The sequence below is a fragment of the Lycorma delicatula genome, chromosome 2 (assembly GCF_047948215.1).
Source record: "Lycorma delicatula isolate Av1 chromosome 2, ASM4794821v1, whole genome shotgun sequence".
Taxonomy (NCBI): domain Eukaryota; kingdom Metazoa; phylum Arthropoda; class Insecta; order Hemiptera; family Fulgoridae; genus Lycorma; species Lycorma delicatula.
The window spans coordinates 104,728,645-105,882,077 of NC_134456.1; the positions used below are offsets into that span (position 1 = coordinate 104,728,645).

The 1,153,433-nt window shown below is 30.0% G+C and overlaps 6 protein-coding genes and 1 non-coding gene across 10 annotated transcripts in view; 4 read left to right on the forward strand and 3 right to left on the reverse strand.

Moving 5' to 3' along the window:
* Positions 1-12,050: 12,050 nt before the first annotated feature.
* Positions 12,051-12,124, reverse strand: TRNAN-GUU (transfer RNA asparagine (anticodon GUU)). Its single transcript has one exon. It is a non-coding gene; the product is annotated as a tRNA-Asn (tRNA).
* A 344-nt stretch (positions 12,125-12,468) lies between these two features.
* LOC142319066 (transmembrane protein 164) lies at positions 12,469-62,129 on the forward strand. The gene is made up of 6 exons (XM_075355925.1): positions 12,469-12,586; positions 18,871-19,201; positions 29,502-29,618; positions 40,583-40,661; positions 57,984-58,084; positions 61,917-62,129. Exons 2-6 carry the CDS (start codon positions 18,881-18,883, stop codon positions 62,103-62,105), a joined length of 807 nt encoding a protein of 268 aa, XP_075212040.1. The 5' UTR covers positions 12,469-12,586; positions 18,871-18,880; the 3' UTR covers positions 62,106-62,129.
* Positions 62,130-99,246: 37,117 nt separating this feature from the next.
* On the forward strand, positions 99,247-156,305 carry LOC142319067 (saccharopine dehydrogenase-like oxidoreductase). The gene is made up of 10 exons (XM_075355926.1): positions 99,247-99,416; positions 118,897-119,066; positions 120,404-120,591; positions 128,115-128,244; positions 129,907-129,965; positions 133,175-133,305; positions 140,915-141,152; positions 144,260-144,427; positions 150,134-150,228; positions 154,453-156,305. The coding sequence occupies exons 2-10, from the start codon at positions 118,898-118,900 to the stop codon at positions 154,553-154,555; spliced, it is 1,281 nt and encodes a 426-aa protein (XP_075212041.1). The 5' UTR covers positions 99,247-99,416; position 118,897; the 3' UTR covers positions 154,556-156,305.
* Positions 156,306-176,197: 19,892 nt separating this feature from the next.
* LOC142319921 (uncharacterized) lies at positions 176,198-285,699 on the reverse strand. The gene is made up of 7 exons (XM_075357595.1): positions 285,525-285,699; positions 195,971-196,152; positions 192,898-193,119; positions 184,845-185,089; positions 179,914-180,056; positions 178,351-178,506; positions 176,198-176,307 (listed from the first exon to the last, which is right to left on the reverse strand). Exons 1-6 carry the CDS (start codon positions 285,697-285,699, stop codon positions 178,472-178,474), a joined length of 1,002 nt encoding a protein of 333 aa, XP_075213710.1. The 3' UTR covers positions 176,198-176,307; positions 178,351-178,471.
* A 29,216-nt stretch (positions 285,700-314,915) lies between these two features.
* LOC142319069 (luciferin sulfotransferase-like) lies at positions 314,916-673,959 on the forward strand. 4 transcript variants are annotated; one of them, XM_075355928.1, is made up of 9 exons: positions 348,577-348,821; positions 430,308-430,382; positions 482,340-482,566; positions 515,464-515,563; positions 560,144-560,309; positions 585,779-585,899; positions 630,321-630,415; positions 643,318-643,524; positions 672,686-673,958. In XM_075355928.1, the coding sequence occupies exons 3-9, from the start codon at positions 482,341-482,343 to the stop codon at positions 672,806-672,808; spliced, it is 1,038 nt and encodes a 345-aa protein (XP_075212043.1). In that variant the 5' UTR covers positions 348,577-348,821; positions 430,308-430,382; position 482,340; the 3' UTR covers positions 672,809-673,958. The 4 variants fall into 4 exon arrangements, with proteins under 4 accessions (XP_075212044.1, XP_075212043.1, XP_075212042.1 ...); XM_075355929.1 differs by lacking the exons at positions 348,577-348,821; positions 430,308-430,382 and adding an exon at positions 314,916-315,022 and having other exon boundaries at positions 672,686-673,959; XM_075355927.1 differs by lacking the exon at positions 430,308-430,382 and having other exon boundaries at positions 672,686-673,953.
* A 340,553-nt stretch (positions 673,960-1,014,512) lies between these two features.
* LOC142319922 (uncharacterized) lies at positions 1,014,513-1,014,899 on the forward strand. Its single transcript, XM_075357596.1, has one exon. It carries the CDS (start codon positions 1,014,513-1,014,515, stop codon positions 1,014,897-1,014,899), a length of 387 nt encoding a protein of 128 aa, XP_075213711.1.
* Positions 1,014,900-1,127,890: 112,991 nt separating this feature from the next.
* LOC142319923 (cholecystokinin receptor type A-like) overlaps positions 1,127,891-1,153,433 on the reverse strand; it is a 329,812-nt gene continuing 304,269 nt past the window's right edge. The window contains exons 4-5 of the mRNA XM_075357597.1: positions 1,142,364-1,142,416; positions 1,127,891-1,127,965 (exon numbers count right to left, since the gene is read on the reverse strand). Coding sequence (XP_075213712.1) covers positions 1,127,891-1,127,965; positions 1,142,364-1,142,416 — 128 coding nt within the window. The remainder of the gene's footprint in view (positions 1,127,966-1,142,363; positions 1,142,417-1,153,433) is intronic.

Sequence of the window (1,153,433 nt, forward strand, 5' to 3'; positions counted from 1 at the left end):
GTGTTTATTAGTATTGTTATTTTAATAGAAGTAAAAAATTAGAATTTTATATATCATTTCAGTGATGAAAAATTTATTGTAAGATTTAAAATCTAATCTTTTAAATATGTTTCAAAATAATTAAGTATAATTTTCTGCGTGGTAAGGTGCTTATTAACTATTTTTATATTGCTTTTGGTTTTTCTATTTATTTGATGCTAAATATTACAGTGTCAGATAGATGCAGACTCATGCAAAGAAACACAAGATATACACATATTGATTTGTATGTGCTGTATTGTACTGGAATGTATTTTTACAGATCTTATAGAAATTAATTATACTTATAAAGATGTTGACCACAACATGGAATTTATGACAAAGCACCTAAAATATGTGTTCAACATTTCAGCATTATGAAGTTAGTCACCAAATTAGACAAAAACATCAACATACTAGTATATTTTATTCGTTCAATAAACAACACATGTCAAGTATACTACTTGACCACATAGAAACCAATTTACTAAGTCATTTATAAAAGTGCCTTCTGCAACACCACTGATGAAGAATTGGACCACAATCTAAAAACATCTGGAATCATATAATACTTTTAGAAACTGAATCATAATTTAAATTAATTTTTTTTTAATGAAGTTTAAAATACATTTCATCATTTTGATAAACAAACTAATCTTTGATTAAATAAATAAAATAGCTAAAATGAAGTTTATTTTTGAGTTTTCTCTTACAAAGTAAGTTAAATTTACATTTATATTTTTGTTATTTTCAAAGATTAATAAAGTGTATAATAAAAATGTTAAAAGGTTTATTTAATTACAATTTTTTGTTGATTCTGTTTTATGCAAATATATCTTTTTTTTAATTACAATACATGTTTTATCATTGTGATTATATTACTGAATTTCTGATACTAATCATAAATTATGCTCATTCCACACACTGATATTTGGTAGCACTTGTTTGAAATTTTAGTAAGTCAACACTTCGCTTACAGTGACACACTTTTTTACCAAACTAGTCTATCCAATTAAAAAACAAAATCCATCAGGTGACATTCAAGATACTAAGGGAAAGCGATATCAAGATTATTGTAAATGTTACTGAATTTGTGTATATGATGATTATATATTGCAAACCACCTCATAGTAGCATACATTGAGGATGGTTGTAAAGATTATTAAAATTTTGAAGTTGATGGGAGACTATTAATTTAATTAATGAAGTCTTGAATTTAGCCACAGCAACCTATCAATTCGATCATTATTATTATTCTCCAACTTAACTAGTCAGATGAGTCTCTCAACACCGAAGTAGCTATAAAAGATTGTTCTTGTATAGTCAGGTCAAAACATTATTCACACACAGATTCAGATATGGAAAGAAAAAGTAGAGGAGATGCTCAATACACAGGAGCTCAGCTGTTTATCACTGCCAACCATTTTGGTTCGGTATCTGCTCGATAGCGAATTAAAGAGAATTGAGAGGTTACAAGGATTTGTTGAGTGTAGAGGTAAGTATAAAACAGGAGAAGTTGGTGGAGAGGCTATACAATGTAGCACCATCAAAATTAATGAATGGTGCACTAACACTATCTTCAACAAAGTTGATCAGTTCTACAAATTGTAATAAACTGCTATTTATGGTCCTGAGGCACCTCCTACAATAAGAATTGCTATGTTTATAGTCATAAGATGAATGAAGGCACATGAGAGTCAAATGGGAGAAAATGACAATGATTCTTTGAGAAAAAAGTAGAAAAACAGAAGGTTAATTAAAGAACTACATATGAGACAAACAGCAACAATGAAAGTATAATACGACTGTGTGGGTCTAGGTGAGGTATTAAGCAAAGAGTCTGCCTCTTACCGACACTGTTCAATTTTACATTGATAAGATGAAGATTGTTGCATAAGATTATTGTTGTTGAAGGAATAATTATAGGAGGATGAATAATAAAATGCATAAGTTTGCTGACATGGTAATTATAGCTGAAGGCATAAACGTGCTTCAGAGTTTGTTAACAGCCCTAGGAGGAAGAAACAAAAGATTTTGGGATGTAAATAAATATAGCAAAAGTTAAAATAATGAAGTAAACATCAAAGAATGGTATGGATAAGAGAAGGAATAATAGCAAAACTAAAAATTACACATATTTGGATACTATGGTGACAGAAAACTACAGTGAAATAAAAGGCAGTAAGCAATGGCAAAAGAAAAAAGATGAAATAACTTGGTAGTAAAAATTTCAATTTTAGTTAAGTAAGAGATTAGCTGAATGCTGTGTATGGACTGTCTTGTATGGAAGTGAACCATGGATGATTAGGAAGAAGAAGAGGGAAGAAGAAGAAGATAGAGACTTTTAACATGTGGATAAGGAGAAAGTAAAATGGACAGAAAAATTGAAGTATAAGGAAGTAATGAACAGGATTAAAGAAGAAAGAGTACGTATGAAGGAAGTACACAAAAGAAAAGGAAGCTGGTAGTTATAGTTCCCTCTTAAGCGGCCACGTAATGATTTTAGAGGTATTCCAATAAATTGCAGAGATTTTCATTACAAGGCACATGTGTTGTACACAAATGATGTTACGATAAAGAATACATAGTCGTTTCGTATTAGGTAGAAAAAAGTATCCTTGTAACCGAAGAATACCTTACTTACTATGGACAAAGCTAATCAAAAAAGACTACAAACTGCTTGACCAAACAACATAGCTGTAAACAATACTGTGCATGCTATATAAGTAAATGATGTTACAAAAAATATTCACAAGTAGGTACATATGAGCATAACTTGTAATATTTTATTATATCTTTTTTTTCTACATGCCTTGGATAAATGAGTCTGTTACAAATTAATCAACAATGCGTATTAGTGTAATATTATCATTATTCAAAATTTGGTTTTTTATGTCTCACTGCAAAGATCTGGTGGAAAATTACATTTTTATTATTTGTTTTAAAGTTGTAATTATAACATATTAAATTGTATTGTAATAATAATTTTATTGATAATTTGTCCTTAAACATTCAGATAAAAATGTCTAAATGAAGAATCAAAAGTTAAAATGTAAATACTTCCAGTAAAAAATTTTTCATATCATTTTAAAAGGAATGGTTTTCAATATTAGTAGAAACTGATATACATCATCTTGACATAAAAAAAAAACCTTAAAATTAAACAACATTTTTCAATATGATGAAGAAACTAGTTCTATATACTTCTTGTGCGGAAGCAAAATTTCTGGGAGAATTTAGTATGGGAAAAAGATGGGACTGATGGAAATTAGATTATTTGAAACGGAATTTAATATAAAAATCACATACAGAAGCAGTAAATAAATTGAAACATTTAAAAAAAATATAAAATTTTAAAAATTCTAATGGAAACTTCTGAAGAATTTCAATTTAAAAAGGAAAACAAGAACGTACATAATCAGATTACGATTTGGTGAAGATTCTAATTGAAAATGTGTCATTGGTAATAAAAATGAATGCGTCAACTAACTACGTTCTTCACATACAACATAACACATGGAAAAATTTATTAAACAACCTAAAAAAAAATGAATTTGTTAACTGCAAAAGCTCTACACTTATAAAATATGTATTTAATGAAGTGAGAAAATCTAGTTTTCATACTCTTATTATAGATGAAAGCACTGATATTTCTGTACAAAAAAATGCTAATTTTTTATTTTTAATTTTGTGTTGAAGAAACTGTACACAGAATTGTATTTGGAGGTATAATGAAAAATTGTGATAGTGTGTAAATTGTAGAAAAAATCAAACAATTTTATAATGAAAATAATTAGGTTATTCAAAAAACTGTAATGATTATTAGTGATGGAGCCAGTGTTATGCTTGGAAAGAAGAATGAGGTAGCAGCAATTTTCACAAGAGAAATATGACATTTAACTGAACACTGTAAAAAATAGGGAAGGTTTAGGATTAGATGATGCATGGAAAAATGTATCTATTTTGCAGGATATATAAAATTTGATTAGAAATTTGTACACATTTCTAAATCTAAATGTTTCACTCATCTAGCATCAAAAAGAAAAATTTTGAAGAATTAAGTAAGTGTTAGAGCATGACCTACCAAGTTGGTCTAGTGGTGAATGTGTCATAATAAATCAGCTGATTTCAAAGTCGAGAGTTCCAATGTTGAAATCCTAGTAAAGGCAGTCAGATACTTTTACATGGATTTGAATACTAGATCGTCGATACTGGTGTTCTTTGGTGGTTGGGTTTCAATTAACCACACATCTCAGAAATGGTCGACCTGAGACTGTACAAGACTAAACTTCACTTAATTATACAATCATCCTCTGAAGTAATACCTGACGGTGATTCCTGAAGACTAAACAGGAAAATAACAGCGTCAGAGCATGATATTAGATCATTTTAGAACAACACTGTCCAACCTGGGACCTGCAGCCACTATGGCACTCTTTGTTTCATCTTTTGGTGCCCGCACCCATTTGCTAATTTGCCAGTTTTTAATTCTAATTTATATTCCAAAATAGCATTATATTTTACATCTTAAAAAGGATATAAAAAATACATTTTAGCCGTTATATTTTCCAAAAGTTCAACAGAAGTAATTCTGCCGGCCTTTGTAACACATGTTTATTTCTTTGTCATTGTTGTTGACAAATTCAATTCCTTACAACCCATGTTTGTAATGGTATAAGTAGGTATAACACTCTCCTGGCAGGGGGACTTGCTTGACGGAACAAGTTACCTAATTGTCATTAATCTGGTGGTCTGCTCTCCACTCAAGCTCCTAGCATTCTTTGTAATAAATTTTAAAACTGACATTTTTAAAACAGATGTTTTTTTGAGCAACGGTTGCATTATTTACCAAGACACTGATTTTTCATACATTTAGTTAAGCTAATAAAGGTCATTTCTGGTCGGTTTGAGGTTAATAAATTTAAAATTGACAGTTTTAAAAGACAGTGAATTTTCTATTCTTTGGTAAAACTGAGTCCCTTCCATTATTTGTATTTCCTAACATCAATTTTAATAAATTTTAACATGAAGTTTGTAAAAAATGGATGTTTCTCATGAGAGAGAGTTTTTGCATTAATTTGCATATGGGTGTGGCCAGTGAATTTTCTGTTACTTAGAAAAACCAATGAACGTCTATCTTTCAACACAATTAAGTCTTAAGCCAATAAGAAGTTGGAATTTGACACATTTTAAAAATTCTGACTCAAAGTGCCATCCCATTCTTGCCGTATTTTAACTTCAGTATAACTTGGGAGTTGTAAAGTGAAGTAGGCCTGCGTTCTGCTGGTACAATTTATTACGTTATTGTGATGTTATACATTCCACATGTTATCAGTATTTAAAGTTATTTAAATTATTAGATATTACTTTAACATAATACCTAGTATAGTCTTAACATGGCTAAAAGGCAAAGAAAGTTTAACAGTGAATGGGAGAACCAATATTGTTTTATTGAATATAGGGGAAAACCTGTGTGTTTATTGTATAATACTAGCGTGTCTGTTTCTAAAAGAAGTGATGTAGAACGACATTTTTTGTCTAATCACAGTTTAATAATAAATTTTCTGTGAATTCTGAACTGAGACAATGCAAAGTGAAAGACCTTAAATAAAATACCTTATTACAATTGTAACAATCCTTCTTTGCAAAACTTGTTCAGAACACTAGTAACTTGACAGAAGCTTTTTACAAGATCATTTATGTACAAGCGATGGGGAAGTAGTAAAAGAAGCAATGAATGATCAGTGCCACTGAATCTCTCTGCTCGAAGGTCACAAAGATAAATCTACACTTTTGTCTTCCTTTAAAGGACTACAATATCTCACCAAACTATTCCTAGGCAGATTGAACAGATTTGTAATAATTTGGAATCTCAATTACATCAGAATTTGCAATTATGTGAATATTTTTCACTCCAGTTTGATGAAAGTACTGATATGTCTGATATTGCCAAGTTGTGTGTATTTATTAGAATTTTTTTCTTCAATTTTTTTCACAGTAAAAGAAAAGTTTGTCAAACTGTTGCCACTTCATGGACAAATTAGGGGAGTAGACATATTTAATGTGTTCCTTAAATTTGTCGAAGATAGTAACTTTCCACTTTTAAAGTTTGATGCTATAGCCTTCATTTTTCGGCCTTCTGAGCATTCTATGACTGGTAGGAGTAATCGATTTCTATCTCTTTGTGCTAAGGATGAATCATTTCCAAAATCTATTTCTTATCATTGCATTATTCACCAGGAAGCTTTATGCGCAAAGGTTTTAAAGATTGATCATGTCATGAAAGTTTTAACTCATGTGGTGAATTATATCAGATTGTCTTCTACACATCATCAGTTGTTTCAAAATATTTTGAATACATCAGATACTCAGTATGGTGATGTAATTCTTCATGCACATGTAAAGTGGCTTAGTAGGGATAAAACACTAGAACAATTCTGCTGTCTGCTAGATGAAATAGAGATTTTTTGGAATCATTTCCCGGACAATATTATCATGAACTTGATGATATATCATGGCTACTAGATTTATATTTCCTGGCAATATCACCTCAAAATTAAAAGAGTTAAATTTCAAATTGCAAGGGAAATATCGTAATATTTTAAATATGATAAGTGTTATAAATGCGTTTGCAAAGAAAGTGAAGTTATAGATTCACATTTTAACAGAAATTCCCTTTCATACGTTCCAAATTTCAAATCAATTCTAGAAACAACAAATGATGGCAAGTCTGATCTTTCCTCTTATGACAAGCACCTTGAAACTCTTGTGTTTGAATGTGACAATAGATCTACCCAGTTTTCAGTACTTGAACCACTGATCATGTTTGTCAATAATCCATTCGCTTCTGTTGACGTTAGTGAACTTGGAAATAGGGTGTGTGAAATATTAGGAAAGTATAAAATTGAGGAATTAGAAATAGACATTTTAAATTTTCAAGAAGACCTTTCTTTGAGATCCTCATATGCAAAGCGTAGCAATATATGGACTCTGGTGGACAGAGAAAAATACCCCCATTCTCCTTAGAGTTGCACTGAAAATGTATTCATGATTGGTTCAACATATTTTTGTGAAGTTGCATTTTCATCAATAAACATCACCAAAAACAATTACCAATCCTGTCTGACAGACTCCCACATTGATGACACGTTAAGAGCAGCTTGTTCCAGCTACGCATCAGATTTTCCTCAACTTGCAGCAAGCATGCAGTATCAAATTTCATATTAATTATGTGGTGAGTAAATATAATTAATTTTTGTTTCAAATGTTTTTATCATTATTATAATTTATAACTATTATTGATTTTGTTAGTGGCAGCAGTAGTGTGGAAATAGTTGAAACGAATCCTGGCGCCCATGCACCCTAGTAATTAATCAGATACGCCCCTAGTTGTAAAAACATGACAGCACTGTTTTAGAATATTAAATGAAGTTAGATGGTTATCCAGGTATTTCACAGTTGGTGCTTTAGAAAAAAATTATGATAGATTGAGTATTGTAAAAATCAGATAGCAGAATGTAATAACTCCATCTGTAAATATTATGAAAAAATTCTGACTAATTTACAATATTGGATAGCAATATTTGTTCGGAAAGATGTATTAGAAGAGCTTACTTCCTTGTGCAAATAATTACAAAAAAGTGATTTAACAATTATTTATGCTCATCAGTATATTAAAATTAACTAACTAAAACTCAGTATTTGGGACACAAAATCTTTTGGAGTGGCAGTGAAGAAGAGAAATATCAGAATGTCAAAATTATATTGGTACATCAGCTACAAGTATAATTCAATTTATTGAACATGTATGTTTGCACTTAGAGAGCAGATTTCCAGATGAATTAAAAGACTGGCAAGCATTTGATAATGAAATTGTTATAAATTCAGGAAAAAATTTTGATTCAGAAAGCAAAATATACGAGTAATACAAATTTCCAAAAATATTCAGAATTTATGAAAATAAAAACTTTGATATACAAAAATATGAAACGAATAATCAGAATAGAAAATTACAATTCTACAGAAAAATAAAGTAGGATTGTTTAAAACTTAATAATACATTAACCTTTGTTCAAAGTAATGAATTTTCTAACCTTTCTTTTTTATGTAACATTATGGGAACTTTTCAAGCAAAGAGCACAGATCGAAAATGTGGATTTTCCATAAAACAAAATACCAAAACAGACTCAAAAATGAATCAGGTTGACCACTCCTGAGACGTGTGGTTAATTGAAACTTAACCTCCAAAGAACACCAGTATCCACAGTCTAGCATTCAAACCCATATAAAAGCAACTTTCTTTACAAGAACTTAAACCTTAGAACTCTCTGTTTAAAAAATCAGCCAATTTTGCAATTATGGGTTTAACCATTAGATAAACCTGGCGGGTTTATAGTACCTTATTGAAAAATCCCTTTCAGCATCCTAGAAGGTGAAGGAAGATTTCACTGTTGCTAAGTAGGGACAAAAAAGATTTCCACCTTAAAGTTAAAAAAAATTCAAATTTACTCAATACGACAATGGTTGCATGTGAAAAAAGTTTCACATGTTTAGCATATGATAAGTCCATCTTCTTACAATTCCAGAAACATTTTGGTTATCCCTTACCATAAGGGTTGGTCAAATCAAAGATTGTTTCAGACAAAAGTTTTATGTAATGTTTAGAGGACTAACAACCATTATAAACCGATTCAATACTGTGCCTATTAAGGGAGGTATCAATTTTTTTATCTTCGAAACCCAATTTTTTCCCCCACCTTGGCCAATGGTTGGTGATATCAAAAAACTTTACTTATATAAGATTTAGGCCCTTATTCAAAGAATAGTAGGAAGTTTAAACGAATTCGATATTTTACTTAATAGGAAAGTTATAGTTATATTTTGTTTTTCAAAAAAGCCCTCCCATTTCCACCCCATGGTCGAATTTTGCCCATTAACAAATTCAACTGAGATTTTGGGTCTTTATATTTATATAAAGGTCTTTATATTTATATTTATATCAGTTTGAAAGTGATTGGCAGAAAATTATGGTAGTTACCATGTCCACAAGAAAGTGAAATATATATATATAAATCTATACATACAATTTTGAAGTGAAGGTGGTTTTAGAGTCTGGGGAATGTGAAATGCAATGATATGTCAAAATTTTCCAGAAGTCGAATCATACAATAGGTAGTAGTAATAATAATATAATACAATAATAATAATATATATTATTACTATATTACTATATATTACTATATATATATAGTAATAGTAATACAGATGATTCAAAGAAACGGAAAATTTTGAAAGTTGTGTTGGTAGCCGTGGCGATTGGTACCACTTGATAAGTGGCGCCAGCCTCTCTAACCTAACCTGCCATTTAGTTGTCATAGATCCTTGGAGTGGTGCGCAACGTGCATTTGCTATCAAAGCGTTTTACAAAAATAATGACAGTGTGGAGGGAGCGCTTAGAAAATTTCGCCGTCATTTTAATCTGGGACGGCACGACCGTGTTCCATCAGCACATGCAATTAAAACATGGATATCTAATTTTGAGGAAACTGGTTCGGCAATGAACAAGAAATTTCCAGGCCGTGAGCGAACCGTCCGTACACCACAGAATGTTCAAGCTTTACAAGATGCTGTCACATGAAATCCACATCGGTCAATCCGTCGTCTCTCACCATCTTTACAATTGCATAGTTCAAGTGTTCGAAGAATGTTAGTGAAGGACTTGCAATTCCATCCATACAAGTTGCAGATCGTCCAGGAACTGAAACCGAACGATACAGTTGTGCGAGCACAATTCCGTATTGTAATGCTTCAGAAGATAAATGATAATGAAGAGTTTGTTCACGAACTGTGGATGTCAGACGAAGCGCATTTCCACCTCAGGAGATTTGTTAACAGGCAAAATTTAAGATACTGGGCACAAGAAAATCCTACGCAGCTACACCAGCGTCCGTTGCACAGCCAGAAAGTGACCGTGTGGTGTGCTATGTCATCTTTCGGTGTTATAGGCCCTTATTTTTTTGTGGATGACAACGGTCTTGCGATTACATTGACGTCGGCTCGTTACGTAGCCGTGCTTGAAACCTTTGTTGTGGAACAACAAAAGAGATTTCTACCGATTCTTAACACAGCCTGGTTTCAACAAGACGGAGCAACGTCACATACTGCACGAATATAGATGGCAGCTGTACGCCGATTTTTTGGACATCGTGTCATTTCACGAAATGGATGGTCTCCCAGATCGTCTGATCTCTCAGCTTGCGATTACTTTTTGTGGGGTCACCTTAAAAGCAAAGTGTTACACAGTAGACCTGCTACAACGGAAGAACTGAAGGCAAAGATCCGAGAAGCAATTGCGGAAATTCCAGTTGAGATGTTACGTCAAACCATGAACAATTTAACGAAGAGACTTCGTGAGTGTTTACGTAGAAGAGGAGGTCACCTGGAAGATGTCATCTAAAAAAAATTAACTTAAATGTACGTATCCTAAAATGGCAACTTTTGTACAATTACATGAAATAAAATTAATTTTCAAAAAAAAAATGTTCATTAACGTTATTTCATTTTTTAAATTTCCCGTTTCTTTGAATCACCCTATAATAGGTAGTTGTAGGTAATAGATAAGTCGTTACAATAGGTAGCTTTCTTATGAAATCTACCTTTAAGTATAACATCTTACCAAACATAAACAGCTAGTTAAAATTTTATTTTTCATTATAACATTTATATGAATGTAGGCTCTCACTCCAGGATGTAGAAAATTAATGCCACATAGGGTCCCTTGGTCACTAGATCTTCTTGTTATAAATGATCTTCATCAGAATATCAAACCATTCATTATTACCATCTTCACAGATGATTTAACTAAATCTATTCCAAAGATTATTTAAAAGAATTAAACAATTCAACAGTTAAAAAAAAAAAATCATTATTTGATGAATTGCAATATAATCTATTTTTAATTATGGACAAAATTGCTGAACTGTGTATTCTCTGGTAAATATATTGTACCTTGCTGTGTACATATTGCCATCGATGATTTTATAACATTTAAATTGCTCAAAATGTAGCTTCTAAATGTATTTTAGATGATAAGATTCCAAAAGCACAATGAAATTGATTTTATTCTGTAAAAAAAAATCAAACTGATTGTTTTGAATGAGAAATAAATAAGGTATTTTTTTTAAAAATATAACAATATCAAATCAGATTGCAAAACTACCTTTATGTAACAAAGTAAAATATTGATGTATAATATTATGTTTTCATTGCAATTTTTATGTCTAAAAAAATTAGTGTATATATCACTCATTGTGTGAAGGGGTACATTAATTCATTAATAAACTGTTTTATTCTACCATTCCGTCTTACTTACAGTTGTTAAAGCACTTAAGGTTAGAAAATACAGATCAGAAAGCATTGATTTCAAACTTTATTTTGGATTTACATCATTTTTGAGAACTCATTGAAATTTCAATGATGTGAAAGAAGCACACCTTTCGCCAGCCTAAACGTTCATTAAATTAAAATCATTTATTTCCTGCCTTCAAATTATGAAAATAAAAAATATTTCTATGTTTTACCAGTTTTTCAAAACTATAATAGTCTTTGGAGCACATAAAAAGCTCAATCACATATGTGCTTGCCAATTATAGAAATCTAACAGTTCTTACAATGAGACTAAAATTAATAATTACAAATTTAAAAAAAAAATCTGTATAAATACTCTCTCTCTCGTCAATATGATCTTTTCTGGTCTTATTATTTAAAAAGAGCTTAATGCAATGTATAAAACTTCTCCAGCACATTATAAAAGTTGTATTTTGTACTAACATTCTTTTTTCTGGAAATAGTATTTACATTTTGTATAAGTGATAGTGGTTTATGAACATTGCCTTTCTCATTTATGTAATTCATGGAAGATTCATTAATTTTTGTTTACATTCGGTTACCCAAATTTTTCACACTATTATCAGTGAACCTAATAAAATTTATAATCAAAAAATTTCCTTTCGAGAACAAAGAGAAAAAAATAACGCCCCCGGGTGGGCTCGAACCACCAACCTTTCGGTTAACAGCCGAACGCGCTAGCCGATTGCGCCACGGAGGCTCGTGTTCTCGTTTGATGAAATTTTAATGCATAAAGATAAAGGTTGTTTAATCAAAATGAATTTTGCTGACAAAGTTTTGTTGTATTTTAGTTTTTTGTAATTAATTTAAATTTAAAGAAAAATACAAATCATTAATTTATAAATAATTTATTTTTGAATCCATGATATATTTAGTCGATCTATTTTACATACATTGGAATATTAGAAATTAAAATTAATTATTTTTGCTTTTCACTCAATAATTACGTATTTTCAACTTAAAAGTTGTATTGTAGATCATCTTACTTTGTTCTAGGTTTTTTATTTATTCTTTACCTCTAGACGGCAAATGACTATTATATTTGGAAAGCACATCAAGTTCAATGTCGTCTGCATTAGAAGAGAGTGTAGATATTGATGGATATTTGATGGTTGTGAGATTCGTTTTATTGAATGAATTAATTTGTGTTTTGTGACTGCAGGTAAATCATAAAATAGCATCTTAATTAATCTGTTATTATATTTTAGTTGTGTTCAAAGAAGAGTGCCGAAGAGCCGTCACGATTTAGGTTATGCAGTAATAAACATTTCGATTTTATTATACATATTCCTTAATGCAACGTAGTGTTTCTTTCATTGCTCGTGCAACGTCGTGGGAATATGTATTTCATTTAAAATAATCAGTTTGTTATTCCATGTTTATCTGCTATTTTAATAAGAGATGACATATTTTTTTTGTGGAGATTATTTCGTTTTGTTATAAGTTAACCGAGTTATTTGCATAACAATTATATAATTTAAAATGTAATCAATATATATTGATTTATTTGTTGGTTTGTTTAAAATATTCAGTTCAATGTAATCAACTCTTACATGCTTAAAAAGTTGTTTTTAAGTCAGTAGTTTTATAAAAATCGCCGGTGAACATTTATGAACGTCGCTTACCATTTTTCCGCGTTATCTTTTTACTTTATAACATGTGAATTTTATAGATTTTGTTTATGTGTACTATCTGAATTATTAGTTTTTATTTTTTGTTTGATTCTGTTGTATATTGTAGCCATACATTCAAATTTTGTTTAATAATTAGTGGATTTTAACTGTTCTCTTATACAATAAATTATGTTGTTATTAAACTTATCCATTTGTTTATATTTATGAAATTATACTACCTTTACTAATCTGTCAAATCAGACAGTAGAAATGCTTTGTGTCAAATTAAAAAGATTTTCTTTTAGAGAAAAAGTATTACTGTCGATGAGTTTTTAAATAATAAGAAAAACTGTACTTTGCATCTGTTTTACTTAATAATGTGATAATGAGTGTTGAAATAATTTTCATTAACACCTTTTAAATAATTATTATTACTTTTAATTTAGCATATTTTATTTAGTTTGTATTTTCACATATTTACTGTTATTTCATATATTTATTATTAATATGGATTTTATATTTCCATTTTTTTATGTAATAATTTTGTATTTTTTGATGCTCGTATGACATGTAAAGACATTGCTAGGGCAGTTCCATTTTTTATACATGGAACAACAAACCTATATATGTATATAATCTGTATAATGTATTCTATTATGCTCTGATTATAATAAAATATTTATTGGTAGTATTGTAGCTAATATTTATACATCCTTTAATTGTTTCATCTGATGACGTTCATGATTAAACACAGAAATTTATGAAACCTGTTTTCTTTAATTTTTGCTTTTGTAATAACGAATTTTGGTTACCATATGCTCCTACTACCTTTGTTTATATTTGAGATATTAATTTTATAGTGATAGTAAAATAAAACTATAAATAATGCTACAACACACAATTATGTTTTGTGAAACTTTTTCTATTTTATATGAAATTATATATTTGAATTTGGTTTTATAAGGCACTTTGATTTTTCTAATTTCATTGTTATTATCACTCTCCTATTTCAAGTTGCTTTAACTGTTAAACAACAAATTTATTTGTTAAAAATTAACAGTTACTATATGCTAATATTATAATTTGTAATTTTATTGGTACCTATACAAAATTAATAAGTAATCTATTAATAATTAGAAAGTTAATGAAAAATTTAAATTTGGTAAATGTATAGAACAAGTTCATATATTTGTGGGTGAAAGGACTTTATTTAGACCCAATATGCTTTTCCAGAGCTCAGATACTTTCATGGCACCCATTTGAAGAATAAATCTTTCAATAACCTAACTTATAATTTGAGGTTCAATTTTTGGGGTTATCATCTATAGAAAACTTGTAAAGAATTTTTAGCCTTCAGAAGAAAGAAAGATCTTAACTGACTTATAGGTATAAACTAAAATGAGTGTTTAGATGACAGTGTTTAAAGATCTACAGTTAGCAGTACCTGTCTTACCATGATGATAGCTGATGATACATTTGTCAGGTGTGGTTGATTGCACTGATGTAAACAGGGCTAGGAGATATGTAGTCTGATAGAGCCTATAAGATTAGATGTAGGTTCATTTGTATTGGGAGAAAGCTACACAATTTGTAGAATGTTTTGATAAATTGATGAATAGAGACTTAACAGTCATTAAGTAATTAATGACTGTTTCTTTAGTATGGGATCTAATCTATGGACTCAGCCTAACAGTCTACCACTTTAATATTTAATGTTAATTAGACAAGTTAGTGAATGTTAGGTTCTATTTGGTTAGGTTATAATACATAACCCACCGGGTTGGTCTAGTGGTTAACGCGTCTTCCCAAATCAGCTGATTTGGAAGTCGAGAGTTATAGCATTCAAGTCCTAGTAATGCCAGTTATTTTTACACGGATTTGAATACTAGATCGTGGATACCGGTGTTCTTTGGTGGTTGGGTTTCAATTAACCACACATCTCAGGAATGGTCGAACTGAGAATGTACAAGACTACACTTCATCTACACTCATACATATCATCCTCATTCATCCTCTGAAGAATTATCTAAACGGTAGTTACCGAGGCTAAACAGGAAAAAGAAAGAAAGAGGTTATAATACATAATCCACCGGGTTGGTCTAGTGGTGAACGCATCTTCCCAATTCAGCTGATTTGGGAGTCGAGAGTTCCAGCGTTCAAGTCCTAGTAAAGTCAGTTATTTTTACACGGATTTGAATACTAGGTTGTGGATATCAGTATTCTTTGGTGGTTGGATTTCAATTAACTACACATCTCAGGAATAGTCAAACTGAGACTATACAAGACTATACTTCATTTACACTCATACATATCATCCTCTGAACTATTATCTGATAGGTAATTACCAGAGGCTAAACAGGAAAAAAGAAAAGGTTATAATTTATAACCCACCAGGTTGGTCTAGTGGTGAACGCGATTTCCCAGATCAGCTAGTTTGGAAGTTGAGAGTTCCCGAGTTCAAGTTCTAGTAAAGTCAGTTATTTTTATATGGATTTGAATACTAGATTGTGGATACCGGTGTTCTTTGGTTTTAATTGAATTTATCCTTAACTAAAATCATTCTTTCACTGCATTGGTTATAATTAGTAACTCTTTTATTACACCCATTCTGTATTCAATTTTTTGATTTTGTCTTAATCATAGTGTAACTTGCTGACCAAAAGAAAAAAAGTTTTATTCCCTGCTATATTTAGCTATACTCTATTTATTTCTTGTTTTAAATCTTCTAATACACCACCTCTAAGCTTCCTCCATCCCATATTATACAATACAAAATACATATATTATAGTATTAACACTATAAAAAGCTATCAAATGCATGCAAATAGCATTACATTCTTCTTCTTCTAATCAGATCTGCTCTCAGTGGCTTCAGTCATTGTTAGAACCCAATTTATGTAAACTTAATCAGGTTTAAATCCAATTCGTATTAGCTTGATTGATTATGTGTTGTGCATGTGTGTGTGTGTGTGTATGCGCTTATGTAAAGCTAGTGAATCTAGCTTTACATAAGCGCATACGCACACCCTGAATGGGTGATATAATAATACTTTCACTGGAAAATGTGTTTACAACTCTTAAGACATGCTCTTGGGCAGTAATTTATTTGAATGTTTGGATCTTTATCTGGTTTTAGAACAGCAGAAATTTTTGCTTGTTTAAGAGCTCTGCTCTCAGTGGCTTCAGTCATTGTTAGAACCCAATTTATGTAAACTTAATCAGGTTTAAATCCAATTCGTATTAGCTTGATTGATTATGTGTTGTGCATGTGTGTGTGTGTGTGTATGCGCTTATGTAAAGCTAGTGAATCTAGCTTTACATAAGCGCATACGCACACCCTGAATGGGTGATATAATAATACTTTCACTGGAAAATGTGTATACAACTCTTAAGACATGCTCTTGGGCAGTAATTTATTTGAATGTTTGGATCTTTATCTGGTTTTAGAACAGCAGAAATTTTTGCTTGTTTAAAGAACACTATTAGCATCTGTTTAGAAGTAATCAAAAAGAAACTCCCAACTATTGTAGTGTGATTAGGCTAAAGCGAATGATGAATTTAGCAATGATACATCCAGTCCTGAAGTTTAGGAAAATTTAATATACTTTATTGTGGCTTAAATTTCCATTTTAATCCCACTGTTCTATAAATCTAGTGTTAACCAATTTATTATAGCTAATGTTGGTACTTAAATTTGTTTAATGGCATTTGTTTTACTCAGTTTACAGAGTCAAATCCGACTACTCTATTGTCACAATCCACTGTGCCCCTAAGTTACCACCTTAAGCTTCAGCCATGCTGTAAGAGGTAGTATTGCTTTCTATCCTATAGTAATTTGGTGCTCACTTAAAGAAATATATTTCTCTTGGTAGCCCTAAGGATGTTACTCTTGATTTGATCATGCCATTGAATCAAATTATATTTTGAAAGTTGTAAAATACATTTCACAATATAATCAGATACAACCAAAAAGGCTCCCAATCTTTATTTTTCAAATTCTGATCTACGTTCAAGAGTTCATGTATGAAATCACAGTAATAATATATAAACCATGCATTAATGGGGCTGTTAGGAAACTTTAAACATTTTTATTTGATCATGGACATTTAAAGAATAAAAATACAAACTGGAATCGATTTCAGCCTGTCCTTTTAGTTTGAGACATTTTTACTTTCCCATCTACATAGTGCTGTAGCTCTAGAAGGGAAGGTATTGTAATTGGTTTAATTTGGGTATATGCAGTTTTCACTGGATCTTGACGTTTTGACACATAAGGAACCCAAAAAACCGGATGGAAATTTTCTGGATGGTAATGTTTGTATATTTGGTTTTGGGCTCTAAATTACCTTATATCTCCAGAACTACTGGACCAATGTTAACCAAACTTTATCAGATTACTTCTGTATATGGGGCATTGATGCCATTAAATTTTCAACTTAAAAGGTCAAGGGCATGAGGCTGTAGAGTGAGGTCATCCTCAGTATCTTGAAATTTCACCTAATTAAGGTCATATTTTTTTTAGGCAGATTTGTTAACAATTAAAAAGTAACAATTATTGCGAAAGAGGTTTTCTTGCAAAATTGCACCCCCGACCCAAAAAAATGCTGATGTAGTCATCTGATATGTTGTGACATCACAGGTGAGTGGTATCGTCACAGGTAATTAAATAAATCAATAATATTTAAAGTGTAAAAAAGTAACTTGATCTGGCTGGGTTTCAAACTCAATCGCCCAGTTGACTCAGTACCTGGTGCGTTAAGCATAATGACTTCACCAATCTGCCGACTGTACAAGCAAAATTTTTTTCTCTGCAAGTTATGAAATTACATTAGTTTAATTAGTGCCAACCATCGATGCTAGTACCGCTACACCCGCTTGAATTAAATACGATATGGGCACGCACTTTAGTTAGAATCATTGAATTAAATAAACAAATAAATGTTATATTTAAAGAAAATAATAACTATTTTAAATTAAGTTTTGTGTGTAAATCACACTAAACTTTTTGTGTGATTTTTTCATCAGAAACAATCCAGTTGTAGGACTTGCCTGGAACACAACTTTAACCGTATGATGGGAAATTCCTTCACCTGTGTTGTCAGCTTTTTATTAGACTGGTCTAACTGAATAAATCTTACTTATTTTTGATAATAAATAGATGATAAATAATAAAATGTAATAAATAAATTTATTTTTCATTGTGTGAAAACGTTGAACTGGGTATCTAACTCACACCTTCTAGATGAAAGGTACAATAGAATAGAATAGGTAGAGATGATTGATATCACTCTACCATGGAGGGGTCAGCAGAGAGTTTTGGATTGGTATATTGCTTTTTTGCCTTGTTTCTAACAAAAAAATGATTCTGAAACGTGCATTTAAAAGAAAAGGGTTGGCTGAGTTTCTTGATAACTTTTAAGTCTCCACATTATTATATGCTGTGATTTTATGTAGTCAGCACCATTACTAACTGTGTACCTTGTTCATGAAGTGATAATTTACATGTTTTATATACTATACTAGGTTCACCTGATCAGGATATTTATCAAACAACAAAATTATGACTTGGAGCCAGAACTGAAGAACTAATTTAACATATGGTATTAAGATTTAATTGAAATGTTTAGGACTGAAAAATTAAGAGGAGGTTTCACCTCTGCACCACAACACCTCTAACTTCTTAAATACTTAAGTTACTTTTCTCTTCTAGCTGTTGGTTCATTATTTTATTTTGTGATTTTCTGTTTATGAGTAATAGCTTGTACTTTTAATTTATTATTAATTTGTTAAAAATATGTATTTTAAAATTTGAATTTTATTTTCTATTTTACAGGAGAGAAAGAATGATGTTAGAGTGGACGTATGTTGGTGTAAATACAACAGTAGCTGGCAATGGTGGGCCTGAATGTGCTAACTTTTTGACATGGAAAACAAGATCGATAGAAACTGTTGTTATACTTGTTTGCATGTGTTTTTTAATCAAATGGGGTTTAAAAAATCTTTCACCACTTGAAGTTGATTGTTCAAAAACATGTGATCCTACAGGTAAAAGAGTTCTATTGGTGCTAATGTCATTGATCTGGGGAATTGAAATAGGATTTAAATTTTCATCAAAGACTGTGATATTTCTACTTAATCCTTGTCACATTACAACTGCTTTACAGGCAAGTAGTTTCTAATTTTAATTATTATATTTTTATTTTGTTTTATGACTGTAATAATTTTATTTTGTGTTTTAGGTTTTTCTAAGTACCTGAGTCTACTTTAAAAGTAATTTTTAAACCTTTTATTAATTACAGTAGTAGTTAAATCATAGTAAATATTTTATACTTTCTAAGCTGTTTTGTCACAATCTAAATGTTCATATTGTTTGAAAAACAGATACAAATTAAAATTTTTCTTAACCGTTTAAATGTGGTGGGTCTGCTGGCAGTAACAATAAAATTATAGTCTGCTATTTTGAAATTTCATTTTCCGTGTAATCTTCTCTCATAAAAAGCTATTTAAAATATACTGTTTGTTTATATACAGTAATTTATATCTGAAAAATTTTGAAAAACATCTTAATTTTGGGTTTCTTATGTTTACATTTCAGTTATAATATGTCATAATATTATATTCCTGTATTTTAATATATTATAAAAAACAATAAATTTTTAGAAATCATATTTCAAAATTTTGATTTGTTACAGTTTTGAAGATGTCTATTGTAATAAAATTTTACAAAAAATCTAGTGTTGCTTTTTTTGAGAATACGTAGATAGTTTAAGAATATTTTACTAGTTAAAATTTATTATACATTTCTATTCATAATAATGAATAAAAACTGCTTTTTATTATGCAAAACTAAAAATAGGTTATGATGCATTTTAGGTACCTGCGGTGCCATATTACGGTTATAAAATTATGTGATTTTTTGGTATATTGTAATCTATTTTAATATTTATCTTATATTCTCCTTTCTATCCTATTTTAATATCCTTCTTTACTCTCAAACTGAATATTACTATACCAGTAATCTACACCATTAATTACTTTTTTAAACTCGTTTCAGTCAAAATAATAATATGACTGAATCTTAATACCTTTATTTTTGTTACTCTATTCTTAAATTTTTCTTTTACTGCATCTTCTGTATACAAATTAAAAATTAAAGAGATCAAGTTCCATTCTTGTCTCTTTTTTCTGTATTGCAACTTGCCTTAGCTCATTTATGATCTTTATTGTAGCAACAGTACCTGACTTGTATGTATAATAAAGAAGTCCTATTTTTCTTGTAATCTTTATACATTCAATTCATCCTACAGATGAATTATTTAGTCATATCAAATATTATAAATTGCAATCTTCACATTTTAAATTGTATACTACACCTTACCCATTCAAATTATATTTATTTCCAGTTATTAGGGTTTTAGTTGGATATCTATGATTTATATAATTTATGATTTTATTATTAGTGGTATATGCTGTATTTAAATTAAATGATTTATATATTTTATTAAATTTTCTGTAGTTTAAATTATATTCTATTTTTAAATATTTGTTTCCTGAGTTGTGTTTTAGTTTTATTTTTTCCCTTATATATAATTTATGTTTTAATTTTAAATATAATTTGTTTATTAAATTATCATTATATCCATTTAATGTGGCAATGTATTTAATTAATTATCTAATTTTATATTATTATGTTTAAGATGTTTAATTACTTTATAAATTATGGAATTGAAAATAGCTATTTTCTGGTTCTGTTGATGAAAGGAATTACAGTGTATTATGGTATCTTGTAGGGTTGGTTTCCTATATATGTCTATGTCCAGATTATTAGTATTGAAGTTTTTATTAATTATTTCATTCAAATAATCAATTGTTAATTTCTTGGTTCATAGTGAAATTAATGTTTTCATCCAATGAGTTGATTTCATAACTACTATATTTTCTTCATTTTTAGTTTGTTGACTAAAAATAATTAAAATGTCATCTACATATCTTTGTATAGGATTATTTGATGTTTATTAATTATTGTAGGCAGAATTGTGTTTTCAAATTTATTAATAAAAATGTCTGCTATAATTCCCAAAAGTGGTGATCCCATGGCAAGTCCTTTCTCCGATTGGTAAAATTTATCATTGAATTTAAAATAATTTTATTTAAGGCATAATGTTAATAGATTAATTATTTCATATGTCAAATTGGTTTATAATTTCAAGTCAGATAAAGTAGTATTAAGTATATTTATAGTCTCGTCTACATCAATACTTTATACATACCTTTGGAACAGTTATCATTAGTTTAATGTGATTGTTTATATTGTTATTGTCAAGAATATTTATTAATTCATAACTTTTAAATTATATTTTTTTCTACTTTAATATTATCTTTTAATGTATTTGATAAAAATTTACTTAATTGGTATGTGGGAGAATTAATTAAATTTATGAGAGTACTTACAGGCATATCGGTCTTATGAATCTTTGGTAATGGTTTTTATATAGGGGCTTCAGTGTTAGTGAATTTAAACTATTGCTTAGTGTGATTGTGTTTGAAAATATGTTACATTTTTAATAATTGGAGTAGTTTCTTTTTTTGATTTTATTTGTAGGAACTTCTATTTCTCTAAAGTTATTATATTTTATGAATTTATTGGTTTTTTCGATATATGTGTTGTTATTAATACTAACTGGAATATTCTGAATGATAAAGGCATTTTCTATTAGTTTATTTTTTATATTTTTATAAATATTAAAATTTTTGTTGATATATTTACATTTATAATTTAAATATTTATTGTCTTTAATGTTGTCAGTTGCATTAACAAATTGATTTCTATTTATTTTTATTATCTTGAGTATTAAATTTAAAAATATTATTTTCAGTGTCTATAATAGTAGTTTTAATAATTTTATTTTTATTTAGAGTTGATATAGTAAATTTATTAGAATGTTTTATAATATTCCATTGATTTTTATTAAGTTTTGACAGATTTGAACTTTCATTTCTTCCCTGATTGCATTGACAATGTTATTGGACTAAAATGCGAACATAAACCACAAGGAATATTTGCACCATTAATTTCTTGTAATTGTAATGAATAGGGTCTATTATTTTTGGCTCTATAATAAGCAATTCTAAATATTTTAACAGTTGATTCAATTTCTGATTTGTTTAAAGTATCCACAATTCTTTCCAGTCTGATCTTTTATGTTTTGCAAAATTTTTCCTCCATTAGTATGTGAAAGTGTTTTATTTTTATGTACAGAAATTTTTTTATGCAAGGAAAGTAATGGGACAAATTTACTATTCGCGTATGATAATAGCAAAGCTGAACTTCACTCTTGTGAAATACTTGCGCCTTAAGATTTAAAAACTGAAAGACTTTTCACCTCAACTCATATCTGACATCCAATTTTACCAGAGGTGCATGTAAAATCCAAGGATTTTTTCTTCTCTTCCCATATATCTATGTCCAAATACTTGGCTAAGAATATGAACAATTGGCAAGTGATCCGCGTTCTGTATTTCAATCAGGTTGTTCATAATCATGTTTCTCAATATTTTCTTCATTACATTGTTCATCACAATTATTTATCACTATTTGATCTACCCTAACTATTCCAGTTTTCCAGTTACTGTTGGGTCTGGGTGTGTATATGTAGGCAAATGCAATTACCATTACTGGCTTGTCAGGCCTGACATATCTGCAAATGTAGAGCAATTAATTAATTGTAACTGTACCAGTAAACGTGTAGTCTGGAACAGACTCAGGTCGACTACTCCTGAGATATGTGGTTATTGAAACCCAACCACCAAAGAAAATTGGTATCCACTGTCTAGCAATCAATTCCTTATAAAGGTTGTAAAAATTTGTTGTAAAAACTGAACTTATCATCCACTTCTCTTTTCTCTTCTAGTAGATAATCTGATGTTTTTCCCCACTAAATGAGGAATCCTGTGTATACCTGCCATCTGTTACTACTTTTTTTCTTTGCTCCCTTTTACACTGGTCTTCTGTCTCATTCAATGATATTTTTAAACTCTGAATTTATTTCTTAGAAATGCAGTATTATTTTTCTATATACTATCTTTAATATATTTTTTCTGCACCACATTTCCTTCAAGTTTCCCTTTGCTGTGGTATATTTTAAATATATACTCTAAAACAGGCTAGTGGTCAACAACATGTAATGATCATATAAACATATCAGATTTTTTTTTTTTTTGTCTTCAGTCATTTGACTGGTTTGATGCAGCTCTCCAAGATTCCCTATCTAGTGCTAGTCGTTTCATTTCAGTATACCCTCTACATCCTACATCCCTAACAATTTGTTTTACATATTCCAAACGTGGCCTGCCTACACAATTTTTCCCTTCTACCTGTCCTTCCAAAATTAAAGCGACTATTCCAGGATGCCTTAGTATGTGGCCTATAAGTCTGTCTCTTCTTTTAACTATATTTTTCCAAATGCTTCTTTCTTCATCTATTTGCCGCAATACCTCCTCATTTGTCACTTTATCCACCCATCTGATTTTTAACATTCTCCTATAGCACCACATTTCAAAAGCTTCTAACCTTTTCTTCTCAGATACTCCGATTGTCCAAGTTTCACTTCCATATAAAGCGACACTCCAAACATACACTTTCAAAAATCTTTTCCTGACATTTAAATTAATTTTTGATGTAAACAACTTATATTTCTTACTGAAGGCTCGTTTAGCTTGTGCTATTCGGCATTTTATATCGCTCCTGCTTCGTCCATCTTTAGTAATTCTACTTCCCAAATAACAAAATTCTTCTACCTCCATAATCTTTTCTCCTCCTATTTTCACATTCAGTGGTCCATCTTTGTTATTTCTACTACATTTCATTACTTTTGTTTTGTTCTTGTTTATTTTCATGCGATAGTTCTTGCGTAGGACTTCATCTATGCCGTTCATTGTTTCTTCTAAATCCTTTTTATTCTCGGCTAGAATTACTATATCATCAGCAAATCGTAGCATCTTTATCTTTTCACCTTGTACTGTTACTCCGAATCTAAATTGTTCTTTAACATCATTAACTGCTAGTTCCATGTAAAGATTAAAAAGTAACGGAGATAGAGAACATCCTTGTCGGACTCCCTTTCTTATTATGGCTTCTTTCTTATGTTCTTCAATTGCTACTGTTGCTGTTTGGTTCCTGTACATGTTAGCAATTGTTCTTCTATCTCTGTATTTGAACCCTAATTTTTTTAAAATGCTGAACATTTTATTCCAGTCTACGTTATCGAATGCCTTTTCTAGGTCTATAAACGCCAAGTATGTTGGTTTGTTTTTCTTTAATCTTCCTTCTACTATTAATCTGAGGCCTAAAATTGCTTCCCTTGTCCCTATACTTTTCCTGAAACCAAATTGGTCTTCTCCTAACACTTCCTCCACTCTCCTCTCAATTCTTCTGTATAGAATTCTAGTTAAGATTTTTGATGCATGACTAGTTAAACTAATTGTTCTGTATTCTTCACATTTATCTGCCCCTGATTTCTTTGGTATCATTACTATAACACTTTTTTTGAAGTCTGACGGAAATTCCCCTTTTTCATAAATATTACACACCAGTTTGTATAATCTATCAATCGCCTCCTCCCCTGCACTGCGCAGTAATTCTACAGGTATTCCGTCTATTCCAGGAGCCTTTCTGCCATTTAAATCTTTTAATGCTCTCTTAAATTCAGATCTCAGTATTGTTTCTCCCATTTCATCCTCCTCAACTTCCTCTTCTTCCTCTATAAAACCATTTTCTAATTCATTTCCTCCGTATAACTCTTCAATATATTCCACCCATCTATCGACTTTACCTTTCGTATTATATATAGGTGTACCATCTTTGTTTAACACATTATTAGATTTTAATTTATGTACCCCAAAATTTTCCTTAACTTTCCTGTATGCTCCGTCTATTTTACCAATGTTCATTTCTCTTTCCACTTCTGAACACTTTTCTTTAATCCACTCTTCTTTCGCCAGTTTGCACTTCCTGTTTATAGCATTTCTTAATTGCCGATAGTTCCTTTTACTTTCTTCATCACTAGCATTCTTATATTTTCTACGTTCATCCATCAGCTGCAATATATCGTCTGAAACCCAAGGTTTTCTACCAGTTCTCTTTATTCCGCCTAAGTTCGCTTCTGCTGATTTAAGAATTTCCTTTTTAACATTCTCCCATTCTTCTTCTACATTTTCTATCTTATCTTTTTTACTCAGACCTCTAGCGATGTCCTCCTCAAAAATCTTCTTTACCTCCTCTTCCTCAAGCTTCTCTAAATTCCACCGATTCATCTGACACCTTTTCTTCAGGTTTTTAAACCCCAATCTACATTTCATTATCACCAAATTATGGTCGCTATCAATGTCTGCTCCAGGGTAAGTTTTGCAGTCCACGAGTTGATTTCTAAATCTTTGCTTAACCATGATATAATCTATCTGATACCTTGCAGTATCGCCTGGCTTTTTCCAAGTGTATATTCTTCTATTATGATTTTTAAATTGGGTGTTGGCAATTACTAAATTATACTTCGTGCAAAACTCTATAAGTCGGTCCCCTCTTTCATTCCTTTTGCCCAGCCCGTATTCACCCACTATATTTCCTTCCTTGCCTTCTCCAATGCTTGCATTCCAATCTCCAACTATTATTAAATTTTCATCTCCTTTTACGTGTTTAATTGCTTCATCAATCTCTTCGTATACACATTCTACCTCATCATCATCTTGGGCGCTTGTAGGCATATAGACGTTAACAATCGTTGTCGGTTTAGGTTTTGAATTTATCCTTATTACAATGACTCTATCGCTATGCGTCTTGAAATACTCCACTCTCCTCCCTATTTTCTTGTTCATCACGAAACCTACTCCTGCCTGCCCATTATTTGACGCTGAGTTAATTACTCTAAAGTCACCCGACCAAAAGTCGCCTTCCTCTTCCCACCGAACCTCACTAATTCCTACTATATCCACGTTTGCCCTATCCATTTCCCTTTTCATATCAGATTAAAAAAAAATATTTATTTCTCATAACATGTGAAATAAATAAAATATATTAAAAATAAACATAAAAAGTATATGTCAAAAGTGGTTCATAGCATTAGCAGTTGGCTTTTTGTGCAGAAAGTTTTGGCCCAGCCTGGAACAATACTGTTTCATTAAAATAGCTTCTCGATACTGTTTCCAGCCATCAATTTGTTTGTTGTTGGATTTTAACTAACAAAAAATTCTGTTCTGGTGATCAAAAGTTGTAACAAGCTATAAGTTCTCATTAACATGAGAAGCAACTGCCTACAGTCCCTGAATCAACAAGTTTGCTGCTTTATTATGAGGGATATCTCTAAAGTAAAGACCACTGGGAAATTTCTCTCCTTAAGGTTGGCAAACCTGTGTCATTCATGGCCACGCTAGTAATGTATACACTGCATTGTTGTCTGTAAGTTGTAGTACCTTTGATTACGTGTGAGTTACTACATTATAAAATGAATAGGAAAATCGATGTTGCCGCCGGCTATGAAATACGTGGAGTCTTTTAAAGTTAGTTTTTTTTAACTAACGTTAAAAATAGTTTTTTAAACTATCAAACAATAAGCCGGCTGAAATTCATAGGCAATTGGTTGCTGTGTACAGTGACAATGTAATGAATGAAAGAGAAGTCTGAAAATTGTGTGATAGGTTTAGAAATAACAGAATTAATCTGCATGATGAAGAATGTTCAAGGAGGCCCTCAATAATCATTGAGGACTTGTAGAAACGTGTCGATGATGAAATCAGAAAAGATCGTCGCGCAGCATTTCGGATCTGGCCCTTTCTTTTTTCTGATATTTTAAGAGCTGTTATTAGTCACATGGTTTGTGACCATTTAGGCTTCAGAAAGGTTTCTGCACATTGGGTGCTGCATGTCTTAATGAAACGTCACAAAAAATCTGAATAGAATCTGCTTTGGAATTTTTGATGCGCTACACAGAAGAAGGTGATGAGTTCCTTAATTCAATTGTTATTGGCGATGAAACATGGATTTCATATTACATGCCAGAGAGAAAGTGGCCGTCAAGTGAATGGCATCATCCTCAATCACCAACCAGAGAAACAAAGGTCAAGCCACAACCATTTGGATGCAAACTGTTGGCTATAGTCTTTTGGGATCGGTTTGGCATACTGCTGATTGATTTCGTGCCATGTGGAACAACTGCAAATGCAGGAGCCTACTGTGAAACTCCACTTAAGTTATGGCGCACCATTCAAAATTGGCAACGTGGGCAGCTGACTGATGGCATCATCCTGCTGCACGATAATGCACGTCCACATTTTGCCTGTCTGACATGTGATTTACTGAGAACATTTGGATGGGAAATTTATGATCACCCCACCATATAGTTTGAACTTAGTTCCTTCTGATTACCATTTGTTTGGGAAATTGAAACAATTTTTGAGTGGTAAGCAATTTACAGATGACAAACTTAAAAATGCTATTAATCAGTGCCCAAGTGGACTGGTAGCAAAAGAATATGGCAAGGTATATTAAAGCTGGTGTATCGCTATGATGTCTTAATTCATGTGGCAATTATATAGAGAAGTGTATTAAGAAGTGAATTATATAAAGTACCAGGTGTGTAAATATGAAATCGTAATTTTTGTATAGAAAATACATGTTTATTGTATGAAAATGATAAAAAATATTTTATTCAAAATATTGTCCATCGCTAGCTATACATTTTTCCCATCACTCTGACAATTTATAAATGCCACGCAAAAAAAACTGTTGCTGTTTTGAGAAAAACCAGTCATCGAGCCATTTTCATAAGAAGTGAAGCGCTGCTCAGCAAGTGCATGTCCCATCAATGCAAATAAATAGTAGTCAGACGGAGCCAAGTCTGTTGAGTAAGCCTCATGTAAAGTATTTCCCAACTGAACGCCTCAATCATTTCCTTGACCAGTTTTACTGTGTGTGATGGTGCATTATCAAGAAGCAAAATCACTGTGTTGCCTTTTTTGATATTCTGTTCATTTTTCACGCAATGCTTGATTCAAATCGTTCATTTGTTGTCGGTAGCATTCAGTATTAATGGTTTCGCCAGGTTTTAGCAACTTAAAATAGATCACACCCTTCTGATCCCACTGAATAGAGAACATTGCCTTCTTTCCATAGTAATTTGGCCTTGAAATTGATGTCGGTTCCCCTGGAGTTACCCAAGAATTTTTACGCTTAAGATTCTCTAGATATATCCACCTATATATTCATCACCTGTCACAATTCGATGGAGAAATTTCTTTCTTTTGTACCTGGCAAGCAGCATTTCAGAATTGCCATGTTTCATTTTTTTTTTAAACCACCTAAAGCACTGTAATTTACCAAGAGCATGCTCACTGTAAACTTCAACAAGCATTCGATGCGATTCTGCAGCAGTTTTCTTTAATTGTTAACAGAAAATCAGTGCTGTCTGCAAATCATAGTTTGTAGATACAAAACAACATGTTTAACGCTAATTAAAACTATGCTGTTCTATGGAAACTTGTATTGCTGTGAGTTGAAAATCTTTGCCAGCTGTCAAAGAAGTAAAATGGCACCAATGGTGTGGTTTGACGGTAACTACATTGACAGCTAGGGCCATCTATGGGCAAATTCTGGTTTCATATTTACACAGAGAAATAAAACATATTTATAAAGTTTTCAGAATAAATTTTTTTACAATGAAACAGTCTTTACTTTAGAGATAACCTCTCATATATGTTTCAGTTAACATTATAAATGAACATTTACTAAATATTGTAGATGATTGACCAAAATACTTTTCCATTCATTGAAACAAGAAACTATCCCAATTGAATTCAAACAATAATTTAATTGAATTTTCAATGGCTATTATATAGCTGTAACATAACTATAAATATCTATTGCATGATAAGCTAATAAATGAATAGGCTGTTGTGCAAACCCTGCTGTAGTTTAGAAATTGACCAAGGATGTTTATGAGGAAGTTAGGAAGTTGTTATGTATAACCCTGTTATTGAAAATGAATATTAGACTCAGATAAATGATGAGATGAGATGAGGGTCCTGTGATAAGGTGTTACTCTTGAGAGATTGAAGAAGGAACGTAGATATGATGATTGAGATGAAAACAGTAAGTGTGATGGTCAGGCTGAAGAACCAACTCTAATCACGGGAGGAGCCACATGCTCTGGTGATAGAAGAATATTGATATATTTATGTAAGCAAGATTGAAGTCCCCGGTAGGACCTAAGGATACAGATAAAATTGACCATTGTCCATTATGTCTATTTTTTTGATGGGATTAATTAGAAACCAAACTTTCGTTAAGCCTTGTCTGATTGTCGACTCTGTTTAGAAAAAATTTCAATAATATTGAATTTGAAATTATTGAATTATCCTATCTTAACAATTTATTTAATTTAAAATTAATTTATTGAATATTTCTGATCATTTCAGATTTACTTATTAGCCTCAAAACCAAGTAAAACTGTGGCAGTTGTATTTCGATTTCACTTGAACTGCATGAATGGAGCAATCTTAGCCCTTGCTTTTCCAGAATTGGATGCTTTAAATGTAAGTAACCTTTGAATAATTGTATACCTTGTAAGTTGGTTAGAAAAATAAATATATAAGTTTAAGTTAATTTATCCTGTAGACGGTAGGTTATATATTGCATTATATAATTTAAAAAAGCAGGGGTATTATTATAGACTATAACTTGCCTAACTAACTCAATTGGACTTGAGTTAAGATTTTGTTTCAGCCAGCAGATGAAGAAATCATCTACTTTGTAAAAATTCTGGTATGAATTGAATTCAAACTTGTTTAAATTTTGTTTTAAGATTCCAGCTTCTCATTGCTCATCGGTCTTATTGTAAATTATTGATTTAGTTCTCTTTTATTTAATGAAAAACTCATTTTTGTTGTAGAAGTAGTTACAATCAATCCGTAATGTAAAAAATCTAATTTTTGGAAAGTTTATTTTATTAAAGAATAAAAATAATTATTTAGTTTGTATTATTCAAGAATTTACATTATATTTATTGTGTAACTTAATTCTCACTTTATTACATTTTTTATCTTCATATTAGTTTTGAGGATATTGTGAAGTGGTATCTTTACCACATATATATACATAACTTGTGCATATTATCTGTACTTTAATGAATTTTTAAAAAAATAATTTGCATATTTGTGAAGAAATGTTTGTTGTTGTTTCTTATAATACTCAACTGTCTATTAGTTCAGTTATACTTGGGTAGTTTGTGGCACTCGAAAATAGGATCAACCTATCTTGCAGTATTGTCATTTAATTAAATCCCGTTGATCACAGTTCCCTGTGATGTGAGAAGTCCTCAAAAACTAATTAAAAATTTTGTGTAATTTTAAATATTCTGGTTTTGTGCTGTGAAAAAAGTTATAGTGTTTGTTTACCATTATCTCCCTCAAGTAGTTTAAATGGATATGGATACAACAGTCTCATTACTTCTATTGCTGTTCTCTGTAAATATTCTTGCGTAAGTATCAAGCACTACCTATAATATAGCCTCATAGATTCTTAAGTGGTGTCAAAATGACTCCTGTTTCAGAATCTTCTTGTTTAGAAAATTAAAGGTTTACCCAGCTAGATAGAATGGAAGAAACATAACTGTGTTGTTCTTGGAAAAAGACTGTTGTCTGGTAACGGCATCACATACCATTTCATGAATTTACTTTTTTCCAATTATTATTAAGCATTTTCATTATAAAATACTTTGTAAAAATTAATTTTATGTGTAAGATAATTTTTCTATCACCTGTTAATCTCTGGAGAAGTGTGCCCACTTAACTGCAACATGATGCTTACTGCAAGGTTTCTTTTTGAAGTCAGGTCTATTTTGAAATAAAAACAAAACCAAGGTCTATTTTGGCAAAAATATGAGTATGTTACTTACACATAAAAACTTCATTTATTTATTACTTTTCTACAATTCTGCCTTCATCTTAAACACATTTTTCATAGCGTTTTACTAGCTTCTTCTTTCCCTCTTCAAGAAAGTTTGCTGCCTGTGTGTGTGTCAGTTAACATCTTCAGCACCCATCTGGCACAGTTTTTTATTACCCAATTTTTCAGTCAAGGTTGTAGTTATTGATTGAGTATTCAATCAAAGATTAAGAAACATCAGCGATAATTGTAACAGCAGTGAAGTGCCAATTTTCTAGAATATTTTTATCAACTTTTTCAATCAGCTGATCTGTTATCATAGATGGCAAGCTGCTATTTTTTTCATTATGAACATTCGTTTGCCCTTTTTGAAATAAACAGCACCATTGCCATAACTTTACCATCACTCATAATGCGTACATAGCATAATAAATATGCCTGTGAATTTCAGCCACAGAATTGTTTTTCACCATGAAAAAAATCATATTACTCTTCATACTTCACACTTGGGTGATCACAGTTGTTGCACTTGTTATAAATTGATGAATATAAACAACTAACAACAAAATGACTAAACTATTGTTGCTAACAACTGCTATTGATTGAAATAGTTGAACTAAACAAACAGCATTTGTTTACATTGCATATATTGATGAAAAATTTAAAACAGACTTACTTTAAAAAAATACTCTTTATACTTGCCAAATAACTCGTGACATATTAAGTACTATTTTTTGTGGGCTTTCCTGCAGGTATGGTTTTTAGAAGAATGTCAAATTTTTAAGAAATGTAAGTGGCACTTCTTCAGTTGAATGAGGTTTCAGGTTCTTATTTGGTAGAAATGTTAAAGTAAACCATTAATTAATAAGAAATAATTATGGAATTGTAGTTATGGGAAAAGTGAAAACATTCCATAAATTAATTGTAATTCTTAAAATGTTAGGTGGTGTTATTAATTATAATGCCAACTGTTCTAAGTACAAGTTTTGTAACTGTTTTTTTTTTTTTTTTATTACTACAGATTTCATTACAAGGAGTTTTAGATTGTATGGTACTTTTGGTAGACATCCTATTTACACTTGTAATTTCTAACTTGTACTGTTAAAATATATTAACATCCTTCCTACAAACTAATTACATTGAAATTTAAAATTCCATATATATTTAAATGAAGTTTATATTATAATTTTTTAGTAATTTTGGATGCTACAACCAGGTGATAAGAAATTCATTAATAAAAAGGTAACACCTTTTTATTAATTATTAGTTTTGTAGGTGTTTCTGTAACGTTAGTAGGTATTATTTGATTAAACTTTTTAAAAACTCAGTGCTGTGTCCAAGGTAATGTAACAATCAAGGATTGTATGACCAAGTTCCCAGCATTCAGCGATTTTATTAATATTAGATTTCACTTGGCTTAACAAATTCATATTTATTATTGTTTTTCTTCTAATTCATTATCTAGTAGTCTTCATTCATTTATGTTTGTAAATATTAAAACCAAAATGTATGTATGTGAGTGTAATTATGTTAAGATATTATATCTTATTTATTAGTGAATGATTGTGTTGTTTAAAATTTATTTGTCCTTACTTGTGGGTATCTGTGTTAAATAATACTATTATGTGATCTCAAGTGTAATATGATATTGACTTAACATTTTATTTATGTATACTGTGTAAAGATTTTAAGGTACAGAAATTGAAAAATGATCACTTTTTCCTGAATTTCTGGTACTTAAAAGGCTTGTGGTTTGTGAATTATAAAATCTTTTCTATATATCTGTTTTCTTTTTACTCTATATTTGAGTTAGTGTTAATTATATTTTAAAAATTAGTTTTTTTTGGTGATTTTTTTTAGTTTGATACTGTTTTCTTTTGTGAGATATTGGAATATATATTTTTTAAAATTTTATCCTGCTTGATTTAAAAACTTTTGGGTACTATTTAAAAGATTGGGTACTGCTTACACATTTTTTTCTAATATGAAATGCAAGTAATTATTATGTTTACTATTATTTTGTTAATAGAATTAAGTACAATATAGTAAGCAACCTGATGGTTCTACAACATGTGGGATGTATCAACGAGTAGCATCTGGTAGGTAAAAATAAAATTTGAAAATTGAATGCAGGTTTTATAAATCAGTTCCCAATTTAAGATCAGCAGTTTTAAATTATGTTGGCTGCAATCCCCATTTGACCAGACCTTTGCCTTAGTAAAAAAAAGATAACAAGATTGTTGCTGTAGTTACCTGGCATTTGCATAGAGCTTAAAATCAACATTGAATTATTATTTTCCTTACATACAATCTTTTTTATTTTTTTATCTATTGAAAAATAATAAAAAAGTCTAGAATAATTTGTCAAGCTGATAAATATTTACAAAAAAATTATCAAAACTTTAACTTAGTAATAAAGTCTCTCTTTCTTAAGTTATTTGTAAAACTTGCAAATTCTTAATTGTACTTTTAACAAAACATAAGAAAATTCAACATTTTTACCTCTAGCCCACTAATAAAAAGTGACTTTTGGAATCTTATAATTCCTTATTCAGAGGGGAAAAAAGAAAGTTGATTAGTTGAAATAGTAAACATTGAGAAATCTATTGAATTGCTATTTTGAAGTATGAAGATACATTTTTCCGTCTCTATAATAATGATGAAAAGCTGTTGCCCTGATAATGTCTTGTCAAGAGAAAAATAATTTTAGAAAGTGTATAGGTTACAGCAGTGAAAAGTATGTAAAACTTAAGTTGTAATGCTGATTACCTTAAAGTAGGGTTGAATGATGTTCCCACTTTGTAAAACCTTGTTTAGAGAAAAATAATGAAAACATTCCAGACTGATAGTTTTAATTGGCAGAATATACAATTTATGTGAAGGTAAATGAAACTAATATTAAAAAAAGATTTATGAAACTCGGTGTTTAGGGAGTATTTATTTACACTTTCACCTATAGCCCACCGTGGGTTAAAGAGTAACTAACCCGTCCTTGTTTGATTTTCATAAGAATTTAATAGCATCACAACCCTATATTCACAAATCAATGAACTGAGTTTCATGAACTTATTCACTCACTCCAGATGTATTAAGTAAAATAGCACCAAAACAAACAAACACACATTTACACTCTTATCACTTTTTTACTTAGGCAAATTTTATTTTGATTTTTGTGATACCCACTCGTTGGTTATTAGATGAAACTGAATACCAATCAAGCTTAACAAATTTTGTGTATTAGAAGTTATAAAATTGCTGTAGATTTATCAGTGGGTAAATTAAAAATTACTGTCAATCTACAGTAATAAAAAGTAATAATTACAAATGAAGTTTAAAGAATTATTCTGGACATTTCATCTAATTTGTGTTAGAAAATAATGTGTATGGTATAAATCTTATAAATTAATATCTAATTTTTTTTTATCTATTATTTTAATTTATTCAGTACATTGACAGATATTTTATATACAGGTTGTGTAAAGAAGGTCAACCAATATTTCATTAGTATGTTTTGCAACAGTACAAGAAGGAAAGTTCACATAATTGAATAGGTCTGGGAGCAGTTTCTGTCTGTCAAATTTTTTTCTTTTATGGGAACTTTTACCTCAAGGACAAATTGATTTATTTTAATAAAATCTGGCACACATGTTTGAATCTACTTTCTCTACAAAGTTAATAAACCTGTAAGTTATACCTTTTTGAAGTTCAAAATCACAGATACATTAACTTATATTATTAATTTTGTTAAAAGCTATATAATTTTTTTTTTTTAATTTTGTTTTCATTAGTTAAATTCTGAGCTTTTTATTGCCAATAAAATGACAGTTCTCTTTCCAAATACATGATAAAAGTGAAGTGAGAAAATTTAAAACTTCTGTATTTAAATAATCTTTTGTTTTAATATGAATGTTTCTGTAGTTTTCTGTTAAGTAAGACCTGCCATTTTATTTTTTAAAAATAACGCTTGACAGGTGGCATCTATGCCCACCTGTCAAGCATTAATTTATGCACTGTTGTGCATAGATAACAGTACATAATCTATGCAGTGTTGTCTTAATCAAAAATTTTCCTTTACTCCACATAACATGGCCAGTGTAATATAACTTCTTTTTGAGTTTTTAATTTTAGTTCCATTAATTTTTAGTCACTTGACATATACCTTTCTCTTGAGCAAATCCCAAAGACAAAAGTTACATGTGGACAAATCAGGAGATCTAGCCAGCGAAACAATGTCCACATGTTTGGATATGATATGGTTCAGAAAGAGTTCTCTTGAATTTGTGGAAATTGAATTATTTCTCGCCTCAAAAAAATGTTGACCATCCATGTGTAATGCACTACCGTAAGGGAATGTTGTGTTTCCTCGATCATCTTTAAAAAATAATTTTCCAATAAATGCCAGATGACAAAAGTACACATCACACTATGCAACAGTTTCTCATGTGACTGAAGGGGGTTTTTCAGTGCTCCAATATTGAATATTCTGCTTATTTATGTAGTTCCGGTGAAAGTGAACATCATCTGACAAACATATGGTGGATTAAGTTTTCATCACCTTTCAAATGCTTTATTTCTTCATAAAAATCATGTGAGTAACTAAAGCACCTTTTAATTCTGAACGATTATAATTTTATAGGAGTGAAAACTTAAGTACACGATTCAACATATGGTTCACTGATATTCAATGCTAATGCATGTTTAATCACAGAATGTTTTGGGTTGTATGTTATGACAGTTTGAATTTTGTCACTGTTTTCTGGCATTTAAACACTTTGCTGCAACTTTACATTTTAAATTTAATATGAACCCAGTTTCCTCAAACTTTTTAACTTATAAGTTAATTGCTTGAACAAATGGTAACTGCCCATGAAGCATTGAACCACTTGCAAAATAAAATTTGTACATTTGCCACAGAGTCACTATTTTTATAAAACGATTTAACACAATAAGCACAATGTGATGTGCACCTAAACACTGTAACATGTTTACTCATACTAAAAAGCATTAAATGACTGGTTGTATATCATCAACTTCAGCACCCTTACCCAAATGTCAAATGAATAACCAAGCTTTTAAATTTTCTCGCTACACTGACATGCCCTGTTCAATTTCAATATAAGTTGTATAATAATATTAATGGCAAAAATTGTTAAGATGAGTTAACACTCAAATTAAAAAAAAACAGATATTCAATGAATAATTTTATGTCAGATTTTATCCCTTTACTACTAGTATGACGTGCAATTTTTTTTCAACAGTGCAGCTTTATAAATGCATAAGTAAGTTGTATAAGTAAGTAGGGTAGGTAAAGCCTTTGTTGTATTAATAAGTATAAGGACAAAATCAAACGCAGAATTATCTCTTTAAAATAAACTATTCCTGTTATGGGAAATTTGATGATTTGTGTCATAACCGTTTATTCAGATTATGTTTAAAATCTTGTGTGTTCTATTCATAATAAAATGCTTAAGATGTTAACTAATAGAACATAGTCTCACCAAAATTTAGTTTCTGAGAATTAACACGGCCATAATTTTGATATTTGAAGATGTATAATTTACATAATTATCATGAAGGAAATTATATACTGGACTATCCTAAGGATATGTTTTTATGTTCAGTTTTTGTATGTCTAATTTTCCAAAAACTGCAGCATGAAAGTTTTTCTATTCTGATTATTTGTGTTAACTAGAATATTAATACAGAAACAAATGGGAATATCTGTTGCAATGCTGACAGATGGCCTGCCAGTTTTAGGGAACCATTGAAAATATTCAAGATTTTAACAAAACAAAGTTTTATAATTTAGTTAACAGATAAACTTTCTGATAAAATAAAGGTAACATACTGTAGTAGTAGACTTCAGCATAACATATTTCCAAAGTATCTCGGAGTGATCTTTGATTTCATGCTTTTGTAAAAAAATACCAAAAAAAAAAAAAAAACTGGGAAGCTAAGGACCTGAAACTGCATTTTACATAGGCTAATGTGTTACAAGTTGGGAATCACAGCATCCACACACCAGAGGTTTAGCATTGAAGTGTTGTATATTATGTTCTTGTCTGGCTAAACATGTTAGAAACAAAGGTCATTGATAATCAGCAGTACAGTGTAACACTTCATTATTTGTTACATGGCATCATGAGATTTATACCCTTATATTAATATTCATTGCTAACCAGGATTATACTACATCACTTGTTGAGCTACTTGTTTGGTTTGTAAATTTAATTACCAAACCTGAAGTGTGCATTATTTGGAGCTTAAATATAATTATTGGGATAGATTTGAAAACTTTGGCAATATTGAACTGAATACAAACAGGCCATAGAAATAGTATAGAATCAATGGTTAGGTAAAATAAAAAATCTAGTACAGAATGTGATTGTGCTGCTAAGTGCCAAACTACTCCTATCTTGTGTATTTTAAATGAGTCTAATTTAGGATTCTGTTGAGGAAATTGGAATGATCTTTTGTTGTCAACAAATGAAGCAGTACAGCTGCAAGCAGGTATAAAACTGAAAATATACATTTATTTATCTACATTAGAGGTGTTCATTTAATTTTTTCTATGCACATGTAATCTTGTCAAGAATATTATTTCTTTTTTCTTTCTTTCCAGATTTAACCATCATGTAAATCTTTAATAACACTGGTCAACATGATTTTTGTCTCACGAGATCCAATAGATGTACTTAATGCAGTTTTTTATCCTGTTTTCAAATGTGTATTCGGAATTTCTCCATCACCAACAGTTTTTTGTTATTTTAATTTTTTTAAATATTTTAAAATGTTTTTTCGCCCATTTGTCCATTGTCAAGTAAAAGCTCCTAGAGTATTGTAAATATGATGGAACCAAATGAGCTAACTCAAAGGATAGCATTGCTATTGTTGTACAGGTTCAGATGTGTATAGACATGTACAGCATGATCTAGTAAAGCACACATTCATCAGAGGGATGCCAGTTGTCAGGTAGTAGTGAACCAGTAAACACGTCATTGTGAGTGCTTTGTGTGTCTGAATTATATTGTGTATTACATACTTACAACTTTATTTATTTTAATTAGTCGTTAGTTACAAAATACGTAGAGTTTGTTTAAATCATCCTAACAGTTTTTGTTATGTATGTGGTGTATGTGGATGCTCAAGTCCCAAAAGGGAAACCTTACTACATTAGTAAAAAAGTGCTATGAACTCCATTTTGGGTGTAAAGTCACAGACCAAAAAAGGACCTGGGCCCTACATATATGTTATTTATCATGCTCTAGGTTTCTCACTACTTGAAAAAATGGCACACACCACATGCCATTTGCTAATCCAATGATTTGGAGGGAATCTAAAGATCACTCTTCTGACTGTTATTTCTGCTTAACAAACATTAAAGGGATTACATCAAGATCAAAACATTCAATGGTGTACCCTAAATTGCAGTCTGCAATGAGACCAGTTCCACACTGCAAAGAATTGCCCATACCAAAGCCTCCAGACATGTGACATTAGATGAAGAGAGTTCAGAGTCTGATGGAAGTAAGGAAGAAAACGAAACAGATTCTGGTGATACAACTTTTGAACAAAGCAATTTATCTGAGCCTCATTTACTGACTCAAAAAAATCTTAACGGTCTCATACAAAATTTAAAGTTATCCAAAAAACAGTCTGAAATGCTTGCTTCTCGGCTAAAAGGATGGAATCTTCTTCAAAAGAATACAAAGATATGTATTTATCGTAATTGTCATTCTGAATTTAAAGATTATTTGTCTGAAGAAAATGGCTTAGTGTTTTGTAATGACATTTCTTCTTTTATGGAGGCACTTTGTAATAAAGATAACCCAGCAGAATGGCGCTTGTTCATTGATTCGTCTAAAGTTAGTTTAAAAGCAGTGCTTCTGCATAATGGCAATAAATTCCCATCTACCTGTGGCGCTAGTATGAAAGAAACATATGAAAACTTTAAATCTATATTGGAAAAACTTCAGTATGTAGTGTATAAATAGAATATTTATGGTAATTTGAAGGTAATTGCACTTATTCTTGGCCTGCAGCTTGGTTACACAAAGTACTATTGATTTTTATATGAATGGTATAGTAGGGACAGAAAAAATCATTTCATTAGAAAATAATGGCGTAAACGCGAATCACTCATTCCTAGACAGAAAAATGTGAAACATGATGTCCCATTGTGTAATCCTAAAAATGAGTATCTACCTCCATTACATATCCAACTAGGATTAATGAAGAATTTCATCAAGGCAATTTTCGTCAATTTCCTGGTTTCATGTACTTAAAACAGAAGTTTCCTAAAATTAGTGATGCCAAAATTAAAGAAGGAATATTTGTGGGTTCACAAATACGATCACTAATGCATGATGAAAAGTTTGAGGAACTATTGAATCCACTGGAGAAAGCAGCTGAGCAAGCATTCAAATATGTTACTCAGAGTTTTTTTTGGGAAATCAAAAGGCAGAAAATTACAGTGATGTTGTCAATGATCTTATAACATCTTATAAAAATTTGGGTTTGTAATATGCCCTCAAAGTACACTTCCTGTACTCACACCTAGATTTCTTCCTGGAAAATCTTGGCACAGTAAGCGATTAGCTTGTGGAACACTTTCATTAGAAGATTTCAGCTATGGAAAAGAGGTATCAAGGCAAATGGAATTTTAATATGCTGGCTGATTATTGTTGGACCATCAAGAGGGATGCTCCACGAGCAAAATATAGCAGAAGATCGTCATTTCTTACTTTCTAGGTGAGTCAAATGTTTGATATTGTGTGGTTAAGAATGCAGAAAGTATTAAAATGTTTGAAATTGTAAATGCCTGTCTCTCAGAAACCTTGCGTGTTGGGGAAAAACCAATATATTTGAATTCAGGATAAAAAGTACTATCAGAATCACATATTTTTCTTCCCGACACAAAAAAAATTCTTTTTTGTTCCGCAGTGTAATATCATTGTCAATGCTATACAATTAATACAAAATGATAATGATTTAAAAAATGTTGTGTGCTAAAATTAATATTATTCAGTGACTTTTGTATAAACCTTTCTTGTATAACAAGTATAGCAGTTTCCTTGATTTTTTTATTTATTTATTTTTTTTTGCTTTTGTTCTATTGTTTTTTTTGGGGGGTGGTTTCACTAGCGGTTAAAATGGATATTATTGTGAGTCCTAAAACATTTTACTTTTGCTTCTGTTCCTTAACATTTTTCATTTTCTTTTTTGATAATATGTACTTGATGTATTTTATTCTTCTTCCTGCTTATGAAGTCATTAATTATGTTAATTTGGAATATAGTTTTATTATCATATTTATTTGGTCTGTTAGTTGATTATAAATTCTTATAGAAATCAGTTTTTGTTTTAATATTTTATGAATATTTATGCAGATAAATAAATGGTTGTTGAAAAATCTTTGAAAAATTTAAATTTTATATATATATATATATATATATAAAATGTCTAAATGCGTATAAGTTGTTGGTTTATATTAATGTAGTTATACATGATGTGATTATAATTTTTTTAAATATTAGGGCTGGTTATATAATGATGATAATAATTAATCATAATTACCTTATAATTGTAATTATGTTATCTTATCTTATGTTAGCTGCCTTTTGAGACATGGATATACTGGATCCAGCATACCATGATGTTGATCATACCTTTGTATCTGTTACATCAGGGAGGTATGTATCGGTCCCCATTATACATCCGTGCCTCCCCACCCACCCTGTTGTTGCTGTTATTGTTGTTCACTTAAACCATTTTTTCTTTACTATTTCCTTTTAATTTTTCTTTTGTAATTCACTTTTTTATGATTTTATTTACTTTTTTTTTAGTAGAATCTTGATTCCCAAAGTTATTTTTCAGCTGATTTTGTTATTTTTTGCTTGTAGTATTGTTTATATAATAATATTTGTTTTATTTATTAAAGTTTTTATTGCTTCAAATAAGAACTTTTAGCATTGATTTCTTTGCAACATAAATTTAAGAATAACAATCAGTGGTTACTTCTATGTATATTAGATTGTTCATTGAGTATTCAAATCTCAGATTACCCCTGAGTTATGAGTTTTATCATGCAATGGTAAAAATGAATTATACAGATTTTAGTACTATATGTTAATAGCATGTAGTATGCAAAGGAGTTACTTATCTAATGTAAAGCTCAACTACATTTCATCTCTTGAACTGGGAATTGATCCTGATAGATCAGCAGGTTTGTACAGTTTTCAACTGCACCAGTTGTTTTAGAGAGGTTTATACTCTTAGCTGATGTGCACATAGAAATTTTTATGTTTATTTACAGGTAATAGCTCTGTAATCTTTTAAAATGTTACTGGATGTGTACCATAGTTTTGAGAGAAGTAATATATTGGTTTTTTCTCTCTGTAATTAATGCAGAATTGAATACAGTGTTATTGGTACATGATTTGCTCTTCTGTTCTTTGTTTATATCATCTTATTTCTTGCTCCTTGAATGATGTTAATGACATATATTACTTGTAATGAAAGAATTAAATGATGGTTCAAACTTTGATGAAAACATGTTATTTGTGTTTAGATGATATTATAATTGTTAGTGAATATACTATTATTGTAAACAAAGTTAAAATGTTTGATACTGTATGGCACATATGCTATGCTATGCTGGATTTAGATTTTTATTATGTGGCACAGTTTGTAGAAAGTGTAAAACATTTCTCAAGTCAATTATGTTCAGAACTGCACTTTTGCCAATAGCTACAAATGTGTACGTGGTTCATTAGAACATGGCATTAGTGACTCGAAAATGTGAAAATGCATCTGAAATTTTACTTCACCTGTAATTTTTATCATTTTTTTTTTTAATTTTATGGTTTTAGTTGAATCCTTTCAGTTCTGAATGAGTAAATGAGTAATCAGTCCAAGCTTGCTTGAATTTGTGGCTGCTGCGGTTTTTACACATCCAACTTTCAATTTCTCCTCTTTTGCCACTATCTATCACAAAAATCTGAAAAAAGTTTTATAAATTAAATATGTTATCATTAAAAAAAATTTCATAACAATGTGTTAATTTTTAGGTAATTGTGCTAATTTTTGGGCAATGGAAACTAGTTTCAATTTAAGTCACTAACATTTTAATTTTGAATATTATGCTTATTTATATATATAACACATTTGGTGTGAATTTTGTTTTTTATTATAGTTAAACCATTTTTAAAGCTCACAAAAAATAGTTTTGCTGTATTTTGATGAGATACTGTGTAAATGTTTGTAGAGAAAATTGAAAAATAAACATTTTTCAGTTTATATATGTTTGGATAATAGAATTTTGTATCTAGAACTTTGTGCAAAGCTTTCATGTTTCTTTGGCTGTATGTGTATGTCTGTTTTCTAAACATTAGATTTGTGAAGAGTGACTGAAATATAATGCACACTGGAATGTAATGCAAGAAACAAAATGTCGCTCAAAGTGACAAATGCTGCCATCTTGTAATTTCATTTTCTTACTTTTAATATTTAAAAACTTGTTTATCCATGCTCTCTTATTTTCTGTAAGTTGCAATTGTTATAGAGTTAAGTATGTCTGTTATGTCACCGCATCTGAAATGAATCAATTTTTAACAGTGAAAAAAGTGAATGCTACTGAAATTGATTGTCATCTAAGAGCCATTCATGGTGATGAAACTGTTGATTGAGATATTATGAGTAGGTAGGCAATAACATTTCATGTAATAGAAGTTGGTAAAGCAAATATTTAGGATGAACCATGCATCGGTCTACCAATTTGTGTAACTAATGGATAGCACTAAAAGGAAGTAGACAAATCAAGTGATATTCACATCACTTGACAATGCATCAATAACCAGATAGCACATCAAAAGGACAAATAGAACACATAATTTTGTACAAGGCTGCTGTAATGTTTCCTTGTTTTCAGTGCGACACAAACTCATAGAAAAGAACAAACAGCAATGAAAGGAATATTGTGAACAACTTTTGAAACATTATCTTGATGAGGGAAATGACTTCCTTTTCAATATTGTGTTAGAAAATAAAACTTGGGTATATCATTAAATCCAGAAGAAAAATGGCAGACTATAAAATACCTGTACTGTGGTTTTCCACAATTAAAAAAATTCAAAACCTCTGATAAAATATTCTCTTGACAGTGTTCTGGGTTTCCAAACACATGTAAAAGACTGACTATTGGAAGCTGTTTCGACTGTCAGTTTACGCAAAACTTGTGTTGTGTTTGACAACAGCAGATACTTGTGTTGTGTTTGATAATTCATAGACCTGGTAATTCTGCAACATGTTGATACTCGATAACACACATCGCTTGCAACCACCAAGGATCTTGTGAAGTTGAAATTTTAATATATACCTTACACTTTATATTCCCCAGATTTGCCATGCTGAGATTTTTTCTTCTTTCCAAAATTAAAGAGGGATATTAAGGGTGTTCATTTCATGACAGATGATGAATTGAAAGACACAGTGAGCTTGTGGTTCAAGGAAAAACTGTTCACATTCTTCATTGACAGAATGAAAAAATTGGTTCACTGTTGGGAGAAATCTGTAGCTTTAGATTTTGATATGAAGAAAAAATTAAGTATTCCTAGCGATTAAAATGTACTTTTATGCCGTATTTCATTTAAGAGTTATGAACAGTTGTGCATCATATTTCAGTCATCCCTCATTCACTGGAACAAATATATTTTAATTAAAAATAATATCATATTATTTTTCTATATATTATACTACTATATTCATCCCTAAAATACTGCTTTTGAAGTTAAAATAATAGAATTCTATGTATTACATACACATGATTGTGTGTATATATATATATGCATGTTATTTTTTTTATCGTATATGATAATAAATGCTATAAATCATCACTAAAAATTAAATTCAGCATAAGCATTCCGTTTATTATGGCAATTTTTAACATTTTTGCCAGATAACTGATCACTAACCCACAATTTAACAATCAAAAGCACAATTATAAAAAGCTTATAAAACTAAAGTTCAGTTGTTTAAAAATAAATTTTCTAACTTGCCAGCGTCTGCAGCACAAGTGATAGCACCTTTCATCTGAAAGTCCTGGATTCAAATCTCAGTCAGGCATGGCATTTTCACACATGTTACAAAATTGTTCATCTCATCCTCTGAAGGAATACCTAACGATGGTCCCAGAGGTTAAACAGGAAAAAAAATTGGTAACTTAAAGTTCTACTGATTATCTTAAAATTAAAGTGTGGGTAAACAATTTTCAGATATCTTTAAATTATCACACGACATTCATTTGAATAACTATAAGTAACTAATATTAGACAAAAAATAAAGCTACTTTACAGCAATTAAAAGTCAGCTAGCATCATTTACTGTAGCAGCAACACATAGTTACAAACAGCACCAAAGTATAAAAGTTGATACCACTATAATTTTATCATTATGCATCTTGGTTAGAAATTAGTTTAAACTTTCCTTTTTTTTTAAAAAACCTATTAATTAAAATTTAAAAAGAAATATTCAACTGTAAATAGAAAAATATAAATTCATACATACAAAATTTATCGTAGGCCCACAAAATATATTACGTTTATATAATATAGTAGAGTACTTCCCAACGCAGGTTAGAAGTGATATACCATTGTTTCCAATAATATAGTGCCATGTGCACAGACATTAGTTTGCATTTGTAGATGGTTTTTGTGCAAATGTGGATAATATCTTGTATGATGGAAGCCTGAAGGCTAGAGTAAAAGCAGTGATGTTTCAAGGTGATTATTTATTCATTAATAATTATTTCAAGAATATATATAAAATGAGCATTAAAAAATCTATTAAGTTTGAGAAATACAGTTTAAGAAAAGGTGATCTTGCCCATGTGAGTGTGTTACTGGTCTATACATTTTGGGAATGAATCTTCTTCATGTAATATTATTATCTTAATATATTTTTTCAAAACTATAAAATAGTTCATAACAAGGAATATATGTTTTCCATACTATACCTTAAATATGTTGTGTCATTTTAATTGAAGGGGGTTCCATTCAATAAGGTAATTATAGCATCAAAAAGTAAATTTTATCACAGAAGTAAAAAATATTAAAAGGCCAATTGAATTGTATTTGTTTGTGACTTAATTTAAATGAAGCAGAATGTTGGTAAAATTATATTTTGGCATATTTTTTTATTATATTTTTAAATCTAGGATATAATGGTAAAAAAAAATAATTATCAGTAACATGTTTTAAGTACATTAATAGTTTTGAAAAATTATATTTTTTTTAATTAGAAAGGTTTTTTAAATATCATCATTGTATGTTAATTTTATATGTACAATTAATAAAAATAAAAAATCAGTCTCTTTTTTCTTATTTGAAATTTGAACTACTGTGTTCTGATAGTGTCAAGTTTGTAAAAATTTATTTAATAGGTATCAGAAGTTAGATTCCAAAACTAAATTATTTCTTAGTGTAACTCTTATTGTTATCATCATTTTAATACATTTTTCATTATTTTTAGAATTTTAAATTTATTATAAGATTTAAATGTAAAATTTAATTTTAGTTTATAATTAATTAATTAAATTAATTTTGTTAATAAATCTTTATTTTTTACAATATACATAAACATTTCTGTGGTTGTCACCCAGTCAATATATGCAATTTTACTTATAAAATAAGTGTAAATATATCTTACCAACTGAAGATTTTAGCTTCATCTGAAGGTTTAATTGCCAGAACAATCTCTTTTAACCTTAGACTTTTCAAACTTCTTGTTATATCTGAATCACCAAATCAGTGAAAAACAGTGATTGTTAATTGTTTAGGTTACAAATTGAAAGTGGAACATTTTCTTTAGATTTTATGGAAGAAAGGACTTTAGTTAGAAAATAACAGATCAGAATTGACAGGTTCCTGAAACATGGCAGGTATAAAATTAAATTCTTGTGTACAGTTGAATAAATATAGTTATTAAATGTTCATGAGGGTATTGAAATATGACAATATTTACCATATTCATCTTTTAAAGAATCTGTAAGTTGCACTATTATTATTGTTTAACTTCCTTAGTTAAACTTAATAAAGAAAAAGAAATCATTAAAAATTAAAAACAGCTAAAATAACTGTTGTTAAATTACAACTAAAAGATTGACTTACTTCAGAATGTTATCTGACTATTTTTACTCTTCTAATTTCCTGATAAATAAAAACTACAAATAAACCCCTAACATTTGAATGTAAAGCCAAATTACTTAATTTGATTATGCAATCAAATTATAATTTTATCAAAAATAAGTCATTTTGATTTTACAAATTAAACAGATTTAAATATAATCCTATGTAATCTCCTTAAATATAACCTATTTTTTTATTGTTACTAATCACTACTAATGTAGCAAGTCCCATCAAACGTATTTAATATCTACACACACACATACACATATCATAACCACTTCACCACAACAATATAGCATATTCTTATTCACTAATAATACCTTACTTAAGTGCAGTAACTGAATAAAAATAAAATAATTATAATAAATAAATATTAACTTTACCAAAAGAACAAGCAGATCTCCTTTGAGAAAACAATTAATGATGAACATCAAATCAGCTGCCAAAATACAATACTGGTGTATGAGAAAATTAACAAAACCAAAATATTTAAACACCTTGGATACATAATTAAAGTCAACATCTCTGAAAAGGAAACCTTCAGGTCAATAATTAACAAAATGGAATTAACACCAGTAAGAAATCAATCTGTGAACACTAAACTAAGTCACTACATTACACTCATTTGTCTGGAAGCTCCATATGCAACTGAATGTCTGACATTTAACAAGAAACTTCTAATTAATAAACTACAAACAAAAAAGCAAATAATACTCAGACATGCTCAAGACAATATACTAACATAGTCTAACTAATCTGATACCCTGACAAACAAGAAATCATGGAATATACAAATTAAACTGCAGTCGTTGAACTAAATATTACATTGGTGAGATTAACACAAATTCAAGGAAACATACAAAATTATGGAATTAGCTTGCTAATCACTATAAAAACAGGATAAATTTTATACTAGTATATAAAAATCAAGATCTGATCGCAGCACATGTAAACAGTTTGAAAATGACGCACAGAAAATTTCAACAAAAATGATTTACTAATTAAATAAATATAATATTGGTTCAACGTACTAAGGGTTTTCTAACTCTTTTAAGATGAGTACTATAAGCAATAGTACGATTGGATAATCCACTGAGGAATGAGCCAATAATTAATACCCAAAGGCCTTTGGAAGAAAGTGTCCCATTAATTTGAAAATGAGTTATTTAATTTTGATAATTTCCAATTGATTCATTATGCTCCTCTGCATAACAGTTTGGTGAACTAAGTCTTCATCCATTTTGTCACAATTTTCAAGTATTCAAGTATTCTACAACTTAAAAGTGCTGTTTTACTATTGAACTGTCCTGAGTGTCTGGGTAATAGTAATTAATGGTGGTGCTTTTTCATTTTTTAGTTCAAAGGTTAACAGAATATAGCTTAGCATAAGTTATAAATTTGAATTTGTAATTTTCTTGGTATTGTTTCCTGACCATTTGCTATTGGGTTAAAATTAATAGAAAAAATAATTTGTTAATTCTTAAACTAATGCAGTAATATGTGCATAGGTCTATTATAATCGTAGAATATAACTTCTTACAGGTATAAATTAAATAAGCTGCATTAGCTGGTATAATTATTCAGAATTTCCCATACATTATGGACAAGTCTCCCATTCATTGAAGTAGTCTGTAATTTCTCTTAAACATGCTGAACATTATTATGATTAAAATAACTAATTTATTTAGTTGTTTTCTTTAGAAATTTATTCTAAATAAAAGATATAGTATACATCTAGAATGGTACGAGTAATCAATCATAAATTGCTTTGTCAGTATAATGTTAACAATATTCTATTCCACTTCTCATTGTCTTCTATTGAGAATTTTATACGAGGTGCCCAAGTATTTTGTTTAAAGATGAAACTGTATTTAGGACTGGGTGGATTTTAAAACATTTAGTTAAATGTTAAATTAGTGAAATTTTTTAGAAGGAATGTTTAATATTTATTTTTTTGTCAGAAATTAATTTTTTGTAACTACTAGAAAAATTATGAAAGTTAATCTTGTTAGACCTCTTTAATTTAAATTAACAATATTGTTTAAAAATTGTTGTTTTTTTTTAGATATCGGAGAAGAAAATATGGTTTAAACTTTTTTACTAAGAGTAATAATGAAATTTATTTTAAAATTTAGAAATTTTTGTCTTTTAAATCGTTAAATTCTAAGTTAATTTAAAATTTTACATCTTATTGCAGTTTAATGAACCAGTTTGATTTGAACTTAAAAGTTCTAATTATGAATATAATTGTATGATAACCATTTAATGTTGCTTAAAAATAATGTTTGATGTATTGTATTTATGTGTAGTAAATCAGTTTTAAATTGGTATGCAGTTGTTTTTGTGTATATACTGTATTAATGTTGTTAGTTTTGCTGGTGTACAGTATTATCTTTGTTCAAATGGTAATTAATGATATTCATTGTTCTGAAGATTTAGTTTCATATGACAGCTCATTTTCTATTTTTTTTTTTTTTTGCAAACAGAAAGCTAGTTAGTTGACCAGAAAATTATAATTAAAAATGGTTTTAGTAATTTATTTCTGTTATGCTAACTTCATTTTTTATGAGTACAAAAAAAATCAGTTAAAATTCAACATCATTAACAAGTGGCATTGTTAGAGTAGTTATTTAGGTTTATGATTCTTTTTGGGTTAGCTTGCATTTGTTAGTTGGTTAAAAGAAATTGTATAGTCATCCTCTCTAACTTTTTAAGACTTGAAATTTTCTTATTTTACCTTTTTCATGATAATCTCTTTCTTAAAATTGAACATATTTAAGGAACCCATAACTCTCTTTTTCTGTTTAGCCTCCGGAACCACCGTAAGATATTACTTCAGAGGATGATTGAGGATGATATGTATGAATGTAAATGAAGTGTAGTTTTATACAGACTCAGCCCGACCATTTCTGAGATGTGTGGTTAATTGAAATCCAACCACCAAAGAACACCAGTATCCACAATCTAGTATTCAGATTCGTTAAAAAGTAATTACCTTTACTAGGATTTCAACTTTAAAACTCTTGCAACTTCAAAAATCAGCTGATTTGCAATGATGAGTTCACCACTAGACCAACCATTGGGTTTAGGGACCCATGCCTACCTGCTTGTTTGGTTTTTACAATCTCATTGTTTATGCCACATTTTCTTAAACACTTAATTGCTAATGTAAAATGTTGTCTGTAAAACAAAGCATTAATTCTTATTTTTAACTGCTCTATATTCATTTGAAAGTTTTTTTTTTATCATAATTAAACTATTCATATTATAATTCTAGAAAAAATTCATGTGTATTATTCAGATGCTGTAAGTGGAATATTGTATTGAGATTGAAAAACAGCTCTCCTAAAAGTAAAAATTTATTTTTTCCTTTGACATCATAGTCAACTTAATATTTATGTAATTTGTATAGTATAAAAATGTAATTTGCAATTTTAATTAGTTTATAATTTCTTTTTCTCAGAAATAATGTTGTAATGTCAAAAACAATCCTTGAATTAGCTAGGGTTAGAAATGTAAGTTATTTGATTTGATTTAGTTAACTTGGAAATCAACGTGTGAATGTATTTCTAATGCAATATTTATTCATAAATTAAACATGATTAGTATTTTCTTTTGTAAATATTTTGCTTTCATCTCTTTTTGCAGTAGTTCCTCTGTGACTATAGTGTGTTACGGATTTTGTTGTTATTTATTAAGTAGTTAATATGCAATTTAATAGATAGTTTTTATCAAGGTGGAAAACTCCATTCACTTATAATCCAGTAGTTATACAAAACCCAGAAGTTCTTAGGAGGTAGCATCTTAGAAAATAAAAAAGTAAGATTCAAGGAAAAAATACCATAGCCTATGTCATGTTTAAAAAAATTAGTTTTAATATGCCTCTTAAATTAAGCAGTGCTGGATTAATTTTCCCTGTGATTAGATAACATTAAGTTTGTATTATGAAATTTATTTATAAACAACGGATACTAAATTTCATTTTCCATGTATTAGATTTATTACCTATTTTTTTTCATTGCAGCATTTCCATATGCTGATTAATGACAATGTTTGTTGAAGTCTTATCACATTTTATAAACTGTAAAACACAGTGAATGTCTTCTACACTTAACATATAAAAATCGCAAAAGTAATTAAGAACAAAATTTTCAAAACTGTTTAAAGATAACCTGAAATCAATAGACAAAATTCTGAGCAGGTCTTCTGTAAAAACTGCCCCTCAAAACCTCACAAATTCCAAGAATGGAATTACTCTACAAGTCCTCACATTATTAACACTGATCCACTGGTCATTTAGCCAAAATCCATTTATATTTTTCATGTTCTAAATAAATGTATTGTGTGTTATAAAAAAAACCTAATTGGTGGTAGCCATAATTAGGTATCAGCCTGTAGTTGTTGAAGAATATAAATGATATAGCTCATTTGGTAGAAGGAATCAGTTATAAAATAAAAGGTGGCTAGTAAGTAAGACACACAAATTGAGATGCATTTTCGAAAGGAATGTCTCGAAGTCCCTCAATGCAGTGGGTGCACATTTTGCCTATAATAAATTGGGGATCTGGCTATTTTACCCAGATGGTAGTGATATATATAAAATAAACAATTTATGTTGGCCAGCTGTAATATAAACTGAAAAAAATTGTTTTCCTCCAGATAGTAAAGCCTTCTCTTCCAATCAGTAATGTTTACTTTTTTTTACATCACCAAAACCTTTCTATGGACAAAAATTAAAGCTCATACAATTTATTAAAAAAAAAAATTGTATAAATTATTCATAAAATCTTAAATTTTAAGTTTGTTCTCTGCTACTTTTTGAAAACTGGTTTTTGATTTTTTTAATGAATTTTTACTCTGAAAACTTGGTAGGAACAAAATTAAAACATAATGGGTTTTTCATCATGCTTTTGTAACATTTGTTTTATTGTTATGAGTCAGGGTTCCATCATGTTTGTTGAAAGATGTTTTATGTGTACATATAAATAAAGAAATAAATATATATATATACACACCTGCTTGCTTATGTTTTATTCTGCAAGAATCATGAAAATATTAATCATTTGTTTTCAAGTAAGCATTTCTGTAATGACTGATGATTTTTTCTGACATTTTTCTTTTGCCATATTCGAAAAGATTACTCTTTGAATGACATTCATGTGTTCAGATTTGCAGAAATTGTTAACTTTTAAGACTATGTAGTAAAATACTTTGAGTTACTGTATTATTTTATTTTCAGGTGATTTCATAATATTGCCCTAGTGTGATTTTGAATTTTGTTAATTCAATGGATTTGGTTTTTGTTGTCCATGGTTTTAGTTATCTTTGCAAGTATATGTTTTGATTCTTAGTTTTAATTTTTGTCATCTTTTTTTAACTTAACATTCCTCACACTTTTTTTATATACTTTTATATTAAAATTAAATAATGCCTAGTAATTATGTAAGTACAGTATTTAAAAGCAACACTTCCCTCTTTTGAAAAAAAAATGTTTCCTTTCTCTTATTATTTTATTAATTTAATATATCAATGTCAGACATTTTTTTATACTTTAAAGACGTATCATCAAATTGCATACGTTAAAAAAAGTGTTAGTAGATATAAAAAAAAAATCTGTCATTATAAATGAGATTTTATTGTACTCATCCCATAAATTTTGTTTAGAATATAAATTGTGATGATCTGTTAAAGAGTAGGGCAGCATTTCTCCACTTGGGGGTTGTGGTGATATGAAAAGGTGGTTGCAAAATTAGCCTACAACTTTAAAAGTTTCTCCATTTGTGAATTTATGTTAGAAACACACAAAATCAAATTGTTTTCAAGTGATAAAAGACATTTGCTACAAAGTTTTCAGTGCAACCATAGATGAAAAACTATTTTCAAAGAGGTAAGACGTGGTGAAAGGGATTAATATTTTCAATGCTTCTTTAACTAAACTTCCATATTCACTTTGACAAGGAAGTCAAAACATATCTAAATCTTCAGATGTGAACCGTAATTGTAATGTTTTATTGGCAGACATTTCTTTCAATGAGCTGGTCGTGAATCCTAGCTGGTAACTTAGCATCTGCAACAACGTTTTCACTAAATGGATTCAGTACCCATCTCTTCAAGAAATCATTTTTATCTTCTGGGAAACACTCCGCCAGCTGAATTTTTAGGTCACACAAATGCATCTTTATGCTATCCAAACTGTGGTAAATAATAGTTTCTTCTTCATCCAAATTTTTTTCATTATAATCGGAAGTGAGTGGAAACATATGAAAATTTTTACTTTGAAGAATCCAGATATTAAGTTTCTTAATGAAAGCATGAACTCTGTCTGTCATTAATAAAATGTTTTTATCACATCCTTGAAAATTCACATTCAATGTGAAAATACATCAGCTAAGTAAGCCGACAGCTACACATGATCATTATTCTGTAAACACATTGAGAATGGGGTTTGTTTGCCCTAGAAATATATTACTAATCATTCTTGCAAATTTGAATAACTGGTTAACTCTTTCCCACACAATAATCATCTTGACTTCTGTATGGAAAAGAAGAGATTTTTTCTTTTGTCTATTTAAGCAAACAACCTATTTTGTAATGGTCGACTTTTAATAAAATTAACCATTTAATCTTTATTATAAGTTTAATCTTTATCGTTTTATTCTTTACAAAGAATTTGTTTGAGAAATTCTGGCTTAGTTTTTACAGCAAGAACATTTCTCTGAAGGAAGCAGTGCATCCATTCTGCCTTTGTTATAAGATGAAGATCTTTTTAAATTTTTCAGAGATCCACTGTTATTTCCTGTTATTGCTTCTACACCATCACTACATATTGCGATAAATTTTGTCAAATCTATCTTATATTTTTTAGTAGCTTCATAAAAAAAAACATCAAAAGGACATTGTCCTGTTGCATGACCAGATATTGATTTTCAAAACAACATATTTTTACTTCATACATGCATGTTCATACCTGTCGCTGTTAACACACAAAGAAACTGCATCTGACATTGTGCCATTTTGATGACTTAATGGAATCTGGGAACTGGTTTATTAAATGTGGGTTTAATTGTTAGAGATATTTTCATGTATACTTAACATTACTTGGTCTCCAAAATGTTAAAACATGAAACATTTTTGGTTTATCATAACTTGTAAGGAAATACAGTTGACCATGTTGCTTTCTCTAGATCCCAATACATTATTTACTTAGATGTTTATAACATTTTGTTATAAATTGTAGTTACATCATTCACTCTGTAGTTTATTTTGTCATTAACAAAGTTTCATGATTTTTAAATGTGATTTATTGAGACTGATTAAATTTATTTATTTTTTTGGTTTTAATTTAAAATGTTTAGTTCATCTATGTTTTCTGAATGCACTTTAGCAGCTTTGATTGCATAAAGTATAATTTGTTTTTTTTTCTTCTTTTCATGTAATTTTGAGTAACTCATGTTATGAATTTTTCTCAATTATCTTCCAGCAATATTAGTTTAGTACTAGTTTTTTCTTTGTTATTTTTTTATATGTTGCCATTTCTCTTTCTGTTGGTTTTTAATCTTTTGTTTTGTTTTTTTGTATTGTTATTCATTAACAATATATTCTTAGAATGTTACCTCATCTTACAGTCTTTGTAGTTCATACAGATTTTGGCAAAATCCAATAACTTGTAAGGTATACTAGAAAGAACTAGGGTGAAGTAGGTAAAAGAACTAGATTAATATAATGTTTGGGTGTTATGTTAAAGAGACATTTCAAGTAAGACATAAGCTACTAATTAACATATATATATATATATATATATATATATATATATATGACCCTGACCTTCTATAACAGCTTATTCTCTGGAAGTAAGAAAACAACTGAATCCAAGATAAAAAGGAAAAAGGTTATTTGTTTTTCTCCCTGAGCTACTTGAATGTAAAATGAACTGACATTTACATCTTTGCAGGATAGAAGATCATTTTATTATACTTAATATTATGATAACATAATTAACTTATCTATTAATAATATAATTTAACTCTGATAATCTTTGATTACTCTTCTTTTTAATATTAGTTTTGTCTTAAATTTCACTAACATTATTTTGTAAATTTTAATAATGCATGTGTGTGTTAGAATTGGAGTGTTCCTTAGTATTATTTACTGAAAATATTTCAAATTAAAAACTTTTGTTTTATTTTTTATGTATTTTGAGTTTGTGGTGTAAAAAGCAATACATGATCCATTTAGTCATTCATTGAATAATCTAATACATTAATCCATTTATCATACTCTGTTAGAATTTATTGTTACATTTTTTTATTTGTATAGTTCATTGTTGTTTCTTTAATATGTATATTATTTTTAGACATGATTTATTTGTATTTTTCATTAATTTGAAATCTACTAAATTGGAAATCAAGACAACATTCTAAACTTGTTGTACAAAAATTTGCCTTACTTCTGGGTAATTTTGATTATTAAACTATTATAATTAATTTCAATTTGTAGATGCAGCAGAAAAAGAATATGCATAAAAAAAGATTAAGAATATTAATAAATGAAAAGGAAAAAATAATAAAAATGATATAAAATCGAAAAAATGAATTGCTTGTGAAACACTATGAAATGAGTATGTTTAGCAGTTTTTAAAGTAAAAAATTAAAAAATGTAGAAAATTATTTTTATTTTAGCGAATTTCAGTAAATTTAGCTCAAAAATTCCTAAAGCACTTAATATATATTTTTATAAAGAGAATATATAAAATTTATTTTAAAAAAGAGAGAGGTAACTTGAACCTTTAACCAATCAAAGAGATATCCTCCCCTCCATAAGTCAAACAATTTGTGATAGGTTTTTGAAAAATTAATTTATTAGAAGCGAAGTTTAAAAAAAAAATGTAATAAATAGGATTTTAGATAGATAGGAAATTTATTTTATCAATAGTGATTCAGAAACTTCATTGTGGAACAACATAGGAGATAAAAATCCACAACAATATTGGTTGCTTATGATTATAGGATTGCATTTTTAAATTTATTAAAAGTAAGTCCATTTGTTAAAGTTTATTAACATAAGAATATTGATTGTTATCCCTTCATTTGAATTTTTTTCATGTGCAGGAATATCTCTTTGATTGATTTATATCCTTCTTGGCATAGGTTTTTTCTATCCAACATATATAAGAGAAATCCATTAAGTTGTATACAGACTGAATCAGAGATTTAAGTCGATTTGGATTGGATGTTTTTGAGCAAATTTACACTTCCTCTTGAAGTCGCGTAAAATTATAACATGTATTTATTTTATTTTTTATGTTCTATTCATATTCTAAAAACTGTTAAAAATACTCATTTTATAGAGTTTTAAGTACAATTTATTTGGTCAATTAAAATTTTTTATTATTTCTTGTTTTCTTTTTCATTCTTTTATTTTTATTTTTTTTTTTCAGCTATGCCCACTGATTTAATTATTTAATAACTGAATTGCTGATTTATATTTGAACTAAATTTTATATAAACTACTTTTGAAATAATCTTTTTTTTTTTAATTTCAGTTATTGTTCAGCCTTATTTGTATTTGAACTTTGTTGATTATTTTATGTTGTGGAGTGATGTAGATTAACTATGCACTGATGTAACTTTTTTATAGCAAAGGTGTAGAGTAGAACTTACTAAAATGTATTTTAATTATAATATGATTACAGTTTATTTGCAATTTACCTTGCCTATGTATCAGTACTTATTTATTACAAGTAATCAATCAATTAGTCCTGTTCTACCTTCTGGCAGCTCCTCGTACAACATATCTGGTAGTTCCTCAATTTACAGTCTTCTATGCTTCACAATTCTCTGCCAGTCTCGTAGTGTTATTATATCTTTCTCCAATCCTAGTTAACTTTATCATCTAGTATTTTCTTCTCTCCATCCACCACTCTGAATTACAGTTTTCAGTGGAAATTCTCTTTTCTGTCAGTGTCCAGTTCATTTTTCTTATTATATTTTTAAGCATTTTCCTTTCTTCCTCCATTCTCTGCAACATTTCTTACTTTATCCACTCTTCTTGCACATTCCTTTTTTCTCCATATCCACATTTCAAGTACGTCTAAACTTCTTTCATCCTTCTTCCTTAGGGTCCGTGTGTCGGCACTATACAGTGCTCTACACTTCATAATATATAGCATATTGCTGGTCTTATCCTTAATTTTTTTTAATGGTCCATAGTAACATTCTCCCATGTTAAAATCTTCTTCTGCCTTTACTAACCAATTTGTAATTGGTTAATAACATTTGTTGTAGACAGATATCCTCAGTTGCTGTACTTCCTAGGCACTTGAATTGGTCTTGTTCTCTCATATTACTAGTTAAATTGGGCTTTAGAAAACTAAACTGATGTTTGTAACACTAGACTTAATACAAAGCTTGTAGATCATGTTCTTTATTTTTTACACACTTTTATTTTCTGTAAATAATTCTTAAGCGCTCTCTTTGTTGTTTTATTTCAATATCTATTTAGTGTATCTTATTCTCTTCTTTCTTTCTACTAAATTTATTAGTAAATTTAGGAATTTAATTGAATGAAGAAAGAAAAATAAGTTTTGAAATAATATTGGTCTCCTTACCTGACGCTAAAACATGGGACTCCCTCCATTAAAGTACCGATTTTATTTTTACTAGTATTGATCTGTGTGGCCATTAGACCTCATGATGTATGCAATTAAAATTAACCCAACTTTTTTTTTTTTAATTTTGGGAACTTACAGGAACCAATTTATTTATTGTGGCCTTCAACTTTTGACATTTTATCTCAACTTCACATCATTTAACCTTAAAGTACAATTTCCTGAAACATTCGTGGTGTTGCAGAATCATTCCTGGTGTAAGGATTGTAGTTTATCTTATCTTACCTAGGGGACAATGGTCATGAAAATGTTTATAAAAATTGAAGATGATTTTCATTCTTGGAATTTGTTTTTTAGATGATGTACTTCTTATTTAATACTTAAGGGTAGACCATAAGCTAAATTAATTCAATTATTCAAAACTATAAAGTACCAATAATGAAATCCAATGACCCTAGCTTACTTGTGACACTATTATTGGTTCTATTAAAAAGAAAGAAAAAAAGTGCAATTTTGTCTGAATGTTGGTAAAAAAATTACTACAGAATTGTATATAACAGGCTTTTAATAAAAATTTTAACAATTCATCCAACCAGCACAATGGCATTTTCTGGAAACTTCTGTGCTTATTTATATATTTATTTATTCAGTTTTACTAAAGTCTTGTCTGCTGAAGATCTGTTTAGAAATAGTGTATACACATAAACATTTATTTCCATTATTCTTGGTAGTTTTGTGTAGTACTTATAACAGTTTTACCTGGGATAAAGGAGTAAAATTAATTAATAAAAGACAAAAGTAATTTTTATTTATGTAATCAAATTAGTTTATATTTCTGTTTTCATTATATTTTACTAATCCATTCCTTTATTAATAAATTTATAGATCTTAAATTAAGTCTATCGTCATAGCATATTATGTTATTCCCACATTTACTTTTTTTTCATTATTAAAACATAATATTTTGGTTTATAATAAACTAAAAAAAAAAACTTGTATATATTTTGTTCTTTCCTGCGTAGATTTTTTGTTTTTATTTAACCTGAAATTTTATGATGGCACTTCAGTTTAATAGTTTTACTCTGTTTTTAATTCTGAGAGAGCATTTCTTCTTTCATTGCAATTACAAAAAAAAACTGATGCCATCTTTAGGAGCAGCACTTTAAAGAGATTTTTTTCATTATATTAAAGAATTAAATTTCATTATTAATTTTAAATTTTTACAGGTGTATTTGAGACTGAAAAGTTATCCGACCTGAGTTGGTGTGCTGTGTCTTATGGTGTTATAATCATATATCACTTTGTACTGCTGCAGGCATTGTCAATAGTAAGTATTTTTTATTTTTTTAAAGTTAAAATTGTATTTATTTTAATGTAACAATGCTTATATAAAATGACATGCCTTGTTAATAATTTTGTCAACTATAAGTAAAAAATCCATTAAAAAAAGTTTTTTTAACTATATTTCATTTTTTGATGTACATTAAATTATTGTTGAAAACATCAAATTATATTAACAAATAACAGGAATTGTTAAAATTTTAACTTCACATAATTATTATTTTAGCTTGTCTCTATCCTATCACTTTGAACTCATATTTTTTTTAGTTTCTTAAACTCTAACACACGTTTCATCACAACTTTGTTTAAGTTGAGCATCTGAATAATTATAGCAATTTTAAAAATTTAATAACTGAATATTTATTTTAAAAAATCATTCTAAATTATATATGAAAACATACATAATCTATTATTATAATGATTTTTTATTTTATTCTTTCAATTGTCAGAATGATTTTTTTTAAATAAATTTTCAGTTGCTAAATTTTGAAAATTGCTATAATTATTCAGATGCTCACCTTAAACAAAGTTGTGATGAAATGTGTGTTGAATTTTAAGAAACTAAAGAAATAATGACTACAGAGAAATAGGATACAAAGTGACAATCTAATAATAATAATGTGAAGTTAAAATTTTAATAATTCAATTATTTGTTAAAATTTTTGATAGGAAATCACAGGAAACGTAGTTAAAAAATTTGGATAGATTGAGAAAGGCAATAAATAAGCCAGAAGAAGAGGTATTTAGGTAGAAGGGATACAATTGGTAAAGACTATAACTAACAGAAGATGTATTAGAACTGATGGAAAAATACAGAAGTGTAACAATTCTAATGATGATAAAAGCAGAAAATTATATAGGCACTTGAAAAATAAAAAGTAGTAGAAAAAGTAAAACATAAAAGAAAGTTTTTTTTTGATGCAGTGAAGTAGAGTAAAATATGATCAATAGAAAGGTATCTTTGGTTGATTGTTTTGTTCAAGAGAAGCAGGATTAAATAAGACAAACAGCAAGTTAATAGAGGTATGTCAGTAATTTGAGTTTAGGAGACTAAAGAAGTGTCTAGATTATTTTTGAAAATAATTTAATTGTTACCATACCAAAGAAGCCAGTAAATATGAAATATTTACCATAGGAGCAGATATTTATCATACCAGAGGAGCAGATAAATATAAAACTACCGCATGGTAGTTTCATATACAGTCTAACATCCCATGCATAATAAATACTCACTAGGGCATTTTACTGTGGAACGGAATGTTTGTTCTAAGATAAAAAGGTGTGTGAGATGTTGACCAGTTCAGTTTCAAAAAGAGCATAGATATTAAAGAGTCATTCTGGCTCAGATTAATTTTGAAAGCAAGTTTAAGGAGAATAAACCCACCTATAAATTCTTGGATTACACTGTTTGATAAGGAAAAAATAATTAACATTTTGAAAATGAAGAAAGAGTGAGACATAAGATGTAAACTCCATTGTTTTTCAAATTAAGATTCATTGTTGATATTGTTCCTTTGATAGAAACCAAAAAAGGAATTATGAAGCGCATAGATTTATTGCTTGGAGAGAAATTAAGTTTAAAAATAAATTAGAATAAAACATGTTAAGAAAAGGGGTAATAAAGAAAGGAATATTATTAAAATAGAGGATCATAATATACCATATTTTAAAAGATTCTGTTAATTATGTATAAAATTAAAAAGAATAAATTAAAACAAAATTCTACAACCTTTTATTTAGAAAAGAACTCTAGCAGTATTAAATATAATAAGAAAGATATTCTTTAAAATATTTGTGTTGAGTGTAACGCTGAGTGGTAGCAAAATATGGACAGATAGTGGGTGAAGTAGAACTAAAAAGCATAGAGGCCTTTTAAATATCATTTTTCAGGGAAGTTAAAAAAATATGTGGATTGATGAAGTGTAATATGAATAGGTCAGAAGATTAAATAGGAGAGGAGAGAAATCTGTAGAGACAAAGTAGCATAGTTGGGCATGCTATATATTATGACATCCAGGTTTACTCAATTTGGTTATAAAAGGTTGTATAGAACTTACTAATTGTAGATAACAGGAATTGGCATATATATGAAATAGATAGTTAAAGATTTAGGATGAGTAATTATGTTGATGTTTTTAAGTTCAAGCTTGATAGATGCTTAATAACATTTAGAGCTTTGTGCCACTTTGTTAGTAGTTTGTTATTTGCACCCTCCATAAAGGTATCTGTCCAATGTGAGACTAAGAAACAAACTGTTTGTTTATATCCAATAATACTGTTATGTTGTAATAAATGATGTTAACAGTTATCTCTAATTAAATACAATTTTCTGTTATTAAACGATTTTAATATATCCACAGAATAGAAGATACTCTGAATAAATAGATGATTTACTTTATAATTCATATTTCATTATCAACTCTGAACTATATTGTCTGGCAGTTGTTTTTTTATTAGATGACATGAGACACAAGTCACTCCTGAAAATGACACAGCCATTCTCAAGAATAACATCATATGACAGGTTATTAGAAAAAGTGCGGACAAATAAATTGATTTCCTGTTGTCACTTTCATTTAGCTCAACGTATTGTTCCACATCAGTCATATGAAACTCATCAAATTGCAAATGATATTCAACTATATAAGTGACATCTTCCTTCCCTCTGTTCATCAAACCAATCGACTACACACTGAATATTATTGGAGTCAGAGAAAGAAGTCTAACTGGTATCTCTTATACCTTGTACCTTGCATATATCTCAGCCATAAGTATTGTCAGTTAGAAATTGTAATCTGTATTTTCAGTTATAAATTGAAATATCAGTTGCATTTTATATGGTGTCAGTGTGAACTACATTGTATTATTTAGTTTTCTAGGTATTTATGTATGAGTGAATAGCCAAACAGAATATTTGAATGTTGAAAGGTTTACCATTGACTGTTATATGACATTAGTGGGATTTATGAAGCTAGGAGTTCAGGATACATGGCTAGTTTCTTTATGCAGGTTATACAAGTTATGCAGGTTGTACAAAAAAATCTAATAATAGTTACATTACCATGATGTAATCTTAATTCTATATAAAGAGTAAATTATGAAAAAATCAAAGAAGGAATATTTGTTAAATTACATTCTTTTTAATAGTTTGGTTACTAAATGATGTGTATATAAGTACACAAAATATTGCAAAACCGTATAAGATCATGTATGTGCTTGATTTTGTGCAATTTATTTTTTTTGAAACATTATATTGGTAATAATATACTTAATCAGTGGTGGGGTAACTCCACCCTTAAAGATATAAACCCTTTAAATTTTTATCACTTTTTACTGTTTTCTAAATGAGATGTTATCAGGCTGGAAATAATTTTCAAATTTTATTACAAAATTAGATTTTTCTTCAAATTGAATAAAGTATTTTATATATATTTGAGGTATTTTAATTACATTTTATGACATTAAAACAAATTACTTTGGTAAGGATTAAATTAATATTGTTAATATTTACTGTTTTACTTATCATTGTATAATGTTTTTATATTATTTTTCTCTATTAGGCAAATGAATTAATAAGAAAGTAAGAAAGATCATAAGCATAGTAACAAAATTTAACATTATTATTGAAAGTAGATTAAACTTTAAACTCTATATGGATGCTGGGGAAGTTAAGTAGCATTATTGACAGCTATCTTTATCAGATTGTAGAAATATTTTCTTCATAATTCATACTTAAATTTTGTTTACTGTATTGTTATTGTTTTACAGTTTAGCATTTATTTAATTTTTCAATCTTTTGTTTTGTGATTTTTTTTTAGCCAGTACAAGTGAATTTGAATCACATGTTGTGCCCTGCTGTAAGAGATCCATTTAGAGGACCACATTATAGGAAGGCAGCTGTAATACATCAAGCTATATTGTGTCCACTCATGTGCAAGACACTTTGTGCCATTTCTCATGTTTGGTATCGGGAAGATAAAGAAAAATCTGATTATCACAAAGAGTAACGATTAATTATAATACTGTTTTATAGAAAATATAAATTAATGATGATAATAATAATAATAATAATAATAATAACAATACTAATGATAGTGATTGCCTCTTAGTATTTCATTATTATATTGAATTTGTTATTTTTATACTTGCAATGTAATACACTATTAAGATAATTTTTAAAGTTGTGAATATTTATTTATGACAATCATTTTTTTATGGTTATTACTGAAATTTTGTGTAGTTATAATTAATACATATTACATTTAATTTATCTTGTTTAAGTTGCATATTACAGCAGAAAAAGAAAAAATGTATAAACAAGGCATAGCTACTACAAAAAAAAGTTCTTTAATGCTGATCTCTGTGGCGGAGTGGTAGCTTCTCAGCCTTTCATACAGGGATCCTGGGTTTGAATCCTGGTCAGGCACAACATTTTTCATATGCTTTAAAATTCAATTTCTATATTCCCATATACAAGCTTTAAAAGCTTCCATGGTGATTAATTCATCAAGCAAAAAAAATAAATTTTCCCTTTATTACGAATGCTCATTGCAACGAACCTGTTTGTTATTTATTTCTCGTAAGCGTGGAACTGAGTGATAGTAGATATTGTAAAGATTAGTTTATCCAGTGTTAGTAAAGCAAACTTTTCTATTTATTATAATTTGTTTGCATTATATCAACAATCTGGAGTTAATATGTAAATTTATATTAAATCACACCAATAATTATACAAGGGTTCATTTATTCATTTACCAAAATTGTATTATGTTTAATTAGAGGCTGTTACAGTTGATCTGTATCATACACAGTTTAAAGTTATGCATCTTTTAGTTTACTTGTCTCAACAAAAAAAAGTGCTTGGATTGACTTACTACATCATCCTGTCTGGTATTCTTCGGTATTATAGATGTCATTACCCATTGTGTTTTGTACTTTTGGTGATCTCTGTTGTTTTTTAAATACAGTAAATGGTTATGATAGTGATATTTTATAAATACAAAAGCCTATTTTTGTTACATGGTTTTTAAAAAAGAAAACCAACCACTGTCGCAGATGTTAGAGAAACAATGCTCTGCTCTAATATAAGGCAAAAAGTGGCTTAAATCAACTAGAAAAGTATAATATGGTAATAATTTGTTTAAGTATGACTAATGTGTCTGGCATTACTGGAAATTAAAATTTGTGAACAAAAAATAAATAATGCTGTCTCAGAGAGTGCTTCTTAAACTGTTAACCAGCCAAGTGTCTAAAATAGATAGATGTTGAGGTTATAGCTGGAAACTGGAACTGAAAAAAATTGTAATGGTTATGAATCACTTTCAAAAGTGTTAAGTCTTTATTCGCAATTAACTTAACCCACTGTGAAGATTAAAAGATTCTAAAGTGACTAAAAGAAGTGTTTGGAAACAAATTGTTGAAAACATGTTTATCTGAAAAATGTTAACTGAAAAGGGTGCATCCATTGATGTTCTGCAGTGAAAGTATTTGCCAGTTAATTATAAGAATTATTGAAGAGAATATTTATTTGTATAATCAAGTGATTAATGCAGATGAAATCAAATTGTGTTTTTTTTTAGAAAATGAAAATGTCAAACCATATAAGTATATTATTAATATAAAGTGATTGTTATTTATAAATAATGTAAACAGAATGTTTTGAGCATTCTTGGATTTGTGTAGTTTTGGCATACTTGGAATTTGTGGTGCCATAACTACCACGTAAAATGTGGACCAACGGCATTTTCATTCTATTGAATATTTAGAAAAAAAAGTATCTTCCCTATTGCTAGCTTCATAATATTTAACAAGACAATCTTTACTTAACTTTTAAGTTCTGTAAAGTAACATTAGTAATTAGTAACTTTTAATGTTGTTGCTGTTTGATATATACCTTAGTTACTGAGGCCAATCATTGGCGTTGTTAGCTAGAAGCTGATCATGACCAACTGTCAAAATGTGATCAAACTTACACGATTCCTACTACATCTACATTTAATCTATCCATTTCCCTCTTTAAATTTTCTAACCTACCAATTTTTTTTTATACTTCTTACATTCCATGCTCTGACTCGTAGAATGTTATTTTTTAATTTTCTGGTGACCCCTTCCTTAGTAGTCCCTACCTGGAAATCCAAACAGGGGACTAGTTTACCTTTGGAATATTTTATCAAGGAAGGCTCCTCCATCTTTGTTACTATAGAAAGTTGCATTTTCTTGGAGAAAAACAGCTGAAGTTTTCCATTGCTTTCAGCTGCGCAGTACTCAGAAGATTTAGTGATGTTAATATGGCCGTTAAGTCCTCCTGACCTACGCCCTTAACAACTACTGAAAGAGCTGTTGCCCTCTTTCAGGAATCATTCCTTAGTCTCGCTCTCAACAGATACCTCTGCAATATGGTTGCACCTTCAATCCATTTAATCTGTTTTATTGAGCACTCAAGCCCCCTCACCATCAGACAGGTCTCATGATTTATAGAGGAAAGTAGTACTACTTATAAAAATTATAAAAATACATATAAATCTGTTGATAAATACTGTAAAAAAAAAAAATATTGTAGTACTAATTATAAAAATACGTATAAATTATATTGATAAACAATTGTTAAACTATGTAAGGCTATTAACCAGTTTTTCAACATTTTATGTAAGTATTTTTATGTTTGTACAGTTTTTTTAGAAACTCAGTTAATTTTTTGAAAGATTCTTGGAGTAAAGTATGTCTAAAATCTATTTATGTTGAAGAGTTTGATTTAGGTATAGAACAAAATTGCTGCCAGTAAAAATTAAGCACTATTGGTTTATTTCCACCTTTATTTAATAAATTAAATTCTTTGTATACATAGAGATATTGTAGCGGAGAATTAATTAAATTAATTTGTTCTAAAAGAAATTTATTTTATTTAAAAATTTTAGGAATTGATATTGTATTTATTTTTTTTTCAAAGCGTTTATAAAAAGATAATAATATTAATGATATCAGCCTTTATAATTTGATATTTCATACCATGAAAATTTTTTTCTGTAACAGCATGACAAGAGCATTTTTGGGCTCATACTTACCAGTCTAAATAATTATGTACATTAGAACTTCCTTATTTGGTAGTAAGCATCTTTTAACTGAATCAGAACTGATGTTATTTACTGTGAGTGACTTATATTCCTTTAAAAATGTAATGTTGTAAATTTTCAACAATGTAACTTGTAACAGGTTGCAAAAAGGAAAAACTGGTTTAATTTTTATTAAGAAAATATTTCTTGTTATCTTCTAAACACCTGCAACTTTAAGAAAATTCACAATACCATTGTTCCATATGCTGCACACTTATCACTTAAGGCCATAAACTGCATCAAGATAATGATGAATTTCAATTAGTGTTGTCTTTTTAGATTGTCACATTAAAACTAATTATTCTTCTGGTGTACAGACTGACAGAAGAGTAGCCATTGTTGAAATACCATTGACAGAATACAAATGTGCTGAAAGTTGATTAGCCGCTGTTTCTAGGAGACAACTCTAAGTTTTGTTTGAGAACCAATTTTCTACATATTAGATAGATATCTAATATCATAAAGAAATTTATTTTTCTGACTTCCTCTCACATATTCCCTTACAGAAGTTTTAAGCTGTTTGAAGTAAATTAACTATGTTAAAAAAAGTGGAATAAAGACAAAACATAAATAAAAACTTTATATGAAAAAATTTTGATTTACATATTTTATAAAAAATGATTTTTTGAGATCACTGAATCAAAAAATTGTCTTTGAAGATCAGTTTGTTTATTCATTTATGTTGTATGGCTGCTACAAAACATGTATTTGTCTAATCAAAAACTTAGTCCCACTGTACTCTTGTCAGTTTTTATGTTTAATCAAACTTTATTATTTTTATTCATTATGTTCACACATACTTATATTAATATGATTGTAATAATATTATTATTATATTTATATTAATATTATTGCACAATCATTATTTTATCAGTGAAACTAAAATTTTAAAAACAAATCACTTTAACCTGTAAAATTTATTTACAGAATAATTCTCTGCAGATAATATTCCAATTCCATTCTTTATTCATAATTAAATATAATTTATCCTGGAATGAGTAGAGACTGTCAGTAAAGTTTTGTTTCATGCAGAGATGTGTATTATGTGTTACTTTACACCATTTATTCTGATCTTTCTTATACCTGTGATACAAGCAGCAAAATAGTGGATCAAAGTTGCTTTTTCAAAGACTACTACCCTGGAGTAAATTATGAAGGTTTATCACTGTGACTGAATATGTCACACGTAAGCTTCAATTTCACCTGCATTTCTGTTTCCTTGTTGTGTTGATGTATGATAGTATGCTAGGTTCAGCAGAAAAGTCAGTAGGAAACACGTGTAATTCCTTACTTAGTAAGCCTGGTGTGGTATGCTTCATGTTCTTGGCAATAGTCATAATTTGTGAAAGTAACTCATATCATGTTGTCTAGTTATTAATATAACATAATTTACTTACATCCTGTTTAAGTCACTTTGTTGCTGCAATTTTTTTTATACATTTCGACTGAAGATATAAAAATTTCCAATTTACCTGGTATGTTTAGTTTTAATATAAATATAAGACTAATTTTTGCTCATGTAAGAATGAAGAAGTTTTTTTTTAAATTTTATATTAAAAAAAATGATTCTGCTAGTAAAACAACAGCATTTCTATTCAATAAACTTAAAACATACATTTATACTGACATAATTTTTCATAATAAAATTTAGACACAAAGGTATTGTCAGTATTTCAGCTGTTATTCTAATATTAACACCATAATGAGCAGAACCTGAGAAAATTTATTTGGTTTCCAGTTCTCACTTAAAAACACAAAATTTCACAGTTTTAAAAAGTTACTTAAATAAGTATGAGTTTAGCAAAATGTGCTCTGTATATATATATATATATATATATACACAATCATAAAATCAATGAATATTTTTTAAGCCTAAAGTAATTTGTTTAAAAAATGTTTCCTGACCAATTTCTCTACCTTTTTTACACACAGCTTGTTATAAAAGATGTAACTTGTATTTGCGTATAAAAAAATTTATATTTATCTTGTGATTTTTTGTTTTCATTGTATCATATTCTTTTTCTTAGTTGAATGATTTTTAAAATTGTTGTTTTTTGATATTTATTTTTTTATTTATATGTCACCTTAGTAGGCAAATGTGTGTAACATTTTAATTTTCTGCTTTAATATATATTTAATGATGTTACATCTTTTATTCTGAATTTATTTATTATAATAATACAAATGAAAAGTTACTAAAAAAAACATAGGAAGTACAAATAAAATGGTTGTACTATATTGCAAGTATTATAAAATATTATTATTACTATTATTATTATTAGTACTGTAATTAATTGAAGTCCTGTTATTAAAATATTAATTATAAATAATATTATTAAGTCATTAATACAATAATCATTATTAAATATATTTTTAAAGGAGCTATTAGTATTGTTTATTATTAATTGATATTTTTTATCTTAATTAATTATTCAATGGTATTTGTTAGGGTTGTCATTATAAAGCACCAATACAGTAATTTATAAATTAATGAATTAGAATAATAATTGTATATTACAAGGCGTGTTTCAAAGGTAAGGACTGATAGGTCATTAAAAAAAAAAACAAAACAAAGTAAGAGAATAAAAAATGTATTAATTGTTATGTGTTTGTACACTTTTGTTTTATTTTTCTATATAGTCATCATTGTTTTCTGCATTTTTGGTTCTAAGGAGCAATCTTTTTAAGAGTATTCATAGAAATATGCTGCATAGTATTTCAGTCAATTCAACATTGCTACTTTCAGCAATGTTTCTTTCACTTGTTACTTTCAATTGTTTCTTTCCTCAAACCATTGAGAACCAAGCCACATTTTTAGGTGAAGAAAGGTAAAGGTGGTAGTTATAGTATTGTTCAAGTTCTGGTCTGTAAGGTGGTAATCAAAAAATTTCCATCTGTATTGATGGAATTTCTTGGCAGTTTTTGGATAACAGTGAGTGAACAATTCCTGACAGCATCCCATGTCACCATTCTAAATTGTATGCCTGTTTTGAAAGTGGTTCACAGTACTTCTCCATTGTAATTGTTGTTTCTGGCTACATGAAATCCACCAATAGAATACTTTTTCTCTCAGAACAGTTTCTATAATTTTCCTAGCCGACTGTATTTGCTTGATGTTTTTTTGGCTTCAGTTAATTGAATGATGCCACTAAATGGATTGTTGTTTGAATTTGGCACTGACATATGAAATCTTTGTTTCATCACCAGTTAAGAATAGGAAAAAAATGATTTCCTCTTTCTCATAGCACCTTTGATTTCTGTGTGTGTCAGTCTACATTTGTGGGACCCATCTTGCACACAGTTTACTATAACCTAATTTTGCAGCAGTAGTTTTTTACTCTATACTCTGTGAAATATGTGGAAATTCCATTGCAAGAAAATGAATTAAAAAATGTTTGTTTTTTCAAATTTTTGAAGTTACATCTTTTTGAACACAAGGCTCTTCTACTCCTCTTTTCATCATGAATATTCTTGTAGTCTTCATTAAACTCACAACACCTTTGTCTTACTTCTTCACTCATTACTATAGATCTATAAATTTTACACAATTCACAACCAATTTCAGAAGCATTATACCCTTTTAGTTGAGAAATGAGTTGTACTCCAGATTTCAAAAACAGCATAGGATTTTTATTGTCACAGCCATCAATAATAACTGCTAACAGTGAGGCAAACAACTACAGATTGCCTATATTTAGCTGTTGAAGCTAATACTTATGTGGAATTTGATTTATTGCTGCCAAACACTTTTTTAGCGACCAGCCCTTACTTTTGAAACATGCCTGATATGTTTGATATGTTGTAATATTTCAGAAATGAGTCATATTATTTTGTGGAAATACTGTTGTTTAAATTTCATTACATTGCTTGTGTTTTCCAAGAAAAAAAAATATTTTTTATTATTATTGTTGTTAATATTTAAGAAAAAACAAATTTCTCTTATTATAAAAGTATATATTGTTATTTTTCTAAGTCTTATTATAAATACAGTAATTATAATTGTTGTTATTTTTACTAGAGTAATACATTTTTTTAGTTAAGAAAAAGTCTCTTTGCAGTTTCCATGTAGTGTTACATTTACAGATATCAGTAAAAAATAAACAGATGTATTTAAAAAAAAAGTGACCTATGGTATTCGGGTGTACTTGTTTCTGGGTGTATTTAATGTGTTGTCAAGTTGTGTGGTCTTCAATGATATAAAATAATTCTACAAGCCTGATGATGTTTTAGAGTGTGTAACTTCTCAAAACTATTTCTAAATTATTAGTTCTGGAAACAGTGGAAACCTTTGTGAATTTTGTATTGAATTTGACAACTTGATGCTTACAAAAAATAGAATTAATAAGGTAAAAATTAAAATTAAAAACCAAATCACTTGAGGTCATAATCAATAAAGGATGATTTAGCCACTGGTAAAAAATAGCAGTACTACTTTACCTTGTTTCTATGGATGTCATAAATCACTTTTTAATGAATTACTTATCACAATTCAGTTAGAAGAGAAAATAATTAGTAGCATTTCAGAACTTCCATGATAATATCTCATCCAAAATAAATAAATTCATAGAGTTCAGTGAATATGTCAGTGATTGACATATTAATTGGTCCTTTTTATTTTTACAATTCCTACAATTATTGAAGTCATAACGTTGATCTTTCTTAATTTACTCACTGCTGTTTTATTTAATTTGGTGTAATGATTTTATTCCTAATGACTAGTAAATTTGTTTTTATTATTTTTTTTTACTGGAAAGAATTATTGCTTAAATCATTTGAATGAAATATTAAAATGTAACTTGTAATTTCCCTGACAAAAAATATTCCCTTTTTTGAAAAAATAAATGAAATGCTATTCTTAAAAATGTTTTCCACGTTTTATAGCTCCTGCAGAAAGACTTTTTATATTGTTTTATAATTTTTTTTTTTTTTGTAGTTATTTGTGTATTTAAATGTAATGCAATGAATTGACAACCCTACAGAAACTATGAATATATTCATAATGTATGTTGAGTGTGCCTTTTTTCGTTTTTGTGTTCAGCATTAAAGAGAAGAAAAGTCATATCAGTTAAATATAAATATATATTATATTGATAAAGGAATTAATTATCCAAAAATAATTATCAGTTGTTCTTTTATTGATATATTGTACAGGTATCCTGAAAATTAACATTTTTACCTGTTCTTGTATTATGTTTACTTGCTAAAATTTAAATAAAAGGTTACTTCTATTCTATCATGAAACTTTTATTTATTTTTTATTTCTTGTTACTTTTGAATTCTTGAATATAAATATCTGGTAAACTATTGTGGATTTCTTGTTTTGTAATTTCATATTTTATTATTATACGGAAAATATTTCTGTGTATAGCTATGTTTGAGTTAATAACAGACTGTTTTACTTAACCAAAGTTGAGGAACTGATTGATACTATTTTTAGTGAATATGTAACAGTTAAAGAAATTAAATAATTTTATCCATTATTTTAAAGCAATTTATTTAATTGTAAATAACAACATACATATATTATTTTATGATTAAAGAATACAGAAATAAAATGAAACTGTTGCCGTCTAGCTAAGTAATTAATAACTTAGATTAGATAGTTTGTTACATGCTATTAATCCAATTAGAATTATGCAACTGGTCATTTCCATAATAGGAATGAACATTACTCAGTTGTTTCAATAATTTAACTTCAGTAAATAAAGTATAGTAGTAATATAAATGCATTTTAATTCAAATAGAAATAATTGGTATAATATTATAATTATACCTTCTTTGGTTTAAACATGAGTATTATAGTATCACAGAATGTACTGTCGTTACACTTGTCATAGTACTGACATTATAGTTGTCTGGTGACAATGCTGATTGCTGATGAATATCTATAACTGTGGAATATCAAGATTTAGACTTCTCCAAAAAGGAGATTTTCTTGGAGTTATGTAAGAATTCACTTTTGAAATCTGTTTTATCATTGCTATAACTTTCTACCATTCAAATCATTTCCCTTTTTATACATTTTAAATGTTTTTAATTTTGACATAATTGTTCTATAATGCTCAGTCGAAATTGTATTACTTGATACATAATACATAACACGTGATAAGATCATACATACTTTGATGATCATAATACTTAATAAGATAATACACAACAAAGGATTCTTATAAGTACAGTACTTAAATATAATAATCTTATTTTAGATGTTGAGAAATTGAGTATATAGCTGTAGAATATTTTAGATAGGATATATTTGAGTTTGTAGAACGATGGAAGTATGTAGGTGGAAGGTTTATGAAATCAATATTATTAAAACCTTATAAAAAAATAAACATAATTTTTGTAAAAGAACGTTTTTTAATTTAATTTTAAATATATCTGTCTGAAGATCTTTCGGATTAAAGAATTTGTTAAAAATAGAAAATAAATCATAGTAAGGTCCTTTCTCACAACCAATGTATGTAATTTTATTGTACAATTTGATAAAAGTGAATGTTGTTACACTTTTTAAACAAAAAGATTTTTCCATTGCTATGTAAAGGTAATTCTTTTTGAAGTAGACCCATAATTTAATATACTTCATGCAGGATTGTACACAGAGATAATAAATATTTAATAATGATAATCATTTTTACATTTGAGTGGAGCAACATGGTTCATTTTTGTTCCATCGGAAAATAAATTTGATCTTTAATAAAAATTTATCATCCAAAAAGATTCACATAAATTTGACATTTGAGAAACAAACTAGTAAATATGATAGTACATGGAATAATATCCATATGATTAAGAATATTTTATCCATGCGTGAAGAACAAATTATGCAGATATTAGGCATAAATATACACATTAAAAGCTCACAGGCAGTTCATTATAAAGGAGAATTCATTCATCAGATAAATCAATCATTCATCAGATCAATTGAAAAAGGTATGCTTTTTGTGTTAATTGTTACATGTGTTAGTAGACTACTGGAAATTAATTTCCACAACAGTTAAATTGTTTATTTTAATTTGAAAATAAATCTTACATAGAAATTTATTATGAATTGTTTTTATAGTATAATGAATGCTTTTTTCTTCATCAAACCTGATCATTAAAATAAAGAACATATCTCCAACAGTAAAAATTAATTCTTAAGATGGAAATCTAGGAGGACATCTAAAAAATGAACCAGTGTATTTGTCATTACATAAAAAAAATACTACATAATAAAATTAGAAATACATTTAAAGAAAAAAGTAAAGTAAGTTATTAGAATTCTGTATGATTGTATGATCTACTGGTAGAATTGCTATTAAATTCACTTGCTTCTTATGGCTTTGTTCAAAACAAAAAACATTTACTGACTTTCTCCAAAAATATTTTTTTAAAAACTCATTTATTTTTACAGTTTGAAAATTAACCCTTCAAAGTACTCCACATAACATCTATAACACTTGTCCAAAAGATTTTTTCCATTGTTCAAAATAATCTTCAAACACCACTCGTTATGCCTTTCAAGGCATCAGCTATTTTTTGTTTCACCTCTTCTACCATGCCTCATTTTCTCTTGACATCCCTTTTCATTCTTGGAAATAAAAATTGGACAAATCCAGAGGATAGGGCTGGGAGTTCATTCTGTTTTTTATAAAAAAACTGTTGCACAGTGTGGTCAGCTCTTCACTGCAATTCTGGATATTTTTGCTACGTCGAAACATGCAATCTTTTGAGAACTTTCAGGTAAAATTGTTGGTTTAGCAACATCATCATTGATGACGTCATTAATTTTTTCAATGACGTCATTAACTTTTGCGGTTCAAACATTTGTTAGATACCCAGATCGCTGATGATCTTCAATCAACATTTCTTCATGTTTGAAGTATGAAAACCACTTGCAAAGATGGTTTGCTCATTGCAGATTCTATATAGGCTGTCTGAATCATCTTAATTGTTTCCGCTGCATTTTTTGCTAAAAAGAAACAAAATTTTTAAGGCTCTGTGTTGCTCATGATTTTCAGCCATGTTTTCGCCAAAATCAGAAAATAACTCTGCATTAAACATTCATTGTGCTTCCATAGTACCCCTCAATAAAAATGTTTTGATGGGTATGCTACTGTTATAAAAAGTATAATTTAAGTGATAGAATAATTTGGAAATCATCTTTATCCTTAACATTTTAAAACTTTATGTTGGCTATTCAAAATGCCTCTGTATTATTGGTTAAATCATTATTCTAAATCCTATAAGATTATTTCTAAACATTGCATCATGTCACTGAAAATTACACTGGCATTTTGTTAGATCATAAAAAAATTTATTGTATCATATTAGTTTTTAAATTGGATTGATATTTAATAAAATTAAATTATTAATGAACATTAAATAAATTATTTTAAGATTTAATTAGTTTTGGAACAGCGTTTTATAATCTGATTATGTAAGACAAATTCTTACAATTTTAAAGTAGTTCCTTTTTGTATGGGAAATTAAGTAATAAAAATATATTGACTATTTATAATCATATTTATTAAGAAATCAGTAAATTTGAATGACCTTTCCAAAGTCAGTGCTATTGATCACATCCTAACAATCAGACTACATTGATAAAGTAGGCGCTCTAGTTACATTTAATATGAAAGGTTGGCATTAAGATGACTGTTATAATTGACAGCTTAACTGTACCCCAACTGCTACCTTGCATTGTACAGCTGTACCAGTAATATAATGTACATTATTTACCGTATTGGCTATAGTAGTAGCCATATTTCTTCCTTGATATATCTTTTGTTCTTGTAATTTTAAATGACGCGTGCTTTTTACTTAATCTACCTGTTGTGATATAATATTTTTCAGTTATTAAACTTAGCTAGATTGTTTTAAAACTTTTTTTAAAAACACAGAAGTTATGGTATGGTCTAATGAAATAAAACATCTGAGTTTAGCTGTAATAATTTTGTATCAAATAGGTCTCAGTCATGTTCAGTATTAAAATTTGATAAAAGTATGTATAAATTTGTAAGTAAATCTACAACTTAGTTTAAGATTCTTTTTTTAAAAATTATTTTATTAATAACTCATTTAAAAAACAAAAAAGGTATGTTTATATGTTAGAATGATGGTGAAAAATATGAGTCTATGCATATTTTCTTTGTGTGTACAATTATCAAGAGCCCGTAACTTCTATATAACAATTTGAAAAAATATGAGTCAAAATTTAGATTGTTATGTTTATTATCAGATTTTATGTTATTTCTGTCGCAGGCTTTTTTCTAAGATGTATGTCTTCCTCCCTCCCGAGGCATATCATTGAAATGATTTTTTTTTTCAGTACACTGTTTTATAACTGGAATTAAAAAATGTAATCATCCATAAATCTTGAATCATATTTGTTAATAAAATGGTAAATATAATTTTTTAATTTCTTCATTTTTTTAAAGGTGTAAATTTGTATGAGTTTACAAACACCACCATAAGCATAAGCATAGTTATAATCCTTCTACAAAAAAAAAAAGCTTGAGCATATTTAAGAGGCGTTCAGAATATTTTTATTGTTTTTAAACGACTGTACTTTATATGGGAAGGCCTGCCAGTGTTAAATTACTATTAAAAAAATAAATTTTTACTGTTAAAATACAACAGCAATTGGTTGAACATCTTAAATTGATTTCTTTCTATCAGCTCCTCTCTTTTTTCTAAACATTCGTCAACTTTATAAATGGCTGCATTTTATATTGTCTTTGAAAAAAATTATGTCAATATGAAACAGCATTGAAAGTTTTTTTTTATATTAAACAAAAATATCTCTTTTTTCTAAACATTCGTCAACTTTATAAATGGCTGCATTTTATATTTTCTTTGAAAAAAATTATGTCAATATGAAACAGCATTGAAAGTTTTTTTTATATTAAAAAAAAATATAACTCAATTTTTTTAAAATTGTTATTTATTTAGAAGTTTTCTGGTTAAGAATTGAAATATAAAACAGAGCTTAAAAAAATGTTGTTTTTTATAGTTTTATAAAATTGTGAAAAACGTATTTGATGTGATTTTTTTTAATAAAATAGTATGAAAATACCTTTAATTTAGTTTATTGTATCATTTTTTACTACAGCTTGATTGTTTTCAGACAAACTGTAGTTATTTATTGAATGTTTTTAACAATTAGTTTTGTGATCTTAATGAAATTCACTTTAAAAAATGTAGTATATTTAAAATTTACTTAAGAGATGGAAAAACAATGGTTGTACTTATTACCTTAATGAAACAATTAGTTTTATTATTGCTGGTTGATTTGTTCATACAGCATATACACTATTTGTTTGTTTGAAACATATGATGTTTTAATTTTATCACGGTCATCTTGAGCTGCTCATTGTCTGTATATTTTTATTTTTTTTTTTTTGTATATCAATTCTGTAATCAGTTAATTTAATATTTAAATATTTAATTTCTAAATTATTTATTTTATTGCTGGATATTAATTAAACTAAAAATTAAGATTAATTAAAACCACAAGGGAATATTAAAGTAGAAAGCAATTTTGATCTTAGAAGTTTTCAGTTTTACTATTCTTGACAGTATTAGTAAACTTTAAAAAAATAAATTGGTGTAACAACTGTTTTAATACAAAGTAGTAGTAAGACAAATCTGTAAGGTATTGATACTTGGAAAAATAAGATTGAATTATGTTTAAAATTTATGCTTATCTATTACTCCTAGTTGCAGTTTATTTAGACTAAGAATAAGTTTACAGGTCTAATCTAACTGTTTCCCATTTAATATTTTTCGGTAGACTACTACTTAATTCATGAAATGAATTATATTAAAGTGTTATTGGAATAAAATAAAGAATAATTCACTCTAGAACCATTTATGCAAATTACAAAAATATTTTAATAAAATTAAAAACTTCAATAAAAAATTAAACTTCATTACAATTACCTGAACTAAGTAATTGTAATGAAGTTAGTTTAAGATGTCATAAAATAAAAGAACGAAATATAAAAAATATGTACTTATAAAGTCAGAAAAAAGGAAGTTTCTTTTGTATAAAATTTCATATTAAAAATTTACTGCTAAAAATGTCAATAATTGCTTTAAAAAACTATTAAACAATGCATTTTTAGATTGAAATACATAATTAGATTAAAAAATAAAACTGAATTAGTTATATTTGTTGTGTATCTGGTCAGATAATTTTAAATTAAAAAAATAAGTAATTAGTTATAATTAATTTGATGAAGTTTGAAAATTGTTATATATGTTGATTTATAATCATTTTTAGTGAACTAGAAATTTTCTCAGGTAAATTCTGTTTGATACTCATATTACTTGATAAATTGTTTTATTTTTTTATTGGTTTATGCTTTTAGTAAATAATATTAAGATTTTTATAGATGACTATTTAATAATCTTGTATAAATGAGTAAAATTCTTTAGAATATTCTTAATTATTTTATTAAAGTAATTTGCCTAAAAGGTTATTGTTATGTAGGAGGGCTGTTTCTTTTTTCAACATCCAATGTATTACAAAAAAAAGACACATTGACATAACAAAATGATTTTATTACTAAAAGTTGAGTAATATCTAACTTATTTTTCTACATAACCGCCAAAACAATTGAGGTATTTGTCATATCGTGATACCAGCTTTCCAATGCCCTCTTCAAAGAAGTTTATCACCAGTGAGGTAAGGTAGGTCTTACAGCCTCCTGAAGTTTATAGTTGGTGGTGAAGTGTTGTCCGTCCAACCATGTCTTCAATTCTCGAAAGAGCTGAAAATTGCTAGGTGCTAGGTCTGGACTATACGATGGATGGTCAAAAACTTCCCACTTGAATTGTTTGAGAAGGTCACATTGGCACAGTGCGGTCATACATTGTCATGGATCAAAACCGCGCCGGATGAGAACATGCCTCTTTGTTTGTTCTGGATCGCACTGCAGCGGCAATATAAAGATTTACAATAAACTTCCTTTGTTATTGTTGTCCTCTGCTCTCAAAAAACTGTAGCCATTACTTTCTTGTTGCTCAGAGTCTGTTTGAACTTTTTTGGCCTGTTTGGAGAAGTGTGCATCCACTGCTTAGACTGTTCTTTGGTTTCTGGATTGTCATACTGAATATCCAAGTCTTACCATCAGTAATGATAAGACTTGAAAAACTCTTCTCCCTCATTATTGTAATGCGTGAGAAACATTAAGGCTGATGCCATTCGCTGCGTTTTGTAATCATTACTCAACATTTTTGGGATCCAACGTGGATACATTTTCTGGTATCCTAGGTCTTTAGTCATACTTGTGCATAGAGAAGACCTTGAAATTTCTGTAAAAAGTTTTTTTATCGTAAACCCCCGTTTGTCACAAACAAAATCATCAACAAGCTCAACCAGTCATACAGTAGCAACAGACTTGCGTCCTTGCCCACCTTCGTCATGGATGTCGTCATGATTCCTACACGATTCTCATACACTACAATCACTCATAATGTTTTCACCATACGCAAGGCTCATTCTGCAATGGATTTCAGCAGTGCTACAACCTTATGGTTGCAAAAAACATATCACACTTGGTGGGAACATAAATCATAGCAGCCATGTTCAATTGCCCAAAGCTTGGCTGAGCCTGATACAATGGAGCAAGCAATGGCAGAGGCTTTGGTGGGGACCACAATCGCATAACACGCAGACCTAGTTCCCGTTTATCTCTTGGTTACTTAGATGCACGATTAGAGGTTGAAAAAACAGCCCTCATATTTTGAAATTTAAGAACCATCAGGTTATAAGAGATGTAGTTTATCATATTATTCAGGACATACTTAAACTTTTTTCAATTTTTTTTTAATATGTTATTGCAATTTATAAGTCCATTCATTAAAATCAAAATCAAAATTTGATTTGATTCATTAAAATCAAAATCATGTGGTAGTGACTGCTATGAGATTAAATATTTAGATTCCAAAAGGCTCAATGTAATTACATATATTCTGATTTGATATTCACATATGTTTTCTTTCTTATTCAGAGGTGTATAATTGAGTAATATAACAAACCCTTTCATGCCAAATCCAAGGAACCTGCCTTCATTTTGAAAAAAATAATGTAAGGTTTCATTTTGTCTACTAACATGTTTTTGTGTATTTTTTTTTATAAATAATGAAAATCTCATTACTTTTCTTTATACAAAAAAATTATCATATTTTTTCAATAAATTATTATTTATCTCATGTTGTAACTAATCATTAAAATTACCGATGATAGCTTTCTCATAGTACAGAGTAAGAAAACCTTTTAAAGAGAACAAACAATTTGGGAATTTTTGGCTGTAACAGAAGTTTTGTTGAATTTCTATATAATTTTTTCTTTTGTCTGTCAGGTGTTTTCTAAACAAGATATTTTTTTAGAGTATAAAAATTACTATATTTTTTTATAATAAAAATAATGTAACCATCTGAAACATAAATTTACACCAAAATGCCAAATTGCCTTCATGAACACAATTTCAGAGACCACTTGTGTAGGAATCGCATAAGTTACATTACAATAATACACCCACCTATTCATCATGCATTATCCAGAATACCTTTTCAAGCATGGAATTCCTCAGGTTCACCAGGCTTCTACTTATCATTTCTTGTGATTTTTGGTAGTACATTAAGCTGAAGATCCCATTGAAAAGAACTTGATTTAACAGCCAGGATGGTGTATTAATGATCATAACAACACAGATGGAACAGAATGACTGATGATTTAGATATATATATATTCACAAGAGTTCTACTTCAATGATGACTGGGATAAGAAACCACTAGGTAAGCTGTTTTTTTTTTCTCATGGCCTGTCGTCAGGTACTCTTTGAACAGATTTCACATAGAAGTGAATAAATTGATATTTGGCAAATCTATTTATAATACAGTAATGAATAATGGATAGTGTTAATAAATAATCTTCAATATAGGTAATCTTATAATATGTCATCAACCTCTTTGATAGAATGCTAGTGTCTTTTATCCAGAAGTTTCTGGCTTTATTCTTGGTCAGAATTTGTAATTCTCATATGCTATAGAATTCATCTTATTACTTAGAAAATGTAATTGGTTGTCTATCTGTTGTTTCTAGAGGAAAAACCATTTTGAATATTAAATAAGCATGCGATTCCCCACCAACATACTGATCTCTTTACCTCACACCAGTGATTATTCATTGTCATAAAACATAATATTAAATATCTCCATCACTGATACATGCAAAAATATTGTTACAATATCAAAAATACCTATTTTTACAAAAACATATTGTAACAGTATTTAAACCTCTTTTTACTATTCACCCGTGGTTTGTATTAAAAAAAAAAAAAATGGTTGTTTACAAGAGGTAACAATAAAATGACCTTACAATATGTTGCCTGTTAGAATGTATCAAATGAAATATCATTATATTTGTTTTATACACTTTTTTAATGTGATATATTCCGTTACTGTTTATAACGTATAAATTATACTTTTTAAATAGTTCCAATCATTTGTCTGATTTTTTTAAACCACTATTAGGTATTGCTTCAGATGATGAGATGTGACAATGTTTCTAGTGTTTGAAAATGCCATACCTGACCGGGATTTGAACCCAGGACCTTTGGATGAAAGGCTGAGATGCTACCATTCACACCACAGAGGCTGGCCCATTTGTCTGGTTTAATGCTATTCTACATACCGTGTGTCTTTTAATATCAACATAAAAACGTAATAACCTAACATAAATACTTCAACCTGGAATAAGTAATTAGCATTTATTCCATTTCTTATATTTTCTTGTTTGTATTTACCTGTTCTACCAAATTAACTAAATCTAGGTGTCTTAATATGTGGCCAACTACAGTATTGCAAAATATTGACAAGATTTTGCCACAACTGTTCATCTCCTATTTTATCAGCATATTCCTCCATACTATTATTATTTATCAGCATACTCTCCATATAACTAACTATTAATTTGTATCAATTTAACTATCAGATCCACATGTAATTCTAGCCAATTTTTTTCTGTAAGAAAGGTCCTCTTCCTGCTTTTGATGTCTACAGAGTTTTACATCCTTTATAATTTTACTACCAAGGTCAAAAATTTTGCAACTTTCTGCATATTTATGTTCTATTACCGTAATATTTTATTCCTTGTTTTCTGTCACATTTGTTTTACTCTTTTTTGTTTTCAAATTAAATTTCTTTCTTAGCAGTAAATATATGAAATTTACAATTTATTCTGATTTATATTTGGCTTCAGACAAAAAAACAATGTTCTCACCTTATAACCTCACTCTTTTTTTTAATTAAGACTTTCCTTTCTTTACTTTTTACTAAACTCAATGCCATATAATTATTATTGTACATTCTTTATATTGTCTTTTCCCATAATTCAGTCCATCTTTATTTAAAATATAAAACGTTTAACTCCATAGCCATTTTGTGCCATAAAAAATTCAATAAATAACATTTAACATAAAAAAATGTATAACTTTAAACCAAACTTTTGGTAATAGAATTATTTAAAACATATAGGTGCAGATGATATTCCTGAAAACGTGTCTGGTTTACAGAAATTCTTAGAACTGATAAGTGTAACATAAAGTATGATATTATTTATTTACTGTGATTGAAAAAAAAACGTCAATCTGTTGTAAGGATAGGCTTTGAATAACTAACGTATTTGAAAACTAAATACCTTATTATTACCGTATTACTTGACTTAAATAAATTTACATCAGAACTGTTTTTCCTAGCTGTTTACAGTCGTATATACATTTTTTCTACTATCATCAGTTAGTTGTACAAAATATTCAAGTAATATTTTTTATGTATGCAAAGTAATATTTATTCATAATTTATGTAAGGCTGAGTTGTCTGATTATATATGCAAAAATATAGGAACATGTGTGTATGTATGTATTTATATATATTTATATTATAATGAGAGTTTATTTTATGATTTTTAATATTATTATTTGCACATTAATAAATGTTAGAAAAATAACATCTTTTGGAATGATTGAAAACATTCCACTTAATTCTAAGAATAATGGAATTATGTATTTGTTAGAGTACTCATACAATAAATAATTGTACAGTGTTAAAATAAATATTTTGACATACGTATTAATTTTTAGAATTCATTTTTTCACTGAATAATAAAGCAGTATTTCATATTGCAACTGTAGTTATAACATTTTATTACAATTACAAGCAGTGCCATTAACCAGCTTGAATATATTTCTTTTTAAAATTTTTTAGAAAATAATATTATATGTAGCTAATTCACTTAATAGAACCATTTTAAATACAGTAGTGTTAATGTAAATTCATAATATGATTTAATAATATTATCATTTGAATGAATTGATATAGACATTTTTTTTGGCTGTGAAATATTTTAACTGATGTATTAAGTAAGAAAATAAATAATTAATTCTTTCATCATCACAATCTATGCTTTTATCGCTTTAAAATGAACCATGATATTATTACAATTATAGATTTATCTGATTATGCTTAAAAAAATAATTATATGTGTATAATTATAAATTATATAGAAGACAATTTTACAAATTTATGCTTAAAAAAGTAAATTTTTTATTGTAAATTTTCTTAATATCAATATTTATCAATAATTAATATTTGTAATTTTCATCTATCCACTTTTAGAAAGTATACAATAGTATGTAGTAATGAGTACATTTTGTATCATTAAAACATGAATAAAATGTAGAATTATAGAACTTTGCTTTTAATTGGTTAAGTAAATAGGATTATAACTAATATTATGAAATATGCTTACACATGTATACATAATTTATTAAAATATGTTATTATCAAATATTGAGAAAGATTAATTACGCTAAAGATAAATGAATAATAATTGAAATTTATTGAAAGAATTCTCTGGAAATTGATAATTTATCTCTGTATGTAAAAATTCATGTGCTCTTCTTCATAATTGTATGAAGCAGATAAACTCAATTAATTATTATGTATTAATAGTATTTAAAGAATTTGTCTTGGAAAGTTGTAGGATATTTATGGCCATGGTATTTCAATACTCAACAATGTTTGATTATTGAAAGGAATATTGAAGCAAGAATTTGTTAATTGCATTTATCCTTAATATAATGTATTAGTTGTCAGAAGTATGAAAATTCTGAGATAGATAAAAGGTAAAGAATTTTATTTCATTCAAAAAAATTTTCAAAGAAGCATTTTTTTTGCCTATTTTGTATTGTTTGGACTTGGATGACTGTTAAAAGTTTGAACTTTTTATTTATTTTTACAATTTTTGAATTTAGTATATTTAAAGAACATTTCATTTCTTTCAACTTATTTTCAATATCCCTCTTCATATGTTTTTGTCTTCAAAAAAATATTTCATATCAACTTGTTATCCTTGTCAAGACTGACCATGCAGACTGAATTGTGAAGTTTATTGACCTGAAAACATGTCAAATAATAAACTAGAAGTTTAACTTAACTTTTAAGTTAGAAAATTCATGTACCTCAAACAAATCGTAATTGGACAACAGCTTGTTATTTCTGGAGGAGTGAAAACTTTTTAAAAATCAAGGTAATAGCAATATCTGTGCTTTCTAAAGCTTGTTGCTTATAAACAGTAAAAACTTCTTAAGATCTACTTTGTATAAGTTTTATAAGAATACTAAGTGTATTCTCTCAATTTATAAAAGAAAGAAAAAAATATATTTGTTAATATAATGTAGCTATTGTAAACAGTATTTTTCATATCCAAATATTGTTAGTTAATTTAATATATTAATGTAATATTTAATTTCTTTGAATAGCATTTGCATAGGGAGAAATTTCATGCTAAAAACAGATTTATATTATTCTATATAGCACTATTTAAAATTGTGTAGAAATGATCTACACAATAATTTATAGATTTGGATTTAGTAATTTTATTCCAGTTAATGATATTCAGGTTACAGCATATGTCGTGATAGCTTTATTAAAGTTGTATCTAAATTAATTAAAACCTAATTTGTTTAGTATGGATAGAACTTATGACATTAACTAATACTGGAGGAAGAAAATTATCTATAGAAGCATTTCACACATCCCAAGCATCAAAATTTGTTAAAATCAGGTCAAGAAGTCTATTATTGTTATTTCTTATACAAGTATTACTAGACTCTCAATCTATTTAGTGAGATTTTACTAATACTTGAGGGATTAGGTATGATATATATATTTTTTTTTTTTTTTGAGATGTTATAAAGAGTTTTTCGTACTTTTTTTCACCCAATTAGACAGATTATTATCATAGAATAGGCTAAATGTAACATTTTCAATGTTTTCACGTAGTTTATATGTTTTGAGATTAAAGTTTGCAGGTATAAATAGAGATCCGTATAATAAATTTGGAAAAACCATCTCAAAATTACAAAAATCAGCTTGTATAATTGAGAAATTTTATACAGATTTTTTTTTTTTGCAGCATCACTCTTCCACCACTATTGTGACCAGGCAGTTCATTATTCCTATCTTTACAAAATGCTTCATAAGTTCTTGAAATACCCTGTTCAAATACAAGAATATCACTACATAAGCAGGTTTTACTAAATACATAAATATCTGATAATTATTAGAGATTGCTAACATAAAATCATTTAACTCTGTACATATTCCTCTAACTGTCAGATAACTAAGGTGGCTTTACAAATTTTTTTGTGTCAATTGTTATGTGGTTTCACATTTCTATGGTAATTTTAATTTAACTTTACTGTTGTCATATTAAATTAAATTTAACTTAGTGACTGTTTACCAATGCTTGTTTAACAAAAAAAGAAATTACTTTGTAATTAATTCATTACATGAATCTTACATTCCAATACTCTTAATCTCCCTTGTCAATTGTGATGATGTGCTGTGTTATGTGACTGTTTATGACATGATTATATTGCTTAATTTCATTAAACAGGATCTGATTAATTTAGTGATATTGCAATTAGGGATGCGGCAAATAGTAGGTTTCTGATATTTTGGTTTGGATACAAGCCTATAGTAGAAACAAGAAACTGGTACTCAGCTAAATCACCGGGACATTCTGCTTCAAGTATACAAGTTAAGCAGTGTTATACTCAGAGAGCAAAATCAGCGCAGTGAACAAATACGCACTGCAGTTGTAATTGTAATTGCAGTGCAAGTGTGCACTGTAATTGTAATTGGATTTGCTTATGGTTCTAATCATTTAATACAAAACCAAACCAATTTTGTTTCAGTTTGATTAGAAAACCCAAATTATATAAAATTGTCTTCATCTTCCTTCCACCACTTTTAAATCCCATTGTACTCATTGTCTCCTTTTAATCAGTGCACAGAAAACTAGCATTATAAAAACTATTGTCATAGACTAAACATAGTAATCAAAGAGGCGCCGCGTCTTGGCAAGCGCATGTGTAAACTGTATCGTTTGGCACAATGGGTGTGTCAATATGGTTACATAAGCTAAGAGGAGACCATAGAATTTGATATATTAAATCTTAAACCATTCCTAATCAGAACAGATTGATAGAGACAGAACTTTTGTTTCTTGGTTTCTATCAGGACAGACAGAAACAAGACCTGTCTGTATAAGAATTAAAAATATTTTCCGCTTAGTAGGTATTCTGACACCAGATTCTAAAAGTTTCTGATACTGAAACACCATATAAAAGACCACGTGTGTATAAGACTTTACATCCACTTCTATAAATGATTTTAAAAGAACAGATTATTGAAATGTATAATGTGTTACTAAAAACACACCATTAACAATTCAAAAACTAAAGAACAAAGTATGGCAAGAGATAGAATAGAAGCTCCTCCGTTGCTTCTGAGCTTATTTCAGTTTTCAGAGAAAGAAACTAATTTACTTTTTCAAAAATGATGAGGAATTAAATTCAACAGAAATTAGAGTGTGACATTGTGGCATTTCAGCACCAAGCTTGATTCTAATTGTGATTAAATTCCTTAACTAATTCATATGAATGGTTCAATGTTCAGGTGTAGCTAAAGTTCTTCCAGGTTTGATTTTATTCAGAAAATCTTCATATAAACTATCTAGGACCCTCAGTTGATTAGGGTTTTAATTCTGTAATTACTAAAGGAGCATATATAGGTTATTTAAATTTTTTTTAATATATAAATGGCATAATTACTATGATTATTATTCGAAGTTAATGCCAACTGCAATAGGTATAATAAACTGAAGTGTTCTGTGGAAAGTAATTTTTTAAACATGATTTCAGTTATAATTTTTTTTTTACCCAACATTTTAGTCAAAATCTTTACTAAGAAAAAAATAGCGCCAATTAAGTTACTTAAAAGTTTTATTCAAAACACTGCTTCATAATATGTTAATTAGTGTAATACAATAATTAATTTGTGGACTCGAATCAGTTGTGGACAGTTCTTTTTAATGTAAAATTGTCAAATAAATCATCTCAAATGAAAACATAGATAATTAAATGTTTAAAATTGACATGAAATTAGTTACCTTATTTAGTGAAATTATTCTTTCTCAAATATTTAAAAATATACATTTAAAAAAAATGAAACTAAACATAAATTATTATAATAATTAGATAGTGGCCAATTCATCTACATAATATAGATAATATAGTCAAGATAAATGGTTGTGAAATCTCTCTAGAAATGTTTTCTTTTCATCATGATGCAGTTTTTATAAAACTCATTTTAATTTTGTTACATTCTTTATCTGTTATGTAATATTTTATTCTAAAGTATATTTCTGAGAATTTCTTTGTATTTGAGGGATTTGATATTAATAAATTATTTTTTGCTAAATTGTTAAAGTCCAGAATATCTAGTATGAAATGTTTAAATCATTATTCTGTTGTATATGTATTGAAAAAAAGAAAATAATTCTTTCACCTGAAATTGTTTTTAGGCTGATTGAGTAATCTTACATATATTGTGTTGTTCATAAAAATTTAGGGATATTTATTTATCTTTTCTTTTTTTTTACTAAATAATGCAGAATACGGTTATTGTAGTTGTATACTTCCATATTAATTTTATTTAAGTATGCTTTTTTTTCCTAAATTCTGTATTACTCAGATAAGTTATGTAATAATATTGTAGTTAGTATATATAATTACAAACTCTATTATTTTAGAATAATAACGTTACTCTTAAATAGTAAAATGAGCCATATTAGAAATATTTTTCCTCCTACATTTTTAATGCAGTGAATTGATCATAAGTAATAGTTTTGATGTTGTTTCAGTGATTGCAGGATGTGAATAAATTTGATCATACATTTTACAACATTTATTATTAATATTTCCTATTATACTGCCAAATTAATTTTTTTATAATTAATTTCTAATTCATTACAGGAAGCCTGAAGTTAATGCCCAAAATTCTTAAGAAAAGTATTCATTCGTATTTATTCCACAATTATTACAGTCTTTATTCCTACACATTAACATTAATTTATTATTATATTTATATATATTACTTTAATTATTTTTTATGATGTTGCTTGTAAAATGTTAATTTTATTTTATATTTTATTTTCTTATTATTTAGTTTTTGTGATTCCAAGATTATTCAAATGTAAATAAGATTTTAATGAATTTATATATTTCAAGAAACCCAAAATCGAATTAAATATTTTTTAGAGGTTATTGATCTTTAAGGTTTGTTTTTGTATATATGTAAACTTAAGAATTTAAATAATAAATTTATCTCTTTTTTATAATTAAAAAACTACCTGTAGACAGTTTATATAGATATTAAGTTGTGTTTAAAATTAGTAAAGACCAGTAGGTGAAGATAGAATCCACTGACCTTAGGACAGTGTCTTTTTAATTGGTTGGTCTTTGTTTTAAGCAGTGAATTTTCATTAAAAATTTAATGAATCATCAATAACTGACTTTTTTAAATTAAATTTAATGAGTTAATTATTACATATTATTAAAAAATTTGGGTTATATGTTTAATGTATAATTTTTTTCTCTTATAAGTTATTTATAATTAAGCATTTTCTGTATATATTTCAAGAATGTTTATCTATATATATAAAAATCAATGTTTGTTTGTCTCTCTGTTCCAACTTAACTCGATATCTATCGGACAGATTTGTCTAAAATTTTGCACACCTACACTTCGAAGCCCTGCGGTGAACATAGGGTAATTGTTTTGGACCTCCGACATAACAAAATTTTACAACGAAATTTAAAACACTTTATTTCTTCCTTAAACCTTATTTAATTTTCAAAATGACTTTGATTTTCAAGAAAAAATTGTATTTTTTTTAGCTAACTTTTTTTTCAACATTGAATTGAGCCCCCACATCAGTAAATAAAAAAAAATGAATTTTCTGTTATCAGATAACGTATCTAAATTGCATGAAATTTTTTCTAAAAACATTAAGCTCTTAACTTGGAATAAAGTTGATGTAAAAATTTTCCAGTTGAAAAAAGAACTTTGGAAACCTGGAAAACCAAAGCGCCGAGCGAAGTGAGGCCTGGCTGGGAGGTCCGGCGAAGCCGGGCCGAACGGCCAGTTTATGTATAAAAATGTAGGTGTAAGTGTACAAATAGTAATGCTAACACTCACACAAATGTGTAAATGACACCCATGCAATAGCATCCCTTAAATATTTTATATTTGTGATAAATGTTAAAAGTCACAAAGATCACTTAAGAATTTAAAAATAATTATCTTTAAGATAATTTTCAAACATTGTGTAGAATAAAAATCTTCTGTGACTTACATAGATTTATAAAAAAAAAACCAGATTGACCTTGAAATGATAGAAAATATCAACCATATAAATTCACATCTTATCTTTCTTCCTATAAAAAAAACTTTGTTTTTTCTTGATAATATTTGGTTTACTTCGTATGTTTCTATTACATATTTTTCGGTTGGAAGCTTTTGTTTTTTTTATTTTTTTATCATAAGGAAAACTGATGTCTGAATAAAGATTGGGAAAATTCCTATGAACATTTAAAAATTGTACTAAATAGACTATGAAAATTTAACGGTAATATTTCGTTTCAAATGCTCTATTGTGTGTTATATTTAAAACAAAAATTAAGTAGTTAATATATTAATAACTTCATTAACTAAAGTTGGTTATTTTTAAGAATCATGAAATGTTTAGTAATAGTAAATACATTAGCTGGATAAAAATATATTTATAATAGTACACCTCTATCTCATATCAGTCAAACATTTGGGCAGGAGCATGATCCTAGGATACTTTTTTACTTAAAATACCTTAAGAGAACATGAAAATCTGATTATTCAAAGTTAATATTAGTTAGACTAGATTGATGAATGGGACATTCTGCCTACAATATTACATAATACAATTAACCAAGATTTAAGAACTCAAGTGAAAGATGAATAAGCATCTTAGTTTTTTCTGCTTTTATTCCATATTTTAATATTAAAAAATTATCATAAAAGATCTCTTTCTGTATTTTAGTTTTCTAATTTATATATTCATACCAGTTTTACTAGTTCATATTTTACAATTGATTTTACTAATGATGAAAAAGTTAAATAAAAACTTTATATGTAGTACTTGAACTACTGAATTCTTTGTTTATTTATTAATTTTTAAGAAATAAATTCAAAACTTGTTAATTTTACAAATAATGTTTGTAGGTGAAACATGATTTATTAAGGTTTTCCATATTGTACATGCATGTGTTCTTCTGTAGTCTTACACTGTTCTAAATTACCATAGACATTTTAAATCAACACTTTTGTGGTTGATCATGTTTAACATTAAATATAGTACAATAACTAGAAATAAGGCGGGCCTAAGACCTGCCACAAGAATGTTACATGGTCTATGTTTAATTACACATGATTTTGTTAAGTGTTTTTGCCAATTTTTACTAAATAACTTAAATAAATTTAGCGTACTTACAATAGCAAAACATTTTACAGTGAAAAGCTTAAAAATCCTGAAACTTTTTAGCTCCTTCTTGAGTTGTGATTTTTTAACATAGCTCTTATCCCAATGTTTTCCATTTATCCCCAAAACACAAATATAATTTTAGATAAATTGTTCATATCAAGACGTATAAATCATTCGTGCGCTGCATGCAGCCACCCAGTGCACCACTGTGCACCAATAGCAGCTAAAATAAAAATGTGTGCATATACAACAAACCAAGACACCATCCTTTTTTTATTGGAGAGATATTTAAAATTATAAAAAATAAAGTTGTTAAACATAATGTCGGTACGGAAATGAAAGTCACTCAGCGTAATAACACAATTACTCTTGGACATCTATATGTGAAAATTTATAAATTTTATTTACAAATACTGAACCAAGTCATAAAAATAAGTGCTATTCAACTCTAAATTTACAGTAATGAGACAGAACTTGAGGAAACTGGATTGAAGATAAACCTGCACATCTAAAGCTAACCATTTATCATATAGATGCGAGTGATTGAGTGAAAGAAAATTCTTTAACTATTTTAAAATTCTGTAAATATTCTAAAAAAAAAACTAATAAATAAATAATAACATTTGGACTTCCTAAGGTGAAGTGGTAGCATTTCTATCTTTCATCTAAGTTTTGTGTTTGATCACAAACAGCTCAGTATTTTGTACCTGACAAAATTTCATGTTCCATATTATCATGCATAAGCTTTTAGATTTTCCTGAGGTGAATTGTTCAGAAAAAAACATATTTTCTTTTTTTTTTATACAAGGTTGACTGTTATGAATCCAAAGTAAAAATAATAACTTCATGTTTTGTTTAACTTTTGTTACCTGTGAAAACCACTACATTAAATTCAGCTAGTCAAAAGACTAAATTTTAATTATTTTTGAGAGTATAGATATATAAATAAATTTTAAGTAAATTACACTTCGAAAAATAATTAATATCCCTTCAGTTGATCAATATTATTTTATTTTTTAAATTTAATTCTTAGATTACAATTGTATTATAATTATATTGGAATTATAATTATTATTGTTCTAATTACAGTATCTAACACTTAATAATTATAATAACTTAACAAACAGTTGAACAAGTTATTAAAACATGAATTTATTGCAAAAGATAAAGAAATGCTTAAATTTTGGTATATATCATGATTTCCAAAGAAGATATAATTAAAATGAATTTCAGATGGACAGATAAAAACAATTCATAATTTTTTTTTTTGTCTTCAGTCATTTGACTGGTTTGATGCAGCTCTCCAAGATTCCCTATCTAGTGCTAGTCGTTTCATTCCAGTATACCCCGTACATCCTACATCCCTAACAATTTGTTTTGCACATTCCAAACGTTACCTGCCTGCACAATTTTTCCCTTCTTCATGTCCCTCTAATATTAAAGCGACTATTCCAGGATGCCTTAATAATGTGGCCTATAAGTCTGTCTCTTCTTTTAACTATATTTTTCCAAATGGTTCTTTCTTCATCAATTTGCCCAATTTACTCTCAGCTAGAATTACTATATCATCAGCAAATTGTAGCATCTCAATCTTTTCACTCTGTATTGTTACTCTGGATCTAAATTGTTCTTTAGCATTATTAACTGCTAGTTCTATATAAAGATGAAAAAGTAAAGGAAATAGGGAACATCCTTGTCGAATTCCCTTTTTTATTACGGCTTCTTTCTTAAGTTCTTCAATTATTGCTGTTGCTGTTTGGATCCTGTTAACGTCAGCAACTGTTGATGTTATTTTAAAATGCTGAACAATTTTTTTTAAAATGCTGAACATTTTATTCTAGTCTATGTTATTGAATGCCTTTTCTAGCTCTATAAATGCCAAGTATGTTAATTTGTTTTGATCTTCCTTCTATTATTAATCTGAATGCTAAAATTGCTTCCCTTGTCTCTATACTTTTCCTGAAACCAAATTATTCTTCTCCTAACACTTCTTCCACTCTCCTCTCAGTTCTTCTGTATAGAACTCTAGTTAAGATTTTTGATGCATGACTAGTTAAGCTAATTGTTGTGTATTCTTCACATTTATCTGCTCCTGCTTTCTTTGGTATCATGACAATAACACACTGTTTGAAGTCTGATAGAACTTCCCCATTTTTGTAAATATTACACACTAGTTTGTATAATCTGTCTATCGCTTCCGCACTGCACTGAGCAGTAATTCTGCAGGTATTCTGTCTGTCACAGGAGTCTTTCTGCCATTCAGAACTTTTTATGCTCTACTAAATTCAGATCTCACTACTGTATCTCCCTTTTCATCCTCTTTGACATTCTCTTCTTCCTCTATAACACCATTGTCTAATTCATTTCCTCTGTATAACTCTTCAATATATTCCACCCACCTATTGACCTTTCCTTTCATATTATAAATCAGTGTACCATCTTTGTTTAACACATTATTATATTTTAATTTATGTACAACAAAATTTTCCTTAACTTTCCCATATGTTCCATCTCTTTTACCAATATTCATTTCTCTTTCCACTTTGGAACACTTTTCTTTAATCCACTCCTTTCGCTAGTTTGCACTTCCTGTTTATAGTATTTCTTATTGTCGATAGTTCCTTTTACTTTCTTCATCACTAGCATTCTTATATTTTCTATGTTCATCCATCAGCTGTAATATATCCTCTTACATCTAAGGTTTTCTACCAGTTCTCTTTGTTCTGTGTAAGTTTGCTTCTGCTGATTTAAGAATTTCCTTTTAACATTCTCCCATTCTTCTTCTACATTTTCTACCTTATATTTTTACTCAGACCTCTTGCAATGTTCTCCTCAAAAATCTTCTTTACCTCCTCTTCCTCAAGCTTCTCTAAATTCTACCAATTCACCTGACACCTTTTCAGGATTTTAAACCCCAGTCTACATTTCATTATTACTAAATTCACTAAATTTTGGTTAGTATCAATGTCTGCTCCAGGGTAAGCTTTGCAGTCAACAAGTTGATTTCTAAATCTTTGCTTAACCATGATATCTATCTGATACCTTTCAGTATCATCTGGATTTTTCCTTGTGTATATTCTTCTATTATGATTTTTAAATTGGGTTGGCAATTACTAAATTATACTTTGTGCAAAACTCTATAAGTCGGTCCCTTCTTTCATTCCTTTTGCCCAGCCCATATTCACCCACAATATTTCCTTCCTTGCATTCCAATCTCCAACTATTATTAAATTTTCATCCCTTTTTATGTGTTTAATTTCTTTGTATGTACACTCTACTTCATCATCATCATGTACACTTGTAGGCATATAGACATTAACAATCATTGTCGGCTTAGATTTTGGTTTAATCCTTTCTGCAATGATTCTGTCACTATGCATTTTGAAATACTCTACTGTCTTCCTTGTCTTCTTATTCATTACGAAACCTACTCCTGTCTGGCCTTTATTTGAAGCTGTGTTAATTATTTCAAAATCACATGACCAAAAGTCGTTTTCTTCTTCACTTGCTAATTCTTATTACACCTGCATTTAATCTATCCATTTCCCTCTTTAAATTTTCTAACCTACCAACCTTAATTATTTTATATATATATATATATATATGTTTACTCTTCATCTGAATTGATGAAAGTAAAATTGAAATATCTGAAGTATTCAATTTAGTAACGGTAAGACCAGTACTTTTTTAATGTTATTTTATGTTTTAATTTTACTTTTACTACTTCTGATAATGAATAGTGCCCTTTAAAAACATTTAACATGAAGCAGTTCAATTGTTAATTTTTCATTTATAAATTTGATTTAAAACAACCGAATGTAGTTTTTTAAGCTTTTCATTAATTATATTTAAATTATATATTTCACAACATAATGTATTTATGTATAATAATTCAATTTTATTGACTGCTTTATTAGTTTTATGTATTTGGTATGTATGCTGATCAACAAGCATAAATGATTTCCTGTTTTGTTTGTTAATGAACTTATAAAATCTGGATGTACTTACAGAGGCAGATTTCTCATTCCATTACACTAACACAAATTACCCTGTTCCTAGTGTTGTAAACTATAAATGTATTTAAAAAAAAATATTTGTGACTTTATTCGAAAAGAATCGTTAATTGTTTTTAGCAATTAATGTTAGTCTTGTATTTTCATATATCTATTTTAAAAATCATAAAAATATTTTTCTAACACCATCCTTGAGTGACTCAAAATTCTAATATCCAAACTTAACTTACTCATGATTGGGAATGAAAAGGAATTTAATGGAGTAAAAACATTTTTCAATTGAAATCTTTTTTAGCCTTTTATAAATAATATTTTCATTGCACAGGAATCATTGTTATAGTTATTTCAAATGTTATATGGCATTCAAATAATGTTGTATGAAATAGAAATACTTGTTCCAATTCTTTCGATATAGTTATGAGTTTCTAAATTTCTTTTAAAATGTGAATGCTTACAATTAATTATTTTTTCATAGTTAAATAATTAAAAAACTGTTTTTAATTATATATTTTTAAAAGTTTGACAACATGGCATTTGTTTTATTTTTTCTTGATGAATTAATTAACCAAAGAAGCTTTTGAAGCTTGCACATGGGAATATGGAAACTGAATTTTGTAGTTTATGAAAAATACCATGTCTGACTGGAATTTGAACTCCAAATGAAAGGCTTAGACACTGTCATTCTACCATGGAAATGAGCTAAGTTTTCATATATATATAAATGATCTCCAAACAGTAATGTATATAAGGAATTATCAATCTGTGATAAACTTGATCACAAAAGTAAAAATATTAGAGCTTATTTTTTGCAAATGTAATCTAACTTGTTCATTTTAAGAAGAGTTGTGATAATTCATTACACCTAACAACTTCACCTGTTATGACTATTCTGTAAATTTAGGCATGTTGTATCTAATATGTTAGTTATATAATTCTATGATTATTTACTAGCTATATGGATATTAACAGTATAAACATCCATAGCAGCTGAGATTACTGTTAATAATACCTATTACAAGTCTTATTGCTTATTTTTTAGCTCATGCACACACTTCAGGCTTCCTAGTCCAAAGACAGCTACTAAATTTTAGCATTTGGCCTTCTGTCAGCAACAAACCTGACTTATGTAACATCAGCTTTCGTCAAATAACCGCAGATTACCCTTTTGGTTACTCATATGTCTTTATGAACTATAGCACAAAATTAAGTGTGCTGTACATTCATTGGAAATATAATTGCAGATCGAAGGACAGCATCCCCCCCCCCCCCAAGGGATATATTTATCAACCTTTATGCGTTCAGTGGAGCTTAGCCAAAAGCAATAATTTTTTTTTCAAAGCTAGACCTGATCAGGACTCGCCAAAGATATAGATACAGCTAACTTTGTCATGGAGTAATCACCTGGTTCCAGCCTACTTATTGCCCAAGGCTAGGCCAGTCAACTGATAGCACCAACCAGCTGAAAGCCTACAATCACCTGCTACGCAGAACAGGAACCTAGATTACCAGCCTGTTAGTGGCAAAAGATTGAGTCCAAAAAGTTGACAGATGATTTTAAAGTTTAACCTGACTGACCACCTTAATTGTTAAGAGTCATTAATATTCTTGATAATCCAATCCTCAATTGGTTAACACAAAGAGCCTTTGGCATTATCAAAAGTTAAATAATTGCACAGAAACTAATTAATGTTTGTGCATAGATTAATCAAATGATAGCCCAACTTAAGTATTAAGTGAATTTAAGCTCATGAACAGGCCAAAGTCGGGACCTCCTCTGCTGATCAGAATTATTTTATTACACATGAATTTTGTGTGTGAGCAAGCTTGTTTACTTAGCATATAATCGCTTATTATTTACCTCAGACTCATTACAGTATTATTACATTGTATTGTTTACGTTTTTATCTATTTAAAAAAAGATTAAATGATTGTTATAACTTTAAAAAGAATTCGACAATTTACTATGTATCCCAGTATTGATTTTAAGGGAACAGTTGTAACATTTTGACTTTCAAAATAAAATTATTATAGTATTGGTTTAAAAATGGAAGGTTTTTCTATAATTAGCAAACATTATATTTTTATAAATCTACATTTATCTTGTTATTTTTGTGATAAAAACCTTCAAACTGATTTATTTATGTGTCTAGTAAGTAGTATAAGTCTTTTTTTAACTTGTAAGAATTTATCCTTAATTTTTTTGTAAATATTAGGAAGTATTACATAAGTGACAATAACTTGTTCTTTTTAAAATAAAAAAATAAAAATAATACTATACTAAATTTTTAGTAACATTAAATTTTTACTCCCAAATAGAAATAAAATATAGCTTGATTTTCATAATTAAATATTTATTTAGTTTTTTGATTATCATTCAGTATAGGGTTAATAAAATATTGGATGGATTTTTATAAGTTTATAACTAGATCAACTCCATGATTTCTATAAAAAGAAATTAGTAGAAAAATATAAAGTTTTTTGTCCAAAATATTTTCTGTGTGCTCATATTTATAGCCTTCCATTTACCAAAGTTCTCTCCTCCGATTTCACTCAGTCATTTTTGTTAAAGCTGTTGCTGTAACAATCAGCTACCAAAGTTGGTTTAGACCATAGATTTTTTTCATTGTAGACCATATTTTCTTTGATGTTTAGAAGACCTGTAGTGAAAAATACTGTCTAAGGCAGGTAGGCTGAATTGCCTTCAATTAACTAGTCATGTAAAAATAAGATCATTCAGGACATAATGTAGCCGTCCAACTTTTTCTTCATGCTCCTTCAACATCTGTGACAGAGTGATAACATCTCTGTTATTTATATGATGTTTCTGAATTCAAATCCTAGTTAGGTTAGATGTTTTATCATTGCACCAAAATTCATCTCTGATCAATTATTATCACCTGTTATTGTGACTGGAAATAGATAAATTTTCTGTTTTGAAAATGTTACAGATGAACTAGTTTCATTTTGAATTGTAAACAGAGAAGTTTTGCTTAGTGTCATTCTAGCCCTTAAGAGAATGTTACAAAAAAAAATGGCAATTAACCTTTGCATCTTTAATTTTTTTAGTTAAGTCTGAACCTTATTTCATTTATCGTTTTGTTTATTTCTTTGAAAAGGTATTAGGTATTTGAATGATCATTATGTTTATCCATGGAAAAATGGTTCAATGAAAAAACAAAGGTAGAAGCAGAATACAATCAACACAAAGAAAGATTTAGCCTTTCAGGAGATTCTAATAATTTATTAATTAGCCCATTACCAAAAACTTGTATATCTTTTTTCTTGAAACTAGATTAATATTTTCATTCTAAGTATGTAAATATTCTCTGTTATTCCATCTAAAATCATTGGAGAATGTAGGCAGTCTGTATTTTAAGCTACAACTGTGATCAATGTGCAGTAAGAATATATTAGTAGAGAAAATAAGAATCTTGTTTTATGTTTTTGTTGAAAGAAATTACTTTTTAAAAAGTAATAAATTTAAAACAGTTGATTACTTAAATATCCAATGTATATTTTTATTTGACAGATTTTTTCTTCTCTCTGTAATTATATAAAAAAATACAGCAGTAAAATCTTCAATGTGGTGGCCTTTTCGTCTGTTTAGTTTTTTATGCATAAACATAATTTAACTTAGTCACTTGAATTTTAATGATATTAAAGAAATTAGTTAATAGGAAGTAGTCAGTAAATTATCATTCAGACCATGAACAGAATACAAAACAGTTTTTTTTAGGGTTGTGTTTTATTAGTATATTTAAGTATATATGAATTTAGAATTAGTGGAATGAAAGTGAGAAATTTTTAAATATATAATTAGTATCACAGAGAAATATTATTTGTCTTTTTTTGTAGATACTACTCATGCACATGATGCATGAAAATAAATTATCACATTTATATTTACATATAGTTTTAAAATATATTATTTTTATTCTTAATGCCACTCAGTTATTCTATAAAAGCTCTTTATCATTAAAATGTTCATTATGTAGACATCAATAAACTAATATTCTGTAATCACATTATTATTAAAACTGCGATTATCTAATATTTCCTATGTGCATTGTTATTAAAAGAAGCAATATTTCAAATTATTTAATTTTAATTTATATTCTTGTGAATTCTTTAATAATTAAATTAATACTGTTAATAGTTAATAAATTATGTTAATATGTACAGTATCTTCTATTCATTTTTTTCACCTTATTGTTTATGGAAGTTAATGTGTTCATACAGTTTTACGAGTATATACTTATTTACATAACATGCCACAGTAGTTACAAAATAAGTAATATTTTTACAGAACAGCACTGCTTTTCTGCAGAAAAGTTATCAGACTCAAGTCTCAACTCTTCAAATGACACTGAATGTATCCAAAAAATTTAAAATTCTACCATAAATTAGAATATCAAATAAAATATCTTAAGTGAATATATTTATATAATATGATACCATTTTTTGTTACTGCCACATTGTTGAATAAATACTGTTTACTTAAAAGGATAACACCTTTCAAACCATAAGATCATATTTGAATATTGTAATTTTTTTTTTTTTTTAATTGAAAGATTCTAGGCACAATGGGAAAAGAATTTCTGTTCAACCCATGTGTCCTAACCTCTTGAACAGTATTATTTGTTTTAGTTTTTTATGTTGAATGCATTTTAAAGAAGTTTTGTTTATGTAGGTGTGTGTGAGCCTGAGAGAGGACAAGAGAGCTTGAACTGATTCCACACATTATATTTAATTTTTTTTTCTTTTGAATGAGGATGCATTTTGAAAAAGACAGAGTGAAACATAGTAGTATTTCACTGTTTTCCAATGGTTTTATGAGGGGGAAAAGGGTGGATACCGGGTTTTTGAGATTTTTGTAACTTCGATTATAGTAAGCTTTTTGTCCAGATGAATCAATTTCATAGCTTGATCCATGTATGGTTCTCTCACAAAACATTTGTTACTAATAATTATGAACTATGAAATGATACCAAAGTGAGCCAATTAGGAAAGTATTCAGTGGGCTCATACTCGTAATTATTATTTAGATTACGCTCTCAGGAAAGATTAAAGTTTGGAACAGGATACAGATTTTTCTAACAGTTCAATAGTTTTTATTCTTTACTTAGTCTCTATCTTCCATTTTCAGCCTCCGTTTCGGAGGCTAAGCTATTACTTCAGAGGATGATATGTATCAATGTAAATGAAGTGTATTCTTGTACAGTCTCAGGTCGACTGTCCCTCAGATGTGTGGTTAATTGAAACCCAACCACTAAAGAACACCGGTATCCACGATCTAGTATTCAAATCCGTATATAAGTAACTGCCTTTACTAGGATTTAAATCTTAGAACTCTCAACTTCGAAATCAACTTTACGTAGTCGGATATTTAAGTAAGTATTTTAACTACCTAATGCTATAATATAAGATAATAAAATTGTACGGCCCAATATTTGGTACAATTTTGTTTCCTAATTAAACGATAAATTCTAACCGAATCGAGTCAAAGAAGAATGTATTTCCAGTTGTATGTTCTTTGCTGTTATAAGAATGCAAAGTAATTGTAGAAGATAATAATTCTTGAGATTACGGTGGTCAAACAAATTAACAAATCGTAGGTTTTTTTTATAACTGCGTAGAAGTATAAACTTAAACAGGTATAAAATTTAAAAAAAAACCGAAGCAAATTTAATAAAAATAACTTTTCTGTCGCTACAAAAGCGACTTAAGTTATCTTTATTAGATATGGTTTGGTTTATCATTTAAAAGTTTGTAGTTATAAATACCATTAATGAAAGAAAGATCTGCAAATTCTTTTTTTAATGGTAAACTCGGGTAATTAAGTAGCTACAGGTAAATCAATATGTTGATTTTTTAACCAATTTGTTATTATTAACATGTTCGCATTCTTACAAAATATTAAAAAAATTACATTAAACTTTTAAAAGCGATTGCACTTGCAATTGCGATTGCAATTCATACATTATTACACTAAGAAATATTATGAGTACGTTGGATTATATAAATAACAAATGTCTGCTTTGTTTGGAAATTGAAGAAAAAGTTGTCTGCTATCATGATCATTAGAACCGTATGATTCCTCAGTCAGTCAGATGTTAACGGTGGCAGTGGATCAGCCATCAGTATGTTACGAAGTGATGCAACAGATTTTCATTAGTAGTTGGGCAGTGCTTAGTGAAATTTCTTTAAGCGTTTTTATGGTTCTTGTTGCTCATCGTTAAATTGCTGTTTTGAACAATTTGAATATAGCGTTATTTTAAGGTAACTATTTACTTAATACCAAATAAATAAGTTTAATTTCATTAATTTGTTAGTGTACTTGCATGGTTATGATATCGAAGTTAGAATTATGAACAGGTAAAATTTTACTTTTGACTTTTATAGCTGAAAGAATAAATATTTGGATTTACCGTGTACGAATTTGTTTATGTAAGAATTTAAAGTCATGATTGAATAATATTATGCAAGCTTATTTGACCCATTATGCTATTATTTGATGCTATGTTTTACATCGTTAGAGACGAAAAGTTTAAAGGTATTACTAATTTTCCGTAATGTTATTAGTTTTTTAAAAGGGTTAAGTTTTAACGGTTTATCAAAATTTGAAATACACATGTATACACTCTGTTTTGTATAAGTAAACTTTTTCAGGGATGAATTTTTAAATGTTAGTAAATAAGTAAATCTTTTACTGTTATTGATAGTTAATAATAAATGTTATAGATCACATCAGGAAGGTGGGTAGGTATTTTATTCCACAGATAAAACAGGGAACTCCCCATCCTCTAGCATAAATAAATTGTTAACCCATCAATCTATAAATAAATTGTTTGATCCGAAGAGTATTAAAGAATACAAAATTATTATAAAATAAAAACTAGATGTGGTTATAAAGATCATATTAATAACTTAAAATATTAAATAATATTAAGGTAAATACATGAAAATATTAAATAAATAAAATAATTACAATTAAAAGGTGTTAGATGAAGATTATCAGAGCACATATACATGTTAACAGAATGCAGAAAAGTAAGGTTTTTCTAAAAAGAAATTGTAAATTAATGTATTTAAAAATTCATCAACAGTAGTATTGTTTTGGCAAATTAAAAATTTAGTTTTAGATAAATTTGTGGTTAATTAATAATGACCATGGTAGCATACTGATGACCTGACCTGCCTGAAGTTGTGGTGTTATTTTACACAGTAACATTTACATTGCTTAGTTTGATAGAGACCAACCCACCGGGTTGGTCTAGTGGTGAACGCGTCTTCCCAAATCAGCTGATTTGGAAGTCGAGAGTTCCAGTGTTCAAGTCCTAGTAAAGCCAGCTGTTTACACGGACTTGAATAGTAGATCGTGGATACCGGTGTTCTTTGGTCGTTGGGTTTCAATTAACCACACATCTCAGGTATGGTCGAACTGAGAATGTACAAGATTACTCTTCATTCACACTCATACATATCATCCTCATTCATCCTCTGAAGTATTATCTAAACGGTAGTTACCGGAGGCTAAACAGGAAAAAGTAAGAAAGAAAGTGAAAATTCATTGCCAGCCTCTGTGGTGTGAGTGGTAGCGCCTTGGCCTTCACCTGGACGTCCTGGGTTCGAATCTCGGTCAAGCATGGCATTTTTTACACACACTACAAAGCATTCATCGGTACTTATGTATTAACGTCACCGCAGCTACAGCTTTATTTAAAAACAAAGTAGTCAATCCGATTTTGGTGGAAAATGAACAGTGTCTTTATTAATTTTAATAAATGGATATTTATATTTATTTATTTTATAAATATAATTTAACCAAACTTAACCTACTATCGCTTCGCTCATCAACCTTGACTAATTAACACTGTAATTTTTTGAGTATTTATTTAATAAATTCAGTAATTATGGCAATTATTTATTATTTAAATATTAAAACACTCCTGTTAATTAGTCAAGGTTAGTGAGCGAAGAGAACGTAGGTTAAGTTTGGTTAAATTATATTTATAAAATAAATAAATATAAATAACCATTTATTAAAAATTAATAAAGAGACTGTTTTGAATCTATTTTAAACTCTATATCGGCCCTTTTTCCACCGAAATCTGATTGACTACTTTGTTTTTAAATAAAGCTGTAGCTGCGGTGGCGTTAATACGTAAGTACCAAAAACTGAGAATCCATTACTTGGCACAGTCCTGTTTTCATCTTAAACCGTTTCAGAGAGTTCACCTCTAGATTTCACTTTTGACTTGGTGCTTGTGAAGGTCAATTTTATAACGTTTATTAATTTGGGATGCAGTCTGAGGTGTCTTAAAATTTTTAGTAGGTTTTCTCTGCTGATGCAATCATATGCTTTCTTGGAAAGCTACATTTTTTTTGTTTTATAAACATAAATTAAATTAAAGTTACGAAAAATCTTCAAGAGATTAAAGTACCGAGTATTTTTAATTTTGAGAGCTGTTTTGTAGATCTAGTGTATTTTTATTAATTTATTTTCCTTTTAAAATCACACTTTATTTTACAGTTTCTACATCAAATAATTTTATGCATAAAATATTTATGATTTCGTAATTATAAGGTTATTTATTTACATATATAATTTTTATTATATAGTAGAATGGTAGATCGTGGAAACCGGTGTTCTTTGGTCGTTGGGTTTCAATTAACCACACATCTCAGGTATGGTCAAACTGAGAATGTACAAGACTACACTTCATTCACACTCATACATATCATCCTCATTCATCCTCTGAAGTATTATCTAAAACGGTAGTTACCGGAGGCTAAACAGGAAAAAAAAAGTTTGATAGAGATGGATATTTTTAGTTTTTTGGGACTAAGAGACTAGTGTTTTTAGCAAAGATTGTGGCTTTGTAAATAAAAATTCATGAATAAGTTAGATCTTAATTTTATAAATATTGGTGTATATATGATTCAAAAAAATAAGTGCCAAGTAATGACCTGACAGGCCACGTTTGTTTTTTGAATGCTACACCATCTCTTTCTTAGACAAATGGTGTAAAACACAAAAGTGTGATTTTACAGGAGATAAAAACATTGTACTTTAATAAATACTTATTTTTAATTAATAGATTTTACTTGCCTTAAAAATTAAAATTGTTTAACAATTAACTTTACCAAACAGTCATTATTTAATAATAAAAAATAAAAATCTTTATACATTGGGAGAAAAATCCTGCCATATGACAAGATTTTTCATGTGCATATGAGGATGACATCAAACGTTTCTATTATGTTATTACATCATAGTGTAGGTTATGGCAATTGGCCTAGTAGTATGTTTTATTTTCATGCTGTTGAGGTTTTTTTTTTGTTTTTGAACTCTACAAGAAAATGTAAAACCAACAGTTTGTGTTTTTTTAAACTTATTTAACAATGTTTCTGGCTTAAAACATTTTACCATGATGTATATTTAACAAAATATGATCACATAGGTCACAAACCTCATTGTTCGATTTTTTGAGAGTTTACATGTGGCTTGAAAAGGGACAATATTTAACTTGAATAATTATCTACATCTTCAGTAGTAAATGTGTGAATGCACATGTATATGTATTTAAAATACACACACGTACATAACAGACTGGGTGTATATATTTTAAATACATGCATAATTAATATCAATTTTGTATTTATTTTTTATGAAGCTAAATTTTTGTGAAAAATTATATCATTAATTTCTGGAAATATACCACCACTTCTTTTGGATAAAAAAGTGTGAGAGCAAATAAAATTACTAAGACCTTTTTTAATTTTTTTTATTATTGCTTTTATGAAGTACTAGTGGGAGTACATTTGGTTGGTATAATATACTACCATCATCAACTCGTAGATTAGGTATTATTACCATAAAATAAATTGTTTAAATCAATTATTGAAGATACATTTATAATAATTTGAATAAAGGGATATTTGGTCAAAATTAAGTAAAATACTAGTCATTATTACAATGTATATAGCTTTTAATTTTGAATAATTTATTATGAATTCTGAACCATTAATTTACGAAAAAATTGATTTTGTGAACAGGATAGTGGGAGTACCTGGCTTCATTTCATTTCAAAATATATATTTCTCCAAATGCTTTTTCAAACTTTCAACACTTTGATTTTGGCATTCTAATTGTTTTGTTTAAATACATCCTGAATAAAAAATAAATAAGCGACGGGGAGTGCTCTTTGACAAAAGGTTTTGCTAAAAGTATACATGGTATACTTTTATACAATTATGGACCTGACTCTGATGTTGATGAAAGCCCAAAATGCTACCACTCGCGTCATGGAGGCTGACTCTTTAAACCTGATTGAACTCAATTAAATTTCACTTAAACCAAGTTGTTTACACTAAATAATGTATATTGCACTTTTACAAAAAACCTACACCATAAGCTTAACCTTAACTTAATTTAGTCTGACGTGAATTGATCTTATTCTTAATTTCACTGATACCAAATTATCTAGTCTGAAAATAATTCAGTTGTAACCCTAAGTAAGGTATATTCCAAATTTCATAAAAATCGAAGGTGAGGCTGTAATTGTATATAATTACCATAGAATTTACTTCACATAAAATGATTAACAAAGAACCTCTTGTGCAAGTTTCACTAAAATTAACAACTGCTCTTGTGTGATCCACAAAAAATTGACCAATAGTAGCTTACAAGCTTGATTAGAACCTGTTGAATATCAATTAACTTTTCATGTTTGTTGCTGTGGCTTGGTTGTTTTTTGAAAAGATTGGTATGAATAGCACTAGACCTGCTTTTAAATTTTCATGTAAAAGGATAGCTGCAAATGTTTCAGAACCTACTAGATACTTAAGTATCATTCTTGTTTTTGAAATTAAAATGCATTTTGAAAAATAATAGTACTACTGTACTGTACAGTAAATATATATATATATATATTTTTTTTTTTTTGAGTATACTTGGTTGGACAAAGATATTGAGAGATAGTACACAAAAATTTATTACAAAAACAGTTCATTAATCTTAAATAATTATATTGTATAAAATAGTAATTAAAATTAATTAATTTAATAACAATTAAATTATGAATACCACAATGCAATTCTAATTTACTAAAAAAATTATAATATCTAATAAAACTACTATTAAAGTAAGATAAAAATTGAAAAATCAATTCACTTAGTGCAAGAATTATTCACTTTTACTGTTTACAAATGAACTATCCCAATACTTAAAAAATAATTTGAATAATGCCACTTTTACTCCTGTTCACAGATAACGTGCTGAACATCTTCTAATTCTCAACCACTGTCCAAAGTTGAGTACTAGACCTGTTTTTTACTAAACACTTATTCTGAGTGTTCCTGCACACTGTAAATGCTTTTTTTGCACACTGAACTAAACTTATCCTCCACTGGTCCCTGGCAGTATTTATATCTACTGAGCTCCAGTACCAGTACCAGACCCATCATCATTTTAATTGTTCAAGTGTAATAATTTCCAGTATCCATACTTTCTAAGTTTTTCCGTAAGTCCTTATCAAGAAAGAATCCCTTTGTTGTATTTTTCTAGATTCTTCTTTTTGGTAGCTTCTCTGTTCGTTACAATATACAGGGTGATTCAAAGAAACGAGAAATTTTGTGTTGGTAGCCGTGGGCGATAGGTACCACTTGATAAGTGACGCCAGCCTCTCTAAGCTAACCTGCCATTTTGTTGTCATGGATCCTTGGAGTGGTGCGCAACGTGCATTTGCTATCAAAGCGTTTTACAAAAATAATGACAGTGTGAAGGGAGCGCTTAGAAAATTTCGCCGTCATTTTAATCTGGGACGGCACAACCGTGTTCCATCAGCACATGCAATTAAAACATGGATTAATTTTGAGGAAACTGGTTCGCCAATGAACAAGAAATTTCCAGGCCGTGAGCGAACCGTCCGTACACCACAGAATGTTCAAGCTTTACAAGATGCTGTCACATGAAGTCCACATCGGTCAAACCGTCGTCTCTCATCATCTTTACAATTGCATAGTTCAAGTGTTCGAAGAATGTTAGTGAAGGACTTGCAATTCCATCCATACAAGTTGCAGATCGTCCAGGAACTGAAACCGAACGATACAGTTGTGCGAGCACAATTCCGTAATGCAATGCTTCAGAAGATAAATAATAACGAAGAGTTTGTTCACGAACTGTGGATGTCAGACGAAGCGCATTTCCACCTCAGTAGATTGTTAACAGGCAAAATTTAAGATACTGGGCACAAGAAAATCCTACGCAGCTACATCAGCGTTTCGTTGCACAGCCAGAAAGTGACCGTGTGGTATGCTATGTCATCTTACGGTGTTATAGGCCCTTATTTTTTTGTGAATGACAACGGTCTTGCGATTACATTGACGTCGGCTCGTTACGTATCCGTGCTTGAAACCTTTGTTGTGGAACAACAAAAGAGATTTCTACCGATTCTTAACACAGCCTGGTTTCAACAAGACGGAGCAACGTCACATACTGCACGAATATAGATGGCAGCTGTACGCCGATTGTTTGGACAACGTGTCATTTCACGAAATGGTGACATTAGATGGCCTCCCAGATCGCCTGATCTCTCAGCTTGCGATTACTTTTTGTGGGGTCACCTTAAAAGCAAAATGTTCCACAGTAGACCTGCTACAATGGAAGAAATGAAGGCAAAGATCCAAGAAGCAATTGCGGAAATTCCAGTTGAGATGTTACGTCAAACCATGAACAATTTAACGAAGAGACTTCGTGAGTGTTTACGTAGAAGAGGAGGTCACCTGCAAGATATCATCTTTAAAAATAAACTAAAATGTATGTATCCTAAAATGGCAACATTTGTACAATTACATGAAATAAAATTAATTTAAAAAAAAAAATGTTCATTAACATGATTTTCTAATCAGTCATACTATCAAACTCTTTTAATAGTATAAATTTTTAAAATTTATTTTATGGATAAATTTCCCTATTTTATATGCAAGTTTACTTTTTATAACAAACCCATTCTTTCCTAAATTAATATATTACTCCATTGGGAAGTGATGCAGTTGGTTGTTTATGGAAAATCAATAGCAGATGTAAAACTTGTTTAGGACAAGATCGTTTTGGCTTGGGCAAGAGAACAGTAGTGATGGGAAATTGAGCAATAACATCTTGTTTTTTTGTTCACTCACCAATCCAAATTATCACAAATGGACATAATCTCAATTATACAACATACAGGGTTTTAATTCTCAAGTTATATGTAAGTGTGGGTTTATTGTGAGGATTGTAACTTCTTGCATCTATCCTTCCCAAAGAATCTGTCTGTTAAAATTATAGAAGCTTTTTGAACCAGGTATTGTACATTCTCAGTATAATTAAAAAGATAGACCTGATTTGTTCAATTTATAAATTGTTTAGAGATAATTAAAAATTAAATGAAAACACTGAGCTTTCTGCTGAAAGACTTCCTCATTCAAATACAAGTTAAGAAATCTTCACTTTAACTTTGAACACAGCCATCATTAAAATAATCCGTTCCCTTAGATTTGTAGAACATTTTATTTTAGAAATCTAATCTAGTTGCTCCAGTTTTCATAAATCATAGATCATGTTTCCAAATTATAGGACATATAAATTAGATTGATGAAACACATTTTTCTACTTCATCAGCATTTCCTTGGTGTATTGCTGCCGGATAAACTTTATGTGAATCCAGAGTCCAATGATATTATATTATTGACCAGAGTCCAATGATATTATATTATTGACCAGAGTCCAATGGTAGTAGCCTTGAGCCTCTTCTGTATTTTAAAGTACTAATTCTCATTAAAGTCCACTAAAACTAATATATAATTAGTTAGTAAATTTGTAAGAAAATTAAGAATTAATAAGAAATAAAGATTATAATTTTGCTGTATGAGAGTTTTTCTTTGCTCTCTTATCAAGTTCATCAGTTGAACTTTGTTATTGCATATACTATATAACATAAAATCCAATGAGAATACCCAATAGTATCATACTCTTCAAAATTTCATTATAAGACAATCAAATAAATTTTACTTCAATTTGATAAAATGTTACTTTTAAGAAGACATTTAGTACAGTGTTTAAAACTTACACTTCCTTTTTCTTTAAATATAGCAACATTTTAAAGATTCTTATATTTTTTCAATTTCTGTTACATTAGATAGTAATTTATATTTTGATCAATTGTGTTGCACATTTATTTTAATTAATTAAATGAACTTTTTGATGACCCACTGTTATCAAAACATTTAATTATTTATTTAATTAAGCATTTAATAAAAATTATATATGTAAATAAATAACCTTATAATTACGAAATCATAAATATTTTATGCATAAAATTATTTGATGTAGAAACTGTAAAATAAAGTGTGATTTTAAAAGGAAAATAAATTAATAAAAATACACTAGATCTACAAAACAGCTCTCAAAATTAAAAATACTCGGTACTTTAATCTCTTGAAGATTTTCGTAACATTAATTTAATTTAATTTATGTTTATAAAACAAAAAAAAATGTAGCTTTCCAAGAAAGCATATGATTGCATCAGCAGAGAAAACCTACTAAAAATTTTAAGACACCTCAGACTGCATCCCAAATTAATAAACGTTATAAAATTGACCTTCACAAGCACCAAGTCAAAAGTGAAATCTAGAGATGAACTCTCTGAAACGGTTTAAGATGAAAACAGGACTGTGCCAAGTAATGGATTCTCAGTTTTTGGTACTTACGTATTAACGCCACCGCAGCTACAGCTTTATTTAAAAACAAAGTAGTCAATCGGATTTCGGTGGGAAATGAACAGTCTATTAATTTTAATAAATGGTTATTTATATTTATAAATATAATTTAACCAAACTTAACCTACGCTCGCTAACCTTGACTAATTAACACCGTAATTTTTTGAATATTTATTTAATAAATTCAGTTCAGTAATTATTGCAAATTGCCAATTTTTTACACAGTTTTTTTTTTAACCTCCAGATCCGCAGTTAAGCAATTTTTCCCGCAGAGGATGAGATGAATGGGTACTTACGTATTAACGCCACCGCAGCTACAGCTTTATTTAAAAACAAACTATATCAATCAGATTTCGGTGGAAAATGGGCCGATATAGAGTTTAACATAGATTCAAAACAGTCTCTTTATTAATTTTTAATAAATGGTTATTTATATTTATTTATTTTATAAATATAATTTAACCAAACTTAACCTACGTTCTCTTCGCTCACTAACCTTGACTAATTAACAGGAGTGTTTTGATTATTTAAATAATAATTAATTGCCATAATTACTGAATTTATTAAATAAATGCTCAAAAAATTACAGTGTTAATTAGTCAAGGTTGATGAGCGAAGCGATAGTAGGTTAAGTTTGGTTAAATTATATTTATAAAATAAATAAACATAAATATCCATTTATTAAAATTAATAAAGAGACTGTTCATTTTCCACCAAAATCGGATTGACTACTTTGTTTTTAAATAAAGCTGTAGCTGCGGTGGCGTTAATACATAAGTACCGATGAATGCTTTGTAGTGTGTGTAAAAAATGCCATGCGTGACCGAGATTCGAACCCAGGACGTCCAGGTGAAGGCCAAGGCGCTACCACTCACACCACAGAGGCTGGCAATGAATTTTCACTTTCTTTCTTTCTTTTTCCTGTTTAGCCTCCGGTAACTACCGTTTAGATAATACTTCAGAGGATGAATGAGGATGATATGTATGAGTGTGAATGAAGAGTAGTCTTGTACATTCTCAGTTCGACCATACCTGAGATGTGTGGTTAATTGAAACCCAACGACCAAAGAACACCGGTATCCACGATCTAGTATTTAAATCCGTGTAAAAATAGCTGGCTTTATTAGGACTTGAACGCTGGAACTCTCGACTTCCAAATCAGCTGATTTGGGAAGACACGTTCACCACTAGACCAACCCAGTGGTTTAAATGAATTTTCACTTCTACTGTTCAACTGCACTGAAAATGTTAACAAAGGAATGACTCAAAGAATTGCCCCAAAAATAAAAATTGTTAAAAAAATCAAAACAAACTGCCTTTGTTTCGCTGATGACTTGATACTGCTAGCAAACGACATTGAGGAAGGTAAAACCAGATATTAGAATTTCATAACATTACAAATAAAATTGTACTCAAAATATCATTCGAAAGGACAGAAATTATGCCCCAATAACCAAAATAATTAGAAGAAGTAAATGTAAATGGTCAAAATAGTAACCAGATTTATGTACTTCAGAGAAATAATAACAAACAACCGAAACAAAAAAACCTCAATCCAAACAATAACAAACAAACTAGCAAAAGCACAAAAACTAACCTGGTACACATACTGTAAAAATGTCTTACAGTAAAGGCAAAAATAAATCACTTCAACACAGCTATAAGCCATATACACAGCAGAAACACTTCCACCTGAACAAACAATCAAAGACCAACAAACTCCAGAAGATCAAAAATAGAACTGAAAGAACCTGGATCAACAAAAAGTATCAGAAAGACAAGCAGTGGTGGATCATGCCCAACAAAGTTGTGTACATAGATTTAGAGTGTATCAATGATACCATGCATAAGAGGTGACTAGGATTCTCTGGACATCATGAGGATGGAAGATTTGAGACTTCTGAAAATATTGGTACAGTGCAATATTGACTTGAAAAACACCAATGCAGGATGCAGATGGATCAGAGAAATAAGAGAGGACCTGAAGGAAATTAGCCTTACATCAGAAGACACCACGGATAAGATAAATTTAAATGAAAGAATCAAGGACAAAAACGCTCACAAGAAAGAAACTCACAATATGAACATTTTTAACACCAGAAAGGGCACAGAGATCAGAATGTATGAAAAAGTACTGGGCAGACCGCAAGGCTTGAACAGTCTTGAGAAAAAAAAATGTTTGTTGTATGAATAAGAAAGTTTGACTGCTTTCAGTTATGTAAAATACATATGTAGGTCAAAAATATATATATTTCATTGGAAGTAATAATAATAATAGTATCGTGTTTAAAAATGTTCAACACTGTTAAAAGGTTCAGAGGTTTAAATTTGTATTGTATGAAGAAATGAATAGAGAATTTCTTTTGTGAGAATTTGTGGTTGAAGTTAATGTATTATTTAATTATGGTAATAATTATTTTCTATTGTTTTAGGAATTATATCACAAGCTTTTATTTTATTGTGATAGGTAATTATATTAGTATTATACTATGCTGTTAATGTAGTTTTGTTTGAATGCATTTGTATGACGAATACATTGGTTCCCATAAAATGTTCTCAATTGTTACATAGTTAATATATATTAGAAGTACTGGTTAATATGAACCTTTATTTATATCTATTATTACATGTGTACATATAATATAGATTATATTTATATAAACCATTATTTATAGTATTTAATTTTTAAATGTTTGTTAAATATCTTACTTAAAGTGAAATACTTAATTTGAAGATCAATCAACCATAGAGAAGTGAATGATGCTACTTGCTAATCAAACATTTAAATAATAGTAAACTTTTTAATTGCTGTGTCATTCGTGATTTATATCATTATTAATACAGTCATTTTTTATTTACTTGTTGATTCGTTTCCGTTACTTTGATATTTACTCTGTTGTGTAAGTTTGTCAGATATATTTCATTGTATTTTAACAGATCATTATAAATATTAGACATAATATCATTATCATTATAAACCATTATTTATAGTATTTAATTTTTAAATGTTTGTTAAATATCTTACTTAAAGTGAAATACTTAATTTGAAGATCAATCAACCATAGAGAAGTGAATGATGCTACTTGCTAATCAAACATTTAAATAATAGTAAACTTTTTAATTGCTGTGTCATTCGTGATTTATATCATTATTAATACAGTCATTTTTTATTTACTTGTTGATTCGTTTCCGTTACTTTGATATTTACTCTGTTGTGTAAGTTTGTCAGATATATTTCATTGTATTTTAACAGATCATTATAAATATTAGACATAATATCATTATCATTAATTAACTATCATTATAATTTCATTAGATCATTTTATTTTAAACAAATATTAAATTTATTAAACTGAATTTACCCAGAAAACTTATATTTTTTCAAAAAGTTAAAGTAGCTTAATAAAAATGATTTTTAAAAGAATTCCCGAGTAGTATACACCAATTGTACGAGAGAAATTCAGTTTTATGACCTTACAGTTATTTTGATCCTGTACTTTTTTAAATTGTACTTCCTTAATTTATTTAGAAAAATGAGTCGGCATGTTTGATGTATTAACAATTATTCTTTAGTGTGTGTTATGCATTTTTGTTTTTGTAAAGGCCATTACTTGCTTTTCACACTCCAAAAATAAATAAATCTTTTATTTTGATTGATACACAATATATTACATAGATCACATCATGAGGTAATTAATTATTAAATTAACAATGGATGTGATTAAAGTCCTGTGTTAATTATTTAGAATATAAAATCATGGAATAATGCTAGTTAAATTCTTGAACACATTAAGTATAAAAAATAATTACAAAGATTCACAAGTAAGAAGGTGCTATTGAAAATTGCTTTAGCAATATCTTGATTTTAAACAGGCTACAGAAAGTTCAGGTTATTTAAAAAAAAAACACATTTATCAGTATTATTTTAAAATTCAATACGTAGTAAAATTGTTTTTATAAAAGAAAATCTTCTTAAATTTTTTTTTATAAATTGGTATGAAGAGTTTTTAATGGTTTGATAAATTATTAAAAATGGGAACAGGAAAAATAATAAGATCCTTCTGGTGTGTTGTTTGGTAGGAGTGGACGTTGGTTTTTTTTTTAAGAATAAGCAGCTATTCTTTTAAGGAAAGATTGCATATCCATAAATATGGACACATGAATAAGTTAAGTTAATATATTGAATTTTCTAAATATCACATTACATGATTCATACTGACGGGTGCCAAACAGTGATCTGATAGACCATTTTTAGTAACTTAAAAACTTTTTCTGACTTTCTTAGGCAGCCTCAACAGGTGGTACTTTAAATGGAATATATGTAATCATAATAAATATTTTATGATGACAAGCTTTTATTAAGGCGCTTCAGCAAAACAGTATGGTTTGATTTTGTTGCAAACAAATTCTGTTTGGTCACCCCAAAAGAGAATTTGTCATCTAATAAAATGCTCTGAAATTGACTGCCATGATCATTAATGGGAATTCTGTTCACGCCATCAGCTATATTTCAATTACCTGAGAAGCACAATGCAACGGTTTTATCCATATTAAAGTTTGTTGGTTACAATCCATCCAGTAAATAATTCTTTGAACTGCTATTGAGAATTTTTAATTCTTTTGAAATAGTTATCTTCAGTACAAAGACATACACACAAATGATTATAAATTTAACATCCATTATTTGGCAACATTATATGATCATGAAGTTGTACTCTGATACTGATATGTAGGTTTCATACTTTCTCATGGGGTATTCCATTTTAATTCAGAAAATTTTCAAAAATTTTATTGCATCACTTTTTTATTTTGATGATATTTGGTGTACCCACCTTGTAGTGGCCAAAAAATATTTTTTTATAATTAAAAAAAAAATCTTTTCTCGAGTAATAGACTATTTTCTAATTCACCAACAGGTAAAAACAGCCATTTTTATCACTTCTTCTATGTACTACAGCTCATAGAAAAAGTCAGCTGTTCTTATTTTACATCGTACAGAGGGTCAAAGTGGGCGTTTTGGAAAGAGTAAAGATGAACTTCATCTTAGTGTACTCAAAATTCATTTTGTTATATAACCAAATCTTGTAATGTTTACCGAAGTTACGTTTACAAATTGTTGTTTTTTCAAATTTTGGACCCAAAATAAATAATGAAGAGCTTAGTATAATAGGCCTCTTTTCTACCTTTTAACTCTTAGGTACTAGTAGTACTTATAGTAATACAGTAATTTATAGTAATGAAGCCATCAAAACCACTTAAAACGCTGTTCCTTCTAACCATGAACAATGTATACAAAATATTTTGATATGTCTATAGAGATAGCTTACATTCTAGATAGTTTGTTACTTAAAGTATGACTCATACCCAAAAACTCATGTTTTAAAACGAAAGTGAATAGACATGCGTGGACATGAATTTTTGCATAATCCTGAATGTAAACATTGTAGAAGGCTCAGTTACTATTTTGATTTGAATGTGATATGTTGTCCTGTTGCTAGTGTTAATACTGTGGTTAGATAATGTACACTAGTTTGTAAAGTAATTTTATTAGCAGTGAACTTATCTTTTGTGTGATATCTTTTATTTTTAATTTTAGTAATTAGAGAAATTTTTATTTTAGCTGTAGAGAAACTGAGATAAGACAAAGTGAAGTGCAGTTTGTAGTTTTATAATTTATACTAACTGTATTATTATTGTAAGAATGCTTGCATTTTATAAAAACAGATTATGGAGTGTTCAATTGACATTTACACTGAAACAGTATGTCATAAATTGGCTTACAATAGATTTTCAGTATTGGACGTTATATTGGAATTTACTGATCAGCAAATAACATTGATGTCTTTAAGAAGTGGATGTACGAAACAAAAAATATCTGTAGTTTTCATATAACTGAATGTTTAGATAAATATTTTCATATTAATGGGGAAAGTTGCTTTGACCCATTTAATTGTCACATTAAACCTCTTAAGAAATCTCTTCAGGAAATATTTGACACTTTCCTCAAGCAATCTAATTTTAAAATTAATTCCAGGCAGAGCACTGTATACAAAATGGTTAAAGTAATATCGGAATGGTAATTCCCAGAGGCTAAACAGGAAAAAAAAGAAAGGCAAGAAAGATTATATATCTGTAACACAAGCTGACTGGTAGAAAATTAATATTAAAAAAAGGCCTATTTTTTGTAATGTAAAAGAATTGTACACAGCCCTCAAAGAAAAACATAATTTAAAAATTGATTTTTCAAAAAAAAATTTTTTTTTTTCTGTTTTAAGACCTAAATTTTGTGTTCTGGCTGGTGGGTCAGGTACTCATTCTGTTTGTGTGTGTGTGTGTGTGTGTGTGTGTGTGTGTGTGTGTGTGTCACCCACCAAAATATAAAACTCATGTTAACTGCCTTAAAAATGAAATTTGATTATAAAATTCTTTCAACCATGGTATGTGATACAGAAAATGAAACATGCATGCTACCACTGTGTGAAAAATCTCCAGGCGCTAATGAAGTCCTCAGATTACTGTAAGAGAGCCGGAATGATTTTCATTCTGAAATTATCTTCAAACAGTGGGTTTCTGTTGACCGTTGTGAACCAATTACTCAAAATTTTCCATTTCAAGGGTACTTGATAAACTTACTGAAGATTTAAATAATCTAAAAGGCATCATTTTGTTGCAAAGAAACAAACTAATTTCCTCAACATTAAAAATGAAAACTTGAGAGGGTGAATGTATTGTAATGGGAGACTTCTCTCAAAGTTTTCCTTCTGATACAGGATGAAGTCTAGTCATATCATGGTCAAAAACTTATCCCACGGTACATCCATTTTTCAAATATTTTAAAAAAGAAGGAAAATATTAAGCCAAAGCTACTGTGTGATTAGTGAGTACTTGAAGCACAATATTACATCGTTCTTCTGCTTCCAAAAGCAAGTTATAAATAAAATAAAAATACTGTTACCACAAGTTAAACAATTTTTTTATTTTTCTGATGGCTCCTCATTCCAGTATAAAAACAAAAAAAAATGCATAAATTTGTGCTACCATCAAGAAGATTTTGAAATCACAGCTGAATGGTATTTTTTTGCCTTATACCATGGAAAAGGACCATGTGATTGTATTGGTGGAACTGTAAAAAGGACTGTCACTAAAGCAAGCCTTCAAAGGACAGTCAACAATCAAATTGTTATACTTTATTAAATGTACCATTATTGCAGACACAATATTAAAAATATAACATTTATTTTCTGGTTTAATAAAGATATTCAAGAGACTAAAGAATACCTCGGTTCTCGTTATCAGGTAATCACAACAGCCCCAGAAACAAGAATCTTTCACAGTTATGTTCCTGCAAGTCAGAAATGTATTCTGAAAGTCTGGGCATCCTCTGAATCAGAAACATTTACGTTAGTATTGGTACGCAAGGACATTATTGTTTCTTATTGCTTTATAGGTTTACCAAAATCAAAATGTAAAAATTATGTCTGCTGCATATACGATGGCAAATGGTGGTTAGGAGAAGTCGTTGAAGTCAAAATATATGAAAATGAAGAGGAATATTGAATACACTTTTTCCATCTACAGGGTCCTGGTACTTCATTCAAGAAATCATTGAGGGATAATCAAACAAGGGTTCAACTGGAAAATATTTTAAAAATCCTCACACCTTAAGAGATTTTTTTATCAAGTGCTGGAAGAGGACACAACATTTCACCAAAGATGAATGAGAACTTATCATTTCTACTCAATAAAAAAATGACAGGAGCACTAAGTTATGTTAGTTAAATTTGATAAAAAAAAGTGTAAGATTTATTCATAACTTCCATTAACAGGAGTAAAATAAGGTAAAAGTGAATTGAACAACTTGTTAATGTTCTTGAATTATCATTTTGTAATTATTATTTATCATTTTGTAATTGACTATTTATTAATTATCAATTTATTCATTCTAATGAGTTTAGTTGTAATTGTTTTAATCTGAAAAATAAAATATATAACATCAGTATTTTTGGATACTTTGTTGACTATTTATTAATTATCAATTTATTCATTCTAATGAGTTTAGTTGTAATTGTTTTAATCTGAAAAATAAAATATATAACATCAGTATTTTTGGATACTTTGTTTACAGTTAGAAGGAATGGTGTTTTTAGTGGTTTTGTTGGCTTCATTACACAAAGTGGTTTACTAGCTTCATCAACTAACTCCTTTGAGTGACAAAATAAATTTTGTATGGTTTTAATGTACATAAAAATGCTTACTGCTGTAAACATTTCAGATTTTAGCCACGTGTACCACATGTGGTTGTGAGCCCAAAAACGAGACATTTTCAAAATCGTATGATTTGGCGGCCATTTTTTTTAATGAAGGACATTGTTAACAGTCCAATTTTTTTTATAAGTACTACTAGTACCTAAGAGTTAAAAGGTAAAAAACAGGCCTGTTACCTTAAGCCCTTCATTATTTATTTCGGGCCAAAAATTTGAAAAAATCAATTTATAAACGTAACTTCAGTAAACATTACAAGATTTGGTTATGTAACAAAATGAATTTTGAGTACACAAGATGAAGTTCCATCATTACTCTTTCCAAAAAGTCCTTTTTGACCCTCTGTACAATGTAAAATAAGAATGCTACAGCTCATGGAAAAGTGATGAAAATGGCTGTTTTTACCTGTTGGCGAGTTAGAAAATAATCTATTACTTGAGAAAAAATTTTTTTTTAAATATAAAAAAATATTTTTTGGCCATTACAAGGTGGATAGTTAAACGTTTATCAAATATCATCAAAATCAAAAATAGTAATACAATAAAATTTTTGAAAATTTGTTGAATTAAAATGGATACTCCCACAGCAAAGTGAATCCCCTTTTTAGTGTGACCGCATTGGCTTTAAATTGAGGGTGGCCAGTAGCCATTTCTCACCAGCATCCTGGCTCCACAATACTGGTGCATCAGCTGTCCTGGATACAGTATCATGAATTGTATTGCTTGAGTTTGTGACTTCCATTGGTTTGCCTGGTTTTCCTCAGTTCTGGTTGTCTTGGCAGGGTGACCACCTTCCTCCTTTTGCATCTGGGCTTAGAACTATCCTTGGTGGAGTTACAGTTTAATTACCTAACTAGAATTGTAAAGACATTATGTGTAATTGTATGATACGTTATGTGTATTGCAAATCTTCTTACACACCTGGAGAGAAAATTTGATAAATTCTACAGTTCTATTCAAGCGGATTGTGCTAATAAGTGGATACAAGAATAGAAAAACTGTTGTTGAAAATTATTTAAACTTAACAATTTTCCTTTAACATTTCATTTTATTTAGATAGTTTTTAGGGTTTAATTAAAGGCAATCTCAGGATTGGTCAGGCTGAGTTTGTTCAGAACTCTTCTGATGGACATGTTACTTGTCATATCATAGATACCTGCTGGCTAGCAATTTTTCAAAGTCAAAAAAATAATTAATAAAGAAGAATTATCATTGATCACAATAATGCACTAAGGAATTGGCTTTATGGTGATAAAAATTAAATATTTTATTGTTTTTAGAAATTTGCTCAAACATTTTCAAGCTTATGATGTTACTTATTTGCTTAAATAAGCTGTTTTACCTACTTGCAAGCTGCAGTTGAACATCAGATGTGACATCATGACTGTATTGCTGACAGTAAAGTTTTCTGAATGGTTATTGTAAGGAATTTTAAATGAAGTTACTCACAATTTACCAAAATTTATTACACATTTCCAAAAATGCTTAATTATATAAATGTCTAATTAAAATTATGGTTTTAAAACATAGTTTTTATGGAACCAAATAGAAATAAAAGGTACAGTACTACTTTATTTCTGTAAGATATTAAGAATTTTATTGCATTGTATTTTGTATTTCTTGAAAAAATAAAAATAAATTATTTTTCTTTATAAAGATCGTTTTTTTACCTGTATGTAGTTTCAGTTAATTTTGCTTATACAGATGGATGTTCTTATGTATAGAACAAATAGGGCACTATATGGTGACTGTCCACTTTGGTTTATACCATCTACATAATATCTCATACATTTGGAATTGTAATTGTTTGATAATTTTTAATTTTTTTGTCAGTGTATATTTTCAAAATTTTAAACATTTATTGTTCTTAGAAAAGAATGCAAATAACATTTTGTTCATTTTTATCTGAAAAAGTGTGCTCTGTGAGTGTGAAAAAGAGTTTGTGTGATAGTGAAACAAAAAGTCAAAAGTTCATTGTATCAAACATTTTTCTTGTGTTCAAAAAGTTAACAACCACATTTTCTTTCCCAAAAAGTATTGAATGAAAGCTGTGCACCGCTTTCCAAGCAAGCGGCTACCGCTTGGTAGACACAGCACTAGTGTCTTGTGCATCATAATAATGTACCCGTCCATTTGTGACATTTAATACAGGCTTTATTGCTCTAGTGTATGAAATTCCTGAGGTTTCCCTGACTACTCACAAAACATAACTTTTTGGGATATGTGATTGTTTTTGAAGCTGAAATATCTTGAAAGACCACTAAAGATCTTATGTGACAGCTAGGAGAACGTTTATAAATAATTATAGAAATATAATATATATAATACATATTATTATATACATATTTATAAATATGTTCCTGGACAGCTGGCCATTCCTGAAGAGATCTACAGAAAATGTTTATATTCAAAGAGTGACACTGGGGAGTCATACTTAGAAGATACCATTTCAAAGGAGACGAGTTGGAAATAATTAAGTAATGCATTTATTTTTTTCATAACCTGTAATACTTTTTGAATTGAACTTTCATATTAAAAATGCATATTAATTTAGATATTAATTACCAATGTATTAAAACTGTGATCTAATTAATAATTACATTCTGTAAATAGGGATTTTTCATAAGACTGAAAAATTATTTGTTTACTTACATTTATAATTTTTTATTGGGTGGTTTTTCATGTTCATTTTTCCAACTTTCTGGTAGTATTAAAAAATGTTTTTTTTTTTTTTTCAGAATGGATGAAAAGTTAGATATTATAGTATTTGGTGCTACTGGATTCACAGGTCGTCAAGCTGTTGAAACATTAATAAAATTGGGACAGGAATATGGAATAAAATGGGGAGTTTCTGGCCGTAATGAATCTAAGTTAGTTACTATGTTGAAGGAAATATCAGATAAAAGAGGTAATTTTTTAATATTTCTGTAATTTGTGTTGTGTTTCTTTTTGTTTTTTTGTAATATTTTATTTGAAATTATTAATAAAAACTGGTTAAGGTTTACAAATTGTTTTTTGGTTTAAATTAGAGCATATGCAGGAGATCTTGTATTCTTAAATTGACTGAACTGGACACTGGGAGGTGTACGTAAAACTAAAGAACTACTTTTTACCTACAATTCCAATTCAATTTAAAATGATTTTTTATTCACTTGGTTTCAGTAAAACTGAGATGATATACTGTTTATTACTTAAGACATTAAATTAAATCTTTTTAATCATTATAATCCCTTAGACATGATGATTCCAAAACGCTGGACTGTCTCAGTGAGTTATATCTTGCATCTTGGATGTTAAAGCATCTAAAACATATAATTTTAATCCTGGATTTTGTCCTTGAAAGATGAACTATTCTTATCCACCATAGTCCTAGCAATTCCGTTGTGAATTAGTAATCTTTCACATACTGCTCTTTTTGTTCATACCTTCTTGATGCCATACTGGCAACTGTCTACTAGCTGATAAAATAGATATTTTCTTTGTGGGGTTTGGCACATTGACACAGTTGTAACTTATCCTACAGGCTTCTAGAAGGAGATTTTCTAGATTGTTTACCTACAATTTTATGTTTATCTAGTTATAAGTGAAGCATGTTATAAATCAGTTAATATACAGATTAAAATCTGAGATCTGCTTTTGATTTGATCTGCACATTCTACTAAGTTTCCTTCCCACTTGACCAGTAAAAATAATATGAAATTTAATTTATTATGTTTTATTTCCAAATGTTATTGTTATGAAAGATATTTGATATATAATAAAGTCTGTGAAAAAACTGAATAAAGAGTGCTTTTGCTAAATTAAAAGTTTAAAAGATTCTCTATATGGATATACTATTTTTCATTTATAATTTAAATTTTATTTCTTTTGATGTAATCTTAGTAAAATTATCACTTACGATAGTAATAATTTAACTTAGTGAAATTGTATTCAATAAATTTTTAACTTAATCTTCCTCTAAGCCATAGCCTTTTGCTACAGTTTGCAGTTTTTCTAAACCTGTTTTCTTGTAACTTTAAGCTAAAAAACATTAAAGAATTATTAGGTGACTTATCTTTTCGTTCCTAAAGTAAGAACTTTTTACATAACATTTTTTATACCTTCATTTTAACTATTGTTTTATAAGGTTAAGAGATTGCATAGAATAAAAGTTGAACAATCATTCGTTACATTATTTGGTGTTCAGCATTTTGTTTGTTCCTTTGTTATTTATATTTGCTTTTTTTCTTCTTTTTTTTTTACTAGGAACTGATATTACCAAAATACCAAAATTTGTTGCTGATGTTGGTGATGAAAAATCTTTAGAAGAAATGGCTAGTCATGCAGTAGCCCTGGTTAATTGCTGTGGTCCATACAGATTTTATGGTGAACCTGTGGTCAAGGCTTGTATAAAAGTCGGTACACATCAAATTGATGTTTCTGGTGAACCGCAGGTTAGTTTTTATGTCTGTTCTGATTTTTTTACCATCAAACTGCCTAATTTTTATTTTATACTGTTACTGAAAGATTACATTACTTTTAATTAACAATAAAGCTATAAATATTTAGTGATAAGATCTTGTAATATTTCTGAGAGGTTAAGACTGAGAAAACTAATTATCATATAAAATTAATTATTTCTGTAGCTGTTTTTAGTTGTGTAGATTTTGTTTATGAAAAAAGGCCATTATTTATAATATGATGTTAATTATTATTCTTTTTGTAATAAATATTTTTTGTTCATCTGACATAATTATATAGTTTACTTTTTTAATTAGTTTGATAACAGCAGTAACAATGAATTTTCATTGTGATTTTATGGTAATTTTAATTGGAATATTATAAATATGTGTGAATGAACATAGGTTTCATATGAATTTCACAAGGCACAGTGACTTGATTAAATTATCTTATTTCATTAAAATATTCATATTTTTATTGATCTTTAAATTAAACATACTACATTGATTGTGTAGTATATATGTGTGTGCGTGTGTGTATATACACACACATTTACGAGGTTCATTCAGTAATTAAACAGTCAAACATTTTTAGTAAATGCTTAATGCAGGAATTAAAACATTTGTAAGTGTTAGTTGGCAACTTCCAAAGAGTGTTATTAGCTGTTCAGTTAATATTTACATAAACATAACCTCTAAAGTCTTAATTACGATGGCGTATTTGCTCGAAGAAAGTACTTTTGAAGATCTGCATTCTGTGATCCGATTTTTAATTTTGGAAAGTATACAGCCATCAGAAATATTCTCTTGGATAAACAAACAGTATGGCAGTAGTTGCATGAACTATGCGAGTTTTTAAGCGTGAGTGGAAAAGTTTAAAAATGGCCGCAAAAGCATGGCCAACAAGCCTTGCCCTTGGCATCCGGTAACAGTGTTGACCTCAGCATTTGATTCTTGTATTGATTCACTTATCCAAGAAGATTGACGACTTCCAGTTGAGCAAATTGCTGAAAAATGTCAAGTAAGTGTTGGCACATCCATCCATCCAAATGATCAATGGCCAATCTAACATTAATACACAAATATAGGACCTTCTCAAAAACTTTGCCAATCACGCGCAAGAGCGTTAGTGGATGGTAAGAAGAATTAACAGTAGGGTTTTTGATGCCACCTTTGAACAACAACACCAAGTCTCCACGCTGGAAAGTGGTCGGCGAAGAGCAATATATTCTAGTTAAAGGACTAAGGACCACTGGAAGTACTCGGACGAGGAGCTCCACTGTGATACAATCATATCCGGGGGCCTTGTGCCACGCCATTCTACAGATCACCTGGCACACTTCCGCCTCAGTGATCTCAGAAGATTGTATGTTCTCGAAAATCATCACTTCCCACCTGACACACTGGTGGTATGAAACCTTCCTCCTCCTGGATGATAGTGTCATCAGGGAGCAAATCATTCAGCAAAATATTAAGGACTTGATCCTTATTAATTATACCACACCCTTGCGGGTTGACAAAGCTGACAGGAGGACATCTTTCCTGTGCCTATGTCCAAGGGCTCTATACACAATTACCCCAAGGGTCTCTATTCCCTTGCTCCAGAATGAAGGAGCACCAGGAATTACACTTCGAGGACCTAATGTTATGAAAGTACCTAGTCCTCTCTGCACTAATCTGCAGTTAGGGCCGCACGCTTATCAGGATCACCCTCTTGTTGCGCAGGCCTTCTAAGTCGGTTCACAGACTGCTTCATTGCTGTCAGATTCTGAGACCACCAACCAGATATAAGTTCCCAGCCAGTGCCTGTAGCCTGCTGGCTACAGGCACTGGCTGGGTTGCCAGCCCTTGGGTTCCCAAGCCCTCCCTGGCTTCACCTGCTGCCACCACCACAGATGTGAAATTTTCGGCCAGGACAGACTAATTGCAGGCCAGACTGAATTTCGGCCAGTCCGCCTTCCTGTGCAGGAAGTGCTCCCAGTGAACAGGAAAGTGCTCCTCATGGCCATCATGCAGCTCATCCACTATTTTGAATAGTATCAACTGATGATCTCTAGAACAGTCATCGACCACAGACCAGTCAAGGACCCTGCCAGGGATAACCCTACCAATGGTGATCTCAATATTTGTACCTGAAAAGGCCCGTCGTTCGTTAACCGTACCGATTAAAGACCTCAAAATTGTGCTGTGCGATGAAACTGTCAATTAGGCCACCGCCATGGTCAATGATCCCACTGTGCCAGAAAAGTGACTTTGCATTAACATCGGCACCAATAAGGATTGAACCATTGCCCACAATAAAAGGATCCTATCCCATCTTGCTAGACGTTCCTCAGTTGGATCCCTGTATTGGAAATATCAACTAACAACTGTAAGGTTCTGTCTGCAAATGGCAAGTCTGGCCACAACATGATGCGCATCAGAAACCTGCCGTATAAAGACGCTATCAAGTGACTTCCTACACAGAATAGCAGACATAGCCCTACACAGACTGTGAAAAGCCTGGCAGATCACCCCTAATTACATATGGGTGCTGCAGAAGTACAATATTGAGGCTCCGTCTCTCTACAATCTCATCTATCTCAATCTGGACTACATAAGCACCCTGGGCATTTAGTTGACCAAACCTAACCATCTAAGGAATTATAGTACAGCGTAACAGCCATACTGATTACTAACAACCGGGTGCTTATGATTTTTGTGCAGCCTCTTACAGTTAGCACAGGCTGGAGCCTTGGACCTATTCAAACAATCGTCACACTTATAGCCCTCTTCTCCATAATGGGCACACACCAAAGCAAACTTACAAAATTTAGCCCTGTAACCATATCTGCAGCACTTAAAACATCTTTGGACATCCACATACTCTTTTACTTGGCAGGATTCTAAATCAATAAATAGTCTGCCCTCAGACATAAATTTTTGAAAGAGACCAGAACTTACCTTGAAGACTGATATTTCTGGGTATCACACCTACCCGTTTTAAAGACCAATCTGCAGCCCCGCCAGAAGGCGGCTTCATCCAAATCAGTGTTCTGCTCCCTAATGAGGGACAAGACATCAATTTCAAAATAAATTTAACTATCATAAGACTTGTGCGAAGTGGGTTCCCAGAGAGCTTAGAGTTCATCACAAAGCCGATAGATTTTTCATTTGCACTGAACTCAAAAATTGTTTCAAGAATGAAGGTGATGCAATTTTGGACTGGATTTTAACCTGTGATGAAACATGGAGACATCATTTTGAGCCAGAGTTAAAGTGTCAGAGCATGCAGTGGAAACACCCTGAGTTGCCTGTTCGTAAGAAATTCAAAACCTAACCAGCTGGTAAGATCATGTTAACCATCTTTTGGAGTGCTCATGGTCCAATTTTCTGTGATGATCTTTAGAAGCAATATACTATCAACAGCTTCTACTATTCAGCCATGATTGAGAACAAAGTCAAGCCTGCCTTGAAGAGGAAATGTCCAGGATTGAAGAGGAAAGGCTTGCTTCTTCTTCAAGGCAACACTGAACCTCATACAGCACAACTGATACTGGAAACCATTGGCAAAGTGGGATGGATGCTCCTACCTCATCCTCCTTACAGGCCTGACCTTGGTTCTTCAGGTTGTTTTCTGTTTGGTCCAATGAAAGAAGCTTTGCATGGCATCAAGTTCAACCAACGAAGAGGTAAAGAAAAAAGTACAAAACCGGCTTCGAGATCAAAGTAAAGAATTCTTCGCTTAGGGGGTAAGAAGACTTGTAAAAAGATGGGACAAGTACAGAGAAGTTGGTGGGGATTATGTGGAAAAATAGAAAAAAAATTGTATTTATTTAATAAACAATTTTTGCTGTACAGCTCTTTGTTTAATTATTGAATGGCCCTCTATATATATATATATATATATACATATATATATGTATATACTCGAGGTATGTTTTTTAAGTAAACATTATTTTGATATATCTGCTGCAGTATGGCTGATGCCATTTCACGCTTGTGCACTGGTTAATGCTATGTCTGATATAATGGTAAGAAAATGGGTTAGGACATCTAAAGAGGGCCATACAAACATTTACGATGTGGCATCGATTGGGCAGTTGTGTGTCATTATTTATTACCTGGTGCAGAGAGTTAACAGAAAAGTCCATGAGAACACTTTTTTCTTTTTCTGTTTAGTCTTCGGAACCACCGTAAATTATTACTTCAGAGGATGATGTGTATGAATGAAGTGTAGTCTTGTACAGTCTCAAGCTGACCATTCCTGAGATGTGAGGTTAATTGAAACCCAACCACCAGTATCCATTGTAGATGGATGCTGGTCTACACCACCAGTGTAGAAGAATACCGATATCTATGATCTAGTATTCAAATTCGTACAAAGGAACTGCCTTTATTAGGATTTTAACCTTAGAACTCTCAACTTTGAAATCAGCTTATTTGCGATGATGAGCTCACCACTAGACCAACCCGGTAAAATGTGGTGAGAATACTTGGTTTACGATTTCATCACTATGCAATGAATTGCCTTTAAATTTATGAAATATTCTCTATGAAATTGTTTTGGTTTGCTTAAATTATCAGAAGTTGTGCTCAAGCTGAGTACCAGAAATGCTGTCTGAGTTTCACAAAAAACAAATGTTTAGCCACTGCTTGATTTTTCAAATGAGATACAGCAATGAAGGCAATTTGTTTTTAGCCAAATTTTTATTTATGGATAAACGAAGGGTGTCTCATATAACATCAGAATCAAAACCACAATCCATTGAATGGAGACAGTTAGCATCTCCCAAGAAAGTGAAGTTCAGGAAAACAATATCAGGCCAGAAAATCATGTTTTGATATAGACAGGGGGTGGTACTGTGTGTAGATTTTTTGCCTTGGGGGGTGAAACAATAATTGCAGAGACATATTGTGAGACCTTGACTATCATACAATCCAAAACAGAAGGTGTGGCATACTTACTATGGAAATCATGTTCTTTCACAACAATTCTTGGCCACACGTGGCTCATTGCACCTAACTCACATTGTTTCATTTTGCTGGGAACAAATTTATTACTCACCGTATAGTCCTGACTTTGTGCTGCCCAGTGAATACCACTTGACATTGATGACATCAAAACAGTCATTTGGCAGTGGTTATCTTCTCAGGCAGCAGATTTCCATGAAGCTGAAATGCAGAAGCTGATCACATGATACAAGTAATATAGACAGAAATTCTGTAGAATTGAACAATAAGATTCCAGTTTTCAGATAAACAAGCAAATTTAAACAAGATAAACAAGCAGATTAGCAAGCAAATTTTTTTTGAAAAAATTTGCTTGCTATTTTTTACTTAAAAAATATGCTGTGTGTATATACAAGTGATCACTCAATATAGCCAGCATTGGGATCTCAGAAAGTATATATTTTATGAGAAACTGTAATCACCTTCCCTAGATTTTTCCCTACATTAAAAATACAGTATTATTTTGAAATCTTTGTCTTTTTTCAATGTGGTGGCTCTCTTAATTATTTCAAATGGGGACCACCCCAGTTTTTATTGCACTTTGGGAAGAAAATATAATTTTAAGAGATTTTTATTCTTAAGTATTTTTCTCTAAACACAGCCATTATAAAGCTATGGGCTGACAATTGTAAAATCAAATATGGTGGCAAATATTTTGAATGGAAACTAATGTATTAGTACCTAGTTGTCAAATAATATTTTCAAAGTTTGAAAATTAAATAAGTAGAAAAATAAAATAAACGTAAGATTAAAAGATTTTACTTTGAACAGGTTAGTTTTATTTATTAGGAAGGAAGAATTACAACAGAATTGTAGTGTCAGTTACAACTTTGTAAAACTATCATGGTAGTTTATATCATTGTACTTTATATCATTTTTTACAGTCTGTAATAATGTGTTTGCATTTTAACCAATCGATGGTCAGCTACATTAGATATACCTCTTTTTTGTTTTTTTATGCTGTGTAATATTCTTTAAATATTTTTTTAATTAATCGATTAGTTTTACCAATAAAAATTTTATTACGTTTTTGCATTTAATTTTGTATATTCCTCTTAATTCTTCTATATTATTTTTGTTATTGTTATTTTTTAAATATTTTGTAATGTGATTATTTGGTTTATGCACATTTATATATTTATTTTTATCATAAATTTTATTAATTTTTTCTATTATTTTACGAGGGTTATTTTTTTTTCAAGGTCTGATCGGTCACGAAATTAAAACCACAGTGGAATTAAAAATTGTTTATTTGTAACATGTAGTTACATAGTTACACTATTTCTCTACATAGTCACCACTCCGATTTAGACATTTGTTGTAGCGTGGTACCAACTTTCCAATACCCTCGTCATAGAATGGAGCCGCCTGTGTTTTCAGCCATGTTTCTACGCTGGTCTGCAGCTCGATGTCTGTGCCAAAATGTTGTCCCCCTAGCCAGCAATGTTAAGTGGTGGGTGATCAAACACTTCCCGACGAAATCACTGCAGGAGCTTCTTTGTTACAGCTGCAGTCTGCGGCCAAGCATTGTCATGGAGAAAGACAATGCCTGATGACAACATTCCTCTCCACTTATTCTGAATTGCCCTTCATAGACATTGAAGAGTCATTCAGTATGAGGCTGCAGTGATGGTCGTGCCACGTTCCATGAATTCCACCAAGAGAACTCCATTCCGGTCCTTTTTTTTTCTTTTTCCTGTTTAGCCTTCGTTAACTACCGTTTAGATAATTCTTCAGAGGATGAATGAGGATGATATGTATGAGTGTAAATGAAGTGTAGTCTTGTACATTCTCAGTTCGACCATTCCTGAGACCGCACTTTGCTGTCACTCATCATTGTTTCACCGTACACATTACTTATTCGTCTATGAATTTCAGCTGCAGTATACCCCTCAGCCTGAAGAAATCAAATTACCGCACACACTTCACAATTGGCGGGAGATGCTGTTGTTATAGACATGTTTACGTGGTAGCTGCGTGCTCAGAACTAAACTAGGTGATGCAGTGTGATTGAAGGCCATACTAGAGACGCTGCGCAAATGCTCATCCAATTTTTGCGCGGGTTTTTATTTTGGGACCGATTGGACTTTGAAAAAAAATAACCCTCGTATTTGTGTAATCGTATTTTTTTAAGTATAAATTATTATTAATTTTTGTTATTTTTTTGCTGTAGAAGAATATACAAATTTCAGATAAATAACTGTATTAGGATTTTAAAACTATTAGAAAATCTCTATAGGATTAAATTATAATACTTACAGTTGTTATTTCACGATAAATTAAGACACAATACATAACGGCTCTTCAAATATAAAAAAAAAAAAAAACTATCTGCTGCTGGGTTTTGTGCTAATTTTTTTCATTAAAATAATTTTTTTTCACTTTGAATAATAAAATATTATATTGATTTGTGTAAAATTATTATTATCCAAGTCTTAAATTTTGCTACTGACATGTTATATTTTTTGTTTCTTCTTTTATTTGTTAGTCTAATTGTTGAAAATCTACTATTTTACAAATTTCAGTTTATGGAAACAATGCAGTTGAACTATCATAAAGAAGCAGAAGAGAAAGGAGTGTATATAATCAGTGCTTGTGGTTTTGACAGTCTTGTTGCTGAATTGGGAATCATACACATGATGGCAGAATTCAAAGGTAATTATAACAGTATGCTTTTCTTTTCATTTGTTAAAGAAAGAATTTTAAATATTCAGAAATGCTATTTAATTCCTTTTATTTAAGTTAATTCAGTATTGTTTTAATTCCTATTAATTCAATTAATTTAGTTTTGAACAGTTCTGATAACAGTATGAACGATATGTGTTGTTTTATTAGTTGTTAGAGCTTGATGTTTATTTTTATTTTTTTTATATTTTATCTTGAATACCAACCATGTATTTTCATATATTCTGCTTTTCACCTTCCATTATTACATCTTCATCTACAATTTATTTTCTTAAAGAAAATTAATGTTAATTAAATGGGGTTGAAAGGAAGATTTTCAAATGCTCAGTGTCAAGTATTATTTACACTGCTAACTAAAAAAAATTGGGCAAATGTTTGTGATTAGGGGGAGCTTATGTGTTATTGGTTTACCTCACTGTAGGTTACGTCATTGTACCATTATTTATTGCTGAACTTCAATGCTATATTTATCGCAGATTTTAACTTCTATATTATTGTTTGCTTGTATTTCATAAGTGTACTTAAAGTTTTTTAAAAATACTCACTAACATATTTAAAGTTATTCACATTTTTATTACTGTTTGTTTTTGAAAAATTGACTAGTTATTTTATTGATATAGAAGTCATTGTTTTGAGTTTAAAGAAATCAAACTTTGCTGTTGGTGTTTGGTTGTGTATGATTTCTAACATGTGTTAATGTTCCAGTTTTTCTTCTTAGTAACTTCTATGTAATACTTATATTCTTCTTAATTGTGCCTGTTATCTGACAATTTGAACTATCGGTCAGTATTGATAGTATTCTGGGTGATAATGTTATCAAAACAATTGTAGTTTTTAGACTTTAAAAGTTTGTGACTGGAATTTGATTTATTTTTCTTGTGTTGTTTAGATTTCGGTTGGGAACTCCATTTACATTTCCTTCTGTGTAATTTTAAAATAATGTGCATTTAATTTTTACTCACAACTTATTTTTACATTGATATTGGTTTTTGTTATTTTAATGTCTGGAAGTACCTTTATAACTTTTTTCTCGTTTGATTTTGTATGCCACTTACTGTGCATTTTTTGTGTGCTTCATGGCTATTTCTTTTTTGGGAAATGATATGAATTTAATATTATATCCTTTTTAGTAGATCTGTAATGGGACTTTTTTTGCTTTTCGGATGATTATAACCATTCTGGTTGTATCAAAAAATATATCCAAGGATTACAGTTTCATTATATATCAGAAGTTATTCTCTATGATATCACAGTATACGTGTATAATTCATTTTGTGCATTTAGCATAAATCAGGATTTTTAGCTTTGTGGTAATTATAGATGCTGCTTTGGAATAAAAGTTCAGATTTATTCATGTGAACCACAAATTTTTTTGGAAAATGTGTAATAATGTTAAGTTTCACATTTTAGGATTCAAGAGTAAAATTGCAAAGTGAAGGTGTTTGTTATAATTTCTTAGATTTTGTGGCATTTAAAGAAAATAAACTAAAACTTTAGAAAAGTTCATACTTGCAGAGAAATGAAAAATTCTTGATAATTTGAATTTATATTTGCATAGAATAAATTATTTTAATAGATAATATATTTTTATTTTCATTTTCAATAATTAACTTTTGTTTGTACTTTTTTAAGGTCAACTAAACTCAATTGAGACTTACCTGCAGTTAAAAAATGAAGGGAACGAGAGAAAAGTATGTATTTATTTTGTTTAACCTACATTTTATTTGTATGACAAAATTCTTAATGCTTGTTTTATCCTTAACTGAAACAATTTAATGTCCGAATTTACTGTGGACTAGGTGTTTATTAAATTATTTTTTCCATATAGGTTTATTTATTATAGTAAATAAACATTGTTGGATAAAATAGACGTAATGTTGGTTTATTATATACTTAAGTGTATTAAGTGCCATAACTGTACACAAGTAAGTTCTGAAAAAAAAATACTGTACAAGGCTCATCATTGTATACACAGAGGAAGCACTTTCCTGTTACGTGACTGAATGTGTTGTTGTATATCAGCATGACAAGCTCAGTGAAATGCAGTCGACATTCAGCCCTACAAGTGACACCCTTACTCCTTATGCTACAGGGATTTGTTATTTATTAAAGTAAATTTTTCTCAGAGAAAGAGACTCTATTTACCTCTGCTTTCTATTCTGCTCATTTTTTTTACTAGTGTCTGAAAAGACCATAAAACACCTCATTCACCCTTTAACACCCTTTGCATATAAAGCACTTGAAATGCTTTACTTGCAGCTCATTCTTAAGAAATACTGGGACAAATAGTATAAAGCCACAAATTAACAACATATCCCTTCCTTTTGAAAAATAATGCATTATACAAAAAAATAAAAAATAAAAAAATAGGTAAATTTTATATTTTGGTAGTAAGAATAAAAGAAGTTTCTGCAATATTAAATATACACATCACATTTTAGTTTCATGTATCATAGTTAAAACATGTACAACTTTGCTTGTGAATTTTTTGTGTTAAATGTTTTTACTAGCTTTCAGTGTTTTATAATGTTGTATTGACAAAGATGGAAACATTATTATTACTTTTTTGTATCTATATAACATTCTCAATTCATCAACATTTTGCTATTAAAAAAAAGATAAAAAAATTTGTTTATATTTTATTTTTATTTCATCGTTGGTAAAAAATAGTTCTAAATATTTTCTAAAATATTTTCCATTAAAAAATAAGATAAATTATTTAATAATACAAATTAATTTTATTTATTTCAATTTCAAAAATGTATTTATTCTTTTAGGTTTGTATGATCTAATAAATGCAGTTAATAAGACATTTGAATGGCAGTGGCTATTTAACCAGAGGCACAGTTTGTATCTGAGCAACCCTATTTTCATTTAATAGCAAATCCAATTACCTAACCTCAATTTTGAATGAAAGTTAATTGGTATAACAATTAATTTTTGATTTAAAGATCTGTTGAAAAAACCAACTTTCTTTAAAAAATTAATTTTGATAATTGTTGAAATAATCCACCTTCTTTAATACAAAGACCTAACATGGAAATAAAATAGATTTAAAAATATCATATTGAAATAATAATAAATACATATAAAATTAGAGATTGTAGTATTTAGATTATTTGCAATTGGTTGAATAACAGAAATCATTGGAAGCAAATGAGTGAAATTTAGTTTGTTTTATTTTAATATTCTAGCATTTAAAAGGTTAGGAATGTGTAAATAAGAACAAGTTAAATTTTTCTGTTTATAAAATAAAAAATTAACACAGGATTTTTATTCACACATAACATATTTCTACATTCCCATCAAAAACATTTAAAATTAGTTTAACTATATTTCAGCGAGTCTCCTAATAATTTGAAATTATTTTTTTCTTTTTAAGAACTATTACTTATTGGATGTTAAATAAAGTTTGATAGGCTATTTTTTAGCTTCTTCTTTACTTGTAATTACAGCAACAGAATAGATGGAATTGTTTTACAGAATGATATATTAGATATATTTATATTTTTAAGACTATATATTATACTAATTATTACATGGATAAATAGTTGAAATTTTGTTGAATGGTATTTATTCTATTGTTTTTTTGTGTTGATTTGTAGGTTTTGTTTTTTCTAATGGAGGAAAAAATCATATGTTTAATTACATAGATATCTGAAGTGGTATACTATAACTGTTGCGTTCCTAATTCAGTTTGTATTTCCCGCCAATATACATGTGTTTGCCATTACTAGGGGGCCATTTGTTTTGACAACGATAAGCAACATGAAAACCAGTCTGTATTCAAAGTTCATTCATGTCTTTTACATATAATGGATTTTATACACTTATACCTTTTACGTGGAATACAAACAATAAGTTAAGCTTTAATACATAATTTCATACTGTTTTATTCAGTGGTTTTATACATTTATTCATTGAAGACTTGGGACCTATCCCTACAAAAACATTATGATAATGTTATAGACCTGAATTTTATTAAGTGACAACAATATATATAGTAAAATCAAATTACATTCTTATCAATAAATATCCATATTTAAAAGTTTTTATATGTCTCTGTGACTTTGTTCTGATAATTTTTTTGCAGAAAAATATAATGTAAAGAAAAAGTTTGTTATGACTTTTATACAAATTGGGTATAAAAAAAAATTTTATACTCCTTTTTTGTAATGTTTATCTCCTTGTTTTCCTAATTCTGCTTAAAACATCTTAACGATGATGTTGTTTAAGAAAATATTTTAAATTTTGATGTGTTTTTATTAACCTGTTCTTGGAAAAAAAGATGTATTACGTTAAAAATACTTTCGATAAATGTTTGATAATTTAACCATTAGCACTTTTTCAGTTTCGGCTGTTAATTTTAATATTTAATAGAAAACATTTATCTATTCACGATCACTGTTTAAGCAGAGTAAATCACATTTTATAGTAAATGCTCCAATTATTTAGATTAAACCTAGACTGCAGGAAATTCAAACATAATTTTATTGCCTTTACTTTCTGAAAGCCTAACAATATTTTATTTTTACTTCAATCTGTTGATAAATTTTCCTTTTTTCAGTAGAACTTTTGTATGTACTTTGTTTTGGTTCTGTATAATTTTATCAACTTAATTAATCTATGGCAAAGAATTTCTTTTTTGTTATCTATAAAGAAGAAATTGTTAGTTGTTTCGGAAATTGATTTCCAAACATAGGAAAAATTGGAAGATAGCTATTTTTAAAAACAGGAATTAATGACATTTTGATTTCACCTTATTTATTAAATTGAGTTGTTTTTGTATCAGTAATACATTAATTTTTTTTGTAAACTTTCAGGTATTACTAAGTAGTTTTTTTAAATACTAAAAGTTTAATAAGTTTTAAATGTTGCTTTATATTTTTATTATTTACAGGGTGCTGGTTTACATTTTGGAACATGGGAATCTGCTATTTATAGTTTAGTTCATGCTGATGAATTAAGACCTTTGAGAGAGAAATTATTCCCTAAAAGACTTCCAAACTTCACTCCTAAGTTACGTCCAAGGTAACTGAAATTAAATTTTAATTAATTTAAAAGGGGGGTAATGATGTTTTATTTTAATGCAAATATGAGAATTTTTAAAGAATTTTCTAAATGAAGTTAAAATATTGTTTATATTTATATATATACATATATGTGTGGTCTTGGGATAGATGAATTTTTGTATTCCCTTAATAACTGTTGTTTCCTATTACTTGTAAATATCAAGGGATAGTGACTTAAAAGTTTAAGAAAGGATGTGGTATATAAATATGTTTAATCTTCATTGTGCTATTAAAAGAGATCCTGCTAAATGCTTTTTTTCTGTTGCGTGATGTATGTATTGTATTGCCTGTATTATATGCTGCAGCCTATGTACTACTAGAAGAAGGTGCTGACTTAATTTCTAAATTCTAATTAAACATTCTGTTTTATTGCAAAATTTTCTAAGATGTTTCAGTATATATAACATACTGTATGTATGTATAGTTAACTGTATGTAACTGTATACATCCCAACTTGAAAAACACCAAGACAGGATGCAGATGGATCATAGAAAAAAGAAAGGATCTGAAGGAAAATGCTTTACACCTGAAGACACCACAAGTAAAATAAAACTAAACAAGAAAATCAAGAACAAAAACACTCGGTTCACACTCGTAAAAAAAAAAAACTCACAACATGAACATTTTCAACACTAGAAAGGACAAAAAGATTGGAACGTATGAAAAAGTACTCTGAGGATCACAAGGTCCAAACAGTCCCATTGAAGAGACTTGGGTAATGAACTGACTAAAGTGATCATATGTGACTATGTGGCTATGTGGTTATAAAATATAATTGTGTGTGCGTGTGTGTTTTGTCGCTGCCGCCGAACTGCTCTGATAGCATGTGGCACCTTAGAACCTTGTGGTAGCTCAGAAAAAGAGCTACTTTTGGGGTTTTGGTTGTGGTGGTTTTGAGAAGGGTCGATTGTGTGAGGTTTGATGAACTAGCCCTGAGAAGAAATGTTGAGTTCAATCACTGGCCTCTAGAGATGTCAGCTTGGCTAAACAGGAGTTGTGACTTGTCCATTGGAATCGGACCGAGCTCCCCGCAGCAGCAGTTGGATAGCAGAGTCCCACAGTGTTGTTAGTGTCAGTTAAGGTGATTTCCCCTAGCTGGCCAGGCAGATCGTGGAGGGCCTTCAGAAGATCGAAGGTGTCGCAGGCGCGGTGATCCCCGTATGGGCATTGGCGGGGAGCACCACCAACATTGCACGGCGCCTGCAGGAGTACCTGGCCAGGAGAGACGGTTCCCGGAGGGCCATCTTTGCGACCAGGGAAGAGGGTCGCAGAAGGCGACAGGAGGCCAAGCCGACGACGCCGACCAAGACGGTCGTTGTAAGAAAGGAGGGCCTGACTTTCGCCCAGCTGCTCCGCGAGGTAAAGGCGGGGACTGGCGACGAGCTTGCGGGGGCAGTGGTCTCCGCAAGAAAAGGACGCGGGGAGGGCCTGGAAATAAAGATTTCCGATGCGACCGGAGAAGCTAAGGCCCTTTCCGAGGCTATCCAAGGTCGCCTCCAGGGGGTGACGGTTACCCCGGGAGGCAGAGGAGAGTGGCCCGTACCAGTGACGGTCAAAGGCCTTGACTGTGAGGTGACAAAGGAGGAGTTGTTGCAGGCAGTCAAGGACGCGTTGCCCGGAGAAGACCACTGGGCAACAAAGGTGACGTCGTTGAGACCAGCGTACGGGCAGTCTCAGAATGCGGTGGTGGTCCTCGCCAGGCGGGCGGCTGAGGCTCTAGTGGCCAAGGAGAGGGTGCGCATCGGGTGGCAGTCGTGCCGTGTGTTCCGGTGGGAGACTGATCCCAGATGCTATCGCTGCTGGGAGCACGGACACAGGGCGGCTGAATGCAAGGGGCCGGACAGGTCGAAGACCTGTTTTAATTGCGGAGGAGCGGGCCATCTGAGACGGGACTGCAGGGAGAAGCCGAACTGCGTCAAGTGCGGGCAGTCGGGACACGGTTTTGGTGATCGGAGGTGTAGAGGGGCAAACACCACGCGATGAAGCTCCTCTACATCAACGCTAATAGGAGCGGTCTCGTCCACGACCTCCTGTGGGAAGCTGCCTCCAAGGACGGAGCGGACTTCGCCCTTGTGGCGGAGCCGAACGGCCGCGTGATCAGGGACAAAGGCTGGCTGATCGACCGTCGGGAAGATGCGGCATTGAAGGACCTCACGGGGAAGTATGCGGTCTCCCATCAACATCGGGGAGACGGGTTTGTTAGGGCTAGGGTGGGGGAGATCTACGTGTACTGCTGTTATATCTCCCCCAACTCCACGTGGGCGAGCTACGTGGAGTTCCTTAGCAACCTAGGAGACGATCTGAGGAGGGCTGGGGTTCCCGCCCTCGTCGTGGGGGACTTCAATGCGAAGATCGCCGAAGTAGGAGGAGGAGTCACCGACGGGCGAGGAGAGGAGTTAGCGGAGCTAACCGCCTCGCTCGGGCTAGTCAGCCTTAACGATGACACCCCCACCTTCTGGAGGGGTGTCAGAGGATCGGTCCTTGATCACGTGTACGCTACGGACGCTGTGGCCAGAAGGGTCGAGAGGTGTGAGGTTCTGGCAGACGAACTTGGCAGTGACCACAGGGGGATACGAATCCAGCTTGGTGGCCCGCGACCGACGGAGAGGCCGGCGGCATGGTTTTTCGACGAGCGTCACATACCGGGGCTCCGGAGGCGACTTGCGGATCGCTTCCTAGAAGACTATCCGACGGAGCCAGAAGGGCTTGCGGAAGCGGTCCGGCAGGCCTGCACTGACGAACTGGCAGCCAGAAGGAGCCCGCGGAGAAGGGTGTACTGGTGGACCGCGACGATAGGGGAGATACGGGCGAACGTACAGCGTCTTCGGCGTCGCCTTAACAGGAGCAGAGCGAGGGAGAGGGACGACGTCGAGGAGCTGGCGCGCGACCTGAAGGCAGAAAGGAACCGGCTGAAAAGGGAGATCCGGAAGGAGAAGAGCGAGTCGTGGAAGAGGCTCGTTGATCAGCTGCAGGAGGACCCTTGGGGGCAAGCCTACAAACTTGTCACCAAGCGGTTGGGGAGACGACTGCCGATCATCGCCGGGGACATGATCGACGGTATAGTCGACTCGCTCTTCCCCAGTTTACCGGAGGTGGAGTGGAGAGGGGCGCCGATGGACGACGTAAGAAGGATCTCCCTTCCAGAACTCCAGGGAGCCGCTGCGAGGGTAAACATCAAGAAGAGCCCGGGCCCAGACGGGGTGCCGGGGGCAGTGGCTCGGATGGTTGTGGAGGCGTTCCCGTGGTTGGTGCTGGACTGTTTGAACAGTGCCTTCGTGCGGGGCGTTTTCCCGGCGTGCTGGAGGGTCGCGCGTCTGGTTCTGTTGCCGAAGCCGGGCCGAGCCCTGGGCGATCCTGGAGCATTCAGACCGGTGTGCCTGCTTAGCACACTGGGTAAGATTTACGAAAGGATCGTCGAGGGTAGGTTGACGGCGGAAGTAGAGGCGGGGGGGGGGTCTATCCCCTCGCCAATACGGATTCCGGAGAGGAAGATCTACGGTCCACGCAGTACGGGAGGTGATGCGCTTCGTGGATGATGCCGCCGGCGGGACCTGGAGAACCAGGAGAATTCCGGCCCTTGTACTACTCGATGTGCGCAACGCGTTCAATAGCCTGCCCTGGGAGATCATAGGGCAGGCTTTAGCGGAGCGAGGGATCTCCGGTCAGCTCCAACACATAATAAAGGAGTACCTGAGCGACCGGAGAGTTCACGCTGATACTGATGCCGGACAGCGGGTGTTCCACATGCAGGCGGGAGTCCCACAAGGATCAGTTCTGGGGCCGCTGCTGTGGAACATAACGTACGACGGAGTGCTGCGGCAACAGTATCCCGAGGGGGTGGAGGTCATAGGATTCGCGGATGACCTGGCCCTGCTGATAAAAGGAGCGACGGAGCGGGAGATCGAGACAAAGGGGAACGAGGCGCTGAGAAGAGTTCACCTTTGGATGGCTGCGCACGGGCTGTCGATAGCCCCAGAGAAATCAGAGGCGGTCGTGTTCTCAGGAAGGCGGCCTCTGAGAGAGATACATCTGGCTATCGACGGCGAGGAGATACGACAGGTGCGGACAGCGAAGTACCTTGGGGTCTGGATGGACAAGAACCGTTCATTCGGGCCCCACGTCGAGGAGGCAGTGCTGAAGGGTGAACGCCTCTTAGCGGCGATCTCTCGCCTCATGGCTAACACAGCAGGGCCAACAGAGAAGAGGAGGAAGGTCATCGTGACGACGGTGACCTCCGTATTGCTCTACGCGGCCCCTGCATGGAGCAGGGCAGTCGGCGTGGAGAAATATCGTCGGAAGCTGGAGTCGATCCATAGGAGGCTGCTCCTGCGCACATCTTGTGCGTATCGAACAGTCTCCTACGACGCGATCTGTGTCGTCGCGGGGTCCCCACCGATTGACTTATTGGTGGAGGAGAGATGTCTGCGATTCGGTGGGGTCTCCAAAGAAGAGGCGAGGGCGCAGATCCTGGATCGATGGCAGGAGAGATGGTCGGCGAGCCAGGTGGGCCAATGGACCAGACGCCTGATACCGGACGTGAGAGCATGGGTGGGGCGGCGACATGGTGAAGTGAACTACTTCCTCACCCAGCTGCTCACGGGCCACGGCGATTTCGGCAGCTACCTGCACAGGTTCAAACGCAGAAGATCGGCGATGTGCAGGTACTGTGACGGAGTGGACACGGTCGAACACACTTGGTTCGACTGTGTCCGGTGGGACGTCGAGAGGAGGCGTGTGACGGCGTTCTCACCCGACGATGTCATCGGGCGGATGGTCAGATCCAGGGAACATTGGCAGGAGATGGTAGGCCTGGCTCACGCCATCTTGGACTCGAAGGCCAACGAGGAACCCCCTCGGCTGCGAGCGCGTCTCTGATATTGGTCGGCGTCAATTTCTAATTAGTTTATTTGTTTGATTGTTATTTTTGCTGCTTGTTTCTTTGGTGTGATTGGGGTATATGGGTTTTACTCCCCACGCGCGCCCTTGTGGACCACAGGGCGGCGTGAGGAGTATGCTGCGGATGTATGTTATATTGGGGTATGGTGTGTTATTATTGTGTTTTGTTGTGAAATTTTGTATATACTGTGAACAGGACAGTGCTTGGGGAGCACTTGGGCCATGTGTGGTGACATATTGTGTATAATTTTAATTTTGTATTTTTGTATATTTTGATTTTGCTGGTTTGTTGGTATACTGTATGTAATATGGTGCTAGGGGAGCACTAGGTATAAAAAAAAAAAAAAAAAAAAAAAAAAAAAAAAAAAAAAAAAAAAAAAAATAGCCTCAAAAAATTCTGGAGGCTGGGGATGAATCGTGGCGACGATTAGGGACCAGGGAGGTAGCCTTATTGCCTAGGGTGTTCTGGCCCCATATAATGGAGTCGGAGCTCCCCGATGATGGCACTAAGGACCCTCAGGTGTGAGAGGAACGCGTGGGGGTAGCGGTACGCGGAAGGCGTGCCAGCTACAGGTAGGATAGGGACGGGGAGGGTAGCCCCATTGAGGAGGGGGGAGTTAGCTGCCCAAATGAGGTGGTTGGCTCACCCCGAAGAGGCTTTGGGGACCCCGACGGGAGATCCTCCGGCAGGAGGCAGATAGGGGGGGCAGAGACTGCTGCCACGACACTGCAAGGCGACCATGCTATGTCCTAACGGGCGGAGGCTGGTTGCCTTGGGGTGTTTAATAAGATAAACAAAAAAAAAAAAAAAAAAAAAAGGTGATTTCCCCTGAGCAGCTCTTGCCTGATTCCGTCTTCACAGCTGCGCCTCCTGGTACTAGCAGGCTTCATACAAGGTTGGCCAGGTTTGCTGCTCTGGTAGGAATGAGGTCTTCTGCCAGGCAATCCCAGGTTGGGTTGGCTCCTGCTGGGGTAGGCCTGGTGGTTTGCTTGCCAGCCAGGGTGCTTGAAGCCCGGCAAGCCTGGGCAGGAAAGTGGCATTTGTATCCAGCGGCTCCCTTGGCAGGCTGGCCAGGCCTGCTGTTTTAGTATGGTTGTTAGCATTGGCTGGTAGGTTGCTCGTTTGGCAAGCCAGAAGCTGGCCAAATCATCCTTCTTTTTCTGTTGCCTTCTTTTTGGTATTTTCCTGGTGGTAGTCCAAGAGTGAATGCTCTTGCATTATTGTGCTGCTGCTTATAAAGACATTTGCCATTTGCACCTGTTGGGGTGTTGCATGCATAGCTGGCTTGGTGGGGAAGTGTATGTGGAGGATGTATGTGATCTGCAAACCCCCCCCCCCTCCCCCCCCATACAACAACTTACTAGCTAGCTAGCATTGTGCACGCCGTAGGAAACACATTATATGGTAAATTGTTGTATATGGCAAAATATATATATATATATGTGTGTGTATAATTTTGTTTTAAACAGAACTGTTGAACATGCATAACAGTGATATCTTTATATAAAGAAATTTGTGTAACGAAGGATGAAAATCTTAAATTTTTTTTTTATCAAAGCCACTTGTAATTCCAATGTCTTCAGTGTCAGAAGGATTACTTTCCACTTGATCTCATTTAAGTTCTTTTGTCAACCTTTATTCAACACAACTCAAAAAAACAAAATTACTTTTCATATTAGATCCATTGTTATTCTAGATTTCAGCTAGAAAATTTGTCATTACATCATAATGTACATTTGAGTAATTTTATTAAGCTACTCAGTTTTTTAATTGTTTTATTAAAAAAAAAAAATATATATATATATATATATTAGGGTTAAATCTTGGGTTAAGATTGTTTGCTTACTAGTAACTTTTTGCAAATTAGTATTTTACATTAAAAATTAAATTACAGTGTAAAATTTAATTTGTTCAGAAGCTGCTGGAATGTAACCTTTTGGCAGATTGTAAACTGACTGTAATTGTTATTTGTAAAAGGTTTTGTGGTACATTATAAATGCAGGTAAATTTTTTATATTTATAAAATTAAATTTTATTTAGTTTGAACATCTTGGATTCATATATAAAAAATATAAATTTTGTACGCACTGTAATACAAACGAAACATAATAAACTTAGATGCTTATACAAAACTTTTTAGAAAAGGGAATAATTTTTAGATTGATAACAAATTCTAAATAAAATAAATATTTCAGCTACTTCAAATAAGTTAGCCTTATTAATAATTAACGTTAAATAAGTTAACTAAAATTAATATTTTAGCATTTTTCAGCTACTATTGCTATTTTAGGGTTGTTTGTAGCAAGACAAACTGTTTCAATGCATTTTACACTGAGGACCACTACTTTAATGGGATTTTCAAGAGCTGATGGAAATTTTTTAAGTTTCTCATTGTCAAACATTTTGTGATGTGAGATGACATTGAAATCTTGGGCAAATCCACTAATGTTTTTACTCTAAATTCTTATATCCTGTATTGTATAAACATTTAAACCCTTTCAGTCTATTATACATTTTTTTTTTTTTTTTAATAAATCTTAGTTATGCAGTAAGGATGTATTTATTTTGATGTTTAAAAAAGAAGTTTTTGTTGTGATGTAACTATAATGATTTATTATTATAATTTCTTTAAATAATGCTCTGAAACTGATTTTAACTATTGATTTTGTAGATCTTTAATGCACAAGAGCTCCATTGTTAATAAATGGTGCTTACCATTTCCTGGTTCTGATCGTTCAATTGCTTTACGCACTCAACGGTACTTCTATGAACAAGAAAAAAAAAGACCTGTTCAAATACAGACATATATAGCCTTTGGTAGCTTATTTGCTACACTCACTGTTGCTTTAATTGGAATTATTTTTGGTATAATGGTCAAGACATCATTTACAAGACGACTTCTTCTAAATGTAAGCTGTGTGTATATATATATATATTTCCTTACTAATTTTAAATAATGAATTGATGTGTTTATGAGTTTTATTATTATTAGTCAATAGTACCTATTTGTTACATAAGAAAAAACTAAATTTTTAAGCGAAAGAATCTCTGTAAATACATAAGGATTTAAAAACAATTCTTGAATATATTTCATAAAGATGGGTTTTTAATTTTAAACCTCCAAGATATTGGGATGGGTTTTTTGACTTGATGATATTTTTGGTTAGAAGAGAAGAAGTTAATTACCTCCTGCCTACATGTTCTTGCACCATCTGTTGAATCGAGTTGTTTTTGACTGCATATTGCTCACATAATGTCTGCAATGTAATGTAATCAAAGTTATTCTGGTTGTTGTATTTTACAGAAATATAATGAACAATGTTTGCATTTGTTTCAAAAATAATATTTTTATTACAAGTATGATTACTTATATTTTATTCTGTTTATTTACTATTTTGTTCAATGTATTAATTATTTACTATGAGTTAAGTGAAAGTGAGTAGATAGATTTATGACTGTGATAAAAATGAAGATTATTTTACAGTAGATGAAGAATGCTCAGTCCTGATCTTTGAAAAATAGTATCTGAAAAAAGCATTATCCCCTTCTCAGGTAAGAGACGCACTTCTACTTGCAACAAAATTAAAGAAATAGAAAAATTGGTCCCAATTGCAACTGTAGTTGTAAATGCTTTATTAATTAATTTTACAAGTAACACAGAACATGACTTTTATATAAGTACCACAAGAGATGTCTTCTTCTATAGCCTTCAAGCTCAGTGTGTATCTTTGGTGTACATTCTACTAAATCATCTATGCTTGCATTATGAAATAACCAGTAAAAAAGTCACCTAATGAAGTTTTTACCATCTGTTTAGGCAGGTGTTCTTATCTTAAAAATAAATTTTTGTTTCCTGTGTAAAGAGTAATGAGTATAAAACATTATAAAATGAGTTATTACTATAGGCATACAGGGGCTTCATACTGATAAAAGTGGTAAGTTCAATTTCATCTTGATCATAACATTGATAAGTTAGCACAAAGTCACTCTTACTTAGTGACTTAACCCACTAAATCCAACTGGAAAGTTTTTAAATTATTGTTGCTGTTTTAATTTCACAATTTTAACATTTAACTAATATGAAGAATATTGTTTTGTGCAGTGTTTAGTCTCATAATTCAGTAACTTAATTTTATAAACTAACTTTATTTTCAATGGTTGGCACTAACAGCTGATTTCTGGCTAATTTCCAGTACCTCATATCTTTTCCAGGCATTACTATTGGAGGAAAAAGGTATTTTAGTACATTGTTAGAAGAGAGTGTTTGTGAATAAAATAGTGTTATTGAAGTGAGGATTGGAGATAATTTCAATCTTGAGGTTAGCCAATACAATTTTGTTTTGGGGATCCACATACATATGGAATATGGCAACTCACACACCCTCATTGAATGAAAAAAAAGAAACTACAGAATTATTCGAAAAGCTTATAAAAACACTCTTAATGTCAAAAGTGATATGAGATGATTTTTTTTAACTTTGCGTTGTAGCTGAGAATTTTTGATACACTAAATTCTTAGGAAGAGTGGATGTTAAGGTACAAACTGTTTTAATGGATTAAATATAAAAGATGTGTCCTTCCATAGTTCACTGAAGTCTCTGTACAAGGTCTGGAATATGTGTTTGATCTTTTGCATGTAAAATTTATTTTATTATACACATACAAACGTGTGCAATATTCGCAGAATTGCTGTTGTACAAATATTTACAATATATTATTTATATATAATACAATATTGTGATATAATAAGAAATATAGTGCTCACAGTCCAACTACAGAGAAAACAGTAAATAAACAGCTTGCCATTATAGCGGGTCAGCAGATTATGATCAAATACACATGAAAATTCTAATTTTACACTGAATTAAAACTATCAACTAGCGTTATCTATCATTGTAGAATGCTACTAAAAAAAAAAACTACATAAAATGAAGGAATATTATGACAGAGAACAAATTAAAACCGGACAAAAAGTAGATGTCAGAATATTCCAACAAAGGCCCTAATCATACAAATCGGCTATGTTGAAATATTCTGTCAAAGACCGGTAAGGGGTTAAAGCACATTCAATTTTTCAAGTTCCACCCTATCAGTCTATCATAATGCTGATTAATATGATCATTCACCAAGCTTCGCATCCTGAACCACAAAATTGTCAGCTAAAAACCGTAACAGTATTTAAAATTGGAATGTGTAGTTAGGTGTTTGCAAAGAAGTTAAAAGATTGAGAGTAAAATATGAAGAAATGCAAAAATAAAGTATATGCATGTTAACTGAAAAATAAGTTACAAATAGTGTTTGTGAGTTTGATATAAATCATTTGATTGCTACGATTATAGTATGAAACTATATTTAAGTCTGTAAAATAAGTATTTATAAAAAAAGCATTGAGATTTCCAGTCCTCCTTTAAAAAAAAAAATTATAAATGAAGTGAATTTTGACATGGTGAAGTCACTTTTGAAAAATTGTTGAAGTGTTTAATGATAATCTAACTGTCAATTGTTGCTTCTATTGTTAATTTCATTATCTAAATGAAAAACAACCGAATTAAGCTGTTAATTACCAAATTTAGTTTAAATTTCACAAAAAAAAGAATATTAATAAAAAATTAAAGTAAAATATTTTAATAATGTATTAAAAAATTAAAATAGCTAGCTGTATGAACATTTACATACATTCTATCCTAGCTGTGTAAAATAAAATAAATAAATAACTCTAATAAAATAATTTTATATTATTTAAAGTTATTGTCAGTGTACAATTGTAAGTAATTGAGAAATTTTATAAAACTTTCATTTTTTGTTCATTATATATTGACATGTCCAAGAAGTATTGTGAAGTCTGTATATTGTGATTCTTTTGTTTGTTAGAGAATCCCTCCCAAAAATACTTATTGTTACTATTGATCTGTTAGATTTATCATTCTGAATGTAATAGTCCTGAAAATGTTTATCTTTTTTGCAGTTATTAGTTTTATTTAAAAATATAATTTTATATGATTCCTTTTTCTTTTAGTTTCCCTGGTTATTCTCTTTTGGCTTGGTAAGTCATGAAGGTCCTTCTGAAGAAAAAAGAGTAAATACCGTCTTTGATATGACATTTTACGGACAAGGTTGGGCTGAAAAAAAAGAAAATCCTGATGAAAATCCTTCTGACCCTCCTTCACAAGTTATGATTACTAAGGTGAGTTTTTGCTATAAAAGCTTGTTAATTATTAAATAGTAAACAGAAGAAATTTATTTTTCTATGTATCAGTTTTTATTTTGAAGAGACGATACAAGCCCAAAGAGACTTGAGCCATACATGTGCCCTGTGTACTTCTGAACAAACTAACCTGAGATGTCCAGCTCTGTATTGTACTTGCCATCTACACCTTAGCTTCCCAGCACCCAGAGCCATAAAACAGATTAAAACTATTTACTGCATCATATATATGAGACAAGTTGGTCTCATATATATGATGCAGTTTTATCACATGACAAGCTGCCAGAGCAGCTACACATGTGATAAAATAATAAGTTTTAAGAAATCGATTATTCATTTGGACACTGAAGTGCCACTAAAGAACAGACTCAGACCTTGTAATAAGCACTAAGGGAAGCACTTGTTCTCAGAATTGGCTGGAAAAAATATTCAACTGATTTGTAAACTATTCAACTGTGTCTCTACCTGATAGATTTAATAAGGATAACATAGATATCAAATTCCTCAGTTTCCCAGGTGTATGAATAAAAAAATTAGTTTAGGTTTTGTAAGTTCAATATTAATTTTATGATTTCAATCTGTTCCTAATTTCTTTCATTCACATTACTTTTATCCATTATACTTTGTAAAGGATAAAAATGGTAAGAATAGTTACAGGTTGCTTTTTAAAAACATACTTTCAAAGTATGAAATATTGCAGATGTAGATGTTTGTAAATAAAATTTCACTCTAGTTACTTAAAGTTATTTGTTTTATGCCCATTTCAAAGTTCAGAGTTCATCTAGTGTTCTCTATTTTGATAAGGTTTAATTATAACAGTAAATATACACCAAAAAAGTATATCAACATTATATGATAAAATGTATGTTAATTTCATGATTTATTACTAAAGAAAAAATTATTTTGATTATAATGTTAAAAAAATTGCCAATTATGATGCATTAAACTTCACTAACTCAGAATATTATAATTCATACTGCTTTTTCACTATTGGCATTTTTATTGCAATTTTTGATGAGTCAACAGTTGAACGTATACCATTTTTAATACTCCACAGTATTAATTTGCAATTTGGAAATAAATTTTTTACTTTGTATGTGTATAAATATATATATAATGTATGTGTGTTTGTATAAAAGAGTATAGAAAGTAATGTGAGCAGCGTGTTTATTTTAAGTAGTGATAACGAAGACACAATAACTTTATTAATTTATTATATACAGTTTTAAATAATATAAATTCAAAAATAGAAAGTCTTAATGATTGTATAATAAATAAACATAGTATAATATAATGCACTTGTAGCTTATGGTATTGAACAACTGCAGTTAATGTAAATGATTTTAAAATGTGCTTTGGAAATCAGTCATGAACTGTACTAACATGAATGGATTTATGTAATTTAATTTCTATATATGAGGTGTGATCAGAAAATACGGTGAATGAATTTTTATAATGGCAACTGCCAACGCTACATCCATATGCTGTAATTTGTCCAATAGCATGATCAACTGAGACAGGCAGGGACAAGTTGTAACACGTTCGAGCTTGCCAGTCAGTTGCCAGAGCCACTAGAGTGAGGTTGTGTTTATCGTGTCTGTCACGCAACATGGATTTTAAACAACGCATTAACATTAAGTTTTGTTTTAAGTTCCAAAAGAGTCCCAAAGAAGCTTACGAAATGTTAGAATCTGTGTACGGCGATAATGTTGTAACTTTGAAGACTGTGTACAAGTGGTATGACCGATTTAAAAACGGAAATGAGTCTGTTGAAGACGAGCAGCGTGCGGGACGTCCAGTAACCTCAAAAACAGTTGAAAATGTGCAAAAAGTGGAAACAATGGTTCGTTCAAACAGGCGAATGACTATTCGAAAGCTATCGGAAGACCTTAACATCTCGTACAGATCTGTTCAAAGCATTTTAACTAATGAATTGCAAATGAGACGAGTGAGTGCAAAAGCGACTAGAAAAATGGACTGGCTTCCTTCTTCACCACGACAACGTGCCGTTTCACACCTCGGTTCTCATTCGAGAGTTTTTGGCCGAAAAAAAACTCCTGTCTGTCCACATCCGCCATACTCACCGGATTTAGCACCATGCGACTTTTGGCTCTTCCCAAAAATTAAAACTGTGCTTAAAAAAAACGTTTTGACACCATTGCTGACATTGTAGGGCCACGACCGAGCAGCTGAAAGCCCTTCCGAAAGACGCCTTCCAGAAATGCCCTCCAGTCATGGAGTCAACATTGGGATAAGTGCATTGCTAGCCAAGGACAGTACTTTGAAGGATATTAAATCGAATTCTATGTAACCTTATTACTTTTTTTAATAAAAAATTATTCACCGTATTTTTTGATCACACCTCGTATGTTGCTCTTTTGACAAACAAAAATTAGTTTTGTAGCTGTATTCTTGCTATGGAATAAAGTATTTAAAATTTAAAGGGTATCTATAAAGGTTATTTATTTCAGTGTTTTAAGTTTGTAATTAATTCAGCTTCAGTCTGTGAACAGGAACTTTTGGAAAATTACAAATCTGATATTGACTAAGTTGTGTGGACATAATATAAACAACTCTGAGCTGCTGTTATTTTGATTTATTAAGTAGAGTTGTAAGCTGGTCTGAATTTTTGTTAATTTGTCTTTGTAGAATGATTTTTTGGCAAGTACATAATGTACTAGATTTTGAAATTGTTGTGGAAAAGTTTAAACCAAATTACGTTAGAAAAATTCTACTTGTAGACCATGAAAATAAGTGTTCCTAAATTCTGATATTACTGTATAAACTAAAATCCTTTGTAGTTTAAATAATAAAAACTTAAAGCTATTTAAAATTTAAAGAATACTAAATTTCTTGCAATTTACAATGCTCATAGTATTGCATACTTTTAAGTTTTTTAGTTTTTACTAGTAGGCAATTTGGTATCTCTCAGAGCTAGTCTTAAAAAAATAATAATTTAAAAAATTTTATCATACCAATTAAAAAATTTTACTTAATGTTTGTGTATCAAACTTTTCTTTCTTTTCTTACCATTGTAAAGTGTTATTCTAAAAAAAGTTTTACCTCATATACTTTTCCCCCAAAAAAGCATTTGTTTTTAGCCCAATAACATTTCATTGATAATAATTGTGGTGAGTGTATGACTGAAGTAGTAGAAATAAATTTATTTAGGAAATAGTTCAGATGTTGAAATATCAGTGGGAAGTTGACAATATTCTACATAATCTGAAAATGCATTTGTCCACAGACTGTTGTAAAAAAAATTTGCCGAAGTGACTAATTTAACTTTTTTTTTTGTGTAAATAAAATCCATGATAATTAATTTAAAAAATTTTGATTGAAAAATTAGTGTAATCTGATTTCTTATAAAATTTATGTAATACGTTAACATTGGTTGTCTGTTGTTAGGAATTGTACAATGAAGATAATCAAATATCAGTCTTTGAATAGTGTTTGTTACTGTCTTCATTTTAATTTGTTTTTTATAAACTAATTAAGATTATGAGAAGGTGTCATAAAACCTCACCTCCCAACCAAGAAGAGTTTAGATGACAAATTTATGCTTGATTATGTAAAAAAAATCAATTTTTCAAAAAAATAATGAAATAAAAGTGATCAGATGTAGTTTAACACATTGTGATTTATATTTTTTTCTGTGTGATAAAGAAGTTAAAAATATTTGTCAAAGTGAGCAAGGTTGCTTGTTGAATTTGAAAAATAAGAGGGAAAAGAAAAATAAATAGTCATAAAGGAGAAAATGAGAGGATTGGAAAAGATTACACTGGCCGTTTCAGTATAATTTTTTTGTAGGTCTAGCATTTGTGAAACCAACCTGCCCTAAAGTGTTTGTTCCCCATCTATTTCGTTAACAATGTCATATATTAGAATGGGAGATTTGATTTTTATAGTATGTAGCACAAATTATTACAGTTTAAGTGAAATTTTGTTATATTAGTCAATATAAATTAAACTTATTTTCTGATTTTGGAATTTGTGAGTTAAAATAAATAAATAATTTGTTTTCTAAACTGAGAATACACTTTTAAGACAAACAATACAATATCATTTGCAATATACAACAGAGTTACAAATTAGACAGGAATTATATAAATACTTGTGTTGACCTACAACAGGCTGACAAGAGTAACTATAGTTTTCTAATTTAAAACTGTGATGCAATAATTTATGATGAAATAATAATTTTTGTGATTAAATAATAGTTTGGAAAATAGGTACTCCTTGAGAACAAGAGTCCTGTTCTAGGAGTTACCATCAATTTATGATTAAAATATTAAAGATTATTAAAAATATATAAATGAGGACAGAAATGGCCATATAGAAATTAACAATTACTATAAATTATAGAAATATTAGAGAGAGGGAAAATCTTCAGTTTGTCATTTGAGGTCAAAAGGTGATTCATGAAAGTCACCTTTCAGGGAAGCTTTCTGCTTCCCTAGGAAAACTTGTACATTTTAGTCACAGTAAAATCAAAAAAAAGAACTCAATGTTTTCATACTGAATGAGACAGCACTCAAGAGAGAAATTCTGAATGAATTTAAACCTAGACAACCTTTCACACAACCTGGCAAACAATTATAAACCTTTGATTAAGTAAAAAATCTTTGAAAACACTCCTTCTGAGGTCTAGAAAGTACAAAATTACTGCTGCTTCGCATATCTCGGTCTATTAATCTAAAGTATAAATGTTTCAAAGGGAGCAAGTTTAAGATACAAAAAAAATGGAATGAATGTGTCCTAGCAGGTATTCTGCATATTATACATGCAAGATGTTTCTGGCCTATCACTATGGGCCAGATTTTATTAAAATACGCACCACCCCATCACTCAATTCTATATATTAATTGAGATTCAACCAAAATCAAGTAAAGCATTTTTAGAACACCAATCAGGCAGAAATCCCGAAGATAACAAAACATCTTGTACTTTAGAATTTGTTTTCCCCAGTATGTGAAAAGTGTGAAATTGGAGTAAAAAAATAAACAAAGGAATATAAATCAACACAATATCTTATGATTATATTATGAATGAGAATGATATGTATAAGTGTAAATGAAATGTAGACTTGTACAGTGCCAGGTCATTTCTGAGATGTGTGATTAATTGAAACCCAACCACCAGGGAACACTACTATCCACGATTTAGTATTCAAATCTGTATAAAAGTAACTGCCTTCAGTAGAATTGGAATATTGGAACTCTTGACTTCGAAATCAGCTGATTTGTGAATGACGCGTTCACCACTAGACCAACCCAGTGGGTTAAAGATAAGCCATAACTGTCCAGGCACACCGGTACAAGTACCTGTCCAGGCACCGTACAAGTGTACAATCATAAATGATTTACTTATTTGTTTTAAACCTACTTAAAAAAAAAAAAACTATCATAAAATCTGGCCGAAATGTAGCCAGTCAGATAAATAATTGTTTATAGTAGTATAATTAGTTGGTATCTTTTACCAACAGAAATTGTTAATTTGCTTGCTATAATTATCTAAACTTTATTTACTTTCCTGACAGAATTAAAAATTCTATGTAATTAAAAATCTTATTCTTCCATTGTTATGATTAAGATTTCATATTTTCACTAATACTGTATTTTTATAATTATTATTATAAAATATTTATGTATATTATTTTTAAGTGTAAAAAGTATTGGATTTCAGGCTAGTGGATATGACCCTGGGTATGGCTTTACTGTTACTGCTCTGATTCTTTCTGCCTTCACTGTTCTAAAAGAATCTTCTAATATGCCTGGAAAGTATGTATGAAATATAATATTTAAAATAATTTTTTGTTATAATAATTATATATTTAATCTTCTTTTAAAGAATAACTTTTGTGACATTAAATTTGTGTATTGTGTAAAAAAATTACATTCTCTGCAGGATAAAAAAATTGTTTATTGATTTCTGCAGATTGTGTTCCAGTTACATTTTTTGAACAAATTATTATGCAGTGCGATATTTTACAGTACAATATCTTCAGTCTATTCGGACTTGGTTTTAACAGGTTCAATGTTATTTATGTTAGTTGAGTTAATGTTAAAGTTATTAATGTTATTTGAGTTCTTCAGTTTTTTTTTTTTTTTAATATTGAAGTGATAAAAAGTATTAAACCCTACTGGGGATCCAATTCAGGATCAGGTGAAATCTGTACCTTTCAGCATACTCTTCGCTGTTTTTGATGCTAAAACATTTCTTGGGATTAAATTATTTTCATACAACTGTCATTTAAATAAACTTCTACTAGAATAGTTTTATTTTACATTTATCTTAAGTAAAGTAAGAAGTAACATATTTTATCTATTGTGGAATGGATATTGTATGATGTCGTCTGTGTTGTGAGTACTTGGTGGAGAGTTTTCCTTTATTCATGTTTAAGAATTGTTGGTGAGGACGTTGTGTCATGGGAATTCATTGGACTCAAATGTGTGTTGAGAATAAGAAAAATCATTCATGTTTTGTTTTCATTGTGTTAAATATTCAATTTTAGCTCTTTGTGCATTATCAAATCATTATGTATACAGACAGAAAATAAATCTCTTTCTTACGTATCAAATCAATTGAGTTTTAATATCGTATCTTAATTAATTTTTATTAATATTACAAGTAATACATTCGACTCAAACCAACAGCTGACTGTGCAGTAGTATATATATATATATATATATTAACAAATTAATCCAAACAAAGGGGATTTTTGCTCTTTTGTAGGGAATTTTCATTCTACGGCAGACTGCTTGCTGTTTGGTGTTTCAGGTTATGTTGTTAGTTCATATACAAGCAGAATTAGTGGTTTTTGTGCTTTTATAATTCATTGTCAATTAGTTTTTTTGTGACCTTGTTAGTTTCTGTTATGAGTTTTTTTATTCATTTCTAGTTAATACAATGGATATAACCCCACAAAAGACAGATTGCCAGTGAGTGTAGTGTGGAGTTAGGTACTGTAAATGAAATTGTGAAATAGTTTAAGGAAACAGTCTTTCTGAAGAAAAAAGGAAAATATGGACGCAAAAAGAAAACCACACCTACACAGGATCAATTAATAATAAGAAAAAGCAAAATTAATCCACGATTGTCAGCTATTGACCTTAATAGGAACTTCAGAGCCAGTGGAACTATTGTTTCTGATATGACATTTCATAGAAGATTTTTGGCAGTGGGAAGGATTGCTTGGAAACCTAAAAAGAAGCAGTTACTGACACAGGTTATGAAGACAGAAAGACTTCAGTGGTCAAAGGAACATAAAGAATGGACTATTGAGATGTAGAAAAGGTTATTTTTTCAGACAAGACTCATTTCTTTGTCCAAGGGGGGAGAGTAGCCTAAATTCGTAAATCAGTAGATGAGAAGACTACTATGCCAGCACACCTGCAAAAAGCTCCCAAATACAGCCAAAAATATGTTTTGGGGATGTTTACACATGAAGGGCCAGGAACACTTATGCCTGTGGATGGAATTATAAATTCAGACCAATACATTAACACATGCCAAAGAAAAATAGTTCCACTTGTGCAGAAGAACCCAGAATTCATTTTCCAACAAGACCTTGCACCATGTCACACATGGAGAGCAAAAGTTCTTTAAAAAAAATTCAAGTGCTCTCGTGGCCCTTGATCTGAATCCCATTGAAACGTTATGGACCATAGTAAAAAGAAGACTTGGGAAAGTGAATTGTAGCATAAAGACTGACATTAGTTCAGTGATACAGGTTTGGTTTAGAGATGAAGAAATCATAAATTATTGTTCTACCTTAGTGTAATCAATGCCAAAGAGAATTAACGAGATAAAACAAAGGACACATAAACTATTAAATTTGAGTAAGTTTGACTATTAAACTAAATTTTCTTTTTTTAAAAATAAAATTTTCTGTTAAAAATACTGTTTGCTGCTGTATATATATATATATATATATATTTTTTTTTTATTTTTTTTTTTTGTTTTTGTTTTCATTAAGATAATATAAAAAGGTGATGTATTTCAATTGATGTGCTTTTTGTTCCTTGTCATGGCATTGTCTTTATGTGTAAAGTATTTTACCCAGTACAATTTGCTAAACATGTGTAAATTAAACGTTTTGCCATATTAAACCTTTTGTTACAAGCAGTAATACTGCTGTTACATGTTTATATAATACTGCCTTGATGGTAGCTAATGAATGAAAGTTATTTTCTTTCCAGTTCTTGGATTGGTTACTTCTGTTTGGATAATTCAAATAGGAAAAATATTACTCGATTGATAAGTAGCCAAGTTGATGTTATAATATGGTGAACATTGCATTCTTATTTCTTTTCCTGCAGAACCAGCAGCTGTTTAGTATTGTTCACTTGAAATTGATTTCATTCAAATTACCAGCTAATAAATTTCAAATTCTATGTGTTACAAGTCTTATTTTAAAAGTTTAAATTGTTATCAAGGTCATTAATTTTATTTGAAAAAAAGCATTTGATTAAACAACAATAAAAGATTTAGAAGTTCATGTTTTATCAAACATTTCCTGCTAGTGTTGATAATTCTAGTAAATATATGACTGAAGTAGTAAGAAGAAAATTTTTTAGGAAATAGATCAGATGTTGGAATATCAGTAGGAAGTTGTGACAACTTTTTCCTTAAGAATATGCCAACACATTGTAAAAAAGAAGTTTGTTGAATGAATGACTAGTTTAATATTTTGTTGAGTAAAAAAATCCATGATTATTAAATAAAAAAAGTTTTGATTGAAATATTAGTGTAATTTTATTTCTTATAAAATTTATCTAACTCTGTGACATTGATCGTCTCTTAGTGTAGTTTAATTATTCAGGAGAAATAGTAAATGCTTTATCAGTGAAACGCCAAATCACACTAAATCAAATTTTTTGTTCTGTACTTGTATGTAAAACATATTGACCTATGAATGTAATTTTCCTTTTCTATTTATTTAAACCTCTTTTATACGTTGTATGACTACTGTCATACAAGTAGTATGACTACTTGTTATACATGTATTGAAGATTGTTTGAACTGATAAAATTCTGTATTACCTGAATATTTAAATTTAGGATTATTCTTAATATTTCAATAATTAAACAGAGTCGCTATGTTTATTTATCAAACTGGAGTTTGTGAAAAATTGGTTTAGTAAAAATGTTAAAGATTTTTGATTATGTTCAAATAAATGAATTTAGAACATCTTAATTACATCCTTTTTCATTATTAATTTCATTAATATTAGTTATTAATTTTATTTGAAGCTGAATTTCAATTTAAGGTTGCTAAGTTGTATTGTAAAATTTGATAGAATGTTTTGTTTTTCAAGTATCTACACTCTTTATAATCATAATTGTTTAGATTACAAATTCTAGTCTTGCAATAATCACACCATTATGTGTATGTTCCTGCCAATTTTGATGCCCATCAGATGGTTGATTTGCTACATTGTAAATAAACATTATATTGCATATCGAGCACTCCTGTTGAAAATTAATATTGATTTACTGACTAGATTACTCTTTTACTTACCATTTCATTTTAAATAACAATAAACATGAAGTACAAGTAGCTAAAACATTGTAATTATTATCTGTGCAGTAGTGGTTACCTTTGCTTGGCTGAATGTTGTACATCAAACATCGTGCTGACAATTTCTCAAAATTAAATTATTTACCTAAGCAGAAATTTATGGATTTGTTGTTTCATTGTTCACATTTCTTTCTTAGAAATAGAGAATTCTGTCCAAAAAATAATTGTTGCTCTAATTTTCCTCCATTGTGTGAAACATCCCATTACAAGTGAGAAATGATGATAAAGCTGTAAAGCTTTTTGTTGGGTTGGCTAAAACTGTTACAGTCTGGAAGTTGTAAATTCCAGAAAAAATAAAGCCTGATATTTGTTTTCTAAAAACAAGTTATCAGTATATAATTGTTTAAAGAACAGAAGCATTTGGTTTATTATAATTAATTAAAAATGATATTTTTAATTTATTTGTGTTTTTTTTTTTTTAGTGGTGGAGTTTATCCTCCTGGTGCAGCATTTGCTAAAACTTCACTGTTAGAAGAACTTAAAAAAAATGGACTTAAGGTTGAAATAATTTCAAACTCAAATTAATTTTGAATTCAGTTTTAATGTTTTAACATTATTTTAATTTTTAAAGAATAAAATAGTAATATTTGTGTAATGTAATGAAAGTTTATTCTCATTTGTTCACTGTCATCTATATAACGGTTAACTGTCATATTTTTATTCATGACTATTATTTTTTATAGTTTTAAAATATTTTGTGCAATTATTTTAAGTAGCATTCTTCCATTAATATGTGTTAGTAGAATATAAACCCATTAACTGCCAATAAAAAATAAATGAGGCCCATAACACTTAAGCTCCATGAAAAAAGTAGGGAAAACATTATTTCTTATGTAGTGATTGGTATTTTTTATTTTTAAACTACAAAAACAATAACCATAATTTAAAAAAATTTGAATATCTGTATATTTCTGTGGATGCACATATGTATGAGAGCACTTCAGAAATATTAATAATGCAATACAATCTTAATTTTATTGGATGAATGGAAATATTTGCAGGAAGGAAAGTAGAACTTTTTTCTATTAAATATGTTCATTAACCTTTAAAAATCCCTTTTCAACAGTTTCTTTTACAGAGTAATAATGTGTTATCTTATTGAACTTTGTTGTTGTGCAGTAATTTGAAATTATGAACTGTTGTGTATAAGAGGAATGTTAATTAGTTATTTAGGATCAGCATAATTTTTATTTTAATTGACATTAATTTTTTCCAGTTTATTAGATGTTAAAATTGTATTGCGTTAAAAATAGTATATTATGTTTTCTATTTTTATAAGTGTACATCATTTTTAAAATTACAATTGCAAGTAAAGTTCATCAGTTTATTTCTTAACTGTTTTTAAAATGCCGTATAAGATGCTGTTTGGTTCATATATTCAAACAAGAGTAAATAAATGCTTTATTACAAACAGTTCAATTTATATAATATAAAACAGTCTTGAGCAAATGTTATTTAGCTGATAAAAAACAACTAGCAGCGTAAATCGTAAAATATGATGTATTGTGTGTTTTACATTAGGGCAGTTAATGGTTGTAAGAAATTTTAATTATATTTAGGAGTTAATTATTTTTTAAGTTTTATTTAATAAAACGAATAATCTAAAATAATCTAATTCAGTATATTACTATTTTATTTCATGAAAAAAAGAATTAAGTTGTAATAGTTTTATTACTTGATATAAAATTAAGATACTTTTGATATAATAATTACTTGCATTGTTGTAATTTTTTTTTAATAATTTGTGAAATGTGTGAAATATATATATATATATATATTATTATTCCAATTATACATATATAAATATATATTTTTTTTTAATTTTAGGTGTATTGTAAAGTATATTTAATTCCTATATTACATTTCAATAGATATATACAACTATTTATAACATTATGAAGACTGCATTTTAGTTTCTAATAACTTTATATCATTTCCATTTATCTATATTTATAATTTTACTATTATTTGTATTATTAATACCTATTTTATTGAAGTTTGAGGTGATGTTTATTTCTTGATTAATTAATATGTAATGAGTTGAGTTGCACAATTGTTTTTGACTATTTTTGTACTTGTAGTTGAATATTTTGATATAAAGCTCTATTTTAAAACTATGTTAATGAATAATATTTTATTTGTAAAAAAAAAGTGTAAAAGATTTTTTATGTTGTTTTTTAAAATATAATTTGGTGCTTTATAACTTGTGTTGTATAAAGTTTATTATTGTTACTAAATGAATAAAAGATATTTTGGAAATAATATTTATTAAAAATTATGCTTTTTATTGAATTAAAAGAAAATCTTATAATCAGCAAATGAACCCTTTGCTATTCTAATAATTAGTGAAATGTAAGGAAAAGATGACATTATGTTGACAAAAATGCATACAATGTCTGTGCACAATTTTCCTAACTTTGTTTTAGAATATTTTTTTATTTATAATCAATGATCCTCGTCTACTTTGAAGTACTTCCTCTCTTAAGGTGATTCACTGATGTACTAATGTCATTGCTACTCTGGGAAATTTAGTTGGAGAACTTCTATCAGAATTGTAAATAAAAAAAAGATCACTCAAAAAATTTTCACCCTTATTCTTCTCATATCGGGTAAGAAAAAACTGAGTAGAGTATGATCACTTGGTTTTGTAAATCTCTGTCAACGTTTTTGGTGCCAATGAGAATAGAGTTTTTGATACTTAGGTTTTGTGTTATGATTTCATGCAAAAGTGTTCATGAGATTTCGGCTACTTCATACATAAAGAAGATTGTTAATTAACAATTTTATTTTATTTTTCTATTCATTCTCATAACCAAATTCACAATGGAAGGCTGCCTATTACTTTGCTTTTTATGCACATTACTGCATCCCCCATTAAACTGCCATACCACTTTATAATCAATCCATCAGTCATAGCTTCTTTACCATAAACTTCATTAATTTGCCAATGATTATCATTCTTCAGTGGTTTAACATTTCTTGTGTTTAAAAATGAGATAATTGCATTAATTTTACAATCGGGATCCTCTATTGACTCGAACATTTTAAATGGTGTTTAATCAACTAAATAAATATCGCTGTTTTTGTAATGATGTCTATCAAAAGCCAGTGGGTGAGAAAATGTGGCATGCATGCCCAGAACTGGGATTGCAGCACTGTGGTGGTGATAGAAGGGAACTGTATTTATTTCTGGTTATGTCTTGTACAGGTAAGACAGGATGTCTCTTTACGCTAGTTATGAAATTATTAGGATATGTGCAGCTTACCTTTTATGGACCTAAAATGTTTGTGCGGGTTCTGCTATGTTCAGAGCACAGCTGTATACGCCTCCATTTCTGGTTGTTCATCCGCAACAGCATATCAGGGGTGATCATTTCAAATTCTGAATGAACAACGTTTTAGAGCTGCTTGTTTACGTTTCTCTGTTTTTGGATCCCTTCTTTTATAAAACCCAGAATGTATTGTCAGGTATGGTGAGGTCAGAGCTTCCTGCTGGCCAAGACAATGGAGCGGATAACTCTTCTGATCCAGTGATTTGGAAAAATTTCATTGAGGCATTTGTGGACATTCAAAACAAAATGCATCGTCTTGCTGAAACAATGATGTCAGCAATCCCTTTTGCCTTTAATTGTGGAAGCAGTCACTTGTTGATCATTCACAGATAACTATGTTGATTAACTGCGCCATCGAAAAAATAAGGACCAAGGAGATGATCAGCTGTCATCCAAGCCCAAATCATAACATGAGATTGATGGTGTTCAATTTCCTCAAAAAAGCAAGGATTATCTTTCACCCAGAAAAAACATTTCGGTTATGAATGAGAGCTTCAATAAATTGCTCATGATCAATCAGTTACTTATGAGAGCTTCAGTAAATTGAGAACATGAGTTTCTTATCATTTGCTCTCAGAAAATGTTGAAGCAATAAAACTGACATATATAAACATGCCAATCAAGAACATTGTAACTCATTAACTGTGGCTGGACAGAAATATTTAGTTTTCAAGTCTTCCGCATATGGTCTTGCATTGTCTACCTTGAAATGCCTAACTCTGCAGAATGTTTGCATGTTGATTTCATTGGTGATCGTTGAATTGATGCCTCCACAACGGCACCCATCTCAGCTGAGTAATCAGCCTTCCACTGTGTAGTGCATCAAGAACACTTCGCATTGCATAAGCCTTCTCCCATGTCAGTAACATTTGCCATGATGGTGACAATTTTCCAAAAGAGTCAATCCATTTGAAGTATCCCAAAAAACATAAGCTGGTTGCTTGACCAATTCCAAAAAAATTGAAATTTACCCACTTGTTTCCTACCTATTTCAGGACCTTAACACTATTTTATTTTTTATTTAAGCAGTTTACTTGTGGTGGCCATTTTTGTTATGGTGCACACACCTATCTTTGTGATTGTAAAGGTTTACGGAAAACATCATATGTATCACTTTAACAGTTTTTTCATAATTTTTGTGAGGTTATAACTTTTTTATTAGTACAATACACAAGAAACCTTTTTATTTGCCATAAACATCTACAGTACACTGTAAGTTGTGCAAATTTGACATTTTTATCACCAGCCCCGTCAGAGTTATTTGAAGTCAAAATTTGAATTAAAAAAAAAAAATTATTTCAAAAATTCATAAAAGTTTAGGGGTATTAATATTAATTATGGTAAAACTACTAACATATACCTGCATATAAAAAAATAAACTGTGTATACCATCTTGAAAAAAAATTACCAAAAATGAAATTTCACTGTTTTTCATGTTCAAATTTATTGATAATCTTTGAATAGAAAGAGGAGAGATAAGTAAATAAACCACCAGACCAATGTTTTACCTTGAAATATGAATAAATTGGTTTTTGTTTTCATCCTTCCAGGACCAGTAGTTTTTAGGTATGATTTTTTCCGTTAACCCTTACAATCACAAAAATAGGTGTGCGCACCGTAACAAAAATGCCTGCCACAGGTAAACTGGTTAAATAAAAAATAAAAACAAATAGTTTTAAGGCCTTAGAGATGTAGGAAACAGGTGAGTAAGTTAAATTTTTTTTTGAATTGGTCAAGCAACAACCCCTTGGGTCACTTCAAATGGATGGACACAAAACAATCAAAGAAGTCATTCATAGTTTTTTAGCATTTTATCCGTGTGTGAACATTCTTGACCCATACACAAGCTAACAAACACTCTTCGACAGTCAACACACTCATATTTACCATCATTTAAACTCTTATTACAATTTAGGTCATCCCACCATGAATGAACACACCAGACGATTCCCACCACGGCCTATCCTCCTCACCTTTTCTAGTAGCAGTGAATGATATCAGCTGTAAGAATTGGCAGCAGTAGAGCCCGATTAAGCTGGATATTATAGTCCAAAGGGACTTCCCACCCATATAGTACATTATAAATATTTTATTTATATATATTATTTTACTGAAATTCATTTTTTTATGACTCATAAAAATATGAATCGGAGGAGTAATCCTATGAACTGCTGTTAGATTATATTTAAACTTTCATTAAACCAACTGGTACAGAATATTGATTTAAGACATATCTTACCTTAATTTTTATTAAAGTACTTTGTGGGATCCCATATCCTCAGTTATGATTGAATAAGTTTCTTATTACATAATAAGAGTTCAAAATAAAAATACTAAATATGTATTAATTTACATGAGTGCTGCATTATCTATTGCAGTTTTTATAAGGCTGTCTCCCTCAAATACTGTCTGATGGTTTATCAAATTGAAATTTTGTTTGTATTTGTATATATAATACTATTCTGATGTAACCTTTATTAATTTATAACATTTGTGTTAATATCAGAAATAGAATTTTGTTTATTAGATGGTCTGCAATATTAGATAATTCTAATTTATTATTTTTGTAATTTCTGTAATCTTTAGGAAATTTAGCTTTAAGGGATCTATTTGTTTTTTGTACATAAATACCATCACAATCATTACATTTCATTTTACAAATTCCACACAGATTGTTTAATATATTGAGAAACATTATTTATTGTTTGAATGCAAAGATATTATTTCATGGCATAGGAAATGTTGAAGAGAAACTTGGATTAATGCAGGACATGTACGGGAATAGGTATGGGTGGATAAAGAAATAAAGAGCGCTGAAGACGCTTTTATGAAAGGTTTGTCAACTGTAGTGAAAACCCCAGCTGGAAAACATAAATAATAAATAATAATGCACATAGGAAGTGAAATGGGGTTTTGAATGGTGTGAATTTTATGCAGGGGTTTAAAAAAATTGTTGCTGAAGAATCCGTCATACTAATGGATGATGTTCCACATCATTGCCTGAAAACTGAAAAAATTCCAAATGCTCTGATCTAAATATCAGAAATTGTAGAATGGTTAAAATTGAAGAAAATTGCGCACTTCAAAGACTTGTTAAAAGTAGAACTTTTCAAAATAGTAAAGTCAATTAAACAAATATCATTCATTAAGTAAAACATAGACATACTGAAATATCCAGTAATGGCAGTGGAGGTGTGTTGTTACAAATTTTACAATTGTTAAGAGTGTTTATGTTTTCTGAATGTTTATTTCTTTTTTGTTGATATGATTATAGAATTGGGTACAGACTTGATGATGCGGGATCCTGCTAAAGTCAAGTGGTATTAGTTTTATGTAGATTTTTCTGTTTGGTGGTTGTTTTTTGAATACATACAAGGGTTATTTTTTTTCAAGGTCCGATCGGTCGCAAAATAAAAACCCACGCAAAAATCGGATGAACCTTTGCACATATGTACTGCGCAGTGTCTCTAGTATGGCCTTCAATCACGCCGCGTCACTTCATTTAGTTCTGAACACGCAGCTAGCACTTAAACATGTCTACAACAATAGCATCTCCTGCCAAGTGTGAAGTGCGTGCGGTAATTCAATTTCTTCAGGCCGAGGGGTGTAATGCAGCTGAAATTCATAGACGAATAAGTAATGTGTACGGTAAAACTTCAATGATGACAGCAAAGTGCGACAATGGTGCAGGAACTTTAAAGCAGGACGTACAGATGTTCATGATGCAGGCGGTCAGGGAAGGAAGCGAGTGTCAACCGATGATCTCGTTGAGCGAGTGGATGAGGCAATTTGAAAAAATCATCGGTTCACAATTTCTGTATTGAGTGATTTGGTTCCTGAAATTTCAAGGTCAGCTCTCTACACCATTGTGAGTGAGAGACTTCAGTACCGCAAACTGTGTGCGAGATGGGTTCCCAAGATGCTGTGCGACCATCACAAAACAATGAGAATGAACGCCTCCCTAATGTTTCTCCAGCGCTACCACAATGAAGGAGAAGATTTTTTGAACAAAATTGTCACAGGGGGCGAGACATGGGTCCATTTTGAAACTGAAGAAACAAAAGAACAATCTAAACAGTGGATGCATTCTCATTCTCCAAGTTAGCCAAAGAAGTTCAAGCGAACCTCCTCCAACAGAAAGTGTATGCCTACTGTGTTCTGGGACCAGAATAGAGTTCTCTTGGTGGAATTCATGCAACATGGCACGACCATCCCTGCAGCCTCATACTACGTGACTCTTCAACGTCTATAAAGGGCAAATCAGAATAAGCGGAGAGGAATGTTGTCATCAAGCATTGTCTTTCTCCATGATAATGCTCGCCGCACACTGCAGCTGTAACAAAGAAGCTCCTGCAGCATTTTCGTCGGGAAGTGTTTGATCACCCACCATACAGCCCAGACCTGGCTCCATCTGATTTTCACCTCTTTGCTCACATGAAACGCTGGCTAGGAGGACAACATTTTGGCACAGACATCGAGCTGCAGACCAGCGTAGAAACATGGCTGAAATCATAGGCGGCTCCGTTCTATGACGAGGGTATTGGAAAGTTGGTACCACCCTACGACAAATGTCTAAATCGGAGTGGCGACTATGTAGAGAAATAGCGTAACTATGTAAGTACTTGTTACAAATAAAAAATTTTTTATTTTCACTGTGGTTTTAATTTTGTGACCGATCGGATCTTGAAAAAAAATAACCCTTGTATATGTACGTAGAACACAATTACAATTGAATTATAAATACATGAAGTGCTATATGTCCAGAAATATTCCTTGTTTTTTCAGTTTGAATGTTTGTTTTTCATTACTTTTAAGCTGAAACAGAAAATATGTTCTCAGGCATAGATACTGATACATAGAGTGCATTATAAGTGATGGTATTAAAATAATCTTTACCAATAAAATATTTGTTTTTAACATTAAAATGTTAAAAGTCCCATCTATAACTAACTGTTAACCTAAAAACCAACTTTTACTTAATCACCTTTTTCTTGGAGAAATTCTTGAAAGCTTTATTTCGAGCAATGTAACACCTCACTGATTATAATTTCATACCAGCCAGTATGATTTCATACTATCATAGAGAGTTGTTTGGATGCTCTTAACTGCAAAACATTGCTTACAATTTATCGAACCAGTTTTTTTACTTTTCGCCACTATGGACACTAAAATAATGTGCAGTTATAAATAATGTGAATAGTTACTGCTGATATTGAGTTTTATTATTGCTCAAAATTTAAAAATACTTTATACTTATAGCGGTAAAATACATTTTTGATTTGAAATAAAATTATAAAGAATTGTAATATTCAAGCTGCTGTAGGTGTTGGATATAGATATTGATATTAGTAGCAAAGTATTGTAAACTTAATTTGCATGCTGTCACATTGTTAAGTTAGGGACTCCACAGTGGTAAGTTAAAAACTTTACATATCCATGTCTGCAATAATAACCAAGCCAAAGCAAACTGTGTAGCTTCCAATTGTAATTTTTTTTATTTTTCATGACTATCTGAGACTACTAGTGTCAAACTCGGCTACCTCCACCCAAGTGAATTTTTCGGTGAGTATAAAAAATTGTCTAGCTATTAATTAAGCGGGTGATATAAAACAATGAAATTTTAGGCATAGTTTTTACTATGTTCGCTGATATCATATCACCTATATCTGCATAGTTAGTTTGACAGGTTATTGTAGGAGTACACATTAAATTATGGAGATAGTCTTGTTTGATTCTCACTCATGGATATAGCCATGTTTGATCTGAACTTGTCTAATCATATGGCTTCAACAATATTTAGTAAATATGTTTTAAAATACTGCATGTGGTCAAAATAAAGTGTTTTAGTTTAATAGCTACTTTCTTGGATTGTAGAAGAAATTCTCTAGAATAGCCATTAAATAGTTTACTAAGACTACCAAAAGAAAATGTAGTACCAGTACACCTTATCAATGTTTGCTCATCAAATTTATTACTTTAAAAAAATTAATTTGTTTAAAAACAAAAAAGTGTAACTAGTAACACAATTTATACCGCTGAAGAGTTACTTTCTATATTCTGTGAATTATTGTCAAATAAAACCACAAACAACATATTCAAGAGCTTCATTTTATTTGTTTATTCAAAGCAAACCAAAAAAGTAAAAATAGTAAAACTTAATACTGAAGGAGAAATAATTAATTGTAAAGAATCTAAACATAAAGGCAATTTAATTCATCATCTTCATTATATGATTCAAACAATGTTCTGTGGGAGGGTCAACCTGGGAAGGTAGATAATTTTTTTCAACAACATAGTACTGAAGTGTTTTGATTTTTCGCCACTTTTCCCTGTAGTGTGTCTCCAACAGATTCTTCACATCTTTGATCTTTGCAGGTTTTATGTTCTCTAAATTTCCTATAGTTATTTCATTAGACTATTATCAGTTGGCAAGTCTTTCTTGTTCTGAACACTGACTTTTAAATTACAATTCAACAAGGTTTTATTCAAGTTTGAATCCAACTCACTGTATGTTCTTATGGAGATTTTTATAATGAAAATTCTCATATACACAACTTAATTTGGAAAAATATTGGAGATAGCCAACTTTGATACTAGTAGTCTCATCTGCTTTTTAATAATCTTTTATTTCCATTTTTTTCACCAGTGATGCTAGACTTCAGAAAAATCCATGTATTGTTGCCGATTGGCTTCGACAGGTCATTGTAATTGCTAACCTTAGCCCTAAGAAGGGCTGTTGTCGTCGAATGGCTTCGACAATTCGTAATTCATAACCTTTTGGTGGTCCTGAAAAGGGCCGTTTTTTTTGTTAGCTTAAGAGCTAACAAAATTAGCTTCCAGCTCCGGCGAAGTCGGGGAGTTGCAGCTTGTTCATTGAAGTCCGACCAGGCATTCCCTCAGCGGCAGTTGAGTCCCCACTACAGCGTAGCAGTAGTGGCACCCAGAGCCCCACAGTGTCTGGTCGGCCTCGGTCGTCCTTTGCCGGCATGGCTGAGGCGGTTTTCCCCGAGCAATCCCATGCTGAGTCCGCCGACCAGGGCGATTGAAGCCTGGCAAGCTGGAGCTGGAGCGGGAAGGTAGCGTCCACGTCCAGTGGCTCCCTCGGCAGGCCGGACCTGACCGGCTCAACGTGGGACCTCCTGGTGGATGCCAACATCCCCACCGGAGCAGCAGGCCTGGCTGGCCCGGCCAGACCTGAGCATTGACCTCATAATTTGAAACGAGTTAAAAGTCAAAGAAGTGAATGGCTTTATCCAGTAAGCCATTTCTTGAAGTTTGGAAAGGGGAAATAAACACTGGTTGCCAGATCCAGCAAATATGTTGCATATGAAAACACTTTAAAGTGTAGGTCATGGAGGTTTGCAGCAACCCAAGACATGGATACAGGTGCATTGCTTGGAGAAAGAGCATTCTTTTTGGCTAGTATGGATGTTTAGCCTGAATAACATCCTTCAATCAGTCTAGTATGGAAATTAATACTCCTCAGCGATGGTCCTGCCTTTTTCGAGGTTGTCTATGAGCACTAACTACATCACAAGTATTCCAAAAGAAATTGTAGAAATAGTTTTTCCTGCAGATGGAACAATTTTTAATTTCTTTAGCACACTTTCACCTGCTCCTACAGTTTGGTCTCTGGGAGTGAAATGATGAATCCATACTTCATCTGTTGTAAAACATAAAAATCCTCGGTAGAATCACATTTAAGTAAGTGAAAATACCCTTGGGAACTGTTCAGTCAAATGCAATTTTGGTGCACTTTTAACAAACATGGAACTCATTGATAGAAACTTTTTTCATACCCAAAACATTATGTAAAATGTAGTGGACACAATCTATCAAGATATTTGCAATGTCAGCAAGCATGTGTATCTTCAGTCTGCAATCATTTAATAATGGGCATTGTGGATTTTTGTGACAATACAGACAGTATTATTCGTCTAAGAAAAGAAGAAACTACACAGAGGCTAGTAAAATCAGGTTTATATTACCTTTTTAGTTAATATTCTTCATGTCTAAAGTTATAAAATTTAAAATATCTTAGAAACTATATAGTTTCTATATAGTATATATTTAAAAGAATTTTAAATAGGTTAGAAACCTATCTTAAAGAATTTTAAAATCCTATTTGAAAATATGTTACTAGTCAATAAAGAAAGATGTGCAATACTTTTTCTATAAAATTAATTCATTTTAAAGCAAATTAAATTAACTTAAAATAGGAAGAAAGTCATTTTAATGGTTACATTGGCTTTAGTTACTTGCCCTCAATAAATTGCTTTCTTTCCGTTAACAAATAATCACAATTTGTTTAATGTATGTTGAAGTTACAGTTAACAATTGTTTAAAAATAATTAGTTCTAAAATATTAATACAATACAGTTTAATTAATCTTATTATAAGTTGAAGGTAACAATAAAAGTAAAAAATACAGTCTCAAAAATAGAACATCAAATTTTAAAAAGTACACATATTTAATTTATTTTTAATGAAAAAATTAAAAAAATCTTATTTACATAATTGTATAAATTAAAGTGAAGTCTTTTATTGTTTTTTACAATAAAAACAATAAATATTACACATATTAAATAGATAATATATTCTTATTTAAATAATCAATGAATAAATTATTTATTACATTTTCATATCATTACATTACATTCTTATTTGAATGGTTATCTTGTATAAACATAAATATCTATTTTCAAATTGAAAAGATGAAAATTATCTTAATGCAGTTGAACCTAAGAATGAGATTTAAAGAAATGAATAATTATTTTATGTATCATCATAATTCATTATCAGTGAATAAAATTTCAAATAAATATTCTTTATATTTAAGTAAGCCCATACTACCCGATATTTTCTTCATTAGATTTTAATTATTATAATTAAATTTTAACTGTTATAACTAGTCTGATCACAAGAAAAATAAGCATTATGTGTCAGGTTTATTAGTGAAAACTAATCTTCGACGACCCTACTGGTGTGTTTTGTCTGCCCTTGCCCTAAGGGGTGAGGGCCAAATTTGCCTGAATTCATTTAAGTGTTTGCTTATAAAACAGTTACAAACTATTTTAAAAAATGATTTAGGTCCTGAAGTATTTCAGCAATTAAACCTGTTATTGATGACTGATATTAATAAAATCGTAATAATTTTCTGTAGTTTAAATATAAATGTGTAATTTTCATTTTCACATTGGATGACATATTTTTTCTAAGGTACAGCAACTCAAAATTATAAATTTCTAGTACAATCACAATTTTTTTTTATCCTCTAAATCTCATAACTTATGTGTTCAACTATAATTATTATTGTGACATATATATTACGATATTTTCATGTGAAAAGTAGTAGTCTAAACATGAAAATCAATAATATTGAAAGATTAATTATTTATTTATATTATAATTTTTACACACATAATATCAAATTCAAAGTTGAATTATTAAGTGTATTTATAATCACATAATATGAAACACTGAAAGATTTGATTACAATAAATTATGTATCATATATCAAGGCAGTATACATTTAAATACAAATTTACAGAAAATTTAATAAATATATACCAGATTTAGTATTTCATAACAAAATTAATATTCCTGATTTTTGTGAACAATAAGAAAAAGAGGAAAAACTGCATTTAAAATTCAATTTTTAAAATTATTATAACGTCTTATTTTTTGAATCATCTTGTTTTTTTAATTTCTATAAAATCTGTTTTAATATAAATTAGCAAAAGTGACAGTTTTAGATTGCATGTCTATGTACATCAATTATACAACTTCATATTTTAATAGAAAAACAAAGAACATTTTAAAAAGAAAGAAATAAAAAAAACAAAATAAGGTAGTTTTTCTGATGAAAGTTATTAGTAACTGCTTTTCAATTAATGCATTTTCAAATGCCAATTTTGTAATGAATCAGAAGAATTAATGTTTATAGATCAGCTTCGAGGTGCTGGTGGGAGGAAAATGCTTTTTTAAATTATGAAATATATTATATTATAATATATATAATATATGAGGGTTATTTTTTTTCAAGGTCTGATCGTCAAAAAATTAAAACCACAGTGAAAATAAAAAATTTTTTATTTGTAACATGTACTTACATAGTTACATAGGGTGGGTGAATAAGAATAAGCGGAGGAATGTTGTCATCAGGCATTGTCTTTCTCCATGACAATGCTCGGCCGCACACTGCAGCTGTAACAAAGAAGCTCCTGCAGCGTTTTCGTTGGGAAGTGTTTGATTACCAACCAGACAGCCCGAGCTTTGCTCCATCCGATTTTCACTTCTTTGCTCACATGAAATGTTGACTAGGAGGACAACATTTTGGCACAGACATTGAGCTGCAGACCAGCGTAGAAACATGGCTGAAAACACAGGCGGCTCCGTTCTATGACGAGGGTATTGGAAAGTTGGTACCACACTACGACAAATGTCTAAATCGGAGTGGCGACTATGTAGAAAAATAGCGTAACTATGTAAGTACTTGTTACAAATAAAAGATTTTTTATTTTCACTGTGGTTTTAATTTCGTGACCGATCGGACCTTGAAAAAAAAATCACCCTCGTATTATATATTATAAAATTATTGACAGACTGAGATGTAAGATTTAGTGAAAAATGAAAGGATAAATAAAGAATATAAGTATAAAAAAATTATTTATTTTTTGCTGGAGTAAGGAAGTTCAGTTTTCTACCTTTTCTGTTTTCGAATGTACAAATGTACGAGGACTGTCCAGAAAGTAACTTACATTTTGAAATAAGAAACCAACCAAATAAAAAAAAGAAATCTTATTATATACGTTTGAAAGGGACAATCTTAAACTATTTTTCTACATAGTCGCCATTTAAATTGAGGCACTTATCATAACGATGCACAAGCTTTTCAATTAGCCTTAGACTTTTGGCATCCATCTTGCACAAAACTTGTAATAACCAAGCTTCCCTGATACAATTTCATGCGGTAAACTTCGTGAAATTTGGGAGAAATGAAGCGAGAGTTCCGTAACTGTAATGTGGCGATTTTCACAAATTTTATCGTTGATTTTCATCATCAATTCTTCAGTCACAAGGCTTCTGCGGTAGCCTTGTGACCACTGCGGTCCTCATAATGAACATTGGTGCGGCCATTTTTAAACTGAATGCACCACTGCCTCACTCCATCTTCACTCATTATTCCATCTCTGTACACCTCACAAAGTTGCCGATGAATTTCAATTGGTTTGAGGTTTTTTTGCCAGTATAAACCTAATCACTGAATACACCTCACAACTCGTGGGATTTTCTATTGAAGCACACATTTCAATAATTCATAACAAATAAAGTAGAAAAATCACAGTCCACACGCGACAGCTTGATGCATACTGGGTGTAGAAACGTTTTGACGCCAAGATTGCGGCTCTATCCCCACCAATCTCCACGCTAGGCATAAACATAAGTTACTTTCTGGACCGCTCTCATATGAGGTTATTGCTATTAGTTTTTTGTTTTGATATCACAAACTGTCAAGCAAGTATCGTATTTTTACTGTCAATGAAATTTGTTTTTATAGAATTAAATTTAATATGAGTATATTGAATTTTTTTTTTTGTCTTCAGTCATTTGACTAGTTTGATGCAGCTCTCCAAGATTCCCTATCTAGTGCTAGTCGTTTCATTTCAGTATACCCTCTACATCCTACATCCCTAACAATTTGTTTTACATATTCCAAACATGGCCTGCCTACACAATTTTTCCCTTCTACCTGTCCTTCCAATATTAAATATATTGAATTAGATTGATATAATTTCTATCAAGCTATGTGTGGCACAGATGAAGGGGTAGCAATAAATATTTTTTATGAAATAATGAAATATAAAGATATATAAGAATGTAAGTTATCTAAAACAGTAGCACACTATTTACCTCAAAAAGTTTTATTTCAAGTATTGCGGTATATATGTATATTCAAGAAAAATGACATCTGCATTGAATGCATTAAAGACTAAACATTTTATAAACAACTCAATTAACAGATTGTTAAGTTTCCAACATATTAATCATATTAATGGGTTAATATTACTTTGTTAATTTTATCAAACATTTTAAAAATACATCTATATTGATAACATCTCAACTAAATTTATCTCACATCTGTACAGATTTCAGAATTAATTATTAGTGAATAATTATTACAATTCTATTTATTAATAAAGTAAGAATTTTATTTTATAAAAAATAAAATATTAATTTTTGTTTGTTTTAATTATATAAAATGTTACAAATGTTATTAATAATGTATATGTTCTATTAAAGTCAATATCACCAAGGTTATTATTATTGATTAATTGACGGAGAATATTAATGGTGTTACAGTAAACATATCTTAAACATACCATACTATCATAAACATAGAAAGTATTATATTATGTTATAAACATAGAGTGTATTTGCATATTTTACAAATTTGCCAAAATACTGAAAATTTAATATGTAATAAAAAATATGTAAGACCAACAAAAAGTTTTTGTTGACTTTATTAATATAGGGTACATAAACAGAGTGTCTCATAAGTTTCCACACAGAAAAATAAATAATAAGAAAAATAAACATTTTTATGAAATCCATTTTTATTTATATAACTACCATTGTTTAAAAAAAAAAATACATTCTGATATATGTACTTCACTGTTGAAGAACACATAAAAGCACACTAAGAACTGTACTGTGATATGTTCCTTGAAATGATTTATGTTTCGTTTATTATTCTTGTATTTTTTGTATCTTGTTTATTTTCCCTATTTTATGTGTAGTATGCAAATTCTCAGAATCTGATTAATATCATACACATTAAAAAATGAATGACAATAGGAATCTGTTCAAATTTTTTTTTTTTAATTCATAGAAAATACACTTAATTATCATATATATATATATATATATATATACATATACAGAGGTCCCACGAAGAGGCATATGCTTTTGTTTAGTAACACTCAGCCATTCTTCACTGATTCCATTGAAACTTTACAGACCATTTAATGAAAATTCTAAAAATGTTCAGTAAAAATTTCAACCTTCTAGCATTTATAGGAACAGAATGGTGCTTTTAAATAAAAACATCAATTTTAAATAAACCAAATTTTTTATTCATTACAAAATAGCTGATGAAAATGATTAAAAACAGATGATAATTAGAACTTGAATAATTAAAAACAGATAAATAATTAATTATTCATGGTTATAAATAATTACTAACTTGTTTTATTCAATTTGAACAGCTGTTTTCAACTTATTATAGAATAGTGGTTAGCAAAATTTTATATTAAAAATGTTGTTACATAAAATTTTACGTATTTAAATTCAGTAAAAAAAAAAATTACCGAATAGTAATTATAGAACCGAATAGTAAAATTACCGAATACTAAAATTATCAGAACAAAATTTAAATGCATTCTCTTCTTTTATTGTTTCACTGATTATGATGATGTTACACCGCTTTGTCAAATTCACGAATAAAACTTAATTTGTTAAATTGTTTAAATTATTAATTTTGCATATGTACATGAAAACATATGTGATTAATGTGTATTATTGGAAGAATATTTTTAATTTAATAAGATGACTTCCTTGGGTATTGTAAATTTCAATATTCTTGTTTTTTTAATGCGAATACAGACGTATAAGAATTATGATTTAATCTGTGATATGTTGAAAATCTGCCTTATTATTGGTTATATTTCTAATTTTCTACTCAGGCATTTTTTGGAATTTTCTATAAAATCTTTCAACATTTTTATTAAGAAAGCCTTCTAATATCGATGCATCATATTAACATGCATTACCATTCACTGCCTCTAACAATTAACACTCACTGCTTGTTATTAATTTGGTATGGAAGATGTCATCTATGAAAACTAAAAGTATGACTGGTTGTTGTTTAAAAGATGTTGGTACTGAACTTTACATTACATAGAATCTGGTAATTAGGCATTTAGCAACAGCAATATGTCATTGCATGTTCCATCAAGTAGCATCAGGATTCATCTGGTGCAAGTGGACCACTTAAATCTACGTGGATCACTTAGGATAATTGTTGTTATCACTCTTCTATGAAATTTAAGTTGAAGACACTTAAAATGTCAGAAATATTAGATAAATAATCAATTATTTATCTTTTAAAATGTATAAATAAATGAATTGCACTGATGTATTTATATTTCTTTCTTGAGTAAAGTGTAAACTTGCTAATTTATTGCAGCTGTATCATTTTCTGTCATTTGCTACATAAGAGTTCAATCAATTTTAGTCCATTTGAGCATAATAGTCCTGATTACAAACTTCCCACTACAAAGTAAAAATGTAGGCTCTTATTGAGAAAAAACTTACATACTGCTTTAAATATGAATAGTATTTATTTTTTAAATGAAGATAACAGGTATATGCAAGAATTTTCAGTTCTTATAGGATTTTTTACTTTTTTCAGTTCTTATAGTATTTTTACTATTGAAGATACAGCAGGATGCAGGAGTTATCCTTAATTTTTGTTGCTAGTATAGTCTTTTAATTCTGTCAGCAAGAGAAGGATATTTTATTATTTGGAGTAATTATAATGTTTGTTGGCTAATGTATAATATATTATTAATGTACTTTTGTCCATTATTTTTATTATTGGCCTGTTTGAAATAATTGTCTTATTTCTGTTATATTTGTTATATCCAGTTATAACTATAACTAATGCATTACTTAACTGTTACAGGAGATTAGTCATAATATGAAACAACAGAAGCATATGAAAAGAGTTTTGCCATATTGTTATGTTTATTTATTCAAGAGCCATCCCATATTTATTTCCAGTTGGTTGTTAAAAAAAAGTTGTCAAGGCAACATGGGGCACATTATCTGCATCATTCTTTTTATAACTTCTTTTAGAAGCCCATCTGTAATGCTGATAAAGCAGTAGTTGATGAAACTTATTACCTGTAACTGTTGCTCTTGACAAAGAATTGTATTTGAGAATGAGATGTGGGTCAAGTTCATGAATAATGAGAACAATAAATAGTCCAAACAGTGGATGCACATTGTTAAACTACAAGCCAAAAAGCACAAACATTTATGTTAGAAAAAAGACTGCAACGGAATTTTTTGTTCTGGAATTCATGCATCCTGTTTTGTAGTAATGTCACACGTTCATTTTGAAATTTTGGAGAAGCTTTGGAGGTCAGTTCAAAACAAATGGCTTGAAATGTGCTAACTAAGGGAGTATTCTTCTGTGATAATACATGGTCCAAACATTTACTGAAGCTGTTGAAGTGGGTGATTTTGAATTATCCCCCTATAGCCCAGACTTGGTGTAGAGTGCTTACTATTACTTCACCAGGACGAAAGTCTAACTAACTATCAAACACTTTAAAACCAATTAGCAGCTCAATAAGTGTGGTTTAATAATTGGTTGGTTATTTTGGTGGCAGATTTTTTAATGAAGATTGCAAATCTGATGTCAGTATGATTACTGCCTAAATTTGAACCATGGACTATTAAAGAAATAATGGCTACATTATTGTGGTGGTTGAATGCAGTTTTACTTTTAACATGGCTTTCAATAAATTACTTTACTCTGTGTATTTTTTAAAATTTGTTGTTGTGAGTGCTATCTGGGTTAGTTTCATCATTTTACTATCTTGCTATCTAGATTATGTAATAGTATATATATATACATTAATAGAAAATATTTAAAAAATTTCAATTTATGTTTTTATTTTTTACCAGGCAAATCGAAGTCAATTTTGAAATAGCCCATATACTTTCAATCATAAGAATGAAATTTGTGCTATGGTGAAGGGTAGATATTTTACCTCTCTCTTTTTTCCTGTTTAGCCTCCGGTAACTACCATTTAGGTAATTCCTTCAGAGGATGAATGAGGATGATATATGTATGAGTGAGTGTAAATGAAGTGTATGTAGGAGTCTTGTACATTCTCAGTTCGACCATTCCTGAGATGTGTGGTTAATTGAAACCCAACCACCAAAGAACACCGGTATCCACAATCTAGTATTCAAATCCATGTAAAAATACTAGGACTTGAACGCTGGAACTCTCGACTTCCAAATCAGCTGATTTGGGAAAACGCGTTCACCACTAGACCAAGCCGGTGGGTTAGATATTTTACCTGTGCTAATGTAATTTCATCATTCTGTTATCATATGTAGACGCAATCATATGCTTAATACTCATAACAGATTTAGTAAAACAATGTTGTATATGTGTATGCCTGTCTGTTCGTGTGCGCACGTGCATGTATGTTGTGTGAACCTGTATGTATGTGTATGTGAGAGTGAGAGGGGGAGATAGTTGTTATTATTATGCTGAGTTAATTTTTTTTTTTTTTACTATCTAGTCCTTTGTAAATTCAGGGCTATAGAGAGCAGCTGTAGCATGGAAAGATAAATGATACTGCATGATGTATTTAGAAAAAATAAACTAAGAAATATTGATGTAAGATTTTAAATACTGATTTAGAAATTTAAAAAGAAGAGTTGTGTTATACAATATACCAAAAAAAAAAATAATACTGCTTGATTAGTTGGGCAGGTTAAAATACTTCTCAAGCCAGAATAATTTTAGGTCACAGAGACTTCTATTACATATTGGATTAAAAAGATGTTATTTATGATATACTAGTATTAAAAATTAAAAATCGCATTTTATGGTAAATATGACAGGCAATTAGACTATTACTGTACTAATCAGTATTTTATTTTATTTTTTGGGTGATAAACGCTTTGGCATTATTGCCCAGGTAAAAAAAAGTAACAAAACCATTTCTTCTCGACATTAAAATTTTAATAAAATAAGGTTAAAACAAAGATGAACACTAAGATAATAATAGGATTAAAACTAAAATAATAAAAGGTATTAAATATACCTCAAATATCAGCTTATAAATTTAACTTTAGATATATAAAATGTAACCGTTAGACAATATATGTGTAACATGAATAACAAAATAAAATTAAAATTTATAGTTGGTTATCATTAAATCTTATAAAATATATAATTCTTCTTAGAAGTAACAATAGCTGGTGTAGTACATTCTTATCATTTCCTAGGATGCGACAAGTGTCTTTCTGTAATTTGAATTTGCGACGGTAAGACCGTAAAATATATACAGTCCATAAGAATGTGGTGCACAGGTCAAGCTGCAGTCAGATTGTACACATAGTGGTACGTTTTCTGTTGACATCAGATATCTATGAGTAAGCTCTGGTATGTCCTAATCACAGTCGGCACAGAACCACTCCTCTCAGTGAATTTTTCTGCAGGAAGAATCCCATGTTAACACTGTATCTTTGACATGTCAAAGTTTATTATCCACTGTAGTAGTCCAGTCACCTTGCCACCTTCTTCAAAGAGTATATTTAATGGAATTAATAAAATCAGTAGTAGTAACTCATAGCGAATCCAATGGTATCATTCTGTTTTGATCCATCCATATATACTACTGCGTCTGGGTACTTTTGGATAGAAAATGGTAAAATGTTTGCTGAAAGACGAGATGAGTTGTTAAATTTTTATTATATAGGTGAAGTCATAATTCAAATGTATGGGGGCCGAGCCCCACCCCCATAGGATATGAACAGGAATAGGTTGGGAAAGTAGAAGGTGTTTCAAAATGTAAAAGGTACATTAAACTCTGGGTACAGGTACCCATTGATCTCATATTATGTGGATGGTTCTCATATCAGTAATAGTTCTCACTAATCAGTATTGGATTCATCTCATATTCGAGTATGGAATGCATGTTGGTACTTAAGTGAATTATCATTTTGGCTAACACAAGAATACAAACTTTAAATAAATAGAGAAATTTTTAGTTCATAATTGGAAAAAAATGAATAGTGTTATGTTATGGTTTGATGTATAGAATATATTATTTTTTTTTATAATAGACAACATAATGAGTCACAAGATCATTTAAATTGAAATGTTCTTTCAAAACAACTTTCACATCTTTTATTTGGCTTCTATATCAGTAGATTTGTTGGTCCTAAATGCCTAAAATATTGGGCCTTCTTATTTTATGCCTTTATGTTATAGTTATTTATCCAAAGTGAAAGAGTAGATTATTATTTACTTCAAAGAACTCTATAAGTGTACCAAATTTCATGATATGAAAAGATAAAGAATGGTTGCTACAACAAGAATGTATAATAACTGAATTATCAAAGTGCTCTGGTGTTGTGTTATTAAGTGATAATGCATTCTATTAACCTGAGAACTGATGATGTAAACATAGTTAACAGAATTTCATGGCTGCTCTGATAGAACATTCTAGTAGCTAATGCGTTACTGTATACATACAACAGATTCAGAATACTAGAAATTTAATTATCTGTCATACAATTAAACAACTTTAACAAGAATAAGGAGACATTCACTGTTGGCTTAAAAATAAATTAAAGGAAGCACTGACTTACTCTAACACAATGTTTTCAGGAGATGGATTTGGTTTATAAAAAGCTACAGATCACAAAATAAATTTCAATTAGAACATTGAAAGCTTAGAATTGAAAGGAAGAAATCTACAAAAGGTCAAAGCCGAATTGATACAAAGAAAAGAGTGGAACATTTACATAAATCATTAAGAACACTGTAAATAGATTACTAAATTTAACAAAACTAAGCATTTACATTAAGTTCAAACAGCATTTATTTAACAACAAAAGATATTGATTTGTAATTTATTACCACAATTCTAACTTGTAAACAGATAGATCCATTGAGAGACCAATTACATTATTTATGTACATTGCATTAATACACAATATCTTTTAATTTTTGTATTATGGAATCATCATTTAGTATTGAAGAAATTCATAATTATTCTAATCCTGATTGCATGAAGTCTGGAAGTTTTACATCAATACTGTTATTATCTGCCATCACAAAATTGCCATCTATAAAAAAAAAAAATGAAAATGAATAATCTGTATTAAAAAATAGTATGACCTTATATTTTTTTTTTATTTGTACTAAAGAAGTTTTAATATAAATATTTACAAATATACATGCAGTTTAAACAGACCACTTACATATAGTATAAACAGCATATTTAGTATTAAGATATAAAGTCATGAAACTCAGTTTTAACTCAGAATGTACCCTTGTAATATATTTGTTATTGATTTCTAGTAAAGAGAGTATTCTGTAATGACCATTCAAGTAAAGGTTGTATGGTTTGCATGATAAAAAATCACAAATCACCTGATTTATCTAAAATTACTGATCTTATAGTGTGAGAACAAATCATGATGTATTCACAAGTTGTGTGGTTATTTGTTACTGGAACATTATCTGATAACTTAGTCATATTTGAAATGTTAGTTGGTTTTAGGGATAGTATATTTTATTGTGCAGTACAAAAGAAAAGAATTGCTTTTTCTTATTTTATGACAAGAATTCTCAAAGCAGATGCTGTAATTGATCATTAATTCAGTGATTGTTCATCAGTTTTATATGATGACACTTTACAAAACATTTATCAGTTGTTATGTTCTTAACAAAGTCACGATGGGAATTTTCTCTAGATAGGGTTTTCTCTCAGGCTGTCCACAAAGCTATAAAAAATGAAGTTATGCTCGTATAAAATTCAAGTAGTACATAAACTTGGAGAATCTGTTTTTAATAGATGACTTCAATACTTAATATGAAGTCACATATGACAAGAGTCATATATCTTGGCCATTTTTTTTGTACAGCTTAGTTTCATTTTTCCGAATGCATTAATGTTTAAAATAATAAAATATGAAGTTCTGAGAACATTTTTTTGAAAAAATTGTTTGGGTTTTCTTAAAATATTTAATAATTATTTAGACACAATTTCTCGATTGTAAAGCAATTAGACCAATTTTTTAACTGCAACAGTTTTTAATTGTAGTAGGAAATTATTTCATATTTTGTGGTCTTCTAAACATCTGACAAATCAATTGCTGGTTACAAAAAAGAAGGTTTTTCATGACACACTGCCGATTCAACTAAATGTTAGTGAATTTTTTGGTGACAATTTTTCTGAGTATATTCTTATTTATAGGAGCTTTTACTCTCAAATCTTTTTTTTTAAAGGAATGATTGCTGAATTTCAACCACAATTAGATAATTAAAGTGTCTGTTATTATTAACTTTTAATTATTAACTATTAATTATCTATTATTAACCTAGGTTTCATTTTATTCTTTATAAAACATAATAAAAAATACCTTCCTAATTAGCCATAAAGAAAAATACTGCCTAGTGAATTTGTAGGAGTTGACTGCAGATTGAATCTCACTAAATTTAAAATTTATGAATAATTTATTGTGAACATTTTTTATTTAATACTTTTCAGGCCAAACTGAGGATTAGCAATCTGTGGATGAGGAAATTTTTTTGTGTTTATCATTAGCAAATGTTTAGGCACTAAACTATATTTGCTATAGTCCATGTTAATTCAATCATATTGTTTTATTACACATGATAATGGATAACTTTCTATATTTTCTATGTTTGATTTGTAAATAAGTAGTTTTCCTTAAAACAATAAAATATGATTTTTAAGAAACTGGCCTATAGCCAAGACATCTCTGTTCTTTTTAATTGCTTTATAACTGAGCAAAGCAGAGTTAAGAGTAGAGGCAAGCCATGAAGTTCAAATGAGTTACTGAAGTAGATGTAGATTAAAAGTTACATAATATAACAGAACAGGTGTGACTCACATATATTTGAACATTTGGGTCTTATATTTTATTAACTAATTTTTAGAAAAGCAATCACTCTTAGTTATTTATGGAAAGAAGATTAGTTCTTTCAACATTATTCTAATGAGATATTCTATTTATTTGGTGTAACCAAAAGTTAAACTAACAATTATAAAATAAAAATAGTAAAATAGTATTATTATATGTACAATATATGACATACATTTTTTTTACATAGAATTAAATTTGTATTAAACATTCACTTACATGTAGACTAAAATGTAGTAGTCCTTAACAAAATTTTGTGGGCTCGCTTGTTGGAGGGCGATGGTCTCGCCAGACAACTCTGTACAGGAAGGTATCTTCTACTTCCCCCCCCAATCCACCGCTAAACACGCTCCTCAGCATCTAACACCACTACTTCTGTTGAGATACAAGATAAATAAAAAAATATTATTAAATTCCACTTAAATATAAGTTTACTAAGTGAAACCTGAGGGAGAGAGAGAATATCAGAGATTCATAGAAATTTTTAACTCGAATTAGAACTTTAGGTTTGTTGTAAAATGCTTAAAATAACACAAATATGTCTAGAGTTGCACTTTATGACATAGTGATATTTAATTATTTGATCATGTTTTATAATGTATTATCTAATTTTATTACTCCACTGCATATCACAACCACCAAACCTTTTTGTTATCAATACTTTCTCAAGAGTTGAGGGAATCAATATATTAGAGATTCTGTAATAGGTTTCCTGTGGTAACATCTGATAATGGATTCTTTCTTTGGATTTAAATTTGAGTTTAATACCGTGGATATGTACAAGTACATTTAACCATGGAACAAGAACACATACAACCATTCTGTGTTCATTATTGTGTTTGTAAATATAAAATCTACACATTAAATTTGAAACAAAAACAACATAATAAATACAGAGAATACAGATCAGTTATACCATCCAACCATATACAAAGGTTCCAAATCGCTTCAAAACAAGAGGGCATACTTTATGTAGTATGAGTACATGTTTCAAAAGAATAGCTTGTCTTTGGCTAGACATACCTTTTTGAAATACTGGATGGAAGAAAAATGGATTTGGTGTTGTATTAACTTATTTTTTGGGTCATTATTACAAATGAATTGTATTTAAAGAAAACTTGTGGGAATTAATAGAAAATTATGCATAGAAAATGTTTTATTTTTGTTCAGCCTGCTTTTTGCTTCACTTTTAAGCTTGTTCTAATTTGAATAAAATCTTTTCCCGCTAATTTTTAAGAGTGTATCTTTTTTATTTATTAATATGTATGTGTACATGTTTGTTTAACAAATAATGCAACTAAAAGAAAAAGCATTAAACTATTAAAGAAAGACTTAATTCATAATTTGGATTTTTATATTGAAAAGTTTTAAAAATGTTGCACTATAAAACAAACTATATTTAACAAGTAAATGTAACTGAAAATTAGTTGTAAAAATGCTGACTGAAGAAAATTAAGGAAATATTGCAGTATAGTAAGTCTTTTCTCATTTGAATAGTTTAATGAAAAACAATGCATTTTATGGGTTATACCAAAAGTATAAATAAAACTGGAACATTAAAGGGTACTGGGTAATGTGGATCAAATATGACCTAAACTAATCTGAAAAATATGATTTCTGTTCTATAAGAAAAAAGTTTGTAAAACTTTGATTTGATCATTTTTTTACATCTGAAAGCTAATAAAATCTGTTAAAAATGTGATTAATTCCTTAATAAAAATTTTAAGATTATGAAATGAGAATGCATAGATAAGCAGTTGAATATATATAATAAATATTAACCAGATCTACATCCTCTTCCAATGTAAAGTGTAGAATCATTTCCAGAGATTTCTGAATTATTTGGCCCACCTGCAACATCACCCAGACGACTCAAATTACCAAGAGGGCCACCAATTACTTCTGAAGCACAACAGCAACAAAACCTACAAAAAAAATAAATAATATATTATATAAATATATAATAAATAAAGATAACTACGTATAATTAATTTATGAAAAGTATTACTACAATGATAATAAGTATTTCTAATAGATATTCTACAAAAAAAAAAAAAATCTGAAAGAATTCATTGTGTAATAAAAGATTATATTATCTTTTGTATATCTAAGCAAAGAGTGTAGGTAACCTTTTTTTTCTTCTTTTGGTTGATTACTTTATCTTGGGGGCCAAACCTGCTTTGAATTCGAACACCATCCCAAGGGAAAAACAGGTGAATTCACCTCTGTACTTCCTCTGCCATCTTTGTGAGAATAATTCTGACCAATACCTTTGGCACCTCCCACACCTGTCATGCTTGACATGCCATGCCTGTGACATGTGACATGTTTGGAGCATAGTTCCCATGATGTTATCTGGGGTAAGTATGCCAAATCTCTCAGGCATGCTTCCCTGAACTACAAGAACTGGTCATACTCGAACACCGTGCATTCTGTGGCATACTCTGTCCTGCAATATTCACACTGTGTAGAGGATCTCAATGCTTGCGTGTGCAGTTATGCTTTAAAGCAATTATGATCAGTCTGTAGGTCCATCTAACCTTCATCAATTGATCTCAAGTTGTAGTTAGTCTAGTATGAGATATGTCACTGCTGAATTTGGGAGAGCCCTAACAAAAAATAATAAGCATCCCTTGCTAAGCCCAACAAAATATTAATGATAAACCCATTTCACCTGTGTTTTTAATTTAAGAAATAAGTTGTTTCTTAGGCATTATAATGTATATTTCTTTTAAGTTTATCACATGTTTCTATATCTAATACATGAAAAATAAAATTTATTACAAAACTGAGTAAAAAATTAAGCAAAAAAACTACAGAGCAGTTACTGTTGACTTTGAATTGTACTCTATTAATGAATAAAGCTTAAACATTCTTGTCTTTCACTCTAATTTTATTGGTGAGTGAAAAGTCAAGCACAAAAGTATTTATACATACTATGTTTGCCAAATTATTGATTGAAAGTGGCTGAGCTCTAAGATTATATTTGAAGTGAATTTGGATTGCCTATTAGCATAGTTTATCTAATATGATATGCTGTCTTTTCATGTGGACCTGTACAACTTGCCTGAGGAGGATTGCACAGGCAGCACCCAAAACATTTTATACCACTTCATGATATTGTTGTATACAGGAGACTCTTCTGGAATTAAAATCATTACTGTGCTGTCATAACAATCTTGATTTTTGTATAATCTTGCACAGTGAATACTTTCTCATGTTGACTGACTTTACTGCTGCCAAACTGAAAACCATGGGAACTATGTGCTTGTAGTCTCCTTAAGAGAAATTTGACGAGTTTACACCTTCATTTTAATGTAATGCACTTTAATAGCATTACATAATTAGTGAATAATGCAACTATTTAAAACATATCTTCAATGTCTGTGCAACATCTTTGTAACCTATAGTTTCATACTATTCATACCTCTCGTTTTATCTTTGTTGATTTTTTCCTTTCTATAAGAGATGATCTAAACAAGTTAGATTCACCAGATTATTGAATATAAGAGGCTGAGCACTAAGCTTATGTGTGAAGTGAATTTTGATTGGCTATTGCATAAGCTTATCTATTCATTTTACCCTGTAAATCTTGACTGAGGCAGCCAAGAGGTACAACCCACCGGGTTGGTCTAGTGGTGAACGTGTCTTCCCAAATCAGCTGATTTGGAAGTCAAGAGTTCCAGCGTTCAAGCCTAGTAAAGGCAGTTACTTTTATATGGATTTGAATACTAGATCATGGATACCAGTGTTCTTTGGTGGTTGGGTTTCAATTAACCACACTCAGGAATGATCGAACTGAGACTTTACAAGGCTACACTCATTTACATATCATTCTCATTCATCCTCTGAAGTAATATCTGAACAGTAATTCCCCGTAGCTAAATAGGAAAAAGATAGAAAAGCCAAGAGGTATAGCTAAATAGGCAGCATTAACTTTATACCAGAACTTTTCATACCACTTCATGATATATAATCATATGTAATATGGTTATACAATATAATAAATGTGGTTGTAATATTATTTACTATAAATATATATTCTTATTATAATATGATTATAATATTTAATTATATCTATCAACTTTCTTCAGCTCTGCGGATGGAGAACAAAATTCGTGTAGTAATTCATGCTTTATTTATATCTAAAAACAGTGATGTAACTTTTTTCTTGAATTCATTTCATTTATTTAATCACAAAGCTTATATTCAGTGCTAATATTCAGTAATATCATTACTGAATATTAGCACATTTATACACATTATTTATTTGAATGTGTAAATTTTTTCAATTCTAACAGATAAACATTTTTGTTCTTTTAAGTAGTCCGGCAAATGACTTTTCATTTGTTAACCCCTTCTTATTCTTAGAATGTTACCTCTGGAGCATTTATTTTTATCAAGTTCTAATTCTTTTTCATATGTTTTTTCCTTATTATACTTGGAAATATCTTTAAAATATTTCGTAGATTGACTTTTTGAATGAATAATTTGAATAAAACATAAACCCTTTTCATGATCACTGGTGGGTAATGAGGGGAATGAGTAGTTCAAGAAAAACTCTGTTTTAAGTAAAAACTTAGTTTTCAATAATAAATTACTTTTTTTTTTTGAAAATAAATTTATATTTTTCATAGTCTATGAAATTCTGCCAGTGAATGATTTCATCATTAGAAAATATGTGTTATCATAAATTGTAGCATGTCTCAAGGATTTGGAGATCTGATTTTAGTTTTTCTATTTTAGATTCTAATATTTAGACATAATTATGCTACAATAAAATAAAATTTTCCGATATATTTTTAAAATAACAAAAGTTGATATCTTTCTAGTAAAGAAAACTATTTAAGAATTTTATTAAAATGCTATTTTCATGATGTTAAAACTATATTTGTGAAAAGCAATAATTTGATATGCAAGGGTGGTTTGAAAAGTTTGTGTAAAAGTAAAATCCACTTTTTTCAAGATAAACCTTTTTTTTTTCAACATAGTCTTCTTTTAAGCTTATACATTTCATTCACTACTGCTCCAGTTTGTTGATTCCTTCCATATAATAGGATTGTTGCAACTCTGCAAAATAGTCATTTGTTCATGCAATCACCTTCTTCTTTTGAATAACATTTCCTTCCTGCCAGCCATTTTTTTAGAATTGGGGAACAAACAGTAGTCTGAAGGAGCCAAATTTGGAGAATAGGGGGCATGTGGAATGAAAAGGATTGGACAAACAAAAAGGGGGCAAGTGGAAAAGGATTTTTATGGGCCAGTCCTGGATGTTTTTCTTACAGCTCGATTTTCAAACAGTTCAATAATGTTATATAGTATTTGCTTGTAATCGTTGAACTTTTTTCTAAAAAGTTGAAGAGGATTCCTTTCAAATCCCAAAAGACAATCGCTATAATCTTCCTGACTGAAGGAATCACCTTGTTTGGTGCAAATTCCCGCTAACAACCCAGTCTGAATTTTTCCTTGGTCTCAGGCGTGTAATGGTGTATACATGTTTTGTCTAGAGTAATGAAAAGACTCTTAAAATCCTGTGGATTTCACTAAAACAGCTGCAAACTACAAACTACTCATGGAATTCCTCACATGATTTTGTTTTTGGTTAACTGTGAGCAATTGTAGCACCCATCTTGTGAATAGCTTTTACATGTTCAAGTATTGATGCAAAATATTAATATACCAATTCAGTTGAAATGCCTGCAGCACTAGCATTTCACACACTCCACTCCTTTATCTTCCAACACCATATCATGAATTTTATCAATCATTTCTAGAGTAATGACCTCAGCAGTGCATCCAGAATGTTTGGTGTCACGTGCTCATATGGCCACTTCATAAACTTTGAAACCGCTTATAAACTGTACTAATCAAAAGTGAAATTCATCATAATATTCATCAAATTTTTCTTTAGTCCCCTGAGGTGATTTTATCTTCATAAAGTGATGTTTAATCAACACACAAAACTCTCCTTCACCCACTTTTTAGAAATCACGTGACTTTCTCAATTCAAAGGGATGCCAAACCTAGAGAAATTAACTGATCAGGTTAAAACTTGGTGTGCATTCTTCCAAAAAAAAGCTACTAACTGAAAATCCCTGTGATAAGCATTGATAGTGCTAACTCTTGGACTTTGCACAGACTTTCCATCCTCATATGATATTGAAATGTTATTATTTGAATCATGAGATAGTTTAAAAAAACATGGGTATTAATTCTGTACTTTGTTCAGGCATCACTTTACGATATCTGAATAATCAAAAGCACAAATTGACTCAGTTTTAGTCCTTATTCAAACTTAGATCAAATACTATTTCAAAAATATGTCATAGAAACCAAAGGCATCTCAAATACTACATTTTAAACTTCTCAAGTTTTATTTAATTCCATATGTACCAAGTAACATTATTATAACATTAAGATGTTATATGCTTAACAACTAATTTCAGAAAAAAAAAACTTATATAGACATCAGAAACAACTTAAACCCTGGGTATTTTTTTTTTATAAACCATTGTTTTAGGCAAATATATTAGCAATATTTTGCATTAAAATTCAAACAAGCTGTATCTATTTCTGGTACTTCTAACTCTAAGAAAACTTTCCTTTCATTATTTGCCCAGCTTATTTAAAATTCATATTTTATAATAACAATTCATATTTAATAATTACAATTGTTGTAAATGTAATAAAATACATGAAAGGCCCTTTCTCACCTGTGACATTTGTGACACTTGAAGACACTAAGAAAGGCTTGTCGAAACTTTCGATTCATGAAGCAGTAGGTGATAGGATTACAACATGAACTAATGAAGGCCAATATCTGCACCAGGTACATGTATTTACCAAGATGGTACATACGGAAGAATTCTGGACTAAAAAGATATATTGTATTAAGAATATGTAATGGGGCCCAACAGATGAAAAATTCACCTATTACTACAAACAGCATTCGTATCACCTGAAAAATAAATTTAAAAATATTGAATAACTTATAATTTTATACTAAAATAAGAAAAATAACAATAAACAAATTCATATTTTGTGGTTTATAAGGGTAGGAGTGCTTTTAAACAATAAGCACTACAGCCATCAGGCTAGCTAGTTGAAGAAAAAGAGGTTGAGAAAGGATGATCCACTCTTGGAGGACTGCAGAAATGCACAAATATTCCTATCCTAAGGAAAGCATTTGAAAATACACTTCCAAACAGCAGGCAACCCCTACTCTTGGGTGATTAGGTCTTTTTTTGAGATGGAATAAAACATTAATGACCAATGATCTTAGACTGACCAGCTCAAATATTTTGTGTGTGTATATATATATATATATATTGCTTTACTTCAAGAAATAAGAAGCAATGTGAGAGCAAATACAAGATTCTTACAGGAATAACTCTATCCATCCCTGAAAAAGTGTGGCATGAGGAAGAATTTAACTGATTACAAACTATTCAGGCAAGTTCCATTAGTGGTCAGTATAACAAATAGGTATACATTGTGCATTTTTAACAGATACATCTACAAATTACTTTACAGAAGCAGTAGAAACTAAAAAGAGACTGTGCAAGGGGTTTTTGCACACTTACAAGAAAAAAATGTTTTATTTTAAATAAAAAATAAATTTTCTTATGCTATACTATAATCTCTTACAGTATATTTTGTTAATTTATAAAATGGAGAGCACAGAAGAGGCAAGCAACTTCTGTTATATTTTCTTCCTCCAGAATTCAATGAGTAACGAAGGGGCATACTCCTAGACTGGATAACCCATTCCTGTAGAACTTTTAATGTAAGGGTTTGTTTATTCATCTATATTTACTGACTTTCTTACCTTCCACAGGGAAATGGGCTTCAGAGTTTAATTGGATATTATCTGTACAACTCGAATCGATTTGATTAAATATTTAGGAACGTTGAAGTGTGACTAGAATTTTCTTCAAAAAATTATTTTTGGTATTGCAACATAAATTTAAGCTAACTGACTTAAAACTGATAAGTAATGTTGGCTCCCATCAAATGAAAAAAATAATGCCATTTCCCTAGGTCTTGTGAGTAGGATTGGCACTGCTCTTTTGAAATTTCTTCCAGGTGAGGAGATTTTCTCTAGTGCTGTAGTAATTTTATGCTATTACATACATTTTTTCTTACCTTCACTTGCATTTTTTTTGGTAGGTGATTAATTCATCACATAATTTTAAAGTATATGCTTGGGAGTATAGAATGGACATTTTGTAGCATATGAAAAAATGCCATGTTTGACTGGGATTTGAACTTAAAACCTTCCAGATAAAAGGTTTCCATTTCATTCTTCATTCCCCATTTTCTAAGGGTGTAAATTAGAAAATGGGAACTCATGGGGACATGGCTCAATGAACTCATGGACCCTCAAGTCACGCTGAGGGTTGCAGGATCAGAACCTAAAGAACCAGGGTATCTTTCATAAGATTTACTGATGTCCATGGATCAATTTGGAAACTGTTTCAGTCAGATGTTTAAAATAAACCAAATCAGGTGAATTAGACCTCTAATCCCTCCCAAATTACAAGCAAAATACTTAATTTCTTCCCTTACAGAATGATAAACAGTTAAAAATACATAAGAACTAAATATATAATATTTAGTATTCAGAATTAAATTAATATGGAGTGAGAATTTACAGATTCAAAAATTTTAAATTATGATCAGTGATATAGTTAAATTACTGTATATTGTGACAAATAATCTATTGTCAAACTAATTAAATAGAAATATCAATTATTCAACAATCATTAAATATTATCTGTTACATTTAGAATTTATACTGTAAAAAAACCAACTTATATTATTTACTTAAAATACATTTCAAGATTAATTAAAAATAACTATTAAATCTCATCCCATTAAATGAATTACATAAATAAATTAAATGAAATTAAGTGTTATCATGAATATTGTACGACGCTAAACCAGTGAAATTAATCTATTTTAAATCAAACATATGAATAGATTATACATTTAAAGAAATAAAAAATTATTTCTTTAAATGTATCTAATTTGATTTAGATATTACAAACCTTTTGGTTTGTAGTATCTAAATCAAATTAGGAAATAATTTATTTTATATTTCCTTATCTGTCTATTTTAATGTAATAGATTATATATATTGAAGTTGAGTCTACAGCCAATTTAAGTTCAAATACATACTAAAGACAAAATGAAAGATAATTATGTAAATACAAAATGAAAGGTTATGATAAACTACTGTAACTGTATATATCATTAAATATCTGTATTTGATTATAATCTGTATTTATACTAAATAACATCATCATTTAGATTGTCAACATTATTTAAGCATGCATTAATTAATGATTTCTAAAAAAATAAAATTAGTTGTGTTCTAAATCCTGTACATAATGGATACATTGAGATTATTTTCACTAAAATTTTTTGAATGTAATTAAGATTGATCATCTCTTTATGTTATAGCAGAATTATAGCCCATAAAAAATAATCATAAATATGGGAAGGAGTAACATTTTCTAAAAAAAACCTATTTGTCTTAAAAATGGCTTAATTATTTTGAATGAACTCTGTGGAGCAGTTAAAGATACAACTTACCCCTTTCCAGAAATGGCATAACCACTTCCATAAGCTAAAAAAATTTATAGTTTTTTTTGCCTTCTTTACTGAGCCAGACTGTTGGTTATCAACAAATGAAGTCAATCAAAATACAAGCAGAACGCAGCTCTATAAATGACACCTTCATCACTGTGATTGTCTGTTTAATAAAAATCTTTATTATTACAGATTCTGACTGGTTCCTTTAAAAGCATTAAAGTTTTAAAAAAGAGTGGATCAGATAATATAAAACAATAAACTAATATACTCATGAGTATTACATAAGTTGCCTTGATAGAGACTTTTTAAGACTGGCATCAGTCTCAGATTAACTATTTCTGAGATAGTGCAATTAACTAACAAAAAACAAAAATGGATAATATAAAGTTTAAATACAGTTAAATTTAATTTAATTGTTTTTGGTACCACAAAACAGCTCAAATAATAATTCTATTGTTCACCACAAAAATCAATAGCATTTAGCTATTCATCCCTTAAAATATAAAATAAGGGCATGTGTAGAACTATAGGTAGTTGTTTCTGTTAAAGTAAAAATTAGTTTTATTAATTACATAATAAGGATAATCTTTTATGTAAATTTTATATCACTGTGAATTACAAAATCAAAGAAAAAAGTAATTTTTTATTTCACAATTGTTTCTTTAAATTTCTTAGTTCTGGGGAAGTTTGAGTTATAATATTTTTCTCAAATTAATTAAAAATAATAAATAAATTAAAAGTATTTTTCTATTATCTGAATAGAACTAATTAAGTGAATAATTTTTTTTTACAATAAAATAATGAACAAGGAAGAAAATGTTAATATGTTACTAATGTTTTTGTATTTTTATGGTGTTAAGATAAAAAAAATTAACTAATATTTTCTTATTTAACAAAAGGTTTATTAAAAAAATAAATTAATTATGATTTACAATATAAATATATATATATATATATATATATATACATCCTCTCTTAAAGTACTAGAGAAATGGAAATGCTAGGAAATACTAAATACTTGTAAATGGAAAAGTAAATACTAGGAAATACTTTTAGTATTTGAGATTCAGAAAGGGAAAATCCTGATATTCACCAACCAACTGGTAGAGAAGGGACAACACTTGTATTTCACCAACCAACTGGTAGAGAAGGGACAACACTTGTATTTATTAACAACTGTTAGTTTATACAAACAGCTAACAAATGAATGGACCGAGTTACACCTGATATAAAGGTAATAGTTTTCCCCCATTATAAAGAAGTGTTAGAAGTCTAAAAAAGGTTGGTAGGTTTGACAATTTAATAAGGGAAATTGATAAGATAAATGTAGATGTAGTAGGAATTAGCAAGGTTCAGTGAGAAGAGGAAAAAGACTTTTGATCTCATGATTTTAGAATAATTAACTCAACTTCAAATAATGAGCAGGCAGGAGTAGGTTTCATAATGAATAAGAAGATAGGGAAGAGAGTAGAGTATATCAAAATTCATAGCAATAGAATCATTGTAATAAGGATAAAATCGAAACCTAAACTAACGATTGTTAACGTCTAAAAGCGCCCTTGATGATGATGATGAGGTAGGGTGTGTATATGAAGAAATTGACAAAGCAATTAAACACATAAAAGGGGATGAAAATTTTATAATAGTTGGAGATTGGAATGCAAGCATTGGAAAAGGCAAGGAGGGAAATGTAGTGGGTGAAAACAGGCTGGGCAAAAGGAATGAAAGAGGGGACTAACTTATAGAGTTTTGCATGAAGTATAATTTAGTAATTGCCAACACCCATTTTAAAAATCATAATAGAAGAATTTACACATGGAAAAAGCCAGGTGATACTGCAAGGTATCAGATAGATTATATCATGGTTAAGCAAAGATTTAGAAATCAACTCGTCGACTGCAAAATTTACCCTGGAGCAGACATGGATAGCGACCATAATTTAGTGATAATGAAGTAGATTGGGATTTGCAATTCTGAAGAAAAGGTCTCAGATGAATCGGTGGAATTTAGAGAAGCTTGAGGAAGAGGAAGTAAAGAAGATTTTTGAGAAGGACATTGCAAGATAAGGTAGAAAATGTAGAAGAAGAATGGAAGAATGTTAAAAAGGAAATTCTTAAATCAGCAGAAGCAAGCTTAGGCAGAACAAAGAGAATTGGTAGAAAACCTTGGGTTTCAGACAATATATTGCAGCTGATGGATGAACATAGAAAGTATAAGAATGCTAGTGATGAAGAAGTAACTATCGACAATTAAGAAATATTATAAAGAGGAAGTGCAAGCTAGCAAAAGAAGAGTGGATTAAAAAAAAGTGTTCAGAAGTGGAAAGAGAAATGAACATTGGTAAAATAGACAGAGCATACAGGAAAGTTAAGGAAAATTTTGTAGTACATAAATTAAAATCTAATAATGTGTTAAACAAAGATGGTACACCAATCTATAACACGAATGGCAAAGTCGATAGGTGGGTGGAATATATTGAAGAATTATATGTAGGAAATGAATTAGAAAATGGTGTTACAGAGGAAGAAGAGGAAGTAGAAGAGGATAAAAGGGGAGAAACATTACTGAGATCTGAATTTAAGAGAGCATTAAGAGATTTGAATGGCAGAAACACATGTGGAATAGAATTACTGCGCAGTGCAGGTGAGGATGCGATTGATAGATTATACAAACTGGTGTGTAATATTTATGAAAATGGGGAAGTTCCATCAGACTTCAAAAAGAGTGTTATAGTCATGATACCAAAGAAAGCAGGTGCAGATAAATGTGAAGTATATAGAACAATTAGCTTAACTAGCCATGCACCAAAAATCTTAAATAGAATTCTGTACAGAAGAATTGAGAGGAGAGTGGAAGAAGTGTTAGAAAACCAATTTGGTTTCAGGAAAAGTATAGGACAAGGGAAGCATTTTTAGGGCTAAGATTAATAGTAGAAGGAAAATTAAAGAAAAACAGACCAACATACTTGGCATTTATAGACCTAGAAAAGGCATTCGATAACGCAGACTGGAATAAAATGTTCAGCATTTAAAAAAAAATTAGGGTTCAAACACAGAGATAGAAGGATTGCTAACATTTACAGGAACCAAACAGCAATAGTAATAATTGAAGAACATAATAAAGAAGCCATAATAAGAAAGGGAGTCCAACAAGGATGTTCCCTATCCCCGTTACTTTTTTATCTTTACATAGAACTAGCAATTAATGATGTTAAAGAACAATTTAGATCCAGAGTAACAGTGTAAGATGAAAAGATAAAGATGCTACGATTTGCTATGATATAGTAATTCTTGCTGAGAGTAAAAAAGATTTAGAAGAAACAATGAAGGGCATGGATGAAGTCCTATGCAAGAACTATCACATGAAAATAAACAAGAACAAAATGAAAGTAATGATATGTAGTAGAAATAATGTCGATGGACCACTGAATATAAAAATAGGAATAGAAAAGATTACAAAGGTAGAAGAATTTTTTATTTGGGAAGAATTACTAAAGACTGATGAAGCAGTAGTGATATAAAATGCTGAATAGCACAGGCGAAACGAGCCTTTAGTCAGAAAAATAATTTGTTTACATCAAAAATTAATTTAAATGTCAGGAAAAGATTTTTGAAGGTATATGTTTGGAACGTAGTTTTATATGGAAGTGAAACTTGGACGATCAGAGTACCTGAGAAGAAAAGATTAGAAGCTTTTGAAATGTGGTGCTATAGGAGAATGTTAAAAATCAGATGGGTGGATAAAGCGACAAATGAAGAGGTGTTGTGGCAAATCGATGAAGAAAGAAGCATTTGGAAAAATATTGTTAAAAGAAGAGACAGACTTATAGGTCACATATTAAGGCATCCTGGAATAGTCGCTTTAATATTGGAAGGACAGGTAGAAGGAGAAAAATTGTACAGGCAGGCGTTTGGAATTTGTAAAACAGATTGTTAGGGATGTAGGATGTGGGAATACCGAAATGAAATGACTAGCACTAGATAAGGAATCTTGGAGAGCTGCATCAAACCAGTCAAATGACTGAAGACAAAAAAATAACAATAAAAAAAATTTAAAAAACAGAAGTTATTAGTGAAATAAAATTTTATGTACTTTTCATTTTAATTAAAAATTTTTTACAGAGATTAATAATTATTAATCAATATATTTAAATTAAAAAAAAACTCTAAAAAAAAAAATATATATGTAACTGAAGTCGGATTCGAACCGATGTGTCCAAGGTTACACAGATCCAACACGTTCTCACTTAACATCACTTAACTACTTGAGCAACGTGAAACAAAATTAATAATATATAAAATAATATAAAATGCTAATATGGAAACCACAATAAACTTTGATGCAATGTGGTGTCCACCACAATGCAATTGTATCCACTTTATTAAAGAATTGGATGATCGTATCTCACTTTCAAATGAAATAAGTTTAAATGAAGTACAGCAAAAAGTGAATACGTAATTTAATAGGTGTACAAGGAAGTCATGTAGTGTCCACATCGGATTTTTTTCATTAATTTGATAAAATTTATACTTTATTTTTTCAATATTTCTAAACAATTCTATTTTAAAATATTTTTTGTTAGGAATCACTTCTTTATACATAAATTTTTATAAAATCAAAAATTTGGTTACCAAAAATGTTTTCTAATTATGTTAGTACATTATTTTTATTGTTTTATAAAAAGATAAAATTATTCTATTTCAAAAATAAAAGTCAGACTTTAATGTTTGAATTGAAAAAACTTTCTGGTTTCAGTGGAAAGATTTGGCAATGAAAATGCTGTGCAAGTTATTGTATGAGTTGACTGGCGTAACCAGGAATCATGGAATACTTCGCCAGCTTTTTTGTCTGTGGCCATTTACTGAATTGAAATACAATTTATCTTTAAATTCCAAAAAGAAATTCTTTAGGAATTATAAATGGCATGGCAATGGAATGGCAATTTAGAGGTTTCATTATTTAGTCCAAATTGAGGTGACATGTTCTTCCTGAATAATAGTAATTTTATAGAGATTTAAAAATTGCTAGAAAAGTTATGATTTTCAGAAGGGACCTCAAGTGAGTTCATCTATACTAACAAAATCTTATATTCATTAAAATTAGATTCTTATAAGTTATGGTATATTTAAAATAAACTGCAACATTAAAAAAAGTGTATTCAAACCATACCTTCTTTTTTGCTTCAATACTCTTATCCATATAATTAGAACGGATAGCATGTCTAGTAAATGTATATGTTGATTCAGTTTCAGATGCTGAATTATAAGAAACATTCACATTGTTAGCATCTACTGCTGAGTCAGGTTGTAAATTGTCATTACTGCTAGCTACAAGTGGAATTGCCATCTGGGGGGACTGTCTTCCTTGATGAAGTCCACGTGTTAGTTGCACCTGAAAATTGTTATAACATCTCAGTAAAATCATAAGCAAATAACTTATAACAAAGAATGGGAAGGTGCCATACCTTCCCATTCCGAAGGAAGACCAGGAGACCAAAGTCCGAAGGTCTTCTCAGATACTTTTTTATGAGCTTGGAGGGATGGTGACTCTTCCAGTGAACTTGTCCTAAGGGTTCTACTTCCAATAAGAGTACGGTTACATGTTACATGAGCTCATGTTACAGAGCTCAGTTAGTGACTAAAATACATATGCTAAGTGACACATTGAGTTAAAGTGTTGTGGAACTCATATTCTGGGGTGATGCAGTTAAACACTTATGCAGGATCTGAGTTTTCAGATTAATAATGACAAGGTCTTGTTGTAACTGAAGTACTACTTTGCCAGCTGCTCATTATGAATAAAAAAAATCTATTAATCCTTAATTTGACTATTTACCAATGAGATAAATAATCTTAAATAATAATATTATTTATATTAAGATATCATTTTGAAAATATCATTTGAGAAATGATATTCTTGAGATATCATTTTAAAAATAACTTTTTTTTTACTTGAGTGGAGTTACATTTTTTATGGCCCCTACATTAATCTCATTAAGATTTTTGGAAAGTACAAAAATGTGAAACATTTTCAATGAAATTTATATATCTTAGACATGATGTTAAATATACAACAGACTTCACAGGCAATTAAGAAAGGCATAGTAACAGGATCATAAAGTCATATATCTGTATAATACATAAAAATACAAAAATAACTTAATGATAAAATTATTGATATATATATTCTAAATGACTTATATATTTTTTCTGTGTCCTATAACACTACTCTCTAAATTAAAATACTTTTATAAAAAAAATACACACTAGTAATTAAACATATTCAACAGAATACATAACAAATTGTACTCTTAACATCACCCATATAGAACAAAATTATTTTAAAACTCAAAAATAATATTGGTCAAGAATATCAATGAGCTCATCCATTTCTAGCCTCTTAACAAAAATAATTTTATAAAAAGTAGAAATGTAATAAAACATAATAACTGAATAATGAAAAACATACATATAAATTATGTACTGGCTGGCATGGCAATTTTGATGAATATTCCTGTTCAATTATAATACAAGGTCATTATCATTCATTCTTTATATTTGTCAACAAGTTACAACACAACAAACAATGCAATGTACAATAAAAACATAAAAAAATTACTAAATTTCTTAGATTTAATAACACAATAAATTATTACATTTTTAAAATTCTTAGAAATTCCTAAGCTTCTACAACTGAAAAACTTATCCAGAACACTATATAATTACTCTACAGAAAATAAATACAGAGCTCATCAAACATGTTGAATACTGTACTAATAAATGTATGTTGTAATTACCCATTCATGTTATCAGATGGGTTTTATCTTTGTGTGTCAGATATGTGTGAATCTGATTATTACGATTTAATTATTTGGAAGAGCAAAAATTGGATATGTGTTTATACAAGCAGTTTTTTCAGTAAGATATTCACTTGTCTCTTATTAGTCTATTTTTTACCTCGTTCTTATTCTATCAGTCATTTTTATTTTTTCTTCCTAAATATGAATTCTTCAGTGTGTAGTAAATAACATTCTCGTATCTTAATTATTTTCTTTTCTTCACTATTATATTCATCATTTTTTTCTTTCTCTTATCTTTTTTGAAATTGAATTTCTCTCCCGGCAATAAATCTATACAATTGAATACTTCTTAAAACGAAATATTTATTTATATATTTGTTAATTCATGCTGCTGCCAAATTAATTTTAATATGATGCCAAATTTCAGTTAATTTTCATCTGTTTGTTTATTTATTTTTGTTTTATAATAAGAAATTAAGGTTTTAAAATTTGAAAATGTAAAGCGTGGTTGAGATTTAAATCTTAACAAATTCTGTATGAAAACCAGAGATGGAGGTTAGAAGTTTTAAAAACTAATATAAAGTAAGACTCATTACAACGATTGAGAATGGATATTTTTTATCTATATTAATGATGTATTTGGCTGATTAATTGGGCACTTCCAAAAGCGACAAAATTAGAAAGAAGGTTCCTAGTGGAAGCTTGAGTTTGTTTTTAGGTTACTCTTACTTTCAGTAGAAAGTATAAGAAGATTATTGTTGTTGTTCATAGTAAGAGATATGTTTATATTCAAGCTACCAGTAATTAATTTAAAATAATTGATCAGTTTATGTTGCAATTTTGCTTAAAAAATGTCCTTATATCTTAACATACATTCATACTAGTTAAAAGGGCTTCAAAGGTAAAGGATTCCTAGCTTCTAAGCTAGGTAGGGCTATTTGTCTTGTGCTGACTCTGCTCTTTTGGGTACATAATCCTTCTTTCTATCTATCAGTTTCTTTTCACTTGCCAGTTTTGGTTTTGTAAATCTGGACTGAAGCATTACTTCATCTACCCTTAGGTTGAAGTACTTGCTTAATACTATCGCAATTGATACTTATTCTTCTATTCAGCTAAAAGAATAATATCAACAACGTATTTAAAAAAGTAACTTCTGTTAAATTTAAAAAAATTATCTTTTAATAAAATAGTTTTTTAAATTTCTAAAACTGATAAAATTTAATAGAATAAACATGACATAATTATACTTTTAGTTGAAGAATAATGGATTTTTCCTTAATACACAATAAATTAGAATTTATGAAGACAATACTAAGTATTGTTTTAGACTAGAATTAATCTGTTGAGTAATCAATAAAGGAAATAAAATGCCAATATGTATATGTAATCTTTATAAAATTTGTTTCTATAAAATAAAATTACCAAAGTGTACAATACCCTTACTTTGAAGAAGCACAGCTTGACTGTCGTTTTTGATTTCTCTGTCGTTTTTGTTGAACTGGAAGTTTTATTAATTTGAGGATGTGGTGGTTGTAATCTGTGCTGTCTGAGAGTTGTATTAGATACATTATTGTTTGTTGAAACAGTAGATTTGTTTAATACTGTAGATCCAGTTATACCTTCCACTGCAAAAAACAAAAAGGAAATTAAATTATTATAACAACTTTCTAATATAATAAAGATTAATTAAAAAAAAAAAAAAAAAAATGATTACAAAACAATCAAGATAAGTTAGAAAAAATCTCAAGAACACACAACTTTATTAGTAGTGCTTTCGCAGGATCTCTGAATCTTCAGCTACTATATACATAACTTGTATATACAGAAGTTAGATTGTTTCAAGGGTCACTTAAATTCTATTAAATAAACTGCTATTTTTTAAAAATATGTGTAAAAATTATTACAGTTTTTAAAATCTGTTTTATTAGTTCATCTATAAATTTATTTTCAAAATAATAAAACTAAGCCCATCAAATTTACAAAAGATTTTATTTAGAAACCCTTTGCAATCTTTTAAAAGATTAATGAGAATATTTTACCCCTCTTAATGGTGACAATAATTTTTTTTTTATTTTCCTTATCTTAAGAACAATTTTCCTTATGTTTTATTTAAATGAGAGTTAGATGTTAATGTAGTTAATGACAAAAACACAATATAACTAATAAAATGACTTCATTAATTTCCATTACTTGTCTTAAATCCCTTCATAAACCATTTTGTTTCGTAAGTCCCTTTCCACTCCACTTAAACTTGGAATTTTCTAAAGTTTCTACGGCACTTCTAGTTTAGCTGAACACTGACACTAAAATTTTGAATTACAGAGTGAATATTCTTTGTAATTTCTAAAAAAAAATTGTTTCTGTTGCTGCCATTGATGAAGAGAATGACTACTAGGAAATTCAGTGACTATTCAAGCTTAAAAAGTATGTACAATAACGAAAAGAAATGAAAAGTAAACACATGAAATTATGAAGTAATAGAATGACTTAAATTTAAAAAATTATGTTAAAATATTTGTAATAAAAATTGTATATCGTTAAACAATTTCTAAGCTGCTTGACAATTCAAATTACAGAAATCAGTTACAGAAAGCTTCAACAGAACTAAACAAAAGCAATGATATTGACAAGTTCTTTTTATTCCTCAAAGAATTATTCAAATAATGATTTTTGGATAAATAAGGAAATAAAAATAAACATTATAGAATCCATTATACTTCCAAAATGCACATTACTCAACCAGGTTGATAGTCATAGTGTCTGTGAACCTTTTATAAATTATATATTTGGTTTAAGAAAAAAAAAGTTTGAATTGTTATGGAAAAAGCCATTTCACTCTTTTTATGCTTTATATAAATTTATATCAGAGAAGTTATAAATGGTAAATACGTATAGTGTGTGTTCTACATGCAACAGAGAGAATTTACACCATGACATGTTAAATAAAAACATATTTCAAAACAATTAAAATGTATCTCACAAATATTAAAATATTTTCCAGGAACTATTTTTAAACAAGAATTTAAAAAAAGATTTGTTTGGAGAAAAAAAATAAGAGATACAATTTACTATAAATTATAATTTTTTTTTAAGTGTTGGCACAATAAAAGAAGGATTGATAAAGAGATTAAAGGTTTTAGATTTTTTTATGACTGATATTATCAAAATAGCAGTTAATGACTAACTCAGTCATAAACCACTTCCTAATTAGCCAAACATATTTTCTTGGACGATTATGATGGTTCCGAAAAATTACTGTTATTGTCAGGGATTTGTGAGTTTGGTTTGTATTTATGTACGTGTATCTCTGCACGTTTTGCATTATATATAATACATCCACTATAGGCATATTTATTACTATAATGATGTAAATTAAGAAAACGCAATAAAAACAAACTCATATTCCACAACTAACCAAGACAAATTAACGTTTTACATTTAGAGAAAAGATCGGTATTTCAATTCCCATTTAGACCAAAACGAAATATTTAACCTTCCGTTAGGACTACACAGGCCATTTCCGATATCGAAAGGAGAATTACTGTCAGTCCAAAAAAAAAAAACACTATGCAAGTTATCCCAACAATCTGGTGTTAAATACACATCTTCTAGTAAAATTCTTCATAAAATGTAAAATTGAAACCATACCGCGTTACAACTGTGCAACAGCTGAAAGAGATAGACAAACCGAAATGACTTGATTATTGCTACTGACTTCTGGAAAACATTGTTGATGAACAGATAGACCCGATGTCGTATTTCATGTCAGACGAGGCATGGTTTCATTTATCCGGCCATATTAATTCGCAGAACACCTCGTATTGGATGGCGAGGAATCTTCATGAGATATTGGAGCGTCCACTTCACGATGAAAAAATTGGTGTTTGATGTGCCGTTTCCGGTAATCATATATGGAACCAATATTTTTTTATCGGATAATACCCAAATTTATCTCACAATTCTCGAAGAATTCTATGCTTAATTAACTGATAATGAAAAAGAATACAGTTTTCCAACAAGACGGGGGCAACGTGTCACACATCAAAGGTTTCACTGATAAAATAGATTCAGGTTTCACTGATAAAATAGATTCAGCTTTCACAAATATACCAGCTGTCAGCAGAGGACGGTGGCCTCCACGTTCCCCAGAGTTGTTTACTTGCGATTTTTTCCTTTGGAGAGAATTTAAAGGAGAATTTTAGAGACTTAAAGGAGAGAATTTATGCATCTAATCCCCATAATACTGATGAACTGAAGGTGAACATTCAACGAGAAATCAACGCAACTGACTAAAACCGTTTTGCGTCAGACGACTCTCAATATGATCAGTCGAGCACAAAAGTGCATCGATGCCCAGGGTGGTCATTTTGAACATCTTTTCTAACAATAAAGTAAATAAATGCAACAATTAGATTTCGTTTTACGTTTTTTTAAATTTAATTTATCCGTATCATACATAAAATCTTATTCAAACATAACCTACCGATTCTGCAGCGGTTATGTTATGGGTTCGGTTTCATGTTGCTTACTGTATGTAACTGGACACACACTTCCCAACTGACTCACAAATTGACTCCAGTTTTAGGTTGCCAAACCTCTCTTAAATATACAAACAAATATTTATCGATATGAAATTCGTTATGTTTAATACCAGAAAGTAAACGCAAGCACTTTTATTCATTCATTATATACATTTTTTATTACAAGAACCTGCAATCCAGGTCTTCAATTGTTGGTACTCACCGATATCCGAGGGCGTTACTGACCTAAACTACGTGAGCGTAATTCTCCATCCCGTACGCATGCACACACTGATTGGACGGCTTCTTTAGGTGCTTCCGTTCACTAGCTTTCTTAAAATATAGTGATTTTTGTTTTCATTCTATGCTACAGTTGAACACGAAGTTAAATGGGAAAATTTTTTATATCAAGTTATTAGAAATTTTTACTGTTACAAACCAATACAATAATACAAAAAATAAAATCTATTTTACACAAAAGAACATGTCCTGACAGACTGATTACCAACGCCGAGCTAAAACTACTAAAGATAATCTAATGAAAATTTGTGTACAAGTTCTTCTTACGGTGTATGTGCACACTAAGAAAGGATTTTTTGAAATTTCGATTTTAAAGGATTAATATGGTGAAATAATGAAATTTACTATTTTTTTTTATTTCTCGGTAAAAAATGAAGATATAAACTTGATTTTTGGTGTGTGTAATCTTCATGCGAATATCTAAAAGCAATTCCTAGATTTTTTTAAATTCGACCTTGAAAGGGGTAAAAAACATTTGAACGATGATTACAAATTTTCCTAATTTCCGAGTATACTAAACGAGACATTCACACAATTTGGGTTTGCAGATACTCTTCAAATAAATATCTAACACTTTCGGGTTTTTTTAATTTTAATATTTTAAGGGGTAAAAACATAATTGGTTTTTACATTTTTGCCGTTTTATGCTACGCTATTGAATCAATATTTATGAAGTTTGGTAACATTTTGATGGTAATTTATGTCTGCAATGCTGATTATGTATTTCGCAAACGAAGTTGCGACGGGAAATCTAAAACCCAATTAGTGGGTCCTGTAGTGATCAAACTGTGGTTCTGAAGAAATAACAATATACTGTTAGTTTTTATAAATTGAATAGGCTTTAATTGTTATCATTATTATTCTCATAAGCATGAGTTTAATGAACACAGGTGTCTAGGCTAGACGGGAAGGGCGAGCGACTGGCTAAACAATCCCTGAACACGACGGGATACGTAAGTAACCATAAAGCGCGGGCGAAGCCGCATTGAGGATGCTAGTATTTCTATATTATTATTCTTAACCTTATTAGTTGAGAAGTTAATAGATAATTAGTACACTACTCGCTAAAATATAAGAGAACACGTAAAACACGTACAGAAACACAAACAAAAAATATTGTAAATTACGTATTCTATGGTAATAAATTCAAAGGCTATGAAGAGAAATAAATTTAACGACTCCCTCTACAGAAAGAATTTAACTGGAACTGAACTATAATAAAATAAATTTTTTATTCTACGGTTTGTTTATTATAGAAATCAAAATGAGATGGTGATGGATGTTACGTATTAAACGGCTTTGCATTCAATACGTAACTTACGTACGTGCAAGCAGTGATTATTATTAACTTTATTTAATAAAGCAGGAAATAAATCAAGCTAAATCCACGCAATTTGTTCCTTGAGACTTCTTCGAAGAAGCGTCCCCCTCACTTTGCGCAAATCACAGCAACTAATGATTAAGGAAAATAGGAAGAGTAAATCGAGTAATTCTTTTAGAGGTTACGAAATATTCCAATAAATATTCTATATTCAAATATAATTCATGATGATTTCACATTCAAAAGAATTATGTAAAAGAAGTGAAATTCAATTTAAATAATTAGACAATCTCTTTGGTTACGTGTTAAGAATAATCTCATGCAATGATTGAATAATTTCATTACAATGACATAAATAATGTCTAAAAGTTCTACCATACCGATGGTTTTTCTTAAGTAACTATCTTGTGCAAATCATGGTACAATGACTGAAGTAAAAAAAGGTCCTAGTAAAAGTTTGTTGTGATACATCAGTGTGGATACGGTGTCAAACGATCACTGTTTTGTAAATTGTAAACAAAATTGCCGTATAAATAACTAAGTCTTCAAATAGTTAACATATTTATTGCATATCTCTTTGGAGCAAAATAAACGCATTACGGCAAATTTAAAATTGACTCAGTTTTTAAAAACTGCAAAATTTTCCTTTGCTACTCTTAATGTCCAACAAACTTTAAAATGGAAATAATAAATTAAAATTAAAATGTTATATAAAATTAACTTATATAAATAAAAATGTATATGTTCGTTTGTTCAAAATCTTAAATCTCTTAAAGTTCTTCATCGATTACTTTGAAATTTTGATACAACGTTGCATTCGAATACGCGCGTGTTTTTATATACCTTCTACTTATGCACCCAAAATGTCACACCTTTGATAGGTAAAAACATGCTTTTTTTGAAAAACAGCGCTATCTGTTGGATGTAAAAGCAACAGACGCTATACTAAATATTTTACAATTCCATTTCAATGTTTCCGATATATTTGTCCGTCCGCTATAGACCAAAAACCTACTGGACCAATTTACGCGCGGGGAAAAAGAGAGAAAGGGAAAAATCGAAAAAGGTAAAAGGGAAAAAGGGGAAAATGGAAAAATAAAAAGGAGAAAACGGGGAAAAGGAAAAACGATAAAAGGAAATGGAAAGGGGAAAGGAGAAAAATAAAAGGGAAAAGGGAGAAAGAGGAAATGGGAAAGGGAAATAAGGGAAAGGGAACATGGGGGAGGAAAGGGGGAAAATTGGGACAGGGAACATGATAAAAATGAAAATGGGGAAAAAGGGAAAGGTTAAATTTTGTGAAGTTCGTAATTTCATTTTGTCAATGTTTTATCAAATTTTCAATCGTGTTATTTAATCTATATGTATATATACTCAAATCTAGCAATAGCGAAGCATTGCCGGATCTGCTAATTTTAAATAAAATTGTAATTATCATTATTATTATTCAGTCTTTACCGATGCCAAAAACAAACAATATTTATGTCATCAAGTTAATAATTTTATTAAATAAAACAATATAAATAAAATTAAATGAATACTATTGTTAAATATCAGTTATTAATAATTTAACATTATCGTTAATTATATTAAAACTAATTTTTTTATTGGTTCGGCTAACCGGGTGCAGAAAGCAGATTTTACCCAGAACTGCAAAAAATCAAAAATTTTAGTAAAATATTTGGTCTAATTTGACCAGCTTGATAAAAAAGTTTTCATCTTAAAAATTATGCAGTATTAACAAAATATTTAACAAAAACCAAAATCCTTAATAAATAATTTTGGGTACCAATTGATACCCTTGACCAAATGAATTTTTTTTTGTTGAAAGAGCGAACATCTTTGATCATTAGCCCGGTAGAAATTGGTAGAGAATGAAAAAATACCATGCCTGATCGGGATTCGAACCCGGGACCTCCACACGAAGTGCCGAGCGTATGTTTTTCGAAAAAGTTACCAAAAATATGTTTGTTTTTTATTATTTTTTTTTGCAAATGGGTTACATACGACTGCATGCTTAAGTTATCAATAGTTCAAAGTAGTCTAAGTAATGAACAAAGTTTTTAAATTACTTTTCGTAATATACTAAAAAAAATTACTTATCTTTCCAAAACTTTATATTCTATCAATTTGTAAATAAAAACAACCGTATTAATGACGAACTTTCATTGAAAGAGAAAATTATTTCTTGTTTTTTTTTCTAATCAACTTACTCTTCTTTATAAGCAAAACGAATTATCTAGCTTCACGATTCAGAATGTTTATTAGTCGTTAGCTTACCTCAAAGTCACACGTCTGAATGATTTTTTTTTTTTAAATTCTGGATGAAATTTATCACAGCCTATTCTGTGGAATAAACCTTTATTCCACGGATTGTGGCATAAGAGTTTCGAATGATTTAGAATCTTCTAGCATTTTAATTTTAGAAATAAATGCTAACAATTATCAGGTTCGGTTTATGGATTCAATAGTATTCTTTTGATTTCTGTTCCCGCTATTCTATAGTAAGTATATTTTTAATTTAAAACTTATCTATAAAATATACACGGTGTGTCACGTATGGAAAGCACGAAAACAAGAAAGTGAGAGAAAATGAAGAGTATAAAGAAACAAACGGATTTAAAAAGAGAAAAATCTACAAAAAAAAAAAACAATGGAAAAAACTTTTTAGAATTGTGTAGAAGGAAAATTCTAGAAGATAAAATAGCAGTCGGGACATTAATTGTGTTTTGATAACCATTAAGCTTGAATAAACTGGGAGATAGGTTGGCTTCTGTTCCGTCAGAGCAATCTCTAAGTCCGAGTATAAATACTGTCCTGAGTTAGCGAATTGGAATGTCTTCGATAACATTAAAAGTGAGTACGATAACATTCGAAGCGTGCAAGGGAAGAGTACGTCAAGAGTATATATTTTTTTTCAACAGTGTTGTGTCTTACGCTAAGTGAAAGATGCTGTTCGGTGAATTGATCGAGAACAGAGAACAATGTAAGCAATATTTCTTTTTACATTCAGTATAAGCTAGTCCTTATGTAATAATTCTTGTATAAAGTTTATTATTGATTATGTAATTACAATTTCACTGCCATATATCTTAATTTTGAATTAATTTTCGTTAATTATTGTAAATTTTTAACAGAATCAAAATTATTGTTTATGCTCTTCAATTTACTTATTTTATAAATAGTAAGATACCAAAGAGTATATAAATTTTACATTTGTTACAAATTTAGATTGCGGATTCCTTATTATTCTTTATCAAACTGATGTGAATATATATATTTTTACATAATCTTTTTTTCATATATACGTACAATTTTTTTTCTAAAATCGATCCTTTCGAGAATCATATTCAACTGCACTAAACAAATTATATTAATCCGATCAACCCAAGTACAGAATAATAAAATAAAATGAAATAGGATGATACCTACCTTATTCCATAATTCAAGCAAGAGCGCTTTCGCGATTCCTTCGCATCATCAGTTGCTCTATATAATTTTTCAAATCATTCGTACCAAATTACACATTAAAATTGAAATTAAGAATCCTACACTACACATAAGATTTAAAATGTAAAATTGTTAAAAGATCTTTTACCAAATTAAAATCAAAATAAAAATTAAAACTAAACATTTTTAATTCCAAAATTTGTAAAAAATTTAAATTAAAAAAAAAGTTAAAAATTGCAAAAATTCTATCGTTTTCTTAAAAAATATTTTAATTTCTTTTGGGAATGTCCTTAATACATCAAATAATTAATTTTGAGAGATCTTCAATTTCCGATGTTGCATTGAGTACATTTAATATATTTGAATGTTACTATTTTTTGAGTGATAGTGAATATAAAATAAAATAAAATATAATTACAAAAAATAATACTTGTTAATTAAAAGTTATATAATTCAAATTATAAAAGTGAATTAATTAAAAAATGTAATTATCATTATTAGTCATTCATCATCATAAAACTATAACAAAAACCTTTTATCACTGGTTATAAACAATTTTACTCTAGCACAAGTTCTAAATAGCAAGTAACGTAAATCCGGGGGAAGCCAAATTTATATTAAATCAAGTTTAATTAATTTACTATTGATATTAAATATTAATTTCAATATATATATATATACACATAAATATTTTAATAATATAATCGAAATAAGATGTATATGAATAATAACTTATATGTATATGAATAACTCAGTCATTCGAATTTTTACACTTGCTGCCGAAACTTGCTTTGTTCTTCCTTAGAACATCGTCGGTCGGAACACCTATTTTCTTCATGAAGGTTCTGTATATGATAGAACAGATGATTCTGTTGTTATTTCTATTTTCTGTTTTACCTGATCCTTCCTGGATGTGTCCTTCCTGTTTGTGTGTGTGTGTTTGAGTTTTAATATGTGCGTGTATGTATTTTATATAGAGTGATTCAGAGAAACGGGAAATTTTGAAATTTGTGTTGGACGATTGTCAGCACTGAATAACTTATTAAAACCAGCTCACGCCATCTTACCATTTAATTATCGTGGATTTTTTGAGTGGTGTAAAACGTTCTTTTATCATGATAGCTTTTTATAAAAATAATAAGAGCGGAGGGTACGCGAAGAGAATTTTGCCGCCATTTTAATTTATGATTCTACGATCGTGTACTCCTAACACGCAATTAGCAGATGAATAAGTAATTTTGAGGAAACAGATGCAGCAATAAAAAATAAACTTCCAGGCGGTACACAGACCGATCGTTCGCCAGACAATATCGAGACAGGTTTGAACTATTGACATAAGAAGCCCCCACCGTTCAATTTGTTACATGCAGTGTCTATACAGTCGCATAGTTCAAGGATTCGAAGAATACTGTCGCAGGGGTTATTTAACCATCCGTACAAGTTACAGATTCGAGAAACTGAAATCCAGATGTCCAGGGACTAACCCACCGGGTTGGTCTAGTGGTTAACGCGTCTTCCCAAATCAGCTGATTTGGAAGTCGAGAGTTACATCGTTCAAGTCCTAGTAAAGCCAGATATTTTTACATGGATTTGAATACTAGATCGTGGATACCGGTGTTCTTTGGTGGTTGGGTTTCAATTAACCACACATCTCAGGTACGGTCGAACTGAGAATGTACAAGACTACACTTCATTTACACTCATACATATCATTCTCATTCATCCTCTGAAGAATTATCTAAACGGTAGTTACCGGAGGCTAAACAGGAAAAAGAAAGAAAAGAAAGAGGTCCAGGGACTGAAATCAAACGATCACGTAATGTTCAGCAATTCTGTGAACGAACAGTGGTAAAAATAAATGAGGATACCTTTGTTAACAAACTTGGATGTCGGAGAAAGCCCATTTCCACCTTAACGGATTTGTTAATAAACAAAATTTTCATTTTTGGACATAAGCGAATCCTACACAGCTACACCAGCGCCCACCGAGTGGTGTGCTGTGTAATCATATGGCATAATAGGCCCTTATTTTTTTGAAAACGAGAATGCCTCACGACTACACTCACATCAGATCGATACGTCGTCGTGTTGAAAAACTTTGCGCAAAAATTACGAACATTTCCACAAATTTTATTTATAACACTATATGATCTTGGTTTCAACAAGATGAATCAACACTCCACACAATATAAATATCGTTGGTTACTGTGTGACAATTATTTGGCAACCGTATAATTTCAAGAAATGGTGATATTCCATGGCTTCCCAGAGCTCCTGATTTGTCGGTGTTAATTTTCTTTTTGTGGAGTCACCTTAAAAGGAATGTGTATAGTAGTCGACCAGTTATGACAATAAAACTAAACGCCAAGATTCAAACAGCAATTGCTGAAATTCCTGTGTGAAAATTTTATAAAAACATGCAGAGTTTCACTCACGAGGCTACAGGAATCAGGAATCTAGAGACACTCATCTCAAGCTCATCTGCAAGATGTGATCTTCAAAAAATAAATCTTGTGTATGTATTCTTAAAAGGTATATTTTTCTATTTAAATGTTGTAAATAAATTTGTTTAATAGAATTTTTCATAGTAATATTTAATTTTCAAAATTCTCCCTTTGCCTGAATCACTGTGTGTATGTGTGTGTGTGTGTGTGTGTGTTTTATTAATCCGATCAACCCAAGTACAGAATAATAAAATAAAATAGAATGACCTACCTTATTCCATAATTTAAGCAAGAGCGCTTTCGCGAGTCCCTCGCATCATCAGCTGCTCTCTAAAATCTTTCAAATCATTCGTACCAGATTAAACATTAAAGGTGAAATTAAAAATCCTATACTGTAGATAAGATTTAAAATTTCAAACTGTTAAAATATCTTTTACCAAATTAAAATTAAAACTAAAAATTTTTAAATTCTAATTTTTTTTAAAATTTAAATTAAAATTAAATTTAAAATTGCATATATATAAAAAAATATGAAGTCATTTAATCAAATTAAATTAAAAAGTCAAAATTATAATCAATAAAAACAAAATGGAAATCTATGTGGACTAAAGTAGCCAAACTTATGTGACTACAGAGTTTAAGTATTATGAATTCATAATAATACTTCATTTTATAATACTTTTTTTATGAATTCATAATAATACTTCAACTCAGTACAGTCACATAACTTTGGCTAGCTGGTTCACATGGATTTCTATTTTGTTTTTATTATTGATTTTACTTTTGACTTTTTAATTTAATTTTATTAAATGACTTCATATTATTTTATATTTCTGAATTTCTTCACTCAGCACTTTTATTGCACACACTGTCGCAACAAATGTTCTAAGTATATATATGAGTATCTTTTGTGTACATATTTTTTAATCTTTCTTTTTTAAATTTTAAATATTATTATGATTGGAAACTATAGCAATTACCCGAAACTTGTATTATTACAGTTTACATGTATAAGTACAGGCAGTGGTGTATTTTTGGTGATTTCAGCCGCCTGGGGAATAGGCGAAATTCACCGCCCCCTTAATTAGGTATTTAAATCCAAAAGGCTCCAAAATTTATAGAAATTTTTAAGAACGTTTTAGTAAGAATAAGTTTGTTATTGTGTATTGCACAGTGTAAAAATAAAGAAATCATGTATGCATGTTTTATAATATAACTAGCGGACCCGACAGACGTTGTCCTGACCTGGCATTGTTCTGTAATAAATGCACAACACATAAATATAAGTAACTTATTTATGTTAAAATTACCAGGAATGTGGACGAAATTTCATTTATATGACTATTATTAGTTTGTGATTGTTGTATTATTGTAATGGGTTTATTGATTAATTATGTGTAGTATGGTTAATATTTTTTTCACTAAATATTGAGATGTCCGATGAAAATTGAATTAAAAAATGGAAACGTCGTAAAATTAATAATTAGTGTAATTAATAAATTTTCACCCACATTACTGCTAATTTTCACTTAAGATCATTCTAAAAAAGTACCTCCTACATTTTTTTTTAATTTAATAATTTTGAAGTTTCATAACCATGTGATAGCTTAATTAATCAATTAATAAAAAAAATTAAAGCGCTGAAAAAGCAACGTAGTTAACATTTTAGTAGAAATTTTCATCATTTTTCTCATTCTTTATTTTAACATCTATTTTATCAATTTTTTTTATAAAATTAATCAGCTACAAAAATTATAACTTCAATTTTTTAAATATACTTTAAACTATAATTATTATAATTACTATAACTATTATAACTATAATTATTATAATTACTATAACTATTATAACTATAACTATTATAAGTAACTTATATTTTTAATTTTATAAATGTTATAATTTATTTTACAAACTTACATTTTTATTTTCAAAGAGCCGTTCAATACTTCATAAGTTGCATAGAATTAAATGAGAACTTACAATTTAAATTTGTAGGTTAAGTTGATTGTTATTGAATGCATTGTTATTAAAATTGATGTAAAATACTCATTTCAATACTGCACGTTACAAATTTGAACAATATATATTTTTTAATTACACTTAAAAACGTTATTTCAATAAGTAATAATATAATATAATATTCTCAATAAGTGCGCAATTCTAGCAGACTCGGTAATGCTTTGCAATTGCTAGATTTGAGTACACATTCAGTTTTAATGAACACAAGTGAAAGTTTCATAAAACCTTAAAAAACTGAACATTAGGAACTTCACAAAATTTAATCTTTCACTTTATAAAAGTCAGAATGTAAATAAATCCAAATCGCAAAACCACAGCAGTACCTATCTGATTTAATTCACACCACTCTCTAATCACAGTATTAGGCGGAATAGAATTTTTTAACGAAAAGGGTTGGGGCTGCAAAATCATTACAATTAATACTGAACATTAAGAAACTTACAAAACATTACGGAACTTCATAAAATTTAACCTTTCACTTTATAAAAGTCATAATGTAAATAAATCCAATTGTCAGAACAGCACTACCTATCGGAGTTATTTCAAACTACTATCTAAACACAGTAGTCCGTTAAAAATACGAATTTTAATGTAATAACAACACTAAGCTACGACGCAAGTAACTGATATTCGAAAAAGCGACAAAATTAAACAAAATTCCTAGAATAGGATATTTGTTAATTTGGTTGTAAAAGAAAAAAAACAAAGTATTATTTATTTTTAAGATAATATTCACATATCCTTATTTAACTTAAGATATATGGTACCAGCATATAATTAAATGAATAATTGCAAATTCTCTTTAAATAGAACACTGGTATATAAAACAAAGATTAATTATTATAGAGACATTTATTAGGTGAAAACATTATTGGCAATAGATGCTGTTAACTGTACTTCTATATTACAATAGATGAAAGAATTTAAAAAAAACATGAATTTTATCGCAGGCAATGATAATTTATAAAGAAATTTATTAACACTGGTGATAACAATTATGATAATATTTGCCAGAGAATATATATAAGAATTTAAAATCTAACAGAATTGATTATTTGCTATAGTAATAATTTAATTATTGAAAGAAAATTGCAATTTAATTTAACTCTAAGTACATACTTTTCATATATTAATTCAATTTTGATTTTAAAAAAAAAATAAATAAATATAACTTGCTTTAGAAAAATCAAATAAGAAATTAATCCAACAACTCTTAAATAACAGTTAAGTTTACATTCTACCCTGTAGGTCCTACTTCACATAAAAATACATGAAATAAATTTATGAAATTATAATGTAAAAATAAAGAACAGGAAGTAAACTGTAGATAAATTATAAGATTGCATATTACTGATTTTAGAGTTGAATTTAACTTATCTGACTAAGGAATTAATAAACATAGATTTATTAAGTACTTGTAGAGGTTTATAGACACTTTAGATACAACAGCTAGGGATCCCACAATCCTAATTTCTCACATGGTTGGTTCTATTAACAAGAGCAACTTACTATCGGATAAGTATAATCTTTTAAGGAAACTATCAAAAGGTAGTGATTTGCTTTATTCCCAAGAACTTGAATGTATCAAAATATTTGTTACATTTTAGTAAAAATTTTATATTTAATTACACTTTTAACAAAAGCTACTGAAGGATGTTTTTTGCATTTCCACGTAAAGTTTTTTGATTTCTCCAGAATGTTCTTTTTTTTAATTTTTTAATATTTTAAAATTAGCAAGAATGATCTTTCTCATGTAATAAAAACTTTAGACTTGTTTGTAATCTTATAAATATGAATTTTATCCATGAAGTCAAAAGGTATGTGATGGTGATAAAAAAAATTATTTATACAAACTTTTTTGAATACAAAATTTCAAATGCACACAGGCAGCAATTTTTATTTATCTGTATCAGATGTGAGATAACAATCTTGTGTACTCATGGGAGGTTATTGTGATTACTATGTTTATCAGAAATTAAAGGATGTATTTTTTTATACTATTTCAAGTTTGAAATTAAGGAAAGTGTTGCTTAATTTTAATTTTGGCTTATTGTTGTAAGTGTTTTAATATACACCAATAATCTTTTACTGTTCCTTCTAGATAGCAATATAGCAGAGCTGTAGCTCTAGAAGAGGAAGTATTATAATCAGTCCATTTTGGACATATGCAGTTTTCACTGGATATTGACATTTTGACACCTAAGGAACCAAAAAATATAAAAAAAAAACTGGGTGGAAATTTTTGGATGGTAATGTTCATATGTACATATGTTTGGTGTTGGTCTCTAAATCACCTTATACCTCCTGGACTACTGGATTGATTTTGACCTAACTTGGTCAGATTACTTCTGTATAAGGGGCATTGATGTCATTAAATTTCCAACTTAAAAGGTAAGGGAGTGAGGCTGTACAGGAAGGTCACCATCAGTAACTAGAGATTTGGTCTAATTGTCATATTTTTCTTAGGCACATTTATTAAAAATTAAAAAATAACAACAATTTTTGCAAAATCGCACCCTCCCATCCCAAAAATGCTATTATAATCATCTATGTTATGACATCACAGGGGAGTGGCAGAATTAAATAAATGAATAATATTTAAGCTGTAAAAAGGTAACTTGTTCTGGTAGGGTCTCAAACTCAATCACCTGGTTGACTCAGTACCTGGTGCGTTAAGCTTTGTGGCTACATCAGTCTGCCGACTATACAAGCAAAATTTGTTCTACTTAAGTTGTGAAGTTATATTAGTTTAGTTAGTGCTGACCTTCGTCGTTAGTACCGTCACACGTGAATTAAATACAATATGTGCGTGCTCTTTATTTAGAATCATTGAATTAAATAAATGAAAAAATGTTATATTTAATTAAAATGATAAATAATTTAAATGAAGTTGAATGTGTATGTGTGTGTAACCCGTGCGTCAGAAACAACACATGTATCGCATGGCTTTAGCCACATGATGGGAAAGTACTACAACTGTGTTGTCAACTTTTTTGTTAAATAATTTATGTACTATGGACCTACTCCTCGAGCTATGTTGTAAATTGTAACAAAAATAAAGTTCTTATTATATCCTATTTTAAGCAATTGAGTTCTGGCATTTATAAAATATTATGTTAAGCTCTTTTTTACCATATAAGATGATAGTATCCTATTCATCTGAAGAAGATACTGCTTCTTTAACGGCAAGAACAATGTAAACTAATTACATCCTTTTGCACTGTAGAAATTTCAATAATAGATATTAAAATTTATTCACTGTTCTAATATAACACAATATGCTTAAGACCTTTAAACAAAAAAATGAAAAATTATTAAAGGCTCTCAATATATGTTAATTATTTTTTCAGATTTTTAATGGCTAATTATGCAGGTTCTTTGTCAGTGGAGTTTCCAGTAGCACTGCTATTAATAGCAATACTTCTGAAAAAGGTTCAGAAATCCCTTCCGTATGTACTTGAATAATACACTTGATCTATGTTGAGTCTGTTAATTAAATGTTATTTTTATCAAAGTTAATGTATTTCTAAATTTTACAGCACGTTTAAATCTTGAATTGTGTGTACTATGTGCTTTGTATGTTGTAATCAAAATGTATGTCCTATGTAAGTCCTATTTTTGGGATGATTCTTTTTTCTAAGATTGACTCTAATTATAGTGTGCATTGCTTTAACGTTTCCCTTTCAAGTTTGGTTGAAATGCATACAATTTGCTAAATGAAGAATTTATCACAGTGACTGTTTGTTTTGTTTACTTCTAGGTTGTCAGAATATGTTATGACAGTATGGTGTACATTTTGTATACTTTGTAGTTTTAAAAGCAAAACAGTAAACTTCTTTCCTAGGAATCTAAAATGTTGTGTACATTATGGTTGGTATTTTATGAAATAATTTTTTTCTATTTTTTATGTAATATTCTTTCTAAAATTGTGGGTAAGTAACTATGAATGTGTACTACATGTCTTATAGCATAAACTTCTCTCAGGAGATAAATTTCATAAAAAACTGACTGAAATGCAATTAAATGTGATAGCAAACAAAGAATGTAACCAAGATATAATATAGCTAAAATGAAACAAATATTAACTACCTTGTCAGATAGAAATAGACACAAATTACTTTAAAAACTACAATTAAATAAGTGTTTGTGGGTTCAGATTAAACAAAGAGTTTTCCTTATTCCTTATGTAATAGGAACTGTTTTAGCATTTGCTTGGATGAATCAAGGGAAACTGTAATAAAACCTTGCTCAGAGCAGCATCAGAATCAAAATATACAATTAATAATACAACTGTATTAATGAATGAAAAAAAAGTGAAACAATATTAATGTAAATACATGGAGGTATTAAATATAAAAAATAACAACAAAATAAATTACAATCCAGAAGGCGTGAAAATTATTTGAGCACATATTTATATGCATGTTGAATGGAAATGCAGAAAATTCTGTTCTTTCTTTAAATTGTTAATGAGCACTATTTAAAAGTTCATCAATAGAGTTAGTATAAAAAAACCTTTTAACTGTATTTTAAATAAATTGTTGTGAACATTTCTTAAATGGATCAGTAATTTATTAAAACTGAGAATGGAAGAATAATAGGTTCTGAATAAGCCAAATTATTACGCTGAGTTACACAAAAAGTTCTGTTGTCTTGTTTGATGGAGGTGGATATATTTTAAAAAAGGAATAAGAGATTACTTTTTTTAGCAATAATTGTACAGTTTTAAATATAAATGCAAGGAAGTTAACATAAAATTTTTTTTCAATATTGGTCCACATGATTCATACATTGATACATGTGGAAGTCAAACAATGATCTGATAGCCCATTTTTTTATGTAAAATCATTCTGAATTTTTGAGGGAGCTTCAAGAGAAGATAATATATTTCAGATGGGAGTATGTAAGCATAACAAATAATTTATTATGATGACAAGGTTAATATCTTTTAAGGGGTTAAAAGCAAGACAGTATGGTTTGATTTTGTTTCAAATGAATTCAATTAGGTGATCCCAAGGAAATTTATTATGCAATAAAACACCATAAAAATATTGTTTACTACGTAACAGAAATACTATCATTACTGTTATTGCAAATTCTATCCATACGATTAAAAATATTACATTTACCTCAATTTTAACCAATAAATAATAGCTCTTTTATTTATTTGATAAAGATTGGCATCTTTAAAAATCAGTACAATAAATTTATAGCAAAATGAAAAAAATCATTTAAAATTATTTATATTTTAAGTAGGAACTTATTGCAGTACTTCTTACCAGAATTTGATTAAAAAAAAACAAATACTTTTGAATTGATAAAATTGAAAAATTGTTTACACTATAAAGATTTATGCTATATACAATAAAATTGTTAAAAAATACTCCAAATACTTTTATTTGAGAGTGATTAATGATTCAATATTATTGTGAGGGATGAAAGCTACTAAATAAAATTGATAATTGAACTCCAGACTGAATCTACTTGTTTGCTCTTTCAGCATAAGTAGTAAGGAGACATTATAAAAAACTGAGGTATTAAACTAAACTGATTAAAACAAAATATATAATAATAATAATAATAATGAAAGAATATCAAATTCAAAATTAAATTTTGTTATAAAAGGTATGACTTCTATTAAAATATTAATATTGAAAAGTAAATTTTCAGGATATTAAAAAAGTTGAATTTAATTCATTGTATTTGTGTAGGAAGAAAGTAAGCTTAACTGAAATTTCAACAATCTTATCAGTTTCACTTTAATAAATACTGGTAAAAATAGTTATTTTATTAAATAAAGATTATTCAAATATTTTTATAAATTTTCAAACAGAAGCTTATTTTATAATTATTAACAAATTTAATATTATAAAAAATTTGCAATTGTTTCTCATAAAACTGAATAAAAAATTAAACCACAACTATAAACATAAACTACCCAAAAACCAACATTTGCTGGAGTATTGTGTCAAATATGTTGAAATATGTTGTTTGTGCATTAGTAATAATGTAAACAGTGAGATTTATTTGAGATGAGATTATTGATTTTAACAAAAAAATAATATTATGGGGAAAACACCTACAACAAGAATATCATATGAAGAAAAGGTCAATAATAAAAAATTATATTTATAATTTTTTAAACGTAGTAAATTCTGATGCTCACAGGGGAAAAGTATATATGTATATATTTATGTACTAGCATCCCTGTCACGATCAATTTTTTTTATTTTGTTTTTTAGTCAAGGAACTGGAGGCAGGTGGAACTAGAGCCAGTCGCGTCGCATATACAGTAACAGTGGCAATGGTTGTGTTGCTTGAGCCGTCACACCATACACCTTCTCACCCTTTAAAAAATCAAAATTCAAAAAAGCTGAAAATGGTTTTTAGATATTTATCTGAAGAGTATTTGCAAGCCCAAATCAAGTGAATATCTCATTTAGGCTATGGTCACATGAACTTTTTTCAAACCAAAACGCAGTGTGAAAACAAGCTCAAAATATAGACAAGCTGCTGTAGCAAAGGCATGGTCAGATTGTCAGCTTGTTATCCCGTTGGCATGGGGCTCAGCTGTGGCATTCTCAAGGTCACCTGCTGGTGAATACAATCTGACCTATTTTTCAAGTCCAGTGATTGGCCCCATGCATATGAAAACACTTTGCTGTAGATCACTGTTTCTGATATTGCTATATTCGTGTGTTCTTTTCTTCAATTTTTTATACTTAAAATAATTATATCATGGAATACAACTTGGATAGCCTATCATTTTTGAAATTTAAAAATATCCATTTCTTTTTGATACCAGACATAATGATTTTAAAAACCGTGAACTGAAAAGAGATGCTTGGATCGCTGTAACCAAGAATGTTATTAGTGAAAAATGCAACCAGATGGATGAGATGACAGATGGACATAAAATCTAACGTTGATAAGTAGTAATACAAATTAAATTTTATTTTTAAGTTATAAGATATAATCTAAATTTTAAGTAGGTGATAGTTATAGCCTACAAGAGGGCATTATACAAAACTTACTAGTACACAATTTTAAAGAATTCGATACAAAATTATTGCTTTTACTAGTTAGTAGCTTGTACTGTGTACTTGGACCAATAAAGTTCCTATGCTGCAATGTTGCAAGAATGATTTTTCCAGGGCACTTAAACTGCAGAACAGAAGTAACTTTTGAAACTGTCTCTGGTCTCAGCTTCAATGTTGTTTCCTCTTGTTCCAATTGCAGGAATACTTTCTAGTGTGCATGACAGGGTAACTATCTCGCTGTCTTACGAAATTGTGAAGCACACTTCATGCTTGGTTAATGATGTGACCCATATTAGTACTAACATCAATTGGTTGATAAAGAATGTGCCATTTATTTGCTAATATGCCAAATCCACATTCAATGCAACGCCATGCTCTGGATGGCCTAGAGTTATAAGCTCTTTATTGCCAAGTCAATTCCCTTGCAGGATTCAGTCTCATGACATTTTCACACATAGCAAAAGCTTCGTCAGCTACAAAAACATAGGACACGGGTTTTCCAAACGAATTGTTAGGCAAAGGTACAGCTGAGGCAAGTTTAAAGTTTGTTGGTAAACCTTTTTACCTAGCTAAGTTGTTTTCAATATATTTGAGTCTCCTTCATGACCAAAGGTCCTACATCAATTATCAGAAATAATAGTTAGAATTAACTACAGTCATTAACGCAATAGAAAAAATAGTTAAAATATTAAATTTCTGAACCCCACTGTTTTATAATTGTTATATGTTTGCCATCAATTGCTTCCAAGCAATAAGGGAATTTTGCCCTTTTTTCATACTGATCACTAATTCCCTTCCTCTCTTCCACAATTAGCTGTCTTATACACTCTCCTTCCATCACTTCCAAAGCTGATTGTTTTGTCTCGTCATTTTGCACAGAACGAATATAATATTTATTTAGTATTCTAGTAATGAAATGTAGTAGAAATAACAAAGATGGACCACTGAATGTGAAAATAGGAGGAGAAAAGATTATGGATGTAGAAGAATTTTGTTATTTGGGAAGTAGAATTACTAAAGATGGACGAAGCAGGAGCGATATAAAATGCCGAATAGCACAAGCGAAACGAGCCTTCAGTAAGAAATATAATTTGTTTACATCAAAAATTAATTTAAATGTCAGGAAAAGATTTTTGAAAGTATATGTTTGGAGTGTCGCTTTATATGGAAGTGAAACTTGGACGATCGAAGTATCTGAGAAGAAAAGATTAGAAGCTTTTGAAATGTAGTGCTGTAGGAGAATGTTAAAAATCAGATGGGTGGATAAAGTGACAAATGAAGAGGTATTGCGGCAAATAGATGAAGAAAGAAACATTTGGAAAAATATAGTTAAAAGAAGAGACAGACTTATAGGCCACATACTAATGCATCCTGGAATAGTCGCTTTAATATTGGCAGGACAGGTAGAAGGAAAAAATTGTGTAGGCAGGCCACGTTTGGAATATGTAAGACAAATTGTTAGGGATGTAGGATGTAGAGGGTATACTGAAATGAAACGACTAGCACTAGATAGGGAATCTTGGAGAGCTGCATCAAACCAGTCAAATGACTGAAGACAAAAAAAAAATTCTAAAAAACTTCTTTCTTAAGCTTTTGGATGTACTTTAATACTTTGGTGGTTATTTGAATGTGTTTTTTTTAACAGGACTTTGGGAAACATGAATACTGATCATGAAATGATGAATACTGAAGTAAATGAAGCACGAACAATAAGAACCATAGAACCAGCTATTGTTACTAGGTCATGTTCACACATGCCAAACAAGTGAAAGTCAGATCTTTTTGAAAGAGTAATTCTCAATATTCTGAAGACAAATTTAGAACTACAGCCCACAAAAGTAATGTAGGACCCAGATGAAATGTTTCTGATGTTGTAGTTGTCTCATATAAAAAAGATGAAACAAAGTGACAAGCTTCAGTTTCAATTTATGCAGCTTATCCAGATGTACAGCTATCCGAATCATAATTCGTGCAAGAGTACTTGCATTTCAACAATATCCCCTGTTAACAGCACCTTGTCATCAACATTGGTCACGACGAGGGCACCATCAACAGCAGATAGACAGCTGTATGAAGAAGAAGACAGAATTATGAAGAAGTGTTATCCTTTCTTAATATTTAAAATTAACTGATAGTTATAATTTTATGAAAAATAAATTGCATTGTAAAAATAATGTTATAAAACATTAACACTAGCTTTAAAGTTACTGCTAGCTTTTCTTCTGCACTTATTCATTTTCACATTACAGTATCACTTTTTCTAATTTCATCTTCAACCTTAGATAATAGTGTTTAAAATGAAGATATGGACATTCTATAATAGTCAAAAAACTTGTCTACGTATCCTTTCAGCTTACTAAATTAAATTTCCCCTTAAAGTAAATTTTCCCTTTACTGATTGGTCATTTAGAATAGGATGTACCCAGTATGTTCTTTGATGTTGACAACGTCATAAGCAAACAATTAATAAGGGACTTAACCCGTTAACAGCATTTTATTTATTGAAAATGGATTCATGTTGTACTGGAGAGCACAAACAAACGAGCTCATATTAATAAAACACGTACGTGTGGCCAGCTGTGTATGGATCTTCAAGCTGCGTAAAAAGTAGCTACGTTTACAGTATGAAAAGAAAAAACTCGTGTGGCGTAGCCTTAGCATAGTCGGAAATGGGAAAAATTTGCAATCATTGTTCAACATATTTTTACTTTCCTTTACCCCTATCAAGGTTGAATCTCAAAAAATCTCGAAATTGGTTTTTAGATATTCACTTGTAGATTAGACGCATCAAAAATCAAGTTGATAGCTTCATTTTTAGAGAGAAATTAAAAATATAAAAAATTTCATCCATACTCTATATTAACCCTTTAAACTCAGAATTTCAAAAGATCATTTGGTGGACATACACTGTCAATTTGAGTGTCTATACAAATTTTCATCAATTTATCTTCAGTAGTTTTTGGTGGGAGTTGATTATTATGAATCTATAATAACATTTATACAGATTATATGTATAGATATATATTTTTCTTCATAAGCCTCATAGTTAGGTTTTAAAATGTTGAGAGAGGAGTATTTAATGTCTAGCCACTGATAATCACACTGGAAATGCTTGGTGAGATTAAGAGTAGTCTCATATCTTATCACGAGTGGAGAATTGACCAAGTTCACTGGCAGCTTGGCAGTGTAAGCTTCCCTCCTGCCTCTCAATTCCTGGCCAAGAAAAGTAGCAACCGGCTTTTTGATATGGAAGATTTTATAAATAGTTTTACACATACATCATTCTGTTTAATGACAAAGAAACTTATTGGAAAATTTAATAAATATGGACAAATATGTCTGGTTGTAACTGCATCACAAAATACAAACAGAAAAAGTGCCACAAGATCAAGTTAGGACCTCTCTTCTAACAGCCAATAAGAAAAATATTTTTTTAATATAATGGACTATTGAGTTATACATGTTAGGAAAATTAGAGAACAATAAAATTAAAATAAAAACCTTAAAAACAAATATGGCATTACAGGAGAGTCGGGTATACAATAAAGTAAATAAAGAGGTTTTAACCTGAATTAGAGAAGAAAATAGAACAGTGCAGTAAAAGGAATAAGGTTGGTGTATAGTTTAATACAACTCTGTTTATTGAATTTTGTAACAGAAGGAATTACAAAGGGTGAAAACCATAATGGAAGACAGAGCTACTAAAACACAAAATTAAATAATTCAGGATGTAGAATACCAAATATGTTGAGATTAAAAAATTATTGTACTACATGGCACATACAGAATGGTACATACATTAAATCGATCAAATAACTAATGATAAAATGAGATACTAATAATTACCAGCATTTTATAATTTACAGTGTTACTGTTTGTAAATAAATGAAAAAAGTAAATATGAAAAAACAAACATATTTCAGCCAGGTATTAAAAATACACAAATCGGTCAATTTATCTGCATAAATAAACAAGTAGGTTAAAATTTGATTACCATTACTAACCGAATTTTATGACAAAAATGTTGGTTACTCACGATACTCTAAATAAAACATGAGCAACAGCCTTTGATATTTGCTCTTTTACCATAATATTATTTACTTATATTATGTATTTATTATTTACATTCTCCTTTACTGAATATCAAGCTAAAAGTTTTCTTGTATCAACATTATTATTACTAATTCAAACACTGCATCATATTCCCCAAAAGCTCAAAATATACTGTGGCTACTTAAATTATAATTTAAATCAGTGATAAAAGAACAGATACATGTTGGTATTCTTGATTAAGTCAGTCACAAAACATTTTTACTTTCCTGGCATCATAGCTCTAGAGCTATGTTGCAAGAAGGAAAGTATGATAATCAGTCAAAAAATGGGGTATGGTTTTTTTTTCATTTATCGACGTTTCATAACCCTGGAACCCCAAAAAAAATACAAAAAAGGGGTAATTTTCATACGTGTGTTGACGTTTTTTGAAGTCAAACTTTTGACTGAATCAACCGATTTTGATGAAATTTGACTCAGCGACTCAACTATATGGGGCAATTTGTCAGTAAAGGTTTAGGGTAAAGATCTCCAGGGGTGGCAAAGATAATTCCTTTTGGATCAATTTTCTAAAAATTTTGCAAACATAACCACATTTAATATTATGCTCAATAAATTCGTACATGCTTATCTAAGTATTAAAAAAAAAAATTCCTAAATTCTCTCCTTTCCCCAAAACTAAAGAAAGCTATCATTTTATTTATTGCATATTTTTAGCCGATTTTTTTTGTCTTTCTAATCTCACAGTAATAGTGCAAGTATCTAAAAAACTATAAATAAATAATACTTTGGGGCAATATTATGGGTGAGAGAGCCGATCAAAGTTTAAAAATATCGATTTTTAGAAATTAAGAATAGGTTTTTTTTTATTTATTTAAACTTTTATTAATAATATTACAATAAAATATCTTCATCCCCGAAAAAGAAGTCTTAGGAGACTTTTTATCGGTTGTACATTTTTCAGTGCAAGTTTTTGAAATTTTTTCCATTCAATACAGTAAAAGTTAGTCTTTAAATATATAAATAATTATAAAAGTATAAAATAAGTCAGGAGCGATATAAAATTCCGAATAGCACAAGCGAAACGAGCCTTCGTAAGAAATATAATTTGATAACATCAAAAATTAATTTAAATGTCAGGAAAAGATTTTTGAAAGTATATGTTTGGAGTGTCGCTTTATATGGAAGTGAAACTTGGACAATCGGAGTATCTGAGAAGAAAAGATTAGAAGCTTTTGAAATGTGGTGCTATAGGAGAATGTTAAAAATCAGATGGGTGGATAAAGAGACAAATGAAGAGGTATTGCGGCAAATAGATGAAGAAAGAAGCATTTGGAAAAATATAGTTAAAAGAAGAGACAGACTTACAGGCCACATACTAAGGCATCCTGGAATAGTCGCTTTAATATTGGAAGGACAGGTAGAAGGAAAAAAATTGTGTAGGCAGGCCACGTTTGGAATATGTAAAACAAATTGTTAGGGATGTAGGATGTAGAGGGTATACTGAAATGAAACGACTAGCACTAGATAGGGAATCTTGGAGAGCTGCATCAAACCAGTCAAATGACTGAAGACAAAAAAAAAATAATTTGTTTCAAAATTGCTGATTTGTCGATCTTCGTGGTTGAGTAGGTAGGTAGCGTCTCGGCATTTTGTGTGGAGGTCCCGGATTCGAATCCCGGTCAGGCGCGGAATCTTTTCATACGCTACCAATTTCTACCGGGCTAATGACCATAGCTGTTGATGCCCGCCCTTTTATAGTGAAAACCTACTTTAATTAAATTTGACAAATCTAAGACATCAAAATAAAACTTTTGAAAACGTTACCTTCAAAAATTTCAAAATTGCGGCCATCTTAAATCTTTAATCTTCATTATCTTTGTAATTATTAGTTAGATCACATTATCACTCTTACAAAATTTATTAAGCATCTTATTTTGAAGACAACATCTCGTTTATAAAAATTCGTTAACAAGCAATCGAGTTATTACAGACAATTAACCCGGCAGTATGCTTGAGAACCATAATGCAAGGTGATATTTTTATTATTATCAATTTATTTTTATTAATTTACTATTATTATTTATTACAAATAATTTTTATTACATTTAGTGGAGGAAATGAAAACAGGAACAACTAAAATGAATATTGCACTCGGATGGAATCTTCATTATTCCTTTGGAATTGTTATATTCTTTATCGATTTTTTAATGATTCTACTAATATATTATTTTCTACATTCGATAATGGGGTTTAACTATTAAAATTCCTAATATTTTTTGTTTCATTATATTTTGGAATTTTCATAAGTTTTATTCAATATTATTCGTTATTAATTTAAATTGTAACTTCTTTTCGTTTTGTTTTAATTATTAATTAATTAATATATTATCTTTTATTGAAAGACATTAATTATTTTATTAAGATTCAATAAAAAAAATTTCATTTTATTTTGATGCTCTGATCAAGTTTTCTTTCCTATGGTTTTTCTTGAATTTTAGAGATATAAGAGTGAATATTCCTTCGTTAAAAATAGAGATAACATTTATCAAATTTGTAATGGGGTAAAAGATATAATGAAATCATCATAATTAAATATTTATTTATTTGTTTTTTCTTTGGATCGGACACTATGGAAACTTAAATTACGAAAATTTTCATGAAGCATTAATTATACAAATTTCTTAATTATAAATAATTTACAATATTTATTCTACGGTTCATTATATTTAAACATATAATTTATTTGATGCGATGTTTGTAATGGCACACAGTCACAATAATAGCAATAATAGTATTAAATAAACATTTAGAAAAAACCCATCAAAACAATATTTTCCTTAAAAAAATATTAATACTAGATCTTAAATAAAAATAATATATTTTATTTATAAAGAAATGTACAATGTATTTTTATATTTATTATAATTCTCTCATCTTTCAGAACTTTCGGTTTTTATTTATGGAAATGGCACACAAAAATCATGAATTATTACTAAAGAGTTTAAAATTATTATTTATTTTATATCAAAGCTACATAGTTTTTCAAGTTGTTTTTTTTTTTTAAATTTCTGACTAAGTTTTTTTTATTTAACTTTTTTTGGAAGAAAAATATTTTACTCCAGAGGTTTTTGTATTTCTTACGTATAGTTTCCATTAAAATATATGTTTTAAAATATATGTATGCTTTTTATGTACGTCCTTTTTGACATTATTGATTTCTTTGCTGTGGAAATTTTAAAAACAATGACCATTATCATTTTGGCGAGTTTTTAAGAATAATTTTATCGATGTATGATGATTCTTATCTGCTTTATACTATTCATTTTAAATTACGACAATTTGTGTCTTTTACTAAGATTTATTTTTATGACTGAGTTTATACAAAGTGTCATAAATGTTATTGTGGGTCTTTCTTTTTCTGTTTAGCCTCCGGAACCACCGTAAAGTATTACTTCAGAGGATGAACGAGGATGATATATATGAATGTAAATGATGCGTAGTCTTGTACAGTCTCAGGTTGACCGTTCCTGAGATGTGTGGTTGATTGAAACCCAACCACCGAAGAACGGCGGTAGCGATGAGGCACGGGGGCTCTCGCACCCCCGAGTGAAAAAGACCGAGTCCCGGCTCCCTGAGTGGGACCCAGGGACGGCATAGCCGGGCCTGATGGATCCTACTCTGGGAGTTTGAGGCGGGTGTAAAGTAAAGTTAGACCGCCGGGCCGAGACGTGGAGGCCTGTTAGAGTAAAGGACACTCACCTGGGCTGCGTAATACTTAACTGAAAGATCCGGCCCGGGAGAAAAGAAAAAAAAAAAAACCACCGAAGAACACCGGTATCCACGATCTAGAATCCGAATCCATATAAAAGTAACTGCCTTCACTATGATTTGAACATCAGAACTCTCGATTTTGAAATCAGCTGATTTGCGATGATGAGTTCACCACTATACCAAACCGGTGGGGGTGTTTTGTGGGTCTAACTGAAAGCATCTGTATCTTAATCATTAAAAACGATTTTTTTAAATACTGCAAGCAATGAAACTAACAGTTGTTCACAGCTGATTTACACGTTTCATTGTTGAAAATACCACTTATTTCAATAATTACTGAATTTTTTATTGACATTTTTGTTTCAGCTTGTGGTAATGATTTTAAAATTTGAAGTTCGAATTTTATGTTTTTTTGGAGGTTGACAATGTGTTTCTTTGTGGTAGTGAATATACCTAATACATGCAGGAAATGTTTCATGAAAGGTTTTCAGACATTGATATTCCACTTCGCAATGTAGTGCGAAACTTGATCAATAAGTTCTAAGATACTGGATCTGTAAAAGTCGCTCCTTAATTCGGAAGATCATCTATTCTGACAGAGGATGAGTTGAATTATATTTGTGATGGCATAGCTTATATTCCAAAAAAAATCTATCAGAAAATAGGAAAATCGAGCAGAAATCTCAAGGAGTTGTATACATAGAGCCTTGAATAAACATTTAAAGCGTAGAAACTGTACAAAATAACTGTAGTACCAGTTACACGATAGTGATATTTCTAAAACGTGTTTGAATATTACCAGTGGTTTTTGAAATTCATAAATAAAAAGGGAGAAAATATTGTCATTGTAAAGTTTTTTACAGATGTGATTTCATTTATCGGGCTATATCAACAGCCACAACAACCGTATGTAGTAAGTAAATAATTCTCATGAGATCTTGGAGTAACCAGCATAAGAAAAAAAAAATTGGGTTTTGGTGTGCTACATCGTGTAAGCAAATAATCTTTCAGTTTTCCAGAACACAGTAAATTCAGAACGTTATTAGAATGAAATCATTTATTCTTTTATCGGCTAACTAAATGAGGAAGAGATTGCTGGAGCTTATTTCCAGTAAGATGGAACAATGGTACACATCGTCATGCTTTTGCTACAATTTCTGCGTGACGTTTTTGGAGATAGGCTCATTTCAAAGCACATATGACCACCGATATATATATAAATTTAAATTAAACAGATTTTTATTTATGAGGAGGTATAAGATTTTAAAAGATTTGTTTACAAGAACAATCCTCTGAAAAATGAAGTGAAAAATAACATAACTGATTTGTAAATAGAATCATTTCTTAGTGCTTCAGTATATTTTCAACATATTGAAACGTGTTTAGGCATGCCGGGAGACAGATAATAGTTACATTGAGCACCTCCTGTAAGAAAAATTCATTGTAATAAATGGTGGTCTTATTCTTATTTCTATTATTGTTATTTAAATATAAAAAATTAAATGTTTGAAAACATTGATGCACAGTTTCATTTAGTTTAAGGTCATATTGTGTTATTGCACATAACTAAATCTTTAGACATGATTTATCCAAGTAACTGGTGATCGATAAATTCAGAAATTGGAATTTGTCATATTGATACATATATTTTAAATTTTGTTACCCTCTCATAAAAAAAATCTGATGTGAACACCCCATGACTTTCTTGCAAATCTATTAAATTATATATACAGATTTTTTTAAAATGAAAAGTATATAAAGTTTTGTTTCACTAATAGCTTCTGATTTTTTCAGAATTTTTTTATTGTTACTACTGAATTATTTATTGTAAATTTTTTTTCAATAAATATCTAAATTTATTATTAATAATTATCAATAAATCAATATATTTAAATTAAGAAAAAAAGAAATGAAGTCGGATTCGAATCAATGTGCCTTCCCCTAGTAAGATCCAAATATTTAATTAATTAAAATTTTATTTGGCTATAACTTTGGAACCAATGAAAATAATACCACTTAATATATCGTTGAAAATCTGTCAATAAAGGCTTATTAGTGCAATTAAGGAAGTCCAAATTCCATTTTTTTTTGGATTTTGGGCTTTTCTGGACATTTTTGATCAAATCTATTTCAACCAAAAGGGGAGATGCATAACTAAATGTTACAACAGTCCTAAATCCAAAATTTCAACCTTTTACGGCTGATCGTTTTTGAGTTATGCGAGATACATACGTACGTACGTACAGACGTCACGCCGAAACTAGTCAAAATGGATTAAGGGATGGTCAAAATGGATATTTCCGTTGAAATCTGAAAACTGAAATTTTTCGCGATTACAATACTTCCTTTACTTCGTATAAGGAAGTAAAAACTAGAGAAAAAATACATATCCATTTAAAATAACTGAAAATTACTACAGTTTACATTTTTATATAAAAACAAACATGTACAACTTATCGTAAGAAAATTTAACAAATTTTACAGTTACATTAATCACCGTCACCTCATTATTATAGATAAATGTAGCTGACCGATTTAGTAGTTTATATCTTCTATCTTTTATATTTATCCGGAATTTAATATACTTTTTTAATAAATGTTGTCACCCAATACCAACAATTTTTTAATTACGGGTAAGGTGAGATTAAATTAAAAATATTTTACTGATTATTTTCCAAAATGTTAAAAAGTCGTGAAAAAATAACTTTTTCAGATTGCAAAAATCAAATGGAAAAGAAAAAAGAAAATTTCGATAGAATGAATAACAGATGAAAGTGGTTAATCGATATATGTATTTCATTACTCGCTACTAGAGCAGGAAATGTTATTTTATTATATGTTAACTTACAAACTGAAAATATTTCTCTATAGCGTTTATGGTTGACAGGAAAGCATATGTATATATTGGGCCGTAACATGCTATAAATAAGTTACGCATTCAGTGATTACGAGTGCGTGATTGATTTTATAATAAAGCAATTCGTAATTCTATCGGGACAATTAATTGCGTGAGCTAAATTACTTTTGTTGCTTTGATAACGTAATGAATGCAAAAGCCATTACCTATTTCTATGAAAGCAATTCAAAGGGCCTATTCGTATATCACATTTTACCAGTCTTTTTATGAAAAGAGTAAAGTTTTTTCAAACTTTCTTCCATAACATTGACGAATACATATTACCTATGAAATGGTGGAAATTAAAATTAAAAAAAGAAAGATAAGATAAATAAAACAACAAATGATTAAGGAGAGTCAGGAGTTCTAAAATCTTATTTTGTCATTTTTTTTCTTCATTTTATTATGTTTCAAAATCTTGTGATTAATGTGATATATTTGACATTGTTGTACGATGTTCCTTCCTATTTTTAAGAAATTTTTAAAGTTTATACTGCAAATAGATTTTTCTCCAGTGTTCGTGACAGTGATGAACCAGATGGTGACAGGTTGTGTCCTAAAGGAATAATGAGTTGGTGTAAATATAATAAACACTTGGTAGATCCTCAGCAACCACGTTATAAACACAGGAGAAGTATCCGTAGGGCAATTTTAAAAGTAATTCAAAATTATTATTTAGATTAAAATTAAAATTCAATTTTTTATTAAAATTAAATTTATTTAAATTATAATTCAAAATTATTATTTATTATTAATACCTGTTTTTCAAAATTTTATCAAACCGTAATTTATTGAGTAAGTGCATTCATTGAACTACGGAAATAGTAAATGAATCCTTCAATAATATAGTGTGGACAGCGCTTCCAAAAAATGTATTTATAAAAAGAAAAACTCTTGAATTTGGTGTGTATGAGGCTGTGGCTACATTCAACAAAGGAAACAATAGATGTTATTCATAGACTTGGACTTCAACCTGGATATTACATGGTAAAGGCCATGAAAGAACTTGACACACAACGAATCCGACAAGCTGAAAAGTCAATTTCATATACGAGAGATTAGCCACAAGAGAAAAGAAGGTTGCCAAGTGAAAGTTGGAGGAGGAGCGGGAAGAAGAATGTGGAACTGGCCTGTTTTGAGGTTGGATAACGTTGTATTTTACTTAAGTTTTATTTTAGTTTTGCAATTTTGTGAGTTCTATGATTTTAGCACAAAAGGAACATTTTCTCTGAAACTAAATGACCAATCAAACCCAAATTGTCAGGCATGTCTCTACAGATCCACATACACATTTTAACGTGATATATTCGTCGAAAATAGTTTCTGTATGTTTTTATGCTGTTAAATTGACCAAAATTTGATACATTTAGCTCTAGAATACAAAAACATCATTTTTATTTATTTTTTAAATAAAAATTTTAAAAACTCCTCATGTTAAAATGTGTATCAAGGATAGAGTAAACAGCACAAAATAGTTCATAATCAAACTAATACAAGCTGAGAAAATGTTTCTTATGTTAGTATGGGGAAGACAGGTCGGAAACAGAACTACTGACGTCCCTAAGAAAAAAATCCCTGCTAAACAGTAAAAGAAATAATCATTAATCCTCTTTTTTAAACTCGAGTCTTTATTTTTGAATCAGATTAAAAATAATTATGAAAAACTTACTAATCCTCAATTTGCCGTAAAATTTCAGAGAGTCGAAACTTAAAGAATTGTAAAAATATCTTTTAATATTTAGTGTCAATTTTTGGAAGTCAGTTTTATAATTACTCTATAAAGTTATTATTTATTTATTATTATTACAATCTTGTTTGTTAATTAATTCACTATAAGTTCGAAACTTGTACGTGGGAATATGGAATGGAAGTTTTGTAGCATTTGAAAAATTACTTGTCTGACCAAGATTCGAACCGTTCTATCAGCTGAACCGGCTGAAAACTACAAAAAATGAGCAAAGGCTATCAAAATTTTGAGAATATATATTATTTTTGAAATCTTTTTGCTAATTAATTTTTACTGAATTTTCACCTAAAAATACTCTTAATGGTAAAATGAATCAGAGTATCATTACTATAATACAATCTGGTACAAAGAGTCGGTCAAGAGTCGGTCACTGTTGACATACCATACGTACGTACCGTACCCGGAGACTAAACAGGAAAAAAAATATTAGAACAGTAAATAAAGTTTCTGTGGTAGAAAAACAAATTCGTTGAGTCAAGACGCCAATAAAAGTTTAAAATTAATGGTAAAACAATACTCTTTAATTTCTGATCAACAGTGGTAGGCGAATATTATAAAACTTTTACATTGTAAAATGCGTAGTCTGTTTGTTAGATAATAACCATTATAAAGTACTGTCAAAAAATTTACAAAGACAATCAACAATTTATCTGTTAGATGCTTAACGGCAATATTTGTAGGTGACAACATAAGACTATCTTAAAAAATTTAACGATTCTCAGAAATAATAAATCTCATGCCAGAAAAAATTATGAGTGAAGTTTTTTGCCTTTTACATTTTCACAGAACCAAATTTTCTGATATATCGGAATGGTAAACTGATTAAAATGCAATCGATATTCAGTACTACAAATGTTAGAAATTACACTGAATCTTCACAGAGACTAGTAGTGTAATGAAAGTTGTAGTACTATTATACTACTAAATTTTATCTCGGATGTTTAACATGCGTCACAAATTTTAGGAAAGTTGGGACATGTAGCGTAGAGTAACAAATTAATGAGTTTCGTTCTGCGGTAAATTATATGGTGCAGTAAACATTGCCTGTACTCGAACGAAATACCATGAAGTTATTCATGATAACGATGATTAAACACTAAGTAAATCAATTATACAGAATCAGTCGGAATTAAAATTTTATTATTTGAATACTTTTAATGATCTTTATTCAAAACAATAAGAAGAACAAATGCACTTGATATGATATTGATGGAAAAATCACCAATCTTTACATTCTATTTACGTAGTCAGAAAACCCTGATGTATTTCAAAAAGCGAATTATAATTACTTTCCATAAGAAATAATTATATAAATTTTTATGTAAATTTCAATTATTTAAATATTTTAAGTTTTAGTTATGTTAGTTAAAAAATATAAAACATACTATAGTTAGTTCTTTATTCAAAATTAATCTAACATGGTGCTTTTTACTTCCTTGTTCAAGTATTGGAATCGCGAAAAATTTCGGTTTTCAGATTTCAACAGAAATATCCATTTTCACCATCCCTGAATGCATTTTGTGTAATTTCGGCGTGACGTATATATGTATCTCGAATAACTCAAAAACGATTAGCCGTAGGATGTTGAAACTTTGGATCTAGGACTGTTGTAACATCTAGTTATGCACCTTTCCTTTTGATTGCAATCAACTAGACCAGAAATGTCCAAAAAAGCCAAAAATCCAAAAAAATTGCATTTTGAATTTTTTCTTAACTGCAATAATAAGCCCTCATGAAGAACTTTTCAACGATATATCATATAAGTGGTACTTATTTTTATTGGTTCCAGAGTTATAGCCAAATAAAATTTTAATTAATGAAATACTTGGATCTTATAAGAGGATGGCACATCGGTCCGAATCCGACTTCATTTTCTTTTTTTTTTAGTTTTTTTTTTTAATTAAAATATATTGATTTATTAATAATTACTAACCTCTGACTGTAAAAAAATTACAATAAAGAATAATAAAAAAAAATTGTAATCTCATAAAAACATTCATATATAGGATTGTACAAAATAAAAAAAAAAACAAAAAAACATTACCAGTTTTTTTCTGTCTCAACTATATAACTGGTTTCATGTACTGAATTAAACGACTCAATTCGTTTGAATTCTTTACCAATATCTTGGGTTCCATCATACCATCTGCATGCTACATTATCCATAATTAATACAAGTACCGTACACATAAAGGTTTAATGCAACCGGACATGATTATTAAATCACTTCGAAATGATATAGGGAAAGTGAGTAGTTAGCCATTAGTTTTATCACCGAGCCAGATATATAGTTGTACATAAATATGTCAAGCATACTGAAGTGTAGGGATTGGTATTCATCCCTATAAGTGACATATTCATTCTGTTTGCCACAGATATCAAATATATAGACATCATTAATTTCAAGAGAAAGCAACACTTGCATCTAGTTTATATAATGTAATCTTTATTTTCAAAATTTACCGTTCAACATTTTCTTTTAGAATTAAAATCATAAACTCTGGTGCTTTAATATACGGGTCATTAGGTTGTTTCTACCTAAAACGTTTCAAGTCTCTTCTCAATTCGCTTTAAACTTTCTTCAACTCGTACTCGTGCAACTCATGTAACTTTCATCATTCTTCTGTAGTTTAAAGCTTTTTATCTGTCTTTAATCTTCATCTTTCTTACTTCCGTATTGTCCAGTTTTCGTTGCTATAGATTTTCTTAACATCATCCAAATATTATAGAATTTCTTTTGTAATTTCGAAATTTATTTTTAGTATTAGCAAATTTATTTTCTGTTTAAAAGCTCTTCTGACTTTGCACGTCTGCTTTAGACAACTTCCGTACTTTATATTTTACTAATTTAATAACAGAACATCAAAATAATAATAATAATTATTATTATTAATATTTTTTTTTTACAAAAAATTGTAACTTTTTTGCATTTTTTGATTAGTAACTTCTCCTATGCAAATATCTAATTCACGTTTCTGTTGCTCTTTACTTCATTAGTTTTACTATTCTTCACTTTCAAAATGAATTTCTCTCCCAGCAATGAACGAATAAAATTCATTACAAGTCTTTTCTAATAATTTTCTTTCAAAATAACTACCATCAACGAATATTAAAATTTGTATTAATTTTCTTGTCCTGGGGCTGTAACTCCAGTTTGTAAATATCTTCTTTTGTTTTTATTCTTTTTTATTGTCTCTTTCACAAATTTAAAAGTAAGGGAACAGGCAACATCCTTATCTTATATACTTTCTGTATTTTTAGTTTACTTTTCTTTTATGTATTCTTATTGTAGGTTTTTTTTTTTTAGTTTAAAAATTATGAATAAATTTGTCTTTATAAAAAGTGATTCATGAAGAATGTAACAATAAACTTTCAGGTTATGTCCTATTGATGAAAATAAAGAAAAACGTATATATAAAAATAGGTTCGGAAACGCTTTTCTAACGAGTGTTAACTGGCGAAATTTCGCCTTGATTTCTGCGCCTTCGATAAAATTAAGACAGACTGTAATATTTGGGACCCAAATTAAGTGATTTACTGATCTAATATGACCCAAATTTAGTGGTTTAATATGAAATCTGACCTGAAAAAAAATATATATATGCCATATTTTTATGTTTTGTTTTTAATAAACTCCAACATTTTATGCTTGTACAGATTCTATGGACCTTATTTCCTACCTTTTTAATAAATAAAAAATTAAATACACTACAGTTTTTGTTTAAAATTTTTATATCTTTATTACCACTTGACAAAGTAATTTTACTCCAAATAAAATAGTGTGTTTTTGGACCTGAATCTTTTGTTTTTTTATCCTAAATCTCTCAAACCTACTAAAAATACAGTTCTAGGACCTATTCCCCCCCCCCTTTATCAAGTTGAGTTCATATAAAACCACCAAATTTATCCCATTTATTTGGGTCACATGAATTACAGTTAGGTTAAATTTTACCAAAGGCTTAGAAATCAGGGCGATATTTTTTATCAGCCGAAACACACTAACGAAGTATTTTTGAACCTATGTTTATATGAAATTTCTTTTTAATTTTCAACAGTATAACATGTCCTGAAAGTTTGTTACGTTCTTCGTGAATCAATCAGTATCTCGATGATATTCTCTTAAAATGTAGTTGTAAACATTGCTGTTTACGTTAAATTTTTAATATTATTATTTTCGTTTTATTTCGCACTTAGCTTACCGCATAGGCGTTTTACATCCTTTTAATTTTTAAAGTAAATTTACATTGTTCATTTTTAATCATTTACTTTAGAAATGTTGTGTTCTGGCGCTGATAATGACACCTCATTGTACGCCCAGTAAAAATTCTTAAAAAATTAAAATCTTATTATATTTAGATAAATAACCCAAAATTCATATTACAGGTAGGTAAAATATAAATATAGACAACCACGATGAATGGAGGTAAGTAAACGGCATAAACTTATTACGATAAAATTATCCTTAAACTTTTGTATTATTTTAATAAATTACACCGTAGATGTTATTTAATAGTAATATTCATTAATACTTATAAAAAAGAGAAATTAATATATTTTATACGGAATGTACTTGTTCAACCAGTAGTTTTAGGTAATCAGTTAAATCATTAATTACGAAAATGCTAATATAATATAGTACAGCTCGTAGCTTTATACATATATATTAATGAAATTTTACTAAAAAGAGGTTAAAATGAGTGAAAATTTTAAAATTTTGATTAAATCATAAAATTGAAATGTTTGAGGTTCTAAACATGATCAACTAAGGTTTACAGATGTATAAAGAGCTGATATAAAGCATCAGCTGTAATTAAATGTAATAATACACTTTTAATCAATTTCAACGGCGTTTAATTAAAAAAAAGTGGAAAAGACATTCGTTATCATTTTCATGAATAAAATCAAATTAATGTAATAAATCGGCAATTATAAAAAAATATCCATAATTTTAATTAAATTATTTTAGTAAATTTCTTGTTATTTTATATATGTATATTTATAAATACCTGAAAATCTACTATTTATTTGGAAAACAAATTTACGTTCAGAATTTTACAAAAATTATATCTAGAATCTACCTCTAGATTACAAATTCTGATTGTTAAACAATTCTTAGTCACTACGGAAAACATTCCGGTTAGGCATGGTATTTTCACACGCTACAAATTACCATTTCATGTCATTTTCTGAAGCAATACCTAAGGGTGGTCCCGGAGAGAATAAACTATGAAAAAAGGATATCCCGTGTGTTCCACGAAGAGGTGCCACGCTTTTATTTAGTGTCACACACCGATTCTATTGAAACTTTACAGACCTTTTAACGAAGGTTGAAAAAATAATCTGTGAAAATTTAAACCTTCTAGGATTTATAGAAATAATCTGGCGGCTTCTAAATAAAACAATTAATTTCAGATAAAATACATTTTTTATTCATTACAAAATATCTGGTAAAAATCGTTAAAACCAGATGATATATTGTTAAACAGCTATTCAAATTGAATGAAACAAGCTAATAATTAGTCATAATCATGACTAATTATCTACCTGTTATTAACTATTCTAGTTGTAATTATCATCTGTTTATTAAAATTATCAAAATTGTTCTAAAAAAGCTTTAAACTTCCATTCTTCTTTTACAACTTCAGCGTAAAGAGCTCTTCTAAAAAAATAAAAATACATTTTCTCTGACAAAATTTTTTTATCGAAAACACTACTTCTGTGGCGTAAACCACATTACAACAGTCACATCAGGAACAGGTGACGTAGGTTGTTTACGTTTTAAGTAAATTAAATTCCACTGTTTGTTTACGAGATATCCGGTTTAGCATACGATTTATTCACCAACCAAACTAGTATTAAATAGAACCTGTTTGATTATTTGGAATTTAAAAACAATTAAATTTATTTATTGATATCTACTTTTAAACGGGTAATTATATAAGTGTTGTTTGTTACTTTCCCGGGTATAGCAGCTGTAGCTATAACAAGAAAGTACATACTCGTAGATAGATTGGTAAAAAAATCTTAAAAAATTGGCCTTTTTTTGTATTTTTGGCTTAAGGAAACATTTAAAAAAATTACAAAAAAATATTTAAATAATCTGAGAAAAAAATTCTATTCCAGTCCTCTCACGTCCAAAAACATGAATTTTTCAGACGGATGTTTGTGCGTTTGAACATATGCCTGTATTTGGTCAACTCTTCACCCCTTTGACCGATTTTCTTCAAACTTTGTAAAGACAGTACTACTTCAAACTTGATAGACAGGTACTACTACCTTCGGGAGGAATGAATGTGTTAAATCTTTACAAAAATTGGAAAAAAAGGTGTTCAACAGAAGTTGAAATATTTTTATCAAGATAAAAATATACAAATTTTCAAACATTTTTATTTAAATATTCACCCCTTTCCAAAAATATCTTTATATGTCTTTAAATGACTTTGTATGTTTTCAGGTTTTTAGCTATATTTTGTATCAGAAAAGGAGTTAATGAGAGTTTTTCATCTATATTTTCAACTTCAATAGGCCTTCAAACCACTATAAAAATATTTTGTCCATTCCATCCAATGACCTGTGGTTACACAAAATATATTTTTAAAATTAAAAAAAAGATATTCTAAATTTAAATTTATCTCGGAAGTTACGCATTGCATTTAGAATGTAAAAATCTTAATTTTCTGGTAGTCCTTACTTTTTGGTATTTCTTGAAAACAAGTCACAAATTTTCACCCGCTTCTTAGAAAATTACCACATTATAAATTTGGAATTATGAATGTATCTGTATTTTTTAAACAATTAAAAAAATTTTTTTTTTTTAATTTATTTTCAGCATTTAAAAGGATTATCTTAAAAAATAATTTTTAAGAAAATAATTAATTAATAAAGAATTAATGCTTTCCGTTGAATATGAGACCCATTATTAAAATGAAAATAAAATTTTCACAATTTCAGATTTTTAATGCTCAAAACGTATTCTGTTAAACAATAAAGTCATTAAAATAATTTATACTCCTTCCCTGCTAGATAGTTTCCAAATTTTCGTTTTTTGTTGTTAATTTTAATTATAATTTATTTAAAATCAATTTTTTTGAATATTCTAATAATTTAAAAAAGCTCCCTGATGCATGAACCCTCAGATTAAAAAAAAATTTAAGACACATTTATAGAGATTGCGATGCTAATATACTAATATTAAAAAAAATGATTATTTCTTTATTTTGCTGAGCATCTTCGCTTCTCTCAATAATGAATTGCACAACTAACCGGCAGAGTCGGGAAATTTAAGTAATAATTCACTGCCGCATTATTTATAATATTTTATTGAACGTTCTCGCAAATGATCTTTCTTAGTTTACCTAGCTCCATCTATATTTTAAATATATTTAAAATAATCTTACTTGGTCTTTTTTTTATTCAATAATTTAATAAGGATTACTAATATTTATTAGAAATTAAAATATTTCATTGAATGTTTTATTTTTATAATTTAAGTGTAAAAATTGATTAGTGATTTGATTAATTGGGAGTCGATCTCTCATCACTCGTCATATGTTTGTTGTTCGGTTTTACTTCATAACCGTCGTTTCTGATTACAGACAATTAGCTGACCCGGCAATGTTTCGCTATTGCTAGATTTGTGTGTATATATATATATATATAGATTAAATGAACACAACTGAAAGTTTGATAAAACATTAAAAACTGAACATTACGGAACTTCGCAAAGTTTAACCTTTCGAATATAAATAAATCCAATTTCAAAACAACAGCACTACCTATCAGATTTAATTCAAACACTATCTAAAGACAGTAGTCGGGGTAAAATAACTTTTTAACGGAAAGAGGTACGGCTGCAAAATCATCACAATTAACACTGAACATTAAGAAATTTACAAATCATTACGGAACTTAAAAAATTTAACCTTTCATTTTATAAAAGTCAGAATGTAAATAAATCCAACTGTCAAAACAACAGCACTACCTATCGAATTTAATTCAAACTACTCTCTAAACATAATAGTCGGTTCAAAATACTCCTAAATTTCTATTGATCAGATCGAGGGTGTCAATAGCTTAAAATCTTCTCCGGACAACGCGGACCATTTTGCAAATAACCGCGCGAAAATCGGTTCAGTAGTTTTTTAATCTACAGGGGACACACATACGAACATTGCCATTTATGTATTATATAGATTCTTCGTATGTTCTTGTTAAACATATCAGTAGAATTTAATCACATTTTCTAATATTAAGAGAATGTTAATTCTTGCTGTGACGTTTACTTTATTACTCAATAAATTAAGTTATAAATTAGATTATTAAAGTTATTAATTATTGTTTTAAGAAACTGAAAACTAGTTCTATAAAATTGCATAATTAATACATTTTATAATTATCTACGAATTCAATATAAAATAAAAAAATTATTAAAACGTACTAAAATTAGCTGAAGAGGGCTTAAGTTCATGACGTTACAAATTTAATTCAAGGTTGCCAACTTAACCGGGTTTGTGTACATTGGAGGACAAGCAGACTTTTAAAAATTAATATTAATTGTCGTAAGTTGTTTGCTGTCGAGGTCCTGCAGGTCGTCAAGACCGTCAAGCTAATGACTGAGTAATAACCGAAAGTACTTTCACTGTTATTAGTTGAACCAGTGACAAATTACACAAAAATGCAAGTTATTATTATTATGTAGACTGATAGGATAGGGGAGAAAAATAATGTCATTAATTAAATGTTACCACACTTCAATTATTCAATGTCAAAGCATTAAATAATAAGTAAAGTAAACAAATTCGATAACAGATTATCTATTCTCCAATTAAATATTATAATGTTTCTTATTACACTTTAAAATCGTAAACATTTTGTAGATGGATTTCAATTAATGGCATTTTCAAGTTCATTTGATTTTTATTCAATAAATTTTTTTTGAAACCCATCCTAAACCAGTAAACACAAATATATAACTGTTTTTGTCGTAAGAAATAACTTCTTGGTCCTGAGTATGCTGCCAACGAATCGGTCTACACTCTTCTAGCTGCTCAGGTTACGGAGCATCATCGCAAACCACGTTGTGGGGGCTCAGTGCTCCGAAATTCGCCTCTTGTGTCTATATACCGCCCACGAGCAGATTTGAAAAAGGCGTGCTCGGCATCGTCCCGTACACCGGGGCAATAATAGTGGCAGTTGGAGGACGGCGCTTTCCCTATTACATGAAGGTAAGCGCGGAAGTATCCGTGACCCGTTAAAACCTGCGTCATGTAGTACTCCATCTCTCCATGCCGCCGCTCCGTCCACGATCTGACCAGAGGGATAAGCCTTGCAGTCCATTGTTCTCTGGTCTCGTGGTCCCAGGTCTCTTGCCATGCAAGAAACGTGTGAGTGCTTTACTCGTTGGCAATGGTCTCCCGGTCTTCGCTTGCCCGTTGCCTCCTGTAGATCGCCTGGCGCTCCCTTGCCAAAATAGCATAGGGTATGATGTCGGCGACCACCAGTACTGCAGGCTCAAAACCGTCCGATACGCGGAAGCGTCTCGCAAGGCCGCGGTGCTTGCACTTGCGCGAGTCGCTTCCGGTTTCTTTCGACTCTTGATGCCTGGGTCAACATTTCCACCTCGTATAACAGAACGGAATGCAGTAGACATCAGCAATCGCCGTCTGCTGGCTTTCGATCCACCGACATTCGCCATGAGCCGGCGGAGAACAGTTACGGCTCTTGCAGCTTTGTCGGCGGCTCTCCGAAGCTGCTCAGCAAAGCTGAGTTTCCGGTCAATCATCAGACCGAGGTACTTTGCTACCGGCTTGGTCTCGACAACCTTCAACCCGACTCCCAGAGAGAGGAGGATTCACTTCTTCGTTAGAACCACGATCTCCGTTTGCTGAGGGCTAGAGACATCCGTTAAAGCCCAGCAGGGCTTGGAACGGGGGGGGGGGGGGTGACGACCGTAATCATCACAAGGTGGGTTGTCCAGCCAGGGACTGACTCTGTGCATGGCTCGGCTGAGCTTCAGTTGGACGCACTCCACGTTGCGGTCTGCGACAAGTAGCGCAACGTTGTCAACATACCCAACCAAGACAAATTCTTCAGGCATCTCCAGCCTCAGAAAGCCGGCATAGACGGCTTTCCAAAACCGGGGCCGAGAATTGACCACTGCCCCCCCCCCCCTGACGAGATTGTACTCCTACGACAACTTGCCTCGAGGCAAGTTGTTCCGCGGTTCCTCAGACCTCGGTTCCTCAGGTATGCGTCCACCATTCTGAGGAGGTATTGAGGCACATGGAACGAATGCTCCAGGGCCCGAATCATATCGCTCTATTGTTTGGAGTTGGAAGCGTTTTTAACGTCCTACGTAACGAGAAGGACCAAAGGTTGAGAAAAATTATTGTGGTCCTCTGCTCACAATACTGCCTCAACAACCTTTTCTAGGCTCGACCGACCCTGCCGGAAACCATACTGGTTGGGTGACTGGCCAGCTGCCTGATTCATCGCCGCAACGAGTCTCTTCTTTAACAGCCTCTCCAATACCTTCCCAGCTGCGTCAAGAATATACAATACAATAGACAGATACAACGGACAATGGATACAACGGACAATGGATACAACGGACAGTAGGAGGACGGCGACTTTTGGTCTCTTTTGCCCTTGGGAATCAGCTCAAGACGCGCGGTTTTTTTTTTCATCTGACGCTGAAAGCCCCAGCCTCCAGACATGCATTATAAATGTCTAGAAGCAGACGGGCCTTACAGCGCCCCACAAGCTTGAGCCTCGCCCGATATGCTGTCGAGACCAGGGGCTTTTCTGCCTTTCAGCGACCGTAGGACTCCCTCCAGTTCCTCCATCGAGAGGAGCGGGAAGTCGCCGAAGTCCCGCTCGGCATCAACCGAGTGGACCGGGAACAACATCTTAACGACGTGATCCGATTTAGCCTCGTCTAAATCCAGCCCCAAACGGTCTGCATCCACTATCTCCGTCCAGGAGCGTGCCTTGCTCACGTTGATGGCTCGTCGGAGCCGCGTTTTTTGCATCTGTGCGATTCCTTACACGTTGTGCCACTCGCCTTAGTCGAAGACATTCTCGGCGCAACCCTGCAATCTCCGGTGTCCACCAGTACACGAGCCGCTTCCGGTGGCTCGGTCCCGGAGGGTCATGGAGGCCACACGCCTCCATGACCCATGATCGGGTCATGGAGGCCGAAGCAACTGCGGCTTCAGCGCCAGCTTCCCCTCCCGTTGGTGGTTTTATAGAGGCTACCACCTTCGAGGAGATCTTTGCTTTGAATTTCTTCTCGTCAATTTTATTGACTTTGTATCTTTTTACCTTCCGTGGGGGCCCCGGACGCTCCTATGCACCATCTAGGACTCTAAACGAGATATATTGGTGGTCGCTACCGGTATAATTCTTGAGAACTCTCCAGGGCTGGACGAGCGTGACCAACTCTTCGGAGGCGCAGGAAATATTGGGAATGGTTTCCAAATATCCTGGGCGGCAAAACGTCTTCGTGTTCCCTACATTGAGGATCACGAATCCAGTACGTGCCGCCATGTACAAAATGTATTTCCCTCTGGAGTTGGTATGCGCTATATCCCACTCCACCGCTCTGGAGTTGAAGACCCCAGCTACCATCAACCCACCGGCGGCAGCAAGAATAACATCCTCCAGCGCGTCAACCTTCTGGCGAAACTCCGCTATCGAGAGTCAATTGAGGTGAGGTAACAGCTAAAAATCGTCACTTCACCGCAGCAGACCCTTATTTAAATTTGCGACCAGTAAATAAACAAAAAAAAAATTATAAAAACTTTTTTGTTAATACAAAATGTAAATAAAAGTCATATAATTATAAATTAAAAGAATCTGTTAAACATACAAAAAATATTTACTTACACATAAATATGTACCTACAAATATGTACGTATATACATACACACATACGATGTTTTTGGTTTAGATACTAGTTGGGCACTAAAACGTAAAGGTTTGCAAAAAAAATCAGACACCCCAGTTTTGATATGATCACCATACTCTCCTCTTTAATGTAGTTATTCTAGCTTATAATCGCCGGAAAAGTAAAAAATAAAAAAGATTTATCTGCATCTCGTTTAACGTGTCCATAAATGTACTCAAAATATTTTTTAACAGCGGAATCTGAATTGTGAATTATGTTTTTATATTTAATTTATTTTTCTATGCGTCTATATTTAAAAAACTAATAAGGTTATTGAACACTTTTATTTTTAACTTATACTGACGTGATCTATATAATGTATTATTATGTTCCGATCTAATAAAGATTTACCTATTTAAAATTGCTATATTAAACTTAAAAAAAATATTTTTTGAAAGATTTTGGGTGAACATATTAAAAAAATAAATAAATATCTAAAACCAAGGGAGAAGATTGAACTATCGTTAGCAATTTTAATTCAATGTATTTCTTCATAAAAGTTGCTATAAAATTTATTCTCTATTTTATCATATTTTGTATTAGATCAGATATCAATGATAAGTACCGTAGAGAATAAATTTATTTTCTGAAAATAAATTTCTAAGAAAAACGTTTTTTCGATATTGAATAAACAAAAGAAAAACAGCAAAATATAAAACTAGCATGATTACTTAAGTTTTTTTTGTTGTTGTGTAAAATGCGAATAAGTCATGAAATAAACAATTCTATAGAACAGAATTTATATATTTTTACATAGACAAATGTAATTAATGATATAAATAATACGATTTGTTAATAAATAGATAAAAATTGCCACTTATAAATCAAATTTATTACACGCAGCAAAACAATAAAATTTTCCACTTTTTTCTTATATCACCTCCATATATTGTAAATCAAAAGATTAATTTACGCCTTTCTGTGGGGAAAACCTTTTGTTTACTGATTAATTCTATTCAAGTAGAGTAAAATGAAGGTCATCTGAAAAGGATTAATAAATAATTAAAGACAATAAAAAATAAATCGAAATAAAACAAAAGTAATAAAATTTGAGACAAAGAAGGATAATAAAGAATTAAATGTTAAAATACGCAAACGCGAAACCAAGTTCGTAAAGTATAAAATATAAGGTTTCAAGATATGTTGAAAAAATAGTTGTAGGAAGCTCCAGTAAAAAGATGTATTAAAATATTTACTTTTATTTTAATAATAGAGGATTAGCCGATCTCCATGTTGGAGTTACAGCATCTCTGTCTTTCATCTGGAGATTCTGGGTTCGAGTCCCGGTTAGGTATGACATCTCTTTGCACGCTAAAAAAAAATAATTTATCATTATCATCCATCGGCATCTATAACAGGATGACAGCTAAAATAAAGAGATAATTCATTCAAACGTTCAATATAAAGGATTTAATTGACTTTCTCTCCTTCAGGTCATTACAGACATTCAGCATATTTATTCATTGTTCCCTGGTAACAAATTGCATTTATTTAATTGTGTTAAAAAAAAAAAAATAGAAAAATAAAGGTTATATAGAAAAAAAAAAAATTAAACATAAAGATTAAAACGCATGAATGGAATATTTCAGAATTTTGGATGCAGTAAATAACTATTATGACGCTAAAAAATTAGCGCTGTACAGTAAGGAATGATGAATAACGTCAAACCATTCAAACCAGTTAATGATTACTTAAAATTATATTTACATTTATATCTTATATAGGACGTCAATAATGCTCTCCACTTTCTGCATCACCTGAAACAATACTGTCTAATGTATTTTTTCTTTTGAACTGATAAATTAACAAAGAACTTGTGAATGGGAATATGAAGATAGAAATTAGTACTGTATTAAAAATGTCATGCCTGACCGGGATTCAAACCCAGTACCTCCGGATGAAAGGCCGAAATGGACTGCACAACTTTCATGGCTATAACGCGCCGGTCAAATTATGCAATTAATTTTTGAAATTCATTCATTTTAAACTGTATTTATGTCTTTATGATAAAATAAAAATTATTTTTATTTTTAAAAAAAATTTAATTTTGAGGACTCCCATACTAAACAGAGAGCATTTGGGTAAAATTAATTTTTAACAAAGCAATCACCAACGGTGATAATGAATTTAAAATAAGAACTTTTTATAATTGTTTAAAAAATACAAAGACACAGTCATAATTCTAAATAAACAAAAATGTAATTTTCTAGGAAGGGGAAAATGTTTTGAAAAACGTTTTGAAAAAATAAGCTAAAGAGTAACGGAATAATACTGAAGAGTAGGGGCTTTCAAAAAAAAATTAAGAAATTTACATTTTAAATGAAGTGGTTAACTTGCGAGATGGATTTAAGTATAACATTTTTTTTAGAAATTAAAAAATCTTTTTGTTATCACAAATCATTGTAGTGGAATGGACAAAAACCTTTTATAACGGTTTGATAAGCCTTTTATGTAGAACAAATTGACACAAAACATTTCCATTAATTCATTTTCCATTTTGTGAAGCAAGATATATAAAAAATAGAAAAAATATATAGTCATTTTTTGGTGGGTGGGGGGTGTATATCTAAATAAAGTTTTTTCTTAATTTGTTATCTTGATAAAAAAAACTTCAACATTTGTGGCCAGTAAAGATTTGTAATTTTATTTCGGCCAAAACACCCCACACTTTTTTTTCCAATTTTTTCCCTCTCATTCTTTTCCTCTTAAGATAATAGTAGTACATGTCTACCAAGTTTGACGATAATAGGTCAACGGGGTCCAGAGTTATAAGACTAACATACAACACCTACATTCGCACAAACGTCCGTCTGGCAAAAATAGATATTTGAATTTGGCAGCAATGGGATAAAAAATGTTTTTCGCAGGTCATTTACAATCTATTTAAATTTTTCTTCTTAAAAATGTTTTTAAAAAGGTCTCCTAAAGGCTCAATACTAATCTTTGTTACAAATATATATATATATATATATATATATATATATATATATATACTTTCCCTTTATAACTATAGTTACTATAGCAGCATATCTATATAGCCGGGAAAGTAAAAATAAAATAATATCGGACAAAAAGAGAATTGCTACCCTAGTGAATATATAAGGTATACGCATATATATCTCTTTCCTTCTCAAAAAAAAAAAAATATATATATATAAAAAATATAAAATTTCGGAGTATTCCTAAGAAAGGGTTTTTGTTTAGTTTAGAATACTACAAACTTTCCATACAGTACTTATAGTAAAAAATTTTATAAAACAATTTACCCTGGTAAATAAAAAAATTACATAGGTCTTATCTTAAAAAAAGTTAAAAAAATGTCTTGGCTTTTTCCTCTCTTTTTCAAAAAAAATAATAAAATCAAAAACTTTCTTATAATAAAACATTAGTAATTAAGGATTTTAAAATCATAACCCTTTTGTCATATTAAATAACCTTTATCGTGGCTAGATAATTAACGTAGATTAAAAATTTATGTGGCCTTTTTTTAAATTTAAAATAGCATACTTAGTCATGGGAAAGTAATGAGTAAGGCTAGAAGATTAAAGATAGATTTAATGCACGATTTAATAGAGGCAAAATTTCAATCAAGGGAAATTTTGATTAATGTGAAAAAAATAATTCCGGGATTTAATAATTATCAAATTAAATAACCTTATTGTTAAGCTGATAAGTAGCAACTTAGCTAAAAAAATTATGATACAATACCTTTTTAATGCAATAGTCAAGTTTTGTTACACTAGATATAGTGTTTCATGATCGTGAACTGTCACACTAATTTATGTTGATAATGAATACATTATGTTTATAAATATATTATAACATTATACTTTAAAGTTCAATGCTGTGTTCAACTACAATTAAAAAAAAATAAATAAAATGATAAAATAAGTTATTATTGAAAGTATTTTATATGTGTCAGGTGGACAATAAAATTACGTTAGTTTTCAAGTAATAACTACTAATAACTGCATAAAGTGAACGGTTAAAAACAAATAAAAAAATAATAAAATAAAAAAAATACTGATCGTGTTACAATAAAGTAAAATACGATAGTAGATACATAGACTACTTTCTATTGACCTTGATACTTCTTAACATTGTATGAGTGTATGATAATAAAAGGTTATATACTCGTACAGTATATATAAATGTGTAGTTAAGTACCTTACTTGACCTACATGTGTTTTAGTTCCGTATCGTTCAACAATTTTCAAGGTCTTCAATATTCTTAATTCTATCTCCGTTTCCGTTGTGTTACTGAACCAAATATTAATTTTTTTATTTCCCGGTTTCTTTAAAAAAACAACATAATAATAAAAATGATATCACATTAATTGTTTATTTTATATTTAACATATCACCATTTATTTATTTTTATTTTTAAACTAATCATTATACGTAAAGTTTAAAATTATGAGCTACGTCCTAGTTTAACGATTATCCAACGGCTTTACAATAACGCATTCTATTGTAACATTATATCCACACATTTGTATAAATATTAATGTTTTTATAATTCATTTTACTAGGGATTCTGAGGCCCAGTTATATCAGATACGCGCACACTGAGTTCCGTTGCAAATCCATATGGACCCGTCCAATTCCGATCGCACTAAGGATATAGTAAGGATTTTATTTGTTATATCCTTTGCGTTGGACTAGTCTAAGATCTACCATGAAAGAAGAAAAATTCAGTGTCTCTCTGAAGATAAAAGTATTTCACACACGATAAGAGTTGTAAATTACTGATCAACAATTTATGTTGAATAGGTTTAATACATATTTTGCAACAAATATTCTCTTTTAGAAATTAAACAGCTTTTAAAGAACAGGAACAAATTTTCAGTATCTGCTAAAATGGTTCAATAGCTAGAACCTTTCGTCGGGTTGTCAACGTCTTAACGACGTGCTCTGCTTTAGCCTCGTGTAGGGAATCTGGTAACCACGAAACCCCCCAATCACGGGTCACTATCCTGAAACCCAGTCCCCAATTATATAATATTAGATACGTATTATTTATTACATAAAGAACAAAAATTATAATTGTTAGTTAGAATTATTATTATTATTAATAATAATTCAGGGTTAAATTTATAATTCGTTCTTCAATTATGAAGATTATAAACATATATATATATAATAGATTTCTACATATCTATAAATATATATAGTTGTATCAAGTATAAAAACACTACGGTTCTTCTAAGTCACGTACGAATAGCGAAGCACGTTTGCTGAATATCATTTGTATTTTGATGAGTCTGCAGGCTGATGTGTAACAGTATATATTGAACATAAAGACTCTTAATTCTTTATTTTCCTTAATACCGTATCTGATATCAGAATTCTTTCCATTTTTTAATATTTCTGCGCCATTTTTCAGAAGTAAAACGGTCCATTTGTAAGATCGCCTACTACAGAGGCGGTCATATGCCATTTAATTAGTTTTCATATATAATTTAAACAAGTATTTTAGGTTTTAGCAAAATTCAACTAATGAATAAAATTTTAGAATTACACAAGAAAATGTAATGTTAAATAGGATATTCATCCAGTTATTTTTATTATGATATAAAATTTTATAAAATCTACAGTAAAAATAATTCTTCTCTCTATAGAAATGATTGGCCCAAATTTTTTAGTGAAGGTTAGTACTCCATGTTTGTATTTGTAGGGTAATATGATAAAACAAAAAGATATTCATATCATGCGCAGGAGGCAAGTGTTTTTTTCAGATTTCATATTTTTTAGATAAAAGTTAAATTTAAAAAAATACATACACAAACTTATAACAATCTTCTTAGTCGTATGATTTCTTATTTGAGAAATTTTTTATTTACTAACTCGTTACTGGCTGATAGTATTAATATAATTATTATTATAGTTGTACTCTTAAGCTGAAAAAGCAAAATTAAAAATTCAGTTAAAGTTATGGAAACGATAAATTAAAATTTAACTGGATATTTTAACAACGTAATTAGGCTTTATTTGAGGGGGGGGGTGTAGTTAATGACTCTCTATTAGGAATGATGTGTTTGTCTAGACAAGACCAAATGCTGAAATTTCATACTTAAGGAATATTACAAAATAACGTAAAATATAAAAAATAAAATTATGTTATAACCACTAGAGTAGATTCGTAAAACATTTTAATCGTGTAATGGATACACCATGAAAAGAAATAAAAAAATTTCTTTCGTGTGTTTTTTTTGTTTGCGAAATTTTTTTCACAAGGTTTAAGTTTTACATAAAAATTGAAATAAACTGGTCATCTTGTTTCGTATCTGTTTGTCTTCTCATCATCGCCTGCGATATAAAATTATTTTAATGAAATTTATTGGATTATAATTTTCTTATCATCATCTTCATTGTGTTTTATCTTAATGTGTATGAAAACTGGTCTTAACAATCTTACTGTAAAACAGATTTTCGGACTAATGTACAATGAATTTTAACAAGAATATATATATATATATATATATATAAATAGAAAAAAAAAAACGTTAATGTGTATAAACTTCTGTCGAACTTTTTTATTTATTTATTTTAAATTACTAGTGGACTTCGACCTTGTTCAAAAAAAAAAAAAATCTTCAAGATGCATGCTTTCCAAAAGAATTTAAATTTAAAAGTAATGTATGTTTAAAGATAAAATATTGAACTGTTACGGTTCCTCTCCTACAGCGGAATGAAGAATACGATTTAGTGATTTTTGTCTGATTTATGTATTTTATTTTGAATTTATTGTTATCATTTGTCTATGTTTATAATTTATTGTTCCTGTTTCTTTATTGTTTATTTTTATTCTTTATGGTTTTTGTTGTTTTATATAATACTACATGATAGTGTTACTGTAGTCGCTAATGACTAAAATAGTTTATGCGACTATAAATATGAGTATTAAAAAAAATAATAATAAATTGAACTAATTTTTTTGAGATTATTAAAAATTTCAAATTATTAAACCAACTCTCTCGGTAAAACTTTGTTTTTTACTTCCTTGTTAGAGATAAAGGAAGTATTGTGATCGCGAAAAATTTCAGATTTCAACGGAAATATCCATTTTCACCATCGCTGAATCCATTTTGACTAGTTTCGGCGTGACGTCTGTACATACGTATGTATCTCACATGACTCAAAATCAAATTAACAGTAGGATGCTGAAATTTTGGATTTAGGACTGTTGTAACATCTAACTGTGCACCTCCCCTTTTGATTGCAATCGACTAAATCAAAAGTGTCCAAAAAAGCCCAAAAACCAAAAAAAAAATTGATTTAGAACGTTTTCTTAACGACAGTAATAAGCTCTCATTGAAAGCTTTTCAACAATATATCATAAGTGGTACTTATTTTCATCGGTTCCAGAGTTAAGCCAAATGAAAATTTTAATTAATGAGTTATTAAGTTATTAAAGAAGGCACATCGGTTCGAAACCGGCTTCATCTCCTTTTTTACCTTTTTTTTTAAATTTCAATATATTGATTTAATAATAATTAATAACATAATAACATTGATAAGACAAAAAAGAAATTAATTTCTCTAAGTGTAATAACATTTCTTGATTTGCTATTTTGTGTACATTACAGATCTGTAAATACAACTTTTCTATCATTTAGTTTTAAATAAATTACACTTAAAAAAAATTAAGAGTAAATATAGTTAAAATCTTTTAAATTGATAATTTTGCATGTCTATTCCTGTGTTAGAATGATTTCACTGATGCTTTTCTTTTATAAATACCCTATAACGCACATCCCGAATTAATGTCCAACAGTAATCGGCTAGCATGTTAGTATTCTGCTCCCTTTATAGCGGTTTTCATCACGGAAATGTATTGGTGGAGAAGTTCACCGTGTTCGTCACTTACGTCTCCGAGGTTGTCCGGGAAAAAATCCAGATGTGAGTGGAGGAAATGTGTTTTCAAAGACATATTCCATCCCATAGCTCTGTATGAAGTAAGAAGTTGATTAACAATATCGTGGTAATTGTCGGATTTTTGTTTTCCGAGAAAACGTTTGCAAACATCTTTAAATGAAGCTCAAGCTGCACTTTCTATATTATGTAATATCGAGTTAAATACATCATCTTTGACCGACTCTCTTATTTGAGGACCAACAAATATCCCTTCTTTAATTTTTCCTTCACTTACATTCAGATATTTCTGCCTGATGTACAAAAATCCGGGACTTTTTAATTGTAATGTATTTTCTATTTGATTTTACGGTAAACTCACCACAAACACAACAAAAGACATCCACATCATTTACACAATTTCGAGGCATTATGACACTGCACTGTCAATAAACTTAAGACAGCAATAAGACTAAACAAAATTAATTCATTCCTAAATCCAGTGTTTAATACAAACAACACAGCTGTGTTTTCAGCTACATGTTTTAACCTGCACAGACATGATTAATCTTTCCCGTGAAGGCTCACTCTTCAGTATTAGATATGGTGTCATAATATGTGATTATTATATGATTTAATTCTTTGTCTGGTGAACGAACTCGTCTGAAGACATGTTGTGGTAGATTTTACAGCGAGGTTGGACTGTATGTTCATAGGTGATGAATTGAAACAACGCCTTGTTGCTTGTTGAATTGTTATTTAATTTGTCGATAACATATAATTGAAATTAATAAAGCATATAAGACAGAATAACATATGACCTATAAGTAAAAGACTTAATATAAGCGTTCATCCGTACATGTCTATCCGGACTGAATGTGCGACACGACCGCTCTGGGTCAGATTCGAGCGCCGAATGAGATAGAAGTCGCTACATCATAATGACCACTCCTTGCGGTATTATGACGTAGAACATCGTGTGATCAGATTGCCTGACCAAGCTTGTCGGAGCATGCGCTAGGTAGCAGCACCCGAGAGCACAAGTGAAACGGAACATCTAGTATTGTTTATTTTTAGTTTAAAAGTGATGTTAAAAAAAGTTAAACAATAAAAAAATGAGCTAACAAAATATAGGAGCTTAAAATTCTAACTATACGTTGAAAAATGAAAACAAATCCTTTAATTAAAATTTAAACATTTTTCAAAAATGGTGGGTGATAGAAAGATTCTGAGAAAGATTCTCATATTCGTTTTCAGCATCGAAAACAGATTAAAATCATGTATCGCATGTTATGAAACAAAACTATGTTTATCAGTGTAATTAATAATATTAAATAAAAAATATGAAAAAATATCAGAAGTTATTAATGAAATAAGATCTTATGTACTTTTCATTTTAAAAAAATGTGAATATGTAATTTAATAGGCGTACAAGGAAGTCATGTGATGTTCACATCAGATTTGTTTCTCAGGAGTCATTAAAATTAAATTAAAAGTGAATCTTTATTTTTTTTAGAAGTGATTTTTATTTAATATTTATACAGATTAAAGAAAGGTACAATTAATATATTAAAAACACTGTGTTGTTTAGCACGTTATTAAAATTATAAAGTTAAAAAAGTTAATATTAATGAATTTAATTATTAAAACAAAAAATGAAGTTGCATTTACAAAGATATTTAGGATCATAAAATATTTTTAAAAGTAGACTATATATTGAGTAAAAAAAAAAGAAATTAATGCCAAATTTTTAATAACACCCTTTTACTTTAACATCACAGTATTATATTAAAATATATTAAGTGTACATATGAGTAAGCTAATTTTTAATGTTACATGTATTTTCTTGATAAAAAGAAGTTAAATTAATTTTTTTATACATTCACTGATCTTTATAAAATAATATTACATCATTTTAGAATAATTATTGTTTTGAAAAATACAGTATATTTTTTAGAAGATAAAAAATTTATTAAAAAAATACGAGACAAAATTACTTTAATATTTTAACAATAATTGCAATGATGATGGTGTTTGAATTTATAAACTCTTGAGGATTTTTTAGTACGATGTTACTTCTGTGAGATCTAACTGCATTTTTAAAAAGATTTCTCATTCAGTATGTATCCTATTAGTGTCTCAATAAATAATTTGTCATAGAAGTGCATCGTTTCAATGAATTACTTCAAAGAGCAAATTTTTTAACGCGTACTTCACTATAACGGTTTCTCGTTTAATTAATCTGAAAATACCAGTATATCTCCCTCCCTTTGATTCTTATATAACTTAATTTGTTTGTGTAAATAACCTACACACGCGCGCGCTCACACACACATATATATATATATATATATATATATATAAAAATGAATTGGACATTTTTCATCGGAATGCTGTTTTTTTATTTCATTTCAAGCATTAAATAACTTTCAAAGGTATAATTAGTTTTATCTCGAGAAGACACAGGTTTATATATATTTATAATACTAAAGGGAAAATTTAAAAACAAAGTTTTCCATAACATATAACTCTCAATAAAAATTTCAAAATTTATTCCAAATAAAAACCTTTCATTAATTCTGGAGTGTGTTTTTTCCTAATAATATTATACAAAAACAAAGAAAAAAGTTACCAGCTGTATTAAAACAAGAACATATTAAACAAAGAAGGTTCAATCTGCTTACATTTTGTTATGAAAGGAAGAAAAATTCTAAAATAAGATTGATTATTACCATCATGTTACTACGTCTTAATAAAACAAAGCTTGTAATAATTATTATGTATTATGCTTACGCACTTTTCAGGATGCAGACGCAGTATATCATCTGAATAGAAGATCTGATAATTTTCCTCAAAAAGTAAGAACCAGTTTATATGGGCTGTCAGATCATTATTTGGCGTTCATACGTAGACCTATATTTAGAAAATTAAATTTGTTTACTTATCATTGTGTTTATTTTTATGAGTGTGAAATCTAACTCAATAATAGCTCAACACAATAGTTTGGCTTCCAAGAAAGGACCTTACTATGCTTCCATTGTCATTTTAATAAATTTTTCCCACCAATTTATTTAAAACTCAGTTATAAGATTTTGGATGAGTGATTTTCGATATGTCTTCTTCCAGTAGTGTAAAAACTGTTTTTGAAAGTTATTAATAACGGAATAAGTAAATTATTGATGAAATACAACCAAAAGAGCATGCTGGCTTTCGTTGTGGATTCGGTACTACGTGAAGTGATAGGTAGAAGTAAAGAGTACTGTATGTGTTCTTGCCTCACTCACTGTATGTGCCCTTGAATTCGTCAATCAAATTCTGTCAATCGTTCAACAGTTATGAAGGTCGACTACCTAGGGAATAAACACGGACTACGTTGAAATACTGAGTAATATCTACAATAAGTCGTCAGTACACGTTAATGTTGGAGAAAATACTGACAAGTTTAAAATTGAAAGATGGGTGAAACAAGGTGACTCAATGTCCCTATAGATATTCACAGCGACTCTAGAAATGGCATTTAAAAACTCAGCTGGGATGAGAAGCGTGTAGCGATAAAAATTAATGGGGAACTAATGAATCTAAGATTCTCCGATGACAATGTGCTGTTTTTTAAAGATTTAAAAGAACTTCAAATGCTCATAAATGATCTTGTTGCAGTCTATAAAGAGGTTGACCTTCAGATTAACTGTTTAAATCAAAGATATTGTGTGTGTAATCAATGGGTAATACATGAAATAATTACAATGAAGGCCAACGAATTGGAAAGTGTTGAAGAATATATCTACTTGGGACAACTCATCAATATTAATAATCCTCTACTTCCAGAAGTCCTACGAGTTACAAAATTGAGATGAAGAGCATTTTGACGTAACTCAACGGTGTTGAAATCCAGATTACCTGTGACTCTAAGAAATAAGTATTTGATCTACGTGTGTCCTGCCGGTAGTTACATATGGTTGTCAAATATGGACATTAAATAGCGCAGTAAAGAGAAAATTAAGATCAACGAGGAATGGAAAAAGTATACTAGAATTGAATATTAGATCTATTACAAAAATAACAATAATAATAAATGTGCTGGAATATATAAAACATTTAAAGTGGCAGTGAGCAGGGTACGTTGCAAGGTGAAAGGGTGGCCGTTGGACGGCTTTGGTGCCGGACTGGTCTTCGAGATATCTGACTTGGTCAAGAGGAAGAACCGCAGATCGATGGGATAAAGAAATCAAAGGGACTGTCAGAATCAACCGGAAGCGGAGGAGCTTGAGATAGAAAGGAATGGAGGAGACTGGAGGAGGACTTTCTCAGAGAAAATGATTAGCAAGAGTAACCGAATGAAACTACATCCACAACGGATTGATATGGCTGAAAATAATAGTAATAATCACAGATTGAGTAACTGGATTCTGATGAAACGTTTTCAGATTACAGAAATCAGATTGAAGATAATTTATGTAATTTAGAATGTACACTAATACACTAATTAACAATCGTTTTAATTCAAGTGATTCAAGTACAACTAAAAATATGTCTCAAAGTTTATCAAATTCAATTACCGCCCACTAAACTGATATCCTTTGATGAAAATATTCTTCAGTGGCAGCATTATTTTAGTATGTTCAATGATTTGGTGTAACCCAGAGGTGATTTATTTGATATTCAAAAATTACATTTTTTACATTTTACACTCAAGGGAACGCCATTTTCGTATAATTGAAAATTTGTCTATTACCAATGAAAACTGCTTAGTAGTATTAATGTATTAAAAAATAGATTCGACAATAAATTACTCATACCTGTTAATCATATTAATAATATCCTAAAAATTAATTCAGTCAAAAAAAAATCAGTATCCAGCATTTCTCGTTTTATTAACATAATTACTTCAACCATGAATTCACTTAAAAACATGAATTTACCAGTAAATGTCTTTGAACTTATTTTCACATAATCGTTATCTTCAAACTAGATGCGATCACAATTAAAAAATGGAAGGGAAAATTTTCTATCACACATTTTCCTGAAATTAGTTGATTTTCTTGAGAAAAGAAGAGAATGGAAAATTTAGGTAGTAAAACGGAACTTAACGTTATATCTCATTAATTAGCTAGTACTTATATAAGTATGGTACTAAATCATCCAGTAATTACAACTCACAATGATATTCCAGGAAAACTTGTAAAAACAATTCACTCAATTATCATGAAAATCGAAAGGTATATTTTGTCATTAGTGTAAATCAAATCACTACTAGTATGTAAAAAAATTCTTAAACCTAAGTTTTGATAAAAGTAAACAATTTATGACAAAAAATAAATATCGTTTTATTTTTCTTCCTAGTCATTTCGTTAAGGCCATAATACTACGACTATACTACATTATTCACGATATACTCCCACTGCTGAAAACTGTTCTCTGCTGCGCATGACATCACTCACTGACAACTGCTAACCCACACTCTCACTTACTATGTAGTAAATCCGCAATTTATAAGCTAGTTCTTCAGCGTGAATCGCCATCGTGATCCGTGTTCTTCTGGACGTGATTTACTTGTTGTTATTTTATTCTCATTCTAGTGAGTGTATTGTTTGTACGCATGTAAAACCTGTGAAATTGTGTACCTAAAAACTGCGTGTAAACTGTACTCTACGCGAGTTCCTTTTTTGACGTTTAAACGCTGGCGCGGATGGGTAATTTTACAAACTGAAAATGATGTGTGCTGTTTTTGGGTGCAATAACAATAATAGAACTTGGGTGCAAGAACTATCGCATGAAAATAAACAAGAACAAAACAAAAGTAATGAAATGTAGTAGAAATAACAAAGATGGACCACTGAATGTGAAAATAGGAGGAGAAAAGATTATGGAGGTAGAAGAATTTTGTTATTTGGGAAGTAGAATTACTAAAGATGGACGAAGCAGGAGCGATATAAAATGCCGAATAGCACAAGCTAAACGAGCCTTCAGTAAGAAATATAAGTTGTTTACATCAAAAATTAATTTAAATGTCAGGAAAAGATTTTTGAAAGTGTATGTTTGGAGTGTCGCTTTATATGGAAGTGAAATTTGGACAATCGGAGTATCTGAGAAGAAAAGGTTAGAAGCTTTCGAAATGTGGTGCTATAGGAGAATGTTAAAAATCAGATGGGTGGATAAAGTGACAAATGAGGAGGTATTGCGGCAAATAGATGAAGAAAGAAGCATTTGGAAAAATATAGTTAAAAGAAGAGACAGACTTATAGGCCACATACTAAGGCATCCTGGAATAGTCGCTTTAATTTTGGAAGGACAGGTAGAAGGGAAAAATTGTGTAGGCAGGCCACGTTTGGAATATGTAAAACAAATTGTTAGGGATGTAGGATGTAGAGGGTATACTGAAATGAAACGACTAGCACTAGATAGGGAATCTTGGAGAGCTGCATCAAACCAGTCAAATGACTGAAGACAAAAAAAAAAAAAACAATAATAATAAAAAACTCAAAAATAATATTTATAAACTTGATAAGACGGTTATATTTCACTCATTCGCAAAAGATAGTACACAAAGAAAAATTTGGGTAAACAAATGCGGCAGATAAGGCAATTTTAATGTCGTCAACGCGAAAATTTATAACATACATTTTAGAACCGATCACTGTGGGCGAGACTTACAAAATGAACTTTTAAATTATGAACCGCATAGAAAGAAATTAAGAAGAAAAAAATTATTTTCCTACTGAGAAATTACCTAAAACAGGAACTGACAGTAGATTAACTGGTTAAAGGTACGTAAATAGTGAAATTAGAAAAAGGAATAAACAAATAAATGAGGTCCTGTAAAATAAAATAAAAATGTTGTTTTTTCATCAAAAATGACGAAAATTCATCAGTGAACGTTGAAGAGGGAAATCTCACCATGACGGATTCTCAGCTAGCCGAAAGCATTGTACTAAGTACATCTACAGATGGTGAAAAACTCAAGTGCTTAGTGAAGTGAATAATATCATGTTAGAAAACAAAAACATTTCAGGAAAAAATGTCAAAATTACAATCAGAAAATTATTCACTGAAGCAACAAGATAAATAATACCTGAAAAAATATTCACTCCAGGCCAAATTCCAAAAAACGAGAAGAGCATTGAATTCGATCAAACTAAACGTATAAAGTGGTCTTTTAAAGATATTTCTAAGGAATTCTTTAAAGTCAGCTAGGCCACGTGTTTTCATCTCTTGAAACAGAAATACCCACTATCAGTTTCGACTTTAAAAAAGTGGGCAAGCAGAGTTACAATCACTCCGGGTGTGCTAAGTGTCGTTATAAATATTTTGAAGGATATCCATTTATATCCATTTGAAAAGGTTTATGCCCTCATAGCCAATAAAATGAAGGTGAAAGAACAATATGAATACGATGAAAAAACTATACGCTTCTACAACCCGCAAAATATGTTCAAGTGATTGAAATTCGCGGTATATTAAAAAATTGGAAACAGTCTGTTCTTTTATGATTATGACAGCAAACTGCGAAAAACGTAATTTTTTACGTAATAACTCAGACTATTGGATTCAACATCGTGACTTCTAACTTAGAAGGTGGAAACTGAGGTTTGTGTAACGAACTGAGGTTAATACAAGGAATTATTTTTCAAATCCTGTTACTGTCGAGAAAATTGATGTATTTGGTAATGCTCATTAAACTTTTACAAAACTAATTTTTGGATTCTGGGTTGTGAGTCAGTGGAAAAATGTTAACAAAGATTATTCTCATTGAACTGATGGAGAAAACTAGTTCTTCAGCTATAAATATTGCGCATAAAGTCACTGATCATCACTTGGCTGAAAGAGGTACACAAAGGCAAAAAGTGAAGTTAGCTACCCAGCTGTTTCACACCAATTCGTGTGCCGAGTAGGGTCCTTAGGTCTTTCACAAACTGAAAAATGGGAAGAGCTATCATCTTTCATGAAGTTGGTGAACGACTGGTATGACTTTTCAGTTCTAAACTACCAAGAATTGATTCCAGGAAGAGAATGATTGTACGGATTGGAATAAGAAATCCGAAATAAAGTTTTCCTTGATAGGGAGTCAACGATGAAAACGATGGTAGTAGGACAAAAAACGAATCTCTTACCCTTTCAAAAAGGAATACTTATGAGTATCAATTTACTAAGGATGGTATTTGAAGATATGCATGCTAAATAAAAAAATTAGCTACATAATTAAGGACAGGCTAAATCAGGACATCTTGGACGGTTTTTTTTAGGATCATTAGATGCAGCGGAGGACTATGGAGGATCATCCTTCACCGATAAAATTTAAATACAGATTAAGAAATTACATTATTGGAAGAATTTCCGGGGTTATCTCCAGCAGCAAACGTAGATGATAAAACAGACAGTGGTGAAATCACAGTTACGAAAATACTTCCCATTTTATTACATCCCTGCACCATAAGAATGACAACTGAAATGAAGAAACGACGATCACCGCAATTATATTTCGTGATTTAATTGACGACGTCGTGAAGAATAATAAAGAGTACAAGGATATCGCCAAAATCGTTTACGATAAGTTAAAAAGGGTTGTTGGATTCATCGTGAAGAAATTTAAAAATAAATATCCGGAATTGCGTACAGTTACTTCTAATTTGCAGAAAGATACCTACATCGAGCAATTGTCAAAGGGGCGGTTATACAAACCATCTACGGATGTTTTATAAAATCTTTCAAAACTGTGGAATATTTTTCAAAGAACAGATCTGCCGTGTAAATAAAATTTTACGAAATCTTTACTTGAAGAATCAAAGGACGTTAATGCCCCAGAAGGCGTCAAAAAACCTTTCTTTATAACTGTTATGTTTTTTCCATTAAGAAAGTAATAGTAACATAATTGACGGAAAATAACGGAAAAGAAAACTTCAGAAAACCGTTATTTAACTTCAAAAGACTGCTATTTACCTAACAAATATAAAAAATTTCGGCGTTTACTATTAACGGCGTGCACTCTTAACGTAAATTAGTTTTTCATTTATATATTTTTTAACATTTCAATTATGCTATTGAACTCTTGATATTGAACTCTTGGATGAGAGAAACTGTGATTAGTGATATTGAAAACATAATCGCAGCAAATAGAGAAAAAATATTATTTGGAGTATAGCAGTCGAATTATAATAGGCCTACTCGTAACTAGGACATAAGATGTCCACTTTATTTGTTTACCCCATGGATATTTTCTCGAATAATCATTCATCATCATTTTTATAAGTAATCAACTTTATATAATACACATATAATGTGTAATAATAATAATAATAATAATAATAATAATAATAATAATAATAATAATAATAATAATAATAATAATAAAACAAAATAACAACATACATATAGGATAACGATAAAGTGTTTTTTGTCCATTTCTTTTGGGCTTGGGCCCAAAATTTTACTCTTATCTAATTAAAAAGGATCGACGTAGCGAATTATAATCGTGTAAAACCATAACTTCAACAAAAACATTCACAAGCTATAACATATTATAACTCTTTGACAATACAAACAGCGAGTCAATCTTCGCCAGCCGACGAGTTGTCAGAGAATAACGTTAAGTGTGGGAGTGAGATAGAGCTGTACATGCGCAAGAGACTATCTGTGGCCGTAGTGTCATGGACTATATGAATAAATAATAATGTAAAATATTCGTAAAAACATTGTGCGTTAATCCACGCGAAACGATTAACTTTAAATAAGAGTCTAATACATATTGTGCCTTTAAATTTCAGACAAAAAATTCTTTTACCCACGGCGCTTTGTAACACTATGGATAAATATGGGTATAATATTACTAGCAGAATAATCTTAGACTTTGAAAAAAAGAAGCCAATGAAAACACAATTTACCGGCATCCCAGTGAACGTGTACATAAATATGTGCTAAAATAATTTTCAGAGCTACTTTTGAATTGTGTGTTATTTATAGCAATGTTTTATACGGAGTGATTTACGAAAAACATTACAAATTTTTCGGGACATGCTCTGTTGGAGAAAATAAAGAAGAAAGTTTATACAAAAATAGGTTCAGAAACTCTTTGTTAGTTGACGAAAAGATTTTGCCTTGATTTCTGTGCCTTCTATAAATTGGTACGGTGTTCTGAACATAAAATAATGTTTTATTAAGCAGATATTGATGTTTGTTTTTATTCTTAAAATAACTTCTGAGTTTCTTGAACTACTGAAGGTTAAGATAATTATTAATAAACTCTTTAGCTAGTTTCTTTATTTTACATTTTTCTTATACTTGCAATATGATGATTAAGTAAAGTAACGATTATATAATATGAAATAATTATGTAAACTAAGGTCACTAAATATGTAAATCGATAAGAAAGTGCAATTACTTGTTTAGGAATTTTATTTTATTCAGATGAGTATAAAATGTGATTTTTAATCACTTTTTTACAACTCAGCTTTTTACTGATTGTAATCAGTAAACCTAAAAATAACTTCATAATTATTTTCACAGTTATGGTAATGATTTTTTTGAAATAGCTACTACCACTTAGATTGATGTCCAGATTTAATATCACTACAAGGTTACAACTAGAATTTTTTTACTTTCCTATTAGAAGATAGTCGTTTATGATTTGTTACCGACTTTTGTAGTTGGTTTTCATTGTGAGGGCAGTTCAAAGTGATTTTTAAATCCAAGTTACTGGATAGGTAGGTTGATACAAAAGTTTCAAACGACACTTCGAAAGTTTGTTCTCTTAATTGAAATAAAAGTACGTGTTGATATTTTCTTTGTTTATTTATATTTTTAATTTCTTTCGCAAATTTCATGTAATATTGAAAATTGCAACTAGTTTTCATGAATTTTAGTAAAAATTTATTTTATGGGCACTATAAAAAGGTTTTTCAGTTGATGTTACTACAGGCAGCTGCAAAACTAGGACCTTCATGAAACTGGGAATGGCCTCGATGAAAATCTCATTGTTTTGGTTAAGTGGACCGAGCTTCACTATTATTATTATTATATATATGTGCTAAACACCTACTGTTTTACTATTTTCTAAAAACTATATATTTAAAATTATAGTTATAATTTTAAATGAATAAGAATAAAAAAATTGTGCAATTTTAAAAATTTTGAATGATAACGAGCCGTAATCGCATGTTCCTATGCACTATGATGAGTTTTAATTTTCTAATAAAATTTATTGTCTTCCTTTATAAAAAAAAAAAATATTTTAAAAAGAAAGAAAGATCCTCAAAAAAATGTAAGATCCAAGAAAAGCCGATGATAACTTATCGGAACAAAGTTGGTTAAGAGACAGTAAAAAAAAACGCAAAGATTACGGAAAACACTTAGAAAACTCACTCATACAATTCGGAAGCGCAATCTAACTAGATTTTTTAACAGTTCTAAATCCAAAATTTCAACGTTCTACGGCGGCTATTCGTTTTTGAGTTATGCGAGATACATACATACGTACGACGTCACGCCGAAACTAGTCAAAATGGATTCAGGGATGGCCAAAATGGATATTTCCATTGAAATCTGAAAACCGAGATTTTTTGCAATTTAATACTTTCTTGTACTCGTTAAAGGAAGTAAAATATGGTATAATATGCTTGATGTATTAGAAATAATTCAAAAGACTTTCTCAAAAAAAAGTTTTTTCTAAATTTATAAGTTAAACATTTTAACCAAAATTTATGCGCAGTATATTATTCTTTTAGTATCTTCAATTTTAACGAATTAAAAATTTTCTTATTTACAAATAGTAAATGCAAATTTGTAAGTAAATAATGGAAACGAGGCGTCATTTGTTCATAGCTTAAATTTCAAATAAAATAAATATAACTTGTATATAGGATGGAATCATTTCCAATTGTTAAACAAAAATTTTTTTTGGGAATTTCTATATTTTTCTAATTATACCTTTTCATAATGAATCAACTAGCATATGTTTTGAGTATTTTCTAGTTAAAATGTATAGAATTATCGTTACAACTGATATGAATGATAAATATTTATAATTCTCACTTTAATTTTACACTATAAAGCAAGTTAGGAGTAATTGATTGTAATCTTATATATTTAAAATCCGTTTTCATTATTCCAGTTATTTATAGGTTTTTTCTTTGTTTTGTTTTTTGTTTGATTTGCTGTTAATATTTTTAATTACCTGGAACAAATAAATGTTTCGATTTAGGCGCTATCAACATTTAAAATGCATACCAGATGATTTGTAATTTATAATCGGTTACTGCTACTTGACATCTATAAAATTTCACCTTCCATTTCTAACAAACGGGAAAGTGACAAATTATTCCAGAGTTTTTAGACACAATTTCATCCAGTATACTAATATTTCCTCCGTCTTCTGCAATTAGCCAAATGAATTAATTAGAAACGTTTGCGGATGTGAATGTATTTAGTCAACATATCACACCTGTGTTACTAATAACAATAATAATAATAGGAGTTAACGTAATTTAACATTTGTCTTCTTTGCTACTTAAACTGAAATAAAATTAAAAAAACGATAGCTGGGAACAATTTTATACAAATGTTCCGACATTTTTTATTTAAATATACTTAAATACGTGTTTTCTGCTCCAATTTATGCAGTTAATAGCTACAGTTTCATAATACTTAATTATTTTCTTACGTAAAGAAAAATACTAATAAGGTATTCTAGAATAACATTCTAAGCCCATACAAATACAAAATCCGCACAAAAGTTTAAATGCAGTCAGCAAGTAATACGCGTTGTATTATATTTGGCTTATTTAAATTTAAAAAAAATATATTTTTTTTAAATAATAGTTTAACTTTTAAAAGTAGAAATAAAAATAATTAAGTTCCTATTAAATCTAAAAAAAAATATAAAAGTTTTAAAAACTTTAACTTTTCAATTAAAAAAATATACTTAAATTACTAATAACAACAATAATAATAGGAGTTAACGTAATTTAACATTTGTCTTCTTTGCTACTTAAACTGAAATAAAATTAAAAAAACGATAGCTGGGAACAATTTATATATATATATATATATATATATATACATACTCTCTCTCTCTCTCTCTCTCTATATATATATATATATATATATATATATATATATATTCAGAGTGTATCACGAAGTTCTCCCGGGATTTTAATATTGTTAAATATTACATCGGATTGAGGGTTTGTTCATTAATTATTTCCTGTCCTTTAAATGATGTAAACTTTTTCCTTTTTCTGCATAATGTAACATTTTCACGGATTTTATCATTTCATTGAGTATATATCCTTTCCCTATTAAATATTTTGCATAATTAAAATTTTTTTCTCCTATTTATATATCTTATTTGTTAATTAAATATTGTCTTAAATTTTCACCCCGTTTATCCTACTATATACGTCATGTTTAAAACACATTTATTTGGTATATTCCATTTTTGTTATGATTGTCTTTTTCTTCGATAATATTTAAAAATTTTTCCTGATGATATTTCTGTGATAAACGCTATATTAATGTTATATTTTTTAAAAATCCATTAGTTTCGTATATATTCTTTTCCCCGTGAACGTAAATTTTGCCTATTTTCATATTCCACTTTTCGCCTATTATCGTTTCTTTTTTATCTTTCGAAATAGTTTACTTATTATTCCTTATTCATAATCATTTCTCGCTTTCAAATAGCAGAAAATATGGCAGCAATGGATTTATGTTCTATCTTCACAAATGATATATTTATTATCATGTCTGTCACGCAACTCCTACGATTTTGGCAGATAATACAATATAAATAACTATTTTAATATACCAAATAAATCTTTTTTTTCTATAAAAAAGCAGTATATTTAATAAGCTATTCTTCAGTATTTTTTTATTTAATAGGTAAAGTAACATGATAATTCAATGTTATAACACAAAAAGTAAATCCTTAATGTTAATTATATGAAATAATATTAAGATTTTTCGCTTGTATTGAGTATATAAGTTTTAAAATATACATTATGATTTTGATTTTAGTATGATTTTAACCACTCCCTCTCTTATAATTTAAAATTCAAAATGTTAGTGATATGAATAATCAAAAGAAAATTCTGTTTTAAAAATATATTTATATAATTTTATTATAAAATAAAAAATAAGTAAACATTCTTAAAATATGTAGAACAAGACTTTACATTCTATATAAAGCAAAATTGAATTACGTACTTCTGGGTCAAGGAAATCTATGTTGAAACATGGTAAAAAATAATTACTGCACAATCTCTGCACAACTAAATGGCAGTAATTATTTATTTTTCTAAATTTATTATTATTTTTAATTACAAAAAAAATTCTTATAAAATATAATTAAATTTCGTTTTAAACCCGTATTTTATTCGGTAGCGAAAAAATAATTTAATTTAAAAGAAATGTCATAATAGTTGAATTTTGTTTAAAATCTCACTGATAAAATAATCATAAATTTATTTTAGTGATTCAATTACGCAAAAATATGGTCGAGATATAGCAGAATTAAATAGCTAATATTTTTTTTATGAAAGATTGGGCTTCACAGCTATGGTCATTAGTCTGGTGGAAATTGGTAGCGTATGAAAAGATGCCATGCCTGACCGAAATTCGAACTCGGGACCTCAGCACGAAATGCCAAGATGATAGATAGTGTTATAATGGTGAACTTTTGTGTTTAAATCCGGATTAAATTGTTTAAAACTTAACTTGTAATTATACAAAATTTTTATACAATTATATAAAATTGTACTTTTAAATAAATTTGTAAAAAACAATAATAGCAATATGAAAAAACTAAATGGTGAAAAACAATACTTTAGTAAATCTGCTTTTAATTTTGACGTTTTAAAGTCAACATCCAATTAGAATCAGTAAATTATTGGTTCCTATTTATTAAGTTGAAGTAACCCATTGTTTCACAACTGTCGGAGGTCAGATTAATTTATTGCTTTACCCTATCTGCCCAGCATTTCTTTTAAGTGCAGTGCATTTAAAGCACTTAAATTATAAAAAATTCTAGTCGGAGTTATTTCATCTGAAAGTAACGATGTTTAATATACACCCTCCTCGTATGATTAATGTAATGAAGCTGACACTTTTAAGTCTAATATTACCAGTATTTAGATGAGTTTTAAGCCATTTTATAATGATATAAAACAGTTTAACGGGTATTTGTTTTAAAACGCATCCCAAAAAAAAGCAACCAAATTTAAACAAAAATAACGTGCTATATTTAATGCGACTAGTTATAGATATTACAAATGTTTGTGCAAAATAATACTGAGATAAGATTTCTTTATAAGAAATGTTGAAAGTGTTCACGATTTTCATCAATGCAAACACTTTTACTCGCTTTTTCATATTCCATCCAACCTTTCGAAGTGTACCGCTTCCAATTTCTCGTAATTTTTGAATTATGTTAGTTTTTATTTCTTAAACAACGTGTGGATTAGTTTTGAATAAGTAAGCTTTTAGATATCCCCAGAAAAAAAATCTTCCGGAGAAAGATCAGATGGCCTAGTTGGCCATAAGCCAGTCGATATTACTCTTTCACCAAAGAAATTTCACAAAAGGTCCATTGTTGCTTTTGCCGTGTGAAATGTATCCGTATTGTTGAAACAACGAATCTCTTTCATTTAATTCTAAATTTACAATAAATTGTGTTACAATTTCTTGGTAAGGTCTGCATTAAGAGTGTTTTCAAAGAATATGGGGCCAATTATTCTTCACCTGAAAACTGCCTATCCCAAACCAATTTTCTGTAGGTGTGGAACGAAACAGATATTGGTTCAAATTCACATGGTTGTGAGCACCTAGGCCCCCGTTGCCCTTAAAAATGAACTAGAGGCGTACTATCCCCCCAAATCCTATATAAATCTATACAAGGGCCTTCCCATAGTCGTGTCGTGCCATTCTTGCTGTTATGATTCCATCGCGAGGCTCTGCAGCCTCCTCCGCAGGCGAGAAATGGACAACTGTTCGAAATTTAGATCCGGTGCATTATTAAACCGTTCCGCTCCCGTACAGGCCCGCTTCGAAACCTCATCTAAATACCTCGGCCTCCCTGCCTCTTTGCAATCTCCACATGGCCGCCCGAACTATCACCACTAAATCGATTGGGAGAGCCTTTCCTAATACGGTGGTAGCCTCGTAGGAGGTTGTTTTAAAAACACCAGTGCATACAATTAAGGCTCTGCGCTGGTTACTTATTAAATTTTGATTAAGTGCTCTATTTCTGTCCAACTTACGCACCCAAACGGGCGCCGCGTAAAAGGTCATACGTTTGAAGACACGTCGGTACACCATATACAACTGACGGCCCGACAGCCCGTAATCCTTCCCAACAATCCTCCTAAGATAGTGCATCACAGAGACGGCGTCCGCCGCCATTTGCCTAATGTGGTTGCTAAACAGCAACTTCTCATCAAATAAAACACCTAGGTACTTATGAACTCTGACTCGACTGATTACACAACCTTTATATGTAATATGCGGGTTACGACTGTATGGTAATTTTTTTGCACCCTTGAGAAGCATATACTTCGTCTTGGGCACAGAAATCTTTAAATTTTGAATGTCCATCCAGCCCTCTGAGGTTGACAAGGTCGCCTGCGATCGTTTTTCCAGCTGCAGTCGTGAATTATTACGAACTATAAGGAGACATTCATCGACATCAGCCTCGGCCCTGACCTCTTCTGCAAATGTCAATTCCAGAAATCCGTCAAAATCCAGGTTCCACAGCAAGAGACCTAGAACGGAACCCTGCGGGCTTCCCCTGGTCACGGATTTTTCCACAATTAGGCGCGCATCTTTAAACAGAACCGTACAGTTAGACAAATAGTCACGTACCACGATTTGTAGGGCTACGGGAACATTGCGGCGTTCCAACTCATAGAGGACAAAAATCCAACATAGGAAAGGAAATGCTGCCTCTATATCAATAAAAATTGCTAAAACATATTTACAGTCGGCGTTTTCCATCTCGGCAAGAGTATTTAAGATGCAGTCTTCATTGCCAACCCGTTTCATGAAGCCATATTGGCCACAATTTAGAAAACAGTTCAATTGATATTTTCTCAGAGCCATTCCACAACCACCCTTTCCAGCAACTTGCTGATTACCGGTAAGAGGCTGATGGGTCGATAACTACCAACCTCACTCGGATTTTTTCCTGATTTTAAAAGCATCCTCACCAAAGCCACCTTCCAGCATTCCGGAAAGCAGCACCAGCTCAGGCACCCCGAGAACAGTCTGCCAAGCCCTGTCATAAGAGACAAGGAAAAAGATGACAGACAAAAGATGGTAAAAGATATCAGGGTTAAGCTGATCAATACCCGGTGCCTTTTTCAGTGCCATTCGAGAAACCACTCAATTTATATCTACGGGACTTACAGCCCGCACCCCAAGGAATGGTGTCTCACCCGCCCTAATGCCTACTTCTGCATCACCCTCAGAGCATCTGTAGTATCGAGGAACGCCTGGTAAGTCGTTACAGATGTTAAAGTGTGGTCTCGACCACCAAACCCGCATCGAACACTGGGTAGCACGTGCAATTGCTTTGGCCGGCAATATGAATTCGCAAACTACCAGGGGTTGCGCTGAAACTCGTGCATGGAGTTTTGCCAAAACTTGAGTTTGGCTACCTTTATGATATGAACATACTCGCACCGGCAGATCAGCAGACTCTTAGCGCGCACATCGTCAACGATATTCCCCGTTACGGGGTGACGCTGGTATCTTCTCCTAGCGGACCTAACTCTTGCGCGCAGCACGCTCAGGTCAGAGGACCAGCACTTTCTCCCGGGATCCCGCCTGCGTTTATCAGACGGTTCCAAGCACTCGCATATCAGCGGACTGACCACTGGTCAAGGGTCCGTACATTGGTCAGACCGCTGTAGGACCCTGTCACAGCCAGACTTGATGGCCCGGCCGAACTGTTCAGCCATTTGGTTATAGCGTAAGATAAAAAAAAAATATGAAGTGTTAATTAAAAATTTAATTTTAAGTAACTTCGAATTTTGTTTAAGGATTGGCTCAAATAGACTCCGTAAGAGTAAAGGCCGTCGAACTGATCTAAAATAGAAGGGAAGAGATATCACATTCAATAAAGTTTCGCGAATATGTTTTATAAAAATCCTTTCGAAAAGAAGTAAACTGGTTGAAGAAGAAAATTTAACAAGGCCTTCTCTATATAAAAAACGATAATAAGAATGATCAACGTTTAATGTTTGGAGGATCAGAACTAAAGATTTCGAAGAGGACAGAAGAATAATCAATGGAAGAGGAGAAAACTAGGGTTTCTTTCGTTCTCCAACAGCATTCTTTACAATAAACATAAAAGTAATTATCAGAAAATGTGTAAATAAAAGTAGAATGTTGAACAAAGAACAAAACACATGTCGAAGTAGCTCGATAATCCATTGGAAAATGGACACTCGTTTAATCAAACAATAAAAAATTTTAATGAGAAATTTAAAGACAAACGAAGTGTTATTATGTTATTTAGAAATTACTGGCATTTAATAAGACATAAAAATTATTTCAGTTACTTTAAATTGGCTGAATGTAACGGATTAAAAACAATTATAAAAACAAATTTACAGCCTTAGCAAAATCAGCATAAATATTTTATTCTTTTTTAAAAGTTTAAATATGTGTATTCTAATTAAAATTCAAACCACACATAATTTGTCGTTTTTTTTTACTTTTGATCAAGGATGGTTTAGACAGAAACAGCTTCCATACACTCCTCTCATACAAGCGCTGTTGGGAATCTACTTAACATTAATTAAAAATTTATATACTATATCAAAAAGCGATAGCAGATTACAAAATGGTTGATTTTAATTTTATCCCTTGTGGGCTCAAGCTGATATATCAAGGTAGATTAACTACAGTAATATTAAACGTAACTGACATAATCATTAGTCATACCACATCAGACAAGAGTAATTTCTGACAGCTAACGGACCGAACAACTTGTTTGTTACAAAACGTCTACAACCTGCAGGAAAAATGTGAATAAAATATATTGATTCACATCTCTACTGTTAAAAATTTACCGATTAAAAAGGTTTGTAAAGCGCTAAAGCAATAAAAATAATTTATTTTTTCAAAATGTTAAATCTAATGGTTCTTCAGTAAATAATTTATTTAAATTACTAAAATAAAGCTATAGGAGGTTCGCAGGTGAAAAAGAGAACACATAATCGTAATCTCTAAGGAAATTTTTTGCCTGAATAACATACAAAGATTATAAATCACATCGGGGAACAGAATTAATTTTTTATTGTTTTGGAAGAAGAGGGAAAGTATCTATAATTAGATTCCTAATAGAACTACTGAATACTATCAGAAAATATGTGAATAAAAGTAGAATGTAGAACAAAGAAGAATAAAACAAATGAAGAAGTAACGATATATATGCAAGTATTTTTTTCAATCAGCTATGGTTTTTATGAAGTCTAGGTTGAAAATTTAAAAAAAAATATGTACATATATACGTACGTAATGTATATATTTACGTACATATATAGAATTATTCTTATTTTATCTAAAATGAGATGGGTTTTTATTTTATTTATTTTGTTTGGCATCTACAACGTCGCTGTTCAGCATTCAACAATAATCAGCAAGCATTTTTGCCACTCCACTGACCATTGTACTAGTGTTTGTTTTTCGTTAGTTATGTTTTACGTTACTGTTGTGTTACCTTATTTATTTCCTTTGTTATGTTTTGTTAGTGTTTTTGTGTTGCGTTTTATGATTCGTAACGTGTCAAACTCATTTTTACCTTTCGAATAGGTAGGGTTCAGGGTCTTCGTTCTTAGAAAGTCATTCAGTCTTACTTGAGACTAGGCTAGATGTGTTTTGTTTTGAGTTTATGTTAGTTAGTAGGACACCGATGGGAACGTCGCTTGTGGCATCCTGGCTGAGGCTTGACTGAAAGATGTAACTGCCGAGGTACTGAAGATGACCTCGGTAAAGTCCATAACGGAGGGGTACGGAGGGAGTGGCGTGGTGACCGAAACCGTCACATGAGGGAGGGTGTCTTCCCCTATGGGGTATAGATGACCACAGCACTTTGTTTCTATAGCATTGATACTTGAAAACGCTCCCAGTTTTCGTGTAAGAACAGAGTCCAAGAAATTAATCTTTCTGGGAGATATTATAATCCAAAACTTATACGACAATAACACTTCACCCACAATCTTATAGTAGCTTGATGGTTTATAAATATTTGTGCTAACACTTTTGAATGACCCTCGCTGATTTTTTAACGCAGCTTAGTAGATATTTAACTCTATTTTTAATCAAACTTCTTATTTGGGGATCACAAAAATTAATTCCTTGAATTTAGTATCACTAATACCAGGAAATTCATCCATCAAATAATAAAACTTGGCACAATTTTTACCTATTACCTTAAGTTTTTAAGACGTAGTTTTATATAAAGAGTGGAGGTAAAAGAATCATATCATAGTCAACTAGTGAGAAAAATATAAAATTTATCCGGGCGTAAATGATTTAAGTTTTGGGTATACCTTTTTAAGAGATTTTTATCTCTGTTTTTCCATTAGCACAAAAAACAAAAAAAATTAGTGTAAATGAGCTGGAAACCTATTAACAAAGTAGTGAAATTTTAATCGCAACAATACATGCTTCGATTAAATACTAGTGTACAGTCGAACAATACTTGTCATACTGAATTTTTCCGAACTGGATTTTAATATAACTGGATCTTTATATCCTTCATGTCAGTTGTATTGGTTAACGGCAATAAAGAAAATCTGTTTCCATTGTTTAAAAGATAGAACAAAAGTTTCCCAAAGATAAATGAACATTCTTCGATCTATTGTTTTCTGTGTATGAAGAAGTATATCCATGACAGCACAAATATTCAAGAAATTCAAAGAATCATTTCTTTCATAGCTTTCTATGTTTTTACATAATGGTTCTTCTTATGAAAGAAACATACTATACTGTAATACTGAAGAAGACTCCCACTTTTCCACTAAGAATCCTAAAGGTTGGTCTGTTTTTTATAAATAATTTAAAATCATGACCAATGTCGTTTAATTTGCTTTGAGTTATCAGATAAGGTTCGTAGGAAGATGTGCATGATCTAAGTGTAGAATGATCTTGGTCCTCATTTTAAGCCTCATCGTCCGACTCATGTTCTACAATTAGGTGCTTGAAGGATGTGGTATAGGTATAGAAGGATGTGGATGAGGTATAGGTGGTATAGGTACTGACGTGAGGTATTGACCTCATAGCAGGTAGGAAATTCGGGTACTTTACTATTTACTAGATAGATTTCATAAGAAAGCTACCTATTGTAATGGGTACCATGATTCAACTTCCTGAAAATTTCAACATATTTTCGCGTTTCACATCCCCCAGACCCCAAAACCACCGTCAGCTCAAAAGTTTATATATATATATCTTTTCACTTTTTTGTGGACACGATAACTGCCGTAATTTTGCGTCAATCACTTTCAAATTATTCCTTAAAAATAACTCGTCCCAAAATCTCGGTCGATTTCGTTAACGACCAAATTCGGATCAAGGGGGTGGAAATGGGGCTCTTTTTCGAAAAAAAAAAATATCTCTATAATTTTCTTATTAAGTAAAATATGGAATTCGTTTAAAGTTTCTACTACTCTTTGGATAAGGGCCTAAGACTTATGTAAGTAAAGTTTTTTGATATCACCAACCATTAGCCCAGGTGGTGGAAAAAATGGAGTTTTAAAAACAAAAAAACATACCTTCCTTAATAGGCACATTATATCGAATCGGTTTAAAGTGGTCATTTGTCCTTTAAACATTACCTAAAACTTTTGTCTGAAATAATTTTTGTTATGACCAATCCTTACGGCAAGGGATGACCAAAATGTTGCTGGAATTGTAAGAAGATGGTGCTTGTTGTATGCTAAAAAAGTGAAACATTTTTTCACATGCAACCATTGTCGTATTGAGTAAATTTGAAGTTTTTCTTAACTTTAAGGTGGAAAATTTTTTATCCTCCTACTTAGCACCGATGAAATCTACCTCCGCCTTCCGGCGTGCCGAAAGGAATTTTTTAAATTTACTACTCATTAATTTTATCTTTGTATACAAAAGTAACTTTGTATGCCCGATGAATGCTCCTGCGGTTTACGGTACCGTTGATTTGTAAAACACATGTGCAAAGAACTCTTAGCCCAGTCTTTCAGTTATCTTACACAGGTTGAACAGCAGATATGAGAGGCCCAGTTCTTATCATTCCTCTTTTTATATCAGAATATATTTTATAAAAAACTTGAGTAGTCAAACTTATCCGCAGATCCTTTAACGTCAAATTCCCTCACGCATAACACAAAAAAATTTATCCGGCATTTACATACTTCCTTAGCATATTAAATCTCTAACACAACGTATTTCATACAGTAGCTGTAAATCACTGGAAAAAAGTAGAATTAAATTACAGTAGGTGTATACACAGTTCAAAAACTGATGTGTTTTTGAAGTTCGCTGTATGACAAAGCAGACTGCTACCTAGCTGTTTGTTGTTACACGTTAATCAATAAATCATTCTTCACATATATCTGTTGCCTTCGTAATAAAGTTTTATTCCATCTGCCGTCGAAATTATTTAAAATATTTTATACATCTTTTATCACGAAAAAACTAAAATTCTGAAAAAAATAGTAAGTAAAAATTTTACTAAACAAAAGATGCGCGCGACAGAAAAATACTACGTGTTTTGAATTCAGCAAAAATACAATAAACCGTTAAAAATACAATAAATCTTTTGTGTGCCAAACTGTGTTTATCAGTGTTATCAATAAAAATTATTTTATTTATTAAAACAAAATAAATGTCATAATAATATTATTATTTATATATGTAATATTTATTTATGTTATAATTCTCTCTTCAGGCGGAGGCTTTTTATACTAATTTTTGAACTATAAGAATTGGCTAAAATTTAATGGAAATTATAATGTTTTTATTAATGTAATCTAAGATCGAAACATCGAAGATCAGAAATCGACAGCTCATATGACTCTTGAAGCATAAATTTAATTAATGGTATTAGCTCACCTGTCGGTTGTTTTTTTTTTTGTCAAAAGAAATACTATAAGTTTACCGTCATTGTTAAGTATCATGTACTTTATAATTGATTGAAAAGTTCGATGTTATCAATAAAAATTAAACATTAAAAATAAAACAAAAAATTATCAAATAAATATATCAAACTAATATTAGAGATGAAAATTGTTGTTTAAAGGATATCTTTTCTTATAATTTCAGAAATAATGCTGTGATTTTTATAAAATAATTTTTTTACAATTCATGTTAAATACACTACTGAGATATTTGGTACATAACGATTTGAAAAATAAAATAAAATGATGGTTTAAAACAACATCACGTTCTTCCAATAAAAAAATAGGGTTTTTAAAATAAATATCTAATCAAATTATTCAAAAATCTTTATTCTTTAATTTGAAGCACACTACATGATTTTAATGTATACATTTTTGCACTTTTTTATATGTTTCTTCATTATTTAAATTTAATATTTAAACTACGTGTTGTAATTTAAATGCTAATGTAATTTTCATTTTAAATAGTTTTTTTTTTAAATTAAAATTTCATGACTTATTTCTTGTATGTAAAATAGTTTTTTAAAGGGTTTTACAATAAAAAAACGTTATCAGTGGATATTTGGTAAATATATATATTGTTCAAACAAGACTATTTATTAAAACATACCTAACTATTACATCTATATGTAATCAAAATTTATTATTTCATTAATTAAGCATTTTTTTTTTTTTTTGTAATTTAGTATATAGAATTTTTCCATCATCAATCAGTCGTTTTACTCATTGCTGAGTATCGCTTCTTGACTACACGTTCCCATACTGTACGACTTTCAGCCTACCCCAAATCCTGTTGGAGAGATAAATCGGTGATTTTTTTGACTTATTCTAACCATCTGCTTGCTATTCTTCCCCGTCGTTTAGCGCTCTCAACCTTTCCTTCCACAATGTTTTTTTCGAGGTTCTCTCCGTCCTTTCGTATAATATGTCCAAAAACCTGAAGGATTTTCTGATTGATATGGGAAGAATGTCGTTTTGAGATGTTAAGTTCTTCGATAATTGACGCATTAGTTCGTTTTACAATCCATGGAATCTGTAGCATCCTCAAAAGTGTCCTTACGTTGTTAACTCTGGCCTTGAGGGTTCTAGTTTCACATCCATACAAGAAGAGAAAAAACAAAAAAATTTCAACATCACAGACTTTCGTATTACGTGTAACTGCTCTATTCTGCCAGATCCTCATGAGATTCTCATGGCAACTCATTCTAAATTTATTCGCCTTCATATTTCTTCTTTCATACTTCCCATATCACATATGGTTGAGCCACAGATAAAAGAAATCGGGCGCTATCTCCATTTCTATTAATCGACCTTGGATTTGTTTACCTCTATCAATTATCATCGATTGAAATTTCTTGATATTGATATGCAATCCATACGCCAGACTGTGTCCTTGATTCTAGCTAGTAACTCAATAACTTAATCTTAGTTTTGGGAAGAACAGCGGTATCGTCAGTAAACAACAAATTATATATTTATTAATGGTTTTTCCATCAATTGAGATGTCTCTTACTGGAGACTTGGTGGAAAACCTGTAACGGCTTTTCTAATGACATGTTCGGTATATATGTTGTACAGTTGTGAGAAGAGATCGTAGCCCGATCGAACGCATTTAGACACTGAAAACTCTAGCTATGTCTCAGGTAATCTTTACAGCTGCAGTATACTTGCTATATAGACCTTACAATTAAGCAATATGTGGAATTGGACACCAAATTCTGTCAAAATTTGCCGCAACTTTCCCCACACAACACAGTAAAAAGCTTATAAAAAAAAGCTTATATAAAACGTCTAGAGCTGCTTACTTCACATAAAATTATTAAATCAAGGTCAGCTTTAATAATAATTCTAAGTCCAATGTTTTTTAATAAACTTATGTTAAGATAAACAATAGGTAGGAAATTGACATATTTATTATGTGTAACTTTTTCCCAGTGAATTAGATCATTAGATACCTCAAAATTAACTTCATTAAAAAATGAGTCAGCCGTAAACCATTTATCAGGAGACATAAAACTGATAACAGAGACAAATATAGTATTCTAAGATATATAAATATAGTCATAATAACAGAAATATAACATTTATTCTTAAATTTAACAGTTGTTTAGAGATTTCGTCATACTAATAAGATTGTGTATTTCATTGTTTAAAATTTTCAAAGATTTACTTACATCAGTATCGGGTATGCCAGTATCATCATCTACTGATTAAAACTTTTTGCATTTTTTTTTTTGACAGCTTTATAATAAGTTAAACGATAATGAAAATAACTTTTACACCAAGAACACAATCACACCGTTGTTAGAAACATAGAGGTCACATTTAGAACACGAACTCATTTTGAGGTTATATAACCAAGCGGGAAGACACGTCCATTTTGATCAGACGCTAAGAGTATGAATGATAATAATTTTATTATTATTATTATTATTAATTTGTAATTGACCACAATAAAATGTAATGACAGCGTTACAATTTTTAAGATTCGGAGGAAAATAAAAAATTGGCGTTTAATTTATTTAATAATTATTTTAGTACAATAAATATTATATTACAAATAGATTCTCTCCTTCGAGACCAGACATTATAAATTATAATTCTATTTTTGTCTTTCCCAGAAACATGACTGTTTCTGAACGGCCCAGTACAAAACATATATAGAAAAATACGGTCAATAAAAAACTGGTATACAGAGTGTATAAAATCAGGTCAATGCATTTATTTTTACCTTGAAATAAATCCTTAATTTATGCACTGCGCTGCCTCTACTTTCATAAGTCGCGTTATATTTCTGCCGATGAATTTAATGTTAAATAATTTTATGTATAATAATAGTAAAAATTAAAGTACTTGTAATTTTATTTCCCAATAGAATTTTTAGTTAAAAATTTCACTTATGATTGAAATTTGTATTTAAATAACCTAAAGAAATGATAAGAGCCTGATTTTGACAACCTTTTAATATAAAAACGTTTATGCCCTTATGATCCGAATAAAGACAAATTCTAATAACTCCCTTAAACAGTCAACCTACCTTTACCTAAACTGGGAGATTTTGAATCGACGGTTTTCCAATTTCCGTTTTTTTTTCAAGAGGTATCTTAGTCTGGGAATTATTATTTAGTACGTTTAAAATTATTGCTATGTTTTACTGATAAGCTGAATTAGAAAATTTGTACAGTATTAATACATAACGGTATTACATAACATTTGAGAAAATGAAATATAAGTGTTTTATGAGAAGTTTACAATATCAGGTAATCTACATATATTATTAATTCCTTATCATTATTAACATTTTTTCCCTTGTAGAAAATATAGAAGTTGCTTTAATTTTTTTTACTTTCAAATTTACGTCATAATAATACTCGTAATTTATTTTAATTAGTAAATAAGTTTTTTTAAGGTAAAAAAAAACTAATATTATTTGATAATATTGTTTAATTGAAAAAAAAAAAACAAAAAACAAAACCATTTATGGTCAATGTAGTCATTAATAAAAATGGTAGCCGACAATCTCATAACGTAAAGTCTAAGAATTGTGAATTTCTAAAGGATAATGAGAAAACATTATTAATAGATACGATTTTAGAATTACTTTTGCCTATTTTATACGGATTTAACTTGGGGTTAAGTAAAAAAGAAATATTTGAAGATAGTTCTTTTTCAAGAAAAATATTTCAGTAATAAAATAAAATTGCTTCATTGAATAGAAACTTGACTGGCGATTAAAATAAGAGTATCATAATTATATATAATTATTTTAATACCAGTCGTTAAGGTTCGAATTCATAAAAAAAATGATTTATGTGACTAGTACAATAGATAGTACAGTTCCTAATTAAGTTTAATTTTTATCGAAAACTTTTAACTTTTACTGCTCCATCAAAGCTAACCCTGAGAATTTTTTTTATGACTGTAAAAAGATATTTATTGTCACAATTTATTGTTATAGTTAACTATTAAAAACTATACTTAAGTAATTATAACAATTTACAGATATATATATATATATAAATAACAAGTATAATAATTAAACTGTCAACAGATTAAAAAGAAAAAAAACAGTAATTCGATTATTGATACTTTATATACATTATTCGTCTCTAACGTTTTAAGTAATACAGTTTTTTCCTTCAGATTATTTAAAAAAAAATCAATTCCTTTTTACTTTCCGTAGCTCTAGAGTTATGGTGCAAGAAGGAAAGTGTCAAAAAATGTGGTAAGATGGTTTTTTTTGCATTTCTCGACGTTTCATGACCCAGAGACCTCCCAAACAAAATTTTGGTTGGGTGGTAATGTTCGTACATATAGTGCGCACGATGAATATAAAATCTTGTATGCAGATATCACTGTGCAGGACATTATACTACTCTTCTCGTAACATTAGGCTCATTCAGAAACCGAGTATTCTGTAATACCGTGTGTTTAAATATTTAAAAAATTAGCAAAAACCCTTTCTACAATTGAAATTTATTATCATTTTGTTTAATTTCAGAAAATAATTTCTTTAAAGATATTTAGCGTAATTATAAATATTTCTTGCTGTATACAGTACAAAAACTAATAGTTTATACAGAGAGAGAGAGAGAGAGAGAGAGAGAGAGAGAGAGAGAGAGAGAGAGAGAGAGCCAAAAAATACGCAACCCAATAATTAATATTCTTAAAAACGTTTTATTAACATAATATTTTCTCTACTGTATTTTGTAGGTGAACAAGAAGTATTAATACTTATTTATTTTTCTCACAATAGGTGCTGGAAATGCCGTCCAGCACATACTCTGCTGTTGCACGTGCTTCAACTCGTTTCTTCATGTTATTTCGCTACATTTTAGATGGTGGCTGGACTTGTGATAAAAGAGCAGCTATCCTGAAAGAGTTAGGTTTTAAGTGGTGTAAAACTGATAATAATAGGAACCTTTTGATTGAGAAGGAAGATATCCGGTGGAAGAGGAGAGAATATTTTAGGAAAATAACCGATTTCAACAAAGAAAATTCTTCACTTGTTTATTTGGACGAGTAGTATATTTTAACGTTTCATTCGTTGAAAAATCATGATCGGATAACAGTAGTGCAGGAGAAAAAGTGCCGATTAATAAAGGTGATCAGTTAATCATAATACTGTTGGAGGAGAAATGGGGTTCATTACGAAAGCTATATTAATTTGGAAAACGAATTGAAAAAGCGGTGACTATCACGACAGCGTCAACAACAACTTCATGAAGTGGACGTCTGAAAAATTAATTCCTGGTCTTCCCTCTCACAAGTCAGTGGTTTTTATCGATTAGTTATTGTTATCGATATGGGGTATACCACAATTCACTTCTAGAGAAGCCTCCAAATTTAAACGATAGGAAAAGTGGTTTGATTAATTGGTCAGAAAAGAAAAATATTCCGTTTAATAAAGCAATGTGTTAAACCGCAATTGTATGATTTAATTAAATCATACACTTGGATGATTTCACCAGAAATTCAAAAATAAAGTTCCATTTTAATGAACTATTAAAAAAACACCGTCATCTGGTTCTGCGACTTCCATATTACCATTACCGATTTAAATCCGATCGAGATGGTATGGTCGCCTTTGAAAAGATATGTTGGTAGTAATAACAGTTATTAAAAAATTAGCAGAGGAAAACATGAATGAAATGAATAAGGACGATTAGAAACCATATTATGAACTTGTAAAACAAAGCTAAAACAGAGTATAAGAAAATGAAACCGCTAATCGACGAAATGACGGATAAATTTATCATATATTTAGACCAGTGACCCTCATCCGTTTTAGTTCCACAACACCCCCCCCCCCTCCAAAAAAAAAATATATATATATATGTAATGAATATTTCGCGATCCTCCCAACCCCAAAAGCTGTAAAAGTGTCATGTTTGAACATGCATATGATACGTTTGAACATGACGTACTCTCAGCAGTATAAAAGAGACGTCAGGGATTGCAAAACGTCAGTTAACTTTCAAATGCAAAGTGGGCGTCTGGTGCATGTATTTTAGTTTTTTAAAGCGTAGTTTCTTTCAAAATAATAATAGTTGAGTTTTGGTCTTTTTAGTGTGCGGTAACTTTTTTTCAATTAGATTCTTCTGCAAAATGGATGAATTTGTGAAAAAACGAAGTGAGTCATTTAATTTCAGTGAATAGATTGGTAAAAAGACATGATTGTACAATGACATACAATGCTTTAAATTATGGTATTACCTCGTAGAATGAAAAACCGCAGTAAGTTGTTTGCTTTCAAATCCTGTGTAAGCGCTCCTGAATGTAAGCGTTCTGGAGTGATGGTTGCCTGTGCGTTGACATGCTTATTGGTGAAACGAAGCCCTGAGATCACTTCGTGAGATGACTTGGCGGGCGAGTAGAGGCTACCAGCGGAGAACCGAGGTGGCGATGTTGATCACAGGAGGTACGCTCGGCAACGGTACGTGGAGGTACGATCAGCATACGCTAGCGCCATCAAGTGGGGAAAAAAGCAAGGCCTGCAACGATCTCTGTGAAGACATCGGCAGAGACCCCTGGGGTAGGGGCTATCGCTTGGTCCTTGGGAGACTCGGCCGCGAATTACTAATCCTCTCAGAAGATAAGATGAGGGAATGTGTGAGAAGGTTGTTCCCGGTGCATGAAGAGACCCGGAAGTAGGAAGTTGTAACTGAGGAACTAACCCCATTTCTGCAGAAACGATGGGACGCGTCTGATAAGGGACGCTGGTTGCTCCAACTAATCACATTGATCGGACTGTGGGTCGGAAGGGGATTTAGTGAGCTGAACGTTTGGCTCAACCAATTCCTAACCGGCCAAGGAGTGTTTCGCACCGTATCTCATATTATCTGTTTGGAAGGAGGTGAGTGGATGACCTGAGCTACCCTTACTGCGGGGAGACTGATGATCCAGAACATGTCATCTTTCACTGCTACAGGTCAGAAGAGAACAGAATATATTTACGGCTGCTGTAGGACAAATCGATCCCGATAATGTTACACGCTGCATGTTAACTAACACATACAACTTTACTGCAGTCTCGGAATTCGTAACCGCAGTCCTGAGACAAAAAGATCGGGTGACGAGGGGGTGGACGGTCAGCCTCCTGCGGAGTCATCGTTCGTCCGGGTTTGCCTGGACGGTCGACGATGATGAGGCATGGGAAATTTGTCACCTTCTACTCTGCTGTTAAGACCGAGACCCGGTTGGGTCCTTCTCGGGGAGTCTGATTAGAAACGGGCAGTTAAGACCGAGTTCTAGGGTGGAGGGACCAGGAACAGCACAGCTGGGCCAGGCGACCCCGCTCTGGAGGTTAGAGGCAGGGCTCAAAAGCAAGATCCAACTGGCGAGCCGTGGTGTCATGCTCGAAGGCATCTCTCGAGGTTGTATTATGCTTAATTGGCCCCGGGAAGGGAATTGGTGAGGTGGAGGTTTAGTGGTAGGGCGCAGGAACGACATAATCGGGCCCTGTTACCCCTCCCCTGGGGATTAGAGGCAGGAATATAAATGATCCAACCGGGGGGGGGGGGGGCAACCTGCCATGACGGACCTACTGCCGAGAGGTGGGGAGGCTCCTTAGAGTTCAAAAAGGTCACTCCCCTGGGCTGATTTTTACTTCATTGTGTGTCCGGCCCAGGAGAGTAGGCAAAAAAGTATACATACCCACATTAAGAAGATCTTGCGGAACCTGTTAGCGAGTCCAACACTCTGTCCGTAAATGGGATTCCTTCCCTCACCAAGTAAAACTCCTCTCCGATGAAAGCATGAAGCCATCAAAATTAATTTGATATCTGGAAATTAAACATCCGGATCATAAAAGCAAACTGTAGGAATTTTTCGAAAGAAAGTTACATATTTTGAAAAACCAACAAACCTTCTATTTGTAACTCAAGCCATATTGATAAAAGTACATTGAAAATATCTTATTTCGTAGCATTAAGAATAGCTAAAATGTGCGAATCCCATACAATTGCAGAAAACCTCATAATGCCTGCTGCAATTGATATGGTCAGTGTTTTAATAGGCGTGAAAGAAGCAAAAAAATTCTGCTTTCTAACGATACTGTGTTAAGGCAAATCGATAAAATGGATGCCGATGTTTGGGATCAGAAAATTTAGCGAGTCCAAGTGAAGTTTTTACTATCCAATTTGATGAATCAACAGATCTGGCAAACATTTCTCAGTTCTAATATATTGTGAGATATGAATGCGATAGGAGAGATCAATTTAAAAAAATATGTAGTTTTGCAAATCAATACCTGGTCATGCAATAGGACAATGTCTGACGTTTTTTACTAAAACTACAAAAAAGACTGGAAAATATGTATTATTTTATATAGTGATGATGAAAAAGCGATAATAGGAAAAGCAGAGCATTTCGAAAAAAAAATAAAAGATGGTCTTATATTAAGGGCGGAATTGACGCACTGATTTCCTTCACAGAAATGCTCTTGCCACAAAAAGTATGCCGGAAAATCTCAAACAAATTCTTTGTAAAACTGTTAAAAATGGTACATTTTATTAAAAATCGACGATTATAAAATAGGCTGTTTACTAAACTATGTGATGAAACAGGCGAAAAGAATATCATCTCTCTTTTCCATACAGAAGTCAGTTGGTTAACGCGGAGGAAAACACGATTATAGGAATGGCGAGATTAATTAATGACATTTTCAAACGATCAAGAAATGTCATTCTCAATGGTTTTACAGAATAATGAGTATATATTACTGTTGGCTTACTTAGCTAATATATTTTCGCATTTAAACAACTTGGATGTGAACTTACAAGGTCGTGATAAAACCATTTTATTAATGACAGACAATGTTCATGCTTTCATTAAGAAGCCTGATATCTGAATTACTCTCCTTTAAAGCAAAAATTTTGACTCGCTTCCGATTATACCGTTAAAATTTGGATGAAAAAGACAGTATTATTCAACACAGTTTGGATAGCATTAATATGCATTTGCGTAACTACAGATTCAGTTGACGGAGTATTTTTCTTGAAGAGATGGGCACTGAATCAGTTTAGTGAAAACGTTGTTGCAGTAGTTGAACGACCAGCTCATCCAAATGTCTGCCGATAAAATGTTACAACTACAATTCACATTTGTAGAATTGTTTTGGCTTGCTCATCGAAGCGAATATGGAAATATAGTCATTCAAGCATTGAAACTATTAATCCCTTTCGCCAGATTTTACTCTTTAAAAAGGGGTTTTTCGTCTATGGTTGCGCTAAGAACTAAATATAGAAATCTTTTATCACTCAAATACAATTTGCTTTTTTTATTTCCAACATAAATCTACGTATGAAGAAACTTTTAAATGAAAAACAAACGTAACCATCTCATTATTTTCTTTTCATGTATACTTTTAAATGTAAATAAAATGTTTATAATAAATGATTTTTTTTTCTCATAAAATGATTTCGTTATTGCTTACGTGTAAAGTTGTAGGCTAATTTCGCGACCCTTTTCATATCACCGTGATCCCCAGGCTGAGAAACGTTGATCTAGATAGTGTTAGGGAAAGTAATTATTCCGTTAAGACAGAGAATATGGTGTACTTGCACAAGAACTGGATATATATTGCAAATTTCAAGTTAAGTGTAAAAAATATTAATAATAGTAAAATAAAAAATAAAAATAACCGTACAAAAAAAATAATTTGAAAATTCTATATAAAAACAATTATAAATATTGTACAAAAAGGACTGTACAATAATAATTGTACATATAATTTATTGTAATTACGGGTACAATATACATTTAAGCACTAATTAGACATTTCATTTAGTTTAAAAATACACCTAAATTAAAATTATTTTTTTGCAGTCTTACTTATTTATTTATACTAATTACGAAGTAATTAATTATAACTAATAAAACACGAAAGCTGTAATAAATTAAAGGTGTGTAAATAAAGGTACAACGACTGTTAGTTGTGCTATTAGATTGGTCTGCAGCACGAGCTTTTATTTTCTTTGTACGCACTGTACGTGGATATAAGTGTTTGGTGTGTTTTAAATTTAATTAGTTTTGACTGGATAAAACAATTTCAGAGACATTTTGTAAGAGACTCGTGTATATGGGGATTTTTTTTTAATTTTTGGGTCAATGTCTTCAAAGGTTGGAGTAGATAGTTTTTGGGGTCTATTTTCTCAAACTTTTGTAAACATAACTTTATAATAAACTCAGTACATACGTGCAAGCTCATATACCATTTTTAAAAAAAGTTTGTTCCAAAATTCTCACCTTCCCAAATAAAAAAACCGAAGAAAAGTTATGATTTTATTTATTGTATATTTCTAACCGAATATTAGTTATGTCTTTGTAGGCATAACGGTAGTGCAAGTTGCCCAAAAAAGGAGCAATATGTGGGTGTGGGGAGCTAATCAAAGTTTAAAAATTTCGACTTTTTGAATCTTTAAAATTGGTTTGGTTAATTTAAACTTTTAACGTCTATATGCCTACAAGCGTCCATGATGATGATGAGGTAGAGTGTGTATACGAAGAGATTGATGAAGCAATTAAACATGTAAAAGGAGATGAAAATTTAATAATAGTTGGAGATTGGAATGCAAGCATTGGAAAAGGCAAGGAAGGAAATATAGTGGGTGAATACGGACTGGGCAAAAGGAATGAAACAGGGGACCGACTTATACAGTTTTGCACGAAGTATAATTTAATAATTGCCAACACCCAATTTAAAAATCATAATAGAAGAATATACACTTGGAAAAAGCCAGGCGATACTGCAAGGTATCAGATAGATTATATCATGGTTAAGCAAAGATTTAGAAATCAACTCGTTGACTGCAAAACTTACCCTGGAGCAGACATTGATAGCGACCATAATATGGTGTTAATGAAAATTTGGGGTTTAAAAACCTGAAGAAAAGGTGTCAGATGAATCAGTGGAATTTAGAGAAGCTTGAGGAAGAGGAGGTAAAGAAGATTTTTGAGGAGGACATCGCAAGAGTTCTGAGTAAAAAAGATAAGGTAGAAAATGTAGAAGAAGAATGGGAGAATGTTAAAAAGGAAATTCTTAAATTAGCAGAAGCAAACTTAGGCGGAATAAAGAGAACTGGTAGAAATCCTTGGGTTTCAGACGATAAATTGCAGCTGATGGATGAACGTAGAAAATATAAGAATGCTAGTGATGAAGAAAGTAAAAGGAACTATCGGCAATTAAGAAATGCTATAAAGAGGAAGTGCAAACTGGCGAAAGAAGAGTGGATTAAAGAAAAGTGTTCAGAAGTGGAAAGAGAAATGAACATTGGTAAAATAGACGGAGCATACAGGAAAGTTAAGGAAAATTTTGGGGTACATAAATTAAAATCTAATAATGTGTTAAACAAAGATGGTACACCAATATATAATACGATAGGTAAAGTTGATAGATGGGTGGAATATATTGAAGAGTTATACGGAGGAAATGAATTAGAAAATGGTGTTATAGAGGAAGAAGAGGAAGTTGAGGAGGATGAAATGGAAGAAACAATACTGAGATCTGAATTTAAGAGAGCATTAAAAGATTTAAATGGCAGAAAGGCTCCTGAAATAGACGGAATACCTGTAGAATTACTGCACAGTTCAGGTGAGGAAGTGATTGATAGAATATACAAACTGGTGTGTAATATTTATGAAAAAGGGGAATTTCCGTCAGACTTCAAAAAAAGTGTTATAGTAATGATACCAAAGAAAGCAGGGGCAGATAAATGTGAAGAATACAGAAAAATTAGTTTAACTAGTCATGCATCAAAAATCTTAACTAGAATTCTATACAGAAAAATTGAGAGGAGAGTGGAGGAAGTGTTAGGAGAAGACCAATTTGGTTTCAGGAAAAGTATAAGGACAAGGGAAGCAATTCTAGGCCTCAGATTAATAGTAGAAGGAAGATTAAAGAAAAACAATCCAACATACTTGGCGTTTATAGACCTAGAAAAGGCATTCGATAACGTAGACTGGAATAAAATTTTCAGCATTTAAAAAAATTAGGGTTCAAATACAGAGATAGAAGAACAATTGCTAACATGTACAGGAACCAAACAGCAACAGTAACAATTGAAGAACATAAGAAAGAAGCCGTAATAAGAAAGGGAGTCCGATAAGGATGTTCCCTATCTCCGTTACTTTTTAATCTTTACATGGAACTAGCAGTTAATGATGTTAAAGAACAATTTAGATTCAGAATAACAGTACAAGGTGAAAAGATAAAGATGCTACGATTTGCTGATGATATAGTAATTCTAGCCGAGAGTAAAAAGGATTTAGAAGAAACAATGAACGGCATAGATGAAGTCCTACGCAAGATCTATCGCATGAAAATAAACAAGAAAAAAACAAAAGTAATGAAATGTAGTAGAAATAACAAAGATGGACCACTGAATGTGAAAATAGGAGGAGAAAAGATTGTGGAGGTAGAAGAATTTTGTTATTTGGGAAGTAGAATTACTAAAGATGGACGAAGGAGGAGCGATATAAAATGCCGAATAGCACAAGCTAAACGAGCCTTCGGTAAGAAATATAATTTTGTTTACATCAAAAATTAATTTAAATGTCAGGAAAAGATTTTTGAAAGTGTATGTTTGGAGTGTCGCTTTATATGGAAGTGAAACTTGGACAAAAGAGTATCTGAGAAGAAAAGATTAGAAGCTTTTGAAATGTGGTGCTATAGGAGAATGTTAAAAATCAGATGGGTGGATAAAGTGACAAATGAAGAGGTATTGCGGCAAATAGCTGAAGAAAGAAGCATTTGGAAAAATATAGTTCAAAGAAGAGAGACTTATAGGCCACATACTAAGGCATCCTGGAATAGTCGCTTTAATATTGGAAGGACAGGTAGAAGGGAAAAATTGTAGGCAGGCCACGTTTGGAATATGTAAAACAAATTGTTAGGGATGTAGGATGTAGTGGGTATACTGAAATGAAACGACTAGCACTAGATAGGGAATCTTGGAGAGCTGCATCAAACCAGTCAAATGACTGAAGACAAAAAAAAAATTAAACTTTTAATATTAAAAGTTTAAATAATAAACTTTATAATAATATTTTAATTAAATTTCACCATAATTCACTCCACCACAAAAAAATTCAGATAACTTTGTGTTGGTGATATAATTTTCAGTGAATTTTTTTTAGTTTCGTTGATTTAAATTAATAAACCTAGAAAAATCATATTTTCTTGGAAGTGATTTTGGAGGCGTGGAGTAGAAAAAATTTATTTTTTTTTTGTTAGTAAAATTTCATAATAAATTACCCCCACCCTAAAAAATAAATCTTAAGTAACTTTTTTTATGTATCAATACTTTCCACTATATACGATTAAATAACTAATTACAGGAAAATATAGTCCACTTTTTTTATTTTATATATTCACTTTTAGGGTTAAAATATTAAGAATAATAAAAAGTGAAGAATATTTATAATTTTTCGTCGCACGATAATAAATATACTTAACACTTGTCCACCCTGATTGGTTTAAAAAATATTTGAAAAAAATATTCGAATCCTAGTAGCAGACATTACCGTATATTAAAAAAAAATTGCACTTACTAGTTTATTTTATGAGATCTTAATTTGAGTTTTAAAAAAAAAAAAATCGATTTCTTTACAACAGGGATTCTTTTATAACAAATTAATTAAAAGTAAAATAAATTAAAATTTTAAATTTCAATAAAGAACACGATTTAAATCTCTACAAAAAGATTTAGTTATATCTTAAAATGAATTTACTATAAATCTGTTCTGAAGGAGGATGGCCCTGAAAAACGTTCAAGGAAGATTACAAAAAAGAAATATGTTTTAATTAATGTAAAAATATTACAATACGGTTGTATTCTTTCATGTGAGAATTAACAATATAATCAATATTATTTGGAAACTGATTTCGTGGAAATAGCTTGTCAGTTATGTATTGAATATGTGTAATTGGTATAAAGTTCGATTGATTTAAAAAGAAATTTATCTTTTTATGCGTAAACACAGGCATTTATTTGAATATTTTTTATTGTATTAGGAATTTATTGTTTTTCCAGGTAAGTAAAACTTTCAAAAACGTTTTTAATTGTATTGTTTTTTTTCTTGTTTGTTTTTTTTTTTGGAAGGGTTACGGGTATCGACTACTGGATCGTTATCCATTTTTTTGAACAAAAGAAAAATAACAAGAAAGAGGAAATTTTTCCCAGTCTGATAATGAAAACTAAAAACTATTTAAAAGATTTCTGAAAATAAAGTATATTAAAAAACTTAGAAAATCTACATTGAAAACTCATCATATTTGTTTATCGCCTAGGTCACCTTTGTTTATCATCTTAGGTCATTCCTTCTTAATTTTCTCCGTCCTTCTAACGGCCTCTACCTCTGATGACTGGATGTCTGAGACCTTGGAGATAGTATCTTCATTCTTCTTCGAACAAGGGAGGTTCTACGACCGGCGTAAGATGACACCGACCCCTAGACCGGAACGATTGCATTGTTGTTCCAGAGTCCAAACTTGATGCATTCCACAGTGAGATTTTAGGGGTGGCTGAAAGGGTCGTCCTTTCTGTAGGAGCTCTCTGCTTTTTTGGAGGCTCCATAGCTGCATGTTGTATAATCTCTGTATCAATGACCTTCTCTATAGTAACTTGAACCTGCATCACATCAAGCTCAGACTTCTTCTGCGCCATTGCCACAATTTTCTTCACCTTATGAATGATCGAAGGACTACTATTTTTGGCCTTTTAAAATGTCTCTTTAACATTCTTATATACAACGTCCTGCTATGATAGGGGCGCTGCATTTTCGCGCCCCTATCATAGCAGCAAGCCTTGGCACAAGAGCAGAAACAACTGCTCCACGTTAACTTTAGATAAACAGGGGCAGCAGCCGCTTTTGTGTAAGTCGTTGTCGGTCGAGGTGTCTGATTGCTGACAATTTTTCTTGCTTCAGGATAACTTAGTTTTTGCAGAGTTTTTACCTCCTGAATCGCTATTTCCATTTTATAAACCGGACAGTTCCTTGAACGGCAGTTGTAGTGCCCTATGTAGTTGACACAAACTGGTGGAACTTTGCACGGATTGCTTTCATGAGCTTTCGCTCCACACACGTAGAGTTCTTCCCTTTCACATCCAGTATGTCCGAAACGTTGACCTTAAAATATCACAAAGTTGGGGCATAAATGCAAGCAGATCAACACGATATGTGCTGGCTAGTACGTACTTTATCGGGCAGGTTAGGTCTGTTGAACGTTCAAAGCAGGAGGAAGAATCTCACCACACTCCTCATAGTCAACCTTCGGCATTCTTCACAGTTTCACTTGACAAATCCTTCACTATTTCTTCTTCCATTTAATTAAGAAGATCGCGGGAAACGATTCCTTTCATTCAGTTAAGAGTGCTATGAGATTGGACAAATACAAGGAACTCACCAATCTTCTTTAAAGCTTGAATGCTTTGAGTTTGACCATCATTCACGGTTTCGACGTACAGACTGTTAAATGTTTTACGTATTTCCTTGACAGGACCACCAGCGAAGTTTGTTGTCTCTCGAACAATCAAGAATGGGCTGACTTTCTGAAAGCTACCATTCTCTCTCGTAATCAAAAGATACTATAGTCTGGGCACACTTTTGTTAAAAAAAAATCTATTCGACTTCAGAACTTTTTCTAAGTTTATCGTATATCCTTATTCGTTTTCTTTTCGCTTCTGGCGAATCAGCTGTTTCTAGACGAGGATGTTTACATGAACCTTCTGCCACGTTTGGCTGTTCAAGATTTGATCCCCTCTGTAGCAAGGTTAGCATCCGGGATTCACCTCTACTTCAGGGTTACTATCCTTGGAGGTCCGACCAGGTACTCCTGTGGAACTGGTATATGTCCTGGAAGAAATCGGATGCGCAGTCTCTGCACTGACTCCAGAAGGCCCCTACTCACCGAAGCTTTCAGGTCTCTCAAACGCTGACATATATAGTAGCATCTTACAGCATGCTTGCCATAGCGGGGGGACAAGTTAACAACGGAATGGTCTCTGCTACACCTGCAATCACATCGATTCTGGCCGCCCCATTGCCAGCTCTTAAGATCGTGTAAGCCTGTATCCAAAATCAAAATTGTTACTAACAACGATCACAAGTTCGAAAAGTACTCGGAACGCTCTTAGCCAGCTGTATATATTGCACTTGTGTACAGCAGTTACCATCCTAGACGTGGGACGTAGGTAGTTTGTTCTGGACGTAGGACCTCGGGGCAAAAGCAGACATTTATTATTTCACATCAAATCTTTTCTACAGAAGACTAAATAATATCTATATGAAAGAAAGTAACCCCGGCGCGATTGCACAGGCTTAAACAGAATCTATCTTTTTATAATACGACTAGTATTTAGACGATAATTAATCAACTAAACAATAAAATCATAATTAGTAGTTAATAAAAGTATCGCTAATATTTATTTAATTTTTGGAATTAATTAATTTAATTACTGGAATCAAAATACAGACAACTAAGTATGAACTTACTACTACCCTTTCCAGATGAAAAACAGTAATTCATACGAGAAATAAAGTACTCGCATACCATAGTTACTTTTATGCAGTATAATAGATTAGTCAAATTGTGACTATGACTATTTTTAAACGGGATTTTCACAATTATTTTTTTTTTGTTTTAAAATTGTTAAGCAATTAAGCACCATTAATATTCTAAACATAATCGTAACAATTTTATAATATACCAGTAAAATTTTCAGAGGGGAATTATAATAAACATGAAACTAGCAACACAGAAATTTATGGATAAAAAATTCCTTGAACCAAAACTTCGTCAAATGCAGATCAAAAAAAAAAAAAAAATAGAAATGTATTTTACGTGTGTAATATAGATTACACTGATTCTTTTATGCCCTTTTAAAAATTTTGTACAGATGCATCATGTTTTCCAAGATAGCGCAGGAGTTAAACTGATGTTTTTTATCTATTTTTTTTATGTACTCTCTATTCATTCTAAAGAGATATCGCATGAACACACTGCAGACGACAGAGCGCTGTGGAGTGCTTAAAAAATATTACATACTAAACTTACAGTTTTTTTGTAATTTCTCACAAACTTTTATACTCACTTTACACTTTATTTATTTATTTATTTAATTATGTATTTAATTTATCTTTATACTAAATTTATAACTTTTTAATTCCTCACACAACTTTTAACATAATAAAACCTACGAAAACAATTTATTTCATATAAGAATGAACAGCGAGTAGTTGCAATTTTATAGTGATAACCATTGTTATTACTGTTATAAATACCAATAAAGCTGACAACAAATTGTAATACTTTCTTGGCATTAGTTATTTATTCATATACAGTGAAAAAATAATGTGATACATGAAAAGAAACAAAAAAAGTTGAAAAAATAAATAAAAAATCTATGCTTAAAAAAATTTATTTCCTAGGCTCCCCCAACTCGCAATACTGCTTTTATTTATTTATTTATTTATTTTTTATTCACTTGCTTTACTACCGTTGTTAGAAAGACAAAAAAATTAGGATAAATATATTCAATAAATAAAAAGTTTTTATTTTATTTTTGAGGCAGAGAAGTTTTATTTTTAGAAATGATAAGATAAGCATGCACGCAAGTACTAAGCTTAATACAAAGTGGGGTAATGTATGCATAAGTGTAAGAAACTTGCCCCTTATTCACGGGTGTGTTAAATTTCATCAAAATCGGTTTATCCAGTATAAGTTATTAATTTTTAAACACGCCAAAACACGTACCTACGTACGTACGAACATTACTCACCACTTTTTTTATGTTTTTTTGGGGTTCCTGGGTAATGAAATATTGAAAAATACAAAAAACTCATACCCCATTTTTGACTAATTATCATACTTTGTTTCTTGCAGCGTAGTTCTAGAGCTATGATGCCACGAAAATCGGAAAAATGTTGTTTATGAGAATAATTAAAATTTTTACAGGTTTATCGTAGTTTTTCTCAGAACAAAAAATTTTAAATTACGATCTTAACACGTCGATATATTAATTAAGTATATCAAAAGTAAAACCGGGAATTGTCAATTATAATTTGTTTTATCACTTATAAATTGTTATAATATCTTATAATCTTTAGTAGAGTAAAATATTATGATATCTTTCTTACATCTTACAATTTGTTTTTTTATTTATAATTTATCTTATATGGATTTAATATTTATATAAAATGACTGCTATGTCCCTAGGAAGCCATTTACGAATAAAAAAAAGCTAACAACACAGTTGAAGGACTTTCCCGCCTTGCGGCTTTTTTCCGATGCTTGGCTTACACGCACGTACACACAACTTAATTTTAAATATTTATCATTTTATTTAAATACAATTTTTTTTCGTTTATTTAATTCAGTGAATTTTGTAATAAATAAAAAACAGAAATTTGTAAATAGATTTAAAACGGTAGTCAACAGACTTTCGTGACTTGACTGTATTGCTTGCGCCATATTTGCCCGTACAGTAAACTTGCTCATTTAAACCTTTAAATTTCTAAGTTTACAACATCTGTCGGTTGAATGGTGTAGCCGCGAAGTTTAAGGCAACAGTTACCAAATTCAATGGGCGATAGAGTTCGAAACCCGGGAGATGAGTTAATCTTTTACAATTTAAATATATACTCATTTATTTTTTAAATAAAGCGTAAGGCCTTCACATAATTCAATGATTCTAACTAAAGCGCGCGAGCGCTTAGTATGCGCGCGCTGTAGCGGGTGTGGCGGTACTAGCGGCTACTTTAAATATTATTCGTTTATTTAATTATACCGCTCACTTCAGACGTTACAACACAGCAGACGACTGCAGGAGCTATACGTCAGTGCTACACTTCCGCTCCTTCTGGTGAGACGGGGAACTAATGAAGCATTGTACCTCCTTAGCCTCTAGTTTATTTAGAATATTTTTGGGTTGGGGTGCGATTTTGAAAAAATATAATTTTGTAATTGTTAATAAACGTGCCTAAGAAAAATAAGACCTTAATTTAGCCGAAATACTAACGGTGACCTTGCTCTACAGCCTCACTCCCTTGACCTTTTAAGTTGAAAATTTAATGGTACCAATCCCCCATCTATAGAAGTAATCTGACCAAGTTTGTTCAAAATCAGCCAAGTAGTTTTAGAGATATAAGGTGATTTAAGGTCGATACCGATCACCGAACCCAAAAAACTATCCGGTTTATTGGGTTCCTTAGGTGTCAAAACGTCAACATCCGATGAAAACCGCATATGCCCAAATTAGATCGATTACCGTACTTTCCCTTCTACAGCTAGGCGGAAAAGTAATAACGTAAAATACATTCTGACAAAAAGAGATTAATTAATAATAGTAATAAGAAAAAACAATTTGAAAATGTCTTGTTTAGAAATTAAACACAATTTTTCACGTTTAGAAAGTAAATTAAAAGGTAACATAGAACAAAAATTGTAATTAAGTATTATTAAATGCTTTTACATACAAAAATTTACTTATTTATAAAAAAAAACTCTTGTGTAAAAATCATTAGTTCTACAATTAATATGCAAATTTGAAATCCATTCTTTTCTTTCATTTTACATAATATATCTTCTTTAATTTCTTTACTAACAATATTAACTCTTGTGTCAATAGCATTTCTGTAGTATTCCACATCAGGAACTTCCCGCCATTCCATCTCAGAGTTTTTCCCTAAAGAAAAATCAACATTTTTTACTTTGGTTTCTTTCGCAGAGAAACACCTTTCACCAGATTTTTAACGTATACAGTATTGATATGTTTGTTTGTTTTGAAAAACGATTTGATAACATTAATTCTATAAAATAGTTCTCTTATTCTAGTATTCTCCAGCTACAATCACAATTTAAAAAAATTTAGTTTGATTTCTATTTGAAAGTACCAGTTATCAGATGTTTTAACATTTTCAGCACCTACTTCCAGTCAACTACATCATAATTTAAAATTACATTTCCACACTATCCGAAGATACTGAAATAATAATCTGATTAAGAATGGTGGCTTATTTCTAAACAACTTTTTTTACTAGTCTAAAAATTCAATCGAATGGGATAAAACTGTTTTTCTTCTATTAAACTTTTCCCCTTTCTTTTAATTTCTTCAGTTGGTGGATTTTCTTAACTGCAGTAATAAGCCTTCATTGAGAGCTTTTCAACGATATATCATCAGTGGTACTTATTTTCATTGGTTCCAGAGTTACAGCTAAATAAAATTTTAATTAATGAAATATATGTATCTTACAAAAGAAAGTTCGGTTCGAATCTGACTTCATCTCCTTTTTTTTAACTTTTTTTTTAATGAATTGATTTATTAATAATTATTAACCTCTGATTGTAAAAAAAATTGCAATAAATAATAATTCAATAATAACAATAAAAAAAATAATGAAATAACTCAGGGGTTATTAATAAAATAAAATTTTATGTACTTTTCATTTCAAAAACATGTGTATATGTAATTTAGTTGGCGTAGAAGGAAGTTATTTGGTGTCCAGATCAGATTTTTTAAAAATATAATAATGCTAGTTATTATTATAATGAACACTCCACAACGTAAAATACTCAATTACATAACATAAATAATTACTATAAAGGTGCAAAAGACTGAGGCTAGAAACAGATGACATAGTTGAGACAACAAAATAAAAAAAAATAAAAAAAAAAAAAAAAAAAATAGAGTAATTTGATTGACTGATAGGAAATGTCCACATTTGAATCTCATTGTAAGTTTTAATATATTCAAAAGAAATTTTACTTTTAGACGCAGTTATCAATACAGAAAAAGTTTATATAAAATTCTCAATTTTATATAAACACTCACCTACTCAATTATCCGCAAATAAATTTTAAAAAATCAATGATCTGTAGTGTAATATTAGTCTGGAAATATTAGTCAGAAATATTAGTCAAGGAAAACTTCATAAGAAATGTTTTTGTTTAATTCAGAAGTTTCTAAAAGGTAAGGGATTATTAAAAAAACAGAAACATAAATTTTATTGTATCAATAATAATTTTATAAACTCATGATAATTTATCCTTTTATTTGGTTTACATTGTGCATTAAAAGATAATAAATTCGAATAAATATTACCAGTATAAAAAAAAATCGCTGTTTTCTATTTTCCTCTAATTATATAATAATTGGAATTAATTAATTAATTAATTCTAATTCTAAATGGAATTATAATTCTAATGTTCCACGGTCAGGAAATTTTATGAAAAATGTTTTTTTTTTTTAAATATATGTTATTTAGTAATAATTTTCAAACTATTTTTCCTTAGTTATAAAAACAAAAATTATCTAGCCATACGCTTAAAATACCACATAACTAGATTTATTATAATTTATAAATTGTATGAGTTCGTGTAATAATTAACAGGAACACAAAATAGAAAGTAAATGGAAGTGTTTGAGCATTATGTGATATACAAGAGTAACGAAGGTATACGAATATAATTTTACAAATAATTACGTAGTAAGTAAATTAAACTTATTTATAAATACTGCATATCAGGCTAAACAAACTGGCTTAATACGATACAACGACAAACAATTAATTTATTAAATTAACTTCAACTCGGGTAATAATTTTCAAGGAAAATATTTTATAGTGTACGTAATATTTTATAGCAGTACGCAATAAAAATCATAATAAAATTATTTAAAAAATTTATAGGTTTGTATCCAATTCAAAACAATAAATGATGGGAAATAATGAATAACTTGTTAGCCTATCAGTCAGTAATAGATTCTAAGATTCATTGATGTGAGAAAATGTCATACTAGCTGGAGGTAAAGGTGACTTGGTATTCGATATATTATGATTGTATATGAAATGAGACCTGTTATATACAACCAGCAATAAATTAAATTTCACGTAAACATTGCATATACAAAGAGCAAGAGAACATAAGTAATGAGGAAGGCTGAGTGAGCACAATGCATCGACGTTTATATAAAAATGCATCGACTTTTGTTTCTTTCTAAAAATTTTCTTTTCGCTCAGTTGGAGTGCATCGAAGGTACAACTTAGTTTTTGCAGGACTGTACCTCGATGTACGAGTATAATATAGTAGTAAAAGTCACACTCTTTGAAAACCGGTCACGTACAATTATTCAATAATAACTAACAGCATAAATTCTTGTCAAAGTGAAAGTTTTCAATAATTCATTCTTTGCATTATAAATTTATAGTTAGTTGGTCATCAAAGTAATATTTTTAAGTTTTTTAAATAATTTGAAAGTAGGCAGATTCTTTTGAAAAGTATAATTCAGGAACATAAAACTGAATTATATGTAATTTCTTAGAAAAAAAAACGTTAAATAACCTATAAATAAGAGTTATTTTTGTAAGGAATTACAATGCTATATATGGTATCGTAATTGTAGGTTTAATGCGGAAATGAGACAGTTCTATTCATTTTTAAATTTGTAAGCATAGGGGAGACAATAAAATTATTGAAGGAAACATTTGAGATTGAAATAAAAAATAAAAGTAACGATTTTATAATAATTATATTTGATGAAACTAAAGTTAACTAACTAAAAATAATGAAAAACAAGAATTCATTTTTAAGAAATATTTCATTTGAATAAAAGAGTAAAAAAGGAGGTAAAAGGGGTGAGACAAAAGGAATGGAAAAATTGTTGTGGTCAGTTAAAAATTATGACAAAACATTAAATAAGAAAAACATTATGTAAGCTCTCGATGCGTTCGGAAGTGTTTTTTACCGCTCCGTATTTCTGTAATTTTCCTTCTGGTTTTGAATTATAATTTTGTTGTTTTTTTTTCTGTTTTTGGGTTAATTTTGTTGTATTATGTACAGTATATTACTGTTAGTCGTTTTCTTTCATTTTTTTGTTTTAAATTTTATTTTTTGGTGTTTGCCTACGGTAACCAAGGACTGTTTGCTTGGTTACGCAGCTGATAGTATTAATTTATTCAGTTTGTTAACATTCGTTAGTGAGTTGTGCTTCATTTTAGATTTCTTCTCTTTAATCTATTTTTTGTTGTTGGACTATGACCGAAACAGATCGGTCCGGGGTCGCTTCCCCACCGGTTGGAGGGAATTTTGGTACTTCTCGGGTTTTGGTGAGTGAGATCCCCTCGGACAGCAGCGAGACCGATAGTGCGGCAGAAATTGATATTGCGGAATATCGACCTGAAGAGCGACTGATGGAAAGATACAGAGAAACTGAGAAGAAAGGCACGTCGGCTCGGCGGCAGGGACAGGCTGTCTTTCACCGGTTTTAGTCGCTGCGGGTTTCGTAGGTGGTAGCAGCCTTAAGGAGGACTTCTCGTCTCTTCCAATACAGTCTGACAATTATATGGAAGTGAGGCAGGAGATTTCGAAGACATCTGAGAAACGGAGATTGCGCTTTCTCCACCGGTTGCAGAGGAAACAAAGAAGTCCAAGGCTGGTGGTAAAGGTTCCTTGTAGATACAATACAGAGGCCTCTTCAGGAGAGGCCTCTGTATTAGAAAAGCGTGGATCATTCCAGGACGTCTCTGGCATAGAGCATGGTAAGACGATGTGGGGGGGGGGAGAGGTGCAGGTGTTGCAAAGAGCCTTACACTCAGGAAGAGATGTTTTATTAATAACATGACTGTATTGTTTAACCAGGTTAGGGATTTTAGCTCGCTTGTGCGGCAGCATACGGACACAAAAGTAGAAATCAAGGAGTGTTCCGAACGTATGGATGCCTCTGTTCGTATGATGATGTTTCAAGATGTTCTTGATGAAATAATCGTAGAGCCTCAGGAGGGACAATCAACTCGGCCGGCTGCGGTGGAAGAGGACACCCAGACGTATTTCATTGTCACGGACATAGCTTCGCAGACTCCAGCCACGGGTCTTTACCGGACTGCGTCCTAGTCAGGTGCGGAGCTCCGTCGAATGATTGATGATGTTGTTACTGACGAGGACCTTGGAAGACTGGTCCTTCGGAGCTTGCCTGAGGATGTTTTCTAATCTTCAGTCCCGGTGGAGGACACCATTAGAGTAGAAGAAGGTACTGGATTTGCATTGATAACTGATCTGCCGGATGGGGTCGACCACCCAAATTATACTGCGGTATTTCGTAAATCACCATGGATTGGGGACATGGCTCGTTCAGGTTAATTGACGGCGGGCCAAGTCCTTGCTGTACAGTTATCTGCTCGAGACCTGTTTGGGGAAGACGGTGGTTCCAAAATTGACTTTGTCGTACTGAATAAGCTCTAATAATTAACTCGGCGGCTGGGGACTGTGAGGTGGCCTCCATCGTCTGCCGGTCGGTTCCTCAGGTGATGAAGGATGGGCAAAGTCGGGCGGTATGTTTTTCAGGACAGTCTGGGCGAGATGAGCGACTATTGCGCTGCACAATTGAATTTTTCAGTCGACGGATCGGGAAGAAAAACGTTGTGCACCTGTTAGTGTCAAAGCAGAGGGATATCGGAAGGAAACGTCCGGTAGGCCCGCCGACGACGACAATGGTAGACAAAGCGGAGGGGAAAACTTTGACCTCCTTTGACCTCCTCCGCTCGGTGAAAGGAGCTGTATCGGCAGGTAGTCAGGGTCCTCTCTACGTGTAAGGGTCAGAGTGAGAACCTCCACATCCTGGCGCGGGCCGATAGTGTTGTTTGTGAAAATTTAAGCAAGGATATTTCTGCGAAGGTCGATCGCACCATTACGGCTCTGACAAGAAGAGGTGGTGGGAGGGTCCACGTCCTTTTTAAGGTTGTGGATGTACTTACCACTCAGGATGAGATCATTACGGAGTTTCGGAAAATCACGGAGGTCAGTGTCGATCGAAGTTATGTCCATGCGACCGGCCTATGGTGCGACGCAGGTGGTCACTGTGGCTATGCCACCCATCCTTGCGGATAAATTATTGGTTGATGGGCGTATCCGTATCGGATGTGTAGTTTGTAGGGTTATAAGAAGTTCATTTGACATATTTTTGTAGCCTGTTGATTCTAAATAAAATAGATAAATAATTATTTTTAACTTTGAACTTCTGAAACAATTAAATACCTTGTTGAACCATTTTTTGGTTGCAAAAATTTGATTTTAATTTAAGAATGCTTACCTTTATATGTAATTAAATTATCAATTCTAAATTGTATTCTTCAAGAAGAACTGTTTAGCATCCATCTGTTCAATACTGAGGTGTGAAATTTTTTTTTATTGATAAATCTCATTCACCGTTTTCTAGATTTAAAAAAAAAAATGAAAAACACATGGAAAGAATACGGAGGTTTAAGCAGTAACAAAATAAAGTATTTTATTTCAAGTTTTTAATATATTTGGAAATTACTTATACAATTTTATTTCATTTAGCAAAATTTTAATTTCTTTTCTCTGGGGGTGCCTTCACCTCTAATTACTTCGACAGAACACAAGGTCCAGGTAGCCGGGACTCAGTTTTGCAGTACATGCCACGCTTCTAATGAGAAGACCCCAAAGGTGTCCCCTCATCGGGACTCCGGTATTAATGCCCTGCCTCTATTAGGGAACCCCCAAGGGGATCCCCCACCTGGACTGCGGTTTTAAATTCCCTCCTCGAGAGGCGCTGCTAAGGAGTACCCGTCCAATCAGTGATGGTGGGACGCCGGAGCCTCCCATCCCTCCTGGAAGAAGCTGTTTCCCACAGACACCCAGCAGCACTGAGCAGGCGCCGCATCTTGATGTCGCAGGTGAAGTCTTGCATCCCCAACCCATGTGTGCATTACACAATTTAGTTTGTGCGTGTGTATGTGTGTGCGAGCGCGTGTGTGTAAGAAAAAGGTTAAAAATGTTCTAAAATGGAAAATATGGTTCAAACAATTGAAAACACACTTGCTCGCGCACCCCTGTGTAAAATAATGAAACGAAGAGTAACGTATAATTTGAAGTAATTGTAATTTGATAGGCGTCCGATTTCTTTTCCAAACTACTATTCTAATCCATTAAGAACAATTAATTAATTAATTAATTATAATTTTTATGATATTGCGCTGTGTAGATGAGCTAAGAATAACACACACACACACACACACACACACACACACACACACACATATATATATATATATATATATATATATATATATATATATATATATATATATATACACACACACAAACACACACACACATATATATATATATATATATATATATATATGTGTGTGTGTGTACATATATATATAAATGTGTGTATATATGTGTATATATATATAGACCTCTGATTAAATATAATATACGGATCTTTTTTTCACAGACATTATTTCTAAAATCATATAAAAAGTGTAAACACACCTGTTCAACTACGCAGTTGAGTGAACAAAATGCCTCTCACATCCCTACTCCTGCTTTGTGAAAAATTACTTTTATTCCAGTTCTTTAGTTAATTTTTTTTATTCATTGAACTCAGCCCAGTAGGGGACACACACCAGCAAATTATTGATTTCTATTTGATTGTATGTACTTGAGACCAATGTTTTTTATACATAACAATACACAATATTGTACAACTCAAGATTTTTCATTGAATCTGTTCCTATGAGAATACATAATTAATCATAAAATATTAAAAATGTGTATCTTTATAAGTAAATTAATAAATTAAATAACAAGATGTTAAAATAAGCAGTGAAGGTGCATAAAATAAATCTCTTTGTATGTTTATTGGATCACAACCATATACTCGTAAGTTTCCAGCAAACATCACACTTCCACTCTCAAGAGTAAACAGTATCCCATATTAGACTTCTGGGAAAACTAAGGAGTGAAGTGAAAACTAAGAAGTTTTAAATCGATTGAATATTTTAATATATATCAGTAAGCTAAACATACCAAAATACAGGTGATCAATATCACCTGCAGTGATCACTACACTGTGTAGTATATTAGTATATCACTGTGTAGTGATCACTGTAGTGAGTGTATCACTGGGAAGGTGTATTGACACCTACACAGTGCTCATCAGTTGTGATTGGCTATACAATGAGGAAATTATTCTGACAGAATGAAATTTTAAATGTTATTCCTATATATCAGATGTTTTACATGAATCACAGCCATTGTAGAAACAATAAATCACATTTATTCTGACACTCATAATCATCTATTGAATCAGAAGAAGCATACGTTTTATATGTTTCAATGATAATAAAATAAAATTCTGTTTCGTTAATAATAATAATAATACAATACTTAACACGTAGGAATACTTTCTATTTTTTCTGTAAGTAAAGTAAGAATTGTGGTAAAAATTAATTCTAAGAAAACTTAGATCACCTTAAAAAGAAATCATCGTTAAGTACTATATCATTATTTTTATTTAACTCTGTTATGCAGCTCCAGTTATAATAATTAAAAATAATATACTTTAACCATGACGTGCTCCAGATGATAGGTACAAAGTTGAACTTAATATGATCTAATTCTTTCTTTCTGGAAGACGTTCCTAGAATTTCAGCGAAAAATTCTGAATATTAATGACAACGTTCTTAAAATACTATATACATAAAAAAAAACCAATCATAATTCATTAAGGTTTGGTCATTTCCATTTTTATTTGTCATATAACCTTTCAATAAATAAATTTTATTTATTTCTGTTTTTATACAATTATTATTAAACGAGGTTGTTAAGTTTATGTGATTATATGAATAACTATAAAAGTTTTATATATTTTTACAAATTATAGTTAATTTATTTTAGTCTGTTTATGTGAATATTAAATATTATTACTTAGATAATAATACTCTATACATATTATATACACTCCTTTTGTAAGTATGAAAATAGAATTTTGATGGATTATATTACAAATTATATTTAAAATTAATATATAATATATGTTCTGATTAGGAATAAATAATTAAAAAGAAAAAAAAATCAATGCTAATTAGATGATTTTCAATGTCTTTATTTAAAATTCACCTTTCACTTAAATCTATCGTACAACTAGGTAAACAACTTATTTTACCGAACCCTGAAGGATCTATCTTTATTATCTGTTCATAACATCACATGTTTATTATTTATTTATGTACTTATATATTCAGTCATTTTTTCTTCAAATATTCAAGTCTAAGATTTACTATAATTAAATGTATATTTTACTTTTTGAAGAAACATATTTCTTTCAGTGTATGTCTGATATATATATTTTACTTTCAGTGTATATATATATATATATATATATATATATATATATATATATGTGTGTGTGTGTGTGTGAAAATGTGGTTAAGGTAATAATTTTCAAAGATTTATTTTACTATAAATATTCTTCATTTTCTTCTTACCTTGGCGCTACAGCCCAACGTTGGCTTTGGCCTCCTCCAAAATTCGCCTCCAGTCTTCCTTGTCTCTCGCCACCCTCTCCATTTTCTCATTCCCATTGCTGTCAGATCCTTTGTTACATCCTAGAGCCAGCGCATTTTTCCTGCTTTCCACATTGTAGGATGCAATATTTAGAATATGTTTTTGTTTCCAATCTCGTTTGTTTATGACATATCCATTTTTTTTATCCGTAGTTCCAATTCTAATCCGGGGTTTATCGTTTAGTTTCGTAGCAGTTTTCTTTTCTAGAGTGGAGATGCTAACACTACGCCCACCCTCCAATACTGGTTTCCATTTAAGAGTTCCATTCTCCTATACAGACTGCTTCCTCTCCAGCTTATAGCGCTCTATCTACCCTGAATTTTATTCGGGTTATCTTCCTATGCTTATTCCCTTTCGTCGTCAGGAAGTCTTCCTCTTTCGGCTTCAGAACCGTTAGTCAATCTCATTGGGTTTTATCCACCCTGGGTATTTTATTTTCCCAGAACCCTCTAACCAAAGTTGACGAGCATACCCCATCGCCAGGGGCGAGTCCGATATTTTTTTTATCTATTTATTACAAATTTTTATTTTTCCCTGTACTGAAGTCGGGCCTCCGAATTATGGACCTTAAGCATTTATCTTGTTTTCTATTGGTTAATCCATCCCTGACTTTTTCTCTTTTTTTAGCAGCTATAATCTAAATATCGTGTAATTTTGATGATAAGCTTATTTGTTCAAGGGATCAAGGAACCAGAGTTTTTATTAACAATTTTGATTTTTTTCTCATTTATATAATTAGTACCGCATAATTTTTAAGGTAAAAACGTCATTTTCTCAAAGAGGTCAATCAGATTCAAGTTCTTTTATTATACCTTTTGATTTTTTTCGCAATTTTGCTCTACACATTGCATAATTAATTCATTAATATTTAAAAATCGTATGACGTATTTGAAATACAAATCTGTCTGTGTTTGTAACAACAGTCGATAATTAAATAATTCGTTATTAGATTTGGGACTCAGTGTTGCTAAAAAAAATTTTTTTTAAATAACTGTGCCGTTAACACAGTGGAGGGGAAATGACTGTAACCATTACGTAATAACATAGATTACACTGTGTGAAAGGGTTGGAATAAGTTGTTTCGGAGAGTAATTTTTATTTAGACATTAATTTAAATCGCCAGTATTGGCACAAAATATTTATCAGTTTTATTTTCCCGAAATAACATCTTATCTGCAAATTATGGTTGTTTATCTTTTCAACATACGTTTTCCTTTACAATATTTAGCTTATATCTCCGTGGTTATCTCTGAAGTTTTAATTATAAAAATGTAATAAAATTGCTTACTTTTGTTATGTTAATCTTCATTATTCACGTGACGATTGCATCAAATGGAACTTTTTCCAATCAAACAGTATCATATGAACTTGATAAAGTAATTTTATATATGTTGACGGATCATACCGTAATATAATATACTAAAACATTTTTCAACCTCTCCGTAAGCTTTCAGTTGCATATTTTGCACGCTTGTATAAAATTCTACGTAATTGCAACTGTTTTGTAGCGTGTGAATATTCCATGCCTGCCGCAATTCGTACTTGTGGATGAAAGGCTGAGACGCTATCACTTGCCTCACGGAAGCCGGCTATGTAGTTTATTTTGTAATGGTTGTATCCTGTTTGTTCTATTTCTTTTGTTAAATCGGTACTCCGTTAAAGCAGAAAACATTATTGTCCCTCTTGATCAATGTAATCTGCAGTGGATTATTTACGTAGTAAATGACAGATTCGGAATGTAATTTTTTTGTACGCAATCCTAAATCTCCACTGCTGAGGTTACTTTGGTTTTCCATAGAGAAAAACTTTCATTGATATAAACTACTATTATGAGACCCGTCATTTCCTTTCACGTCTACGTACACCTCATTCAAGTAATAGATCGGCCTTATTGAGTGTGTGGCATCACAAGTAAACAAAACGTATACAGTGAACGAACGACTGACATGCATTAGCTTAACAGAGAGCCGACAGAAGAATGTCTTTTTTCCGCTTATGACCAAGATAAACAACACCCCACAGGTCCTTATTTCCCTGCTCTTGAACAAAAGAGCGCCAGGAATCTCGTTTAGAAGACCTAATCTTATGAAAACACTCCGTCCTCTTCCGACGATAATCCGCAATCAAGACGGTACGCCAATCAAGATCATCCGCACGCTGTGCGGCTCTTCTGAGCCGCCCCACAGTCCGCTTCATCGCAGTCAATTCCCGAGTCCACCATCCAGCTACTCTCTCTCAACCCGTACTCTGAGGGATAGAGTGTTCATCGGCTTCGACTATCGCAGAAGAGAAATTCTCTGCCAGGTCATCTAATGGGACCTCGTCCAGGCTGCGAGTTTTTTCTCGCAGCCTGGCAGCAAGAATGTTAGAAAACTTGGGCCAATCCGCCCGCCTGTGCAGGAGCGCCTCTGCTGAGCAGGAACATCCGCCCTAAAGTCATCCGTCTAGTACAGCAGCCATATCCCTCAATTTCCGTCGGCCACCATCGGCAACGCCGCCATCTTATTGGGAGCCAGCCACTGACTCACCTTATAGCTTCGTTGGCCAACTCTTCAACTCGGTCCTCTGTATTTGCAGCCACTAACAAGGGTCAAATCGTCGGCGTATGCGACCATCTCGGAGCCCAACGGTAATTCCAACCGGGGAAGGCCGTCGTACGCCGCATTCCAAAGTATTGGTCCAAGGACCGAATCCTGTGGGACGCCACCGAACATATTAAAGTCTTCCCGTCCTTCCTCTGTATCCACCAGTAGAGTTCGTTCTTGCGTCCACCTAAACTAAATGAAAAATAACTGTTTACGCCAATGCGTAAAGCAGTTTTAAGTTAATTCAACTGGTTTGGTATTTGACATATTTTCATCTAAAATTTAATAGTATTTCAATGTAATGAATATTTTAATTATAAATAAGAAATTTTTCATACACTGAAATTTATGTTTTCCATTCAACGTACATATAAATATATGCTCAGCTGATTTTTATTTATGTTTTTTGTATTGACTATTTATTAAGATTTATCTCTGTATTATTTCATGTTTCTAATGTTTAAAAACATAATAAAAAAAAAAGAACAACAACAAAACGTAAACATGATGATTCACTCGGCTCCTTTCGGATGCACTCGGCTCCTGACAATTTAGCGACTCTTCACAGTTCACACAGCTCCTTTCGGATGCACTCGGCTTCTATCGACATTACTCGGCTCCATCTACACTATATAAGCCGGCTCCCCACTAGAACCAGACCAGAGTGCGTGTGAGTTTTTTCGCTCATAGTCTCTCGTAGTCTAGCAGTGTCTCTCACAGTCTGGCAGTCTCAGTCGCAGTCTCAGTCTTTCTCAGTCTGTCAGTGTCTCTCTCAGTCTCTCTCTGACCATCATTCGAAGAATCATTAGTGCATCTTACAATTCTAATATTGTTTAGTCAAAATTTACACTTCATGCAGTTAACAAGTAAATTACACATATTCTTCAACAATGAATCTTTTTTTGTATGTTAAAAATCCTTTAAACATTATGTTTGTGTTTGTTCTTCTCTATAATTGTTTGATAAAATATTAAACTTAAAGGAATTTATGTAGATATATAGAAAATCCACGATTGTGAGATTACATTTTGTGCAAGTGAATATCAAGATGTCAATGTTTTTCATTCTACCGTAATCGTCCGTTAGACTCTCTGTTATTATAATCCAGATTACATCCTGCGTAAGTGAATATTAATATATTAATGTTTTTCATTCTACAGTAATCATCTGTTGAACTTCCTATTATTATAGTCCAGATTACGTTCTGTGCCAGTGAGTATCAAGATATTGTTTTTCATTAACAAAAAATAGTAATCGTCTACTAAATATTAAGGTAATCCTCTGTTAAACAATAAGATATTATTATTATTATACTCTGTATTGTTATTATACACTGTATTTATGTAAAGAAATATTTAAGGTAATAAGTTTACCTATACTTTACTTAAGAGGATTGTTGTATACAAATATCGCACAAGGAGATTTTGTGCAAAGCATTTGTCTTAACAAAACAATAATATGTAACAAAGTATTTATGCATTTTTTGTTTTGTTTTTATGAACATGGTTGAATAAATTCTGATTTTCATTCTGTTAAAAATAAAGTCCAATTTTCTTTTGGCAAAAACGAGCTATTTGTAATTTTATTTTTGTAATTTTCCCCAACAATAACTGTCGCTTTTGAAGTTATTATTTATTTTACATTATTATTATTTACTTTTCCTACAATAAATTTAAGGATAAATAAGTAGTATTTCATTTTTAAGTATGAAAATATTAACACAGTGAAAAATTATCTACTGAAATTTTTATTTTTCTTTAAAATTTGAGGTCCTCTTAATCTGTCAAAGGAAAAGGTATATAAAAAGTGAAAACATATCCTTGTACTGCATGCAGTTGTTTTTATTCCATTAATAAGAAACCTAATTATAATTCAAATCTAATAAGATTGTAACACCAAGACGTATGATTCTATTTCATTAAAGTTTTTATTAAAACGTGTAAACGTTTTCTTCCTATATTTATTTACTAATCCATTATTTAATACATATTGTAGATCTCAACCATGAAAATTAAATTCAGTTCGATTATATTTTGATAAAAAAAATGATTTTACAGGTTTTGTTAAATGAACGAGTAACACTGGATCACTGAAGGCATGAGAATTTGAGGAAAATGAAACATCTGTTGACAAAATTTTCTTCTACCACACAATAAGAAATAAACAATAAGAAAATTATTGAAAGAAGATCGTATTAAATAACTAACATTTTATTAAAATAACATAATAATTACCGTTGATTGCACAAAAAACACCTTTGCTTGTTTTTGTTGTATAAATTAAAATAAAGCATAATGTTAGCTATATGTGACTCCTCACTTTTTAACGTTCAATGATAAGGAAAATTTGTTTTAGTACTTTGTATTCAAAGTTGATCGCTATTGTGGTAAGGGATGTTCTTCCGCAGAGGTTGATTAAACTTTTAAAAAATCAGACAAGATGGTAGCGTAATATTAAGGGATAGTTATATTTCAAAGTTCCTTAGATTTATTGAATAGTGTATATATATATGTGTGTGTGTGTGTGTGTGTGTGTGTGTGTGTGTGTGTTATAAACTTAGCTAACAGAAAAAAAATTAATTGTAATTTAAATTTAAACTAATTAAAAAATTAGTTTTGTATTTCTACCTTTTAAACTTCATCATCGAAAAAATTTGTTCCATGGATAACAAAAATATTACTGTTATCACTAATAGAACGCAATTCAAATGACTTGCAGTTTTACAACTACTTGTGAACCTCGTTACAATAATTTTATCCGAAATTAAAGTTACATTTAAACACACAAGAATAGTTTCATTAGGAAATTAACAGTAAATATTATTGAATTGAAAAAATTTGCGTTTATGTCTAATTTTTGCATTGTAATATCATAATACTCAATTCGGTCGTCAGAATTATCTTCCAAAGGTTCTAGCACCAGATGTATATGGGTGAAATTTATTTGGTTTAAGAATTTTTGAACTGAAAAATAACGGATATGTTAGACCTTTCCGAATGTTGCAGGTTTCCGAATTAATAAGGGTCTTCAATTAAGGTCTACAATACATCTAATGACTTTGCATCAGTTGTAACAGTTTGCCGTTTAATTTGTTGTTGTGTTGTTAATAGTTTGTTTGTTAGTTATTGTTTATTATTATCATCAATATTATAGCACTTTTTAAAGTTCGTTATTGTATGCATTATAAATGTAAAAATAGTTAAAATAGTGTTATTGTAAATTTGTATGCTTACAACTCGATAACGAAGGCATTGGCAAGAAATGAGTTTCACCATTGCTTTCCTAGTAAAATCTTAAATCGAAACCATGTGTCATGTGATACCTTCCTTTTTAAAGAAATTAACTGATTCAATTGGCGGATCCAAGATGGCGAACGAAAATTAATAACTCAACAGAATGCGGTTTATTTTTAAATTTTGTATAACCCCATTTCATTCTGCCCCCAGATACCTCTGAGATATGCACTATAAAGCTGTTTCCACACTAAAATATCACCCTGTATAAAACAGTAGTCTTTATAATATTATACACAGAAAATTTTATGAATTAATCTAAAAATGAATAATTTATTAGAAGTAACGAAGAAAACTGTTAATAAAACATTTAATAATTTAATATAATATAACAAATAATGTGACGTAAATCTAAATTGAATTCTTAAAAATATTTTTGAAAAACCGTAAGAAAAAAATCATACGTTGTGAAAAATTAAGAAATAAACAAGGTTTGACAATAAAATAAGGTTTGAAATAAACAAGGTATATGTACAGAAAAATTAAAACATTTAGACAAAAATTAATAAAATAATTAATACATTAAAAATTTATTTAAAATATCTTGAGAATGAAAATAGTGTGCATAAAAATTAATAATAAAAAATAATTGTGAAATATTAAAAAAAAACTCCTATTTTAACTGGTTTTATCAGCTAAAAATCATGTTTTAATTAAAAAGAAAAAATCTGATGAGGACACCATCACAAGACTTCCTTCTTCGCTTCTTAATTTACATATACCCATTTTTTGAAAAGAAAAGTACAACATATTTTATTTCATTAAAAACATTTGTTATTTTTTCATATATAAGTTTTTATTGCTGTTATAGAATTACGCGTATTAATACCATAAAAAATTTTTACAGTCAGATGTTAATAATATTAATAAAAATATATTTAAATTAAAAATAAAGCGAGATGAAGTCTGATTCGAACCGATGTATCTTCCCCTTATAAGATTTAAATATTTAATCAATAAAATTTCATTTGGCTATAACTCTGGAACCAATGAAATAATGGTTATATCGTTGAAATATCTCAATGAGGGCTGATTACAGCAGTTAAGAAAAAGTACAAAGTTCATTTTTTTGAGATTTTGGGCTTTTTTGAAAACTTTTGGTCGAGTCGATTGTAATCAAAAGGGGAGGTACACAACTGGAAGTTACAACAGTCTTAAATCCAAAATTTCAACGTTTTACGGCTAATCGTTTTCGAGTTATACGTACGTACATACGTCACGCCGAAACTAGTCTAAATATTTTTAGATTCATGGATGATCAAAATGGATATTTCTGCTGAAATCTGAAAACTTTACTTGGTATAAGGAAGTAAAAATATATATTTGGAGTATTTATTTTACATTACTGCAATTTTGATTTTCGTATCTAAAATATTTTATGCATTAGATTAATGCATTTCTACAGCCATTATTTAATGTGGATAAATAGTATTTTCCTAAAATGCGCTATTCAGTATTTTATTACAGTTCCAATTGGATTTTTAATTTTTTAGACCATAATTTAAAGAAAAACCCGTGGTTTATTGACCGGAAAGATAAATGGATGATCAACAAACATATAAATTCTTGATTTTTATAAGTTTTCCAATAATCTTTATCTTCTTTATAATATTCATATCTTCTTTGGGTAAGTGCTATATTGTTATTTTAATAGACTTTTTCGAGATTAAAAATTTTAATTATTTCATTTAACGGAAAAATTTTATATACACTTGAAAATATATGTACACTAACTAACCAGAAGTTGGGAAGGAACTCGTACGTGCCAGTGTGAACTAGAAAATAAGACGTATTGAAATAACGACTTATAACTGGATAAGAGTCCAGGCGGCTACGGATACTGGCTAGTCGGGAGTATTTGTTATAAATTCTGAACTAGAATAGTTAAATAACTTTTTATTTATTAGTAAAATAAATAGCTTTCTACTTCCGCAGCAGTTTTGAAAAAATCGTAAAATTGATAAACAAAACGAGACGGTTTCATTCTTTGAGATTAGATTCTTTTAAATCACAAATTACATTTAAATTTATCAATATAGTTTGATATTCTAAAAATATTACAATATCAATTTCCTAACGAGTTTTTAAAACTAGATTTAAATTTATTTTTAAGTCTATTACGTTATTTTTCAGTGCAATATTTTATTATTATTATTATTATTATTATAGTTGGAGTTAGAGGTTACAGTTGGAGTTAGAGGTCTGCTGAGTACGGACGTACTTCTGTGCGCTCTGTTCTTATTTTGGTTTTTTATTGGTGTTCGATTTATCTATCTGGTCTGTAGGATTGGCAATTGTTAGTGAAATATAATTGGATTTGTTTTTTATTTTAGACTGATTTTGGAAAACGGACTTACCTTTTAATTAAGTTTTTTAGCTTTACGGCTTTTATTAGCAATAAAGTCTATAGTTGACTCTCAGTGGCGGTTTCAGATACCATCGACTATTATAATTTTGTTTCGTTCGGTGGTAAGAATTGGATAGAGGAATTAATTGATTTTATTTCAAATATTTGTTATCTAATGATAGCATAGACTGGTGAAGCACTATTTATTATTATTATTGTTATTATTATTATTATTTTTATTATTATTGTTATTGTTATTGTTATTATTATTATTGCTATTATTAAGAACATTCTTTACGATATTTTGAGGGTTTTTCTGGTTGCTAAGGACTGTTTATCTGTTTGTTTACATTTATTTATTTATTTATTTTTTTTTGTTATTTCTCTTTATTATTTTGCAAAAGTATGGAAGTGTAAAATTTGGGCCTTTTACCTCTTTTAAGTGATTTTCTTTAATTTTCTGGTTCATGCGTTGTTCACGATGCCGGGCAGCGCGGATCGTTGTCCTCTATGTGATGAGATTTTCTTTGGGAAACAGAAGTATTTTCGTTGTGTGGTGTGCACAGTTCGGTGTCATCAAAAATGTTTGGGACTTTCGGCGGAGGAGGTTAGATTGTATTCTCAGAGCAAGAATTTTAAATGTGGCTCTTGCATAAAGAAACACGTCATTATCGATGATAACACTTCTGTTGGACACAACGTTGAATCTGATAATGGCACTGTTGGTGGTTCTATTCGGGGAGATATGCTGTCTGTTAAGGGTGTTGAATGTATTTTGAATGATACGGGTCTTTCAATGAATCCACCCAAGGTGGTTTGTGATAGCTGTTATAAGCAGAGCGATATCATTGCGGATAAGGATTTGCTTCAATCTCTGCGGTCTGCTGTTGACGAGGGAGTTCTGGAAATAATTCGTGCCCTCCAGTCTGAACTTAATGATATAAGGTTTGAACTTAAACGTCTTCGATATGAGAATTCTGAATTGAAGTCTTCGATTAGCGAAATAAGAGGTGTAGTCGTGTCTGGCATGGTTGTTCAAGGTGGAAATTTACACAGGGATGTTCTTTCCTCTGGTTCTTCTTCTCTTTCGCCTGCTAACCTTATTCCTGATCCAGTTAGACCTCGTTGTGGTGATGATAATATTAACCTCTCCTTGCCATCTCACTGTGCTACTTCTGTATTTAATGCGGCTAAGAGGAATAGCAACATGACACGAGTACGGAGTTTTGAGGCTGGGTGTATTCAGGATGCAGTGAGGTCATCCGGAAACGCTTCGCATGTGGGTTACAAAAATGCTGAGGGACTTACTTCTGCTACAGTTGACGCTGTAAATAAATCCGCTAACCCTGTGAATGATGTTTTGACTGCAGCCTCCCATGATGTGGCTAAGAAATCTGTTTGGACTGTTGTTGGCTCTGAGAAGCGTAAAGGCCCCAAAGTGAAGTCTTTTCTTGAGGGTTCCATTGCTCCGTCTAACCCTAAGAAAGGGGTGAGGTCTCGAAATGCTGTTTTTGGGAAAGGCGACGTATGCTGTGATTTGGTTAAGCCCAGGACTAAAGCTCATTTTGTTTCGAGGTTTAACTCTTCAACCGGGGTTGGTGATATCACCAAGTTGCTTGGGGGACACAACTTTCAACATCTTCAGTGTATTCGTCTGAAGACTAGGTACGAGTCGTACAGCTCGTTTCGAATTGAAGTTTGTGCTTCGGATTTTGACAGCTTAGTTCGTCCTGAGATCTGGCCTGTTAGTACGCTGTTGGCTCCATTTTATGGTCCGTTGAGGCCTGATGCAGTGTTTGTAGAAAAAGGTTCACGGGAGGATGGATTGCAGCTCGCTAGCGATGGGTAAATTGAGGATGATCTACCAGAATGTTCGTGGTTTGAGGACTAAGCAGGATGAAATTTTCGCGTCCTTGATTGGTTTTCACTTCGACGTGGTTGCCTTGACTGAGACTTGGCTTAGTGATGAGCACTGTGATGTCAATCTGTTTCCAGACTGTTACCATGTTTTTCGGGCTGACCGGGATTATGCTGCTTCTTTACTTCAGCGTGGTGGTGGTTCAGCTATTCTTGTAAAATCAAGCATTAGGTGTACGAGGAGGAAGGACCTCGAGGCGTTTCCTGAGGCTGTATGGGTTGAGCTAATTCAACCAGGCATGAAGAATTTGTTGGTTTGTGTTATGTATGTTGCTCCGTTTTTAGCTTCAATTCTCCTCGACCAATATTTTGATTTTCTGTATAGGCACGTAGACATTTTAAGTTTTGACTACGTGGCAACTTGTGTTTTATTTGGAATGTATTAGTAATGTTGTCTTTTTGTTTTTGGATGTTTTCATCTATGTGTTTTTATTATCACTCCGTAGCTACCGTTTTTAAAGTTCTAATTATTTTTTGTATTTGACTGCATAATTTTTATTATTATCATTATTGTGTTTTGAATATTGTTTTTTTAATTTATATGTGGGTGTTCTTTTGTGACTTTATGTGATATTGTGTGGCATACAAAGGTTTTGTAACTGTTCTGTTGCACAATTATAAAATAAATTAATAAAAAAAAAAAAAAAAAAAAATATTATTATTTTATTCTTCTACTAGTTCTTTGTATATTTGTCTAGTTCGTTTCTACTTGCAGTGTCCCTTTAATGTATTTTCATACATTGGGAACAAACTTAAGAGAGTTTCGTACATCCTCAACCAAATATATTATAGTCCGTAAATAAATATAATTGTTTGCATGTTTACCGACTTATATAAATTAGTCTTAGCCAACCTCTCCCTCCACATATTCACGTCTAGTGGCACATCCGATTTTAATTACGTTTCCTGAGTGTGGTTTATGGTGGCTCTGACAAATTAGAACACGCTTTATGAGAAACATCTTTTTTTTTTAGTTGACGTAACACGAGAGATCGGCATGAAGTTTGATGCTAAGAAAATAAAAAAAATTGTTGCGTTTAATTTTTTAATCATAAATGCCAGTACATATACATAATAGTTGCTTAGAAAACTAACAAAAGTACTAGGTACCTAAATACATATTATAAGTAGAAAATTAAAAAAAAATTTTCTTATATTAAAAACACGTTTGATCTAGTAAGCTTATTGTGGATACATAAAGTTAAATGCAGTTTTAGTGAAGATTACGGCAATTAGAAATACTATAAGTGTATTATTAAATACACTTTACATCTAATTACAAAAAAAAAGTTTTTCAAAAACTCTGAATTACAAATTTCAACGAAAATATCCATTTAGATCATTCCTAAATCCATTTTGACTACTTTCGGCGTGGCGTCTGTACTAAAAATTAATCGCATAACTCAAAAACGATTAGTCCTAGGATGTAGAAATTTTGGATTTAGAACTTGTAGTATCTAGTTGTGCACTTCTATTTTTGATTGCAATCAACTCGACCAAAAGTGTCCAAAAAACCCAAAATCCCCAAAAAATGGATTTTGGACTATTTCTTAACTGCAGTAATCAGCCCTCATTGAGAGATTTCAACGATGTATCATAAGTGACACTTAATTTCATTGGTTCCAGTGTTATTGCCAAATCAAATATTAAAATGAAATATTTGGATCTTATAAGAGGAAGGTACATCGGTTCGAATCAGACTTCTTCTCACTTCTTTTTCTTACCTTTTTTTTTAATTTAAATATGCTGATATATAAATTATTTATGATTTATTAATTATTAACTTCTGATTGTAAAAGAAATGTACAATAAATAAGAATTCAATAATAACAACAAATAAAAAATTATCAGAAGTTATTAATAAAATAAAATTTTATGTACTTTTACATTTAAAAAAAATGTGTATATTAATTTAATGTCCAGATTTTTTAAAAAATCACGGCTTCCACATTAATACTAGATACATTTATATTTTCAGTCTTAAAAATAAAGTTTAAAATATACATATTTTAAGTAGGGTTTACCTTCAGAACCGTTTTTTTGCAGGAGGGATGGAAGGAGGGGTTTAGAGTTTATTTACTGGAGTAATTATTTGCTTAACTAAATTAGCCGGATTTAGGGAAATGTTATTTATCAATGTTAAAAAAAATTACAGTTAACAAAAAAAAAAAAAAATTATATATATATATTTTTTAAAGGGAGGAATTAATTTTAAAGAAAATTAAAAAAAAAAATATTCATATATAGGTTTGGCTTAAGAAATTTGCCTAAGAAAAGTTTCTACATCTAACATCACCTTCATAAAACGCTAAATCTTTTCAAAGAATTTTTCTGCATTTCAGGTCCCGGGGTCTGTAACAAGTGTTAATGAGTTAGTGAATCGTAAGTAATAATGAGGAAATGTTTCAGCAAAAGAATACAAACATTTCAATAATATCAGCGATATCTAAGGTTTATTCTGTTAATTTCCATACAAACCTATTCCCTAAATCTCCATTATATTTATAACGTTAGATCTATTGATTAAGTCTTGATAAACCTATATCAATCTGGTTTAAATATACACAGCTAGATAATTTTAATTGATTGAACACCTTATTTTGATATTTCTTCACTTTATTTGTGATTTCTTTTTACAGTTTTGAAACATTAAATTTTGGAACTTTCAAATTTGGAAATAAAATTTTTATTTTTTTAGAAATTTTTATGTATAAATTTGTTACAAGTGTACTGAGGTACATTTATGAGGATATAAACTGTTTTTGAGAAGATATTTTTAGAATTTCAGTTTAAATTCTTTGACATATCCTGAAGCCAATTGTCATTTGTTCAGATATGTTTTAAGTCAGTTTAGCATATAAACAGCCTTTTATCATACAATATTTGAGTTGAATCTGTAGAATAAAAATAATATAATCAAGTACGAAAATAATTTACGTTTATCCAATATATAATAATGATAGAAACTGATATTCAGAAATTGCTAAAAAAAAAAATAAAAAACTTTGAATAAAAGCACTATGAAGAGACTGAGGTTGACATGTCAGAAATTAATATCTGCTTTTTAGCAATATTTTGTGTTTTACAAAATTATTCACTGTAGAGTAAATAATAGGCATCACAAAATGCACAGTTAATTATAAAATAAAAAAAGTAGATATAATTAAAGACCATATTAATTATTTGAAATATAAACTCCAGAAATAATATAAATAAGGAAAATATATATTTAAGGCTATATTTAAGGAAAATATAAAGATAAGAAAATCACTATAAAATTAATAAAAAGTTATTTGAGCAATCATTTATCTCCATCATAAAAGGGAGGAAAAAATACAGGTTTATTAAAATTTTTATAAGTGTTATTTAAAAATTCATCAAGAGAATAATTTGTTACATAAAAGAAAATATTTAAATTACATCTTAAAGTAATGTACGGGAAGATTTTTTTTTTTAAATGTAGTGTTAATTTATTACAAACGGCATTGGAAGCATAATAAGGAACTTTCTCGTAAGCCAAAGTACTGTGTTTAGTTATACAAAAACCGTTCTGTTATCTGGTTTGATAGAGGTAAATATTTTTATTTTTTAAGAACAAGTGGCTATTCTTTTTAGCATAGAATGCAAATTCATAAATATAACAACAAGAATAAGTTAACATATTTAATTTTCTAACTACCTATGTGATTCACACTTATATGCAACAAAAAGTTTGATCTGACCGTCCATTTTTGGAAACTTGAAAACTTTTCCTGACATTTTGAGGGAACCCCCAAGAGAGATGGTATATGTAAGATGGATTTATATTTAAGCATAATAAATATTTAACGATGACCAAGATCAGTGTTTTATTAAAGCGCCTAGTAACCGGAATTACTTCTATATCGGTTTAAATATTATATTTTTCTTCATAAATAAAACTTCCTTTTCCTGCTATTAAATATTGCCCCTATCCAGTATTTAATAATAATAATAACCAAAAAGATCATTGTACCTGGAATGCCCGAGATTTAATAATATTGGTACAACTGCTTATTAAATCCAACTGCCCAATCTTACAATGGGCAATTGCTTAATACACAACGGTACCATGGATGGAGCAAAGTTAATCCTCTACTCCGTCTTACTTATTATTATTATTATAAACTACAGAGAACTACTTATTAATAACTAATGTAACCATTCATGTGTTTCGAAATGTAACCCTTTTTCATCACCAAATTAACACACATATGCGGTCACGAAAATGACCAGCATGCAATTTGTATGACAAATGGGCGTAAACCAGGACCAATTTTCCGGCTCTCAAGGTAGCTGAGTTACAGGACCCGGCCACGAGTCCCAGCCGCTTAGTATATAAAAGTACGGGTATATAAAGTAAATAGGAAAATTTACAGCCTTGACACCGTTCGAGACTTCGTGAATTCGATTTTTTTTTTTTCATTTATTTTAAATATTAATTTTCTTTTTTTTATTAAAACACCATACACTCAATATACATTCGTAAACAAACGTAATTAAATTTTTGCCTGTTAAAATAATAATCGAATTCTAACTACATATTCAGTACAATTTTCAGGAGATGGTGCAAGAATAAAAAAAATATTTATAATACGTAATAATGATAAAAATCAAAAGTAAGCGTTACGAAATAGAAAGCTTAATTAGTCACCGACGGTGATCGTTGGGCAAAAATCGAAAGAACGAAGTAAACACTTTTTTAATCTGGCGTTTTTGTAAACTGCCCTTTTCATATGTTTATAAACCCTCCAATCTAAATAATATAGCTTATTATATTTCCCGAAATAAATCATTCTGGCAATATGGTTATTAAACGTATGAAATCATTATTTATACTGAAAAGAGGAAATCTTGGTTCTTAACATAAATAATTATTATAGATAACAGAATCACATTATACAATATTAAATATCAAATGCCACATCACACAATAAAATATTTGGTTCTTTATTTAAATTACGTTAATTTTCATTTAGAAAATGTAATTAGGAAAAGCTGACAACACAGCAGTTGGATTTTCCCATCACGCGGCTTACATACGCAAACACAAACGACTTAAATTATCAGGTCATTTCTACACTAGCGCTCCTTGTGGATTTTTCAAATGTTTTTTGCAAATGTTATTTTTTAATTGTAAACAAATACGCTTAAGAAAAATAAGACCTTATTAGGTGAAATCTCTAGATACTGAAGGTGAACTTGCTGTAGTGCAAGGTCACTTTCATGGGGACTGATAGTTGTCACTCGATAGACCAAGTCAAGTCGACAGGAGTGCTCTTGAGAGAGTGTCAAAAAAGTGGTATAAAGTTAGTGTAGTGGTTTAAGTACATGAAAAAGTGCTAGAGCTATGTTTTAAGGAGTGAAATGAGACGTAAAACATTAAATTCGGTTGAGAACTCTTAAAGTAAATAATGTTTAAAGATTTCAGTATAAGAACACGTGGTGTTTATAAGCAAGGTAACTTTTGATAGCTTATATTAAATTAAATAGGTCATTTAAAATAGTCTGTTAATCTAAAAACAATAATGTCAAAGGTGTAGATTAAGTTTTTAATATTAGTATAGACTTTTAGTTTAGTTTAAGTAGTTTAATTAGCTTAAATAAGTGTTAGGTTGACATAACCTAAAAACGTCCGCCAACTCTAGGCTACAGACACAGCTAGGTTTAACATCTAGTGTTGAAATTAAGTTGGCAATAGATTTTGTTGAACTAGATTTCAACCTCACTGGAATCTAGCGCGACTTTTGAAGGTCAGAAAAAAAATTTTTTTTTTTTCGGGGAGGCAAAAATCGCCTACCCCAAAAGTTTCAAGAGATTTCTGAAGGCAGACATGAAACCAGAAAAGACAAATAAAATGGTTAAAAACTGTAAGACCTCGTCGGGTGACTCGGATGTGGAACTAAAAAACCTGAGTTCCAGACTATCCACGAGAAGACCGACAAAGTGTAAAAAGAAAACAGAAGCAAACAACACTGAATTAAAGAAAAAATCTGGGAAGGTGACACGCAGAGAAGAGAAATACACGGTGTCGCAAGCATCATCGTCAGAGGAGGATCAACTGGATGTGCCGGACAGATGGGACGTTGACATGGAGTGTACGGCAACTAGCTCCAAAACAAACCTGAAGAGACAGAAGAAACCATCGTCGCCGACAGTACTGTCCCCCGCTGTAAAACGGATACATATCTCCGAACAGACACAGGGAGACAAAACGGGAAAAGAGTGTGAAGAGAAAACGGAAAACAGTCAGGAACTGACATCAGAGGACTTTATGAAGATGCTAAGGGAGCTCTGTTCAGAGGTTGAAAACCTTGACTCCCTTCTACAACCTCATAAAATCATTAATGAGGGTGTAAGGCAGGCATCTGCGGGCTTACTGACTACAGCCAACCGAGTAAAAGACATTATATCGACCGGGAGAGTCGATCAAATCATATCGAAGATGAGAAAGGAGAATAATAAGGACATGGCAACGCAGGCATCAGGCAAAGATAGTGAGAGCTACAGTAATATAATGCAGAGGTCTCTTAATGATGAAGAGTTACTCGAGGCCGTTAGCTCACATTGGCCAAATCATGTTATGGCACAGACAAGAGATGAGGGATAACCTCCACAAAACAGCGTCAATGTGTAATATACACTACTGGTGGTTAGGAAGACCACAAGACGTAAACTAAACGGAGAGCGAAGGGGTGAAGGACAGCCCTCTGCAGAGCCATCACTCATCTGCATCTGTGCGGATGGGTGCTGGTGATGAGGCACGGGGACTCTTGACCCCCTGAGCCCAAAAGACACCCCCGAGGTTGTGCTATGCTTTACTGTTGATCCGGTCTCGGGTGGGGAGATACGGTGAAATAGGAGTTTTAGTCGGTAGGGTACGGGCACACATAGGTTCTGATAACAATATCTGGCCGAACCTGTACGAGTCCGACACTACCTGTCGGACGTACGTAAATGGTATTTCTCCGCAACACTGAAAAAAAAAAAAAAACTTTTTTTCATCCCCTTTCATCCCCTTTATCTTTTAAGTTGAAAATTTAATGACATCAATGCCCTATTTATACATGTAATAAGTTTAGTTAAAATCAGTCCAAACGTTTTGGAGATATAAGATTATTTACAGTCTGACACTGAAAACACACACACGTACATACGAACGTCCGAGAAATTTCCATTCGTGTTTTTAGGTTCTTTAGGCGTTAAATGTCAAGTTCCGTTGAAAACCGCATATTCCCAAATTTGACCGATTGCAATACTTCGCCATCTACAGCTGTAACTTTGCAGCAATAGTAACGCTAATAATATTAAAAGAATAAAAAAAATATGAGAAGTTATTAATGAAATAAAATTTTATATACTTTTCGTTTTTTAATATGTGTACATGTAATTTAATACTCGTACAAGGAAGTCAGGGGGTATCCACATCAGATTTTTTAAAGAATGTATGGAGGGCTAACGAACTTAGTAGTCGATGTTCATACAACATAAAAAATAAATAATATGGATCAAAAACTACTTTCTTCGTTAAATTTTGTATTAAGATTTGGATCTAAACAGTATGGTGATAAATGTATCCACATATTTGTAGACGTTACGTAATAAGATCAAAGAATAAGAACGCTTTAACAGACAGAAGCTTATTGGAGTATTATCCCTTTTTATATCTTATTAGGATATTTGTAAAAAAGAAATCTTAACAATTTCACGTTTTTACTTAAAGTTGAGACTATATAAATTTTCAGTAATTAAATACATTTGTGATCTCCCCAAGAATTCTAAAATGTCATCCCTAATTTAATAACGTTATAATTTATGTAATTTTTATTTAATGTCCAATTTAAATTAATAACTATTATAAATAGTACCTTCTTTTCAGTTTATTACAGATAATTTAAAAATAGTTCTTACACGAACACTTGTATTCGAGGTGTGATCAAGTTTCTTAGAAAAATTCGTAAATTCGTTTTTAGTACCCGTAAAACCCCGTTTTTAGCATCCAATGGGGCGGGGTCCCGGGAAAGGCATAGCCGGGCCTGTTTACCCCCGCCTGTGAAGTTAGAGGCAGGCAAATTAAAATAAGAAGATCCAGAATCGGCGGTCAGACTTGCCATGCCAGACTTACTGCCGACAGGCGGGGCCTACCGTTAGTCACAAGGACACGCCCCTGGACTGAGTCATGCCTGACTGCAAATCCGGTCCAGGGGTGTAGGGAAAAAAGTACCCGTAAACAATTGAAAGTGTCGTGTAATAATTAATATAAGTAACTGCTTTAAAATTAATAAAGGTTATTTTGGTTTTTATAATTTAAAATTTCTTCTGGAACCATCACCAGATAAAGAAATTGACAATCACCAACCTATCTGTCTGGTGACAATGAAGAAGTTTTAAGCTGAGTTATTATTTTATAATTGTAAATTCAGTTACCTGTTGAATCAGACTTATACTGATCGTACTTTTCCAGAGTTATAAATCAAACCCCAGTGACTGAACTATACTGATAACATCGAAAGCAACTCATTTAAATGTAAAAAGTAAAATATACGTTAAATTAAATTAGAACCTGAATTAATGAAATTGAATTGAATACCTGCAATTATAACAGACTAATTATTATTTAAATTTAATTTGAGTAAATACACCACGATTATAATTATTCATCCAAACAGTGCATTATAAGAATTGTTATAAATGAAGATGCATCACTTTTTACAAAATAAAAGTAAAGTTTTATAATCGGTACTGATTACGCTCAGAACTGTAAAGAGAGATGTTAGCTTTCTTGTACTGTATAGGAAAGATGAATTGGACTCAAGGTGAAAACGGCTTAAATTCCCTAATAACAAAAAGTAACGCAGAAAGTCATCTGTCGCTTATATTACTATACAACATAACACAATTTCTATCAACGTGAAAATTCTGTAATCGTATGGAAGAGCGAGTACAAAAAAAATAAAAATAAAAAAATTAAATTTAAAAAAATAAAATTGTTGAAAATAAAATTTCACTGCTATTACCAAAATCCGAAATAGCAAGTTTTTTAAATGTCGTCATCTTAAAACCAGTTATCGGTATTTTTTAAAATACTTGATAGATAGAGCTGTTCTGAAATACACATAAATGTAAATCTAATGTAGTCGTACGGAAGTAGAATTATGTACTAATATACAATTCAAGAAATCAAGAAATTAAAATTTTTTCCCGGTAATTCAGTAGAAAATTAGAAAAAAATTATTCTAGAATTAAAATGTCCTTAATGAAGTACTTATTTATTACATTTATATTACTTTTAAAATTACGTAATATTAAAAAAATTGCAAAAAATTAATTTTGCTTTTAAAAATTCTTTTTTATTTAAAATATTTTCAATTCTTAACAATCAACGTTGTATATACAATTAGTTATAGAACTGAGTGACTGCTTTCAATACTCATGCATAAGAGATCTGAAAACTAATCTTATAAGAAGCTTTAACATTATACTGAAAAATTATGAGGGGAAAAATAATTTTTTACACATTAATATATTGTAAAACAAATTACAAAATTAAGTTTGTTAATTAAAATTAATTCAGGGTAAATATTTTTTATTTTATTGGTTTACCTTCTATTACACAAAAAATTCCTTAAAATATATATTTTTTTAAATATAAATATTATACAAGTATTTCTTGACGTAGAGAAACTTGACAAGAGATCAAAGGCTTTACTCTACGGTCTCTTTTAATTTACTGCCACAAAAATACTTTGAGCATCTATAATCAAGCAGTTTTAGATACTTAATCTTAAGATCAACCATATGCTTATTTTACATTTTCCACTCGTTGAAACTCCTAATGAATGATATCGATACGAGAAATATCATTGATTACAACAGGAGTAATATGAATATGTATAAATATGAAATCACCTTTAAAGGTATCTTTTTTATCCTTCGCTTATCACTGCAAGAAAATTATGAAAAATGATGTAAAGTGGTAAAAAACCCTTATCAGTATTGTTTATTGTATCCTTTTTCTGAAGAGTGGAAACGTACAGTCAGCTTCTTTTCCGTGTTTATTATGCCTTGTAGAAGTAAAAATATTCCAAAATTGGAATATTATCAAGGAATGCATCTAAAATAACATACAATATTAAATTTACTAAAAATGATAATAAACTTAAAATAAGATTGAATTACCAAACAGTTTTTTGTTTTTGTGTTTGTGTGTGCTCGTACAAATGGATTTATTCGGTTGAAATTAAGGAATTAAATAAAATAAAAGTAAAATATAGAACGAAATATAGAAATCTATTCATGGTGTAAATAAGGGAGGAACTTACTGATAAAAATCTTATTTAGATTAATCAAGCAGTTAATTGCAATGACAAGAGGAAGATGTAGGACGTTATAAGTTAATTTATATTATTAATAAATAAGCAACTTTCATTGTTATAACTAACATTGTGTGTAGCACAATAGAAATCTTATGGATAAAAATATAACTTAAATTAAAATGAGGTTAAGACAATTTAGAGAAGATAATTTATTTCTTAATTTAAATTCTTCAAATTTCTTAATTTAATTTAAATATAACAAAGACTTTAATATTGACGAATAAATATTTTTATTTATTTGCTTATTAGTATTATTATTTTTTAAGAAGAATTTAAAGTGCTAATTTCAATTAAAAAAAACTATTGAATTTATAGACCTAGTAACCCAATTATACTTACAAAATTAAATGATCCGATACATCTTAACAGTCTTTCTCTTTTATAAAGAGAAAAAACTAATTATATTCCTGATTTTTAATTATTTATTTTTACATGCTTTAAAGAGTAAAAAAAAATTATTTTGACTATCCTGACTGACAAAGGAGAAATTACCATTTTTCCTAAGAATATTATTTTTTTTGTTTCTTAAGTACAATCTGAAAAAAGTATAACCAGCCTATCATTTTAGAAACACTCTGTGTGTGTGTATATTTATATATATAAAGTTAATAAGATTATATATATATATATATATATATATATATATATACACATACATATATATGTATATATTTATATACATATGCTAATATTAACATGTTATACAAACACATACGTTAACATTATATTCAATTTTTGTGGGCTTTATAAGAAATTCCGTTTTAAAATTTTGTTTTCTTAAGTTACAAAAATAGATGTACTTTAATATGATTAGTACGTGATGTAACATATTTATTTACCTCTTAAAATTTTAATTTATAAAAAGTAGCCCATTCTAAAAAAAAAATTACAAACAAATTGTTTTGGGCGATTGAAAAAAAACTTAAACCGAAATAAAGTTAACTGCTTTAAATTTTGTAAATACAAAATTAAAGGTCATTAATGTAAAGTATATAAAAGAAATTTATGTAACAAATGTTTCTCCAGATACCAATATCTATTACCTTAAAGGGAATTCTCAAATAAATTAAAAAAAAAAAAAATTCGATATTGCAAAAGTTTTACTAAAATACATCCTCAGAGAGTAAATCACGAACAATTATTCCCAAAATAAGAGAGCCGATGGAATTCATGTTTTAATTATCGAAAAAAAAGATTAAATCCCTATATAAGCGGATATATATACTGTACAGAGTGATCGTAAAATACACAGAAACCATTACAATAACTGTTAAACATAAACGAGTGTAATTTAAAATTTAGAAGGCGCATATATTTCGAAAAGATTTATTTTTTCATTATGAAATTATTACACTCTAATCTTCCCCATGAGAAGGTCATCCCAAAATATTTAAGTGGAAATGGTAAAATTACAACAGATCTTATTAAAGAAAAAAACATATATAACAAACTTCGGATTACGGAAATTAAAATTAACAAATTCTCCTAATCAAAAACATCTATTTTTTGGTCTGAGACCACTACGAGGGGTGTACTGTAATGTACTTTTGAAATTGAAAAATATAAGTGAAAAATATTAAAAGACTGCTATTTCAGCTAACCTTTTATTTTTACGTCAAAATGTTTGTTTTATATTATCTTTTAAAATTGTATGTCACAAACCTGGTTTTTCCTTTTAAGGGTTTTTAGTTAGCTTACATGGGAACTTGGTAATTTGGTAGTAAAAATAGATCATTTTGAAGTGGGAGAATTCAATTTTTACTTCCTTGTACGAAGTAAAGGAAGAATTGCGATCGCGAAAAATGTCTGTTTTCAGATTTCAACGGAAATACCCATTGTGAGCATCCCTGAATCCATTATGACTAGTTTCGGCGTGACGTCCGTACGTACGTAAGTATGTACGAACGTACGTATGTATTTTGCATAACTCAAAAACGATTACCCGTAGGATGTAGAAATATTGAATTTAGGAGTGTTGTAATATCTAGTTGTGTACCTCCCCTTTTGATTGCGATCTACTGAACCAAAAGTGCCCAAAAAAGCCCAAAATCCAAAATAATAATTGGATTTTATACTTTTTCTTAACTGCAGTAACAAGCCCTCACTGAGAGCTTTTCAACATATCATAAGTGGTACTTAACTTTCATTGGTTCCAGAGTTACAGCCAAATGAAATTTTAATTAATGAAATATTTGGATCTTACAAGAGGACGGCACATCGGTTCGAATCAGACTTCATCTCCTTTTCTTTAACTTTAATTTTAATTTAAATATATAGATTTATAAATAATTGTTAACCTCTGACTGTAAAAAAAGTTTTACGATAAATTATAATTCAATAATAACAAAATAAAAAAAATATCAGAAGTTATTAATGAAATAAAACTTTAAGCACTTATCATTTAAAAAAAAATGTGTTTACGTAATTTAATAGGGGTACAAGGATTTTATGAGGTGTAAACATCAGATTTTTTCATTACTAATGGTAGAAAAGTTACTATACTTTATGAAAGTTGAACATATATTATAATTTGTTATGTACCCATTTTTATCTAATAATCCGCTTTATGAGTTTCAAAAGATTTAGATTTACCGTTCAACGAATTAGTTTTATTTAATTTGTTTTATTCCTGATGCATTTCGGAATGATTCAGATTGATCGTTGTATATTTCTTATTTTTAAAAAAAAAACAGAATAATTATACTGGGGTTTCAGAGATTCGAACAAAATTACATTAACCTTCTGAAAAAAGGGAAAAGTATATTTGATAGTCGAACGTGAAGCTTTTGTGGTAGGCCAGTGTTCCAACCGTTGACGTGTAGTCTGATGTATACAATTATTGTAACAATGAAGATTTGTCTTTCTGTCCTTCCTCGCATATACTGCTTGGATAACCAGTGTATCGATTTCTACAAAGCTTTCTAAAAGAGGTTTAGATTTCAGTTTACTTTATTAAGAAAAACTTGACGTAGACTTTTGTAAAGGCGGACGACCTTGTTAAATTAAATCAATAAATATGATCAATTAGTTAAAAATGATCTTGAACTATTTGCTGTAAATCATCTAAACGCATAAGATATTCTTTAAACATATTGTTAGTAAAATTAACAACCACTTATAATAACAAACCACTGGGTCAAATCAATCTTTGATTTCCATTGAAACGTAATTATCCAAAAATCCATTAATACTAAAAAATACCTGTATTTGTAATTAAAAAATTAAAAACCTAATATAATTTTCTATTGAAACCTCAAAAAATATGTTTGTTGTGATTTATACACCAAATATTTTGCGTGCGACTGACATACAAATGTAATTATTTATTACAGTTAATTTTATAATAAATTATAAACGTACGTCCGGCAAAATTCCATTATAATAACGTAGTATGTTTGTTTCTTTAAAGTGTTAATAAAAGTGTCTTTAAAGAGCCTCGAATATGACTCAATGATTTGAAATGCAAAGACGCAAATGCGTCTTGATTTGAAATGCTACAAGCAAAATTTAATGTATTATGTTTGTTTTTTAAATTAAATACTTTTAAGGTTTTTAGACCTTCAAAAAAATAAATGAAAGGGATTTTGTTATAAAATTAAATATTTTTCCAGCGAAGATTTTATACAAAATGATTACAAATTGCATTGCAATCTCTCAGAAGATAATGTTTTTCCAAAAATAAAAAAAAATCATATAAACATAGATCGAAAACGGTTCATAATCGAGTTTCCGTTCGCGAAATATTTAGCCCTGCTTTATGCTCCTTCTGTAAAATTAAACAGTATAACATTTTTGGGGTACAAATTTAGGCGTAAATTTGATGCTTATTATAGTTTTTGATCTAAAAAATTTAATAAAAGCGGTGTCCCAGACCTCTCTCTATCTTACTTATGTTTTAAGAAAAACGGGATAAAACACGAAAACGTACGGTCGTTTTGTACGTTTTAACACGAAAACCTAATAAATCTTTTTAGGCTTGGAATAAAATAAATTTGTTAATTTACCAATAAAGAGAAAAAAATTTCTAGTCAATTTTGTAGATAATTTAATTTTGAGAAAATTGATGTAAATAACGTCTTTTAAAATTAAAGACAAATTTGATAAGTTCAACTTTAATTAGAAGCAAAACATCCAAACTGGGTCGGAAAAGTAATACGATTTTAAACAGAACAATCTACATGCAAATACTGAAAATTATAAAAATTAATTTAAAGGACATCCTGAAAAATTTAAAAACATTTTATATTTTGATAGGTTACCTGGTCAACAATTAATTTTAGCGTCTAGCATTTGAATATTCATTTGATTGGTGTTTGTGCTGTTGTTGTTCGGTCAGCCATTCACGATGGTTGAAACCACAAATTTATTTTCATTCGGAGAGCTGATGGAAATGTTATTAATTTATGGTAAAGTAAATAAAAATGTATCGGCTGCTGTGCGTAAATACCAGGAGAGTTAACCTGACCGAAGAGTACCGGATCGTAAAATATTTGAGGCTTCAGAAAAGCGAGTTCAAGAAAGAGGTAAACCACAGCGATTCGTTGCCGGTCGTGAAGTTTTTTTGAGAAATGTCAACTCTGAAGAAGGATTATTGAATGCGATACAAGTATCTTCCACTTCAAGCACCAGAAGACTGTCACATCGCTTTCATGTTTCGCAATCAATTGTGTGGCGCGCGTTACGAGAGCAAAAATTATATCCATTCCATGCAACACGTGTGCAAGAATTATTATCACCTGATTTTGATAATCGGATGAAATTCTATCGATGGTTAATTCAAAAATGTAACATCATACCGATTTCTTACGTAATATTCTATTTACTGATGAATCCTGTTTTACAAAATATGGCATTGTAAGTTACAGGAACACTTACACTTGGGCAGAAGAAAATCTTCATGAGACTGTTACAGATCATTTCCAACGCACTCTTTCGTTTAAGGTTTGACGAGATCTTCTTGGTGATAATATCATAGGCCGTTTTTTCTTACCGCCAAAGCTTACCGCCAATGGAGAGCAGTTCTTGCATTTTTTGCAAACTAATCTGATTGAACTCTTGGAAGATATTCTACTTGCAGGTAGAGTTCAGATATAGTGTTTCAATAATGGCGCACCTGTTCACCACTGTCATGATGTTTTGAATCATTTACGACTACATAACGCATTTAGTAAGCAATGGATTAGTCGAAACGGACCCATAAAATGGCCACCTTGATTTTCCGATCTCAAGTAAAGCGGACGTTTTCCTTTAATATTTGGATGAAATCGTTAGTCTATTCCGATCACATTGGCCCAAAAGAAGAATTGAGACATCGTATAATAGAAGCTAGAGTTACTATTATGAATAATAATCATGCTCTTATTATCTTTGTTTATTGGTAAATTACAAAGTTATTTTATTCCAAACCTAAGGACGTGTATTTTCCGACAAAACGTTTTCGTGTTTTATCACGTTTTTTTCTTTTATAAAACCTAAGTAAAACACAGGCTGGGTCCACTTTTATTTAATTTCTTAGGCCAAAAACAATACGAAAACACCAAATTTACACCTCAAGGATTTTACCCCAAGGATTTTACTAAAGTTTAATATCACAAATGCAGTAGAAATCAGCTCTAAATGATTCGTGAGCAGAAAGTTGCTAACAAACCGTTTTCTGACCTATGCATAAACGTTTTTTCTTATTTTTGGCTATAAAGTCATCTCATCGAGAGATTGTCGTGAAATCTGGATTCACTCCGTGTATGAAATATGTATACTCTTGTAATTATTATAATTATTATTACTTAAAATCTTGAAAACAAAATAAAAACATAATTCTCATCTTAAAAAAAAGTTAAAATAATATTAGGAAATAAATTCTAAAAAAATAAATGTAAGTGGAATATGGGTTGAAGGTCATTGGAAAAATAAGTAATGTTTGGAAAATTATATTCTTAAAAGTATTAAGGTTTTTCACTGAAATAAAATTTTATGTTGTCTACAATAAAAACTCGATTACATAAGCACTCATATATTGAATTTTCGCTGATGTTTTCTTTAGATTTAGTAAAAAAAAAAAATAATTTATTTTTTGATTTTGCCTTTTCACAAGTAAAAAATATTTCATCCGATTCTATCTTAGATGAAAGTAGGATTTTTTTTTATGTCTTCTATAACTATTTTTATTTTTTCAGTTATTTTAGTAGATATAAAAGAAGAAAATTATTGGTAATATAAAATACTATATTGTAGCATAAATTCTTAGTTTTAAACTTCCTGAGACTAAAAATGTAAACTTTTTTTATGTGTATAAGTATTTATCTAATAGTAAACACATGTGCGCGCGCGCACATACACACACACACTTTATATATATATATATATATATATATATACATGACATGTCTACATGTCACTAACTATGTCCACAAACTTATGTGGTAAAAAATTTCAAACATCTTATGATATAAATATATGCCTTTTATATAAACTGTACCGATTAAAATGCTAAATAATAAAGGTATATGGTATTGCTTAAATATGTGCGAATAAATGTTTTTTTTTTTTAAATCGGTTATATATTTTTTCAAGTATAAAAATATCAGACCTTATTTCCTTTAATAATAAAACAGAGGTGTGGTTAAATTAATTTGAATTATTATTATGCAGAACCTGTTCAAATAACATTTGTTGTTTTTATAATATAAAATGCTAATAAACTTATGCTTAAAATGTAATAATATATTATTATAATAGTATTTCAAAACAGATAAAAAATCTTTAATTATATGAGTCCAATTAAATTTATTTAATCGTGAATATATTACAAAAAATTACGTAAAAGCTTTGTAGTTTCACGCATACATAATTACATTTAAATTAAATCAACTCATATTATTGTAAAAATAAAACACATTAAGCACATTGGATCACCTTTTGAAAATAATAAAAATTATTAAAAAATCCAAATATGAAAACACAGCTGACAATATTTATTAAATTTCAAGTCATCTACGAAAAAAGTAAATACATGATTATGAAAAAGATAAAAAAATACCAAGTTATTTCCGTCGGCTAGATAAACCAGATTGAAGATCTAACTTATTGGAGCTTCACGAATATTAAATAATGTTTATGATAATAAAGAAATGTTAATTAATGGATTAATTACAACGTCAATGAATTAAAATGGTTTATATTTCAGCCGTACACCTCTGCATAAGATATACTTCAAAGTATGGGTGAAGTTGTTTCCTAGGAAACCCGCAAGTGTTCCTTAATTTTTTTTCTGGAGTAACATTAATTTTTATTGTAGTATGTATTTAAATTAGTAGTAAAAAAACCCGCAAATAAGTAATATGCGATTCCATATGTTTAAAAATTCCCCGATCTTTCAAGGTATCATTCGAAGAATAGTTCCCCGTTGCCCCGAAGCTGCAGACGGCCTTGAGCTTTCTTCTGAATAGAATAGTTCGTTTAGTTCTGTAATGTTCCGAAGGTAAATTATCCTTTCTCATCATCCACCTCCTCAATTTATCTTTAACCTCTTCCTTCTCATTATTGGTTCTACAGGTGTAGGTCAGTCTTTGATAAGTAAATACTGAGGGACTCGTACGTAGTAGCAGCGCATTCTTATGATGTTGTTTTGGGGAGGGGGGAGATAACTTGTAGATCGATACAGATATCATTTTTTCATGTCAGACGATTTTCAATTCAAGCTAAACAGTATATCTGATAGAAATAAGTTCACTAATCGTTTATATAGTAAAAAATACTCGGTAATTAAATTTGTAACAAATAGTATTTCTATTTTCTTTTTCAAAATAAATTCAACTAGAAATCTTCAAGAAGATCTAAAAGAAAAGAGTAGATGTAAAAAAAATTCCAATTTGATTTATATATTAAATATATAAATAAACACAACTAGAAGTTTAACGATTATAGTACATACGTAGATAAAATTTAATTTAAGGTCTGTTATTTTAGAAGTTGATTGGATGAATTGAATCAGGGTTATTTTTTGTTAGTACTTTCGATTATAGAAAAAGTCACCAAAATAATAAGTTAGCCCTGGAACTTAATATAAACAGGATTATTGTTGAACTATCCTCACCTAAATAAATGAAAAAATAATCAAAAATATATATATTTATATAATATACATTTGCCTTTATTAACATAAATTTAAACAAATTCAAGATCATCTTGTTAAGAAAAAAATTAAATAATACCATTTCACTTTTTTTCATTTGTGTTTGTATGATGTAATAATACGTAATCTGAAGTAATACGAATAAAGTACATAGTAATATTTCCATCCTTTTCTAAAGCGATATTAATACAATATACCGGTATATTATTATACCACTGGATTGAGTAACAAAGATCAAGAGCACAAGAAGGCAAGGTGATTTAATATTAAGCAGACTTGCAGTACTTTCCTTAAAGTTATACTTTAACCTTGACTGCATTTTACGTTTATTTAAGAACATTTTTTATTTGTATAATTGATTTTTTATATTATTTAATTAGAAGTAAAACATAGAAGACAGCAAATAAATATGAAATATGCAGATTTTAATCTAAAAAAAAAAATATGTGTATTTTTACGTATAAAAATATGTAGATTGCTTGCGTTATGTAGGCTTTCAGTTACAATTTAACTTGTTAACATTGTAAATGAAACCCACCTTCAATCAAAGAAATATTGAATTTCTTATTGTAATCTACTTAAAATGACTTTATGACAGACCACCTTTTTTTTCTTTTTTTTTTGAGCAGGGGTAATACCAGTATACCAGTTACGTACGCCCCATAAGGGGCAGTGTTGGACTCGCCACAGGTTCCGCAAGAAAATGGGCGTATGTGTTCCTGCGCCCTACTGACTAAACTTAAACCCCTTCAACTCCCGCGTCCGGGGCCAGGCCAGCATTGAAGCATTACCATGGCCTCGGCGGGAGCTTTGGACTCAAGGAATTCAGAATCACCGTGCACCATCGTCGCCGATCTACACAAGCGCAGACCAACGTACAGCTATGCAGCAAGCTGTCCTTCACCCCTTCGTCTTCCGGTCGTGCACTTCTGCCTCTCTCAGATGACGTTTCCAAGAAACTATCATTCCGCTGGCGGTACTGTAGAAATCCTACCGAGAACCACCTCAGTCAGCCAGTATTCCAGTTCTCTCTTCTATTTTCTTTGTACTGAGAATATTTGCTACCATACTTGATACCAGTTCCCGTTGTCTAGTTTGCTTCAACATAAATTCTATCACATTTTCCGGTGTCAAGCTGCCTAGTTCAGGCGCGACCCTAAAAGCATTCCATCTGTTACAAACAAAGAACACAAGTTCCGTAGTATCTTCCGCACCACAAGATATACAGTCAGGTGAGATCTTCTTTTGAACCTGTTTAGGTATGCCCCAAATCCCCTGTAGCCCGAGAGGAACTGCGTGAGGAAGTATGACAGCTCCCACACCCCCTCTTGACCAAGGGTTCAAGTCGGGGAATCAGACGCCTGGTCCACGCCCCTATAGTTGAGGCTTCGCAGGACGCCTTCCATTCTTCTAGAATTATTTGGTTTGCCTGTTCCTTGGAAACCCCATTGTGAATTCTGTAAATCAAATTAATTTTGAGGCTGATCGGTGGCACACCGGCTATTACTCCGACCGCTGCCCTGGCTACTGTTTGGTATGCCATAGCTGACGCGATCCCAGTCTACGCTCGAATGACTGTAAAAGCCCACAGCTCCTCTTATTTCTCGAACTGACTTCCAGTCTGGGACCGCATATAACAGTACTGACAAAATAAGCTTCCTTACACCAGCTCTGGGTTCAGAATTTGCCGGCATCAGTTTCCTTAGAGCAATCATGGACCTCTGAGCTTTTGCAACAGTTTCCCTGGCATGGGTAGTAAATTTCCTGGATCTCTCCAAGTATACCTCTAAGTATTTAACTATCCTATCTTCCTTTATTATTTGTCCGTCTAGTACAAAATCCCAACCCCCCCAGGGGAAGACATATGCCTAGTGACGTTCCGGTCGCCACACCACCCCACTCGTTCCTTGCCCTGTTGGGCCTTAACGGGAGTCGTCTGTCGCCCTCTGACTTTTTACATCTCATAGTAATATGCCTGGCCTCGTTGGGATGCCACCCATATAAATGCCTCGGTAGACATTTGCATTGGTGATTTAATAACTCAGCTTATTGCCTTCGCTGTAGGCCTCGTCGGATATCTTGAATGTCCTACATCGTATCCCTCTGAACTAGCTAACCGAGCTCACAGAAGCGCGAACCCTGTGCCTAGTTCTACTTATTATGAGCCAATTACGTGAATGTCTCGAAATTCAAGGCAAACACAACATACCACCAAAAACATGTTGATCGCAACAACGAAATTTAGTCCTAGTTCCCTTATGAAACTCAGCTTACGCTTAAATAACCCCTGACTTAGGTTAAATTATGGAGACAGATATACAGTCCATGCTTCACCATGTCATCGACCCTACAGTCCGGACACAAGCCGGAGTCAACCAACCTAAACCTAGCCAAACTATCCCTAAAAGCACCATGTCCCGAAAGAAATTGAGTTGTATGCCTATTGGGGACACCCAGCTAATCGCTCGCAACTCTCTAACATTTCGAAGAATACCATGCGTGTATCGACCAGTAGAGGAATCGTTCCAAAAGCTTGCCAAGAATCAAAACCTTGGTCTTCAATTTCCCGCATACGCTCTGACGTTAGAAGGCCTCCCTTCTTAGAAATATGCCGCTGGCTACGTTCCGTAGCCGAAATGTCCAGGGGTTTTATGTCAGCGATCATAGTAACTGCCTCTCGCGAGACAGTTCTGTAGCCACTTACAACAGCTAGCAATAGAAGACGCTGGGCTCGCAAAAGAATGTCCCTATAACATTGGAATTGTAAACGATGAGCCCAGACGGGCGCAGTGTACAACATAATTGCCTCACAGACACCTTTGTAAAGAATACGCGTGGTACGATACTTCAACCCCCAAACGGTATGAATGACTCTACGGACACCAAAGAAAGCATCGATGGCCTTCTTCGCTACAAACTGGAAGCTCCTTGATGAGAGGATAACACCCAGATACTTCTGAACGGTAACGCGCCTAATCGGAAGGCCGTCCATCACAACCCGCGGATGACAGGTTGCAGCTAGACGACCCTTCAAGAACATAGCGGTTTTCTCCGCACTGAAAACCATCTTATACTGAAGACTCCACAACATTAGTACCTTACATGCCTGCGTCGCTCTAAGCTCTATTTCGGCACGCGAGTTGCCCTCGACCAGCAGCAGGCCATTGTCGGTATAAGGCACGATGCGACAGCCACTGGGCATACGCAATCGCATGAGAGAATCTGTGCCCTTGTCAGGGTGGAAACCATACTGGTCGTCCATCAGCATGTGAAAAGAAGTTAGCCTGCTGTTAATGCGGAGGTACAAGACCTTGAAAACCTTACCTACTACAGGCAAGAGCGTCAGAGAACGGTAAGAGGAACTTACAGTGGGATCCTTGTTGCCACCCTTGGAGAGCAATTTCAACACACCACGTTTCCAACATGCTGGGAAGGCCCAGAGAACAACAGCCTATTGAAAACCCTAGAAAATGGACCAAGAATTACATGCAAGGTGCGAACAAGGAGCTCCACCATGATACCATCATATCCGGGGGCTTTATTCCCGGCCAGGCTACAAATTACTTGACGGACTTCCGCCTCAGTAATTTCTGAAGACACAATCTCAGAGCGAAAACCTACAACTACCCTTCGGACACGTCGATGATACGAGGTCTCACCAACCTCGATATCATCTGGAAGTAGATCGTCCATCAGATGAGTGAGGACAAGCTAAAGATCTAGATAAAGATCTATAAAAACTTCTTGAGTCGAGAGAGCCGACAGCAGAATGTGTTTTTTTCGCTTATGACCGAGAACTCGATAAAAAAACCCCACGGGTCCTTATTTCCCTGCTCTTAAACAAAAGAGCGCCAGGAATCTCGTTTAGAAGACCTAATCTTATGAAAATACTCCGTCCTCTTCCGACGATAATCCGCATCAAGATCATCCGCACGCTATGCGGGTCTTCTATTCAGCCCCACAGTCCGCTTCATCGCAGTCAATTCCCGAGTCCACCATTCAGCTACTCTCTCTCGACCCGTATTCCGAGGGTTGAGTGTTCAGCGGCTTCGACTACCGCAGAAGAGAAACTCTACCAGGTCATCTAATGGGACCTCGTCCAGCTGCGAGTACAAACTCGCAACCTGGCCGCAAGAATGTTAGAAAATTTGGGCCAATCCGCCCGCCTGTGCAGGAAGCGTCCGCCCTAAAGTCATCCGTCTATTACAGCAGCCATATCCCTCAATTTCCGTCGGCTAACATCGGCAACACCGCCATCTTACTGGGAGCCAGCCACTGGCTCACCTTATAGCTTCGTTGGCCAACTCTTCAACTCGGTCCTCTGTATTTGCAGCCAGTAACAGGGTCAATCGTCGGCGTATGCTCCCATCTGGGAGCCCCCCGGTAATTCCATGCGCAGAAGGCCGTCGTACGCTGCATTCCAAAGTATTGGCCCGAGGACCGAATCCTGTGGGACGCCACCGAACATATTAAAGTTTTCCCGTCCTTCCTCTGTTCTAAATCTCAACCATGAAAATTAAATTCAGTTTGATAAAAAAATAATTTTACAGGTTTTGTTTAATGAACGAGTAACACTGGATCACTGAAGGCATGAGAATTTGAAGAAAATGAACATCTGTTGACAAAATTTTCTTCTACCACACAATAAGAAATAAACAATTAGAAAATTATTAAAAGAAGATCGTATTAAATAACTAACATTTTATTAAAATAACATAATAATTACCGTTGATTGCACAAAAACACCTTTGCTTGTTTTTGTTATAGCTATACGTGACTCCTCACTTTTTAACGTTCAATGATAAGGAAAATTTGTTTTAGTACTTTGTATTCAAAGTTGATCGCTATTGGTGGTAAGGGATGTTCTTCCGCAGAGGTTGATTAAACTTTTAAAAAATCAGACAAGATGGTAGCGTAATATTAAGGGATAGTTATAATTCAAAGTTCCTTAGATTTATTGAATAGTGTATATATATATATTTGTGTGTGTGTGTGTGTGTGTGTGTGTGTGTGTGTGTGTGTGTGTGTGTGTTATAAACTTAGCTAACAGAAAAAAAATTAATTGCAATTTAAATTTAAACTAATTAAAAAATTAGTTTTGTATTTCTACCTTTTAAACTTCATCGTCGAAAAAATTTGTTCCATGGATAGCAAAAATATTACTGTTATCACTAATAGAACGCAATTCAAATGACTTGCAGTTTTACAACTACTTGAGAACCTCGTTACAATAATTTTATCCGAAATTAAAGTTACATTTAAACACACAAGAATAGTTTCATTAGGAAATTAATCAGTAAATATTATTGAATTGAAAAAATTTGCGTTTATGTCTAATTTTTGCATTATAATATCACAATACTCAATTCGGTCGTCAGAATTATCTTCCAAAGGTTCTAGCACCAGATGTATAAGGGTGAAATTTATTTGGTTTAAGAATTTTTGAACTGAAAAATAACGGATATGTTGGACCTTTCCGAATGTTGCAGGTTTCCGAATTAATAAGGGTCTTCAATTAAGGTCTACAATACATCTAATGACTTTGCATCAGTTGTAACAGTTTGCCGTTTAATTTGTTGTTGTGTTGTTAATAGTTTGTTTGTTAGTTATTGTTTATTATTATCATCAATATTATAGCACTTTTTAAATTTCGTTATTGTATGCATTATAAATGTACAATGCATTAAAATAGTTTATGTAGTATGTTTTACTTCGTTTTATTGTTAGCACGATCTTTCCCTCATTGCAAATTTGAATGCTTGTAACTCGATAACGAAGGCATTGAAAAGAAATGGGTTTCACCATTGTTTTCCTAGTAAAATTTTAAATCTAAACAATGTGTCATATGATACCTTCCTCTTTAAAGAAATGAACTGATTCAATTGGCGGATCCAAGATGGCGATCGACAATTAATAACCCAACAGAATGCGGTTTTTTTTTAAAATTATATAGAACCCCATTTCTTTCTGCCCCCAGATACCTCTCAGATATGCACTATAAAGCTGTTTCCACACTTAAATATTACTCTGTATAAAACAGTAGTCTTGATGATATTATACACAGAAAATTTTATGAATTAATCTAAAAATGAATAATTTATTAGAAGTAACGAAGAAAACTGTTAATAAAACATTTAATAATTTAATATAATATAACAAATAATGTGACGTAAATCTAAATTGAATTCTTAAAAATATTTTTGAAAAACCGTAAGAAAAAAAATCATACGTTGTGAAAAATTAAGAAATAAACAAGGTTTGACAATAAAATAAGGTTTGAAATAAACAAGGTAATATTATATGTAGAGAAATTAAAACATTTAGACAAAAGTTAATAAAATAATTTATACATTCAAAATCAATTTAAAATATCTTGAGAATGAAAATAGTGTGCATAAAAATTAATAATAAAAAATAATTGTGAAATATTAAAAAAAAACTCCTATTTTAACTGGTTTTATCAGCTAAAAATCATGTTTTAATTAAAAAGAAAAAAATCTGATGAGGACACCATCACAAGACTTCCTTCTTCGCTTCTTAATTTACATATACCCATTTTTTGAAAAGAAAAGTACAACAAATTTTATTTCATTAAAAACATTTGTTATTTTTTCATATATAAGTTTTTATTGCTGTTATAGAATTACGCGTATTATTTACCATAAAAAATTTTTACAGTCAGTTGTTAATAATATTAATAAATCAATATATTTAAATTAAAAATAAAGCGAGATGAAGTCTGATTCGAACCGATGTATCTTCCCCTTATAAAATTTAAATATTTAATCAATAAAATTTCATTTGGCTATAACTCTGGAACCAATGAAATAATGGTTATATCGTTGAAATATCTCAATGAGGGCTGATTACAGCAGTTAAGAAAAAGTACAAAGTTCATTTTTTTGAGATTTTGGGCTTTTTTGAACACAAAATTTCAACATATTACGGCTAATCGTTTTTGAGTTATGCGAGATATGTACGTACAAACGTCATGCCGAAACTCGTCAAAATGGATTCAGGGATGGTCAAATTCAAGGAAGTAAAAATATATATTTGGAGTATTTATTTTACATAACTGCAATTTTGTTTTTCGTGTCTAACCCGTGGTTTATTTACCGGAAAGATAAATATATAAATCAACAAACATATAAATTCTTGATTTTTATAAGTTTTCCAATAATCTTTATCTGCTTTATAATATTTATATGCTCTTTGGGCATGTGCTATATTGTTATTTTAATAGACTTTTTCCTGATTAAAAATGTTAATTATTTTATTTATCGGTAAAATTTTTTATACACTTGAAAATATATGTATACTAACTAAGCAGAAGTTGGGAAGGAGCTCGTACGTGCCAGTGTGAACTACAAAATAAGAGATATTGAAATAACGACTTATAACTGGAGAAGAGTCCAGGCGGCTACGGATACTGGCTAGTCGGGAGTATTTGTTGTAAATTTTGAACTATAATAGCTAAATAAGTTTTTTATTTATTAGTAAAATAAATAGCTTTCTACCTCTGGAGCAGTTTTGAAAAAATCTTAAGTTTTATAAACAATACTAGGTTTCATTCTTTGAAATTAGATTCTTTTAAATCACAAATTACATTTAAATTTATCAGTATAGTATGACATTTTAAAAATATTACAGTATCACTTTCCTAACGAGTTAAAATAAATAAATTTAAATAAATAAATTTTAATTTTAATTTAATTTAAATTTATTTTTAAGTCTATTACGTTATTTTTCAGTGCAATGTTTTATTATTATTATTACTATTTTATTCTTCTACTTATTCTTTGTATATTTGTCTAGTTCTTTTCTACTTGGATTGTCTCTTTAATATATTTTCATATATACGGAAAAAACTTAAGAGAGTTTCGGACATCCTCAACCAAATATATTATAGTCCGTAAATAAATATAATTATTTGCATATTTACCGACTTATATAAATTAGTCTTAGCCACCCTCTCCCTCCACATATTCACGTCTAGTGGCACATCCGATTTTAATTACGTTTCCTGAGTGTGGTTTATTGTGGCTCTGACAAATTAGAACACGCTTTATGAGAAACATCTTTTTTTTTTAGTTGACGTAACACGAGAGATCGGCATGAAGTTTGATGCTAAGAAAATAAAAAAAATTGTTGCGTTTAATTTTTTAATCATAAATGCCAGTACATATACATAATAGTTGCTTAGAAAACTAACAAAAGTACTAGGTATCTAAATACATATTATAAGTAGAAAATTAAAAAAAAATTTTCTTATATGAAAAACACGTTTGTCCTTGTAAACTTATTCTGGATACATAAAATTATATCTATAAATCCGAATTTCCTGAATAATTTACGCTGAAAACAATAAATACTACCAAATATATGGCATTACTTTATTACTCTAAGGTAGATTAATTTGATCTGTACGCGTAAAACCATTATAATTTCATTCAAAATTAGCTCTTCTATTCCACAAAATCACTTTGTTGACCTATACCTGTAACTTAAAAAAAAGTAATTAAATTTAAAAAAATAATTATTTAAATATAAATTCCCCTTATAAACAAATGCAATAATAATAAATTACATTAGTCATTAGCAGATGCAATTTCTGTATTTTGAAGTCTTGACAGTCGAAACTTCCCGTAATCTCAAAATTATCAGTACTATAAGCAAATATTTTTGTGGTTATTTAGACTGAAATTGTTTTAAGTCAAAGCCAAAATGACACTTTCAATAAATTTAAAAAAAATAATAGCAATAAATAGAACAAAATTAAAACGAATTATACCAATTTACTAGTTGAATATTTATTCTTTTCTGTACTTCTTACAATCCTGAATGATATAAAAACCATCAGTTAAGTACTCCTTTAACAACTTATTCCTTAAGGATCTGTTTGATTTATTTAAATCTTACTCTGTTTTTTTTTTTTTTTTTTGTATTTATTCACTAAATTTATTTTTACAACCATAAGGAAACGACTGTCTACTAGACCACTCTACTAGATAACACGTAAGGGATTAATTAGTTTTCATTGCTGGAACGATCAATGTGGGATGAAGGAAGCATATTCAAAATTACAGCCTATGTAAAAAAAAATTAAATAAAAATTAATTTTTCATTTAATTAAATTAAAGATCGTTACTGCACCGATCTCTGCGGTGGAGTGCTAGGGTCTCGGCCTTTAGTCCGGCGGGGGGGCAAAATTTTTTTTTAAATATCTGAAAAAAATGAATACGATCAATGTCCGATACATAGAAATATTTTTAGCCAAATTTGAAGAAAATCTGTTTGGTCAATCCTGAAATAAAAGGCCAAAAGCAGTACGACACACATATACTTAAGCAAATATATGCATATGTATATTTTTTTGGTCTAGATGTACGAGTTGAACCTTAAAAGGTAAAGAATTGCAAAAAACCCGAATCTCTTTTTTCGAATTATTACCAAACTTTCTCCTTCAATATTCTACATCTCTTCTGACTATATTTGCCGGAAAAGTAAAACAAAATCTTAGTTTGGTACTAATGTAATCTATGATTTCATCTAGAAGTTACTTTGTAAAATTAATATTTATAAATTTTGAATTTAACTGACCGTTAAACGTCTATAGTCAAAATGAGACTTTTTGTAAGTTTCTTATTCTAAAGCTCTTTATAGTTCTTGTTCAGTGATAAATAGGAAATATAACTATAACTTACATAATGTAGATAAGTATATACAGGAAACTGAAATAAACATCAAAACCATCTAGTTCTCCAATTTTACTATTTTAATAGTAAAAACTATTTTAATTGCAGTAATAAGCCCTCATTGAGAGCTTTTCAACAATATATCATGGTACTTATTTTCATTGATTCCAGAGTTATAGCCAAATAAAATTTTAATTTATGAAATATTTGGATCTTACAAGGGGATGGCACGTCGGTTCAAATCCGACTTCATTTTTTTAACCTTTTTTTAATTTAAATATATTGATTTATTAATAATTATGAACCTCTGATTGTAAAATAAAATTACAATTAATTATAATTCAATAATAACAATAAAAAAAAGTATGAAAAAATATCAGAAGTTATTAAATAAAATTTTACGTACTTCTCATTATAAACAAATATGTCTATATAATTTAATATGTGTACAAGAAAGACATGTAGTGTCCTTATCAGATTTTTTAATTTAAATATATTGATTTATTAATAATTATTATCCTGTGATTGTAAAAAACGTTTTACAATAAATAATATTCAATAACAAAAAATAATATGAAAAAAATTCTTTATTAAAGAATTGAAAGATTGTGATCTCACTTTCAAATGAAATAAGTTTAATTTAAGTACGGGAAAAAGTGAATATGTAATTTTATAGGCGTACAACGAAGTTACGTGGTGTCATCAGATTTTTTCCCTAAACTTAAGTGGAGTTTGTTTTTTAAATAAAATTTACTTTCCGTACAAAGAAGAAGGGAAAATAAAAATTTCGTTTTTTAGTCATAATTTTTTCTTAACAGAGGATTCTTAAGAGTGTTAATGTGAGACGGATGCTATGCAAATAGTTCTATTTATGCAAGAAAATTAAATTAAATTAATTGGAAAAATAGGTAAAAACATAAAACATAGTCCTAAGACATTTAGTTCATGCTTATCTCTTGATAAGAGATATAAGTGTTTCTCCGAATTCCTTTCAAATTTGTATAAAAACTCCGGATTTTTACACTTCCATTTCTTATGAATAGTTAACTTTCATTCAAATGAGCAAACATTTTTACAATCTTATCCATATTTTAAATAAAAATAAGGCTAAAAATATGGAATAAATTATCGTTACATTTCTTATTTGACTCTGGTATCAAAAAATAAAAACCTAAAAAGAATTGATTAAAGTATTATTTTTTAAAATCAAATTTTATATTACTATCATTAAAGCTATTTTTTTCTCTTAATAATATCATTACAATTATTTTCTAGTGTTTTAATTTATTTTATCATTAAAAGTGGCCTTGAAACATCAGTGTTCAATGTCATAAATGATTGTTTAATGTGCCTTTTGAATATTGTACTTTTGATAAAGAGATCGTTATGTATTATTTTCAACTAAATATCAGCAATTACAGGGAAATTTGTTTACTATTAAATTTATTGAACGACAACCTATTTTTTTAAAATGAAAATAGATTTTCTTAACTATAAAAATAGCTTGCTGGCTGTACATTATTCTACAACATAATAGTAAAAACACTTTTATTAATATTAAAAACTTTTATCAGATCTAGATAGTTCACATTTCCAATTAGGTCTCTATTTTACATTCCTGACATCATAGCTCTAGAGCTATGTTGCAAGAAAAAAAGGATGGTAATCAATCAAAGAATGGGATTTTCTTGATATTTTATGACCCAGAGACCCCAAAAAACAAAAAAAGAGGGTAATGATTGCAAGTATGTACGTGTGTTAGCATGTTTGAAGTTTAATAACTTTTGACTGGTAAACTAATTTTAACTACTTTTAACTAATAAACCGATTTTGATGAATTTTGACACAGTAACTCGTGTGTATGGGGCAATTTGTTGATAAATGTTTGGGGTCAATTTTCTCAAAGTTTGCAAATATAACTCTTTATATGAAGCTCAGTACATGGGTACATGTTCATTTTATCATTAAAAAAATTTTGCCCTCAAACTCTTCCTCTTTTTCAAATATCGATGTATTTAATTCTTTAAACTTTTTTCATGTATATTATTTATCTACTATATGAGAATTAATAAACAATCAATGCCAAGAAAATATAACAACTTTTTTACAGTTTTTTTGCATCTTAAACTGATTCTACTACCGCTATTCTAATCAATTATTTTTCTCTCATGATATGACCCAGTCGGTAAGCTCTCCAATTTTGATTATGCTTCTATTCTCTTAACTATTATTATTTCCTAATTTTTCAGTTTGCCTATTTAATCTTTTCTAATCTCCCATACCCACATTTTTAATACGTCAAGCCTTCATGTCTCTCTTCTTGGAATCCATGTTTCATATCCGTGATGAAGTACACTCCAAACCTTCACAACATCTTTTTAAACTCTAAATCCGTCATAACTGTTTTTTCTATTAAACGCTTTCTTAGTCTTTCGTTATTTTTATCTCTTTTACTTGTTCAATTTTTCCTTCTTTTGTTCAGACATTCGTTACCTTTTTGTTTTCTTTCCTCATTACTTTAGTTTACCTGTCGTTTATTTTTATTCTACGTTCTGTTATAGCGTTTTCTAATTTTGAAATTTTTTGTTGAATATCCTATTCTTTTATATTGAAGCTCAAAAATATATATTATCGTAAAATTTATTCTTTTATCTAGTTGATTTACACGGCACTTCTATAAGTGCAAAAGTTTTCATATCCTTCCTGGATCTCAAAAGCCCTCATCAAATCATGTGGTTCGTAAAGTTCGATTGAAATAATAAAATGAGCATTCACGTAGGTTTTTTAAATTTTATTTTTTATTTGCCTTATTACAAGAAATTATTTTTGGTGAAGGAGGTCTTTGGGAATTCAATACTTCTTATAAAACAATTTAAAAATTCAATTTTTTTATTATCTCTTGGCGTTGTTTTACTTGAATGAATATTAGTGTTATGTGATAGAAAATGCGTAGTACTTTTTTTAAATTAAATTTTAATATTTTTATTTACTTATTTACTTCTATAAAATAGAACATAAGTTAGGAAGTTACAAAAATATAAATTTTTGATGAAAGAACGAGACTCATGTCTGATGTTTTTAATTAAAATTATTAAATTTATATTTCACGCTTCATTATGCAATCTCACCAAGCAAAAAAAAAAAAAAAAAACTTTTGTAATACATACATTCATTATAATACATATTGATTCTGAACGATTATGTTCTAAGTTGGAGCAAGTTTTATCTGCTATATTTTTTACTAGTTATTATTACAACTTTTTGAAATGTCTATAATTTTAATCCAAGCCTATTTCAAAATGTTTATTAAAATAATTCAACCGTTTTTGTGCAATATTTGTCAGCATTGACGAGTGGATAGAAATTAATATGAAAGTAAAATTTGCTTCAGTTTGAAGCAAACGCGTGTATACATCATTTAAAAACGTTACCTAAGCAATATGAAGACAAAACTTACTTATATAAGCATACAATTGTTTAGTCGATACTTACATGGGCGCGGCGCGCCTACACACATATATACACACACACACACACACACACAAACGTATCCATAGATATATACATATATATATACTGAATTAGAGAAAAAATACAACTCTGTTAATATTACTCAAATCTGGCATCAGTTGCGTACTTTTGAAAGGTGACAGGTATAACTGAGTATTTAAAAAAAGTTATGATACATTCGTTTATTTATTAAAAAGCTATTATATCTTGAAATTGAATGAAAATAAAGAAGAAATTTGATATATTTAAAAAAATTAATTAAAAAAAAAGAGAGCTGCAAAAACGCCTTTTTGATTTTTGTCAATATGATGAAGAATCATAATTGCACATGTGGCACAAAGCTGGTTGTGTCACATATTTTCAAGAATTCAATCTGGAAATTTTGATTTTTGATATACTTTGCTCTGGTCAGCCGACTAAAAACGTCGATGGAATCAAGGTTAAAGTTGAGTAAGATCACTGAATTTGCACTCATGATGTCAGTAACGACCATAAAATATCTTTAAACCATTTTAGGAAGACTGGATGATCCTACCTAACACTCGATGCTTGGATGCCACTTGATTTAACATTGATAAATGTAATAGAACGAATTTTTATCTGCTAATCGTTGCTAAATCCGAACAAAACAAAGGAACTTTTTAAACGATTTAGTGCGATGAAAATGATTCGTGTTCGACAATGTACGGGAAAGGTCATGCTCGAAACAAGGTGAAGTTCCAAAAATCAGAATTGAAGCCAAGAAAAGTGTTTTTGCGTGTGTGGTGGGATTGGAAAGGAAAGATTGAATATCAGCTGCTACCGCCTGGTCTAACGATTGATTCTAACCTCTCCTGCTATTAACTGGAAGGAATATACCAAGTAATCGAGATAAAGTAACCAGAATTGATCAATAGGAAAAATGTCACCTTCCATCACGACAACACCATAAACTACATATAATTGATTAGTCGAGAATTAAGAGAGCTTGGGTAGGAATTTTTATGCATCCACCGTATAGTTCTGACCTTGCTTCGCTAAGATACCATCTGACTCAGTCTCTACAGAACTCACTTAGATAAAAATTGAGACGCTTTTATCGACTAGATGTACAAATGTATTACTTATTTAATAACTTCACGATCAATTGTTATATTTATGGAAATTTATTCTATTTTTATCTTAATCTACATCAAATTGATATGAAGTGAATACTTATATACAAGTTTATCAGATGTTCCTGAACATATAATTAATCACATTGGTTTTTAAGCGGAATTATAATTTATATCTTTTTAATGATATAAATTTGACTTTAAAAGAGTCCTGTGGCCTTATCACAATTTTTCGTCCAGAAAACACAGATGCTCTACAGTGTTGGAATAACGATATTACTTAAAAAATGGCAAAAAGTAGTCGATCAAAATGTCCCGTATTCGGTTTGATAAACTTTATGTATATATATATATATATATATATATATATATATATATACGCACACATATTTATATTACAGTATGAAGAAAGCATAAATGATTGTTTCACAATAGAAACGGGTATATTAATCTTTAATTTGTCTTAGTCTTGCTTGCGACTATATCGCATACTAAAGCTAAAAGAAGATAAATATCAAGCATCTTACGTGAAATAAGTGCCAATTAGAGTTACAGTTCTTGAATATAATGACGTTCAATGAAGATATAATGTTCGCAAAGATGAAAATAACCTAAATTTCAGCAGTATTAGTAAGTCTACTTAGTAATGTAGTATATTATATCTGATTTAGTGAAAAACGTAATAGGAAATCACTTCATTTTCCACTTTAAGCCTACGGTGCTTGTTATTCATGAGAACAATTACGCCACTTTTGGGAGTAGATTCTTATGTTAATTGATCGTTACTATTATGATATCTTATGCATAGGCACGTTCGCATATACACACACCTATATATTCCCGATCATAAAAAAAACCAAGTAAATTGGTTGTAAAAAAAACCAAGGGAATCATTAAAACAATAATGGAACATTTTATCTATTAAAATACATCTTACCTATCTATTAAAGAAAATGAAATTTAATAATGTTCCTACTTCAAAACAATTTATGTTTCGGAATAAGACCACCACACTCCAACACTTCTACGATAAAAATCTCGGGTTACAATAATTCAAACCCAAATGGGTAATATTTAGTATTTTTCACAGCTATTTTCGACAGTAATCTATAGTACCTCTTAAATAACTATTCAAAAATGAAATAATTAAATATCTAAATTAACAAATACTCTTATCTCAAAATATATATTTTTCTGTATAATAACACTACTTCGGATGTACTGTAGGACATCTCTGAAACTAACTATGAAAAATATATAAACGTCAACATTTCACTTAAGATTATCATAACTCGAAGGTATTTACGTCATAAGTTTTGTTTTTAAACACCCTTTAAAATGATTTGTTACAATCTTACTATTTTCAATTAAAATGTTTAGTGAAATAATTAGAAACCCTCGAAGTTTGAGGTGTAATGATCTCAAACCGAAAAATAACTCCCATTGATCTATTTTTTGGTAGGAGATAAGAACATTCCTAAATAAAATTTTTCTCGTTTTATTATTGAAAAATTGTATAGGGTTCCCACATTTTATTAACATTATATAGAAATTATTTGCATATAAGTGGATTATAAAACGACATAAAATTAAATATAAATTATAAAAAAACTTTCTATGATGGTTACATCACATACTTAATTATAAATTTGTAAAATTAATCTGATTTAATTAGAGTTCCCGCATTAACGATTTTATCCATCTAATCGTTGCTGTTAAACTGAAAACGGTTTAATTCGTTGTAATATCTATGATGAAATGTAATCTTTAAAAAATTAGATTGGTTTGATAAAGAAGTGTAGATTTCTTGTTTTTATATAATTTATTTTGTGTTATATTTACTAGATTCTATTAATTTCTTGTGGTTTTTTTTTTGTAGAAAGGAATTTGTTGAGTAGTTTGATTTTTATAATGCAATTTTATGCAGAAAAGTTTCAACAAGCTGTTTGGACAAGAAATTGTTATTGTCAATCTCAATCATTTGTTTGTTTTATTTTATAACAAAATTCTATTTTAACTCTGACATCTGTTGTAAAACTGCTAGACGTGTAGAAAGTAGCTCAGTACTTTTTCCCAGTTTCATTTAACGTAATTGAATCGTTCAATCAAAATTTAAAAAAAAAACTCGTTTACATGAGATTTTTTCTTTTCTATTTTTCATATTCTTCTAATATATTTATTTCAGCTTAGGAAGCATAGAAGTACACATATTAAACATGAGCGCGTGCGTATCAGTAGAGATAAATAGATATAAAGATAAAATCAGAGATATAAAAAGAGCTACACTTTCAAGTACCGCTGAAATTATTATATTAAGCAGTTTTAAATTACAATATACTAACTATTAAATTGAATTATAACATGTTTAAATATTTGAAATTGAATTTCCAGTATTTTTCAATTAATTGAATTAACAATTAGATCACTTTATATCTCTCCTAATTGTCTCTGTTACATTACTAGAGCTAAAGCTCTGGTAATGTCTTACCAGACAAAAGCTGTTAATTTTGTCTGGTAACATAATTTTCATTCTCAAGATCAACAATGATTTTTATATTATTTATTAACTGTAAAACTGTACAACTTTCTTAACATAAAATATTAATGACAGGAAAAGTTGTCATTAACAACGTAACAAATTTTGTAATGATTAATAACTTTTGTCCAAAAGTAAAGCTTTCAACATTTTTTAAAAGCCTGCTTTTGACTGTTTGAAGATTATTTTGGCAGTTTTAGCTAGTTTTTTTTTTTGAAAAAAGGCTTTCGCGCTATCATCGCCCGGGTCAAAAAATTAACAAAAAAACCCCTTCTCGGACATTAAAAAAATTAATAAAATAAGGTTAAAATTAAGATAATAATAGGATTAAAACTAAAATAATAAAGAAACGTAACTATTAAGAAAAAATATATAACACAAATAACAAAATAAAATCAAAATTTCTGATTGCTTATCATCAGATCTTATGAAATATATTGATACTTCTTAAAAGTAATAATACCGTCTAGTACATCCTTTTCATTTCCCAAGATGCGGTGAATGTCCCTCGGTAATTTAAATTTGCGATGTAAGGCGCATAACCTATGCAATTCATCAGGATGTGGCGCATTTTACCTGGTGACTGACACCTTGGTATTGTAAGAATGATTAAAGTTAAAACAAATATCTGTCATTAAAAATAAAATGTTTAATGAAGTATATATCTTTTTTTTTATATATTTCAATACCTAACGATGTACCTTACAATATTATATTACTTTTGCAAAAACCCTTTTACGATTTCCAATATGAGAGACATCGTAAGATACTTTTATAACCACTTCTTTAACACCAAAAACACTACTAAAATTTTTATTTTTATTGACAGCTAAAAATAAGTACGAGATTTTTGAATTACTTGAAGTCACCTCATCTACCAGCGTACTAGGGAGAAAATTACTGAGTTCTTTTCAAAACGGTCATTCAACGTTATTTTGGATCCGACAATTAAATCTAAAAACATGGTTTTCTGATTATGCTTGAAATATTAACTTATTCAGACGAAGCTTGAATTAAATTACTTTTTTACTTATAAATTTGATTAAAAAAAAAACCAGTAAGGTTTAAATTTAGGGAGAGATTACCACAAAATTATGGCATCATTATACCGACATAGCAGTGTTCTAAAAAGGTTAAATGGCTGATCCATGTAAACTCAACGTTTAAAGTTCCATTAATTATAGTAGTCTCTAAATTGCATTGCAGAATGCTTTACTCATTGTACTAGTGTTCATCCGTGGTTAATGAACTGACAGAAGACAGCGCTCAGTAAGACATACTTAACTTCCTTCATTACCTCTGAACTTACAAAACGTTATTTTCTTGGTAAAAATTTCAAGTTAATTACGCTAAAAATCCTTTTGAAATTGTTAAAAAAACCTACAGGTCTAATGCTATTATCTAGCGACAAATATATCTAATTATCAGATTTTAAGTCGGTGATACGATGATTTTTCTTTTAATTCGTATTTTTAGTATATAATTTTGTATACTGATAAATGCTGTCTGGCTAAAATGAAAGAACAGTTTTCTAAAAAAAGAATCGATTGTTAATTGGAGCCAGAATAAAATAATCCTTAAACATAAGAATGATGTAGAAAGACTTTTTAATTTGGTTGGGAAAACATTTATTTTTAATGAATTTTTGAAAATTACGGAGACTGCAAAACTAAAGTTGTCACATATTCAATTACGTTCAGTAAATTGTTATAAATCTTTATTTTAATAAGAATTTCTTGAGATTTAAATTAAACTGATTTTATAATATTATTACTTCATATTTACACACTTCAATTTACTTAATTTCAATTTATTTAATGGGCTTCGTATTAATTTTATTATTTTTTATATTAAAATTTTAAAAACTATTTTAATAAATAATAACGGGTTATGTGTTTTTATTTTATGGTTATTCTAAATGTATAACTTTATTACGGAACTATAAGTTGTACATTTACTCCACTCCAGGAGAAAGTGTGTGTAATGAATTGTATTGTAACAAGACCGGTGTAACGGACCTAAGTAACGGATCCCTGCCAATTAAGAAGAAAGTAGTAGAAAATAGTAATGGGAGGAATCCAGAAAGGGACTAAAAGAAACGCTTTTAATAAAGATAACAGGTTCGTTTAACATCGACACACTAAACAGATGTTCTTTCGTAAGAGGAGTGACCGGATCCAGATTACGAATGCGTGGGAACGAAAGGGAACGAAAGATCGTTCTCATGCTCAACTGGGGTCTGGTCCGGCAGGTAAAGAAGATAGACGTATAAATACACCGGGGAAGACAAGTTGAAATCAGTTCCGTGAGGAGAGTCTGCGATGTGAATCTGAGAGATGAAGTCTGCAATGTCAGTTCTGCGAAATCAGTCTAGGCGAGACATTACGATGTCAGTCTGCGAGTTGTGAGCTCGCAAAATGTCAGTCAGCGACAGTATTCTGCTAGGACAACAGTGAAGAAGCGAATTTCTAGTGTGAATTAGGTTCAACGCAATTAAGGTGACACCACGAGTAATTCCAGTAAACAAGAAGTAGTTTGGTGAGTTACTGTTAGGCTATAAGTGAAAGAAATAATGTAGTGAATGTGATTCATAAACTGTTACGGAGTTTTGTTTGTGAACAGCAAACATATTTACAGGGAATGAACTTTATACCTGTCTTATCTATTGTACTATTGTTGTTAATATAAGACTAGTGTTTTATAAGTGTTAAAATTAGCGGTCATGCTAATGTCTTTTGTCAATGGGGCTGAATTCTGGTTTTGATTATTTATTTACCTGTAAATAAATCCTGACAATTACTTTAAACTATGTTTTGTATGTAATCGCTGTTTAGTACTATTATTGACATTTATTATTATTATTGTGGTTGTGATTACTATTTTTATTATTTGCTTTATTATTGTCGTTTACAGTTATTATTACCATTGTCATTATTATTATTATTGATTTGCGTTGTTTTACTCATGTTTTTAAACCAATAAATTGTTATTATATAAAGATTTTCAATTGTCAATCTTTCAATATCCTGATCGAGCTGCTAATACGCAGCAATATTATGTGCATATACACTAACTGTCCAACCCTTTCTTACGGCTAACATATAATTCCCTAAAGTTTATGTGACACTAGGAAAAATTACTTTCTCTGCTAGCTATGAATATTTATTCATTATAATCAAAGGTAAACGACCAATTCTATTATTATCCATAATCCAGTTGATGAGTTTTAGTTTTTTCCTAAATTTTTCGGTTAAGCCGGTTTTATTTTAGACTTCGGCTAGGTTTTAATAAGTAAAGTTGACGATGATTATTCTCCTTTTTATCAATTAATTGATTTAACACAGAAACTATTTCTGGGTTAATATATGAAGCTGAATGTGCAGATATCATTATAGAAGATTTTATAAGACGATCAAACTAAAACTGAGATTTTAAATAAAATATTTATTAGCGGCCATATGAAGCATTATCAAGTTCTTTTAATTATTTCTTAAACAATAAAATAATTACTGGAATAAAAAAATTAGCATTCTGCGCTATATTGAGCACTTCCTTATGGAATATAAAGTTAAATAAAACGCATTCACTCTTAAATCATTTGTCCTCGGCATAGTAATAATAAGAGAAATTAGAATGCAAGTTTCTGTCTTTTAAAATTGACAAAGACGAGTGGCAGTGGTAAGCCAGCAGCCTTGTGTTTACTTGCCAGTGCCATTAGACTCTAGACAAGTGGTTTTATATCATAGCGCGACAGAAAGTTGGCTTAGTGTTAAACGCGTGCGTATACCAATAACTGACTTACTAATCACTACCGCAACTAACTGTTAGATAAAGCGGAATACAAACCAGCTTTTCCTGTACAAGAGTGTACTTTTATGTGTTTCTTAATTTAGACTGGATTTGTACTAGTTAACGAGGTAATGAAATTTTTGATTTTATTTATTTTTAGAATAAATTACAATTTTTGAACTAGAACTGAATTCCGTTATTTTATATTTACATAAATATTATACTTATAATATTTATACAAACATTATACATGTGCACTCATGTACATGTATAATCTGACATAATGCATTTATACATTTGACTGCTATTTTAATAAATAAACTTATTCTTTAAAAATAAAAAGTTAATATTTAAAGGATTATTTAATCACTTTATTTAAAATTGTGATTTTACCAATTTTTTAATAATTATTCTGATAAATAGTATTAAATTCTTTTAATAATTGAAATAATTTTTTACACTGCTGATACTAGTTAAACAAACAAGCCTTTCATACGGAATTTCTCGGTTTCGAATCCCGAACAAGCCATTTTATTTTTCATTCTAAAAAATTCTCAGTTTAATTTTCCACTCGGAAAATTCACGTTATTTTTTGAATTAATATCTCAACCAAAAAAAAGAAAACTGAAATTTTTAGTCGGGATATCTGTTTACTTTTATATATGAAAACAAAATTTAAAAAAAAAAATGCAAATTTTTTTTTAGCAAACAGCTTTTTTTAAAAGAAAGCTTATCAAAATCCCGAAAAAAATATATAATTTTGTTAGATGACATTTTTCACTAAACAGGAAAGTAGGTAAAATATAAAATATTTTAATAATGAACTATGAAGATTATTAGCAAGAAATGTTAGGAGCCAAATTAAATTTATTCAATTTATTGAGAGTGAAAATATTAATATTTTCATTATTTTTGTAAAAGAAAAAGAAAAAAAAAAGAAAACTAACCAAAGGCTGTGGGTAAGAATCATTAATGTTAATAAATTTTTTCAGTGGTATTACTATCATTCTACTTATAGATTTAAAAAGAATAATTGTACATTTACAATATGATTTAATATTAAGATCTTTTTCTAAATACTATTTTTAACAACTTTATTAGGCAGATTTCATAAGAACCTATTGTAATGGGTACCATGTTTCGAACTCCAGAAAATTTCGACATATCTTTGCATTTCATATCCCCCAGACCCCAAAACCACCGCCACTTCAAAAGTTTATATATATCTATATTTATATATTACACTTTCTTGCGGACACCATAACTGCCGTAATTTTCCACCAATCACTTTCAAATTGATACATAAAACATAAAAATCCAAAATCTCGGTCGAGTTCGTTAATGGGCAAAATGGACCATGGGGATGGAAATGGCTTTTTCGAAAAAAAAAATTGTTATAACTTTCTTATTAAGTAAAATATTGAATTCGTTTAAAGTTAGCACTATTCTTTGGATAAGGGCCTAAAACTTATCTAAGTAAAGTTTTTTAATATCACCAACCATTGGCCCAGAGGGTGGAAAAATGTGTTTCAAAGACGTAGGTATGATTGTTTTCATACCTTCCTTAATAGACATAGTATCGAATCGGTTTAAAGTGGTCATTAGTCCTCTAAACATTACCTAAAACTTTTGTCTGAAATAATTTTTTATATCACCAACCCTTATGGTAAGGGATGACCAAAATGTTGCTGGAATTGTAAAAAGATGGGACTCGTATGGGAAACATGTGAAACTTTTATTCACATGCAAGCATTATAGTATGAGTAAATTTGAAGTTTTTCTTAACTTTAAGGTGGAAATCTTTTTTATCCCCTATTTAACACCGGTGAAATCTACCTCCGCCTTCGGGCGTGCCGAAAGGAATTTTTTTTTTAATAGATTTATTTTTTTGAACATAATATTAAGATCTGTTGAAATGATTTTTTTCAGTGTGTTATTTTAGTTCATAGTTCGAATGAGAAAACTGTCTCATTAGTAAACTTTATTAATAATTATTTTATAAAATTATTATCAAGTATTTAAATATTAACTCGCTAAAATTTTATTTACTATTAATTACTTTTGTATACATATAAAATATCAAAAAGTGTTCAGCCAGATTAATTAAAGAAAACTATATAATCATTAATACATTCAACTCACTGAATTCGCTGATGGACTTTTAAATACTAATTAAAATAGCTAAGAAAAAAGAAAATAACTAAAATTTAGTTACTAGAAAAACTGATGTAGATTACGTTGAAAAGTTTGAAATATCCCTATAGAATTCTTTTTATATTCTATTTGCTTTGAAAATCTTTGTTTGAAAATCCCGTTTTTTTGAGAAAAAACTTACTCTCAAGTATTAAATAATAAAGATAATTTTCCCAAATGGAGCTCTAGTTAAAAGTACGACCCTACTTATCTATACTTTTATTCATAATACCGTTAATATAAGTTACTCTACATCAGGTTAAAAGCAGAAAATAAATGATTAATGCTAAAAAACTTAAATATAGTAGAAAAATTAATTTTTTTCTAAAAATTAATAAACCACCAAAGAACATACTCATGACGTTTTGTAAACAAACACTCTCGTTTTCACATTATTTCAGGTTTCAAAACTAAAATCTTAATTTTAAAACATTAAAAAAATACTTATGAAAAAAGAAATTTATGAATTAAAAAATTAATTCCTGAATGATTTGAAGAAAAAAAGATGCACATAGTGCATTGTTTCCCACATAAAGCAGTACTTAATTTGTTACTTTAAAATACCTGCCTTGGGCTTACTTATGATTATAATCCATATATAGTATTTGAATATAGGTGTAATTATAGTTGGTTTCATTGAAAGTAATTTTATGATGATCATTATTTAACTATTTCCTACAGTGAGCAAAGCTCTTGATGTTGAATGTTATCCACATTTCAATGGGTTTAATATATTTAATGTTACGTAAACCATTAAATTCGACTTAATATAAAAATGAATAAAAACTGGTTTTTTAATAAGCTTGGCAAAAAGGAAGCTGTTGTTCTTGCAGATATCTAAGGTCATTTTCAGGAATGACTGGTAGATCGCCTGAAATCATTTTTTTTTTATGACATCTGACATACAACAAGATCTGGGTTAAGTTAACGGAGAATCATGGATTAGAATGGAACGAATGAGCTAGCGTGTATATTAGCAATAACAATATATGCTATTTATTGTTTTAATTGGTTTTATTATGTAGTATGAATGTTTTTATTTGTTTGTTAGATTTATTAAAAAGAAAGTCTTAACGTAAACAGGTAAATTAAGTGATTAGCTTGTGTGAATAACATGTGTATATGTATGTATACACCAAAGTTTGTATAAAATCGAAATAATGGTGTCTTTGAATTAATGATAATTTCATATGGTATTTGCTGAAAGTACGTTTGCTGAAAGTACTGTAGCTATAACTTTAAAAGATAAATTATATTAACAACATTTCTAATATACAGTATTACATATTTTTCCACCTCATCAAATTCTCAGTGTGCCTATTATTAAAAAAAAACTCGTAGACCTAAAAACGGAGACCAGAAAATTTTTTTTTCAGATTCACAACATATCGTAAGAGTACATAAACGTAAACTACTGGTTAAATTAACTTCATAAATACGATTTTTATAAAATTATAAAAAATTATTGGTATTAAAAAATTGTTTATTAGGAATAAAAAAAGTTATCAAAAAAGTTGACTTTTGGCCAGACAGAGAATTTTATTTTACAATGAAAAACATATATACATTTTAATTTCTACATGCACTACGTACCTTTGGATGGTTGTTTATAATTCATAGAAAGTTTTACCGAAATAAACCCATTGGACTAAATTTAATCTAATCCACTCAGACAGTAAAGATGAACGAATTAAATGTTTTTTTTTTTTTTTAATTTCCTCTTTAAATAGTGGCAATAATTAAAATAGTATCGATTACTTCAAATTACTTATTAAATTCATAATATTAATGGATCCTTTTAGTATTATCTTGTTTCTTCTTTGTCGGGTCAATCATTTAATTAATTAATTAATTATATTTTCCCAAAACTTTGCGATACAATTAATTAAACTCTTTTTCTAAATTTAAGGAAAAATATCTTAACACCAGCAAAGGTCTAGAAAATTATTTTTCTTTTAAATCTACCGATTATAATAATATTCGTTAATTTTTTTATATTTCAGAAATGAATTTGTTCCTTCAGAAAAAAGGAAATTATAAGACAAACAAGTAACAGCAACTTACATTGATTTCTGTAAATCTAGATGAGTATAAAGTTTGATCTCGTATGTTTCTTGTTTTCCTCCGCAAGTTACATCTCCAAAAAATCTTTTAAAGTAACCTGAAAACAATATTGAGTTGTATGCTATACTTACCATAACATGTTAATTCCTTGTTAGTACTTTCATGCTTTCTCAGTATTAATACATAGATTAAAATGGTACTTGCCCTTACGCCAGTGATAAAATAAAAATATACTGTTTATTTTTTTCATTTAAAACTATTAACTTTTTTTAAATTTAATTAATTATTTTATAATAATAAAAATGAGTTATAATTTGTTTAACAAGTATTGGAAAATTGTTACAAGTTAGATCATGCGTTGAGATGCTCTCTGTTAAGCTATTATCAAATTGTTATTAGAGTTCCTCAGATAGTAATATTTTCGATAGTTTGAATAAAAATAATTAAAACATTTTTTTATCTGTTACGAAGCTAGAAAAATAATTAACACTTTTTAATCCCTTAATAAGGAAAAATATTTTTCTTTATTTGTACTAGGAAAGAAAAGAAAAGAACTAGAATATACGAGTATGAACTGTTTGAAGATTGAAATAATTTATGGATTAGATGATCATTGCACATGTTTGTATTAGGATCAATAAACAGAACACAGAATACGTAACACCCTATAAAAACAACATTTTGAAAAAGAACTCAACTATAATAAAGAAAATAAAAATAAACTGAGAAATCAATCTGTTAATGTAATCGAAAACATTAAAAACGTCCTGTCATAAATTATATTATTCACCCACATACCAATTAAACAAATGTTTATCAAATACATTAAAAGAATATATTAAAATAGAAAATAAATATTATTTAAAAAACAGTTATGAATTAATAAATATTCTTGTATACTATCAATATAAATAATAATACTAAACTTATGATACTTGACATAAAAGATATGTATGCAAGTACTGATACTGATAAAACCATTAACATAATTAATAATATGTTATCTAAATTAAAATTAAAAAACCAATCTGATATATGAAATAATTAATTTTTAAAAATATTGCTTTAAATATTTTTATTTTAAATTCAATAATACATTTTAATAATAGGAGAAGGTCTTACCATGGGATCACCAATTACGGCAACATGGCAGACATTTTTATGAATAATTTTGAAAACAACACAATTTTACCTGCGTTAATTAAGAAACATCATATCAAACTACACAAAAGATATATGGATGACATTTTAATCATATTTAATCAAAAAACTCATAATGAAGAAATCAACTCATCGGATGAAAACATTAATTTCATTATGAATCAAGAAACTAACAATAGCATTGATTATTTAGATATAACGATTAATAAAAATGTCAATAATAATAACTTGTACATAAATATATATATAGGAAACCAATCCAACAAAACACCATAATTCACTTTAATTCCTTTCGTCCATGGAACCAAAAAATTGTCACTTACAATTCCTTAATATAGAGAGCAATCAAATATCTTAAGCATAATACTATAAAATTAAATAACGATTTAAGTAATATTAATTAAATACATTCCCACATCGAATGGGTGTAATGATAATTTGATAGATTATACTACATATTAAAAAATAAATTATATATATGAGAAAAAATAAAACTAAAACATAATAACTCAGAAAACGAATATGTAAAAATAGAATAAACTATAGAAAATTTAATAAAATATATAAATAATTTAATTTAAAGACAATAAATTAATTTAAAGATGACATATTGATGTGACCAATCGTATCTTTTTAATTAGAACTAAAGAACATATAAATTGTGTAACAAAGAAATACAAATACCGCTCAAATTTTACAAAACACATTTTGGATACTAGACATAATTATAATCCAAATAAATTCGTGGAAGTATTAGATTATTCTAATAATTTTTATAATTCCTTTTATCTCGAAAAATACCACATATATAATAAAAATAACAAATTAATTAATGAACAGATTAAATTCGATATTGACATTTTATATAAGCAAATAACAAACAAAAATTATTAAGTTAGTTAAACCGATTTCACAATCTAAAGATTTCATAACAAATGCGATACTCATAAAACGGCAATAGTTACTTTAACTTATGAGTTTAACATTACAAAATAACGATCAATTGTTATGTATTTAATTTTATTATGTGAATTTTACATTTTTTATATATTTTAATTATAAATTATAAATTCCTCCTGAAGACTGCAAAATAGTCTAAAGCGCTTGAGGAAGTCAAACGGAGTTCTGGTAAGCTGTTTTTAATATTATGGATAATATCATTTATAATAATATTTTTAATTTAATTAAGCTTGGAGAAGACAAAAAAAATCATAGATCTTTTATCAGCTTCGAATTGAATCGTCCTTAAGGGAAGTTTGTTTTGAGAAGGAAGCTTAAAAAATATTTAATCTTTCTATTCATTCTATACATTCAGTTTTTCCGAGATATCAGGTGGTTCTTAAGTGTATATAAAGTTCAAATTTTCATGATCTTTAACTGCTTTAATCTCCTAATTAACCTTTTAGCAGTTTTTTTCTTCTATATTTAGTTTTATTCGTGGAAGAATATTACAGTTTTCAATAACAATTTCATTAAACTTTTTAAAGGCTAAATTTCAAATTTTTATTTTAATTGATATTGTTAATTAGAGAAAGTAAAAAAAGTTGAAAATAATTAAGTTCGTTTGGGCGGTAATGATATTAAACTTATAGATGCGTTTATTTTGATAGAAAAGATTTAAATGTTAAGCTCGGTACATTTTCAAGGCGGTTAACCAACATCGTTGCTAGCTCTTTCTTTTAATTAACTAGCTACAATAGTATTCTTCTGAATTATTGATTAAATTTTGATTTTATAAAAAAAAGTGAAGTCACCATTGCGGTAATATAAATAGAATGTTTTATTAGATACGGTATATTGTGTGCGATGTTATAAAACAATTTATTTTCTTATTGGCAAAGAAAACTGTTTAACCAGCTGTTTGAGAATTAAACTAGTTTATATGAATCTGTCATTACTATAATAAAATCGTTCACTTCGTTTATGAATTTGTTTAAAATGCACCGGGGGTGGTTGGAGATCAAAGTTATCGTTGTTGCAATCAAACTCCTCTGTGGTATGAAAGTCCTTTGATACTATATAGACTCAAACTAATTGTCGACCTCCGTGTCGCGAGTGGTAGCTTCTCGGCCGTTCATCCAGAGGCCCCGGGTTCGAATCCTGATCGATCGTGGCATTTTCACACGCTACAAAATTGTCACGTCATCTCATTTTTTAAACCAATACCTAATGGTGGTTCTGGAGACTATCAAAAAAAGAAAGATTGAAATTAATTAAAAACTGATTATCATAGTCTAGCTTTTAAAGTTTTTTAATAGTGATAGTTTTCTTCGGTGTTCGAGAAAGGCGCAGGAATCGTGCTTCTTCGAACTCGGTTAAGGAGTTGTGAAGGCTACGAAATAGAACAGAAGAGTGAAGATGTCTGAAGAAGGCTGAGCAAAAATCACTGATGGAAATGTCTACCGGGGTATTTGCATCTGTGACATCCTGACAGAGGTCTGTCTAAATGATTATTATTTTGTAACCAGTGTCTGAGGGTAGATAAGAGACCCTCCAGTAATCAGGGCTAGGGTGGTGTGGCGATTGGAATTGTCACAAGGTGGATGGATGTATTCTTCATACGGGTCAGGATGTAATAACGTATTACAGGCAGTGGTGAATCCCTTGGAATGATTGGAAATTTGGAGAAAGAGGTTCCCAATTCGTTTCTGCTTATTAATTATGTAATTTAGATTAACTGGTGAACCTCCGGAGCAGTTGTAGTTCAAAATTGCCGTTGTTGTCATTAACAGTACTTATATGGTATGAGTAAGGTCTTTGGGATTTATTTAAGATTCAATAATCATAAAGTTTGTTATACCAGTCTAGCTTGTGTTAACGTTTTTTGTCCTAATAAGTTTTTTCTTTGGTAATTAGAGTGAGGCACGGGGTTCTCGCTTCTGCGGACACAGTTAAATAGTTGTGAGGGATACGAAACAGGACAGAAGAGTGAAGCCATCGATAAAGACTAGCTGATGACCGCTAATGTAACCAGAGTCTGAGGATCAATAAGGCGACCTCCAGTAATCCCCTAAGGGCTAGAAACCTTGAGGGTGGTGTGACGACCCCAATCGCTACAAGGCGGGTTTGTTCCTCCTAGCGGGTCATTATATAATAACGTATTCATTTGTTACATTAAAAATAATTGAATTTCCTTTCACTTTTATTCAGTTAGTTTTACCTTACATTTATTACGCGATATTTATTTTTACCTTTTATCATTTTTGAATGATGAATAATTCACCACATAAGCTTGAAGTTAGGATATGAAAATGCCTTGGCTGACCGGGATTCGAACAGGGGGACCTCCAAATGAAAGACTCAGAGGCTATCATTTTTATTACTTGACTGAAATCCGATGCACAACAAAATGTATTTCTTATCATCAAAATGTTTGGTATATAATAAATGTTAAGCTGCAGTCTACTCATTTGTATACAAGTACATGTAGAATAAAAACGACTGTACCGCACTTTATAAGACTTTATTTTTCAAGCGAAACATAAGCAGAATCCGTATTACAACGACATCTGGTTAAACAGTTTAGTTATGTACATTAAGTAGTCAGTATTACATTTTGACATTGTAATCAGAAAAGTATTTTAAAACAGAACGATGTGTTCCTTAAATTTGACATTTGAGTATGATTTATTTGTAACTGAGTAGAAATCAAATCAAATCATATTTAGTATAGTTACATATAGATAAATTCAGTATTTCCTTTGAGATGCAATTCTAAATAAAACGAAAAGCCAACCGTATATGTATAACCTAGTTACATAACTTGATATACAATATAATATACTACACTTTATTAGTTCTTTTAGATAAGATAGTTATATAAGAATAAAAGTTAATATAAAGAAGTATAAAGCAAAGCTTATGTAGAGTATTTAAATTACATTTAATACCGTAAATACAAGAAATAAAATATACTGCAGTGATATATCTGCATGATAAAAAACAATGTGCGATGTTAAGAGATACAAAATTAAGTTATAATATTTGCTTCGAGAATTTTACCTTTTTTAATGTAGATTTATTTTATTTAAGAATATTAATGTAATAATCTTAAATAAGCTATAAAAAATTAAAAAAAAACATTTCTAAAAAAATTAAATAAGGTAATAAAGTTTAGTTTTTTATGTTGTATAAAAATAAATAAATGCATATGTTACAACACACACACACACACACACACACACACACACACACACACACACACACACACACACACACACACACACACACACACATATATATATATATATATATACACACACACACAACACACACACACACACCTGTGTATTGATAATAAATACTTTTTGGTTGAAAATTACTAAAGTTTATAGGTTTTGTATCGGCTATTAATTTAACAATGATATACAACCGTTAGGAGACAGTAAAAATTATAAATTAAAAAAAAATTTCATTTTTAGACTCTACAGCCTTATTGGTGGGGGTGGGAGGAAATGATTCCGTGTTATTTTCTTGGCTATAATATGGGGTGTTAAAGTATAGGAAATTGTAAATAACTTTACAACAGTAAAACATAGAAAAATGAAATTTAATGAATAATTGTAATAAACGATCTGTTTTTGATTTGAGACCACCATACCCAAACACCCAGGGTAGCAACTCAAAAAATTTAAATGAAATGGGTGAAATTGTGGGTCATCATTTTAAGGAACGTTAAAAAACAAAAATTTTGGCATTAAAAACTTCAGGCTACTACTTACTCTTAACTGAATTTATTTAGTCATGAGTATATTTATCACAATTAGTTTTAAAATTGGCCTCCAGATCATCACAAGTACTAATGTGTATTAAAATGAAATTTCAGTATCAAAACTAAATTTAATTTAGTTAAAAACTAAAATTAAAATCTACTAAATTTAATTATTTTTTTATTGTTTTATCATTGAGCATTATTTAAGAAGTAAAATTTGAAAATAGCATTGAGAAATATTACATGGCCGCTATTTTGGTTAGGGTTATCGCACCACAAAGCTATTTACTTCAAACTTTTGGTTGTCAATATCCTTTAATAGTTTGCCACAACACTACACTTTATATTTAAAATTTTTGAGTAGCTCACTTATGATGGCTCTGAGTAACTGGGGTGTGGTGGTCCATAACGAATAATAGATTTTTTTCGAGGTAGGAGCATTTGCAAAATTTAATTTTTCTGTATTTAACTGTTGAAAAGTATTTAAAAGTATGTTTATGTTATTAATACCTTATTTATAAAGAATTTTATAATAAGGGAATGTACTTTAATACGTAAAAATTTGGGCCTAATTTTTTTTTCTTAAATTTTAACTTAAGAGGTTAAAAGTGATATAAAAATATTTTTAAATCGAATGTGTGCTTTGATTTATAAAAAAATCATATTTGTTCTTATAATTTTACTATTAGTGAGTTGACAGTGACTAGGTTCATTTGAGTACTGTTTTAATACTGGAATTAATGGGTGTAACATTACGGAAGCGATGACAAAAGAGTTCCGCTCCGGGTACCGAATAGTCTAGCTATACTTCTGTTTATAATTACCAATGTTCAGTCTACAGATTTAGACAATAGTGTTAGACATCTTTTAAAAATAAAAACCTTTGTGGGTTACCTCATTGAGAAACTTCTATTTCAGGCAAAATAATAGTTAATTTTCATAATTTAGAAATTCTGTCTTACTTGGATTGGAATTACAATAAAATATTGTATATATAAATTGTAAAAAACAAAAATTTTTCAAAATAATTCGTATTCTGCCCTTTTCCATTTTACTAAGATCACCTGCATAATGTTAAATATAATATTAAAATCATTTTAAACATATATATATCTAAAAATTATAAATAACGTTTTTTGTTGATTAAAGAAAAGTTTAAATTTTGGGAACATAACATTTTTAAAGCTTCTACGTTTTCCTCCTAAGATGTTATACATTATTCTACCATCAAAAGTTAAAGTAAATGATCAGTACAATTTGAGATCCAAAATACGACTATAAAAAATTAAATTGTATTTAGGAACCTCCCCAGTAAACAAAATTTTTAGGTTTGTTATTAGAAACCCATGACGTCATTACATCATAACGATGTAGGTAGCTAAAATACAATTTTCTGGTCATACCGAGAAGTGATTTTTTTTTATAACAGTCGAATAGAAAATCTAGCGTTTGTACATCTTAGTTTAATACATTTTTAAATGGAAATATATTTTACTGAGGATTTTTATTATTGTTACTATTACTACAATTATTATAATGAGTACTTGGAATATGAAAATACATGAGTATGTTTAACGAGGAAGTCTGAGTAAATGAAATGAAGGAAGAAAAAACCCATACCATCTTCATGACTAATTACAGTATTCCGGGAATATGCAAGGTTAATTCATTCAATGGTAGAGCCCAACCGTAAAAATAATAACAGTATTTTGGAAAATATTAAATAGATAAAACGATAATCATTTTACTACAATTTCAAGACTTGCTTGTAGTTGTTTTATAATGTAGTTAGTTGCATGTTGTTGCATAATTAAATATTCTCTCTTGAAGTATTTAAAGAGAATAGATCTTTTAACGTAATCTGTATATCAGTAAATACGAACAATTTACATCCATTTTCTTCAACTGATATCATATTTTTAATAGGCTATACGCCTATCTGAATTACAATATCTCTTTTCATTAGAAAAGACACCTGATATTCCAAATTAGTACGCTAAAAATTAGCATAATATACCTCTTTCTTTTTCCTGTTTAGCCTCCGGGAATTACCGTTCAGGTAAATCAGAGGATGAGTTGTATGAGTGTAGTCTTGTACAGTCTCAGTTCGACCATTTCTGAGATATGTGGTTAATTGAAACCCAACCACCAAAGAACACATGTATCCCCGATCTATTACTCGAATCAGTATGAAAGCCTTTACTAGAACCTGAACGCTGGAACTCTTGACTTCAAAATCAGCTGATTTGGGATGACGCGTTCACCATTATGCCAACCCGGTGGGTTGGCATAATATATTTCTAGGTATGAGTTATCCACACTGTATCGAATCGTTACATACTGTAGTGTTTGTTTCTCACCAGAAAGGGGTACCTTAATTTGATGCTTTATACTCCTTATTCCAATCTACCTTGAGGCTGTGATAAACGTAAATCATTAGGTACAAGTAACACTAGTAATTTTCAGAAAAAGCTCTGAAAATAATGCTTATTATTATTAACCTGCACTTATAGTGAATAGAGTACTTTTAGGTTAGTATATTACCGAGATTTCTTGTTACGCATGAACGCTGATCTAAAAAAATATATTTGGCTCGGCGAATAAGGATTGAAAACATTTCTCTTTATCTGTAAGCCTAACATGGAATGCTTGTTATTCTTAGGAATGGGTACATCATTTTGGTGACTAACTCTTACCAGGTATCACGTTGCCTAAAATCGTTTAGTTATGTTACCAACTAACATCCGAAAACCATTATAGACCTCCGCCAGTCATTTATTGTATATTTTTCAAAAGGAGAAAATACTGTTAATGTTTCAAAGAATATTTCTATTACAGATTTTCCTTACTTTTAATTTTCACTGTAAAGTTGGTAGAATGTAATATGGTTGCGTAAGATGATTATTAAATATAAAGTATACCAAGAAATATCACTCACTGTTTAAGAGTTATTTATCAACAGAAACATACAAATAATGATTTAATTATAAAATTATCCATTTTCTTTATGGATAACTATTTTATACCGTAAGTAAAATTTAATACTTTCAATTACGTCAAAGAAAATTTAACTTTTTCCCTTTGGATTTATTCTTATCAGTTAAGTGAAAAAATACACCCTTTTAAAAAAAAAGTAGAATTTAAAAAATAAAATAGTGACAAAAAAATAGACCCTTAGTAGATGAAAAGTGATCTTAGTTAATTTAACTGGTTAATTTGATGATTAATCACCAAAATTTAAAGCGTTAATATTTATAAATTATGCCACTGATAAAAAAAAAATATATATATATATATCGCACTTAGATTTACTAGTAAATTGATATTAAAACAATACGAAGTAGATTCTATGCGTAAATTAACACATTTTTAAAAATTGTTATACAAATATTTTTTCAATTGTACAAACATGTTGTAGTATGTTGGTTTCTGGTTTCTTCTGTTTATCTTTAAGGTATATCTAAGGAAAGGCAGAAAAATTTTGTAATTACGAATGTTTAATAATTAAAGTAAAAAAAAAAAAAAAAAAAAAAAAAAAAGAACTAATTTAGGTTTGTATACGAAACCCAAAAATGTTGTTTTTTTAAATCGTGATTTACACTTTAAAGTATCACATAGTTTCAATTAATATTTTTTATAGCCCTGAGGTAGATAATCCCCACGTCCGGAACACAACATCTATGTTCCACGTCCAGGGCGGCAACAGCTGTACCTTTGTACATCACATATGGCTGGCTAACGGGGTTCCGAGTAAATTCCTCGGTTATGCTTTGTTAAGTTTGACCTGGTTCCAACTTCAGGTCACTAAACGGACTGGATTTTTGGCTACCTGCAGGAAATGGAATAACAAACGATTTTGGAAATGGATTCATACCACTCTTAGAGCTGGCGATGTGGCGGCCAGGGTCAATGTTATTGCAGGTGTAACGGAGACCCTTCCGTTGTCCACATGCCCCCTGCGATGGCAAGCATGTAGCAATGGTGCCCATGTATGTCGGTGCATGGGAGCTCTGAAAGCTTCGGTGAGTAGGAGGCTGGAGTCAGTGCAGAGACTGCGCATCCGCTCTCTGCCAGGACATATGCCGGTTCCACCGGAGTACCGGATCGGACCTCCAAGGTTAGTAGCCCTGAAGTGGGGGTGTACCCCGGCGGCTAGCCTTGCTACAGAAGGGATCAATGTTCATGAATTTTCCTGAACAAACTAACGTGGCAGAGGGTGCACGTAAACACCCTCGTTTAGAAACCGCCGACTCGCCACAAGCGAAGAGGAAAAAAGTAAGGAGAGTGATAAGATTAGAAAAGATGCTGATAAAATCAGTAAAGATTTAAGAAAAGCTTTGTTTGGAAATAATGTTCCCAAACCAAGATTTTTGGTCATTACAAAAGAGAATGGTAACTTCCAAAAGGTAAGTCCATTCTTAATTGCTAGAGAGATTACAAATTGTGCTGGTGGTCCTGTCAAGGAAATCCGTAAGACGTTTAACGGATTACATGTCGAAACTATAAACGACATGCAAAGCCAGAAAGTCCAGGCGTTGAAGAAGATCGGTGAATTTGCGGTTACTGTCCAACCGCATAGTACACTTAATTCATCTAGAGGAGTTGTTGTTTGCCGTGATCTTCTTAACTGTACTGAAGAAGAAATAGTGCAGGAAATGTCTAGTCAGGGAGTGACACATTGTCGCAGACTTTCTATGAGACGAAATGGTGAGATTCTTCCTTCGGCCTCTCATGTTTTGACATTCAATAGGGCAAATCTTCCTGAAAAGGTACGAGCTGGCATCCATCGGCTTGATGTACGGGCATTTATTCCGCAGCCGATGAGATGTTTTAGGTGTCAACATTTCGGACACACTGCAGCTAGATGTGAAGCGCAGGAAATTTGTATATGCGGAATGAAGATACATGAGGGTGATCCATGTAAAGACCCTCCAGTCTGCATTAATTGTAAAGGGCACCATAACTGTCGATCCAGGAACTGCCCAGTATACTAATCAGAAACAGCCATTCAGGAGGTTAAAACGCTTCAAAAAGTCAGCTACCCTGAAGCGAAGAAGATTGTAAACCTACGTACACCTAGACCATCGACTACATACGCAGAAGCAGCTGCTGCTCCCCCCACACCTAAAATCAACGTGGAGCAGTTGCTTAATACGATGGCACCAAGTCTCGCAACAATGATAGAAAGAATCATTGATTCCAAGATCGAGTCGACTCATCAGATACAACAAAGTAAACATGAGAAGGCTCATTCCCGGACTGACGTCGCCGACAGAAGACCCGTACCAGTGCAGTTTAAAAAACCGGCAAAATCTTCGATTATAACTCCAGCAATAGACGTAATGAAGAAAAATCTTGATTTATCCGACAAAGATCTAAAGATCACCCCGACGACGAGTCATATAGCTAAGGATACTGTGACAAGAGTACAGGAAAAATCTGAGTCAACCAAAATGGAGGTGCAAGTAACTATCGAAAAAGCACCAGACACAGACGATATTAAAACTGTACCTACAGAGGCCCCAAAAGCTCAGAGAACAACTGTGGCGAGAGCATCTGTATCAGCCGGCCCAAGCACAGCCTTAGACATTGAATCAAGTTCATCAGCCGCCGAAAGTGCATCGGTTGCAAGTTTAGACTCAATTGCAACGATGCTCACAGCACCATTGAAGCTTTCATCACCTGATGTAAGCCGGCGAACGTCATTGGCGTCAGAAAGAGAAGACGATGCCATGTCCGAAGCCTCAGACACTCTGTCGTCGGAAGTTGAGGCCGTTCGCAGAATGGAAAAAACGTAAGAAAGGATGGCCGAAAGGAAAGCCTAGGCGGTAATTTGTTGGATTTTAAATTAGATGATTGAAATTTTGAACACTTTTCACAAATTTTCTTCATGGAAATATGAATTAAAGAACCTTTTTTTAATTTTTTTTTGAAGTGTGATGGGGCTAATGACCAAAGTAGTCGATATAACCTCAAAAAAAAAAAAAAAAAAATTTTTATATGAAAAAATAAACTGTTTTCTGGAACCAGTAAGGTCATCTTAGAAGAACTGAGTCTCAGTTTTTTAACTGTATTACTTTTACCTGCCAACAACAATATTTTGTAGCTGCGGATCTCATTATACAATACAGTAAACTGCATACGTCGAGTATGAATGACGCGCGCCTGTGCGAGCGCGTGTGTGTAAATACATAGGATGAAGTATTTGTAGGTAATTCTACTGTTTCAATCATTTGTTTTTTTGTCTTTCTTTTGTTAAAAATATATTATTTGTATATTTTTCTTTTTCCCCCTCTTGAGTGGTTTATGTTTGTTTTTATATATCACATACCTCAGAAAGTGTTTAATCTACTTTTATGAAATTAATTTTAATGGTTTGTTGGGAGACGGGGCTGATTATACTATTAAAAAAAAAAAAATCGAATAAGGGATGGAAAGATATAGGAGATGCTACATCTTAAACAGGGATTACACAAAAGTTATGTTCGTGCTAGCTTTTTACTTTATTATTAAATAACATTACTTCACTCCAAAAGAAATAATTTAACTGAAATACAATAAAAAAATAAATATAATTTAAAGAAAGATCTTCCGTCTAAAAACTTGATTTTTACAACTTTTGATCGTACATTAAAATGTATAAACGCTTTATTAAAATATCTAAATTAAGTGCAAATTTGTTAGGAGTCACTATATTCATCGCAAAATTACTGTTACATTAAAAGTTCTTTAAAACCTTTTTTCTCTAACACTAAAACAACGTCATTTTTAATTATTTATTTTGTTTTTAATTATATTTAACGATACTTTAGGTCAAAATAGTATAAGGGTACTTCAGAACTGTTTCATCCAATAAAATATTTCAATAAAAAGAAAATCAACTTCGTCATTCTTTCCTTAGTAATTATTTCTTAAATGAAAATTTTTTTTATGAAATTTGAACATTAACAAGACAAATAAAATTTTGAGCTGTATGGGAATATTAAAAAATCATTGCTAAAATTTTTGTTGAATCAATTTTAATAAAACTTTATGATGCTTTTATTTTATAATTTGTACAGCGTTGGTCTACACCATGTTGTAACATTTTAACTGAGAGGTTCAATTCTTTGTTAATGAAAATTTCATTTATATATTTATTATCATTTTCTTTAGTGATTTTTCATGGGCAAAAAAAAATTTTACTGTAATGTAGATTATACTGAAGTGAGAGCATGGTTAAAAATAATTTAATAATTAAATTTTATAAATTTTTCTGTAACTTATGGAATTTATAATGGGAAATGCCGTTGTAGTCAAAGGTTAATTTTTTCAATAAGAACACATTTTTGTTTAGAAAAAAGAATCTGATGTGGACAACACGTGACTTCCTTGTACGCCTATTAAGTTACATATATACTTTTTTTTTACAATCAGAAGTTAATAATTATTAATAAATCAATATATTTAAATTAAAAAAAAGTTAAAAAAAAAAGGAAATTAAGTCTGATCCGAATCGATGAGCATTCCCGTTGTACGATCCAAATATTTCATTAATTAAAATTTGATTTGGCTATAACTCTGGAATCAATGAAAATAAATACGACTTATGATATTTCGTTGAAAAGCTGTCAGTGGCTTATTATTGCAGTTAAGAAAAAGTTCAAAATTCAATTTTTATTTTTGATTTTAGGCAGTTTTGCAATCAAAAGGGAAGGTGCACAACTAGATATTACAACAGTCCTAAATTCAAAATTTCAACATTCTACGGCTAATTTTTTGAGTTATGCGAGATACTTACGTACGTACGTAGGCACGTAGAGGCATCACACAATAACTAGTCAAAATGGATATTTCCGTTGATATCTGAAAACCGACATTTTTCGCGATCACAATATTTTCTTTACTTCGTTCACGGAAGTAAATAGTTTTAATAACAAAGAAGACTTATAAGAGTATAATTAATGTTTAGCAGGTGAATGTCACAAAATATCTAATTATGTCTCATATTGTTATCCAAGATGGCTATGAGAGAGAATATTCTTCTGTCTCGTCTTTAGAATCTACTACTGCTACGAAACATCATACTTTGTCTCAGTGTTACACCACTTTTGCTGCGCCATAACACTGTTATTTTACATTTTTATGTAAAACATGTAATCGTTTCAAACATAAAGTTTTGTAAGTTTTGGGTATGTGCACAAGTATAAATCATTTCTTAAACGTTACTCAAAATAAAGCTTTACTTTGTACTGCCCATGAGTGTATCCAGAGGGGGAGAATATTAATATAAATAAAAATTCTTTAATTGTTAAGTATTCCGCTACACTGGAACCCATAGCTAATGTACTCAACTGAAGTCACTTAACATAGTCAAAGCTAACCGGTACATTCAAACTATTCTTGACATTCTACGAGTTCATCGGAAAGATGCGGAAAAAGTCACGACTGCTGTTTTAAAAGATACAGGCGGCATTGCAATGCATTTGAAAGTTTATATAACCGCCAACTGCACTGCTGGCCGAAAGAAGCAATCATCCAACATAAGATCCATCCGAATTTTGGAGTAGGTCTATAATTATTCCTTTCTTGGATTCCATCATATAATCTTTTAAGGTCAGATTTTCTGCAGACAAATCACCTGAATTTGATTGACAAATTTCTATGCGAGTAATACGAGAGGTGTCTCATTGGAGGAATGGTGTAAAAGTACTTCATCTTTGCAAAATTTTTTAAATTTATAAGGCATTGAAGAAGAAAAAGAATTATGGTACAAAACACGGATTGGGGAACCGGGAAGCGCCAGAAATAATTGAAGTTCATAGAAAGAGCGAATCGTTTTTCCTACTTATTAAAATGGCTCTGCTGATATTGCTTTCACAGCCCTGCACAAGTACTATCGAGCGTTCCTTTAGCTCCCTTCATTGAATTAAAACATAGTTATAAAGCACCATTGAAGAAAACAGGCTAAATGAGTTAGTTATGTTAAGTATTCACCGACAATTGGTTTTCGCTAACAAGGAGCAATTAGTTGAAGATGTAGTTACACAATTTGTATGTAATCCTTGCAAACTATTGTTACAAAACTAGTTTTTTAAAAATATTTTATTGTTTCTTTTGTTATTATGTATTGCTCGATGTTATGTATTATTCCTCGTGGACTACCCTTCCACCATGACAGAAATTAAATTTAGAAAGCTGCTCCCCCTTCCGTTTTGAAAGGAGATTCATACGTTCCTGGTACTTTGCATAAAATATTAACGGAAAAATATTTTTTTAGTTTCCAACGCATATTGTTTTGTTAAAACATTATGAATATTTCACTACATCCAAATGATATCATACCCAGTTAGATAAATTTATTTATTTTAAGAATGGTACTTTTTGTTTTAATGCCTGATTTTATTTGTTTACTTTTAGGTTGAGATGATTTGGGTATTGTTTAGTTATTTATTATCAAAATTTATATTCTTTTATCTTTAATGAAACGAAAGATTTATAAGATTAAGTTGTCTAATCTAATCATACCTTGCAAAAAATATAATTAACGAGTCACGTAATTTGTTAAAACCAATGTAGTCTATAACTTTTAAAATTTAATTTTAAAGAGAGAAACTTTCTCAATAATGCTAGGCAATAAATTTTTCTTTATAAATTATGTAAGCTTAGAAGTCGTGTTTTTTCTTTTTTATATAAGTAATTCTTATTTAAAATATAATCTGTATGATTTCGTCATTATAATTCAATAATATAGTCTTTCATGATAAGAAAGAAATATAATTTTTACATAAAAAAAAAAAATATGACTATACACACTCTCATAATAAGTAGTATGTTAAAAAACTTTTTCAGCTTTACAAAAAACAGCGTATAAAATAATTTTAATAAAAAAATATTCCTAATGAAATTAAATTTGTGAGGTTTTTCGAGCATAGTAATTTATCTACAATAATTTTCATATAATGTCTGTTTTAAAAGAGTTTAAATAAACCAAATCATTTGTACCTGGATATTTGTTTAGAAGTATATTCATCTCAATTTTTACCAATTTTTTTATTTCGGTATACCAGTTGAATTATCGAGTGTTTCTTGGGTTTATTTGTTTTTTTTTTTTTTTTTTACTCGTTCTATTTCACCATATTAATTAATACCAGAAGAGGAATTTCAATCTGAATTCTCTAAAAAATATTTTCCACGAATATCATTCAAAATTTTATTTCCTTTAATAAATTTTTTATAACTTTTTTTCTAAATTAATCTCTCAACGAATCAGTAAAAATAAATCTCTGTTAGAGCTAAATATTTTTAAATAAAATTTGTTTTCAACAAATAAATTATGAAATAATTGTTTCCATCAAAGGTAAACCAGAAACGCCTCAAAATTTGAAATGGTTTCTTTTTATTCTGTTATTATATTTTTAAAGTGTACTTATATCACAAATTTTCCTTCTCCGTGTATTTTTATTTACGAGTAAAAGGAGGAGAACTTATAACTTTCTATTGACTAGACCTAGTAGTTTACACGTAATATTGCTCCATAATAAACAGTGAGTGATAACATAATGGAATGCCATATGTAAATAAGAAAGTAGCGTTAAAACCTTTGCGTGTAATATAAATCAATATAGAAAATTGAATAAATAAATAAATATTTGGTAGAAATAAAAATAAAAAAAAACGAAATTATGAAATATCTTCCTACTTTTTTTCTAAGGTAATCGGTAAAATTACCAGTAGCCTAAGAGACAAAAAAAAAGTTAGTTGCATAAAAGCAAAACAAGATAATTTTTTAAAATTATACATATATATTTTGCTTTAGAATTATTATTAAACATTTGGTGGAACACAATAATATATTATATTATTTTTTTTTAATATATTAATTATGGATCTTTAAACAATGTCAAAACAATTACATACAACTTCAAATGACATACTAATCTAAATCATGAGAAACTAATTTACGGTTTGTGATAATCACTTGCTGTTAGCACTTACCGCATGCTTGTTACGCACGTGGTGAGTAATATTGTACGCCTATTCTGTGTTTACATATTACGCATATAGATATTAGTTCTCAATGAATAACATTAACATATAATCGAACGCTGTCTAAATTAATGTAATACATCTTGAGATCCATCTCTTATTTTAATTCAACCATATATTCATGCCCATTTATTTCATATTGTTACTTGTAACAAATATGTAGAAAGTGATTTTCGTATAATTATAAAATTTAAATACGAGTAGTTGATCAATTGGTATCAAATCATAACATAGAATATCATATCATAAATAGATTAATTAACAAAATTTCGTTAAAAAAAATGGGGTTTCGTTTAAAAAAATTTCGTTTCGTTAAAAAAATGGGGTGCTAGTTTTTTTTTTAAATCTTTACGTTTTAGGGTGCAAATAATACATCTAGACCAAAAATAGATTTGCATGTATGTATGTATGTACGTAAATACTTAGGGTATTGCACTGCTTTTTGGCTTATATCTCAGCATTGACCAAACCGATTTTCTTCAAAATTGGTTAAAATATTTCTACATATGGGACAATGAATATGTTAATTCAGAATTCGTTAAGTATATGTTAATTGTTTCGTTAATTAATATCGTGAAAAAACCAATTTAGATTTTCTTCACAGAAAACTTTATTAAAGCAAATTTTTTATATAAACTGCATATATAAATAACCCAAAAGTTTTTACAACAATCAAATCTCACCTCTTAAAATTTTAATATATCATATCTTTTTTTGTTGTTTTATTCTGCCTATCACCCTTCGGTTTAGATATTTTTCGAAAATTTATATTTCATATATAAAGTTATCAAGAAATGTCCAAAATTTTTTTAAATTATAGACCCCGAACCTAAAATGCACAAAAGTTTTTTGAAAACTTTATTTTTCTATTTTAGCCTTTAATGAAGATGGTATTAGATTTAGAGAAACCTTATTGGTGTAAATTTGTTTACTTTAACCTACATATTTTTAGAAAAATGTTTCTTAAAATATATTCCCCGCGTCTAAAAAATATATATTCAATTTTTTTTTTTTGGTTCGAACTCTTAAATTTTTTTATTAAAATTTTGATTTTTTTTTTCTATTTTTGTTCATCACGTATACAGGACGATGAGGCAACTGATTGTAGTGAGTTGTGGATCCTAGGAGTGAGAAGATATGTATCTCGGATTGAGTTTTCTTAATGTGTTTTATAGTTTATAACCATTCATTTGTGCAGGAGTTGCTGTTTCTTTCTACTCACCCGTTTCCACTAATGGGACTGCAAAAAATTGCAATTTACTATTTACTTTATTTGCTATTACTATATTACTAATTTACTATTTACTATTTGTGTTAATTGTGTTGTTCACTGACTGGACTCTTTTCTCATTAGTATTTCTATTGATAGCTTAATTTATCAATTATTTAGTATTATCTATTGTCATATTTATTTGTTGTTGTAATCTTGAGGGAGGGATTTGAATCATTTTCTTTCAACTATAATATGTCATATAATTTACTTATGGTTCCAATTGAGAAAACCAATAGTAACAAATTAAAATTTAAAAAAAAATTCAAGGGCTATTAAAAGAAACTTTTTTTATTACTTTCATAGTTATACTTTATTTTTTCAATATTATTAAATAGTTTTCTTTTAAATTTGTTTGCTATGAATCACTTCTTTATAAAGTTTTCCTAAATTTTGATCACAGAGTAAGGAAGGTTTTATATCAAAAATTTTTTTTAATTGTAATTTTGAAATTTTGATGCTTATATCTTATTTTGGTAATCGCGACTTCCTGATTGGCGTAGCCGGGAATGTAAATCGGCTTTTGATAATACAATCAATGTTAATTTATACGTGCGTCCATGCATATGTGCTTATATTTTCATTTGTAATAGCATGAGATGTTTTAGTGACATATGTCAATAGATGAAATAATAAATAGAATTTTGAAAAATTAAAAAAAAAAAATCGAAATTTTTTATATATATTTTTTAATTATGAGATTTAAATATTATGACTAACACTGATCAGGTAAAACTACCCACATATATACTAAGGATTCAATAATTTAAAAAAAAATCTTTAATATTATAGTTAAGAGTTTATATAATTATGCAGAAAAACTTAGGTAGAAGGGACATTATTAGTCGTAACGGGTGAGTAGAAAGAAACAGCCACTCGTGTACAAAAGGAGTGTGAAAATAGACAGCTGTAGTCAAACCTCTTTTATAAGTGAATTGCTCTTTCTTTAGCAATCAATTCCTTTCATTTTCCGCTAGAAAAATGTGTACGTTAGAGAGGATATCAATTGGAAAGCAAATAGAACAAGTTGGAAGTTATAAAGGGGAAAAAAGAAAATTCTTTGTAAGACGACCATATTGAATGGCTAAAAATAAAAACTTAATTTTTAGTTTATGAAATGTTATTGACACTATGTTGTGAATAATCGTCATACAAATCAATTTATTGTTAACTGCTGTAATATGTTGTTTATCGGTTCATGAAGATCGGCAGTGATATTTTATTTAAATATATAACATTTTGAGTTGGAAAAAATCTATAATAAAATATTTTTATGATATAAGTTTTAAAAATGATAAAAATTAACCCTGTAATGTAACTGGATCAACAGAATAAAAAAATAAAAAAGTAAATCTATTTTCTATTAGTTATAGTTTACTTAAAAACAAACATTACTTTTGTACGTATATTATTAATATTAAATTAGATTATAATGATAAAACTGGGTCTTCTATTAACTATATTATTTTCCATATCAAGCATCATCGTACAGTTAAATTCATTTCTTATTTATTCATTCTGTAATCAACTGATAAACTTAAATAAACAAGGTGAAATTAATATTTCATTATTATATTAATTTATGCATGATCATTATCATACTTTTAATATTAAACTGTTCAAAATAAAATTTAGAAAGTTTTAAATCTTTTTGAAAGATAGCTTAATAGCTATTTTTATACTTTTAACTATTAAGATAAAAGTAAACAAGTAATATTACAATAGAAAATTAATAAATAAAAACATAAAGCTATTGTAATTATTCATAAAGAAATGAGTAAATAATTTATTATTATTTCTTTTTTACTTTTATAAGATACCTTCATTAGTAATTCACGCAATACTGGTTTAATAAAAAAAAAATAAATAAATAAAAAAAAAATAATAAACAATTCACGTACACTCTTACGAATACAAACATTAAAGTTAAATTTTTGGTTAAAATAAGCGAGCCTTCCCTAGTAACAGACGGTTGAGACAATTTGATATACTATCACCAATCCTGTTCAACTTGATTTTGGATAGAATAATGAAAACCTATTGGCAGATGAATGGTATGGATACAAAGATCGGACCTAAAAACCGAAATGTCAAAATGAGATGCTTAGCCTTTCCTGAAGACCTGTCTGACTCTTTTAACTGAATTGAAGAAAGACAATGTAGCAGAAATAGAAGATTTTTTTTTAACAGGAATGGTGCAAAAAGAACGCCTACAGGTATTCTTTACTACAACAGAAATTATGTTGAACTTAAATCGTTCACACAAAGATAATAAGGAATAAATAGATTAAATACGGATAGATAGATGTCACCGACTACTTTAAGTACCTAGAAGAGATTATAAAAGAACAGAAATAGATAAAACATCAATTGAAAGTAGAATATTAAAACTGGAAAAGCTTAGATTTTATCACTAAATGCATCTACAATAGGAAGAATCTCCCCAAGATTGCGAAATTAAGATATAATACAACTCCAGTAAGACCGGTAATCTTATCTGGTACTGAAACATTACACCTAACCGACCTCGAAAAATTGTTCAAGATTGAGAGAAGCTTGCAAAAGAAAATCCATGGTCCAAAGGTAACAAAGGAAGGATACAGGCTGAAATAAAAAAGAGATCTATCATAATCAAGCACACCTTTTTTAACCTTCAAGACCACCGTTAGGTATTTCTTCAGAGGATGAGATATGAAAATGCCATGCCTGATCGGGATTCGAACCTGGGACCTCCGAATGAAATGTCGAGACGCTACCACTGGCGCCACGGAGGCCGGCCAAGAACACCAAGAAAGAGCGATAAGGAAAGGAAGGTTACATTTCTTGGGCATATGATCAGGACGAATCCGAACAGATTAAATAAACAAATTTTTGACAAGCTGTGGAATATGAAAAGCAGATTGAATTACCCGAAACAGATCGAAGAGGATCTCCAAAGGATAGGTTTGAAAGAAGAGGTCTGTTACGATAGAAAAACTTTCGAAGAATAATTTACAATATAAAAGTTCTTCTGGCAGAAAAAAGGACAGGAAGACACTGGAGAGATGACGTAAAATGAGACCATGCTGTAGAAATGAGAAAACATGAAAGAAAAGAAAAAAGCTAGAAAGAAACGGTATTTGCGTGGTCCTAAGATGGTCTGTCACGTAAAAAAGCGTTTTTTATCCGCCATTCCGCCGATCTTTGTGGCGGAGTAGTTGCCTCTCAGACTTTTATCCGGTGGTCCCGGTTCGAATCCCGGTCGTGAATGACATTTTTCATATGCCTAAATATTTCAATTCTCGTAGGGCAAAATGACCAAAACAGTCAATGCCTGTTTTGTAAAATTGTAAAACTATTTTTTTAAAAATTATCTTATTGAAAGGTAAAAAAAATAATACACATTTGAAATTTTTAAATCTCTGTTTTTTAAAGTTTAAAGATTTTTGGCGATTTTTTTTTTGTAATGAGTAAGATTTTGCTTTTGGAAAATTGTTACTTTTTATTTTATGGCGATGGCTTTAAGACGGTATTATTATTTTATTAAATTTGTATAAAATTTAATTTTAAACAACAATAAAAATACGCATAAAAAACATAAATAAAAAATACAAAAACCTGTTCTAAAAAATGCATAAAATGAGAAATATGCATTTCAAAAAAATAACTAAAGAAATGCTATTAATAAAGTTAATAATGTAATAATAATATTTTTAGTTACTTTGGCTGAGATTGAGATATATATATAACCTTATTAATTTTAGAGACATGATTGAGCTCGAAATATATTTTTTTGCGGACAAAAAGTGAATGTACAACGCATTTTTTGACTAGAGAAAGAGGTACATTACAAATTATTCTTTTAAAACATTTTTCCCAGTTTTTGTTGTGGTTGTGATTCATGAAAAGCACCTTGAGGTACAACAACCTGAGGACAACATTAGGAATTGCTGTCTCTGAAAGTAACGATGTTCTCTCTACAGCCAGTTCCAGTGATGAGTAGAATGGATGTGTCGTTTTTAGAGCTGAATATTGCTTGTATATTTCGGTGGCCTTGAAATCTTATTCCAAGTTTATTTGGCATATAATTGTTATCTGGATCAATGAAGAAGGTAACAGGAAACCACTTCACTTTTCCTTTTTTACTTCCTTGTACGAAGTAAAGGAAGTATTGTGAACGCAAAAAATTTCGGTTTTCAGATTTCAACGGAAATATTCGTTTTGACCATCCGCGAATCAATTTTGACTAGTTTCGTCGTGACATCTATACGTACGGATATATCTCGCATAACTCAGAAACAATTAGCCGTAGGATGTTAAATCTTATATTTAAGACTGTTATAACATCTAGTTGTGCACCTCCTCTTTTGATTGCAATCGACTAAACCAAAATTGACTAAAAAATGCCCAACATCCAAACAAATTAGGATTTTGGACTTTTTCTTAAGTGCAGTAATAAGCCACTGAGAGCTTTTCAACGAAATATCATAAATGGTACTTATTTTTGTTGGTTCCAGAGTTATAGCCAAATAAAATTTTAATTAATGAAATATTTGGATCTTACAAGGGCATATCGGTTCGAATTAGATTTCATCTCTTTTTTTAAAACTTTTTTTTAATTTAGATATATTTATTTATGAATAACTATTATTAACCTCTGATTGTAATGAAATTTAACGATAAATAAATTCAATAATAACAATAAAAAATATAAAACAATGGATAAATATTAGAATTTATTAATGAAATAAAAATCTACGTACTTTTCATTTAAAAAAAAAAAAATGTGCATATGTAATTTAATAAGCGTACAAGGAAGTCATGTGATGTCTACATCAGATTTTTTCTACTAAAACTAAAACTCTACTTGAATGGGATGCTTGTTTATACAGAGTCATTCACGGGAACCGGATGTTTTTGAAGTGGGTTGTACTCGGGCGATCGTGGTGGGAGGGGCACGTGGCTGGTGTCTGACGTTTCCTTTGTTCATAGCATTTACATTTTAGTCGTTGAGATGGAGCCGTGGACGCTAGACCAACGCCTGTACGCGTATGACAGTTTTGTGAGAAATGACGAATCCGCAACTGCTGTTCAGCGAGATTTCCGCCGTCAGTTTAATATCCATGGTAATGCAAGTGTCCCTACTCGTAACACAATATTGCGATGGGTAAACAACCTTCGAACAAGTGGTTCAACATTGAAGAAAAAACCACCGAGTCCCCGACGAACTGCTAGCACTCCGGAGAATATCGAACGAGTAAGGGAAGCCATTGTCAGAAGCCCACGCCGCTCAATTCAGAGGCATTCAGCAGCGCTTCAAATGAGCACAAGTACGGTAAGACGAATTCTGCATACAGACCTGCATTTCCATCCTTACAAGATAGCCGTCGTGCATCAGTTAAACGAGCAAGATTTCACGCAGCGATTACAATTGTGTCGACAAATGCTTACCGTTTTTGAAGAAAATGAAAATTTGTTATTGTTAATGAGTGACGAAGCCCATTTTCATCTGAATGGCTTCGTCAAGAAACAGAATTGCTGGTATTGGGCAGAAAGAAACCCACATCAGCTTCACGAGAGACCACTTCATAGGTGACTGTCTGGTGTGTAATAGGAAAGGTCGGTGTTATTGGACCATATTTTTTTAAGAAAATGACGCTACCGTAACTGTAACAGCTGATCGTTACATTGCGATGTTGAATACGTTTTTCATCCCTGAGTTACGAAACCGGGGAATCGATTTTCAAAATGTGTTATTCCAGCAGGATGGAACTACAGCGCACCCAGCGAGGGCAACGATGGCTGTTCTCCGTAAATTGTTTCCGGGACGGATCGTTTCCAGATTCGGCGACATTCCTTGGCCCTCTCGGTCCCCCGACTTGAGTAGTTGTGATTTTTTTCTGTGGGGGTTTCTGAAATCGCGTGTGTACAGCAATAAACCGCGTACATTGGAGGACCTAAAGATCGCAATTCGTCATCACGTGCATCACGGCATCACATGCTGCAAAGAATTGAGGCCAGTTACCGTGAAAGGCTACAACAATGTATTGCCCAAAATGGACATCACTTGCCGGACATAACTTTTCGTTCATGAGTAAGTAACAAATGCTTTGATTTAACAAGTGTTTTAGTACCAATAAAACTTTTTTAAGTAAATATTCAATTTTTTTATGATTATTTTAAAAACATCGGTTCCCGTAAATGACTCTGTATTTATTGAAGACTATGTAAATTTTTGAAACTGACTTGTTATTAATGTCAAGTTGCCTATAACCGTTAGAATTTTGGCACAATTTATAGTTAAAAATCTAGTAAATTAATGTTCTAGTACTTTATAGTTTATAAAAATAGCCTTTAATTAATTTCGCGTTTATTCTGTCCAGAGGTATATTAAAAGTAAATTGAAAAGTCATGTATTTGTTGTTATTTAAAAAAATATAGTATTAAAAAAGTAAATAGTAAATCCATGTGAGAAAGATTTGAATACTACTTCAACTACGATAATGTCACATTTATTTAAACAAAAAAATAATATAAATGAATAATAAAACTTTTAGACTTTATGGAGACAGTTAAAATTTCAGATAAAACCAAATCTCGTTGAGAAGAGCATCTCTTAATTTTTTCCCAGAACCTTATTTATATTTTTTATTTAATCGAATCGTTTTTCATTTAATCAAATCGAATTGTAATATATAAAATACTACATCAAATATCATTATTACAAGGTTCTTGAGTTATAAGACAACACTTTTTAATATTTGTGTAAAACATATCTACTCTTGTAAAATTTTGTAATTCAGATTTTAGTATTTTTGGATGAAAATACTAAAAGTATTTTTGGATTTTAGTATTTTTGGATTAATACTATTTACATATCTCAACGCAGAGATATGTAAAAATATAGGTTTTTATTAATCTTTGTTTTTTTGAATTCTGTTCATAATCTTAAGTAACATTTATATAATTTAAATCTAAATCATTTGAATTCCTGAACAATAAAAATCATTTGAAGTTTAGTTTACTGAATTTTATCCAGTTATTTTTTAATTCATCGTGATTTATTACAGTTGTGTATTGTCTTATTTTGCTTATTAGAAAACCAAATAATGTATTAGAAATTATCCAATTTATTTTTTATACAGTACAGAAACTCAAAAACCTTTTTTTGTTGCAAACTTTAAATAACATCTTTAAAATTATTCATTTTTAATCTTACCTCAAGAAATTTTATAGCTTTTAAGGTAGTTTTAAGTTAAAGATATTTTAAGATAGCAAAATAAAAGCGAACGAATTTGTAAAGTTTAAAAACAAAAATTTATTTTACTTAACACATTTAAAAAAAGGAAAGAAAAACTTACTTTCTTTAAAACAAAATCTGATACTTTACCAATAAAAATTTCATATAAAAAGAAATGTAAAAGTTTGACGGGTCGTCTCTCTACATTAGTTTTTTTTTTTAACTTAAATAAGTTTGAGTTTATTTTTAGAAATATTGTAAGATTAATTAATGGTGTCAAGTTTGTCAAAACAAAAATGAAGTAAACTGTTACAGACACAGTATCGTGGTGAAAGTGTACGTTTATTAAACACATCATAAATTATGTTCAGAAGGAAGTGAAGATTATAAAAACTCTTAACCTACAAAAAAAAGACATAGAAATATTGGTTAGTAAATTATTTACGAGGAGAAGGTGCAATTTAAAAATGTGAAAATTTTATTTTTATTTACCTCTCCCCTAAATATGTAATTATTCTAAACTACCTCCATCAATCAGAATTTTCTTTTTAATATATATACACACACACACACACACACACGATATGTACTCGTATATCGTAAGTGTTTTTAATTTTGCACACTTTTAAATAATAAATTAATGTTACGTATATATATGATCATACTAACTTCAATTAAATTACTATATAACGCGAGCGCGAGCGCACACGCACACACACACACACACACACACACACACACACACACACACACACACACACACACACACACACACACACACACACACACACACACACACACACACACACACATATATATATATATATATATATATATGTTTGTGTATATTAATTTATATTAAAAAAAGATGGCATTTCTTTCTAAAAACTGTTTAAATAATGCCTCTCCTCTTACAATCTGAATATTTTATAAAGGCAACTTTTTTCTACATTTATCCTCTTTGAGTAACTCAACTTCTTCAGGTTCAGTACGTATGGAAAATTTTAAAATGTAATCATTTTATATAAATCAAATGAAATATAACTCTAAGATAATACATAACAAACCCAAAGTTCACGAATTCATAAGGCTTGGAAATTGAGAAGAAGAAAACACTTCAATACCTCACTTGAAATTAAATTTATTGTGGTACCCAAATAGTTCAACTTTTAAAAAATTATTTAGTTTACATCGCACAGATTTATGAAACATTTTTTCATGCAACGCAATTTTGCTGCTCATTTGAAGTAACACAGTTATTAAAATATTTTCTTGGAAACGTTTTAATTATATTATATTATTATATTAATTATAACGTTTTAATTATATTAACTATATATTATATCAATTAATGCTTAAAATTATAAATTTCTTTTGAAAAAAACTAGTAGGGCAAAATTATTTTTTATATCGTTTTAATTTGAAAAAAGATCCTAACTTGTGTCTTACAGTTTCCGAGAAAATTGTTGTTCAGCTCTGCAAAATATTAAAGTGGAAATTTTTAACTTTGATTTAGTAAATTAAATTTGTTAAATTATTAATAAATAAATAAGACTTTTCATCTACTTTCTTTATGAATTTAAATCTGAGAAAGACTATTTTAAATAAATTTAATAAAAGTATATACAAATTTAATTTTAAAAACAAAAGAGATCAAATCATGGTACAAGATATAATGAAACGAAAAATCGTTATTAACATATTACTGAATAAAAGCTAAAAATTAATTGATTTGTCTTTAAGATATTGTTTAAAATGAATTCTTCATTGTTTATCTAAAAATTATGTTATACAACGTAATTCACATCCATTAGTTTTAACAGACTGCTCGTATAAAGTTAAATTGGGTCGCGTATGATTGATTAATATTTAATATTACTACTAATAATTTATATATAGCAAAGAAAATTTATTTTTCTAAAAAACCTTTTGGTCAAAAAATAACGTTTTTCTGATACCACTGAACTTGAAACTTAAGTATAAACAAACAAATCGTAATCTTTTACGATTTACAACTGATTTAATCTTACCTCTTTAATGTTTTTTTTTTTTTTTTTTTTAAATTACAGACCCCAGACTTTTAACGTAGAAAAGATTCTTGAAAATCTTCTTTTTCTGATTTTAATCTTTATTGAAAAGGTGCTAAATTTAGAAAAAACTTCTAAGAAAATTTATTAACCTTAACCTATATATAAACATTTTTAGAAAAAAATTTCTTAAAATGTATTCCCTCCCTCTCAAAAAAATATATATATTTTTGATTTTTGGCTCCAACTCTAACTTTTATTATTATCATGCAATACTTTGCCAGACTTTTTTTATCAATTTTATAAACTATGTTAGGTATAAAATATTTAGATAGTGGTTGTGTAATACTAACATACAATTAAAATAAAAAAAACCTAAAGTATTCATGAAGTATACTTAGTATATTTCTTAATAAAAAGTTTTTACTATAAAAAGAGGCAGAGAGATTCTCTAAATTGGTAACATTTTTAGGGGGTTCATGAAATTTTAAATATCACTCTAAAAGTGTTCAGAGTTATGAGAGTTTGATATCTAATTCATCAAAGTTCAAAAGGTTTATAGATTTTTTTTATTAGTAGGCAGCAATTTCAAACGATAGATTATTTCTTTTATTGCTTCATAGCAACATGTAAAATCTTTTAATAATCCAGAGTTCAATTACAATTTATTTTAAAATGCGACATCATACCAGTATTATTAAAATTAAAATCTATTAATTTATTTCATGATTTTAAAATTCTATTTCATTAATTTTGTAATAAATGAATCGTAACAAAAAATAAAAAAATAAACAATAGAGGACCGGAATTGAATATTTATAAATATCGAAAAAAGAAATATACTTCACATTTAAAACTCTAAGCAACTGGACATAGAAATTCTCTTTTGTTCATGTAAAAATAAAACCCTTTCGGAACGCCGGAAGATGGAGGTAGATTTCACCGGTGCTAAGTAGAGGGTAAAAAAGATTAATAAAAACCTTAAAAGTTTAGAAAAACTTACACCTTAAAGTTAAGTTAAAAACACCTTAAAGTTAAGAAAAACTTCAAATTTATTCAATACGACAATGGTTGCATGTGAAAAACGTTTCACATGTTTAGCATACAACAATCCCAATCTTTTTACAATTCCAGCAACATTTTTGTCATCCTTGATGTAAGGATTGGTAATATGAAAAATTGCTTCAGACAAAGGTTTTAGGTAATGTTTACAGGACTAACGATTACTTTAAACCGATTCGATACTGTTCCTTTTAAGGGGTATATGATTTTTGTCTTCGAAACCCCATTTTTTTCTACTCCTTGGGCCAGTAGTTGGTGATATCAAAAAACTTTACATAGATAAGTTTTAGGCCCTTATACAAAAAATAGTAGGAATTTTAAACGAATTTGATATTTTACTTATTAAGAATGTTATAGCGATATTTTATTTTTTCGAAAAAGCCCCCTATTTACATCCTCATGGTCCAATTTTCCCCATTAACGAACTCGACCAAGATTTTGGGTTGTTATATTTTATAAATAAATTTGAAAGTGATTGGAGGAAAATTAGATTTATAAATCTAAAATAAAATCTTAATCTAGATTAAATTTTATAGACTGGAAATAGATATGCGAATTGTTATTTTATTTCGATATCAAATATAAAACAAAAAATATATTTTCTTCAACTTTATTAAAAGGTAGAATGTCAATTTCCTGAGTATTTAAAAATCCATCCGATGTCTATTTTTGCTTTGAAAAAATATTAATATTTAATTCACTGTGTAGGCAGAAAAAAAGGATATGGTTTTTTAGCTTAAAGTACTAAAAAGATCAGAATAAAAGTATAACATAAAAAGTAAAATTTCCCTAAACAATTACAGCGGATGTACCAAGCACTAGAAAAGTGACAGAAAGCTTTTTACTTATAAAACACCGATAATGTCACATAAGTAACTTTTATATAAATAACTGTATTATAAAGACAAAATAAAATAAAAACAGAATTTAAAAAAATGGGACAGAATAGTTGTTTATTTTTCAGATCAATAATTGAAAATCCACACCAAAAAAATGACTTTTAAAAAAAATATATATATATTATACGATATAATTTGCGTCAAAATATGCATAGACTGTTTAATTTCTGCGATCTATTTCTGCCATATTTAAGGTGCTTATTAATCGATATGCAACAACTAGTGTCATTTTATTCCCAATAAAAACTTAATTTTGCATCTAATAAAACTAATTTGATAAAACTATTATTTATGTAACTGTTAATGACTAGAAAATTTAAATGGTCATCCTTTTGGAATTTTCAAAGGTAAAATTTTCAAACTTATTTATTTTATAGATGTTATTGGGTGGATATAAACCAAATTTCATTAAAATACCTCGATCAGTTCTTAAGATATAAATTTTTATTTAAAAGACTCAAAATGTTACGTAGGGAGAAAATGAACGGGATAGGGCATTTGTCCATATGAACTTCTTGTTTATTTTGATGTTTTGAATCAGCCCCTTCAGTTTGGCTAACACCTTCCGGGATATTCATTTCAGTATGAAATGAAGAAAAAAAAATAAACTTTTTAAAATAGTTATAATATTTTATTGTAATATTTTATAGAATTTTCTTATTTTTATATATTTTTTTTCCCCTACATCCCTGGGCCGGACATCCAATTAAGTATACTCGGCCCAGAGACGTGTCTTTTGACTCTAAGGCGGTCTTCCCGACCACCGGTTTTACACCCGGCACGGCAGGTCAACCGCCCCGGTACTAGATCTTTTCTTGCCTGCCTCTAATTCCCGCCGACGAGGGCAAAGCCCGGCTATGCCATTCCCCACCCCCGCCGACAGAAACCGGGTCTCGGTCTTTATGCCATTTGCCTCAAACCGGTGCGACCAGGACAAGGAGCGCGCGCACCCCCAAAACCAGCCACACCGGCCGGGTCTAGGTCTTTTAATTTTATTCCCGCGAAATCTCCCCGTCGTTCCCGTCCCCTCACCGAAACCTGCACGCCAGCGCATACAGGCTCTCAGAGACGGGGCTCTCCACCTATCCCTATTTACGATTGAACCCAACGATTCCTTCGTCGCGCCTCCTCTTCCTTAGTGCGAAGAACCGTACCGGCGAAGTTGTTAAAAACATTCCAGTTCTGCTCCCTCCTTAGCGACCACTCTACTATGTTATTCGCGTTCAGGTTATTGACTGCTATGAATTGTCTGTATTGTGTCCATCTCAGGCATTCGAACATCGTATGCTCTGCGTCGTCCACCTCCTGGCAGTAGTCGCAGTTGGGTGTGTCTCTCTTGCCGAATCTTTTTAAATAGTAACCAAAACATCCATGACCCGACATCATCTGTGTTATGTAAAAGTTCACCTCGCCATGTTGCCGATCCAGCCATGCGTCCAAATCACTTATTAACCTTCTGGTCCAGGCCGCAGCGTAGTCTCTGCCCATACTTCCTTCCACCACTGTCGGGTCATCGCCTCGGTCTCAGCTCTACTACACCCTTCCGCTCTCACTTTCCTGCTCTTGATCTGAAGTTAATTACTTTTCTGTGTTTCTGATTGGTCAATGTTATTACAGTTGTTTAATCTTTCTAATGAATCCCTCCTGACATAACTTCTTAGTAATTTTCAATACGTAATCACTTTAAAATAAAAAGAAGGAACTAATTTCAAAACAATTTTTTTTTGCCTTTACCCATATTAAAATATTATTTTATTAAAAAAAATTACGTCTTCAAAATTGCCGATGTAATCGAAAATTAACAGAATTTTTTTTGCAATAATAATTTACAGAACTGAACTTTTGTTTTTTGCAGCGATATTTATTTTTTTCAGTTAAGAAAAAAATTTGGTAAAATTATGTTCTCTAACACAGAATAAGATATTAATTTGTTATAGGTGAAAATACCTAAATATAAAACGTCATTTTTAGAAACTAAGAGAGATAAAATTGTGGGAGTTATTTTTTTCGATTTCCCAGCTCAAAAACCATAAAAAACAATTGAATTTGCCCCTTAATTGATTTTCCCGGAATTTCAGAAAGCCTTAATTTACCCTGAGGAACTGAAACTCGAGCGAAGTCTTTCATCCTGTATAACTCGCTAACGAAGCGTTTTCGGACTTATGTTTAGGTGAACTTTTTTCTTATTTTTAGCCTCAAGAATGAGTTGTCAACGTTTGCCCTATCCTCCTGAATCACCTGTATTTCCTTGATTTTGGGCATAAAAATGATTTTAAAATGAATAAAAACTCTCTCTCTCTCTGTCTCTCTCTGCGTGCGAATGTGTTTGTGTGGGGTGAGCGCGCGCGCGTGTGTGTATGCGTGATAATGTATATGTACAGTAAATTGTCAATTGTCAATGTCTCTCTATCACTCTTTCTCGCTCGATCTCTCTCACTTCGAATGGGAATGTGCGCGCGCGCGCGTGTGTGTGATAATGTATATGTACAGTAAACTGTCAATTGTCAACGTCTCTATATCATACTTTCTCTCTCTCTGCGTGCAAATGTGTGTGTGTGTGTGTGTGTGTGACAATAGATATGTACAGAAATTGTCAATTGTCAATGCCACTATCAAACTTTCTCGCTCACTCTCTCCCTCGCTCTGCATGCAAATGTGTGTGTGTATGTGCGCGCGCGCGGGTTTATGTGTTATTTTCCGATAGAAATAGTGACTCTCTCTAACACATTATCTATCTATTAGTCTTTTCGTCATACTCTACCACTCTCACTTTATCAATGAGTGTGTATGTGTGTCGGTGTGTGCACGCGCGCGTGCACAAACCGACACAAAAACCGATTCAAAAAGGAAAATATTACCTACGTTCAAAATTAAAATTACAAAAAATTGTAAATAACGTAGTCCTTTTTATTTTTTCGGTGTAGCTTTCGGTTCTTATTTAAATAAAAGTCTTATTTAAGTAGAAATGTATATGTATATGTGTGTGTGTATGAGTGCAGGTGTGTGTAAAATTAAATCTCCAATTTAAATTGATGTAAGATTCATTTAAATGAATCTTACAAACTTCTTAATGAATTTTGTAAAATTCATTAGGAAGTTTCCTTTTCTTTGGTAAACCCTGGTTATTTCTTTATAGTACTATGAAGATACAAACATATATTTAAAAGATGTTTAACCCACCAGGGAAATCTCCAGTTTTTTATTTTTTTTTTAATAAGTGAACCGGCGGAATACATCTTATTATTTTGCTTTTTAAGGAACGAACGTTTACTAACCAGATTTCAATAGATGTATAACAATTTAAAGACAAATTTTAATGAGAATATTTTTCTAATTTCTTCTTTTAATTTATTAGTGATAATAAGAGAAACAGTATTGATTGTTAAAAACACAAAATAGGTAGATGAACTAAATATTGTTTATCTCACGTTTGCGCCTGCAACAGCCAGCAAACATTCAAGTAATCACAAGTTATTAATGAGTACGTCATAATCATTTTTGTAGGATACAATGAAAAGCTTTCTTGTTAAAGTGAGTTTTGATGTAGTTTCTCAAATAAATGCCTAGCTCACCAAAACACAGGTAATATTCAGTTCTACAAGAGAGAATTATCTTTTCTAAAAAATTGTTTAAAATATTATTTTTTTAAAAAGTGTAAAATTCTTGAAAATCTTTGTGAAAACTTTAATCAACCGGTATAGTTAAAATGTAATTTTAACTATATCATCATGTGTATAACATATGTTTTGAATATTTCATTGAATATATATCAAGTGTATATATTTTTAATACATCATCAGCCTCATCAACATCAATTCTGAATATATCTTCATGTGTATAACAATACTAATTTCATTAAACCGAAGAATACAAAGTGGAAGCAAGAAAATAAAATTATTAAATCTTTTATTTCTGATTAATAAATATACTCTAGTTCACATAAATGTATGATGTCGCTATGTAAAATAATTAATCTATTTTATAATTTTAATTTAATTTAGTCCAGTTTTTTTATACAAGCCTATTTAATTTTTTGATTGTATTAACTTCATACATGGAGTACCTAACCGCGTACACTAACGGTACATTAAATAATTGATTTGTTTATTTAATGGGGTTTGATTTTTTTATTTAACCGTTAGTGTACTGGAGTATACTGAGAGAAACAGTACTATCCGTATTAAAATTAAAAAAAAAAAAACAAATTAATATGCCAAAGTCATTTAATCGAATTTTGAAGTACTATGAAATATTTTACAATTTTCTCAATTTAATCAACAAATTAGTATTTAAACATTCATAATAGATTATAAAATGAATATTCGTTTTAGCATAAATAACAGTCATCTAACTATCTAAATATAACTTATTAGATTTTGTACTATTTCTTTTTCTTTATTTTAATTTACTTCAAACGATTAAGTTTGTAGTTTACATAATACAATTAATTTTATATACTGTTTTGTTTAACGCATTGATGAGAATTCATTATCTAACACAAAATTAAACTAGTTATCAAGTATTTTTAATTATATATTAAAATTAAATGTAAACGTTTTGTAAAAAATGGATTCTTAACGAACTAAATATTTACAGAATGAAAATCAGAAGGTAACCTATAACCAGGGACATAAATCAAGGTATTTGACAACAGAAAGGGAATTTAGCCACTAATAACGATATTTGTATTTGAAAACTTTATAAAAAGGTTGATTTATTAATTATTGGGGGTCTGAAGCAAATTATATTGATTAATTAAATTTACTTCTAAAAACTAATAATATAAATATTATTTATCACCTTACTCAATGTTATATATCTGTATATAATAATATGTCATGACAGACTGAGAAATGTCAGTAAAGTTCTTATAAGCTATAATTACCATTTTCTTTTTATTCGTTTTCTGACTCTAAACCTCTAATGAAAAAGGACACTTGTTAATCTACTAAAGATATTAAATTTAATAGACAGATTATCCTTGGCTCAGTTATATTTAGCAGTGAAAGACTTTGACATATTTTTATGTAGGTTACTTAATGTCATGAAAACAATTCTGTAAACTGAAATCTATTTATTTTTCAATCAATTAATAAGGGTTTTAGAAAATGGGATAATTTTTTAAATTAAAACAAAAGTAATCTAGATACTTAATAACCAAATGAAAATGTGCTCTTTGTATCAAATATATAAAGTAAATAGTAAGTCTATTACTAATAAATATAATAATAGTAATTATATACCGTATTTTGTGTATATATAAATATATGTGTGTGTATAAAGAACATTTGCGTGTTCCTTAGTCTTTTATACTTTTATACATACAGATCTAGAGTTTTATTCCAATTGTGGTGAAATTTTCCACATTAACAGTTCCAAACAATAGAAAAATTGTTATGCACATTTCATTTTGAGAAAATTATCCCTCCCTTTTTCCATCCCATAAGCAAAATTTTAATGAGCAGCTTTGCGGTGTTTCGCATATATGTCGAAAACTGTGAGAAAATCGACAAAAGTGGAATAATTTTCTGAAATCCCATAAGATTTGCTACAAAATGCAATTTTCCCGGCTCTGAAATTATTCTTTGTTCGGAAGTTATAGTGATTAAATTTAAATAAGATTAAAGTTATGTAATCCCATGGTAAGTGTGTACTTACAATTTAAAAAAAAATTCATAAAAAATTGTCAAAACATTTCTCCGGCATTTCTGAGAAATTAAAAGTACGAGAGTTATCTCTAAAATAAAGACTGCTTCATTATAATAATTTTTATTCTGAAAACTTCATAAATATTTTTTATTTCTCTTAAACTACATACGTTATACTACTTCTCTATAAGTATAATCCACCACATGAATTAAGACATTTATCGTAGCTATACAACAGCTTCAATATATCTCGTCGTATTCTTCTGCCGCCAATCCATTTAGCCACTGATTAACAGCAGTTTTAAGTTCATCGTCACCCGCGGATCGTTTTCCATCCACAAAATTCTTTCAACTTCCCAAGCAAATGACAATCAGAAGGAGCTAAGTTCGGGCTATATGGTTGGTGATTGTAAATTTCCCATCCAAATGTTCTCAATAAATCATATGTTGGACCGGCAACATGTGAACGTGCATTATCGTGCAGCCATCGATCAGCCACCCACGCGCCGATTTTGAATGACGCGCCGTAAATTACATAGAGCTTCGCAGTAGGCTTCTGCATTAATAGTCGTTTCACGTAGCATGAAATCAATCAGCAGTATGCCAAACCGATCCCGGAAGACTGTGGCCATCAATTTGTGTCCACATGGCTGTGACTTGACCTTGGTCGGTCTGGTTGGTGATTGAAGATTATCAGGTGATCTTAACTGATTAACAGGTGATTGAGGATGACGCCATTCAATTGACTACCTTTTTCTCTCTGGCGTGTAATACGAAATCCAATTTTCATCGCCGGTAACAATTGAATTGAGGAACTCATCACCTTTTTCTGTGTAGCACATCAAAAATTCCAAAGCATATCCTATTCGGATTTTTTTGTGACGTTCCGTTAATACTTGCGGCATCCGACTTGCACAAACCTTTCTGAAGCCTAAAGGGTCATGAACAGTGCAAACAATAACAACTCTTGAAAAAACATGAGGAAAAAGAAGGGCCAGGTCGGAAATCGTTGAGCAACGATCTTTTCTTATTTCATCATCGACGCGTGTCAACAAGTTCTCGATGATTATCGAGGGCCTCCTCGAACGTTCTTCATCGTTCACATTAATTCTGTTATTTCAAAACCTTTCACATCATTTTCGGACGTTTCTTTCATTCATTACATTATCACCGTAAACAGAAATCAACTGCTTATGAATTTCAGCTGGTTTAACGTTTTGATGGTTTAAAAAAGTATGACTCCACGTATTTCACAGTCGGCGGCAACATCGATTTTCCAATTCATTTTATAATGTAATAACTCACACGTAATGAACGATACTACAATGCGACAACTTACAGACAATAATGCAGTGTGTACACTACTAGCGCGGCCATGAACGACACAGAATCGCCAAACCTAAGGAGAGAAATTTCCTAGCGGTCTATACTTTAGAGATATCCCTCATACAAAAAACATTAATAATTTTCTAACAGATTACGTAAAAAAAATTCTTTGATTGACATTTGAAGACTTTATAATCAGAAATACAAAAACACTGTGTCTTGATTACAAAATTCTGTATGTATCGTCGTTGCGTACGCATGTTAGTCTCTGAATTCGTAATTCAAAAATTATTTAATTTAAAATCATGAAGTTTGATGTGAAAGTTTGGGTAGCAGATTAATTCTATTCAATTTTCAAAACAGTAAAACAGTCTAGAGGAAGTTAGGGAAATCTTTCTATATCTTGAACGGGATTATATTTGATGAAAATAAAATATTATTTCTATTAAATTTTTACTTTAAAAATTATTATTTGACTCCTCCACGGAAATGACTTTTTTTATATAGATTAAGTATTATCAAGGAGGAAATTTTTCAAATATTAAACACAATATGAGGGAGAAAATAAATCATACATTTCAGGTTCGAAAGCCCTCCATGGTTCGATTTTGGCCGTTAACGAACTCGACCGAGATTTTGGCTTGCTATATTTTACAAATAAATGAAAGTGATTGGCGCAAAATTACGGCAGTTATAGTGTCCACAAAATATATACATATACATATATATATATATGTATATATTATTGTATGTATTATATTATATATTTGTATTGTATTAACATATATGTATGTATAAACTTTTGATCTGAATCTGACGGTGTTTTGAGATCTGAGGGATGTGAAACGCGAAGATAAGTCGAAATTTTCCCGAAGTTGAATTATGGTACCCATTACAATAGGTAGCTTTCTTATGAAATCTACCTAAAATATTATTTTTGAAGATGGATGGAATCATTGTAAATTTTTAGTCATTTTACACATAGCTAACGTATTAATCAGGGTCATCTTGAAAGTATCTGTAAAAACATTTCAATTCTTACGTGTACATGAGATACCAAAGAAACAAAAACCGATTCAAATTATTACAACGTGTTTGTTAGTTTTAATTTTATATAAAATACAAGTATACTATTAAAAATGTATTTAAACCAATTTAATAGTAACTTAAATTCTAGTGTAATTGTACATAACGTTAATTACGTACTTACTTGAAAAAGTATTGTAATTTTTTATATATCCTTTATAAGAATGCAAATTATTTTTTTATATACACATATTTATAATTATAATTATAAGGAGTGGAAGAAAAGGGCTAAAGTATAATATTAATTGTCATGGTCATACACAAGGTCAAGTTTTCTTTCTTTACTGACACTCACAGTTAGTCACGTAAGACTAAAAAAACAATTAAATAAATATTTACATTAATTACAACATTTTATTATAATAACGATTAAACGATTTAACGATTTTTATTTTATTAATTTAACTGCATTAAATTCACATATTGTTTTTTAAATTGGTATTTATTTTCTAAATCAAAAATTTAAATCAGAAACTTATCATAAGTTTTTCTAGGGAATTTGAAATTGTACGGTATTTATACATTTTTACAATTTAAAGAAAGGAGATATAGAAAATTATCTGGCTCAAACCAAGAACACTTCTAAAGTTCCATTGGTTTGTGACTAGCGTCATTGGCTTTTAGAATTATTATAATACTACTTAACCAGATTAGAGAATAGATATAATAATTACTATAGAATAGAATTAATTCCTATTTTATTGAGGAACTTTTGAAAATGGTGTCTAATCAACGGGAATGTATTAGAGTTTCAGTTTACGATTGGATAAAATATACTCTTTATTATTTATTCCAGCTAATGAATAACGACTAATGAAATAAAGTTGAAATTTTAAGACATTTTTCATCGAAAAATCATATCCGTTAATTTCGGTCCAATTCAATTAAAATTATCAGACAGACAATGAGCATTCATTTCAAACATTATAACTCACATTATTCTTCTGTTATATAATGTATTGCTTTTAAATGAAAAAAAAAATAGAGTGCATTTTTTGTTAGTATTCTATAATACATTGTGTATTGAGTGGCATTTTCCACATATTCAGATCACGTTTTTCTGTTGTTTTGATTTCAAAGCCTATTTTCCATCACTCTACATCAAAATATTTAAAAATTAATTAAAAACTTTTATTTACCAAAACATTTTTTATCTCTAATGAAATGTTTAAAAAGTATTTAATTTAAAAATCTGTTCAAAACATTTTTTTTAACGGGTATTTACATAACCATGCAAAACCAAAATAAAAAACTAACACATTTGTCTTGTCAGGCTGAAACAAATATTTAAATAAATATTAAATCTGGTTATTTCGAAAATGATTCATACAGTTTTGATAAAATTTTTGTATATTTTTATGATATGTGTAACTATATCTAACTTTTTAGCATTTGTTTTAATGTACAAGTAATTTTTGTAAATTATTAAACAACAAACATTTCTTAAAAACACTAAATTTCAAAATGAACTTCTCATAAATATTGTCTTCATTAATATTACCTGTCTGATAAATATGACTATTTTTTCGTCATAGATTTCATAAGAAAGCTACCTATTATAATGGGTACCATGATTCGACTTCCGGAAAATTTCGACATATCTTTGCGTTTCACATATCCCAGAACCCAAAACCACCGTCAATTTAAAAGTTTATACATACATATATATATATATATATATATATATATATATATATGTATAGATAATACCGTAATTTTGCGCCAATCACTTTCAAATTGATAATAAAATATAACGACCCAAACTCTCGGTCGAATTCGTTAATGGGCAAAATCGGATCATGAGGATGAAAATAGGGGCTTTTTCAAAAAAGAAAAATATCGCTATAACTTTCTTATTAAGTAGAATATAGAATTCATTTAAAGTTCCTACTATTCTTTGGTTAAGGGCCTAAAACGTATCTAAGTAAAGGTTTTTAGTATCACCAACCATTGGACCAGGGGGGTTGAAAAAATGAGGTTTCGAAGACAAAAAATCATACCTTCCTTAATAGGCACATTATCGAATCGGTTTAAAGTGGTCGTTAGTCCTCTAAACATTACCTAAAATTTTGACCGGAACTATTTTTGATGTGACCAATCGTTACGACAAGAGATGATTAAAATATTTCTGTATATACTACGGCTTGTTGTATGCTAAACATGTGAAACTTTATTTTCAGATGCAACCATTGTCGTATTGAGTAAATTTGAAGTTTTTCTTAACTTTAAGGTGCAAATCTATTTTATTCCCTACTTAACTTAGCATCGGTGAAATCTACCTCCGTCTTACAGCGAGCCGAAAGGTTTTTTTTTGGAGCAAATATTAAGATCTCAAATATTTTAATACATTAAATATTTTAGCTGATCTCCGTGGCGGGATGATAGCGTCTCAGTCATTCATCTGGGGGTCCCGGGTTTGAATTCCGATCATGTATGACTTTTTCCATACGCTACAAAAATTCCATTTTCCATATTCCCACATACAAACTTTGTATGGTGAATTTATTCATTAAGCAAAAGAAAAACAAACAAACAAACATAGAGAGTGACTTGATTGCTGTTTTTATAAAAAATTGAAGGAATCATTTCAGATTAATAAAATTTAAAGTTTTTAATATAATTAAGAAACACTATCAAATTAAGTTACTTTTTACCAACGCGGTATATATATATATATATATATATATATATATATAAATATTTACTAACCGATACTATTCTAGCATGGGGGCTTGGCCCCTCGTCACCGAAGCGTTCATTATCCTCATGGTTGTGAAAATATTTAATAATTTACAGATATTATTAAAGAAAAAGTTTAGTCATATTTCTGTAGTCGTGGTGACAAAAGTATATTGAAGTAAAAAGATTAATATCTGTTTTTTTAATATATAACCTCGAAGAGGGCTAGATCAAGTTCTAGTCCTCATGGCTTTAAACCTTCTCTGGTATAATAAGAAAGTAAAAATCTGAACGCAATAGGTTGGTCGGTTGGTTCTCGCGTGATGATACTGCAAACAGACAGATCCATCAAATTTCGTCTGAAATGATACAAATTTTTATTACAAATGTATAAATCTACCGATATAGTTGGACTCGCAATATCAATTGTTATCGTTAGATATGAGCATGAAAACGCATTATTGGCGGATATTCTGTTCTGTAAATCTCTATTAACACGTACTACTGGAGTGGAAATATCTAGATATCTGTACCGATGGAGCAAAGACCATGAGTGGCATCATTAGTGGGGTTGTACAACTTATTAAAAATATCACCAGAAACTGTTCTAGTAGTCACTGCATGATCCACAGGAGACACTTGTAACAAAAAAATTGTCTTCCAGTTATAAAATTGGTTTTGATGAGGTTGTCAAAATGATTAATTTCATGAAATCTCGGGCACTAAATAATCGGTTATTCAAAATACTATCTGAGGATATGGAAGGTGTATATTATATGTTCTTTTACATACTGAATTCTGATAGTTACCTCGAAGAAAGATTCTAACCCAAATTTTTGAGTTAAAGGACGAATTGCGTGTTTTTGTTTTAGAATACAATTTTGAATTGAAAAATCGATTATTTTAAAGAAACTGGCTGTTTAAAATTGCCTATTTAAGCGATATTCTTACAAAAATCAATGAACTTAATTTAACCCTTCAGAGTAAACAAGTAAATGTATTTACTGCCAACGGAAAGATGCTTCTTTTTAGTAAAAGAAGGAATTTTTGAGATGTATTTATTTAATTTCCATTTTTCCAAACATTATCAGTATTACGATTATAATTTGAAATTATAGTTGTAATGAAATCACATTTTAAAAAGTTGTAAAACACGCCTGAATAAAATTTTCTTAAGTTTAACCTCATACGAAATATATCATCTCCCCTAAAAATGTATCAAAGTAATCCTCTTAGTAACCAATATATTAGAATAAATTTCATGATTGCAAGTTAAAATGTTCCTAAAGTTATGAAAATAGACGCCAACAACCCATTAAAATATGCAAACATACAAAATTTTTTAACACATATTTTATATGTGTTAAAAAATGTTGTTTTTGAGAAATAAATAATAACTAATTAAGTAATTTTGTTTTTGAGAAACATAGAAATCCAATGAAGAGATAGCCTACTTGCAGTCTACCTCTAGTAATACTTTTTCTGTTATATATTATAATTATCAAAAGGTAGAACAAAACGGTTCAAAGTCATAAAACAAACTTAGGAACACTTTAAATCTATTTCTCAGTGCTAACTAGGGAATAATATTAACTAAAATATAATATGATACAAAAAAAAAAATATCAAATTTGATTCGGATAGAATGAAGAGTCCCCTTATAACACATAGAAAACTTTAATACTATTTTTTTCTTGTTTAACTACAACCTCTTAAAACTTGAATATATTATAGAAAAATATATTTTAAGTAAAACTTCCAACAAATATTTCATCAAACGGAGGTGGAACCCCTTGATTATTATTACTAACAAAATTTATTCCAGTTTCATTCGTTTTTTAAAAAAGCAAATTCACTTCTTAAACATTCATTCTGAGAGTAGAAATTAAAAAAAAAAAACATTTCTGAGAAGTTTAGAGCTTCCTTACATAATAAAAATAAACAACTGTAAGAAAGTGGGGGCTTGGCCCCTCGACTTCGAAGCGTTCATTATTCTCTTGGTTGTGAAAATATTTAATAATTTACAGATATTATTAAAGAAAAAGTTTAGTCATTATATTTCTGTTGCCATGGTGACAAAAATATATTGAAGTAAAAGGATTAATATCTGTTTTTTTAATATATAACCTCGAAGAGGGCTAGGACTTGATCTATGGCTTGAAACCTTCTCTGGTATAATAAGAATGTAAAAATCTGAACGCAATAGGTTGGTCGGTTGGTTCTCGCGTGATGATGTTGCAAACAGATAGATCCATCAAATTTCGCAATTATGTATACGAGACACATAAATGCCTAAGAAACAGATATATTTCATTTAGTTATTTTTTTAAACAGTTTTAATTTTAGACCGAACACAAGATCACGAACACATCTACTCTTCGTCTAAAAACTATAATTAATAACATAGATTAATAACCAAATTATGTTAATTTTTACCATCATAAGAAATAATAAAATAGAGTTTAGAGGCAAAAGCATGAACAGAAAATATTTACAACTCACACATTATCGGGAGGGATTAATCTATAAAAATTATAATTTTTAGGTTTAATTCTTCTTATATCCTATTTTCTAGTTTATTTTTTTTATTTATTCTAATCGTTATCTTCCTTTTGTATGTTTCTTTATATACTTATTTCTACACATTAATTCATTAACCTTGGAAGCCATACTACATAAACAAACAAAACGTTTCCTTATTTTAAAAAAAAATTCTGACAAAATTTCTTTCATTTTCAGATCGGTTTAAATTTTCTTTATTTCGTACTCTTATCAACCTATCTAATTCTTATCATTCTTGTTATAATATCACATCTCAAAATCTTCAGATCTTTATTTTTCTCTCCTAAAACCTATACTTCGCTGTCATTCAGTGCTAAATTCCGTAAAAAATATTTTATTTCTAATATTAAAATTGAATTTAGTTACATTTTTTAACCTTATAATTAGTGACAATAATATCTACTTTTAATATAAAAGCTTTTCTAACTTTTCCAAGTATGTTTTCCTTTTACCTTATATAGAAAAATGGTTATTACTCTCGCTAACTGTTACTAGAGGTGTTCAATGTTTCTAAAAAATCTAGATTTAAGCATAAATGTATAGAATTAGATTTATATATCTATGTACCAATGTACTTTGATCATTATAGTTTAATTTATTGTGATGGTTATGAAAATATCTGAATGAAGTCGGATGGTATCATCTTATCAAATTATAATGGAGAACTATAGATCGTTGTAAGAGCAGTAAAATTTCAAATTTTAATTAAGGTAATATTATTTTCTGTAAAACATGATATTTATATTAGTATTAAACATTTTAATTTTTTTTTTATATTTGTATTACAATATTTCATCTATGTTCTGTTGTAAAGATAATATATTAGGAACTATAGTATATTATCAAGTAAAACAAAATTAGCTCAGCGCAGTAAATGAAATGTGACTAGCTTTTGTTTCATTATTATTATTATTATTATTGCTACTACTACTGTTATCATTAAATCTCTTTATTAAGGAATTACTATTTTTATAAACTCAGCTGAGTTATATATCTATTGAAGAAGTCAGTTATTGATATAAATAACACTTAGAAAAGTTAAAACGAAGGATTATCATAAATTGCACAATGTGGCAGAAGTAATATTAAGTTTATTAATCTGATTGGTATAAAATTTAATAACTACTATACTAATCCTTCGACCAATTTATTAATTTCAAAAGAATAACCATAGTTACTTCATATAAAATTAATTATAATAGTTAAAAAAGGATTTTAAATGAATTTTTTAAACAAATACAATTCATCATCATTACCGATAAATCTCATTTCAGTCAAATAAAATGAAGTAGTATGCATTTAATAACATAATAATACCTTAAGTATTAATAAAATCATTACATAGTGACACTAATAATTAATTATACCTTCCAGTGCCGTGTTATTAATAGCACGGTCATTAAAATAAACTGAAAATAAAAATTCTTGAAAACCATTAAAAAAAAAACTTGATTTTATTAACATTTTTTCTTTGTACTCGACCTCTGAATGATATATATTTTCAAGACTGAATTTTAATATTAATTACAATATATATTTGCAGTCAGAAAATCATATCTAGGAAAAAATTAACTTTTCGGGTTTCTATAAAATAAAATTACTGATTATTATTTGAATATGGTAATAGTCAATCGTACAACGAATTAATTGATTTGTTGGACTTAACAGTAATATTAAAACACAGCATAAATGGAAAACACTAATCTTCATGCCAATAAACAAATTACGCAAGATGATAATTTTGTTCTTGTAAGTTTCATTTTTAATTGTATGTATTTCATTGTGGTTTTATTTTGCTTTTCACATACTCATAGGTGTTTTCCATTTATGCTGTGTTTTAATATTACTGATTAGATTTTAATTTATTTTTAGTTGTTAATTTTTAATATTTATTTGTTTACGATATAAATATAGTGTTGGGGAGCTGATGACGACACTTCGTTGTGCACCCAGGAAAAAGAAATTAAAAAATACTGTATTTTGAGTTTTTAAACCTTTTTTTGGATTATTTAAACGTATAATGATAGTTTTGCAATAAACTTTCTAACACCAAAAAAAAAAAATCTGTATTGGAAAAATTTACAATCATTTTTTTTACATTTCTTCATTCCCTTTCAAGGTCGAATTTCAAAAAACTAGAAATTTGTTTATTGGCATGAAGATTACACTCACCATAAATCAGGTTGATTTCTTCATTTGTTACCGAGAAATTAAAAATAACAGGTTTTCAAAAATAAATTTTAACCCTTGAAACTGGGAATGAAACTCAAAAATCTAGAAATTTGGTTTTTAGATGTTCATAATCAACGTAAATAATACAAAAAAAGATTCATATTATTGTTAATGTATTTCAATAATATTTTTGTTTAATAAAATTCATTTAAAATCCTTTTTTAACTATTATAATTAATTTTATATGAAGTAACTATGGTTATTCTTTTGAAATTAATAAATTGGTCGAAGGATTAGTATAGTAGTTATTAAATTTTATACCAATCAGATTAATAAACTTAATATTACTTCTGCCACATTGTGCAATGTATGATAATCCTTCGTTTTAACTTTTCTAAGTGTTATTTATATCAATAACTGACTTCTTCAATAGATATATAACTCAGCTGAGTTTATAGAAATAGTAATTCCTTAATAAAGAGATTTAATGATAATAGTAGTAGTAGCAATAATAATAATAATAATATTAATAATAATAATAATAATAATAATAATAATAATAATAATGAAACAAAAGCTAGTCACATTTCATTTACTGCGCTGAGCTAATTTTGTTTTACTTGATAATATACTATAGTTCCTAATATATTATCTTTACAACAGAACATAGATGAAATATTGTAATACAAATATAAAAAAAAAATTAAAATGTTTAATACTAATATAAATATCATGTTTTACAGAAAATAATATTACCTTAATTAAAATTTGAAATTTTACTGCTCTTACAACGATCTATAGTTCTCCATTATAATTTGATAAGATGATACCATCCGACTTCATTCAGATATTTTCATAACCATCACAATAAATTAAACTATAATGATCAAAGTACATTGGTACATAGATATATAAATCTAATTCTATACATTTATGCTTAAATCTAGATTTTTTAGAAACATTGAACACCTCTAGTAACAGTTAGCGAGAGTAATAACCATTTTTCTATATAAGGTAAAAGGAAAACATACTTGGAAAAGTTAGAAAAGCTTTTATATTAAAAGTAGATATTATTGTCACTAATTATAAGGTTAAAAAATGTAACTAAATTCAATTTTAATATTAGAAATAAAATATTTTTTACGGAATTTAGCACTGAATGACAGCGAAGTATAGGTTTTAGGAGAGAAAAATAAAGATCTGAAGATTTTGAGATGTGATATTATAACAAGAATGATAAGAATTAGATAGGTTGATAAGAGTACGAAATAAAGAAAATTTAAACCGATCTGAAAATGAAAGAAATTTTGTCAGAATTTTTTTTTAAAATAAGGAAACGTTTTGTTTGTTTATGTAGTATGGCTTCCAAGGTTAATGAATTAATGTGTAGAAATAAGTATATAAAGAAACATACAAAAGGAAGATAACGATTAGAATAAATAAAAAAAATAAACTAGAAAATAGGATATAAGAAGAATTAAACCTAAAAATTATAATTTTTATAGATTAATCCCTCCCGATAATGTGTGAGTTGTAAATATTTTCTGTTCATGCTTTTGCCTCTAAACTCTATTTTATTATTTCTTATGATGGTAAAAATTAACATAATTTGGTTATTAATCTATGTTATTAATTATAGTTTTTAGACGAAGAGTAGATGTGTTCGTGATCTTGTGTTCGGTCTAAAATTAAAACTGTTTAAAAAAATAACTAAATGAAATATATCTCTTTCTTACGCATTTATGTGTCTCGTATACATAAATGCGAAATTTGTTGGATCTGCCTGTTTGCAACATCATCACGCGAGAACCAACCGACCAACCTTCAGATTTTTACATTCTTATTATACCAGAGAAGGTTTCAAGCCATAGATCAAGTCCTAGCCCTCTTCGAGGTTATATATTAAAAAAACAGATATTAATCCTTTTACTTTAATATATTTTTGTCACCATGGCAACAGAAATATAATGCCTAAACTTTTTCTTTAATAATATCTGTAAATTATTAAATATTTTCACAACCAAGAGAATAATGAACGCTTCGAAGTCGAGGGGCCAAGCCCCCACTTTCTTACAGTTGTTTATTTTTATTATGTAAGGAAGCTCTAAACTTCTCAGAAATGTTTTTTTTTTTTTAATTTCTACTCTCAGAATGAATGTTTAAGAAGTGAATTTGCTTTTTTAAAAAACGAATGAAACTGGAATAAATTTTGTTAGTAATAATAATCAAGGGGTTCCACCTCCGTTTGATGAAATATTTGTTGGAAGTTTTACTTAAAATATATTTTTCTATAATATATTCAAGTTTTAAGAGGTTGTAGTTAAACAAGAAAAAAATAGTATTAAAGTTTTCTATGTGTTATAAGGGGACTCTTCATTCTATCCGAATCAAATTAGATATTTTTTTTTTTGTATCATATTATATTTTAGTTAATATTATTCCCTAGTTAGCACTGAGAAATAGATTTAAAGTGTTCCTAAGTTTGTTTTATGACTCTGAACCGTTTTGTTCTACCTTTTGATAATTATAATACATAACAGGCAAAGTGTTACTATAGGTAGACTACAAGTAGGCTATCTCTTCATTGGATTTCTATGTTTCTCAAAAACAAAATTACTTAATTAGTTATTATTTATTTCTCAAAAACAACATTTTTTAACACATATAAAATATGTGTTAAAAAATTTTGTATGTTTGCATATTTTAATGGGTTGTTGGCTTCTATTTTCATATCTTTAGGAACATTTTAACTTGCAATCATGAAATTTATTCTAATATATTGGTTACTAAGAGGATTACTTTGATACATTTTTAGGGGAGATGATATATTTCGTATGAGGTTAAACTTAAGAAAATTTTATTCAGGCGTGTTTTACAACTTTTTAAAATGTGATTTCATTACAACTATAATTTCAAATTATAATCGTAATACTGATAATGTTTGGAAAAATGGAAATTAAATAAATACATCTCAAAAATTCCTTCTTTTACTAAAAAGAAGCATCTTTTCGTTGGCAGTAAATACATTTACTTGTTTACTCTGAAGGGTTAAATTAAGTTCATTGATTTTTGTAAGAATATCGCTTAAATAGGCAATTTCAAACAGCCAGTTTCTTTAAAATAATCGATTTTTCAATTCAAAATTGTGTTCTGAAACAAAAACACGCAATTCGTCCTTTAACTCAAAAATTTGGGTTAGTATCTTTCTTCGAGGTAACTATCGGAATTCAGTATGTAAAAGAACATATAATATACACCTTCCATATCCTCAGATAGTATTTTGAATAACCGATTATTTAGTGCCCGAGATTTCATGAAATTAATCATTTTGACAACCTCATCAAAACCAATTTTATAACTGCAAGACAATTTTTTTGTTAAAAGTGTCTCCTGTGGATCATGCAGTGACTACTAGAACAGTTTCTGGTGATATTTTTAATAAGTTGTACAACCCCACTAATGATGCCACTCATGGTCTTTGCTCCATCGTTACAGATATCTAGATATTTCCACTCCAATAGTACGTGTTGATAGAGATTTAAAGAACAGAATATCCTCCAATAATGCGTTTTCATGCTCATATCTAACGATGAAAATTGATATTGCGAGTCCAACTATATCGGTAGACTCATACATTTGTAATAAAAATTTGTATCATTTCAGACGAAATGTTCATTCTTTATATTGGCTGCTAAATCTCTAATGCGATGAGCTACCGTAACATTCGAAAGTGGGATCATAGCAAGAAATTGCTATGATCCCACTTTCTTACTAATGTAGATGCCCCGAGGGACATCTACATCAGTAATTTCGCCCCAGTAAAAATTTTGCCTTCCGAAGAAGACAACTGACACCTAATACTACCACGTAGCCCTCAGGAACTAAGCTATAAGCCTACACGCGGAAGATCGAAGACCCCGCGCCTATCACCACTTTAAAGCCCTAAACTATATCCAGTTCGAATAAATGCCTCAAGTAAGCCACGACAGCATATCAATCAGCAAAATACAGTCATCCCGCAACGAATATCGTTAATTAATTTAAGTGATTGGAGTGCAGCCAGCATAAACTAAGTCCCAGAGGACCTCAGGTCTGGTCCGTCGGGAGCTGAGTATAACCTCTAGTCTCCCACTAAAGCTTCATTTTTGAGGACCGCTTAGAATAGCACTAGGTTGATCGCAACCAACATTTAAACTTATTACCCCCTTAATAAGTGTGCACTCCAATTCGACCAATCGCTAAAGCTCAACTAAGCAGCTAGCATATAGCTGAACTATCTGATAGCTTCTTACTAAGTAAGAAGCTTCAGTTGCTTTTTCATTTATCGTCTTTATGATTTGAGCCATAAAACATTTTAATTTTAATATTTCTTCGCTTTTTCGAATGAAGAAATCAACATCTTTTTTAAACTCGCTATGAACAGCTATTTCAAATGCCGACGCATTTTATCTGGAGCCATAAAGCTATTTCGGAGAACTTTACTGCATATAACACACTGAGCATTGCCATTATTGTTCATGAATCCTAAAGACATATAACTTTCATCATACTTCCTAAGCTTTTTTAGTAACTACTCTGGGTTGATTACTTGTAGAAGCAATAACTGGCGTAACTTATTTTAAGGTCCTTTTATATGTAGCACTCTCATTATAACCATCGTTATCTTTAGCAAAAGAGCTAGTTATTGAGTCCGAAGTAGAACAGTCAAGTTCTGCAGTAGAACGCTTTAAAGTTTACGGCGGAATAAAGTTTATATGGTAACTAATATTGATAATACGATTAACAGCAGAATATAAAACTCAAACACACTTTTAGTACAATTTCTGGATTTTAACTTCAAAGACAGAACCAATACAGTTTATCAGTAAGTAAACGCTTAAAAAAAAAAAATTACACGCATCGACAAATGACTATTTCATTTATTAATTAAATTCTTAATTATCACGGGTGAAAATTATTAACAAAAAATGAAATCATTTTATTTTTAGTTATATTACACAGACTATACTTTGTCAATGAAAAGGTTATCTCAACTCCTGTTGGCGATAGTGTTTTCATTTTGAGATTGTGGTCGAACGCAAAGACGATATTTGTTTTAGTTGTTGATATTATTTTTTCAGTGCTTATGGTTTTATTTATTTATTTTCACAACCATGCTAATGCACACATATTAAAAGCACAAATGCGTAAGTTAATGTATACATACCTGCGTGAACACGTTAATATACTTATAGATACACCTATGGTTTTAAAGATTACTATGTAAATTACCTTACCTAAATAATGACCTGGATAATGTAGGAAGGCAACCACGCACTCCTGCTTTGCAAACAGGATTTTGGCGTGATGTTACAAAAAAAAAATCTCACTGCATAAGCTAGTGGAAGCAATGGTTAGTTGAAATTCTATTTTTCGTAGGGCGTTAATTTTTATTGTTTTGTATTGAATTTTATGAAAAAAAGCACGTAAGATTCGCTGAACCCTTGAGTGATCTCCACGGAACACAGTTTAAAAAACACTGGCCTAGATTATAATTAGCTTTAAAATGCATAAATCCCTTGTATATTTATTTAAAAAATTTAAGGAAAACAAACAAAAATGGAACTAATTTATTTTCTTCCATGTTGTACGAAAAGTAAAAAATAATTATCGATGGAAAAATATAGATTGAGCAATACACATAAAAAATTCAATATTACATTTAAATTTTAATTTCGTCTGCATTACTAATAATAATAATAATAACAATACTATCGTATTAAAAGATATCATGCCAAGGTCTAGGTCTGTAGCTATGTAGGCTCTAACTAAGGTCATTAATTTTATGCGTCGTAATAGATTAATGCAAATATTATTATTATTATTATTAATTAAAGTCAAGTTTACTAATAATTTAAAATAATTTCGAGGTAAACATCTTATTAATGCTAAATATATGTGTTTCATATTATATATAAATCATTATAATACTATATCGTTGTATTATTCTAAAATTAATTCATACTATTCAATATGTTACAGTAAAATGTAATGTAATTTAACATTAATATTACTAATTCAATAAACAAATAATTTATTCAGATCCCAAAATAACAAATAATTTTAGGAATGTTAAACAAAGAGGAACTACTTTAGTATTTACCTGGAAGAATCAAGGAAAACCGAGAAATACTTTAAGTCAGAGGACCATTACATAATATTTAATTATGAATAAATCTAGTAAATATATAAATAAATAAAAATAAAAAAAATTGTGGAATATTAGTAAAATAAATATGTGGAGATAATTAATAAATTAAACCTGCGTAAAAAGTTTAGCTATTAACGGAAAAAATATTTGTATATATATTTAAGTAAATGTTAAAGGAGTATGTAGAAAATTCAAGTTTATCTTACTATCATCATCAATTAAAAACTTAACAAAACAGTAATAGTGTTTCTGTGAAAGAAAATCTTTTAATTTAATTAATACATTTTATAATTTTTGATAATTTGGTAATTTAAGGAAAAGATGCATATATAACATGAAAAATAGTAAGGGTCTTGTTGTAAAATTAGTCCTGCTATGTATTTATGATACACAAATTTTTAAAATTACCGGTGAAGAAAGTCGTGCGTTATAAGGATAAAAGGAACATTAAAAAAAATGAATTTTCTGGGTGAAATTTTTGAGATAGATTTTTTTGGATACATGATTATTAACTGTAGATATTTTAAATTAAGTATTTGAAATTAAACGATAGCCAGTGATTTTTTTTATATATATAAACGCAGTTTTATATATATAAATTTTATATATATATATATATATATATATATAATTTCGTGGGGAATTTTCCGAACCTTTTTACATAAATCCGGACTGAGAAAAGGCGACGGACTTTCGTCTTTATTATTTAATTGTGAACTAGAATTTCTGATGCGCGAATGGTTTAAAATTAATCCAAAAAATATTCACATAGGATACAAAAGAGATAAATTTAAATTGCCTAGGATTTGCCGACGACTTAGCTTTATTAGCTAATAGTATCGCAGAAGCCAGAATACAAATAACAAGTATAGAAGAACTTGCGAGTAAAATTGGACTTAAAATTTCTTACGAAAAGACTAAAATGATGGCTATAGATCATTTAGTTATTAATTCTGTGAATATTAATGGAAACAAAGTAGAACTTGTAGAAAAATTTAAATATCTTGGAGAGATCATTACTTGTAATTGTAACGAAAAACAAAATTGGACTGAAAGACTTAATAAATTATTTAAAGTGCTACAAGTAACCAAAAATACTTACAACAAAAAATCGCTCTCGATTAACACTAAAATTAGACATTACAAAACTGTGGTTAAACCGGTAATTACTTACGCGAGCAAGACTTTATTTAGATTAAATCAGAAAAATAGGACTGAACCTTTGCTTAAAGTTGAACGCAGGATTCTTAGAACCTGCATAAACAAAAAATATAAACACGAAAATCAGTACAGATTATTGCCTAATAAATTTCTGTAGGAAAACTTGGAATCCTTAATTGATACTATGAAAAAGAAGCGAATTTCTTTCTGTGCACACTTGTTAAGATTACCGCAGGATACGATTACTAAGAGAATTATCGATCAATTTTGGTCTTTAAAAAATCCGCCATTATGGATCAAAGAAATTAAAGAAGACATGCAAGAATTAAATATGACTTACGAAGATTTACTTAATAAATCCGAAAAATTAAAATTTGTTATTAAAGATCCGAATACCAACTTTAAAGTAAGAACTTTTAATTACACAAAAAGGGTTTATTCAGAAGAGGATCGTAAAGCAAGATCATTAAGAATGGCTAAATATTGGGAGAAAGTAAAAGCTAAGAACTTAAAGATCGGCAAAAAAGACTTGAATTGTTCTGACTAAAGTGGTCTTTGCGGTCTTAAAAGTAAAAAAAAAACGCAGTTTTTAAAAATATTTCTAACAACTATTATGCTGAACTTTTCAGCGTTAAATAGAGTTGAAATTAAATACTTTGTTTTATAAAATGTTTAATTGTCGTTTTCTTTTTTTTTATTTTTGTATTCAGTATTTTATTGACATTTATTGCAGTTAAAATGTTACGATAAATATGTACAGATAAGATCGTTCACATCTGGTAAATTAAAATTTTTCATCAGATAAAAATTATTATAATGAAAAATTAAATTGTTAATCTACTGATAAAATAAATGAAATTAGTCTTACATGAATAATTTAAGTGTTATTTGGAGGTGTAGAATCCCAACTCCTACTGAATAATTTATGGTCTACAGTTTTTTTAATAGATTGATTTCTTTTGCTCTACAGAACTTAAAGTAATAAATTATATTAACTTCATAAACGAAATTTTTTTTTCCAGAATTAATTATAATATATCTTTTATAGAGAAATTAAAAAAGAATTCAGTAAAAATTAGCAGGTTTACATAATTTGAGCTATAATAATAAATAATACAAATTAAATATACATAAAAATCTAAAATATAATAATTTTCAATTTATTTTTTTTTGCGATTTGAAATTGGCACCAAATTAAAAATTAACTATTGGTAAATAAATACCCATAATTTGATGTATATTTCTGAAAACTACAGAATAAATAAATATCGACATTTTCTTTTTATAAAAAATAAAAATAAATATTTATTTTTAATGATATTTCTTCCATAAAATAAAAACTATTTTGAAAGGTCATACCTCTTGTAAAGGTCATATTCTATCACTGTACCCATACACCATCAACAGAGTTTTTCTTTTGTTCCCACTTAAAGAACGCATTATTATTTGATAAAATTAAATGAATAACCGAAAATAATAATAAGATTTGCACCAGAGTAAAAAAAAATTAATCGCTACAACTTAACTCTGCAGTACGAATTCATTTAGAGAGAATCAAATATCTGTATTGAACTAAGAAGCAAATGAGAAGTTAAAAAAACATAATACAGATTGCATTGTTGTAAAGTAACAGCTAATTTACTACACTAAATTTGTAATACTATTTTTAATTTTAAAATGTATTGTATCAAGTAATTTGAACCAAAAACATTTAACAATTGATGATGATTTATTATTTTTGAAAATTGTGATTCGTTTAAAAATTATTGATTCTCGTATGATGAATATAAATATTATGATTCTGATTATTGAGATAAGGGATCCTATTGATGAAATTATATTTCATGTTACGAATTGTCTGGGTAATCTGAGTATCGTCGTGGTATACCTGCAAAACGCAAGAAGTGTAGCGGGAAGAATGTTAAGTTTACTCCAAGAAATATAGTGGAGAATTGAATTTTTAGTCATTTTTTATTAATTCTTATACCTGTTATTAGTGGGAATAATTGAATAATTCTTGCTATAATGGCAAATACTGCTCCCATTGATAGTACATAATGGAAGTGTGCTACTACATATGTGTCATGTAGAACAACGTCGATTGATGAGTTTGCCAAAATAACTCCTGTTAGTCCTCCAATTGTGAAGAAGAATACAAATCATATTGATCAGATTATTTGGGGTGATTTTTTTTTTTTTTATTCCTTGTATTGTTGCTATTCATCTGAAGATTTTGATTCCTGTTGGTACTGCAATAATTATGGTTACTGATGTAAAATATGCTCGTGTATCAATACAATCCCTACAGTAAATATGTGATGTCCTCATACAATGAATCCTAGGATTCCAATTGCTAGTATAGCATAAATTATTCCTAAGTGTCCAAATGTTATTATTTTTCCTCTTTCATTTGTAATAATATGTGAAATTAATCCAACTCCTGGCAGAATTAAAATGTAGACTTCTGGGTGTCCAAAAAATCAAAATAAGTGTTGATATAGGCTAGGATCTCCACCTCCAGTTGGGTCAAAGAATGAGGTGTTGAAGTTTCGGTCGGTTAGAAGTATTGTAATTGCTCCTGCTAGCACAGATAGGGAAATTAGGATTGCTGTAATTAGAACTGATCAGCAGAATAGTGGTATATTTTCTATAGTTATTCCTTTTGGTCGTATATTTATTGTTGTTGAGATAAAGTTAATCGCTCCTATAATGGATCTTAGTCCTGCAATGTGAAGTGAGAAGATGGTTAGATCTACTGATGGCCCTGAATGTGCAATTTGAGCTGAAAGGGGGGAATAACTGTTCATCCTGTTCCTGATCCTGATCCTACGACTGAACTTGAAATTAATATTGTGATTGACGGGGGTAGTAATCAGAATCTTATATTATTTGTTTGTGGGAATGCTATATCTGGTGCTCCGATTATTATTGGCACCAGTCAGTTTCCAAATCCTCCGATTATAATTGGTATAACTATGAAGAAGATTATAATAAATGCGTGTGATTTTACGATGGTGTTATAGATTTGGTCATTTTTAATTATTGATCCGGGTTGTATTTATTCTATTTGGATAATTATTCTTCTTATTGTACCTAGTATTCTAGCTCAAAGTCCAAAGATGAAGTATAGAGTTCCGATGTCTTTATGGTTTGTTGAAAATATTCATTTATTCATTACGAATGGGATGGCTAAACCAAAATATCATTAATAATTTCATCAATATCAATAAGAGGTATACCACCAACTACAGGTTTTCTAATAAAATGAATAATCATAAAATCAACAATGTGGACAACACCAATTATACCAATAATTATATTAGCATCATCAATAATGGTCACATACATATACCTAAATATAATAATTCCAACAATAACTAAATCAAATAATAAAAAATAATGAAAAAAGAATAAATTACACCAATTATTTTAAACCTAATAGGAATCCCAATAATAATAATTTTTAAATTAAACTAAACCTCAGAAAGTATTTAAGTTAAAAAAACTATTAACCTTCAAAGTTAAAATTATTATTATAAATAAGCGTTATTATTATTATTTTACCATTTATATACCTAAAATGTCACATCTGCGACAGGTAAAAACATGCTTTTCTTGAAAAAAACAGCTTTGTCTTTTGGACGTAAATGCAACATACGCAATACTAAATATTTTACGATTCCATTTCAGTGTTTCCGATATATGTTCCGCTATAGACTAAAAAACTACTGGACCGATTTAAGCGCGGGGAAAAGGGAAAAATCAGAAAACGGAAATAGCAAAATAGGAAAAGGGAAAAATATCGAAAAAGGTAAAAGGGAGGAAGGTAAAAAGGAAAGAAGCGGAAAATGGAAAAAATAAAAAAGAGGAAAATTGAGAAAAGGAAAATCGGGAAAAGGAATTGGAAAGGGGAAAAGATAAAAGAGAAAAAAAAGGAGAAACGGGAGAAAGAGGAAGGAGGAAAGGAAAATAAGGGAAAGAGAAATGGTGAAGGAAAGGGAAAAGGGATGTAAAATAGTGAAAAGGGGAAAATAAAAGGGAGAAAGGGATAAGGAGAAAAGGGAGAAAGGGTAAAAGGGAAAGGTTAAATTTTATGAAGTTCCGTAATGTTCATTTTGTTATTTTTATCAAACTTTCAATTGTGTTAATTTATATATATCTTTATTTTATTTTATATATGTATTGTGTATATTTAATCTGTATCGTAGGTATATATATATATATATATATACTCAAATCTAGCAATAACGAAGCATTGCCGGGTCTGGTACTAATAAGTAAAAAAAAAGGCATAAATAATTAAAATCTTATTTTTCCCAAACCAGCAGATTATCTGGGATTGTTAATCAAAGGAGGAGGTTTTAATAAATTTGCTTACAAGCTTAGTTTTATTGTAAAATAAGTAATAATTGCTAAGCTTAATATTTAATTATAGAAAAATACAAGCGATTAAGTGAAAAAAATTAATTAAAAAAACAACTTCGTTACGTTCAATAAAAGAGATCTTTTTACTGCGTAATAAGCTTACCTATGTTAATTTATTTAATCCTTTACGTTTTAATTATAGGCTTTTTGGTGTATCATATATCCAATAATGGGTTGATAAAATCCATTAGAAGATTAATATTTTGAATGGAACAATATAAATACCATTGCATTAGAAGAAAATCACAAAATACTACATACATTATTTCACATTTCTCACTAGAATTTGATAGACAAGGAAAAGTGAACAATAACCCTTTTATATAAAGGGATTCCAAAGCTCCAGCTTATTGATGTGATATGCTTTTGAAATGTCAATATGTTATGTTTTTCTATTATGATACGCACTGAACTATAGCAAAAGTGATAATCATAATATGTCCTCTTTTTTCCCTTTTTTTGAGTAACCTCCGGAAACGCCGTTAGGTATAGCTTCAGAAGATGAGATGAATGATTTGTAGCATGTGTGAAAATGCTGAACCGGCCTGACCTATGCCTGACCGGGATTCAAACTCGAGACCTCCGGATGAAAGGTCGAGAAGCTACCACTCGCGCCACGGAGGCCGGCATAAAAAAAAATATGCTGTAAACAAGTTATTCCATCGCTATCTATCTACCGCATTCCATCTAAAATGAGTATAGTCTGCGGTTAGCTTTGCAAATCAATAAATATTTAGCATAAAGATATTTCTGTAAATTTGATAAAAAAACTTTTTTTAAGTGGTTTATTTGGTATTTAGTTTTCATTAATTAAATAATTGTTTTAAAGGAATATTTCCAAATTTAAGATCTAAAAAATAATTTAATTCCCTACGAGTATGCGTATAAAACCCTTTAATAATGATAAATAATATTAAAATAATAATTTTATAATATTAAGAATAATTTATTTACCGGAAAAGGACAAAACAGCATGTAAGCTTTGATATACCCTGCAGTTAATAGCGATAAACACAAAAGTAAAAGCGTGTCCCAAAAAGTACAATCCCATTTTGAATTGTTTACATTTTGAAAAATATTGAATATAAAAACTTACGATTAATTTTGTATTAAAGACTTATTCATGAAGTTTTACATATCAAGTCATAGTTGCTCAATATGAGCTTCCCTTGGGATGCATGGCATATGTCGACACGGTAGTGAAATTCGTCACACAACTTAGCAAGCGTTTCTCTATTCATTGCTACCACGGCTGCTGTTATGCGGTTCCGCAATTAACTTAGACCGCTGTAGCTGAAAGGAGAGGCACATAGACGGAATTTTTTTTTACCAAAACTCCACAAGTAAAAGTTGCCCACAGAGAGGTCTGGCGATCTTGGAGGCCAGTGATGTAAAGCTGAATCGTTACTACAGTCGATCCATCGTTGAGGAATCCTATCATTCCAAAATTCTCGAATGTACGGACTGCAGTAGAGTGGTGCCCGTCCTTTTGGAACATGAAATCTTCCGAATCCGCCTCTAACTGAGGTAAACACCAGTTTGCAAGCATATCGATCTATGTTATTACCGTATCGTGTCCTTTAAGGAAAAAAGGGACCATACACCTTTTCCAGAGAAACTTCACAAAAAACATTAACTTTGGAAGAGTCTCTCTCATGATGTACAAATTCATGGGACTTCGCCGTATCCTACATTTTAATATTGTACCGGTTTACCTTCCCACTAAAATGAGAAGTAACCTCGTCACTAAACACTAAGCGTGTTACAAAATTGTCATCTTCTACCACCTTGTTAAGGACGAATTTACAAAACTCCACATGTCGTTGTTCATCATCTTCATAAAGTGCTTGTAGTAACTGAATCCTGTACAGTTTCATAAGCATAACACGCCAGTTAAATTCCCCTTCTGAGATTGTTTAGTTCTCTACCGGCACGGCTAATTGATCTTCGAGGACTACGTGAGAAACTCTGATAGCATTCCACATCTTTGTCTGACACACGAGGTCGACCACTTGACTTCTCCTTACGCAGACAACCCGTGTTTTTAAATTATCTATACCATCGCCCAATCCTCTGAGCGGCAAGCACCGGATTCACTACGGAAACCACGCGGAAGAGAAATTATGGTCTTACACTGCGTGAAGCATAGAATACAAAATTATTTCTGTTGTGGAGTTGCTATTTTCTCTAATACTGAAGTGAACGAGGTTCTGTTGCTACCTAGCGCAACCGTGTGGAATTCGAGAGTTCCCTCTTTCTAACAATACTCTGCTCGACCAAAACAGATTAAAAGCTAAATAGTTATGAGATTTTAAAATCGGATGATTCTTTTTGAGAAACGCACTTTCCTGGCATTGTTCCACTGAAAAAATGTACAACCAATAATGTTTAACCTAAGATTTCTTTTTGGGGATGGTTGTGAATTATGATCAAATTATATTTTAATATTATTTTTAAAGATTTACAAAAACTAAAAAGTTTTAAAAGATTCAAAAAATCGAATTTTAAAATTTTGACTGGCTCCCCCACCCTCTAAAGTATTTTTTTGTACTTCTATTATGATTTTTTTTTAGAGGTGGGAAATCCATTTAACAGACGCCGAAGCAGTGTCGGGGTCGCTAACAGGTCCCGCTAGGTTTTAGGAAGAGTGTACCTACGCACCACCGACTAAACCTCCACCCCTGGCTATCCACCCTCCCTGGCATAGCTAACAACGCATTCCATCAGGTAGGGGGCGATCGCCCACAAACACAGTCATACGTCATATCATACTATAAGTACAGATCTTAAATTGAAAACACAATACAGATTCTTACATGAGATCATTAAATAATCAATACAAAACACAATACAAGCATAAAGTGATAGAAATTTTACTAGAAGATAAAAACAAAAATACAGAGTATGTCACACCAGAAGCGCAACCTACAGAAGCTGTACACAGCTATTACTCATTTCACAGATATAGTACATACCTAAAATACCAAGCCACCCAGGCTGTCATCCAACATCTGTGCAAAGTGCCCGCAGCTTCACCGCGCCGAGGCGACCCCCACGCGCCCGTGGAGACCCCTAGGCGCTCGGCCCAGGGCCTGTCTGCCCAGTTGTCCTCTGACGCCTAGCTCTTATGAGGGTCTCCTCCTAGGCAATTAAGTCCCTTCTATTAGAGCACTTCTATTATGCTTAGGAAGACATAAAAAAATTGGTTAAAAATAAGCAATAAATTAAAAGATAGTTTTTCCCATTTTTGAAGAACGAGAAGAATTTGGGGGCAATCTTTTTTGAACAGTAAGATAAGCATGTACTTAGCTTAATATAAAGTGGGGTTTATGTTTGCAAGATTTTCAGAAATTGACCCCAAAGGAGCAATCTGACCCATCCCCTGAGGATATTGACCTCAAACGTTTACCAACAAATTGCCCCACATACACTAGTCTCTGTGCCAAATTTAATCAAAATTGGTTTATACAATCAAAAGTTGTTAAGCTTCAAATATACATACATTCAAATATTACCCATTCCCATATTTTTTTGGATCATGAAAAGTCGAAAAATGCAAAAAAACTCATTCCCCACTTTTAATTTCTGTCATCAATTGAAATATCATAGCTACCCGTTCTTAGAATTACCCAAAATTAATTAAAAAATTAATAATAAATGTAAACAATAGTAAGAGTAAATAAGAAACAAACTTCCATGTCACAATAATAGCGTACACAATTAATAATTATAATTAGGAATTAGATTATATCTAATCTACGATACTTATTTACAATACTTAATCAAATTTTTATATTAAAAATTTTATTTAAATTCATTTAAACTTACATAGCTTTCTGAAAGTACTAAAAACTATTTTCACTGTGTAGGACAGAACAATGCTAAATACTGAATAACGCCGTTGTCTTCCTTTTTATAGTACAGTGAACAAAGTTTTAAACTCGCAGTTTCAGAAATATAAATATTTGCCAAGATAAAACAAGTAAAACATATTCGCTTTAAAAAACAATTAATTAAAATTCGGTTGCAATTTCTATAAATATAATTTAAATTAATATCTAATCTATGTACAAAAAACTTCCCACATTTGGTATAACATTTTTCTATATGATCTCTATCCAGATTCTAAAAACTACTATTTATCTTTCCGTATCGTTGAATGTACATAAAAAAAGAAAATCCTCTACTTAAGTTGCTCGTACATGATAGTTTTTTCTTCCCTTTTTATTTAACTTAATTCACTTAAGATTTATATTGTAATCGTAATAAAAAAAAATCGATTTTTGTTTCACGGATGCAGGAATAATTGGGAAATTATTAAAAATAATGAGTAGACCCTACATACAAACATCAAGTTTAAAATCTTTCACCATGTGACTCGCTGCATAAGCGCGTATGAAAAATACACCAAAGAAAGTTAACATAACCTCAAATTAAGGTCATATCGTTTGTTGTCGACGTTAAATTGAGCATAACTGAAGAACGATTCAACAATTCAAAATTTTCACATGCACAACTCAGGTACACTACTACAGCATATGTAAATTTCATTGAAATTGATCAATTCGTTTTGGATATTTTCGAGCCAAAAATTTGATACATAGGTCCCTCTCTCTCTATACATAAAAAATTACATTTTAAGTTAATGATATTTTCGTACTCTTCATACCTCAAAAAAAAAATAACAATCTCACCCCTAAATTCCACCGTACAACTAAACGTTATACTGTATTTTTCTTTGAAAAGTAGGAAAAAAAATCATTTGGTGGTTCATCTCTGAACAGTAGTCCATTATACCAATTACGATAGCACTTTATAACATGGTCCTTTCAGCACTTTTTCTACGGAGAAAAAGATGGGTTTTTTTAATGGTAAGAGGGACATTCACATCAATCTGGGACTTTTGTTAGAAAATGGAGATTTTTGCGCATTCTGTTGGTTGTATACATAAGGTACAAGCAGCTGTTAAAAACGTTAGCGCAACGTTAAAAAACCGTCACTCGTAAAGAACATGGCGTCCAATGTAGTGAATGAATATGTGAGACAGCCCGTTGTAATGAAATTTCTGGTGAATGAAGGCGAGATTTATTCCCGACTCCTTGCACAGTACAGTGATGACACTCTTAGTCGCAGTTAAACATTTGAGTAGTGCAAACGTTTTAATGAAGGCCGTACATCAGTGAGTGATGTCCCGGTCGAGGTGGTTCGGAACCACCAAAGTTATGGTCTCAGATAATTTGGGATAAAAATGGCCATTATTCACGTCGATTTTCTACCTCGTGAAGTCAATATTAACAGTGAGTACTGCTGAAAAGTTCTTCAAGATGTGCAAAATGCTCTCAAGAAAAAACGGCCTGGTGCGATCATTAAAGGTCTTCTGTTTTTGTAGGTCACTGCACGATCGCATACAGCCCACCGCACGACATGCACGGTACAAGATCTTGGCTGGGAGTTACTGCCACACCCCCTGTCGTACAGTCTGGACCTCACTCTCAGCGATTTTCACCTGTTCAGGCCCTTGAAATTGTTTCTGGGGGGACCAGAATTTTAACAGCAACGATGAGGCGAAGCAGTCAGTCCTATCTTGGTTTCGACGTAACGATAAATCTTTCAACACTACAGGTAGGTATCAGGCAGTAGTGAAACGCTGGGAAAAATGTAGCAGAGGTTACATACAGAAGTAAAAGTATTTTTTGTTATCATAAGAGTGTTCTACATTTATTAAAAATGAATAGTCGCGGATGGACCTGAACAACCTCTTAATTGTTAATTTTAATTACTAAATTCAATTTTTCATATAATATGAAAAACAAACACGAATTTTTATTTTTTTTTTAAGGGTTACGAACTGAAAAATCCTTATCTTAAAAATCTTTCGCCGTAAAGTCTTAATAAGTCTACATTGGGCGAGGACAAAAAGTAAAGAAATGAGTCAGTTTACTTTAAAATTCAGTTAAAAAAATAGTCAAAGAAGAATAAATCCTTTAATTTTTTTCGGCCTTTTATTTATACACAGTTTTCTACAGTAATGATATTATTGGTAGGTTAACAGAAAAATTATTGAGAAATAAAATAACACAAATCAGAATTTTTAATGATCATAAAGCTTAATAATTTAAGCTATAACACATACTTATGTTATTAACTTATAAAACATACTATCAACGCTACAACTTAAATAGTACAGTACTATTTGTATACTCTTAGTTTAATTACTATAGAAAACAAGTTAAAATCTACGTTAATTTCATTCCGGAGCGGATTAGTTGGTAAAGTGTGTAGTGGTATAAACAGTTCCACTTCCTGGTAATCTTGAGTTCAGTCGGCAGTTATCATTGCCAAACTACACACTGCAAAACATTAATTTAAAATGATTCGATAATATTACAGTTTCTACACAAGAATTTTCAAGGCAAGCAACAATAATTACAGAGTAGAATATGAATAAGTGCATAAATACAACACAGTTAAGTAATGAAAATGGCGAAAAACGAAATAAAATATTTGAAATTCATTAGGCTTACTGTTCTGAAATTAATGAATATTCAAAAAAAAGTTCTATGTATCTCTGTACTGGAGTGAAAGCTTATTTCTACCAATCCTCAATCCCTAAGGTAATATGCCTTCTTTAATAGAATATATATATTTTCTTTTAACTGATCCAAGCATTGAAAGAGTCTAATATTACGTAGGCTATATACCTACTTCCAACCTTATTTTCTTTTTCGTTTTTTTATTACACTTATACGACAGATATTCCTACTAAAGTTTTACGAGTTGTTTTCCGAATTATATGTATTAATACACATCCCGTAGTGGTTTCGTTTCACATGAAAATATCTTATTGAATCTAAAATAAATAGCTAAAGAAATCAAGAAATATATTTTTATTTGTTTTTGTGTTTGATTTTGTCAACATCTTTATCGATATACTCGTATAATATTTATTCAGTTTTTACTCAAGTACAGTTACACTTTTCGATATGTTATTTATATATAATCTTAATCACTCTTTTTTTAATAAAAAAAAATCCTTTTAATTTTATATTTATATATATATATATATTTTATAAAACTTTAAAAATTGAAATCGATTAAAAACTTAATCAATTTACTTCATTATAAAAAAACTATTCTTTTTGGTTATTTCCAATAAATATCATAATTGAGATTTTACTTCATTACTAAATGAAATCTTGAAGATTATTATCATCCACGAAGGCATCAAGCAGGTAAATTAAATGGTAATAAATAATTTATATTTTACATATACTAAATTTAAGTTCGTTCAAGGAAACTGACTGTATGTAATATACTATCGATTATATTACAATCTAGTTGGTTATTAATTAATACGACTAATATCTTGCAACCAATTTGTTTCGGATTCAATTTCTGACAGGATCTAACACTTTTAAACTAGATCTAGCACTTTTAAAACTGTTTATTCCAGTCATCTCATTAGCCTAATTAAAATATGAATGAAAGTTAGTATTTGAGATCATGATTACTAAAAGATAATCGTTTTGTGTAGAGTTATGTTTTAGAAGACTTTGTTTTCTGTCTTTTCCTCCCCTGGGTCGGATCGGTATTCAAGCAATACTCAACCCAAGGGCGGATCTTTTATTCTCCTCATTCGCTTGCCTCAAATCACTGAGGCCGAGTAACCGGTCCCGGCTATGCCGTTCCCGGGTCCCGCCACAGTAACCGGAACTCTGTCTTGCCTCTTGCCTACCTCAAGCCACCAGGGAGAGAAACCAAGTCCGGCTATGCCGTTCCCAGATCCCCCCTATTAGCCCGGTCTCGGTCTTTCTCTTCCTTTTTTTTATACTTGCTGTATCTTGCTCCAGTCACGAAACTCTATTTCTTTCCTCTGAAGGATTTTCGTGGCCAAACCGTCTATAGCATTCCATTCTATCACCTGTTGCATCATATAGCTTACAGTGTTTTCGGGCGTTATCCATCCAAGGCTTGCTCTCTCTTTACATCCGATCCATCTGTCACATTCATTAAATGTTTTAGAAGACCTGGTTTCCCCTATAGTAACAATTAGCTATTTTCACTATTTGTCACTAAGCTGTTTAAACCTTTAGTGAAACCATCAGAAAGAAAATAACAGTCTCTGGTAGGATACAGACAGCTCTCTTACCAAATATAAAGTTGAACTGATTCTACACATCCCAACAGCTTTAGCATGTAGAACCCGATATATTTTTATGGCTAATTTTGTGAACTATACTGTTAAATTTAATTTATATTTACTTAGTTTACAGCTTTTATGAAAAAAAAAAAATGTTTAATTTTGTTAGCAGATCATCTATATAACGGTCTTTGGTAGATTCTAGTTTCTTGATGATAGTACTTTATCTAGTTATTCTCCAAGATGGGTTAAGAAATATTTTTAAACATCCGATTACAAAAAAGGGGAAAATAATGAAACGTATGAAAAAGGAAAATACATATTTAACAACTGTACTCAGAAAATGGTTTAAGACTCTCTCCAGCCATCCTGACCCCTAGTAGGGGAAGATACCCGCCTTGTGACGATCCCCGTTGCCACACCACTCTCTCCATCGACTAGCCCTGATGGGCTATACTGGAGGTCATCTTTTAGGCCTTCTAAACTTGATAACATAACACAGTCATCAGTTTGTTTTAGATGAGAAAGTCCATCGGTGGCCTCTGTCAGGGTGTTACAGATGTAAATGCTTCGGCAAACATTTCGATCCGTGTATTTACACAAACTACTATCGTCTTCGTACGGTCTCTTCCAATCACGACCACCTACCATAATTTTCAACCCTCAGCTATCAAATTAACCGATTCGTGAAAGCACGAAACCCGCGTCTTCCTCTAACACCGAAGGTTTCACGCAAAAACTTTTTTCTATATCAAACTTCAATTAGACTATGTACTCAGATCATTACTTGATTGAGTCTTTAAAAATCAAAAGTACTACCTCCATACGAACAAAACAAATGTTGATCGCAACGAAAATTTTTCCGACAATTCAATTTACTCAAATCCTCTTGATTTACTTAAAAATCAAGAAACATATTCACAAATTTAATAAGCCTCTAATGAAGACATATTCATCTATGAAAACACATATCCATTCTCATCCTAACGGCAAATATCTCAGCTAACCGGGGCTCGATGCCAAAACGCCTCTCAGCACCCAGGTTGGCACCCGGGTTAATATTTTATCTATACATCTATAACAGCATCAGAACCCCCTCAACCATCCTCTACAGGGATATTAATCTGAGAAAACCAGCCACTATGTTTCATTCATTTTCTTTCGATTTTTCCAATTATCTTGCAGATCAAAACCATAATTGATCCTCACAAGTTCTATAGCTACTTTGGTACGTTCAGCTTCGTACCAAAGGCAGAGATATAAGAAGAAATAGCGCACATCATCACTCTTCGGACACAAGCCTGAACTAATCAAACGAAAACTGGCCAACCTTTCTCGAAAAGCACTATGTCCTGAAATAAATAAAAAATAATTACTGCCATCAGTGCTCCATATAAGAATATTTTTGAGTCATTTTCGAAGAATTTATGACCAGCCAGTCCGAAAATATTAATCAAAATACTGACCAACAAACTATATATATATATATATATATCTTCAGAAACTTTTATAAATTTTTTTTGGGTTAAGAAGGATTTAGTCACTATTTTCAAAAACCCCGATTACCAAATTTTTTTTTCGATCGCTATATTTTCCTTTTTAGCTAATTTACTGTAGTAGCAAAAAGCAATAATCAGAAAAATAAAAATTAATGGATTGATCCTTTATTTACTACTTATGCTATATTTAATCTTAATAAACTTAATTTTAATAAAGTTATTTTTTTTTTTAATATATATTTTTTCAAGAAAATTGAAGAAAATTTTTAATTAAAAATATGCTTTGATTCATGTCAAACTTTTTTTTTTTGTTAAATGTTAAGTAAGATTATAAAAGATGAAATATGATTTACAAATAGAATATTTCTTTAATGAAAATTTCACATTAATTTCTGGATAAAAATTTTGAAAATTTGAAGAATATTTTGAAAGTTCATGATATTAGCGGGAGTCACTGAATAAATGATTTTATAAAACTACAACATATGGTATAGAACTCGAGCAAAAAATAATTAATATCATTTGTATATCGAATTTTTTAATCTTTTGCCTCGTTATAGTTTTGCTTAAAAGATGGAATTTTGAGAGACATCTAGATCCAATTCTTGAATAATCATGAATTTTGTGTAATATACATCAACACAATCACATTCACATTTTCTGTATGCACCAAGATATCTCGTATTTAATTAGCTTCATAATATAGCTTTAATACTTTTTTTCTTTTTTTTACGTTGGTATTTATAATGTTATTTATTTCCAACCTTTCTGTTGGACCTTGGAATAACTGACACAAAACCAGTATATAATAACTTACGGTAGAAGGTGAACGTTTATAAAAAGAATTAAAAAAAAAACCTAACAAAACAAACAATATATAAAATTACTTAATATAAAATAGAAAAACAAAATAACGAAAAAAATTTAGTAAATAAATACAAAAGTCAATTGAGTTCAATGACAAGAAACGTAATTTGTTTAAAATTATAATATTGGCATCATAGTTAAAACATATAATAAATAAAGTTTACGAAAAATGTTAAAATTATATGAAATAGCATATAAGGAACAGTATTTGAGTAATTACTTTTACTTCAAGAAGGAATATTCAAAATAAAGTTTAGCTTTATCATTCTGTTATTTATTACGTGACAACTTAATAATATTTACATTAAAAGTAGAGCAGAGTTGTAACATTAGTAGTAAAATACTAGATGGCAAAGCTGTCTGTTTACCTAATCATTCCTGTTTTTCAAAAGGAGTTAACTGATAATAAATAAAATTTATTACACAGACCTAATTTTACTTTTAAACAGCACTTTAAATCAACTTTTGTTTATAATTGTAAAACTTTGATGTAAGAGTTTTTTTTTTAAATATTTATTTAAGAAATCTGTTTAAGAAAATTATTATTTGTTTCTTTACGAGTATTATACGTATTAACAGATGCTGCATTTTTCTAAGCTAAAAGAAGAAGAACAGCAAAGTAAAAATTTTTTTAACAAAATAATAAATACCTATCTATGGTAAAATGTATCATCTAAGCTAAAACATACAATTAAAAAAATTGTTTTAATAAGTAAACAATCTCCGTGGCGGTGTGGTGGTGATAAGTTGCCTTTCATTCACAAGTTCCGGGTTCAAGTCCTGGTCAGATGTGCCATTTTTCACGCACTAAGAAATTCATTATCGTCATAATTTTAAATGGTTTTTGTCTCTCCACTCCATGGAGCCGGAACATTTGATACGAACATTGCGCTTAGGGTGATCAGGAGGAATTCCTCACTCTTGCACGTCTTCCGCCATTTTTTTGTGGATAATCTTATCAACATCATGGACACCAATGTCACGGTCGCTCGGTTTGGAGTACTTTTCCAATGATATTCTTTGGGGTAAAGACGCCGAATTCTTTCCCGTGCTTCCCTATGCAGCAGGAACCGTTAGTAACAGAACAATGTTTGTTCAGCTATATCCTACTTCCCCGCAATAATCGTACTTCGTGGAGGCTTTTAAAACATTCCGCATGCAAAGTTATGCCTTAAAACACCTGTGATTGGTAAGATGCTGGGTCTGCTCGTCGTACACCAGTTTCTCGTGTTTGCAGGCCAGTCATCTCTGCAGGTCCGGGATCTCTGTGGGTCCATCGCCCCTTCGTCCACTGATCCCATTTCTCCTGCCAACTGCGGACAAGCGATGCTACTACATCTGCCTTACCTTCACTACTGTACATCTTCTCCCTCTTCCGAACAAGGAAATCAAGAGGTGCAAGATCCGGCCACTACTCCGATGGCATTATCTGAGATGATTGTCGACCGATGGAGAATAACACTGAGCACCCGACAAACAGTTGTGTCTCCCCCTTTCCAGCGCGACGGACCAGACTAATACTTCCTACGAAACCTCCTTTTTCCTGTTTAGCCTCCGGTAACTACCGTTTAGAAAATACTTCAGAGGATGAATGAGCATGATATGTATAAGTGTAAATGAAGTGTAGTCTTGTACATTCTCAGTTCGACCATTCCTGACATGTGTGGTTAATTGGAACCCAACCACCAAAAAACACCGATATCCACGAACTAGTATTCAAATCCGTGTAAAAATAACTAACTTTACTAGGACTTGAACGCTGGAACTCTCGACTACCAAATCAGCTGATTTGGGAAGATGCGTTCACCACTAGACCAACCCAGAGGGTTTCCCTACGAAACCTGCTAGAACACGACCTGGGACAAGGCCCTTCGCTTCGATGTGCAGGGATCCCTCCCATCAAGGTAAATAATATTATCAGGTATCATCCTTTTGTTCCTTTGTTTATGAATAAATAAATACTGTATTACTAGTACTGTAAAAAGTTAATAATTCCTGTAATCCATATTTTAAATAATAATAAATACTAATCTGCATTTTTTTAATGTCACAACAATTTAAAAATGTAATAAATCTAGACAACTTTCGTTTTTAAAAATTAATATTTAAATTCTATACAAGAATTTCAAACTTTCTGATTTTCTTAAAGTAATCATATACCTTTTTAAACTTAGAATATTTAATAGATCATAAAATTAAATTTACATAGTAAGTCATTTTATTGAAAAATATACTTTCTTAAAAGTTTTTAGAGTAATTAAGACGGAAAATCCTACATTTATCTGAAAATGAAAATATTTTTATGTTTACTGACGACTTTGTTGATTCTACATTATCTGAGAAATTAAATTACACAAACCTGAAATTTATAAAACGAGGATATATAAAAACAAAAGTTTATTCAATATAATGAAAAAGTTCAATATTGGAAAAGAACGTACGTGTCCTACTGATTTGCACTGCACAACTGGTATACATTTTCAATACGTTGCTCTAGCTATCTGATCGCCAGATTTAGACCATTCTTTTACAGAAAATAAATTCCATCCTTTGGCTGTTTCTTATCTACAGAATATATATAGGAATTACTTATGGTCTAAATGCTTATTGAAATTTGAAATTTTTATACGAACCTGAATTTTTATCAGAAAACTGAGAAATAAACAAGAGTAGTACTTTTTACTTTAAAATAAAACTAAGCATATTGTTTCTGTCTGTTATAATCTATTTATTCGTAACTAAAAAAAAAGTTAAATTAAATCTAAACCTTTGTGCAACAATAGGAATGTACCTACAAGTTTCTTTTTTTTTAAAATGAATATTTTAAGTAATCCCGGTAACCACGGAAAATCGTTAATATTCATCTTAAATAAAAATGCCTCTTTTATAAACTTAATGGTAAATTATTAATGTTAAATTTGCATTAAAATTCAGCTATACAAAAGCAATTCTGTAACACTACTTTCTTTATAATTACTGCATTTTAAAGTAACTTAGTTTACATAAAAATTTGATTTTCTATACTACATTTTTTTCTTTGGATAAACGTCACGTGTTAAACAGTAGTTTTAAAACGTTTTTGTTATAAATAACCCAGTAGGCAGTGAATCAGATAACAATGCATTTATGTTTATTAAGGACAAATTATAGTTCTTCCTTATAGGAATTCAAAGAAATATTTTTTAGTCATAAATAATTATTTTAGACCCTGGGATGGTCTAGTGGTTAACTCATCGCAAATCAATTGCTTAACAACTGATTTTCGAAGTCGAAGATTCTGAGGTTCAAATTCTAGTAAAAGTTAGTTGCTATTATACGAATTTAAATACTGGACAGTGGATACCGGTGTACTTTGGTGGTTTTTTTTTTTAATTTCCGAGTCCACCGTTATGAAATGAATGATTTGTAGCGTGTGTAAAAATGTCATGCCTGACCGGGAATCGAAACCCGGACCTCCGGATGACAGGCTGACACGCTTGTCAAAAACTACTTTGATGGTTGGGGTTCAATTAACCACACGCCTAAGGAATGGTCTGCCTGAGTCTACACAAGAGTACACCGCGTTTGTATATCATCTTCTTAAATTTCAAATTTCTTGGGAGGCGTGTGATTGTTTACTAGTTGAACAGAGTACAACGTACATATTAGGAAAACAATAACTATTTTAAATGACCAATCCCATGTTTTGTTACAGTTGTACATGGTGTTGTGGTAAATAAATAATAATAAAAAGTTCGCAGTTGAAGTTTTCTATATTTTCATTACGGTTAAAATTTAATCTTTCCCCCTAGTTTTAAAAATTACTTTTATTATTAGAGCCATAATAATATAAAAAAATTAAAATTAAAAAAATTTAGGCTGGGTTTTTATAACTTGTAAAATTTTTAAAATTCAGTGCTGTTGTGTGTAACATAATTCTCCCTGATAAAAAAAAAAAAAGAATAGACAAATATTTTTAATAGTTATTTTTAAATTAATAAATAATAAACTTAGTCTTATCAACGAAGTCGATATATGTAGAAATATTGTCACCTCCCATTTAAAAAAACAACAAAATATATATTAGATAAATTAATAAAGCAGAATAAAAAAAATTGAAGGTAGATACAATTTTAAGAATTGTATTCTCTTACTGAGCAAAAACAGAGTATTTAACATCTATAAAATACAGGTAACGCTTGTACAACACTAATTTTTACTAGGTGTATAAAACCCGTTCGCAGAAAGAGATAAATACATTTTTGTTTGCACATTCAGTCACAATTTTTATTACGAGACTAACCTATTCAATGCACCTTAGATATTTTAGTGAAATAAATCAAAGTTTCTTTATTTATGAATAACAATGTTCATTATTTAGACAGTATAATAAATAGAATAAAAGTGTTACCTTATATGGCTAAGTATCGCCTCCATATGGAAGAGTTTGGCATGAAACTGCATATCCGCTGAGTTAAGAAAGTACAATAAAAAAGAGATCACATGGGAGGCTTACTTCTCTTGAAAATAACCAATACGAGTTTTGTGGGTAACTTGTTTCTTATAATATGTTAATTACAAATATTAGGTTACGTGATCAGAAATAAAAATATCATTTTTTAATAAAAAAGACCTTTTAATAAAGGTTGTAATTTATTCCGCCTCTGATAACGTCTTTAAAGGAAAACACACAGCATCTAATGCATGTTATTACTTAATATGCATTTGAAAACTATACTAATGTTTTTTTTCTTTTTTTTTAAATTGAGAAAGGAATATAAGACTGAATCTTCGTTGACCATTCTAAACAAAGTATGTTAGAATATCTACTCAGATAATTTGATGGGTTGGAAAATGTTAGTTTTTCATAATATTAAGGAAGAGTAATTTTATACAGTCTTTATTAGCAGCTCTAAAATTCCGAAATTATTTTAATATAATATTTTATAAAGTACAAAATTAAATAAAAAACCAAGCTTTAAAATGAGCCTGTATAAATTTTAATGAGTAACGTTCCGATGAGTTCTTAATTCTGAACCCTGATTTTATCAATCGATGTACACATTACAGTTTATTTTAAGGTTAATTAATGCAATTGTATGATTATGAAACAGCTCGCTGGATTTTTTCACTGGTAAAAGTCAAAACACGGAGCAGCAATATAAACAAAATAAGTCATATATACGTATTTTAATTATAGTAATTAATTCGGATTATTAGCGAACTCTAAACCTAATTATTACGTTGATAATTATTCATTGTTGTTACTGAATTAATCATTAACACGAATAATTGAATCAAAACAAATATTGTTATAAATGTGTTGTGTCCTATATGATAATTACATATCAGAATTACAATTATCGTTACGTATTTTTTTTATATCCCCTAAAATATAAAGTAACTTTAAAATTATTAACTATTTAAAGGCATTTTAAAATCAAAACAGAAAATATTTAACATAGACTTGAAAATCGTAGATGATTATGAAATAAAAATCGGCTGAAATTTTTATACATCTACAGTATTTGAGAAGGAATCGTAATACAGCTTAAAAAGGAAAAAAACTATATGTAAAAATTTTATTCGTTAACCAACATGACTTGCATTTATAAGGAGAAAAAAAACCTTGAAATTAACACATTTTGCTAATTAATAAATAAAACTCACAGAAATAGACCTAAAAGAAAGTCTCCCAAATTATACATTTCAATTCTTTGTTAAATTTTGACATTTAGACGACGATGGAAAATTGAAAATATTTGCAAAGGCGAGTCAAAGATTATCTACATTTTTTTTTCTCAACAAAAACAAAAAAGGTATTGGAGGGGCTTCAACATGTACATATGTTTCTACATAGTTACATACCTTGTCAATTCACTTGGTCCACAAGCTTGCATATTCCTTTCAAGAAGAAGGTTTTCGGTTGGTCGCGAAGGCACTTTTGCCCCGCTTTCTGCACGAATAAGTCTGAGGAAAATCGACGATCTCGCAAAGAATCCTTGAACGAACCAAACAGACGAAAGTTGGAGGGAGCAAGATGTAGGCTGTAGGAGGATGTTTCAGTACCTAAAATTCAACTAGTTAATGGTTTGAACGGTATGGCGAATCATGTAGAGGTAACAGTGTTGTGATGTAACAACACTTTGTTCAATTATAGACTTTACGGAAACCGAGCTCGTCGTAGATGATTTGATGAGCAGAACCATGACTAATGTTCAATGAAGAGATATTACATTGATAGCAACTCGCCTATTCACCAGAAACATCTCTCGAGCTGACTGAATTTTGTGCCCATGGTGGAGGTTGACGAGAGTCCTGCTCCTTCTTCGTGTGTTACAGTCGTCCGGCCACTTTTAAACTTCTCGACCAACTAAAAAAAACTTTTACGTTATAAAACATCGTCCACGTATTGTAATAAAATTCTACTATGAATTTCAGCCCCTTTCCCACTCATATCACTGCTTAATTATACTGGTAATTCTGTAACTAGTCCCTGAGGTGAATTGTGAGATTGCGTTACATGTGAGGCTGAATATCATTCAATTCAACGAGCTTGGCATGTTCATATTCAACTGTGTATTTGATTGAAAAAAAGAAGGAAACGGGAAATCACTTCACTTCTCATTTTCGTGTAAATATGTTTATTACTAGAGATCGGATTATACGCATTTGCAGATTAAGCTCGTTCTCACCGGTTATTGCAGTTTCCTTAAAATCTAGTGATGAAGCATATTTTCGCTATATTTACGTTAATTTTTTGTAGGGTACCTTGTTAATAAATTAAATCTTACGTTGTTGCCGGCCAAACCTATTAACTATACGGCTCTTAGAGCGCACTTAGCAGCCGCGGAACAGTACCTCTAACTGTTTATTTTTACAAAAGTAACAAAATGTTAAATAATTGTTAATTATCAAATTTATCGATATGTTATTCAACTAGTTATTAATTGTATACTGATTTTGAAATAAAAAACAACTAAAAATTACTATTTTTTAAAATTTAAAGTTGTATATTTTGACATTTTTCATGCATATTTCAAGCTTTTTATGTTGCACATAATCCGGTCTATATTTATTACTCGCTTTAACAGTACGGAAATCCTTGAAGGGTTTCAAGGAGTTCCTTTTTTGGTCAAACTGCTAGCGAAGCGGACATGTTTACACTGTAATAGCCGGAAAGCAAATGACGCGATCGGGTTAAAATTTCGCACACATGACCGCAATCATACCAACTCTAAGCACGAATGCGCAGAAGGCAGTACGACAACCTTGAAGAAAACCTTGGCGAAATAGTAGAAAATCTTTTGACTCACCCTCATGTTAACCCTTATTTTGGCACCGAATTAAAAATGTTCAATTTCTTATAATTATTTGTTTGTAAATAAAAATATATATAGGCTTGAAAAAACGCTACATGTATATACAAGATATTCACAAGAATCATTATAGTACGGTTTTTTAAATAAGAAAAAATTTTTTAAGTATAAAGAATAATAAGAAATCAAAAACGGAAAAACAATGTGAAGAGACTATTGCTAAGCAAAGCTCTCTGAAATTGAGGAATTTGTTTTCCCTATATTTTCACTAATTGTTATTTAAGTTTTCCATTAAAATAATGTGAATAAAAATATCAAGTTTAAAATATCATTACAATATAAAAATTAAACCGTTGAGTAAAACAAAATTAAAGAATCCTTAATCACTTTTGTAGAAAATATAATCAATCAATTTAGAACTTTTTCCCTTAAATTACCTACAAAAGCTTAAGTAATAAGCAAGAATCAGAACTAAACTTGAAAATATAAACAGTTCATATAAGCTGATTATAGTTTTCTAATTATTCTAAAATCAGTTAAAACAGTTTTTTCCTAAACTATTTTATTTTATAATTTTATTAAGAAGTACTACTACATAAATTCTTATTTCAATTTTTTTTAGAGTCATAGTAACAATTTTATTAATCTTTCCAGATATAAGAAAACATATCAAAAGAAAAGTATTGTAATCGGTCATAAAATAGTCGGCCTTTCATCCAGAGGTCTTGGATTCGAATACCGATCAGGAATGGCAGTTTACATACGCCACAGATTTCCACTATTATATTCCCACGTACAAGCTCTTGTGAGAAATTAATTCATCAGTAAAAATAATTAAAAAAATTGAATTACAGAATCCTGTACCGGTTATACTAAAACGGTTATACTAAAAAAAAAATGTCATTCCTATCATTAAAAAATAAAAGAAATATATATATATATATATATATATATATATATATATAACACAGGAATGTTTTAATTCTTATAAATTTAGTACGTCGCCCTAAAAAAAAGTTACTTTTTTAGTAATTTTGAAGATTAAACTAACAGACTTGAATTTATTATTTTCTTTATATATATGCGTTGTTATTAGGTTTAAGGATTTAGTATCAAAGTATCAGAATAATAATTAAAAGCATTTTCAACTCTAACAGAAGCTACGGGTACACACATAAAAAATTCAAGTCATACTTCTATAAAACTTTTAACATTTTTGCCGTTACAACCTACCGATTTAAATTTTTTAAAAATTCAAATTGGCGTTATTAAGTCGGGTACATTTTTTTTTAACTTTGTATGTACATTTGTGCCAAAACCGTAGTAATGGCTTTAACTTATTCTAAAACAAAAAAGTCTTATCAATTTTAAAGAATATCATGTTAATTAGGCTGTTTATGTGTATAGTAAATATATGTGTAGGAAAATCAAAAGTGGACTGATTTCCCGTTTCCTTATTTTTCTCAACCATATAATGCATTTGAACATGCTAAGCACGTGGAAATTCAGTGATATTCAGCCACTCAAGTAACACATTCATACAGTTCCCCTCAGGAACTAGTTTTAGAGTTAACAGTCATACTTTCAGAGAAAGCAACATTGACTAGTTCCTCAGATGCTTTAAATCCACATAGCTTTAAGAAATACTGGAGTGCGTCGTATTAAATAATGAATTATTGTATGGTTGTTTTTATGAAACTATAAGTTGTGTTCACTACAGGTTCTACTCAAGATAGGATTTCCTCATCAAAAAGTGAGGAGGAAATTCACGTCACCATTAAAAATAGGAGTTGTATGAACTTTCTGAACATTTTGTCTTTTTTATCAAACTAAAAATTTTACTTTTACTTTTTTCTCTAATGCGGCGTTATTAATTATGAAATAATTTTCACCAGTATCGCAGAAGTAAGAGTATATATTTAATATGTTTGTTTTTTTTTTATTTAATTTTTGTTCAAGCAACCAAAACGACCATCATTTTAAGCATAATTTGTTATAACGATATATGTATATAATTACGTTAAAATAAATACTTATACTTGTAATACTATTGCTTTATTACAGTATACGTATAGCCTACATTAAGATCAGAGTATATTCCTCTAGATTATCACAGGTTATTTTCTTCCTGCTTATTTTAACAGAGGATTAAATTTTTGCTCATTTTTATAGGTTTGGAAAATTTAAAAAAAACACTTGAAATGGTACAAGTAATCTCACAGGGTAAACATGTATTTACGATAACATTTTAAGCTTTATGCAAATACTAAGAACCTTCAACCACTTCATTACCACCTGAATTATGCATATATGTTATTTAATATGAATCTAGAAGATATAAGATCGATAACTGGGCAGAGAATTGCTTTTCTTTGTGTTTCATCACAAGTGATGAAACACAATGAGGAACCGAGTTCCTTCTTGGTTCAAACTGCTAGCGGAGCGGACATGTTTACGACGTAAATAGCCAGAAGGCAAATGATGCGAACGGGATCAAATTTCGCACACATGACCGCAATCCTAGCAACTATAAGCACGCATGCGTAGAAGGCAATATAACAACCTTGAAGGTATGTTATAGCGAAATAGTAGATAATCTTTTGACTCGCCTTCATGTGACAATGTATCTCACTTATTTTATCTTTCTCTCAAACGATGAGAGTTTTCTAAACACTACAGAACGATATGTTAACGAGTATTTATTGAGAAATCATTCAAAAAAGCTTCTTTGGAGATGATATACTGGTGATTTAATGTTGTAGCTATCAATAGTCAATATAAATTGGATTAGCTGATACAGGCTACTTTTCCTCCCCAAAACACAAAATGTTCAATTCTGAATAGTTTGGGTATACAAATTTTATTTTTTAGTCTAATTACTATGTTTTTATTTATTTTTAATTTATTTTATTTTATCTATTTTTCAGGTACGTTGTTTAGCCCAAATTATTATCACAGATCAGTTATTATAGTCTCAAACTTCCTGAAAATTAACGTTTAAGGTAATTAAACTACAAATATCATTTTAATTAATGAGTATACATTTTTTTCTGTTATTATTTTTCAGACTGTTTCGTAACACATAATTTTTATTTTAGCAGTTTGCACCCTGCGGTACCAATGTATTAAGTATACCCTACGGTATTTAAGTATTATATTGTTTACTTTTGACTATTGTACACCTATTCAAATGATTTATTTTTAATTTATTTATTATCGGAATTCAGTAATTGATATCCACCAATCCTTTGACCCGATGTGTATAACACAACTATAAGATTCTAATAACTTAATTTACAATGAAAAACAAACTGGTACCATCTAATTTAGGATTCTGTCACCCCTTTATTCGAATAATAATCAACTGAAAGATAATAAATAACAGAGGCAATGATAAGTAGTTGCCGTGTTGCAATTTATTGAACTGCCAAAAAATATGGAAAAATAGAAAAAAATTATTATGTTAGATATAGTGTTATTTAACTGTGCAACCGGCATGTTCATTAATAGTTAATAAAACAAAAAATGTACCTGCATTCTTAATAGATAAACTAAAATTCTAAAAATAATTTAACACATTAATACTGCCAATTATTTATCAATTCTTCTCTTTCCAAAAAAACTAAAAAAATTTAATATATTTTTTAATACATTACAACGCAGATAATAATATCTATCCGATAATATGATATAATAATTACTTGTGATGGAATTAAAAAATAATAAAAACTGTAAAAAAAATACTAATATTAAAAACCGTACGGGAGTTATCACTTCTTTGCCTTTCATCCGGTTCTTCTCAGTTCGAGTTCTGGGCGTGCACGGCATTATTTCGACACGCTACAAAAATGTAATTTAATTACCATTCATCGGAAGTTGTTACAGGAAGCCAATCAGAATAAATCCGAAACATAGGGAAGGTAGTTGCTGTTGAACCTTTTCTTCTTCAAGTCAATTATAAACATTCAATATATCTATTCATAGGTCGAGGAAATAGGGTATTTATTATTTATTATAGTATTTAGTATATTATTTTGTATACAAAAAAAAAAAAAAATTGATTAATTTTACTAATAAAATTAAAAGAACTAGCAGAACATTATTAAGGGTTCAATTTATATGAATTTAATGTACGATTGGTATTTACGATTGCTATTTGTTTAAACTGTAATTTAACCGTACGGAATTGTATTTATTGAGAGGAATAGAAACCAAAATAAAGTAGTGCAATTTAATTAAATTGTATCAAATCTTATAGTAAATAAAAAAATGAATGTAAGGTGTTAAGTGGCATAGCAAAATTGTTATAGGTGATCTGACATATAAATCATCTGATACTTATAAAAATAAAGCAGCTATTTTCTAGAATAACATAATTTCATGCCAAACATGGTAAGATTAAAATTAAATTTGCTTCTTCTGCCGTCTTCATTTAGTCAGATGTAATGCTGCATTTATGGGTATTATGCACACTGAAGCATACATGAAATTAAAGATGTGCAAGTGACAATACAAATCATTACAAGTGACTAAGTCTATAGTCTGGTCATCAGTAATTTCAAAAAACTATTTTAAACTTTTATATAAGGTGCTTACATGAGACATAACCTTTAGAAAAATCGGAGTGGATAACACACAGTTAATTGTGTATTGCCATCTGTACGAAATTTTTATGAAAGATTATCAAAAAATATTATATAATTTTTTTCATTCAGTAGGGGAAATATAATAAATATAGCTTAAATAAAATTCAAAAAAATAAAAAAAACGTAAAAAATAATTAAATTAACTAATAAGATAAAATAATTTATTAAATTCTCTTTTAATTTTGTTGAAATGAAGGAAGAAAATAATTAACTTATTTCGATTATTATTGAACAATATTAATATAATCTGACAGGAAATAATATTATTTCAGCTTGAATTAATCGATAGAAAAACTTTCCCTGGGTTATGAAATTTTATTGATTGCGCAGATTTCATTATTGTGTAACGTAACAGCCTTCATCAATCCACTTGAAAAATACATTTATGAAATTTGTTCTTCACACTATTCACTCATTTCTTTTTTTTGTTCAATAGAACAACAATTCAACCACATATAACAAAGTCATTTTAACTGACATTGTGTAATTTTTTTCTTTGTTAGAAAAGATAATAAAGTTAGAGTTAGATATCGTATTTGATCTGTTAATTAAGCACTTACAACTGTAAAACAGGTGAGGAAAATTTTGTTGGTATAAAATTTAAATTACGCAAATGACTGCGCAGATATTGATTGGAAAACAAATTGGTAAAATAATTTTTACTAGTTGGGCGATGCAAATTGTTGTTTGTAATTTATCATATTAATTAATAAGAATTGTAAGGCGGATCTCCGTGGTAGCGTTTCGGCCTTTAATCAGGAGGTCCCGGGTTCGCATCGAGGTTAGGCATATCATTTTTCATACGATAAAAATATTAATTTGAACTAATGACCAGTTGAGCTCGTAATCTCAAAATAAAAAACTGAATATCAACGTGGTTAAAAAGATAAATTAATTTTTTGTAAATATTGGTTTTGTTCTTTCCCTCATGTGTTGTTTCAGTGCTTTTGTTGAAATTTCGCCTTTAGCAATGTTTTTTGTGAAATTTTAATTAAATATATAATTTAAAATATAAAAATTTGAGAGAGCTTTATAACGCACCTCACTCACTGATGTAAAAATAATTATTCCGCTGTTATTACAATCTATTGATCTGCAAGTAGATAATAAAAACCATTATTTTTCGTACCATAATTTGAGTAGTATTACGAGTATAATAATATAATTTTGTAATAACTGCATAATATATGAAAATTTAAACTGAATTTATAATTTCCCTAATCCAATCATTATGTTCAAGTTTCATCTTATTAAAGAATAAGTAATATTGTTTTCGATATGCAATATTTGTTAACTATACGTGAAAATGTATATTTACTTTCATTAATAAGATTTTTTTACTTTATTTGTACCATGTAGATGGTTCTGAAGCTTTTTTATCCCTCATTCTAATTTAAATTTAGATATTTTTTCAGTTTTGCTCTTCTAATTGTAGTTTATAAATTCCTGCTTTATTAAAAAAATTATTAGAATTATATTTGTTACTAATTATTTTATTTAATAGCTTAGTTTAAAGACAATTTTTATTATCAGTTAAATGGTTTTTTGCATGTTACCGTTATAATTTAAAAGAATATAAAGATTATTTTTTATCAAATTTAAATTAACAAATTTATTTTATTATTATGTTTAAATTGATCTTTATTATACCTCCTTTTATAAATTATAAACATTTTCAGTAGCTATATAATTTATTAAATTTCAATTCCTAATTTAACTCAGTTATCTATGCATATTTTAGGATTATAATTACGTGTTAGTAGGTTGTTATTTTATGAACGAATGTATTTAATTATAATTAATTATTGCCCCAGGAAATAACGGTTTTCAGTACATCCTTACATAGTCTTAATTTATTGTTTTATGATAATATATAAAATTTGCAATGTTCTACAGTTTTAATTAATAATTATTTTTTATCTTCCAGGAATCTTAGCCTTAGAGCTATGCTGCAAGAAAGAAAGTATGGTAATTAGTAAAAAAATAGGCTATAAGATTTTTGCATTTTTCGATGTTTCATGACCCAGGGACCCCAATAAAACAGAAAAAGAGTGGGAGGGGCGTAATATTCGTACGTGTGTTGGCGTGTTTTGAAGCTTCATAACTTTTGATCAGATAAACCGATTTTGATGAAACTTGGAACAGAAAATCAAATATATGGAGCAATTTGTTAGTAAACGTTTGTAGTCAATAATTATAGAAGGTGGGATAGGTAGTTTATTTGTGGTCAATATTCTCAAAAAATTTGAAGACATAACCACACTTTATATTAAGCTCAATACAATACATGCTTTATCTTACTATTTAAAAAAAAAATTGCCCCTAAATTCTCTTCTTCCTCAAACATCCCCAAAAAATCGAAAAACTATATCTTTATTTATTGCATATTTTTAATACATCTTCCTAAGCATAGTAGTAGTCCAAATCGTCAAAAAAAAAAAAAATTACTTTGCGACAATATTGGATATGGGAGCAGAAAAACGATTGATTTTTGAATTTTTTAAAGATTTTACTTCGTTGTACGAAGTAAAGGAATGTCAATTTTGACCATCCCTGAATCCATCTTGACTAGTTTCAGCGTGACGTCTGTACGTACGTAGTATCTCGCATAACTCAAAAATGATTAGCCGTAGGATGTTGAATTTTGGATTTAGGACTAGTGTAACTTGTAGTTGTGCATCTCTCCTTTTGATTGCAATCGATTAAACCAAAACTGTCCAAAAAAGCGCAAAATCCAAAAAAAAACTTTCGTAACTGCAATAATAAGCCCTCATTGAGACCTTTTCAACGATATATCATATGTGTACTTTTTTCATTGGTTCCAGTTATAACCAAATGAAATTTTAATTAATGAAATATTTCGATCTTAGAAGGGGAAGGCACATCGGTTCGAATCAGACTTCATCTCCTTTTTTTAACTTTTTTTTAAATTTAAATATACTGATTTATTAATAATTATTTACCTTTGATAGTAAAAAAAAAATAACTATAAATAATAATTCAATAATAACAAAAAAAAAAGTAAAATATGAAAAAATATCAGAAGTTATTAATGAAATACAATTTTATATACCTTTTATTTTTAAAAAATGTGTATATGTAATTTAATAGGCGCATGAGATATCCACATCAGATTTTTTCATATATCATTATTTTTCCACTTTATAAAATAACCAGTGCAATGGAAGTAACAACTTTTGTTGTTAGCTATTTTATGAAACTATTTAGTTTTTTAAAAGTTACATACTAACACAAACAAAAGAGTAAAAAACAATATTCAATGAAATGGTATATAAAATTTTAAAGATACAAACTTAAAATTATTATAACAGGATCCTTTGAAATGAAAAAAAATAATAATAACAAAGATAATAAAGAATAGAAGCTAGAAAATTAAATAAGGAAAATAAATTTCATAAGATCCAGACGATGAAACAAAGAGAAGATTATTATAGACATCCATTATAATCCAAAAAGAAAAAACAGATTTATTAATATAAACCCTTTGCAATTTAGAAGGATGAGAAGGATTTACCTAACAAATATCATTGGGTTTATTTTATAATTACTGGACAAGAAAATGTCCCAGTGTTTTATTAATATCTCCCTTTGTAATTTCATTGTCTTTACATGTTTCAACTATCTCTTTATGGACCGCGCTGGGTCCGACGTTAGACCCAGAATCTAAAATGAGGAAGAAGGAATCAAGGGTACGGAAAAGATAACTGGTGATAAAGGACGATTTACTCATAAAAGGACTTCAGCATTAAATAAATTATCAATCAAGACAGCTCGTTGTCCACTGTAGGAAGCAGGTGTTCATCCCACTTGTAATCTCTGTACAGAACAAGAAACAATCATTAATAATGGAACTGAACAACAGTAATCAACGATTTTGTGTCCTTAGCCTAATTACGTATGCAAATAAATAGCTAGTTTTCCTCCAGTTAAACATCTGGCCAGATAAACCAGTTGCCTATTCTCACTAGTTAGGCTTAGGTATTATTCATGTCATTTATTTTTCGTAAGACCCGATTAGTTCATATATGAGAATATAATGAGTTATAACAGAAAGGTTTCCGTTGGGCCGCCCTTGTCAATATTTACAAAATTTACTCTAGAAAAAAAATATTACATCTATCTCTTCACTATAAGAGGCTGTTTCCAATAATTTTCTGAAAATTATTCGTGAAAGCGTTAAATAATTTAATAAAAATATTTTATAATGAAATATATATCTATTATTTCTAATGAACAATAACAGATTTTAAAATAATAGAAATTTTATAATTATCTTTGAAAATTGACAATTTTTTAAGTATCATATTTTTAAAAATTATTTTTTTTATTATCTTTAAAAAAAAAGTAGGTCTTTAATTACCAAAATTATTTGTCAATATTACCTACAATGCTAGAAAAACTGAGAAAATTATCAGATTTATTACTCTAATAATCTATTTATACAAAAAATTAGGAAAATAAAATTTAAAATACCGTGTACAGAATTAGGAAGGATCTAATGGCCCAGACCTTACACAAAGCAACTTAGTTCCAAGGCTTAGCAACGTAGGCTTTACGTACAATACTGTATAGAAAAAGATTTCCACTTCATAGGAAATATCATCCTTTCTCTTAAATAACAAATTTGCAATAACTTTAAAGGTTTCCTTATGTATAATACAGATCCAGTGGACATCGCGCTAAAGCTTAGTTAACAATTTTAAAAAATCTAATGTAGATAACACATGACTTCCTTTTAAGCCTATTAAATTACAATCACACATGTTTTTTTAAATGAAAAGCCCATATTTTTTTTTTTAATTATTGAATTATTATTCATCATAAAGATTTTTTTACAATGAAAGGTTAATAATTATTAATAAATCAACATATTTAAATTAAAAAAAAGTTAAAAGAAAAAGGAGATGAAGTCCGATTCGAACCGATTTGCCTTCCTCTTATAAAATTCAAATATTTCAATAATTAAAATTTTATTTGGCTGTAACTCTGGAACCAATGAAAATAAGCATCACTTATGATAAATCATTGAAAAACTTTCAACGAGGACTTATTACTGCAATTAAGAAAAAATCCAAAATCCAAAGAAATTTGGATTTTGGTTCAGTAGATTGCAATCAAAAGGGGAAGTGCACAACTACGTGTTACAGCAGTTCTTAGTCAAAAATTCCAACATCCTACGGCTAATCGTTTTTGAGTTATGCGAGATATATATGTACGTACAGACGTCATGCCGAAACTAGTCAAAATGGATTCAGTGATGGTCAAAATGGATATTTCCGTTGAAATCGGGAAACCTAAATTTTTCATGATCGCAATACTTCCTTTACTTCGTACAACGAAGTAATAGTAAGAATAAAGAATTAGAACATCAGATGGTTAGGGAAAAGGGAAGATCACCTATAGACGATCCTAAAAGAGAGAGACAAAGAACCATGCAGTTTCTATGTAAAGGGTTCTTCAAAGCCCACTTCAGGTAGTTGGCCTATCACATAAAATATTCTTTTAAAAATTAATCAATCTTTTCTGATGATGATAGAAACACACGATCAATATCTATTGTTGATCAACAGAAATATATATATATATATATATATATATATATAGTAAACAGTATTCCTTTATACAATTAAAACCAACTTAAGTAAATGTTTAGTCTTAAACAAGGAAATATTTGTTGATTCTCGAATTTAATTGGCATGAAGATGAAACTAGATGAGTTAAAAGTTCTTTATCTAGTCTGTTATATTTGGATTTCAAGTTTAATTTTTGTAGATTTTTTAAAATTTAAAGTATGTCCGTGTAGAAAATATGAAATATAAAAGAAAATTATCTCAAATATTTTAAAAACTTTAAAATATTCCTTTGAAGGTGTACTGAAAGAAATGTTTAATTCATTTTAGGTTGATCTAGAATTTGAAACCATTTTATTTTACAATTTTTCGGTTTCAGAAGAATCAGGAAATTTGATGTTTTATTGATAATGTAATGTTGTATTGGTATAATTATAGGTGACTTAAAATAACTTTATATTTTATTTTATATTTTTACAAAACCTTAAAGGTAGTCTCCGCATGAAATGCGGAGGTCCCGGGTTTGACTCCCGGTCAGGCATGACATTTTTTCATAGGCTACCAATTTCCACCGGGTTAATGATCATACTTGTTGTTGATGTCCGCTCTTGCATAACAAAAAAGAAGTTAATAAAAATAATAATTTCTACAATAAATAAGTATTTCATTATAAGTAGGCTATTTAAATAAAGAGTTTATTATACGTTTATATATAAATAACACAAATACTTATAACAACATATTTTCTGATTTAATTTAGTTTTATACTTTTACGAGCTCATTGATTTTTTTTACTTATAAACCCTTTAAACATTAATTGCCTTTATTTAAATAAAAACTAATACTGGGGAAACCCCTTCTTAGAACCAACTTTTATTTTAAGTGGATTCGTTAAAAAATATGTATTTTAAAATGGTTACTTTTAAATGTATTACTCTTTAATTATTAGATTTGCTCATATTAACTCTTGTATATAAAATAAATAGAAATAAATAAAACAACACAAAATGAATTTATTCAACAGTCAGAGGAATTAAAAAATAAAATTTAACACAACGTAGTATTTTACAGAAAGAATTATAGTTAAAATATTAAAAAAAGAGCTGAGATTAAAGCTTTTAATAAGGTTGTAAATAAATAAGTAAATATTTTATGTATTTATTTCTATTATTTTTACTTTCAGCTTTCTGGAAGACTGCCTTTATCCATTTCAGTTACGTATGTAAATTACAGGTCTATGCTAAGGATTTGTGGATTGTATAGATGCATGGATGCACATTTATATTTCCATATGCACAGGAAATGTACTGCTGAAACATTTCATTTTTAAAAAACTTTATCTAAAGCTAAACTTAATGATAAACTGGCTATATATGCGTTTGTGTTTGTTCTTGGGTTTGAGAATATCTTAAAAATATTTAAACTGTAAAAACAGAATATGATGTAATGTAAAAAAACTGTGAATATAATGTAAAAAACTTTGGATTGTACTAAAAGCATCAAAAGAGTGGTTTTCGTAAACCTGATAAAATAGTTCTACGAGACCTAATGGAATGTGCTTCAGTATACAGGTTCAATTCATTCACTGATTCGAATAATATTCCGTAAGTCTAAATATTTAGAGTATCTTTATTGATTAGGTCCATAAGTAGTTGCGTCCGTGATTCCTTGATAAATTTCTTAATTGACAATCCCGGATATGTTGTTAACACCTAACAATGAAAAAAAAAAGCCAAAAGAAAATCGGGAAAAACTATGAACGTTAAAAAATATTGAGGGACTAGTATGACTTATCTATTGAATCTACGGCAAAAAAGTAAGCGCTAATCTTGCATTCTATTCCGACTAAAAATCAAATTAAATACACGACTAATTTTAACTTATTTTAATCTACATTACTGAGTTAATTCAGCTGTTCAGATTTAATTTCTCCGGTCTCAAATGTATCAAACTTCATAAAAAAATAGGACTGGGAAACAGTTAGAATAGAAATTTATGTATAATTCAGTCTTGTAAAAGAACAGCATTAACATATTTTTTACGATAAAAACAAGTTATACATTTTTGTAATTTCGTTCATTTTATTATTAAATACTATAAAAAAGATTCCTTTCGGCATGCTAAGTAGGGGATAAAAAATATTTCCATTTTAAAGTTAAGAAAAACTTCTAATTTACTCAATACGACAATGGTTGTCTGTGAAAAAGTTTCAAATATTTAGTATACGAAAAGCTCCCATCTTCTTAAAATTCCAGCAATATTTTGGTCATCTCTTGCCGTAAGGGTTAGTCATATCAAAAATTGCTGCAGACAAAAGTTTTAGGTAATGTTTACAGGACTAACGACCACTTGAAACCGATTCGATACTGTGCCTATTAAGGGAAACATAATTTTGTTGTATTCGAAACCCCATTTTTCCACCCCCTGGGCCAATGATATTGGTGATATCAAAAAACGTTGCTTCATAAGTTTTAGGCCTTTATTCAAAGAATAGCAGGAATTTTAAACGAATTCGATATTTTACTTAATAAGAAAGTTATAGCAATATTTTTTTTTTTTAAAAGCCTCCCATTTCCACTCCCATGGTCCGATTTTGGCCGTTAACAAACTCGACTGAGATTTTGGGAAAAATTATTTTTAAGGAACAACTTGAAAGTGATAGGCGCAAACTTACAGCAGTTATCGTGTCCACAAGAAAGTGAAATTTGTATATAGATGTATATATATATAAACTTTTGAACTGACGGTGGTTTTGGGGTCTGGGGGATGTGATAGGTCGAAATTTTCCGGAATTCTAATCATAATACCAATTACAATAGGTAGCTTTTTTATGAAATCTACTTAGTAATTTTAACGTAGGATAGCAATTTGATGTGAGATATGCATTACATATGTATATCACCAACCAGTTTTCCAGCTACTGGTTCTGGGTGTGTGTATAGGCAAATGCAATTACTGCTACCGTCTTGTTCAAGCCTGATGTAGGTACAGATGTAAGTGTAAATGCATCCGTAAACATTTAGTTTGGAAGAGACTCCGGTTGACCACTCCTGATATCGATCACCCTTTGATGTAATTTTATTATATTAATGCTATCATTAATATAATATAATAAAATTACACAAAAAATTACAATTTTTAAATAAATTTAAACGAATTTTTATCAAACAATTCAGAATGGAACAGAAAAATTTGCTTAAAATTTGGGCTTCAGAGGGCGAGATAGATAGATAAATAGAAAGACAGTGAGAGAGAGAGAGAGTGAGAGAGAGTGAGAGAGAGTGAGAGAGAGAGAGAGAGAGAGAGAGTGAGTGAAGGATAGAATCTACATCGTTATTAAAACCCTGTCAAATTTTAAATATTAAGTCAAAAAATCTACATGCCAATACTAAAGAAACCATTCTTTTCTTGTGTGCTCCACATGACTTCCTTGCACGCCTATTAAATTACGTACACGCATTTTTTTTGAAATGAAAAGTAGATAAAATTTTATTTCATTAATAACTTCTGATATTTTTTTTTGTTATTGAATTATTTTTCGAAAAATTTTTTTACATTAAAAGGTTAATAATTCATAAATCAATATATTTAAATTAAAAAAGAAAAAAGAAGATGAAGTCCGAAATTAAACCGAAATTTTTCGCGATTACAATACTTTCTTTACTTCATACAAGGAATTTAAAAGGAAAATAGCCGGAAAAATAAAATCGCATTTGGTTGTAAAAAATCTAAAATTCATAAGATTAATAAAGATAAAAAATGTATCATCTGTATCGCAGTAACGTATTAAAAAAAAGACAAAGAGAAAAGCGTGCAATAATGTTGCTGTAAGTATTGTGATCGCGAAAAATTTCGGTTTTCAGATTTCAACGGAAATATCCATTTTGACCATCTGTGAATCCATTTTGACTAGTTTCGGCGTGATGTCTGTACGTACGTACAGACGTAAGTCATATACAGACATCATGTAAGTACTATCTCGCATAACACAAAAACGATCACTGTAGAATGTTGAAATTTTGGATTTACGACTGTTGTATCTAGTTGTGAATCTGCCCTTTTGATTGCAATCGACTGAACCAAAAGTGTCCAAAAAAGCCGAAATCCAAAAAATTAAATTTTGACTTTTTTTTAACTACAATAATAAGAAATCATTGAGAGATTTTCAACGATATGTAATCATAAGTGGTACTTTTTTCATTGGTTCCAGAGTTATAGCCAAATGAAATTTTAATTAATGAGATATTTGGATCTTATAAGGGCACATCGGTTCTAATCAGACTTTGTCTCCTTTTTTTTTACTTTTTTTAAAATTTAAATGTATTGATTTATTAATAATTATTAATCTCCGATTGTAAAAAGAAAAATTTACGAAAAATAACTTAATTAATAATAACAATAAAAAAAAAAATTATAATATATCAGAAGTTATTAATGAAATAAAATTTTATGTACTTTTCATTTTTAAAAAAATGTCTATGTGTAATTTAATAGGCGTATAAGAATGAGTTGTGGTATCCACATCAGATTTTTTTTAATATTTAGAAAAATAATTTTAAACAAAGCTCTGGATTTATTTTTCAACAACAGGAAATTAAAACATAATTAAAAAGAAATTCAATTATGTTCTAAGTATTCTTCTCTTGTAAGTTAGTGTAAAATGTAAATAAAAGCATATATGGCTATACGAACATAAATTAATTGAAGAAATTGTAAAAAATTAGTCTCCCCTCCTGTAATTAATAATGTAAATTTTTCTTATACAAGTATACCTCATTTAGAAAAAAAAATAAAAAAATAAAAACAGGTATATTTTGAAATACTCAAAATTAAAACTTATTATATATCGTTTTTAATTTTTAGAGTAGGGTTGTATTACCCATGTCACGTAGTACTACAAGGAAACTTTCTAACAACTATTATATCTAACAACGTCAAGTTTTGAAAAAAAAATCAAATTCGATTGATTAAAATACTTCAACAGAAAAATATCCAAATTTTTCTAATTTTTAAATACAGGCCAACCAACACACATTCATATGTATATAGCCATAAATGTCCATCTTATAAAAATAAATTTTTTTTAGACTTGGGAACAATGGAGTAAAAGTTTTTTCGGAACTATTTACAATTTATTTTAATTTTTTAATTTTTTTTAATGTCTCCTTAAGGCACAAACCTTAAAAAAGATCAATTTTATTAGATTTTTATATTTTTACCGATCTACATATTTTTCCGTTATATCTGTAGATGGTATAGCAGAAAATATTGCTACAGGTGGAAAAGTAAAAATTCGTATGGACTAATGACCTTCGTTTCATTTTCCACTACCCACCATTGTGTTCTTAAAAAAAAAAATCTCTTAGGAATGGTTTGAGATATTTAAACAAAATTTGATGTAATGTACCCACCCGTCTACAAGTTCTATAAAATGAATAAGTTTGAAAATTTTACTTTGAAAATTCCAAAATATTAGCAATTAACATTTTTTAATCATTAATAGCTCCGTAAATATTAGCCATTTTGAATTATGATTTATGAAATAAAATATTAAGACTTTTATGATGAACAAAATGATATTTTATTTGTTAAAATCAGTTGATAAAACCTAAAATTGTTAATATTTATCGCAAAAATGAAAAAGAGTTTGATAATTATTTTTTACCAGTTTTCAATGTATATTCTGTAATATTTTATTTGATTTACCACTTTAATTATTAAATAATGTACATTATTTCATTAATTTTTTTTTAGTACTAAAAATTTTGTGATGGAGATTAACTTTTTCATACGGGTTTTCTTTATCTGAACAGGCAATTACCCTAAAACTTTCTTTTATAAGTCAAAAAATTAAAACTTGTCCCATTTTGTCGATCTGTAAAAAGTATAAAGTTATGTACTCATTTAAATGAAATATTTTACTTCTTTTTTTATTTATGATAGTAAGCAATGCCCAATGGATAATCTTATTATCGTTGCTAACACTGAATTTGCAGAAAAAAAACAAAAATAAAATTTAAATAAAATATTACTAATTCAGATATATTTCATAATATTTAACCAGTTATAAATAAAACACACGATAAAATATTCCTTATGTTTTCTAATCTATTGCATCCGTAGAATTTTGAATGTGTTGGAAAATTAAGCAATAACGTTTAATAGGTGTAAATAAAGATTTTCTATTGGGAGGTGCTATTAAATGTTATTAATCTAGTGGGAACATAAATATTAAAAACAAGTCGTTCAGAGTTAAGATAGCTCTGCTCACAATATTATTACACTTACAACAAAAAACCTTTAAATTTCCATTAAAAAAATAAAACTTTTCTCATTTCTTAAAATCCTACGCAATTTTTCACAGTTTGTAGTTATTGAAGCGATTTTCGATGCAACAAAGTATCTATTAATTCGATTGCACAGTGTTGTTTTTTTCCTTATTGTTACCAGGAACGATTACACCTATCCCTATACCTTACCTTGACACACCTATGCGTAAATTTCCTGGATTTTACTAGTATAAACCTAAAATAGTTTTAGTATTATTAAGCGTTCTTTGTCACACACACACAGAGAGAGAGAGAGAGAGAGAGAGAGAGTGAGACAACCGAACCTAGCAGCAGTTGAGTGTTAACTTTTGATTGCTCACCTCACTATTGATTGCTTTTGTTACTAAACTTGTCTGTTGTATGAACAGTTGAAACTTTTTATACAATAATAAACCTCAGCAGAATTTCATTTAAAAGTCTAAACACTCTTGAAAGAGTTCAGTCAAATGAGTTTTTGACCGACTGTTAACAGGTGTGGCATCCTTCGAACAGAAAGCTTTTTCATCTCCAAAACATTATGTTAAATATAGTGGACTCGGTTTTTCGAGATGTTCAAAATGCCAGAAAGTTTCAGTCGGCGATCATTCATTTCAGAATTGAACATTTTTTGGACAATTTTAAAGGTCGTAGCGGTTTCTCAACGTTCCAAGTGTTCATCGTCTTTAATCGATGTACGTTTAAATTAAGCAGCTTACTTTTTTATCGTCAAAAACAAAGGTAAAGAATCCTTTAAGGTAGAATCTAACTGTTCTTGTTTGTCCTTTAAAACGAAATACATAATAATAACTTGAACTTCAATTTGATCCATTTTTCATGAAATGTCAAAACTTGTTTACTTTACTCGATTGCTTTAACACTAAACATGAGTCTGAAACTTCGCAGCATGCCTTCAAACGGATCATACTTTCCAAATATCATACTTATTTAGTCACACTTGCACCATTTCTTTGTCAGGTTGAGAACTTTCAAAAAAAAAAACCATAGGAAACAGGACAACTTTTCGAACCAACATTTATTAATCAAGATGTTAGAATATTTTTTTTGGTATCAGTGAAAGTTGAAAATAAAATATAAAGATCTAGAGGGGTGTCATTTTGATTGGTAATCATATTTTCCATCCAAATAAGTGTATTTATAACTACAAATGTTAAAAGACAATTAATAAAATAAAAAATCTGACGTGGACACCTTGTACGGACTTGTACGCCTATTAAATTACATATACACATTTTTTACAGTACTTCATTTAAACTTATTTCATTTGAAAGTGAGATACGATCCTCCAATTATTTAATAAAGTGGACAGTTACACAATTGCATTGTGATAAACACCACATTGCATCACATTTTTTTGTGGTGTCCGTATCAGTATTTTATATTAGTTTATATATATATATTAATTCTGTTTCACGGCACTGAAAGAGTTATGTGATGCAAGTAAGAACGTTTTAGATCCGCAACCATGCACACATTGGTTCGAATCTGACTTCATATACAAATATTTTTTTTTAAATCTAAATTTATCGAATTATTAATAACTATTAATCTCTGTAAAAATGTTTGAATTAAATTAAAAGTACATAAAATTTTATTTCGCTAATAACTTCTGATTCTTTTTTCATAAATTTTTTTTGTATTGTTATTGAATTATTATTTTTTTATTAAAAATATTTTTTTTCCAATCAGAGGTTAATTTAAATTAAAAAAAAAAAAATTAAATCATATCTTTTTCTTTTTTAGTTAATTACGTTTTAATTTATTATTTTAAAATCGTAGGGTAGAATAATCTCGTGAGTTTCGTTTTAGTAATTTCTTTTTAATTATTTTCTTTCGTTTTTATGAGTAACATATGTACCAAAAGAACTGCAGCAACTCACATTAGAATATAATTTATTTCAGTTAGATATTTCACTGTAAAAAGAAATCTACTCGTATATAAAATAAATTTTAATTTTAAATGGATTAACTGTTTTGGATGAAGAAGGTATAATTATACTTCTTCCATTGTATGTATGTCCATGGAAAATGTATAGAATGTTATGTTAAACGTGAAAAATCTTATGACACAGACGAATGATCTTTCTTATTATAGGAGTATTAAACAAATTACAAAATACTAAATGTTTATTTATTTAGTTATATGAATTATTTATATTTGTTGTTATTTATGAATTATTTTATTTTAGTTTTTCGTTTTTGTAAACATTAGTAATAAACGCCCTATCTAGGCATATTATCAAATTTTTCATTTCATCTTTTGAAGCAATACAATACGGTGGTCCCGAAGGTTAAGCAAAAAAAAAGAAAAGGTATATTATCAAGAGAATTCCGATCGAATTAGTTTCTTATACTATATCAATAATGGTAATTTATAATCATTATTTCTTTCATTATCACACCATCACTCCGATGATCTCTATGGTGGTGAGGTAGCGTTTGACTAGGTTCTAATCCCGCTATTAAATATTGAAAATAGAACTGGATGTGTAAGGGTAGTGAGATACTGAGGGGGTGCTAAATTTCGAAGGATGCTTGAATTCATTTGTCCATGTTTTTACCTTATAAAAAAGAGATAAAAGAAAATCAAAAATTCATTGGAGATAAAAACCATACGAATACCACTTACTGGAAAATTCTACTTTTGTATATTTTAATTATTTCATAATAGCGATTTAAATATATGCATATATTTATTTAAACTAGGGATTCTCTAGGTAAATTTTCAACATTTATAGAAATTTCGAGTCAAAATTATCCTGCAATTTTAAAAGTAAGAGCTTCATAAACTTTTATAAATACTTAATCCAATCAATTAACCAGAATATACTTTTATCGTTCTTCTCCAAATAAGGCGTTATTTGGGTAGAAAGATTTTTCTGCTCTTATAAAAATGATTCTGGATAGAATTCAGTCTCAATAACAGAGATACATCGTATAGTTATAAATGGTTTAAAAATAATTAAAATGAATGTTTTAGCAAAGAACCTAGTTTTTACTAATTTAACTAACTAACGACTGATTTAATTATTCTTAATAGATCTTTTTTATGAGAAAATGTAATAATAATCTTCAATCGTTATTGCCAATAGTATTAAATTTGAACTCAGTATAATGGCAAGCAATTTCAGCAAAATTGATGCGTTTTTGTTTGTCAATATTGATTTTATAATGAACCACAGCGGAACCGGTGTTGTATATTCTTATCAGTACTATTCCACACAATATTATACCATTCTATAGATTCAATTCAACCATGTATAATGTATAATATTTTAAGACCATAAGAGATGAGTAAACCAAACAATTACGCAAATATACATGGCAAATAAATATTGTAATCCGATTATATATTTTGACAATAACCATAGTAAATGAAATAAAGTAAGGACTGGTTGTTATAGCAATGTTCATATAGTGTACTATCTAAAATAAATGGAACCACCAGCCGTCACTGTTCTCTAAAGTGTATTTTAATAAATAATAGTACATGGAGAAGTTTAATAATACTTCATGTAAACGGTTAATACATCCTAATTTTTATGTTTCAATCAAAACGATAAAAAGAAAAATGTTGCAGTATGCAAGGAAAGAATTTAAAACTGGGTTCTATTTTTCATACAATTTTAATGAATAATTTACGGTATACTTCATTAATCAATAAAATGGATGTAATCTTACTAAAAATGATTTAACTATTGTAATCTTATTTATCCAAAAAGATTACAATGAAATTGTTAACCGTACGGTAGGATTCTCGCAGATATCATTTCTTCCGCTCAAATAACAAATCTTTCTGTAAAATAAATAAAACTGTTTTTAACGAAATGATACTGATAACAAAAAAAGTAACACAATGCATTTCTATTATCAAAATCTGGTATTAATTTAGAATTTTGCTTAAAAGAAATACATGTTAAATATATGTAATAGACAATAGATATACAACAATAAATAATAAACAATGTTTAAGCGTTCCATGCAATAAGAAAAAACAAAGAAAAATTTGTTACAAACTCTTACCGGCCTGATTTCATTTATACGTAATACATATCAGATTTACAGAAATAATACAATTCTTACGATTATTCGTTGTTTAATAAATGAAATCAGGCCACCAAGAGTTTTGTAACAAATTTTATATGTCTTACCTTTTTTGATATCAGTATCATTTTTGTTACAAACAGTTTTATTTATATTATAACAATTTTTGTTTATTGAGCGGAAGAAATGATATCTGCGAGACTCTTACCGTACGGTTTGCAATTTCATTTGTAATTTTTTTTTTGGCTATCATTGCGTGTTGTTAGATTGTTATTTTATTATTTTTATTAATTACTAATTGTCATCTTATGAACTTTATTAAATTAACTTTTTTTTTATTTCTCCATCAGTTAGTTCAAATAGTTCTAATTGTAGAGTAAAGATTTTACCAATCGAATTTATTTCTGTTTTTAGTAACAAATCTTTGTTGCCACATTTGCAACACTTTCCTACTGTTCGTGTTTTTTGTGCTTTATTAGCGGCTATAAAGTGTTGTAAACTAATATTATTATTTTTCTTAATGAAGTGATAGAAATTTAAAAAAATGTTTGATTTTCAGGACTTTCATTTATATAAGAGCATTTACTATTAAAAAAAGCTGTATTGTAATTTATTTTAAATTTTATTATTTCAAGTATATATTATCAAGTGATTATGAGATCATTCGTAAATTCAAAGGCGTCGTTAAGTACTGCTACCTAGCGGCACGATTCACAAACCCATCTTTATTTGGAAAAGTGACATATTCGAGTCCCGCAGTTCATCAAATGAAAGAAAAAAAGTTGTCCAACAAAATTCTAGGTATTTTTTGAAAGTATTCTTTATTACAAATCTAATTGAACTCAAATATGATGTTTTCATGTTTATTTTTTAATTTCTATTCCCATTTACATTTCATTTTTAGGTTAGGTCATGTTTAGAACTGTAAATATAAGAAAAAAAGTTGTCCAACAAAATTCTAGGTATTTTTTGAAAGTATTCTTTATTACAAATCTAATTGAACTCAAATATGATGTTTTCATGTTTATTTTTTAATTTCTATTCCCATTTACATTTCATTTTTAGGTTAGGTCATGTTTAGAACTGTAAATATAGTTCGACGACTTCCCGTGCCGTCCAGTTCTGCGGACTCTTACCAGCGAAGTTCTAACGAATCTCTTGAAATGATATAACTATAAACGGAAATAGTACAATATCATCTTCAGCGTGAAGTAATGAGTATAAGATAGTTTATACGTCTTTTTAAATTTCGATTCTTGTATTTTTCTTTAATAGTATATGTTGATCATTCAATAATTAAAGAGACAAATGGTAAGAGAGGAAAATCTTTCAATAAAATGAACTGAAATTGTCAGACGTTCAAGTTGTCACCCCTGACATTCTTTCTTTTTTTCCTGTTTAGTTTCCGGGAATTACCGTTCAGGTATTACTTCAGAGGATGAATGAGGATGATATGCATGAGTGTAAATGAAGTGTAGTCCTGTATAGTCTCAGTTCGACCATTACTGACATGTATGGTTAATGAAAACCCAACCACCAAAGAACACCGGTATCCACGATCTAGTATTCAAATTTACTTTCGTACATTTGAGTACTAGATCGACTCTCGACTTCCAAATCAGCTGATTTGGGAAGACGCGTTCACCACTAGACCAACCCGGTGGGTGGCACCACTGACTTAAATTTCTTCTTTTTTTTACCCCTGACATAAAAGATACTAGGTATTCGAGAAGAAATTGGATTATTAAACTTATTTTGTTTATTTCAAAATGTCTTCTTTATTTTAAACATGCAACATGGAAGAGTAGCGTGCTACAATAAGATTTTTTTTTTTTTGTTGAAGTTGTAGTGGTCAAAATTCATTAGTGGTTATTAAAACATTACGGTAAAATGTGAAGTGTAAAAACAGAATTCAAATTATTATAAATGGATGGAATACTTTAAATCGAGCCAAATAAGTCTCAGCAATTTTCATCGTACCGAAAGATTAGTGGAAGTTTTGACTATTCTTTTGAAAAGTCATATTGATGATCTTATATGCAAAAATATACGCAAAAATATTTGGGAAGTTGAAATTAGTAGTTTGAGTATTTTGTCATTATTCATTCCATTATCAACGGACAAGCTGAATAACAGCAAAAACGTGTTCGAGGTGGGTTCCAAGACAGTTGACAAAAAATTGCAGACTAAATTCAAATTTGTACGAAACTAAAACGACGGTTTTTAGCTAAATCTAAATTAAATGTTTTTTTTAGATAATATGAAAATAACTTGCGATATAATTTGAATTCATCATTTTGAGCCAGAATCGAAACGTCAGACTATAAAATGGAGAGATCAGAGTTTAGCTACCAGGTAAAACACAAAAACTACACTTTAACCTGTAAAGTGATAACGGAGTTTTCTGATTATAAAGGCTCAATTTATTGCAATTATTTCGTAGAAAAATATACAATGAACAGTAAATACTATTGTGATATGCTAGAAAATAAAACGAAACTCTTAGTAAGGAGAAAAATCTTGATTCTCTTTAAAATGCTTAATTTATTACCTTGATAATGCCCGCTGTCATACCGCTTAAAAGAAACGGTAAGCTATTAAAAAGCTGCGTTGTGAGGTTTTGCCATACCCATCTTAAAGTACCGATCTCTTGATTCAATCTATTTTTGTTTAGTCCTCTCAAAGAGTTTTTTACTTTGCACTGAGTTTGACGACATTGAACAAATCAAGTAAATGGTAAAAAATGGCTCAGGCACCAAGGTGAACAATTCTTTACTACTGGAATAAGAAAGCTAAAGAAAGATGGGACAAGTAACTAAATGTAGTCAGTTATCTTTGCTGTTAAGTAAAGAGACTTGTTAATCTAATTTTCTGTTAATGATTAAATGAAATAAGTCAATGTAATTTCTTTAAAAGTTCAATATGATTTACTTTATGTAAGACTATATATAAAACTCACATAACCACAATAGGTTAGAATCTTTTATTACGATATATCACTTTTAAAATAACAAAAAAACTTATTGATAAATTGGCTAACTGTTATCAGTTTATTAGTTTTTATGAAACTTTTATTATTATAAACTTACTTGATCTTAGAAATAATTGAAGTTTCAAAAAATTAAAGGTAAACAGTCCACTTGTAACTTATGTTATTGTATTTTTTTAAATTAATATTTCTTATTTTAACCTAAGAATTATTTCTATTAGAAAATAATATTTAAAAAATAAAAGTTATATTTCATTGATAAAACTGTTTTAAAATATAAATGGAAGTTTTTTCTTTTATTAAAAAAAAAAATCCTGTCGTAAAGTTAGGATCATTTTCATGTTATGATAAAGAGATTACTGTGCGGAACATTCTTGAGATTAAATGGAAGCCCTTTAACAATAACCACTAGAATTGCAAAACTTATATACTTTATAGAACTTGCCCTTTTCAAGTAAAACTTTATTTAAGTAGTTTATAGTTCTAATCTACTTATTTAATCTATAAATTTAATGTGATAAGTTATATAGTAAGGCTTATTAATTAACTATCAAAGGACTCTAAATGTTTGTATCGTTAAAATAAAATTTTGTTTTTTGAATAAAAATAGTTTAGTTTTCAAACTTTGACATTAATTCCCCTCGCAACTAACTCATTACATTAATAAATAATAAACCTTTTTGTTTAGTACAATCATTGTCATCATTTCTCCTTTTTTAATTAACGTTAGCTAATTTGCTATTTTAAATTATTCGACGAAGTGTCGATTCCGATCTGAATTAATTGAATTGTAATATACACAATGTGTGTTAACTATATTAAAGACAGCTTCTTTTTGTAGTTATGAGTAAATCAGCTGTTTGATTGGTTTAAAGCTTAAATGGAATATATTTACTTATTCCACTAAAACTTATTTATTTATTAATTAAATCAATATTGTTATTATTATTATTTCAAATAATAATAATCTGAGTCTACCTCATAGTTTGATTTTTATGTATGCTGTTGTTATTATACGTTTAGTTGCACACAAAGACCATGTAGCAAAATCATTGTTGTAGGATTTTGCATGTAGAAAAAATTAATAATTTTATTTTAATATGATCTCATAGTAACCAATTTGTTATAATAAAAAACAAAACTTTTCTTTTACATTTCAAAACTATATGAAATCTGATTCCTTGCTGATAGTAATTGCGCAAAATTCCAATCGTCCCTTATAACGCAGTATTAATAATAATGAGACATGTAACAGACTGATAGTCAACGAGATCAAATACCTGAGTGTGGTAGTTCACAATAAATTGAAACGGGATTGTCAGTTTAAAAACCTCTCATATAAAATTATGATTTGTCTGAATAAATTTTATTATCTGAAGAATGTCCTCATAGTAAAATTCTTTTACTAATGAATAAAGCCCTAATGGAATTTTTAATAAGATCTGGAGTGGAATTATAGTATTTGACAGCTCACTATTTAAAAATTATAATTAAACTTCAATAAAGAGCCCGGTTAAAGTGGTTTCAAGTACTTTATTAAACCAATAAATCTCTATAAGCACAGTAATACGTTGACCTAGAGGGAAGGTTTCCATTATTTCTCAATTTGTAAATTAATTTCCAAAATAATTAATACCTAGTAAAGCGCTATATTAACTAATATTATAATATTTGCGACAGAAGAAAATGTACACATACCAAATTGTTTTCATTTATGTGGTAAGAAGACTTTAAAACTCCAAATTCTAACCATTTTTAATAAATTTCCTTCAAATATTTTAGAAATAGATAAAATGAGCATTTTTGATAAAGAAATTTTTGATTATTTATTAGCGGAAATCTCTTAAACATTATCTTCCTTTTATTATAAAGTGTATAACGTACTTTAATTATTATTTATATTTTGTATTTTATAAAAAGTAATCCATAATAATCTGCAAATACAACCAAATTAAAATGCATGCATTTACCAAAAATTATCTTTATAAACACGTTTTATTAAGTATTCACTCTTGTAGATAAATATTATGTAGGTAAGTCAGTTTTATAAACGAAAGTATCCAGTACCAAGACAAAAAGCTTTCTATCAGGGATAAAAAGGTAGAGTGATTTTCCATTTTTTGCTATTCTGGCTGTTGCACGTAGTTGCACCATGCCTATGAAAGTGTAGATTTTATATAGCTCTAAATATATAATAATGTAGAGACCAAATTAAAAATAAAATACATGGAATCCGATAAGGAATATTAGTTTCTAATCAAATACAGATAAAAAGTCACGCTTAATTATTATTTAAATGGATGATTTAAAACCAATATAATATGAAAAAAATAAAAATAAATTTAAAAAATAACGTTTTGTACATTTTACATAAAATATGCACTAAACCAACAAATAAAATAATTTTATTAATATTTCGATACAATTATTTTATAATTTATTATTGTGCTCAATCTAACCACCTAACTAGGATTTAGACTCATTAACAAATTGCACCGCTTCTCTCAATCTAAAAATCAATATTTCTGTTCTCCCTAAGCTTCGTACATTAGAAGGTGCCGACCGCTGTGGCTGAGTAGATAAAAACTCGGCATTCGTGCGTAGGTCTCGGGATGGAATTCTGATCAGGAATGGCATATTTTTTATTACGCTGCCAATTTACACCGGGGTAATGACCGTAGCTGTTGATGCCCGCTCTTTGATAAAATAATAATAATAAAAAAACATTAGAAGGAATTCAAAAAAACTATTTAAAAATAATTTTTTGAAAAATATTTTTTTAAAATTAAAATTAAAGATGCAGGTAATTCATTCTTCTGCATCCGTTAATCATTATTTAAAATTCAATTAAATCTACTTTTTTATTATGATTTTCATAATTAATTTTAAAATTAATTGAATCTCTTTATAAAATTATAAATTAATTATTTGATAAAATATCTGTTAGCTTGTAAAATATTATTAATGAATTTTGGAGATTGAAATTTTAATTACATTTTTGACAGATACATAAAAAAATGTAATATCTATAATAAAATACAACCTACGAACAAAATACTAATTCCAGTTCATTATGTATAATATCTATAATATTTTCTTTCATCAACCTCTAAATAGAATATGCAATTATGAACAAAAACACACACACTCACACAGACAGACATACACACACATTTTTCACATTTAATTAATAATTTTAAAGAACTATACTGTTTGTTTCTATTCATTTTCGTTATTCCATTTCTCAGCATTTCATGATGATGTTCAGTAATAAGGTTAACTGTTTATGATTAAAAAAAAAATAACGAGTTTTAAAATTATAAAATTTAAATCATTCCAGAATAAACCTTTTAAAAGTGCTGGAGTATCTGGATAGAATATTGTGTTTGTATCACATTACTGATGTTATTACTTGTTTTTAAATTGTCTAATAACCACTTTATTCTGTATGTGTTTATTAAAATTATATTTCCGTCAGAAACCTATTCAAAATCATCTATTTTGGCAACTCTTATTTTAGCCACTTATTAAAGTTAGTGCCACAAACTGCGTTATAAAATAATTTTAAAAGTTCTATACTCTAGTTACTTTATAAAGTAAAAAACTAAAATCAAAATTATTGAAGAATGAATTGTCAAATATCTTACCGAGTCACAACGTTTAATGATAAAAACAAAATATCACGTAGAAAAGTTTTTATTCGGTGATAGCTAAATGTTCAGTATTTTAAGAAAAAGTAATATCGTCTCGTAGAATATTTAAGACAAACGAGCTGTTGAAGAAAGTGAAAAAAAATTAGGTCAAATATTTTAATGAAAATTTAAATCGGCTGAAGGATAATTAGATAATCACAATAAAAAAAAAGTATGTCTGTTGAAAGAAACCACGAAAGATACAATAAATAATATGGATGAAAAAGAATTTTTTTTTTTAAAATGGTGGAAAAATATTATATGCCTATCCTTTATCGTACAACTACAATAAAAGAGGGCATAAAAATAATTTAATTCAATAGTCCCGGTTCGATTCTTGACAAAGTATTTTTAAAGTTCTCGGTAAATATAATACATACTACGTTTACAATAACGACGAAAAAGTACCATAATCGTGTCAAAAAAATACTTTTCATTTTTTATACCTTTTGAATTAATGAAATATCAAGAAATTAAAAAACGAGAGTAAATTCTGTTCGGTTGCAAGTATGCAGGTATGTGATGTGTGTTGTGGCGTCTATTCCAGTTAATAATTCAGGACTGAGAGGACCAAAATCAATTTATTTAACATAATATTTCCAGTAACATATGCTCGTATATGTCACTATATTATATATATATATATATATACATATACACTGAAAAATCTATCTATGCATTTGTATTTAAAACAATTGGTAAAAAATAAAATAATAAATATATCGTAATCTGAAATCTATTAATGATCCTAGCACTAAATCTATCTACGTATTAATGAATGTATTACTGAAATCTATAGCTGTCATCAATAATACGTGTCTGATGATAGTGAATAGATATGCTATCTATTATATCATATTGATATGTCATCAATAGTCGCCCGCCCTCCCCGCAGTGGATATGCATTTTTTTTCAAGCAGCGCTAGTAACAGTTAAAGTATACAAACTTTCAAATACCTGAAAAAGAAACTAAATTACAAAAGACAGAACAGTAGTAACAATACTTACTAAATTACACAAAACTTTGACAAGGATAATTTCACAACTTTACACCCAAGGGGGCTAGGGGCCTCGATCTACGGCTTAAAACCTTTCCTGGGAAAAAAAATGTATCACAAAAATTTGAAAGCAATCGGTCCGTTTCTTCTTGCGCGATGGTATTGCAAACGGACTGACAGAACCCCCCAAAACTTTCACATTTACACATTACTTTCACATTAGAAGATATAAATATCTCGGTTTAAACCAAAGGGAGACAGAGCAAAAGAAAAAACTATGTATTTCAATTTTAAGAGGTGAGGATTCACTTTTAGAATTTTTTTTAGGATTATTATATATGCACTGTAGGCAACAAATTTGCTTTGACAATGTTTTCTCTAAAATACCTCTTAAGAATATCGAAATTATTTTTTCGCGATATGCCCTTAAAGAATTTTGAAAAAAATAATTTGATGAATTAATGTTCCCAATATTTAAGTAAAATTTGAAGAAGATAGGTTTGGTCAATGCTGAGATATAAGGCCAAAAGCAGTGCAATACACAAGTAAATACACGTATTACATATATTTTTTGGTCTAGATGAACTAGCTAAACCCTAAAACGTAAAGATTTGCAAAATCCTGATATCCCATTTTTGATATGACCCAAAAAAGTGAAAGATATGGTGGAATTTTCTTTATGAAAATATTCTTAACGGAATGAAAAGCGCAAAAGATGCAGTAAATAATTTTTATGAAGCACATCTCCTAATTTACGGAACGATAGATAACATTTACGTGAAGACACCCTCTTAAATAAATAAAAAAACAACGAAATATCTAGTAGAAAATCTGAATGAAAATAAGCGGCTGAAAAAGACGGTTTAATTAATTTAGAAAGTACATGTAAATATTGACTTTTAATGTAGAGAAATAAAGATTAGTTACTTTATTTAATTTTTTATATACTATAAAAATAAAAAATAAAGAATCATAAGAAATAAAACGAAAAAAGAATTAAACTGGATTTATAAGCGAATAATACTGCAAAAACATTCTAATATCAGAATTTCGCAGGCTGGGCAAAGTTTTAAAATTACAATTTCACAAAAAACAAACGCCAGCATGAAGAAGCAAAAAATATCATATATTCTTCGCAAAATGATGTAAGGATTTTTCAGTAAATCTGTGGTTAGCAATTATAGTCAATTTTTTCAAGTATCTACAAATTTAATAAATTTTCCAATTAAATATTTAAAGTACAATCATAATAATAATTTTAAAAGTGTTGATTCTGCTGATATTTGCAATTAAATTTAGATCAAGAGAATAATTTGCCGATTAGTAACACAGTTAATATTTCACTTTGTTATTTTAAAGTAGTGAACAATGGTAGTAAAGGATCGCGTATACTAGTACTTTAATTTAGCTGTATAAACAAAAAACCGAAATAAAAATGGTATTTCTAACGTTTGAAATTATACTACAAGTATATGCCACTTACTTGTAATAAGTTTCCTTATGTCAATACAGTGCGTTAAAACACAGGCCAAGAAAATTTCTTCTGAAATATGTTTCATGAGAAAAAAACCTGTTATTGAAGAATAATATCTTACTTCCACTCGTGTGAAAAAGATTAAATTTCACAACACATGTAACACATGCTTGTCCTTACCTGCATTAATGTTGTGGACTGTAATACATCAGAAGAAAGCTTGTAAGGATCCCAATAAACTATGCATCATAAAATATATATATGGTTCATGATTTTAATTAATAAAAGGACAGATAAAACGTTAAGAAAACTTTCATTAAAACGGATACGAAACTAGGCCTTAGTTATAATGTTTTAACTATGATTCAAGAAAAATCAGATATATGGACGAATACTGTCCGCTTTTTGACAAATTGTGAGGCTATATTTGTACTATATTTATACTTCCGTGAAAATATCTTTTCTAACACTTCAGATTTCTATTTGTTTCAATGAAAACTTTCTTATTTTCACAAATATTTTAGTCATTTTTAAACTTAAAATTATGAAAGTGTACGAACTTATGTAATGTAATTAAAATATAATTTTCGTTAAAAACATTTATAGTTTTAATATAGAAGATATTAACAGGTATTTTAAGTGTAAGACTAAATCTCTTAGTAAGTTTTAATTCACCTTTGTATAATACAGCCTTCATATGGATGTTGATGTGAGATACAGTAAATTTATTTTAAAGAACAGAAATGGAATACAAAATGTTACATCCATTCAAGTCAAAAATTAAACTTTCTTTAGAATGAGAAAACATAACAAAAAAGGAAGAAAAAGAAATTCCCATAGGTATCTCTTTATGAAAACGCCTTACAAGATAGTTATTTTGAAGAAAAATTGATTTTTTTTAAAGAAAGATTGTAAAGCTTGGTAGTAGTAGTAAATGTAATACTATGATGCAACAAATTAATGCCCCATTGATGCAAAAGTTTATAGAGCGATATAACAAAAAAAATCTCATAGCAGTATATAGTCTAATTTAAAGTTTTTTCAAAATAAACACAAGAAATGTTTTCAATAAAAATGTATTTTTATTTTAAATATTATTTTTAAATGTATTTTCTGTAAAAAACAAAAATATACTTTTCTCTTTAACAATTTTTTTTGCGTACAGTTCACATATCCAAGATTAAAGATCTTAAAAGATGTAACAAAGTATTTCATTAGTAGAAAAACGTTTTACGCATGTAAAACTTTTTAGAACTCTTTTACAATACAAAAAACATTCTTCTAAACACTGATTACAGATCTTTTCTGACAGAAAAAAAAACGGTAGACAGAAAAGGGAAAACAGATAAATTCGTTCTAGAATAAAAGTTTTTCTTTTTATTTCTTTGCTTACGTTTTTAACCAACTCATTTTCTTAATATTTTTATAGAAAAAGTAATGATTTGAAGGTCATATCAATTTAAAATAAAATGTGAAAAACTTTCCATCAGTGTTATTTGTAAATATTTCATTACAGCATTTAAACCCAATATATTTTATTTAAACACGTAAGTATTTTTTGTAGAATAATTTTTATTCTTAGTTTCTTTTTAGGAAGGAGAATTAAATAGCAACAATTAAAATTATTGTCCAAAATATTTTTTTTAAATGGGATTCTTCTTGCTATTTAAAATAGGTTTGGATATGTTTTTAAAATAAAATGTTAGGTTACTGTTATATGGAGCATTAACCTCGAATTTTTTTCACAATTATAATTTGTATTATTTTCAGGGTGAGTAACAATGTGATATTAGCAGATTTAGTTTTCTCTTGAATTATATAATAGAAATGTTTATAATAAGACTATAACATAATATTTATTAAATAGAGAATTTCTACGACATCACCATTAAGGACTATTGTAGTTTAATAATATGAACAAATAGATATTTCCAAAATCATTATACGATAAACCGCTTTATATAACATTAGGATCCCAGAAGCATAGGCCTTATCAGAACTACAATTAATGTTGTTTAAACACATAAACATTAGAAGATTTAGCAAACTGAAGTCTTTTCTCAATTATTTAACTAAAACAAAATGTTATGTAAATTCCGCGTGTGCAGATAAATGAAATGTATATGTATATATATATATATATATATATATATATATATATATATATGTGTGTGTGTGTGTGTGTGTGTGTGTGTAGAGGTTGATTAAAATAGATTGCAATATTTATTCTGGGGGCGTCCCAGGATAAATATTTTAATTTTCGAAAATTAATTGTATCCAAATTTTGAACTGGTACCTAAATAAAAAAAATTATGATAACATCATAACTCTGCCCTTCATTACCGGTACAAGGAAAGCGCGCAGGGTGTCCGGGCTAAAGGTATATAAAAGTAACAGCTTATATTATGCCAACCATTACCGTTAGTTAAGTGTAATGCGTGTAACTAAATTAAATTAATTGTAACCGGCGACGCTCGTTTGAGTTTCAAGGATATGCCCCTGCGCTGAGCCATGCCTAACTGCTAATCCAATGCAGGGGTGTAGGGAGAAAAAATGTGTGCACCTTTTGTAGCTCAGTGTATGTCTAGACGGTTATCTAACTCTTGCCACTGTTTAGGAGCATCTGCGACGTTATTACCAACAATTTTCGACCAACAGCTTCAACAATTTTCTCTTTTAAATCATTTAGCTTTCGAACTTTTCTTTGGTAAACCCAACATTTAATAAATCCCCAAGCGTGTGTGACGTGTGTCGTGTCACAATGGACGTTGAAAAAAAAAACAAATGGTTGACGCCATTTCTGTGTAGGCCTAATCAGACATTTGACTTTCCGCGTATGCCTTTCATTTTCGATTATTGTATGGAGATTTTCAGTACTGCAAATTCGACAATTGTGACCGTTATCATTTTATCACGTATGAAACATTGCTTCATCACTAACAACGTATCAATATAATTCGAATTGTTTTCGACATGGTGCATTACCTTTACAGCAAACTGATATCGTAGAACGCGATCTATTGGTTTAATGTGATGAAGGAATTGTAACTTGTTCGCTGTAAACGGAGCCGCTCATAAATGTCATGAACAATGAAACGAGATCATAGATTTTTGTATTTAAAAGTTTTTGTTAAAAACATCCCGTAACGCATAGCGTTTAAGAAATGCTAGCCCTTTTTTCTAATTTCATTGAATTTCCGTTAAAAACTGTCTTCATAAGCACATAATTGAACTGGATATTAATACACTACAATAGTTAAAAAATAAATCTACATAACCAAGTGAGTAGATCGGCAAAAAATAAAAACAAAATTCTCTGAATTTTTTGGATGGTAAATGCATAATATAAGAACGGTATGCTCTACCGTTCTTAATAAATAGCCACACAACAAGCAGGACCTGCTCGGTCCTGCTTGTTGTGTGGCTACACCCATTAATGAAAATTAATGGCTTAAAAGCATAATGCAGATACAGGCAGCTTACTGATAAAAACTGGTTTCTACTGTCTTAAGCCTGAGGAACGGTTGATCTCTCTCTCTTTTTCTGTTTAGCATCCGGAACCACCGTAACATATTACTTCAGAGGATGATATGTATGAATGCAAATGAAGTGTAGTCTTGTACAGTCTCAGATCCACCATTCCTGAGATGTGTGGTTAATCGAAACCCAACCACCAAAAATCACCGTCATCCACGATCTAGTATTCAAATTAGAATAAAAGTAAATGCCTTTACTAGGACTTGAACCTCAGAACTCTGGACTTTAAAATCAGCTGACTTGCGATGACCAATTTACCACCAGACAAATCCGATGGGTTAGGAACAGTTGACCTGAGACTGTACAAGACTAAACTTGATTTAAATTCATACACATCGTCCTCCTTGATGCGGTTGCTTTGTTCAACCAACATCAGTAGTTTGCCTAAGGGAAAAGACTCCTACCGTGCTACTGTAGGAAACTAGCCGAGAGATATGGCTGGCTTCCAACCAGATTAAATCTCCAAGTGCTTTAATGTTGGGCAGGTACTTGCTGGCATTCAGCGGCCTAGACGTGGCAGCGAATTGCTGTCTTTGATGAAATAAATTTAATTATTGATTGTCAGTCATATACGTTTTAGTAGTTCACGGGGTGCGCCTACCCATTTTAGTGATATACGACTAGTGGGCGTGGGACACGCAAGCGAGTGGTGGATGAAACCACGCTTATTCCGCTAACGCTTTTAGGTTAGCTCTAGGAGCTACTTAGGATACTGGTCACTAAATTGGTTCGAGGCTCAGAAGCCGTTTGTGGCACAGACATTCGGTCTTATGCTTTACGTCGACCCAATGGGGTGGTGGCGGGAGAAATGCCATACAAATCAAATACATATCATCCTCTGAAGTAATACCTTACGGTGGGTCCGGAGGCTAAACAGAAAAAGAGAACCTAATAGATTTACAATACAATGAGGTTTTCTTTTTGCGCCAATTTTTCACTTTACTGATAAATTAAAAACTTGAAATAATGCAGAATAATTTGTTTATTATTAAAAGTAGATAAATGGGAACAAATTATTTAATTTTTATGCATATTTTATATTAAATGATTTATAATATATAAAAAAGTATTTTCAATTTATTTTTTTAACATTTTTTTTGTGTTTAGCATATGATAAAATTTTATTAAACGAATAATTTTATTTAACATGGTTAATGTTTAGATGTAGATGCTAAATCTTCTTTCCCAATTTTTTTCTTTATATCTGAAAAACCTTAATGAAATTAAGAAACAAGTAAATTTGAATTCCCTTTCAAACTGAACTCTATGTTAATTTAGTCTATAATAAAAGCCTTTCCTTTTAGGAAGGTATCTGAAACAGCTCAACCCCGAGGGTCATGAATAATGAATGTAATTTGTGTTTTGTACGCATACTTCATATGATTGACACCCACAATGGTTATCGAGTGTGATATCATACCAACAGAAAATATTACAATAATCGATTTTTATTACTTTAGAACAATACTTCTTTTTATTTAATTTTTATACGTTACTTTAAAAATATCATGATTATTTGTAATATTTTAATTTACTTAAATAAAAGAAATTGATTTTCTGTGTATTTGTTTAATGTTTATTTAAATATACAAGAAATAAGCTGATGTTTTAATTTCGACTTTATGAAGTCAGCTCTAAATTAGGGTTAGAAAAGCTACAAACGAAATGAAAAACATAATATTTTTTGATTTTACTGAAAATTTTGACGTCTTTATATATTGCAACGGGATTTTGACTTCCGTTGTTATTTTAATAATACAGTTAAATTTTGTAATGCATATAAAATTTTACTTTAAAATAATGTTTTACATGGTCGCAAACTAATGAAAACCTTTTATTTAAGTTAAATTAATTAATGAATCAGTAGTTACTTTACAAAATAAGCACATTGTTTATACAAATGGTTATTGTATTGGTGTTAAAAACGAATTATAGTTAACAAAAGAACATCTACGCAGCCAGATTAATGCAAAATTTATGCTCATTGGAATTTACGCGAAGATCCAATAGTCCATTATTTTAAGATATTTGCTCGTAAGCCTTAAATGTGAATTATCGCAGGCGACTTACTAGAGTCTGTCAACCGTATAAGTAAATTAAGCAATGTAATAGCATTTTGTAAGTAAATCATTTTGAAGAATTGTTAATTAAAATATGTTATGTTTTTAATCAAATTAGTAAAGACAAAGTTTGATAAAAATCTAGTTCCATCAAGTATTAATATAATATATATATATATATATATATAAACAATCATAAAGTACGAGAAATTATCTAAAGAAAAGACCGTTTCATTGTAAAAACTTTATTCTGAAAATTTTAAAAATATTTTTTATTTCTCTTAAATTACATACCTTATACTACTTCTCTATGTAATCGCCACATGAATTAAGACATTTATTGTAGCGAAACACCAGCTTCAATATACCCTCGTCGTATTCTTCTGCCGCCAGTCAATTTAGCCACTGATTAACAGCATTTTTAAGGTCATCGTCACCCGCGAATCACATACCACTCAATAATTATTGAGTGGTATCCCAAACAAACGGTAATCAGAAGGAACTAAGTCCGGGCAATATGGTGGGTGATCGTAAATTTCCCATCCAAATGTTCTCAGTAAATGACATGTCGGACAGGCAAAATGTGGATGCATTATCGTGCAGCAGGATGATGCCATCAGTCAGATGCCCACGTCGCCGATTTTGATTGGCGCGCCGTAACTGATACAGAATTTTGCAGTAGGTTTCTGCATTTATAGTCGTTTCACGTAGCGTGAAATTAATCAGTAGTAAGCCAAACCGATCCCGGAAGACTGTGGCCATCAGTTTGCGTCCAAATGGCTGTGACTTGACCTATGTTGGCCTGGATGGTGATTTAGGATACCGCCGCCATTCACTTGACTGCCGTTTTCGCTAAGGCGTGTAATACGAAATCCATGTTTCATCGCCGGTAACAATTGAATCAAGGAACTCATCACCTTGTTCCGCATAGCGCATCAAAATTTCCAAAGTAGATCCCATTCGGATTTTTTTGTGATGTTCCGTTAAGATGTGCGGCACCCAACGTGCACAAACCTTTCTGAAGCCTAAATGGTCATGAACAATGCAACCGACAAAGCTCTTGAAACATCAGGAAAGAGGAGGGCTAGGTCAGAAATCGTTGAGCGACGATCTTTTCTGATTTCATCATCGACGCGTCAACAAGTCCTCGGTGATTATTGAGGGCCTCCCAGAACGTTCTTTATCATGCACATTAATTCTGTTATTTCTAAACCTTTCATACCATTTTCGGATGTTTCTTTCATTCATTACATTATCACCGTACACAGCAACTGACTGCCTATGAATTTCAACCGGCTTAACGTTTTGATGGTTTATAAACGTATGACTCCACGTATTTCACAGTCGGCGGCAACATCGATTTTCATACTCATTTTATGACTAATAACTCACAAGTAATCAAAGATATTACAACGCGACAACTTACAGACAACAATGCGTGTGTACATTAATAGCGTGACATGAACGACACAGGTTAGCTAACTTTAAGGAGAGAAATTTCCCAGCGGTCTTTAATTTAGAGATATTCCTCGTATATTTATACATTCACTGTAATTTTTAATAATTAATGAAAATACAAATAACAACAATATTCACGTGGTACATATTTGCCCTTGACGGTTAGTGATGAAATTTCTTTTGAATAATAAACTTTCAAAATGATAAATACAAACAGTCATCATCTATAGTGATTTATACTACCGTGATTGACCCTGACGTCAGCTATAGTTATTGGTACTAGGTTATTTTTAGAAAAACAATTAATTTTCTTTGTTTTTTTTTTAAATTAATAAAATTATCACTTATATTAGTAATTTATGATTAATGTCTATGAAGATTGGTTGATAAAATGTTAATTATATATGTTGCAATGAGGGGCTTTCAATTATTTACCGCTCTGTAACTGAATTTTCTTTGATTAAAATAGAAAATTAAACAGTGAGAAAAGTTCAATCTGTATATTGGAATATACAGTTATAATATAATTATTACATATATAACATGAAAATTGTGTTTTCTTTTTTTTTGTGATTGTGTTCCATGTGTAGTGATTGTTTTTTTGTTATTGTTCTGAAGGAAACATTGTATCCAATTATTTTCTTTTTTTAATTTCTGAGGAGTTTTCTGAAATCTTTGTTTATGTTTGTTAATATTGTTTTTCTTTATTTATTCATTTTGTACTTGTCATGAAGTGTGTTGGTTGTATTTTTTTTAAAGGTATTTTATGCAATGTTGAGGCCTTCTAAGTTGTCTCCAACTAAAGTAAGTGTGTGTTGTATCTGTGGATCAATTATTTAAAAGATGATACTTTGCGAGTGGTTGAATGGTTTGACTTTATCAACAAGAGCATCTATCATTAATGGTTTTCTGAGTATTTTAAACTGTGTTTTTTGTGGGTGGTTTCTTTTGATGGTAAGGAGAAAAAAATTTATTTGTTTATTGTGTTCTCATTCGGTTGTGAAGTTTAATAGGTCACGTTATTTTGTTTGCATATACGTATATACGGTTTTTATGTACACAGTGTTATATACGGGTTTTTACATTTAAGGTGTTTGTATATACGGTTTTTAAATTACCTTGTGTTCCCTTGGTACAATATGTTAGTATATCTGTGCCGTTACGTGAGTATATATGTTTGATCTAAGAATTGTAAAAATTTTCAGTTAGTGCTAGATATAAAAAAAAACCATAGCATGGCCATATGGCTTTGTGAATCTATTTCGAATTGACGATAATATTTTATTATTTCTGAACATTTTACGATAATTTGTTGTATTTTAATTTGTTTTATGTTTTGACAGTAAGACAGTTTCTTTTATTGGAATATTAAATAGAAGTTTTATTTCATATAACAGTAATGTTCAGTTAAATCAATCTGGTTCAGTTTTTCGTTTTAAAAGTTTGTCATTCTAAATAATATATAAACGAGATCATTAGAATATAAAATATTTACTTGTGTGACAAAATCCTTCTATCAGAGAGTATAGAGGGATACTGGATTTAGTTAATTACAAATTTTTTATTAAATAAAAAAGAGTTATATTAAAAATTTATAAAAATTGATCTTTTGTATAAAAAAGCAAAAATTGGTTTTATTCATATAAAGCAAATATTATAAAATGGCATACTGCTGTCATGGCCTTTGAATTGTTTTTAGAGAATTAAAATATAACGTAACCTAAAACAAAATGATAAAGTTGTGATCTCTGGTTAAGCACAAATTTGTGATTTTTTGTTTGTTTCTGAAATGAGTAAAACAAGATGAAATTTACAAGCCCTTCTAAAATAATTAAGATATTAAAAGAATTAATAAAACACCTAGTCATGACTGGCTAACACAATGAAAAAAACTTCATACATGAATAATCGAATTATATATGAAATTGAAATAAAATTCATCAAATATTTCATTTAATAATCATAATATATTGAAAAAAGGATAATTTACATTAGCAATAAAATTCCTGGAGCTTGCGTTAATTACACTAATTATAATCAGTAAATGTAGAGCTGTAAAGAGCTGAAAAGGTCGTTCGTGGTTTGTAGAAAGACAGATTACCGAATTGAACCTTGTAATATAAATTCAAAATAAATTTTATTCTTACACACCTGAACAGCTTCATTGATTACACAAATCCTTCATGCAATCATATAAATAACGCGTTATAAGGTTTATGAGGACTATTATTCTATGCAAAAATATATAATTCTCCTGTAACATACGGGATTTGTATAAATTACTGAATTATTCAAATAGAAAGAATAAAATGATTTAAGGGAAACAATAAACTGTACAAAATGAAAAATTGGTTCAACTGTGAAGTTAAATTAATTGTAAAACGAGTAGTGACGTCATAATATGTGTGCTGCTGATAACTGCCCGTAGATCAGCAACACATATCATTTGTATAGTACATGAATAAAAACATCATAGCTGAAATTAATGTTAAAAAATATATATGCATCATAGCTTAAAAATTATATTTAGAATTTTGGACCCATTTGCTTAACTAAACGTAAAACGTATATTAAATATAAAAAAAACACTTCAAATTTGAGTTTTCCATACAATCCTAAATATTTTATTAATAAATAATAATAATAATTATTATTATTTATTTATTTAACCGCAAAAAAACAGAATCCATTATATGCGGATTAATAAACACGAAAGAATAATAAATCCAAACAAAACAACATTTCATAAATATTCACTAAAATAGTAATGATAGTAATTAAGTAGTCATATTTTCTTGTTTAATGATAAAGACGTTGAAAATGAAGAAATTCCATCAATTAAGACAAGAAACTTGTCTGAACGCTTTCCAGATCATTACTGCTTGTACATACCCGATCTCTATTCCAAGTTGGAGTAGCGTATTCCAGATGACATCGAACTAGCAATTTGTATAGAGTGAGACATGAACGGTCATTCGCAAATAGTTTGCAGATGCATTTAATTAGGCCTAGATTCCATTTCTCTTTACCTACGGTCGCCCCCAAATGAGTAGACATCATCAACTCATCACCCAATAAGACACCTAAATATTTTACACATTCTCTCTTTTTATTAGACAATTGCAAATAGTGTCAGGATACCGAAACATGTGTCTTATGGAAGAAACAAACAAATGTGGTTTTCCTTAAAGTAAGGGGCATATAATTATGTTGAAACCACTCCACGAATGCCAAGATGTTATTCTGAAGGAGCAAAGGAGCAGATAATCAGGCTTGTTGACAACTGGATGATAGATCTTGAGTTTGCCCGCAAATAACTCGAAGTTAACAGCGATTTGCAAAGATCATTTATGAACAAATTATTTAATAACGGTCCCAGGACAGTGGCCCTGAGGAACTCCAGAATAGTCAGAAAAGACATCTTCTGACGTTGTTCCAGCAAAATAACTCAAAAGCATCGACCAGTAGACCATTCGGTCGCCAAAGTTATACCTTTTAAGCTTCCGAAGAAGGTGATAATGCGGCATCTTATCAAAGGTTTTCTGGAAACAGACGTATACAGCTTCCATTTGTCCTCTTTTTTATACAGTAGGATCCACCCTTGAAAAAAATATAATAAATTAAATGCAGTAAAGTGGATTTCCATAAAATCTTGTCGGAATTCAGAAATCAGATGTGAGATTTTATGGTAGAGATAAGTCTGAATGATTCGTTCTAGAATTTTAGAAAAGGTATTAATCATAGAAACAGAACGGAAGTTTTTATTAAACAATGACCAGGTTTGGGGATCGGAAAAACTATTGCTGTTTTTCAAGATACAGGAAAATGACCAGATGAAAGGCTCCAGTTGAAAAAAGAAGTAAGAACAGAGAAATGATTGGACAGATAATTTGACGATTAAGGGCGGAACACAAACGGCACCGCTTGCCGATTTAGAATTAAGTTGTTTGATGGAATCAATCACGTCTTCGTTAGAAATATGAGGAAGATCTACATAAGCACAATTCATAGTTCCCAGGTCACAAGGCGCAGTTACATCATCCTCAGGAGTTTATCGAGGATGATGTATCCCGAGGATTAACCAACTGAAAATGGTTTCAAAAAATAGTGCAAAGAAACTTAGGATCTACGACACTTTTTCCATCGACCAATGATGCCATCATAGTCTTATTTTAAGTCCTTACAGAGACATACTTTGGAACGTTTGACGGTCTATTGACTAAATCTTCCTCACACTTCGTAGCGTTGTTCAGTCTGTCTCGACGCGTTATACTTTTAACCTCCTTGCGTGTATTAGAAAAGACCTCATCTTCCGACTGGACTTGAGTTTCTTTGAAATTTCGATGAGCAGAGTTTGATCACTTTTCCAAAATTGATTATTCCAGCATCCAGCGTTTTAACATGGAGAATATTACTCCAGCTGGAATCACAAATATCTTCACAAAGATTTAAAATGTTGGCCTTTTTATAGTTGTAAGACTTTGTCTTATTCCTATATTTTATACATTTAAATCCTTTTAAATAAATATTAAACGGTGGATGATAGTCATCTGATCTTACTAGACTTGACGAAAAACCTGATATCAAGTTAGCGTTCGACAGCAACTGATCCGGATGTGGAAAATAAAGAGAGCTGGTATCAGTGGAATGAATCTCCAAGCCAACATTATCAACAAAATAATAACAATAAATTAATAATATCTCATGGCTGATGCTTACCGGTAAAAGAAAAGAAGGTCCTGACTCACCGTCAGTCTACAGACCATTATGTATGCTGGACACGCCGGGTAAATTATTGAAAAAATTGCTGAGACCCCGATTACAACTTGTCATTTTGGGAATCTTTCAAGCAGACAGCATGGGTTCCGGTGAGGGAACTCTAACATCCAAGCCAACTCTGATGTGATGAAGGCAATGATGGGCAGTAGGCACAGACACCTTATCACGAGGCTAGTCCAGTTGGTTCTGCTAGTGACACTAGATGTCAGGGATGCTTTCATATCTGCCCGATGGTGCGACATTTTGAATGCAGTTGAAGCAGAATTCAAGATTCCTGAGTACCTTCTCACCATGATTAAGGACTGCCTGAGAGATCGACATCTTAGGTACGACACGTGTGAGGGAATGAAAGGAAAGAGGGTCACCTCTGAAGTACCGCAGGGGTCTATTTATTTTTAATAATTAACCCTTACACACTTAATTAATCCCTTACACACTTTTTTAAATCGGTGCCTGCTCCTACAAAATTAATCTCTATATTTCGTCGTCAAAATACAAGATCATACTTAATGTGCTACTTTAATGGACCTGTAGATGGCGTATATAAAAATACGTTATAATTGCAAACGGAAAAGAATCAAAGCACATTCTTATGAATTCCAATGATTTAATATGGATATTGGTTTTTATGTGGTATACCTGTATAGTATTATAGAACAAATTCATATTATAGCCAGAAATTAATTTTATAGAAGCAGGTAGCGATTCAAAAAGGGACTAGGAATTAATTATTTTGACGAAATTATTTCTAATTTTTTTGCGCCTTTTAATGTAGGTTCCATTTTTTAAAAATAATTATCATTATTAATACATAAAAAGAGATCTTTATGCAAAAATTCACCCGTTTTGAGATTTAATGAGGTTAAAATATTTAAAACAAATGACTAAAACAACTTCATAGATTGCGAATTTAATTTATTATAAACAAATTTGTTTATCTATATTAGCCTCCTTTTAGAAGGTTTCCTGTAGAAAATTATTTTTCTATTTCACGTAAAGTTTGATGATAAGCATTCTTTCTTAACATTACATTGCAATAAAAAGAACTGGCATATAAAAATGTAATAAAAGTGTAAACTATCATGTTTTAAAAGATACGTATAGAAAAAAAATATTACTTTTATTGTAAAATATTATTTTATTTTATATAACCTTAAAGTACAGATGGTGGCGATTTTATTAGTCAATAATATAAATCATTGTCACTTTATAGAACTGAATTTTTATCTCAATTCTTATTGTTTTCTTTCAGTGCGTAATTTTTAGATAAGAATAATGATTAAAAACCAGAAATAAAATGCAAGTTTTACTTCCATTTTATCTTTTTTAAATATTTATATTTTTTATATCATATCACGAAGTGAAATAAAAAAGTAACACAAAAAAAGATAAGAAAAACATAATAAAAATCATTGGTTTTCTATTACCGAACCTTTGTGCAATTTTTGTATTAGCTTATCTACTAAAAGTATTGAACCTTAAAAAACTGTTATAAAATCAATGAAAAATCTTTGGAAAATTATAATTACTTCAAACAATATTTATGCCCCAGAAATCAATAAAAACTTCTGCGAATAATGTTTAAATATTGATCATAAAAATAATTCGACACATTGTTTTGGTTTCCATCGATCCTTATCAGAATTTATATGTTTGTATTAAGGGCGGAACACAAACGGCACCGGTTATTAAGGTAGCTTCTGTACCTTAATAATAGCTCTTGTTTTAATAATGGAATAAATTAAGAGTATTTCATTCCTTATCTTATTCCTTTTATCAGAAAAATTTCTTTAGATATTTGTTTCTAGATAAACTATGTCATGGGCAGATCAGATAAATTTATATGTATTATATAATATGCTATATGATAACTATAATATGCTATGAAGCAGTAATATTCTATGAAATATGCGTTATGTTTATCTACACAATTATAAAACCATCCTTGCACTACCCACGCATCAGAAATTTTCATGTCGGAAGTGGTTCTCATTCACTTCGTATAATACCTGTTTCACTTTTTCTTTCTGAACAACGAAATATCAGAGTTGTATTCTCTGAGAGTCACCAAACTCAGAGAAAACAACTCTATAATGTAATATATACAATACTTTTATTGTATACTATTTTACAATAATATAATATACAACAATACTGAACTGCAAATACAAATATTTACAATACTTATAAACCGATGATAATTATTATCTGAAGTTTGATGATGTCTAAACTATGATGAAACAAAATAAATGAAATTATAACTTAAGACAGTTATAAATTTTTTCGATTCTCGGCAGGCTTATTAAATTCAAAAATTTTCAAGGTCAAATTCTAATAAATACTCCTTGCGAAATGGCCAATAATCTTTTTCAAGGGTTAGGTTAACATACATAAACACAATTTATGCTACATCACAGATCATAAAAATCTGTGATGTAGCACAAATGTCGCGAGCTATCTCATCCTATGACATTGAACTGAAAATAAAGATAAAATTATGAAGATTGTGCAATATTTATTGGCGCTCTTTTGAGGAAGTCACGACTTCCCAAGGTGCTGAGGCGCATCACTTAGGGAATCACCGAGATGAATACAGGTTACATTTCGTTAGGCTTAACTTTTGTATAGCTATAGATTCAGATCATTGATTATGGTAATGGTAAATTTTCATTTTCCCAAGTATGTTTATCATGGAGTCCTTGCTTTTATTAAAATATGAAAATTTTTGTAATTAATGTGTTCTTTACCAGATTTTCTTACATTTCGGTTACCGGTAACTAATTGGTAATTGAAATTAATTAACGTACTGACACCATACGATAATTTTTATCCAGTCATCAAAATTTTTTAGGAATCTAGTATTGAGATATCTAAATGATTGAATCTTGTTTTGCAAATAAAATTTCTTACTAACCCTCACTCTAATTTTCATCTCTAGTAACTTCCATTTAAAGATTTATTCTTTAATGTTTCTTTGAAATTTACTGAAGAACTGGATCGTTTACTTTAAAAATGTTTATTATTACAATTTCATTTAAAAAAAAAATATCTACTACTAAGCCTGTTTAGCTATCCTGTCTGTGAGTTTGGGATTTCCCCAATTTTAATCTAAACTGTTGATGGTAAGATATACGTAGGTAACTATGAAACGAGAAATAAATCAAAGTAATTATTATAATCTCTTTTCCACTTGTTCTGCTTTCTAGTTTCAATATTTTTGTTTCAAGCCGATAAATTTCTCTTAGTATTATCATAATTAGCGCTTTGAATAACATTATGTAAAACGGTTTTTAAATGTATTTTAAGAAGCTTTTTACCTTGAAACTTCTTCATTATGAAACGAACAGTAGTTTGTTTTATGTTAGTACACTGGATATGAATTTCAAATATACGCATTACAAAGGTGTAGAGGTTACCGAAAATAGAGTTTTCAAAGTCTATCCTGGTGAAGGATATTTATAAGATAAAGGAAGTGTTCCTCTAAAGTATGAGTCTGTTCAGAAAATAACCGAACATTTTTAATTTCGCGCCAACGGAGATATTTAGTGACGTGCGGTTGGCAGAAATTTTGTTCTTTATAACCTCCTCTGTAACGACATGTTCTTGGATTGTTAATATCTCGTTTATTTCTCTTATTATTGTTATTTACGTGTAATGTGTTTGAGTGTTAGTAGCGATTTTTGTAATGTGCGATTTTCGGAAGAAAAAATACAACTTATAGTTTTTTATGAAACTGCGGGATACTTTCAACTTTTGAAACAAGCTTACTGAGATGATACTCTGGGTCATATGTAATTTTCCGAATGGTTTTCACGATTTAAAAGTGGTCATCAGTCAATTGAAGATGACTCTAGACCAGAAAGGCCTTCGACTTCAACTGATGACATCCGCGTTCAGAAAATCTACGATTTGATGCATGCAAATCACCGATCGACTGTTAGAGAACTTAGAGAAGAGACTAGCGTCTCAACTGAATCATGCCGTGATATTTTAATTGAAAAATTGAACATGCATCGAGTCGCAGCAAAGTTTGTCCCTCGATTGATGACCGAACAGCAGAAAGAACATCGAGTGGAAGCTTGTCGGCAACTTCTTGTACAAGCTGATGATGATGAAACATTGATGTAAAGCATCATAATGGAAGACGAAAGCTGGGTTTTGGTTACGACATAGAGACAAAAGTTCAATCATCACAGTGGCTCGGCAAAGGATCTCCACGCACCAAGAAAGCATTCAGACTCTATCCGAGTGATGCTGTCTTTTTTCGATTTTAATGGAATTGTTCATTTTGAATTCTTGACTCAAGGTGAAACAGTAAACCGTACGTATTATCAAGGCGTTTTACAACGGTTACGTGAAAAAATCCTCAAAAAGAGATCAGAGTTATGACGAGACAACTCATGGTTCTATCACGAAAATGCGGCCGCATAATCAGCTTTTTGTCAATTCGTCAGTTTTGTGCTAAAAGTCAGATGACTGTCCTGTCTCAGCAACCCTATGTGCCAGTCATGGCTCCTTGCGATTTTTTCTTACTTCCAAAATTAAAATCAGCGATGAAAGGACGCTGTTTTGAGACTATTGATTACAATAAAGCTAATTCGTCATGGACCTTATAGGACATTTCAAATGAAACTATCCGGGACTGCTTCACAAAGTGGAAACACCACTGGGAAAAGTATGCGACTAGGGAAAGAGAGTACTTTGAAGGACACAAGGACCAATAATCTGTAAAATTAATACTAGAGATTAGGAAAATAAAGTTCGGTTATTATCTGAACAGACGTCGTATGTGTACAATTCGATGAATTACGAAACCGACACCAATGGAACACCCCCATGATTGTTTATTCCAGTTTATATTAAAGTGGACAAGTAAATAATTAATAAACTGTAGAATAAGAATTGTAGTATCTTGCAATACGCCATACAATTCTTAGTGATCTATAACTGAGGAATGGAACATTTTTCTCTGTAATAAAACATTTTTATTACATTTTTTTTCTCATTTTTTTGCAGAGTTTTAGCGGTTTGATGCGTCTTATTAAGAAATTTCTTAAAAAGGACTCAGATTATAAAATTGTTTATAATTTAGAATTGTCTGTATTAGGGAGATGTCCGTCCATAAATAAAGATATCAATATATTTACTTATTTTCTTTTAATAAGATAACTATAAAAACCGGTTTAAGAGATTTTTTTTTACCAAGAAAAATTAGTTTACATTCACTTCTTTGTTAAATTATATTCTTTTGCAGAAAAATTAACGAAGTTAAAAATTATTTTTTTTAACCAAATTTTGTCGATATAACTATTTTTCATCGAATTAACTTTAAATAATTAAAAAAGTAAATTATTCTAATAATTACCAAAGTTCGAATAATTAACTTTGTTAATTATTTTTAAAAAAATTACATTAATATATCAGTAATTCAGTGAAAAATTAATTAAAGAAAGGTTATTAAGAATACATAAAATTATAGGAAAATAAAGGGTAAAGAAAAACGAATTCCATCCCATAAATAACGAAAAGGAATTATCTATATGCCGTGGTTATTATTGGAATCAAATTTATGTTGTAAGTGGATTTGTTTTTTATATATGAAATAAAGAAAATATTCACTTAGTTAAATTTAAAACATTCTTTTTATATTTATAAATTGCGAAGTGATAACATATTCATTGTATTTTTTTTTTCTTTTAACAACTACATAAAATGTGAACATATAAATTGCCCAAAACAAATCACGTTTTATCTCTCTTAACAACCTATATTTCTCTAATCCATATTAAAGGCGGTATCTTACATTAATCTTTTTTACAGTTTACAAATAGTAGATTGAAAACCATCCTGTGATATTATATAATATATCTAAAATCTATCACAAATACTTACGTTAACAAAACGATTTCGTGAGATATTATGGAATATTATTTATTCAACGCTATAATAATTTATAGTCATGCAAGCTTATAAATGAGACAGGATTATGTTGAATAACTTTTAAAAGAAAAACTTATGCACAGTTTTTTGGAGACAGGTACCAAAAATATCGGAACAGAATTAGCATACAGATATTTCATATATTTTATGAACGATATATATATATTTAGGTAACATCGAAAGTCCTTGGTCTTGTACACTCGCGTACAAAACTAGTTAATATTATGTTATTAACAGTAGTAAGAATAATTCTACAAGAATAAATTCATTACTCTATACGGATTTTACTGCAAAAACAACAACAATAACAGTAATATTAACAGTAACTACATTTCATTAAAGGTAATGGTTGTGCCATATATGAAGTGTATTTTGCTGATTCGCTTGTGTTAAGCTTAAAAAATATTCTCAAACGTGTTTTTGATTATTCAGTAGTGTAGTGCTTAAATTTTGGATTATACGTTTCTAAATATAATATATTTATATTGTAATGTTAACAATAAGATTGTTTATTTCAATAGATACGGTTTTACAATCTATAATAAATTATTTCGAAAAATCATGAGAGTGGTAACAAAAACCAAATGGAATAATTTTTAGCTGAAACGTTATATTGAAACGTTTTTCAACATAATAATAATGTATTACGTAAAAATCAGAAACTTCTCGCTGGATAAAATAAATGAAAATTATTTTAAAAGAATAACAACTGTGTTAATGGAAAGAGTTTAAAATTAATAAGTTTTTCGAATAAAATATTTAAAAAAAAGAGCTTATACAAAAATTAAAAATTGCATGACGTGTAGTGACTAAGTGACTTCAATACAATATGGAAACTCATGTTTCTGGAAATGAATAATTAACAAATATTGATGAGCCGTATACCAACTTGAACTAAAAAAAATAATTGTCATATAAGTAGTAAATATATGTGTGTATACACAAGCACGCAAATATTAATTTAAAAAAAATATTTTTAACACAAAAGGTATTAGTATGATGTTCATTAAATGTGACATCAAGAGTATTAAACTTTACGTTTAATTTTACATTTGAAATTGTGAAGTGTTTCTTTTTGTTATCGAAACTGTCATAAAGTGTGGTACGTTGAAATACGTAATTTAAAATTTATTATGAATAGGTAAAAAAAGCAATCTATAAATTAAATTGGAAAATACTGCATTTAATAAAATATTACGTACAGAAATAAAATAAATAAAGAGTTCAAGAATAAATGAAATTGGAAAATTTATTTCATTTATTCAAAATAAATTTCAATTTCAATTACAGGTAAGTTTGTTTTTACAGTTTTTTTCTTGAATTTAATAAAAAAATTATATAAGGAAATCATATTTTTAAAGAATGTTGACTTTGCAAAAATTGAGTATACCGTGAAATTTGTTACACTGGTCTGATATTTTACTCAAAGGAATCTATATTTATAAAATAATATTTATATTTTATATAAAATGAACTTTTGTAGATTTTTTTTTAATATAACGGGAACTGCTCACTCTCTCTCTCAATCTCTCTCTCTCTCTCTCTCTCTCACTATATATATATATATATATATTGATATATACTGATATACTGATTTATACTGATATATATATCAGTTGCACTCAATAAAGCCTTGAAGGCGAAATACGTTATGTTACTGTTTTTATTTTGTTTTATTAGAAGTAATACCGGAACAAAATTGCCACAGTAATAATCGAAGAACATAAGAATGAAACAGTAATTAAAAAGAGGTCCGACAATGATGTTCCGTATCCCCGTTGCTTTTTAATCTTTACATAAAACTAGCAGTTAATGATGTTAAAGAACAATTTAGATCAGGAGTAACAGTGCAAGGTGAAAAAATAAATATGCTACGATTTGCTGATGATATAGTAATTCTAGCTGAGAGTAAAAAATATTGAGAAGAAACAATGAATGGCATGGATGAAGTCCTACGCAAGAACTATCTCAGGAAAAAAAACAAGAACAAAACGAAAGTAATGAAATGTAGTAGAAATAATATAGATGGACCATTGTATATAAAAATAAGGAGAGAAAAGATTACAGAAGTAAAAGAATTTTGTTATTAGGGAAGTAGGATTACTAAAGTTGGACGAAGCAGAAGGAATATAAAATGCCGCATAGCACAGGCGAAACGAGCTTTCAGTCAAAAATTAATTTAAACATTAGGAAAACATTTTTGAAAGTACATGTTTGGAGTTTAGCTTTATAAGGAAGTGATACTTGGATGATTGGAGTACCTGAGAAGAAAAAATTAGAAGCTTTTGAAATGTAGTGCTATAGGAGAATGTTAAAAATCGGATAGGTGGATAAAGTGACAAAGGAAGAGGTGTTGTGGCAAACTGAAGAAGAGAGAAGGATTTGAAAAAAATACAGTTAAAAGAAGAGACTGACTTATAGGCCACATAAGGCATCCTGGAATAGTCGCTTTAATATTAAAGGGACATGTAGATGGAAAAAAAATTGTGCAGGTAGGCAACGTTTGGAACTTGTAAAACAAATTGTTAGGGATGCAGGATGTAGGGGGTATACCGAAATGAAACGACTGGTACTAGATAGGGTATCTTGGAGAGCTGTATCAAACCAGTCAAGTGACTGAAGACAAAAAATAAATAAATATCATAATATTGTAAAATGGTTATTTTTATCAGAAAAATTATAATATGGATTATTTGTGATCTAAATATTTTGTATGAATATATATCTTCTTGTTCTATATGTTCTTCTTTTATATACATATGTGTGTGTGATCAAGGTTTTCCTTGATCCTTCCAGGCAAGTGATAAAGTATCTTTTCTTCGTTACATTCAAGCGTGCGCGCGTTTCTGTGGGTAGATCGTAACCTTTGTCCTTTTCTTTGCTTTCTTCCTTCCCAATAAGTTTAGTTGATTTTAGCTAGACATATTTTAAATTAGTTTTTAAAATGAAGGGAACTGTAAAGTATTGCGTCTTTGGTAATTAATCAACTTCAATTAATCATCAATTAATCAATAAATATTAAACTACTAGTTCTAAATACAATAGACTTTAAACTGCGTTTAATTTTTGAATTTATTCAATTATTAAAACAATTATCACTCTCCATAAAAAAGGGATGGTGGGTTAGTTTGTTTGCTGTCCGTAACTGACTTTAAATAATCCCAATGTGGAACTGAATTTACTAATCGTGATACTTGCATGTACATCTAAACGCTGATTAATATCTTGGCTATATGTCAACTAAAAATGTTTACAAACAGCTTTTTGATTAATATAGCCTATTGCCTTGGTATGAATATAAAATAAATAACAATAAAATTATTTTTTTAAATATTTAATACTGTCAGATTTACAAAAAGGAACTTTTAGAAATTTATACTATGTGCTTCGATTCCCTTTTGTCACAAATTTTTCTGTTATTTATTCTCTAATGATAGAATGTGGTAAAATTATTAAATGGTAAAAATAAAATAAAAATGTAATTAATTAGATAATTAAAAAAAAAAAAAATTGTTTTGAAAGGATTCAAATGCTCCTCGTAAAATTTCATTTTGTGATTTAACCACTGTAAGAATATTTTAACAAAAAAATTAAACAGATATTAGAGCAAACATTTTTAAATAGTTCAAATATATTATTTTATCGAAATTTAAAACGGGGATTTCGTATTGTTAAAGGGGAAAAATTTAGCGATTCACCCTGTGGGATTTTATTTTAAATTTAAGGGCAGAAACGAGTAAAAAGTAAATGAACAATAAAACTACTTACGTATAAATTATTTTTAGGATTTTGAACAAATATTCCTTTCCTGGAATTATATAATCGTTAATTTGGTGAACTCCAGCTAATTCAGTTAGTACAATTTAAACGCAGTAAGCTAATCCGCTAGTTTAAAAGTCACAAGTCAGAAATTATTTAATAAAAATAATGTTTATGCAATCTATAATGAATAACTTTCTAATGAGAAAAGAAAAAGTAGACCTCATGCAATTACTAGCAAATTTTTATTGGAATAGGTCAATAATGTAAAGGCAGTATTGTTATTGCCATTTAATATTAATGAAGTTGTCAATCAGATAAATGCAGCGTATATGACAGTATGTTAGCGATATATGTCTGTCACGTATCAAATAGCATAACTTTCTCATAAAATTAATCATGTTTACGTTAACTATCATTTCATACTTCATTGTTAACACAAACGAAACCCAAAACCTTGTCATAGATAGTCTGTTAATTCGATATAGATAAACTTTAGATAATGTCGTATGAGATACACTCAATACATTAAAAATAATGTACATGTTTGAAATACGGTTGCGTGCTGATATTTTAAAGTTGTTTTCTTCTCTGAATAAATAAATTTAAATTAAAAATTAACTCCAAAATTTAAATATGAATTAGGATAAAAAAATTAATTTATGATATAAAAGGCTCCAGCACAGTTGAATTAACAGAATATTGACTAAAAAATGGATCGACTATTAAAAATTTCTACACAAAAATGAAAAATAATCCATATTAAATTTTTTAAATTTCAACTTCTTAAAGTTGAAGTCAAAGTAATGCCAACTATTAATAACTTAACACGAAATCGACTTAGAAAAGTTAAAATATAAATAAGAATTGAAAAACTGTTGTTATAAGATTATTAATAAATTTTTAAATTCGATTCAATTACTAATTTTTAAAAACTATGTTACATTTTACATTTTTCGGCAAATTATATGTAAACTTAAAAATATATGTATATAAACTAGTTGGTCGGGACCCGCTACGTTCGCTCCACCGACTAGCCAGGGCGCGGAACCTTCTGGGCTTAGGTCGTCCCAGCGAAACACCGAACCAACCCTGGATTCGCTGAAGACACAGGGCCTACTCTAGGGACGCAAAAATTTTATAGAAACCTAAATAAGAAACTCATTTACAATAGACAGAATAGTAGTAGTACCTTGACACCAAAGTTAAAAAGTTACTTCTGTTGCCATGGCGATAGAAATATAATAATCAAGTAAAAGGATTAGACTTTTTTTTTCTTTAATGAATAATAAATTTTGATTTTAAGCTATAATAAAACAAAATTTTGTTTAAAATTATTCCCCAAAGCTATCAGAATTATCGGTAATCTGAAACAATGACTTTCGAAATAATGTTTTACGTACAGGTTTTACAAATAAATTTTAAGATGTTTTATAATAAGGAATAAAAAGCGAAGATGATTATCCAGTTTTGCCCAAATAAAATAATTTAAAATAATATTATACATAAAACGTTATTATTTAAAAGACCAGTAAAATAAATATGTTAGGAATTTTAGAATACCTCTGTATTCTAAAATCCGATTTGCTAGTGGAAGAATTGATAGGTTATATAAAACTGTAACAATTTGTTACAGGGATAAAAGTAATTAAAATACTTTGATAAAAATGACATTGGGTTTTTGATTGATTAACTCACTCCATAATGTTTGATAAGGAGAAATTTAACCTTCACTTTTATCGTAAAAATTTGTACAGTAGTAGTAGTAGCTCTGTTGTAAATTAAATTTTTTAATGTAAAACCAACATTCTTTGAATGACATCAGAACATACTTTTTCCTTACACTGTATACTCAATTCAGGAATGTGTAACTTTGTTCAGTGTTGCCTTACATTTATAAAAAAACGAATGAGAAAAATTTTATTGCAAAATATCAATTCACTGAACCCTTCTATCCAGTTAGCATGTTTTTGCAACAACAAAAAAGTAAACTTTAAAAACATTTTATTTTTATTATATAATTTTGGATGTGAATAAAGAAATAAAGGCGGTTCTACAGCTTTTTGCATTTTTAAGAAATATTTGGTATACTAAAGAAGTTTTAACTTTTTTCCGGAACGGTCAAAAATGAAATACAATATTTAAATATGTAAATTTCCTCTATGGTATTTTTTTTAAATACGTATTTTAATTTTTTTAAATAAATTATAACCGTTTTATTTAACACAATTAATAATTTCTTTTTTTAAATTTTAACAGTTTAAGCTGTTTTTACAGCTTATATCAATCAATGTTGTTAACGATATTATTTTTTGATCTGAATAAATTATGGATTTAGCACAGAGATATGATATAAAGAAGAATGATGAATGAATCTGGTTAAGAAGTTAATCAAACTGAAACACTTTTCAGACAACAAAGAGACTAATATCTTCAGCAAATTTTCTTTAACATATTTAAATAGTAAACAGGGTACTGAAGGCGGAGATATTTATTATTTCTCAATTAATCAACAAATATTAAAACACTAGTTCTAAATACAATAGACTTTAAACTGCGTTTAATTTTTGAATTTATTCAATTATTAAAACAATAATCACTCTCCATAAAAAAGGGATGGTGGGTTAGTTTGTTTGCTGTATGTACTGACATTTTTATTTTAGCAGCTATTGGCGCAAACCCGGCCGGCGCGTCACTTGGTTCGCTCTGCCCCAATAGCAGCAGCAGCTGGACCGACAACACAAACACAAAAAAACTGAAAGAAGAAGACGGCGTCCCCAAGACAACCCTGTTGACAATAGCCCAATATACTAAACCTTTCGCAGAGCGAGAAATATATTACGTATAAACTATATTTATTTGTTAATCAAGAATATTCTTAGCAGTTTTGATTAATCTTAAAATTTTAATCATGTAATTGGGAGTTTGGCAAAAAAGAAAAAGATTTTAAATCAGATAAACCTTTTTTATGGTCATAAAGTTTGGTAATCTTTAACCTTTTTATGGTCAAAAAAAGCTTTTGGAGATGCCATTGTTTGTATTTCAAAAAATAGGGTGTAAACCGAACCCGTTATTCTAAGAAAAGAATCCCCCTTTTAGTTCTTTCTAGATTCTTCTTTTCAATATTATTTCATCTCTCTTTTCTTTAGTTGGAAATAAACAGTAAACCTGGCTCACTGTACTGATTCTGTTACAGTATTTTGATAGTGTTTGGATCTTTTCTATTTTTTAGTTCACGAAATATTTTTTATTCCAGGCCATGAATTTTTCGTGTTTCTATATAAGAATAAGTGAATAATTTATTTACTTAAAATATTTTATTTATTTTATTGTGTATATGTATGTTACTTTATTGATTATCACTTACTACGTTATACATTTTCATTACGCATTATTTAAAATATTTATTTAAGACCTTTAATACTTAAACACTAACTTCATTTACACGCATTTTCATTTATCAGCAGTTTCATTACATTAATTAATTATTTTCATTACATTTCATTAGCAGTTTCATCGACAGTAATTTTGTATATAGGAATTACAGCGTACTATTATAATATATTTTCTTTTTTTTTAATAATAGCAAACAATTATTGATATTTCATTAATTACTTTTTTATCTGTTTTAATGTTCCTAACGTTTTATTTTATTTTAATTTCCAGAATGCCAGTGGCAAGACGTATGCCGCCAATCAAGGTGGAACCACTCAATGATAACCTTTCAGAAAAATTAAGAAATTCTTGTAAACCTGGATTGATGCCGATGGGAGGTGTCAAGGTATATCCGTCAGAATGCGTTATGCCAACAGAATATGTACCGTATGCAGAAAGATTACGACATTTCACTGTTCGACCTGACGATGTATGGGTCATATCATATCCAAAATGCGGTAATTAATTTCTTTTATTTTTATAAATAATAAATAATAATAAATCTTCTATTATAATATTTGTGAGCGTGCGCGTGTTTATATCCGAAAAATGGTGTACCGTAATTGTGACTTATGAGTAAAGAACATTTAAATAATAGTTAAGCCAGTTTTACATTTACTTGTAGACTTGGTAAACTAAAAAAATTGATTGTATAAAACGTTTCAGTGTGTAAGTTAAAATAAATTACATTTACAAGATTTTGATTTACCCGCTCAGCATTCTGAAAAAAAATTTAATTTTATATTTTGATCTTTTTCCTAGAATCCTTCCAGCTAAATATAATCTAAGGGAGAAATATTGTTTCACTAATATTAGTAATATTTTAGTAAAATAAAATTACAAAAAATGTAAAAATGTTTGTAACAAATATGTTTTAGGTGGAATATTTTCAGAGATAGAAAATTACACATTTAAAAACTGTTTTTCGATGAGAGAGATGAAAGAAAACAAATTTCATAATTTTAAATGTCAGCTACAAAATTGTTAATGTAATTGTTACATTCATATTTGCAATTTGTTTACAAAATAATGAGTTTTGAGTGATTGATTTTTGTGAATTAATCATAAAAAATCCAGAATATTAATAATTTTCGTGGACGTTCAGTGTATGATATAAAAATAAATGGAAAACTAACTAATAAATATCGAGAAAGTTTGGAAAAAAAAAATACAGAGTAATCAAAAAACCTGTTAAGAAAACGTTTTTCATAGAAATACTGGTATGTGTAGAAGTAGAGGCAGAGTAGTAAAAGTAGTTAAAAATAAAGAAGGCAAGAAAAATTGAACAACTTAAGAAAAAAACCAAACACTTAAAAAGAAGGTAACGTTATAGGCGTAATATTACACATCTGCCACTAGTCAGTAAAGTTTTTTCGTTAATTCGCTATAAAAACAATTTCTTCAAAACAAATCTTTTTTAAAAACAACGTAAAAAAATTGATTAAATCTTTTTTAATATGGAAAATAGTTTATTCTTTTTTATTTATTTATTTTTTTTTTTTTAACCTGTGAGTCCACAGTTAAGCATTACTTCAGAGGATGAGATGAACGATTTGTAGCGTGTGTGAAAATGCCATCGCTGACCGGGATGTATAAACTGACCATGTCAGTTTATTCTTAAGAAATAAAGACAAAATTTAATAAATTTAGTCATGTTATATCTTTACAGATGACTTTAAATTCATTATATCGCTTTATAATGATGGTTAAAAGATTGTAACCTTAGTCTTACATTATCTCCTAATTTATTTCTATTATGAACTATTTTACATTACTGAAATACTCAAATTTTTTCTTATAAATATATTTCCTTTGACTGCCGAATACATATTTTCTTACTGCCCACAATTTAGACAAATACTAATCTGGTTATCAGCTGTTCTATAGTAGTAGCTATTATTTAAATGGATGGATGTCACGTGCTTCAAATATGACACACTCATAAGAAAGCTTTGAAAAATAGTGTAAAGCATCAATTTAATGAACCTCATTCTACTGAAAAATAATGCGCAGCCTATTACTTTGGGAGCTGCTTCACTTAGGAATGGTGAATAATTAAAAAAATAATAATTGTGTATGCTTAAGACCTCACGGCAAAAGTGAAAACTTCTTATTAATTAATTTAAAAATAAATAATAATTAATTATATATAGTTTCTATTACTATATGTACCTTAAAAATTTCTGTTGAACACATGCAATGACTGAATTGCTCTTCAATAATATTTTTCAGTACTTGAACGATGATGCATTAAACGTATACATTGAGAGATAGATGTAGTAATTGCACAAATAATTTCACGTACACCAAACAACAATTATTAACGTATTTAATGTAAAACGAAACACCGCAAGGCAGAAAACTCGCACAACTGACTCTTTCCCTCTCGGTCGAAAAACTCGGCTTCCCGAGTTAAACCGAATAAACGTATCACAGTAAAGCCTTACGGATCATACTTACTCACTACCCAGCTAACCTACTTTACCTCATTCGGCTAAAATCGGCTCCTCCGATTTTTCCCGAATAAGCAATTCACCTTAGAGCCTGACAGTTAAGATTTAATTCGTTACCAGTAGACTATATCCCGCGATCGGCTAAACTCGGTTTGCCCGATTTACACGAATGAGCGTTTCATTTCAGGGCCTGACGGGTTAGTCGTTTTCAGTACCAATTCCAAAGTTTACTTTGCTCTTATAGAACTTTTTATTTAAGAAATAACCTGTTATATCTTATATCTATTTTTATTTAAGCTAGGTAAGAAAGTATGTATATTAATAATAAAAAAGTTATCACATCACATTATAAAGTGGCATTTATTATGTAATTAAATGTTTTATATTAGTACGGACAATGTAGATTACTTTTCACAAAAAAAGTCATTAGACGTGCCTTGATTATAAGCAATAGTAAAAATCATAATTTAACTACGTACTCTACGTTATTACGTAGTTCTTACATTACTATCATCGTCTCCATAGAACCTATTTTTGATATTTTTTATTTTATATATAAAGTACTCCTTCATTTTCATAAAAATAATGATTACTTTTAAATATTGTAGAGATTTTTTAAATCACGTTATCAATACGAATATACCGCTTTTTTTCCTGATTGAAAGGCTTACCTCTTGAACCATTAATAATAGAGTAAAATTAAAGGAGTCTTTCTATGATTTTTTTCCAGTAATTTGAACAAACATTTGGAAAATGAAACTGCATTATCTAAACTAAAAAAGTAATGGGGATAAATAAGGGGGCTGGTGATTTATATTTAAAAAATTTACAAAACTAATAATTCGAACAAGTAAATATAAAGGATAGTAACTTCCGCAAGAAATTAAATAGAAATTATTCTGTTTACGAACTCGCATGTCCACACTTGAAAATATACAAGGGGCACACACAAACACCTATTTCTATCTCCTTTTATTTTTTTATAGTCACAGTTTCTTAGCATTTCCAGTTAGTAGATCGGCATGAACAAATTATCCCCTACGACGACGTATAAATTTATAAACTACACGATTCTTTACAACGATTATTATTTTAAATACGACAGATTATCTCTAAAGTATAAACCGTTTCATTGTAAAACAATTTACTGTGAAAACTTTATAAATATTTTTTTATTTCTCTTAAACGACATACCTTACACTACTTCTCTATATAATCACCACATTAATCAAAACATTCATCGTAGCAATACACCAGCATCAATATACACTCGTCGTATTCTTCTCCTGCCAGTCCATTTAGCCACTGATTAACAGAATTTTTAACTTCATCGTCACCCACGAATCGCTTGCCATCTACAAATTCTTTGAACTTCCCATGCAAATGGTAATCAGAAGGAGCTAATTCCGGGCGATATGGAGGGTGATCGTAAATTTCCCATCCAAATGTTCTCACTAAATCACGTCTCGATCCCGCAACATGTGGACGGCACTATCGTGCAGCAGGACGACGCCGTCAGTCAGCCGCCCACGTCGCCGATATTGAATGGAGTACCGTAACTTACATAGAGTTTCGCAGTAGGATTCTGCATTTACAGTCGTTCTACGCGGCGTGAAATCAATCAGCAGTATGAACCCCAAACCGAAAGACTGTGATCCCGAAAGACTGTGGCTATTAGTTTGCATCCAAATGACTGTGGCTTGACCTTTGTCGGTTTGGTTGGCGTGTAATACGAAATCTATGTATCATCGCCGGTAACAGTCGAATTAAGGAACTCATCATCTTTTTCTACGTAGCGAATCAAAATTTCCAAAGCATATTCCATTTGGATTTTTTTATGACGTGCTGCACCCAACGTGCAGAAACCTTTCTGAAGCCTAAATGGTCATGAACAATGAGACCGATAACAGCTCTTGAAAAATCAGGGAATAAGGAGCCGGATCGGAAATCGTTGAGCGATGATCTTTTCTAATTTCATCATCGACGCGTTTCAACAAGTCCTCAGTGATTATCGACGGCTTCCATGAACGTTCTTCATCATGCACATTAATTCTGTTATTTCTAAACCTTTCACACCATTTTCGGACGTTTCTTTCATTCATTACATTAACACCATGCACAGCAACCGACTGCGTATGAATTTCAGCCGGCTTAAAGTTTTAATGCTTTAAAAAACGTATGACTCCACGTATTTCACAGTCGGCGGCAACATCGATTTTCCTATTGATTTTATAATGTAATAACTCACACGCAATCAAAGATACTACAACGCAACAACTTGCAGACAACAATGCAGTGTGTACATTACTAGCGTGTCATGAACGACACAGATTCGCTACCCTTAAGGAGAGAATCTTCCCAGCGGTCTTTACTTTAGAGATATCCCTCGTAGGTAAGAAATTTTAATAACGTTGTCTGTTTTTAGAATATTTACTTGTATTTGTTTATTTATTTTTCTAAATGAAAACGTTCTGTAAATTAGAAATACAATATTTAGTTTATTTTTGAAATGTACTGTTGTGTAGTAAAATACACATAGCTCTGTTGTCCTATCCTTTAAGGTCACTTAAAGGATAGGACAATAAAATGTCTCTGTTAAAATATCTACAGTCCAGGTGTAATCAATTTTGTTCTTGTTGGACGTATATACACACATAATTTAATTCTACTATAATAATAATAGTAACAAAAACTGAAGACTTCCACTGACAAAATTTCGTTACAGTAATAAAGCCTATTTCTTTCAAACAAATAAATATTTTTTTACGAGTCGTAATATTTATATGTCTTTCCTATGTGTTTATATCTTATTACAGAACTCTTTAGACGGAAAAAAACGCAAGTAATGAGAATTTTAAAACAACGTTTTTTTGAAAAATTATAGAGATCCAGTCACGAAGTTTTGTTTTATATATAATTGGAAAGAGGTTTTGAAAAACTATTATTTGTATGAATTTATATAAGGCTATTTCTCATGTTAAAGTACGTCAACCTTTAAATAACCTTTCTACAGTTAAAGATAGAAAAATGAAATTTAGCAAACGGTTTTAGCAAATACGATGAATTTTTCGAATGAAACCATTACTCACACCAGCACATGAAAAAACAACTCAATAATTTAAATGGAAATAAATGGATGTAATAAATTTAAATATTGTGATAATTAAAGTGAATAATATCACTTGACCTAACCATTTCACTGGTAGTGTTGCAAATTATTAGTCATTGTGTATTATTATTATTATTATTATTATTATTATTATTATTATTATTATTGTAAAAACTGTTATTATTAGCAACTGTGCAATTAATTCCAAACATTAACTGCAGCCGATGCTGTATATTATATTTAATGTATATTGGGTCTGAATAGTTTAAGAAGAGATATCTCGATTTTTGATTAACGGTGCTACAAACCTTGTGCGGAAACTCACATTACCTGTCATGCAGAAGGCAATACACATCATCGCACGTGACGCACACATATAGAATATCAGGATTTCTACTATCCCTACTTTTACCATCCATCTTTTGTGTCGAAAAGTTTTTTTATCATGGTATCACCGCGAAAAGCAGCTGCGTCGATTGCAACAAGAATTTTTTCAATCGGATTAATAGGAAAATGAATGCGCGATCAAATATACGGGTGAATACATAACCACCTTTTTTGAAGTCGGTTAAAAATTATCTATCATATGTTCGCCTTTCAATTTTAAAAAAAGGTATGATTCAATATGGCGAATCCAAGACAGCAGACAAAAATTTCACACACAACATACTCGTAAAGTTGTAATTTTGTAACTATGTGGATCCACTTTTGTTTCTACCTCCTTTTACCCCTCAGTTTTGAAATATGAAGCAATTTCATTACTTTAAATCAATATGTACACACACGCACACACACACACACACACACACACACACACACACACACGCACACACACGCACACACACACACACACACACACACACACACAGAGAGAGAGAGAGAGAGAGAGAGAGAGAGAGAGAGAGAGAGAGAGAGAGAGAGAGAGAGAGGGAGAGAGAGAGAGGGAGGGAGGGAGAGAGAGAGGGTGTGAGGGAGGGAGAGAGAGAGAGAGAGAGAGAGAGAGAGAGAGGGAGGGAGAGAGAGAGGGTGTGAGGGAGGGAGAGAGAGAGAGATAAACGAAGTACATTCCATTATATTAACCTAAACATTGTTTAAGCTACCAATAAATATTTCTTACCTAGAATTCAACATTAATATTACCTTGTTTTCGTACGCATATTTATTTAGAATTCGTCTTGAGTAACAAATGAGGAAGTTTGTTTTCTTTAGTAAATAATGATATCAATTATATAAACTCAATATATTCTAAATATTAGTCGAAATAAATTTAGCTCATAATACCAGAAATTGTATTATGAAATTGAAAAAGATTTATACTCTGAACTGAAAGAACAGATGTGTATGAATTGAAGGCATTTTGCGTTAATGTAGTTCATTTTAACATTTTTGCAGGTAAGATAAATTTCACATTCGGTTTATCGAGGTATACAACTTAGGCTAAATGGATATCGTAGTTTTTAACAATAACACTAGTCATTTTGAAAGGATAAATAAGTATAACGTTTCTTTCGATTAAGTTACGATTTGATAGGTAAAATTTAAATTAAGCATTGGACATAATTAAGAACTTGTCAGTAGTTATTTTTTTCGCAAAATAATAAAAAAAATATATAATCTCTTCACCAATGACATTATCAAATTATTCAACTGAACTTGTTAGTAACTTTATGACTGCAGTATGTACTTTTTCTATTAATGAAAATGACCTAAGTTAGAAATTGTGAAATATTTTAGTTGTCAGGTTTTATCTACATTTCCATTATTATTCTATTATTATATGTTTAGCAATTTTATATATTATTTTTCATTTAACCACACCCTACGTCATTAGACATCAGGTTTCATTAGTAATGCTCTATCTTTTCTAGATTAATAGTGTATACTTGAAATAAATATTATTTATTTGTGCCATTTTACATGGCATAATGCAATTTAATGCAATTGCTAACTAAACTGACACTGATTTAGTTGATGACAAACACAGTTATTTTCTGTATGAACTTGAAAAGATTATTTAGAATGACATAATGCTTACATATATATTATTATTTTTTTTTTTTTTTAATAAAAACTTTTAAGTTATAGAGACTGTTAATTAAATTATTCCATTTTTTAAGAACTTAGTAATATTAGTGAACAAATTAAATATTAAACTTTATTACGCTATATACTGTAATATATCAGACTATTAAAACATTAACAATTTCTAAAATTGATAAAAAAAAGTTGATGGGATCATTTTAAAATACAAGTATTAAATTATACGTTATTATTTCTACCATAAACTAGTCGAATGTTATATTAAAAGGCGGTGATATAAATTCTGTTTTGAAAAAAATTTCATTTTACTGTTCATTGAACTGTAATAATGTAGTTCGTATTTATGAAATAGTAACTATATATACACTAAACAATCCAACTTTTACCTCAGCTGTTATTACAAATCATAACCACAAATTATAATTAAATCCAGGTTACCTTTTACCAAATGAAAAACTAATCTTTTTCGTATAATCCATATCATTAATTTCACTCACGTTTTTAGGTTTTTGGGGATTTCTCTTATGTATGATATTCGAAAATTAGTAATTATTTATAACAGTGTTTTTGTTTTTAAAATAGTAAGGGATACTGAGATTAAAAATCGTAAATTTCAATGATCAAATTATAATCGGCCGATCATAGTACATTATACGACAAAGTATTTGCATTTATTGTATTACATAATAAAAATATACTTATAAATTTTAAAAAAATTTAATTTAAGATTTGTCCTTTGATTATTAAAAAAATTAAGAAATTATAACTTTATTAAGAAGAAATTCTATTATTTACGTTTTCATAATTAATCTCTGTAATTAGTTGTTTGCTTGCTCTATAAAAGATTTTTTATTAGAAAAAGAAAGGTTTCTCAATTAATTTTTATTTATTTATGAAGTAAGTAGTCGTTCTCATTTAATTTGTGGCAAAAATTTAGTTTGGTGTTAAAGATAAAATAAAGCTTTTATTTTATTCATGTAACAAATAAAAGAACAATTGAATTTCGTAGCTGTCACATTCTTTGAAATCAATTGGTGTCCTTATTGAAATGAAAACTCTGTATATGAAATAGATATTAGTATTAAGTATTATATTTAACTGATCCAACTAATAAAGGGAGAAATACAGAAAACTGAAATTGAATAAATCCTAAGATGACGAAATAAAATTATAACATTTTTCATACGGAAAATTTTGTTTTTTTAACAGAGCTGTTAAATTGAACTAACAATTAAATTCAAGGTCAAGTAATACTTTATTAAACACTATATTTACAGCAAGAGAGTACAGTTTTACTGCTTAAACTAAAATTCCTACCTTGACTTTAAACAAGATTTCAACCGGTCAATTCAAACTTAATTTTCTTAAATGTTTTTGGTCAGATTGAAAAAAAATATTAGAAAATGAAATGTGCCTCAAATTGTTTTTATTTCAAGAATTTTAAAAACCTGTAATTACATTTAAATTAAAAAAATATATATATAATTCTAAAACGTATAATTGTTTAAAAAATGTTTAAAGCTATACAAATAAAAATGTAAATGTTCGTTTGTTCAAAATCTTAAATCTCCGAAAGATCTTTACCGATTGCTTTGAAATTTTGAAACAACGTTGCATTCGAATACGAGCGTGCTTTTATATACCTACTATTTATATAACAAAGATTTTTTTTTTTTACCTGTCACACCTTTGACAGGTAAAAACATGTTTTTTTTTAAAAACAGCGCTATCTTTTGGACGTAAAAGCAACACACGCTATACTAAATATTTTACGATTCCATTAAAATTTTTCCGATATGTGTGTCCGCTATAAACTAAAAAAAACTACTGGACCAATTTACGCGCGGGGAAAAAAGGGGAATAGGGAAAAATTGAAAAAGGAAAAGAACGGAAAAGGTAAAAGGGAAAAGTGGAAAAAAGAATAAGGGAAAACGGGGAAAAGGAAATGGACAGGGAAAAGAAAAGAAATAAAAAGGGAAAGGAGGAAGGAATAAGGGAAAGAGAAATGGAAAGGGAAGGAAAAGGAGGAGGAAAAAGAGAAAACAGGGGAAAGAGAATATAGTAAACATGAAAATGGAAAAATGAAAATGAGGAATAGGGGAAATAGGAAAGGAGGAAAGGGAAAAGGAAGAACGGATAAAAGAGGAAAAGGGAAAGGTTAAATTTTGTGAAGTTCCGTAATATTCATTTTGTTTATGTTTTATGAAATTTTCAATTGTGTTAATCTATATATACCCGTTATATCAATTTATAATACGTTACAATAATGTTTAATATATCTATAATAGGTTATATTAATCTATAATCTATATAATACCTATATAATACTTAATCCATATAATAATTCAGTATATACGAGTATATACTGAAATCTAGCAACAGTGAATCATTGCTGGGTCTGCTAAGTCATTAAAATAAACATTTCTATCATTGTTTACTTAAAAGTTATTTAACCTACCCTGAATTTTTCAAATACATGTATATGTATTTATTAAAGCTAGTCTTGATATTTATGTTTTCTAAATAATCTTTGAACGTAAAATAATTATTTGAAAGTAATTATCATTGTTATTTATTTTTGGTCCTTAAAATGTAATTCATAACACAAGTACATGTTTTATGTTTAATAATTTAAACATTTTTTAGATGAATCAAATTTTAATACATAATTAGAAAAGAAGACATAAAGAAAATAATCATTAAAATTTGGAAGTTTTTATTTGACAAAATATCTGATGTTAATATAAATATGAAATAAACTCTTTAATTTTTCTAAAATAAATAAACATATATAAAAAATTATATACATAAATAAATATATATATATATATATATATATATATATACACACACACACACACACCACATACATTTTCATCAAACGCTCCGAAAGACGTGTACACGAAATAAATTAATTACCATTTCTTTTAATTAATCCTCTACCAAAAAGATATAAAATAATTTTCTGATTATGATGAAACAGCAGCTCCAGATTTATTTAGAGAGACTCGGGAATTACTTTTTATACATTTAGAATGGGGTAGGGAAGAGCAGTTAACTGGCCCAAGGTCACTGATCCAAACCACTGGCCTACTACATATAGTCATATGAATACTAAAGAATACGTTTGGTTAATTAGTACAAAAGAATTTTTAATGTAGCTGATACACGTACACACACATCCCTCATACAAATACTTCTTACTTTAAGAATTAATCCTTACTAATAGAACCTCTGGTCCTTATTAGGAAAAAAGTGAACCAAGTGCGATTTCGGGTTATATTATTAGTGAAAATTTTACCATTCAAAGAGTTTTTCAAACTTCAAAATAAATGATAATCTGATGGTACAAGATCAGGGCTGTAGGAGGGATGAGAAATCATCTCCCAACCATTTTCCACGAGTTAACAAAGATATGTGAGGCCTTCAATCGTCTTGTTTGAAGACGATTCCTTTGCGGTTTTCTAATTTTGGTCATCTTTCTTTGATTTCTTCCTCCAGTTTCATTAGCTATTGATAGTAAACATCTGAATTAATCGTTTAGTTCTGTAGAAGGAGCTCAAAATCCACAACTGTGTAATCCCACCAAATTGGCAGCATGATCTTTTTTTGATACAATTTAACTTTCGATATGGTTTGTGCCGGTTCATCACGCTAAGCCCATGATCGATTTCAATTTTAGTTATTTTAGACGATCCATTTTCCATCCCAATGATGAATCGTTTCAAAAAAGTCTACTTCATTGAGTTTGAAGTCGCAAATACTGATTCGGTGTCTTAAGTGAATATCTTTCAATTCATGAAGAACCTAAATATACAGCTTCTTAAAGAGTCCAAAGATATTTTATATGATTTTCAATTGTGTGCAATACATATAGCCTCTCTGAAACATCTCGCAGAGTTATATGACGATCGTAGGCTTTGAACATGGCTTTGATTTGGTCTTCATAGAATTCGTTAATAGGTTGACCAGAACGTTAGTCATCTTTAAGTGCAAAATCTTCAGAACGGATATTTTTAAACAAATTCTGACATGTGCGTTCTGTTAGACAATCAGCACTATAAACTTCACATATATCTTTGGGAGCCTCAGCAGATTTCTTGCTTTTACGGAAATAAAAATGTAAAGTATGTTGAAAATGTTTGTTTTTGCACTCATTGATAAAATTGACCATAAACTAATAGGTTCAAACAAAATTACGCACAATTTGAATCTAAAGTATGCTAAAAGTGACAGTTATTAAAAGCCAAAAGAAAAAATGTTCCGTTGACAGAAGTCCTTTAAAACAAATATAAAGCTACTTTTTTTATGAAAACCGTATTTATTTATTTCTTTCCAACCTAAATTAACACAGTGAAGCGTTATTACATATTGGTTATTTTGAATAATTTTCTAAATTACATGTAATTTCACGCTTTTTGTTATTTGCTGTTTTCATTTTATCTGGATAATATTTTAACTTTCCTGCATAAAAATATTATATTTTTAAATTATAATTATTAATTTTCTGTCCGGCTTATATCTTTGTTCGTTTTAAATAAAACTCGAATTTAAATATTTTTTCCTTTCTATTGACGTTTCTTACATCAAACTGACATCTCTTACATCTATTTGACTTAAATTCTGTGTATATCCTTTTACAAAGTTTTTAATCTATTTATTAACAATTTAGAAAAGGGAAGAATTGACAGACCTAAAACAGTGTTTTTTTTTTGGGGGGTTCACAACTTTAAGTAAAGTATTTTTTGGGGGAAAAAGGAAAGTAGTAAAACTGTTTCTCGGGAACTACTGGATAACGACAGAGTGTTTCTTTTAAAATGCATCCCAAAAAATCACGCCAATTTAAAAAAAAAAAAAAAAGTAATGTATTTAATGCGATTAGTTATAAATGAGAATTATTTTATAATTATTTTTGCAAAACAATACTGAGATCAGATATTTTTATAACAAATGTTGAAAGTATCCACCATTTTTATCAATGCAAGCCTTTGCTCTGTTTTTCCTGCAATCTTTCGAAGTGTACTTCTTCAACTTTATCGTAATTCTTGAGTTATATTGGCTTTCAGTATTTCAATGGTGTGGATTATTTTTGAATACACAAACTTTCAGATATCCCCAGCAAAAAAAAAATCTGCAGGAGAAAGATCAGATGACCTAGCTAACCTTAGGCCAATCGATATTACTCTTTCATCAAAAAAATTTCTCAAAAAGTCCATTGTTGCTCTTGCCTTGTGACATGTGGCCCCATCTTGTTGAAAACATGAATCCCCTACATTAATTTTAAATTTGCAATAAATTGCGTAAAACGTTCTTGATAGAGGTCTACATTAAGAGTGTTTTTAAAGAATATGGGGTTAATTATTCTTCGCCTGAAAACTGCACACCACACACCAATTTTCTGTGCCTATAGTGCCTATCGTGAGTGGAAGATGTGAGAATTGTTGGAGTTCCATTAGCCATTTTTCTAACTATTACTGTAACCACTCAAATGAAACAAAGCCTTAAAAAATACATTATCCAACACTTTAATGCTCTCCCGAAAAAAGAAACAGTAGTGGTGCCTAACAGCATAATCAACTGTGTGTAATTCATGTGATGCACGAATTTCGTATGGCTTAAAGTTAACTAGCCTGGTAGCTTTAAAGGCACTACACAGAGATATTTATTTTTGTTGCGCAATTTTTCGTAATTATTTGTTTGATGAGTTGAAAGAACTTGCCCTACATCGTCCAATGTGTCTTCATTAAGTACTGAACGTTTTCGATTATTTCTCTGATTGCAAACAGAACCAGCTCCTTTATATTTCTTTATCAAACCCTGAACTGGAATTTATTTATTTGGACAATCTTACTCGGGAACTGCAATTGAAACGCTTCTTGACACAAAACAAGAAATTTAGTTGTACAACTTAGCACAATTAAAACTTTCCACAATAAAAATCCTTTCTTTCTTTGTTCAAAAACATTCTTTCTTAATAAAGAACAGACAGTAAATTAATAAAGGCAGTAAAACGTATCCTAATGTTATTTCTGCTTCTTGAAGAGGCTATTTCATTTGTTGAAATTGTATTAGCTCAATTTTATTTTTCGGTTTTGCTTAGTTTTTATTTATATTTTGTTTTTTTTCTTTCCGTATGGGGAGGAAATAGCTCTGCCAGCCGCCGTCAGGTGTGCGGGGCTCTCACCCGCTAAAAAACCTCCCCTCCTATCATGCAGGGGCCGGATCTAAGCCATATGGTATGTACAGCCCCATATTTTCTGTTTTGTACCACACGTTCCTTTAAAACGAAAAAAAAATATTTTTCAGTATAAACAAAATAATAATACATAAGGGGAATAATATACGGTTATTCAATCAGAAGTATAAAAATAACTTATTTAGTCTAAATGAGAGTTTGTACCATTACTTCTATGTTATTAAAAAATTTTTTTAAAAATCAGGCTAAATGAATACAAAAATCAACGAATATTAAATCGTTTTTTCTTTAAATTTTCAATTAAGTTTAATGAAAAAGTTTTATGTCCGTGAAGAAATATTTAATGATTTATCCCCTGGGCTTAATTAGGTACTATAATGACTTAATAAAGAATAAATGATAATAAAATTAAAAATTAAGCATGAGACTTAATTATTCTTAGCTTAAGAATGACGTATGAATAATTAACTTTTGTAATATCTATAGTTTTATGAAATAAATACTGTTTGCTGCTAATTTAGTACAATGTTTTTTAATTAGTAAAATTTATTCATCCTATATGGATGCTTATCTTAATTTGCTGGCACAAATTGATTTATATTCGTCGTTACATGCTGAAAATAATCTTTAAATTATATTTATTAATTTTCAACTATGAAGGCTGATATGCACTTATCAGAAGAAGTTAATTTAAACATATGCTCTAATATGCTTCGTTTGGGAGGTACGGTTAGCGTAAGATATGGCTTGGATTTTAGCTACCCCGGTGAAATGAGGTCATATTAAAATTTTTAGGACGTTAAGAGACAGAATTAGTGATTTATTATGGTATTTAACCTGAAAAACTCAATAAAATTGGTCCTAGAACCTTATCTTCAGTAGTTTCTTGATAAATCTAGAGTAAAAACCAATAAATTGGTGTAAAATCCCTGTTTTTTATGTTTGACGTAAAATAACTTTGTTAAGTGGGTGATAAACTCGTAAAAATCTTAAACAAAACTTGTAGAGTTTTTAATTTTGAAAAAAAAATGGTGAAAAGAGGCTGAATAAAACAAAGAAACGTTAGAAAAATTTGAATTTTATTTATTAACATTACATTATTACTAAATTTGTCTGAAAGTACTTTTTTAGTGTAAACAAAAACCAAATTCTTTTTTCTGATGTGAAAAAATTATAAAAACAGAATTTACTGTTAAAAATTTTTTTAAATCTCTGGAAATTACATAACAATTGTAAAATAAATAAATAAATAAAAATTATTTATATAATAATTTATTTATTAATAACAGAAATAAACCATTTTTTTTAAAATTAAATTATCTTCAAGTTTTGTTTTAATGTTTTACATGTTTATTACTCATTAATTAAAGTTATTGTACGTCAAACATAAAAAAACATTTTTATTTGATTTTTCAAGCCAAATACCATAAGTAATCTCCCATTCTATCTCTTAATTAACGTTCTAAATATTTCAGTACGACGTGATTTCACCGGGGTAGCTAAAATCCAAGGGAAATCTTTCACTAGCCGTAACTCGCAAACGAAGCATTTTAGAACATATGTTTATATGAACTGTTTCTATTATTTTCAGTAGAATAGGTTATGGATTTCCTGGGAGAACTTCAGGTAATGCAATTTGTATGCATTTAATCAAAGAATAAAATTATTATATTAACAGTTTCATTTATGTGCTAGTATTAGTAAATGGAAAAATAATATTAATTAGGTTATGTTAGATATAATACAAATAATATAATAAATATAAAATTAAAATGAAAGATTACAAAATAATGATAAAAAATAAAATAAAAATTCTTTTGAGACTGTACTGGATTAAAATTCTGTTACATGCGAACACCTATGATAAAAAAAAAAGAAAAATTGTAGTGAACGTCACTTTGATAGGTTACAAATTACAAATATTTATGTTTACCGACGAATATTTGATTTTTTTTTATAGTGTTGTTTTCATATACTGGTATTGATGACATTATTTTTATATTTATTCTACTCTTTTATACCTGTGATTTATTTCTTGCTATGTTATGTATTGAACTTTACTTGAACCACTTAAACTTTTTTTTTTTTTTACATATGAGGTATTGAACCTTTGTATGGTTTAATGAGGGGTTTTGTCGGGGACCTGTGATTATCCAAGTGATTATTATTGGTGAAATTTGCTTACGATCCCTTATTAGTTACCGACTGTAATTGCTAACAGATAGACAAAAAAAATGTATTAACTAATCCAAGTACATTAATATTGTCAACTTAACGCTACTCGTGATTACAAACAATAAAAGTTTCTATTTCAAATAACTTTTGTGTTATAAATAACTAACGACAAAAAAATTATGGTCATCTATGACAAGAAAAGGATTTGTTTTCTTCGTGTAAAAAAAGTCTTATTGTAAAGATTCTTACTTTTATTTGGTAATTAACGAATACAAAATTAGTGAGATGTTGAAGTAATAAATTTAAAAATATTGGAAAACTTAATTTGATGAGTAAATTAATAAATAAAGTCACTTCAAAATTCTTTACATGCGAGTTTGTTATTGCGACAAATTATGAGTCAAAAATCACTATGACGTCGATAATTTTTTGTCATTCTACTTTTTATGAAAGAATTAAAAAAAAGAAGAATTTTATATTTACTCTACCTTATTGGAGTGCGATAATGAATCACTCAATTACACATTGAAAAATAATAAAAATAAAACATTTTTAGGGAAGAAGGATTAGAAAATTATGATTTTAATGAAATTGAGCATGAGGTGGTTCTACAAGGTAATATAAGTAAGTTTTCTCTCATTTTTCTTTTTTTAAGTAACACAAGTATTTACTTTTGTTGTTTTTTATTTTCTTTTAAATAAATTACCTGTGTAAATTTATTACCATTCTTCTCTAGGTTTGAGGTAAATAAAGATAAAAACAACAATTTGAGAGAAAATAAAAAAAAAACTTAAGAAGTGTAAGTTTAAATTAAAAGAAAATAATTTTGAGGAAATATCCTTAAAAGAATTTAAAAAAATATTTTTCGTCTTATAAAAAAATATACTTTTTAAAAAGTTCAGTATATTTTTAAATTACTAATATTTATTATATTTTTAAGTTACTAATTTTTAAAATTAGTAACATTTAACAAGTAAAACAATTTTTTTGAAAATGATTAAATTAAAATGTCCAGTATTTAAAATAAGGCATAAGACTGATTGATTTTTTTTTTAATTACTGCTATTTTATTGCATTTCATTAAAATTGTTTACATAAATATTTCTTGTAATACCAAAAAATTTAAAATAATTCTACAGATTCTTTCTGAAATTTTGTCATTAGAAGTAGTTTCCCCCCAAAAAATACAGCTACCACGGCTTACTAATCTTTAATTTATCAGTGCATTGAAATTGTTGAAAAAATACTTATTTCAAAGTCAGGAGTTCTCAGGTTCAAAAACTAATAACGGAAGTTGCTTTTATTCGGATTTGAATACTAGATCGTGGATACGAGTGTTCTTTAGTGGTTGGGTTTCAATAAACACACATTTCAGGAACAGTTGGCCTGAGTTTGTTCAAGACTTACCGGTACAGTTACACTACACTGATAAGTCGCTAATGACTTTAATTGTTGATGCTTATATAAATAAACATATTAAAAAGAAACGAATAAATAAATTCTAATAGGAATAAAATAGAATTTTTAAATCTTTTATTAAAGCTAAAAGAATATTTAAAAATCTTTATCTTCACTTAAAGATGATAAGTTCTAACAAAGAATTTAGTGATAATCTCTTCTCAGTAATAATTCTTGAAAATGTGTCTGCCTGATTAAAATATAATAACAATGAGAGTATTCTTTAGAACATAAGCTACTAACAACGGTTTAGTATTGACTGACAAGCATGATACATTCGTTTTTTTTTAAATAAAAATCTCTATTTATCTAAAAGGTTGTCTACAATTTTTTAAAGATATTTTCATTTCTATAAAGTGTAATAAATTTACTTATATACATTTCGGTGAAATACCGAATTTTAAAATGAAATGTTTTATAAACTATTCATGTGTTTTAAATAAAATTTGAATGTGTTTATTGAGGTACAAACAATATATTTTTATCTCTCATACATAATCAAAATGTAACTTTACTCCTGGTGGCAATTTTCACAAAAGAATAGATAGAAATTATTTATTTTATAGCGTTTTTATTTTATGAATTGTCCATTTCACAAATATATTTTGCCGGATTTCATACTGAAATAATTTTTAGTTCTTATTATGAAAATAAATTACATGTATTATGAAATAATTATTCATATAGTACCCTATCAATAACAAGTGAAAAACACCTAGCCAAATTAATTTTAATAATAATAATAATAAAAAATGCATGTAGTAAGGTGGACATTTATGTTGGTGCATGGGAGCTCAGTTCAGCGAGTAGGGCCTGGAATCAGCGCAAAGATTGTGTATATGCTTTCTGCTAGAACATTTGCCGGTTCACTGGAGTATCGGATCCGACCTCTAAGGTTAGTAGCACTGGAGTGAGGGTGTATCCCGGCGGCTAGACTTGCTACAGAAGGGATCAACACTTCAAGCAGAATCTTGAATAACCAAACATGGCGCAGATTGTTCATGTAAACAATCTCGTCTAGAAATAACCGATTCGCCAGAAGCGAACAAAAAACGAAGTAAGGATACAAATAAACTTAGAAAAGTGTTGAGAAGTCGACAAGCTTTTTTTTTCAGTAATAGTGCGCCCATATCAATGCATCTTTTGATTACGAGAGAGAATGGTAGCTTCCAGAAAGTCAGCCCATTCTTAATTACTGGGAAGATGATAAATTATGCTGGTGGTCGTCAAGGAATACGCAGGACGTTTAACAGTCTGTAGATCGAAACAGTAAATGACAGTCAAAGCCAAAAATTTCAAGGTTTAAAGAAGACCAATGAGTTCTCTGTGTTTTTCCAATCTCATAGTACTCGTAACTCATCGAAAAGAATTGTTGTTTGTCGCCATCTTTTTAATTGCACCGAAGAAGAAATAGTGGAGGAATTGTCAAGTAGAGGAGTGATTCAATGCTACAGGTTAAACAGGAGAAGAAATGGTGAGGTTCTTCCTTCTACTTTGCACGTGTTAACGTTTAACAAACCATCAAGGCAATCCATACAAAGATCCGTCAGTTAGTGTCAGCTGCAAAGAGCACAACTGCCGTTCAAGAAACTGTCCGGGGTACAAAAAGAAAACTACGATTCAGGAGGTTAAAACCCTGAAAAAAAAGCGCGGAAAATTGTTAGCAGTCGAACACATGGACCGAAAATTTATGCAGAAGCAGCTACTGCCCCTTCTTCATCCAACGTTAGTGTGGAGTAGTTGCTTTCTGCTCTTGCACCAAGCCTTGCTGCTACGATTGAGAAATTCATAGCTACTAGGATGGAATATACTCAGCGAAAGAAACCAATAAACCTTACGATGATGCAGCCACCGATGAACGTTGTATATAAGGATGTTAAAGAGACTTTTGAAAAGGACAAAAAACCAATCCTTTAATCAGTCATAAGGTGAAGAAAATTGTGGTAAAAGCGGAAAAGGTACAGAAAAACGTTTAACTCCTTACCACATAACTGGATCCTAAAATGAAAATTATAGGAATAGATTATGGGCAATTTTAACATTTGTTGCGGTGTATTCCGAGAAGACATTCAACCAATCCTTTAATCAGTCATAAGGTGAAGAAAATTGTGGTAAAAGCGGAAAAGGTACAGAAAAACGTTTAACTCCTTACCACATAACTGGATCCTAAAATGAAAATTATAGGAATAGATTATGGGCAATTTTAACATTTGTTGCGGTGTATTCCGAGAAGACATTCTCCTAACTCCTTTTTGTAGACGCATTAATACTTCTGTCAACAATTTTGAACAAAATAGGCCAACAATGACAAGCCTCCGATAATCAGCAAAAGTAAAACAACCTTCTTTATATGGAAAATTTAAAATGGTACGCCAAATTTCAAAATGAAATTCAGCCCCTGTTAAATAACAGTATGAATCTATAGCTCTGATATTTTCATGGAATTTGGGCAGAAATTTGAGCGCGGTCATGTCAGTAAATAGAAGAAAAGTGGCTCGCACCAACGGCGCGAGCCACTTTTCTTAATTAATGCCAAATGAAATAAAGAGCCTGGCCTCTGAAGCAAGTTACATATATCTAGGAATTCTTCTGGTGGATAATATCAAGCACAGAGAGGTAAAAACCAGATTAAGCAAGGAGTCCATCAGGAGAATTAGGAAATTATTAGAATCAAAACTCAATGCTGGCAATTCCATTAAAGCTATGATCACCTTGGCTGTGCCTGTTGTTAGGTATATTGCTTGAATAGATAACTGGACATAAGTTGAATTAGAAATCCTAGACCGAAAACCAAAAAATATAATGACAATTAACCATACCTTGAACCCACAAAGGTGACACTGACAGGCTGTACTTGCCTAGGAATGAAGCAAGAAGAGGGAAGATTCAACTACAGTAAGCAGTAGAGGAAGAAAAGATAGCACTGGCGAAATATATTGAAAGAAGTCAAGAACAGAAGCTTGCAAAGAAGGGACTCAAAAAGATGAACAAAGTAAGAAAGAATAGTCACGTGGTCAACGCAGAAGAGAAAAATGACAAAGTAAACTACTGCACGGCCAGTATATTAGCAACCTCCAAGAGGGTAACAAGAGCAGTGAAACGTAGCAGTTTGTTGCACTTTGCTAAAGCGAAACAAAAGGCCTTGTACTAGAAGCACAAGACCAAGCACTACGAACCAATACCATTAAAGCAAAATCGATAAGATCCAGAGAGAGAGAGAAAATCTCGACTGTGCAGGGAGGCTGAAGCGACAACTGAATGCCTAATTTGCGCTACAAGAAGATTGCACAAACAAATTACTTAGAAAGATATAATAAAGTAGCCACCATTGGCACTTATCCGAGAAGTATGGAACAATCAGTAACTGTTGAGAACATCAGTCAGGTAAAATAGTTGAAAATAATCCCGAGAAGATCCTCTGAAACTTCACACTTCAAACTGACCGCCTCTTGTAGCACAGCACATTAGACATCACTGTAGTGGGAGAAAAATGCGTTTGCATAACAGATACTAACTATTCTCGGTGAGGGTCAACTCCAGGAAAATGAACTTGAAAAAATAACACGATCAAGGACTTACAAATTAAATCCAACGACTTTGGAGAAAGACCACTGAAGTACCAATAACAACAGGCGCTCCAGAAGGCATACCAGCAAGCCTCTAAAAGAACTTTGAAGCCTCTAAGAATATAAAGAATATTATAATTAATTGGCCTAAGCCAATTTAATTATAATATTGATTTAATATCACAATTGCAGAAAGCAGCACTTCTCGGAACTGCTCACATAAAACGGCAATACCTATGTGAATCCTTGGTTAGGAATCGTCTCAAAATTGAAAAATATGTATAAATAATCTTACTGTGCTTACATTGTAACCACAGTAATATAATTTTTTTTTTTTTAATAATAATAATAATATTAATATTAATAAAATAATAAATATTATTAAATATTTAATAAATATTAATAAAATTCGGTTTAAAAGAAGTTCTACACTAGCGAATACATACACACAAAAATACAAATGTGAGCTCTATAAAGTAACAACAGAAAATTTTAAATCAGCCAAAACAAAGTTTTTTAATTATTTATTTAAAAAAAGTTATAATTTTTGTGATTCTAAAAATTAAAAAAAAAACACCTCTTATCTAGTGGTTGTGCCTAAACAACAATAATTTATGTTTTAATAAATTAATAATTTAAGTGTGCATAATTTTCTTAATTTGTTTTTTTTATTGAGCATAATAGAAGTTCAAAACAATTTTGTGGATCTCTGAATATTCCATTAATTATTCACTAGATCACATACATATCACAGGATTATATAATGGTTGGGTAGATGGAAGATACAAAAAACAAAAAAAAGATGACAAAGAGTAAGTATAAAATGTGGTATAAATAGTGATTTGAAGCAATCACTGACATTCTATTGGACTAAAAACGTTTCTTTGATAGCTCGGGTTTTATCTTTATCGACTAGTTTGATACTAAATAATTCACTTTTCATAACGGTAAAAATGAAAGGTAGTCTTACTTTACTTTATAATAACCTTTTTATTAAGCAACATAATTTTACTCAATAATCAAACTATTTAGGTGTAACAGTCGATAAATAAAGTAGTTGTAACAATTCATAATTTAGGTGGTTTATAAAGTTTTTATTTACATTACGTCTTACCTTTTTACTGCCGTTAATTTTGGGTCATTAATTTTATTCTCTTTTAGCTTAGATGATACATATCATATTTAACTTTTTTCATCTACGGTTCACCTATTTCAACTGATCAGGCTTCAAAATCAACCATTAATTCATATTTTATGATTACAACTAACAAATTTTAATAACTATAACAATGCTTTAATTATCACTCCGATAAACTGCGCTTAATATCATTATAAAATAACAAGATCTAAGGAGAGTTTCGATTGCTGGAATTGTGTGATACTACAATTAGTTCTACAAAAATTATGATTAGGTGTACCAATACAGAACAGAGTGTTTATCTCTGACCAGCCGAACAATATAATTATATTTTAAATCTCATAATATTTTAAATGTTAAAGACTCTAACATTTTCTCTTTCTCTTTTCATGAACAATTAATTTAATAATAAATAAATAAATTAATTAATTGATAATTTCGTTTTTATATCGTGTTTTACTAAATTATGTAATATATAGAAAAAAGAGGAATATAAAAACCGTCCAGTAAAGGAAGACGCAAGTGATATAATTACATAGAATAAATAAATAAATACGTAGAGAGAGAGTGTGTGTGATTGATAGAGAGAGTGTAACCCTCGTTAGAATGTATAGATATGCTGGAACTAAGAGGATAATTTGTCATATAAAGATCTGTATACTGTCATATAGTAGTAGAAATCTGTCATATACAGATTACTTCTATACATGGGGCATTAATGCCATTAAATTTTCAACTTAAAGGGTCAAAGAAATGAGGCTGTACAGCAAGGTCAATCTCAACATCTCAAGATTTCGCCTAATTAAGGTTTTATTTTTTTTAGGCACATTTTTTAACAATTAAAAAATAATATTTCCAAAAGAATCTTTTTTTGCAAAATCGCACCCGCACCCGAAAATCTGCTCAAATAAATTAGTGACTAAGTGGTATACTGCGTCATTAGTATCCCCTCTCACCACAAGGAGCGCTAGTGTAGCAATGACGTACAGCTGCTGAAGTCGTCTGCAATGTTGTGAAATCACAGGTGAGCAGCAGGATTAATAAATGATGAATATTTAACGTGTAAAAAGTATTTTTTACACGTTAAATATTACACGAAGAGTGAATTATGATTAAATTTTATTGTAATATTATTATTAAAAGTTTAAATAAACCAAACATTTTTAAAAATTGTAAAAAAAATCAATATTTTTAAACTTTGATCGACTCCCCCACCCAATATTGCCCTCAAAATATCTTTTTCTTGTGTCACTTGCAATACAATTATGTGTTGGACACAAAAAAATTCGGTTAAAATATATGCAATAAATAAAAAGAAAGCTTTTCGATTTTTGGGAAAGGGAGAAAGAAGAGTTTGGAAGAAACTACTTTTAAAAATGGTAAAATAAGCACGCATGCATGTACTGAGCGTAAATAAAGAGGGGTTATGTCTACAAAATATTGAGAAACTAGACTCCGAAAAACCTATCCCACTACCTAGAAATATTGTCCCCAAAATGTTATCAACCTTTTTTTTTTGTTTTATGGGTCATAATACGTCGAGAAATGAAAAAAACCCATACTCCATTTTTTGACTTATTAATAAATGATTAATTCTTTAATAAATGATTTATACTTTCCTTCTTGCAGCACTTTAAACTAAAAAAAACTATTTTCAATCAACTTTACGGAAAGGTAATTTACTAAAATATTAATCACAGTTTGCTAACTATAATTAATTCATTGTATCATGACCTAAATAAAACAAAGTAACTTACTGTAACGAAGATACGTTTGATTGAACAATATTAATTTTCTCCTTTCAAGGTACTTAAAATTATGTCATGATTTGTTTAATTGATATCTTTAAAAGAAAATGAAGTGAAAATATTTACAGTTAATATTTCTAATTAATCAAATTTCACTGAAATTTCATGTTAGTGCCCTTATCAAATAACATTTTAAAATGAGTGAATAATTTTATAATTAATTAAAAAATTCAGAAATATTGGATACTCTGTCATTAGTAAAACGTTTATTCTTTCAAATTTCCTTCGTTAAACCTGTTTTTTTTTTTTTTTTGACAGGCGATTTCAATCACTCGTATAATGCATTCATAAAATAAATCAATATACGAGTGTATAAAATACTGAAAAATTCAATTTTGTATGAGTAAAGATTGAAAAGAACTTCCATTAATGTTAAAACTTTATATTTAACTTAATATTCAATATTCCTCTCTCAGATGTAAATTAAAATATTAGTTTTACCCTTGTGAAATCATTTAGCTTAAAAAATAACTTCTCTCATACAACTCTATTAGAAAAAAAAAAAAAATTAATAATTGACTAAGATACAGCAACAATATTTTTCTACTTTTGAAATTGCAGTTATTTCTCCAACTGTTAGCGTAAGTAACAGAAATAAAATGGTTTTTAGTGGTAATAGTTCTAAAATCAAAATGTTCTTATAAAACTCGCGCGCGCGTACACACACACACACACACACACACACACACATATATATATATATATATATATATATATATATATATATATATATATGTAGAGGGTCATTCACGGGAACCGGATGTTTTTAAAATAATCATAAAAAATTGAATATTTACTTTAAAAAAGTTTTATTGGTAATGAAACACTTGTTAAATCAAAGCATTTGTTACTTACTCATGAACGAAAAATTATGTCCGGCAAGTGATGTCCATTTTGGGCAATACATTGTTGTAGCCTTTCACGGTAACTGGCCTCAATTCTTTGCAGTATGTCTACATCAATCTGGGTGACGTGAAGACGAATTGCGATCTTTAGGTCCTCCAATGTACGCGGTTTATTGCCGTACACACGCGATTTCAGAAACCCCCACAGAAAAATATCACAACTACTCAATTCGGGGGACCGAGAGGGCCAAGGAATGTCGCCGAATCTGGAAACGATCCGTCCCGGAAACAATTTACGGAGAACAGCCATCGTTGCCCTCGCTGTGCGCTGTAGTTCCATCCTGCTGGAATAACACATTTTGAAAATGGATTCCCCGGTTTCGTAAATAAGGGATGAAAAACGTATTCAACATCGCAATGTAACGATCAGCTGTTACAGTTACGGCAGCGTCATTTTCTTCAAAAAAATATGGTCCAATAACACCGACCTTTCCTATTGCACACCACACAGTCACCTTTGGGCTATGAAGTGGTCTCTCGTGAAGCTGATGTGGATTTCTTTCTGCCCAATATCGGCAATTCTGTTTGTTGACGAAGCCATTCAGATGAAAATGGGCTTCGTCACTCATTAACAATAACAAGTTTTCATTTTCTTCAAAAATGGTAAGCATTTGTCGACAAAATTGTAATCGCTGCGTGAAATCTTGCTCGTTTAACTGCTGCACGACGGCCATCCTCTTGTAAGGATGGAAATGCAGGTTTGTATGCAGAATTCGTCTTACCGTACTTGTGCTCATTTGAAGCGCTGCTGAATGCTTCTGAATAGAGCGGCGTGGGCTTCTGACAATGGCTTACCTTACTCGTTGTGCTAGCAGTTCGTCGGGGACCCGGTGGTTTTTTCTTCAATATTGAACCACTTGTTCGAAGGTTGTTTACCCATCGCAATATTGTGTTACGAGAAGGGACACTTGCATTACGATGGATGTTAAACTGACGGCGGAAATCTCGCTGATCAGCAGTTACGGATTCGTCATTTAGCACAAAACTGTCATACGCGTACAGGCGTTGGTCTAGCGTCCACGGCTCCATCTCAACGACTAAAATGTAAATGCTATGAACAAAGGAAACGTCAGACACCAGTCACGTGCCCCTCCCACCACGAACGCCCGAGTACAACCCACTTCAAAAACATCCGGTTCCCGTGAATGACCCTGTATATATAGATATATCCAGGAATAACTTTTTTTCAGCAAAATGGAGCGCCACCTCGCTGTCATTTAAGGGCACGGAAAATTTTTAATTAAAAATTTCCAGATCATTAAATTAGGTCGTAGAGGAGCCACATTAGGAAGTCATAGTGTAGGCCTGCCAAGTCTCCAGATCTATCTCCTGTAGATTATTATTTCTGGGATTACTTTAATTTTTAATTTATACAAAACAAAACCTGTAAGCATTATCTACATGAAAACGGATACAGTCAAAGAATATACACAAATACATGATACAACAAATAAAAAACAGATGATATGATATTTAAGGTTAGCTCGCACTGCCTAGCTGACATTTTCAACATTCAAGTAGAAAAGTATGCTTTCAAAATTTATTGTATTTAGGACCAAAAACATTTAAGTTAATTTAAAAATGTTATATTGTGGTAATTAAAATAAATAATATCAGTTAACCTAGCCGTTTAATTTGTAGTAGAGTTGCAAATTATGAGTTATTGCGTATTTATTTTATTAGTTTTTTTATTTTTATGAAAGCTGATATTGTTTAAAGTTTGTTATTGGATGTAATTATAAAGGTAATACGAAATAAATAAAAAATTACGGGGCGTTTTATTTCGTTTTATTATTATTACCGCAATTTTTCCGTTTTTACAAATTTGGTTGCTTAAGATCAGTATAAAGTACAGAGCGTTTTGTGGTCAGCGGAGTATACATCAGTTATAACTGTATAACGGACTTTCCGGCGTGTATATGACAATGATCACCTTCATGCAAACAGCATGAGACGGTGGTACAAGCAGTTTAAGAAATCTGGCAACGTGGAACTGAAAAAGTACCCTGGACGGCACAAAACAAGTGACGAAACAGTTGAGTGTATACGCCAAAGTTGTTTAAGAAGCCCTAAAAAAATCAATTTCTAGGCAAAGTTTACAGTTAAAACACCAAGAGGGATGGTATATGTAAGATGGGTAAATATTTAACGATGACAAGCTTACTTGTTTTATTAAAGCGCCTAGTAATTGGAGTTCCATTATCCGTTTAAATATTTTTTTTCACAAATAATAATAAATAATATAACCCTCAGAGTATTCTCCCTTCCTACCCAGTAATCAATAATATAATAAATAACCAAAAGAGATCATTGTACCTGGAACGCCCGAGATTTAAATGATATTGGTACAATTGCTTATTAAATCCAACTGTCCATCTGTAACAATGGGCAATTCCTTAATACACAACCGCACCAGGGAGCAAAGTTAAATTACCCCCTTTCTCATTTTTATATTATTATTATATTATTATTATTATTATTATTACGATTAACAACTACAGCTATAAGAAAAATACTTACTCTAATATATGTTATACTCATATATAATTCCCTATATAGTGTGAACCTTATTTTCTTCTATATAGCAACTTTCTTCACCAAATTAACACACACGCGGTCACGATAGCGACCGGTATGTAATTTGTATGACGAATGGGCGTAAACCAGGACCAATTCTCCGGCTCTCAAAGTAGCTGAGTTACAGGACCCGGCCACGAGCCCCAGCCGGCGAATGGAGGAAAGTAAGCGTATATAAAGTGGATAGGAGAATTAATAGCATTGATATAGTTCGAGGCTTAGTGGGTTCAAATTTTTTTTTTTTTTTTATTATTATTATTTTAAATATTATTTATAATTTTTTTTATTAACTCAGCACACATTCAATGTACGTTCGTAAACAAACGTAATTAATGTTTTGCCTGTTTAAAAAAAATCGAATTCTGACTTAATATTCAGTACAATCGTCAGGAGATGGTACAAAAATAAATAAAAAACTTTTAATTATAATACGAAATAATAATAAAAATCAAAAGTAATCGTTACGAAATAGAAAGCTTGACTTTCCTTTTGACCTTCTTAATCTGACGCATAATGTTTTTCCGATTGTCGCATTTTAATATGGATGTCAAGTAAAAAAATTAATAAAACTAGGTTACGTTTCCTATAAAAATAATTTTTTTTTTCACGGAGCGGTTTTAAAAATCTACATAACTTCGATTAACAATTGAAAACGGGTTATAAAGGAAAGATTACTAATAAAACAGGCGGGAATTTTCACCATTGCCAGAAAAAGTCTTTCCTCTACGCTTGGAATTCAATACAGGGTTAATAATCCTGTTAATAGCCTAACAGCTAAATGAGATAGCTGTCAATAAGGAGCTGAAATCGGCCATAAAGTTTTTCCAAAAAAATTCGATCTATTTTTTGCAGTTGTACTCTAATTATTTTTATGATAAAAACACCAATTGGTCAAGGTCAACTGCATCCTAAAATTATTTAATTCGAATTTTTTTTTTTTAAATATACACGTATATTTAATACTGGATAATTTTTAAGACAAAAACGTCATATGATGAAGATGTTTAAATTGAACCAAATTCTTTTTTTACTGAACATTTTTAACTTTTCCGCATTTTGTACTCATTAAGTTAAATCATACATTTAAAATTATCATAATATATTTTATCATAATGATAAAAATTAAATCATTAATATTTTGAAATTCTAAAATGTATTTGAAATATAAATCTGTCAGCTGCAAAATTGGGAAAGTTATGCAAACCTTTACCAGCTTTTTTTAAAAATAATATGTCTGCAGTTCTGTTTAATATTTTAAATTATAATTTATTACTACTGCACCTATCTGATGTTAAATAAAAGTGTGCTTACTACGTAAGCGATTAGTAAGGGAAAATAAAACAACCAGATAGGTATATAATGAATATTTAAAAGTATTTATTAATTTATTCGTAGAAAATAGTCTGTCCGGTAAAATAGTACGTACTCATTAACTGGGATATACGTATTTTGCCAAAATACCTATCATAATTTTAAAATATTTTACAAAAATACAAATTGAAGTATTTTTGTAAATTATTTAACAGTACAGAAACTGGTATCCCGAATTTTAATTGTTTAAACTAAAGAAAGAAAGATTTTGTGAATATAGATGTAGGAGAAGGGAATTTTTTAACAATATTATTTATTTTTGTACATAAGCTACTATTATAATGGTCGGGAATCCAAAATAAGAAATAAATAAACGAACGCAATGAGTTTTATCCTATTTAGCTGTACAGACTTTTGCATCCTTTTGTACTGAAATATGATGGGAATATACTGAGACAACAACGCAAAAAGGATTTTACTGTTAATGATTTTTTTAACCACACAAATATTTCACGAGGTTTACATTGTTTTAGTACTACTCTTTCAGTAATACTCAAGTATTTTTTAATGTAAAAATAAATAACTAATAGTAAATTGAAACAAAAGCATAAAAACAAAACTTTCACCTCTAAATGATAATTGTTACGTAAGTTTATTAGTATATTTTTAATTAAAAAAAAAACTATTAAGACCCACTACATGATTTATACTAATAATAAAACAGAGAAACGTTTCATTACTTTCTATGAGAAAATCGTTGCACCCATGAAATATTTTTTTTGCAGAAAATTGTCTAAAGTTCTCTTTCTTCATATATCGTTTTATGTTAAATATTGAGATATTTACAGAGGAATCAATTTTCTGTGCATGTCATTACCCTAATTTTTTGTATGAAGAAACTTCCTAACGATACAATTTTTTTCTTTTATTCATAATGCTATTTTTCATGTAAATTTTTTTGATAAATGAAACGATTTGATCATAAAACAAAAGGGATCCGTAGGTCGCCGGTTCATATCTGATCCGGAGGACCTCAATATTCAATGTGCAAATCTTACTTCTCGATATGTTGAATTCTAATCCATCGCACCAAGCATTAAGCAAAAAAATCTACAATGTATTATTTTAATATTTAGATCATTGTTTTACTATTTTAATATAATTCAAGTCGATAAGATTTAGTTAACCGCATTTTTAAGTGCATGTGTTCTGGAAACAATTTTAAAATTTCTGCAGATAGATTTTCTGTTTCCTTCCCCACACCTTATAAATATATAATGCTGTGAAATTTATTTTTACTAAGCGTTTTATTTTATTTTTATAATTTATTTTACACTCGGTAAAAATTTGGATAGCAGTTTCGTTTTGTTTATTTTCTATTTTTTATATTCTACAATAATTGTTTTTATTCTATTTTCACATTTAAATTTATTTTTATTTATTATTTTGATTTTTTATCTCTTATGATATAACCATTATTTATTTATCTCTCTATTGTGAAAACGTAGGAATAATTTAGTGCTATAAAGCTTATTTCGAGGCGCAGTAGAATTAAGTTTTATTTTATTAAATATTAATTATATAGAATGGGCCATTTTCATGATCATTGAAGATGTGAAATTTTAATTCTAGTGGTATAATAATAATTCTGAACATGCTTCAACAAAATTTACTGAATAATTAAGTTTTTAAAAATGACTTTTTTTTTCGTTGTTTGATTTTATGTTCGAGAAAATAAAACAAACGTCTACAAAATTTTTTTATTTAGTGAAATATACAGATATATAAACAGTTTTTAAAAGATTTACTTTTTACAATCTTTAGATTCGAGGCTTATTAGTAGTTGCGAATGAAATAAAACTTTAAATTTTCTAAAATAGGTAAAAAACTGTGAGCCAGAAACTTTACCAATCTGTGAATTTGTGATTGTGTTTCATGAGTTGAAGGGCTATGAGGTTCAAATAATAGTGAGATTATGATTTTAAATTTGGTATTTACCGGTAGGAGGGTTTCTTAATATCTGCAGTGGTTTTTTGGCCTTATTATGTATTTTTTTTATTTAATGAACATTTTAAAATTTATTTCTAAAAATGGGTTCTTTTTGCAATTAGAGTTTAATCAGTTGCTTGACAAGAAATAACGTTTATTTAGTTTGCATGCAGCTCTTGCATTTACTACCATTTTCTATTTTTTTTTCTTGGAAATCCCATCGTTTGATCGAAAAACAACCCCGTGGCACAATGTATAACTCATAATTGCAATCATTACATTATTTTGACAACTCTCAAATGTAAAACCGTTTACTTTTTTTAACATAAGAGAAAAATTTCTATCCGCTCCCTTTCTAGATATCCAGCAAGCATTAAGTAAACTCTGATTGCCAGGTCTACTATACAAACAATAAACAAATTTACCTCAACTTTTATTTAACAGCGTAGTTACTTGACGGACGTTTCTTCAAGATAGAATACAAAGAGGATATAATTGAATTCTTTGATACTTCCTCGGGTGTTCCTCAGGGCCTAATAAGTAATAAATGTTGGGGGCCTATCCTGTACTCCATTTTCACTGCGAACCTTCCAGTCACAGATAATAACATTACTGCATCGTTTGCTGACGACATGGTAATCGTGACTGTAAATGAAACAACTCAATAATAGAATAAGTTGCAATCCGAGTTAGATCTTTAAGATGAATGGTTGAAAAAATAGAAAATAAAGGTCAATAAAGTGAAATCGACATTGACAAATTCGCATGAGAATAGGTGAATGCCCTTGAATCCATTTAGATGCAGGTTACGTACCGTGAGCTTAAATTTTCCGTTATTTAGGTATGCACAGAGACTGTTGTCTAACATGAAAGGTTCACATTAAAGAAAAAAAGAAACGGCTAGATATCAAATTCTAGGAACTATACTCCTTATAAGAAAGGGAATTACAAAAAGCTACCGTTACCAAAAATGGTTTGGACATACGGAATCCAAACTCTGAGGTACGGGAAGTACCAACAATATAGAGATTGGTTTTTCCAAAATAAATCTGCGAAATACATTACACAGGCGTCATGGTTCGTACGGAACAACGAAATTCACGGGAACTTAGGGTCGAGAGGAAGTCGATCAATATGCAACTACGAGTCATGTTTTTAAAGTAATTTTAAAATTACTTTAAAAAATTCGAAATTCCGTTTCGAAATTCCGTCGCTGCTATACTGCGGTCCACACACGCGCACTGTGTACCCGCATCTGTTGGCAAGCCACAGACGCCATTATAGAAATGTTCAACTGTGTTTACGTATATTTGTGAGAATTTAAACTGACTCCGCTGCTCGAGAATCCCGCCGACTGTGAATTACGTGGTGTGATTCGTTTTCTTAGCGTTAAAGGCGTGAAAGCGGCTGAAATTCATCGTTAGATCAGTAAAGTGTATGAAAAAAAACATTATGAGCGATAGAATGATACGAAAATGAATTAGAGCTTTTAAAAATGGCCGCCAAAATGTTCATGATGAGGAACGGAATGGATGACCTTCTGTCTTTACTGAAGATTTGGTGAAGAAAGTTGACGAAAAAGTGAGAGAGAACACACGCTTTACGATTTCTTCACTATCTGAAGAGTTTCCTCAAGATTCAAGAAGTGTTGTCTATGAAATTGTGACCGAACGCTTAAATTATCAAAAAGTGTGCTCACGCTGGTACCGGTGTCAAAGCGACCGTGTTGCAGTGGTTATTAAGTCAGACGGCAGATTTCTATGACGACGGTGTTCAAAAGCTGGTTGCACCAGACGATAAGTGCCTTAATATTGGTGGCAATTATGTAGAAAAGTAATTCAGTACAGACTTTCACGTAAAAATGAAATTGTTAAGAATAGTGCACCTTTTTAATCTCAAAACGGTACCTACTTTAAAAACATGCCTCGTAAATACAAATTAAGTTTTAACGACCACATAAACTCTCTAGTTGTTAACCTCTTAGACAATGGTGAAGATGTAAGGCGATTAAAGCGGGTATTTGTGTTGGACCTAGGAACATAGTAGTGATACAGAGGAGAAGCTAATACTGAAGAGAGGAGGTTCTCTTTAAGTTATGCGTAATCAAAGTATTTATAACCATTTATATTTCTAATGTTATTTGTTCTTAAGTTAATATTTTTTCTTTTTTCATTGTGATTTTAATGGTAGTACTGGACATTATTATGATTTCTAGTACATTATTGGCTGGACTTTATCAATGCTTATGCTACCTTAGATGTGTTGATGTCTAGAATGTGTATTTAATTAAGGTGTTTTAAGGGAAATTCCTTTATAAATTAATTACTGAGATGATATTTACTTACGATTTCTAATCTACGAAACCGTTTATAACTATAATTAAGATTCAAAAAAATAAAAAAATATGTAATAACAAACAATAGTTTTAAAACAGAATGATCGATCAGTGCTTCATATTCCTTTTACACAATATCTTCAACCTTCCATTTCCTTTCATTTAATATTTGGAATATTATCAGTAAAACTGAAAAATATTGCAACGAAATCATTTTAAAACAAGACAAATTTAAACACCAAACAACAATTTAATAATTTATCTATTGCTAATTAATTATAAATGTTATTTTCAGGAACTACATGGACTCAAGAAATGGTATGGCTCATTGGCAACGATTGTGATTTTGCATTAGCTAAAAATCGGCTGCTACTTCAGAGATTTCCGTTTCTTGAGTAAGTAAGCTTATTATAATTTGCAATAAAATGTTGCAATAGTCTTTTACATAAGTTAGTGTATTTACGTAATCCATATTCTATATAAAAATACGACTAAGAGACTAACTTAAAAACCAAAAAATCACTTTTTTATTCTTTAATTTATACCCCAGAAAGTACACTCGAATCATGGCCATTGATACAAAAAAAAAAAAAAAACATGTTTCAGCCACTTAATAAAAACCACAACATCGATTAATGGATCACAAAAATTTTACGTATTTTTTTTTATAATTAATAATTCGTATTCGTAAAAAATTTCATAATTTTTTTTTAAACCATTCACACAACTACTCTATTTACTCCTGCGTAGTTACCTGGACGGACCTTTTTCCCAGGTTAACTATAATGAGAAATAGTATGCATTCCTTGACAACGAGTGAGGTGTTCCTCAAACTGCAGTTGGGGGGGGGGGGAGTTCTGTTCTCTATTCTATCTTTACTGCGGATCTTCCGGCTCCGGTCCGTACCACTATTGCTTCATTTGCCGATGACCCAACGATCATGGCTGACCCAAAGATGATGATCCACTTGAAGCTTTGGCTGAACTGCAGTCTTGGCTGGACCTAATCAACGCGTGGCTATCTAAATGGAAAATGAAAGTCAATCCAACGAAATTGACTCATATGACGCTTGCAGTGAAAAGAGGTGACTGCACACGGATCCACCTGAATTGAATTTATATTACAGTGGACAGTGTGCAGTACCTAGATCGGTCTATACCTGGAACTTCCTCTAAGAAAGATTCATGTAAGCGAGAAAAGGAAAGATTGAGCATCAAGTTTAAAGAATTGCAGTCTTAATACTAGGCAGGAGAAGCATTTATCACCATCTAATTAGTTATTGTTATGAAAAATAATTCTGAAGTCGATTTTGACCTATGAAATCTATCTCTGTGTTCAAGCGCCAGCAAAATTGAAATTATTCAGAGATTCCAGAGCAAATTAGTGAGGAGGATAACGGAGGAAACGTGGTTTGTAACGAACAGTGAAATTTGTTGCCGTACGTTCGGGAAGAAATCCAACGATTCTATCCGAGTACAAACTAAGCCTTAACGATTACGTAAACTATCTGACTGTAATCCTTCTAGACAATAGCGAAGATGTTAGATGACTGAGCGGCTACCTGAAAGCGGCGGACGTGAAAGACTACTAGCGATATTCGGGGAGGGATTTCATCTCTTAGGATTATCCACCATCTCAGTATTTGTTTGAAAGCTAGTTGATTATGTTTTCCCTGTTTCTTCGTTTCATTTCTACTTTACGTCTTCTACTGTTATTTGTAGTTCTCAGATTGTGTTGTTTTTATTTTTTATTTTTTTACAATATTGTTCCTAGTGTTGTTCTTTGTACTTCATCAATGTAAATGCTTTCATGCATGTACTGTACATATCTTTTGAATGCATACGATTAAAGCGTTTCAATAGAAACTTCTTTCATTTGATTACTATGATGCAATTTACTAATGGTTTCTGCATCAATGAAACAGACTGTAAATAAAATTTGTTAAAAAAAAATTTCTAAATAGTTTTCTGACCGACCAAATATTAAAAATGTCTGAAAAATTTTTATATGCAGTAAATTCCCCTGATGTGATATATTAGGAAAATATTCTTTATAGAACGCAATGGCTGAAACAAATTAATAACAACAAAAACAATAATAATTAACAAAAATTACAACAAAAATTAATAATAAATTATTATTATTATTAAGGTAATTAATAGTATTTATACAGTTTTATAAAAAAAAAATTGTTCATAAATTATTGTCATTATCAAATCCAGTACAGTGTACAGACTAGGATCATAGGTTAAAAATAGCAATCCTTTTACCGTTTCAGAAACATGTATTACCAACTGTGGTGACTCTCTAATACTCAAATTTTTACGAGAACATGATTTTTATATGTTTCTACTACTCGTATTTTCTTATTAACAGTACTAAAAGACATCAACTCTTTTTAAGTAAGTGTAATAAAAATAAGAAACTTCTCTTTATTATTCCTGCTACTACTGTTGAGAACATGATTTTGTTCTGAAATGTTCAACGTTCTTTTTCATCTTTTTAACCAAATGAAGGAATATATGAACAATAATATGATAAAAACTAAATCTTATATATATATATATATATATATATATATATATATATATATATATATATATATATATATATATATATATATATATATAATATATCTATCGAGCCAAAAAATTAAAAATAATAACATAAAATGAAAAATTTAATACAGTTAATAGTTTTAGTCATGTATATTTCCAAGAGACTTTTTCAGAAAAATAAAACAGTGCAAAACCAATTAATATTCATTATTAATAATATAAATTAATAATCTTTATGAAAGCTTAAATAAAATAAGGGTATTATCTGTACATTGATCAAGAATATCTAATTTTCAGGCATAAATGCCTCTAGTTGTTTTTGACAGTGTTCTTTTGTCTGAAGAACATGCAAGGAAAGAATGGGTTTATGCATTCTATTTTTCTCAAATCCCGCAAGTGGATTTCTGGGTGAACAACAATAATGCAGATGAAAAAGCGAATGAAGGTACGCCTTGATCTACGTGTCTCTATCATTTCGTCTAATTCATCTTAATTATAATACTGCAATCACCTGCCTATCTTTGAATATAGTTCTCAAGGAAACAGTGGCAATCCCGGTCTGGTATCAGTCATTACACGAACTACCCACATTTCGCTTAGAGAGGTAAAAGTCAGAATCCACTATTAAGAAAGTATATGAAATTATCTTTACCAAAAGATACGCAAGAACACCAATTCACCTTTTACGTTCCATAGTTGGCAGGAAAAGTGACGCTGTCATTTCTGAGAATCTCAATTTCGGGACTTGTCATTAATCTTATGGTCAAATTTTGCGGTTATGTTACCTTAACATATTATATTTTGTAAAAATTTCGTAATAGATTTCCATTTTTAACCGGTGAAATTTATTTAGAACCTAATCTAAAAAATGACAAAAATTGTTCCGCTAGAACGGGTTAGAGCATCAATTGAAAATTTGAAATATTTTCCAACAATAGTTGTAACAAATTTTTAACATTTTAATTTTATTCATCGTTATGGAAAGTGCATAATTGGTGATAAAATGATGTAATTAAAATAAAAATAATAAATAAAAATAATAGTTTTCTCCTAAGAGAGTACAAGTCCTTCTAATTATATTTTACGTTTATGCATAATTAACACTCAAATCACAACTTTAAGATAGGTTTATCTAAAAAGTTTTATAATTGGTCCATTTTACTGTTTTTGTATAATGCCAAAATAACAAACGCAAATGTTTTTGTACGAGAGATTTTTAGATGAATGATCATGTGTAATACTTAAATTACTTACAGAATGCTTGAGATATCTGATTAAGAAAAAAAAGTGATAAACACAGAAAAAAATATGGCCGTCACGTAACTTATGTTATTGGTTAGAAAGGTAGGAACGGTGACTATATAATGAATCATTGAAGAACCGTGACAGTTGCATTCCTACGTTATTGGTTTCTCCCTGCGTCTACACGAGAGAAAGGATAAAACCAAAGACAATAAATAATGCAATGCCAGCCCTACAGACATCTACATTTTTACTAGATTAAACGCAAATTTGTTTTTTATAATGGAACATTACTAAATTTCCCAATTAACATAATTAATAAAATAAATAAATAAAATATTCTTTTAAGTATCCTTTCGATATTTAAAAGTTGTATATATATATATATATATATATATATAGAGAGAGAGAGAGAGAGATAGTATCATTTTTATAAACAATTCATTAAGAAAAATAGTAATCAAAAATATATTAAGCGTCAATTACGAAGAAATTAATTTGTTTTTCTTAATTTATTGATGTTATTTCAAAACAGATCAGATATAGTTTTAAAATAATAGATATTATCAGGTGGTGATTTTGTGCGTAATTTACCTAAAAATATCTTCATACAACATTCAAATAAAAGCTCCAAAAGCTGCAATTGTTGCAAGCTGCAACAATATCCTTTCAAATTTTGTACTGTTTTACTACTGGTTATCATAATTTAACGACTGTATAAAGTGACTAAGTTATAAATTGCTTACAGCAGAACAGTCCTAAAAGTTTTAAGTATCTCATATCAGACCCACTGCGATTTTTTTCTGAAAAATTATTATGATGGAAAAAACATCAAATTTATCATTTGGAATAAGCCATTGTTCTACGGAACTATTTTGACAATTATATGAAGTTATGATATTCAAATTTGAAGATCAGTAAGTCATATGTAGCAATCGTCCAACGGTGCTAACTATACATCTATATACAATTAGTAACTCATATCTTAACACTTTCTTCTATTTAGATTATTTTTTCAATTTATCGTTCTTTATCGTCATTAATTTCATCATTTATTCTTTAGTTTTTAAAATAATTTTTTTTTTATTGGATGTAATACTCATGGATATTTTCTTCTTTAATCAAATTTCTTTCCACATATTTTCCCATACAACTGATATTTTTGTTTGTGATTCGAATAAAGACTAGTTGTTGGAAAAATTTGTGTATGATAATTATAAAAATTTTACTTTTAAAAGTCCTAGTTTTGATCCTCAATATAAAAGTTACATTTATTTGGGTAAGAGCACTGTATTTACCAATTTTTAGGTACAATATCGAGAAATAACTTTATTTGGTAAATGATTTATCAGTATCATAAGATCAGTTTATATAAACTTTAAGATTATATATTAAAACTATAGATAATTTTAAATATAACAAAAATTTAATTATTTTGAGAAGTTGAAATAAATTCAAACCTTTCATTTCTCTTTAAATTTCTTTAAATGTCTCATTTAATTTACTTTTAAGAAAGGTTATAGTTTAATAGGTTTTCTGTAGCCCATTTTAGGAATTAGGTAATCACTAGATTGGTACATTACATAAATAGTGAAAGAACTTTATTAATATCACAGCTACCCAATCTGGTTCGCTTCGCTCATCAGACCGTCTGAACCCTCGACGAGTTCGCATCCTCATGTTTGTGACAGTGTTAAGTATTTTACGAAAATATTTTGAAAAAAGAAATATTAGTGAGTAGAGAATATTTTTCTGAACATTTTGGTATTTTTATGTTTAAAATAGGCTTAAGGAGTGAGCAGATGTAGAATTTAATAGTTTTTAATAGAAATATAATATTTAACGCTAGCCATATGGATAAGAGGAAGTCCCTAAGGCTTAGGGACTCCGTCCTGTTCGTTTAGTCTTATGTGTGATCGTGTGAGGTTGTGTTAGTTGCCAGTCCAGCTGCTGCTATTGGCGCAGAGTGGACTGCGTGACGCGCCAGATGGCTGCGCACAAACGACTCTCTCCTGCTAAATAGAAAATACTTTTTTTTACTGCTAAATATTAACCAAATCCCTTTCTTTTATTAATGAAATTAAATAAATAAAATTAATAAATTAATAATAATAATAAATAAATAAAAATAATCTATGGTTAGAAATTAAATAAAATATAATCTGTAAATTAATTGAAAACAGACTGCTTTTAGTGGGAAAGAGTCGTGGAGGGAGCCGTTTGCTACGGCTCTGTCACGCTAAATAAAGAATCTTTTTTTACTGCTAAATATTTACTAATAATCGCAATCTTTCATCAATAAAATTAATAAATAATAGTAATAAGTAAATAAAAATACAAATATAAATTTAAATAATTTACGGCTTAGAGATTAAATTAAAGAATTTGTAAATTAATTGAAACGGACTTCTTCTAGCGGGAGAGAGTTGTGTGCAGCCGCCAAAACATTGGTCCGCTCTGCGCCAATAGCAGCTAAAATAAAAATGTGAGCACATATGACAAACGAGCAAGCAAACTCATGCACCATAATTTTTTATAGAGAGTGATATTTGTACCCAAAATTTTTATTAATAATTTTTTCTAAAACGAGGATTTTTTGTAAAGTTATTCGTATATTTAATTTTTTTCTGTCGATATGTATTTTTATATGAAAGTTAGTTAATATATTTTTTTGTGAGTAAAAGTGTAAACATATATTTGTATCTAGACAAATATAAAGTGAGTGTATGAATAAAGATAACACGTCATGATATTAGTAAAACATAATTACGTGTATTTACGCCTGAAATATGTATGTAGACCTGCATTAATACTTATTTGTATGCAATATTGCATAGCTATATGATGAAAGGCGACATACGTACTGATAAGTCAACGGTGGTCTCAATCTAAGCTGAGAAAGCATACTTCGCTAGAAATGTCCGAACTCTCCATGTTGCCAGTCAGTTTATATTAGTTATATAAATAATCGCTTACGCTAGTTAAAAATTAGAAAATTTCATTATCTTCTTTATTTTTATTTATTCTTCTTCGATTTCCCGCCCCTTGGTGCCGGATCCGCGACTAAGCATAAGCTCAGCTCCAAGGGGTGCCATCGCCTCAAACTACCTGGGAAGGGCATAAGGCCCCCCCCCAGGCAGCCGAGACTCGGTATTTCGGTGTTTATTGTTTGTCATACCTCAAATGAGGCGATCACAAAGGGTTCCCCTCACCGGGACGCCAATCTTAATGCCTCGTCACTAATGAGGAATCCCAAAGGGATCCCCCATCGGGACAAAACGGTCTTGCCTCCCCCCAACAGCACTGCTAGGGAGTCTCCACTCGATCATCGAGGATGAGACGCCGGAGCCACCCACCCCTCCCGGTTGAGGTTGTCCTTAAGATATCACGGCGTAGCTGTGCACATATTCAAGGCGCTGGTGCAGGCGAGGCCACCTTACATCCTCGACCCCCGGGTGCATGTCCGTGCGATCTACATGACAGGCAGTGGAGTTCCTGTTTGCAGTCCCTCTTTAGGTGGCTGGCCATACCGCAGATAAAACAATGACCACTACGGTTTGGGCCAAGCACGTCGAGTTACACGGCAGACCACACAACCAGTGCGGATACGCCCGTCAGATAGTTTCACCGCAAGAAGAGGTGGAACTGCCAAAGTGACTACCTGTGTTGATTGGTAGGCCGGCCGCATAGACAGAATTTCCATGAAGACTGATCCCCCAATAATCTTACGGAGCTCATTCATAAACTCATATCTTGTTGTAAGTACGTTTAAGTTCTTGACAACAATTTGAGTCCACCTGTCACCCTTCCCAGTTAATGCCGCAGTGGTAACCTCGACCTTCTTCACAATGTCTCTGCTGAGTTGTTCTGCAACTTGCATCTCCGGGTGCGAGCTGACTGTCAGCACGCACACACGCAGAGTGGTCTCATACCTCCTTCAACACACGTGGAACTGACCTGCATAAGACCGAAGCCACCCCACTTTCACTAACCGCCGTATCAATTACTATAGTGCTATAGTGTAGTCCGTCTAGTCACGATCAATTGTTGTGCGTGCGCGCGCGCGCCTACACACACACACACACACACACGAAGAAATTGTTATTGTTATTTTGAAGAAATTGTTTAATAATATTTTGAAAAAAAAATTATTGGATGCCAGCCAATTTTTCAAAAAACAAGACATATTGAATCAAATTTCTTAAAATTAATAAATGTAAACTTTATTAGGATAAGAAAACTGAGGTTTGGAGGTCTGAGTTATGACATTTCAGAAATAAATTCTCAGACTACACATTCCGTTATAGTAGTTGACAGTCTTAATGATTACTCATGGGAAACATAAGATTTACCTTCACCTCAATAAAAATAAATGTCTCGTCGCATGCAGATTAAATCGTAGATTTCTAGGTTTTAGATTTTATTCAAACAGAACATATTTTTGGGTTGAAATTTTTATTCCTTCCTTTGCAACGATTGTTTAAATTACATTTTTTTATATTATCTTATTTAAATATGTTCTTAAAGTCGAATTAATGAATAATTTGGTAACTTGTTTTTTATTTTTTATTACAGGATAATTAAATATATAATAAGAATTATATTTTAATTATTTTAAAAATGATATAGCGGGATGTGTTATCAGAAATAATTAATATTCCAATATAATCTGTACATTATGACTAACATTTTCAATGTTTTACACTCAATAATTGTACGAACTTATCCAAAAATTTGAACACTATGAAATAAAAATATTCCTTCTCTTTTAAAAATTAGCGAAAAGTATATACTAAAATAATAGAGATAGTGATTTTCTAGTATACATCGTTTAAAGCTGTTTCATAGAGTTATTTTACTTTAATATCCACACAAGCGTTACGATATTGTAAGCGATATGTTAGTACTAAGGGTATATTTAAAGGAGAGATGGATTAGCTACTGTTTCATTAAACACAGTGTAACTTACTGCTAATCTCAAGTCAAGTATTACTTTTACCAGTATTAACATGAAATACAGCTTATAATTTACTTATACAAAAAATGTAAAACTATAAACTATTAAAATAATATGTTTGATAATATTCAACAACACATCCTACGTATCGTTAGGATTGCACAATATTACTTGATAAAAATTCGTTTAATTCATTTAAATAATTTTTCGTTTTTTAGTTGGGCGGAGCAATTTATAACAAATTACTTTTCTATTTTTATTTTACAAAATTGTTAATTATATCGATTTGATACTGGAGGGACAGGTGTATGAGAAAAATTGTGCAGGCAAGCAACGTTTGGAATATGTAAAACAAATTGTTAGGAATATACGATGTAGGAGATGTACCGAAATGAAACGACTGGCACTAGATAGGGAATCTTGGACAGCTGCATCAAACCAGTCAAATGACTGAAGAAAAAAAATTGAATTTCTTGAGTAGTTTTGCAATTTAAGTTTCATAGATATTTTATACATCTCTGTAAATCGTAAAAAAATTATGTGTGTCTGTATATGTGTGTGTGTATATATATATATATATATATATATATATATATATATATATATATATATATATATATATATATATACACTATCTGCAAAGGCGTGCCGTAGGCATGCCCTCCGAACGGGTTGTCCTGGAGGGCGGCATCTCGGAATGGGATTATTAGCTGTCCAAAACTGATTACCTCCTGTGTAAAAACAATTTTTTTTTTTAATGATGAAAGTTGATATAACGAAAGTTAAATTAGAAATTAACTCTAGAAATTGATACTAACGAATCTGGATTTTCCGCTAGTGATCAGTAAATCCCGGTGGCTACTTTTTGGTTATAGTTCATTATTTTATGAAGAAAAACAATCACATAAATAAATAAAAAATCTGACGTGGACACCACACGACTTCCTTGTACGCCTATTAAATTACATGTACACATTTTTAAAAGTCATAAAATGTTATTTCACTAATAACTTCTGATTATTTTCAATCCTTTTTTTTATTATTGAATTATTATTTATCGTACATTTGTTTTTTTTACAATCGGAGGCTAATAATTATTAAATCAATATATTTAAATAAAAAAAAGTTAAAAAAAGGGAAATTACAAAAGGAGGAAAATGTTGCAAACCAAAAAAAAATAAACAGAAAGAAAATGTTGCAAGCAATGAAAAAATTAAGAGAAGATGATAAATATAAAGAGGAAGAAAACGAAGAAAATGTTAAAACCAAAGAAAGAATAAAAAGATTAAGAGAAGATGATGAATATAAAGCGGAAGAAAACGTTAAGACCAAGGAAAGAATAAAAAGATTAAGAGAGGATGATGAACATAAAGAGAGAAAATTTGAAAACTAGAGGACGTGTACATAAATTAAGATCAGAAGAATTATATCACACCAAAGAGCGATTAAATGAATGGCTTCAAAAAACAAATAAACAAAATGATCAACTCCGACTAAGGGAGAATATTGTCCAACAATATGAGAGTAGTAATGAACTAAAAGATAAGAATTTTTTTGCAATTGATCAGAGATTGGGCATGTATGCCTCAGAGTAAATGTTGTTCTTGGAGGGTCAATTTTTCAGTAACTTTGTAGATAACTTTAATGTAGATAAAATTAAACAAAAATTCTAGGATAATTAATTAAAATTAAACCAGAAAATCAAAAAATAATACGATTCTAAATTATAATTTTCCTATAATATTAAATAATCATATGTTTCACCAAATATATTACATATATACATACGTACTAATGCCTGTTAAATTATATATACACATTTTTAAAAGTACATAAAATCTTATTACTAATAACGACTGATTTTTTTATATCTATCGATTTTTTTATTGTTATTAAAGAATGATTATTTATTGTAAAGATTTTTTTACTATCATGGGTTAATAATTATTAATAAATCAATATATATAAATTTAAAAAAAAAGTAAAAAAAAAAAGAAAATCAGAGGAAGTCTGATTCCAACCGATGTGTCTTCCCTTGTAAGATCCAAATATACCATTAATTAAAATTTTATTTACCTATAATTCTGGAAGCAATGAAGACAATTGCCAATTATGATATATAGTTGAAAATCTCTCAATGAGGGCTTATTACTGCAGTTAAGAAAAAGTCGAAAATTCAAATTTTTGGGGATTTTGGTCTGTTTTGGGCACTTTTGGTTCATTCGATTGCAGTCAAAAGGAGCGGTGCATAACGAGATATTACAATAGCCCTTAATCCAAAATTTCAAAATACTACGACTAATCGTTTTTTATTTATACGAGATACATACGTCCATACATACATATATACATATGTACGTACAGATGTCACGCCGAAACTGGTCAAAATGGATTCAGGGATGGTTAGAATGGATATTTCCGTTGAAATCGGAAAACCAAAATTTTTCGCCGTCATACTTCCTTTACTTCGTACAAGGAAATAATATATTATTTATTTCGCATATATATATCGATATATAATAATTAACAAGTACACACCTGACCACCACGAGACTTGTACTAAGGAATCGGGATTTTCCGCTAGTGATCAGTAAATTCCAGTGCTAAGCTAAGGGAGGGGAACACACACACAGACAGACACACATACAAGTGCCCTTTAGTAGGTTAGGATATATATAAATGTGTATGTGTGTGATGAAAACTTAAGTATTATGTTTGAAATTCATTTTTTGGTGGTTTAGCCAACGTAGAATATGTAATTGAGAAAATGAAATTGAAGTACATAATTTATTAATAATTTTGGGGTCAATAATAGAATTTCAGAAAAACCAGGAGTGCAAATAATTATGACGTCACTGCGTCGCAGTAATCAACCAACAATAGCTGAATCTATATTGCATGAACGTTTTAATACTCTTATATCAAGTCATTAAATCTATTAATTAACTAATTATAATACATCTGTTAATTTTCATACGTGAAGTACAATGTTATTATAATTAATTTGCTATAATATGTAGGGGCAAATTGTGAATATAAATAATGAGACAAGTGATATTTAATATTAATATCAAATTGCATTATTGTACAGTACACCTCAAAGCAAATAGGTGGAATTTCTACTTAGAAAGAGTCAATCAGGATTTTACTTCCTTAATCTATAGCCAGAACAATAAACACACAAACAATATGGTATTATTCGGAATAATAAATTAAAACCTCATATTACTCTATTTTCTTATAAAACCTGCTCCTTTTGACGTGTTTAGAACTTATACAAGCAGCTTACGTAAGATTAAGGTTATTTTTATTTCAAAGATAAAATAAAACTGCCTGAAACAGCCGATACAATAAACATGTCGTTTACACATGTTTAATGATTTATTGTTTAAATTATTACATATCTTTAGTAAAGTCGAGTGGTCGCTTGAACTGTAATAAATGCACGAAGAAAGTTTTCATTTTAGTATGAACATACTACGCACTGCGTTCTTTCCCTGCCTAAAAAACAGGCCACTATTAAAAAAAGTTTCACACGTTTTGATTAAAAACAAGCGCTCCTGTCATTCGGAAAATAAAATAAACAAAAAATGAACAGCATATTTCCTGAAAGGCAATTAAGTAATAGTTCAGATTAAAAAGACATTTTTTTTAGCTACACTTTTTTTATTAATAACAAAAAAATTTAATTAAATAATATTAAATTATTTTAGCTAATTTATTGTTTCACACGGTAGGAAGTACTTTCATTAAAACACGTACCTGCTTTAATTAAATGAAATTTTTTCCGCCTTACGGTAAAAATTATATCACACATAATAAAAAGAAAATAAAGCATTAATCTTTTAATGTCTCAACATAATTGTACCCTATAACGCTAGTTTTAAATAAAATAGCAATTCTACGTAAATCTGGTTCACAATCATGAGTAAATCTACTGGTAGATCCCATTATCACGATAAACCGGTGAATAAAAACTGATTATTGAAAACCTACACCGTGGCTGAGTGGTAGGTATCGTTATTGCTTTCATCCGATGGTTCGAGGTTCGAGTTTCAGTTAGGCATGACATTTTTTAAGATGCTACAAAAAACTAATTCCACTATCATTCCTCAGCAGCTGTTAAATAGTACTATCAAGAATAAATGGGATATAGGGGAATTAATTGCGGTAGGCCTTTCTGTTTTCAAGTCAGTTTTAGACATTCAATAATTCAATAAATGTATTCATTGTTTCAAGGGTGTACGAATGAAATAAACCAAAATATTCCTATTTCTAAATAAAAAGTTTAATTAACGGTATAAAAAACATTATGATTTTGAAATCAGTGATACGTATATGTTGGTGATTTTTTTAATATTTGTATATTTGAAAAGTTTTGCTCATAAGAAGTGGTTTTTCATTTTGTAGATATTAAACTGGTAGAATTTCACGAGTGCATTAAACATTTCATAATTTTTTTTATTTGTTAATTATAAATGCGCTAATATTTTCAAAAACTCATTTATCTGTAGTGTTCTTTAGAATACAGAAGTATGGGAAATATTCTACTGTTGGTAGTTTTTTTTTTATCTCCGTTGATATCACACAGGAAAAAAGGTTTTAATCTACACTTTAAAAAGTTTCATTAATTATACACACATATCTTTTAAAAAACCATTTCAAGGTTTTCCTCCGCAAACGGTTAAACATCAAAATGATTTCCTTAGTCATAGCCCTTTCCGTTAGAATTTATATTACTTGTCTACAATGAGCAGCATCAACATTTTTTATTGTAATGGATACAGACAAAGTTCGTTTGGTGTTCTTACGAGAAAAGTTAAATATACGAGCATATAATATTCAAATTATCAGGGTGAAAATACTTTATTTATATATGAGGACAAATCTGATAAAAAATTAAATAAAAATTTAAACCAGGCTGTATTTTTAACCCACCTATTTTCTAGAAAAAGATAGATTTTATTGTTCTAAGATTATTTAATCGAATATATATAGTTGTAGTTAGTAAGTGTTCGGTGATTGTATTTTTATAAGGTTTATTTATCGAATTTCAGTGCACATTGGTTAAACTCTATTTAAAAGCTTTCTTTGTTACAAACAAAATTTAAAAAAGACGCGAGAGGTAAAAGTTGTAATTATCATATATTATTTATTATTAACGCATGGCTTTAATAACGTTTTTAGATAGCATGATTCATTTATTCACCTACTTCAAAACTGGTTTATAGCTGATTAAACATGCTTTCGCTTATCATCCCTTTTACTATTTAAAAAAAAAAAAAAATCAATATACTTTAATATACTTAATAATTAATTAAGTATATTAAATAATATAAAGTACATAATATATTAAGTATATTAAGTAATTATTAATTACTTTAATATACTTTAATTAAAAATTAATTTAATATTTTGAAAAAATTCATAAAATATTTCAGCAACCAAAAATTTCTTCTACGTAGCGGACATTCTCCAGACAGATAAATTAAAACCGTTTATAAGATGTCATAAGAGATACGTGTAAATTGTGTACAATTGCGTTCTCATAAGTTTTGAGAATAATACAGGTGAGAATTTTTGCTCTACCTATCAAATACGTGCAATAAGATCTAAAATAAAAATACTAATAATAATATTATATTACAAAACTATGTAAAACAAAATATAAATTTTTAAAAAAATGTTGCAAAAATATATTGTTTAAATAATCCTGTCTTTAAGCCTTGTAAGAAACTTGGCTAGGCATTTTTAGCCAATTACGCTGTGAGTTACGCAAGAATAAAATTACTTTAGATGCAAAAAGCAACTAAACGAGAAAGAGATTGTGTTAAAACAGAGATTCCACGTAAAGACGCATTGAGCTAAGTAACTCCGCTCCCTTATCTCATTCCTAACATGCACATTCCTTAGTTCAATTTCATTATTGCCAGACTACTTCACAAACTTTGACTGTAGTACAAGCAATAGTTTTTTAATACGGAGATATCATTGTTTTCCGTTTTAAACTTTTATTATTAAAAAAAAATATTGGCATAAATTTAATAAGTCATTTATGAATTCCTCACTTACTTTATAAATTGAAAAAAAAATATAAACAAGTAACTTTGAGACAATCAATGTATTAGGTTTAGATTTATTTATAAATTTCTTACTTTTAAATGTATTTCGAAGGGAATATTTCATTGAAACTTACGTGCAAAGTTACAAAAAACAAAACCCGAAGTAAAATAAATTTTTTAATGAAATGTGCCGTTCAGTAGATAAATTTACAAAACCAATTTGTATACCCAACTCTGCAAATATTATCAGTTAACCTACGTTTACGAACAACTGATAGTAAAACACACGCTTTAAAACACATTTTAACTAAAACAAATAAATTAAAACCCTATTAATTTATAACTGCTCTTTTATTCTTTTTTTTAATTTTTCTTTATTAATTAATTCTTTTACTGTAAGCTAAAATAACTAGATAATATGCCGTTTCCTTTACCTCAGTTATTTAGATCACAAGTATTCGATTAACCAGCTGTCTACTTTCCTAGTTAAAAGAAAAAAAAAAATAAATGTATATATATAAAATAAAATATAAGATATTAAAATGAAGAAAATTAAGATTTTAAATATATTTCAACCAAATAATAATATAACTGAGGATTCCTCGAAAAAAAAAGAATACACAATTTTCTTAATATAATTTTCATAATATATGCTTGTTTTTCTTGTAGTAAAAAAAAAGTTGTTTTGTAAAAACGTATATGTAGTTATTTTAAATTTAATCTAAGAAATATTTGCTGGTGATATTCAACTCAAGGAGCTTGAAGGGAATTTTCATAAGAAGGAAACCTTTTTCTGTGTTGCTGTACTTCTTTTTATGATAAAGAAATGGTTGAATAAATTTTCGAAATACCACACTTTTTTCTACTACAACAAATATCAAAATAAAGATTAGTTTCTTCAAGAAAAAAAAATTATGTAAATATTAAACTAAAACAGAAACAATTTTAAAAACATTTTCTTTTTTTTAATTCTCTAAAACAATTAAAATTACTATGATTTTTTTTTTAATTCATAGTCCAACCAAATTACACTTGAAAAAAAAAATGTTACCTAGACTTTTATAAGTGGAAATGGTAAAGGGTCTTATAATAAACGTAAAAAAATAAATGCGTGAGCGGAGGTTGTGGAGGGTTGATTTTTGGGATTGGAAAGGGGTAGAAAATGGTATTATTGTGATTTTAGGCGAAAATTGACGTTAGAAAAAGTATCCAATACAAAAGTTTTATATCATGCAAAAATCTATAACTTTTGTAGAGGTCACTTCAAAATTTCCGAAAAAAATACATAACTTTAAAATTTCTGAAAAAAATGCAAAAAATCTTTTCTTTTTTTGTTTTTTATTTTTCATTTCCAAAAAAAGTAATTTAATTTTGACGAAACTTAGTGAAAATATACCTTTTGTGTCTTAAATAAGCACAAATTTTTTTAGATAAAAAAATCAAGAAATTTCCGAGATATTAATTTTATCCCAGTCTGAAAAAAACACTTATTTTTTCAAAAAAAATTCTACTTAGAATAATAATAGTACAGAGAGTCTGCCGATGATCATAATTTTCGTTTTGAAACATACCTTTAAGTAAAATAAAAAGGTTGATCTGAAACCTTATTTTTGTACAGTATTGCAATAGTAATAATTTTTGTACGGTATTGCAGTACAGTAATAAACATCTTAGTCGAATAATTTTGTGTACCGAAGGATCTAAACAAGAGAGGCAAGTGAGCGTGCAGCTCTGTTCCTACTATCACTTTTTACAGAAAACGGCTTCAGAAAAAACGTTAAATCGGAACTCTTTCATCAGTTTCATCGGCACTAAAACTTTACCAACTACCGAAAATCTAGTACATGTTATTGATGGTGGATTTCTGTTACACAAAGTTGTTTGGCAAAAACATTATACTATTGAAGTGATCACCAGAAAATATTTTGTACGCAATCATTATGCAGACGACAGCTGTATGGTATTTGATGGTTATCCGGACAACTAGGCTGATAATGAAATCTCAACTCCATCTTCAACAAAAACAGCTGAATGCTTAAGGCGAAAAAATTCTTCGAGAGTTCCTTTTTTTAATATTGAACCGCACAAAAAAATAACATTTTACAAGTGATATTTTGGTCAAATGATAGAAGTAAGAATGAATTAATAAAAGAGTTGTCAAAAGCATTCAGATTTGAAGGATTTAGAATTACAGAAGCAAAGATGTAGATTCATTAATTGTTAATACAGCAACAGAAATCGCCGAAAAAGATAAGGTTATAAAAGTACCAAAAGGAGTCGCCGAATATAAAAAAAAACTGTCGTTCTTTTGGCCATCTCTTGGTTCTATTAAATGAGTTAAATTCGACTAATGCAACAATTTACTTTATCAAGCAAGGTGCAGGCAATGTAAGCGACTTAATATTCGTCAAAGAGTTTTAAGTCTGAAGAAGTCGGAGAGGATCCCGACCTCAACCGGCGAAAATGCCCCCTTGAAGGACCGAAGGAGGTCAGCATAGGTCTTACCTTCTGCCCTAACCACCACCGTTGTTTTCGGCGTACCCACGGGTGGTTTCTTGTTCTTTAACGACGATGCCGATGGTACTCGTGAAAGACACACATAATGCGTCTTCTCCACTCGCCTACACATGTATTCCACAGAACGCCATAGAATCTCTCCAAGCCGACCCGAGGGCCCACAAAAGTAGACTAGCCGATCCTGCCTATCTTGCATCACTTGCGGTACGGACCTGCAAATTACTGAGGGCACCTCGCAGTCCCCAACTGCCGAATCAACCAATAAACCATAGTCAGTACGGCCCACATCAATTTTACATCCACTGTCCCCTCCGGACAGATCACATGCAGTGGACTGCTCCACAAGATCCTGGCACGCCTTCAATTTGCCCGCTCCGGCCAGGTCCCGAATTTATGGAGTTTTACGGAACACCGGTGCGTATTGCGGGTGTTCGACTCCCAACGCCATGTCTATAATTCAAGCAGACCCAACCTCTGGCAACTCAGCGGTGTCTTCCACTAGAGTTGAAGATAGGAAGACCTCCTGAAGCCAGCCTCTAAGAACTAACCGCTCAATATCTGCCTCCGCAACTCCGCAATCAATCGCTTGCCGGAGCTCATCAATCAATGGCCAAGTTGCAGCCCGTTGCAGACTCCCTTCCGGAGTCCGTTCCAAATCAGTGACAATATAAATAAGTTTGGGTAATTTCATCCGCTGTGCTGAGCCGAGTAGATGATCTCTCCTGAGACTCCATAGTTTTTTCATCCAAAACATCTGCGAACTCCTCCAACATAAGAACATGACTGTTCATACGCTCGGAGCACTCTTAGTTCATAAGCTTGGAGACCGATACGGTTGTGTTTTTCTATGCTCCGTATTTCTGCTGTTGCCGTGGTGTTTTGCTACTATTGTTACAGTTGTTTATTTTCTTTTTGAGTTCGTTGTTTTGTTTTCTGTTTGTCTAACTGTTCCGTTGTTTTAATTTCTGTAAAATAAATATTTTATATTTATTTTTCGGTTTTGGCCTGTTTGTCTAGTTAGACAGCTGTTATAGACTATTTACATTCGACTACTTAGGAGTTCCTAAGTTTTAGTTCATATTTGATTTATTTAAATTAATTTTTCTTTAATTTATTTTTCATTCACTTAATTTCTTTTGGATTAATTAAATTTGTTTCAATATTGTTATTACTCTTATGGCTGACTCTCACCAATCAGAGGGAGTGTCTCCATCAGACAAAGAAGGTTTCTCTCCTGTAGTGGGGTGACGATCCACTAGGACGGAGTCGTCTAGGTTTCAAGTGCGAGAAGTCCTATCGGCCAATAGTGGCAGTGGTAGCTTGACGGAAGCAGTGACGAAAGAACTTCGGCGCGCGGGTCGGTTGTTGACGAAGCGTAAAGAGAAGAAGACGGTGAGAAGATGACTCGGAAGCAGTATAAGGCTGTCGGTCTGATTGCGTCGACGATGAGGGATGACGAGGAGGACTTTCCGGCTCTTCCGGTCAACAGGTGAGGGGAAGAAAACGTCAAAAGCAAGTTCCTGGACTTTCTTATAATTGCCGGACAAAATCTCTGATCTAGAGAGGTCTGCATCTCTTATGGAAGTCTCATGTATAGGAGAAGAGATGCCAGAAGGAGGGAAGCGGTACAGGCCGCATGAAAAGAACCTTCAATCCCGGAAGAAATGTTTTGTACATAACATGACTCTTTTACTGCATAAAGTTAGGGAGTTGAGCTCACTGATCCGACTACAGAATCGTTAGTTACCTACACCTAACCTAACCTAACCTAAGTTTAACATTAACCTTACACTTGATCTAAACTTTACTACACTAACCTAACTAACGACAGGAATATTTAATTTTTTGATTTTTCGTTTTAAAATCTTTGCATGTCAGGAAAAATAAAAACATCTATCATTATTATTACAACAAAAGAAGGTACATTTAGCAAAATAGTAATTATTAATTCTTACCTTTTTTGGTTTATTGATGATTAACTCGATGACCACGATAAACAAAAATTCCAAGATTACCGACTATTGAAAGCACGTCATCATTCTAAATGCATTCTCTTGTAAGAGAACTTGGTTATAACGAGCAAAATTCCTGTTCGGCTTGGTTTTCTATCTCATTAATTATAAATTAACTTGCTTTTATCGAGGTATCGACGCATCATAAACTTGGTTATTAAGAGCACATTCATATTTTAAAATACTGTAATTCAAAAATGTTAAATAACAACCAAATAATCTCAACACTAGAAAAATTCCATTTCTTCATTTATAGAATATACATATATAGGTAAAGATTGTGACATTTTATCTTAGGCTTGTTCAGGTCAGGTCTGAAGGGTGAACAAAAGGTGTTTTGCCTAATACCAGAGCAAAACTGCAGCCGAGGGGTCAGGGGGTTATTTGCAGTTTTAAAGTTCATTATAGACGGTTAATTCTTTTAAAAATTATTGAGAACATAGCCAAAAAAAAAAACAAGAATTCAAAATGACGGTTTAGACGCTATCAGATTTATGAAACGAGCTTGGTGTAACGTATCACAAGCTACAATTCGAAACAGTTTTGAAAAATCCGGTCTCACTCCACGCCATATTTCGTCGGAATATTACCATGATGAAGACGATATATCAGAATGGATTCAAACTCTTAACTTGACAAAAAATCAGTCTTTCAAGAATACTCGATAGATGTCTACACAACAGCCGATGACGACGTACATACTACAGAAATTTTGACTGATGAAGACATTATTACTGAGGTAACGAAGCTGAAACTGAAAACGAAGATGGATTTACTACTGTTCCAGTCGTATCAATGATTGACGCCAAAGAATGTTTTAAAAAATTAAAGGAGTTTAATGAAACTAATAATGTAAGTGATAAATTTGTGGAGTACTTGAATAAACTACAAAACTGTTTTGTTGATTACAAGTATAAGATTATTAAGTAAACAAAAATAAACGATTATTTTAGGGGTAATTAGTTTGTATGCGCAATTATGTTTTGACGTATTCTGTTAGAATGAAGAAAAAATAGATGAAATGATTTTCTAGATTTAATAAATACGGTTTGTACGCAAAAACTTGTAACATAGAAATTTTAGAATGTGGTGTTGATTTGTTACTTTCTTCGATGATTTTTGTAAGTTTTACTGCACACTTATTACTATTATTTTGCTAATTCGTTAACAGTATTGATTAAAAGCAAAATGTATTAGCATCTAATGATTGTATTACATCTAAATTTTATTTGTTTGTCTGTATTACAAAACACATCGATATTTTATTTTAAAACAGCTTCTTGTTAGGTATACAGTATATTTTTCTGTTGTAGTAGATAATGACGGCGTAAAAATTTACGGTTACGAGGTGGAAACTCGGAAATAGCGAACAATCTGCTGTAACGAGCATATTTGATCGCCCCCTTGAATCTCGTTATAACCAACTTTTACTGTAATTATCCACTTTTTCAATAAATGTTAATGTGCCTATTTTGCAATAATAATAGTTTTTGTTTATTCTTGATAGGCATTCTTTTCGTTAAAAGACAGTTTTTAGTTCGATTATTAAGCCGTTATTAAACTTTAAAAAATAATAAATAAATATTTGTATCTAAATCTGTCAATTATTAATTACTTTTTGTAATAGAAGAGAAAAAAATAAAAAATTCTATTTAGGAATTAATATTCTCGTTATGATTTTTAACTTTTGTATAAAATATTAAATATCAATTTTAATCCAAATTTTTTTTGCTTGAATTTTTTCAATGCTCATTATTAAAAGAAAAAGATATTGATCGTGTACTAAAGAAAAGATTATTAAATATAAAAGAAGATATGGTTTTTCTCTTTTACAAAATTTGCTACAAAGTAAAGTTAAGTACCCATTACAACTGGAAAGGTTGGAGAACTATACAGTAATTAAAAAAAAAAAAATAGAAAACTTTACAAAAAAATACAAAATTTAGAGATTTGTTCATGTAGAAAATACATTCTACAGTAGTTAACTTGTAGCCTCTTTTCACTTTATGTTGAAACAGTTTGAAATTAACGGTGAAACTTAAACGTTCGCAGTATGTAACACACATTATAAGTTTATCATCTTGTATTTCAATCTAATCATAACTTAAATTAAGGTGCATCAAACTTAGCAGAGTAATTAAATAATTTGAGGTACGTTGAATCTACAAACGAATAAACTGTAAAACTTAATACAATTAATGGGAGTTGTAATGTTATGAAATTGGTTTAGTTTTATTCTAATTAAAAAAGAAGCTAATAAGAGATTTTTAATACTTTCCTGGCATTGGTTATTTATTCTTATATAGTTGAAAAATTATACCTAAAAATAAACCGAAAATAGTTATTAAAAATCAAAATAAAATCGATATTTTTATACTCTTGATCGGTTCCCCCAACCACACTATTGCCCATAAAGTAGTTTTAAGGGTCATTAGCAATACTACTATGCCTTAAAACATATTACAAAAAATGCAATTAATAAAACGATATATTTTATTTATATATTATTCGAATTTTGTTGAAGGGAGGAATTTGGGGCAAATTTTTTTTAAAATGATACGATAAGAATGTACGCATGTATTGAGATTAGTAAAAAAATGGGGTTATTATGAATGAATTTTGAGAAAAATGATCCCCAAAAAACTGAACTAGTGGCCATAGATCCTCTGATAATAGAGCACATTACGGTAAACAATCAGAAAATTAAAATAGTAAAACAATTTAAATATCTAGGGGAATAATAACTTATAATTTAAATGAAAAAGTGACATGGCAAAACAGGACAAATAAAATGATTAAATCCCAAAAATTAATTTGGTCAACATATAACAAAAAATGCCTTTCGACTAAGACAAAACATTATAAAACTATAGTTCAACCAGAAGTCACCTACGGAAGCGAGACCCTTTTCAAAATCACTCAGAAAAACCGAATTGATAAAATTCTGAAAATAGAGAGGAGAATTGTCAGAACGTGTATCGATAAAAAAACACCAAAAAGAAGGCCAATGGTGGATTGTGCCAAATGAGGTGGTGTATCGAGAAATAGAGCCTGTTTCTGATACTATGCGGAAAAAAACAATCTCTTTCTTTGGCCATCTCATAAGGACCCCGGAAACAAGACTGTCGAGAAATATCATTGAAAAGCTCTGGTTCCAAAAACTAGGAGTAGGATGGATCAAAGAAATTAGAGAAGATATGAAAGAATTGGGAATTTCCCTGACTGACTTACAGAATAAAACTGGAAAAATTACAAAGCTAAAAGACAAAAACATTAGATTTAAACAAAAGTCAGACAAACGACAAAATACAACGAGTTTACAGATGAAGAAAAGAAAGCAAGATCTGAACGGATGAAGAAATACTGGCCAGCTCGGAAGACTAAAATAACACGCTTTTCTCAGAAAAGATCTAACTAAAATTGACTTAAGTGGTCCCATGTTGGCCGTAAAAGCATAATAATAATTATATATACATATATATATATATATATATATATATATATATATATATATATATATATATATACACTAGCAAAAACATCCATGTAACTTTTATAATAATTTATTTTTTTATTTTTATTTACAATTTAAAACTTACATGCTCATCCGTCAGACCTAAGTCTGTCGACAGATATACTAAAGAATTATTATTACATTATTAAGTGGTTAATGCAATAACCAATTTTATATAACAACTAAAGATATTATTAGTTTTTCTAATAGTTATAATAGTAGTAAAATTATAAAAATTAATTTAACAAAATTAAACTATATATTTAAAAACTAATGAACAAATTATTTCTTTAATATTTGTTATGTATTAGATTTAGTAACTAAAACTATATTCAAGAAAAAACTATACTTAATTTAACAACTAATTACACAATTAATATCTTGTTGCAACAATTACATAAAGAAAAAAAAACTAAGCTTTAACCAATCAACAATACATTATTTATTGATTTATAATAATTATTAACATTAAAATAATAAGTATAATCATGTTATAATTGTCTGGACTGCCAGTATAAATCCAACATGAATCCTGTTACTACTTATTACGTTACAGTTAATGCCCACTCAATGAGAAGTTTTTTTAAATCATTTTTTTTTCATTTTTACATTATTGAGGTGATTCGGTAAAGAATTAAGTAATGCAGGAACATACTTCTTTAATCGTTTACCATAAGTATTACAATATCTCTAATAAAGCTAATTGCTCTCAAATTGTATCCACTTTCTACATTTACCCTGTATTCACTGTTGTAAAATTTCTTAAAAATAATTAAGAATTTAAATAGACCTCCAGCTGACAGAAACCTTGTAAGATTATTTAAATTGGTGTCATAATTGCTATCAGAATCATAACGAGCAATATCTTTGAGGACCCTATTTTGTATTAAATTGATTTTATTTATGAGATATTCTGCGGCTGATCCCCATGCTGTCAAGCCGTATCGAATAATAGATTCAAACAAGGATGAATAGAGTAAGCGTTTACAGTGAATTGCTAATAGGGGTGAGATGTGGTGGAATTTCATAGCAACCACTCTTAAATTTTTACAGATATGTTTTATGTGGTGATCCCATCTAAAAAAAGAGTCAAAATGTACACCCAAATATTTGTATTTGTCAGCATTCTGGAGATGTTCACAATTACAGTTTATGTGGTAATTTTTTATGCATTCACATGTATGACAAATAATTTTTATTGGTCTTTGGGATCAAAGATAAGGAGATCTTACATGTAAAACAACAGTTTTTTTAATGTTAATAATTAGGCCTTTGTCATGAAGCCGCTTTAATAGATTATTAAAATCTTCTTGCATTAAAAATTCTGCTTCTTCCAATTGATTATGTCCAAGTGCTAAAACACTATCATCAGCGTATTGCAAAAGAAATGAATTAGAGATCGCGCTATACATATCATTAATGTACAAATTAAATAGTGTTGGGCCCAAGATAGAGCCTTGAGGCACGCCACTATCCGTATCGTATCTATCACTATATTTATCTTTAATTTTAACAATAAGTTTTCTGTTACTTAAATAGTTTTGTAGCATATTATTAAAAGGGCCATTAAACCCTAGCTTATTTAGGGGATCTAGAAGTTTATGATGGTCTAACGTATCAAAGGCTTTACGAAAATCTAAAAAAAGTAAGATTACATGGTTACATTTATTTAAGTTAATATTGATAAAATCAAATAAATCATTTATAACATCATTAGTCCCAAACCTCTTTCTGAAACCATATTGAGTTTCACTGATCATCAAGGTACTTAGTAACATGCATAGAGAAATACCGTTCAAAAACTTTTTCGATACATGACAGTATAGAAATTGGACGATAATTATTTAAATCTTTAAAAGAACCAGCTTTATAGATAGGTCTAGCAATAGACATCTTCAGTAGATCAGGAACCCTCCTTGATTTATTTATATTGTTTACTATAATTGAAATTAAAGGGCTGACTTCATTAACAACATATTTCAAATCTTTGATCCGTATGCCATCTACACCTGGCGATTTTTTATCATTCATAGATGAAATTATGTTTTCTATTTGTTTAGGAGAACTTAAAGGTAAATGGAAAGACACAAGCTGCATGCAATTGCCACCCGTGAATTTCAAGAACTTATGTATACAATTATGTTTAATATCATCTACTGAAGTTACAAAGTGTTTACCGATAATGTCTGCAGCGACCTTACCCACGTCATTAGATGTACCGCTTACATGTTTAATGTACGTAACTTAGCATCATCTAAGTTACCCTTAGAGGGTAACCCCATCAAAGAGTTAAGTAGTTTCCAGTTACCCTTAATATCATTCTTTCGAAAATTTTTAAATTTAGTATTAAAATACTTTTAAAGAATATATGAATAATTTAGTCCTGTAGAATTTAAAAAGATTAACGAATAGTAAATAAAAAGAAAAAAAGGTTCAAGTATAGAAATATTAAACGTCAGTATCAAAACGATTTTTACATGTACATGAGTCGGTATAGAAGAAAAAAAAGAAAGAAAATATGTAAAAATATTGCTGCGGGAAGTTGAATTGACAGTGGGACAACGAAAAGATGTTTGATATGCAACCTTTACGCAATCTATTCAGAAACACCATTTGACAGCAACAGAAACCGTTTTATGCTTAGCTTCTGAAGTATATAAACCACAACACATCACTTCAAGATATACCTTGTATGTGAAAAACAAACTTCTTGGGAGTATAAACCCAAATAAAAAAAAAAGATATACATATATCATGGTGAGAGATATATACTCGCGCGCGCATGTGTGTGTATATATACACACACATACTGTACTGTACTGAATGTGATAATACCAACAGCTTTGAATAAAATAACATAATCGATATAGTATTTTATAGTATTTACAAAAGGTATTCTTATATTTTTTTTACTTTTTTTACATGTTATTTTGTATCTTTATATCTTATGATAATATTCTTCATAGCAGTATACTGATATCATTAACAACAGTAACTGTAAGTATAGAATCAAAAAAAATCTACGTTATTTTAATGTAATAATAGCGTGTAATAATAGCCAACATGAAAATTGGTTTCCGTTTTGGCAGTTGATCTATGTGCAGAACTGGCCAGATTATAAAGCCGGCTTTACAGCATGTAGATAAAACTAAAGTCTCCAAATGTCAGCAAATTGTTTTTTTAACCTGTAAAATATTAGTTGAAATTTGTTTTGAAATGCTAATACTTCAAAACGAGCCTTTTTATGATTTTACCGGTTAAAATATAACGAGTTTCAACGTTATCTGCTGATTGAAGGTAAAAACTCAGTCCCGTGCTACTACCATACAGACTTTGGTATCAATAGTACTGGAAGTAGATAGTAGTTTCAGATCCCCAGGGTTAATTTCTTTACATCAATTTCTCTTATCCGAATTTCTTTTCTTGTGAGATGGCTGAAATCAGATGACTGTAGGAACTTATTGTGGGTCCTTGAAACCCACAATGCGTTCCGGCAATGATCTGTTTTTGAGAAAAACTATTACTTTAACTATATTATGATTATTAGACTTTTTAATTAAAATTTAAACATTTTATATTGTTCTACAACTAATGATAAATGTGAATAGCACTGATACCTGTAACCCACCGGGTTAGTCTAGTGGTGAACGCGTCTTCCCAAATCAGCTGATTTGGAAGTCGAGAGTTCCAGCGTTCAAGTAAAATCAGTTGTTTTTACACGGATTTGAATACTAGATCGTGGATACCGGTGTTATTTGGTGGTTGGGTTTCAATTAACTACAGACCTCAGGAATGGTCGAACTGAGTCTGTACAAGACTATACTTCATTTCCATTCATTCATGTCATCCTCATTCATCCTCTGTAGTATTATCTGAACGGAAATTACCAAAGGCTAAACAGGAAAAAGAAAGAAAGAAAGCACTGATACCTGTGATGAACCAAAATGATAGTTAACGTTGTATACATCAAATAAGAGCCTAATCTATCATCAGTATTAACGAGAGCTATTAAACTGAAATGATTGTGTTACTTTCTACTCTTCCTAGCATTCTTACTTTAACATTTGTAGTTGACGCGTTTCAAAGTAGCTCCATTCTCAAATCTACTTTTATCTCTGAGTTTTCCTGTATTGGTATCGTCAAATAAATAGTGATTTTAACTATTTGCCAATCCCAACTCAGGAAGCATCAGTGCTGAAACTAGTTTTAAGATTGGAGGAAACGCGTCAACTATGAATGTTGGAGTAGTAAGGCTAGGAAGAGCAGAAAATAACACTCAAATCAATTACGATAATATTTGCAGAAATATAAAATATTGTGAAAAATGAAATGAGATTTATAAGTGTAGATTGTCGTTATTTCATTTCCCTTGAGTAGTGAACTATAAATATTTTTGTTTTATTTTTTGTAAAGGTTAATAAAACTTGTAAAAATCTATAAAGAGTATGGGAAGGGATTCATCTAGTTTAAGGCATTACTAAGCATGTATTAACGATGTCATAGAAATTCACTTATTACTTATTTATTTTGTATTTTTTTTACTTTTCCGATCATGTTTCCCAACGGATTTTCTTGATTCTAACAGGAAAATATTGAATAAAATAGTTTTGTTTTCTGTGACGTGCCATACTTATTCATTCAAGATGTAATCTATCTGATATAAAACTATTTATTAATATATACTTATTTATCAGCTTACCGATACATTTTATTTCCAATTTTCAAAGAAAATAATAATTTTTCTGTATTCACCTACAAAAAGAATACAATCTTTATGAAGTAAATCAACTACGAATAGTAAACAAACTACGGTATACTTGTATCAGGCAAAGAAAGTAAGAGCGTATACATTTACACACGCACAATACTCATAGCATACCTACTGACAAAAAAGAATTTACTTATTTACATTTATCTGGCAACTGAGCTTTACAAAATTTAAGGAATCCTTTGCATTATTTGAATTTAACTGGTTGTATCTGATGTGTATTTTTTCAAATATACTAAAATTTAACTGAAGTTGTATCTGATATGTATTTTCTCAAATGTAGTAAAACAAAAGTGAAGTAAAGAGAAAATTTGATTTGAAAAGAATTTACTTCTCTGCTCATTACCATTATTTTTAAATGAACTTAACCTTCTTTATTCCTTCCTTCACGTAGTCACAGAGTTCACAATTTATTTTAAAAAAACACAAGGTTTAACATTACTTACGGTTTAACATTTATGCGTAAATAGTTTTAAAAAAATCTTTCATGAATTTTGACTCAACTGTTTATTATGAAAAAATATTAAGGTTACCTATTTTAAACAGATTCAAGAAGATAAAATAATTCTATGAACGAAATAACAATTTAAGACAAGGCCTCCGTACTATTTTTTGTAATTTGTAAAAAGATATAAGAGAATAAATCATAAATATTCTGAAGAAAATTTCATAAAATATTTTACAGTCTTACTTAACATTTTTCTTCAAATATATCACAAAAATAAAAATTTTTCTAATAATTTTTACTTTTTCATCAAAGGTTTTATCGTTTCTCATTTTACTGGTTCGATGAACTTTTTAACTCGCGTTTCTTTTCTAACACGATCTATAAGTTTGGGATATCTATTACAACCTACATCATCAAAATTATGTTTTATAATTGGATTTCTGGTTCACTTTACACTAACTAAAACACTTTATCAAATCTTACTCCTTAACAGATGTCCCACTGATTTATTTCTCATACCTATTTTAACAAGCTTGTATTTTCTTAGAATTCTTATTAAAATCTTTTGACTTCAATTTTTCATATTTTGCTGCCATAAAATTCTGTATAACAGCAGAACCAACTGGAACAATTTTCCTTCATTTATTCCTACCTCAAGCCAAAAATTAGAATCACTTCTAGATTTATAGCCAAAATAGAAAGGAATAGTTAGTTACTTCTACTTATAACGTAAGGTGCTTTTAAAATGATATTAAAAAATAAATCACATTTATCACTTTTCTGTTATAACTCAAATATTGAATATGTACCATCTATTATTTCCATTACATAATAATAATAACAATAATATTTTTTTTTTGCGGATGGAGGTGGGAATGCATACACGCACGAGTGTCGGGCTCCCACTGATGGTATTATCCAATCACTATCAGCAGACTACCGACTAAAACCAGCCCCCTTTCTACCAGGACTTGATTCGGAACCGTTTAACACATTACTTCCGGTCGAGTCCTCCTATACTAACCTGATTAGGTGCTACCTAATTTTCAGGACTATCCAGGTCAACCTTTTTGGCCCTGAGAATGTTGCCAACGAATGGGCAACATTCCCCAGCTTCTCAGGTCACGGAGCATCATCGCAACCACGTTGTGCGGACTCAGTGCTCCGAGATCCGCCTTTACCTATGTGATTCACACTTACAGGCAACAAAAATTTTGATCTGACCGTCCATTTTTGGAAACTTGAAAACTCTTCCTGACATTCTGAGGGAACCCCAAGAGAGATGGTATATGTTTTATAATAACCAAAAGGATCATTGTACCTGGAATGCCCGAGATTTAATGATATTATATTGGTGCAACTGCTTATTAAATCCAACTGTCCATCTTTAACAATGGGCAATTGCTTTATACACAACGTACCAGGGAGCAAAGTTAATCTCTACCCCCTCTTATTTATTATTATATATTATTATATAAACTACAGAACTACTTAATAACTAATGTAAGTTAAATCATGTGTTCCAAATGTAACTCTTTTTCGTCACCAAATTAACACACATATGCGGTCACGAAAATGACCAGCATGCAATTTGTATGACAAATGGGCGTAAACCAGGACCAATTTTCCGGCTCTCAAAGTAGCTGAGTTACAGGACTCGGCCACGAGTCCCAGCCGCTCACTCTTTGAAAGTACGTGTATATAAAGTGGATAGGAAAATTTACAGCCTTGATACGGTTCGAGACTTCGTGAACTCGATTTTTTTATTTTATTTATTTTAAATATTAATTTTATTTTTTTATTAAAAGACCATACATTCAATATACATTCGTAAAGAAACGTAATTAAATTTTTGCCTGTTAAAATAATAATCGAATTCTGACTACATATTCAGTACAATCTTCAGGAGATGGTGCAAGAATAAATTAAAAAAAAAAAATATTTATAATACGTAATAATAATAAAAATCAAAAGTAAGCGTTACGAAATAGAAAGCTTAAGTAGTCGCCGACGGTGATCTTTGAACAAAAATCGAGAGAATGAAGTAAACACTTTTTAATCTGACGTATAGTTTTTTCCGATTGTCGCATTTTAACATGATTGTCAAGTAAAAAAATAATAATAAATAAATAAAAATAGGTTACGTTTCCTATAAAAGACTAGAATTTTTTTTCACGGAGCCGTTTTAAACGTTTATATAATTTTATTGACAATTGAAAAAGGGTTGTAAAGGAGAGATATCCAATAAAATACGCGGGTACTTTCACCATTGCCTAAAAACAGTCGTTCCTGTAAGGATGGGATTCAATTCAGGATTATAACCCTGTTAATAGCCTAATTAGGTATTGGGTTAACCCAAATATTGGGTTAACCCAATACTTGTTAGTATTGCTTTGCGACTGTTAAGATTAATAGCTGTTAGGATTGCTTTGCAACTGTGGTTTCCCCTAAATAAAGTGTTTTTTACTATTAAGATATTAAAATTAAATAACAAGTTATGTATTTTCCCACTCGCTTCTGTTATTAACTGTTTTTTTTTTTTAACAACTGGCCTTTTCAAATGCTTAAACGCCTCCAATTTAAATAATATAACTTGTCATATTTCCCGGAAGTGAAATAAATCATTCTGACAACGTAGTTGTTATGTGTATGAAATCATTATTTATACTAAAAAGAGGATATCTTAATTCTGAACATAAATAATCATTATAGATTACAGAATCACTTTATATAGTATTATTTGCCAAATGCCACATCACAGAACAAAATTTTTAGCTCCTTATTTAATTTATGATATTTTTCATTTAGAAAATTTAATTAAAAACATTTTTTTATGTAGGGGGAGGGAAAGACTCTGCCAACCGCCGTCAAGGCCCGCTCTGACGGCAAGTGCGGGTCTCTCACCCAATAAAATCTTCCCCATCTGTTCTCGGAGGGGCCATACCTAATCCACAAGGTATGTACAACGCCCCTGCACAATCACCCGGGCGCTCTTCTCATCGAATTAAAATAGCCAGAACAACGTCCCCAGGGGATCATCGGCGAACGACGACTCCGACAAGTCCCTGCCGCCTAGGGGAGCCTCCGCCGAGGAGCCCCGTCGCTTAGGGGGATTTCTGCGTGTGTTCACCGCATTCCACCTGTCGTTCCAAGATACTAGACATCACTACCGGACATCGAGGAGGTAACCGACCCACACTGACGCCACATCAAATGACTGCGTACTTGTCCTTCTTCCTCTTATTCCGCAAGAGAAGAATCTCTGACAACTGACTCGTCTCTGCATCCGGAAACGCTGATGTCTCACACACCGTAACGGGAACGTGCTCCCCGGGGTCCACGGACCGCCCGTCCTCTTCTATTAGACCTCCGCCTGCTAGGAGAGGCTAGAAATTCCTCACCCGTAGGCTGGACCGCACCCCGTGACCCGCCAGAATCACACAAAATGGCAAAAACTAACAAAAAATGTTAAGTCTAAAAACAAGAAAAATCTCAAAGTCAAAAACGTAACCAAACAACTGGGCTAACATAAACAAACAACGGTTGACCTGAGGTTGTACAAGACTACACTTCATTTACATTCACAGATATCACCTTCATTAATCCTCTGTTGTATTACCCTACGGTGGTTCCAGAGGCTAAACAGAAAAAAAGACTGTGTCTGGGGGTCTATTAATTTAGCTTTATATATGAAGTATAAACTTTCAAAAAATTTTTTTAAATATCTGAAAAAAATGTTAACGATCAATGTCCGATACATAGAAATATTTTTAGCCAAATTTGAAGAAAATCAGTTTGGTCAATCCTGAGATAAAAGGCCAAAAGCAGTACGACACACATATACTTAAGCAAATATACGCATATGTATATTTTTTTGGTCTAGATGTACGAGTTGGACCTTAAAAAGTAAAGAATTGTAAAAATCCCGAATCTTTTTTTTTGAATGATAACCAAACTTTCTCCTTCAATATTCTATATCTCTTCTGACTATATTTGCCGGGAAAGTAAAACAAAATATTATTTTGGTACTAGTGTAATCTATGATTTCATCTAGAAGTTACACTGTAAAATTAATATTTCTAAATTTTGAATTTAACTGCCCGTTAAACGGCTATAGTCAAAATGAGACTTTTGGTAAGTTTCTTATTCTAAAGCTCTTTATAGTTCATGTTCAGTAATAAATAGGAAATGGAACTATAACTTACATAATGTAGATAAGTATATACAGGAAACTGAAATAAACAAAAAAAACATCTAGTTCTCCAATTTTAATATTTTTACGATCTTCATAATCGCACAAAATTAATTAGTATAGAGTGGAATAGAGAATTATTAAATAAATTATTTATAAACTTTTAGTGTTACAATGATGATTAATCAATGATAAAGATGAAGATCTGTCTCTGTTCTTTATTCTTTGTTCATTTATAATAATGTAATAATAATTGGTATTAAAAGTTATCATAAATCTTAAATAATAATAATAAAACTTTTATGATCTCCACTACTCTCCTTTTAGTTTTTCACAACCGTCTGAAAATTACATTCTGGGAGGCTGGAATAATCCAAACAGAGAAAAGTGCCGCAGACCATTTAACTATTAATATGTTTCATAGAAAAATAGATATGCATAAATTTAAAAAAAATACTTGGAAACTGATTAGATTAATACAAATTAAAAAAAAAAAATAAAAATAATAATAACAATAATAATAATAATATGAATATGTATAAAGGTCTAAAGCTAAAACCTTTGACAGTTATCATAACAAGTTACAAAAATTATTAAAAAATATACTATGAGATACTTATACCGGAAATCGATGATTTTACTTATTAATGTTGAAATGCCATTTCAAAATTCACAGTATCAGGAAGATAAACATTCATTTTCTCCAAGCATCTTACCAAAGGACCAAAGAAGCTGGCTACTACATCCAAAGAAAAAGACGATTCTTTCTGGATCTAATAGAAAGCACGCAAAAACTAATATGGTTATATCACTAAGAAAACTTCCTTTGAGCACCTTCTAGCAAATATAACATTCTGAAACAACCGATCATCAGTTAGAAACTACAGTGAGCTTTACAACGAAAAGGTTCTTCATCAGTATATCAACATATTAAAAATGAAAAAAAGATTTTTTTTGAACAGCTTCAAATAAATTAAAAGTAAAATCGGTTTATAAATTCTCAGTGTATAATACCATATTGGGATATAGTATTCAAGCACTGGCTTAACCATTATGATATTTAACCTGGATCGATCCAGTATTTTCAAACAAGTGACAGATCCATAAAAGCAGTTTTAGCTTTCACCCCGCTTTGAACATGAAAAACGTGTTAGTTAAGCAACAGTTTACACAAAACACCTAAGTCAATAACTGTTTTTATTCAACTCTGATCTAATTTACAGAAGTACTTAACTTTCAATGTTTTATAGAATATATAACGATAAGGTTTTTCTTACATTGAGGTGCATTCTATTAACAGCAGACATATTCTATTAAAGTCACTCAGCAAATTATTTATCATCTTTAAAATTCACTTAAGAACACGTTTTTACAACATCTGCTAACAGAAATAATCTTAGAATAAATAAAGTAAGTGATGTTATTTTTGTAAGGAATGAAAAACAGAGGACTGAAATTAGAACTTTGAATAATAACAGATGGAGAAATTTCCATTTTAGAAATTCTAACCAACCCTTTACTTCAAACGTTTACTCAAAAAATTAGGATACTAATCAACTTAACAAACTACCTTTTACACCAAAAAAAAAAACCAAATACCATAATTGTAATATCAATTACAATTACGACAATATGCAGAATTATCCATTTGAAATACAGAATGAAAATAAGTTTTAAATTACTGCACAGATATTCTTCATCTGTAAATATTCTATTGTCATTTCTATTGCCCAACACCATAGTTTTTGTTAAAAAAGGTTTTCATACGTAAACAGTTTTTGTGGTTTACACTTGAGATCAACCTTTGCAGCTCTAGTACTAAAAATGTTTTCTTCCTTTAAAAGTGTGTCGGATTATTTTCAAAACTCTGAAATCTACGATTGAGTATATCGCGCTAAGTTATTTTGTATTTACTTTGCTCAATGATTTTTTATTCTTAAGCATCATCAGTCCAATGGAAAACCATGCAGGAAACCTCTGAGCTGCGACCTTTTTGAGAAATACGATTTTTCATTCATATTTTGAGAAATTTGCTTATAAAATAATCGAGCAGTAAATTATATTTAATAATAATTGTAGTTAATGTTTTAATGCAAGTGAAAAACGATTGCGATTAAGAAATAATTGCAGTGAAAACGTGCAACCTGAGGTAAACGCTTGGAAATTATTATTTCGTAGCGGGTGGTAAATTACTGGCGACCGCGCGTGCGATGGGGAAAGCGCACGCGAAGCCCTGCAGTCATGTGTGCAACGCGAGAGGCGACTGACTGGCTCGAGAGAGACAGAGTTTTCTCTATAGCGTGGGTTACCTTGTGGTGAACTAGTGAAAATTGTTAAAGCTAATTTTATGATGTGGTTAAAAATTCGGAGCAGTGCGGGCGTTTTCTGAGTGAAACGTTTTCGTCCCGGCTGTGCATTGAGGGCTAACTTAAGCTGCGGCAATTTGGAAGAGTTCGTGCAATGACAGGCGATATTTGGTCCTGTGCCGATTTTTGTAAGTACCTCGGGCAGACACATTAGTAATTGGTAACTAATTAGATAGCTGTAGTACTAGCAGCAGCCCAGATCTGAACTCTTTCTAAATTAAATTATGATGTTAAAATATTAAAGTACAATACATACTGAGAGTTGTTTAATTCGAAACTTGTAAAATTGCATTGCATTCCAAAAACTGTATATCATGTTTATATTTTTTTTAGAGTACATCATTTTGAAAAATAAAATTACAAGTAGAGTCAGTCCATTGCTAATTTGCTAACAGTTTTTTTAATGCAACATATGATGGTGGTTGTATCATATATACAAACAGGAATAAAATAAGTGCTTTAATATGAACAGTTCAAATTATGTAATCTAAAAAAGTCTTGAGCAACTGTAGTAATGTAACTGATAAAGCTTATTGTAGAACAGATGAAGAAGTAACTTGTAACTTAAATCTTAAAATATGATCCTGTAATGTGTATGTTATATCCATATGAAAAGTTATATAATTAATATTTCAGTTACATGTATATGTATTTTTTGTGTTTTAATGATGCAAAGTAAAATATATTTAATTTCTACATTACATTCATCAAATAAATTAATTTATACAAATATTTTTAACATTAAGAAGACTGCTTTTTATTTTCTAAAAACTTTACGTCAATTCAATGCATAGAGTGAATTGTTTTTATTTTTATAAAAAATGTTACAAGTTACATAATATTACATTAGGTTAAGTTAGATTAACGAACATCGCTCTTTAAGCTAGGAAAATGAACTGGTGATTGTTTTCGTTTATCAATTACAATGTTCTATCAATTCAGATTTATTTTTAATTCAATTATCTGAATTTTAATTATCTGTACATTGTGTCGTTTCTTTTTATTGGTTTTTTTATCTTTAAAAAATAAAATGAAAGCTGAGTTTTTGAACAGTAATTAACACAGCTTTTTGATATATGCTACGTGTACTTTCTATTCTTGCAATAAATAACTATTCTTTTTTAGATCCTGTTGATAGCAATTATTTACCACAATCAGTGTTTTTTTGTTGTTAACTGAATTAAAAATTACATTTAATTTTAGAATATTCGAAGTGGTTCCACTTGAAATGTGAAGTCATAATTATGGAAAAAAACATAATGTGTTGAGCGTGTAAAATATTAAATTTCACTGCAATTCTATATTTATATATATTGATGAATAAAGAATTTATTTAGGAATTTTATTTGTACTGATTATTATTTTTGAGGTATTTATAATTTAACTATTTCTAGTGTAGTTAATACCTATTTTAATGGTGATGTTTATTTCTTGATATTAATATATGATGAGTAACACAATTATTTTGTTTCATTTTTTTATTTATTGTAATTGAATATTTTGTCATAAAGCTTTCTATTTAAAACATTTTTGAAAGCTAAAGAAAGGTGGTGGTTCTGCCAAGGCCCAAGTAGTGGGTGTGGTTGGTTTCTAGACCACTCTCCTGAATGGGATTTATTTTGATATGAGGGAAGAATAGATAAATATTTCTCAACCAATTTCGGTTTCCATATATCCCCACCTAGCCGGATTAATTGGCGATTATAGCTAGCTACATCAATGTTGGGAGAAGAAAAGACAGTACTCCAGTCCGGTTTCCTAACAGAAATTTTTATTTATTAGGGGAGGCTGAAATAAATATATGCAACAAATATTATGGATTACTCAATCCGACAGAAAATTTATTTAAAAAACAGAAGGAAAACTACGGGGAAATCGCCATTATTTCATTTTCTATGAAATTTTATTTTTTTTACATACACAGTCCGTCCCACAGGAAAGGTGACTTGATTTTATATTCGCGTAACTACTAATGCCATCTGCATGAATTAACTAGTGTGGTATTCTGACTATCTTCCGTTTTAAATTTAACAGTGCTGGGATCACAGACTAATGGTAATAACTAAAACTTTAACAGTAAGTTTTGAACTTCGGTCGTGAAAGGTGCAGTGGAGCAAAGCGAAAACATTATGTTTTGTTCTAAATTGGGTAAACGTGCCGCAGACACTTTTAGAATGACACAAACTGTTTATGGTAGTGAAACAATGAGTCGTAAAAACGTTTTAAGTGGTATGCAAGGTTTCGCGATGTTAGAGAGATTGTTGAAGATGATCCACGTCCAGGAGCATCATCGATAGTTCGAGTAGAAGAAAATGTTCAAAAAGTGGCTGAAATTTTTCAAAATGATCGTTGTGTATCTACCAGGTTAATTGAGGAGATAACTGGAATTCCTAAAACAACTGTGAATCGCATTCTAACTGAAAATTTAGGCAAAAAGAAGATCTGTTGTCAATCGATCATCTGCAATCAAAAAGATTGCAGAGTGGAAGACTGCAAGAACACGAAAAGATCGGCCACTAGGGACCCAGACTTCATATCATGCATCAAAACAGGTGATGAAACATGGCGTTTTCAGTATTTCGAGTGTTGAAATCAATTAGTACTGATTTTAATCAAAATTTATAACAGTAGTGTTTATTAATACTCTGCCAGATGTATAGGTACACATACTGTATTTTCAATTTATGCTTTAATCCTTTGAGAAATAGGATTATCTACTGAAGAAATCCAAAGGACAACAGCTGTCAAAGTTCCTTTATCTGAGAGTAATGTTATTCGCTGAACAGTCACTCCGTGTTGAATAGCAATCGGTTCATGAAGAGTAGTGAATTGCGTGCTCTGGTATGCTAGTAGAGCTGAATACTAACTGCGTATCACCTGGGTTTGGCATGGTGATGTGCAGACATATTTTTGGCTTGGTGAAGAACAAACAATTTCACTCGTTATCACTTTCCTTAGCGAACCTGTTGTGAGATGTTTATTAGTTTAGAGAATATCTGCGTCACCTTTTTGAGTGTAGTGACTTATGTCATTAGCAATTCACACCCATTACAAATTGTTTAAACAGGTCATTGTGGCACTGAATCCCGCATAAAAAATATTTGTTTTAGGTAAAAAATAAACATTTTTCTTCCCTTCTTACCATGTTATTACTGCATTTTTTTCAAAGATAAGAGAATTAATAATTCAACTACTGACTTACAAAAAAATAAAAATAAATAAATTAAACATCTCTTTCTACGTTACATAATCCAAAAGAATATTATTGTTACTTGGTGAACAAGAGTTGAATTAATTATTATAAAATTATAATTCTCAACTTTTTTGTAGTCGATAAACTTTATGGAATAAGTTAAAAGCATGTTCATAACAATAACATATTTTTAACGACTGAAGTATTCAAAGTCTTATCAAGTATTATTATCTGGAGTACAGTTCTTAAGTATAATTTATGCTTTCCTGAATTAAATTACATCTCATTAATCCCTCATCGTGAAAAGTTCCATGTCAAAATTCATAACATCAGAAAAGTAAATTCATTGTTCTCTCCGCATGATTGTATAAATTTTCTTCATATCTTCACAAATCATCTTGTAAAGAAATATGTAAACTTTTATAATTTATATTAAAAAAAAATCTATAATTCTACAAATTAAATAATACTTTTTGCAAGAATGTTCACTTGTTACTGAATCTTTTCGTTTTAATTTGAAGTGTTATTTACTTTCAAAAAATAAAATAAACATATTAAACCAGAATAAATTTATTCTGAACATTAAACTTTTGAACTTTCTATTAAATGAAGAACATTATTAAATAATTTCGTTGCTAAAGCATATTTATAGCTTATTCTAACGTATTTTCATTCAAAACTTTAAAATTTATTTTTTATTTTAGAATAATTTACTTAGTGATATAGATTAAAACGGATTTTTATATAGATTAAGGTGTAGAGCTTTTTTAAAATAAATAATTATCTAAAACATACATATATTTTCATCACTTAAAATAATTGTTAAGGGTAAACACTTACTTTCCTTTTGTAACCGATTTCAAAAAAAAAGGGGACGGTTGACAATGTTATTTAAAGTTTGAATTATTTAAACCTATAGTCAATGTTTGTTATCAAATAAACCGAACTTTTCGGCAACAGTAGTAATTTATTATTACTTATTTTATCTTATAGTCGAAGTTCTCTTAAGCTGGGGATTTACAAGTACTGTGTGCGAACCGTAGCGCTACCGTGTCGTGACTGTTTGAAATGAAAAATGGTCTAACCCATTTAAAATTCTTCGATTGGCTGTTTTCAACTTACAAATGTAGGACTGTGCGATTATCTTGTTAAGACCGTACGCTCTTCGACTGATTCAAAGAGGATTCATCAAGGTCATGACCGATTATTATTATTATTATTATTTTAGCTTTTATGTTTTAAAGACTCCGTCTGTGATAGTAGTTTTAAGTTTTATTTCACTTTTTAATTTTTATTTTCAACTTAGTTTTAATTTTTTATTATATAATTTATATTAGTATTAAATTTTATTTAATTTTGTTATTTTAGTTTTTAACCTAGTTTTAAGTTTTATGTTAGATCTTTTATGGTTTTTAGTTTTCTTTTTAGTCTCTGTTATCCGAAAATGGGCCCTTTACACACATCTCGGACTTTGTTAAATTCTATTCACTTTTGGATTTATTTTAGATTTTATCTGTGACATTAGTTATAAGTTTTATTCAACTTTTAAATTAGCTTTATTTTCTTTAACTTTTTTTATTAAAAAAAAATTCCGGGTGATGATAACACGCAGGCGTTTTTCGTCCCCCCCCCAAAAAAAAATAGGGGACAGTTCGACAATAATTGATTTTTCATGTCATATTTGTATCATTTCCGTGAACCTTTGCTTTCCTTAGGATATCTTCTTATTGCATCAACTTGCCATGGAACTTTTCATGGTTCTTCAAAATAATCACTGAATTTTTTACAACTTCCATGGCTTATGTGATACCATGACCACCGACATTTGGAATGGAAGTAAGTAATAGAAATAGGTCAGACTCGGAACCGTCAAACGAAAATTGAAAATTGCATTCGTGAAGAAATTTATATAGAACACAAGCAGTGAGTGTAACTTTTAATTTATTATTTTATCAATTATCAGGTAAAAGCAGTAATAATGTTCTCCAACGCTATCATCAGCTTTCATAAAAAAAAACTGTGGTAATGTTACCTAGGAGTAACAATTAAAAACAAACTTGTTTTCACTCTCCCCATCAAAATCGCATTGCAACCGTTGTTTTATTCATTAAAAATTCATAAAATAAATAACTAGAAACGTTTTTTGTTATAAATAATTAAACCTATTTTAATCAGATAGAATCGTTTTAAAGAGAATTAATTATAATCTGTGGTATAAAAGTAAAAAAGATTTTCAGTTTTGCTAGTAATGGAAACAACTAAAGTCGAAATGTCATACCATAGTAAAGAAACTGTTTAAAAAATCATATTAAGAAAATTCCGACTAGCAGCAAGTGTAACAAACCAATAACAAATCAAATTTGTACTGTTAAACAAATACTGAAAAAAAAAAAAAATTGTAAATTAGCAATTTAAACATACACATTTATAATATTGTAATATAATTCGTGCCTTTACACGATTAAAAAAAATCTTGGAAAAGAAAAATTTTCTGAAATTATATTGTTTATTAATAAAAAGTTAACAAACAAGTCTGAATCGATTTTATCTGTACCATGTAGTGGGTCTCAGCTGAAAAAAATATTAAGAATTAATTAATCTTTAGAGTTTATACTTTTTAAGGAGATATAAATAAAAACCAACTTTCAACCAAGTGACTTTCAAGCAGTCGTTAATTTGGCATCGACTTCAATAATTCAGTATTCAAAGAATTGAATAACACTATTTTTTTTAATTTAATGCGATTTTCGAAGTAGTTTTACTATGTTTTTAAAAAAAATATTATTACAACTTTTTTAGTTTTACGTTAATAAAGTTAAATTACAAAATATACGACCAGAATAAAAAAATCTCTTTCGGCACCCTGGAAGGCGGAGGTAGATTTCAGCGATGCTAAGTAGGGAATAAAAAAGAATTCCCCCTTAAAATTAACAAAAATTTCAAATTTACTCAATAAGATAATGGTTGCATGTAAAAAATGTTTAACATGTTTAGCATACGACAAGCCCCATCTTCTTACAATTCTAGCAACATTTTGGTCATCCCTTGCCGTAAGCGTTGGTCATATCAAAAATTATTTCACACAAAAGTTTCACACAATGTTTAGAGGACTAACGACCACTTTAAAATGATTCGATACTGTGCCTATTAAGGGAGGTACGATTCTGTTTTTCTTCGAAACTCCATTTTTTCCAACCCCTGGGTCAATGATTGGTGATATCAAAAACCTTAGATAAGTTTTAGGCCCTTACCCAAACAATAGTAGGAATTTTAAACGATTTCGATATTTTACTAAATAAGAAAGTTATAGTGTTATTTTATTTTTTCGAAAAAAAACCCATTTCCACCCTAATGGTCTGATTTTCCCATTAACGAACGCGACCGAGTTTTTGGGTCATTATATTTTATGTATCAGTGTGAAAGTGATTAGCATAAAATTAAGGCAATTATCGTGTTCACAAGAAAGTGAAACACACACACACACATATACTCGTATGTATATATATATATATATATATATATATATATATATATAAGAAGTCTGTAAATAAAGTAATGAGACTGGATCAGAAAAACCTTTTATATACAATTCAATTTTACATGACTCTATCACCTTCGAAATAGTTCCCTTGGGAAGCTACGCAACTCTTAATAGCAGTGTTGGAATTCAGAAAGCTGAATATCCTTCAGATGGTCGGTTACATTTTTTTAAATTTTGGTACTGCTCCAAAATCCTGTCCTTTGAGATGGTTTTTTTTAAAGTCGGGAACAGGAAAAAGTCACAGGGACTCATGTCAGGGGAATAAGGTCGTTGAGGAACTGCAAGAATATTTTTCTTCGCCAAAAACTCATTAACTAAGAGTGCAGTGTGACAAGGTACATTGTCAAAATGAAGTATCCAGTTATCTTTGATGCTGGTCTTATGCGGTCAGCTCTTTTCCGCAGTCTTTCAAAAATTTCTCGGTTAACATATTGATTTACAGTTTGTCCTGTAGGGAAAAACTACTTATGAACAATGCCATTACTATCGAAGAAACAAATTAGCATGGTTTTGATTGGCTCATTTTTGCTTTTCTGGGACGTGGTGAGTTTGAAGTATGCCACTCCTTGCTCTGGCGTTTCGTTTCTGGGTTGTACTCAAATATCCAAGATTCATCACCAGTAATAACATTTTTTTAGAAAATCAGGATCAGTTTCAATTCGCCCTAGAAGATCGCAGCACACTTCCATCGTGTTGGTTTCTGTTCCACAGTGAAGTTTTTCGGGACCAATTTTGCACAAAACTTTTGTCAAAATTTGATGGATTGTGGTACGGTTCAAATTTAATTGGTCTGCAATCATCCTGACAGTTAATCGCCGGTCGTACCGTATCAAGTTCAACAGTTTGAGATTCGCTCAACATTGTCGTCACTTTTTGACATTAACGGTTTTCCAGAGCGTGGATCGTCCGCAACTGATTCCCGGCCATCTGAAAATGCTTTAAACAACCTAAAAACTTGGGCTTGTGACAGAGCGTCATCTCCATACGCCCTTTTTAATTTTTAAAAAGTTTCAGTATCATTCACGCCGAGTTTAGCACAAAACTTGATTGCACAACTTTGCACATAATTAGTATCACTAATTTTTGTAACGCACAACAAAAACTCGTTTCAAAAGATTGTTTACGTCTCACGTGGCAACAATAGACTACAAATATTATTACCTAATATAAATCAGCTGTTCATATAACCATATATTTACGTAACTTTACAGTGTTGCCACTTTGGCTGCCAAAGAAAAACCCAGTCTAGTTTATTTACAGTACTCGTATATATATCAGCTCTAATCACCGTCAGCTCTAATTTTATATATATATATATATAAAATTTTGAGCTGACGGTGATTTTGGGGTCTGGGGGATGTGAACCGCAAAGATTTGTCGAAATTTTTCGGAATTCGAATTATGGTACCCATTACAAGAGGTAGCTTTCTTATGAAATCTACCTAAAAGGACGTTCGTAAGAAACAAAAAATTAAGAATAAGGGTGTTCATAAAAGTAAGAAAAAGATTGTAGATATAACTGCAAAAGAACTGTTTTCTCTAATCTTTGATAAGATTACAGACAGGTATTTCCTCTTGTACATATAATTGAATTATATTTAAACTATAACTACAAGTCCTATTAATTACAAGTTCTATAATTACTAGAAGTTCTATTCATGATTTCATTATCCAAGTTTGCAAAAAAAGAAGTTGCGTACAGTTTTTATATTTTTAATACAGGGCGTTTCATAATGTTCTTAAATGAAAGTTGTACGAGGTGATGCAGGGACTCAAACAGTTTTTGTTAAAATTTATAAATGTTCAACATGTGCTCCTCTGGTGACACGGCACACGTCAACACGAAAGTCTAACTCTTGCCAAACTCGTTCTAACATGTCATTTTCGATAGAGTTGATTGCATTGATTATGCGATCCTTTAGCTCAGCGATATCGTGCGGCATTGGTGGGATAAACACCTTATCTTTCTTTCACGTATCCCCAGAGAAAGAAATCACATGGCGTGAGGTTTGGTGATCTTGGTGGCCACAGCATAATGTGTTGGTCTTCTTCAGACGCACGTCCTATCCAGCGCCGAGGTAATGCTGTGTTAAGGTACTGTCGAACCTCGTTATGAAAACGGGCAGGACAACCATCTTGCTGGAAAATGAAGTCGTTGAGTAGCTGAGGCATAATCCGTAATTGTAACATATCCAGGTATATCATGCCGGTTACTGTCGTTTCCATAAAAAAGAACGGCCCATACACTGTCTTACGACAGATCGCACAAAAAACGTTTACTTTCGGAGAATCCCGAATGTGTTCCACATAAGCGTTTGGGTTTTCAGTTCCCCAAACTCGCTCGTTATGACGGTTTTCTTTGCCGCTAATATGGAAAGTAGCTTCATCGCCGAAAATTATCTTGTTTCGAAAACCTTCATCTAACATCTTTTCCTGTAACTGTAAAATAATCGAGCCTACGTGTTTTATCCCCATCAGAAAGACGCTGGATTAATTGAAGATGGTACGGTTTGCATAATAAACGTTTACGGAGAACTCTCCACACTGTTGTGTTGGAATTCCTAATTCTCTGCCTGCAGCCGCAGTCGATTTTGAAGGGTTGCGAATGAAACTTGCACGCACACGTTGGACATTGACTTCTGAGGTTGATGGACGACCAGTTGATTTTCGCTTGCACAAGCAACCAGTTTCGCTGAATTGTTTATACCATGCATGAATTGAATTGTCACTTGGTGGCTCCTTATGAAATTTCAACCGAAACCTACGTTGCACAGAAATTACTGACTTTGACAAGTGAAATTCTAACACACAAAACGACTTCTCGCTTCCCGTGGTAGCCTTTCTCTACTGTCGATGCGTAGCGAGCAAATGGTTTACTAACCGCCTAGTATATGTGGAAAAAACTATCTGAAGTACTCTTTTGTACAGTACTTTGTTTTATTCTTATGAGTGAAATTTTTTGTTAATGAATTTTCGAAACTCCGAAGAACATTATGAAAACTGTGTATGATATTTGTGTTTCAGATATATTTATAAAATTCAGAAAAAGCAATGTTTTTAGTTCACAATATATTTGCAATTTAGTTCAAAAATTTATGTGTTGTTGAATTTGTCAATATCTTTTTTTTCCTTCTACACTTTAGTTGAGATCCGTTCAGAGCAATTAAGTACGTTATAAAAGTTTAACTAAAGTTGTTCAGATTTACACTAAGTTTTATCAGCGTAACTTTTTTTATACTTTATTTATTTATGTTTTTAAAAAAATGTCAAATATAATAAATATAACTGACTACGGGACAGATATATTTTCAAGTTAATTATTTTTTTTATAAATGTTATTGAAATTTTTGTTCGTAGACTTTTTTTTATATGCATGTTAATGTCAGTAGAATATAATTTTCGTCAATAATGTTTCTGGGATTCCCTGACAACATTGAAAGGAAAAATATGATTTTAAGTGACAATAGAGGATAAAATAAGCTCATCCTGCGATATATTTTTAACCATAAAACCAATAAATTTAGGATTTAACTCCGTAAAAATTCCTAAAATGATATGAAGAAAAATAAATAGCTTATTTACATATTATTCTCCTTTGTTTCTAGGGCAGTGAGTATAATCTCACAAGAACCTGAAGAGTCTGAAGATGATGATAACGTACTTTGTGCAGATACTATTACTTTCGCAGATGAGCTTCCATCTCCAAGATATATTAAAAGCCATCTTCCAACTCGACTTTTACCACAAGAAATTTGGATTAAAAAACCAAAGGTAAGTTATAATAATAGTATTACTAATTTCTATATTACGTCTAACTCAGTGGTTCCAAAACTCTTCTGAGTCGCGGCGCCCTTTTTCAATTAAAAGTTTTCCATGGCGCTCTACCCTAAGTAAAAGTATATGATACTTATACTTTAAGTATATATGAAACTAATGATATTGATTGAATGATTGATATGAAACGAATGATACTAATAAGTAATATGAAACGGAGATTACGTAATATGTGAAAACAGTTCATGACGGTGACAACCAAACATGATATGAGTTTCCGATATCGGATTCCGGAAATATTCTGATATCAATTTTATATTATTTTTCCATTTTTTTATTCTATAAACTAGCTTAAGTTAAATATATAATTAATTTAATAACATCTAATAACAAAGTACGAGTAATTAAGTTTTATAAATTTTAAGACAAAATGCTTTATTAAACAAAACGTGAAACTCGACTAATCAGTATTTTATCAAAGTTCTTATAAATCCAAGTATAAGGTAATTTTTTAACGAATTATTTCCGAAATTATTGGAAGTATTTAAAAAAAATGAAGGTCAAACAAAATAAATTACTCATTTCTTTTGAGAATTTCTTATCCTCTACCTTTTTGCTAGAATGCAAAATAAATAATCTTTCCGTCATTATTAATAGAAATCTCATTTATCTGAATTCCGATCCATCTGCTTGCAATTGAATAATTAAACAGAAAAAAGCTGTCAAAGTATTGTATGATTTTCCCAGCTATTAATGGTAGAAATTAAAAGAGTTAGAGGCAAAAAAACAATTACACGTTTTTTTTTAAGAGGTGGGGAATGAACTATAAGAAAACGTTTTATAAAAATATATGATGTTTTATAATATATAGGATAAGCTTAAGAAATTTGCTGAAGTAAAGTCTTCTCTGAATTTAAAACCCCCTTCAATAAAAGCTAATAAAAGAAAGGTTTTCAAAAAAAGCTTATCTGCATTTTAGCTCCGGGATCTATCATTTAAAAAAATGTAGAATTTCTTGGTAGCTCTATACATAAAGTATAAATTTAAAAAAAAAAAATTTTATAATTATTCAAACTGAAGGGAGATAGAACAAAAAACATATATTTCAATTTTAAAAGATGGGGAAGAGGCAGAATTTTTAAGAGATAATTTCAACTTTAATTTGAAAAAAGAAATTGGATTATTTACATATGCATTATAGGTAACAAATCTGCGATACATACGTACGTTCATATATAACAATATACAAATATACATATGGTTTTTTTGTCTAAATAAACTAGTTTTACCCAAAAACGTTATGATTTTCAAAAAAACTCTGTGACCATTTTTGACATGATCTCCACACTTTTCCCTTTAATTTAGCTATTCTAATTATATTCATCAGGAAAGTAAAAACTAGATTTACATTTCTACCAAAGTGGATGAAGTCCTAGTTTGATATTTCATAATATATTTCACAAATCTTTAAACTTAGTTTATTTAGTTCAAAAGTTTTTGCTAAAATCTGACGTCCTATGTGTACATATATTAAAAGGCCTTTTGCCCAGAAGACCCAGGATCCAGGAAAGAAGGGATTGCACATAATAGAAAGGATTCAGTAATAACTAAAGGCTATTTTCATACTATAAAGTAAAATAGACATAATCCAAAGTACAGTTTTTAACTGCTTCAATTCACAAATGGCTGCTACTAAACAATCTATCAGATTTGTGGCATTAGTCTCTAATGCCACAAATATAAAATAGACCTAATAGACCTATACATAAAATTGTTAGAGTTATTATTATTATTTTTATAATGGATAATTTTATGAAATAAAAACATAATTATTAATTAATTAATATTGTTATAATTATTTTCCACAAATGATTAATTATTGTTATTTGTTGTTTGGGTGTGACATATTTAAATAAATCTAAGTCGTAGATTATAATCTAATTAATTTTTAACTATTTGCTGGGAGATTGATCTTTTGCAACACTATTAAATTTTATTTATTCAGTAAACTATCTAAACTTTTACGGTGATAAAATTTTAAGAGTTTACCTACCAATAACATGGATTAAGGAACGTGAGAATTAAATAAGTAAACAAGACCTGTACAGTATTTTCAGTGTACAATGACAAGATACTATCTGCTTTTATAGTAATTAAATACTGTTATATTAACATTATACAATGGATTAGTGTATACATACCACCCTCAGTGTAGTGTATAACATAGTAACGCTAAAGAGAAGGTTGTTTCTTTGTTGACTTACTCAAGTACTAAGACGTGTATGTTTAGGACAAACCATCGTAGTTTTCATTTAAAAATTCATGCTGTTGCTATTGTAAATAATAAAAGCCTTCTCTACTTCATTAAAGATGAATATTAAAATTATCCTAAATCAATCTCAATATTAAAAACATAATTTCTTAAAAATAAAATAAATGTCCAAATTTTAGAAGCTTGCACTGAATAAAAAAAAAGGTCAGTTAAATACCCTTTCAAAGAAAATTTTCATCAAAGATCTACTCTTTTCATTTAAAACAAGATCAGTAGAAAGTGAGAAAGACTTCTTATTCCTGATCTATACCTACGAGTTACTAACATTAAAAAAATGTTTAAATTAAAATATATTATTTATTTAGTTATTAAAAAAAATCCATTTCGGCACGCTGGAAGGAGGAAGTAGATTTCACCGATGCTATATAGGAGATAAAGAAGATTTCCGCCATAAAGTTAAGAAAAACTTCAAATGTACTCAATACGACAACGGTTACATATGAAAAAAGTTTCACATGTTTAGCATACGACAAGTCCATTTTCTTACAATTCCAGCAACATTTTGGTCATCCTTGCTGTAAGGGTAGATAATATCAAAAATTGTTTCAGGCGAGAGTTTTAGGTAATGTTTAGAGAACTAACGGCCTCTTTAAACCGATTCGATACTGTGCCTATTAAAGGAAGTATGATTTTTTGTCTTTGAAACCCCATTTATTCCATCATCTGGGCTAATGGTTGGTGGTATCAAAAACTTTACTTAAATAAGTTTTAGGCCCTTATCCAAAGAATTGTAGGAACTTTGAACGAATTCGACATTTTACTTAATAAGAAAGTTATAGCAATATTTTGTTTTTTCGAAAAAGCCCATCTCCCATTACCACACCCATGGTCCGAATTTGCTGATTAACGAATTCGACTGAGATTATGGGTCGATATATTTTGTGTATTAATTTGAATGCGATTGGCGCAAAATTACGGCAGTTATTGTACAGAAAAAGTGAAATATATATAAACTGACAGTGGTTTTGGAGTCTGGGGGTTGGGGTCTCAAAGTCGAATCATGGTACCCATTACAATAGATAGATTTCATAAGAAATCTAAAAGAGAAGGGAAACAACCGGAATATATTTTGTACACCTACAGTCGCAATTACACGTTATGTATCGAAATTTACTATCAACAGAATTAATACAATTTTTTTTTTTTGTGTAAATCCTATTCATGAGAAAACAAGTGGTCAGAAACTGAGTTGAATGACACAAAACATTTTATCTAGGCACGAGGTTCTTTATTTTCTCTTTTATCCTAAGAATTTGAATAGGTATTTTACATCATTTGTTCTAGTGTGAACGGAGTTCGAATACGCTTAGTAGATAAATTGTACTATCTCCGTTCTATCTTTACAAATAAATATGAAAAATAGTACCACATGACATAATTTCACTTAATTATGTTTATCTTCCAAACTAATTTACATTTATCAACAAAAAAAAAAATAGTCATTCCTTTTGAATTTTTAAATGCGCTTAAATACCGAATATTAAACGATTTTTTATTAACTAAATAATAAGTAAATTACTCCATTGTTCATACGAAAATTTGGATTAATTGGACCAATACTTTTTCAGTCATCGTCCAGTTTTTAATCAATAAATATTTCATTTTCCAATTGAAATTTGGTCACTTTTTTAATATTTTAAAAACCTAGATTATTCGTAATGAAATAAATAATTTTTTATTTTTATTATTGTTAATGTGTGTATGTGAGTGTGTGTGCGCTTGCGCGTGTATTTTGTTAAAATCGTCATAATTCTGTATTGAGTACAATTATTTATCTTTCTCAGCTTCGTCATAATTAAATCATATGTTGACGCGTTTCGGATATACTCACTTTTCAAAACACGGTGTACTGACACTTCTTTCACTTTATATAGCGTTAGGTCACATCTGTTACTCCATTTTTATTTTAGAATCTTAATTTAGGTTTTATTTAAGAATCAGTTGTTCAGAACAGAATATAGATAATTATAAAATAAATGGACGAAATTTAACCGGTAAGTAAAGGAACAGGAAGAATTGAATTGATAAAGGAACAGGAATTGAACTCAATACAAAAATTATTAATTTTATATTGATAATAGATTGTATGTGTAATAATACTTATTTTTTAAGTATTATTTCACATTATAATCAGTAAAAAATAAATAAATAAAAATAATAATAAAAACATGTGCATAATAAAAAAAAATGACCAAAAAAATCTGGCATTGGTTATTTATGTACTGAGAAAATGATACATGAAAAAAATGCAAAAGAATGATATTTTTAAATTTTAATCTAATTTCCCATTCCCAAAACTGCCTCTAAAGTATTTTTTCGGGTTCAAATGCACTACTACTATGCTTAGGAAGACAAAATAATAATTTGGTTAAAAATTAAAAGATAGCTTTTTTACGGTATTTTGGGGAAGGAGATCATGAAATGTCGAGAAATGCTAAATCTCCATACCCCATTTTTTGACTGGTTACTATAACTTCCTAAATGCAACACAGTTCTAGAGGTATGATGCCAGGAAAGTAAAATATTTAATTTAAATTTAATTAAATTGGCGAAAAGATCTTGTAAATGAATGGATAATTTATTAAAAATTAGAAACGGAAGCAAAATAACTCCCCTTCTCATAAGTCAAAGTACTGTGTTGAGTTACACGAAAACAGTTTCGTAGTTGAATTTTAGACACTATAAAATTAAACTTGTGAATATTGTTATTATTAAGGTACAAATAATAAACTTAACTATTAATCACATTTAACAATTTTTTTTAATTTTAATTATTGTTTTCTTTCATCCTAATTATAAAAAAAATCAAAAATTTAATTTTTATTACCTATATCTTAGATTAATACCACAACCAAAAGGTTTCTCAGGACCACAGTAAAGCAAAATTCAATAAAAATAGCACAGCCATTATCAAGTCCAGTAAGTAAACAATTACTGGTTTACTAAAGTGACAAGTGAAGTGATTTCTCATTGCCTTTACCACTGAGCAGAATATAGTGTTGAATATCAGAATGTTAAATTCTTCAAAACGACAGTTCATTCAATTCTATCCTTCCTTCTATTCGCTACAGAGACTAGCTGTATAATAAACATCATTAGTATCAAAGAAAACAACTCAGCCTCTTCATAGAAAATTACAACTTTGTTTACTTAGAATTACGGCTACCTTTTTAAAAATAGTTTTATTATGAATATGGAATACACTCATTATGTTTGATAAACAGGTAACGTATATAATATATAATATTGTTGAAATTTTATACTGTTTGAATATTTATTTTGTGTTTGTATATATTAATATGTGTGTAGCTGAACAATATCCTTTCTTGGGAAATGACGTTAAAAATCGTTTTACCTTTATCCTATATATTTTTTTTTGTTTTCATAATTAAAATAAAAGCTCTAAATTAGTTGTTAAATCATTAAAAAGTTCAAACATTTGTACACATTTTAAACGTTTCTAAGGTTCTTTACGTTATCATAAAACTTTGAAGAGAAATAAATAAATAAAATGTTACAAAATATTTTACAGATGATGAAGATGGAAAAAGATACTCGTATTATAATTAATTATCTGTATTCAAGAAGCGACCCTTTTTGAAATAATGATGGAAAAAGAATGTTTTCTTTTTCAAGCTCTCAACTTGAAATTCTAGTTGTGAGCATGAAAACGCAAGTATTCAGAAAAAATTACGTAACTCACATTCATTAAGAGGAGGCGGGTTTACCTGTGATCTACGAAGATATTATAAGTGGCTCTTTTAGAAAGATTTAAAATAGTTGTTCACTTAGAACAGGAATAGTAGGTTAGAACAGGAAAAAGCAGATAATAAACTCCTTCGGTTAACTTTTACGAAGAGGATTTATTAAAAACAAAAAAAAGGATAAATGTTTACGGTGCATGATGTAAATGTATCCGAATACACACGCACACGCGCGCGCATCACACACAGTTGAACTTTTAGTGAAAAGTTTTTTTTTTGAAAATTTTGATGTTAAATTATTTAATGTAATATAAATATTTAAAAGAATTTAAAAATCATGCTTTTGCGTGTGTTTATATAGCTTATATATAAAAATCTTGGTTGGACTTCGAATATCAGATTTACGATTAAAAAAAAAAGATATATACCAGGATCGCTTAATAACAAAAGAGGCAAATAACAACAGCGGGAAAATATTTTATAGAATAAACTGAAATTATGTGTCGTTCAAGTTGGTCCCTGGACATAAAAATATCAACTGTTCGAAAAAAAATTTCTATTATTATAAATTCTTTTGTTTATATCAAAATGTTTGCCCCGTCTGAAACGTGTAAAGTGGAAGAACAATCTGCAGAGATAAGATTTTTATTCTCTGAAAGTGTAAAACCGACTGAAATTCATTAGCGGTATGAAATAATATGGCGATTTTTTATATCGGGTAAAATAAGTATCATCAATTTTAATCGTAGCGGAAGACCGATGGAAATTTCAAGTGACACTTTTCAAATCCGTATCAATGATCTTATTCAAAAGAACAACCCCATAAAGATTTGGGAAATTGCTAAAATTTGTAGTGTGAGTGTCAGAATTTTCCAATGTATTATCGATGATTAGGTGAACTATCGGAAAAATTGGTTAAGGTAGGTTTTGACTATACGGTACTTTTCTACTAGATCGTGTAATAACTTATATTGAAACTTCCATTCATCATTTTGAGCCGGAATCTAAAGTCAGAGTATAAAATGGGAACATACGACTTCATCCGCCAAGAAAAATGTCTAAACCTATACTCAGCCAGTAAAACGATGCTGACGGTGTTTTGAAAATATAAAGCCCAATTTTTTGCGATTATTTTGAAGAACGATGTGTAATCAACAATGAGTGCTACTTTTCCTTTACCTAAAGGAAAAACTTCTACTTCCCTGCTGTGGGAAGCCACCCGAGAATTACGGCTGGGCACCACCCAACTAAAGCTGCAAGCTCTTTATAGTGGTAGACAAGTACTTGCTGGCTTCAGCGACCTGATGTGGCAGCGAATTGCTGCCTTGACGATATAAATTTATTTATTGAAGTCATATATATTTTTAGTAGTTGAAAAGTTGCACCTACCAATTTTAGTTATATATGCCACGTGAGCGGTTGGGACGCGTAAGTCAGTGGTGTATGGCACCACGCTTAATCCGGTCATGCTGTTAGGAAAGCTCTAGAGCTATTCGAACATTGGTCACTAAACTGTTTCGAGACTCAGTAGTAGTTTGTGGCACAGACATTTGGTCTTATGATTTAGGGGGACCGAATGGGGTGGTGACAGGAGAAATGCCAAGCAAATCAATACTAAAAAACACAGTGAAAACCACGGTAAGGAGAAAACATCTTGGTTCTTTTTCAAAGTCGTAATTCTTATATATCATAATGCCCATACCATACCACTCAAAAGACACGGTCTGTTCAAAGGTTGGGTCGAAAGTGCTGCCATATTAAGTCTTACAATTTTTTTTTTTATTGTTTGGTTCTTTCAAAGGGTTTTTGCATGGCAACAATGAGCACTCTCAAGACATTTCGAATAATTTCTTATTCCGGTAATAGGTGCCAAAATTTTGCCGAAGATAATTTAAAAAATTTTCGTTAGTTTCATTGACATTAAAATAAAAATAATTTTTCTAGTCTTTTTTTTTAATTATTGAATGATCCTCGTAAGTACTTCTTTCTTTTATTGTATAAAATTGAAGTTATAAATCTTCATAATAACTTTTAAACCATCTCAGCTTATATATTTAGCCGATTTGGAAGTCGAGAGTTTCAGCGTTCAATTTCTAGTAAAGGCAGTTACTTTTATACGGATTTCAATACTAGATCGTGGATACCGGTGTTCTTTGGTGGTTGGGTTTCATTCAGTTAACCACTCATCTCAGAAATGGTCAACCTGAGACTACAACACTTCACTTACAACACATATCAACCTCATTCATCCTCTGAAGTAATACCTGACCGTAATTCCCGGAGGCTAAAAAGGAAAAAGGAAGCTTATATATTCACGTGTTATAAAACAAACTTTTGATCATGAAAAAAAATACATAAATGTAAATAAAAATACATATAATATAAATGCAATTTTATACTAGTCAAATAAAACTTATAATATATTTTGAATAAAACCACATATAACAATTCTCACTGGACAATTAGTGTTTTTTATATAATGAAATAAATTACACCAACGCTTTTTAAAAAAAAAATATTTTTTTAAAGTAATTTATATTCTCGTTATCAAGTGTTAATCATAGTTTGAATTTTTTTAAAAGATTTTTGCAAAATTTAATAAAGTTGTTAATTTAATATTAAAATTCGCATAAAGAAAACTGTATTTAGACAGTAAATTCATTGAACGTAATGTAAATATTATTTTTTGGAAAAAATAGAGTATGGGAAGATGTAGCTCACATATAAAAAATAGCACTTTAAAAATAAACACTGCCGGGAAACGAGATTGAAAGGCATCAGAAGAGATGAAAAAATATCTCTTAAAGAGATATTAAAGTGTAAAAAATAGAGTTTTGTTGATTTTCTCGTACAGCACATGAAACGTAAATAAAAGTTTACAAAGGAAACTTTCCTTTGTATAAATAAATTATTTAGTAAACGTTATTTAACTAAAAGGATATAAGTTAATAAAAGGTAAGAAAAACATTTTTTTTTTGTTTTTTTATTTAAGCCTGTTTTTAAACTTATAATTTCCTTAAATAAAAAAAATTACAATGTTTTTATTTCAATAAAATTAGTAAAAATAAGGTAAAATATTTACAATTTATACATCAACACCTCTTTATTACCTGAGGTAACGTTGTGGGGACGCAGTTCCTATTAATATTATCACTGAAGACTTAGAAACCGGGTCAAGCTGAACTTTAATATAACTTTAGCAATGACTGAGGATACAGTAATTACATCATTGTTCACGATTACTTTATAATAACAAAGTATAGTTAATTGCTAAACGCTGCGTGAAAAGATGTTTAAATAATATTACGTCACTTTCCAAGTAAATTAACAATTTTCTGAATTAAAACGGAACAGATTTTAGTATTAGTTGTGAAGTTCCTGCATGATGTTAGTCAAATTCCTGCTGTTATAAATGTTATATTACAACAGCAAAACCAATGTAACCAATGAAAATTATTATTATAAACCATTAATACATCGTTGCAATAATAACAAATTTTATTATAAAGAGAAAAACAATACTAAAAAAAAATAAAAATCAATTTAAAAAAAACAGCATTAGAAGTAAAAAAATTAATAAACAAAGGAATGAGTAAATTTTTTAATTCTTGTTTAAATTGTGACTTTTTGAATTCAGCTCCAAAGAAATTAAAACTACCAACCAATTTGTAAACCACAATACGGAAGGAGAGATTTTAAAAAAAATATTAGATTCTTTGTAGTAGATTGAAAGAATAATTTCATTACTATTTTCTTTAAGTTTATCTAATATAAATTTTTTTTACATTAATTAAAAATATGGGTGGTCTAGAAAAAAGAACCGCAAACAAGATCATTTTAATTAAACAAGGAACATAAAGGAACGATATTAATTAACAAATAATAAGTTTAAAATAAAGCTGTCTGGAAATTATCAATACTTATTACTTTTAATAAAGTAATGCGTCCTTTCATAAAAGAAATGATAGCAAAGGTAAAGGGATTGATTTTTTTGTGAATGTGGATAGGGAGAACGATGAAGAAAGTAAGATGGAATGATAAAGTGAGTAACGAGGAAGTAATGAATAGATTTAAAAAAAGAAAGGGTACTTATGCGTGAAGTACACAAAAGAAAAGTACAGGTGAATTGCACCTGCGGCTGCGCAGGTGGTAAATAAAGGTTAACCCAGCTAAGTCCAACCTCGTAAATTTACAATGAGGAGGGGGACTGCCCACGAGTACACCTTGATAATATCGATATTCCACTCTTTAAAGATACCTAAGATTATATCTAGATCATCGCTTGACGTAGAGGGAAACACGTACAAAAGAAAAGGAAATTGTTTAGGATATGACGGTAGAGGAATGGAATCTTGAAAATTGATTTTCAAGGGCAAGCAGAAGAAGAAAGCAAGCAAGGAAGAAGGACGAAGGTAATAGGGAAGATTGGAAACTACAAGCAGTCGAAGGAGAAGGGTTGATACAGAAATGGATAGTAAAGGCGATGGCGTAAGGGACCTGCCGCCAGGCAGAACACCAGATGATGGTAATTACAACTTCCAGTTTTTCAGTTAATTTCAAAAAAAAAATTCATCATAAAAATATTAATACGATATCCGAATGGTTTTTTAGCGCTTTATCTGACCAAGTCATTTTTATCTAAAAAACGAAGAGCTGCTGTTGTCTTGAAGTAACTTACTGAGGGACAAGTAGATCACCTTCCTTTCAAAAAAATTAAAAAATAAATCATTGAAATTGCGAATTTGTTCGTTGTAATGGTTTGTGTATCAATAAAAATTATACATGATTGAATAACAGAATAAAAGTTGTAAACCTTTTCTCCTTACATTGGTCGACGGCAAAAAAATAAAGTTGAGCTTTCTGAATTATGAGCTTCAACACAATTACCAAAAAAGCAAATAAAATATGTTTTATTACAAAAAAAGAGAAAGAATAAAACTGTCTAATATAAGATTGTGAGATTCTCTTGACTAATAATGACTATACTGTAAACGTTTCATTTAAAAAAGCGTAAAAGCGTAACATTTTTTAAAACTTGGATTTTTCTACATTATATCCTTCGTCTCCCGTAAAGGTGCATATAGACTTGCGAACGGAACCTATACACAGCCTACTCTGCCCAGTTTGCAATGCGCTTGTGGATTTCGTTTTAAACAACGAAACTTATACGAAACCGTCGGAGAACAGAAACAACAACGAACGGTAATTATCTTTTAACAGTTTACGTATGATGTAATCTCCCAAGCAAAATTTGACTGTGCTTGCGCAGTCTAAGTAATAAATCGTTTAAAAGAAAAAGCAGATAACCTGGTCGTTGGTGGTGGACTGAATTATTCAAGATAAGGGCTGGCGGAGAACTGATATTAGACACGAAGTATAAGTTACGAATATTTTGATAGAATGTCGAATTCTGATTTTGAGGATCTATTGAGGAAAATAGAGGTAGCAGACTTCCCTCCTACACATCTTCTTTCAAATTTTTTTCATAATGATTGTGACGTTTTGGATCTCATAACACGTTTTCATAAATTTCTACTAGCAGCAGTGATTTCTTTACTGCACACTACGCCATAAAAAAATATTAGTTAACTAAAAAAATGTAAATAGATAACTGCAATTAAACTGTATTGAAGACGTATATACTGCGAATCTGCTGTCCAAACTAAAAATTGAGAATTCCTTTGTGTTCGTCGTAAAAATCGACTTCGGTTTGAGTGGTTCAAGAACGGTTCGCTCTAGGCTTCGGACAATGTCCTAATATGGCGAATTTAGTTCATAAAGAATTCTTTAAAAGTTCGGATCGCAAATGTATTAAGCACTTTAAGAGATATTTTGTTATATTATTCATAAAAATTAATTTTACTTTTAATTTGATAAATTATACAAATTTATTATTCATTTAATTTAATAAATTTTATTAATTTAATTTTTTAAATATTGTAGTTTTTTCTTTCTTTTTTTAGATGTTAATGTCTAACTCTCATATAATTAATTAAGTATATCATATAACGTTTCATATTTTATTATTTATTAAACGATTATCAAATTCATAAAAGGTATGTAAGTATTCTCTCAAGTTAATTGAAATCAGGAATTATCTGGCTCTTTTAACATAAATTCGGGTACTCCATACGGTTCAGTTTTGGGGCCTTATAAGACCTTATTTTGGGGTCTTATAAGACCTTCCCAACTCGGACTACGTTACCTTTGCCACTTTTACGAACGTTACGGCATCAATGGCAGTTAACAATGATCCAACTCTAGCGTAGGACAAACTTCAATCAGCGTTAGACGTCATCGGCATGTGGCTGCGCAGGTGGTAAATAAAGGTTAACCCAGCTAAGTCCAACCTCGTAAATTTACAATGAGGAGGGGGGACTTACCACGGGTACACCTAGATAATGTCGATATTCCACTCTCTAAAGATACCTAAGATTATATCTAGATCATCGCTTGACGTAGAGGGAAACACGTACAAAAGAAACGAAAGCAAGATCAAGATTAAAGCTTTTAGGCAGAAGTTCACAGTTCTTTCTAACCAACAATTTATTACTATATAAGGCTTTCATAAAACCAATGTGGGATTAAAGTTTGGGGTACTACTAGTAACAGCAACGTCGATATGATACAGCGGTTTCAGGGTAAGGTACTATCGACAGTAGCGCAGCTGCCTTGGTTTGTAAGGAGTAGTGAAATTCACAGGTATCTACATATTCCAATTGTCTATGAGGAAATTGGTCATTTGGGCTCGAAATACATTCCCCGACTGAATTTGCTTACTAATCAGCTTTCTTTAAATTTACTGATCAATGGCGGGGATATTAAAAGGCTGAAAAGGCTCTACTTACTGTACCGATGCGACGGATATTGATTGAAATGATATGCTTTCTTGGGCAACTTTGGGTTACTTGCAAGTCTGGTCGAGTACTAGCTTATTACTTATGCCATTCTAACTTGCTGCTATTATTGCTATGTTATTTTTATTGTTAGTGTAACTATTTTAATTTATGTCTTCTGTTTATCTGTGGTTTGCTTCATTTGACTTTTGCGATTATTACCCGTATCCTTCTCACCGGCCCTGACTAATTGGCCCTATAGGTGTTTGCGTAGTTTGATGAGTGGATTTGCTTTTCTTGTGAGGCAACAGATTGTGGTGAGTTGTAGATCCTAGGATTGATGAAGATATATATCTCGTATTGAGTTTTCTTGATTTCGGTTACAGTTTATATTTATTCACTGTTTGCGTTATTTAATATTTGTGTTGTGTTACACACTGACATTATTTTAATATTAGTAGTATCTCTAAGGTAATTTGTTATCAATTATTTATGTGTTATCTATTTCCATTTTTACCCCTGTTGTTTAATCTCGAGGAATGTCTTTCGGTGATCCTCTTTCACATCATAGTGTGTCATATGATTTACTTACGGTTCCAATTGGGGAAACCAATTGTAAATTACGTGATAAAACAAAAAAAAAAACATTATATATATATATTTATTTATTTTCTAACTTTTATTATTATTTATCTTTATAAATGATAAAATGAATTAATGTTACTTAGCTCATATAAAGAAAGTCATACAGATAGTTCTTAACTGTATATTTAGAATCAGGATTATCTTTTTGTGACGTTTAAATAATTTTGATATTTCTTCATGAAGAAAATTCCACATTTATTTTCCTACAATTTGTGTCTTTCATATCAACATTCAATTATTCAAATGACATGCATTATCACATGAATAAATTTACACGAATCGTTTTATATCCATTTCATGAAAATCAATACAATCGTTCTAGAGATAGTTACAACACTCCAAAAAAAAAAATACCATCCAAAATATATCCACTCTTTTGGATATCAAACAGAAATAAAAGTATATATGTTAAAAGTAGAAAAATCAGGTATTTACATTTACGTAACTTTTTTTTTCTCGGCAAATTACTTTTTTCTTTAGTAGATTTAAAAGAACTACTTCAGATTTTTAATAAATTAATTATAAAACTTTCCTAATTTACATTATTTATTATTGTTATTTATAAACTAAATTATTAATATAAAAACAGCAAATTAAAATAATAATAACTTTATTAAAATATATAAATGATATTTTTTTTTTTTTAATTTTATTTAATAAATAAACAGTAATGCGAGAGATGGCTGAAATGTAAACTTAAACTCTCATAGGAAATCACAGTCAAATAAAACAAATGTGGAATTGTTTATTAAATGTAAAACATTTTATTTTTTACAAAAATTTACATTTATTTTCCACGTAGTTCTTTTACTACGCATTTCTCCCAATGGTGAACCAGTTTTCTCATCCCGTCAATAAAGAATGCTGTCGGTCTTTCCTTTATAAACGAACTCGATGTGTCCTTCATTTCATCATCTGTGGTGAATTGAATAACCTTAATATTCCTCTTTAATTGCGAAAAGAAGTGAAAATCCCAGAGTGCCAAATAACCGGTGAGTATTTAGGGTTTGGGATAGGTTTAAATATCAATTTCATAACAGCTCGGAGGTTGCACGTGATTATGTGACCAAACATTATCGTATTGAAGAATTGCAGAATTATCGGCTCCGTTGATTGTTGAATACGACACCGAGTTCTCGAAGGTGTTTTATCGTCTTTACGTAACACATTGAATTTCTCGACTTCGTCCCGATTCCATCTTGCAGGTAGTCGGTCAGGTGCACGTGTTTGTAATCCCAGAACACTATCGAGGGAATTTTATTTTGCAGAAGTTTTTTTTTTTTTTTGTAGCGAACCATAATGCTAGTATGCCATGCTCTGTAATTTTTCTTTTGTATGAATTTATGGACCAAATTTTCGACTCCCATTACAATACTAAACAGGAAGTCATCTTTCTCGTCACGATAACGTTTCAGAAGCTGGTCACAACATTCCTTTTGTTGTTGCTTATTCTTTTCAGTGAGATGGCTCGGCATCCACCAGGAATAAATTTTACAGTAACCCAGTACTGCAATAATATTTCCTACTCGTTCTTTCGATATATCCGGCTTCCTACTCGTTTTTTAAATCCGGCTGGCGAGGCGCCAGTCGGATTGATATATCGAAACTGAACTATTTCAGAACTGTTTTCTTTTAAGTCAACCAGTACTAGACTAACAATAGAGAGATTTATCACTCTTTTGTTAACATTTTTAACAAATTGCCGAACCATTTAAACTATTTTCTAATAAATTTATTTAAAATAAAATTATACGATTTTTTTTACAGTAAAAATATTACTGTCACCTAATTTTGAAATAGTATTAAAAAAAATAACACATGAATTTTCTTCATCTCCGTTTAATTTTTACAGAAATATGTGTTCAAATAATTTTCATTAACGCCTTCTGAATTGCGATTTATTTATACTCTTTTTTCATGCTTACTATCTTCACTTATTTAATATAGTAATATTTTATGAGTTTATTTTTTAAATTATAAACATGGACTTTAACCAAGTCCATTTGTTACTTTATAATTAACTGTTTGTTTGTAATTTAACTCTGGCCAAGGTTCTTACCACAATTTTCCTTATTCCATCCAGGCAAATATTGGGGAAACTCGATTTAAATTTGCATTAGTACACCTACTCCGTTTTTTTAGCCACCGGGACCACTGTTAGGTATTGCTTCAGAAGATGATATGAAATTGAAATTTTGTAGCGTGAGAAAATATCGTGCCTGACCGGTATTCGAACCCAGGACCTGCAGATGAAAGACCGAGACGCTACCACTCGCGCTACGGAGGTCAGCATACTTACTCATTCCTGTCGTGATCTGTACAATATATTATTGTGTGAATATAAAAAAAAAACTATTTATTTGTTTGAATGATTTATATAAATGACAAGCATGATATAATTTAACCAGTTAAAATTTAATTTCAAACAACTAAATCAATAAGTACTTTAATAATAACTAATATAAAAATAAGTTATTAGGTTAATTATATGCCCGATCGTATATTGACAGCTGTCAATTTTACCGATTGAGGTTAAAAAGTATAAAATAAGAATAGTCAATATAAATTTCGAACAATATCTTTTTATTTAATAGATGATAAAAAAAACTGTTAAGAAAATAATAGTTCCAACTTAATATAAGGCATCATTTATTGAAGGTGGTAAGGTGTTAAGAGAAATTTCAATATTATGTTATCTATACCTTTCTCAGCCGAAGGGTTCAAACCATAAAATTAACAATTTTCACCATATGGTCTGATAAAAGTTTTTCCCCTTTCCTTTTTTCACTTTTTCATATTATTTATTTAAATTAAAATTCGTTGCAGTTTTAATTATGTAACTATTTTTACTTTTTATTTTTTAAATTAAAATACTTGGTAAAACATTTAATAACAATGGAGATAAAGTCTATCAACGTCTGAAAATTCTACAGTATATAAATTTCACAAACGCTATTAAAACTTTTCTCATAACAATAATTAGTTGTAATAGTTTCTCCTTATAACTTTTTACAAGAAAATCCAATAACTAGATCAATAGGAAAAAAGAAAACAATATATTTTCTTTGTATAAATATAAATAAATTAAAAAAAACTAAAAAAAATATTGAATTTAAGATAACGAAAGAAAACTCAGATTATGTGTGTAATTAAAAAAAGACAAAATTAATGAGAAACAAATAACAAAAAAAAAATTACAAAAATATATTTGATTACATATAAAAAATTAATTTTTAATTAAGCTTATATTTAACTAATATTAATATTAACATTAATAAAAAAAAGGAAATAAATTAAAAAAACTTTCTAAAAAGTAAAAAATAAGAATTAAATCAAATCAAGAATTTAAAAAAAAAATATATATATATATTAACAAATATAAAAAAAATGCACTGAAAAGTAAAAAATAAATTATATCTAATAAATAACCAATAAATAAATGTAATTATTATTAAATTTTAAAATTAAAAGTAATGAAAATATTTGGTTAAATAAAAGCGTGGCGCAGTTTTTATAACAACCTTTTCGAATAAGTATATATAGACATTTGCTGTATTTAAAAATATATTTTTTGTTTAATGATATTGTTTAGTACATGTATGTACTTTATTTATATGTAATAAAATAACTCAAGTTTTAATTCTTTGGTGGTTCAAATTTGCACCGAGATGACCTTTAAGATTAAAAATGGTCAATAAGATTAAAAATAAAAATTAAATTTAGAAATCTTGCACAAAGTTATTACATTTTGACTGTAATCTAAAAAATTATTAATTATTATCATTATTATAATTGTAATCGTAATTATGAATTCATTAAATAAAAATTCATAATTAATTAAAATGAAACTTTTAGCGGAAAGAGTGCGTTCAATCTGGCTTAGATTACATCTCGATTCCCCCCCGAGGGGAGAAGAACCCACCTCGTAGCGTGTCCGGTCGCTACACCACCCCCTCCGTTCCTAGCCAGCAGTGGCTTTAACGGAGGACTTCTTCTCGCCCTCAAACTGATTGTGCCACACAGCTTTCAGTCTAGGCCCCGCTGAGATGCCACCGATGCAGATGCCCCGAGGGACATCTACATCGGTAAAAGTTCACCCCGAGATAGATTTATGTGTTTATGCCTTCAGAATGAAGACAACGGACACCTGCAGCTACCACGTCGCCCTCAAGAACTAAGCTAGGAAACCTAACCGCGGAAAGAAGACCCCGCGCCTAGATCCTACTATAAAGAGCCACTTTCTGAATGTCTCAGATCCGCACTAACAACCTCATAATAAACTTCCCACTAAAGTTTGTACATCGAAATTTAGACCTAGTTCCCTTAAGAACCCCGCTTAATACTCTAAATGAGTTACTATCTGACTCCGCTCCGGTCTGCCCGGGAGAGGAGACGTAACGCCTACCCCCGCACAGCGCCATCGCGGAGTCCCGCGTGACATTCACCATCTTTCGCAATTGCCGCCGAGACTCCCCTACGTACCGCCTGAGCAGCACCCAGAGAAGCCCCGCCGACAGTGATTTCAGCTCAAAACGCCCTCGTCGGAGCGCAACCGTACCCGCCGGGCAAGAATAGTCCGGCCCACCGACAACGGCCGCAACTCCGCCGACAGCCTGATTCAATGCATACCACAAATACTTCTAACCGAGGCACGCTGCCTAAGCGCCTACCTTCGGCCAGTCAACTGCCCAGGCGGTCCCTAGCCACCCAGGTTCCTAACACCTACTAAATTCTCAGGCTTAGATTACAAGCAGAATTTGAAGATGAACTTCAACTATGTGAGAACACGTACAAAGAAAGCGAGTGGGTTCATTTTCTCAGATTGTTACTTGTAGCTAGTCAGTCTCAACTGGAGAGGTTCCAGCAGACCTTTCCGCCTCCTCGCGTCGTTATTGAAAATGAAAATGAAGATTAATTGTTGTAAAAATAAATGTTGTATTGTCTTAAATAAATTATAAAAACTGCGCCATGCTTTTATTTAACTAAATATTTTCATTACTTTTAATTTTAAAATTTAATAATTATTACATTTATTTATTGGTTATTTATTAGATATTTATATAATTTATTTTTTACTTTTCAGTGCATTATATCTGAATATTATTGTTTGTTTATTAAGAGTAAAAAGTAAAAATATTTATTTTTACACCTGGAAGTTACATACGTGTACCAAATTTCAATCATTTTCATACGATAGTTCATGAGAAATGTAAATTTTCAACTAAATGCATGAATTTAGCGTATGGGTAGTGCGTGATGGCGTGGGGTTGAGTCATATCAAATTCCGACACCGTATTGTCATCGAAGTTACATACGTGAATCAAATTTCATTGATTTTCATACGGCAGTTCATGAGAAATAAAACTTTTCAGCAACATGCAAGAATTTAGCGTAGGGGTAGCGCGTTCGATGGGGAGTGGGGGTAGGCATATCCAAATTCTAACACCGCAGTATTGTACTGTCATCAAAGTTACACACGTGTAAATCAATGAAATCGTATGCAAATCAATGAAATTTGGTATTTCATTGATTTGCATACGATAGATCAAAAGATACAGCAGTTGCAAGATTTGATTATAAATAAAGCAAGTTAAATAAAAGCGTATAAAAACAAAAACAAATTGGTAAAACAAATCGAAAAACCTCAGCAACTAAACATAAAAGAAAATTTTATATATAAATAAGATATATTTAGGAAACTGGATGACGAATCTATGTTTCAAGAAAAATATAAAACCTAAAAGAAATCTCAAGTGGTTCGAAGAAAGAAGAAATAAACATGCAGGGATAGTGATGAAATATTGCAAAAATATAAACCATATTATGTAAACGTGGTTCAAAGATGGCTTGAACAAACAAAACATAAAGAAATTTAAAAAAATTAAAAACATATTTCTCCAGTAATTGTAACAGAAGTTTAATAAAAATACATTTTTAATACTGAAAAAACTACACACAATTCAATTTTTAATTTTGTTTCTAACATTAAAATGAAATATATTTCAACATGCTTGCACGTATACTCGTACATAGTTTATAAGAAAACAGAGAATCTATCATAAGAGAAATTTGGTCTAGAATTTTTAGATCTTAATATAATATAACAATTCGTTATAAAATTAAATATTTCGAATAAACTAAAATGCGCCAAAGAAAAATTTAAACAGAATCAGGAAAAGAAAATAACTTTTTTTTATAAAAATTGTTGCAATTGATGAGAAGAAAATGAATATTATTTAAAAACGATATTTATTTTTTAGCATATATATATATGTATATATTGTTAAAATATTTGTAGGCAGGAACAAAAAAATATATCCAAAAAAAAAGTTATTTTCCTAATTTTAATGATGTGAGAGTTAATAAACTCTCACATCATTAATTTATTTTTCAACAACTCCAAATTTGCTTTTATATTTTTTCTTTAGCATTTTAATTGGTTAATTATTAGAAAATTTTTAAATATTTATTTTTCAAAAATACATTACTTTAATTGAATAAGTTATCAAACTCTTTGTCTGGTTGTCCGATAATGAGTTTAGGCACTTGCCAAATTGAACAAAAAAAAATATATGCTTGAAAAAATGTTTAAATATTATTTATTATTTATAAAACTATTACATACATTTCCGAAACAAATCTTCAGGCACAATAAATCTCATAGTATTTTTCTTCTTTCCTTAATACTGAAATATTTTGTTTATACTTTTCATAGATACGTTGAAGTAATATAACACTGATTGGTTACAAATTAGTAGTTTTTTTAAATTTTAATTGTTTATACATTTCTTTTGAGTTGTCTATTAGTCTATAAGAATTAATGGACTTAAAAATGAGGATAAATAAGTGAAAACAGAATAACACACGAAAAAAGAAAAGAATATGTTAAGCGTATGATTCCAGAATGGATCCTCAAGAACTTTAAGTATAATGAAGAAGATAAAGGAATTTTGGGCAGGCCTTGAAAGAGATGATCAGAGTATATTATATAAGCTTTATGGAAGAGGACTGAAAAAAGCATAGAATTCTATCTGCAGTTGAAGAAGTAAACAAGTTTTACCATCCTATTAATTACAATATTATTTTAACTACAAAACTAGTAGTAGATAATTTAAAAACACATAAATAGTTTACTACATTGGTTACATCAAAATAAAAAAAAAGTAGATGTAAACGTTGTTTTGGTAAAATACTGGGTAATTCAAAAAGGACTTTGCAACCTTAAAAACATCAAAATTTATTGAGATAACTAACAGATTCGGTTGAGGTCTCATTTTATAGAAAAACACATCAAGTTTGTCATCCATCATTCGCTTTGGTTCAATAAGTTCAATATAACTTCAATTTGTAATGCGACATAAAGCTCACCTGAAGTCAATTTCATTCCAGACTGTTGTCAGCAAGTCGGGCGTTAGCTCTGAAGCTACGGCGTCAATTCGAAGTCTTAGTTCAACAAGATCAGCAAGCAAAGTGGTACATAAACCCGATCTTTTACGATATCATTTACGGTTGCCTCCTGGAAGAATAATCGTACAGTCTTTATTTGCTTAGGGTATAAAAAAACATTACGACTATCAGGAATGTTCTGAAAAGTTTCATGAGGGTTTTCGCTACCCTATACTTGGCAGTAATGGGTGTTCACTTTGACACCCATTGAAGTGAAACGTTGATTAATCACTAAAACCAAAACACGTAGCCAGCACGTTCGGCACAAGTAAAGGTGTTCATTTTTAACGAACTGGTCGTCAAATTCTGTACTATTGAACTACGCGAGTCAAAAGTTGATGTGTTTTTCTAAGAAATGAGATATCAATTCAAGCTGTAAGTTATCTAAATAAATTTTTATATGCTTTTAAATTTGTGAAGTGCTTTTTGAATCAACCGGTATAGAATTCCGGAAAAGTTTAATATAAAAAATAATAATTTTGAGGAAGTAAACTCATAACCAGAATTTTTAACCGTAAAAAAAGCTTCTAGAATGAAAAATAAATTCTATTCTGAAGAATTTCTTTCGGATTGGTAAAGCTTATATCTAAGAAAAAAGTCTGGAGTTTTTTTAAGCAGTAACGTAAATGATGAGTAAAGTCGGTTGCATTGTATCTTCGGAGAAAACTGGAAGTATAGTACTATATTCCCCCTAGAATAACATTATAAATATATTCCCTCTGGTAATATAATATTACATTATACGTACATAATTTTCTCTCTTGACACTAAAAAAAATTTCTTATAAACATTTACAAGTTTATGCGTTATTACATATTTGTATGAATTTTAATATTTTCAAGCAAGGAAATCTATTTAAATTTTAAAGTTGATTCATTCAAGGAAAAAACTGGGTGTCAGTAAGTGTCACTAATTTAATAACATCTAGCGATATATTTGTAACTTTTTTTTTTATGATATGTTATATTTAACTTTTAAATTAAACGAAGTATTTTCCCCAACTATGGATAACTAAATTTTTCAATGATTTTTATTTTAATTACTGTTACTATTTACGCTGTTTTTTACTTCCTTGTACGAAGTAAAGGAAGTATTGTGATCGCAAAAATTTTCAGTTTTTAGATTTCAACGAAAATATCCATTTTGACCATCCCCGAATCCATTTTTACTACTTTCGGTGTGACATCTGTACGTACGTATGTGTATGTATGTGCATACATACGTATCTTGCATAACTCAAAAACGATTAGCCGTAGGATGTTGAAAGTTTGGATTTAGGATTGTTGTAACATCTAGTTGTGCACCTCCACTTTTGATTGCAATAGACTGAACAAAGAAAGCCCAAAATCTAAAAATATTTGGATTTATAATTTATATTTATTTAAAAATTTTTCTTAACGGCAGGAAGCTCTCATTGAGAACCTTTCAACGATGTATCATTAAGTGGTTCATATTTTCATTGGGTCCAGAGTTTTAGCCAAACAATATTTTAATTAATGAAATATTTGAACCTTATAAGGGAAAGGCCACGTCGGTTCAAAAAGACTTCATCTCGTTTTTTTTTAACTTTATTTCTTTTTAATTATATTGGTTTATTAATAACTATTAACCTTTCATTTAAAAAAAAAGTTTTACAATAAATAATAAATTCAATAACAATAAATAAAAAAAATATCAGAAGTTATTAAAAAAATAAAATTGTATGCACTTTTCATTTTTAAAAAATGTGTATATGTAATTTAATAGGCGTACAAGTATGTCCTGTGGTGTCCATATCAGATTTGGTGAAACACCCGTTTATTCGTTTTTGATTTCATTTTCTTGATGGTTACATCCTAATAATATTTTTAAAAAAACTTTTTTAAAAATCATAATATTTTTAAAAATATTTTATATATTATACATACATTTATTTAAAGAGTAATAAATGGACGTTTACTCTAACCTAATATTTCAGGTAAGATTGTTGAATTAGTAATTATACAAATATTTGATGTAATAACTAATATTTTAGCAATTGTGTAATATTCCACTTTATTAAAGAACTAGGGAATCGTATTTCACTTTCAAATGAAATAACTTTAAATAAAGTGCAGCAAAAAATGTGTATATGTAATTTAATAGGCGTACAAGAAAGTCATTTGGTGTCCACATAAATTATTTTTTACAGTATAGTAAAATATATATAGTATAGTATCTCAATATTGGTTCCTTTCATATATCACTGCAAGAAAAAAGTACACTACATACACACAAAGGTCCGTATACAGATATTCACGTAGTCTTTTATCTCGTCTATCGTGTTGTTTTAAGAATTTTATGAACTTATTACAATAATTCTAAAAAAAAATTAAAGCTTTCCTATTTCATAAGAAACGATTTGCTACGAAGGTCATCTTTTTCTGATACAAAATTGTTTTATTCTGAATTATTTTTTTACAAATTGGAATTTTAACGTTAAGTAACTTTTAAAATTTCCATGATAAATCATTTTTTGAAATTGAACTAAAACAAGGAAAGAGTCACAGAATTTATATTAAAATCCTCTAAATAATTAAACGTAAAACAACGATTTTCTGAGATTTTAATAGTATAAAGAATTAAAATGGTAGTCATTTCAAAATTTGTAAATATAAAATTTTCATATTTTGGTATGAGGTAAAGCCAAACATCTATATTACATTTTATTAAAATATTTTAGTCAAGAGACATTAATTTTTATGAGAAACAGTGTTAAAATAAAACTGAAAACTTGCTGTTTATGAAAGTATGTTTCTAAAGATTAATTTCAATCACGTTAAAAAGGGCGGATCTTTATAATACACTAAGAACAGTCAATCTATATTATCGATAACGTACAGCTCAAATGGATTCCGTTGAAAAAGTAAAAAACACATAAAATCATAAACAATCTAAAACCCTTTGTTTGTATTAGCATTTAAATAAATATTTACTTAACGGATTTTAGAAAGAACATTATTAGAAGAAAATTTACAGTAACTGAAGAATATGATAATTTTTAAAATTAAATTTGTGCGTCGTAAACTATACAAACATTTTAGTTATTTAATAATTTGACTAAATTTATGGCATAATAACTCTTATCGTATTAAACCCACTGGGTTAGTCTAGTGGTAAACTCATCGTCGTAAATCAGCTGATTTCGGAGTCTAAGTTCTCAGGTTCAAATCCTAATAAAGGGTAGTTACTTTTATACGGATTTGAATACTAGATCCTGAATACCGGGTGTTCTTTGGTGATTGGGTTTCAATTAACCACACATCTGAGGAGTAGTTGACCTAAGTTTGTTCAAGACTACAAATTTTCAGCCGGAATTTGGGGTGACGCAAGTGGTCACCTTGGTAATGCCGCTCATCTCGGCGGACAAGCTTCGATGGACGACTTCGAATTGGGTGGGTGAATTCGAATTCGCCCGGTTCGCCTGCCGGATGATCAGGCCCACCTTTGATGAGTTATGTTTTCGGTGCTGAAAACCTGGTTACAGAACCAAATTGTGTCTTTGACCAGATCACAGCGGCCACTACTTTCCCTGTGGTGAGCCTGGCCACTTGCGAAAGAATTGTATGCAGGAGCCTCGGTGTCTCGCATGCAAATTGCACTGACTTGCGTCTGGAGGCCGTGAATGTAAGGCGACTTCGCCTAAGTCATGAATCCGCTGGAGTTTGCACAACGAAGCTGCGGTGTCTGTAGGGGAGAGCCCCATCCGAGAGCAGTGGAAGGCTCCGGCGTTCCATTACCAATGATCGGGTGGGGACTCCCTTGCAGACGCCATTGGGAGAATGCAAGACCATGGCCCAGGTGTGGGATCCTTCCGGGGGGTCTTCATTAGACGCAGTGCGTCAAGACCGAAGTCCCGGCGGACGAATTCCTTGGGGTTCCTCGCTAGAGGTACGGAATGGCACACAAGACCAAATCCTGACTACCTGGGTGGGGTTTAGCGTCCTACCGAGGTTGTTTAAGGCGAAGACACCCCTCGGAGCTGAGTTTATGCGTAAATGCGGATAAGCATCTCCAGCTCCGGGGAGGCGAGGAGATTACAGACGAAAAGAGAAGACTATAAATTTAGCAGTAGTTGCTAGTGACTTTAAATGCTTATGCGACTTTAAATAAAAGTATTAAAAAAAACTCATCAAAATATTTTATTAAAAAATACGAAAAAAAATTTGTACGCACGTTTTTCGTTTTATACACGTAGCAGGAACCAAATAAATGTTATGTAAAGTCAGTTCACGTTGCAAAACATTAATTTAATGATTTGTTCAAGAAAAAGGTGTAACTCAAAAAATAAAAATGTATAACTTTTAATTTTATTTTCATTTGGGTTTTATATATTTAGTTTAGTTTTTTCATTTAGATTACACTGTGCAGCCATAAGTTGCAGTTAATAAGTGGTTAAATTTGTTATGTCTTATTATTAATGAGTTATTTTAAAAATAAACTCATATATAAGATATGAATAAAATAAAACTTTTATTTTTACAGATAATCTACGTGACAAGAGATCCAAAAGATGCGGCTGTCTCTTATTACCATCATCACAGATTGTGGAACGGATATACTGGCAGCTATGAAACTTTTATGGAAGGTTTCCTAGAAGATAAATGTAAGTTTATTTCTTCTAAACTTTAAAGGACAAATTTAAATGATGATAAATAGTAGGAACGTAACCTAATATAAGAATAGGAAGGAAAAAATACTATGTATAAGTTCTATGCATATAAATTTCAATATTAAAATTACAGTGCATTTGCCAAATTAATTTTGTCATGCATATCATCTTCATCTCACTGAGTCATAAGGGTTGTTTGTTGTTCACTGCAACATATTAGGAATAATAATAAATATATGTATTACCTTTTTTAGTACTTAATATTAAAAAGTATTAAATATTTAATTTTTATTTATCATTGTAGGTTAAGAGAGTTAAAAATATATTTCTATTAACGAGCAACTGCCTTTAATTGTTTATTTTATTTTTTGGTAATAAATAAAAATTTATGAAAAAATAAATATTTTATTTAGATCAATACATATATTCATATACGCAATAAATATATCACGTAAAAAATGGGTAATTGTGTTACTATAAGGCTATAAAAAGGAAATACCTTTTCATTTGTCTCTACGGGAGTAGTTACACTCTTTTTAAAGGTGAATGAAATACAAGATATACAAGCAAAAAGTAAACACACATGATGAACTGATCGCTTGTATTCTTAATGCTGCTGCCCTCATCAAGGAACGCTAAAATATCATTAATTGGTGACAGAAAATGTAAGGAAACGAGTTGAAAAGTGCAAGGAGTGCAAGGGTTGATGATCTATGTGCCAAATTTACCGACCATCTAGGTCCAGTCCATTTATCAGTAAACTTTTCGTGAAATGTGTTACCTGTAAAGAATTGTCTTACTTCATTCGTGAAATGTGTTGGTGCTTCATCAGATTGATAGCAAATCCCAATTAGTTTCGTCAATGAGAAATTTTCAATCACTGTAAAAAAATTCATTGTTAAAAAAATTCAGATAATATCTTCCTGCGACTAGTTGTTCTAATATGAAAGAGCCTATTAATTGCAGGTGTTTTTATTTTTACAAATTAAAAACAGTTTTCTCTAAGTTTTGTTTGCAATACCAAACATCGTTAGTTTAAACTTATTTTTTCGTTATATAAAGTTTAGTAGAAAATAAATTTTAAAAAATCACCTTTCTTTTTAAAAAAAAAAACCGATATTGTTGAAATAGGTTAATAATATATATTTAGATAGAATGTAGTGATACTGTGTGAACAAGAATATGAAATAAACTGATAAAAATAATATTGCACAAGCTATTTTTATGGAAAGATATTATTCTCGCTAAGATATAAAAATCAGGAAAAGATCTTAAATAAAGTAAAGAGAGGATGTTCATAAGTTCACACGTACAATATTCTACTTTACTTTATTTATCAAGTAATTTCTTATAGGAAACGTAATTTATTACAGAAACTTAAGAAATAAAATCTAGTTAACATAGAACAAACACATATTATATATTTTTACCCCACTTGTTTCAAATTTTAAAATAAAATAAAAATGATAAAAAATAATTTAAAAAACTCAACAGCGTTGCTAGATATTTCCGGCTAATAACACGGGGATTGATTCTTCCAACTTTATTATCCAACGCTTCTCAGGCATTGTCTAAACTTTATTGGCATCAACGCACCATATATATTTGTCATTATGCTAAATTTTTATATTTTGATCTAACCATACCAAAGTTATGGGGGTCATTCAATAAGTAGACACAAATAGCTGTGGAGGCAAAACAGTTGGATGGCAAGAGGGTTATAATAATTTCAGAACAGTAAGTTGGTAACCCTGCAATGAGTTTTAATCAGATTACTGAGTAAAATTGTTTTTATTGTAACCTCAAAACTAAGTTTTACATAGCGAGTCCTTTCGAAATTTGCAAATTAGTTGAACACTATGCAGTGATCCGTACTTTGCTTTTCTAAAGTGAGAAGTTTTAATATTTAATTTGTACTAACCCCAAAAATGTTTACGAGTAGAAAAGTTTAAAGATATCGAGTCTTAATTTGAAGATCGGTCGTTCTGGACTTGCGATTAAAGTTTCAACTCCGACGTTTGACACTCGTATAGAAGACCGACGGATTACAATTATTGAGATAATAGCTGAAAAATTACAAGTAGGCCCTGATACAGTTCATAACAATATCACCACCAAGCTCAAATACTGTAAAACAAACGCAAAATGGGTTCCAAGAGAGTTGATAGATCACTATAAGGAGATGAAAGTTCGCATAAGAACAGAGCTACAAAAATATTAGCAGGACAGGAATGCTTTTTTGCACAATAGTCTAACATGATTGTGATGATTCTAACATGCATTTAGCAATATGAACCGTTACAAAAAAAACAGAGCAAAGAGTGGAAAGAATGGAGTTCACCCGTCAAGAAACATTTTAAACCCGACCATAAGAAAAAAAATCATGATGACAATTTTGTGGGATACAAAAGGCCAGGTTTTTGTTGATTTTCTAGATCAGCGAACAATAAACAACGCATAATTTTGTGACATGCTTATTGGCCGTGTTGCAAAAACTTCGTACATTTCAGCGCAAAGACATCATTCAGCTTAATTATTACGCCCGACCTTACACGGCTCAGGTAACTCGAGAAATCAGCGACAGATTGTATCGAGAAGTACTCCGATACAGTTCTGACTTGGTTCCACTGAACTTCCACTTGTTTGGTATACAAGTTACCAAACAACGTTACGTGGTATGAAGTATGGCAAAGACGACGTCAAAGAAAATGTGCTACACAGGTTCCGACATAAAGACAAAGGTATCTTTGTAGCAGGAATAAATAAGTTGATTCAGATGGGAGAATGTATTAACTTTGCTGGAAATTATGTTGAAAAGTAAAAAAAAGTCACATTTGTTAAATAGATCGTTTTAGCTCAGAAAAATTTGAGAAATTATTCAATTACGCTCCTATAAACTTTTATAAGCACGCTCGCGCATGCAAACACACACACACAATTTATTTGCACATATATTTTTTTTTAACTTAATTTAATTTTTTTAATTTTCTCGATGTTTCATGATTCCCTTTTTTAAAACAAAAGAATTAGATTAAAATAAGTTTTTTGCACTACCATACTTTTTCTCTCGTTATAGCACATATGTTACAATATAAATGTCAGGAAAGTAATACAATGTAAAATTAATTAAATTCACAAAAATCCTGGAATGCATCAATTTTTTTATTAGAAATAAAGGGCATTGTATTTTTATATTAAAAACCGAGTGGCAAATTTGAATTAATAAATGTAAAGATGAAATTATTTGAGTGAACTAAAAAAAAAGAATTGAAAATAAATAAAATGACGAATCATGCATATTTAATTTTATCAAGAAAATAAATTTTATTATCATCTATTCTGTTTTTAACTAGAAATATTTGTATTTAGTATTAATTTTAGTGCAAAATCAAGTAATTTTGCGTTATTTGAATAAAATCGGTTAACAAAGGCATAATTGTAAAAACAAAGAATTTGTTTCACTCCTTAGACTGATTTCCTTAAAATAAGTAGCGATCAAATCAGTTCCCTTAAATGATTATATTTACATTTACCAAAACAAAATTAGTAAGGTTGTTTATAACTCGGTTTTTACATGCACAGGATCTTTATAAAATCGATTGTTGCCATTCGTATCTACAACTTTATTTTTTTGCAAATTGTTAGCTTTTTCCCTTCGCATGGGGAGTTTATATTGAAGGACTTAAAATACTAAATAAAAACAAAAAACAACGTATAATCTTGTAGGTAGTAAGGTCCATTGTTAAATGAATATAAGGTAACAAATGAGTCAATCATAGATTGCTCCACTTCTTTAAGATGGATGAAAAAAAATTGAAAACTAATTCGTAGTGTAATTTAAATAATATTATCACACATTCCATTGCAGTACAATAAAAATTTATTTCTCTCTAACAACTTATTCTGTTTACATCAAAAGTATGAATTAATCAGTGAATAACGCACGAATGATGGTTCTTAAGCCGTTCAAATGCAGACAACTAATAATAGAAGTATACATTATCTCAGACACATTTAACAATATCTTTTTGTAACATTTCATATTCAAATGATTATGTATTTTATATTCAGTATTTTAGATATGCATTCAATAAAATCTCCCGTTGACGAAAGGGGATTCGGTAAAATTATATAAATAAAAACAAATAATTTGACCTATATCCTATGATCTATACGACCTATATATTGACCTACATATCATTCTTCTATAGCACTACATTTCAAAAGATTTTAATCTTTTCTTCTCAGGTATTCCGATCGTCCAAGTTTCACTTCCATATAAAGCTCTAAACATATACTTTCAAAAATCTTTTTCTGATGTTTAAATTAATTTTTTATGTAAGCAAATTATATTTCTGACGGAAAGCTGTGCCGGATGGAAGCTGTGAGGGTAGGCTGTGAAAGCCTGTGATATTCGGCATTTTATATCGCTCCTGCTTCGTCCATCTTTGGTAATTCTTATATTAGGTATATTAGGTAATTTTTATATTCAGCGGTCTATCTACTTTATTTTTAGTCGTACTACATTTCATTACTTTCGTTTTCTTCTTGTTTATTTTCTTGTGGTAGTTCTTGGGTAGGACTTCATCCGTGCCATTCATTGTTTCTTCTAAATTTTTTTTTATTCTCAGCTACAATTACTGTCATCAGAAAATCTTAGCATCTTCATCTTTTCACCTTGCACTGTTACCGCGGATCTAAACTTTCTTTAACATCATTAACTGCTATTCTATTTAAAGATTAAAAAGTAACGGGGATAGGGAATATCCTTGTCTGACTCCGTTTTTTATTGCTGCTTCTTTCTTATGCTCTTCGATTATTACTGTTGCAGTTTGGTTCCTGTCAATGTTAGCAATTGTTAGCTGCTATTGGCGCAAAGCGGACCAATGGTGGTGTGCCGGACGGCTGCACGCAATGCACTAACTATTCATTCGTTCGAATGATTTATACTTCTCGAATGATTTATTCGTCCGAAAAATTTATATTTCTCGAGTGATTCAATCATTGGAACGATGTATACCACTTAACACGAACGATTTATCTAAAATTATATTTTTGTTTTGGGGATAAAAAAGGAAAAAATTGGGGTTAGACCTCAGTTAAAATATCACAACTTACTAAACAATTAAAAATTTTCTGGATTTTGAAGCCTTTTGTTGTAAAAGTTTTTATTGTTAGTACGCTAAACTGATGAACGTTATTTAGTTACATTTGGCAAAAGCATTTAACAAAATCATTTGTAATGAAACATAAACCATGTAACATTATTGCAGCGGTCGTAGCCCCGGCTTTTTTTTCTAGTAAATAACCTGAAACATCTTTTATTAAATTTAATGTCTGTATAAATCAGAGAGATATCGATTGTCACTGTGTATATCGATAAATGTTTAAGTTAATATCGACTTTTCAGGCAGTTATAACGCGAGACCAATGTTTCATCATTTTGAACACGTTGTTATTTAAACATGTAAATTGTTGTTATGTAAATATGTAATTATTATAACTTGTAAACACTCCCGGGAAAAAAAATAAAATAAATTGTGAAGTATTCAGTTAGATGTTTTTGAGTTATTAGGTCACACACAAAACGCAGATTGTTTTTTATTTATACAGATTTAATAATTTAATTTTTCATTAAAATAAAAATAGGCGTTTCACCTAGTGTGATTTTGAAACAAACACCTTCAGAATGAAAAATTATAAACCTCTAAGATCTTCACCCTGGCAGTCAGTTTCAATATAACCTTCCTGCACTCGAGTGACATTATTAAAAACTGCATTTAAAAATAGATATACTACTATAATATTAAAGTATTAGAAACAATTGTAAAGGAATATGATATATTAATTAAAATTGTTATCATTGATAAAGTTTACTCTTCGTAACAATAATTATTATTATTTGGATGGCATGTCTGGAACAAGGAAGAAAGGCTTACTTCCTTCCCTTTTGTTTATGACAAAATAAATGGTTTATTTTGTATAAAATTACACATAAAAAAATAATATAAATGTCACAATATTACAAATTTAGAGAGGGAGTGGGAATGAAGAAGAAAGAGTATGTTACCGATTTGGTGTCAGAGGCAGATGTATTAGAAAGGTACAAATTAAACTTCTTCACTCAAGCGTATTTTCAAACTATTAATTTTCAGCAGGAGCTGCAAAAGAAAAGTGATTATAAACCTTACTTGTCGTTGCATCTACCAAAAAACGTAATTTTTGTTACATATTATACGCACTAAGTTAAAAAGATTAAGATAAAAAAGGATTTAAAAGCATATAACAAATTAAAAAACTATAAGTAACACTACTCATATTGGAACACTGTTACAAATGAATAACTTACATGATAAGTTGACTTAAAATAGAAATGAGAATCTGTAACGACTTGTCGAAGAAAAGTACGGTATTACTTTCGCTCGCATTGTAAGAATGGGAAGAAATGAATTTTCTTCTTTTTTTGAGATATAAAATGTACAAAAACACTATTCACTTAAATTGTGGTTTCCTTATATATTTATTTATAGACTTTTGTGTAACATTTTGTAGCTCGAAAATCTCCAAAACTACACGACCAATTTAGATATTCTGCAGTAGTATATCTGAAGTTATACAGGTGAATATTTGATGAAAATTGATTGAATCATTCCTGAGTTACGCTCAATTTAAGATCGAAAAACTGAGCGGAGCAACTTGAGAGCGTGGTTCATTCTGATGATGCAAGTTGGAACTTGGAAACAAAATAAAATAATAAAAAGTGGGTCTTCTTGTGTAGAACTGCGCAAAATATTTTAGGTTTCAACAATCATGTATAGTAAATTTTTCCCGAAAAAAGAAAAACTATATTTGTAATGTCTTTTAACTAGATTTTTATGATTAGGTCTTCCTGAAACAAATTTTTAAGTAGTTTTAGGAACTGCTTAACCAGAATTCATGAAATGCTTGTTATTCTACGTTATGCATTCGTGAAATTTATTCAACAGGATTTAAAAAAAGATTGGATCAAGGGTGCTATATTTCGTAGTTTATATTTAAATATATTATCGAATATTCTATTGCAATTAATAACATAGAAAAATTTATAAAAAGAAACCTGCATAACAAAAACAATTATTAATAATAAGTGTTAGTGTTATTGATAATAATAATAATAATAACACAGAGAATAGATATTCTCTAACTGTGTTCAAATAACATCATTATCATATTTCATTTTTTTAAATAATAATCTTTATTTTAAAAACAGGAAAAGAGAACAAACAGTCCGTGTGAATATTCTATCTAAACATAAAATTGAGTGTTGTAAGAGGAAACAGATTGAAACAATAGTAGTAAACTTAACATAAGATACGACGTTTTTGCTTAAATATTTTAAAAGGAATTATTAAAATCGAATGTTCCAACAATTAAAAAATAGTTCTCTTTTAAATACATTCAAAAATATATTTGTTGACAAACAAAATACCACGTTTCATGTTGTAACTGACCAGAACGATAATTACACGGTTTAAATATCGCTTTAATTTATCATGCAAATAATCAAACTGAACCGCATCTCGTAACTATTATTGTACTTAAGCATAAGCTTTTGCAATGTAATTAAATGCTAGTTGAATATCTGGTTTATCCCTGTTTGTAAAACACTGGAGAATGAATAATTAACAAATTTTGCCTATTCATGAGTTGGATCATTTCAGTTTTGCATTAACAAAAGTGTTATTTATTGCTGTTAGCAAAGTAAATAGATATTTGAATTGTTGGTAAACATATAGAATCTCAAAATGACAGATTTATTTAGTAATTTAATTATAGCCATTACCGGATGTACTGAAATTTATTCAGTGTTAATAATTGAATAAATAATCAATTTAAATCTAATTCATACAATTTTCAGATTTTTATTGGATAAAATAAAAATCTTAATCTAATGAATTCATAAGTATTTTGTTTTTATTATTAAATTAAAAAGAAACGATAGCACAGATCCCATTTTTCTTATTCTTAATTTGACATTTTCGGGGATTTTCCTTCAATTTCCAATAAATTTTCATTGAATTTGGCTTCTTATAAAAAGTTAAAAAACAGATGACAACAAAGTTGTTATACTTTCTTGGCGGTGGTTATTTATTCTTATACAGTGGAAAAATAATGATACATGAAAAAAGTTTAAAACTTCAAAATATAAATTTTTTAAACTTTGACTAGCTCCACCATCATTACTGCCTCTAAAGTATTATTTCCAGCCAACTGCACTACTATTATTCTTAGGAAGGTATATAAGAAATTTCGTTTAAAAATATACAGAAAAAAGTTACTGCTTTTTCGATTTTTGAGAAAGGAGAAAATTTTGGGACAAATTGTTTTCTTTTTAATGGCAAGCTACCATGTACGCAAGTACTGACTGAGCTTTGTGTAAAGTGGGGTTATGTTTCCAAAGTTCTGATAAAATAAACTCCAAAGAAATTATTTATCCCACCCAGTGGAGGTATTGACCCCAAAATTTACTTACAATTTGCCCCATACACGAACAATTTGCCCGTACATAGGTACGTACGAACATGACCTTCCCCGCTACTTTTTTGTTTCTGAAGGTCTTTGGATCATGAAATCGAGAAATGCAAAAAAAACAACAAAAAAAAAACATTTAACCCCTTTTTTGTCTGATTACTATACTTTCCTTCCTTCGGTATAGCTCTAGCTATACCAGGCCTTTCAGTATAGCTATAATACCAGGAAAATAAAAATAATAAGTCAAGCTGAACCATCTTTGTTATGTATAATGTCAAGTAATATTGTAGTTTTTTCATAAATTTATGCACACAATTTCTTTAATTTACCTTCTCGAATTTTATGTTTAAGAAAAAGGGAATATTTATCAAATCTAGCAAAATACGAACTCCGAGATTTTTACTGTATTTCTTGATCTTTTAAGAATAAAAATACTGAAATGACTAATTCCCGAAAAAATAAATGTAGGTAAATATTAGAGAAGGTTTCTTTTGAAGATTGTCCTTTTTAATTAAAATTGTATTCATGCGTGATTTTTATTTACTGATAATGAGTTTTCCGTCGTCTAAGTTACACAATATTACCAGCCTCCAGGCCTCTCTTTTACTCTTTCAGTCAGCCTCTTCACTTCTTTTAACTTGGTGTAATTAATTACTTGGAACGTTTTCGTTTTCACTATATTTTCTACAGTCTTTATACAATTTCTTCTTAGCAAGCCTCTCTTTAATTCTTCTTTATTGCTTTATTTTTCTCTGTTTACTAACATCATTCGTTCAGCTTTATTGGTCCATCTTATTCCCTCCATTCTTTTCCATATTAATATTTCTAGTACTTTAGTATTTAATCATCTCGCTTTTCTTTAAATTTCATGACAAGCTGACGTAGCTTATTCAGTTTTAGAAAGCTTTGTCCACTGACAAGTTTTTTGCATTACATAAGTCAACTTAGTGTACATAAAATCAATTTTAGAATATTTCTTTTATGATAAAAAATAATTAAATAAATACAAATGCAAAATAATTTTGAATTGAATTAAAAAGTAGATAATGGATTTAATTTTATGTTTTATGAAAATTCTAGAAAAGTTCTACAGTATTAGTGCCTTCTCTTTCTGGAACGTAATACTTTATTTGAAGATAAAAATTTTAATTTAAACTTGTATTTACAATTTGAGGTAATTGAAATACAAAAGTCAAATTACTAATTATTCAAAATTTATTTTTCTTAAACCAAATTTATTGTTTAAAAACAGTCCTATTTTTTTCTATTCTTATTTTTCTTTAGAAAGCTAAACAATGGTATGATCATATTTTATGGATTTAAAAAAAATATATTTATAAAAATTTTTCTATTTTTATTCAGTGTTTCAAAACAAAATTTGTAACAGACTTTATATTTATTTCGGTTTGATGTTGTGATTTTATTTTGTTTTCTTCTAGTAAGCTAACTTTAAAAAGGTGAGCCAACATATATACATATGTATGTATATAAATTAAATCAATTGGACCAACCAATAAAAAAATATAAAATTATACATTCATCAAAATAAATTTTATAATAGATTTTTGAATAAAAGAACATAATAAAATAACTGTAATTAAATGATAGGATATTAAAAATATTTAAAAAGAAAATAACAAGAAAGATTTACGATGGTTTTGACAAATAATGAGAATGGAGTATAATACAGAGCACAAATGTAAACAAAATTTTTCAACTGTAAGTTATAAAGCGCTCATGCCAAAAGGATCAGTTTTGACTGGACACGTACAAAGAATGCTGCAAACAATTCAGAAACAGATTCTGGGTTGAAAGGAGTTGTAGTAGGGATAAGAAAGTATACCCTGTGTTCAATGGTTACAGGATGTGAAAGAAGAAACTGGTAAGGAGTGAGAGATAGCCTGTGTAGCATAGCTATTGGAAACAGAGAGGAGAGGTATTGAGCCAGAATATAACAAAAAAGCCAAGGCCAATATAGGTCTGCTGTACATATGAAAAAGGCTAACTGTACTAACTCCAAAAAAGGTTATTGGATTAAATTGAAGAATATCATTCTAAAACACTAGTTTTCTAGCATTATTAACTGCAAGTAATATGAAACACTACACCATTTTTTTAATTTGTAAGAAATAAAAGCAAACGATTCTGAAAAAAACTACTACTCTATTTCTTGTACTTAATTAATAAGATATAAAGAAGAAAATTCGATTAATGAATATTTATTTACTTTATTTATCATCTCTGTGTTTGCTTACTATTTAAATTTTACAGTATAAAACATAAAAACTGTTAGAGTAGATTAGATGCACTTTAACTTATTTTATGAATAATAAAATTCTGAATTACATAAATAAATAAAAACGTTCACCGTAATATACATATAACATCACACAAAAACATATAGTTTTCTTACGCGTTGCATCGCCTATCAATCGGCAATTATTTTGAAAAATTCAGTTCCCTAAAAGATTCAGCATAAATGATGTGCTGCTAACGCATAATTATACACAAATCGTTATTCCAAACAAAGGACAATCGCAAAATATATCCAATGGGAGAAATTATATAGCAATATATACACCAACTGAATAAAAATAACGTCAGAGAAAAGTAATTGTCTCATTTTTGGAAGTGCAAAGACCACAAACTAATGAAACAACACATATTAACAAACAAAAAAATCAAGAGTAAACAAATTAAACTGTAGTAATTAAAAAGTATATCGGACAGACCGGACGAATATTCGCAGTATCAACCAGTGAAAATGATTTTGTAAAAACGCTTACGAATGTAAATGTACAATAATAGTAAGTACATTTTACACATATAAAAATAACGTCAGAGAAAAGTAATTGTCTCATTTTTGGAAGTGCAAAGACCACAAACTAATGAAACAACACATATTAACAAACAAAAAAAATCAAGAGTAAACAAATTAAACTGTAGTAATTAAAAAGTATATCGGACAGACCGGACGAATATTCGCAGTATCAACCAGTGAAAATGATTTTGTAAAAACGCTTACGAATGTAAATGTACAATAATAGTAAGTACATTTTACACATATATCATAAGAAATATGTGTAAAATCTGGTTACGAACTTCAAATTTATTAAATTTACACAGTAAATTTAATGAAAACAATAGGTTAAATTAATAAACATAACATATTAAAACTGATATGAGTTATAAGAATGCTAATTGTAATTTCAAATAGAAATGTGGTTAATTTTATGTGAAAAATATGAAATACTCGTAAAAGACGTTTCATGTATTTTGTAAATAAGTTAGTATTATAATATTCGGCAATTTTTAAAAAGTTGTTATCGCATTGTAGATCAATATACGTTAAAAGCTGGTAACGGGTGATATTAAACTTTCAGGGAATTTCCATTTAGCTTAAAATTCAATATCTCTCCTTCAAGTTAAATTAAATATCATATAAACCCTTTCCGATATATTTAATGAATATGTACAGCTTTAAACAAAGTCAGTAAATTTTCCCTTTAAAATTTGTCAGTAAGGTAATATATCAGGAAATAATGTTCTAAAAATTACTCATTTTTAGTTTTCCACCGTAGAAATAACTTTTTAAGGTTAGGTTAGGTTTGTAAGTTTAGTATTAACATAAAGTTTTACTATTTAAAAAAAAAAAAAAAAAAAAAATAGTAATTTACGTTATGAAGTTTCATCAATATGTTAAAATTTAAACCTTAAAGTTAGAGAACTAAAACTCGTTGTGTAGGCTGTAACAAACTTACGAGAGAAGTAACTGTGGCTCTTTATAATTCTTCTAAAAACAGTAATTTATTACTTTTTTATTCATTTTTTACGTTTAATATCCTATAAAGTAGGATTTAGGACTTTATTTAAATAATACATATTATTCTCGTTAATATTGTGTGCTATACGCTACATAAGTGACTAAATTAAAAATAATTATAATTTTTAATGTAGTTACTAATTTTATTATCTTTTTACGCTTATAATATAAATAGTATAATAATAAATGTACATTTTTATAAATAAATAATTTTGTTATTTAATATAAATTTTATGTTTAAAACTATTAATCAAACTGTAGCTATATGCCAAAAAAAGGATAATAATAATTCATAAACATCAAAAGTATCTATTATAGCTAAATCTATATTAAATGCACCGCATAATCAGTTGTTTAACGCTTATTTTCAGAGACGTAGGTTCTGAGGTTCAAATTCCATTAAAAGTTAATTGTTTTTATGTGGATTTGAATACTAAACAGAGGATACCGGTGTATTTTAGTGGTTGTAGTTAATTTAACCACAAGTCTTAAGGATGTCAGCCTGAGTCTGTACAAAACTACACCTCATATACATGTCATACTTATCGTCGTCTTCTGATTGGGCATTGTGGGTAAGCTTATTGTTCACTAGTTGAACAAGTTGAAACGTATAGTTAATGCTACGTATTAAACGAAGAAAAATGGTCAGTTTTAGGAGAACAAAAGAATTAAATACTTAAAAAATTATAACAAACATAAATAATAAAACTAACAAACAATTAAATAAACAGCTGAAAATACCTTTGCTACAGTGGATACAGACTCTGGCCGTAGAACAATGGTTTTGGTGGCTTTTCATATCTCAGCAGGATTGTTTTGTATTAATTATACAGCACGGAGAATTCTAATAACTAAGTCTTCTCATGTATTACACTTTTGTTTACATTTCAGCAAACGTTTACGTGGAACCTGAGTTTTTTTCTAAAAAAAAAAATTTAATTATTTTCTTTTGTAATACTGAAACATTTTATTTTTTCATTAAATACCTAGTTAAAGTCTGCCACCTTTTGATAAGTTTTGTTTTTAATGAACGTCCAAATTCTTACATTTGTCTCAAGATTCTATGGACGTTTTTGATACTATTTTACCCAGAATTCAATTATCTGCAACTTTTGTTTATGCGTTTATTACCAATTTAACAAAGTTATTTTGCGCCAAAAAAATAGTGTGTTTTTTGACCCCCAATGTTTTGTCTTTTACCGTAAATTTATCAGAAACTACTAAAAATACAATTCTAGGACCTACTTCTTTCATTTTTTATGGTAAGATTTCATACAAAACCAGTAAATTTTAATTCTTAATTTGGGTCCCAAGAGTTAGTTTGGCTTAATCCTGTGCAGAAATCAGAGCGCAATTTTTCGCCAGTTGACATACGCTAACGAAGCGTTTCCGAACCTATTTTTACATGAACATTGTTCTTTATTTTCATCAGTAAAACGTATTCTGAAATTTTGTTATATTTTTCGTTAATCACTCTTTGTAATAACATAATATTAGTAATTCTATTACATCAATTTATTAATATTATTGTAATTGATACTAAATTAAATTTTGGTAATGAGAAATAGTTTTGACTAGCTAGGATAATAAGTTATTATTTTTAGGATAAATCATTGTTGTATTGACATGTTACAAATTTCTGTATGGAAATGTACCAATTTTTTAAGGCAGTGTATTTGTAGTCCTTTATTATAATAATTTATACAAAGCTTAAGCTAAAATAAATAGTATGTATAAGTAAACAGTATAAATTAACAAGAGAAAAATAACATTATGAATAACAACAACAATATTAATAATAATAAATGTATGTTTATCGACATAAATTAGAATTATAACAAAATAAATCAATCTAAAAGTGAAATAAAATAGAAAACAAAATTAATGTACAAAACTTCACAAACAAATAATACGTACTACTAGGTTAAGAGAGAATGTAAACAAAAACACATCATTTTTAATATTTTTCTAGTTTCGCTAAAACATATAAACCACAGACAGGCAAAGTAAAAAATATTGGCTCTCCTTAAAAGTTAATTTCTAAACTCCCTGCCTTCTAAAATCACGTACATAATGAAGCAACTTAGATCAGTTCTCTCCATTCAATATAAAAGTTACGTGAAATTATGAAGTTTCACAGTGATCAGACGTGTCTCTTCGACTCCTACTAGTTGTTTATTTTTTCGTTCTCTATCGTTTTCAATTAATGTTATTGTGTTCTGTTAGTTCGTTGTGTTGTGTTTTGTTTTTTATTCGAGTTTTTTAGTGTTTTTTTTTCTTTTTTACTTGTTTAATCAAACATTAATTTTTAGTCTTCATGGCTAAATTGTTTGCCAAAGCAACCGACGTTACGGTGTATGTTTTTTTTTACATATACTTTACTTTTTTCTACTTGTACATGTATAGTTTGCTGTGTGGTGGATCAATTGGCCACATTGTTTTGTGGTATTTTTGACATATTTTGGCGGTTTATTATTATTAAATAAAACATAGTTAAATCAATTTGTCTGAAACAGCTGATTTTTTGTTTGCATTACGGACATGTTCATGTTTGCAGTCCGAAAGTGCATCCGAAAAGAGGATCGGAAAAGTGGTATGGACTGTGTGCGGTCCTGCCCATAAAAAAGCAGAGGGTTATTTGCGGAGGGCTGGAGCCCCTTCATTTTCCGGTGATTTGAGGTCTTGGTATTTGCTGCTTAGCACTGGTCTACCTTTGAAGCAAGGTCGTTCTTCGAGCTCAACGAAGGTGTCGTCGAAGAATATTTGTCGGAATTTAAGTTTTAAGCGAAAGGAGGATAAGGAGGTTCAGTTGTTTACCCGTTGGGATGGGTTCCTTATATTAGAAGAGATCCTTTCCGGCTTTTCGTCCGGAGAGGATCAGTATGAAGTTGATAAGGGGGAATCTTTGTAAATGGATGCTACGTCAAGTCTGAAGTGTCAAAAATCGCTGCCCCGCCGACTCGGTCTCCCCGCGTCAAGAGAAGGTCAGGTTAGTGCTCCAGTGCCAAAGTGTTTTTGCCTGGAGACTCAGATTGGAGCCCTATTCTGATCTACCTGGAGCCCAGGAAGTGTGTCCGGTGCAGCCGCTTACGGACTTTTTGACTGTCTTGAGTTAACTTGGAGACCGGGTTGAGTTTTAGAACTCTTGGGTGCAGAAATGTCCCAATAACAAAGGCGATATAAAGGCCCCGACAGCGGTCTTGGTCGCTCTGAAGAAGCTTGTGAAGGAGATGACTTCGGCTGATAAACTGGATGGGCTGCTCAGGAAGATGAGTGAAACTGACTCTATGGACGTAGCTACTCAAACACTGACGCAGGAACGTGGTCTTCACAATGGTCTTCAACAAGGCTGATACTTGTTTTGTCGACTTGGCTAGTGATCGACCCTGCATAGGACCGAGTCTGCTGTGTTCTGATGTTGCGCTTGGTGCTGTGGTGGATAGCAGTTTGAAAGTATTGTGGCAAACTTCAGTCTCTCTGATGAAAAAGCGATTCAATTTATATTACGACTCCTCTGCGGGGGAATCGGCAGCGCTGAAGATAATTTTGGCGTATTTGAGTAACGCCATTGCTTTACAGAAAATGTTGGTTGTGTAAAATGAATGTAGAAAATGCATTATAGTAGATTTATAAATTAAACTTTATATTATTTTTTGTATAGGCTATATTTTAGGTTATAGAATAACGTGTTAATTTAATAACTGATCATTTCGGTAAAAATATTCAAAATTTTTTTTTATCTTTGCGGGTACGCAACAGTGAGCAGCACGAGTGATGGTTTACATGGTTTAATCCAGTGACCTATATATAATTTTCATGTTCATAGCATACAAAAATTTTAATTAATATCTTATTCATATTTACTTAAGTTATCCCGAATAATAAATAATATTTCTAATATTATTTCTAAACGAGTAAAAATCAAAAACATGATTGAATAATTCCTTATTTTATGGATTAACAGATTTCACACTTTAATAGTACAAATAGTTACTTTAATAGTATACTTTAGTTTCGAAAGTTCTTAAGGTTCGAGTCCTTGTAAAGGCAGTTGTTTTATATGGAGTGAATATTAGACGTGGATTGCGGTGTTCTTTGGTGGTTCGGTTTCAATTAACTACACGTCTCTCAGCAGTGGTCGGCCTGAGTCTGTTCAAAACTACACATTTACAGTTACACGCCAGATTGCGCACAGATGTCTTGGCATCTCTGCAGAACACTGTTATTCTGTAATCTAGTATACATATATAAATAAGTAGTACCTTACATGATACGGTAATAACATGTTATTGGGTGCAATGAATTTCGATATTGAGTGAGGGGGAAGTGGAAAGGGGGTTAAAACTTTCTGTTGCTAATAAATTTCTACAAACAAGACTAACATAATTATAATCATTTCCTTGTTGAATAAGAACTAAACAACAATAATAATAAACGGATCTATGCAACGTGAAAGACACAGTGGCGATTGGACGCATCAATGTACCAGCGAAATAAATTTGAATTTTAAGTAACTTTTTACACTTTCAACACTTTTTCACTTTCTTTTTCGTCTTAAATCCACTTGATGCACACCCGGGGTTTATTCCCTATCCAGCAATACCACATTTATAGGGGTTTGTGTTTTGTATTTATGAGACCTTATAAATGGTGCACAAACGTCGTCTTTCCTTAGCGTATTACATGTAGAGCGATAATAGTGGTAAATCATAAATACCACACAAATTATACTTGTTTTTAAAAAAAAAACTTTTCATTATTTTCTCGAATGCAGATTACTATCAAACAACAATATAAGGTGCTATTATAGGTACAATTTTCTTCGTTCTTTTTTTTCTGTTATTTAATTGTAATAAAATTTCTTGGTATTGTTAGTCTTAATTAATTGATAACAAACAGATTTTTATATTAATATTAATATATTATTACTATTTTTGTTAGAATATATCACTTAATTTTCACATTGTACAAATAAAATGTTTTTTCTTGAAGAAGTAGAATTCAGTAAATGTTGGTAAAATTTAAACATTAATATTAAAACTTGACTTTAAATTAATTGCTTAGAGTAGAATAGAACAAAGAAAGAAGAAGGATTTAATACCTATTGTTTTACTAACAGTTCTATTTGTAATCCTACTTACGTAAAGTGAAGGTGAACAGAACTTAAATTTACCTCTAAAGTATGCGACAAAAACTTCAAAGCGACAATTTTGTACTTTACAATAAAAAAAAATCTGCTATAATTTTAAATAATCATAAGAAAGAAATAAGTTTGAATAATACACATATATTCTTCATCAAAATTTGCATAAACTATTAATTCTTGAATGAACAAATAAAATTAATTAAGTGACGTTTTGTTTCTTGAACAAACGTATAAATTAATTCCTTTTGGTTATTTCTTACAACATACATTCTTAGAAAACATGTAAAACATCTGAGTTATAAGCGGTACTAATTAACATTCCTTTGTCTTAACGATAATGGTGTTAATTATGGAGTCAGTTCCAGTAGTAAATAGAATGACGGTATAGCTTGTATGTCATAGTGATGAGCAAAATAATATATTCTGGATTCAGTGAAGTAGAAGATGGGAAACCATTTCACTCCTTGGTAAGCCATGCGTAAAGAAGAGCTTGTTAATTATGAGTATTATAGTATCATTGGGAGTAACTTAATTTTCCTATACTGTCTGTCTAAATAGTTGGTACTTTTTCGTACCCCAATGCCCCAATACTTTTAACTGTATTTACGTTTGTAGATCATATTTACTGTACATAATAAATATTTTTAAGCTTTCAAATAGTTGGGAAGTCTACATAATATATCAGTAAAAATATCTGCCATCCATTGAAAATATTTGTAAAAACATAAAATTAGGACCTGTAGTTTTAATCACTGAATAAAGTGGTCATTTAAAGAAAGATTAAGCAGAGTACAGCAGAATATGAATAAGATTTTTTCTTTAAAGAGATCTGGTATTTGTTTACCAATACCGTCCAATTTTTTATAAATCATCGGAAGACCTTTTGCACGATGGCGAAAACTCATGGAGTGATTACGAACGGAAACATTAAATTTAGTGAAGCGTATATTTGAAATCTTAATAGTTTTGAACCGCATTATCAAACATTTCATTACTGTTATAACCAACAATTTTTACGTGAAATATATGTATCTGAGGTTCACAAGAAGTGTTTTACGGATTCTTTTCGTTGAATCTTTCTGAATTGTTTCTCGTGTGGGCAGAATGTATTTTATATCTCACCATAATTAATCAAATAATCTTCCCACACGAAACGTCGCCATCACAAATATTCATTGAAGTTCTAGAGATCTCGTCGTATTCCGCAATTTCGATTGTTTCGGCATTTTCATTTGATTCAACATAAATTTATTAGGGGGGCCATGAACGCCTCTGTTTGCAACAACAGAATATGCAAAAATGGTTCAACGATTTGGTGTACGCATATCTGAATCTGAATGCCATTCAGAGATTGAATGGTATGTATCCATATGAATATCAATCGTATGGCATGAATACCATTCATACTGTCTTCAACAGTCAGAAATTTTTGTAGCTGGTAAAATACAGGCTGTAACTATTTTATACCAAATGGCAGATATTCTATTCGCCATAGCATTACGAAAATTTTTTTATCTTCTTTGGATTTGCCTCCAATTATGCATTCGGAAAAATGCAGAGAAAGTACTTATTACTAATGAAGTACCCGATCAACATTGTATTTTCGACGCGATAAACATCACGATTTTCCCTGGGGCGCCAATTTTTATTAGAGTTTTCAGTAAGTGATGAGCTCAAACTCATCGGAGATAATTCTTCCAGTCCGGAAAAGTATTCCAAATTCAGTCGTAAAAAAATATTTGCGTAGGCCTCGAGTAAAATGAATAAATTGTATCCAATTGTAATTTCGAGCCTGCTAACTAAGCGTAATTCAACGTTTTCGTAACGACTCATCCTATGACATCCTTATTTATGATATTTTTACCTGTCTTTTTTGTCTGTAAAATGTAAATTCAATTCCTGACCTCTCGTTCACAGTTCGTTTGCACTGTAAGAACTCAACGCCACAGATTTATCAGGTATATTGCGAACTAATTCGAAAAGGGATATTATTGATGTATAACGCTTACAAAAAAAAACTTAACACGGCTACATAAAGTTAGGTTACATCATGATGCAAATAATGAACAAATAAAACGATAGTATTCAACAATGAAGATAATATAATGACAGAAATCCATACCGATTAAGAGTTGTCAGACAGTGCCATTATAAAAATATTTAATTTTTTCACCAATTACCCTAAATTAGCGAAAATTTATTCAAAATTTACTATTTTAAAAATTAAATGAATGTATTTTATTGCTGAATTAATATATTAGAATGACTTTAATAAATTTTCTGAAAATGCGGTCCTGCACTATGTAAGGTCCTATGTTAAATGAAAACCGTAATAATGTTAAAATCGATGACTATAATTTAATAATTGAAATCGATAAAAATCTCCTCATTAACATAAAACATTGTTCAATTCGCAGCATTGTTGCGAATTGAACAATCTTTTATGTTAATGTTCCGAAACCGATTTTTTTTTAATACGATAAAGATATTAAACAGAATGTTGAAGAAGAGCTCGATAATGCAATCCGACAAAAGTGTATATACATAACAACAAATCTTGAAAGAGAAGTCTTTGCACACCTAAATGTTTACCATTACGGAAATCTGGTTAACACATAAACAGGTGAACAAGATCAAGGAAGATATCAAGAGATTAAGAGGTGCCCCCATAATGAGAAAAATTTCATAACAGGCCATGTAAAAAACCTAAAATAAAGGCTTGCATCCATTATAAAAATGAATAATTGTGAAATATCATTCTGTAAATAAATATTTTTATAATTCAAAAGCTAATTATTGTATTTCAACAATGGATATAATGTGACCGCTGATGAAAACGAGTAAAAAACAAAACAGATTCTATTATAAATTAATAATATTTCTATTTTATTATATATTGTACTAAGATGCTTCAATTGATGTATATTTATTTATACGCTCGTACGATCTTTTTACTCTAAATAATGATATTGGTTGATGATAAAACTCCTTAAAACACAGTTCGGAGCGAAGGAAACTGATAAATATACAGTGTAATCAAAAAATATATCATTTTACATGTTTCAAAATAAGTATATACATACTACAGGAATTATACAAAAAAAAAAAAAGACAGACGATTCACTTTGTTTACAGCCATCTCCACCCGCATCATTTTGTTCGGAAGGATGGTTGTAAAACAAGCCTGGTCGACGTACATGGAATTTTAACTTTTCACATTGATGGTAATGTAATAATTAAACTTTATATAAGTTTAATTATTACATCATATATATATATACATAGTTCCCGCGCGGGTGTGTATAATTAATCAATCCAGACAAAATTGTAAAAGAAATTACTTTGTTTTGTCTACATCCAGTGAAATAAAGTGATTTATAAGACAAAAACGGATATGAGTAATTACTAGTATTAGAGATTAAACTCTTATCTAAGACATGACGGCAGACTTCTCGGAAGCTGTTGCTTTCTTCTCATGCATAAGCTACTTTATTTCATTCGAAAACATTTTTCACGATCATTTTGTAGTCATTTAATGATATAACCCACCGGGTTGGTGTAGTGGTTAACGCGTCTTCCCAAATCAGCTAATTTGGAAGTCGAGAGTCACAGCGTTCAAGTCCTAGTAAAGCCAGTTATTTTTACACGGATTTGAATACTAGATCGTGGATACCGGTGTTCTTTGGTGGTTGGGTTTTAATTAACCACACATCTCAGGAATGGTCGAACTGAGAATGTACAAGACTGCACTTCATTTACACTCATACATATCATCCTCATTCATCCTCTGAAGAATTATTTAAACGGTAGTTACCGGAGGCTAAACAGGAAAAAGAAAGAAAGAAAGTCATTTAATGATAACTTTTCACTGCATGACAACGACGATTCAGTTACTAAAAGTTTCGTGTACAGTAGAACGTACTAAAAAATCTGTGAAAAAGGAAACTGCTTTAATTAATTGTTGTAAAAAGTTCGTGTTATTGCTTACACAAAAGAACATGTATCCCTGATACAGGGGGAAAATTTTATGTAGCAGTCTTGTATTCGTGAATAACAAAAGAAAGAAAACGAATTTCTGGCAGCCAGTAAAAACAAAAAAGGATTTCGGTGGAAAACGAAAAATATCCGGAAATACGTATAAAGAAAACATGCAGTGTATATATGGAATGTACGTCGACTTGGATGCGCGATTTCTATAGAAATGTATGTGATGAAATCCCTGAAAATTCCCTATGAATTAGATATTGGTACTGATGAATTTAAAACTAGTCTTAACTGGGTTCACCGATCTCTTTGTCAACATAGTCTTTCTATTCCAAGAAAGATGACAAAATTTAAAGATATATCATATACATACGAAAAAAAATTATTCCCTATATCAAACTGGACATGCGGATCAGACTCCGGCGACTTTTGAAATGCCATCGAAACAACAACTGAAATTGTAGGTGCAAAGAGTATTCAGATACAAAGTGCCGGCTGCGAAAAACAACGTTGCTCGGTGATGTTGACAATACATTCGGACGGGATAAAAGTTACTCCAGTTTATAATTTATAGAAGAAAACATCTACTGAGAGGTGAGAAATTTCCACCTGCGTTTGGGAGCGTTGACTGGCCGCTTTATTATGAAAATAACATACTTTTAATGGACACTTTTAGGGGTCATACGACTGATGATGTAAAACGAAGATTGATTGCTGGAATGACACCTATTCTTCTGCATTTAGATATCTGCGTAAAAGGATCATTTAAAATATAAATACTACATAAGCACTCTACAAACGACAGTTGGATATCCAACACGACAAATAAGACTAGAGTATTTGGTGAAATTAATGAACCGTTTTGATTCAGATTTGTGAGTGGATTATTGCGGCTTGTTCTGAAATATTGTATTATTTGAAAAAAAATTGTTCATAAAATTTTGTATTTTGAACGCTTTCGATGGAAGTGGGAACGATTAATTTATTTTAAGTGATTACGAAAATAATTATAATTTTACAAGTGAAGGAACCTCGAACACTGTTGACAGTAATTAAAGTAAATGCCTACTATAATTTCTAATATTTTATTTAAATAATAACAGTATACGTTGATTTACCGAAGTTACAAATAACAAATACTATACGTTCAATCTTAACTGTTAATTAACTGATAAAAAGTAATATTTTCTTTTTTACTTTTCTCAGTTTTCCAAACCTGGATTCGCGTGTTACATGGATTTATACGTTGTATAATCAGAATAATAAAACAAATAGTGATTTTGTATTGAGCATAAAAAGGTTTTTTAAACATAAAAAGGAAAATTAAGATAAAATTTCAAATAGGTTGGGCAAGTCATTTTCATTAATTCTCTAAAACTTAATATAAAGAGTCAGTATAATACAAAATATAAAAAAATCATTATACTCCTCTAAAAACTAATCATAAAAAATCCTTCAGGAAAAAAATATAAATAATATAATTTCTATTATATTCAACAATAAGTTGAATCTTTTATTGTATTCAACAATACGTTTTGACAATGAGTGGTTCCGAAACGGAACAACATATAACAAATAACATACAACAAAACATGTAACAATATAGAAAGAAAGAAAGGAAAACAGTACTTAACAAACAAATTGTAGTGTTTTTAGCAGTAAAGATAATTTTAATTATCTTAATAATAATAATAAATAATATAAACTAATTATACGATATATTATAAATAGAATATTTTAGGTGTAATTTATTTTGTTTTAAAATTATGTTCAAACTATATTTAAAAATATATAAGTTAATAAATATTACGTTACAATAATCAAATGCCGTAAGATGCTTATATTTTACACTACATTTATCTAACTACTAATACAAAAAATATAAATCTAATAAAACAAATAAAGGCATTAAGATCTCTCGTAGCAAACTAACTTATTTTCACAAAGTTACAGTGGCAGAGAATACTAAGTTTCGATTGTGTTCACTAAGTGATAGACGACTATCCAGCCAACCACAAACCAACCAAAAGCAACATCTGAGTCGCGTTTAAAGTATATTAAGCACCAGCAGTTCGTGAGTACGGAAGATTAGCCTATTTACGGTGTTATAGCATTTTTCGGAAACATTTAGTACAATATATTTGGTAATTATAGTTGTTAATTATCTTTTAATCATTTAATCAATTAAGCGAGCGACTATAAACTAATTAATCAATTAATGTAAGAGATTCACGGAGTTAAATAGTATTTGATATTTAAGTAATTATAATTTAATTTAAATCTTATAAAGCCACAAAAATTAATGTTATTAGATTTTGCTTTTCCTTTATAAAAAAAAAAAAAGTCTGTTAATAAAATACCCATTAATTATAACATACAATTTATTTATTACGCTTTTTAGAGTTTATAACTAATTCTAATTGCAATTTTTTTGTGTTACGTTTGCACAATATAAAAAGTTTAGTTTTATAGCGTTTTATTATCTTTTCTTCTTTGAGGGAGAATTAACATTTAGAAAACCTTTCAGTAATATTACACTTAGTCGAATAATTATTACTGATATATTGTGAATCAGTATTTACAAAGCGGTATTAACAAAATATAAATAGAAAAAAATGGATTCAAAACAATTTAACTTAAAGCAATTTTTTTTTTAAATTTGATTAGATATGTTTTTATCATTTTTCATTATATTTAATTAATAAATAACGTTTCAACATTCGTCATTACATATTACGGTATAACAAATTTATTTAATTTCAAACTATCACATTGAATTGTAAAAATTAAATCCAATTTTAATAGGATCTAAATAGTTTTATGATGGGTAGTAACCCCACTATCATTCCAAGCTCGTAAACTGTTGTCGCATATTGCACTATGCGACCAATTTAACTTTACATAAGGAACAAAAAAATAAATATTAAAAAATTAAAAACAGGACTGCTAAAAAAAAGACATTGCTGACAAACATCGCTCTTTCATAAAGGAAAATTACTATTAATATAGGATAATTAAAGATCGTGCGGGTGACAATTTTTTGTATAATATTAGTATATAGTATAATTTTTTAAATTTGTCTATTCATATATATATGAGTAAAACAGCACCTGATGAGAGACATCCCGTTTTTTATCAGTTGATGGTAATGATTGGTCTAGCATCTCAGGAGAGGCTCGCATCACCTCACCACTCCAGCCTGACACGCAGTCCCCACGAGAAGCCCATTATTATTAAACAGAAATTTTATTCTATTATTTTTGTAATATTATTTATTCAATTGATTCGAATCATTCACTTCAAAACCAGCTCACAGTGATACAATGATAGAGGCTCAAATTTCACGGTTCATAAATGTTTGTGCTTCAACCGGCAAATATCCAGTACTCAATACAGTACACACACACAAAATATCAGTACACACACACACACACACACAAATAATCTATGACTCAGAAGTGTCATATCCTTACGTTTCGTGTTTTCCACTTTCCGTATTGTTTTATCATTTCCTTACTTTTCGTGTTGGAATCCTTACGTTACAATCAACTGCGGCGTACATCTAAACCGATTAGATGTATATGGTCATATATCGGAATCGGTTCGGCCGTTGAGCTGTTTCGGTGGAACAAACGTACATACATACACCCTAAATACATTACTAGAGACTGGATTATATGAATTTGCATATTTGCATATTAAGCGCATTCTAACCGGTTATTGCATATTTTCCTTAAAATCTAGTAATGATGCATATTTTCGGTAGAGTACCTACTGAAACAAATGAAGTCTTACGTTGAGCCGGCAAACCTCTCAGCCGCACGGTTCTTATAGCGCCCTTAGCGGCCGCGCGTCTATTGTTTTGGTAGGATAATATTATTATAAGGCCAAGTAAAACACAAACTCACGCGAGACAAGGACGATGATACCGTTCTTCGTCGTGCAATGCCTACTGCAGCACTCCAACTAGGTAATTAAATTACGCATTTTATTGTTGATGCTTTCATTGCACTAGTGTAGTTTTTATTTGTTTGTATAAAGTTTAATGTGTACCTTGCCTCCCGAAAAAAAGTGTCTCTTCGTAGATCCTATCCTGGAATATTCACATACGACGGAAATGTTTTATACTGTCGAGTTTGCGAGAAAAATATTTCGTGCACAAAAAAGTTTCAAATAGACTAACACGTCAAGACAAGTCATCATATCGCAGGATTGTAAAATAAATGTCTACGACAACAACTTTTAACAGCGGGAAGTAGTAGTAATTTCACATCCAAAGGTAAAAAAAAAAAAAAAAAAAAAAAAAAAAAAAAAAAAAAAAAAAACCACTTAGCATAGATTTATGTGAAGCATTGCTTACAAATAATATTCCTCTTCACACACTTACAAATTCTAGCTTCAAAAATTTTTTGTGAAAACATTGCTTGAATAAAAATATACCAGGTGAATCAACATTGCGTAAAAATTACATACCAACAACTTACCTGCATGTTCTGGAAGAAATACGCAATGAACTCAAGGATAGCATTTCAGCTGACAAAACTACTGATACTTTGCCGTTACATTGCGAATTTAATTATCGGTGCATTAAAACTAGAGCCCTCTTCTCTTTGGTGGCTTGCAAACACCATGAAAAGACAAATCATTCTTCTACGATCGCCAAATTCGTGAATGAGGGTATTAAAAAAATTTCCTGAATCTTCTGCAGATGAAAGACTGTTTATATTTCTTTCAGAAGCTGCTCCCTATATGATGAAGGCAGCCAAAGCTCTCCAAGTATGTTATCCGAATTTTATTTATATGACGTGCTTTGCTCACAGAGTACATCGACTCGCTGAAGAAGTACGATCCACGTTTGGGAATGTAAATAAACCAGTTTCATCAACAAAGAAAGTGTTTCTTACGGCAGCTGCTCGCAATGAGGGCTATAAAGAAAAACTGCCAAATGTGCCTTTACCTCCCGAACCAGTGGTAAATGATGGGGAACGTGGATTGAAGCTGTGTCGTTTTACAATGAACATTTCGAGGCCATCAAAGGTGTAGTTAACGACTTTGATAGTGCAGAGGTTATGGTAGTTTGTCAGTCCAAGGAAGCATTTAACGATTCAAGTTTAAAAAAAAACATAGCTGTGATTAGCACTTATTTTTGCAAGCACTTAACTGCAAGTATTAATAAGCTTGAAACTCAAGCTTTGGCGTTGACTGAATCTATTCAGTTAATGAATAAAATCCGCCAAACGAACTCCGCATTGCCAGAAGTATTCCCGTGCAATCTTAAAAAAAAATTGAAAATATTTTGAACAATAACCCAGGCTTTGAACCTTTGTGTCAAATTGATAGTTTTAATAATGGGACGGGTGAAGTTTTGCCTGAAACAATAAATGCTAACATACCTCCCAAATTCAAATACTGCATAATTACTTCAGTGGATGTGGAGCGATCCGTTTCCACTAATAAAAATATTTTGACTGATCGAAAACACAAGCTTACTACCGAACATTTGGAACAGTACCTGATTGTTTATGTTTACAAAAGTAATAAAATGTTAAATAATTGTTAATTATCGAATTTATCGATATGTTATTCATACTTACTAACTGTATGCTGATTTAAAAAAAAAAAAAAATCTAAAATTTACTATTTTTTTTTTTATTATTATTTTAAATTGCATATTTTGACACTTTTTCATATTTGACATGCATATTTTAAGCATTTTTCATGTATATTTCAAGCTTTTTATGTTGCATAAAATCCGTTCTCTATACAATACATTTATTTTTGGGCAGTCGAGTAAAAAAGCGAAACAATTGGCTATTCCTTGCCCTAGCATGCATACCGAGTATGTCTTCCAATATCTACGCAAGCGTTTAGATCCCTTTTAATTATTATTGCATTTAAGATTGGTTGTACATTCTTTTATTTCATTTGGTAGTAAAGTTTTATAAAATTACTTCCAACGTAAATTAATTTTATACTAGTATTGTATATATATGCTTTAAATCACAATGTTTTAATTTATCTTTTGATGCGTTGTATCTTTACCTAAGAGTAAGGATTAGTAACTCGCTTCACATTAAAATTTAAAAATCGTTGATTTTATTTTATTACTTTCCAGTTAACATACAAAATTTCATTTCATTAAAATTTTGACTTCAAAAACTGAAGAAAAATTAAACATTTGTACTTTTGACTAAATTTTAATTAATAAAACTTTATATTCCGTGAATGGTACAAAATATTTGTTAAATGTACGGTTTTCAAATTAGAAGCCATTTTCTAAGTAATGTTTAATTCATTCAATAACAGTTATTTTTAAACAAAATTAAAAAAAAATTAGAATTCATATTTTATGCTGAACAAGGAAATTTAATGTAGTAATTAAAGTAACTATTCTACAGCAAATAAAGTGATATTGAATGAAACTTCTTTTACGATTCAGTTTACTGCCAATAGTTTACAGTGATATTTAATTATATCAATGTAGCAATATATGATATACATCAGTATTTGATTTATTTTATATAATATTTGATATAATTTATATCAATATATAAGTATAGTGCAAATTTTTTTCAAAAAAGGAATACTTTTATGATGATAGTTTGGTCAGCCAGTCCCTTTTTTAATTCTGTTACTACAGTATATATTTGGCTCCATCAATAAGTCATATCTATCAACCTATCTATCCGACCGTATAAATTATGTAATATCACAAGGCAGTACATTCCTAAAAGAATTTTCTTTTATTGTTACACTTAATTAATAATGAATCTTTCTTTTATTAAATTATATTTTGCTTATTACTGTAATGAATTTATGTTCCTACCAGTTAATGCCAGTTCCTATCAGTTAATAAATCTGTTCTAAAGACAACCCAAAAATCAAATAATACTAAACTACCAGTCTTATTATGATTTTAGCTACATTAAAAAAAATATTTTTATTTTTCAAAAAATACGAGAGATTATCTCTAAAGTAAAGACCGTTTCATTGTAAAAAAAATTATTCTGAAAACTTTATAAATAATTATTATTTCTCTTAAATTACATATCTTATACTACTTCTATATATAATAGCCACTTAAATTAAGACATTTATCGTAGCGATACACCAGCATCAATATACCGTCGTCGTCGTATTCTTCTGCCGCCAGTCCATTTAACCTCTAACAGCATTTTTAAGTTCATCGTCCCCCGCGAATTGCTTACCACTCAAAAATTCTTTCAATTTACCAAACAAATAGTAATCAAAAGGAGCTACGTCCGGACTATATGGTGGGTGATCGTAAATTCCCCATCCAAATGTTCTCAGTAAATCACTTGTCGGACCCGTAACATGTGGACGTGCATTATCGTACAGCAGGACGACGCCGTCGGCCAGCCGCCCACGTCGCCGATTTTGAATGTTGCGGCGTAACATACGTAGAGTTTCGCAGTAGATTTCTGCATTTATATTTCCACGTGACATGAAATCAATCAACAGTAAGCCAAACCGATCCCAAATGACTGTGTCAGTTTGCCTCCAGATGGCTGTGGTTTGACATTTGTTGGTCTAATTGGTAATTGAGGATGACGCCGGTCTGAAGTCTCTTGAACAGCTTTTGAAACATCAGGAAAAAGAAGGGCCAGGTCGGAAAACGTGAGCGATGATCTTTTCTGATTTCATCATAGACGCATCAACAAGTCCTCAGTGAATATCGATGGCCTTCCCGAACGTTCTTTATCATGCACATTAATTGTGTTATTTCTAAACCTTTCACACCATTTTCGGACGTTTCTTTCATTCATTCCATTATCATCGTAAACAGCAATCAACTGCCTATGAATTTCAGTGGGCTTAACGTTTTGATGGTGTGAAAAACGTATGACTCCAATTATTTCACAGTCGGCGGCAACATCGATTTTCTGATTCATTTTATAACGTAATTACTCACACGTAATCAAAGATACTACAACGCGACAATTTACAGACAGACAACAATACATTTTGTACATTACTAGAGTGGCCGTGAACGAAACAGGTTCGCCAACCTTAAGGAAAGAGATTTCCCAGCGTTCTTTACTTTAGGGATATCCCTTGTAATTAAAAAAAAATTAGTTATGCAAAAGAAGACCGACTTTTTGTTTCCGACACCCTCACTATACCGCAGTCAGGGTATAACGCACTATATACGTTCGATTATCGTATAGACCCTACACGCAAGCATAAAGTGACAACTCACTATGTGGCTCACTGGATAAACAGGTATCATACATCAGACAGCTAACATAACCTCAAACCGAGATTATGTTATCCGTTATCGACCTTAAATTGAGCGTAATTTAAGAACGATTCAACCAATTCTTACTAAATTTTCACATGCATAACTTTAGATACTGTATATATAAATTTTAATGAATTCATGAAGTACTAGAGATTTTCGAACCACAGGAATGTTTACATGAATGGTATTTTCGTATTCCTCATACCTTCAAATGTAAAGAAAATCCATTTTCCACCTCCAATCTCATCGTGTGACCGAATTAATAGTGAATAAAAAAAGTCGATAAAAATAAACGGTAAAAAAGAAAAAAACTACAATATTATTTAATTAAAGATTCCTGTACTGATGTTTTATTTTGAACCGATTAAACCATACAAAGTGCTTTAGACTGTATTTGTTTATATAAACAACACTCAGATTGTATGTTTATATCTTAATTTGCTGGATGAACTGAATTCTTTTTCTTAAAAAAGTCTAACGAAAAGTGTACCGGTAATTTTATTTTTAAAACCATCAATATTTTCAGTTAAATATTTATAAAATTAAATATTTTAATGTTCTTCGTTTCTTATTTACTGGCATAGAAAAAAAATAAGTCAAAACTAAATTAAATGACAACAAAATTTTAACTGGTTGATAAAAAAATGATTTTTTTAAAAATTGTAATTGTGTTTTTTTTTGTTCTTATTTACGCTGAAATGAAGTATAAAATTTATTAAGCCATTTTATTAAACTGCTGTTGTCTTTACTGTAATAAAAGAAATGAATTTTAATTACTAACCATTATGTTCACTTGAGTTTTGGAATCGTTTCGAAAATTTGAATATACAAGGTTAGCAGCTCGGTTCCGTTCACTGTTGAATGTATAATCTTAATTGCATAACGCACTATGTAAATATTCCTATAATGAAAGATATACATACATTCTAGTCGAAAACGTAACCTTTATTGCGCTAAAAGTGCTAATCCATTTAAGTTTTTTAAACTAAGAATTTTCTCTCCTATTATTAGTTTAACATTTGTTTTATAAAGGAAGAATAAAAACTAGTTGTTCTGTGAACCACAAATTTTATCAACTTGACCCTCTGATACGAGTTTGAATTCATAAAATGAAAATTAAATTTAAAATTAAAGATCAAACTTGACTGTGAATCGCTTATTCATTGTTAAAAATTATCTTTTTCTATTAGTAACATCGTAAGCACTTTTTTCAAGACAACTGGACACTAATAAAGGATTATCGATGGAGTATATCCTATATATGACCATATGTTTATATACTTTTTTTTTTGTATCAATTTATTAATTATAGTTCATACAATAAATAAAACAAAAATATAATAGATTTAGTACTTGCAAAATATTTAAAAAGTACCTATCAAGATGTAACTCTATGAGTAAGGGCTAAAGGTTGACGCTCTTTTCAAATTATAATGGTCAACATTTTGAAACATAAAATTCTACGAAAAATCATTTCCTATACATTTTTTTAGCTAATATCAAGAAACTTTATGCAAAATTTCATAAAATCAGGAAACGCATTTGGTTTTAAACGCTTTACAAAATCACAAACAGATAAAAGGCTAAAATTTCACGTTACAACAGAATCTGGCTTCTCTCATTTAAAGCATTATCTCTTAATCGTCATTAAAAGCATTTATCTCTTTCTATCATGATTTAAAGCATTAACCATGATAGAAAGAGAGAACTTTATATTAAATTGTTGCTTTATTCTATCTGCCCCAGTCTTTATGATTATTACATGAATAAAGTATAATGAATCACCGATCGGAGTAGAAATGATTTCTATTAAGTAATAATACTTAAAAATAATCAATCGTTTGGTTAAGAGAATAAAGGTGTGGATTTTAGAGTTAAATTTCGCCTGTATTTTGATGTGCTTAACAAGCTCATATGCAAAAATATATATTGAACTGTGTGGGTAACCACTCCAGTTTTCACTTTATCAAACGAGGATTGAATGGATGGATATAAGTTAATATCAGAATGGCTGTTTAGTTAAAAAAAAAAAAAAATTGTATAAAAACAAAAATCACAACAAATAAACTCTATAACGTAATAATTTTCATGTCAAAAATGTTGTTTTTAATTATCTCTATTTGATCTATGTTATTTTAAAACAAATTTTTTGTGTTATGACATAATTTCAAAATACCCAAAAAATTTTCATTACAATTATAATTTGGTGGTTATAATTTTATTATTAATAATTAAAATTTGAGATTCTTAAAAACCGTCTTAAAAAGAATATTATTGACTTTTATTGTTTGTTAAGTAAGAAATAACACCGCATTAAAGAGGCTACAAAATATTAAATGGGACTAATCTATATCATCATTATACATAAAATTATGTATCTACTATAGCTCTAATGAACCAAAATAAAACTTCTCTGAGAAGAAAATAAGAGTAAATTTAATAAATAAATAAATAAGAAATAAAACTGTAATGCAAGCAAAATAAAATAAATCTTTACAATGGCTTTTCAAACTAAAACAACGTATTTTACTTAAAATTCTTATACAGAAGTTTTTAATTAAAAAGTCTAATTGCTCTCTTGTCATTTAACATTTGAAGAAGAGCGATTCAAATTTTTTAATCCACCCTAAACATAAATTTAAATCAGTTTAAGTATATTCTGGGCAATAAATTAAAAGTAAGAAATTTACTGTAATTTACTTTTTATACTACACACTAAAACATTTTTTGATTGTATTAAGATTAGAATGCGAGAACCCGAAAAATATGCCACAACAGTATTATATGTTAATTATTTTGGAAAATAAATGTTTTATCATTAAAAGGAAACTTATATGCACTGGTAGTAAAGAATAGACAGATATTAAATTACCTAACCCATTCCTATCGTACTTTGTGTATACTGTAATTTTGTAGCAATCCATTAATTTAACAGTTTGATAAGAAGGTATTTATGGGGTTATCATAAAAGTTATCTCAATCTCAATGTCATCCATGAAAATCGTAATCACAAATTGTGATAATAATTTTACCACAAAAGAAAAGTAATTTACGTACATTTTGTAAAAAAAAAAATTGCCAAAAATATTAATGAAAATTCACGGGATATGCTTAAAGATACTTTTCCAGATTAAGCGAAGTGGTAGCGTCTCGGTCTTTCATCCTGAGATCCCGGGTTCGAATCCCGGTCAGACATGGCATTTTTCATACGCTACAAAATTCTCATTTTATCCCATGCAAAAGCTTCGAGCTTATATGATGAGGTAATCATTAAAAAAAAACAGAAACCTTCGTTACCATGTTTTTACCATGTTTATATATTTATTTATTTATTTTTGTGCATTAATTTGTTGTTTTAGACCATCTGTCCTAGTAATTTTTGTGACTGGTATTTTCTTCTAAAATACTAGAGATATCAGTTAGAGCTATTTTCACTAAGATATATAAGGCACTAAGACTGTATAAGGTTAATTATACAGTCATTCCCTCAGGAAAACAAGAGTAATAGCGTTTGTAGGGTTGAATGTACATTAAGATTGTTTTGGTTAACAGCACACTCTTGACGAAGAAAACTGTAAATAAACCCACTCCTGAAATTCCCTAGTCTCATTCAGGTCGTATACAACCGTTGTTTATGGCATATTACACATAAATATCAACAACTGAATTAAAAATGAAAAAAGTATTAAAACAGTTTGTCAAATAAGAAAAAAACGTTTTTAAAAATCGCTACAGATTCATAGATATACATAGAAACACTTTATTCATTAATAATTAAATTCTGTTATTTTTTAATTTTAGAGTGATTTTTGAAAAACAAATTGCAAAAATTTCATTTTTAAAACCCCACTTTATATAAAGTTACATTTATTATAAAAAATAATTATATAAAGTTTCATATATATAATCTTCAACTTTTTAAAAAATCTCAAAACTTATACCAGTAAAATTTTCATTAAATCCAACCCAGCTAGGATATGATCCCTAATCTTCCCTTTAACTTCTCACTCTTTTGGAGATCCCGGCCCAAAACTTTAATAGCATCAATGCCACCCACATTTATAGAAGTCGTCATGACAAATTAAAAGATTTTTATTTCTGCAAATCCAAATTATTAACCAAATAGTCACACGCGCGCGCACGCACACACACACACATGAAATAAGTCATAAGAATAAATAAGAGTTTATTCTCAATTTTTAAGCTTTTCTCGATTTTTCATTACTATTTTAATATAAACAAAGGGTCAATTTAATCACTTTAACAAAATTTCGTCACTTATACTATATACGATACTATAAGTGCTCGGACAGGAAACTTAAATTACATAAGGATATATAAATCGTTTTACGTTATTTCATTTCATTATTATACCTCGTATTAAACGCTACGTATGTATTTTAACGAGGAAAAAAAATAGATGAAATTAAGTGAAATTCGAATCTAAACTAAGATCAGCTTATGAGAACCCAGAATGCTAATCGCCGCTCTGAAGATTAAATTTCTTCTTTCAAATTTTAAGTAAAGTTTAGATCTGATATTCCTAGAATCATTTTAATCATATTAATGAAAACATATTGATACATACATTTTGATTATAGCCAAATACAGTAAAGATATGTAACTAATAAATTTAAGTAGGAAGAGAAAAATCTTTCATAAGAAACAATACTGCATATGAAACTAAAGGGATGTTATTTGATCATTCAAATAAATAAAATAAAAGATAGATTTTCTAGCCTAAGTTATTTTAAAATGGAAAATTTAAGAAAAATTATACTGTAATCTTAAAAACAAACTTAAAAATGACAAAATAAGAAAAAGCCTGACAATATAGATCATATTGGAAAAAATTTACTTTACAGAAATATCTTAAATTCCTTTAATAAACGTATTATTAATACTTCTTGTTCCACACATTATGTTTTTGGTATTTCCTGCTATTACTTAGGGCGGAAAAACCTTTTAGAGCTAGAAATATGAATCCCTGTTTCCATTCCAACTTTTACGCTCTTATACTTACTTTAGATTGAAAAGTTTCCTTTCTGAAACATGCAAATTACGAATTATTTCAAAGGTAATATCATAATATTATAAAGTTCAGATATAGAAATAAAATAAATTCAACCTATGAAAAACTTTCTCCAAGTGAAGCAGTTTTCATTAAATTTTAAACGCTGTAACGATTTATCTAGAATTAATTTAAAACGTTTTCGTTTAATATTTATTATTAGAAACACATTATATACTAAACTTAAGTTTCTTCTGAACGTTTAGTAAAACAAAATACCCAATTAATCTGATGTTAAGACATGATTATGAAATTAACTGTAATAGTTTATTAGTATATGTTGACTAGGGCATTGAAAACGTTTTATAGAAAATATAAATTTTGTTAGTCAGTGAATTTTGTATTAGCCTTTTTCATACTAAGATAAAATAAATAATAAGATAAGATGCAGTAAATAATAACTCTTATTGAGTGTTTTCACACTTACAAATTATTAGCAAAAGGGGTATTTTGAAATTAATCATTACTATTAATACTAGTTAATAGTTCATTATTTTTTCTTTTAAAAGGATAAATTTCGGATAATGTCCAAAAGAACAACCAGACAGAAGTGGATAAGTCAAAATTATTATACAAAATAATACTTAAAAAAAACCTTCAAAATACACCTTTTTAAAACACCTTCAAAAAAACGTTTTAAAATACAGTTCATTTTTTAGGCTATATAAAGTAATTTAAAAAACTAAAATCCTGGATACCATAGGTTAGATCTATGGCAAGTTTTACTTTTACTACGTTTATATAGCAGCACACTGAATGTATATTTGTCCTACTTTGAAGTGACTAAACTGAGATTTTGTTAGTAAAAATATTGTTAGTAAAATAAATAAATAAAAATATTTGTACTAAGTACTACTAATAAACTAATATTATAATATATACCGAACTATTTTTTTTATATTTATTTATTATACTCGTATGTTGTAACCTAAAGCACAAGGTATGCGAATTTCATTTACCCCCAAAAAGATATATACATATATTTCACATATAAATGAGAAAGTTTTTCAATTATTGAAATTGACTAAAATTTCCCCCTGAACGTATAAGTAATAGTGGAAGAGTACTTTTACAATAATGGACTTTTGGTTGTGCCGCGAATCGAACAAATATTTTATTATAATGCTCGCAAACCGATATTATTTACAAACCAACCACACACACACACACACACACACACACACACACAGACACACACTAGTCGGTCAGGGCTAGCCAGAAGGCTCCGACGCGTTCGTTATCCTCATGGTTGTAAAAAACTTTCTCTTTTATATACTCGTTCAACCTTCAACCACAGACCTTTTTCCACTTCGGTTTCTTGTTCAGGTGAAACCCTGCTACACTTAGCGACACTTTCTCATATTAGATTCTGTCTCTTCATAAAGGGCACAATGATAAAGTTTGAAAAGCACATGGAAGAAAGAACAAAAAATTTAAATGAAAGGGCCGTTATATATATATATATATATATATATATATATATATATATATAAACACAAATAAATTTGTAATTTTTATAATTTACAAAAGACAGAGTAAATATAATAGTGCGAATATTAAATATTTTATAGATACTCATAAAAAAATGAATTTCTTATTTTACTTCATTATATTTCTTCATTATACAAAGTGTTTCACGAAGTTCTCTAGGGAGTTTCATAACCTACTCTACTCATGAAAATAATATAAACAGATGTCCTAAAATGCTTTGTTTGCGAATTGCGACTAGGGAAAAATTTCAGTTACCCCGGTGAAATGAGTCCGTACTGAAATACTTAGGTCGTTAATTAAGGGGAAAAAGTAATGATTTCTTATGATTTTAACCTGAAAATATGAACAAAATAAATCGCAGAACCGGCTCTGCAATAGTTTTTGAGAATTTTGGGTTAAATCCAATAAATTGAAGTAAAAAAATTATTTTGTATGTTTGACGTACAATAACTTTGTAAATTTGTATTAACACGAAAAACGTCTAAACAAAACTAAAGAATTTAATTCTAATTGAAATTCTGTAAGATAGATTGAATAAAATTATTATCGATATTTTTCATTCGATGGTTTGGAGCACACTTAAGCAAAACAAGTTTTATCCTTATCTTGACTATTATTAAACAGCCAGTTTAACATCTATACGCAGGAGACAGAACTCTTCTCCTGGAGTTCTGCAACTGGTGGAATAAAAATCGACAACTCTACAAGTATGCTTTGTTTACCGACGAGGCAAATTTCACTCGATATGGCGTCAACAACTTTCGCAATAAGCATATATGGGCACAAGTAAATCCTCATGAAACGGTGGAAGGCAATTTTCAACACCGATTTAGCATCAATATATGGTAAGGACTTCTTCACATTCAGCTGTTTGGACCCTGCATATTACCTGGCCGCTTAAATGCCTAGTTCTACTCGCACGTTCTTCAAGAAGAATTGTCGCAGCTACTTGAAGATGCTCCTCTAGCGCTGGGATGCAAAGTATATTTCCCGTACGATGGCGCGTCTCCCCACTTCTCTTGTCTTTGCCTTTGCCTTTTCGACCTTTTCTCTTTGTCTTGCCTTTTCGACCCACTTAAATCAACACTTCCCTGAAAAATGGATCTGTCGTGGAGGTCAACATTACTAGCCACCAAGATTGCGATTTTTGGGTCTGGGGATGATGAAAAATATTTTATTTAAAACAAAAATAAATTCTTGTGAGGGATTAATTGTCCATATTATGGATGCGGCTGAGCAACTTAAGGACAGTCCTGAAAAATTAAAAAGAAAAAAAAGAAGTAGAAAAGCGTGCCAAGTTATGTGTTGAAAATAGCGGGCTCATTTTTGAAATTTATAAATTATAAATAAATTTATAAATTATATGCTGGTATGTATAATGCACTTTGGTCTAATGTACTTTTCTAAATAAAATTCAAATTTTTTTTAGCTTTTCCTTGTTTTAATCAACTTCTCTTTCACAGTTTTATTGAAAATTAATTTCACTACAAGTTTTGTTTGAATGTTAAATGTCATTTAACAAAGTTATTGTACGTTAAACATAAAAAAACAGTGATTTTTACCTCAATTTATTGATTTCCACTCCATACTTATCAAAAACTTCTGCAGAGTCGGTTCTGGGACCTTATTTTGGAAAAACGGTTTCCACTATTTTCACGAGTAGAATAAGTTATGAAAATCCCCGGGAAACTTAGTGATACACCATGTGTATAGATTAAAAGGATTAGTTTTTGTTTCTTTATTGGTTATCTTTAATTCACAATTTCACCCCAATGACAATTACTGCCCCAATCAATGACTTTAAACCTTTCCGGGTAACACAAATGTATCGTGAAAATTTCAAAGCAATGCGGTTGGTTCTTGCGTATTGCTTTTGCAAACAAACAAGCAAACAAACTTTCAAATTTATTTATAAGATATATCCTAATGAAGAATAAGTATTTCAAGTTAATTTAGTTTTTATTTTGCCTAAACCCAATGTTGTATATAATATGTGCTTAAATGTTATAAGAATTACACATATTATGATATATTATTTGTCAAATTTGGTTATTTATTTTTTATTTGATATTATTTTTCTTAGATATTTTTCTCTTATTTATTTTAAATCAAATCCATATCATAGAATTTTATTCTACAGAAAGTTATTTAAATTCATTTTCGCCTCGGCTATGAAGAAATAATCAACTGATCTTCTTCAGTTGAATAGAAAATCTTTAGAAACAGAAAATATGGATGTTCTTTATAATTTAATTGAAAGTTATTGTTAAATTATTTAGGGAACCTGCCTTGAAAGTTTTATTATTTTTTTGTTACGACTAAAACATTTGTTAAAGCACTCTTTATAATATTTGTCAACTCTTTATGCTAACGATTCAAGAAGGTATCTATTTATTTTTAAATAATAATGTTGGAATATGAGGCAAAATTTTTATCTTTTTAGAAAATAGTCATTAAAATCCACATTTTCCAAAAGACTTCCTAGAAAATTTATTAATTTTCAAATATAAAAAATTCGTTTAAGTTTTAATCCAAATCTCATCTACTGAAGTTTTTTTACGTGTAGGTAGAGTACCGCATTTTTTGTCATTCTCATTTTATCTTATTTACGATAAAGAGACAAAGAAGAATTTTTATCTTTAAGTAAAAATTAATAAGTCTGAACTCATCGAACAAGCTTGGTTAAAACTGCATTGATTTTTAGGGCTTTATATACATTTCTGTTCATTATTTCTATTATTTATTTTGTGTTGCGTACTCATTATTTCCATAATACATCTACTAATAACGAGTTGAAAAAAAATTCAATTTTTTTTTCACAAGAAAGTAAGATAATTGAGATTATTTATAACAATTTCTTGAAGATTTATACATTTTTAAGAAAATACCAGAGCTTTTTATTTACCTAATTTAACAAAGTTTACTTTCTTGATTCTTATCTCATTTCATAGATTAAATTTTAATTGAAGATTTTGAAGATATAAAATAAAACTTAAAGAAAATAAATTTAGGAAGAAAATCAGGCAAAAGGTAGCCAATATCTCTTTAGATGAATTTATAAAAAAAAGAAACAAAAAAAAACACATAAATGCATATAAAATTAGCAGTAATGGAAGACGGTTGCTTAATATCCTTCCATGGGTTCGGCATGGTATTTTGAGCCTTACTCACGTTTGGGTGATCAATAATACATATATTTGAGATTAACTAATCATTATAAATACTATTCGGAGATTGTTCAATCTCCGATTTATACAATTATAAGGTAAAATAAATGTATTGGAAAAGTAAATCTATCGAGTCTTAGGCATATTTAATCGCAGTTTCAACATTACAATTCTAATTAAAATTTTAAAAAATAATAATTTTATTAATTATTAAAAAAAATAATTAATTTTTGCGAGTAAACAATAATTTAGTTATAGGTGAATTCAATTTAGTACAATGAATAACTAAATAAAATACTAGTATACTTTAATACATATATAGAAAATAAATTCCTAAAAGTAAAAGATAAAACAATAATTAAAATTAAATAAAAATAACCCTTTGCGAACAGTCATTACTATTAATTAATAACATTCAAAAGAATGAATAAAAGTAATCCTTAATGAAAAATGCATTTGACAACATTTAAACATTTTATAAGCAATCCATTTCATTTATGTTTGGAACTGATGGTGAAAAATTGTTCCAGCGTAGAGCTGATTTTAAGTAAAATCGTTCATGTCGTGGCCAACAGACCTTTATATTACCGTCAGTCGTCCGATAAAACCAAACGCCGCAGCGATATGAAAAATAATGATAACAAACTTGCAAGTATAAAATTTACTATTACGTCTGATTTTAATATTAAAAATAATGTTAATATTAGTAGTCTAGTAAATAGCACTTAAGTAGTAGAAAATGATTATTTATTTAAAAAAATACTCATTTTTTTCTTAAAATTTTTTTTTCAATTTTCTTTATATTGAGTTCTTTCGCAAAGATCTCTCCTTTGTCAGAATATAAGAAATGGATTAATACCATAATTAAAAAATGAAAATGTACGACCGATGTTTACCATCTGTCACTGACATACAATATTTGTTATGAGGTAAACGCAACTCTTTGTTTTTTAAATGTTTTAATTATATTTAAATCCAAAACAGATTCATATATCTTGACAAAGAAGAAATCTTTGCAAAAGGGTTCAAGATGGAGAAGAGGTAAAAATAATAATAAGAAGCAAGTAAATGAGAAATCATTTTTATACACAAATATTATTATATGAAATCTAAATCTTTAATTAATTATGAATCTTAAATTAATTATGAATTGATCTTTATTTTTTTTTTTATATATTTTTTTGTTTCCATCTGTTGAATAATTTCACAGAGATCTTACCTTCAGTCGTCCAGCTTTCTTCAGCTTTTGATTTTAATATGAGAAATTAATAAAAATACTACTTACGTATAAGAGGCAGTTTGTCGGTAAGATTTGTAGTGAATATCTCCAAGGGGTGGGATAGATCGCTTATTGGGGTTATTTTCTTAAAATTTTATACAAAAATAAGTAATGAAAGCCAGGAAAGTATAACAACTTTTTTGTGAAGCTTTTTTTTTTAATGGAAATCCTGAGTAATACAGGATCGACTGAGTAATACAAGTCGATCCTCTCAACTGATTTTCTTTATTATACTCGTATATTACAAAAATATCAGCATGTCTAATCCATATTTATATTTTCTTGGCGTTTATAATATCAAAAATACTTGTCTTCTAAAATTTTTAATTTTTTGATAGATATATTGAAATAATTTGTGGTACCAAAATAAGTTTTATCATCTTAAAGTTAATTTATACTATAGAATTTCTATAGAGATTTTAACAGTTTCAACTGACAAACTATCTCAACAGTTTTAATTTGTTTATTAGTTTATCATAAAAAAAAAAAAAAATATTCCGAAGAATATACAAAAGGAAAAACAGTGAAATTTGTAATTAGTTATAGTAAATTAATATATTCTGCTAGTAGGAAAATTAGTATATTTCATTAAATTAATTAAAGATTACATTTGTTTACAAAACGTATTTATTAATATTTAGCAATACTGGAATGTGCTGCTGGAAATTTTCTATTAGCTCAATGTTCACAGCGCAGCAGGAACCTAATACAGGATTTGTTATAATCAAATCAAAATACGAGTGAAAATACGAGTGTTCAAAATATAATTCAAAATACGAGTGTTTGATTTCAATTAACAGTAATTAAAAACTGAATACAGAGTGCTTATAAAAATATGTTTTCCCTCTCAGTCTTATATGTAATAACAAAACGTTTTTTCTCGTGTAAAATTGAACGAGTAAATGGTAAATTTAAAATAATTTCTCATATAATAAAGTATAAATGTAAACGTAGTCAATCAATTGATTACTTTAATAAAATAATGAACACTACATTTAGTTTACAAAAATAACACGTAACCTATATCTAATTTTTTTTTAGCACTAATTAAAGAAATAAAAAAAAGAATCTACGATATTTATTCTGTATCAACATCTATTTAAAAATTTAAAAAAAATGTTCTTTCATTTGATATATTAATACACATATATATTAGAATAAAAATTAGATTTAATTTACTAAGCATTTGGCACTGTTGGTAGTAATACAATTGTATAAATTAAATTTCCACTTACAAACAATTTATTAAATAAAAAATTTTATTTAGTAAATTTGGGCTTTATTTAGTACATTGTTGGCAACATTAATTTATAAAAATTCATTTGAATAATTCATCACAAAATGTTTAAAAATGATTTAATTTTAAAACTGTATCTTACTCAAATCCTGGCAGTTACACAAAAACTAAAAAATATTATTCTTCAAAAAAAAATATAGCTTCTAGAAATAAGAGGTTATTTTAGTAAAACTAATTAATTCAAAAACATAAATAAAAAATAATCATGATAATAATTGATTTACCTACATGTTTCTTATTTATTAAAACCTCATGAATTATAAATGTAGTAATACTATAAATTTTTATTCACTACAACGCAACTTATTTTAATAAAATTTATCTCAATATATAAGTAGTTGTAGAATGTTTATCTAGTAAAAAAAAATACGTTATACGTTATATATATACTTTTATATATATATTTATCCTATATATATATAAAACGTATATCTTTGCTTATTACATGGATTCTTTTTGAGGAGTTTCACTCTAACCTTTTCATTCAAGCCATTTAATTTACGCGTAAAATTTACTTAATTTTTTATAAATGGAACTATAAATAAAACTTTGCAAAAAATGTAAAAAAATATTGATACTTTTTTCTGTATAAAACGCAAAGCTATCAAAATAAGAAATGAGAGATATATTCGTAGAAAAACAGAGACAAAAATTTCATTTTTACATGAAAGTTATGACTGCTAAATTAACTATTATAAAAACAGTAAATATTACCTAAATATATTAAAAACTTTATTTTGAAGTTAATAGGGAGAATGCATTATTTGAAATTATAATAAAAGAGCATTTTAATACAGTAAATACTAAAACACGTTGATAATTAATTTATCTATTAAATGGAAGACCGAACATTTTATTGTAATTAACAAATAGTTGTAATAATAATATTAATAAAAATAATAACAGTATTCATTTAACCTAAAATTTACCAGTAATTTACATAACTTTATATCTAATACGGTTAAATTGCTATAATTACCATTTTAGAAGATAATTTAATTGAACTTTAAATGAAATTTGTTCTTCGATAAAGTTCCAAGAGAACTATTGGTTAATTAATTTTAACATCTCATTGTACAGATATTAATCAATTATTCTTCCCGATGAATATTCAATTATTTTTATTATAAAATCTGCTGTAGATGTTCTTGTAGGTCATTTTATTGTTCATTTACATTAATTTGATTATTACCTTCCAGGCAAATATATTAAAGGAGAAAGTATGGTGGTCAATAGAGACCGGATTATAAGCAACATAAAAAGCTTGAAATATGCAGGCGAATATGCATGAAAAGTGTCAAAATATGCAACTTTAAATAAAAAAAAATTGTAATTTCTATTTTTTTTTTTAAATTTCAATATCGGTAATTAGTAAGTAGTTGAATAACATATCGATAAATTCGATAATTATCAATTATTTAACATTTTGTTACATTTGTAGACATAAACAATCAGAGGTATTCTTCCGCGGCTGCTAAGTGCGTTCTAGGAGCCGTGCAGCTAATAGGTTTGGCCAGCTACAACATAAGATTTAATTTATTAGAAAGGTACCCTACCGAAAAATATTGTAAATATAGCGAAAATATGCATCAACACTAGATTTTAAGGAAAATATGCAATAACCGGTGAGAATGGGCTTAATATGTAAATACATATAATTCGGTCTCTATTGATTAAAAATGGGGTTTCGGTTTTTTAAAAAAAATTTTACTTTTTACAGTCCAATTAGTACATCTACACCAAAAAAATCATATGTATGTATGTATGTGCTTACGTATTTATGTATGTATGTCGCACTGTTTTTGCCCTTATATCTCACCTTAATTTTCAAATTTAGCTCAAATATTTCTACATTGATAATATTAATTTTTTTTTTCTAAATTCTTTACGATGGTGGAGGGATATAGCGAAAAAACCAGTTTCGATTCTTTTTTAAGGCATTGACTTTGTTAAATAAATAAATCTTTATTAAAGTAAATTTGTTGCCTACAATGCACATAAATAATCTATCAACTTTTTTCAAAAATCTACCCCCACGTCTTAAAACTGAAATATATTTGTTTCGTCGTTGTTTGCTTAATCTACCTTCGATTAAATATCTTTCAAAAGATTTTTTGAAAGGTTATACTTCATGTATGGAGTTATCAAGAAATTTTTACAATCTTTTGCAATTATAGCCCCTGGACTTAAAATTCAGCAAAAGATTTTGTAATGAGAATGATGTGCAAGGTATTTTGTGTCGACTGGCGTAGCCGGGAAAGCCATGCAATAATTTGCCAGCTTTTTATGTTATAGTGTTTATGTTATCTTTAATAAAATACTTTAGAATTGGAAAAGTAATCAGTTTTTAATCTATTTTTATGTTGTTTTTTTTTTCTTTTAGTGGTTTACAGTCCATTCTGGGAACATGTTATTGAATACAAGAAACTGGAAAATGAGCCTCACGTACTTATCAATTCATATGAGGAAATGAAACAGGTAATAATTATATGAATAATAGGTTATTTTAAATATTTTTTCTTAATTTTCCTCCGTGGGGGAATGGTAGCATATACGCCTTTCATTAGGGCGTCCCGGTTTCAACATCCCGGTCTCAACATCCCGGTCATGCGTGGCATATTTCATACGCTACAATATCTCACCTACAAGCTTCCAGGTTTGTATAGTATACTGTTTATTATTTGGAATTAATTTTACCTAATTATTTTGAAATTAAGGACTTAAGATTTTTGTTATAATTTTTCTTTCTTTTTTCTCTAGATTTTCTAGTAAACATTTGTTGCACAATCTTAGGGTTTCTGCCACATACAGTTCTTCCGGCTACATCAAAGTTTTATTATATCGAAATTTTAGGTTCCATGACAAAAACTGTTTATTATATGTGTTCTCGTTAGTTGGGAAGATAATTCCATTTTACTAGCTTTAGTTATTAACGATTTTTTATGTAAAGAATTTCAACTGAAACATTTTCTGAGATATTTTTAATTATCCACTTTCAGTGGATAATGCACAGTTTTTAGCTCAAAATGCAATATCATAAGCGAAACCTAAACAGTTAATTTTTAGTCCTTTAGTTTCCAATCTTATTTCACTATTTTTCTCAAAATGTTTGTTACGTTCTCCAACTACCTTTTCAAGAGCACAAAAAAATAATGGAAAAATCTATCTTCTTGTTATACGTCGGTTTTGATGGGGATTCTCCCAGAAATTTTATTTCAGAGTATGTGTTAGTTAATGTTGCTTAAATTAAGTCTGCGATTTTGTTATCTACACCTAATTTTGTTAATGTTGAAAAAGAATTATGTTCTATCACCAAATCGTATGCTTTTAAAAATCAATAAAAGTTATAATGTATGTTCTATTATGAAGTTTACAATATTCCATTATATTTTTGAGATTAAAGATCTCAAATATTAAAGATATTTGCTCTGCGCAAGATTTATTTTTCCTAAATGCATCCTGATATTCACCCAGTTCAGGATTGACACGATTAAGAAGACCTTTAGGTAGAATTTTGTATGTAAATTCCCCTGTAGTTATTTGTGTCTGTTTTGGATCCTTTTTTATGAAGTCGGTGGATGAGTACAGTCTTCCAATCTTCGGGAATTTTCTCTTTATTCCATATTTCGCTAAAGATATTTACTAGGGATTCTTTTGCATTCATGTTGGCCTTCTTCCACATTTCTGCCATAATTATTGAACTTTCCCCAGAAGCTTTATTATTCTTTAATTGAGTTTTGAATTTTATCCACAACCAGAGGTGTGGAGTTTTCTGCGTTTTGATTGTTAATTTTGAAATTAGAAGTTTCTTTTGGTTTGTCACAATTGTTGGGTAAAGTTATGGCGTAAACAACATTTTATAAATTTTGGTACTATTTGGCTAAGATTTTACTGTTATCTTTGTTGTTATGTGTTTTTTTATCATCCTCATCTTCTAGCGGAAGACTTGGTGAATTATATTTATTATATTATAAATTCACAAAATAAAAAAAGAACAGGAATTCAAACACATAATTAACTTATAGCACAAAAAACATAGCACGACCAGTCTTACCGAGCACAACATTTTACTTAAAAAATAATTTAATTTTAGTATTTTTATTATATACGACAAAACAGAATCAGCCGCGAGCAGTAAGTAGAAATTAAATAAATTCTTTAGATAACTATCATATCAACATATCAACATCACTCAGTCCTCTACGTACTGCGCAGCTGAAAGCAATGGAAAACTACAGCTGCTTTTTTTTTCAAGAAAATGTGGCTTTCTGCATTTTCATATAGCAATTATGGAGGCGCCTTCCTTGGTAAAATATTCCGGAGGTAAACTAGTGCTAGGAAATTCTTAAATCAGCAGAAGCGAACTTAGGCAGAATAAAGAGAACTGGTTGAAAACCTTTGGTTTCAGACGATATATTGCAGGTGATGGATGAACGTAGAAAATATAAGAATAATAGTGATGAAGAAAGTAAAAGGAACTATCGACAATTAAGAAATGCTATAAACAGGAAGTGCACACTACCGAAAGAAGAGTGGATTAAAGAAAAGTGTTCAGAAGTGGAAAAAGAAATGAACATTGGTAAAATAGACGGAGCATACAGGAAAGTTAAGGAAAATTTTGGTGTACATAAATTAAAATCTAATAATATGTTAAACAAAGATGGTACACCAATATATTATACAAAAAGTAAATTCGATAGGTGGGTGGAATATATTGAAGAATTATACGGAGAAAATTAATTAGAAAATGGTTTTATAGAGGAAGAAGAGGAAGTTGAGGAGGATGAAATGGGAGAAACAATACTGAGATCTGAATTTAAGAGAGCATTAAATGATTTAAATGGCAGAAAGGCTCCTGGAAGAGACGCAATACCTGTAGAATTACTGCGCAGTGCAGGTGAGGAAGCGATTGACAGGTTATACAAACTGGTGTGTAATATTTATGAAAAAGGGGAAGTTCCGTCAGACTTCAAATAAAGTGTTATAGTCATGATACCAAAGAAAGCAGGGCAGATAAATGTGAAGAATACAGAACAATTAGTTTAACTAGTCATGCATCAAAAATCTTAACTAGAATTCTATACAGAAGAATTGAGAGGAGAGTGGAAGAAGCGTTAGAAGACCAATTTCGTTTCAGGAAAAGTATAAGAACAAGGGAAGCAATTTTAGTCCACAGATTAATAGTAGAAGGAAGATTAAAGAAAAACAAACCAACATACATGGCGTTTATAGACTTAGAAAAGGCATTCGATAACGTAGACTGGAATAAAATGTTCAGCATGTAAAAAAAATTAGGGTTCAAATACAGAGATAGAAGAACGATTGCTAACATTTACAGGAACCAAACAACAACGGTAATAATTGAAGAACATAAGAAAGAAGCCGTAATAAGAAAGGGAGTCCGACAAGGATGTTCCCTATCCCCGTTACTTTTTAATCTTTACATAGAACTAGCAGTTAATGATGTTAAAGAACAATTTAGATTCGGAGTAACAGTACAAGGTGAAAAGATAAAGATGCTACAATTTGCTGATGATATAGTAATTCTAGCCGAGAGTAAAAAGGATTTAGAAGAAACAATGAATGGCATAGATGAAGTCCGACGCAAGAACTATAGCATGAAAATAAACAGGAACAAAACGAAAATAATGAAATATATTAGAAATAACAAAGATGGACCACTGAATGTGAAAATACGAGGAGAAAAGATTATGGAGGTAGAAGAATTTTGTTATTTGGGAAGTACAATTACTAAAGATGGACGAAGCAGGAGCGATATAAAATGCCGAATAGCACAAGCGAAACGAGCCTTCAGTCAGAAATATAATTTGTTTACATCAAAAATTAATTTAAATGTCAGGAAAAGATTTTTGAAAGTGTATGTTTGGAGTGTCGCTTTATATGGAAGTGAAACTTGGACAATCGGATTATCTGAGAAGAAAAGATTAGAAGCTTTTGAAATGTGGTGCTATAGGAGAATGTTAAAAATCAGATGGGTGGATAAAGTGACAAATGAAGAGGTATTGCGGCAAATAGATGAAAGAAGAATTTGGAAAAATATAATTAAAAGAAGAGACAGACTTATAGGCCACATACTAAGGCATCCTGGAATAGTCGCTTTAATATTGGAAGGACAGGTAGAAGGGAAAAATTGTGTACGCAGGCCAAGTTTGGAATATGTAAAACAAATTGTTAGGGATGTAGGATGTAGAGGGTATACTGAAATGCAACGACTAGAACTAGATAGGGAATCTTGGAGAGCTGCATCAAACCAGTCAAATGACTTAAAACAAAAAAAAAAAATAGATAACTTAAATTTTGTAAAGAGCTTGACCCGACGATTTAATAACAAAAAACAAAAATGTACACATCACCGAAGCTAACACACCCAAGGCACGAAGATAAAAGACTGACAACAGCTGACATCGGCATTCGCACACAGGTCAGAATTGTAATAATAAACAATCTTGGGTTATGTTGTTTAACACCATTCACTGATTTGTTGACAACCCTAGCCCGTTAATGCAAAATCGACAAAACTGTGATTTCTCGACCAACGTTTTGTCTGCGACCTTGACCAAATACTGAACAGACTACTTTCTTAAATTTCCTTTCCTTTCCGATCTGTGCATTAAAATATTGAAATATTATTGAGTATAAAAAAAAAGAAAAGGGAATAAGCTGGATGGAAAACTTAAGAAATAAATTACCAAATCGTTTACGAATTTATTGAATACTTATAACTTATACCCAGCTTTACAATAAACTACATAAAGTATATTGAACTAACATATTTTTAAATTGAAATTTCTTACATTACTTTTGTATATTTTACTACAGTTAAATGTCAAATGTTTATACAAATACTGATGGAATTGCACATCAGGAAATATTTTTGTTAAAAAACGATAGGCAAAAACGCATAAATAATGTTACATCACATGTATTATTTATTATGCAACGTTCAACTTGTCATTCTATCTCTCACACCGTGTTTCTACTTTCTTTTCACTCTTTTTTTAAGCTGTCGTTCTTTCAAAGCTAAATTTGCACTAGTTATTTATCAAACTGATGGGCCTTTATTCATAAAGGATTCATTTCAATTTCAATTTATATCGGTGATACGTTTGAAGAACATCTGTTCAGATATGCTCCACAAGTCGTTTTATATGTGTATATATACATAAAGTATAATAAACGGCATCTTCTGTGCAAATTTGCTGGTTATTCAATCTACCAATTTACGAAGTAATTTCAGTTTTATCCTTTTTCAATAATTCAGTAAAAGATTATTAAATTATTTTTTCATAACCATCTTAAAAACATTACAGTACAGTTACAATACCTTAATGCATTTAAGAGACGATAATTTAACATTAGGAAGACTGGAGAATATTTTGAAAAAGGAAAGAAAAATTTTAAGAAAAGTATTAGGATCGAAGTGTGAAAATAATAAAAATATTTTAAGATCAAACGAGGCTATTTATTAAAATTAAAAAAAAGGATAATAATATTTTACGATTATTTAAAGAAAATGAATGAAGAAAATATGTTTGATAATAAACTTCTTTGATAATCTCAAAAGTTAAAGCGATTGACTTAGGAAATGATCTCTAAGAGATTGGAATAAGAGAAGAAGAAATATTAGACAGGGAAATTTTCAAGGAAAAAGTATAGGAGTTTAAAATATTTAAAGTGGGTCAAGTTGAAAGAGGAAATAGCAATAGAAGAATCACAGAAGGACACAGAGAAGTATAAGAAAAATGATAACTAAGAGATGGCAGAAGATTGACGGAAAAATAAAGTTTATTCACGTAGTCCAGAGATGGAAAATTCGAAAAAACCCTATAAAGGATACACTATATAAAGCAATTGACCTAATTACTGCACGATACTGAAATACGACAATATAAATTCTATTGCTTATATATTGTTCATTAAAACGCATTACGAGTATTCAGCATGCCTCAATGGTGAATTCTTAAGTTTTCTTTCTTTTATGCAAAGGTTCTTAAGTCAAATCCGACGAAACTTGGAATTGTCATAATAAAAAAGTTCATTTCATTATTTTCAATTGTTAAGTAGAAATGGGATGACAACAAATTATTATATGATTAAAATAATAAAACTTTATCAACGAAAATAAATTTACGATACGAGATAACCTAAAACAGATACTGATGCAAGTGTAATCATAAAACTAAACTAATCTGTATTAAACATAAAATACAATGACATATTAAAATTTTAGGATGAATAATTCTAAATCCACTGACAGCTATTTTTCATGCACACCGAGGTTTAATTTAGGTTCAACTGAACCGTAGTCATTAAAACTAAATTAGAATTAATAATTTATTCTGTTGACTTCGTAAACATTTATTCAGCCGTTATCCATTAATTGTGTGTATGTGTGTGTGTATGCTTGGGCGCATATGAAAGAAAAAGAAAAAAGATAATCGTAAAAAAAGGCATGCAATATTAAGAAATAGAGTATTGTTCAGTAAAGCCTATACGAAATAAAATTTTCACATAATTTATAACATGTTGTTTATAATATTATATATTTATTATTATATAATAACAATAATAATAATACACACAGATTGTTTATTGTGCTACATTAATTAAAGTCTTAATTGACAAAAAAAAAAAAATTAAGCTTAATTAATCATGCACGAGGGTTTAAGTTAGTGATGATTAAATCCCTCTAATTAGCTTAGTAGAGAGTGGCACGGTCATTGTTCGATCCACCGGGCAGTCGTATTCTGACTTAGTAAGGCAGGTCAAGCAGTCGGTGGCAAATCAGGAGGTAGGAGATATTCTGTCTTTACGTCAAGGCAGCAGGGGTGAGCTGTGCATACGAGTGAGAGGAACCGAGAAGGCGGCGGCCCTGAATCAGTTATCCGTGGCAATACACCAGGATTGCAGGTTGACCTACGGTCATGGGAGAGCCGGCGTACTATAGTGTATATACACGATTTTGAGGACTCTGTGACTAAAGCTGAGGCGGTGGTCACAGTGGGGCGAATGGTCGGACGCTGACTTTCGTATGTCTTCCCTCCGCCCAGCGTTTGGTAGGACGCAGAATGCCACTGTCATTACGACATATGGGGTGACTGAACGACTAACTGCTCAACGGTTGAGAGTGAACTGAGTACATTGCCGGGTCCGCATGCGAGACCCGGAGGAGCGGTGCTTCAGATGCTGGGGGTTGGGACTGATGTCGTAAAGCTGCAAGGGTCCCGACCGCACGAAGATGTATTTCACTTGTGACCAGGAAGGGCACCAATCGGGCCCAATGTACCAACCCACGGAGATGTGACATTTGTGGTTCGGAGGGTCACAAGATTAATAATTGTGCCACCCGAACATGAGGTTCTTGCAATTCAACTGCTCAACGGTTGAGAGTGAACTGGGTACATTGCCGGGTCCGCATGCGAGACCCGATGGAGCGGTGCTTCAAATGCTGGGGGTTGGGACTCATGTCGTCAAGCTGCAAGAGTACCGACCGCACGAAGATGTATTTCACTTGTGACCAGGAAGGGCACCAATCTGGCCCAATGTACCAACCCACGGAGATGTGACATTTGTGGTTCGGAGGGCCACAAGATTGATAATTGTGCCACCCGAACATGAGGTTCTTGCAACTCAACACTGACAGGAGTCAACGTCTCTTGACATGAGCTGGGAAGTGGCAATTCGACGATTTGCAGATGTTGCCATTCTTTCTGAGCGGCCCGCCTTAGTCTCTGCTAGTGTAACGTGGTTACTGGACAAAATGTCATCGGCAGTGATCAAGTTCATACGGCAGGAGTGCCTGTGGTATCAAGTGAAGCGGGTAGGGGGTTCGATTCGGTAAATCTTGGTGTTCTGACTGTATTTTCTTGCTATTGCTCCCCGAATTCCGGTTTTGATGTTTACATTGAATTCCTGGAAAATGTATTTTGGAAATTCGGCGTCATCGGAATGAAAGTCTGGTGGTGGCTGGTGATTTTAATGCAAAATCGGCTGAATTCGCTGGGGATGTTACGGACATCAGGGACCTAAACCTCCGTGATAGGGTAGCACCTAGGGCAACGAGGGGATGAGGGACAGCTCCCTGCTGAGCTGCTATTCGTTTGTGCATTCACAGATGGGTAGCAGTGATGAGACACGACTCTCAGTGATGGACTCTCTCGTCCTCTTGTAGAAAAGACCGTAGTCCCGGGGTGATTGCTCTTTTGGATGTTCTCGTTTGAGGCAAGCAAAGCATAAAGACCGAGTCCTGGCTCCTAGGGTGGGGGAACAGGAAGGACGTAGTCGGGCCTGGTAAACCTACTCTGGGAGGCAGGCATTAATAGTTAAGATCCAGCCGGCTTATTAGAGTAAAAGAACACTCCCCCGGATTGTGTTATGTTTCACTGTGGAATCCGATTCCGTTGAGAGGGGGGAAAAACTAGCTTAGTAAACACTATAAAACTGAAAATTTTCCATTTTGTTATAAAACAAAAATTTTGCTTTTGTGACATGTAGCACCGATGTTTTCAGGATGATTCTTTGGAAGGACAATGAGATTTTTAAAATTTGTGTTAGTCTTTCTTTTTTATCATTATTTTACATCTAACAGTCGTTCAGTTCAGTGGTATAAATTAGGTTTATATCGAAACCTAATTTTGTTTAAATTAGTATCTTTAATTTAATTTTAAAATCGTAGTCTATGAATAGAAGTTCTTTTAATTCACTTGGTTATACAAATTTTGAGTAAAATTATAATACGTGATAGTCTGCATATTTTTAACAGTTTTATTTTTAATTGTTTTTATATAGTATCTGAAATATTATTCTAAAATACCTTCACATTCATAAAGAAATATTTGAAATTTATTTAAAAACAAAATCGAAGTATATAATGAGATAGTTATTAATAAAAAAATAGATTTATCAGTTAAATAATATTCGTTAAATAATACTTTCAGTTTGTTTATTAATATGTTGATTAATAAGATTCTTTTAAATTTACAATTTAATTTTGTTAAATAAAAATTTATCTGAAATAATTTTTTCCAAATGTACGGAAAAAAAAGAGTTAAAGAAAGCTTTCAAGTCGATATAGATTAGATAGGAATTAAAAATAGAATGTTTTATCCTTACATATTAAAAATATACAACTAAGATGTTTCAATATAAATCCTGCGTAAATATTGGAATTTAAAATCATTAGATTTTTTTACTTGGATTAGCGCGAATGCTCTATATTTGTGAAGCTGTTGTAACAGAAATTGTGGTATCACATACATCGGTAGAATTTTATATTTTGAGAAAACTCATTATCCTTGAATAAAATAGATAAAACATTTTATTTTCAACTGATTTTATAAATAAATAAAAACATTATTCAATAAATGGTGATTATATGCAAGTGAGAGAAGGAATGTTTGTAGGAGGGTGTGTGAAAACCGTCATAAAAAAGCGGAATGGAAAAAAGTTGTTTTTTAGACAGTATTAGAGGTACGATAGATATTTTTAAATATTCGGGAATTTTTTTAAAGTAACAGTTAAAATAGATTTATTTCATCCAATATCTGTTGCTTTAATTAGTTTTCATAAAAATCTTTTGATAAATTTATACTAAGAATAAATTTACAGTTGCAACAACCGACTCAACTGATAACTCATTCATATGAGTTATGTAATGTTATAATGTATGAGTTACATAATATGAGTTATCTCATGTAATAATGAAGTTTTAAAATAACATGTCAGTAGTATAAAATTAGATCCTATACTTTTGTTACATAATTAAATAAATAAATCAAGCACTCAAAAATAGTAAACTAGTATGTTCTTAATGATTGTAAAATAAGTTGGTTAAATAAAACCAGTTCAAATTTGTAAACATAACAGACTAGTTTATTTCAAAGAAAACTTGGAGCAAAATTTCATTTTAAACTCAAGCAGTGTTTAACCCTGTTTGTACAGTTATATGTGAGTAGTTATATATATACTCGTAGAAATTTTTCTAAACAAATTTTATGGTGGTGTTTCTTATATTTCATAATATTTTTAAAGAATACATCCAAGAAAAAATGAAATGCAAATTGAGAAAAAATATATATCTTAATTATATGGTTAGACGCGTATGCACATTTGTTCGGTTGTATATATTATATATTACCGTGAAAGACCGATATATGGCAAATGTCGATATTTTCCGGTAAATGTTGACACACCCCAAATATGTCGCCGAAAGACCGAAATATGGGCTTATTCGGACCGTCGATGGTATATTTCGAAAAAAACACAGATAAATTATCTGTCTTCGAAACAATAGTTAAAAATGTAAAAAATCACCCAATACCATCTCTAAGGTAAATTGATTACGAGAAACTGTTTCGTAAGCCAAACATAATCTACGCTCGCTTCGATCGCTCACTTCATCTAATTAACGTTAAATATAAAATTATATAGGTTATTATTCAACGTTTGAGGCGATTAATCAAATTCACCGAATTTATAAAAAAAAATTCTCAAATTTTAAACATTTATAAATTCAACGGGCCAATCAGTTTATACAAAATATGTTAACTGCACAGCTGAACGATAACGATACAAATAAATGATCAGATGGTCTGCCCTTTGTTAAATTTTTTTATAAATATATTTTTATCCAACTTTTACTATCAATGCAGTGAATTTTATTAATCGCCTCCAATTTGGAGAACAGACTATTTTATTTGTATATTTACCGTTAATTATACGAGGTTAGCGAGTAAAGCTAGCTTAGGTAATGTTTGGTTTAATTTAAACTTATTTTTTTTTTACAATTGTTTCTCATAATCTGTTTACCTTAGAGAGGGCAATTTTTTTTAATTTCTAGTTATCGCTTCGACCCCCACCAGAGCTTATCTGTGTTTGTCAACATACACCGGCGAAGGGCCAAATAAGCAGATATTTCGGTCTTTCACCGAAGTATTTGTTATGTGTCCACGTTCAACGGAGAATATTGACATTTTCTAATTTCGGTCTTTCACGGTAACATATATATATATATATATATATCTATATCTGTGTGTAATATCCTACACACATACACACACACACACACACACACACACACACACAAAAAAAAAATTAGACATATGTTTGTTTGTCCATTACAATCTAGGAAGTAAAGTTAATTCATCAATTATTCTGTACCTGCTAAGTTAACTCATAATGCGGATTTAAACTCTTTCTCTAGGCATCGTTTAGGTACTAGGTTCTAGGTACTTTTTGCATTAACTTGTTAAAACTTTGATTAAAATCTTTACTATTTCTTATATTAAAATATTTCTATAGGAAAAAGTATCATTTTTTTTGCCTATGTTTTTCTGTTATCCAAAAAAATATACTTTATAAATATTTTATAAAAAATTTAAAAGAAAATAAAGTAAAATAAAAAATCTTTAACAATAAAATAAGTATTCTGTATTTTAAAGTTTAGAAAGGAGAGCATGGCTTTTCGGTTCCAACAGAGGTGAACAATATTGCAAAAAATAAAATTAAAGTAAAAAATATAAATTATGTAAAAATATTATTTTTTTTTACAAATTGAAAATTATTTTATGATTTGCAAACAGATGATGCACATTTAGAAAAAATAGAATAAACAAAATCTGGAAAACATTTATCAGAAAAAAATTGTAATTTTAAATTTTAACCTCACCCCTGTGACCAAAACCTTTTTTATGTATTTTTTTTAATAGTATATTTGCTGATTATAAATTTTATCTAAATATTTTTTCTGAGAAACAACTTAATAATACCCAAATAATAATAATATAGTATTAAACATTAAAATATATTTTTAAACGTAAAATGGAATTATTTCAAATCACCCTCTCACGGAAATATCTTTTATCTACTACAGTAAGAGATGAGTAATATATATTTGGTATCATGTTTGTAATTCTTGAAACGTTACTCAAATGAATACTGAACTACTCTAAATTATTCAACTGATTCTGGGTAATAACTACAGCAAACAAAATATTTGGCTTTTCTTTCATAAAAACAAAGAAAAATGTATAAAAATAATAATATAATATCAAATAAAAGTGCTAGAATGTAAATTTGAACAGATTATACAGAATGTATAACGAAGCTCCCCGTGGGACTTTCATAACCTATTCTAGTCGTCAAAATGATGGAAAAATACATATAAACGTAAAATGCTTCGTTTGTTAGTTACGGTTAGTTAAATATTTCCCTCGGATTTCAGCTACCTTGGTGAAATGAAGTCGTACTGAATATTTAAGGACGTAATTATCAGAATTAGTGATTTATTATGGGTTTTGACTTGAAAAATCAAATAGAAGAGGTCACAGAACCTTAATTGCAGTATTTTTAGAGAAATCTGAGGTGAAAATTGGGGTAAAAAACACTATTTTTTATGTTTGACGAACAATAAATTTTTTAAACGATTAATAAACACATAAAACTTGCAGAAAATTTAATTCTCTACACCTCATTCTCTTCTACTCATACAACTAGTGTGAGATATCTTGGCTTACACCTTGATAAAGGTATTACGTGGAAAAGTCATGTTGTGAAGAAAAAGATTGATCAGAAATTCAAGCGTATGTTGGCTAATAGGTAGGCGTTCTCAGTACGCCTAACAAGGTTCTTCTACGCAAGAATTTCTTGAAACCGATATTGATGTATGGGATTTAGCTATTGGGGATGACTAGGTATTAAAGTGATCCAAAAAGTTACAGAATATGTTATTGAGGAAAGTGACCCGACTGCATTGGTTCGTAAGGAAATCTCACATACATGAATACCTGGGGATCCTTATGTTCGGGATAAGGTTAACCGCTTCAGTTCTAAATACATGGTTACGCTAAATAGGCATGTAATCCCATTGGCTTTGAACCTGCTAGACAACGGTGATGACATTAGACGATTGAAAAGGATTCACTTTCTGGATCTTAGTGATGGTCGTTGCAGATACTGTATGACTATTTTAATGTTTTTTCTATCTTACGATATTATCTCATGTTAATATTTTTTACTATTTTTCTTTTCTATTATTTTAACGTTAATTTTTTTTCGTACATTACTCATAAATTTATCACAGAGTAATGACTCCGTCGTAACTCAGTTATTTGAAACATCATTAAAGTAGAGAAGAGTAATTTAATTCCCGAAGAAATGCATACAGTTTTAGCTTACAAAATATTTTATATAATTAAACATCTCATTAATTTTTGTTTCTAGAAACAAATTATTGATGTCTGCATCTGCATTTTTAGGTTTTTTAAATAAAAAATTCAGAATATTAATATAATATACTATATAATAAAACATAAAAATCTAATTACATAAAAATTTTTATATACATCAAAATTCTGTTACAGGACTTGCCAGGTGTTATAAGGCGTACTGCTCAATTCATGGGAAAGGATCTATCTGATGAACAAGTATCTGAATTAGCTCATCATCTTAGTTTTAAAGAGATGAAGGTGAACTCTGCTATCAACGGAGAAGAATTTATAAAAGAAGTAAAGGAGAAACATGAAATGCCTATCGAAGATCCTGAATTAACCTTTATTAGAAAAGGAGAGGTAAGCTTAAAAACAATTATTATTATTATTATTATTATCTATAATTCTTCTAATTGCTTGAAGTATTTTTTAAAAATATGTGTTAATAGTTTAACTGGTTACTAAAACAGGATTGTCTATTGTATTCCCGTCAGAGTGCAAATAAAAAATATTTAAACAAATAATATTAATAAAATAACAATAATAATAAAAGAAAGAAGAAATTTACGAATACAGTACTCACATTTCTCGCATAATTTGAATGCAGTAGAACATAATAAATGTTACATTATAACATGATATTCTCGGATTAAAAAAAGAGAAATTGTAAATGAAGATAACAGAATATTAATTTCGAGAATTATAGAAACTGAAGTTTAATTGATATTAACTGAGAAAAATATAAACATTTATTTAGTACAATATCTACAATTTACCTACAAAGAGTACATTATCACTTATGAATAACATTCAGGGGTGGTACCTATATTATCAGTAAACATTTGTTGTATTCCAATTGGTTAGTTCATTCACACATTATGATTGGTTAAAAAACAGGGATTATGAATGAAATTTACCTATTACTGACAGGAAAAACATAAAATATTTCTATTAATAATTGACATATCCATATATCTAAATTTTATCACTAACAAAAACTTGATTTGAACAAATTTTAAATGAATATGCGTAAATAATAATTTTTTTAAATATTAATTTCTCAGCGATTTTGCTTTTATTGGTAAAAAATCGTACGCAACATCGTATGTATCAAAAAACGTAACGTATTATACAAATTCTAATAACAGTTTTGGATTCATCATCCCAAAATTAATAAAAATCACAATACACGAAAAATATTTTTTTTGTTGACAGCTGTTATTTGTATCCTTCTCTTTAAGTGGATACAAAGATCTTGGGTTAAATCTTCAGCTGTGTCTAATCTTCTGTGACTATCTTCAGATGTGACTAATTCCTTTATGAAAATCACCACGAAAACTATTTTGTGGGTTTGGCCATTAAACTACTGGATTCGAATTTCTCGTCCATTTTGGATGCAGTAGATTATAAAAGGTGAATGAATGTTTTATTACAACATGATATTTTCCGATGAACAAAATAGAGAAATTGCAAATGAAAATAAGCAGATTATTAAATACTATAATCATAGAAATTTATATTTAACCGTGAAAAAAATGTAAACAATAAACATTTATTTAGTACAATATCGACAATTTATCTACCAAGAATATATTATCATTTGCTATTACTGAGAGGAAAAACGTAAACTAATTTTATTACCAACTTCATATACTGGGAAAAAATATATTATTGTTGTCATATATTATTTTCATAACGTTATAAAGACAGTTTTTAAACGAGATAATTAATTTGGGTATTATATTTAAATTGTAATCGAGAGATCACCAAGTAAGAATATATAGCTAAATCCTGTTGGTCCTATATTATAAACGTACCGAGAATAGTGGTCACTCAGTCGGGCTATGTTACGACCTGAATGCAAAATTTCCAGTGTTTATTTCTACCCTTTCGCAATTCATAATTAAAACCTAAATACTACGAAGTATCATTGTGTATAATCTGAAACATTTACATTTTTGTGATAAGACCTCGTGTATAGACCAACCTCTTTTCCCATGAACAATACAAATTAACAATATATGTTGTAGTCCAAATGCACTATAACGTTATATGCTGTTAGGAGTTTTCGTGTTGTAAAAAAAAAACATTTAAATTAAATTTGTAAATTTAATTCTAAATTCCTATTCGATAATATATTTACCATTCCCTCGACTTATAATTTCTTGTTCTTTTAAAAGTACATGAAATTAGAACTTTAATAAGTTAATTTATAGCCTACAAATATTTGATTTTTGTTATCTGTAACAAACTACTAGGTCTATAGAAATACATCATTTCACATATTAAATTGAAATCTTTCCATATATGTATACAGTCAGTGTGTATACATTTATGAGTATTAAATCCGAAATGGATTGGGATGGGTTAAATATAAATTTGTTATGGTTATCAGATAAAATAATGGCGATGAAAATACTCTCACCTTTGTATGGTCAAAATTAACTGTTTTCTCGATGGTTCTTAATCTTTGCGCCTGATGAACTCTAACGTTTTTTGATGGTACATGATACAGTTTTAACAACATTCAGGGGTGGTATATATATATTAGCAGTAAACATTTGTTGTATTCCAGTTGGTTAGTTTCATTCACACCTTATGATTGGTTAAAAAACAGGAATATGAATGTTTGAAATTTACTGATTATTTTTACCAATTATTAGTAATTGGTCAATTCCTTTCACAAATAGATTGGTGTGATGTAACGTTTTAATTGTTCAATCGTATTCGTACTTGTGATTGGTTAGAAAAACAGGTATTCTGATTAGTTAGTTACTGAAGTAATCTGCGAGGGTGGTAATACTTAAGTTAATTTGCAATATGCAAGAATGAAAGTGTATTTTTGTTATTGGTTTATATTTCATCGGCTTTGCTTTCGGAGGATTAGAATCGTGTTTGGGTCATACTTCGTTCTTTTTACGCACGTTAGGTGACTCTTATGAAGGAGCAATGTCAAATAAATTTTTACCAATTTGTACTATTGTTAAATAATACTGAATGCCTGTATCTGAATTTACAACACATATTCTTACATTAGCCTCTGCCATTATAAAATTTTATACAAAGATTATTAACTTCGTAAGCAAGTAATTTTACAACTACCCGTTAAAATATACTTGCATTTGAAAAGTAAAGTGATGTATTTTATCGCAAAACGTTTACCTGTTTAGAAATTTTAATATATATATATATTTACTGTGGAATTTTATTAAAATTTACACAAATAATTTCTGATTATGACTTTCAGAAAATACCGTCCAATTTGGTATCACGCTTGTTTTGAATATAAAATTCATTAACATCTGCAATGTAATTTGTTTTATTTAAATAGAAATGTGTGAGTTAGTACTTTTGTATTTACAAAGATGTAAATAATATATTTCAATTAACAAAGTAGTCTGTATTATTGAATAAATAAACAATTATACTGGTCAACACAAAATTTGTATCTAACATATTACTTCTTCACTGCAATTTTGGTGCTGGTTTCAAATATTCTAATTAAATTGTGTTACCGCGTAAAGGTTTTCGTAAATTGTATTTGTAAAATTTTTTATAATAAACTCATTTTGATCAACATTAAGTTACAATTAAGAATAGTTTCTCTATTTTTACGTTTAAACAATACTCATATATGCTTAATAAATAAAAAAGAATATATATAATAGTATATAATGAGTATACTCTCAATCATGAAACGCAGACCCGTACAAAAATGTCTGTACAAACATAGACATCTGTTGTTGCCTATTACAAAACTTCAAATCTTATTCTGTCTAGCTTCACTTGTCTACGCTTATTGTGCCTACAGTTTGCACAATTGTTTTTTTTAAAAACAACAAATATTTTCAAAAATTAATTCGCACCTCTTAAAATTGAAATATATGTTTTTGGTCTTCTGATTTATGTCTCAATTCGTTCACCAAAAATATTTCGTAAAATAGTTATTGATCTGTTAGCTGTGTGCGCTGTCTTCGCTAACAACGATCTTGTTAGAATCAACCGCGCGATTGATTCCGATTTTTGTCAACTACCTGATGAATTTGTTGAAACAGCACAATAACGATCAATTTTAACTGTGATTTCAAAAAAGTTTGGACCCACAATGCGCGTTCTAATCACACCAATCCAAAATAAAACCGTTATAAAAATATAAAAGCAACAAAATAAAATATTCCAAATTTTTTAAAATTTTGGGCACCCGCATCAATAGGCTTTGTTATTGTTTATAATAACCATAATAAAGAGTTAAGCATCAAAATTTCAAATAAAAAGAATTGATTATGGGGGTTAACTTCCTCTGTGGGATGATTTTATAAAAAGTGATCCTTACAAAAAAGCCAAAAAAATCTGATATTCCATTTTTGACGCGATTTATAATATACTCATTTTTGATCCATGGATCATTTTGAACCATTTTTACTTTCCTCTTTAATATAGCTATTCTAGCTGTATTCGTCAAGAAAATAAAATAAATTTAAATAACGAATTGTTTAAAACTACTGTAAAAATAAACTGAAACTTTAATGATAATAATGAAATAAATTGCTTCTTATTTTGGGTGCGGAGTGTAATTTATTGGAGCTAAAACTACTTTAATTTTGTTTTCCTTTTAAGTGACAAAGAAATTTTTTTGTTTGATAATTATTAAAAGAGTTAGAGCCAAGGAAAAAAAGTCGCGATTCTTCTGTTGTAAATAAATACGGCATTATTTCAATAAAAAACCGATCACGTTCAAACTTAATTCACAGAAAACCTTCACTAACGAGAAAATAATACACAGTCCTGACTCACGTACAAGAAGACACCCGCCTTGTTGCGACCGGGACAGCCGGTTTACTAGCCACATCAGGGCATAAAGCCCATCAGGGACTACTAGTCCTGATGAGCTTTACCGGAGGTCGTCTTTTAGATCTTCTAAATTTGATAATACAACACAGTCATCAGTTTGGCCTCTGTGAGGATGCCACCGATGCAAATGCCTCAGATGACATTTCCACCAATGTATGGGCGGGCCTCTTCCAACCACGACCACCTGTTATAACTTACAACCCTCAACTATCATATTAACCGATTGGTGGAAGCGCGATCCCCACGCCTTCCTCTAACACTGAAGATTTACACAACAAGTCTTCATATATCTAACTTTAATTAGACTGTGCATTCAGATAATTACTTGACTGCGTCTTTAAACACCAAAAATACTATCCACATAACAACAAAACAAGTGCTGATTGCAACAACGACAAATTTGTCCTACTGTTTAATTTACTCAGTCTTCTTGATCTACTTAAAAATAAAAAACATATTACCAAAAAATTTAATATGATATAAAGAAAACATATCCTATCTCTTTCTGCTCTGGTCCGCTTTGGGGAGCGAGGTCTATGCCTAAACCCTCCCTCACCACAGTTTCATCACAGAGTTCTCCACTCATCCATTTCATCCTAACAACAAATATGTAAGCTAACCGTGGCGCATGCCAAAACGCCTATCTTTGCGAAATAAGCAACCAGGCGGCGCTTAGCCACTCGGCGTACTATTGTAATTACACATATATAAGAACACCAGACCCCCTCAGCCAATCCTCCGAAACGGCTAAGAATCTAAGCAAGCCAGCAACTATGTTCCAATCCCTTTCGGTTTTCCAATTAACTTGCAGAATAAAACCAGAATTGATCCTCGCAAGTTCTGTAGCTACTTCGTATCTGGTTATACTTAGTTCTGTACTTAGTCTATACTTAGTTCTGTAGCTTCGTATATGGGGTAGACATATAAGACATGGCGGACATAATCAATGGCCCTACACTCTGGACGCAAGCTTGAATTAATTAAATCAAATCTACCCAACCTATCTCGAAAAGCACAATGTCCAGAAAGAAGCCGTGTAATATGCCGATTAGGGATAATCCACCTAACTATTTGCATACTTTTCACATCAGCAAAAATTCCTTGCGTGTAACGGCCATCGGACGATTCAGTCCACCTGACCTGCCATAAATGGAAACCATGGTTGAATATTTCTTTTGTGCGCCCAGAGGTAAGTTGGCCTACCTTCTTAGCATCATAACCTAATTGGCTATCAGTCGCAAGGATATCAGTAGGTTTAATTACAAAAATAACAAAGTACAATTCACAATACAGGATATACTTAATGTACTTTACCGAATGGTTTAAACATTAATACAGTATTTCGAATTTTTGATCAGCTGTTGTTATTTTGTTTTCAGCGTACATACAATTAATTATTTAATTATACAATTAATTGAAAAATTATTATATTTTTGTCATTAATAAAAAAAAATATTTTGTAAGTAATTCTTATTTATGTGTTTTTACTTCAAAATTTTTATGAAATTTAAATTTCTTTTAAATCTTTTAAAAGTATTTTTTTTTTTACAAATTTTTCATATCACCAAAAAGAATTTGTTTTTTGTTTACAATAAATAAATAATTTTCTGACAAATGTAGTAATGTACAGTTTCTGAGTAAAATTCGAACTTTTCTTTAATTTATTCAACTTCGTTTTACTTAACTTAATATTTTGTTCAGAATCAAATTTTCTACAAGTTCTGTTCAAACGTTTTATGTGCCTATTACCCACTTAACAATGTTATTGTAATTAAACTCAGAAAAAATGTTTTTTTACTCCAATTTATAATTTTTCACCCCAAATTTCTCAAAAAATACTGCAGATACGGTTCTGGGGCCCATTTCAATCAATTTTCCAGTTCAAAATCCATAAGAAATCTTTAATTCTGCCTCTTAATTAACGTCTTAAAGATTGTAACGGTGAAATTTCATTTCACTAGGGTAGCTGAAATCAGAGCGAAATCTTTCACTGGCCGTAACTCGCTAACGAAAGGTTTTAGGACATATGTTTATATATACTTTTTCCATTATTTTTACAAGTAGAATAGTTTATGATAGCCCGGAAAGAACTTCGTCATATACTCTGTATATATTATATTTATACAATATAAATATAATAAAATAATTTTTATTATAATCTATACTATCATAAAAAGTAGAAGGGTTTTCTTTGTTCGGGATTAACAAAGAAACTACTCGATCTATCGTTATATATATATATATATATATATATATATATATTAATAAAGTTTTATCGGTTGAAGCAAAAATTTAATGATTTGTGAACTGTGAGTGTCATTGTGTGATAATATAAATCTGTACGTAATATGCAGTATAACGTACACAATCATTTTCTTTTTTTTTTGTCTTCAGTCATTTGACTGGTTTGATGCAGCTCTCCAAGATTCCCTATCTAGTGCTAGTCGTTTCATAAATAGTGCTAGACGTACACAATCATAGTAAATGTATTTTATTACACATACAATAGTAATTTAGAGGATAAACTTAAACAAAGGAAATGTAAAGGGGAACACAATTAACATTTCCAATACATAATGCAGAAAATTAAGGAAAGAAGGTGTAATATACTGTATAGTAAATATTTTAAATTAAAAGACAATATGGAACAAAAAAGAATGCTATTAATATAGTAGATAAATTAATTAGCAAAATACTACTACTACTTTCTAGAATGATATTTGTAAATGTATCTTTTAATTAATGATATGAAAATAAAAAATTATATTCCATTTTATATTTTACTGCTTAAAATTACATCTGAAATATTAAATTTTAATCATTCTACAATTCGTTAATTTGCTTGAAAATAAAATGCAGCCTAGTGTGAGGATAATTTAAATAAAATATTTTGGTGGTTGTCAATAAATAATAAAACTAATTTTATAAGATAGGTTCAATGTTGGGTTGTCAAATCTTAAAGAATGAATAAAATGCTGTCAGTTTACGTAACGACTCTTCTAAATTTCCAAGCAAAAACTCATACTTGTATATCGTATTTTATTTTCAAAAAAGAAAAATACGAGTACTTTCCATGCAATAAAAATATAAAAAAGAAATCTTTCCCCCAGGTGTATATTAACTACGAGATATAAAAATAATAAAATGTATGTACTGTCAATAGAATGACAACATAATAAAACAAAGAATGTACTAAATAAAACTTTATTTTCCGAACAAATCAAAAAAATTTACCCTTGTTGAAAAAAAGGATAAATTTAAAAATGTGTTCGTAGTTTTATTCGTTTTGTCTTTCTAACTTAGTGTTTTATTTTCCTTAAATAAAAACTTTTTTACATAATTTATTTATTTGAATACAGTTGAGTACCATATAAGTAAGTTATAATTTAAAAAAAATATGTGTAAAAATCTTTTTAAACACCTTTCTTAAATTAAACGCGCTAAAAGTAAAAATTAATCTTAAGGACGTTATCTCATAATGGATTTGACAACAAACTTTGATGGTGATATGTAAGATTATGTGAACGTCGGAGCATGAAAATTCAAAATTGATGCTTTTGCAAATCTTTTGCAAAAGAGTAGGATGGAAAGATTTGTATTTTGACATAAGCACCCCTCTTTAGGCATATGGAAAATCACGCATCACGCATATGGAAAAAATTTACAAAATCATAACATTTTTAATTTTAAGCTATGACTTGTACATAATCTTACATATCACCATGAAAACATGTTGTCAAATCCATTCTAAGATACCGTCCTAAAATTATTTTTTACCTTTTAGTGTGCTTAATTTAAAAGTGGTGTTTTAACAATTATTCTAATTTCTTATGAAACTAGATTTCATAAGAAAGCTATCTATTGTAGTACCATGATTCGATTTCCGGAAAATTTCGACATATCTTCGCGTTTTCACATCCCCCAGACCCCAAAACCATCATCAGTTCAAAAAAAAAAAAAATATATATATATATATATTTCACTTTCTTATGGACACGATTACTACCGTAATTTTGAGCCAGTCAATTTCAAATTAATCTCTAAACAGAAGTCGACCCAAAATCTTGGTCGAGTTCATTAACGGCTAAAATCGAACCATAGGGGTGGAAAAATGGGTAGCTTTTAAAAAAAAAATTGATTGCTATAACTTTTTTATTAAGTAAAATATCGAATTCGTTTAAAGTATCTGGAATTCTTTGGATAAGGGCCTAAAACTAACGTAAGTAAAGTGTTTTGATATCACCAACCATTGGTTCAGAGGGTGGAAAAATGGGATTTTGAAGACAAAAGAAACCATACCTACCTTAATAGGCACAGTATAGAATCGGTTTAAAATGGTTGTTAGTCCTCTAAACATTATCTAAAACGTTTATCTGAAACAATTTTTGAACTAACCCTTACGGCAAGGGATGACCAAAATTTTGCAGGAATTGTATGATAGAGCTTGTCGTATGGTAAACATGTGAAACTTTTTTCACATGTAACCATTGTCGTATTGAGTAAATCTGAATTTTTTCTTAACTTTATTTAAGATTATTTAAGATTTGTTTCTTGTTATAAAGATTCTTGGTCATTCCATAGGCTTTTAAGAGTTTAGTTCTGATTTTATTGGCTTCCTTTTATAGTCCATCAGACTGTATTTACAAGGTAATTGAATCTGACAGGTCTTATGATTTTATCGCATCTTCAGCTAAGGTGTTTGTCGCAAGGTGTTCTTGTTAAATGTATCATGGGTGGATTTTTTTTATGTTTGTTATAAGCTCTCTTTTATTGAAAGATATACGTTGTCCCGTTTTTTCAGCCATTTTCTTCTATGTTTTGATCTTTCATTTGGCTGTTTTTAAATCTTGTCCTAGAATTGTAAGAACTTCTGCAAAACCAAGCAATCTACCTAGACGTCGCTTCTTTTGGGTCCGAATCTTATTCTTTTCTTTGGACTGTTTTTGCCATTTCCTAATTACCTTTTATAATACTGCATTAAAAAAATAGGTGATATTCCGTCTTCTTGTATTACTCTTGTTTGCATTTTGAACGCTTCCGACAGTAACCATATGAACTTTATTTTCAATTTAGTTTCGGTAAGTGTTAGTATAATACATTTTTTGTATAAATTATTAATAGGTTTTGTTTATTTATTAGACTTGGGTAAAGTCTGGCGCCGTATTGGGAAATGCTGTAATGGTGGTTGAAATATATCTATAAGTTACAACTGGAGAAAGAAGAACGAAATTATTTTCTAAATAATGAAAAGAAAGGAAACAATAAAATGCATTATATTATTTTTAAGCAAACCTTTTTCGATTTCCATATTAAAAAAAGGAAATGAAACAGCTATAATTGATTTTTTTGGATAAAAGAGAATTACTGTATTTACTGAAATATACGTCTACCCCATCCATTTTTTAATTTAATTTTCAGGAAAAATGTTGGTAGAAATGTTTTCCACCTTACAAAAATTTTCCTACCAATAAGAAATTCATTTTGAAATTTATTTTACATAATATTCTACCATGCATACTTTTCATTATACTATTATATTAGTATTTTATTATGTTACACAGAGTTATTTAACTTTTTTATTTAAATAGGATCATAAGAAAAAATAAATGAACTGTGTACAAGATGTTTCATTTTCCATAATTTTACACATTTCCACTGTTAAAATACCCACAGTTAAATTATATAAATTTTAAATGGAGTTGAAGAGTACGACTAATTTGGTCATTAGAGATCAATTAAACACATTGTTTAAAGAATATTAATAATATATATTTTTTAATTACTTAAAAAATGTTTAGTAGTCACAAAATTTTATACAAAGTAAAATTTCTGACAAAACTGTAAACATTGTTAAAGCGTTTAATCCTTTTTTCAATTTAATTGAAATAGAAATTTGTAAAGGAGGTAGAAGTTAATTTTTTTTTCAAATCGTAACCTAAGTTCTCCTTATGACAGTTTAGATGTTTCTGAAAGGATTTCATTAACTACTCCATCTAATTCTCTTTGAATTACTGAAATTCTCTTTGAATTTTTTATTATTTTAAATGAAGAGCCTCTTTTTAAAAATTGGTATTAATGTGTGCGAGTGTATATATATTACATGTGTGTCAGCGTAACCTTGTAGGAAAACATACTTGAAATATCCAATTCTATTAAAAATAGAGCGCATTCATTTTGTTTAAAAAAAGGAAAATAGTTTTAAAAAAATAAAATAAATATTGTCTATTTCATTTTTTTGGTTGATCAATTTTTATAATTGTTTTGAAATTACGAGCAGTCGTGTTACTATTATCACTTTAACCACAATCAAAATATAAAGCTTAAATTGTTTAAACAAAAACCAAAAAAAAAAAGAGTAAATAATTATAAAGAATTAAAATAAAATTTCATCAAAATAAACGGTTCCCAGAATATAAAATATAATTTTATGATAAAAATGATACATAAAATTTATCGTAAGGATTGGTTGTTAGGTAACAATATGTTTTTCCTCTTTCATCTGTGCTCTTTAGTAATAACACAACACTGGCCTCCTTCCAACACTCCGGGAAAGTCTTGTTTACTAGTCCATGACTGACCACCTCTAGCATCTCCCATGGAGCTTGATTGATAAGTTTCTTTATAATTGCCGCTGGGATATAATCCGGACCAGGACTTTTCTTTACAGCTAACATACGTCCAGCGCATAAGAGCTTACTCATTGCAAAACGTCTCACATTCAGTGTGTCTTCTCTCATCGGGCATGAAATGCGGGAATAAGCTGGGGATTATCCTTTCTGTTTCTTCCTTTGTAATTACAGGGAGACACCGAACCTTTTGGTAATTATTCTGTAAGCCATGCCCCAGGGATCTTTATCGAGTTCTTCACATAGTCTTGCCCAATGGTCTCTCTTTTCTTTTCTTATTATTCTAATTAGTGTTCTTCTTGCCTCTATGTATCTCATGTTGGCCTCTTCATATCTCAGTCCGCCTGCTATTCTGAGCCTCTGCTTAATTCGTCTTTTATTTTGCAGAATCTGCCTAAGATAAGCGATTTCTCCAGTCCACCAATACACCATTCGTTTTCTAACTCCATTGTGCATCTCCCTATCCGTCTCTTGTTTTAGTATATTAACAAGGGTTTCTGGCGTGAGTTGTTCAGTAGCCGCTAATCTGATGGCAACCTTGTCTGTAATAGCCTCTGTCTGTTCTGCAGTGAATCTAGGAACAGTTTCTCGATCATAACTATTAAAACTAATTTCTTTCAGTGTAACCATTGTTACATAATGATCACTGGCTATATTCTGTTGTAGCACTTGCCAGCTCCACTGCTTCTCCATCTATCATCCAGGATATGAGGTCTAAGATTGAGGTATGACCTCTAGCCTCGAATGTTGGAGTGTCATCATTTATACATTGACATCCTACTGTCTCCATTAATTCCATCAACATTTCTCCTCTCCTATTGGTACTGCGGCCCCCGGCTGCCACCAGCCTACTATTGAAATCACCTAGCATTATGATCTTTTTCTCTGTGTTAGTAATCACATTTTGAATGTGTCCTATCAAGTGTAAATATGTCAAGTTCACCGGACGTAGGGTACTAGAAGCCGCTCCCGGAAAAATTAAGACCGTAGTCCCGGTGGGGGATCTCATCAGGGGTTCTCCAATTGAGGCGAGGCAACGTAAAGACCAGAGTCCCGGTGAGAGTACCCCTTCGGGGGTCTCCTTATTTGAGACATAGCAAGAAAAGACCGAGTCCCGGCTGCCTGGGTGTGACCTTGGGAACGGCATAGCCGGGTCCAGGGTTACTTCCCAGGTGGTTTGAGGCAAAGGCACCCCCAGAGCTGAGTTTCTGTTCGAGTATGTGTCCGGCTGTGGGTGGCGGGGCAAATAAGGAAGGAAAAAAAAATTCAGTAATTGAAATATTAACTGAATTTATTATTTAAATAATCAAAATATTACTGTTAATTAGTTAAGTTTAGCGAGCGAAGAGCGTAGATTAAGTTTGGTTAGATTATACATATAAATTTCTTGCAAATACCTTCAAATACCCACTGATTTGGAAGAATTCTGCCTCTATCGTACTTTCTTTTTGACAATGAGGATTCGTCTATTTCTACCGTCATTCCTAGACCACCTAACTTTTTCAGGTTTTTTGATAAATGATCAGCACACACACACACACCTTTTTCAGGAACATTTTCCAATCCGTTACTGCTTCACTTGACACCAACCTCGTTTCGCTCACTAACAACTTGACTAATTATCCTTGAATATATGTTAATGTATTTAACCGGTATAAAACAGCATGTTAGTGTGTTTTCTCTAATGATTTATTCATCAGTTATTATAAAAAATATACTATATTAAATAATTTTTACGTGAAAAACTGTGAAAAAAGTAGGAAGGGCATAAAATGAAAAAGTACCAGAAATCTTTTGCTGAAAGATCTGAATACGAAGGAAAATAGTTCAAATTTAAATAAATGTATTTTTATCCTTAACCGAATTCTGATTAGTTAAATTCCAGTTAAGTAAAATATCTTTGACATTTTAATAAAAATTCTCAGCTGTGATAAAAAATTAAAAGAACAATTTAGCTTACAACAACACATTGCAAATATATATTATTTCAAAAATCATGTTTAATGCTTATAATAGAGTGAATTGATAAATATTTATTAAACGTAAAAACATTCCTTCTCTTCAAAAAAAAATATATACTTTAATGGAGTATGAACATTAAAAAGAGCAAAACAAAAAGCAATTTATGAAACACGAGTTTCCCATATATATCAAAATGTTGAACCATTTTGACCTTATTAAATGACATTTACCAAAAAACATGAATTCTTTTGTAACGTCTACAAAAAAAGAAAAAAGAAAAGAAAAACAAGAAGTGACAAAATATAACAAAAACGAAAATAAATGAAATACTGACAGTTAAGGAAGAGGAATCAAATCTATACTATGACGAAATAATCAGTTATATATATATATAAAACTTTTCTGTGTGTGACACACACACACACACACCACAGAAAAATAATAAAGATAAAAATAAAAGGTTTGTTAAAAATAGAAATTAAAAAAAATCATTGACTATCTATATAAATTAGATAATTTTTAAATAGTTATATATATATATATATATATATATATATATATGAAATAACTGAAGTAAACTTCCTCGTTCGTATTGCAGGTTCTGAATTTTTAATTTTCGGAAGCAAACTTTTAACTTCTAGTTTAATTGTTAATCAAATTAAAATTTTGGTTACCTTTTACCACCAAAAAAAAAAAAAAAAAACATTTGCAAATAACTAGCCAAAAATTTAACTTTTTAGCAACTCAGGAAATGAGACTATTTTTTGGGTACGTTTTTCAGATCTTTCTCATTTTGAAAATACATAAATAGATTTACTACCTCGACAAGAAGTTTCTGCCTGTTTAAATGTCTTTCGTATATTTAGAATATAAACTTAAATTGTAATACTCCTCCTTATATGAAGTTTCATCTTCTTAAAAAGGGTTTTCAAGAGAATTCACAAACACGTTTTCTTTAAATATAATAATTAGTTTTGTTTTAAATTCTGATTTTCTATTCGACATGTTAGAAATATTCGCGGGGATTATAAAAAATTAAGCTTAATTTATTTAACAGTTTTAATCGTTAAAAGGAATTTCAAATTTTTTCACATACTGTTGGTATTACATTCAGTACAGAATTGTTATTTTAACAAATTTAAATAGAAAAAAAATACATGAACATGAAATCTACTCTTTTTCGATTTCACCGTTTTTCGGGGAAGTTTAAAGGAGAAAACAATTTTTTTTTCTGTTTCATCTAACACTAGAATTTCTTAGATTGAATTTTACACCATAACAGGTTCAAAAGACATACGAATATCAGTGAATGCAACTTAAAAATGCTGATTTTCTCCTTTAGTGATGGTTTTAAGAAATATTTCTAAATATTAATTCGAGTATCTAAAAACTTTACTAAAACTACCCTACTGAAAGATGAAATAAGTTGATTTTTAAACAAAAATGTTACATATTCCATTGTAATCTAATTTAAACCATTATTTAATTTAGCCTTTTAGATAACGCTAATAAGAACAATTTTATTTCATTATACACTTACAGAATATCTATAAAAAATTTCAGTATATTAGCTATCCTGGCAATGAAATAATAAGTGGAAAAGCAGTGCGTATTTAATTTTTTCGATATATTCATATCCACAATGCGTTAATAATTTATTGAAATCCTCAAATAACTTTTCAGCTGTTAAATGTAGAAAAATGGGATTAGTAAATGCTTTTATCTCTAAGCGATCTATTTTTCGGTGAGAGCAACATAATCCTCCTGGGGGTCTCCATAGAGTAGGGAACTGTATGATTTTCAGAGGAAAGGGAGAAGTTGTGAAAAATATCAATGTTGAAAACAAAAGATTTTGGTATAAAATATTTCAAGCTATGACCAACCCTAACCAGAATTGAGCCTATTTGATATTTTTCATAAATAATTGACAAAAAGTGGTCTATGATATCGCTTAGACAAGTGTTTCACAGTGTATCATTAAAAAAATACAATTTATGATATGTTCCTACGTCAAAACGACCTATTTTTTTCTATGAAACCACTACTCAGGGTATAACGTAGCACACTTTCGAAAGATAAAAACATTAAATGGCCACCACTTTTATTACAGTTATTGTAGCATGAAGATTTTCACTTAAAATTTGTTTTCAATGCCCTACTATAATCGAACTATTTACACTTACAATATTTTAATCACCCTATTAATCGGGGTCCTCTAGCTGCATACGGTGAGGTGATCTCATTACTATATAGATCTTTTCGAGATAGACGTATTTGCTAGATTTAGCAAATTTAACTTTTTATGTTAAACGTTTGAAAAGTAATTTAAAGATTTTCATACTTTATTAACATCTTGTATGTAAAAAAATGTTTTTAAAAAATTAAAAGAATGTTAGATTTATTATGTGGGAAATTAAAGTTCTAACAGTGACTGGCGAGAATAAAAATCTATGAAAGATCTCTGGCAGTTCGCATGCTAAACAAGCACAGATATTCCGTTAACGTAAGAAAGTAACCAGGAAATAACCTGATGGTATAAATATTAAACTGTATATTTTAACTGATCAACTAAGATTAAAGATACTGAAAACATATTAGAGATAAAAGAATAATGAAAAACAAAGAATAATAATACAACAACCATGCAAGTGTGTCGTTGTTATAACATTTTTTTAAAATCTTAATTCTAGATATAAGGATATATCCAGGTACATAGGGGATACAACCGGCTTTTGACGATCGTAGTCACCACTCTCTCTGTTCCTAGCCCTGATGGGCTTTACTGGAGGTCGTCTTTTACGAGTAGACCCTCTAATCTTGATAACACAACACTGTAATCAATTTGGCATCTGTCAGGATGCCACCTATGCAAATGCCTCGGCAGACATTTCCAACACAATTTACTACCGCCTTCGTATAATTTCTTCCAACCATGACCACCAACCTTCTACGATCAAATTAACCGATTTTCAAAAGCACGATCCCCGCGCCTTCTTCTAACACCGAAACTTTCACACAAAAACTCTTCCCATATCTAACTTAAATTAGACTAAACACTCAGATCATTAACTGATTGAGCTTTTAAACACCAAAATATTATACTCATACCAACAAATCAAGTTTTGATTGCAACATCAACTTTGTCCTACAATTCAACTTACTTATAGTCTTATTGATTTACTTAAAATTCAAGAAACAAATTCACAGATTTAATAAGCTTCTAATGAAAACATAACTCATCTCTCTCTGCTTTGGTCCGCTTTCGTGAACGAAGTCATGGCCTACACCCTCTGGCACCGCAGCTCCATCATAGAGTTAGTTCTCAATACATCTTTCGCATCCTAATAACGAACATCTCAGCTAACCGGGGTTCGATGTCAAAACGCTTATCTTTGCGAAGTAAGCACCCAGCCGGGCCCCTAATCACCTGGGTTATTCTATCTATAAATCCATAAAGGATGAGACCCCTCAGCCATTCTCCGCAGGACTAGGAATCTCAGGAAGCCAGCAACTGTGTTCCATTCCCTTTTGGTTTTCCAATTAACTTGCACATCAAAACTAGAATTGATTCTCGCAAGCTCTCTAACTACCTTGGTACGTTCAGATTGTACGTGGGGCAGACGTATAAGACGGTGTAGATCACCAATGGCCCTACACTCCGGACACAAGCCTGAGTTAATAAAACCAAATCTGGCCAACCTATCTCAAAAAGCGCCATGTTCAGAAAGAAACTGTGTAATATGCCGAATGAGGGAAATCCACCTAACAACCTGCATACTTCTCACATCGGGAAAAATACTATTCCTAGAACGGCCATCGGACGATTCAGTCTGACCTTCCATAAATGGAAACTTTGGTCGTCTCTTTCTTTTATGCGCCCAGAGGTAAGTTAACCTAACTTCTCGGCATCATAACGTAATTAGCGCTCAGTTCCAAGGATATCAATGGTCTTAATACCAAAAATAATAGAACCACTCTTTGAGAGACAGTTCTATAGGCAACAATTATAGAAAGCAGTTGGAGACGGGTTCTCAACACAATATTCGTATAACATTTGTACCTGATTCGATAAGCTCAGACAAGTGCAGCATACAGCATATAGCTTCGCATGTATCCTTACATAGAACACGCATGGTTGTGAAATTAAGCCACTAACCACCGTGAACTGCTCTCCTAACACCAAAGAAAGCTTAAAAACCATTATGATTTATCACTTTTGAGTTAAAATATCCGATGTTTAATTTTTCACCTGAGTAAAATATCAAGGAAAATAATCGTCAAAACATTTTCTACTAGTTATTTTTATAAATTGTAAAGGAATTTTAGTACATCCTTTTCTTTAATATATTTAAAACCAAACATGAACTTAATGGTTTAAGTTTTATTCAGAAGTTTGACTTGATGGAACTTGATTTCTGTTGAGTTATTATCGAAGTACGTTAAGTAAGCTTATGCAGAATATAAGTACCAAAACTTCTAGGAACTGTATACCATTGAGCTGGTATACACACAGGAACATGAAACTCGAAATCATTTAGAATAAACCAATAACGTGAATAAATAGAGAGAAATGATTCAAATTCGACTTACTTAAAATGTATTTTACAAAAATTTATTTTTTAAATATAATACTATTTATTAATGACTGAAAAAAGTAATAATACTCGTACATTATATATTAAAAAAAATTAACAATTTTTTAAATTCGTGTAACTAATCAGTAAGAACTATATTTAAAAAATTATTAATTTATTATTTCCTTAAATTTATTCATATAAAGTTTGCTTTAAAAGAACGTATTGGGAAACTTAATTCTAAAAAAGTTAAAAAAAAACGTTTTTGCAAATTTTAAATAGTCGTTTTTCTTATATCATGTAGCACAAATATATTCATTAAAAAATAGTTTACCTTGTAGCAGACATTTTTATATTGTTTTTATTTTGACAATAGGTTTTTTTACCCTTCCAAGAGTTTCAGAAGTTGGAATAATAAGAAAAAAACTGTACTTGGTTCCGAGGGCATTTTTAAAAGTAGCTTAAACGATGTAATGTTTATATTAATAAGACAGTTTAAAAAGATTTATTATATTTTATAGGGGAGATTTTTTAAACTGCTAGAATTTTTAAATCATTTACACTAGAAGGCAACGCACTAATAAATAAACAAAGATTTTCAGATACGGTTTAACTTTAGTAATGAGTATATTTCAAGAAATGATGAAATATTCCCTGTTAACTGATACAATGATTCCCTGGGCTCATCGAATGAGGTACAAATGTTTTACGAATATTGTGTTGAGAGTATTGTGTTACGAATATTGTGTCCAGGATCTCCTATTGTGTAAAATTGGTGCTAGTAGTATTGCCTCTCGAGGAGTGGTCCTGATTATTTCTGGTATTAAGCTCATTGATATCCTTGCGACTAGGCGCAAATTACGTTATGATGCCGAGAAGGTATGCTAACTTACTTCGGCGCATAACAGATATAGACGACCAAAGATTCGCATTTATGGAAGAATATATTCCAGACTATATCCGAGTATATTCCAAACATATATGTAATGCATTTTCTATCAACAGAAAGAAAAGAGATATATTAATTTTTTGTTTTAAATTACTTTTCTAAATTTTCCTTGTACCAATGACGCATGTAAAACAACTGAGATTCAATAGGCACTAATCAGAATTACTTTCTTTTAAAGTAATTTTATTCATTATCCAGCCAGTCCCTTTATTCACTTCGATCGGAAGAGGGAGGAGATAGAGATGTAAAGAGGCGAAGGAAGTAGATGCTGAGGCATTGCGTGTCAGCAGGTAGATAGATGGATGGAATCAGTCGACGAAAGGCAGATGGACCTATCGACTGATCCCTGACCTTTAGGAATGGTTGTGTCAAAAACACGGGGAACTGGGTTACGAGTTGACCAAGTTCTTTAACGGTAACGGATGATTTAAGATATATCTGTGCGCGCGAACACTAAGACCTCGCGGAATATGATAACTACAGGAAGTAGTATACCGCATGATGTAACACATGGTGTTCATATCCTTGCAGCAGAGTGAAGAATGCCAAAGAGAATTTGGTGCGATTAACCCAGAGAACATCATTTGGACTACACTACAGACTGAACGATCGTGGTACACAATGTCTACTTTTTTGGTAAAGATCATGCGAACAAAGATTGCGGAAAAATGCAAAGTGAATAATTTCTTCTTAGTCTTCCTTGGGGCTATGTGCTCATATAAAGCAAGCCAGTTCCCACGGTCGAGATAAAAATAAAATCTCTGCATTCATTAGCTGAGGATATCTCCACATAAGATTAAACATCACTTGAATTAGTCTTGTCATCGTAATATCTTTCTTTTTTTCTGTTTAGCTTCCAGAACCATCGTTAAAGTATTAATTCAGGGAAAGAATGAGGGTGATATGTATGAATTTGAATGAACTGTAGTCTTGTACAGTCCCAGGTAGACCATTCCTGAAATGTGTGGTTAACGAAACCCAACCACCAAAGAATACTGATATCCAGGATCTAGTATTCAGATCCCTATAAAAGTAACGCCTTTACTAGGATTTGAACCTTAGAACTCTACGATGGGAGTTCAATCCAATAAAAAGTAAAAGTATAGTAAAGAATCCAACAAAAAACTATTTCATTCTTCATATTTCCGTTTAAGTAAATGAGGTATTTATTAACCATAAAAATCTCCATGTAATTTTTGCAACAATTATGATTCATACAAGGTTACCTACACCTATTATGATTCCAACATTAACCGTACAAAGGTATATTGAATGTTCACAGTACAGAAAACATATTACCTGTAATATCAAAATATGTAAAAAAATAAACTTTTTTGCATTACTCATCAGTTTAAGAAAAGCTTTAAACAAATAGATTGGAAGAAACCAATCGTGAATTTTAAGAAACGAAACTTTGAATTCATTTAAAATAAGAAAGGTTTAATTCACAAATAATTTAAATTAACTAATTAAAAATTGAATGAGATTAGTATAGGAAGAAGATTCGTCCATTAAACATCTTTCCACTTGTGTTGTATTATTGGCGGATGATGAAAGAATTATATCTGTATAGGAAGAAAAGTGTATTGAAAATGGTAGAAAAGCGTATGAACTATTCTAGATCCACATTATAATTAAGAGTATGGTTATAGAAAGCAAACCAAAGATAATTAGTATACTGAATGAAAATGAAGAAATTGAGAAATTAAGTAATTTAGAAATATCAGTTTTTTATATATCCAAAATAAATTTTTGTCCGAAAATATATTTTCCTTCATAGAAATAAAAAAAAGTAACGAATTTTATTCAAAATAATATCTTATACAAAAAAAAAAGAGAAAGCGAATGAGTTTATAAAAAAATAAGAAATAGAGATAAAACGATGTAAAATGTTTTGTTGAGAACACAGCACGATATTCACCGAAGATAAGTGATCTGAGAAAATTGATGTAAAAGAACAGAACCTTTTGAAATACCAATATTGGAGAAAAATGGAAAGAATGAGGTGGAAAATTCTCCTAAGAAAAATAATGAATAGAAAAACGAACTACTTGACAAGAAAATGCTTGCTGAAGCAGGTAATTGAGAGAATAGTGAGATGAAGAAGTGACAGGTGAGGTAAAAGATATCAGATGCTGTTAAATTTATAGCTAACAGAAAAACCACTGTAGTATATAAAGATAATAGTAAAATGATGCGTGCAATGGGAAAATAAATCCAGACTAAAATAATTCATGATAATGAAAATGGACATTCAATAAAAGTGTTATGAAAACCAACTTAATTTATTCATTTTACTTAAGATTATTTTGTATTTTAAATCATTTGAGGAGTATAAAATTTATATTTTTTTCTTAAAACAAACCAATCCTAAGAAATAGTTATAAAATAGTTTTAAAAAGGAAAATATTTTTAATTTATGATTAAACTGTGACTAAAATTTAAAACAAATAATATATTCATTCCTACAATGAAATAATTAACCAAACTTGTTGAGTGGAGAGAAGAGAAAATAGTAAATGAGATGTTTTAAAATACGATTGAAAATGGTTTTTTTAAAAAATATAAAGTCTTTTTTAATACCAAAGGAAATATTTTTCACAATAAAAATCTAAAATAATATAGATTTAAAAGTTGAGTATAGATTTTGTAAATTAATTGTAGACATAACCTTACTATACATTTAAATAAGTTTTGAAAACTAAGACAAAGATACGAATTAAAACAATCCGTCTAACATAACAATCAGGCTTGTATTATTTAATTTTTCCCAACGTTGAATCTTAGTTAAATTATCAAAGCACCGTTCAACTAAAAAATAAAAGTAATTTCACGAAAGAGGTTTTTGTTTACAAACTCTCAAGGTTTAACAAAACAAAATTTAGCTGTATAAATTTCTTAAATTTACTAAACTGTTCATAAAGTTTGAACTTAAAGAAAACTTATTAATGATCTAGTTTTTATGCAGATTTTTAACGACTTTCACTGATTTGACCGTTTTATGTCAATAACACAAGAAAGAGATGTCACAGAACATCGTTAATACTTTATTTTAGTTTTACGATAGAAATTCTATTTATATAAAATAGAATTTAGAAATTTCTATTTATTTAAATATATATATATGTCGGAGAATAAAGTACAGTGGAGTATCTTCCGACAAAACGATGAGAATATTCTTTAGAATATCTGTATTTTTAGTAGTTTTAAGAAATGTACTATTACTTGTAATATTTTGTAAAATAAGGTTTAAATTGTTTTATTGCGGTAGGCTTAGGCCTAGGTAGGCACATGGTTGTCAACGTAGTCGGGATCCCAGGACGATAGGGGTATCATAAAATTAATAAGGAAAAGGAAATATGCAGTAGGTATATTATTTGAGAATATTGAGAAAAGGTAGTCTTGCTTTGGAACCCAGATCGAACGGACGTCCTGGTGATCGCGAATTCGTTATTTCCCTGAGCCTCGGTCTATCGCAGGTTGTTTTGGTATTGTTTGAATTCTAAATTGAATTAATCTTATATTGTAATTCGTGTACTACTGAGTTATTGATAAGTGATAGTTATCATTTGTAATTGTTTCATTGTACGAGTTATCTACTCATTTTTATTAATTGAACTTTATTATAATCTTATATATTCTCCACTTGTAATAATAAAAATGAGCGAAACACAAAACGTTGAATCCCTGACAAATCTCCTCGCCTCTCCGACATATAAAATATAAATAAAAAATTAAATTAAATTGCAGTAATAAATCAAACACAAACGAAGGATTTTTTTATGATTAAGATATATATATAAAACCAACAGACTTTTTCAATCAGCAAAATGAGGAGAGTGCTATGTAGCAAACTAGATATGAGACTAAGGCAAAAACTTGCGAAATATTTTCTGTGGAATGTGGCCCTTTATGGAGCATTAGGAAGGAAGAGGAGAGAAGATTGAAGGTCTTTGAAATGTAGGTTTGAAGGAGGATGGAAAAGATCAACTGGACGGAGAGAGTTCGGAATGAGCAGGTGCTTTGTAGAATTGGAGAAGAGAGGGCGATTATTGAAATAATAAAAAGAAGAAAATTCAGTTGGTTGAGACATTGGCTGAGATGTGACTGCCTGTTGGTGACGGCATTGGAGGGATTTGTAACGGGGAGGAAAGCAAGAGGTCTGAGACGAATGAAAATGGTAGACAATATAAAAAGGAAAGGAAGATACTATAAAATGAAACGGATGGCACAGAATCGGGCCGAATGGAGGGCGGCCATGAAAAACCTGTTTTTGGGCAGAATACTTATTATTATTATATATATACGAATATCTGTACTTATAAAGCAACTTGTCCTGACTGACAGATTCATCAACGCCCAGCAGATCTAATGAAGAAAAAAATGATGAAAAATTCTATAAAAGTTCTTCTTAGGGTGTAAGTGCACAATAAGAAAGGATTTTTTGAAATTCCGAGTGTAAAGAGTTAAAATGAAGTAACAATGAAATTTATTATATTTTTTAATTTCTCTGTAACAAATGAAGATATGAACTTGATTTTTGGTGTGTGTAATTTTCATATGAATATCCAAAAACCAATTCCTGTATTTTTTTAAATTCTACCTTGGAAGGGGTGAAGAAAGGTAAAAATATTTTAACAATGTTTGCTAATTTTCCTCATTTCTGACTATACTAAACTGAATTTTTTACTAAATTGGGACTTGCAAATACTCTTCAAATAACTATCTAAAAATTATTTATTTATTTTTATTTTTTTTGATATAGATTTTTTAAGGGTTGCGACGGTGATAACGCAGTGGCTCAACCAACACAGTCACTGTTACTATATGTGCCGACTGGCTGCACCTTTTTCCGGTTACATGACTAAAAATCATTAAAAAAAGTAATTAAAAAATTATAAAAAATAATTAGATACGAAGCCCGGTCTCTTCCTAGTGGTATTTATCGGGTAACGCTAAGAACAACACGAAAAATACATTTTGATCGGTACGAAGTACCAGTAACCAATTAAACTAATATTTTTAACATAGAGGCCAACTGATTTCAAACCCACATTTTTATGTGGGTTTCTTTTGAAATCCACATTCTTAAAGTTTCGGGTCCTTTACTGACCACTCTTGCTCTAAGAAATTACAATACACTGATAATTTTTTAATAAAATTGAACAGGCTTTAATTTTGATTTATCATTATTATTCTCACACAAAAGAATTGAAGGAATACAACGTGTTCCAAGAAGCAGAGCCATGGTTAGGCGGGAAGAGCAAACGAAGTGAGCGATGGCCGGCTAAATATCCGCTGAACACGACGGGTAACGCAAGTAACTTTATTGCGAGGCAGAAGCCACGACGGGGTTGATAGTATATACATATACGCACACGCGACACTTTTTTTTTAATTTGTAAAATTTCTTTACTTCCTTTCGCAATTTGAGATATAGGTCTCGATCACCCATGTATTTTTTTAATAAAGTTTGAATAGCTTATTAATACAATATCTATATACGTATTTAAAGTATTTATTTTTTCAAGAATAATTTTTCTAGGAATGTACTGCTCTGAAGACTAATTCTACTATCATAAAAATATTTTGCAGCCTCTTTAAATAAAAGCTGTTTAATGCTTTCTCAGAATGACGGCTTTTAAAAACTTTTATCGTATTAACTTAAAACTTAAAAAAATTCACGACAACCTACTACTAAATCTTTTTTGAACTACTGATAAAGAATTCAGCTTTTATCTTACTACTCACACTCCTTTTTTGCAGAAGGAAGTTAGTAGTGAGTGACTATAATAACAATAGTAGTAAAAATAATAATAATAATTTATAGCCGGGTAAGAATTTAGTATATATGCAAGCATTATTTTTTCAAACCTTTTTAGCCTAACGGTCCATTTATTTATGTGTGAAATGAGCCCTGTACTTTTGTTAATATCTCTTTATTTTATGAATTAATCCATTTTATAAAAGCGTTTCTTTGTCTTTAAAAAAGGTTTATAAATTTTAATTAAAAAAATTTTGCAAAAATGATAAAAGCTTTAAAATTAAAAACATATCAGTTTATAAAAAAAAATTGGCAAACACTTTCTAACACGACGTTTTTATTAATTATGATCTAGTGATATTACTTGCGAAGAAATTATTTTTACTTCTTTACAGTTTAAGTATTTTATCTCTTTATCACTTTGAAAATAATACTGAAATTTTATCGGGATCAGCAAATATTTTTCAAATCAAAAAAAATAAAGAATTATAATGTGGATGTAAAATTGCCATCATCTTGTGAATGAAGCCACTGGGTGATATACTTTTAATTACATATAACAATTAAAAATAATTGTACTTTTGATGGATTAAAATGATGTAGTGAAATATTTTCCATCACTCTTTAAAGTATTTATATTGTTCAATGGTTTAGAGTTTTTGGTACTGAGGTATTTTATTTTTATATAAAAAATAAAATAAATATTCAAAGTAAAAGCAACATTGGGATTATCCAGCGGTTTCAGAATAGATTAATTAAGCATAACACAGTCACTGTGGTTTGGAAGGAAATTTGTGAACTTACAAGATAATAGTGAGGGTATTAAATGCTTGAAACGTGCCCATATCTGTATCAAGGAGATAATGTGTGACGTCTAATGTAGGAGTTTCTTTCCCCAAGTATTGTCTTTCGTATCGTCACTATATTTTCAGAATAGCTGATTATGTTTCGTTGTGTTCTCTTCATACTATTTTTTCAGTTTTGTCACTCTGTGATATATTTTTCATATGTATAACGTATATTTTAGCTTAGATAGATTCTTTTTAGAAATTTCACTGGAAAGTTTCTCATTCAAGCCATTTAATTTACTCATCTAATTTACCTAAAAATTTTTGTAAAATTGATTTGCACTAAAAAAAGTATTAAAAATTTTGAATTATTAAAATATTTACTTTTAAAACAAGTGTATACATTTTTTCGTTCTATAAAGTTCTACATCTACACTTAATTCATAATAAAATGCTTATTAATTAATCTTTCCTACAATATCATTAATATTAAAATAATAGATTCCAGTAGATTTCTACTTCTCAATATATCAATGCAGATTTAAAATATTTATGATTAAGTATTGTCTCTTTTAGAAAAGTTACCGATCAAGTAAATAAAACAAGCTTCTTGAAAAGCCACTCATTTCGATTTAACCAACTAAACTGAATCATTAATTGCATCAAAAACCTTTGTTCCTATGCTCTCAAAAATCAATGTGTAATCTATTTTCTTGACTTTTTAGAATCATATATATTTCTATAAAAAAACTAAAAATGTAACAGGCCATAGTTATAATTGTAATGTAGGTTTTTAAATTCATTGTATAAAATGCAAAATAATACATTTAGAAGGCACTGATTCAATGAAGAATATAATTTAAAAATTCAACTACATAATCACAATATATTTATAAATGTAACCAGATGGTAATTCCAGGCCAAAAGATTTTTCAGCCTTACTTTTTTTTATTGATTGCTTCGCTAACATTAATCGGACGATCTTGACAACATTATAATATTTCACCCCGTAACCGTTTTTAGCTCATCATTATCTGGTATTTTGCCTGACGGCAGTTCCCTTACGACTCCTCTGTCACCATCTATTTCTATTCCAAGCCTTTTCCTTCGTCTCCTTGTAGTTTATAATCTTCATCTCATTTATTAATATTCTTCCTCGCTTTCTTTTCTCCTGCTGCAGACCCTTCCATTGCAGTTACCAAGATTCCTCCAATTCCTCTAACCAATATACTTTTCTTTAATATACTTCCCGCATAAGTGCTCTTTTCCTTTAATTCTCTTCATTACTTCCTCGTGTTTCAATTTTATATGTTATTTTCTTTATCCTTCTCCATATTTTCATCTGAAAAGAATCTATTCTCTCTCTCCCTCTTCCTCATCATCCATACTTCACTTACATACAAGACATTTCATATATAGCGTTTGGCTAATCTCTTCCTCGATTCAATGTCTAGACTTTTACTATATAGCAATTTCCTTTTCTAACTGAAGGCTTCCTTTATCAGGACTACCTTTTCTTTTACATCCACTGCGTTTTTCCAGTCATCTGTCTAGTTCCCCAAATATCTATAACTTTTTACTTCTATTTTTCCTTTCCATGTTCTTACCACTAAATCCTCTTTAATGTTTATTTCCAATACTTTTTTCCTATATTTATTTTTATTCCATACTCTTTCATTCCTTCTTCAGAGTTGTAAACAATGTTTTAAGCACATGTGGGCCATCAGCTAGAATTACCGTATCACCAACAAACCTTACACATTATTTCTCTTCTCCTATACTTATTCCTTCAACTCTTTCTTCTAATATATTCCTTATAACTTCAACATAAATGCTGAACAGTATGTCGGGTGAGGCAGCATCCTTGCCTAATACCTCAACCTAGATGCAGAATTAAAACATTTTGAATAAACTTTGAATATACCAATATTTCCCCGGAATTTTTCTCTATGAAAACAAATAAAGATAAACAACTAATTGTTGTTTATCCAAACAACAATTATATAATATTATATAAGTAGTTGCCTACTTATATAATACTATGCAAGTTAGGGTTAAATTGTAATGACTACCTCTCTTAAACAGTTTTTCAAATTTGATCTTATGAAATGATATTGTTTTAACAATTGAAAGATATGTTTGGTAATTTTATTAACTGGACTTAACAAAATAACCACTGACAAGTTAAAGAGAGCTGAATCGCGCTATTTTAACCTTCATTACAATTTTCCATGTCTCTTATAATTTTTTTTTATGAAGAAAATACAAAAAAAAATTGTGTTAAAAGCAGAAGATATACTCGATTCAATATTTAAACGTCGATTTCCATTTGTCGATTGAGATAACTACAATTTTGGGAAAGCTCTGAACGGAAGAAAAACAGAAACACTACCTTATTGTAGAAGGTAGAAAGTCATTTAAAACAGCAGAAAGCTATTTTAGAGTTCATTAATCGTAAATCAAAATATTTTTAATAATAACAGTATATTATCCTACTATTTAAATGTGAAAACATTCATTTTTATTAATTTACGGTTAACAGAAAAGATAAAGAAAAAGTAATTACTAGTAGTCAATTAAAACACATCATGCACTGGTTTAAGGTATTTTTTTTTCTATAATTAACCATTCTCTCTTTGTAAATAAAAATATTTGATAATCCTAGTCTATAGTAGAATATTATTCTAATTTTTATTTTAAAAGGACGTAGAATTCCATGTTTTGGCCAACATGTAAAGCCATTGAACAGGGTAAATATTTCGGGATTTGTCCACAGAAAATTCTACTTGCCATTGATGCACCTAAACCATATGAAGGACGTACTGACTCTCCAAATATTTTTCAGAATTTTTAGCGTGAATTTAGGAGGATTAGATTAAGCCAACAGAATTAGAAAGGATTAAAAGAACCAGAAAAAAACATGGATGTATTGAAAAGGATATTTCATCAAAGGACCGCAACCTATTAATTGAAAACACATCCCGAATAAAAGGAATTCTTAAATCCCACTTAAATAAGTTGGCGCCCATCCAGATTAAAATCTGTAAGAAATAAGACTAATTTTACCTAAAATTAGAAACACATTATTAAACAATAACTTGATATCCATCTATTAACTTAAATATACGTTACATTGTTGAACGCCTACTTTCCTCAGCAAAAAAACATTTTATTCGAGAATAAACACAGGATTCTTTCTTTTTCCTGTTTAGTCTCCGGTAATTACCTTTCAGATAATACTTCAGAGGATGAGTGAGGATGATATGTATGAGTGTAAATGAAGTTGTTCAGTCTCAGTTCGACCATTCCTGAGATGTGTGGTTAATTGAAACCTAACCTCCAAAAAATATCGGTATCCACGACCTAGTATTCAAATCCGTGTAAAAATAATTGACTTTACTAGTACTTGAAAGCTGGAACTCTCGACTTCCAAATCAGCTGGTTTGGAAATGCGCGTTCACCACTAGACAAAGCCGGTGGATAAACACAGGATTACAAAGAGGAAACATCACCCATCCTCAAAATATAATTGTTAAATGGAGTATTTTGAAACACTGACTATTTAGCCAGAGATATATACATATTTTAATGTTGTAATAATAAAAATATTATATTAAGAAAAGTATGTAATTCTAAATTAAGTCGTGAGAAAAATAATCGGTTGGAATTCAGATAAATTCAAAAACTAACCACTTATTAGGAAAGTAACATTGAAATTCTAAAAATAAAACCTCAAGTGAAAACTCAAGTACTTTATCTACTTTTATTTGTATCAGATTATCGATATTATACCGGTATAATATGGTTGTTCAAACCCAGCCAATAGGATTATTTTAGAATTAGTCTGCAAAAAATTGTTCTAGCGGATTATTATTTAGAATTATACAAAATATATTAAAGCATAGGTTTAATAACAAAACGAATAAAAAATAAAAATTCTTTCAATATTTATAATTACTTATATATATATATATATAATTTTTTTTATTTATTTTTTTTTTGTTCAGGTTGGTGGTTGGAGAAAAGAAATGTCAGAGAAACTTGTTGAAAAATTTGAGCAATGGACTGAAGAAAAATTGAGTGGAACTGACTTTACGGAAAAGGATATCATTTGGCCGAACAAGATTTAACTTAATAATATTAAAAAGAGCTTGAAAAAAGGGTGATTACTTGATTTAAAAATGTCTTCAATATTTAATGATAATTGCTTATTTTTTGTTCTTTTATTTATTTTTACATTTTTTAAAAAATATTTTTTAGCCTAATAAAAGGAAATATATATTGTTTAAAAAACGATTTAATAATAATTACATATATTTCATAATTAAATTTACTTTTATCTTAATGGTAATTTTAAATAAAATAATTTATTATAATAATCTAACTGAATTTTAAATAATAGTAAGTAAAACAATATCTTACAATAAAAGTAAACTAATTAAAAAAAAAATTAAATTAAGAAAAAACAGTTATACCTATTTTTTTTTTTTTACGCTTCATTAGTTATATTAAAAATTGTGATAAAGGTACGCTGTACAAAAGTTTTTAGGCTACATAAAGGAAGAAACACTTTAATGTATAACAATGTTACATTGTTACAATGCAATAATATATCAAAGTGTAAGTATATATGTGTTACGTAATAAATAAAAAATAAATAAAAATAATGAAAAAAATGTAATAGTTATTATTTATATTTGTAAAATATATGATACAGTAGTAGGATAGTTTACTTAATAGTAAAATCATTTTCTGATATAGAAATTTAAATTTTAATGATTTAACACGATTTGTGAAAGATCAATTTTTAAAAAAAAATGAACAATTTTTGTTGTATAAGCATACGTTGTAATGAGATTAAAATTTCATAGTACGCAATCAAGGTTACAAAACCATAAAATAAAATTTAGTTGTTATTTTTTGGTTTTGTTAAGAGAGTGGAGATATTAGTAATGCACAGGATGATTACTAGTACTCTTGATTAATAATGTAAGCCTCTAATATGAAAATTTATCACACTTATTTTGATTTCAATTATGGTTTTAATTAGTTTTTACATAAAATATTCAATATTGTAATTTTTTAGGATTAAGGTAAACTATTACAAATAATGAAATTTAGTTTGTAATCAATATCTTTTAATTTTTATTATATTTATTATTTGTTTTATGTTTTTATTTATAATGAAGTAATTTAATAATATGTTTTTTATACTAAATAAAATAAAAAAATATTTAAAAAAAAAAATTGTTTTATTGTATAAATTTAGAAAAGTTCAATATAATTATAACATGCAATTTGTTAAATTTTTTAACATTGTACATGGTTTAAATTATGTTAACACTGTTTATGGTTTTAATTAGTTTTTACATAAAATATTCTATGTTGTAATTAATCAGTTATATAATAAGTAGAAAAAATAAAATATTACAGTTAAAAAAAAAAAAAACGTTATTTTTGTTTATGCTATATTTAAAATAAAAAATGTTTTTTAATTACTTAAACAATAAGTTTATTTGGACTCTCTTTTTGTCTAACCAGTAATTTTATCGGTAACAAATGTATATTATTTATAAAAATGTATAACATTTATTTTTATGTATATTACACAATGTATTTTTTACACTTTTCCCTGAGAAATTGGAATCATTTCTCGGGGAAAAGTGTTGTTACCCGAAAGATCGTTTGATGAAGTTAAGGAACTGGTTCAAATTTTAAAACTACAGATCCAATATATGTTATACAGATCATCCTTGAGGTGTCTTACAATTTCAATGTATTTAAAAGAAGCAAATACATACACGCATTGGAATTATATTTATAGCTGTAGTTAATACTGCGTTTAAAATACATTATACAATTATGTATGTTTTTCTTTTACCTATAAAATTAAAACTCTTCCTTTATATTTTCATTATTAATAATTAAAAAATAATATTTTTTCTAATTATGTACTCTATCTGTTTTGGGTATATATTGTGCATCTATGTTTTTATTGTGGTAAATTATTATTATACAACTCTACTTGTAATATATTTAAATATTATAATATTAATTAAAAAATAAATATTAGTTATACATACTTATTTTCATTATTAATATTATAAAATTGTGTATTTAATTTTAATATATTATTTATAATGTTTAAATTGTTAATGTATTACATCGTTGATTAATATTATAATCAGGATAATTATATAAATGTAATTTTTAATATTTTAATAAAATGTTGAAAAAATAAAAAAAAATTTATTTACTTTTTCTGGGATAACTTTATGCTTCTGCAGTAGCGTATCTTAAAATTTTTGGATATAAGAGATTTTGTAAGTACTGGTATTTTAAGAAACCTTTAATCCAAAAAAAAAGTTTAGAAATTTCCACATAATATATGCATATATGTAGACGTTTTGCTCTGTATTTTTATTATTAATGTCTCTGGACTGGTTCAACATAAATTCTTCGAAAATCGCAATAAATTTCTATATATGGGGATTGATTAGTATTTAACTTTGGACAAAATTAAAAGAGATGGAGGAGTAATTTTTGCAATTTTTAATTTTTGACCTTTTGTACACAGAAAATTCTGCTTTAGTGTGACGTAAATAATTCTAAACTTTTAAGTCAATCGGATATAGAGGAATGTTCATGGAATGTTCAATATTATTTCCGAACAGTTTTTGCCATATATCTTGAAAATCCGTTGATCAAAAACGTTGAAATTTAGCAGAAATATTTGATTATATAAAGAGAGTTCCACAAAGAAAAAGAGAAATTTCAGGATATATTATACTGGTGAAAATAAAGAAAAATGTACATCTAAACATAAGTCTGGAAACGCTTTGTTTTCTAGCTGTGGCTAGCGAAAGAATTCGCCTGTATTTTAGTTCTTCAAAGAAGTAGCCCTACTATACTTTTTTCCCCAATTAATGAAAAATGTTGGTGGTTTCTTATGTAATTTAAGCTAGTAAATAGGATAAATCTGGAACTAGAACTATAACTCCAGTACTTTTTCAGATATTTGACGTAAAGCACGAAATTCGGTGTCAAAAAACAAGTTTTTTTTTAGGATTTTAGTACAATAGTTAAATTAAATGACTAATCAATGTGAAAGATTTAGTAAAAAACTTTTTAAAGAATTTAATTCTGAGAAAATTAATGTAAATACAGCCAACAAAAATTAAATAAAGACTTTTAGGTTTGTATTCAAGCAAAACAGATGAAAAATAGACAGAAAATCATATTATTCTTTCTGTACCTAATAAACATACATTTTAATACATTCTTTCTAAATATTCTTTGGTGTATCAGCATTTACGAACGAAAGGGTCATTTCCAACGTGTTCGTTTTCTGTTGAACGCCAAGTAAACCATCGTGTTATGATGAACATCGTGTGATTCCGCATATTCAGCGTATCCCAGCCACTAGTACAAGGCGAATTTCATGTCGCATTGGTTTTCAAAAAAAAGCGTGGCGCATTCTACAGAAAGAATATCTTTATTCTTTCCGCCTGTAGAAGGCTCATAATTTGCAACAGATTAGCCCAAGCGGTTAAACTTCTGTCATTGGCTTCTAGACAACGCTGATAGGTAAATTCAGTTTTATTTACTGATGAAGCCACTTTTACGAAAAAGGAATCTTCATTTCTAAAACTATTTATTTATGGAGCGAAGACAATTCACATGGTACTGTGAAAACCAGTTTCTGAAACAGATTTCACATTAATGTTAGGTCTGGCATTATTTATGACAACGTTGTGGGACCGTTGTTTTCAATGAAAACCTTGGAAGATGCATACGTTTATTACTTGAAAAATAATTTGCTGCCTAATTTTCTGGAAATAAATTTTGGAAGATGTACCTTCACAAACTAGATATGTATATGATTTTCCAGCACGATGGTGCAACGTCACACTTTTCTTTAGTAGTTACAAATCACTTGAATCTAATTTCTTAAACTGGATTGACGTGGTGGATCAATCAACGGCCAATCGGTCACCATGATCACCTGACTTAACGCTACTAGATTACTTTATTTGGGGCTATATGAAAACGATAGAATACCAGCAAAAAGTTAATACTAAAGAAGAATTACTTATTAAAATACGAAACGCTATTGCATCTATTCGAACAGTTAGTGTAACTGAGGTTTGTTATTCTGTTACCATTTATCACTTCACGTATTTAATTTTGTTTTGCTATATTAAGAATGATTATTAGGTACAGAATAATACGATTTTCTGTCTATTTTTCGTCTGTTTTGCTTCAATAAAAAACCGATTTTTAAAAGTTTTTATTGACTATATTTGCATTATTTTTCTCAGAATTAAATTCTCTACAAGTTTTTTTATTAAATTTTTTACATTTGTCATTTAACAAAGCTATTGTATGTGCTACAAAACCTAAAAAAACTTGTTTTTCGAAACCGAATTTTGTATTTTACGTCGGATATTATAAAAGCTACAGTAGTTACAGTTCAAGGACAAGATTTATCTTATTTCCCAGCTCAAATTACATAAAAAACCACCTACTTTATTCATTAATTTGGCTCATAAAAATTACAGCAGAGCTTCTTTTTATTAGAAGTGTTGAAATACGGGTGAAATCTTTCGCTAGCTGTAACTCAAAAACAAAGCGTTTCCAGACCTATGATTATATGTACTTTTTTCATTATTTTTTCCAGTAGAAAGATCCTGAAAGTTTCTCCGTTTCTTCGTGGGACACCACTGTATGTATATATAAATCAGTTCTGTCCTTATTTCAGAACCCATTAAACAAAGGTACTCAAATTTTTTTTGGTAAGTTATAATTTGAGCCTTGTTTCTATGGGCCTTGGCCTATAAGACCTTTTTAAAAAAAATGCACCGATAAATAAACTTTTAAACCCCAAAAACAACAAGCTGAATGACACCCGTTCGTATGATATCAATATTTTTACTCTTTAATATTCAAGATTGAAAATCCAACAGTTTTTAATATTTTTGTAGAAAAATAGGAACTTTTTAAAAATCGATGTTCCATGAGAACTACCTAAAAATGTAACAATTTTTCTAATTTCTTATCTGTTTTTCAACTCATAGAGCTTATTAAAAATATTAAATTATCTAGCTGTCAAGAATAGCTATCCTCCTCCTTGACAGTTGTAACAGCTAATGGAGCCCAAATGTATTTTACTAAAAACTTCGATTTATTTTTTATGTAGTATAGAATATTTTTAGCAATTATAGTCTAAATACAGTATAATTTCGATGATTAAAAAAGTTATTTAGTCATTGAGGGTCAAGTAACGCCTATAATGTTTTACTAAGATTTAAAATTTTTCTCATTATAATATTTTTAATCGTGCAAATTTTTTAAGTAGAAAATTATTTTATGTAAGGGGCCTATATTGGATCCTTATATTTTTACTGAACATTTAAATAATTTTTGCAACCGTTCTCTAAATATTGCTTAATTAAGTCATTAAAATTCAAAAACCCAATGGCATGTTTGAATAGATAATCTGTTAAAGGTAAAACAGAGAAATCCATCCAAACTTTTTAAAACGTTCTAAATATCCTTTTAACAAAATAAACAAAAGAAATAAAATCCTATGTTTAAGATCCTATTACCAAGTTTTTTTAATTCCTTTAATCAAATTTTATCAACATTCTAAAAAAAACTTTTGCAAGATCTTTCTAAAAACAAAGACATTCCTTCAGTTTCCAGACTGTATAAATTATAGGTACTTATAGTATAAATTATGGGCATGTATTATAAAAAGGAAAATATCCCATTTTGGTCAAATTTTTTTGTCGGAGTTTTTGCAAAGCTTGAGTCTCACCATGACTCATCTCACCAAAAAACAAAAATTTATTCCTGAAAAATTAGTCAAGGATTTCGTTGTTTCTTTTTTTTAATACGGTCGTCATGAGTCCAATATTTCAAAATTTATAATTTTAACTAGGAATTTCTTTTACTCTTTCAAAAAACATGTACTCTTTAATTAAATTTAATTTATCTCAATTATTTTACTTTATTCACTTTAATTACTCTAAATTATTAGTATTCTTATAGGAAACGAAGCTATGTTGTCATTACATAAATAAATATCAATTGTATATCAATAAAACTGGTCATGCAAAAATTAAATTAAATTTAGTGAAAACAGTATCGGGGAAAAAGATACTAAATAATAATATATTATTTATTACATAAAATGATTATATTAACTTTTTGTTATTAACTTGGATTTAATTAATCCGAGTTAATAATGGTGGACTTTTGTTTTATTTATACATCAATTTTGACGTTGGATGTAATAAACATCATAACGAGCAAAAGGAGAGAGTGAGAATTGTGATTGATTACCCACCAGAATATATCTCGGCTATTTGATATTTGTCACAGCAAAATTAAAACTTTCGGGCAAGATATAAATTAAAATATTTATATATTTTGTTCAAATAACCCAATTTTAAGGTTTAATAAACACTGGTACAATAGAATTAAAACTAGTTCTGGAAGTCGATTACAGATATTTGAGAGACGTACTCCGTGTAATTTTATAAAAATATGTAGATAATTTTAGTTCTCGGTGTTATAAAAAAATAACGTTAAGAAACGAAAACAAATTACATATATATATATATGTAATATATATAATATATATATATATATGTTTCTTTTACAGTCTCAGGTCGACCATTTCTGAGATGTGTGGTTAATTGAAACCCAACCGCCAAAGAATACCAGTATCCACGATCTAGTAGAACTACCGGGCCTGGGATAATGTAAACTCACACATTGGGATATGATCAACCATCAGTAACATGATCAAACGTATGAATGAGTGCATAAAAGTTGATGTATATTTTCAGTACTTTCTGAAAATTATTATGGAAGTGTTTGCCAATAAATTATTATTTATAGACTACACTAAGTGGTGGCGGTCTCGAGTCTTTTTGTGTGTGCGCTTGTGCGCTTGCGCGTTTTATATATATATAATTATATTTGCTTTTGTTACTAGTTATTAATATATAATAACATAATCTTTAATACTAACCTATTACTTTATACTATTTATTAATGGAGAATTTATTTCGTTTATATTTATCAGTTTTGACGTTGGATAATTAATTTTAATTTCATCAAATTGTATAACAACCATATTTATTCTTTGCAGTTATTCAAATTATAAACTATTAAATAATTACAATTACACTAAGAAATTGTGCATAATAAATAAAAAACAAAATTAATTATTTATTATATGCAGATGTATAATAATAATTATAATTTACGTTTTAATCTTGTGGTTTTTAATTTCTTATAAATTATGTCACATTTTGTTGCCAATTCAAAATGTAAAAAAACCGTTACTGTATTATTGTGTTGAGATATTTTCTAACAAACAAGTATATTGACATTTCTTTATTAGAAAAATAAAAAAATCCAAAAAAATAAATCAAAAAAAGAAAATATAGTGACGTTGCAATAATATATGTGAATTAAACTTATACAAAAACTTAATTTTTTCTGAATGAAAAACATGATAAAATACAATTTTATAGAGCCTTATATACTTTACAAAGCCTTTTTTTTGAACTGTTAATTATGTAACGGTATTTACATGCGATTATACTCCCGTCCCTTGAGGTTTGATAAAATGAAATACATTCTTGTCAGAAGCTACTCAAATGCTTGCAACTTTGAATATATTCAAGAAATTAGTATGGTATATAATTCTGTACGAATGATATTTGAGCCAGGAATGAGAGTACCTATTTGTTCATTGTTAACATTTAGCCTTTAGGAATCGTCATAAATGACTAACCAAACATCATTTTAACATTCTCTTTTCTCTTTTTGTTTACATATCATCATTTTGACGTTATTTTATTTTTAATGGTGTATATATATATAAATTATATTTATAATGTTTGTAAAAGAAGAAACATCAAAAAATAATAAAAAAATATATAAAATATACCCTTTGGCAAACTAGCTAACAATGAATTTGAAAACCAGATTAAAAAACAATATGTCAAAAATAAAAATTAAAACTTGCCAAAACATGCTTCTCTACATTATGTATTGCAGTATATCTTAATACATGTGACGCTTTACCAGATCTGACTAAAAACTCCATTATATAGAATTACTTTCTCTCAGATAAGTTACAGTTATATTTATATTTTTCGGGATTAAAAGAGTGAAGATTTTAACTTTTAAGGCCGAAGGAAACCACTTCGTTTAACATCTTTCCTAGCTAGGCTCTGAATATTTATTGTACATGAGAATGAATAAGTCAGTTTTGTAAATGTTGCTTAAAGCTGTTTAAGCCTTTCGTAAGAGTTTTCTTTATGGTTTATAATATTGACAGAATTTTTTAGCTATATTATTGTATTACACATGTAGATCTTTTTTATAGAATTTTTTGTTTTTGAAACATGGTCTACGTATTACTTTGTTTAATATATCTGGAGAAACATTCAAGAAATATGGTTTGTGAGCAATTCCCTCGTATTTATCTATGAATGTATACTAGATACATTCAAATCCCCATCTTTGACAATGATTCTATTTTAAAAAAGTGTTCAATCATCAATCTATTTTTATGTTCTTTCCAATGAAACCTACATAAACTTTTTTATTTCTTTTTATATCTCTATAAGAATTATAAAAATTAATTGAATATTTGGTATCAATAATAAAATTATAAAAAATAAACGAAGCAAATATTTATTTCAAATGAAAATATAATTAACATACAAATGAATATTTCTTAAATTACAAAATGATATAAAGTTATTTTTAATTAAAAATCATCTCCCCTTAAATTTTAAATAAAATTATAAAATATTCATTGATAAGAAATAAATTATACCTATATAAAATTATAAAATATATAAATAAAACCTGAGCAAAATAAGAATAAAATATAAAACTAAACAAAAATTTAGTATCCGCATGTATACTAAATAACTCTACAAAGTAGAGATATACAAAGTATCTTCTTTGTATAAATATGACCAAGAATTGGTTTAACTCACAAAATAAAATTCAATTTATGGCAGAACGAAATCTTTTTAATTACAGATTATCTTGAAAAATTGTAAACAAACTTAACCAAAAGATTCAGTGAAGAATATAGTCGATAAAATATAATTAATTAAGTTTACGAAAATAATTTTAATAGAAATACAATTCTAAGAAATATAATAGAATAAATAAAAAAGAAAGATATAGCATTTTTATCTTCTTTCATTTTCTTGTTTTCTAGTTTTAGCCTCCGGTAACTACCGTTCAGATAATACTTTAGAGAATGAATAAGGATGGATATGTATGAGTGTAGTCTTGTACATTCTCAATTCGACCATTCCCGAGATGTGTGGTTAATTGAAACCCAACCCATCAAACAACACCGGGATCCACGATCTAGTATTAAAATCCATGTAAAAATAACTGACTTTACTAGGACTTGAACGCTGGAACACTCGACTTCCTAATCAGCTGATTTGAGAATACGCGTTCACCACTGAACCAACCCGGTGGGTTATAGCATATTTATCTAAGCGTTACAATTAATAATAGCAAAAATTACACAGTGTAAAAATATTCGTAAAGGAAAAATTAATTTTATAAGGATAAAAATAGATTTATAAAAGTTAGTAAATATTTAATCTTAGATTTAAATACCTGTTTAATGGGATATTATATATTTAATTGTGGTATACGAATGTTAGCAAGCTGAATTAAAATTTAATAAAATTAACTCTTTTGAAATGTAGAAGTACATCCTAATCCTTACAAGGAAGACACTCACCTCGTGATGATTCCGGTCATCAGACTACTCCTTCCGTTTGTAGCCCTGATAAGCTTTATTGGAGGTTGTCTTATTAACCTTCAGATACTTATCACGGTTATCAGCTAGATCAGAATGCCACCGATGTAAATGCCTCTGCAGACATATCCATCAATGATTTTATCATTTACTGTAGGCCTTTTCCGACATCATTGCTTTTCTGTCCTACTTCGTAGCCCTTACAATATTGTATCCGAGTTCGCGGAAGGTTATATCCCCCTCCACACTCTAAAACCGAAAAAGACTAATCACAAATAAACAAACTAGACTCTAACAATCAATTTGTTACACAAATTGATTGTCAAGTGTCTAGTTTGCAAAAGTAGTATTTATATACTAACAGCTTTTTAAAATATTACTGATGAAGAGAATTACAAATATAAAAGTAATGTGGAAGAAAAAGAAGTAATATGTAATATGTGAGCTGAAGTTGCAGTTGCAGTATTTATGTTAAAAACAGACACAATAATGATAGTAGCTAACGAGATAATGGGTACAAACTGAAATAACAGGCTTTTTCTTTTTTTTTAAATGAAACAAAAAATATAATATGAAAATGATATCATTCTTTAAAATTTATAAGCTAAACTTAAATTATTTAACATAACTATGGTTACAAAATAATTATGTTAATTGCCTACACAAGAAAAGTGTGAAAAAATAAAAATTTTAATAGATCAAGAAATTTGTTTTCAATTTATATAAACGCGATAGTAGAATGAAATTTATTATGTTCATAAATTTTTATTTGCATGAGCCATACTCAGTGTAGTTTACTTTTTCAAAATTTTACTTACTCAAAAAACTAGACTAATAATAGACGTTCAGTCAGTTTTGCTAAAAAACAAAAAACGTAATCACTTATTCTTAACGAAAAAACGAATAATTTCTATTTCTGTCAAACCAGACAGCAGAACTCTTTTCATGTAATTTAATACAGTATTTTTACTTACTAGAATGGTTTAATATTTGAAGATTTTTTTAATTTTTTTATTTTCTTTATCTAGTTCAACGTCTACTTAAAATACGTGCTCAAATAATTTTAATTTACTAAGCATTTGGCACCGGTGATGTTAATATAATTGTATAAAAAGAAGGTTCCTCCTACAAAATAATTTTACTTTCGGAGCCGTTACTCCATCATCAGGGATTTCCCAAAAGATGTTAATTCAATTTAAAATATATAATTGTATTTAAATTAAAATTTTTACGTTCATAAAAGTCGAATAGTCTATTTTAGAATACACCACCTGGAGGTTTCATTTTCATTACTGAACCTGTTTTATAAGAAAAAAAAAAAAACGTATCCATGAGTTTAACTGCATGTGTTGATCGCATACAATCAATCTCCATACGCAGCCTCAAAACTGTCATTATTTTCATAAAAAGCTTTGAAGAAAAGAGCATGTTGCTACCATTCCAAGCATCCATAATAACTAAATGGCAAGATGATATGAGCTGCCTTTTACAAATTATTCAGTATTGACCCTCATCCAGAGCTACCAACACAAACACCGCTTCTCAGTATTACGCTGTATGTTTAGTAGGAAAGAAATGTTGTTTCCATGCAAGAAGAACCTTTATTGCATATAATTCAGTGAATCCATGTCATTCCATCTCACTCCGCTCTTATTATTCTGGGTAACTATGTATATAAAAACTGTTATTATTAGTTGATCTAGAGATTTAAAAAGCTGTATTAATGGATGTATTTTTTACATTCATCAGATAAGTTATCAAACATAATATCTTTATAATTTAAAATACTATAAAATAATTCAATTTATATATTTTGTTTTGTCTTTCAATTTTCTTAAAGCATATATGGACCAGATGTTATTTTTCCTAGTTATTTATCGTACATCATTTATTACTATGTCTTATTTATCCTGTAATAAATATTTGTCCTAAGTAATTTCTTATAATTTACTGTTAAATCATATTTTCATTAAGGTTTTTTTTTTACCTATTTGTGATCTTTAATTTAATATGACCACGATTTGTTGATTGTATTTTTTTTTATGTAATATTAATTCATTTTTATTTTGATACACTTATACTGAATGTAAATCTATCTGAACGAGCAAAGCGTAAATTTTTATTTAAAGAATTACTGACACATCGCCGGCAAACATATACATAACACTACACTTTATTAAAATTTGTCCCACTTCAGTGACGTATATATGAAAAATAAAACGGGACACAAGTGTGAATCTTGTTGAAAAATAATTTCTTGAACTAGTTTTTTTACTTGTTTAATAATTTATAAATACCAAAGGCCAAATAACTGAAAGTAAACTTACAGTAATAGTTAGAACTTTAAATTAAATTACGTTGGGCTCGGGGATGAGGGACAGCCCTCTGCGGAGCTGCCGTTTGCACGTGTTTGCACGAGTGGGTGGTAGCGATAAGGCTCGCACCCCGAGCGAAAAAGACCGAGTCCCGTAGGGAATACCCCATTCGAGGTGTCCCCGTCAGAGGCATTGGTATAAAGACCGAGTCCCGGCTGCCGGAGTGGGGACCCAGGGACGACATAGCCGGGCCTGGTGGATCCTATTCTGGGGACAAAAATTAATTATTAACAAAAATTAATTTATTAATTTTTATTAATGAAACAAAACAAGCATAGGAAAATATTAAAAACTGAAAACCACAAATTCAGGAAGAAATTGATTCAAAAGTTTGACAAAAGAAACCATGTCTGAAAGAATGAAAGCTTACTAACAAAAAGAATATAAGCAGAAAGAAAAAAAAGCAATTGATTTAAAGTTCCTTTAAAGTGGGTGATTCCGGTAAAAAAAGTGAAAGATGAAACAAATTTCGAAGATAAAGTGAAATAAAAACAAAAAACAGAAACAAAGATTATTTTAATGAAAATTTAACATTATTTATTCAGAATGTTTTACAAAGAATGTAACAAAATTTCAGGACATATTCTACTGGTGAAAAAAAAAAAAAAAAACATTTCATACAAACATAGGCTCGGGAAAGATTTGGCCGAGTGTCGGAAAGATTTGGCCTTTATTTCTGCTCCTAAGCAGAAATAAAAAATACTGGTAAAAGTAAGCCATACTGTAATTCTTGGGACCCAAATTAAGCGGTAAATTTAGTGGTTTTGTATGAAATATGAAAATAAATCCCAAAACTGTAATTTAGTATTTTTTGAGAAATCTAGGGTAAAAGAAAAAAAATTGAGGTTGGAAAAAGCATTTTATGCTCGGTGTAATATTTTACGCCAAAGACGTTACACTGCCGGCCTCCGTGGCGCGAATAGTAGCGTCTCGACGTTTCATCCAGAGGTCCCGGGTTCGAATCCCGTTAGGCATGGCATTTTCACACACGCTACAAATCATTGATCTCAATCTCTGATGCAATACCTAACGGTGGTCCCGGAGGTTAAAAAAAACGTCATTACTTTTTTACATCGATAATAAACACAACGATTTTAAACAAAATTTGTAAATCTGAATTTGAATAAAATGGTAAGTTTTATTTTTAAATAAACTTCTAAATTCTTATATATCTGATTACTTTCTCTAAACTTTATTCATAGAATTTTATTCAGAACCAAATTCTCTCTGATATGTTTTTGAGATGACCATTACGGAGCAGATATCTGAGAAATATCTTTCACTGGATATAGCTCAAATAATAAAAACAAAAATAATATTAATATAAATTTCCATTAGTTTTGTTTTCCAGCTATCTTTCTTTCTTTGTCTGTTTACCCTCAGGAAAACCCGTAAGGTGTTACTTCAGAGTATAGTCAAGGATGATGTGTGAATGTAAATGATGTGTAGTCTTGTACAGCTCAGGTCGACCATTCCTGAGATGTGTAGTTTATTAAAACCCAACCACCAAAACTATATAAGACACTACACTTCATTTACGTTCATACATAATGAATGAGGATCATTCATCAGAGGAATACCTTACAGTGGTTTTGGAGGCTAAACAGACAAAGAAAGAAGGATATATCTTAAATTTGAAGAATTATATTTTCATTATTTTAAGAGGAAGATGTCGATAAAGTAACTCAGAAACTTGACGATAAAGTAACTCAGAAACGTGCGTGCGCGCGCGCACGTCAATTATTATCCGCAATGTAGTTATAAATTTTATTGCAATACAAATAGGAAATAGGAAACTGTACATCATTTTTCAACATAGTCCCCATGCATTTCAACGCAGTTGGTCCATCGATGCACAAGCTTTCTGATGCCCTCATAATAAGAGGTTTTCGGTTGAGCTGCGAGCCAGGAATTCACCGCTTCTTTTACTGTTTCTTCCGAGGTAAATCGACGGCCCCTTAATGCCTCTTTGAGTGGACCAAACAAGTAGTAGTCAGAAGAGACAAGATCAGGACTATACGGAGGATGAGCCAGTACTTCAAAGTTGAGTTTCTGAGCGTTTCAGCAGTGTGAGCAGCAGTGTGTGGACGGGAATTGCCGTGCAAAAACACAACACCTTTCGACAGCAGTCCTCGGCGTTTGCTTCGAATTGCAGGCTTCAGATTGGCAGTAAGCACCTCACTGTAACGCGCACTGTTTATTGTCGTGCTCCTTTTCTCATAATGTTCCAGAACTGCGTCTTGTGAGTCCCAAAAAACCGTAAGCATCAGTTTCCTGATGACGGTTGGGTCTTGAACTTTGCAGGGCGAATTTGAATGTTTCCATTCCATACTCTGCCGTTTACTCTCCGGCTCGAAATGATGTTTCGTCATCAGTGATGATTCTGTCTAGGAAGATGTCCTGTTCGTTCCCACGCGCAGGATGTCCAAGCGGGTTTGTTTATGCAACTGTTTGAGTTGTTTTGGGACCCATCTTACACCGACTTTATGAAACCCAAGTCTATTGTGGATAATTTTGTAGGCAAAACCGTGACTAATTTGCAGACGATGTTGCACGTCATCAATAGTTACTCGTCCGTCTCAGAAAACCGTGACACGTGCACGCTCAATGTTTTCCTCATTTGTGGCGGTAAACGGTCGTCCGGATCCTTCGTCGCGCGTAACACTTGTGCGATCATTTTCGAATTTTTCAATCCATTCGTAGACACTCCGTTGCGGCAACACACTGTTCCCGTACTGTACCAAAAGTCTGATGAATTTCAGCCCCTGATACACCTTCCGACCACAAAAACGGATCACTGAACGTTGCTCTTCTTTGGTGCATAAGAAAGTGAAGCAGCCATGGTTAACGACATGAGCAGCGATAATGGAACTAACCTAGCAGCATCAAACCTGCACAGACATAACAATTAAACAACGCATGCGTCATTTACGCAACACGACACTACTACCAACATAAACAAAAATATAACTAAATTGCGGATAATAATTGACTTACCCTCGTATATTTATAAAATAAAATAAATAATTTATACATCATTTATTAACAACTAATTTATGAAGTTTGATTTTGAAATGTTCTTTTCAAACACTCTTTATTTGATTAACCTATTTATGAAGTGTTTGTTTCACGGTTATAGTGCACAAAGCAGAAATACCTCCAAGTTATATCATTTCTCGTCAGTCTTACATAGAGTAGTGTTTGTATTAATTCTGTTGGCAAAAATCAGCGAAATGTAAATTCTATAATTAATATATATTTCTTGCTGCGGTGATAAAACGTATTTTACGTATTTATTTATAAGTGTTCTGACATTAGACTGCAATTCAACAAACAATTTAGATTCTTATCATAGTGGCGCGATTAAAAGAACTTAATAGGATTCGAGAAATGGAATCAATAACGTGACTGATGTCAAAATAAAGCTACTAATAAGATTTAAATAAACAAATATAACTGGGGAAGAAAGAAACCGTTTCAATTAGCACTGGTAGAAATCAGAATGGAACAGAATTTTCCACTTTTTTTATTATAATACTTTTTTTTATGTTTATCAATTTTAAAACTTATTTTCTATTAAATTTCAGCATTTAAAAGAATTATTGTATCATAAATTGCAATGAAAAATAATTTATAAATTATTACACAGTAATTTAGAAGGATTATAATTGTTGCTAGGTAATAAAACTATTCTTTTTAGAAGAAAAATTTAATCATGGATCTGACAAATAAAATTGGTTTTTTAGTAGGGGTGAAATAGAATCTACACCCCGAGTTTTTAATATATTTAAGTAAAACAAATTTATAGTGTTAGTATATCATTTATTTTCGGGTATTACACAACCCAATCCAACTAACAGTAGAAAATATAGAAGATGATGGCATTTTCGCTAAGTAAAGCTAAAGAATTAATTCGATCGATCGCTATATTTAAGGTAAACTGAACTATTTTACTATAAGATTTTATACACTATCAAATAGAATTAAGTAAAAAATTACTTCTGATATAACTTTAAAAAATATTTTTATTAGAATCTTAGGTACAAAACTTATTAATAAGTAATGGAACTGGTGAAAAAGTAATCCATTCATACAAAAACTTGAACAGTCGACAGTTCTATAATTAAAACTTACTCCTATTTTTAATATCCGACAGTACGCAAAGCAATGCTGATCCGGCTTCCAAGAAAATATGTATTTCCTGTGAATGGGAAATTTGCTTATCGGATTTAATTTAGATTTTTTTGGGGTTTTCCAGTCTTTTACTGGGTTTTTTCCACCCTTTCTGTTCTATAATGAATAATCACTTACCGACAACCTATTAAACAGTTAGTCCTGTGAAACATCATTCCTACAGACTATATATCTCTTTAATAGCATTAACTAAACCCCGCCATCTCTAAAACTTATCAGTGTTAATGCTACACTTTTAATTAAGACCTTAAGAGTGTTAATTTGACCTTTAGAGTGCAGATATCTAAGCAAACCTTTTCACTAGTATAACTCGAAAACAAATAGTAATATATCTATATTTGTTATTTTTACTTTTATTAGCTGAAGAGGAAGATGCTTTTAAAGTTCGGCAGAAACTGTCTGAAATATCATATAATATATGCGAAATAACCCTCGTGTATATATATATACGAAGGTAAAAAACAAATACCCTCGTATATATATATATATATATATATATATATATATATATATATATATATATATATATATATATACTATGTATATACTATATATACTACTGTATATATTTTTTTTTCAAGGTCGGATATGTCACGAAATTAAAACCACAGTGAAAATAAAAAAAAATTATATTTTTAACAAGTACTTACATAGTTACGCTATTTTTCTACATAGTCGCCACTCCGATTTAGACATTTGTCGTAGCGTGGTACCAACTTTCCAATACCCTTGTCATAGAATGGAGCCGCCTGTATTTTCAGCCATGTTTCTACGCTGGTTTATAGCTCGATGTCTGTGCCAAAATGTTGTCCTCCTAGCCAGCATTTCATGTGAGCAAAGAGGTGAAAATCGGATGGAGCCAAGTCTGGGCTGTATGGTGGGTGATCAAACACTTCCCAACGAAAACGCTGCAGGAGATTCTTTGTTACAGCTGCAGTGTGCGGCCGAGCATTGTCATGGGGGAAGACAATGCCTGATGAGAACATTTTTCTCCGGTTATTCTGAATTTCCCTTCGTAGACGTTGAAGAGACACGCAGTATGAGGCTGCAGTGATGGTCGTGTCACGTTCCATAAATTCCACCAAGAGAACTCCATTCCGGTCCCAGAACACAACAGCCATACACTTTCTGTTGGAGAAGGATCGCTTGAACTTCTTTGGTTTACTAGGAGAATGAGAATGCATCCACTGTTTGGATTGTTCTTCAATTTCGAAATGGACTCATGTCTCGTCCCCTGTGACAATTTTGTTCAAAAAATCTTCATTCATTGTGGTAGCGCTGGAGAAACGTTAGGGAGGCGTCCATTCTCATTGTTTTGTGATGGTCGGACAGCATCTTGGAAACCCATCTCGCACACAGTTTGCGGTACTAAAGTCTCTCTCACAATGGTGTAGAGAGATGACCTTGAAATTTCAGGAAACGAATCACTCAATACAGAAATTGTGAACCGACGATTTTCTCGAATCGCCTCATCCACTCGCTCAACGAGATCATCGGTTGACACTCGCTTCCTTCCCTGACCGTCTGCATCATGAACATCTGCACGTCCTGCTTTAAAGTTCCTGCGCCATTGTCGCACTTTGCCGACACTCATTGAAATTTCACCGTACACATTACTTATTCGTCGATGAATTTCAGATGCATTACACTTCTCAGCCTGAATAAATCGAATTACCGAACGCACTTCACACTTGGCGGGAGATGCTATTGTTGTAGACATGTTTACTTGCTAGCTGCGTATTCACAACTAAACGAAGTGACGCGGCGTGATTGAAGGCCATACTAGAGACGCTGCGCAACACATATGCGCAAAGATTCATCCGATTTTTGCGTGGGTTTTTATTTTGTGACCGATCGGACTTTGAAAAAAAAGATAACCCTCGTATATTAAAACAAATGATTTATACAACACTTATTAACATATAATTTATGAGATTTAAATTTTGAGTTCTCTTTTCAAAGTTTCGTTTGATTAGTCTATGTATTAAGTTTTATTTACACGTTCGAAAAATAAATTTCTCATTCGCTGTCTAGTTTTCATCTCATGTAATCAATATTAGTCGTAAGATTGAAACAAACCGTTTGATACCTACATCATTAAAATCAGTGCAATCTTGTTTGAGCAAAAAGAAAAAAAAAACGTTGTTTGGATGGTATTAAAATATTTTCCTTCACAATCCGAAGGTAAAATTGCGTAAAAAAGTGTATATTTAAATTAAAATACATTCCTTCATTGATATACTCTTCACCAACAAATCTTTTTTTTTACGTGTATTAAAATTACTATAAAAATTTGTACAGGTCGACACGGAAATTCTATTATAAAATTAAAATGAATTCTACTAACTTTAATCAAGGATTTTATTTAAAAACTTACTTTATAATTATTTTTTTAAATTAAAAACCCATGAGAAATTCCATTTAATTGGAATAGAAAATACAAATATGAATTTGTATTATGATTTCCGTTAAGACAATATTCATAAAGACAACAAACAATATACGGCTGGTTTCTATCAAAAATGTTTGTCTACCGTTAGAAATACAAATCTAGGATCAGCAAATATATAGATGGTATTGGTTTTATTTATATATAGATAGGAGAATATTAGAGAAGGCTAATTAAAATATATTAAACCAATGGTATGAATTATAGCCAGTTTTTTTTTGTAACGAAAATGTGTAAGATTACATTTTATGAAAATGTTTTTTTTCCCTTTTTTTAAAAATTTAGTTAAAAAAAATTAGTTATTTACATATAACTAAAAAATATCTAATAAAAAAAATAACGTGGATTTTTACAAAAACTTTATTTAATTTACTAAATTTTATCAGTAATTAATATTAATAATATCCATCATAATTTCTAATTGGAAAAACAAATTGATAGAACAACATATTTAATTTAAGAATGTTAATTTCAATAGTATAATAATCAAATTTAATTAATTTCAGTCGACCTACTTGGATGAGTAGGTCTGCGTCCCGACATTTCGAGCGAAGGCCCCGGGCTCGAATCCCGGTTAGGCATGGTATCTTGTCATACGCCACCAATTTCCACGGGCTAATGACCATAGCACTTTGCCGGCTCTGTTTTAGCTATTCCGGCTCTTTGATAAAGAAAAAAAATAATTTTTTTCGATAAATATAAAATTTCGGTTTTTTTTTACGAAGAAACAAAAGTTAGGTGTTTTGCAAAATCCTGAGAGCGAAATGGATTTTCCTCTCAAAGAAAAAAAAATGGATTATAGAAGTCTCAATATTTAATATATTATGTTATTAATATATTACACATAATATAAATAAAAAGTTCTTGAATCGTGGTTTCAGATAAGCAGTATCCTGTATTTAATTCGATCAGATTAAAGGAATTTAAAATGCTTTAAAATTAATTTTCCAGTAACTGAAATTCAAATAATGCAATTCAAAATAAAGCAAACGATTTAGTACTCTCCCTGTTATATTTAGGATATTTTTCAATCGGTTAATGAAATAAGCAAAGTACTATTTTAAATGTATCTCATTCAACCGTGAAGTTAACCGTGGGGTTAAGACAATGTACAGTCGAACAGAACGTTACGGTGAGAACGCACGGTCATCGTTTCCATTTTAATGGATTGTACAATATTTTTTTAAGCGTTTGAATTTTTTTGGTCGAATCTTCGAAAACCATTCAATTTTATAATATCCGAAAATGGTGAGAATATTTATCAAATATTTTTAAGGTTGTTTTTTAATTTACTATGTTTACCTTACTTTTATCAAAAAAGTTACTTATTTACAAAAAATTTATTTAAAAAAAATAATTTATCTTTTAATTTTGGCATCTATACCTTAATAAGTAGCTCTTAGAGCTACTTATTAAAAGAAAAACCCTCTTTTCTTTTAAAATATACAATTTTAGATATTTTTTTTTTGTTAACTCGTAATTCCGAGTGTCTAGACAGCAGGAAACTGTCTAGACAGCAGGAAACTGTCTAGACACTCGGAAACATATCACTATACTATATTTGTCCACAAAAGTGACGGAAGGTGTAATGGGAATTGATTACCTAGTGTATTTTCAATGTATTCTTTTTTAAATGCTTTATTTATCCATTTATATCTATCCATCTATTACGTATATATATATCCAAGTCTATCTCGCCAATATATATGAGCGAAACATAAATAAATCTTAAATCTCTAGAGCTAAATAAAAATAAAAAAAATGCTGAAACAAACGGGAAATAGAAAAGAGATAATAAATGACATTTTTAATTTCACGGTAGAAATCATATAATGAATGATTAAATCGTTTACCAATCTGCAAAATATTATTACAAGTAAAATAAGGTCGGTAAAAAAAGTCAATAATATAAGCCAACAGAAGATCATCAACAGAAAACAACTTAAAGCCTCTTAAATAAAATAATTTTTTCGTATAAGAACCGAAAACGTATTAATAACCTACTGAACAAAGTGGGTAACATTATTTTCTGAAATACGAGTATTTATAAGTTACTCAGGTGAAAAGAACACATATAGAAGAATTGTTGAAATATAAAAATCAGTTCTCGGACTTAATATTAGATGGGAATTTGGGACGTGATGCAAGTTAAAGAGAACTATTGTACGATTGGTTAAAATAAGTGGTAGGAGTCGTGGTTCACATTACATTCCAAATTACATTTTACAGATGGTTGATGTAACGAGGAGGAATGGGGACTCCCAACCTACGGGTAAAAAAAGAAAAAAAGACGGAGTTCCGGCGGATAGGGCAGTGTCCCGGGAACGACATAGCCGGTCCCGGTTACTCCCGCCTCTGAAGTTAGAGGGAGGCAAATTAAAATAAGAGGATTCAGAACCGGCGGGCCGACCTGCCATGCCGGAGCTACTGGCCGGCAAGCGGGGAGGCCCGTTAGAGTCGCAAGGACGCCTGGACTGAGTCATGCTTGATTGCAGATCCGGTCCAGGGATGTAGGGAAAAACCAAAAAAAAAAAACAGAAAAAGTAATTAAGTGATGTAATTTATGTTCGTGGCTTAATATATTTGTTAATTGCAATTTAGAAGGCAAAAATTATTTCAAATGAAATGCTAACGTGTACATTAATACGTCTACCTAGCAAACTATAAGTACTGACCACCTAAAATTCATTTAAAAAATAATTCATAACAGTATCACCTCAGAATTGGTGTTATAAGTGAAACCCTGCAGGGTTTCGAAATAGTTTTGAAATTTAAAAAGATTTGCTTGTATTTGGTGTTCTGCTTCGGTGATATTTAAATATCAATCTGGATTTGTATGATTGGTTCAAAGGTAACAAGTCTTTGGATAAAGCTCGGCACAATCTAGGAATAAAAACTTAAAAGATCGCAGATTTTAAAAGTACAGGATGGGGTAGAAAAACATGACGATTTTTAGAAAAATAAAACACAGTAATTACAAAGAGCTCGTTTTTATTATTTGCTAACGTAAAACAACATGTCATTATTGTAGAGAAACCGATTTTTTGTTTTTACCTAACATTAATTGCGTAAAATAACATTTTGCAAATATTTTCCCAAATATCTGTTGTCGGTCGTCATTTCGCAGCATGCATCCCGGAATGATATCCGGCCCTCTCTTGGTAAATAGTGAAGACAATCTCTACCTTTCCTTCAAATAGTGAAGGTGGCTTCGGTGGTCTCTATGGATTTTAAATAACCCTATAAGAAGTAATACATCAAAAGATAGGTTGAACGGGATGGCCAGGTGATATTTCACGTTTGAACGTCCTCCTTAAGATTTCCCGCAAAATCTAGTCATGTGGGCAATTTTACCCCATCTTGTTGGTAGGTCGGTTCGGTTTACTCTACTTTTATGAAGTTAGGAAGTTTTGTATCATCGAAGTGTACCGATTTCCATTCGCTAAGACTATCTGACCGCCTTCCCAAAGAAATACGGTCCAATCCCGTCAAACTTCACCAGCCCACAGTACATTGTGACCTGTTGTGCATGAAGCAGACGCACAGGAAGTTGTCATAGATAAATATCGGATCAACAGTGGAATTTGTCTATTATACAACACGAGAGGTGGAAATGGACTTCATCAGTTGTTAGAATTACTATTTTCTGTAATTATTTGTAGTATTCTCAAGTTTCGCTTGTTCCCAATCACCTGGGGTAGATTCATGAACAACTATTAGTTTGTAGGGATGGAAATTCATTCAGTATTCTTCTCATAGTTCGATTGGAAGTGTTTAGAGAGGACGAAATATTGACATGCATATAAGAAGTAATAATGTATTAAGGTGTAGTAATTGTACATAATAGTTGTAATAGTGTTTTACAGCTATTTATCCAGAGGAAGATTCAGAGAAGAAGAATCCGAGGAGTATTTTGGTTGAGAAAGTTAATAGTATATATTGGATGAATTCTGCATAGTTCTTAAGAGCGGTACTATGGAAATGTACATTGTTGTCTACCAATCTTTGTAACACGAAGGCATTATGCTATTAGTAATACGTATTTATTTTTAATTAATGCTTTGCTATTTATTATTATGATTTTTACTAAAGATTTCCTTTTTATTATTACAATAGATTTTTTACAAATTTTACAGAATATAATTATTTATGTTAGAGAATTGTTCTGATATATTTTATAATGTATAGGTTTTAAAATTTATTGTATGAATATTGTAAAAGTATTCCCTTCGTTTTTACTTAAAAAAATAAGAAAAAAATTGTGAAAAAGTTCCGTGAAAGTCCTACATCTTACTTCGCGGAATCATCGACAATTAAAGTCTCTTTCCTCTGATTCAAGATGCATCATGAAATTTTTTTATAAAAGTTACCTTAAAAATATTCCTTTTATAATAGAATATTTTAATAGAGTGACGTAGTGTTACCGGTGCTTTCTCCGCTCATTCTAACAGTAGTACTGGTTTTTAATTTACTAATTTTTTTTATTTTGTATTTATCTTTAATACAACATTTTTTGTACCATTGCACCTTGTAGTAAAGCTCTATTTGTAGGAATTGTTTTGTACGTGTAATCGCTTCGTTTTCATACGATAAGTGTTAGCAGTAACTTCAATTTTTTGAACTTCTATTTGTATTTTATTGGGGTTATTTTACATCAATTTTCTCAAAATTTCATTTTCTACACGTCCTGATAATAGTTTTTAAGCATTTATTAGTCATTAAAACAAGGTTTTTGTATTAAAAACATAAAAACCCGTGTTTTTGCACAATAAAGTTTTTTTTGTTTTACGTTGAATATGATGAAACCTATTAGAGATTTCTTTCGGGATCCTATTTTCTTCAATTTTTCAGATCAAAGTTCATAAAGAGACCATAAAGTATATCCCGTAATTTGGTTTCCTAAAATCTCAGTATAGTTTTAATTCACTATTTGCCCAGGAATGAGGGGAAAGTCTTTCGCTAGCCATATATTGCTAACGTTTTTATGAATTTTTTCCATTAATTTCAGAAAGCACCGGTAACAGTAGTTGAATCGCTCTGTATATATTTAATTTTTTTTTGCCATAAACAACAAAATAAGAAAAAAAATAAAAACAGTAAGTGGATAGAATCAGAGACAGTTAGCTTACCGTTGAAATAGTACAATAATCCTTAGAAATTTATTAACAAATTCCTGTAGCAACTGATTTTAATTTTTATAAAAAGCAGTAATAAAAGGTATTTACATATGTTCTTTTCATTTGATTGGTTTGAAACAGCTCTCTAAAATTCCCTATCAACAATTTATCTAGTGCTAGTCGTTTCATTTCGGTATACGCCCTACATACAATTTGTTTTACATATTCCAAACGTTGCCTGCCTGCATAATCTTTTCCTTCAACCTGTACCTCCAATATTAAAGCGACTATTCCAGGATGCCTTAATGTGGCCTATAAGTCTATCTCTTCTTTTAACTACAATTTTCCAAATGCTTCTTTCTTCATCGATTTACTGCAACACCTCTTCGTCACTTTATCAACCCATCTGATTTTTTCATCTAATGATCCAATTAGACTATTTAATGACACAACTATTTTTAAAGCAGCTGAAACTTTTCTTTCATGTTCAACGTTAAAAATACTTAAAATTATCTCATACTTTGATCACTATGAAAAGTAATAATACAATTTTACATTATTTCTACTTAAGGATAAATATACAGATTTGTTCCTTCATTTTACGGTAACTGGGGGCTGGGATAAGTTTCTGAGGTGTTACTAGAGTAAAAAACAGACAGATAATCTTATTTACTAAGTTTCAGTGGTTAGAGTTAGATTTTGATTGCAAATTTCTTTGTATGGTGTGACTGTGTGGATGGAGGTTGTTCTCAGTATCGGAACAAACGATCATAAATACATTTTTTGGCGATAAGTTAGTGATAAATTGATAACTCTATAAAAAAATATATAAGGAAAGGTTAAAGGAGAAAAATTCAAGCAAATTATAAAAAAATCTAAGATATACAGGTTGTATCACTAGGTTCTCCCGGAACTTTCATAACCTAGTCTATTCGTGAAAATAATGGAAAAAGTTCATATAAACATATGAACATTTTTCGCTTGGTTTGCGAATTACGGCTTGTGAAAGGGTATTTTAAATAATAATCTTTTGTATTTGTCACTAATAAAACAATTGTCATGTAATTTTTTTTTATTTTAAAATTTTGTGTAATTTCCAGTTTTTTCGACAGCAATTTTTAACAATAAATTTTTCAGATTACAAAAAAATAATTTGATATTTTTTTACGTTAAATGTTTCTAAATGAAATTCCAATTTTTTTTTGTTTTATTCAAGTTTTTTTAAAAATTTGTTATGTGTTTATTACCCATTTAACAAAGTTATTGTACGTCACACATAAAAATTGGGTTTTTACTCCAATTCATTGGTTTTCCTCCCAGATTTTTCAAATACTACTGTAGATAGGATTCTAGGATCGTTTTTGTTCGCTTTTTAAGATCAAACATCATAAGAAATCATAAATATTTCTTCTTACTTAACGTCCTAAATATTTCAATATCCGAGCGAAATTGTTCACTAAACGAACTCGTAAACGAATCATTTTAGGACATACATATTTTTATTTATATGTACTCTTTTCATTATTTTCACGAGTAGAATAGGTTATGAAACATCGGGGAGAACTTCGTGATGCACTCTGTATATTTTAAAAAAAAGTAAAAGATGGTTACAGATTATAAAATAGATTTAATTGAATACCAGTTTTTACATTTAACCCAGATCGATAAAAACAATATCTAGTGAATTTTAACCATCATAAAAATAAAAACTATTGAGTTAGAAATAACAATAAAAATAAAAAGACATAATTTTTAAAGATAATACAGAATTTCTTTACAAAAAACAAATTTGTTATTTTTGTGATTATTTTTATAATTTTAATAATAGTTTAATATGCTTTTATGTGAAGAGAACTTGATTTAAGTTTTTAAGTTAACTTTTTTAAGTTAAAGGTAGCGTCTCGGCCTTTCATTCGGAGGTCCCGGGTTTGAATCCCAGTCAGACATGGCATTTTCATATACGCTAAAAATCATTCATCTCATCCTCTGAAGCAGTACCTAACGGTGGTCCCAGTTGTAAACCAAACAAAGAAAAGTTAAAAAATTTTTGAAATACAAGTATACTTTACTGTTTTTTGGATCTTAATGTAACACTGTGGCTTTTCTTAATATTTCAATATGTCAATAACAATAGATTTTCAACGTAAATTATTCTGGTATGTCTAGAAGAATTCCTAATAATGAATGAAATGACAAAAAATCATATGGTACAGACTTTATTTACGAAGCTATGTAACTTCCCAAACAAATATTTTCTTCATAAAAAAAAAAAATTCCCAAGATAATTAATTATATGATTCGGGATTTCTAATCTAAATATAAATATATATTATAAATGAAGAAAAAAATTGATAAATGGCAAAATTAAATCTGAACTATGAATCGATGAAGGGTGAACATTAATAAGGCAGTCCCAAATATGATTTCTTTTCTTTTTTTATAAACCTCCGGGACCACCGTTAGGAATTGCTTAAGAGAATGAAATGAATGATAATTGTAGCGTGTGAAAATGCCATGCTTGACTGGGATTCGAACCCAGGACCTCCGGATGATTTAAGATATCAGATATGATTTAAGAAACCAGTTTTAACTGTAAAAATATAAAAAAATCTTAAAAAATGAGAATAAATAAAATTCCTTTAACATTTTTCAAATCTTGCTAAAGAAATCATCAGGAAAATAGTTTACAAGTGGTAACCTGTCATATAGTATCTTTGTACACAACCGCGCATGTAAAAGCCTTTTTTAACTCGAAGAACGTGGTTGAAAAAAAATTCTTATCACATTGTAAATGGGAATAGGAAAAGATTCAGCGTAAATATAAAGTATCAGATACGGATGGTACATTCAACAATTCTATCACTACTTTTAGTTCATATAGCAAAGTATACTGGATTTACAATTTTTATATCTTTGTAACCTCATCTTCTAAAACCATTTTTATTTCTCTATCACTTATTAAAAAATTCTGATGTGGACACCTCTTGACTTCCTTGTACGCCTATTAAATTACATACACATTTTTTTTAAACGACAAGTACATAGAGTTTTAATTATTTATATATTATTTTTAATTGTTACTATTATTTACCGTAAAACTTTTTTTACAATCAGAGGTTAATAATATTATTAATAAATCAATATATTTAAATTAAAAAAAAAAGTTAAAGACGAAGTCGGATTCGAACCGATTGAAAATCCTCTTGAAAATCTATGTATTTCATTAATAAAAATTTTATTTGGCTACAAGTCTGGAAACAATGAAAATAAGTACCACTTTAGATATATCGTAGAAAAGCTCTCAATGAGGGCGTATTACTGCAGTTAAGAAAAAGTCATAAAATCAAATTTTTTTGAATTTTGGACACTTTTGATCCAGTCGATTGCAATCAAAAGGGGAGGTACACAACTAGATGTCACAACAGTCCTAAATCCAAAGTTTCAACGTACTACGCCTAATCGTTTTTGAGTTATACGTTATACATACGTACGCACATACGTACAGACATCGCTCCGAAACTAGTCAAAATGGATTCAGAGATGGTCAAAATGGATATTTTCGTTGAAATCTGAAAAACGTAATTTTTAGCGATCACGACACTTACATTACTTCATACAACGAAGTAAAGAAATAAACTAAAAAAGAAAATACTGAAGTGCTACATTAAAACGGTAAATTAAAAAAAAAAATTAGGAAGTTATTTAGAATTTTCGTCTATATCAAATAATCTATTAAAAGTATAACAACCATTATTTTTATCAGGACCTTTTTTTCAAAATATTCTGTTTTATCTACTCGTAGATATCATCTATTAATGATATATTTGAACTTAAAAAAAAACTATTCAAATCTCGATTTTTATTTCAAGTATCACTAAAAAATATACAAACCTTTCTTCAATATTTGCTGGATATCCATACCTCACAATCTTAAATAAATTAAGGGGGAAAATACCTTACAATTACATTAGGGATGCTAATTGATTTCATACAGCTTTGGAGAGAGCACATAATACTGTCCTTATCCTTAGAACCACTATAATATATATATATATAAAATATAAATTACAGATAGTCGTACTATTTTTTTGAATCACTTCTCATAATGAAAAAAGAAATTAAGTGGCCCTATTTTAGAATTCATTGTATGTTACATATGGAAAATACCGTTAGTGATAGTTTATATTATTACTATAAAGCTACTTGAATCATTAAAGTTTAATTAATTAACTTAACTTTTGATAAACGTAAATAACGGTTACTTTAAATATACATTTTTATTTTTTGAAATTACATTATTATATAACTATTCACAAACAACATAAAATTACATTAAGTAAGGTTAACTTAATGTCTACATAAACAAAGATTTTTAGTAGGTATGAATCTGTAAAATAAAAAGTATTCCTTTTTACAAAATAATGAAACAAAAGTAATATTTTATGAACTAAAGATATAAGTAGTTGTTAATATAATCTATGATGGATTTATATTAAATCACACAATGGGGTACAGTAGAAAAATCATTGAATTTACTTAAGAAAAAAAGGAATATATACGTGAAGCAACACTGTATCACTAGTTAGATTATAAAATTAGATTACAGTAATAATTAGTTTTATCATAATCACACCATCCGAAAATTTACAGTATATAAATTATACATAATCTTACAATTAACAATAACCTCTTATTATAAAAAATCAATAAAATAATATAAAATGATGAAATAGAATGTATTACAATTTAATGTAGTTCATAGTATAATGTAATATTACATTACTCGATGTACATTACTCGATGTATATTAAAGTTATGATAAATTTTAAGGTTTATTATACAGAAAGTGAATACATTCCACGAATGAAAAAACATACTTTCTAGACGCTATATGCTGAGCGCATTAAATATTCAATGTAGTCACACCGACCACAAACATCTATTCAATTACTATCTAGAGATTCGTTGCATGCATAATATTACAAGGGTAATCTGGATAAACACTGACAGATTATTTGTAAAAATAAAGTATTATACGAGCATGCAACTTTAGTACGTCTAACCCTTTAAAGATGTCAAATTTTGTTTTATAAGGCTATTTTAAAGAGTATGAATGATAAAATTTTAAGTGCTGTTATATCATAACGAAGGATGTAACAGATGTACACAAAAAGATATCAAGTCGTTTACGATTAGTAACCAAAATCTTCAATAAATAAAGAAATCTGAGTTTATTGGTGGTCTTAGTTAAATGTGTTGACTAATTCATACGACTGTTTAACCAAACGCCTATACATTTACATGAAGAAAATTACTCAGTTTGTAAACATAAACAACTGTTTGTATGGTAATTACTGTTGTACATTTTTAGCAAAAGGTAAACTGCTGCTTATCGAAAATAAAATGACGTAAACTTAATGTTGTAAATCTTTATTGTAAGGTATTTGACTAAATCTTGAAGTTTTTTTTATTCAAATTGTTTATTAAAAAAGTTAATGAAGGTTCTTTACTTCAAGAACTAGTAATTGGATATCGTTAGTGAAAGGTACAGTGATCCATGGTAAATTTTCCTAGATTATTTATATAAGCAAAGAAAGATGACTGGACCCAGCGTACTACCTTGTGTCATTCTACTTCTTTAACTTTCATAAGGGGACATTTATAATAATAATCTCCTTCCACTTGTACCAGTAACCTTGGAACCAACATATGGTATTCCTCTTGATGTCTACGAGTTACATTTTCTTTTTTTTAAAATCAATCTTTGTTTGTCTGTCTGTATTATCAATGAATATAACTTAGAGGTTTCTCTTTATGATGTTCCGTACAAATATATAGATATGGATGGAATAATGCATCATTGACCATTCAGTCTTACCCAACGTCCATATTGATTGAGGGATAATAAGCTATTGATTGTAAAATAATCTAGAAGTTATTATACATTATACATTTTTCTAGAATTTTTTTAAATGTACATTTAGGATGGAGATCAGGGATAATTTTTGCATTTATTTTTGTCAGCTTTTTTCTTATAAAAGGGAAACACTCTAGCCGTCTTAAAAGCCTCGGATTATCTTATTGTTAATACACTTACGTCGAAGTGAGGATCAATTTTGTTTAACAAGTGGTGATGTTACCTATTCCTGGTGTAGAACCACTTCTTAACCTGTTACTACATTCTATTATTCGTTGTTTTGATCAAGGTTTTAAGTGAAACGCAGTATTTGAAATAAACTGTCATCAATTACAATGTTATTTATAGGAGGTATAGCTGAAGTCAAATTACGACTTTCAGAAAACTTTTATTACATTTGTTACAAATCATTACGTATTTTTTTAAATGGTTTTTACTAAGTTTTGAGATTTAACCGTAAATGAGTCGTTATTTTTTTCCACAATAATCAATAATTGTGTTTAATTTTAGCTTAAAGAGTTCATCGTTACCAGCACTTAGTGTTTGCTGTCTTTTTCTTGTAGCAGCAATCTTTAATTTTTCTAATTAGATTACTTTGGCCAAACTTGCGACCCTGGATTTAAAAGAAGGGATCCTCTTTTAAATGCACAGGGGAGCGGATAAGACGAATACAGTCGATTGTCTGCAGGAGAAATAGAATTAGTCGACGAAAGAAAATTAATCTGCAAACTGATCGCTGATCAGAGATTTATGTAACGAAAACAAGGGGAACATTGGTACGATTTGTCCCATTTTCTTACCGGTCACGGCTGTTACAAGACATAGCTGTGACACTTTTCGCGGGATTTGATTACTGCGGGGAGGAAGATATGACAGAAAACATGGTGTTCATATTCGATTGGTTCCTGTAACATAGGAAAACATGTCCGAAAGAATTCGACGGAAGAAATCCGCCGGGTGATTAATTCCCTCTTGTCTTCCTTGAGGCTAGGTCCATCCCGAAGATCAAGGTAGAAAAGTAAAATAAATTATAAAAAGTTAGGTTAGGGACCCTGATGAGTGGAGGCGTGTGGCTAGCAATGGGGGTGTGGAGGATACACAAGACACATGGGGTACAGTGATAACATAAAGTGGTACCAAAAAGTATAATATGTTATATAGGGATTTAGTTTTAGGGGTTTTAGTGGGTAGGCCCGCAAAGGTGAGTCCCATACTATCGTGGGATTAGAAACCATACGGTTTCTATAAAAGATTTCCCCTCCTACAGAAAAAATTACATTATTTACTATATTTTTGTACTTAGTTTTAATAATGTATTTATTTTTGATTTAGTAGGTATTTTTTTAAATTTTGCTAAGCCGATTACTTGAGTAAATAGGATTGATTAATTAATTAGTGATAAATGGCTTTGACATCTATGTACCCTTTTTTTTATATTAGACTTTGACGTATTACAGATTTTGAAATATGAAAATGTCTGTACTGCTTTTTATATTACTCATCAATTCTTTCATTTCAATTCAGATTACTAAAATATTTTAAAAATTTAAACTTATCAATGATTGTAATTTAAGGACCTTTTTTAAACAAGTTTTTACTGGAAATAAATATTTCTGTTAAGTGATAATTTACTTCTTTTTTTTTTCTACCGATGGTCTAACTTTATTACTTCTTTTACGTCTGTAAAAAATATGTACAATACAGGATTCTCAACTGCTGAATCCTTGTTTAACTGAGGAAACTAGCCTTTACAGGAATCCTTGTACATGTCTAAGGAGGTCAGATTTTCTTGGAAGATATTAAAATTTAGTTAATTACGTTAAAGTATGTTGAATATCTAGGCGTTGAATTTTATCGGATTATTAATCTATAAGTATTTTGGTTATTCGGAAAAAAACACAATAAATAAAACCAGATAACAGATATTTTGTTTAGGGAATATTATCCCTGATTTAAAAAAAAAATGTATACAGTAAATATATTATAAGAATACATTTTCAACAATGTATCATCATTTTAAACTACTGTATTTAGTAATTATATGCTTGTAACTACAACTGTTTAAAAAAAGAAACTGTAAAATAACAAATCAATGATGAATTCTGAATTGAAACAATACATTTTATACACTGATTCTACTTTAAAGGGGTAATTAACAATTTACAAGTATAATTGAGCTTTATTAAACAAAGATAAAAAGAATTCTCTAACTTCATGCAGTCACACGTATTCTTTTTTGTAGATATTTGAAGCACATGTTGCAGTCTAATAAGGGAATTACCAGCCGATGGAGAGCGGTAAATTTTTACTTATATTAGATTTAAATGGTACAATAGATTTAATTCATAAACTAACGGAAGTAAAAACTGTTGTATGTTTCAGCAGTATAAACCACAAATTGAAGCAGGAAAATCAGATACGTCACCAGATAAATTATGGGAACAGTTGTACGGTACTGATTCAATAATTTTAGATTGTAATAAAGAATATAATCTTAAATTCCACGAAAAAAAAGGAACGTACGTGAAAGAAAACGATAAATTTGAAGATGATAATAATATCAAATGCAATGATGATAGTAAAAAAGAAGAAATTACAGTACAAATAAAAAGTTCAAAAAAGAAACAATCACCATCTGAAGATAACCAAATAACTATTGATATAGATGCAAAATATGTATCTGTTAATCAAAAAAATTCTGAAAATACGTCTACAGAATTATTAAAATGTAAACATACAGTAAATTATACTGACATAGGAAACAGAAATAGGAGAAACAATGATAAAAATTATAAGAAAGTTAACAAAGATCATAAAAGTAACAATAAGAGTAAAGGTGATAGTAATAAAAATGATAGTAATGTGTATGGAAGTAATACATTAATTGTGCCTGATATTGATATCTCTTGTAATGGAAAGAACCACCTAAAAAATAATGAAGAAGAAGATGGTAAAAATAATGTCATTCGTATAAAAAAGAGTGCATCAACACATAGAGTAACAAAGAGATATCATAATAATAAAGTAAGAAATTTTACTAGGAATTGTGATATAAAAAATAAAAATTTAAATCAAATGAAGTGTATAAAAAAAGAAGATATTTTTAATTCATCTCACGGTCACCCAGAAAGAATGAGTGTATTAAATTTAAATAATAATACACTTGTTAATAATAATAGTAATAGTAATAATAGTGATTACTTTTCAAAAAAATTTGAAAAGGGTTTTAATTCTCTTAAATTGTTTTTATTAGATAAATATCACAAAGATAAAGGTCTAAATTCAATAAATACGATAAAAAATCCATTAATCGATAAAATATCAATAGATATAGAAAAAACAGCAAAAAAAGAATATTTTGATAAAATTGCATCTGATTATAAATCACCTCTAAAACGTAAACATATAAAAAGGGTTGATTACATGAATACAGATAAAAAAACAAACGAAGAAAATTCTACTAAAACTAATAACGAATGTAATGTGTTTCATTCTACAACCGATATTAAAAACCTTGCTAAAGCGTTTAGTAGTAACGAGCTAGTACAAAATCCATGTGACGACGATAAAAGAAATCAAATAAATAATTATGGATCGTTACAAAAAACAAATTATATTCCAAATATACAAAATGAAACAAATAAAGATTTAAAAGTTTTTATGGAATCACGAAAATATTTTAGTACGATAAATTCAGATACCGGTATGCTTTTGTATAAAGGTGTACCTAAAAAAGATTTAAGATTAGCTTTAGCATCGTTACTCGGTATACATAATGATAAATCATTCGATTACAAACGAAATAAAGAAATCAACTTTTTTGGTTTAAGTATTAATGAAAAAAATGAAATTAAAGAAAACAAAACAGAAAATAAATTCGACATAAAACTAACTCAATCCTACGATTTTGAGAACAAATTAAATAATAGTTACAGAAATATAGTTAAAAAAAAATTATTGTCTCTTAATAATACTAAAGTTAAGAAAAATGTCCTTCGGGAAGATGTAAAGGAGAAAAATATTAATGAATTCAAAAGGAATAATTCGAAACAAAATGATAAAATTCATATATCACGCAAAAAAGATGAAAGTGGATTAAAAAATGAAAATTTAGAAAATTATTTAACTAAAAAAAACTGTAACATACATAAATGCGGTTCTAATCCTGAAATAAAAAGCAAACGTAATGCGTATCTTGTTGGAAAAGACAGTTTCGAATACCTACAAAAAAAAGCGAATGAATTTTACGAACAAGGTTTTGAAGTTAAAAAAGAAAACGATGCAAGAAAATCAGATAAATTAGAAAAAAAACGTTCAGAAATATCTAACTACATAGATACATTTAAAAATGTAATATCTGCAACTAAATTATATAATCTTAAACAAGTTTATGAAGAATCGATAAAGAATAATAAATACAGAAAATTACAAAGAAAGAGTGTAAGTGAGGATAACCTTTATGCACAGAATTCAAGAACTACGGCACCGACTGAAAAATCAAATTTCTTTGATGAAAGAGAGAGAATTAGAAATAATAAAGATAATAAAATTTCATTACCTAAAGGAAAAATTGAAAATAAGGACGTTGAGAATACACAGATAATATCGCATAAAATCAATAATATTTTAAAGGAAGATTCAATTAAACAGAAATCAAAATCCAAAATGGATGAAAAAATAATTAGAACAAAATGTCGTCAAAACTTTAATGAAAGAGACATAAAAAATGATAAAAAAATGATAAACTCTAAACTAAAAAATACCACAGCCGAAATGGAACCCACCAGTAAAAAAGAAAGATATTATAAACTAACAGAAAAGCCCGTAGGTACTATTAAAAAGGATGTGGTCGGTGCTAGATTACCTTACTCCGAAGTAAAGAAAGCACTATCTCTTAATGCTGTAAAAAAAATCGATAATAGTAATGTTAATGATTTAGAAACTTTTAGCGATGAAATTATTACATTTGGACAAAATAAATTAAGTGAAGACGGTGATAAATTAATTAAAACATCGTACGATCAAGTTAAAAACGCAAAAAAACACAAGAAAGATAACATTACATTAAAAAAAAGTAATCACAAAAACTGGGATCATATAAAAAATAATAATAATTACTATCATTTCAGAGATAACAAAAGAGAATTACAGAGGTTTAAATCGTCAAGTTTTGCTGCAGATTCATTTTACGTTATCGATATACCTACTTTATTTAACGATACAACTAGATTATTGAAATCTTACGTTAACCGTACTCTCCGAAAAAGTTTAAGTGAAATTACTTTTCAAAATATAAACAGTTACCCTGAAGATAAATTATACGAATGTTTAACTCAGAAAAATATTATGCGAATCGATAAGAATGTGATAATAAATAGTGACTTCGATAAATTTTCGGCAAATATTGATGAAAAAGAAATAAATGAAGATTATTTTCCTTTTGAAACGACCAAAAAAATACAAAATAAAAACAAAATTAACGATAATGATAGTTACATTAATAAAATTGATAGGCCTCAGGAAAAATTTTCTTATTATAATAAATATAATAAAAAAGATAAAATTAAAACGAATTCGCGACAAAAAAATGATATTAAAACAACGGATGATAAAACAGATGATGATGTTAAAGAGAGATTTGTCAGCATAATGAATTACGTACATTTACCGCTGTTGTTAAATAAGAATAACAATACTGTAAAGAATAAAAAATCAAAGATAACTGGTGATAAGATCAAAGCAAATAAAATCCATAACCAACATTCAAAAAAATTAACTAAAAAGCATGCAAACAATAAAAAAAATACTACAAATACTAAAAATAAAATGAATCCTTACAAATCAATGAACGAATTTATATCACTATCAACAATAAAAAATACCGAAAATACAGGTATACAACCGATAAATGATGATGAAGAAAACAATACGTATTTAACAAAATTTGAAAATATAAGCAAATACAAACTTCCTACCAGTAACAACAGAGACAAACGAATTAAAAATGATTACTCAAAATTAGAACCAGATATTTTTTCCTCAAGATCGATTACATCGATCAACGATAATAAAAATGCCACTAATAAAAAAACATACGGAAAAATGAACTCTGTATCTTTAATCGATATAAAAATAAATGAAAAACAAAAACAAGATAATAAAAATGAATTTTTTGATCATTTCATAGCAAGAAATAATAATGAAAATTTGGAAGATATACATTTTATAAGAAGTAAAAAAAGAGTTCATAGGAAAACTAAAAAAGGAAAGATTACAACCGATCAAAAAAAAATAAACAGAAAACGTTCAAAAGAGAAACAACATCCCAAATCAATACATAATTACAATAGTCACCGTAAGAAAACCAATACAGAGACAAGTCACGATAAAATTAAAAAGAACAGGAAACGTAATTCGGGTATCAATGATGACAAAATCCCAAAAAGTAGGTCATGTAATTTAGAAACAAATAAAGATATTACAAAAAACTTTAAAAATTACAGTAATACGTTTCCAGTTAGCACTGCATCTTTATTACCAAAAAATAAAACACCATTTAAAAATGAATTAATTAATCCAGAATACTTTTATTCCACTAAAATGCTTGATATACAAAATATCAGATCTTTTAATTTTAAACATAATTACGAAGATATAAAAAAACACGATGATAAAAAAGAAAAAAATACGAAAAAATATCAAAATATGTTCGAAAATATCCCTATTCATTCATCGTGTAAGCAACATTTACATACATCAACGATTGATCTTAAATCTGTATCTGTGGATGGAATTGTTAATAAAAAATTGATAACAAACAATAACTATAAGACATTATGTGGTTTATTGCTAAGTAGTAAAAAAGTAAACTGCGATGATATAAAAAAACTATTTTAAATAAATAAAATTAACTTTATGTACGTAAAAATGTTTAAAAAAAGAAATGTGTAACGTAGATAATCATTGTCTGTTTTCTTTGTTTGATAAAAATCAATAGATTTGTACTATTTATAATATATTACTACGTAATGCTTCATTTAAAAGTATCATATCTAGCTAAAATATTACTTAAATATTTTTTTACTATTAAAAATTTATATATATTTATTCTGTGTCAAATGTCAAATAAATCAAAATCTATTCTGTCGTTCTAAACGTATTTTCTTCTTTTTAACGGATATCTGCCACAATAATGAGATAGAAATGAAGGAATAATAATAAAAAAAAACCTTAAGGAATCTTAACTCTCAAAACTCTTGTTTAACTCATTTTTGAACATCACTTTGAATGTTAATTAGGAAAGACAACTTATATGTATATAACCTTTTGCCATCTTTCTGGCAACTTCATGACTCCGCGCTTCTTACACTTTTGGCCTTTACTGAACCGACTGCGATATCCGGTGATCATAATTTGTGAAAATTTTATCATTCAAAGAGTTTTTCAAACTTCGAAATAAATTAAAATTAGTTTGATTGTACAAGATCAGAGCTAAACGGTGATGAGACATCATTTCCTGACTAGGTTTCAACAATTTTTCACGAGTTAGCAAAGATGTGTGAGGGCTTGCACTGTCTTGGTAAAACACGATTCCTTAGCGTTTTGCCAATTCTGGTAAAACACCAAAGGAATCGTGTCTTTATTTCTTCGATTGCTTTCCATTAGTTCATTGCTTCAATTTCTTTAGTTGTTGATAATAAAATCTTGGAAGCAGCTCATGCCCAAAATATACATCATCTTTAAAATTCGACCGAAATCACAGTATGTCTTTTTTTATGCAATTCAGCTATTGATGTGGCTTGTACTGATTCACCTCGCTTTGACTATGATAATTTTCGATTGATGTTATTGTGGATGATCAATTTTTACCAGTGATGGTTTATTTAAAAAAGGATCAATTTCATTGCGTTTAAAAAGCATATGGCGCAAATACTGACTCGTCGTGTTAGGTGAATCGCTTTTAATTCATGCAGAAATCAAGTATCGACCAACCTAATGAAACCAAGATATTTGACGTGATTTTAAGTTATGCGTCGCATAATTACTCTCTCTGCAACCTCCTTCTCAGTTATATGACGTTCAACTTTGAGCGAATAATATCCAGAAAAGAGTTTTTTAAACCGATTCTGATCCATCCGTTCTATTAGGCAATCAACACTACAAATTTTACATATCTCTTTGTGAGCCTCAGCGGCTCTCTTACTATCAAATGCCCCCAAAAAATCACTTCTAAATGACGCCTACCGATGGAGGTTAGATACTACTTCAGTTCTAGTAACAAAATTTTAAAATATGCATTAGGAAATTACTAGCCACAAACAATAAGAAGAAAAAGTGTCTTCATTATTATGAATAGCCGAGGTTTCCGATTTCAATCTACCCTAATGTTTAGCAACGTAATACAAAGTAACAAACGAATCCATTTTCGGCGAAGATCAATCAACATTATTTTAGCCACTATTTTTTATAACCATCAGTGCTCTTATTACTTTGTTTCAAATTAATTTGAAAAGATTCGAATGTAGTAATTGGTGGCTAGCAACTCTGTTTTTCTGAGCTTTGTTAAAATCTACAATGATGCCACAGATTTTGTTGTTTTTATCTGAAAAGATCTAAAAACATTTCTGAATTTTTCAAGATGTAATGGTTGAAGTATTTTGTAAGTAAGGATAAAATACCGTAGTACTACGGCTACAAGTTTGATATCGGTTTTTGGTCCAGACAAAACAGATCTCCAAGTAACACGCTGCATAGTTTAAGAACTTCGTCCTTTTGGTATGGAAAGAAAAGAGAACATTCTTTTGTTTCCAGACATATTCTGTAAAATTGTTAAAGTACGTACGTCAGACTTTGTACTTTCTTTTTCGGAGTAAAACTCGAAATGAATTAATGTATCTAACATTTACATTTTGGAATTTTTCAGTAAAGTGTCTTTGCTAAGTTTGGCCCTTCATGTTTCACCATAAATCACTTGACGTGCGTAAAGATAGAACCATACCATAATCTAAATCATACACACGCCTCCTTTATAGAGTCTTTTTAACAATTAGAAACCGCACTGCACTTTCCTTAATTCGTATGTCTTTAACTAACAAACAAAAGTCATTTGCTTTAGTATACAACAGGTCAAAGAAATTATTACTGTAGTATAAAGAATCGGTACATAATTAATTCAACACAGATAAGACTAACAGAATGTTTAAGAAATTATTTTCTTATTCAAAGAGTCGTTAGACAATTAGTTCAACACAGATACGACCAACAGAGTAAAAAAATAGACTAACAGAATGTTTAAGAAATTATTTTCTTATTCAAAGAGTCGTTAGACAATTAGTTCAACACAGATACGACCAACAGAGTAAAAAAATAATTTAATATATATTTGGTTTTGTGAAAAAATTAAATATATAAAAAATTACAAATAAATAAATCTAAATACAAAGTAACAAATATAAAATAAAAAATATTTGCTAAAAGTAGGAAAGAGTTTGAAGAAATAATATTAATGATACTGATAAGCAAATAATTAAACTTTAAAGTACGCAAGAGACAAAAATAAAGAATGAATTACCATACAAAGGTATTGTTATTTAGTTGATATTGATTAATACATATATAAATGAGAAAGATGTAAGTAATGTAGTGGTAGAGAAAAGTGATAAGTAAGACAGAGAAAAGATAAGTAGGAATAAAGAAAATTAGAAAGAGAAAAGATGACAGGAAGACGTTGAAAATTTAAATGATCAAGTAAAACTAGAAAGGTCTTAAGAAATATTGAAATTTACGAGAGAATTTTATAAAAGAATTAGAGGTTATTAAGAGTGTCATAATTAGTAAACTGTGTTATAGAAAGAACTAAAAACAGAAACATTAGAAAGGAAGTTAAATATAATTTATGAAAAAATACAGATGTTGGATATGATAGAAATGTTATGGATAAAAGGCTGATACAAAGTTTTGGATTATGTATCAATTCTAATGAGCCCCTCGAAAAAAAAATTGATTTTTTAATTTCAAAAATCTAAAGAAAATTTGTTCAATTTGTAGTTATTTGTTCAATTTTGCAGTTTTACTTGCATTAATAATATGGAAATAATATTTATATTGAGTAAAACAGAGTTTTATTTTTTAGTCCAACATCATGGGGATATAGATTGCTCTATTTTTTTTCTCTTCAAAATATACACCATTTACATTTTGATTAAAAGAACTCACTTCCTTGAAATTGACATACATTCTGATATGAAATATTTACATTTTAATAAAATACTTTTCGGTTTCTTAAAATTTTTATGCTCAAAATATTTGAATTTTATGTCGAAAAGTTTAATTAAAATAAAATAAAGTAACATGTTTATGTTTTTGTTTTAGTTTAGATGTATTATTTGTTAAATGAATATTATATATATATTATCTATTGGTACTTTTGTAAGATTTTTAAATAAATGTTAAGCAGTATATTCAGCAAGGAAAAATTATTAAAGCAGAATTTGTTTACAGAATCAAGAAAACCCGCAGGGAAAGCATAATAAATATGGGTTACAATTATAAATAAATGCAGCGTGTAAACGATTTTCAGGTAATAATATATTTTTTATTTATTTATTTACTTCTTAAAATTCTGCTAATAAATTAATAAGCATATTGTATAAAAAAAAGAAAAGAATGTAGCCATTAACAGCTTAAAATGTCAAAGACATTAGGCTTGATGAAACATGAGAGAAAATATAATTTATCTTAAATATGCAGCACTGTTTAAACTTCAATAAATAACATAATATTTGGTTTGTAACTATTTTAGATCTACTGATCAAATTTTTTTGTGTCACATTATTTAGAATGCTAGAATTTAAAAAAAAATGAAATTTTTTTAGTACAGTATAAAAAAAAATATTATTTTTGGAGTTGTTCAATTTATGTACAAAAAGTTTTTTATACAATATTTATGGTAATGGATTTAAAAAATGTAAAATTCATTTATTAGTGAAAACTGTAATGCAATATAGCTATAATTTACACTAGTTTTCATCCTTTTTAAAAATATAAATGTTTAAATAGTGTAACCAGTTTTGATAGTTTCCTATGGTTTAACTTCTATCTTTTAAAAAAATATTTTCATGCGGTTAATTTATATATTTCTAAAATGTAAGAAATTACTAAATTTTAAAATAAAGTAGCACCTACAGCTTACATGTTAGAGAATTCAGTACATTTTATTTAGATTTAAATAAATAGTGAGGTCTATACTTATTCATTACATTAACTGATCAATACTTCAAAATCTCATTAGCAGATTTTGTTTATCACCAACAACAGAAAACTTCAAAATAAGAGATACTGTGCACTGCAACGCCAATAATTTAAAAAAAATTATAAGTGATAATCGTTTAGTGTTCAATATTTATAAAGGCAAGAATAATTAGGAGATTTTCTCTAAAACGGGAATTATTTTTTCCAGTTTTTCATTATAAAAACATATAGGTATTTTTTATTATTTTATCTACTAGGAATTTGATTCATACTAATAATTTTTTGTTTTCTCATTTCTTTTTAAAGCTTAAGCTTTAAAATCCTTTAAGCTTATTTTTAAAAAAAATTCACCTTTTAATTATAATCATAATCATAATGAAAAGAAAACGTAATTTCATGCTTGAAGTCGAAATTAGAAAAAAAAAAAATTTTTACAGTATTAAATAAGCTTTTAACCATACATTCATTTGTTTCTGAAGATTTAGCATTCAATTTTCTTGTAATCGTATTCATTTTTCTTTTGTTGTATTAAATAGTTATGAATATTTCATTAGGTGTTTTCTCAAGAAATTTTACAATATCTACACGACACTAAATATTCCACTTTAAATTTGGATGATGAGCTCTTGTTTTCGATGTATGAATAACCTGAACAATAACACGAGTTAAGTAAATAAAGAAATTATATAAATAAATTGCACCACAAATAATGAAAAAATTCATGCTAAATTAATTATCATCTCGTCGCACACTGGATTTCAAAGAAGTTGGAAAAGATTAGCGGTAAAAACTTTTATTGATCAGTCGTTTTACCCCATCCATTCATATCTCAACCATTCATTTTTGGTCGTGCATTCTTTTTAAAGTTAAATTAAAATTTTGAATCCTAATAAAGTTCACATTCTCTGAATATTTAGTCAATTACCTTTTAAAAAATTTTTTTTTCTATATATTAAAAGAATAGTAAAAATTGTGAATGTTTTTTTCCTACATTAAAGACATTTTATTCAAACTCTTGTAAACATTACAAGAATATCTATTTGTAATAGAAGCATATATATGTGTGTTTGTTTGTGTGTGTCTAAGTTGCAACATTGATTAAATAATCAGCATAGAGTTACATTATGACCTAGTTGATTTGTAATGATAGGTTATCTGATCGAACCACAAAAAATTTCACACCATATTTCTTTGATTTTTTACATCCCCAAAACATAATTCTTGAAAATTAAATTCTTGGTAAACGAAAATTTTTGTATCCCCAGTTTGGTCATTCATGGGGGAGAGAGAAAGAGAGAGAGAGTGAGAGAGAAAATTGAATATTATTTCTTGATCGTTTACATAATAATATTAAACATTCTACACATTGGTCGATAAACTAAATTTATTACAGTTTGCGATATAATAAATAAATTAATGTACGTGGAAAATCAATTTATTCTATTCTTATGTTATTATTATTTTATAATACTATTAGCGTATAAAACACTATTGCTTTTCATTAGAACTGTAATACCAAAAACATTTTAATTTTTTTGTACATATAAAATTATAGCTACAATAAAGGACGCCAACCTTTGAGGACATTACCAATTACAACACAGCTACCCTCATCAAATTAGCTTAACGGAGCACTATGGTTCCCTTCTATGGCGTCTTTTTAACCAATTTAAAAAAGTGAGGTTATGTATTCGACCTTCTTTTTTTTTTGTTTAACCTCCGGGTTCACCGTTAGGTATTGCTTCAGAGGATGAGATGAATGACTTGTAGCGTGTGTGAAAATGTCATGCCTGTCCGGAATGGCATGGCATTTTCAAACCGGAATTTTTAACCTTTAATAGCTTGAAATGTTGTCCTTACTGGTGTAATAGATACACACCCGCCTTCATCTTTCATTTGTGTACCTATTGTTTCGTCATGGAATTTTATTAAGAGCTTTTGGTAACTTACCGCTTTCCAGTTGGTTCCTTATTAACCCACCGTGTTGGTCTAGTGGTGAACGCGTCTTACCAAATCAGCTGATTTGGAAGTCGAGAGTTCCAGCGTTCAAGTCCTAGTAAAGCCAGTTATTTTTACACGGATTTGAATACTAGATCGTGGATACCGGTGTTCTTTGGTGGTTGATTAACCACACATCTCAGGAATGGTCGAACTGAGAATGTACAAGACTACACTTCATTTACACTCATACATATCATCCTCATTTATCCTCTGAAGAATTAAACGGTAGTTACCGGAGGCTAAACAGGAAAAAGAAAGAAAGAAAAATTGGTTCCTTATTAGAGCGGGCCATTTGAATTACTTTACAATTCCAACAGCGTCGTTAACTAAACCATCAGGAATTGATATATTACGCATTAACATAAATCTTAAACCCTCTGCCAGTTGTACATTACGCAATAGGCCACCACAGTTATTGACGTCTTTTTTTTTCTTTTTTTTCTGTTTAGCCTCCGGTAAGACAGGTATTGACGTCTACCGGAATAACAATCTCATGAGGGGGGGGGGTCCCATATGTTGAAGCATCTGGTGATTCATCAATAGAATTAATAATGTGAACTCGATTATTTTTGATATCTTATCAGTCCTGCTGCGTAGTTGGAATATTCTTACAAATGAAAATTCTGAAAATTCATCTGTTTTTTCACAAAGCATTTCCAGCTGACCAGTTGTAACTTCACCAAAATGCAAGTTATTTAATAAATAAATGAACTCCATGTCATTTCTTTGTCTCTTGTTTGTTGGTAACTAACAAAGTTAAAACTGTGTAACTGTTAAGTTAAATACATTTATTTCCGCTTTACACAAAAAAGGTTGAAGAAAAGACCAATGGTCTCTGACTGGAGGCAGCTGCACTATCACCAGAAAGGAGCACATTAACTCCACCGAATAATTTATTGTAATTAATCAGAAAAAAATGAAACCGATATCAAAATGCGTTAAAAATAAAGAAAAATTTAGTGAAGATATTTAAGTAATTCCTTAGAAACTTTTCTGAATCGAAGACAAAATACATGATCATACTTAAGTGGTAATTGAATAGACCAATAGATAGATGACTTATATAAAAAGACCTAATAATCACATATGAAAAAACAATCACAAAGTACATAAAAGTGAATTCTACTGATGAAATATCGAAACTTCCCCCCCCCCCATTGATTTCCCTGCCCCTTGGAGCCGGATTCGCGACTAAGCATAAGCTCAGCTCAAAGGGGTGCCAACGCTTCAAACTACCTTGGAAGGGCACAAAGCCTCGCCCAGGCAGTCGGAACTCTGTCTTCGTTGCTTGCCATGCCTCAAATGAGGGGATCTCAAAGGTTTTTATGAAGTATATATTATTATAGAATAAATGTATATTATATCTAGAAATTAATTTTGTAGAACCAGGGGCCGATTCAAAAAAGTGTCTAAGGAATTAACTAAGTATTTGGAGGAAATTATTTCTTACTTTTGTGCCTGTTTTGTTGTCGGTTCCATTTTTTTTTTTTTTAATAATTACTTCCTTGTATTTTCAATACGATACAATATCAATCCATGTTGTTATAGATATCTTCTTCGATCACCGTTCACGCGCTTATCTGAAAATTCAATGCTCAAGTCAAAAAGTACATGAATTGATCAACTACGGTGTCTATCTAATCTACGATTATATGGTTTCTACCTCTAAAAAAACATTGAAACCTTTTATGTGACTGAAGTCAAATTGACGCCTAAAATAAACAAGAAATAAGTTAAAAGAAAATTATAATTACATTCACTCATTCAATTCGTAAAGTTTCTCTACATTCAATTATAGAATTATTCAATTATTAATCCAAATATTGATTTATGAAGCAGTATTAATCTTATATCATTCCTATTATGAAACGCTGTTATTCGCGTACGTTTGTACGGGTATATTCAAATACAGTTTTTCCACAACACTTGAAGGTATTATTCAAAACAACACGACAAGCGTTATTCTCGTAAATGTAACATAAGAGCAATGTCCCATCTTTCATGTCATAATATCATCGTTTCTTACTTTATACTTATAGAAATCATTAATATAGAATCACAATCTCTTTTTTCCGGGTACAGAACCCAAAGACTAAAGGAATCTAATCCAATTCTCTATATTTATAAGTTTAAAATTAAAAATATTAAGTAAAGATTTGATTTTGTTTAACTCAAATTATTTTCGTAGTTTAATTACGTTAAATTACTACTTTCAGTAAATAACTTAGTTTTCACTTTTCAGCAAATAAAACAAAGAATTTTTCTCATTTTGTATCCCGTTTGAAATAATATTAATAAAATATTTCTACACATAATATGAATTGTTAAATAAATAATTCATATCTAAGTTGTTTAGATCTTTTTCTTTATTTATAATATGTAAACACCCCGTAATATATATGTGTTATATGTAGATATATGTATGTAGAGATTTATCTATACATATATTTATTACTTTTTCGAGATGAAGATTGATTAATAAATAATGTTAAATCGATTAATCTCTTTATTATATCAAAGTTAAAAGGCGGCAAGGTTATAATTTTATTTGGTGGATAAATCATTTTAATAAATTTCTTTTAGTAAGAGTAGAATAAACAAAAAATTCATTCACAGTCAAAGAGTGCTATGAAGAAAGATCTTTTTCTTGACAGAAGGGTGGAATGTTATCGGCAAATACCAACTTTTATCCTTTAACAGCATTCAGCAACACTAAGATACAAGACACGTATCGGATTTTGTTGGAAATTTACTATCCTGCTGCAACGAGTTTTTTTATAGTGAAAATATTTTTCCATGCATAAAATTAATTATGGACATCGTATTTGTAGTTTTTAAAATAAAAGTGAATTCTATATTCTTTCGTTATAGATATTTTAATACGTTAAATCTAAACAAGAAAATTACGAAAAAAATATTTTTCATACCATCTGACTACAGCACATGTTCGATATTGAAAAGAATTACAGGAAATGCGGCAAATATTTTTATGTTTATTTTTTAGTGCTTACTTTAAAATTATTGCAGAACAGAACCTCATTCGGGTTCTCCAACGCTAAATGTGGAGAGAAGTTCAAACATTGGAAATATTATTTTACTAATGATATGTGGGCTGTTGCTCTTAGATTTATCAATATTCAGAACTTAACTGGATAAAATAAAATGTTTAGATAAAAATATGTTCTCAAAATCAGATTTTTAATTTTTCCATCAATACATTTTTTGGTATCGCAGTGGTTACATATCTTAATCATATCACCTACTTTAATACCTTTCAAATTTACATAGTCAATTTTAGAGTGATAATCAAAAGCTGATTTGGGACCTAACATATTTCTTGAAGACTGCATTCAATACTAAGCCGTACGAATACGTTGCTCATTTTGTCTGAAAACGTTCTGGTTTAGATTTAGGTTATCTACGATCATAAATTCTAGTACCCCAGTAAGTTCTTCTTCCCATCTGTGACCTCACTGACTGACATTGGCATTATGAAAATTGAATAACAAGTTGAAAGTCAAATCTACGTCGATTATATGGATAGCTTACCCTTATGGAACATCTTAATTCAAAATATAAAAATCTAGTTTTACATTACTCGCGGGAAGATGAGTTCTCGCGGATCACCGCCAAATTAGAACATTTTATTAATTTTCATAATGTGTATGTTGCAATCAATTCAACTATTAAACAATAACCAACCCCTCCACAACGCCCAGTGAAATGAGGATGATAAGTATGACGTATAAATGTGGTGTAGTTTTATATAAATTTAGGCCGACCATTCCTGAGACCTGTGGTTAATTAAACCCCAACCGCCACAGTAAACCGGCATCGACAATCTAGTATTTAAATCCGTATAAAAGCAACTAACGTTAACTAGAATTTGAACTCAAAACCTTCGACTTGGAAAAATCAGCTGTTAAATAACTGATTTGCGACGACAAATTAACCGTATTCTTATATATGTAAATAGTCATTATTCCCTTTAGTTTTATCAAACTAATTTGTTTTTACCGATAATATGAAAATAATACAAATTGATCTTTTCATTAAATAACATAATTTCTGTCTAAAGAAGTCGTTATTAACAAACGATAGTCAACGATCGAATTAAAAAATGACAATCGATGTATAATCATATCGATATTAAACTTTTTTCTTAATGAGTACGTTAAAATCTGTTCAAGTAGTGAACAATAAATATTAAATATCTTAATATTTAATTAAATTAAATATTAAAATATTAAATTTGGTAAATAAGTTTTAAGTTATTTAATTATACATTTATTTTTTATTTATTAGATTATTTATTTCTTACATATTTATTCAGCTGTTACTTATTATAGTAGTGTATAAAAATTGCATCTGATTAAAAGTTATATTCGTTTCTACACGTCTACCCAAATAGGAGTATAATATATTTATGTTCTACCATAGCAGCTGAACGGCTAAACCGATATATATGTATGAGAAAATTAAAAAAAAAATCTATCAGGTGATTGAGTTGTTTTTGAATAACTCGCATCACAACGCTTCATTCTGAACGATACCAAAACCTCGTTTCTCATAAATGAAGCTGTTGTTTTACTAGTGGTTTTACACTACGTGCTAACGATGGTGCCTGCGTGCCAACGGGTGTTCCCTCATCGAACTATTGGTAAAGCAACGGACGGACAGGTACGCCGGGATATCGGCTGCATTGGTACGGGAGTCGACTTTTAGTATCTGGTAAGATCGGTGGTAAGGTCATCGTGTAAGAAACACGAAGACCTTGACTATTACGCCAGGCAAATGTTCACAGGCCATGGCAAATTTGGCAGTTGTATTCATCGTATTGGGAGAAGTGACACCCTCAACAGTGTGCACTGCACGGAATGTGACACCGTCGACCACACCCTGTTTCTGTGCCTTAAATGGAGGAACAAAGGGCTCGTTTGGAGCTTACTGGCCAGTCACCTGCTTCCCTGCTACTTTACATCATCGCTTCTTCAGCTTGCTGGGATGAGTTCCGCCTCTTTTCTCGAACTGTGCTTCAAGCCAAAGATGATGAGGAACGGAGGAGGGGTTTCTAGCGGGAAGCATTGGACAGCCTCAGCTGTGAAGGCTGATTAATTGTCACGGTTAAAGAATTATGTGTGATGTCGAAACGTATAAATATCTAAAAAAAATAAGAGAGTTGGTCCGTGAACACAAACTAATCGAACAAACGTTCACTATAAAGAGCGAGCGTGCCTTTCGGGTGGTTCTAAAGAGCCTTCATTATTCAATTCCGATCGACATACTCAAGAGTATAACTGAGGAACAAGGTCGTAGTGTACAAACTATATTATAAAGGCGCGTCATCGTGTAATAAAAAAACCATTGTCTTAATTCTTCACAAACCTTGAGTTTAATGAGAACAACCATGAGATATTCAAAATAAAAGAAATCGTGAACAATATCGGCAAAAAAAGTTTTTCAGAATCGCAACCCACCCCAAAAAATGCTGTCGTAGTTGTCTGCTATGGTGTGACGTCACAGTTGAGCGGTAAAATTAAATAAATGAATAATATTTAAAGTATACAAAAAATATAACTCAATGTGGCTGGGCTTCTAACTCGATCGCCCGGTAGACTCGGTACCTATTGCGTTAAGCCTCATGGCTAAAGCAGTCTGCCGACCGTAGAAGCGAAATTTGTTGTATGTAAATTGTGATATTGCATTAATTTAGTTAGTGTCGACAGTCGCCACTAGTACACCATCATTGCCACATCCGCGCGAATTAAATACTTCATGCGCGCGCGCTTTAGTTAGAATCATATTGAATTAAATAAAATAAAAAATATTATATTTAGATAAAATGATTAATATTTTAAATTAAGTTGTGTGTAAGCCGTTAATCAGAAACAACCTTCAGTCGTAGGACTATCCCGGAACACGGCTAAACCCGCTTTCCGGGTTAACGATAAAATCCAAAACTTTTCCTTTGTTTCATCTAGTAAAGAAAAGCTCCTCTTTTAATATCATCTGCCAGATAGTGGCAATTTATTTAACTTCAATGTACATATAAAGAAAAAGAACGTACAGATTTTTAATGGATATTACTGTACTTTTTTGCGTTCGATTTAATTCAGTTACCATTGAAATTTAAAATTCATTCGCAATTTAAAATTCATTCATATTTGTATGTTTGGATACATTTAACTATTTTTATAGTTATTTAATTAAAAATGTTTAATACAGTCACGAATACATTTAATGTTGAACTAAAATATGAATTTATCCAAAAGCTAATCTGGAAATAGATAAATCTGTATTTTTCCAGCAGAACGGGGTTTTAATATTTTTATCGTTGTAGCAAGCAAGTTTTAAGCACTCACATTTATGTAAATTAATCATTAAGAAAAAAACCTGATTTTTTTTTTAATGAATAATTTAAAATTAATGTATGTAATTAATATAAAATTATTCCCAAATTCCATACCTAACTCATCTTTTATCAGTTACAACTTAAAACAGTTATTAAAATAATCCAGTCTAACAGGGTCCACGTATCTGATATAATGTTTAATTATTAACCATCCTGATTCATCAAGCACTGTCAGTTAGATATTGTTCAAAATTACAAAAAAAAAAAAAAAATTCTAAAGTATAACATCAGCGTGCTTTTGAATATCATTATTTTATTTTACAGCTTACGCAATATAGTAACGTACTGAATACTCTAATTCCAAATTAGTTATATTAAAATTTTCGCTGCTTTAAAATAATCAAAATTTATTTTATAACTAAAATAATTTTTGTCTCTTCTCCTATAATTATGATTATAATATTATTGATGAAATTAATTCCCGATCACAAACACAAAACTGTCAATTTTTAAATTATTCTTCAAGTTGGAATAAATATTCATTCATTTTAAAGGTTTTTTCTACAGGAATCGTAATTCAGGTTCTTAAATCTTATCCGAGGTAAAAGTATTCTGTAGTAGTCGGCTTTCATAAAAACTGCTCATGAAAAGATTTCGCAACTAATAATCGATTAAAAATATCCGAACTTTAAAATTAATTTTAATATATGGGTTATTTGAAAAATTACCTATTTTAAAACTTTAGAAATACTTCTAAGGGAATAAATAGGTAAGTTAAATCATTTTTCAAAGAAAATCAAAAGATAATCTCATTTCACGTTACAATTAATCATCAAACCAAGATATTTCCAATTGAAGAAGTTTTTTGATATTTAAAGAAAAATTAATTCTATTTATTGAATTTAAAACGAATTTAAAGTTTGTTATTTTGCTTACAGGAAGTACGAATTCGGTTCGCTTGAATCCCATATAGTAATTTTTGAATTACACTCTCATAAATAAAGTTAAGGTTATCAGGACACATAATAATGAAACCTGTGTCTTTCACATATATGGGTTATATATAGGGACATTTAAAATAAATTTAGGATGTCATCTACTTCGTACATTATAAAAATAACAACAGAAATAATATATAGTTTTGTACTACACCGCATTCCATTCCCAACCATTATACCGCACATTATAAAATGTTTAATGAAATCCACAACTTAAAAAAGAGATAAATTAACAGAAAATATTTTTTAAAATTAAAAAAAAATTAAGTCCTTTCAAAAAATTCCATTAAAATACGAGGTCAAATGAGATTCTATATTTTTAATAACTGCTAACGTCGTCTTCGCTAATAATAGATACGGTTGGATTTTCAGTCTTGAAAATTAAAGCTAACGAATACTGATTTTTTACAACGGAGTCCCATTCAGGACCTTGGTTTTGGGGATTAAACGTTTATTAAAAAAAAAGGTACCTTTGTCTAATGTGCTAAAAACTCAGACTAATGCTGGAATATGCATTATTTATGTACATATACATTATTATGTCTTTCTTGAGCTATTTAATCTTATTTTTCTATTTACTAACATTAACAAACTTTTGATAAAAAATTTTATTTTTTAATTCAATAGATAAATGAAGAAATAATTCTACCTTATAAACTGTTTATTTAATTTTAAATATTAAGTCTAGGGAATAAGTCCTTAAGTATTTTTTCATAGGACAACCCGTTAAATTTCATTTCCGTTTAACAAAGGAATTTGTTATAATTACTTTTTTCATTTTTATTTTTATTTTGTAACTAGTTTTTTACTTGCTTTATTAAATTACATTTTAACCATTCTTCAAACTTAATATTCCACAAACATATCTCACGTACATGCATTATAAAACTCAATTACCTTTTGTACGTTTTATTTTTTTTCTTTAAAAAAAAATCTATGCTAATCTATATTCAGACGTTACGTCACACTCTTAAATTATTTTTTTTTCTTTTTTTGTAATAATTAATATTAATTCTGACGATTAATATTAATAAAGGAATTAATTTCTTTCTTTCGATAACATTGTATATGACGTGACGACCCTGAACGGTTACCAGGAACAAGACACTCTCTCACTAGAATCTCTGACTTTCTCGTTCTCTTTCTCCTCTTGACTCAAGTCAGTCTGTCAGACAGCTGTAGTCACCAGGGACAGGAAAGGAACTACCAAGGATATCCGAGGGCATCCAAGGATCGTTCACCTGCAAAACTTTATCAGAGGGATTTCAACCGGTGGCTATTTGAATGAAGACTCCAGTCTGACACGACCTCGGTTGATACACATAATTATATTCTTTTTTATTCTTATCAAAACGTTAATTTCTTGTATATAATTTCGTTGCTAATAATATAGGAATCCAGGGAGTAGGACTATCCTCTCAATCACTAGAGATCAGCCACATCTTATTCTGTCATTTATCAATTTTTTTTTTTTAACTTAAGGATTTTCATAATTTTTCTTTTTTTATAATTACGATTATAATCTAATTTCTTTTGTTTCTATACATAACTTCTTATATATATATATATAATGATTCCAAATTACGCGTCAATTTCTAGGAAGATGTTTCTATAACCAAAAATAAGAAAAAATATAAATATAGGCAAGAAAACGGTTCGGGAGTGAGTTTCTATTCGCAAAACATTTAGCTCTGTTTTCTGCTCCCTTTGTGAAATGAAACCCTACTAAAATTCTGGGGGTACATATCGAGGGGTATTTTTAGTGATTTCTTATGGTGTTTGATCTAAAAAATCGAATAAAAGTGGTCTCAGATCTCTACCTTACTTAGGTTTTAATAAAAACGGGGTAGGTAAAACATGAAAAGGTTTTGTCACTAAATACACTTTTCTTTTCGGTTTGGAATACTACTTTGTTAATTTACCAATAAACAAATAAAAATTTCTAATAAACTTTGTAGAAAATATTTAATTCTGAGAAAATGCTATCAAAGTAATTTTTATTGAAATTAAACACAAATTTGAGAAGTTCATTCAACTTGAATTAGAAACAAAATATACAAACTGGATAGGAAAATTTTCATCAATTTTTGAATAACATAATGGAAATGAAAAAACTAGAAACTTATCAATAACAGAAAAAAAAAAATAAAAAAAAAGATTTCAGGAAATAAAAATTACATACTTTTTGGCTTTCTTCTAGAAATTATTAAATATTTAAATGATTACTTGATAAAGCTGCAAACATTTCTTCAAAGCAGTAGCTCAATGTGGCCGCCATTCTGTCCAATGCATAGTAAAGCTCAGCAAGTCTATGCTAGCCGGGTACGCCTAACAGCATCGTTATTATTCTTAATAGTAGCTCTGGCTTCTATTATATGATGTCTCAATTCTTCTTTTGTGCCAATAGGAGGAGCGGAGTAGACTAACAACTTCACCCAACATTAAAGGAAATAGTACGCTGGCCTGAGATCTCAACTGGTAGCCATTTTACTCTTCCAATTCGATCACCTATTGCTTAATAAATGTGTTATTTAAATGATTCATCACAACATAACAGTAATGAGCAGGTGCCCCATCATTGAAAAACCACATTTACACTCTATCTGCAAGTAGAACATCTTCCAAGATTTCCATCAGATTTGTTTGCAAAAAATGCAAATACTGCTTTGCATTGAGCCTTGGCGGTAAGAAAAAGGACCTGTAATATTATAAACGAAAACAAAAAAATGCCACATATTAAACGAAAAAGTGCACTGAAAATGTCTTGAAAAAGTTTTATCGGGATTTTCTTCTCCCAAAGTATGAGGTGTTTCGATAATTTACAACGCCATTTCTTGTACAACAGGAAGTTGGTCATTTTATGAAAAAGATTGAAATTAATGAAAATTAACGTACTAAACTGAAATTTCACTACATTATTTATTATGTGTTACAATTTTACATAAATTATATTCTTAATTCCCGTCCTTTTTAACATTATTTTATTAATAATTTGTCCTAATGACGAAATACACTTCTTTTATATAATTAAAATTTTCAGAAAACGACAGGAAAAACACGGTTTCTCACCTGGATTTGTTACACGCAACTTTTAAATGAACACATCAATTCTGAGTAAACAACTTCTATAAAAGAATTGTGAAAATATATAGTAAACTTTCTAAATTATTCTTAAATATTAGAAGAAATTTTTGTCTACACTCTCTTTTAATGTAACGCCTATTTTATAACTGTTTCGGTGAGAATGAAAATTTTAACAATTATAGTTTTACAAGATAAATTCAAAAAGTGGTAGTGTATAAATTTAGAGGAGGTATTTTGAAAATGAATGTGAAAAAGATATATTTTTTTAATTTTCATTTTAAAAACCAGCAATCGGTAAACTGGGTTGTTATATGTCAAAAATATATAAATTAACGTACTGTGCAGTCAAAATTAACTGGAGCTTCATATTTTTATTATTTTATTATTATTATCTTTTTTTAAATCAGAAGATAGTTTACTGTAGGAAATTCATTGCAAGATATTTAATACTTAATGAGTTACATAAAACAAATTTTAATCATTATTGTTGTAACGAAGTTTGATTTAATTACAACTAAACAGTAAAGCTAAAAAATCAAAATATTATCATTAGGAAACAGAATCTTTATAACAAAAAACCTATAATTAAATCGGTTAATTTAGTCACGGCTTAGAATTTAATGATGAGTATTTTCACGCTAAGCTTTTTCGATTAAATTATTTTATTAAAATTATAAAACAGAACGACATATTTAATTTAACGATATAAAACAATATATAATTCTACATTTGAAATTTTCCATACAATTTACCTTAACTACAAATTTTCTGAAAAATGTTGTTTACCGCAAAGTTTTCAATGACCCATTTAACAAATTTATAAATTTTATTCAAAACTTTTTCTTCCTTGTACGAAGTAAAGGAAGGTCGGTTTTCAGATTACAACGGAAATATCCATTTTGACCATCCCTAAATCAATTTTGCCGTAACGTCTCTGCGTACGTATTTATCTCGCAAAACTCAAAAACGATTAGCCGTAGGATGTTGAAATTTTGGGTTTAAGATTTGTAACTTCTAGTTGTTTACCTCCCGTTTTGATTGCAATCGACTAAACCAAAAGTGTCCCAAAAAAGCCCAAAATCCCCCAAAAATTGGATTTTGGACTTTTTCTTAACTTCATTAATAAGCCCTCACTGAGAAATTTTCATCAATGTATCATATGTGGTACTTATTTTCGTTGATTCCAGAATTATAGCCAAATAAAACTTTAATTAACGAGACTGGATCTTAAAAGCGGAAGGCACATCGGTTTCAGTCAGACTTCATCTCCTTTTTTTTAACTGTTTTTTTTAATTTACATATATTGATTTGTTAATAAATTAACGGTCGATAAAAAAAAATTTGCGATAAATAATAATTACATGAAAAAAAAATATAAAAAATATCAGAAGTTATTAAGAAAATAAATTGTATGTACTTTTCATTAAAAAAAAAGTCTATGTAATTTAAAAGGTGTACAAGGAAGTCATGTGGTGTCCACATCAGATTTTTTTGTTACTATAATATCCACCAACACGTTGTCGCAAGAAAAGAGGATTAAATGTAAATCTGTATTCATGTTTTCAATATTTTACTGACTTTTCGAATAAAAGTAAAGGTATTACTTTCGGTCACGCGGTAGGATTAGGGGATGAAATTGAATTTTATTTACGTTTTAAGATATATGAGGAGTAGGAAAATTCCATTCACTAAAATGGAGTTTCCTCACATATATATGTATATATATAGAGGCCTAAGTATAAATTTGTGGCTCGGAAATCTCCAAAAATACTTGATCAATTCCACTGAAATTTAGATAGGTATAGCTTCTATCTGAAGTTTTAAGGACAACAGATAACATATACTCAAGGACAACATATACTCAATTTGAATATTAACATAAGTATCAATTTCAGTATTTTTCATACGCTCTTTACAGTAAGTCAGTGATGAGTAAGTTGAAACTTTTACTTGTGTGTAGGTCTAATCGTTAATCGATCATATATATAGTGCGCTGTACTCTGAAATTCAGTGCGTTTCCGACTGCGAAATAATGAGAGTGTCGGAAACAAAAAGTCGGTCTTCTTGAGAGACTTTTTTTTAAATTCTGAAGCATTTCTAAATAAAATTAAAATTTTTTGTATGTATTATTTTTAAATAGTAATAGAAGGTTTGTTTGTTCATCTATACGAGAAAGGTATTAAACAGTTTCTCATAAATTTATCAAGTTAATACGACCACAGTGGTATGGTCAAATTGACTACATCCTTCAGAATGGTCATAATAACCCGATAACTAAATATAATTATTATTTATCTTGAGTTAAAACATTACGTCAATTATAATCATTATAGAATATAAAACAACAGTTATGTAGCTTTATTGTTTAGTTGTAATTAAATCAAACTGAAATGTAAAAATTAGTTACAAAAATAAGTGGTTAAACTTGTTATAAATAAGTGTTCAATTCATTAAGTATTAAATATCTTGCAATAGATTTGAAAAGTAAATTTACCTTATGAATTATTTTAAATAGTTAATAAATAAATTTAAAATAAACTTATTGGAATAGTTATTATTATATTTCATTTCTGTAGTCGTTTATGATATTAAATCTCTTATTTTAATTTTTTTTTTGTCTTCAGTCATTTGACTGCTTTGATGCAGCTCTCCAAGATTCCCTATCTAGTGCTAGTCGTTTCATTTCGATATACCCCCTACATCCAACATCCCTAACAATTTGTTTTACATATTCCAAACGTGGCCTGCCTACACAATTTTTTCCTTCTACCTGTCCTTCCAATATTAAAGCGACTATTCCAGGATGCCTTAGTATGTGGCCTATAAGTCTGTCTCTTCTTTTAACTATACTTTTGCAAATGCTTCTTTCTTCATCTATTTGCCGCAATACCTCTTCATTTGTCACTTTATCCACCCATCTGATTTTTAACATTCTCCTATAGCACCACATTTCAAAAGCTTCTAATCTTTTCTTCTCAGATACTCCGATTGTCCAAGTTTCACTTCCATATAAAGCGACACTCCAAACATACACTTTCAAAAATCTTTTCCTGACATTTAAATTAATTTTTGATGTAAACAAATTATATTTCTTACTGAAGGCTCGTTTCGCTTGTGCTATTCGGCATTTTATATCGCTCCTGCTTTGTCCATCTTTACTAATTCTACCTCCCAAATAACAAAATTCTTCTACCTCCATAATCTTTCCTCCTCCTATTATCACATTCAGTGGTCCATCTTTGTTATTTCTACTACATTTCATTACTTTTTTTTGTTCTTGTTTATTTTCATGCGATAGTTCATGATCATTTTAATTAATTAAATAATTTTTTAGTGCAATGGCTATGCTGAAATCTTCCTATAAATTATTTAATAATTTTTTAATTTACGATTTTAAAATCGATCATTTTGTGAAAAACAAACAGAAGTTTTACCAAGCGAATGAAAATTAACGTTATAATTTTAAATTTCACCAGACAAATAACAAACTTATTATATATTTTCTGGTAAAACTTTGTCAATTATAGTCATTATAGACTAAAGCTTTTTTACATTATTTTATTACAAATTGGGTTTAACGATGAGATACTCGACATTTACAAAATTTAAAAATATGGACATCCACCAGAAAACAACTATCAGTTTTTATATAAATGTAAAACGTATTTATAATGTGTTGTTTGTGAGGGATATCAAGAAACACTAGTGTATTACGTAATAGTAATTTAGCTAATAATTCGATATCTTGTTAACTAATAAATTTGCATCAAAACTTCGCTATAGAAATTAAAGGAGACATTTTATTAATTATTAATATTTTGTTATCTTCAGAAAGTTTTATAATTATATTTTAATTTAGGCGCGTATTATATTTAAATGGTAACAGAAACTGTATTTGTTCAGCTATACGGGAAAGGTTTTGAAACGTTTCTCATACATTTATAACAAAGTAATATGACCACAATGATGTGGTAATATTGACTTCATTCCTCCTAGTGGTCGTAATGGCCCGATAACCAGACGCTTTGTGTCCTTTGTTATCTTTGTAATGGTTTGGAATGGATATCTTCAAAACAAGATTTCTCAATAATTTTCAATTTATCGTGGTTTTTTCACCCTTTTTTACTTCCTTACACGAAATAAAGGAAGTACTATGATCGTGAAAAATCTCTGTTTTCATATTTCAACGGAAATATCCATTTTGACCATCCCTCAATCCATTTTAACTAGTTTCGGCGTTCCGTCTGTACGGGCTGCGCAAGTATGTATCTCGCATAACTCAAAAACGATCAGTCGTAGAATGTTGAAATTTTGGGTTTAGGACTCTTTTAACATGTAGTTGTGCACCTCCCCTTTTGATTGCATTCGACTTGACCAAACGTGACCCAAAAAGCACAAAATCCAAAAACCTTTGATTTTGGACTTTCTCTTAACTGCGGTAATAAGCTCATTGAGAGGTTTTCAACGATATAAAAGTGCTACTTATTTTCATTGGTTCCAGAGTTATAGCCAAATAAAATTTTAATTAATGAAATATTTCGAATTTTCAAGGGGAAGACACATCGGTTCAAATCGGTCTTTTTTTCTTAGTTTAAATATATTGATAATTATTAACCTATGATTGTAAAAAACAAATTTATAATAAATAATAATTTAATAATAACAATAAAAAAATATGATAAAATATCAGAATTTATTAATGAAATACAACTTTATGTACTTTTTTAAAAGTTCTTAAAATAAGCTAACATTAAATAATTTCTTTAATTTTCATCAGATAGAATTCTAAAAGAAAAATGGATTAGTAAAATTCAGAAACAAAACTTTGTACAAAAGATATCAATCATTACGTGTTTGTTAACAATATTTTAGCTAAGACAAGTTGATTAAAGAAAATTCATTCTATGGGCTGTTGACATAAATTTTATTTGTAAAAGAGAAAGACTGAAGGGAAAGGATTATGCTTATCCAACTATATTAAAAACCATCCATCATTTATTTTCTAATTCTGCCAAAAAAGGATAATAACCGCCCATCGAGTGCAATTAAAAAATAAAAAGTAAATAGTGCTTTAAAAAATTTATTTTAACAGATAAAAAGAGAATTTATCTTTTCGCTAACCAATATATGAGTACTCTGTTACTGACAGGCATAAAAATACTTTTAGTCACATTATAATAACTTCAAAAATAGAATCTTTCACATCATTTTTAGTTTTTATTAAGAAATAAATTTTTTAATTACTTAATTTTTGTTTTTTTAATAAATGGTATTTTTAATGTCGACTAAAAGAAATTACCGGAGTAGTACTCAAATACTGGTCAAGAAAGTTTTGTTTAAATGTAACTTATGAGATTAATACTTGAACATGTACAAAAGCCAATAAGTTTATAAATAAATTTACGAATAATAATTTGGTACAATATTAATGAGAAAAGCTGTTACATTTTTTATCATAATTTAACAAAATTATCCATAATAAATAAAATATTCTCTAAAAAATTTCTACCAAAGCCACATCCAAATATATAAGCCATAAATATGTATTTTAAAGCATAAAAATTACAATCTATTTATGGATTATTTAAATTAAGTATATCTTCAGTTAATTAAGTATAACAATTGAAACCTTCATACTGACATGACGGATAACGTTAACTTTGTTTTACCTTAATTTATAAAAATTAATTTAGTATAATTAATGATAGATATGTGAAGTAAATAATTACAATGTATAACACATTATTGTTCCTGAGGATAGATTAATAATCCGAAAGCGCTCGAACATTACTATTGAAGATTGTTGGTAAGTGGAAATTATTATATAAATAATGTATGCATACCTGTACTAAAGCCTTTCCAGATCGCTGGAAAACCCGGAAAGCAAACAAAGTGTGTAATCGTAAATTAGGAAAGTAAATAACGTTATAACAATTTAACTTTATGGTTTACGACGGAATAAATTTATTAAAGTTTAAAAATAACAAATGCAATTAAGTCAAAATTAAAATTTTTTAACATCATGTTAGTTTTTAACTATTATGATTTTTAAGTTATTATTACTAACCTTATAACCAAATGGTTTAGTGATGTATTTATCCCTTCAATGAAGAAAATAAAAGCTGAAAATAAAACTAGTGGTCCTATACTGTTGTTATTAGACAATGTTCCTGCACATTCTTCACGTGATTCATTACCTCAGCATGAGAATAGTGATGTTATGTTCATCCCACCAGTAACATAATCAGCAACCAATAGATCAGAATGTTATAGAAACATTTTTTCTGGTACACATTACTTAGTGAAAATCCAAACGGTTAATAAAAAAAGTTCAACCTCAAGGTAAGTGCGTACATGATCGCCGATGCCTGGGACAGCGTAAAAACTTATTCTAAAATGAGAATGAGGAGAAGTTTTAAATCAAATGTTAAAAAAGGAAACTAAATCTGATATTGAATATCAAGAAACATATTGAAACAGTTCGTTTGAGAGTTATAACAAAAAAGAAATTGATGAATGGTTGAAGGCGGAAGAAGCTGATCCTGGTTTTCATTACTAATCAATGACGAGATAGTTGTCATTAAACGAACGTAAAGAAAACAAAATCAGATTATTCTGATAAAGAAAACGAGAATTCTACAAATATAAAACCACTGACAGCAGAAAAGGATTTAGTCGCTATAGAGACAGTTTCAAAGTGGGCTAAAAAAAAAGATGAAGTAGATTTTATTCAGCTTATGACTTAAAAAGTTAAACAGTTTCAGTATCTAGCTGCGAGAAAACGAGGTATCCGTTTGAAGTAGACAGCGTTAGATAAATTCTTTAAAAAAATGTGAATGCATGATATGTAGATTTACTGAATGTTTAAAATATTATGTAATTTTTTTAATTAACTTCACTGAGCAGTAATAACACTACAGTATAAAGTAACATACTATACGTAATGGCGTTTGTAATTTGTACCGTATGCATTATTTGTTTTAAGTTTTGAATGTTGCTGTATTTATTACAGTGTATTAAAAATCATTTTGTAATAAAAACTTTTAATCTTGAACAATAAAATAATGTCTTTAATTTATTGACCTTTTGTCCGAAACATCTACTATCCGTAAGAGCCCTGGTCCCAAGAAGTTCGGGTAACCCCGATGTTACTGTAGTTTCAATTTTCAAGCATACATATATATTTTTTTTTTTTTTCAATGATGAAGCGATGTGTTCTTTCTAATGACACAAGAACAACTAGATTTGACCATTGGAAAACAAATCTACATAAGCTTCAAGAATGCATTTATGTAAAGAAAATATTGCCTTATATCCCATTTTGCGAAAGATAATTCCTAAACAAATATTGTTTTGATGTAGATCTTTATTAATAAACATTTATTAATAAAGATTAATAAACATTTATTAATAAATGTTTATTAATATGTCTATATAATAGACATTTTAAATAAATTTACTTCTCTTTTAACAGATAAAGGTAGGTATTTGTTATCTGTATCACTATACTAAAGCACACATAACAGCCAAAAGCATGATTTTTTTTCACAAGTATTACTCTACCACAAATGTTCTGGATTACACACATCACTAGATCTTTTCTGAGGCTTTTGAATAATACTGTTTGTAATAATAATTTCCACATCACTAAGGAATTGAAGTCTAGCATAAAAAATAGAACCAAAAAAAATATGGGAACTACATTACAAACGTATTTAAAAGTAAAATTAAAAGAGTAAAAGTTTGTATGCAGGAAGATGTAAAACATTTTAGATAATAATATAAAAAGAATTAAATTAATAAAGAAAATATTTTATAAATGTTATTAATTACTGTTTATTTACTACGATTGGCTTGCTTGGCTTTTTGGGCCAACCAATATAAATTTTATACAAGTAATTTCTTAACGATGTTGAATTTAAAAAAATCAAATTTATCTTATTTTTATTATTATTATATTCTTTTTCATAAATTATAAAACGTGTTAGCGAGTGAGCACTACAAAGAGAATCTTGTTACATATACATTGTAACTTGGTGAGATCTACGAAGAAACTGAATAAAAACTACCATAAAAAACGAAAAGGCTTCAACATAATAATAATTCTTAAAATAAAATATTTCCAGGAATACATTCCAGTATTAACACTTACATCTACTATATACTGTACTCTAATTCATAAATTTCTTATAAATACGATACAAATTATATACAAAACAAAGTACTTTCAAAGAATCTCTACCATTGTTTTCTTATCAAAAATAAATCCGTAATAAAATCTAGCTACACAAAATACCTTTGTCGAAATTTTTAAAATTCAAAATTCTACCACTGAATATACCACAATGAGCCACACAATTTTATATTCTTATTTAAAACAAACAATAAACGGTGGTTTTAAATAATGTTTTAGTGAGAACAGTCACTAAGCAGACATTGCATTATTATGAAACTTCTTGAACACAATCTCAAAGAAATGTGTTAATTTATCACTTTTAAACATATTGTAAATAAATGATTGCAGAACTCTTCACAATTGAACACAATCGTAGATTTATTTTTCTGAAATATATTGATGTAACAAAATGAATAACCGACTCAAGCACATTTGTGCGTAACTTTAAAAACAGTGATTCCCTCATACTATAATATATTTGAAAACATCTTGCGGTGAAGATCACGCGATTCTTTATCTTGCCTTCCATCCTACTAGTAGTATTCTGCAGCAGCGAGGTGCGCATACGGTCAGTACATCACACATCCGTTATTAACTACACTTAATAGATCTTAATAAGCGAACACACAAATATAACATTTTCAATAGATAACAAAATCACAAAAATTGAGATCAAATTTTTCAATAACTCTGCTTAAATTATTTTACGTACAAAATATGATTACCTCATTCTAAATAAATTAAAGTGTCTTCCCATATATTTTGCGATCGAATTACTGCATAGCTTTTTATACTGTTACTGAGAAACAGTCACGTACAAAGGCAAAAATTTTGTTATATAAAAAACTGGCATAATTATCATTTATATTATTCAGTTTAACAGTTATTTTAAGTAGTCATGTTTATTATTTCAAGACGTTATTACTTCATGTTTATCACCGCATACGCATTTTTTGTTTTTTAATACGATTTCGACCAGTTCACATTAAATGTCGGACGTGCAATTTCTTTGACTGATCTTTAATTGTGAAAGTTGATTTATTTAAATTGTGTAAGCCTGTAATTTAAAATGGCAGCAAACAATCCTCATCTTCAGAAACAATATAAAAAAACGGTTTATGGGGAATATAATTATTTAAAAGAACTTGTGGATAGCAAACCTAATGCTACTATTAAGGAGGATTTTAATTCAAAATAGGAAGCGACCACTACTATGTGTGCTACATCAATGCGTATTACACAAACTGTTTTTCGTGAAGATAATGAAAATTCATTAGCGCAAGGCGAATTACGCGAACATTCTTTTGAATCGCCTCCGGAAAAATTCCTCATATAGACTGGATAACTAATCTGGAGGATTTTAATAAAGATATAGTTATTAGTTCCATTCAAAAATTTTCCAATAGAGGAGAGTATCCGATCTGCAGTAAAATTAGAGAAATTTTGAAAACAAATTTATGGGAATGCGTGTTCGACGTAGAAAATTCTAATACAATTAGAGTTCCGCTTTCGTAAATGTAATGATGGCAGAAATATTTTGATGGAGTGGTCTATTCTTTCTCCTTAATTGAAAGAGATCCGTTACCCTGATCCGTTATTCTGGTCCTGTTCTAATATACACTCTCAATAACGAATGTATACCTCCCGATAAAAACAAATCTAAATATAAATCACACAAAAGTGTTTTTAAAAGAGTACAGCGTATTTTTACCAATCCACTGCATAATCAAGACAAAAGGTTTGGAAAAAATACTAGTTTAATTGGAAGAGAATCCCACAATTTAGGAATAATGTTTTTATCCTGTTTAATGGTACCGTGTCTGTATTTCATCTGAACGGTTCCTTGTAAGGTATTATATTTTTCACATACTAAAAAATTTATATTTCATTTTTCACCCCGTAAGCTTTAAGGGCTATGTGATGAATTAATCATCCACGAGAAAAAAAATCAGCTAAACAGGGTAAATTCAATGTGTGTGATTCAGTTGTAGTCGCCTGTCATTAGAATGTAAATAATATATTGAGTAATTAAATAACTGTAATTAATTATATTTAGAAAATAGCTTTTTACTGTCAGAATGGGTCAGATTAATATAATTTAATTTTACTAATGGAAAAATAGTGTTATTTAATCTTTAGTGTTAGTAGATTTTCATAACTGGAACATGATAAACGGACTTCTTTTTTATCTCCATATATATGTTATAGTAACGTGTTACCTCATTCTCGGTAATAAATGTGATTACTCTTTGAAAGTTTCAAATCGTGATAACATGTATTTGATATGTTACTTTTGAATAATGTTATCCTATCTCTACGTAACAGTACAAACAATTATAAGTGTTTATTATTTGATTAGTTTAGTCCCTTTTGTAAATCATTGTCAGTCATTATTTAAAAAGGTATTCATTATAAAACACTCCGATTATCTCTTTTATTTAGTACTTCATCCCTTGTTTTATAGTGAAATTAATTGTGTTAATGGCAAATTATAATAAATCTAGGTGTTGTTATAAATACTAAAAGTGGTATTGATTTAATGTACATATACGCTGAACTTTTGTACATTGAATCACGTAAATGCAAATTTTGTAGTAAAAAAAATAAGTATTTTTAATTAATTTGTTTTTATATGATTTACTGGCAGAAGGAAATAAAACAAAAGAAGACAATAATATCTGAATTCCGGAAAACATTTTTTAAAATTTTTTATCGTTTTTTTTTAACGGATTAAAATACAATTTAATATAATTTTCATTGGTTTAGTCTTCTTCTTTATTGCTATATAAAGGATAGGCTTATTCACCCCGAATCGGCACCCACCTTTTATTCGGATATTTGATGTATTTTGTGATGCGAGTGAAATATTAGTACCCGGAATTTATAGCGAATAGTAATTATAGGTGAATCAGTCTATTAAATACTACATATAAACTAGTATGCTTCAATAATTAATGAACTCTGAAGATGATAACTGATTTTTTAATTTATGAGAAGCTGATGGGTTTCAGAAAGCGTAGATCCTTTATTGATGAAGTTTTTGTCTTAAAACAGATTACTCAGAAATGCAGGGATTATAATCTTAAAACTCATCTTGCTTTTGTTGAATTGGAGAGGGCATTTGATAGCATAGATAGGAAAATGTTACGGAACATATTGGATAACGGAGGATATTCCCTTCATTTAATATTAGTTATTAAAATAGTGATAGAATAGATTAACTTTTTGTTTAACTAAGGGTTTTGTAATGAGAAAAGTAATGCTTTCTATCGCCCATGCTTTTCAACATATACATAGATGATATCTTAAAAAAAAATGGAAAGAAAATATAACAGTTTTATATTTTTTTTTTTTTGTCTTCAGTCATTTGACTGGTTTGATGCAGCTCTCCAATATTCCCTATCTAGTGCTAGTCGTTTCATTTCAGTATACCCTCTACATCCTACATCCCTAACAATTTGTTTTACATATTCCAAACGTGGCCTGCCTACACAATTTTCCCCTTCTACCTGTCCTTCCAAAATTAAAGCGACTATTCCAGGATGCCTTAGTATGGGGCCGATAAGTCTGTCTCTTCTTTTAACTATATTTTTCCAAATGCTTCTTTCTTCATCTATTTGCCTCAATACCTCCTCATTTGTCACTTTATAGTATATAGTTTTATATATATATATATATATATATATATATATATATATATATATATATATATATATATATATAAAACTATATACTATATAACTGTATATATATATATATACAAAATAAAAATGTAAATAATACATTAAAATAATTAAATAATTTTAATAAAAATGTATAAACAAAGTAAAAATGGAAATATAAATTATAAACTGGAATACAGGTAGATAATTATACTTTAAATTACTTAATTTATGTTAATGACAATTTAGTAATAGCAGCCAGTGAAAATGAGTTACAGAAGAGTGTATATAAACTGCAAAAGATATGTAAGGAGTTTCGGATGACCATATCGCCATTTAAATCTAAGATGATGGATTCCTTGGGTAAGCTACCAGTTAACATGGTTAAGGACGAAGGACGTTTTTAAGGATACTATTCTCGAGCAGGTCTTGCACTTATTGTTTAGGATAAGATATTTTATTAGGATGAGGATGTTTACAATATTTTTGTTTTTCTGTGGAATAAAAATGTACAATCTGTTTCTGCTGATGAAACCATAAGTAAATAATACTTTAAAATATCACTTGAGAGAAGGCCATCCAATGATGATCCCTCCCCCCACGAAAAAAAACAGTAAATGATTACAATAATATTAAATTAATAAATCATGTCATAAGCATAGTGCTTATAATAGTTAGCATAGTGCTGATAATAGTTATCATTGGGTTCTATAATCTGTCCAATCTATGGACAACATGAGTCCAACACACATAGTTCGCACGCGATGTTTTTTATTAAATAGTTTATCGTTTTTTCATAAATTGCATAAATATAGAACTGTCTGGGGAACGATATATACCACTCTTAAAAATAAGGCTAGAAGGGAAAGTAAACTAAAATTTTGTAAAAAAATTGGCTGCTCCAATTCTACTTTACGGATATAAAACATGGCTGACATCGAAAAAGGAAGAATTTACATTTCAAACCCCGGAAATGTGATATTTAAGAGCAACGACAGATTACATCAGACTAAACAAGAGGCGTAACAAACATATTTGTCAAGAATATTGTCGTGCTGTGGGGCGCAACAGGAAATCCTAGAGGGGATAAGCGTTGCATCGTCCAAGGTGGCATCAGCATATGCCTCTGTGTCGACAGAGGCGGGGAGTGTTGGGCCACCGGGGAGTTCCCAAGGAGGACATACATGCGGCCCTGTTCCGAGATTGGCAAGCTAGGTGGGATGAGTGCAAGGGCACTCATCCCACCAAGTACCAAGGGCAGTTGGACGCACCGCCTTATCGCGGATATAAAGCCTCAGGTGGTTTGGTGAGCTGAACTAATGGCTGCTCACGCAATTTCTGACCGGCCATGGGGTATTCCGCGCCTAACTTTGTAATAGGAGGAGGGCGGATAACCTCCTACTGCCCTTACTGCGGCGACCCGGATACCATAGAACACGTGGTGTTCCGGTTCCCGCATTGGGATGAATACCGCCTACCTTACTCGGTGTTTACCGGACCGCTCAGCGTGGAGAACATCATCGCCACCATGTTGCAGAGCCCCAAGACTTTTGATATCATTGCAGGGTTCGTGGTGAGGGTTCTTCAGCAGAAGGATCGGGGGGCTCGAAATGAGGGACAGCCCTCTGCGGAGCTGCCGTTCGCACGTGCTTGAACGAGTGGGCGGTAGCGATGAGGTACGGGGATTCTCGCATCCCTGAGAGAAAAAGACTGAGTCCCGCCGGGGATACCCAATCGGGGTGTCCCGTTAGAGGCATTGGCGTAAAGACCGAGTCTCGGCTCCCAGAGTGGGGACCCAGGAACGGCATAGCCGGGCCTGGTGGATCCTACTCTGGGGATTTGAGGCGGACGCATAGTGAGATCCGACCGCGGGCCGAGACGTGGAGGCCCGTTAGAGTAAACGATACTCCCCTGCAGGATACATCTGAAACTTATAGAAAAGCATAGAAGTTGCAGACAGTACAAAATTATGCTTAAACTATCAAAAGGATTGACCAGGAATTGGTACTGCAGGTAAGGAGATAGAAATACTTCTGTAGACCAATGAAGTGACAGGTCACGGCCCTGCAGGCAATGTTTGGAGCGCCATAGTTCATCAGGAACACCGTACTTCGCAGTGATATCAAAACGATCAAGTCAGAGCAGAACAATGGAAGAAGTTCTTCGAGGTTGCGGCTGTCTGAGATCCAACGTATACGATACCTCTGTTATAAATATAGCTCCAGGATGCCAGAAAATGCCTGCGTGCAGTCCTGGACGAGCATCCGTGAGATACCACAACGAATTACGGTCATTCCAACTGAAACGTTTACGTAACCCGTGGCCGGTCATTTGAAGGCTGCTGTTCATTGTTACAAATAAATAATTTTTTTCCAAAATTCAATTTACCTTCCGCTCGGGCGCCCTATAACACCCTGCGCAATAAACACATCTCACCATATTACCTTTCTAGCAAACAGGCTGTTAAGAAAGTCTATTAGTGAGGTGTGTCGCACTTAGATATTTGAATTATTAATTATTTAACATACACATACCGGCATTAGGTCATGTATTGCCAACGACGCCACCAAATTGCTTCTGCTATAATATTTCATGATTCTTCCTTCCTAAAGAAAAAATAAGAAGAAACTGAAGAATGAAGAAGCTTGTTCTCTTCTCGCTCGCTTGATTTTTTTCAGAATTAGGATAACTAGGATAATTAGAATTTTTATATTAAGGTTAACAAAAGAGAAGAACGACAGGAGATACAAGACCGCCCTGCAGAAGAAGTCTGTTCTATCGCCCGCTCAAAAAAATCACTTCCATTATCCCCATCCCCTTCTTCATCCAATATCACTGACCGGGCTAAGCCTGGCATGTACCATCCTTATTTGTTTTATCGTCATGTCTTTATTTGTAACGACCGTATAATGCACTCCAAGCTTTAGAATATTTGTATTCTATTCTACCTATGGTCACCAAAATCTATAATGCAATTGCTGAGTTGAACCATCGCAATACACAAGTGAGTTTCTACTGGATCCCCCTAGCCATATGGGAATTACGGATAATGAACATGCAGATTCCGCTGCTAAAGACGGATGTAGTCAGTCATCCTTTATCACTCGAGTTACTACTTCCGACTTTATTAATTGTTTAAGACAAACTCTTCGAGCAAAGTGACTAGACTGCTACAGTGGATAATAAACTCCGAGACAAAGATTCTATGTTGCCATGAGACTCTTTGTGCAGAAAAATTTGCCGAGTGGAAGTGGTCCTCTGCCGATTGCGGTTAGGGCAGAGATTGCCGATTGCTGACAAATGTCAGCAGAAAACACACTACTATGCGGTTGATGCTACTGCTCACGACTGTGCGTCACATCCTTGAGGATTGCATACGTTATGCGGGCTTACGTCGTAAATTTAAATTTCTTAGAAACATTTGCCGAGTGCTGGGCAATGATAAGGAAATTTTAGATCGGGTGTTGTTATTTCTACGACGTATTATTATTATTCTACATAGAATTTAATCTTGTTTTGTGTTGTGCGAAATAATAATTTTTGATTCTAATTTTGTTTTACTCGAGTATATATTTTGTACTGATCTTTCAGCAGTTTTTTTCTGATAATCATTGTGATGTTTACGTTAGTTTTTTAATTTCTCTGTTATCCGAGAAGGAGCACATTTCAGTCCTCTTGAATCTCGTTACAATTTATTTATGTTCAGTCAAGTTATATAATTTTTATATTTTCATTTATTTTAAATAAGCATATCTTATTTTAAGATTACGACTGTTATATTAGTTTTAAGTGATAGTTTAGCTGTGATATTAGTTGTAAGATTCTGTTTGTTTATTTTATTTTCAATATTTAGTACAGTTTTTGTTGTCTTTTTAGTCCGGGTGATGATACAGCGAAAGCGTTTATGGCCAAAAAAAAACAAATGTACCATTCTAAGAGCCCAACCAGCTTGCACTCTAATGTAATCTAGTTTCAGTAGGAGGCCACATGGGCCAAGCCCTACGATTGCCTCAGGCACTCACTCCTTGCGGGAGGGTGGCTCCTAATTACAAGTTATTCTGCCCAATCTATACGGAAAGGGGTCACACAAGATAAGCTCTACCACTGAAAACTTCTATGGATCGTAACGCAGTCTCAAAATTCAAAAAAATATATCAACAATTTTTCTATTTATTAATCGCCAGTCCAGCAGCAAAGGACGTGAGTCCATACACTGCAATAGGCAGGAAGGTATTTCACTCACGGAAATCCTTATATTCCTATAGCTCGGGGAGAACTGATACGCCGGCGGAAGACGACCGACGCCGACCCGACACTGCGGGGCGCTGGGGGCCATCACTGCCACGCTGTAGTGAGAACACAATAACTTTTACCAGGACTTGAACTACAGAACCTTCGATTTTGAATAACATTTGTTAAGCAACTAATTTGCGACGACGAGTTAACCATTAGTTTCGTTAACATGCTTTATACGTGCAAGAATAAATGCAATAAATCCTGGTGTTCGGCAGAGTGGGAGAAGGATAATGGAGAATAATTGATTTGATGTTTAAAGCCCCAGTAGTAAAATAATACAAGTTATTTAAATGTTTTATACACTATCTGTAATAGAAGTTCTATATAGTGAATACTCGTATTTTCATCTGTATAGTAGCATGTATAATAAGTATTTATTCCTTTACGGTCAGTACAATGAATGAACTTTCTAACAGTAAATGGGTACTGTTTTCAGAAAACTGTAAATTATATCTAGTAAAATGTCATGTTTCCAAATTTATGTGCATTGTTTTTCAGATTTAAATTAAAATCTTCCTTCGCTTGATATTCTTATCTGATTTAGTAGCCAACATTTTTTAATATCGTCCATAAAACAAAAATATGCTTTTGCTCAGCCATTTTTACTGATCGTTGTATAATATGAGTTGTACTGCGAATTTATAATTACTTCTAAATCCGGTAAGTGGTGGTTGTTATAAGCCTCTAAAGCGCTCTCTGTTGGACGGATGATATATATTCGTGGTATCGTTGTTTTTATAATTTTTTTTTAGCTGAGTGTACCAATTATAGCGGAGCGCATTAACATGTTTGTTATCAGGCATGACCGATTTATTTGCAATAATACATTCTAGGTAGTTTACGAATTGACAAATTATTTTTTATAATTCATCAGGATAACATTTTGTTAAATACTAACTACAATGTTTGTACTTACATCTAAATGAATATGCATAAAAAAGATCTACTTTATTAAAGAACTTTAAATAACAACTGAAAAAAACTGGCAATGAATTGCCTAACTTTAACGGCTTTGCAAGACAATTTATGCAATTCAGGTTTCTGGCGTAGCCAAAAATCTTTTTTAGTTCCATTATTTTAAGCTCTATTATAACTTTACAATAATTTATTTTTTATACAAAATTATGAACTCATTTTTATGTAAAAATATTTATTTCTAATTTTAAGATTCACAATTAAATAAGTAAAAAAAATTTCTCTTTCATTTTGGGGGCTCTCATATTCAAGGGGAAACATTTAGGTAAAATTAATCTTTAAGAAAATATTCCCTAAGTGATGAAACTAAATTTAAAAAACGTAACATTAAATTTGTTTAAAAAACAAAGATACAGCCATAATTCTTAATAATCCAATTTGTATTTTTTAGGAAGCGGGTGATAATTTTTCCCTATTTTTTTTTCAAGAAATACTGAAGAGTAAGGGTTATCAAAAAATTAAGATTTTTAAATTTTAAATGCAATGAGTAAATGCATGAGATATGGATTTAAATAAAAAATAATTTTCAAAAATGATTTTTTTAAATTAAAAAAAAATATTTTTTGTTACCACAGACCATTATAGTAGGACGGTCGAAAATATTTCATAACAGTCTGAAGACCTATTGATATAGACAACATAGATGCAAAAACCTCCCGTTATCTCCTTTTCTGAAGCAAGATATAATTAAAAAAAGAATAATGTCAAAATGTAATGTAATTTTTTCTGGAGATGGTGAGTATTAAATAAAAAATTTTGGTAACCTGTGATCTCGATAAAAAAACTTCAGCTTTTGTGCCCAGTAAAGATTTTATTTCTGTCAAAACACCCTCACCCTTTTTAAATTGTTACCAAAATTTAATAAATTCTTTCCTCCGAAGGTCTATCAAGCTGTTTATCAAGTTTGAAAAAATCTATCAACAAGGTCCATAGTTATAACACCAAATATAGGCCAATACACGCACACAGACTTCCGTCAGAAAAAAATCGACATTTTGAAGGTAAAAGGAATAAACAAATTGTTTCGCAGATTATTTACAAATTATTTAAAATCTTTTTTTCGGTTAAAAACATTTTTAAATATCTCTTTAAGGCACGAAATTTCAATAAGACAAATTTTTTAGATTGTTTATTAGATTGATTTATTTACTTTACCGTTATAGCTATAATTTCTATAGCAGCACACATCGCTGTAGCTGGGAATATAAAAATGTATATTTCCAACTGAAAATCAAATATAAGAATACATAATAATGAATTTCAAATTCCGGAAATCAAACAGGTAATACTAGTAGAATATTTTTAAGATAACCAAAATAGAACACTGAGAAAATTATTACGTTTTGAAAATAAATATATTAATAAACTAAAGAGCAAAATCAATAAACACAATATTTAAATTTTGAAGAATATACTATAATATATACGTAACACAATAATGTTATATTAAAACATGCCCGCTAATGTACATCACTCATGCACGCGCGAGTAAACACACAAAACCAAGGCAAAAATAACGGTACAATATAATGTTATATTCACAAACAAAACAATATAAAAGCACTACCCATTCCAAAGAAAATATTTACTTAACGCTTATACCAAGGGAACCAGCGAAATTAAGTGAATTTTAAGTTATACATTACCTTACATGTACAATTAAAACTATTTATAAAAAAATACATTTAATATATTTTTATTTAATATTAATAACATATCTTTCTAACTGTTAGAAATACAAAGTATAAGATTTAAAACAAAATATGTTTACATTAATTAAAGTAATTGTTTAAGTAATTAAACACTGTTAAAGTAATTGTTAAATGTTTACAGTAATTAAAGTTATTACACTATCAGTGTTTTCTATATCCCTATCAAGAGGAAAAACTACATGTATTTAATTTTACGAGTACCTAAATTTTTTGTTTTTGTTTTTGTTTTAACCGTCTAACTAGGTCAGACATAACTAAATGTAGTATATTTGTTAATTAACTTTAATGAACATATAAACATTAATTTTAAAAAATAGTTCACATTCTGTAAATGAACTTAATGTATTTTAAATAAAAACTTGCTTACATGTTCAATTATAATTAATTATATAGAGGAATGAGTTTTTTTTAATAATAATAATTAAATCAAAGTAATTGTTATTTGCATCCTATTTTAAGGTATGTAAATAACATATATTCAAATAATTATTGATTTCCGATTCAAATAACTATTTACTTTACCGTTATAACTATTAATTTAATGTTACAGGATAATTTTTATTCTATACTGATTGAATTTATTATCTTCATACGTTTAATTATTATCTACATACATATCTAATCTAGTGGTTTCTGTGAGTTTGTTACTCTTTCATGTAAAGACTAAACATCCGATTGAGCTAAAATTTTGAATAAAGATAGATTTTACACCTGGAATGAACACACTATTGCCATTACGAAAATATTTCACCGTTTCAAGTGACCGTTATGCTGGATGCCAAAACAGCCGGATTAGGTTCCTTGCCGATATTCATAATTAAACCATTGGTCAAATTGAATTCAGAAACCACAGGCAGGATTTTAAATTAAATTTTCGTTATCGAGAAAATTAAGTTTAAGTGTGCGACGGTGTAGGGTACGTATTCTTCCCCATCACTTTTAAGTGCCTCCAGTTTTTACTTAAAGTTGGTTTTTCGATGATAATAAAGAAGGGCAGACGCTTCAAGTGGCTGGTCTCCAGTTGCAGAATCAAAGCTTCTCATGGACAACAGTGGCATTCTCCAGAGTATCCTGTGAGAACTACTGTATAATGGACACCAGACAGAAAAGGAGTAAATATTCTATACAAGTCCATTCTTTAGATTATGTTATTCCCAAACTGTACCACAACAAACAGTTAAAATCATAAAATAAAAGTAAATAAAAATAAATTAAATTCAGTCACCTCCTCGTGGTGTTTGTCAGGTGACGCTAAGAACGGTGGAAAATACTTTTTTAACCGTCCTTCGTACGGGTAACCAGGTATAAGTACTATTTTTAGATGGTGGGCGAATATTCTAAAAACCGCTTTCTTCAGAAAGTTTCGAGTCCTGCACTGACCAAACGAAATTACACTGATTATTTTTGTAAAGTGAATAGACTTTAATTGTTATTTATCAGTATTATTGTGACTACCGTAAGGATAAGAACACAATGAAATCCAGCGGGCGGGAATATAAATTAAAATTTATATTCAGATGTTTTACACGTTGTAATAAATAAATACAATTCATATTTTGTTACCTAAAGTTTGCATATTAATAAATTTCCATTTTTAACTCCATCTATTCTTAGATCGACTTACTAATCGGATTAAAAAATTTATTTACCAGCTACAGAAAAATATTTCATTCGAATAGCTATTGGTTACATAATAATAGTCTAATACCTGATTATAAAAAATAGTTTTTTAAATTTATTTTAACACAAACCCTATCAAAGTCAAGAGCTATTCGAGTACAATGAGCCTACACAAAATCACTAAATACATAGATATTGATACATAGTGCGCATTAAAAATTAAATTTTAATAAAAAAATTATTTTTTTTCAATAATTATAAGTTTATTACAGCTTTACACTATTGATACTTTCAAATAAATACTTGGCTGTTTTATGCTTTCATATTTAAATATTTCTCAACGGGACACGTCAATTCACAAAAGGTACAACATAACAATACAACAATAATAATAGTAGGAAAAGAATATGCACAAAACGGATGAGACATAGTAACAAATCCAGAAAAAAATTCATAAAGAGAACAGGGCATAGTAACACATAACAAGGAATTAAATAGTTTTTTTAAGTGATAGGCACTATCATAAAAGAAGTCATGGAGGGGAGGGACCAAGTTTCCAAGTTTGTAAAGTCGCGGAAGAGTACTATGAAGCTCGTAACTGGTAGAACACACACGAGTATGGCTCGGAATTTTGAAATCAAACAGCTCAAGTAATTCAGGACAGTCCACTTCGTCGACAAGAATTTTACGGAGAAATATAACATCATACATACAACTTTATCTTTTAAGTTGTATGCAATCTTTTCCTGATGGTCTAGGTAATCTATTTAAATCTTTAATATACGTAATTTTTAATTCTTTGTTCAAAGTAAAGTTAATTCTTTGTTTGTGATAGTGAAAAATTTCGGTTCTCAAATTTCAATGTAAATATCCATTTTGACCATCCCTGAATCTATTTTGACTAGTTTCGGCGTGACGTCTGTACATACGTACGTATGTTAAATACAAAAAAATTTGGATATTTGACTTTTTCTTAACTGCAGTAATAACTCCCCATTGAGAGCTTTTCAACGATATATATGCTACTTAATTTCATTGGTTTCAGAGTTATAGCCAAATAAAATTTTAATTAATAAAATATTTGGATTTCACAAGTGGAAGGACCTCGGTTCACATCCGACATCATCTCCTTTTTTTAACTTTTTTCTAAATATAAATATATTGATTTATTAATATTAATTATTAACCTCTGTAAAAAAAAAATACAATAAATAACAAATAATTCAATAATAATAAAAAATAAAAGAAGAAAAATATCAGAAATTATTAATAAAATAAAACTTTATGTAGTTTTCATTTTAAAAAAAATGTAATTTAATAGGCGTACAAGGAAGTCATGTGGTGCCCAGAACAGATTTTTTAATGATTCATTGATTTATGTATAATATCATTAAAATCGACTCGTATTCTTTTACCACCTTATAGTGTGAATTTATGAAATAATAAATAGATGAATTCATTTATTAGCAATTGATCGAAATAAAAATCGAGATAACATGGATGGATGTTCATAAACATTAAGCTGTACTTAATACCGCCAATAATATGATGAGAGAGCTTTTTTAAACCTTTGTTTTTGATGAAATCGTGAGATTTTAATTAAATCATTTTACTTCACGTTTACTCATTTTGAATTTAATTAAAGGATTCTTTTTTTTATAAATAAAAAAAAAAGGTTATAATTTATAATATTACTTTTCCATCTAGATAGCGTTGTAGGAGAGCTATATCTTGACGTTCTGACACCTAAGGAACCCAAAAAACCGAATGGAAATTTTCCACATGTTAATGCACGTATGTAAGTGTGTTCAGTTTTGGCTTCTAAATCACTATATCAGCAGAATTACTGGACCGATTTTGACCAAACTTCGTTAGATTACTTCTACATATGAGATATTGATGTCATTAAATTTCCAATTCTGAAAGTCAACGGGATGAGGCTGTGAGCAACGTCTACAAACTCGAGATTTCGCCTAATTGTCATATTTTCTTAAGCACATTTGTTAACGAATAAAAAAAATGCATTTTCAAAAAAAGTTTAGAAAAACTGCACCTTCACCCCAAAGAATTTTCTAAATTAGTGGACAAATAGGTATATTTCGTCAATAGTACTTCCTGTCACCATAAAGAATAATAGTGTCGCAGTCCACCATATTCTAATTTTCCTTTTCCCTCGTCCTCTTGGATCGGGAAATTTGAAATTTCTCAGGGTTACCAACCAAATTATTTATTACAGTTTAAATATTATTTTATTTAATTTAGTTAATATTTCAAAGGTTGGTCACAGCGGAGCGGTAAGTAAGTGTAAAAAAGTAAGTCGGTCTGGCTGGGTCTCGAACTCAAGGTACCGGTTAATTTGGTACCTGGTGGATTAAGCCTCACGGCTACACCGGTCTGCCGACCGTACAAGCGAAATATGTTCTATGTAAGTTGGGAAATTACATTAGTTTAGTTAATTAATTACATTAGTAGTGTTGACCATCGCCGCTAAGACCGCTACACCCGCGCGAATTAAATACGGGTATTTAATACACGCGCGAGCTTTAGTTAGGATCATTGAATCACATAAACGAAAAAATATTATATGTATAAAAAAAATTAATTATATTTTTATTATAAAATGATAAATATTTTTAATTAAGTCGCGCGCGCGCACGCGCGTGTGTGTAAGCCGTGTATCCGAAACAACCCACAGTAGTAGCAAAGTCCTACAACTGTGTTGTTGGTTTTTATAATATTCTTTTTATGTTTAATTCTATATTTCTCATTAAAATTTGTAATAATACTCTTCAAAATATTTTTTGTGTTCATCGGCTTTGTCAAAAGTACAAAAAAGCACGGCTTTGTCAACATATTAAAAAATTACAATGAATAAATATGGAAAAAAGGTTACCCGTTTAATCAAAAGTTATTTAAAAAAAAAACATTACACTAATCAAGGCTAACATTTTTCGAGGTTTTTATTATTATTATTTATTTATTATTATTATTATCAGAAATAGTGAAATTTAATTACTTTAAAAAAATATATATAATTAAAAATTTTTAACTATTGTAGTTGATAAATTTTGTATATTCACTTCTCTGTTTCAGTAAGTTATAATGAAGTTTATAATTTATGCTAGTTGAAGTTAGACAACAGGTAACCTACGGTGCAATATAAAATTAATGAGTAAGCTTTTAAAATAACTGGAGTGGCAATTTTAGTTATTATTAAAACTATTATTTTTTGTTATAAGTAATAATAATAATATATTGTCTCAATATATGGTTTTTGCTGTAAAAATATTTATTATCAGAAGATTAATTTTATTAAGAATTAATTATTAATTAAGAATTAAGAAGTGATTGTAAATTATAAAAATAATAATAAATAAGCTTTTATTTCTAAAGGGTGCTTCTTTTTTATCTTTATAGCGAGCAAAAAAATACTGGAAATACGTAAAGTACGTAAAACTCGATACATCAAGAAAAATTCCCAGTTAATAAAAAAGATCACTATACTTAGATGTTTTTACTGGTTGTAAGTACAGTAAGTTACAGCTTAAGAAGACACTGAACAAAATTTTGGTAACTAGAAAATTAGATAACAGACAGTTTAACAAGTCCCAATGAAGTAAATATATCCGTTTCAAAGGACTGCATAAGCAGAACGGATTCCAAACGATAAAATACTTTTACATGGAACAATCTACTATACTTGGCCCGGTCAACATGAGTTTATGACGTCACGAGCAGACTGCGTGTTACTACTCGGCCTGAAAAATTCAATTCCGCGTATCAAATCGAAGTATTACTTGTTATCATATTGTACGCGCAGTAATAACTAACATATTTACGTTTAATAATTATAAACAATACGTAATTAATTCTTTTATAACCTTTATTTGTACTAAATTATAAATTTTAAATAATAAACAAAAGCTTACTTGAATTTTCTTCATGCATCTAATTCAAACTTCTACAAAGTTCACCATCCTCGCTAAACGAATCACTATCTCTATCAGTTTCATTTTCACTTTCACTATCAGAGTCTACACGTATAATATAATGTTCTGTTATTTCATCTATCAGTGGTTCCACTTTTTCGTACTCTTTTTCAATATTTTTCTTTTTACTTTTTCACAATAAGGTTTCCAGTCTTCTTTATTCATGGAATTAATTTTTCAACATTTGTGAAAGAAAATGTTGTTATAATTTGCCTCACATATCTTTTTACAGCTGACCGTACCATCTCGATCGGATTCAAATCAGGATGGTTTTTGAATTGTACGGTATATGGGTTTTGTCCAGCCAATCGGTCATATCTTTTCTTCTGGAGTTAGAATTTGGTGCTTTATCAATACCTGTATTGTGCTAAGGGGCTATCAACAAATACTACTGAAATTGGTGAAAGATTTGCACGCGCCCATTTCATGAACTTGTCTGAATTCATGTTTTCATGGTAGTCACCACTTTTCGAACTGGCTTTCCAAGTTAGTAATGCGTTCGAAATACCGATTTCTCCTTCAGCATGAATTACTATTAAATGGCCACCTTTATTAATCGGCATATGAAGTCCTTCAACAATACCATCAAACCACGACTTTGTCGAACAATGCGAACTAAAACGTACGTTTCATCCAAATAAACAATTGTAGCATTGATTTGTCTGTACTTAGCCATTGCCTGCAATTATTCAATTATCTTCCACCTGATAACGGATTTTCCAATTAAAATTTTCCAGTTACTTTCAATTTTACGCCATTTGAAACCTAACTCTTTCAAAATAGCAGCTGAAGTTGATTCACTGTCTTTAAAATCAATAGATAAGTGAAGTAGCTTAATTAATTTTCTTTGAATGAAATTCATTAACTGTTCTTTTAACTAGACGTAAATCAAAACTGTTCAGTCCACTGACAGATTTCGAACGTCCTTTATACTTTTTCGGCGTGCTGAAAAACCGCGATTGGGATGTTAATTTAAGAATCACGTCTTTTTTTCTCTTGTGAGTTTTTTAACCTGTGTTCTTGATATCCCGCAAGCAGCAGCAATTCTTTCTTTGCTTTTTTGAATACCAATTATATGTTTTTCGTCAGTTAATTTATCTACTTTTAGAACTTTTTTTTTCAACATAATTATTATTGATAATTTCACGTGCTTAATTCCTACTACGTTTTTCCTGTTTAGCCACCAGGGATCACAGTCAGGCATTACTTCAGAAGATGAATGAGGATGATATGTATGAGTGTAGTCTTGTACAGTCTCAGGTTGACCATTTCTGAGATGTATAGTTAATTGAAACTCAACCACCAATGATCACCGGTATCCACGATCTAGTATTCAAAACGTGCTTGACTATTAAGTTTTTTTTTAACTACGGATTTAAATTATGCCATAACAAGCCGCACTAATAACACACGAACAAAAATAAAACAAAAAAATAATATACTACAAAATATTTGAGAAAAACAATGAGTAATTACAAAATAATATGACCGCACAAAAACGCTACCTTCACTGATCACGATATAAACTGGACTAGAGTTTATTTCTTTATACACACATTCTGTACTACGAATGACGGATCTAAATATAATCATGACGAAAAGCATAATTTCTAACTGCATGTATAAATTTCTTATAGGGCTGTACATAATACCAATCAGAGCATTATTCATTGGTTAAGTAATTGTTATTGTTTATACGATTGAGTCATTAAATATTTTTATACGTGTAATTAACTAAAGTGGAAAGAAATGAACAAACAATAACATAAATGTATTGTTTGGGCGCCCGTATTGTTTGTAAGTCAAGAAAAAATGAAATAAAAAGAATAATGTTTTGGAAAACAATAATGTTTTGAGATGTCAGCACGTGACGTCACAAACTGGTAGATTCACTGGGGAAACTATACTATGGTTGGGGTTCAAATCTTTTTAGGTAGATGTTCCTTAGTCATACATCATTTTTTTCCTAATTCTTCATTCCTTCAGACCAGGAGGTATTCACTGAATTTGATTCGACTGTTACCATCATAATGCTTGCGGACCTTCAGAAATGCCACGGCTTTGATTATATTATGTTAAAATATCTTCACTTATAAAGCTATCTGAGGAATAAGTTTACTATCTGGAAAAAAATGCAAATTGGGAAGAAGAATTTTTTGCAGTATAAATCACCTTCATATTAAAACGAAATATCATATTTTTCTACGTAAGATTGTTAATCGTTGTTATTTTTTATATGACAAAACATTTCGGCAAGGTCAACTAAATTAAAACGTCTACACCTTTACAGTTTTTCAATGTCTTTTTCTACTTGACTTGATTCTACTAAAATATGTTTTTTTATTAATTTTTACGTTGTAAAACAATTTTATACTGGTCATTATAGTATTCTTGCTCAAGTTATAATAATTTTTATGTAATTTTTGTTACAGTCCGTAATTTTTATACAGAAAACTCACTATAATTGATATAATACCAAAGTTGGATAAGGATGAAGACAGAAGACAATATTTTAACATTATATTAATTATCATGTTTTTTATTATTTTATGTTATAGAGTTCGGAATAAAAAATTAAAAAAGCTGTCCAGAAAACTTGAATTTTTAAGTTAGTCTAAAATCATGAAAATATACTGACGCACTTCTTGCTTTTAAAGAATAATTGAATAAAATAATAACTGGATTTGATTTTGTATAAGCAGAATATAATTATTTTCAAAAGCTACTTTATCATCTACTTATGTTTAATATTTATTATCTTCTCTTTGCTTTACTTTAAGCGCCTTTCCAGAGACCCCTTCGTCAAAATGTTTGAAACGATGTAAAAAAAAGTACTTAAAAATATTTATTTCATATATATATATATAAAAATATATATATATATTAAAAAATTTTATATATATATATATATATATATATATATATAGAGAGAGAGAGAGAGAGAGAGAGAGAGATGTGATTATCATATGAATCACTAATATAAAATTATTTTGTGAATATTACAACGAGTAATATAACAATAACAATTACTGTATGTTAATATAACTACAATACAATAATACAGACACTGTATTACAGAATATTGTATTAATTATTGTCAATAGCGGCAATCATATTATCATGACAATAATATTATTAATAGGGATCATCCCCTGATCGCGATGGGAAACCTATGTAACCATATACCGAAGGCGAAGCCGCGAGGGGATACTAGTATTTATATATTAGTGTATTTATAACTAATTATAGCTAATTGTAAATTAAAACAGCTGTTTACAATTATACATTTATTAACAGCTAGTATTTATAAATTTGACAATGTGATTGTTTCTTTCAAATTATTTTTTTAGACTATAATTATCGACGCTACATGAAAATAATGTAGGTTATCACTTATTTAATTGAATTCATTTAGCTACTTGAAATTTTTTGTTCCAAAATTGAGGTCAATTTATTATTTTGAAAACATTTAAAAGGGGTTTTGCTTAAAAACAGGGTTTAACCGAATTTGCTAATTGAACTTGAAAATTTTATACCTCGTTAAAATTTGAAATAAAGAAGTGAAATTTTAAAATATTCTTTCCTTAACTTTATAAATCTGTCTTAAAATTAATCTTCCAGTTATTTATAATCCACTTTAACTATGTTATCAGTTCATAGAAATTTGCACAACCAGAGTTTACGAAAACAGAAAGCTATTTTAATATTACTATCTTCTTACACTCGTAACTACTTTTTATTCATTCTCCTTTATGTCTTTTGCATCCTTCTAACTTCTAAGCATGTTATAACTTCTCTCACTTACAATTTGTGCTATGAATCCATTACCCTCTTTTCAAAAACTTTATTTATTACTAATTCTAGCCTTCTATTTTCTCTCAATCCAAAAATAATAACTGTAAAATCCTTGAACAGTTCACTTTCCTTCTCAGAAGCTCCTACCTTAACTGGCAATAATTTATTTGTACTTGATACTATCTTGTTTTCTTCTTGAGTACATTAAAAGAAATAAACTTCCCCCAACGTTGTTTTTGAGAATTTGTTTTTCATAAAATAAATTAAATTTATTTAGAAAAGAAATCTTTTTTTGGGGAGGGTAATATAGAACACATAATATTCTTACACCATACGTAACATAATATACATTTCAACAGGACTTAACAAGTCTCAATGTTTGTCCAACAACAGCTTATTATTCCGCTGGTTAATAAACAATTACAAAATAAATTTGGGAATATTGTCTACAACTCGGAATAAGGTTGTCATCTTTCACATAATTCATTCATACACATACGTACTTAGATGAACATATTTCAAGAGAAATCTATTTTATGTACATAAAGTTCTTCCATTTCCACATTTTGTACACGGGCGTTATTTTTTTTCACATCATACTTAATCTAAAGCGTGCAAACATGGTGAACTACCTCTATTCAGTTCATTTAATATACATTTCTTCACCGTATAAAACTTTGGTTTATACTTATGCGTTGGCCTGCGAAAAGTAAAAAGAGCATTTTAAAAATAACTATTCCCATAGATTCTCTTGTTAGAAATATTCTTTTAAAATAAATCACGCTCTACCATATTTTTCTAAACACTGCAACATACATTAATTATTTATAATATTTAAACAGATTATCAGGTATTTAAACAGGTTTAACATATATCTATTAAAAAAGTATTTTAAATATTTTAACTCTGTTATATCTTTGCCTATAAGTTTGAAGCCTTATAACTAGCTCCATAAAAGACAAGAAAAGAATTTTTTGTGGTCTTATTTTTTACTCATTTTTTCTGTGGCCCGATAAAATTTTATTTAATCTATTTTCAAAAATTTTAAGAGAACAACAAAATATTACAAATTTCAACTAATTTTTAACCTAAGTTGACTTTACACTCGTGTGAAATACTCAATAATTATAAAAGTATGCATAATTAAATATCTAATGACTAATCATTTTTCATATCTTTGCAAAATTTGACCATTTTTACCAACGATTTTTAAATAAATAGTGAAGTAGCAAATAAGTGAAATTTAAGATTTTATTTTAATTGAACATTCTCATTTTGAAAAAAAAAATTATCTTATATCTATTTTTGTGATGAAAATTCAAATTATAAATTTTAAAAATTAAGGAATATAAAATTTATAATGCGTAATTATTTTTCATTATTATAAAACCATTTTTGCTTGATTTATTTTATTTTCATACTAATTTTTGTGTCAAAAAAATTGATAAATAAAATCATGTAACTTATTCTGCCTGTTAGATAATTTTCACAAACGGATATGAAAGTTATACGTTTTATTTTCGCCCAGGTTATATATTTTAATATTTTTCGCCCAGATTATTAAAATTTACCTAACAACTGAATAAATTTTTAATATACATTCTATTGAAGTTAAATATCTATTTATGAAACACCTGAATTATATTTATCTAAGCTTAAATTCTATAAGTAGTACACTAAAACAAAAAAACAGGAATAGATGAAATAAAAATCACTTCATTACTATGTTAAAAAATTCTGTAAATACTGAAAAACTTTCTTTATGTAATGCATATTTCACCAGGTAAAAACTAATAAAGCTTTATAAGAAATATCTAGGAACTAGCTATGTTGGAAACTAAATTTATACACAAAATATACTATTAAAATTTTTCTATTTACCAGAAAAACTTTCCATTTTTATATATGATAAGTATTTTTTTGCATTGTAATAATGTAAAGGAATATCCACATAAAAATAACAATAAGAATAATTATGTCAAATTTAATATATAAAATACGTCTAAAAATTAATCCAAATACAATTTTTAATATTAAAAATTATTTAAACAGACGAACAGCTTATTTGTTCAACTAGAATTTTCTTTTTCAGTAATACAAATACAGTGAATTCCGATTATTCTGGGCAGCCGTTTAACTGGGGAAGTTTTGTCAAAACAGAAACATACTGGTATAATCCATGTAAAAATACTCCGGTTTAACAGCCCAAAATGACGCTTATACAGTCCACTTTCTCGTTTGTTTTTTTATTCTATTCGACAAATACCACATTTATTTTTGTATAATCATATCACCAGATAAGCTTAGCGTATGAAAAATGCCATGCCCGACCGGGTTTCGAGACCAGGACCACCGGATGAAAGGCCGAGACGCACTTGCGCCATGAAGGCCGGCAATTTTTATTAGTAATGTTCGTTTAATCGTTGTTTAAATGGTATAGGAAGAAATATAACGTATCCTTAACCCCTAGGAGAAAAGTTTTATACGTACTAGTCTGCATAGTACGTAATTCTTTTAAGTTGTGTGGGAGTGATGACGAAATAATTAAAGAAAGTACTCAAAAACTAGATGAAGTTGAAGATGATGAAGACGAACCCGAAATCAAACGCTTGTAGATGCGCTATAAGACAAGATGAAAAAAAATTTCACCTTCAGCAATATTTTATGCAAGAAAGTAATGAAGGAAGCCCGCTAGTAGAACTGCGAGTTAATGGCAGATTTGTAGAACTCCACGTAATGAAAGTGTAACAATAGAGCAAAGTATAAGAATTAACCAAGTAAGGAACATTAATGTACTTCTTTTAAATTTTACTGATAATAATAGGCACTCATTATTTTCTTTTGTACCTCTATATTATCAGTTTATTTATTATTTTTTTTTTTTTAGTTTTTTTAAAATTATGATCTCCAAAAAATAATTTAATCATTTTGTAATTTAATAATTTGTTTATGTAACTTAATACTGTAATAAAAATAAAACTGAATAATAAGAGATTAAACCGTATTTAAAAGTTAATATGAACTGTACTGTATGTGTGTATATCTCCTAATTCTTCGTTAATATCGCTTAAGAGGGCCAACCGTTTAATAGGATAATACGGTCCCGGTCCCGAAGTTGTCCAATTAGCTGGAATCCACTGTATTAAAATAAATATGCATGTAAACATTTTACATTTTTTAAGAAGCAAACTTTTTTTTTAATTTGGCGAGAGAAAAGTAATTTATAACTTAAAATAATTACATTTATTAAATTTGTTAAAATCTTAACTCTTTGTAATCATTATATTCCTACTTAAAATTTTTTTCTAAATAATAATTAGAAAAAATGTAATACAAAGAAATATGTATATGGAAATTTTTACATTAACCTTTATTTTCGTTGCATTTTATAAAAATATATTTATAAAAATTAAAATAGATATTTGCTAAAATTTCTCATTTGTAAAAATTATTCAATTATTCAATGAAATTGAATAATTTCAAGTTGATTATTCTTTATTTTGAGCCTGTTATTTTTTTACATTTAAACTGGATTTAAAGTTAGGCCTTGGGCTAGAAGCCGCAATCTGATACTGACATTTTGTAGACGTAATCTGATTATTTCTTTATCAATCAATTTACTGAAGAGGAAAATAAAAATTAAATCTTTTTAGTACAAAAAGTATAAGTAGCCTCCAACTAATAGATTAACAAAATTAAAAAGATAATTAAAATTACTTTAACAATAATATCACTAAACTCAATAAACATCATAATAATTTCAATAGTCGAAATGGGATTGATTCTATAACGAATTCTTGCAAAAAATACTGATATTTAACTTTCGTTTCTTTATTCATGCTGGCTTTTAGAGGAACCGTTAATAATTGAAACCAAAGCGTCAAGATGTAGGAACCTGTCGCAAAGTGTCTGGAGGCAAAAAAAATAGTAGGTAAATAAATATAGATTGAGCTATGTAGTGCCGTTTATCTCTACGCTGCAGTAAGAAACACTTTTCGTTTACTTTTAGTTGTTATTTTACTTATTTTATTTTTAAAAAAACATTGTATAAATTATAGTACAAACGATCTACACAGTCACTTTTACTTTTAGCTGATTTGTACAGCTGACTAGACCAAATTTATCTTCACCCATTTTACACTTCTGTCTATTTTCTATTTCCACTACTTCCATATTTCTTCCCTTCATTATCTCTTCCACTTCATCCTTCCAGCCGAGTTTACGTTGTCCTCTTTTTTTTATCTCATGGATACCCATTCAAAACCTTTCAAAGAAGCTTTGATCTTCCATTCCATTCACATGACCAAACTATCTCAACTCCTCTGCTGAACATCATCTTTAATATCTTCCTCCATCTGCATACTACTTCTTATATCCTTATTTCTAATTTTATCCAATTTTATCTTTCTCATACTTTTCTTCTATTCATCCATCTCCGTTACCAGTAATTTTGATTTGTTAAACAAGAAAATTACCACCAAATCTCTCATAACTAATTCTATTTTTTCCTTAACTATTACCGAGTTGAGATCTTCTTTCTTTTCCTGTTTAGCCTCCGGTAATTATCCTTCAGATAATACTTCAGAGGATGATATGTGTGAGTGTAAATGAAGTGTAATCTTGTACAGTCTCAGTTCAACTATTCGTGAAACGTGTGGTTAATTGAAACCCAACCACCCCAAGGACACTGGTATCCACGATCTAGTATTCAAATCCGTGTAAAAATAACTAACGTTACTAGGACTTTAACGCTGGAACTCTCGACTTCCAAATCAGCTGATTTGGGAAGACGCGTTCACCACTAGACCAATCCAGTTAGATTACCGAGTTGAGATCTGACTGAAAAAAAAAATCACGCAAAATAAGGAATATACGAAATATATGAATATACGAAGGTGAAATTACGTTTAAAAACTGTATTATTTGGATTACAATCCGAAATAACAGTAAAAAAGAAGTTTAATTTATAAATGCCGATTGATATTTTTTTACAAGGTGAAAGAAAATAAAAATTTTGTGAACTTATTAACTACAAAATTGAAAATTTAATTGAAATTAAAATTGCCTTTAAAAGGATGAGAGAGAAAAATCGGTTTTGTATCAATTCCGAAAATTTTATCATTGGAAATATTGAAGAAATCTACTATGTAATGAAGCGATCTCTAACATCAGTTCGTTCATACACACTAATCACAAATCGAATTTTAAGTAGTTCATTTGATCTTACAATATTGATTTGTAGGTACAGAATATTTTTTTGAACTTGAAAGAGCAAAGAAACACGTAAAAGGGAAGTGAAAAATTCAGTATTCGTTCATTTGAATAGACGACTTCTGCTAGTAAAATACTACTGGCGTTCCAGATAATTTTAATGTTAAATTAACTTAAGCCATTTTAAAGTATTAATATTTGTTTATTTGGAAAAAGAATAGCAAAGAAATACAAGATCCGTAAAATTCAACGATAAGAAAACATAAATTACAAAAAAGGAAATTGATTATGTGCGGATGTATAAATTGAATGCATGTCAGAATGCATAGAGTAGGGTGAAAAAATAATTGCACGTTAGAGTGGTTAAATCCTTTGTAAAGTGTAGAATATATTAAATGAATAAAACCCGTTAAAGCTCTTGAAGAATATACGTGAAGCGTATCTGTATGGTTTCATTTAGAATAAATCCTTTTTCACATTATATAAATTTAACATTGGTATGCAGAGTTTAGAATTAATATCATATCTGGTTTTAACACAACCATTACTTTAAACGTAAGCAAGAAACACCATTATACTCGAATTTCCTACCTTTTCGTAAAAATTTTGTTATAAAAGAGTTTTAAATCAGTTTTAATATATCTTTCACTTGAAATTATGTAAAATTAAGTGAAATTATTTTCAAATTTTCACTGTTAAAAGATTACAATTATATACTGTAATATATTTGCTCGTGTCATATTACTCTCTTGTCTCATTTAAAATAGAGAAATTAGTTCGTAAAATAAATTATTCTAAGATGGAATAATATATACGAGATCAAATCCTTTTAATTATATGAAATTTAATTTTTTCTTTCAAAAAAAAAAGATTTTTAAAAAGAGACCAATTTAATATAACTTTATTCAGATCCGTACAATAACTTACCATGAAGCGTTTTAATAAGTTTAAATTAACCACTCATTTATATAAGTGATTTTAAACAGTTCGTTTACCAATCTTGATTAAAAATATTTGAGTTTTCTTCTTTTTTTTTCACTGGTTTTAGTTTAAGAGTAATAATTTCAGATTATATAAAATTTCTTTAGATAATATAAATTATTATAATATATTTTATTTAATTATTTTTACTTCCTTGTACGAAGTAAAGGAAGTATTGTGATCGCGAATAATTTCGGTTTTCAGATTTCAACGGAAATATCCATTTCGACAATACCTGAATCTATTTTGACTAGTTTTGGGGTGACGTCTGTACGTACGTATATAACTCAAAAACGATTAGATTTGTACGATGTTGAAATTTTGGATTTAGGACTGTTGTTACATCTAGTTGTGCACCTAGCCTTTTGATTCCAATCGACTGAACCAAAAGTGTCCAAAAAAGTTCAAGATTTAGACTTTAGACTTCTTCTTAACTGCATTAATAAGCCCTCATTGAGAGCTTTTCAACGATTTAACATAAATGGCACTTATTTTTGTTTCTTCCAGAGTTATAGCCAAATAAAATTATAATTAATGAAATATTTGGATCTTACAAGAGGAAGGCACATCGGTTCTAATATGACTTCATCTCCTTTCTTTTAACTTTAATTTTTATTTAAATATATTGATTTATTAATAATTTGTTAACCTATGATTGTAAAAAAAAAAATATTACGATAAATAATAATTCAATAATGATAATAAAAAATATAAGAAGTTATTAATGAAATAAAATTTTATGTACTTTTCATTTTTTAAAAACATGTACTTTTCATTATTGTACGCCAATTAAATTATTGGCGTACAAGGAAGTCATATGGTGTCCACATCAGATTTTTTAATTTAACATAATATGATTCTAAAAACTATGACCAATACAATTTTTATATGGTCCTTTATCTTTAAGATCAAATTTTGGAATAATGATAATGATAATGAACATTAGTTTGTTTATTAATAAAAAATACTCAATAACAAAGTATAAAACCAGATTTTTAAAAAATAATGATTTTTATATCAATAACCAATCGATCAACTGATTTGTTTGGGATTCCAAAATTCGGCAGTTGTCTAGAACAGTCTATAAGACAGGGGGCCCATTGATAGCTGATCTCATATACGTGTAATAAGTGTTCATGTTGTTTATAATACGCATGGAAAGCCAGGCAAGCATGTGTTTTTAATTACGTAAATTCCAAAAACAGAATGATTCCCGGGAAAAATATAGAGAAGCCGTTTATGTAAAAATATAACTTGGTATAGTAGGGAAGCGAAAGTCTCAATTATAATTTGATTTGTATACTTCCTTAAAAGATAGTAAGAATATAAGAAAACTATATTTGAAACTACTGGTAAAATAATAAAAAGATTATGCTTAATCTTTAAAATAAAAAGATTTAATGGATTTTCAAATTGTAATAGAATCAATTACAATTTTCACTTAAAGCATTAGTTCTTCTAAGTGGAAACAATCGTAGAAATTTATTTAAACATAGAAAAATAAAAAGTATGGAATATGTTTTTCTCCGACGTTATAATGGCATACAATTTAAAAGATCTCTGAATAGGTAACAATAAAACTACTTTTACTACTATTAGGTATTACTACTAATAGTATTACTTTTAAAACTATTATATTATTATTGCATTAATATTATTGATTGAAAAATATTCCCATTACATCTACAAGGTTGGTAATTTTTACTCTGGCGGCTTACAAAAAAAAAATAATAATAATAAAAAGAAACTCAACATATTTACAATACAAATCTAACGAAATTTTTATTTATTTGTAAACTAACACCTTAAATAATTCTTTTATATGATGTAAAAGCATTCACCCTTAAAACTCGATTCTGTAAGTTAAAAAATTTAACGTGGACAACACATGACTTCCTCGTATGCCTATTAAATTACATTTACACATTATTATTTTTTTTTTAATGAAACGTACATAAAATTTTGTTTCATTAAAAATTTCTGTTATTTTTTCATATATATATAAAAAATAAATATATATATGTATTTTCTTTTTGTTATCGTATTATTATTCATCGTAAAATTTTTTACAATAAGAGGTTAATAATCGTTAATAAATCAACATATTTAAATTAAAAAAAAGTTAAAAAAAAAAGAGATGAAGTCTCATTCGAACCGATGTGACTTCCAAATATTACACTAATTAAAATTTAATTTGGCTATAACTCTGGAACCAATGAAAAAAGTACCACTTATGGTACACCGTAAAAAAGCTCTCAATGAGGGTTTATTACTGCAGTTAAGAAAAAGTCCAAAATCCAGTTTTTTTTTGGATTTTGGGCTTTTTTGATACTTTTGGTTCAGTCGATTGCAATCAAAAGGGAAGGTGCACAAGTAAATGTTGCAACAGTTCTAAATTCAACATTCTACGACTAATCGTTTTTGAGTTATGCGAGATACATACATACGTACAGACGTCACGCCGAAACTAGTCAAAATGGATTCAGTGATGGTTAAAAAGGATATTTCCGTTGAAATCTGAAAACCGACATTTTTCGCTATCACAATACTTTCTTTACTTCGTACAAGGAAGTAGAAAGTATAGCTTCATCGCTACATGTAATATATTTTAATGCATGTAATATATTTTAATGAAAAGTTGAAACAATATATCTGCAAACAATCTTCAAGTACAGTATTCCCAAATAAAATTTAATTCTTTTTAACATACATTTAAAACATAAGAATTTACCAAAATTTGTGATGAAAGGTAAGAATGCACGGGTAGACCAATAAAAATGTATATTTTCAAGTAGGAAAAACAGTGGCGATTTCCTAATAATAATAATAATACTAACTATTATTACAATATTATAACTCTTATAATAATATTACATACTATAATAGTTAGGTGTTACTATTACAATGAAATGAAGAGGCTGGCAAGGAACAGAAATGGCGATAAATGATATCAGCCATTACCAAACCGATTTGGGATTTACAAGCAAAAGGTGGATAAGAACTCGTAAGTTATTAAATGTATGTAATAAGTATTTTTGGAAACTTTGAAATCTCTATTTTAATTATGTTCTTAACTAGAATATTTCTAAAATATTGGTAATTGTATTGTGATTTATCCTCAAAAATAGCCTGTGAGTTTTAGTCCTGAAGCGTAGAACCAAAGACTTTAAGTTTTCACAAATTTTTATCTTCACTGGTGGAAGTACATGACAGTAGAACTGAAAGTTTTAGTTACAGTAGTTTATTTTATAGACGAAAATAAATGCAGATAAACGACCCGAAAATATTTCTATTAATAATGTTTTCAAGCATTTCCTTCTTGGCAATTTACGTAAAATTTAAAACACTATATGAAATATTCACTATATAACTTTTCCTTTGTGAAGTAATATTTGATTTACTGCAGGAATACATTTTAAGAATAACAAAAACAATTGCAGTCAAAATGTTAAATGCAATGATTTACTGAGTAAGCAGGAAATATCTCGGCACAAGTTACTCTTTACCTAATGAAACAGAGAAGAGAAAAGACAGATTGTTGGTGATAAGTGCTTATAATTTTTTTTTTCTAGCGTCCGGGACCACCCTTAGGTATTGCTTCAGAAGATGAGATGAAATGGAAATTTTATAACGTATTGAAATGTCATGACATTCAAGATAATTAAAACAAATTCTTCATGTAGTAAAAAAATATAGCAACGATATTGCTGAACTCTGCTGACATTTGCTAAAATAAGATACAACACAAATAAAAAAAAAATATTTATTATTACTCTTAAAGTTAAATTATTTTCTTACGCTGGGAAAAGACATTTAGATTGGATTTTAAAGCAGTAAAAAATATATTAACCAACTGGGTTGGTCTATTGGTAAACTCGTCGTCGTAAATCAGCTGATTTCGCATATTATTATTTCGAATATTGCACACCGTAATGCAAGCTGATAATTTTTTACCTGTTTTTATTTCCTTTCATTAAATCAAATAAAAATTATTAATTAAATAATTATTATTAAATAAAATTATATAATTTTTAAATAATAATAGTAAATTAATAAAAGCGTACTGCCGAATTAATTATCTGCAATAACTCGATTTTTTGTCAACGAAGTTTTACAAATGAGGTGTTATTTTATTCAAAATGCCTAATAAATTTTGTAAAAGTAAAAATTTAATTAAACGACTGACTTCAAAGATATTGAAGGTTAAAACATTAAGATGACCGCAATTTTGGAATTTTGAAGGTGATGTTTTCAAAATGTTTTATTTTGTTGTCTTAGATTTGTTAAATTTATTTAAAGTAGGTTGTTCGTGCGTGAGAAATAATTTTTTTGTTGAAAATCACAAAATCACGTCCAGAAGGCAAACAAAGCAAAATAGGACTTATGAACGTTTTTGCTCATTTTTGTGCCCTCCTGAATCAGTTCCTGAAGTTCGGCGAATACGTTCCGGAACACTTAGTATAAAGTAAGGTTTCTTATTATTTATTTATTTTTTTTAATTTCTGACTCATAGAGTTACACCGAACTTTTACAGTACAGAAATTTGATTAACGTAGGGAAATATAGACATTTTCTGTATCAATATTTACTGACCTTCACATTACACTATACGTAAAACGTTATTTTTGAATAAAGACAACACAACTGAACATAATACTAGTAATGCAGAAAGCTTTCTCCAAATACAGATGTTACTGTTTTCAGAACTTTGGGCTGTCATTACATTGTTTTAACTATTCTGGGCGTGATGCAATAACTTTAGTCTTTCTGTAAAAGAGAAAATACGTTTATTTCGTGTTCTAAATAGTTAACATTTTGAATTCTAGATGACATTTTAGTTTTCATACTCGATATATAAAAAAAAATTATAAATATGTTACCATTTTTTAATGATAAACGATTATTGTACTTCATTAGTACTGTAAACATTAATAGTGACACAAATATTGTAACTTACTGAATAATAATAAAAACGTGTGTGGATATACGACGGAAGCGAAGCTTCTTATGCAGTATTATATGAATTATTAATGGTGCAAAATAAGGTATTCGCAGTATACACAAATGATAAAATGTTTTATTAATAAGAAATATAAACAAACAATCATTAAATAACTTGGAGCACATAATTATTATTATTATTAGTTAGAGCACTTGTTTTCTGTACTACGTATATGGTCAGTTGTACTGCATCACACTGTAATATAGCCTGCAAGTGAGAGAGACAGAGAGAACGCACCTATATGCATAAGCTGAGTATAATTGTTGTAGTATCTACACATAGCATGCGAAAGGCGTAGTGGGTGTATCAGATAGCGCGTGACGCTTTTTCGTGACGGTCGTTTTTTCTCAGTTGAATCTCCAAATGGCAAAACGAAAAAGAAGCTTCACTTCAAAAAACAGAAAGTAAATTAAATCAGAATAATAATTATACACAGAATTTCATTACTTTTCCTAAGAGTGTTTTATTTTAAGAAAACCGTGTTAATCATTCAGTGGCTAAAAATTATGTTAATATAAGATAAGAACTTTTATACTACCGTCTATAGCTTCATATTACAGTATTGCTAGACATAATTCAAATTACTGATTTATAAATTCGTAAAAATAAATACTCATTTTAATTTACACAATGAGAAAAAATTTTTAATTAAAAAAACAACAGTTATTTAATGGTGTATTACTTTTTAGAAGCGTATCTTTTACTTGCATTAAAAAAAATTTAAATAAAATAAAAAATTATTTCTCCAAGAAAATTATTAAAGTTTAATAAATATTTCACCATCTTTCTGATTAGTTATTTATTTTAAAACTATGAATAAAGAAATCAGTAATAAATAAAAAGTTACAAACATAATGTACCAGCTGCGTTAATTAAATAATCATTCTAATGGTTAATTTCAATGAAGAATAAAGAATATTTTTTTATTTGATATTAATTCTAGCCAGGGAAATTAATTTTACTTTAGAAGAATATTTAAATTACCTATAAAAACATTTAACTTGAATTAAAAATTACTTAATATTTTCAAATGAAATAATATCATTTATACCGAATTCATAACAATAGTTATTTTATGGTGATAGATTAATCACTTAGAACTAAGTTATAAATTATTCCATGCATTTTAATCGCTATGAATTAATTTTATCCTCAGAAGTTAAAGGAGTAAATCACTGAAACTCTAAAGTGAGAAATTAACATTAAAACATTATTCAGATCTATACGAAATAAAGGTAAGGTTATTTTCCCACGTAACAAAAATGATCTGTTTATTTAGATTTAAAAAAAAAAAAAGGCTAAAGAATTTTATTTTCAAAAAAAAAGAAGATTTTTTTCCGTATATCATTTTATTTATAAATATGATATACTAAAATAAAACGTTTCAAAACATTACATCTTTTGTATAAAAATTATAATTATAATTATCAATTAGATCATAATTTCGTATGAAGATTATATTTTACATAAAAAAACTCAGTATGGTTTATTCTGTATTAATTTACAATAATTTTTTGAAAATTCCACCACAGATATCGATGCAATATCTTCAACTCGTTACCGCAGATTTTTTGTCGCCAACCAAATGATAACTTGCCTTCCTTGATGAGGAAAGCAGCATTGAGGATGCGAGCGATCAGTTCATTACGCGTGTCTACTTTTTGCTTGTATACCTTGCATTTCATCCATCCTTATAAACAGTAATCTACGGAAGTAAGGTCCAGTGATCTAGATGGCCAATTTACCGGCCCTCTACCACCAATCCATTTACCAATAAATTTTTTATCTAAGAATTGTGTTACTTCATTCTCGAAAAGTGTTAGTGTTCCCATCTGCTTTATAGTACATTTCAATTTGTTTCGACAATGAGAAATTTTCAAGCGCTGTAGGAAATTCATTGTTTAGATTCCAGGATAGTTCACCCTGTGACACGTTGTTAGTATGAAACCACCGATTAATTGGTTTACAATCATGCCTCACCAAACGTTGACTAAAAAGAGTTGCTGGAAATTTGATTCGATTACCGTGGGGTTGGTTTTCTTCATATCACCGATGTGAATTTTGTGTATTGTTAAAGTCATTACGGGTAAAAGCAGCTTCGTCCGAAAATAATATGAACAGAATTAAGTGGTAATTATTGTTAACCCATTGACAAAACTGCAGTCGTCTGTATTTCTGGTCACTAAGCTGGAGTGTTGAACTTTCAGACATGATAAGGATGCAGTTAGTGAGCATGTAATGTTCTCCATACCGCACGTTTTATGGAATGCTGAAAAGGTTTTCCTTTCATTACCATGTACCAAGTGATGTTCTGGTGAAAGAAAAGTGACTGGGAGTGTACCATTCTCACAAAAATAATTTAAAATTCTACAAAATATTTTATGGTTAGGAACTACTCGTTTAGGATATCTACGTCGGTATTCTTTATGCTCCTCTGTAGCAGGAGCATTTCTATCGCAAAAACCGTATACAAAAATGACATCAGAATATTCTGAATGAAAAGTATCTTTTCACTCATCTTTTCATAATGAGTGAAAAGATGCGGCATTTTTCAAAACAAAGAATTAAAATTGGAATTTCACTTTTTATATTCAGATTCAATTGGGAAAATGTAGGTTCAGTTTAGAGTACAATAAAGACAAATACACTACATAATTTGACTACACACTACATAATTTTCCACTAAAAATACAGTCACAAAGCAATCCTGACCGCTACTAACCCAAGTACTGGGTTAATGGATAAACACAACTAATAGCTGAGCTTTAGGCTAATAAGGCTTTTCTTTTTCCTGTTTAGCCTTTGGTAACGACTGTTTAGATAAATCTTCAGAGGATGAATGAGAATGATATGTACGAGTGTAAATGAAGTGTAGTGTTGTACATTCTCAGTTCGACCATTCCTGAGATGTGTGGTTAATTGAAACCCAACCACCAAAGAACACCGGTATCCACGATCTAGCATTCAAATCCGTGTAAAAATAACTGGCTTTACTAGGACTTGAACGCTGTAACTCTCGACTTCCAAATCAGCTGATTTAGTAGAAGACGCGTTAACAACTAGACCAACCCGGTGGGTTTGGGCTAATAAGGCTATTAACATGTTTATTAACCCTGTATTGAATCCCATGCTTACAATCACAACTTTTTTTTTCTGGCAATAGTGAAAGTTTCCATATGTTTTATTGGAAATCTTTCCTTTACACCCCTTTTTTAATTGTTAATCGAAATTATGCAGCTTTTTAAAAAGGCTTCGTGAAAAAAAAAATCAAGTCTTATAGAAAACGTAACCTCGTCTTATTTGTTTATTTTTTTTTCTTGACATCCATATTAAAATGCGACAATCGGAAAAAACTATACGACAGATTAAAAAAGTGTTTACTTCGTTCTCTCAATTTTTGTCACAAGATCACCGGCAACTACTCTAAAGTCAAGCTTTCTATTTCGTAACGCTTACTTTTGAGTTTTGTTAATACGTATTATAATTATTACTTTTTTATTTAATTTTATACCATCTGACGATTGTACTGAATATGTAATCAGAATTCGATTTTTTTTTTAACCGGCAAAAAATGAATTACGTTTGTTTACGAACGTATATTGAATGTATGCTATGTTTAAAATAAATAAAAATAAATAAAATAACGCTTACTTACATAAGGTCAGCGGCTGGGGCTCGTGGCCGGGTCCTGTAACTCAGCTACTTTGAGAGCCGGAAAATTGGTCCTGGTTTACGCCCATTCGTCATACAAATTGCATACCGGTCGGTTTCGTGTCCGCGTGTGTGTTAGTTTGGTGATGAAAATACAAATATTAATAATTGAAAAATGTTTGATGTATTTCAAGAATGATACAAAATAAAGCTATATAGAAAATAAATAATAAGAACTGTGAATAAAGAGCATATTAATTAAAAAAGAGTTAAGTTAATTAAGTTATTCTCTAGCAGCTGTTGTTAAAAAAAAAAAGTAATATAATATCATAGTAAAAATGTGGGGGGTTAGATTAACTTTGCTTCCTGGTACCTTGTGTATTAAGGAATTGCCCATTGTAAAGATGGACAGTTGGATTTAATAAGCATTTGTACCAATATCATTAAATCTCGGGTGTTCCAGGTACATGATCCCTTTTTGTTATTTATTATTATTATTATTAATTCATGGATATTGGTAATATTTAGTAGCAGGAAAATACTGAGAGAAAGAAGAAATTTTATTTGTGGAGAAAAATATTTAAACCGATAGAGCAGTAACTCCAATTAGTAGGCGCTTTAATTAAACAGTAAGCTTGTCAACGTTAAATATTTATTATGCTTAAATATTTACCCATCTTACATACACCACCTTTTTTGAGGTTCCATAAAATGTCAGGATAAGTTTTCAAGTTTCCAAAAATGGACGGTCAGATAAACATTTTTGTTGCCCGTAAGTTTGAATCACATAGGTAGTTAGAAAATTAAACGTGTTAACAACTTATTCTTGTACTTATATTCATGAATGTGCAATCTATGCCAAAAAGAATAGTCACGTAGTCTTAAAAAATAAAAATATTTCACCTCTATCAAACCAGATAACAGAACTGTTTTCGTGTAACTAAACACAATACTTTGGCTTACGAGAAAGAACCTTATTATGCTTCCATTGCCATTTGCAATAAATTATCATTACAATTACAAAAAAAAAATCTTCCCGTACATTATTTTAAGATGCAATTTAAAAATTTTCTTTTATAAAGCAAATTACTCTGTGGATGAATTTTTAAATGACACTAATTAAAACTAAAAAAAAAACCCTGTATATTTTGGCCTCCCTTGGATAGATGTGCTCAAATAACATTTTATTAATTTTTTAGTACTTTTCTTCACTTTGTATTTATTTAATATTATTTCAGGTGTTTATATTTCAACTAATTAATATAGTCTTTAATCAAATCTACATTTTTATTTTGGAGTTAATTGTGCATTTTGTCATGCCGCACTGCTCAGTATTTTACTAACTTGTTATAGACTCCAGGTCCTGAAATGAAGAAAATTTCTTTGAAAAGAAATTTGTTAAGCTTAACCTACATATGAATATTTAAAAAAGTCTTTCTTTAAATTTATTCCTCCCTCTAAAAATATATATAATCTGTGTTTCTTTTTTGTTAACTGTAATTTTTATTTAATACTAATGAATAACGTTTCTCCAAATCGGGATAATTTATTAAAGTAAATAATTACTCCAATAAATAAACTTTAAACCCCTCCCTTCTCGCCACCATCAAAAAAAAAAAAAAAAACCGTACTGAATGTAACCCGTACTTATAATAATATGAACTTTTTAACTTTAATTTTATGATTGAAAACACAAATGTAACTAGTATTAATGTAGAAGCCATGACGACTTTTTAAAAACTCTGATGTAAACACCACATGACTTCCTTGTACGCCGACTAAATTACATATACACATTTCTTTAAAATGAAAAGTACATAAAATTTTATTTCCTTAATAACATCTGACATTTTTTCATATTTTTTTTTTTGTTATAATAATAATATATTTTTCTAAATAATAATTATATTATTTACCGTAAATTTTTTTACAGTGAGAGGTTAATAACTATTAATAAATCAATATATTTAAATTATAAAAAAAAGGAGATGAAGTCTGATTCAAACCGATGTGCCTTCCTCTAAGATCCAAATATTTCATTAATTAAATTTTTATTTGGTTATAATTCTGGAACAAATGAAAATAAGTACCGCTTATGATACATCGTTGAAAAGCTCTCAATGAGGGCTTATTATTGCAGTTAAGAAATAGTCCAATATCCAAAAAAAAAATTGGATTTTGGGCTTTTTTGTTCACTTTTGGTTCAGTCGATTGCAATCAAAAGAGGAGGTTCACAACTAGATATTGCAAAAGTCCTAAGTAAAAAATTCATTTATTTTTGTTGATTTTTGGGTGAGGTTATCAGCCTGAGCGTTTAAGCACGGGATTTTTTTTTAATTTTTTATACTCTCTTTGGTTCTTTTCCCTTTTTATTTAGAATTTTTTATTTAAATAGTTTTTATGGTTATTTTAATTATTTATTTTTTGATTTTTTACTGAATAATTATTTAATGTTTATTATTTTATTTTCTTTTTTGATTAAGTTTCCTTTATTTGGGTTTCATTTATGGTTGCCTAGGGCTCATGTTGAGGCGCCTACTTCGGGTTCTATGATTTTAGCTGGTGTAATATTAAAGTTGGGTGGTTATGGATTTAATCGTTGAGTTATTCGAGATACGTACGGACGGACGTCACGCCGAATCTAGTCAAAATGGATACAGGGATGGACAAAATAAATTCAGGGATGATCAAAATGAATATTTCCGTTGAAATCAGAAAACGAAATTTTTCGCGATTATACTTCCTCTTCTAGTTTTACTTCGCGTAAGATGTATTTTATTAAAAAAAAAAACAAAAAACAAAAAAAAAACACCAAAACAAAAAGAAAAGCCACCAAGAAGGATGACTTACAGTAAATAAATTAAAACACCCAACTTTCTTATAGCCCAGATAGACTTAAAACTATGCAAACAAAGTCGAAATAAACAAATACACAGAAAATAATATCTCTACATAATGGCAAAAAATCCTTTGTTAGGTTATTATTTTACATATATATGACCAAACAATTGTTTTTTGGTCATTTAGCGTTCTTTGCTATGTAAAAGCAAAGAACAAAATTCACAAATAGTAACACTGAAACCACACAACTAAGTATTCGTTTTTTTTTTTGTTTTTTCTAACCTCCGAAACCACCGTTATACATTGCTTCAGATGATGATATGAATGATTTATAGCGTATGAAAACGCCATGCCTGACCGGGATTCCAACTCGGAACCACCGGATTAAAGTCCGACACGTTACCACTCGCCCCACGGAGACCGGCAAACATATTCGTTAGGAGCCGAATAAAAACGCGACTTACCAATATGGCGTTGTGTGTCAAACCAATTTTATACGGACTATAATTACTTTTAATACGCGAAACCCTTTTCAATGATTGAAAATTAACTTAAAACTCTTCAAAAATTATTCCTTTTGAACTAAACCACATTTTGATATCATTGTTTTTCTATAACACGGCTGGAATTCTTTTCGTTTAATGATAAGAAGCGTTGTCGAAGACAATAACCGAATTATCTTCCAAAGGACATAATACACCGCTAAACTATTTCTAAATAATTCAAATATGTGTAATTTTTTTACGAATCGCGTTTTTATCAAAATTTCACCTTTTTCTCCATTGACCTGCGGGGTTTTGTTTTCTTTGGAGACCGTAATTCATTAGTAGATTCATACTCGAGAATCACGTTGTACACTGAAGCAGCACAACTTCTACTTACGTTAGCAGTTTATTAACATCTGAAATAAACGCCGTTTGAATATTTTGTAATTTGTAAGCATTACTCTGCTTTTGTAAGTATTTAAAATGATGTGTTTTTTCGCACGACTTAAGGGCTTTTTTTCGCAGCCCACAAATCTTTATATATAAAAATGTTAAGTTCATTTGTGTACGCTTCAAAAACTCACATGTACTGCACCGATTGAGCTCAAATTTTAGCACGATATATAACCCGCATCAAAGATTGTTTTTATCTATTTTTCGCATCAGTCACATACCCGCGACCGCGAGAAAACAGTTTTTTTAACGGTCAGCTGTGTACCAGTGACCGCGCCATCTGCCGGAAGCAAGGGGAACACTCGCCATACTAGCTAACGACAACCGCAGTCACGTGTGAAACAATACCCGCTCCCAATTACATTGTTTATTAACAAAAAAAAAAAAAAAAAACGTATCCATTTGCATCTGATTCAGATTATTATACAATCTGAATTAAATATTCACTTTAATCCATGTACTTTTGTGTGATCGTCTCGTGATTGAGCTGCGCCTTTCACCAAGCTCTGAATTTATTGCTTCCCTTCATCTCCCACAGAGTTATGGGAATGATATCGATCGCATATGGCTGAGGATATTTTGCATAGAGTACGCCTACAGAATACCAATATAACCATGGAATTTACAGAAGGCATTTACAATGAAGCATTGATAAATATTGAAGACAAGTGCTTAGCTATTGCAAATAAAGTTCTTAGTCAATTGGGAATGTCAGCACCCACCCGAGCTGCGATTGCTTCATTTGATGTGAATTTACACCGTGAACAGAGTTACAGCGTTGGTGATCTTCAGTCATTCCCAAATTAACGCGTGAACAGAAAGGCATTTATGATCGCATAATGCAAATGATAAATGACGGAGTTGGGGGGACCTTCTTCTTGGATGCCCCAGGAGGAACTGAGAAAACATTCCTCATTAGATTGATTCTAGCAACGGTTCGAACAAAAAATGACAATTATCCTGTTGCGGAATATTAATCAGCCAAAACTCTGCAACGGCACGCGACTTGCAGTTAAGAAATTGATGAATAACGTAGTGGAAGCAACGATTTTAACGGGGCCTTTCAAAGGTGAAGATGTCCTCATTCCTCGAATACCCATAATCCCGACCGATACACCATTTTAATTTAAAAGATTGCAATTCCCAGTTCGATTACCATTTGCAATCACAATCGATAAAGCTCAAGGTCAATCTTTAGAATTGTGTGGTTTAGATTGATATGCGGATTGCTTCTCACATGGACAACTGTATGTTGCGTGTTCCCGAGTCGGCAAACCAGATAGCCTTTATATTTACGCAGACAGTGGAAAAACAAAAAATATTGTATATCCACAAGTATTGCAAAATTAAACTTCTATGAAACGTATGCTTTGTTTTGTTTCTCATTTCTCATCCATGCAACCACAATGTGCCACAGCGAAGCGTGGAGGATAGAGCTAGTATTCTGGTATATTATATCAGAGCTAAATAATTTTATAATTTATCTATTTTATTTTTCCAATTTGAAAATAAAATAAATTTTGTTCTAAAATAATTACATAAAACATTATCAAAGACTTCTGGATTTTATTTAATATAATGTTTTATTCTATTTAATAGTCAACTAAATTAATAGTCCTTCTTCCGATGAAATATCGATTGTTTCGATTGCATTCGAATTATTAAATTTTTTTTAAATTAAACATTGTATATTTGAAGTCCGTAACATAGAAAGGACATTTATCTAGTGTTTAAGTAACTGGTAAGTTTTAATACATTAGTTGTGTTTATACTGTTTAAAAATCATTAAAAATATTTGAAAATTAAATGTTCATACAAGCATCATTTTTTAATTTATATTAAAATGTGTAAATTACCTCTTGGATAAAGGAAGAATTCGTATTATATTAGTTATGGAGTGACTAATTTTTTTAATAATTACGTTTAAAAATTTACACGATTTAAATCATTGCCAGGACTTCCTTAAGTTAAATATTTACACTGGCCGGTTTTTCAGGATGAAAAATAATTTTGGTATTTACTCACGTAGGGTGTATTTTTTTGATTTTTAAGTAAATGGGTAAACAATCAAACCTTGTTATCTTTAAACAAATACTTGGTTTTTAAATTACTCGTACTCTTCCATTAAATAATTATGCAACTTTTACGTAACGTTTTTTAAATTTCATATCTAGGGTTCATCTGCGAGAACAGCTTCTTGAAATTTATTCCCTGTAGAAGAATTTTAGTAAAATATTTTATTCAATAACTATGAACTGACTTCTTTTGAAATTTGGTTGTCGTAATTTTGATTAAAGATTTTGCTCTGAAAACCATTAACTAAATAACTTTTTCTATACAGAGTGATTCAAGAAGAATGTAACAAATCTTCAGCATCTACTTTTTTTATGAAAATAGAGAAAAAAATTCGTATAATTATAGGTTCGGAAACACTTTTTAGTCAATGTTGGCTAGCGAAAGATTTCGCCTTGATTTCTGCGCCTTCAGTAAGATTAAGCCAACTAAAATTCTTGGAACTAAAATTAAAGGATAAATTTAGTGGTTTAATGTGACATCTGATCTGAAAATTTAAAAAAAATATCTCCCAGAAGTGTATTGGTAATAATTTTGTTTTAGAAACTAGGGTTAAAGCTAAAGGATTGGGATCAAAAACATCTTATTTTATGTTTGGGGTAAAGTAATTCTGTTTTTTTTATTAGAATTCTCAGTTCAGTATAAATAATACAAAAAAAACCTTTTGAAATTCGGAAAGCCACCAAAACATTGTTCATAAGGCAGAGTGCTATCTCCACTGTGACGGAGAACACCTTCAGCAGGTTATTTAACTATTTATATGTCTTTTTTGTTGTTTGTAATTGTTATTTTTCTAAAACGTTTAATTCTTCTGTTTAAACCTAGTAAAAATATGCCTTGTTTTGATATGTTTTATTTCTAATAAACTTCAAAATTCTTACCTTTGTATTATTTAGTTTCTACGTACTTTATTCATACCATTTTATTCAGAATAAAATTCTCTAAAAATTTTGTTTAAAACTTTTTATCTGTTTACTTGAGCATATAACAAAAAAGTTATTTTACATCAAACATAAAATGTGTTTTTCGACCCCAATATTTTGTTACTTACTACAAAAATTTCTCGATAATCTTAATATATAGTTATGTAACCTATTATTTTTAATTTTTTTTAATTGGCAAAAGAAATTCCTTAAATTTGCTGTAGGTGATGAAATCAGGGCGAAATCTTTCGAACTCGAATCGTTTCCGAACCTATCTTTTAAAAACGTTCTTCTTTATTTTCACCAGAAGAACATGTCCTGAAAGTTTGTTACATTCTTCGTTAATCACTTAGTATAAATTTGAATATATAACTTCTAAACTAATCTACTTATGACGATTGTTTAGTAATCGAAGTGGCTATTTGATGTTAATTTAAGTAATATTATTTTCTAAAAGATTTATATGCATTCTTTTGTTTTCCAGTTTATGTTATAACAGAAATATTTTGTTTTTTTCTCCCAGATATCTCAAAAAAAGTTCTTAACAGTACAGATTTGGGAGCTCTTTTTTCCTTTTTCCCCTTTTTTGAGCTCCTTTATTTTCACCAGTAGGACGTGTCCTGAAAATTGTTACATTCTTCATGAATCATTCCTTATATAAATATTTTTTTATTTGAATAATTTTGTGAATAAGATACTAGTATTTTTATAATTTTATAATCTTGTTTGCAATCCATGGGATTATGATAGTTTAATTTCTTTTACGTTTTCATTCACGCTTTAAATTGAAATTAAATTATTATTTTTATTTCTTGCAATATGTACCAGAGTGATATATTCAATTAATTAAAATAAGGGTAATACATCTATTATAACGCATACAAAATATTTTATTATTCTTTGAATAGTTTTAATTTTGTAAAATTACGATGAGTAATAATATTCAAGTAAAGATAATCATGGAATTGCTATTTATTGATAGTAAATCACTATTAATTAATTCAAATAATTATGTTATTAAAGAGTACTGTTTCTCAAAAACTGGTATTACTGCTTTATAAGTTTTGTTTTATTTGCTATTTATCTTTAAAAAAAAAATTAATAGAATGAAATAATTAATTTTACTTCTGGAAGATGATATGGAACAAAACACTTACCAAAGAGATTTATATCGGAAAAGATTTATCCAAGACAAATTTTTCTAATTCTCAAAACCACTATCTAGGTATTAATTTTAAAATTACGTATCTAGGTATTAATTTGGAGGGTAAGAGATGTTAAAACGATGCAAATTTGGCAGAAACTAATTACATTTTTTTCTTACAAGAGCATTTCATCTTATAAAAAAAAATTAACATCGAAACATTAAAAAAAATCTTATTCAAGACATTCAGAAAATTTGATGTAAAATTCTTTTTAACAATTTTTTTTAAAAATCTACTGTCTTGCACGGTTCTATAATTTTTTCTCTAATGAGACATTTTCAGAGTGAAAACACCTTTCATTTCACCCAAGAGGCAGAATTTAGTATGTTCCTAAATTAAATATTTATTTAAATATCTTAGAAATGTCTTCAACTGAGATGGTTTTTACTTTGTTTTATAAAACTTTAGACAGGATTACCTTGGTACAAAATTAAAATTTTGTAAATACGGTGTGATAAATTATTGAAGAATATTTACTTTTTCTCCAAAAACTAACTAGGAAAAAGTAAGGTAGTAAGGTTAATAATAAATTTTATGTTAATCAGTAGAGTTTATCTTTAAAGATAAGTTTATCTTCTAAGAGTTTATCTTTTAATTATTCTCTTAATCAATTCACCAACATTATAGTTAGCTTTGTTTTTAAAAGAATATATTTTAAACTTTTAATTTTTTTATATTTTAAACTTCTATTTTAATTACTTCAAATTATTTTTATTATAAATACAATTAACATTTAATTAAATATATTTATCTGAAAGAATGTAAGTGTTTACAATTTTTAAAAACAAAATTATACATTTCTTTCTTCAGAATTATTGACACCTCGAATTAATAAGAAGTATAACAATTACATACATTCCTTTCACAATTACTGTTAAGTAATCTACATGATACACATTATATTCGGCAATCAGTTTAGATTAGCTACAGAATAAAATAAAATAGAAAAATATTACAAAAATGTTTTTTAATAAATTTTAAAATAAAATAATAACAATTTTTAAAATTTATATGTTTCTTGAAAGTCATCCACGGCTACACCCCCCCCCCCCACCAAGGGCTAAGTATACAGCATTTCGGCATTTATGCGGAGGTTCCAGGTTCAAACCCCGAAAAAAACGTGGTATTTTTTCATATGCAACCAATTTCAATTGAGAAATGACCATTGTTGTTAATACCCACTTTTTAATAACGTGAAAAAAATTCCTTTTAATAAAATAAATAACCTATTTTAATAAATGTATAGGAATCTTAATTAGTGTTAATTTATAAAAATTAACTTTTCGAAAAGGTAATTAAAAATAAAATTAATACTTTTTTAAACACATATTTTTTTAAAGATATCTTCCAACTCCGGATGATGTCACCGTCGCCTCGTTACTAACTATACAGCGATCCTGGCCGTTGACGAGGACACGTACTTTGCCTCAACGAAGCTAGAATCGGTGTTAGACGAGATCGGCGAGTGGCTGAAAAATTGAGGGTAAAAGTAAATCCGAATAAGTAAAGTTATGTTACGTTTGCATTGAGGAAGGGTAAATGTCCCAAATCCACCTGGATGGGGTCGTCAACCCGCACTCTGACCAGGTTCGATACCTTGGGCTCCATCTTGAACATCGTTTAACGTGGAAGTACCACGTAACAGAAAAACCGAAGCAAATTAACAACACCAAGTAAAACATTCTTTACGGATAATTGGGTAGGAACTTGCATCTGTCGTTGTCCAATGTTTATTGGACAACGACAGATGAATCTTGTTTGATATACAAGATGATTTTAAAACTAGTTTAGATATACGGCATACAACTATGGGGCACGACATGCAAACGTAACGTTGAGATAATACTACATTTTCAGTAAAGGTTGGCGAGGTCCATTACATAAGCTCCTTGGTTCGCTCGGAATGAAGAAATTCACGACTAATTTGGATTGCCTTATGTTAGTGACGAGTTCAAAACGTTCGGTTTGATTTATAGACAGCGATTAGAAAGTCATGTGAACTTTCTGGCAGTTAATCTTCTAGACAACGTGATTGTTGAGCTACTTCGCGAGGTGTCGTGTTTTGTGATGCTCTGTACTTGCTGTTCAATTCTACGTATTCCGTTGTTATTGTTATTGTTTTGTTGTACGTTTCATTGTATTTTTTTATATTGTTTTGTTCATTTTTTTGGAGTTTCCTAGTTACTTTAGTCGTTTTACTTTTTACGTTATTATAACCTAATTGGGCAGCTATACTGTTTGTTTACCTTGACGCAGCTTTGTTTGTTACGATTTTAACTGAAACTTTTCTTGTTTTTGGACCTACAATTTTTTGTAAGTCTTTGCTGTTATGTGTGATTCTGGCGGGCCTCGAGGTATTGTCCAGGCTAAGGGTAAGGAGCCTTTCCTGGCATGCGGAAGTCTAGTAAAAGAGGACGGGCGGTTCGTGGACCACGGGGAGCACGATCCGCAGACGGTGTGAGTAGGCCATCAGTGTTTTCGGATGCAGAGTCGAGTCAGCTCTCAGAGACTTAGCGTTTGGAATAAGAGGAGGGAGGACAATTACTCAGTGCATTTGATGCGGCGTCAATTTAGGCCGGCTACCTCCTCGATATCCGATAGTGATGAATGTGGTGATCTCACTGATGTTGCGAGTGATTTTTCTGAAAAGGTGGGACCTGGTTTGGTTCCGGTGTTCCCCCCTCGACAAGTCAAGACGTTCAGGGTGGGGGTGACCGTCGGCCAGGTTGATGACCAAGCGGAGGCTGCGGTCTTCCCCCTCGTCTGAGAGGGGTGAAAAGAAGAGTAGGGCGGACAGCCAGAACTTGCTAACCCCTATGGAGGTGTCGCCTTCAGATGGAACAGGGTATGAGATGCTGACTGAGGTGGAACCCGTTGAGTATGTAGCTGAAGGCGAGAAGAGGAAGGGGAATCCGAGTTATGAAGAGTAGGCAGAGGAATGGATTGGTGACTCTTTTAGAAGCACTGGAAAGCATGAGTGATAGGTTTCTATCTACAACGCAGTAGATAAAGACACCAAGCGGAAGTTACAACAGCTTCAACAGGATATGGCCAAACTGGTGATCGGATGGCCAACTATAAAGTAGACCCGTTGAGCATGGTGCCTAGGCGGTTTGCAGTGTATGTGGTGCTGGACCTACGACAGGTGTTGATGTGGCTACGCAAACTCCTAGGCGGTTAGGGGCAGAGGACCTGAAAAAGAAGTTGGATGAGGCCTTCACTGATGAGGAGAGCCCTAGACTGATCACTATTCATTGGGCTGAGGATGCTTTTAAGATGGTGCGTGTGGTGGGCGGCCCCTTTCCTGGAAAAGGTGGTGTCGAAATGTGGTTTGGCTTCTTGACATGCGTGTTGCTGTCAAGGGACCCAAAGGCAGGGCTTACAGCTTGGACCCGATTGTCAGGAGCCTAGCCGACAAGAACAAACTTAGTAGTGGTCAACATTTGATCTACAGTCATGGAGCTAGCAGTGTATACTATGATAAGGAGATCGATGTAGGGGGCACGACCTGCACGATAATTTTGGACTCCGGAGATGTTGATGACATGATAGCTAAGTAGTGCTTTAGGTGCATAAGGAAACTAGCCAACATGGGAGTGGAAGCACATTAGTAGGGTAATGGGAAGACAGAAGATTAATTTAAAAATTGTTTTTGAATCAGTAAACGGCTGGTTTTTGTTTTTATTTGAAGATATCGTCACGTAATTTATACATTTTATAGCGTATGAAAAATGCCATGTCTGACCGGGATTCAAAGCCGAGACATCTGAATAAAAAACCGAGACGCTACTACATCGCCACGGATATAGGCTCATAAATTGAAGGATACTTATACTAATTCCTCAGTCTGAAAAGATTCTGCTTATTATTAAACTTGTTTAATTTGTATCTTGAAGATGTCGTCAGCAATATGAAAAATTTAGAAGATAAGGACGAAGGATAGATTGATTATATAATGTTAGATGATATCATATTTTATTTTTTAATTGAAGAATAGCTTTTTCAATGATGATTTAAAAATCACAAAACATTATGAATAAAGAAAGACTGTAAATGAATGTTAGGAAACTGAAGTAATAAATATGAGTAGCCTACTATAAACCAATTTTTACAAAAACGAAAGAACTGAACAAAAAGAACAACACAGATACTTAGTTGCTATAACAACAGAAGTTTGCAAAATGTAAGTGAAATGATAACAGAACACCGATGTCTAAGAAAGTATTGCACGTAAAGACACGAAGTTCAGACACATCGAAACTATTATTCGCTACTATTATTTTGGTAATTTAGTGTGTTTTTTTTTTACTTTTGTGTGATATGTACATGTATTTATTTTATGAGGGTGAATGTTTGAACTACACCTAGTAGCGTGCGTATGGTTGTGTGATAGTGTAGAGATTATGTGAGTTATTTTAACTTTTTTAGCGTGTTTCTTGGCGAGGATTTTAGGCTTATTAGTTTTGAGGCTAATCTGGTCTGCCAGATCTGGCGGGATTGTTACTGAGCTGTTACTTTGACGTTAGTTTAGGCGGGAAATTTGGTTTCCTGCGTTAGGAGATATTTAATCCCAACACACTCGTGTTATCACAACACGTTTGAGGATAAACACCTAGAAGGTGGAAGAAAACTCCTTCAGACCCTATAAGAGCCTCTCTAGGTCGCCAGAGAGTAAATGTAGGCTCTCAACTGCTAACGATCATGAAGAGGGAGTCGAAGGTAGAAGAAACAGTTATTCTTTACAAAATAAAAGTGGAAGGCTTCAATGAAGCATCTAGGAAGATGGATGGTGTGGTCTAAAAACTTAGGCGGTCATATAAACCAACCCTAACACAAAAAGGATATTAAGAGTGCGCCTCAAAGTTGGAGCAGTTCGTAAGCGGTCTTACCGTGTAGGGGAGCCATAGGTGGCGTGCCCTGTACAGGAAGACTAGTGCTGAGGTTACCACGCCATCTAGGCAGAGGTCCAATGAGGTACTCCAGGCCCTCAAGGAGGGAGTCAAATAAATGGGACCTTTCGACTTGGCTGACCTTGAGGATGTGGCCTCAAAAATGCTTTAAGCACACAAAATATTTCAAGGATTCCATCATTTCTGACGAGAGTTCAAATGCAGCAACCGTGTAATCCGGTGGAATGAAATTGAGGCCACTGCACCATGGGTTATGCATCTTGCCCGAAAAGCAAACTACATCCACGGGAAAATGTTAATTCAGTGTCCAAACCCAAGTCCGGAACGGGGACACATTGGATGAGAGAAGATACGTTGTACTTCTTGTTGGCCAACTCCACTGAAGAAGAGGGTCAGGCCATGGCTGCCTAAACAAACATGTGGGCAGAGTGGTCCAGAAGAATGTAAATGTGAGATTCGGCGCAGGCGCTAGTAAACTTGGGTGCAGTCTTCGAAGGCTAGTTGAGTACCACGAATGGAGATCTCAAGAAATTTCGAGGTCTATCTTGAAGTGGACGGACAGGGCACTATCAAGAGGACTAACTCAAAAAAGAAGAAGCTGCCGGGTGAGCGATCAGCCACCGTGGTTGTTCGAGTAGAAGAAAGGTTTTATGCCAACCTCCTCCGGCAACTCAAGACCGTGTTTGAAAGGCGTTGCTGAGGTCCTCTCGGCGCAGAAAGCCCATAAGAATTATGGCCGGAGATAATGCGGTGGAGAACCTAACAAGCACCACTCAGCAGAAGTTACAAGCCGTAAATTTAACGGTGGGAAGAAGGCCTGAGAGAGTTCGCAACCTAGTGATAAAGGATCTGGGTGAGTTAACCTCTCGACAAAACACACTGAGGAAGCCCTGAGAGAGAAAACCAGAAATGAAACTGTTAAAATGACCACAATGAGGCCGGCGTTTGGTACAGTGTGGTCAGGGTGGCCACGGTGAGGGCAACTGTGACGAATGCAGATCTCTTACTTAAAAAAGGACGAAAGTGAATAGGTAGGATCACCCGCCGGGTGACCACGAGATCGGACGAAGAGCTCTAATTCAGATGATGGACGGCGGGGCACCCAATACCGAATTTTAAGAGCCCCGATAAGTCGAAATTACGTTTCAACTGTAGTGAGGAAGGTCAAGGAGATGCCGACGAGCCAGAAGGGCGTGGTAAAGGAGACGGGGATGTGCCTTTGATAAAGCTACTAGAAGTCACGACATTAACCAGAAGAGGCTCCTTAAAAAAAGTATCATTGTCTTCTCTTTTTTTTAATTAATTTTAAAGTAACTTAGCATTTTACTTTCAAAGGTTATTTTTCACAGTTTGCTATAAAGCCCAAGTTTAACAATTTAAAATTAGTAATATATTACAAATTAAAGAATCTTGAAGAGATGTTAAGTAAATTTAAACCTTCTTTTCAAATAACTACCTGGGACCAGTAAAATAATTATGAATATTAAACAATTACTCATTAATAAAAAACGTTATTTTTAACCACTGCTGTTGCACAAGATTTGCGTAAAAGATTTAAAAACCCGCTCTCTATTAGATATTTTTATCTCGAATACATGAATATAAATAATTTTCTATTATATAAACGTTTTAAACCAATGTTAATAGCTGCTTAAAACAGGAAACGTAACAGTATACTACATAAGATTTTGAAGAGAGATTATGTAGAAGGAATAATTAAGATTGTGATGAAATGAATTAGATTGCTCAAATACAGACTATGACTAAAAGAGAGATATGCGGGTTATAATAGGATAAGAATCTATTTGAATCGACTGAAATTGAAGGGCACTCCTTTTGTCTTTAGTATTTAAATATGCCATTGACGTTATGGGAAACAATTTGTTATACAGAAATTAAAACTAAAATTTTCATTAAATATAACTCTTAAAAGTGCTCTATTATAAATAAATAAGTTTATGGTTTAAAAAAGACTGCTGAATTTTTAAAATAAATTTCATCCTTGCTTACTTGTATTTAATTGTTTTCCTCTTTACGAGATTTTGTTTAACATTTTCTATTTTCTTGTCCGACTCACGCTATTAATTAAATTTTAGATGTAAATAGCCAGCTTCGTTATAGAAGCAAATTCGTGTGTGCAACTAGCATACTTACATATGAATTACCTGATATTAAGGAAAAGCTTCCTATAAATTAATTTCTTCTTTTTGTATTTTCAATGAAATTTTTTTACTTATTTAGAAAAAAAAATATGTCATGATGTATTTTTAAACATGTTACACAATAAAATGTTAATTACTTAAAATAATAGTTCCTAACAATTTCTAGTTACCAATTTTCTTTATGAATAATCCTCACGCTGGTTTCGGGTTATTTTTATATATAATAATAAAAATAACTAAACAAAAAACTTGTGAACATACAATATTAAGTTAAAATTTATAATTTCTTCTAATCTTTCATTAAAATTATCAATTTTCGTGCTATGTTATATTAAATAATTTTACGCTTTAATGTAACGCTTTTAATAATGTAACGCTTTTAGATGATCTTGAAATTCCCAAAAATAAGAAAGCTTCTACCATCCTTACGAAAAACAAGGGTTCATGCCAGGCGTACTAAGTAATTTCAGAAGTATATTTAATTCAGCCAATACAATAAACGCCAAAAATAGATCGATCCACTTTAATATTTATGCTGTAGATATCGAATATAAACAGTGAGTTCGAGTTGAATGTCACAGCCCATTTGATATATTAGAATAAAATCATTTTGTACCCTGGTGTAGAATAATAAAATACTGTTTAATTTCCTAAAAAATTTAATCACAGAAAGGCCGGAATGACATTATTTTTCTTATTTCATAGCACTTTCTTTTTAACCGAGAAGTTGTCTCATGTCTATACATCTGTACATAAAACAACCCGTCCCGTACTTATATATATATTATAATGAGAGTTTGATTCCGTAGACAGCCCCAAAGAATTTTTTTATTATTCTTTTTGTTAACTTCTTTTATTTTAATTGTAATATTATTACATAATCTAATTAATATTACTTTATTATACTAGCATCCAAATGAAACATGAAATAATAATTTTATTATTTAATTTTCAATAGATTAAATAATGAAGGGTTACTAAACAAAAAAGCAGAGCCGATACGTAAGTGGGCATGATCTTTCACACACTTGACAATTATATATTTTTTTTTTAAAGGAGAAATGAATGTTAAAAAAGGATTTATGAACCTTTATCATTTAAAAAAAAAATCAGCTGCAACGACGAACATAAATCTATTTATACCAGCACATTAAGCTACGTATTCTTGTAGACTAACAATTAATAAATTTACTAAAAAAAAAAAAAAATCTTAATTAAGTACTAAGTACTACTAAACAGCAGCTAGCACTTATTTTATAATTTGAGGTATTACACAAATTAATTATTGATACTTCCCGTTTAAGTTTAGCATAAAATTCATGTTTAATTTTTCATTTTAGTTTATTACTTATTTAATTAAGTCATCATGGTACTTAATTTTTAAGCCCAGTGTATAAGTAAATTTTTTTTCCTTACAATTGGTTTATTTAAAATCGGTCCCGAGTTAGGAAACACACAAACTATGAGCGTTTTACCTTGTTTTATTACTACCGCAATTTTTCCGTTTTTTCAAATTTATTTGGTCTAACTCGAAAAAGATATTTATTGAGAAATGGTTTTTTCATTGGGGTTTTTTTTGTAAAATTTTACATTAAAATCATGAACTTTCTATTTCAAAAAGTTTCATTCAGTATGGCGTATCAAAGATGGTGGTGACTATAATTTCAGACATACCATAAAGTAGTAATCTTGTAATTTTGTATATCCGTACTTGTTTCTACCTCCTAATATTCCTGAATTTTAAAATATGAAGCAGTTTCATTACTTTAATATCACCTTCTTTATGATAACGTAGTTAAATTTGTGGTAAAGATTTTCTTTTCTCTTTATCCTCAACAAAATTTTTTCTTCCCTTAAAAAAATATAAAATGATTTGATGCCAGATTTAAAAAAACAACTTAAATACAGGTTATGAATCGTGAAAAAAAGAAATTTTATTGATTAAAAGATGAATTTTTAAGAATAATTATATGTAGTAGCCAATGAGTGATTAGCATTACAATAGAAAGATCGTGTCTAGTATATTTTGTTACTAATAACATTAATACGCTGGGTTTAAAAAAAAAACAACCTCTAAATCCAATCAATCATTATATAAGAGTTTTTGAAATAACTATTATAGTAGTTGATTATTATGAATAATTTATAAGAACATATTTAGAAGAGCAAGAAAGGAGTCACTTCTTTTATGTAAAAATACAACCGGGCGAATATGTAAATATATTATAAATCACGGTATCGGTTTTATCGCCTTGTTCCTATCAATAATAAATAACTGCATAAGTTTTCTACACGACAATAAAACAACGAAATTCACCTAATCATGCTGTATTATAAAATATTTTTGAGCCCTCTTCAATGTGTATTAAAATCAGACACTCATTTTACGGTATAAATACGCTAAAATACAAAAGTTAAACATATTATAAATTCTTTGTGATTAAATAATTAATTAAAATTTTTTATCCAATATAATTCTTATAAATATTACACATAAAACATACTTATAGAAAATAATAAGAAAATAACATTAAAAAACAGAATAATAAAAATAATGTAATATATAACTTACGTCGTCTTCTACAAGAGGAGTTTTGCTGGATTTCCCGTTGTAATCCTTTCCATAATTTGGATACGATTAGAGAATACGCAAGACTCATTATTATTAATGGAATTAATAATAGTATAGCATCCAAAAATAAGCTGAATATTTTTTCACTGAATTTGGTTGGCCATGTTTCTCTGCATTTGTGTCTTCCTGAAATATATAAAGTATAAATAAATATAAATAATTATATACAATAATAACTAAACTGACATTAAATAATGAATAAACTTCTATTTGTATTTTAAAATCTAGGAATGAATCCCAATCTCTGTACCGGGTTCAAATCCCGATTAGGCATGGACATTTTCATACGCTACAGAATTCTTGATGCTTATGTAATTGCGGTTGAAAAATAAGAAGCTATTAAAGACAGTTGTTTAAAGAGACAACATAGTTTTAACAGAATTAGACTAAAACTATCCAGATTTTATATCAATATTCATTTGATCAAGTAACTCAAAATATTATTATAAATAATACGTAAAGTTTTGAAGCTATTTTAATAAAATACCTACGGTGTATCAATCACTATTCGAATGAAATCCATCTGGTGGAAGTAAAAATTATAAAATAAATGTATCGGAAAACATTTGAGTTTCTAATAACAGGAAACTCAAATTCATAGAAAAAACAATTTCGATATGGATGTTGCTAGAGCACCGCTTTAACCATACCGTGAATAAATTATTTGTTATAAAATAGTTATTATAAAGAGAATTTATTCATCGATGGGGTATGAACCCATAAGCTTAATTTAGCGTATCTTTTTGTAAAAGGATGAGTGATGCATTAAGAATTTTGATTTCTTTAGTTTCAGTTTAATTCTGGATTTTACAATTTATCATGAGTGAGTTTTCACTTAATTTACTTCATCAAAGTAATCCTTTAATCAGGCATCTTGCTTAAGTATAAAAATCCATTATTTTTTTCCTTTTTTTTATATATCATTTTTTTTTACGGTACATTATTTCATTAATTCAATTTTTGCAATTTTTTGCAACAAATCATACTTATGATTTGTTATTAAAATATAAAATTCATCCTAATCTACACTATTAGAAATTATATTTAGTTACAACAAATACATGAAAATAACGCAAAAATGATGGTAATTTGAATCTGTAAATTAAAACTCGGCATTTGCGGTAAAATATAAAATTAAAAAAAAATCTATTGTAGCTATTATGTGAAGATATTGTATTACGCCATTTATTTGCCTAGTCAGAGAGTGTTCTGCAAAATTTCATTCATATGTGTGAAAATGTTTATATCAGCCCCTCATCTTCAGAAATTAGTTATAATCTTTCAAGACAAAAAAGAGAAACAGCTGTGGTTGATGCATTTATTCTGGTTTACTAAGCTACGTAAGGATTTTGAAGGTAAATGTAAGAAAAGTCTTATGTATCTTGTAATTATTTAACGGCTAAAGAAATTACATATAAATATCCTTTCAATGCAGAATTAGACCCCGATCAGAATTGTTTTCTGACGAGATGCAGTAATAGCTAAGGCAGTAGAAGTTGCTGCATAGAAGCTTTGGTAAGAAATGAGATATTAATTTAAGTGGAATATCCAGATAGTTATTTTGTTGTCCATACATTTTTAGAGACTGCGGAAGCTTTTTGTGGGGAGGTTACAGGATCAGGCCTCTATGTTTGATAAATAACATGGGGAAAGCAGTGGAAATGATGCTAGAGACTCGCACCGTGGAGAAGTTGAACGTGGGTGCAGGCACCCATGACAACTAATTTGGCTTTTGGAAGGGTCAGTCCACTGTCCAGGCCATACAAAAGGTAGTGAGTTGGGCGGCGACCGTACGGAGTGGAACGTAGAGAACTTGTCGGATACCTGTACTCATCTTACTAGATGTTATGAACGGATATGGAACTCTGCTTTGGGACAGGATAGTGACTGCGTTGAGAAACAAGGGGATTAGTGACTATTTCCAATATCAGGTTAGGGATTACCAAAGAGACAGATGAATTTCCACTGATACCAAGTTGAGTAACACGTTAAAATTTCAAACATTTGGAGGTATGCACAACCCTTGGCCCTCTGTTGTGGCTTATTGTGTTTGACGACACACACTTAGGCTGCAGCTACGGGAAGGCTCGGAATCTGGCATTTGCGGATAATCTTGCGGTTATGGTTGGCGGCAAGAACGAGGGTGACCTTGAAAACCGTGGTAATGCGGCCCTGGTAGCCATTAACACTTGCACAACAGGGCACGGACTCGAGCTGGCACCGGCTAAGTGTGCATATGTTACACTGGCTGGTAGAAGAACAGTTAGCTTTCATAGATCTTAGACTGGGTACGGTGCCCATACAGAGACAGGACAGAGAGTAAGGTACCTGGGTATAATGATCGATAAATCGTGTAGAATTAGTAACCATAATCAGTGAATGATGTGAAAGAGCTGAAAAGACAGTCAAGTCTCTCAATACAGTTACGACATCACATGTGGCGCCAAGAGCTTCAAAGAAGAAACTAGTTATGACAGAGGCTAGGCAGTATGCTCCCACTATTTAGTGTGCTCCGACCACTACTAAGAGAAATATAGAAAGGCACATAGAAATACAGAAAATCCACAGAAGACCTTTACTGAGTGTCACGTCTGCATTTCGTACGGTATCGTACGATGCAATGTGTGTATTGGGGGCCACCCCTCCCATCGCTCTATTAGAGAACGTGCAATGAATTACGAAGGTCTGAATAGCTCTGCGGCACAAAAAGTCACTCACGATATTTGAAGAAATAGATGGAGAGCAGGCTCTACTGCCGCGTGGACCAGAAGATTGGTCACTGATTCAGAGAAATTGGTTCAGAAGAAGGCATGATGAGATCAAGTTCTGCTTAACCCAAATGATGACCGGATACGGCAACTTCGAGTTTTACTTACGTTTCAGCAGGCGTGATTCTCCCACCTGTATGTTTTGTCACGTGGTGGATAGTCTCAAATGTAACCTTTTCTTTAGTCCTGAGTGGAGAAACGCGTACAAGAGCTGGGCTTGCAAATATGAGACCTGAAGACCTGGTTCCTTACTTGCTAGCCTCATAGTTTCAGTAAACAACTGGAGACTGGTGGACTTGTTCGCATCTATGTTCTGAGTAGTAAGGATTCTGCGGGTAAGAGACTGGGCTATTAAGAGAGGGCAGGGTGAACAGCCCCAATCGCGAGAGTCGGCATGCTCAGGTGTGTCGGTCTTAATGAACGGCCGGGGACTCCAGGGGCGATTAGGATTGGGCAATTAAAATACCGAGACCCGGCCACCGGATGGAGGTTCTTGGGGAGACAAAGTCGAGTGTCTGGTTCCCCTCCCTGACGGTTAGAAGCAGGTACCGAGATCACGCAGAGACCGAGTCTTGGTCTCTGCGTGGGGGTCCGGGGACGACATAGTCGGGCCCGGTCACCCTTGCCTGGAGATTTGAGACATGCACAAAAAAAGATCTAACCATGGGGGGGCTAACCTGCCATGCCGGTCATACTGCCGGCATGGATGCTCCCATGCCTCCATGCCGGAGGCTCCCTTAGAATTAAAGGACACTCTCCTGAACTGAACTATACCTCATTGTATGTCCGGCTCAGGGAAGTGGTAACAGAAAAAAAAATAGAAAAATAAAATAAAAGATGACAAGAGTAGCTGTGCGTCAGTGCTATACTAGCGCTCCTGTGTTGATGACTAATGATGCATTATACCCAGTTGGCCACTAGTTTATTTAGAAAATTTTTGGAGGGTGCGATTTTGCAAATTTTTTTGGAAACATTATTTTTTAATTGTTAACAAATATGGCTAAGAAAAATAAGACCCTAATCAGGCGAAATCTCGAGATACTGAGGGTCACCTTGCTGTAGATCCTTACCCTCTTGACTTTATAATTCACCCCCGTTGAAAATTTAACGCCCAATAATTAGAAGTAATCTGACCAAGTATGGTCAAAATCGATCGAGTAGTTCTTGAGATGTAACGTGATTTGTGGTGCAACTCCCAACACACAAACGTACATATGAATATACAGCAATCCATCCGGTTTTTAGTTTTTTGTGTTCCTTAGGTGTAAAATAGTACAGACCTGGAAAAACCCTCAAATTGCCGATTATGCCCAAATTAGACCAATTACAATAATTTCCAGTTTAAAGCTAAAAGCTTTGTTCTAGCTCTAAACGGGAAAGTAAAATTTACGTATGTACTCGTACATGTGTTGGGATATTTGAAGTTTAATAACTTTTGACTGCATAAGTCGATTCTGATAAAATCAAAATATTGCTCAATATTATATGAAGCTCAATATATGCGTGGATGCTTATCTTGATATTTAAGAAAAATGATTTTCCCCAAAATTTCGCCTTCCTCAAAAATCTAAAAAAGCTATCCATTTTTTATTGCATATTTTTTAACCGAATCATTTTTATATCTTCCTAAGAATAGTAGCAGTGGAAGTGAACAAAAATAAATACTCTGGGGGCAATATTGGGGTTCGGAGTGCCGATCAAAGTATAAAAGTTTCCATATTTTAATTAACTTTTTTTTTGGTTTAATTATTCATTTGGCTTTTTAAATAATAATTTTTGAGTAATAATATTACAATAAAATTTCATCATAATTCAAACCCCACTCCCAAAACAAGAAATCTAAGATAACTTTTTATTGGTTATGTATTTGTCAGATTTTTTTTAGTTTCTTCCATTTAACATAGTAAATGTAAAAAAAAATCAAAAATTTCTTGGAAGGTGATTTTTAGAGGTGGTGGAGCAGCAGATACAAATAACGATTTTTTGCTTCTTTTTTTTTTTAACTTCTGTTGGTTTATCTAGATTTATAAAGATAATTTTACAATAAAAATTCATTACAAATTATTCCCACTCCCATACAGAAATCTTAAATAACTTTTTTCATGTGTCTTTATTTATTCACTACATAATAATAAATAACAAATGCCGGGAAAGTATTACAACTGTGTTGTCAGCTGTTTTCATATGTTTGCATTTCACTCATACATACCTGTAAAATAAATTATCCTGCCATCTTGATTTAAGTCTATAGGTTCATGTTTTTGTTCAACCATTATTCAAAAGCTACCCAACCGGTTTTACTTAATTTAAAATTTTAAAGTCCGTTAATTCTAAATGAACTTTCACCTAAACTCATAATCGAGTATTAATCTGGTAAAAAATTTTATTTTAAAATAAATAAAATAATAAAATGTATGATATACACGTATATCTTCTTTTTTTTGTTGGTTTATTTTTTAATGTACTCGTATTTTAAAGGATATTCCCACCTTATCATAAAAATACGTTGAACAGATTTAAACAGCTTAAACTAGATTAGTAGTCAGTATACTCGTTGGCGAGAGATTTTAGAAAATGATTACTCGACAAGAATGACAGCAAATAAGATTCTCATGACATTCAAAAGAACGATTCCACTCAAATTTTACCTAGGAATTCTTCTAGGTGATAGTTTAGAAGTTGTTCTAGAAGAACAGTAGATAATTCAGGTATTAATTAATAATTTTAAAAGACAAAAATCTATTATAATATTATTCATTAAGCCGGTACACTTTCATAAAGTAAAGTTTATTATTTTACGGAAGATGAAGAAGAATGTCTGCAATCCAATAAATATAAAATGTTAGATAAACGCTGCATTAAACTGTGTCAGTTGCTACATAGTGTAACTTAACAATTTAGCTATTTTACGGTTCATTATTTTATCCACGTTTATCAGATTTAGTTCTGTAATTATTGGATTTACAACTAAAATATATTTTGACTATAATTTTATAAAATTAAACAATTTCTCCTCCAGAATAATTCTTTACTACTTCGTCGTTCAAAAATAATTTAGCTTATCTGTTTCATACTTATATGTAGGTGATGTTAAAGTGTTAAAACGATTTCAAAACTGAGGGACACTAGGAGGTAGATGCAAGTGCGGATCTACATAGTTACAAAATTACTACTTTATGGTATATTTAACATTTTTCCCCACCATGTTTGATCCATCACACTGAATCAAACTTTTTTTAAAAAAGAAATATGAACATATGATACACGATGTTAAATAAAAAGTTACAAGGAAAACGATGGCAAAAACCGTCTTTCGAAAAATACCTTTCTTTTTGAATTATAATTAAAGATCCAAAAACGCAAAAATCCTGTAGTAATGGTTATCGAGCCATAGACCGTTCAATAAGTTCTTGTACGCCAGGAAGAGATGCACGACCCCGTGGCGTCGACATTGTGGTCTCCCGGTGACGCCGAACACACTTTCTTGAAGTGCCCGAGGTGAGCGGCAATGCGGCCAGTTTATGGACAAATCTCCTCAGAAGAAGTAATGAAAAGGATGTTTAATTCTGATGACGAATGAGACAGGTGTTGTAGATTGTTCCGGGAAGTTCTTTCTACCAAGATGAATGAGAAAGAGCATTAGAGGGTAATGCTGGTGAGTGATGGTGGTGGGCCAGATCTCGAGAGTGGGCAGCGGGAGACGCCTGAAGCTGTGACTTGAAGGCTACACAGCTGTGCCCGTTGATACGCGTGATGGCAATGAAAACTTTACTAGGTAGTTCCGTCACCACGTCGTTGGGAGGAAATGGGTTTTTAGTGCGTACCACCGTGCATGCGGTGAACCCCACACACCACACAGTATGGGCTACTGGGCGTTTGGTTGTGGCAAATTATCCTACTTCCAACGTAAAACAAAAAAAAAAATAAATAAAAAAATAAAACGAGCTAAACTCATCAAAGTAACTTTTTATTTGGTTATACCTTTAGAATTACATCCAATAACAAACTTCAAAGAGTTGATGTTACAATTAATGGCTAATGAATACTAATAATAATAGTCCTATAATTTGCAACACTACTACAAATTAAATGACAATAATATCAGTACTACAATAATATACATGCATACATAATACACGTACATACATGTACATAATATACATACTACAATAATATCAGTCAACTGATATTATTTATTTTTATTAAAACAATATTTAATTTTAAAATTTACATATATTTTAGGTGCTAAATTATTTAACACAATAAATCTTGAAAGCATACCCATTCTACAAAAAAAGTTCAAAATGCTTCTCATCTACTGCTTGGCACCACGCTAACTTTATCTAATATCCGTTAATAACTTGTATCATGTTTGAAGGTGTACATACAGATTCGACAGTTATACACCTTTTCAAGCAGTCAATATTTACAGGTTTTTTTAATACATTTGTTTTAAGTAAACCCAGAAATAATCTAGAGGAGACAGATCTGAAGACCTGGAAGTTCATCCTCTTGTTTCTCTACGACTTATCCAATCATCTAGAATGTTTAATTTAAAATATTCCATACCTTAGATAATAAGGTTTTTAAGGTAAGGTTTTAAGATAATAAGGTTTTTACCACGATGGGGTGACGCCCCATCGTGGTAAAAACCATAAGTTACCTAATTGCTACCCAACGTTTTCCTGGATATTTCCTAAAATCCTATCTACTAACAAGTTGCAATAAACATCTCCTGTAAAATTTCTATCTAAAATAAAAGGCCCTACAATACGATTACCAACGATTGCTGCCCAACTGATTACATTCTCAGGGTATTGTGTATGAGCATCTAAAATCTATGTGGGGTTATCATTGTTCCAATATCGAGAGTTATGCCTATTTACACGGCCGTTTAACATGAACGTAGATTCATCGGTAAACTTCACCGATTTAGATAAATTTGCGTCCGAGTGTACTTTTCGCATTATAATATCATAAATTCGACGCAATGATCAAGGATTTCAACTCGACGTTCTTGCGTAAGGTGTGACTTATAACAATGAAAATGATAGTTTAACGAATTATTTCAACTGAAAAATAACTACTCAACAAACGTCTTTAAAACAACTGATGATTTTGCAAAAATAATGGCAGTTTTTGGCCCCCCGGTGCAAGGAAATTTCTTAAGTACCGGTTTCTTCAAATCGTTCATTTTTCTTGATCACAGTCGATTTATTTATTAGTTGAAATCTTAATTACTTAATTTATTATTAAGTAATAAGATTTACTTATTATTTACTATATTATTAAGATTTGAACTACTGATAATTCTCCATACCTAATTAATTTAGAGACAACTAAATATGTACTTGTATGTTGAAATAAGAAGCCAAACTGAGAAGTTAATAACTTGCATTGTTGTGCTCTAAATTTGTAAAACATTTTTCGAATATCATAATGTTTTTAAGTTAACTAAATTTTAGAAATAAATATTGTGATAATTATATTAAATGAACTTAGTTGACCTAGCAATTTAATTTGTAGTGGTGTTGGAAATTATTAGTGTTATTTGTTATTGTGAAGGCTCTTATTTTTATTATTCAGGGGTTATTAACTCCAACATTAACTGTTTAAATTTGTTATTGGATGTAATTCTGCAGGTAATACGAAATAAAAAGATATTATGGGGCGTTTTAGTTCGTTATATTACTATCGCGATTTTTCTGTTTTTGCATCTTTGATTGACTATAACTCAAAACGAAGGTATTTATCGATAAATGGTGTTCACTATGGTGTTATCTGCATTATTTTACATTAAACAAACACATGTTCATCTTTCTATTAAAAAAAAGAAGTTGATTCAATGTGATGAAACACAGATGTTAAATAAAAATTTCAAACAAACCATAAAGTTTAAATTTTTAACTATGTATCTGCACTTGTTTCTTCATCTTAGTATTCCTCAATTTTATGAAGCAGTTCCCATACTTTAATACCACTCTGCATATAACAATAAATAATTCCTGTGAATTTATATATCTACACACACCCATATATACGAGTATATGTACATATTTATAAAAAGTACATAAGGGCAAGTAGATTGACTCCCAATCACACTTTAAATTTATTACACATGATTTTTCTAAAGTTTTACGTAAACATATCTAGTATTTCCCTTGAAATTGATGCTATAAGAATGAAGCTGAATAAATCAATAATTCATAGTTCTTAAAATAGTTCTTGTTGATAATAAAAAATCTGAAGATTATTTTTTACTCAATCACTTCTAAAATATATAAGAATTTAAATAAAATTTCAGTACAAATATTTGACATCCTGGATAACAATTATATATTAACGCGCGTGCACACACACACACACACACACATACACTCACACACACACACACATTCAGAACACTAAGTTAGAAATATTTCTTTTTGTGATTTATTTAGGAGAAATACATGTTACAAATTAAAAAAAAAAAAAATAAATACTGGATGGGCCAAACATCATTTCCTATCAAAAAATTTATAACTTTTTTCTTTTTTTGTTTGTTTAATTACTATAATTTATTTTCATTCAGATTAAATTTAAGAACAAGATTCATTTTGGAAAAATACACCCATCAAGAATGAATAAAAGTAGTTAAATTTTACTTGGAAAGTTAGAGGAATGTCTCTGAAGCAATTAAAATTTGAAAAGTTTTACAAAATTTAAAAATCACCTTCTGCCACAGCCATTCATGTAACGGTTTTGAAATTTGAACAGGCTGAATCAGTGGGAGTTGCCAGAAGATCAGGAAGACTAAGATCTTCCAGACATAATGAAAATATTGATCCGTAAGGAACAATGTATCACAGAGGATGCCACAATACCAGCACGAAAAAGTTCCACTCAGTCGGGTATTAATTGAATATTATTGTACACATTGCACACAGATATAAAATTGCTTCCTTACAAAATCAAATTAGCCAATAAAATGGGCTGGAACTATTACGCATTACGCCTAGAATATTTCCGGCAATTTATCAACACTTACGATTTCTTTTTGCTTAATTTGGGGATGAATAACGAAGCTCATTTCCACCTTAGTGGCTATATCAATAAACAAAGTGCTCGTTTTTAGGGTACTGCCAATCCACAAGTTTTATATAAACGTCCTTTACAGCCACAGGATGTTACGGTATGGTGGGTTCTTTATTAACAATGAATCATTATATATTACATATTTTTTTTTTTTTTTTTTTTTTTGGTTAGGTGTATTTTCTTAAGAAAATGGTGTTTCGGTAACTGTGAATAGCGATAGATATCAGCAAATTTTTGAGGAAATTTTCATTCCAGATCTTGGAGATATCGTAGAAGAAGCCTGGTTCCAGCAAGATGGAGCTCACACCAACAGAACCGCAATGGACTTCCTTAGGTTAAAATTTGGAAAATCAAATAATTTTGAGAAATTTAGATTGTTTTGGCCTCCAAGGTCACCGGATTTGAGTGCTCCTAATTTTTTTCTTTGAAGCTATTTGAAAAAATAGGTTTATCACAAAGCTATTATCAAAAAACAGGTCACAAAAATATTTACAAAATTTAGAAGAGCTAAAAAACAAATAACATTTAATGATGTTAAAGAACAATTTGGATTCGGAGTAACAGTACAAGGTGAAAAGATAAAGATGCTACGATTTGCTGATGATATAGTAATTCTAGCCGAGAGTAAAAAGGATTTAGAAGAAACAATGAACGGCATAGATGAAGTCCTACGCAAGAACTATAGCATGAAAATAAACAAGAACAAAACAAAAGTAATGAAATGTAGTAGAAATAACAAAGATGGACCACTGAATGTGAAAATAGGAGGAGAAAAGATTATGGAGGTAGAAGAATTTTGTTATTTGGAAAGTAGAATTACTAAAGATGGACAAAGCAGGAGCGATATAAAATGCCGAATAGCACAAACTAAACGAGCCTTCAGTAAGAAATATAATTTTTTTTCATCAAAAATGAATTTGAATGTCAGGAAAAGATTTTTGAAAGTGTATGTTTGGAGTGTCGCTTTATATGGAAATGAAACTTGGACAATCGGAGTATCTGAGAAGAAAAGATTAGAAGCTTTTGAAATGTGGTGCTATAGGAGAATGTTAAAAATCAGATGGGTGGATAAAGTGACAAATGAAGAGGTATTGCGGCAAATAGATGAAAGAAGAATTTGGAAAAATATAGTTAAAAGAAGAGACAGACTTATAGGCCACATACTAAGGCATCCTGGAATAGTCGCTTTAATATTGGAAGGACAGGTAGAAGGGAAAAATTGTGTACGCAGGCCACGTTTGGAATATGTGTTAGGGATGTAGGATGTAAAGGGTATACTGAAATGAAACGACTAGATAGGGAATCTTGGAGAGCTGCATCAAACCAGTCAAATGACTGAAGACAAAAAAAAAACAAAATACTCCAGCCGAAATAGTGCCAATACCAGAATAAACATTGGTTTTAACTATGCAAAATATCTTAAAAAGAGCTTAGATGTAAGCATTTAAGAGATATTATTTTCAAAACCTAATTGAATAAATCATGTTTTACAGAAATTTAATTTAAATATAAAAAGTTACTTTTGAATTAATTTGCAATGTTTTATTAAAACAAAATTTAATTAATTAATGATAAAAAAAAAGGTTGAGAAGTTTCTTTTGTCCTACTCTGTATGTTTACGTAACTTGACTGATTACTTCATCAACATTTTTATTAAAATTTATTTTAATAAAAAGTTTAACAATCAAACTGCATACCCTGATTATTATGTTTATTTTATAATACAATCGATTTATAAATGTTTCTCAATAATTTTATGTTAAGTCTTTTTTATTGCTACGTACTTTTATTAATTAAATATTTAGCTACGTTGGATAAATTTTAACAGCAAGCGTTATATAAAATTTAGAAATAGACAGCACAGTCACTGCTCACGTTTATGTAAATATCTATAAAGTGACTATTATTAGGCATGAATGTATTATAAATATTCTAGTAACTAAATAAATAATTATTATCTGATTATATATACTCATTTTCCAGGAGAAACTGTTAAACACAATTATTTGAAAATAAAATTTTGTTTTTATTTAATATACGATCAATTTATTTTGTGTTTAATTTTGAAAAAAACTGAAAAATAATAAAAATTGTTATGTGAATGACTGCGTTAATAAAATAATTGAAAATACTCAAAAACTTTTTTGAAAATAATTTTTCTTCATATCATAGAATTCTTTTATTTATAAGTAATTATGCCATATTTTCAGTATTAACAACAGACAGTTAAGAAATCAATTAAAAAACCTAACGCATACTTTTTTTACAGTTCAAAAGATTATTTTACAAATTTAAAAAGCCTAATCTGAATTTTCTCTCTTTTTTTCTATTCATCTATATTTATATATATTATAACAAGACCGGTGTAACAGATCTGAGTAAAGGATTCCTGCCACTTAAGAAGAAAGTAATAAAAAATATAATAATGGGAGGAATACAGAAAGGGGCTAAAAGAAACCCTTTTAGTAAAGCTAACAGGTCCGTTTAACAATCGTCCTTTGTAATATTGTCCACTGACACACCTAAACAGATGTTGTTCAATGAGAAACAGTTACCGGGCCAGGATAGGAGTCTCATGGTTAAATCTGAGGACGTACGATCATTTTCACGCTTCGAGTTGGGTCCTGACCTGTAGATAACGAGGATAGGAGTATAAATACTCCGGGCAAGACCGGTTGACAGTCAGTCTGCGAGACAGAGTGCTTCGAAAGAGTTCTGCGAGAGAGTTCGAAGCGAGAGTATACTGCAAGGAGGTGAGTGTAGTAGCGAATTTCTAGTGCGTACACGTTCGGCGTGATTAAGGTGACGTCACAATTAATTCCAGTGTGGACAGAACATGAAAGAAAACAATAAATGGTTCGGTGAATTACTATTAGGCTATAAGTGAAAGAGATAATTTACTAAATTTTATTAATAAATTGTCACAGAAGTTTTATTTGTGAACAGCAAAGGTATTTGCAGTAAAAGAACTTTATACTTGTCTCATCTATTGTACTATTGTTGTTAATACACGATTATTTGTTAAAAGTTTTACGTGTAGTGGTCATGCCAATGTATTTTATAAATGGGACGAAATTCTGGTTTTCAATATTTAACTACCGACTACAGTAATAATAAAATAATGACTACAGTAATAATAAATCCTGATCATTACTTTAAATTGTGTTATGTATGCAATCACTGTTTTTATTATTTGTTGTTATTCTCATTTATTATTCTTATTGTGATAAATACTTGTCTTGTTATGCTTATGTTGTTAAACTAATAAATTGTAATTATATAAACATTTTCAATTGTCAATCTCTCAATATCCTGATCGAACCACGAACACGCGAATATATATTTGTATGTGTGTGTGTGTGTGTGTGTGTGTGTGTGTGTGTGTGCGCGCGCGCGCGCGCGCGTGTTACCCTGATATTTCCAACAGTTTACCTGAAGTGACAACTTATCCGTTGGTTCCTAATTGCAAGGCCGATAATCTGCCTTACATAATCCACTACGATAAACTGAAACTGGGACTCTTAACTATTTTGTAAAAATGATTAAATTTACTTTAAAAACAAATCTTTTTTTAAAATTAATGACAAATAAAATCAAAAAATAATTTTAACGGTTTTCTGATAACGCAGGTCTGCTATTTAAATGTTGGCGAATGATAATTTATGTTTTATAGTTTGTGATTACTATCCACAAATTGTGATTGTGTACTGTCTACAAAGACGGTGTCGTGGAATACTCCTAACGGATATTTGTTCGTACACTGACAATATAGATAATAAATGATAAAAAGATAGTTTTTTTTAATTAATAATAACATTACCCACGCCGTTATCTATATTCGTAAAATGGATTTAATATTTTCGTTCAATATTTAAATATAAAAAAATTTTGCTTGAAATTTCTTATTGTGAAAAATTAAAATTTTAATAAAATGTGTAAGATAAATAAAATTATCTAAATTGAAGGCCTACAATCGGCCAATGTAATTGCTTCCAGCAGCGGGCACCGTTCCACCAACTAACATAATAGAGAATCATACGCAATATTGTTTTTATACAAATTGTTAGACGAGAACGTACAATAACGAATTGGTGGGAATCTGTTTAAATGTTTAATAAAACAGAATAGCTTATAGCTTAAAAACTTAAGTCATTAATATCAGATACAAGCTCCTAATGGAATAATTTAATTCATCCCGGTAATTGGATGGTATGTGGAATACTAATATAAACTGTAAACAGATGGTACACTCTCCATTAAATTTGTATATTTAGTTTAAAAAATGGAAATCACTTCCGTCGTTCCAGCATACTGTATTCACACATATATATATATATATATTTTTTTTTTTAATGAATAAAAAATATATACTGGTATTTAAAATATTCCTCTAACTTCTGCTATTGATATAACTACAAATTAAACAAGAGATAAAAACTAAAAGTTAAAAAACACGATTACCGGAAAAAACCACTACTGACAAAAATTGCTCTTTTTGTTTTGGTTTGATTCCATCGTTATTTTGAATTATACTAGCAAATACCCCGTTTGGATTTTGAAAATCGGAAGATTGGTTGCGAAGATATAACATTTCCGAATAACCGTAATCTGTTAGATCGAGAGTGTACCTGATATATGAAAAAGTTAGCCTTTATCCTAACAAATAACCCGTCTGAATTTTGAAAATCGAACAGTTTGCATTGAGATATTGATATTATAAGCGCACCTAATTGCACCTCCCAAAATAGCGCCCCATAAGTACCCCGTTTGTTACCAGTTTACGGTAATGATTGGTTTAGCCTTGCACGAGGTGCTCACATCACCTCACCACTCTAGCCTCACATGTAGTCCCCCATGGAAAGCCCCCATTATTATTAAATAGAATTTTTTTTTAATTTATTTAATATTATTTTATTTTATTTAACGTAAATTTAATTCTCTTATTTCTGTAATATTATTCATTTTATTGATTCGAATCATTTAGTTCAAACCCAGCTCACACAGTGATAGAGGCTCACAAACACAGTTCATTAATTAAATTCATTAAAGTTTGTGCTTCAACCTGTAAATCTCCCACTACCACACATATATACTAGCAGACCCGGCAATGCTTTGCTATTGCTAGAATTGAGTATATGGATAGATTAAATGAACACAATTGAAAGTTTGATAAAACATTAACAAAATGAGTATTACGGAACTTCACAAAAAGTAACCTTTCCCTTTTACCCTTTCCCCATTTTCATTTTACCATATTCCCTTACTCCATTTTCCCCTATTTTCTCCCTTTCCCTTTCCCATTCTCATTAATATTTCCCCTATTTCCCCTTTCCCTTCCTCTTTGCCCTTTTCTTTTTTTCTTTCCCCTTTCCATTTCCTTTTTCTGTTTTTATTTTCCCCCGTTTTCACCTTTTTTATTTTTCTATTTTCCTCTTCCTCCCTTTTACTTTTTTCGATTTTTTCCTATTTCCTATTTCCCTTTTCCGATTTTTCCCTTTCTCCCTCTTACCCAGCGGGTTTCGTCTGAGTAGCTTACAGTTTAAAAAAGTTACAATGGTTATCTAAACAATTAAAAATATGTCAAAATTCTAGCGTACATCTAAACTGGTCGTTAATTCATCAAAATCGTTAACTACTATTACAGTTTCTCTGAAGTGTCCTTAAGCAAAAGTGGCAATCAATTTAAAATTTAGAGAGGTCGGTACTTCACATCGAAAATAAGAGTAGTTTCTTTACTTATCTTCATAAGATTTCTTAGGCTGTGGAAGGTCCCTTTCGTTATATTTGCCTACATTATATACTCAGTTAATTTTTCTTATTTTGTAATAACTGCTATTTCATTTTAAATCATTTATAATTATTATTCTTTTACATCCTTCCTTCACTGAAATTTTTGTTTATATATTTAGCATTTATTTATCAACTCAACTCCTTCAACACATGTTTCACTTAGTTGGCTTCCCAGTTTTGGATTCTACTGTATTAGTTTCTATTATTATTTACTTACCTCATTAATTTTTCACTTTTCACCATCGATCATATTGTTTTTCCAATTTCCTAAATGTCCAAATTTCAAATGCCTCTAGTATATTTTGTTTCTCTCCCTTAATGACCATTAACATTGACATAGAAGTACTCCAAACATAATACGTGATCATAACGCTTCAATTTATTGCACAGTATGGTTTATTTTTACCGAGTTCTTTTCATATTATTCTAATAATAAAAGAAATAAGCAGAGGTGAAATTTCGGTTCCTTTTGTTTAACTCGGCGTACAGATCGTGTTGGTTATTGGTACAGACATTTATTTAATTTTCAATACTTAAATTACTGCTCACTTTATTTAATTTTATTCGTATTGACTAACTGATTAAGAGCATTCTCCTTTAAAATACATATAAACATCTAAGACATACGTAATTTTTTCTATCTATTTATTCTTCTCAAATGGTCTTTATAAATTTTATACTTGAATGTGCACATAATATATTATTATTTCATATTTTTCACTTTAATAGTTAAAAATAATTTTAATCTACCATAATGGGGTTTATTAGTAGAGCAGCGGTATTTTATCAAGTATATAATAAAAACAAGAATTTTTTCAAACGTTTCATCATATTAATGAATAAGAGATTTCATTCAAATTTGGCTGATTTAAAATGAAAAATAAAACTGATTTTATTTTACTGAGTATAATTAATAACGTTTTTTTTTTTTTTAATTTTTTGTTATCACTCATCACCCAACATTATTTATTGCTGTATTGTTCTTTTTCTTAATTTTCATTCACACTTCCTAATAATCCAATTACTACGTGCACAGTTCGGTTACTTGAAAAGAGAATGCAACAACTACGTTTATTGCTTTTTTTATTTATTTTAATTCTTTTAAATCTTCCTCTTCAGAGCAGAATCCAATTTCTCAGAATTTCCTGCGGAGGACCCGAGTTCGAATCCCGGTTATCCACAGCAGCTCTTCGTACGTTACCAATTCCCACCGGGCATTTGATAACATAGCTGTTGATTCGGTATATTCGATCATATCAGCATGTTTTTTCTTCTTGCGCTTATTTGTTGGTGTTGCTTCTTCTTAATTACTGTTTATGAACATTTAAGAAAAAAAATCATATGATTTTTTGACGGGCAGTATGTTTGATAACGTAAGCATGTTATTTTTACTGCTAAATAAATATTAACTAATAATCCCTTTCTTTTATTAACAGAATTAATAAATAAATAAAAATACAAATATAAAGTATAAATAAAAATAATCTAAGCACGGAAATTAAATTATATTAAATAACTTGTAAATTAATTGACAATGGACTATAGTGGAAGAAAATCGTTGAGGGGGCCGTGTGCAGCCGCCTGTCGCACCACCATTGCTCCGCTTTGTGCCAAAATCTTATTACTAAATTTTAACTAATAATCCATTTCTTTTATTTATTACACGACTGCACAAAAGGAGTGTAATATCTTTAGGGTGTATGTATGTTTCTTTAACCTTAGCAGTTTTACGGCTGAACCGATTTATATATATGACCCCGCGTTGTATTCCTTACTTTACCGGGAGTGTCACAGGCTGTATATTTATGTATATACTTATATATATGTTTAAATAAATTTTAAAAAATTGAAAAAATTTATCGAATGATTGAGTCGTTTTTGAATAACTCGCATCTCATGTATGAGATACGAGGTTTCCGATTCATTCAAAATGATGCGTTGAAATGAAAGTTATTAAAAAACGATTCATTCATCTGTTAGATTTTTCGAATCTATCATTTGATAGATCAAATGATCAATTTTATTCATTTAACTAGTGTTTTTATACAATTGCCCAAAAAGGAGTGTAATTGTTGTTGTTTATATATCTACAGTATGACCACCATGCCGGAACGGCATGGTGGTCAGCATTCAATATTGGAAGGAATAGAGATAGAATGAAGAAGATACACAGAGGGGTACTTTTAGGAGTTGTATCGGCCTACAGAATGGTCTCTTATGAGGCCCTCTGTGTCCTTTCTGGAGTTTTCACTATAGATCTTATCGCTAAATACAGAGTTAAGAAATACTTAGGCAGAACAGATAATGAAGTAAAAGAAGAGATATATAACTTACGGCAGCAAAGATGGCTGGATGCAGGGGTAGCTAATTGGACTAGATTATTAATACCTGACATATTAATATGGACAAGTAGGCGTAACGGTGAAATGGGTTATTATGTTACACAATTTTTAACAGGGCATGGTTGTTTCAATGCATATCTTCATAAAATTGCCAAAAGAGATCAGCATATCTGTATGTACTGTGTAGAACAAGATGATGTTGAGCATACCATTTTGAGGTGCCACAAATGGCAGGAGTTAAGGCAATATGCAGGTATTAGAGGGAAAATGCCGAAGGAAACAGTTGATTATATGGTTGATAGTGAGGTAAAATGGAAAAAGGTTGCTGATTACATAAGAACAGTTTTAAAGCAAAAGAGCATAGATGAAAGAAATATGGGGTACTAGTTTGTCAGGTGGGGTGGACAGCCTCAGCAGTGAGAGCCAGCATGCTGAGGTGTGCTGGTTTCAATGATCTGCTGAGGACTCCTTGGGTGTGTTTGGTAGGAATAAAAAATAGCAAAAGATCCATGGGCCACATCACGGCACTGAGGTATGGTGTGGTGCCATAAAGGACAAAAATGAAAGAAACCTCAAAAGAGCCACCGGTTAGCCCGACCTGCCATGCCGGTATATTGCCGGTAGGTGGGGAGGGCTAATTAGAGTAACGGACACTCCCCTGGGTGGCGTAATACCATCAAGTCGGTCTGGCCCAGGGGAGTAGAGGGAAAAAAAATATATATATATATCTACAGTATGTATGTGCATTTATTTCACCGTGTAGCTCATCGGCTGAACCGATTTAGTTGTATAACCAAGCACTGGGATCCTTATGTTACCGGGAGTGTCATAGACTATATAAATATGTGCATATATATATATATATATAAATAAATTTAAAAAAATTGAAAAAAATATATGCAAAATTGTCATCCGCACACTCTTTAATTATCCTATATTAAAGAGCAATAGTAGTCAGGAATTTTTTTTTGGCATTTCTGTTTTTTAATTTAAAATATTTATCTATTGTTTAATTATTGCTCCTTGAAATTTTGAATGCCGAATAGCTAAGTTTAATTCTTTTTATTAATTATTATGTTATTTCTACATTGAAAGTATTGTTTAGTTTGCTATATGACCAGAGTAAATAATCTTTGTTTGTAGTATGAATATAGTTGCAAATATTCCTACAAGTGGATTAAAGTTGCTATTTGAATTTAAAGTCTGTGACTGAATTTTTACAATTTTGTAACTCCTTTGTTTTACAGATAATACAGTAAAACATGTTATTAATTAGATTATTAAATTTATTATTATTTTTCATTAAGTATCACTTCTAAACAGAAAAAAAAATTAAATTTTCCTCACAGATTCAGGGAGACCATAAAATAAAAATAAAAAATTATTTGCTATTGTAATTTTGATGCTTAAATTTTATTTTGGTAATAATTATAATCAATAAAAAACCCTGGTTGATATGAAGGCCACAAAATTTATAAAAATTTTGAAAATTTTGTTTTGTTACATTTTAATATTTTTTATGAAAATAAAAATAGACTTTTAATGATTGAATTGCAAAGTTTTCCAATGAAATTTTTTGCAATGAAGAGGCTGTGCAAGGGATTGTATACTTGATTGGAATAACCACAAAAGTCATGCAATATTTGTCAGCCTTTTTCCCTTTCAGTAGTCAACAACTTTTCTAATACTACTTTCATTGGATCTATAGGACATATAACGTACAGACACGGACTGACTGTTCAGTGAACATCGCTGCTTTCAGAGAAGGCTTCTCTAACTGCTTGTTTTTACATACATTAGTCATAGAAACAAATGAGACATATAGAGCAAAGCTACAAGTAAATGTGTCCCTTTCTATTTTGAAATAATGGGTAACATATACTGCTTCAACTCAATAGGGAATATTCATGTGCTCATACTGTATAATATCAGGATTTTTTTATTACATAAGAACTAAATAAAGAATATTTATATGGTATTTTTACTTTCTATTAATAAAAATATCAACAATAGAACAAAATTAGAAATTTTTTTAACTATCAATAACAACTTTTTTTTAATCAGTAACAAAACAATATCAATCATGTTATTTTAAGACTCACTTCTATTCAAATATCTGCTAGGAATACATCTGTTAAACTTCGCTTAAAAACTAAAAACTTATACAAGTTCAACCTAACAAAGCTTACAAGTTACAAAAACAGAAAAAGGGGATTTTGTAATTGAAGAAAACAAAAGACACAAATAAGAAAAAATAATTTAAATATCAAAGTCTAGTTTACAGAAAACAAGAAAGAAGACTCATCAAAAAAGATTTAATCAGTTAATGAACAACATTTAAGAAAAAGAAACAGTTCAAAACAAGTTTTTAAAACCAAGAGAAACTAGATATAGGATTTACAAGTTGTAAATAAACATTTAAAGAACCAATAGACTTTCTTAAATGAAAAGAAAGAAACAACTTTAAAGTGTTTCATAAATAAAAAAGAGGCACGAGTTTAAAAAGTTTAAAAAACCTAAAAAAGAAACTAAAAATCAAAGGAGAAAAAGTAAAAAAACGAAACGTAAAACAGTTGACACTGATATAATTTAAGGAAAAAGGTATTTATAAATTAAAAACAAGATAACATAATATAAGTAAAACAGAAAACGTAGAACCATAACATTATCGGTGGGGTATGATTAAGTGTGGTGGAGGCACCATCTCAAAAATTCTCATGTTTTTTTTAATATTTATTTACAAGTTATAAATAAACATTTAAAGAATCAAAAGAAACTTTATAAAAAGAGAAATAAGACATAACCTTAAAGTGGAATATTTCATAAATAAAAGAGAGGCAGCCATTTAAAAAAGTTTAAAGAAGAGACTAAAACCAAAGAAGAAAAGTCGACACTAATAATATAAGGAGAAAGCTATTTTAAAACTAAAATAAGTAAAAAAAAAGAAAAAAAACAGAAGTACTAAAACCACAATGATAGTGGAGGGGTGGGATTAAGCAACATAGGGTGGATAGCCTCCATGCCAATATGTCCAATCCTTAATTAAATATTCTTAAAAGAAAATAAGTTACTAATTAAATTGGAGACATTTATTTGAACTGTTATGTAACATTACTTGTATTGAAAACATTTTCTTTTTAATAAAAACCTTAAATACCATATTTCTTAGGATTTGTTTGTAAGAGTCTAACAGGATAAAAGGTAGATATGAGTTGAATTTTATCATTCATCTTCATAGGTCATTCATCTTCATCAAAGATGAAGATGAATGACCTATGTAGACTATGTAATGACCCACTGTAGACTGTTAGTCTACAGTGGGTCTTATATTCTTTGTAAAGATTAAAATTATTTAGAATAGATTATTAAATTATTATTTATATTAATTTATTATGTCTTAGTAATTTATAGTAACAAACTATAATATAATAAAAATATTATATAATAATAATAATAGATATATTACTGTAAAATTTATTAATAGATTACTATACATTATTATTATAATAATTATATTTCAGATCTCCCACTATGAATCATATGAGACCTTCCTGATGGTGAGGGGGCTTGAGTGCTCAGTGATGGAATAGTTGGACCAAAGGTGCAACCATATCGGAGAGGTATCTGTTGAGAACCAGACTAAGGAATGATTCCTGAAAGAGGGCAGCAGCTCTTTCAGTAGTTTTTAAGGGCGTAGGTGAGGAGGACTTAAATTGCCATATCAGCATCACTCAATCTTCCGAGTACTGCGCAGTGGAAAGGAATGGAAAACTACAGCTGTTTTTTTCCTAGAAAATGTAGCTTTCTGCATTTTCTTGTAACAAAGGTGGAGGTGCCTGAAATATTCTGAAGGTAAATTTTCACCCGTTCAGATCTCTGGGTGGGGACTAATAAGGAAAGGCTCACCAGAAAATTCAAAAAATAACCTTCTGCGAGTCAGAGCATGTAATGTTAGAAGTCTAAAAAAAGTTGGTAGATTTGAAAATTTAAAGAGGAAAATGGATAGGTAAAAAATGTAGATGTAGTAGGAATTAGTAAGGTTCTGTGGGGAAGAGGAAAACAACTTTTCATCAGGTAATTTTAGAATAATTAACTAGGCTTCAAATAATTGGCAGGCAGAAGTAGGTTTCGTAATGAAAACTAATATAGGGAAGACAGTAGAGTATTTCAAAAAGCTTAGCGATAAAATTTTTGAAATCAGGATAACTCAAAATATAAACCGACAACGACTGTTAATACATGCCTAAAAGTGCCCACATTGATGATGATGTAGAGTGTATATACAAAGAAACTGACAAAGCAACTAAACATGTAAAAGGGGATGAAAATGTAATAATAACTGGGGTTTGAATGCAAGCATTTGAAAAGGCAAGGAGAAAATATTGCTGGTGAATACGAGCTGGACAAAAAGAATGAGAGAGGGGACCGACTTACTGAGTTTTGCACGAAGTATAATGTAGTAATTGCTAACACCCATTTTAAAAATCATAATAGAAGAATATACACATGGAAAAAGCTTGGTGATACTGCAAGGTATCAGATAGATTATATCATGGTTAAACAAAGATTTAGAAATCAACTCATCGACTGCAAAGCATATCCTGGAACAAACATTGATACCGTCCATAATTTAGTGATAATGAAATGTAGATTGGGGTTTTAAAACCTGAAGAAAAGGCGTTAGATAAATTGGTGGATTATAGAGAAGCTTAAGGAAGAGGAGGTGAAGAAGATTTTTGAGGAGGACATCGCAAGAGGTCTGAGTAAAAACAATAATGTAGAAAATATAGAAGAAGAAGAAGAGAATATAAAAAGGCAATTCTTAAATCAGCAGAAGTGAAGTTAGATGGAAACAAAGAGAACTTATAGGGAACCTTGGATATCAGAGGATATATTCATCTTATGTATGAACGTAGAAATTATAAGAATGCTAGTGATGAAGAAAGTAAAAGCAACTATCGACAATTAAGAAATATTAAAACTGAAAGTACAGATTAGTGAAAGAAGAGTGGAGTAAAGAAAAGTGTTCAAAAGTGGAAAGAGAAATTATCATTGATAAAATAGATAGAGCATGCAAGAAAGTTAAGGAGAATTTTGTGGTATAAATTAAAATCTAATAATATGTTAAATAAAGATGATACACTGATTTATAATACGAAAGAAAGGTCAATCAAAATAGGTGGGTGGAATATATTGAAGAGTTATACAGAGGAAATGAATTAGAAACTGGTGTTATAGAGGAAGAAGAGGAAGTTGAAGAAGATGAAAAGGGATGAACTGAGATCTGAATTTAACAAAGCATTAAATGATTTGAATGGCGAAAAGGCTCCTGGGATAGACAGGATACCTGCAGAATTACTGCTCAGTTCAGGTGGGCAAGCTATAGATAGATTATATAAACTGGTGTGTAATCCTCGTCTTTATGAAAAAGGGAAAGTTCGTTCCATCAGACTTCAAACAGAGTGTTATTGTCATGACACCAAAGAAAGTAGGAGCAGGTAATATTAAGAATAGAGAACAATTAACTTAACTACTCACACATCCAAAATCTTAACTATAATTCTGTACAAAAAATTGAGAGGAGAGTGGAAGAAGTGTTAGCAGAAGACCAATTTGGTTTCAGGAAAAGTGTAGGTACAAGGGAAGCAATTTTAGGCCTCAGAAAAATAGTAGAAGGAAGATTAAAAAACGTACCATCATACATGGCATTTATAAACTTAGGAAAGGCAAACTGGAACAAAATGTTCACTATTTAAAAAAAAATTTAGGGTTCAAGTATAGAGATAAAAGAAAAATTGACAATATTTACATGAAACAAACTGCAACAATAATAATTGAAGAGCATAAGAAAGAAGGAGTAACAAAAAAGTGAGTCAGACAAATATTCCCTATCACCATTTACTTTTTTATATTTGCATAGAACCAGCAGTTAATGACGTTAAAGAACAGTTTAAATCCAGGGTAACAGTGCAAGGAGAAAAGATAAATATGCTATGATTTGCTGATGATATAGTAATTGCAGCTGAAAGTAAAAAAGATTAAGAACAATGAATGGCATGGATGAAGTCCTACCCAAGAACTACCACATGAAAATAAACAAGAACAAAACAAAAGTAATGAAATAGAGTAGAAATAAAGTAGATGAACCACTGAATATAAAAATGGGAAGAGAAAAGTTGTGGATGTAGAAGAATTTTGTTATTTGGGAAGTAGAATTACTAAAGATGGATGAAGCGGGAGCAATATAAAATGCCGAATAGCACAGGCGAAATGAGCTTTCTGTCAGAAATATAATTTGCTTACATCAAGGATTAATTAATTTGCTTGCGGCAAATTGATGAAGAGAGAACTATTCAGAAAAATATAGTTAAAAGAAGAGAAAAACTTACAGCCGATATAAAGGCATCCTGGAATACTCATTTTGATATTGGGGAGACAAGTCGATGGAAAAAATTGTGCAGGCAGGTAATGTTTAGAATATGTAAAACAAATTGTTAGGGATGTAGAATGTATGGGGTATATTGAAATGAAACGACAAGCACTAGATAGGAAATCTTGGAAAGCTGCAACAAACCAGTCAAATGACTGAAGACAAAAAAAAATATTTTTGAGATCTGTATATCTATAATATAATTTATAATGATAATAATCCTAATATCTTAATAATTTATTTAGATGTAATTAAGTAGAGATTAAATTATTCCTAATGTAAGACAATGAAAGATCCTCGAATTGATTGAATCTAAGGTATAGAACATGTTCAGAGAAAAGAACTATTAGTATTTGCAGTATTTAATTTGACCTAATATTAACTTTTATTTAGTCGCAAGCCATTGAAAGGACACTTTTTGTGGGATGGATTTTAATATCCAGCTATGATATAAGTTTCCTATGTACTTGATTAATACCCAACTCAACTATCCCAGAATAATTATTCCATTTTTTGATCAGGGAACTAACAAGCCTCCTGTCTTCTAGATGGTTTATTATTCAATCATTAAAGTAATAGTGCAGCAAATAACTTTTAGATAAGGTTACTATGTTCACTTTATTCTTTACAGTTAGGAATGTTTAATTTCCAGTTGTAAATAATCATCTGAACCCAAACTATAAACTGTTTTATAATTTTTAACTCTTTCTATAATATATTTTATTAACAACTAGCTTAATAGAAAATATAGGTCATTTATTAGACTGATTTTACTCTATATCACTAACCTTCACGTTTAATCTGTTATTTTCAACTATGTATAGTTTGTTAAAATACATTTTACACTGAATTAGGAATTACAAAAATGTTAAGTTTTCTTCTTTATTGGTTTACTGGTAAATATTCTTATCCTAAATGAATTTATAAGAAATATTTTTTAAAATATTGATTTTATTTTTTAATCTGAATTACATTGAGTACACAAAATAATAATTAAAATAAAATATATCCTGAACACTGAATATGTTATGTCTTAAAGAAGGTTTGTAATTATCAAAAGATAATGTCTACTTGGTCTGCAACAGAAGTTTACAAAAAAATTAGCTATAGAGATCATTTATAGAAAGTTGATGCAGTAAACTTATTCTCTATTTTATTATAAATAATTCTCTTTAATGCATGAATGGATTCATATGTTTCAACAATAAGTGAAGATTACATCATTATTAAACGTTTTTGAGACATTCAACCAGTTATTTAGTATTTCACTATTTTTAGCCACTTTTCATGTTGCCAAACATATTTATTTTTTTCAAATGATTTTTGTTTGATACTACCAGTAGTATCTTCAAACAAAATATTTAAGTTTTCATTGCATTAAAGTTTTCTCTACCTTCTACCATTTCAGCTTGAAATTCATCTTTCTTTTCTTACTAAGTTGTGAAGTTGCTTACAGTCTTAAAGTATTTATTTTGTTGGATCTTCCCTTAGTTTTTCATCATCAAGAATCTTATCATTGTCTTCATTGAATAGTTTTTATCCTGCTAATAAGCAGGATAAGAACTCTGAATGTTATCACATTCAGAGGCATCTTGCTTCAAAATTCTCCTAGTGCATATATTTTTTTTTTTTCTATTTCAATTCTTAATAACAGAAATAAATTAAAATGAGACATTTAAAAAAAAAACAATGAAGTAAAATCATTTAAATAATGAAAACATTATGCATATGCATTAAACATTCACATTAACCTGTATAGATTCTATAAGTTGGATGTATTATAAAGGAAACTTTATCTACATAGAGTTCAATGCACTTTTGAAGTAAATACATGTAATTTTCAGCTAATTTTTTGAAAAATACGTGGACGCACAAAGGTATGGCAGAACTCTTAATAAATTAACAGAAAAAAAATTTAGCATGTGAAAAAATAATAAAGTTAATGATTAAAGGTTAAGGGTTAACATAATGGTCTAACCTTGTATGTAATATACTTTTGTTACTGAGAACTTAAATTCAGACTACAAGTTCCTGTGTAAATAAATTGAAGATGTCATTTGTACTAAATATCACTTCATTTCATAGGTTTTACATCCTGATTTGCAACTTAATTGTCTCAGCGAAGAAGGTACCTGGAACCACTGCATTTCTCACTCTCTTTAGTTAGCTTTAGTAAAGCTTGGATATTTGACATTTTTGTTATTGGCTATGTCATTTTGTGAAATGACTGACTTACATCAGATTGTCTACAAACATTGTGGTTGTAGTACATATATTTAAAATTTGGCTGATAAATAGATTTGTTGACAAAAGTCCAGAACTGTCATACATTAATATTATTGAAAGAGCTTTTTAAACAATTGTGGAAACATTTTAATTTGATAATACTATAAGAAAGTTTGAAGAAATGATTTAACATAGTTCTATAACTATAGTATAATTTAACGGGGTAGAAAGGGTTTTCTGATAAACTGTAATGTGTAATCAGTTACTGATTTATATAATTTTTATAAATGAATTGTTTTACTTGTTATTTTTATTTTATCTTTTTAGCGACTATAAATACAAATAATATATTAAAAAATATTTTTTATAATAATACAGAAGAAAAGATATTTATAACAGTAATGGTATATAAAAAGTAAAATGTAAATGCAATGCAACATACATTGGACAAACGGGAAGAAAATTAAAATTATGATACAGTGAATACATAAGACCTTTTAAAAATCTAAATATGCAATGCATTTAATAAAAAAAAGGACATACCCCCAGTGAAAATGGAAGAATCAATGAAATTAATTCACAATTAATAGTATTAAATGAAGAAGAATGAACATTTTAGAAAATTTATAATTCTTCAAACTAAAAAGTAACAATAAAATGATCATTATTGAGCAAATCAACAATCAAGCATATCTCCTTTTCAAGAACCTTAATTTACTGAAAACACGTATAGGTAATAAAATCAAAAGATAAGTAAAACAGTTAATAAAAAAATAAACAAATAGAAGGGCAGCTAAGACATGACATCAAAAAAAGGGAAGGGCATTGACTAAATGTTACATAAAGACTAACAGAAATTTAAAAGTACGAGTACAATATGTTTTGACAATTGGGTTATTCCATAACACATCAATATGTAATAAAAGAATGAAGCTAACAGGTAAACAGTACCTTACAATCTACATTATCAGTTATTTTTTGTCCATACCAATTTATGTATCTCCCTACAGGTTTTACCTTCTATATACTACTCAATTAAAGAATAACTTATGAATAAGCATCATCACAGCACTAGAATTATTTTAACTATTAATAAAAAATAAAACAGTAAATGTTCTTCTTTATTGGAATGACATTTATAATTCCTCAAAATTACCATATTAACTACACCTGGATGTCTTTGTACTCAAACTCATCTTTATCAGATTTTCAGATTCTACCACAGACTTCTCTCGTATCCTTTTAAGACCTCTTCTTCATTGTAAATCTTATAAACCCTTTCAGAAAGATAATCTCCATTATCTTCTTGTAACACTAGTCCAGGCCTATAGTTTTTTTTTTTTTGTTTTTTGATAGTTTGTTTTTTACTACCATAAAGAACAAATACACTCCACACAGTATTTTCAGGAATTCTGTTTTAATTCAGATTTTTATTTGTTATTAAGATAACATATTTTCAATCTTCCCTCCTATTAGTTTTCGTTTATGCTCCATTCCACAATTGACTACTTCATAAAATTCAAAATTGTAACTTCGAGAAATGTACATGAAAATAACTGTATTTCACTTATTTCGTCCATGCTAAAATCAAACTTAAGTTAAATAAAGCTACAAGAAGATGCTAAACTTACTCTTTGCTACTCTTTGATAAACGTTTAGAGAAACAAGAACATCGGCCTCGTAGGTCAAAGACATTTAAGAGACTACTGAGCTTAGGTTAGCTTTCAAAAGACACGTAGATATTCAAAACACAATATTTTTTGACGTGAGATTTTCAGAAAGTAAATGAAAATAAATTAATTCAGATGTCGGTAATCTTAACGTGGAAAAGAATAATAATAATAAATAAAGCTGATTATTTATAAGCAGCTTATAAATAATAAGAAGTCTTAAGAAGACTTCTTTTACAAAGAAGAGACAGACTTATAGGCCACATACTAAGGCATCCTAGAATAGTCGCTTTAATATTGGAAGGACAGGTAGAAGGAAAAAATTGTGTAGGCAGGCCACGTTTGGAATATGTAAAACAAATTGTTAGGGATGTAAGATGTAGAGGGTATATTGAAATGAAACGACTAGCACTAGATAGGGAATCTTGGAGAGCTGCATCAAACCAGTCAAATGAATGAAGACAAAAAAAAAAAAAAGTAATATTTGAAGAAAAACATTTTTTTGTGTTGTGATAATTCTAACAAAGATGAATTTGCAGAAGAATTGAAAGAATTACGAAAATTTAGATAAGTTTTTTCAATATTAATAATTAAAAGATCGGTTAAATAACATTTAATATAAAAAAAATTGTAAAAAATATAAAAATAAAAATGGTAAAGAATTTATTTTTTTAATTTATAGTCTCAGATAATTAAATTCAAGTTATTAATTTTTAAAATAATGAATGAATGAATGTTTAATAGTGAGATATGTATTACACCTTATGTAAAATAAGAATATCGGAGTTTGGATGAGGATTACCGTATAGATTTTATAGAATCAAAGAGCGAAAAGGACACTTTTAGTTGCACGCATGGCCGTAGATTGGTTCTCTATCTTTCCTCTTGACAGTGTTAGAAAAGGTAACTTCTTAATAGGAAGACTTCTATGTTTTGTAGTTTGCTAACTGTAGCATTTAGCAATGGCACGCAATGTTAGACATTCCCAATAACAAAAAAAAAAATGTAGAAAACTGTGTATAGGCAACATTATTGTCGCTCTTCCGAGTAACATGAACATTCGTCTATGGCATAACCAGTTTGAAACAACCATATATCTGTGTAAAGAGAAGAATATGGGACGACTAAGGGTGTTTGAAGAAAATATGTCACGGAGTCTTTCCTGCATAGTCGTAAAAAAAATCTGTTCCGAGCCGCGAAATGCCATTGCCGGTGATGACAGTTTGGAATGTTTTTCGCAAACGCGATAAATATTCTATATGCGTCCGTACCGTTAACAGCTGATACAGGCTTTTAAGCCACAGTCTACCCTGTGCGTGCCGATTTCACAATCGAAATGTTATAGCATGAAGATGACGACTTTCTTCATTGTATTGTATTTAGTAGTGAAGCAACATTTCATCTTAGCAGAATATTTAACAAAAATAATGTCCAAATCTGGAGGTAAAGAAAATCACTACAAACTCTTACAACGTGAAAGGGACTACCGAAAATTAAACGTTTTCGGTCGACTATCCCGATGGAAAGTTTACGGGTAGTTCTTTTTTGCTAAAGCAAGCGCTCCAAGAGTTGCTTATTTGGATTTGCTGCGTACATGGCTCTTTTCTCAACTTAACATGGACCAGATAATTTTATTTTGAAAAAAGGTGGTGGATCCCGTCACTGGAATTACGGGATGGGTTGAATAACAAATTCCTCGATCGCTGGATCGCCATGGACACGATGACAGAGCTTGTTTACGGTGGTTTCCAAGGCCACCAGATCTGACACCATGATTTTTCCTTTTGAGTTTTATACAGGATCTTGCCTATGCGCCTCAGCTACCGACTGAGCTACTCCGAATTTGAGACAATAACTGAAGCAGATGTCGCTTCCTTTGCTCCAGATATGCGAGTTAAAGTAAGGGGAAAGACTCTTCCGTACTTGGTTGGATGTATACCACTTGACGAAATATCACTTACAGGAAAAAACTGAAGAGTTACTCTTTCATTTTAATTGTGATTTATCACTTTATAAAAACTTTAGAAGATAATAAAAAAAAAAAACGTTAAAATCCTGATATTCTTTTTTGTACACCTATATTATTATGAATTGATTATTCTTCCTTATTTGTGCAGAATTAATGTTTTTAGATCGAGTAATAAGATGCTTTCTATGTGTATCATCGCAAGCTTGTATATTTTTCCAGAGCTCTGTGTATGTGCATATTTAAAAATCCATAAAATGTTCAAATATACACAAACAAAGATAAAATAATAACTTTATATTAATCCTGTTCACTATACCAGAAAGTAATATTTTATAGCTTCAAATAATAAATGTTCAGCGAGTCATGTTGTTTATACTTATGTTTGCAACACAATATTTAGTAAAATTACCAAAAAAAAAGTTTGTATTCATTATCAAATGGAAGCAACTATTGTACCTGTAGTAAAGGTTATTCATTCATTATTAATAGCATCGTTTGAAAATACGAAAGTATAAAATTCAATTTTATTATTCATGTCACTACATTACAAAGTAAACTACTGTTGAAAAGAACTAGTTTAAATATTTTTAATGTAAACTTAACTTTAATACGAGCACAAATTAATTTCATAAAATAAATATAACTTTCTTTAAAGAAAAATGAACTTCAAAACATAAATCAAATGTTTTATGCTTATAGATAGCTTATCACTGAACTTAGTTATATATAATATCGGAGTATGATCCTGTTGTGCTTGGGGCAATTTCAGATGCTAATATCCCCATTATGTTAAAAAAAATACCGGAATGGTAAGCTATTAGGACTCAAGATATATATAAATACTGGTAACCCGGGGGCAGAATAGAATCTTACGAGAGAGAAATAAAGATTCTCCACCTAGTAAGGGGTGGACATGGCACATCTGACTCATTTTTCATTATTTTACATATTTCAAAAATGATGATTAAATAGAGATATATAACTATATTTTTTCTTTATATATTTATATTGATAATTTACTTAATAAATCTAAAAAAAAAATAAAAATAAATAGACATACTCATAAATTTTATCTCTATACCACAACAGTTACAATACGAAGTGTATTGTTCAGTTTATTATCTTAATGATGATGATGATATACGAGTATATTTTACAATGTAAAAGTAGATATTTTCTTTTATACTTCTTTACCATAATACTTGTATATTTAACAAGTGAATTAAAATATTTTTTATCTTCAAGTTGGTTAAAAATTGTTTTTCACATATGTGTGTTTACCCGTTATTAACAAATTTTTTTTTTTTTGTAAAACAGTGAGTCAAAAGTATGGAAACACCTCAACAACTTCAAAACTGTTCCAGGTAGAATACTGTAACTTTCATGGAAAAGGTGTCGGTTAACTACTTTAGTATTTGACGAGAAATAGAATTTCAACCCTATTCTTGGGAGTGCCTCAGGGGTTATAACTTAAATATTTTAAATGTTAAAACAATTTTTGTGATAAATAATTTTAGAGGTTTCTTTAAGACAAGAAAAATGGTATAAATAAAAAGTACGATGTATGTATTCTAAATGGTGGCAGGATAAACTTGTACTTTGAAAAGAATTACAAAAATTATTTACTTAGCATAGCATTTGCTTATTTACTTACATTTAATTTTAATACATGTTCAAAATATGCTCGTTCTATTGTTTGACAATGTACAATTCGGTTGGAATTGGATGGTACTGCGTTATTCAATGATTTGGTATTGATATTTTGTGCCGATTCTCGAATTTTATTTTTAAATTATCTTGGGGCTTATTATGATAAACAATACTTTTTAAGTGGTCCAATAGAAAGTAATCTGATTAAAACAAGTCGTGTGATCTCGCTGGCCATTCTATTTGACCCCTTCGGCTAATCCATCTTCCACGAAAAGATGAATTTAAAATCTCACGTATCTGAACACAGAAATGAGGCGGGACACCATTTGTTAAAACCAAATGTTTTGGAAGTTGAGCCCAACAATGTTTTGAATGTTTGGAATGATATGGTCGAGAAAAAAAAGCCTTATATTTCAATGCGTTTAAATTTCCATCACTATATATAGGCCCTATCAATCGTCCATCAACAATAGCTGTATGCACATTTACTTTGACTGGATACTGTGTATGCGCCTTAAGATACCAGGGTGGATAGATCGACAGTATCAGTTCAGTATCAACAAGTATGGCAATTTACGTTGTCATTAAAAAAAAAAAACACGTGCGTCATCATTAAAAATATGTTGCTTGATAAATTTTGATCTGCACAAGTAATAATAATTTCGCACAACTGAAGTCTTTGATCGTAGTCATCTTCATTAAGTACTTGCACCAAAAAAATTTTGAAAGGTATGAAAATTTTCACTTTTTAATCTTAGAGTCACTGAACATCGGCTAATGTTATGTTCTCTAGCTGCTTTTCGAGTTGAAGAATGAGGACTCTCAATAAATTCTTACATAATCTCAAATAATTTGTTATTATTTGTTGCAGATGTAAGTCTCCTTTATTAATATTTCATATTATTTCAATATTATCATTAAAATCATGACCCTCTCCTGTTCACTAAGTGACATGTTGATATCAATGTTAGCAGGTAGCACAGAAAAAACAAATTCAGTAAAAAAAACAATCGCAAAAAAGGTAAAAAAAGAAATATGTTAAGAACAAATAGTGGCTTACAAATGTGGTAAAGGCAGATAAAATTAATTAGCCAACCGATCATTATAAATTCTTATAAGAAAACAAAAGTGTAACAATGAAACACTCTAAATGGTACATAACATAATGAAGTAAGCTTAATTTTTGCAACAATAATAAGAGACCATCAATGATCAGCTGATCAGCATGATTACGTGATGATATTTTTATTTATTTACTATTAAATTGGAACAAAAACAATTTTTTGCGTTAAAAAAATATTTTTTTTGTTTAGATTTAAAAAAATTAAACTAAATTTTTAACATAAATTTTAATTTAATTCAGCTTAATTTTTTTAAATTTAATTTTATTATTTGAACTTTAGTAATTTATTAATTAATAATTTTAGTAGAATTTATATAATTATTAATATAATATAATTAGTAAATTAGTAATTTACTAGAATTTAGTAATTTTAAAAATTAAAATTTTATTCTACCGCCATTTTGTGTACAAACATGTACTAACGGGACGACGAGTTCACCACTAGACCAACCTGGGTTACAGAATTCTATCTGCATCGTTTTTAAAGTTCTTGAAGGGTTTCCATAATTTTGACTTACTCTATATAAAGATTACTAGATTATAGCAACGAACTGATGACAGTAAGATTAAATAAAACTAGGATTATACTACTAATTTGAATTTAAAGGTACTCATTTAATTTTGTGTAAAAAAGTGTAAAAATTGAAAATTTCACCAAGTTTTATTGATCAGTAGGTTCAAATCATAATTTAAAAAAATAAATAAATCTCTGTGAAGATAAAATTGTTATTATTAAACAAGAAAAGAATTATTAATAAATATTCTTCAGGTCAGCTTACAAAATAAGAAGATACTTAAAATTACAACTAACAGCAAAATACTGAAAACAATATTAACACTACATCCTGAATTTATACATTTTTTCGAACTGGATATTATGTGAGAAATAAATTTTATTTGCCAAAACCTGTGATGGTTTATGTAAAATCGTAATCTTGTCTGTAAAACTATTATTTCCAAGAAAAATAGTAAATGTTACATCTTTTTCTTTGTTAACACTTGATTATAGTAAATAATCCAAATTTGTGATTTATAAGAGATTGGAATCGTAAATCTGTCGTGCTTAATTTTTTTCAGTAATATTCAAATTTATAACAAAAACAATAAAAAATATGTAAGGAGTCGTTTTGTGTATCACTACACCTTTTGTATGAATATTTTAATAATGATACCAAAGGCTAAATGAAGATCAATCATTAGGGTCTATTCATAAAATTCTATTGATGATAAGAAAAGAGATATAAATATTTTTAAAGCGTCATTATCATCTCATTAACGGATGGATAAACGAGGTGAAATTTGATGATGGTGAATATAAAATACCTTTTTTAATAAATTTTAAACAGATACCTGTCGTTTAATTCTTTTAACAAACTTTAAAAACTGAGAGACGTTCTGAATTATATTATATATATTTTAATTTACTTTTTTAAGGTAAATTCATACCTTACTTTTTACTAAGTGGGCCAATTTCAAAGATTTTTTTAAAGTTTTTAGAGAATGATTCCTTTGGTATTTATGTTGACATATTTCCACATAACATAAATGGATGATTTCTTATAAAAAGAAGAATAAATGTAATGTATACTTTTTTACTTAAATATTTTTATTATTATTATAATTTTTATTTGTGTTCGTAGTGGGTTTACATATTTTTTGTCATTGCCTAGAATTAAACCATTATAACATAATAATAATAGACATCCTGATATCATCCTTATATCCAAAGTATATTTAAAATTATTTGGAAAGCTTAAGAATAAAAAGTAACTCATTTTTATATTCGAGTCAGCCTGAATTCACAATCGATAATAATTCTTTTACGTTGCAAAACCTTGCAAAACCTTTTTTACTTGAATTAGGATAGTAAAAAAAAAAATAATTAAATAAACGCCCATATTCTAGAGATCCTTAACTTAAGATTTCATACCTTTTTTCATACCTCTTTCATACCCTTTTTCAAGAAATATTAAAACATTTTTTTATAAAAATTATAATAAAACAAATAATAAACCAACCAAAAAATTGAGCTATAATCTAATTCGTTTCCTTAAGTTCAACTTACAAAGCCTCCGCCAAATTAAGGATTAGTCAGTTACAAACCTTCTTAATCTGACAGCGAATTCAAAATTTTAATTTAAAGATAACTTGAAATGAATATATATTTTCCATTACAATGCATTTTTTTTCTGGAATTCGGTTTTATTATTTTTTTTTATGAGATTATTTTCTTTACTTATTTTATTTATAGTAATTTTTAGGAAATCAACGTACCATACGAGATTTTTATGAGTTTTTATAAAATTAATATAATGTATAATTTCTTATTTAAATATTATTATTATTGTTATTAGAGTAGACTGTAATTTTTAATATCGTATATCTATTTGAAAATTTATATCTTCTAAAATTATACCGTACATATAATTTAGTTAGCTAAATTTTAAAACCATTTCACTAATATTCAGCCGTTGTTCGTTATCATAAAAAATATCTAAAAATGGCAGCACTTAGTTTTAACCATTAAGACTTGATTGCACTATAAAAACATATAACCTAGCGCATTAAAGATTCATTTTTAATGTTATTACTTCTTTTATTGAGAACCTTCAAGTTACACATTATCTCTTGAAATATATGAATGGCAGTACGTGAACTGCTCAATGTCTTGGGAAAAGACATACATAATTTTCATTAATTGAAGCAGTTATTAAATTCTTTGTTTCAAAATTCCGGAATATATTAAATAAATATGTGTGAATATTTTCTAGGAATATTATATAAAAATTTCCGCTATTTATTTTTTAAAAATAAAATAAAAATAAAAATTTTTTTCTTTTATTTTTTAGCTGAGCTGAGAAAGGAGATTATCAGTTCAACCGGAGTGAATGGTTTTTTTGTTACTTTGTATTTTTAAGCTAACTTCTATAAATGGACCAATCAGACTGTTTAATTTTATTTTTACTTCCTTGTACGAAGTAAAGGAAGTATTGTGATCGTGAAAAATTTCTATTTCCAGATTTCAATGGAAATATCCATTTTGATCATCCCTGATTCCATTTTGACTAGTTTTGGTGTGACATCTGTACATACGTACTCATTCGCATAACTCAAAAAGGATTAGCTGTACGATGTAGAAATTTTGGATTTATGACTGTTGTAACATCTAGTTGTGCACCTTCCCTTTTGATTGCAATCGACTGGAGCATAAGTGTCCAAAAAAGGTCAAAATCCAAAAATTTGCATTTTGGACTTTTTCTCAGCTCATCCCTAATTGAAAGCTTTTCAACTATATATCAAAAGTGGTACTTATTTTCATTGGTTCTAGAGTTATAGCTAAATAAAATTTTAATTAATGAAATACTTGGATCTAACAACGGGAAGGCACATCGGTTCAAATCCGACTTTTAATCTTTTAAAAGTCTTTTTTTAAATTTATAAATATTGATTTATTAAACCTCTGATTGTAAAAATGTTTCTGCAATAATAATAATCCAGTAATAACAATTAAAAAAAAAAAATTAAAAAATATCAAAGTTATTAATGAAATAAAATTTTTGTATTTTTAAATTAAAAAAAAAAAGTGTATATGTAATTTAATAGGCGTACAAGGAAATCATGTGGTGCCCACATCAGAATTTTTTAATTTTATGGAAGAGGTTTCCCTGAGTGATACTGTTAAAAGATTTTTTTTTACAAAACGTTATTAGAAGATTTTTTAAATAAATTTGTCAGAACAGATGGTTAGAACATATTTTCATTCTTTTTTATCAATATTAAGTACTGGAAAGTTGCAAATAAATAATATACATTCTGATACTTAACGTATATTGGAGAAGATTAGTTTGAAACCATTGAATAAAGATAAAATATTAATAAAAATTTCTCGCGTTCTGGGTTACGTTCATGCTTGGAGTAATGGTTATACATAGTTATTATACATTCTTAATTAAAGCGAATATTTTAATTAACGGTTATGATCTAACAGACCACGGATTTTACCCCTTAATATATTTAAAATAAAACAAATAAAAAATATACTTTTGAAATAAAACTGATTATTAATGCTAAGGATTTGCGAATTTTAAATTCTGGTGTTCAATTAACTCATCATTCCTTACGTCAAAAATGTTGAATAATAAACTCTAAAAAATCATTACGTCAATCATTCGTAATTGTTTGATATGACTTCGATTTGATGCAAAAACCCAGGTTCAACAGCTTGGTCAGCTACCACCTTCCATAGTAGTTCCTTCCCGACCATTCTCTGCTTGCGCAGTAGACTATGGCGGTCCAATTATGATTCGTCATGGCGGGCAGAGATCTAAAACCTTGATTAAATCTTATATCGCGCTCTTTATATTTCGCACTACCAAAGCTATTCACTTAGAATTAACTTCTAACTTGACTTCACAGTCGTTCATCGCAGCCTTTAAAAGATTTATACCACGTAGGGGTATCGCTATTCAAATCTTTTCTGATGACTGTTCCAACTTCCCTTGCGCCAAAAATATCCTTTATAATTTATTTCAACTTTAATTCAGAAAAATTAGTCATTCAAGCATTCTCATCTATACAAGGTATAGCTGGTCAGTTATTCCTCCCTCTTCTCCCCATTTTGGTGGTTTATGGGAGAGTGCAATCAGAAGCATCAAATATGACATGCATTGCGTAATAGACCAAACGGTCCTTAATTTTGAGGAATTATATAGGGTTTTAACTCAAATAGAAGCCTGTCTCAATTCCCATCCTATTTGCGCTATTTCCACAGACCACAGAGATCAAGAACCTCTTATCACCGGACACTTTCTCATTGATGTCCATTCACTTCTTTGCCTAAACCCAAATACCAAAAAAGTTTAATTATCCGACTTGGCCGCTAGCAACTACTCTAAAAGTTTGTCCATTGTATTTGGAGACGATGGTCTAACAACTTTTTACATTATCTACAGCAAGGCAATAAATGGCGTTTTCCTTACCCTAACCTTCATGTTGAAAGCGTAGTATTAATCAGCAACAAAAATTCTTCACTCGTGCATTGGAAACATGGAATTGTCACCCAGGTTTATCCGGGTTCTGACATCCTAGTAAGGGTTTTCATTTACGTACGGTTAATCGTCAATTAAGAAGAACTGTGCACAAATTATGCCTGTTACAAATTTTAATGAATGATTTTATTAATTATGTACATTATTGTTATAATAATTTCATTTCTTTGTTATCTCATAATATGATTGTTTATACGCACATAAATCTTGTATTAATCTTTATAACCTAATCTGCATATTTAAATTAATTTAATTGTTATTTCACATTTATATTGCTCTTATACTTCTAAACAATCGAGGGAGATTAGTTGCCATATTACAAACATACACAAATATGTACTACATATATGCACACATGCATACAACATATACAAATATATTATTTTTTATTTACTGATTTATTATTAAAGTGCAGTAAGACACCAGAGATTATTTATTGATTGATTTATGGGAGGTACAAATTACCCAAAATTTATTTATTATTTATACGAGATATATGTACACGTTAAATTGTCAATGGAATGAGTTGCTCGCCATTGGATAAACCTTCCCAGGAGACCCACGAACAACACATTAGAGGAAATTCTACATCTATATGATTGTAGGTACAAGTAATTTGTCATTTGTGCGAGTTATAGACTCGCCAATGGACTATCTTCCCATAGATGCACGAACACAATGTAACGTTCAGATCAATGATTTTGATCAATTTATATATTCACTGATAAATGTACATACATTATATGCTTGGTAAATCTAGTTAAGATATTCATGAACTTTATAAGTACTATGCATTACATAATTATATTATTATTATTATTAATACTATATGAAAAAGGAATGTGAATACACTTCCAATCTAATTATGTAATACTTGTATAATTAATAAACTTATATAACATTTGTATAATATTATTTAATATAATACTTATGTAAATAATGGTGTAATTGAATTCAATATATTATTATTTATTTAAGCGATATGCATAATTTTTTGTTATTATTGTTAAGATGCAACATTATAGGTTATATTATTTACTTATTATCCACAGTTGTAATATTGTAATTTACACAGTCATCTAAATGTGATTACATTAATCATTAATGTAATTACATATAATTAATGTAATGTAATTACAAATCAATGATTACTAATATTATTATTTTCATGTTATTGTTGTAATATTTTCACTTTCACTATTACAAAAAAAAAAAATCATCTGACTTTGATGAGCAGTTATGTTACGAGTTAGTTCCTATTTTCTTCTTATTAATTATAATTATATAAACTGTTTCGTTCTTCTTATTCATTTGCAATAGTAAGTAATTGTTTTTTATATTCAGTTAGCATATTTTACCAGCTGATATTTTACATTTATAATTTTCTTATTATTGAGTTATTTTGTTCTATCTAAATTTAGATCTCATTTTGTCAATATAGCTTCATCAATTTATATATTAATTAACAATGAAATAAAAATTATGTGTAAATATGATCTGAACAATGACTTTCATCTATTATAAATTTAAAACAGTGAATTTAAGACAGAATAAATACGCCTAATTAGGTATTACACCGAAGCGGTTACCTATTCGAACATTGTAATTATTAAAAAAAAAACGACTGCTAATTGTACACATCTACCTAGAATAAACATGAAAAACGAACAAAGAATTATAAAAAGTTTTTCTTTCTTTTCTTAGACTTTTTTCAGGATACAGTAAGTTACTCAGGGATAAGAAACTTAATATTACTTATACAATTTATATTGTATTCGGGTGCCTATTAGTCTTAAAGTGGAGGATATTAAGTGCCCATGTCATATAGCCTGCACAGGCACTCGATTACGAGATAAAATGTAGAAATAATATAAAATTTCACATCGTTGACTAACTTACTACATCCTGAAGAGAGTCTGTAAAAAATGAAGAAAAACTTAAATAATAAAGAAAGGCCAAAATCCAATTTTTTGTATTTTGGGCTTTCTTTAGACACTTTTGTGTCCAGTCAATTGCAATCAAAAGGTGAGTTGCACAACTAGATGTTACAACAGTCCTAAATCCAAAATTTCAACATTCTACGGCTAATCGTTATTTGAGTTATTAGAGATATGCACATCCGTACGTACAAACGTCACGCCGAAACTAGTCAAAATGGGTTCAGGGATGGTCAAAATGGATATTTCCATTGAAATTTTAAAACCGAAATTTTTCGCTTAACAATACTAAGAATAGGAAAATTTTTAAGTGTGATGTATCGGAATAGTGTGGAAAATAAAATCTTGAAAAGCTAGGTAGGTAAAAACATTAAATAATAAGGTTTTGAAACGAATTAAAAAACGAATTTTTCTCGAATTCTTATAAAAAGAAAAACATCGTTAGTGGGTCATATGTTAAATCTATGTATTAAATCATCCAAAATTATTTTATTTAAATGCAGAAGAAAGCTTAGTAAGTAAATGTATAAATAAAAACAAATATTAGAATGTACGTAAATGAAACGGATACCGAAGATGTAGAATGTAAAGTAATAAGCAATCAATAATGAAGTTCTAACTTTGTAGATTAAAGGTCTTTTGAAGTTTTATTGATAGAAAGAAAATCTTTAGCCTGATAATCTATTACTTCCTTCTACGATATATTAAACTTACAGTTCTAAACTATTTGATTTCAAATATTGTTCTGACTAAACTTTGCGTCATTTAACAAGTAGTCACATAGAGATACGAGCTAGATGTATTATATGAACACGACACTATAAAAGACGAAGCTAAATTAAAAACAAATAACTACTAACTATTTACTAATCCTTTTTTATTTAGCATCGATTTTAAAAATGAAAATTTAATAAAATAGTTGAAAAAGCATCTTTTCTTTTTATTTTAGGAGTGGTAAATAATATGTTTAACTATTATGTATGTATGTAAGTTCCCTTCTGTAGTTTCGCAGATCCAACGAACTACAACCAAACTTCTGTCAGTAACAGGTCTGCGGTCTGGAAGTAACACAGGCTATCTTGGAAATAACACAGGCTATCTTAAATGGTCTTACCTAGAAGAAGGGCACTACAGTAGGAGGATATAATTAAAAGATTACGCTATTTTCAAATTTTAATGATGATATTTAAACGATAAACCTTGCCTCTTATTAAACACTCTGAACACCTTTTGCCTCTTGTGAATTTTCGAAAAATCATCGTTCTGTAGATATAAGCAAAATATAAGGTCAGGAAAAGAAGGAGAAATGCATCGCGGCTTGCCTCCCGTCTGTGCACTGTATGTTGCATTGCATCGCTGTTATTGACGGAATATGACAGATGAGAGAATCTGTGCGCTGTATCTGTATCTATTATTATTTTGACTAGGGCGAAATTACTGATGTAGATGTCCCTCGGAGCATCTGCATCGGTGGCATCCCACGAGGCCGGACTGAGCACTGTGGAATGTGATCAGTTTGAGGGCATGAAGATGACCTCCGATTAAGCCACACTTGGCTATGAACGGAGGGGGTGGTATAGTGACCACGCTACGAGGCGGGAACTTCTCTCCTCGGGGAGGAATCGAGATGTATATATTATTATACTACAGGCTATAACTTGTGCGGTATCTCTAAAGTGATATTGCACGATGTATTTTACTCCTTTTTTATTTATTTAACTTTTTACCTTTTGTAGGGGTTCATACATCACTATCTCTAATGCATGTTTGTTTGTTTCCTTCTGTAGCTTCACAGATCCAACACATGAACATTGTCATTCAATACATTCAAATTTTTATTTAAGTAGCATAACGTTTAAATATATATATATATATATATATATATATATATACAAATATCTAAAGGACTTGCTTTTTCAAGACTTCTCAGTTGGCTTAGTTCATTACCTTTGTCTTATTAATTGTACGCATATTAAATTACATGTACACAATTTTTGCTGCACTTCATTTTGACTTATTTCATTTCAAAATATGATACGATCCTTCAATTCTTCAATAAATTCAGATACATAACTGCATTGTGGTGGACACCACATTGCATCACATTTTTTGTGGTGTCCTTATCAACCTTTTATATTAGTTCGTTTCACTTCGTTCAAGTAATTATGTGGTGTAAGTGAAAACATGTCGGATTCGTAATCAAGGACACATCAGTTCGAATCCGATTTCATATACATATATTTAAAAAAAAATTTTCTTAATTTAAATATACTGATTTATTAATAATTATAAACATCTGAGATAATTTTTTAATTAAAATGAAAAGTAAATTAAGTTTTATTTCACTAATAAATCCTGATTTTTTTAATTTTTTTTTTATTTTTATTGTTATTATTGAATTATTTATTGCAAGAACATTTTTACAATCGGAGATTAATAATTATTATTAATAACTCAATATATTTAAATTATTATTTTTTTTTATGTATATATATATATATATATATATATGAAGTTGGATTCGAACCGATGTGCCTTCCCCTTTTAAGATCCAAATATTTAATTAATTAAAATCTCATTTGGTTATAACTCTGGAACCAATCATAACTATCACTTATGATATATCGTTAAAAAGCTTTCAATGAAAGCTTATTACTGCAGTTAAGAAAAAGGGCAAAATCAAATTTTTTTATTTTTTGGGCTTTCTTTAGAAACTACGAATCCGACCCGTTTCCACTTACACCACATAACTACTTGAACGTCGTGAAACGAAACTAATATAAGTTGATAAGGACAACACAAAAAATGTGATGCAATGTGGTGTCCACCACAATGCAATTATGTAACTGTCTACTTTATTAACGAATTGAAGGATCGTATCTTATTTTGAAGTTAAAATCAAATGCAACAAAAAATGTGTATATGTAATGTAATATGGGTACAAGACATACGGTGTCCACATCAGATTTTTTTTTTATTTTGTTTTTCTCCTTTTTACTTTTCTATATTTCTCTACAACAGATCATCACATCCAATAAAACTTTTATAGGACTTTTTTTTATAATTCTTAAATAAACGTTTTAATAGCAGATTTATTTTCATCGTGTTGATTATTTTCTTTGTTCCAGTTTAATTTTTATTAAATGCTTGAACGTTTTATAGAATTTTATATTATAACAATTTTCTGAGATGATTTAATGTAGAAAAAATAAATCACTACTTCAAATTTATTAGTTTTTAAAAACCACAAAAAATTTATGACAGTTAATATGATGGAGGACCTCCACTTTTAAAAGCTAAGCTGAGTAGAGGAAATGAAGATTTTAGCCTGGAATTGTAAAAGAATGATTCAAAGGCAGTCATTAAGACAATAAAAAAGAAAAATGACAATTAAAACCATATACGCATATATATATTAATTTATATATATACTCGTAATAACGTTCAAACACTTAAAATTAAATTACTATAAAATTAGTGACCTAAACTCTATTGAAGGGAGCTCTTCTCAAATATGTTTTTATCATAAATAGAGGCTCATATAATCTTATAATTTGCTTTGTTGAATTTTTTTTTTTCAATAAATTACAAACATCCCAGTGAAGTAAAAAAAGAAACTAGATTTTAATTAATCAGAAATACCGATTTATTTGTATTTTTAATTAATAGTATAAAATATATATAAAAAAATTTAAATCAGTATAAATAAAATTAACAAAAAAGGAGAAAAAATTATTTTAGAGAAAAAAGAGTACATCATACTATGCCATGAAACAGTCTTGTATAAAAAAAGAAAAGTTATTTAAGGTGCAACTCCGTTTGTTATTGTGACTGAGCTGATTCAGTAAGTTTTTAAATTTTGAAGAGACTAAGTCAGAGAGAATGAAAAAAAAATTACTTAAAAAAATTGGAAGGACGGACCCAAAGAATTATGACAAAATGAAAATATACATAAGTATTAGATTTAAATCTAAAATAGAGAAGTATAATTAATTATATTATTAATATTTTCAAAGTCGTTTTAATTGTATAACCCAAGGATGGATGGTAATTTGTTATCAGAAGAAGAGGAGGTTAATTATAGTGTCCCTGATTAAATCTGGAGCTACTGAAATTATTAAAACAGGTAGCAAATAATTTGGTTCAATCACGGTTGACAGATAGAACAAGTGAAAATCGATAGAGTGACAATGAAATTAAAAAATAGTGTACAAAAATGGTGAACAGGGTGTTCTATCTCTTTTTCTGACTGTAAAAAAAAAAACTTATTGAGAAAACAGTACTGGATCTAAGAAAAAAGAATTAAAAAACTTTTAATTAAAAAAAAAACCTATTAATTTTCTGGTAATAACGTTTTCAATACGTACAAAATATACTACACAATAACACGAAAGTGCAGATTTTATCACTTAAAATTTCTTAACATTCTTGATCAATATAAAATTTACAAACACGCAAAATTCGGGGAAAAAATATTTTAACGAACAAACAAGGTATAGATCGACTTATTAGTCGGTTACGTATTCAAAGGTGTATTCTAATTTTAAAAGATTTCTACTGGAGATTTCTAACAAAATTTCTACTGGATATTTCTCCGAAGAAGATAAAACGTTATGAAAAATTCTATATAATTAAAAAAAATATATATATTTATTTATAACAGTATTATTTATTAATTAACTAAAAATTTAATCTAAATATTTAATATAATAACTAGAGACCGGATTATATGCAACATATAAAGCTTGAAATATGCATGAAAAATGCTTAAAATATGAATGAAAAGTGTCAAAATATGCAACTTTAAATAATAAAAAAATAGTAATTTTTAGTTTTTTATTTCAAAATCAGGATACAGCTAGTAAATAGTTGAATAAAAAATCGATAAATTCGATAATTAACTATTATTTAACATTTTGTTACTTTTGTAAACATAAACAATCAGATGTACTGTTCCGCGACTGCAAAGCGCGCTCTAAGAGCCGTGCAGCTTATTTTTATTAGCTGCACGGCTCTTAGAGCGTGCAATAATATTGTAAATATAGCGAAAATGCATCAACAGTAGATTTTAAGGAAAATATGCAATAACCGGCAAGAATAGGCTTAATGTGTAAGTGCATATGCAAATTTGCAAATGCATATAATCCGGTCTCTAATAATAACAAAAATGTTTAATAGATTGATTAATTTTTATAAACTGGAAAAAAATTACAATTCAAATCACATACTTCAAATAAAATTTTATATATGTTCATCTACAATTAATAACAATAAGAAGACAAAGGTAATGAAGTAAGCCATCTGAGGAATCTTAAAAAACATTATTAACTTCTATCAATTAATAATAATGCTTAATGCTTTATTTTCAGTACTTAATTTTAAAATACATTATTTACAAAAAGTAACTACAAAAAATATATATATATAATAAACACACAATCTACAGCTTAATTTAATAAACTTAAGCTGGAAAGTTATAGTATTAAAATAAGACAAAGTAACATCAATGAAAAAATAACACTACTTTAGTAATCTTAGTAGAATAATAATCAGAGAGGTAAAATATTACTAAATACAAAATTAATACCATTATTATTGCTAATACTATAATTATCTTCATAGGAAGAAACAATTCCCTTTAACACAAAAAAGAATCAAATTTTAAAATAATAGACAAACAAATTAAACGAAATAAGAATAAATTTCAGAAAATATCATGCTGTGTTATATACTTAACAAATATTCATATTTAATATAATTAATTACTGTAGCATAATTCAACATAGAACTGATTATATAAAAATTAAGAGATTACATTTACTTTTACTTTCCATTTAAAATTTATAAATTACGTTTAATTTATAATGATTCAACAATAATATCTTCAATAAATTCAAGTTCATCCACCTTAACTCAAAACAACTCGATCGATCTTAGCCAGAAAGTAATATGAAACATCAACACCAATATTATCTGTGATATTAGTTGTAAGTTTTATTCATCTTTTAGATTAGCTTTATTTTCTTTTATTTTTTTATTTTTAAAAAATCCGGGCAATGATAACGCGCAGGCGTTTTTCGCCCCCAAAAAAGAAAAAAAAAAACACCAATATTGAAAAGAAAAAGTTGAAATATTGCTGCACCACCTTAATATAACAATAATTTTCAGTGCAAGTCCTAAGTAGTTAATAATAATTGAATATTGAACTAGTTAGGCTGCAAGCTTATCCCAAACCTTTCCGTTTAAAAAGACTATCAATAAATCACATAACAGCTTGATTGATCCTAACCGACGACTTCTTCCCTCGGCGTGACAGGATAATGAACAACAAAATGAAAAATATTTTTTACCTCTTCTCTAATGCATAAGGAACAGTGAATATTTTTATCCCCAACCCACGACTTAAAATTAAGATTGATTAGCCCACACCTCGATTTCATAATTCATTTCACTGATGAAAATTTGTCACTGCTTTCAAAATCAGATTTCCTTTGTACTTATCTCTCATTCTTCCCAACCATCTCTCAGTCTCATTTTTTGAATTTTCTACGTTATCTAATGTTAAATTTACATTGACATTAAGCTTTAAAGATATCATCGACCATTCTTTAAACCAGAAGCTATTGTTTCTTAATATTTCTAAAATTACATGGTATTTGGATATTCCTACTACAGAGAAATACTTTGTATTTTAATTTATTCTATAATGCAATTACCAAAACCGACATAGAGTCTCATAATTTAATTTTATTTATATACTTATAATATTCTTCTGAATTCACAACTAACATTGATAAATTGTTCTCGGGAAGACTGAACATTCTCACCAGATGATAATTTTCCTAAATCAAAATTTGGAATAAAATCATTCATATAAAAAACCAGAAAATATTTTTTTTTAATATATATATATATATAAATATTATACACCCTGTTATAAATACAGGATGTCACATATAAAACGCAACCCATCAATCTCTCATCCATGAAATTTCAAAAGTCAAACTTACTCCACTACTCGTTACTGAAATGGACTCGTCCAACATCTGAACATCGCGGCGACGCAGTAGAACACTACCGATAGTAACAACAATCCCATCATAACGTTCAGTGTATTGCTAGAGACAAGATGGTGTTTTCGCTAGATGAACGTGTTTTCATTGTCGAGTCGTACTTCAGTACGAAAACAGTGGTTGCAGTGCAAGATTTGTTTCGACATAAGTACCCGGATAAACCAGCTCCTAACAAAGCATCAGTATTAAAGTTATTTACAAAATTTAGAGAGACTGGTTCTGCTAATAACAAGGAACACAAAAGATCTGCGTCAGTGTTGAATACAGATACAGTCGCTGAAATCAAAGACCGATTACTCGCCTCGCCAAATAAATCGATCAGATGTTTGTCTGCTGAAATTAATTTGTCTAAATCAACTGTTTATCGGGCGACCAAACGATTACAATTACGACCTTATCGCGTTCAAACGGTTCATCGACTTCTTGAGCCCGACAAAGAAAAACGGCTACAGTATTGTCAACGGTTCCGTCGATTTCTGCGTGAGGGAATTAATGTTATGGATTCGTTATTTTTTCAAAGATGAAGCACGGTTTCATTTGGATAGCTACATAAACAGCCAAAACAGTAGAATTTGAAGTGCTGAAAATCCCCACGTTTATCACGAAAAACAATTACACCCGCAGAAGTCGGGCGTGTGGTGCGCGATATTGCGGAAGAAAATAATCGGTCCTATTTTTTTCGAGTACACCATTAACGCAGAACGATATCAGGATATTTTATTTCAGTTCATCGCACTCTTGGAAGAGGAAGACAGACACTGCTGGCTACAACATGACGGTGCGACATCGCACTACGCAGGTTCAACTTCTGATTTCGTTGAGGAATTCTTTGGTAATCGTGTTATCGGTCGAGGCTTCTGGCCGCCAAGATCTCCAGATTTTACTGCGGCGGATTTTTTTCTATGGAGTTACCTCAAAGAAAAAGCCTACAGCAATAAACCACGAACACTTGAACGATTTAAAGTCAATATTGAACAAGCTGTATTAAATATCCACCCACAAACTTTGAAAAAAGTTGCAAGTAACACTGTAAAAAGAATTGAAGCTTGAATTCAAGAAGATGGCGGCCACTTCCACCATTTACTCTAAATGTAAGGTAATGGATGGTAATAATAAAAATTACATTTACATTTACACATGCCTTTTTATTATTTCAATACCTACCAATATAAGGTTGGGTTGCGTTTTATATGGGACACCTGTATATACATAAATACTTTATATATATATATATATATATACACACACACACACACACACAGATATACAACAAGAGCAACCTCACTACTGTTTAACTTAATGAAGGTCTACTGTTTTACACAACCTATAAAAAAAAAACCAACAAACAAAACTAACAACAATGAAATTAATTACAATAACAGTTTCAAAAAAACAAAAATAAGACGAGAACAAATTCACTACTCGAATGTGGATTCTCAAAAATATCATCAACACGAAAACCGACCGGAACATAGATTCAGGACTCACTATAAAAATTATTTTGTTATTTTACAACATACCAAATTCATATATAAAAAAAGAAAAGACAAAAACCTTAACAGCAGAAGTTGTTATGTATAAACCAAAAATAAAAATTGTTGTTTTCTAAATTTCTGGCTTTTTCTGTTTATATGTTTACAAACATATGTTTATATGTTTGATTTATTCAAGTATAATCGATGACTGAAATGGCATTAGACCTTAAATATGTAAATTCACCACCAGCATCACCATCTAATAAAATAAAATAAAAATCTCACTACAAACCCAGAAATATTTTTCCCTCCTTATTACAACAAATTTTAAATTGTCTATGCTAATTTTGTAATGCACAACGTTTTAAAAAACCGTTTATTACAAATCCTATGCATATTATTAATTATACAATTAAACCCACCACATTATACGAACTATTTAGTTCTATTTTCTTTTCCTACTAAACTAGAAATTAATTATCGCTCCTCCTAGAGTAACAATATGACCCACTGGGGTGGTCTAATGGTAAACTCGTTATCACAAATCAGCTGATTTTAAAATGGAGAGTTCTAAGGTTCTAATCCTTGTAAAGGCAGTTATTTTTTATACGGATTTGAAAATTAGATCGTGGATACCGATGTTGTTCTTTGATGACTGGGTTTCAATTAACCACACATCTCAGGAACGGTCGACCTGAAATTGTACAAGACTATATTTTATTTACATTCATACATATCATCCTCATTCATGCTTTGAAGTAACACCTTACAGTGGTTCCGGAGGGTAAATAGTAAAGGAATGAAAAAAAGTAGTAAAAATATTATACACTACTTTATAATTAAATTTCATAAATACGGTTTCAGCTGATAATCTCTTTAATATAATAAAAATAATTAAAAATTTTATATCTACCTTACCAGAAAAAAAGATGTGTTTTCTCACAATCCTTCAGTTTATTTTAAACATCATCAGGAGATAAAAATAATATAATAAGTCAAAAATTAAAATAATTAAAGAGTCATGACTGTTTGAATGTCAAAAATATGCTTGAATTGCTTGTTTGAATGTCAATACTTTTGACACTCAAACACTCATGATCGGGTAATTATTTTAATTTTTGACTTATATTATTTTTATCTCTCAATGATGATTTGAAATAAACCGACAGATCTCGAGGAAACACATCTTTTTTGCTGGTAAGTTGGATATAACATTTTTAATTATTTTTTATTCTATATTACAACTATTGATTAAATTCAAGACAATCTTATATTTTTCTTTTTTATAAAATTTTTCAACAAAAGTAATATATCAAGTTAATTTACATAAATAAAATATTTCAAATTTTAATCTCAGTCCTGCAATGTTATGTATAAAGAAAAAACAACAAGATTCATGGGGTCATAATGGATGACTGCTACTTTTTCCCAGCAGAATTCCTTTCCCACCAATAACATACTTTAAAATAATTGAAGTATGAAGATGAAACTGCAAGTTATTCAGGCTTATAAGAGAATAAGTTCGTGGTATTAAAATATTTTTAAGATAAATTTTAGTCTTGTGATTTTAGTCAGAAATTTATTTTTATCACATTTACAATTTGGTCAGAGTAATATATAAAAAACTGGGTCCAAAAAAAAGTAAAAGTGATGGTTGGAACCCTTCAAGGATAAACTTTTTGGAACGGTTTGCCTATATACCCCGTTGATATTTAATATTAAAATAAAATGAATTATTCAAAATAATTAATATTAATCAATAATTATGAAAATTTGTATAAAGAGAAATACAATTAAATCTCTTGAAACATTTAAAATTAATAAATATCATTGAAACAGAAGTAAAAGATGAAAATTAATAAATTAAGTTACATGTAGTTTAAATGTTGACATAATTTATATTTTTATGGCACATAGATATGTAGTATTGATAAATTCCTATGACTTTTTCATATATTATTAATCACTACCAAAAATCATGTTTTTTTTTCCACAATAATTATACACTGAAGTTCTATATGTTATCCCAAACTAATCTGAATTAATCATCTGAAAATACAATATTATTATTATCTGATCCAACGATTCTCTTGAAATTTATATTGAATATTTCAGTTAGCTACTGATAAAAGATAAATTGGAATACAAAACAAGAAAAAACTGATTAAATTATAAACAATAGTAGAAAAAATGATATCGGCCTTTATTAATGGATATATTGCACATTCTCTTTATAATGTTAATTTTCAACTAATTCCAAAAGCGACCAGTATATAAAGCTTCTAATAAATCCATTCTATTTAAACATTTATTTTAAAGATTTAATGTTTATTAAAGAGAAATATTTATATTTACTATTTAGATGATGACAAGTTTAATAAAAATTGACTACCAATGTGGAATATTTTGTGATCAGATTTTTTCCCCCCAACTACAAACAAAAATTATATTAATTATATTTAATTTTTATTTACATTAGTTGTATATTAAAACATACTACTGCTTTTAAAAAATTAAGATTGTATTTCTAAAATACAAAAACGCAATTTGAAATACTATTTGAATTGCTGTTGAAAATATTAATATATCTCCTTTTTAGTTAAATTTAAATCCTAAGCAGAAGTTAAATTTAATAATTAACAATTTAATAAGCTGTTGCTTTGTACTCGGGTTTTAATTTTATACATCTTTTTGTTCAAAAAATAGGTTAGGAGAAGATGATACTTAGCTTTAAGTCCATAAGCAAATTTATTTAAAAAAAATTATACATCTGTTTTTTTTTGTTTTTTTTTTTGACTGACAAGAACCACGTGAAGCAACATTATTCATTGATTTCTCTTTCTTTTAGACGTTTTCTTTTCTGGTCTTCCAATAATTCATTTTTTTTTTGCTTTGATTTTGCCTTCTCTTTTCTGACCAGATGTTGGTTTTTTTTACTCTTTGTCTTCAGAAGCCTTGAAATTTTCTACCAGAGTTTTCTGGACGTTGTTCCATCTCGTATTAATCCTTCAAATACTTTCATTTCTATTAGCCTTTTTTTTTAATTACTCAGGCCCATTTATTTCCCCTCTTTTTAGTTTAATTGTGGTCCATGTATTCTGTAAAACTATTTTCCTTCATTCTCATAAGGCAGCCAAAGAATTTAGTTCTTCTTTTTCTGATGGAATCTGACATTTTATCAGTTTTACTGTGTTCATAAGGATCTTTATTACTTTAAGATTTGCATTCATTTTTATAGATTTTTTTATTGATCATAAAACTCATATCTAGATTTTGCTTATTTCTACGACATACTTGTTTGAGGAATCCAGAAGCCAAGGGGTACAAGTAATTTTTTTTCAAAAATGAGGTTATGCCTTTAATGGGTTTATAAGATGAACAAAATGTTGGTTTATAAAATGAAACAGGATACAACCAAAAACTTGACAGCTGCTGAGATCTGCTGACTCTTTTTTTAACTATTTAGTAAACCAGCTGTATGGTTTGGAGTTAAAGAGAGCCAAGTGACACTAGTGCCCATTGTGCTCCAAACCAATAAGGCATCTCCTGCATGTGAATGGATATTTTGAATGTGTGTTTTTGTTACTAAATGCCTATGAAATAATAATAGGTTTTATTGAATTTTATGTATTTTCTTTCAGCTGTAATTTTTGAGTTTTAGTTTAATTACAATTTTACAGAGAAAAAAGGTTAAAATGATAAGAAATTCAGTGCTTAATCAGGGGATTATGCGATTCAAGTTAAATGATAAGCGATTAGTTAAAATGATAAAGTGAAATTAAATGATAAGTGAAGATAACCATACTTTTGAACTCTTGAACTTACCTTGGTAAGTTTATAATGAATTTTTTTTTACCAAATTAAGTGTACAATAATGGAAAAAGATCAAAATTTTATAATTCAATTTAATTATTATTTAATCAGAAAAACAGAAGCAAAATATTTACAAAAAAAGAATTTATTGACCCCTATTTTTTTATGCAATTACACGGCTTTTTTATGTGCATTCTTAATAATTATGACTCTTTTATTTTTTTAATTTAAAAAAATAAATATATAACAGGATTTTACAGTTTTTAGAATTCTTTTGCAGATAATACAGATTCTGATCCTGATTATTCTGTTCGTAATGCTGCTGATGATGAATCCACCAATACTGGTGATTCAGGGGAAACAACTGAGAAAGAGCCATCTACTCCTGAAGAGGGAAGAAGAAATTGCAGATTGAACCTGAGTAAGAAACAAGGCAAAAAAATCAAGAAATGAAGGAAAACAGTACACAGATAGAAAAAATAAGATACATGAAGCAAAGAGGATCCATGAGTATAATCACCGACATATATACAAGTGTAATTAAGATTTATCTGAATAAAAGCAACAAGAAATATTTAATGATTTTTGAAAATCAGGGAACTGAGAACTGCAAACAGCATTTTTAAATCAGAAGATGGGTACTGAGAAATGTCAAAGGCTTAACAAAGGTAACAGCACTTATAAAAAGGAAGTAAGTGTTATCTATTCACTGAATGGGCACAGAGTATGCAAACAGTTTTTCTTCTTACTCTAGACATTACAAATAAACATCCAATTAATGTTGTAGAGAAGAAAAAAAATTTGAGCACTGGTTTCTCCACTCAAAATAAAAGGATTGAACAAAAAACCTCAGTGTAAAATTGATTTGGTCAAAGAGCATATAAATTCATTCCCTCGTTATGTTAGCCATTAAACAAGGCAGCAACATCGTAACTTAAAATACCTTAATTCAAACCTAAATGTAAAAAAGATTTATTCCTTGTATAATGAATTGTGAACTGAAAAAGTGTTGATCCTGTAAAAGAGAGTATGTATAATGAAATATTTAATATCCAATTTAATCTCAACATTCATAGGCAAAGCACAGATACCTGTGCAACTTGCTACAAATTGCAAGTTGCTGTTAATTACGGATCTGAATGTAAAAAAACACGAGGCTATGATGTTGAAGGACCTTCATCTGTGGAAAGCAGAGGCTGCTAAAACAGCAATGAAAAATGCTAAAGAACTTAATGATCCTCAAAATGTAGCAGTATGCTTTGATTTACATAAAATAATGCGAACACCTGCGTTTTCAGCTGTGGACATATAATTTCTGTGTACACAAAATTTGAAAACTCACCAGGCTTCAGTGTGTATGTGGCATGAAGGTCAAGAAGGCAGCGGATATCAGGAAATAGCATCCTGTATCCTAAAATTCATCCAAATTTTGCCTTAAGAAGTTACTCATATCATACATAGCCTTTAGTGATAATGCAGGGGGCCAAAACAAAAGTAATCTCATTGTAAAGTTTTGGCTTTATGTTGTGAAAAACACACACATTAATAAGGTAGACCATCACTTCCTTATTTCTAGACATTCCTTCATGCAGTGCGACTGATCCAAAAGCAACTGAAAATTCATTGTCTCTGTAATGAAGGATGAAGATTTCATTATCTTGGTCTCAACAAAGCCAATTTTTAAGGAAAAAGTCCCTGAAATCAGAGGTATGCAGTGGATGCAGTTTCAAAAAGAGTTTCCATTTAATCTCTTTTATGAAACCACATCTAGTAGTTTTCAAGGATTTGGAGTTATAAACATGAGGTCAGCACAAGCTGGCAAGATAGCAGCAACATTCCCTTTCTTTTCTTTTTCCTGTTTAGCCTCTGGTAATTACCTTTTAGATAATACTTCAGAGGATGAGTGTAAATAAAGTGTAGTCTTTTACAGTCTCAGTTTGACCATTCCTGAGATGTATGGTTAATTGAAACCCAGCCACCAAAGAATACCGGTATCCATGATCTAGTAATTAAATCCGTGTAAAAATAACTGGTTTTACTAGGACTTGAACACTGGAACTCTCGACTTCCAAATCAGCTGATTTGGGAAGACGTGTTAACCACTAGACCAAGCCGGAGGGTCAGCAGCAACATTACCAAATCTAGTTGTCAATATCAACAAGCCAGTAATAAAACAAGCTAAATCTTGTAGAATTGTTGCCTTTATGCCTCCCATGATTTTTCTTTAAGTCTTTCACATGATCAAACTGCTACACAAAATAATGAAGAACAGGAAGAAGTAAATGAATTTACTTCTTACTTCTTATTTATTTGAATTTATAATACAGATGATGAAGACTGAGTGGAAAAATGACAACAGTAACAAAAACATAAACTTTTCTTAAAATTAATTTTTCAGTTTTTATTTACATTAATGTTAATATCACTATTATTATAGTTTTTGATTTAAAGAACTTTTCTTATTAAAAATATTTTGTTTGATAACAAAAACAGTGCAAAAAAACTTTTTTGAAAGTTAATTTTTACTTTTTTTTAACTGATGTTCATTAGTGATAATATAGTACTACTGATAACAATAGGTATTTTTTTTATTGTAGCAAATTAAATTAAGGGATTTTTCTAATTAAATGTTGTTAAAAGTATTGTGTTCTATTAATTATTTGGGCAATACTTGGAAGCCAACGGGTACAAATACAGACATCTGGAGGAAAATTTGTTATAGGAATAATTATAAAAAAGTAGTGCAGCTGAAATTTGGGGTGACCACAAAAAAGTATATGTAAAGATGTAGTATAACAAAAACAAGCTGAAGTTTATTACCTCAATTACAGTAATCATTGAACTTTAGTTCTCATCTCAAAAAGTTGTTCTTGTCACTTTTAACTGTTGGCTACTAACTAATCCCTTCATCCATTATAAATTTACACCCATTTTAAAAGTACTGAAGATACATTCTGATGCATACAGGCTTTCCAGTTTGGTTTCCATATTGTAATGCCTGATTTTTGCATACATTAAGATATTACTTTTTTATTATAAATATCATTTGTTAGTTTCACTACCGTTTATTTATAATAAATTTTCTGTATTATACTATTTATTTATTTTTCGTACATAAAATAAGCGTTTTAATTTCTTTAGTGAATTACTTCTAATTATACGTTAGAAGTTAATTAGACTGCTAATTCTCCTTAAGAAAAGATATGCACTAATTCTCTAATAAGATAATGCTTGATATTACTTTAATAACCTGAAAATATTCACAAAGGTGATATATTAAATGTAAAAGAAAAGTCAAATGGTTATGACTCTTCACAATGGAGGTGGAATATCTGTTCTATTATCTATACGTAGAAAATAATTCCAAATCTTCAATGAAATTACGATTGTGATGTTTAGATTAATCACTTGAATTGAACGTGATTTAATTTAAGAATTTTTTTTAAATCACTATTTTTTTAATCACAATCTTCTTTTATTTTCAAGAAAATCAGTTGAACAGTACTTGAAAAAAAGGAGACAAAAAAATTTCGCGTTATATTTCGTACATCAGACAGATTGACATGGATAAAGTTTAGAAAATACCTCCACTGACAGGTAATAGAGGCTTTTCTTTTTGTAAGAAGACGTGATGAGCGTATATCATAACCCAGCTAAAAGTGTAGCATCAACGTCTAACTTTTTCACCTCCTTTTATTCGATAGACTTTTTAGAACTACAATTTCATCACATGTATGTTTGAGTGCCAACTGTCTTTGAAAGTACCATTGTTCGATAAACACAAATACAAATAAAAATTATTTATTTATTCAATGAAAACGGTATATATAATTCGTTTCCCCACTAACAGGAACAAATAAATTTGTTCTAGTCTTAAAAAAAAGACTGAGCATCTAGACTTTTGTCTCTACTATTCTACATCAGCACTATTATGTACTATACTACATCGGCATTGAAAGTCATCGATATGTAGACGAAGTTTAACTCTAACAGAATATCTTCACTTTCTTTATCATGTAAGACAAGAAAAAATAATTTCTTTGTTTGAAAGTAATGATATCATTTATCTCAAAGAAAGAAATTCTGGCTCGTGACTCTTACACTAGGTATTTAAAATAAATCATATTTATAAGAAAAAATGCAATTATCACAAATTAATAAACATCGCTCTTTGCGTTCTGAAAAATTGAAGGTGTATTTCTTATATTCAAGGCTTTTATTCAACGAGCTTTATAATCGAACGAAAACTTCGTTATTTAATTCAATATATATATAAATATAAATATATATATATATATATATATGTGTGTGTCTGTGTGTGTGTGTGTGTGTGTGTGTGTGTGTGTGTGTGTGTGTGTGTGTGCGTGTCAGCGAGACAATTTTTTGTCTCGAATTTTGATTTTGATTTATGATTCGGGTTAAGCTCGTTAGAGGATTACAAAAGTACACGAGTGGCCGCGATCGGCTGGCGAGTTCAGCTCAAAATGGCCACCAAAATTAAAATTTTGTAATAATCATTAAGGAATAACGGTGTAAGCTATCGTATTGGTATAGTAACGTACAGTTTCCTAAAATGCATAAAATATATAAATACGAATTTTGTAAATCATGTGTGACCCCATACTAGCGGAAAAATAACCTTTTATTAATTGAAAAAAAAAGCTAACAACACAGTTGTAGGACTTTTCCCGTCAGTTATTTAATTCAACGATTTTAACTAAACCGCGCGCCGTATTTAATTCGCACGGATATGGCGGTAACAGTTGTGACGGTCAGCACTAACTAAACTAACGTAATTTTACAACTTACTTAGAACAAATTTCGCTTGTACGGTTGGCAAACTAGTGTAGCCGTGAGGCTTAACGCACTGGTTACCGAATCAACCAGGCGATAGGGTTCGAGACCCAGCCAGACCGATTTACGTTTTTACAAATTAAATATTTTTCATTTATTTAATTTTACAGCTTAACTGTGACGTCACACCATAGCAGACTACAACAGCATTTTTTGGAGTGAGGATGCGATTTTGTAAAACCTTTTTTTCAAATATTGTTATTTTTTAATTGTTAATAAATTTGCCTAAGAAAAATATAACCTTAATTAGGTGAAATCTCCAGATAATGAGGGTGACCTTGCTGTACAGTCTAACCCTCTTGACTTTTAAGTTGAAAATTACAATACTTTACCCTCTAAAGCTATAGTAAATGAACGCTAAGTATACATGCGATATATAAATTATATAACTTAGTGCATGTAGGACCCCCAATAAAAATTTATTAAAACTAACAAACTCACCTGGGCCACTTGCAGATTTAAAAAAAATTAAAAATTAGAAAATGTGTAACTTTTTAATTGTAACATATACTGAAAAGAACCAACGTCACATCAGACTACAAATTATGATTAAAATAATATGAGAGTACTGATTTGATGGGCAAACAAATAATGGTCACTTGAACTAAAACATAAAAATTTACACATATAAAATCTATAAATAGCAATTAAATAAAATCAAACAATAGTTCTCAAATATATTATACAAGCATGCAATATGTAATAATCTGAGTTAAGCAGAAGTTAGAGATAAAGATTTTGTTAGAAATGAATTAATGATCGAGAGAATAGTAATAATAATAATAATAATAATAATAATAATAATAATAATAATAATAATAAGAAGAAGAAGAAGAAGAAGAAGAAGAAGAAGAATGTTCGTTCGGATAAGTTTTACTAGACCTTTCATTGATAACTAGGTTTATTACTTTTTTCGGTTTCAAAAGAGTTTTATTTACATTTCATTAGATATTCATGAAACTTTTGGGTATAAAACTTTAATAAAACGTTCAAATCGTTTACGAAATATTCGCATTATTATTTACTTTAAAACCTGAATTTATAATTATTGCCAGTCGCAAAGAAATTGAGTTGGGAATTGGCCTATTACATTTTGATTGGAAATAAAACCAAATATTATTATAGCGACTTTCATATTAACTGAAAGGTTAGAGTTCACTTTACAAAATCCATTCGGTTGTACAGAGCAATTTTAAGAGTATAAAAATCTTCACTAAGAAGTAGAATAGTTCAAATCTAACTCCACGGACAAAATACTGACTGATGACCTCAATTCTCTTGGGAATCCTTTCTCACTATCTAAATCCTTTATTCCGTTATTTCTGTTCCTCCCAGCTATTTTTCACAATAATAAATTTTATAAAACGCTGACATTTATAAATCCTCTTTAGTACAATTTAAAATATATGGTTTATTTTTATACTTTTTATCATAAAAAGTTAAAATTTTTTCAATTTATCATTATTATATAACAAATTACAAACTCATGTTTATTTTCATTAGTTTTATAGATAACAACTGACTGTAATTATAACTTATTTTAAATCTTATTATTGAGAAAAAAAATTGAATAACCGTAAAAAAAGTTCATCCTTTAATAAGCTGAAGAATTTCTGTAAGAATGAAAAATGATTTAGTGAAAGAAAATAATAATAACAATTTTAAAAAGCTTGAAATGAGTTTCCCGCTATACCGGTCAAGTTATAAAATTAATTTTTGAAAAAACTTTCTGACTAAAAAATTCTTTCGATTTTTTTTAAAAACTTGGGAACTTCCCCATCAGAAGAAGGATATTATGTTATTTTAGTTGTTTAATAAACAACTAAATTATTAAGTTATTTTAGTTATTACGTTGTTTGTTACTTAATTGTTTAACGAAATACGTTTTGATCAATTTAAAGCTGCGAAAAACGTTTTTTTTTTTTCATTTTGGAGGTTTCCATATTCAAGGGAAAGCATTCGGATAAAATTAATTTTTAAGAAAAAATTTCAAAATGGTAGTAATTAATTTAAAAAGGTTACTTCTTATAATGTTTAAAAAATACAAAGATACAGCCATAATTCTAAATAAACAAAGTTGTAATTTCCTAGGATTGGAGTGAGAATTTTTAGCAATTTTTTTTCCAGGAAATACTTAAGAGTAAAAACTATGAAAAAATTAAGGTAATAAGATTTTAAATGCAAAGAGTAACTTGCGAGATGGAATTTGAATTAAAAATGAATTTTTGAAAAACCTTTTAAAAATTAAAAATATATTTTTGTTACCACAGATCATGGGAATGGGATGAGCAATTTTTTTTTTTTTGTTTTAAAGGCCTGTTGATGTTGAAAATGCAATGTAGATGCAAAAACCCGGTTAATTCCTTCTCTGAAGCAAGTTTAATTAAAAAAAGAAAAATGTATAAAATAAATTTTTTTACGGAAGGGGTGAATATTAAATAAAAATCTTTGGTAATTGGCGATTTCGATAAAAAGATCTTCAACTTTTGTAAGAAAACGTTTTTGCTAAAGTGCTCCAGTAGATTTAAAATTTTATTTCGTCCAAAATATCCCCACCCTTTTTTCCAATCTTTGCAAAAGTTTAATATATTCTTTCCCCCCTTACATAGTACTTTTATATATAAAAGTTATACCTTACATATTTATAATGTAATTTTTGGGGAGTGGGTGAACATTAAATAAGCATTTTTATTACATTGTAATTTCGATAAAAAAAAAGTAATTTTTGTAAGAAAAGGTTTTTGCTAAAGAGCCCCAATAAAGATTTGATCTCTTTTTCCACGTTTTGCAAAAATTTAATAAATTCTTTCACTCCCAAATGTCGAACCCGTCTACCAAATTTGTAAAAATTCGGTCAACGGAGTCAGAGTTATAAGATCATATACAGGCCAACATACATACGTACATACGCATTAACCTCCGTCAGACAAAATTCCATTTTTCTTTCTTTTACTGGGAGCACTGAAATAAAAATTCTTTTCGCAGATTATTTTCGTTTTATTAAATTTTTTTTTAAGTTTTCTTAGGGCGGAAAGTTAAAAAAAGACCAATATTTTTTACCGGTATACATGCTTTCACTTCATAGATATAGAAGCTTATTTTGCTACATCCGGGAAACAATTAAAAAACTGTACTGCCAATTGATAACCATTGTTAATGGAAATTATATTACTGAAATTAAATTTTAAAAAAGAGCACTATTCCATGCTATTCGACCGCTAAAGAAAAAAATTAACAGTTCTTCCAAAACTTATCAGAAAAATATCTACAATAGAAAGAATTAAACTGTTTTAAACAAAAGTAAAATGATGTAATTCAGGTAAAATATGGCCGGAAGTCCCGGGTTCGAATCCCCGTCAGGCATGGAATTTTTCATACACGCTACAAATCATTCATCTCATCCTATGTACAGTAATGCTTAACTGCGGCCTCGGAGGTTAAACAAAAAAATAAAATAAATAAATAAATAAAAAAAAGGTAAAATATGGCGTTGACAACATATAGGTTAATTTTAAAGGAAATATTTAAAAAAATCGAATAAAATCAAAAATAAAACACTGTAAACTACGTGAAATCATAACGTAACAAAACCATTTGAAAAAAGAAAGACATGAAGAAAAGGACTACCTCTTTTCAAGATGTCTCACAATAAAATAGAAATAATGTAATAACTCATCTCTTATTACTCAGAGAATAATAGTAAGCGATAAGTAACGTGATGATAACCCAAAAAAAGAAGAAAAAAATAATTTAGTAGTCTCTGATTTATACGATTTTTAATACGATTGCTAAAAGATACCGGGAAAAACTGCGTACAATAAATTGTGAGAAATTTCAACGATTAAATTTCTTTTCTGGAGCTCCCGTCGATTCGTGAGATTACACAACAGAGCGGTGTCAAATACCTGCAGAGGCTTGAGAATCATGTAAACCACTTTACAATTAATCTACTCGATAACAGCAGGGAGGTCCGACGGCTGAGACGTGCCCATGTACTCGACTTAGGGTCTGCGTAACAGTTTGGAATCTGTCCGTCAAGTTGGAATAACACCGTCAAGTTTAGTAGTGCGGTATCTAATTTCTTGTTACTTCTCTTTCTTTCTATTCTTGTTTTTTTTTTTTTTTATTCTTTGTTATTAATGTTTGTATTGTGGAGTATGGTGCTGAAATTAATGTTTTGTGATTTATGACGAGTTGGAAATTTCATATTGGATTTTAAGTTTACTTGCAACTATTTATTGTGTATTATTTATTTTGCGGGTTCCTTAAGGACTCCCTTATCACGTGCTTTGGTCAGGAAACAGATTTTCTTATCTTTTGTTATAATACAAATGAAAATTCTCTTTTGAATTAAAGAAAAAGTAGAAAATTTAATGAAACTATTTATTTTCTTTTTAACATTTTGTGAATTGCTCGTGATTAATAAGGATTTTGTGGGTCATAAATGATTATTCTAAAAATGGCTCTACGGATAACTGGACGATATGAATGTTCTTTAATAAGAATATTAGTCATATACTAATTAGATTTTGTCTGTTTTTGTTTCCCGATCCTAATTAATTTTCAATACCAACTAGAAATTCGATCCGAATATTATTGTTTACAATCGAAAACATTTACAATGAGAAGCTGAAACAAATTATATTATAAAACGTTTTAAAAAGTCTTAATTTAAAAATTATTACATGTGTTTGCGGCTGTTCTCAGTGACTGGTGCTGTTAATTTCACATTGGCATTTAGCATCAGTAATTACTAAGGATAGTCGCAAAGATCACTAAAAATTCTTGAAATAAAATCAGATAATATTTTTAATTTTACTTATTTATCGTATAATAAATCAGTGTATAAAAAATTTACTATATTTCGTCCAATCCAACTCATAAGAAATTTTCCCCTTTATTAACAATCAAGATATTTCTACAATTGAGAATTTCTTTAAAATCATGTATTTTATTAAAAAATTACAAAAAGCGAATTTAAAGTTTATTTTCATATCTGGAATATTAAATTTTAACAATTCTTGTACGATAAAATTATGCCTTTTTTACTTCCTTGCACGAAGTAAAGGAAATATTGTAATCGTCAAAAATTTCTGTTTTCATATCTCAACGGAAATATCATTTTGACCATCCCTGAATCCATTTTGACTATTTTCGGCGTGACGTCTGTACGTACATACGAAAGTATGTATGTATCTCGCGATTAGCCGTAGAATGTTGGAATTTTCCATTTAGGATTGTTGTAACATTTAGTTGTGCACCTTCCCTTTTGATCCCAATCGACTTGACGAAAAATGTCCAAAAAAAGCCCAAAATCCATTTGGACTTTTTCTTAACTGCATTAATAAGCCCTCATTGAGATATTTTCAACGATACATCATAAGTGGCACTGATTTTCATTGGTTTCAGAGTTGTGAACAAATAAAATTTTAATTAAAGAAATATTTGAATCTTACAAGGGTTCATAGGCTCGAATCCGACTTTATTTCCTTTTTTTAACTTTTTTTTTTAAATTTAAATATATTGATTTATTAATAAATTATTAACCCGATTGTAAAGAAAATTATACAATAATAATAGTTCAATAACAATAAAAATAAAATATTAAAAAAAAAATCAGAAGTTATTAGTGAAATAAAATTTTATGTACTTTCCATTTTAAAAGAATGTGTATATGTTATTTAGTAGGCGTACAAGAAAGTCATGTGGTGTAGATTTTTTTTATACATCGCCAATTTTATTTTTTTTTATAATCGATTGATTTTGATCAGGTGGATCTGTATGTGCAGTTAATTAAATTTATGTTAAATCGTATAATCCACAGTCTGATTTCTCTTAAAAAAAAAAAAACCTATTATATTAGATGAAATGTTAAACTCACTTAAAAGAAAATGTTTTCTCATTTTAAATAAGTTAAATTTAAACTGATCCTAATTTATAAAGATTCGAATCAATTCGTAAATTCTTTTGTGAAAATAAATAGTCAAAACATTTACAGAAAGCCTGGAATAATCATGCTTTAGGATACTATGTTTGTTTTTACGAATAGGCAGCTTAGCACTAACGAAATAAAACTTCTTTCTGGTTTTTTAATCTTCTTTTATACACTTCTGCATTTTCTTGACACGACTTCGTTTTTTCTCATCTGTTCATTTTCGTCCTGTCCTTTTTTCTGTCACAAGAACTTTTCTATTGTGAATTATTGTTCGGAATTTATCTCTATCAGTCCTCTTCTTTCAAACCTCTCCTTTGGAGGCCTATTTCCATTTATTCCAGATAATATGATTTGCATTTCATGTTCCATAGGTTGTCAAAGATTTGTTTATTTAATTTGTTCGGGTCAATCCTGATCATATGCCTCAAGACATTTTTAACCGTATTTTCTTGTCACTGTTTATAGGTCTTCTTAATTTTTGTGGTTGGTGGAAATTATCTTTCCAGATTTAATCCCTATTGTCTTTTGTATAAATGATTGATGTTCATCATGATTTCCGTCTTGGTAAAGGATACATGTAGGCTCGATATTTGGGATATTCCTGTTAAAACTCTTCTATCCATACTACTGTGTCTTCTTTCGATTCAGCTAAATGAATCAGGTCGTCAGCAAAGGCTACACATCTTATTTTGAGCGCGTTTCAGTTTTTAGATCCGATCTTCGCTCCCTGTGATTCATAAAATGGTTTTCATTATTTTGTCAAAACCAAGTTGATCGGTGTTCACAGTTCACCTTGTCTCAACCTAACCGTAACTTGGAAAGGTTCGTTTATTTCTCCCATAAATTTAATTTTAGAAATCGTGTTTATGAGAGTAAGTTGAATGAAAATGGTTTTACTTTTTGTCTTTTAATTATCGCCAATTAGAAGAATTTGAAGATAAAAATGGTCGTTAAATAGAAATTCAAATTGTTCCTTAGAAGAATGATTTTGTTCAAGAAATATGAAAAGATATAACGGAAAGCTACGTTTGAATTCTCCCGATGAAGCCGCGCAAAACAGCTAGCGCAGAAACAATTAAAATAAAATAGAATTAACTGTAACTGAACGGTTGACTAAATGATATAATCATATGAACTGATAACGTAACAAGAAGAACAGTTTATCCTAAGTATTATTAAATTATAAGCATCTCATAACAAAAATATTATATGAAACGTTAATGGTAAAAATCCACCAAAAGCTCCTTTTTTTAAACTAAATTATTCAAAGGAATCAAAAAAAAAAAAATGTTTTCATAATATTAAACAAATACTACATTTAACTAGACATAATTATTAAACTTTAGAAATTGAAAATTATTAGTAGTAAATTACTGTTCTTTCCAGGAAAATTTCAATTAAATTTTAATGACAACTAATTTACTCCTGGGAAGCAACTCATGTAACTAAAATGCATTTTTTATGTTATAATATTATTTTTTACGAACAATCTGCGAATAAATTTTGTAAGTTTTTTCCTATTTTAGATAGAATTTTTTTCAATTAAATATTTTTTTCGTGGGAAGGAAAACCTGCGTAGGCACTACGTGATCTTAAACCCCGTGGTAGTGTGGGACTCTTTTGTAGGCCTACGACTAAAACTACTCTTCTTTTAAGCATGGGATGCTGGGCCCACCTTATGGTACCATCACAATACTCTATATGTCTCGTCTCCATCTACACCCACATTGTCGGCTCCGCGTCTCGAACCCATCCGGATGTGCGGGTTTTTTTTTTACTTCAACCTTAGATCGGTAACCTACCCGAAGGGAGACTCAGCTGGAATTATTCACCCCTGGATTTCTTTCACCATCTTTGTTTGGATGATATTAAACAACATCGAAGACACCGGTTGCCACGATCGTTCGGTCTGTAGAATATTCCCAGTGATGTTCTCTGGGGTAAGCACGCCGAATTCTAGCAGTTTTAAAATTAACTTATTTTATAACTGAACCTGGAACGTATTACACACATATAATTTAACGAAAGATATAATATAATTAAGAAAAAAATTCAAATCCTTGACAGGAATCGAATCCAAGATTAGCTGATTTAGAAACCGTAAACGCTAAAATAATGTTTCTTTTTTAATGGAAGTACATACTACATAATCGAAAAAAGTCAATATTAAATCTAAACTTCAAGGACAATTTCTTTTTGCGGTTTACATGTTTACTGGAAAACGTTTAATAATACGTAACTTCAATCTACTTACGAAATAAATTCAAAATATTTTCTATATTTTTAAAATTCCATATTTATCAATGATAGTCAATCAAAATTATAGAGAGAGTAAAAGCGACTTTACTGTATTACGTAATATGTAAGACAAGTGTGAAGTTTTTATTTTGAATTGAAGTTAATGTTGCTGAATATTGTTTTAAAAAAAATCGGTTATCAAAAACAAATTGAATTTGTTATAAATGAATTAATAATAGAACTCAGTATAATTTCTGTAATTTAAATGTTAAAAATTTAAGAAAGAAGAAATGTATCCCTGAAGAAAAATTATATCTGTCGAACCATATAATGGAAAAAGAGTTGTACACTGAATTAAAAATTATTCTTCACTTGATACGATATTGTTGTAATAGCTAGATGAAGCTCTAAAATAAATACGAAAACTTGTTCTCGAAACATACTCGGTTTTTAATCACATTTACCGATAATGTGATTTCATTGTTCTAAATAATAGTAAAATATTATATCGTCAAACTATCAGTTTTGATATGGCAGCCATTATAAAAAAAAGTTTTAAAACCAATTCAAAAAAATCTGAAATTTCCAAAAATTAAAAAAATTATTAATAACGGGATGAAAAAACAAAGAAGGTAAATATGTTACAAATCTTGAAAATCTCAGTTTTCTTTTAGAATAGCTACGTAGCAAGTCAAACGCGATTTATTATCCAGTTTGAGAATTGTTGTTTTTTGCCTCTCTGTTGGTTGTTTAATAAAAGAGATGCGTTTCTTCCTTTTTAACAGAAAGTTTCTATTCAAATACTGCACAGAAAATGAATTATATTAAACTTAAAAAATTTTATTAAACTAACAAATCTTAATCCTATACAAGCTTCAAGTTTCTTCTTACTGCAAAAATTTCATTTTTGGATAAAAAAAAAATTGATAGTTTTAAAGACTGATAATAATTTACCAATATTTATATCATAAAAATATCATTAGTTGGTAAAAAATTTAGATAAAAGTATTTATTATAAATTTCATAATATTTTCCATGCGTAGCCTATGAAGTAGTAGCTAAAATTCAGATGATAGAAGTTCTTACGCAGGCAGTAATATTCTATAATCAGATTTATTGTAGAAGTAGATGATCATTCAATTCTAATCGCTGCCTCTACCAAGATTTATCTCAATTAAATATCGGAGAAAACCAATTTGTGTTTGAACAGGAGGATGGATTAACTTTATCCATTCAATTTTCTGTCATTCAATACTCTTCACTCTGTTCCATTTCTCGTTACGCATCACTGAATAAAATGTAGGTTGGATTGTTACAATTAAGTGGATAAGATGAGAATGCTTTTATGTAAAATCGATGTCGAATACATTTAGTCTAAGTTAAAATCAGTTTTCCTTTATAAAATATTAAGTGCCACTTAATAGTTTATAATTGAGCCGTATAACTTAAACACACTTTACGGTAATACCATTTACGTGTCATTTCCTAAGAAACCATAATAATTATAAATATGTATGAAAGGGAAATAAAACAAAATTAAAACACAGGTAATACAATAGTAAAACAATTTACGGGTTGAACAATAAATATACCACGTGCTTAAAAAAGAACCTCGCGTTTTTTAATTATATTTGTTTTAATATATTTAGAATTGTACATATATATGTTTTATTACGTGAAAGTAAAAAGTGTATAATTTTTTTTTATCCTTTATCGAAACTAAATATGGCACCGTTTAGAGAAGGACAGATGTCAAACCGATAATCAACCTTATTTCATACTCTGGCAAAAATGTCTGCAGGAATCGTTTTCACAGCTGCTATCATTCTCTGGCGCAGGTGGTTGAGTGACTGGTTGGTTTATTTCTTGGTATCTTTTACTAGCCTCAAAAGATTACGTCAAATACGGATTATGCGATAGCCAAACGATGGAATATTCTCTACATATCTGGCCTTCTTTGAAGCTGTCATTCAGTTCAGCGCACCCCACACAATTTCTGAATGATGTGGAGAAAAATCCATACTATAGGGAAAGGCTTTCCAGATTTTAGATCTGTGAAAGCACAATGTTATTTAACATGCCCAGAACATTATTCTAGTAATAGTCTACTCATAGAAAAAGGAAATGGCCCAAACATACCGCACCAGACATTCGCTTTCGGATACTTGCGGACAATTCCACCGATTCGTTTGGATTTTCTGAGCCCCATAATAGACAATTAGGACTGTTCACGACTACATGAACATGAATTTTTAATTCGTCAAAAAACGAAATGTACCGCAAGTATTTTTCATCAGCAGAAACTAAATATAACTATAATCGAACTCTTTGTGGCTTATCATTAGGTCTAATTTCATCTACTAGTTGTAGTTTATAAACACGGAGTTTCAATGCTTGGGAGTGACTTCGTGTGGACAGTGCTTTTTGGAATAATTGGTTGATGACTAACACTACGAACTGAACGTTTCGAACTCGATTGGAAAGACAGCTGAATTCTTTTTGTGTTTTCAGTACTTGTTTGAGGTCCATCTAATAAGTGATCTTTAAGAACGCTTCCGGTTTCCAAAAAAAATTCCACACCACAAACTTATGCTTTTATCACTCGGAAAATTTAAACGGTACACTTCAAAATAATTTCTTTTTTACGAGAGTAACTGATTTTGTTTCTACAAACCGTTACATCACGTGCTTTCTCATGTGGTGACGCTATGGTACCAAAACCCGCGTTCATAATAGCTTGGCCTGCGCAACGATCTAACAGTAGCTGCTATCTGACGTAGAATGTGTAACTGAATTTTTGACGCTCCAAGATTACGCATAAAACAGTATTGACTCCTGAAAAATAAAACATATAATCGTCTTTGAAACCCCGGAGTTCCTTTTCGGATATCCGGATTAACACAGTTTACTAACAAAAAAAAATCTGATGTATACACCACTTGACTTCCTTGTACGCCTATTAAATTACACACACACATTTTTTTTAAATGAAAAACACATAAATATTTTTTTTCATTAATAACTTCTGACATTTTTTCGTATATCTTTTTTTATTGTTATTGTTGAATTATTATGTATGGTAATTTTTTTTTTGCTATCAGAGAATAATAATTATTAATAAGTAAATATATTTAAATCAAAAAAAAGGAGATGTCGGATTCGAACCGACGTGCCTTCCCCTTGTAAGATCCAAATATTTCATTAAAATTTTATTTGGCTATAACTCTGGAACCGATGACAATAAATACAACTTATGATATTTCGTTGAAAAGCTCTCAATGAGGGCTTACTACTGCAGTTAAGAGAAGTCCAAAATCCAAATTCTTTTGATAACTTTCACGAAAACTTTCACGATCACAGTATTTCCTTGACTTCGTAAAGGAAGTAAAAAAATAAAATAAAAAACGCCTACTAAAAAATTAAATATTTGAAATATTAAAAAAAAAATTAATTATAATTTATTTTTTTCTAATAAATTGGATAACCGTTTAAAGACCGATGTACCAGTTATTTAGAAGAATATTCTTTTTAGATACTTCCTAGCTGTCATAATATCGCTTATTTTAATTTCCATACGGATTTTTCTTTTTCAGCTTATTAAAACGGAACAAAAAAGTCTTATAAACGATAAATATTTCATATTTAAAAATACGTAAATATACCAACGACTGGAAAATAATCAGGTAAACTACCTGATGACCTGATGAGATCAATGATTAAATTTTAAATCGACATTTACTTGGGCATATTTTATACATTTTGCTAGTTTTCTATTGGTATAAATCTGAGATCCTTCATTTACTAATAAGAATACTTTTCTTTAGTTTCTTTTCAGGTTTTATAAAGAAACATTTCACAAATAAAACAAAACTTTGTAAACTAAAATAAAGTAATTTGGAAATAAAATAATATCAACTTTTCCTTTTAATAATTTTTTTTTCCTTTAATAATATAATTTTAACTCACCACCAAATATTCTATAATTAGGATGACACAAGCTATTTACAAAATAATTCTATTAATTCCAACACAATTATTTGCATGAAAATATGACAAAAAAATTGACTGATATTTTGTGATATCTTTCTGTTAAAGAGTTTTGTTTGAATTTTGATATGTTCTCCATTCATAAGAGAGAATTGGTGAAAGCCATTATTTCACCGAATCTCTCCCGTAAATGATCATAATTACAAAATAATTAAAATTACAAAACTCTTAATCAGAAGATTTTATTCCAAAATTGCTATATAAAAAATTTCATGACGGCGTATGTGGAATCGGATAATCATGCAATCAGCTTGATCTCCTGTGATCCAACAACTTGAAAATTTAATGTTTAAACACTTTCAAAATTGTTGTAACTTTAAGAAAATTCATTTAATAATTCTAGTAATCTATTAAAAAATTATGAGGCATAATGAATTTATTACTGAATAAAACGACAAAAAACGCCCAGAAACCTCTGCACCCAATCAATACTAGAACATATAAATTTTAACATAGTTCATTAAAGTTTTTTTTTTTTTTAGTAGATTTTGAAGTGTAGAATGTATTTTATAAAAATTGTTTTCCAATCTATGGTTGTTTATAAAGGAAAATCTACCCTACTTTCAAACTGACAACAGCAGAAGCAGTAGTAAACGTTTTTTGGGTATTTCATATACTGTTTCAATACTTTTTCAAATATTGTGAGGTGATCATCTAATGCAAGAAGAACAGGTAATATTAAGTAACACAGAATAGTGCAAAAATTCATCATATATTTTATAACAAACAAAGAATTTGTTTAATATTTTTTAAATCTGATGTCATAAAAAATGTATAATCATAAAAAATTTGTTTGATAGAAGTTTACAAAACACAAAAGGTTAACTACATAAATTAAAAAAATAGGTAAAAATATATTTAAAAGAAAACGATTTAAATGTGTGTTATAACATATTTAAATTGAATATAACCAATCAGAATAAATCTAAGTTTTACGATTACTTTTAGCTTAACTATACTCCAAAAATCCTCTGTTTAGGAAATTATTCATGCACGTATCTTTATTATTATTTTCTTTTTAATACTCCAGTAAAAATTAAATGATAAAAAGAAAGGTTTAAATCCCAACTTCATTTTCTATAAAATAAGAAACATGGTTTTATTAAGGAATGTAGTAAAAATTTCATTCCTTAATAATTCCGTCGTTTTATTTCATTCAGAAATATTTATTCTACGTTTCCTATTTCCCTGGCTTAATTAATACAGATAATTCTACTAAGAACCTTAAATATTATGAAAATGTACTGAAACATACATATACACAAGTGCGCCCCCCACACATACAAAACACCTATCTATATATATAAAAATGTTAAGTTCGTTTGTGTACGGCTACAAAAACTCAAAATGTTCTGCACCGATTGAGCTCAAATTTTAGCACGATATATAATCCGCATCAAAGATAGTTTTCATTTATTTTTAATAAATCTATCTATTTATTTTTAATTTGTACATTATTAATTTGGAAATGTAAACAAAGGAAAACCAATCAGAACAATGCAAGATGGCCGCTGTCAAACACAACGACCAAATTTCTTTGAATTATATTTAACAGCTAAAACATCTGTATTTTATTAAACAAAAAAACACCAAAACAAAAAGAAAAGCCACCAAGAAGGACAACCGCAGTTGGTGATGATATGAATGATTTATAGCGTATGAAAATGCTATGTGTGACCGGGATTCCAACTCGGAACCACCGGATTAAAGTCCGAGACGTTACCACTCGCGCCACGGAAACCGGCAAACACTGAAGCAGCACAACTTCTACTTACGTTAGCAGTTTATTAACATCTGAAATCAACGCCGTTTGAATATTCTGTAATTTGTAAGCATTACTCTGCTTTTGTAAGTATTTAAAATGATGTGTTTTTGCGCACGTCTTAAGGGCTTTTTTTGCAGCCCACAAATCTTTATATGTAAAAATGTTAGGTTCCTTTGTGTACGCTTCAAAAACTCAAAATGTTCTGCACCGATTGAGCTCAAATTTTAACACGATATATAACCCGCATCAAAGAATGTTTGTATCTATTTTTCGCATCAGTCACATACCCGCGACCATGGGAAAACAGTTTTTTCTAACGGTTAGTAGTGTACCAGTGACCGCCCCATCTGCCGGAAGCGAGGGGAACACTCACCATACTAGCTAACGACAACCGCAGTCACATGTGAAACAATCCCTGCTCCCAATTACATTGTTTATTAACAAAAAAAAACGTATCCACTTGCATCTGATTCAGATTATTATACAATCTGAATTGAATATTCGCTTTGATCCAGGTACTTTTGTGTGGTCGTGTCGTGTTTGAGCTGCGCCTTTCACCAAGCTCTGAATTTATTAGAAAACGACCAACAGTGGGATATATGTATTAATGACGCGTGCAACAACTGCACATCCAAATCAAATTCGTGCATTATTCGCAATTATATTAACCGCTTCATCTCCCACAGAGTTATGGGAAAGATATCGATCGCATATGGCTGAGGATATTTTGCATAGAGTATGCCTACAAAATACCAATATGACCATGGAATTTACAGAAGGCATATACAACGAAGCATTGATAAATATTGAAGACAAGTGCTTAGCTATTGCAAATAAAGTTCTTAGTCAATTGGGAATGCCAGCATCCACCCGAGCTGAAATTGCTTCATTTGATGTGGATTTACACCGTGAACAGAGTTACAACATTGGTGATCTTCATTCATATGTCCAATCAAACATTCCCAAATTAACGCATGAACAGAAAGGCATTTATGATCGCATAATCCAAATGATAAATGACGGAGTTGGGGGGACCTTCTTCTTGGATGCGCCAGGAGGAACTGGGAAAACATTCCTCATTAGATTGATTCTAGCAACGGTTCGATCAAAAAATGACAATTATCCTGTTGCGGAATATTAATCAGCCAAAACTCTGCAACGGCACGCGACTTGCAGTTAAGAAATTGATGAATAACATAGTGGAAGCAACGATTTTAATGGGGCCTTTCAAAGGTGAAGATGTCCTCATTCCTCGAATACCCATAACCCCGACCGATACACCATTTTAATTTAAAAGATTGCAATTCCCAGTTTGATTGCCATTTGCAATCACAATCGATAAAGCTCAAGGTCAATCTTTAGAATTGTGTGGTTTAGATTGATATGCGGATTGCTTCTCACATGGACAACTGTATGTTGCGTGTTCCCGAGTCGGCAAACCAGATAGCCTTTATATCTACGCAGACAGTGGAAAAACAAAAAATATTGTATATCCACAAGTATTGCAAAATTAAACTTCTATGAAACGTATGCTTTGTTTTGTTTCTCTTTTCTCATCCATGCAACCACAATGTGCCACAGCGAAGCGTGGCAGGTAGAGCTAGTATCTATAGAAATAAAAATGTAAATGTTCGTTTGTTCAAAATCTAAAATCTACGAAAGTTCTTCACTAATTGCTTTGAAATTTTTACACAACGTTGCATTCGAATACGCGTGTGCTTTTATATACCAACTATTTATATATCTAAGATGTCACACCTGTTGACTGGTAAAAATATGTTTTTTTTAAAAACAGCTCTTTGACGTAAAAGCAACACACGCTATACTAAATATTTTATGATTCCATTTCAATGTTTCTGATATGTGTGTTCGCTATGGACTAAAAAAAAAACTAGACCGATTTACAGGGAATGGAGAAAGGGAAAAATCGAAAAAAGGAAAAGGGAAAGGTAAAGAGGAAATTAGGGTTAAATTGAAAAAAGAAAAATGGGTAAAGGAAAAAACAGGAAAAGAAAAATAGGGAAAGGAGAAAAAATAAAAGGGGAAATATGATAAAAATGAGGAAGAAAAGAGGAAGGAAAACGAAAAATTGGGGAAAATGTATATTGTAAAAATTAAATTGGGAAAAAATGGCGAAAGGGGAAAAAAGTAAAATGAAAAAGGGGGAGAAGGGAGAAAAAGTAAGAGGGAAAAGAGGTTAAATTTTATGAAGTTCCGCAATGTTCATTTTGTTAATGTTTTATCAAACTTTCAATTGTGTTCATTTAATCTACATACATACTCAAATCTAGGGAAGAGCACTGCCGGGTCTACTAGTATATATATATAAGAATACCAGAAAGGATCAGAAGGGAAAATAGCATATGAAGGAGTTCAGGAATATTTTTATTGAATTTAATTTGACTAAGAACAACCATTTCCTGCAGGTTTAATAACGATTTAAAATTAAAGCATAACCTATTACTTCCTTTGCCTTATTGTCGTTTATATAAAATTTTATTAATTACTCTTGTATAGCAGGCGGCGTATGCTGGGCACACAGGCTAACGGCTGGCTTACCGCGCTATTAACTGTCCTGAACAACTCTGACAATGTACTGCAAACTATTGATTGATTGATTTGCATGGCATTTCTCTCGCCACCACCCCATTCGGTCGCCCTAAAACATAAGAGAGAATGTCTGTGCCACAGACGACTACTGAGCCTCGAATCAGTTTAGCGACCAGTGTTCTAACTACCTCCTAGAGCTAACATAATTGCGTAACCGAACTAAGCATGGTGCCACACACCACTTCCTTCGTGTCCCATCGCTCACTTGTCATATATTCTAAAATGGGTAGGTGAACCCTGTCAACTACTAAAATATATGTGACATTCAATAAATTAAATTTATTCTGTCAAGACAGCAATTCGCTGCCACACCTAGGTCACTCGATGCCAGCAAGTACCTGTCCACCAATACTAAAGCGCTTGGCGCTTTAATTGGCTGTTGGACAGCCATAACTCTCGGGAAGCTTCCCACAGCAGCGAGGTAGGAGTCTTTCCCTTAGATAAACTATTGGTGCCGGTTGAACAACGACATCAAGAAACATCCAAAGGGTCCGACAATGCGGCTCTCGTCACATTGACTCACCGCTTATGATTGGCCAACTTTCCCCTTGACCTCTACGTTCCAGGGTGGCCTGAGTTATGGATCCCCCAAGAGCTGGGCAGTCGAACATTATATGTTCATTCGTCTGGACCTCCCGCAGACGCACACCTCATCAGTTGCCAGGTGGAACCGAAATAAATATTGGTTCAAGTTCGTGTGGTTAGAGAGCACCTCGGCACCCGTTGCCCTTAAAAACGATGGAGAGGCCCAAGTCCTGCATAAATCTATACAAGGATTAGTCGTACTGTGCCATTCTTGTTTCCATCGCGAGGCTGTAAAGTTTCCTCCACAGGCGGGAGATGGGCAACTGAACGAAATTTTGAAACCGGTGCATTGTGATCACCGTTCCGCTACGGTCCAGGCTCGGCTCGAAACCGCATCCCAAATACCTCGGCCTCCCTACCACTTCGCAAATTCCATATGGCTGCCCGAACTTTCACCACTAAATTGATTACGAGAGCCTTTCCCAATACGGTGGTAGCCTCGTAGGAGGTTGTTCTAAAAACACCAGTGCATACTATTAAGACTCTGCGCTGGGCACTCCTAAATTCTGAGTAAGTTCTCTATTTCTGTCCAACCAATGCACCCAGACGGACACAGCATAACAGACTATACTTTCGAAGACACCTCGGTATACCATATAAAAATGACGACCCGACAGTCCGTAATCCTTCCCGAGCAATATTCCTAAACTTGTGCGTCACAGAGACGGCGTCCACCGCTACTTGCATAATGTGGTTACTAAACAACTTCTCATCAAACAAAACACCTAGTTACTTATGAACTTTAGCTCGGCTAGAGGCACACAGCTTTTATACTTAATGTGGGGGTTACGACTGTAGATAATTTGTCTGCACCCTTGAAAAGCATATACTTCTTCTTGGGCACAGAAATCTTTAAATGTTGCATGTCCACCCATGCTTTGTCGACTCTCTGCGGTCGACAAAGCCGCCTGCGCCCGGTATTGTAACTGCGGTCGTGAATTACCAGGAACTAACAGAAAATAGTCACCGGCGAAAGACTGGGCCGTGACCCCTTCTGGGAATGTCAGTCCCAGAAATCGGTCAAATACCAGATTCCATAGCAGGGGACCGAGAACGGAATCCTGCGGGCTTCCCCTGATTACGGACTTTTCCACAGCCAGATGCGCATCTCTAAACAGAGCCGTACGGTTGGACAAACAGTCACGCACTACGGCCTGCAGGGCTGCGGGAACATTACGGCGTTCTAACTCATATAGGACAGATCTCAACACAAAGAAGGAAATGCTGCCTCTATGTCTATAAAAATTGCCAAAACATATTTACAGACGGCGTTTTACACCTCGGCAAGAGCATTTAAGATGCAATCCTGGGTGCCAACCCCTTTCATGAAGCCATACTGGCCTTGATTTAGAAGAGAGTTCATATCGATACATGCCCAAAGCCGTTCCCCACAACCAGCCTCTCAAGCAACTTGCCGATAACCGGCAAGAGGCTGATGGACCGTTAACTACCGACCTCACTTGGATCCTTTCCTGGTTTTAAGAGCACCCTAACCAAAGCCACATTCCAACAAGTCGGAAAGCATCCCCACCTAAGGCACCTCAAGAACAGCCAGCCAAGCGTCCCTCTTATGACAGGCAGTAGATGATAGAAGATATCCGGGTCAAGTTGGTCAATACCCGGTGCCTTTCTCAGTGCCATTCGAGAAACCACTCGGTCTATATCCACGGGAACCACAGCTCACACGCCAGGGAATGGATCTCACCCGCCCTGATGCCGACATCTGCTTCACCCTCCGGAGCATCTGGAAACAGAGTATCCAGGAAAGCCTGGTAAGTCACCAAAAATGTTAACGTGCGGTCCCGACCACTAAACCCGCACTGAAAAAATGGACAGCACATGCATTGACTTTGACCGGTAACATGAATTTGCGAGCTGCCAGGGGTTGCGCTTCAACTGGCGCATAGAATCTTGCAAAAACTTAAGTCTGGCTTTCTTGATGGCATGAAATTATTCAATACGGACGCGCCGGTAGACACACAGGTCCTCAGCGCGCGCGTATCAACGATGTTCTCCGTAGGGGGCGGCGCTGGTACCTTCTACGCGCAGATCTCACCCTTGCGAGCAGCAGGCTCAGGTCAGATGACCACCACCTTTTCTCGGGCCGCCGCCTACGATCAACAGACGGCCTCTTGTCAAAGTACTTCCATTTTTTTCTGTTTAGCCATACTACTGCATACTATGTAAGTTTACGGAGCTATAAGAGATGTTTTCGTAAAGGAATGACTATCTAACTGTTCCATCCGTCCTATCAGTTTATCTCTCTCGCACGCAATGTGCACAGCTAATATACTAATATTTAATATACAAATTTTCTCTTATTACCAAATCCAGACTAATTGAGAGTGCAAGCTAGATTTTACTAATTGCACTTCTTTCAAATCAGAAATGTTAATAGAACTTATTAGTTCATTTTTTTAAATAATACGATTGATTTTAGGATTTATTCATTTATTTATTTTTTAATTTTTTTGGAGGGGGAATGAAATATTGCCTTTAATTGACTTGACACAGCCAGTTTTATTACATTAAAGGGCTCGCATGTTGATTAATCTTTTAATTTTTTCATGTATAAGCAACCGAACTTTTTACTATCAGCTGACAGATTAGACGAATAATTAACAATAATGTAATAATATAAAATAATGTTATTATTATTATTACTCTTCATCCAATAAAGTCATTAACTTATTTTTTTTAAATTTAACTATTACAATTAGAAAGAAAAAACTGACTACACAGTTGTAGTTCCTATCACAGCTTTTTTTTTTTTGTAATGCATGGTTTACACACACAATTTAGGTTAAAATATTTATAATTTTATTTAAAAATAATACTTTTTGTACAGCTGTACGTCAGTGACACACTAGCGTCCCTTGTGGTGACAGGGGATACTATTAGATAGTATATACACTTAGTCACTAGTTAGAGCAATTTTTTTGGTTAGGGTGAAATCTTGAAAAATATTTTTCTTGCAAATATTATTTTTTAATTGTTAAAAAATGTTCCTAAATAAAATAATACTTCAATTAGGCGAAATCTTGAGATTAAAAGGGTCACCTTGCTCTACAGCCTCACTCGCTTGTCCTTTTAAGTTGAAAATTTAAAGGCATCAATGTCCCATATACAGAAGTAATCTGACCAAGTTTGGTCAAAATCGGTCAAGTAGTTCTGGAGATATAAGGTGTGAGACACCGAACATACACACGAACATCCGAAAAATTTCCATCAGGTTTTTAGGATTCCTTAGGTCTCAAAACGTCAAGATCCGTCAAATGTTTTGTATTCTACTAATATTCTTTCAAAATTTTAATATCAGTTTACCAACTCAGTTTAAAGTGTTAGTAGTTAAAACAGCGTTATATCAGTGACCAAGTGTTACATCAGTTTAAGGTGTTTATACATAATCGTTTACCAAAGGTTTATTATGCATTACCTCATGGTAAACAAAGACTATTGTATCACTAGTTACATTTAATAACAATAATAATAATACAAGCTAATATATAGTAATAATCCAATATAATGCATTACATTAGCTATATTAGACAAATGGTTGAATAGACTTAACGTGCTATAATCGTGTAAATTTGTGTACAAATTAATTATAATGCAGTTAAATTGTTGTCATATTAGAGTAAAAGAAAAACCCTGAATTATATAAGAATTGTTTATTATAAACAATACGTTTGTAAAAATTTTTATTTCCGATCAATTTGTAATTGAAAGTAAAAATAAATTACTTGAATTACTTTCTACCGAAGATCTGATTGCAATGTTCACGGTTGAATGTTTCCACATAACACATAATTCTGGAAATAAGCTAAGTGATTTCCTATCAGAAACCGAAGTCTGGTCTTAGGTAGTTCGTTAATATTTTGAAATAGACAGTTCTTTGTTTCACACACCCACTTAAATAGACGGACTTAACGCGAAAAAACCAGTGATTGTGGTTTTACCTAAAAACGTACCAAGCGAATCTATTTTCTATTCACTAGTTATGCAGACCCAACCCTGATACTGAGATGAATATTGTGTTTTACCTAGTATCTTTTAAATAAAATTCAAAACATAAATAATATATTTTACAATTTTTTTAAAAGTAGTTCTTTTATTGACATTTGGTCAATAACTATTAAAAAACCAAAACGCTTCTATCCATTTTGTCATATTTTTTATTACTAAACAAATTCGTATTGCCAATAGATTACTGCAAAAATTATGTATTATTATGATTATTGTAACAGATTACATGGTAAATTAAATTCAATTTATTTCCAACAAATACAAACTTTACACAAAAAAATCATTACCTTAAATAAAAAAACAGGAAATTAGTCATTTCAACATTTTAACTTTTAAATTTTTATTTAAACTTTTTAAATATTTATTTACAATAAGAGCAAATAAATGATGGACACAAAGTACTGCAATGTTGCGCTACGTTTTTTTAGATGTTTGCTTTTGAAGCTAAAGAAAGACGTAAGGAAATCTTGAAATAATTCTTTGTACTATTTTATAGTAGGCATAATTTTTGCTGAATATTTTATTTCTATCTGATATGATAAAAAAAAAACCTACAGGATTTCTTTAAGTCCTTTTATACGTTAAATGCTTGTAACGGCCTTTCTTCGGTAATTATCTATAATACTAATCTTTTTAGTTATATTATTAATATTCATTCTGACTTTTGGGTTTGTAAAAGTGACATCTCGGTCTTTTAATCCACTGAGGCAAATAATTTTTTTGCGAGCAGTTTAATATGAGCTGACCAGAATTAAAATTTATATACATGGTAGGTACAAATTTTTCGGATATGATTTAGTAAAATTATTTCTTGCCTTTGGCATCTTAGTTTGTTTGAGAATGGGTTAGTATTACGTGTACTCATTTCAAAAACATAAATGTTATTTATTTAATGTATTAGCATAAGTAATAAATTAGCAATTTGAGTAATTTTTTTATTTATTGTATAAAATAAAATAAAAAAGCCAAGATAAATAAACTTATGTTGATTTCTTGGCTCTAACCTGTCACAGAAATTTGTGAAAGAAAATATAAAGCGCAATAAAATTATTAAACTCCTGTTTATAAATTTTATTATAAAAAGGTAATTTTCCCCACATTTTAATTTTACAGATCAGACCTGAAAAGACTTCCTGGGTTATTACTTCAATTCGTTAAATGAAAGCTAAGATTGAATTAATTGCACAAAGGCTGACCAAATTGGAAGGCTCTAGAAATTTGTGCAAATTTTACAAAGCAAACTGCTGTATTTGAAAAAAATTACATTGTTTAAATAAATAACAAAGAGAAATAAAATTACTAAAATTTTACAGAAATTTTCTCTTTTTGGACGTAGTAATTAAATACAAGCATAATAAAATGTAATACAAAAATATAAAATTAATACTTATTGATAATTCAATGAATCAGACTTTTGCTTAAGACTGATTTAAAGACATTAAGGCTATTTAATGATACCTATAGTAATGAACTAAACATTGATATGTAAATAAAAATTCACGTTAACGATATTTTTATCTTATATAATCGTTTAATTTTAAAACAACAATTTGAATGATCGAATATCGGTCCAGTAAATATACTAACTTAAGTTTACATAATACATAATTAGTAAAAAAGGAATGGAACAGATGTCAAAATAAAAAAGGTAAAAACTAAAATATAATTTCGTCCAAATACTTAATTCCTAAGACCAGTTTTTGAATCTGCACATGCTTCTACAAAACTAATTTCTAGATATAGAAATTAGTACATATTACACACGTAACCATACCCCACACATAAATTTTATCTATAATACTATAAACGTATACTACATAAAATCCAATAATACAATCAGTGTAATCTTTGAGGATTAATATTTGTGCTTTGAGGGCTATGTATGCATTAATTAATCTTTGAGGGCGGTGAATGTTAGGTGTAATCTGAGATACGGAAGAAAGAATGTCCAATAATACATCAGTGGAATTCGTACTTATTTACTTTGATTACTTTTCCGTTTGCGATTATCACTTCCTTTTATACACACCATCTATAGATCTATTCAAGTACCATATCAGTATGATCATGTATTTTGATGCTGATTCAAAAAAGTGTCTAAGCAATTAAATAACTATTTGGACAAAATTATTTCTTATTTTTTAACGCATTTTGATGTTTTCCATTTTTCTTTAAAACAATTATTTCATAATTTTCTGGGTATGATTAATAACGATCAATCATACACATAAGAGATGTGTATAATAAAGCTGTATGATAAGCTACTTTTTGGTGATAAAATGCAACTGCTTCCTCCTCCAGTAAAAGGCCACTGGTGTTTTGTTCAACCTTCTTTGTGAGAAGCAGAAATAAATTTATAGCATCAGTTTTCATCTTAGATGGTTTAACTTTGAGTGATTTAGATCCACGTAAGTTACTGAATACACCACACGATAAAAAAGTACTTGCCGAGACGGATTGATTGAGAAACCTTGCCTAGGATTCAATAATGTGCTACAATTCGCTCAAGGCGTTGATTACAGACATATCAACAAAGTTACAAGTTATAAGAAGAAATTTAGTTGTTCGATCTTGCGAGAGACTGCAAAAGACCATTTAATGTGATACAATATGGAATTATAATATTCCCACTGTACCTGTCGATGCTGTTCATTGTGTATAATGTATACTGGGTCTGAAAAGTTTAAGAAGAGATATCTCGATTTTTATGATATTATTAACGGTGCTACATATATTATGCGGAAACTCAAATTACCTGCCATAAAAAAAAAGTTAGATGATGCATTTTTTAAGGAGATATATATAGAATATCAGGATTCCCATTGTCCTTACCTACCCGCTGGACAGCGAATACATTTTTTTTGTCAATTTTCAGATCGATTTTTTGTTTCTAAAAACGTTTTTCAATATTACGGTACCACCGCGAAAAGCAGCTGCGTCGATTGCAACTAGAGATATTTGAATCGGATTAATAGCGAAAATGTTATGCGCAAACAAACATAAAAAAACATGTATACGGATCGAATACAAAACTTCCTTTTTTGAAATCACCTAATAAAAATTAAACAAAATCTTATGTTAATAACATTTTGAAGAGATATGTAAATTCGAACACAGAAACCTATTGTTTGGGAAAGTAGGAATTAAATGAATCCGTTACACCCCACATTTTTTCTTCCGTAAAAAAATGTAAAAATTGAAAACATTTTCAAACTTAATCACTCAGTGATCAGGTATACATCTTATAGGTAAAAGCAAAATTTATCTACATCATCTACAGTAATAAACATTTCAAATTTTTATAAAAACAGACATTCGACTTAATTTTTATTAAGGAAAGAAAATTTACCTATGTATTTTTTGTAGAAGGTTAAAAATTTTATTAAAATAAAAATGTAAGTAAATCTATTAAAAAAAAAAATAAATAAAGGGTGGAAGACAGTCAAAATTAACTGTTTCTCAAATTATTGCAAGAATAGTAAATGTAAGACAAATAAACAAGTAAGTTTAAAGGAGAAGTTAAAGACTGAGTAGAATTAAAAGAATCAAAAAATATATTTAAAATTTTAATAATTTGAATGTTATAAAAAAAGCATTATTCCTTCTGAAACATTGGCTTTTACGCTATTATGTAAAGGTAAGTTAAGTTTATCTAAAACTTCAACGTTTTTTATCTTTCTGCCAAGTTTCAGTCAATATGAAACTTGTTTCAGTTATTATGATAGCATTCAATATAATTTTAATTATTAAGGAATTAATAATTAGAATACAGGGATTAAAAAATTGTGACAACATGAATAAAGATTGTATTAATTTTCTTTTCGCTTTTGGCCATTTTCATGAACCTGTTTCATTTTTTCTTTAATTTTTTTTTGATTAGAATTCTTGTATAAAAGTATCAGTTTTGAACAAAAGTTTTGTTTGTAAGTAAGTATATTCGGTTTAGTGAAAACACAACGGAAAAAAATTGAACCTTAGTCCTTAATTAAGATAATTTATTTAATTTTTTTTTGTTTAGGAAAGTAAAGGATTTTTTTTTATTAAGATTTTTAACAATTTTTAATTAGAGCATAAATTTTTCACTTTTTGCATTTCTTGCAAATTCTTTGTTTTTGTTACATCTAGAGTTTTTTTTGCAAGTTTAATAAATTTAAAGTAAAAAGCGTCTATAATAAAAATGTATTGAAAATAAAATAACATTTTTATAAAACAGACCAACTTCAAAATAACCAAAATTAAAAATAATACTTCAAATTTTTTTTAACCTTCTTCAACGTGTTTTCAAAATTTTAAGTTGCCTTACATTTATATTTACGTGAGGTTTTGGCTGTATTTTTAATTTAACGTTAACTTAATAATATTGAAAATTTAAAAAAAATCAAAAACCTTAAAAAGATTTCTCTTTTAAATTTTAATATATTTTTTTATCCAGTTATATAAATATTTGAAATTTTTAATTCATTATTTAGAAATTATTTTATGTGTAAATATTTATTTTTTCTTTGTTGAACGCATATTTATATATATATATATATATATATATATATATATATATATATATATATATATACCTTTGCTTTTAATTGAAAGTCCCGTTCCAGTATTTAATATGACGTAATACCATTACATCCTGTTTATATTGTTGCTTAGCAACTTGGATATTTTGTTTTTCGGCGTGTGATAACATGTTTGTTGTTTATATTACGTTCTATAATATTTTTAAAGAAATTGGTTTTCTACATGATATAAGTTCATTTTTTTAAACACTTTTATTAGGTAGAATAAATAAATTGCTATGTACGTAATATGAGAACTTCATTCATCTACATGAATAAGTTGATTACAGCATGTACAATTTGTACAGTTTTACAGGTAAGATAAACAAAATAATTCTGAATTTATTAAAAAAATATTGTTAAGGTGTTTAATACATAAATTATGGATATTAATATGGTAAAGTGAACAGAAGAAAATATTTTCGAATATTTCTGTATTATTAAATATAAAGTTATTTTTGGGTGATGGGATTACTATCAATCAAGCTATGTGTGAAAACATAGATCTCATATACGGTACAATCATAACTAAGAAGGGTTTTAGCATAAGAAGGGTAACTTAAAAATTGAGAGTAGTTTTTAACACATTTGTTCTAGAACGAATGGGATTTTCTAAACTGAAGAATAACATAAACCTTAATTATTTTCGATTAAATCTTTCATTTTTACTATTTGTAAATTTTTTCTCTATTAATAGAAAACATTTCTATAAAAACCTAACAGATCTAAAAATTATAAGTAGTTTCTTTAAGACATTACGTTTATAACAGAAATTCGGAACAAATGTCTGAAAAGAAAAAAAAGGAAAAGCGCGTGGTAGTATTGTACATTGTGAGTTAAGTGAATTGATATTGTGCAAAATGGTCTTCAGTAACAAACATGAAAAAACCCTTTTTAAAGATTTTTTGAGGAGGTAGCACTCTTTTGGTACTTCTCCTACCCAAAAAAAATTTTTTTTTAACAAAATATATTGTAATATTGTGTAATATCATAATTCATTAAAAGTGCATGTATTTTAATGATTAGTAAAATAATTTTCGAGAAACGAAAGTATAATTAAACATTCATGTATTGTAATACATCTTAAATATAACATTCATTATTATAAATCATAATTATAGTTACTTTCATAAACACAATCTGCTAGACGATAATTATACTACAGGATGAAACTCTATACCCACCGGGTTGGTCTAGTGGTGAACGCGTCTTCGCAAATCAGCTGAATTGGAAGTAGAGAGTTCCAGTGTTCAAATCCTAGTAAAGTCAGTTATTTTAACACTGATTTGAATACTAGATCGTGAATACCGGTGTTCTTTGGTGGTTGGGTTTCAATTAACCACACATCTCAGAAATGGTAGACTGAGACTGTTCAAGACTACACTTTTACACTCGCACATATCATCCTCAATCACCTCTGAAGTAATAACTTCCCTGACTGTAATTCCCGGAGGCTAAACAGGAAAAAAGAAGGATGAAACTCTCTAATATGTTTGTATCAAATTGAACAAATATTTCTCATCTTTATGTCGGTGACGCCATAGAAATTCACATTAATAAGAATCCAACAAACTATTATCCGTCATTAAAGATTGCAACATTGTTGTGTATATAATTTGTATATTTAACGTTAATTAGACGAGGTTAGGAAGAAAAAATGGTGTAGGTTATGTGAAATGAACAAGATTCATTATATATCGTAAAAAAAATTGAAAAATTTTGGGGAAATTCCGAAAGAGTACTGAAGCGTTTACAAGTTTGGTGGGTGTAATATTAAGACGTCCTGATTTAATTTGTCAATAGAGGTAAGGAGGAGTATAAAAAGTGAACCAAGAAAAATAAACTTTAAAATAAGTCGCCAACGTTTAAAAATTTGTTTTGAAACTTTTATTGTTGAAAATTAAAACGCACTATATTAAGGGTGCACATAACAATTTTTTTTAATCACACTTTATTCCACAAACAAAGTTTTTCAATCAAACCGTAATAGTCGTTGATCTTTTCAGTCTTTTCACAGAACTGCTGCGCAACATACGGTCGGTTGGTTTTAACTGCTGCACAATTTTCACTTCTTATGGATGGAGTTGTAAGTCCTGGAGAAGTATTCGTTGATTGGTTATTCGGCCCAGGTGCAAGTTAATGCGTGTATACAAGCAGAATGTCGAGGGCTTCTTGTAAACGAAGCCCGAACAGCTTCGGAATACACCAGTATTCAGCGTAGCGTGTAACTGCTTCTTGTAAAGCCGAACCCGTCTCCTCAAAATCCTTATTCACATTTTGACAGCATGTGAATACTGAAAACGATTATGACGTTCTAATTTGTAGTTTCTCCGAAATTCCCAACAAGCAGCAGTCAAATTGGCAACAGTGCTTTGTCGTGCGTAACCTTCACGGCAAACGCGCGTGTGAATCTGTTGATAGATGAATAATTACTAAATGCAAAAGTTGTCTCTGCCTCTACAGGACAGTAATGAAACGCTGCTATCTTTACACGGTTGCCACTACGCGTATCAAAATAACCCATTTTCTGATCAACCTTCTCTTATGGAAGGGATAAGAGGCCCGACGGCTCTTGCCGTCGGGCCTCTTATCCCTATCCTCTATCTATCCTCTATCTAATAAAATTCAATAAACGTATATCTCTGGCATACGCAAATTTCTTTTTAATTAAACACAGTTTAGGCCTATCCCAGTGTAAACTGTTCTTACAATGTTATGATGCTACAGGATATATAAAAAAATATATATTAAAACAATGATTAGACTGTAGAAAACCCGATAACCATATATGTAGGACATTTAATATGAAAAAATAAACAGGAATAGGAAATAGCATTCATTAATTAATCACATTAAAATAAGAAAAAAAGTTGTTAGGAACACCATTTTTTAAATTTAAATGACTATTAATTGTTTGTGTTTCACATTTAATCTACAAATATTTAGCTAAGTCTCTCCAACAACATTCAATTCGAAAAAATTCTATAATTTTTTTTAGATCACAGTAGTTTTTGTTACTTGTTTTTTTAAAATGCGATAACGAGTTGAGAGCTTTTCAATTTTTATCAACCGGAGTGAATGAAGAGTGTAAAAAAAGTCCCTTGAAAACTGAATATCATGGTTTTCTCAACACAGAAGGCGGGGAGCTAACTCCCCAACTCTTATCTAAGTTACTTTCAATGGAGATTTGGACTCCTTTCAAGTATTGTGAAATAACTAATGTTTTTAATATCGCAAAACAATCATGAAGAATTTAAATATTATTCAATAATTTAAATATAAAACATATTTGTAATGAGTGGCGGTATTAAAATGCTTAAAAAAAGAAAAGTCAAACTCCTGTTTACGATAAAAAAATATTTTTAAATGTAATCCAAAAAAATTTCAATATAATAGATAATTTATTATTAAATTAATCTTTAAGTTTGAATTTACTCTGTATTTCTCACAAGACATAGACAAATCTGTAAGCATAAAAATTGAATTTTTTTTATATTACCGTATTCAAATCTATCATTTCTCACACAAAAATCATCACATCATAAAATATAAACGTGTTGAATTTTAATATAAATTCATTAGAATGAATAAATGAGTGTCCCTGTGTCTGCATTATACTAATAATTTTTTAAATTTAACTTGTGTTTTTAACTCGGAACGAATTTAAAACTATTTCTTTTGAATAATAACAATTGAAATTAGTATTTTAAAGTATATTTGTTAGGCGAAATACCGTAAGCTGAAAAATTAGTCTATCCTGAAGACAGCACATTTTTGTAAATTAAAAAAAATGTAAGTCTTAAAAAACTGATGGTTAAACCTTTTAATTTCATTGTCATTTTGAGCAATATTGAAAATGTTAATTATCTTATAATATTTATTTTATAAATATTATTTTTTATTCGTCTGCACCAGGAGGTGGATAATGCATTTTGATGGTAACATCATTTTGTGATACAGTCACAAGACAACGGCTATATTGATATTTGTGATACTTCTGCCAAATAATTTATCTCAATTACGTAAATGACAAGGTAACTCAAAGACGAAAATGGAAGCGTTAATCGTAAAGCCATAAATAAGGTTGCTTAAAACAGAACTACCGTATCAGATAAGTCTCTATAAATAGACTATAAAAATATATACAAATATTCATATAATTTATCGTCTTAAGATACTAGGCACAAAAAAAATATGATAAAAACCTCCTGTGATAAATTTAATTTGTTTACCCCAATTTAAAAAATCTGCAATAGATTTAAAAATACGCTTGACAAGTTATAATACATTCACTTTTTAACAACTTCTAACTAGGGGTAAAGAAAATTGTTTAAATTACTTATTAGCAACACAATTTAAAAAAAATACTTACTTTTTAAAAATTTGGGGCTCACATGTAAGGAGGCTTTTTTAATGTTTAAATATTTCACTAAAATTGATTTTAAATAAATTAAAATAGAGATTAAAAAAAAAATCTTTGGTTTTTTTTCTCTAATTTGAAAGTCCCCCTTCAGAGGAGGGGGAATCCTCCTCTGAAATTATTAAAAATTTATTTTAATGACTGTTATTTAAGAAAGTACGTTTTGAGCATTAAAAATCTGAAAAGCGAAAGAAGTTATTTTCTGGGATTCCTTACAAAATAGGATGAGTAAAATTAATTCATTTTTAAGAAAATGGTAAGTAATTAATTTTAGCAAGAATGGTTGGTATTATTGTATTAAAAAATCCACTTAACAATAATTCTTTTATATACGTGTTCAAGCGCTTTCAGAATAAAATTCCATCATCAGAAACTAAAATGTTTTTATGTTATAATCTTACTAAAACGTATTTGTCGTGTGAATTCGTTTATGTAATGTAATACGAAATAACAGTGGTCGTCATAGTTTAAAATTGTGTCGACTTAACGTCTTATCATTGTGAATGTATCCACCGTTATCTAACATAACGGTGTCTACATTACATATCGTTTTCTAACATACCGGTGGAGACATTCCCAATGACAGGGCGTTAAGTCGACATAATTCTAAACTATGACGACCACTGTTATTTTCTATTACTTTACATAAATTCAGACAACAAATAATTTTAGTTTTAATAAGATTATAACATAAAAAAAACTTTTTAGTTCCTGATGATAGTTTCATTCTGAAAGCGCTTGAACACTTATATAAAAGAATTGTTGGTAAGTGGGTTTTTTAATTATTAATTATGTAAGTTATTAAAATTGTTAAAAAAAATACTTGTTCTTCAGAATTCAAGAAAATGGATTTTTAAAATAACGTAGAATGGAATAAAATGTTCATCATTTAAAAAAAAATAAGGTTCAAATACAGAGATAGAAGAACAATTACTAACATTTACAGGAACAAACAGCAACAGTAATGATTGAAGAACCTAAGAAAGAAGCCGTAATAAAAAAGGGAGACCGACAAGGATGTTCCCTATCCCCGTTACTTTTTAATCTATACACTAGCATTTAATGATGTTAAACAACAATTTAGATTCGGAATAACAGTAAAAAGATAAAGATGCTACGATTTGCTGATGATATAGTAATTCTAGCTGAGAGTAAAAAAGATTTAGAAGAAAGAATGAACGGTATGGATGAAGTCCTACGCAAGAACTACCGCATGAAAATAAAGAAGAACAAAACGAAAGTAATGAAATGTAGTAGAAATAATTATGGAGGAAAGATTATAGAGGTAGAAGAATTTTGTTATTTGGGAAGTAGAATTATTAAAGATAGGCGAAGCAGGAGCTGTATAATACGCCGAATAGCACAGGCGAAACGAGCCTTCAGTCAGAAATACAATATGTTTACATCAAAAATTAATTTAAATGTCAAGAAAATATTTTTGAAAGTATATATTTGGAGCGTAGCTTTATATGGAAGTGATACTTGGGCGACCGGCGTACCTGAGAAGAAACAATTAGAAGCTGTTTTGAAATGTGGTGCTATAGGAGAATGTTAAAAATCAGATTGGTGGATAGTGACAAATGAAGAGGTGTTGCGGGAAATCGTAGAAGAAAGAAGCATTTGGAAAAATATATTTAAAAGAAGACAGACATATAATAGGCCACATATTAAGACATTCTGGAATAGTCGCTTTAATATTAGAGGGACATGTATATGGAAAAAATTGTGCAGGTAGGCAACGTTTGCAATATGTAAAACAAATTGTTAGGGATGTAGGATGTAGGGAGTATACCAACATGCGACTAGCACCAGATAGGGAATCTTGGAGAGTTAATCAAACTAGTCAAATGACTCAAGATAAAAAAAATCGAAATTTTTATTTAAATGCTCAACAAATTTTTCTTTTGTTTTTTTAAGTTGTTTATTGGTAATTTAATAAAGAAAATGTACGCGAAACCTAAAATTCTGCATTTCATCTCTAATTTCTTTGATTTTACAACTGGAAAGCGTTCCAGAGAAAGTTTCAAATAAAATCTCTCTAATTTTGCTCAATAATTACAGTCTATAGATGTTTAGCGTTATAATCTAAAACAAAAACTTTTTAAAATAGTTAAAGCATTCTCTAGAGCTTTTTTAATGAACTAATTCCATTACTTTGAAGACATCAATTTGCATATTAAGTATGGTAGAAACTTCCTGAAACACGCTATATATATATATATATATATATATATATATATATATATTTTAGTGTATTTACACATAGTAAAAAAAGAACAAAGTTTATTTATTAAGTAAAATAAATTAATTTCTCCAGTAAAGAATGCAGTTCATAAAAAATAATGCATAAAACTATGGTCTGTAAAATTATTAGTAAACTATCTAAGAGATATTATTAAAATGATTGATAACATCTATTACTTCCTTCATGAATTTAAATCTAAAATTTCAACTACATTAAAGTTCTTTAATGAAGGAATGTTACATATTACAACGAATTTCACTGAACGCCTGAGGATAATACATATACGTAATTAATAAAGCTACGATGTAAGCTTAGGTGAGGACGTATAATAAGGAATAACAAGAGGGAATTAAGCTTACCAACCTGTTATAAAATACGTAAAATTCACCAGAAAATATCTAAAAAAAATTATTTTCAAAACATATGATTATCTTTATATAATAAATTAACGATACTGTTAATATTTGTTTACTTTTTTGATTATTCCATCACACAGGTAACGTGTACTATGTTAATTAAAACCATTGTTGATTGCGTAAGAAAGCAAGGGAAATGATTTTATTACTTTAGAAATGAAATTATTTCAAGGGTTAATAAAATTTTTATATTTTTTCATCTTTCTATTTTTCGCATCTTTTCTCAGATTACTTTTGTCATTTTTTCAAATTACTTTTGAATATAAAGAATATTATTTAGTTTATACGCGCCTTATATTATATCAACTTTTGTTCTTTTTGTAAAATTTAGCTTAAAACGTATTATGGTATTTTTTATCAAGCAGATGTTTACTTGCTATAATGCAGTTTAATATAAATTTAAAACAGATCATATAAGTTGATTTGGGTAAATTAAATATGTTGAAAAAATTGTCAAAACAAAATACTGTCGATAGGCTCATCACCTTTCGTGGCGCGATTGGTAGCGTCTCGACCTTTCATCCGGAGATCCTAGGTTTGAATCTCGGTCAGGGATGACATCTTAATTTGCTACAAAATGAGTCAAAAAAGAGCATCACCATACCCACAATTTTTTTTCTCCAGTAGTTTAGATTGTAATAATAAAAAATATATTTGGAAATGAAAACCAATCGCGCATTTTTTTTCCTTAACATTATTTTATAAAGATTATTGTATTCTATTTTGATTTCATTAAAAAATTGGCCATTTTTCAATACATAACAAAATTATAAGAAACTTTTAAATTTTACTCAAACTTCCTTTTACATTGAAAAAAAGATTAACTGAAAATATTGCCAAAATATAAGATGGCTGCTTTTTTTTTTGACAAAGAGCAGTAATTAAAAGTTGACCAAAAACTATTGACACTTTTTTTTTCACAAGACAAAAATTATTTCATGAAGTACGAGATGCATCACTGACATCAAAATTTCCAGGCTGAAAATGCTTGAATAGCAGCTTTGTATCACAAGTACTAATACTTTGTCATGTTTATAAATATCACACTTTTTTTTTTTAATAACCTGAAATAAATTTTTAACATTTCGAATTTCTTCTAACTCATTTTCAAAATGCAATAACTTTTAAATATAATCATATAATCTTTTTTAAAAATATTTAGTGATAATATATCACCTTTCCAAACTACACGTTTTTTTTCCCTACTCAGTTATACTTGTTTGAAATTTATTATAATCATTTCCATGCTTATAAGAACTCATTTCATAAGAAGTGTTTTAAATCGTTAAAATTGCTTTTATTTCGCTAATTTACTATTTACTAAATGCTGTATGCTCATGCAGTCATAGAAACATTTATTTTCTAGTTAAGCATTTAACTCTTAAGTTAAATCAGCACAAACTTTCTTTAAATCCTCCAAGAATGTTTTTGTATTACATTGCAGTTTTAGGCCATAACAAAACTGTAGTACATAAATTATTTTTCTCTGAAGCGACTCCTAGCATTTCGGTGTTGTGGATTTGAATACTAATCTCACATCATCTTTCGAACGCTAAAAAGTTTCAATAATTTTCTAAAACTATTCACAAATTCTTTATATACATAGCGAAATATGATATACACATCAATAATATATATATATATGGATTATGCCCAACCTAGATGATAGTTGGGTGTATAATTTATTAAATAGGGAAATAATTTTGGTCTGTTATCGACCAAATCATTCAAATACAGACTGCATAATACAACGTAGTGGAAAACTAAAAACGCAGGCGTGTGAATGATCATGTCCTATATTACAACACTGTGTAATGGTCGAATGCATAGTGTTCACCGTAATAGAAACATTGAAAATTTACGTATAGAATGACTAGAAAAGAATTCTAAAAGTAAAAAAAAGAAGCAAAATAACAATACTATTAATGAGTATCATACTGTAGGTTAATGTTATAAATTGTTTACTTTAAAAAAAAAAAACTATTTAATTCTACAGCAATGCTTATAAAATGACTTTGATTATAATCTTTTTGTTTTATTTTTTTTATTTATTGATGTTTATTCAAACGCTGCATTTTTTGGGAATAAAATGTTATAAAGCTAATGTTGGTTGATATGTTAAGAGCTTATACATTTATACACGTTTACAGTATATGTAGTCATTGATATTTATTTTTATTACTCTGAAATTTTATTTCAATAATAAATAATTTTATTTCATTCAATAATAAATAATGAAATATAAGAAAATTTAATACAAACTTTATAAAAAATCGACACATGTGTTAAATAAATAAAAATAAATATATAAAACTGTTTTAAAAATAATACTTGACGCCAATATTGGTCAAAGATAAAAATGTCTGTGGAAAATCCATCCGAAAGACGCTAATTTGTTACGGTACTTGTATCAACTCTTATTAAAACAAAAAAAAATATTTTAAAGTAAAATAATAATAATAATAGTAATATTTGATGTAAGATTAAAATAGCAAATTAATTTGAAAATTAATAAGATTCATCTTTTGAATTACACCAAGAATTGAGTATTTCTACAGGTCGTAATACCATAAAGAAAATAGAAATCGTAATTTATTCCTGCTAATTATGGTAATGCTAAGGAAACTATATTGAATAGAAATATATAAACTTAAGAAAGAAAAAGCTACATAAGTTACTGTAATATATTAAAGAACAAAATAATGATACGTTTTACATAAAATGAATAATTCTAAGAGAGAATTTTTACTTTGTTCAATTGTCGCTAATTTAATTTTTTCTCCATGATAAGAATAAAAGAAATTGCAGGAGAAAAAGAATACACCAATACGGCGCTCCACAAAATTTAAATAATTTTTTTTTTTATTAAACAATTTATTAACTACTCGAACCCTACGAATATTAAAAACACATAGTTTTTTGATATCAGATATAAAAATAGATTTTTATTTTCCCCGTTATAAGTATATTGCTGTTGCAGCAGTACAGCTATAGTGGGAAAGTAAGCGATCGACCAAGAATATAGGTTTATGCAAGCGTCCACATTTAAAATCTTAATTTATAAAAAAAAAACACCTCATTTTTTTTTTTTAATTTTCGGATGATTGAAATTATATTAATTTACTGAAAGTTACATGTACTGCAATATCTAAGTACGTATTTTGGATTAATATTTCGGGACAGGGTCCAGTATAAATTCTTGGAACGCTGTTCAAAAATCTTTATATAAGGAATTGATGGTATTACAAATATGTTTTAATAGATGCTATTTACATCGATTTTTTCAGAACTTAAATTCTACACAGCTAATTAGAAATTTTGTTTATTGGTAAATTAACGAAGTTATTTTATTTCAAACCTAAAGTGTATTTTCAAACAAAATGTTTTCGTGTTTTTACCACGTTTTTCTTAAAAAAATATGTAAGGTCTGGGGCCACTTTTATTCAATTTCTTAGACCTAAAACCAATAAGGAACCGCCAAATTTACTCTATCGCTTTGTACCATTAAGAAATGAAGTACGGTTGAATTTCACAGAGTGAGCAGAAAGCCAGGGCTAAATGTTTTCACGAATCGAAATTCACCAGCGAACCATTTTCTGAGTTACGTTTATATGAAATTTTCTCATTTATAAGTAATTTGATGAAAATTTATGAAAATTCTTTTTTTTTTGCTTGTACTTTATATATTACATAATTAAGCAAAGCAATTACTACTGTATATATGGAATAAAACTGTTATCAACGGCAAAACCCGTAAAGCTATACAACTTGACCCCATTTTTAGAAAACACACTTATTTTAAAATTAAATTTGAATATATATGATTTTTTTAGATTAATAAAAATAGACGATGTTATAAACATTTAAGAAAATGTTTTATGTCATAAGTAATAAATTATTATCTTAACAATATCTAATCTTTTTTAGGTACTACCAAACCTTCAGTATGTAGTGGCTGATTCAAGAAAATGTAATCATTCAAATTATGATAAAAAGGGTAAGATTGAATTTATTATCTACATCAAGATAAATTAAAAAATTTATGAAGTATTTGTAAATTTAAATAATCAACAATAAGTAATAACAATTTCATTTTGTTACGCGTTTCTCCTAATAAGAAGACGGCAGCTTCTGTCTGAGACAGGACAACAGTACTACTGTCTTAACATCTCGATTCCCCCCCCCCCCCCAAAGGGTAGAAGATCCCGCCAACGTAGCGTGTCCGGAAGATCCCACCTCGTAGCGTGACCGGTCGCTACACCACACCCTTCGTTCGTAGCCAGTAGTGGCTTTAACGGAGGACATCTTCTCGCCCTCAAACTGATTGCGCACCACAGCTTTCAGTCCAGGCCCCGCAGAGATGCCACCGATGTAGATGCCCCGAGGGACATCTGCATCGGTAAAGTGCACCCCGAGATAGTTTTACGTGTTTATACCTTCAGAATGAAGACAACGGACACCTGCAGCTACCACGTCGCCCTCAGGAACTAAGCTAGAAGCCTAACCGCGGAATGAAGACCCCGCGCCTATTCCTAACTGTTAAAGAGCCAATTACTGAATGTCTCAGATCCGTACTAAATGCCTCTATAACAAACTTTCCCACTAAAAGTTTCACACAGCGATATTTAGACCTAGTTCCCTTAAGAACCCCGCTTATTACTCAAAATGAGTTTATATCTGACTCCGCTCCGGTAGGGTCTTAATAACAGATGATACTGTAGCGGGTAGGTAATATCGGAGAAAGAAATAGAATTATTTATTATACCTGCAAGTAGAAAGTAAAACTTTTACCAGCCAACTGGTAAATATCTCAAAATTTTACCCTAAAAAAATACAAGTATAATAAGTACTACTCCAATAAAACGATAAAACCTTTTTGTACTGAAGGAAATCTTTTGATTTCTTTGTAATGATTTGAAAACTCTACGATAAAATATACTGGAATTTAATATTAAGGTAGTCCCAAGTAGGTTGACTACCACACTGAAAAAAAATTCCCTGGGCTGCTACAGTTTATTAGAAATATCCACAAGCGCTACAATTTTTTCGATTTCTGTAAACTTTTTATACAACTATTAGTAATTTGACACAATTAGCATTAATTGTTAGTAATAAAAGTTTGGTATTAAAAAAGAAAAAACTGTGTAATAAACACACTAGTATAAACTTGTGGAGTAATATGATTTTTGATTCTGAGTAAAATAGTATACTAAGGTTCACAAAAATTAAATACAAACGTAAGAATTTGAAGTTCATTATAAACAAAATGTCGCACATATAATGTATGCAATATCCGAAGGCGGCACCGTAGTACGCTATAGCATCCCCACCACCAGCAAACAAAGTAGTGTATTCCAAAAGTCACATTAATTAATGTGCATATACTTGCACATTAAATTACTTACCGTATTTAATTATGGCATCACTATTACAGTAACGAAATACGTTCTTGTAATTTATTAGAAATAGAATTATTTTGTTCAAGATGTATATGAAGTAATTTATTTATTTCTTGATATTATATGTTTTTCCCAGGTTTGTTAAACTAAGATTTTGTTGCAAGTAAACTGTAACAATGACATAAAGTATATGAAATGAGTTATTTATTATAGGCTATAATGTTATGATTTTCTTCGGTGTGGCGTAGTTATTAAATTATTTCTATATAGCACATACGCACCATCCCTAATATTCTTTTGAACTTTGTAGGCCTAAAATGCTACAAAATAAATATATTGATAAAAGAATTATATAAATAAATAATGTTAAAGGAACGTGAGTAAAAGTAATATAATTATTATTATGAAAAAAAAATGAATATTACAGAGATAAAGTTCGTCCAGTAATAAAAATAAAATTAATTTTAAAATGTTAATTCGTACTATATTTTATAAACGTAAAACATAAAATGATTTCATTCAAAATAATTTAAATAGTAGCTCAAATAAACAAATACAGCAGAACAAATAACAGATGAAATATATAATAACGACAAATTTAAATAAATCATAGCAAAAATAAATGAACAAATTTGGAGGTCTTACTTTTGTGGCAACCATTACGTGTTCCGCATGCCGGATTAAAGGATTGCGGAACACTCGGTATTAAAAACGAATATACTTGAATAAACAATATAAAAGCCAAATACCAGTGTGAAGTCTACAAAAATAAAATACTATTCATTAATTTGTAAAATTTAAAATAAACTAAGAATGAACAATCCACGCGTATTTCAATAAGTAAAATTAAACAACTGAATACTAACATTTTTAACAATTTTTAAAAAATTTGATAATACTTTTCTTAAAAGTTATTTATCCCTCCCTATCTGAATATCCTATATATCGTTAAAATTCATCGAATAATTAATGCTTGGAAACAGGCAAAAAATTGTCCGTACTGCATAATTAATTTTCGAAAAAGTATACGAGTAAATACTGACATTTTCAGTCGAACAAACTTAGGAATGAGGATGTAATAGTCTTAATTTTTTTGTTACATATTTACAAAACTAATTATTACAAACATTCAAGGTATAAATTCTGTTAAATTTTAGCCACGATTTGACTAAGGGATACGACCGTACTGTTATATCATTAGAATTTCCTTAAACCGGCTAAATCATAGTCAAAGTATTTCTTTGAATGAGATCTTAATTGTATTAAGTTGTAGGCTCTTAGTCAACTGGGTAGGGTGGTACTCAAATTGACACTCACTGTCAATTGATACAACAAGTATGGCAGAAATTTTATAATAAAAAACAAAATTTAATTGAAAAATATAATTTCCTTATTAGAAGATCATACAGCAGATTATTAATTTTTACAAGAGTTAAACTGTTCATAGAACTAAATTTCATGTTGCCTCCCACCGGGTGAAATATTTCTAGAACCTCATGAGGTACTACGTAGTAGCAGATTCTTAAAAATCTACCAAATTCGTTACCTGAAATCGAATTTATTTGATCGATTTTAAGTAAAACTAATAAGTTAATATTTTAAAATCCCAAATAAAAATCTGTTCTGGACGAAGCCGGTAAAGTTATTAAGCAACCCTTGCCGCCTTTTTCCATTAATTATTTTCATTTTATTTAAAGACAGGCTATCAGACGACCATTTTTTATCATGGGATCGGAGCAATTCTTATTGTCATGGGGATATCAATTACGTTATTTGGTTTTTATTGAAGAACTGGTTTTTGCTTACATTGTACTGTAATATATGGTTTAAACATGCCATATTAAATTTTTATTGAATTATTAATGACTATAATTATAAATCATATATTTTTTTAGGGATGGTGCTACCAATGCCACCTCAACTAAGAAGCAAAGTTGATCCGACTTTTGCTGAAGATGAAAGAAATTTTAAAGAATTACATCATGGAAATAGTAGTAAAAATGAATATAATTTATCAAATGATCAACGTATAGCAGCAGCAGTACCCGACACGCTATTGGTAAAAGGTGAAAAATTGAAATCGTATTTAAATATCAGTGAAATGAGTAAGGCGAATGAGGATGAATCAAAATCGAGAAACAAACGTATGAAACCAATATTAGAAGAAAATACTAACAATATTGGTAAAAGGAAATTGAATAGCGAAGAAAAATTATTAACTGCAAAAAAAGAGATCAAGAAAGTAGAAAATTACAAAAAATCTGACGGTTTGTTTTCAAGAATTAAGGATAAAATAAGCGGAAAGAAGAAAGATCAAGTACCATTAGCGTATTATAAAAGAGAATTTCCAAGAAGTATTAGAGAAATAAACCGCGATGAAGATATGTTACAAAACTTATTAATAAACAGATTATCTCTGAACGAAGCCGGTACCGTCCCACCAACACTCATTATTGTAAGAAGTAAAAACAACGAAGATCCTGTATTAATGACTTCCCGTAGGGTAAGAAGACTTGTTTTGAAGAAACCTAAGGAAAGATTTCCAATTTTGGAATATAATAATTTGGTCTAGTTTCTTCTAATGGGATTATTTAAGTGCATAAATCAAAAATATATTCAACATTATTTATTTGGTTGAAAATAAAAATATTTAAAAATCATTAATATTTGAAATAATAATATTAAATAAAAAGTGTTTTACAATATTTATTTCACACAATTATTTAGAGCCACAATGAGGCTCTGTGTAGTTTTTATATTAGTCAAATTCATGTGTTAACGATTTGAGCGATACCAAACTTTAATCCTGTTTGTATTTTCTTGTAACTTTTAATAAGTTTAATGAATTAAGGGAAAAACATAAAACAATGTAGATTTATTTCAGTTTCCGACTTCATAATATTTATCCTGAGCAATTAAGATGGTGTAACTTCAAACGTTCTATATGGTAAGTATTGCTCTATTTAATTTATTTAATTATGATATTTATGGTTAACTTAATAGAATTTGTCCAATTATTCTGGCAGCAGGCCAGACTCAGCCCACAGATAGTAGTTTCTATTAGAATAGTTTTATCTTTTACTACTCTTTATCTAGGAGTAACTAAATTAACCCACTGGGTTGGTCTAGTTGTGAACGCGTCTTCCCAAATGAGATGATTTCGAAGTCGAGAGTTCCAATCCTAGTAAAGGCAGTTGCCAGTTAGTTACTTTTACACGGCAGTAACTACTACGGCCGTGTAAAAGTAACTAACTACTTTTACACGGATTTGAATACTACATCGTGGATACCGGTGTTCTTTGGTGGTTAGTTTCAATTAACCACACTTCTCAGAAATGGTCGACGTGAGACTATACAAGATTATATACTTCACTTACACTCATACATATCGTCATTCATCCTCTGAAGTAATACCTAACTGTAATTGCCGGAGGCTAAAAACAGGAAAAAAGAGGTAACTAAATTGTTTTCAATCTCTACTCGTAGCTTGTATTTTAAGATTGTAGCTAGTTAAAAAAATATAAAGATATAAGAAACTCATACTCCCACACTAATAATTGATAACTTTACTGGTATCCCATCTGCAGTGAAGTACAGTAAAATAATTAAGAAATTTTTTTGAACTTGATGGATTAAATCAAAAAGAGCGGAACCCTATAGCTAAAATTTAGAGTGGTCGTAAAGAACTGTATAATCGAAATTCATTTAGAAAATGAAACTTCTTAGTAAAAGTTATCTTCTGTTTTACACCTAAAAGAATAACTTGTAATAACATTAATTTTATTGTATTATGTAAATTTTTTTATGAGCGATTAGGAAAGACAGTTTTGTTCGGAAATAATCTTAATTTTGGTTGGCCAACATCTCAATAACTAATCTCTTGCTACTGGACTTCTGCAAAGACTTTTTTGCAAATTTTCACTCTTCTTGAGTAAAACATTATCATTCAAGTGTATCCCTAAGTCAGATTGATTTTGGTCAACGTAATATTTTTTTAGCATCGGAGGTTAATAATTATTAATAAATCGACATATTTAAATTTAAAAACGTCGCTATATTTAAATGAAGACCTTCCCCTTGTACGATTCTAATATTCATAACATTTTATTTACTAAATTTCAACATTCTACAGCAAATCGTTTTTGAGTTATGCGAGATACGTACAAACGTACGTACAGACCTCATGCCGAAACTAGTCAAAGGATTCAGGGATGGTCAAAATGGATATTTCCGTTGAAATCTGAAAACCGAATTTTTTTTGTGATTACATAACTTCCTTGTGCGTTAAAAACAAAAAAAAAAAAAAAAAAATATTTACATACTAATTGAATTAGTATGTAAAAGGATTATAAATTATTAGTATTATAAAAGGAGCCTGCTCCTTTTATAGAAAAAGATTAAGAAAAAATAACTGTTCCAAAATAGAAAAAACTGATTTTACAAATTTTTGTAAATAGAAAAAGTATAAAATTTCCATATGAAAGTACAATCACTAAATACGTAACATTAAAAATGTGTAATACTCATACTATTGTAACTATTCATAATTGTACTAAAATTCTCGAGAAACATTTTTAGACCTAACTCATTTTGTATAATTTAAAAAACTGATCTGTAACGAAACCGTATAAGTGAATTTAATACGCAAATGAAGTTGTCGATCTTAAAATTTAGTAAAAACTCTTTCAAGGATACCGAAATCACTTTGTTAAGAAAGAAATAACACTCTTCCCTGCGACCATTCTTTTGTATAAAATCTTACATTTTTGTTATATTTCTCATATTTATTTGTATATGTTCCACAGGAAATTTAAATCAACCGTTAATTTATTTCGTTTTATTTAATTCCAAGTAATCTACATGAAAAGTCAAGATTTCTTTAAAATCGATGGTTTTATAACTATAGTTGGCGTAACAAACTACGGAACGAATGTGAATGTTAATGTAAATAATATCTTACTCAAGACCAAACTTAAAATGCTTAAAACTACAAGTATCTCTAACAAATTGAACCTAAAAATATATTAGGTATTGATAAAAAATTGTATAAGCAAGCAGTATGATGTTTTTTTAAATTTAAAAAGGTGGAAAAACTTTAATTGGCAGAAACCAAAGGTATTACTTCCTTTACGTTTTAAAAGAACTCAAAACGTTTAATTTTAACTAAATATGAATTATTTTCTACAGTTCTAATAACAAATCATCAAAATCATTTTTTCAGAAAAATTGTTACCAATTTTGTTGAAAAAAGCCCGTTAGAGAAACTATAACTTTTTTTAAAATAATTGTAATTTTAATAAATAAAATTTATGACAAAGGGTCGTAAATATAAAATAAAACATGTTTATTTTTATCTCTGGAAAAAGAGAAACAATTGAAAGAAGAAATGAATCTTGTATATTAGGTTAATGGTATTATTAGGTTTACATCGCTTGCTGTAAAGCCTACATTTTAATATTTTCTTAATATTTTTTTTTTCTAAATTTTAATATTACAATGATGTTCTGCGTTTATGGTGCGAACGAGTGAGATATACTTTATGCACGGTACTGCTTTATAGCACTTAGTTTATGGCAATATTTAAAATGATATTTTTATCACGTTTCTTCATAAAATATATTTATATTGAAAACGAGAGTATAAACATATTTTGAAAAATTTTTATATTATGAAACAGGTTTAAATTAAAATATTCTATACCATAATAATACATTTTCTAAACCGTGTAATCCCTAAATATAAACGGTTTTTATACAAAATTTAATGAAATTTTTTCAAAATTATTTTAATTATTTCGTTGAACAATAAACAATACGTTTCAAGAAGAATGCGCGATTTCAAAGCCATACACCTCTGCCACCACAAAAGTCAGTGAAAGTAATATGGATCCTTTGGAAGTCTCTTCCAAGAGCTTCAAAAGCTGGATACCAGATTGCAATAAAAAATAGAAATTTTTATTAAAAATTTTGATTATTTTAATATCAAACCAGGTATTATTCGGCCAAGCCAGAATAATATCCAATAAAATAAAAGCCATATTACTACTTCAAAAATAAAATTACGTCGCTACGGTGATAAGTTGTTTCAAAACATATAAAACATATAAAAGAATGGAATAACTGAAGTATGATTAATCGTCTAGAGGCGTTATAGATATTGACGTGTATAAGAGTTTGTGTCTGTGTTGGATTGATTTAGTAAAAAACGCCGAACTGTTAACAAAGTAGAACTTAGCACCAGTGTGTGCATCGATTTATTCAGGGCTCTAGAGTTAAAAATTAAAATTACTATGTTTATTGTTTTCAACGGAGACAGCGCGTAAAGAATAAAAACTGAGAGCTAAACTTATTTCTGCTAAATTTATTTCTAATAACGGCCATTGCCTTTGGTAGAGTTTATATTCTATCAATTTGCCGTTAGAAATTAGTTATTAAGACTGTATAAAGTAAATAACTTTCGCTGTGAAGGAACATACGAAATACTCCTGATTTACTAAAATAAATTTTAAATAGTTAAAACTAAATTTTATTTAATTTATTATATTGACTAGTAAGCCAAGTTGGTGTAACTGTAATCTGACTGGCTTTTAGGTCGGTTAATTGGACATTTCAGAACCTTATTTTATCTTTGTTTAAATAATGTATATATATAATGTATTATTGTAAAATAATAATATATTATTAATAATCCTGGTACTGGATGGCTGGTTTCCATGCCATCCAGTACCACGTTATTGCGACAAACATTACAAAAAGTTCATAAATTATCAGGATTTCAGTGATGAGTGCAAAGTGTGCCATCAATCATCTGAAACAATTGATCATTTGATAACTGGTTGCTCCAAATTTGCTAACACGGAATATCTGCATCGCCACAATCTTACAGTAAATATTGTTTATCAGGTATTGGTATTAGATTTAGGACTTGCAGATGACAGGGGCATTGTCCTTATTATGATTATAAGGCCACACCTTCATTGGAAAATGAGCATTACAGACTGTATTATGATCTCCCCATACATACTGACAAATTTATTGCTGCAAATAGGCCAGACATGGTTCTACCTAAGATTAGATAAAAACTTCTCTTCTGATTATTACAATATTAATAAGGATGAAACAGATAAAATAACAAAGTACAATCCTTTGGCAATAGAATATAAAGAAATTTACAAACTGAACTCAATAGAAGTTATTCCCATTGTGATTAACAGTAAACGGGGATTAATTAACAAAAATTTAAAGAAGTATATAGAAAAGGTTGGCCGGGATCCTAAATTCATAAATCCAACAGCCCAAAAATCTGTAATTCTGGAGACGTGCAAGATTGTTCGTACTGTGTTAAATGCACTACAGCACTGAATGAGGTATGCCCCAATGGCCGCTCATACTGAAATTCCGGATGTGAATCTCTGAGACAAAACATAATAATAATTATATTAATGATACATTAATATTTTATTATTTATTTATTATATTAACTAGTAAGCGAATTTGGTGAAGTAGTAAGCAGACTGGCTTTTAGATTAGTTAATTGGACATTTTGCAACCTCATTTTATCTTTGTTTAAATAATGTGTATATTGAGATCATAATAACAAACAAATAAAAATAGATGAAATGCATTCATTTAAAATATTCGCAAGTATTAATAAAAACAACAAAAAACAACCGCATATTTGAAGTGACAACAGTTATCGAATATAATATTAAAACAACTTTCCAAAAATCAAGCATGAAATCCATAAATACTATAATAACAAATTTTCAAATACAATTTAAGCAAAATATAAATAAGGAATCAACTAAATCAAGAAAGGAAATAATAAAAGAATGTCAAAAATAATGATTTACAAAAACTAAAATTAATATAAAGACAAATACTGAACTGTCATTTTGTGTATTTTTAAATTTTTATTAAAAATATGTAGAAAATAACTACAAATTTTCAAAGAAATACCAAATACAATTAAGGGGAAAAAACAGATCCGAAAAAATATTAATTAAAAAATTGTATAAAGAATAACTGTGAACGGAATATATAAAATAAACTCATAGATTTTTTATGATTTTAATTTCATTTATGAGTTTTGAGTATGTTCGTTAAAAAATTATTTGTCAAATTTAACAAAAAAAAAATTAGTTTTATCTATTTTATAAAATCAACTAAATTCGTTCATGATTTCATTACTGATCGATTTATCAGAAAGTATTTTTTCACTTGATCATTAACCTAAAAACATCTATTTCAAAACCATACAAACATATACTGAGTTTGTGTATACAAACACATATTGATCTGTATATTAAAAAGGCGTTTAAACACAACATTGTTATTAACGTCGACAAGAAACAGGTGATAACGGACACGGCTGCTATCGTAGATCTAAACAAATTGGCCGATGGGCGGTTATTGAATACTCCGGCGAGTAAACATCCTCAGGTGACCTTACTATTGGGCGAAGCTAGATGAAGGGTAACGTTATATAAACGGCCCTTAGAGACTTAACTAACTGGCGAAGACACGCCCAAAAAAGCAAGTGTCGTCAGTAAGACTCCACATCATCTACATAGAGGAGGGTGCAAGGTTAGAACACGATATGATCAGGGCCTTTTCTGGAAAAAGGCTTGCAATAAAGATATCATGGGCGAGTTTCAAATAAAAAAAAAGGTTCTATTTCCACTTCTTCAGTACGCAAGATAGTGGAATATGAAGAGCAGAAGAACGACACAAAATATTACACACGTTTTCCAGGCGAAGGATCCCTCCTGCCAGGCGCGCTGTTACCATGGTTATCGCATAAATCAGAGACGCAGGTGATAAAGGGTAAAGGCACTTACGCCAACCTACTAAATCTGGTAAAATCTTGCGCCTAGGCAGTCAAATCTGGTCTGGCCGAGACGGGAACTACGACGAAAACCCTGTTCATTCAAAGGTTAGTGGTGAAAATCAACTAGCCCAAGACATGATATTCCAACAACCGGCGGCGCCAGCCCCAGCAAGCACCGAAGCGCTCCCTGGTATTGGTTCCTGGGGGCGCTTCGGTGCTTGCTGGGGCTGGCGCCGCCGGTTTGAGGCAGGCATAAAAGAGTAAAAACCGAGACCCAGTTCTCTGCGAGTGAGGGGGGGGGGTACGGCATCGCCGGACCTTCCCTTACGTGCGGAGGATTAGAGGCGGGCAGCAATAAGAAAAGATCCGGAACCGTGTTGGGGGGGGGGGGTGGATCTGCCGTGCCGTACGTACAGCCGGTTGGTGAGGAGGCCCCCTTTGAGTCACAAGGACACACCCCTGGGCCGTGTATACTTGAGTGGATGTCCGGCTCATGGATGTAGGGGGGGAAAAAAAAGCAGGGGGTGGTTCTTGTTTCGGAATCCCACATTCCCCAATTGCAGTAATCCTGGGACATCTGTCAGGACGGCAGAGACGTAATATGAGTCCTCGTTCTGCTCCATAACCGGTTTTGAGAACTACGTTAAAGCTCGCGTGGATAGCAGCACCTAATACTACTATAGCTGCTACGTGTCGCCCAACTTGAGCGCAAACAGGTGGAGACTTATTGAGACTAGCTCAGGATATTTGACTGCACCAGCCTGCTACTGTTGGCGATTTTAATACTTGGGCAACGGTATGGGGCAGCAAAAACAGATTCATTCTGTTTGAGCAGGACATTCCTGGATATTTTTCCAGAGCTAGAATTGGCTCTAATTAACGATGGTCAGGCCTACACTTTCCCAAGGGGCGATATGAGTTCAGTGCTCGACATGATATTTGCTAGCGTCGGTCTGGCTGGATAAGGTTTGGTAGGATGGTTGGATAATGTTCGAGAGCTAAAAAGCTAGTGACCAAAAACAGTACTCATACGTTGCTAGGCTGGAGTATCAAAAAGTCGAAGAACCGGCCTTCCTTATGTTTTTTGACCAAGCCGAGGTCAACCCTGAACACTGCTGAAGACAGAGTAGATCGGCTCGTGAGATAACTTAATTTGACGAGATGCTACAACGGCGGCATTCTAGGAAAATTCACCTACCGGTATATTGGTGGAATGAAGACATTCGACTCAAGAGGTTGGAGTGCCACAAGATACAGCGAAGGATTCTCCGGAGTAGATTGAACATAGTCAGGACAATGCTTTCAACCCTCTTTCCAAGAGGACCACAATTCAAGAGGTATCCCCTAATCAGGACAAGCAAAAGGTGTAGCTGGTAACAACACACTGAATAGATAGATAGGGATTAGTGGGGATGGCCATATCAGGTTGTGAAAAAGGCTATAATAAGCAAACTTCTCTCTACGATAGGGATTGAAGGAGTATCCCGTATAGTCAAAAAACTGTTCCCGGAGGGTGTACAGATCATTCTTGTTGGAAGAGCCGGAGATGAGACGCTGCCACCCTTCACGGAGAGGACCTTGGGAGGGCGCTGATAGGACTTCCACTGATAAGGCTCCGAGACCCGACCGCCTCTTGAAAGGCAGAAGAATCGTGAGTATCCCAGGTCATACAGACCATTATGTCTGCTAGATACGCTGGGCAGGTTGGAGATGATCCACTTGATGGTTGACGCAGCGATCGAAGGCGTAGGAGAGGAGATGTCTCCAAACTAACACTGTTAAAGAAAAGGTAGCTATGCCTAGATGAAAAACTTTTTTCACATCTAGAGAAGCTAAATGCAATCCAGACGAGCAGGTCCTGACTAAATATTGCGCCCTGATCAGAATGGATATAAAGAATGCCTTTAATAATGTGAGCTGCACGAGGATAATGTGGACAGTACAGGCTCTTGATATTCTCTCCAAACCAAAAGAGATGAAATCATCATATGTATCTGATATAGCAGGATTAACACAGATTGCGATATAAGGACTCGTAGGATACCCAGTGGCGTCCGGCGAGGTTCCGTGCTGGGTATTAACGGTTCTCCAACCTTAAGGTGTTCCCGCGTAAGATTTTCCGACAACCTAGGCAGGCTGGTGATTTAACAGAGGCTGGGAGAGCTGATGACTTATACCACATGAGCTGAGCTTTATACCACATGGTACGTCTGGATGGAGGAGGCCAGCTTCCATCTAGTACCTGAAACGATGTAACTGGTCGATCACAAGGATAAAAAGAAAAGGAAAAACACATTCGTATTGCTCTCAGATTGCAGAATTGAGGCGAAGCCTGAGATAAAATACATTGGCATATGTATAGACAGACCCTCAATAAAGGAGTCTGAGACAGAATGTACAACACTGTTGGCCAGTAAAACAACAATATTATTTTACGATGCCCCAGTTTGGGTGGGGGCGGTAGACACTGCAGGCAGCACTACTGGTTATGATATCTCCAAAAAATGGTGGCGGTAAGTAGTCACACCTAAACGAAGAGAAAGTCACTCTCTCACTCACTCTCACTCTCCCGAAGTAATGCCATGCGACAATTCTGTGAAGGAGAATGGTGGGGTGGTGATTTAATCGGTAGGCATAGACACAGACGCGTACTTAAATCAAACTGCTTGTTGCGAGTCCGATACTCTCTATCAGAGTGTCCGTAATAGGATCCGCTTCAAAAATGCTATTTAAAAATAAATCAAGTCTTGAATTATTGTTCTTGAGCTTTAACAGCCCACAAAGATGTTTTATAAATGACTTTTTATTCTATTTTCACTTGATATTGTTGTGAAGACGGTTAATCTAAATATTTCGAAAAGAAAACTATTAACAAACGCGATGAATTTCGCATTTGTTTCCAAGAATAATTAAGCAAAAGATAAAATACAACATTAATTACTTCTATCAGCTTCATACAACTACTACTACTTCTTGCTGTTCAGTATTCCAACATTTTCTGTTACCCCAAAGATGTATAATAATGTCTACTTTGTTAACTGTTAACCGCTGCTGTACAAAATATTTTCTTCTATTTTCCAAAGTCAATTTAGGCGTGATAAACGCGGAAGATTTTGACATTTACCTTCTCCACTCCCATTGGTGCAAGAGGAAAAACAAAAATGAACAGGATTCCATCTCATTATTTTTTAAATATCTCATACTGATTTTTATAATTTTTTTACAACTAACCTTAGTTAGGATCTAGATGTGTCGCTTATGTAAGACGATTTTTCTTTTACAATTTATCTTAAAATACATCAATTCTTTTAAATAGAAATTTGTATTCTGCCCCATCACAATGCAGGCGATCAAATATATGTATAGAATATTTGAAAACATAATACGCATACCAAAACTCATGCATACATGAGTATGCATGAAGGTCATAACTTTTCATGATAAACAGAAAAATATCTTGTTTTTCACGGACCCCACTTTTATCTCAAAATATAGTAGTAATTCATGGAAGTGTAGCATGGAGAGATTAAAAAAAATTGTTTAAAAGCACAATTATTGAATTTAATCAGTTGTTAATCTTTGGGAATAATTGAATAAGAAGTTAATTAGGGTAAATTAATTTTTCTGCTACTTTTTAGCACAGAAAACATTTCTAGGATCCTAAAGATTTTCGCTTAAAGTGGTTCATATTATGTTATTTCAAGTTACTATTCTTAGGTGTAAATATTCTACTAGCTTAGTTTATAATTAATAAACTGTAAAAGTAATTAAAAAAGTAATTATTTTAAAGTTTTAAGTTCATTAAAAATAATTATAAAAATATAATAAAATTGCTTATTCGATAAAATAATATTGCGAAAATTTATCAAAAGCAGATATGCTTTTCATACATTAAAATTTTTAATTATGATGAAAAAACTTAAATGTAGTTTAAAGCTTGGAAGTATACTCACCTGAAAATGAAAACTAAATTTTTTATATATTCACAGTAATTCGTCTGAAGGAAAACAGGTTGCCCTACAATATGTCTTCATATTAAGGTATTAAATTACAGAATAAAATAAGATGTTATATAATTACAAAGTTAAATGACGCAATTAAAATTATTTTACAAAATATTACATGTTTAATATTTAATAATAATAGAACAAAATGTAAAAAATAAGTAGAAACAAGAAAAGACAAAGAAAATATATGATATAAATATAGAAAACAGTATTATACACAAAGAGTTAAATAAACTGCAAGCGAATCGCGGCATAGTTTTATATGAATTTGTAATTGTCACTAAAGAATTTAATTACTCTATTTGGTTAGATACCATATATATTAAAAAAAAACTACTCTAAATAAATTATTGTTTTGTCCTTTCTAAAAAAATCTGTCCAAAATTGAATGATTTTTAAGGTACAGTTACAGAATTTTTGCGGATATGAAGATTAAAAATATTTTGAATTTAATGATAAATATTAACCCCCCCCCCCCCCCTATATAGTGTGTCTATCTTACAACTAATAATTCTGACGCCAAGTCATTTAAAATTTGTATTAGATCTCCTACTCTTGTCTTTTTCCTAGATGGATCATTGACTAACATTGCTATTAACATTTGCTATTAACGCCACTAAAAAATTCTCTCTCAATTGTTGACATTAAAATTCAGCCATATTTCTGTTAAAGCAATATGATTTAAGAGAATATGTTATTCTCATATTTTTACATGACTTTTTGTATGTTTGCATGACTCATGTATTTTGATAGTATAGTTTTATAATAAAAAAAAAAATTAAATTAAAATAAAACTTTATTATTAAAATTTAAAATAATTAAATTTTTATTTAAAATAATATAGAAATTTTGAAGGAAATCGCTGGAAGATCTGGACTACAAATTTCATTTGGAATAACAACCAATCTAAAAGAACACCCAAAAAAATTCGGGAAAAATCGTGGAAAAATTTATATATCTGCTCGTGACATAATCCAGAAAATAGATAGATAAAATGTGTTTAGAAAATTGGGTCAATAAAATGCGATTGGCTTTCTAACAGACTAAAAATCTTATCAATAAAAAATCGATTTGTTGCAATGTGAAATTCAGAAATAAAACACGATTAATAAAACCCGACTAATAAATACCTGCAGGTTTTTATTAGCAGAAACTGTTGTATTAAATAAATAATAAGTAAAGACTAGAGAATATTTTAAAAGAGGAAAAGAAATTCTAAGAAAAATATTATGCGGTATAAAAATATAAATAAAAACGTCTTAAAATCAAATGAGGATATTTATAGAATATTTTAACACAATCGACAAAACTAAAAAACGAAGAATAATTTTTTACGGTCATTTAAACAAAATGAATGTAAAAGATTAACATGAAAGATTTTTAACCTCTTTGATAATCTAAAAAAGAAAAACAAGTGACTTCTAGAGTTAGGAAAGGATCTCCAACAGATCGGAATATGAGAAGAAGAAATTTTAAACAAGCAGATTTTCAAGCAAAAGTGTAGGAGTTTAAAAGATTAAGAGTGGCTAAAGAAAGAAAAAGAAAAAATTACAGGAGAATCTCAGGACAGTGAAAGATTAAGAAGAATGATGACTGAGAGATGGCACAAGATTAAGGCTCTAAGGAAAAATAAAAGTTTCTTCACGCACTCCAGAGATTAACAAATTCGAAAAACCCTATTTTTATTTGTAAATAAAATGACAGTTCAACTATTCTTGAAAAAATTATGAAATATTGTTATAAATATAAAATACTTATAACCAAGGTAGGTATATTTTTTTTTTCAAATTGCGTGTAAATTAAATCAACTACTTTGTAATAGATTTTTTTTAATTAAGCGAACATTTTACCTTTTTGCATCAATATAAATAAAAATATTATATGTCACTGTTCGGCATGAGATTTATGCGGAATAAAGGTATGAAACAAAACAAACTGATCATGAATATTTTTTCAACCTCTTGAGAAACTAAAAAAGTATCATTCAAAAATATTTACATTGTTCTTTAATAAAAATTTTCTGAATGATTTTTAAGAAAAAGATACAATTTTTCAAGTATTTCGATTAATTTTTCATCAGTCTTGTAAGGGCAAAAAAAAAATTAAAACTGTTTTATATTTTTATGAAAAAATACTTTTTCAATCTCAAATATAAAAACAATCTAAAGTTGTTTTTATATTATGATGTTATAAATAAATGTGGGGGTGATGTGAATAAACTATACTGAATACTGATCAGTAGTTACTTGTTAAGAAAAGTAATTACTTATTCAGAAAAGTATTTTGTTTCAAGTTACCGAATAAACATTTTCTTTTTCTTACAAGTAATTACTTTTATTGTTAAGAGTTTGCGTGTTGTTTCTTTTAAGTATTTGTTTCTCTTAAGAAATTGCTGACGGTGTCTAGATATCAAACAAGCCTGCACGTTTAAACTTGCTCGTACAAAAACGCAAATGATGATTCATGACAGTCCATGATGATGCAATTTCCGTTGAAGTTAAATCATCTCAGTATATCACGTATTTCTTAACAGTCAACTTTTCAACTGGATTGTTAAACATATCATTGAATGAAGAAGAAACACAATTTTCATCGGTTTCGATGGTACCTATAATGTGAATGATGGTACGGCAACTTTAGTAAATGTATTAAGAAAATCACAAAGTTGTTTTAAATAAGACTTGGCCTTTAAATTTATTTACGCTAAAGAAAAAGCATGGACAAACATTTTAAAAGAATTTGAACAGTGCACAGGAAAGAAAATCCCACTTGCAAAAATAAAGAAAATGCTTAACAATATGAAACATGAAATTAAAAAGAAAACAGACAAGCCGAAAACAGACGATAAAATTATTAAATTTGGAGAAGGATTTGTTAAGCCTCCTAGAAGAATATGAAAATCCCAATTTCAAACAAGTTCCAGGAGCAGCAAGTGCCGGAGTCGAAGATGGGAATATACTCCAGAAAAATGTGAAACGCCGGTACTTTCTGTAACTGATGGGGATAATCGTAATGCTAAGAAAACTTTGAAACAAAAAAAACAGAAGACGCTGATGAAACGGCTCCCTTGTCAAATAGCGAATTCAGAAAATTGTTCTCGATGAACAATTACAATTCATCAGAACTCAAATGAAACGAGAAGTGAAAATGAAAAGAGAACAAATAAAATTGGAGAGAGAATAACTTGAGTTCAAAAAATTGCAAAAAGAAGCGGAAAACGGCAAAGAAACTGATCCCACTTCGTTTGCATCTTTCAATGAATAAATTAATCACCAATTCGGCATTTCTTATTTCAGTTGTGATAGTTTCCCCAACATTTTTTATAACTTAAGTTCGTTTTATTTTATCTCATCCTATTCTAATGGAAAAAAAAAGTTAATAAATATAAAAACCATGCCGTATACTGGTCTTCACCATACACGCATGAGGCACATACGTAGACCTACATTCCTACGTAAGAATACATAGGTATGCACTTATGTACGTACGTGTATAATATACGTGTACGTATAAACGTACGTTTTAGCCTACGTACGTAGCTTCTATCAGCGTATGCATTCGTATAAGCCTACACTTACGTAATTTTTTTAAAATTTTATTTATATATTTTGTATCTATTTTTAATTATTTTTATAACAAATAATATTTTTAACTTTATTTTATTTACTAATAGTTTTTTTAGACATAGCTACATTCTTACATTGTAATATTAATTATTTATTTTAATTAAATGAGAAGAATAAACGTAAATACATAGGACAAAAGGATTAACAATTAGGATTTTTATTTCAAATATTAATTAACTCCAAGAACACCCGTTACTGCCACTCTACTCTTCTTTTTATCTAACTCTTCCTCTACTTCTACATTTTCCAAAATTTCATCATCATCAGCATGAATTCCTTCATCTGCTATTTTGTATACATCATTCATCAATTTTCCAAAATTGTGTAAAATGGCGCAAGCAAGAAAAAGTTTTGGAACTTTTTCTAATTTTACTTGAACCAGGTTTTCCAACAATGGGAACCGCTGCTTCATTTGCCCGAAAACGCTCTCAATAATTCTTCTTTCTTTGCTTAGTTGTTTATTGAAAGTTTTTTTTTCATTACTATCAGGATTTCTAAATGACGTAGGCATCCATGGCGCAATAGCATAACCACTCACTATCTCCCAAAAGACAAGCAGCCCCACTAAATTTTGTCATTACCTCTAGTGTTTTATTGCGTCTCCAAATACGACGATCATGGATACTGCCTGGCCATGGAGCATCAATACTGGATACCTTCCATGTTCATCACACGTTACCTGCACATTAATACTTGCACAACCCTTGCGATTGGCGATTGATATAACAGTCACCAAACTGCGACGGTTTTTTAAACCTACCACACACGGGATTTTAAACCTGGTACTCCATATAAATTTGCCTTCATTAACCTCCTGAGCATTATGCGGCAAATGAATCCAGTCATTTGCTTTTGACGTTATTTTGTCCAAATCATAATCAAATGTTTTACTTACTGTTATACAAAAAACCTCTTCCACTCCAGTCTGAAAGCCTGTGTCTCTAAGATATCGAAGAAATATTTACATTTTCTGCTTCGATGATAATGCTCCTCCCCTTTTCTCGTTTACTTCGTCCGGTAGGAAAATTTCACATAAAAAATTTATTCTTCTTCAAAATGGAGTATTTGCATCGACTTGGACTAATATACAGTCTCTTTTCGTAATTTTTTCTATCACGAACATTCATAAATGCAGCGATAACTGATTATAAGGTCGTTCTAGAGGTACCTTAAAAATCAATAAGTAATTTCTTGTAAGAATAAGTATTTTGTCCCTTTTATTCACACCCATTTAAGAAACTACTTATGCAGGATCAGTATTTGTGTGTAGTTATAAGCAATTACTTATAAAGAAAATATAAACCTGATAAGATAAAGTATACCAATTTCTGATATTTTTTCTTACATTCATAAGCAATTTTTAAAACACAGTAGTCAAGAAAGGTAATTACTGATTTTTATTCACATCACCCATAAGAAGTCTCATTATTCAGTAGAGTTTATACTAACTGTATGTTTTTGTTAAAATGCATATTGAGATGGGTAGAATAATGTGAAAGATGTTGGTATGACTGAAGCTGGTGGCTGTGTTAGTGCACATTCGAGTACTGCAAGTCTGTTTCTAGCAGTGGCTTTTGAATAAGGTACGTAATCGTTGTTGTTTGTTAAAGTGCGATTAACAGTTGAACGTGTATTCGTGATGGAAACTTATTTAGAAACAAAATCTTATGTTGCTGTTTGCGAAAGTTCAGGAAAAACTTTTAAAATAAGTGGAAGTGAGTGAAAAGGTGTTATCCAGAAGTTGGTAAAAATAAATTTGTGAAACATATTCGGTGCTAGACCAAATACGTGCCCGATACAGGCCGTACAGGACATTAAAACAGTAGTTAAAAATCTCATAAATCTTTGCGAAGACTAAGCCGGGAAAAGAAAATTTCAGTAGGATCAGACCACACTACAATAAGGAGAATTCTCAAACGTTATCCGTATCGAGTGCAGGTTTTCTATATACTAACTAAATCTGATTATTCTAAAAAGGTGCAATACTTTTCAAAACTTTGCAATAACTAACGATTCAAAAACTTTATTAGAGGCAGCATTAGCATTTAAGATCAACTGTTTTTCACAGATGAAGAGTTTCACTTTGATGAGTATACTAATAGTCGGAACTATCGGTCCTGGGGTACTAAAAACCCGCGCATTTTCTATGAATTTTCCCTATCCCTATAAAAAATGGGCCTATGGTGTGCGGATTTAAGAAGACGAATAATAGGATCCTTGCTTTTTGAAAAATACTGTTGATGCTGCCGTCTACCAACAAATTATCCAGCAGTTCATAGTCTTCCTGCAAGAAGATGAATGTGACTGCTGGTTGCAACAGGATAGCGCCCATTGCCATAATCTCTACTATGGAGATGCTGCAGGAGTTTTTGGGTAAAAGAACCATTTCTAAAGAATTGTGGCCAACAAGATTCTCCGATCTGACTAGTCCAGTCTGTTTTGTGGAGTTACTTAAAAGAAATTGTTTGTAGGAGCAACATTACCAATGACATCCAGAAAAATTACAGGGATACAGCTAATAAGAGTAGCCAGAAACATGGGTAATGCATGTTTCTTGGCTAGTGCATAGAAGTGGATGGACATCATTTTCAACACTAATGTCCATAAAGTATTATGTGTTTATAAACTAAATTAACTCATGTTGAATTAAGTCTTTTTTAGTTTAATACTACGTATAAAGCACTGATTCGATTGAAGCTCGATAAAGGGTATACTGCATGTTTTTAAATATTACGTATTCAAAATAAAGTCGCATCCAAAAAAGTTAAACGTCATATGTAAAAACAGACTCAGATATGCCACAGGCGCTTTCAGTACAATCCTTGTGACTAGTTTAATGTCTGAAGTTGGCATAATGCCGTTACATTGTAGTAGAGATCTTATTATTAAGATATGCAGCAAATGCATGGGCCTGTCCTAGCCACATAAACTATAAAATATTTATTGATAACACTTTGGCTGCTTTATATGAACACCGCGCAACCTATTCTAGACCAGCCGGACTATTCCACGGCCTGCCTGTATCTTAGTAAAAGAAAGGGCACACAAAACTACCATAATGGCACCAATTTGTCAGAATACGGACATGATTCCTATTTGTATGGCAGAAGTTAAAAACCGTCTAACAACGACCATCAAAACCATGTGGAGTAATGAACGGAGAAGGGTGAACATTAAACTAAATTCAGTTAATATTACTCCATTTAAATGGAAGAACGACACGAAACGTTTGACGACACAACTCATTTGGCTATACGTTAGTGCATACTCAGCCATATAAACCATATATAGACTTAATAATAATAGTCATAATAATAATAATGAGGAGCTCTGTCGTTCAACTTAACAGAAAATTTGAATAATAATCCAAATATAGCTTGAAAATTGTAATTAACAAAGCTATCGGCAATACTTCTATTGTATTGTTGTTGAAAGCCCAATGTTTGATCGTTTCTATCTTTTGATATTTTAATCTCCCACAAATATGTAATATAATAATATATTACGTTCATATTTTGTAATAACGAAACTCTGTTACTGTTCGCAATGTGTTTTTTAATAAATATTCTCGTGGTTAAATTAAAATACCGCACATTATAGAAAGTTTATAATGAAAACATTGCGGTGATAAAACAATGTTTCAACTGATAATTAAATCTTGATTATTTATTAATTTGACAAACAGAAAAATTCAATTTTTTTTTATTTTATATAAAATGTAATTGTTTCTTTAACATTTTTTAATGTTATTAAAAAATAAATATTATACAAATACATATATATATATATATATATTACACATTATACACAATGAGATCAACATATTTTCCCATTTTATATCAAAAAATATAAAAATAAACTAAATGAGACCTTATTATGATCATGAATTGACTTAGAAAGTTAAAATCCTAAGTTTTTGAGTAATTAAATAAAACGTTGAATGGAATAATTTTCTACAAAACCAATTCTATATTTTGCTTAGATTATGAAAAAAATTTTTTTTTTTTCATTTTTTCAAAAAAAGGTATTTTCATAAAATATCTATTTTGAAAACAAAATTTTGTTAAACATAATGAAATAACTGTTACCGGAAAGTTTAATTCTTACCCTTTAAAGTGCACTAATATTTTTTGTAACTGCTGCGAATAAAGAATAATATAAAAAAAATCTATTAAAAGGTTTTTAATATAAAAACTTTCAAACTATTATTTTTCCTATTTCTCCTAATTCATTTCTGCTTGTCAATTTGTCAATATCTCTCAAGGATGACCGATTTTAAAACGAAATTTAAAATTACATTTTTTAAATCGCGATTGTAATCATAATATTTTATTCTTTTCAATAAAATTCAAATATCAATTAAAAAGCAATACATAAGCCAAAAAAAAAAAATATATTTTTATAGAATATGAAATATTTTTAGGAATTCCTTTTTTGGTTATTCTTTTGATAGGAGGGCGGTTATGTCTTTGTTATTCAGTATGCAGTAAAAACGTTAAACCGGAAAAACGAAATAAAGTATAAATTGAAAAACAGTTTTAGATTTAAATAAAAGTTTATGACAGGAGATTCTATCAGCATTTAAAAAAAATGATATTTATCATTTACTTTCCGAGATTATTTTTGGCAAGAATTTAAATCTGTAAAAATTAAGAGAAAGAGAATTTAAAACAAATCAGTAATTTTGTTGAAAACAAGGTTTCTACGCCATAAAAACGGAAAAGAGTATTTACCTTTAATTTATTCTCTATGGTGCTCTTCAAGTAGTTGATAAAAACATTTATCTCAAAGAAAGCTAAAAGTTCAACTAGGCTTTAAATAAGGTAGAAGGAAAATAAAAAAATCAATGACGAAATGGAAGGAAAAAAATTAAAAAATTAAAGTCTATCTACGTTGAATTTTCGTATCCATATAACAATAATAATAAGGCAAAAAAAAAAGAACGTAGGATGGTGGATAATAAGGAAATTATCATAAGCAGGATACTAGGCCAGTAATAAACGCTGTAAATTATTTAAATTATTTAAATTATTTTTTTTAATTATTTAAAAACATAAACTAAAAAACCCATATATAGATTGATGTGCACCATCAAAATTATCAAAACTATTTTTGCTACAATATTTTTAAAATATTCCAACTAACTATAAAATTACAAAATAACATGAAAATTTAATAAATCAAAATATTCCTTTTGGCACGTCGGATGGCGGAAATAGATTTCACCCGTGCTAAGTAGGGTATAAAAAAGATTTCCACCTTAAAATTAAGAAAAACTTCAATTTCACTCAATACGAGAACGGTTGCATTTGAAAAAAGTGTTTTGCATAAGATTAGCATACGACAAGCCCATCTTACAATATCCAGAAAAAGATTGGTCACCCCTTGGCGTAAGGGTTGGTCATATCAAAAATTGTTTCAAACAAAGGTTTTAGGTAATGTTTAGAGGGCTAACGACCACTTTAAACCGATTCGTTACTGTGCCTATTAAGGAAGGTACGATGTTTTTTTGTCTTCAAAACCCCATTTTTTCCACTTCCTGGGCCAATGGTTGGTAATATTAACAGACTTTACTTACATAAGTTTTAGGCTCTCATCCAAAAAATAATGGCAACTTCTAACGAATTCGATATTTTACTTAATAAGCCAAATTTTGTTTTTTTCGAAAAAGCTCACCCATTTCCATTCCTATGGTCCGACTATGGCCGTTAACGAACTGTTATTTTCGTGCCCACAAGGAAGTATATTAAGATAGTCCAAAAATATAATAAAAACAAATATTTCGTAATTTGAAGGGTTTTACCCATTTACAATCCCTTAAAATTAGATAATTCATCCGCTTTGAAAAATAGATATTTTACTTAAAAATTTATTTTTAATTATTAAAGACCACGTCATTCTTTACAAGTCGTTTAAATTTAAAGTGATGCATTGATAAATAATTGTAAGCTGCCCTATCTTATTCGTATTGTATTATAATATAATATTAAATTTAAACTTGGGTTTCATATTATAAGCGTGTCATTACACGTGTATTATTCGTATCTTTCTTATAAATTTTGTTTTTATAAGACAGGCATTATTAATGTTATTACGTTCTATTAAAATAAATGTTTTATCTCTTTAATTTTTAAATAGCAACTGTAATAAAAAAATTTAGGCCACTGATTCCCAAAGTGGTCCAGGTGGACCCCCAGGGGTCCACGGGAGACTCGACGGGGGACTACGTTGGCGTGACAAAAAAAATGGGGGTTCACAATTCGTAAGCGGGGGTCCACCAAAATTCATCTGGTTTCGATAGTGAAGAACTAAAATGTTGGCTTGACTTTGCGTACCAATCTAGGTAGATAATGTTTTGAGAAGCTCTGCGACTGTTACTTGTAAAAACTTGCATATTCCATAATCAGTACAACGAACGTGTCGAGACTTGCAAAGCGCCGCCTCTGCCGTCGCCGCCGTCCGCAACGCTTGTTCAGACGTGCAAAGGGACGAAATACGACTTGTGGTATGTGTGCTAGGAATCTTGCATGAACTTGTTTGATTTTTCACTAATATAAATACGATTGCCAAGGTTAAACGTTACTCATTTGTTTACTGAATTTCGAAAAGAAAAGTAAAGTGAATAGATGTTAGCGTTTGCCAGCGTCGGAAAAAGTCATAAGTACTTGCCTGCTTTTTTGTTATACTTACTTTTATTTTATTTATTGTTTATTTATTTATTTGACAATTTATTGTACACGTCAGTAAACAAAAAATGCACAAATTACAAAAAATACGTAGGTATAAAAGGCGAGGCTTATTCCTTAAAAGAAATCTCTTCCGTTTAAGGATTTATTAATTTTTGGTCTAAATTTTTTTTCAGATATATAAAAAAACTATTGGAATCGACTTAAAAACTGATCCTGAACATAACATTTCCCGGTTGTAACCCTTATTCTGTAGCACGTTGTATATTTTCATAAATTTTACCTGTCTTTACATACTCGTAACGTGCATCAAAGTAATAAATAAATGATTAAAATCGCAGAGTTGTGATATCAAAATATTGGTTATTTAAAAGTATTTTCTATAGAATTTACAGAAATATATCAAAATATAATTAATGAAAAAATGTTTTACATCACATTAAAATCGGTTCAGCAATTTACCTGAAATACAATGGCTTTAAATTGAAAACAGTTGAAAAATTTATTTAATTTTCTGTCAAATAATTAAATAAAATGATTTAAAAAAAAAATTAATATACAATTTTTATAAGAATTTGCTAAGAAAATCTAAAAATAATACGATTCTGAATTATAATTTTCAATTTATCTTAAATAATCAGATGTTTCACCAAATATATTACATATACACATTTGCAATTCCTATTAAATTACATTTACGCATTTTTAAAAGTACATAAAATTTTATTTTACTAATAATTTGTTTCATTTTTTTTAGCATTGAATTATTAATTATTGTAAAACCTTTTTACAACCACGGGTTAATAATTATTAAGTCAGTATATTTAAATTTAAAAAAAAGTTAAAAAAAAAACAAAAGGAGATAAGTTTGATTCGAAACGATGTGCCTTCACTTTACAATCCAAATATTTGATTAATTAAAATTGTAATTTTAATTTCGATTGCAATCAAAAAGGGAGGTGCATAATTAGATGGTATACCAATGCTAAATCAAAAATTTCAACATCCTACGGCTAATCATTTTTGAGTTATGCGAGATACATACGTACGAACGTACAGACGTCACGCTGAAACTAGTCAAAATGGATATTTCCGTTGAAATATGGAAATCGAATTGTTTTTCGATCACAATACTTCCTTTACTTCGTACAAGGAAGTAAAAAAAAAGTTAAAAAAAGATGAAATCTAAAGACGGAAATTTTCGCGATTACAATATTTCCTTTATTTCGTACGAGGAAGTAAAAAACTAAACCGCGTATGTAATCCCTTTTCTAGATCTACTGATCGTTTCAGAGGATGAGTGATAGCCTAAAATAAATTTCAGTATTTCCTGCAATTCAGGTTAAAAAATATATATAATTAAGTAGAATTAACTATAGAAATTAAGAATTTTACAAAATTTTCTTTTAAAATCAATTCATAAAGAAAGTAAAATCTTTTGAGGTGTTCAGAAAAAGTACTTTTCTATGATGTGTCACTAGCAATCATTTTAATTTATGAATCACATGATTAGCAGACTAGATGAAAATTGACCTTCAAAAGAAACGGATGAGAATTAAATTCATTTGGGCACAGGAATGAATTAAATTATAAAATTTCTTATAAAATCATAGTAAAATCAATTTCTTTGATTGAGAAAATTTTGGGAATATTCAGCAAAAAACCGACGAAAAATATATTAAACAAGAAATATATTTTTACTTAGAATAATGGACAAGAAGCACCGGTTGAAGTATGATAAAATCGCATTTTCGCTCTCTGCAATAGGAATAAATTATTGATACGGCGGCTTATATTATAAACATATCTTTAGTTTATGTGATTCAATCTCAAAAATGCATGGCCGATTAAATGGATTATATTACATTTTCTCAATGTTTTCTCTCTTGAAATTGATGGTCTGTATCTAAACCTATGTGACGAGATCGTTAAGCAAAAAAAGAAACTCTTGCGCAATTCTAAGCAACAAGATCAACTTTTCGTTTCCGACACCCTCACTATTTCGCAGCCAGAAACTCATCAATTATCAGAGTACAATGCATAGGATAACGATGGCCCTTACACATTGAAGATACTTTTTGAAAAATGTACGATAAATTTTACGGATTTACAAGTTTGACACAAAAATAATTTTTTATTTATTGCTTCAGGGAATCGATTATAACGACCCCAGTTAGATTACTTCAGCGGTTATTCCTGTTGCTGGACAAAAACAGTAACATAAACGTTTCTGAAAAATGTTCTCAAGGAAAGGTTTTGAATAGAAAAAGTTGTTAAAGCCTCTGTAGAATTCTAGAATTAAGTTTTATCATTTTATATGTAAAATAGAATCTTAGCAATTTAAATAAGATTATGTTTAGATATAAAATGCAGATTTTTTTTTTATAAAGTTTTAGGACATAGAAAATTATATACTGTTGCAGATTGGTTATTTTACGTAAGGTATTATTTAGATAATTCAAAATGTTTACTGCTAAACTTTGAAGGAGGAAATTATAAACTCAATTCACTTTAAGAGCAATCCAGCTGTAAACAAACCGCGTCGTGTTGTAATAGACACTCTCGAAAGTTAAGCGTACAAATTATGTTTTGATATTTGATTTATGATCTGATTTATGTTTGATGTATGCATTTGGCGCCAACTGAATCGAGTTATTTGCGAATTAAATACGTGGCTGCTAAATTTAAAGGTATATTACTGTTGACAATATCACGACTGAAGATAGTGTTATAAAAAAACTGGTCCGAGTAACAAATTGAGTCACCAGTACATTGCTCCACAAACGCAAACGCATACGCTGTTGTAAAATCTCACTACTACAAACAGCTATGATAGCTATCACTCTGAATATAATTCTATTGATGAAATTTAAGTTATTTATATATATATATATATATAATAATAATAATTAAGAAAAATATTCAGGAACTTTGTTTTGTTAATTTTTTAAAATATAACATTCAGCGTAGCGGGAACGGCAATACATAATAATATCTTGTAATCTGAACTAAAAATTTGAACAAATTCTTTTCATATTTTTGTCGCACCTATAATTCGGACCGATTAAAATGAGCATGAAACTTTTTATTATTTAATCTGTGACGGAACGGAGGAATCCCCTTTCTTTAAGAGTGAGTATAGTCATCTTGCTCGCTCTAGCCTAGTGGTAATTCCCCGTGTTTTATTTTGTGCACGGATTGTTCACGACGACTCGTCGGGTTGGTCTAGAGGTGAACGCGTTTTCAAAAATCAGCTGATTTCCAAGTCGAAAGTTCCAGCGTTCAAGTTCTCGTAAAGTCAGTTAGTTACTTTTATACGGATTTGAATAGTAGATCATGGATACCGGTGTATTTTGGTGGTTGGGTTTCAATTAACCACACATCTCAGAAATGGCCGACCTGAGACTGTACAAGACTGAACTTCTCTTACACTCATACATATCATCCTCATTCATCCTCTGAAATAATACCTGACGGTAATTTTCATAGATTAAACAGGTAAAAAGGAGGATTGTTCACGACGAATATTCAGCGAGAATCAATTTTTTCATATAAACTATAAATCAATGATCTACGTGTGCGACACTTTGTATACATACAACCATGGGACTTTCACAATTTTTTTTTTTTTTTTTACCTGCTACTTAGAAGTTTTTTTTTTCCCCTACTCCCTCGGGTCGGTTATCCATTTAAGTATACGCAGCCCGAGGAGGTGTCCTTTTACTCAAAGGAGGCCTCCCCACCCACCGACTGTATGTCCGGCACAGTAGGTCAGCCCCCCCGGTCGGATATTTTCTTTTTGTTTTCTCTACATTGCCTGCCTCAAATCCCCAGGGCAGGAACCGAGTCTGACTATGCCGTCCCCAGCCCCAGCCCCGGGAACCGGGTCTCGGTCTTTTGGTGTTGCCTGCCTCTAACCCCGCAGAAGGTAGGCCAGGCTCGACTATGTCGTTCCCAACCACCAACTACGAAGCCGGGTCTCGGTCTTTACATTCCCAGTCCGATCTCGTAACGCCTACTCGCGGTCGTAGGTTTCATAAAGAGACAATACTCATGAATATCCTAGTTCTACAATTACTTCAGTCTTTATTAGTACCCCATACGTCTTTCAGTATTATTTTTCTCTTTTAAAACTAAAAAGGAGAATTTTTCAAAATTATTCCAATTTTGTCTAGAACTGAAGCCGATTAGTTCCTCGGGTGTGAGATTCTGTATTCCCGTGCGAAACCTATGTGTTGTCCATTTATCGCATTCAAATATTGTATGCTCAGCTGTGTCATCGCGTTCACAGTACCGACAACGTGGAGAGCTCCTTTGCCAAAGCGGTATAAATATTGCTCGAAATTACCATGTCCAGAGAACATCTGAGAGACATAGTAGCTGACCTCGCCATGCTTTCGTTTGACCCATTGGCTAATGTCTGAGATCAACCTTTTTGTCCACATAGCCCCCTCATGTTGACTCCATCTACGCTGCCATGCCTGCATAACCACTTCAGAAGCATCATCCCGTTCCATGCCCTGAAAGCGAAGCCAGCGTTCCAAGACCTGGAGTTCTATGGGTTTTGTGGACGCCAGAACGCACGCCGTCTCATAAGATATTGTGCGGTATCCGAACATCACCCCAACTAGAGCCTGTCTATGTAGACTCCTCAATCGTTTAGCATTCCTTTGCGTGAATATGGCTCTATACCAAACAGGTGCAGCATACAATAAAGCCGAGGTGCATGCGGAGACTAAAACCCTACGTTTAGATGATCTTGGGGCATCTCGGCCAGCTAATAGCCTTATGAGGGCTTGTTGTAATCCTTCGACTCTCTCGCATATATATACTATATGAGCACTAAAACCCAAGGTTTTATCAATTATCACTCCCAGATATTTAGCCTGATTGACACGTTCAAGCCTATGTTCCCCTATCTTAAGTTCAAGATCTCGCAGCCGTCTCCTTCCCGCCAACATAATATATTGACTTTTATCTACTGAAAGTGTTAATCCTTTGTCGGTTAGCCAGTTATTTACGATCTCTAGAGTATCATTGCTCCTTTGTTCGAGGACATCTTCTGATCTCGCAGAGGTGAGTATCGCTAAATCATCAGCATAGGCCACTATTTCCGTCTCTTCAGGTAGCTGTAGTCGTAATACATCGTCAATGACCAGTAGCCAAAGTAACGGTCCCAGTACTGACCCCTGGCGGACACCACCATGAACTTGGTATCGTATGTCACCATCAAGCGTGCTAACCGTAGTCCATCTTTCAGACAGGTATTCGGAGATCTGTCTTCTAATGTAAGGGCTTATTCGCCTTCTGACTAAAGCCGCCATGATGGAGTCCCACTGGACGGTCCCAAAAGCATTTCTAATGTCGAGCATAACCAGTAAAGGAATCTTCCTGGTGCGCCATGTTCCAGCCTTGACTGTTATAGCCCAGCTAGTTATCTTTTCAATCGCCTGAAGCGTCGATTTGCCACGCCTGAACCCATACTGGTTGTTATGAATACCTCCGCCTGTCTCTAACTCAAACAGTAACCTTTCTGCGATCAATCTCTCAGCCACTTTCCCCATATTGTTTATGAGGCTCAATGGCCGGTAACCAACCACTTCTGCATTAGCAGTCTTCTTGGGCAAGAACACAGTGCGCGACTCCCTCCAACAATTAGGGAAGGTCCTGTTCTGCAAGCAATAACTTGCCACATCTGTCATTTCCCAAGGGGCTTTCATCATAAGTCCCTTGAGGATCGCAGCAGGAATACAGTCTGGACCCGGACTCTTTTTTTTCCTGAGTCTAGATACCGCCAAGGTGACTTCATATTGTGTGAATCGACCTGCATCGCATTCAACCAGCTCCGATAGACCCGATTCAGCCACCGGAAAAAGTGTTCTCAATTGTATACCAGCAGATTCAGCTGTAAGGACAGGCAAACGTCTACCCAGTCTTCCCTTGACGATCTGAAAAGGACGTCCCCACGGGTCCGAGTCCAGCTCCAAGCATAACTCCTTCCAACGTGCTCTCTTGCTAGATTTTATTAGGTAATTTAGTAACCGCCTGGCATCAGCAAACATAATTGCAGCATGCTCATACACAGCACCGCCTCTTCTACGGAGTCTAAATTTTCTCCTTCGCCAGTACTGCAGAATCCGTCTTTCGTCCGCAATCTCCGCAGTCTACCAGTAAGCGGGTTGATACCCCCTGATATTTTGGGGAATCCTCGCCATCTCCGTGACTATTAATTCCTGCAGAACAAAAGACGTAACCTCTCTGTCTGCCATCCATGAGCTTGCGAGCAACTTTGTCAACCACTACTTCTACCTGTCTTTTAGTCAATCTCAGCGGCTTAGATGTTCTCCCGATCACCGGTCGTATACCATCAAAAGAAAATAACGTGGCAAAGTGATCACTACCAGTTTCTACCTCAAAACTCTCCATTGATAGAGCGAAGGATCCCAACTATTGTCAACCAATGTCAGGTCTAATACAGATCTATGACCTCTGGCTTCAAATGTATAAGAGTCGTCATTTAGACAGATCATATCAGTCGCCATCATCATTTCTGTAAAGATTTGCCCTCTTCTGTTAGTATAACTGCTACCAGCAATCGTGGCCTTGCAGTTAAAATCACCCATAACCACGGCTCTTTTCGGTGACTGTAAGATGACCCGTTGTATTTCGTCATTGTAAAGTTCATACTCAGCAATTCCAATATTAGGACTCACGTATCCAGCCACAAGGACAAAATTCGGCAAAATAATCGCTAAAATCCCCTCTTCTCTATGATGCAACTGCCATCCGATCCTATTACTGATGTTTGTTATAGCGACATCACCAACAGCATCAGCCAGCCAGTCATGACGAGCAGCAGTACCCAAGTTCGGCTCAGTAGTAATCACGATGTCAACATTCAATTCCCTGGCGGTCTCTCCCACTAAATCATGGGACAGAATACTCCTGTTGGCATTGGACAATATTATACTAATCATTTCTGGCTTTGCGCACTTTACGCCTCCGGTGCGATGGTCAGTCCCATTACAATCGAGGCATTTGGACGCCGCTTTACAATCACGTATAAAGTGGCCTGTACCCCCACAGTTGTAGCACAAAGCCGACCTATCAGGACCTCTGCACTCAAAACTGGTGTGTCCCAGCGCCCAACATTTATGACATTTGACAGGATCCGTTCTGATGTATGAGTGGCAGTGCACCCAGCCAACTCTTAACCTTGATGCAATAAGTTTTACTGCATTCTTTTGTGTGGTAACCACCGTGGTGTTCATTGTGTTTCCATACGCTTCCCTGAGAGATGTAATCTGAAAACTTTCCCCCGTACCCAATACTTTTCTACTGCCTCCTTGACCTCACATTCCTTGGTGTCGCACAGCATATCCTTTACATGAACCACCGTTCTGCGGTCCCCCTTTGTTCTAATATTAACTTGTAGGTCCTCTGCTCTATTTTTTAGTAGGGAGGAAAATTCCCCCGCTTTCTGCGATCCATTTATTCTGACTTCAAGCTGCTGATCTCTACCCTTCCTGATAGACAATATTTCACCAGCTTCCGCCGCCTTGACCTTCTCTTTCATTGTCTTCAGGAGGTCAGCATAAGATTTTCCGGAGCCTTAACTATCACGGTTTTACTTTCTATAACCGGTGGGGTTCCCCTTCTCGCTGAAGCAGACCTGGACCTCGCTCTTCCGTGATCTCCCAGATTAGGGAGTATCATTCTAGGTAGTGCCTTATTTTTCCTCATAAGATATATAACAATTTTTCTAACCAGAATACCCGACGGGCCAGTGGGCACGACGAAAACCGCTGACTCAGTCCTTCCCACCACTCTTCGAAGAGCTTTTATGATGTGAGAGGCCATAGCCTTCTCATCCTCGCTGGAGTCGTAAATCACCACATATTTTGTAGCATTAGTAGTAATTTTCTCTTCCTCAAGGATCGTAGATTCTTGTAACACCATTGCTCCCGGTGTAGTCCCAGCATACTGGCTGTTCGGCCTCAGTCCATTCAAGTCTACGAAGATGCAGTTATCATCTCCCGGTTTCAAAGTATTTTCTTGAGTGAGTCGATTCATCACCCAAGTTGACCATCGAGTGGGCAGTCTTTCTATTAACTGTTCGTCTGATAAGTCAACGTCCAATATATCCGATATCTCATTCCTATGATAGCCCTCAGTTTGTTTACCCTGGGAATTCGTGTCAGGTGCTTCCTCACTTATCCTTTGTAGTTCCTTGTAAATCTCTGAAAGTTCTCTCTCATGGGCCTTTATCGCTGTGGTACTTGCCTTGCCGGCCAAATGTCTTAGTTGCAACAGTGCATTTCCCAATCTATAGGTGATGTCTTTTAGATTAGGAGGGGCCTCCTCTTCTTCAGACGATCCCGCTCTTGCTCTCTTGGCACCTCTACCCTCTATTGTCTTCCATTTGGCCTTGTCTTGGCTGAGTGTTGTTGTCTCCATGTCTTCTGTACCCTCAGTAACGCTCTCCCTCCTTCCAGAACTTCCCGGCGAGTGCCCAGCCACTTGGGAGGCTGTATCTTCCACGGGAAGTGAGCTACGTCTCCTCATTGGAGAGGTATGGATTCAGAATCAGGGGACGATTCCGAATCCAACGACACCCCACACGGGCAGGTGCCCCCAAAATAATTTTGGGGGGGTCGGGGGGAAGTAAAATGTATCTGTCGAAATCTGAGGTCCAAAAATTTGGGGGGAGGTCAATTTTGGGGGGTTGGGTCAAAGGGTAGGAAATCTTTGGGTTCGGAAAGGATTTAAGGAATTTTTCTTCTATTGTATAAACTGTAGGAGATATAGAGGAAAAGGAATTGCCCGTATAAAGTGCTTCCAAACACTTAGAAAAATTCTGACAGTATACTATAAAGTTTGTGAAAATTCTCCAAGTCCTTGTTTACTAGCTTGCCAATGACGTAACGAGCAAGACAAAGCTTGTCGTTCGACTTATAAAATTTTCACTCTATATAAGCTAATATATTTAGACTTAAAACACTAAAAAAAACTTATTTAGAATGTTTTTTAACTCACTCTACAAGTATGAATTCACTTGTTATTACTCTTACCAGCAATTCCACTACACTACGGTCCTTCGCTGTTATCCAAAAATTCTACAGCACTGTAAAATCACTTCACTATTCTCGAAACTTTGTTTTTTAAGAAAAAAAGTCTAATAACTTAATTAATCCGTGACCAAAACTCAAAATATTTCACACATATGTCCGTTAACCATACGACTAAAGATACCAATGTCCAAATCCAATAAAATATCCAAAAATACCAGTCAAAAAGCATAAAAACGCAGAGCTAAGAACACACGTCTGTACTCAGTGCCGTCCAGAACTCGACTCCACTTCTTGTGTATTATTGACAGTATACTATACGGTCAATTTTATAAGTAATAACCAAAATCGTTATACCTATACTAACAAGATGAGGATATAGTGGTAATTCAATGTATAGTATATCTGAATAGTGAATATTATGATCTGACTTTTATTCACAATTACAGGTCCATTTTTAAATAAAAACAACGGTTCAGTTACGTAATTACGTAATTTAAACCCATAAATAACTGTTATGAAATTTACTTATCCGTAATTTTGGAAACCCTAGTTTATAGTGTAAATACAATCATCATTCATGGATAATTAAGATTAATTATTCGTTTGTTTGCAGCTTCTGACTATCTACTACGTTGCCCAACTTTGGGCAACTATTGTTGACTATCAAATTCGCCGCCCGTAAGAGGGTGGCGAATTTGGCCTACGCCCCGGGTGGCTGAAACTCACGTTACGCCACTGACCACATACGTCCTACTGGGACGAAAAAAATCATACAAACGTATTAACTATTGCAATATGAATCAATGATATATCATATTTATAAATTACAAGTAATAAAATTGAAAAATCAAATTTAAAACAAAAAAAAAAAAATACAAAAAAACAATAAATGTAATAATTAATAAATTTAAAAATTAAAAGAATGAAAATATTTAGTTAAATAAAAGCGTGGCGCAATTTTTATAATTTATTTAAAACAACACAACATTTATTTTTACGACAATTAATCTTCATTTTCATTTTCAATAACGACGCGAGGAGGCGGAAAGGTCTGCTGGAACCTCTCCAGTTGAGACTGAGTAGCTACAAGTAACAATCTGAGAAAATGGACCCACTTGCTTTCTTTGTACGTGTTCTCACATAGTTGAAGTTCATCTTCGAATTCTGCTTGTAATCTAAGCCAAATTGAACGCACTCTTTCCGCTAAAAGTTTCATTTTAATTAATTATGAATTTTTATTTAATGAATTCATAATTACGATTACAATTATAATAATGATAATAATTAATAATTTTTCAGATTACTGTCAAAATTTAATTACTTTGTGCAAGATTTCTAAATTTAATTTTTATTTTTAATCTTATTAACCTTTAAAGGTCATCTCGTTGCAAATTTGAACCATCAAAGAATTAAAACTTGAGTTATTTTATTAGAAATAAATAAAGTATATACATATACTAAACAACCTCATTAAAAAAAATATATATTTAAAATACAGCAAATGTCTATAAATACTTATACGAAAAGATTATAATAAAAACTGCACCACGCTTTTATTTAACGAAATATTTTCATTACTTTTAATTTTCGAATTTAATATTTATTACATTTATTTTTTTTTTACTTTTTAGAAGGTTTTTCTAATTTGTTTCCTTTTTTTTATTAATGTTAATATTAGTTAAATGAAAGTTTTTTTAAAAAATAATTTTTTATATGTAATCAAATATATATTTTTTTAATTTTTTACTTTTTATTCCTTATGAACAATAAACTTTTTAAATCCAAAAAAAATATTCTTAATAATATTTATATTTGAATATTATTGTTTGTTCAAGTTTTTTTGTTTATTAAGACAAAAAAGTAAAAAATATTTATTTTTACACATCGAAGTTACATACGTGTACCAAATTTCAATCATCTTCATACGATAGTTCATGAGAAATGAAAATTTTCAACTAAATGCATGAATTTAGGGTAGGGGAAGTGCGTGGGGGAATGGGGGTGGGTCATATCAAAATGCCGACACTGTAACATTGTGTTGTCATCGAAGTTACATACGTGAATCAAATTTCATTGACTTTCATACGATAGATCAAAAGATATAGCAGTTGCAAGATTTGATTACAACGAAAGCAAGTTAAATAAAAACTTATAAAAAACGGGTTAGTTTTCATCGACTGTACGGTTGCTATTGATTGAAGATTTCCTGAAGCTAAACATACTGATATTGATTTTTATAAATATTGTAGAACTTTACTTGCCCAGTAAATCTTTATAACAACAAAACTGAACCTCTTCATCATCTGAGAAAAGAGACTGTTTTTTAATCTTAATCTTAACCATAAAAAAGCTGAAAACGGAGTTGTAATACTTGTTTGGCATTGGGTATTTACTTTTATATACAGTTACAATAACGATTGAATTATGGTGGGAGTTCCTTCTTTGTGCTTGATTGATCAAATAAGAATGTTCCTACTTTTCTACCACTGCACAACTGAGTCGTCCAGTGCGCAAAATATATGCACAAAATATTCAAAAAATATTTATTTTCAACACACTTTGATATTTTAATAAATAAGGAAAATTTCAATCTAATCTAATAACATGACAATTACCTGCCATAATACAGGAACCTTATTAAAATTTATGTAATAAAGATTTACTGATTAAATGATAGTTCTTGGATTCCCCAGTAAGTATAATTTGGTTGATAGTTCAGTTAAAGGTTATTTATGTCGTGAATATTAATCTGAAATAGGACATGACTAACTACTTATTGCATTATTAGGTTTACCGCCTGCTTGTAAGTCTTCATAAGTTTGGAATTAAAAAAAAATAAACACAATACTTACTATTATTAGTAAACAAAAGTAAAATATTTTGGAAAAAATAAACGGAAGATGTTTAAACATTTTTCAATAATGTGATTTATTTCAGTAACTTTCTGGTAATTTTATTTTCTAATCTTTTGAAATATTAAAAAAAAGCCAGCTAAATTGTATTAACGAACGCTACGTATTGATTTGTCACAGTTGTTTTTGATACATATCGTAATTCAACGAATAAAGAAATAAAAATTATTATAGAGAAGATGAATAAAATTTATAGTAATTATTTGTAGTGAGTATAAAGGATTTCTATAAATACAACGCATCAATTACTGAGGGTTACACAAAGTTAAAATTTTTAATTTAATGTTCAAAGATTATCTCAAAGAAGACTTCATGAGTGTTACATGAGTATACTTATACAACAACGTGTAATTACTGCTAATGGTAGAAAAAACCAGTTTCCAAAGAATTCTATATATTTTAACGTTTAAACGCTCTAAATTCCAAAAAATAAGGAATTTTACGAAACAAAATTCTGTACTTATTAAGGTAGTGCTCACGAGAAGGTTTAATCCATGACTGACCTACTTGGCATCACAGTAACTTGATAGATATAGCCTACTGAGGTTATGCTTTATTTAGAAGTCGATTAGAATTATATAAAGTATTTTATCTCTCCTTAAAAGAAATAATTTTAGACGTTATTAGTAATAATTAATTACATTTATATGATTTTAAATTTCATAAACATACTAAAATATTGCAAGTAATTAATTGTTTAGGGGGGACTTAATTTTTGTTAACAAAAAAATATTACAATTTAGTTATTTTTATTCTTATTATTATTTTATATATGGCTAAAGAAAGGTATTACGTGGATAATATTGTCTATTTAATTACAATCATGAGATTAATCGCTCTCGCTAAAAATAGAACTATCCAAAAAATTTACAGTGTTTTGCAGTTCAAACAAACCAACTAAAAAATTTATTTTATTATTTTTAAAAGTAATTCTTTATACTCGTATAAATTCGGGATTATGGTAGTGAGAATTGTAACCTGCCATAAACCAGGTTTAAAACTAATTAAACCCAATCCTTTAAAAAATATCAATTTAAATTTTTTTAAAGATAACTCTTTTATTTCGAACAAGGAAATATCGTAATCGTGAAATATTTCGGTTTTCAGTATCAACGGAAATATCCATTTTGACCATCCCTAAATCCATTATGACTAGTTTCGGCGTGACGTCTGTACGTATGTATGTCTCGCATAACTCAAAAAGGATTAGCCATAGAATGTTGAAATCATATTTAGGAATGTTGTAACACCTAATTGCGTAACTTCCCTTTTGATTGCAATCGATTGGACCAAAAGTATCCAAAACAAGTCTTTTTTTTTTGTCTTCAGTCATTTGACTGGTTTGATGCAGCTCTCCAAGATTCCCTATCTAGTGCTAGTCGTTTCATTTCAGTATACCCTCTACATCCTACATCCCTAACAATTTGTTTTACATATTCCAAACGTGGCCTGCCTACACAATTTTTCCCTTCTACCTGTCCTTCCAAAATTAAAGCGACTATTCCAGGATGCCTTAGTATGTGGCCTATAAGTCTGTCTCTTCTTTTAACTATATTTTTCCAAATGCTTCTTTCTTCATCTATTTGCCGCAATACCTCCTCATTTGTCACTTTATCCACCCATCTGATTTTTAACATTCTCCTATAGCACCACATTTCAAAAGCTTCTAACCTTTTCTTCTCAGATACTCCGATTGTCCAAGTTTGACTTCCATATAAAGCGACACTCCAAACATACACTTTCAAAAATCTTTTCCTGACATTTAAATTAATTTTTGATGTAAACAACTTATATTTCTTACTGAAGGCTCGTTTAGCTTGTGCTATTCGGCATTTTATATCGCTCCTGCTTCGTCCATCTTTAGTAATTCTACTTCCCAAATAACAAAATTCTTCTACCTCCATAATCTTTTCTCCTCCTATTTTCACATTCAGTGGTCCATCTTTGTTATTTCTACTACATTTCATTACTTTTGTTTTGTTCTTGTTTATTTTCATGCGATAGTTCTTGCGTAGGACTTCATCTATGCCGTTCATTGTTTCTTCTAAATCCTTTTTATTCTCGGCTAGAATTACTATATCATCAGCAAATCGTAGCATCTTTATCTTTTCACCTTGTACTGTTACTCCGAATCTAAATTGTTCTTTAACATCATTAACTGCTAGTTCCATGTAAAGATTAAAAAGTAACGGAGATAGAGAACATCCTTGTCGGACTCCCTTTCTTATTATGGCTTCTTTCTTATGTTCTTCAATTGCTACTGTTGCTGTTTGGTTCCTGTACATGTTAGCAATTGTTCTTCTATCTCTGTATTTGAACCCTAATTTTTTTAAAATGCTGAACATTTTATTCCAGTCTACGTTATCGAATGCCTTTTCTAGGTCTATAAACGCCAAGTATGTTGGTTTGTTTTTCTTTAATCTTCCTTCTACTATTAATCTGAGGCCTAAAATTGCTTCCCTTGTCCCTATACTTTTCCTGAAACCAAATTGGTCTTCTCCTAACACTTCCTCCACTCTCCTCTCAATTCTTCTGTATAGAATTCTAGTTAAGATTTTTGATGCATGACTAGTTAAACTAATTGTTCTGTATTCTTCACATTTATCTGCCCCTGATTTCTTTGGTATCATTACTATAACACTTTTTTTGAAGTCTGACGGAAATTCCCCTTTTTCATAAATATTACACACCAGTTTGTATAATCTATCAATCGCCTCCTCCCCTGCACTGCGCAGTAATTCTACAGGTATTCCGTCTATTCCAGGAGCCTTTCTGCCATTTAAATCTTTTAATGCTCTCTTAAATTCAGATCTCAGTATTGTTTCTCCCATTTCATCCTCCTCAACTTCCTCTTCTTCCTCTATAAAACCATTTTCTAATTCATTTCCTCCGTATAACTCTTCAATATATTCCACCCATCTATCGACTTTACCTTTCGTATTATATATAGGTGTACCATCTTTGTTTAACACATTATTAGATTTTAATTTATGTACCCCAAAATTTTCCTTAACTTTCCTGTATGCTCCGTCTATTTTACCAATGTTCATTTCTCTTTCCACTTCTGAACACTTTTCTTTAATCCACTCTTCTTTCGCCAGTTTGCACTTCCTGTTTATAGCATTTCTTAATTGCCGATAGTTCCTTTTACTTTCTTCATCACTAGCATTCTTATATTTTCTACGTTCATCCATCAGCTGCAATATATCGTCTGAAACCCAAGGTTTTCTACCAGTTCTCTTTATTCCGCCTAAGTTCGCTTCTGCTGATTTAAGAATTTCCTTTTTAACATTCTCCCATTCTTCTTCTACATTTTCTATCTTATCTTTTTTACTCAGACCTCTAGCGATGTCCTCCTCAAAAATCTTCTTTACCTCCTCTTCCTCAAGCTTCTCTAAATTCCACCGATTCATCTGACACCTTTTCTTCAGGTTTTTAAACCCCAATCTACATTTCATTATCACCAAATTATGGTCGCTATCAATGTCTGCTCCAGGGTAAGTTTTGCAGTCCACGAGTTGATTTCTAAATCTTTGCTTAACCATGATATAATCTATCTGATACCTTGCAGTATCGCCTGGCTTTTTCCAAGTGTATATTCTTCTATTATGATTTTTAAATTGGGTGTTGGCAATTACTAAATTATACTTCGTGCAAAACTCTATAAGTCGGTCCCCTCTTTCATTCCTTTTGCCCAGCCCGTATTCACCCACTATATTTCCTTCCTTGCCTTTTCCAATGCTTGCATTCCAATCTCCAACTATTATTAAATTTTCATCTCCTTTTACGTGTTTAATTGCTTCATCAATCTCTTCGTATACACATTCTACCTCATCATCATCATGGGCGCTTGTAGGCATATAGACGTTAACAATCGTTGTCGGTTTAGGTTTTGAATTTATCCTTATTACAATGACTCTATCGCTATGCGTCTTGAAATACTCCACTCTCCTCCCTATTTTCTTGTTCATCACGAAACCTACTCCTGCCTGCCCATTATTTGACGCTGAGTTAATTACTCTAAAGTCACCCGACCAAAAGTCGCCTTCCTCTTCCCACCGAACCTCACTAATTCCTACTATATCCACGTTTACCCTATCCATTTCCCTTTTTAAATTCTCTAGCCTACCAACCTTTTTTAAGCTTCTAACATTCCACGCTCCGACTCGTAGAATGTTATTTTTTACTTTTCTGGTGACCCCTTCCTTAGTAGTCCCCACCCGGAGATCCGAACGGGGGACTATTTTACCTCCGGAATATTTTACCAAGGAAGGCGCCTCCATTATTGTTATGTGAAAATGCAGAGAGCCACATTTTCTTGGAAAAAAAAGCAGCTGTAGTTTTCCATTGCTTTCAGCTGCGCAGTACTCAAGAGGACTGAGTGATGTTGATACGGCCGTTTAAGTCGTCCTGACTCACGCCCCTAACAACTACTGAAAGAGCTGCTGCCCTCTTTCAGGAATCATTCCTTAGTCTGGCTCTCAACAGATACCTCTCCGATATGGTTGCACCTTCGGTCCAGCTACTCTGTATCCCTGAGCACTCAAGCCCCCTCACCAACGGCAAGGTCTCATGATTCATAGAGGAGGAAAAAACAAGTCTAAAATCCCAAAAATCTGAATTTTGAACTTTTTCTTAACTGCTGTAATAAGCACTCATTGAGAGCTTTTCAACGATATATCATGTGGTACTTATTCTCATTAGTTCCAGAGTTATAGTCAAATAAAATTTTAATAAATGATATATTGGATCTTAGAAGGATATGACTAACTACTTACTGCATTATTAGGTTTACCGCCTGCTTGTGAGTCTCCATAATTTTGGAATTAAAAAAAAATAAACATAATACTTACTAAGTAGTACACAAAAGTAAAATATTTTGGAAAAAATAAATGGAAAGTGTTTAAACACCTTGAAATCCGATTTCATCTCTTTTTTTTTAATTTAAATATATTGATAATAATTACCTCTGATTGTAAAAAAATCTTTGCGATAAATAATAATTTAATAATAATAACAATGAACAAAAATCAGAAGTTAATGAAATAAAATGTTATGTACTTTTTATTTTAAAAGAATGTGTGTATGTAATTTGTTAGGTGTGCAAGGAATTACGTGGTGTCCACATCAGATATTTTAAATGTAGTTTTATTACGATATTATAATGGTGAGAGAGGTTTTATTTTCAACTTATCAGAAAATCATCTTACGAGTAGAATTCTATAACTTTTAACGTTTTATTTATTTTACATTTTAAAGTTTTGTGGCGGTTTTATGTAGTCTACTTTAAGATCCGTAGCAGATAATGATCCATATTTTTGTAATTTTGTAAAAAGATTTAACGAGTAAATAGATATTTTTGTAATTCTGTTTTTAATAGAAAAAATAAAATTACAAACATTTTCTAAAGCAATAACTTTTAACTTTAATCTCTAGTGAAAAGTTCTGGATTTCCACATCAGTAAACGTGCAACGTTTACAAATAACATGCATAATAGTTAACGTTCTTTTTTCTAATTTAAATATAATAATAATAAAATATATGTTTTTTGTTTACTCCAATTTCCATACAGACATAAATTTTCCTTTATAAAGTTAATATTATTGGATAAGACATTTATTACAAACTTTGTTTTAAGTTTTCGATGAAAATAATATTAAAACCAACTATGTCATGAAGTAAACGAAGTTATTAAAAAAATTTGAATTTCCCTACTACTTTTATTATTTTTAACGTAAAAAATGATAAGAATAAAACACAACATAATAAGATAAGTACATAAGTAAAATAAGTTTTTTTTACATTTATTTTAATTAAGAAAATTCAATTAATTAAATGTTATTATTCAGTTTGATGTAGACTAAACAGAATATTTTCTAAACAAACTAAATTGAAAGAGTTTAATTTACAAGGATAAGTAATTATAGGAACCAATGAATTTGTTAATTAACTTTAAAATTATCCATTACATTTCTTTATAATATTGTATTACTTTATCCGTTTGTTAGTACAACTCATCGGAATTTTTACCGAAAAAAAACAGCAGATTTAATGCTATTTTAAGGATTAAATTTAAACAATATGAACCAAAAATATTTTGATAATTTTCAAAAATATTTTAACCACTAAAATTCAACTTTTTTTTTTTTAATTCCGTAGTTAACACCAAACAGTATTTAATTCACAACCACCGTATGTCATAAAAATTAATATATGTCTGCGAAAATCCCTAAAGCACATAAATGTCAGAAAATAAAAACTTCAAATTTTACTTCAGCCTTATTAAATTGGTAAAAAAATTAAAAATAATTTTACTTGAATTTTGTACAACAGAAAAAAAATAAAAACGTAGAATACATTTTCTCTTTTTAAGATTTCTAGCCAATTATTTTTTTTTAAATTTAAGTACAATCATTAAGCAAATACTTTACAGCTGTATTAATCAGTCAATTAATGTAGTTATATAAAATAATGAGTTTCAGCTTGAAGCAAAATAGTATAATCCTATAGTGTTGCAATAGTTTCCAAAAAATAGTCATAATTTTGTTGATCTATATAAACCCACTTTATAGAATATTGCTTTCTCCATGAACATCCTTTGCTTACTCCCAGTTTCCATATTTCAAGTTACGCGCGTGCGCACGTGTTTATGTGAAAAAGAATGATTCTATTTTGAACATATATATTTCACAATAAAAACGTATTACAATTACAAGAAAAATTAATACTATTCAAATATTTTTTTCAATTTAACTTTCTAAGTTGCAAATTTTTTACACGAGTCTGCCCGTGTTGCATAGATACCATCAAGACGATAACTGAATTCTTCCGTAACGCAATGTAGACTCTTTTATTACAGACGTTACTGTCGCTGTAATCTTCATTTTCTACTGATCCAAATTAGCAAGTAATGGTGGAACATAAAAAGATTTGTTTCACATATCCCCTCAAGAAAATGTTACAAGGTGTAATGTCAAGTAATGTTGAGAGCCAGGAGTTAATATCAAGCCTTGGGCTCCACCACCCCTATACATCGTCAAGGCAACGTTTCATTTAGAAACCGACGAACCGAACAATCCTTGTATCGATGTGGCGAGAACCCATTTTGGTGATAAGTGAAAACTTCAAAGACCTCATTCAGTTGTGGAAAAAACCAGTCCTGCAGCATCTCAAGGTATGTAAACCCTATTACTGTGTTTCTTTCAAAAAAGAAAGGGCTATAAATTTTTGTAAACAAAAAGGAAATAAAACAGTAAATTTTAGAGATTCTCGCTCCTGCTATACGATCTCGTGCGGATTCTCAAGACATTCTCGTGCGGATATGCGAACATTATGATGTGAAACTTTACCGGTTAAATGAAATTCTGCTTCCTCATTAAAAATTAACTCCGGTAAGAAATACCACTGCGCAGCGTGGTATCGTCTTCCACGTCAACTATGAGGATATCAAAGAAACCTTTACCGTTTAATTTTGTTCACTAACTTGAAGAGCTTGTACCATTTGTAATCGGACGGCCTAAAATGCGACGTCTTAACACAAGCTAAACAGTATTACGATTGATCACACGTTCTCGACTAGATCGAATGGATTTTTCGGGCTTCCCTGGAGGCTCTTGAATTCGCTTTACATTTTCTTCTGAAGTGCGTTATCGCCCTGGACTCTTACCCTTACGTAAACAGCCTGATTCTTCAAATTGATTTTGCCTAAAAAGAATGTTCGTAACTGAAAGTGGATGAATCCTGAAACGCCGTCAAAACGCACGCTGAACTGTTATTACGAACTCTTAATTTGCTAAATTGTTGAACACACGCTTTCTGTTACGTAGACGCCATGTTGTTAACAACTGAGGTTAGCGTACGTTTGAGCGTTATTGGAATTATATTAATGGTATTTAAAATTCTAGAACGCAGACTTTCAAACAGAGCATATTTCATTTACTGACTGTATGTAAGTTTCATATATATATGATTTTAAAAATCGGGTTATATATATACTTAATTGTTAATAAGAATTTTCATTATAATTATATCAATGAAAATAATTTAAAACCTGAGAAATTATTAACTTATATGCAGACATTTTTCTATAATAAAGCAAAATATCTTTTAAAAAAAAAAAAACGTTTAAAAATAAAAATTGATTTGTGTTTAATTAATCTTTTATGAATAAATTAACTGAGATAGGCCAATAGGATCCGATAGAAAATTACTACTCTCCAATTAAATATTTCGGTTGAGCTAAAACATTAATATTTTGAAATTGAATGTTAAATTTTCTAAGGTAAGCAAAAAATATCTGTTATTCATTTCTACTTTCCTATACATTTAGAAAACCTATAATATTTTTCGATTCCTAGTAAAAAATATTTAAATACTTGTTACAGTATTTTTTTTTTTTTTTGAATTTACCCCAAAAAAAAATAGATATAAAGGTCGGATTACAAAAATCATTCTTTAGATAACTCCATTTATCAATAAATCTATGAACAATTTTTTTTTAAACCTTTAACCGTAATTGTTTCAAATAAACTTGTCAAATATGAAATTAAGAGTTCGTATAATTTTTCCTTTTTTATACCTTTTTGCAGACCCCTGAAAATTTCCTCAACGCCAAATTCATGAGTTATCATTTATTGTTATAAATTAAATAATAAAATAAAGTTGTTATCAAAGGATTTTTTTCAGACCAATGGTTTTTTTTTTTACGAAATTTTTTTTGTAAATTGTATGGGAGACACATCAGGAACACAACTTTATTACTTTTGGGGAAATCGATTTTTTGTGCACGATCGCTTGCACGACAATCTTGTATGTTGTTAAGCTGTAGACGCATAAAAGTTTGAAGGGATGCACTATAAACTCTACTCCCTCCCCGTCCCATCTATCCTTTAACATACTCATTCTTATCTTACTTTTTCCTGTAATATAATCATAAAAAAAAAACACACAACAAAATATTCTCTTTCATCATAATAATCTTTTAGTATTAGTATTAATAACACTAATAATAGACTAAAAATAATAATGTTAGTTTTTAACTATTTTTTATAATAATATTTACAAGTACAGTATATTTTTTATAACAATGTAAAAAAAAAAAATAATGAAACAAATGATTTATATTCAAATCGCTGTTTGCACAGCTACCGAAAGTAAATGGTAAATCCTGATTACCGAACTACATGACATTCTAATATGACGTTGTCAAGAGTGCTCAGCCAACTGAATAAAATCGTACTTTTGAAGGATTCATAGGGACAGTTTTCACAACACGTTATTTCTTTGTTCATGTTTATTTTTTGATATTTTAGAATATATCACTATAAACAAAAAATATCTTTCAAGTTATTTAGGTTGCAGAATATTATTAGGGAATTTATAGGTTTATTATACCAAAAATTCGAAGATTTTTCATATTTTTATATTACATAATTATTTCCCCCATTTGAAAGTTGTATATATATTTTTGTTACTTATTTAAAAGAATAATCGGGAAAATATTATAAAATTTTTATAACAATATACAAAAAAGTATGTATAAGTATAAAAACAGATGAACATACAATCTTATTTTCCTTTCGATAAGCTTATAAAAAAGCGAAAAACTGAGGAATATCTTCCTTCACTTTAATGTTGGTATTACGGTTTCCATCACATCGTTTGTGAGAGCTCCCATAAAGTAAGAAAATTGAACAGAAAAACGTTTCTTACATCAGTCGTGAAAAAAGGTAATAGGAATATCAAGACCCAATACCAATTTGTAAGCGTATTTGTAAAAAAATATTCCAAGCGGGTGTATAAAATAATGATTTTTGTGTAAATAAATACTTATCACAAAGAAATAATTTGTTCATTTCCAAAACATCACATTTTCAGTTTTATAAATTTAAATTATTTTAATACTTTCAACTAATTAATCTAGACATAATAATATATATAAAAACGACTAAAATGGGTATAAATATAATTGATTTTTATTTTTTAAATCAAGCATTTTAGAAAACAGAAAAATCGTATTAAACTAAGCTAGATTTTTTTCTTCAGTTAAAATGTTAAAAAAAAAATTTGAAGCCCTAAATTTCACTAAATCAATGTTTTTTATTATTATTATTTTGTTTCAGCTTTTGTATATGTATTAACGGAATGGTAATTTTTTGTAACCACCGAATTAGAAATACCGTTTTTCATTATTCACATTTTAAAAAGTTAAAGATATAATGTTATTTTTTGAAATGAAAATTTCACGAATTATTTCCATATTTTACATCCAACATCTAATCCTGTAATCACAAAATCAACAACTGGCATCATAGACCTATATTTTTGCTCTCTTACATATTCGCTAAAATCCCTTAACTTTTTCTCAGCAGCCGCAGGTTTTAGTTATTTTATAGCTTAACAAAATTATCACATAGTAATAATAAATTTAATATTAATATTAAATAGCCTGTGAGAGTATTATATTTACTAATTCTAAAATCACTGGGCTTATTGATTTTAAGCATTTAACGATTCTAGATCATACATCTTTACGAGATCTTAGTAAAATCTGATATAGAGATTGTCTACAGGTATTCAGCCAACAGAGTATTAAAAAAAGAAACATATATTTTTACCATTTTTTTCATATTTATGAAGTTATTTAATTAACCTGTAACCGGTACTAAAGAGTTATTATAAGTAATATAATCAGACGAAGCAAAAAACGGGGTTGTACAGGGGTTTGTAGCGTTATTCGTTATCTTTGAAATGTTCTAAATAAAAACGATTTATGAAGGAATGTCATATCAACTTTGTATATGCAGTTTTTTGCTTTGTTTTAATTAAAAATGAAACCAAAAAAAAATACATTTTTCTTACCTGTACGACAATTTAAATGTAAATTACTTCCAATTTTAACCATAAATATGGGTTTTTAGGAAGTAAATAACAAGATAAGTTACTTCCAGCTTTGCCGTGTAATTTGATATATAAGTACTTCTTATTCATAACTTGTAGTTACAGCTGTTCTTGCTTATATATACAGTTACATCCAAACACACATAACAATGAAGAGAGATGTTCAAAAGTATAGTCCTTTTAGAATAAATCTTAAATTCCTTTGTCAACTTTATTATTAGCAACCGATAAACAAGAGAAATCACAATATTTAAATATATTTATTTATTAATAACTCTTAACCTCTAATTGTAGAAAAATTTTACAATAAATGATACCAGTAATTCAATAATAATAAAAAACAGAATATAATAAAAAATATACGTAATTTAATAGGCGTACAAGGAAGTCATGCAAGTCAGATTTTTATTAAGGCCGAACTTCTCAAATTTACGTTTAATTTTAAGAGACATTATTTATATAGTAAATTTTCTCAGAAATAAATTCTCTTCAAAGTTAATTAGAAATTTTTATTTGTTTATTGATAAATTAATCAAACCAAAAAATTAAGTGTATTTTCTGACAAAACTCTTCATACTTTATCCCGTTTTTATAAAATCTAAGTAGACAGAAGTCTGAGAACTCTTTTATTCAAAATCTTAATACCAAAAGCATAAGAAAGCACCAAATTTTTTACCCTTCCATTTGTACCCCAAAAATTTTAGTACGGTTTAATTTCACAGAGAAAGCAGAAAGCAGGGCTAAATGTTTCGCGAAACTAGCTAACCAACCGTTTTCTGACCTATGTTTATATTAATTTTTCTTCTTATTTTTGTTATAAAATCATCTTCCGAGAGATTGGTTTCATATATATAAATATATATATATATATATATATATATATATATATATATATATATATATATATATATATATGAAACATTATGTTTATGTAGGTTCTAAACGTTTAGGAAAAAAGTTACTAAAATATCATTTACAAATTATTTTTAGTAAAGTAAGTGTGAAGTTGTTCTTGTGTGATGCCAAATCTATTTATACAATTATTAACAACTACAACAATAATAATAATAATAATTATAACAACTAAGGGCTGATACCTACAATCAATGTTATAACTAGATAATAATATTTTTTCCCAGTAATAAATGTCCGAGACTCGAACCACGAACTCCTGGATGGAAGGCACAGAAGCTACAACTCCATCACGGAAATCGGCAGTTTAAGCGTTTTTAGTTCTTTTACTTGTTTTAAAATCTTCCTTTTATATATTTTAAACGAAAATTGGAACGAATTTAATAAAACCATACACATATACGCACTTATTGTTTTACACAAAAGTTTCTGGCAAAGATACTTTATAGTGTTAGTTGTCTTATTACTTTGCATAAACATTGTTTTATTGAATATAAAAACGTAAACGTTTTGTTTGTATTCATCTTCATTTGTGTGTATATCTGGAATATTGATTTCTTAAAAGATTTGTTATGAACAAGTAACTCTAGTATTCTCTTTCTCAAAATAAACTCCGAAGTAATTGAACTATCTTCACACACTCGAACCAAACAATGTAGCCGTGACAAAAAAATTTATGTGAAAAAACTTTTCCTATAAATATTAAATTGAAAATAGTTCTTAGTTAAATAATACTTTGTAAATCTGAATATATACACGTATATTTACAAGAAATCTTACAAAATGTGAGCTAATATTCTTTTGGTTTCATATAATTTTACAACTTTAGCATTAACTTAAAACTTATTTAACCAACTTTAAACCAAGCAGAGATACAATTTTATTAAATTTAAGTAAAAATGAAGTATCTTCAAAATCAAAAAACGATAAAATAATTCGCGCAGATGTAGGAATGTCATAAACTGAATATTAAAGAGTAAACGAAAACTATATTCAAATGTGAAAAGAGTTTTATCTATTCAAAGCTTAACTCAATATCAGTTGTTATAAGGATGTAACATTTACATAAAAGGACATTAAAGCAAGCACACTTTCATATCATTATTTCATTAAAATTATAGATTTTTTGAAGCAATTATCAAAGACATGCCAGAAATCGACTTTGTTAAATATCTGAAGACCGGATCATTTAACCGAAAAAAGCGAAACTGTATTAAGATTTTTGAAAAGGGATTGAAAAAACGAAACAAAAAACTATTTTTAAACATTTTACTAGAGTTCATCTTATCATCTATAGCTTTTAATTTACAACATTGTACGATAAAATTCCCAAAAAATTGATTTGAACTAATATTTTAATAATATTTAAACGAGAGAATTTTAATCTCCAATAAGTTTATAATGATGACAAGAAATTATGTTGTCTGATGAGTTTCTATCTGTATGCAAAAAAAAACATGGAACTACAACGCTTTTGAGTTTTTTTTTATGAAAAATTACAACAAAAGAGATTTCTAATAAACAAAAGAAACTTTTGTTATAAAAAAGACATGAAGAAGGTTTCGAGATCAGTCCAAAGATGTTTTTAACATTTCCTGCCTTGTATTTTACCTGTGTTGCATGCAACCCATTCAACAATCAAATATTATAATCACACCAAAACACCAATCTTGAATATAAATAAAATTTTCAGAATATTACGCGTATAGTAAACTCGGATATGAGTATTGTATTCGACTCTTAATTTCAAATTTATTATATATACTTTTCTCTTTTTTACATAAATTCATCATTTTTTTTTTACTTCTACTTATTATATTATATTATTTTTATTTCTATTGCTGTAATGGTGTTGAGCGTCATTCATAATTCCTGAATGTAAATGCTTGACATAAACGTTTTTATTGTACTAGGGTGTAATTTTTGAGGAGTTTCGCTGAGAACTTCTTTAGGATCTAGGATGTAATCTAATCTACTAACGGTTCATGTAGATGAGCTGTTTGTCAAAAAATAGCGTTGAAACAATAAAAATAAAAATTTTCTCATGTTTACTAAAACAGAAAAAAAATAAGGTTAAGGTTCGTTTTTTAATTGACCGATCTAACCAGTCAATTTTAAAATGTTTTACTATTTTTATATACAATAAAATCTGAAATATTTTACCAGAAAATATTTTTTTATAGAGGGTAGTGGATTCATTTTATATAAATCACTAAAGTAATGTTATAATACTCAAATTTATGCATTATTTTAATGTTGGCCTGACTAATACACGTTTGATGGCTTAGATGTTACCCATGAAATGTATGCAAACTACAAGAAAACGACGATTAAATCTAGCTTCAGATGCACAAGCACTCAGTAACATAACGGCATTAAGATTCAGTTTTTCGTTTAAATTAAAATTAATTTTTTCCTTCATACATAAGAAGGATATAAACGAAAAGTTGATACTGGATTGGGTGGTATATGTTGAGAAAATCAATTAAGTATCCGTATGTAGTATAATTAAGTACTTTTCCTTCTTTTTTACTTCCGGGATTACCGTTAGGTATTCTTCAGCGGATGGGATGAATGACAATTTTTGCAGCGTGTGAAAATGCAGTGCTTGACCGGGATTCGAACCCGGGACCTCCGAATGAAAGGCCCGAGACGCTAACACTCGCGCCACGGAGACCTGATAGTATAATTAAGTACATACGTAAATTAAATTGATTTATGGTATACGTATACGGGCTGAAGTGGACGAGGGGTTAATTTGAGCTGGTGTCTAAACCGCTTGAAGTGAATAGAATAAATATAAAATCCAACTATCACTACCGTAAAACGTAATCTCCATTAATATAAATACAGGGCGTTTCATAAGAAAACATAAACATATCAGATTCGTGAGCTAAATATTTCTAAATATTTTATTGACCTCAAACCCGGTTCTAGCAAAGAAAAAACCCGTTTACTTAACACTCATGTGTCCACAATCCATAACGATATTGTTTTTAAAATCCCTTACGCCCAATTCGGTTACCAACATAGATTTTGATTTGGCGATGAATGAATAAATTCCAAAAACTTGTATTGTTATAGAATACAATAAAATATTAATGATCAGATGACTATTTTACAAACAAAAAACGTTGCTAAATTGCAAGTTCTGCATTAAAAAGCAGCATTACGATACGTTTCTGGTGGAAAGTAGAATCATAAAAAGTTTCTGTGATCATATACAATGCGACCGAAGTAAGAATAAAGCCACATAACCGTTATACAGTTCTTGTTTTATTAAAATTCACACGCTAAAAGCTTATATGGAAAGGATTTAAGATTTATAAACATTTATTAAGAGGAAGCGGCCAACATTTCAATATCGGACATTGTAACCGATATAGTCATTGCAAACGTTAGCGTTACAATGGCAAGGGTTTTCTTCGACTTAATTTAAATTCTAAAGAAATAGATTTTTGTTAGAATAATCCCAACGAGACACTCCAGTAAAAACAAGACTTTTAAGATAAATTTAATCCCATAAAAACTGGTTTTAGAACGACGTAGTTTCAACAGTAAAAAAAAAATTAAAGTATTTGGACTTATACAACTTTACGTAGTAGGATTTATTATTTATTCTGTAGAACATGTCGAAATGAAGGTTGGGGAATTCGAGTAGGGGCGGCAAGCGTGCTGGAGACAGCCCAGTGCAGTTTTTTGGTTGATAAGATGCGGCTGTTAGAACATGAATAATCACAGATTACGAGACCTAGGCTATGCAATTAATAACAATGACGCAGTTAGTTTTGAAAAGGTCAAACACTTCTCTGAGTACGATTAACAAATAACGGAAAATTTAGTAATTTATAGAACCATAAACAAATGACAAAGTGTATCGATGAAAAACTGAATTACATTGTGAAACGTTATAATCGTTTATGAACACATAAAATTATGTTTGTCATTTGAAAATAAAATGAACAATTTCTTGGAAGATAATAATAAATATACATTGTTATTTACTAGAGAATATGATAAAATCAAATTAAAAGAAGAAATAAATCAATTGAAATTTAACTCCAGACTCGAAACTTTACACCCGCAATCAATTTGGGAGCGTGAATAGAAACATTTGCATTTTCTAAAATTTGTCCGCTGAAAATTTTCGGTGGCCAGATGTCAGCTACCGAATAAACAATAACGAGTAGAATTTAAATTTGAGCTTTTGATAAATAGATAAGATAGCATATAGTTTTGAATGCGACAGCGTTAAATAATTATTAAGCACTGTAATGTTGTGTCGAATAAATAATTACACATTTCAGTGATTATTTTGAAAAAATAACATTTGAAGTTCTACTTCGTACTGTGTTTTAATGGTTATAAAATAATAGTTAGAGATACACTTTTTTATGATTAATCATACAAAAAGGGCCGGCAACAAAGAGGCAGTATACCTGTCGCATAGCAAATATCCGTGTATCAATAATACAGTTCTTTAATTGAAAACTGAAAGATAGTTTGAAAAGCCACGAAACTGACACAAATAAATTGGAGAAAGGTTAAGTTATATGTCATTGACTGTTTACAATATTCGGGTAACTAAATTAGAGCCGAGGCCGATAAAGCTCTAGCCGAAGGAGTTTGGAAGTTCGTTATAGCACCTGATGTAAGTCTTATGGGAAAGGTAAAGCCTTGTTGTTACAAAAATTTTGAAAGTTAAAAAAATTAAATGGCAGATTGAAATTGAAAAATAGCGAAAAATATATTACAAACAATATATAAATTTAAAAAAAAATTAAAAAACTTGTCTGATGAAAAAAATGTTGCTGACAAACATGGTCTTTCTGATCTGCTTTGGTTCCATCGTTATTTTGTATTATACTATCTAAAACCCCGTTTGAAGTTTGAAAATCGGAAAATTACTTGCGATGATATAAAATTTCCGAATAACTGTAATCTGTCAGATCGATAGTGTACCCGATGCTTGTAAAAGTTAGCCTTTAGCCTACTAAAAAATACCCCGCTTAAATTTTGAAAATTGGACGATTGTTTGCAGATATATTGTAAGAGAAGCACCCCACTGCATCTCCAAAAAAAGCGCCACAGGGGCAACCCATTTGTTTACAGTTTATGGTGAATATAGGTCTAACCTCGGACGAGGTTAACATAACCTTGGACGAGGTATGCTCGCATAACCTGATCACTCTATTTCATTGATTCTCAAACTTTTTGCCCATCGCCCACATTGAGAATCAAAATTTTTTTAGCGTCCTCCAAAATTTGTAACCTTACCATCTGTTAAGAATAATTATTCCAACAGCTGTTTTTAAGAGCGCATCTTAAAACAGCAATTGCAGTTATTGTTTTTTAATGTGGCATATCCTATTGGGTTAAACGTGGCATAATATGAACGTGGGTTATCCTGAGAGCGGGTGATACATGTTGCAATCTCAATCTTTAAAGATTTCAATACCTCGGCACAAAATGAAGAAAAGCAGAAAACTGCATTGCTACATTAAAAACCTTACAATTTTTCATTAAAGCTAGATCAAAACCCTTTAATTTCCATATTTATTTGTAACAATGCGTTGCTTAGATCGGGAGATATGCAGCATTAAAGACAAAAGTGGCCTTTTCTGTTTAAAGTGGAATATTTCGCAAAATAAAATTAAAACTAATATTCAAATAAATATCTTTTTAAGTAAAAAAATTAAGAAGTTGTTTTTATTAAATCACATCAGAATACGGCAACCACGTTTTAGAAATATTGGTTACATTGACCATACACTGGAATAATAACGGGTGCTTACTTCAAAAAAAAAATTATAATAATATTTTAAAAAAGGATTAAATGCATATTTGGATACGCAATCGCACTATACAAAACTCTACTAATTTTTAATTTATCACTTTCACAGGATTTTAAAGTTCAGCAATTTCAAAATGAAGGTACGCCTAATGGTCCTACCTGAAATTAACTACAATGATTGAAGCACCTTAAAACATTTCATTATGAAAAATATTTATTGGTATTAAGTTATGATAAACCGAAAAATTGATCTACCATTCTATTAATCTGGTTTATATTAATTATGGTTAGTGAAGTGAATATTTTTTCTAATTTTTTATGGATCATTATATCTTATTTATCTTACGTAGCTAAACTCTGAAATATTGTTATTAGAACTGAAATATAACAGTTTCTGTTTAAATTATAAATAACTTAACAAATTTATTTTGGATTTTTATTTCTAGTTGTAAGAAAATAGACAGTAATATAGATATTGAGGGTAATTGTGCCGTTTGCATTAGTTGAAGAGGTAAAAACTTACTTGAAGTTAGGAAAAAAATTGACCAAAGGTATGAAGTACACATAACGCATATATATTATATTAGTTACAGTTTTTTGCATATTATTATATAAAATAATCTATAGATTTTTATATATTATCTTTGTTTTAGCCTACATGAAATGATTATTTTACAAGATGGAGAGAGATAATATACTTTTATTGTTATCTGTATAACTTGGAATTTTTCGTTATTTAACAAAAATTGATTTTTTCCTAATGTGTTCGTTGCAATCTGTTCAAACAGTGACCAATAAGCAACTCCCATCGCTAAATGATATGAGGATGATATGTATGACACGTAAATGAGGTGTAGTCTAATACAGACTCAGGCCGACTATTTCTGAGATATGTGGTAAATTGAACCCCAACCACCAAAGTACACCGGTATCTACTATCTAATGTTAAAATCGTATAAAAGAAGCCAAATTTTAATAGGAATTGAATCTCATACCTTCCACTTCGGAAATCAGCTATAAAAAGTTCACTTGAATATTTTTACTTATTTTATACACATTTACATATATAAATACAGTATATATACTATGTACGTACAGGCTATACAGTATTCATAATTAACGAGGGCTCCGCACCCTGAACCCCAGACGTGTTTGTTATACCCATTGTTAAATGTTTTGCAGATATTCGTTAAATAAAAAAGAATTAGTCGTTTTACCTCATTATATTTCAATTAACATGGTGACAAATATAATGAAAAAAGGATTAATTTTTTTTTAATGAATATCTTTAATTCACAACTTCACCTGCAAGACATCTAGGGCCTCAATTACGGCTTAAAATCTTCCCAGGGATAACATGAATGTATCCTTTCTTTCTTTTTCTTTTAGTCTCCGGAACTAACGTAAGATATTACTTCACAGTAATACATTATTACCGTAAGGTATTACTACGAATGTATCTTTTTTTTAACCTCCGAGACCACAGCTAGGTACTGCTTCAGTGGATGAGATGAATGATTTGTAGCATGTGTGAAAATGCCTTGCCTGATCACCGGGATTCGAACCCGGGACGCTACCACTCGTGCCACGGAGGCCGGCACCACGAATGTATCCTTTTTTCTTCCTGTTTTGCCTCCAATAATTACCGTCAGATATTACTTCAGAGGATGAATGAGGATGATATGTATGAATTGAAGTGTAGTCTTGAACAGTCTCAGTTCGACCATTTCCGAGATGTGTGGTTAATTGAAACCCAACCACCAAAGAATACCGGTATCCACGATCTAGTATTCAAATCCGTATAAAAGTAACTGCCTTTACTAGGATTTGAACGTTGGAACTCTCGATTTTGAAATCAGCTGATTTGCGAAGACGGGTTCTCCAATAGACCAACCCGGTCGACCTGAACCTGTACAAGACTACACTTCATTTAAATTCACACATATCATTCTCTGACGTAATAATACCTTATAGTGGTTCCGAAGACTAAAAGAAAAAGAAAGACGGTATTCTGATTTCACAGATCAAGACGGCGCTCATTGTTGCTGTGTTTCGATTACATAATATTGTCTTCAGAATGCACATGTCAGAGTTTTATCTTAAACACTGCTAGTATTAACACGATTGATGTAAATGAAGTATCATAGAAGTCAACTGTAATAATAAAAGCTCGGATGGGAAATTGTATTCTATTCGGTTCTTAATATAGACCTTCTGTTCTCCGAGGAAACGTCGACAAAATTCTAATAAAATTAACGGATTAAAATTAAAGCTGATCTCTGGCCGAAATAGTAGCGTCTCTGCAAAGCGAAGCACAAAAAAACCATTTATCATTATTATTAATCTGCAACTGTTAGTGCCACGGTAAATTAACGGAACACACAGGAGTTAATCTTGGGCTTTCTCTTCTTTAAATAAATTAAAGACATTTAGCACATCTGTTCACGTTCCGATGAGACATAATATGACAATATGACAATATGTAGACATTATGACAATATGTAGACAATATGTAGATATTTAATATTGAGACAATATGTAGATATTTAATTGTGTTAAAAAACTAGGTTGCTAAATTTAAGGGGGCAGTCTTTTCAAATCACACTGAACTTGAAACGGAAAATTTGTCGCGAAGAATTAAGGTACTCAACATTTTTATATTTTTTACTGAATACCGATGTTTACAATCGTGATTACACAAAAGATAAAACATAGAAAATGAACGAAAAAACATAAAAATTTTACAGTTATGAATTTTGATGTTATGAAAACCCAACGCGTAAAAATAAATATCGTAATAATAATATATATATTATATATATTGTAATATATGTAATGTACACACGTAATATACATTACTATATATATAGTAATATATATATATATATATATATATATATATATATATATATAGTACTGTAAATATCATAATATATAAATAGCGTAAATATAAATAATAAATAAATATTAATGGTTTATTGAATTTAAAAATAAATGTTTTCTTTTCATAAATGTCAGGATGAACGTGCTACTTGTTTACAAAATTCCGAAGAAGATGAATATTTCCGTACAAGACTTCTGTCTTCTTCATTTAAAAGGCATGATAAAACCTTTCGCCGTAAAATGTTTAGTTTCTAATAGTGCAACAGTTAGAAAACCTATTAATCAGCGGGGCATATACGTGGTGCTTTGTTTTGTACACGAGCAAGTTTAATTTGCAGACTAGTTAATTCTCCCAAATTCTGATAGTTATCATTCTATAAAAAAAAAAAGAAGCTGGGAAAATATTTTACAACAATATTTTATATTTCATAATAAACGTTTAAGTATAAGTAAAAACAATTTCCAAATTTTTGGGTCCCATAAAACTAGGGCTATTTTATTGATGATAATAATTACCAAAATAAGAATTAATCATGAAAAGTTCCAAATTCCAAATAAAATGCTTTTTTAATTTTGGGGGCCATCTTACTCTGTAGTGACAATTTAGTAAAAAAATTTGTATAAAAAGTGATCCTCAACAGAAAAAAAAAATAATTAAAAAATAGAATTGTTTAAAAATATTGAAAAAATACGATATAACTTTTACGGCAGTAATGAAAAAACTGGTTCTTATTTTGGATCTGGTTTATAATATAGGAGTCGAATCTACTTTAATTTTAATTGCCTTTAAAGCGACAAAGAAAAGATTTTTTTAATAATAAAAATTAAAAAGTTAGAATAAAAAAAAAACAATATTTTTAAAGGTGGGGAATAAATATTAAAAAAAATCTACAAATATTCATATACAGATTATACTTAACAAATCTGCTTAAGTAAAGCTTTCTCTAAATACAACACTCCCTCAAATAAAAGCTAAAACAAAAAGTAAAAATTTCAAAAAGGTTTCCTACGTTTAAGGTCCAGGGTTTAAATTTTTAATAATTGTAGACATTTTTTGATAGCTTGTATATGTTGTATAACATACCCGAAGAGTTTTTAAAATTATTAAAACCGAAGATATACAACAAAAAAAGCAAATATTACAATTTTAAGAGGTGGAAGTTGAGTTTTTTTTTTTTAAATTGCTGATTATTTATTTACGTATGTATTAATTAATTAATTATAATTAATTTATATATATTCCAGTAACGCACAGTGACATGATATCAACAATACTCTGTAGAGATATCAAGGCATTTGTACGCAGTCTGGCGTGTAGCTGTACCGGTAAAATTTGTAACTGCAATATAGGGTTTTCTCTAAAATTCCTGTAAAGAAAATAGAGATTAGTTTTTACGACATATAACCCCACATCTTTAAAAAAAAAAAAATAATATGATTAGTGTCCATAAAATATTTGAGTCAAGTTTGAAGAAAATCGTTTGTCATAACCGAGATAAAAGGCCAAAGCAGATAGAAACATTTACATTCATACGCATATGTGCGAACATACATACATATATACGTAACTTTTTTTTTGGTCTGCATAAACTATTTACACACTGAAACAAAGATTTAAAAAAAATCCTATACCCTATTTTTGACACTATTATCATACTTTCTCCATTAATATAGCTATTCTAGCTAAATTCGATGGGAAATTAAAAAAAAAAAAAAAATTGTATACTCACATCTGTATATACTTGTAAAAATATAAATTTTAAACTGGTATTCCATAAACAGATATAAATTATACGAATACATACAAAATAGATGGAGTTTTGTTTTCAAATTCAACGGACTACTAAATAATTGATATTATTTAGTAATATCAATTACTAAATATCAATCACCTTTAACCACAAAAATAATCGTTACCTTCCTCATTAACTGGATGTCGCAAAAAAACCTTTACAGTTTGAAAAAATAAAGTTAAATTCAAGATGGCGGAACAAATTTTAGGGATATTTTATTATATTAAAATCAGTGTTTATAAAATTCTATTCACTATAAGTAATTTTGATCGAATTTAAAAAGATAGTATTACACATACGCCAAATACTTTACCATTTACTGATTTTTTGAGCCTAGGTTATAAAAGCATGTTCAAACAACTTATACTGTATAAATTTTATAACAACTTTACAGTAACTATAACAAATTTTCTTTAGAATAAATATGCTCGAAGCAATTTAAAGAAAACGAAAGTGTTAAATAAATAACTGGCTGGTAATTATAAATAGGTATTTTACAGTTCAGTTACTCCTTCAATTTTTCTATTTAAGAATCCAGTTTTTATTTAAGTATAAAATATGATGTAACAGAATTATATTAACCAGAAAGGATCACCTGCGAATAGTATAGAATGTAATAATATTGAACAACTTTAACATTTGCTTAAATTTATATATTTCAATTTGCAAGTAAAATACTGAAATACAAGTAATTTAGAAATAGATATGAGTATTTATTATAACTCAAAAACGTGCGATACTGATGTTAATAATTAATTTTGATAAGAGTTCTATGTTATGTTACGTATAGATAAATTAATTTCGGATAGACAATCATTACTTGTTCTTTTTTTGAAATAAAAAAATTAATTCCAAATCGATTCAAACTCTAAAAATCTCTGTAAAGTTGAAGATTAATAGTCCTACTTTACAGTTTCGTTAAAGAGGTCTAGCTTGTTGACTAAATTTTCGAGTTAAATACGACGCAATAAAAAATTCATATATAATTCTGTTTTCAAGAGTGAAAACGCAAATTTTTACTGATCTACGTAATGGTAAGATATTTTAGAATAAGTCAGTATTGTAGTTACGGTTTCACGAAAATTATAGTCTAAAATAACAACAAAAAAGAATCGTGTTTCCTTTTAGTAATAAGCAAACAATCTGCATTGAAAACTCTTATTAAATAGAAAGTTATTTTATGTTGATGTTAGAATTAAATTGTCAAAGAACCTGCAAAAGCAAAGTAACTTTATTCCATACATACTTTTTAAAATCATTAAAATACTACATTAAATAAATAAAAATAATATTGTTAAAACACTTAATACATACCAGAAATACTTTATTAAAGCAGTTAATTTTTTTCTAGAATTAAGTATAATGCACGCTTTATCATTATAACAGGTTATTATAAATATAAAATCGAATAAAAAATCATTATTCAAACTGGTAACCTAACCTCACTAGAACTGAGCCGCAGATGAGTAAAATGGACAACCACCGGCGAACAGACGTTACAATAAACTATCGGCGCACAATAGCTACCACAGCGCGGTGACGTAGACACTGCTACACACATTTTATTACTCTGTACTAACTACCACTGTCTGATGCAAACAACAAGCAATAGATATGCCTAAACATAATATATATATATATATATACAGACCACATTGCTTGCAACAGGCCATCTCGTCTGATGCACACAACTAATACATATATATATATATATATATATATATATATATATATATATATATATATGTATGTAGGAGAAGTAAGCTAGATTTCATTATACTCGCTCATATTAAAATAAAATTTTCTTCATAAAAGCGCATTTAAAGTAAAATATAAATTTTTTTTTTTTGTTTATTTTTTTTAAATTATCCATTTCTGAAGTCATGCGATATTAAAAACAAACAATTTTTATCAACTCCTTAATGTTATAAATTTCAAATACTCCAGTTTTAAAAAGTCGTAGAGATTTAAAGAATCTAAAAAGTAATATTTTATTACTTTTATTTTAGTTTATTTTTTACTTTCTCTACCTTAGATTAATTTTTATTGAAAAGATAATTTTGTAATTATATTATTTTTATGTATTTGTTTAACGATCAAGACACATTTTGCTTTAAATCTAAAATATAAAAATATATATATGAGTATATAAATAATACTTTTTTTTTTGAGCAGTTTATCGCTTCTCTTTGCTACTTTATTATATTAATATTTTTGTTTATTTTTTCTTATTTTGTACACTCCTTAAATTTTCTTTTTTCCATTTTACTGAATTCCATCTCACTTCAAGGGAGGGTAAAAACCTACTCCAAACTTATATTAATTATCATTTAATTGGATTATTTTTAAAATATACAAATTAAAAGTTCATTTTTCCTATTGAGTAGAACTTTTTGAACTTTAAATTGTCAAAATAAAAGGCGCGCGCGTGCGAGTGTGCGTGTATGGTAGGCTAAAATCGGTTTTATTTGCATGCAAATTTATGTTCTTAAATACTCTACAATAAATAGGAAATTTTGGTTAGGCAGTTGATATTAATCGGTTGATACAATTACCATATTTATAACTACATTCTATTGTTCAGTTCATTTTTCTATCTGTAATTAGAATAAAGTAGTTTACGTACATAAAATATGAGTTTTTAAGATTGGATGTTGGTTGAAACGAAAAGAAAAATATTACTATTATTTCCTATTAAGAATACCATACGGATTTTTGTTGACCCTTCAATATTGTTTGTTTTGTTGACCTGTCAACATTTATGTAAACTAACACAAAATTGTAAATACTATAAGCGTTAGTGATAATTAATGATGAGGTCGGTGTTGAACTAATTGTAGTTTAGAAAACTGACAACTTGTAACAGAAAAACTAACTATAGAATTGTCATATCCCAACCGTTAGGCTATTAGGGTTTCATGTTTAAATTCTAAAGGAAATGAATTTAAAGTTATATCAATTTAGATAACTTCATGAAGATGATTTTGACAAAAGGATGGGATTTTGTGAGAAATCTATTATTTGTTGTGAAGCAAATTTCTCTCATTTTGATGAAACAAATAGAATGGCTCCGTAAACCATTATTATTTTGTTTATGTTTGATATTTATATGTGTAATTTTGTTTATAACTGTGAAAATGTTCGCGTAATTGTGGAGAAAGAAATCCTGGTGTTCGCATGTTTGATAAAGGATTGCAAAAAAGAAGAGTTGGAACCTAATTTATTTGACGGAAATGAAACAACAAACTACATCAATCAGTTTTCCTGAATGGATGGGCAACATGATCTTATAATTGGCCATTTTTTTCTGAGGAATCGTCAGAAAATGTATTTTCTTAAGATTTAAGTGACTTGAACTTTGTCAACGCATACGGATAGAAGAACGACTCTTCAAACGCTGTATTTACTAAAAATGTAAAAACAAAAATTCTTTTTTGATGTTGCTATTTTTATAAACTATTTTTTTATTAATAATTGAAGAAACTTACTTTAACTTCACCGGGAATATACGGTATTGAATTTTCTTACAAAATTATCAGTAAAAGTCAAACAAGTGACTTCATAGTTTAAAATACAATTATTAACAAAGTACGTGAATCGAACATCTTCGTAAAAATCGTATTTAAATTAACAGTTTTCTTTAAGTAGTCAAGAACAGCTAATTGAAATAATTATTTAACTGGTTTACGGTTGCTCATACTTCCATTTCCGTTTAAATATATATTCTTGGAAGCCAGGTTTTACTATTAGCCTGCATTCAATGCCAAGTGGTGCTTTAAATATACAGAAAATCGAAAGAATAATTAATTTTACTTTCCTGTCTAGAATGATAAAGGTTAAGGAAAAAATTAATAATAACAAATAAATAATATAAACCATAATTCTATTATACAGAGCGACGTAAGAGGAAAGGGAAATGATTCTACAGCTTGTAATAAAAAAGGTTCATTCAAACACATGTCTGAAAACGCTTTGTTATCAAGTTACGGCTATTAAAAAATTTCGCCCGGATTTCTGTTCCCCCAGAGATATGAGTCATACTGGAATTTTTAAGGCGTTATATAAGAGAATAACAATATATTATACATGCTTTTAAACAAATCTAAAAAAAATGGTTTATCCAGTAAACATAAATAGAAGATTATTTTATTTTCAATAAAATAATAAGTATAAAGTTGTCTATTTTCGCAAGACCACAATGATAAGCATGGGGCGCGCTTTCATATTCAATTTCTACATAAATTCTTTAAATATGACAAAGATTTTGATGCAAAATGGAAGTGATAGCTTCAATATGCAATATCTACCAAATCGTTTTGGATGAACTAAAGTTAAGGGGCAAAATAGAACTGAAGTCGTGGCCCATGATTTTTATTGTAGTCTTGCGAAAACAGATAACTTAATACGTATATTGTTGAAACAAAATTATCTTCTATTTATGTTTACAGGTAATCCATTTTTTAGATATTTCATCTCTCAAAGTATGAATTACATTTTTTTTTATTTGGGTTTGAAGTACAATAACTTTGTTAAATGTTATAAATACGTAAATTTTATTATCATAACTTGTAGAGAATTTAATATCAGAAAACTAATTTAAGAAAGTATATGAAAATCAAAAAATCATCAACTTTTATCATTAATAACAAAATAGCATAATACTTAACAGAAAAATGTTATGAATTTGTTAAAAATTAAAAACAGCTGTTTTTAGGACAATAAATTTAGACACTGGAAAATTAATAGAGTTTTAATATATTTAAAAAAGTACTCACTCTGGTCTATACTGGATTAGTTTAAAATAAATGTTTGAAAATTCCACCATTTACATCGATGCAATTTTCGAACTCGTTTCCTTATAATTTCTGTCACCAACCTAATGATATCTTTGCGTTTCTTGATGAAGGAAGTAGTATTGAGAATGCAAACGATCGTTGGATCACATGTTTCCACTTTTTTCTTGTATACCTGGCATTTCATCCATTCTCATAAACAGTAATCTAAGGGAGTAAGGTCCGGTGATCTAGATGGCCAATATACCAGTTCTCTACGTACAATTCATTTATCCATAAACCTTTTATTTAAAGATTATCTTACTTCATTTGCATCAAGTTGATAGTACATTTCCGATCGTTTCACCAATGAGAAATTCCCAAGCACTGTAAGAAATTCATTATTTAAAAATTTTAGATAATCTCTGCCGGTGACATGTTCTAATATGAATCGTCCTATTAATTGGTTATCGATCATACCAAACCGTGATCGACAACCTTCACCGAAAATCCTCCTTGCTGGAATTTGATTAAACTACAGAATGTGTGTTTTCATCATACTACCGATGTGTTTATTCTATTTTGGGTAAACGTAGCTTTGTCCGAAAATAATATGAACAGAGATAAGTGGTAATTGTTGTTAACTTACTGAAAAAAAACTGTAGTCGTCTGACATGGTCACCAGGGTGATGGAGGTCGTCAAATTTTTGAACATGATAATGACACAAACCGTGAGCATGTAATATCTTTTTTACTGTACTTTGTGAAAAGTTGAATCATGTAAAAATTGTTCGCTTGCTTGTTTCAGGTGTACCATCTGAAGGATGTTTTTCTTTCACCAGGAAATACTGGCTGACGTTCAGCTGAAACATGAATGGGTGGGAAAAATACAATTTTCACAAAAATTATTAAAAATTTTACAAAATACTCTACCGGTTTGAAACTACTCGTTCAGGATACCTACGATGATATTCTTCCACCGCAGCTGAAGCACTTCCATCGCAAAAGCTGAGCAAAAAATCATATAAGCATATTCTGCATAAATGAAGAGACAAGGAATTTTTAAAACAAATATTCAGAACGGAATTTCACTTTTTTAAATTCAGATTCAATTGGAGAAATATAGGTGCAGTTTAGAGTTCAACAAAAACATTACATAACTTGATTCTCAAAAATAATTAAAACAATCAAAATTACGTCAAAAACACCTATTATAATTTAATAACACCAATTATTATTAAAACGTAATTAAAATTTTGTAGCAACAAATTAATTTCGAAGAAAACAGTGTTCCCAACCTGGTTTTTCAAAAGTCTACTTTTATTATAATAAAAAAAAAGGCTGACAACACAGTTGCAGGACTTCCCCGTTTCGCGGTTTTTTTCTGATGCACGGCTTACACACATAACTTAATTTAAAATATTTGTAATTTTATTTAAATATAATATTTTTTGTACAGCTGTTCGTCAGTTCTACACTAGCGCTCTTTGTGTGGGGAGGGGGTACTATTGACGCAGTATAACCACGTAGCCACTAGTTTACAGCATTTTTGGGGTGAGGGTGCAATTTTTAATAATTTTTCTTTGCAAATACCATTATTTTTTAATTGTTAACAAATGTGCTTAAGAAAAATAAGACCTTAGGCAAAATCTCGAAATACTGAGGGTAACCTTGCTCTACAGCCTCACCTCCATGACCTTTTAAATTGAAAATTTAATGACATCAATACCTTGTATACAGAAGTAATCTGACCAAAGTTGGTCTAAATCGGTCCAGTAGTTCTGTAGATATAATGTGTGAGACACCAAACACACACGCATATACTAACATCCGAAAAATTGCCATCCGGTTTTTTGGATTTCTTGGGTGTCAAAACTTCAAAATCAGGGGAAAACCGCATATGGCCAAACTGGACCGATTATTTCCTTCTACAGCTACAGCGCTACACGGGAAAGTAAAAACTGTTTATAATTTTTACAAATTCTTAACATTTTACTGTTAAGTTTTCAAAACTAACAGCAAAAGGATCCTTGATGTTAATAATAAAAGTCGCGTTTTTTTTCATAGAATTTATTACATCAATATTCTGAAATTTAAATTTTAAACAAATTTTTATGATAAAATTTATGCATTTTTTTAATAATTTAACAATTTTATTGTAATTCAAACCTGAAAGAACGTATTTTTTGTCATCGAATTTTTCTACTTTACTTAATAGTAATTCGAGTATTTTCGTGATCCGTTATTGTAATTAAGACAGAATTTTCTAATTAATTATTAATTTTTAGACTAAATATCATTTATCTTCATCGTAAATATGTGAAATAAAATAATAAATAAAAATAAAGGTAAATTTAAAACATGTTACTTGTAACTTAGATGAAAATAAAATTATTTAGTCTATTTGATTCACAAATGTTCACTTCAAATGTTAAAAACGCAGTCTCGAGCGTATATTATTAACCACACCTGAGGTTAGTTAAGCCTTTGTAACGTAGTTAGGCTTTGTTGTACTAAAACGTGTGGATCAAAATAGTATATATCATATAAAGTTTTAACGTACTTGACATGTGTATATTTATGTTAAAATAATTCTATAGTAATCTCCTTCTAGAGATATAAAATTCTAACGAAACAAATTTACAGTACATTTTAAATAAAATAAACGAAATTGTATTTTATTAGAATAAAGCAGATTTGAATAGAATAGAACGCAAAATAACCGAGAAAATACAGAAAACTGCTTTAAAATTATATATTTTTTTTAAATTATGCTTCTTAAAACCAACAAGAGTAATCTAAGGAATCTTTAATGCTTTAACGGAAAGGAATTAGACAAAAATTACAGTAATTTTAAATATTTGTCTTTTGCTGAATTTTTCTGAACGTTTGATCTCTTCCAGATAAATCAGCAAATAAAAAAGTGAGTATTTTTTATAATTATTAAAATTGATAGCTTTTTTTAAAGGAAATATATGTTGAAATATATTTACAGAATTTGAGAGTTAAAATACTGGTAGCTAAAATATTTTTGAAGAATTTTTGTCATACAACTAATGGAATGGCCGTGTTGAGGTTGATGAAAATAATGTTGATATTAAAATCTTAATGGAAGATTCAATATGGCCACTGAATCAAAAAAATTATTCAAAACAAAGAAAACTATAAATGATGTCATTGAGTGTTTTTTAAGTCATTGGAAACGATTCTGATGTAAGAATTACATAATTCAAAATGACCGATCTAAAGTCAAAATTCAAAATTTGTTATAATTATTTACAGCCGGTGTACCTCCCAAGAGAAATTCTGTTACTAACTGCTATTTCATTATTAGCCACTTTTTCGTGTAACTCAAGTACGGATATTGGGGAAAGACGTTTTCTCCTACTTTTTGTAAAGCCGAGATATTAGTTTCTTGTTGTTGAATTTTTCATATTAGGATGCGGATAATTTATTTTAATCGATAGATTAATGTTATATTTATTTGTGTTGTAATGGACAGATTTTTGTATCACGATACTTATAAAACATGCAGTTTTAATATTATACTGAGGATATTCTTAGAAGAATTGCATTTTACTTCCGACACAACTCCATTTAGTCTCTCCTCGGGAGCCTGTCTGTGCTAGTACATTTTAGACTTGCAGGAAGTGCTTGATGGATCTTAGTTTGATGGAGGGGGAAATGCGCTCTCTTGACGAAGAGAGTTACATGTAGAGGCTGAGGCGACTGCCTCTCTTGTTTATGGGTTGAGGTTGGAAAAGGAATACTACATTTTACCGGTTTTCTTCTTTATCGTCTTCCGGAAAACTGGAATTTTTTACTTCATTTTTCGGGAGAAGATTTACTTGCTTCTTAATTTTCTACTCTTTTCTTTAGCCTGATTCTTCGTATTAGTTAGTTGTAATTACTTAAACATTAAAAATGCTGTAAGCTCTGAAAAAGACATCACAGAGGCGAGTTCAGGTTTTTCTTTCTTCATGTAGAGCGACTATAATGTATGCAATATCTAAAGGCGAGCCTGTAGTACGATATGGCATCCCCTCCACTGCTCTTAACATCACTTAGCGACTTCTCCTCACACCAGCACCGATAGTAGTGTATTCCAAAAGTCGCATCAATTAATTTGCAATAACTTGCACCTATCTAATTATGACGTCACTATTATAGTAACGAAATATGTTCTGGCACTTTGTTAATACAAACAAATATATAATTATGTTCAAAATGAATATGAAGCAATCCAGTTATTTATTTCTTGAAAGTATATGGTTTTTTTTCAAGTATGTTAAACTAAGGCTTTGCTAAAAATAAACAATAATAATGCTGTAATACAAATGTAGAAATGAGATGTTTATTTATTACATGAGTTGTTTATATGATTTTCTTTGACGTGACGTAGTAATTAGAAAGATTATTTCTAAATAGCACATACACACCATAACTAATATTCTTTTAAACTTTGTAGGCCTAAAATACTACAAAATAAAAATATTGTATAAAAGAATACGTAAATAAATAGTAGTAAATAAACGTAAGTAAAAAAAAATAATCATTATTAAGTTTGTAATAATAGAATTATGAATACTACATAGATATTAAGTTCGTACTATAATAAGCGTAAAATTAATTTAATTAATTAAAACTTTAATTCGTACTATATTTTATAAACGTAAAACATAAAATCATTCCATGCAAAATAATTTTTGTAGTAGCTCAGATAAATAAATTACAGATGAAATAAATAATTGAACGAAAAATTTAAATAAATAAATAATTGCAAAATAAATGAATATGGTGAAATAAACAATTATAAAAAAATAAAATATTTTATTTGAGGTCTTACTTTTTTCCCAACCAGAAACACGACACGTATTTCGCATGCCGTATTATAGGAGTTGTGAAAAAAAGGCAAATTGTAAGAGGAACCCGCCTTTAGATTTTACATACACTGTAGTGAAGTTCTTCTTGATCGACTGCAGCTTTCTTACGTACTTTTTTGTTTGAGGAACGAGGAAACAAGAGATGAAATAACATAATGAAAAATTGTTATAATTCCATTTAACAGGAAAGTATTTTTTTTGAAAATTTCACAAAAATTAGTAAACAAGTTTGACCAATAATGCATCAAAACATACAAACAGACGAAATTCAAAAAGAGGGCGAGAAAAACTCTTATTTTTGTAAATTATTTCCCCTGCTACAAATCCCAATTCTTCATATTCAACGTTTTAATATATCTAAGTGTATATAATTTATGTTAGTTTATATACGTTTACATTAAAAGTTTAAAAAAGTTATCTAATTATCTCATGTTTAATCTTTAATGGTTTGCAGTTTAGTTAAACAGATTTACAAAATATATTTATTTCTAAGTACCCAGAAGTAAATCCGTCTTGTTACTTTTTTGTTTCTCTTTTTTTTAGCAACGTGTTTCAGGATCAACTTCTTAAGAAGTGAGAATGTACTGGATCCGTTATTGTATGCATATTAATTGTGTCATATTACAATTAATAGAAATTGCAGAAAATACATTCTTATTCTGACTAAAACAAGGCATTAATTTTATAAACTTTTCTACACCTTTTTAGTTCTAAAATGTAAAACCTTTTCCTCAAAGAAATTAAGAATGTAAGAAAAACAAAAAAATTTAGTGCAAAATTATTCTCTTAGTTTTCCGAAGTATATAATATAGATAAATTATTGTTAGATTAATAGAATGCAATGTTTGAAGGCATTTACCGTAAGATAAGATAATAGAATTGTATTGAATGGTATAAAGTATGCTGATAGCACAAATTATTTTAATATGTAGATTTTTAGTTACTTTTAATTTTGATGGAAATCTTCAACACAGGTTATTCAGTAGGGGATACCTAATTTTTCATAAAAGGTGTATTTTTATATGAAGTGTGTAAGTGGTATTAATTTGTAATGTATTTCTAAGATACTGTATTATTAAAAACAAAATGAGAAATAAATAATTATTATTATTTATATTTGCATCTGATGTTGGAATTTTATTCTCGAAATATGTTGATAAGTAGAAAGACATTGTAAGACAGTTTTAAATAAAATTTATCTACATAACAAATTTTGTTACGACTTTATTTTAAATAATTCTTTTATATTTTTATATAATTATCTTCGTTCCTTATCCAGATTCTATGGTCGTGTAATAGATCATAGTCTGCTACCACGATCTATCCCACTACTTTAGTTTTGCATTACACTATTTACTTCCACACCACCACTACATTATTATCCTTCTTTTCTTTATCTAATTCTTTTTAGTCAAATCCCATTTATATTTCAACCATTTTCAGTGCCGTTATTTTTCCTTTTTCTACTATTACTTTGAAACCATATGAATCTTGTTCTTCTTATCTTATCTAGAACACTTGCTGTATTTATAAAGTCTCTTCCACGTACCTCAGAAGGATTCATCTTACTTAAAATGGTCATGCTTATCAAGTAATAAATGTCTTGTGAACCATGTTTCTGAGGAATCATTTCTGTAGTATGTAGTTTATTTTCCTTTTGTCCTTTCGTAATCCAAGCCCTCTTCATCATTATGTTAGAATGGGAATGAAGTAAATAGTGTGTAATTCTTCTTTGCATATCCTTGCGACTTCCTTAGTGCATGTCATTTCTGTTACACTCAACTATAAATTATTTGTACTAGCATTAATTTCCTCTTTCTCTACTAAACTTTCTGTACCGCGCCAACTCATAAAATCAAATATTTAAACATTTTTAAGGCTTCAACTATCATTTTTGTTATAGCTTTCCTTTTTTTTTGTATTCACAAAAAATGTCAATTTTCAGATTTCAAGGGAAATATCCATTTTGACCATCCCTAAATCCATTTTAACTATTTTCTGCGTGACGTCTGTACGTTCTTATGTATCTCGCATAACTCAAAAACTTTTAGCCGTAGGATGTTGAAATTTTGGATTTAGGACTGTTGTAACATCTAGCTGTGCACTTTCCCTTTTGACTGCAATCGACTGAAATAAAAGAGTCCAAAAAAGCCAAAAATTCACCCAAAAATTGGATTTTGAACTTTTTCTTAACTGCAGCAGTAAGTCCTCATTGAGATTTTCTCAACGGCATATCATAAGTGCTACTTATTTTCACTGGTTTCAGAGTTATAGACGAATAAAATTTTAATTAATGAAATATTTGGATCTTACAAGGGGAAGGCACTTCGGTTCCATTCGGACTCATCTCCTTTTTTTTGTTAATTTAAATATATGATTTATTAATAATTATTATTCTCTCATTGTATAAAATTTATACGATGAATAATAATTCAATAATAACAACAAAAAAAAAGTATGAAAAAATGTTTTATTTACATATCCCTTCCTATATTTCTTTAATCCCAAACACAAATACTCGTTGAACCTTTTTTTTTCTTCACTTTTATCCATTTAACCATATTTAAATTAATCAATTTAATACATATATTTTTATTAGAAAAAAGTAGGCTTAATTCTTTATTTGCGTATTATTTTTAAAATATATATATATATTGAATAATTTAATAACTGCTTGTAATTCATACCTCTATTGCATGATGTAAATCCTTGAAAATGATGCTTCTTGCATCTCTCTCTATCAATTAAATCGATAGAAATGACTATTTTTTTTGGAAAAAGAATGCCACTTAACAACATAATAATAATTATTATTATTATTATTTATTATCATCTATCGTACTTTATTATTTTACTAACACTTAAAATTTGATTTTATTCCTAAAATTTATTATATTAAATTGTGAACTTTTTATGTACTTCCCCGAAATAAGTGTAATCCTGGGTAATGTTTTTTAACTTTGCAAAAAAAAGTACTATATGGTAATGTTTTAACTATTTGTCTTTTTAATTACTTTTTTTATAACTATTAAAGAAAATTTATACCAGATCTAGTCGCCTTAGCTTTCATTTAGTATCAACTGACGTAGACCTACAAAAAAATTAAATTAATCTTCGTTTTCTTCCTGAAAAAAAAAATCTTTAATAATTTTTAAAAAAAGGTTGTACACATGTGGAAGATTTAGATTATTTATTAATTTTTATATTTATAAAAACAACATTGTACTTTACAATTAAATTAAACTTTTTTTTTTTTAAATGAAGTAAAATTAATGTATTTCAAAGCTACTAATCAAATATACAGATTTTTAAACATAAACAATGTAAAAAAAGTATTAATGTATAAAGTGTATATTCTACGTATTTCTTTTAAGCCTCATATACTCATCAAAGCATATATGTGTATGATGTGGTAACTTATTATTTATAATTCTCTTACTTAGAAGTGCGTTTAAAAACCACATAATACAGGAAAGTTTGCTGTAAATAATAGAAACTCTATCTGTAGTTAATAATTACTGTGTTTATAAGATAAATATTTATTTTTAACTTTTCATTTGAATTTATTAATAATAAACTTTAAAGTATAATTTATTTGATAATTATTTAAAAATATAATTAAAATTAATTTTAAAATACAATAAATAAAAGAGCAAAAAGAATTTAAGTAGGTGAAATACAACAAAATAAAAATGATGTGAACTCATCTACTATAAAACCAAATTAATTTTTTATAAATAATTTTAAGAAAAGGAGGCGGCTATTGGACTTTCAGTGAATGGAATCCAATCGATAAACGTAGGGAACGATTTTACTGTACAATATTTATTTATTACAGATCATAGAGTCTCTTATTAAACTGTAATATTGAACATATTTCTTACACTCTAAATCTAGAAAATTATACAATCTAAAACCTTAAAATTTGCATACTTTGTAAAACTATGTAGGTATGTAAAATAACGCAATAAATATTTTTCGTAACATTTGTTGTCATAGAGCCTTATTTCATAACACTTATTAAATCTCTTTATTTTTAAAGAAATATAATATAGTAATGTAATTTATAACATCATAATGTTAAAATAGACAAATTTTTGTTAAGGTTAATAAAAATATTATAGAAACTAGAAGACTTAGTCAATAACCTTAAACAAATCGCAGAACAATCGGCCCAATAAAACCCCGTGAAAAATCAATGATAGAAGCAAGTACAACAAAACAGTAGAAAAGATACATCCAGCTATTATACCAATACAAAAAATCCGTAAAATTCTTCAAAAATATAGTAAAACGAAAAAAAGAAACCACCTGAACACTAAGGAAAATAAAAAACAACACCGTAAAGAAACATCGAAATCAATAGAAGAAGAATTCAACAAAACGCAGACGTGAGACTTCCAAAAAACCTTCAAAAAACAACTCGAAAAATACGAACTACAACGAAGCTACAATGAAGAATGAAAACTATAATCTGACCCGTAACAATGGGAAATCCTACCTAAATATTTCAACAAACTCCTAAATTGAGAAAAACCGACAGAACTCCTAAACATCTACACCAGCACCCAAATAAAAACACCACCGGAAAACATCAACCCTCCCACAATAAAAGAAGTCTAACAAGAACTAGGTGAGATGAAGAATTACAAAGCGGAGATCAAACCTTTTTAGATCTGGAATCATGCAGGAAGATCAGAATAATCGCCCTTTATCAACAGCTTGTTCATCTTGATCAAAGAAGAACTACCAGAACACTAGACTACAGCTCTCATCCACTCTTCACACAAAAAAGCGGACAAAACAGACTCTAACATCTACAGAGGAATCTCAATCCTAGACGCAACATATAAACTTCTTTCAAGAATTATCTTCAATAGGATGGGTTTACAAATCAAGAATGAACTAGGAAAATATCAAGGAGGTTTAGACCCTGGAAAAACTATCGAGATCAAATCTTGAATCTCAAGATAATAATGGATTAATGGATCCATTTTTATGGACTCTGCCTTGCTCACCTGTAGAATACAAAAAGCATTCTGTCGCATAGACACCATTTTTTTTACAACTAAGATTAGCGTACGTTTGAGAGCTAGTATTATAATCTGACGACTGATATTTGAAACTCTAGGATGCGCAATTTGAAATGGTGCAAATTTCATTTAATTTTTAAAAGCGGTTGCACAGGTGTTTGATTTTGAAATCGAGTCATTCTTTTTGATGTATGCTGAGTAATAATAAATCATATAGATTTGGTTAGGAATAGGTAGGTGTACTACTCCACTAATAAAATGACGAAACTCTACAAGAAACAAAATTGAAGTGATTAAAGAGTAATTGTTCATACAAATAATAAATATATTAAAGTTAAAAAAAATAAATAAATAAAGTAAAAAAGTAGATAAATGCGTCATAAATTATATTTGTAAATATTTTTTCTACTCTTTAGGATAAGCTGATGAAAAATCAATTTTTCTTTTTTCCATAAAATCTATTTCTTTTTTTTTTAAAGCAAATCAGTGTAGGAAAGGAAAATTGTCTGTCACATAATTTCATGTCAAAACAATTAACTTTTTTTAGAATGAAAAAAGTTATTTATGTTTGATAAACAAAAAAAAAATATTTATAAATGTTAAGTTGTTGAATCCCGAAAAAGGTTTTTTGCGGTAGAATGAGTTTACGTTTCTTGTTAACAAACTTCAGAAAAGAAAATGGATTCTCAATTCGACTCATACTACTTATTTTTTTGTTCATGACCAAATCGATATTAATAATATATATTTTTTTTTTATCGATAAAATTATGTTATTTTATCGAATAAAAATTCTATATGAAATAAAATATTTATTTCTAATTAAATATTATTATAATTTTATAAAACTTGCTTATCTTTTACCAACCTCAGAATAACAATAAATATCTTTACAAAGCTCAGTATTTTGTAATTTTATTTTTTATTGATTTCTGATGAAAAAATAGAATGTTTTATTTGTTAAAAATCTTATTTAGAAAAAAATTTTTTTTTTAATAAGATTACTTGAAAAGCTTATTAAAATTCAATTCTTTTAAATATTCTCAGGTTCAAATCCTAATAAAGGTTTAAAAGTTACTTTTATCGGGATTTGAATGGTATATCGTGGATACCGGTGTTCTTTGATGTTTGGGTTTCAATTAACCACACGTTTCAGTAGTCGATCTGACTTTGTTCAAGACTACAAATTTACGGGTACAGTTACATTATGATAAGTCGCTAATGAATTTAATTGTAGATGCGACTATAAAAATAAATATCTTAAAGAAATTCAATTATTTTACTTTTATTCTTTCATAATTACTAAAAAATTTCATTATTGTTAAGTTATGACCGATTTAAGTTCAAAAAATAAACATTTTAGCAACCAAAAATGGTCAAGGTTATAAACATTGATTTTCAATGTAGTTTATATAAATTAATGACCACAGTTAGTAACAAATAGACTAGTGTGTGACTAGTGTGTAAATCAATAGCAAATAGACTAGTGTGTCTTCTCTTCTTATTTGTCTAAGGATCTCCTGAGATTTCATTAAATAATGAACGGCTACGGTTTCTATTAATGGAACAATGTATTTCAATACTGTTAAAATATAGCAACAATACATTTTATCAGAGTTTAATAGATATATCAGCACAAGGAATTTCCAGTATTGTTCCCCTTATAACTCTCGAGTTTAAGGAGCTGCCTTTACATAGCCCCAAGGTTACCATTTAGTATGTCACATCATCACAGTGTTTGATCGGGCCGTATTTCTTTGAAGATGAGAGAGGACATACAACGATTCTGACATCAACTCGACGTGTTTCAATGCTTGAACTTTTGTGGCAGAACATCCCTCAAATAACTCTTAATTTGGATTCCGTCTTCTCTTACATTTCTTGACGAAAATACATTTTTGCGTTGTCATATATTTAAGTCAATCAATACAAAATTTACTGTTATATATTATAATGTTCTATTCTCATCTGGCTTAAATTTTATTCTCATGTGCGAATTTTTTTCATTAAAGATGTTCACCGTATTGATGGGCATACATATTTCTTCTGCGTGAAGTTGTTCGTTTCATATCATAATTTTTCCAAAGAAAGATTGACTTTCTTACTACCAGCCCTTTTTTCCTTATTCTTGATTTTCCTTACATTCGATTATGCAGGAGAAAATCCAGTCCTGCGTGGTCTATTTTGGGAATGCTGGGGCCTATACAATATAATCAATATATCCTTATGTAATCTGATGGTGTAGCTACCTTTTAACCGATTTGGGAACTTAGCGATTGAGCTATAAACCTAACAATACAGAACCTCTAATCATAAGTACAAAATAACTATAATTACTACATCTATTTTAGATGTCAGCTTCGTTCTTGAGTGTTTACATTGGATTCCCTTAGATCAATAGTATTTTTAGCACGTTCTATCGACTAATTATAGATGATAAAATTCCTGATTAATCTTTATATATTAAAAGAAAAAGAAAACTTCATGTTTCTTCTTATTATTGGTTAGGTTTTTCTTCAATCGTCTTCATTCTAATGTAATGAATATTCATCCTGAATTTAATCCATTACAAAAATTTCTGTCATTGTATTGATCTCTAATTAAAATCATTTTTATAGTTATATTGAATACTTTTAGAGCTAAAAAAATTTTCTTCAATGATTTTAACAGAAATTTGATACATTGTACATATATGATACATGAGTTTTTGATACATTAAAAAATATTTTACATAAATTCACAATATGCTTTTCAACAGATTTTTGATAATATGATTTTTTCATTATAAAACCAAAGTATAGTGAACGTTTAAGCTGAATTATCATTCACGCTTTTACTGTATTTAAGAAATTTAATACTTGAAAATTAGTATAATTTTTCAAACTATAGTAAATTAGCCAAAACAATGTTTCCAAAAATAATGTAAAACTCGCAGCAAATCAGAAAAGTTTGAAGGAAAGAAAAGTAAGTAATGAAGTAGCATATGTATAAACAAATATACATGTTTGAGAATGTATATATTTGTGTATACAGTATATGTATGCATATATTATATATTATTTTTTGTAATTAGGATACAGAAATCAGATTTCATTATTATGAATTAGAAATCACAATAATTTAGATAAAATCCAACCGGCAGGTGACTATAGCGATGATAGATTATACTTATGTGTATATAGTGTAGTTTAATACGAAGAAAGAGGACAATTTTATTTTATTAAAGCAGTATTACCGGTACTTATCTATCCCCGGTATATATTTATTTAATAATTTATTTTGTTTCTTTTTCCTCTTTAGCCTCGGGGAATTACCGTTCAGGTATTACTTCAGAGAAAGAATGAGGATGATATGTATGAGTGAAAATGAAGTGAAGTCTTGTACAGTCTCAGTTCGACCATTCTTCAGATGTGTGGTTAATTGAAAACCCAACCACCAAAGAACACTGGAATTCACGATCTAGTATTCAAATCCGATTAAAAGTAACTGTCTTTACTAGGACTTGAACGCTGGAACAATCGACTTCAAAATCAACTGATTTGGGAAGATGCGTTCACCACTAGATCAACCCGGTTAATTATTATTTAATAGTTTATTATTATTAAATAATAATAAATTATTATTTAATAATTTATTGCATTTTGTAAAGTTATTCGGAAAGTAAAAGTATACATTTTTATAGTTTTTTATAGCTAAACAACATTTTTAAATGAATTCTACAGAAATGTTTTTAATGTTGATACATTAAGAAATATTTTACGTAAATATTCTTATGTGTAAGTATAATTACATAGTACATAGTAAACAAGTTTGCTATTTATTTTTAACGATGTTGGCTACCCATGATACCCGCAGCTTTTAAAGTAACATGTATGATATTGTAAAGTGTAATGTGTCTACTATTTCTGTCTGTGTTTATGTACTGTAAATATTTTATGAATTATGTATTAAATTCTATATTTTATAGAGTACACAAACCACTCCAATAAGTTTTAATTAGCTTGTAGAGAGTGTACCATAAATTATCAAATCTGTAATGTTTATACGGTAATAAATTCAAATTATTCTTAGAAGTATGAAAAATAAGTCATTCTGTAAAACAGTTGAGTTAAATATCATTATTCGAATGAAAAATAACTTAATAATTCAAGAAAAAAACAAACAATCTGAATTGCATAAAACTTATACAATTTCACGGTAATTGAAAATAAAATTCCATTAAATTTTAGTACTAGGAGTACAAACTGAGCAGGAAGTTTGCTAATTTAAAAATAATTGGTGCGAACGACTTTGGAATCAAAGTCGTTCTTGGAACGACTTTGATTCCAAAAAAGTATTTGGCTCAGCGAGACCTGTTCTGCTTACGGGCAAACGGATTATATCTAGAATAAAAGTAAACATTGTAGCGGTGTGATCTATTCTGAAAAATCATATAAGAGTTTTTCCAGAGGGAAGTATTTTTTTATTTATTTTTTATTAACTATTTCTTTACATAAAATAATCTCTTTATGAAAGATAAACAATATTGAAATCTTATCTGTAAAAAAAACCAGAAAATATGTCTCATTACAATAATTTTTCGTTTCGTATCGAGTTGATTATAACTTGTGCATTATCTCGATAGGGTCCTTAAGTGAAATTACACCGTTTTACTTAAAAATTTGTGGCACCTCAAAATGGAATGCTTAACGTCATCTTGTTCTACACAGTATATACACATAGGCTGATCTCTTTTGGCAATTTTATGAAGATATGCATTGAAACAACCATGCCCTGTTAAAAATTGCGTAACATAATAATCCATTTCACCGTGACGCCTACTTGTCCATATTAATATGTCAGGTATTAATAATCTAGTCCAATTATTACCCCTGCATCCAGCCATCTTTGCTGCCATAAGTTATATATCTCTTCTTTTACTTCATTATCTGTTCTGCCTAAGTATTTCTCAACTCTGTATTGATTGTGTTTATGTGGCGCAAACGTCACTAACATATTTAATATTTAAACAAATTATTAAACAAATACCAACACTACTTTTTTTGAACAAATCTGAGAGATAGCTGATATAGGTTTCATAATAAAAAATGTATAGTAATAATTTAATAATAATGTAATCTGTTTGATTATTTATAATCTAATTTAGTGATAAAGATTATAATATTATCATACAACTTTAAAAAAAAATATTAATACAGTATCTCTTTCTTGACACAAAAAAAACTTGCTTGTTGTAAATATGTATTATATAACTGTTACCATAACATTCTGCTTAATCATTTATTCAAGTCAAACAGTTTTGTAAACAGGGGTTTAATTATGAACGGTTAAACACAATTTTACCGCATATCATCTATATTTAAAATTCTACCTAGTTCATAATAACATAAAAAAATAAAATTAATTTTAAAAAAATGTTTACTTTTCTGCGTTATAACTCTAACGCTACGCTACAAGAAGAAGTGTAGTTGGTTATCAGTCAAAAACTAGGATATGGGTTTTTTTTGCATTTTTCGACGTTTCATGACCCAGGGATCCCCAAAAAAAAAACACAAAGTGAGGAATAATGTGCGCACGTATGTAAGCGTGTTTGCGTGTGAAGCTTAATAACTTTTGACTGGATAACGGATTTTGATAAAGGTTTGTACAGCATATTGGGAAATTTGTTGGTAAAATTTTGGATTCTCTATTTTCAGGAGTTAGAGTGATAGTCTTCTGGAGTAAATTTTCTTAAAATTTTGCCAGCATAACCAACTTAAAATTAATTTCAGTACTTGCGTGCATGTTTATCCTACCATTTTTAAAACATTTTGCCTAAAAATTCTCTCCTTTTCCCAAAAATTGAGAAAAGTATCTTTTATTTATCGCATATTACCGAATTTTTTTGTCTTCCTAGGTAAAGTAATAGTGCAGGTGACCGAAAAAAAATAATTTGAGGCAATATTGATGGTGGGGAACCGATCAAATTTTATAAATATCGATTTAGTAAAATTTAAAAAAAAATCTTTTTTGTTTTATTTTTATGTATCATTGTTTTTAAACTATATGAAAATAAATAACGAATGCCAGAAAAGTATGACAAGTAGGTTGTCAGTTTTTTCTTGTTTGGAAAGTGAAAATGTTCCTTTTAATTTGGCCAATCCGTGTTTTTTTAACTTTAGAAATTATGGGTTTATCTTTAAAAATCTTATTAGTTGACCTAAGTAAAAAAAAATGCCGTCATAAAATATTTCAGTTTTTTAGAACAACCCCATGAATTAGTAATAAGTCATAATTAAGATAAAAAAAGAAAAATTTAATTTAAATAATAATCCAGAAAAGGTAATATTTAAATTATATAATTTGTAAACTCAACAAGAAACGTTTAAAAAATGACGTGTACAACAGATGAAAATTAAAAAGATTTTCATAGTATTTAAATATTTGATTTACGAAAATTACATTTTCGAAAGGCTAAATTTTAAAATTTCCTTTGTTAATACGAATAATAATTATTTTAAAGAGTGAAAAAGATCGCTTCATAGAAAATTTATAAAAAAATTCATGAAACTGAGATCGTCACGAATGTTTTGAGTTATAAAATGTATAAGTTAAAATGAAGAGAATTGTCAGTTAAGGAAATTCCCTAGGCTTCAATTTTCTGATGAAAGGGATATAAAAAATTTGCATTTCATCTTCTCAAGATTGGTTACCGATCGATTTCATTAAAATTCTGTATAGGAATTCAACAGTAATCGAGTGAAAAAGCCTTTTAGAAAGGCTTTTCCATTACAAGAGTAGTATTATTTGATTTCTTTTACATTGTTCTATTATGAGAAGTTTATATTTAAAATTATTTCGACATGAATATCCAATTTAATTTGTATTTTCTAAGTTCAATAAATCAATGTTACCATCAAACACTGTTTAAAAAAAATCTAAATTATTTTACTTCCATTTTATTAGCATTTCTAGACAAAATTTAAAGAAATAACAGGAATGACAGACTTTTTGTGTCCAGAAACTCTTCCTTGTGTAAAACTAGTACTGGATACTTGCAGCAAACTGTATAAATATACATACCTACTTACATATTTAGAAAACTAGGTTCCACTTTATTTTGATATATATCTGCACCTATATTAGAACTGATGAATTTAGTTTTTTACGTAAAATAAATTTCTTTACCAAAAAAAACGTTCAAGACTACTCTAAACAGAGTTAGGCCATCCATTCCTAAGACATGTGGTTAACTGAAACCCAACTACCAAAGAACATGTTTTCCACAGTCTAGTATCCAAATCCGAATAAAAGCCACTGCCTTTGTTAGAATTTGAACCTTAGAATTCACGATTTCGAAATAAGTTGATTTGCAACGACGAGTGTACCATTAGTTAAACCCGGTAGGATAAAATAATTTTTTAATGAAGTTATTAATAGAAAAAACAATCAATTTAAAGAAATAAATGGGAACAAGATCATACAGAGGATGAGATATCATCCTTCTATTCTATTAGTAAGTACAAATTGTACTTACCAATAGAATTTTCTCGTATCTGACTTCAATTATCCGAGCAACTGCGTGAAAATATTTACGAAAAATTTAAGTTTACCGTTTATTTTATACGTAAAAACAATACCTTATTATTATAAATAATTTTACAAAATTATTGGAAGTAAAAGCACCTAAATGAAAAGAAAGATTAACCGCGATTCAAATCACGATAGATTTTTGTTAGGCTATTAAGGAAAAACTAAACTCTAAGTAACGAATTTTAGATCTCCAATCAAGTTTAACTCCACATTTTGGTAAAGAATACTATATTGCACCATCCGCTATATTAGCAATGGATATAATTACAATAAGAACCCACTACTGTTAATCTTAAGAGCATTGATGAATCATGAAATGAATTCAATTTCTTACGTACTCTCTCCTTTATTATCTTTTGTAGCTAAAAAGTATTTTGTGGTAAGGTAAGAAACATTATTGAATACTGTACTCCAGGTGGTAGACTTTTTATAATTTTGTCTTTGATATATATATATATATATACTATTAAATTAAAAACACTTAGCACATTTACGGTAAGGAAATGCAAAATAACTCTTCAAAGAAACACATAAAAATAAAGCTGGTTAAACTGTTGTTCAGCTATTAAAATAATTCATACAATACAGAGTTATCATAAGAGAATTGTGCGAATAATCATCATTATTTAAATTAGAACAGAATTACTTACAGTTTGTTTTTTATTTTTCAAATTTGTCGTCTGAAACATTTTTTTACGTAATTAATAAATTTCAATATGTGCGCCCTTAGTCGGTCGACAAATGTCCAAACGATACTCAACATGTCTCCAAACATTGGTTAACATTTCTTCGTTAATGGTGGTAATTGCTTCATTAATCCTGTTTTTTTAAGTGGTTTAGGTCGCGAATTTTTTGTTTATAAAAAATAAATAGGTAATGAAATATAAGAAAAAAGGAACATAAATTAAAAGGATGTCATTAAATTAATAATTTTCCGGTATGATGTAATACTTAAGATGTAATACAAACAACAATCTGTATATTCAATGACAATTTTTTGACAATATCTTGTTTTTTCCGTTTGTTATTATTATTATTATTATTATTATAGTACAGAATAAATAATTAATAACAGAAGAGATAAAATAATACTGCAATAAGATATTCAAAAGTCAAAACGCTATACTGCACGATAAAAATCGACATAACCACACATACATAAAGAATCGACAATAACGAACGTACAGAATGTCAACTGATTCACGCAAACGTGCAGTAGTAATTCCAGAATACTCGCATACACAACTAACTGCACTTGCTAAGGCATTTCACCTCTAAAACTTAATTTAAAACCGATTTTTGCGATTACGTATGCCAATAGTTTGAATGCGATTACATCATGCTACCGCAGCTGGCGTATGTGTGACTCACATGAAAATAAACGCTGTAAAAAGATATGTAAAAAGATAGAGTCAAGTGGAGGACTCGCAGAGTTTGGACGATTGTGGCTGGCTTCCTCCGTTTCCTCGTCCTGCGCAGGACGGCCGAGGGGATTTAGTAGATTTAGTAGGATCTAACCCCGAGTGGCTAGGGACTGCCTGGACTGTGATTCGCCGAAGGTAGGAGTATTGGCGGCGAGTCACGGTTAGTTAGAATTGTGATGATTATTAAATTGTATAAGCTTCGGCGGATCGGTGGCTGCACTGCCGAGGGCATGGATCCCATGCAGCCGTGAGGTGTAGCGGCATCTCGACGATGATTGAAGAAGTAAATGTCACGCGGGACTCTGCGATGGAGCTGAGTGGGAGTAGGAAGTCTGTCCGCCTCTCCGTTGTAGACCAGACCGGAGTCCATAATTTTATCTAAGTCTGGGATACGAACCAAAATTGAGTTCAGTAAAGGTACTAGAACTAAATTTTGTTGTTGCGAGCAACATTTTTGGTTGTATGGTGTGTTTAAATTTTCCTCGAATTTTGAGACATTCACAGAATTAGCTCGATAAAGTAGACTAGGCGCGGGGTTCTAGCTTTCGCGAACCCCGCTAGTTCGGAGGGAAACGAAGTAGGACATTCAAGATGTCCGGATGTGGCCTACAGAGAAGGCAAAAACTGAGTTAATTATCACCGATGTAAATGTCTACCGAGGCATTTACCAACGAGGCCAGACTTATTACTATGAGATGTAAAAAGTCAGAGGTCAATAGATAGATGATTCCCGTTAAAGCCCATCACGGCAATGACCGTGGAGGGGGGGGCGACCGGAACATCATTAGGCGCGTGTCTTCCCCTACGGGGTTGGGATGTGTCCCATTTACACTTCTTCAGTGTTTTTGATTTTCCTGTAAACCTGTGATCATTTTACAATTTTTTTTTCAGTGATAATCATTTTGTGTTATTTTACGTCTCTTTCAGTCCACTGATCCAGTCGTTATTGGTTTTTATTATTTTAAAGTTTGTAAATAACCTATCAGGGGTTCATTCTTTAAAGGTGAATGTTAAAAGCCGATTCTTCTTTTTCTGATCGTATAAAATATTTTCTCCACATCCATTCAAAATTCATTATTGTGTCCTCTTCAGTATTTCATCTGTCCGTTGACCTTTCTGAGTATTATTCGTTCTTTTGTTTGAAGTTTATCGATTAGAAGTTCCTTGTTAAATTTCAAACATTCAGAGAACTATCATTTCAGAAACGAAGGCGAACTGGGGTTACAATATATATTAGCGATAAATAAAAGATTACAATAAAATAAATAAGACATAGATTACAATTATATAAATAAAAGAATACTAGTTCTTAAGCTAAAAGTTGACAGAGGTAATATGATGGTGTTTACATTCCAGAAGAGGGACGAAAAGAGGAAACAGAACTGTTTTATGAGTTACACAGACTGGTAAGTAAGCACAACTCGCAATATTCTTTAGTTACTGCTGGAAATTTTAACGCAAGGGTGGGGAATGATCTGATTGAGGTAACCTAGAGCCAACCTAATTGCATGAGCGAACTAAGCATGATGCCACACACCACTTGCCTCGTGTCCCACCGCTCACATGTCATATATTCTAAAATGGGTAGGAGCACCCCGTCAACTACCAAAATATATATGATATTCAATAAATTAAATTTATCACGTCAAGACAGTTCGCTGCCACGCCTAGGTCGCTGAATGCCAGCAAGTACCTGTCCACCAATATTTTAGCGATTTAGGGCTTTAATTGGCTGATGGCCAGCCATATCTCTCAGGTAGCTTCCCACAGCAGTGAGGCAGGAATATTTTCCTGGTGAAGATGTGGGGAATTGATTTGTTCTAAACATATTGATGTGTGCGGATGATCCGGTTATTATCCAAGAAGCAGAGGAGGAATTGCAAACAGCATTGTATAAATTGAGTCGGCTGGGTGAGGAGTATAACTATAAAATCTCAGTTACCAAAAGTGATGACTTTTAGCGGTAAGGACTCTGTAACATGCAAAATAGTATTCCAGGATAAGGTTCTAGAACAGGTGACTCATTTTATCCGCTTGGGTTTTTTCCACCTCGCGAACATTAATTTTCAAAAATAAGGTGACCATAATTACATTCAAATGACATGTAAGGGAATTACTACCCTCACCAAGAGAGAAAAAAGTCATATATTGAGCTTTAATTTCGTGTCGATGAACATAATTTAATTTTAAAATTAACATAGTATTGCATATTTAAAAACGTCCGACACCCGTCCCTACATAAATATCGAATCAAAATAATTTTTTTTTTATAGCTACTTAAACAAATTGTTAAAGTTCCACTTGAATTTTTTTTAAAAAGAAATATACTATCACTCCATCAGGGAGGTTGGAAATTTTATTTTATTCAACTTGTAACTTACTGAAATTTAATCTTTTCAAAATGTTGTTTGGCATGGTTTTTTTAATAATTAGCTGAATGCATCGCAATTTTTATTTTGAAATCAGTATCCTAGTAACCAAACAACTGATTCTCATTTTATTTAATTAATTTTAATTCATTTAAACATGTTTTTCATTTACATAAAGATAGTTAAAAAATGCTTACTGTAATTGATGAAAATTAATGTTAGCGAATTAACTACATAAATTTAAATGAATTTAATTAAATATTGTTGGGTAACACATATTAAAATGGAAATAATATATACTCTTGAGAACAAATTGAATTTCTACAAGAATGGTTAAAAATCTAAAAAAATTAGAAATGCAGTTATAAACAAAAAAGAGTAAGGGGAGAAATATCAAGAATAACAGAGAAATTTTCTGAACTAAAATTACAATTAATATCCATAAGGAAAATTTCAGTATTATATCTTATTGAAGAGAAACTGGAAAGATAAATTGATATTATTTTTAGTCTATATTAATAAGAATACAGAATAATAATATATTTTACTCTTATTTTTACATAAAAAACATACAACATTGGTAAGTTATAATTTTTTTTTTTTTTTTTTGTATTTTACAAGACTTTTTCATCTGTCCTTTGATACTAATGTAAGTAGAGACAATCATCTCATCTATTTTTATTTTTGTATAACTTTAAAACTTTATAGTGTAAACTAATTAACACTGTAAAATTTTACTATATATATTATTTTGTTTAATGTTTTGATTAAAAATGCAAGATATTTGTTAAAGAATATTTTTAATACAAAAGTTACTTATATATATGTATACATTATATATATATATATATATATATATATATATATATATATAATATATATATATATAGTATGAAAAACATTGAACATGGTTCCAAATATTATACAATTACCGTTTTAAATTTTTTTCAATTAGAGGCTAAGTTGTGTAACTTACAACCAACAAGATTCAATGATTTTTTTAATATAAGCAGTAAGTGCTTATCTACGTATAAAATAAAATAAAAAGTATAATAAAATGATGTATTATTGAATTTATAAACTATGCGTGAAAACGAAAAAAAACTTTAATGTAAATATATTGTCTAAATTTTTATTTTAGTGAACTGAATTGAATTAAAATGTAACAGAAAATTGTAATTCAAATAAATAAACTTTTAAACCGATGAGAACATAAAAATACATTTTATAGATCAAAAAAATTGTATTTAAAGACCATATTAGTTAATTAAATATAAACAAGTGAAATTATAATAAAATACAAAAATATTTTTCGTTAGACACGGTTAGATTTTATCAGTGACAGCATATTGTTGTTTGTTATTCACTGGAGTTTCAGCTGAAGTTATAGCAATACAATTTTAATCCAGTACTTTTTTGTTTACGCAGTAAAAATAAGGGAAACCAATGACACTCTTTAGATTTTAGAACTGTGATTTATGGATCTTCAGACATTACCCTACTTTAAAAATTAATATATACTATAAATAAAATTTAAAAAAAACATTAAATAAAAATAACCCGAAATACTTTCGAGGTTAAAAAAATTAGGGTAAATAATTAAAGTTTAATTCATTCGTGCATTAATAAAAGGTCCTTAAAAATAAAATTACTCAACTCTAGAAAATTTGTAAGTTCAAAGATTCAATGAAAAATTAAAAATGGTCTAAAATAACAATGACTTAATAATTAGAAGTAGTTTGTGTAACTGGCATCAGATGTATTATTTCCAATCTAAATATTCAGTGATTGCAAAAAAAAATCAGTAAAGTAATATATTTCAGTAATTTGGCTAATAAAAACTTGCAAAACTATAAATTATAATTATTTAGATTTATTATTTCATATTTGTAATTCAAACAAAAGCATTAATTTTGTTAACATACAATTTACAGTGTTGTTAGAACAACACTATATTATGTAAACTGTTATATATACAATATGCCATTACATTTGCATGTAATTCTGTTTTATACACATGATACACCATACCTTATACACACATCCTTTTGTTTTAAATTGTATCTTTGTAAGTAGTAATATATATGAAACTTACATCTGGATATTAATTTTATGTTGCAGATGCAAAACAGAATCGGAAGAACAAAACAGAAGAAAACAAGATAAATGGAATGACTCAATGAAGAGAGAGAAATAGAGACATAGAATACAAGAGGTGTTTATGACATGGAATAGTGAGCATTTAAACATTTAGAAAGGAGTTAGATATTTTCGAGAGGTAATAGGGTATTTTAGAGGGTAATAGGTTATAGGGTATAGGATTAGTAGAGGGTATAAGGTATAGGATTAGTAGGATAATAGGGTATAGGGTATAAGGTATAGGATTAGTAGAATGTAATAGCGTATAGGGTATAAGGTCTAGGATTAGTAGAGGGTAATAGGGTATAGGGTATAGGATTAGTAAATGCGATTGTGTAGGTCAAAATTATAGGTAGCAATTTCATATACATAACCAATAAAGTTTATGGAAATGTAATTGTTACCTAGCTTAGTTGGGGGATAGGCTTAACCACACACGCCCGTAGGAATAGTCATTAATACAGGCTGCCCATCCAGTCTAATCTGGTGGAAAAAAGCCTGTAGGACTGTTCCTATGACCGGACAAGCCCCGGTAATACAGCTCCCAGCCCTGTTCTGATTAAAAAAAAAAAAAAATTAGAGCCGGTTGCGCCGTTCCTATGAAAGTGTTACAATTTTACCTCAGGAGGTTGTACAAACAGCTTGGTATATCCGAGAGGATTGGATGATTGGGGATAACAGTTAGGCCCATTGTTACAGTTAGGTTATCATTTATGCTTAGGAAATCATCCTGCCTTGCTGTTTTGTGTACAATCCCCTGGTTTGTCCGGGGAGACTTTTGAGTCTTGGTGAGTGGCGTAGGTTAAGAGGTAGAGTAGGAAAATTTCCGCTTACTATTCACAAAATAGCGCATGTTTTTCTGAATAGGTTTTTTATATTTTACAGATGAAGAAACTATTTTTACAAAAAAGAATGTTTTTACAATATACAGTAACAAATAACTAGAGTATAGGATAACTGATAACTGAGGGTATAGGGTATAGGATTAGTAGAGAGTATAGGGGATAGGCTTAGTAGATGCGATTGTGTAGGTCAGAATTATAGGTAGCAATTTCATATACATAACCTATGATGTGAGATTATCTACTGATGTTTATTATCAGTAAATTATTATGAGAAATTATGAAGATTAATTGCCGCCGACTAAAAAGATGAAGTTATGTGAGAAATTATGAACATTAAATGCCGCTGACTAAAAAGATGCAGTTAGAAGATGTGAGAAATTATGAAGATTACTTTCATGACAAATGAGAATTAGAAAAGAAAAAATAATGTAAGCGCTTTCTTGTCTTAGTTTACAGATCTTATTTCTAAGATATTTAACATTATCTATAAATGTTATTCTCTTTATACAGGTATGTAGTTTTCATGTTCATAAATACAAATAAGAGTAATTAATTTTAAATGAAAACAATTATTCTGTTGAAATATTTATCATAGCACTGAAATGATAAAATTATTCTGTTTATCTGTTCAGACATTTCCTCAGTTTTCAATAAGATATGAGTTAATAAATGACATATTGATTTTCAATTTCTCTTAACAGTTATTAATTTTATTTTGAATATTTTTTGTTTCTTTTGATACTGATAAATGTGACAGAATTTTGTTGTTCCTGGATCATTTATCAATAATTCCTTAATGGAGAAAATTGTTATCTTTAGTCCAGACTTAAATTTTTTTTTAATTTCTTTTAACTGTTTGTCTTCCGCCGGTAAATATGAAAATATGTGAAAACCAGTGAATCAGCTGAAGATGTGGATATTTCTACCGATAGTACATTATCACTATATAGGTAAGACAAATTCTTAGTTTTATTCTTTTTAATTCAGTAAGGCTTAATTTAATACATTACAATATAAGAAAATATGGTACATTATTTTAATATTTAAAAAATTGTTTATCTATGCTGTAACATAGAATTCTCTATCTTGAACAATCTATAATTGTATTTAGTTGTAGTCTTGTTGGTCTGCCAAGAAATTTACAGAACTATTTTCTAACATGACTGAAGGGAATAATCTATACGAAAAATGGAACATACGCCACAATAGCAAAAAGATTAGAGAATTTTATCATATAAATTAAATACATATAGTATGTGTTTACAATATTACATGTCATTTTTCACACTCTTAACTTCCATTACAATTCTTGAATGATCTCTCCATCTTCTTTCTGCAGGTTGTCATTCAAAGATTTTCTTAAGCAAATAGTTCTTACTCATCCTCATTAAATGTCCGTACAAAGCCAATAGCTTCTGCTCGATTTTATTCTTAAACTGCCACTTTTCACTTTCATTCTTTTACAAAATTGAACATTCAGTGAAATCATAATATTCTACAAGGACCTACACTAAATTTCAGAATTATAATTTGTAAGTAACCTCATGAAAACTGGACATAATAAAATTACATGTAAATTTTACACGTGCAGATGAAAATCGTGAATTAAACTAATTTAAATGATATAAATTTAAAAATATATTAAATTTAAAAGAAATAATATATTAGTCCAAGAAACAGAACACAAATCACATTTAATATACTGAATAGTCAAATTCCACAGTGGATGGGTTTTCTAACAAAGTTTTATGCAATTACCACTAACAATGATGTGAATTACTCAGGCTGAACTACATTTTAGTACTGAAAAAATCTGATATAATCATATTTCATAATCTATTTTATAAAATTAATTTGAAGTTTTCCCAAAAAAAATTTCTCAGTTTCAGCAAGTAATATAATTTTATAAATAAAATGCAACTATTGATATGAGAAACATTTCATACACCATTTCTTTATCATAACAAATAAAACTCTATTTCATAAAAAATTTCATATAATATACAATTTTGATAAATTTTATTAATATAAATTACATTTGAAAATGTCTTTATTTAGAAACTTTCAGTGTAAAAAAGATTAAACATTTTTTTTTTATAAAAAAAACAATTTATATGTTTACAATTTTAAGTTAAATTTTAAATGTGTGATTTGTAAAAAAGAATGTTTTATTAACTGATGATGAGGGTAACCCTTGAAAGCGCTTTTATATAAGTGTAAGGTAAGAAACATTATTGAATTCTGTACTCCAGGTGGGATACTTTTTATAATTTTGTCTTTGAAGAGTTATTTATATATATATATATATATATATATATATATATATATATATATCTTCAAAGAAACACATAAAAATAAAGCTGGTTAAACTGTTGTTCAGCTATTAAAATAATTTATACAATACAGAGTTATCATATCATCGTGCGGTTTTGAACATTGTTTAAATTAAAACAGAATTACTTACAGTTTGTTTTTTATTTTTTAAATTTGTCGTCTCAAACATTTTTTTACATAATTAATAAATTTCAATATGTGCGCCCTTAGTCGGTTGACAAATGTCCAAGCGATGCTCAACTTCTCTCCAAACATTGGTTAACATTTCTTCGTTAATGGTTGTAATTGCTTCATTAATCCTGTTTTTAAGTGGTTTAGGTCACGAATTTATTGTGTATAAACAACGCTTTTGATGTACCCCCACAAGAAAAAGTCGTAAGGTGTCAGGTCTGGACCCCTTGGAGGCGAAAGTATGGGTCCTTGCCGGCCTATCCATCGATCTCCAAATTTTTCGTTCAAAGCGTCCGTGACAATGCATTGAAGTGCGGTGGAGCACCATCTTGTTGGAAATGAAGTTGATGAATGTTTTCCGAGTTCATCCAGCTGAGGAAATCAATATTTGGTTAACACGTCAAGATACACAACTCCATTAATTGTTTTTTCAGCAAAGAAGAAAGGCCTATCACACCACACCAAACATTAACTTTAGGCGAATCGCGTTGTTTCTCAATAATTGCGTGTGGGTTTTCAGAGCCCCATATTCGTGAATTGTCTGTCAACACATCAAATCACATGGAATGTAGCTTCGTCTATAAAAATTATATCATCTAGAAATGAATAGTTTTCACTTATTCTGTCCAACATTTCAACAGCGAAATTGTAACGTTTTACACCATCGGGTTTCAATTCCTGCAGTATCCGGATTTTATAAACGTGTAATTTCAGTTTTTTATGTAAAACTTTGTGAACTGTTGATTTTTGAATACCCAATTCGACGCTTCGACGGGAGATGGACTTCCCAGGACTTCTAATTGCCGATTGTCTAATTAGTTCAACCGTTTCGTCTGGTACACTTGGTCTGCCGGTAGATTTGTTTCTTAACGGATTCAGTTTCTTCGAATTGTTTGAGCCAACGTGTTATGTATTTTTGTGTGGCGGATCTCTTCCGAATTCAAGTCGAAACGCACGTTGAACTAAAATTACGGATTTTAATTCAAATATCAATAAAACACTCACCGCAACAACAATACAAGAACTGACGTTGTGGTTACAACTGCTGATAAACAAACTTTTGGGTTGGAGGCTTTCAGGGATACTCATAAAACACCTAGAAATTTCCCTACAATCTTATTATGATTTACTAAAACCGCACTATTCTTTTATGATAACTCTGTATACTCAACAAAAATGTGGGTACTATTTTTATACTGTTAAAATTTATTTATTTCATTTTTTTTCTTCCAAAGGTTTATAAAGGAAATCATTAAATTATAATTCGTAATCAGCAAATTCAAGTATCTCGGAAACCATCATCTCTGAAAAAAGCAAACGAGTACGCAACCTGGAATTCGCATATCAACTCATCCAATTCTATGATCACATTTCTTGTATTAATGATATAAGACTCAAAACTTATCCTCACACACATCAAAACCTAAAATAACAAAAGGATCGATGATATGGGAAAAAATATGAAAGAAATAATCATTGATGAAGAAACAAAAACCGGAACACATTTTGACACTGTCAAAAATTTCTAGAAAAAAAAAATATTTAAATACAACTAGTATAAAGATAAAATATCATATTCAAGACTTTATTCCCCATTATCAAATTTATATTTTCCTTTTTCAACAATAAAATGGTTTAATATTAGCAAAATACATATCACCCAATATTGTAATGTCTTAAATTAAATAAATTAACTTCAAAAGTGAGAATAAACATTTGAAATCTGTAATAATTAAATTTCTTACTTTTAAAATACGGGATTTTGTAGTTTTAAGATGAAAAATCCCAGTAATTTGCTAGTTCATGATTAAACCGAAGTACCTAATACATTCATCCTGTTATATTTTAAACAAATATAAAATCTGACTCCTTTCACAATACAATTAAAAGATGTATAATATAAAGATTTGGTTTGCTTGGGATTTCTCCTGCCACCACCCCATTCAGTCGCCCTAAAGCATACCACAAAATATCTGTGCCACAAATGGCTACTGAGCATCTAAATAGTTTAGCGACCAGTGTCCTAAATAGTTCCTAGAGCTTACCTAACAGCGTAAGCGGACTAAGCGCGGTGCCATACACAACCAACTTACATGTTCCAACCGCTCATATATTTACTAAAACGGGTAGGCGCACCCCGTCAACTATTAAAAATATATAACCATAAATTAAAATTCATTTGTACTAGACAGCAATTCCCTGCCACGCCTAGGCCACTGAATGCCAGCAAGTACCTCCACCACATTAACGCTCTTGGAGCCTTCATTTGCTGGTGTCAGCCATATATATCGTAATGTAATTTCGGGATAGGCCGACAAGGTGAAGAGAGGCACTTGGCGAACCAGGAGAATTCCACTGATGCTGTCACTAGACATAAAAAACGCGTTCGGGGCTATTGGTTTGGGTCACATTAATGACGCAATTGCGGCTAGGGGCCTCAACCCATACCTACGTAGACAAATTGAATGTTACTTGTCCAACAGAGGATGTCTGGTGGAGGGACAGGAGGAAAGAGTACATTTTCAAATACACGGTGGAGTTCCGCAGGGCTCTGTTTTGGGGTCGTTGTTGTGCTGGTGATTATAGATGAACTCCTTCAGAAGGAGTTTCCTGTCGGCGTCCAGGTCGTGGCTTATGCAGATGACCTTGCAGTTCTCGTAGAGGGAAGGACGGTCTTGGAGGTGAGGGAGAGGTTGTATGCCGTTCCGGCCTGGTGGCGCTCTATCCATCAGGTGCAACAAGGAGAGACTAGCGAAGACCACAGGCGTGTGCTCGTAGGTGTCGTGTCCGCATACAGGACTGTGTCCTATGCCGTCCTGTGCGTGTTATCGGGTGCACCTCCTATTCGCAGGAAAGATGGTCGCAGGAAGGTGTGGGTCGATGGACGAGAACCCTCATCCCCAAAATCAAACCATGGTTGTCGAGAAGATTTGGTGAGGTTGATCATCACCTATCGCAGTTTTTTACAGGACATGGTTCCTTCAATATACCTGCACAAAATAGGCAAGAGAGAAGAGCCAATTTGCAACTACTGCAACGAGATAGATGATGCTGAGCACACCTTTTTTGAGTGCAATAGGTGTCCCACCTATAATAGTGTGTCCCACACTTAGACATAGTAAGGCACTCACAGGTATAACTCCAGAGACAACAATTGAATACATGCTATGAAGCGAGTTAAATGGGAATAATATTGCTAGTTTTGTTAGACAAGTCGTACTACAGAAATACTCCGATGAGAGAAGACAAGGTGTTGGCTAGAATAGGACTGGGTGCGTATGAAATATGACCTTAATTAGGGTAAATCTCGAGATACTGAGGGTGACCTTACACTATAGCTCCACCCCCTTGACTTTTTAAGTTGAAAATTTAATGGCATCAATGCCCCACGTATAGAAGGAATCTAACCAAATTTGGTCAAAATCGGTCTAGCGCTATAGTAGAGCAATAGCTCTGGAAGGGAAACTATTGTAATTGGTCCAATTTGGGCATACACGGTATTCGCCGGATCTCGACGTTTTGACACCTGAGGAACCTAAATAACCAAATGGAATTTTCCGGATGTTAATGTTCGTATGTACGTGTGTGTGTGTGTGTGTGTGTTTGTGTGTGTGTGTGTGTGTGTGTTTGTGTGTGTGTGTGTGTGTGTGTGTGTGTGTGTGTTCGGTCTTGCACTCCTTACATCTCCAGAACTGCGAGACCGATGTAAGTTCTATCTCTCCCTTCTATCTCTCGTGAATTGATATACAAAAATAGATATCTTCTACTCGTATATTTTATTTCCGATAGAAAATTATCTTTAAAAAATGTCTTATTACTGAAGTTAGATTTTATCTATAAAAAAAAATATGAAATGGAGAACTGGGGTACGAGCTCCCTCAGTTCGTCACGGCTTCAAAGCAGCCGGTCACAGCTTTTCTAAAGCATACCTGTACTCGGGGGCATAGAGAATCTCCGTCAGGTGTGATCGTCGTGGAAAGGAGGACACTGCAGAACACACGATGTTCGATGCGATCGGTTGTTGTAGTACAGGGAAGCATGCCTGTGAGAATTCGGCATACTTACTTCCGATAACATTGCAGGGATATGGTGTAGACTGAACGGACGTGACATAAGGTATCGAAGATGTAAGTCAGAATTATCTGCGCAGAGACGGGGGGAGTACAGGTATGAATTCCCCCTTGACTTTGGCTTGGATCGTGTTTATATTCAAAGCAGGTCCGTTCCAAAGAAGAATATGCCAATTTAGTAACTTAGAAATTTAGTTGTTTATTTAGGAAAGATTAAGAAAATTATAAGTTTTATTATACATTTATTAACAGAAAAACATGTAACTTCCATTTTAAACTCGTAATATAATGTTTTCGGATGTCATATTTTACTTGATTTTTAGAAGAAAAGAGAAACCCGAAAGCATATTTTAAAAAATATTTTTTTAAAGTAAATAAAAGGGTTTTGTTAATTTTTAAAACATTTTTTGAATCAAGTTCATGGGAATCGTTGTATAATGTTCATTTTTATCTTTTTTTTTTTAGTTTAGGATTATTTTATAATTTAAACGTTCTAAAATCCTTAAAGTATTATTTTTGTTCTGGGAATGAATATCACATTTTACGAATACCGTTAAAGCAGAAATCCTCAACAGTAAAGAAATATTTTTATTTTTACAATAAACGAATAGTGACACTAAATAGTTTTAAAATAAATACTGCTCTAATAACAGTACACATATTGCGGTTACTGACTTCGTCTGCAAGGAGACAAGGAAGACGTTTGGGAATAAACTGAACTGCACGTACTGCACTGTTTAAACAATGTAAATAGTATACACACAAATAACATAATAGGTAAATAGTGGTTTCCTTACGTATTTTAATAAAACTGACCTCAGCATTGCTTAAAAACGTTTTCAGAATACGCTATCCAGTATCACAGTAAAAACAATATTTGTGACATTAATAGCTATATACGGCAAGTAAGAGTAAATAAAAATTAAAAAATATTTTTTTTACGAAAAAACGTAAAACATATGATGTTTATTAAAATAAATGTATTAACTAGCTTACGTGCTACATTTAAGATTTATTTTTGCCGACCCCTGAAGTTGAGTAGGTTGCGTTCGGCATTAATGCGGGTTCGAATCCCGGTGAGGCACGGCATGTTTTTAATGCTACCAATTCTCACCGGGCCAATGACCGTAGCTGTTGATGCCCGCTCTTTCAAAAGAGGAGAAAAAATTAAATTTTAATAATTTTCTGGTATTTATTAAAAACCAATCGAACCGGGATTTATTAAGAATAAATAATTATTTAATGTATTGTTTACCAGGTCATGATAGTTTTAATTGCAAAATGTTTTATGGAATTTTAATTGCATTGATACACTATTTTTAATTTAAATTCTTAGTTCTACGCCCAGACTGTGAGCAGATTGTACTGTCTATGACAGCTTATGAAATTTTTCGTCAAGGCTACAACAAAAGACAGACCGGTATGGTCAAACGCAGAGTACCATCCGCTGTAAATTACAACTGCTGTTGACTGTTATAAACTAATGTAAACCGATATTTTATTTACTTTTTGGCCTAGCGATTCGATGTTCTGGATAGACAACTGCTGATGGTGTCAAGCTCAGATTTTTTACAAGCGAATTTAAATTTGTCTTCACGAACGAAACTATGAATTACACAAGCAACAAGAATGGTTTTCATAGTACATTAGTATAATAAGATTTCATTTGAAGAGATCGATAATGTACTTCAAATCTTTTTACAAGTTGACCAAAGCAATTACTAAAAAACGACGAGCCCTCGATAGCCTGTTGTTGAATATTTTCTGCTTTTTTTGTTTTGTAAGAGTGATCTAGGATACAGCCGCTATAAGTACTGCTTTAGTAAGAAAGCTAGCTTCGTATCCTGCTATAATAAAAGGGGATAATGGTTACAATGGAAATGCTTGGAGTGTCTTCATTTATAGCCTACTTTTATACCCGAAAATATTTCCATCACTCGATTTACGCAACTTTGGTATTTATAACATTTTAATTTTCATTTATCGAAGCCAGTGGTAATGTAATGCATATTAACTTTTTAAAAACAAGCAGAAGTGAACTGTTATTCTCTGTTCTTAGAAAACTAAATTGTGACTATTTTCTTTTTTTTTCTTTTTTATAATTATATTCAAGCTAAAACTATTAACTACGTTTTTCTCCATTTAATCCATAATTAAAAATTTAAGCGATGCAAAAAAGCAGCACGGTTTGTCCTGTATGTAAATTAAATTGGTCGACAGTAATCCAATTAGGCGCACACTGTACGTTATGTGTAGATTATAACGGTTGAAGTTCTTAAGATTACAAAAGGAAACTTTTCATAAATGGCTCACTGGAAGAGATATAAATAGTAATCCAGATGCACTATTATTACATTAGCCGTACATTATTATATTTTAATCCATTTTTAGCCTACAAGCTATTATTGCATGTAACATTTTTTCCTGGGCGCACAACAAAGTATCGTTATCAGGGCCTGGATACGATATTTGAAGATTAAACATACAGATACTGAAAAGGGGCAGTTAAAAACTAAACAGCGATATAAAAACAAACGTAGATGGAAAAGTTGTGTTAAAAGCGAAATAAAACCACAATGAATACAACATAAAAAAGTAACGTAAAAGAATAAAATTACCATCCGGCATTGCAAGACGATAAAGATTATATGAATAATAAAATTTTTGAATCAAGTTGTACGGCTTTTTTAAAAATCGTTAAGACAGTTGAAAAATATCAATACATTGTTTCCTAACATATTTCGTATGTTAGCCCCTAGTTTAAACTTGGGACGCAATGCCGTATAATAAGACACAATCCATAAGGATGCAGTGTACAGTTGGCAAATAGAACTTCCGGCAATAAATTCTCCAAATTTTTCTTTCTATCTCTGATTTTTTAAATAATACATTTTTGTAAAAAATGTTTCGTATTAATAAATGCACATGCATCATATTTACTATTAAAGATTTTATAAACTACTTACATTGTGTTTATTCAGTTAATATTAAATTAAGGTTTAGTTGCTAGAAGAGGTGGATTACCTTTAAAAATTGTAAAAACTATTTTAGATAAAATGCAAGAAAATAACATCCTAGTTAATATGCTTTACTAAATTTAATGTTTAAACTATTATTAAATGCCAAGTGAAGAGTATACTCCAATGCGATTAAAGAAACAGGTAAACCAAAAATTAATATCAAATTTATATGTCAACAATATTTAAAATAGTAGTTTTGTAAATATAAATTCAAATTTAGCTGCTGCACTTCAATAATTTCTCTTTATAAGTACTTAATATAGAATTATTAAAAATTATAGGAATCGGTGAGCGATGTACGTTTGCTGAAGTGGATTACAAAACACTTTTATTGGAAATTTCTGGAATTATAGTAAATTCCCGAAATTTTTTTCTACTAATGTGTACAATGCAGTCTGTTAAACTAATGAACAGTAAGCAACCCCCCTCACATGATCACATGACATGAGGATGATATTTATGACATGTTAATGGGATGTAATATTTTACAATTTCAGACTGACCACTTCCTGAGTGTTTAATAATGATTATTATTATTATTATCATTAATTGAAACCCAATCACCAAAGTACACCGGTATTCTCACTATCTAGTGTTCAAATCCGTAAAAAGGCAACTAGCGTTTACTAAGATTCGAATCTCAGAACATAAGACTTCGAAAATCAGGTGTTAAGATATTTGCGACGACGAGTTAAGCACTAGATCAACCCCGTTGACCCGAAAATATTGGTGCGAATTTTAACAATTTCATAATTCATTATTATTATTGATTGCATTTGTTACATTATATTTCTTTTAGTATTGAGACATTACTGATGAGACAAATGATAACATATACTCTTTAACTACTTCCACCGGCAAACATAATTTCTTTGCTAGCAAAACCAGAAATTTGGTTTCTAGAATTAATTAATTTATATATTACAGTATCTCCGATATGTATTTTAAGTTTTGTATCGTGTATCATTTTTAAAAAAATAAGCATACCTTCTTACGCATTTGTTTCAAAATAAAAAAAAAATCTTTATTGGTTTTTTTTTAGGAGGGAGTTAATTAACAATTTAGAAATTTACTATTGTAACTTTTGTATTCAAAGAATTGTGATTCTTTTCATTTTTGAATCAAATAAGGCTGATGAATTATTAAAAAGGTCCTTATTAAAATGGTATTTATTATTAAACAGGATATTGGATATAATTAAAAATTAATTTTTTTCTGATTTTAATGTTATAAAGAAAGTAATGTTAAAACACTCTTACAAGTAATGTTGAGAATTATTTCAAAAGACTTCATAGCCTAAATTAATGCAATAAATTAAATAATTTGACTTTATATGTACCACATAGCTTACTAACAATTTCTTAAAAAAAAAAAAACATAAAATTTCAAGCCTCTGTTGGTTTGACAGCTGATCCCTGTTGATATTGCCTCATTAAAAGACAATAATACATAAATCGATAAATATATATATATTTAAATACAACATACTATAAATAATATTATATGTCCATATATATGTATTTATGTAATATTAAAAAGCAATGATAATTTTCAACTTCACCATTAATTGAAAGATTAAATTTTGTTTTTCATCAAATTCTTCCTGGTGAATGTTCAGTTAAATGCATTTTACTCTATTATTGAATGAGGATAAACAATTTTGAAAGCAAACTTGTATGCTTTATTCTGAACGTTGGAAGAGGAACGTTCGAAAAAACATGCAGATGGACACCATTTTAAAATTTTTTTCTAGAAAAAGAGTAGTTTGGTGACTATTTAATCCTGTTTCTTATATTTTCGCAAAAAAATAACTTTTATTTGGAAAAGGATATTTTAATTTCCTTGGAAAATAATGATATGGCTTCCATTAAATACATTTTAAAAAAACATATAAAAAATTTTGTAAGAATCAAATAAATAATTTCTGAAATAAGGGGTTACTTTCAAATACTGTTTATTTTAGCAATAAAATAAAAACCTTTGCTAAAAACTCTTTATGATAATACAACTAACAACTTTTTTTTTAATCTACTTATAAAATTCTTTTAGTTTTAATTATATATACTGTTTGATTTTTTACAATACAAATTAATTTAAAAAACACTACTCTTCAGAGAAAAAATATTTTTAGAGGGTTTAAAAAGTTTACTTAAATAAGTGAGAGCTGCTAAAGTTTCTGCCAGCATTTGAAAGTAAAACTGGAGGAAGTGTAGATAAAAGTTAAAACCACGTTCAAGATTTCTATCCGTTAGATGATATAGACTTTATGTTTTTCTCACGATGAATGAAAATCTTTGTAAGCAGATTAAAATTAAAAACATCAAAAATATGAATGTACTTGAATAAAGAAAACTTGATTATATTTTTTACAATTTCTGAAAGATTTAAGAAAACATATTAATAACAACTGTAATACTCGTGTGGTTTAGAAATTTCTCATACAATGTTATTAAAGGGCTTTTACAAAACAGAAAAAATGTAATCTATATAGACAATGTCAGTTAAGTTTTTAAAGATAATTTATAAATGTAAAATTAATTTATTAAATAATATACTTACTGATTTATAAAAACCAATAATAATAAATTTAAATTTTGTATACCTAGCGATCGAAACGGACGTTCACTGTTAAAAAAAAGTAAATTATTTTGAGAAACCATTCACAAAGTAACTTAAAGATTAATATTAACAAAATACCCTAAGTATGGAAATTGGCATAAGAAAATGGTGTAAAGTAGAACAAATAGTATGCATTAAATCTGATTATGACGTAATTGGATGTGGGTATAATTGTATGAAACTGTGGATATAAAAGGTAATAAAAAACAGTGACATGTTAAAGCAAGAAATATATTGAAAAAAATAAGGGAATGAAATTTTTAAAACGAAAAAGAAAAAGAAAAATGGGTTAAACATAAAACTCTTAGGAAACGCTTTGTTAAGGGTTGCAGTAGAAAAAAAAGGTTAAAAAGAGTTTCAGAAAAGGACATATATCACTTACTGTATGACATCAAGATCGAGTATTCCAGAGGGAAAATTTGAAAAAAAATAAGGACAGAATCACCAAGGAGGGAAAACTCTCTAACATATCATATTAATATGAAACAAAATTAAAGTATAATTATTTTGTACACTTTGATTTTTTAAAAAACTTACGTTACCTTTTTCTTTTTTCCTTTACAGTATAGCGAAGAGATGTAAATTAATAATTCGCTCATCATCCTGTTAACGCTTTTCCAAGATTTTAAATTAAGTACTCAAAAAAAAATCTTTGTAAAGTTTCCTAAGTATTATTTAATAAAACAACATTTAAAGTGTTATAAATATGGTTTTCTAATTACTTTCTCAACAAGCTAAAATCTTTTTAATAATTTTTTCGTAGTATATGAATTTTTTTAGAATATTACAAAAATCAAACGATTACTTTCTAGCACAGAAGCCGACTGATCGAGGGCTAGCTATATTTGTTAAATTTTAAAACACTTTTTGTTTCTCAGATTCTATATTTGACTTACCAAATGTTATTTATTGCAAATTAGCTCTACATCTTGGACTTTCTAACATACAAAAATAAATTTTTGACAGATCCCAAAAGCTATCGTCCTATCTACTTGACGTGCGCTATGGGAAAATACTCGAAAAAAATGATTAATTTTCGACTCGTCTGGATATTAGAAAAAGAAAACCTGATATCACCATATCAAGCAGGTTTTCGATAATACCACTCTACCACCGATCAACTTAGAGAATATTATATATAACAGCTTTATTACAAGAAAACATTGTGTCGGAATCTTCTTTGATCTTCAGAAGGCTTTCGATATGACCTGGCGACATGGAGTAATGCTCCAGATACATGAATGGGGCATTCGTGGCAATCTGCCAGTATTGCTCAGCAACTATATGAATGACCGTACCTTCCAAGTACGTGTCAACAAAGAATATTCATCTGAAAGAATGTTGGAAAATGGCGTACCACAAGGTTCGCCGTTGAGCGATACCTTGTTTACCATCGCCATTAATAAATTGATATTAGCCATTCCAGTAGAAATCAGCAAAAGCGTCTATGTTGATGATTTGGCAATTATGTATGCCAGCAACAAGACTGATATGGTGAAGTACAAATTGCAACGGGTGATCAACGCTCTAAATGAAGTTGCGAGGAATAATGGATTCCAATTTTCACCAGAAAAAACGTGTTGTGTACACTTCTGTAGGAAGAGAATTCCTCATCAAAGTCCTATGTTGAGAACTGGCAATTATCCAATACAATATAAAGACAACGTGAGATTTTTAGGACTAGTATTGGATAAATCCCTTACATGGGGACTACACATACAGGATTTGAGTGTTAGATGCAAAAAAGCCCTAAACATTATTAAATGTTTATCGAACATTAATTGGGGCTCTGATAAAGAGATATTATTGAGATTGTATAAGGCATTGGTTCAATCGAAACTCGACTACGGATATATTGTATATTCATCCGCTAGGAAGTCGCATTTAAGAAAGTTAGACGTTATTCACAATAGCGGAATAAGATATGCAACAGGCGCTTTCCGCACAAGTCCGGCGACTAGTCTAATGTCTGAAGCCGGAATACTGCCACTACATTATAGAAGAGAGATCCTTTTGCTAAGATACGCAGCAAATATATGGGCTTTTCCTGCCCATATAAATAACAAACTTCTTAATAATCATCCTATGGCTGCATTATACGAACATCGTGCTACCTATTCCAGACCAGCCATAATTAGATACAACGAATTAAGAAGAAAATACGATATTTCTATTCCGGAGACTCTAGCAATTTCCACAAGAGAAATACCGCCATTGCTCTTGCCAGCGGTAACTACAAGGTTGGATCTCTCTCAGGGAGAAATAAAAAAGAAACCAGCAGTTATCATCCAACAGGAATTTTTGGCAACCGTCAGTAGTTATGAAGAATATATTACAATTTATACTGACGGTTCTCAAACCGAACATGGTGTTGGATGCTCCATATATGTAAATGGAGAAGCCCATTCTTGGAAACTGCCAGATATGGCCAGTGTTTATACGGCAGAACTTACTGCCATCCAGCAAGCTCTTCGCTACACTGAACACTATTGCGAAGAGAGAGTGCTAATATGTTCCGATTCATTAAGTGCACTTGTCGCAACTCGGAACAAGATCATTAAGGATGTCCTAATTTCAAACATCCTGTCCATTTTGTATGTTCTAAACCAACGAGGACAGAGATGCGATTTGTATGGACTACAGGGCATGCTGGTATTACAGGTAATGAAAGCGCAGACGAAGCTGCCAGAAAGGCAACAGTCTGCGATGATTTGGATGCATTTCCTGTAAGAGTGGCAGATGTTAAAAACTGTCTAACGAACATAGTAAGAAACAAATGGAATACTGATTGGAGGAGTTTAAATACAAAATTAAACTCAGTGAAAACTTCTCCATATAAATGGAAAAGCGACTTTAAGTTGACTCGCCGTGAACAAGTAGCTGTGACCAGACTTAGAATCGGTCACACGCGATTGACAAATTCATATTTGGTAACCGGAGAAGAGAGACCAATGTGCGGTGTTTGCAATAAAACACAATTAAGCATCTAATAGAAGAGTGTACAATATATGAGGACCTCAGAAAGAGGTTCCGTCTAAGAAGTGACATTACTGCTGATCTGGATAATGGAAATGAAGAAAAGATAGTTGCATTTTTACACGCCAGTGGACTTCTTAGAAGTCTGTAAAAGTTGAAATATTTTTAAAGCTGTGTTAAAGAATCTCTAAGTGGAATTCTTTATGTATATGGGAGTCTCGAACCGTGGCACGTGTAGTGATGGGAGGTAGCCCTCTTGCCTAGGCCATCCTGGCTCGTCTGCATTCAAGAGCAGTGAGTTGGGTTGTGTCCAATGATGGCATGGGAGACCCTCAAGGGTAAACTGAGGGCGCGAGGCTATGGGTAAGCGCAATGGATGCCTGTAGCCTATTTAGAAGGAGCTAACTGCCACGGCCTCCTGGCGCGACTAATATACTGCTTCACGGCGGTTCTTGTCGCCCCGAGGGTGCTTAAACAAACTATAAACGAGACAGGTAGAAGAAAGAAATGGTATTGATAAGTTGTATTTTTAATTTCATGGTCTTTTTGAGAACCTTATCTCAAATTTTAATATCGGGGCCCTTTACACCCCGTAAGTGTTGTTTTGTCTTGTTGTTGTGTCTTAATGTTTTTTATGTTGGTTGTGTTTTTAAATAAAATGTAAGGGCCCTTTACACCCTTACATATGACGATCCTGATGGTGATACTAATTTCTTTTAAAGAATGTGACGAGGGCTAGTGACCCTAGCAGTCGATGCCCGTAAAAATTCAGAAAAAAAATTAATTAATTTAGAAAATACCCGGATATTATTCAGAAATATCGCCTACAAAATAATTCGTAGTTATCTATTTTTGTCGCAAGAAGATATTGCAGTAAATGACATTTTCATAAATACAACTTTAGTTCTCCAAACATTCGGTTTTCAGTGGCTTGACTACATAGTACATTACTTTTATAATAACCACAAATGCATTCATATCAGTTATAAATAAAAGTGCAATACACATTCCATAGATTTTTCGTATATCCATTCTCTGAAACCTAGATCAAAATAATAAAAGCTGCTTTAAACTTTTTATACTGTCAAAAGAAACCCCTGTTAATATCTCTTGGTTAGTTCTTAAGATATATGTGTAGACTCAATTAAAAATATACAAATCAATCGTATCCACTAACTTAGTTCAGTTTAGCGGAATTTATTTAACTTAGTTCTTTACGTCGCTGCTGTGAGTTGGTAATCGGGTCCCTTACAGTTGATACAATCATAGACTGTATGTTATCAGGGGCAGAAAGGTTTCTGGCGGTATGGATACTTCAGCACAGCGGATGGGCTGGCGAGGGGTTGAGGGACAGTCCCCTGCGGAGCTGCCGTTCGTCTGTGCTTGCACGGTTGGGCGGCGGTGATGAGGCACTGGGACTCTTTCATCCCTTCGCGAAAAAGACCTTGACCCGGTGTGATTGCCTTACACAGAGTGCTGTCACTCTGGACCCCACCCCTTGTGGGGTGGGGTCCAGGAACGTCATAATCGGGCTTGGATACTCCGCCCTAGAGGTTAGAGGCAATGAAAAGATCTAACCGGTGGGCTGACCTGTCGCACTAGACTTATGGCAAGCGGACGGGGAGGCCCATTTGAGTAGACAACACTCTGGGCTGTGCTTTTCTTTGTTGTGGATCCGGCCCAGCGGGTAGGGTGGGAAAAAAGAAAAAACTTAGTTCTTTTATACCAATTTTTTTCACATCCTTTTTTATCTTTTAAAATCATAGTTTACAGGCAACAGAAAGTAATTTTACCAAATAATAACATCGATTATTCTGATGTAAATTTAATATGAAATCCATTTAAAACAAACAGCCCAGTAATATTTCAATTAATTTCAGAAATTACAGTGATTTTTATTTTTTTATGTAATTATTGTTAATGATTCAAAAATGTAATTTATTTTATACTTTTTTTAAATTTAAAATAAAAATAAATGAAGCTTGTGATAAGGATTGTTGTATTAATAAAAGAATAAAAACTTTATTTTTTATTTTAATTTTAATAATAGCATGAGTAATAAGTGATATGTAATACAGTATCAAAATATATCTCACATTTAAACTTAAAAATTTATAAACTGATATGATGTAGGCAAAATATTAATCAGAACCAAAAAAAACGAAAACAATTATTTCAAAGGATATTGTAAGAATTTCCAGAAGACAATTATACAATAATAAAAAGGAAGAATTTAAAATTGATAATAAAACAATACAATCAATGAAACATTGACAAAAACAATCTCAAAAGTCAAATTTCAAGGAAAATTATTAGATCCATTTGAAATAAAAACCCGTCTAAGACAAGGGGATGGAATTTTACCAATGATATTTAACTGTACCCTTAAAAAGGTAGTAAGGAAATGGAAAAATGAAATAAAAAACCTAAACGTTTCCAAATCTAAAACTAGGGACAAAATCAAATGGTCTTGGAATTGATATTTTGACGTTTGTAGATGAAGATGATTTAGTCCTTTAAGCAAAAATCAGAAGAATAAGCAGAACAAAAATTTCAACGCTTAGAAAAATTCGCAAAAAATAGGTTTAACAAATTTTTAATTAAAAAAACAGAATGGCTATTCAACATTTAAATTAAAACAAAGAACTTAAAGTACCAGAAAAAGTATAAATAAAGTTTCAAAAGTGTAAATAAACTCAAAATTTAAGAAACGTAATACCCCAAACAGGTCTAAAAAGAGAAGGAGTTACATAGAACACAGTAAATGGATATAGAGTATCATTTAATTGGAAACCTGTAAAATAAAAATCCATAGGAGGAAAAGCTAAATTATGACACTAAAACAGAAATCATTTAAGAACGTTTATATGTTTTTGGAGCGCTACAAACATTTTCTAGCAAAAACATAAGCCGAGTTGAAAAAAGAAATTCACAGAAAAAAATATGTTCCGAAATGTAAGGATGGAATATATCGACAAAAAAAAGTGGAAGATTTATATCGAGAAATAGAAAACCCTAGAATAAAAATAAGGAAAAGAAGGATAAAATTATAGAATGAACAATAACATAAAAAAAGAACATTTAATTGTATTAATGAAAAACAAAGCAAAAACAAATTTGTACAAACAGATCGAAGAAGACCTCCAGGAACTAATAAAAAAAAAAAAAAAAAAAAAAAAAATTAAGCAGAAAGAGATACATTTAGGAAATGGATCGTTGAATCTAGTTTCAACAAAAGTTAAAACCTAAAAGAAATATAAAATAGAACGAAGAAAGAAGAAAAGAATAATCAGAGATAATGAGGAAGTTTTGAGGGAAAAAAGGAAAAAAGGACTAATTCCTTTCTTTTCAAAATCTCACTTATTCATTTTTTTTATTGTAATAAAAATACTAATAATAAATTAAAGAATGGAGAAATTCCAAAAAAAAAATCTAATCAATCAATATTACTAATTCATAAACAGATAGACCTCTTTTATAAATATGAATATATGAATATATTACCTCTTTTGTTATATGATTATAACAAAAGATGTAATTTCAATTTCGACGATGTAAAACTGTAGCTTTATAAAGTAATAAGAAAACTATTCCGTGGTTGAATAGCATAGCATCTTAGCATTTCGTGCAGAGATCTCAGGTTTGAATCCCGGTTTTTTTTCCATGGTATCTTTTCAGATGCTAAAAATCTTTACCGGGCTAATGACCATAGCTGTTGATGTCTGCTCTTTCATAACAAAAAATAAATCTGGATTTTCTCAACAATAAGTTTATGGAATAGTTCTCTGCAAACCTTTTCTAAAAGTTTAAATATATTAAAAATGTTTCATTACAAGAAAATTCTAACACAAGATTAAATGACAAAAGAGAATATAAAATGAATGTTTAATAAGAAATGATGTTTTAATGAGTATGCATTACATAAAGTTTAATCTTATTAAAAGAAAAGGAAAAGAGATGGGGAGGTTTATGCCTTTTTAGATACATGATACATACATATATATTCCAGCTACTACAATTTATATGTTCGTCCTTAAGAAAACTTCTTAAATGTAACACAAACAAACTCACTTTAAAACAATTTCTATTAAAATAACAAACGTTTCCCTTATGTTAATTAATCTGTTAAAATTCTTATAACTCTGATATTTTTTTGTTGTTATTATTATGATTCTCAGTTTTTATTATTTATAAAAATATTTCATTTAAAAATGAATAAGCTGTATATAAAATATTAATATTTTGTTTATAATTCTGTTAAAGATTTACTTATTATTTTTTTATAAATAAAAAAAAAATGAATAACGAAGTAAGAAGGAAAACAGAAAGTTAAGTAAAAGTGGCTCGGGGAAAAATGTACAGTTTTAGAAAATTTGGAAAAAGAAGGGAGATATGAGCTAATGTATAAAGAAGCATCAAAAACTGTTTTTGATGCATCTGATAATAATTTGGTTGATGCTTTGATTGCTGGGAAAAAATGTATCGGATAGAAGCAAAGGAAGAGGAAAAATTTAATGAGAAGGGGAAATAAAAAGGTGATGGAAAGAATACATTGCGGATTTTAATGCGTTGGGAGAAATGCCAATAGAATGGGAATGGGAGAAGAGTACAAATTTCATGAAAATGAAAAAAGGTAAAGTATTTACCCTTTAAATAGATTAGAATAAATGAGGTACTTAAAATGATGAGAAAAGGAAAAGATGAGGGATGTAATGAAATACCAGTTGAACTGTTCAGAGCGCTAGGAGAAACAGCAGAATTGTTATTACTAGATCTATGCAATTGAATACTTGAAGAAGGAAAGTGGCTGGAGGACATTCGAGATACAAAGAAAAGAAATACAAAGAAACGTGAAGAACACGGAACGATTAGCCTAATATCACATGAGGCTAAGGTATTGTAAAAGGTTCTAAATAATAGAATATACAATAAATTGTATGGCCCGTACTGTTGGGAAGAACAGTACGGGTTTAGAAGAGGTGTTGAAATAAGGGACGTTATAGGGCTATTAAGAGCAGTAGGTGAGAGATACTCGGAAGGAGGCGAAGAGTGAATGTTGCATTTGTCGACCTAGAAAAGGCGTTTGACAGAGGTAGCTGAGATTAATTACTGCTAATTTTGGAAAAACGAGGAAGTTGACTGGAAAGAGAGGCGCGTAATAAATCAGCTGTACTATAACCAGAGAATAAAAGTGAGGATAGGAGACGAAATGACAGGAAGAGTAAAGATTGGAAGGGAAGTGAGGCAGGGATGTTGCATGTCACCAACACTGTTTAGTATACATCTGGAAAAATAATTAAATGCTGTTTGAATAGGGAAGGAGGAATAAAGGATTGCGGGGAAGAAGAATAGAATGTATACGTTTTGTTGATGATATAGCGGTACAAGCGGAGATCCCAAATAAACTAAATGAAATGTATTAAGATATTTAAGTCATCAATTAAATGAAGCTTACGAAAGTCAGGGTTGAGGATCAACAAAAAGAAGACAAAATGTTATGGTATTAGATGAAAAAGAAGAGAGGATTGAGATTAGGATTGAAAAGGAAGTTTCACAGCAGGTGGAGAAATTTCAATGCTTAAAAAGCGTTATAACTTATGATCTGATCTACACAGTAGAAATCAAAACAAGAATATCAAATAGTAAGCAAACATTTAATAAGAAGGGAAGATTGCTGTGTGGAAAGTTGAACTTAACGTTAAGGATGATATTAATGAAATGTTTTATTTAGATTTTGGAGCTGAAATGTGGACGATGAGAAAGGTAGTCAGAAAACGAACTGAGGCTTTTGAGATGTGGGTTTGGAAATTTATCAGAATGATAAATTTCAGTTGGCAAGTCCATGTAACAAATGAAAAAGTATTAAGGAGAACCGCAGAGAACAGGAAAATGCTGAATGTGATTGAATATAGGAAAAGGAACTGGATAGGACATTATATGAGAAGGTGTTTATTAGTGAATTAGACAGAAGGCTTGGTGATTAGAAGGAAAGGAAGATATTTCAAATGACGGATGGGATTATGGAAAAGGGAAAATATGCTGAAACAAAGATGTTAACAAAGGATAGAACAAGGTGGGCTTTCCACAGCTACTGTTCTAGTAGCCGTGACAGGACCTGCCCTAATGGCAGAACATTATGAATGAATGAATAAATAAAAGAGTACAATAATAAAAACATAATAACGTAATTGAAATGTTAGTGATTTTGTTTAAATTTAATTTTACACAAATTTTTTTTTTGGCCGATTGACATAAAAAAATGACAAAAACTTGGCACGGGTGTATTTGTGGTTTCGAGAAAGACGTACTATCAGTAAGAATAGACTTTGGCAGAGACGGCTCTCACGTAATTCAGCCAAAAGCCACTCAATTTCCTGTCTTGTACAGCTACGGAACTGCTGAACGCCGAATGTTGCGGTTAATTTTATCATAGGCATCAACCGTTCGTATAATGCAAGGCAGCACTGTAGATTACGCAGTTGTTTATCTGGTTTCAAAGCTCTTTGCTGAAGGTCAAGCGTATGTCAACCTTAGCCGAGTTAAATTTCTCGGTGGACCTAGGATCCAGGAATTTGACAACTCCAAATTAACAGGAAGAAAACGTTGCAATAATGATGGGTCGAATGAGAAATCTTATAAAACCTTTTGTCGAAAATTGTGATAATTAATTAAATGAAATAAAAACCTCACAATAAAACTTCACTATTCAAAACCTACACTATTTTGTTACTTTGTATAGGAAATGTTTGATTGAAAATTTGTTTGATATTTTATAAATATATTTCAAATTTCAATATATGATGTTAACTTTTGAAATCCAAATTAACCTGCTAATTAAACTTATGCAATGTATGATAATTATTTAATCAAAGTATAATGAAAGTTTTTAAAAATTTTGTAATATTATTTTTACACCGTTCTGATTCACATCCTGAATCGTGAGACATTTTGAAGCATCTTTACTCAAGTAGGAACTTTGAAAACTTTTCTATACTATTATATGATATCCGTTGTTAATCAAATAAAAATTAAAAAGTAAAAAAAAAAAAAAAATAAGGGCTAGTAAAATAAAATAAAGAATAAAATAGACTATCATACAAGTGAAATACATTGTATAGTTTATATGGGGAAAAAATAGATGAAACATAAATTGCGTAAAATATTCTTCAGGATTAAAGAAGAAAATGGGTAAAAAGGGAAAACGATTGCGAAAAAAAAATCAAATATTGGGGAAAATCCTTGTTGCCTTCGGTATTTGATAAGATAATGAAAAAATATAATTTCTTACTTAAAGAACTAACAAACATTTATTTTCATAAATATTTTTAGAGAAATTGTAAAAGTGATTTTTTAATGACACTTAATTTTAAGGACACAAAACCAAAATAATATTTTATTAACCGGAAAATACACCAGAAAGAAAGCGAAAAAATAATATTTAAAAAATTATGAACTTTGACAGAAAGGATCAGAAAAATGTTCTACAGTAATTACACAACTATATTTCAATGGAAGTCCTAAAAAAACTATTATTGTAAAACAGTAAAAATTTCGTAGCCACACAGTTCCCATCACGGTCACCAAATATTGGAAATGTTATACTGCATTAGCACATAAATTAGGTTCTTGACATACGATAGTTTCCATCTCACGAACCTTTGATAATTCTTACATTTATTTGCTTTTTTTGAAGGGACTGCGAGAGTTTGGCTTAACTTACAATTTTATAGGTATCTTTTATAGCTCTTTCTTCATCAAACAGAAAAAATATAGGCTATTTTATAGAGTTCTCCAAATGTACTTTCATATTCTGATTTACCCACAGAATACAAAATGGTTTAAGTGGAACCAATATAACGAAAAGTGGACTGGTAACAAAAAAAAAAGATGTATTCAAGTAATAAACCTTACTAGGCTAAATTCAATATCCCCTTCAGACAGCAAAAAGCCATCCCGCTCGTAAACTCTTGGCAAAAATCTATCTACTTTTGTCTAGGATGAGAAAAACAAATTGCTGAATTATCAAAACTACTCAAAATGCTTTTTCCATCAATATTTTTCATTATACAATTTCAACAGTACTTAAATGCACGGTTATGGTTAAAACACTACATAAGTTACATATTTATTTATTTCTTAATTCACAGTATCTTTAACGATTTAATTCAAAATTCTTTAAAGTAAACATTTAACCAAATGTTTAGACAACGTAACAATAAAAAACTTATTCTATTATAATGTGTAACAAGCAGTTTGCAGTAAGAAATTACTGTATATAGAAATATGTTATAATTTATTTTCTGACTGCTGCATTAAAGTCCCATAGAAGCTTACAAAGAAGCTTGTACGTGGAAATATAAAATTGAAATTTCTAGCGAACAAAAAATGCCACGCGTAACCGGGATTCAAACCCGGTACCTCTGGTTTAAAAACTGAGACGCTATCACTCCACCATGGATATCGAAATAAATATTTTATTTTACTTTTTTTTTTACTATTTACTTTATGTATAAATAATCTAATTTACCCATTTATGTGTTAAACAACAGATTAATTTTTACATTCAATCAGTTGAAAATATCAAAGTTCCATTAGGAAATTACAACATTCGATTTTTCCGTAAAAATTTGTCCTATGTTTCTGTAGTGTTCTTAAAGGAGACATTAAGGTCGTCTACAAAAAAAAATAGATTTTTGAGATAATGCGTATGAATGAATGTATATATGCATTAATACCGCTCTTTTGTTTATTTATATTTATATTAAATATTTCTAAATATAAATTTTCTGTATAAACAATCTGCTACTGAATTAAAAAGTTAGTCAAATTATTATTTTGTAAAATGTATTTTACTTTAAGCGTTAAGCTTATATTCTGATTAAAGTGATGTATTTGCAAAGAGAAAAAAAAATTTGTCTCTTTGAGCCTAAAGGAAATGTTTGATTAATCTAATTATTTATTTTAAATTTAATTTTTAGCTTCTAAAACAATAGTTGATTTTTCTTCTTTTTTATCAGCCTAACAGGACGTTCACGTTCCAGGCAATTGAGTCCTGTAACTTTTACCTACTCTAAAATTCACTAGCCGCACAGCTTAATGCAATTTGTTAGATTAAAAGGGGAATTTCATTATCATGTTCTTTAATTATTTATATATACGAGTATATATATTTTTTAAATTTATATTATAATTTAATATAACATAAATGTAACTTTTTTTGTAGAAAAATATTTTATTTGACTTAGTTACACCTTAGTTACACCGTAGAACACCTTAGTTAAAACGAGTAATAAACCTATAAACGCTTTTAAAGAAATCGTTATAAAATTTGATTTTCAGTAAAACCCTTTTCGCTAATTATACGACCTCTCCCCTAACCCTTTAATAAATTAGGAAATTTTAAAAATATTCTTCTTGAACCTCGTTTATCCATCTATTAGCTCAGCAAAATGTAAGAAGAAAACCCGGTTGAATATTTAAAAAAAAATTCTTAAATTAATGAAAAATTCAATTGGCTTTAAATTTTGGTAGTTAAAATATTTTTCCTAAAGTAGATCCTAACCGTGTAAAATAAGACTACATTATTAAAAGAGGAGAGGGTTAAATTTTATGTTTTACAACTTTTTATTTTAAAAGAACTCAACGAGTAAATTCCAATAATGTATCTTTGTCAAGAGAAAGCAACTTGCTGATAAATACGTGCATTTTACAGACAGAGAGATGTTTCTCCAAATTAAAAAATACCTCCTGTTACAAACGTTTGAATCGTTTAACTTGCTTTAGATAATTAAAATAAGTTCATCTTTCAAGTTACGTTAAAACACATTTTGTCATTTATAATCCAGTGAAAATAATAAAATAAAAACAAATCGACACAATAGCCCAGATTAAAATAAGAAAAACCACATAAAAGATTAGAAATATTTTTGGCTTATTTTTGTACGTTGCACAAAGAAAATAGGAAAATAAAACGTATTATAAAAATTATACTTGAGTTCTAGGTTTGAATCCAGTATAAACTTGATTTTTCATCTTAAAAAAGAAAAAAATAACTGTAATTGGACGTCATTCTGCTATTATTTATACAGAGTGAATCCACAAATATTTACAGACGTAATTTAATGCCACTTTCCTGTTAAAATAAATCGTAATAAAATAAAATATTTATTTAAACAACTAATAATTCAATGGATGTTAACCCTATTCTGATAAATGATCAACAAACATATAATTTCGGTATTATTATTTTTTTTCAATTGCGTTTAAAAATGCTTTTACCCTGGCATGCACGTTCGTGAATAATTATTTGGTATACGAAGCCGAATATTTTTCGCCCGGAGTTGGTTAATCTACATCAACGTTGAACGCTTTATGTGTGTTAATCAAAAACAAATATTGGACTACCAAGAGAATGCTTGGAGGGATACCATCGGCAACCATTCGTACATGAAAGTTCGTGTACAAATATATACGTGGCTTAAAATTAATTTACGTATGAGTGAAGAGAGGTTTCCGAAACGGAATTGAATAAATTATTCAAAATATTTATACTCCAAAAATTATGTTGTAAAAACTTTATGTTTTTAATCTAAACTTTAATGTTCACGTAATTACTGATTTATCTAGAAAATACATCTAAATCCATTTGTAAATTTCAATAAAATTATTGAAAAAAAAAATTAATCACAAAACATCAGCTCAGATAGTACCCCTGAGCTGATGTTTTGTGATTAATTTTCAAATCTTGTATAAGATTAGTATATAGTACAAGGATTTTCAAATCCTTATACTTTTATAAGGATTTGAACACTAGATCGTGGATACCGGTGTTCTTTGGTGGTTGGGTTTCAATTAACCACACATCTCAGAAATGGTCGGCCTTAGACCACATAAGACTTCATTTCACTTACATTCATATATATCATCTTCTGAAGTAATACCTAACTGTAATTCCCGGAGGCTAAACTGGAAAAAATGTTAAAAAAACACTACAAAACTGGTTTATTTATAACGATAATTGCAATTAGGATATAATTTCAGTCAATTTTGATATTTAATTTTTTTTTCAATTATTATTTACGTTTTGTAGCGTTGTTAACTAGTAAACAAATAAATTTATGGTAGAATATAATTTACAACATATAAAGAAAATGTATGTTATAATTAAAATAGGAAGTTCACCAAGATACAAATATACTTCAAATTCCATTTTTTAGGCGGGAGTAGAAAGCATACACAGTGTGTATATTAAAAGCATAAAAATTAATATTAAAATTTTTAATGTATTAAATATTTTAAATAGATAAACTACGGTAATATTGAATTCAAATAGAACTACCCGTGTTTGAGTTCTATTTTAAATTTAGATTTACTTAAATATCACACGATATCTGGTTTGATAAATTATTACGTATATTTATTTATTTCTTTTTCCTGTTTAGCCTCCGATAATTACCGTTTAGATAATACTACAAAGGATGAATGAGGATGACATGAATGAGTGGAAATGAAGTGTAGTCTTGTAAGGAGTAGATGAAGTCTGATTCAAACCTTTCCTTTAAGATCCAAATATTTCTTAAGTTAAAATTTTACTTTAGATTGCAGTGAAAAAGGGAGGTGCACAATTAGATGTTACAACAGTGCTAAATCCAAAATTTCAACATCCTACGGCTAATCGTTTTTGAGTTATGCGAAATACATACGCACATACGTGCAGACGTCACGCCAAAACTAGTCAAAATGGATTCAGGGATGATAAAAATGAAAATTTTCGTTGAAGTATGAAAACCGAAATGTTTCACGATCATAATACTTTCTTTACTTCATGCAAGGAAGTAAATAAAGTAAAAATTAATTCATTATTAAAAAAAGAAGATTTAAATTTATTTTTATAATTGTTTGTCATACAAATATAAATAAAGGTTAATAATATTTAGTAACTTTTATTAATAAACAGTGTCATTAATAGCTCAAAATATTCACTATCGATTTTGTACAAAGATAACAAACTTTTAAAAATTCTACATCCTATCTTAATTTTTTATTTCTAAACATCTCATTGTAGCATTTCGAGTTATATTACATATAACTATAGTAAAACCACTGAGCAAATTAACTGATCATAGTTCAGTTAATTATTTGGGAGGATGAGAATTCATCATAGAAGGCTAAATACTAAAAGAAAAATACCAGCCAGAGTTGCTTTCTATAAGATTAATAATGTTCAACGTAGTTATTACTCTCATCAAGGAAAAGAGTCACTTTTAAAGCTAAATTTAAAAATGAATTTGGTGTACCATAGAGGATATTTATCACTAGTGTAATTAAGAAAATCATTTTGTTTTCCCAATTAATATATGTGCTTGTTATTTATATAATATCTTCTAGCAGTAATATTTTTAAATTTTATTTATATTTTGGAATAAATGCTAGTGTAATGAAATAAGGCGAGTAAGCCGTATCTGTGAACAAATTAGAGCTGTCTTTATCAGGTGGACAAATTTTTAAAAGCTCATCGATTTTTCTTTCAATCAATCCTTTAAGCGAAATTCTTAAATCTTCTACTGATAAAAATACTTTCTGAATGGTTCCTTATCAAGTTCAGGAAGTAATCTAGGGCATTTTTCCTAATTAAAATATAAATACACTAAAATAAGTCATCAGGAAATTTTAAATTTTTCTTTAACGTTTCCCGGAGAAGACTTCTAACAAATATCTGTTGCAGTACAGTTAATAAAAAGCTTTTCATCATATATTGTAACACGTATTATTGTTAAATTATACAGTTTTTATTATTATTATAGCATTACATTAAAATGAATAATAACAGGAACCGTTCTATAACGTATCATTCACTAAAGAAAACTTAGTATGTTTTATATAGATAGATATTGTTAACGTGACTTGTTTTACAAGGATGCCAATTTTGAATTTAAATGACAGATTGCAATATATCGATATTTTTTCTTACCTTTCTTTGTTTCATTTTATCGAAGAATTACATATTTTACTAATTTTGATTTCCCAATTCTTTCTATAAAAACGTAATGCTTTCGTTAAAAAACAAAAAAAAAAAAATCTCCAACATTTATGGCCACAGGGACTTTAAAACGAGGACATTAAAAAAAAATCTTGGTATAAGTCCTTTTTGCGTGCGCGCAATACAGCGTAAAGTGTGTGTGTGTGCGCGCACACACACATACACACACACACACACAGAGTAAATACGTGTATACGTCGTCCCGATGCACGATGATTTTAATACATTGTGGAATGCCTTTAAAATTTAATATTGTTATCATGTGGTGATGAGGAAATACTTCGGGAGAGAAAGATCACACTCTATGGTGGTGAAAAGCTTACTTTGACACATTTTGTATTGTAATCAATACATTCGCAATTAGACAAAACATTTTTCCAAAAAACCAACCCTACTCTTAAAATAAATAAAATATCTTTCTTTCCTTTTCCTTTCTTGGCTATAGCGGTATACGTTGCTTTTACAACTATAGCTATAAAGGAAAAGTACAGTGCGTTCGGAAATTTTATGCACACTGAAATTACGGAAGTGTAATGACGAAACTACCTTATTACTAGTCTTAAGTTAACTTTCTTATTACTTTATAATTTATTTTGTTATTTTATAAAAACGGATATTATAATAACTGGAATAGTTTACAAAAGGTGTTGAAAATCAGTTTTTCCAACATCAGCACAACACTGCACACGTTTCAATTTGTTTTCAATTACTTTAACCAGCTGACGTACTTGAATATCTCGTACGAACGTCGTTATTGCGGTTTTTAGTTCGTCAATCGTGCGTACTCTGTTGCGATACACTGGGTTTTTTACTGCCTCCCACAAAGTAATCTGGGGAAGTCAGATCGGGCGATCGTGTGGGCCACAAATCCCTCAAAATGGTTCATTCCCTTAAAATGATTAAAAAAGTTATTGATCTGTTAGCTGTGTGCGCTATGGCGCCATCTTGTTGAAACTAACCGCGATTGATTTTCACTTTTCTTAATTGACTAATGAACTTTGTTAAAGCAGCACAATCACTATCAACTTGTTCAAAACTGATTTGATCCTCAATGCACGTTCTACTCACATCGACCCAGACTCAAATTTTCGCTTCGTGTAAAGATTGTTGGAGGAATTCTTCAGGTTTAGTTGTTAATTACAGTCGTTTTTACACCGTAATTAATATTATCTTCCAGATGAAACACGCTTCATCTGTAAAAAAAGTAATGCCGAGAATACCTATGGAATTTTGATCAATAAAACGTTTAAACCATTGACAATAATTTAGTCTTTTGGCGTTATCCGTAATTTTCAGTTCTTGAACACACATTACTTTATAGGGAAAAAGTTTCAGTTATTTTCTGACAGTTTTATATGCAGTAGCAAGTCCAATATTTTGTTTGTGAGGAAGAGGAGTATTTGGAAACTTTTCAGAAAATTTGTAGATCACTAAATCTGTACAAACCTTCACAAAAGACGTGTTCAATGAGAAAAAAACGTCTACCGAAAGAACCATTACGTTTCTTGTGACTATTGGTTCCGATAATCAAAACAAGACGAGACGAAACGAAAGATGTTCAATCACAACCCAACTGACGTCTTGGTTTATTACTGAAAAGTATGGTTTTATGTTTTTCGAATAAAATACACTTAAATAACTGAAGAAACATAAAAAGAATCAAATTTAAAAATAATGGGGAAACCAAAAAATAAATGATGAGGAATTGTTTTAAATTTTTAAATTAGGCACCCACCAGATTAGAGGAAATGTTTTGAAGTTTAATTTAACTAAAATATTTTAATTTAAATATTCTTTTGAACCTGAGGTTTGTACTGAATAAGTGCGTTAAATCTTAGAATTAACATTTTTGTTTGTTATTTTTTTATTTTATTAAAAGATGCATAACAAAATATTTTATTTCTTATTATTTTATGCTTTACCATTATTACCTTTTTATATGAAGTTGTCCCGTACGGCTAAGAGTAATATTTTATCCCTTTATATGAAAATAAAACATTATCAATGAAATCTTTAGTATATGATGGACTGATAAAATGTAATCGAGTAATAAATCTAAATTAAAAATAGATAAATAAAATCCTTTCGTTTTTACGATAGAAAATTTAATAAAATCCTCCAACTAATCAGAAATCGAGGTAACGAAAGTAAATTTTTAAATAACATTTATTTTTTATTAGATAAAACTTAAATAAATAGAAATAAAACGGACCACCTTAAAAAATGTATATGTTATTGTACATATATAATTCTAATACGCTGCAATAAAATACTTGGAAACGAACAGAGGCTGATAAAATGAAAAAAAAAGATCAGATTTCAGTGAATATTACTGATTACTTACCGACAGTCAATGATAGAGTGGTGACATCTGTACCTTATATCCGAAGGTTAGGTATGAGTTCCGGTCAGACATTCACGCACCCCAAAATCACTTTCATCCATCATAGTAATTATTATTGAGCTTCAGCCTGTTATGTTACTGTTTCAATAAGGAAATAAAAACATTCTGATCGCGTAATATTACATAACACCACCATACAACCAACCAGTTATCAAAATTAAAAAAAAATATATCCTAACATCTTAATTTTTTTATTTTTATAATAAAATTTTGTGCGACCATTATTTTTGTGAAGAAACTGGTAGAAGTTAATAAACAAGGGATCAGTTCGAAAAAGGAACATTAATTAAATCTAATGTGATACGAAATATACATTATACACAAAGATAGTATTATAAGACTGTACTTTTTCACCTAAAAACGTTGGTCTTTAGCGATAAATTTATAAGTACCTCACATAAGCAAAAAACATGACATGTAAATAAAAGAATTCGTTAAAATCCATTCAACCATAACAATTAAAAAATCATTCATAATTTTGGGCTAGCATTACATAACATCTTTCTCTAATCTGACGGATAGGACTGGAAAATTTTAATTTGAATTTCGGCTTTCCAGATAAATAAACGTTAAAATTATTACTTTGCACAGAAAACAATACAATCTAACCAACCAATCACAAAGTCATTTACGATTTTTATAAATTTTTTGCATCATTATAAACGTTTACTTGATTTAAGATGAGTAGAACGATAATGTTCCAACATAATAATATTGTACCTGCTTTTTTACAAACTGTAACAAATAATAAATAATATGTACAGACAAGACAAAACCTAATAAATTCAGTCAAATTCTTTTTTTTAAATATTAATTTACTGTAAAATATTTTAATAGTTAAAAAACGCCAAGTGAAATTTAGTTATAAAATAAATGCCAGCCTCCGTGGCGTAATGGTAGTGCCTCGGCCTTTCACCCGGAGTTCCTGGGTACGAATCCCGGTCAGGCATGGCATTTTTCACACACGCTACAAAACACTCATTATATCCTCTGCGGAAAGAATTGCTTGACTGCGGACTCGGAGGTTAAAAAAAAAATAATCTTATGTTGTTAATGCAGTACCGTAATAATGTATATTTTATTTGAAAATTCAGTCTGCGTTGGAAGGGTTTGTGTGAGATGGGGTGGGCGGGAGGTCCCTGTCTTAAAAAAATAATGAAAGAATACTCATAGTAGAGAATTTTTCAGCTTTATTGAATCTAAATGTTAATAAAAACACAGAGAATTACTTTTGGAAGAAGACGGTTATGATCAATTTTAAACATTATTTGCATTAATCCATTAATGTTATGAATTTCTTCCATTCTTTACAATAACATTAATCTCAACTCTACAAAACGAAAAATTTATAAGTATACATTGATTACAACAGGTTAAGCTTTCTATGTAGTATTTAAAATTAATAATATTAAGTATTTTTATGTGTAAAGATCATCTTTTAAATCATCGTAAATATTAAAATTGTTTTCTGTGCTTCTAAATGAGAAAGGAACTGGTCAATTCTTCACACCTCGCCCGCAGATAATTTATCTAATGCTACTTGTTCTTTATATAACAAACATCGGTTATAATAGGTACAGTTGTTTGAATTTATATCACATGGATACCTTATTTATACAAGATGACAATTTAAAAACAGAAAAGTTGAAAAAGATTACGAAGAATTTGTTTTTATCAAAATATCAAAAGCCAAGTACGGGACAAGAGTAGCAAAGCGCAAAAAGTGCTTTAAAAACCGATTTGGATTTATACAGGAATAATGTATGGAATTTTTTCGAGAGTACTGTGTTATTCATGTAGTACTGTGTATTCATGTACTGTGTTATTCACTGTAGAAATTAACGGTAAAGACTTGTTGCATTATTATTGCCATCAGCAACACTCAACAATTTATTTGACAGCGACACAATATTGATAATTGTATCTTACAGTTTGTTTAATTGTTTGTCAATGTAAATAGTCCATTGTTAATGCCCAGCAAATCTTGAATAATTTACTCGCCGTCCATAGAATATCTTCATTGCCATCAACATTTATTACGGTATTATCGATAAAACTACCTCTCTGTTAGTGATAAATATTTTCCCATCATTTTAACTAGTTCACATATCAATTCCCAATTTTAAAGGAGTCATGCTTTCAAACTACTCTCACAGAAGTTGCATTCCATCATGACGTTTCATTAGTGACTAGATCTTCAATCAGATTCAGTTTAGAATGGTAGATGGCAGTCTTAAAACAGAATGACCTTAAGGGCATTACATTATGTGCGAGAGTCGTTGAAAAGCTCAAAAAAGTGACTATAGGAACATTTTTATTTATTCAATGACAATGTAACTAACTCTACTGTTCAACATAATCCCAGACCATTTAGGTACTTCTCCAGTCTTTATGTCAACGTTCTTATTCCAGTAATAAAAAACTATTCATCTTAGTGTTTGAGTCATCCTTAACTCACTCACTGATGTCGCGTAAAAACAAAAAAAAAAAAAAAATTATATTGCGAGATTGGGACTCTAAAGAGATAGAGCAAGGCCTTCCAACCACACATTTTAATAGCTTCACTTGTTTTTTGAACGGAAGCTTTTATGGGAGCAGCAGTTATGATACAGAAGAAATTACCTTTTGAAGGAGAATCAGGACGTTTCCTCTTTACTGTAGGTTTCGACTTTATTTTCTAGCAATAGTCAGAATATTACTCACTGTTGATCGTATGTTAAAACCAAAACATTGGGCCTTTACAGTCCCAAAACCACCGTTAGTATCGCTTTGCCGGTTGACACCTTGATTTTTAATTTTTTCTAGCGAGCAAACTGAATGTTACTATTCCATACTCTGACGTTTGAATTCCAACTCAAAATGATTACACCAATATAATTATTACGTATGCAAACTGAAAAAGTATTACCTTCTACTAATTACTGTTTAAGTTCCGTACAAATGTGAATTCGGATGTTTGTGATTTTGAGTCGACTGTCTGGAAACCTCCCTTGAACATGATTTGCAGTAATTCAGGTTTCATGTATAATTAAATGGTCAGTTCCAATATTCGTAGTATAAATTTCAATAATTTGCATAGCGTCAGTCGAAATATCCAATTTTGATAATACATATTTTACCATAATATTCTAACATATGCTTGAAGTTTGGCCGGTTTTACACGTTCAGAAAATAGAAATCTTATCATAGCATGCTATTCACCCGCAGTAGATGCCTCAAGCAGAGCCGAAAGTTTGAAAAAAACACAAGTTTTAATAATGAAAATACTTTTGAATAGCTGATACTTTCAGGAATGCCAGCATGAACATCAGCCAATTTATTCTATTTATTATTGTATTCAATTTATACAATTTATTCTATTAAATAGTTTCTACGCCGTTTTCACTTGTATCTTTAATTATTGAACCACCCTCATAGCGTAACATGTTACTAAGTGTTGTTCTAAAATTAACAGTGCATGCTATAACTAAAATCAACTCATGTTGATGTTAAAATCTTGTTATCCACAAGTAGTCTGTAAAGATCAAAGATGTTGCAAACATTTGCCAATAGCAATGTTAGAGGTTATCTCAAAAGATTTCTATTGACATTATCATCGCTCGTCATATTCATTCATCCTTTGTTATTAAATTCCGTCGTTTTTGAGAAAAAATATTTACCCGTATTGTTTGTGCAGATAAACGTTTTAATTTTGATGAAATCTGTGAATGTTAAAAATACTTAATCAAATGAAACGAAACGGAACGAAGGTGACATGATAAAATTAATAGAACTGTTTAAAGAAAACCTGTATCTGTTCGGAATATAGTCAGGAATAAAAAACAAAACGCATTGAAAGAAATCTGTAGAGAAATAGAAACAACTAACGCTAAATTTGAAAAGAAGATGCGATGTCTGATAGGAAAATTTCAAAGAAAAGCTAAGAAACTTATGAATGCACCTTGGACAGAACATTTAAAATAAAAGTGATTTGGATATAATATGCTATTATTCATCAAAGATAAAAAAATACTCTACGCCATTCTCAGTACACTGGTGTAAAGGGGTGAAAAGTAGCAAGAAATTAATCAGATGAGAAATATGAAAATAAATTCCCACTAATTACTTAGTGTTTTTATGTTATTATTTAGTTATTTTCGGTCCAGCCATCTTCATTAATAATAAAAAATCAGAACTGGTGATGCTTAAAAAGATTTTAAAACTACCAACACAGCTAATTTTCATAATTAAATAGTCAATATCACGTTTTTTCAGGTAAACCATCAAATCATGGAAACATTTCCGGTCTTATAGTGAAGGTCGCACTCAGTATTTCCGTTTTCAGCTCCATGTAGCTAGTATTTTACATAGACATGCACAATGTTACATAGCATAGGTGCTGTAAACCTACCTTAAAAAGAGGAAATTTATTTTATGTCACTCTTTTTCAGCTTGTTGAATTTAGTTATTTCATATAGCTACGATCTCAATATGGACTTTTGAGTAATAATTATTGTTTGTGAGTAATAATTGTGATTTTAAGCTTTGATTGAACTGGAATTCGGGACTGGGATACGAAATGAATTGATAATTAAATGGAGCTTTACAAGGAGCTCAACAGTAAAACAATGTGTAAAATATGGTAATTAGTTATAATGACACAAAGAATATTTTTTTTATAATGAAGAAACAAATATATAGTAAACATGGCCTGTTTTTAATATATCATACAAGATAATTACAAAAAATACTATAAATAATAATAATTCATGAGTAAGGTTATTTATTAAATATTATTCAAATAAAACTCCAACCGAGCAAATTAGCAGAACAAGAGTGTTTATAATATGCAATTTACATGAATTCAGAGAATAATTTTCATTATAATTATAGATATTATAGATAAAACTTAATAAAGTAATATCAAAGTAAAAGGATCTGGATTAAACACAAAAAGATTTATTATTCTTATTTTCGTACAGCCTTTAAAAAAAATTGTGCATAAATAAATATAGATATATATAAATTAAAACAATTCTATTCATTGTATATCTTAATAAATTTTTTTTAATGAGATTTTGTTGCTTATACTCTGAATTTAAAATAAGCATAATTAACATTAATATTATGAAATGGTACATAGTTCGGTAGGAAATTTGTTGAGGAAACTTATTACAAACTGACAGCCTACTGAAAATTTTTACTATCATCCTATCTGTGTCTGTCTAATGTATCTGTATTTTTATTGATACTTCAATTAAATTGATCTGATGCTAATGTAGCAAAAAAATTATATACAAAATTTAAATGAAAATGCACCACATAGTAATTCTAAAGCATACTGAACACTCTTTATAGCTTATAGATCACTAGAAAAAAATCTAAAAAAGGTACCTTAAGGAAACAATTAAAAAAATAATTTTGTACAACGAAAAGTTTATTTAAATAAATTCTATAAAATCTGGGAAAAAAAATTGTTTACTTTAATGCATTCAAAACTATTTTTATCAGACGGTCGTTTGTGGTTATATATTGGCCTACCTTGATCAAATAACAGAGTTATATATTGACCTTGATAAAACCTTGATCAAAGCAGCATCACAAATTATACTCGTACTATTAATAAAACATCAAAGCAAAAGTGGTTAAAACTCATATTAATAATTAAAGATAACAAATATACAAAATTATAGTAAATTAAAAAGAGAAGAAAATAAATAATGAAATAACTACAAAATAAATAACAATTCAGAAGGCATTAACGGAAATTATTTGATTTATTTATATAAGATCTTAACTCTGGATCCCGTTGACCGTTTTCTTCAAACTTGGTACGCAGGTACTATCATTGGGGGAAAAGAATGTATTATTAGAATTTTGCAAAAATTGGAATAAGGGATGGTATGGTTTTACCGAAATAACATTTTAAATCTTTACCCGGGCATTTTAACAAAACATTTTCCTACTGTTGAATTTTTTATTTAATAATCCTTCCCAAAAGAATTACTTAACACATTTTTATTTTTTCTAGCTGTATCTTGCTTTAGAAAAGGAGTTAATAGGATGAGTTTTTCATATACAATTTCTTCATCAATAGACTTACAAACTGCTACAAAGATTTTTTGCCCATCCCACTCCAATTGTTTGTGGTAAAAAAATATTTTTTTAGGTAAAAATCTTATTCTTCTTTATAAAGTTTCTTATTATCAGGAAGTTTAACTTTATTTTAAACATTTTCCAAAATATATTTACAGTTAATAAGTGCCGTACATCGTACGTTGTAGTAGATATTATTGTAAAATTTTACATTTTTTATTTCAGTACATTAGAATGAATAATAATAATAATAAGTGTTCTATTACGTAGATTACTGTAAAGTAGACTGTATAGCAGCTTTACGAAGCTACTGAGTTCTACTTTCTACATTAAAAATGTGTTTTTCACTGTAAGAATTTGTTTGCGATTTGTTTTTATTAATAATTATAATAAAAAATTGTAGTACAATTTAATGTCACCAAACGCCATTGTAAATACCTTGATGGGAATATTATTTTGTTTGATCTAAGATTATTTTCTTTATTTACGAGATATTTTTTTTATAAAATTTATTGAAATAAAGTTGAATTTTAAGTAAGAAAAATGTATACTAGCAAAAAAGGTTCTATGAATCTGTATGCGACAATTTTAAAGATTACAGTTGGAATCTACATAAACAAATAGGCATTATACACTGCAGTGATTTTAATGGAAAAAACTTCCTGACTAATAAATTATGAGTACACAAATCTTGTTATCACGTTTCTAGCTCATATAATTCGTTTTCCCTTAAAGAATTTCTCTGCGCATTGGATAACAGGCCATAATTTTACTGTTATATATTAAAAATTATGTACTTGTATACATGATTATACTACATAATTTTGCTATACGGATATGATTACTGCAACGAATAATACAAAAATCTAAATATATGAATAAATAATACTTTATCCGAAATATATATTTATCACAAAATTATGAGTTTTAGTAAGTTGTGTATAATTTAATAGATATTACCGACCAAAAAAAACATAAATAATAACAAATATAAAATTCATTAAAGTGGATAAAAAAATATATTTTTAACAAAAAAAAAAAAAAAAAAAAAAATGGAAAGAAAAGAAATAGGATAGGAATGTAACATGAAAAGGAACTGATTGTAAAAGACGCTAATTAAAGTAATAGGAAAACAGGAAGAGGAAAAGAAAAAAAAGATAATACCGAACACTAACTAGTACAAAAAGAAGGAAAGTATTAAGCCTATATCAAGAGAGAACAATATCATGTGAAAGAGAGTATTGTTATTAATACCTGTCAAAGTTCACTCTTAATTTGACGGTAAATTAATGTTGGTTGAACAGAATATACAGTAATTGGCAGTAATATATTGAACTAGACAATAATATACAGTTGAAAGAAGAATCAATTTTTTATCATCTAGAAAACATAGTCAATATAGTTTTATGAAAGGATTTTTAAAAAAATGAAAAGAAAAATGTTTCATTGGAAACCATTTTAATGCTCTTCTTTCTTCACGGCACAAATCTTTATTACAGTTCCCATCCCTAAGGAAAACCTTAGTCTTTCTTCTCCACAATTCTGGTGGTGCATAATTCAAAAAAAACTTTTGTATCTTATTTACCTTTGTATTTATAAAAATTTATAATTTTTTTCATCTTATCATAGTGAAGATGAAACTGAATCCAGTTCAGACGGTACATTTTATTGGTTTTTTTTTTAATGATTATTTTTATATTTATATCTGAGGAGAGGTGGAAAAACTTGTAATTACGAAACCTGTTATGTTAACGAAACTTGTTAAAAGGAAGAGGAAACGCGTTAACAGAAAATTTTAATCGAAAGAAGAGGTAGAAAAATACTAAAGGATGTTAGTATTTTTCATGGAGTAAACTACAAAGCTGCATGCTTTGTAGCTTACAAAATCTAATATCAGAAATATTTCTGAACCCTTTTTGAAAAAACTTTATCAAATCATCTCTCTAAATCTCTAAATATCATATAAATACGTACAATATTTGTTCTCAAAGTGGTCAATAACGCCCTCTTGTGAGCGCTGGCGGCCTTCGGGGGAGGGGGGGTGGTAAAAGTCCCACTAAAACTTGGGGGTGTTCAGGTAGTCTAGGAAGACGATAGCTGATTAAAAAAAGGCAAAAATTACGTTTTCCCGATATTTGAAAATAAAATGTAAAGTAAAATGTAAGTTTTAACACCGAAATACGATACGTCACGTTTAAAAACAATAATTGCGGTTACTGTTTTTAAGAGCACATCTAAAAAACAGCAACCAAACAGCAATTATTATTTTTAACAATGGTAAGTTTAAAAATTCTGGGTAGCGCTAGAAAATTTTTGATTTTCAATGTGGGCGGAAAAAGTTTGAGAATCAATGATTTACATAATAAGATCGAATATGTACTATCAAACTAATCGATGTATATCAGTCAATTATCCTATATCATTGAGAACTCTTGTCGATATCCAGGAAAACAATTAGTAAATAAGGTGAAACTAAAAATACCCTGAAAAGAAACCATATCAGAATTGAACCCACTAAAAGAGGATTACCAAAATTCATAATCTATTTCATTGAAATTAAATCGGTTGAAAGGAATTAATTATGCTGATTTGTAGATTGAAGTTAAAAAATCGCATCCAGAATAAAAAAATAAAAGTATAAAAAATGAGCGGCATTATTCGAAAATACATTTTTCAAAAAACTCAAACGGGAGATTACCATTAAAAAAAAAATCTGATAAGAATAACAATTACTTACCAAAATTTTTAATAAATATTAGTAATAATCTTTTTTTTTGAATTTATTGCACCTCTAAAATTAAATAAAAATAAAAGATCTCTTGTTTTTCTAAAAATTCATAAGTTTATAAAGAACAAAAAATTCTATACTAACTGTACTGCTTATTTGTGAGTATAGTTCATAAAAAAAAACTGAAAACTCTTTGTAAAAAGATAGTTCATCAGTTAATAGCAATGATTTAGTGAATATTAGGAAAAAAACTTCATACATATATGTACAGTTGTTCTAACTTGAATTTCAAAACAAAATTTTCAGAAAATATAGGGTAAAGATATAAGTAAACATATGTTTTTATTTCAAAATTCTCTTAACATATATTTGATCCTTCTTCATGCATCTTGTTTTTTTTTAAATGCTGAAGTTTTAGTTTTATTCTTTTTTTTTAATTACGTAGATAGGGTCAGTAATAGCCCTGATCGCTCCCTATATTAAAGAACGAATTACATTGTCTGCGTGAAACAATTTCATTTACTCTGAAGGTAATTAATTTGTTCATTCAGCTACTACAGCTTCAATCATTCATCTCAAAATGCGCTCTTATCTTATTACGACTTCATCAGAAGGAAACTATAGGAACAGAAATTTACATTCTAAGTAAATTGTTTAAAATATATCTAGAACAATTTTACTTCGTTCAGTCTATTTTTTTACTGAATATATTTACATAAACAATAAATTACATTTATTAACATCACTGTTTGATACAAACCGATCGAGTTCTTTCATAAATAGATCAAATTGTAGAATCTGTTGGCAATTTATTTTATAAAATCAGAAATAAAATCTAATCATAAATACCGGGTGTACAAAAAATAATAACGGGATTTTCATTTGTTATATCTTAAATAAGGTGTACAATCTTGATTTGAGTTTAGAATCAAAGAACAAAAGAAAGTTTATACTTGTGCAACCCTAAAAAAATGTTTGGAAATCCAGTCGAGAACTAGCAGTTCCGATGAAGACAATATGGAATGATTTAAGAAAACGCTTACATATGCGTCCAGCTGTTACATGATATCAAGTCTACTGACTACGCTGTGCGTGCCGACTTCAAATCAAAATGTTTCAGCATGAAGATATCGAATTCTTTGATTGTATTAAGATTAATGATCCTTAAACGTTTCATCTTAGTGGAAAAATTAACACGCATCAGGTCTGTATCTGGGTATCAGAAATTTACCATGAACTCTTACAATACACTGATACCCCAAAATTAAATGTTTTCTGAGAAATATCCTGACTGCAAGTTTACGAGGGCCCTGAGCCTCATGGCGGAGGAAAGGGCGATGCGGATAACTGGGCCAAGGGACAACGGATAACTAGGTGCTTTACCAAGTGTTGCGCGCGATTGGCTTATCTGGCAGTGGCAAGAGAGGTGGCAGGCGTCGCAGACAGGTGGATGGACAAGATCTTTCATCCCGGAAATCAAGGCTTGGATAGGAAATCCGGAAACCTATCGTACGAGCTCACTCAATTTCTGAGTGGACACGGTTGCTTTGGCGCTTACCTGCATAGGATTGCGAAAAAGAGATTCCTCCCTATGTAGGTACTGTGCAGTCGTCGACTCTCCGGAACACGTGGTATTTTGGTGTGGGCGCTGATATGATGTACGGCACCCAGTAGTCGAGGAGTTCGGCGAGTTGGTGTCTGAAAGTGTGGTCACCAAGATGGTCGAGTCAGAGGCTGTGTGGAATGCCGTAGCTACCATGGGTGAGGCCAATGTTCGCTGTAGAGAGGTGGACGAGGGTGAGTAGAGGTTCTCTGATCCCTGTTCGTCTCCCTGGATGTATATGGTTGTGAACCTTAGGGGCCCTTCTATATAAATTGATGGAATCGTCTTAAGCGTGTTGTCATTTGATTATGTATTTAAAAAAAAAAAAACGACTTGCATTCTTTGGGTGCCACTGTAATTTGTGTTGCGGTGGTGATAACGCGTCAGGTTATATTAATTTTTTTGTGTTTCCTCTTCTTCGTGTGTCATGTTTAAGTGCAATCGTGCTAGGTAGCTATGTGTCTTTTTTATTTTTGGTGTTGGTTGTATTATGTAATCTAATACTTCTGCGTGTTCGTTTTATCGTGCTATGTAAAAAAATTAAAAAAATGTGATGTATAATTCGGGTTCTATAGTAATTCTTGTGCTATCGTGCATGTTCGTGCGTGTTTTTATCGTGCGTTGTATCATATCGCATCGCGCGTCATGTGTTCGTACCGTGTATCGTATCATGCGTGTTCCTTTTATCGTGCTACGATAAAAAAAATTTTTATATATATATATATATATATAGTAAATATCATATATATATATATGATATTTAATTCAGATGCTACAGTAATTCATGTTATGATGGTGCTATTGTGTAAGATTGTAATGGGTATATAATTTGTGTGTTTAATCAAGTTTAATGTTTCTGCTTCTCGTTCTTCATTATTTCGTGTAAGGGGGAAAATTATGAAGCATAACAATGTTCAATTATATGCCATTGTGTGGCCGAAAATTATTCGGGGTGGCCGTGTTTTACAGAGGTGGTGACCTCTTGGAGCGTGGGAAATGCTTAAAAAGGGTCCAGTCTCCATCTGGTACTGAAAAAAAAAGTTTACGTGGCATTCTTTTTGCTGAAACAAGCGTAACAGGAGTTGTTTATTTGGATGTGCTGTGTACACTACTTTTTGCTCAACTATAAGACCGTAGAATTTAATTCGTTAACTAGGTAATGGGACTCCTCATTGGTATAATTCTGCACGAAATTGGTTGTGGATGTTTTCCCCTACCCAATAGATGTTTTCCCAATCATTAGAAATAAGTTGATCCTTATTTCTAATGATTTCTTTTGAAATTGATGTGTACATAATAAGAAATACAAATTATAATTTGAGAAAAAGAAGATTCAAAAAATAACTTATAATTTTTTTTTTTGGTTAACTATCCGTAAACTAATTAATTTCAGGGAACTTTGTTACATAACGTATTTAAAAAAAACAAGTACATTTTTATGAAAGCATTCATAAGAAATAATCGTTCGTAACTTCGGTTCTAGTCTATTCTTCCACCCATTTTTTTACTTACTTTGTACAATTTTCAAATAATACTATTACTTACGATAATATACGTTTGAATCAGCACTTCTGGATAATACTAAAATTATTTTGGTAAAAAGAAGTTATAACTTAGAGCTGAATCTTCGGCGGATCAAGCAATAAATGAGCTTGAAAATATTTTTATTTAATTTAATCTACATTTCTAGATTTAAACTCTCTCTCTCTCTCTCTCTCTCTCTCTCTCTCTCTCTCTCTCTCTCTCTCTGTGTGTGTGTGTGTATGTGGGTGTGTGTACGTATGCGCGCATGTAAACTAACCTAACAGAGTGAAATAAACGAAAATCTATTGAATATGTATTTTTCAGTGGTAAAACATTTCTCGCTACCGAAACCGTCAGCGAGGACTCGACAAAGTAAAACAAATGTACTTTTAAATTACTATACTAATGGATCTAGCGATAATATTATCTTTTTTTCTGTTCAGCGATTTTTTATGTTTAGCCCCGAATATGTCTATGTATAAATATATAATGTTAATTTAACAAGTAAATTAGGGCAAATTTCATTAAAATTGATGATACGACAACAATTTTATTTATTGCTATACATTATAAATTACAGCAAAAACATATATATACACAGGGCGTTTCATAACGTTCTTCGGAGTTTCGAAAATTCATTAACAATAAATGAACTATTTCACTCGTAAGAAAAAAACAAGTACTGTACGAAAGAGTACTTCAAATAGTTTTTCCCACGTATACTAGGCAGTTAGTAAACCATTTGCTCGCTAGGCGTCGACAGTAGAGAAAATGGCTGTCACGCGAAGCGAGAAGTCGTTTTGTGTGTTAGAATTTCACTTGTCAATTTCTGTGCAATGTGCGTTTCGGTTGAAATTTTATAAGGAGCCACCAAGTGACAATTCAATTCGTGCACGGTATAAACAATTCAGCGAAACTGGTTACTTGTGCAAGCGAAAATCAACTGGCCGTCCATCAACTTCAGAAGTCAATGTCGAACGTGTGCGTGCAAGTTTCATTCGCAGCCCGTCAAAATCGACTGCGGCTGCAGGCAGAGAATTAGGAATTCCGAAAACAACAGTGCGGGAGTTCTCCGTAAACGTTTATTTTGCAAACTGTACCATCGTAAATTAATCCAGCGTCTTTCTGATGGAGATAAAACACGTAGGCTTGATTTTTGTTTACAGTTACAGGAAAAGATGTTGTTAGATAAAGGTTTTGAAAACAAGATAATTTTCAGCGATGAAGCTACTTTCCATATTAGCGGCAAAGTAAACCGTCAAAACGTGCGAGTTTGGGGAACTGAAAACTCGCTTATGTGGAACACATTCGGGATTTTCCGAAAGTAAACATTTTTTGTGCGATCTCTCGTGAGACAGTGTATGGGCCGTTCTTTTTTATGGAAACGACAGTAACCGGCATGATATACTTGGATATGTTACAATTATGGCTTATGCCTCAGCTACTCAACGATTTCATTTTCCAGCAAGATGGTTGTCCTGCCCATTTTCATAACGAGGTTCGACAGTACCTTAACACAACATTATCTCGGAGCTGGATAGGACGTGCGTCTGAAGAAGACTAACACATTATGCTGTGGCCACCAAGATCACCAAACCTCACGCCATGTGATTTCTTTCTCTGGGGATACGTGAAAGAAAGATAAGGTGTTTATCCCACCAATGCCGCACGATATCGCTGAGCTAAAGGATCGCATAATCAATACAATAAACTCTATCGAAAATGACATGTTAGAACGAGTTTAGGAAGAGCTAGACTTTCGTGTTGAAGTGTGTCGTGTAGGCAGAGGAGCACATATTGAATATTTATAGATTTTAACAAAAACTTTGAGTCCTTGCATCACCTCGTACAACTTTCATTTAGGTAAGTGAAATACTTTTTTTGTACTGAATTTTTGTAAAACCATGATTTAGATTAAAGACTTGGCTCTGAGTAATTACTGGTATTAGAAAATTAAACTTTTATTTAAAAAGTGAGGTCAGACTGATAAAAAGCTGTCCTTTGTGTTTTTTCTCACACGAAGACTATTCTTATTTCATATGAAATAATTTTTACCTACCATTTTGTAATAATTTTATGATCAGTTTAGGTTCTTACTAAGACCGTTCAGTAAGTAAAAGTTTCATGTACATTACAGAATGAGTGGAAAAAGAGATTGCGTTCATTTACTCCTGCAGTAAAGTTACGTGCTATCTTACAAAAGAATGGAAATCGTGCTACAAGCAAACAACTTGATGTAATAGTACTGTCCATCACGAGTGGCAGAAGAAAGAAAACGAATTTTTAGTAATCAATTTAAACATGAAAGTATTTCGATGGAGAACGGTTTTTCTGCTATTTCTATCTGGAAATAGAAGAAAAAATTGCAGCGCATTTATGGAACGTACGTCAGTTTGGATTTGCGATTTCTTCAGAAATGTATCGGATCAAAACAAGGTAATTGCCGATGAAATTAAATGGAAGGGATTAACTTAAAAATAATACTCTTAAGGATAAATTACTTTTAACTGGCTACGCGGATGTTTTTGCCAACATAGTTTTTCTATTCCAAGGATGTCAATAGTACAACGGCTACCAGAAGAAAGTGAAAAAATTTCAAAGAAAAAACTGACAAATTTTTTACATATTTACGAAAAATGAACTATTAATCCCTTGATTCAATCGGGAGAACGGATCCGACACCATTGACGTTCGAAATGTCGTCAACAAAAAATTGAAAGTGTAGATGCACGAAGTGTTCAATTACGAACTGCCCTTACAAAAAAAGCGTTGCTCGGTAATGCTGACAATAGTTTCGGACAAGAAAAAATTACCCCCGTAGGTAAATTTAAAGAAAATCTACCCGTTATTGTCGTAAGACCACAAGAAAAGGGATAGATCATCATGTAAAGCTACATTAATTACTGGAAAGTCTGACCAGGTCATTATTCCATGTGAAATGATATATATATTCTTCTATTTCTATTTAGATGCGTAACCGACCATTTAAAACCAAACTTAAAAAACTTATGATTTACATAGGGGAATGCATATTCGTTTTGGTTTGCCTGCTCCTTTGTATTTTGATTCACAGTCGTCAATTGAGATGAATTCAAAGGCTGCTGCTTCTTTGAGAGAGTGCAATTTGATTATTTGTGATGAAGCACTGATGGTTTTGAGATATGCTGTTGAAACTGGAGATAAGAAGTTGAAAGAGATTATGGATAACAATGTGATATTTGGAGGAAAAGTTGTACTGTTTGGTGGAGATTTTAGACAAACTTTGCCCATTAAAGCTAGAGCAAATCATTCTGAGATTATTGATTTGTGTATTAAGAATTCTTACGTTTGGATTCATTTTGAGCAGAGAGAATTAATGCAGAATATGCAAGCAAACCCAGAGAAGAAGCAATTTGTTAGTGATTTGTTGTAAATTGGAAATGGAACAATTAATGGTAAGTATGATCATTTTATTTAAAAAAATGAGTGCATTATTGAAGGAAGTTTGCATGAAGAAATATTTGGAAATATTTTTAATACAAGTAATGAGAAATAAAGATTATAAAGAGATGGAAAGATAGAGCAATTTTATCAGCTTATAACCTAGAAGTAAATGAGCATAATGAGAAAGTTTTGGCAATGATGGATGAAGAAGAAAAAACTTATTTGAGTACAGGTTGTGGTGACGAAAAAGAAAATCTGAATGTAAGAAATTTTAAATAAGCACAATCCAGCTGGTTTGCCTCGTCGTGTTTTGAAGTTAAGAAGATTTCGATTGTCATGTGTTTAAGAAATTTGAGCATAAAAAATGGTTTATGCAACGAACAAAACTTATAAGATTGGAGAATAATGTTTTAAAGTGTAAAATTTTGACTGGAGATAAGGAAGGAGAAACAGTTTGTATTCCAAGAATAATTTTGATTGATGAGAGTTCACAAGGGTTTTCATTGAATAGACTTCAGTTTCCTGTGTGATTAGCTTTTTGTATGACGATTAATAAGTCTCAAGGGAAAACTTTTGAATTGGTTGGTATTGCTTTGAGAAAAGAAGTTTTTTGGCATGGACAGTTGCATGTTGCATTATCAAGAGTAAAATCATGGAGTGGAGTGAAAGTGAAATTGTCACCAGAGCATAGAGATAAACGAGTGAAAAATGTTATTTTTAAAGAAATTTTGGTGTAGATTGATAAGTGGAACAGTGATTTTTGTTTATTGAAGAGAAGAGTTTAAAAATGCAACCAGATATTTCGTTTAGAAGTTATTTTAGTTTTAGAAAGCGAGATGATGGTAACCCACCATAAAACTTATTTCCTAATGAGGAAAGGTGCTTAACTGAAGGATGGCGAACCCTTTTTTTGTTTTCCTTTATACATTTTCATCATTAAAAAAAAAAAAAAAAACCATTTTTGCACAAGAGGTAATTAATTTTGGACACCTAATAACATTCCGAAATGCCGTCCGCCAAACAACCCGCCCGGAGGGCTTACTAGCTGCTAGCAGCTACTATATATAAATAAATAAACAGACTGATTAAATTCATGTAGTTTCCAGGTTAATTAAATATGTAGCGAAGAGGCGAGAATTTAGAAACTGCCAATGCATCATAATTAAAATAATAAACAAGTTTTCCCTTCTCTTAAATGCACGATTCCTCCTGCTCTTACGACTCCATGACCTAGCTACATGAACATCATTATCTTCTTTACAAAACGAATATTTTGCAAGTTCTAAATTAGTTGACATTCTCTCGTTTCAAACAGTTTAAAAATGCATACGAATTGCAACGCTTCAAGTTATCCATTACAATCATGAAAAAGACAGTGCTTAACTCTTCTAAGCCTATCATTACTTTCACAGGCGCTTCCATCAGGTTGGAAGATTTATCTTGTTTTTTATATGCGAAAATATAAAATATACAATGGATAATATTTTAATAAACTGCAACCACATTTTACTCACAATAACTCTCATTATCTTATCTTTCCAACAATTCATTCTTTTCCAAATATTTATTGTAATCAATCGTACTTATTTATAAATTACCGTAGCAAATGTTATTACTTTAAATTTAAATTTCTGATATAAAGAAAAAGAATACGCACATATTTTATATACAGAATCTTTCAACAAAAATTCCAATATTTTTGGACTCAGTGGACCACTATTTTGCTAGTGAAGATACTCTACTTCTTTTGTATAGCACAACAGCCGAAAGCATAAATCTTACTTTATGTTAGACACTGGTTTGTAGCGCGGGATGTGGAGGCGAAATATGAGAAATAACTAAACTGTAAAATACCCTTCATACTCGGATCTTCTACTATTTCGTATGCAAGGGAGGACAGTACAGCCTTGCATTAATTTAAATATTATCTATATCTAACAGAAACATAATTCATTTGTGAAAATAATGGGTATATTATATCAATTGCTGTCATCAGTGGTCGAGTTTCCGTCATTCGAGTAATTGAAATTATCTTCGTAACTATTTAACCACAAATAATCATCCTATCTTCCAACAAGAGCGTTTGAAATATAACATTTTTTGAACATTTTTAATCAAATCATCCGGGTTTTGATCCAAAATTATTAAATTTTTAGATTTTTTCTTTTAAAAATTATGAAAATATAATATTTCCCCCTCCGAAAATATTGTCAGCATTACTGAGCAAAGTTGTTTTTCGTAACCGACAGTTTGTATCTGAACACTCTTTGCATCTACACTTTCAAATATTATTCTCGATGGCATTACAAAAGTCACCGGTGTCTGGTCCGCATTCCCAATTCTATCTAGGGTATAATTCTTACTTTTTCGTAAATTTTTGACATCTCTGATACCGAAAGTTAATGCTTCTAGTAGCCTCTGTGATAGCTTACTGTTATACTTCTAATAGAAAAACTATGCCGCCAAAAATCTTCATATAACTTAGAGTAGCTTTAATTTCAGCTCTACTAATATTTAATTCATCTACGATTTCCAGGACGATCATCAGACAAATTTCTATAGAAAACTCGAATCCAAACTTACGTACACTCTTTATATGCGCTGCAAGGTTTTCTTTTATTTCCGAATATTTCATTTTTTCGCCAAAATTCTGTCTTGGTTTTATTAGCTACGAAAAACTTGTTTTTTTCTTCCACCACTCAAATTTAGGATCCTGCTATTTCAAAATTTCTGCCCGTATCTTTATTTCTGTGCTCTTTTACACATGAAGTATACGTAACGTTTTTTCAACAATGAATGAATACAGTCTCTTTTTTCACTCGTTCTATAGTTTCACTGTGTTCGAAAATTTTACGTTCTGAACGGTCATTGCCTACATGAAAATTTATCATACTGGTACAATGACTATAAAATGATCGGTAAAAATTATTTCGTATGATATAAGAATTGCTTATGATTGAGAAAAATGCAAAGGACAGTTTCCGATAAGCGTGTGCCACGTCTAAATAAGAGTTTAATTTTCTAATACCGATGTTATTCACCATTTTTTTTATCTAAATCATTTAATTTCAGTAGGTATAGTTTCACAGTCAAAGAATGTAGTTTTTTATTTAAATCCTGTATGAATATTTAATGACTAGAGTATTTTCATCAACGGTAAACCGTAAAATCCATGCAATACGCGCAGGTAAACATCATTCCGGATAAAACGGTACGCGTAGTTCATGGGTGTGTACGGTGTATAGTGATTAATGATTTAATAATTGTATTAATATTAAATGAGTTGCTATCGTAAAATATTGTTTATAAAACAATATGAAAAATAACTCTTCATAATAATATCTAAAATTACAAACAATTTAATATATAATTTAAGTCACAATTAATTAAAAATCTAGTAATAACAATTTTCGACGAAAGGATGATTTTATTACAGCGTACTTTATTTTACAGTATTAATCTTGTATAATATTTTCACTTACATGAAATATGCAGCCTGCAAAGAGTTATGACGCCGCATTATCGTAATACAGTCAGCCAGACAGGGTCAGGGTTATTCTCACGTCTCACCCAACTTGTCATACAGACTCATAGTCAGTCACTTTATATACATAGAAGTTATACTCGATTTACTTCACTAGACTACTATACATATCCTGTTACCCACCGGTTTGGTTTAGTGGTGAACGCGTCTTCCCAAATCAGCTGATATGGAAGTCGAGAGTTCCAGCGTTCAAGTCCTAGTAAAGGCAGTTACTGTTATACGGATTTGAATACAAGATCGTGGATACGGTGTTCTTTGGTGGTTGGGTTTCAATTAACCAAACATCTCAGGAATGGTTGAAGTGAGACTGTAAAAGAGTACACTTCATTTACACTCATACACATCAAACTCATTCATCCTCTGAAGTAATAACCGAACGATAATTCCCGGAGGCTAAAACAGGGAAAAAAATTAACACATATCCTGCTGTAAACAAACCGTGTAACGTTGTAATAGACTGTCTCGGAAGTTACGCGTACAGATTGTATGTTTCAATGTTTTATGTTTGATTTATAATGTGATTTATGTTTTCATTTTAGCGCTGACTTCTCAGTGAATGAATAGTCAAATAAATGGAAGATACATTTTAAAACTGCAAAGGCGAGTTACGTGACGTTGTGATGAGGAGGGAGCCCGCCAGTCTGCCTAGATGTGGTTCACATCCCTCATTCGGATGGATATCCGAATGAGGCAGCCGTCTTGTGACAATTCCGGGCGCCACACACTACCTTTTCATTCCTAGCCCTGATGGGTTTTACCGGAGGTCATCTCCAATACTTGAATACATATTTCAGTCGGTGGTCTCTATCAGGATGCCACCGACGCAAATGCTTCCAGAGATATTCTAATCAGTATTTGTCCAAGGTATTGTACGTTCCCTCATTCGGACGTTCCAACCCCATTGGGGGAAGACACCCACCTCCTACCTTGTGACGTTACCGGTTGCCACACCACCCTCTCCGTTCCGAGCCCTGAGGGGCTTTACCGGAGGTCATCGTTGTCTCATTCGGACAACGTACGATTCCTAGGACTACATTTACACCGTTGCCTGACATGCAAATATCACGCGAGAGAAAAGAGGAAACAATAAAATACCAAGCTTGAACCGGTTAAACTGATTATTAGGAAGAAGGTCAATTTTATCGTTTAATAAGAAACTGTTGTTATACCAGGCGTTTTTAAAGCGAATATAGGCTTATTGAATATAACTTTGGGTTAAGGGAAACAGTAGCAATATCGGCATCATCCAAAGTTTCCAGAACAAGTGATGAACATTTCGCAGGCGCCATGGTTTTCGAACAACAAGGAGTTTCACGATTACCTGGGGATGGAATCTATTCGTGAAGAAATCCACCGGCTAAGTTCAAAGTATGTTCTTAAACTTAACGCGCATGAAAACCATCTGGCTGTTAACCTTTTGAAAAATAGTGAAGATATGAGACGATTAAAGACATAGCATGTATTGGATCTAGAGGCTGTTGTGTGTTGAATATCATACTTTTGTTCCTGAAATTTCGTTGATATTATTTATGAAATATTTTAAAGTAGTAATATGAGTTCTTTTTTTTGTTATTTATGAACTGTTTAAGTTTTCTGGTTTTGACTTTTTTTTTCTTATGTGATCAGTGTTAATTTGTTGTCTTCTTGGTTTCTCATGTATGACTTGTGACAAATTTTATTTTTAGTTATATTTTTATTCGTTATAATTTTTATTGTACTATACTTTCTTTAAACCTTTATATTGTCTAGGGAGATTCCTTGATTTATGATCATTATTACATTGTACAATTTACTTATCGTTTCATTGTTCAGGAAGCTGATTGTAAATAAAGGAATATACAAAAAAAAAAAGATTGACATCAACTAAACCGAGTTATTTACAAATAAATTACTTAGTGCCAATGTTTGTAAAACTATATCACTGTTGAAAAAACACGATAGACGATAAAATATTATACAAATACTGGTGAGGACTAACAAATTCAGTCACATTACGGTACGTTATTGCACTAACAGAATCGCGCACACTGCAGTAAAATCTCACTACTAAAAACAGCTAGGATAGCTTTTATGCTGACCACAGTAATCACTTGGGATTACACTGGTTACGGTACAAATTAATTTCTAAATGGTATTTTCTAGTACTGTAATAGAATTTGTCCGAAAAAAAATCGGTTAAGCTGAGTGTAAATCTTATTATGATTAGCTTAATCAAAGCTCCACCGTATTCGTTTTTTCAAAGCATGATTATTAACATTGAGCTATATCATTAATTATAAAGCAAAACTGATTTACGAAGAGATAAAACACAACAAAGCTTATAGGCTTTACACCATGTAGAAACAGATTTTTCGCATAAATAATGCATTTATCCAACATAACATGTTTTGTAGTGGGCAGTTAAGGAAGTTAATGCCCAAACGCTCCACTTAACTTTCATTAAATATACAGAACCCGACCGCTAGATATAATACAAACATAATGATTATTCAATTGGTAGGCAAGCAGAACTGCATAATCTCTTGTACTCGACAATATTATTCGACCGCAGAGAAATCATTAGCGAAATTAAAAGATAATCTTCATCTGCTTTAATTGTTATTACATGCATAGCCGTTATAAACAAGCACGACTTAGTGCACAATCACGCATATATACGTATAATGGGGCAAGCAAATCATCACTACTGTTTTAAGTGCATCATGTATGATGAATAGGGTCAGTGTATCGACTTAATATGACTAAGAAAAATAATTTAACTGAAATGGTCTAAATGAATTGGAAACTTCTGTGCGATTGAAAAAAATGAAAAAATAAACAGATGTAAAGCAAATGAAATTCATCTATAAGTTTTTACAGTATAATTTAAAGTTGAAATGTTTTCTGAACATTTCTGTTATTATTCATTTATATATATATATATAAATATAAATGAGTAAGACTAAAGGAAATATTCCCAGGCCAATATTTTTATACTGGAATTCATAAAAATGGTTAAACTTATTTTATTGAAATTGCAGAAGAACGAAGTTATTTTAACTTTGAAGAAAATCTAAGATACATTATTTTATCGTAAAATATTTGGGTTCCCGCTTTAAAGAAAATCTAAAGAAAGAAAAAAACATACAAAATTTTTTGTTAAAACCTTTTGATCTGAACAATTTTAAAGTGGAGTATAAACGCTTTTCAGATATTTTTTTTTTTTGCCTAGATATATATTACAAATAATACTTAATGGTCAACTCAAATTAAAAATAAAATTTAAAAAAACCTTATTTTAAAAAAAATTTAAATGAGTACTCCACCAATTACTGACAAATTTTTTTTGTATGTGATTTAAACTCGAATAATATTTTATAAAATGATATTTCAAAAAAAATTATCAAATTTGAAAAGAAAAATTTTCATGAAACATTTCCTTTTAAGTTCTTGTAGGGATTCTGCTTCCTCTAGGAAAAGTAATTTTTATTATTTATTTACTGATGATAAATTAAATGTACAATATTAGAACGTGGATAATATTCCAGAATTCTAAAAATGCTTTAATATTTTTTAATGAAATTGCAATGTGAAGTAGTAAATAAAATATAAAATGCAGATTTACGTAAGGCAGAATAGATGTCTGCAGAAAATTATTTTTTAAAATAGCTGTATCAAACGTACCAATTGGGGTACCGAAAAAGCGATATTAAAGACGGAAGAAAAATAATAAGCACAGAAATTTAAGGTATGATGTTTGCTTCATAATATAATGTTATTATTATCTGCCTCACAATACACAATATTGGAAGGAAGAGCAATCAGGCAGGCATTATATTAGGCGTTATCTAGACTTAGTGAAATTCGTTCTGGAAAATGTGTGAAGGATTGATTACTTTAAAAGAGAGCACCCTTTTTAACTATTTAACATATTCAATGGTCATATATAATTTACTAAGATAAATATTTTTGTAATACAAATAGAAAAGGTAATTTGTTTGTTATCGCACAGCCACATTTTTCACTTTTTTGATGCAAATTCTTTGTCAAAAAACAACGTATTAACGGTATTATTCCTATTAAACAAAAAATATGTCTGTAGCGAGAGAAGCGAGAATAGGTTGTTTATTTAGATTATGTTGACTCCGTGTACATGTTATCGTACGTAGATCAACATAACCTACGCTCGCTTCGCTAGCTACCTCGTCTAATTAACGTTAAGTAGCGTATAATATGTATATTTAACTTTAATTAGAGGAGGTTAGCGAACGAAGCAAGCGTAGGTTGTGTTTAGTTAGGTTATGTTGATGAACGTACGATTCGTTAGTACAAGGAATCAACATAAAGTGTTTTTAATTTGTATTTTTCATCAAAGTGTACCTTTTAAAAACTTTATTATTCATTTTCTCATAAAATGTGAAGAAAGTTCATCAAAAAAGGAGGAAAAAGTGGCGGTGCGATAACAAATATGTACTACAGAAAAATAACATAAACAATTAAAATTTGAAAAATCTCTTTGGTAAACGTGTTTATAGATTTTTTGGGCAACAATTGCTTTCCAAATAAAAGATAACAGATAAAAACTTGTACTATCAGAAACCCTGAATAAATAACTAAATGCAATTTAGGAAGGATTAAGAGGTACAAATATCCTGATAGGCAATTTAGCCATTAGGAATGTATAGTAGAAAAATAGAGTCTGGATCGTTCAAAAGTATCACCTAAACAAATCACACTAAAGCTTTGGAGAACTTGGAATCCTTATATTGGTTCCAACACAGTTAAACCTACATCCGCAGAACCGAAAATTAGAAAGAACAGATTTTTACCTAGATTGAAATAACACATTACTGATCATTGTATATATGTTGATCAGCATAATTATGCTGATCAACATTATATGCTACAACAAAAATTGCTTTGCTTCAAGAAATAATTGTCCTGAAGTGTGGGATAAGGACTCAAAAGGAACAATTTTGTATTATCGTGGAATTTTGTGATGAGTGGAAACAAAGCTGAGCCATAAACTATTCAGTCAAACCTCACTGTAGGATTATAATTAACTGAAATATTAGAACAAGTCAGAAACCAAATAATCCTGTTATCAGCAGACATTTTACATTTTCTAATATTTGTTAAAATAATTTGTAATAATGAAAGTTCTAGCTTTATTTTTTTTCTTTTTAAGAGCTATGCACAGCTACGTTTTATATTATTATTAATATTTATTTGTAAAGTGTTCAAAACATATGATAAAAATACATATATGGTTAATTATAAATGTAAAATGAAAAAAATAATAAATAACAGTACAAATTGTGTAAATCAATAAACTGGATATAAGTTGAAGTTATTATTTCAGTCTTCAGTTTTTTTTTGTTTCATGAAACATCAATGTTATTTAATGATTTAATCATATTAAAAATACGGAGAGATTTCCGTAGTTCAGTCTTTAATCATATATTTGTCAATAAAAATGAAAGTAAATAAAGTTCAAAATTTAAAAAAAAAAAAATTATTGCCAAACTTATATAATTCCAGTCAAACGATTCGCTCGAAAATCGATAGGAATCTCACTCTATTCGGTTTACAATTCCTTACAAAGTTTTATCAAAATCGGTCAAATATTGCGCCCGCTAGAAAGAAAAAAACAGGAAAAGACATAAAAAATATCAGTTTTTTGCCTATAATTCTAGTTCCAGTCAACCGATTCGCTCGAAAATCGATAGAAATCTCACTCTATTCGGTTTACACGTCCTTACAAAGTTTTATTAAAATCGGTCAAATATTGCGCCCGCTAGAAAGAAAAAAACCTGGAAAAGACATCAAAAATATAAGTTTTTGCCTATAATTCTAGTTCCAGTCAACCGATTCGCTCGAAAATCGATAGGAATCTCACTCTATTCGGTTTACACGTCCTTACAAAGTTTTATCAAATTCGGTCAAATATTGCGCCCGCTAGAAAGAAAAAACCTGGAAAAGACATCAAAAAAATCAGTTTTTTGCCTATAATTCTAGTTTCAGTCAACCGTATCGCTCGAAAATCGATAGGAATCTCACTCTATTCGGTTTACACGTCCTTACAAGGTTTTATCAAAATCGGTCAAACATTGCACCCGCTAGAAAGAAAAAACCTGAAAAAGGCATAAAAAATATCAGTTTTTTGCTTATAATTCTAGTTCCAGTCAACCGATTCGCTCGAAAATCGATAGGAATCTCACTCTATTCGGTGTACACGTCCTTACAAAGTTTTATGAAAATCGGACAAATATTGCGCCCGCTAGAAAGAAAAAACCTGGAAAAGACATAAAAAAAATCATATTTTGCCTATAATTCTAGTGATGAGTTAAACTGACATAAACTAAATTGTTAAGTAATCTTCTAGTTTTTGCTTTGACTACACACAATGAAATTCTATTACCAGTTTTTTCTTATTATTATGATTTTTTTGTATCATAATTACTGGTAAGAATTTTTTGTAGTGTCTCGAAAATGTTAGTTGTTTTACTTCCTTGTATGAAGTAATGCAAGTATTGTGATCGCGAAAAATTTCGGCTTTCAAATTTCAACGGAAATATCCATTTTGACCATCTCTGAATCCATTTTGACTAGTTTCTGCGTGACCTCTGTTCGTACGTACGTATCTCGCATAACTCAAAAACGATCAGTCGTAGGAAGTTGAAATTTGAATTTAGGATTGTTGTAATATCTAGCTGTGTACCTCCTCTTTTGACTGCAATCGATTAAACTAAAAGTGTCCAAAAAAAAACCCAAAATTCCAATAAATTTGGATTTCAGGATTCTTTCTTTACTGCAGTAATAAGCACTCACTGAGAGCTTTTCAACGATATATCATGTGGTACTTATTTTCATTAGTTCCAGAGTTATAGCCAAATAAAATTTTAATTAATGAAATCTTTGAATGGTACAAGGGAAGGCACATCGATTCGAATCAAACTTCATCTCCTTTTCTTTTTTTTAATTTAAATGTATTGATTTATTTATAATTATAATCCTGTGATTGTAAAAAAAAGTTTATAATAAATAAATTTACTAATAACCGTAAAAAAAAATATATGAAAAAAATCGGAAGTTATTAGTGAAATAAAATTTTATGTACTTTTTAATATGCGTATATGTAGTAAATTTGGTGAAACATCAGATTATTTAATATTATTGAAAATTACAATTTAAAATCGTATTATTTTTGGATTTTATGAATTAATTTCTGTTTAATTTTATTTAACTTTTCTGGAATTTCAGTTTAATTCTACAGAGCGACTGAAAAACAGACCTTAACAAGAACATGTACATTGAGGCATACATGCCCGATCTTTAATAAACTGCAAAAAATTCTTGACTGAAGAAATCTTTTACTTCATTACTCCTCTGATGTTGTCAGACAATATTCTGAAGTCGGAGTTGATCATCATTTCTTAAAATTGTCTTTTGTTGCCGACCATTTAATCGCTCTTTGGTTTGATATAATTCTTCAGATCTTAATTTGTGTACATGTTCTCTAGTTTTCAAATTTTCTTTCTTTATATTCATTATCTTCTCTTAATCATTTTATTGTTTCCTTGGTTTTAACGTTTTCTTCCTGTTTCATCTCTTAATGGTTTTATTCTTTCTTTGGGGGTTAACTTTTCGTCTCTTTATTATCTTCTCTTATTATTTATTATCTTCTCTTAATGTTTTTATTCTTTCTTTGGTTTTAACATTTACTTCCTCTTTATATTTATCATCTTCTCTTAATTTATTTATTCTTCCCGTGTTCTTAACATTTTATTCCTCTTCATATTTATCTTCTTGTCGTTTTTTTTAGATATATTTCTTCATGTTATCTTTCTTTTTCCTGTATGATAGTTTCTTTTTAATTTCTGATTATTTACCAAATAATTAAATAATAAAACCTGAATATTTTACACTGTAAGGTCAAAATTAACCACCAAAACCGAAATTAACACCAGAAATCTGAAAAATTTGTTAATTAGCAAATCACGAAGATACTCATATACTGATCTAGTGATAGGAGTAAAAGCGGACTTTTACTCTATCCTATTATTTCATGTAAGATTGTTGAATTAATAATAATATAAATATTTGATTTTAATAAAAACTAATATTTCAGCAATCGTGTAACTATACACTTTATTAAATAATTGGAGGATCGTATTCTCACCTTCAAATGAACAACCTTTAAACGAAGTACACCAAAAAATGTGAATATGTAACTTAATAGGCGTAAAATGAAGTGATGAGGTGTCCACATCAGATTTTTTGATTCGTTTTTATATTATACATTTGATTTCGAATTTAAATTTACATTAAATAATTACTTCATATCTACTATCATGATGATTGTTTCAAAATCTTTTGTTATTTTATTTTAACTCGTAATATTATAGAAAATATTAAAATGAGCAGTAAAGAGGTTCTTGTTGTGTACCGTGAAATACATTAAAAAGTAAAGTAAAGTAAACCGTATATTTATTAGTTATTACCTAACACAAAGATAATCAATAGAAAATGTGATATAAAATGTAAGTCAATAATAAAAACACTAAATTTATAAGAATCCGTGATAATAAAACAATCATTCAAAGCGATAATAATTAAATTATGAAATGACACAGATATCTGACAACAATTTTCAGTTAAAAGTTTGAAACAGTAATAACAAAAGTTGTGTTGGCCAAAGCAACATTTAACAGAATAATACAATAAAACTTTATGGAGGCTATGTCAATTGATATTACTTTATTGGCATTTGTCCCATCGCCTTCCCAATAAGCCATCTATCGGCATAGATCCAAAAACTGCATCAAAAAACTCTACCAATTTAAAAATTATTTCCAAACTTTATAAAAAATACGTTAAAAATTAAAATAAATTAATTGGTGAAACCGGCCAATTTGGCCCGAATTCACTATTGTAGTCCTCCTTACTAAATAGTTTCATTGGTCATAATATGAAATTGGTTCCTTTGTAGAATAAAAATTATTCAAACACAAAAATAAATATATTAACTTATTAAAGCGTTTTAACCGGATTGAAAATACGTAATTAAAATTTAGATCCTCTGATCTTTGCGCAAATAAATATTTGTTTACCAGTAAATTCCTATCATTTATATGAATAAAAATCAAAATGGTAGAACATACAAGACCCACTTTGCAAACATGTTGAATTTCTTGAATTAAAATGTTAATGTCGGTTTAAAAAAGATATCTCTTCAAATAAGCCCCATATAATTTAATAATATGGCTTTAAACACAAAGATTATACTAAATTGTTATAGTCTGTAGATAGCTTAGAGAAAGACAGTCAATCAACAGCTTGACTGGACGACCTTTCGAAAATGACAAGATACATAATTCTAAAGGCTAAAGCAAATACTGATTGAAATCACTACGCTCGAATAGGCAACTTACAATACCTTTAGGTAAAGTTCACAGTACGGGTACTCATGGTTTTGAAATCGCTTTGATAGTTAACCAGTCATAGCTAGCAAGATAACAAGAACCTTAATCGCTTTTAGTTTCAAACTTCAAATTTTATATCATTACTCAAGAGTTTGCTTAGCAAATCATTAAAAACAGTATATTTTATTATATCCTTCAGCTATTCAAATAAGATGTGTTTATCTTTATTTAGAAAAGTTTGTTTTGACACTTTCCTGACTAATATACTTCCGAAAAAAAATAACCATTATTTCTTTCAAGAAAATTCTTATTTTCAATTTGAAACGTTAAACATAATCTTTATATATATAATATGTATATATTTCTTTTGGATAAAACAAAACATTGTATGTGGTAGATTTTAGAATTTGGAGTGTAGGGGAGCCACAGGGTTCCGTGCTTGGCCTACAATTGTGGAACATTGTATACGACGGTCTCCCAGTTCCCAGGGGACACCCAGGCGGTCGCCTACACTGAAGATCTGGCGCTCCTGATAGCCGTATAGACAGAGAAGAGGTTGAAGGTACAGCAAATGAGGCGGTCGACATGGTAAGCGGCTGGATGGAGGAGCGAGGACCGAGTCTGGCCTCCCAGAAAACAACTATGGTGGCGATGGTTGGCCGCAAACGAATCAGGGGGTTGGAAATATCGGTCAAGGATACAAGAGTTCGCACTTTGAGGAATGCTAAGTTCCTCGGCGTGTGATTGGTCAAGTCAGCCATCTTTACTCATCATCTTAGGTAGGCGGCTGGAAAATCAGGAAGGACCCTTGATGCACTTACAAGACTGTTGAGTAACAAGCAGGGATCCCGGGCCAGAAAGAGACGACCTCGATTCTGCTATATGCGGTGCCGATATGGGCTGGGGCATTGGAGGGCGAAGAATCAGAAGCTCCTCTTCTCACTCTAGAGGAGTGCAGTGATCAAGGTGGTCTCTGCGTTTCGTACGATTTCAGGCTCTCCCCGATTTGCCTCAGAGCAACACAGCTAACGAGAAGCTACAAGGGGGTGACGAAGTTGAGACGTGGGGAATTCTACTGGAGGAGTGGCAGACCAGGTGCGATGCACCCACTAAGGGCTCCTGGACGAAGAGACTAATCCCAAGGATTGGGCCGTAGATTCGGAGAGGGCATGGGGAGGTGAGTTACTATCTCACTTAGTTCCTCTCTGGCCACGGGAACTTCATGGCATACCTACATCGGTTCGGAAGAAGAGCCTTCCCGGCGTGCATATTGTACGCAAGTAGACACACCAGAGCACACGTTTTTTAACTGTGCTCGGTGCGATCACGTCAGGGTAGATGAGACTGGCATGGTTCACCCCAGATAACATCGTGGGATACATGCTTCTAGGCAGGAGGGAATGAAACGTCGTGGAGAAAATGGTCGGCAGAATTCTGGGTGCAAAGGAAGAGGAGGGCAGACTGGGGGAGGCTAGGAACGGTACTTGATGAGGAATGCTTGCTTTAAGAAAGTAACAGCCATGCGATGCTTGACGACGCCGCCATCAAGGGGATTTTTATTTATTTAATTTATTATCTATATTTTATTTTATTTTATTATTTTGTTTTACGAAATAATAAATATAAATAAATAAAAAATAGAAATAGAAATAGGGTGAGGTGCACTCATGTATGTGAGATGGAATGTTGTAATTTTAAAAATAGGGTCGAAGCGTGGCAACGTGCAGGGCCAGGGAGGTTGTCTTTTTGCCTAGGGTGTTCAGATCCGCCCACATTCAAGAATAGAGGGGTTGGGACTCTCCGATGATGGCATAAAGAACCCTCAAGGAATGAGTGGGTCGCGAAGTGAAGGATGTGCGAAACGTACATCTAGAACTGTTACATTAGGGACAGGATGGGTAGCTCCTTAGCGGAAGGGCATAGCGGCTATCCGGAAGAGGAATATCGGTGTGTCCTAGTGATGTTGGGGAGACCCCGGTGGGAAAGCCCCAGAAGGCGGCTAGCTAGGGTGGACAGAGACTGCTGGCACGACACTCCGAGGTGACTGTATTTTGCATAACGACGAGGACCGGTTGATTTGGGAGTTGTTAAATACTTGTTTTAACAAATAAAAATGGGTTTCACATTTCAAACAGAAGGGACTGTTTTACTGTATTATGCATAGGGTAAAGATTAAAAAGTAGAGGCCATAAGTAATCAAACATGAAATACATGTAAAAAATCACCTATTTTTTCTATTGTCATGCTTATTCTTTCAGTGAAAATAGTTTTAAGCCTCCTCCGACACACATTTTATATGAATTCATACAATGATTTTCTTTTAAGCATTCTACTTGCTCTTTCATGCTTTCAAAATGGGCCCTCATTTTCTGACTAAGTTGTGGAAAATTAAGAATGTTTAGATCAGGATAGGAATCAGTAATTACGGCAAGGACCGGCGATACTGACGAGGTTAAGATCTTTTCTATAAGACCAGTTTTTGCTGAAACCAAAAATGTGACGGTGATTACATCTTACAAGGCAGCCTGTAAAATGGTAGAACAACGGTTACGAATAGCCTGGGTAAATTGTAGAGCTTTTATACGTGAAGAAGGGGAGAAATGTTTTAGATGTTAGGGCACTGGCCATCGACGTCAGGATTGTAAAGGCCCGGATAGAACTAACCTCTGATTTAATTGTGGCGGAAAAGGGCACCTGATAGCTAACTGCCAGGAACTTAAGAAATGTCTTACATGTAATAGTCAAGAACACAGAACAGGGGCTTGGCAGTGTGTTAAAAACCAGAATGCTTACAATACTGCAGGCTAACGTCAGCAGGAGTACGCTGTCTCATAATCTAGTCTCCAGAATAGTTGCGGAAAAGAATGCTGAATTTTGGATATCACGGAGCCGAATGTCCATGAGGCTGCAAGATCCGGATGGCAGACAGACACGGAGGGAGACGTGGCTTTTAAGGATATCAGCCACAGGATTGCATGGAAACTATGTTACAGAGGCAAGAGCATAGAGGCGGTAGAGACGTCTATGGTGCTAATTGTGGGCGTATATATATCACCTAATGTTGATTGTAGAGTATTTAACAGTTCACTTGATGTGCTGCACAATGTAGTTAACAACACAGATAAAAAGATTATTATGCTTGAAAATGTCAACAGCAGATTGGTGACAAGCGGCGGTCGGCGCATGAATAAAAGAGGAGAATTGTTAACTGAACTTATGGAGACCGTTGGTTGCTATTGCATAAATGATGATACACCAACCTTTGAGGCCAGGGGTCACATCTCCATTCTTGACCTCGCAATTTTGGGTAACAGATGGAGGAGCCAATAGTGGAACTGGGAGCGACCAGTTCCATAGCAAGCGACCATTATGCCACGATGTTGATTCTAGATGACAGTAGTTTTAAGAGTAATGATCAAACTCCTGTACTTAGATTCTCCGTTGATCAAATAGACGCGATAACCAACAGAGTAGCTGCCAGACTGTCAACGATGGAGAACTTTGCGCCAGAAGCATTGTCTAACATTATCAAGCAGGAAACGGACAGGGAGTCACGTAATGGAGTAAAAAGCATATGATTTATTGGTGGACAAGAGAGATAGCGTACCTGAGGCAGACGTTACAAGTTAAAAGACGCATCAAACAAAGACTCAGACTAGTAGGTGGGCAGAGATATCAGGAAGCATCCATTAAATACATTGATGCTAGAAGAGTCCTTAATAGAACAATAAGGAGAGAAAAAAGAGCATTGGGCTATGTTATTTGCTGATTTAGATAACGATCCATGGGGGATGGCCTACAAAATTATTACTAAAAGGTTTGGAAGATGTCTCCCCGTTCTTACAAAAGAATGTGCCGAAGCACAAATACCCAGTCTTTTTCCTCGCATGACGGTTGAGGAGAGTATCCCTACTGAGTGTGACAGTAGATGATTTGCCTTAAGTGAGCTGCAATGTGCTGGGGGTATGTTGGCCGTTAATAAAAGTCCAGGACCGGACAAGATTCCAGCGGGAATCATCAAGAGCCTTATTAAAAAAGCGCCATGGGAAATCTTGATGTGGCCAGCCACGAGCTGATTAATAAATCTTTCCCAGAGTGTTGGAAGGAGGCTAGAGTTGTCTTCTTGCCCAAGAACACATGTAATGCGGGACAACCGACCTTCAGGCCTTTGAGCCTTCTCAACACAATGGGGAAGGTTGTCGAATAAATGCTGGCTGGCCGCATTGTGCAGGAGGTGGAGGAGGGTGCTGGAATTAGTGCAAATCAATTTGGTTTTTGGAGAGGTAGATCCACCGTACATGCTATCAACAGAGTAGTGAACTGGGCTGATGAAGCTAGAAGCGGGACTTGGTGGACGATAAATATTCCTCTACTTGTTTCTCTCGGTGTGAAGAATGCGTTTGGATCTGTCGCATGGAAACATATAAATACAGCACTGGTAGAGAAAGGAATTAGTCCATACTTGCGGAGACAGGTAGTGGAGTATTTCAGAGATCGAAGGTGTGCAGTCAGTGCACAAGAAGAAGAGGTACTTTTTAGCATGTGCGGTGGTGTGCCACAAGGCTCAGTACTAGGTCCACTGTTATGGGTCCTGGCCTTTGATGGAGTCCTCCAGCAGACATACCCTGAAGGGGTTCAGCTTTTGGCTTACGCTGACGACTTGGGAGTATTCATCAGGCCAAAACAATTGATGAGGTAAAGGATAAGGCAAATTCAGCACTCGAAATAGTCAGTAGATGGCTGCATTCAAGAGGACTACAGCTCTCGGTAGATAAGTTCAAATATATAAAATTTACCGGTAGAAGGGTGTTAGAACCTGTGGATATATATATAGAAGGTCATTGCTGAAGTTCAGGTATTGAGATACTTGGGAGTTACTCTGCAAAGAAATTGTCGTTTCGCTGAAAATGTGTTGAACGTCTGTCATAGCGCAGAGAAAACGTTAAAAGTTTGAACGTTATTATGTCAAAGCACAGAGCTCCTAGGGTATCGAAAAGGAGACTACTTGCGACAACCGTAGTCTCCTCGATTTTGTATGCGGTTCCTGCATGGTGGGCCGCCCTGACTATTAACAGGAACAAGGACAGATTAAAAAAGATACACAGGAGGGTATTGCTTGGGTAGCCAGATGGACCAGATCCTTGATCCCTGATATAGTTAGATAGACAGGCAGACGCCACGGAGAAATAGATTACTACGTCACATAGTTTTTAACTGCCCATGGGTGCTTTAACGAATACCTCCACAAAGTTGGCAAAAGAAATCAACCTACGTGCATGTATTGTAACGAATGTGACGATGTAGAGCATACTTTCCTGAATTGCCAAAAATTACAAATGCTAAGATACAATGTTGGTATTGACGGAAAGACTCCGATAGAGATAATAGATCATATGCTCAGTAGGGTAGAGAATTGGAGAAAGGTTGTAGAGTTCATAAGGTCAGTCCTTAAACAAAAAATTATAGATGAAAGGAATATGGGTTTTTAGATTGTAGTTTGGGTGGACAGCCTCAGCGGTGAGAGCCAGCATGTTGAGGTGTGCCGGTTTCGATGAGCCGCTGAGGACTCCTTGGGTTGACTGTTAGGTTTTCTTAAAAAATATATCAGGTTTAAAAAAATAAACGAAAAAGATCCAAACAGCACATCCCGACACATAGGTATGGTGTGTTGTAAAGGACAAAGTTAAAAAAGGGAAAAAATCTCAAATGAGCCAACCTGCCATGCCGGTATATAGCCGGCAGATGGGGAGGGCCTATTAGAGTAACGGACACTCCCCTGGGTGGCGTAATACCATCAAGTCGGTCCAGGGGAGTAGAGAAGTTAAAAAAAGAAAAAAGAAAAAGGAATCAGTAATTTGTCATATTTTACTTAACCACAAGTAGAAATCTCAACCTCCTGATCAATTAAATTTCAATCTCCCTCAAGGCCACCCTTGTAAGATTATAAAAATATCAAATAGAATTCCTTTCTCAATAATATATAATTTGTTGCTACCTTCAAGTAAATAATTCTGAACATACAATCAAGATTACGAGTAAGGAAATTCCAGAATTTTTAATAAAATAATTAATAATTATAGACCGAAAAAAAGAAAGTGGTTCTTTATAAAATGTAGTATATCGGAAATACTACTTTATGAGTATCACTGTATTAATGATGAAATGAAAAATATATCTAATCGATACGTATAAAAATATACATATCCGAGAGTCATTCAACATTTGACAACAGTTAATAAGAAGGTTATGATAATTTTATTATAATAAGTTGGTAATCCTGTGATGATTTATTTGAGTAGAGTCCAATGATTTTTTATTTTTTATTTCCTAAGGTAAGAACACGATAAATATTCAATCTTGTACGAATAAACGAGACGGACAAAACTGTATGAACTGTAGAAAATTTTACAAATGGCACAAAAATTTAAAGACGGTCAAACTTTAGTGACTGGTGTGTACCGTTTTGGACGTCCAACTGAAGTTTCAACTACAGTGCTTGAAACTCACAAAAACACTCTCTCATCCAAGAAAACCAAAGGATTATAGCTGAAAAATTACAAGTAAGTATTGGTTGAGTTCATAGCATTATCACCAAGTTTAAGTACCGTAAAACAAGCACAATATGGGTTCCCAGAGAGTTCCCAGATCACCAAACGGAGAAAAGACTTCGCATGTGCGCAGAGCACATTCTCTGATACAATGGCACCAGCAGGAAATTGATGCTTTATTGAACAGCATTCTGGCCTGTGATAATACATGGATTTACCATTATGAAAGAGGAATCAAAGAAAAAGCTTGAAGTGGAAGCACACGAGTTGTTCACTTGTCATGAAAAAATTCTGGACACAGGAAAAACTATGCTTGGGATACAAAAAGGTCCCGAGAAAGTGAAGCCGGCGTGTTGAAAAACCGTCCTGGATCTCAGTGCAAAGGCGTCATTCTGCTTTACGGTAATGCTCGGGTTCAATTAGAACACAACAAAAGTAACTCGACAAATCAACAAATTTTAACGGAATTACACCCTCATCGCCACATAGCCCTGACTTGGCTCAATCGAATTTCCAGTTATTCCTTCTACTCGTGGAGGCGCTACGTGGTAAGAAGTTAATAGTAGCGATGATCTAAAAAAAAAATGTGTTAAATTGGCTTCACATCAAGATAAAGATGTCTTTCCAGAAGGCATAATAAATAAGTTGATTCAGAGTGGGACAAGTGAATTAATGTTGCTGAAGATTGTAGAAAAGTGAAAAAAAAAGTCATATTGATATTAAATAAACCGTTTTAGCTCCCCAGCAGTTTTAATTTATTGAATGACTGTGGTGTGTGTGTGAATATATATAACAGTTAAATACTGAACATATAATATTACACATATACTGTAAAACATTTACATTATTAATACAGTTTATATTTAAACAAAAATAAATCAAATTTTCGTGTAATACAAATATATGCGCAAGAAAAGCAATTCCCTGAAAATAAGCGTGCAATATTTGTGAAATATCTTCCAACAACAAAGCCAGTCATCTTTAACAACCCATAACTATTCATGCAGTGATTATGTAAATATAATCCCTTAGTCTCCTTAATTCATAAAATAAAATAATTTATATTCATATTACAGTACTCCTTTAAATCAAGATTATATAGTGGATTTTTCTTTTTATTAAACAATGAATTCTTTTTATTAACTTATTTTAAAAATTATCTGTAATCCAGAGTTTAAAATTTAAATTACTTAATACAGCATCCTTGACTTTTTTTTGTATAAAAAGTAAATCAAAAAATAAATTAAATCTTATATTTTTTACAATATGTAATATATTATAGCCTTTATTTTAAATTTTCTGTCCGTAATTACACTACAAAAATGCAGTTGTATTTAAATACATTTCCAAAGAAATATTAAAGGATAATCAGTTATTTCAGAGTGAATTTATCGTCATAAAAATTAAAAAACATAAAAGTTTTTTTTTAAATGGCGATTAACACAACTGCCTCAATCTAACCTAGTCGAACTATTAATTAAAAATTCCATACCGTATGATGGAAATAAGAATTTATAACTATTTATGAATACAATAATAACTTATATGCACATCTAGTTGTGAAAAAATCAGTCACCAGGGGAAGCCCGCAGGGTTCCAGAGTAAGGGACCGAGAACGGAACCTTACGTTCCGTTCTCGGTCCCTTACTCTGGAACCTGGTATTCGACGGATTTCTGGGATTGACATTGCCAGAAGGGGTCATGGACCAGGCTTTCGCCGACGATTGTCTCCTGTCAGTTAATGGTAACTCACGACCACAGCTAGAAGACCGGAAGCAAGAGGCTTTGTCAACCACAGTGGGCTGGATGGACATGCAAAATTTAAAGACTTCAGTGCCCAAGACGAAGTGTATGCTTCTCAAGGGTGCAGACAAATTATCGTACAGATGTAACCCCCATATTAAGTATAAAGGCTGTGTAATCAACCGAGGTAGAGTTCATAAGTACCTAGGTGTTTTGATGAGAAGTTGCTGTTCAGCAACCACATTTGACAAGTAGCGGCGGACGCCGTTTATGTGATGCCCAAGCTTAGGAAGATTGCTCGGGAAGGATTACGGGCTGTCGGACCGTCATTTGAAAATGGTGTACCGAGGTATCTTCGAAAGTATGACCTCTTATGCTGCGTCCGTTTGAGCAAATAGGTGTTGGAAAGAAATCGAGCACTTATTGAAAATTTAAGGAGTGCCCAGAGCAGAGCCTTAATCGTATGCACTGGTGTGTTTAAAACAACCTCCTACGAGGTTGTTTTAATAATCTCTCCCAGAGAGCCTTTCCCAATACCACCATATTGGGATAGGCTCTCGCAGTCGATTTGGTGGTGAAATATCGGGCGGCCATGTGGAAATTGCGAAGAGGTAGGGAGGCCTAGGCATTTGGGATGCGGTTTCGAGCCGGTCCTGTACCGGAGCGGAACGGTGATCGCTATGCACCGGTTTTAAATTTCAAACAGTTGCCCATCTCCCGCCTGCGGAGGAGGCTTTACAGCCTCGCAATAGAAGCATGGCAGCAAGAATGGCACACCACAACTAAGGGTAGGTACTTGTATCGATTTATACAGACTTGGGGGTATGGTACGCCTCTAGTACATTTTTAAGGGCAATGGGAGCCCAAGTACTCTCCAACCACGCGAATTTGAACCAATATTTGTTTCGGTTCCACCTGGCAGCTGATGAGCTGTGCGTCTGCATGGAGGTCCAGTCGAACGAACACATGATGTTCTACTGCTCAGCCCTTGATGGGAGGGAGAGAACTCAGGTCACCCTGGAGCTTAGAGGTTAAGGGAAAAATTGGCCACTCATAAGCGGCGAGTGAATATAACGTGAGCCGCATTGTCGGACTGTGTGGGAGTTCCTTGACGCCGTTGCTTTGATCAACCGGCATCATTAGTTTAAGGGATGTAAGACTCCTACCGCTTGCTGTAGGAAGCTACCCTCTAGAAATGGCTGGCAATCAGTCAAATATTGCTCCAAGCGCTATAATATGGTGGACAGGTATTTGGTGGTATTCAGCGACCTAGGCGTGGCAGCGAATTGCTGTCTTTGACGGAATAATTTTATTTATTGCCAAGTCATATATTTTAGCATGTTGACGGGGTGCGCCTACTCATTTTAGTAATATATGACAAGTAAGCGGTGGAACACGCAAGCGAGTGGTGTAGGACACCACGCTTATTCCGCTCACGCAGTTAGGCAAGCTCTAGGAGCTAATTAAGATATTGGTCGCTAAACCGTTTTGAGTAAAAGTAGCCGTTTGTGGTACAGATATTCGGTCTTATGCTTTAGGGCGACCGAATGGGGTGCTGGTGGGAGAAATGCCAGATAAACCAATCTTCTAACTTAATATTTATATCTCTCACTAAAAATACTGCAGGACAACTATCTGAAATTTTTAAGAAATTAAGCTCTATTAATAATTAAGTTATATTAATTTTCTATTAATAAATATTTCTCTTGAAAAATCTCAATATTTAAAAAAAAATTAAAAAAATTAAAGTTCGTTTCCCATTGAAGGTGAGTAGAATACTTACCTTTTTTCTATTATTTTTTAATTTAAGATATTATATTTTTTTTTTAATTTTAAAAGAATAAATTATCCTTTATTTAGAAAAAAAAATTTATAATAAAAAGATTTCTTACAAAGTAAATGAACAAAATAGCATTTCCGTGCATACTCGTAGGATAAGGATGAATAAATCTAGACTGAACGAGCAAATCTTTGTTAAAATTTTAAAAACAAACAATGTTACATCAATCAAATGAGAATAGAAATGCAAAAATTCACTCTAACTCAGGAAATTTCTCAAACAGAGATGTGTTTAGGTAGCTGTGTTTCAATTTGAACATACTTGTGGAACAGTAAAAACCCAGTTGTAGGAAATGGACTGAAGAAGGAAAAAAAATTTTAACTCTTGAGAAGAAAAAAGGAATAAGAAAAAAAGTGATATTGTGTGACCTTTTCGCGGTTTATTCGTGGAAAAAAAAATAAAACAAGCAATTTTTACTATATTAAATAAGCTAATTTACTTATTATATGCTTTAAATAAATTTACTTTTAAATTTCCTACAATTAAGGTTTTATTAACCTTTTCAAAAATGTTAAGAACATTTACAGAAGCTCATCTTTGCACAAAGTTTTTTCATCACGTTATACAAATATTTGTATCTCTTCTCTTCTTTCACTTCTCTTACGATATTATATACGTTTTTCTGTTTATCTAAAAGTGTTTTATTAATAAACGTAGTTACTTAAATTGGTATTCTTAGATCTTTATAAAAACTGTTTGCATGCTTAAGATTCAAAATAACTGTTTACACATCCTAGAGTAAGATTAAATATGGTAGCTGCGGGACCATTTTTCCAACTTCTATTTGGAGATACAAAAAATTGTAACCATTTTAATTTAGGTGATAGTTATAGGAAACTTTTTAGCATAAATCAGTTTTAAATCACGCAATTTTTTTTTTTACTTATTAATAAAATTAAAATAAATCAGCTACAAATGAAATTAAAATTACGTTTTCGTAAAGCCGATATAACATTTCTTGTTAAAGTATTCGTTACGATTAACGTAACGTATACCATTAACATAATCGATCAACATAATTTTTATTTTATTTAATTATTCAAAAATAGAATTGGTACTCAATCGAAACAAACGTTTTGTTGAACTTAAAAGTAAGGAGGTGGGTGATGATGCACGCGTACACCACATCAACCTTCAGTCGGCTCAGTCCCTCCCGAGTTCAACATTAGAGCACGTCAGCGTGTGCCGCGGTCACCCGTTCACCATCTGCGTTTCTCTGTTTTAGTTAATTTTGTTTTTTTAGTAAACTTTTGATTTTAAGAAAAAGGATTACTGTTACAGTAACATTGAACAAAACAAAAGAGTGTTACCTCCCAAGTAGTGTATACATGGATCAGACATGTTTTCGCTTTTAGAGAAAAGGCTATGTTAGTGTCATATGTTCCGAATAAATACCAAAACGTAATTCTCATCTCGAGTATGCACGACTCCGATGATATAGATGAAGGAACTTCATCTATATTATAAATAATTAAAAAGTAATTAAAACCAGTATGCATTTTTAATATATTGTGTTTTTTATGTATTTCCTATCAATATAAGTTAACCTAAAAAAAGTTAATTTTTATGTTTAAAAATGTAGCTATGCGAATATTTTACTGTATTATATTTTTAAATAATTTTTTTAATTTACTGTAATATTTTTCTTTTTTCTTCAAATAAAAAAAAAATAAAAAAAAAAATTAAACTAACACAACAAAAACTTACAAAAGTATTAGGTCAAAACTGTAAAATATCGTAGGGGAGCGCCACGCTCGACCACCCGTGTGACTCTGGACGGGGTCAACCATCGACGGGTTAATATTATTTCTTCAAAGATATTATCTTTTTTATTAGCAATGAAGCAGGAACCTTTATATTGTAGTACTATTAATATTTTCTACTTCCCTCAGCAGCCTTTTTGTAGCATACAGAGTAATTATAAATTATCTTGTTAAATTAATCTTTCCTGTCTGCCGACAAGAGATCAATAAAAATTATGTCTAAAACCTCATTCATTTTTACAGCAAAAATCTTTGTTTTTATTTACGTGCTTTTGTATCATGGGACTTGAAGAGTCGAGAAGTATGAAAATTTATGGAATAAGTTTTTTTTACCAAAACCACATCACCTTTCTTTCCTTTTCTACATTATACAACCTTTTTTCTTTTAGCCTCCGGAACCACTGTAAGGTATTACTTCAGAGGATGATATGAATGAATCTAAATGAACTAGTCTTGTAGAGTCTCATTTAATCTCAACCACCAAAGAAAACCGGTATCCACGATCTAGTATTCAAATCCGTATAAAAATAACTGCCTTTACTAGGATTTGAACCTTAGAACTCTCGACTTCGAAATCAGCTGATTTGCCATGATGAGGTCATCACTAGACCAACTCCGGTGGGTATGTAATATAACAGTCGGCAGGGAAAGACCGATCGACGTCTTACTTACGTGATATGTCAGCTGAGCTTGTCCTTAACTATTGTATCTGTATACATAAACAGCCTGTTTATATTGCAAATTTTATATAGAATAAAAACCGGTTATAGAATAATCGGAATTTTATATAGAATATATACGTATGTACATCATATGATATAATCGTTGATTAAAATAAAAATCAATAAAAAATATTTCAGAAGTGAATATTTCGGCAATATAAAAAAAACTGACAACAAAGTTGTCAGTTTTTTTTTGCCAACACCAGGAAAGTTACACTTTCCTGGCGTTGGTTTAGTGGAAAAATACAAGAAAATATAGATATATATTTAATTTTTCTGCTCCCACCCCGAAAAAACGTCTCCCAAGATGATTTTTTGACTTGTTTATGTTTACTATTTTACATGCAAAAAAAAATAACAAAATAATAAAAATTTTAATAAACCAAAAAAGTTATAAAAAATTCCAAAAATCGACATTTTTTAACTTTGAAAGACTCCCCTACTTCCAATATTGCCTCGTAAGTCTTTTTTTTTTGGGGGGGGGGGGTCGTTTTCACTAACATTACTAAGCCGAGAAAGACATAAAAAAATAATCGGTTAAAAATGTAGAATAAACAAAACGATAGCTTTTTCAATTTTGATGGAAGGGGGAATTTGGGGAAAATATTTTTTTAGAATGGCAAGATAAGCATGGACGCATGTACTGAGTTTAATATAAAGTGGGGTTAGGTTAGCAAAATTTTGAGAAAATTGATCCCAAGAAACTACTCCTCCTACCCATTGAAAATATTGACCCCAAACCTTTACCAAAAAATTGCTTCATATACACGAGTCTCTGTTCCAGACTTCATCAATATCGATTAATCCAGAATAGTTATTAAGCTTTAAACACGCCAACATGCGTGCATATGTATGTACGTATGAACATTATCTTCCAATCTGTTTTTGTCTTTTTGATGTCAGTGGGTCATGAAAGTCGAAAATGAAAAAAGCTTATCCCATTTTTTAACATCCATACTTCTTGATAACCAAGAAGTGATACTGTTTTAATTTAAAACACTAAAACAGTTTTAATTTTTCTGGCTATGATGCCAGAAAAATTAAAACTCAATACACATGCATGCAGTTAATCGTAGAATTAAAATTTCTAAATATTTAAAGAGAATCTGAATAAAAAATAATATTTTCTTGTTACAGTATTAATTTATCTATACACATTTGTTAAATTTTTTTTTCTAATATTTTTGATTTAGCATTTTACTTTTCAATAATCATAAATCAATAACCTATTTACCATCAACATGTCGCTTTTTATTGAATTACTTCACTAAATTATGCACATTGACGAATGTACTGATGAATTCCCGATTGATTTCCAATTAAATCATTTGCTGTATCACCTCACTCAAACACCATCAAGGAGATCATTCATGATACCCAGAATTACTAAACCGTTTACAAATTCATAAATAGTAGATTGGACATATCACTCACTACCTCTATTTAACTTACATGTCACGGGCTAGTTCCATTTGCTTAAATCTAGCGCATTTGTAATCTCTTTCCTACACTAGATCGATTGTGCAACAGAATGCCATAATTGCGATTCTCTTTTAATAAATTTTGTTTTAAAACTTTACTGCTACTAAAAAACCAACAAAAATTGTGGTCCAGTTAATTCCACCTTTAAAAATATTAAATAATTTTATTTTTAACTTTTCATTTTATCGGTATCTTTTGTAGAAAACCAAAAAAATCCTTCCAAAGTTGCATATTTTTCGATGTTTTGAGAACACCACCTTTCTTTAGAGTACAAAATGATTTAGGCTTGGATATATGTTTACTTTTATTATCTCTCTCACTCTCTCTCTCTCACTCTCTGACTGTCACTCCCTCTATATAATATATATATATATATATATATATATATATATATATATATATATATATATATATATACACACGGAAAGATTTTAACATGAAATCATAAAATTGGGCAAGATACCTACTATATTAGTTTTATTGTATTCATTCTCTTTAAAAATCTGATGTGGACGTCACATGACTTCCTTGTACACCTATTAAATTACATACACACCAAACACACATTTTTTTTAAAATGAAAAGTACAATAAAATTTTATTTCGTTAATAACTCCTTTTTTTATTGTTATTATTGAATGATTTTTTATTGTAAATTTTTTTGTACAGTCAGAGGTTAATAACTGTTTATAAATCAATATATTTAAATTAAAAAAAGAAGTTAGAAAAAAGGAGGAGATAATGTGTGGCTATTTTTGTTTTACTTCATATTGCCACAAGCTTGAAGCTTGTGCGTGGTATATGAAAATGGAATTTTTTTGTAGCGTATGAAAAATGCCATGTCTGACCGGGATTCGAACCCGGGACCTCCGGATGAAAGGGCGGGACGTGCTACCACTTGCGCCGTGGAGGCTGATAATTATTATTTGAAAGAGATCAAGAAAGTTTATTCTGACATGTAATGTAGACTATTTTCTACCGCGCTGGTTTAATGGTTAACTAGTCATCATAAATCAGTTGTTTAACAGCTGATTTTTGATGTCGAAGTTTCTGAGGTTCCTTGTAATGTTTAGCTGTACTGTTTTTACATGGATTTGGATACTAAACATTGGATACCGGTGTACTTTGGTGGTTGGGGTTCAATTTACCACACGTCTCAGGAAAAGTCCACCTTAGTCTGTACAAGATTACACCTCAATCACATATCAATGATATTATACTCATCTCATTTGGTCCGTGGAGGGGGGTGTTAGTTGAACAGATTGAAAGGAAAAAAATGTATTTTAAATTATTAAAAAATTAATATCTTTATAAATATGACGGATTTTTGTAAAGAAAATTCACCCTGTTATAATATTATCTGAAGTTGTGATTTCAGGATTTGGAACAATTAACCCTTATGAAAGGGTTAATACTTGTATAACTCAAAACTTAAAAATATTACATTTATTGACTTTTCACAATTAAAAAATACCTACTTAATTTTTTTTTCTAATTTAAATATAATATTAAAATGAGCTTACCGATAGATTAGTTAATTTCCTCAAACGTTTTCAGCTATTCCGCCATCTTCAGGGGGATTGATCTTATAATAATTTAAAATTAAATATATATAACATTCACAAGATGAAGTTGTTAGAATCATAACAATTGATTGTCATTAGTTAAAAATTGTAAATTTAACGTAAAAATAAGATCTAACAATTTTATGTTGTTTATTTTATATATTTTAATTTTAAATTATAAGATCAATCCTCCTGAAGATGGCAGAACAGTCGAAAACGTTTGAGGAAATTAACTAATCCATTGTTAAGGTGATTTTAATATTATATTTAAATCAAATTATATTTTACCAACGGTATCACGTTTGCAAAGCTTTTTATTTCTGTATCTAAACCATGTCTAAATTGGGATAACAAACTTCAAAATATAGAATATGGATTTATAACTCCCCTAAAAACCGCCTCACAATTTTTAGTTCCGAAACATTTTACTACTTCCTTCCACCGATTGATTTTAAACATTTCTAAATATTTATGAGAGGTTTTCACCATCTCAGAGCTTTAATTACAACAATATATTTAAATTATTAAACTTTCAAAAATTAATCTTTACGCAACTAGTTAAAAATTCCGTTTTTGAAGTATATTTAAATAAATATTATGACAACTTAGTCTTAATACCTCAACATTTTTTTTTCACATTTTTCCATTTTTCAAAAATTGAAAAAAGATTACATATTATAGAATGATATTTTTAAATGTTTATTTTAAAAACTTTAAATAATTAATTTAAAAAAACTAAGTACGATGATTAGGATATTAATAATTTTTAATTAAATCTTCAGAAACGTTGAATAGTATCATCGTTAGTTTTTATCAATTAAGTTTATTTAAAAGGACTGGAAAAAATCCCGTGTAACGTTGATAGCGATAGCGGGTAATTATTTAGTGATATGGTAATGCAAATTGAATCTTTGAGAGTTTGAGGATGTGATTGCGAGTTTATTGAAGCAGTGGGAAGTGGAAAGATATTGGTAGTAAATTATCTTGGAATAAGAATATCAATGAAATTGCTCTTAGGTGAGAAAATTTCATTACTTAAGAGATTTTTGTCCGGTGATAAATTGCAGATGCTTTATATTTCTCTGGTTAAATCTAGCTTAAGGCACAAGAGTTGGAGTGTTGGGTTTGGGGATACGACAGCACTCGCTGCTCAATTAACTGTCAAAAATAAAATTTCAAACAAAGTTTACCTAATTAATAAAATGCAATTTCAATAATAGAAAATACTGTTATTTTCTTAAAATGAACTGAAATACGACCAGTAGAACCTCTAATATTATCACGGAACTAATTTTAATAATAACTATTTTTTTTATATTTTATTTTTAAATTAATAACAAAATTATGAGATAAAATCTGAGTAAAGTTAATAAGAAAATGTAATATAACTTTAAATCATATAAAAGGAATTAAATTTATTTTTAACTTAAAAAAATATCTTAAACAAAATGGAAAATATAAATACTTGTAATACCAGTTAAAAGCAAAAGTCCAGTTAAAACCCACGCATATTCATTTATTAAAGGATATAATATGCTGCGATCCATTGAAAAATTTATATCTTTATAACATCTTCGTATTTTCTACATTCTGAGAGGTATTACGTTTAACATTTAAGTTGAATTTTCATCGAGAAAAAAGGGAAATTTCACGTTGTCTTAGCTGTGTTGGATGTATTTTATAGGATTTTACTTACACAAACCACCAAAGATATCTGACATTTTATAAAATTAGATGAGATTAGATTTCATAATTAATATGTTCATTAAATTGTTTGTTTCCGTAAATGAGAGTGAAGAGTTTAATTGATTTTCACTTTAAATTACTTTTTACTCACAACGGAACGGAGACGGTATGCGTTTGAGTTGAAAGGTTGTGTATATGTCTGTTACCATTTTTCTCAAAAACTACTGGACCGATTTCAATGCGGTTTTATGCGTTACATAGGTATCACTTCAGAGCAGGTTATTAGACATTTTTTTATGGTTATAGGCCATAGGGGGCGCTGCAGTATATGTGTTTCTCTAAAACGATTGGGTCGATTTTGATGCGGTGTTTTGAATTACATAGGTATCACCTATAAGCCACAGCAGGTTCTTAGATTCTTAGTTCTTAGATTAGTTTTACGGTAATAAGTCGCCAGGGGGCGATGCAGTATATATATGTTTCTTCAAAACGGTTTTTGAATGTTTCTAAGTCTTTACAACTCCAGCAAGGCTACATTATTGTGTGGATTATTAAATAGTTTGCGCTGTTTAAGTATAGTAAACTTTCACTATCATCATCATCAGCCTATAAACGTCCAACTGTTGTGTTCTACTAATCTTTAAAATGTAATAAATAAAAAAACAATTAAAAATTAAAAAAAAAAAAAATCCGTAGACTGCAAAGATAATCTTTAGTTATTATAGTCACGCACGACGGTCAATCAAAATCTTAAATTTTAATGTCAAAAAACAATATTACAAAGACACAAAGGATTGTATGGTAAAAATACAATTATTTAATTATTTCACTTTTTTTTTCGTCGTGGGCTTTGTAAAATATTTAATTTAATTTTTTAATATGTTATGTGGATAAAGAGGAATCATGTTCGAGTTTAATTGCTTTGAAATTAAAATTTCTTTTATTGTAGTTATTACTTAATAATAAAAGAATAATATAATTATAATTTACGACTGACAAAAGTACTTTACTTGAAGAGGAAATGTAGAATTATTACAAAAAATTCGATTCAGTTATTTGTTAAAAATTTCGTAAGTAATCATAAATAAATGATACCAGACAAGTTGTTTTTGAAAATTTTTTTAACGTAATTTTCCTAAAGGTAATCCCAACAAAAGAGTTTTCTCTTCAAGTGATAATTAATTTTCCGTAATCTCTTTTGTTCATTCCTTTTAATAATAAATTATTTAACGTTTCTAATTTTTAAGTTGATTAAGAGAGATTGTAACTATGTTCAATTTATTTATAATAATTACATTTATATATTATATTTTTAATTGTAATTATTAATGTTTTTAATAACTCTATATATATATCAATGGACATTTGAAAAATAAATATTACTGTTATTATTCATTCTTGGTCTCATACTCGGAAGGTAACCTTCAAGACGGGACTAGCCAAGTCATGATTGGTTCACTGACTGTCTAGAAACTGACTATTCTGCATATGGGTTTAGTAGAATTTACAGTTTATTTAGGTAGCCTTTAAAATTTCTTATGGTAATTCCTATTGCGGATTATCTATTTGTACTATAATGGTTTGATTTTGTTTCCAGAGATCCTTTATTCCTTTTTTTAAGCTTATGTATTTTGAAATTCTTTTGTCTTAGTTTGGAGTCGTTGGGTGTGGATACTTATATGAAATAGGTATTTTTAATCTTCTTATTTATTTCCAGTAACAGTTTTGTTGTTTCATTCCACAGGATTGATTATGGGTGTATTTTTAGTATGGAGTTTCCGTTGTGACTAAGCTGTAATTTGTTGCAATTTAGAGGTGAATAATTTTTTCAGCTACATCATGGCTTTCTGTGTAGTGTGTACTTGCCAGTATTTTATATCCTCCGGTAAAATGGATTATTAGTTTAATGGTTATGAGAAATTTCTTTAATTTGTCGGTCTGGATTGTGGACTCCTTCAGAATGTGTTTCTGGTAACTGCTTGTGAAGATGACTTGGTCCTGAATTACTAGTAGAAATCCTTCTGTTTCAGGAAACAGTTCTACCTTCTTCAGCCATTTGTAGGATAGATCTGTGTCTACGTGGGGTTGTTGGATGTTGTTCCGCTTTAGGGAATGACCGCTAATATCTCCCTCGTATGGGGTGAAATAACACCTCATACAAATCAATAAAAATAACAGCACACCTTCACCACATTAAGCGCAATAAACACGTAGAAACAGAAAGTGCATTTTTTAAACCAACGCTATTCTCAGGATGAGGACTAACCTATTTTGCCCTATGTTTTAATGTCCTCTAATCCTAATTTCCCTGGCACCTTTTTCAAATCTTGTTCCCTGTCCTTACGGATCATTCCTGGGTCTGACAACTATGGACATTATCTTTATCTTCATGCCGAACATCTGATGATTCAAATTTTAGACTCTGATGTTTTGATTTTTTATCGGAAATATTTTGTGCTACATTTATATAGTTCGGCACGGAAACGCTTATCAGCATCGCGTTTCGTTCTTCATGATCCTTCAGCACTATATCGGGTCTATTACCATTCACATATCAATTTGTGTGTACTGGTATATGGTGTGGTTCGTGATTGTTTATCAAATTTCCGCAATTATGAATGCGGACAAATTACCATTTGTCGCATTTAACGGTATACAGAGGTCTCTACAAATGTTCCAGCGAAAATAATCACATATACTATTACGCCTGTGCAGGTATTCGAATTTTGCCAGCTGCGGGCAACCCGTTTATAACATGTCTACTGTTTTGGAGTAGGTACTGCACAGTCTACATTTGTCATCTTCTCTTCTTTTCATAATGTACTTTTCCTAATTTCAATGCCTGATCCTGCGCCGCTACATAAGGGCTTCGGTTTTAGCCATCAATTGTCTTCCATCTTCCTTCCATCTTCTGCCTCCATTCTGGTGGAATATTTCCCATGAAAGTTTTTTCCTACATCATTATTTTTTCATTCCTGGGAAATTCTCTTCAGGTTAATGTTCATCAAGGCGTCTTCCGGTAGCCTTTCATCTCCATTTCCCGGAAGTCCTGCACATTTTTGTGCTTTCGATAAGAACTTTCTGTCGGCTGATTGCATGTTCAACAAGTTGATAGTGCTGTTGAAACAGGAAATTTTGGAGGAGGAGGTTCTCTTCTTGCTATAAATGCACATATCATAGTTTTAGAAGAAAATTCAATTAATTCCGAAGTGAGTGGACTGAGATTAAATAGAAAGATGGATTAAGATCATGTTGCTTTTATATAAAGAACTGGTTAGACCGATTTTGAAATATTGCTCAATGGTATGGAACAGTGGTAATTATTATTTGTGTAGACGGGGTGAGGCAGTACAAAAGTATTCCTGTTTAATCTACTTTGCCTTGGACTAGCCTCGCATCAAGACTCATATGATAATCATTGCAAGAATCTTGAGATTGTGTCTACTTAACAGGAGAAAAATATTCAGGATATTGTGCTCTTGTTTAAGGGAATGAATGGTTATGTAAAGGTAGATTTGATCTGCTGGGTTACAAAGCACCGTACGTTGCCTATAGATATTACTTATTGAAATATGTTACGGTCTTTGCTGTCACCAATATCAAGGTGCACAGATAGTCTTAATTTAATTAACGAGAGGTCGGAAGTTGTTGTTTTTAGCAGGAAGTTTCATGCTTTCTAGAATTTTGTCTATTCATTTATAAATGAATTGAATGCGTAAGGGTTCGTTGCTGTGTGCGGGGGCAGCTTCCGATCTAGCTGGCTACTGAACTGAGTAGGTGGTCTGTGTTAGAGGCGCACCCCTTGCGCTGGTAGTTTTTAAATTAAATATGTCGATAGCATGTATAAGGATACTTCGTGGCCTGTCTAGTCATGACATCGTTGTTTTAAATGTATATGTTAGAAATTCATACGTACTTACTTACTTGTTAACGTTAAATTTGTATTTACAACTACCTGTTTGTTTTAAATTTATATAAAAGTTATATAATTTTAACGGCGTGTTATATTATTGTGCTTACTTTTTGTTTCTAACTACTTGTATTCGTGTTATTTGTTATATATGTTGAATGTTTAATTGTTAGGAATCAGATTTTACGCTTTATCTACATAGATCTCAGTGATTTCTTTATTTGTATTCCCTAATATAAGTTCCGTTAGTTAAGTGTGACATATTAAAGTTTTTCATGACTATTCTATCGCGCTTTTTTTCATAGTTACGTCATTCCGCTCCCCTGTTTGGAGTAAGTTTCTTCATGGAGGTTGGGAAAAAATATTATTATTACTTTAATTCTAATAGAAGGGCATGTTTTAAACAAACAATAAAAATCAGACCAAGTGAAACGGCTAATCAAAATTTTTAAATAATTTGTCAAAAAAAAAACTCATTTTTATACTCCATGTTTTTTTTTGTTATTATATGTTAACTGCTAATTTCAGTGTCTGCATAAAATTTATCCCCCAGAGTATATTTAACCTTTAGAAATAATGAAGTATAATTTTTTTTGATTACGTCATTCACAGGCCAACCTAACATAATTATATTGTAAATTATTAAATTCTAGACCTAATTTTTATTTAATTATTTTACTTAATTATTAATTAATAAACCAATATATTCTTTAATATACTGTGACAATGGGTTGTATATACGCACATTAATAAACACGCATAAATATAACTCGTTAGTTCTTTTTATGAACAGTTGCATTTAATTACAGTAATATTCTTATTTTCTCATTAATTTAAAACAATGAATACCGTGTCACAGTGTAGCAAATAAAAAGGGTATGTAGTTTTCATAAAATGAAATACACCCTCTAGCCTAAACCAACAAAAAAATTATTAAAATTAGGTATTTTAAATCATTTCGTTGGTTTGTTTATGTTATACGTACGATGGAGAATTAAATACGTTATGAAAACAATGCACCATCTGGGGCAAGGCATTATAATTACATAATAATAGAAGTAGTATTCTATCAGAAATATATTATAGTAGTATACTATCTCTTCCATAAGTTACCTAAAACCTTTTTTACTTGAGTATTTGAAACGTAATTTAAAAATGATATACTCTGAGTTTGTAAATAATGAACAGCTATTGTACATTAGTGATCGCTACTAGGTAGATAATATCAAAAAGCAACTTAATAAAGGGAAGAAAAATCAAACATGTATTAGCATTTTAATAAGGTTTTATTTAAAAATTATATTAAGATTACCTTAAAGTATATTATTCTTATATCTAATAGTATTTTCTATTTTTTTTCCTTTTGCAATTTTACCGTTATCTTTTAATTATTGTTTTAAAAATATACGAAAACTTGTTAATAAGCAAATTTTACGTAAATAAGCTCAGTGGTTTTTTTCTAGAAAAGTTCATTGATGTTATTCTATATTCACATATTCATTGATCTATTCTATTGAAGACTCGTAATGTACGAAAAATGGTATATCAATATTTTTTTTTTTTTTTTTTTAATTTTATTTACCCGTTTGAAGTAATAAAAGTATTTATTTTCTAAATAATGTAATTAAGATTTTTTCATTGAAGAACTGATGAAAAAATCTACAGTACATTAGAAAAACCGGAGTAATATAATAGTGTACTTATCAAAAATGTTCGTTTTTAGAAACAAAGAATTAATAAATAAATGCAATTAAATAAATCAATGAATTTTGTTAATAAACCCCTTAAAGTGATTCGAAAAGATCCAGAAGTATATTTTTCAAATTTTGTTAATACATGTGAAATGATATAAGTTAATCTTATAAGTACAAAATTAAGGGATTTAATAGACAAACTTATAGAAAATCCAATGTAGGATGAGAAAACACACACAAACACTCAAACACACACACACACATATATATATACTCGTATTAATTACAATATACAGGGTCATTCACGGGAACCGGATGTTTTTGAAGTGGGTTGTACTCGGGTGTTCGTGGTGGAAGGGGCACGTGGCTGGTGTCTGACGTTTCCTTTGTTCATAGCATTTACATTTTAGTCGTTGAGATGGAGCCGTGGACGCTAGACCAACGCCTGTACGCGTATGACAGTTTTGTGCGAAATTACGAATCCGTAACTGCTGTTCAGCGAGATTTCCGCCGTCAGTTTAATATCCATCGTAATGCAAGTATCCCTTCTCGTAACACAATATTGCGATGGGTAAACAACCTTCGAACAAGCGGTTCAATATTGAAGAAAAAACCACCGGGTCCCTGACGAACTGCTAGCACTCCGGGGAACATCGAACGAGTAAGGGAAGCCATTGTCAGAAGCCCACGCCGCTCTATTCAGAAGCATTCAGCAGCGCTTAAAATGAGCACAAGTACGGTAAGACGAATTCTGCATACAGACCTTCATTTCCATCCTTACAAGATAGCCGTCGTGCAGCAGTTAAACGAGCAAGATTTCACGCAGGGATTACAATTTTGTCGACAAATGCTTACCGTTTATGAAGAAAATGAAAATTTGTTATTGTTAATGAGTGACGAAGCCCATTTTCATCTGAATGGCTTCGTCAACAAACAGAATTGCCGGTATTGGGCAGAAAGAAACCCACATCAGCTTCACTCAGAGACCACTTTATAGCCCAAAGGTGACTGTCTGGTGTGCAATAGAAAAGGTCGGTGTTATTGGACCATATTTTTTTGAAAAAAATGACGCTGCCGTAACTGTAACAGCTGATCGTTACATTGCGATGTTGAATACGTTTTTCATCCCTGAGTTACGAAACCGGGGAGTCGATTTTCAAAATGTGTTATTCCAGCAGGATGGAGCTACAGCACACAGCGAGGGCAACGATTGCTGTTCTCCGTAACTTGTTTCCGGGACGGATCGTTTCCAGATTTGGCGACATTCTTTGGCCCCCTCGGTCCCCCGACTTGAGTAGTTGTGATTTTTTTCTGTGGGGGTTTCTGAAATCGCGTGTGTACGGCAATAAACCGCGTACATTGGAGGACCTAAAGATCGCAATTCGTCAGCACGTCACCCAGATTGATGTAGACATGCTGCAAAGAATTGAGGCCAGTTACCGTGAAAGGCTACAACAATGTATTGTCCAAAATGGACATCACTTGCCGGACATAATTTTTCATTCATGAGTAAGTAACAAATGCTTTGATTTAACAAGTGTTTTATTACCAATAAAACTTTTTTAAAGTAAATATTCAATTTTTTTCATTATTTTAAAAACTACCGGTTCCCGTGAATGACCCTGTATATTGAATTTCAGCAAATCCGTCAAGTACAGAATTAAAATTGAACTGCTTAACTAGGGAAATAATTTATAAATAATTGAAAAAATAAATAATGAACACGAAAACAATAATAAAAAATCAGAAATTTTAGAAAAATTTTATGTATATAAATACAAACGTGAATTATACTCATGAATCTGCAGACAGAATTTGTTGTGGAAATTTTTATAAAAATTATTTAAGTTGGTAATACGGTAGATTAAATTAATAAAATTAAATAATTCATTACAGTACTGTATTAACATTAAGTAAAACAACATCGATGAAAATTTAAAATAATTTTAGTAAAAAAAAAATAATAATAATTAATTGCAATTTTAGTGGATGTTTTTAAATTAAAAAGAAAAAAAATTGACTTAAATTTTTACTTGAACAACTGTATGTTCAGTAAATGTTTAAAGTTATATTTTGCTCAATAACTAAAGTTACAAAACGTAACTGGTTATCTTAGACTCTTCCTCCTACCAAACCACCCCGGTTCTTGAAATCGTTTATATCAGAGATAAATGTTTTTGGATCATTTGGGTCAATCCTGAAGCGTTGTCTAACCAAACTGATCATTATCTCTGACGCTGTCTTGTTAAATTATTGAACATAAAACTCTTTCTGTTGCATAGACCCCATGTTATTTATGACTGAGTTTATCGTATGTTTGAGCACTAGTTTGCAGATTTTATTCACTGACTACATATGGCTGCGCAGGTCATTCTTTGTTATACATGTTTGTTATATATATATTTATATATGTGTGTGTGTGTGTCATATACGAGGGTTATTTTTTTTCAAGGTCCGAAATTAAGATTCGTGACCGATCTGGTCTGCAGCTCTTGGTGGAATTCATGAAACGTGGCACGACCATCACTGAAGCCTCATACTGCGTGACTCTTCAAAGCCTCATACTGTGTGACTCTTCAACGTCTACGAAAGGCAATTCAGAATAAGCAGAGAGGAATGTTGTTGTCAGGCACTGTCTCTCTCCAAGACAATGCTCGACCGCACACTGCAGCTGTAACAAAGAAGCTCCTGCAGCGTTTTGGTTGGGAAGTGTTTGATCACCCACCATACAGCCCGGACTTGGCTCCATCCGATTTTCACATCTTTGCTCACATGAAACGCTGGCTAGGAGGACAACATTTTGTCACAGACATCGAACGTAGAAAAATGGCTGAAAACACAGGCGGCTCCGTTCTATAACGAGGGTATTGGAAAGTTGGTACCACGCTGTGACAAATGTCTAAATCGGAGTGGCGACTATGTAGAGAAATAGCGTAACTATGTAAGTACTTATTACAAATAAAACATTTTTTATTTTCACTGTGGTTTTAATTTCGTGACCGATCGGACCTTGAAAAAAAATAACCCTCTTATATGTGTTACATAAAAATATTCATGTTCGCGCGCTTATGTGTAATATTATAGTAATAAGTCCATAGTCGTCTTTAAAGACTATTAAAAAAGGTTAAAATTAAAAAATATATAAATTTATGTATTTACGGGCTTAGAATACAAAATAAAATAAAGCTTCCTTTTTAAAATTTAGGTTTAAATTAGAAAAGAAGATTACAAACAACAGACAATCAATCTCCCATACAGTTGACGGATAGATGTGTTCAACCTTCTTTTTGAATTATTTATTTTAATGTTCCACAATAAACACTCTTTTTTAATATTAAATTAAAAGTTAGATTAAATGAACACCCTGAATAAAAATTATTATTATGCTATTATTTTCTTTTGTTTCTTCTAACTGTTAGGGCATTTTTTCTGTTTTTAACTCAAACATTAATTACTGTTTGGTGGCGTAGTTGGTGCGCGGACTTTTTACGTCAACCTATCCAACTATTTCATTGTAGGATTTATCCTTACTATGCTTTTTTTTGTTTGTTTAACCTCCGGGATCACCGTCAGGTATTGCGTTAGAGGATGAGATGAATGATTTGTTGCGTATGTGAAAATGCCATGCCTGACTGGAATTCGAACTCGGGACCTCCGGATGAAAGGCTGTGACACTACCACTCGCGCCACGGAGGCCGGCTTCCTTATTATGCTAGATGTACTAATGGTTACACTTATCTGTAATTTTAAGCAAATTCACGGGTCTACCTGAAATGTTTTGATATTCGCTAAGAGTAGTTTTCTCGTATCATCCCGTATTCGAGAAAACAATCGGCACTGTGTGAACACGTTGTGGTTGTAACATTTCCTTAATTTCTTGAGACAGCGATAAACATTTCTCTACTTTCTCCCTATGATTTTTGGCCAAGTTGTTGTTCGGTATCGAGAGTCTGGGGTATGAACTGAAACCGAGTTCACTAAGGGAACTAGGACTAAATTCCGTTGTTGCGAACAACATTTTTGGTGGTATGTTGTTGTTAATTTGCCTTGAATTTCGAGACTTACTAGAAATGGGCTCAATAAAAGTAGAACTCGGGGTTCGTGCTTCAGCTAACACGGTTAGCTAGTTCAGAGAGTAACGATGTAGGATATTCAAGATGTCCAGAAGAGACCTACAGCGAAGACAAAAGCTGAGTTTAAGAATCACCGATGTAAATTTGGTAAATTGGTAAAGAATCACAAAGGCATTTATATCGGTGGCATCCCAATTAGGCCTGGCTTATTACTATGAGATGTAAAAAGTTAGAGGGCGAAAGACAACCCCGTTAAAGCCCATCAGGGCTATGAACGGAGGGGGTGGTGTGGCGACCGGAAGCGTCACAAGGCGGGTGTCTTCCCCTACGGGGTTGGGATGTTCGGTATCGAGATTCCAACCAGGAATCTTTCTTTCGTTGCTTTATCGATCGATTGATGTCCGATTTATTATGCAACATAGTTCTATCCGTCGTTACTTCTCGATTCCAGTACAACTTTATTCTTACGTTTAGATTACAGAATCCAACTAAAATTTCGATTAATGCATTTTTAAGTGAGATAGTTCGTACTTCATAGTTATTTTGGAAAGTATAATCTTGGCAACGAGCTCGTGGCGGATGCAGGCTGCGAGCTACGTGCATCCTCCCTTGACGTGATCGATGGTCTCCTTTCCATCGCTGCATCGTCGACAGGTGTCTTTTTGGTTGTTATCTTTAATGATATGCTTGATGGAATTTCTGGTTTTAACAGTGACATCTTAGATATTGAACATGAAGCCTTCTGTTTCAGCGTATATGTTTCTTCTTCGCAGCCATGTACCATGCTTTCTCTTCAACATGTGTTTGCGACACTGATATCTACACTTTCTGTTTATCCCTTATTCATCCCACTTTTGTATCTTTCCTCAGTCCATCATTCCAATTTGGAGGGTTCATGTATTTCGTGTTGAAGATTAAGTGATTTATACTTGTTGTCATCACTGATAACGGCGGAATGTAAATTACTCGTTTCTTTTTTTCTATTGAAAATAATGTCGGAGCGTTTGGATTTGCAAATAGTGCAAAGATTTGCAAGTGCAGAGTTATTCCTCGTACTCTATGTCTTATCGGTTGGTAGATTTTTTCAGAGATGACTGCGATGAGGATTTTATAGAAGGTGGGAAGACATGTAATGGGTCGGTACTTCGCATGGTTTTCGGTGGTGTCATCTTTCGGTTTGATGTACGAGTAGGTATACTTTCAGTAAGTATACTTTCAGTAGGGGTTGATTCGTGATTTTGGATGATTAGATTGAAAGTTTCGGTCAACATCGGATGCGTACTCTTGAATGTTTTACGTCAGTAGTTTTGTATTTTACTCAGTCTTGAGTTTTCATTTCATGGTATTTTTAAGCGCTTTCTCGACGTTGCTCGTTGTTACTTGTACCGGTTATATTCCGATTTCCATCTCTTTCGTTCCTAATTAAAGGATCTCATCGTTCTCTGACGTATGACCATTTTTCCCTCCTGTGCGTTTCCATGTCTTCTTTGGAGTAAGGGTTTTCGACGGTTTTTTCAGGTCCCTCAAGACTCCGGTAGAAAGCTTTTGCCTATTGTGGAATAGGTTGTTATCACACTTTCTCTTCCTGATTTTTTCTACCTCTCCAGTCTTTTTCAGTATGCGCTTAATTGTTGTTTGCGCCTGCCTAGGGAAGCTAAGGGACTTATTGCGTTATTTTTGCTCATTCGATTGATTATTGCGTTTCCTAGCCTCTTTATTCTGGTCGTTGGATATTCACGGGTCACCTACATCAGACTGCTTATGTCCCTTCCTGAGTCGTGTTTCCTGCCTAACTGGGCCTTCCCGAATTTGGTCGTTATTTTTTATGATTAATTTCCAACGCAATGACTGCTCCACAATATATGAATAGCTGAATATAATCTAAGTTCTTATCCTCAATTTTTTCTTGTATTATTTGATCAATGTATTAAAATCAAAGATCTTCTTTGTATTTTGTAACGAATATTTATTGTGTTTGTTTTTGACTAACCATAACAGCATTCAATTTCCTATGGGTTGTAAATTTTCTGTTTATTACTAACAGTGTTCTGACTGCCCTATTATTATTATTAAGGCAACGTATAATAAATAATTATTTTACCTTCTTTTTACATGGGGAAAAACAATTAGAAATGAATGTTGGAGAATAATATTTTGTATACATATATGGTATAAGAAATCTGCGTTAAAGCTGTAGAATTTATATTGTAATGTGAAACATTGAATTGTTTCAGAAGTTAAATTTATGTCTCAAAGGACATCTGGTAAAACATTATCGGAACATCAGATGTGTAGTGCTTCTGGAATAGTATCAGATTGCTCTGATTAACAAGTTATCTATACAAAAGCTGAACTTGTATCCAGCAATATAATAGTCCTCCGTACTCTGAACCCTAATATGAATTGACGAGGTACTATCTCAGGCGAATTATAATATTCTGTCTATGCTCCACTTGTTAATGTGATATGATTGTAATTTAATTACATACATAATCAAATGAGCGCGTGCGAGCCGACTCATACACAAGTTAGCATGAAATATAGTTAGGGATACATAAAAAAAACAACACGAATTGATTATTTCTATAAATTTAATTTGAAATATTTTCTAGGCTTTCCAGTTGTCTCTTAAATGAAAAAATAAATATAAGTTTCTCTAAAAAAAAAACAAATTCTTTGGATATAAAATACAATTAATTTAAAAGCAACATTTTATATATTCTTCTGTTACAGGTGAATATGTAAACTTAATTAATTAAAATTTAAACTAATGTCCATCGTCCAACATCTAATATGTAGTAACTTAATAATCTCTTGTAAAAAATAATATATTTAATTTTATGCTGATATTTCAAGTAATTAAGTCAATGTAAAAATTTCGTTTCCGTAGCAAACGCAGTCAGATTCGGCGACTACCTGTATCGTTACTTCACTAATTCTGTGTGAAAAGAGTTATAATGCAATGTCTGACTAGATATTAGGACTTTGATGTTATATCTATTAATTTTATTATTTATCTAAATCATTCAATATGTTTAAAGTTATTATTTACAAATAAAACTTTAAACTAAATCATGAAAAAAATTTTAACTGATTAGCTCATCTACATAAAAATTCTACGAATGTAAGCAACACAAAGTAAATATTACGTTACTGTTGATACTAAAAAAAATGTTTATCGTAAATTAAAATTTTAGAAATAAATAATATTCTGAGTTTTTTCACTTTGGCCACCTATGGATCACATATAACAATTATTTAGATTATTCTTCTTCCTCTTCTTCCTTAAATTACATCCTTGTAATAGTTTATGATTTGAACTCTCGCTGTTTCTCTTCTCTCCGAGTAACCTACTCCTCCTCTTTTGTTACTATCCTCAAATCCTTTCGAAATTTTTTATATTTTTATTTCTGCCCACAATTGTTTGTTCTTCAGAGTACATATCTTCTATTTCCTTAATCGTTCTCTCTATCTATTGATTTTTATTTATTTAATTATTTTTTATGGAAGTAGTTGAAGATAGTTTTAGTTAACCTTCTTCTATTTATTTGGTATAAGTGTTGGAAGTAGTTGATCATTCTTTTTCTCACTGAATCTTCTGTTCTGCTCATTCTTTCTATTTTATACAATTCTGTGTGGGTCTCAATCTGTACTGTCCCATTTTATTCAGTTTGGGTCCCAGAATTGTTGTTAGTCTTCTTACTCTTCTTCACATTCTTAATTCTTTGAATAGATCTAATATCCTTCAGAGAATGCAATGTTATTGCGTACAGTACGTTTTAGATGTTTCTTGACAGCCTATATGCAAGTTCCATTCTCTGTTTCTTGTTCTGTAGTGACTCTTCTTTTGTTCATTCGTTTGGATCCATTCTCTCAAGTAATTGAATTTTTGTAGTCTCTGTACTGTTCCATAAATTTTTTTCTGTTCTTACTAGTTTTTTCGATGAAATTGGCTAAATTGTCACTTCGATCCAGCCCTCTCGAGTGCGAAGCATTTGGTTGACAACCACGCGCAATTGCCACCGATAGCCGAGACCTGACGTTGGACCTCCTGTTACAGTCGAACCAGGTATGTTGAAACATATCGTCAGACCGGCAATATCTGCACTCCAGCCGCACTCCAGATTCCGACGGAGAAAAACATCCCTGGTATCCCGTCCGGGCCCGGGCTCTTCCTGGCGTTCAGCCCCGCCGCTGCAGCCATAAGCTTTGGAGGGGATATTCTGCCAGCATCCACCAATTGCGCCATGTTCCACGTCGTATCCGGCAACGCAGGGAAGAACGTGCCCACAATCTGCTCAACCTTATTGGTTGGGATCACCGGCAATTTCTGACTCAACCGTTTGTTAACAATCTTATATAGGCTTCACCCCAAGGGTCCTCCAACAATTCGGCTAGGAGGCTCCTCCAAGGGTCACCTTTCTGCCTCCGGATCGCCCTTTTCAGTCTATTCCGAGCGAGCCGGAAATCTAGCCGGAGCTCGTCAACAGCAGCTGGTCCACCCCTCACGATACCACGTTGAACCTTGCGCCGCAGTTTGTTCAAAGTTCTCAAATCGCCAATCTCGGGTGTCCATCAGTAAATATTGCTGTGCGGCCTCCTCTCCCGCTCAAGCTCTTTTCTACAGGCAGTCCGTAGAGTCTCACCAGGTCTTCGGGAGTTCGTGGTGCCTCGTCATTGAATGAGGCCATCAACCTCCCTTCAATTTTTCTAGATGGGCTTGTTCACGTACCAGCTTACCTCGGAAGCATATACATGGTCGATGACGGATCTTCCCCCTCCTGCCTAAATTTGGGAGCTCCTTCATTCAAGTTGAACAAATTCAGGGAGTACGCCAACTCAGCCAGCGCCACTCCCCTCCGCTCTGTGACGCCTCCCCAACTTCCATAATCTTGGCATTAAAGTCGTCAATGATGAGGACAGGTTAGGCTGTCCCCCGGAAATCGTCCCCCAGATCTTCTAAATATTCAACAAACCCCGCCCAAGCAGATTTGGGGGACATAACAGCAGTGTATATAAGTACCACCCCTCTACACCAGAACAAAGCCCTCTCCTCTTTTTAGATCGGTAAGAGCGAAGCCATCCGTCAGTTCCGTAATAGCCGCCTCCTCCGGGGATTTAGCCGTCCACCGGCCACCTCTTATAATCTTTAGATTGAGCTGTGATATTAAAATAAAGTCCGTTCCCTAAGAAGCAGATGCCTCCCACAGGAGGTCGTGGTCCAGCCCACTCCTGTTGGCACTAGTATACAGTATCTTCATGATATAGATGTCGTAAGACCACACATTGCACAAAATTTTATTTTAATGAAATAACGAGTCACCAATCTACTGATATTAGGAAGAAGAACACAATTTGCATAAAAATAATTTAAGTTGACCACATTTTCGGTACTTTTTACCGGTTTATAGTAATGAAAACCTATCAGGGAAGTAGAAATCTGGGAAGGAAAATAACCAAGTTATCAATATCTACTTCTCTAAGATTATCCTATATCCTCTATCCTTCTATCCTAATAGATAGGAATGAAATATTTTTTTAAATACAAAAATATTGCGGTTTGTTTGTTCTGTTAGTGAAAATGATCATCAAAATGTACATTTTAATAATGAGTAATGTCCTGTACGGGATAACATTAATACAAAACAAAGTTATTTAACTTTAAAATGTAAAAATATCAAGAGCTGAAAGAAAAACATTTTCACATATATACACATATGATACTATGCTTGGTTTGCAGTTGAAACAATTTGAAAATATTTAGACAATTGTTCATTTCTTAATTTTGTTTACAAATATTACAAAAGCTAAATTTTACATATATTTTTTTCATTAAAAGGAATTGATAATAATAGAAAATTTTCAGCAAACTAATATTTCTTTGATTAAACATTATGTTTTAATTATTATAGTTACTTGCTTTTAATACTGCTTGTTTAAGAGTGTATGAGTGCCCGGTCGCTCACCCACTCGTTTATTATGTGTATCGACTTAGGTAGTAATAGATTCATATTTGCTCTATATTACTATCATCTAAAATAAACGTTTATTTCCATTTTCACAATCAATCATAATTAAATCATCCCAGTCACTAATCAATCAATCATTAATTAATTCACTTTTTTTAATTAATATCAATGAAATGATGTGCTAAGAGAACATATGGTCTTTTCCGATAAACTATATTAATTCAAAAAATCTAAAACGGATAATCATTAAACAAATAAACACGCTTTCATTTTCACTTGAAATGCATTCATTCTCACTTGAAGAAGAGTTTTCCGTTGAAACTTAAATTACAACGGTGATAAGTTACAAACTGTTAGAAACAAAACATAGGTAATTGCAAAATTTACTGACTAGTGATAACACAATCTCCTAAGCAATAAAAAATTTGCATTATTTTTCTCCTTTGTAAAATATTATACATATAAATATTTGGAAAATATGAAGTGTTGATCTACAAAAACTAAATTTTCTTTTGCCTTTTGAATTTTGTTTGAACAGGATTAAAGTATATTTTCTAATAAGGATAAATTAATCGTTATAAACATAGAACGTTCATAATTCAACTATTCATTGCCTACCGTAATTCGTATTTTTCTAAAATAATTATAATATAAAATTAGAAAAAAAATGTTATTATTATCTACATTTTGCCAACGTGAGATGACATTTTATAACATTTATGCCTCATTTAATCTTTTAGCGGCTGCATTTTAAAAAGTTAATTATTAGTTGTGTTTTATTTAGCAGTACTAGTTTGTACGAACTAGTTCTGAATTTAAGAAAGAAAAACGATTTTACAAGTAATAAATTCTCTTTCAATCATGATTCGTTGTTTATGCCATTTTGGTTTACGCACCAAAATTACAAGGTAATTTTTAGTTAGTATTAACATAGCACTGGGTAATAATTACACGTTTATAGTCTAAATATCTAAACTGTATATCTTTTCTCTTTTGCTAAGTTCTTCTCAAGATGTACAGATATATATATATATACATGCATTTAAGTCTATGTCATCAATCCAAAAAGGACGATCCTCCTCGCTTTAGCAGATCAACCAGTGTTATCATTTTTTTGACTTTACCAAGAGGATTTTCTTATAAAGCAATATAAAGGAGGTAATGAGTTATTAGAAAACAGTTAGAAAATATTAAATCAATTACGTAAACATATTTTGTAAGTAAATTACGTGGATGAATATAACCAAAAAATAACAAGTATGAGTATATCACAATTTTCCTTTTTGAACCTCCTTACCATAAAATCCTCCGCACTCATGCCAGAGTCGTTTGAAAAAGTTTTCGACTTGACACAGACATAGCGCAATTGTGATCAAATCACTATGATATTTGGCAAGTATGATCCAATACATGACGTAATGCGAAGTTTCAGCGTTTAGTTACTTGTTTGTGGCGATCAAGTAAATGAAGAAGTTTCGAAATTTTCTAGTTAAATGGATAAATTTCAAATTCGATTAGGTGTAAAATATTTTTTTTAAACAGTTTAACCCCGACGGATATACAAGAATATTACATTCCACATTGAAGGAATTCCCTTCTTTTTCGTCGATAAAAAAGTAAGGTACTGAATTTAAACCTGTAATACATCCATTCAATATGTATGTCCCGAAAGATTAGGACGCCGAAAAACTGCTTCGACCATCATGTCTATAGCCCTTGTCTATCAGTGGCGGCTCGTAGCTAACATTAGTGAGGGTGCTCCTCCAGAAAATTTTTTCTGGTGCCTTTTCAAAGCCATGATTAAAGTTTTCTGTAGCATTTAAGAACCGAAAAAATTAATCAAATAAAATAGCTGGAAGCAGGATAATAGTCTAATTCTACAGTTTATCACTTACACGAATATGTTGCAAGGAAAAATGATAATAGCACATTGTGCTTAAAAATCGTATTCAGTTTAACCGAATAAATAATAAAATGTCAACGCAGATAATATTTTTTAATAGTATTAGATAATAAATTAATAAAATGTCCGCTTAAAAACGATATAGTCCAATGGCGCTTAATTTAAATTTATACGTACACAGAAACATGAACCTTAAATTTCATTTATCTTAATGTTATACACATATACATACAATGTGATCTTGACAAGACGACATTTTGTTTCTCATCAATAAAAAGCTTCTCAGCCTTCTAGTATAAATATTTAACTACTGAGTGTTTAACTACTGAGTGTCAGTTTCAATTGAATCTCCCGTTTATCAATATATAAAGAACATCTCTTAAGTTTTCTACAAAGTTAAAATTTTAAATATGTATTTTTTTGACAAATTAATTGCAATAAAAACAATGTAATTAATTACTAACATTTTCCAATCGGAAGGGTTTTAAAATATTCAAATTATCTTCATACTTATACGAAAATATTCTAATTTTGTTTTTAAATAATTTGCATTAACATCATTTCTTTCAAAAATCTCAGTTGAGAAACATATTTGAAAATATTTAAGCTGTATTGTAACAGCGGAATTTAACTGGCAGTTAAGATTTGAAAATGTGAACATTTACAAAAGTGAAAAGCGGCTAGTTAAAATCTTGAAGCTGATTCTTATAATTATATCGGTGTAAATACTTTGTATTAAATACAATGAAACCATTCCAAGTGAGAGATCTAAGAAGTTTCAAACTTATTTAATCTAACCTTTTTCGACTTAGACTGTCAAAAGCGATTCTGTATAATATTTTATTATCATATGTTTTCGTTTATTTATTTTATGAAATCCGGTAGACATATTTCGTAACATATATATATATATATATATATATACCTAGCCACCTAAGCCACCTGACGGACCTAGCCACACTGATGGACAATGAGATTACGGGAATCAATGATATAGAAATCCTCAACGAATGTGCTGGAAAAGTCGCCTTACATATTTCCTTCCAAAAAACCAAGTTCATTTATTGACTAAAAAATACAGACGAATCAGAAGAATCCTATACTTCAAATACACAAGCAAAATCCTGGAACACACAGAGGGAGAGAAAACAGCACAGAATATTTCCTATAAAAACACAACAGAGCCACTTCAAGAAAACTTACATGTACAATAAAAAGTACTTTGTCCGTCCACAAAAAATGAGGCACTACAACATGATAATCAAGCCGGAAGCTTTGAACACTAGCAAACTTCTCATACTCCACAAAAAAGGTCACCTAGAAAACATCTTGGAAGAAGAACGTAAAATTATGAGAAAAATTAAAATAAAATAATAATTTTTCTGTGCTCTTTCTCGGCCCGGAAAGAGCAGAAGACGGCAACAGATTGAAATTGCGGAAAACAACCGGAAAGTTATCCAGTCTTACAGCAGACATCTGAAGAAGAAGACTACGGTTTTACGGATGCTTCCACAGACTACAAAAATTAAGGCTCACCCACAAAATTCTGACCTAAATAAAACGACTGAAAACCATCCCCTGGATCCAACAAGACAAAATAGATCTAAAAAAAGTTCAGATAAATTTCCCGAAAATTTTAGACAGAAAATTATACAGACAGAATATTGGGAAATGGAAAGTACAGTCAGAGAATGTAATCCGGAAGAGACGAGGAACCAAGTGGCAGAAGAAAGAAAGAGAACCCATGGAGAGAAAAAAAATGAGAACCGCATGGAAACACAGAAAATTGAATCATAATAGCTTTACGTGATTCAACAGGGTCCAATCGCAAATAATAATAATAATATATACAAATGTACATGCATATATATAAAACACCTTATAATCACTTTTTATCTTAATTCTATTATTTCGTAAAAGCAAAAACAAAATGCAGTTTCATGAAAGATAATTAAAAAAAAAAAAATCGTTTTATAAAACTTTTTTAGTAAATTGGATTTCAATGAAACAAATTAAATGCAAGAAATATATAATGATGATTCTTTTCAACCGTCTTCGTAGATATTTCTTATCCTACATTAGTTAAAAATTATGCAAAAATGTTTATTTATAATAAAAATGATTTATAAAAACATAATATAAGCATATATTGCAAATTTCCTTTACATGTAATTTCATCTACTTATAATGCGAATTTTATAGCTAAGTATTAGATAAACATTAAATGTTGCCACTTTTAGAATTGAAAATCAGCTGCTCTTAATGTTTTTTTATGCTTAAGTGGACGGTACATACTCTTTAGCGAAAAAAAAAAAAACGGCAAATCACTTCACTCCTTATTGGTATTTATAGTATGGGTTGCTGGTTATTCTTAAAACGACTATGGTAATCTTGAATACAGTTTATTTCTCGGGTAAGATCGCCGCTAATTTTAAGTTATATCGTCTAATAGATATACTGAAATTAGATCACTTTTAATTCAGGAAGTGCCTGCTGGCACGCGGGGGGCAATGCTTAGAAGAACCTTAGGGTTCTTTCCGTCACAGTTCCGTGAGAGGGGGAGGGTTTTTAGTGGGTCCCTGCTTCGGCAGGAAACCTCACACACCTAGTAGTACGGGTTTCTGAGCGTCTAGTTGCAGATTTTCCCTCCTCCAACGAAAACCAAAGGAAAAAAATCACTTTTAATTAAAATCTAGGTCTCGAGTTAAAAAGATTGAATGTCAAATACTGATGTAATGAATAAGATTCATGAAATTCATGTAATTAATGTAATATCGATGGGATGTCAAAAATTATTTTCGTCTATGGGGTCCATATGAAGATTTGTTTTTCATCATTCTAGACTAACCTTATCTCTATTAATTAATTTGAGAGGACTGACTAAGTGATTTATTATGCATTTAATCAACCTCTAACTTTTGAATTGTTGACTATTTTTCGTAACAAAATTGAGCATTGATTATATAATAATGTAAGCAGTATTGTACGTACTGCAGTATTATACTCTTTTCGGTTTGATTATTCTAGTTATGACAAGAAGAAATCAATGGAAAAACCATCAATAAATTACTGTGTCCTGGTATTTTTCAGATTTTTGTAAGAAGTTAATTTATCGTTATAAAATCAATATCGCCTCTTAAAACCGCAGCTGATGTCAAGCCGAAAACATGCAACAGTAACTACACGCAATCGAAAGATAGTTAATTAATTAAAGGAATTAATGAAGATTAAACAGAAACATTAATTTGATACTATATTACAGTCGAAATTCATATATACGTTGTTTTCATAAAGTAATCATACCTTATATTAATAAAAATTGTCGTAAAAAATAAGTACCAAAGGTTATAATTTCGTTCGTAGTATAACTACAATAAAAACGGTAGCATTTTAAAAATTTTATTGTTGTACATTTACACTAGACTATTATATTAAAAATGTAACGATCATCTCACCATTTTGTACTTTTTTCCGCAGCTAATTTATTTACTATATTTTGTTTTTTGTTATATGATATACCTTCATAAAAAAGACAATTATAAAATTAAAATTAATGGATTTAAAATAAGAAAAAAGTTATAAAAATAATTATTTTCAGCAGTAAACCGAAATTTTTACGGGAAATGTATAAAATATACAGTTTTATTGATTTCACCGTGATGAAATTAATATTATACACTAATTTAATAAATCGGTAAGAAATTATAGAAAATAAATCATTTTTCAAGTAAAAGCTTTCAATTGATCGCAAAAGATATATATATAAACCACTTAAAAATAACGATACCATATTTGACCAAAAAAAATTATTGTAACGAACTTAGAGACTTCTACAGTTATGGCATAGGATTTATTTGCATCGGAGGTTTATTCAAACCAGACATGGTCATCCTTTCCTAGTTTGGATACCAAATTGTCATTCAGTCTCCGAGTCATGAGCCGGATCAAATTTATATCTATATCTACATTCTATATATCTACTACATTAGTAAATACATCTCTTCGTTTATTTTGTTCGCGCTAATCTGTGAATCTACTGAATCAATTTAAATGAAACTTTGCACCCTCATAGCAGGGGCTGAGTAGAAGGTTTTCCATATTTTTATATCGATATGTTAAAAAAACCGAAGTTATTACAAATTTTATTTACTTAACTTCTTGACACGCCCATTAATTTACAGTGCGCCCATTAATTACAGTGCGCCGCATTAATCACTCCGCCGTTCTGTTGCCATCATTATGTCGTACATTTTGTGCAATGGCGGAAAGATTTATGAACTCATTCAGTCTATAAATTTAAACGATGATGCGTAGTTACGTGATCGTGTGATATTAACACCAAGAAATGAACAAGTAAATGCCACAAATAGCTACATGCTGCAAGAATTTCCACGAAACGACAAAAAAATACTACTCCATTAATACAGTTTTGAGCGAAAAGGATTCAGTTCAATAACCAACCGATTTTTTTAATTTTCTATCAGCATCAGGAATACCAACTCACACATTAAAATTAAAATCAGGGTAATTATATTAATGAGAAATCTGAAGCCACTACAGTTATGTAATGGAACTCGATTGAAAGTACGTCTCTAAAAAATTGAGGCGACTAATTTAACAAGATGCAGCAAACGAAAAACTGTATTTATCCCTATTCCAATCATATTCAATTAGAAAAGACTGTTTAGATATGTGTCTGCCAAAAAAAAGAAGATTTTTCTTGAAAACGCAGGTAAATTTGTATGTTTTTTCTACCAAGTAAAAATATACTCGTATAAAACTCCATCTAAACAGTGTTATTAGATTGTGATTTAGCACTAAATCCACCTGAAACTCCTGAACCTTTCCATCTCTAAGTTTCTGGGATATTATTTACATCGGAATCCAACGGAGAAGTTAAGTAGCGAATGTAGAATGTTTGTTTTGGAAGTCGAGAATGCTTGGATAAAATTGCGCTATAGTGGCTTCAACTCATCTTTTATCTCACTACAATTATAAGCGATATTTTAATGAGTTGCTAGATCAGAAAAATGATAACATCTACCTCTTATTTAACTTTTCAGCAATCATGGTTTATTACAAAAAAAAACAACCTTTGACATGTCCATGCAGCTCATTAACCAAATGTCCTTGTTTTTGGAATTTAAGATTCAGTTCGTTTAAGTATCCGATGACACCTACAAGGAATAATAAATCATACACCAACTCATTATCTTTAACTTCGTTAACTGTGTTACCTTTTACGTCCATAACATCTACTTTATCTTGTTTCAGATCATAAAATCGTTTCAACTATCTACTACCATTACTCGACCATCTCATTTCACAATAATAAAACACATCTTCATAATTTGAAAAAAGTTTGCCAAATATTTTTAAATTTGTGGTGATTAAGTGCACCTGACTTAATAAATACTGGCTAATATTTAATAATACCGGCTTAATAAATACTTAATAATACTGGCTACTACATCTTCCATAAAATTTTGTTTTTAATAGATTTTACACATAGATTTTGTTAGTCCAATGAAATCAGTTATGTTCCAGTATTTCATATTTTATTTTAATGATAATTAATCTATATATATATATATATATATATATATATATATATATATATATATATATATATATATATATATATATATACACACACACACACACACACACACACACACACACACACACGATACCTATAAAGCTAGTTAAACCTATAAAGCAACTTGTCCTGACTTACTGATTCATCAACGCCCAGCAAAAATTACTAAAGATAAATTGATGAAAATTTGTATACGTGTTCTTCTTACGGTGAAAATGCACAGTAAGAAAGGAATTTTGAAATTCTGAGTTTAAATGGTTAAAATGGAGTAACAATGAAATATAAAATTTTGTTTTAATTTCTCGGTAAAAATGATGATATCAACTTGATTTAAACTTGATTTTTGGTGTGTGTAATTTTTATGTGAATATCTCATAATTATTTCCTAGATTTTTTTTAAATTCCAAGTTTAAAGGGCTAAAATCGATTTTGATTTTTTTTGTTGACTACCGGATTTTTTTTTATATTTCTCGAAAACAACTGAAGATGTCAACATGATTTTTGGTGTGTGTAATTTTCATGTAAATATCTGAAAATAAATTTTTGATTATTCGAAATTCGACCTTGAGAATGGTGAAGAAAGGCAAAAATATATTAAAATATTGATTGCAAATTTTCCCCATTTCCGATTACAGCAAACAATATAGATATTCACTAGATTGGGGCTTCACAATACTCTTTAGATAAACGTATAAAAACCATTTTCGGGTTTTTTAAATTCCGATATTTTTAAGGGATGAGAAAGTATACGGCGCTGTAGCTCAACCAATACTGCCTCCGTTATTGTATGTGTGGCTGGCTGCATCTGCCTCCGATTACATGATTAAAAAACATAAAATAAAAGTAACTACAGAATTATAAGAAAAAAATGATGAACGAAGTACAGTTACCTCCTAGTGGTATTTGTCGGGTAACACTAAGTACCGAGTAAAATACATTTTTACCAGTACTTTGTACGAGTAACCAGTTATAACTAATAATTTTAAGATGGAGACCGACTGTTTTGAAACCTACATCCTTAGATCACTCAAAGTTTCAGGTCCTGTACTGACCAAATTATTGCGCTGAATAAATTACAATACACTAAATTGTATAAAAGAACGCGTCATGACTGATTCCTAATTAATACGTAGCAAAAACTACTGAAGATAAATTGATGAAAATTTGTATACACGTTCCTCTTACGATTTAAATGCACACTAAGAAATGAATTTTTTTAAATTTCAAATTTAATGGATCAGATTGGAGTAAAAATGAAATTTACTACCTTTTTTTAATTTATCTTTTTTATCAAATAAAAATATCAACTTGATTTTTGGAGTGTGTAATCATTATGTAAATATCTAAAAGGGTAATTATTAGATTTTTTGAAATTCCGAGTTTAAAGGGTTAAAATGGGGGTACCGTTAAATTTTCTCATTTTTTAAAATTTCTCTGTAGAAAATGAAGATAACTTGATTTTTGGTGTGTCTAATCTTCAAGTGAATATTTAAAACCAAATTTCCAGAGTTTTTGAAATTCGACCTTGAAAGGGGAGAAGAAACGTAAAAAAATAAAAAAATAACAATGTAATTTTCCCAATTTCCAATTTTACTAAAAGAGATATTAATATTCACTAGATTGGGACTTCCAAATAATCTTCAGATAAATATCTAAAAACCTTTTCGGGGTTTTTGAATTTTAAGAGGTATAAAACGTAAATTGTTTTTTTTTTTAATTTTAGCCGTTTTATGCTATCGCTATTGAATCAATTTTATGAGTTTTGGTAACAATGTGATGGCAATTTATGTTTGTAGTTCTGATTATGTATTTTTCGAGCAAAGCCGGGACGGGAAATTTAAAAACCAATTAGTGGATCCTGTATTGACCAAAAAGATGCTCTGAGAAATTACAATACGCTAATAGTTTTTTTACTTTGAACACTTTAATATTTATTATTGATCAATTATTATTCTCATATGCATGACTTTAATGAACACAACATGGCTTGGTGTCAGAGGCCCCTGGCCAGACTGTAAGGACATGTGAAGAGAACTCTGAACGCCTAAACATCCCTTCACCACGACGGGAAACGCAAGTAACCATAGTGAGCAAAGCTGTGATAAGGATGACAACATGTATCTGTATATGTATATATATATATATATTTATCCACATTATTAATTTAATCTAATACTGAAAAGAATAAAAAATATAAAAGTTATGAATTAAAAAAAGAAAAAAGAAAAGTAGTTAAAAAGTGATTTCCTTATCCACATCTGAAACCTTTAGTAAATTGTTAATGTATTCGGTTAGTAGGATGCAGTGAAGTTAAAACATACTGTTCGTTTCTATCATCTTTCACTCTCATGTTTGCTTGACTACCTGCTTCATTTTATTTCCATTTGAGTAGATAATATTCTCCATTTTACGGTCTATATTTCATACATATGGTTACTTTTTAACAATATAATGACGAAATGGAAATATGAATAAATAAATGAATATGTATTAAAACTAAGTAAAAATTATTTAATTAATTTATCAAAAATTAACTATATCTGTATGTTAATAACTTCGTATCCCGGTAAGTTTAATTTTTTATGTTTTTTTTTTTTTTTATATATAAAAAGTAATTAATTTACTACGTAAAATTTTCTACGTAATTAGTTTGGTTTAGTTCCAGTTTTTGTCGATCTTGTTATTCCTCTTGGGACACTTAACATTCTAAAATAAATCATAATGGATATGCATAGTTTATATCTGTTGTTTATTTTAATACTCCGAGGACTTTTATATATATATATATATATTTTTTTTTTCTCTCTTTATTCTACTATATTAATTACCTTTAAGTATATTACTTTCCTGGCATCATAACTCTAGAGCATTGACTCTCAAACCTTTTTCGCCCACCACCCAAATTGAAAATCAAACATTTTATAGCACCCCCAAAATTTCTAAACTTACTTTCTGGTAAAAATAATAATTGCAATTGCTGTTTTTAAGATGCGCTCTTAAATGCAACAATTACAATTATTGCTTTTAAACGTTGCCTATCCTATTTCTGAGTTGAGACTTACATTATAAATGAGAACAATTAAAATGCATATTTAAGCATATTTGGAAGTGTTTTTATTAAATTTATTTTCAAAAGAATTACAATTGTATCTATGTATATAAAACAAAAATAGTGGTAGCATATTCAATATAACAATACAATAATTAAAACAAAGCTTTCAATTGAAAAATTACACTCAGATTAATATGAAGGATGAATCTGGTGTGCTTTTTCCACAACTTTCTGTGTGTCTTCTACCACTCCCCCTAAAGGCCTCTAGCGCCCAAAATGGAGGCGTTATCGCCTACTTTGAGAAAGAATTCTCTAGAGTTGTGCTACAAGAAGGAAACTATGGGAATTAATCATAAAATGGGGTATGGATATTTTCATTTTTCGATGTTTCATGATTGAGGGACCTCAACAAAATGAAACAAAGAAAAAAATGGGGGTAATTTTCATACGTACGTTCGTATGTACGAGTGTTGTCATATTTCAAGTTAATAATTTTTGTCTGAATAAACCGATTTCGATGAAAATAAATTTAGACTCGTGCATATGGGACAATTAGTTGGTAAATTCTTGGGGTCACTACCTCCAGTGGGTAGCGTAGATAGTTTTTTGGAGATCGGTTTTCTCAAAATTTTGTAAACATAACCCAAATTACATTAAGCTCAGTACATGCGTTCTTGTTTATTTTACCATTTTTTAATGATTTTGCCTGAAAAATCTAAAAAAACTATCTTTTTATTTGTTGCATATTTTTTAATCGAATTTTTAGTATACCTTCCTAGGCATCGTCGTTGTCCAAGAGACACAAAAAAATATTTTGGGAGCAATATTGGTTATGGGGGGAGCCGATCAAAGTTTAAAAAATATAGATTTTTTAAAACCTGTTTAGGTTTATATTCATTTATCATTATTTTTGAAGTAATAGGAATAAATAACCAATACCAGGAAAGTATTAAAAGTTTGTATTCAGGCTTTTATATAAGTACTAATTGTATTTAAATATTTTTCTCTTTCAATACTACTGTTATTCTTCAAATATAAAATGAAATATTTTTTTTTTAGCATTTTTGCCCAGTAGCAAAATATTTTAAAAGATTCTTTGTACAAATTGGTTTTGTTTTTCTTCGATGTTACAATATTATAAATAAAACTCAAGGGTTGTTCACTTATTAAACAGATAAATGATTATAGAAAGATTACAATTTATTCAATCACAATGAAACAACGAACATTTTTGCAAAATCACCCCCTACATAGGCATTCGTTCCATTTTTATAATACAGCTTTCTTATTCCAATAGTAAATTATTGTTCACCTTTGTTATCTTACTTATCCTTGTATCGCATTACCTACCCGCTTATTTTTTCCAAACTTGGTGATACTAAAAGTTCTTTAAGATGACCAACAAAAAAAAAATGATGATATGAGATTGGGGCTGTAAGGTGGATACATGAATAACTCCTAACCAAAGTTTTGAATAGCTTCTGTATCTTTTAAAAGGTATGAGGTAAGCGTTATTACACATTAGCATATTACATCTTTTAAGAGCTTATCAGGAAGTATAAACATTACCATGAAATAAGATTTTAACTTTATTTTACTAGAATGTCAGGATAGTATCACTGTTCCCGATTCATAATTCTTCCAAATAACTAAATAATAAATATCCCCCTTGTGAATAAACAATGCTTTTTATAAAATGGCATTACTTTCAAGGAATTTTTTCAATAAATTATTATATTTGTGTAAATACATTTAATATTTGTAATATATTTTTCGTGTTTAGTATATATTTTTTCTAAGTTCAATTAAGGCGCGTTATGTTATTTACAAAAGAATAAGATTTTCAAACATTTGGATGCTAATAACTCCTTCACGGTAACAGTTATGTAAAATCTGATTACAGAAATGAATTTCTGGTAAAATTTCAGTCTGTTTTCATACGTCACATGACTCCTTTCACATTTAAGTAAACGAACGGCGATTAAAAATGGGAGCCATTGTTATATTATGCCCTAAAGATGAGCCCTCACACCTAATATTTCATTTTATTTACAACTTCTGAAATAATAGGCTGTGTATATATATAAACAAATAAAAGTCAATAAAAACCGATTTTTAAACCTTATTTACTTTCTATTGGCTGTATTTACATTAATTTTCTTAAAATTAAATTGTCTACGAGTTTTGTTACTAACTATTCCGCATTTATAAGTCATTTAACAAAGGTATTGTACGACAAACAAAAAAAAAAAAAAAAACATTTTTTTTCAACTCAAATTTCGTGTTTTACGTCGGATATCATAAAAACTAATGAAGTTTTACAGTTCTGGGACCTGTTTTATCCTATTTCCTAGTTCAAATTACATAAGAAACCCTCAACTTTATTCCTTAATTTGGCTACCAAAAATTACAGTAGGGCTTCTTTTTATTATAAAATCTGAAACCGGGGCGAAAACTTTCGCTAGCCGTAATTCGAAAACAAAGCGTTTCCAGACCTATATTTATTTGAATTTTTTTTATTACTTTCACCGGTAGAACATGTCCTGAAAGTATCTCCGTTTCTTCGTGGGACGCTCTGTATATACATTACATGACATATAAAAAAATCTGTGTATTTAATTAAAATATTTTTTTTTTAATTATCCAGATATGAAACTTGTAGTGGTATTCTATAATCAAGAGTGTAAAATAAATAGAAGAGAACCAAGTACACGGTTCAGTGACTATAAAGTCAAACATCAAAGTAGAAAAGAATGGATTAATATTGAATTTAAAAGGGAGAAAAAATTGAAAAAAAAGATGGTGAGAAGTCCTCTTTCATTAACTCATCCTAATTCATTAAATTGAACGACAAAAGAACTCTAAATATGAAATAAAAACTTCTAAAAACGTAAATTTTAAATTATTTAGTTTAGTTTTTAAGTAAAAAAAAAAAAAAAAAACAAGAATTACACTTTTATCCAGAGTGTTAAGGAATTCTTTGCAAAATAATTTCATAAATATTTAAGCAGTGCAGAGAAAATTTACTTCAGTATTTTCTTCTACAACGCTATCATTTTAAGTGCAAAATTATGTAATGTCAAGTTTAATAAACAAAAGTTGTTTTTTCATACGTATACATGGTTATATTTTTTAAAAAATAAGTAACGTAAAACATTATATAAAGCCTCCTTGACGTTAAGCTGGGGAAAAAAATAGTTTGAACTTAATATATACATTAAATTCCAACTCGAATTTTTTTTCGTTAATTAAACTTTTATTGGAAATTTCTACCCTATTTTATTAATTATCTAATGCAAATAGAAGTTATTATAAAAAAAAGTATAAATTTTAAAAATTAGGTAATGAGATAAACAAACAAGAGGACAATCACAATTCACATGTACAGGTAATATTATAAAGTCTTATGTTATAGATTCATCATAGATCACGACAGTTGTCTTAACGAATCAGTGATCTTTAAATTATAATCCGAATTTGATGGTTCTCTTTTGACGGAAAGTTACAGAATTCTATCAGATAATTTTTCTACAACAGAATCTATTACGAAAAATAAAACGTAACAACGAAAAACGGATAGCTTGAAACAAACACATTATTTAGAGTGCTTGTTTTTGGATTAAAATTTTGCAAGATAGATCAAAAAGGTGAGGTCTGCAAAATATATTAAAAGACAGTAACGATTTTTAAAAACAGGGTTAAAGAGCTAGAAATGTTTTTTTTTTTTAAGTATCGAAAATATCTCATAAGGATTTTATTAAGTAAAATTGATATTCGTAAAAAAATAACGACGTTTAAGATTCTAATAATTTTTCAGTGTGCCGTTATAAAAATTACCTACATATTTAATACATTTAAGTAAATTTGCTTAAATATTGCCGATTTCCGTGGTGGAGATCTTGCCTTTCATCCGGAGATTCCGCATTTGAACCCCGGTCAGGCACGGCATTTTACTTACTCTACCAATCTCTGTTTCCATATTCCCATGCACAAGCTTTGTTAGCTTCTGTTGTAATTCATCACTAAAAGAAAAAGGAACGAAAGAAAAGTCCACGAAGTACTTACGTCATATGATAAATTAAGAGTCCTGTGATTTTAATTGAAAGTTTTAGATAAGCTTAATTTAATTCCTTCACTTCGTACAGGATGTCGTATATCCTGCTTCTTTGTAGAACCCTTTATTTTTTTTGTTAAGGATGTAGATGAAGAAGAAAAAGAAATTGGTTATAGTCAATCACTTAAGGCTTAGCGGAAAAAAAGTTAATTTTTTTTTTTTTTTTCTTATATTATTAAACAAGTTCAGCCTAGAGTTATGTATTTTCCTGTGTTTGTTAATAAAACAAAAATGTAATATATTATTTTTTTTGTAATATTAGTAAACCTTAGTCGACTACAGAGAAAAAAATATACTTATACACTGACATTATAATTTTTTTTTACTTTTACGTAAAATTCAGCCTTAAAATTGTTAATTAAAATCTCGAAAATATTCTGAGAATCTGGAATCTGGACAATGGCCCTTTATTATTATTAAAAATTCCGAGTGTTTGGTCTAATTTAGCTACTCAAACAAAAAAAGTTAAAATAAAATAATATTAAATTCTAATAATTCTTATTTATTAAATTAAAGTAGAACAGGGACTTAGAGAATGACATAGTTTTCTCGATCTAATTTTCCAGACCTATAACACCTTTAGAAAGGTAACAGACCGACTTCAAATGGTATTAGTAAAATAAAACTCACAATTTCTTCCACAATTCATTAATATTTACAAGCCAAAAATTAATTTAAGCTTATTCAGTAAAAAAAAAAATATACATATATAGTTACAACAGGTAAATATATTTTAATATTAAAAATGATATTAATTTTTAAGTTAAATTATATTTTAACATTAATAGGAATTATTTTTTACGAGTTTCAAATTTCCACTTGGGTTGTTCTGTTTGCTCAGTTGGAAGAAAAATGAAAAAGTCAGAGTTACTACCGCAGGTTGGGGAGTCTGGATTCGTTCGGCCAGGCTAGCTAGATAGCTGTTGTAAATTTCTTCGGAAGTCAAAACAAAAGCTCGGCCGGACGTGCATATAACAGCTTTGTTCAGTGACAGGCTCACGTTTTTAACAGGAAGTTGACTCTTAGTATCACGTTGATGGAGTCAACATATGCCTAGTAGGTTTTTATATTCTAGAAAGTTCGGGTAACTAGTGCACACAAAAAATGAGAGCAGCCTTGATCTTGCCCGGCTGACTGAACCTCGTTTGAGCGATATTACACCTCAGTTCTCTGAGAGCTGCATATTTCATCCTGTAAACTGCTACGCAAATGTAATTACAAAAAAATTGTGTTACCCACTATTATTTCTACTGAATTAATAATTTAAATTGTTTACGCCATTCTGGCATAAAGTTTTTCCGTTATTTCTACGAATTCCCAGCTAGGGTAGGTCCCGTTGTTTTGTTACAAGGAATGTTTGAATTCCACTTGGTTTCGTATTGCTGGGTCTGTAAAGTCCACCTGTCTCTATTATTGTTATTGTGTTCGAACCTCCCACCGTCATCCTTAGCGACCGCGCCTATTATTCTATCGAGTTATTTCTGACTACCCTTTTCATACACCCGTTATTTTTTCGTCCCCTTATACACACACACACACACACTCTCCTGTCCATTACCTGGATCTGGTTACCCCCGCCTTTTTTCGCCATCTTTTCGGCAGAGTACCTCCAACATCTAACCAGTGCAGTCGCCTATGGCAATACTCTCCTGCAAACTCTGTGTTAACATTCACGCTCAAGCAGAATTTCAAACTCATCACAACACATTTGAGATTCCGCGCCGCATTCTACCACTAAACCACATCACGCCGCTGTATTCCTGATTCACCGTGCGGACTACGCCCAGGACTACATAGGTATTCTTCCGTACTTGCTGTTACGAGGTCATCTCTGGCAAATATTTGTGTGCTACAGGCAAGTTCAGTTTTTCTTTACTCATTACGTTAAACCTTTATGTTATCATTCAAATTTGTGGAACATTCAGTTCATCCTACCTATGCCGTTCAAGTTTCAATTTCACTTTAGTACAGTCACGACAGGTCACTTACAGAAGGCTGTCAATTCAGCTGCAACCCATTTCATGTGCTCAATTAAGTTCAGTGTGATTATATTGTAATTAATTCTTTTGTACTGTAATATTATTGTGCATTTTTCTACGTCAAACTAAAATTACATTTTTACATTATTTAACGTTAAGTTTGTGGTTCATAAATCAGGAAAGGCCAATGCCAATCAAGATTTACTTTAATTTATTTTTCTAAGGTTATGACATTTGTTCATTACTAATTTTTCAATATTACAGCATTTGTCAGTAATGCAATAGTTTTCAGACATACTATGTTTATTGATGTCATATTTTTCTAAAGTTATAATTAAACCTAAGGTGTCATGTTATCCTTCAGGCTTTGTCAAAAACGTATATTGTAAAAATCTGTATTTAGAAGCGTGTGCTCATGTATTTTTTCAGTTAACTATCATTGTTCAGACGCTGATTTCAGCTGATGTATTAAGTAGTTTTTAAGGTTATAATAATTAACTTATATCAAGTTGTTCTCATTAAAGTCCAATTTCTTTTGGCAAATACTAGCTGTGTGTTTTTTTATTTTTTAACTTTACCCAACATAAATATTATTATTATAAGTTTTGTATTATATATGTAATCAAAAATATTTAAAATCATAAATAACATTTTCAGAAACAATTCCAGCCTACTGTGTAGAAGAAGTAAATTATGATTTTTTTTTTTGTTGATGATATTACCACATAAATTTGAAAACTTGTGCGTGGGATATAACATTTTTTGGCGAGTGAAAAATGCCATGGCTGACTGGGAATCGAACTCGGGGTCTCCGGATGAAAGGCCGAGGCGCTGCTAGTCCTCCACGAAGACTGGCTGATTATTATATCTATAATCATTCTGTATTACACTACATACATCAGGAACTAAACAGTAATAGGATGGATTTAACCAGACTACACACATGACTCTTCGAGTTTCAGAATTTTTTTTTTTTTAATATAAAGGTTTTATAATCATAATAATTTTCATTAATTTTTTTTAAAATAATAATAATAAAACTGAATTTATGTTTTACAACGAAAGTCTTTAAAATTGTCATAAAATAAAATTGTACGAGATAATAAATTGTTTGTATGAGAGTTACAAACAGAAATTTTGATATTTGTTTTTATTTTAACGTAATCTTTCAGTTAAATTAAACATATTGAATTATTTCTATGAAAAATAACAGAAAAAAGCTGGCAAAGGCAGCTTGCATGATTACTAGTGGTCATGTCATGATTACCAACATAACCTTTAAACATCAAAATTCCTAAAATTTAAAACAACAAAAAAAATTATTTTAGAAGCTTTCTTATTCTGTGGGAAATATTTAGGAAACTTTTATTTATAAAGAAGTGATCCCTAACAAAAACGAAATAATAATTAAAAGTAAAACAATTTAATTTAAAAAAAATCAAGAATGAAATCATGATAGTTTGATTTGATAAGGTTAAGTAGACGAATTGCAAATTTTAAGGTAAAGACAGTACGGTCTGTATCGGTTATCCACTTAAAAATAGTGGTTAATGGATATATACTCGTAATAACTGCAAAAAAGTATTATTTCGCTACCTAAAATTCAAGTTCGTTAAGTATGTTAATAAAAAAAAAACGTATCCTATTTGAGCCTTAGCCTTATTTAAGTTTTACTATAATTTTCTTTTTCATTTTGGGACAAAATTGACTTAATTATTATTACAGGTTTTCCACAAAAAGTGAAGGATAGAATTGACCTATAACAAAAAAAAATATTAAGTGTTTATAAAAAGATAATATTTCGAAGTTTTTGTTACGTATTAAATCGTCAGATTTGATCATATTAGAAGTAGCTGTTAATATACTTACGCACTGGCCTTTAAACTGTTAGTTCCACATCATAAACCTCAATTTTTATGGTTTATGTTTGAAACCTGTTTGCTGTATCACGAAGAGAATTTGCTTTTATATACTATGATTTTCTACCACGTTAAAAGAAAAGTTTTTTAATATTTAAAAGGAAATATTTTATATTAGAATTTTACTGATACAATTACGTGAAATTATTTCTGAAAAATTAAATTATTATATTTAATTTAATATATATATATATATAAAGCAGTTTTATAATCTAGAATTGATTTTTTTTTCAAGTTAATATCTACCAATGGCTAAAATAATAAAAATCTGATGTATACATAACATGTCTTCCTTTTACGCCTATTCAATTACATACATACATACATTTTTTTTAAATGAAAAGAACATAAAGTTTTATTTCATAACTACTTATATTTTTCATATTTTTTTTTAATTGTTATTATTCAATGATTATTTATTGTAAAGATTTTTTACAGTCCGTTATTAATAAACCAATGTATGTCAATTATAAAAAAAATCGTTAAAAAAAAGGAGAAGTCGGATTCAAACCGATGTGCCTTCTCCTTGTAAGATACAAATATATCATTAATTAAAACCTTATTAGGCTATAACTCTGGAACCAATGAAAATAAGTACCACTTATGATATATCAATGAAAAGCTCAGTGAAGTTAACTGCTTCAAAGCAGTTAAGAAAAAGTCTTTTTGGACACTTTTGATCCATTCGATTGCAATCAAAATGGAAGGGGCACAACTAGATGTTATAACAGTCCTAAATCCAAAGTTTCTACATTCTACGTCTAATCGTTTTTGTATTATGCGAGATACACATATACGAACAGAGTCACGTCGAAACTAATCAAAATGGATTCAGGGATGGTAAAAATGAATATTTCCGTTGAAATCTGAAAACTGAAATTTGTCGCGTACAAGGAAATAAAAACCGAGGTAAAATGAATTATATTTTTAATTAAATATAATCATATAAAAATATTTTATCGGTTACGAGGCGGATAGTAATTTTCAAATAGAGTCCCAATTTTAGAATATAATTTATGATAAAATGATACATATTATTTAACTATTTTTTTAAGTGTTTTTACAATTCCAGTTATTGCGGGAATCATACATCACTTACCCGTCAAGGGATTAGTTTTTCATATACAAGCGTGGAATAGACTACATAAATATATGCCGACCATTTTCACTCTACCAAATAAAAATAATAATTTGTTCAGTCCTTTATAATCCATACATAAAATAAAATATAATTAATGAGTTAAAATATACTCGTAAACAGATGAATGAAATATTGTACTTAAAATTGTACTGTTTGAAAAAATTTCGAAAGATTTAAAAAATTCCCAGTTTTTATTAGTTTTCCCTTATCTTAAAATCTTTAAATGGCAAAATTCAGCAAAAATGGATAACTGAACTTTTATCTTCCCATTTGACTTAGCTGTAAAAAATTATTAACCCTAAAAATTAATAAGAAAAAATTACCGTTTATTTTCCTTTATTATCTTTCATGATTATAAAAAGAAAACAACTTAACAGAAATAAGTTCATAAGCATTTAATAATAAATTAATTAAAAACATACTTAACTGTAATACTGAACTTTTGTGGCACTTGTATGAGTTTAAATTAATTGACACTTAAATTCTTGTAAACTCGATTGAAATGGGTACAAAAAAAAAATCTAATCTATCTCCCACTAATAAAGTTGAATCCAGTTTTGTCTTAATAACTTTACTTGTACTGACATATTTATTTCCTTAACAAAAAAAAAAATAATTATGATTTTTCAAACCTTTAAAAATGCATATAAGACGTGTTAAGAATAAGCTTCTCTTTAAAATTGTGTAAAACAATTATAAAAAATGACAGAAATTCAATCTTACGGTAATTACTTTTTCTTTAGCATCATAAAAACTTATGTAGGTCACGTCAAGTGACCTACATGTCAAGTTAACCTATGACCTATAACGTGTTTGACCTACACGTCAAGTTAACTTACGCACTAGAAAAAAAGTAAATTTTTATTATTTGTTTATTCAGAAGACTCAATAAAACCTTATAATAAGGGGTTATTTTTTCTCTAATAATATACTACCACTCTATGCAGCATATCGCAATCCTCTACGATAACCAGTGTACTACAAAAAGGTATTATTCTTATATGCCTATACTGTATGAATATCTCTTTCTAAAGAATAACTAAATAATCAACCAAGTCCGTAAAAAAATTTATTTGATAAAAAATCTATCATAGGCGGCTATTAACAGCATAACGTAAAAGAAGAAAATAAATTTTGTGTTTTGTTTTTTAATTTTACTCTTTTTGCCTTAACTGAAAAATAATTATTTCATAATTTACATTATTTTAGAAATATTAATTCAAGCTAGATGAATAATAATATTAGATAATTATACTTTCATAAAAGGTTAGATTTAATGAATGTTCCCCTTATGATATTTTTTCAGAAGTTAAAACTCAATCAGTGGAAAGATTTTGTTTGAATCATTAAAAACTCAATTGAAATGTAAAACATTTTGAAAAAGAGATTAACGATTGATTATTAATGACTAGGTTAAAAAAAAAAAAAAAATACTTTTAATGGTCTTTAAAATGTAAACTTTGATGATTGACTTGCAATTAGTTTCAAAAGCGTGTAGAATCAATCCATTAAAATTATTATAAAATAACAATCCATAGGGACTTTTAAAAATCTTGAGAATATTAAAATTTTTAACATTAAATAAATTTTGAATCACTTTTTTTTCACTAGACAAAAAATGTTAATATTATACTATTATTCAGCCAGACAGAATCTGCATGTAATATCATTTATTTTAAATTATATATTAAAATTTTCTATTTATAATTGCTTTAAGTTTTGACATTTATACATATGTCACTTTCTATTATTTTAAAAACTGTATTTACTGATAACAGTCATTGCTGACGTTACTCCAAACCAACTAGTTGAATAGGATGGAACTTATCATCTTGCTTATTTTCGATGAAAAACTGAAAATGTATTACAAGATAATTATGTTAAGAAAACTTAAAATGAAACCCTTTTAATATTTTTCCTTTAAAAATTTTATTAAGAATCCAATCAATAAAATTGCGGAACAAATATGATAAAGCTGAAAGAAGTTTTGATATCTTATAAAAGAATACATAAAAATATAATTATAATTTGGCATTTCACTCATTCGAAATTAACTGGACATCATTTTGAAAAAAAATGATGAATTTTAAAATACGTATTACAGAAAAAAAATTTGTACTAATAATGTATGTATGAATTAAAAGTATGTATTAATAACATAAGTTATTTTCAGTATAAAAAAGTTGAACACGGAGTGCAACAGCATAATGATCGGTGGACTTATTAAGACTTTCTTCAAAACCACAGTTTAAGTATCACATTTCATCTCATATTTATAGGTTCAATGCAACTTATAAAATATGATAAGTTTTTATGAAATATCAAATATGGACTTAATAAAAAAAATAAAAATGCATGAAAATTTGCAGTTAAATTAACTTAGTTAAAATAATCTTCTTTTTTTTGTCTTCAGTCATTTGACTGGTTTGATGCAGCTCTCCAAGATTCCCTATCTAGTGCTAGTCGTTTCATTTCAGTATACCCTCTACATCCTACATCCCTAACAATTTGTTTTACATATCCAAACTTGGCCTGCCTACACAATTTTTCCCTTCTACCTGTCCTTCTAATATTAAAGCGACTATTCCAGGATGCCTTAGTATGTGGCCTATAAGTCTGTCTCTTCTTTTAACTATATTTTTCCAAATGCTTCTTTCTTCATTTATTTGCCGCAATACTTCTTCATTTGTCACTTTATCCACCCATCTGATTTTTAACATTCTCCTATAGCACCACATTTCAAAAGCTTCTAATCTTTTCTTCTCAGTACTCCGATTGTCCAAGTTTCACTTCCATATAAAGCGACACTCCAAACATATACTTTCAAAAATCTTTTCCTGACATTTAAATTAATTTTTGATGTAAACAAATTATATTTCTTACTGAAGGCTCGTTTAGCTTGTGCTATTCGACATTTTATATCGCTCCTGCTTCGTCCATCTTTAGTAATTCTACTTCCCAAATAACAAAATTCTTCTACCTCCATAATCTTTTCTCCTCCTATTTTCACATTCAGTGGTCCATCTTTGTTATTTCTACTACATTTCATTACTTTTGTTTTGTTCTTGTTTATTTTCATGCGATAGTTCTTGCGTAGGACTTCATCTATGCCGTTCATTGTTTCTTCTAAATTCTTTTTACTCTCGGCTAGAATTACTATATCATCAGCAAATCGTAGCATCTTTATATTTTCACCTTGTACTGTTACTCCGAATCTAAATTGTTCTTTAACATCATTAACTGCTAGTTCCATGTAAAGATTTAAAATAATGATAAACAAAATATCGTTTAAGATTCTTTAATTTTACGGAAATCAAGCTTAATTACTAAAATTAATGTTTTTAATAGTACATATATGTTTTTCCAAATGTTTAACCTAAAACGGATTACTGATTTTTCTTTCTTTGTAGAAGAAAATAAAGATAAAATTTTTATACGAACTTTCCATTTTTTTACGTGAAACGAATTTTTAGGGCATATTTTTAGGGCAAATTCTTTTTCTCGTATTTTATTCATTCATGGCCAAAATATGCAAGAAATCAAAGAAAAGTTTGAATTCAGTTTTCCATAGCATATAATATAACGTAATACATGATTTGAATAAAAATTCATTGTATTAATAAATATTACATCTAAAACAGTCTCCAATTATGGAAATAAATAGATGGATTAATGAATATTAAAGCTTAACAAAAGAAATAAGGAGTATTTTTTATAAAAAGCAGCTGTGAGTAAATTTAATTTACATTAGACTGAATAATAAGAAATATTATAAATGTGGTTAGTTATTAGCACAAAGTATTTTTTTCAATAATAATTTACACTTTAATAATATATATATATATATATATATATATTATTTTGCTATGATGCTATGATACGAGTAACAAGTATTTCTTAGAAAAAATAAGTATCGGTATATATTATAGTATAGGGCAGTTGCCTAATTGTCTAATATTTTTAAAACATATGAGTTTTGACAACTCATGAAAAACTGGACTTATTATCACTTAAACTGTAAAACTAAAGGCAGCCCGTGTATTTTAATAAACACACAAACACACACACACACACACACACACACATATATATATATATATATATATATATATATGCATACACAAACGTAATATCAAAATATACTACGCTCGCGCGTTAGTATATTATACGGATCAGCATTTTAGAAAAGAGAAAAAGGGACTAATGGATAAATAATTTTACTTAACCTCAGGTGCTAAATATTGGAATGTTTCATTTTAGTACCACAAAACCATATGGTACAACCGTTTTAGGATAAACCTTACGATATTACAGCTACATACACGATAATGCGGCTATAAAAATTTACTGTAGCAATAACCTTGCAGAAAAATGGAAATATAACTTAAGATACCTTGAAAAGCGTTAATATAATTGATTCGCTTAATATTCCATGAAATTGGCATACATACATATACAATCTTAATTTTAATTAAAACTGGATTTTCATGCGTCAATGACGCATTTTAAATTTAAAATGAAAATTACAGAAATCTATAAATTTATACACCAGATTAACAAAAGCATCCGAAAACATCGTTGTAAAGGACAGGGGAAAATAATCAATTTTGAAAAGCAAAATAGATGTACTATACATATAGCTGACAGTCACTAACCAAACTCTGATTGAATTTAAACAGCAGCTAGTGGTAGCTAATCATAAAGCAAAACAGGCCATACGAATTGCAGAATGAATGATAATAACTCCGGGTTTTATCGAAGCGGTTGTTGCCCGATGTTGCACAGGAAATAATGTTAAACATCAACAAAATAATCTACTTCCTTCACTGATATTGTGTGCTCGACCGCGTGCGTGTATATATATATATATATGTACTTGTATATATTTTAGAGCATTCGTGTGCGTTTGTGTGCGGATGTTTGCATCTGCCCATCTCCATAGCGTACGCGTAGCGTTCCCCTGCCTTCCACCCGGAAGTTGTAGATTTGAATCACGGCCAGAAGCTGAAAAATTCCTTTCTTATGAAAAAAAAATGTAGAAAAATTATTACAGTACTTGAGTGTAAGCCTAAAGTTACCGAAGTAAAATTAATAATAAATATAGAATCTTATTAATTTATCAACTATTAAAACCAGAATAATAATGTTAAGCTTCATTATGTCTACGGCTTTTAACGTAAAAGCGCTTTGTAATATATCTTTATCGTAAATTTAATAAATATGTTTTTAAATTTTACAGTTTTATCCCACAGTTACATCTTGACGGCATTTTAATCCTGCGTACTGAAAATGCAAGGTACCTGGCTCTTTACCTGGATGGTCGTTTAACATGGAAGGTTCATGTGAAGGAGAAGAGAGAGTTACTTAAAATTAAGTTCAAAGAAATGCACTGGTATCCGGGTGGGAGGGTTGAGTTATTTTTGACTAATAAGCTACTTTTATATTCATCTAGTTTGAAACCAATGCGGACATATAGCATCCAACTACGAAGCGCGGCAAGTAAATGTTGAAATAAAACAGCTTTTTAGAACAAACTAGTGAGGTGTATAGCTGAAGCGCCATGGTTTGGTAAATATAGTGAAATCCACGAATACTTGGGTCTACGATATGTCGAGGAAGAAATACGTTTCAGTTTAAACTATGAACTTCGGTTAAATGACCTCATTAACCAGTTGGCGGTAAACTTCCTAGACAACGATGACAATGTTACAAGACGTAAGCGGCTTCACTTACTGAATCTTAGTAACTCCATAGTGTAACTACATCCCCTGTGTGTTATGCACTAATCATTCCATTTCCTTACTCTCTATTTCTGTTTTCACTTTAATTTTTAATTTTTTTAATTCTCTTAGTGTTTCACTAATCAGCTTCTGCTATTTTTATAATTCTTGTTACTTTTTTCTACTATACTACTCATAGAACAGTTCTGTAATATTATGTTATGTACATACTACATTTTACCCTCAGAAGTTCTATAAAATATTAGTATATAATTTCAAAGAGGATTCCTTTTTAAGGTGCATTTGTAGGGTATAATTTACTTAAGGATCCAAAAAAATTCAACCGATTGTAAAAAAAGCTCAAAAATATGTAATTCATTAAACACTGCTTTAAATAAATATTATTATAAAAGAATAATTGTAGTAAACTTTTAGAATTTGAAGTGATACATAATGAAAACCAGCCACCAATATTAGTACTATACTGTTGGTTTTAGTTATCATTTGTAATGCCAAATGATTTACATGATGATATATAATTGCATGAATAACAGAAAAATGGTTTAAATCCAAGAAAATAAAAAAAAAATTAGGTAAAAGTAATAAAATTTGATGTTTGTTACACAATATATAAAAAGGTCTGACGTGGACACCATATGACTTCCTTGTACGCCTATTAAATTACATATATACATTTATGAAAGATCGGGCATGTCATCTTGTAGTTAACATTAATTCACCGTGTAGTTACCATTAGTTTCAGTCACCCTGTAGTTAACATTAATGTAGATAAAATTAAACAGAAACTAAACTAGAAAATACTACTCTAAATTATAATTTTCAATTAATAATAAATAATCAGGTGTTTCACCAAATCTTTTACATAAACACATTTTTAAAAGAACATAAATTCATATTTCATTTTTTTTTTTTATTGTTACTATTTAATAATTGTTTATTTGAAAACTTTTTTACAATGACAGGTTAATAATTATTAATAAATCAATACATTTAAATTTAAAAAAAAAGTTAAAAAAGAAAAGGAACTGAAGTCTGATTCGAACCGATTTGCTTTTCCTTGTACGATTCAAATATTTCATTAATTAAACTTTAATTTGGCTATAACTCTGGAACCCATGAAATAAGTACCGTTTATAATAAATTGTTGAAAAGCTCTCAATGAGGGCTTATTTCTGCACTTAAGAAAAGGTCCAAAATTATAATTGTTTTTGATTTTGGCCTTTTTTGGACACTTTTGGTCCAGCCGGTAAAATCAAAAGGAAAGGTGCACAACTAGATGTTGCAACAGTCCTAAATCCAAAAATGCAACATCCTACGGCTAATCGTTTTTGAGTTATGCGAGATACATACGTACGTACAAACATCTCGCTGTACCTTTTTTTTTTGTTTTCTGTAGGAAGAGGAAAAAACTCCGCTAGCTGCCGCCAGGCTCGCTCTGACGGCAAGTGCGGGGTTAAAAAACCGAAACTAGTCAAAATGGATTCAAGGGTGGTCAAAATGGATTTTTCCGTAGAAATCTGAAAACTGAAATTTTTGGCACAATAATCACAATAATTTCTTTACTTCGTACATGGAAGTAAAAATGAATTAATGTTTTTAGATCAGACAGGATAAAATACAAAACTTTTGAAAAACAGAGAAAATCTATGAAGGTAGACGTCTATAATTCTTTCTATACCTCTGATAGTACCTGAAATTTTCTTTTCCAGAATAAGCCTCATTTAAAAAAAAATAATTAAGAAATTCAAGTAAATATGTTGGACCAATAAAAATTTTGTAAAATGTATAAAAAAACTATTCTTAGAAGTTGTGAAGGTGTTTATATGAATATTTGCAATATATCCAATGACATACATTCTAATATTAAAAATAAAAAGGAGTAAACTTTTAAATGTGCTGAATATAAGTGTATCCCTTCAATAAATTTTATTATACTTAATTCATTTGCTGTGTTTTCTTTTTATAATATTTCGTAATTTGATTATTCTACTTTTTCTGAGATATACATCCAGGCAAAAATCAAAACAGAGATACATCTTTCTACTGACGCTTATAAACATAACTTTATGTACTATACATATAACATTTTTTGTATATGTATATCTCAAAATTCAAAACGACTGTTTTTGGAAATAAACGTTTTCGTTATAAACAACCTATTTTAAAAATAATCTGTATTTTAATAAGTTGTTTTTATAAATTCAAGAATTCATGCCAAAACTACAAGTATAGCCAATTTCATATATAACAATCATTATTTTTTCAAAAAAACACAATATTACGTGAAAATAGACAGTTTATGATTAATTTAAAAGACAGTTTATTCAGTGTCGGTTTTACCTACACGTATGATTTTACGTAAACTGATCTCGCATGTTGTAATGAAACACATCAAATTAAGTGAAAGGTCACGCAAATGTCACATGTAATAATTTAATATTTTTAAAACACCATTCGTTCCTATAATACAGCTCTTTTACTACAGAAACTCAAAATTATATTTATATATACTACATGTAAAAAATAGTCCTGTTAAAAATTCAAACGAAATATTTATAATTAATAATAATAAATATCGATACGTAGCATATTACTATTGATATTTTATATTTTAGAAAAATTCATAAATTTAAAGTACTATAGATCTAAAGTACTTTATAGGTTTGCATAAATAATAGTTTGGTAACACGCACACCACGATTTTTTTGATTTTTTCCGGACTGAATGTTATTTTGACAAAATATTTATTAATTTTATTATTAATCATGACCCGATGATATAGATATAAATTAATTATATAATAATTTCCACTTACCAACTATTTTTATTATTATGTTCGAATGCTTTCGGATATTAATCCAAAATCAGGAACATTTAGGTGTTATGGATTATAATTATTCCCTTCACAAATTATTATATTAGATGAATTTTGAATTTTTTAAAAACAAAAATTATAAATACAACTAATCGTCAAAATTTTTAAATAATATCGATAACAAATTGAGAGCTTCATACTAATATGACGAACAACGTCGATATTATTTTAACATTTTGACGATCGATTGTTTTATTTATAATTTTTGTTTTTAAAAAATTAAAAATTCATCTAATATAATAATATGTGAAGGAAATCATTATAATCCATAACACATAAATGTTCCTGATGATGGATTGATATCTGAAAGCGTTCGTACATAATAATAAAAGTAGTTAGTAGGTGTAAATTATTATATAATTAAAATATTTATGTTAGAAGCCTATGTTGTATACATATATAAATATTATTTACTGATATTGATAATTTCATTTTTACTCACTTTGATCAATTTACTACTTAGATAATAGTAAAAGGTAAAAAATGTCAACATGTAATAACTGATCACAATACGTATGCATCAGTAATAATTGAAAATATCTGTATGGGTATTTTTCATATATGTAAGTACGAGAAAAATTATTCCTAATATTGTGAGTACTGTTAGAATTCCGAAGACTAAGGTTTTGTAGTTCTGATACTTTAGATCCACGTTGGTTGTATGTTATAAATTTACATTTAATTTTTAAAGATTGCGTATTTTTTCCTGCAAGTTATACATTGTTCACGAAACTTCAACCTATCTTCATCAGACTGGGAGGAATATTTGAGAAAATAGCGAGTATGTTGCTAGGTAAAATTAATAGTGAAACAATTTCCGTTGCGTTCTTCCCTGAGGTAAGCATACCCCAAACCCTACGAAATATTGATTTTATTCAACGATACAAATAACATCACTATTCATAAAACGATTGACTGTAAATTAATGTACTTTTGTATTAAAAAAAAAAGCTGGGATCAATGCCATTTATAATTCAGGCGTATTACTGCTATAAGATAAATTGAGGGAGATAACTTAATGATGTATCTTTTTTTTATCAGTGTCCCAGTGTCCATGTGTTTAACAAAACAATATTTATGTGTTTATAAAATTATCTCTATCAAACTGAAAAATATCTGAATGCATTATAAATTGATAATTTAAAAAAAAACCTTAATTACTGCTCTACTTTTACTTTCGCGGCTCTAGCGGTTTATACTGCTGTAGCTAGAACGGAATTGTGTATAGATCGGCTAAAAGAAAATAAAAAAAAAATTTTTTTTTAAGATTTGTACCATCTGGAGAGACATTTAAAAATATTCACAAAAAAAATTAAATAAATTGCAAATAATCTGCAAAGAAAGACTTATTCCAGTGTCCTAAAGTCCAAAAAAATTATTTTCAGACCATCGTTTTTTGTGTATACACGTAATATGGTGGCCTATATTTGTTCTTATAACTCTGGATCCCGTTGACCGATTTTCTTCAAACTTGATAAACAAGTACTACTTTCAGGGGAAAAATTAATAAAATTTTTACAGTAATTGAAAAAAGGAGTTGGGGTGGGGATGTTTTGGCCGAAGTAAAATTTCAAATTTTTATTGGGGCACTTTAGCAAAAAAAAATGTCTTACAAAAATTGAAGTTTTTTTTTATCGACAACAGAATGTGATAAAAGGTTTATTTAATATTCACCCCTTTCCCCAAAAAATTACTACGTATTTTTCTTTTTAATTATATCTTCCTCAGAAAAGGAACTAATGTGAGTTTTTTGTATACAAATTTTCTCCGTCAAAAGTCCTTCAAACCGCTATAAAGTTTTTTCCCATCTCAATAGTCTGTGGAAACAAAAAGATTTTTTTAATTTTAAAAGCGAAAAAAAAAATTAAATTTAAATCCATTTCGTAGGATATCCTTTGTCATTTATATGTAAATTTTTTTTCAGCCCTTACTCTTAATTCTTGAAAAATAAAAAATTATTTAGAATAACAGCTGTCTGTATTTGTTTAAACAATTTCAAAAAGTTCCTTTGTAAATTTATTATCAGCACTTACAAACTATTTTCTTAAAAATTAATTTTACCCAAATTTTTGACCATGGAAAGAACGAAATTCCAAAAAATGTACAATTAACAAGTTAAATCACAGAATTTTTTGTTTAAATTCATTAAAATGAAAAAATAAATCGCAATTTCAAATTTCTAATGTTTAAAACATATTTTTTCAACAATAAAGTGATTAAAATTAATTAATACTACTCCTTTAATGAGGGAGCTCCCAAATTTAAAAAAGAATGGAAAAGATATTTAATTGAGAATTTAAAAAAAACACATTCTTTGAAATATGGTTAATAATTTTGGTTATTGTTTTTCAATAAATAAGGAATTATTCTATCATAAAGATACAGAAAAAAAATTGTATAACTCGACCGGCGTAGCCGGGAAAGCCGACAATTCATTGTCTGCTCTTTACGTCAGTTTCATTTCAACTTTACTAAGGATATCTTTTATTAAATATCCTATTAGAGAAGTTCTACACAGAATTAACTAAAACCATGAAAACGTTTATCAAACGGAATAGTTGAACAATAAACAGAATCTCCTGCAGATGTTTCATTAGTTAATTCACTTTAAGGCCTTAAGCGCTTCATTGTTTCATAAATAGAAGAAATGTATCAACAAAACTTGTGTATCAGATGAGGACAACCGTCTTACCAAAGATCCCCAGGGGATGAAGTAGATAGTTTTTTGGGATCAATTTCTCATAATTTTGCATATATAATCCCATTTTATATTAAACTCAGTATTTGCGTGCATGATAATCTTTCCTTTTTTTTATTTACCCCAAAATTTCTCAATCCGAAAAAAAAATGGAAAAAGGTATCTTTTTATTTATTGCGTATTTTTTAACCGATTTTTTTATGTCTTTCTAGGAATAGAAGAAGGGAAAGTGGCCAAAAAAACCTTGCGGGCAATATTGCTGGTGAGGAAGTCAAAGTTTAAAAATATCAATTTTTGTAATTTTTTTAAGACTGTTTTTGGTTTATTTAAACTTTTTATATTATTAAAATCCCCAAAAAAATTCTTAGCCAACTTTTTTCATGTTTTATTACTTTTTCAATATATGATAATAAATAACGAACGCCATTAAAGTGTTACAACTTTGTTGTGAGTTTTTTCTTCTAAATAAACTATTATTATCTTAAATGATCATTCCGATCGATTGAACAGGAAACCGGATAAGAGGGATTTTTACATGAATGATGATACCGAAGTATATCACAAGCTTAATTTAAAACTGGATTATACATGACTGAATAACGCTAGCCATAATTATAATTTAATCCTTACCTACGAACACAATCTTGTTATATAGGTAATTCAGGATTAAAGCGAAATCTTTTCCCAGACTTCTTTTTGTGACACTACTCTTTACCCTTCACTAGAAGACAAAGTCGCAGTGCATAGGAGAGGAATAAATTTTACAAAAAATTAATAATGAGATTAATAATGTAATCGAGAAAATATGTAATAAACTATTTTTGATAGAATACCATACCCATCAATTTCTGTTGAAATCTCACCTTGTGTTACAATTAAATACTTTAAGTACACATGAGGGAAGTTTTTTAAATTATAATTTTTTCAGTAATTGTAAATAAAGTTATAAAAAGACTTTTGTTGATGCCTTTTTCAATCTTTTGATTAAAAAAAATTACAGCAGATGTACTAGTTTAATTAAAAAACATGTACAAGATGAAATCAATTATTTATTTGTAAGACGGATAGCTATACAAGAAAGCTAATTTGATAGAATGAAAATTGTAAATTATTTATTTATTTACGTACGATATACAACAGTTACATTATTATTTTATTACAGTTGGTTTTTGCTTTTCAAAATAAGCTAGTGCCCATTAATTACCAAAAAAATCAATCAAGTTGGTGTAAGTAGTTTTGATGAAATTAAAATTACATCGGATTAATAAATAAATGTACTGTATTTATAATTATGTAATGAATTCTAATTTTAATTCCGACCAATCTAAAAAGCAAAGACGAAAGAATAAAGAGATAATACTAATAATCATGACTTTTCTTTTTCAATAATAGTTAAAAAAGTATTTAAATAACTTTTTTGATATATTTATCAATAATCTCTGTATAGGAAAACATGAAGGAGTTAAACTTATGAATACATAATTACCAAAAATGTTTGCAAGAATAAAAAACATATAAACAGTTACTAAAGAAATTTAAATTTCGTTTAATGAAAATATTTAATTAATTTCTACATTAGTGTATACTACATTAAAAAAAAACTTAGTAATGTGGATTAAAAGGAACAAACACAAACGTAAGGCTTGATTAAGCACATCGTAAAAGATTAGTTTAATTAAATACCTTCTATCATATTAGTGGAAAATTTTGATGTGTAAGTTAGAAAATAAGTAAAAGAGAATTTAGGTATCCTTGTATTTTTTACGTAGCAGCGTTTTAAAATGTTATTTAAATGTTTTTGGAATAAGTTAATTAACTACTTTTAATTAAAAGTTAATTTCTACGGATGTAAATTAAAATAAAAAATAAAAAAATAAATAATAATAATAAATGGACAATTAAGATGATAATTTTCTCCTTAATTATAATTTTTTTTCTTTCTTATTAAAGCACATTTTACCTTATAAAATATTCAGAAATAATAATCCAATCATAAATAGCAATATAATATTTCTAAATTTTTATATTACTTTCATCAGTGAATTACAATAGATAATCTCTCTTTTTCTGTTTAGCCTCCTGTACCACCACAAGATATTAATTCAGAGAATGAATGAGGATAATGTGAATGAAGTGTAGTCTTGTACTGTTTCAGATCAACCAATCCAGAGATATGTGGTTAATTGAAACCCAACCACTAAAGAACACTGGTATCCACGATCCAGTATTCAAATCCGTATAAAGTGACTGTCTTTACTAGGTTTGAACCTTAGAATTCTCGACTTCGAAATCAGGAGTTGTAAGGTAATACACAATCTAAAAAATATCATCTGCAATTTTATTCCATCTATTAACGCATACGTGAAAAATAATTTTGAAAAAAGTTTCTTATTGAAAAGGCGGTCCTTATTTTAATATACAAAAGCATCAATAAGTTTTCCTTTCTCAAAAAATGTATTAGATATTCTCAAGATATACAGAAATGAATACGAAAATATGTTCCGGTTAAAATATGATAATATATTTTCAATCATTTATTAAAACTATTTTCATTTCCTTTATAAAATTAATTTTTTCAGTAAAAACGATGGTTATGTATTTTTTCAAATCATAGGAATTTTTTTAACGCATTCTTAGATACACAAAAAAAATAATGTGGGAAAGATTAAATCATTGTAATCAAAAATGGTAAATGTAATTATTAAATTTTGTAAACGTTTTACATTTTCTGCACCTAAAATTAACAAAATAAATAAAATAAAAATACGGTATTGGACAAATAAACAAATTTCCCAGTTGATCATCAAGGTATTTTAACTAGTATCCAGTCATTAAAATAATTGGAAAGAATAAAGTAAATATTGTGTTTTTTATACATTCAGATAATTACAAGAAAGTGAGATAAAGTGAATGAAAAGATACTATCGAAACAAATTTTTACATTTCATTCCACTTCTCTTAATTTGCATTTAATTCATTATTTATTTATCATCTTTACTCTCTAGTAATCTGTTTCAGTAATTAATATAAAATATGTGATATTGAACAATAAGTTAATATCAGGCCTACGTTTTATATTAACTTAAAATCTCATAGATAAGTATACTAACTAATATTGCCACAGGTAGATAGTTCTTGGCTTACGGACAATGAAGATTGTTTTATTTGTGTTTCTCGTACTGTTTTTTGGACAACCGTATTGCCATGATAACATCCTTCGTATCTACCTACCGACACTGGCTAGCGTTTTCCAATCTCCACTGAGTTCAACCAAAAGGTGTTTTTTTGCCTCAAAGTTTATTTACAATACGTTTCACATATACAGAATCCAAAAGTAAATTTGATCACAAAAAAATGACACGAAGAGAAGCTTCCATTGAAAATCCTCAAAGGAATATATATATATAAGTAATCGTAAACATTACATGTATGAAAATCGGCATACAGTGATTTAAATAAAAAGAGAATTATGAATAAAAAAAATATTAAAAACAAATAGAATATTTAGATTACAAACCCAACATAATCAACTAAATCCTTAACAAAACAACAAGATGAAGCACAGTAATACTTAAGAGAAGAAATTTCAATATAAATATTATGAATTATCTTCCAGGTCCAACCTATGGACTCGGTTCAGCCGTTTAATGTTCTTGCTGTTGTCCAATAGGTTCATAGTCAGATGGTTTTCACGTTTGTTTAATCCTAATTTGTATTTAGAACTGAATAGTCGAACCTCCATATGAACGTACGGTAATCCTAGTCATGGATTTCAATGTTCCTCACAAACCACGATCTCTTCTTTTTGCTCCAGATTAATTTCTTCTGGAACTGCTGAATAATGTCAATGTAACTTCTACATATTGTTTCCAGAGTTGGATACCGTAGGTCCATACCGGCTTCAGAAGTACTTTGTATAACAATTGTTATTGGACAATGACAAATTTGAACTCCTGCCTTGATACCAGTACATGTATTTCAATTCAATATTAAGCTGTTTTCTTTTTACTTTCTCATAAATTTTACATATCAGACGAATATCCAGATGTAAACCTAGATACCGTACGTGGACAGCGTACAGGATGAAAACACCGTTTAGGTGGATCCGTGGTTAGTCCCCTCTCCTTACTGCAAACGTTACGTGACTTGATTTCGCCGGATTAACTTTTATTTCCCATTTATTCAGCTACTCATTAATCAAATCTGGGTCAGATAGCAGCAATCTATTAAGGATAGCGTTGGGTCATCGTTTATCGCTCAGGTCGCCTTGTCATCAGCAAACGAAGCAACAGTGATGTGGTCTGCAGTTGGAAAGTCTGCAGAAAGATTAATTAAAAAACAGTTCCATTCACAAATATCAATTTTAGAATAAACAGAACATAATACTTTTAGGATTTACTACTACAACTCGCATACGTAACATTATCTGGTCATAAAATGATTTTAGAAATTTCTTAAAACTAATTTTGAAGTTCCAAAAATTTCAAGTTTCACTTACACTTTTTTCAGAACTATAAACTTTCAAATTTAAATAATAAATTTAAAAACGTAAAAAAATATTAATTTTATACTAATGTTTTTGATTCTTTTATTCTATTAATTGCGGATTGTAACTTCTTAATAACAGAATATATTCATTTCTATGATTACCTTAATTATACTTATCTGAAAATACATATACCTATTATATTTAATATTAAGATTTAAATTGAATTTATTTCTTTATTAAAAAAAATCTGATGTGGACACTAGATGACTTCCTTGTACGACTGTTAAATTACATATACACATTTTTTGCTGCACTTCATTTAAACTTACTTCATTTGAAATGAGATACGATCCTCCTATTCTTTAATATACACGGTTATTACCAACAACATTCATTTATTCTAAATGTCGATTGCCCAATCGACTGCAATAAAAAAGGGAGGTAAACAACCAAATGTTACAACAGTTCTAAATTCAAAATTTCAATATTCTACGGCTAATCGTTTTTAAAAATTTTTAAAAGATAAAACGAGATAGGCTCTGAAAATAAAATTATTCTAATATACCAAGAACATGCTTAATAAAAAAAAAAACAGTTGATTATTGTAGCTAACAAGGGGAACGCACGTGCATCGAGACACGACTTGAACCACATTGCGTGCGTGAATAGTACACTGTTTACGTGTCTTCATCACAAAATATAACACGCAATATTAAACTATACTCAAGAAAAATGGCCCTAAAAATTTCGTTAGCATTTTACTCGTATGTTAGTTCATATATTAATTTTGTTTTACGTTGCTCAGTAGATACGTGATGTAAGTGAGAACGTGTCGGATCCGTAACCACGCACACATCGGTTCGAATCCGACTTTATATACTTATATTTTTTACTTTTTTTTATTTAAATATATTGATTTATTAATAATTATTAACCTTTGATTATAAAAAGTTTTGAAATAAAATGAAATGCACATAAAATTTTATTTCACTCATAACTTCTGATATTTCTTTGGGGTTATAGATTTATTTTTTATTGTTAAATTTTTTTTACGATCAGAGGTTAATGAGGAGGTTAATATGCTCGTATTTAAATAATAAAAAAAAAAAATATGTATATGAATTCGGATTCGAACCGATACCTTCCCCTTCTAAGATCCAAATACTCATTAATATAACTCATTAATTCGGTTCATTATTCGGATATTAATATTGGCTATAACTCTAGAACCAATGAAAATTAAGTACCACTTATGATAGAGCGTTGAAAAACCCTTAAAAAGGGCTTATTACTACAGTTAAGAAGTCAAAGATTCAAATGTTTCAAAATTGAAACCCACCTTTATTTAAAGATTTGACTATACACATTTTTGGCCCAGTCGATTGCAATCAATCAAAAGGGGGGCGATGCACGACTAGATGTTACAACAGTCCTAGATACAAAATTTCAACATTCTATGTCTAATCGTTTTTGAGCTATGCGAATACATACGTACACACCTACGTACGTACGTAGAGACGTCACACTGAAACTAGTCAAAATGGATATTTCCGTTGAAATCTGTAAACCGGAATTTTTCGCGATTACAATACTTCCTTGTACTTCTTACAAGGATAATCTTCTATTAAAATTGTTTAAAATGATTTTTTTTTATTCAACACTGGAGAAATATTTAGCATTTATACAGATATACTAAAGGTAACAAAAATGTACTTAAAATGCATGTACGGTATTTAGAGTACTTTGGACGTATAATAATTTCTGATTACTAAAAACAAAGTTCATAACGTTGTTAACAATTTACGGAGTATTAGCTACAATAATGAAAATATATTTTAACTACATGTACTGAAACATAAATAAGTAAAATTTGTTCCAGCTCGTTTCCAGTATTATTGAGATTTTATATTTTGATTTTCTTACGTGAAAAAGGTTCTTAATTTGATTCGAATATGTATTTTTAATGCATTTTACGATTTACTTTTTATAAAATGAACTTCTATTTTTGATCTTACTTCGTAAAGAACGTGTTTCTATTGTACAATAAGTTTTTTCTAGGAAAATATTTCTGTAAAATATTTTAAACGATAAACTCTATTTTCACTTATAGCCGATTAGAAGATATTAATTTATTATTATAGCTTAAAGCTAATGACCCAAATTAACTTTTATTACATATTCTAAACTATTCCGTATTTCATACAGAATATAGTCTACACCCTAATTTTTGTCTTCCGTACAAATATATATATATACATATATATATATAAATTTCTAATATCTATCAGATTATTTCCAATACCCATTTGATTTTATCTTATTTTTTACCATATTGATAGAGTTAAAAGGGATAGAGAACAGGTGGTGAAAACCAAGGAAGCACAGTTATCATTATCCTTTTCTGCCTCTGCTTACCGCATTTGTATCTGAATTTCGAACGTCTATTACAACAGTTTCTGAAAATCATTGAAAATTAAATTACGCAGTTTTAATCCTCTTTAATCTATTTATGATTGTGCGAAGAGAAATTCCTTTACGGAGTAACTATTCTCAGAAAATAATTATTACAAACTAATATCAGTACTGAATTTCTAGTGCAACAGATATTATTTCTTTTAAATTGGTTTTAATCCTAGTTTTATCTCTTAGCGATAATTGAAGAAAAAATTCCTAAACATAGATGAAAAAAAAATCCTTAAAAAATGTTTCACCTTAATATGTGCTTAATGATATAAATTCTACCATCTTTTAAAGCTCTTCCTCGTCTGATCTATGCGTTCATTTCCATTATCAATTTAATAATTTAAGTCTATAGTTGTTAATTATCAAAATATGTAACCTGCTATATACGCTATAAGAAATTACATTGTATGAATTGATATAAAATTACGAAATACACTAATATCGAATAACTAGTTATACATATTTACCAAGTACTATCCAGTATTTGTTTGTTTTTATAAGAGTGTTCAGAAACAAAACAGTTATATTTATATAAAATAAAAAATTATCATAAATTATAATAAAATGATCATCATTACACCTAGTTATTTAACTACAATGTAAAAATAAATAAGTAAAATTTTGTGTTATTAGCATCTAAAAATCTAATTAAAAAATTATACATTTAAAGTAATTGTCATGTCCATTTCTTTTTCTAAAAAAAGAAAAGATAAAAAAATTACAGTCACGATTACTTTTTTTATTTTTGATACCAAAAATCAGTTTCTTGTAGCTACTTTATGAAATGGAATTTTTTTTTTTGCTCTAGAACAAAAATTTACAGTCGGTTATTATTGACGAAACCATAAGCTAATAATATGTAAAATTTCACATGAGAGAGGGTCATCCAAATGATGACCTTCCCGCCCCCCTTAAAAAAATGTAATAACAAAAATTTCCATGTTAGTAAATACATTTATAGTAACTACTAAGATCCAATAAACACTCATTATGTCGTAAGTTCTATCATCATCGGCTTTTAAACCTTGTCCAATCTATGGACCACTTGTGTCCAACATATTCAGTTCGGGACGCGAGGTTTTTTATAAAATAGAAGATAGACCGTTAGATAAACTAACGAATGAAAACAGCGTTAAACACTAATAAACAAACAGGAATAGCAAAAAATTAAAACAAGCCTTAAAATAATAGCAAACAAAAATTATAAAAAATATTATCAAGAAATAGAACCGGAAAAAAATGAGTTATCTTCAACGATCATCATCCAGCACATAAATGCTTTTCAATCGTCTAATGTCATCACAGTTGTCTAGCAAATGAAATTTACTTAAAATAAATACAGTTGACTTAAATGATTTATCCAATCTAGAATAAAAAGATTCTCGTGCAAAGCTTTCTGGTAAAACTGTGCACTGAGGAGGGTTCCCGTTATACTCGCCACTAAGCTCAATATTTAAATTACGATAATCAGCGGTACAAGTAATACAATAACTATATTAATCATTATTCGCATCTATATATAAACATCTGAATTCTTAATTTCCTGTTTTCTTCAATTAATTTTATCTTTCTATTGTTCATTAAGCATTCTATATATATATATATATATATATATATTAAACAGGTTTCTTCAATCAATAAATATGGTACGGTTGTGTAATCAATCTTGCATTCCCCGATTCAGCAGATAATTGACTCGCACGGCTAACATTTTCAAAAAGTTACTAAATAATTCAAACAGTAAAGCTACGGACACCGCTAATTAGCAAACAATGATATGAAACCCAACCAAACCCTGTTTATGACATAAAACCAAAATACAGCAAACAGTGAGAAATTATAATTCTAAAAATTAAAACAATTAATTTAAATCAAATAAAAAACTTTGTTAAGTATGATAAACAATATCCCAAAAAATATTTTTTGGCTTGATATTCTCACCAAATAGCTTGAAGCTTTACCGTGAGATATGGAAATGCAATTTTTTAGTGCGTGAAAAATGTCATGATTGACCGGGATTTGAAACCGGGACCTCCGGATAAGAGGTCGAGACACCACCACTCCGCAGAATTCGATTTTTATAATTTACAGAAATATATTCTCACCCTCTGTTTTACAATTATAACTCTGCAGTATTTAATTTTAATTATATAAAATTAATATCAAATTAAAGGAAAAATATCCTTGTGCGGTAATATGGATAAAAAGTTCCTTTACATTTGAATTTTTAACAAATTTTCTTCTGAACCATTCTATTAATAATTATAAACAATTTTTACTTTATTGGCATCACAGCTCTACAACTACGCTACAAAAAGGAAAATATGATAATCAGTCATACAATGGTGTATGGTTTTTTTGTATTTCTAGAGGGATATTTCATGGGTTCCTGGATTATTCATGACTCAGGAACCTCAGAAAACAAAAACAGCGGGGGCGATTTTATGTAAATATGTAAAGTGGTACAATCAAAATAGTTGTAAGCGACCAGAAAAAAGACAGTAATAATTTCTAGGGTCTTGGTTCCCTGAGTGATCAGCAATGTTTCAGTATCTTCGCTACAAACTTACTTACTCAAACTTCTTAATGATACAACCAATATTGGTTTTCAAGTGCTTCATATAAGACACATCTTTCCCTTTAGATGCAGCAGTTGGCTTCATGGTTCCTGTGACAAGGAACTTGAAGGAAATTAATTTTATCCTTTTAGATTCTATAGATGTGTTTGACAGTATATCATTAATAAATAAAGTTATAGACTGTAGGTAAAAGTAACCTGTCGCTTAATTATTTTTTAATTAGTGTAGCTTGTTTCAATAATTTGACAGATATCTTACATCTGTGTCTTTATTCATATTATTAAATGTGAATTTCTTGCAGTATTAGAACCGGAACTGCAATAGAGAAAGCGATCACCAGTGTCACACCTATTTTGGCTGCACCCATTTTGCACGGGCAAATGTCATTTTTTCCAAGGCCAAACTCTCTTTGCCCTTGGGGAAAGTCTTTCCGGACATTTTCCAGGTGATTTTAAGGATGAGAAGGTTTGGGAATTGTTTAGGCTAATGTCGGACTAATCCTGAGACCTAAGAAGGAGGAAGAATTCTTAGCAGGTCCGTAGACGGCTAGGAAGGTGGATCGATTAAAAAATTTTCTCTAAGGCAACCGATAACAGGCCCTGGGCTGAAATAATATGAAAGCGGTTCCAACCTAGGAAAAAACGTAAGTGAAAAAGGATTTTTAGTGAGTAAAAAATTCCAAGACCACCATACCATTGGAATGTTTCCGCTTTTCTAAAAGAAAAAAATAATTAAAAAATAGTTACGAGAAAAATTTTGAATGGAAAATTTCATATAGAAAATAAATATTTTATTTGAACCTTAAGATGTATACAGATAGTTTGTATATATACGGAAATTAATCTTTTTAACATTGATATTATTGCTTTGTACTGTTAAATTACATCTAAATTCTATTATACCTAGTACAGAAAATTGAGATAAGATATAACACCTTAATTTTTCATGAAAGTAAACTTTCACGGGATCCCGCATCCTCAGTCATGATTGAAATAACTCCGTTATTGCATAATAAAAATAGAATTATTTAATAGAATATGTATATATATATATATAACGAATAATTTAAAAAACAACTTTTATCTATTAAACATACGAGTATTACTTTTAAATTTAAATATACATTCTATATTACATTGAATATTCATTCCAATAAAGTGAGTGCAAGGCTTTCGTTAGCATTTTAACAAAGCAAGTACAGGACTTTTACATATATCGTTGTATGCTCATTCTATCTAGATGCGTACAAGACTAAATACAATTACATACTGATTAAAAGTTTCAACTACAATAAACAATTCTTAGAAATAACTACTATTCCAGGAATATTGTACATAGTAATGCTTACATGTGATAACTATTATTGTATACTTACTTATTTTACTTAATTTATATATGTATATACATAAAAAATGGATTTCAGTGGTATTTGAACATGTTAAAAGAGCTTACATATAATTTTGTTTATGTAATCAGTTTCATTTAAAAACTTACAAAACAATCGATAATTTTTCTATAAAAGAGAATATTTTTATTTTAAATTAATCGTTCGGAAAATTTTTTTTATCTTTAACGCAATTTTTAGCAACAGCAACTGAAAAGTGATTCTTACAGGTTAAAGTATATGCTGCGTAACACGAAAACATTAATTTTGTTTTCCTTTGAAATGAAAGCTCGATCGCTGAAGGATCTTTAATTCCAGTGTGAATTACTTTTAAAGCAATTCGGTAATTTCTGAAGCACTGAAGATGAAGATGCGAAATTTTCGGCTTGAAAAAACAATAAAAAAAAACTAAAAAAAACCGGTTCATGAAGTGAAAGAGATTTACAGACCTCAAATTAAATTTATATATGTATAAAGTTAAAGCCGGTCAGGGCTAGTTCATTTCGGGGGGGGGGGGACTGGAAGCGTCACAAGGCGGGTGTCTTCCCCTACGGGGTTGGGATTAGATTATAAGTTACATATAGATTTTTATAGGTTAGGTTATATAATTCTTAGGGCAGATTAGTTGTGACGTCACGAAAATTTAACTTGGGATCACCGTGATAAAACCTCCTTGCTAACACATAACGTAGAAGCCCTAAAACTAATTGCCTCTTAGAAAGATAAATTTAGAAAAACTATAGTTAGAAATTACTGATTATACCAAACAAATTTTAATTCTTTTTCATATGGAAAAAGAATTGAATTCTGATACGGGAATTGTAAAGAATAAGAATTTAATATGACTCGCACAAAAAATTGTTATGAATTAAAAGTAAGTTCGAATTTCAGTAAAGACTTGTTTGTATGTATCATTTTATTTTTTTTATTCACTCTTTTAATAATTTAAAATGTTGCCGAGCAACAACATTTTAAGTTTGACTGAATTTATTTTTTAGTATTATTTGATTAATTTCATATGCATATCGTTAGACAGGTAGACAACCCCTACTTATTAATATATTATAATTATTATTAGTAATTTATGGTATTATTATTATTAGATTATAACTATGTGGAAGAGTTTATGTCTAAAAAATTAATTGGGAAACACCAACTTAACTTTTTAGACAAAAAAGAGAACTAGAAATATCTAGGATTGGCCGCATACACGGAGAAGATACTGAATTCCATCCACTAGAGCTTAAGTTTGAATACATGATTCAGTTAAAAGAAATTAAAAAAACATATGAAAGTCAGGCAAAGACCAGTGAAGAATTAAAAATACAGATGGATAAACTAAAATGTGAACATAGCAAAAAGATAACCGATTTGATGACAAAGAATTATTGTTTAAAGCATAATATTATTGAGATTCTATCATCTGAAGCATCTTAATTGCATCGGATAATAGGGTCTCAATATTTTTTCAATAAAATGTCAAAATCTTTACAATATCTCATTATAAAATATGCAAAAATATTAACTAATATAGTTGGCACTTTACGACCAAAATAAATCAATAATTAAACATCGTTCTAACAGAAAACATAAAACATATTTCAGCGTTTAATAAATTTTGATTCACTTAAGCATATAGTGTAGAAATTAACTGAAAACAGAATTTTAACTTTTTTTGTCTGTTTAAAAAAATGAAAAAAAATTTTAAATAGAAAGTAATAAAAATAGGTAATTGATTCAGACTAATCTATAATATAACACTGTTGTGTTATATTAGAACGAACCGTTGGGAGAAGTAATACAAAAAGGTTTTTGATGAAACTTAAAAAAAAATATAATTACTGTTTTATTGTGTAATTATGAAAGTAGGGAGTTTTATATTTAAAGACTAGATAAATATGCATGAGGCTACTGTTTAATATGATGTAGATTTCAGGGCAGATAACGCTCCGTCATTAATGCAAACACAGAGATGTAAGTTCGAATTAATAATGTTATTTTGTTTATTTGAAAGCAGTTAAGAGAAAATATCAAGAAGATTATGTAAAAGTGATTATTTTTGAAAATAAAAGTTATTTATTTCTGTATAAAAAGTTGTAGATGCGATGTAACTGCCATGAATTTAAATAACAGATACAAATTTAAATAATCTCCTAAATTTCGAGAACACTCACACAAAGTACCTTTTATCAACAGCTTTAAAACCACATGCTGCTGTTTTAGGAACATTAAAAATCTCTCTTGAGTTTGAACATGTAGTTTGTAAAACTTCAATGTAACCACTTCGTCGTACTACAATACTATATAATGGAGATAGATTTTATCTCATACAGAACATCTAGAATCATCTTCATAATACAAAACGACGTCGTAAGATAATCGGTCTTCATTCAAACAAGGACAACACAATAATGCAGCTGCAATTATTTAATTTTAATATTTAGTTTATTCAATTATTTTTAAATATTTACCTTTACAAATTTACTTTATGGTTATAGAGAGAAAATTTCTCAATTGAAAAAACTTTGGTACATTTCAAATAACATTTGAAATGGTACCTTTCAAAATATCCTGAAATTTCAATAAAAAAAAAGTTAAAAGAATCATCCCGATTCGCCCAGTCCCGAGTAAGGCTAATTATAAAAGTTTGGTTTTGACAGTGCGAGTTATGTCATGATTAAAATCTAAACTGTTGGTCGTTTTAAAAGTTCAGTTATTGTTATAGAACTTTAAATGAGCTTTTAACAAATCATAGTTGAAATGCTTAATTAATATTCTTCAAAGGTAATACAACACAAGATTATTTGGGATTTTAAAATTAAATGTTTTTTTGTTTTTGTTTTTTTAATGAATGTTGTAAGTATTTATAAATAAATATAATAATATTATTTATTTATTTTTTATCCTGAATAAAAAAGTTTATTATTAAATGAAAGAGAATCTTTTACTAATCCAAATTTTCTAAGATCTCCTGAGTACATTTTTTAGCTTGGATTAAGTATGAATAACGTGCTCAACATATTAACCTACCTTCTTCCTTTTTATTTGGAGCTAAAAAAGAAAAGTTTTGATAAGTATTTTGAAATTATATTTAACGTTGTTTCTACAGGTAGATTAGTATAGAATTCTTGAAAAATCAGTAAAAAATATTTGGTTTCAACTTTTTTTTCTCACTTTAAAAAGACAATGACAAATGTTTGAAATAAAATAATATTTTTAATCAATCAAGTTTAAGATTTCAGAAAAGTATAAAAAAGATGTAAGAAAATACCATATCTTTCTGAATTAAAATTACTACATTACGTGTACTAAATTACTGTATTAACATCAAGAAATATTTAATATTAATTTCAATAAGTAATATCTTCCACTGCGAATAACAATTGTATCGTCCTTCAGTTGTATTTTTTTATTAAAAATTGCAATTCTAACCCCTCAATTATTACTTTTTGAACATAATCTCTTTATACTCGTAGTATTATTAATTAGATTAATTACTGATTTTATATTGAATGTAAATGATACCATTAATAATCATACTAGATAAAAATATAAGCACATTTACTGAAATAAAGTAATTTTTTTTTAGTAAGGAAATAATTAATTATTACATAATGTAAATTACAATAACCTTTTTAATACACTGCTATGTTGTGAAAATATTCTTTTTAGAACATATTTTCCTGCGTTTCGTTTTCCTATACTTTGTCTCTTGATCATTCGTAAAGTTGATTGCCGCTTTTGATTATTCTTGCTTGTTATTGTTTACAGTATTTGGTATTATATGCAACGGTTAAAGACTAATTTTTTTGCTCTATTTAAAATTAATGTTCTTAAAATGCAAAAGTAATTGAATATATGCTTTGAACGAAATTTAATTAAAAAATTAACAGTTACTAAATATTATGGGTTTTAATTTTAAAACATGTAAAGTTTTATTGTTGTTTCATGCCGTTTGGTCGTAAAAAATTGTTTATATACATTAAGATGTAATTTTAATTGTTCTTCATCTTTTATAAATATATTTATTTTAAGTGAAGAAAAGTCGTGTTTTGATTATTTCATGAATTAAGAAAAATGAAGACGCCAACAGATTAGAAAAAAAAACACATTCAATAAAATTGTGTAGTAATAAAACAATTTACGATTAACTAAAACTAAAAGGTAATTATTATATTCCGCGTTTTAGTATAAATTATGCACTTTTATTAATTATCATTAAAATCTTATTTTTAATAATTTAAATGTATGCGCATTTGCGTGGATAACTAAGCTGCAAAGTAATTAAATTTCGAATATAATACTGAACTTGAACTTAATTAATAACAGTTAGTTAGCAAACGGAGAAAAAATTCGAATTTTTTTATTAAGTAGAATTCAGATAATTTAATTAGCCATTACATGGTAAATAATGAAGTTTGATATTATTTTAAAGATACATTCCAACGATCCCTACCTTTAAAAATATAAACGTAACCGTAGAAATAAAATTTGTTTTTTCTTTACCATTTCAAAATTATTTGCAGTAAACACGCATAACAGGTTAAAAAAAATTAAGCATAGATTATAACGTCTAAATAAAAAACTAATTAATAACATAAGACTGCGTACATAATGCTGAAATTATATAACACGATGTCCTAGCCGAGGCATTGTAAAATAAATGACTGAAGTTAGTTCGAAAACATTTAGCTATGTCGTAACATAAATAAAAATAGATTGAAAAGGAATTTTTAATGTTATGCTTTCGTGTATACCCCGTTATATTTTCACAATTTCAATAAAATATTAAACTATTTTCAATGAAATATTATTATTTTCTTTACAATAAGTTTCGATAAAACGAAAGCAAGGCCTTTATTTATTATTCAACTTTATTACTATATTTTCTGTCAAGTTGCACGCAATCTGGTTTATAATAATTTTAAAAATCAATGAATAAAAACTGAAAATGTTTACTCTTTTTATAAAAGATTTGGTAAAAAGTAAACCGTATCGTCTTTCCAGCATTGCATTTGAGCTTTAAATTATTAGATTCGCTGTCTTTAAGAGCCATTTCCAATAAGGTTTAAATAAGCAGGTTTATATAGCCATTCTAAGATTTAAATTTTATATTTTATACATGCTACGGTAATAATAAAGTTTTAGACGAATGGAGGATCTGACTGCTTGCTGCACTCTACCATTAATCAAAAATTAGCGCAATTAAAATGTAAAAGCCTCAATCCAGGAATTCAGAGATCGTTATATATTTGCACTAATAATTTATTTAAGCTGTATAACAACAATCATTAGTTACAAACATTTAACAATGAAACAAACATACGGAGAGATTTGTTTGCGTAGAAACAAGATCTACAAATGGAATAATTACTGAAAACTCGTAGGGTTTCTCTTTGTCATGAAAGTAGACCTTCCACTTCAAAAAGTAGTGAGTGACAAAAAGTAGAAGCAGTTAAAACAAATAAGTCACAGTAATCAATGGATTAGATTTGATCAAGTTGCAAGTGAATTAAATATAAATCACGGCTCGCATTTTCAATCATTCACGATTCAATTACCAAAAAATCAGCCTGTGCTCGCTGAGTTAGACATCAACTGACAGGCATCTACAAAGGAAATTGTCCAGAAGCTTTTGAAACGTTAAAAAAAATTGAGGAGTCTCATTTCCGAAGTGAATAATAACTAACTGATGATTTGGCATGAGTTACCACTCTGAACTTGTTTGTAGGCGAGAAAGTTAGTCTGAAATTAATCTTTGCTTCCTACGAAAAAATCAAAATCAAAAATCACTTGTTTACTAGAAATTTGATGTAAATGATTTTCTGATATATACAAGATTAAGAAATTCACACCTAAGGCTGAACCGATCAATAACGAAAATTATTATGGACTAATGCTTCATTAAAAGCAAGATTTAAATCCAATCGGTAGGAAATTTACAAAGATGTGATTTTGCTTCACGATAAAGCTTGAATTCATACGGCTAACTAAACAATCCTTTTTAGCAGCAGATATCGGTTTTAAGTAGCTAAACACTCACTGTACGATCTTCATCTTACCTGGTTTCAAACCTTTTTAATTTTTTTTCTACATTGAAAGAAGAGTTGTGGGAATCCCATTTGTCGGATTTGGCTTCAGTGATAACTTCCACTTCTTAAATCTGAAAAAAATGATTCGCTGGACGAAAACTCACTTCAAGCGGTGTGGTCAAAGCTGATACAATCACCTATTTTGCAGAATCCAACAAATCGCACTATAGTGAGGTTATTAAAATGTTGGAAAGTCGTTGGTATGAATGTATTAAATTGTAAGGTGGTGACGTTGAAAAATAAAAAATAAAATTTCTGAAAAATCTTGTATTTTCTTTGTGAGGCTGAGGAACGGCCTTCATTCAACTCCTTAAGGCATGGGCCGCATTGTTTTAGTTTTGTTGCGTCCTGAAATGTTACCAGTATTCCAAGTTTATAATCGGTCTTCGTCTTATCTATTATAATCAAATCTGTTGTTATGTTTATTGCGTGCAACAAGGATGTTTTCGTAAGCTTTCATTTTATTAATAACAAGCAGAAATCCTTTGTACGTAGTTTTCTATAATCGCTTACTGGATGGCGATTTTTACTAGCTGAATTGATTTTATCATGAAGTCATTTTTTATAAGGTAAAATTATAAAACGTTTATATTAAAAATATATATTTTAAATGTATATGTAAAAAATATATGTTAAAAATTTATGTATGTATTTATGTTTAAATTTTTGTATGTAGTTTAAAAAAATATAAGTATCATTACCAATAAACATCTCATCTTACATTATAAAACAATTAATTACGTTGTACTGAGAGTGTAATTAATTAAGAATGTGAAAGAAAAGTTCAAGTAAATCATTACTAGCATCTCAAAGAGTATAAGAAATATGAGAAATTTTAAATGAAAAGTGCCTGTTAAAGTTCAGTCAATAATTATTTCTTTTTATTAAAAAAATAAACTAAACTTATGCAGTTTTTAAATAATTGTAAATTCATATTTAAAAACGTGAACATTAATGTAAGTGATAGAGGGACAATATTTAGAATTTTTAGAAGATATTTTGCCGAGATGTATTTTTTTGACGATGTACTATTAAATCTGAGGATTCAATTTTCTAATCAAGATGAATCACCAAACACCGTAGTGCAGAAATAATGAACCAAGATCCATTTGTGGCAATAATCCACATATATTCGAAAGAAAAACTGTATCAAACCCGCTGTGTTTTAGTGAAATTAATGTTGGCTAGAATAATGGAAATACTGGACGTAATTCATTGAAATATCTTATGTAGACTATGAGTGATATTTATAGAAGAGCGCACAGGTTTATATTTAAGACAGATAATTTTTAGTATTTATTGTGAACTCTACATGAAAATCAAAAGAAATCTTTTTCTGCTGCTTTTACTTTAATCTATTTTATTATTTTAACAATACTTTGCTAAAATAATTTTTCTCTCCGTACAAGGAGGTATTATAATCGCGAAAAATATCGATTTTCAGATTACAACCGAAATATCAATTTTGAGCATTCCTGAATCCACTTTGACTAGTTTCGGTGTGACTTCTGTACATACCTATGAATATCGCATAACTGAAAAACGATTAGCCGTTGATTGTTGAAATTTTGTATTTAGGACTGTTGCAACATATCTAGTTGTGCACCTTTCCTTTGGATTGCAATCGACAGGACCAAAAGTGTCCAAAAAATCTAGATTTTGGACTTTTTCTTAACTGCAGTAAGTAATAAGCCCTCATTGAGAGCTATTGAATCATCATAAGTGGTACTTATTTTCATTGGTTCCAGAGTTATTGCTCAATTAAATTTAATTAACGAAATATTTGGATCTTACAAGTGGAAGGCACACCGGTTGGAATCCAACTTAATTTCCTTTTTTTCTTAATTTAAATATATTGATTAATTAATAATTATTATCCTCTGATTATAAATAAAAATTACAATAAATAATAATTCAATAACAAAAAAAAAAAATGAAAACATGTAATAAAATATATAAATATATATGTAATTTTATAGGCGAACAAAGAAACCATGTGATGTCCACAGCAGAGTTTTTTAATAAAATAATTGCGTTAGTGCAATTAGATTTTGTTTATCTAAGATGTAGTTCTTTTAATAAATTAGAAACTTTTATCATACTTTTTACTGCATGCGTACTAATCGTTTTCATGTAATTTACAAGAAATACTTTGTTTTAGAGATAAGTAGGCACGTAAAAAAAGTTATTATTCATTACTATTTAAAGTTACCAATAAAAAATTTACCTCTTCATATTCAGCTAATTAATAAATTTTCATTTAATCAGGTGTAGCACCAACACCGTAAATTTACTTTTGTAAATTACTGATCGAAATATGAAATAGTATGAAAAATTGATCCATTTTATTTCATCACAATATTTGCAGAACGGAGTTATTTTTGAGTGTCAGGCTGCATGATGTGATCATCATAAAAAAAAATGAACCATTTTTATGTAGATCATTTTTTTTTATGAAGTAAACTTTACAGAATCAAATGCTGCCATGAGAAGAATAAATTCGTGATCAAATAATGTCACCAAAGGATATGCAATGCGACAAAGATCTTAAATAAAAATAAAAAAATAGAAAAAAAATTACAAAAATATATTTGAATACATATAAAAAAATTATTTTTTAAAAAACCTTTTATTTAACTAATATTAATATTAACATTAATAAAAAAAAGGAAACAAATTAGAACAACTCTCTAAAAAGTAAAAAATAAATTATATAAATATCTAATAAATAACCAATAAATAAAAAAAAAATTAATAAATAAATAAATTTTGAAATTAAAAGTAATGAAAATATTTAGTTAAATAAAAGCGTGGCGCAGTTTTTATAATTTATTTAAAACACAACATCTATTTTTACAATTAATCTTCATTTTCATTTTCAATAACGACGCGAGGAGGCGGAAAGGTCTGCTGGAACCTCTCCAGTTGAGACTAACTAGCTACATGTAACAATCTGGGAAAATGCACCCACTCGCTTTCTTTGTACGTGTTCTCACATAGTTGAAGTTCATCTTCAAATTCTGCTCGTAATCTAAGCCAAACTGAACGCACTCTATCCGCTAAAAGTTTCATTTTAATTAATTATGAATTTTTATTTAATGAATTCATAATTAGGATTACAATTACAATAATGATAGTAATTAATATTTTTTCTGATTACCGTCAAATAGTAATAACTGTGAAAAATTTCTAAATTTAATTTTTATTTTTAATGTTGTTAACCCTTAAAGATCATCTCGGTGCAAATTTGAACCATCAGAGTTATTTTATTACAGATAAATAAAGTATATACACATACTAAACAACCTCATTAAACAAAAAATATATTTTAAAATACAGGAAATGTCTATAAATACTTATTCGAAAAGATTGATATAAAAACTGCCCCACGATTTTATTTTACTAAACATATTCATTACTTTTAATTTTTAAATTTAATAATTATTACATATATTTATATTTTATTTATTGGTTATTTATTAGATATTTATATAATTAATTTTTTACTTTTCAGTGCATTTTTATATTTGTTAATACATTATGTTTTTTTGTTTAAAATTCTCAATTTGATTTAATTCTTATTTTTTACTTTTTAGAGGGTTTTTCTAATTTGTTTTCTTTTTTTTTATTAATGTTAATATTAATATTAGTTAAATAAAAGCTTTTTTAAAAAAAATAATTTTTTATATGTAATCAAATATATTCTTTAATTTTTTTTTTGTATTTTTTACTTTTTAGTCTTAATGAACAATAAACTTTTTACATCCAAAAAAAATATCTTAATAATATTTATATGTGAATATTATTGTTTGTTCAAGTTTGTTTATTAAGACTAAAAAGTAAAAATATTTATTTTTACACATCGAAGTTACATACGTGTACCATTGATTCAATTTCTTTGATTTTCATACAATAGTTGATGAGAAACAAAAGTTTTAAGCAACATGCATTAATTTAGCGTAGGGGTAGCGCGTTGCGAGATGCGGGTGGGTCATATAAAAATGCCGACACTGTAGTACTGTATTGTCATCGAAGTTATACACGTGAATCAAATTTCCTTGATTTTCATACGATAGATCAATAGATATAACAGTTGCAAGATTTGATTATAACTAAAGCAAGTTAAATAAAAGCTTATAAAAGGAGTATATATTATAATCATATATTATTTATATATATATATATACAGAAAAATTTTCACATCTTTATCATAAAATAAAAAAAAAGTATCAATAAAAATTCAGCAATCAACCCATTATTTAAAATTAAAAAAAAATGTACATATAGGAACATTTGAAGGACAACGAGACTAAAGGGGGCTAAGTCCACTTTTTTAAACAAATGATTTATTATTTACTGAAATAATTACATTCCTTTTGAATTAGCGTACGAACAATCATATACAGGAAAAACAAGGGCATTTCCATAGCTTCGCAAAAAGAAGGAATAATTACTTGCGTTCTTGCTGCGCTATTAAAAAATTAAAAATTTGAGGATAAAAATAAAACAAATTTAAAGGAAAAAATAATAAAGTGAGAGTTCTGGGGAATTAACGATAAACAAATACAGTGTTGTTTATTTTAAGTAAACAAAAATTTCCACGAAAAGAAATAAGTGAAAATTCAAGGCTCGGTCTGTATTTCTATTGGCTCGGCATCTACGCTACGATGCTAGAAATGTAAAAAACGTATACATTTTTATTTAAACCTACCGGTAATACTATTTAATAAACATCGTCACACGAAAAAACTCATCACTGACGAGATTACGTACAATGGGACCACATTCTACATTTGAAACTCATTTCTGGTGTTTGAATTTTGTCATTAGAATGTGTTACATCTCATGTCTGTGTTCTGTTATAATAAGACATTCAATAATAGTTTAAGTTATTTTGTTATTATTTTAAGGATTATAAAAAAAAAAATCAGGGGAAGTAATTTAAATAATACTTTTTATTAGTTTCTTAATAAAAAAAACACTGGTTTCACATTATCGTTATCTTATTTTAATTTATCGAAAAAGTAATCTTCTACAGTGAATAAAGGGACCAAGTCATTTGGTCATTAACTCGTTCTTTCCCATTTCAAGGGCACTTTTATATCAAATTTTTTTTTCAAATTAATAATATTTTAATTACTGAAAAAGTATATAGTTGTAAAGACCACACAACATATGGGACCAAAGATAAATTTACAACAATTTTAAATAAAAAATGTACTTTTTAATGCGTCTTAAATATTGAAATCACTTTCCAGAAAAAATTTACAAAACGTGGGTTAACAACCCACGTTTTATCTTCTCAGACCTTCTATTCTTAAATATATAAATCTTCAATGTTTTGAAATTCTCATTATTTACGATTTAATTCCACCCGTTTCTACTTGTGGCTATACGAACATATCAAAAAGTTTGGTTTGTAAACTGCACGTGTAAAATGTATTGACTGACCCAAATAGCATTAAGGTAATAAGGTCAGTCTATTTAAAATAAATAGAATATCATTTCAACGGTTTTTAGCGTTAAATACACTAAACATGCATTCTGATGTGCATTCTGTGCACTCTGTTTACATTTTGATCAATTATTCAGTAACAGATAACTAACACAGACATTTGTAAATACCACAGCTGATGGTTTAAATAAATACATTACCTTCCAAATTTGCTTATATAAATGCTATTCTATTTTAATTAAAACATTAATCATTCATAATAGATGTCTATTAATTAACGATTATATATCTCAAATATAATTTTATTCGAAAGTCAATAAATAATTGCATAAAATATCCTAATTTAATAATCGATTCTGTCAACAACAGTGAATTATTTAGTATTATTTCTAATTTAATTAAAAAAATACATATTTTTTCTTAATTTGTGAAATACTCACTGCGTATATTTTTGAAATATACGTAATTACATAATATGTTACTTTTACATTTATATTTTGATTGGGATTGTACACCGAAAGAAACCAGAAAAAATCTTTGTAATAAAAGGATTATTTTTATAAATGAAATTTTATAAACCTTCTTAGTACCTTCAGCTGAAGAACTAATACATTGAAATATTTTTCTATAAATAGTTCATTTCTGTTATTTTGTTTCATTATCATCAAATTAAGGATATTATTTGGCCTTTATAAAAAAAAAAACTTTTGGTACTATAATGATTATCTTTTACAATTTTATCAATTAAAAAACTTTTTTTATCATTTTTGTCTGTCTGTTGTTATTTTATTAGATAAGACTATAATAGATTTGATTTTAAGAAAATTTTCACCGTTGGAAATGCTTCATTATCATGATGAAATATAAGATATAAATCATTAACAGGTTGAATCCTACACCGTATTTTGGTTAAATTTATCTCTCAACTTTTTTTGGTTATAAATAGTACAAAAAACACAATAATAATACTTTACATACTTCTGATTAACTGTTACTTTAAAATAAATTCAAATATTTAAAATAAAAAAAAACATTCAGGAAAAATTACACCAAATTTTTTTTTTTTTAATAATCAGTCATGGATTTGTTCCCCGAGAGATAAATATGTCTCTCATAGCACTCAAATTGTTAAAAAAACATAATATAACCTGCTTATAGTAGCATAACTTTATCATTCAAATACTATTTTCTTGGTGTTTCTATTAAAAGATTTTAAAAAAATAAATAAGCCCAAATATTTACTATAACCTGTAGAATAGTTTTAAATAATAGGTTTGGGTTTCAGTTCTCTTCTAGTGGAATGTACTTATTAATAATAAAAATGACATTTAAACTAAATATAATCAATAAATATACAAAGTAGAAATAGAAAAAGCAAAATCGATTGCAATGAAAATTGCGTTAACACAGAAATATCAAATTTGTTTCCTTAAAATTATGAACACAAAAAATGTTATAGTATTTTTTAGAAGTACAGAATGAATTTTCAACAATTAAAGAAAACTAATACCTGTCTCTCATAATTACAAATTAATTGTAATTAAAACACAATAACCATTTTAATAAAAGTTTAAACAGGAGGATTGTCATATCATAATAAAGATCTTCTGAGAATATATATTTCAGTTTTTTTTTTAGATTATAAAAGCCAGAGTACTTTTATTTTAAACTCATAGATAGAAATTCCGCTTCTATCACTATCATTAATGTTAAAGTATTTACTTTGTTTTAAGAGTGGTACTATTACGAAAATAGAACCACGGTTATTGTAAAAATAATTGTAAAAAAAAAAAATAACTCTTTGATGACTTTGAGCAACATATACACGGTTATTCAGGGAAACGGGAAATTTAGAAATTTGTATTGGTACCCGTAGATAACTGTCAGCACTGAATAACTTACAGAAGACAGTTGTCGTTATCCAGCCATTTAGTTCACCACGCACACTTGGAGTGATGCGTAACGTGCGTTTCTTATCAAATCATTTTATAAAAATAATGACAGTTGAAAATTCGCGTAAAGAATTTACCAGTTTAATTTTGGATAACCCACACGGTTGGTCTATTAGTGAACGCATTTTCCCAAATCAGCTGATTTGAATGTCGAGAATTCCAGCGTTCCAGTCCTAAAAAAAGCAGTTATTTTTATACGGATTTGAATACTAGATGGTGGATACCGGTGTTCTTTGGTGGTTTGGTTTCAGTTAACCACACATCTAAGGAATGGTCGAACTGAGACTGTTCAAGACTACACTTCATTTACACTCATACATGTCATCGTCATTCATCCTCTGAAGTATTCCTGAACGGTAATTCTCGGAAGCTAAAACAAGAACAAGAAAGAAAAAGTTTAATTTAGGATGATCAGAACATACGATTAACAGATGGATCCATAATTTTGAAGAAACAGATTCAGTAATGGAAAAAGAATCCTCCAGTCGGTAAGCGGACCGTTTGTACAATATCAACTGTTCAAACGGTTGTCATTACAAGCCCACATCGTTATATTCATCGACATGCAGAATTTATTTAATCATTTGTTAAAAGTCAGGTCTTCAAAGGACCGAAACCCAACGATCACATAATGCGCCATCAATTCTGTGAGCGAAAGGTTGTAAAGATAAACTTGGACAGACTTTGTTAACAAACTGTGAATACGAAACCTATTTCCACCTGAACGAATCTATTAATAAACAAAATTTTCGTTTTTGCGCACAACAGAATCCTATTTAGGTACACTAACCCCGCTACACAAGCTACCGTCTGGTACGCTGATTCATCGTATGGGATAATAGACTCGTTATTTATGTTTTTGAAAACTGGGATGGCTTCACGACTGTATTCACATCAAATTGATAGGTCGCCTTACTAAAAATCTTTTTTCCGCAAAAACTACCCTTATTTTCATAAATTATTTACAACGTTTTGTTTCCACAAGATGGATCAACATCCATCCTATATTTTATATCCTATAAAATTGAGTCCGTTTTCGTGCAAATTACTTTCATCTGATTGTCCAAAATGTAATTAAACTATCATCATAATGTTTTTGGATGATATAATTGTCAGGACTATGGTAATAATGTTCAGGACAGATGAAATAATCTTCAGGACTAAGGTAAACTAAAGAAAAATTTAACAAGATTTAAAATAGTTTTGATTTCAACAAAATGTAACTGTGTTGCAAAAATTAAAATTAATTAAATCAAAATATATTTGTTTAATTTAAACAAGGAAAAATATAATTATTACTCAATATATTGATAGTAATATATTGATCAGTAAGTAAGGCAAACAATGAAATTATTAAAGTGTTCCAATCAGAAATTTTGGAATTATTAATAATACCCGGTTATACATTATGTGTATAAACGTTACACTACCTAGAGATTAAAAGAAAAAAACGATAAACAATCATCAACCTTTTACTACTTTTTCTACTAGAAAACAGTGAAACTAATCCAGTTTAAAGGAATTAAGATACTTAATCTTCTGTTGAGGTACAAAGAATACCTTATACATTTCAGTTCATTTGATTTAAATTTCTACCAGCAGTATTAGACATACTCTAGCATTATGATACACTAGCAGAAAAGCGGGCCTACGGCTCGCCGCGAAAATATTATATGGTTTATATTTCACTACATATGATCTTGTTAAATGTGTTTGCCAATTCTATTTCATGAATATAGCGTAGAAACAACAAAGACTTTTACAAATGAATAATTTTTTTAAAAATCTCTTGATTTTAAAGAATGATTTTTAGCTGTTTCTTGAGTTGTGATTTTTTAAAACAGCTTTAACTCCAATGTTTTCCTTTTTATTTCCAAAACAAAAAATAAAATTTTACATATATCATTCGTATCAAGCAGTATAAATCTTATGAACGAATGAATGGTTCGAGAAGTATAAATCGTTCGAACGAATGAATCGTTTGTGCGCTGCACAGCAGTCCGGCGCACCACTATTGGTCCGCTCTGCGCCAATAGCAGCTAAAATAAAAATGTGAGCACATACAACAAACAAAAAAAAACCACGCACAATCGTTTTTTGCGGGAAAGTTATTCATTTAATATTCGTAATGACATCAATCAATATAATAGTTTTGTTTGTTGGAAATAATGTTAGAAGTAATTAGTAAGAAGTAGAATTAGTAATGTTAGAAGTAATTTACAAGAAGTATTTACTTCTTGTAAATTTCTTTCACAAACTTCAACAAATTCTGTCTAAAACTGATGTTCAAATAAGTACTTCAAACTAGCTGAAAACTGTTCCTTTATTTATTTTTACATACAAGAGAAGTTAAAAACAAACATTGTATTACTGCTTGCAAATGAAGGCTGTCCTAAAAAATGAGTATTAATAAGAAAAAAATTAAAGCTTAAAAATCATATGTTGTTTCATAATCTTATTTTGTTGTGTTATAGAATCATATGATTTTTATGAAACCACTTCCTGTGATTATTATTTAACTTAACAATAATTTTTATTGTACAATATATTTCATTGTACTAAGATTAATCTTTCAAGATCATTTTCATTAATATCCTGATAATTTCATTTTAGTAAAACGGTATAATGTTAGCAGTAGAAAGACATTTAGTATGCTTTCAGCAGATATATTAAAATGGACATTTTATTGTTGTAAACAAATTTTGCAGGCTAATAATTTTAAGAAACTAAACGAAAAATAAACTTCATTCTTTTCGAAGAAAGCAAGTAACAAAAAGAATGAAGATGAAATCTTTAAGTAACTGTTCAGCTGGTTTTGTCAAATAAAATAATGTCAGTTTTGTACGCCTGCACTCTTTCTTATAAATTTACTCTTCTTATTTGCTTTCAAAAAAAAAAAAACACCCACACACAATTTTTTATCAACTCCCAGAGAATATGTTTATTTTTATTTTTTACATCTACTTTACAACACAAAGAAAAATTTACTTTTTATTTTTTCTCATATTGACACATTCCATTTTCTATCTATAGAATTTATTCCTCTATAAGTAGATACTTACTTATAACGATCAATACTTAAAAAAAAAAAAATCAGGTTTCATAAAAGTATGAAACAAAATACGGAAGCACGAATAAGATTAATTAATTACATTATATCATAAATATAAATAAATACTATATTGTTATCGACTTTAGTACGCATCACAAACAAAGAATATATTTTTAAAAATACTTTTCTTTTCCTGTTTAAGCCTCCGGAATTTACCGGTCAGTATTACATCAGAGGGTGAATGAGGATGATATATATATCAGTGTAAATGAACCGTAGTCTTGTACAATCTCAGTTCGAACATTCCTGAGATTTATGGTTAATTGAAACCCAACTACCAAAGAACACCGGAATCCTCGATCTAGTATTCAAATCCGTATAAAAGTCTTTACTTGGACTTGAGTGCTGGAACACTCGAACTCCAAATCAACTGATTTGGGAAGATGCGTTCATCACTAGACCAAAGGTACGTTTTTAAAATACTTTCTTTCTTTTCCCTGTTTAGCCTCCGGTAATTACTGTTCAGATAATACTTCAGATAATGAATGAGGATGATACTTATGAGTGTAAATAAAGTGTAGTCTTGTACAGTCTCGGTTCGACCATTGCTGAGATGTGTGGTTAATTGAAATCCAACCACCAAACAATACCGGTATCCACGATCTAGTGTTCAAATCCGTGTAAAAATAAATGACTTTACTAAGACTTGAACACTGGAACTCTCGACTTCCATATCAACTGATTTGCGAAGACGCGTTCACCACTAGACCACACAGCTGATTTTTTTTAAATACTAGGACGAAGAAAGCTTACTACACAGTGAAGATTTTGTCTTATCGAACAAATGGATTATTCTTAAACTCTGTAAAACGATTGTATTTTTTTTAATGTGATCGAGATTGCCACCCATTTAATAGAAATTCTTTTCCACGTGACAATTTTTTTTCTATATTGCTGTTAATTTTAATAATGAAACTACATAAGTATCTCAACAGGATTATTAGCATATTTGTTTCAGTCTTTACTATGAAAAAAGTAGTTTATACTCTTTTAATAGATTTAAAATAACGTTAAAAAATGTAGATACTTAAAAACCAAAGAGGTAAAACTATTTTTTTCCTAAAACTACTTTACAAAGTAATGAAGATTTTACATTTTTATGTTAACGCAAAAAAAAACAGGTAAACACGAGGTATGTATGAGTTACTTTCTTGATTCCTACTATTTCTTATAAATCGTAAACCAAAAAAAAATAACGGAGTATAAAAAAGCTTTAATTCATCTTATTTTGAAAACTTTTATTTTTTCGTCAGAAGATTAGTAAAATTTAACTATTCAAAGCACCCAAACTTTCCTTTCGTGAGGTACAGGATAGTAATCTTATATCTTTGCCGATGAGTTTGAAATCTAATTACAAAATATCGACGCTCTTATTTATTTACTCAATGACCTTTTTAATATCTGTTTTTAGTAGATTAATACCTTTATATTATATTACGTATTTCCACAATTTCCTGGGTGGTATTGGGCAAACGTAAGGGACTAATTCAGGGCAAAAAAATGTTCATATGGATAAATGCTCTTTTTTGCTTCATTTTTCCTCTTACCACCAATTTTTAATAAAGTTTATACTTCGAGAATGAATTGATATATACGTGTATCTAAATTTGGTGAACATATATTCAAGAAAAATCTTCCAAAAAATTTAAAAATTTTATAAAATTACCTTTTATAATTCCAAAATGGCAGCCATTAAACATTTTAATCATTCATATCTCCGAAAAAATAGTTTATCGAACTATGTTTTATTAAATAAAATGTTAAGCTTTTTAATAATAAGACCCTCATTTGTTAAAGTCGGATTACTAACAGCCGAGATTTGGCTTAAATTATTAAAGTGGATGCAAGAATTATGCAGACTGACAATTTTTTGCATGTTTTCATACATAATTTTTATATTTAGAACGAAGCTTAACATTTAATTTAATGGATCTGCCCAGCATCATTCTTTGACATTCGAGCTCCTTAGTGTTGAAGTCCATAAGGAGTAAATGCTTTCAGGTATGTACATTACTTTATTACCAGGAGGCTTTTTGTTCAATATAAAACTAATGTCTTTAAAATTTTGTACCCATATTTTAAAGGCATGAACTGATAGTACCACAACATTCTGATCGTTGGGGAAATAGCATCGAATTAACCGTTTAACATCCATAAAACCTATCTAATTTTCATAGAATCCTTTAATAACGAAAACAGACTGCTCATTAGTATAATTCTCTTTAGCATTGTGAGTAAATATTAAAGAAAGGAGAATCTATTTTTACTGAATATTACTGAGAATATTTTCGTTATCAGAAAAAAACGATGTTTATAATTAACTGTTTCAATGGCTCATCTATATAATAGAGTTAATTAAGCACGTAGTATGCAAAAAGTATACTACAATGTGGAATGAATAGAAAGGAATAAATAACGAAATTAAACCATTCATGGAAGTGAAGAAAAAATAATTTTTTTTATATAAGATACTGGTATTATTTTTGAATTGTAAGAATAAAACAATGATTAAAATCAAAATTTGTAGAATCCTTTTATTTTTAGTATTAATTATCATCGTAATTGAATTAATATATCACGCGTTTAAAAGAAAAATATGAGAATCATTATGGACAAAAATATTAATAGATTTATATAACATTATTTTTGTTATACTTTTTCTATTTATAATTATAAAATTAAAAACTATACATATAGTTAGAAAAGTAACATAAAATCTACTAAAAGAAAAAGAAGCCCGTTTCAGATAGGTAGTAAAATAGAACGTAAATACCGTGAAGCTTAATGCACTAAATGGATAAAAGCAAAGCGCATTATAGGTTAATTAACACAGTTTTCTTATTTGAATGAAATGTAATGAAGTTGTATAATTAAATATATATAGTGTAAAATAGTTACAGGATTAATTGAAATAATTATACTAGTAAGATAGTTACAGGTTCAATTAAACGAATTTCAGTTGTAATAATGTAAGAATAAAATAAATAAATACGTTTAATTAAAACTTCTATTTAATAGACAGTAATAATTTTGATAAAAAAATAAACGAGAATTTTAATTAATATAACAAGGTTTTCACTGCTAAACAATATAAAAATAATAACTGTTTAAAAGGTTAATAAATTTATTGCTATGATAATTTTACTTTTATTTTATTTCTTGTACTTATTAACTGAATAAACTCATAATTCATTTCATTTATATGAAGTACAATTAGTTTTATATAAAATAAAAATACTGTATTATATTTTAAGCTGTTAAGATTGTGTTTGATAAAATATACAACATAAGGGAAATATTTTTAAAATGGAGAAAGGAACTTTTTCGAAGAGAAATGAAATCATGAATAAAATCCAGGGCGAGCAACTTAAAATGAAACCAACTGATCTTGTTTTTCTGTTTAGCCTCGGGAATCACCATAAGATATTATTTCAGAGGATGAATGAGGATGATATGTGTGAATGTAAATGAAGTGTAGTTTTGCACAGTCTCAGGCGGACCATTCCTGTGATGTGTGGTTAACCCAACCACCAAAGAACACCGGTATCCACGATTTAATATTCAAATCCGTATAAAAGTAAATAAGTAACTTTACTAGGATTTGTTCCTTAGAACTTTCGACTTAGAAATTAGCTGATATCAATTTCGAGAATCGAAATGTTAAAACTGAACCACTACAAACCAAACATAGTTGCGAGATGAAATATTTTATGAATGAAATGAAAATGAAGATTAAATTAAACTTTGAATTTACATTAGCAAACATTTACACATTAACCATTTATTTTATAGAAGATATACGAAATTTGGGCCCTGCACAACATAGCAACTTTCTACTCAAGTGATCATATTGAAAGTTATTGAATGGGGCATTCGTGGCAATTTGCCTATACTGCTCAGCAACTACATGAATGACCGTACCTTCCAAGTACGCGTCAACAATGAATATTCATGTGAAAGAATCTTGGAAAATGGCATACCGCAAGGTTCGCCGTTGAGCGGTACCTTGTTTACCATTGCCATTAATAAATTGATATTAGCCATTCCAGTAGAAATCAGCAAAAGCGTCTATGTTGATGATCTGGCAATCGTATATGCCAGCAACAAGACTGCTATGGTGAGGTACAAATTGCAACGAGCGATCAATGCTCTAAATGAAGTTGCAAGGAATACAGGATTCCAATTCTCACCAGAAAAAACGTGCTGTGTACACTTTTGTAGGAAGAGAATTCCTCATCAAAGTCCTGCTTTGACAAATGATGATAATCCAATACAATATAAAGACAGCGTAAGGTATTTAGGACTAGTATTGGATAAATCCCTCACATGGGGATTACATATACAGGACTTGAGTGATAGATGCAAAAGAGCCCTAAACATTATAAAATGTTTATCGAACTTAAATTGGGGCTCAGAAAAAGAGACATTATTGAGACTGTATAAAGCATTGGTTCAATCTAAACTAGACTACGGATGTATCGTATATTCATCCGCTAGAAAGTCGCACTTAAGAAAGTTAGACGTAGTTCATAATAGCGGAATAAGATACGCAACAGGTGATTTCCGCACAAGTCCGGCGGCTAGTCTGATGTCTGAAGCCGGAATAATGCCACTACATTATAGAAGAGAGATCCTCTTGTTAAGATATGCAGCAAATATATGGGCTTTCCCTGCTCATATAAATAATAAATTGTTTATGAATCATCCCATGGCTGCATTATACGAACGTCGTGCTACCTATTCCAGACCAGCCGGAATTAGGTACCACGAATTAAGAAGAAAATATGAAATTGCTATACCAGAGACACTAGCAATTTCTACTAGAGAAATACCGCCATGGCTCTTGCCAGCGGTAAATACAAGTTTGGATCTCTCTCAAGGAGAAATAAAAAAGAAACCAGCAGTGATCATCCAGCAGGAATTTTTAGCAACCGTCAGTAGTTACGAAGATCATATTAGAATTTATACTGACGGTTCTAAAACCGAACATGGTGTTGGATGCTCGATATATGTAAATGAAGAAGCCCACTCTTGGAGACTGCCAGATGTGGCCAGTGTCTACACGGCAGAACTCACTGCAATTCAGCAAGCTCTTCGCTACACTGAACACTATTGCGAAGAGAGAGTGCTAATATGTTCCGATTCATTAAGTGCACTCGTCGCAATTCGGAACAAGAACATTAAGGATGTCCTAATTGCAAACATCCTGTCCATTTTATACGTTCTAAAACAACGAGGACAGCGATGCATATTTGTATGGACTCCAGGGCATGCTGGTATTACAGGTAATGAAATCGCAGACGAAGCTGCCAGAAAGGCAACAGTCTGCGATGATTTGGATGCATTTCCTGTAAGAGTGGCAGATGTTAAAAACCGTCTAACAAACATAGTAAGAAACAAGTGGAACGCTGAATGGAGGAGTTTAAATACAAAATTAAACTCAGTTAAAACTTCTCCTTATAAATGGAAAAGCGACTTTAAGTTGACTCGCCGTGAACAAGTAGCGGTGACCAGACTTAGAATCGGTCACACGCGATTAACAAATTTATATTTGTTAACCGGCGAAGTGAGACCAATGTGCGGTGTTTGTAATAAAACACTGACAATCAAGCATCTAATAGAAGAGTGTACCATATATGAGGACCTCAGAAAGAGGTTCTGTCTTACAAATAATATTAGTGCTGATCTGGATAATGGAAATGAAGAAAATATAGTTGCATTTTTACACGCCAGTGGACTTCTTAAAAGTCTATAAAATGGAAGTTTAAAGCTGTGGTAAAAGATACTCTAAGCGGTAGTTTTATATATACATATAGAAGAAAGAAAGAAAGATATGGTATTGATAAGATTAATTATAATTATAATTTCATGGTCTTTTGAGAACCTATCTCAAATTTTAATATTGGGGCCTTTTACACCCCGTAAGTGTTTGTGATTGTCCTTGTCTTTTATGTTTTAATGTTTATTGTGAAGTTTGTGTTTTTAAATAAAATGTAAGGGCCCTTTACACCCTTACATATGACGATCCTGATGGAGATAATAATTTCTTTTAAAGAATGTGACGAGGGCTAATGACCTTAGCAGTCGTGCCCGTAAAAATTCAGATAAAAAAAAAAAAATAATAATAATAATAATGCAGTTCATTTCAATCGTAAAAAAACTTTCTAATTTGTTGTAAAACCACTCTCAGTCAACGAAAGAAAAAAAATCAACAGAAAATTTTTATTCGAGCATATTTAATAAGAATTTACAGCTTAAGTACGACTATAAAACGCTGTCATGAACACAAATATAAAATAAAATCAACTTAAAAGCCATTAAATAGGTCGTTATTTTGATCTCATCATGGAAAATATTGATGGATTGAATAAGGTTATTAATATTGTTATAGTGCAACACGCAATAGAAATTTATATCTTTGTTAGGTAAAACTGGAAACTAACGGAACCATAAATTGAACTGAAATCATAATAAAATGAAAACTAGGTCAAAATCAATATTACTCAATCGGAAAATGTTGAAAGAGAAAGTTAATGTTGATTTCTCCATACTTATTAATTTAACATTTTACTATCGTATTCATATTATTAAAAAAAAAAAAGTAAGTTGATCGTTTGCTGGAGAATAATGTGTTCAAATAAAATTAATGGATACTAATAAATTTAAAAGACTGTACGAACTTGTAGTGTACAATTAAACCTAATCTAATGATCACTATTTGTCAGCATTTATCTTGTACGAACAATTTACTTAGAAGTTTTTTTTTTATGTACCGTACAATCTTTTTCAGTACATTCATCAATACCATCGGTCATTCCTAAACGAATATTCTTCTATGAACAGTCCTCACTCGCTGTACCTAGTTATAGTAGGATTATTATAACCTAATTAATTAAGACGTAGCTTATACGTTAAACAATAAATCAAATCCTTTCTTTTCTAAAGTTTGAAAAGATACTCTTAATAAAGTATTTAAACCAAGGATTAGAATTCCTGGATTAGTTTGATTAGTAACAGACAGGCTTTCTAAACATTCGCCAAATAGCAAAACGAGTCTCTGAGAACTCATCTATATACAATGAATTTTAGTTGAGGTGGATTGAGGCGGATCTGGTCCGGAGCAGACCATCCGTTTAAAATACCAACCATACCTGACACCCATCGATGATTAAACAACCGCAAGACAAGTAGCATGAAAATACCTGCTATATATCATAGAAACCAAAAAGTAGCCTGTAAATTTGGAAGGTAGAACCGCAATTTTTCAGTAAACCAAGTTGGACACCCACGTCTGGGACTGAGTAGAGCTCGATCCAAGTTGGATTGTACGATTACAACTTCTTGCCTCTATAAACCATAATAGCCAAACTTGTTTACTCAGAATCAAACTTCATGGAATCTCCACATCTAGTTAACGAAATTATGTACTTCAATAATATATTGATACGTGAAATGATTTATTAATACAATAAATAGTTTTTAACAGAAATTGAATGCGTAAAAAATTGTAAATTTTAATGGCTATTTAATAAGGGAAGGTTTACGAGAAAAAAGGAAACTAAATCATTTTTAGTTTTGTTTTACCGCATTCAGTCCTAGTATTGTCAGTTATTTTTATACGGATTTGAATAAAAGATCGTGGATACCGGTGTTCTTTGGTGGTTGGGTTTCAATTAACCACAGATCTCAGGAATGATCGAACTGAGACTGATAAGACTACACTTCATTTACACTCATACATATCATCTTCAATCATTCTCTGAAGTAATATCTGATCGGTAATTAGCAGAGGCTAAACAGGAAAAAGAAAGAAAAGTTTGTTTTACCGTTATAAAATTGCCTGTCATATTTTTGAGTATATTGTTTTAAATAATATTTTTTTTTTAAATTATATCCTCAGGAAATTTGTAACAAGGTTCTATTTGTTTATTGTTAATTTAACTAAATACATTTCTCCAAGTATTTTCACAATAGTTTTTTAATGAGTCCTTTAAAAATTACACAACATGTAAAATATTTAAAACTCTAAATTAGTTGTTTTTTATTATTGGTATTTTACATATTTCATTAATACAAAACAAATTAAAATTGATTCCCATTATATCAAAACATGTTGATTCATTAATTCGTTATTGAAAACCAGAACAAACTGAACTTAAGAGTAACAACTCTTTGATTATTTAGAAATTAGAGAATCTGTTTGGAAAAAAGATTTCAAAATATTTCAGTAAAGCTAGTAAGTAAAGTAAAAGATAAAAAATCCTAAAATATGGTGAAATTTGACATTCCTATACTTAAAATAGATGGCATAACAATTTTGGACCATCTCATAAAGACCTTTTCTTTTGAATTTTTAAGTAATTTTAAGACTATTCGAATTTTAAGTACATATTTCTACTATCAAATGAGTTGAATTATTGTTTAACATATGAACGTATGTAATCCTTCATTTAAATAAAACGCATTACTTCTGCTTTATGAAATATAGCTATTACACAGACAAAAAAATTACAAAATTAATTTTATTCAACGTGTAATATAAAAAAAAATTATACAATATTAGGAATAATAAAGATTAAATTTTCATCTTTAATAAAAATGTAAAATAAACGTAAAACTAAATTTGCATTCCCACAAAACTACATTTTGATTCAATAAGTTATGTATCTGTATTATTTTTATTCATATTTACCTTATTCAATGAAACTATACTGAAACATTTTGTCAAATTATTTACATAACCAAACCACCGAAGAAATTTTCTAATAAAATATTCCAATACTACTTATTTATACAAAAATCTCATTCAAATGTAAAGTTAATAAATTTAATGCTTTATTGTATATTAAAAAACCTTAAACTAGGTGACTTAATAACATTCCATAAACCTAGATTACGACACAACGCGCAAATTTCAAGAAATGACTAAAACAATGGATTCCAATGACGCATTTTAAAGGTAGATGTCTTGCTTGACGTAAAAGATTAGTGAAAATTCTGTACAGTTCTGGACCTTGTTTACAGACTTCGTTAGCAATCTATTTAAATACATCCTTGGTTAAATATCATGTCGAATATTTTTGTTCTACAACTAATATATTACAATCTGCTCCTTAAGAGAAATCGTTTGATAAATTAGCACTTGAATCGGGTACTTACAGGTAGATATGTTGATAAGTCAATCCATAACAAAAGTTATCAGTAAGCAATGTTTTTAAAGTTTATTAGTAAAAGAAAAATGTAAATATATATATATATATATATATATATATATATATAAGTTAAATTCAAGACTCAACAATGTTTATTTTTAAAAAAAAATTATTTTTATTACACACATTAAAATATTAAAATAATTGTAATTAACTCTTACAAATATATTGCACCATAATATATATATATGGTGCAATATATTGCACCAGAAATAGGATAAACAACATGAATGTTTGACGAACGAGTATCTCAAGAGTACATTAGGAGAGGTATGTTAATTTCTTGACATCTTGTTGTCCCTCAGGGTTCTGTACTGGATCCTGTGCTGTATTGAATATTCAGTGCCGATCATCCAACACTGGAAGGTTGTACCGTCGCCACATATGCCCATTAAGGACATTTATGTCTAGTTGCAATTTATACTTCATGATAACTCTATCTTTATTGACGTATGCGATTACCAGATCATTTACGTGAACGCTTTTGCTGATTTCTCTTGGAATGACTAATATCTGTTTATCGATGACGATCGGAAACAAGATAGCGCTCAACGGCGAGCCTAGCCGTATGCCATTAACCAATTTCTTTCCTGGCAATTACTCATTATAAATGTACTTAAAAGCACTGTCGTCATGTATTTGCCAAGAAATATCGGTAGATTGCAGTAATATAGATTGCATATCAAAACATTCTGCAGATCAAAAGATACTCCTACATACTTTTTTTTAGTGATGAAACTGCTGTGTATATTATTTGCTGACTGATAATTTGATTATTAGTTTAATTGTACTGTTGAAATCCTGGTTGATGTGAGTAAAAAATATTTTTTTCTTTTAAAATCCAGACAAGTCGATTATTTATAGTTTTTTCGAAGACGTTTCCAACAGCACACTTCAAGGAAGTAGAACGGGAACTATAGGGACCGGCTAGATTATTACTTTTTTTTAACATTGGAACAATATACGAACATTGGAACAATATTCTTCCACTGCCATGGGTACATTCCGTTTCACCATATCTGATTTAGGAATTCAAGTTTTGCACCTTAGCTGACTATTGATTAAGTTATCTATTTTGTCCGTACCAGGTGCTGTATTGCCGGTTTACCCCAACACTTTTATAGGTTCATCTATTTTGAAAGGTACATTGAATGAAAGTTCATTTTTGTTAAAAGTTTAGACGACCCTCAAGTTCTGTTTTTTGATTTTTAAAACATTCATCATAATTAGCCGTTCTGCTAGTTCCTTGAAATTAACTGGCTAATAATTCAAAAATTTCGTCTGGTGAATTCACGAGTTCATCATCAGATTGAAGGCAAGTTATGAGATTCAAGGCAAGTGTATAATGAAGGCAAGTTCATACCCTCACAAAAAATCTTCAATTTTTTTCCAAACGTCTGTTGTCATCGTATTTGTGCTTACAGATAACACGTATTGTTCCAGGATTGCTTTTGAATATACCATAAATAGTTTTGCATACGTCCTGCAGTTTTTAAAAGCAATTACATTTTCCGATGTCGGACGTTTCTTAAAAGCATTATATGGTTATTTCTTCCTTTTTATCGCTTCACTAATTTTATAATTCCACTACAGAAGAAGTGGCTTTTGAGTTTTCTGGATGTTCTGGGAATATATCTTGATGCCAAATCAAATATAGCTTTGTGATAGCACAGACATCAGTTTCGATAACTTCCGAACTCTTCTGAATCCTTGAAAATGTACTTGGGTGCTATCGATGCACTTGCAAAATCTCTACAGAACATCAATTTATCTTTGGCATGCGAATAAGCACCCGAGTCATATAAAAAAAATCAGAATTTAATAGGTACTTTTTTAAATCTCTTCCCCAGAAGTTTATTTTAACCGAACCCCAAATAGGATTAGGTACATTACAATCACCCATTAATAGTACGGGTGGGGAAAACTGGGTAATTAAAAGTTTTATGTTATACTTCTTCCTATCAAAATTCGGCAACTATATGTTGCAGATAGTAATCTGCAGCGGACGCTTCATTCTGATTGAGACCGCTTGCAGATTTGAATTTATTTCAACTTCTTTGGTGGTAGCTCTAGTCGACGTTAATAGGGCTAGTCCACATCTTACTCTTGTATTTGACGGTAGATCTCACCGATAAAATATTACATCTTCTTAAATTGAAATTTACATCTTGGTAAAAATATGTTTCTTGCAGATATATAAAAATAGGGTCCATATCATATACCAAGCGATGAAGTTCTAGAATGTTTGGCAAATATCCATGATGTTTCATTGCAAATACGAGTCGTTTATATTACGAAGTAAATTTCTGAGTTTGCCGTCTGGCCAGCTCTTTTTTATCTACTTCTCCACCTTCTGAACTGCATGATAAGTTAATCCCTTCTGTAGCAAGGGAAGCCGCCGGGGTACACCCCTACTCCAGAGCTGCCATTCTGGAGGTTAGGTCCGGTAATCCGGTGGATCCGGCATAAGTACTAGTAGAGAGCGGATGCAATCTCTGCACTGACTGCAGCTCCCTACTCATCAGTGCTTTTAGGGGTCCCATGCTCTGACAGATGTGACCATCGTACTACATGCTATATGTCGCGGGGTGTTTGTGTACAATGGAAGGGTCTCTGTTACTCCTGCAATTACATCGACCTTGGATGTCACATCACCAGCTTTAAAGATGTTGTAAGTCCGTATCCAAAATCGTTATCAGTTGTGGATGATCTGCAGATGGCTAAAAGATCAATCTTTATTATTATTTTTGACCTCTAGAAATCAGGTCAAAAACAAAAGCTGCCATTTCCGAGGAAAACACTCGGAGCCCCCTTTAGCCAGCTAACGGGGCTATATTTCTTGTACTTATATACAGCTGTTGTTGCCCAGGACGTGTAACGTAGATGGTGTATTCCAGACGTGTGGATTATCCACCTCTGTAGATAATCCCTCTGATGTAGATAATTATTATTGTTTGAGTTTATATTATTTATCGTTGTGAAGGTTGTAATTAATAGTGTTTGGGCGGTTAATACTAAAATTTACTGTTTAAAATTTGATATTGGATGAAATTGTAAAGATAATGCGAAATAAACAAAGTTGCTACTGGAGGTTTTACTTCATTTTATTACTACCGTGGTATATGGAAAGGTGACATATATTGATATCCCAAAAGAAGTGGTGGAACTGCAAAAAGGTTTCCTGTGTATAAAAAAAAATCTAAAGACACTAGTTTATTGAAAATGGATAATATAATAATAGAGTAATAAAAAATAGCATCAGCAGGGTAATAAATAATAATTTATTGCAATAATGGGTTATACCATGACACGTGGTAGAAATATGTTTGATTAATGTATTCATCAGTTTATATTAACAATAAAACTAGTTACTTGGAGTGAGAAATCATATACGGATGTTATACTACATTTATCGGACTGTACTAATTTATCAAACGTTAATGGAATAAAATTTCTTCTGTGTTTATTTATATCTAATCGGAATTTTGATTATAGTTAGTTATCAAAGAGATCAACAAATTTTGATGAGTAGAAAATTTTAATAATTTAGAAAATATAAAAATAAAAAGAATTAATGTAGGAGCGAGTTGATTTAATATAAAACCAATATGGTGTTTTCTTTTAAATATTTCGAGTTTAAATTGATTTAATCGATTTTAAGAAGTACAAATAATAATATTGATTTATAATTTTTTTTTCTCTAACAAATGATAATGTAATACATGAAACAAATGTATTTAAATGCTGAAAAGAAATTTGAAGTCAGAATTTTTCCATCACTCTACTTTTTCGAAAAATACCGAAATTTAAATTATGAAAATTGTTGATGGTAAATGAAGAATGTTTACACACGATCGTTTTTATTTTTTTATTTTACATGATTATTTAATGTTCTTAGTATATATTTTTAACCCTGTTAATCAAAATTATTTTTAACCATGAATAACGCAAACTTCACATATCATGATATCATATTTATTGAAGCGTACATGAACAAGATTTACCTAATTGTACAATTAAAACCCACTAGCTTGTCGGCTTTATTAGCATTACTGCTTCTAATACTATAATCTCTTCATTCTGTATAATAACTATAATAAACAAATGAACAGTGAAGTCTCGTAATAACTCGTAAGTGTGTAACTGACACACATTTTTTAACCACATACAGTTTTTTAAGCTGTGTGGTGAGTTCACTATAAAATCACACAAGAAAAGGATTATCTCTAATTAAAAAAGTTTATAAATTGTACTTTAATAGTAAAATCAATGATCAGGGTAAACATGGGCTCTTCCTATAATCTGTAGTAACTTGCAGTAAACTTAAAAGGATAGCTAAAGGATACACAAAAGACCTTGACATTTGGTGTTCGTATTATATTATAGCCAATATAATACGGTTAAACCAAAAAATCGGAAAAAAAATGATTTTTTGAAACAAAAAATCATTTAACCGATTGGTATTTCCGTAACTAATTTGTGTCGAATTTATAAAAGACTAAACACACTGTATTCTATCCTTGTTCCCATCTGCATTCAAACTAGTATCTTACATTCCATTTCCTGATATTCGTGATAACAGTGTTGAATAAACGGATTTTATGAAAAAATCATGATCCAGACATTAGTTTACAATCCGGTGACGTGGTAAGAGAATGTATAAAAAAACGGGCTGAATATTTAGGCTCAAGATTGCAAGACTGAAATTTACTTTTAAAAAAAATCTAAAAATCTCGGGCTGAAAGAAAGATTTTTCTGAATACTTTGCGGAAGAAAATTAGTTTATTTACTGTACAAACACTGATAAGCTTATTTTACAACATAACGAGCGAGTTACAACTTAGGACGAATTCATGAAGGTAAGGGAGTGGGGTCTTTTCATCGATTCCTCCAAATAGAGCTAAAAAGCAGTAATGATTTACAATCGTAATAAATATCCTTTTCTACAGATATGGTATCAAATTAATATGAAAGAAATGTATGATGTAATTCAGTTATTGATTCGGTAAATTATATAAAACATATTTTGAACGTGTGCGGAGTTTAAAAGTAATGCGCACCCCTTGTTAGGCGTGCAGTTAGAGTATACAAAATACTGTTTTTTTTATTTGTGTAAGAGTTAGCAGAGCTAGGGATCAATATTTTGTAATATAACAGCCGGAAGAAATCTGTAGTTAAACAAGAAAAAATATTTTTATGGACCCTTCACGTCAAACGGGAATTATTAATACCTTTTTTAAAAGCTACGAGGAAGGCCAGTCAAAGATTCTTGTAAATAAGGCAGAAATTCCCAAAAGTAAATGAAGAAAAAATTAAAGGAGAGATTATTTTGGCCCACAAATAACAGAATCGGTCGTATTTCATGTAGTTAAAAATTTTGACATAGAATTGACCGATATAGACACTGCTTGGATAGCGTATAAAGACACTTGCGAATATTTTGTGAGAGTCCATAAAACATAAAATTACCAGGATATTCTAAATAAAGTGATAAATTCAAAGAGAATTATGGAATGTAATATTTCATAAACGTTCATTTCCTGCTTTCACATCTGGATTTTTTCCTGCCGAACCTTGAAACAGTTAATGATGGACGTGATGAACATTTCCACTAACATATTTCAGTATTGGAAAACCGTTAAAAAACAAAGGAATGTTATTATGCTAGTTTATTGATAGTGGACTTTAATAGGCGTCGTACCTAAAGCTACCAACAAAAGGAGAGGATCTACTAAGAAGTTTTAATCTAAGTACCATTAGTCAGAAAAGGTTGTTTTAATATACGTAATAAAATTTTAATGAAATTATTATAGCCATTAAAATACATTCAATGTTTAGTAAAAGTTTTAATATATTTCGCATTTCACTTACAGTAATGTAGTTTATTCGGAGTATTATATCTAATGCGTACAGCGCATTAAAATTGAGTTTAACGAACCGTAGTTGGTATGACCGCAACAGTTACCAAAAAGTTTTAATTAACTTGAAAGGAAAACAAGGTTGGTTTTGATTCATAAAGTATTACTTAATTTTATCTGCGTATAAAGTTTTAGTTAAACAAGAAATAGCCATCATAATCATTATTTTACAAAGATCGCATAGTACGTGTTTTCTATAACGAAAACTTGAAACTACATTAATTAATTCTGTGATGTGATATAACATTTGATTGAAAATAAAATCGATTTTTCTTTCATCGTTTGACCTATATTTTTCATAATATTTACTTTTTCCAGATAAGGAAATTTAGTACAAAACCCCTGCCGGCCTCCGTGACGAGAGTGGTAGCGTCTCGGCCTTTCATCCGGAGGTCTCGGGTTCGAATCTGATCAAGCATGGCATTTTCAAACGCTACTAACTCATTCGTTTCATCCTCTGAGGCAATAACTAACGGTGGACCCAGAGGTTAAAAAAAAGTACAAACCCTTGATAATTAATGATGTAGCTGAGTTTTAAATTATTTTTACGTTTACGTCGTTTTTTATTTTGTTATTTAAACAAAAATAAAATCAGCTGCAGCGGTTAAAAAGTAAAACAATAAAGTAATATACAAAAAATTAAAGATATATAATTAAACAAGCATTTGTTTTTTTTTCATAAAACTGAATTTAATGAAATTCATTTACATATTAAAAATTCTTAGTTTATTTGTTTTACTAATGTTATAAATTAACTAAATTATATTTGTAAACAAATTTCAAACTACTTAAATGAAAATAGTCGAACAGTAGTAATGAATTATTAAAATAATTATTTCCTAGTGGATTAGAACAACCAGCAACAATTCAATATTCGAACATCTTGTTTATATATATTTATAAAATTGGTGGCTCGAAAATCCTAAACTACTAGATAAATTTCATTGACATTTAGATATGCCTTTCTTTTTCTATTTAGCCTCCGGAACTACCGTAAGGTATGACGTCAGAGGATGAATGAGGAGGACATGTATGAATGTAAATGAAGTGTTGTCTTGTACAGTCTCAGGTCAACCATTCATGAGAAATGTGGTTAATTGAACTTAACTATCAAAGAACACCGGTGTCCATGATGTAGTACTTAAATCCGTATAAAAGTAGCTGCCTTTACTAGGACGTTGGAACTCTGGATTTCGAAATCATCTGATTTGCGATGACGAGTTCACCACTAGACTAACCCAGTGGGTTATTTAGATATGCCTTGGTGTAACTAAAGTTGTGCATAAGAAAAATTGATGAAGACTTGTTGAATTGTTCCTGAGTTACGCTCAATTTAACCTCGATAACTGGCAACATAACCTCAATTTGAGTTATTGTATTCAGTCGCATGATAGGATTAGGGAGTGAAAATGAATTTTCTTTACGTTTACAGATATGAGGATTACGAAAATAATATTCATGTAAAATTTTACATGTGACTCAAACCTTCGTGAAATTCCTAATCAATTTCGTTGAAATTTAGATATGTTGTATCAGTTTATTTGACATAGTGCACTTGACATTTTTTTGAAGATTGTTTGTCATTCTTGAGTTACCCTCAATTGTTCCAAAACAATTTTTAATTTTGTGGGTAGAAGACCACTAAAAATACTAATTCAAATCAATTGATATATAAATATGCAATAATAATGCATATAGCGTTGTTCATGTGAAAATTTGATGAAAATTGGTATAGTCATTCTTTAGGTATGCTCAATTTAATATCGATAACAGACAAAATATCCTCAGTTTGAAGTTATGTTGACTTTGTATTAGTGTAATTTTCATTACGCAGTGAGTCACAGTGGTTGTAATTTTGATGCTTTTATGTAGGATCTATTCTTTAATCGAATATGTGCAGTGCTAGTACTCTGAAAATCAGTACATTTCTGATTGCGAAGTAGTGAGGGCGTCGGAAACGAAACATCAGTCTTCATGCGCAGAACTGAGCAAGAGTTGTTTTTTTCCTTTTAACTAACATTCAAGTCATTCAACTTATTACATAACTTAAATTAGAGTATTGAAATTGGTATAACTAAAGTTGTATAAAATATAGTACACCGTATTGTTTTACAATGATAATATATTATAACAAAAATTAAATAGAAATTCTAACTAGAATTGACTACATCAATGTTATTACTAAATCCAGCATTATGAGATAATAAATGAAACGCAGAAAAAAAATTGCATAAAAAGTAGGAAAATTCGAATCTTTTCATACTTGTGTAATAAAAAGTTAAAACTACAATAAGAAAATTGAATATAAAAAAAATCAAAATAATGAAAACGTAAGGAAAAAACAAATGGTAGCAAAATATATCCATTTTATTAACTTAACTTGACCTTTTTTTTTCTTTAACCCATGAAAGTTTTAACGCAATTACTGAATAAAAAGGCGTAATTTATACAGTTAGAATAAATTAACATTTGAAAACAAGTAGTAGGATTTTTAAACAAAAAACTATACGCTGTAGAAAATTGAAACAAAATTATATTAGTCCAAAGACCGTACAGAAATTTTAGTTAAAATTATTTTATTATATAACAAAAGGAAAGAAGAAATCAAAATTATGATTTAGCAAATGGCTGGATTATCTAAATCGGAAATGTGTGTAGGGATTTTATGAGAAGAACGTTTTTTAATTTAATGTTTGAACCACAGTCTTTATAAATTCGATCTCATAGGACACTTTGGGTTTTATTATTCTCTCTCGCTCGCTTACCTTATCAATCTCTTTCCCTCTCAAACTCTCTCTTTCTCTCTCCCATTTGATACATACATATATATGTGTTGGCTCCGGAACAGGAATGCAATTCCAATTTTTCTTATTTTACGGTAGAGCAGAATGAAAAAATTCTAACACACAATCTTTAATTTTTTTTAGCCGCATGATGTATATACTTACTAAAACGTTTTTCTTAACATTAATAAATATGTTATTAAAGATTAAAAGTAATAATTTAAAAAGATATTTTATTTATTAACGCGCTTTTAAAATATTGAACATAGAGATTTGCCCAATTATTTGTCTCTAACAATTTCTTAAATATTATCGATATTTATTGCGAAGATAATCAAATTCTGAAAAAAAAATTAATTTTTGTCTTATTTTAAGAAAATAGTATTAAAAAAATGAAGAATAAAGTTTTAGAGATAGATTACATTGACTAAAAATAAAAAATTAACTTTCCAGTAAAAGAAAAATGAAGTTTTAGTTAATATTGAACTTAGAACATATAACTATATCATAACGAATTATTATAAATTATCCATTGTAATATATAATTTTAGTGTCAATAAAATAATATTTATACGAATGAAAAATTAATAAAATATAATATTAATCTTAAATTCAAAGATGATATTTCTTTTTCATTAACAGATAAAATATTGAATATAAAATAAATAAAATACGTTTGTTATTAATTTAATCTTAAGGAGTGAGCTGCGATATGAAAAATTCTCGCACTTGTTTTTACCTAATCAGCATTCTCAGTCAATGTTAACAATAATACAGTGATAATCACAAATCCTTCTTGGAGACTAAATAAAATTTAATATTTTAATATTATTCCAGACGCACATTAAGTTTTTTTTTTAATTTTTAGGAGACAGTGACATATTTTTGTAGCAGAAAAAACAATTCGGATATTATTACATTCCATTAAATATAAAAATGTGAAAAATCGTCCTTATAATTATATTTAATAAATTAAGACATAATTATACTTTAATAAACTTTGGTTAAATCGTTTTCGTAGAACTGAATATTCACAATGTTTACGAAATGCCTTCGAAATTTATTTCACTTGAGTCAAAATTAAGAAAAAACAAAATTAAGGATAAAATTTTTTTATCTTTTCCTTATTCATATATTTAAAATCTGAAGTCCTTTTGTTACATCTCTACAAGCTTATATCCAACGATTTTTTAAAACCAATAGTATCATAATATAACAATCGAAGGATTTTATACATGAACATTTTTTTTTAGCATTTCACAACCATTGCATTTCGGACATCGCATTCCATTTTTGATTGCTCTGATTCAAAGAAATAATTATAATTTTTTGAAATATTCGATATTTGCACAGCAAGCAAGAAAAAATAAATTCCCGTCTAGATTTTGTCTTATACAGTTCTCGCAAAAGACAACGATTAGCGGGTTTTTTTAAAGACAGATTCGTATCACTAAATCTGATATTTTAAAACCGCATTAATTAAAAAAAATTAAAATGTGTTTTAAAATTATTACTTTTTTAATTTCTTATAGAAATATTGGTTTACGAGTATGTTTAGAAAAAGGTTTGTAATGAGTATTGAGATAATGCATCTCAAAGGATGTAAAAAAAATTAGTTTCATTTTGGATTCAAGAAATTAATTTAAAGTTTACTTTTCAAAAATTTAGACGACGTATTATAGTAATTTGTAAAATGGGGGTATCAAAATTTATTACAGCTTTAGAATATCATAATTTTTTTTAAGGTGGAAATGCATCTACGCACGGAGTTTTCGGCTCCCACGGGGTTCTTATTCAACCACTATCAGCAGACTAATTTTTAAAATCATCCCCCTTCTACCAGTACTCGACCCGAAACAGTTTAACACACTACTTCAGCCCGATTCCTCCTATCCTAGCCTGAGAAAGCCTCTACTTAATTTTCACCTGGCTTATGACAACCCAGGTCGATCTTCTTGGTCATGGGAATGTTCCCGACGAATCGTGCCACACCCTCCCAGCTGCTCAGGTCACGGACCATCATCGCAACCACGTTGTGAGGGCTCAGTACTCCGAGAATGTAATAATAATAATAAAAATTATTTATTTTAATTGAGAATATACAAATACTTGTTGTTTCTTCTCTAACAAGGTGGTATTAATCATTTATGGAAAAAAAAAATTAAATTAAAGTGTAAAAAAATTAAATTGTATTTAATTTTTATACACCTATTTTATATCAACTTTCTCAGAATTAAATTTTCTACAAAGTTAACCAGAAAGGTTTGATTGTTTATTAGTAAATAAAACTTATTTTATTCCAATCCTAAAAAAGCTTATTTTCCGACAAAACTTTTCTGGTTTTATCCTGTTCTTCTTAAAACCTAAGTAAGGTAGAAGTCTGAGACCGCTTTTAATACATTTTTTTAATCAAAAATCATTAGGAAGCACCTAATTTACCCCTCGAATTGTACCCTAAGAGTTATAGTACGGTTTAATTTCACAGAGGGATCAGAAAGGAGGGCTAAATGTTTCACGAGGCGAAACTCGCTAACGAACCGTTTTCTGATCTTTGTTTATATATACCCTTTTTCTTATTTTTGGCTATAGAATCATCTCCCGAGAGATTGCTCTGCAATTTGGAATCACTCTGTATATATCATTGTACTTTAATAATTTCCCAGAAAAGATAATAGATTTTTAGTTTACTGAATACTTTTTAACAATTTAGAATATTATATTAAATTATCCGTCACCAGTAATAAATTAAAGCTGATAAAGTTTTTTTCGTTCTTTTTCTCTAAAGTCTACAAAATGAATAAGACAGAAAATACGAACTGAAATTTTTCTAAACGTTTTAAGTTTTGTTTCAGGTAGCAAGCGTAGAAAAAGATAGTCCACAGATAACGGAGATAATGAAAATGACATCGTATTAATATTCAGAAAATATAAAATTGTATACAATATGTGAATGAAATAAATTTTTCCCGAAAAAAAAGAACAAAACACTACGATACCTTTTCGCATTTTTGGGGTTTCTAATAAAGCATTTGCTGTAATGAGTATCCAATTTGGCTTAACGGAAGCTTTCAGGACGCGATTATTACATCTTTTTCTACGAGCTTATAGAAAACATTCATTCCTCCCTAACACTTACTTTTTTCCGTTTGGTAACATATACCAATCAAGCAGTTAATAGCCCCATACTGATTACGTATTCTTAGATTCCCTTCGTCTTTGTCTACTTTTTAACCGTGCATGTAGAAATCCTTCGCTGTTTGATAATTCTTCCCATTAGGTTTATCCCAGTAGGCTGCTACTCTTATTAAATAGTTAACATCGTAATTGATTAACAACTTAGTGAGAATTTTTCTAATTAAAGAAAATTACCGTAATCAAATTTAATTTTTTATTATACAGTTTGATTGTTTCATGCATCGATGAATGTTATATAAAAAAGTACACAACTGAGAATTTATTGTATAACATGATCACTGAGTACGGAATAGAAGTAAATAGATCATATGTTAAAAAAATCCAAAATGTTTATCTAGAGGACGTTATTCTCGAACTATAATATCAAAAATAAAATTGGATGACAAAAAATTAGCTTTAAAATTAGAATTTTTCAGAAGACGTGAAAAAGTGTAAAAGTATTAAACGGTTTTTTTTTGCAACCAAATGAAAAAAAGTAAAAGAGAATTTTTTAGAGCAAAAAAACAATCTTTATAATTTTCAGTTGATATAATAAATAAATAATATCCATAAATTACGTTTAATGTTACTGCGTTGTACTAGGTAGAGAATAAAAAAGCTGACAACACAATTGTAGGACTTACCCTACAAGTAAGTCCTACATCTGTCGTTGTTTCTGATGTCATGGCTTACACACCATACACAAACTAAATTTAAAATGTTTATCATTTTATCTAAATATATATTCTCTTCGTTTATTTAATTCAATGATTTTATTTTAAGCACGCAAGAATACCGTAATTAATTCAGGCAGGTGGCGGTACTATGACGACCGGCACTAACTAACCTAATGTAATTTCACAACTTACAAAAACTTTTCGCTTGTACGGTCGGCAACAGGTGTAGCCGCGAGGTTTAATGCACCAGGTACCGAGTCAACTGGGCGATCGAATTCGAGACCCACCCAGACCGAGTTACGTTTTTACACTTTAAATAGTATTCATTTAATTTTATCTCTCACCAGTGATGTCACAATATAGCGGTCAACTACAACAGCATCTTTTGGGGTGGGAGTGAGATTTTGGGAAAGTATTTTTGTTGTTATTTTTTAATTGTTAACAAATGTACCTAAAAAAAAATGACATTCAATTACTTGAAATATTGAAATACTGAGTGTGACCTTGCTCTATAGCCTCACCTCCTTGATCTTTTAAGTTGAAAATTTAATGGCATCAATGCCCTATATATAGAAGTAATCTGACCAAGTGTGATCAAACATTAACATCCGGATGGGAAATTTCCATCCGAATTTTTGGTTTTTAGATTCCTTAGGTTTCAAATCTTCAAAATCCGGTGAAAACCGGATATGCCCAAATTGGACCGATTACATTACTTTTCCGTTTAGAGCTACAACCCTGCTATAGTGCTATCTAGACGGGAAAGTAAAAATTCATTTTTTTGTCGGTAAATATTTTTGAAATGTAACTTTCTAAGCAACATATGAAACCGAAATATAGGCTCAATATTATATTAAATCCCTTATAATTTTTTAATCGTTTAAAAAAACAATAATTATTTCAGTTTAATCATTAGTAATAATTAATTTTAATGGCTATGCATACAGGATGATACAATAATATTTAAGTGTAACATGAAATAAAATATATTAAACGAGAATATACTGTACGTTTTTTATGTGGTTTGAAATTTTCAAAATGTCAATGTAAAATCTAATAAATAAAAACTTCAAATGAAATTAATTAAGTTGGAAAAACAAGTGAAAATAATAAGAAAGATTTATTAAATTATAATTGATAGAGTGATGTTTTAAACAACTTTTTACTATTTCAAAATCGATTGTTAACTCTCTAGTTTACAGCTGTAACTGGTTTATTAGGAGTATCTATGTAATAAGTACTTGCGTAATAACCTACAATATTAAATTATATTTTGAAAATAACTAGGTTGAATTAAAAATTAATTTTCAAACTTTTTGGAATTATATGTATTGTAGTAATTTATACAGAGGAGATATAATTTTATAATGAACTGAAAGAGCACAAACAGTAATGACTACAAATGTAATTAAATAAAGATAGATCTATTTAATTGAAGGTAAACATATAATTATTATTTATTCTGTGTAATAATTATATTGAAATATATTTGGTTACAAATGCGAAAGAAGGTTGATTGATGTTCTTGAAACATTAACGACCTATCGCACGTATTTATGTACTGTGACGTTTCAAAAAAATAAAATCTATAATAATTTATATAGGAAAAATTACAAAATTCATCTCGGCATTTCAACAAAATATTGCTTACGTTAATCTATTTTGAGAATCTAAAATTAACAGGTATCACAATGAAAAATAATTTAGTGAAATTTTCTGACATGGCTTAAATCTTTTAAAATAAAAATTATTTTGTTAAAATCGATAAATCATAATTTATAGAGAACTCCTTTACTCCTGTATCACGTAAAACAGTTGAAAACGAAAAGATAAATTTTGAAAATTAAAAAAAAAACACGATTGTCGAAGAAAAACGTTTCTGACAAATATTGCTCTATAATATAGGATAATTAAAGAGCGTGCGGGTAACGGTTTTGTATATAGCTCTTTTCAAATTTTTTTTAATCTATTATAATTTATATATATATATATATATATATATATATATATATATAAATAATATTGTATATAGGTTTAATTTATATATATACAACCTATGACACTCCCGATAACTTAAGGATTCCAACCCGTGGTTATACATCTAAATCGGTTCAGCCGTTGAGCTGCTACCGTGAAACAAACAGACATACATACATTTATAAACAATAACAATTACACTCTTTTTTGGGCAGTCGTATAAAAACACTAGTTACATGAATAAAATTAATCATCTAATCTATCAAGTGATAGATTTGAAAAAATCTATCAGATGAATGGCTCATTTTTTCATAACTCGCATCTCAATATTTAATTTTTAACGATTCGGAAACCTCTTATCTTATACGTTAGATGCGAGTAATTCTAAAACGACTCATTCATCTGATGGATTTTTTCAGTTTTTTCAATTTATTAAAAATATATATGTATATGTATTTATACAACCTATGACACTCCGGTACCGTAAGGTTTCTAACGCGGGTCATATATCTAAATCGGTTCAGCCGTTGAGATGCTACGGTGGAAAAAACGTACATACACTAAATATATTACACTCCTTTTTGAGTAGTCGTGTAAATAAAAGAAAGGGATTATTAGTTAACATTTAGCAGTAAAAAGAACATGCTAACATGATCAAATACTGCTCGTCAAAAACTCGTAAGATGTTTTCATAAATATTGATGAACAATAAATAACAACAATAATAATAATGGTAAAAACTGATAAATTTTACTACTATAATTCTTTCATTCAATATCGTAGCAGGTCTTAAAACACAACTATTTTTGATACAAATAAATCGCTACTGAAAAAATATGTTTTCGATTATCGATTTAGAATGGTATATATGATTTGTTGTGGCCTTATACTTATAATTAAACATACATGTATGGATATTTATGTAGCCTATGACACTCCCCGTAACGTAAGGATTCCAACTCAGAGTCATACATCTAAATCGTTTATAGAACATTTTTTGAGGTGGGGTGCGATTTTGCAAAGTGTTTTGGAGAATATTATTTTTTAATTGTTAAAAAATTTGCCTAAGAAAAATAAGACCTTAATTAGGCGAAATCTGGAGATAATGAGGGTGAACTTGTTCCACAGCCTCACCTACTTAACCTTTTAAGTTGAAAATGTAATGGCATCAATGTTCTATATATAGAAGTAATCTGACAAAATTTGGTCAAAATCGGTCCAATAGTTCTGGAGATATACGATAATTTAGAGTGTGACATCGAGCATACACACACACACACACACACACACACACACACACACACACACACACACACACACACACACACACACACACACACACACACACACACACACACACACAACACGTACATATGAATATCCGGAAAATTTCAATCCGGTTTTTTTGATTCCTTAGGTATCAAAACGTCAAAATCCGGTGAAAACCGCAAATGCCCAAATTGCACCAATTACAATACTTGCCCTTTTAAAGCCATAGCTCCGCTACATGTCTAGACGAGAAAGTAAAATTAAATCTTGGTGTTAATTTAAAATATAAATAATAAACGCAATATTTTTTTGCGAGTCTTCAGAAATCATATTCCAATTTTAAGTGTCTATTTGTAGATGAGATATAATGAAATTAATTGATGGTACTTATCATACCCAGGAAAATTTCATGCTTAGTATAATGATGGATGCTTTCTATGTTACTGTTTATAGACGGAACGTGGTATTATGTAAAAACTGTAGATGAGATACGATAGAAAATACGGTCTACAAAATTTCACCCAATATAGTAATGTGATTAAATAAACATATAATTCGGAGATATGATAGTTATATTTGTAGAAGTCATCTGAAGAAAATAAATATTAATCTATTATTTCTTTTAAATAATTAAAACAAATTACCGGGTTAGCCGAGTTGTTAAACGCGTTATCGTAAAATCAGCCTATTTTCGAAGTAGAGATTTCTAAGGTTCCAGTCCTTGTAAAGGCAGTTGCTTTTATATGGATTTGAATGCTAGACTATGGATACCGGTGTTCCTTGGTGGTTGGGTTTCAATTAACCACACGTCTTAGAAGTGGTCGGCCTGAGTATGTTCAAGACTACACATTTACCGGTACATTTACGCTTACACGCCAGACTACGAACAGATTCCTCGGTATCTCTGAGAATACTCTTGACATCATATCACTGTGCTGTTATTCTGTAACCTGGTACTATGTAAATAAATAAAATAAAATAAATAAATGTATTATACTATAAACAGAAAAAATCAAGATCATAAAAATGTATCAAATATGCTCAAAGAGAAAGATTTAATTAGGATACTAACCGTCAACTTTAATACTATATTGTATTAAATTGTTAAATTACATGGATTCTATTAAATTGTATTTGTGTGTTTATAAATACCATAATGATTCAGTTAAGCTGATATTAATGATATTGAAAGAAACTGATATATTTGCACATTCTACTTTGAAACAAGAAACGTGAGATACAAATCCGTATAAAATGCCAATATATTAATAATTTAATAATACTGTACTTAGGCAGGAATTGCAGTTCATACTATAAAGTTTATAGAATATCACAGAATAAAACTTAAAAATGAATTTAAGGTTATATAAAATCTCAAACAGATTACAAAATAAAGAATATCTTACATAGGTTTGTATATTTTATGATTAATTCAGGAAAAATTCTTCAAATTTGTACGTTTACTGGTAATAAAGTTTTTTCATTTATGTATGAACAGTATAGAAAATGTAACTGAAAGAAAATCATATGTATTTATTTTTAATAGCATTAATTCCGAAAGCGAGTAAATACCATATTTAAGAGGTTCCGAACCCGAACTAAAATTTTTCCTAAAATTACAGTCGCTCAAACTACATGGCAAAATTATTTTATTATCCTTAATTAACCAACAAAATATACATTACTTCACGAAAAATTACTGTAAAATACGAATATAATCTCAATTTAAGCTTTACTGTTTACAAGATAACGGAGTAAGCTGGATTATTATTAACTTGCTTTTAATACAGTAAGTAATATTTCAGAAAGAAATTCCCTAAATAATTAAATTCCCTAAAATTTATCAGAACGTTACCCAGATTGTTTTTGCGCAATTATTTAATTATCTCAAAATAAGTTTGGGTTGAGTACTTAATCGGAATAGTTGTTTTTAAAGATATTATATGCATTTTCGAAGTTTTGTTTTTTTCCAGTTTACAGTATTTTTAAAAAAAATTATAACTTGAAAATTCTTTGGGTAGAACTCTACATTAATTTATGTTCCAATACACGTAATTGATTGCTATGGCTGGAAAAACATTTAAAGAGCATACAACTATATATATATATATATTGAAAAAAAATTCTATACACAAAGAATAATAAATTCAATTATAAATGCCAATAATACTCCTGATTTCTTTCGCATATATATATATATAGCCGGCCCGACTAGCCAGAACCTGTATCCTTGAAGCTCAGGTCAGCCCAGGCGAATCCCGGAGCCAACTCAAGAGCTTCTCGGTGTCAAGGAGCCTACCTCATGGCCGCAGAGCTCGCTCGCCATTCCCAATTTGTAGGGCGAATTCGCCCTGGAAACCCGCAGACCTTGCTTTGGTCGCCGTTCCCATCTACCCAGAGGGCTTTACACCTGGACTGTATATTATCCTCATGATTGTGAGAATAATACTGATAAACAACAATTATAGTACACAGGCTTTATAGAATCCGAAAAGGAAACTGAATTATAAATGATAAAAAAGAATAATAATAACTATAGTAACTGAAGTACTTACACCTTTGACGACGAAAAGTTCATAACTAATTACTCTGCCATGATGGCAGAAATACAATAATAAAGTAAAAGGATTATTTTTTCCTTGATGATTATCTTTAATTCACAACTTTACCCTCCTTGGAGGCGGAGAAATAAATAATATTTTGAATGTCTTAACCTTCAAGGGAGGTAGGCTTCGATCGATGACTTAAAACCTTCCCTCTGATAAAACCAATATATCCTGCAAAAGTAATCGGTCAGTTCGTTCTGGCGTGATGCGATAACAAACAAACAGACAAACTATATATACATATATATACACACACACACACACACACACATATATATATATATATATATATATATTATACATTTCTGAATAACCGTGATTTGTTAGATCGAGAGTGTACCTGATGCAAGCAAAAGTTAGCCTTCAACCTACTAACGAATACCCCGTTTGAAGTTTGAATATAGGACGATTTTTTGCAGAGATACATAAGAGCACTCCATTGCACCTTCCAAAACAGCGCCACAGGGGCACCTCGTTTGTTACCAGTTGATGGTGATGATTGCTGTAGCCTCCTACGAGGTGTTCCTATACTTCACCACTCTAGCCTCACACGCAATCCCTACAGGAAGCCCATTATATTTAAACAGAAATTTTATTTGATTCAATATTATTTTATTTAACGTAAATTTAATTCTATTATTTTTGTAATATTATTCATTCGACCGATTCGAATCATTCAGTAAACTAGCTCACATAGTGGTAGAATCACAGTTCAGAGTTCATTAATTGAATTCATTAAAGATAGTTCTTTTTTTTTTCGAGATTTTTCGAAATGAAATCTATCTAAAAACCCTCTCATTTATGCCAACAAACATGGGTAAAAATTTGTTTGCGATTGATCGAGTAGTGCTTTTGTTTATCTCGAAAAACAAAAATCCTCTTCCTCTTTATATAATAGTATAAATTTAGATATATACTAGCTGGTCAAGGCGAACGAGCTGGGATAAGGCTTCTATTTATGGTTTAAAGTCCTCCCTGGGATAACGCAAATGTATCCTGAAGATTTGAAAGCAATCATTCGGTTGGTTGTCGCGTGATGCTGTTGCAAACAGACAGATCCTTTTTAAGCAGGTAGGTAATATTTTTGTATTGTGCGTATTTAACAAGAAAATCACCTGGGGTGATTACAATGAAACACCTTATGTATATATACATTTTATATAATTAAAAAAAACCAATGGTTAAAAAAAATATTTTGAAACTGTTTTTAATCTGTCGGCGAATTATTCGTAAACAAGTATAATATCTGTAATAAGTATAAACCGTGTACGTAAATCCTCTGGAACCACACCCACTTATTTTAACAATTGGCATTCACACTCACTCTATCGTTCCACGTAACTCACTAAACGTTTGTCAGACCCAACACAGCATTTTGCGAGGGATCGCATTCCCTCCTACTGTACCGTTCAGAAAAGTCAAAATACATCGTCTTTCAACCACTTACCAATATCTAATCTTTTCAACCAATTAAAATTGTGAATGTATTGAACCAATAACCTTTAGAACAATCAAAATAAATGATAGGTTTGACCAATCTAAATACTAAACGTTGATGGCAAAAATATCCTGATCAACATCAGAAAAACTCGTAATTTCTATCAATCATAAGAAAGTATGTATACCATTTTAGGGCAAGGTTTGATGTTTGATCGGTCACAACATCGAATTACTTTGATTATTAAATTTTAAAAGTTCTTTGACTTGAAAACGAAACTTTTTTTGTGACTTTCCTTTCAATTTTTTTAGTGAATTTCAAAGAACATACTCATTTACATCTGTATAGTTTAACCGGAACTGAGGTTTATCGCTAAAGGAAATCAATGATAATACAGATATTTTACCAGAAATATCTCACCTTTATGTACTTATGATGAAGTCTTTTTTATTCTCCAAAAGTACTGTAAACTCTTTATATAATTATTTTAAATTATTCGTCTTGTAAAAATAAGTTAAAATAAATTTCTATATTTAGTAATAACGACAAATTTATAATAATTTACCTAATCTACTAAGCACAAAGTCTCATTCAGATACAAACACAAATATCAGCAATTAGCGACATTTACCCGTTATCTAAATTTATCTAAACACGAATCATTTATTTCCGCTAATGTAAATCTTTTCTAATGATAAATGTAATTCTTTGTTTGTCATTAAATACAAATGTCGTATTTCCAAGCCTAATCAGTTTCGTAATCCAGATACATTTCAGGGGTGCGGGACAAATTCTAAGTAATTTAATTCATCAGATTTATTTGTTAGTTTGAAAAACGTTTTAAAGGAAGATATATAAGCCACAAAAATAAATTTTTTTTTAATCATAAAAGTAGATATTTAAATTAAAAAAAGAAGGGAAACTAACTGTTAAAGTACAGTGTGCCAAACGAATATAGGGACTTCGTCCTGAGAGGAAGGCACTTATGATACGCCTTGTATTAAACTTACCGTTATAGTTTAGCTCCTTCAGCCGCTCTTTAGTTTAAAGTATAATTATTTTTAACAATGCATTTTTAAAAAAAAAATAAAAAAAGATACAAATGAAATAACTAATCTTTTAAATTTATTTTATTGTTTCTGATTAATTAATTTTCACGTTTATTGTACGTATTTTATTTCCATATCTTATAAATTTATTTGAATAACAGTTATCATATTAAATAATTAAAAAGTATTAAATACATATTCAATATATATATATTTTTTATATTAATATATAAGTTATTAAATGATTTTTCTAAAACAATTAATAAATAGCTTACAATGCAATAGTGTAAAATCAAATTTGTACAATGTGTTTTATAAAACATGATAATACCTAAAATCAGTATTTAATGTATTTATTTATAGCCAATTTATAAATTAGTCACATCTTGTAATTTATATTTTTTTAAATAAATTTTTACAGCATAAAGCTACTGCATATTGAACTATAAATAATAATTTGTAAAAATAGTTAAAGAAAACGAAGACATCAGAAATCAACTTAAATTTTTTATTAAAAGAAAAATAAAACGAACATTAGCTAGAATAATAACAGCACCAGACATATGGTCATTATATTAAAAAACTAATACAAACTATGTTAGTTTCTTCATTGTAAGGAAATTTGTTCTTTTCTTGAAGAATTTAAAAAGAAGATTCGATGCTCTTAATGAAACTGTACTAAAAGCTAATAATCTAGGTATCTTTTTGTTTTTAACACTCTCTTACCATTAGTTTTATATGGTTACTTAAAATTACTAACATTGATAGTTTTTTGTCGTACTAAACAGCCAAACTACTCGGTTAAGATTGTTGATTCTACATCTTTAAAAGGATTTTGAAAAATCTTAAAGGCAGTTTAATATTCATATATTTTTTACTAAATATTTAACAATTTTACTAAATCATATCAGAGTTTTCATGCAGCTGAAAATCTGAACTTTCTTAGGAAAATACCTGAACATACCTTGGAAAAGTATGTAGGTACATTACTAAATTGGAGTAAAATAAACAACAAAGATCTCTTCCGTAAAAAAGATAGAAAAAATAAACACATTAGCGAAAATTGATAAATTACAGTTTTTCTTAGTGAAAATATATGTTTTAAATGTTTATTTCCAGTGATGTTTTGTAATTAAAAATGTATTAATATTACTGTTATTAATGCTAACGGATTTTTAAATGTAGCACTCCATCTTCAAGAAAATGTTTACTCTCTGTAGAATTTTTTTAAATTGAGTTAAAACCGTACCTCTGTAGTACCAATCACCTCACAAATTCTCAAAAGTCTAAATGTTGAGATATAAATCAAAACGGCACGTCAAGGACACATTAAATATTAATCGTATGGTTCTTGTCCAGACCAAATTAATTTTAAGTGGCTGTGTTAAATTTTATTGTATTTAAGCAGTTGAATATATAAAAAAATTAAATACTAACTGAACTTACATTTTTTGAAATTACTTTATTTATTTTTTAAGACTTCTTTCTAAGAAATGAGAACCTTTTGAAATCAACAATTTGACTTTGTTTTTCTTACCTTGATGGCTCTACAATAAGGAGAAATTTCTAAAAGTTATAAAAATTAGAATCTGTGGAAAGACTTTTCTGTTTAGTTTTGATAAACAAGCGGTAACATTTTTTAGCGAAAATTAAAATGGCGAAAAAGAGGTCAAGGATGAGGAAAATGTAATTTTTCCTTAGTCTTAAGAAGAGACGATTTATCCATAAAAGCATGGTTATTCCTTTTTTAAAAATTAAATTTGAAAAAATCATACAAGTCGAGGGTTTCTTTACTCTTTATCTCAATTTTATTCAATTTACTGTTCCGGCTATAGCGATATATGTTTAGCTATAACGGGAAAATATATAAATAGGTAAAAAAATTGTTAATTTTTAATTTGCCTCCTTAAGTAGACATTAAAAAAATTATATATATGTATTTAAATAAATTGTAAGTAAGCTGCGAAAAAGTTTTATTTCACATAAATAAAAACAAAAATTTGTCAGACGGACAATAAGAATTTTAAAGTCTGTGCATGTACGTTACGTATGTATGTTGGCCTGCATTTGATCATATAACTCTGGATGTTGACCGTTGACCGATTTTTTTCAATCTTAAAGAAAAAAGTGAGTATGGGAAAAGAATGAGTTCAATATTTGCAAAAATTGGAAAAAGGTGTGGAAGTGTTTCGGCCGAAATAAAATGTCTAATCTTTCCTGACATTAGAAAAAATGGAAGTTTTTTATTAACTTATAAAAGTTAACGTCTTTTTATCAACAGTACAAATTACCAAAATACTTTTATTTAATATTCACCCCCTCACCCAAAAATAATTTTTTACATTTTTATTTTTTTTTTTTAGCTATAATCTTACTACAAGTAATGTGTTAATAGGAGGAGTTTATCTTCTACATCAATAGGCCTTCAAACCACAATAAAACATTTTTCCCGCCCTACTCGAATGGTCTGTGGTAACAAAAACTATTTTTTAATAAAAAGTAAATTTTTATAGCCCTTATTCATTAATATTTCTTAAACAAAAAATAATTAGCCAAAGTTTTTCATCCTCTTCCACGGCTATAGTACATACGTAATAGCAACTACAGCTATAACTTGATCGGCTTAGCCGGGAGAGTTAAAATTGCCGAATTTTTTTGCTGATAATTTATTTAGTTTCACTTAAAATAAAAATTAGAATTGAAGAGATGCAAAAAAAAAATAAAATAATGCTTGTTGAGTTTTAATAAAATAAATGAATTCAATAAAATATATATAATAAATAAAACAGTGTAAAATTTCAACTTTTACTATTTTGTTTAAAAATAAATTATTATACCTGAATCTACTGAGATTCTCTGTTTATTCAGGATATTTTTTTTATTTTAGAAAATAAATTACATTTATATCGGAAAATACAATAAAAAAATATGAAATATTTTATTTATTTTTATATGTGATCCTTAAGTATCATTAGTACGTCAATCTTTTTAAGTGAGCTTTGCAAAAATCGACTGTTGAAATCCGTATTTTACTCTATCTTTTGCAGTTTATAGTGAGGGAGGGGAATATTTTTTGAGTTTTTTTTTTTACTGGAAACTATCTTAAGCTGGATTTATGTGTTTCAATGCAATTATTCATTGTAGAATTAGCAAACATTATCACATAAAATAAAAAATAAAAAAAGTTATAAAATAACCTTTATATATACGTATACTATAATTAATAAAAGAATAAAAGATATTGTTCTTTTAATTAAATTGGGAATAAATTTTATGTGTATTGCACAATTAGTATTATTTTAAACAATGTAAACCTGTTCTATTCTCGAAAAAGTAAAACGTACTTTACTTAATCCAAAGTAAAATAATTATAAAAACAGGTTAAATTAAATTAACTTTATTCAATTTAGCTCTTATTAACGTTTCATGGTTTTTTTTTTTTACATTAAGTTAAAGAAAATAAGAATTTATATACTTTAATTAATAAGATATATTTATAAACTAATATTTTTAAGTCAAAGTCAAAAAAAAAGAAAGGATCATTTTCGTTAAACCTACAATATTTATAAATAGTTTAACACAATAAGTCATATACAATAAGCTATAGAGCTTATTGTCTTCTTCAAACAACAATTCGTCAATTATTGTTAAATGTGTTAAGAATTTGTTGACGAATATCTTATTATCAACATATTTTATGTAATTACATAGATTTTATTTACGAGAGTAAAAACTTCCATGTTTCCATCACAATAAGTAACAAGAAAAAACCTGTTAGAAAATATTACGATAGATCATAGAGTCACTATCATAAAATTTAATGATTTCAAGTCAACTGTTAAGTAGGCTGAACTTAATTATTGATCTAAATTCCATTATTCTAATAATGTAGAAAAAGAGAAGACAAAAGGAAGATAGCTGAAGAAGAACA

Bases quoted from the DNA above. Each gene is read 5' to 3' on its own strand.
- LOC142319066 (XM_075355925.1), top strand. From the start codon at position 18,881: ATGATGTTAGAGTGGACGTATGTTGGTGTAAATACAACAGTAGCTGGC. The intron at 19,202-29,501 runs GCAAGTAGTTTC...TGATCATTTCAG, and splicing joins ACATTACAACTGCTTTACAG to ATTTACTTATTAGCCTCAAA. The intron at 58,085-61,916 runs GTAAGTATTTTT...ATTTTTTTTTAG, and splicing joins TGCTGCAGGCATTGTCAATA to CCAGTACAAGTGAATTTGAA.
- LOC142319067 (XM_075355926.1), top strand. From the start codon at position 118,898: ATGGATGAAAAGTTAGATATTATAGTATTTGGTGCTACTGGATTCACA. The intron at 119,067-120,403 runs GTAATTTTTTAA...TTTTTTTACTAG, and splicing joins GGAAATATCAGATAAAAGAG to GAACTGATATTACCAAAATA. The intron at 128,245-129,906 runs GTAATTATAACA...TACTTTTTTAAG, and splicing joins CATGATGGCAGAATTCAAAG to GTCAACTAAACTCAATTGAG.
- LOC142319921 (XM_075357595.1), bottom strand. From the start codon at position 285,699: ATGGCGCAGAAGAAGTCTGAGCTTGATGTGATGCAGGTTCAAGTTACT. The intron at 185,090-192,897 runs GTATGGTTTGAA...TTTATTTTTCAG, and splicing joins GTATTGAAGCAAAAAAGAAG to GTGATACGAATGCTGTTTGT. The intron at 178,507-179,913 runs GTTAATATTTAT...GTATCTCAACAG, and splicing joins TGGAAGAGGATGTAGATCTG to AAGTAGTGGTGTTAGATGCT.
- LOC142319069 (XM_075355929.1), top strand. From the start codon at position 482,341: ATGCCAGTGGCAAGACGTATGCCGCCAATCAAGGTGGAACCACTCAAT. The intron at 482,567-515,463 runs GTAATTAATTTC...TGTTATTTTCAG, and splicing joins CATATCATATCCAAAATGCG to GAACTACATGGACTCAAGAA. The intron at 643,525-672,685 runs GTAAGCTTAAAA...TTTTTTGTTCAG, and splicing joins CCTTTATTAGAAAAGGAGAG to GTTGGTGGTTGGAGAAAAGA.
- LOC142319922 (XM_075357596.1), top strand. From the start codon at position 1,014,513: ATGCATATTCGTTTTGGTTTGCCTGCTCCTTTGTATTTTGATTCACAG.